This window comes from Lepisosteus platostomus, chromosome 25 (genome assembly GCF_059453375.1).
Source record: "Lepisosteus platostomus isolate fLepPlt1 chromosome 25, fLepPlt1.hap1, whole genome shotgun sequence".
In the NCBI taxonomy this organism is placed as follows: Eukaryota; Metazoa; Chordata; class Actinopteri; order Semionotiformes; family Lepisosteidae; genus Lepisosteus; species Lepisosteus platostomus.
Genome location: NC_142635.1, coordinates 1926272 through 3033687, shown reverse-complemented (window position 1 = coordinate 3033687; position 1107416 = coordinate 1926272). Strand labels below are relative to the sequence as shown.

The 1107416-nt window shown below is 50.3% G+C and overlaps 77 protein-coding genes, 45 long non-coding RNA genes and 5 pseudogenes across 307 annotated transcripts in view; 68 read left to right on the top strand and 59 right to left on the bottom strand.

Annotated features, from left to right (window-relative positions):
* Positions 1-7639, top strand: part of m6pr (mannose-6-phosphate receptor (cation dependent)) — a 9440-nt gene extending 1801 nt beyond the window's left edge. The window contains exons 2-7 of the mRNA XM_088619905.1: positions 1405-1574; positions 1872-2029; positions 3940-4049; positions 4684-4808; positions 5655-5781; positions 6118-7639. Of these exons, the coding sequence (XP_088476031.1) occupies positions 1411-1574; positions 1872-2029; positions 3940-4049; positions 4684-4808; positions 5655-5781; positions 6118-6240 (807 nt within the window). The 5' untranslated portion in view covers positions 1405-1410 and the 3' untranslated portion in view covers positions 6241-7639. The remainder of the gene's footprint in view (positions 1-1404; positions 1575-1871; positions 2030-3939; positions 4050-4683; positions 4809-5654; positions 5782-6117) is intronic.
* A 144-nt stretch (positions 7640-7783) lies between these two features.
* phc1 (polyhomeotic homolog 1) lies at positions 7784-20281 on the top strand. Its single transcript, XM_088620103.1, has 15 exons — positions 7784-9111; positions 11319-11467; positions 11604-11702; positions 12823-12900; positions 13453-13596; positions 13697-13873; positions 14202-14292; positions 14557-15863; positions 15899-16019; positions 16148-16293; positions 16602-16692; positions 16953-17040; positions 17702-17858; positions 18619-18838; positions 19075-20281. The coding sequence occupies exons 2-15, from the start codon at positions 11351-11353 to the stop codon at positions 19227-19229; spliced, it is 2991 nt and encodes a 996-aa protein (XP_088476229.1). The 5' UTR covers positions 7784-9111; positions 11319-11350; the 3' UTR covers positions 19230-20281.
* Positions 20282-23513: 3232 nt separating this feature from the next.
* Positions 23514-57498, top strand: ephb6 (eph receptor B6). 3 transcript variants are annotated; one of them, XM_088618906.1, is made up of 19 exons: positions 23514-24177; positions 32087-32151; positions 35716-35985; positions 37573-37736; positions 38200-38495; positions 45009-45164; positions 45860-46116; positions 46722-46803; positions 48340-48464; positions 48936-49092; positions 49183-49297; positions 49449-49504; positions 49850-49969; positions 52499-52746; positions 53599-53817; positions 54330-54479; positions 54631-54818; positions 55354-55509; positions 55632-57498. In XM_088618906.1, exons 1-19 carry the CDS (start codon positions 24120-24122, stop codon positions 55735-55737), a joined length of 2988 nt encoding a protein of 995 aa, XP_088475032.1. In that variant the 5' UTR covers positions 23514-24119; the 3' UTR covers positions 55738-57498. The 3 variants fall into 3 exon arrangements, with proteins under 3 accessions (XP_088475032.1, XP_088475031.1, XP_088475033.1); XM_088618905.1 differs by having other exon boundaries at positions 23515-24177; positions 48936-49098; XM_088618907.1 differs by lacking the exon at positions 23514-24177 and adding an exon at positions 25752-28139 and having other exon boundaries at positions 48936-49098.
* An 8935-nt stretch (positions 57499-66433) lies between these two features.
* On the top strand, positions 66434-82501 carry trpv6 (transient receptor potential cation channel, subfamily V, member 6). Of its 2 annotated transcripts, XM_088619287.1 has the most exons (16): positions 66434-66548; positions 71545-71705; positions 72142-72239; positions 72687-72809; positions 72914-73054; positions 73590-73688; positions 73866-74041; positions 75056-75202; positions 75318-75533; positions 76037-76123; positions 77426-77502; positions 78141-78306; positions 79056-79122; positions 79808-80079; positions 80390-80496; positions 80887-82501. In XM_088619287.1, exons 2-16 carry the CDS (start codon positions 71575-71577, stop codon positions 81152-81154), a joined length of 2175 nt encoding a protein of 724 aa, XP_088475413.1. In that variant the 5' UTR covers positions 66434-66548; positions 71545-71574; the 3' UTR covers positions 81155-82501. The 2 variants fall into 2 exon arrangements, with proteins under 2 accessions (XP_088475413.1, XP_088475414.1); XM_088619288.1 differs by lacking the exon at positions 73590-73688.
* Positions 82502-85902: 3401 nt separating this feature from the next.
* On the top strand, positions 85903-87809 carry LOC148640617 (uncharacterized). Its single transcript, XR_015930279.1, has 2 exons — positions 85903-86615; positions 86796-87809. It is a non-coding gene; the product is annotated as an uncharacterized LOC148640617 (long non-coding RNA).
* A 1357-nt stretch (positions 87810-89166) lies between these two features.
* On the bottom strand, positions 89167-108625 carry LOC148640614 (uncharacterized). 6 transcript variants are annotated; one of them, XM_088618922.1, is made up of 6 exons: positions 108478-108624; positions 107349-107423; positions 106758-107000; positions 101104-101205; positions 89943-90068; positions 89167-89470 (listed from the first exon to the last, which is right to left on the bottom strand). In XM_088618922.1, the coding sequence occupies exons 3-6, from the start codon at positions 106811-106813 to the stop codon at positions 89380-89382; spliced, it is 375 nt and encodes a 124-aa protein (XP_088475048.1). In that variant the 5' UTR covers positions 106814-107000; positions 107349-107423; positions 108478-108624; the 3' UTR covers positions 89167-89379. The 6 variants fall into 6 exon arrangements, 5 of the variants coding, with proteins under 5 accessions (XP_088475048.1, XP_088475047.1, XP_088475050.1 ...); XM_088618921.1 differs by having other exon boundaries at positions 108467-108623; XM_088618924.1 differs by lacking the exon at positions 108478-108624 and adding an exon at positions 108317-108457.
* LOC148640615 (uncharacterized) lies at positions 89741-101088 on the top strand. Its single transcript, XR_015929935.1, has 7 exons — positions 89741-89829; positions 89922-90102; positions 90174-90219; positions 96810-96904; positions 97270-97409; positions 98141-98290; positions 101002-101088. It is a non-coding gene; the product is annotated as an uncharacterized LOC148640615 (long non-coding RNA).
* On the top strand, positions 99092-99693 carry LOC148640616 (uncharacterized). The gene is made up of 3 exons (XR_015929936.1): positions 99092-99179; positions 99352-99460; positions 99556-99693. It is a non-coding gene; the product is annotated as an uncharacterized LOC148640616 (long non-coding RNA).
* Positions 108626-110207: 1582 nt separating the features above from the next.
* On the top strand, positions 110208-111139 carry LOC148640613 (histone H1 pseudogene; annotated as a pseudogene).
* A 446-nt stretch (positions 111140-111585) lies between these two features.
* Positions 111586-112301, top strand: LOC148640612 (histone H2A). The gene has a single exon (XM_088620079.1). It carries the CDS (start codon positions 111620-111622, stop codon positions 112004-112006), a length of 387 nt encoding a protein of 128 aa, XP_088476205.1. The 5' UTR covers positions 111586-111619; the 3' UTR covers positions 112007-112301.
* A 334-nt stretch (positions 112302-112635) lies between these two features.
* On the top strand, positions 112636-113284 carry LOC148640611 (histone H3). The gene has a single exon (XM_088619095.1). The coding sequence runs from the start codon at positions 112809-112811 to the stop codon at positions 113217-113219; it is 411 nt and encodes a 136-aa protein (XP_088475221.1). The 5' UTR covers positions 112636-112808; the 3' UTR covers positions 113220-113284.
* Positions 113285-114487: 1203 nt separating this feature from the next.
* LOC148640610 (uncharacterized) lies at positions 114488-117538 on the bottom strand. 3 transcript variants are annotated; one of them, XR_015930208.1, is made up of 3 exons: positions 117392-117538; positions 116263-116337; positions 114488-115912 (listed from the first exon to the last, which is right to left on the bottom strand). It is a non-coding gene; the product is annotated as an uncharacterized LOC148640610 (long non-coding RNA). The 3 variants fall into 3 exon arrangements; XR_015930209.1 differs by having other exon boundaries at positions 117381-117537; XR_015930210.1 differs by lacking the exon at positions 117392-117538 and adding an exon at positions 117231-117371.
* A 1592-nt stretch (positions 117539-119130) lies between these two features.
* Positions 119131-119532, top strand: LOC148640609 (histone H1-like). The gene has a single exon (XM_088620102.1). The coding sequence runs from the start codon at positions 119167-119169 to the stop codon at positions 119530-119532; it is 366 nt and encodes a 121-aa protein (XP_088476228.1). The 5' UTR covers positions 119131-119166.
* A 621-nt stretch (positions 119533-120153) lies between these two features.
* Positions 120154-120601, top strand: LOC148640608 (histone H3). Its single transcript, XM_088619110.1, has one exon. It carries the CDS (start codon positions 120176-120178, stop codon positions 120584-120586), a length of 411 nt encoding a protein of 136 aa, XP_088475236.1. The 5' UTR covers positions 120154-120175; the 3' UTR covers positions 120587-120601.
* Positions 120602-123143: 2542 nt separating this feature from the next.
* LOC148640607 (histone H2B 1/2-like) lies at positions 123144-123582 on the top strand. The gene has a single exon (XM_088619390.1). The coding sequence runs from the start codon at positions 123159-123161 to the stop codon at positions 123531-123533; it is 375 nt and encodes a 124-aa protein (XP_088475516.1). The 5' UTR covers positions 123144-123158; the 3' UTR covers positions 123534-123582.
* Positions 123583-125823: 2241 nt separating this feature from the next.
* On the top strand, positions 125824-126784 carry LOC148640606 (histone H1 pseudogene; annotated as a pseudogene).
* A 715-nt stretch (positions 126785-127499) lies between these two features.
* Positions 127500-128039, top strand: LOC148640605 (histone H2A). Its single transcript, XM_088620080.1, has one exon. The coding sequence runs from the start codon at positions 127596-127598 to the stop codon at positions 127980-127982; it is 387 nt and encodes a 128-aa protein (XP_088476206.1). The 5' UTR covers positions 127500-127595; the 3' UTR covers positions 127983-128039.
* A 722-nt stretch (positions 128040-128761) lies between these two features.
* On the top strand, positions 128762-129259 carry LOC148640604 (histone H3). The gene has a single exon (XM_088619104.1). The coding sequence runs from the start codon at positions 128784-128786 to the stop codon at positions 129192-129194; it is 411 nt and encodes a 136-aa protein (XP_088475230.1). The 5' UTR covers positions 128762-128783; the 3' UTR covers positions 129195-129259.
* A 2278-nt stretch (positions 129260-131537) lies between these two features.
* On the top strand, positions 131538-131973 carry LOC148640603 (histone H2B 1/2-like). The gene has a single exon (XM_088620094.1). It carries the CDS (start codon positions 131547-131549, stop codon positions 131919-131921), a length of 375 nt encoding a protein of 124 aa, XP_088476220.1. The 5' UTR covers positions 131538-131546; the 3' UTR covers positions 131922-131973.
* Positions 131974-134216: 2243 nt separating this feature from the next.
* Positions 134217-135058, top strand: LOC148640602 (histone H1 pseudogene; annotated as a pseudogene).
* Positions 135059-135895: 837 nt separating this feature from the next.
* Positions 135896-136672, top strand: LOC148640601 (histone H2A). The gene has a single exon (XM_088619306.1). It carries the CDS (start codon positions 135991-135993, stop codon positions 136375-136377), a length of 387 nt encoding a protein of 128 aa, XP_088475432.1. The 5' UTR covers positions 135896-135990; the 3' UTR covers positions 136378-136672.
* Positions 136673-137038: 366 nt separating this feature from the next.
* Positions 137039-137654, top strand: LOC148640600 (histone H3). The gene has a single exon (XM_088618984.1). It carries the CDS (start codon positions 137179-137181, stop codon positions 137587-137589), a length of 411 nt encoding a protein of 136 aa, XP_088475110.1. The 5' UTR covers positions 137039-137178; the 3' UTR covers positions 137590-137654.
* Positions 137655-140159: 2505 nt separating this feature from the next.
* On the top strand, positions 140160-140590 carry LOC148640599 (histone H2B 1/2-like). Its single transcript, XM_088619307.1, has one exon. The coding sequence runs from the start codon at positions 140164-140166 to the stop codon at positions 140536-140538; it is 375 nt and encodes a 124-aa protein (XP_088475433.1). The 5' UTR covers positions 140160-140163; the 3' UTR covers positions 140539-140590.
* Positions 140591-142830: 2240 nt separating this feature from the next.
* On the top strand, positions 142831-143698 carry LOC148640598 (histone H1 pseudogene; annotated as a pseudogene).
* Positions 143699-144542: 844 nt separating this feature from the next.
* On the top strand, positions 144543-145283 carry LOC148640597 (histone H2A). Its single transcript, XM_088619305.1, has one exon. The coding sequence runs from the start codon at positions 144602-144604 to the stop codon at positions 144986-144988; it is 387 nt and encodes a 128-aa protein (XP_088475431.1). The 5' UTR covers positions 144543-144601; the 3' UTR covers positions 144989-145283.
* A 360-nt stretch (positions 145284-145643) lies between these two features.
* LOC148640596 (histone H3) lies at positions 145644-146264 on the top strand. Its single transcript, XM_088619097.1, has one exon. It carries the CDS (start codon positions 145789-145791, stop codon positions 146197-146199), a length of 411 nt encoding a protein of 136 aa, XP_088475223.1. The 5' UTR covers positions 145644-145788; the 3' UTR covers positions 146200-146264.
* Positions 146265-148482: 2218 nt separating this feature from the next.
* LOC148640595 (histone H2B 1/2) lies at positions 148483-149011 on the top strand. The gene has a single exon (XM_088619309.1). The coding sequence runs from the start codon at positions 148487-148489 to the stop codon at positions 148859-148861; it is 375 nt and encodes a 124-aa protein (XP_088475435.1). The 5' UTR covers positions 148483-148486; the 3' UTR covers positions 148862-149011.
* A 4376-nt stretch (positions 149012-153387) lies between these two features.
* On the top strand, positions 153388-154476 carry LOC148640594 (uncharacterized). The gene is made up of 2 exons (XR_015930311.1): positions 153388-153835; positions 154200-154476. It is a non-coding gene; the product is annotated as an uncharacterized LOC148640594 (long non-coding RNA).
* A 1579-nt stretch (positions 154477-156055) lies between these two features.
* Positions 156056-158892, top strand: LOC148640593 (uncharacterized). The gene is made up of 2 exons (XR_015930127.1): positions 156056-157055; positions 157395-158892. It is a non-coding gene; the product is annotated as an uncharacterized LOC148640593 (long non-coding RNA).
* Positions 158893-160796: 1904 nt separating this feature from the next.
* Positions 160797-162703, bottom strand: LOC148640592 (uncharacterized). 3 transcript variants are annotated; one of them, XR_015930126.1, is made up of 4 exons: positions 162530-162703; positions 162236-162293; positions 161597-161736; positions 160797-161045 (listed from the first exon to the last, which is right to left on the bottom strand). It is a non-coding gene; the product is annotated as an uncharacterized LOC148640592 (long non-coding RNA). The 3 variants fall into 3 exon arrangements; XR_015930124.1 differs by lacking the exon at positions 162236-162293 and adding an exon at positions 162102-162195 and having other exon boundaries at positions 160800-161045; positions 162530-162702; XR_015930125.1 differs by lacking the exon at positions 162530-162703 and having other exon boundaries at positions 160804-161045; positions 162236-162382.
* A 1575-nt stretch (positions 162704-164278) lies between these two features.
* LOC148640591 (uncharacterized) lies at positions 164279-169627 on the top strand. Of its 4 annotated transcripts, none has more exons than XR_015930285.1 (3): positions 164279-164586; positions 168725-168850; positions 169324-169627. It is a non-coding gene; the product is annotated as an uncharacterized LOC148640591 (long non-coding RNA). The 4 variants fall into 4 exon arrangements; XR_015930286.1 differs by lacking the exon at positions 164279-164586 and adding an exon at positions 168321-168552; XR_015930288.1 differs by lacking the exon at positions 164279-164586 and adding an exon at positions 168317-168637 and having other exon boundaries at positions 168735-169627.
* A 1358-nt stretch (positions 169628-170985) lies between these two features.
* LOC148640590 (uncharacterized) lies at positions 170986-173138 on the bottom strand. Its single transcript, XR_015930261.1, has 2 exons — positions 171913-173138; positions 170986-171119 (listed from the first exon to the last, which is right to left on the bottom strand). It is a non-coding gene; the product is annotated as an uncharacterized LOC148640590 (long non-coding RNA).
* A 1650-nt stretch (positions 173139-174788) lies between these two features.
* LOC148640589 (C-type lectin domain family 10 member A-like) lies at positions 174789-184373 on the bottom strand. Its single transcript, XM_088619723.1, has 9 exons — positions 183843-184373; positions 183138-183220; positions 181866-182795; positions 180131-180437; positions 179317-179406; positions 178003-178140; positions 176623-176771; positions 175827-175933; positions 174789-175280 (listed from the first exon to the last, which is right to left on the bottom strand). Exons 4-9 carry the CDS (start codon positions 180228-180230, stop codon positions 175151-175153), a joined length of 714 nt encoding a protein of 237 aa, XP_088475849.1. The 5' UTR covers positions 180231-180437; positions 181866-182795; positions 183138-183220; positions 183843-184373; the 3' UTR covers positions 174789-175150.
* Positions 184374-184787: 414 nt separating this feature from the next.
* Positions 184788-216312, bottom strand: LOC148640587 (C-type lectin domain family 12 member A-like). 2 transcript variants are annotated; one of them, XM_088619712.1, is made up of 9 exons: positions 215771-216312; positions 213564-213706; positions 206997-212686; positions 204251-204304; positions 203192-203281; positions 201702-201875; positions 201453-201601; positions 185711-185817; positions 184788-185572 (listed from the first exon to the last, which is right to left on the bottom strand). In XM_088619712.1, the coding sequence occupies exons 3-9, from the start codon at positions 207097-207099 to the stop codon at positions 185389-185391; spliced, it is 861 nt and encodes a 286-aa protein (XP_088475838.1). In that variant the 5' UTR covers positions 207100-212686; positions 213564-213706; positions 215771-216312; the 3' UTR covers positions 184788-185388. The 2 variants fall into 2 exon arrangements, with proteins under 2 accessions (XP_088475838.1, XP_088475839.1); XM_088619713.1 differs by lacking the exons at positions 184788-185572; positions 185711-185817; positions 213564-213706; positions 215771-216312 and adding exons at positions 200594-201124; positions 201263-201369 and having other exon boundaries at positions 206997-209446.
* Positions 188523-192513, bottom strand: LOC148640588 (C-type lectin domain family 2 member B-like). 3 transcript variants are annotated; one of them, XM_088619720.1, is made up of 6 exons: positions 192267-192512; positions 191164-191253; positions 190126-190305; positions 189631-189779; positions 189441-189547; positions 188523-189302 (listed from the first exon to the last, which is right to left on the bottom strand). In XM_088619720.1, the coding sequence occupies exons 1-6, from the start codon at positions 192358-192360 to the stop codon at positions 189119-189121; spliced, it is 804 nt and encodes a 267-aa protein (XP_088475846.1). In that variant the 5' UTR covers positions 192361-192512; the 3' UTR covers positions 188523-189118. The 3 variants fall into 3 exon arrangements, with proteins under 3 accessions (XP_088475846.1, XP_088475847.1, XP_088475848.1); XM_088619721.1 differs by lacking the exon at positions 191164-191253 and having other exon boundaries at positions 192267-192513; XM_088619722.1 differs by lacking the exons at positions 191164-191253; positions 192267-192512 and adding an exon at positions 190762-191107.
* Positions 216313-216671: 359 nt separating the features above from the next.
* On the bottom strand, positions 216672-223277 carry LOC148640586 (C-type lectin domain family 1 member A-like). Of its 2 annotated transcripts, none has more exons than XM_088619714.1 (6): positions 222896-223277; positions 222270-222362; positions 220077-220235; positions 219582-219730; positions 219314-219423; positions 216672-217836 (listed from the first exon to the last, which is right to left on the bottom strand). In XM_088619714.1, the coding sequence occupies exons 1-6, from the start codon at positions 222996-222998 to the stop codon at positions 217626-217628; spliced, it is 825 nt and encodes a 274-aa protein (XP_088475840.1). In that variant the 5' UTR covers positions 222999-223277; the 3' UTR covers positions 216672-217625. The 2 variants fall into 2 exon arrangements, with proteins under 2 accessions (XP_088475840.1, XP_088475841.1); XM_088619715.1 differs by having other exon boundaries at positions 222270-222359.
* LOC148640585 (uncharacterized) lies at positions 221195-225192 on the top strand. Its single transcript, XR_015930310.1, has 4 exons — positions 221195-221570; positions 222209-222555; positions 223265-223360; positions 224828-225192. It is a non-coding gene; the product is annotated as an uncharacterized LOC148640585 (long non-coding RNA).
* Positions 225193-226615: 1423 nt separating this feature from the next.
* LOC148640584 (C-type lectin domain family 7 member A-like) lies at positions 226616-236184 on the top strand. Of its 2 annotated transcripts, none has more exons than XM_088619711.1 (7): positions 226616-226979; positions 230018-230327; positions 233101-233190; positions 233722-233901; positions 234889-235037; positions 235173-235279; positions 235888-236184. In XM_088619711.1, exons 2-7 carry the CDS (start codon positions 230060-230062, stop codon positions 236051-236053), a joined length of 960 nt encoding a protein of 319 aa, XP_088475837.1. In that variant the 5' UTR covers positions 226616-226979; positions 230018-230059; the 3' UTR covers positions 236054-236184. The 2 variants fall into 2 exon arrangements, with proteins under 2 accessions (XP_088475837.1, XP_088475836.1); XM_088619710.1 differs by lacking the exon at positions 226616-226979 and adding an exon at positions 227527-228274 and having other exon boundaries at positions 228480-230327.
* Positions 236185-237864: 1680 nt separating this feature from the next.
* On the bottom strand, positions 237865-255100 carry LOC148640583 (C-type mannose receptor 2-like). Of its 2 annotated transcripts, XM_088619708.1 has the most exons (12): positions 254971-255100; positions 254382-254471; positions 252412-252639; positions 251697-251845; positions 251198-251307; positions 250965-251116; positions 242669-242728; positions 240326-240415; positions 239929-240009; positions 238856-239010; positions 238486-238598; positions 237865-238356 (listed from the first exon to the last, which is right to left on the bottom strand). In XM_088619708.1, exons 1-12 carry the CDS (start codon positions 255071-255073, stop codon positions 238221-238223), a joined length of 1467 nt encoding a protein of 488 aa, XP_088475834.1. In that variant the 5' UTR covers positions 255074-255100; the 3' UTR covers positions 237865-238220. The 2 variants fall into 2 exon arrangements, with proteins under 2 accessions (XP_088475834.1, XP_088475835.1); XM_088619709.1 differs by lacking the exon at positions 239929-240009.
* LOC148640582 (natural killer cells antigen CD94-like) lies at positions 247259-267660 on the top strand. Of its 3 annotated transcripts, XM_088619717.1 has the most exons (7): positions 255227-257440; positions 257831-258678; positions 261195-261284; positions 262293-262535; positions 263280-263428; positions 266543-266652; positions 267249-267660. In XM_088619717.1, the coding sequence occupies exons 2-7, from the start codon at positions 258576-258578 to the stop codon at positions 267373-267375; spliced, it is 822 nt and encodes a 273-aa protein (XP_088475843.1). In that variant the 5' UTR covers positions 255227-257440; positions 257831-258575; the 3' UTR covers positions 267376-267660. The 3 variants fall into 3 exon arrangements, with proteins under 3 accessions (XP_088475844.1, XP_088475843.1, XP_088475845.1); XM_088619718.1 differs by lacking the exons at positions 255227-257440; positions 257831-258678 and adding an exon at positions 247259-248580; XM_088619719.1 differs by lacking the exons at positions 255227-257440; positions 257831-258678 and adding an exon at positions 258713-259085.
* A 6699-nt stretch (positions 267661-274359) lies between these two features.
* LOC148640580 (uncharacterized) lies at positions 274360-287014 on the bottom strand. 4 transcript variants are annotated; one of them, XR_015930458.1, is made up of 3 exons: positions 286609-287014; positions 275132-275257; positions 274360-274662 (listed from the first exon to the last, which is right to left on the bottom strand). It is a non-coding gene; the product is annotated as an uncharacterized LOC148640580 (long non-coding RNA). The 4 variants fall into 4 exon arrangements; XR_015930459.1 differs by lacking the exon at positions 286609-287014 and adding an exon at positions 279471-279591 and having other exon boundaries at positions 274767-275257; XR_015930456.1 differs by lacking the exon at positions 286609-287014 and adding an exon at positions 279471-279591.
* On the top strand, positions 275154-279695 carry LOC148640581 (uncharacterized). The gene is made up of 3 exons (XR_015930473.1): positions 275154-275292; positions 275364-275408; positions 279491-279695. It is a non-coding gene; the product is annotated as an uncharacterized LOC148640581 (long non-coding RNA).
* LOC148640579 (uncharacterized) lies at positions 281336-287043 on the top strand. 5 transcript variants are annotated; one of them, XR_015930466.1, is made up of 6 exons: positions 281336-281521; positions 281857-281951; positions 282317-282456; positions 283005-283154; positions 283751-283829; positions 286507-287043. It is a non-coding gene; the product is annotated as an uncharacterized LOC148640579 (long non-coding RNA). The 5 variants fall into 5 exon arrangements; XR_015930469.1 differs by having other exon boundaries at positions 281759-281951; positions 286548-287043; XR_015930465.1 differs by having other exon boundaries at positions 281759-281951.
* Positions 287044-289664: 2621 nt separating this feature from the next.
* Positions 289665-295398, bottom strand: LOC148640578 (histone H2B 1/2-like). 2 transcript variants are annotated; one of them, XR_015930153.1, is made up of 2 exons: positions 290307-291118; positions 289665-289941 (listed from the first exon to the last, which is right to left on the bottom strand). XR_015930153.1 is itself a non-coding variant. In XM_088619427.1 (2 exons), the coding sequence occupies exon 1, from the start codon at positions 294935-294937 to the stop codon at positions 294563-294565; it is 375 nt and encodes a 124-aa protein (XP_088475553.1). In that variant the 5' UTR covers positions 294938-295398; the 3' UTR covers positions 289665-289941; positions 293362-294562. The 2 variants fall into 2 exon arrangements, 1 of the variants encoding a protein (XP_088475553.1); XM_088619427.1 differs by lacking the exon at positions 290307-291118 and adding an exon at positions 293362-295398.
* Positions 295399-296866: 1468 nt separating this feature from the next.
* Positions 296867-297390, bottom strand: LOC148640577 (histone H3). The gene has a single exon (XM_088619102.1). It carries the CDS (start codon positions 297337-297339, stop codon positions 296929-296931), a length of 411 nt encoding a protein of 136 aa, XP_088475228.1. The 5' UTR covers positions 297340-297390; the 3' UTR covers positions 296867-296928.
* A 642-nt stretch (positions 297391-298032) lies between these two features.
* Positions 298033-298517, bottom strand: LOC148640576 (histone H2A). The gene has a single exon (XM_088620081.1). The coding sequence runs from the start codon at positions 298474-298476 to the stop codon at positions 298090-298092; it is 387 nt and encodes a 128-aa protein (XP_088476207.1). The 5' UTR covers positions 298477-298517; the 3' UTR covers positions 298033-298089.
* Positions 298518-298974: 457 nt separating this feature from the next.
* On the bottom strand, positions 298975-299909 carry LOC148640575 (histone H1 pseudogene; annotated as a pseudogene).
* Positions 299910-301358: 1449 nt separating this feature from the next.
* On the top strand, positions 301359-321912 carry LOC148640573 (uncharacterized). Of its 9 annotated transcripts, none has more exons than XR_015930455.1 (4): positions 301359-301797; positions 304086-304160; positions 309400-309501; positions 321033-321145. It is a non-coding gene; the product is annotated as an uncharacterized LOC148640573 (long non-coding RNA). The 9 variants fall into 9 exon arrangements; XR_015930452.1 differs by lacking the exon at positions 321033-321145 and adding an exon at positions 304321-304536 and having other exon boundaries at positions 301359-301786; positions 309400-311279; XR_015930450.1 differs by lacking the exon at positions 321033-321145 and adding an exon at positions 304321-304536 and having other exon boundaries at positions 309400-311279.
* LOC148640574 (uncharacterized) lies at positions 311046-314864 on the bottom strand. 3 transcript variants are annotated; one of them, XR_015930471.1, is made up of 7 exons: positions 314730-314864; positions 314318-314412; positions 313813-313952; positions 313113-313261; positions 311562-311643; positions 311280-311388; positions 311046-311183 (listed from the first exon to the last, which is right to left on the bottom strand). It is a non-coding gene; the product is annotated as an uncharacterized LOC148640574 (long non-coding RNA). The 3 variants fall into 3 exon arrangements; XR_015930472.1 differs by lacking the exons at positions 313813-313952; positions 314318-314412; positions 314730-314864 and having other exon boundaries at positions 311280-311438; positions 313113-313510; XR_015930470.1 differs by lacking the exons at positions 313813-313952; positions 314318-314412; positions 314730-314864 and having other exon boundaries at positions 313113-313510.
* On the bottom strand, positions 316556-326130 carry LOC148640572 (uncharacterized). Of its 5 annotated transcripts, XR_015930464.1 has the most exons (7): positions 325707-326130; positions 323203-323312; positions 322644-322819; positions 321270-321512; positions 320998-321179; positions 320881-320926; positions 316556-316752 (listed from the first exon to the last, which is right to left on the bottom strand). It is a non-coding gene; the product is annotated as an uncharacterized LOC148640572 (long non-coding RNA). The 5 variants fall into 5 exon arrangements; XR_015930460.1 differs by lacking the exon at positions 316556-316752 and having other exon boundaries at positions 320761-320926; positions 325707-326128; XR_015930462.1 differs by lacking the exon at positions 316556-316752 and having other exon boundaries at positions 320761-320926; positions 321486-321512; positions 325707-326105.
* A 2429-nt stretch (positions 326131-328559) lies between these two features.
* LOC148640571 (uncharacterized) lies at positions 328560-331074 on the top strand. The gene is made up of 2 exons (XM_088619563.1): positions 328560-329109; positions 330344-331074. The coding sequence occupies exons 1-2, from the start codon at positions 328663-328665 to the stop codon at positions 330854-330856; spliced, it is 960 nt and encodes a 319-aa protein (XP_088475689.1). The 5' UTR covers positions 328560-328662; the 3' UTR covers positions 330857-331074.
* A 965-nt stretch (positions 331075-332039) lies between these two features.
* LOC148640570 (uncharacterized) lies at positions 332040-338108 on the top strand. Of its 2 annotated transcripts, XR_015930010.1 has the most exons (5): positions 332040-332054; positions 333241-333349; positions 334567-337444; positions 337670-337713; positions 337804-338108. It is a non-coding gene; the product is annotated as an uncharacterized LOC148640570 (long non-coding RNA). The 2 variants fall into 2 exon arrangements; XR_015930009.1 differs by having other exon boundaries at positions 337670-337885.
* Positions 338098-360326, bottom strand: LOC148640568 (C-type lectin domain family 4 member E-like). 3 transcript variants are annotated; one of them, XM_088619171.1, is made up of 7 exons: positions 360146-360326; positions 359931-360032; positions 345436-345534; positions 345154-345279; positions 342287-342438; positions 341630-341730; positions 338098-338936 (listed from the first exon to the last, which is right to left on the bottom strand). In XM_088619171.1, exons 1-7 carry the CDS (start codon positions 360267-360269, stop codon positions 338783-338785), a joined length of 858 nt encoding a protein of 285 aa, XP_088475297.1. In that variant the 5' UTR covers positions 360270-360326; the 3' UTR covers positions 338098-338782. The 3 variants fall into 3 exon arrangements, with proteins under 3 accessions (XP_088475297.1, XP_088475298.1, XP_088475299.1); XM_088619172.1 differs by lacking the exons at positions 359931-360032; positions 360146-360326 and adding exons at positions 349038-349276; positions 353704-353852; XM_088619173.1 differs by lacking the exons at positions 359931-360032; positions 360146-360326 and adding an exon at positions 353704-353891.
* Positions 349196-353703, top strand: LOC148640569 (uncharacterized). Its single transcript, XM_088620098.1, has 7 exons — positions 349196-349312; positions 349417-349456; positions 349698-350068; positions 350835-350903; positions 351030-351500; positions 352918-353257; positions 353362-353703. The coding sequence occupies exons 1-5, from the start codon at positions 349196-349198 to the stop codon at positions 351465-351467; spliced, it is 1035 nt and encodes a 344-aa protein (XP_088476224.1). The 3' UTR covers positions 351468-351500; positions 352918-353257; positions 353362-353703.
* Positions 360327-364450: 4124 nt separating the features above from the next.
* On the bottom strand, positions 364451-388431 carry slc2a3b (solute carrier family 2 member 3b). 2 transcript variants are annotated; one of them, XM_088619170.1, is made up of 11 exons: positions 388318-388431; positions 384312-384428; positions 377065-377169; positions 376659-376819; positions 375230-375470; positions 374471-374633; positions 372747-372934; positions 371388-371492; positions 371203-371304; positions 370460-370663; positions 364451-368902 (listed from the first exon to the last, which is right to left on the bottom strand). In XM_088619170.1, the coding sequence occupies exons 2-11, from the start codon at positions 384324-384326 to the stop codon at positions 368633-368635; spliced, it is 1554 nt and encodes a 517-aa protein (XP_088475296.1). In that variant the 5' UTR covers positions 384327-384428; positions 388318-388431; the 3' UTR covers positions 364451-368632. The 2 variants fall into 2 exon arrangements, with proteins under 2 accessions (XP_088475296.1, XP_088475295.1); XM_088619169.1 differs by lacking the exon at positions 388318-388431 and adding an exon at positions 384898-385200.
* Positions 388432-396992: 8561 nt separating this feature from the next.
* Positions 396993-405185, top strand: foxj2 (forkhead box J2). 6 transcript variants are annotated; one of them, XM_088619165.1, is made up of 10 exons: positions 396993-397133; positions 398923-399200; positions 399763-399837; positions 400865-400957; positions 401402-401479; positions 401627-402119; positions 402895-403044; positions 403280-403381; positions 404184-404582; positions 404729-405185. In XM_088619165.1, the coding sequence occupies exons 2-10, from the start codon at positions 398928-398930 to the stop codon at positions 404812-404814; spliced, it is 1749 nt and encodes a 582-aa protein (XP_088475291.1). In that variant the 5' UTR covers positions 396993-397133; positions 398923-398927; the 3' UTR covers positions 404815-405185. The 6 variants fall into 6 exon arrangements, with proteins under 6 accessions (XP_088475291.1, XP_088475292.1, XP_088475290.1 ...); XM_088619166.1 differs by lacking the exon at positions 396993-397133 and adding an exon at positions 397228-397359; XM_088619164.1 differs by lacking the exon at positions 396993-397133 and adding an exon at positions 397395-397523.
* Positions 405186-418763: 13578 nt separating this feature from the next.
* Positions 418764-421326, bottom strand: LOC148640565 (uncharacterized). 2 transcript variants are annotated; one of them, XR_015930097.1, is made up of 2 exons: positions 421269-421326; positions 418764-419564 (listed from the first exon to the last, which is right to left on the bottom strand). It is a non-coding gene; the product is annotated as an uncharacterized LOC148640565 (long non-coding RNA). The 2 variants fall into 2 exon arrangements; XR_015930098.1 differs by lacking the exon at positions 421269-421326 and adding an exon at positions 421117-421211.
* A 2289-nt stretch (positions 421327-423615) lies between these two features.
* On the top strand, positions 423616-428701 carry aicda (activation induced cytidine deaminase). The gene is made up of 5 exons (XM_088619127.1): positions 423616-424141; positions 426128-426293; positions 426699-426957; positions 427325-427440; positions 428156-428701. The coding sequence occupies exons 1-5, from the start codon at positions 424122-424124 to the stop codon at positions 428207-428209; spliced, it is 615 nt and encodes a 204-aa protein (XP_088475253.1). The 5' UTR covers positions 423616-424121; the 3' UTR covers positions 428210-428701.
* Positions 428702-428705: 4 nt separating this feature from the next.
* On the bottom strand, positions 428706-430836 carry LOC148640563 (uncharacterized). The gene is made up of 2 exons (XR_015929993.1): positions 430639-430836; positions 428706-429784 (listed from the first exon to the last, which is right to left on the bottom strand). It is a non-coding gene; the product is annotated as an uncharacterized LOC148640563 (long non-coding RNA).
* Positions 430012-436525, top strand: necap1 (NECAP endocytosis associated 1). Of its 2 annotated transcripts, none has more exons than XM_088619126.1 (8): positions 430012-430351; positions 432128-432228; positions 432988-433092; positions 433192-433273; positions 433389-433497; positions 434949-435021; positions 435511-435607; positions 435715-436525. In XM_088619126.1, exons 1-8 carry the CDS (start codon positions 430257-430259, stop codon positions 435767-435769), a joined length of 717 nt encoding a protein of 238 aa, XP_088475252.1. In that variant the 5' UTR covers positions 430012-430256; the 3' UTR covers positions 435770-436525. The 2 variants fall into 2 exon arrangements, with proteins under 2 accessions (XP_088475252.1, XP_088475251.1); XM_088619125.1 differs by having other exon boundaries at positions 430032-430351; positions 434949-435114.
* Positions 436526-437268: 743 nt separating this feature from the next.
* mfap5 (microfibril associated protein 5) lies at positions 437269-441126 on the bottom strand. The gene is made up of 7 exons (XM_088619128.1): positions 440954-441126; positions 439892-439961; positions 439213-439245; positions 438614-438667; positions 438326-438413; positions 437578-437651; positions 437269-437489 (listed from the first exon to the last, which is right to left on the bottom strand). Exons 2-7 carry the CDS (start codon positions 439932-439934, stop codon positions 437392-437394), a joined length of 390 nt encoding a protein of 129 aa, XP_088475254.1. The 5' UTR covers positions 439935-439961; positions 440954-441126; the 3' UTR covers positions 437269-437391.
* Positions 441127-442799: 1673 nt separating this feature from the next.
* On the top strand, positions 442800-450216 carry LOC148640560 (uncharacterized). Of its 3 annotated transcripts, none has more exons than XR_015929919.1 (3): positions 442800-443043; positions 445989-448714; positions 448961-450216. XR_015929919.1 is itself a non-coding variant. In XM_088618893.1 (2 exons), exon 2 carries the CDS (start codon positions 446137-446139, stop codon positions 448411-448413), a length of 2277 nt encoding a protein of 758 aa, XP_088475019.1. In that variant the 5' UTR covers positions 442800-443043; positions 445989-446136; the 3' UTR covers positions 448414-450216. The 3 variants fall into 3 exon arrangements, 1 of the variants encoding a protein (XP_088475019.1); XR_015929918.1 differs by having other exon boundaries at positions 445989-448776; XM_088618893.1 differs by having other exon boundaries at positions 445989-450216.
* A 6508-nt stretch (positions 450217-456724) lies between these two features.
* On the top strand, positions 456725-469652 carry LOC148640557 (uncharacterized). 4 transcript variants are annotated; one of them, XR_015929922.1, is made up of 3 exons: positions 456725-457525; positions 467397-467522; positions 467998-469652. It is a non-coding gene; the product is annotated as an uncharacterized LOC148640557 (long non-coding RNA). The 4 variants fall into 4 exon arrangements; XR_015929920.1 differs by lacking the exon at positions 456725-457525 and adding an exon at positions 463013-463122 and having other exon boundaries at positions 467998-468300; XR_015929923.1 differs by lacking the exon at positions 456725-457525 and adding an exon at positions 466868-467306 and having other exon boundaries at positions 467407-467522; positions 467998-468300.
* LOC148640559 (uncharacterized) lies at positions 457092-461310 on the bottom strand. Of its 5 annotated transcripts, none has more exons than XR_015929924.1 (3): positions 460663-460780; positions 460158-460297; positions 457092-457627 (listed from the first exon to the last, which is right to left on the bottom strand). It is a non-coding gene; the product is annotated as an uncharacterized LOC148640559 (long non-coding RNA). The 5 variants fall into 5 exon arrangements; XR_015929926.1 differs by having other exon boundaries at positions 457092-457604; XR_015929925.1 differs by having other exon boundaries at positions 457092-457586.
* Positions 463012-467494, bottom strand: LOC148640558 (uncharacterized). Its single transcript, XR_015929929.1, has 3 exons — positions 467363-467494; positions 467244-467289; positions 463012-463102 (listed from the first exon to the last, which is right to left on the bottom strand). It is a non-coding gene; the product is annotated as an uncharacterized LOC148640558 (long non-coding RNA).
* Positions 469653-469693: 41 nt separating the features above from the next.
* Positions 469694-472469, bottom strand: LOC148640556 (uncharacterized). 2 transcript variants are annotated; one of them, XR_015929931.1, is made up of 3 exons: positions 471857-472469; positions 470617-470837; positions 469694-469825 (listed from the first exon to the last, which is right to left on the bottom strand). It is a non-coding gene; the product is annotated as an uncharacterized LOC148640556 (long non-coding RNA). The 2 variants fall into 2 exon arrangements; XR_015929930.1 differs by lacking the exon at positions 471857-472469 and having other exon boundaries at positions 470617-471603.
* Positions 472470-474256: 1787 nt separating this feature from the next.
* On the bottom strand, positions 474257-480007 carry LOC148640555 (uncharacterized). 2 transcript variants are annotated; one of them, XM_088619375.1, is made up of 3 exons: positions 476963-480007; positions 474704-475145; positions 474257-474631 (listed from the first exon to the last, which is right to left on the bottom strand). In XM_088619375.1, exon 2 carries the CDS (start codon positions 475140-475142, stop codon positions 474738-474740), a length of 405 nt encoding a protein of 134 aa, XP_088475501.1. In that variant the 5' UTR covers positions 475143-475145; positions 476963-480007; the 3' UTR covers positions 474257-474631; positions 474704-474737. The 2 variants fall into 2 exon arrangements, with proteins under 2 accessions (XP_088475501.1, XP_088475500.1); XM_088619374.1 differs by having other exon boundaries at positions 474257-475145; positions 476963-480005.
* Positions 480008-483269: 3262 nt separating this feature from the next.
* Positions 483270-489492, top strand: rcvrn2 (recoverin 2). The gene is made up of 4 exons (XM_088619783.1): positions 483270-483458; positions 484759-485333; positions 487074-487185; positions 487968-489492. The coding sequence occupies exons 2-4, from the start codon at positions 484953-484955 to the stop codon at positions 488057-488059; spliced, it is 585 nt and encodes a 194-aa protein (XP_088475909.1). The 5' UTR covers positions 483270-483458; positions 484759-484952; the 3' UTR covers positions 488060-489492.
* Positions 489493-489580: 88 nt separating this feature from the next.
* On the top strand, positions 489581-499767 carry LOC148640553 (germ cell-specific gene 1-like protein). 2 transcript variants are annotated; one of them, XM_088619776.1, is made up of 7 exons: positions 489581-490568; positions 493127-494059; positions 494417-494665; positions 494999-495046; positions 496050-496202; positions 496421-496532; positions 498534-499767. In XM_088619776.1, exons 2-7 carry the CDS (start codon positions 493849-493851, stop codon positions 499021-499023), a joined length of 1263 nt encoding a protein of 420 aa, XP_088475902.1. In that variant the 5' UTR covers positions 489581-490568; positions 493127-493848; the 3' UTR covers positions 499024-499767. The 2 variants fall into 2 exon arrangements, with proteins under 2 accessions (XP_088475902.1, XP_088475903.1); XM_088619777.1 differs by having other exon boundaries at positions 489581-494059.
* Positions 499768-501451: 1684 nt separating this feature from the next.
* atg12 (ATG12 autophagy related 12 homolog (S. cerevisiae)) lies at positions 501452-506772 on the bottom strand. The gene is made up of 6 exons (XM_088619784.1): positions 506648-506772; positions 506018-506086; positions 504905-505045; positions 503035-503171; positions 502803-502865; positions 501452-501850 (listed from the first exon to the last, which is right to left on the bottom strand). The coding sequence occupies exons 3-6, from the start codon at positions 505011-505013 to the stop codon at positions 501791-501793; spliced, it is 369 nt and encodes a 122-aa protein (XP_088475910.1). The 5' UTR covers positions 505014-505045; positions 506018-506086; positions 506648-506772; the 3' UTR covers positions 501452-501790.
* Positions 506773-506850: 78 nt separating this feature from the next.
* On the top strand, positions 506851-509574 carry isoc2 (isochorismatase domain containing 2). Of its 5 annotated transcripts, none has more exons than XM_088619780.1 (6): positions 506851-506928; positions 507589-507736; positions 508259-508465; positions 508555-508625; positions 509098-509215; positions 509427-509574. In XM_088619780.1, the coding sequence occupies exons 2-6, from the start codon at positions 507614-507616 to the stop codon at positions 509487-509489; spliced, it is 582 nt and encodes a 193-aa protein (XP_088475906.1). In that variant the 5' UTR covers positions 506851-506928; positions 507589-507613; the 3' UTR covers positions 509490-509574. The 5 variants fall into 5 exon arrangements, 4 of the variants coding, with proteins under 4 accessions (XP_088475906.1, XP_088475905.1, XP_088475908.1 ...); XM_088619779.1 differs by having other exon boundaries at positions 506910-506928; positions 507304-507736; XM_088619782.1 differs by lacking the exon at positions 506851-506928 and adding an exon at positions 506935-507406.
* A 355-nt stretch (positions 509575-509929) lies between these two features.
* Positions 509930-512285, bottom strand: cox6b2 (cytochrome c oxidase subunit 6B2). Its single transcript, XM_088619785.1, has 4 exons — positions 512124-512285; positions 511091-511230; positions 510867-510967; positions 509930-510083 (listed from the first exon to the last, which is right to left on the bottom strand). Exons 2-4 carry the CDS (start codon positions 511194-511196, stop codon positions 510030-510032), a joined length of 261 nt encoding a protein of 86 aa, XP_088475911.1. The 5' UTR covers positions 511197-511230; positions 512124-512285; the 3' UTR covers positions 509930-510029.
* Positions 512286-515249: 2964 nt separating this feature from the next.
* On the top strand, positions 515250-525154 carry rasip1 (Ras interacting protein 1). Its single transcript, XM_088619775.1, has 16 exons — positions 515250-515465; positions 515908-516041; positions 517130-517575; positions 517950-518213; positions 518636-518859; positions 518931-519083; positions 519762-519996; positions 520077-520420; positions 521051-521212; positions 521383-521423; positions 521516-521667; positions 521993-522105; positions 522302-522569; positions 522912-523087; positions 523176-523317; positions 524709-525154. The coding sequence occupies exons 1-16, from the start codon at positions 515250-515252 to the stop codon at positions 524885-524887; spliced, it is 3249 nt and encodes a 1082-aa protein (XP_088475901.1). The 3' UTR covers positions 524888-525154.
* Positions 521564-526274, bottom strand: LOC148640548 (uncharacterized). The gene is made up of 3 exons (XR_015930329.1): positions 525998-526274; positions 522283-523123; positions 521564-521700 (listed from the first exon to the last, which is right to left on the bottom strand). It is a non-coding gene; the product is annotated as an uncharacterized LOC148640548 (long non-coding RNA).
* Positions 526275-546815: 20541 nt separating this feature from the next.
* On the top strand, positions 546816-553070 carry il11a (interleukin 11a). Its single transcript, XM_088619884.1, has 5 exons — positions 546816-547234; positions 548772-548929; positions 550047-550136; positions 550649-550810; positions 551716-553070. The coding sequence occupies exons 1-5, from the start codon at positions 547228-547230 to the stop codon at positions 551881-551883; spliced, it is 585 nt and encodes a 194-aa protein (XP_088476010.1). The 5' UTR covers positions 546816-547227; the 3' UTR covers positions 551884-553070.
* A 416-nt stretch (positions 553071-553486) lies between these two features.
* nat14 (N-acetyltransferase 14 (GCN5-related, putative)) lies at positions 553487-556867 on the bottom strand. Of its 2 annotated transcripts, none has more exons than XM_088619975.1 (3): positions 556570-556867; positions 555442-555617; positions 553487-554732 (listed from the first exon to the last, which is right to left on the bottom strand). In XM_088619975.1, the coding sequence occupies exons 2-3, from the start codon at positions 555520-555522 to the stop codon at positions 553938-553940; spliced, it is 876 nt and encodes a 291-aa protein (XP_088476101.1). In that variant the 5' UTR covers positions 555523-555617; positions 556570-556867; the 3' UTR covers positions 553487-553937. The 2 variants fall into 2 exon arrangements, with proteins under 2 accessions (XP_088476101.1, XP_088476100.1); XM_088619974.1 differs by having other exon boundaries at positions 556539-556805.
* Positions 556868-557208: 341 nt separating this feature from the next.
* On the bottom strand, positions 557209-568366 carry znf628 (zinc finger protein 628). The gene is made up of 4 exons (XM_088619967.1): positions 568075-568366; positions 563164-565074; positions 562251-562656; positions 557209-562068 (listed from the first exon to the last, which is right to left on the bottom strand). Exons 2-4 carry the CDS (start codon positions 564763-564765, stop codon positions 558491-558493), a joined length of 5586 nt encoding a protein of 1861 aa, XP_088476093.1. The 5' UTR covers positions 564766-565074; positions 568075-568366; the 3' UTR covers positions 557209-558490.
* Positions 568367-571826: 3460 nt separating this feature from the next.
* Positions 571827-586058, bottom strand: epn1a (epsin 1a). 6 transcript variants are annotated; one of them, XM_088619969.1, is made up of 13 exons: positions 585771-586058; positions 582794-582933; positions 582584-582685; positions 582222-582380; positions 581501-581750; positions 580925-581094; positions 577472-577555; positions 577119-577389; positions 576549-576713; positions 575577-575798; positions 572879-574811; positions 572681-572798; positions 571827-572639 (listed from the first exon to the last, which is right to left on the bottom strand). In XM_088619969.1, the coding sequence occupies exons 3-11, from the start codon at positions 582650-582652 to the stop codon at positions 574309-574311; spliced, it is 1893 nt and encodes a 630-aa protein (XP_088476095.1). In that variant the 5' UTR covers positions 582653-582685; positions 582794-582933; positions 585771-586058; the 3' UTR covers positions 571827-572639; positions 572681-572798; positions 572879-574308. The 6 variants fall into 6 exon arrangements, with proteins under 6 accessions (XP_088476095.1, XP_088476094.1, XP_088476096.1 ...); XM_088619968.1 differs by having other exon boundaries at positions 571827-572560; XM_088619970.1 differs by having other exon boundaries at positions 572681-572719.
* A 3307-nt stretch (positions 586059-589365) lies between these two features.
* Positions 589366-593049, top strand: sbk3 (SH3 domain binding kinase family, member 3). 2 transcript variants are annotated; one of them, XM_088619397.1, is made up of 4 exons: positions 589366-590438; positions 590595-590739; positions 591461-591663; positions 591760-593049. In XM_088619397.1, exons 2-4 carry the CDS (start codon positions 590643-590645, stop codon positions 592846-592848), a joined length of 1389 nt encoding a protein of 462 aa, XP_088475523.1. In that variant the 5' UTR covers positions 589366-590438; positions 590595-590642; the 3' UTR covers positions 592849-593049. The 2 variants fall into 2 exon arrangements, with proteins under 2 accessions (XP_088475523.1, XP_088475522.1); XM_088619396.1 differs by having other exon boundaries at positions 589368-590442.
* Positions 593050-596288: 3239 nt separating this feature from the next.
* On the top strand, positions 596289-616956 carry LOC148640542 (C-Jun-amino-terminal kinase-interacting protein 4). Of its 2 annotated transcripts, none has more exons than XM_088619837.1 (28): positions 596289-596500; positions 597576-597796; positions 598006-598200; positions 599567-599687; positions 599773-599843; positions 600012-600088; positions 601397-601469; positions 602530-602729; positions 604675-604799; positions 605696-605753; positions 605874-606026; positions 606483-606525; positions 607275-607405; positions 607584-607637; positions 609202-609357; positions 611179-611308; positions 611397-611486; positions 611647-611694; positions 612709-612850; positions 613442-613496; positions 613612-613692; positions 613778-613845; positions 614005-614156; positions 614706-614877; positions 615053-615166; positions 615376-615474; positions 615591-615677; positions 615810-616956. In XM_088619837.1, exons 2-28 carry the CDS (start codon positions 597701-597703, stop codon positions 615926-615928), a joined length of 2910 nt encoding a protein of 969 aa, XP_088475963.1. In that variant the 5' UTR covers positions 596289-596500; positions 597576-597700; the 3' UTR covers positions 615929-616956. The 2 variants fall into 2 exon arrangements, with proteins under 2 accessions (XP_088475963.1, XP_088475962.1); XM_088619836.1 differs by having other exon boundaries at positions 597538-597796.
* Positions 616957-617096: 140 nt separating this feature from the next.
* LOC148640541 (transmembrane protein 238-like) lies at positions 617097-620442 on the bottom strand. Of its 4 annotated transcripts, none has more exons than XM_088619887.1 (3): positions 620311-620442; positions 618731-619068; positions 617097-617643 (listed from the first exon to the last, which is right to left on the bottom strand). In XM_088619887.1, exon 2 carries the CDS (start codon positions 619064-619066, stop codon positions 618731-618733), a length of 336 nt encoding a protein of 111 aa, XP_088476013.1. In that variant the 5' UTR covers positions 619067-619068; positions 620311-620442; the 3' UTR covers positions 617097-617643. The 4 variants fall into 4 exon arrangements, with proteins under 4 accessions (XP_088476013.1, XP_088476016.1, XP_088476015.1 ...); XM_088619890.1 differs by having other exon boundaries at positions 618731-619084; positions 620311-620381; XM_088619889.1 differs by having other exon boundaries at positions 620200-620329.
* Positions 620443-621131: 689 nt separating this feature from the next.
* ccdc106a (coiled-coil domain containing 106a) lies at positions 621132-630392 on the top strand. 2 transcript variants are annotated; one of them, XM_088619855.1, is made up of 7 exons: positions 621132-622196; positions 622999-623097; positions 623737-623940; positions 626200-626244; positions 626410-626604; positions 627935-628147; positions 628314-630392. In XM_088619855.1, exons 1-7 carry the CDS (start codon positions 622160-622162, stop codon positions 628628-628630), a joined length of 1110 nt encoding a protein of 369 aa, XP_088475981.1. In that variant the 5' UTR covers positions 621132-622159; the 3' UTR covers positions 628631-630392. The 2 variants fall into 2 exon arrangements, with proteins under 2 accessions (XP_088475981.1, XP_088475982.1); XM_088619856.1 differs by lacking the exon at positions 622999-623097.
* A 2911-nt stretch (positions 630393-633303) lies between these two features.
* Positions 633304-643064, top strand: u2af2a (U2 small nuclear RNA auxiliary factor 2a). 15 transcript variants are annotated; one of them, XM_088619850.1, is made up of 11 exons: positions 633304-633490; positions 636688-636820; positions 637710-637813; positions 637916-638067; positions 638743-638859; positions 638949-639087; positions 639170-639249; positions 639332-639454; positions 639867-639953; positions 640617-640868; positions 641120-643064. In XM_088619850.1, the coding sequence occupies exons 1-11, from the start codon at positions 633442-633444 to the stop codon at positions 641252-641254; spliced, it is 1371 nt and encodes a 456-aa protein (XP_088475976.1). In that variant the 5' UTR covers positions 633304-633441; the 3' UTR covers positions 641255-643064. The 15 variants fall into 15 exon arrangements, with proteins under 15 accessions (XP_088475976.1, XP_088475975.1, XP_088475980.1 ...); XM_088619849.1 differs by having other exon boundaries at positions 639861-639953; XM_088619854.1 differs by having other exon boundaries at positions 637707-637813.
* On the bottom strand, positions 642969-643379 carry LOC148640538 (uncharacterized). Its single transcript, XR_015930382.1, has 2 exons — positions 643320-643379; positions 642969-643272 (listed from the first exon to the last, which is right to left on the bottom strand). It is a non-coding gene; the product is annotated as an uncharacterized LOC148640538 (long non-coding RNA).
* Positions 643380-650970: 7591 nt separating this feature from the next.
* LOC148640537 (uncharacterized) lies at positions 650971-653156 on the bottom strand. The gene is made up of 3 exons (XR_015930380.1): positions 653030-653156; positions 652484-652641; positions 650971-651643 (listed from the first exon to the last, which is right to left on the bottom strand). It is a non-coding gene; the product is annotated as an uncharacterized LOC148640537 (long non-coding RNA).
* Positions 653157-653361: 205 nt separating this feature from the next.
* On the top strand, positions 653362-681814 carry LOC148640534 (uncharacterized). Its single transcript, XR_015930375.1, has 2 exons — positions 653362-654607; positions 681077-681814. It is a non-coding gene; the product is annotated as an uncharacterized LOC148640534 (long non-coding RNA).
* On the top strand, positions 656631-662622 carry LOC148640536 (uncharacterized). The gene is made up of 4 exons (XR_015930374.1): positions 656631-656645; positions 656717-656762; positions 661664-661922; positions 662067-662622. It is a non-coding gene; the product is annotated as an uncharacterized LOC148640536 (long non-coding RNA).
* Positions 665958-681814, top strand: LOC148640533 (killer cell lectin-like receptor subfamily B member 1B allele C). Of its 4 annotated transcripts, XM_088619861.1 has the most exons (8): positions 665958-665972; positions 666377-666660; positions 668850-668936; positions 672744-672944; positions 675079-675227; positions 676302-676414; positions 677656-681062; positions 681681-681814. In XM_088619861.1, the coding sequence occupies exons 2-7, from the start codon at positions 666558-666560 to the stop codon at positions 677810-677812; spliced, it is 810 nt and encodes a 269-aa protein (XP_088475987.1). In that variant the 5' UTR covers positions 665958-665972; positions 666377-666557; the 3' UTR covers positions 677813-681062; positions 681681-681814. The 4 variants fall into 4 exon arrangements, with proteins under 4 accessions (XP_088475987.1, XP_088475986.1, XP_088475990.1 ...); XM_088619860.1 differs by lacking the exons at positions 665958-665972; positions 666377-666660; positions 668850-668936 and adding exons at positions 669141-669803; positions 670540-670629; XM_088619864.1 differs by lacking the exons at positions 665958-665972; positions 666377-666660; positions 668850-668936; positions 677656-681062 and adding exons at positions 669141-669803; positions 670540-670629; positions 677523-677610.
* On the bottom strand, positions 676660-679848 carry LOC148640535 (uncharacterized). The gene is made up of 2 exons (XR_015930383.1): positions 679760-679848; positions 676660-677939 (listed from the first exon to the last, which is right to left on the bottom strand). It is a non-coding gene; the product is annotated as an uncharacterized LOC148640535 (long non-coding RNA).
* Positions 681815-687614: 5800 nt separating the features above from the next.
* Positions 687615-698569, top strand: LOC148640531 (uncharacterized). 3 transcript variants are annotated; one of them, XM_088619858.1, is made up of 8 exons: positions 687615-687886; positions 691336-691652; positions 692046-692126; positions 692825-692914; positions 693905-694084; positions 695034-695182; positions 696186-696298; positions 697534-698569. In XM_088619858.1, exons 2-8 carry the CDS (start codon positions 691550-691552, stop codon positions 697586-697588), a joined length of 771 nt encoding a protein of 256 aa, XP_088475984.1. In that variant the 5' UTR covers positions 687615-687886; positions 691336-691549; the 3' UTR covers positions 697589-698569. The 3 variants fall into 3 exon arrangements, with proteins under 3 accessions (XP_088475984.1, XP_088475983.1, XP_088475985.1); XM_088619857.1 differs by lacking the exons at positions 696186-696298; positions 697534-698569 and adding an exon at positions 695410-696172; XM_088619859.1 differs by lacking the exons at positions 696186-696298; positions 697534-698569 and adding an exon at positions 695376-696172.
* Positions 693193-693844, bottom strand: LOC148640532 (uncharacterized). The gene is made up of 2 exons (XR_015930384.1): positions 693705-693844; positions 693193-693376 (listed from the first exon to the last, which is right to left on the bottom strand). It is a non-coding gene; the product is annotated as an uncharacterized LOC148640532 (long non-coding RNA).
* A 171-nt stretch (positions 698570-698740) lies between the features above and the next one.
* On the bottom strand, positions 698741-707739 carry LOC148640529 (uncharacterized). Of its 2 annotated transcripts, none has more exons than XR_015930372.1 (3): positions 707520-707739; positions 705792-706238; positions 698741-699932 (listed from the first exon to the last, which is right to left on the bottom strand). It is a non-coding gene; the product is annotated as an uncharacterized LOC148640529 (long non-coding RNA). The 2 variants fall into 2 exon arrangements; XR_015930373.1 differs by having other exon boundaries at positions 705792-706015; positions 707520-707736.
* On the top strand, positions 701999-706671 carry LOC148640530 (uncharacterized). The gene is made up of 3 exons (XR_015930377.1): positions 701999-703253; positions 703820-703902; positions 705731-706671. It is a non-coding gene; the product is annotated as an uncharacterized LOC148640530 (long non-coding RNA).
* A 1598-nt stretch (positions 707740-709337) lies between the features above and the next one.
* On the top strand, positions 709338-722269 carry LOC148640528 (killer cell lectin-like receptor subfamily B member 1B allele B). Of its 2 annotated transcripts, XM_088619872.1 has the most exons (8): positions 709338-709477; positions 709651-709745; positions 710424-710707; positions 712650-712736; positions 716799-716978; positions 717874-718022; positions 719075-719187; positions 720414-722269. In XM_088619872.1, the coding sequence occupies exons 3-8, from the start codon at positions 710605-710607 to the stop codon at positions 720559-720561; spliced, it is 780 nt and encodes a 259-aa protein (XP_088475998.1). In that variant the 5' UTR covers positions 709338-709477; positions 709651-709745; positions 710424-710604; the 3' UTR covers positions 720562-722269. The 2 variants fall into 2 exon arrangements, with proteins under 2 accessions (XP_088475998.1, XP_088475997.1); XM_088619871.1 differs by lacking the exons at positions 709338-709477; positions 709651-709745; positions 710424-710707; positions 712650-712736 and adding exons at positions 712986-713595; positions 714379-714468.
* Positions 722270-722822: 553 nt separating this feature from the next.
* LOC148640527 (uncharacterized) lies at positions 722823-733140 on the bottom strand. Its single transcript, XM_088619885.1, has 5 exons — positions 733033-733140; positions 731315-731419; positions 730997-731098; positions 724632-725925; positions 722823-723520 (listed from the first exon to the last, which is right to left on the bottom strand). Exons 2-4 carry the CDS (start codon positions 731413-731415, stop codon positions 725775-725777), a joined length of 354 nt encoding a protein of 117 aa, XP_088476011.1. The 5' UTR covers positions 731416-731419; positions 733033-733140; the 3' UTR covers positions 722823-723520; positions 724632-725774.
* A 1633-nt stretch (positions 733141-734773) lies between these two features.
* Positions 734774-746843, top strand: LOC148640526 (killer cell lectin-like receptor subfamily B member 1B allele B). Of its 4 annotated transcripts, none has more exons than XM_088619874.1 (7): positions 734774-734856; positions 735539-735822; positions 737924-738010; positions 742946-743104; positions 743805-743968; positions 744970-745082; positions 746301-746843. In XM_088619874.1, the coding sequence occupies exons 2-7, from the start codon at positions 735720-735722 to the stop codon at positions 746449-746451; spliced, it is 777 nt and encodes a 258-aa protein (XP_088476000.1). In that variant the 5' UTR covers positions 734774-734856; positions 735539-735719; the 3' UTR covers positions 746452-746843. The 4 variants fall into 4 exon arrangements, with proteins under 4 accessions (XP_088476000.1, XP_088476001.1, XP_088476002.1 ...); XM_088619875.1 differs by lacking the exon at positions 734774-734856 and adding an exon at positions 735127-735267; XM_088619873.1 differs by lacking the exons at positions 734774-734856; positions 735539-735822; positions 737924-738010 and adding exons at positions 738147-738847; positions 739626-739715.
* Positions 746844-748087: 1244 nt separating this feature from the next.
* LOC148640525 (uncharacterized) lies at positions 748088-749493 on the top strand. The gene is made up of 2 exons (XR_015930379.1): positions 748088-748793; positions 748938-749493. It is a non-coding gene; the product is annotated as an uncharacterized LOC148640525 (long non-coding RNA).
* Positions 749494-751743: 2250 nt separating this feature from the next.
* On the top strand, positions 751744-765487 carry LOC148640524 (C-type lectin domain family 5 member A-like). Of its 6 annotated transcripts, none has more exons than XM_088619867.1 (8): positions 751744-752143; positions 752516-752610; positions 753317-753600; positions 755842-755928; positions 760024-760203; positions 761097-761245; positions 762294-762406; positions 763633-765487. In XM_088619867.1, the coding sequence occupies exons 3-8, from the start codon at positions 753498-753500 to the stop codon at positions 763778-763780; spliced, it is 780 nt and encodes a 259-aa protein (XP_088475993.1). In that variant the 5' UTR covers positions 751744-752143; positions 752516-752610; positions 753317-753497; the 3' UTR covers positions 763781-765487. The 6 variants fall into 6 exon arrangements, with proteins under 6 accessions (XP_088475993.1, XP_088475994.1, XP_088475992.1 ...); XM_088619868.1 differs by lacking the exon at positions 751744-752143 and adding an exon at positions 752206-752344 and having other exon boundaries at positions 753413-753600; XM_088619866.1 differs by lacking the exon at positions 751744-752143 and adding an exon at positions 752206-752344.
* Positions 765488-768831: 3344 nt separating this feature from the next.
* Positions 768832-774974, bottom strand: LOC148640522 (uncharacterized). The gene is made up of 3 exons (XR_015930371.1): positions 774951-774974; positions 770172-773136; positions 768832-769136 (listed from the first exon to the last, which is right to left on the bottom strand). It is a non-coding gene; the product is annotated as an uncharacterized LOC148640522 (long non-coding RNA).
* On the top strand, positions 772966-773481 carry LOC148640523 (uncharacterized). Its single transcript, XR_015930381.1, has 2 exons — positions 772966-773092; positions 773237-773481. It is a non-coding gene; the product is annotated as an uncharacterized LOC148640523 (long non-coding RNA).
* Positions 774975-776127: 1153 nt separating the features above from the next.
* Positions 776128-790640, top strand: LOC148640520 (killer cell lectin-like receptor subfamily B member 1B allele C). 6 transcript variants are annotated; one of them, XM_088619882.1, is made up of 7 exons: positions 776128-776851; positions 777655-777842; positions 780033-780119; positions 783280-783438; positions 787730-787878; positions 788889-789001; positions 790236-790640. In XM_088619882.1, the coding sequence occupies exons 2-7, from the start codon at positions 777740-777742 to the stop codon at positions 790381-790383; spliced, it is 759 nt and encodes a 252-aa protein (XP_088476008.1). In that variant the 5' UTR covers positions 776128-776851; positions 777655-777739; the 3' UTR covers positions 790384-790640. The 6 variants fall into 6 exon arrangements, with proteins under 6 accessions (XP_088476008.1, XP_088476005.1, XP_088476007.1 ...); XM_088619879.1 differs by having other exon boundaries at positions 777559-777842; XM_088619881.1 differs by lacking the exon at positions 776128-776851 and adding an exon at positions 777044-777149.
* LOC148640521 (uncharacterized) lies at positions 789238-790416 on the bottom strand. The gene is made up of 2 exons (XR_015930376.1): positions 790327-790416; positions 789238-789527 (listed from the first exon to the last, which is right to left on the bottom strand). It is a non-coding gene; the product is annotated as an uncharacterized LOC148640521 (long non-coding RNA).
* Positions 790641-790758: 118 nt separating the features above from the next.
* Positions 790759-792630, bottom strand: LOC148640519 (uncharacterized). Its single transcript, XR_015930378.1, has 2 exons — positions 792441-792630; positions 790759-791190 (listed from the first exon to the last, which is right to left on the bottom strand). It is a non-coding gene; the product is annotated as an uncharacterized LOC148640519 (long non-coding RNA).
* Positions 792631-804468: 11838 nt separating this feature from the next.
* Positions 804469-815521, bottom strand: LOC148640518 (uncharacterized). 3 transcript variants are annotated; one of them, XM_088619823.1, is made up of 7 exons: positions 815404-815521; positions 814453-814640; positions 812850-812936; positions 808034-808339; positions 807312-807460; positions 806125-806237; positions 804469-804883 (listed from the first exon to the last, which is right to left on the bottom strand). In XM_088619823.1, the coding sequence occupies exons 2-7, from the start codon at positions 814553-814555 to the stop codon at positions 804736-804738; spliced, it is 906 nt and encodes a 301-aa protein (XP_088475949.1). In that variant the 5' UTR covers positions 814556-814640; positions 815404-815521; the 3' UTR covers positions 804469-804735. The 3 variants fall into 3 exon arrangements, with proteins under 3 accessions (XP_088475949.1, XP_088475948.1, XP_088475950.1); XM_088619822.1 differs by lacking the exons at positions 812850-812936; positions 814453-814640; positions 815404-815521 and adding exons at positions 811131-811220; positions 812017-812713; XM_088619824.1 differs by lacking the exons at positions 812850-812936; positions 814453-814640; positions 815404-815521 and adding an exon at positions 812017-812716.
* A 3276-nt stretch (positions 815522-818797) lies between these two features.
* On the bottom strand, positions 818798-819307 carry LOC148640517 (uncharacterized). Its single transcript, XR_015930362.1, has 2 exons — positions 819172-819307; positions 818798-819027 (listed from the first exon to the last, which is right to left on the bottom strand). It is a non-coding gene; the product is annotated as an uncharacterized LOC148640517 (long non-coding RNA).
* Positions 819308-824382: 5075 nt separating this feature from the next.
* Positions 824383-846705, bottom strand: LOC148640514 (uncharacterized). The gene is made up of 3 exons (XR_015930367.1): positions 846374-846705; positions 824838-825004; positions 824383-824529 (listed from the first exon to the last, which is right to left on the bottom strand). It is a non-coding gene; the product is annotated as an uncharacterized LOC148640514 (long non-coding RNA).
* On the bottom strand, positions 827916-840464 carry LOC148640516 (uncharacterized). Of its 10 annotated transcripts, XM_088619816.1 has the most exons (9): positions 840238-840452; positions 838557-839014; positions 836611-836914; positions 836137-836217; positions 835353-835442; positions 833738-833980; positions 832794-832942; positions 831588-831700; positions 827916-830348 (listed from the first exon to the last, which is right to left on the bottom strand). In XM_088619816.1, the coding sequence occupies exons 3-9, from the start codon at positions 836711-836713 to the stop codon at positions 830201-830203; spliced, it is 927 nt and encodes a 308-aa protein (XP_088475942.1). In that variant the 5' UTR covers positions 836714-836914; positions 838557-839014; positions 840238-840452; the 3' UTR covers positions 827916-830200. The 10 variants fall into 10 exon arrangements, with proteins under 10 accessions (XP_088475942.1, XP_088475938.1, XP_088475937.1 ...); XM_088619812.1 differs by lacking the exon at positions 838557-839014 and having other exon boundaries at positions 836137-836199; positions 836611-836760; positions 840238-840461; XM_088619811.1 differs by lacking the exon at positions 838557-839014 and having other exon boundaries at positions 836611-836760; positions 840238-840453.
* On the top strand, positions 840633-857467 carry LOC148640513 (uncharacterized). 3 transcript variants are annotated; one of them, XR_015930365.1, is made up of 3 exons: positions 840633-840763; positions 843681-843857; positions 857243-857467. It is a non-coding gene; the product is annotated as an uncharacterized LOC148640513 (long non-coding RNA). The 3 variants fall into 3 exon arrangements; XR_015930363.1 differs by lacking the exon at positions 857243-857467 and adding an exon at positions 851734-852001; XR_015930364.1 differs by lacking the exon at positions 857243-857467 and adding an exon at positions 849950-850139.
* On the bottom strand, positions 845743-846053 carry LOC148640515 (uncharacterized). The gene is made up of 2 exons (XR_015930368.1): positions 845979-846053; positions 845743-845907 (listed from the first exon to the last, which is right to left on the bottom strand). It is a non-coding gene; the product is annotated as an uncharacterized LOC148640515 (long non-coding RNA).
* Positions 850648-897612, bottom strand: LOC148640511 (uncharacterized). Of its 10 annotated transcripts, none has more exons than XM_088619801.1 (8): positions 897072-897600; positions 892989-893138; positions 892515-892595; positions 891721-891810; positions 884471-884776; positions 883485-883633; positions 882296-882408; positions 850648-851029 (listed from the first exon to the last, which is right to left on the bottom strand). In XM_088619801.1, exons 1-8 carry the CDS (start codon positions 897106-897108, stop codon positions 850885-850887), a joined length of 1071 nt encoding a protein of 356 aa, XP_088475927.1. In that variant the 5' UTR covers positions 897109-897600; the 3' UTR covers positions 850648-850884. The 10 variants fall into 10 exon arrangements, 9 of the variants coding, with proteins under 9 accessions (XP_088475927.1, XP_088475928.1, XP_088475926.1 ...); XM_088619802.1 differs by lacking the exon at positions 850648-851029 and adding an exon at positions 880598-881065 and having other exon boundaries at positions 892515-892577; positions 897072-897586; XM_088619800.1 differs by lacking the exon at positions 850648-851029 and adding an exon at positions 880598-881065 and having other exon boundaries at positions 897072-897584.
* LOC148640512 (uncharacterized) lies at positions 866810-873179 on the bottom strand. Of its 2 annotated transcripts, XR_015930361.1 has the most exons (3): positions 872374-873032; positions 867184-867442; positions 866810-867039 (listed from the first exon to the last, which is right to left on the bottom strand). It is a non-coding gene; the product is annotated as an uncharacterized LOC148640512 (long non-coding RNA). The 2 variants fall into 2 exon arrangements; XR_015930360.1 differs by having other exon boundaries at positions 866810-867442; positions 872374-873179.
* A 5595-nt stretch (positions 897613-903207) lies between the features above and the next one.
* Positions 903208-925554, bottom strand: LOC148640508 (uncharacterized). The gene is made up of 3 exons (XR_015930366.1): positions 924576-925554; positions 904537-904753; positions 903208-903345 (listed from the first exon to the last, which is right to left on the bottom strand). It is a non-coding gene; the product is annotated as an uncharacterized LOC148640508 (long non-coding RNA).
* Positions 908320-918658, bottom strand: LOC148640510 (killer cell lectin-like receptor subfamily B member 1B allele B). 5 transcript variants are annotated; one of them, XM_088619826.1, is made up of 8 exons: positions 918403-918658; positions 917709-918229; positions 917154-917437; positions 915615-915701; positions 911789-912073; positions 911089-911237; positions 909969-910081; positions 908320-908724 (listed from the first exon to the last, which is right to left on the bottom strand). In XM_088619826.1, exons 3-8 carry the CDS (start codon positions 917254-917256, stop codon positions 908577-908579), a joined length of 885 nt encoding a protein of 294 aa, XP_088475952.1. In that variant the 5' UTR covers positions 917257-917437; positions 917709-918229; positions 918403-918658; the 3' UTR covers positions 908320-908576. The 5 variants fall into 5 exon arrangements, with proteins under 5 accessions (XP_088475952.1, XP_088475953.1, XP_088475951.1 ...); XM_088619827.1 differs by having other exon boundaries at positions 917709-918658; XM_088619825.1 differs by lacking the exons at positions 915615-915701; positions 917154-917437; positions 917709-918229; positions 918403-918658 and adding exons at positions 913893-913982; positions 914767-915409.
* On the top strand, positions 920247-923450 carry LOC148640509 (uncharacterized). Of its 2 annotated transcripts, XR_015930359.1 has the most exons (4): positions 920247-920295; positions 920704-920952; positions 921920-922211; positions 922749-923450. It is a non-coding gene; the product is annotated as an uncharacterized LOC148640509 (long non-coding RNA). The 2 variants fall into 2 exon arrangements; XR_015930358.1 differs by lacking the exon at positions 920247-920295 and having other exon boundaries at positions 920639-920952.
* Positions 925555-929087: 3533 nt separating the features above from the next.
* On the bottom strand, positions 929088-950627 carry leng8 (leukocyte receptor cluster (LRC) member 8). Of its 21 annotated transcripts, none has more exons than XR_015930336.1 (16): positions 950300-950615; positions 949575-949707; positions 949359-949490; positions 947715-947789; positions 946343-946844; positions 944939-945065; positions 944653-944823; positions 941910-942164; positions 941654-941815; positions 941066-941396; positions 940069-940170; positions 939918-939986; positions 936180-936309; positions 935338-935545; positions 929847-934596; positions 929088-929803 (listed from the first exon to the last, which is right to left on the bottom strand). XR_015930336.1 is itself a non-coding variant. In XM_088619787.1 (15 exons), exons 1-15 carry the CDS (start codon positions 950338-950340, stop codon positions 934431-934433), a joined length of 2604 nt encoding a protein of 867 aa, XP_088475913.1. In that variant the 5' UTR covers positions 950341-950615; the 3' UTR covers positions 929088-934430. The 21 variants fall into 21 exon arrangements, 2 of the variants coding, with proteins under 2 accessions (XP_088475913.1, XP_088475915.1); XR_015930338.1 differs by having other exon boundaries at positions 929088-929741; XR_015930342.1 differs by having other exon boundaries at positions 929088-929819; positions 929911-934596.
* An 804-nt stretch (positions 950628-951431) lies between these two features.
* Positions 951432-958365, top strand: cdc42ep5 (CDC42 effector protein (Rho GTPase binding) 5). Its single transcript, XM_088619810.1, has 2 exons — positions 951432-951689; positions 954229-958365. The coding sequence occupies exon 2, from the start codon at positions 954231-954233 to the stop codon at positions 955266-955268; it is 1038 nt and encodes a 345-aa protein (XP_088475936.1). The 5' UTR covers positions 951432-951689; positions 954229-954230; the 3' UTR covers positions 955269-958365.
* On the bottom strand, positions 958120-964600 carry grwd1 (glutamate-rich WD repeat containing 1). Of its 2 annotated transcripts, XR_015930356.1 has the most exons (8): positions 964349-964600; positions 963252-963369; positions 962868-963051; positions 962323-962536; positions 960876-961018; positions 959676-959873; positions 958765-959148; positions 958120-958558 (listed from the first exon to the last, which is right to left on the bottom strand). XR_015930356.1 is itself a non-coding variant. In XM_088619798.1 (7 exons), exons 1-7 carry the CDS (start codon positions 964578-964580, stop codon positions 958837-958839), a joined length of 1401 nt encoding a protein of 466 aa, XP_088475924.1. In that variant the 5' UTR covers positions 964581-964600; the 3' UTR covers positions 958120-958836. The 2 variants fall into 2 exon arrangements, 1 of the variants encoding a protein (XP_088475924.1); XM_088619798.1 differs by having other exon boundaries at positions 958120-959148.
* A 1416-nt stretch (positions 964601-966016) lies between these two features.
* On the bottom strand, positions 966017-986173 carry LOC148640504 (uncharacterized). Its single transcript, XM_088619830.1, has 6 exons — positions 986030-986173; positions 976566-976690; positions 970183-970292; positions 969250-969324; positions 968991-969122; positions 966017-967031 (listed from the first exon to the last, which is right to left on the bottom strand). The coding sequence occupies exons 1-6, from the start codon at positions 986035-986037 to the stop codon at positions 966714-966716; spliced, it is 768 nt and encodes a 255-aa protein (XP_088475956.1). The 5' UTR covers positions 986038-986173; the 3' UTR covers positions 966017-966713.
* A 446-nt stretch (positions 986174-986619) lies between these two features.
* On the bottom strand, positions 986620-1014480 carry flcn (folliculin). 4 transcript variants are annotated; one of them, XM_088619795.1, is made up of 13 exons: positions 1014236-1014476; positions 1012068-1012298; positions 1010520-1010666; positions 1007414-1007635; positions 991240-991406; positions 990255-990346; positions 990005-990168; positions 989747-989860; positions 989496-989619; positions 988838-988954; positions 988144-988246; positions 987078-987300; positions 986620-987009 (listed from the first exon to the last, which is right to left on the bottom strand). In XM_088619795.1, exons 2-12 carry the CDS (start codon positions 1012296-1012298, stop codon positions 987117-987119), a joined length of 1665 nt encoding a protein of 554 aa, XP_088475921.1. In that variant the 5' UTR covers positions 1014236-1014476; the 3' UTR covers positions 986620-987009; positions 987078-987116. The 4 variants fall into 4 exon arrangements, with proteins under 4 accessions (XP_088475921.1, XP_088475920.1, XP_088475922.1 ...); XM_088619794.1 differs by having other exon boundaries at positions 986620-987300; positions 1014236-1014475; XM_088619796.1 differs by lacking the exon at positions 989747-989860 and having other exon boundaries at positions 986620-987300; positions 1014236-1014480.
* A 1256-nt stretch (positions 1014481-1015736) lies between these two features.
* ttyh1 (tweety family member 1) lies at positions 1015737-1029232 on the bottom strand. Of its 5 annotated transcripts, XR_015930354.1 has the most exons (17): positions 1029048-1029223; positions 1027813-1028114; positions 1026923-1027110; positions 1024254-1024477; positions 1023647-1023758; positions 1022957-1023294; positions 1022215-1022310; positions 1021941-1022013; positions 1021294-1021369; positions 1021086-1021141; positions 1020530-1020622; positions 1020244-1020336; positions 1018980-1019119; positions 1018670-1018837; positions 1017136-1017214; positions 1016584-1016835; positions 1015737-1016459 (listed from the first exon to the last, which is right to left on the bottom strand). XR_015930354.1 is itself a non-coding variant. In XM_088619792.1 (16 exons), exons 3-16 carry the CDS (start codon positions 1027046-1027048, stop codon positions 1016752-1016754), a joined length of 1758 nt encoding a protein of 585 aa, XP_088475918.1. In that variant the 5' UTR covers positions 1027049-1027110; positions 1027813-1028087; positions 1029080-1029232; the 3' UTR covers positions 1015737-1016751. The 5 variants fall into 5 exon arrangements, 4 of the variants coding, with proteins under 4 accessions (XP_088475918.1, XP_088475916.1, XP_088475919.1 ...); XM_088619792.1 differs by having other exon boundaries at positions 1015737-1016835; positions 1027813-1028087; positions 1029080-1029232; XM_088619790.1 differs by having other exon boundaries at positions 1015737-1016835.
* A 5051-nt stretch (positions 1029233-1034283) lies between these two features.
* josd2 (Josephin domain containing 2) lies at positions 1034284-1038202 on the bottom strand. The gene is made up of 5 exons (XM_088619938.1): positions 1038006-1038202; positions 1036418-1036564; positions 1035937-1036062; positions 1035669-1035863; positions 1034284-1035122 (listed from the first exon to the last, which is right to left on the bottom strand). Exons 2-5 carry the CDS (start codon positions 1036537-1036539, stop codon positions 1035023-1035025), a joined length of 543 nt encoding a protein of 180 aa, XP_088476064.1. The 5' UTR covers positions 1036540-1036564; positions 1038006-1038202; the 3' UTR covers positions 1034284-1035022.
* A 1745-nt stretch (positions 1038203-1039947) lies between these two features.
* Positions 1039948-1050463, top strand: LOC148640500 (uncharacterized). Of its 2 annotated transcripts, XM_088619928.1 has the most exons (8): positions 1039950-1040142; positions 1042317-1042343; positions 1044988-1045266; positions 1046242-1046550; positions 1047486-1047785; positions 1048024-1048101; positions 1048624-1048725; positions 1049330-1050463. In XM_088619928.1, exons 1-8 carry the CDS (start codon positions 1040109-1040111, stop codon positions 1049371-1049373), a joined length of 1173 nt encoding a protein of 390 aa, XP_088476054.1. In that variant the 5' UTR covers positions 1039950-1040108; the 3' UTR covers positions 1049374-1050463. The 2 variants fall into 2 exon arrangements, with proteins under 2 accessions (XP_088476055.1, XP_088476054.1); XM_088619929.1 differs by lacking the exon at positions 1048024-1048101 and having other exon boundaries at positions 1039948-1040142.
* An 861-nt stretch (positions 1050464-1051324) lies between these two features.
* pitpnc1b (phosphatidylinositol transfer protein cytoplasmic 1b) lies at positions 1051325-1062432 on the bottom strand. The gene is made up of 10 exons (XM_088619939.1): positions 1062234-1062432; positions 1058955-1059103; positions 1058471-1058559; positions 1058361-1058368; positions 1058205-1058276; positions 1057649-1057741; positions 1057058-1057213; positions 1056833-1056896; positions 1052498-1052584; positions 1051325-1051583 (listed from the first exon to the last, which is right to left on the bottom strand). The coding sequence occupies exons 1-10, from the start codon at positions 1062279-1062281 to the stop codon at positions 1051438-1051440; spliced, it is 912 nt and encodes a 303-aa protein (XP_088476065.1). The 5' UTR covers positions 1062282-1062432; the 3' UTR covers positions 1051325-1051437.
* On the top strand, positions 1059862-1071716 carry cacng6b (calcium voltage-gated channel auxiliary subunit gamma 6b). 8 transcript variants are annotated; one of them, XM_088619935.1, is made up of 7 exons: positions 1059863-1060085; positions 1064052-1064104; positions 1066840-1066953; positions 1067098-1067611; positions 1069365-1069439; positions 1069975-1070112; positions 1071007-1071716. In XM_088619935.1, exons 4-7 carry the CDS (start codon positions 1067233-1067235, stop codon positions 1071222-1071224), a joined length of 810 nt encoding a protein of 269 aa, XP_088476061.1. In that variant the 5' UTR covers positions 1059863-1060085; positions 1064052-1064104; positions 1066840-1066953; positions 1067098-1067232; the 3' UTR covers positions 1071225-1071716. The 8 variants fall into 8 exon arrangements, with proteins under 8 accessions (XP_088476063.1, XP_088476061.1, XP_088476062.1 ...); XM_088619936.1 differs by having other exon boundaries at positions 1066840-1066990; XM_088619931.1 differs by lacking the exon at positions 1064052-1064104.
* Positions 1071717-1082893: 11177 nt separating this feature from the next.
* Positions 1082894-1095100, bottom strand: cacng8b (calcium channel, voltage-dependent, gamma subunit 8b). 4 transcript variants are annotated; one of them, XM_088619955.1, is made up of 6 exons: positions 1094476-1095100; positions 1087412-1087593; positions 1086461-1086712; positions 1084666-1084749; positions 1084434-1084574; positions 1082894-1083696 (listed from the first exon to the last, which is right to left on the bottom strand). In XM_088619955.1, exons 3-6 carry the CDS (start codon positions 1086684-1086686, stop codon positions 1083029-1083031), a joined length of 1119 nt encoding a protein of 372 aa, XP_088476081.1. In that variant the 5' UTR covers positions 1086687-1086712; positions 1087412-1087593; positions 1094476-1095100; the 3' UTR covers positions 1082894-1083028. The 4 variants fall into 4 exon arrangements, with proteins under 4 accessions (XP_088476081.1, XP_088476080.1, XP_088476083.1 ...); XM_088619954.1 differs by lacking the exon at positions 1094476-1095100 and adding an exon at positions 1092320-1093354; XM_088619957.1 differs by lacking the exon at positions 1094476-1095100 and adding an exon at positions 1092320-1093354 and having other exon boundaries at positions 1086461-1086699.
* LOC148640497 (uncharacterized) lies at positions 1085649-1087628 on the top strand. Its single transcript, XR_015930394.1, has 2 exons — positions 1085649-1086017; positions 1086377-1087628. It is a non-coding gene; the product is annotated as an uncharacterized LOC148640497 (long non-coding RNA).
* Positions 1095101-1095926: 826 nt separating the features above from the next.
* cacng7b (calcium voltage-gated channel auxiliary subunit gamma 7b) overlaps positions 1095927-1107416 on the bottom strand; it is a 25056-nt gene continuing 13566 nt past the window's right edge. Inside the window, exon 6 of the mRNA XM_088619958.1 lies at positions 1095927-1098700. Coding sequence (XP_088476084.1) covers positions 1098221-1098700 — 480 coding nt within the window. The 3' untranslated portion in view covers positions 1095927-1098220. The remainder of the gene's footprint in view (positions 1098701-1107416) is intronic.

Genomic DNA, 1107416 nt, shown 5'->3' with positions numbered 1-1107416 from the left:
CACACACACCTGGAGTCCAGACTCTTACTGGACACACTGTATACACACACACACACACCTGGAGTCCAGACTCTTACTGGACACACTGTATACACACACACACACACCTGGAGTCCAGACTCTTACTGGACACACTGTATACACACACACACACACCTGGAGTCCAGACTCTTACTGGACACACTGTATACACACACACACACACCTGGAGTCCAGACTCTTACTGGACACACTGTATACACACACACACACACCTGGAGTCCAGACTCTTACTGGACACACTGTATACACACACACACACACCTGGAGTCCAGACTCTTACTGGACACACTGTATACACACACACACACACCTGGAGTCCAGACTCTTACTGGACACACTGTATACACACACACACACACGTGGAGTCCAGACTCTTACTGGACACACTGTATACACACACACACACCTGGAGTCCAGACTCTTACTGGACACACTGTATACACACACACACACACACACACACACACACACACACACACACCTGGAGTCCAGACTCTTACTGGACACACTGTATACACACACACACACACCTGGAGTCCAGACTCTTACTGGACACACTGTATACACACACACACACACCTGGAGTCCAGACTCTTACTGGACACACTGTATACACACACACACACACCTGGAGTCCAGACTCTTACTGGACACACTGTATACACACACACACACACCTGGAGTCCAGACTCTTACTGGACACACTGTATACACACACACACACACCTGGAGTCCAGACTCTTACTGGACACACTGTATACACACACACACACACCTGGAGTCCAGACTCTTACTGGACACACTGTATACACACACACACACACGTGGAGTCCAGACTCTTACTGGACACACTGTATACACACACACACACACCTGGAGTCCAGACTCTTACTGGACACACTGTATACACACACACACACACACACACACACACACACACACACACACACACACACACCTGGAGTCCAGACTCTTACTGGACACACTGTATACACACACACACACCTGGAGTCCAGACTCTTACTGGACACACTGTATACACACACACACACACCTGGAGTCCAGACTCTTACTGGACACACTGTATACACACACACCTGGAGTCCAGACTCTTACTGGACACACTGTATACACACACACACACACCTGGAGTCCAGACTCTTACTGGACACACTGTATACACACACACACACCTGGAGTCCAGACTCTTACTGGACACACTGTATACACACACACACACACACACACACACACACACACACACACACACACACAGGTCTCATACACTCATGACTATACAGACTTGCATTACTGACACACAGTTACAGTTCGTCTTTTAATGCTTTGTGCTTCTCCTGACAGGCAGAGATGATGTGTCGAGGACTCCGACTGGCCGGCTGGGCCTCCCTGTCGCTCCTGTTGGCCCTGACTGGAAAGGGACAGGCCAGCAACATGAACTGCACTTTGGCATCGGGGATTTCGGATAGAGAGCAGAAAGTGCTGAATCTGCTGGAGCCCATCAGCAACCAGGAGTGAGTATCTCCTTCCTGACCCACTTCTCTATCTGTCTCTCTCCTTTCCCCTTCCTCCTGTCTCCCCCTTGCTCCTCCTTCCTCCTCCTGTACTCCCCTTTCCTCCTCCTGTCTCCCCCTTCCTCCTCCTGTCTCCCCCTTCCTCCTCCTGTCTCCCCCTTCCTCCTCCTGTCTCTCCCTCTTGCTCCTCCCCTCCTCTCCCTTCCCGTCCTGAGTGGACCCCTCCCGCTCGCTCTCTCACTCCGGCAGCGGAGGTGTGTCCGATCGGTTCCTGCATTCCCTCTTCTCTTTCCCCAGCTTCTCCACCAGCTCGACGGATGGCACCTACACCTACTACTTCCGTATCTGCGGCGACGCCCATGGCGCGGGGAGCGCCGGAGTGGTGCAGGAGGACAGCAAGAGCAAGAAGGCGACCGTGATCGGGAGATACAACAGCACGCAGGCCTTCAACGGGAGTGAGTGAGCGGGCCGGGCCGGGGAGGGAGGAGAGCAACTGAGTGGACCAAGTGGAACGCAAACCCTTTGCCCGCTGTGGCATTACGTAACCACACAGTTCTGATAACAATGCCCCAGGGACGTCTCCATAGGCGGGAGGTGGGAGGCCTTTTCCCAGCCATTCCCTGCGTGTCTGGGCTGGGCTGGAGAAAGGTTCCCCCTTAAAAAGCCAGCCAGGAGTCCGTCTCAAAGCCAGTTAAAAGAAGTGTGTCGGAAGTTAAAAGACGTTTTTTATTTCACGCGCAGGGGAATGAAACACGCAGAGATGCTCGGTGTATTTTTCTCAAGGTGATGACACTAGGACAGCGCTTTAATCTTTTTCTGTCGGCTATCACGCTTCCCTGTGCTGGTCAGATTGACCTTGTTCCAGGATCACCCTCATCTTCCTCGTCCCCATTTGCCAAAGATCAAGGCAGCTGGTTACTTAGTCCTGCAGCTCGTGATCCTGTATAACACAGTACAGAATCACACAGCAGCCCTTGTCTCCAGCAGTCTCCCATTCTAGTCCACACCAGCCCTGCGTGTCCACCTTATAACATACTGCAGCATCAGCAGACAAAGTGTGTACGAAGTGCACAGAGACCCTCTCAACAGCTTGCTTCTGCAGTGCTAGTTTTGGCTGCAGGAGAATGGTTCCCTCTTGGTGCTCTCTCACACGCGTGCTTTTCTGCAGAGGAAGACTCTACCTTTACTTCATCAACTGCTTGAAAAGAAGCCACATCCAAATGCACCTTAGCAGACTCCGGACTCCCAGTTCTGACACAATCACTGTGTGCAGCTAGGATGTTGTGTAATAATTGTGGTTACTTTGACTTGTTATTGACGGAAGCCTGCTGTGTGTCCTTTGTTTTCTGTCAAGTTGCGACACTGCTTGAGCTACCGGATAGCAGTTCCTTTTCAGCTCCAGTTTGTTTCTGCACTACATGACTTGATTCTGTGATACAGAAGTAGACATTGTAGTCTGTAGGTACATTGCTATGTGTACTGTAGGTTGTATTTAAATGTATTTCAAGGCCTTTGTGTTAGGAGTTAATTTGTGTTCATCAGCTGTGTCTCTAAGTTCTGCATTTATCTCTGTGTCAGGTGTGTCTCGAGAGTCTATATTAGGATCTGTTTTAATTTCTGTGTGTGAGGTGTGTCTCTATGGTCTGAATTAATCTGTGTGTGTGAGGAGTGTCTCTGGGGTCTGTATTAGGGTCTGTATTAATCTCTGTGTGTGAGGTGTGTCTCTAGGGTCTATGTTAGGGTCTGTATTAATCTCTGTGTGTGAGGAGTGTCTCTAGGGTCTATATTAGGGTCTGTATTAATCTCTGTGTGTGAGGTGTGTCTAGGGTCTATATTAGGGTCTGTATTAATCTCTGTGTGTGAGGAGTGTCTCTAGGATCTATATTAGGGTCTGTATTAATGTTTGTGTGTGAGGAGTGTCTCTAGGGTCTGTATTAGGGTCTGTATTAATCTCTGTGTGTGAGGAGTGTCTCTAGGATCTATATTAGGGTCTGTATTAATGTTTGTGTGTGAGGAGTGTCTCTAGGGTCTGTATTAGGGTCTGTATTAATCTCTGTGTGAGGAGTGTCTTTGGGGTCTGTATTAGGGTCTGTATTAATCTCTGTGTGAGGAGTGTCTCTGGGGTCTGTATTAGGGTCTGTATTAATCTCTGTGTGTGAGGTGTATCTCTAGGGTCTATATTAGGGTCTGTATTAATCTCTGTGTGTGAGGAGTGTCTCTGGGGTCTATATTAGGGTCTGTATTAATCTCTGTGAGTGAGGAGTGTCTCTAGGATCTATATTAGGGTCTGTATTAATGTTTGTGTGTGAGGAGTGTCTCTAGGGTCTGTATTAGGGTCTGCATCCCCCTCTTCCTTTCTTTGCAGGTGACTGGGTGATGCTGATCTATGGTGGGGGTGATAACTATACGTCTCACTGTGGAAAGGAACAGAGGAGAGCCATGGTGCTGATCTCCTGTAATCGACGGGTGTCTGCGGTAAGAGAAAGGGTTAGAACCGAGAAAAAGGAGGGAAGGGTGAAGTGAGAAGTGAGGAGGGAGAAGGAACACTGAAAGTGTATTTATGCAAACGTCATCTGCAATGTTTTCTGTAATATCCAGTCAGTCAGTCAGTCAGTCAGGGTCTCTGTGCTGTAGTGTCCAGTCAGTCAGTTAGTGTCTCTGTGCTGTAGTGTCCAGTCAGTCAGTTAGTGTCTCTGTGCTGTAGTGTCCAGTCAGTCAGTCAGGGTCACTGTGCTGTAGTGTCCAGTCAGTCAGGGTCTCTGTGCTGTAGTGTCCAGTCAGTCAGTCAGTGTCTCTGTGCTGTAGTGTCCAGTCAGTCAGTTAGTGTCTCTGTGCTGTAGTGTCCAGTCAGTCAGTCAGGGTCACTGTGCTGTAGTGTCCAGTCAGTCAGTCAGTGTCTCTGTGCTGTAGTGTCCAGCCAGTCAGTCAGTCAGTGTCTCTGTGCTGTAGTGTCCAGTCAGTCAGTCAGTGTCTCTGTGCTGTATTGTCCAGTCAGTCAGTTAGTGTCTCTGTGCTGTAGTGTCCAGTCAGTCAGTCAGGGTCACTGTGCTGTAGTGTCCAGTCAATTTGTCATTGTGCCTGTTTTAACTTCTCTCTTTCTTTCTCTCAGGGGAACTTCGAAGTAATGTCAGAGGAGAGAGACAAGGCTAGAGACTGTTTCTACTTGTTTGAAATGGATTCCAGCTACGTTTGTCCAGAGACTCACCTGAGCATTGGCTCCATCCTGCTCATTGTGTCAGTCTGGCCTCACTCTCTTATTGTCCTACACATCTGTAGTGTGGGTGTGGCCTCACTCTTTTTGTTAGGCTCATCTGTAGTGTGGGTGTGGCCTCACTCTTATTGTTAGACTCATCTGTAGTGTGGGTGTGGACTCACTCTTATTGTTAGACTCATCTGTAGTGTGGGTGTGGCCTCACTCTTATTGTTAGACTCATCTGTAGTGTGGGTGTGGCCTCACTCTTATTGTTAGGCTCATCTGTAGTGTGGGTGTGGCCTCACTCTTATTGTTAGGCTCATCTGTAGTGTGGGTGTGGCCTCACTCTTATTGTTAGGCTCATCTGTAGTGTGGGTGTGGCCTCACTCTTATTGTTAGACTCATCTGTAGTGTGGGTGTGGCCTCACTCTTATTGTTAGGCTCATCTGTAGTGTGGGTGTGGCCTCACTCTTATTGTTAGACTCATCTGTAGTGTGGGTGTGGCCTCACTCTTATTGTTAGACTCATCTGTAGTGTGGGTGTGGCCTCACTCTTATTGTTAGGCTCATCTGTAGTGTGGGTGTGGCCTCACTCTTATTGTTAGGCTCATCTGTAGTGTGGGTGTGGCCTCACTCTTATTGTTAGGCTCATCTGTAGTGTGGGTGTGGCCTCACTCTTATTGTTAGGCTCATCTGTACTGTGGGTGTGGCCTCAGTCTTATTGTTAGGCTCATCTGTAGTGTGGGTGTGAAGTCATTGGTTCAGTTATGTAGGTATGGGGTCGGTGTGGCAGATGTTGTTTTATTACTGCATTGCGCCCTGTCACCATTCTGATTGATGTCACTGTCTGCTGGATCTCTCTTCATCCTTGTTCCTCTCCTTCTGCAGGGTCTTCTGCTTCCTGTGCGTCTACCTGGTGGGTGGGTTCCTTTACCAGCGGTTGGTTGTGGGGGCCAAGGGAATGGAGCAGTTCCCCAACCTCTCCTTCTGGCAGGGAATTGGGAACCTGACCGCTGTGAGTCTGCACGTGTCTCCCTCTGTGTGCGCATCTGTGCTTTTTCTGTGTGTGGCCTGTTTCCATCTGTATCTGTTAGTCCTTTCTTTCTTCTTCACTGGATTGAACTAATGCAAATACGAACAGACGTCCTAAACTCAGTTCTCTTGAATGCCTTGAAAGTATCATGATCAATTCATAGTTAAATGAACTACAGTACCCACAATGCACTGCGGGGGGAAGAGAAAGCTGGTCTACTTCCTCTTTGCCATATAAGGGCTGTAGTTCATCGCTCGTTAGCCGCGGGGATTGCTGGCTGACCGTCTCTTTCTCTCTTTTGCCCTCCGCCTCCGTCAGGACGGCTGCGACTTTGTCTGCCGGTCCCGAGCTCACGAGGCTCCGCCGACGTACCGGGGTGTGCCGACCGAGCCGCTGGGGGAGGAGCCCGAGGAGAGGGACGACCACCTGCTGCCCATGTGATCCGCGGCGGCCTCGCGGTGACATCATCGTACTGACATCACACACCCCACCCCCACCCCACCTCAGCCACCAGGCCGCCATCGCCAGACAGACAGACTCACCTTGCACAAGCTCTCCAGCGCTCTGTACCCCGCATGGCTTGGCAGTAGGCAGTGTCACACTAACCAGATCACGTCTTTAGAAAGCGGGGGGGAGGTCAATTCTAGCGGCGTCCCCAAGAAGCAAGAGTTACTGGAGAGCTACTATCTATCTGCCCCTCCCACAGTGGGACTGCGGTTATCCCTTCTGAGTTAGAGCTCTGCGCGGGTCGCAGGCTGCTTTGGGTCGGTAGACGTAGTTAAAGAGCAGAGCAAGAGGGGCACAGAGACGGACAGATGCGCTCGGATAGAAACGGCGACCGACAGACTCCTCTGCAGTAGAAGAACTGCGATTCCGTTCCCGGTGTCCGACTGTTCACCCAAAGAAGAGCCTTTTAAACTGTTACAGCCTGATTGGCGTCATCGTTGTTTGTTCGTTCTGCTTAATGAGCCTGAACTCGGCGCAGCGCAGGCATGCTGAGGGAAGTGCAGCTCACAGCCAGAGGAGAAATATTCATAACCCAGCAGGAAAGAGCGCCCCCTGTCTCGCTACGAGGCATGGCGGGGATAATTACAGTGAGCGATAAGTGCCGCACATGGGGACTCCCAAAACAGAAACAACCTTGGAGAGGTCTTGCAGTCAAGGTTACAGAACATCGCTGTGATGTCTGGCAGGTAGTGCCCTGGGGTTGGCTAACACAGCTTCCCTTGCCACCCTCCATGGCTGGGGTGGTAGGTCGAAGCACTGTGGGAAATGTAGTTCTTGACTGCATCAGAACATGGATTTTTCCCCCACTACATCTCCCACAGTGCCCCACTCACTACTCCAGCACTGCGTTCCCGAAAATACTGTGCAGGTTGCACAGAGTGCAGCTCATGTTGAAAGAGAGGAGAGGTGACCAGGTGGCTTGTCTACCACCTGCGTCTCTGTTTTAAACCAGCAGGGTATCACTGTAAGCTTTCTGCTGAGGGCTTGTGGAGCAGAGGCATGTCTGGATATGACACCAATTGGGCCAGGCACTGAATAGACATGGAGGCCCAGTTGGGGAGACAGCAGTTTTTCAGCAGGGAAAAACCCCCAGACACCCCCCAATGCATCCAAAAAGTGAAGCAAAATCCGGAAGAATTAGACTTGATTGTTTTCATGGTCATGAATTGTTTTACTGCTTTGACATCTGGGTAAAGAGATGAGCTTTGTGTTGTTTTCTTTTAATTAAATGGACAGTTCTGTTTTTTTTTCTCTTCGTTTGTTACTCGGTCTTCTGTTCCAAAGTGTTCACGAAGGAGCAGGCGTGTCAATAAAGGGCAGGAGTTAAGAGCGACCCAGGTCTCCGTGCCAGCAGTGTCTGTTTCTCTTGGTACGGGTGGGACAGGCTAACGATCTGATCATCCCGGGACTGATGGGGTACACTACTTGTGCATATTTCCAGCAGACCAGATGGGAGCCAGGCCAGTACCTGGAGGGGAGACTCCCGAGAAAGCTCAGGCAGCTGCCCGAAGTGTTAGTGGGGCCAGCAGGGGGCGCTCACCCTGCAGTTTGTGTGGGTCGTAACACCCCAGTATAGTGATGGGGACACTATACTGTAAACAGGCGCCGTCCTTCGGATGAGATGGGAAACGGAGGTCCTGACTCTGGTGTTACCCCAGTGTCCTGGCCAAATTTCCCCCTGGCCTTTACCAGTCATGGCCTCCTAATAATCCCCCTCTCTGAACTGGCTTCATCACTCTGCTCTCCTCCCCACTGAGAGCTGGTGTGTGTGAGCGGACTGGAGCTTCATCCAGGTGGGGGTACACACTGGTGGTGGTGGAGGGGATCCCCATTACCTGTGAAGTGCTTTGAATGTCCAGAAGAGTGCTATATAAGCGTAAGGAATTATTATTATTAATGGACCAATGGGGACTGCTGGTTTTGGTTCCAGCCTGGCTGTGAACTGAGCTGCTTGCTGGTCCAGGCTCTGTTTTTTTTTTTTCCTTAGACGCTCTCTCCTTGTTTTCAGAAATTCCCTGGAAGTGCGGCATTATTTCCAAAGCCTGTAGAGCTGAAGCCAGCACAAGGACCGCTAATCACCGCCTCAGACGAATAGCCGAAACATTAACACTTTCAGTTCGTCGTACCCACTGGCTTTAGCCCCGTGGTTTCCTGGCAGTTACAGATATTGCATTACCTCCACGTTCCGAACCGACGTCGTGACTGTTGGTGCGCCGATTACTCGGAATAACTCCACACAGACATGTCTGCGGCTTTAGAAAGTGCTGCGTTTTTCTTTGGCTCTCGGTAAAATTAGTGCTGCACTGCACTGAGGAATCGAGCCTGGTGGATTTATTCTGCCGTATGCAGTGGCACAGAGCAGTCTCTTGCTTACATCTTCATTTCTAGTACCAATTTATAGTGCTGCGCGTGTTTAATTTCATTAAATGTAAAGCATTTTTATTAGTGCTGACGATACAATGTTGTAAAAGGTCAGTCTTTGTCAAAATTGTAGCCCATGAAATAATATGAAGGCCGCAGTTGTCTTTTTTTCTTTACTCTTTTCGCTTGGAAAAAAAAACGGTTGTAAACGGAACGTTGTAAAGAGGCCCACTCTATGGCTGACGGGAGGTCTGACGTCGTGCTGCGGCGCCGGAAGGGGAAGGGTGAGCGTTGGCGAGAGGGAGAGAGGGGGGCGGAAGTGGAACTGTTTTCGCTTCTGCAGAAACTGAGCAAAATAAAGGAAAATAAAGGAGGAGAGAAGAAATCTTCGCGGAGGAAAGCGGAGGGCGCCGGCGGAGAGACTGGAAGAGAGAGGACGTTGAGGTGAGTTTTGCTGCCTTGGTGCCCGTTTTCACTAGAAAACAGCTGAACCCAGCGCCAAATATTATTATTATTATTAATTGGATAGTAGTAGCAGTGCAAGTAGTAGTAGTTAGTATACTGGCAATTAGTAGCGCTGTACGTTTGGTTTTATGTGTATTACTACTCTGAATTAATCTTGTTAGTTGTATCAGTTGCTGCAGGATTAATTGAACCGTGAATCTCGGCACAGGAGGTAGTTGTGACCGCGGCTGAAGTTAGATTGTTATAGTATTAGCCAACATGACGGCTGGCCTGCATCTTGTGTTTGCAGCTGCAGGGTCTTGGGTATATTTTCCGTTGGTCCAGACCAGCCTCTCGTTTCAGTGTTTAATCTGAATCCAGTCCTGGTCCTGGTGGGGTGAGTGTGTCTGCAGCAGGGCTGTCCAGTCCTGGTCCTGGAGGGGTCAGTGTGTGTCTGCAGCAGGGCTGTCCAGTCCTGGTCCTGGAGGGGTCAGTGTGTGTCTGCAGCAGGGCTGTCCAGTCCTGGTCCTGGAGGGGTCAGTGTGTGTGTCTGCAGCAGGGCTGTCCGGTCCTGGTCCTGGTCCTGGTCCTGGAGGGGTCAGTGTGTGTCTGCAGCAGGGCTGTCCGGTCCTGGTCCTGGAGGGGTCAGTGTGTGTGTCTGCAGCAGGGCTGTCCGGTCCTGGTCCTGGACGGGTCAGTGTGTGTCTGTAGCAGGGCTGTCCAGTCCTGGTCCTGGAGGGGGCAGTGTGTGTCTGCAGCAGGGCTGTCCAGTCCTGGTCCTGGAGGGGTCAGTGTGTGTCTGCAGCAGGGCTGTCCAGTCCTGGTCCTGGAGGGGTCAGTGTGTGTGTCTGCAGCAGGGCTGTCCAGTTCTGGTCCTGGAGGGGTCAGTGTGTGTGTCTGCAGCAGGGCTGTCCAGTTCTGGTCCTGGAGGGGTCAGTGTGTGTCTGCAGCAGGGCTGTCCAGTCCTGGTCCTGGAGGGGTCAGTGTGTGTGTCTGCAGCAGGGCTGTCCAGTTCTGGTCCTGGAGGGGTCAGTGTGTGTGTCTGCAGCAGGGCTGTCCAGTCCTGGTCCTGGAGGGGTCAGTGTGTGTCTGCAGCAGGGCTGTCCAGTCCTGGTCCTGGAGGGGTCAGTGTGTCTGCAGCAGGGCTGTCCAGTCCTGGTCCTGGAGGGGTCAGTGTGTGTCTGCAGCAGGGCTGTCTGGTCCTGGTCCTGGAGGGGTCAGTGTGTGTGTCTGCAGCAGGGCTGTCCAGTTCTGGTCCTGGAGGGGTCAGTGTGTGTCTGCAGCAGGGCTGTCCAGTCCTGGTCCTGGAGGGGTCAGTGTGTGTGTCTGCAGCAGGGCTGTCCAGTCCTGGTCCTGGAGGGGTCAGTGTGTGTGTCTGCAGCAGGGCTGTCCAGTCCTGGTCCTGGAGGGGTCAGTGTGTGTCTGCAGCAGGGCTGTCCAGTCCTGGTCCTGGAGGGGTCAGTGTGTGTGTCTGCAGCAGGGCTGTCCAGTCCTGGTCCTGGAGGGGTCAGTGTGTGTGTCTGCAGCAGGGCTGTCCGGTCCTGGTCCTGGTCCTGGTCCTGGAGGGGTCAGTGTGTGTGTCTGCAGCAGGGCTGTCCGGTCCTGGTCCTGGACGGGTCAGTGTGTGTCTGTAGCAGGGCTGTCCAGTCCTGGTCCTGGAGGGGTCAGTGTGTGTCTGCAGCAGGGCTGTCCAGTCCTGGTCCTGGAGGGGTCAGTGTGTGTGTCTGCAGCAGGGCTGTCCAGTCCTGGTCCTGGAGGGGTCAGTGTGTGTCTGCAGCAGGGCTGTCCAGTCCTGGAGGGGTCAGTGTGTGTCTGCAGCAGGGCTGTCCAGTCCTGGTCCTGGAGGGGTCAGTGTGTCTGCAGCAGGGCTGTCCAGTTCTGGTCCTGGAGGGGTCGGTGTGTGTCTGCAGCAGGGCTGTCCAGTCCTGGTCCTGGAGGGGTCAGTGTGTGTGTCTGCAGCAGGGCTGTCCAGTCCTGGTCCTGGAGGGGTCAGTGTGTGTGTCTGCAGCAGGGCTGTCCAGTCCTGGTCCTGGAGGGGTCGGTGTGTGTCTGCAGCAGGGGTCAGACACACAGGAGCTCCGCTGTGTTCAGAAGTGTTCTGACCGGCTCTCACCCTCTAACACCATCTCCTCCCTGGTTCTGGGTGCTTGAGTGCCCCTCCAGGCCGTGAGCATGCTCTGCATTCACCCCCTTTCTTTCTCCTTCAGCAGTTTGACTGACAGCCTCACGGCCTTTAACTATGGAGACGGATGGAGACCAGAACTCCGGCTCAACCAATGGGAGTACAGCGTCAGGAGGGAACACCCGTGTTCCACAGATCTCCCAGATGTCTCCTTATGAGAGGCAGGCCGTGCAGGTCTGTGGCTCTTGTCTCTGTTTCACTCTGTACACACCTCTCTGTTTCTGGCTGGCTGTCACGTCAGCTCCATCGGAACAGCTGAACTGCTGTGCATGATGGGAATTGTAGTTTCTCTCTCTCTTTCTCTCTGCAGGCTCTCCAGGCTCTCCAGAGACAGCCCAATGCTGCTCAGTATTTCCAGCAGTTGATGCTCAGCAATGCTCAGCTTCACAACCTGGCTGCGGTTCAGCAGGTACGATAATACGCTGCCAACAGGATATTGACACCACAGTGGCACCCTGCAGCCCTACACCCCAATACCAGCACAGGGCTGGCACCTCAGAGGCTCATGGGCCAGAGCCGCAGGGCCTCGGAGACACAGGAGCACAGAGGCCAGAGCTGCAGAGTTTAGTGACAGTGCAGTAGTGGGAAGCAATCAGACTGAGAGGAAGAGCATCATGAGAGGCACACATAGTAATAGGAACGATTAAAGGGTTATTCTGTGCTGAAAAGAAACGCAACTTTCGGCTGTGGATCCTGTTTCAGGTGACCTAAAGAAGGCTCCACAGCTGAAACGTTGTTTCTTGTCTTCTCTTTTCAGCCTGGAATCAACTTGTTCCTATACAGCCTACGCATGCTGATGCAGCTCCCTACTGGAACTACACGTAGTATTAGATCAAAGCTAAGCCAGTGGTTCTTAACCTGGGGTGCACCCTAAGTCTTACTGCTTCACCAAACCTAGACGTGTTAAGGTCAGCTTAAAACGTTAGTTTTCATGTATTCTTAATTATATCGGGAGGTTATCTACGTCATTCGGTCTCCTCCGTTCTGCAGTTATATCGTAGGTGTAAAGAACTGATCTGCTTCAGCGCTTTGTTGATCAGGGGTATGAGAGGAGATTGTGAGGCAGGAGCGGACAGAAACGGGGGTGTGGAGAGGAGCCAGCCTAAAGGAGCAGGAGGGGGAAGCTGGCGGCCATGCTGGAGAAACACGGCTACCGGCCACATGTAGTGCGATGTAGTGCCACGAGCTCGGGATCCCCTTGTCCGGTAGCGCTCCGTCTCAGTTCCTGGAGGCCCAACAAGTGGACCTTGTCTTGTTCGCACTCGGCTGCCCCTGTGTTTTGGTCCACAAGCCTTCAGCCTGGGGGGGTGTTGCTCCAGCCCTGGACTGAGGCAGGGAGGCAGAATGGACACATGCATGTTCCTGTGTCCGCTTCACACGTGGCCTTTTGGGGAATTGTAGCTGTTTTAAGCTGCCCAGTGAATGAGCGAGCGGTGACCTCTCACGGCTGATGGCCTGGTGCAGGCTCCGCGCAGGCGGCGCGTCGGATTCACATCCAGGAATCCCCTTTCTCCTTCGTTCTCTCCCAGGCCACCCTGGCAGCCAGTCGCCAAGCCAGTTCCCCCAGCACCAGCGGCGCCCAGCCCACCAGTACGGGACACTCCACGGTACGTCCTGCCACCGCTGTGACCTGTTGGAGCGTTCCACAGCAGCGCCGTGTGCGTAGCTGCAGAGTGAATGTCCTCAACGTCATCAGAGTGCTGGCAATAAAGCTACTGGTGCAGCTCAGGGGTGGTCAGAGGGTCTGCAGCAGGGCTGAACACCCCTGATGTACAGTATATTATGTCCTATAACAATTCTGCTGATGGAGAAGCAGGACACTTATAAAGTGAGTTGAACAATTCGGACAACTGCGTACTAAAATCTTTGCAGCGTTTACAAAATGAAATCTGGGCCGATGGTGTCCCCTCAGTGGTGAAATAGCTTTCTTAGAAATTTCGGTTGATTTCAGGTCCCCTCTGTTCAAATTGAGTCAGAGTTCAGGTTACGAAAACCTGAAATCTCCAGCACCTGATGTTGGGTTCTGTGCAAGAGCCTGCTGCCCTTAAAAAAAAAAAACTGGACCGCTGTGCATGTCGGCCCGGAGCTAGGGATTCCTTTACCAGTAGCGAAAATGTAATGGAAATAATCTTGCCGTCTTTGCAATGCCTCTGCTGCAGGTCAACCTGAGCTCGTCATCTGGGGGTGGAGCTATGAACAACCCCCGCCCTCTTGGCCCCACCTCTTCAGCTCAGTCGTCGGCGCTCAGCCAGTCGGTGCTGCTGGGTGGGACTGCGGCAGGACAGGGACAGATGTTGTTCAGGGTGAGCCTGTGCACCTCTCCCTGCAGCACCGCTACGGTATTGTGTCTGCTGTTGTGTAATCTGCATTCATCCTGTCCCCTTCATGTTTGTCTCATCTCAGGTGAATCGCTCGCTCAGGGCTCCTCTGTCCTCTCAGCTCATCTTCATGCCCGGTGCAACCACTGCTGCTGCTGTAGCAACTGTTGCCCAGCAACCGCAGCAGCAACAACCGCAGCAGCAGCCACAACAGGAGGTTGCCCCTCCCTCCTCCTCAGCTAACCAATCAGAGACTGACCAGGTTTGTGTGTTGCCTATTTCACTCGGGCATCAGGGGTAATCGTAGGTCTTTGGTGTGTTGTCAATAATTTTAGCTCTAAGATCTTGGTTTTGGGTTCCCTTGCATCTTTTAGTGATTGGTTAACTTTTCCATCCCTAGGGTCTGCATGAGGGTTTTTGTTCAGTGTGATCCGTTAAGTGTGTCTCTAGGGTCTATATTAGGGTCTGTATTAATCTCTGTGTGTGAGGAGTGTCTCTAGGGTCTGTATTAGGGTCTGTATTAATCTCCATGTGTGAGGAGTGTCTCTAGGTTCTATATTAGTGCCTGTATTAATCCCCTTTCTCCCCAGGTTCAAAATCTTGCTCTGCGCTGTGTTACCACTCCCCGAATCGTAGGAGTGAAGACCGAGTGTCCTCCTCCACCTCCAGACAGGAAAGAAGGTAAAGAGCGAGATGCAGATGGTAGAGAGGATGTTGGATCAGTTTTTCCAGCTGTCTAACATTGTCTTGTTCTGTTGCACATAGTATCAAAGTCACTGGACTGTTTCTCTCTTTGCTGTGTTCATGGCCTTCAGTCTCGGCCAGTCACGGTTAGCCGTGAGAATCTCTCTCTCTCACTGCTCCGCCTTCATTGAAGGGTCGGAGTAGTATTGATCTAATCGAAGGCTGTACTAACCTGTCCCTGTCTGGCTCTTTCTCTCCCAGGAGCTACCTTTTCCCTGGTCCAGCAGCAGCAGTTCCACCCCAATCAGCAGCAGCAGCAGCAGCACTTACAGGCCTCCAAGCAGCCAGCCCTGGGTCAGCAGCAGACGCTCTCCCCATCCCCCAGCGCCACGCCCAGCACAGCCTCCAACTCTCTCCCTCTTAACATCAAAACCTGCCCCCCTCCGTCCCCCAGCGCCCCCTCCGGCCCCCCATCCTCGGCCGCCCCGCTGGCCACCTCCTCGCACTCCACCTCCCTACCTCCCTGCTCCTCGGCAGCCTCCCCCTCTCCCTCCTCGATCCCCCTCTCCCAGCTGCTCCTGCCCCCCGCCTCGGGCAACATCGGCTTTTGCCAGCCCCGGGCGGTCACCACGGTGACCACTGCCGCCGCCCACATCCTGGTATCGCCCGCCAACAACCCCGCCCACCAGCATCAGACCTACAGCAGCAACCCCGCTGCCCCCTCCCAGGCCCTGGGCCACGCCAAGATCGCCCCAAACTTGGGTGCCCAGACGTTAGTGGTTCAGCCTTTGCAGCAAAGTAACAGCAGCGACAAACTGGGCCAGAGTTCGGGCCCGGTTCCGATCCAGCCCAAAGGCGCCCTGCAAAGTCTGAGGCTGCCCCTCCAGCTACCTCCCCGGCAGCCCCCACCTATCCTCCCTGCGCCCCCCAATCCGCCCCAGCAAAACCCCCTTCACCCCCCGCCCCACGTCCCAGTCCAGCTCGTAGGAGCCAGGCCGGGCACTCTCGGAAACTCCCAGGCTTTGGGTCTGGCACAGGCCAGAAGCTGTTGCCATGACGGCGGAGGGTCCAGCGCTAACGCTCCTCCCACTTCTGCTTCCGTGGCAACCTCCGTACCGGCTGTAGCCCCGGCAGGGGGCGGGGCGGCTCCGAAGAGCCAGCCGTCCCAGCAGCCTGGCCTCCCGTTGGTCCAAATTCAGCAGCACCAGCAGCAGGTCCCGGTGCCGCCCAATCCGACCCGCTCCTCCCTCACTCCTCCCTCCTCCTCCTCTACCTCCTCCCCTCCCGCCTCCGCTTCTCTCCCTCATTCGCTCTCTCAGGATGGACAGACCGGTGCGGGCGCCACAGCACCCCCTAGTGGCGAAGGGGTATATGCGCAGGTGAGGTTCCGTGCCACGCCCGTTGTCCACAAGCGTGGGTCTCTCTGTGCCCATCTTGTGTTTCTATGTACGTCTGTTGGCGTTGGCATCAGGAAATTTAGTCTTAGTCTCTCAGTCTCTGCCTGTGTCTCTGAATCTCTCTCCGAATTTATAGGATACATGTTATATATGCAACATTTCTGCATCTGTCAACGTTCGCTGTAGTGTCCAGTCGGTCTGTATGAACCGTGTCTCCCCTCTCTCAGGCGAAGCCACCGATTGGCTCCCTGAAGCGGAAGTCTGAGGACATGTCCGGTGAGATGGAGCCTGAGTCCACAGCTGCCGCCACGCCCCCTCCTGAGCAAGGTAAGGCATGGGTTGTCCCGGTTGCCTGCGTCCGATTGATCTGCCGCGTGGAGGTGTCTGCGGAGGTTGGCGTGACGCCCTCGTGACGTCGGCCCGGCTGTGACTCCTCCCTCCTCTTGCCTCCGCAGAGGTCGGCCAGCCCGGCCCCGCCCTCTCGGGGGCCGGTCGTCACGGCAGCGAGAGCAAGGCCCCGCCCCAGGCCATCGTCAAGCCCCAGGTCCTGACCCACCTGATCGAGGGATTCGTCATCCAGGAGGGAGCGGAGCCATTCCCTGTGAGGAGGAGTGGGGGGGCGAGAGAGGGGAGGAAGGGGCTGGGGACAGGAGAGGGCACAGGCTGGGTAGAGAGGAAGGCAGGGAGGGTGGAATAGGAGGGAATAAGATGATCAAATGGAGTTAGATGAGGGTGATGTGGGGGGACAGAAAGCGTAAAGGGAAAGAGAACATGAGGTAGCTACTGAGGGAGAGTCAGTAGGACAGATTGGTGAGGTCATCTGTCCTTCTTGCTGTCTGTGGGTCTGTCTGTCTAACCTGTATATCAGTGTGTCTTCCTCACTCCCTCCATACGCATTTGTCTATATAGGTGGCTGGCCCAGTCAAAGACAGGTCTGAGGGGGTGCTCCCAGCGGTCGTCCCACCCCCCACCCAGTCAGACTCCGGAGGTGCACCTTCAGGTGAGGGAGAGAAATGGTCTCTACAGTGAGTTCTGTAGATTGTGGTGACACACCTCTTGCACAGTGACCCTAATATAGTCCCTAGAGGCACACCTTGCGCACAGTGACCTTTATATAGTCCCTATAGGCACACCTCACGTACAATGATTCCAATATAGTCCCCAGAGGCACACCTAAGAGACTCGTAGACTTCAGTGTTCAAACAGAGACAAACGTAACGTGGACCTCTCTTTTCTTCAATCTCTCTCTCTCTCTCGTAGTGTTGAAGTGTGAGTACTGTGAGAACTTTGCTCCAGCCAGTCAGTTCAGAGGCTCCAAGAGGTTCTGCTCTATGACCTGCGCTAAGAGGTGACAGTTTGTCTCCGCTTTCCATGGCAGTGTTTGTTTGCCCTCGCTTCCTGTTTGCTGCTCGGCTTTGTTAGACCCTTTTCTCAGTGAACCACACGACTCCGGTAAATCAAGCTGGAGAAGAAAGGAGGACAGAGAGCGTTAACAGGCTAACCTCTCACTTTCTGAAGGACAACAGCAGGCTTTGAATCTCGAAGATGAGCAAAAGATTCATGCAAAAACGTGCATTTTTGATTAGTCAGTAACAGTTTGTTACCATATAAGATGTAAACACGATCAGAAAGTTAACAGTTAGGTCAGCCTTGGTCAAGTCAAGATCCCTAATCAGCTTAGTCCCCAGTCCCCTTTCGTATTGCTAAACCGAAAGTGTCGGATATACGAGTTGCACATCCGGTCAAAAGACCTTGAAGACACCAAGGCCAGCTGGGAATGCACAAAACAGTAAAACAGTTCTCGAGGGCTTGGTTGTTAACTCCTAACAGGCAGATGTTGCTCAGGTCCTTGGGTTTGTAGTACATGAGTACCACTGTGTTTGTGGAAGGCGTGTAATACTGCCAGGTCAGTGCGCCTCGTGCTCTCTTCTGCCCTCCTCCCGATGTTTGGTTTGCTTGTTCCCCCTCTCTCTTGACGTTCTCTCTGACGCTCTGTTGGCTCCTCCTAGGTACAACGTGAGCTGCAGTCACCAGTTCCGGCCCAGGAGGGGGCGGGCGCCGCGGGGGGTCGTGCCCGACGGGGGCATCCTGAGGCGCAGGGGTCCTCGCAGAAGCAGCAGCGAGATCGCCTGCGCGAAAATCACCGGCCGGCACCTGCCCATCAAGGTGAGGGACCGGACAGGGTTTTTTTGATGGGACGACCCTGAGCAGGGCTTAGGAATTTGGGAAGGAGGCGGGGCTACCAGGTGACCAGAGGGTAATTTAGCAGCGGCAGGGACTGGGACATCCCAACAGGGAGTCTACCAGAGTAAAAGATCACAGCGGGATATAGGATATAAAGACATCCGAGTCCATGTATTAGCAATTATCCATGCTTCTCTAGACCCGATTTTTAAAGGAGAGGGGGCGGATTCTCTCCCGTTTGGACTCTTTTCTATATGTAGCACCAGAATGATCCCATTATTAGCTGAGCTATCCCGACCCCCTCCCAGCCTGCTCAGACTGTTTTCAGGCCTATAATGATGTGCTACACTGTGCCTTCTGCAGTGCAGGCACCTGCCTGTGTTGAGCTCTGGGCTCGGGGCCAGTGAGCTGTGGGGTCACATCCCAGGTGGGGCACTGCTGTCCCTCAGGTTCCTGCAGTCAGTAGCCTGCTGTGCATGTGTCTGCTCTCGGACCATCACGGTCCATGGGAACTGTTTCTCAGACTTCTTGACCTTGATAAATAAAGGTCTTTAAAAATACAGATCTGCTGTCTCATCCCCATGGGTGGATTTTCATCGTCTTGGTGAGCCTTGGTTATGGGGTTGTGCAGTAAGTGCGCGTGTTCTCACGGTCTGAAGTCATTTTGGTTTGTTCGTGTGACCTGTGCATCCAGTCTGTCACTGCATAAGTGGTGTGTTCGCTGTCTCTCTCCCTCTCTCAGTCCCGATCGGAGTCCAGCCGTTCAGAGGACCTTTCCAGCTGTGAGGACGACTCCCTCTCCCTCTCCCCCGGCTCCACCTCTTCCTGTCCGCGCCCCACCCGCTCAGACCCTGGCCCCGCCCCCGGCTGCCTGCCACTGGACGGCAGCTCCCACTTCCTGTCCAGCAACCCCGCCCACTGGAGTGTGGAGGAAGTGTGCCAGTTCATTTCCTCTCTGCAAGGTGGGTCTCCTCCTTCCCTTTCTCCCCTATTCCCACTTTCCCCATCCCTTTCTCTTGGCAGCGTGCGCTGTCGGAAGTCCTGTCATTCTTCTTGTCTGCCTCCTCTCGCTCGCTGTCTGCTGGTGCAGTTGGAATTTTAAATGGCCCATCAGGCAGTGCCCATTGACTAGGATAAGCCTCAACTCCGCCTCCTTTTTCTCTCTCCGCCCACCCCCCACCCCCCCGTCGCCCCGCAGGCTGCGAGGAGCTGGCGTGTCACTTCCTGTCCCAGGAGATCGACGGCCAGGCCCTGCTGCTGCTGAAGGAGGAGCACCTGATGTCCACCATGAACATCAAGCTGGGCCCCGCGCTGAAGATCTGCGCCAGGATCAACATGCTGAAGGAGGGCTAGGGCCCGAGGGGGCCGCGCAGGCGGTCGCCGCGCCTCGGGGTGCGGGAGCGAGTGAGGTGGCTGCGTGCGTGTGGAAGACGGTGTGTGTGTGTGTGTGTGCGAGCGAGAGAGAGAGAGAGGGGGGGCGGAGGCGATCTCCGTGCCTCGGCGGGCGAGACGGACCACCCTGTCTCGAGGGTCTGGAAGAGAGTGCGAGGCGAGGTGGAGCGATGCCGAGGGAAGCTGGTCCTCGTGTCCTCTCGCGTGCGAATGAGCCTGTGTGTGAGCCTGTTTGCCCTTCTCTTGCCACCATATATACACATGCTTGCGGATCTGGATGTCTGTCTACGTGTCTCCACTGGCAAAAAAAAAAAGTCAAGAGCTCTTTTAAAACGGTATCTTTTACTCTGCCCTTAAAAGGTCATTAGGCGAGCTGCCTTTTAATTTTTAAATGGTGCTTAAAACTACAACACTAAGACATAGTGTTAGGATCAGACAGAGCCCTGCGTTATTTTTCTATATTCGCTTGTGAGCAGAGTCTGAGTAATTGAGCTTCAACTGCGTTAATACTGACTTCTAATGCAGACTTTAGAGATGCGTCTGACCCAGGGAGATTAAAACAGGCATTAACAGAACCCTCCAGACACACATAACAGATTAACACAGACCCTAATATAGACTTGAGAGACACCCCTAACAGATCTTACCAGAGTCTAATATAGTCCTTAGGGACAAATAAAAGAGTTCAGTTGCTTGCAAATGCGTACCATCCAAACCCTTCTACAGACCCAAGAGTGTTTCTACCAATCGGAGTCATTTAGACTGTCTTGATATCTGTGTGTCTTGAGCGCTGCTCACAAGCTAGTATAAGCGAGTTCTGCATAGCTGTTTGTCTCACAAATCACAAAGGGTGAGTTTGTGTTTAGCAGTTACATTTGGTACTAGTATTACAATAATGGATATTCTGCTCAATAACCTAATGCTTAGCACAGCTACATTTCATGTTTAATCACAATTGACTTACTAATCCAACCTTGCTTTGTAACTAGAAATAAATCTCATGGAAGCCGGCAGTGGTTTTTGTGTTTATTTGGGTTCTGGAATAGACGTGTTCAGCTATTAGCTGTAGAGACAGGAGCCTTATTTCCTTTTTTTTTGTCTCAAATGGGATATTTGCTTTGCAGGCAGGTAAGAAAAAGGCCGATAACTTTTGTACCCGGTAAAACAATATGAGACATGCATGTATGATGAGAAAGAATGAATATATAGAGAAATCTGGGTAGTCTAAGTTAACACCCTTTTAGAATGAGCTCAGATTCATTGTGCAAGGGGTAGCCATGACTGTCGGTAGTTGTATCGGTCTTCTGTGCTGTTTCTTTGCCATAGATGTCTGAAAGCTATAGCTGTTGTGTATGGTTAGTATAGCTGGCTGCCTTCGCCATTCTGCTAAATCTGTTCATATTGGTGACCAAACCAGCATACAGCAGTGAATGTTAGAGTACATTCAAATGGAAGTCCTCAAGCAAAAAGCCATTGCTGTAGTACACATTAAAAGAGTGTTTTCTCAGGAGTAATTGCTGTTGGCTCGTGTTTGCTTGTAAGTCAACAGCAGTGCCTAGACGACAAGCGAACTGAAGAGGAGGGGTGTGTGTTGCTAGAGCTCTCCTTTGCTTTTCAGGTGTAATAAAGAAGCAACTTGATGCACTTACCAAATGGTGCAGATCCATTGTCCCATCTCGGATCTTAATGACTTAATCGAGCCAGTGCATGAGAAGTCCAATGGGCGGGAATCAGGCGCAGAATCAGGGTTGCCCTGCCCCGTTCCAGATGGTGGTGTATTAACATTGCAGGCTTTCACAGTTTACCGCATTATCCACTACACCAATGGAGAAGAATTGTCCTTTTCTTTCTCGAAGGGACCGATCAGCGCGCATCAGCTGCGCTTCTTCCATCCTGGCCTGTAGATGGCGCCGGCTCCCTGAGTATTAACTTTGCAGGGTGTGTGACGTCGGTCTTTATCGGATCGTGCCGCAGCTCTGGTGTGCGGCTAGGTAGAGCCGGATTCTCACAGCCACAAAGCAGCCCTGGGAGTTTTTCAGGGTTTGGGGTATTGTGTCCACTAGGCGACCCTGTGTTTGGCTTCACACAGTTCAGTTCTGTGTCCAGTGTGGGGAATCCACCTTCCCCCACCATGTTCATTCGCTGCAGCGCTCATAAGTGCGTTTCCTTTTTCCGTTTTCCCCCAAGAGAAGTCGCTACTGTTGTTTCTTTTTACACCCCGGCCTCTTTTCTTGATCTCGCCCCCCGCTGTGCTGCGGTTTGTCTCGATCGATATTAAGCAGGCGGCCCTGTCACTTTGATCAGCCAGCTTGCTGGGCGATGAGCGAGACGGAGCGACTCCAGGGGGAGAGGGGCTGGCTGAGCGTGGGGTGAGGGAGAGCAGCACAGAGGCGCGACAGCGAAGCGAAAGACAAAGCAGAAGAGCGCAGGCAGGACCCGAGCCGGAGACCTCTTAAGGGCACTGCAGCAATTAGTGGTACATCTTATTAGGCGTTCCACAAAAGCGAGGGATCCAGCCTCAGTCTCGACTTCCAGAATTATGCCCCGGAGCTATGACGCTCCAGTGTGTCCCTCTGCACCAAGCGCAGAGAGTAGAGGAGCAGTTGAAACGGTGGCGAGGAATACAGACCATGTTCCATAATGGCAGGCACCTCGTGTGACCAAGCAGGGGACGGACTTTTGTGTTCCCGCACGGAACTTCGGTCCTCAATCCCACTAGGCTGAGGGCGTGGGATCCCAAGTCCTATGTCTGCTGTAGAAAACAAACCCAATGCCGATCGTTAACATCCGTGTCATGTTCACGCCTGCAGTCTGCGTGCAAGTATGCTCTGGCCTACGACTGGCATATTCCATCAGGCCCACATCATCATCATCATCATCATCATCATCCTTACACGTATTTAGTGTTTTTCTGGACACTCCACTCAAAGCTCTTTACAGGTCATGGGGAATCCCACTGTCACCATCAGTGTGCAGCCCTACCTGGATGATGCGCCAGTCCTCTCCCCACACACCAGCTCTCAGTGGGGAGGAGAGCAGAGTGATGAAGCCAGTTCAGAGAGGGGGGTTATTAGGAGGCCATGACGGGTAAAGGCCAGGGGGAGATTTGGCCAGGACACTGGGGTAACACCCCTAACTCGAGCTCTGCATGTCGCAGCCTGAGTGCAATTTGATCTAAATGCACCACTAAGCAGTTCTGGTTGCCCCCGCCGTGACCTGGGTGAGCACCGTCTCACTCGCAGAGGTCACGGCCCCAAGCCAGAAGAGGGAGCACAGCCCCTCACTTGTGGGGGCGACGCCGGATGGGGTCTCGTCAAGCGCTGGGCAGCTTGGCCTACCCTTTACCCAGGTGCACCGGCACTGGCCTACCCTTGGCTCCCGGCACCGGCTGTGTGAGGCAGAGCCGAAGAGAGAAGGAGAAAGCCAGCATTTCAGGTACGGCGTTTCTTGGCCAGTCTAGTTCGGTTATTCCTCAACAACGCGGGACTTTTGTTCTTCCAACCCTCCTGCCCTGCAAGTCCTCGGGCTCCTGCTGTCCCAAGCAGTTCTGCGGCTGCCCTCCGCGATCCGTTGAAGCCGGTGAATGTCTCCGGTCCCACTATCCCAGGAATCGGGGCTCAGAGGTAGATCAGATTCCTCGATGGACTTCCCAACAGCTGGATCCTGAAACCAGCATTGGGGGGGGGGCGAATTTCCAACTCTCTCCCTGCGAGCTGAATGTGCCTGCTAATAACCCCCTTGCTAATTCGATCAACATCACCGTGACTGATAACAACACACTCTGCGGCATCCAGAATCGGCCACATGGTGTCTCTGCACTACTCAATCACGTAAGGCACCGTTTGGTATCAGATTCTTGATTTCCAGCTGAGGAGGCTCATATATGCATGCGCATGTGTTTATATAGGCAGGCCATGACATTTTTCTAAGATGAGCTGTGCATCTGGAATTGATCCTATGAGTTTGAACTCGTCTGTGGCTGTGGAGAACAGCGAGGGGAGAGGAAGGCGAGCCGGTGTGAATAGCGATGCCCTGGTGGGTAATTAAGGTTATTATTTAATTGCAGTTCCCCTGACAGAGCAGCCAGAGCCACTCCAGGCTGTCCGGGCCTGATTGTACTGTGATCTCGAGTAATTATTAATGGAGATTCTAATCAGACTCTCGCCGATGCTGTGATTGTCTGCGGAGAAGTGATAACGTGTCCAGACAGTTATTTTCCAACCTTGTCGAACCAGTTTTCTCTCCCTCTCCCTTGCTATTGTTCTTTCTTTGTCTCTCATCTCGCTCTCCTCCGTTTCTCCCCCTGCTCTCACCCTCTTACCCTCCTACCCCACTGTCACCTCGCTTTCCCTCCACTGTCACCCTCTCATCTCACTCAATCCTCTCACCCCACTCACTCCTCTCACCCTCATCTCACTCTCCCTCCTCTGATCTCTCGCCCTCTCATCTCATCTCACTCTCCCTCCTCTTTCACCCTCTCATCTCACTCTCCCTCCTCTGATCTCTCACTCTCCCTCCTCTCTCACCCTCTCATCTCATCTCACTCTCCCTCCTCTGATCTCTCACACTCTCATCTCACTCTCCCTCCTCTGATCTCTCACCCTCTCATCTCACTCTCCCTCCTCTGATCTCTCACCCTCTCATCTCCTCACTCCCCCTCCTCTGATCTCTCGCCCTCTCATCTCATCTCACTCTCCCTCCACTCTCACCCTCTCACCCCATCTCTCTCCCTCTCTCAGTGACCAGACTGCTGTGTGAGGCAGGGCACAGACTCCTCCTTCTCTGCCTCTCTCTCTCCCTGTCTCCCTCGCTCTCTCTCGCTGTGTCTCCCTCAGTGCCAGTAGGACAGCGATGTTGGCTGTGTTATGGTGTCTGTGTGTGTTCCTGTGGCCAGGCTCGACTGTGGACGGTAAGGCGCACATGCATTTTGCTGGCTTTCTCTCTTTCCTCCTCACTTCTGCGTGGCTGGGATTCTTTTCAGTCTTTGTTTCGATCACTTGGTCTAGTCACTTCAGTGCTGGGAGGGTCGCTGCTCGTACTAGGAGCTCTAGCAGCGGCTCAGTTTTAGTGCCTGAGTCTCAGCTCCTCCGAGATCAGATACCCGACTTAGTGCATCTGCCCGTGTGATTGTCTCAGTGGGTATCTGTCTCAGTGTGTGGGATTGTCTCAGTGTGTGTGATTGTCTCAGTGTGTGAGATTGTCTCAGTGGGTATCTGTCTCAGTGTGTGTCATTGTCTCAGTGGGTATCTGTCTCAGTGTGTGTCATTGTCTCAGTGTGTATCTGTCTCAGTGTGTGGGATTGTCCCAGTGTGTGTCATTGTCTTGGTGGGTATCTGTCTCAGTGTGTGGGATTGTCTCAGTGTGTGTCATTGTCTCAATGTGTGTGATTGTCTCAGTGCGTGTGATTGTCTCAGTGCGTGTGATTGTCTCAGTGTGTGTGATTGTCTTGGTGGGTATCTGTCTCAGTGTGTGGGATTGTCTCAGTGTGTGTCATTGTCTCAATGTGTGGGATTGTCCCAGTGTGTGTCATTGTCTTGGTGGGTATCTGTCTCAGTGTGTGGGATTGTCTCAGTGTGTGTCATTGTCTCAATGTGTGTGATTGTCTCAGTGCGTGTGATTGTCTCAGTGTGTGTGATTGTCTTGGTGGGTATCTGTCTCAGTGTGTGGGATTGTCTCAGTGTGTGTCATTGTCTCAATGTGTGTCATTGTCTTGTTGGGTATCTATCTCAGTGTGTGTGATTGTCTCAGTGTGTGTGATTGTCTTGGTGGGTATTTGTCTCAGTGTGTGTGAGTCTCAGTGTGTGTCATTGTCTTGGTGGGTATCTGTCTCAGTGTGTGTGAGTCTCTCATTGTGTGTCAGTCTCAGTTGATGTTTGTCTGAGTGTGTGTGTCAATCTCAGTCGATATCTGTCTCAATGTGTGTATTTCTTGTGTGATTTCAGTGTGTGTGTGTGTTATGCTCCGTATTTGTTTCAGTGTGTGAGTTTCTGCATGTATGTCACTATGTGTGTGTGATTCTCCCAGTGCGTGTCTGTGTCAGTGTGTGGGTGTCTCAGCACATCTCTATAGAGGACTGGTAAAGAGTGTGCAGATAGGGGGACAGCTGTTACAGTGGGTTGCTGGTAGGATGACCAGTGAGTAAGAACTGAGAAGTACAGTAGCACTGACTCACTCTGTTGGAGCAGTTGTCTCTCCAGAATGCACTTTCTGCCCGTCTGGAACACTAAATTACTAGCAAAGCTGAAGACACACAGCACATTCACAGTCTGCAGGGAGAGAAGGAGAGGTCAACACAGACACTTGGACTGACTGGACACTGCGGTATATTAACATAAGGTTACAAACAAGAGGAGGGCCTTTCGGCACGTCAAGCCCAGTCGGTAGATCATTGATCCAAGAATTTCATCCACACTCCCACCACCCTTTGTGAAAAGAAGCACCTCCTGTTCTTTGGTTTTAATGCATTTTCAAAACTTACACTTATGTCCTCTGGTTCATGTTTCACTGTTTGTTTCGAAGAAATCATTACATAATCAGAAGCACAGAGACACTGACTGACTGGACACTGCAGCACAGTGACCCTGACTGACTGACTGGACACTACAGCACAGTGACACTGACTGGCTGACTGGACACTACAGCACAGTGACACTGACTGACTGACTGGACACTACAGCACAGAGACACTGACTGACTGACTGGACACTACAGCACAGTGACACTGACTGACTGACTGGACACTACAGCACAGTGACACTGACTGACTGACTGGACACTACAGCACAGAGACACTGACTGACTGACTGGACACTACAGCACAGTGACACTGACTGACTGACTGGACACTACAGCACAGTGACACTGACTGACTGACTGGACACTACAGCACAGAGACCCCGACTGACTGACTGGACACTACAGCACAGAGACACTGACTGACTGACTGGACACTACAGCACAGTGACACTGACTGACTGACTGGACACTACAGCACAGTGACCCTGACTGACTGGACACTACAGCACAGTGACCCTGACTGACTGACTGGACACTACAGCACAGAGACACTGACTGACTGACTGGACACTACAGCACAGTGACCCTGACTGACTGACTGGACACTACAGCACAGAGACCCTGACTGACTGACTGGACACTACAGCAGATATGTACACACAAACGCAGATATAGTCCAGAGCAAAACTTGTTAATAAATCCACTTGGAATCTGGGCTTCAGTCCACCTCTGTGTATTGTCCACGTGTTGGATCGCCCGTTATATCTCCCCTGCCCAGGGACTGGGGGAATGTTGGTGGTCTCTGCTCGCCTCACGCAGTCTCAGCCTGCACTGAAGAAGGGGTCTTGGCCAGGGACTGGTCGTTGGGTGTTCGCCCACAGCCTGGCACCCGTTAGATGGCTCTGAGGAAGCTTGTGGTTTTCTTTTCACGTTTTGACGTGTTTTTCCTATGATGCCAGCCCACACTTGGATATAGAATGCAGCAGGATGCCGGGTTTCTGTGCATGCGGGGGCAAGGGGGTCATTACTGAGAAACCGCGACATCGCTCGCCGGCGGAGCAGAGATTTCAGCGGCCTGAAGTCACGCTGGCGCGGTCTTCGTGCTCACGAACGCGAGGCTGCGGCGGGCGCGAGGAAATAGCTGCTGAGTTTTGCCTTAAAGGCACACGAGCAGAGTGTGTCTCCAGGAGGCGTGTTCGGCCAGGAAGGGCCCTGTGTAGCGCATGTGTCTGCACGTGTAGCCGTCTGTGTGCACGCGTCTGTAGGTTTGTGAGTGTTTCCATGCGTGTCCGTGTGTGTGCATGTACAGTGTGTGTGTGTGAATGTACAGTGTGTGTGTGTGAATGTACAGTGTGTGTGTGTGTGTGTGAATGTACAGTGAGTGCCTGAGTGTGTGTGTTCATGTACAGTGTATGTGTGCATGTATCTGTGTGTGTGTGTGCATGTACAGTGTGTGTGTGTGAGTGAATGTGTCTGAGTTTGTGTGAATGTCTCAGTGTGTGTGCATGTACAGTGTGTGTGTGTGTGTGTGTACAGTGTGTGTGTGAATGTGTCTGAGTGTGTGTGTGTACAGTGTGTGTGTGAATGTGTCTGAGTGTGTGTGCGTGTACAGTGTGTGTGTGTGTTTGTACAGTGTGTGTGTGAATGTGTCTGAGTGTGTGTGCGTGTACAGTGTGTGTGTGCATGTACAGTGTGTGTGTGAATGTGTCTGAGTGTGTGTGCGTGTACAGTGTGTGTGTGAATGTGTCTGAGTGTGTGTGCGTGTACAGTGTGTGTGCGTGTACAGTGTGTGTGTGAATGTGTCTGAGTGTGTGTGCGTGTACAGTGTGTGTGCATGTACAGTGTGTGTGTGAATGTGTCTGAGTGTGTGTATGTGAATGTGTCTAAGTGTGTGTGCGTGTACAGTGTGTGTGTGTGTGAATGTGTCTGAGTGTGTGTACAGTGTGTGTGTGTGTGACAGAATGTGTCTGAGTTTGTGTGAATGTCTCAGTGTGTGTGCATGTACAGTGTGTGTGTGTGTGTGTGAATGTGTCTTAGTGTGTGTGTGTGTACAGTGTGTGTATGTAAATGTGTCTGAGTGTGTGTGCATGTACAGTGTGTGTGTCAATGTGTCTTAGTGTGTGTGCATGTGTGTGTGAATTGCACACAATAAAAGCGATTGAAGCACCAGAGAGCCCCTCCGAGCCCGGGTGCTCTCGGACGGTGTCTTGGGGAGAGAGTCGCTGAGGGCTCGACCCGGGCGGCGCGGGTTCGAATCTGGCTCGTGTGCACCCGGGGCTCCTGGCTCCCAGAAGGCTGCTGAGCTCGTTCCTCTGGAGGCAGGACGTGTCTTTGCCGAACACCAGCTGGAATCTTGTGGGTTTGGCTCCGTCTCCCCCACGTCCTTCCTTTCCAGCTTCGGAAACCCGCTGCCACGCCCCAGAGCTCCCTGCGCCGGTCCGGACACACGGCCTCTCCTTCCTCCCGCGCTGACGTCTGCCGGCGGAATGAAGTGCATGTTTATTTTTTCCATTTTGTCCTTCATGGGGTCTCCCGCTGGCCAGCTCTTCCCACTTTCCTCCTCTCAGCGTCTCAGCCTGGCGCTCCGCTCCTGCCTCAGGGGCTGTAATGTCTCCCAGATGTGCTGGTACAGACTGCCAGGTCACACGAGGACAGACCTCCAGTGCAATCACACTGAACCACAAGGAGAGAGGAGATCATACTGACTGGCTGACAGAGAGAACTGCCTTTTGGGATATAAGATAAAACAGCACAGAGACACTGACTGACTGGACACTACAGCACAGAGACACTGACTGACTGGACACTACAGCACAGAGACACTGACTGACTGGACACTACAGCACAGTGACACTGACTGACTGACTGGACACTACAGCACAGTGACACTGACTGACTGACTGGACACTACAGCACAGAGACACTGACTGACTGACTGGACACTACAGCACAGAGACACTGACTGACTGACTGGACACTACAGCACAGTGACACTGACTGACTGACTGACTGGACACTACAGCACAGAGACACTGACTGACTGACTGGACACTACAGCACAGAGACCCTGACTGACTGACTGGACACTACAGCACAGAGACACTGACTGACTGGACACTACAGCACAGAGACCCTGACTGACTGACTGACTGGACACTACAGCACAGAGACACTGACTGACTGACTGGACACTACAGCACAGTGACCCTGACTGACTGACTGGACACTACAGCACAGAGACCCTGACTGACTGACTGGACACTACAGCACAGAGACCCTGACTGACTGACTGGACACTACAGCACAGTGACCCTGACTGACTGGACACTACAGCACAGAGACCCTGACTGACTGACTGGACACTACAGCACAAAGACACTGACTGACTGACTGGACACTACAGCACAGTGACCCTGACTGACTGGACACTACAGCACAGTGACACTGACTGACTGGACACTACAGCACAGAGACCCTGACTGACTGACTGGACACTACAGCACAGAGACACTGACTGACTGGACACTACAGCACAGTGACACTGACTGACTGACTGGACACTACAGCACAGAGACCCTGACTGACTGACTGGACACTACAGCACAGAGACCCTGACTGACTGACTGGACACTACAGCACAGTGATACCAGTGGCTGGTGAGGTTGTAGTGAGTGTCACTACACTCACTGTACCTGATGGGTTCTTATCTATGTTTTTTTTTCCACATTCATTCTCTTTCTCTTGCTCGTCCTGTCCTTTCACCTGTCCTGTCCCTTCTTTTGTCTCAGTGTCTGGTGAGACAGACATTGTCGCTTTTATTACTGATTGAAGGCACTCATTTATTTTTAGTTTGTGAAATCATGAGAGAGAATTCATTATTGATGGCTGCTTCGCTGTGGTAGCACTAATTTCTGCATTTGTTCATTTTGAGGAAGGGGATGTTTTTTTATAGAGCCTCACTGACTGAATGGGCTGTACAAAGCCTGCACTTAAAGAGAAGCCTTTGTTAACATATATATTTAATGTGTTGCTTTAACTGTATATATTTTTAATGTGTTTGTTCTTGTGAGTGGAGAACAGTGGTACTAAAAGTGCTGGCTGCGCAAAGGTACAAGGGAAGGTGGAATGGTTCATAGATAAATCCCGCATCTTGAAAAGGGAAACATTGAACAGCTAATAGCAGATAGTAAGACTGCTAAACTTAAAACAGTGCTGGACAGGACTAAGTGGTCTGAATACAAGTGTCCTTTCAATGAAATTACCACAGCTGAGTGACAGCAGCGAATGGCATGATGGTTGGCTTTGAGTGACAGCAGACACAGCCAATAGGGTGACGGTTGGCTTAGAGTGACAGCAGGCACAGCTAACAGCAAGACGGTTGGCTTTGAGTGACAGCAGGTCACAACCAGTCACAGGCACAGCCAATGGCATGATGGGAGACTTTGAGGGCGCATCGGACGGCTTAACGGTGTCAAAAATGCAAACAAAAAAACAGTAAGGCTGTCATCATTACCAGTGTTAAGTTTGTGTGCTTTTTTTCACCTGCCCTGCCAGTGGGGGCTCATCAGTGGCTTTGGCCCTCGGACCAGTGAGGGAGGATGGGAAGGAGGACGCACTGGTGTCAGGGTCTGGGTATGTGCCTGTTTACACACTGCGAGACCCGCACACCGATGCCACAGGGGGCGCTATTGAGCAGCACAGAGAGGACATACGGACATATGAACGTCAGAGAGGAGGCCTTGCGGCGCATGTAACCCACTGGGTAGTGAGCAGCTGACTCAGCCAGTTTCTGTAACTTGTTCCCCACTCCCACGGCTCTGAGGGCACTCAGCGGTCTGGACTCTTTTATTGTCAAAAGGGTCTGTGTCTTTCAGGGCTCGTGTCGCCTGTTGTGTGGGAGTTTGTGTGCCGTCTGTGTGTTTATGTGTTATCTGCTTGTCTGTGTACTATGTTTGTATTTGTGTGTTGTCTGTGTGTTTCTATGTTGTCTGTGTACCATGTTTGTATTCGTGTCGTCTTTGTGTTGTCTGTGTGTCTGTGTAGCATGTTTGTATTTGTGTTGTCTGTGTGTCTGTGTAGCATGTTTGTATTCGTGTCGTCTTTGTGTTGTCTGTGTGTCTGTATAGCATGTTTGTATTCGTGTCACCTTTGTGTTGTCTGTGTGTCTGTGTACCTTGTTTGTGTTTGTGTGTCGTCTGTGTGCCATCTGTGTGTTTATGTGTTGTCTGTGTACCATGTTTGTACTTGTGTGTCGTCTGTGTGTTGGTGTGTCTTCCGTGTGAGCTGCAGTGAACGGGAAACTGCTGGTTAATTTTTAGGTGACTAAAAGATCAACTCCAGTAATTAATCTGCATGCATCAGAGAGAGGGAGGGAGATGAAAGAGGAAAAAGGAGGGATTAAGGATGCCGAGGAGATTGAGGGGCTCCATCTGTGATCCTAATCCCAGAGCGATGGAATTCTGTCTGCAATCTGCACAAAGACTGGGAGTGGAGGAGGACTGTAGGATTGTATATGTAGACACACTAACTGGACACTACAGCACAGTGACCCTGACTGACTGACTGGACACTACAGCACAGAGACACTGACTGACTGACTGGACACTACAGCACAGTGACCCTGACTGACTGACTGGACACTACAGCACAGAGACACTGACTGACTGGACACTACAGCACAGTGACACTGACTGACTGACTGGACACTACAGCACAGAGACACTGACTGACTGACTGGACACTACAGCACAGTGATACTGACTGTCCAGTGACTGGACACCGAATGACTGCAGTACTTCACACAACACTTTTGTTAGACTGCTGTATGGGACTGTTTGTGGGAGAAAGATTTTGGGACAATAGCCTTTCAAACGAGTGTGTGAATGTGTGCTTCTGATTGTGTATATGTGTGCATCAGTATGCTTGTTTGGATATGTGTTAGTGCGAATGAATATATGTGCGTGCGTGCACATGTGCATGTGTAGTGATTCCGTGCAGAACCCTTAAGTGCACAATCTCTCCTAGAGCAGTCTATTAAAGTGGGGTGGTGGGCTTGTTCCCAAGACTGCTCTGCAGTGGGTCGAGGTACAGAGATGACCTCGCAGACCGAGGGAGGTTTCTAGAGTTACTGAAATTAACCTGAACTGACTGACTGGACTCCACCTAATTGCTGACAGTGAGCGGGAAGCTCACTGAGACAGAATACTCCCTACTGAAAGAATCCATCCTTCTCAGAGTTACAGCTTTCAGTCAGTTGAGGAGTTTGTGTGTATAATAATATCTTTCCATCTCTCTCTCTGCAGTGATGTTATTGGATACCACTGAATCCACATCTGAATTGGGCTGGATAACCTACCCTGATACTGGGGTAAGTGAGAGAGAGGAGGCACTGACTGACTGGACACTGCAGCACAGTGACCCTGACTGACTGACTGGACACTACAGCACAGTGACCCTGACTGACTGGACACTGCAGCACAGAGACACTGACTGACTGACTGGACACTGCAGCACAGTGACCCTGACTGACTGACTGGACACTGCAGCACAAAGACACTGACTGACTGACTGGACACTGCAGCACAAAGACACTGACTGACTGGACACTGCAGCACAGTGACCCTGACTGACTGACTGGACACTGCAGCACAGTGACCCTGACTGACTGACTGGACACTACAGCACAGTGACCCTGACTGACTGGACACTGCAGCACAGAGACACTGACTGACTGACTGGACACTGCAGCACAGTGACCCTGACTGACTGACTGGACACTGCAGCACAAAGACACTGACTGACTGACTGGACACTGCAGCACAAAGACACTGACTGACTGGACACTGCAGCACAGTGACCCTGACTGACTGACTGGACACTACAGCACAGTGACCCTGACTGACTGACTGGACACTGCAGCACAGAGACACTGACTGACTGACTGGACACTGCAGCACAGTGACCCTGACTGACTGACTGGACACTGCAGCACAGTGACCCTGACTGACTGACTGGACACTACAGCACAGTGACCCTGACTGACTGACTGGACACTACAGCACAGTGACCCTGACTGAGTGACTGGACACTACAGCACAGTGACCCTGACTGACTGGACACTGCAGCACAGAGACACTGACTGACTGACTGGACACTGCAGCACAGTGACCCTGACTGACTGACTGGACACTGCAGCACAGTGACCCTGACTGACTGACTGGACACTACAGCACAGAGACACTGACTGACTGACTGGACACTACAGCACAGTGACCCTGACTGAATTGAAGAACAAAAAAGAAAGAGCTTGACAATACCAAAGCATAAAATAGAATCAGGCCTTAAAATGAAACAGCACCCCGGCAGTATACACCTGGTCACTGTCAGAAACACATCCCGTAGAACAGACGGACACTGGCCAACATCAGGCTCCGTGACTGACACAGGCTGAGTGACCACAGCCTGGCCATTGCGACACAGTGACCCAGACAACACCTGGCTGTGCTCTTACTGCTCCACATGGAAGGACACCAGTCTGTGGGATGGACGCAGAATTCCCTTGTACGGTCCAGACACAGAAACTGGAGGACGGACACTCTCTGATGGGAGGGACATGGCTTCAGTTTCTTTGCAATGGCTCCTTGCACTTTGAATTGTTTGTGGGGAGTTTTTCCCCATGCTGTCAGTGAAGTCATGATTTGTGTGTCGGAAAGTGAGTATAGCAGAATTGGGGGGAGGATTAGAGAGTCTTGGGGAGACAGACCCTCAGTGGGCTCGGGACTGTATCTCTGGGCTCAGTCACTCAGTTTCACCAGAATTGAACACACAGGCCTGCTGGGAGCACAGACTCAGGGCAGAGGGCGCTGGCGGGAGCAGGGGGGGCGAGGAAGAGGAACAGAGAAAGATGAAGGTCAGGTGAGAAAGAGTGAGGAAGAGGAGCAGAGAGGGAGACGAAGAATGGGAGTTCCAGGTACTAGTTCCTGAACTGCCACATGTTTATCTCGAGGGTCGCAACTCCAGATCTTTCTGTGATCGCAGTCCACGGGTTCACGCAGGGCTGTGATCGCTGCCCGTCCTTCTGTGGCGGCGCTGCAATTGAAACGTTGCGCCAGTGGGGCGCGTGGAGATGAGCTGAGCTGACAGGCGGGGGGGGGCAGTGAGCTCTTTAAGAGATGCAATGTGAGGGCGATGGGGGTCTGGCTTATTTGAGCTGGGGGCTAGAAGCTGTGACCTGAGAGTAAGCCACAGAGACACTGCTTTGCTTGCCTGTTCTGTACTCTGTTCTGCTCCTGAATGCCCTCTGGCTTGGAGTGCTCTACAAATCCGTTCAGATGGTGTCATCGGGCTGGAGTTTTCGTGCATGAATGCTGGTGCTGTCTGTGTGCACAAGCCAAAGCTTGCTTGGAGATCAAAGCTGAGTTAAACACACTAACTGCACACCTGGTCACAGAGCTGTCCGGTTTGACAGACACACTCACCACACACCTGGTCAGACAGCTGTCCTGTGTATCAGACACACTGACTGACCACACACCTGGTCACACAGCTGTCCTGTGTAACAGACACACTGACTGACCACACACCTGGTCAGACAGCTGTCCTGTGTAACAGACACACTGACTGACCACACACCTGGTCACACAGCTGTCCTGTGTATCAGACACACTGACTGACCACACACCTGGTCACACAGCTGTCCTGTGTAACAGACACACTGACTGACCACACACCTGGTCACACAGCTGTCCTGTGTAACAGACACACTGACTGACCACACACCTGGTCACACAGCTGTCCTGTGTATCAGACACACTGACTGACCACACACCTGGTCACACAGCTGTCCTGTGTAACAGACACACTGACTGACCACACACCTGGTCACACAGCTGTCCTGTGTAACAGACACACTGACTGACCACACACCTGGTCACACAGCTGTCCTGTGTAACAGACACACTGACTGACCACACACCTGGTCACACAGCTGTCCTGTGTATCAGACACACTGACTGACAACACACCTGGTCAGAGAGCTGTCCTGTGTATCAGACACACTGACTGACCACACACCTGGTCACACAGCTGTCCTGTGTATCAGACACACTGACTGACCACACACCTGGTCACACAGCTGTCCTGTGTATCAGACACACTGACTGACCACACACCTGGTCACACAGCTGTCCTGTGTATCAGACACACTGACTGACCACACACCTGGTCACACAGCTGTCCTGTGTAACAGACACACTGACTGACAACACACCTGGTCAGAGAGCTGTCCTGTGTATCAGACACACTGACTGACCACACACCTGGTCACACAGCTGTCCTGTGTAACAGACACACCTGGTCACACAGCTGTCCTGTGTAACAGACTGACTGACCACACCTGGCCACACACCCAACCAGCCTGGCGTTCCTTCTCCTGATGAGGGCGGTGTAGTCGCAGTCAGGAGACCCCCCCCAGGGGGGAGGTTTCTTCCACACCCTGGCAGAGCACCCCCAACTGTTCTTGTATGCGGAATTTGTCTTTTCACAGACCCCAGCTTGCTCTCCAGGAGACACACAGACAGGGAGAGAGAAGCTGGGGGTCAGAGCGCAGGGTCGGCCATTTATACGGCGCCCCTGGAGCAGTTGGGGTTCAGGGCCTTGCCCAACAGAGTAGGATTCCTCTGCCGGCCGCGGGATACGAACCGACAACCTTCCAGCCACAGGCGCAGATCCTGAGCCACAGAGCCACCACTCCGCCCATTAAGGGCTCATTTGCGTACTTGAGAGCTCGGCAGAGGCCGGGGTCCCCCCAGCTCCGCCCCCTGCCCCGAGTGGCAATGTGTGGATTCCACCCCCTCTCCCTGCTGGCCCCAGTGAGCGACTCATCGGCCGTGCCTGCGTCTCTCCCCCCCCACCCCCTCTCTCTCCCCCCCAGTGGGACGAGGTCAGCGTTCTGGACGACAGGGGGCGCCTGATCCGCACCTTCGAGGTCTGCAACGTCAACGCGGCCGCCCCGGGCCACAGCTGGCTGGCCACGCCCTTCCTGGAGCGCGGCTCGGCCCCCCGCGTGTTCGTGACGCTGCGCTTCTCGGCGCGCGACTGCGCCAGCCTGCGCCGGGCCTCCCCCACGTGCCGCGAGACCTTCACCCTCTACTACCGCCAGGCCGACTCCCAGAGGGAGGTGGAGCGGACCTGGGGCGGCACGGTGAGGACCCGGAATCCCCCTGTGAGCCGGGGGCAGCGCAGTGATCAGCGCCCCCCAGTGGCACCAGGGTTCACACCTCCTGTGTGGTGGGGGGCAATATTCCCGCCAGGTCTGCATGGGTCTCGTTTTCCCCAGCTGCTCCGGTTTCCCTCCTCGTTCCAGAGACTTTGTTTGTGTGCCGTGTGTTTGTGTAATATACACACACACCTGGAGTCCAGACTCTTACTGGACACACTGTACACACACACACACCTGGAGTCCAGACTCTTACTGGACACACTGTACACACACACACACCTGGAGTCCAGACTCTTAATGGACACACTGTACACACACACACACACACACACACACACACACACACACACACACACACCTGCAGTCCAGACTCTTACTGGACACACTGTATACACACACACACACCTGGAGTCCAGACTCTTACTGGACACACTGTATACACACACACACACCTGGAGTCCAGACTCTTACTGGACACACTGTATACACACACACACCTGGAGTCCAGACTCTTACTGGACACACTGTATACACACACACACACACCTGGAGTCCAGACTCTTACTGGACACACTGTATACACACACACCTGGAGTCCAGACTCTTACTGGACACACTGTATACACACACACACACACACCTGGAGTCCAGACTCTTACTGGACACACTGTATACACACACACACCTGGAGTCCAGACTCTTACTGGACACACTGTATACACACACACACACCTGGAGTCCAGACTCTTACTGGACACACTGTATACACACACACACACCTGGAGTCCAGACTCTTACTGGACACACTGTATACACACACACACACCTGGAGTCCAGACTCTTACTGGACACACTGTATACACACACACACACACACCTGGAGTCCAGACTCTTATTGGACACACTGCACACACACACACCTGGAGTCCAGACCAACCAGCAGCCATATCACCCTGCAGCTCACAACTGGCAGCCCCACTGAAGCTCAGCAGGTGTGAGCCTGGTCAGTACCTGGAGGGGAGACCTCCTGGGAAAAACTAAGGCTGCTGCTGGAAGAGGTGTTAGTGGGGCCAGCAGGGGGCGCTCACCCTGCGGCTCATGTGGGTCCTAATGCCCCAGTATAGTGACGGGGACACTATACTGTAAACAGGCGCTGTCCTTCGGATGAGCCATAAAACCGAGGTCCTGGCTCTCTGTGGTCATTAAAAATCCCAGGGCGTTTCTCGAAAAGAGATAGGGTGTTACCCTGGTGTCCTGCCCAAATTTCTCCCTGGCCCTTACCCTTAGCACTTGGAGTGGAGTGTCCAGAAATGAGCTACAGAAGTGTCAGTGTATTATTGTTGCTGTTGTGTGTGTGTACCCCTGTCCAGGGTGTGGTACTGCTTTGTGCCCTGATTCTAGAATGGGATCTGGACTCTGGGATGCCAGGATCCCTTCCAGAAGATAGCGGCTCTCTAATACTGGTGGTGAGGTGTGGGGGGAGGAGTCGATAGCTGGACCCAGCAGCCTAGGCAGTGTGCGTCTGCCTCTCACAGCACTCTACGACGGTATCTCTCGTTCCTCTGCCAGGAAGGTGATGGGGAGACCAGGGAGGGCTGGGTGAAGATCGACACCATCGCCCCCGACAAGAGCTTCTCCCGGGTGGAGCAGAACCTGCCCCACCAGTACCAGCCCAACCGGCTGCACAGGGTCAACGTCAAGACCCGGAGCTTCGGACCCCTGACGCGCCGGGGGTACTGGCACTCTCAGATGAGCCCATCCCCCATGTCCTTCTCTCTGTCTGTATCTCTCTCGGTCTCTCCCTGTATCTCTGTCTCCCTCTCTCAGGGCAGAGACAGATGACTGACGTTTTCAGTTGGGCATTATAAGCTCATCGCTCTGTCTTTCTCAGTTCAATCCTAGTTGGTCATCTAGTCTTTCTCTCATTGTACACATGAATCCACTTCCTTCTCTGAATTCAGCGACGATGTCATGTACAATAGAGGCATGTGGGTCAGCCACTAAGGTTCTGTCATTTGCAGCTGGTAATTCAGTCTCTGTGCATATTAACCAGTCTCAGTGCATTACAAAGACAGTAGGTCAGTCGGTTAGCCACTGCATATATTTATTCCTTCCTCTCTTAATGCAGTGTTAGTGCACTCGCAATGTGAGTTGGTCAATCAGTACTCATTGTGCACTTTCTGCCCTCTCTCTCAGCTTTGTCCTGGCGTTTGTGGACAGCGGGGCCTGCATCTCCCTGATGGGCGTGTCCATATTCTACAGGATGTGCCCGCAGACCACTCAGAACCTGGCCGTCTTCCCTGACACTCCCTCAGGGGCGGAGCCTGCTGCTCTGGTCCCGGTGGATGGGGCCTGCGTTCCCAACAGCCTCCCGCAGGCGGGGGCCCTGCCCAAGCTGCATTGCAACGCGGAGGGTGACTGGATGGTGGCGGTCGGCGGCTGCGTCTGCAATGAGGGGTCGGAACCCAACCAGAACAGCACTTCCTGTGTGGGTGAGTGATGTCACAGACCCCACCGGCCCCACCACAAAGCGCGCCCTCACTGCTGTTCTGTGGGGCGAGTTAACGTTGGCATGGCAACTAGCTTCTGCTTCACCTACCCGTCTCTCGGCACCAGTTGCTATGTACACCATCTGACAGGAGACCCAGATCACCTGGAGGGAATTACCATCTCGCCTGTCCAGGTGATTCAGGGTTTTTTAAGGGCTGCTCAGACTCTGGGCTCTCTTGTAGCGTGCTATCTCTCGGACTTTGTTCTCCCTAGTCCCTAGCTTTTCTTTGTCTCCAGTTCATTGCTTTGGATTCCTGACCTTAGTTTGTTCTTTCGTCCACAATTCCTGGATTTGTTTACATCTTCCTGTGTATGACCTGGCTCCTGGTTTCATGCCTGTCTCACCATCCCTCCCGATTTGTCCCCTGTGTCTTCTCTTGTCTCCGCGTCAGTGGCATGCGTGGCTGCCCACCTGCCTCTGCTTGATGTTACACAACCATCCCGCCTGTGGCTTTGAACATGCCTGCGTGCAGCACCGCACTGCAGACAGGTCTGTTTCTGTGTCCATTCTGCGGTCGCTGAGCCTGTCCTGTCTGGACAGCTGTGTCTGTTAGTGTCCAGTGTCTGTGTCCAGGCTGCGGTCGCTGAGCCTGTCCTGTCTGGACAGCTGTGTCTGTTAGTGTCCAGTGTCTGTGTCCAGGCTGTGGTCACTGAGGCTGTCCTGTCTGTACAGCTGTGTCTGTTAGTGTCCAGTGTCTGTGTCCAGGCTGTGGTCACTGAGCCTGTCCTGTCTGGACAGTCAGGTCTGTCAGTGTCCAGTGTCTGTGTCCAGACTGTGGTCACTGAGCCTGTCCTGTCTGGACAGCTGTGTCTGTTAGTGTCCAGTGTCTGTGTCCAGGCTGTGGTCACTGACTCTGTCCTCTCTGGACAGTCAGGTCTGTCAGTGTCCAGTTTCTATATGCAGGCTGTGGTCACTTAGTCTGTCCTGTCTGTACAGTCAGGTCTGTCAGTGTCCAGTGTCTGTGTCCAGACTGTGGTCACTGAGCCTATCCTCTCTGGACAACCAGGTCTGTCTGTGTCCAGTGTCTGTGTCCAGGCTGTGGTCACTGAGCCTGTCCTCTCTGGACAGCCAGGTGTCCAGTGTCTGTGTCCAGGCTGTGGTCACTGAGCCTGTCCTCTGTGTCCAGTGTCTGTGTCCAGGCTGTGGTCACTGAGCCTTTCCTCTCTGCAGTCAGGTCTATAAGGAACTCTTCGTTCTCCCTCTCCCTGAGTCATTACTGGCCCGTCGCTTTTCTGTCTCCCTCTATTCCCCACAGTCTCTGTCACTCGTTTCCGGACGAGTGACCAATTTCATCACGCTGCCCTGGATGTGTCATTTCTCTCTCTCCCCCTCTCCTTCTTCCTCCTCCTCTCTTCATCCTCCCTGCCGCTTTCCCTCCCCCTCTCCATCTCGCTCTGTCTCTCAGCCTGGAAACCCAGGCTGAAAAAGCAGCTTTATTTAGCAAAGCACCTCTCTTCCCATGAGGGAGCTGCAGTCATCTGGGTAAGGGCAAGGAACCTGAAAGAGCAGGGGAAGCGATGAAAGAAGAAAAGAACATTTCAGGGCCGATATTCCAGGTTGTGATTTTGACAGTTTTCCTCTTGCACGTGCCTTGGCTTGCGCTGAGCCTCAGCCCTGTGACGAGCTGGTCAGCTGGCCAGGGGTAGGGCCTGCACTTGGAGCTGGGCAGACGGGCGCTTAACTTCTTGACAGAGATCACGCCCTTGTCTAACGGATCTCCCCGTCTCCTCGCTCCTGGCTTTGTCTGTTCCTCCCCCGGCCGCCTGTCTCCATCTGTCCATGTCCCCGCGTGTGTTGTTTAAATCCATGCTGACTCACTGCTTGGATCCTGTTGCTGTACACATGAGGCATTTCTGCCCTTCAGATCTCGTGGGTTTCATAGAACATGCTGTGCATTCCACGGAGTTGACTCTGTCAGCATCTCTCCGGATTCCGAACACTTGGATCTAATTCCCAGTTGGGGACTCCAGAGATCCAGTTGCTTTTGCCCAGTCTGCACCTGGTTTACCTGGACATTTCCAGTTGCAAGCAGCACAACATTGGGAATTGATATCGTCTGTTGTGTCATCTGGGCGCCGTGATTCTCGGCCAGACCCCCGGGGGGCTTGGTTTCCAAGTCGTGCTCGGCTCGCCCCCGCTGCTGATTCGCGGGGTGAGCTGGCCTTAGCGTGGCAGCCAGCCTGTGCCCCACCCATCTGTCGTTCAGCACCGGGCTGCCATGGAGACCAGGTGACAGGAGACCTGTATCACCTGGAGGCAAATTTCCATCTTGCTCTAAGGACCACAGCCTGGACACGGAAACTGGACGCAGTCAGACCTGGCTGTCCAGAGAGGACAGGCTGTGCAAAACAGCCACACTAGGGGAGGAAACTCAATAGAGCTGCAGCCCAGACAGTGAGCCTCTCAAATAATAATAGTGTATCCTATCCTATTATCCTAATGTTTCTGAAGGTTTTTGCCATTTGTTCTTGTGTTGGCAGCACTGTCATGTCTCAGTACTCAGTTCTCACCCAGCTCCATCTCCGAGAACGGTTTCATACAACGTGTGCAGGGCGAATGAGGCGCAGGGGTAATATTCAGCTATCCCAAGGGAATGTGGTGCTGTGTTGGCAACTGAAATTATCCGTGATGGGGAGGAAAAAAAGCTCTTGATCCTCAAAATAAGCCCAGCAGCTGTGATGGAAAAAGCAGACTTGTGTTCACTTCTGCTCCTGGACAAGAAGGAGAAACACAGTTTTCCCTCACGGTAAATGATCTGCACGAACGCCAGGAAACAGTAGTTCCCCCAAAAAAAGGTGCTTTTCTCTTTGTAGATCTTATGCTCACATGTTTTCAAGACACGTGGTGTATCTGTGTCAGGATCAGTCCTCTGGCAGGATCCGGGGAATGGAGATGAGTTGTCCTGCCCCAGCAAGGGGCAGTCTGCTGTGCCTCTGCGGCTCCAGGGGTCTGAAAGCATCCTGGAGACTGGAGCTCATCCCATGATCCGAACTCCCGGGATCTCTCCAGGCAGCAGTCCCACCATCCCTGTCAGAGATCAGGGGCTGAGCAAGTCTGGGCCTGGGCTGTACTGGGGGTGGGAAACGTTGTGAGAAACGAACAGGCTGCAGCTGTGAGCGGTGTCGGCAGTCGAGAGTCACGGCAAGGCGGGTGTTTGGTTTCTGGGCGGCTGGTCCGTGCACTGCGACCCGAACCGAGGGCCAGCCCTGCTCTGGGCCCGTGGCCTGGGACTGAGCCCTTTTGTCCAGAGGGGACTGATCCCACTCCGGGACCCTCTTCACACTCCCCCTGTCCAGTGTGGGAAAGGCCCTTTCCTTTTCCTGGGATGGGGGGAAGAGTGTGTGTGTGTGTGTGTGTGTGTGTGTGTGTGTGTGTGTGTGTGTGTGTGTGTGTGTGTGTGTGTGTGTGTGTGTGTGTGTGGTGGGAAGACGACCCCAGTTGCTCCAGTCCATCCTGTTTTGTTTCTGAGGACCAGCATCGCTGGGGGAGGTAAAGAGTTCTCTTGCCTCTCTGGACAGCCAGGTCTGTCTGTGTCCAGGCTGTGGTCACTGAGCCTGTCCTCTCTGGACAGCCAGGTCTGTCTGTGTCCAGGCTGTGGTCACTGAGCCTGTCCTCTCTGGACAGTCAGGTCTGTCAGTGTCCAGTGTCTGTGTCCAGGCTGTGGTCACTGAGCCTGTCCTCTCTGGACAGTCAGGTCTGTCAGTGTCCAGTTTCTATATCCAGGCTGTGGTCACTGAGTCTGTCCTCTCTGGACAGTCAGGTCTGTCAGTGTCCAGTGTCTGTGTCCAGTTGAGCGTCACTGGGGTTTGGTGGACTTCTCTAATCGTTTATTTGTCTCTAGACACATTTTGGGTTCAGGTGTGGTTTTGGAAACGGCATGTCGTGACTGCCAAAACAGCGCTGGGGCTCTGTTCGCTTTGCCGGGAGGAGGTGGGGGGGGGGAGGCTGGATGGGAAAATCGTTGTGATCGCCCCCTCCCAACGGGCGGGGGGGTTGTCAGTGGGCCGCAGCCAGCGTCTGTTGCCCCCCCAGCTGTGCCACAGCTGTCCCGCACCTCGCTCCCCGGGCATGTGCCGAGGGAGAACCCGTCTGTGCCCGTGTGTGTGGGTGTCTGTGGTGTGTGCGTGCCGAGTGTGTGTGGAACCCAGCCAGCCACGCCGCGCTCTGAGAAGGAAACTGGGTCAGCGATCTAAATACCAAATAGCCTGTCATCACTGAATTAGACACACACCACTGGCAGCGCTCCTCTCTCTCTCTCTCTCCGCGGTCTCTCCCCTCACCTCCCCCCTCTGGTCCTCTCTCTCCCGGGGGCACTGACGACGTGCCGCAGAGCGTTCAACCCCCCTCCCGTCTTCTCTCTCGCTTCTTCTCACACTTGTTAGCTCCTTGTTTCTTCCTGCTGTACTCACGTCCTCTCCCTCCCCCTCTCTCTCAGGCACTCTCCTGTGTCGCCGTCAATAATACATGGAGAGATGGGCCCTCTCTTGGGAGGGCTCTCTGGTCCCCAGTGGTATTTTTGGAGGGGCTTGTTGTGTACTTTTCCGATCTTTCTTTTTCCCCCGCTTTAACCCGATACAACCCAATCTATAGCACCGAACTAGAAGGACCACTGCAGTAACAGCTAAAAGCAGACCTTGACCATATATTCTGGAATAGGTATGTTTTCAAAACAAGAGCAGATTAGATAGAAAGATATAAAATGACACAGAATAGTTCAGAAGACAAAGCCTGGACATAGAAAATGGACACAGGCAGACCTGGCTGTCCAGAGAGGACAGGCTCAGTGATAACAGCCTTGATATATAAAATAGTCATAGAGAGATCTGTTTGCCCAGATAAGACAGGTTCAGTCTTCTGTCCCAGACAGTGAGCCTGTCTCTTAATAATAATAATAATAATAATAATAATAATACAGTGTGCAATCTCCTCTCCCAGCCTGAGGAACAGTGACCCTGTCTCTCAATAATAATAATACAGTGTGTGATCTCCTGTCACAGTATCAGATGATAATATTTCTGAATTTTTGTAAATATTCACTAATTGTAATTGCTTTGGAAACAAAGTACTTCATCAGTCATGTCAGGGTTCTCTGAGTTTGAACGTGGATGTGAGAGAGTGGAGAGCAGATAACAGGCAGACAGGAGACGGGGAGGGTGTACGTAGCAGGGGACTGCTGAATAATGTCTTTCCCTTGTAAACCTCCGCTCTGTGTCGGAAATCGCAGTCAAACACACTCCGGTAATGTATGAGACCTCATGAATGATGGATCACACCCTCGGGAGGTGCGGCGGCACTCTCGGAATCACTTTGCGGGCTTGTCGGGAGAGCGGCGCGGGAGTGCGGGACGGCAGGACATCGAAAACCTCTTATCCCGCCCTCCCTCCCTGACAGCCGCCATCCTCGCACCTCTCTCCCTTGGCCTCGCTCGTCCCCTGGGTCTTCCCGAAGCCTTGGGGGTGTATCTTCGACATATGCCGACGCTTTAAATAGGTAAAAGCTTACGTGCATAGGGTATTGCCTCCGTTAGGACGCCAGAGCCATTATGGAACACGAGTCCGCTGGGATCCCGGTGGAAAGCTGTTTGCACCAACCGCAGGAGTTCGTGTCTGCGTCTCACGAGTGATTGAGCACTTCTGGCTCCAGTAGATGGAGCTTCTTGTTATCTCGAGAGTGGTGCCGGGTCAGCTGCTTTGTGTCTGCGGTTGGAGAGCAAGCGTTTCGTCCTCCCCTCTTCCTCCGCCCCCATCCCTCCCCTTGCGAGCTCTTTCTGTCTGGCAATCCACGGACGTCAACTTCGCCGCGACGCCTGTTGTGGTGCCCGAGAGTACTGTACCGTTCTCGCTAAAAGATAAGGTGCCTTGTGGTCTGGTACGGTTACTTGGCTTGCTGCTGCTGGGAAAAGCCAGCCACATGTGAGCGCTACCTCTGTACAGGCCTGGGCGAAGGTATCATGGGTAGCAGAATGACTCCCGATTCAGGAAGAAGCGGGAACGACGTATCGACGAATTGAGGGACACTAGACTGGGTGTCGGGGTCTGACAAACATACTCGACATTATTTAATGCCCTGGGATGTATTGCAGATTTCCCAGGGTCAGCCACCTCAGAAAGAGCGATCCTGGCCAGAAAACCGGGACATCATGAGGCTTATTTTGGTTTCAGTCAAGCTGATGCAGATATCCACAAGAGTGTGGTTCGGGTCGGGCTGGCTCAGCGGGATGGTCCGGCCCCTGGCAGCCATGAACGAATGCCAGTCCGTCCGAGGGGCTGTGGTGACCTCACAATCTGGATAGCCCAGGACGGGCGGCTCTTTTCCGATTCGCGGAGCAGGTCCCGGCTTTGGTTCTGGAACGGGATCAGTTTCCGGCTCCTGAAGTGGGGATGGGCCCTGTCAATATTCCGCAGGGCTGAAGATGTTCGGGCAGTAACCCTTGCCTCTCTCTGTCTCCCCCCAGCTTGTCCAGTGGGCCAGTATAAACCAGAACCTGGCCTGACCCGCTGTTCCGTCTGTCCGTCTCACAGCAGGACTACTGTGGAAGGGTCCAGGGTCTGCGAGTGCCAGAGCGGCTTCTACAGAGCGGACACTGACCTGAGTACCTCAGACTGTACAGGTACTGAGACACACTGACCTGAGTACCTCAGACTGTACAGGTACTGAGACACACTGACCCCAGTACCCCAGTACCTCAGAGTGTACACGTACTGAGACACACTGACCTGAACAACTGGGACTGTACAGGTACTGAGACACACTGACCCCAGTACCTCAGACTGTACAGGTACTGAGACACACTGACCCCAGTACCTCAGACTGTACAGGTACTGAGACACACTGACCCCAGTACCTCAGACTGTACAGGTACTGAGACACACTGACCCCAGTACCTCAGACTGTACAGGTACTGAGACACACTGACCCCAGTACCTCAGACTGTACAGGTACTGAGACACACTGACCCCAGTACCTTGGACCGTAGAGGTACTGAGACACACTGACCCAACATCACAGGCTGTACAGGTACTAAGACACACTGACCCCAACAACTGGGACTGTACAGGTACTGACACACACTGACCTGTACCTTGGACTGTACAGCTACTGACACACACTGACCTGTACCTTGGACTGTACAGCTACTGACACACACTGACCCAACATCACAGGCTGTACAGGTACTGAGACACACTGACCCAACATCATAGGCTGCAAAATGCCTTTGCCTTATGTGGGAGCTGTAGTTCTTGAAACTAGTGCTGCAATGTCGAGTGGCCTTGCTGACTCTTTCTCTCTCCCTCTGTCCTCTAGCTCCACCCTCGGCACCTCTCTCCCTCTCCTGGGAGTACGAGGGCTCAGGCGTCCTACTGCGCTGGCGGCCTCCCCTCAGTGCTGGTGGTAGAGATGATCTCTCCTATACCATCCAGTGTCGAGTTTGTCCCATAGCGCCCCCTGCTGTCTGTGTGCGGTGTGGAGACTCTGTCACCTACAGCCCCCGGCCCAGTGGACTGACCCAGACTAGGGTGCTACTGGGGAACCTGCTGACCAGGGTCACTTACCTCATACAGGTACTGGCAGTCAGCAAGAAGATTGGAGGGGTTTCACTGTGCGGCAAGGTCTGGACACACTGGTCACTGTTGCAACTGTCCAGCCCAGTTTTCTCTGTACTGTGGGGTGTGGTCACAGTCAGACTATAGTGTATAACCGTTGCAGGAAACGGGGAGGGGGTGGGGTCTCTGTGGGTGACAATCGGTAAGGCCTGGAACTACATTTCCCTTAAGCCCCACAGTACCTGCTCTTGTCAGTGGATACCAATATTGGAGTGTTTTGTATGTTGGATGACCTTTCTCATGTGTACCTGCTGCATCAAACCCTAAAATCCAGGAGAAATAGTTGGGAGAGATAGAGATATCAGATATATCTGCATATAATACTCTCTACTCAGAGCCATCTGTCACCATAATCTATTACGTACTGTAGACTATTCCAGCATTCTGGAAAGATTTCTATTACTATTCCCATGCTCAATTTTGCCTTAATCCCTGTATTTATGGGTGGTGATGCTGTCCCTTTGAAATATGGGATATGTAGTCTCAGGTATAGTCATTCAGGAGTAATCTGAAGCATGTGGCCGATAGGACAGATTTGACTGAAGCTTGATTTTGATTGACAGGTTCAGGCGGTCAATGGGGTGTCAGGTCTGAGTCCTTTACCTCCCCAATTTGCCACTGTCAATTTCAGCACCAGCCAATCAGGTGAGCTTGCATACCTGGGTGTGTGCGTGTGTGCTTGTATTTCTCTTCCTGTGGATCTTTATGCATCACGGTGTGTATGGATCTACGTGTATGTTTGCATATTTCTCTTTGTGTGAGTGCCTGTGTGTTTGTGTATCTGCTTCTCCCTCACCGCATTGTCCATACAGTGTGTATTAACCCTTCTCTTCCCCCTCTCAGTGTCTGTACTGCAGTGTCCACACAGTGTGTGTTAACCCTCCTCTTCCCCCTCTCAGTGTCTGTACTGCAGTGTCCACACAGTGTGTATTAACCCTGCTCACCCCCTCCTCTCCCTCCCTCTCTCTCATTAAGGACACAGGTGGCTTGCAGTCACGCGATGCTGTCAAGTCAATGTTGCTCAAGAGTGATGGAGGCAGGGAGGAGGAGGGAGAGAGACACGGGGTGGAGTGAGATGCAGTAGCTCATTTTAGACACAGGCGGCACCAGGCAGGCGGACATGAGGCTTTGCTCTCTTTCATGCCGGGACTCTGAGTTCTCCAGGCGGGATTCTGTCTGTTTCTTATTCCCTCGTTTCTTCCACCTGCCCTGCTCTCTGGGTGGCGTTGGACTCCTTTCCCCCTGACCTCGTCTTTCAACAGGCTGTGAGGTCGGCTCTTCAGATCCCCCCCTCTCCCCGTCCTGCCGAAAGCCCAGAGAGCTGGGAAACTGCAGGGCTTGACTGCCGACGCAGCGCGCTCTTGGACACAGCACAATCCGCTCACCGCTGTGAGCAAATCCGTATCATGTCGCTTATGAGTTCAATCCCCATTAAAATAATAACCGAAAGCTTTCGCGATGGCAACAGATGGACCGTTAGGAGATCAGAGGTAGAGAGAAGGCATCATAAAGACAGAGGATGTCATCTCAGCTACAGAGAAAATCTTACTTTATTTATTCTAGTAATATAATTCTAGTCATAATATATTATTATATAGTTGAATCTGAATAATTGAAGAACTATTCTTCATCTACCTGCTGCCTAAAAAGTGTGCATACTGTATGCGACTATATTAAAGGAATTCTGCCTTTGTGCTTTACTGGTTTGAATTTAATTTCTTGTAACGTGTGGACAGCATGTTATGAGACACATCTCCTGTGGGCAGCGTGGTGGCCAGCACTGCTACCTCACAGCGCCAGAAATTGATTAAACAGAAAGAGACTTTTGAACAGATGATTCTGCTGTTTCATGTTACATCCTTACGTACATTAGGAAAGCTTGGTATAATACTGCCCTCCAGTGGAGTACAGAAGTACTGCAGGAACAGAAGTCGTAATTGCTACACTGGGTCAGTAGTTAGTCACACAGTCCTCTCCCAAAAACCTCTCCCATTTGTGGTCCTGATTTAAGACTTTGAGTGTCTACTTATTAGTCTGCTTTTCACACAAACACCACCATATAGACCTCACCCCCTCCTCTGTGCAATCTTAAGACATTGCAGTGTCCAGTCATTCGGTTTGTACACTAAACTAACACACACTCTCTCTCTGTCCACCTCCCTCTCGTTCTCTTTCACGCAGTGCCCTCTCCTGTCCCCTTGGTGCACCAGGTGAGCAGGTCGGCTGACTCTATCACCCTGTCTTGGCCCCAACCAGAGCAGCCCAATGGGGAGATCCTGGAGTACCAGCTCAGATACTACGACAAGGTGGGCCAGTCAGAGTGTCTGCATTAATCTCATCTCTCCAGTTATTTACAGTGTCCAGTCAGTCAGGGTCACTGTGCTGTAGTGTCCAGTCAGTCAGTCAGGGTCACTGTGCTGTAGTGTCCAGTCAGTCAGTGTCTCTGTGCTGTAGTGTCCAGTCAGTCAGTCAGTCAGTGTCTCTGTGCTGTAGTGTCCAGTCAGTCAGTCAGGGTCACTGTGCTGTAGTGTCCAGTCAGTCAGTCAGTCAGTGTCTCTGTGCTGTAGTGTCCAGTCAGTCAGTCAGGGTCACTGTGCTGTAGTGTCCAGTCAGTCAGTCAGTGTCTCTGTGCTGTAGTGTCCAGTCAGTCAGTCAGTGTCTCTGTGCTGTAGTGTCCAGTCAGTCAGGGTCACTGTGCTGTAGTGTCCAGTCAGTCAGTCAGGGTCACTGTGCTGTAGTGTCCAGTCAGTCAGTCTATATTAACTTCTCTCTCTCAGAGTACAGATGAGGACAGCTCCTTCTCTCTGCTCAGTCAGACCAACATGGCCACAGTAGGTCAGCTGTCCCCGGGGTCCATTTACGCCTTTCAGATCCGCGCGCGCAACGAGCGAGGCTATGGGCCGTACAGCAACACTGTGTACTTCACCACACTGGGTGAGGGTGAGTGTGTGTGTCCCGCTCTGTCGAACCCAGCCCCAGCCCAGGCCTGGCCCTGACCACGCCCTCTCTCTGTCCCCCTCCCAGAGGAGCACTCGCAAGCCCTGCAGAGTCACCTGCCCCTATTGGTCGGCTCAGTGATGGGCGGGGCTGCTTTCCTCTTGGTTGCGGCAGCTCTGGTCCTTGTGTTTGTGTTCCGAAGGTCAGTGACCGCCCGTACCCCAAATGAACAAGAGCACTCAGACAGAACCACAGACTGAAGAATGCACACACCGATAGGGACCATGCAGCTTAAGGCTGTGTACCGTTGCATGGACAGGGCAATTAAGCAATTAATTGTGTTTATTCTCTAGTAAACGCAGGGAGAGCCCTTACAGTGATCGACTTCAGAGGTACATCACTAACAGAGGTAAATTTTCCCCACTGTTCACCGTTTATATTAATGCGTTTATCTATCGCTCTGTGTTAGTTGTGGTCTACATTAGGGTCAGTATTAATCTCTGTGTGTGAGGTGTGTCTCTAGGGTCTGTATTAGGGTCTGTATTAACCTCTGTATGTGAGGGGTGTCTCTTGGGTCTATATTAGGGCCCGTATTCTCTATGTATGAGGTTTGTTTCTTGGGTTTATATTAGGGTCTGTAATAATCTATTTGTGTTATGTGCTTCTTCAGGGTCTTTGTTATGGTGTATATCAATCTCAGCGTAACTGAGTCTTTATTACTATCTGTATTAATCTTTGTCTTTGTGCATGTTAGGAGGTGGTGTGAAGTACTATGTTGATCCCTCCACTTATGAGGACCCAAACGAAGCCGTCCGCGAATTTGCTCGAGAGATCGACCCGGCCCATATCAAGCTCGAGGCGGTGATTGGTGCAGGTGAGCTAGACCTGGGTTCCAATTGGACTGCTTCGGTTTCTAGACCTTTTGTTCTGTACAATTTGATTAAAAGGCAGGAGGAGTGCAGAGAAAGCTTAATCACCTTCCATCTGCATTAGACTGGAATGACTTCTTCTGGAAAGTGATGCTGGGAAATGTAGGTACCGTTCAGTTCAATTCAAGCTTTGTTATCCTCTGGGGATTTACAGCACAATCCAAAACAATAAGACAGACAAAGATTACCAAGGAAAGAAGGAAGATTATGTGATTGATTACTGTGCTCCATCAATGTCCTGAAGAGATTGGCATGTGCAATGTGGATACACTGCTGTGCACACTCTTGAGGAAACTCTACAGCTCATAGTGCATCTCCTTATGGAAAATATTGTGCTGGTGCTAAATGTACATGTAGTCATTTTACTGTACTGTAGTGCAGGTAGGTAATAATACAGTGTGCAGCATGTCCTTCAGTTGATGCAGTGTATCAATGGCTCTCCTTCTCTGTTTCCATTCATCCTCTCCATCTCTTTTCCTATCATCTCCTTCATCTTTTGCTCACTCTCTCTTCCTTTTCTTCTCCTCATCTCCTCCTCTGAGGGGTGTGGGGTGGTGGTGAGGGGGGTGGTTTCTCTTCCAGGAAGACTGGACTAGTACACTTTCTGTGGGGGAAGGGGAGGTGGGTGCATGTTCTCTGCCTGATGATCTATGCCATGAGTGCCACCATATAATAGAGGGGTTCACTCCTGGTCCTGGTCCTGTTCCTGCAGATTTTCATTCCACACTCTTAGCTCTTAATGATTGGAATCAGCTTGGTACTGGCTAACATGGAACAGTTGAACAGCTTCTCCCAGGTGCTGATAGAATAAAGAGACATAGATCATCTGCTGACACACCAACCCCTCCAGAACCAGGACTGGACAGCCCTGCTGCAGACACACACTGACCCCTCCAGGACCAGGACTGGACAGCCCTACTGCAGACACACTGACCCCTCCAGGACCAGGACTGGACAGCCCTGCTGCAGACACACACACTGACCCCTCCAGGACCAGGACCGGACAGCCCTGCTGCAGACACACACTGACCCCTCCAGGACCAGGACTGGACAGCCCTGCTGCAGACACACACTGACCCCTCCAGGACCAGGACTGGACAGCCCTGCTGCAGACACACACTGACCCCTCCAGGACCAGGACTGGACAGCCCTGCTGCAGACACACACACTGACCCCTCCAGGACCAGGACTGGACAGCCCTGCTGCAGACACGCACTGACCCCTCCAGGACCAGGACTGGACAGCCCTGCTGCAGACACACACTGACCCCTCCAGGACCAGGACTGGACAGCCCTGCTGCAGACACACACTGACCCCTCCAGGACCAGGACTGGACAGCCCTACTGCAGACACACTGACCCCTCCAGGACCGGGACTAGACAGCCCTGCTGCAGACACACACTGACCCCTCCAGGACCAGGACTGGACAGCCCTGCTGCAGACACACACTGACCCCTCCAGGACCGGGACTGGACAGCCCTGCTGCAGACACACACTGACCCCTCCAGGACCAGGACTGGACAGCCCTGCTGCAGACACACACTGACCCCTCCAGGACCAGGACTGGACAGCCCTGCTGCAGACACACACTGACCCCTCCAGGACCAGGACTGGACAGCCCTGCTGCAGACACACACACTGACCCCTCCAGGACCAGGACTGGACAGCCCTGCTGCAGACACGCACTGACCCCTCCAGGACCAGGACTGGACAGCCCTGCTGCAGACACACACTGACCCCTCCAGGACCAGGACTGGACAGCCCTGCTGCAGACACACACTGACCCCTCCAGGACCAGGACTGGACAGCCCTACTGCAGACACACTGACCCCTCCAGGACCAGGACTGGACAGCCCTGCTGCAGACACACACTGACCCCTCCAGGACCAGGACTGGACAGCCCTGCTGCAGACACACACTGACCCCTCCAGGACCGGGACTGGACAGCCCTGCTGCAGACACACTGACCCCTCCAGGACCGGGACTGGACAGCCCTGCTGCAGACACACACTGACCCCTCCAGGACCAGGACTGGACAGCCCTGCTGCAGACACACACTGACCCCTCCAGGACCAGGACTGGACAGCCCTGCTGCAGACACACACACTGACCCCTCCAGGACCGGGACTGGACAGCCCTGCTGCAGACACACACACTGACCCCTCCAGGACCAGGACTGGACAGCCCTGCTGCAGACACACTGACCCCTCCAGGACTGGACAGCCCTGCTGCAGACACACACTGACTCCTCCAGGACCAGGACTGGACAGCCCTGCCGCAGACACACACTGAACCCTCCAGGACCTGGACTGGACAGCCCTGCTGCAGACACACTGACCCCTCCAGGACCAGGACTGGACAGCCCTGCAGACACACTGACCCCTCCAGGACCAGGACTGGACAGCCCTGCTGCAGACACACTGACCTGTGCTTCTCTCTCCCCCCCTCTTGTTCCCTCTCTCTCCCTGCGTCAGGTCAGTTCGGGGAGGTGCAGCGGGGCCGGTACCGGTCGGGGGGCCGGGGGGAAGTGGCGGTGTGCGTACGGACCCTGCGGCCGGGCGTGTCGGAGGTGGCGAGGCGGGCCTTCCTGGCGGAGGCGGGCGTGATGGGCCAGTTCGATCACCCCAACGTCCTGCGGCTGGAAGGCGTGGTCACCCGCGGCGGCCCGGAGAGGATCGTCACCGAGTACATGGACAACGGACAGCTCGACAGCTTCCTCAGGGTGTGTGCTGGCTGTTGGGCACTGGTTACTCCTGGGAGCTGCAGGTCACCTGCTGGGCTTGTACAGTGTGAGGGGGTGCTCTTTCCCACTTTGTCAATCTTATAATACTGGTCACTGTGAAACTAGGCTGATATCAAGCCCCTATCCCTGTGACTGACAGAGGACCGAATTAGACCAGATTTCCTCAGTGCACACTGGAGACAGGAGTACCATCCATCCATCTCCTAACCACTTTATCCAGTTCAGAGTCCCGGGGGCAGAGCCAGTCCTGACAAGCAATGGGCACGAGGCAGGAACAGGATGCCATTTCGTCCCAGGACACACCCAGACACAAACACACACGGACACCAGGGCCAGTTTCCCCAGTCTCCCCAGTTGAAGCCAAAGAAGACCTGCCAGCCTGTCTTCGGACTGTAGGAGGAGACCCGAGTGAGCAGAGGGAGAAGATACAAACCCCCCACAGACAGCACCCCAGGTCTGGAGTTGAATCCAGGGCCTCAACACTACAGGGCAGCAAGGCTAACGAGCGCTACCATAATCACAAAAGCATCTTTGTGTGTTAATGGCCACAGCATAGCTCTTTAGACTCCTGGGGTGAACACGCCGATTAAATGGTTAAACGTCTCACATCTGACCTAATCTCAGCATGATCACACCTGATGAAGGCTCCACGGCCGAAACGTTGTGTTTTCTCTTCTTTTTTTCAGCAGGGAATAAACCTGTTACTTGTTCCTAATCTCAGTGTGCAGACTGTCAGAGGAAATCCGCTTGGTTGGCTCTGCCCTTGTCAGACCGGGTGCGGTGTGCTTGCTGTATGAATGTCTGCTCCCTCTCACTCCCTCGCTCCTGCAGGAGAACGAGGGACAGTTCAGCGTGCTCCAGCTGGTCGGGATGTTGAGAGGCATCGCCGCGGGGATGCGGTACTTGTCCGAGAAGAACTTTGTCCACCGTGACCTGGCGGCCCGCAACATCCTGGTCAACGCCAACCTCGTGTGCAAGATCTCTGACTTTGGGCTCTCCAGGCTGATGAGGAACCAGGAGAAGAACATCCCCACCTACACAGCTTCACTGGTGAGAGGGAGGAGTGTCTCTGGGGTCTATAATATGGTCTGTATTCACCTCTGTGTGTGAGGAGTTTCTCTAGGGTCTATATTAGTATCTGTATATATCTCAGTGTGTGAGGAGTGTCTCTAGGATCTGTATTAGGGTCTGTATTAATCTCTGTGTGTGAGGAGTGTCTCTAGGGTCTGTATTAATCTCTGTGTGTGAGGTGTGTCTCTAGGATCTGTATTAGGGTCTGTATTAATCTCTGTGTGTGAGGAGTGTCTCTAGGGTCTATATTAGGGTCTGTATTAATCTCTGTGTGTGAGGAGTGTCTCTAGGGTCTATATTAGTATCTGTAGTAATCTCAGTGTGTGAGGAGTGTCTCTAGGGTCTATATTAGGGTCTATATTAATCTCAGTGTGTGACGAGTGTCTCTAGGGTCTATATTAGTATCTGTATTAATCTTTGTGTGTGAGGTGTGTCTCCAACATTAGGATCAATATTAATATGTTCTTGATAACCCTCTCCATGTCTTTTAGGGTACTAAGATTCCAGTCAGGTGGACAGCCCCAGAAGCAATTCAGCACAGAAAGTTCAGCACAGCAAGCGACGTCTGGAGCTTTGGAATCGTCATGTGGGAAGTGATGTCATACGGAGAGCGCCCATATTGGGACATGAGCAATCAGGAGGTTAGGTGCCGCTGTGCTCTCTCCTTTCCAATCTCTGTCACTTTCCTACCGTGCTGTGCGTTTGTCTCAGTGCGGTGCCACTGTTGCGTAGTCCTGGTACTTCTATGTGTAAAGGCTAGAACTCTCCCTTTAACTCTCCTGCTCTCTCTAGGTGATGAATGCAGTTACAGATCAGTACCGCCTGCCTGCTCCTCCCAGCTGCCCAGCTGCTCTGCACATACTCATGCTGGACTGCTGGACCCAGGAGAGGACAGAAAGACCCGGGTTCGACAACATCGTCTCCACACTGGACCGGCTCATGAGACACCCCTCCATGCTCAAAACTGTCACAACCACCAGGTGAGACAGACTAAAAGTACAGCTTCCATCATGCACTGACAGATCCCAACGTTAGGAAAGCAAGGTGTCAGTGGAGATGTAGTTTTTAAGAGAGAGGAGCTCAATGAGTGCTTGTCTATGAGTCTATAGTATGGACTGCATCTCCCATGGTGCACCTGGACTACATGACCATTTCTTCACACAATATTAGGACATATGCCTTAATAGTATATTTACCATTTTATATGTGTCTATTTTAAGAAACAGAAATCAAGGGATGGCCAGGCTAATTCATAGAGGGCGACCTAGATGATTAAACATTGCTAGTGCAAGGTTGAGACAGATGGGGAACTTCAACTCCCATGGTGCATCTGACAATAGCCATGTGATGCTCAGGAAGCAAAGTCTTCTGGGAGCTTTTGTTTGACGAAGAGCTACAGCTTTCAGGTGCACCAGCAGAGGTCAGCAGAGTCCTGTGGGAGGTGTCGTGATCCCCTTCCAGCCCACTGTTAATTCAGCACAAATTCATCCAGCAAGCCCCTTGCTCCTCTCTCAGGCCTTCGCAGCCACTGCTGAGCCACGCGCCGCCGGATTTCTCAGCCGTGCTGACCGTGTCCGACTGGCTGGACGCGCTCAAGATGGGGCGCTACAAGGAGGAGTTCGACCAAGCCGAGCTCCATTCCCTGGAAGCTGCAGCTGGCCTGACGCTCGAGTGAGTCTGTCCGCTTGTGCGTCTGTCCGTGTCCCCGGCTCTCCAGTTCCAAGAGCTTTTTGACGACCCACGGAGCCGCCGACGAGAATCGTTTGCAAGCTCTCTCTCCTTTGTGCTCCCAGGGATATCCGGAGACTCGGGGTGTCCCTGCTGGGCCATCAGAAGAAAATCCTGAATGGAGCCCAGCAGCTGAGGGTCCATCTGAACCAGGGACAAATAGAGGTGTAGAAAGAGCAGAAGGAGGAACTCAAGGGAGGGAGAAAGGACGAAGAAATATCCCATTCCTTGTCCTTCACTCACGGTCTCTCTTACCCTCTCTTCTCACCAGCTTTCTCACTCTGATCATCCTGCCCGCTGTCCTGCTCTCCACACCCCTCTTCACCTTTCTCCCTCTTTCAAACCCCTCTCTCCTGCTCCCGGTATTTCTCTTTCACCCTCTCCACCTCCCTCACCTCACCACAATTCCTCATCTAATTAAAACTCTCTGTATTCCTGTTTCAGGAAGGCCGGACAATTCCACTGAGGTGGGGGGGTGGGGATGGGGGTTCTCTTCCAGGAAGGGCGGATTAGTCCACTTTCTGTGGGGGAAGGGGGAGGATGTTCTCTATCTGGTGAACTATACCATGGTTGCCACCTTATAATAGGGGGGTTCACGCCTGGTCCAGGAGAGGAGTCTGGTCTATAGACTCTTACTGACCTGAATCAGCTTATTGCTGATTTGATTGAACCAGTTGAACAGCTTCTACCAGGACTTCAGGTGCTGACTCTTCCAGACGTAGACTGGACACCCCTGCTGCAGACGCACTTACGCCTGCAGGACCAGGACTGGACAGCCCTGCTGCAGATACACACTGACCCCTCCAGGACCAGGACTGGACAGCCCTGCTGCAGACACACACTCACCCCACCAGGACTGGGACTGGACAGCCCTGCTGCAGACACACACTGACCCCTCCAGGACCGGAACTGGACAGCCCTGCTGCAGACACACTGACTGACCCCTCCAGGACCAGGACTGGACAGCCCTGCTGCAGATACACACTGACCCCTCCAGGACCAGGACTGGACAGCCCTGCTGCAGACACACACTCACCCCACCAGGACTGGGACTGGACAGTCCTGCTGCAGACACACACTGACCCCTCCAGGACCAGGACTGGACTGCCCTGCTGCAGACACACACTGACCCCTCCAGGACCGGAACTGGACAGCCCTGCTGCAGACACACTGACTGACCCCTCCAGGACCAGGACTGGACAGCCTTGCTGAAGACACACACTGACCCCTCCAGGACCAGGACTGGAAAGCCCTGCTGCAGACACACACTGACCCCTCCAGGACCAGGACTGGACAGCCCTGCTGCAGACACACACTGACCCCTCCAGGACCAGGACTGGACAGCCCTGCTGCAGACACACACTGACCCCTCCAGGACCAGGACTGGACAGCCCTGCTGCAGACACACACTGACCCCTCCAGGACCAGGACTGGACAGCCCTGCTGCAGACACACTGACCCCTCCAGGACCAGGACTGGACAGCCCTGCTGCAGACACAGTCCTTGACCACCCTGCATCAATAACTGAGCCTTTGCTCAGTTCCCGCAGGCATCTTGCTATCTCAGACTGCTGCAGAATCACACTCACCTCTGTCTCCAGCTTCTACAGAGAAGTGACTCAGTCTCGGTGAGGCCCTCCTGCTATGGAGAATCAGTGCTACTCCACTGGAGGCAGTTTAACCCAGGGATGGGGAGTTAAATGGATTCTCTCCTGGGCTGTCCTCTGTAATTGTAAAGACAATCAAGCTGTGCTTTTTTTTGATGACTAATGTTCTTGTTGGTGTTATGCCCTGGAAGACGTGTTGCGAGTACGTGTTGTAAGTACAGTATTCTTTAAATGACTGACATCCCTGGCCGTGCCGCGGGGGAGGCGGAACGTTCGTTTTCAGTCCGTTCAGATTTGTAAAAATAAAAGATTTTATTATAAAAGTCCGATTTTCTCTTGACTCCGTCTTTTGAATGGAACCTGAATATTCAGTTCAATTCCAGGTGCTTTATTAGCATGACCGATGGGTACAATCAGTGTTGCCAAAGCAAATGAAAGTAGTGATATTTACATTAAACAAAACAAAAAATAGAAGTAAAATAAAATCTACAGACATGTTACAGACATTTACAACAAAGACATATTATAAAATATTGACATATACTGTAGGCGGCTGGAGCATTATTGGGAGACAGACTCACTGTTCCTCAGGCTGTGACAGGAGATCACATACTGGGCTGCCAGATCATCTGAGTTCCCTCCTCCCTCTCCCAGTAGGATTGGGACCCATGGTGATTGTGGCAGGTGTGGGAACTCTGGGATTAGATTTCTGAATTTCGGGAAGAATGTTTCTCTAATCCCAGAGTATCTGTCACAGTGCAGTAGGAAGTGCACCTCTGTCTCTATTTCTCCCCGCTGGCAGTGGGAGCACAGCCTGTCCTCTCTGGGCAGCCAGGTATATCTGCCCCGCGAAGATGCGTCCGACTGGCGAAGTGCCGTTTGACTCCGTTTGACCCTCGGGTCCCTGGTTTGATCCGGGCTCTGAGGTCATTCTGTGCGGAGTTCGCACGGCCTGCTCCACTTCAGCTGCTAATCGACCACCCCTTGGACCGCCGGACTGTCCCGCCCCCCGGACTCGCCGGCCAGCCCCACGCCCGCTGGCCCTGACCCGGGATCCAGACGAGAGCCTTTCCGCTAACAGGTGGGCAGGTGTACTTCCGAAGAGGAAGTGAATGTGTGATTTTTCTTTTGCCCCTGAAGGGAAAGGAGAGATTTCCTGTCCTGCACATTTCCAGCTCCACACATGGTCGGGGGGCTGGTATCTGAGAGATCTGACAATCCACTGAAGAGCACCAAGAGGGAGGGTTCAGCCCACGCACTCTTACTGACTGACTAGAGAGGCTGTATATTAACCCTTTCATTCCCTGTGAGCAGTGTTGCCTTGAGGTGAATGAAGAGCATGAGTGGGCAGTGCAGTGTCAGTGTGGGAGCCCATCCTGTCTCAGGGTATTGTAGTGTGAAGGTGGGACCTTGATACTGGAATCAGAGCTACTTGCAGCCTCTCCAGTCCACTGCATTACAGTGTAGCTGCACCCAGTGCTGTTGAATTGATAATTAGCAGGATCACCACTAATTAAGCAGCTGGTTGAGTCAGATTACTGCAGTGGAGTGCACTGGAAGGGCTGCAAGCCGAGTAGCTCTGACTAAAAGGCTCCTTTTTATCCTCAAATGAGAATTTTTTGTTAAACTGTCCCTGTTAGGGGATTTTTGGTCTCTCGTGTCCCTGTTTGAAAACTCGCTGTTTATCTGAGAGATCTGACAATCCACTGAAGAGCACCAAGAGGGAGGGTTCAGCCCACGCACTCTTACTGACTGACTAGAGAGGCTGTATATTAACCCTTTCATTACACTGCCCTGCCAGAGACAGATAAGGAGGGGAAGGCTTCTTCTGCATCCTAGCATCAATCCCATATTGGCAGGGTCCGCTTGTCGGCACGCCCATCTCCATTTGGTGTCTTCCGGGGACAGCGTTCACTTTCCGCGCGTCCTCAGTGACCCATCCAGCGCTTATTGGGCTGTCGACCCTGCGGGCTCAGTCGCATCGCTGTCTGTGCCACCGTGTGCTCGATAAGGATAAGATAAGATAAGACAAGGAGTGAAAGGCTACTAGAGACAAAGAGAGATGGCTGATCTCCCAATAATGCTCAATATGTTTACAGTACATGTCAATATTTTAGGACGTGTCTCTGTTGTAAATGCCTGTAATAGGGCTGTAGATTTTATTTTACTTTTATTGTATGTTTTGTTCCATGTCAGTTTTATTATTTTTATCTGTTTTGGCAACACTGATTGGTCATGCCAATAAAGCACCTTGAAGTGAAATTGAGATTGATAGACCAGACAAGGACGGGTTAATGCTATGTGTAAATTAATTGACTTGTAGCTAGTTAATCATTATATCAACACAAACAAGTGCGAGGGAGCTGGGTCATTTCTCGCGCTGGAGCAGGGCTCAGCGGAGTGACCCCCACAGCCACCCCAGGCGTAGCTCTCGAAGGGAGGGGGGCTGGCGTGGCCCGTGTTCTGCTGCCGACGGACTCGGTCTCGCTGGGGGAGAGAGGGGGAGGCAGATGGACGCCCGAGGGGACGCCTCCACTGTCATCTTTAGGAGGGGAGGAGAAATGCAGCAGGTGAAATGCGTGTACTTTGTTGTAAAGCTGTCATACAATGTTGGGTGAGCAACCTCAAGGCACTGTCATACAGGGAGGCTGTAGATACAGTACAGTGTAGATCAGGCTCTGTAGATACAGTACAGTGTGGACCTGCTCTGTAGATACAGTACAGTGTGGATCAGGCTCTGTAGATACAGTACAGTGTGGATCTGCTCTGTAGATACAGTACAGTGTGGACCTGCTCTGTAGATACAGTACAGTGTGGATCAGGCTCTGTAGATACAGTACAGTGTAGATCTGCTCTGTAGATACAGTACAGTGTAGATCAGGCTCTGTAGATACAGTACAGTGTGGACCTGCTCTGTAGATACAGTACAGTGTAGATCTGCTCTGTAGATACAGTACAGTGTGGACCTGCTCTGTAGATACAGTACGGTGTGGATCAGGCTCTGTAGATACAGTACAGTGTACAGTGTACAGTGTTCTCCTGTTCAACCAACTAGTTCCTCCTGGATATGGTTTGTTTGACCTTCCGCATCTTTCAGGCAGAGGCGGGGGCATCATTGATATTTACAGTCTGAGTCCTATAGCTATACCTCCTCCCTCTTCTTTTGAGTGTCTTGTTTTAAATGTTTCTATCCCCCAATCTACTATTATTGCCACAGTTTATAGACCATCCAAACCCAGTGGAGTCTTCTTAGGTGAGTTTGCTGATTTTCTCTCATTCTTATCCCTTAAGTTTAAAAGGATCCTTATTCTGGGGGACTTTAATATACACATTGATTCAACCTCTTCCAGTCTGACTAAAGACTTCCTTTCTCTTTTGGGATGCTTTGACCTTACTCAGTTTGTTTGTACCCCTACACATAACAAAGGACACACCTTAGATCTAATTATTGCAAATGACTCCTTTGTCTCCCACTGCTCTCCCCTTGATCTAGGCCTCTCTGACCACTTAGCCATTCTCTTCAATCTGGAATTACCTGTTTCTAACACTTCCCCCTCATGCTCTGTAAATTTCCACAACTGGCGATCAATTGATCACCCAAGGTTTGCAAATTCTGTTCTGTCCTCCTTATCCTGTTTCTCTTCCTCTGACCCTCTAGAGGACAAAATACAGTTACTTGACAATGCTCTTTTATCTACCCTCGACACCTTTGCTCCTTTAAAAACTCAAACCATCTCCTTCTCTCGCCCTGCCCCCTGGTACAATGACCACCTGCAATTCATGAAGGCAGCCTCTCGCAAACTTGAGCGTAGGTGGCGTTTTTCCGGCCTAAATGTACATTATCAGGCCTGGAGAGAGTACTTATCTGATTATAAGGTTACTATAGAGTCTGCTAGATCCACCTACTTCTCTCACATCATTGAAAATCACCATAACAACCCCAGACATCTTTTCTCCACCATCAACAGACTGCTCAAGCCAAATTGCCCCACCACATTACCTGCCTCATCACAACTTTGCAACACATTCTTAGATTTCTTTAGTTCTAAGATTGACAACATCCGGCATCACATTCTCTCCACTATGGATATAATTTCCACACCTCCTCCCTCCTCATCCAACTTCTCTGGTTCCCGTCTCTCCAGCTTCTCTCTTCTTGACTCAGCATCCCTAAACAAACTAGTTACGCGCATGAAACCCACCACATCTAGTTTAGATCCCATTCCCACCTTTATTCCAGTCCTGTTTCTCTTCTCTCTGTCCCATTGTCCTCAATATAATACATGAATCCTTGAGCACCGGCATTGTACCAACGGTCCTCAAGACTGCAGCCATTACCCCCGTGCCAAAGAAGCCTAACATGGCTCTCGACAATCTTAACAACTTCAGCCCCATCTCCAACTGACCCTTTCTCTCTACAATTCTAGAACGTGCTGTCACACTTCAGTTACATAACCACCTCATGACAAACAACCTTTTCGAACCCCTCCAATCTGGCTTCCGTCAACTTCACAGCACAGAAACCGCCCTGGTCAAAGTCACCAACGATCTCCTCATAGCTTCTGATTCTGGTTCTCTTTCCAAACTCATCCTTCTTGATCTCAGTGCTGCCTTTGACACTGTTGACCACAACATCTTACTTTCTCGTCTAGAGACTGTGTTTGGAGTCTCTGACACTGCCCTTAAATGGTTTAAGTCTTACCTCACTGATCGCTGTCACTTTGTCTCTCTCAATGGGTACAGGTCTGAAATTGGTCTTGTCAAGTCTGGTGTCCCCCAGGGCTCAATACTGGGCCCTTTGCTCTTCAGCATTTACATGTTCCCACTTGGTCAGCTTTTAAGATCACATGGCCTCAGCTTTCATTTTTACGCTGACGATACTCAAATATACATCCATACCAAACCCGACACTGATGTGGCTGTCTCTATCTCTATTCTATCTAATTGCATCTCTGACATAAAAATTTGGATGACTCAAAACTTCCTTCATCTTAACTGTGACAAGACTGAAGTCATGCTTATTGGTACCCCTCATCACCTTCGTAAAGCCAGTCCTGTAACCCTATCTGTAGATGGCTCTGTACTTGAGCTTCAATCAAAATTGAAAAACCTTGGGGTTATATTCGATTCTGGCTTAACATTCGACCCACATGTACAGCATACTGTCAAAACATCTTTTTTTCACCTTAGAAATATCGCAAGACTACGCCCTATGCTATCATTAACTGTGGCTGAAAAGCTGATCAACATATTTGTATTCTCTCGAATTGACTACTGCAATGCTCTACTCCCTGGGGTATCTAAATCTACTCTGAACAAGCTGCAGTATGTCCAAAATTCAGCAGCCAGAATCCTGACCAGGTCTAGTGCAAGTGTTCACATTACTCCTATTCTGGAGTCCTTGCACTGGCTTCCGGTAAAATTCTGCGTTGACTTTAAAATCCTCATGCTCACCTACAAGGCTTTACATGGCTTGGCACCTCAATACCTGTCTGAACTTTTATCGCCCTACTCCCCACCTCGCAACCTCCACTCTTCAAATTCTGCCCTCCTTACTGTCCCCCAAGCCCGTCTACATTGTATGGGCGACAGGGCCTTCTTCTGCTATGCCCCCAAGCTCTGGAACTCTTTGCCCAAGGATATCAGAGAGTCACCTTCTCTAAACTCCTTCAAATCCAGACTCAAAACCTTCTTCTTCAGAAAAGCCTTTACTTAACTGGTTCCATTCTTCACCCCTCTGCTCTTCTTAGTACCACCTTCCAGGGTCTCCTCTATTGTTATTGTTGTATTGCTGTAATTATAATTGTGTCCTATCTTGTGAAATCTTCTTATTTATTGTTGTAGTCTTCTTATTTATTGTTATTGTCATCCTGTAAAGCGCTTTGAAAAGCCACCTTTAAAGGCGCTATATAAAATAAAGTTTTTTATTATTATTATTATTATTATTATTATTATTATTATTATTACAGTTTGGACCTGCTCTGTAGATACAGTACAGTGTAGATCAGGCTCTGTAGATACAGTACAGTGTGGACCTGCTCTGTAGATACAGTACAGTGTAGATCAGGCTCTGTAGATACAGTACAGTGTGGACCTGCTCTGTAGATACAATACAGTGTAGATCAAGGTCTATACAGTAGATACTGTAGAGTGAATATCCTACTCAAGAAATGCAGGACAAGGACTGTAAAGATTGCATAAAATAATTCATTTCAACACAGTGCAGTGACACACTCTAGACAACATTGCTGCACACAAATAGCTGTAGTGTCATAACCCTATTTTTAACCATTAATTACAGTTATTCAAGTTAACAGTTTGCATGAGTAAGTGTTTTGTCAACTGATGTGACCGAACAGATAATCTTCTCTCATCCCATAATGAACAGGTAACTACAATTCAGTCTCAACTCTTAATTCACAAGACACAAAGCATTGACACTTACAAATCGCTCACTGCAGTTCGGACAAAATAGCGCCTTTCTTTCAATCGCTTTTTTTCACCCAAGGAGAGCTATTTTAAGAGCTTTGAATGGCCTCTGAAATAATAGGCTTTATAACAGGCTAGGTAAATGACTGTCTGACTTGTCACTACAGGGCATTAACACTGTACTGAGTAAGAGACGGAGATGCATGTACACCAGCACTAAAATAGCCGAATCTTCAAAAGCACCTCTGTTATTGCAATCGTATTGTCATGCTCATTTATATTAATAACAATATTAATAGTTGATTCATCTGTGCGTCGGATGAGATGATAAAATATAATCCTGATTACTTGGTCATTGCATTAAATGCTAACCGCAGCAGTATTTCTTACGACCGGGGGTGTTATCTCTGCTGTCCTGACTGATTTCCACCCTGGGCTTGCACAATCTGACCAACCTAAAGCTCCCCCTCATTTGTAATCCGCGTTTCTCCCTCCCCCCCACTACTCTCCCGTGCACTGGGGCTGCTGTGTGTCACCCAGGTGGGGGCTGCACTGCACTGGGAGAAGAAACAGCCCTTCTCCCATCTGTGAACAGCTTGGAGCTCCTTTAGGCTGAAAATTGCCATATAGATGCATTTGATTACTTATTCTAATAAATAGTGTTGATAGTGGCTAGTGATGGTTTAGGCAATTATTATATTATTCTATTTGCTTAATTATTGCCGTTGTTGTACTTTGTTTTCTTTTGCCTAGTTGGGAAAATGCCTCTTCCTGATACCTCTGACAGATCCCATATTCCAGGCGGTCCGTGTCCCTGCTCCATGGCTCGCTTGGAGAACATTCCCGAGTGGGACGATTTCACCCACGGCCCAGAATCTAGGCATGTCCAAGACACCCTTCATCACCATCAGCAGCAGCAGCAGAAGCAGCAGCAAGTAACTGATCTGTTTAGACTGGGGGTGGCTTGGGAGAAGATTGGGCATTCGTCTTTTTTTCCCGATCCAGATCTGACACGTCAGTCATTTCAAATGATTTCGAAGCAGTGCTGTTTGAGAGGACCCCCCCAGCGTCAGCTTTGTGATTCCTAGGCCTCTGCGTGACTGAGCAGTCGCTCAGGCACACATTAACTCTTAATGGCCGCCTTATCCTCAACTACTTGTTTTCTCTGGCTTCTCCAGTGTGCACATCTCAAATTCCAGGCACTTTATTGATGGCGCTGAAGCATTACAGTGTTGTCAAAGCAGACAAATATCTAGAACCACCTGGTAGTTCAGGTGGGGAGCTGTGTCAGCATGCGTAGGCTGCAAAGGAACAGGTAATAGGTTTATTCCTTGTTCTGAAGGCGGCTCCATGGCCAAAACGTTGTGTTTTCTTTCTTCTTCTTTTTTCAGCAAGGAATAAACCTATTACTTGTTCCTTTAGAACCACTTATTTTGGACAAAGAATTAATATTATCTGAGAGGCTCCCAGTCTGTGTCTTAGGCTGGGACAGGAGATCACACAGTGGGCTGCAGCTCTGTCCAGTTTCCTCTCCCAGTAGTGTTCTGAATCTGGCAGGTGTGGGAATTCGTGGAATTTTTATTGGGTTTATCCAGGTCTGCTTGTGTTTCCCAGTTTCTGTGTCCAGGCTGTGGTCACTGAGCCTGTCCTCTCTGGATAGCCAGGTCTGCCTGTGTCCAGTTTCTGTGTCCAGGCTGTGGTCACTGAGCCTGTCCTCTCTGGACAGCCAGGTCTGCCTGTGTCCAGTTTCTCTGCCCAAGCTGTGGTCAGTGAGCCTGTCCTCTCTGGATAGCAAGGTCTGCCTGTGTCCAGTTTCTCTGGCCAAGCTGTGGTCACTGAGCCTGTCCTCTCTGGACAGCCAGGTCTGCCTGTGTCCAGGTTCAATATCCAGGCTGTGGTCACTGAGCCTGTCCTCTCTGGACAACTCTCCAGTTTTATGTTGTGTTTGTGACATTTACTCCGAATGGCTTAAAGGAGCCTGCCTGTGTCCAGTGTGTGAGGCCAGGCTGTGGTCACTGGGCCTGTCCTCTCTGAACAGCCAGGTCTGCCTGTGTCCAGTTTCAATATCCAGGCTGTGGTCACTGAGCCTGTCCTCTCTGGACAACTCTCCAGTTTTATGTTGTGTTTGTGACATTTACTCCGAATGGCTTAAAGGAGCCTTAATCACACCAAGGTCGCGGAGCTCGCTGATCCACTAGGTGGGTGGGTGTCCTTATCTCTGCTACAACTTGGACAGCTCGGGGTAATGGGATGCTGCCGCTGTACCGTGCCAGATAAAGGACCTGTTTCCCTTTAAAAAGAAATCTCACACACGTTTATCAATCGACCCCCAATGTGTGGGTGGACCGCCGTAAACAGGTGTGAGATAGTGGAGGGACACATTCCGAACCATCGCCGTCTCCCACCCACATCACTCTGCAACCCCCCAGCTCCGGACAACACAACCTCATTCCACTCGCTCCTCTCGGACACGCGGGGTTTTTGGAGACGAAGGAGCGCAGGCAACGCAAAAAGAAAATCACAGCCCCCCCTCCTTCCTCTCCACCCAGAATCATCGGGAGTCAGCGCTTTGCAAACAGGTTTTGTTTTTACCGCTCCTGTCCCACATTTATCGACTTATCACGGGAGAGGTGGGGGTGAAACACAAAGAGTTTGGGATATGAGCCGCGGAGACGGATGGTGGTTTCGTCGCGCCGCTGCAGGTATCGCTGAGGTAAGCGTTAAAATCGGCCCGTGTCATTGTATCTTCGAACTCGTTATCGGTGCATCTCCCTTTCTCTCCGGACCTCTTCCTCATTCTCCGGTCTCCCACCCCACCCCTCGTCTATATAGCCACCCGGACACCTGAACTGCGCGCCTCCTCTCTCTCCGTCACGTCTTGAGCGGTATTGCTTTGAGGTCACGATAACAGAGAGACCCAGGCAGCCAACCCCACCTCGCCCTACAGGTAAGATGTTGATCTGCTGATCTGTTGTGGCATTATTATGATTATGATTATTATGATTTTATTTGATCTATTTAAGGATTTCAGAAGCTGTATTTTCCTCCCTCCCGCAATGCGAAATGCGTGTAGTTTTTACGGTGCATGGATCTTCTCTTGTTGCTCTAGCAGACCAGTCCCCAACCAGCTGTCGTGTCGTATCGTATCGTATCGGTGGATGGGAATCTTTGCTTTCTTCCGTTCGCGTCAATTTTACAACACGTTCCTTGACGCTGCGGAAGAAAAATCAATCCAGTTTAAACGTGCGTTAATTCCGTTCCCTACCCGTATTTCCCAAATCTTTTTTTTTTTGTCGGTTTTAATTTTAACACCCACTTGTTTTACACAGACACGGGAAACCCCGGCGATATCTCAAAATATTTACTTGTAGCAAATCTGGAAGGTTTGGATCACACCTCAGGTTTTTCTCTGGCGTTTATCTCCTAACGCACCAACGCGCGGCCGAGATAACTGCGAGGAGAAGGATTACCTGCGTTCCAGTCGCGTTAATCAGCAATCTGTCATTCCCATTTCTTCGGTCAGGGCCGGGCAGTGTGTCTCCAGGTGTTCCTGGTCGCTTCAAAGCAGCAGCAGCAGCAGCAGCAGCAGCTGTGGGAGGGAGGGGGGTGTGTGGAGCTCTTAAATTGGTTCCATTAAAGCCGTCATGAACCGATTCACCTCGTTGAGCTGCGCAAGAAGGAAAGACCTGTACCGCGCGGCACTGTTTTTGGAGAACTGCCAAGGAAAAGCAGCTACAAGATGTAGGGCAGCCATCTCTTAACCTTTCCCATATAAACCCCACGAGATATACTATGTGACTCAGTGTGTCAGAGCTATACTGAGCCATGCGCTGTATAACTCGGTGTAACAGAGCTGTACTGAGCTCTGCGCTGTGTAACTCAGTGTGTCAGAGCTGTACTGAGCTCTGGGCTGTGTAACTCAGTGTGTCAGAGCTGTACTGAGCTCTGGGCTGTGTAACTCAGTGTGTCAGAGCTGTACTGAGCTCTGCGCTGTGTGACTCAGTGTGTCAGAGCTGTACTGAGCCCTGCGCTGTGTAACTCAGTGTGTCAGAGCTGTACTGAGCTCTGGGCTGTGTGACTCAGTGTGTCAGAGCTGTACTGAGCTCTGGGCTGTGTAACTCAGTGTGTCAGAGCTGTACTGAGCTCTGCGCTGTGTGACTCAGTGTGTCAGAGCTGTACTGAGCCCTGCGCTGTGTAACTCAGTGTGTCAGAGCTGTACTGAGCCCTGTGCTGTGTAACTCAGTGTGTCAGAGCTGTACTGAGCTCTGCAATGTGTAACTCAGTGTGTCAGAGCTGGACTGAGCTCTGGGCTGTGTAACTCAGTGTGTCAGAGCTGTAATGAGCCCTGCAGTGTGTAACTCAGTGTGTCAGAGCTGTACTGAGCTCTGTGCTGTGTAACTCAGTGTGTCAGAGCTGTACTGAGCCCTGCGCTGTGTGACTCAGTGTGTCAGAGCTGTACTGAGCCCTGCGCTGTGTAACTCAGTGTGTCAGAGCTGGACTGAGCTCTGCAGTGTGTAACTCAGTGTGTCAGAGCTGGACTGAGCCCTGTGCTGTGTGACTCAGTGTGTCAGAGCTGTACTGAGCTCTGCGCTGTGTAACTCAGTGTGTCAGAGCTGTACTGAGCCCTGCGCTGTGTGACTCAGTGTGTCAGAGCTGTACTGAGCTCTGCGCTGTGTAACTCAGTGTGTCAGAGCTGTACTGAGCTCTGGGCTGTGTAACTCAGTGTGTCAGAGCTGTACTGAGCTCTGGGCTGTGTAACTCAGTGTGTCAGAGCTGTACTGAGCTCTGCAGTGTGTAACTCAGTGTGTCAGAGCTGGACTGAGCTCTGGGCTGTGTAACTCAGTGTGTCAGAGCTGTACTGAGCTCTGTGCTGTGTGACTCAGTGTGTCAGAGCTGTACTGAGCTCTGCAGTGTGTAACTCAGTGTGTCAGAGCTGGACTGAGCTCTGGGCTGTGTAACTCAGTGTGTCAGAGCTGTAATGAGCCCTGCAGTGTGTAACTCAGTGTGTCAGAGCTGTACTGAGCCCTGCGCTGTGTAACTCAGTGTGTCAGAGCTGTACTGAGCCCTGCGCTGTGTAACTCAGTGTGTCAGAGCTGTACTGAGCTCTGTGCTGTGTAACTCAGTGTGTCAGAGCTGTACTGAGCCCTGCGCTGTGTGACTCAGTGTGTCAGAGCTGTACTGAGCCCTGTGCTGTGTGACTCAGTGTGTCAGAGCTGTACTGAGCTCTGCAGTGTGTAACTCAGTGTGTCAGAGCTGGACTGAGCTCTGGGCTGTGTAACTCAGTGTGTCAGAGCTGTAATGAGCCCTGCAGTGTGTAACTCAGTGTGTCAGAGCTGTACTGAGCCCTGCGCTGTGTAACTCAGTGTGTCAGAGCTGTACTGAGCTCTGCGCTGTGTAACTCAGTGTGTCAGAGCTGTACTGAGCCCTGCGCTGTGTAACTCAGTGTGTCAGAGCTGTACTGAGCCCTGCGCTGTGTGACTCAGTGTGTCAGAGCTGTACTGAGCCCTGCGCTGTGTGACTCAGTGTGTCAGAGCTGTACTGAGCCCTGTGCTGTGTAACCCAGTGTGTTTTCTAAACAACTCTTAGGCTGGCTGTGACCAGGCTGTTTTTGGCATTAGATCTGGAGTGAGTGCCAACTATGGCCAGTTTCAGAAGAAAATCCCTGGAAGTATTTTGCTGGAAGCAGTGCAGTAAAACATGAAATCAAGATCCATTATTAATAATAAGCACAGTTGTTGAGCATAAAGAATAAGAAGACGCCTTTCCTGGAACTTAGCTGTAATTTCCCTTCCCCATTCCTACAGTCATTCTCTCTAGCGGCTGTTCTAGAAACTGGAAGTACCGAAGTGACGGGCGCGCGACTCGCCCCGTCAGTCTCGTTCAGTTAGCATTAGAATAGTTTGAAGCGCATCATGCCAATCGACGTCATTCAACGGATTACTAACACCAAAATCCAGCCCGGACCGCAGTGCGCATCGTCAACAGCTAACTGCAGGGCCTAGATTCACATCTGCACTGCACACCACTTATTGCATGGTCTACCAGTTTTTTGGGGGGTCTCACTATCACATATTTATTCTTCCACAACATATTTATTGTGTTTGTTGTGACCTTGTGTGGTCTGGTCGATTGTACTGTGTATGACCCTAGAGAATAGCGAATAGCGAATGTGGCAATAAGACAACTCTACTACTAACCAGCAGCCATATCACCCTGCAGCTCACCACTGGCAGCCCCACTGAAGCTCAGCAGGTGTGAGCCTGGTCAGTACCTGGATGGGAGACCTCCTGGGAAAAACTAAGGTTGCTGTTGGAAGAGGTGTTAGTGGGGCCAGCAGGGGGCGCTCACCCTGCGGTCCATGTGGGTCCTAATGCCCCAGTATAGTGATGGGGACACTATACCGTAAACAGGCGCCGTCCTTCGGATGAGACGTAAAACCGAGGTCCTGACTCTCTGTGGTCATTAAAAATCCCAGGGTGTTTCTCGAAAAGAGTAGGGGTGTTACCCTGATGTCCTGCCCAAATTTCCCCATTGGCCTTTACCAATCATGGCCTCCTAATAATCCCCATCTATGAATGGCTACATTACTCTGCTCTCCTCCCCACTGATAGCTGGTGTGTGGTGAGCGTTCTGGCGCACTATGGCTGCCGTCACATCATCCAGGTGGGGCTGCACACTGGGGGTGCTGGAGGGGATCCCCATTACCTGTAAAGAGCTTTGAGTGGAGTGTCCAGAAAAGCGCTATATAAGTGTAAGCAATTATTATTATTATTACTCTCCGCTCTGTTGGATGAGGGATTCTTCTTTGAAGCGGCCTGTTTTGCAGAAAAGGAAATGCGCAGCAAGTGCTACGGCAGCCGAAGAAGTGACAGCTCTGACCTCTTTCAGGGCTGAGACGTTTTCAGCGCTGGCCTGACCTCTGATGCTCTCTGTCGGCATCAGGCACCTTTTCTGTTTCTGGACAGTGTTTTTCTGCGCCTTTTCTCAGCCGCGTTATCATTGATACGCCAAGATACAAGCAGTCAGGTCACAGGAGTCTGCCACCATGTTAGCTAAGCCTTGATTTGAGCTCTGGTGTTTATACTGTGTTTGATATTTTTTCTGGTTCTGTCACTGTCGCAGTTGTGGGCTATTTGATGATGTTTTCCCCGTCTTCTCCTCTTGTAGGAGTGGGATGGAGTCTGATTGCTCTGCCTTTTGATTGCTGTTTTTGGATTGTTTAAAGAACAATAAAAAGATAAGGCACTTATTGTAGGTAGTACAGAGTTTTATTGGAGGTAGTACAGAGTTTACAGTCCTACAACAAAGCAGCAAACCAGCCATGGCATTCTTACGTAAAGTTCTGGGCTATAATAATTATAATTCCTTGCACTTATGTGGTTCTTTCCTGGTCTGACTCCAGTCAAAGCACTTTACAGGTGATGGGGATCCCCTCCACCACCACCAGTGTGCAGCCCCACCTAATTGAGGCTCCAGTCCTCTCCCCACACACCAGCTCTCAGTGGGGAGGAGAGCAGAGTGATGAGGCCAGTTCAGAGATGGGTATTATTAGGAGGTCATGATGGGTAAAGGCGAGAGGGAAATTGGGCCAGAAATTAATGATCACCGAGAGTCAGGACCTCAGTTTTACGTCTCATCAGCAGGACGGTGCCTTTTTATAGATTAGTGTCTCAATCATTAAACTGGGGCATTAGGACCCACATAGACTGCAGGATGAGCACCCTTTACTGGTCCCACTAACTCCTCTTCCAGCAGCAGCCTTAGTTTTCCCCAGGAGTCTCCCATCCAGGGACTGGCCAGGCTCACACCTGCTAAGCTTAGCAACCAGCTCAGCCACCCTCCCTCCTTCTGAATCTACCTCTCTTTCTCCCTGCACGCTGGACTCGATTGGACAGCAGTCAGTTCTGCATGGGCAAGAACCCACTCTTCCTTTGTCATTGCAGCCCGTCCAATCAGACCGCCCAGCTCCGGCCATGCCCCCGCCTCTTGCCCTGACGGCTCCGGGGCAGATTGGCCATTGGTGGAGCCGGCTGAGGTTCCGCCTCCAGCACAAGAAGGACTGGACACAGGTGCTGGATGAGACCTTCCTACTGCAGAGCAAGAGGTAGGCGAACTGACATCATCGCATTGGTGCCGATAGCAGGGACACGGAGGAGCGGGATTCTAGTGCAGAGCAAGAACGAGCGTGATTCTAGTGCAGAGCAAGAACAGAAGGCTCTTCTTTTTCACCTATCTTGGCCCATTTGGTTTGGTAGTTTATTAATCCCAGGATCTCATCCAGCTGTGTCTTGAGAGAAGCCAGGGTGTCGGATTCAACAGTGTGGCTGGGCAGCTTGTTCCCCTCTCCCACCCCTCTCTGTGGTACTGTAGTTCCTCCTGTCCTGATTGGAGGATCTCATCCAGCCAGGCCATCAGCTTCGACAACACGGCTTAGTTTCTTGTTGCAGACTCCCGCTATCCTTTGCCAAAAGAAGTACCTCCTGTTCTGGACCATGACCACTGAAATGTCTCTCTCTCTGGCAACGTTTCTTTTTCCCCAGGATTAAGGACAGCCCCCTCTTTTTTGCGGCGAAAGAAAATGACGTCATGTCGATCCGCAAGCTGCTCAAGTGTCCGTCGACAGACATCTTCGAGAGAGGTCAGCCCGCCGGGCTCCATCCAGACCTGCTTTTCTTTGTCAGGCTGTCTGGCTGTCTTCCTGGGTCTGTCGCTGAATCATCCCATCAGTCTGGATCTCCAGTAGCGAATTCCACCAGCTGATCAGTGTGTCTGATGGCCTGCCCGAGTCTCTATTGGTGAATCGTGTGTCAGTCAGCCGTGAGGCTCTGTTGCTGAATCAGCTCATCTGTCAGTGGTTAGTCCATGTGTCTGCAAGTTGATAGGTCATCCGAGCTTCATCAGTGCTCCTCCAGAGGGACAGAAGTTTGTAGTTTTCAACCCTCTGAGCTCTCACGGATCTGTTAGAGCAGAGGAGCTCATGTTTCCAGCAGTTAAGCAGGGGCTGTCGCGTGAGAATCTGTGGGATCTTCTCTCCCATTCCATTGCGAGGACTCAAATCATCTTACCCCCTCTCTCTCGCTTTCAGGGGCACTGGGGGAGACTGCTCTCCACGTGGCTGTGATGTTCGACAACCTGGAGGCATCTGTTGCTCTCATAGAAGGAGTCCCAGACCTCATCAACGAGCCCATGAGCTCTGATGTCTATGAAGGTCAGCTCCCCCATTCCCTGTGCCAACTCCCATGTTTGTTGAGGATGTGTCAGTCAGGGTGTACGTTTCATTAAACTTTGTGTGTGTGTGTGGTCCATTGCCAGGGATGACAGCCATGCACATCGCTGTGCTGAACCAGAATGTGAACCTGGTGCGCGAGCTGATTGCCCGAGGGGCAGATGTGGCCACACCACGGGTGACTGGGTCGTACTTCAAGAAGAGGAGAAAAGGACTAGTCTACTTTGGTATGGTTGTGTATGTCTATATTTGTATTATTCTCTGTGCTTGTCTCTCTTTCCTTGTTTTCCCTTAGAAAGAAAAATATTGAATTTATATTTGAGTCCATGTTAGGTGTGTCTCTAAAACCTATATTAGGGTCTGTATTAATCTCTGTGTGAGGAGTGTCTCTAGGGTCTGTATTAATCTCAGTGTGTAAAGAGTGTCTCTAGGGTCTAAATTAGGGTCTGTATTAATCTGTGTGTGTGAGGACTGTCTCTAGGGTCTATACTAGGGTCTGTTTTTATCTCTGTGTGTGAGAGGAGTGTCTCTAGGGTCTGTATTAGGGTCTGTATTAATCTCTGTGTGTGAGGAGTGTCTCTAGGGTCTAAATTAGGGTCTGTATTAATCTGTGTGTGTGAGGAGTGTCTCTATGTTCTGTATTAGGGTCTGAATTAATCTCTGCGTGTGAGGGGTGTCTCTAGGGCATAAATCAGGGTTTGTATTAATCTTTCTGTGTTAGGTGTGTGTCTAGGTTTTGTATTAATCTGTTTTATTTTCCAGGTGAGCATATCCTCTGCTTTGCTTCCTGCGTGGGAAATGAAGAAATTGTCAATATGGTGATAGAAGCTGGGGCAAACCTCCGAGCCCAGGATTACCTTGGTATCTTTCTCGATTAAAAAAAAAAAACATTTTATCCACATGACAGTTTTGAGAAATAATTGACTTAAATAAACTCAATAATTGTATTCTCGTGCTCTTTCCCTCTCTGCCTTCTCTTCGTCTCCCTTGTTTGTTCTTTCCCCCTCCTGTCTTCTCTCTCCACTCTGCTGCCCTCAGGCAACACTGTTCTGCACATCCTCATCCTCCAGCCCAACAAAATGATCTCCTGTCAGATCTTCGACCTGCTGATGGCGGCCGATGGCAAGACGGACAGGGGAGTTCCCCTCGATGTTCTCCCCAACTTCCGTGGCCTCACCCCCTTCAAGCTTGCTGCTAAAGAAGGGAATGTGGTGGTGAGTGAGTGTGGAAGAGAGGAGTGTGTGTGTGGCTAGTTGGCACACCTGATACCGAAAAAATAGCATATCCCACAATGCACCAAAACGTCCCTGACTTAAGTTATGTAGTGGGCATGGCAGGAGTATTGCTTTCTAACACTATCAACTCAAATATTAAGAACTCGCTTTAACTGTGTGTAGTGCTTTTCAGCCAGAAGGATCCCTAGGAGTTTCACGTATAGAATGCAGACCCACTTCATCTATGATAGAAGTGTGGGCCCATTTGGGTCTCACACTGTAGCTTTCCCTCCCATAGTGTCCCACCACACACCAGATCAGAGGCAGAAGTGACAAGTCCCAGAAGTAGCTGAGTTACATTAGAGAGTTGAACACTTAGAGAAGGCAGACCCGACTGAGCCCAGAGATTTACACAATGGCCACAATCCCGCTGCTCTTATGAAAAGGGCCATGGGAGTTTTAATGGTCAGCAACTCAGGTCTTCAGAACAAACTCATCTGAAGGGTGGCTTCTCCTCCTGCAGCACATGGCCCTCTTGCAATGATGCAATTATGTTGGTTGGGAAATTCTGGGTAGGAAAATCCCCCCACGTCCGGCAGTAGTCTGGTCTTCCTGAGAGGTCTCCCATCCCAGTTAGATATGGAGAGACATGAAAACTGACTTGGGCATGCAGCAGAGAGCCAGTGACCTGGAAACGAGAAGGATCAAGGAGAAGGAGCTGGAGAAGGAAGGAAAGAGAGAGGAAGAGAGGAGAGAGTTACTGTGCAGAAATAGAGAGACAGTACAAAGGCGGTTTTGCTAAAGTACATCTCCTGTGTGGAATTCAAGTGAATTCCAAAGAAAAATTGTCCTGGAGGTATAATTCTTTAAATGACAAAGATGGGGATAATGCCTGTGGTCAGAGCAATGTTGTATTCCTGCACCAAGCGGCTGGACACTACTGTCCGTGAATGACACATCTGGAGGGCCTGTGAGGATGACCTCACGCTCTCCCTCCCCTTCCTTCTGTCTCAGATGTTCCAGCACATGGTCAGTAAGAGGCGTAGCCTGCAGTGGTCACTGGGCCCCCTGTCCTCCTACTTGTATGACCTGTCCGAGATCGACTCCTGGAGTGACGACTGTTCCGTCTTGGAGCTCGTTGTCTGCAGCTCCAAACGAGAGGTCGGTGCCGGTCTCCCGCCCTCTGTCTCTCCTCTCCAGGCGATGCAATGCCAGTTGGGTACAGATACCAAGGAATGTCTGGGTTACCTCCCCCCTCTGTCTTGCTCTCTGGCAGGCTCGGAGGATCCTGGACGTCTCTCCAGTCCGGCAGCTGGTCAGCCTGAAGTGGAACCTCTATGGGAAACATTACTTCCGCTTCCTGCTGCTCCTGTACCTGTTGTATATCGGCACCTTCACGCTGTGCTGCACCTTTCGCCCCTTAAAGCCAATACCGGAGAATTACAGCCTGGAGCACACCGACATCACCATCTTTGTGCAGAAGACACTGGAGGTCGGTGCCAGGGCTTGTGCTCCTGTGTGTGTGTGTGTGAGTGTGTGTGTGTGCAGGCGATGGAGTTTCCTCTGTCTCAGTCTAGCAAAGCATCAAAGCAAAGGGCTTTTCGCTGCAGAGATGTCTACCAACTTGGGGACTGTAAAGCAGCCATCTCTGACTGCTATCTAAACCCAGCCACCGATATATATATATATCACCAATCTGATGACCTACCTACCTCTTAAGAGGTTCTATTTACAGACTTGAGGCAGCTTAACAGCCCTTATTGACAGGTTAACTGATATTGCAATCTCTCCACAGCCCAGCCTGCTATGTGCTATTTGAACTTGTTTCATGGTGATTAGGGTAATTTCTCTACTGCAACACACCTTTAACAGTAAAACATATGTTGTATCCATCTTTAGATCTATGTCATTTAGATCTGTCATTTCCAGTGTCTGTTCATCTGTCTCTGTCTAGTATGGTCGATCTATCCTTCTGCCCGTATGACTGTCTTTCAGGAGAGCTACATTTCTTATGAAGATCACCTGCGTTTGGTGGGAGAGATTATCAGTGTGGTTGGGGCCCTGGTTATCCTGTTACTGGAGGTAACTGGTAATCTGTTCCTTATCTCACTCACAGATAAGACCATCACACAGCCAGACACATGATGACATCGCAGTCCTACAGGAATGTGCGCATTGTGGGCCATTTTTCAGTTTAGAAACCTCAGCTTCTTCTGTTCTTGTTCCACCAGTCTGATCACGAATCAGCAATTCTAAATCGTCTCGGTTGATCGCCAAACTCATGCGCTCTGCTGCTAATGAAAGGCTTCAAGGGTCACACATGCACCCTCCGAGATGCAATGTGCTCTCGTCCCCTCCACCTCCCTTTTGTAGGTGACGTTGCTAGCTCACAAGAGCCCTGGTCAGCCACTGGGAGGGGGTCCTGTTGTGAGACTATGACCAACTGAAGCCCAATCTGACACCACTAGCGCTTGGTCAGCCATGAGCCAGTGCTTGGGGAATCCTGGTCATTTGTCCAGAGCTGTCAGTATCTGATGAATTGATTGGGCGAGCTTTAACTTGTCGGACCAATGAGGAGGACTGAGATGCAAGACAAACATTTTAGCATTGAATTCAGCCGCAGAATGGTTACAAATGAAAAGAGGCTGTTGGTCCATTGAACCCATCTGGTCATTTGTAACTAAGTGATCAGAGGATCTCATCCAGTTGTTCAACAGCATAACTAAGCAGCTTGTTCCATACTCCCACAACCCTTTGGGTATGGCAGACGTCACTGATTCTCTTCTTTCCGTTTGTTTTAAGTGCTTGGTAGCACTCTGAAGTGCAAGCATTTTTTTCGTTAAAACCATCAAAAATACGGGGAATCCTGGCTGAGATGGAGTCACGAATTCCATTGTCTACATGACTTGAGTCCCATCTGAGTCTTCTGTGGCAACGATCTAAACCCGGGTCCAAATCCGCGACTCTTGTCCTCCTCCGATCTGGTTTTCTTTCTAGTAAAACCCGTTCATTCATTGTAAGGTATCAAGCAACAGTGTTCTTTTTTTTAATGGTATTGTTCCTCCTAAAGAATACACCCCTAAGAGTTATCTGGAATAAACTTCTCCCAAATTCTGTTTCTCAGCATGGAGGCTAGGATGCAGGGTAGGACAGTTAAAAGGAAATATGTAATTTCATTGTTTACAGATATCATTGAATTTCTATGTATGTTATGTTGCGTCATAACATAATTCCAGGAGCTCTTCTGGCGACAGAATTCTTAAGACCCTTTCCCCTACACTCTGACGTTGTTCCACTGATGGAATTATTCTCTGCAGTCGTACTCCTCCTGCTCCTGTGGTTGCTCCGCCACTGTTTCAGATGGAAAAAAATCTTTGATTTCAGATCCCGGACATTTTGCGTGTCGGTGCGAAGAGATATTTTGGACAGACCGTTCTTGGGGGTCCTTTTCATGTAATTCTGTGAGTATGAGCGAATTGTCGTGCTCATTGCCTTGTATGAGTGGCGGGCCGAGTTAGTATCTACAAAGCAGCCAGCCACACCTTCATCTCCTGTCTTTCAGCGCTGGTTACCTTGGTAATTAATTAGACAGGAGTCCTGAACTACCTGGACGCATTAATCTTTCTGTGTTAAGAGTGACTCTAGGGTCTATATTAGGGTCTGTATTAATCTCTGTGTGTGAGGTGTGTCTCTAAAGTCTATATTCGAGTCTGTATTCATCTTTCTATGTTAGGAGTGACTCTAGGGTCTATATTAGGGTCTGTATCAATCTCTATATATAAGGTGTGTCTCTAGGGTCTACAATAGGATCTTTATTATTCCCTGTGTGTTAGGAGTGTCTCTAGGGTCTATATTAAGGTCTGTATTAATCTCTGTGTGTTAGGTATGTCAGTAGAGTTTATATTCTGATGTGTGTTAGGGGACTCTAGGGTATGAATTAGAGAATGTATGAATCTCCTCATTGTCTCTAAAGTCCATATTAAGGACTGCCTCTATGAGACTACCATTCTATCAAATGCGTCTCTGTATTAGGATCTACATTTTCTCTATGGAGACACAATAGTGTCTGTCCTTTTTTTTTTTCTTCGTCTCTCCCCAGCATTACCTATGCCTGTCTTGTGCTGGTGTTACTGATTTTGAGGCTGTCCAGTTCTGAAGGGGAAGCGGTGGTTATGGCGTTATCTCTAGTTCTTGGTTGGTGTAACGTCATGTACTTTGCACGTGGGTTTGAGATGCTGGGACCGTATGTGATCATGATTCAGAAGGTGACTCCACTCGCCCACTCTTTCTTCTCCTCCTTGTCCTGTCTTTTCCAGTGCAGTGTAGTGTCCACCTGTTATTGGGAAATTAGATTATCGATTAAATTCTCTTTCAGCTGTCACCCGCTTATTATTATTTCTCTCCCTCACTTCTTCTTGTTATGTGAATATTATTCCCTCTTTTAATCATTTTCTGTTTACATTCTCTCTTCTCATTTTGTGTATTTTAGAGTACCTTTGTTATCCAGTCAGGTTATGATCTGATGCCTATTGATGCTGAGAGAGCAGTTTGAAATACTACAGGCTGGACTAGACTGGGCTCTCTTGATTGTGACCTCGATTAGTTATTAACTGGGATTGTAACCAGACTCCACTGACACTGACAGAGCAGTCTGAGACTCTCCAGGCTGGACTGGACTGACTGGACTGGGAGCTGGACTAGTTCTTCACTGGGATTATAATCAGACTCCACTGACACTGACAGAGCAGTCTGAGACTCTCCAGGCTGGACTGGGAGCTGGACGAGTTCTTCACTGGGATTATAATCAGACTCCACTGACACTGACAGAGCAGTCTGAGACTCTCCAGGCTGGACTGGACTGACTGGACTGGGAGCTGGACTAGTTCTTCACTGGGATTATAATCAGACTCGCACTGACACTGACAGAGCAGTCTGAGACACTGAGGACTTGCTGGACTGAACTGACTTTACTGTGAGCTAGCAGGTTTTAATTGCTCGATCTTTTGTCCTGCAGATTATATTTGGGGATTTGACGAAATTCATCTGGTTGAGTGTTTTGGTGTTAGTCGGATTTAGCACAGGTAAGATTCTCATGAATTATAAGCCAACAAATTCTTATTTTGATTGCTTTGCAAGTTCTGCATTTCGCATTTTCCGTTTTGCTTTTATATTTCTGGTTAATTAAAAATAAAGGAAAGTTATTTTCCTATGTTTTAAAATATAGTGGGAAGAAAGTGGGAACTTACAACTTTTGTCTCCACGTCAGTAATAAACCCTTTGCATCATGCACCCGTTTTCTGTTTCAACCTACAGGCTGCATTATCTGTAGTTGCCTTGCACAGTGTATGAATCGTGCTCATAACTGCACCATGGGACTTGTGGTGTATTATTCCTCTCCTTCACGGTTGGTGCACAGGTCCCCTCTTGCAGATGTTCCTCCTCATTGAGTTTTAGCCCTCTGTTTTTCATCATGTTAAGCACCGTCCACCATTGCAATACTTTAGCATCACTCTTCTCGTTCAGATCAGTTTAGAGCTGTCTGCTATCTTGTCTTCTGTACCCACCCAACTGGGAATCACTGATGATGTTTCCTTGCCTCTTGTGAAACGTTGGTGGGACACATGACAATTTATAATCCACTCTTGTCCTAATTTCACCCTGTCGAAACTCTTGCATGACATTGCTCAGTTTTTCCTTGCCCCAGAGCAGCGAAACTCCACTTTTAATGAGCGTGTTAACTCTCTCTCTGTCACTCTCTCCCTGCAGCTCTGTGGATGACATACATGACCTTTGACTACACTCAGGGCATCCCCTCCTACAAGTCTTTCCCAGTGTCCCTGTTCTCCCAGTTTGAGCTGTCGATGGGGATGATTGACTTGCCTGTGGACCAGACCGTCCCCACCCCCCCCATTGTCCACATCCTGCACATTATGTTCTCCGTGGTGTCCTGCCTGCTGCTGCTCAACCTGCTGATCGCCATGATGAGTGACACTCACTGGAGGGTGGCTCAGGAGAGGGACGAGCTGTGGAGAGCTCAGGTATGTCTCTGTCACGCTGACCCATCTCACAGGCTCACCACAGAGGGATCAGGTTCCTGTCTGTCTCTCTACTCTTGTCAGGATGTTCCAGATAAAAGACCAGCTCTGTGACCTAAGACACAGACAAGCTGTGATGGGCTCTCCCTGTCCTCTATCTGTCTCTCTCTTTGAGCATCTCTTCCAGCCTGTATCCCTGTCTGTGCCGGTCTCCCTCTCTCTGCTGTGTCTTTCCCCTCTCGGTCATGTCCAGCCAGTCAGCAGTGTGGACTTAGTGCTCTTACTCTCCACTGCCCTCCCCGCTCTCTCTCAGGTTGTGGCCACGACCATCATGTTGGAGCGCCGGCTGCCTCGCTGCATGTGGCCCCAGATGGGCATCTGCGGACAGGAATATGGACTGGGAGACAGACAGTACCTCAGGTACTAGTGTTACTATTATTACAGGGGTACGGGCTTGGAGATGGGAGGTATCTCAGGTACCAGTATTAATATTCTCCTAGATGTCACCACAAAGCTCTCAGGATTTCCAGCAGGGACCAGGAGGCACTATTGCACAGGAAAAGGAAGGGATCTTGTCTAATTAGAGCCCTGGACTGGGGCTGGAGAGATCCCCGGCACAGGCCAGGTTAAATCCAGGCCTGCACCTCTGGTGAGCTCACTTTTTGAGCCTCTTGGGGACCCCTGCCTTCTTCTCCTAGATGGGGGTTTCTCTCCTCAGCCATTGCCGCTCCCCATGCCTGTGTAGCGCTGAGGTGCCGTGTGGCTTCCTGTGTCGCTGTGTTGACCCCAGCCTGTTTCTCTCTCCCCAAGGGTGGAGGACCACCGCAGCCAGGCCATGAAGAAGATCTGGCACTACGCCAACGCCTTTCTGGAGAAGGGGGAGGGCCTCGGGGAAAAGGAGCAGGGGAGAGAGAACGACCTTTCTGCCGGCAGAGTCGTCTTCCGATCGAGGCAGAAGGGCAGGACCATGCTCAACAGGAAGTCTCTGGGAGCCTGGGAGATGATCCGTCGGAGTGCCCTGGGGTCTGAGCACGGGCTCACAAATTTGGATGCAGTAGAAGTGGAATTGAACGTCTGAAAGCCACCTTCTGCATTCCCTGGGACGTGGGGAACGTGGTTCCGAATCGAGGAAGATATGATTGATATTTCTTCTGTCTCGCTGTCTCTCCTGTGGTCTGTGATCTGTGATCAGTTCTCTCCCTCGTCGTCTCAGGACGTTTTATTTGAATTTTATTTGCTTCTTTGCCTATGTGTGAGATTGTGTTCTCGGTGTCTCAGACCTGTTGCTCAGTGCTCTCAGAGTGGTTCAGATCTGCGAGGTCTAGTGCGAGCAGGTCACTAGAAGGGTCCCTCTCTGAGCTCCAGGAGAAACTGACAGAAGGACAGCGGACAACGAGAGAGAGGTGGTTGCACAGGGCAGGAACGTTAACAGGTCTGCTGATGGCAGTTGATTCTTTCCATCACTTAGATTGAAGAGCTATCCTTACTGTACTTATTTCAGAATTGGGAATGTACTTGGCATCTTAACTCAGGGTTTACTAATCAAAAGAGCTATAAAGAGCTACCGTTCGGGAGCTACACCTACAAATCAGCGTGTGTGATTTAATAATGGGACTCTAATTCAGTTCTTAGTATTTAGTGCAGGGCTGGTGACTTGAATTAAACTGGGTAGAAGGCGTCTCTGTCTGAGTGAGATCCGAGAGGGAAGGCGTCATTTTCAGGACTGATCCGAGGAGAGAAAGCATCTCTTTTTTTCCGAGAGATAAGAAATGGATTTGGATTCTGCAAGGACAGGATAAGATCTGTTTTGATGTCCTTCTCGGCGTCTTGTCAGCATTGCCTTTCAGTGATGCGGAAACGCAGCTGAAACCTTTCTTATCAGTTATGCTGTGTTTTCCTTCAACTATGAGATTATTATTTTTTTTTGCCTGGAGTGCAGATTGACACTCCTGCGCTCCAGATATCACTGGATCCAATGTGGGCACTGCTAACTGTGATCTTGCATCTACAGAGTTTGTGGGGTATAGGTGACTGGAGGCCAACAGGGCTTGTGGTCACTTGGGATGTCTCGCAGGATGGCCAGTCCACTTTCTGGAGCCAGCTGGTCAGCTCACACTGTCGTCACATGACAGATGCAGTCAGGCTTTTCTTTTCTCACTGTGTAGCGTAACAAGCCTTCTTTGTAATCGCCCTAGGCTCCACATGAAATACTTTTGAGATTTCTTTTCAGAGATTGATGTGATCAGGGGAAGAATTTAGTGTGATTGCTACTGCTGTACGGTCTGTGATCAAATCAGTGCATTAACCAAGGGATTCAATAACAGTCCAATGAAATTGCTCAGGGATCTAACTATGTCAGATTTTGGTTTTGATTTGTTAAAATAAATTATAGACATTTCTAAATAAAAAAGACTTCAATGCTGAAGGGTTTCTTTGCTAGTGCATAGTCTTTCTGAAATGTGAAGTGTGTTGTGCAGTGTGGATGCAGACATTATAACAGGCTGTTCTACTGTACTGGGACTGTAGCTCCTATTGTAACAGACTGTTCTACTGCACTGGGACTGTAGCTCTTATTGTAACAGATCTGTTCTACTGCACTGGGACTGTAGCTCTTATTGTAACAGACTGTTCTACTGTACTGGGACTGTAGCTCCTATTGTAACAGACTGTTCTACTGTACTGGGACTGTAGCTCCTATTGTAACAGACTGTTCTACTGGACTGGGACTGTAGCTCTTATTGTAACAGACTGTTCTACTGCACTGGGACTGTAGCTCCTATTGTAACAGACTGTTCTACTGCACTGGGACTGTAGCTCTTATTGTAACAGACTGTTCTACTGCACTGGGACTGTAGCTCCTATTGTAACAGACTGTTCTACTGCACTGGGACTGTAGCTCTTATTGTAACAGACTGTTCTACTGCACTGGGACTGTAGCTCCTATTGTAACAGACTGTTCTACTGCACTGGGACTGTAGCTCTTATTGTAACAGACTTTTCTACTGTACTGGGACTGGAGCTCCTATTGTAACAAGATTGTTCTACTGTACTGGGACTGGAGCTCCTATTGTAACAGGACTGTTCTACTGTACTGGGACTGTAGCTCCTATTGTAACAGGACTGTTCTACTGTACTGGGACTGGAGCTCCTATTGTAACAGCACTGTTCTACTGTACTGGGACTGGAGCTCCTATTGTAACAGCACTGTTCTACTGCACTGGGACTGTAGCTCCTATTGTAACAGGACTCTTCAACTGTACTGGGACTGTAGCTCTTATTGTAACAGACTGTTCTACTGCACTGGGACTGTAGCTCCTGTTGTAACAGGTATGTTCTACTGTTAAAAAGAAAATTAAGAAGAGGCTTGATCAGTAACAAGAATCATACCAATGTTAACAGCACAGCCAGTGCAGAGACAACAGCAAGCATTTTATTTTTTTCCATTAAAAGTTACACCTACATCAACAGATCAGGCATCAATTAATGCAATAACCTCCAACATGAAGGAATGATTCTTTGGAAAACACACATCTGTAAAAGCCACACGTCCCCAGTCACCAACAAGAAAGCAAAGATGCAGAGAACAGCCAAAAAGCGCTTCAGTAGTTTGTGGAAGGGATCCATGTCATTTCAGTATAAATTTGACTCCAGTTTCGGTTGGTACATATAGCAGGTGCCCTACAGGTCAGAGCAACGAGCTGTGTTGCACTGAGAAGCTCCTGCAGTTCATGGCTGAGATGAATCATAGAAACAGCGCAAGAACTGGTAGACATTTCCGCTGGGAGAAGATACAGGTGTACTTTTACTGGGTGATAAATGGTTTCCACATCTTAAACGTAGCTTCGGTACAGACTTGTTGGGTTAAAACTGTTGTACATAGGAAGCCAGTCAAAGTCAAAATTAAAGGAAAGAGAGGAAGGTGTCTTTGAGCCTATTCTTGCGATGCACCTGGAAGAAGATTTTAGAAGCTATGGGAGGTCTCTTTTCTCTGCTGGAGGCTCGAAATGCTGTACAGGAGGATGGTTATCTCCCCTCTCCCGAAGTTCTGGACAGCTGGTCCATCACCTCCTCTGGAGACACCGTGAGGTTCTCTGACACCAACAGTTCAAGCAACACGAATCAAAAGACATCCAAATCACAAACATCACTACCTGCCCCACCGAGACACACAAACACAGCCACAAACTGTTACAGAAACCTAAAGAGACAGCTACTGTACCTGAGTATCTGACCAGGGTAGAAGAACACAGAAACAGGCCCAGGTGAAGTTCACACCACTGTCCTGATCACAAATGTGCTGACTAGCTACAAATGCTGTTAGTATTCCTTGCAAAGTTTAAATGTTTATTTATTACTGTTCCTAGGTATTTGAAACACTGAATGAACTCCAGGTTGAGTTATGTAATGTAAAGCTACCACAGGAAGCCAGTTCTTTGGTTTTAGCAACATTAACATGAAACATGCTTGACTGACACTAGTTTTCCAGTTCACTCACCATTTAAGTAATTCTCCATTATCCCCAGTAAACACTCCTACTTGGGCCACATCATCGGAACACTTTAATAGGTTAATAGAGATGTCGTGCATTTTCTTATAGATGTAAAATAATGACTTGATGAGGTTTATTTAATCACCTTCCCTGCTGCCTCCTGCTGTTTATTATTATCACAGAGGACTTCCAAATTGAGGGGAATCTGGCTGCTTTAGAGGGTAAGCTGGTTTAGCTCTGCACATCCAGATATCACACTGACACTCCTTCACTACAGCTGTGGCCCTGAATTAATTGGAGCTACTCAGGACTTCTGACACGTACAAATCTTATACTGGTTAACAGCATAGTGGCTGAAAGATCTGCAGGCAAACTGCTACGGAAAACAAGTTCATTTCCAGCCACAGAGCCAGCGTGTCAGAACCAGCAGGTGATGGAGGAAGAAATAAAACTGATCAGAAGACAAAGAGACGAACACAGAAAGTGACAGACTGACACTAGAGTAAAACATTCGTGATGAGAACATGATTTCAGTCACCACACTGCACTGAGCCTGTTAGCTTGATGAAAAGACGTGTTCAGGAAGATCATCGCTTTTCACAGTGTTACTGCAACTTGAAATGTCGACATGTTGAACCGATTTAGAGGGTATTACGTTGTTCGCTTAACCCTTTAACATTAACATATTTATCCTAGATTATATTTCGAGGCTACTCTCTATATAGGTCATGTTTAAGACTTGTTAAATTTTTAAAAAAAATATTAATGGTATTATGTCATGACTTTATGCACAAATGTGGTCTGGTTAAGACTATTATTAAAATGTTATTGATGTGTTTAGGAATCAAAACTGTCATCATCTATGAATTGACTTCATTACTCTGCTCTCCTCCCCACTGAGAGCTGGTGTTTGGGGAGCGTTCTGGTGCACTATGGCTGCCGTCGCATCATCCAGGTGGGGCTGCACACTGGGGGTGGTGGAGGGGATCCCCATTACCTGTACAGCGCTTTGAGTGGAGTGTCCAGAAAAGCTATATGTACGTGTAAGCAATTATTAATTATTACTATTATTGGGTTTTGTCCTACAAAAATACAATTTACCTGTAAATATGTAGATGTCGGAGATGTTTTTGGATTTTAACATTAAAAAAAAGAAAATGAGAAATGAAAAAATAGAATTAGAAATAATCGTCAGTAGTAAAATTAACAAGTAATAGGTTTATTCTATGCTAAAAAGAGAAGAAAGAAAACCGTTCCGGCCGTGGAGCCTTCTTCAGGTGAGAGTAATATAATTAAACCTATTGATCGGGCTACAGCAGGGGGTGTCGATTCCGATAACTGTATATCTCTACAGTGTACAGGTGTACAGTGCGGTAGTGAGGGTCTGGTGTGTATTGAACACCCTGATCATGTGACAAGGGTCTGTAATCTCTTCTTAATGAATGAGAAGATCCACAGCCAATCGGATCACTGGATTGATCCCAGAGAAGTCGCGATTGGTCAGCAGGATTTATTGCTGATTGACAGTAAATTTTCCCAATTATAGACGAGACTCGGACCATTTGCCCAATAAACTCCGAGATTCAGGAGAGGGGCGGGAATTTTAAATGTGTTGTTGTTGCTCTGCGTTTAAGAAACAGTAAGGATTTATTATTTAGCCAGAAGTAACATTTAATCGGTGTCGCTTTTCTTTGTGAAAAATCCGAGGCGGCTTTTTTGTGCTTTAGCTGTAAACTGTTGCGGTTTGTATCGTATTGTGTTCGTCTGAGCACATGAAATCACGGCGCTACGTTACACGAGTTGCTGTGGAAACTTTATTTCTGCTTCAGACACGTTGAGCCTCAGTGATCGTGAACCTTCGTGCAGATGAAGATGATGATGAAGAAGACGATGATGGCGAGACCCTCGTGTGTCAGAGCGCGTCTTCTAACTGTTACTGGAGAAACAAGACTGAAGCTCAGACCTTTCCAAAGGCTGAGTCCCTGAGCTGTGAGGATCATGAGGACCAGCTGGACAGTCCACTGTCCACTCCACAGCCCTGAGGAAGGAGGTAGGCAGGACAAGAGCTCGTCTTTAACAGAAGCTGTGAGAACTGAGGGGAGATTTTACTTTCTTTATTTTGTTCTCATTGTAGATTTTAAGAATGGGTTCATGTTGTGTTAAATGTGCTGTGTATTGTGCTGTAGCTGTAAACTGTCTGCAAAACACTTTCTCCTCTGGGACAATAAAGTAAGTAAGAGGTGTCCAGTCCTGGAGGGGTCAGTGTGTGTCTGCAGCAGGGCTGTCCAGTCCTGGTCCTGGAGGGGTCAGTGTGTGTGTCTGCAGCAGGGCTGTCCAGTCCTGGTCCTGGAGGGGTCAGTGTGTCTGCAGCAGGGCTGTCCAGTCCTGGTCCTGGAGGGGTCAGTGTGTGTGTCTGCAGCAGGGCTGTCCAGTCCTGGTCCTGGAGGGGTCAGTGTGTGTCTGCAGCAGGGCTGTCCAGTCCTGGTCCTGGAGGGGTCAGTGTATCTGCAGATGATCCAGGTGTTTTCATATCAACAGCAGGTGAAAAGCTGGGAAAAGGTGTTTGGTCCAGTTAAATCAGTAACCAGCTTGTTTAGCTCCAGTCTCTCTTCTGTAGCTCTATATTGTGTCCATGAGAGATATACAGTAGAAGACACAGATTATGTTTATATGTGTTATCTGAAAATTATGTTGTTAATTAATAAATATTTATTTTTGCAAGATCTAGAACAGATATTGAGATATTACAGATTGTGGTTTAATCCTTATTTAAAATAATTCACTGAACATCATCATCTAAATGTTTATTTTTCCATAAATGTTATTGAATATTTATAGACAGAGACAATGTTTTGAATATCTGTTAAATATGTTGCTTTATATACAGTATATACCTGTACAGATCTCACACCAGTGTCTGCTGGATCTCTTCAGTTTGCTGTGTGTTGTTTGTATTGTCTCTCTCTGTCCATTCTTATAACTGCTATCGTGATGTGGAATAGTGTTGTCAGTTGTTGTGTTGAAAGATGATCTCTGTTGTAGTAAACTGTGTTGTGCTCTTTGATCCCTCTGTCTGAGCTGCTCCTACACTGCTGTGGGTATTTTCTCAGGGACGGCCTCTGGAGAATCTGTACCAGCCTCAGGAATGGACACCGATATCAGCTGACTGTTCCTTCACTCCTTCATTCTGATAATTCACTACACTGATGTACTGTTTTAACATAATAAAACACTCCTGAGCAAAGTTTTAGTCACTTGTTTTTATCTTATTTTTGTTCCTTAATTAAACACCAGGTTGTGAACACCTCTTCCATGCTCTTGGGTTTTATTTCCAGTGTCTGTGAAAGAAACTGTGGTCTTCGTGGTGATGAGAGATCTCTCTGCTACTGACATGAGCTCTGTGCCTTGTGAGGGGTGAGATTCTCATGGAGAACAGTGGAAAGGTGAAGCCTGATTGTCCACATTTATAATTCAAGTCTAATTCCATCATACTGTCAAACTCAGAGCTGCTCAATACACACAGATGGAGTCACACTGTCTCACTGCAACACCTTTCACAGTGAAGCAGAGTCCTGTGCAACAGGCAGGACTGACAGCCCCTCTGAACACTGTGCAGGATCACAGCAGCTCCAGATCACTGCAGGATTCAGCGCAGCTCCAACTCTCCTCCATCTTCACAAACATCATCAATTCACTTCATCTGAGCTGCAGTTGTGCAGTGGCTCCTGCAGTCCAGCTGTGCTTCTGCTCTGTCTTTATTACAGAAAGGGGTCCTGCTGTCGGCCGGAGAGTGAATCGCAGTTTTAAAGGTTTTATATTTGTCGGCGCTGATGTTCCTGCGTGGCGCAATTGGCTCATCGTGTAGCGCACTGGTCTGCGGGCGGTGAGAGTCCGGGTTCAAATCCCCAGACTGGCCTAGGATCGGTGAAAGTTTGGGTTCGGGTCCATAAAGAAAAGGTTTTGTAAAACCCGAAACAGTACATGAGCTGAAATACTACTTTTGGAATTGCAAGAACAGGAGGGATACCTTTTTATTTATTTTTTTTCGTTTACCGAAATTTTGCCAGATAAGTATGACCGCGGAGTTACTCCAGATTTGGCAGGAAGTATAGCTCACTCTGCTGAACCCCGACTCTTACACATCTCCACCCGGCGCCCCGGGTTCGAGACCCGCCTGGCTCGACTGATATTTTTCTCTCGGGCTGAACTTGCGCTCTTCTGATTGGCTGCTCTTACACCCACCTCTTCCACACGCTGATTGGACACTATTAACACTGAACCCCGCCCTTAAGCCCATCCACACCCCCTGTCTCAGTCACCATGGTGACGGGACGCGTTCCCTCAGCAGCGCGGAGCGTCAACCTTCACCTACCGGGCTGCGAGTGTCCTCGGGCGGCGGGGCTCTAATCGAGGCCGGGGATGGAGGCTGCAGTCTAGGCCGCAGACCAGCAGCTCCCGTTTCCCCGACCACGACAGCCCGGTGCCCCGCGGCTGTAGCGCTGCGAGCCGCTTGGTGTGGCTGCTCACAGGGGGACCTGATTCACGACTCTCTACACCCCTGTACCCCACCCTCCCACACCCCAGAATAATCAATTAACCAATTAACACTCACAGCAGTTTATTACAGCAAATAAGGATATAAAGCATAAAACAATTACAATATACAGCAGTGCTATTAAGCAGGTATCCACACATTTCTATCTCGGTCCCCAGTGTCTCTTAATTTGCTACCTTTGTCGTCCTTTTCGCGCTCATCAGGGGGTTCATGTTATAAATAGGGGCGGGTCTGTGCTCCAGGCCCGTGCAGGCTGGGGTCAGGGGAGGTGGGGGGACTCCGGCGGCTCGCTGGCTGGGAGAGAGGCGGCTGGTACCCCGCTGCTCTCCCGGTACAGGCGCTTTGCTCGGCTTCCGGGGAAAAAAATGCATTACATTTTTCTTACAAGTTTTAACAAAAGCAGCAACTTTTTCTATGATAAATACATTTTAAATGCTTTTAACTCTCTCTCTTTAACCTTAACAGCAGGACAGCCGGCGTTTCGAGACCAAGGTAAGCGGTTTCTCTCTCTCCTCACACCGGGGGTTTCGGTTTTCACACCGGGTCTCACACGGCTGGGCTCCAGTTTCCTGCGGTCAGTTACCGGTAACTCGAGTTACCAGTTTCCCCCAGTTCAAGCTAAACGGAGCGGTCGGCGCGTCTTCATGCAAACCGGCTCCGGAGAAAGAAAACCCAGCCGGACCTGCAGCTGCACAGTGAGTCGATACCGGTAAGAGAGACGAAGCCCCTATGAAAGTGGTTTTCAGTCCTAAACGAGCCTTGAAGCTGCGCTTTCCTGACCGGGTCTCTCTCGGCCTCTAGGAAGAAGAGACTCGGACTCGCCTGTGAATCCGCCGCGGAGCTCCGGTCACTCGGTACACGGGTGGGTCTGCGCTCAGGTCTCCACGCCGAGAAGGACCCGACAGCCGCCGTTTAAAGCCCAGAGCCGCGCCAGGATCCTGCAGAAGCCTGGAATACAAACGAGAAAAAGCGTATTGTGCAGGTAAAAACACAACATACAACAAGCAGTTTAAAGAAGCTGAAGCACGATTTTAATACCATGTTTCTCCGCAGAGTCGAAGCCACAAGTCCTACAGCCCGTCCGGCAGCTCCGCCAAAAGTAAGTTTCGAAATTCATTTACTTTTCAGGCCCCATTTTGTAACATTTTCCACACGGACCGAGAAAAGCCGACAGCCGTCGCCCAGGATCCCGCTCCAGCTAAACGGCAAATTTGAGAAACTTACTTTGTTTGCAAACTCGCTATTTAAAGGCAGAGAAGCGACTCGGCTAAACAGCCGCGGATTGAAGTCTAACTGCAGACTGACCGCACCTGCCTTCTCATTCAGACTCGGCCAATAGGGGCGGCGGATCCCGGAGCTGCTCGTCTCTGCTGCTAAACAGCGAGTTTTCAAACAGGGACACGAGAGACCAAAAATCCCCTAACAGGGACAGTTTAACAAAAAATTCTCATTTGAGGATAAAAAGGAGCCTTTTAGTCAGAGCTACTTGGCTTGCAGCCCTTCCAGTGCACTCCACTGCAGTAATCTGACTCAACCAGCTGCTTAATTACTGCTGATCCTGCTAATTATCATTTCAACAGCACTGGGTGCAGCTACACTGTAATGCAGTGGACTGGAGAGGCTGCAAGTAGCTCCGATTCCAGTATCAAGGTCCCACCTTCACACTACAATACCCTGAGACAGGATGGGCTCCCACACTGACACTACACTGCCCACTCATGCTCTTCATTCACCTCAAGACAACACTGCTCACAGGGAACACAAATAAGGAACAAGCAGGTGTCGACTCCACACTGGAAAGGAAACAGGAAACTGGTTCTGGCTGTGGAGTGGTGTCTGTGTGTCGGGAGGCCATCAGGCTGCAGAGAAACAGGACACCTTGAGACAGAACAGGAGTCTGAAGAGGCTCTGAGGCTGGAAGCAATCACTTCTACACCTGTGATCAACCCATTACTTCACCGCATCCTGCCCAAACAGTTAATAAACCTCATTCTCAGCACTCATTACTAAACCAGTTTAATTTCTCTGGTTTATACACTCTCCTGTGATGAGATGTTAATGGTTCCTGCCCCTCGCCTGCTTTCTGACAGCATCCAAACCACACAGCAGCTCTCCTGCGCTTGTGTTGGGGTGAACTCGACTGTCGCAGGGGAAGGACATGTTTTCTGATGATGTGGAGTGAGTCTGAATCCTGCAGTTAGTATGTGAACATGATTCAGATATCAGGACTCTGCAGTAACAGTGTTAAGGACAATTGTAGCTGTTGTCTCACACATGAAGAAAACTCCAGAGCCAGAATAAATGTTCTTCTCAGTGTGGAATTCTCCCCTACTTGTTCCTCTGCAGCTCCACACTGACACTCCTCTCCACTCTGAGCACATTCAAACAGGCAGGTTTTTCCTACAGCTGGACCATCTCCTTTCACCAACAGCCTCAGCTGCACTCCCACCCAAAGACACTCAGATCTTTTTCATGGTCCAGTGGAAGAATTCTAACAGCCCAGAATATGAACAAAGCACATTAATTCATATCACTGGCCCTCTCAGTCAGCCCCTCCTGTAAAGGTGTATTGATACTGTGGGACACTTGAAAATGCAGGTTTTCATTGGAAAGATAGTGTCCTTCATCAGTACTGCAATGAGTCAACTTTACAGTCAAGCAATTAGTACTTGTGATAAGAAATATGAATAATCCTGGTTTTAATCTGTGGTAATTGTCTGCATACATTTGATCATATTAAAATACAAATCATTTGTGTTGATCTCTGCATTTTTTAAGTTATTGGGACACAATCACTTTATGTACATTTCGGAGTGTAGAAGAGTATGTGCTTGTATATCCCTCTGAGACAGTAACTGCATGAGGTCTGAGACCCATTGAGCTCACTGCCCTCTGTAATCATCTGAGATGCTTTGCTGTTGCCACCAAGTTCTTATTTAGTCTTCAGGTGATCATACTTCAATTGTTTTTCCTTCTGTCAATAGGGTTGAAATCCAGGCATTAGACCCAACAAGTTAAGGTGTTTCTACAGTTATTCTCCTGATGACCTCCTTGGTTGCATTATAAACTGACTCAAAGCTACAACACATCAATATTTGATGTGTCCTCCGAGCTGAGATGTAGATGACATGTATGGTCCCTAACTAACACCACCTCTAATCCTATTCCTGTACATGTGATCTCCATCTGAGCTCAGAGGACATTGAGGTGTTGCTGGAGCTCTCAGCTCTGAGTCCACAGCCTTCGGGTTTGAGCTTCAGTGACCCAGTACACTAGTGCTGATGGAGACGGACAGGTGAAGGAGTCTCCTCATGATCTCCCCAGGCCAGGCCATGACTCTCACAGGAGGTGCTGTTCTCTGGAGCATCTGCAGCTCCTTTCTTTCTCCACACCTGAACCTGTCATCTCTGTCCTCTGAGCGCATGCTGAAGCCTGGTGGAGGGAATGTCATGGCCTGGGGATGCAGGAATGTCTCAGACTGGGTCACTCATCTTCCTTGAGGATGTAGCTAATGATGGCAGCAGCAGAGGGATTTCTGAAGTTTACAGAAACACTTTCTCTTATGCAGCAGAAAATGCTTCCATACTTAATGGACAGTGCTGCACCATGCAGCATGACAATGACCCAAAGCATCCAGTCAGTGCAACCAAAGAGCTCATCAGGAGAAAATAGAAACTGGGCAAGTGTCTGCAGATTTCAGTCCAACTCGATATCATGCTAAATAAATGACTTCAGGTAAAAGCATCTCAAGAACAGGCGATACCTCATCTTAAATGATGACACTGAGTACAGTGAGCTCAGTTAATGGTTTAAACTCTGAAATGCATGTAACGTGAATGTGTCCCAATAAGTGAGACTATATGACATGATGAGGATTAATTCTCCACTATTCCTGCTGTTCACCATGCTCAGAACTGAAGTTAAGATTTCCCAATTGAGGAGAATCTGATTTACAGGGTGAGTTGGCTTAGATCCCCACACCCTGACATCACACTGAACCTCCTGGTATTTGGTATTAATGTGGAAGTCTGACATGTACACTTCATTATGCATATTCTGTAATTGTTTAGAACTCCATCTTGTATACTTGTTTCTGTATCAATACTGATATTCTCAATCATTTAAGATTTAAAACCAGAACACTGAACTTGCTGCTGGGCTTGTCAGCTACACCTCACTGTCCTCTGCAGGAACAGCTCAGTCAGGAGGTCAGCAGGAGGAAACAGTGGACAGTCTTGTACTGGCCAGGCCAGTCTCCACATTTAAATCCTCCAGAGTAGCTTTTTACAAATCAAAAACCCAAAACCTCAAGAATAGACCAGAAGATCTGTATGTCCAGACTGCAGGCAGTTACTGGCTCAAAGGCAGCTTCACCCACATGTTTCCCAGTCTTTACTGTCACTTGAAATTACGGCACTGAACTGGCTGTGCTTGGATATGATCAAATGTATGCAATTCCAGAAATAAAATGTATGTTTTATTCGGTTTATTCATCATCTCCTGTGCATGAATAAACATTGTTTGACTGTAAAGTTGTGGCTCATTGCTGGGGTACTGGGTGCAGATCTAGGACGAGTCTTGCTGTATTTAACAGTACAAGGGGTTGATATGATTTGCTGTGGAACTGAGGGACCTGTGCTCAGGGGCAAACTGAGAACTAATCTAGTTATGGGAAGCACTTGATTAGTAGTAACACCCTGTTCAGTGGCGTGCTCTGCACTCGGGTTTTAACTGTCCAACAGGCTAGAGCCCCTTCAGTGATCCAGTGCTCAGTATCCCGCACTGTCCCGGGACAGATGTGATGGCAGTACTGTACAGCACACCTCGCTCTGCATGACCCCGGTCATACAGATTCCTTAGAGCGCCAAGTTCTTTTTAAAAAGCCAAGACCAACCTAGAACGAGTTAAAACATAAAAGCAACATACGGGTGCGAGTAGAGTTTAAAAAGCACAACCCGGCTCAGAGAAATAGACCGCGTCTCTGTCGGCGCTGCAGCGCGATGTTAACAGCGTCTTGGTCAACTTCCTGACGGATGTGTAGTGATTGAACGTTGAAATTAATAAAATTTCATATGGTTCCTAAATCTGAATCGAAATTAAAGCGGGTGAGTATTTCTCGTGACGGTAAGGACACGGTCTGGAGGTCTTGAGCCCTTTTTATTCCAAATTCATTCTCCCGACAGTGGGACGAGCCCGTGTTCCGCAAAGCGAGCTGCGCTGTACTGCCGAGTGATTCCCTGAGCCCCTCCGCCAGCGCAGCTCCTCACTCCTGTCTGATGACTGTCGCTGCGCTGCTGCTCAGGGCTGAACTCCGAGCTCTTACCTGTTTGTCTTGTGTTTCAGGTCTCCCCTGGCTGCTGTCCCTGCCGCCCGCACAGGACCCATCCCGCACTGACCAGACTGCTGGCGCTGGACAGGAAATCGTCATCCCGGACGCCGTTACTTGTGATTCTGTAACTCACGCTGTGTTTTTGTTTCATTGTTGCCAACTGTCTTTGATTTGTATGCTTGCAAAACTCAATAAAGAATTTTGACTTCTGTCTTCCTTTCTTCGTAACATTATTTCTAACACAAACATAAAACCAAACAAAACGAAGAATGAGCACCGCCCGCAATGAATATTCATGAGGGGCGTGGTTAACGAAGGGGCGTGTCGTATGACTAAGTATGGGTGTTGCATTATTCATGAGAGGGCGTCACCAACTGATGTCACATCAACCAATCAAAATGTTTGGATTTGAGCCCACCTCCAAGATTTTTGCTCTCACATGATTGGTCACGTTTGAAGCACCACGCCCATGTCCCGCCCATGCCTCATTCTGATTGGATAAAACCCTATTTTCTCTATTCTGATTGGTTGAAGGATATGTCAATCAAAAAACCACACACCTCCAAAATGACGCAGTTCTTAAGGGTTGTCTTTTCATGATGGATGAGACATTTAGCCCAATCGCAAAAGCCCATCTTCAGACCCCGTCCAGGGTGTGATTTGAATAATACTAATGAACTTTAATTCACCTGATACATAAACAATTTTCTCATTATAGTAAATTAGCATAATTCCGAATATTAGTTACTAATTAAAATAATAAACAGATATTTACAGTTTTTCGTTTTTTTGGAAATTTGAAAGAAAGCAACCAGTTTTTTTTAAATACATTATAAACAATATATTTTAAATACATTACCCCCAAAACACAAATGAGCCAGAAGAAAAATAAATTTAAATTTTATTTGTGTTCAGTGCAAGCGTAAACATACATTCTACAAACCAAAAGCATTCGAGTGAAAACGCTTTCCAGTTAAAAAAAATAAAACCAAAACAAACAACAAAAACAGAAATCATTAAAACACAAGTAACGTATTAAATTACAAATAACTGGGTCAACCGATTTTAATACAAATTTAAATACATATGAGAGTGTTAACGCCGACATCTTACTAACAAAACAAGCAGTAGAAAAAAAAAATAAACAAGAGTTCACACAGTAAACGTTAGAAATAACATTATTTTCACTAGAATTGTTTTTTATTTCACATCAACACATATACAAATAGCTCATTTAAAAACAAGTGACTAGTGCGCGATTTTAATAAATGCACATTGAATGCAAATGAGGGAGTTAAACATCTTACAAAAAACAACAGAAAACGCACTTTTTCCACACTGAATCAAAGTGACAGTATTAATTCAGTACAAACATTAAAAACCTTAAAATAAAAAAAACACTTCTAGCCAAAAACGAATTTTCTAGTTCATATGAACAAGAGACATGCAAATCAGCTCATTAAAGTAAAGGGCCATATTTTAATAAATGCAAATGAGGAGTTACCGCCGCCATCTTGCTAATCAAACACAAACAACACAAAACCGCTCGATACTCACTAGCTGAAAGTCAAAAGCGTCCGCAACGATTCCGTGATGTGTTACAACGATATAATAAAAAATAGGCCCATAAAAGACTAAAAACGCAATAAAATTGTAGAAACGCCATTCACAAACCCCACCTCCCCATTTTGGCAGAACTTCCGGTAGGAAATGCGCCAGGGGGCGGGTCTTATTTAAATATGTGACTCTCAGCCAATCAGAGTCCATGGCGTCACGAATCAAACCACGCCTGTTGGCAGTAGAGGGTGGGGCTGCACCGCCCTCATGCGCTGGGAGGACGAACTACAAATTAGATTAATTGTAAAACCGCTGCCTATATATTGAATATTAATAAAGGATTGTGGTGGGCAGAGCCGCGAATTATGTCGTCTCGCCTGTTTATTGGTCACTTTGGGCTCCAGGTCCTATAAATTCTGACCCGCCTGATTATCCTTCTTTCGCGCGAGAGCCGGGCAAGACAGACAGCGGTAAGTAACTCGTCCAAACGCTTTTCAAGCTTTATTGCTCTGTGCATTTAAACCTGTATTAGGTCATTGTTTTACAATAATTTTCTACTCTATTTCTTATTCTTCTTTTCTCCGGTTTGTGCTTCTGTTGTCTGCAGAATCCTGTTAATATTCGTTCATATAACGTGCTGCTTGCTACTGCTCTTGAAATGTACTTGTCATTCGAGACTAACAAACATCACTCTTTTTTTCCCAGTTTTGTCCACTAAATCACATGTTCAGTCAGTCTGCCGGGACCATGTACGAGTCGAGAGGTAAGTTTCAGTATTTTCTCTGCATCTCGTTTCTCTCCAGCTCTCTCACTCCGGAGCTCGGCCAGGACTCGCGGCCCCAGTGACAGTGAGGGGAGAGTTTTACTGCCTGCTGCTCTGGTATCGGCAACATGTCGGGTAAGAACCGGGGAACGGTGTCAGACAGACGGGGCGCTGCTTTCACAGCCCGGGTCAGCTCTCTTGGGCAACTCACTGGTACCCTGGCTTGACCAAGAGGAGCGGGCTGTCGGGCTGTGGGAGCAGCTGTCTGCAGAGCCGCGGATACAGACCGTGTACCTGGCTCTGCCGTCTGTGGCTGCAGGCTGCCCTCTGGTGGCGGCTAAGAGCAACAGCGTGTGAGCTCGGGCTTCTGAAACAGTGATGCTCACTCCACTACTTCACTGTTCAGTCCTGTACTACCGTTCTTACTCACTGTAGTGTGAAATGTATTCTGACACAGCTCGACTTTAAGTTTTAATGACTTTACTTGTCTGTCATTCCAGCTTTCAACAAAGGCTTTGACTTCATCTCCAGCCTGGTTCCACTTTCACCTTCATCTCCCTCCCTGCTGCCTCCTGCTGCTCCTCCCTCTACTGAGGACTGAGACTGTGAAGAGTCAGAATCTGGCTCTAGGATTGACAGGGTGAGTTGGTTTAGATCTCTGTACCCTGACATCACACTGACACTCCTTCACTACAGCTGCAGCAGTGTCACAGTCTAGATCTCTTCATACTTTCCTTTACTTCTTCCTCTGCCACTAATGTTCCTGATCATTTCAAATAGAGGCTGATGATTCACAGGAACCATCTGACCATCACAGGAATCCTGAGTGTCTTCAGCTCCTCCTCTGAGTTCAGATGCTGATGGCATGTCCACCCCCTAACCCCACTACTAACCCCACTCCTCACTCTTCTACATGTTATCAACATCCCAGCTCAGAGGAGGAGCTGAAGACACTCAGGATTCCTGTGATGGACAGAGATCACTGTGAATTATCAGCCTTTATTTGAAATGATCAGGAACATTAGTGTCAGAGGAAGAAGTAAAGGAAAGTATGAAGAGATCTAGACTGCGACACTGCTGCAGCTGTAGTGAAGGAGTGTCAGTGTGATGTCATGGTACAGAGATCTAAACCAACTCACCCTGTCAATCCCAGAACCAGATTCTGACTTTTCACAGTCTCAGTCCTCAGTAGAGGGAGGGAGTTGAAGGTGAAGTCAAAGCCTTTGTTGAATGCTGGAATGACTGACAAGTGTAGTCACTTAAACTTAAAGTTTAAGTGTTAGTGTGATGTCAGGGTACAGAGATCTAAAGTGTGAGGAAGTGTTCTGGCACAGCCTGACCTATTTTAATGAGTTTACATCCTCTTTCCAGCTTTCAACAAAGTCACTGAATTCAGTCCAGCCTGGTTCCAGTCTGTCAACATATAATGAATAAACACCTTCAGCTCCCTCCCTGCTGCTCCTCTCTCTCATTGAGGACGGAGACTGTGAAGATTCAGAATCTGGCTCTGGGATTGACAGGGTGAGTTGGTTTAGATCTCTGTACCCTGACATAACACTGACACTGAGCTCTGATTCAGTAATGGACAGGTGTCATTTCCACTGTAGATGAGACACTAGAAAAGTGTGTCCTGCTCTCTGCCTGTCCAGCCACCCTCAGTACAGCCTCCCACTGACACTCGTTCACACTGTGGACTCTGCACCTGGAGCTGTTCTCTGTAGTGTCACAGTCTAGATCTCTTTATACTTTCCTTTACTTCTTCCTCTGCCACTAATGTTCCAGGTCAGTTCAAATAAAGGTTGATAATTCACAGTGATCTCTATTCATCAAAGGAATACTGAGTCTTAAGCATTACCTTGGAGTTCAGATGCTGATTGCAAGCTACTCCCTAACCCCACTACTAACCCCACTCCTCATTCTGATACTTGTGATCAATATCCCAGCTCAGAGGAAGAGTTTGGGACTCGGTATTTCTGTTATGAACAGATCACTGTGAATGATCATAAAGAGAACTAGATTAAGACACTATAGACAGCAGTTCCAGGTGCAGAGTCACACAGGCTGAAACACTTCCACAGTGTGAATGAGTGTCAGTGGGAGGCTGTGCTGAAGGTGGCTGCAGAGGCAGAGAGCAGGACAATATTCTGCAGTGTCTCTTCTTTAGTGAGGACAATATCTGTTCATCAATGAATCAGAGTCCAGCACAGCCTCCCAGTGACACTGACTGCATATTTCAATCTGTATGACTCTTCACCTGAAATGATCTACTTGGTCTCAAACTCTATACTTTCCTTCCCCTCTTCCTCTCAATATCATTCATTTTCCAGGTGACCCAGTCAACTGTGACCATTGCAGAAATCCTGCATTTCTTACGAATGTCCTCCGAGTTTGGATGTTCGGATGGATAAGGGTAAGTGATAGATACTGATGTCCAATCTCCAACCTTGAACTCTTATGTGAAGGACTGAGTCCATGATTTACAGAATGAGAAAAATTACTTCATCTTTATAATTTATATTTTGAATAACAGATGCAGATGCAGTCATCCCAGCTTTCAACAAGGACTTTGATTTTACCCTCAGCCTGGTTCCACATCCACCTCCTTCCTTGCTGCCTCCTGCTGTTCCCCACACTCTGTGTGGACCTTGATGATTCCCAGTGGAAAGAGAATCTGACTCTGAGGTTTATGGGGTAAGTAGATCTAGATCTACACGCCCTGACATCAGACTAACCCCCTTCACTGTGGCTGCAGGAAATCTAATAAGTCATCTTTCCTGTCCATCCAGGAAGCTTCCTCACCCTCCTACCATCAATCCCACTCCCTTCCTCAGTCTGACTCCCCCTGTGCGTCTCTGTGACTGTCCAGACTGGTCACCTCACCGCCCTGCCTGTGGTTCAGGGTCTGTTCCTGTTAGCCTGCGATGCCACTGACGTTTCATCACCTCCTGGTTTGATGAGACTGTCGATTGAGATGATCCAGCCTCAGCCTGGGTCTCATTTCCCTGGACTCCAGGCAAGTCCCTGTTCTCCCCAGATATTCAACTCCTTGTGTTTCCAACCTCCTCAATATCCAACCTCCACCTGGATCAAGTGGCTTTCAGTTTTTATCTGGCTGAAGACATACTGCCTGGATCCCCATCTGTCAGTTCACACATGATGTTATAGTTCTATTTTCTGTTTCACTCACAGTTAATTTCCATTACCCTCTCCACCATCGTTAGAACCCAAAACAATTCATGAACTGACAACAACAATAACACCAGGTCTGATAAAATGTATTAGAGGTCATCTTTCTAAATTTTTTTTTACTTCATTCTGTAAAGCCATCTGAATCTTATTTTCAAGGAAGTTAATTGTAATTGTAAACTGAATTTTCATTTCTCATGATTTTGTTTTGAAGTTTTAAACTGTGTTTATTGCTACAGTGGTAGCTTTCTGTGAACTGTTTTCAAGCTACAGGCGTGATTTCTTATTGGAAAACTGGTTGTTGGTTTAGAGTAACTACTGGCCTCCCTATTACTGTTCTGTTGAACTGAATTAACCTTTATTCCCCCTGAGGGAATTTGTCTTGCACCTCAAGAGCTCATACCATATGACAATATAATATGGTATAATATGACAATAAAATATAGCAACAGTACAATACTATGATACAAAACAACATCTCAGTCAGAAATAAATGCAGTATCATAAGATTCAAGACAATCAGCTGTTTAAACAATGAGATGATCTGTACCTCCAAACAATCTTTTCATTTTTCAACAATTGAATGCTTTCATGTACTAATAAAGTAAATGCTCCTATAATTGCCTAGGTCTCTACGTGTGAAATGCTGTATAAATGTGATCATTAATTGAGGTTATTCAATAACATCAGACCGTAACTAAATGCATTGAATTCCCTTTAACAATTTCCTAACTTAAAAAATGGACTTTTTTATTATCACAGTACTGCTATCGGTTTTACACAGCTTCTATCCTCTCTGTAACTTTTGTTTGTATTTAACACATTTCAGTATCTCTTGCAGTGTAGCATCTATGTTGGTAGTTTTTAATTCAGATTTAGCTAGAATTTCCATTCAATATTAGGTAACTATTGACTGCTTGATACTGTAATGTATAAATATAGAAACACAAATGCCTGAGAAACGTGTCTTTTCATAATTACTGTGAATTGTTTTAACTTTTAATTAACAGTTGTTCTCTCTGGATGTGATCTTGTCCAGCTCTCAGCCCCTCTTGCCCCTCTCTGTCAGCTCCTGTCCTCCTTTCAGGATGTTCACCTTCCCTCCTGCACTGCTGTCACCCTGAGCTCCCAGACACAGGCGCTCTTACCTCCCTCCCTGTCCAGCCAGAGTCTGCTCCTCTTCTCCGTGAGCAGGGACACAGTCTGCCTCTTCCTTTCCTTGCAGATCCCAGCACGGACATTCCTGACTCCTGCAGAAGGGAGCACAGGGGAAAGACAGTGATGTTTACAGCTGTAAGAGGTCATGTTCAACAAATGAGTGGCACCATCTGCTCTAGACATACTGCAGCCCCAATACAGTGACAGTGTCTTTCTTGACAAATTGGTGTGGATCTACACACTGGGTACAGGGGTCTCCAGCCCCAGACCTGTTGCTCTTGTAAGTCACCTTTAAATCAGCAGTTCCTTACAGATGAGGAACACTTGTTTAAGCAGTTGATCAGCACAGCAAGGAGACATCCTTGAGTCCTCAATAATTAATATTTGGATTTGTTCACAATCGTCTCTAAAGTACCTGATCTAATGAAACACATATATATGTGATCAGTTAAATTGTCCCAGGCTTTTGGAAGGTGATAATTGAGGGTTACCTTTGAAACATGCTGAAAACATGTTGGACTGGGGCTTCTCAGGACCAGAGGATAAGACCTCCTGACTTCCATATACAAACTTACTCTACTCAAATCCATAAATCATACTTCTGACCCCCTGAGATGTACTCTGTTGGGTAGTCTGGGGTATTACACGACATGCTCATGATGCTTCATCTTTCACTTGGAGCTCACTGGAGTTGACAGGCTCCCCAACACCCTCCTCTACTGAGCAAGTCAGGTTTATCCTGACCTCATATAGACATGTAAGAAAGGAGCATTTTTCTCCTGAAAATCCAGCTTTTCACTGCTGTTTTACAGCTTTAAATAGATGTACCTGGTGATTTAGAGATCAGTTATCAGAACTCTTATGCTTTTACATCCAACTATTATTAAAGTTTATTGACAGGACCCAAGCTCTTGAGAAGCACCACCTCATTTTCACTGGGGGGGCCTGTTAGAAAACATACCCAAACTACAGCTATCACAGCACAGATATCACAACACAAAGAACAAAAGAGAAAAGTAAATAAAACACAAACTATATAACTGCCATGAAAGGTAATCTGAAAATTAATAAGTATAATAATTTCAATTACTAGAACTTTGTGTTCAGGGGGTAAGTTATTCCAATCCTTCGGTGCTTTGTAGCTATAACCTTTCCTTCCAGCCTCATAATACACTTGTGGAACCTTAAAATATCTTTGCTCAGGCTGTCTGAAAGAGCACTCTGTATAACTTACACACAGAAGATCTTTTAAAACATGTGGAGCTGCTTGCAGAATACATTTAAAAAGAAACTGATAGCAGTGCAGTTGCCTGTTCAAAAGCGGTAACCAGTGCTGTTTTTCATAGGCGCTGGTGGGTTCTATAAAGACATCCAGGAGCCCATCAACACAGGAGGTTTAAGTCACATCCAGGAGGAAAACCGAGCCTTGGATACACTCCCAAACATTATTCCCATAAATTATAGAGCTAGATAAGACTTTATTTATCCTGAAGGGAAATTCAGGTGTAACAACACCCCAAGACAAGTAAAAACACACATCAGAATAGACTAAAAATTAAAATAAGGACAGCAATACAAAATGAAATAGAGTTAGTCGTGTGCACAATATGCTAAGATATCACCACAGTCCAAGAGAAGCAACAATAACTGGTATTCAAGTGTCTTTCTAATGTTCATTGTAAAACACTCTTTAGACTTATAGAACATCCCAGGCTTATAACAGTTTGTTAGAACAATGTGTTTATTTATCTTAAACCCAAATATTTTATACAACCTTTATCCGTTGTGTAAATAATAAAAAGCTTCCTGTACAGTTCTCAACCTTTGTCTTGGGTGCAACAACGCGATAGAAGATGTTTCCTGGTTTAAGATCAAATGCTTTGTAGACAACTGCTTTTGCACTAAATCAACATGAGTTTGTAATGAAGCTTGAAGATGTGACCAATTTGAGCTAGAGGTGTGAAGCACAGTATCAGCTGTGTATAAATGAACACAGACATTTACATAATAAAGGTAAATCATTTATAAATAAAGAAAAGGTAAAGGACCAATTGAGACCCCATTTTTGTAATTCAAGAAATTGAGATTCATACCCATTGATAATTACATACTGTCATCTATTACAGAGACGTGCATTAAATCAAGCCAGACCTCTCTGGGGAAAAAATATGATCAGCTAAAACAAAAGCTTTTTAAAAGTCAATAAAAATAGCTCCTATTCATTTATCTTCATCAGGAGAGAAGTACATGTCATTGGTTAGTTTCATTTGTGCCACAGTGGTAGAATAGTTTGGTCAAAAACCTGACTGAGATGGTGACAATAAATTAAACTCATTAAGATATTTCTGAAGATATGAAAATGTTTGAAAAATGAATAATTATACATATTACTGATTTAAATACAGAATTATTTATTTCAGACGAGTTACCACCTTTATAAGGTGGGGTCTCTCCAGCACATTTCCAATGAGATGGAATCTCACTGGTTGCTAATGATGGAGCCTGCTAGCAGGATCTGTATGTTACTCTGTACCCATATAGTGGTAGGAGCTGTGAACTCCTGCTGAATCCACACTCTAACCTTCACGCTTGTTTTAGCACAGATGCCTCCCCCTCCCAGTACTAAACTCCTGATGGGGAATGTTTATACTAAACTCCTGATAAGAAAGGAATGTTTGAAGTGCTTTCTGAGTCCTGGAGTTTCTTGAGAAAGCTACCCCAAAGACAGGAGGGGGAGGGTGGACAGAAAAGTATATATAAGCCATATCCCCTTCGAACTACGATAGATACTATAACTATTACGGTCCTTACTGTGGTTGCTGGTATGCATACAATAAAGCTTGGCTTGACAAACAGACACTTCAGGCTGGAATCTCTTGGTTTCTACACTAATGATAAATTAAACAAATCTGTTAAAGGATATGTCCATATATTAGCAGCCAGTTCATTAAACTTTTGACTCAAATGCATCTAAACCTAGTCCTTTGTTATTTTTGAAGTCCTTCAGTTAACCTGTACTGGTTTATTTTTTTAAGTGGAAATACAGTATCTGTCTTACAGTAGAGGTTTTCTGGTAATAATTATATTCAGTGGATGTGTACTTACAATTAGAAAGAAGAACTGTGCTTGTAGAGATAAACCATTGACTAAGGTGATTAAATACATTAGCTATATGTCACAGCTCAGTAATATCACTATCATTAACCTTTATCTGATGAACAGGCTTATTGCCAGATTAATTAATGAGATTCTTTACATATTTCCAGAAACATTCTGATTTTTAAAAATTCTTGTGCCATCTTTAAAATAAAAAGCTTTGGCATTCCTTGTGTGTGTTTAACAAAAATTTCTCAGTTGCCTATAAATCTCCCCGTCTTAAACTAAAACCTTAGTTTGGTGAAACGTAGCCCAGGCCTCGTCCCATTGACTAAAGAAGAACATTAAAACTGAGCTTCTCCACGGTAAATGTCTACTTTTGACTGTAAAGGAATAGTTTTATTCCCTGCTGAAAAAAGAAGGAAGAAAACACAGGCCGAGGAGCCTTCTTAAGGTGTGTCAGCAGAGAATAAACCAATTACTTGTTCCTTTGCAGCCTATGCATGCTGACGTGGCTCCCCACCTGAACTACTTTTGACTTTGTTTTCCAAGGTGTGTGTCTGTAACAAACCATCTTCAACCCCCTGCTGAGACAGCCCCATGCCTCTTGGACTGTTGGTTCTAACTGAAATTTCTCCCAGGTAAAACAAAAAGTAGATCTTGAATGAAAGCCTCAACATTTATATTTTTGTAATAATAATAATATTATTTTTGGATGTGCTTTAGAGATCTTAATTTTCCAGACATACTACATTGTAAAATGATCACTGAAAGAATCTGTAAGGGTTCCAGACTTTACAACCCTAACTCCTTGTGTCACTAATATCCAGTCTAGTAAAGTACGGCTTTGAGTTTGTGAATTAATTCTAGTCAGTGTTTTAATTAGATGAGTAAAATTAAAGCTCTCCAGTAAATTTCTATCTTTAGTTGACTATTTATTTTGCCAATCACTATTAAAATACCCCAAATAATCCTTTCGGCTGTTGGTTCTATTGAAACTACAGGAGAGGTTATGCAGTTAATAGATTCTGCATGGTGGTCTATAAGAATTACCAATCACGTATTATTTGTTTTCATGATTATTCTTTGGCATAATTGCAAGTTATTTGAGATGTAAACTGCGACCCACCTCCACAATTACAGTACATCTCTCTGCTCTGAATAATTTTTAATTATGGATTTCAAGTTCACTACCTGTAATTTTACTGCTCAACCGTGTCTCTGAAAGAGTTATGACTTTCCCCCCCGACCACGAAGTAAATCCATTTTTGGAAGCAGGCTTCGAATGTTGGAATGCATAATTTCCAATCCTTTAGAATTATCCAAAATATGATCATACAAAATGAAATACAAGTCAACAAAATGCATATTGCATGGAAAAAATGATTTCTTACATTTAATATAGAGTGCCAAACATGGTTTGGGAAAAGGAAACAAATATACAGACAACCAAACCCATACAGATAACATAAAAAGAAACATATAACTAAAAAGCCAATACAAAAAAAAAACCACTATAATAAAATAAAGACAAAATAACAGTTTTGGGGCATATGGAGATTTGTTGAATACTAGTCAATTAAGGAATGTATTAGAAAACTGCTGGTAATAAACAATGCATAATTAAATAAAAACAATCCATTCTTAAGTTAATTCATAATTGAAACACAGAAGTACATACGATACATATTATGTACACATCACAGGTACAATATAGCATTAAAGAAGTCACAGTTTACAAATAACCACAGTTTAGAAATAAGCAACACTGGTGTTGACACCAATTCATTACAGAACCAAGTAGTGATATTCGAATCTGGAAATAATTATCCACTTACAATTTATCAGCCACAGATTTGGGACGCACACTATTCCTCAAAGGCTTTGTGAATAGGATACAGCGTTTTGCGTCTCTGCAGTATCTCATGAGGGTATAGAGAATTCAAGCCAAACTGCTGACCCTGAAGTTATCCCCCTCTTTGCTTTTACACGTTTTGCAGCCAGAGGATGTGGTTTTTGTTTTGAGACAGATTTGTATCTATTTTTTTGTATTTGTATCTATCTTTTTCTATTTCTATTTGTATCTATTTGTAGTCTATGAACAGGAGCAAAAGGCAGGGCGGTTATCACATCTTCAGACAGCTGTAATTCCTTTAGGATAAAAGGTTTCTTAGGGTTCGAACCCTTTACCTCTAGAATACCAGTCACCACCATGTTATCTCTCCTTGATCATGTTTGAAGATCAGGCTGGGATTCACACATTAATGCACTTTCTTTAGACTTCATTTTGCAGGGTATTAACAGCAGACTTTAAGCCACTTACTTCTGTTCTTGATTCAGTAAGTAATTCATGTGTCAAATCAAGTGATACTGATGTGGACACATTCAAATCCCATCGTTATTTTTACAATATACACTCTTTGGCTCCCACCAGGCCACACTGCGATGCGCAAAGCATGCTGGGAGCAGGTCGGGGTAAACTCTCATTTTAAACGTAGATGATGGTGTCAGAATAGGGTTGGTGTGGCAGTTAGGGCCACTGTCTCACCTCTCATAGTCCTGGGTTTGGGTCTTGACTGGGTGCTGTCTGTGTGGAGTCTGCATGTTCTCCCCATGGCAGAGTGGGTTTGTCCTGGTGCTCCAGCTTCCTCCCGCACTCCAAACCCCTGCTGTCTCGGTTCACTGGTGTCGGCAAAACTGTCGCTTGTAGGCATGTGTGAGCCCTGCGCTGACCTTGTGTCCAGTCCAGGTTCTGTCCTGCCGGCTTAGACTCGGGCTCAAAGCAGCCCACCTGGACGAAGAGAAGTAAAAATGAATGGAAGGGTATTACAGTCTGAGCTAAAAAATAATCTCGTATATCGTAACCGATAGAGATGCTGCGTGCTCTTAATCAGCCAAAATCATGTTATTTCATTAAAAAAAATATAGAAAAAGGTTTCTCTGTCTGCAATAAACCTTATCAGGCCTGAGACCTAATCAGAACAAATGTAAGTAACTGCTGACTTTATCATACTCCACATGAAGAAAAATAAATGTCTTTGTAAATGTTTCTACATTGCAGTGATGTAAAAAAGGTCAGAGATAATTAAAACTTGTTTATCCAGGGACAGATACTTGATCATCCTGTGATCATACTCACCGCTGTGTGACTGAATCCTCATCAAGGCGAGGAACAGCTCTCACCGACACAGAGCTTTTTTCTAGAGTGGAGGTACTGGAGGAACAGAAACACAAAACAGAAAAATGTACTGAGTAAGAAGTGCTGAACACAGCTCCACACAGCCACAGCTGAACAGCACACACACAGGTTTCAAGAATGACATCAGCTCCTGTTATAAAATGACACAGTATCAAAACTAAACTAAACACCACACTTACTCAAAAGAGAGTGTTTGAGCTTGGTTGTTTTTTTAATTTACCAGTGTAAACACAATTATTCAGCACATTGGTACAACAGCAGGTACTGTATGTGAAATTCTGTTCCCAGCATTTATCCACATATTGAACTGCAGGTCAGCAGCGCATCTTAAGGCTGAAGACAGAAAACAACAGGAAACTGTCTGATCTCCACTGGAGTGAAGGAGCTGTCTGTACCGGAGGAGATCTGGACAGAACTAACACCAGCTACACTGTAGTTTTACTGTACCAGACACAGCCCCTCACAACCTTCAGCTTAGTATTACCAAACATGTCATATTTCTTTGAACAAAAAAAAAATCCTTCACTCGCTCCAATGCAGCACAGTTAGTGTGTTGAAATCTCTCCTATGAGACGCGTAGTTGTGATGCAATTAACAAACTGAAATGGTTTCTCACGTATCTGTTACACTGATCATAAAATGTAAACAATTATTGACATTTCAACAGAAAACACATGCATTAATGACTAACATTAAATTACCACGTGCATTCGCCTACATATATGACAACGTCATAAATATATAATACTGTTTCGAATAACAGAAATACTGTAGTATTAATATTCATCTTAATACGCAGCTCCGCACTAGCCGGAGGTTTACTGTAAACGACCCACAGGTATGAAAGAGCACAACATGTTTTATTTTACACATTCACTTTAAATTAATAAAAATCCTGTAACACAGACCAGCTCCTCTCCCACTAAACTGAGAACATCATTCCGCACCAAACCGGGCATCGAGAGGACTGTCGTCACTGGGGAAACTACAGGCAAACTTCCCTCTGCGTCACTACTTCGCTTTAAACTTTCGACATTTGTTATTGCGACGTAACTAACCTGCTACGCACCACGGGAAAGGGACGTCTTCGCAGTCTCCAGGTTTACACATTTATAAACAATTTATAACAAACTGTTTCAAAACATCAAGTTAAAAGCCACGTGTCCGACGTAAATCCTTCGTCACTGTTGAAAAGAACAACAAAAACAGGGCGTTTCGTAATCCCCGCCCCTCTACAGAAATCTCAGCTGTCATTGGTCAATCCGGGGAAGGACTCGTTAGCTATTGAGTATGCTCACTGTCAATCACAAACTGTATCCCACCATGCAATCTGACAAAGCCTGCAGGCCAGCGGCGGCCTCGTCACGTGATGCGGGTGTGCTGTGTTGCCGGAACCCTCGTGACTCGCCGTGCAGGAGCTGCAATGGCGTCTGAGCGCCTCGATCGGCTCCAGAGACCCGCGTTACCCACCTCTGTCCAGCGCTCATTTACTGGAAATCAGCAACAACTACAGAGCGATTCCACGGTGAAGAATAGGAAGGAGAAATACAAAGTTCCGGACACTGTGTCTTAGATAAATGTCAACGTTAAAAGCGATGTTTTTACTTGTTATAAAAGCTCGGTTTCTTTTGGAGAAGGATGGCGTTGCTGGAGGTGTTGTTGCGCACTTTTGTTTTTGCAAACGCTTTTGCATTCCCTAAAAAAATAAAACATAAGAACTGAGAGGATCACTTTCGGGCTGTCTGGTGCTTGAAGATGTTCATATTAAATAAACTGAAAGATCCCATAGGTGGGTAGCGTGTTCCATACCCCTGCCACCCTTTGTGTAAAGAAGGTACCCGATTTCAATTTTCCCGGTTCGATGTGTCAATGTGACGTCTTATTTAACCGTTAATTCTGTAGATCTCTGTTTAGCTGCCTTTGTCGGTGTCTGTGAAGTTTATGAAAGTTGAATTAAGTGCCTTCATAGTCTTCTTGGCTCATCAGTAAAAAGATTCAGCTCCTTCCCTTAAGCCCTGAAATGAATCTCCAGAATAAGAATCATCCTTAGATGAACATACTTCGATTAAAGCGCTCGGGCTGCCTGCTGCTTTCTGTAAATGAATGAACAGGTTCAAAGAGATCTTCGAGGTGTCTGTACGGTGAAAAGGCACTTTGGAAGATGACGTAGAAAATTCCACATTGAAACAGCGGAATCTGAAAACGAATCTGAATAAGTTTTTCGAACATGAATTAAGTGCCTGGGTTGTAATAATAACGTTTTTAATTTGCGTGCTCAGACTTTGGTCGGGATACAGCTGCCCAGTTTGACAAAACTGGTCTGTTCTCTGTGAGAAGCAGCCGGTCCGGGAGTGTGTTATTGACACTGAACATAGAGCGAAATAAATCATCCGTTTTAAATAATTCAGAATTCATTCTTATTGTGTTACATGACCGTCGGTCTCGACTGTATTATTTACACCTTGTTTTTATCTTTACTGCCGGTTTAAGTACATTTATTTTAAAAATAGACGACAAAGTGCCGGGTGAGCACCGCCTTTCGTGTGCGCTGTTGTTGGAGTTTGAGCAATTCTGTCAAAATCACCGTCCTGAAACAGCTGTAACTCAACTGCGTATTAAAGACCAGGGGGTTTTCTCCGTATTTCGTGTGGTTGATCATCGATTCTGTGTATCTGTGAGGATTACGGGGCAGTTTTGTGCGGGGAGAAAACACAAGTGCGAGCGGGCTGTGCGGAGCGGAGCTGCAGCAGCAGCAGCGGTTGAGTCTCCACGGTTCTCATGCGGCCTTGAAGTTCCGCCCTGCGCGCGGAGCCGCAGACAGTCCGACAGCAGACAGAGACGCAGCGATGGCAGAAGAAGTCGCTCCGGCCCCCGCCGCCGCGCCGGCCAAGGCGCCCAAGAAGAAGAGCGCCGCCAAGCCCAAGAAAGCGGGCCCCAGCGTGGGAGAGCTCATCCTGCAGGCCGTGTCCGCCTCCAAGGAGCGGAGCGGCGTGTCCCTGGCCGCCCTGAAGAAGTCCCTGGCGGCCGGCGGCTACGACGTGGAGAAGAACAACTCCCGCGTCAAGCTGGCCATCAAGAGCCTGGTGACCAAGGGCACCCTGGTGCAGACCAAGGGCACCGGCGCCTCGGGCTCCTTCAAGCTCAACAAGAAGCAGGCGGAGACCAAGCCCAAGCCCGTGAAGAAAGCCGCCGCCGCCGCCAAAGCCAAGAAGCCGGCGGCCAAGAAACCCGCAGCGGCTAAGAAGCCAGCGGCCGCCAAGAAGTCGCCCAAGAAGGCGGCGACCAAGAAGCCAGCGGCCGCCAAGAAGTCGCCCAAGAAAGCCGCGAAGCCCGCAGCGGCCAAGAAGGCGACCAAGAGCCCCAAGAAGGCCAAGAAGCCAGCGGCGCCTAAGAAGGCAAAGAGCCCGAAGAAAGCCAAGGCAGCGAAGCCCAAGGTGGCCAAACCCAAGACGGCCAAAGCTAAGAAAGCGGCTCCCAAGAAGAAGTGAGCGATCGACCCTCGACTTAATTTCCTACAAACCCAAAGGCTCTTCTAAGAGCCACCAGCCCTTCCGAGAGAGAGCGCAGACTTTCCTTTTCACCGCTTGAAATCCACCGCGATACTGAACTGCGATATTTAGCCGAACTGGGTAGAATACTGTACAGATGTAAATGTTGTAAATAATACTGTAAATACTGGGTGCATAGAGGATGTGTTTTATTAAGAAATAAACTTTTTCATCTTAACCGAACAGCGCTGTGACTCCTTGTATCTTTAAACTAAATGATTTTAGTTGAGATGAAATGTAACATTGTTACATCGCACGTAGGTTTACACTGAAGTGACTCACAGTTCCTGACTCGCAGCTAAAGCTAATTGGTCACTATAATAGCGACAATGGGGACTTCTTTAACGTTGTACTGGCAGGCGAGTGATCCAGATTCTTAGGGGATGTTTTTGCTTAAATACACTTTCGTGTAAAGTCACCGTTCCGGAACCTTCGCCTAAGGAATGAGAATCACAAAAGAAACAAAGAGAAACTCCTAGTTTCAGTCCTGCCTGTTGATTGGTTGAGACTGAGGGCGGGGGAAGGCAGCAGCTGGTCTCTGATTGGCTAGAAATATGGATTCGGTTGAACCAATCGAATGTATTCGCGAGTGTTCATAAGCGGGGCGGCCGCAGAGCTGTGATCATTGTCGACTGTTTTCGTTGAGCGTCTGAGAAGTACAAGATGAGCGGCAGAGGAAAGACCGGCGGTAAGGCCAGAGCCAAGGCCAAGACTCGCTCTTCCAGGGCCGGACTGCAGTTCCCTGTGGGCCGTGTCCACCGGCTGCTGCGCAAGGGAAACTATGCCGAGCGGGTCGGCGCCGGAGCCCCGGTGTATCTGGCCGCGGTGCTGGAGTACCTGACCGCCGAGATCCTGGAGCTGGCTGGCAACGCCGCCCGGGACAACAAGAAGACCCGCATCATCCCCCGGCACCTGCAGCTGGCCGTCCGCAACGACGAGGAGCTGAACAAGCTGCTGGGCGGCGTGACCATCGCGCAGGGCGGCGTGCTGCCCAACATCCAGGCGGTGCTGCTGCCCAAGAAGACCGAGAAGCCGGCCAAGAGCAAGTAAACAGCCCGGCAGAGACCTCCGACTGACCCTGAACACAAAGGCTCTTTTAAGAGCCACCCACAGCCTCTTGAAAAGAGCGATTTCTGTTTTTATTCATATAATTCCGATATTTGTGAATATGTTGTAGCCTGTGTTTTTCCCCGAGGTTTTAGCAGTGATGTCTGTGGCTCAGGATCACAGCCGCTGTGTGGACGAGCGATTTCTGTTGCGCTCGCAAGACAGTTCATAAAATCATTTTCTTCGTTCAGTTCGTTCAAGTAGATTTCCCCTTTTAATTATAAACGAGCAGAGCAAACTGGGTTCCTTATTGTACTTGTGATGGGGGGGGGTTAGAAGATTCTCTTCATTCGCATTATTTTATCATTTATATTACTGTATAACGAGCTTTTAACCCCGAGCTGTCAAGTTAAACAGGAATCAGGGTCCCTCAGCACAACACTCCTCCCCTGAGTCACAGGACGCCCTTTTACACTATAACATGATTTAACTTCGTTATAGTAAATTATACTATTTCATGATTTAATGGAAGTATACTCCTGTCCTGGATTATTATAGTTAAAAGAAATCAAGGTCCTTGACAGGTTATTGATTTCTAGGTATAAAAACGCCTTTATACTTTGATTTGATCAAACAAAGCAGATCGGAGAGGGTGTATGAACTGCGCGCTCCTTCTCAAAGTATCCAATCAGCGAGAGGCTCCCGGGGCCCTTCAGCCAATCAGGACGGGGCTGCCTGCGCATATAAACCCGAGTGCGGGCTGCTGCTCTCAGTACAGTGCTGATTGTGAAGAGCAGCGAGGAAGATGGCGAGAACCAAGCAGACCGCTCGCAAGTCCACCGGCGGCAAGGCGCCCAGGAAGCAGCTGGCCACCAAGGCTGCCCGCAAGAGCGCCCCCGCCACCGGCGGCGTGAAGAAGCCCCACCGCTACAGGCCCGGCACCGTGGCTCTGCGGGAGATCCGCCGCTACCAGAAGTCCACCGAGCTGCTGATCCGCAAGCTGCCTTTCCAGCGCCTGGTGAGAGAGATCGCCCAGGACTTCAAGACCGACCTGCGCTTCCAGAGCTCCGCCGTCATGGCTCTGCAGGAGGCCAGCGAGGCTTACCTGGTGGGGCTCTTCGAGGACACCAACCTGTGCGCCATCCACGCCAAGAGGGTGACCATCATGCCCAAAGACATCCAGCTGGCCCGCCGCATCCGCGGGGAGCGCGCTTAGACACGGACCGCCTGCTGCAGCATCTTTTCCCCTGAACACAAAGGCTCTTTTAAGAGCCACCACAACACTCGAGAGGGTTACATTATTCCATTATAGTCTGTACGAGGCACAATTCTCGTTTGGTTAGCTGATAAGTGAAAGCCCTACCGAGAAGCGGTTTTCTACCAACTCGTGTTAAAGCCCCCCTGCACGACTGCAGTACACCAGCGACACACGTCTCCCCTTTTGCTCTAAATTCGTTTTTCAGCATTCATATCCACATTTGAAAGTGTTCAAATGCATGAGACTATTTTAATGACACAAGAGCGATTGGCATTAAAAGCCCTTCCGCTACTCTTTATTTTCTTTTCCGAATTCGGGGTTTGGCGGGGAGCGCGCTTAGACACGGACCGCCTCCTGCAGGATCTTTCCCCTTGAACACAAAGGCTCTTTTAAGAACCACCACAAAAATATAAAAAAGATCAAATATTTCACTGCTGATGTCCTGTACTGTATTGCAATGTGTTACAGTTGAACACGTATAAAATGGACCCCCCTAATTTCTTAGATTCTTCGGTTTCCGGCATTCAGGCACCTCGGTTTAGTAGGTGAGTAAACATTGGATGTGCTTTAGAGATCTTAATTTTCCAGACATACTACATTGTAAAATGATCACTGAAAGAATCTGTAAGGGTTCCAGACTTTACAACCCTAACTCCTTGTGTCACTAATATCCAGTCTAGTAAAGTACGGCTTTGAGTTTGTGAATTAATTCTAGTCAGTGTTTTAATTAGATGAGTAAAATTAAAGCTCTCCAGTAAATTTCTATCTTTAGTTGACTATTTATTTTGCCAATCACTATTAAAATACCCCAAATAATCCTTTCGGCTGTTGGTTCTATTGAAACTACAGGAGAGGTTATGCAGTTAATAGATTCTGCATGGTGGTCTATAAGAATTACCAATCACGTATTATTTGTTTTCATGATTATTCTTTGGCATAATTGCAAGTTATTTGAGATGTAAACTGCGACCCACCTCCACAATTACAGTACATCTCTCTGCTCTGAATAATTTTTAATTATGGATTTCAAGTTCACTATCTGTAATTTTACTGCTCAACCGTGTCTCTGAAAGAGTTATGACTTTAGGCTTATGACTTCCCCCCGACCACGAAGTAAATCCATTTTTGGAAGCAGGCTTCGAATGTTGGAATGCATAATTTCCAATCCTTTAGAATTATCCAAAATATGATCATACAAAATGAAATACAAGTCAACAAAATGCATATTGCATGGAAAAAATGATTTCTTACATTTAATATAGAGTGCCAAACATGGTTTGGGAAAAAGAAACAAATATACAGACAACCAATCCCATACAGATAACATAAAAAGAAACATATAACTAAAAAGCCAATAAAAAAAAAACCACTATAATAAAATAAAGACAAAATAACAGTTTTGGGGCATATGGAGATTTGTTGAATACTAGTCAATTAAGGAATGTATTAGAAAACTGCTGGTAATAAACAATGCATAATTAAATAAAAACAATCCATTCTTAAGTTAATTCATAATTGAAACACAGAAGTACATACGATACATATTATGTACACATCACAGGTACAATATAGCATTAAAGAAGTCACATTTTACAAATAACCACAGTTTAGAAATAAGCAACACTGGTGTTGACACCAATTCATTACAGAACCAAGTAGTGATATTCGAATCTGGAAATAATTATCCACTTACATACAATTTATCAGCCACAGATCTGGGACGCACACTATTCCTCAAAGGCTTTGTGAATAGGATACTGCGTTTTGCGTCTCTGCAGTATCTCATGAGGGTATCGAGAATTCAAGCCAAACTGCTGACCCTGAAGTTATCGCCCTCTTTGCTTTTACACGTTTTGCAGCCAGAGGATGTGGTTTTTGTTTTGAGACAGATTTGTATCTATTTTTTTTGTATTTGTATCTATCTTTTTCTATTTCTATTTGTATCTATTTGTAGTCTATGAACAGGAGCAAAAGGCAGGGCGGTTATCACATCTTCAGACAGCTGTAATTCCTTTAGGATAAAAGGTTTCTTAGGGTTCGAACCCTTTACCTCTAGAATACCAGTCACCACCATGTTCTCTCTCCTTGATCATATTTGAAGATCAGGCCGGGATTCACGCATGAATGCACTTTCTTTAGACTTCATTTTGCAGGGTATTAACAGCAGACTTTAAGCCACTTACTTCTGTTCTTGATTCAGTAAGTAATTCATGTGTCAAATCAAGTGATACTGATGTGGACACATTCAAATCCCATCGTTATTTTTACAATATACACTCTTTGGCTCCCACCAGGCCACACTGCGATGCGCAAAGCATGCTGGGAGCAGGTCGGGGTAAACTCTCATTTTAAACGTAGATGATGGTGTCAGAATAGGGTTGGTGTGGCAGTTAGGGCCACTGTCTCACCTCTCATAGTCCTGGGTTTGGGTCTTGACTGGGTGCTGTCTGTGTGGAGTCTGCATGTTCTCCCCATGGCAGAGTGGGTTTGTCCTGGTGCTCCAGCTTCCTCCCGCACTCCAAACCCCTGCTGTCTCGGTTCACTGGTGTCGGCAAAACTGTCGCTTGTAGGCATGTGTGAGCCCTGCGCTGACCTTGTGTCCAGTCCAGGTTCTGTCCTGCCGGCTTAGACTCGGGCTCAAAGCAGCCCACCTGGACGAAGAGAAGTAAAAATGAATGGAAGGGTATTACAGTCTGAGCTAAAAAATAATCTCGTATATCGTAACCGATAGAGATGCTGCGTGCTCTTAATCAGCCAAAATCATGTTATTTCATTAAAAAAAATATAGAAAAAGGTTTCTCTGTCTGCAATAAACCTTATCAGGCTCCTGAGACCTAATCAGAACAAATGTAAGTAACTGCTGACTTTATCATACTCCACATGAAGAAAAATAAATGTCTTTGTAAATGTTTCTACATTGCAGTGATGTAAAAAAGGTCAGAGATAATTAAAACTTGTTTATCCAGGGACAGATACTTGATCATCCTGTGATCATACTCACCGCTGTGTGACTGAATCCTCATCAAGGCGAGGAACAGCTCTCACCGACACAGAGCTTTTTTCTAGAGTGGAGGTACTGGAGGAACAGAAACACAAAACAGAAAAATGTACTGAGTAAGAAGTGCTGAACACAGCTCCACACAGCCACAGCTGAACAGCACACACACAGGTTTCAAGAATGAAATCAGCTCCTGTTATAAAATGACACAGTATCAAAACTAAACTAAACACCACACTTACTCAAAAGAGAGTGTTTGAGCTTGGTTGTTTTTTTAATTTACCAGTGTAAACACAATTATTCAGCACATTGGTACAACAGCAGGTACTGTATGTGAAATTCTGTTCCCAGCATTTATCCACATATTGAACTGCAGGTCAGCAGCGCATCTTAAGGCTGAAGACAGAAAACAACAGGAAACTGTCTGATCTCCACTGGAGTGAAGGAGCTGTCTGTACCGGAGGAGATCTGGACAGAACTAACACCAGCTACACTGTAGTTTTACTGTACCAGACACAGCCCCTCACAACCTTCAGCTTAGTATTACCAAACATGTCATATTTCTTTGAACAAAAAAAAAATCCTTCACTCGCTCCAATGCAGCACAGTTAGTGTGTTGAAATCTCTCCTATGAGACGCGTAGTTGTGATGCAATTAACAAACTGAAATGGTTTCTCACGTATCTGTTACACTGATCATAAAATGTAAACAATTATTGACATTTCAACAGAAAACACATGCATTAATGACTAACATTAAATTACCACGTGCATTCGCCTACATATATGACAACGTCATAAATATATAATACTGTTTCGAATAACAGAAATACTGTAGTATTAATATTCATCTTAATACGCAGCTCCGCACTAGCCGGAGGTTTACTGTAAACGACCCACAGGTATGAAAGAGCACAACATGTTTTATTTTACACATTCACTTTAAATTAATAAAAATCCTGTAACACAGACCAGCTCCTCTCCCACTAAACTGAGAACATCATTCCGCACCAAACCGGGCATCGAGAGGACTGTCGTCACTGGGGAAACTACAGGCAAACTTCCCTCTGCGTCACTACTTCGCTTTAAACTTTCGACATTTGTTATTGCGACGTAACTAACCTGCTACGCACCACGGGAAAGGGACGTCTTCGCAGTCTCCAGGTTTACACATTTATAAACAATTTATAACAAACTGTTTCAAAACATCAAGTTAAAAGCCACGTGTCCGACGTAAATCCTTCGTCACTGTTGAAAAGAACAACAAAAACAGGGCGTTTCGTAATCCCCGCCCCTCTACAGAAATCTCAGCTGTCATTGGTCAATCCGGGGAAGGACTCGTTAGCTATTGAGTATGCTCACTGTCAATCACAAACTGTATCCCACCATGCAATCTGACAAAGCCTGCAGGCCAGCGGCGGCCTCGTCACGTGATGCGGGTGTGCTGTGTTGCCGGAACCCTCGTGACTCGCCGTGCAGGAGCTGCAATGGCGTCTGAGCGCCTCGATCGGCTCCAGAGACCCGCGTTACCCACCTCTGTCCAGCGCTCATTTACTGGAAATCAGCAACAACTACAGAGCGATTCCACGGTGAAGAATAGGAAGGAGAAATACAAAGTTCCGGACACTGTGTCTTAGATAAATGTCAACGTTAAAAGCGATGTTTTTACTTGTTATAAAAGCTCGGTTTCTTTTGGAGAAGGATGGCGTTGCTGGAGGTGTTGTTGCGCACTTTTGTTTTTGCAAACGCTTTTGCATTCCCTAAAAAAATAAAACATAAGAACTGAGAGGATCACTTTCGGGCTGTCTGGTGCTTGAAGATGTTCATATTAAATAAACTGAAAGATCCCATAGGTGGGTAGCGTGTTCCATACCCCTGCCACCCTTTGTGTAAAGAAGGTACCCGATTTCAATTTTCCCGGTTCGATGTGTCAATGTGACGTCTTATTTAACCGTTAATTCTGTAGATCTCTGTTTAGCTGCCTTTGTCGGTGTCTGTGAAGTTTATGAAAGTTGAATTAAGTGCCTTCATAGTCTTCTTGGCTCATCAGTAAAAAGATTCAGCTCCTTCCCTTAAGCCCTGAAATGAATCTCCAGAATAAGAATCATCCTTAGATGAACATACTTCGATTAAAGCGCTCGGGCTGCCTGCTGCTTTCTGTAAATGAATGAACAGGTTCAAAGAGATCTTCGAGGTGTCTGTACGGTGAAAAGGCACTTTGGAAGATGACGTAGAAAATTCCACATTGAAACAGCGGAATCTGAAAACGAATCTGAATAAGTTTTTCGAACATGAATTAAGTGCCTGGGTTGTAATAATAACGTTTTTAATTTGCGTGCTCAGACTTTGGTCGGGATACAGCTGCCCAGTTTGACAAAACTGGTCTGTTCTCTGTGAGAAGCAGCCGGTCCGGGAGTGTGTTATTGACACTGAACATAGAGCGAAATAAATCATCCGTTTTAAATAATTCAGAATTCATTCTTATTGTGTTACATGACCGTCGGTCTCGACTGTATTATTTACACCTTGTTTTTATCTTTACTGCCGGTTTAAGTACATTTATTTTAAAAATAGACGACAAAGTGCCGGGTGAGCACCGCCTTTCGTGTGCGCTGTTGTTGGAGTTTGAGCAATTCTGTCAAAATCACCGTCCTGAAACAGCTGTAACTCAACTGCGTATTAAAGACCAGGGGGTTTTCTCCGTATTTCGTGTGGTTGATCATCGATTCTGTGTATCTGTGAGGATTACGGGGCAGTTTTGTGCGGGGAGAAAACACAAGTGCGAGCGGGCTGTGCGGAGCGGAGCTGCAGCAGCAGCAGCGGTTGTCTCCACGGTTCTCATGCGGCCTTGAAGTTCCGCCCTGCGCGCGGAGCCGCAGACAGTCCGACAGCAGACAGAGACGCAGCGATGGCAGAAGAAGTCGCTCCGGCCCCCGCCGCCGCGCCGGCCAAGGCGCCCAAGAAGAAGAGCGCCGCCAAGCCCAAGAAAGCGGGCCCCAGCGTGGGAGAGCTCATCCTGCAGGCCGTGTCCGCCTCCAAGGAGCGGAGCGGCGTGTCCCTGGCCGCCCTGAAGAAGTCCCTGGCGGCCGGCGGCTACGACGTGGAGAAGAACAACTCCCGCGTCAAGCTGGCCATCAAGAGCCTGGTGACCAAGGGCACCCTGGTGCAGACCAAGGGCACCGGCGCCTCGGGCTCCTTCAAGCTCAACAAGAAGCAGGCGGAGACCAAGCCCAAGCCCGTGAAGAAAGCCGCCGCCAAAGCCAAGAAGCAGTGATGTCTGTGGCTCAGGATCACAGCCGCTGTGTGGACGAGCGATTTCTGTTGCGCTCGCAAGACAGTTCATACAATCATTTTCTTTGTTCAGTTCGTTCAAGTAGATTTCCCCTTTTAATTATAAACGAGCAGAGCAAACTGGGTTCCTTATTGTACTTGTGATGGGGGGGGTTAGAAGATTCTCTTCATTCACATTATTTTATCATTTATATTACTGTATAACGAGCTTTTAACCCCGAGCTGTCAAGTTAAACAGGAATCAGGGTCCCTCAGCACAACACTCCTCCCCTGAGTCACAGGAAGCCCTTTTACACTATAACATGATTTAACTTCGTTATAGTAAATTATACTATTTCATGATTTAATGGAAGTATACTCCTGTCCTGGATTATTATAGTTAAAAGAAATCAAGGTCCTTGACAGGTTATTGATTTCTAGGTATAAAAACGCCTTTATAGTTTGATTTGATCAAACAAAGCAGATCGGAGAGGGTGTATGAACTGCGCGCTCCTTCTCAAAGTATCCAATCAGCGAGAGGCTCCCGGGGCCTTTCAGCCAATCAGGACGGGGCTGCCTACGCATATAAACCCGAGTGCGGGGTGCTGCTCTCAGTACAGTGCTGATTGTGAAGAGCAGCGAGGAAGATGGCGAGAACCAAGCAGACCGCTCGCAAGTCCACCGGCGGCAAGGCGCCCAGGAAGCAGCTGGCCACCAAGGCTGCCCGCAAGAGCGCCCCCGCCACCGGCGGCGTGAAGAAGCCCCACCGCTACAGGCCCGGCACCGTGGCTCTGCGGGAGATCCGCCGCTACCAGAAGTCCACCGAGCTGCTGATCCGCAAGCTGCCCTTCCAGCGCCTGGTGAGAGAGATCGCCCAGGACTTCAAGACCGACCTGCGCTTCCAGAGCTCCGCCGTCATGGCTCTGCAGGAGGCCAGCGAGGCTTACCTGGTGGGGCTCTTCGAGGACACCAACCTGTGCGCCATCCACGCCAAGAGGGTGACCATCATGCCCAAAGACATCCAGCTGGCCCGCCGCATCCGCGGGGAGCGGGCTTAGACACGGACCGCCTGCTGCAGCATCTTTTCCCCTGAACACAAAGGCTCTTTTAAGAGCCACCACAACACTCGAGAGGGTCACATTATTCCATTATAGTCTGTACGAGGCACAATTCTCGTTTGGTTAGCTGATAAATGAAAGCCCTACCGAGAAGCGGTTTTCTACCAACTCGTGTTAAAGCCCCCCTGCACGACTGCAGTACACCAGCGACACACGTCTCCCCTTTTGCTCTAAATTCGTTTTTCAGCATTCATATCCACATTTGAAAGTGTTCAAATGCAAGAGACTATTTTAATGACACAAGAGCGATTGGCATTAAAAGCCCTTCCGCTACTCTTTATTTTCTTTTCCGAATTCGGGGTTTGGCGGGGAGCGCGCTTAGACACGGACCGCCTGCTGCAGGATCTTTCCCCTTGAACACAAAGGCTCTTTTAAGAACCACCACAAAAATATAAAAAAGATCAAATATTTCACTGCTGATGTCCTGTACTGTATTGCAATGTGTTACAGTTGAACACGTATAAAATGGACCCCCCTAATTTCTTAGATTCTTCGGTTTCCGGCATTCAGGCACCTCGGTTTAGTAGGTGAGTAAACATGAATGACGGATTTATTCCTACAGTGATTAAAGTCTGAGTACAGTTCATAATCCATACACCGTAGTATGTTGTATTTTCTGTTCCGTATGGGGCGTTTTGGTTCAGAAAAGAGCACCTCACATGTGCAATGGATTCTGAATTCGATATCGTTCTTCCTAGATACGTGGGTTCGGTATTGACACATTTCTTAATGCTGTCGGTGTGGTATGGGTTTAGGTTTCCTTTGCTCTAAAGTTTTACCCTGTAAGAAAAACTGCAAGTCAAAAACGTGCTGCAGCACCGACTATCCTGTATTGCTAGCGCTCGATAAGACTGGGCTTTTCTCGAGTCCAGGTTCAAGCATTCAAACCACGTGGGGAGAATTTGCACAATCCTACAATGCCGTTGGTTAGGGAAGTAATCATGACAATTTCGAAGTGTAGCCTGTTTAAAGTTGCTGTGGTGGAGAGCTCTCCGGCAGGGAAGAGGTTCCTGTGCAGTCTGGGCTGCTGCTGCGGTCGGAGAGGAGGCGGGCTCGTGTGTCAGCGCGCCTCCTGTCTCAAGCAGGTCCGCTCTCAGGCTTGAAAAGAGAAGCGCCGCGGCTGCAGCCCAGCAGTGTGTGTCGTGTTCACAGCTGGTAACTTGAAGATGTCCGGGAGAGGCAAAGGCGGAAAGGGACTCGGGAAAGGAGGCGCTAAGCGTCACCGCAAGGTTCTCCGCGACAACATCCAGGGAATCACCAAGCCCGCCATCCGCCGCCTGGCTCGCCGTGGGGGAGTGAAGCGGATCTCCGGGCTGATCTACGAGGAGACCCGCGGGGTGCTGAAGGTGTTCCTGGAGAACGTCATCCGCGACGCCGTCACCTACACCGAGCACGCCAAGAGGAAGACCGTCACCGCCATGGACGTGGTGTACGCGCTGAAGCGCCAGGGCCGCACCCTGTACGGCTTCGGCGGCTAAACAGGAGCGGAGCTTCACTGCCGGACTGGACCCCGACGTATCAACCCAAAGGCTCTTTTAAGAGCCACCCACCTTTTCAGAAAAGAGCTGAAATCTTTGTGCTTGTGTGTGGAATGAAGCTGTACTTTGAAGATCCAGCTCGAAATGTAATCGCAGAATAGGTTGACTATCCTACCTTAATGCGCGGTACAGAGCGAGCTGTTTGTGAGTCTAAACAAATAACTAATAAAATAGCGTTACGGGATGAAACACGTTTTTCTGCCCATAGTTTTCATCCCCCTCACTCGCATTCCTACATGCTTTGCGTTTCTATCATTGAAGACATTTTCATCTTAAGAGCGCTTATTAGACGTGTTCAAAATGGTAGAAAATTGCAATACGGTCCTGGGAACCGACTGGGGTTCAGCTACTAAACGGTTTGTTTTTCACGCACGTTTTATGGGTTTTAAGAAAGGCAGCGGTGCTGCTCAGCTCTGTGCGGGAGAAATTCCACTTCATTCGCCAAGAGCCCTTCTCATTACATTCATTCTGTAGAAAGGGCTCGTGTGAAGGTTTCGTGAGCTCAGACTAATTTGAAAGCAGTGTCAAAGCTCAAAAGTGTTGCGATACAAAGCTGTTGGTTGTTCAAGAGTGATTTTGGGGTTGCCTACAATATCACCCAGAGTCCTTTTGACTCCAAGTTTGCACAAATCGCACATTTTACGCCGATCACATTTTTTCTAGGGTAGGGGACATAAGCGGAATGAGAGCGGGATTTCAATAAATCTGCACGTTGTGCTAAACGGATCACACGGCCCTTTGTTCCTGAGTGCTCGGGCGGAGGGGAGAGAGAGGCGCCTGGAGTCAGAGCGAGCGGCTCAGGCGCTCAGCCGTTTGAATTTCATTGGCGCAGAGCGCAGCCAATAGGAGAGCAGCTCTCTCGCTGACCAATGAGCCGCCTTCTGAGCTGAGCGAGCTGATTTGCATGCGGCCGCTATAAATATGGCTGTAAGACGCGTGAGCTTCATTATTGTCTGCACCGTGTGTTTGTGAAGATGCCTGAACCAGCGAAATCCGCTCCCAAGAAGGGCTCCAAGAAAGCCGTGACCAAGACGGCCGCCAAGGGCGGCAAGAAGCGCAGAAAGACCAGGAAGGAGAGCTACGCCATCTACGTGTACAAGGTGCTGAAGCAGGTGCACCCGGACACCGGCATCTCGTCGAAAGCCATGGGCATCATGAACTCGTTCGTCAGCGACATCTTCGAGCGCATCGCCGGCGAGGCCTCCCGCCTGGCGCACTACAACAAGCGCTCCACCATCACCTCCCGGGAGATCCAGACCGCCGTGCGCCTGCTGCTGCCCGGAGAGCTGGCCAAGCACGCCGTGTCCGAGGGCACCAAGGCCGTCACCAAGTACACCAGCTCCAAGTAAACCCGGCCCGCCAACCCCGATCAGCGAACCCAAAGGCTCTTTTAAGAGCCACCCACAGAGTCCGTGAAAGAGCAATCATGATTTCTTCCTCAATGCTTCAATTCCCGGTTTTCGACGCTTTTATGGCCCCAAGTGTGCAATAACCTTTACACCTTTCTTGAATTTGACTTTTCTGTGTAGACGTTATGTTATCAGTCTACCTAATTCAGTTTGACTGTAGACATAAATGACTTTCTGTTTCACATTGAGGTTTCTGCCTTCGATGCTTCTAATTGGCGACTGTTAGGAATCGGTTACACAACATTTCTTACAAGGCATTTCAGTCTCAAAGCAATGAAAGGAGATTTCCATGAGCTTTATTATTTTTTCACCAATGATCAAGGATAGAACATGTTTTATGAATCGGACCCATTCCCAGAACAGAGCCTGTGGCTGTTCCCGAGTGTTTACTATATTGTTCCTGGAAAGAAGCCAGGGTAAGAGCAAGGGTGTGCAAGTTGCTCCATTCTCCCGCAACTCTTTGGGAAATGTTTCATTTGCTCGATCCAAATGCACCTCGAGTTAAGTCACACGCACCTCCTCACTCTCTTTCTAAAGGAGTCCTTAGAACAACCTTCAGCTTTAATGATCAGATATTGCTTTTCAGACATTCTAAAACATGTCATTACAATGTCCCTTGCTCTGATCAAGTGCCTGGCGGATTATTACGCTGTACCACGCCTTGGTTACAGCCTTGGTAGTTTAATTTACCGGGCCTTTTCATTGTCCGAATGACAACAAAAAGCCTGAGGACCATTTCAGGCTCCACTTCTCTGCCTGGGCTGTTTTTTTCACGTCAGGACAATTTCATTCAAACGGGTTCGCCAGTGTGTGCTGATTTTCCATTTGGCCTCATTCAAAAATCTCAACAGGCTTATAAAATCTGAAATACATGCATTCCAGCAATTCCACTATATTCTAATAGGCGATTTGAACTTTTGTCAAGGAATCAAAGTGGTAGTTTTACGAAACTGGTCTAGTCCTTTGTTAGAAGCGTCGCTTCCTGGAGTGTGTTACTGACGCTGCCCAAAGAGCAAAATAAAAATCATATTTATTTTCATATCGCAGACGTGCTTTTTATCGTGATAGCTTACCACCAGTCTTGACAGTATTTCATGCACACGATTCCTATTTGTAGCGGTGTTTAAAAATCTTATAAGTTTGAAATACAAGACAAAGTGCCGGATGAGCACCGCCTTTCGAGTGCTCTGTTGTCGGATTTGGGGCATTTCTGTCGAAACTGCCGCACAGAATCTGCTGAAGTTGAAGCACGTTTTGAACATCGGAGGGTTTTCTCTGTACCCGATGTCTTGTTGTACTTGGATTTTGGGGGTTCCTGGGGTGCAGATTTTCCCGTTTGCCTCTCGCATAACATACAGATGGAAGAGACGGCACAGCTCGTTTCTTCAGAGCAGCTGAAGACATAAACTCAGGATGTTTCTACAGTCTGGATAATTCAGTGTTGGTATAGGTCTTCTATTTAATTATTATTATCAATAAAAAATCGTTTTGAAATATAGCTATGCTAGTGTTGCTTCTAAAACTGCGGCCTCGCAGGTCTTATCTGGATGTTGGTATTGACGGTAGAGTCGCGGTCTTTACTAAAGCCCCATTGAAGAATCGCCTTTGAAATAACTGATTTGAAAATTTATGAGATAAACAAAGCGACTACGACTACGCTTGTTCGGCATGTTATAAAAGCGTATCGGTGGAAAAACTCGAAATACTCCTAATTTCACGGGGATAAAACTGTCTTATTTGACAAAACTTGTCCGTCTCCTTCTTAGAAACAGCGAGTCCGGGAGTGTGTTAATGACACCGAACATAGAGCAAAATAAATCATCAGTTTTAAATAATTCAGAATTCATTCTTATTGGGTTGCATGACCGTCAGTCTCGACTGTATTATTTACACCTTGTTTTTATCTTTACTGACGGTTTAAGTACATTTATTTTAGAAATAGACGATGAAGTGCCGGGTGAGCACCGCCTTTCGTGTGCGCTGTTCTTGGACTCTGGGCAATTCTGTCAGAATTATCGTACAGAAAAATCTGTAACTCAACTGCATATTAAAGACCAGGGGGTTTTCTCCGTATTTCGTGTATTTGATCATCGATTCGGTGTATTTGTGAGGATTACGGGGCAGTTTGGTGCGGGGAGAAAACACAAGTGCGAGCGGGCTGTGCGGAGCGGAGCTGCAGCAGCAGCAGCGGTTGAGTCTCCACGGTTCTCATGCGGCCTTGAAGTTCCGCCTGCGCGCGGAGCCGCAGACAGTCCGACAGCAGACAGAGACGCAGCGATGGCAGAAGAAGTCGCTCCGGCCCCCGCCGCCGCGCCGGCCAAGGCGCCCAAGAAGAAGAGCGCCGCCAAGCCCAAGAAAGCGGGCCCCAGCGTGGGAGAGCTCATCCTGCAGGCCGTGTCCGCCTCCAAGGAGCGGAGCGGCGTGTCCCTGGCCGCCCTGAAGAAGTCCCTGGCGGCCGGCGGCTACGACGTGGAGAAGAACAACTCCCGCGTCAAGCTGGCCATCAAGAGCCTGGTGACCAAGGGCACCCTGGTGCAGACCAAGGGCACCGGCGCCTCGGGCTCCTTCAAGCTCAACAAGAAGCAGGCGGAGACCAAGCCCAAGCCCGTGAAGAAAGCCGCCGCCGCCGCCAAAGCCAAGAAGCCGGCGGCCAAGAAACCCGCAGCGGCTAAGAAGCCAGCGGCCGCCAAGAAGTCGCCCAAGAAGGCGGCGACCAAGAAGCCAGCGGCCGCCAAGAAGTCGCCCAAGAAAGCCGCGAAGCCCGCAGCGGCCAAGAAGGCGACCAAGAGCCCCAAGAAGGCCAAGAAGCCAGCGGCGCCTAAGAAGGCAAAGAGCCCGAAGAAAGCCAAGGCAGCGAAGCCCAAGGTGGCCAAACCCAAGACGGCCAAAGCTAAGAAAGCGGCTCCCAAGAAGAAGTGAGCGATCGACCCTCGAGTTAATTTCCTACAAACCCAAAGGCTCTTCTAAGAGCCACCAGCCCTTCCGAGAGAGAGCGCAGACTTTCCCTTTTCACCGCTTGAAAGCGCCGGTTCGCTCGATAGGGGGGGAGACATAATTATTTTACACGATGGGGGGGATTGAGTTGTAGTTTTTATTAATGATACTGAAATGCGATACTGGGTAAAATGTACAAATGTAAATATTCTAAATACTATTGTAGAGAGTGGGTGCGCAGAGGAGGTGTAGAATTAAAAGGCCCTTTTTGTTAAATAAACGTCCTGATCTCCATTGAACAGCGTTGTGACTCCTTGCATCTCCTTTTCATTTAATGAATTTAGTTGAGGCGAAATGTTACACTGTTACATGGCACGGAGGTTTTCATTAGTGTGTGACTTGCAATTCGTGACTGCTAGTCTCGCAGCTATAGCGGACATGTGAAAAGACGTAACGTGACAGATGTGTCACTCTAATAGCGACAATGGTGACTTTTCAATATCGAGCCCTCGCAGGCGGGTGATCCAGATTCTTATGGGAGTGGAGCTTAATTCCACTCAATGTAGCGTGGTTACTGAGAGTCAGACGGTGGTGAAATTCACTAAAATATACGTTTTTAAGCATGAAAATGACCGTTTAAGCAAAGTGTTTTCAACATTATCTGTTGCAGTTTTGCTAATCGCCTGTTCTGCACATGGCCTGTTGTCTCTGTCTTTTCTTATGCAACTGTATTGTTGTTTTTTTACCACTTACCGTCTGAGAGCTAGCTAAATCGCATTTCGCTATTCCATATACCTGTGTATGAGAATAATGCTAATACGGTTGAAACTGAACTTCTCACTCGGCCTCGGCAGCAGAGCCGCGCTCTGTGTTCAGAGTCCGAATTTCCCTCCTGCCTGTTGATTGGTGGAGACCGAGAGCGCCGCTTGGCAGCACTGATCTCTGATTGGGTGGAGAGCTTGTTCCCGTCCATCCAATCACGTTCAGCCGCGACTCTTCAAAAGCGGGGCGGCAGACAAGTTGTGATCATTGTTAGCAGTTTTCTTCAGACGAGCTTGACAGTGCAAGATGAGCGGCAGAGGAAAGACCGGCGGTAAGGCCAGAGCCAAGGCCAAGACTCGCTCTTCCAGGGCCGGACTGCAGTTCCCTGTGGGGCGTGTCCACCGGCTGCTGCGCAAGGGAAACTATGCCGAGCGGGTCGGCGCCGGAGCCCCGGTGTATCTGGCCGCGGTGCTGGAGTACCTGACCGCCGAGATCCTGGAGCTGGCTGGCAACGCCGCCCGGGACAACAAGAAGACCCGCATCATCCCCCGGCACCTGCAGCTGGCCGTCCGCAACGACGAGGAGCTGAACAAGCTGCTGGGCGGCGTGACCATCGCGCAGGGCGGCGTGCTGCCCAACATCCAGGCGGTGCTGCTGCCCAAGAAGACCGAGAAGCCGGCCAAGAGCAAGTAAACAGCCCGGCAGAGACCTCCGACTGACCCCGAACACAAAGGCTCTTTTAAGAGCCACCCACAGCCTCTTGAAAAGAGCGATTTCTGTTTTTATTCATATAATTCCGATATTTGTGAATATGTTGTAGCCTGTGTTTTTCCCCGAGGTTTTAGCAGTGATGTCTGTGGCTCAGGATCACAGCCGCTGTGTGGACGAGCGATTTCTGTTGCGCTCGCAAGACAGTTCATACAATCATTTTCTTTGTTCAGTTCGTTCAAGTAGATTTCCCCTTTTAATTATAAACGAGCAGAGCAAACTGGGTTCCTTATTGTACTTGTGATGGGGGGGGTTAGAAGATTCTCTTCATTCACATTATTTTATCATTTATATTACTGTATAACGAGCTTTTAACCCCGAGCTGTCAAGTTAAACAGGAATCAGGGTCCCTCAGCACAACACTCCTCCCCTGAGTCACAGGAAGCCCTTTTACACTATAACATGATTTAACTTCGTTATAGTAAATTATACTATTTCATGATTTAATGGAAGTATACTCCTGTCCTGGATTATTATAGTTAAAAGAAATCAAGGTCCTTGACAGGTTATTGATTTCTAGGTATAAAAACGCCTTTATAGTTTGATTTGATCAAACAAAGCAGATCGGAGAGGGTGTATGAACTGCGCGCTCCTTCTCAAAGTATCCAATCAGCGAGAGGCTCCCGGGGCCTTTCAGCCAATCAGGACGGGGCTGCCTACGCATATAAACCCGAGTGCGGGGTGCTGCTCTCAGTACAGTGCTGATTGTGAAGAGCAGCGAGGAAGATGGCGAGAACCAAGCAGACCGCTCGCAAGTCCACCGGCGGCAAGGCGCCCAGGAAGCAGCTGGCCACCAAGGCTGCCCGCAAGAGCGCCCCCGCCACCGGCGGCGTGAAGAAGCCCCACCGCTACAGGCCCGGCACCGTGGCTCTGCGGGAGATCCGCCGCTACCAGAAGTCCACCGAGCTGCTGATCCGCAAGCTGCCCTTCCAGCGCCTGGTGAGAGAGATCGCCCAGGACTTCAAGACCGACCTGCGCTTCCAGAGCTCCGCCGTCATGGCTCTGCAGGAGGCCAGCGAGGCTTACCTGGTGGGGCTCTTCGAGGACACCAACCTGTGCGCCATCCACGCCAAGAGGGTGACCATCATGCCCAAAGACATCCAGCTGGCCCGCCGCATCCGCGGGGAGCGCGCTTAGACACGGACCGCCTGCTGCAGCATCTTTTCCCCTGAACACAAAGGCTCTTTTAAGAGCCACCACAACACTCGAGAGGGTCACATTATTCCATTATAGTCTGTACGAGGCACAATTCTCGTTTGGTTAGCTGATAAATGAAAGCCCTACCGAGAAGCGGTTTTCTACCAACTCGTGTAAAAGCCCCCCTGCACGACTGCAGTACACCAGCGACACACGTCTCCCCTTTTGCTCTAAATTCGTTTTTCAGCATTCATATCCACATTTGAAAGTGTTCAAATGCAAGAGACTATTTTAATGACACAAGAGCGATTGGCATTAAAAGCCCTTCCGCTACTCTTTATTTTCTTTTCCGAATTCGGGGTTTGGCGGGGAGCGCGCTTAGACACGGACCGCCTGCTGCAGGATCTTTCCCCTTGAACACAAAGGCTCTTTTAAGAACCACCACAAAAATATAAAAAAGATCAAATATTTCACTGCTGATGTCCTGTACTGTATTGCAATGTGTTACAGTTGAACACGTATAAAATGGACCCCCCTAATTTCTTAGATTCTTCGGTTTCCGGCATTCAGGCACCTCGGTTTAGTAGGTGAGTAAACATGACTTTGCTCTAAAGTTTTACCCTGTAAGAAAAACTGCAAGTCAAAAACGTGCTGCAGCACCGACTATCCTGTATTGCTAGCGCTCGATAAGACTGGGCTTTTCTCGAGTCCAGGTTCAAGCATTCAAACCACGTGGGGAGAATTTGCACAATCCTACAATGCCGTTGGTTAGGGAAGTAATCATGACAATTTCGAAGTGTAGCCTGTTTAAAGTTGCTGTGGTGGAGAGCTCTCCGGCAGGGAAGAGGTTCCTGTGCAGTCTGGGCTGCTGCCGCGGTCGGAGAGGAGGCGGGCTCGTGTGTCAGCGCGCCTCCTGTCTCAAGCAGGTCCGCTCTCAGGCTTGAAAAGAGAAGCGCCGCGGCTGCAGCCCAGCAGTGTGTGTCGTGTTCACAGCTGGTAACTTGAAGATGTCCGGGAGAGGCAAAGGCGGAAAGGGACTCGGGAAAGGAGGCGCTAAGCGTCACCGCAAGGTTCTCCGCGACAACATCCAGGGAATCACCAAGCCCGCCATCCGCCGCCTGGCTCGCCGTGGGGGAGTGAAGCGGATCTCCGGGCTGATCTACGAGGAGACCCGCGGGGTGCTGAAGGTGTTCCTGGAGAACGTCATCCGCGACGCCGTCACCTACACCGAGCACGCCAAGAGGAAGACCGTCACCGCCATGGACGTGGTGTACGCGCTGAAGCGCCAGGGCCGCACCCTGTACGGCTTCGGCGGCTAAACAGGAGCGGAGCTTCCCTACCGGACTGGACCCCGACGTATCAACCCAAAGGCTCTTTTAAGAGCCACCCACCTTTTCAGAAAAGAGCTGAAATCTTTGTGCTTGTGTGTGGAATGAAGCTGTACTTTGAAGATCCAGCTCGAAATGTAATCGCAGAATAGGTTGACTATCCTACCTTAATGCGCGGTACAGAGCGAGCTGTTTGTGAGTCTAAACAAATTAATAAAATAGCGTTACGGGATGAAACACGTTTTTCTGCCCATAGTTTTCATCCCCCTCACTCGCATTCCTACATGCTTTGCGTTTCTATCATTGAAGACATTTTCATCTTAAGAGCGCTTATTAGACGTGTTCAAAATGGTAGAAAATTGCAATACGGTCCTGGGAACCGACTGGGGTTCAGCTACTAAACGGTTTGTTTTTCACGCACGTTTTATGGGTTTTAAGAAAGGAAGCGGTGCGGCTCAGCTCTGTGCGGGAGAAATTCCACTTCATTCGCCAAGAGCCCTTCTCATTACATTCATTCTGTAGAAAGGGCTCGTGTGAAGGTTTCGTGAGCTCAGACTAATTTGAAAGCAGTGTCAAAGCTCAAAAGTGTTGCGATACAAAGCTGTTGGTTGTTCAAGAGTGATTTTGGGGTTGCCTACAATATCACCCAGAGTCCTTTTGACTCCAAGTTTGCACAAATCGCACATTTTACGCCGATCACATTTTTTCTAGGGTAGGGGACATAAGCGGAATGAGAGCGGGATTTCAATAAATCTGCACGTTGTGCTAAACGGATCACACGGCCCTTTGTTCCTGAGAGCGCGGGCGGAGGGGAGAGAGAGGCGCCTGGAGTCAGAGCGAGCGGCTCAGGCGCTCAGCCGTTTGAATTTCATTGGCGCAGAGCGCAGCCAATAGGAGAGCAGCTCTCTCGCTGACCAATGAGCCGCCTTCTGAGCTGAGCGAGCTGAGTTGCACGCAGCCGCTATAAATAGGGGGCTGTAGAAGCCCTCAGCTCCAATGACTGTGTGCGCAGAGTGCAGTTAAGATGCCTGAACCAGCGAAATCCGCTCCCAAGAAGGGCTCTAAGAAAGCCGTGACCAAGACGGCCGCCAAGGGCGGCAAGAAGCGCAGAAAGACCAGGAAGGAGAGCTACGCCATCTACGTGTACAAGGTGCTGAAGCAGGTGCACCCGGACACCGGCATCTCGTCGAAGGCCATGGGCATCATGAACTCGTTCGTCAGCGACATCTTCGAGCGCATCGCCGGCGAGGCCTCCCGCCTGGCGCACTACAACAAGCGCTCCACCATCACCTCCCGGGAGATCCAGACCGCCGTGCGCCTGCTGCTGCCCGGAGAGCTGGCCAAGCACGCCGTGTCCGAGGGCACCAAGGCCGTCACCAAGTACACCAGCTCCAAGTAAACCCGGCCCGCCCGTCCCGGATCAGCGAACCCAAAGGCTCTTTTAAGAGCCACCCACAGAGTCCGTGAAAGAGCAATCATGATTTCTTCCTCAATGCTTCAATTCCCGGTTTTCGACGCTTTTATGGCCCCAAGTGTGCAATAACCTTTACACCTTTCTTGAATTTGACTTTTCTGTGTAGACGTTATGTTATCAGTCTACCTAATTCAGTGTGACTGTAGACATAAATGACTTTCTGTTTCACATTGAGGTTTCTGCCTTCGATGCTTCTAATTGGCGACTGTTAGGAATCGGTTACACAACATTTCTTACAAGGCATTTCAGTCTCAAAGCAATGAAAGGAGATTTCCATGAGCTTTATTATTTTTTCACCAATGATCAAGGATAGAACATGTTTTATGAATCGGACCCATTCCCAGAACAGAGCCTGTGGCTGTTCCCGAGTGTTTACTATATTGTTCCTGGAAAGAAGCCAGGGTAAGAGCAAGGGTGTGCAAGTTGCTCCATTCTCCCGCAACTCTTTGGGAAAGGAAATGTTTCATTTGCTCGATCCAAATGCACCTCGAGTTAAGTCACACACACCTCCTCACTCTCTTTCTAAAGGAGTCCTTAGAACAACCTTCAGCTTTAATGATCAGATATTGCTTTTCAGACATTCTAAAACATGTCATTACAATGTCCCTTGCTCTGATCAAGTGCCTGGCGGATTATTACGCTGTACCACGCCTTGGTTACAGCCTTGGTAGTTTAATTTACCGGGCCTTTTCATTGTCCGAATGACAACAAAAAGCCTGAGGACCATTTCAGGCTCCACTTCTCTGCCTGGGCTGTTTTTTTCACGTCAGGACAATTTCATTCAAACGGGTTCGCCAGTGTGTGCTGATTTTCCATTTGGCCTCATTCAAAAATCTCAACAGGCTTATAAAATCTGAAATACATGCATTCCAGCAATTCCACTATATTCTAATAGGCGATTTGAACTTTTGTCAAGGAATCAAAGTGGTAGTTTTACGAAACTGGTCTAGTCCTTTGTTAGAAGCGTCGCTTCCTGGAGTGTGTTACTGACGCTGCCCAAAGAGCAAAATAAAAATCATATTTATTTTCATATCGCAGACGTGCTTTTTATCGTGATAGCTTACCACCAGTCTTGACAGTATTTCATGCACACGATTCCTATTTGTAGCGGTGTTTAAAAATCTTATAAGTTTGAAATACAAGACAAAGTGCCGGATGAGCACCGCCTTTCGAGTGCTCTGTTGTCGGATTTGGGGCATTTCTGTCGAAACTGCCGCACAGAGTCTGCTGAAGTTGAAGCACGTTTTGAACATCGGAGGGTTTTCTCTGTACCCGATGTCTTGTTGTACTTGGATTTTGGGGGTTCCTGGGGTGCAGATTTTCCCGTTTGCCTCTCGCATAACATACAGATGGAAGAGACGGCACAGCTCGTTTCTTCAGAGCAGCTGAAGACATAAACTCAGGATGTTTCTACAGTCTGGATAATTCAGTGTTGGTATAGGTCTTCTATTTAATTATTATTATCAATAAATAATCGTTTTGAAATATAGCTATGCTAGTGTTGCTTCTAAAACTGCGGCCTCGCAGGTCTTATCTGGATGTTGGTATTGACGGTAGAGTCGCGGTCTTTACTAAAGCCCCATTGAAGAATCGCCTTTGAAATAACTGATTTGAAAATTTATGAGATAAACAAAGCGACTACGACTACGCTTGTTCGGCATGTTATAAAAGCGTATCGGTGGAAAAACTCGAAATACTCCTAATTTCACGGGGATAAAACTGTCTTATTTGACAAAACTTGTCCGTCTCCTTCTTAGAAACAGCGAGTCCGGGAGTGTGTTAATGACACCGAACATAGAGCAAAATAAATCATCAGTTTTAAATAATTCAGAATTCATTCTTATTGGGTTGCATGACCGTCAGTCTCGACTGTATTATTTACACCTTGTTTTTATCTTTACTGACGGTTTAAGTACATTTATTTTAGAAATAGACGATGAAGTGCCGGGTGAGCACCGCCTTTCGTGTGCGCTGTTCTTGGACTCTGGGCAATTCTGTCAGAATTATCGTACAGAAAAATCTGTAACTCAACTGCATATTAAAGACCAGGGGGTTTTCTCCGTATTTCGTGTATTTGATCATCGATTCGGTGTATCTGTGAGGATTACGGGGCAGTTTTGTGCGGGGAGAAAACACAAGTGCGAGCGGGCTGTGCGGAGCGGAGCTGCAGCAGCAGCAGCGGTTGAGTCTCCACGGTTCTCATGCGGCCTTGAAGTTCCGCCCTGCGCGCGGAGCCGCAGACAGTCCGACAGCAGACAGAGACGCAGCGATGGCAGAAGAAGTCGCTCCGGCCCCCGCCGCCGCGCCGGCCAAGGCGCCCAAGAAGAAGAGCGCCGCCAAGCCCAAGAAAGCGGGCCCCAGCGTGGGAGAGCTCATCCTGCAGGCCGTGTCCGCCTCCAAGGAGCGGAGCGGCGTGTCCCTGGCCGCCCTGAAGAAGTCCCTGGCGGCCGGTGGCTACGACGTGGAGAAGAACAACTCCCGCGTCAAGCTGGCCATCAAGAGCCTGGTGACCAAGGGCACCCTGGTGCAGACCAAGGGCACCGGCGCCTCGGGCTCCTTCAAGCTCAACAAGAAGCAGGCGGAGACCAAGCCCAAGCCCGTGAAGAAAGCCGCCGCCGCCGCCAAAGCCAAGAAGCCGGCGGCCAAGAAACCCGCAGCGGCTAAGAAGCCAGCGGCCGCCAAGAAGTCGCCCAAGAAGGCGGCGACCAAGAAGCCAGCGGCCGCCAAGAAGTCGCCCAAGAAAGCCGCGAAGCCCGCAGCGGCCAAGAAGGCGACCAAGAGCCCCAAGAAGGCCAAGAAGCCAGCGGCGCCTAAGAAGGCAAAGAGCCCGAAGAAAGCCAAGGCAGCGAAGCCCAAGGTGGCCAAACCCAAGACGGCCAAAGCTAAGAAAGCGGCTCCCAAGAAGAAGTGAGCGATCGACCCTCGAGTTAATTTCCTACAAACCCAAAGGCTCTTCTAAGAGCCACCAGCCCTTCCGAGAGAGAGCGCAGACTTTCCCTTTTCACCGCTTGAAAGCGCCGGTTCGCTCGATAGGGGGGGAGAAATAATTATTTTACACGATGGGGGGGATTGAGTTGTAAGTTTTATTAATGATACTGAAATGCGATACTGGGTAAAATGTACAAATGTAAATATTCTAAATACTATTGTAGAGAGTGGGTGCGCAGAGGAGGTGTAGAATTAAAAGGCCCTTTTTGTTAAATAGACGTCCTGATCTCCATTGAACAGCGTTGTGACTCCTTGCATCTCCTTTTCATTTAATGAATTTAGTTGAGGCGAAATGTTACACTGTTACATGGCACGGAGGTTTTCATTAGTGTGTGACTTGCAATTCGTGACTGCTAGTCTCGCAGCTATAGCGGACATGTGAAAAGACGTAACGTGACAGATGTGTCACTCTAATAGCGACAATGGTGACTTTTCAATATCGAGCCCTCGCAGGCGGGTGATCCAGATTCTTATGGGAGTGGAGCTTAATTCCACTCAATGTAGCGTGGTTACTGAGAGTCAGACGGTGGTGAAATTCACTAAAATATACGTTTTTAAGCATGAAAATGACCGTTTAAGCAAAGTGTTTTCAACATTATCTGTTGCAGTTTTGCTAATCGCCTGTTCTGCACATGGCCTGTTGTCTCTGTCTTTTCTTATGCAACTGTATTGTTGTTTTTTTACCACTTACCGTCTGAGAGCTAGCTAAATCGCATTTCGCTATTCCATATACCTGTGTATGAGAATAATGCTAATACGGTTGAAACTGAACTTCTCACTCGGCCTCGGCAGCAGAGCCGCGCTCTGTGTTCAGAGTCCGAATTTCCCTCCTGCCTGTTGATTGGTGGAGACCGAGAGCGCCGCTTAGCAGCACTGATCTCTGATTGGGTGGAGAGCTTGTTCCCGTCCATCCAATCACGTTCAGCCGCGACTCTTCAAAAGCGGGGCGGCAGACAAGTTGTGATCATTGTTAGCAGTTTTCTTCAGACAAGCTTGACAGTACAAGATGAGCGGCAGAGGAAAGACCGGCGGTAAGGCCAGAGCCAAGGCCAAGACTCGCTCTTCCAGGGCCGGACTGCAGTTCCCTGTGGGCCGTGTCCACCGGCTGCTGCGCAAGGGAAACTATGCCGAGCGGGTCGGCGCCGGAGCCCCGGTGTATCTGGCCGCGGTGCTGGAGTACCTGACCGCCGAGATCCTGGAGCTGGCTGGCAACGCCGCCCGGGACAACAAGAAGACCCGCATCATCCCCCGGCACCTGCAGCTGGCCGTCCGCAACGACGAGGAGCTGAACAAGCTGCTGGGCGGCGTGACCATCGCGCAGGGCGGCGTGCTGCCCAACATCCAGGCGGTGCTGCTGCCCAAGAAGACCGAGAAGCCGGCCAAGAGCAAGTAAACAGCCCGGCAGAGACCTCCGACTGACCCTGAACACAAAGGCTCTTTTAAGAGCCACCCACAGCCTCTTGAAAAGAGCGATTTCTGTTTTTATTCATATAATTCCGATATTTGTGAATATGTTGTAGCCTGTGTTTTTCCCCGAGGTTTTAGCAGTGATGTCTGTGGCTCAGGATCACAGCCGCTGTGTGGACGAGCGATTTCTGTTGCGCTCGCAAGACAGTTCATACAATCATTTTCTTTGTTCAGTTCGTTCAAGTAGATTTCCCCTTTTAATTATAAACGAGCAGAGCAAACTGGGTTCCTTATTGTACTTGTGATGGGGGGGGTTAGAAGATTCTCTTCATTCGCATTATTTTATCATTTATATTACTGTATAACGAGCTTTTAACCCCGAGCTGTCAAGTTAAACAGGAATCAGGGTCCCTCAGCACAACACTCCTCCCCTGAGTCACAGGACGCCCTTTTACACTATAACATGATTTAACTTCGTTATAGTAAATTATACTATTTCATGATTTAATGGAAGTATACTCCTGTCCTGGATTATTATAGTTAAAAGAAATCAAGGTCCTTGACAGGTTATTGATTTCTAGGTATAAAAACGCCTTTATACTTTGATTTGATCAAACAAAGCAGATCGGAGAGGGTGTATGAACTGCGCGCTCCTTCTCAAAGTATCCAATCAGCGAGAGGCTCCCGGGGCCCTTCAGCCAATCAGGACGGGGCTGCCTGCGCATATAAACCCGAGTGCGGGCTGCTGCTCTCAGTACAGTGCTGATTGTGAAGAGCAGCGAGGAAGATGGCGAGAACCAAGCAGACCGCTCGCAAGTCCACCGGCGGCAAGGCGCCCAGGAAGCAGCTGGCCACCAAGGCTGCCCGCAAGAGCGCCCCCGCCACCGGCGGCGTGAAGAAGCCCCACCGCTACAGGCCCGGCACCGTGGCTCTGCGGGAGATCCGCCGCTACCAGAAGTCCACCGAGCTGCTGATCCGCAAGCTGCCCTTCCAGCGCCTGGTGAGAGAGATCGCCCAGGACTTCAAGACCGACCTGCGCTTCCAGAGCTCCGCCGTCATGGCTCTGCAGGAGGCCAGCGAGGCTTACCTGGTGGGGCTCTTCGAGGACACCAACCTGTGCGCCATCCACGCCAAGAGGGTGACCATCATGCCCAAAGACATCCAGCTGGCCCGCCGCATCCGCGGGGAGCGCGCTTAGACACGGACCGCCTGCTGCAGCATCTTTTCCCCTGAACACAAAGGCTCTTTTAAGAGCCACCACAACACTCGAGAGGGTTACATTATTCCATTATAGTCTGTACGAGGCACAATTCTCGTTTGGTTAGCTGATAAATGAAAGCCCTACCGAGAAGCGGTTTTCTACCAACTCGTGTAAAAGCCCCCCTGCACGACTGCAGTACACCAGCGACACACGTCTCCCCTTTTGCTCTAAATTCGTTTTTCAGCATTCATATCCACATTTGAAAGTGTTCAAATGCATGAGACTATTTTAATGACACAAGAGCGATTGGCATTAAAAGCCCTTCCGCTACTCTTTATTTTCTTTTCCGAATTCGGGGTTTGGCGGGGAGCGCGCTTAGACACGGACCGCCTGCTGCAGGATCTTTCCCCTTGAACACAAAGGCTCTTTTAAGAACCACCACAAAAATATAAAAAAGATCAAATATTTCACTGCTGATGTCCTGTACTGTATTGCAATGTGTTACAGTTGAACACGTATAAAATGGACCCCCCTAATTTCTTAGATTCTTCGGTTTCCGGCATTCAGGCACCTCGGTTTAGTAGGTGAGTAAACATGAATGACGGATTTATTCCTACAGTGATTAAAGTCTGAGTACAGTTCATAATCCATACACCGTAGTATGTTGTATTTTCTGTTCCGTATGGGGCGTTTTGGTTCAGAAAAGAGCACCTCACATGTGCAATGGATTCTGAATTCGATATCGTTCTTCCTAGATACGTGGGTTCGGTATTGACACATTTCTTAATGCTGTCGGTATGGTATGGGTTTAGGTTTCCTTTGCTCTAAAGTTTTACCCTGTAAGAAAAACTGCAAGTCAAAAACGTGCTGCAGCACCGACTATCCTGTATTGCTAGCGCTCGATAAGACTGGGCTTTTCTCGAGTCCAGGTTCAAGCATTCAAACCACGTGGGGAGAATTTGCACAATCCTACAATGCCGTTGGTTAGGGAAGTAATCATGACAATTTCGAAGTGTAGCCTGTTTAAAGTTGCTGTGGTGGAGAGCTCTCCGGCAGGGAAGAGGTTCCTGTGCAGTCTGGGCTGCTGCTGCAGTCGGAGAGGAGGCGGGCTCGTGTGTCAGCGCGCCTCCTGTCTCAAGCAGGTCCGCTCTCAGGCTTGAAAAGAGAAGCGCCGCGGCTGCAGCCCAGCAGTGTGTGTTGTATCACTAACTGATAACTCGAATATGTCTGGAAGAGGCAAAGGCGGAAAGGGACTCGGGAAAGGAGGCGCTAAGCGTCACCGCAAGGTTCTCCGCGACAACATCCAGGGAATCACCAAGCCCGCCATCCGCCGCCTGGCTCGCCGTGGGGGAGTGAAGCGGATCTCCGGGCTGATCTACGAGGAGACCCGCGGGGTGCTGAAGGTGTTCCTGGAGAACGTCATCCGCGACGCCGTCACCTACACCGAGCACGCCAAGAGGAAGACCGTCACCGCCATGGACGTGGTGTACGCGCTGAAGCGCCAGGGCCGCACCCTGTACGGCTTCGGCGGCTAAACAGGAGCGGAGCTTCCCTACCGGACTGGACCCCGACGTATCAACCCAAAGGCTCTTTTAAGAGCCACCCACCTTTTCAGAAAAGAGCTGAAATCTTTGTGCTTGTGTGTGGAATGAAGCTGTACTTTGAAGATCCAGCTCGAAATGTAATCGCAGAATAGGTTGACTATCCTACCTTAATGCGCGGTACAGAGCGAGCTGTTTGTGAGTCTAAACAAATAACTAATAAAATAGCGTTACGGGATGAAACACGTTTTTCTGCCCATAGTTTTCATCCCCCTCACTCGCATTCCTACATGCTTTGCGTTTCTATCATTGAAGACATTTTCATCTTAAGAGCGCTTATTAGACGTGTTCAAAATGGTAGAAAATTGCAATACGGTCCTGGGAACCGACTGGGGTTCAGCTACTAAACGGTTTGTTTTTCACGCACGTTTTATGGGTTTTAAGAAAGGAAGCGGTGCTGCTCAGCTCTGTGCGGGAGAAATTCCACTTCATTCGCCAAGAGCCCTTCTCATTACATTCATTCTGTAGAAAGGGCTCGTGTGAAGGTTTCGTGAGCTCAGACTAATTTGAAAGCAGTGTCAAAGCTCAAAAGTGTTGCGATACAAAGCTGTTGGTTGTTCAAGAGTGATTTTGGGGTTGCCTACAATATCACCCAGAGTCCTTTTGACTCCAAGTTTGCACAAATCGCACATTTTACGCCGATCACATTTTTTCTAGGGTAGGGGACATAAGCGGAATGAGAGCGGGATTTAAATAAATCTGCACGTTGTGCTAAACGGATCACACGGCCCTTTGTTCCTGAGAGCGCGGGCGGAGGGGAGAGAGAGGCGCCTGGAGTCAGAGCGAGCGGCTCAGGCGCTCAGCCGTTTGAATTTCATTGGCGCAGAGCGCAGCCAATAGGAGAGCAGCTCTCTTGCTGACCAATGAGCCGCCTTCTGAGCTGAGCGAGCTGAGTTGCACGCAGCCGCTATAAATAGGGGGCTGTAGAAGCCCTCAGCTCCCACGACTGTGTGCGCAGAGTGCAGTTAAGATGCCTGAACCAGCGAAATCCGCTCCCAAGAAGGGCTCTAAGAAAGCCGTGACCAAGACGGCCGCCAAGGGCGGCAAGAAGCGCAGAAAGACCAGGAAGGAGAGCTACGCCATCTACGTGTACAAGGTGCTGAAGCAGGTGCACCCGGACACCGGCATCTCGTCGAAGGCCATGGGCATCATGAACTCGTTCGTCAGCGACATCTTCGAGCGCATCGCCGGCGAGGCCTCCCGCCTGGCGCACTACAACAAGCGCTCCACCATCACCTCCCGGGAGATCCAGACCGCCGTGCGCCTGCTGCTGCCCGGAGAGCTGGCCAAGCACGCCGTGTCCGAGGGCACCAAGGCCGTCACCAAGTACACCAGCTCCAAGTAAACCCGGCCCGCCCGTCCCGGATCAGCGAACCCAAAGGCTCTTTTAAGAGCCACCCACAGAGTCCGTGAAAGAGCAATCATGATTTCTTCCTCAATGCTTCAATTCCCGGTTTTCGACGCTTTTATGGCCCCAAGTGTGCAATAACCTTTACACCTTTCTTGAATTTGACTTTTCTGTGTAGACGTTATGTTATCAGTCTACCTAATTCAGTGTGACTGTAGACATAAATGACTTTCTGTTTCACATTGAGGTTTCTGCCTTCGATGCTTCTAATTGGCGACTGTTAGGAATCGGTTACACAACATTTCTTACAAGGCATTTCAGTCTCAAAGCAATGAAAGGAGATTTCCATGAGCTTTATTATTTTTTCACCAATGATCAAGGATAGAACATGTTTTATGAATCGGACCCATTCCCAGAACAGAGCCTGTGGCTGTTCCCGAGTGTTTACTATATTGTTCCTGGAAAGAAGCCAGGGTAAGAGCAAGGGTGTGCAAGTTGCTCCATTCTCCCGCAACTCTTTGGGAAATGTTTCATTTGCTCGATCCAAATGCACCTCGAGTTAAGTCACACGCACCTCCTCACTCTCTTTCTAAAGGAGTCCTTAGAACAACCTTCAGCTTTAATGATCAGATATTGCTTTTCAGACATTCTAAAACATGTCATTACAATGTCCCTTGCTCTGATCAAGTGCCTGGCGGATTATTACGCTGTACCACGCCTTGGTTACAGCCTTGGTAGTTTAATTTACCGGGCCTTTTCATTGTCCGAATGACAACAAAAAGCCTGAGGACCATTTCAGGCTCCACTTCTCTGCCTGGGCTGTTTTTTTCACGTCAGGACAATTTCATTCAAACGGGTTCGCCAGTGTGTGCTGATTTTCCATTTGGCCTCATTCAAAAATCTCAACAGGCTTATAAAATCTGAAATACATGCATTCCAGCAATTCCACTATATTCTAATAGGCGATTTGAACTTTTGTCAAGGAATCAAAGTGGTAGTTTTACGAAACTGGTCTAGTCCTTTGTTAGAAGCGTCGCTTCCTGGAGTGTGTTACTGACGCTGCCCAAAGAGCAAAATAAAAATCATATTTATTTTCATATCGCAGACGTGCTTTTTATCGTGATAGCTTACCACCAGTCTTGACAGTATTTCATGCACACGATTCCTATTTGTAGCGGTGTTTAAAAATCTTATAAGTTTGAAATACAAGACAAAGTGCCGGATGAGCACCGCCTTTCGAGTGCTCTGTTGTCGGATTTGGGGCATTTCTGTCGAAACTGCCGCACAGAGTCTGCTGAAGTTGAAGCACGTTTTGAACATCGGAGGGTTTTCTCTGTACCCGATGTCTTGTTGTACTTGGATTTTGGGGGTTCCTGGGGTGCAGATTTTCCCGTTTGCCTCTCGCATAACATACAGATGGAAGAGACGGCACAGCTCGTTTCTTCAGAGCAGCTGAAGACATAAACTCAGGATGTTTCTACAGTCTGGATAATTCAGTGTTGGTATAGGTCTTCTATTTAATTATTATTATCAATAAATAATCGTTTTGAAATATAGCTATGCTAGTGTTGCTTCTAAAACTGCGGCCTCGCAGGTCTTATCTGGATGTTGGTATTGACGGTAGAGTCGCGGTCTTTACTAAAGCCCCATTGAAGAATCGCCTTTGAAATAACTGATTTGAAAATTTATGAGATAAACAAAGCGACTACGACTACGCGTGTTCGGCATGTTATAAAAGCGTATCGGTGGAAAAACTCGAAATACTCCTAATTTCACGGGGATAAAACTGTCTTATTTGACAAAACTTGTCCGTCTCCTTCTTAGAAACAGCGAGTCCGGGAGTGTGTTAATGACACCGAACATAGAGCAAAATAAATCATCAGTTTTAAATAATTCAGAATTCATTCTTATTGGGTTGCATGACCGTCAGTCTCGACTGTATTATTTACACCTTGTTTTTATCTTTACTGACGGTTTAAGTACATTTATTTTAGAAATAGACGATGAAGTGCCGGGTGAGCACCGCCTTTCGTGTGCGCTGTTCTTGGACTCTGGGCAATTCTGTCAGAATTATCGTACAGAAAAATCTGTAACTCAACTGCATATTAAAGACCAGGGGGTTTTCTCCGTATTTCGTGTATTTGATCATCGATTCGGTGTATCTGTGAGGATTACGGGGCAGTTTGGTGCGGGGAGAAAACACAAGTGCGAGCGGGCTGTGCGGAGCGGAGCTGCAGCAGCAGCAGCGGTTGAGTCTCCACGGTTCTCATGCGGCCTTGAAGTTCCGCCTGCGCGCGGAGCCGCAGACAGTCCGACAGCAGACAGAGACGCAGCGATGGCAGAAGAAGTCGCTCCGGCCCCCGCCGCCGCGCCGGCCAAGGCGCCCAAGAAGAAGAGCGCCGCCAAGCCCAAGAAAGCGGGCCCCAGCGTGGGAGAGCTCATCCTGCAGGCCGTGTCCGCCTCCAAGGAGCGGAGCGGCGTGTCCCTGGCCGCCCTGAAGAAGTCCCTGGCGGCCGGCGGCTACGACGTGGAGAAGAACAACTCCCGCGTCAAGCTGGCCATCAAGAGCCTGGTGACCAAGGGCACCCTGGTGCAGACCAAGGGCACCGGCGCCTCGGGCTCCTTCAAGCTCAACAAGAAGCAGGCGGAGACCAAGCCCAAGCCCGTGAAGAAAGCCGCCGCCGCCGCCAAAGCCAAGAAGCCGGCGGCCAAGAAACCCGCAGCGGCTAAGAAGCCAGCGGCCGCCAAGAAGTCGCCCAAGAAGGCGGCGACCAAGAAGCCAGCGGCCGCCAAGAAGTCGCCCAAGAAAGCCGCGAAGCCCGCAGCGGCCAAGAAGGCGACCAAGAGCCCCAAGAAGGCCAAGAAGCCAGCGGCGCCTAAGAAGGCGAAGAGCCCGAAGAAAGCCAAGGCAGCGAAGCCCAAGGTGGCCAAACCCAAGACGGCCAAAGCTAAGAAAGCGGCTCCCAAGAAGAAGTGAGCGATCGACCCTCGAGTTAATTTCCTACAAACCCAAAGGCTCTTCTAAGAGCCACCAGCCCTTCCGAGAGAGAGCGCAGACTTTCCCTTTTCACCGCTTGAAAGCGCCGGTTCGCTCGATAGGGGGGGAGACATAATTATTTTACACAAGGAGAGGGACTGGGTTGTAGTTTTTCAAAATGATACTGAAATGCGATACTGGGTAAAATGTACAAATGTAAATATTCTAAATACTATTGTAGAGAGTGGGTGCGCAGAGGAGGTGTAGAATTAAAAGGCCCTTTTTGTTAAATAAACGTCCTGATCTCCATTGAACAGCGTTGTGACTCCTTGCATCTCCTTTTCATTTAATGAATTTAGTTGAGGCGAAATGTTACACTGTTACATGGCACGGAGGTTTTCATTAGTGTGTGACTTGCAATTCGTGACTGCTAGTCTCGCAGCTATAGCGGACATGTGAAAAGACGTAACGTGACAGATGTGTCACTCTAATAGCGACAATGGTGACTTTTCAATATCGAGCCCTCGCAGGCGGGTGATCCAGATTCTTATGGGAGTGGAGCTTAATTCCACTCAATGTAGCGTGGTTACTGAGAGTCAGACGGTGGTGAAATTCACTAAAATATACGTTTTTAAGCATGAAAATGACCGTTTAAGCAAAGTGTTTTCAACATTATCTGTTGCAGTTTTGCTAATCGCCTGTTCTGCACATGGCCTGTTGTCTCTGTCTTTTCTTATGCAACTGTATTGTTGTTTTTTTACCACTTACCGTCTGAGAGCTAGCTAAATCGCATTTCGCTATTCCATATACCTGTGTATGAGAATAATGCTAATACGGTTGAAACTGAACTTCTCACTCGGCCTCGGCAGCAGAGCCGCGCTCTGTGTTCAGAGTCCGAATTTCCCTCCTGCCTGTTGATTGGTGGAGACCGAGAGCGCCGCTTGGCAGCACTGATCTCTGATTGGGTGCAGAGCTTGTTCCCGTCCATCCAATCACGTTCAGCCGCGACTCTTCAAAAGCGGGGCGGCAGACAAGTTGTGATCATTGTTAGCAGTTTTCTTCAGACGAGCTTGACAGTGCAAGATGAGCGGCAGAGGAAAGACCGGCGGTAAGGCCAGAGCCAAGGCCAAGACTCGCTCTTCCAGGGCCGGACTGCAGTTCCCTGTGGGCCGTGTCCACCGGCTGCTGCGCAAGGGAAACTATGCCGAGCGGGTCGGCGCCGGAGCCCCGGTGTATCTGGCCGCGGTGCTGGAGTACCTGACCGCCGAGATCCTGGAGCTGGCTGGCAACGCCGCCCGGGACAACAAGAAGACCCGCATCATCCCCCGGCACCTGCAGCTGGCCGTCCGCAACGACGAGGAGCTGAACAAGCTGCTGGGCGGCGTGACCATCGCGCAGGGCGGCGTGCTGCCCAACATCCAGGCGGTGCTGCTGCCCAAGAAGACCGAGAAGCCGGCCAAGAGCAAGTAAACAGCCCGGCAGAGACCTCCGACTGACCCGAAAAACAAAGGCTCTTTTAAGAGCCACCCACAGCCTCTTGAAAAGAGCGATTTCTGTTTTTATTCATATAATTCCGATATTTGTGAATATGTTGTAGCCTGTGTTTTTCCCCGAGGTTTTAGCAGTGATGTCTGTGGCTCAGGATCACAGCCGCTGTGTGGACGAGCGATTTCTGTTGCGCTCGCAAGACAGTTCATACAATCATTTTCTTTGTTCAGTTCGTTCAAGTAGATTTCCCCTTTTAATTATAAACGAGCAGAGCAAACTGGGTTCCTTATTGTACTTGTGATGGGGGGGTTAGAAGATTCTCTTCATTCACATTATTTTATCATTTATATTACTGTATAACGAGCTTTTAACCCCGAGCTGTCAAGTTAAACAGGAATCAGGGTCCCTCAGCACAACACTCCTCCCCTGAGTCACAGGACGCCCTTTTACACTATAACATGATTTAACTTCGTTATAGTAAATTATACTATTTCATGATTTAATGGAAGTATACTCCTGTCCTGGATTATTATAGTTAAAAGAAATCAAGGTCCTTGACAGGTTATTGATTTCTAGGAATAAAAACGCCTTTATACTTTGATTTGATCAAACAAAGAAGATCGGAGAGGGTGTATGAACTGCGCGCTCCTTCTCAAAGTATCCAATCAGCGAGAGGCTCCCGGGGCCCTTCAGCCAATCAGGACGGGGCTGCCTGCGCATATAAACCCGAGTGCGGGCTGCTGCTCTCAGTACAGTGCTGATTGTGAAGAGCAGCGAGGAAGATGGCGAGAACCAAGCAGACCGCTCGCAAGTCCACCGGCGGCAAGGCGCCCAGGAAGCAGCTGGCCACCAAGGCTGCCCGCAAGAGCGCCCCCGCCACCGGCGGCGTGAAGAAGCCCCACCGCTACAGGCCCGGCACCGTGGCTCTGCGGGAGATCCGCCGCTACCAGAAGTCCACCGAGCTGCTGATCCGCAAGCTGCCCTTCCAGCGCCTGGTGAGAGAGATCGCCCAGGACTTCAAGACCGACCTGCGCTTCCAGAGCTCCGCCGTCATGGCTCTGCAGGAGGCCAGCGAGGCTTACCTGGTGGGGCTCTTCGAGGACACCAACCTGTGCGCCATCCACGCCAAGAGGGTGACCATCATGCCCAAAGACATCCAGCTGGCCCGCCGCATCCGCGGGGAGCGCGCTTAGACACGGACCGCCTGCTGCAGCATCTTTTCCCCTGAACACAAAGGCTCTTTTAAGAGCCACCACAACACTCGAGAGGGTTACATTATTCCATTATAGTCTGTACGAGGCACAATTCTCGTTTGGTTAGCTGATAAGTGAAAGCCCTACCGAGAAGCGGTTTTCTGCCCCCTCGTGTAAAAGCCCCCCTGCACGACTGCAGTACACCAGCGACACACGTCTCCCCTTTTGCTCTAAATTCGTTTTTCAGCATTCATATCCACATTTGAAAGTGTTCAAATGCATGAGACTATTTTAATGACACAAGAGCGATTGGCATTAAAAGCCCTTCCGCTACTCTTTATTTTCTTTTCCGAATTCGGGGTTTGGCGGGGAGCGCGCTTAGACACGGACCGCCTGCTGCAGGATCTTTCCCCTTGAACACAAAGGCTCTTTTAAGAGCCACCACAAAAATATAAAAAAGATCAAATATTTCACTGCTGATGTCCTGTACTGTATTGCAATGTGTTACAGTTGAACACGTATAAAATGGACCCCCCTAATTTCTTAGATTCTTCGGTTTCCGGCATTCAGGCACCTCGGTTTAGTAGGTGAGTAAACATGAATGACGGATTTATTCCTACAGTGATTAAAGTCTGAGTACAGTTCATAATCCATACACCGTAGTATGTTGTATTTTCTGTTCCGTATGGGGCGTTTTGGTTCAGAAAAGAGCACCTCACATGTGCAATGGATTCTGAATTCGATATCGTTCTTCCTAGATACGTGGGTTCGGTATTGACACATTTCTTAATGCTGTCGGTATGGTATGGGTTTAGGTTTCCTTTGCTCTACAGTTTTATCCTGTAAGTCAAAAACGTGCTGCAGCACCGACTATCCTGTATTGCTAGCGCTCGATAAGACTGGGCTTTTCTCGAGTCCAGGTTCAAGCATTCAAACCACGTGGGGAGAATTTGCACAATCCTACAATGCCGTTGGTTAGGGAAGTAATCATGACAATTTCGAAGTGTAGCCTGTTTAAAGTTGCTGTGGTGGAGAGCTCTCCGGCAGGGAAGAGGTTCCTGTGCAGTCTGGGCTGCTGCCGCGGTCGGAGAGGAGGCGGGCTCGTGTGTCAGCGCGCCTCCTGTCTCAAGCAGGTCCGCTCTCAGGCTTGAAAAGAGAAGCGCCGCGGCTGCAGCCCAGCAGTGTGTGTCGTGTTCAGAGCTGGTAACTTGAAGATGTCCGGGAGAGGCAAAGGCGGAAAGGGACTCGGGAAAGGAGGCGCTAAGCGTCACCGCAAGGTTCTCCGCGACAACATCCAGGGAATCACCAAGCCCGCCATCCGCCGCCTGGCTCGCCGTGGGGGAGTGAAGCGGATCTCCGGGCTGATCTACGAGGAGACCCGCGGGGTGCTGAAGGTGTTCCTGGAGAACGTCATCCGCGACGCCGTCACCTACACCGAGCACGCCAAGAGGAAGACCGTCACCGCCATGGACGTGGTGTACGCGCTGAAGCGCCAGGGCCGCACCCTGTACGGCTTCGGCGGCTAAACAGGAGCGGAGCTTCCCTACCGGACTGGACCCCGACGTATCAACCCAAAGGCTCTTTTAAGAGCCACCCACCTTTTCAGAAAAGAGCTGAAATCTTTGTGCTTGTGTGTGGAATGAAGCTGTACTTTGAAGATCCAGCTCGAAATGTAATCGCAGAATAGGTTGACTATCCTACCTTAATGCGCGGTACAGAGCGAGCTGTTTGTGAGTCTAAACAAATTAATAAAATAGCGTTACGGGATGAAACACGTTTTTCTGCCCATAGTTTTCATCCCCCTCACTCGCATTCCTACATGCTTTGCGTTTCTATCATTGAAGACATTTTCATCTTAAGAGCGCTTATTAGACGTGTTCAAAATGGTAGAAAATTGCAATAGAGTCCTTGCAAGAGTCCTTTTGACTCCAAGTTTGCACAAATCGCACATTTTACGCCGATCACATTTTTTCTAGGGTAGGGGACATAAGCGGAATGAGAGCGGGATTTCAATAAATCTGCACGTTGTGCTAAACGGATCACACGGCCCTTTGTTCCTGAGTGCGCGGGCGGAGGGGAGAGAGAGGCGCCTGGAGTCAGAGCGAGCGGCTCAGGCGCTCAGCCGTTTGAATTTCATTGGCGCAGAGCGCAGCCAATAGGAGAGCAGCTCTCTCGCTGACCAATGAGCCGCCTTCTGAGCTGAGCGAGCTGATTTGCATGCGGCCGCTATAAATATGGCTGTAAGACGCGTGAGCTTCATTATTGTCTGCACCGTGTGTTTGTGAAGATGCCTGAACCAGCGAAATCCGCTCCCAAGAAGGGCTCCAAGAAAGCCGTGACCAAGACGGCCGGGAAGGGCGGCAAGAAGCGCAGAAAGACCAGGAAGGAGAGCTACGCCATCTACGTGTACAAGGTGCTGAAGCAGGTGCACCCGGACACCGGCATCTCGTCGAAGGCCATGGGCATCATGAACTCGTTCGTCAGCGACATCTTCGAGCGCATCGCCGGCGAGGCCTCCCGCCTGGCGCACTACAACAAGCGCTCCACCATCACCTCCCGGGAGATCCAGACCGCCGTGCGCCTGCTGCTGCCCGGAGAGCTGGCCAAGCACGCCGTGTCCGAGGGCACCAAGGCCGTCACCAAGTACACCAGCTCCAAGTAAACCCGGCCCGCCCGTCCCGGATCAGCGAACCCAAAGGCTCTTTTAAGAGCCGCCCACAGACTCGAGAAAAGAGCAATGATCGCTTTTTTTTTTTGTTTACGTTTCTGATTTTGGGCCCCTTATATTCTTAATAAACACTGATTTATTAGATCTTCATTGTCTAATTAGTACATATAGCCGATATACTGCAGCAGAGGAGCGCGGCTCCAACACGTAGACTTAACAAATATTCATCTTCAGTCATGAAACCCGACCTTAAGCGGTATGTTACAGCTGAAAGCTTTCATTAGATATTGATGGTATCAGATCCAATATTTTATATACACACAATCCTTTCATGGAAAATAAGTCTCTTCAGGCTCTCTGAAGATCGTTGTGTTTCTGTAATATAAGAAATACATGTAATTTTTTTGAAGAAGTATGGGTTGTAATGGTTATTTAATAGGGAGTAACTAAAATGAGTGCAGTTCGTGCCTCTCCAGCAGGGAAGAGGTTAATGTGCAGTTTCTGCTGCTGCGCGAGTTAGAGAGGAGGCGGCTCGTGTCTCACCCAGGTCCGCTCGCAAGTTTCACTTTTCTGTTCTTCGTTTGTTTAAACTGCATCGAAATGGAGATACGTGTCAGCGCTTTTAAGCAGTCCAACCTGCATGAAAATAACCTCCGTTTCTGACCTGAAACAATTATTTCGGTTCTTGTTGACTGGAGACATTATGTATCTTATTTTTTTTATTTTTTAAGTTGCTGTTTATCCTAAACTGAAGTCTAATCATACTAACCTTTAACATAGAGGACAACGATACAATAACAGATAAGCGTCAATCTGACACTGTGTTGAGAAGACTCTGCAAAACGTTTGAATAGAATTTCAGTTGAAATAATTACATACCAAGATCCTGTCTGGGTCTGACAGAGAAAAAGCAGCTCCTTTGATTTAGAAACAGTTACCGGTCCGATAGAAAAGTCTCCCCGTTTGTAAGGTTACAGCCCAGGCAGGGCAGAGCTCCTGGGTGCAGAGACCACGAGTGTCCAGCAGAGGGAGCAGGAGGGCCGGACTCGTGATCGCGGCGCTGAGAGGAAACATCGACAACAGGGCACGTTAGCCTGGAAAACAAAGCAATTGTCTGTAAAATAAGAACAGCAGTCCACAAAAAATGCACGATTTAAACTGTGCATCTCGGGTGAGTTAAATAATTATTTCTGCTGTCTGTTTAATAGCTCTTCTTAGTGTCGCGTCATTATGCGAAAAGACACATTCCTCATGCAAGAAATTGTATATGGCTAATAAAGTGATCTTATCTTAACTTCTCATTAACCAATAGTAAACAACGCGGAGGTTAAAGGACTTTTAAAATCTGTCTGAAATGGTGCCGAGGGCGCAGGGAGAGAGATGTAGTTCCGCTGTTCGAGAAAAGAGCGGTGTCATTATATGGATTGTAACCGTTTTAAACGGAAGATATTTCAAGGGTTTTCTCTCGTACTTGAATGTGTTTTGCTGTTAAGGAGTTGTGTGTCGTTTCCGGTCCTTTCGATCTGGGGACTGGGTAACGCCTGGAATGGCTGGCAGATTTTAGTCTGAAACTATTTTATTTTAATACATTTTTGTATTCCTTAAAAATAACAATTTTCTGTCGGAATGCTACCAGGGTTAGATAGAAGCGCAGGTTTGATAATATAAGCAACATAAATATTCTGAACCTTTCCCCAGCCCTAAAAAATTCAGACAATTCAATTCAAGGTGCTTTATTAGCATGACCGATGGGTACAATCAGTGTTGCCAAAGCAAATAAAAATAATAAAGTTAACATGGAACAAAACAAAAAATAGAAGTAAAATAAAATCTACAGACATGTTACAGACATTTACAACAAAGACAAAGACATAGGTGGCTGGAGCATTATTGGGAGACAGACTCACTGTTCCTCAGGCTGGGACAGGAGATCACATACTGGGCTGCCAGATCAACTGAGTTCCCTCCTCCCTCTCCCAGTAGCCTGACAGGTTAGTATGTTCCTCATGAAGATGATTTACTCTCGATCTGCAGCACAGCTCCAGTGAAAGCAGTGACCACACTGTTCCTGTGGCTATTAGATTTAAAAGGCTCTGCCTCAGCACTTTAATCACCAAATCAGTTCTCTCTTTCCCGATAAGTACAGGTATTCTGAATTACAGCACGATAGTTTTATCCAGGTGGATGCTGCACATTGGTATTGGTGGAGGGGAGTCCCCATTACCTGTAAAGCGCTTTGAGTGGAGTGTCCAGAAAAGCGCTATATAAGTGTAAGAATTATTATTATTATTATTATTATTATTATTATTATTATTATTATTATCCAGGGGCACAATTCCAGGAAAAAGGAGTCTCCCCTCTCATTCATCTGCACTGGTGTCTATTGGAGTTCGAAGGGCTTTCTCCAGTCATATACAATGTATTCTCCAGGCTGTTTTCACTGTAGGCAGGCAGGTAAATGTGTTCCTCATGGGGATGATTAGCTCTTGTCCTGCAGCACAGTTCCAGGGTATTACAGTGAGAACAGTGATTATCCTGGGTGTTCCAGCTCCCTGTTCCTTGTGGGTGTTAGAGGTCAGAGGGCTCTACCCCAGCTCTTAAATCACTGCGTCAAACCCGTTCATCTGGACTCTTCTCTGTTTGCCCCAGCGCAGTGTTGAAGATCCCTGTGTGGGGTGGTGTGCCCTGTGGACTTTGCAGTGAGACATTAGTATATTTTATCTTCATGTATTTTCCATGTGCGTCTCCTCACTTTTTAAGAGAGAGCTCAGTCTAAAATAACCCAAACGCACAGCCAACTCGGTGTTAAACACCCTCATATGCAAATCTACCTGTGAGAATGTGCAGCTCTTGTGCTCAGGTTCAACTATTTATTAAGTATTATGAGGCTTTGAGTCCTTGTATATCTGACATACATATTTTATTGCTAAGACTTGCATTTTGCCGGGGATTTTGTGAAGTCTTTAGCTGCATTGCGAATAATCACATCAGGCAATTTCTTTCTTCTCTGACATAAGTTCTGGACACAGTATCAGTCATTGCAAAGCTCCCCAGAACAGAAAAAATCCTGTTACTTGCCGGTGAGGGTCTTGAGCTCTTTTCAGCCTTATAACACAGAGCCCAGCTGCCAACAAACACCAACCAGCAGTCCTCTCTGATATCTGAGAGCTGCCCTGGGCTGGTTTGGATCCTGCAGGTTGCTGCGTGACGTGTGAAATTTTGACACAGAGAGGTTTTTGTCTTCTTCTCTTCCCACACTTTAGCGACGGGAAATCTGTTTCGCCGTCAGACTGCGGAATCGTGCTCTGATTTTGATCATGTCCTTGTCTGTGCAGTCATGCGGCAGGGTGGATGTTAAAAACGCACAGACAAGCAGGAGCTCCGCAGTCACAGCTGTGTCTTTGTAGTGAGAGGTCTGTGGGCCTCAGATTGCCCAGTGGTCCCAGGCAGAGTGACTGCCCAGGGCCCCACAGCCACCAGAATATCTTTCTAATCCGCACATTTGAGTGTGAGTCAAGAATTGCCTCTAGTGCTCTTTATGGTGCTTCTGTGCTAATCTAGGATGTTAAAGTGTGTGTAGTAATTTATTTTTTTTGTCTGGGAATGTAAGTCAGCCTGTCCTAAGTCCAAAGAATAGGCATTAAAAGTTTGGAATTTTATGTTTTACAAACTGTTAAGAGTTGGCATAACCGATTTCCCATTTCCACTGAGGAGAGTAACAATGGGGAGAGAATCTCTCTTTAAGATCTGGCCTTATCTTATAGTGTATCTGAGATTGTGACCCAGGGAAATTAGACATGATTATTTTCTGTGTGTGTGTGCGTGGGGGTTAATAAAAAGCATAGGTTTAATAATATTTTAAGCAACAGAAATAATCTAAACCAGATTATTAGGGCTGGGAGGCTATGGAAATGCTGCACTCTCCTGACACAGCGCACAGCTGGACCAGCTCCTCCTCTGGAGACACTGTGAGCCACAGTCTCCTGACACAGAGCACAGCTGGACCAGCTCCTCCTCTGGAGACACTGTGAGCCACTGTCCCCTGACACAGAGCACAGCTGGACCAGCTCCTCCTCTGGAGACACCGTGAGCCACAGTCTCCTGACACAGAGCACAGCTGGACCATCACCTCCTCTGGAGACACTGTGAGCCACAGTCTCCTGACACAGAGCACAGCTGGACCAGCTCCTCCTCTGGAGACACTGTGAGCCACTGTCCCCTGACACAGAGCACAGCTGGACCAGCTCCTCCTCTGGAGACACTGTGAGCCACTGTCTCCTGACACAGAGCACAGCCGGACCAGCTCCTCCTCTGGAGACAATGTCAGCCACTGTCCCCTGACACAGAGCACTGCTGGACCATCACCTCCTCTGGAGACACTGTGAGCCACAGTCTCCTGACACAGAGCACAGCCGGACCAGCTCCTCCTCTGGAGACACTGTGAGCCACTGTCCCCTGACACAGAGCACAGCTGGACCAGCTCCTCCTCTGGAGACACCGTGAGTCACAGTCTCCTGACACAGAGCACTGCTGGACCATCACCTCCTCTGGAGACACTGTGAGTCTCACTCTCCTGACACAGAGCACAGCTGGACCAGCTCCTCCTCTGGAGACACTGTGAGCCTCACTCTCCTGACACAGAGCACAGCTGGACCAGCTCCTCCTCTGGAGACACTGTGAGCCTCACTCTCCTGACACAGAGCACAGCTGGACCAGCTCCTCCTCTGGAGACACTGTGAGCCACAGTCTCCTGACACAGAGCACAGCTGGACCAGCTCCTCCTCTGGAGACACTGTGAGCCACAGTCTCCTGACACAGAGCACAGCTGGACCAGCTCCTCCTCTGGAGACACCATGAGCCACAGTCTCCTGACACAGAGCACTGATGGACCATCCATGTTGTTGATATACAATTTCTAATTATAGCAAGAAGCAGCACAAGCTGAAACTGTGACCCTGGTCTTTACAGGTAGGTAGAACTACAGCATTTGCTGCCCTTATTCTGTGATGTATAGAGGCAGAGTTGTATTAGTTGTGTTCATTCTGCTGGCTGAGGGATGATTCGCTGTGCCAACACTGTTCCAGCTCACGTCAGACATGAGTTACAACTTGCCTTTGACTCAAGAACCCAAGAGGTATTGGAGTCAAGCTATTCATATTTGTTTTAAATGTAACACTCTCAGTTTGATCATTGGTTTTGTATTTGAGAACTGTAAGATGTTAAAGATCGAGAGTTTGTTTTGTTATTGGCAGAAGTCTCTTGGCAGAACAAAAGACTTTTTGTCTGTTGTCTGTACTTGAAAGTAATTGTTCCTCTTGTGTATTTTTGACAGGAAGAGACACAGGACCTGCGTGACCTCCAGTCTTCTCTCAGGAAGGTGGACAAGAGGTGTCTCGCTCAGCCATCAGGTCTTCAGGCAGCGCCAGGAGCTGGGAGGTGATTTATTTCTGCTGATGTGTTGTAAGTTTGTGATTTGTTGTGTTTTGGTGGCAGTGTTGCGAGTTCTGTTTTATTTATTCACTGAATTTACTAACACTGTGGAGTTGTATGTTGTTCTTTGGTAACAATATTCTCTAAGCAAATAAATAATAATACAGTGAAATGTCAAACGTTTTCAGTTATTCGATACTTTTCATCCCTGAACAAATGATTGTGTCAGGTGAGAGGTGGAGTGTGAAGCACTCTGCAGCTCTGTGTTCTAGTTTAGTGATGAGAAAGTCTCCTCTTGCCTTCAGTCCCACTGGAGTCTCTGTCAGTGAGCAGCTCAGTGTTCTGAGCCCTGACAGTGCTGTAAGGTCTCCTGTGTTTGAGATGTAGGTGTTCAGGAAGTGTGGGGCCACAGCAGGTATGATCCCCAGCTGTGTTTATTGTCACTCAGTAGGACCTGCACACTGGTGATGTCTGTATTTTATTTTCCAGGACAAACTGTGTCCACAGGCACACTCTTGTTTTCAAACCCACTCATGATTTCAAATCCACAGTGCAAATACAATTTCCCCCTCTCAATGCATTGCTTTAATGACTCAGATGTCAAGCAACATAATTAGAAGAAAGAAACAACTTATTATAAACCTGGGTCTATGAGGGGCTTTAACAGGAACATTTCATTGCATTGATCTCAACTCTGAGCTCAAAAAGCAGCTGAGTTTGGGTTCTTAATTACAAAACAAGAACGATGGGTTTAGTGGTCTAATTATTTTTTCTGAATATGTTTAATGTTGAAATAATTTAAATTCTCTGAATAGAGTTGGCATTGTTGTATTTTAAACACTGTATCTCAGTGCTGTCAAGTAAGATTCGGCTGAGAGATGTTTCTGTTAATGGGGCTGAATGATTGACTTCTCTGGTGAGCTGCTGTGAAAACAGTCATTTCTTTTAATCCAGGATTTCTGTTTAGTCCTGATTCTGCTGCCTGTGTCCAGAGGCAGAGAACAATTAAAAACTGAACTTTAAAGCAACTGGTAGTTGTGTTTTTGTCCAAATCACTCATCCCTCCATTTCCCCAGCTATGTGGCTGTTAAAAGGCACTTTAGTAACGCTGGTACATGAGGCTGCTGGGGGTCTCAGTCTGTGCAGTAGAAGCTGCCCTCCAGTGTTTCAGCTGGTGACACTCAGTGTCTCTTACAGAGAAGCTCCTTCTGTCCTCATGTGGCCACGATCAGGAGACGTCCGAGAGAATCTGACTGATTTCATTTAAGAGCTCAGAGTCTGTTCCGTAGACAATGCCATCTGTGTGAGATGTGAGCAGCACTGCAGCAGAGAATGTATTTAAACCATCAGATATATTCTTGGTTTCTTTAATTTCTTTGAATATATTTAAAACTGCAGTTTCAGCTTGTGGCTGCAGTGTGCCGATACGTTGAGGAGTACAGGCCATGGATATACAGTACTGATGTTTCACAGTATTGAACAAAGAATTGAAATAATAGCACACCAATAGTTATAACAGGAAACTCTTCTTTTAGGAAATCCACTACAATCGGGTTCTAATCAGGACGGTCCAGATGTCAGACAGGCTGATCTGTTCACGAAGCAGAATTAGATGTCCGGCTCTGTGGCTCTGATCGCTGGTGTTGTATAAAGGTCAGAGCGAGTTCTCCACATTTCTCCCGTGTTTCATACTCGGTTTTACTGCACTGGATTAAATCATTTCCAAACACTTTCCTAGAATTTCATTCAGCTCTTTAAACATTTGCTTTATAAACGCATTTGAGATTTGTTTGAAATTGTATTTATTTCAATCCGTGTTGTATCTGAAGGTGATGAAATGACACCGGCTCAGAAACCAGTTCTCTGGGGTGCTGGTTGATCACGTCTCCGTAAGTTATGTCAACCTCTTACCTGTATAAACAGATCAGTATTCTGGGATAGTTTGGACTGTGGAGTCGCCGTACTGAGAGAGAATAGGAGTTTAATGCCACTGTTTTGAGGATGAGTTTTTCTTACTTCAGTCTTTCATGTATGATATTAAAAATATCAGCACAGAGGCTGATTTCTCAGAATATAAATCCATGATCGCCACTCCTGTCAGCTGTCTGCTACAGCGAGCAGTTCGGATGTTTAAAATAAAGAGGTTCTGGTGCACGTGCGAGACCTGTTTCTATGATAACTAATTTAGGTGAATTAACAAAGTGATGCTCTTGTCCTCTTTTCTGAAATAACACTCGTATCACACAGTTGCCTGATTGACCTCTGTCTGCAAGAGTGGTGGTTTACAATTTCAGACTCATCACTCCTGTCTCTGTAAAGTCTCCCAGACAGGCAGTGAATTTCAACTCAATATTCAACCCTGAAGCATAAGGTGATTTCAAACCACCTCAATGATGGTTGTAAGTTTCACAAAGCAAAAAAAAACTTTATTTAATCACCTCATATGTTAGAAAACCCAGTGCTTAGTGTTTGGTCAAGTCAGGATTGACGGGGAAATGGTTGGAGAAAATTACAGGCACTTCAGAACCTGCTTTTATCTGCCAAAAACCTGAAACTGGAATAAAAATCAACTTTCAGCAGGATTGAGACCCACAGCACAGGGCCAGATCTGCACTGGAGTGGCCCTGGCAGAGCCTGAGTCAGTGTGCGGAGATGAGTGACCACAAACTCCAGTGTCCTGGGGTGTACAGACTCATCCCGAGAGACTTGTGGCTGTAACTGCTGCCAAAGGGGCTTCAAACATTTATTGACTCAGGAGGTGAGTGCTTCTGTAATCAAGATTTTTATTTTGCAGTTTTTGTTGACATTTAACACCTTTTCACCATTTAAAAAGTTCAGTTTGAACTCTTCTTTAACATAAGCACATTACAATTCTATACACTTCTAATTCAACGCACATAGACATCATCAGTAGGGTGTGAATACTTTTGCGAGACACTAATTCACAGTAAGGGTATCTGAAGGAAGACAGGGACCCCTGTCACTGCACTGGGTCTTTGGTTTGGAGAGTCTGATTCAGAGGGAAGAGTCGCCTACTGATCCAACACCTCTTCCAGCAGCAGCCTTTCCAGTCTTTCCCCTGTGCCGTCTTCTCCAGGAATCAGGAATGTCCGTGCTGGGATGAGCAAGGAAAGGAAGAGGCAGACTGTGTGCCTGCTCACGGAGAAGAGGAGCAGACTCTGGCTGGACAGGGAGGGAGGTAAGAGCGCCTGTGTCTGGGAGCTCAGGGTGACAGCAGTGCAGGAGGGAAGGTGAACATCCTGAAAGGAGGACAGGAGCTGACAGAGAGGGGCAAGAGGGGCTGAGAGCAGGACAAGATCACATTCAGACACGAGAAACGTTTCATATGAGCAGAACAATAAAATAGCCTTCACAATAATACAGCATAGACAGGTCTGAAAACAAGAACATTAAATAATGTTCAGTCTGTTAACATTTAATGAGAAGCCTTGTCAAGTCAGAATAATAAATTAACAAATTAGAAGTCATATTTGAAGACAGACTGTAATCTTGAAACCTGTTGAATAACAGCCAAAAGATCAGAAACTTTATACAATAAATCTTGAATTATCTTAAAGTATGAAAGGGAACCCTGGAGTAACGAAGGGGTGTTTGTTATTTTCCAATGTCCATTAATCACAAAAGATTTTTAATCCTAAAAAGAACCATTATATGAGAAAACAAAACATACTAGATACAGTTTACAGTATGGTTCCTGAATATTTGGACTTAATTACAATCAACAGCAAATGAAAATTGTTGCTGTGCTTTATCATAAATACACAAACTATTTAATGCATTGTAATTATACTGTATACAATAAGCTACAGCACAGGAAACAAGTAACACCCATCATAAGAAATCTGCCTAGTGTTCAATCAAATATTTCTTATTTTACACAGAAAAATCCCCTTTAGCAGATTTTGTGTATGTTCAACTGAGGCTTTACTGCAGTTCCCTTTAGTCACACAGCTGCAGTGATTGTAGAACCTAAATAAGTAACTCAAAGCACCAAGGACAGTTGTAGACTGAAATCTGTTTGTACATCAAGCACAAGTATTCATTGAAAGCAACCAAAAGGTTAAGAATTTCATAAATGAAAACAAAATTAAGTGAAATCAAAGCTCTTGAATTTAACTTATTTTGGGGATTAAGGATGTACATCTCTAAATATACAGAATGAATTTGAAAATAAATAAAGATAAAGATAAGAACAGTGGCTCACACGATAGTGAGGAGAACCCCTTTATTTTACACAGAGGAGCTGAGCAGAGGTAGACAAAGCTAGAGAGAGACAGGATGAAACTCTAACAGACGATATGAGAGCTCATGTTGGTGCTGGTGTGCTCAGTACAGTGTGTTTGTGGGCTGGACTGTCGAGGGCTGATGGAGGTTATATTAACAGTGTGGAGAGGGAGACGGAGGTAAACAGGAGATACAAAGAATCCAGAAGGAAACAGAACGAGGAGCAGCTGCAGGGTTTCAGGCTGTAGGCTGACGTCAGGTGGAAGATCGTGTAGAAGCTGACAGGAGGGGATACAGGCAGATCTTCAGCCAGGTACAGGCAGTGGGGGGAGGGATTTAAGAAGGAAAAATGGAGATGAAGAAAAAGACACTGGAGCCCGGACAGTGAGACGAGCAGAAACAAGAAAACAAGGAGTTAGTGTGTAGATGTTGGAGTGGGGAGCTGTGCAGTGGTCCTTTGCAGCCAACAAACAAGGAACTATTCCTCTGGAGAGAAAGAAGCCAGAGAAGAGTCAGTGAAATTAGTGTTTGTTATGTGATTCTCTAATGCGAAGCTGCAGTAATAGAGATCTTGCATACACAGATAGCTGAAGGGGGAGATGTGTGATTAGTACAGAAAGAAAGAACTAAAACTCACATTTCTCACTTCCTGTTAACATATTAGACCTTTATTAGACATTACAAATCTGTAATGTCTTGTGACCGAATGCTCAGATAATAACATCTCATTGTGTTTTCTGCTCCCTTCGAGTTCTGACACCGATCATGTACCTAAGAGAAAGAATCAGGGTTCCAGATGGGTTTAAGGCTATTAGAGATTACACATACTATCATCTGACCATATCATATTTAATTTTCAACTTGAAACGATTGATTTCTGTCACACAGGGGATCTCTCTCAGTCTCAGTGTATGACTGTGCAGCAGTCTGAGCTCTGATACAGTAAACAACAAACGTGATCCCCACTGTAGAATATGTAGGAATCCTGAGTGTCTTCAGCTCCTCCTCTGAGCTGGGATGATGATCACATGTAGAAGAGTGAGGAGTGGGGTTAGTAGTGGGGTTAGGGAGTGGACATGCCATCAGCATCTGAACTCAGAGGAGGAGCTGAAGACACTCAGGATTCCTGTGATGGACAGAGATCACTGTGAAGTATCCAGCCTTTATTTGAAATGATTAGTGACAGTGAGAGGAGGAAGCAAATGAAAGCATAAAGAGATCTAGATTGTGACACTACAGACAACAGTTCCAGGTGCAGAGTCACACAGGCTGAAACACTTCCACAGTGTGAATGAGTATCACTGGGAGGCTGTGCTGAAGGTGTCTGGACAGGCAGAGAGCAGGACACTTTCCTCTACAGTCTCTTCTAAAGTTTAGATGAGATCTGTACATCACTGAATTAGAGCTCAGTCTACTGTAAAATAATACACTGAGATAGAAAGAGATGCCCAGTGTGGCAGTAAAATGTGTTGAGCAGAAACACACTGATGAGTTTTACCGGGGCATTCAGTCTGATTACAATAAAGATCACAAATGTAAAACTACAATACAATTCATGTTTCAACAAAGTGACAAGTGTGAGATTTAGTTCTAACTGTGGGGTTGCAGAGGTGTTATTGGGAGAAGCTGCTGTAGGAAATAGGAGAAATTGTGCAGAGCTCACCTGGAGACTTGGGGGACATGAGTCTCTCTTTTCAGTTTTCAACAAAGCTTGTGAATTCACTCCAGCCTGGTTCCAGTCTGTCAACCTGTGATAAATAAACACTCAACATAAATAGACTTGAACCCTGAAGAGCAAACCTTCTTGAATAGTGTGTGTGAAAGGCAGAGCTGGGGTGCCAGTAACACACTTCACACACAGAGCAGCAGGCAGAGAAGGAGAGAGGCAGGACAGTGCAGAGAGAGGGCAGGGGGAGACGCAGTCAGTTCTGAAGAGACACAGCAGAGCACAAGTCAGCACATCCAGGCAGAGCTCTAGATCAAAACCAACAGGAAGGACAGATACAGGAGAGGAGCAGACACTCACTGGTGGACATGAAGACTAGACAGAGAGAGATGAGGACAGGCAGAGAGTCTAATTCCCCAGTCACTGTCCACTCCTGAAGCAGAGTGCAGACTGCTCTGCAGTGGGAGAGACAGACTAATGTAGCAACAGGAGGCTAGTGGTGACAGAGATACAGGTAAAGCAGCTACAGAAGATGGAGCTCTAGACAGTTACAGACTGGGAGAGAGGAGCTGTACATGTGAGATTTCCAGGAGATCAACACCAGGGACTTCAGTGCTGCAGCTGTAGTGAAGGAGACTCAGTGTGATGTCAGGGTACAGAGATCTAAACCAACTCACCCCGTCAATCCCAGAGCCAGATTCTGACTCTTCACAGTCTCATTCCTCAGTGAGAGAGAGGAGCAGCAGGAGGCAGCAGGGAGGGAGCTGAAGGTGTTTATTCATCACATGTTGACAGACTGGAACCAGGCTGGACTGAATTCAGTGACTTTGTTGAAATCTGGAAAGAGAGATGTAAACTCATTAAAATAGGTCAGGCTGTGCCAGAACACTTCCTCACACTTTAGATCTCTGTACCCTGACATCACACTGACACTCCTTCACTACAGCTGCAGCAGTGTCACAGTCTAGATCTCTTCATACTTTCCTTTACTTCTTCCTCTGTCAATAATGTTCCTGATCTTTTCAAATAGAGGCTGATAATTCACAGTGATCTCTGACCATCACAGGAATCCTGAGTGTCTTCAGCTCCTCCTCTGAGCTGGGATGTTGATCACATGTAGAAGAGTGAGGAGTGGGGTTAGTAGTGGGGTTAGGGAGTGGACATGCCATCAGCATCTGAACTCAGAGGAGGACCTGAAGACACTCAGGATTCCTGTGATGGTCAGAGATCACTGTGAATTATCAGCCTTTATTTGAAAAGATCAGGAACATTAGTGACAGAGGAAGAAGTAAAGGAAAGTGTGACGAGATCTAGACTGTGACACTGCTGCAGCTGTAGTGAAGGGGTGTCAGTGTGATGTCAGGGTACAGAGATCTAAACCAACTCACCCTGTCAATCCCAGAGCCAGATTCTGACTCTTCACAGTCTCAGTCCTCAGTAGAGGGAGGAGCAGCAGGAGGCAGCAGGGAGGGAGCTGAAGGTGAAAGTGGAACCAGGCTGGAGGTGAAGTCAAAGCCTTTGTTGAAAGCTGGAATGACAGACAAGTACAGTCATTAAAACTCAAAATCGAGCTGTGTTGGAGTACATTTCACACTCCAGTGAGTAAGAACGGTAGTACAGGACTGAACAGTGAAGTAGTGGAGTGAGCTCCACTGTTTCAGAAGCCCGAGCTCACACGCTGTTGCTCTTAGCCGCCACCAGAGGGCAGCCTGCAGCTACAGACGGCAGAGCCAGGTACACGGTCTGTATCCGCGGCTCTGCAGACAGCTGCTCCCACAGCCCGACAGCCCGCTCCTCTTGGTCAAGCCAGGGTACCAGTGAGTTGCCCAAGAGAGCTGACCCGGGCTGTGAAAGCAGCGCCCCGTCTGTCTGACACCATTCCCCGGTTCTTACCCGACATGTTGTCGATACCAGAGCGGCAGGCAGTAAAACTCTCCCTCACTGTCACTGGGGCCGCGAGTCCTGGCCGAGCTCCGGACTGAAAGAGCTGGAGAGAAACGAGATGCAGAGAAAACACTGAAACTTACCTCTCGACTCGTACATGGTCCCGGCAGACTGACTGAACATGTGATTTAGACCACAAAACTGAAAAAAAGAGTCTGTTAGTCTGAAGTTAGACGCACATTTTAAGAGCGGTAGTGAGGAGCACATAGTAGGAGCGAACATTCACAGGATTCTGCAGACAACTGGAAGCGCAGCACAGGGAAAAAAAGAAGAAATAAATTGTAAAAGAGTAGAAAATTATCGTAAAACAATGACCTAATACAGGTTTAAATGCACAGAGCAGTAAAGGTTGAAAAGCGTTTGAACGAGTTACTTACCGCTGTCTGTCTTGCCCGGCTCTCGCGCGTAAGGAGGATAATCAGGTGGGTCAGAATTTATAGGACCTGGAGCCCAAAGTGACCAATAAACAGGCGAGACGACATTATTCGCGGCTCTGCCCACCAAAATCCTTTATTAATATTCAATATATAGGCAGTGGCTTCACAATTAAACTAATTTGTATTTCGTCCTCCAAACGCATGAGGGCGGTGCAGCCCCACCCACTGCTATCAACAGGCGTGGTTTGATTCGTGGCGTCATGGATTGTGATTGGCTGAGATTCACATATTTAAATAAGCCCCGCCCCCATAATGTCTCCTTCCGGAAGTTCTGCTGAAATGGGGAGGTGGGGTTTGTGAATGGCGTTTTCCCGATTTTATTGAGTTTTTGTTCTTTTTTTGGGTTATTTTTTAATGGTATCGTTATACCACATCACGGAATCGTTGCGGATTTAAAACTGGACGTTCCTGAGTTTCAGCTAGTGAGTATCGAGCGGTTTTGTGTTGTTTGTGTTTGATTAGCAAGATGGCGGCGTTAACTCCTCATTTGCATTTATTAAAATCAGTCGCTGTATTTTAATGAGCTGATTTGCATTTGTCTTAATATGAATTAGAAAAATACTTTTTGGCTAGAAGTATTTTTTAATTTCTTAAGGTTTTCAATGTTTGTACTGAATTAAAACGCTCACTTTGATTTAGTGTGGAAAAGGTGATTTTCTGTTGTTTTTTGTAAGATGTAAAAGTAAACTCCTCATGTGCATTAATTTGCATTTATTAAAATCGCGCTCTCGTCACTTGTATTTTAATCAGCTATTTGTATATGTGTTATGTTAATTTGAAATAAAAAACAATTCTAGTGAAAATAACGTTATTTTTTCATGTTTACTGTGTGAACTCATTTTTTTTCTACTGCTTGTTTTGTTAGTGAGATGTCGGCGTTAACACTCTCATATGTATTTAAGTTTGTATTCAAATCGGTTGACCAGTCACTTGTATTTAGTAAGTTCTGTTTTAATGATTTCTGTTTTTGTTGTTTGTTTTTTAACTAGACAGCGTTTTTACTAGAATGCTTTTTGGTTTCTAAAATGTATGTTTACACTTGTACTGAACAAAAATAAAATTTAAATTAATTTTACTTCTGGCTCATTTGTCTTTTGGGGGGAATGTATTTAAATTATATTGTTTTTAATTTATTTAAAAAATACTGGTTGCTTTCTTTCAAATTGCCAAAAAAACTAAAAACTTTAAATATCTTAGGAAGATTGAAACAGAAAAGGGGTATCTGTTTATTATTTTAATTAGTAACTAATATTCTGAATTATGCTAATTTACTATAATGAGAAAAATGTTTATGTATCAAGTGAATTAAAGTTCATTAGTATTAATCAAATCACACCTAGGACTGTTCTTGGAGATGGGCTTCTGCGATTGGACTAAACCTCATGTCAATCATATAAAGACAACCCTTAAGAATTGCGTCATTTTGGGGGGGTGTGGTTTTTTGATTGACATGTCCTTCAACCAATCAGAATAGAGAAAATTGGGTTTTATCCAATCAGAATGAGGCATGGGCGGGACATGGGCGTGGTGCTTCAAACGTGACCAATCATGTGAGAGCAAAAATCTTGGGAGGTGGGCTCAAATCCAAACATTTTGATTGGTTGATGTGACATCAGTTGGTGACACCCTCTCATGAATAATGCAACACCCCCTACTTAATCATACGACACGCCCCTTCATTAACCACGCCCCTCATGAATATTCATTGCGGGCGGTGCTCATTCTTCGTTTTGTTTGGTTTTATGTTTGTGTTAGAAATAATGTTACGAAGAAAGGAAGACAGAAGTCAAAATTCTTTATTGAGTTTTGCAAGCATACAAATCAAAGACAGTTGGCAACAATGAAACAAAAACACAGCGTGAGTTACAGAATCACAAGTAATGGCGTCCAGCATGACGATTTCCTGTCCAGCGCCAGCAGTCTGGTCAGTGCCGGATGGGTCCTGTGCGGGCGGCAGGGACAGCAGCCAGGGGAGACCTGAAACACAAGACAAGCAGGTAAGAGCTCGGAGTTCAGCACTGAGCAGCAGCGCAGCGACAGTAGTCAGACAGGAGTGAGGAGCTGCGCTGGCGGAGGGGCTCAGGGAATCACTCGGCAGTACAGCGCAGCTCGCTTTGCGCAACACGGGCTCGTCCCACTGTCGAGAAAACGAATTTCTAATTAAAAAAAAAAGGTTCAAGATGAATAAAAAGGGCTCAAGACCTCCAGACCGTGTCCTTAATGTCACGAGAAATGCTCACCCGCTTTAATTTAGATTCAGGAACCATGTTAATTTTTATTCATTTCAACGTTCAATCGCTGCAAAGGCATCAGGAAGTAAACCAAGACGCTATTTATTCTAATCGCGGTGCAGCGCCAATGGAGACGCGGTCTGTTTGTCTGAGCTGGGCGGAGGTTTTTAAACTCGACTCTCACCAGCATGTTGCTTTTGAATTTCAACTCGTTCTAGGACCGTTTTAGCTTTTTTTAAAAATAACATGGCGCTATAAGGAATCTGTATGAGCCACGCAGGGCGAGGTGTGCTGTAGAGTACTGTCATCACATCTGTCCCGGGACAGTGCGGGATACTGAGCAGTAGATCACTGAAGGGGCTCTAGCCTGTTGTACAGTTAAAACCCGAGTGCAGAGCACTCCACTGAACAGGGTGTTACTACTCATCAAGTGCTTCACATAACTAGATCTAGTTCTCAGTTTGCCCCTGAGCACAGGTCCCTCAGTTCCACAGCAAATCATGTCAACCCCCTGCATTGTTAAATACAGCAAGACTCGTCCTAGATCTGCACCCAGTACCCCAGCAATGAGTCACAACTTTACAGTCAAGCAATGTTTATTCATGAACAGATGAATAACAAACAGAATATAACATTTTATTTTTAGAATTGCATACATTTGATAATATTCAAGCACAGCCAGTTCAGTGCTCTAATATCAAGTGACAGTAAAGACTGGGAAACATGTGGGTGAAGCTGCCTTTGAGCCAGTAACTGGCTGCAGTCTGGACATACAGAGCTATTATTCTTGAGAGTTTTAGGGCTTTGATTTTCTTCAGCCTGTAAAATGCTGCTCAAGAGGATTTAAAATGTGGAGACTGGCCTGGCCAGTACAAGACTGTCCACTGTTTCCTCCTGCCTGAGCTGTTCCTGTAGGAGACTGAGGTGTAGCTGACAAGTTCAGCATCAGAATTATAGTATTGATACAGGTACACATGCATAAGATGGATATCTAGACAATTACTGAAATTGGAAATCTTAATTTCAGTTCTCTCTGAGTATGATGAACAGCAGGAGGCAGCAGGAATAGTGGTGAATTAATCCTCATCATGTCATATGGTCTGAAGTATTAGTACACATTCACGTTAGAAGCATTTTAGAGTGTAAACCAGTAAATGAGCTCACTGTACTCGGTGTCATCATTGAAGAGGAGGTATCGCCTGTTCTTGAGATGCTTTTACTTGAAGTCATTTATTTAGCATGATGCCAAGTTGGACTGAAATCTGCAGACACATTTGACTAGTTTCTATTTTCTCCTGATGAGCTCTTTGGTTGCCCTGACTGGATGTTTTAGGTCTTGTCATGCTGCATGGTGAAGTGCTTTCTGCTGCATTAGAGACCCTGTTTCTGTAAACTTCAGAAATGACTCTGCTGCTGCCATCATTAGCTACATCCTCAATAACAAGTGACCCAGTCTGAGACATTCCTGCATCCCCAGGCCATGACATTACCTCCACAAGGCTTCAGCATGCGCTCAGAGGACAGAGATGACAGGTTCAAGTGTGGAGAAAGAAAGGAGCTGCAGATGCTCCAGAGAACAGCACCTCCTGTGAGAGTCATGGCCTGGCCTGGGGAGATCAGGAGGAGACTCCTTCACCTGTCTGTCTCCATCAGCACTAGTGTACTGGGTCACTGAAGCTCAAACCTGAAGGCTGTGGACTCAGAGCTGAGAGCTCCAGCAACACCTCAATGTCCTCTGCGCTCAGATAGAGATCACATGTACAGCAGTAGGATTAGAGGTGGTGTTAGTCAGGGACCATACATGTCATCTACATCTCAGCTCGGAGGACACACATCAAATATTCAGGTGCTGTAGCTTTGAGTCAGTTTATAATGCAACCAAGGAGGTCATCAGGAGAATAACTGTAGAAACACCTTAACTTGTTGGGTCTAATGCCTAAATTTCAACCCTATTGCCAGAAGGAAAAACAATTGAAGTATGATCACCTGAAGACTAAATAAGAACTTGGTGGCAACAGCAAAGCATCTCAGATGATTGCAGAGGGCAGTGAGCTCAATGGGTCTCAGACCTCATGCAGTTACTGTCTCAGAGGGATATACAAGCACATCCTCTTCTACACTCTGAAATGTATTTAAAGTGGATGTGTCCCAGTAACGTCACAATAGAAAAGTTGAACAATAAAAAATGTAATGTAATGATCAAATGTATGCAGAGAATTACCACAGAATAAAACCAGGATAATATTTCTGTTCTGATCACAAGAACAAATTGCTTGACTGTAAAGTTGACTCCTTGCAGTACTGATGGAGGACACTGTACCTTTCCAATGAAAACCTGCATTTTCCAGTGTCCCACAGTATCAATACACCTTGACAGGAGGGGCTGACTGACAGGGCCAGTGACATGAATTAATGTGCGTTGTTCATATTCTGGGCTGTTAGAATTCTTCCACTGGACCATGAAAAAGATCTGAGTGTCTTTGGGAAGTGTCAGTGTGGAGCTGCAGAGGAACAAGTAGGGGAGAATTCCACACCGAGAAGAACATTTATTCTGGCTCTGGAGTTTTCTTCATGTGTGAGACAACAGGTACAATTCTCCTTAACACTGTTACTGCAGAGTCCTGATATCTGAATCATGTTCACATACTAACTGCAGGATTCAGACTCACTCCACATCATCAGAAAACATGTCCTTCCCCTGCGACAGTCGAGTTCACCCCAACACAAGCGCAGGAGAGCTGCTGTGTGGTTTGGATGCTGTCAGAAAGCAGGCAAGGGGTAGGAACCATTAATCTTCATGACAGGAGAGTGTATAAACCAGAGAAATTAAACTGGTTTAGTAATGAGTGCTGAGAATGAGGTTTATTAACTGTTTGGGCTTGACGTGGTGAGGTAATGGGTTGAGCACAGGTGTAGAAGTGATTGCTTTCAGTCTCAGAGCCTCTTCAGACTCCTGTTCTGTCTCAAAGTGTCCTGTTTCTGTGCAGCCTGATGGTCTCCCGACACACAGACACCACTCCACAGCCAGAACCAGTTTCTTGTTTCCAGTGTGGAGTCGACACCTGCTTGTTCCTTATTTGTGTTCCCTGTGAGCAGTGTTGTCTTGAGGTGAATAAAGAGCATGAGTGGGCAGTGTAGTGTCAGTGTGGGAGCCCATCCTGTCTCAGGGTATTGTAGTGTGAAGGTGGGACCTTGATACTGGAATCAGAGCTACTTGCAGCCTCTCCAGTCCACTGCATTACAGTGTAGCTGCACCCAGTGCTGTTGAATTGATAATTAGCAGGATCAGCAGTAATTAAGCAGCTGGTTGAGTCAGATTACTGCAGTGGAGTGCACTGGAAGGGCTGCAAGCCGAGTAGCTCTAACTAAAAGGCTCCTTTTTATCCTCAAATGAGAATTTTTTGTTAAACTGTCCCTGTTAGGGGATTTTTGGTCTCTCGTGTCCCTGTTTAAAAACTTGCTGTTTAGCAGCAGAGACGAGCAGCTCCGGGATCCCCCGCCCCTATTGGCCGAGTCTGAATGAGAAGGCAGGTGCGGTCAGTCTGCAATTAGACTTCAATCCGCGGCTGTTTAGCGGTTCCGACGCCAGAGTCGCTTCTTTGCCTTTAAATAGCGAGTTTGCAAACAAAGAAAGTTTCTCAAATTTACCGTTTAGCTGGACCGGGATCCTGGGCGACGGCTTTCGGCTTTTCTCGGTCCGAGTGGAAAATATTATAAAATGGGGCTTGAAAAGTAAATGAAGTTCGAAACTTACTTTTGCCGGAGCTGCTGGACGGGCTGTAGGACTTGTGGCTTCGACTCTGCGGAGAGAAATATAGTATTAAAATCGTGCTTCAGCTTTTTTAAACTACTACTTTTGTATTTTGTTACCTGCATAATACGCTTTTTCTCGTTTGTATTCCAGGCTTCTGCAGGATCTTGGCGCGGCTCTGGGCTTTAAACGGCGGCTGTCGGGTCCTTCTCGGCGTGGAGACCTGATCGCAGACCCACCCGTGTACCGAGTGACCGGAGCTCCGCGGCGGATTCACAGGCGAGTCCGAGTCTCTTCTTCCTAGAGGCCGAGAGAGACCCGGTCAGGAAAGCGCAGCTTCAGGACTCGTTTAGGACTGAAAACCACTTTCATAGGGGCTTCGTCTCTCTTACCGGTATCGACTCACTGTGCAGCTGCAGGTCCGGCTGGGTTTTCTTTCTCCGGAGCCGGTTTGCATGAAGACGCGCCGACCGCTCGGTTTAGCTTGAACTGGGGGAAACTGGTAACTCGAGTTACCGGTAACTGACCGCAGGAAACTGGAGCCCAGCCGTGTGAGACCCGGAGTGAAAACCGAAACCCCCGGTGTGAGGAGAGAGAGAAACCGCTCACCTTGCTCTCGAAACGCCTCTGTCCTGCTGTAAAGGTTAAAGCGAGAGAATTAAAAACATTTAAAATGCATTTATCATAGAAAAAGTTGCTGCTTTTGTTAAAACTTGTAAGAAAAATGTAATGCATTTTTTTTCCCCCGGCAGCCGAGCAAAGCGCCTGTACCGGGAGAGCAGCGGGGTACCAGCCGCCTCTCCCCCAGCCAGCGAGCCGCCGGAGTCCCCCCACCTCCCCTGACCCCAGCCTGCACGGGCCTGGAGCACAGACCCGCCCCTATTTATAACGTGAACCCCCTGATGAGCGCGAAAAGGACAACAGAGGTAGCAAATTAAGAGACACCGGGGACCGAGATGGAAATGTGTGGATACCTGTTTAATAACACTGCTGTATATTGTAATTGTTTTATGCTTTATATCGTTATTTGCTGTAATAAACTGCTGTGAGTGTTAATTAATTAGTTAATTGATTATTCTGGGGTGTGGGAGGGTGGGGTACAGGGGTGTAGAGAGTCGTGAATCGGGTCCCCCTGTGAGCAGCCACACCAAGCGGCTCGCAGCGCTACTGTCTCCGGGCACCGGGCTGTCGTGGTCGGGAGTCGGGAGCCGCTGGTCTGCGGCCTAGACTGCAGCCTCATCCCCGGCCTCGATTAGAGCCCCGCCGCCCGAGGACACTCGCAGCCCGGTAGGTGAAGGATGACGCTCCGCGCTGCTGAGGGAACGCGTCCCGTCACCATGGTGACTGAAACAGAGGGTGTGGCTGTGCGTAAGGGCGGGGTTCAGTGTTAATAGTGTCCAATCATCATGTGGAGGAGGTGGGTGTAAGAGCAGCCAATCAGAAGAGCGCAAGTTCAGCTCGATTGAAAAATATCGGCCGATCCAGACGGGTCTCGAACCCGGGGCTCCGGGAGGAGATATGTAAGAGTCGGGGTTCAGCAGAGTGAGCTATACTTCCTGCCAAATCTGGAGTAACTCCGCGGTCACACTTATCTGGCAAACTTTCGGTAAACGAAAAAAATCAAAAAAATAAAAAAGTATCCCTCCTGTTCTTGCAATTCTAAAAGTAGTATCTCTGCTTCTCTATTATGTTTCGGGTTTTATAAATGTCTCCGCAGTCAGTGGGCTTGAACCCAGCCGTGTACCTATCGTGGTCTGGGGATTTGAACCCGGACCGTCACCGCCCGCAGACCAGCGCGCTACACGACGAGCTACAGTGCTGCTAAGAAACATCAGCGCCGCCAAATATAAAACCTTTAAAACTGCGATTCACTCTCCGGCTTAGAGCAGGAGCCCCTTCTGTAATAAAGACAGAGCAGAAGCACAGCTGGACTGCAGGAGCCACTGCACAACTGCAGCTCAGATGAAGTGAATTGATGATGTTTGTGAAGATGGAGGAGAGTTGGAGCTGCGCTGAATCCTGCAGTGATCTGGAGCTGCTGTGATCCTGCACAGTGTTCAGAGGGGCTGTCAGTCCTGCCTGTTGCACAGGACTCTGCTTCACTGTGAAAGGTGTTGCAGTGAGTCAGTGTGACTCCATCTGTGTGTATTGAGCAGCTCTGAGTTTGACAGTATGATGGAATTAGACTTGAATTATAAATGTGGACAATCAGGCTTCACCTTTCCACTGTTCTCCATGAGAATCTCACCCCTCACAAGGCACAGAGCTCATGTCAGTAGCAGAGAGATCTCTCATCAACACGAAGACCACAGTTTCTTTCACAGACACTGGAAATAAAACCCAAGAGCATGGAAGAGGTGTTCACAACCTGGTGTTTAATTAACAAAAATAAGATAAAAACAAGTGACTAAAACTTTGCTCAGGAGTGTTTTATTATGTTAAAACAGTACATCAGTGTAGTGAATTATCAGAATGAAGGAGTGAAGGAACAGTCAGCTGATATCGGTGTCCATTCCTGAGGCTGGTACAGATTCTCCAGAGGCCGTCCCTGAGAAAATACCCACAGCAGTGTAGGAGCAGCTCAGACAGAGGGATCAAAGAGCACAACACAGTTTACTACAACAGAGATCATCTTTCAACACAACAACTGACAACACTATTCCACATCACGATAGCAGTTATAAGATTGAACAGAGAGAGACAATACAAACAACATACAGCAAACTGAAGAGATCCAGCAGGGACTGAGTGTAAGATCTGTACAGGTATATAAATACATTTTGTAACATATTCATGTACATAACATATTAAAACCATTATGCTTATACATTTTCACTGACATATCTGGGAAAAATGAACATTTAAATGATAATTTTCAGGGGATTATTTTTAAATACAGATTAAACCAGCATCTGTATTCTCTCTTTAACTATTCCTGGGCTTGAAAAAAATGTAATAACTCAAATCAATATTTAATCTGTGTGTATCTTCTAGATCTCTCATGTATACAGTATAGAGCTACAGACGTAGAGAGACTGGAGGTAAACAAGCTGGTCATTGATTTAATTGGACCAAACAAATACCCTTTCCCAGCTCGTCAGGTGCTACTGATTTAAAAACACCTGGATCATCTGCAGACACACACACTGACCCCTCCAGGACCAGGACTGGACAGCCCTGCTGCAGACACACACTGACCCCACCAGGACCAGGACTGGACAGCCCTGACGCAGACACACACTGACCCCTCCAGGACCAGGACTGGACAGCCCTGCTGCAGACACACACTGACCCCTCCAGGACCAGGACTGGACAGCCCTGCTGCAGACACACACACTGACCCCTCCAGGACCGGGACTGGACAGCCCTGCTGCAGACACACACTGACCCCTCCAATGGACAGCTCTTACTTCCTCTGTTGACCCAGACGGGAAATTTGCTTTGCAGGTAGGCAAAAGGCACAACATAATACTCAACACATTTAACACAACACGAACTCATTAACAAATCAAAGCATTCATGACAAGAAAAAAATCAAATAAATCTAAACTAAAAATCAAATCAATTCTCACGGGTACTGTTAAAGACGAGCTCTTGTCCTGCCTACCTCCTTCCTCAGGGCTGTGGAGTGGACAGTGGACTGTCCAGCTGGTCCTCATGATCCTCACAGCTCAGGGACTCGGCCTTTGGAAAGGTCTGAGCAGTTGAGGTTTCCCCTTAATCAACTATTACTTTTCTAACATCATCATCTTCTGCGCGAAGTTTCACGATCACTGCACGCCAAACAACAACAGGTCTGCAGCTACTGCGGGGGAAAAAACCGCCTCGGATGTTTAACCAGAGAAAAGCAACAATGAAATATTCCGTTTTGCTACAAAACAAATCCTTCTGGGTTTTCACTGATCGTAGTTTATTGGGCAACTGGACGAGTCTCGTCTATAATTGGGAAAATGTACTGTCAATCAGCAGTAACTCCCACTGACCAACCGCAACATCGCTGAGCTAAATTCAGTGATCTGATTGGGTGTAAAACATCTCATTCATAAACAAGAGAGAATAGACGCCGGTCAGATGGTCCTGGAGTTTAATATCACAAAGGACCCTCCCTACTGCACTGTAAATTTATCTGAATCGGAATTTATTGGAATCGACACCCTCTACTTTAGTTCTATGGACTTATTTTTGTCTAAAGATTTCACTAACATTGCGGGCTTTCTTACGTTCAATTTTAATGTCAAATCTCCCGCTATTGAAATGTCCAATGTTGAAACTTCTTGCAGTAAAAGAGGACAGAAGAGATCACTTTGCTAGGTCAGTTCATATAAACTCCGGTCTAGAAAAGAACCAGATCTCTCACACGCACTTTGAACCTCTGCATTTAAACAGCAAAACTGCTCACAATATCAGACAGGAGCGGCGATCGTGGGTTTATATAATGAGAAATCAGCCTCCGTGTTAAACTATTTAGAATCACAAAACGTCGGATTAATGCGTATCGTCTCTCGGTACGGGTGACTCCATCGTCAAACACATCGCGGAATACAGAACTGTTTACCGATCAAATACAGTTCAGAGCTATTCCTACCTGACGGGGTTTTCACGTGTTCACGGTGAAGCTCAGTACGCTGTCCGAAACAGGAGAATGACTTCCAAAAGGATAAACTCTGCAACATTTCTCATAAACCACCCAAATCGCCTCTTTAACTTTCAGACTTCCACCATCTTTCCCCGAAACAGGAACAGACGTAGGAGCCCCGCGCCAGCTGCGGGACACACGCTGATCCGCACGTTGACCGTCTTGTACCGCCCGGCAGCAGCCGCACCTGGCCAGGAGGTGTCGCTATACAAAAAAAGGCGCCGTATTCAATTCCAGTTTGGCCTCTTTAATAATAATAATTATAAAAATAATAATTGCTTACACTTATATAGTGCTTTTCTGGACACTCCACTCAAAGCGCTTTACAGGTATTGGGGATCCCCTCCACCACCACCAATGTGCAGCCCCACCTGGATGATGCGACGGCAGCCATAGTGCGCCAGAATGCTCCCCACACACCAGCTCTCAGTGGGGATGAGAGCAGAGTAATGAAGCCAATTCATAGAGGGGGATTGTTAGGAGGCCATGATTGGTAAGGGCCAATGGGAAATTTGGCCAGGATACCGGGGATACACCCCTACTCTTTTCGAGAAACGCCATGGGATTTTTAATGACCACAGAGAGTCAGGACCTCGGTTTGACGTCTCATCCGAGAACAGCGCCTGTTTACAGTATAGTGTCCCCGTCACTATACTGGGGCATTAGGACCCACATGGACCACAGGGTGAGCGCCCCTTGCTGGCCCCACTAACACCTCTTCCAGCAGCAACCTTAGTCTCTGCACCTTGTGGATAAACAGTCAGTTTTACCTCACAGCAACAAGTGGAAAATAAACTGTCTCATTGTCCCCTAGTCTGTCTGGGAATATTCCCATCAGATCCTGTCATGTCCAGAAGACACAGTCCAAGACTGAGCCAGGAGAATCCTCCTGCTACAATCCCACAGCAAGACAAGTATCCCCGAGCTCCATGTGGGAACAGTGAACAGACATCCTACAGCCCTCTCATGAGGACAGCATTCCAGCTGGGATCAGTATTTTAATTACCAGCCCACATAGCTTATGCATAATATATTTCAATAACATGTGTGGATTTTGCAATGAAACCAAAATGTGCCCTTTCTCCTGAAATGTTCATTTCACACAGTTACCTGAAACACTGGACAGGACTGAAGAGCTCTACTCTGTCCAAACTGCTAAACAGCGTCTTTTATCTGAAACTGACAGTACAGGCAGCTGAATACAACTCTGTCAATTTCCCTACCCGAAGACCGCCAAACGACATTTATACATTAAAACTGGTTTTCCTCACGTTTTGTCCAAATTCTCATTTCATACACTGTAAAAGATCACAAAGTGCTTTACAGTAAACATTTTAAATGTAGATTCAAACAGATGGTCAGGATATATCTTGAAAAACATAAGTCAGCAGAAAGAAGAGCAAGTGTGACAAAGTAAGGTTTTAAATAAGATTTAACATTTCCTACATAGTTGCAGGTTCTTCCCAGTAAGAGCAGACAAGCCAGTGACTCAATTGCTGAGAGAAACTGGGACACAGTCAGAGGAATGAGCAGAGTCTAGAGGAGATACCAGACATACAGTGACTCAAGAAACAGCCCAGACATCTTCCCACTGGTTTTATTGTGTAAAACAGAAAACATGATCAAATACAGAATTGGTAGAAAAAAACAAAAACTGAAACTCTGTTAATTTTGTGCTACAGGCTGCAATTTAAGGACAGGACACATAATTGTTAAAAAATCCCCAAATACCCCAAACCTTCTTAAAACGTGAAACTGTTTGCTATTTGTTTAATAACTCTGCTTCTCAGTGAGGAACAATGAAGAGTGAAGAGACTATGATCGTGTCCAGGACTCAGCAGAGGAGTCCCAGCAGACGCACGGTCTCTCTCTAACATGTCTTTCCTCTCTGTGAGATTTGTACTCCCCCTCAAGGCAGGAGAGGGGTCTGGGGGCTGCCACACTCACACAGGATCCCCCACACAGACCCAGGAGAATGTCTCTTCACATTTCCGGGAATACGCAGTGAAGACATCCCCACTCCAGTATCCACAGGCACAGTCCCCATCAGAGTATCCTGTTTTAACTGTAATCCTATGAGAGAGAAGCAGATTAGACTCCCTGATCACACAAACACCTCTCGCTCTCTTCATCTCCCTCAGCTGTCTCCATGAAGATATTTACTAGACAACTAGACATCTTTGCGAGCTTCCTCCCTAAGACAGGCAGCTACAGCTCATCAGTTCTAAAACAGTCTCAATTCCTTGACTTACAAAAAGTCCCAACATTCACTCCGTCTTCCCCATCTCTCCCTCTGGAGTCATTTGCGTATCAGAGGATCTGCTCTCCATGTTTCCAGACAGCAGATAATGACCAGCACTGGAAGCTTCAGCTTCCTGAGCTTTAAACTGGCACCTGACCCAATGTCTTACAGCAATTGGTCATGTGACTGAAGATGGCAGGTCATTCCCCACAGCTTGCTGGGAAGTGTCTCCATATCACTACAGTTCAAGGTAATTACACAAACCAGTCCAAGTCAGTGTGCTTTGTGTTCATTTTGTTTTCTTAGCTTTTCAATTTTGAAATTTCTACAATGCAGTGTTTACTGGACACAACAAACACAAAACACAATACACTTACAGATCTTTGTTGAGTTCTGTTCCATTGACCCATCTCCACTCAGAGCTGCTGTCCTTTCTCAAGCCAATCCAGTAAAAATAGCCTTCTAAAAGACTTCCCAAGAAATTCTGTAAAAACACACAAAGCAGGTCAGATCGCACAGCAATCACATTATCGGGGCTTTAGGTCACCTATCAACCGGGAGGGTGGACATCTGATTTTCCTGACCCGAGAACAAGCAGAATTCATGGTTTTGTTTTTCTAATGGTTAATTGACTTAATCTCACTTAGCAAGTTCCTGAAAAAGTCAAGATTTCAACAACATGGCTGAGTAGTTTGTTCCCCATTCCCACAACTGTTAGAAAGAGAAGTTGACAGAACAGGAGTTTCTGGTGTGAACTGGGTAGTGTTTCTTCTGAGATGTCTACTATGTGAAAGTATAAGGAAGAAGTTGACTGTTAGTAGCAAAACTACCCTGCTGAGAGTTTTATAATAGAGAGATCTAGTTGGAACACAAATACAAGATTTCACTTTGCCTAGTGTTGGGCAGCATTGTCTGTGATCTGTAAAACAATGGTATTGTCCCAGAGCTGAAATCTCATTTACTAATGATCAATGTCCATTTTAAATATTCACTTCCTTATGAAAAATGTACAGTAGATGATGTTCCTGAGTAACACTGATAGATGGAGGGATAGATGTTTTCTGGAGAAATTAAAAATTGAATGTGTAATACTGAAGTATTTGTATTTTTCAAATTGCTTTTCAGTGAAGCCTCTCTCACTCAGTGTGGCTGCAGCAGATTTCATGTTCTCACCAGCTCCCTCTTGTCCTCAGTCTCCAGCAGTTGAGCTCCCACTGATGAACAGAAATGACTGGCAAACTCCCAGGATCTCTGGTCTGTAGAGATGTAGTAACATCTTCCACTGTCTCCCCCCTTCCATCCCTCTGGACAGCACTGCTGCTCTGGACAGACAGACACACAGGAAACACCTGGATTAATACTGACTGAGCCTCAGGGATTCCTCAGGACTCTCCTCTGTACAGACAGACACACAGGAATCACCTGGATTAATACTGACTGAGCACCATGGTGTCATCAAGACACACCCTTTAAAAGACTCTCTCTCATTTTTTATGCATTTCATTCAGTTGAATTGCTGAGTTAATGTACTGTTTCCTGTGAGGGCACAGCTGGTCTAGGCAAAATGGCCGCCGTGTCTGGACCATCTTCCCCAGAAGCCTTTGATGAATGTGTTGCTGCTGCCCTCAGTCGGGGTGAGTCGGTAAGTTCAGTCAGCCAATTGAGTGAGTGACGTTCTGTGCGAGAAGGCCAATGGGTTCACCACTGACCTGGAAGTCAAGAACCCAGAAGAAATGGAGTGCTTGACTTTTGAGAGTCCATGTGGCTCCAAAGCTTTGTTTATGTTGAAGCTGTTAAGCAGCTGGTTGCCTGGCTGGCTAGTAAGACTCAAGACATTTATGCAGGAGCTCAGGAAGGAGGTAAGCTTCTATTTAGTTAATTATTTTGGTTTCAACGGTGGTTGTGTAAATTAATTGCACAGTTTGAAACTTATGGCTTGTCTGGGGTGTTTGCTGGGTGCCCACCAAAAGATCACCCACTTGTCCCAGAGCTGCATCATGTCTCTCTTGTACTTCTGCAACACTGAGACTCGAACTTACAGATGGGTCAATAGCAAGTCTTTGCAAAATTGTAACTGATCATGAACCTGAGGCTCTCATCCTCATGATTAAGAGTCCGTCTGTCTTCCTCAATTACTTCTATTGCCAACAGTTCCAGCTCCTGCAGAGACAGGGAGTCAGGAGGCTGCAGTCCATCTCGGAGAGAGTTCCGCACTAGTGACATACACAGCAGGACGTCCTCAGTACTGCGGAGGACAGGTCCCTTCCTCACAAGACAGCATTCTGAATGGCCATGTCAAACACTTCAAAGACATTTGAATTCACCACTTATTTACTCTGCGTTGATCACAGACTAAATCTAAAGCAACACTTATTCTTCTCCAAATATTCCTATTGGACCTCTCCCTGCTCCCAGGTCTACTCAAGACCCATGTGCTCAGTGTCAATACAGATCAAGACTAAAATGAAAACCAGCTTTGTCCAAGAAACAGGTTTTCTCACTCCTCTCTGCTGAGATTTCACCCTCCAAACTTCTCAATACCCACACACTTACTTCTCCTCCCAGTAGAGAGGTCCACACAAAAGATTTCCACACGTTTCCTGTATCTCTCTGCTTCTTGCCTGAGTTTCTCCAGCTCCTTCTCCTTCCTCTCCAGTCTGCTCTCACAGTCTGAGCTGTTCTGGTTCCACACTGCAGAGCCCAGAACACAGAACATTGTTTAATTAACCAAATAAATGTGTTTCTCTGTCCACTCATACATCAGCTGCCTGTCTCTGTCAACATAATCTACCAGTCACACTAATCCCCTGGTCTGTGCAAAACACGTTATCTCCTGGTTTGTGCAAGTAATCATCTTATTTGCTTAATTGTACTAATTGAACAGACGAGAACAAATACAATCAGAGTTTTAGGCCTAGTTGAGAAAGGGTGTGTGTCTGGATGAGGACAGATAAGAGCACAGCGATCCACACAGCAAGCAGGAGCTACAACAGACAGCTCTCCTGGGGGACTGGGAACTGCAGGAAGCTCCGCCTGAGAGGACCTGTGTGTTCCTGCAGAGTCTTCTGTCCTCATCCAGACAGCCTGGGCACAGCCTGCTGGGATGTGTACAGAGAGTGGGGCTGAAACCCAGGGAGGTTGTGATGAGGGTTTACAGCTCACTGGTGAACCCCCTGTAGGACACTGTGCTCAGCTCTGGTCAGCACACTGGTGAACCCCCTGTAGGACACTGTGCTCAGCTCTGGTCAGCACACTGGTGAACCCCCTGTAGGACACTGTGCTCGGCTCTGGTAAGAACACTGGTGAAACCCCCTGTAGGACACTGTGCTCAGCTCTGGTCATCGGGATATACAGCTGAAAGGATCTACAAAAATCATCCTCAGAAGGAGCTCAAAGAAGAGCAACAAGAATGATCCTCAACCAAAAGAATATACAGACAGGAGTGTAAAGAGCTCTGAGATCTGCTGTGATGGGGGTGGCATTTCAGATCACCAACATACACAGAGTCAAGAACCATGAGACACAGTTTACTTGGTGAGCAGGAACACATCTTGTGATTTGGTCTGGTACAATTATTGAGACATATATTAAAGCCGTTATGAATAAAGTCATTCCAAACCCAGTGCCCATGCATTACAATATGTATGAGGAATTCTTGCAAAACACTACAGTACCCATGAGCCTATAGGATTATTGTGTCATATTATCTGTAATCCCTTCCTGTCTCTCCTAATAAAACACTACTTTTAGCTCATAGTTTGGCCTATAGAATTGAAGAGCAAATATCAAGATATTTATTAGAGCCTAGATACTCCATGCTTCACACCTAGATACTAATGAAATGACAGGAGTGACTATCAGACTTACAGACTGTCCCCAGGGCAATTACTGTGACCAGTAAGACACACACTGTGACTCCCAGGCTGATGGACACACAGCTCCTACTCCTGGACTGTCCTGGCCAGGGAGAGAGGGAGACAGGTGAATTCTCCCCGCAGACTGGACACAGCAGGACTCTGAGTGGCCGGGGAAGTGGAGCTCAAGCAGACACCCTGACTGGAGCTGCAGGGTGTCACTGGGACTGACTGTGGAGGAGGGGTGTGAGCAGCTGAAGGTTCAGAGTGAGACACTTCAGGAGTTGAGGCCAGTAAAAGTGATCACTTAACAGTCAGAATTCTTGTCCTACTCTGTGGTCCAAGTGACAATTTGATTAATTAGAAGTTTTGTTCAAATGTTGACAAAAGAAGAAGAGAGAAGAAAACAGGCAAAGAGAGTGAAATAAAACAATATGATAGGGAAAAACATTTCAGTGTCTGTGTCAGTATATAGATGTATTTGTTAATCAGCATCAAAGCTAGTTTATGCTTCTGTTGTGTCGTTGTGGGTGTCAGTGAATCACTACAACAGTGTCTGTGTACAAGTATATCAGTGTTGGTATATCAATGTAACAGTGTGTGAGAGTGTCATTATATAAAAGTGGCAGTATGTCAGTGTATCAGGGAGTCAGTGTATTAGTGTATTAGTTTATAGGTGTATTATAGTGTCAGTATATCAGTGTATCCGCATGACAGTACAACATTGTGTCAGAGTGTGAGTCTATCAGCATACAGTATCAGTACATCAATAAATCAGTACAGTGGCAGTATACCTAGCATATTTGTTTATTAAGTGCTGTACTCACTGTCTGGCTCTCCTCTTGGCTCTGTCCTTGGTGTGCTCACATTTTCATACGCATCCTGTGTTGGACTCTGTAGCCCAATGTACTCTTTATACGTGTCCATTGATCAGACTGTGTGATCCGGGTCCTGGTGAGGCTGATAAACACTGAGTCCGACTGAGTCTCTGACAGGTCAGAGTCAAACTGAATGGCCGGACAATAAAAGGGAACTCATCAACTCCTCCTTCCTTTCCCTATTCCTCATTTCCCCCTTCTCTTTGAGATAGGCTGGCACAGCCTGAGACAGAGGAACATCTCCAGACACACTAGACTGAGAGGGAGAAGGACACAGAGACACCATCAAACTCACAGAGGCACAGAGTGAGAGAGGAAGAGAGACAGCAGGAGAAAGACAGTGTCTGGCAAATCTCTGTGTCCGTTTAGGCAGTCAGAACACCTCTTCAACTTCTCACTATCAACTGAGCACAAAAATGCCATCTATGCTATTTCTAATTGCTCAATTTAAAATCTAAACGAGAAATACTGCTTGATAACCAACACAGATGATAAAATGAAATCACAATAAACCTAATTTCATACTTATTTTCATACTTTAATAATTGCTAATTGCTCAATTTAAAATCTAAACGAGAAATACTGCTTGATAACCAACACAGATGATAAAATGAAATCACAATAAACCTAATTTCATACTTATTTTCATACTTTAAAAGAGGTGTACAGCCAACAGTGTCAGAAACCCAGTCCATGCTCGTTATGAGCAATTAGCATGATTAAATCACCACCTGATAGGTGTTACAGAAGAAGAAAATTCCTGATCTATCAGGGAGACTGAGAGACAGTGGGCAAGAAATTCAGGAGCCTGCAGGCCAGTGAGTGACATCAATGAGATGTCATCCTGGACCAAAATCCAAGATGTCAACCTAAAACATTGAAACAAGTATTTAAGATGAAGATCATTAAGGATAAGAGATTAAATTAAGAATTTACCCTATTTTCATTGTAAGACCTGCTCAATCCTTAATTTATGATCTTGCTTGTTTTTTTTTGCTTGAACTTTCTCTGTTCACTAAACCATATGTCTAATTTGTTTGCACTACAATTTTTGTATTTTCGGGAATACAGATATTAGGTAACGTGTCTATGTATCAAGAAACGTTTTAAAATGTGGGGCCTGTGAAATTGAAGTGTGGATGCGTCTAACTTGTTAATATAAAGAATACAAAACAAATTGTAATAAATTAAAATTAAAAAATGAGGACGCCATATTCCTTGGTCTCTGCAGAATAACTACAGCTCAACTGGGTTCATGCAATCCTGAAAGAAACGGAGAGAGATCATAAGGGAACAGGCTGACTTGATTAACTGGATGATGAATATTTTGCCCAAACAGTTCATTTGGTTGATAATGTTCCTGCCTAAAACCATTTGTGAGACTGAAACCAAATCACCACTGGAAATAGAGAAGTTGAGATGAGCAACACAACAAACAACATACTGTAGCAACAGAAACCAGAACTGCCATTATCTAGATATATTTCAGGGAGTCAGACTTCACCAAGAGGGTCAGACGACTATAGTAACCTTTTTGCACCTTTGGATCATGTGATATTACCAGTACAAAATATCCAACCGGAGATAAAAGAAACAGACTGATCTTTGTACATCCGGACATGCCCAGGGAGTCTCAAGCAGTGACGCTAACCAAAAGGAGACTATAAAACTGAAATTCACAAACCTCCTCCTTTTCATTTCCTCTGTCAAACAGGTTGTTCTGATATGTCACAGGGTGGCAATGTGACCACTGTTGAGCCTGATCTTTCAGAACTATAAAATCCTGCAGAGCCGAGCCTGGTCGCTGCAAGTTTCTGACAATATGGCTGGACAGAGAGAGAATGCCAGTGTCTTTATCAGTACACAGCTGTAGCTGCGTGACAGTATACCATTGTATTAGAGTGTCCCTGTATCAGCATTGTACTCACTGGCCGGCTCTCCTCCTGGCTCTTCCTCTGGTCTGCTCTTCAGAGATTAATTCTCCTCCTGAGTGTTTCTCTGTAGCCCAGTATAAATGTCCATAGATCTGACTGTATTAGCAGGGTCCAGTGAGACAGCTGGACAATGGGTCACACTGAGTCTCCGTCAGGTCAGAATGATACTAAATGACAGGACAGCAAACAGGAACTCAGAAACCCCTTCTCTTCCTTAATCTTTCTCTGAATCTAACTCTCTAAGTGATGGTGAGACAGAAGAACACTAACAGTCAAACTAGACTTACGGGGAGGAAGACAGTGAGATATCATACCATACACAAAATTAAACACACTAAAACTAATGTTTCAACAGAAATGTGAGCACAGCCAAAACCGTCTGTGGGAAGCCCATCCTGAAATCCCAGATTCCACAAGGCAGCAGATGTGGCTCAGTTAGAGATCCCACCAGTGATCTCAGGATGGTGGAGGAGACTGCAGGACCCGGAGACTCTACCAGGAAACAGTGGCAGAGAGAGCGAGTTTCCTGAACAGCTCTGTGTGGACTATCGCTCACACACAGGGGCTCCTGGGAAGAGTTTGTGCTGTGGACCAGCGAGCAGGAGTTGGGACACATGCGGGAGCGCAGGTATTCAAGCATCCAGGATCCTTGTATTTCTGCATAGGATCTGTCAGGGGAACTGAGAGACAGCAGACAAGGAATTCAGGAGCCTGCAGGCATTAAAAGGTCATAGAGACATCATGCTGGGACAAAATCAACAATGTGAACCTTAAACTTTGGACAAATAATTATTCAGGATGCAGATCATTAAAGTTAAGAGATGAAGCTAAGAATTTACACTGTTTTCATCAAGAGTCTTGATCAACCTTTAATAAATATTTTTGGACTTTTGAGTCAAATAACTTGCCTGCCTTAGATAGCAGGAAAGGTATTAAAATGTAGAAAACAATTCACCAAATCCATATTTCTTTAAGAAGGTTTCCTGCAGGAAAACTACAGCCCAATCCTGAAAGAAACTGACCGAGATGATGAGACAATTCTTTGTCTTGACCGACCTTCATCACTCCGTAGCATCAGTTAAAAAGCATCCGACCTGTGTATTAACTGAGAGTCAACAGACAAGAAGTTTAGGGTTGGAAGAACAATTCAAGAGGGAGATTTTTAAAGTTAAGAGAAGAATTTAAGAATTTCCATCATTTTCATCACTTCGGTCTTGTACTTTGTTTCCTGAACTGTCTCTATTTACTAAATTTAATAGAATCATTGTATTTGCATAAATTCAGATTTCAGATAACATGGACTAGGTATCAAGAAAAGTATTGTGCATGATAATTTACAAAATGTGGTATTTGAAATTTGTATTTTTTATTTATCCCTTCTTTCGCAAATCCAAAACTGTAACATTACATAAATATATTTTACCAATGACAGCCCTTCAAGAAGAGTCCCTACAGTAGACCTACAGTCAAACTGAACTCATTCAATTCTGAAAGAAACTCACAGAGATATTTCAGGGTGTGAGACATCGCCAAGAGTGTCAGAGAATTACAATACCCAGAACCTAACCATTCTTACCCAATAGCAAAGATGCATCAAGATGGTGTATTAGAAACAAAACAAAATAACAAAATAAAAACATATAGATTTTATCTGTATACAGTTGGACAATCACACTTAGATTCAATCAGGGCAGAGTGGCAATAACTGAACAAATGCAGAAACTCACAAATCCTTGCCTTCTCCCTTCCTCAGTCTCTTCTTCAGCAGCTATGGCAGCGTCCCACATGGTGGCAGCGTTGACACACTCAAATCGGAACTTGCCAGAACTCGGCAGCCTTGTAGGACTGGGCTTCTTCGTTACTGGGATGGAGAACCAGGCTATGGCTGGTGTCTGACCAGTCAGGGTGCATCCTTGCCTGTGTGTCCTGAGAGTACTCTTGAGCTGACAGACTTCCATCATGACCTGAAATCCTTGCCGTTTCACCTGCCTTGAAGACTTCTCAGAGTTAGATATGGCCAGCAGCCATATCACCCTGCAGCTCACCACTGGCAGCCCCACTGAAGCTCAGCAGGTGTGAGCCTGGTCAGTACCTGGATGAGAGACTCCTGGGAAAAACTAAGGTTGCTGCTGGAAGAGGTGTTAGTGGGGCCAGCAGGGGGCGCTCACCCTGTGGTCCATGTGGGTCCTAATTCCCCAGTATAGTGACGGGGACACTAGACTGTAAACAGGCGCCGTCCTTTGGATGAGACGTAAAACCGTCCTGACTCTCTGTGGTCATTAAAAATCCCAGGGTGTTTCTCGAAAAGAGTAGGGGTGTAACCCCTGGCCAAATTTCCCATTGGCCCTTATCAATCATGGCCTCTTAATAACCCCCCTCTATGAATTGGCTTCATTACTCTGCTCTCCTCCCCACTGAGAGCTGGTGTGTGGGGAGAGGACTGGAGCATCATCCAGGTAGGGCTGCACACTGGTGGTGGTGGAGGGGATCCCCATTCCCTGTAAAGCGCTTTGAGTGGAGTGTCCAGAAAAGCGCTATGTAAGTGAAAGCAATTATTATTATTATTTTTATTCTCATTGAGGAACGTCTTCATCGTCTTCAGAGATCACATGATCAGTCACCGCCTCCACCCCTTATGACCACATGTATAGAGAGCACTGCGCTTCTTGAAATGACATTTCTATACTTATTTATTTTAGTCTTTTATTCAAGGCAAACATGAAGTCTATGCTTTTGGAAGCGTTACATGCAGTTAAATGACGGGTTATTATAAACCGCAGGGTAGTTTGCAAATTTCAATTTTTGAATTTTTTTACGCATTATGACTCCAATGAATTTAGAAAGGTGAATCAGGTTCTTTGAGGAAGATTTTATATTGAAATGCGTGTCTGTGGTTTTCGCTGCACTGCTGTGTGAATTCAGGGTTTAAATGCACTGACTCAGTCACTGACACCACAAGCTTATTGTTTAAATAATTGACATCACCCTACATCACACTGTTAACCAATACTGTTGCGCATCAATGGTTTTTTATTTCTGTGTCGATTCCTTTGTATTTATCTTGAAGCACTTGTGGTTGGTAATGAACCGAAACACACCAAGCCTGGAGAGGAGAAATCTATGTCAATAGGGACTTTTACAAGTAATTGTGCTGCAATCAGCTGAGATAAAGATGGCATCCAGCCATGGTTACTGATTAGTCCAACTCCATCTACCCTGTGAGATATTTCTGGATTGATGAGTCGCCACTAACCATTCTGATCACCACTCAGTTCAAAACAGTGACTCAGTGAAAACAGACTGCGGAGGCAGCCACACTTTCCCAGACTCCCCCTCACAGATCCAGCGATAAGGTTTCGTGCACACAGCTGCAGAAAAAGAGATCCTGTTTGAAGTCCGGATTCCTATGGCACATTTCCCACGATCATACTCAACACCTTCCTGACTCACTGAGCCCCTGTGAGAGAGGAGAGCAGAGTCACTGAGACAGTCTGGACACCCCAGTGCACAAGATTATAATCACTCTCACAAGTGATTGTCCCTCTGTGTGTGAGGGAGAGCTCTTCATACAGACTCGCATCATCGCCACACTTACATTGCTCTGTCCAGAGATCCGCCATCCACCCAGCTGCACACACCATACTCCGTCCTGCTCAGGCCAATCCAGTACTCATAGCGTCGTACTAGATTCCCCACAGTCATCTGTAGAGAAACACATCACAGTCAGTTCAACATGGACACAAAATATCACACCGTGTCTGTTTTTGTGATGCTCTATTCCTCACCATTTCTCTCGCATCATTGATCTCCAGCAGCTGAGCTCCCACTGATGAACAGAACTGACTCGCAGACGCCCAGGCTCTCCGATCACTGGAAATGTAGTAACATCTTCCACTGTCTCCCCCCTTCCATCCCTCTGGACAGCACTGCTGCTCTGTACAGACAGACACACAGGAATCACCTGGATTAATACTGACTGAGCCTCAGGGATTCCTCAGGACTCTCCTCTGTACAGACAGACACACAGGAATCACCTGGATTAATACTGACTTAGCCTCTGGGACTCATCAGGACTCTCCTCTGTAAGTATCAGCTTCACACTCACACTATGGTGTGTGAACACGTCTGCCTTTGTGGTACACAGCCCCTGCATTGAGATTGCCAACAGAAAACAGATCATAGCAACAGATCTTAAAGTACCAAGAATTGCCAGTTGTCTCCACTCTGATTAATCCTGGATTGAAACCGCAACTCTGAAAATACATATTTGACAAAAAGTCTCTCAATGGACACTCAGACAGCACAGGGAGTTCCTCCCTAAGCAGAGAAGAAACAGGAAACTCCTGTCAGCTAATTTGACTGGTGCTCACAGCACAGTGCCACGCTCATTAAACCACAAAGATCAGGAGGTTCTTTAGTGCTGAGAATGAGGAGTGTTCTAAGATACACACACAGACATGAACTAGAAGGTGTGTTAATAACTATCCAGTATCATAAAGATAGAACAGATTATCTTCAGATCCAGAAAAATTGATATATATATATGGAATTGTACATGTTTGTGTAGATGTAAAGGACTATCAGACTTACAGACTGTCCCCAGGGCAATGACTGTGACCAGTAAGACACACACTGTGACTCCCAGGCTGATGGACACACAGCTCCTACTCCTGGACTGTCCTGGCCAGGGAGAGAGGGAGACAGGTGAATTCTCCCCACAGACTGGACACAGCAGGACTCTGAGTGGCCGGGGAAGTGGAGCTCAAGCAGACACCCTGACTGGAGCTGCAGGGTGTCACTGGGACTGACTGTGGAGGAGGGGTGTGAGCAGCTGAAGGCTCAGAGTGAGACACTTCAGGAGGGGGGCTGACAGAGGCGTCTCCTCACACCAGAGCTGTGAAGAGGTCATGTGACTGACCACTGAGGAGTGAAAACACACTGTGGTCAGAGCGAAGATCCGTTGTAGGAGTTTTGTAAAAAAGAGAAAGAAAACAGACAGAGAGTGAAACAGATTAAATCTAGGAACAAAGAAATAAAAATAGGAAAATAACAAGCACAAGCAGATCAGATATAAAGTCGTAATAAATGAATAGATCGGACACATGATACAGGCACAATATTGCTGCGGAAGAAATATTTCAGATATATTAGTTGTATTAGAGTGTCCATGTATCAGCTCTGTACTCACTGGTCTGCTCTCCTCCTGGCTCTCTCCCTGCTCTCCTGGTCACAGTCTCGTACACGTCCTGTGCTGGACTCTGTAGCCCAGTGTAAACGCTGTCTGTGTCCATAGTTCTGACTGTATTAGCAGGGTCCAGTGAGACAGCTGGACACTGAGTCACACTGAGTCTCTGCCAGGTCAGAGTGGCACTAAAGCACAGGACAGCAAACAGGAACTCAGAAACCCCTCCTCTTCCTTTCCTTCTTCCTCACTCTCACTCTGAATCTAACCCTCTAAGTGATGGTGAGACAGAAGAACACTAAGAGTCAAACTAGACTTACGGGGAGGAAGACAGTGAGATAGCATACCACACACAAATTAAACACACTAAAACTAATTTTTCAACAGAAATGTGAGCACAGCCAAAACCGTCTGTGGGAAACCCAGTCCCTGCATGATTTTTGCATGATGCTGAAAAATCATCCTGAAATCCCAGATTCCACAAGGCAGCAGATGTGGCTCAGTTAGAGATCCCAGCAGTGATCTCAGGATGGTGGAGGAGACTGCAGGACCCGGAGACTCTACCAGGAAACAGTGGCAGAGAGAGAGAGTTTCCTGAACAGCTCTGTGTGGACTATCGCTCACACACAGGGGCTCCTGGGAAGAGTTTGTGCTGTGGACCAGCGAGCAGGAGTTGAGACACATGCAGGAGAGCAGGTATTCAAGCAGACAGGATCCTTGGATTTCTGCATAGGATCTGTCAGGGGAACTGAGAGACAGCAGACAAGGAATTCAGGAGCCTGCAAGCCATTGAAAAGTAATAGAGACATCATGCTGGGACAAAATCCAAGATGTGAACCTTAAACTTTGGACAAATAATTCTTCTGGATGCAGATCATTAAAGTTAAGAGATGAAGCTAAGAATTTACACTGTTTCCATCACGAGTCTTGATCAACCTTTAATAAATATTTTTGGACTTGTATTTTATTGCTTGAACTTTTCTCTTTAAGCAAATTGCAGTTCAAATAACTTGCCTTACATAGCAGGGAAGGTATTAAAATGTAGAAAACAATTCACCAAATCCATATTTCTTTAAGAAGATTCCCTGCAGGAAAACTACAGCCCAATCCTGAAAGAAACTGAGATGATGATGAGACAATTCTTTATCTTGACCAATCTTTATCACTCTGTAGCATCAGTAAAAAAGCATCTGACCGGTGTATTAACTGAGAGACAACAGACAAGAAATTTCGACTTATTTATTTCAGTCTTTTATTCATAGCAAACATGAAATCTATGTTTTCGGAAGCATTACATACATTTAAATGAGGGGTTATTATAAACCGCAGGGTTATTTGCAATTTTCAATTTTTGAAAGAGTTACGCATTATGACTCCAATGAATTTAGAAAGGTGAATCAGGTTCTTTGAGGAAGATTTTATATTGAAATGCGTGTCTGTGGTTATCGCTGCACTGCTGTGTGAATTCAGAGTTTAAATGCACTGACTCAGTCACTGACACCACAAGCTTATTATTTAAATAATTTACATCACCCTACATCACACTGTCAACCAATACTGTTGCGCATCAATGGTTTTTGATTTCTGTGTCTATTCCTTTGTATTTATCTTGAAGCACTTTTGGTCGGTAATGAACCGAAACACACCAAGCCTGGAGAGGAGAAATCTATGTCAATAGGGACTTTTACAAGTAATTGTGCTGCAATCAGCTGAGATAAAGATGGCATCCAGCCACAGTTACTGATTAGTCCAACTCCATCTACCCTGTGAGATATTTCTGGATTGATGAGTCGCCACTAACCATTCTGATCACCACTCAGTTCAAAACAGTGACTCAGTGAAAACAGACTGCGGAGGCAGCCACACTTTCCCAGACTCCCCCTCACAGATCCAGGGATAATTTTTCGTGCACACAGCTGCAGAAAAAGAGATCCTGTTCGAAGTCCGGATTCCTTTGGCACATTTCCCATGATCATACTCAACACCTTCCTGACTCACTGAGCCCCTGTGAGAGAGGAGAGCAGAGTCACTGAGACAGTCTGGTCACCCCAGTGCACAAGATTATAATCACTCTCACAAGTGATTGTCCCTCTGTGTGTGAGGGAGAGCTCTTCATACAGACTCCCATCATCGCCACACTTACATTGATCTGTCCAGATATCCACCATCCACCCAGCTCCACACACCATTCTCCTTCCTGCTCAGGCCAATCCAGTACTCATAGGTTTGTATTAGATTCCTCAGACTCATCTGTAGAGAAACACATCACAGTCAGTTCAACATGGACACAAAATATCACACTGTGTCTGTTTTTGTGATGCTCTATTCCTCACCATTTCTCTCTTATCATTGATCTCCAGCAGCTGAGCTCCCACTGATGAACAGAAATGACTCGCAGACTCCCAGGCTCTCCGGTCTGTAGAGACGTAGTAACATCTTCCACTGTCTCCCCCCTTCCATCCCTCTGGACAGCACTGCTGCTCTGTACAGACAGACACACAGGAATCACCTGGATTAATACTGACTGAGCCTCAGGGATTCCTCAGGACTCTCCTCTGTACAGACAGACACACAGGAATCACCTGGATTAATACTGACTGAGCCTCAGGGATTCCTCAGGACTCTCCTCTGTACAGACAGACACACAGGAATCACCTGGATTAATACTGACTGAGCCTCAGGGATTCCTCAGGACTCTCCTCTGGACAGACAGACACACAGAAAGAGACACAGGAAATCCCCCTGACTTAATACTAACTGAGCATCAGGACATTAAGACACTGCTCTGCACAAACTCCACATCTCGTCCTTTATAATCATTCACTCACTTCTTTCCTGAGTTAAGGGATCCACACAGAAGATTGACTCCAGCTGTTTCCTGTATCTCTCTGTTTCACTCTCATGTCTCTCGGACTCGTTCCGGTATCTTCCAGTTTCATTCCTGTATCGCGCCAGTTCCCCCTCCTTCTCCTCCAGTCTGTTCTCCCAGTCAGTGCTGGTCCTCCACACTGCAGGTCACACCCACAGGCCAGTTGGTCAACTCAATTCAATTACTCACTGAGTGTGTAATTATACTGCAAAAGCCCCAAATAAACTCCAATGTAAAATGTTGCTATTTATATGAAAATGATTATTGTATATTAATTAATTTTTCATCATACATATTACCTTCACAAATTAGGCTGGTGTTTATTCTCTTAGTGCACTAGACAATGGGTTCTGTCCTTGTAGTTTGCATGACTCATGGGAATGCCTATTAAGTAGGCTGATCAGATTGTTTTCTATCAATCACTATACAGTACACAAGTACCCTGAGGCCTCTATTAACATCAATTTTCTGGTTCATTCAAATTCTACACATATTTCTAAAGATCCTTTACAGAAAGGAGAGTAGTGCCAGTGTAAGTATTAGTGTCACTCTCACTACTACATCTACGTTAGTGATACACAACCCCTGTACGTACTGTAGATGGTCAGCAGGAAACAGCCCATAGCAACAGAGGTGAAAGTACCAAGAATGGCCAAATGACGACAGCCTGGTGAGCCCTTCCAGGAAACCACAACTCTGAAAATACATCTCTGCAAAGGTCTCTCCACCGTGGTGAAGACACCACAAAATGTTCCTTTCTACAGCAACAAGGAAACAGGATACGCCTGCCGCCTAAAGTGACTTGTCCTCACAGCACAGTGCCAAGATCATTAAACTGCAAAGATCTGCGGATTCCTTATTGCTGAGCTTGTCGAGTGACGGACTTGAAGTAGAAAGCGTGCTAATGACAATCCAGAATCATAAGAGACAGAACAGACTGTCCTCAGATCTAGGATAATTGTAAATGTTTGTGTAGATATAAAGGACTATCACTCACAGACGGTCCCCAGGGCGATGACTGTGCCCAATAAGATACACACTTTTACTCCCAGGGTGATCAGGACACAGCTTCTACACCTGGACTGGGCTAGAGAAACAAGGAGAGAGGCAGCTTTAAGTGAACTGAGAAAGACAAGGATTATGGGAAACCCATCAGGACTCCAGTTTAGAATGAGCAGCCGCCCACTCAGCAGATAACAACTGAGAAGTTCACTCTTAATGAGAGAGTTCCTGTAAGCCCGACCAACCTCGCTGACGTTCATTGATTGCAACACATAGCAGGCATTAAAAAAAACACACTGAGTCGGACGTAAAATAAAACCAAACATGAGAAATACTTTTGAATAACGCATTGATAAAAATTATATGCCATAAAAAGCAGAATATGAATTGTATCATAGTATAATATTTCATACTGTTATACAACATTACAAATATGATAAGAATATAACTGTACTGTATATGAGAGATAATGATATATTGATAATACTAATAATCAATAATAATATAACTGTCTAATTGCATGCATTGACTGGCCAAGGTCAAGATGGAAGTTGTTCTACCTATGAAGATGATTTTGAATGATCTTTGCGCAGATGTACAGTAAATGACTGATTATTATTATTCTTTAGTTTGCTGCTCATGTGTGTCTTTGATGTTAGGGTTAGGTAAGAATTTCCTTCTCATAGTTATATGGCAGCTATGAGCAGTTGGTTTCAGGGTATTTGAAAGACTCAGCCTTGCTTGTACGATCAGTGATCGTTGAAATTAAATTTCTCAACTCTATCTCGCATACGTTACGCCATTGCTTGGAGGAAACTTCATTGCTAATATAGCATCCCAATTCAAGTGTACTACAGTGGCCTTGTAACTGTGTATGACTGTCCTCAGTCATTTCTTTCTGTCTATTCCAAAATGTGCCCTCAGGCAGGTGACAGACAACAGAATCAGACAGACAATATCACAACTTACAGTGCAGCGGACAGAAAGTATTACAGTTTTGAAGTGTAGCAGACAGACAGTATCACAGTGTTGCAGTGTGTACAGGCAGTATCTGCAGTATTAAACTGTAACAAAGTGCTCATTTAGAGCTAAACTCACCGTAAGGCAGTATCGGAGATAAGGTGATAGTTGGGTCCTCATTTCTGGGAACTCTGGAAAATTTGATGTCAGCATATGTCACATCATCAGCCATTGTCTATCTAATTATTTCTCTCTATTTAGAAATCAAGACCATCTCCCCATCAGGGAATCTCTTTGACTCTCAGGCTCATTCCATTTCTGTCCATCTCTTCCTTAAACTCTTTTAAACTGCAGCGCAACCAGAGTTAGAGGAAGAGACACACAATGAGGAAGAGACAGAGAGGAGGGGCTTCCTGTATTCTAATAGTTCAATTTCACTATGATCTGACAGACTCAGGGTGAGTGTCCTGCTGTCTCCCTGCCAGAGACTCAGGGTGAGTGTGCAGCTGTCTCACTGACAGAGGCTCAGTGTGAGTGTCCATCTGTCTCACTGACAGAGGCTCAGTGTGAGTGTCCAGCTTTCTCACTGCCAGAGACTCAGTGTGAGTGTCCAGCTGTCTCACACTGCTAGTGTACTAATGTGTGTAATGGGTCACCTGTCTCTAGTTCTCTCCAGTTGAACCACTTGTAGACAAATTGCCCTTGATCAGACAGTGTATTACTCACCACAGTCATAGCTATGGGAATAGTCTTTGAGTCCAACAGTCTCACCTCCTGTCACCTGTTCTTTGAACTCCAGCATCTTTAAGACAAACTTAATTCTGAAAAATGTACAGGTATATTACTGCTATTCTTATCTTTACGCTTGGAATGTTATAGATTTATCTCTCAGTAGAACGATAAGTGGTCATACCGTATGAAGGCTGATTTAAGTCTTTAAATGATTCATTTAAGCCATCTCCTACAACAACACCTGTACTCTGAGGTGAAAATGTAGCTCTGTCATTTTATAAAAACATAATACAAGGGGGGTACAGCAATGAGCGAGTCTCTTTGTGTGATATATATCAAACCACAAATCTGTTTCCTGGATATCTGAAGTTTGGTATTTTTAGCTCTCTTGACACTCTCTTGAGTGAGTTTCTTACATCACATAACGCATATGTGATGGTGATTGTGGTAGTGACCTCTACACTGCACATGTAGGAGGAGAAAGACCTACGTACCTCACCACTGGTAAAGATGGATCACTTTTCATAAAGTAAAAAAAACGTAATATAATCAGAAGGAGCACGTAAAGACCTTTCCAAAATAACCACAGTTAGTAACCGAATGAAAGACTTTGATGCTTAAAATGTTTACGAAGAAAGTGGAATACTGTTGTGTATTTTTTAATTGAACTACCACTACCAGTCGAACGTACAGAGACATTATGCTCCTCTTATTTTTTATGCTCAGCTACCAAAATTTCCCTTTAGTTGTAAAATTCCATATTGAAATTTAATATTAAGCGGATTTAAACGTGCACGGTAAAGAGATCAAACGAAGCAATCGTTGCACTAACAACCAATGCACCACGCGCGCCACCTGTCGGTCATTTTGGCCAACCAATCACGTGCTGCGGTATTCCGCGCTCATCTGCAGGTAATTTCGCGCAGTACGGCGTTTCACCTCACGCTTGGAATGGCTGCATCTGTACCTCACCGCTGGGAAAGATGGCCTGCTGGGATTCGGCGAACACTTTCACTGCTGGGATCTGTGCAAATGCCTGGAGCAGCACATCGAGTAAATTGGATCGCTGTAGCTGTTTTCACGTCTGCCTTCCAAGCAAACTCTGCTGACGGCACTTTGCTTTGCAGTGCTGCTCTTGCAAGTCTGAACTTTTCAAGAGTTTGCACGCTGGCCAGTTAAACGAACCTCTCGGTGCATTCTCTACAAGGTCTCATGTCCCGTAAAGAGAATTCCAATGATGTAGAGTATACAGTATATGAGCATATAAACCACATGAAGGACCCAGTTGTATTTACAGTGTGTATATGTGTAACTGTTACCATTAAGATTTCTGTGACAATATCTAGCACTCATTGCAAACAGGCCACAAGCAGATCTTACAACACACTGAAACTTCAGCTCCCCCAGATTGCTGTCTTTGTTGTCTACTTTACTTCACAGTGCTTAGATTTTTCTCTTATAGGTCATGAAGGACTTGTTTCCAGTTTTGATCATGCTTATCTAAGGGCAGCGTTTTCAGGCGTCCTGAGAACGAGGATGTAAAAAATGACAGGAAACGGTTTGTTTCTCTCTCTCTTCGAACCGCAGTAGGCAGGGGGTTTGCATAGTAGCAGTGTTTTAAGAACTTAGTTTGGGTTTAATATTCTGTTAATTGTTCTTGTGTCTTTTCTTTTATTTTCTCCAGATACAGGGCTCTGCGTGCCTGCCTCCAATAAGTCTGTAGGTCTCAGATAACGGTGAGTTTGTGCTGCATTCCATCTGTAACAATATCTGAACACTTGTGTCCTGTTAGATTAGCTCAGCCTTTCTGATGTGGACTCAACTTGATTGAGGTATTATTAGTGGAATTACAACATATTATTCATGCATGTTTTATATTTATCATTCTTCATACTAAAATTAATAATTAATAAATGATATTAAAGTAGAGATTAGTGATTGGTTGTTGTTAAGATGATATAAACTATAGTTTATACATTATTGATTAGTCACTGATAGAGACGGCTATAATTTAAACAGTGCTGCTAATGTGAGTGAAGTTGATACAGTATGTCCTGTTGGTGTGACCAGGGGAGATAATTGACTCACTGGACGTCCGGCTGGGCTCTGATCCCCCATCCCCACTAACAGTCTGACCCCTCGGACGCGGGACAACTGGCAAATCCTGAAGCCACACCACGAGACAGGAGAGGGGCGGGCACAGAAGACAACCGCAAATCAGGACGTCATTCGGAAATCAGTTCCTCTTGCACACTTCCTGCAGAGGCTTTCAAGAACGAAGAGATGGAGCCAGAAGAGCCGGCTACACCTCACTCCTCGTCTCCAGGGGATGGGAGGGACCCGGACCCCCACATGACGAAGGACACCCAGACAGACCCCCCTGGAGCTGCACCAAACCGCCAGAGCTTAACCATCGCCACTACATCCAAGCACAAGGTCTTTCATTTGAAGTGAAGGTCTTCAAATGCAGCAGACAGCAAACCGACATAAAAAATGAAACTAGGGCTTTGAGTGAAGGTTGTAACTTTGATTTTTCTTTCTAAATATACAGAACTGATGACAGTTACTTCAGTACATCTAGATTAATATACAGTATATTATTTATGTAGTGAATATTTTATCTGTCAAGGAAAACGGCTCATTTAATAAATCTAAATACAGCTGTTTAAAAATCAGTCATGTAGAGAAATATCAAAGAGAGCTACCGAACTTGGAATTGGAGAGACAGCTGATGATAAGAAAAGGACCTGTTCCTGGAGGGGGCAGTGTGTGTCTGCAGCAGGGCTGTCCAGTCCTGGTCCTGGAGGGGTCAGTCAGTGTGTCTGCAGCAGGGCTGTCCAGTCCCGGTCCTGGAGGGGTCAGTGTGTCTGCAGCAGGGCTGTCCAGTCCTGGTCCTGGAGGGGGCAGTGTGTGTCTGCAGCAGGGCTGTCCAGTCCTGGTCCTGGAGGGGTCAGTGTGTGTCTGCAGCAGGGCTGTCCAGTCCTGGTCCTGGAGGGGGCAGTGTGTGTCTGCAGCAGGGCTGTCCAGTCCTGGTCCTGGACGGGTCACTGTGTGTTTGCAGCAGGGCTGTCCAGTCCCTGTCCTGGAGGGGTCAGTGTGTGTCTGCAGCAGGGCTGTTCAGTCCTGGTCCTGGAGGGGTCAGTCAGTGTGTCTGCAGCAGGGCTGTCCAGTCCTGGTCCTGGACGGGTCAGTGTGTGTTTGCAGCAGGGCTGTCTAGTCCCGGTCCTGGAGGGCTCAGTGTGTGTCTGCAGGAGTGTGTAGTCCTGGTCTTAGACAGCATTTAGGATTCTTTAGGTCTCTCCAAAAGACCAGCTTGTGAAGGCCTGACTGATGCTTTTCAATTGGTCCAGTTAAGCCAGTAATGAGCTGATTTACATTATGAATAGCCGAGTAAGAAAGAAAACCATCATTAGTGCTCTACCAGTACTGCCTCAGCTCTATATACAGTATTTTTACAGTATTTATTATTTCACCTGATTGCATTGGTTACATGATTCATAACACAACTGGCTGCACTGACATGATGACCTACAGGTAACGGAAGCCCAGTTCTGTCCCTGTCACCTTAGATCTTCTTCACTTGCCTCCTGAACACTGAAGCCACACTCATCCTTGTCTTCTGACTGCCCTGTATAGCTAATATATATACTTCACTATATCCCATGGGTTCTATCCAGCAGAAGGATGGCTGTTAACCTCATATTCACAGCACAGGTCTGTGCAAAGACCAGATGAAGAATCGCCCTACTATACTTGCAAGAACTACTCGAGGAGCGTCAGCTGTGCGGTCAACCTTATCACTGGTACCTGGTATCACACATTTGTGCACCTTGTAACTGGAGTACCGATCAGACACCAACCTTCTGGACCTGCGTCCTGGCGAGGACACTGCCGCCGAAGATCTGCAGGGGCTTGCTCTGGCGCCGCACTCATTCCCCCTGCAGGTGGACCAGTGAAAGGTCACATGGGGGTTGTGGCCAACGGACCTCGCCGCGAGCCGACTCTGCTCTCTGGCGGAGGAACAGCAAGACGTCTTCCCAAGCCCTCAGGCAGGCCCACGCGGCGACCTTGTGCTCCTGATCTTATCGCCGTGCGCAAGTCATGGGGGGGGGGGAGGACATTTACTGCCCCCACCCCGCGTCACAGATTTCAATGTACCGCCAGGGCAGTCATGGAGCCAGCAGGACAGCGCATTGACAGACGTATGGGCCAAGAGATTGACAATGAAAACTGATGAATTATGGGAGAGAGGTGCTTTTTTGCTCTTGCCTCAGAGGTGGCAAGACCTCTTACTCCTGGCGAGGGTCAGGGTGGTTAACAGAGTAGACCAGACTTCCCTTTCTCCAGGAAGAATCTCCAGGGGGATTCACAGGCATCATATATTCTGTAGATATAATCCCACCAACATGTCCCGGATCTTCCCAGTGGGCCGTTCCTGGTACACCCCCATCCTTACCAGACGAATGAACCCCGCAACTCAGTGAAGACGTAGCCCAGCAGCCCTATAGAGAAAACTCATTTCCAAAGCTCATATCCACAATCCCACCCAGAGCTCGAGACCAGGGACGAGAACAGGGACATAGCTCAAAAGCTTCATCCGAAAACTCAACTTTCACTTCACCGCCGTAGGTCGGTACAGTGCCTGCATTCCTGCAGCTGTAAATGCTCATGTAAATGTAGATGTTCTATCTAACAAGGAAGCAGGATCCATCCCACAGTTGAACTGCTCTACGTTAACGGCCTGAATATTTGCACATGAGATGTTAAGAGACGTATCATGGCAGTTTGGATTGCGTTGTTGTATCAGAACATTTTACTCTCACTCCTGACACATTTTCCATGAACCTCTGTTGTTCAGTGATCTTGAATCGGCTAGCTTCTGGAAACCCACTGAACCACCACAGTAGGTGGTGTCCACGATCGTAGGACTTTCAGTCTGTCCCCATGGTAGAAACGTGTCCTGTAAGAGACGGACCATGACGCCTGGACCAGGGTGGGACGGGAGAGACGAGGTGGGGGTTGGAGGGAGGAGTCACAGCAGAAAACGAGCGCTGTCGTTGGTGCTGCTAGGGAGGTGAGCCGGCCAGCTGGAAGAGCCTCTTAACCACAGCGCTCTAAATAGGTCAGGTGATGGAACAGCCCCCCGCTCTGAGCAGGGCTGCTGGTAAGGCTGACCGCTGAGAGGTGAGAACAGGTCTGCGCTCTGCGGGCGGACTGCTGCTCTGTCACGAGGACGCTTTCAGAAGAGCAGACATCTCGGCGACGTGTGTGACTGCTTGTTTGCTAAAACACAGCTGGCTGCAGCGGAAATGCCCAGAAGCAATAGATCTTGACCCAGGAGTTATCCATTGCAATGAAACCCATTAAGAATTTCGCCCCAGGGCTGAACGCTGTCCTCTACCCTCGAGTGCGACTGGCGCTTTGTGTAAGGGCTGTGTGCATGGTCACACAGTGAGCACTGCAGAATCCTTCTGAGAGATCAAAGGAAACTGAAAGAGCTAGGTCTCGGAAATGATCTGGAATGGAAGACAGTATTAAAAGACTGTCTGCAGAAACAGCCTCTCACACTGCAGATACACACTCAGAGCTCCAGTCCTGCACTGCTCCAGCCTCTCACACTGCAGATACACACTCAGAGCTCCAGTCCTGCACTGCTCCAGCCTCTCACACTGCAGATACACACTCAGAGCTCCAGTCCTGCACTGCTCCAGCCTCACACTGCAGATATACACTCAGAGCTCCAGTCCTGCACTGCTCCAGCCTCTCACACTGCAGATACACACTCAGAGCTCGAGTCCTGCACTGCTCCAGCCTCTCACACAGATACACACTCAGAGCTCCAGTCCTGCACTGCTCCAGCCTCTCACAGAGCAGAGACACACTCAGAGCTCCAGTCCTGCACTGCTCCAGCCTCTCACACTGCAGATACACACTCAGAGCTCCAGTCCTGCACTGCTCCAGCCTCTCACCCTGCAGATACACACTCAGAGCCCCAGTCCTGCACTGCTCCAGCCTCTCACACTGCAGATACACACTCAGAGCTCCAGTCCTGCACTGCTCCAGCCTCTCACACTGCAGATACACACTCAGAGCTCCAGTCCTGCACTGCTCCAGCCTCTCACACTGCAGATACACACTCAGAGCTCCAGTCCTGCACTGCTCAAGCCTCTCACACTGCAGATACACACTCAGAGCTCCAGTCCTGCACTGCTCCAGCCTCTCACACTGCAGATACACACTCAGAGCTCCAGTCCTGCACTGCTCCAGCCTCTCACAGAGCAGATATACACTCAGAGCCCCAGTCCTACACTGCTCCAGCCTCTCACACTGCAGATACACACTCAGAGCTCCAGTCCTGCACTGCTCCAGCCTCTCACACTGCAGATACACACTCAGAGCTCCAGTCCTGCACTGCTCCAGCCTCTCACAGAGCAGATATACACTCAGAGCTCCAGTCCTGCACTGCTCCAGCCTCACACTGCAGATATACACTCAGAGCTCCACTCCTGCACTGCTCCAGCCTCTCACACTGCAGATACACACTCAGAGCTCCAGTCCTGCACTGCTCCAGCCTCTCACACTGCAGATACACACTCAGAGCTCCAGTCCTGCACTGCTCCAGCCTCTCACACTGCAGATACACACTCAGAGCTCCAGTCCTGCACTGCTCCAGCCTCTCACCCTGCAGATATACACTCAGAGCTCCAGTCCTGCACTGCTCCAGCCTCTCACACTGCAGATACACACTCAGAGCTCCAGTCCTGCACTGCTCCAGCCTCTCACCCTGCAGATATACACTCAGAGCTCCAGTCCTGCACTGCTCCAGCCTCTCACACTGCAGATACACACTCAGAGCTCCAGTCCTGCACTGCTCCAGCCTCTCACACTGCAGATACACACTCAGAGCTCCAGTCCTGCACTGCTCCAGCCTCTCACACTGCAGATACACACTCAGAGCTCCAGTCCTGCACTGCTCCAGCCTCACACTGCAGATACACACTCAGAGCTCCAGTCCTGCACTGCTCCAGCCTCTCACACTGCAGATACACACTCAGAGCTCCAGTCCTGCACTGCTCCAGCCTCTCACCCTGCAGATATACACTCAGAGCTCCAGTCCTGCACTGCTCCAGCCTCTCACACTGCAGATACACACTCAGAGCTCCAGTCCTGCACTGCTCCAGCCTCTCACCCTGCAGATATACACTCAGAGCTCCAGTCCTGCACTGCTCCAGCCTCTCACCCTGCAGATATACACTCAGAGCTCCAGTCCTGCACTGCTCCAGCCTCTCACACTGCAGATACACACTCAGAGCTCCAGTCCTGCACTGCTCCAGCCTCTCACCCTGCAGATATACACTCAGAGCTCCAGTCCTGCACTGCTCCAGCCTCTCACACTGCAGATATACACTCAGAGCCCCAGTCCTGATCTGCTCCAGCCTCTCTCACACAGAGACACACTCAGATCCCTGCATTCATTTTCAAAGGCTTTTTCTCCTGTCCCTAACTTACGTGTATATGGTGAGCGTCTCAACTCAGGTAGGTGAGTCTCTTGGATGATGATATTTTTTTGCTCAGCTAAATAGGGCAGGTATTGGTCACAGGCAGGGAAAGACCCGATGAGTCTGTTTAAGATTATGAAGACTGTTGTTTACTCATCTCCAGAAGACTGTGAAATCGATTTGTGCTTCTTTTTCTTCTCTGGGGCAAAACAGAATGCATACAGACACTTCACATAGAAATAAACTCAGGTTTATCACATGATGAACAAAGATAAGACTACCAAGGAAGAGAGAGTGAAAACAAAGGCTGTGAGAATTGTTGGCGGCATTTTGGAAGTGCCAACAAAAATGAAAAACATCAATCAAGCTCTTCCTTGGAGAGTGTAAGAGCAGGGGGAATAAAACCAATCAAAAAATACAACTGACAGGGAGTACTGGTTCAAAGCACTGAAAGTCAAGACAGATGGGCAAAATGGTACAAAACTCCAGGAGGCTCGATGATTCCTCACTCAACTCTCTGCCCAGGAGACTGTTTGTCTTTCTCCTTCACACAATTTCACGCACTCCCTCACATCCTACTCCAGTCTCCCTCAAGTCCTGATCGCAGACTGCGGAGGCAGCCACACTTTCCCAGACTCCCCCTCACAGATCCAGGGATAATGTTTCGTGCACACAGCTGCAGAAAAAGAGATCCTGTTCGAAGTCCGGATTCCTTTGGCACATTTCCCACGATCATACTCAACACCTTCCTGACTCACTGAGCCCCTGTGAGAGAGGAGAGCAGAGTCACTGAGACAGTCTGGTCACCCCAGTGCACAAGATTATAATCACTCTCACAAGTGATTGTCCCTCTGTGTGTGAGGGAGAGCTCTTCATACAGACTCCCATCATCGCCACACTTACATTGATCTGTCCAGAGATCCACTATCCACCCAGCTCCACACACCATTCTCCATCCTGCTCAGGCCAATCCAGTACTCATAGCTTTGTAATAGATTCTTCAGACTCATCTGTAGAGAAACACATCTCAGTCAGTTCAACATGGACACAAAATATCACACCGTGTCTGTTTTTGTGATGCTCTATTCCTCACCATTTCTTTCTCATCATTGATCTCCAGCAGCTGAGCTCCCACTGATGAACAGAACTGACTCGCAGACTCCCAGGCTCTCCGGTCTGTAGAGACGTAGTAACATCTTCCACTGTCTCCCCCCTTCCATCCCTCTGGACAGCACTGCTGCTCTGTACAGACAGACACACAGGAATCACCTGGATTACTACTGACTGAGCCTCTGGGACTCATCAGGACTCTCCTCTTTGCCAGTCTATAATAATCACTCACTTCTCTCATTATTAAAGGGGTCAACACAGAAGACAGACTCCAGCTTTTTTCTGAACTTCTCAGCTTCTAGTCTGTATGTCTGTGCTTCACGACTGTATCTCTCAGTCTCATTCCTGCACATCTCCAGGTGCAGCTCCTCCAGCCCGCAGTCCCTCTCTGTGCTCTTCCTCCACACTGTAAATTGCAAAACAGGGAGCTCAGATATAGCGCACAATTGTGGACCTACAGTATCTATTCTCGTGATCACAAGGGGCAGAACACAGAACACTGACTGTAATACAACCACAGGCAATATCATTCAGGTCCAGCTGCTCGTGTTCACATGACATGAGCATATGTCGCAAAGGAACAAGTAAAGGTTGAATCCCTGCTGAAAAAAGAGAAGAAAAGAAACAGCTGTGGAGCCTTCTTCGAGCTTTACGTGTTCCTTTGCTGCCTATGCATGCTGACGCAGCTCCATCCTTGAGCTACATGATTATATGTCTCTGCCTCACATACTGCCGTAGAAAGCACTCTGAAGAGTTATTTAGAGCTTAAATGCACTTCACTGGTAGCAACTCATGGAAAGCTGGCCAAATTGTAAGGGATTTTGTCATTGGTACATCACCTTTTTACACAACAGATCACATAAAAATGAAATCAAGTCTATTCGGACAGTGTGGTCTTGGAAATGCAGGGATTCTCATGGCCTGACTGGACTGCAGGAGTCCAGTGTGCTCTCGGTCAGTTCAGTGTCCCCCGTTGACTGGGAGACTTGGGAATTTCAGCGAGTCTGACAGGGCAGCAGTGTCCTGGAGGTATTCTCTCTTAAGGCTCCTTATTGCTCGAGTTGTTGTTTTTTTTTTAAAACCCATCTCTGTGTACAAAGCTTCCGGCACGCATTTCCGAAACGCAAATGTTCCAATATTCGCAACTCCACGCGGTCCGATATGGAAATGACATTGCGACACACGTCTTATCGGCACGAAATATCTCCCGCGACCTTCACTCAAAGCCTCGTGCGCCTTCTGGCGTAATGACGCGCCCCGCGCCGTCTCTTCTTGTCACTTCCTGCTCGTCGCCACGCTAGGGTGCGATCGGCAAACCACAGAGCCCCCCCGCGGAGCGGGCGCCATGGCAACGGGGCTGCGAGCGCGGAGAGTGACCAACTGCCTCCTCCGCCCCTGAGGCCCCCCCGGAAGCGCAGCCCGGCGCGGGGCGGAAAATCGCGCAGGTGCCGCAGTGGCGCGGCGCACGTTGGCAGCTTGAGCGAACTTCAAGCAGGGAGCTGCGTCAGCATGCGTGGCCTGCAAAGGGGACAGGTCACGTCAGCGCCTGGCTGATCCGATCCGTGGACAGGCACGCCTGCGGGTACGGCACATGGCAAAGGACAGGATCGCTGCCTGACGGAGCCCAGTTCATCTGAAACGCACATCAGACGGCATATTTCCCCCTGCAGTTTCCCTCAGGGGATTGCTAAAGTATCTATCTGTCACAGCAGGAGCACTTACACAGCACTGCCATCGCGCTGACCATGACCACCGAGATGCACACTGTGACTCCCAGAGCCAAGCAGGCACATCTCCTGCTGCTGGTCCGCCCTGCGGAGACAGAAAGACAGATTAACATGTCCATAGGGACTGATACTGCAGGACACAAACAACAGACAGAGAGAGGAGCAAGGATACACCAGCTTCAGTACACACCTGCAGACAGCATCACAGTGTCCCAGTGTAGCAGACAGGCAGTAACAGTGCTCCAGTGCAGCAGACAGGCAGTATCACAGTGTTCCAGTGCAGCAGACAGGCAGTATCAGTGTTACAGTGCAGCAGACAGGCAGTATCACAGTGTTAAGGTGCAGCAGACAGGCAGTATCAGTGTTACAGTGCAGCAGACAGTACCTGCAGTATTTCAGTGTAGTATGAGCATTATAACAATGTAGAGCACAGTTTCTTACAAGGTGCTACCAAAAAAAATCTTATGCTTAACACATCTACAGTATATATGTCTTCTACCATTGCTAATCAACTCAGTTAATAGAACAATGAACAGAAACCTGGATCCGGGTTCTTAAACAGCACATTGAAGTCTGTTACAGAACCCTAACGTTGCAGTACGCATCGGTTCATCAGAGTTCTGATCATTAAGAGTGAATCGGAAAGTACACATCTAAAAACTGCTCACCAAACACAGAAGTGAAGCAATGTGTGAGGAGGGAGAGAACTTAACAGCAAGTAGAATAAGAAAAGCCCACCTGGTTCACTAACTTGCACTCAACATTTCTATCTCTCAGTTTGTGCACTTTCATAAACTGGTCAGAAACTGATTAAAACATCACTCCGTTGAGACCAGTGGCCCTATGGAAGAAGAGTGGTAGGGATGGAGTGCATCTCCACATTGCAGAGATCTGGGGTTCTTTCCTGCTCGGGTTTTTTTAGGGTGTCCCCCATTACCTGTCCCCCCTTCTTAGACCTGAGAGCTCTTAATCAATTCATCTGTTCCTCCTCCTCCTCTAGTGCTGGGATTGTGTTGCACTGTTGGAAAGCAACATGGGATGCATCTGGTCCTACCTTTGCCATGTTTTCTCTTCCTCTGCCCCCTGCAGACGGCGCCAGATTCTGAATCTGTGTAGGGAATTATGGAGAGGTGAGGACTGCACGCGGACTCACTCTCTCCTTCACCCCGTCGTGACAGGAGCACCACGGACTCACTCTCTCCTTCACCCCGTCGTGACGGGAGCACCACGGACTCACTCTCTCCTTCACCCCGTCGTGACGGGAGCACCACGGACTCACTCTCTCCTTCACCCCGTCGTGACGGGAGCACCGCGGACTCACTCTCTCCTTCACCCCGTCGTGACGGGAGCACCGCGGACTCACTCTCTCCTTCACCCCGTCGTGACGGGAGCACCGCGGACTCGCTCTCTCCTTCACCCCGTCGTGACGGGAGCACCGCGGACTCGCTCTCTCCTTCACCCCGTCGTGACGGGAGCACCGCGGACTCGCTCTCTCCTTCACCCCGTCGTGACGGGAGCACCGCGGACTCGCTCTCTCCTTCACCCCGTCGTGAAGGGAGCACCGCGGACTCGCTCTCTCCTTCACCCCGTCGTGACGGGAGCACCGCGGACTCGCTCTCTCCTTCACCCCGTCGTGACGGGAGCACCGCGGACTCACACTCTCCTTCACCCCGTCGTGACAGGAGCACTGTAGTCTCCTGTAGGACCGGAGGGGTCTGTCGCTGATCCTCCATCCACCAGCAGGTGGAGCCTGGTTGGGATTCACCGCGCTGGGTCCTGGTCAGCAGTGGCTCCCTCATCAATTTGGTGACATAAGAACGTATAAAACTATGTCCCTCTATAGCAGGAAACTCCCACTCTGGACCTGGAGAGCACCAATCCAGCCGTTTTCTTTTTCCGTGTAGGTCACTATTAACATCAACAAATTCTAAGGAACCATGAAAACACTCGTTTCTAAAGATATGGAACAATCCTGTTGTGATCGATTAAACAGGCGATGTGTTACATGAAGTCATTTGGAATTCATCATCAGCCCTCGAGGACTATAGGTCTCCCATCTGGACACCTTACTGGTTTGATTCATCAATAACTCACACATGTTGCCCGTGATTAAAATCGGATGACCTACAAAACTTACTGGACCAGAGCTCTTCAGGACCAGGGTTAGAGATTTCTGTAGTAACTGGACCAGGACTCTCCAGGACCAGAGTTATAGACCGCTGAATGGAGCTCTACAGGACCAGTGTTGGAGACAAGAAATCGAAGGTCAACTCAAGCCCCTTAGCTACTGTATTTTGTTTCCCAGCATCTAACTGCTTGAAGGATCTCATCAAGCTCTTCATTAAAGAAGCCAGAGTGTCTTTGACTGGATATATTCCCACACTACCCTTTGTGTAAAGAAGTGCCTCCTCTCAGCTTTGAAAACAAATAAAACCGACCTGTCTATCTGAGCCAGCTTATGTTTGCACCCATTGATTCAACAGGGCTGGAAGTAGGAGGAAACAGGGTAGCAAACGTGATAGAGAAAGACTTGATATAAGAGAAATAAAAACAGAGGAGCAATCCTCAGAAAATTAAAAATTGTGACCCACAAACATATTTACAGTCTCAGGCTGGTCAAAAATACTACGGCAGGTAAACTAGAAAAGGACCTTTTGTCTTGCCCAGAATCTGAGAGGTGTAGAAAGAGAGATCAAAGCCTCTGAGGTTTGCTTCATCTGCTTTTCTGTTTGTTGTAGCAGCTCTGAAAAGGGGGCACTTTCGGCTATCAGCCTTGAACATCATGCAATCACAATTATTAGTGGAGAGAGGGCTCTGACAATGTCATCCAGACTTAACCGTCATACGTAGGTTGGATCTTAGACTTTCTGACCAACGGATCCCAGAGAGTGAGGGTGAGTGGTCTTCAATCAGGGTAGCTTTGCTCTTCCACTATGTCCTCTCCCTCTCTGAGTGTTGTCCGCCATCTTCTCCGTTCTGTATACAGACGGCTGTAGAAGCCCTTCTGAGGACAGACCCAGTGATTAACTTAGCCGATAACTCTGTCGCTGTCAGTCTGCGCACAACTGTCTTTTCTGAGGAAGCGGAAAAAATGTCTCCAACCGCAATGTTGTTGATCACAAGCTGACCTTTCAGAAGAACATGGCTACCACATTTAAGAAGAGCCCACAGCGATGGCTCTTCCTGACGATGACCGATGACTTTCTTCCTATACAACTATCGTTTGGTTCTGCCCTGGCTTTCACTGCAGTAGCCTGGGTTAGTGACCTTAATACATGCAGTAAAAAGGAAACTAAGCAGGATGGTGAAGGTATCTGGCAAAATCACTGGTGCACCACAGCTACAGCTTTCAGACATTTACATCAGACAAATAGTGCAGAAGGCTAACAGACAGTATACTGAATCCTTGGACTGTCCTGACCAGCCCTTGCAGAGCGAATCTGAGCTGCTCTCCCCATTTCGACTCCCTAGATTCAAAGGCAATAGAACTAAGTCATCTTTCCTTCCCACAGATGTATTCGATGTGAATTTAATTTTTTTTTTTCCTTCTCATCATACCGTGAATATGTCTCTTGCTTCATGTTGTGTTAAATGTATGGCGTGTGATGCTATGTCTTTTACCTGCCCGTAAAGCAAATTTCCCATTTAGGACAACAAAGTAGTATGTAAGTCGCAGACAGACAGCATCACAGCACTCCAGTGCAGTAGACAGTATCTCAGTGTTATAATGGAGCACACAGGCAGTATGACAGTGCTACTGTGCAGTAATCAGACAGGGGCTATAGTGATGAACTACTTACTGTGAGCAGGTCGTGGCTGCGCTGGAGGGCGGCCGGTCGTTTGGTCATTCTTTCTTGCGGCTTTGGAAGATTTTATATTAGCATACACATCAATTTCAGCCATTGTCTCTTTCTTTCTATTTCGCCTGATCGCTGTGTCTCATCACCATCTCTGATGTCTCCCTGTTTCTCTCAGCATGGTCCCGTTCAGTTGAAACCTCCTTCTGTCTGTATCAGAGGCAGTGCGACAGAGCCAGAGCACGATGAAGACGCGAAGAGGGAGGGGTTTATGGCTTCCTGTGCTCTTTTTTCTGCCATGTGCCTTAGTGGAGAGTCAGTGTGAGTGTCCAGCTGTCTCACTGACAGAGACTCACTGTGTACAAAATCTGGTTAGAAGGAAGACCTCTAAATACTCTGGACTAGACAATCTAGTGACTAGAGAGCCGAGTGCAGGAATATATCAATGTCATTGCTATCATGTTATCTAGGTAAGAGGTCAAGGTTGAAATCCATCAGAATCACACACACTGCTGACCTAAGGAAATATTTGGTCTTTTTGAGAGAAGCAGGAATTGACGTTCAGTGTCACCACCTCAGAGTGGAGCTCACAAAGCAGTAAAAACAATAACGAAAACTTCAAATAATATTTTCATTTACCAGAGGTACAGTACTGTTCCAAAGCCTGTTCACTGGCACCAATTCCCAAACAATCATTATACTGACAATTGAATCAACCATCATGCCTCAGATTTCTGTGTCAAAATATAATTGCACTCAGGAGGACAAGAGGCGTGAATACATTCCCTTTTCCCCCATTCAACTCAGTTACACACAAAGTTACACACAGTTCAGCTCATGCCTTTTGCTCATTAGTAGTTAATGGATCTGTCTCATCCAGCTGTTCCCTGACAGAAGCTGGGTTATCGGCTTCAGCAACATGGCTGGCAGCTGGTTCCACACTGCCGCCACCATCTGTATGAACAGCACCTCCTGTTGTTGGTTTCAAACTCACATCTGGATGGACATCCCATTAGAACAGACACCCCCCAATAAACCCCATTCTCCCTCAGATTACAAACACAGCGCTGCCCAATGGTCTGCAGATGCCAGGACCACCCTTGTAAAGCAAACAGCCAGCTCTGCATTTGTAACAGTCAAGACAAGAGAATGGACCCTTTCCAGAAAATCCCAGGACTCTTCACACTGGATTTTCTTTTCCCATGAGCACAGCTCCTCTTCTGCTTTACAGTCTAACAAGCCGAGGAAGAAAACAAACTGGACCAAAACAATCCAGGTGAAAAACAAGTCTTGTTCCTCCAGCTGAGAATAAACCTTACCTTTTTACACTCTTCAGTCCTCAATGTCTTAAACCCAAGTGAAATCAAAACACTCTAGTCCACACAGACAGCAAAAATCCATCCAGTAAATGCCCTTCTTTTCACTCCCATCTTTGAAAACGGAATTACAACAGGCAAACAGAAACAATGCAGATTCCTCTGATCACTAAACCAAGGATTGACTTCACCTTTGACCTGCTTCCCCAAGAACAATAGGCGAGGTGGGGTTTCCCAGTCCTCAGCACAGGGGCTCCCAGGAGCTCCTGGCACCTGCGCTCAGAGGCCACGCCTCCTGACAGGGAACGGGGCTGGTGACCTATGACCTCCAGGCAGCACCAGGGCACAGTCAGTGTGAACTCACTACTAATGTCCGATTACAGAGGAGGTGCTTTTCAAATGACAAAAGATGACATTGTGTTTTCCACACCTCAGGCGGGTGTTCTGGGTTCTCGGATGCCTGTCATTCGTGTGAGCTCAGGCACGGGGAGAGCATGAGGAAACGTGAGAGAGAGCGCAGGATTGTATCACGGCTGAAAGCGAGAGGGTGACAGGTGGGAAAGATACGCTGAAAGAATTCATGAGTGAGAACGCACCTCCTCTGGACTGCAATGATTCATAACCCTGACTCTCTGTGCTTCAGTTGTGCAATTGTGTCTCTGTGCTGAACTATAACTGTGTAGCGGTGTCTCTGTGTACTGTAACTCTGTGTAGCGGTGTCTCTGTGTACTGTAACTCTGTAGCTCTGTCTCTGTGTTGTACTGTAACTCTGTGTAGCTCTGTCTCTGTGTACTGTAACTCTGTAGCTCTGTCTCTGTGTTGTACTGTAACTCTGTGTAGCTCTGTCTCTGTGTACTGTAACTCTGTAGCTCTGTCTCTGTGTTGTACTGTAACTCTGTAGCTCTGTCACTGTGTTGTACTGTAACTCTGTGTAGCTCTGTCTCTGTGTACTGTAACTCTGTAGCTCTGTCTCTGTGTTGTACTGTAACTCTGTGTAGCTCTGTCTCTGTGTACTGTAGCTCTGTCTCTGTGTACTGTAACTCTGTAGCTCTGTCTCTGTGTTGTACTGTAACTCTGTGTAGCTCTGTCTCTGTGTTGTACTGTAACTCTGTAGCTCTGTCTCTGTGTACTGTAATTCTGTGTAGCTCTGTCTCTGTGTACTGTAACTGTGTAGCGGTGTCTCTGTGTACTGTAACTCTGTAGCTCTGTCTCTGTGTTGTACTGTAACTCTGTGTAGCTCTGTCTCTGTGTTGTACTGTAACTCTGTAGCTCTGTCTCTGTGTACTGTAACTCTGTGTAGCTCTGTCTCTGTGTACTGTAACTCTGTGTAGCTCTGTCTCTGTGTTGTACTGTAACTCTGTAGCTCTGTCTCTGTGTACTGTAACTCGGTGTAGCTGTGTGTCTGCTATACTGTCACACTATATGCTGTGTGTCTGTACTATAGTGTAACTCTGTGTCGCTGTGTCTCTGTGCTGTACTAACACTGTGTAGCTGTGCCCCTGTACTATACTGTAACACTGTAGCTGTGTTTCTGTGCTGTACCGTAACACTGTGTAGCTATGTCCTGCACTGAAAAACTGTGAAGCTGTGTCTCTGTGTATTATAACTGTGTAGCTGTGTCTCTGTGCTATACTGTAACTGTGTTTAGTTGTACTGTGTCTCTGTTCTGCATTGAAACACTGTGCAGCTATGTCTCTTTGCTGTAGCAAAACTCTCTGCAGCCCTGTCTCTGTGCTGCAGTGTAACTCTGAGTCTCTGAGTCTCTGTATCTATGTGCTGTAGTGTAACCCTGTGTAGCTGTGTCTCTGTCCAGTACTGTAACTCTGTGTAGATGTGTTTCTGTGTTGTACTGTAACTCTGTGTCTATGTGTCTCTGTGCTGTACACAAACTCTGTCAAACTGTCTCTGTGCTGTACTGTAACTGTGTAACTCTGTGTCAATGTGCTGTAGTGTAACACTGTGTAGCTGTGTCTCTCTGCTATACTGTAACACTGTGCAGCTGAGTCCCTTGCTGTAGTGTAACTCTCAGTAGCCCTGTCTCTCTGCTGTACTCTTACTGTGTGTAGCTGTGTCTCTGTGCTGCAGTGTACCTCTGATGACAGTGTGTGCTGCACATGGTCCATTACTTGCTTCCTCTTTGTCCGCAGGCTCCTTCAGTCCTGTAGCCTGATCATGTCAGGTCTCAGAAGCTACGCAAGGCTGGGCCTCGTCAGCACTGGGATGGGATTCCCAGGTTTGGGAAATCAGTGTTCCTCAATGCTGACTCAACGGTGACCGGTGGTGGAAGGTCTTGTACGTAAGATGAGATGTTAAATTGAGGTTTTGACTACTTGATCATTAGATTGTTAGGAGTGTCCTGACTGGATTCCGGTCTTGCCATGCACATTCTGGATTTCCTGATGTGCCTCCCTATGTAATGTGATGATGCACCGTCTTTCTTCCCCAGTTTCTCTTTTTTCCACCTTATCTTTGAGTAGGGCTTCTGGTGCAGAATGGCTGCGGTGTTTCTCAAAGGTGGGGCTGAATTTCACGGCTCGTTACTCCCCCTCTATGTAGAGTGTTTCAGGCCCTTTTGGATGTTAATATATCTTTCTTCTGCATGTCCTGACCGTCACAAATCCCAAACACAGTGGACTGGACTTCTCACAGACTACTTTTGAATGTCAGTAGAATCAGACATAAAGATACAACTATTAGTTTTATGTTTTCTTGTGGTGAAAATGTCTGTGATCCATTAAGTGTCCGTAGTGTTGAGATCTTCACTTCAAGAGGCAATAAAGACAAGAGAGTTTCAAATTCTGCCCCCTGGTGGCTGATGGCTGCTTAACGCTTTATCAGATGACTTGTTCTTCATTGCTCTGTTGGATAACTGGAACCAAGAGAACGAAAGTAGGCCAAGACCACATCTACCGTTTTCAATGTTTATCCTACACCCCATAGCTATAGGATTGTGCACCTGGATGTTCTCCTAATGAAAACATACTCTTGGTAAATCCTGGTAAAATCTGTTGCACACTGTTGTACAAGAAAGCACTGAGAGCTGGTCTGTGAGGTGCGTACTGGTGCATCATCCAGGTGGGGCTACACACTGGTGGTGGTGGAGGGGATCCCCATTACCTGTAAAGCGCTTTGAGTAGAGTGTCCAGAAAAGTGCTATACAAGTATAAGGAATTATTCTTATTATTAGTGGTAGTAGTATTATTATAATCATCATCATCATCATCCTGGTCATCATGACTCTCCTCTGTACAGAGGTGTGAGGTAGTAGTGGTAATCGCTGGGCAGACTGTGCTGTTCCCCAATATCTGCCTGTACCCTAAATTTGTAACATCAATCATAAGTTAATTTACCGGTGGTATACTGGCTCTGATGACCATCATTCACTAGGAATGACAACACCCAAGATGAAAGGGTCATGGAGTGAGATTGTGGCTTAACCTGCTTGGCTGAGGGCTGACCTCCCGTTCATAGGACAAGGAGACCAGGACCCCCCTGCAGGGTGAGCAAGGGGCAGCCACAGAGGTGGAGATGGAGTGGAGGTGAGATGCAAGACACATGCGAGAGAGAGAGGGATCTCGTAGGTTTTTATAGCGTTTGGGAGAGGAATGGATTGTCAGGAGCGATTGCTAATTACTGACAGCTGAGTCTGATTGAGCTCGGTTGTTGTCATCCCTTCTGAACTTTTGTTATAAACTCCATTACAATTCCTCTAGAAGAGCTCAGTAGATGAAACGCTGTAAAAAGACAACATACAGACTTTTTTCTTTAGAGAGTTTAGACCCACGAGTACAATGCCCCATTGCTTTCCTGTGAGAATAAGGAGTAGACATTGTAGAACTTACCGTGATAAACAATGCCATGGAACATGATCACTTTTGAAAGACCACCTTGTGACCTACACCAGCCCTGATATCTGTGTGCATCTGTTGTTCAACTTCCTTGTGATGAGCACATGAACACGGTCTAAAAATCATCTGCTCGTCATCAGCAATAGCTTCGTTTTGCAGAGAAGGTGGGGCTTCAGAAGAGTAGTTCTGAATATTTTTAAAGACATGCATTTCGTTTTCAATGACATAGGAGGCAAGCAAGTGTGTGACCTGTGAGTGCTCACTGCTGTGTAGAGAGCCTTGAGTCACCATCAAAATGCACTCTGAACTGTAGCCACGCAGACACACATAAACGAATAGCCATCAAGAAAACAAACTGTAACTCATTATGCTCATGAGTGCCATAAAAACTTCTCCACCTCCTAAAACCGTACAGCAGCTGCCTACAGACTCAGTCCTTCCCTAAAAGAAGAAGGAAGGTATCAGGACAAACGTTTCTCTCCATGAACTCCAGATGTCATCTGAATGGCAGGAATTTGCTGCATGCAGGCTAGAAGACGGAATAGGTAGTTAACTGCTAGAATCTGATTCTGAAATCTAAACAATTACACAAATATCGTGTGTAAGGACATCTGAAGGGGGGCTGACAAGCTGCAAGAGCAGCATCACAGTATTGCAGAATAACTATGAGATGAATAGCAGACAGTGACAAAACTGTAACAGACCTTATAATAGAGAGTATCACAGTGTTACAGTATAGTAGACAGAAAACATCAGTTTTATAGTACAGCAGACAGACAGAATCACAGTGTTCCAGTGCAGCAGACAGACAGTATCACAGTGTTCCAGTGCAACAGACAGACAGAATCACAGTGTTACAGTGCAGCAGACAGACAGTATCACAGTGCTCCAGTACAGCAGACAGGCAGTATCACAGTATTACAGTGCATCAGACAGACAGTATCACAGTATTAGAGTGCAGCAGACAGACGGTATCACAGTGTTACAGTGCAGCAGACAGACAGTATCACAGTGTTACAGTGCAGCAGACAGACAGTATCACAGTGTTCCAGTACAGCAGACAGGCAGTATAACAGTGTTCCAGTACAGCAGACAGACAGTATCACAGTGTTCCAGTGTAGCAGACAGACAGTATCACAGTGTTCCAGTGCAGCAGACAGACAGTATCACAGTGTTACAGTGCAGCAGACAGACAGTATCACAGTGCTCCAGTACAGCAGACAGGCAGTATCACAGTGTTCCAGTACAGCAGACAGACAGTATCACAGTGTTCCAGTGTAGCAGACAGACAGTATCACAGTGTTACAGTGCAGCAGACAGACAGTATCACAGTGATCCAGTGTAGCAGACAGACAGTATCACAGTGTTCCAGTGTAGCAGACAGACAGCATCACAGTGTAACTTACTGTGGAGGAAAGGAGACAGGGGTTCCGACTGTGCAGGAGGAGAGCTAACTGCAGGATCCTGTGTCCCTGGGCTCTGAAGACCTTCATTGTAGATCCTGTCTTCAGCCAAAACCTCTTTCTTTCCTTCTGTGCTTCCCTGCAAACTGAAACAGCCAGAGAGATAAATTCACAAAACCAAAAGAGGAAGAGGAGGAGTTTTCTCAGTTCCTGTGTTGTTGTACATGTTAATCTCTTTCTCTCACTCTTTCAAAGAGATAAAATCAGATAGAGAAAAAGGAAAACAGGGCAGAATGACATAGAACGCAAGGGCATTTTTCATGGGTTCTGTATCACAGTGTCCAGTCAGTCAGTGTCAGTATGCCACTGCCAGAGACTCAGTGTGTCTCAGTATCCAGCTGTCTCACTGACAGAGGCTCAGGGTGAGTGTCCATCTGTCTCACTGACACAGACCCAGTGTGAGTGTCCAGCTGTCTCACTGACAGAGGCTCAGTGTGATTGTCAGTCTGTCTCACTGACACAGACCCAGTGTGAGTGTCCAGCTGTCTCACTGATAGAGACCCAGTGTGAGTGTCCAGCTGTCTCACTGACAGAGGCTCAGTGTGAGTGTCCAGCTGTCTCACTGACAGAGACTCAGTGTGAGTGTCCAGCTGTCTCACTGACAGAGGCTCAGTGTGAGTGTCCATCTGTCTCACTGATAGAGACCCAGTGTGAGTGTCCAGCTGTCTCACTGACAGAGACTCAGGGTGAGTGTCCAGCTGTCTCACTGACACATTCAGTGTGTCTCAGTGTCCAGCTCTCTCACTGACAGAGACCCAGTGTGAGTGTCCATCTGTCTCACTGACACAGACCCAGTGTGAGTGTCCAGCTGTCATTTTAATGGGTCACTCTCTGCAGTGTCAGGATGTTGTGCATTATTGTGACATTCTTTTACATTCTCTCAGGAATCCTTTGATGCAAGAACTTTTTTAGCAAATGTGTGCTTGCTCACAGCTCTGATGTGCAACTTATTTTTAAAAAAAGCAGAACTGCACCTTCAACCACAATACAGACAGAAGTGTTTTTTTTCAATATTCAGTGGTCAGCTTTAATGACGACTCCTCTCATGTGTGAAGTCACATGACCTCTGTGGAGCTCTGTTGCTAAGAGACACTTCTGCGCGATAAAACCAGCAGCTAAACCTCAGTCAAAGCTTTCTCATGTCAAAGTTTGAATTGCATTGAATTTTGTATACCTCTCAGTGTTCTGCTAATGGACTGCTGATATTGTCTGCTGCACTGGATCACTGTGATACTGTCTGTCTGCTGCACTGTAACACTGTGATCCTGTCTGTCTGCTGCACTGTAACACTGTGATACTGTCTGTCTGCTGCACTGGATCACTGTGATACTGTCTGTCTGCTGCACTGGAACACTGTGATACTGTCTGTCTGCTGCACTGGATCACTGTGATACTGTCTGTCTGCTGCACTGGATCACTGTGATACTGTCTGTCTGCTGCACTGGATCACTGTGATACTGTCTGTCTGCTGCACTGGAACACTGTGATACTGCCTGTCTGCTGCACTGTAACACTGTGATACTGCCTGTCAGCTGCACTGGAACACTGTGATACTGTCTGTTTGCTGCACTGTAACACTGTGATACTGTCTGTCTGCTGCACTGGATCACCGTGATACTGTCTGTCTGCTGCACTGGAACACTGTGATACAGTCTGTCTGCTACACTGGATCACTGTGATACTGTCTGTCTGCTGCACTGGAACACTGTGATAATGTCTGTCTGCTGCAGTTTAACAGTTGTTCAGCTGTCACTGTGCCATGCAGTAATACTGCTGATATTAGCCATATCCAGTCTCTCTTCTTGAAAGCCACATTAACGTACTACAGTGTCCAGGCAGTTAGTGTGCATGACCGACTCTGTCACTCTTTTCCTAGTGCAGCTTGTTCTTTCACTGCCTGTGTTAATTGGCTGCTGCTCTCTCTCTAGTCCAGTCTTGCTAACAGAGACAGAAAAAATGCTCCACCAACAAACCCTCATGCCTTGTTCTTTGATCTCGCAAAGGATTGCTGCATCTAAAGCACAGCACATTTTAATTCTGGACTATTTCAGTGCAGCGAGGACTGAGCTTTAAAGGGGCAAACTTAGACGACACGCAATTCAGATTCATGTTTAAAAATCTTGACAACAAAAAAAAAACAGAGCACTTACCTGCCTTCAGCAGAACCTGGAGCAAGAGCTTCATGAAGATGAAGTCTGGCCCTTGAGTCGCATGTGAAAACTCAGTTATTATACTATACCTGAATCCTGCTTCGTTGCTGCACTGGAATTCCTCTCATGTCATTAGGGCTGTGCTGATCCATGAGCAGTACAATTCAGCCTGGCTCGCTCTCAGAAAGAGCAGAAGGAAAGAGAGGACTAGAAGATCCTGGCATATCTAACTGTAGTCGAAAGTCTTAGAGACTACCAAGAAAAGAACACGGAGGGAATGAACTGTATCCAGCACAGCCCTGATCTGCTACACATATACACAGCTCACTTTGCTTCTCACTTGGACTCTGCTACCTTCCTGCATGTTAATTCAAAACTGATCAAGCTAGTTCTTACAGCTGTGCAACATGCAGCCACCGATTATTAAAAGGTGAAACGATATTCATTACAATCTGGTTTGAAAAACAGGAATCGCCATGTTGCTATTACACTGAATTCCTTCAGTGGAATATTGTAATTCCTTCGGTACCAGGCTGCTGGCTAAGAGGCGTCAAGCTGAAGAATGATTCTCACCAGAGCTGCTGTAGGATTTTTAGGTCTCTTGAAAGATCATGTCATGTCTTTTGTGCTGCCCTACATAGGTTTCTCAAAGCTATTTGCGGCTGTGCAGCTACACAAGCACACAAACAGGAAATTAGTGTTAATTTAGCTCACAAATAAGTCAGGCTGTGCAAACAGAGAAAAGTCGCTGACAAACAGCAAGTCACACACTAACTTGTCTCTAAAAACAATTCCAAGTAACCATGACTCTTTTTAAAATAAATATTTACATTATGCATACTACTGTATATGCAATGGTATCTGTGCTATAAAACAGCAAGCAGTGTTAAGGAGTGGTATATGTCATTTATTTATTTGTTAATCATTTATTTATTATTTATGAATTAATCCCAGCACAAATGACCCTGTATTGAAAGGGATGTAATGTAATCCATCAGGTAGAGCGTGTTCCCACAGAAACACACATGACAACAGAGGCAACAAATATCTAGAAAACTCTGTTTCACTTTTTGAAGACTATTGCACCTTGCCTGACTTGTGTCAAGAGCTCTCAGTGTTAAGTGTCTGTATGGCCGGTGCAAAAGCAATAGACACACTGGGTGCAACAGACCTCCTCCTGGGTTGAGATAGTCCCCTGGTCTTGCTTACTGTTAAAGTCACCCCCCATCTTCTGCCATCATCAAGGCCCTTAATGTTGGTTGGGGCTTTCCGAACTACAGCACCAGGCTTTGCAATGCTGCTCTCACAGCAAGGATTTAACGCTGATTATGCACATTCCAGATTCTCTTGATCTCCAGAAGACATGCTCCAAGGCACTTAACATGCACACATACACATTAAGGCATAGTACTCCCCTGATCCTCATTGATGAGAAGAAATCAAATCATTGGTTTCTTCAAAAGAACGTTTGGTTGTTGAGGGGTCCACCATGCAGTCTTTCTTTCCAAGAAGCCAGCAGTTTTGGAAGCCGCCCATCGGGGAGGAGATGGCGGTCAAGGCCTCGCCTCCGCGTTCCCTTTCCTGTTTCCACAGGAAATACACGGAGGAAGATCCCTGTTTGCACTCGGAGGACCCCAGACGCTGATTTCAGCCGGCGCCACTTCAGGTCTAGTCTGTCTCTGAGCTGAGGTATCTGGCGTCCCCCAGGAAAGGAACCGGAACTGTGAGAAATCTCTACAACCCTGACAAGCATTGTTCTGTAAGCCTTCTGTTTGTCGTACTGGAATAAAGTAGAATTAAGATTAAATAAGGGCTGATGGAGTAGTCGGTAGTTTTAGTTCTCGCATGCTTGCTTTTAATACCGCCCACGGTGGGCGGGGCTGACCCCTTCGACCCCTTCGCCCAGACCGCCCCTTGCCTCTCCCATCGCCCACACTCTCTCGGGCTCCGCCTCGCAGATCCACTGGTAGGGCAGCGTGCAAGAGGCCGAGTACAGATAGACCTCGCCCGAGCCCCGGATCGCAGCGACGCAGTCGCCCCCGCGGTGGCTCTCGCTGACGGCGACTCTGCGACGGGAAGAGAGAACGGAGTCAGCGGAACAGACGGCCTCACACCGCCGCCATCCCCGACTCCCGCGCAAGAGCCCGTTTCTGAGAAGCACCTCCCAAGACACAACTTCACAGAACTGATTCCATTTTGAGCCACGGGCAACGTTTCCTACTTTCTATTTATCTTAGCACATTCCTGGCCCACTTCCTGCCCTGCTTAGCATCTCATGCGAACGCATCTTGCGAGATAAATACACTCTCGGCATCCGGTTTCCCCCCACAGCCCAAAGACATACTGGTAGGTTCATTGGCTTCTAAAAATTAGCCCTGGTGTGTGCATGTGTGTGTGTGTGTCACGATTATAGTCCCCCCTCCTTAAGGGTGCTCCAGCCCTTTCACTTTAGACTTAAGTCTGTGCACCTGATCCCCTTTCCCAGCCCACCTTAAAAGCCAGGCGCTGACGCTCATCCTGGCTCTGCATCTGGTTTCCGCACCGTGCGAGTCCGGGACCTGGAAGCGCCTGGTCCCGTTAAGGTTTTAACCTCTGTTCCTGTTCCTGTTCCTGTTCCTGTTCCTGTTCCTGTTCCTGTTCCTAGTTCGCTGGTTCCGACCCGGCTCGTGTTTTTAATTCCGTCTTTGGATGGATCACCTGGCTATGGACTTATTCTTGTGTATTTGGATTCCCTCAATGGATTACTTTTGGATTGTTTGCCTCGGCCACACCTCCCCCGTGCACCAGCGCACTTTGGACACGCCCCCCTGTTTTCAGCCCCGTATTCCTAGTGTTTCCCCACTTCTTCGGATTGTGTCGTCCGCATAGGGTCCGGAAAGAACTGTTCGTTTCAGTGTGTGTCTTTGTATGTGTCTACCCTTTGATGGACTGGCTTCCTGTCCGGGATGGAACCTCCCTTGTGCCCATTGCTTGCTGGAATAGACTTCATCTATGATTGACCTTGGCTCTGTGGGGCGTGTGTGTGTGTGTGTGTGTGTGTGTGTGTGTGTGTGTGTGATGTGCAGTGTGGAACTAGATAAACAATTTGCTAAAAACAGGGCTATGCAGTAGTGGGCAGTTCAGAGATACATATCCATATACTGCACATTTCCAGACTCTGAACAAACGAAGTTACGTGTGGGGCATTTAATTAAAGTTGAATTTGTTGTGCAACCTGGGGAGTGCCTGTGATGAGACATGAGTCTTAAGCCTTCAGCAGGAGGTCAAGCCCTAACCCCTCCCGTTTCCTCTTCTCTGCACAGAAATATCCTGCTTCTTGCAGACACGCTTGCACACTTTGTCTGCGCATCCCTCCCTCCCTCCACCCTATCTTCATCCAGGCACCATTTAGAATTGGGGGTGTCCTGGGGTTCTGGCAGATGGATGACAAGGAAAAGTCCCCAATAAAGCTCACCAATGAGCTGTCACCTCTTCACCAAGCCGCTGAACAATGATAATGGCAAAAATAAGGTTGTAATGACACTCAAGCTTGGGCTCACTTACAGTGCTGTGTTCAGGGCTCCACCTGTGACCCAGCTCCACGCTCCTCCCCTGTCCTTCCTGCTCAGGCCAGTCCAATAGTCGTAGGTTTGCACTAGACCATTGAGAACCCTCTGGAGAGACACACAGTGCAGGTCCTGCATCACTGATTCCAGACATGTGCTTGTTTTGCGCCCTTCCCTTTCCCGCCGAATCTCGTGGGACTCTCTGTGTCCTTCTGCCCCTTCCCTCTTTCTCAGGACAGCAGTGATGCTGCAGTGTAGGATCTTACCAGTTCTCTCTTGTTTTCAATTTCTACCAGATGAGCTTCCACTGACGAGCAGAACTGATGTGCAGACTCCCAGGATCTTCGCTCAGTAGAGACGTAGTAACATCTACCACAGTCTCCCTCCTTCCATCCCTGTGGACAGCACTGCTGCTCTGTACAGACAGACACACAGGAAATCACCTGGATTAATACTGACTGAGCCTCAGGGATTCCTCAGGACTCTCCTCTGTACAGACAGACACACAGGAATCACCTGGATTAATACTGACTGAGCCTCAGGGATTCCTCAGGACTCTCCTCTGTACAGACAGACACACAGGAATCACCTGGATTAATACTGACTGAGCCTCAGGGATTCCTCAGGACTCTCCTCTGTACAGACAGACACACAGGAATCACCTGGATTAATACTGATTGAGCCTCTGGGACTCATCAGGACTCTCCTCTGTACAGATGTCCTCTGTCATCCTTCCTTGCCCAGTATATTCATACACTTACTTCTCTCCCCAGTAGAAGGGTCCACACAGAAGACCGACTCCAGATCTTCAATATATCTCTGAGTTTCAGTCCTGTTTCTCTCGGTTTCATTCCTGAGTCTCTCCAGTTGTCTGTTCTTCTCCCTCAGGCGGATCTCGCAGTCTCTGCTGGTCTTCCACACTGCACATCACACACACACACACGCCCCACAGAGCCCAGGTCACTCATCCTGCACTTGTTCAGCCATTTTCTACTGGTCAAACTCATTGTGTGTCACACACAAACCAGAATTTAACGAATGTAATTCGCCATTTTAAGCATTTCTGGCTGTCCATCATATGTTGCACAGCTGTGGGAACAAGTGAACACGTGCTTGATCAGTTTTGAATGAACATGCAGTAAAGTAGTGTTTAACTACTTTTTTTAAGTCCAAGAGCCCAAGTGATAACTAGAAGAGCTGTGGAGAATTTGAGTAGCAACTTATAGCTGTGCTGGATACTGTTCATGTATTTAGCCAAATAGGTACAGTACATGCCAATATCTTCCAATTCTCTCTTTCCTTCTGCTCTTATTGGAAGTGACCCAAGCATGGATCTACTTATCTATATAATTTTCCCCCTTGGCACCTGAACTGGAACTGGAAAAATGTAACAACTAAAGAAAATCACAAATGGGATAAGAATATAAGTCAATGCAATTCAGTACATTAAAAGAATACCTGCCAATGTATTTAAGGATCGCAAAAAGTAATTACATTAATATTTGCCTGAAAGAACATAAGAGCTGCTAACTTTCTAATGTCCTGTTAATGTCCTGTCAATGTTTCTGCTTTTTGTTTTTGAGGGTGAACTTAAGAACATATTGAGAATTGTAGAGTATGATTTGACTGTGAAATTTTGACTGAAATATTAGGAGACCGGCTTGTACCTGCTGAAGAAAGATTCTTGTTTTTGACTTGCGAGTGTAAAACCACAAACTATCACTGTTACGTAGCTCAGGCCCTACAGGAAAGTCGCCACGGCAACAGGGCCTCAACCTACAGACCACAGTGGCCATCTGGCCTGATACAGCTGCACTCCTGCTTGCAACAGCGCGTCTGATTGGGTGTCGCCACGGTGGCTGGGGTGACCCTCTTCCTGCCTGAACCACAAGGGGCCAGCGCCCACGCTGCTCACAGACGACAGCTGGCCAGCGCAGTCTCCAACTGGAAAGGACTGGGGAGACTCATTCTCACTCCACTGAAAGCGCTTTACAGGTAATGGGGACTCCCCTCCACCACCACCAATGTGCAGCATCCAGGTGGATGCTGCACATTGGTGGTGGTGGAGGGGAGTCCCCATTACCTGTAAAGCGCTTTGAGTGGAGTGTCCAGAAAAGCGCTATATAAGTGTAAGCAATTATTATTATGGAACAAGTAATAGGTTTATTCCATGCTGAAAAAAAGAAGAAAGAGAACACAACGTTTCGGCCGTGGAGCCTTCTTCAGGTGTGAGGGAGACAGGGCAGTAGGCAAAGGTAAAGTAGCGGGAGAACAAAGGCTGGGAGGGAGGAGGAGTGAGAGGCGGGAGCAGGGGACAGAAAGAGAGGCCAATCAAGAGGTGTGAAGTCAGAATGGGTGCAGAGAGGTGTGGAATGAAACTTCCAATGAATGGAGAAAATTTAGAAGAAGAGTAGTCTGTCGTTAAGGGAAGGGAGAATGTGTGATCCTAGCTGCAGAATAATTTTAGTTTCGGTGGTCTTTCTGATGTATGAGTTCGGAAAACCGTCTTTGAGAACACAGACGGAGAGATTTGAGTGGCCGTGGCCGTCAGAGGTGAAATGAGAAACAATAGGCTTGGAGAGATAATAATAATAATTATTATTATTATTATTATTATTATTATTATTATTATTATTATGTGTGGAAGCTGCCACCCTGGCTTCTGTCAGGAAACACCTGGATGCGATTCCTCTGATCAGGCCAGGAGGCAACACTTTGCACTGAGGTGTGTGGGAGCGTGGAACTCAGCTACCCTGGCACGACGCTGAAGCCGATACCCTGGCTGCCTTCAAGAAACGGCTGGCTGTGATCACTGGATCAATTCGCTTCTCCTTACCAAATGGGCTAGAGGGGCTCTTCTCATTTGAGTAAAGTGTCTGATGTTCACTCACAGACCGCATAGCCGAACACAAACACGCAGAACATCGGTGGACATCGGTGGCCGTGAGACTTACAGACTGTCCCCAGGGCGATGACTGTGACCAGTAAGACACACACTGTGACGCCCAGAGCCATCGGGATACCCCTCCTGCACCAGCACTGCACTGCTAGGATAGAGGGCGGAACAGGTTATACATACAGTACTCGTCTGGAACAGAAATTCGGAGTGTCGTGTTTGGAGCAGAGCTCTGCTGTAGAGCATCATACAAGGACTTAAAGAGGGGGAAAACCCTGCACGTTAAAGACTTCTTGCCTTAAAAACAGAAACGACAGAAGGCATGATGTATCTTATTTGGATGCGTAAGTAATGTGCAATGAGGCTAATATTTAAGAACGGGAATTGTACACTGAGGGTGGCATTTTTTGCAAGGAACTAAGGCGACAACAGCTGTGTATCAATGTTAATATAACATAATATCAGTGTGTTACTATATCAGTATAACTTTATAGAAGCGTAAATGAACTAACATATCAATGTTACAGTAGAAGTATATTAGTGTTTCAGGATAACAGTGTGTTATTGTACCAGTATACAATGTATTATGGGGTTGATATAATAGTTTATCAGTATGTTGTTGTTAAAACGTATCAGAGCATCAGTCAGCATCTCTGTGTATCAGAGTATTAGCGCTATACTCACTGGTTTGCTCTCCTCCTGGCTCTCTCTCTGCTCTCCTGGTCACAGTCTCGTACACGTCCTGTGCTGGTTTCTGTAGCCCAGTGTAAACACTGTCTGGATCCATAGATCTGACTGTATGAGCTGAGTCCAGAGAGACAGCTGGACACTCACACTGAGTCTCTGCTATAGAGTCAGTTATAAAGATTACAGGAACTCAAAACTCCTCCTTCTCTGTTTCAGTACAGAAGGACACTGAACCGCACAACGTAGAGTAGAGTAAAGTCCACCTCTCTTATTCAGTCTCTCCTCTCTAGTCTCCTCTGCCAAGCAAGGTGCAGAGACAATATGACCGAAGATGAGATCTACACTGATATCTCATTTCATTTCTAGATATGGCTTTTATGCAAGCAGATGGGACTATCAACAGTGTAACATTTCAAAAAGCTGTTAATCATCACTATCCTGAATACAGTTTGACCATGACCGGTAAGCAGATATCTTTCACTCTTTAATGTGTAATTATTAATGTTTCATTTTAATATGTTAGGAACTGTAAATGAAAAAAAGCTGTTAATTTTAGACATTGACAATGCTCATCTTCACTCAATAATGTTAAACTGTATCTATTTCACCACATTCTTCTAGTTTTTAATTACAGAAGATTTCAATATCTCCTGTATTTCACTCTTGATTCAGAGGATGTTCGCTCAATTAATTTTCTTAATGCATTTGAGTCCATCATAGTCTTCTCTGTTCAAGTCTTAAAAGTTCAATTCCTTCCTGCTTTCTGTTCTGGACACTCCTTTCAGACTAAAGAGACTCAGTTCTTCCAGCCAGTCAGTGTAGGACACTCTCTTCAGACTAAAGAGACTCAGTTCCTCCAGCCTGTCAGTGTGGGACTCTCCCTTCAGACTAAAGAGACTCAGTTCCTCCAGCCAGTCAGTGTGGGACTCTGCCTTCAGACTAAACAGACTCAGTTCCTCCAGCCTGTCAGTGTGGGACACTCCCTTCAGACTAAAGAGACTCTGTTCCTCCAGCCTGTCATTATTTTACTGGACTGGCCAGAGCAGGAAGACCAGTGGAGCCCAGGACATAGCAGTGTGAATGTGCCGATGAGGAGACTCTTGAGTGGAGAATACTTACTGTACACACAGTGCTCAGTTTCTCTTCTAAAGGAATCTTCAGGGTGGTGGAAAGGGTGCCTGTGGATTCTGGACAACTCTGTCCCGCAGTCATACCTACTGTACTCAGCTTTCTGCACCTAAGAAAGAGCCCTGAATGTATGAGGGGGGGAGTCACTCTGAGTGGGCGAGAGAAGGAGAAGGAGTGACTCACGCAGGAACGCAGTGAGAGGAAGAGAGGTTAACGGGGATCAGTGTCTGCAACAGGCAGAGGAAGGCAGTGCAAGAAGCTTTAAAAACCGAAAGTAGATTTTAATTTAAGATTTTCTTCAAATTTGCTGCCGACTTTTATCTAAAAATAAACTACCAGTGTCTTCAACAGACTCAAAAAATGCATCCTGGGTTTGTAAAAAAAATAATACTTTTCCACAGTACTGATTGCTTCTTTTTTTGGTACCATGTACAATATATTACCTGAATGTTGTCAAGTATCTACGCTGTGTTAAGAGATGAGGTAGCTCAAGATTTCACAGTTAGCACTGCCCTCTGGTGGTTGACATGTTCTACTGCTTTTCCAAGACAGTTGGTCCTTTAATCATCATTAAACAGGGGCTGGGCTGAAGCGGACAGGTCAATGAGTTCATGAGGACATGTAAGCCACTGCCATTTAAAGTTAAAGACACACGTGCGGACATCCATACACTCTACGCTGCAACAACTTAGAATGAACACACTCTTTGAGCCACAAAGCTAGAATGTAGAGGACTGCACTGATCACTGCACTGATCAACCTTAGCTGAGCTGAGCTGACCTGCTCTGCGTGTCTCTGCAGGAGCTCCTGAAGACTCTGATACTTAGCTATGACTACTGGACGGGCTTGAGGAGGAAGGATGGTGGTGGTTGGAGTTGGGTGGAGGGTGGAGCTCTTGACACAACAGTGTAAGTGTGAGTCTGTATGATGGGGGGGGGGATTTCAATGAGACAGAGATCAGGTATGCTAAGGACAGCTCATCATCCTCATCAAACTAAGGTTGCTGCTGGAAGAGGTGTTAGTGGGGCCAGCAGGGGGCGCTCACCCTGCGGTCCATGTGGGTCCTGATGCCCCAGTATAGTGACGGGGACACTATACTGTAAACAGGCGCCGTCCTTCGAATGAGACGTAAAACCAAGGTCCTGACTCTCTGTGGTCATTAAAAATCCCAGGGCGCTTCTCGAAAAGAGTAGGGGTGTAACCCTGGCGTCCTGGCCAAATTTCCCATTGGCCCTTACCAATCATGGCCTCCTAATAATCCCCATCTATGAATTGGCTACATTACTCTGCTCTCCTCCCCACTGAGAGCTGGTGTGTGGGGAGCGTTCTGGTGCACTATGGCTGCCGGCGCATCATCCAGGTGGGGCTGCACACTGGGGGTGGTGGAGGGGATCCCCATTACCTGTAAAGCGCTTTGAATGGAGTGTCCAGAAAAGCGCTATATAAGTGTAAGCAATTATTATTATTATTATTATTATTATTATTATTATTATTATTATTATTATTATTATTAAGTACATCTTTGCACAACACCAAACAAAAGGCTGGAACAGAGTCCCATGTTAGATCACGTCTGAAACTCACTGTTATGATCATGCACTTTTGCTGGGCTTGAGTTGCTGGACTTGAGTTGTGTGTGTCCAGGTTCCTTCCAGAAGTCTAAATTATATATATATATTCTGGCTCGGATGGAATTTATAAACACCTGCTTGTCTCGGGAGGGAACTAAATTGGATGAGACAGTGAAACTCCAGAAAACCACAAAGTAGCACTAGATTTAACAACGTGGCCACCGAAGGTAAAGCAAAATGCAAAGTAAAACTACCTGTATCTGATTCCTTTCCACCGAAGTCAACAATTGCCTTGTATCCACTTTAACACATAGCAGTTCCCAAAATGAAACTTCCCAGCCACCACTGCAGAGGCTCCCGAAGGACCCTTCTTCTGTGCCCGCACAGATGCCCTTGATATGCCTGTTCCAAATAGTGTCATGAAACAGAAAAATTAATTTACACCGAGAAATAACACGTGTGAAGGAAATGGCTACAATATGTCATTGCAATAATATGGCATTAAAACACCATTTCTAGTACCCAATGCTTATGTTTTAAATCATTGACATCATCTGAGTCATTTCTACCTAAAGGGTGGTTGGAATGTGGAAGGAATAAGCCAACATATTGTTCAAACTGACATCCTGGCTTCCTTCAAGTTGGGATCTTTGAACATATAAATGTACAAATTACCAAAATAGCTAGATTGGAAAATGGCTTCAAGTACAGCACAGAGACACAGCTACACAGATTTACAGTGCAGCAGAGATATAGCTACACAGATTTACAGGATCTGTAAATCCTGTCAGTCCTGATCCTGTCAGTCCTGGTCTGTGAACTAAATTTCTGTCATTACAGTCACTGTAGCTGTGGAAAGTAAGCTGCATTTTTGGCAATTTTACTGCTTGGCTGTCATCCTGTAGGTGACGCTGTATTTGCAGGTGTCCTAGATCTCTGTAGAGCTGGTAGAAGCTGTTTAAACTGGTATTTAAACCAGTAACCAGTTGGTTTATCTCGCTTGTACATACAGTACTCCAGTCCTCCAGGACCAGGACTGGACACCCCACATACAGTATGTGCAGTATGTTTGCATGATGAGAGGAGGAAATATGTGATTTAGAGATTGGACATCTCTAATCAGGACATTGCTGTGACCAGCGAGAGATGTACTCTGACTCCCAGAGATGACTCAACTTGACTGGACCGCAGTCTCTCATGTCTCACGTCTGAGCTCTGAAGAGCAGACAAGACCTCACACCCTGAGCGAGGCTCCCTGCACACCCGACCATGAAACGCCTTCCAATGTCTGTGAGGCCACAGCACCTCAGTGCTACTGACACCAAAGAGGAGCATCAAAGTGGGAAAGATATCGCTGACATCGAGCGACGCCTGAGACAAAGGTAGGTAACCCGAGGTTTTGCAACAGAAATATTGCCCTGGCTTGCAGTGCGCGAACTCTGATTTCCGATGCCTGACAAATGCAAACTCCCGATTCTCTCCCGTGCCAGAGAACACAGTATTTGTTTGTAAGACGCTGTCAGTCATTTCCGGAAGCTCGTTCTGTTCCCGCCCTGTTTTTTCTTCCCCGACGTCATTCCCCACTGTGCTCACCGCTCTTAGTTTCTGTGTGGGAAGGCAGCTGCACATGGCAACAGGAGAGGAGGCGTGGCAACATGAAAGGGGGCGTGGCAATAGGAGAGGAGGCGTAGCAACAGGAGAGGAGGCGTGGTAACAGGAAAGGGGGGCGTGGCAACAGGAGAGGAGGCGTGGCCATCGTGGATAGACGCGTCAGTCGTGCCTGCCACAGCCAATCAGAGAGTGGCCCCCGCCCTTCGTGCGTGATTGGCTCTTCGATTCCAGTTGGCGGCAAAGCCAAAGGGGCGGGAAGGTGGAGGATACTGGTGTCTGGTGGCCGGAGAAAGACAGTGTTAAAGGAGAAGGAGCAGGTGTGTCGGGGCAGGGAGAGGCCGAGAGGAGTGACGTCAGGCGCACGGACTGCCTGTGAAAGCCACAGGGGGGGGGCAGGAGATGAGATGAAGCAGCTCAGGAGGTGCGATGGGCAGCCGGAAACACCTCTTCGTAGCTTCGGGGCCGTGTGACAGAGCTGAGTTCACACTCTGCCAGAAGAGCTGCGCTCCGGAGGTTAAAAATACTTTGCCGGGGGAAGGCGGGGGAGGAGGTGGTCGGCCTTCTTTTTACAGGGGCTCCTCACAATGGCTGCGCTGAATTCAGCAATGCCACATCAGAGGGCTCCTGGCGGATCTCAGCTGTGCTCTGCCTCCCTCGCCCTGCTGCACCTGTGCGGCCCCCCGGCCTCGCTGCGCCGGCTCCTGCCTCGGGCCAGAGCGCCTGCACGCACAGGAAATGCCTTGATCTGACAGGGGTTCCAGTGTGTTCCAGTGTGTCTCCGCTGCGAGATTTCTCAGAAAGAAAGGCCATTATTACAAGTGGGGAAAATGATCTGCTGTCAGCCTGTTGATCCGAACCCGATGCCAGCGTGGAATGACTGATAACCAGCTCGTACTCATACTTGACGCGCCCCTCTGAACTCCTGTGTCTCTACAGCAGAACTGGGGATTGGGATTTTTTAGTTTCCTGAGGCCCCTGAAAGGCACGGAGAGGATGATAGGTTTTTTGCCCTCTATGTAGGCTGTGTGTGGTGGAATCCAACATTGTCTCTTATCAGAGTGTCAGAGTGTCAGTTATCAGGGTGTCAGTGTGTAAATATCTCAGTGTATCAGCTCTTTACTCGCTGGCTGGCTCTCTTGCTATCTTTCTCTCTGGTCTATTGTTCACAGTGTCAGTGTAACAGTGTATCAATATATCAGTGTGTTACTGGACCAGTGTGTCAGTATATTAGGCTCTCGGTATCTCAGAGTGTCAGTATCTCTGACTGTCAGTTATCAGGGTGTCAGTGTATCAGAGTGTCAGACTGTCAGTTATCAGGGTGTCAGTGTGTAAATATCTCAGTGTAACAGCTCTTTATTCGCTGGCTGGCTCTCTTGCTAGCTTTCTCTCTGGTCTATTGTTCACAGTGTCAGTGTAACAGTGTATCAATATATCAGTGTGTTACTGGACCAGTGTGTCAGTATATTAGGCTCTCGGTATCTCAGAGTGTCAGTATCTCTGACTGTCAGTTATCAGGGTGTCAGTGTGTAAATATCTCAGTGTATCAGCTCTTTACTCGCTGGCTGGCTCTCTTGCTATCTTTCTCTCTGGTCTATTGTTCACAGTGTCAGTGTAACAGTGTATCAATATATCAGTGTGTTACTGGACCAGTGTGTCAGTATATTAGGCTCTCGGTATCTCAGAGTGTCAGTATCTCTGACTGTCAGTTATCAGGGTGTCAGTGTATCAGAGTGTCAGACTGTCAGTTATCAGGGTGTCAGTGTGTAAATATCTCAGTGTAACAGCTCTTTATTCGCTGGCTGGCTCTCTTGCTAGCTTTCTCTCTGGTCTATTGTTCACAGTGTCAGTGTAACAGTGTATCAATATATCAGTGTGTTACTGGACCAGTGTGTCAGTATATTAGGCTCTCGGTATCTCAGAGTGTCAGTATCTCTGACTGTCAGTTATCAGGGTGTCAGTGTGTAAATATCTCAGTGTATCAGCTCTTTACTCGCTGGCTGGCTCTCTTGCTATCTTTCTCTCTGGTCTATTGTTCACAGTGTCAGTGTAACAGTGTATCAAAATATCAGTGTGTTACTGGACCAGTGTGTCAGTATATTAGGCTCTCGGTATCTCAGAGTGTCAGTATCTCAGAGTGTCAGTTATCAGGGTGTCAGTGTGTAAATATCTCAGTGTATCAGCTCTTTACTCGCTGGCTGGCTCTCTTGCTATCTTTCTCTCTGGTCTATTGTTCACAGTGTCAGTGTAACAGTGTATCAATATATCAGTGTGTTACTGGACCAGTGTGTCAGTATATTAGGCTCTCGGTATCTCAGAGTGTCAGTATCTCTGACTGTCAGTTATCAGGGTGTCAGTGTGTAAATATCTCAGTGTATCAGCTCTTTACTCGCTGGCTGGCTCTCTTGCTATCTTTCTCTCTGGTCTATTGTTCACAGTGTCAGTGTAACAGTGTATCAATATATCAGTGTGTTACTGGACCAGTGTGTCAGTATATTAGGCTCTCGGTATCTCAGACTGTCAGTTATCAGGGTGGCAGTGTGTAAATGTTTCAGTGTATCAGCTCTGTACACTGCTGCTGGCTCTCTGTCCGTTCACAGTGTCGTACACGTCTTGCAGTGCGAACTCCGTCTAGATCCATAGATCTGACTGTATGACCAGGGCCAAATGAGACAGCTGGACACTGGGTCTCTGTCATGGCAAACTGATGTTGAACGTTTGGACCTACTGTACAGGAACTCATTAAACCCCTCCCACTTCTCTCTTCCTTATTCTACCTCTCTTCCTTTCTCTCTGGCTGGGTCACATCGAGCGAGGGAAAGAGAGACAGAGACACAGGCGCTGAGGGAGAGCAATGGAGAAGACGAGACCGAGGAAGAAGGAGAGACATGAGGTGCCGGAGACACACTCTCGAGGAAAAGCAGCTGAGACCTGCAGAGCCAGAGAGAAAGCGAAGAAAAACAGAAAGAGAGCGACAGACAGAGAGAGACGGCAGGAGAGAAAAGGAGGGACAGTGGTCATGGTTAATGACGAGATTTATGCTAATGCTAAATTCTCCAGAATCGCCACACCTGAGGGCCCAGCCTGCATTCTTCCTCTAACAAAGCAAGAACTTCCCAATAGTGAGTACAGCTCCCTCTCTGCTGCACTGGATCACTGTGATTCTGTCTGCTGCACTGGAACACTGTGATTCTGTCTGTCTGCTACACTGGAACACTGTGATACTGTCTGCTGCACTGTAACACTGTGATACTGTCTGTCTGCTGCACTGGAACACTGTGATACTGTCTGTCTGCTGCACTGGATCACTGTGATACTGTCTGTCTGCTGCACTGGATCACTGTGATACTGTCTGTCTGCTGCACTGGAACACTGTGATACTGTCTGTCTGCTGCACTGGAACACTGTGATTCTGTCTGTCTGCTGCACTGGATCACTGTGATACTGTCTGTCTGCTGTACTGGAACACTGTGATACTGTCTGTCTGCTACACTGGAACACTGTGATACTGTCTGTCTGCTACACTGGAACACTGTGATACTGTCTGTCTGCTACACTGGAACACAGTGATAATGTCTGCTGCACTGGGTCACTGTGATACTGTCTGTCTGCTGCACTGGAACACTGTGATACTGTCTGTCTGCTACACTGGAACACTGTGATACTGTCTGTCTGCTGCACTGGAACACTGTGATTCTGTCTGTCTGCTGCACTGGATCACTGTGATACTGTCTGTCTGCTGTACTGGAACACTGTGATACTGTCTGTCTGCTACACTGGAACACTGTGATACTGTCTGTCTGCTACACTGGAACACTGTGATACTGTCTGTCTGTTGCACTGGAACACTGTGATAATGTCTGCTGCACTGGGTCACTGTGATACTGTCTGTCTGCTGCACTGGAACACTGTGATACTGTCTGTCTGCTACACTGGAACACTGTGATACTGTCTGTCTGCTACACTGGAACACAGTGATACTGTCTGTCTGCTACACTGGAACACAGTGATACTGTCTGTCTGCTGCACTGCTGCACTGTAACACTGTGATACTGTCTGTCTGCTGCACTGGGACACTGTGATACTGTCTGCTATGCTTTAACATTGATTATATGGTCTGTTACAATTTTGACACTGGTTCTGCTGTGTACTGTAACAGTGCTTTTACTGTTGGCTATACATCTCGTAGTTATTCTGCTATACTGCAGTGGTGCTATTGCAGTACTGTAACACTGTGACACTGTTTGTGTATTACATTGTGAAACACAGGCTGTGTGTCTGTGTTCTCAATAACTGTATGTTCATTACAATCTGTGCAGAAAAATCCTCCGACAGCTCTAAAATCTCTGTTTTTCTTTCATTCACTTTCCACGTTTGTCCCACCTTTGGCAGCTTGTTTCTTTGCTAACCCTTGTCTATTTTATTTTGCTACTTTCATTGTAATGTACTGTGGGAGCATAAGAGAACTGTCCAATATCTTCAACGTATTTTAAAATTAAATCTGAAATTATATGGAGGTTATACTTTTTAATCCCTTATATTTAACTTTATTATTTCTCAGCTGTTAGTAGAACGAAAGACGTTTGTGGCACGTTTATATAAATACACGTTTTCATATTTTTATTTGAATATTGCTCTGCTTTACAATAAAATTACCACTCAAACTTTAGGAGAAGATTTTAAACCCGTGACCGATTTCTGCTTTTGATAAATGCTAGAATGTGTTGTGCAGTTTGGCCGTGATCTAGTCAAAGAAATCATCAGCCTCTAATTCTCCATCGATGTGTCTCAGGTATAGTAAAACATACCTATGTGAGACAACTGATGATGAGGGAGAGGGGTGGTCTGTAATTGATGATTGTCCATTAAACCATAAAGCATATATTATGACACTAGACATCAATATAGCAAATAATGCACATTCAACTGGAAAACACGATAGACACTTAACTGTCATAAACAGTAAAGCTACACTCAGCAATATAATGACTGAAATGTGCTGCTGCAAGGACAGCTGGTTGCACCAGGAGAGGAGCAGTGGTTCTGGGCTACGGTAGGACCCTGGGGTGGTCAGGAAGACAAACAGGCTGCAGCAGTGTGCGCAGACAGGCAGGCGCGTAGCTGGGAACCAAGAGCAGACCGATAGATGGTCAGGCAGGCAAGGTTCCGGAGCCGAGAGATCAGCAAGTGCATTAAAGATATCCGAGGCAACATCGGTCAAGCAGACGGTCAGGGGCAACCGAGAGAATTCAGGGGCAGGCAGAAACACAGGAGGTGAGCCGAGAAGCGTGCCCAAAAACGAGCTGGGAAACTAAGACAGGAGAGCGAGAGACACCTCACACAACAGAGAACACCAGCCCCTTACGAAGTAATTGCTAAGAATGAGCAGGGAGATACAGTGGGTTAAAACACCATGCTGAGAAAAGGGGTAAGTGCTGTTTGGATACATAATGGTGGGACAGACAATCTTCCTGATCATGTTGTCACAGAAAATGGGCTGATTGGAAGATTGATTCATCTCCTGATCGCTGGCCGTGGTGTTACCCTACAGTACGTATCCGAGATGGAGTAGTACAGTTGCACACCAATTATATAATGGCGTTAATAAGAAAACACAGCCATGAAAAGTACTAGGAGGAAACAATAATACAAACACTATTGTAGGGTCAAAGGTGACTGGACTTCATAGAAGTGTTCGCCTAAGCCTCTCTGACCATTCTGTTTAACATGATGTTTAACAAGACGAGACTAATTCCTCGTGTTTCTGTTCTCCACCTCGTTTGCAGTCCTAACTGAATTCTTGCAATCTTCACTACTTTCAAATCTAAACAATACAAGAGCAATGGCTGGGATTGGCTATCGATGATACATACTAACCTATCTCTCTGTCCCCAGCCCAGTCCAGGTGTAGAAGATGTGTCCTCTGTGCTCTGGGAGTCACAGTGTGTGTCCTACTGGCCACCGTCGCTGCCCTGGGGGCTATCTGTAAGTCCAGAGGTCCCTTGTGTCTGTTTATGAGTGTAATCAATCTATTTCGACCTGGAATTGCAGAAAACAAAGAAGTAATATGTTACGTATGAATATGAAAGCACAAAATATTAAAATAAAATCATTTTCTAATTCTCCTGCTTGACTGTGTGTTTGCCAGTAATAGACAGTAAGGCTAATAGGCGTTAGTACTGTTCTTACAGTAGACACTAATGCTACAGTATATGTTTTGGAGAAACTTTTAATCTGACAAGACGGAACCGCCAGACACTGCTGTCCCGGGAAACCGAAAAATTAATGATATTTCACAGTACGACAATACTTTTTAATAATGCATGTGTTCCGAAATTGTGGATATGAGCAACTCCAGGGGCAGCGCTCCGATCTACTGCCCCTTTATGCAATGCAACATAGCAACGTCAGCCTTCCTGAGGAGTGTCTGAGTGCGTGACCGATGACAGAGAGATAGGATGATCTTTTGCGGAAACGCAAGTTCTTCTGCTGAATGTATTGGTTTGCGGTCTGCAGTGTGGAGTAGCCAAGCAGACTGGGATCGCAGACTGGGGGAGAAGGAGAAGGAGCTGGAGAGATACAGGGGCCAAAGGAAGATACACTGGAATGAAACGGAGAGGCAGGGGGTGGAATGTGCCAGACACAAGAACGCCCTTGAGTCTTCGTTCTGTCTGGACGTGGTCTCCTGGAAAAGAAGTAAGTGCATAACATCTTGGACTCTATGAGATGTGGAAAAGTACCATTTCTATTATCATACATAGAGCTGGATATTTGTGGTTATAATGACTGAAACTACCAAGGCCAAGCTGGGAAATCCAAGATCTTTTTAAACAGATAAAACGTTTTGTTCTGGTAACAAAGTTCAGCTATTTCTTTGGACATCATACCAGACACCTGCCTAATCCTGCAGGCCCTTAATTGCATTACCAGATTGTTCTTTGAGAAGGCAGCAGGAGGAATGAAAACAAACACGGACCCTCCTGCAGACAGACATCTGATGTTGATGTGTTCCACAGTGATGAAAAAGAACTAGAGCACAGTAATTTACATGAGCACATCTCAAACCAAGTGGTGGGAAGCAAAGTGTATCATGCTGGTGGTGGAATAATGAGTTAGACACAAGCCTGTGACAATTGTGCAGTTGAGAAATAGAGAAGAAGCTGTACAAAGTGTCCAGATGATTAATTAGTCAGTATTAATCCAGCAGGATTTCCTGTGTCTCTGTCTGAGTCTGCCTGTACAGAGGAGAGTCCTGACGAATCCCTGAGGCTCAGTCAGAATTAATCTGGGTGATTTCCTGTGTGTCTGTCTGTACAGAGGAGAGTCCTGATGAGTCCCTGAGGCTCAGTCACTATTAATCCAGGTGATTCCTGTGTGTCTGTCTGTACAGAGGAGAGTCCTGAGGAATCCCTGAGGCTCAGTCAGTATTAATCCAGGTGATTCCTGTGTGTCTGTCTGTACAGAGGAGAGTCCTGATGAGTCCCTGAGGCTCAGTCAGTATTAATCCAGGTGATTCCTGTGTGTCTGTCTGTACAGAGGAGAGTCCTGAGGAATCCCTGAGGCTTAGTCAGTATTAATCCAGGTGATTCCTATGTGTCTGTCTGTACAGAGGAGAGTCCTGAGGAATCCCTGAGGCTCAGTCAGTATTAATCCGGGTGATTTCCTGTGTGTCTGTCTGTACAGAGCAGCAGTGCTGTCCAGAGGGATGGAAGGAGGGAGACAGTGGAAGATGTTACTACATTTCCAGTGACCGGAGAGCCTGGGAGTCTGCAAAACAGTTCTGTTCATCAGTAGGAGCTCAGCTGGTGGTGATTGAGAACAAGAAAGAGATGGTGAGCACAACACACTGATCACACAGAGAGAGAACCCAGAGAGACTAGTACAGTCCCAGATCTGTTGACTTGTTGACTTGATGAGTGTTGGTGTCCCGGCTGAGCTGAGCTGACCTGCTCTGCGTGTCTCTGCAGGAGCTCCTGAAGACTCTGATACTTAGCTATGACTACTGGACGGGCTTGAGGAGGAAGGATGGTGGTGGTTGGAGTTGGGTGGAGGGTGGAGCTCTTGACACAACAGTGTAAGTGTGAGTCTGTATGATGGGGGGGGGGATTTCAATGAGACAGAGATCAGGTATGCTAAGGACAGCTCATCATCCTCATCAAACTAAGGTTGCTGCTGGAAGAGGTGTGAGTGGGGCCAGCAGGGGGCGCTCACGTTGGCGGTCCATGTGGGTCCTAATGCCCCAGCATAGTGACGGGGACACTATACTGTAAACAGGCGCCGTCCTTCGGATGAGACGTAAAACCGAGGTCCTGACTCTCTGTGGTCATTAAAAATCCCAGGGCGTTTCTCAAAAAGAGTTGGGGTGTAACCCCGGTGTCCTGGCCAAATTTCCCATTGGCCCTTACCAATCATGGCCTCCTAATAATCCCCCTCTATGAATTGGCTTCATCACTCTGCTCTCCTCCCCACTGATATCTGATGTGTGGGGAGCGTTCTGGAGCACTGTGGCTGCTGTCGCATCATCCAGGTGGGGCTGCACACTGGGGGTGGTGGAGGGGATCCCCATTACCTGTAAAGCGCTTTGAGTGGAGTGTCCAGAAAAGAGTTATATAAGTGTAAGCAATTATTATTATTATTATCAAGTGAAGTGTGATTGCCTCAGTGACTCCTTCTCTCTCACAGGGGTACAGTTAGTGCCGGTCGCATTCCTGGGGACTGTGTCTCTGTATTCCGGTCCCGAGACGGGATTTCTTTGTCCGCGGCTGTCTGTAGTACACCGCTCCACTGGATCTGTGAGGGGGGGGCTGCCGGAGTCTGGCAGCCTCCCTTGTCTGCGCTCAAGAGCTGAGATGTGGGCATGAGACAGACGGACGGAGGCTCGCAGAGACCAGAAATCATTTCTGTTTATTTCTGTCCCTTAAATATCCTCATGCTTACGCATACTCTTCTGCTCAATAAACCCTAAAGTACTGAAAGGCATCTGACTTTGTTTATGACTTGTTTCTGTGCTTGAAAGCTTCAGAGGTATTTCAATTCCTTACTGTGCCGTTGCTGCCCCCTGGTGGTTATGAGCGTGTCGTGCTGCTCTGAGGGAGCTGGTGGCCAAGATTTTTCAAGCTGAATGGAAATCAGAAGATAAAGGTGGAGAGAGACAAACACAAGTGTAATCCGGCTAGTTTAGGAGCGATCAGCATCAGCAGGGTCACACTGAAACACCCACAGAGACACCCTGTAACATCATTCAGTCCATATTCCCTCTGGCCTCCAAACCAGTGACCCAGTGTGGTGACCAGGGGCACTGTACTGTAGGAGGTGCTGTTTTGCATTTGATTATTTGGTCATCAATTATAGCACTTGTCTCATAGAGTAGGGAGCTGTCCTGGCTAAATTGCTCCCTGGGCTTGTACTGTACATTGCTCTTTAATGTTGAATGTACAAAACCTTGCCTGGTTGCACAGGGAGTTGCAGTGTGCAAACTACATGCACCTAATACACATGGTGTACAGCTTTGTAGAGAGTATGTTATATTCGATATTATTAATGCCCAGAGAAATGCATAGTGACGATGGAGCTGCAGACCCCAGGCCATGCCTCACAGATGATGCTCTGAGCTGTGGTCTGGTGCAGCTCTCTTCTCGCCTGACACAGGAAAGGACCACACGCCCGAGCCCCTGAGGTCGCATCTGAGCTGCGGGGTTATTTCTGTACATGCGGTCACTCCCCGAGCCTGTTGCCACGGCGACGCTTCATCCGCCCCTCACAGGTTCCAGTCGTGTAGGTGTCTGTGGGTTAGCGACCGGACGTACACAAGCAGAAGACTGGAAACAACAAAGTGTGCTTGCAGAGACCATGCAGAGAACAGCCAGCAAGAACAAAAGGGGAAAGTGTTCTAACATTCAAATGAAGTATAAGGCAAGAGAGAGAGAGCAGGAGCCATGTCTGCACAGAGAGAGGTGGGTGAATGGAACAGCCTGCCAGGATGGTTGACTGTCCTCTTTCTAAATTCTCCAGCTCAGCTGCCACCTGCCTGAATAATTGAAGGGCTTATGGATACACTTTCGAAAGCCTTCTTTCTTCACAGGAGGAAGGATCTGAAGATGATGTGAATTAACTTGTAAAAATAACTTACTGTTGGGCAACCTGCCCAATTGCTTTCTGCTGATTTAATGGATGATGAGAACTGTGCTCACCTCACGGAGAAAACCTATCAGCTGGTAAACAAGGTTCAGTTGTTTAGTGAACAGAATTGCTTCAAAAGCAAATTTGTGAATCAGACCTGTTTTTCACAACAAATGATCATTTTACTCAATGAACTGCAGGTTATAGCTCTGTGCTCATTTGCACTCTTTGCTTTAAACCTCCCAACTTAAAGGATATTTTGAATATTTTAAGAATGAGAAGCAACCCATCCAGGGTATAGTTTTATCTTGTGACTGGCTTTGTGATCAATCTGTGCTCTGTCCCTCACTGAGAATAACCCGGCTAAGATGCTGTTTGCTATCAACTCAAGAAAGGATTTTGGAGTTCTAGAAAATGGCAGCGAAATGTTAATGAAACAATGGACCATTTAAGCGACAGAAGATAGGGATTTGGTGCCTGATGAAACTGTGATCTGTGATGAAAATGTTACAGCAGTAGAAGCACTTGATAGACAATATGGAAAATTCCCACACAGCAATTTATTATAGATCTGGAAGTTACAAAGATTCTCCAATTCATCGACTGTGGAGTTTTGTAAGTGGAGAGGATGTTTGATAGTGGGATGTCTTAACATGACAGGAAGACAGACGTCTGTCAGTATGAAAATGAGGCACTGTGATGAGCCCAGGCCACTGTCTTTGGCTATCACAGTACCCAGCAGAGTTGGGCACTCATGTGCAGTAAGTGTGTGTGTCCTAGTGCTGCAGTCGTGTCTTATGGTGCAGAAATGTAAAACACAATGCGCGTATAGTCCCATTCTGTTTCACACGCTCCCTAAATTCCTGCCTTCTTCCCTGGGAAGAGTCCAGAGCTCCTCACACTCGGATGGGCGGTCGCTCACAGATCCACCGCACATCTGCTGAGCAGGAAGATGAGAAGAGGGTGCCATTGTCGCGACTCCAGAATCCACCAGCACAATCCCCACCTTTTCCAGTCACACTCACTTCGCTTCTGTGGGAGAGCAAGAGAGTGGAGTCACGTGGAGGGCACGATCACTCAGTGTGCTTCGGTTTAACCATAATAACATGATTATTATCTCGAACAGCACACATGAAGATAACACTGGGCCTGCAAACTTACACTGCTGTCTCCAGAGCTCTGCCATCAACCCATCTCCATTCTGAACTGCTGTCACTTCTATTCAGGCCAATCCAGTAGAAGTAATTGTCTTTTACAAGAGCTTCCAGGCTCTTCTGCAGAGAGATAGAGCGAGTTACCCAAGAACAACCATTTCTCTCCGATCCATGTCTTGTCCCCTGTCCGCATGTGAGCGTGTGATTCCTTGCACAGGTTAGTGTCGGTCAGGTACTCAGTAGTTATTAGTATGTTAGTGTATCTGTCCCTATCAGTGTCAGTGAAAGTATGTAATTCTCAACAGCTCCTCTGTGTCTTGGGTCAGGAAGTTTGTCTCAGTCTCACTGTGTGTGCTGCGGTCTCTGTGTCACCTCACCATCTCAGCTTGGTCCTGGATGGCCAGGAGATCAGTGCCCAGCTCAGAACAGGCCTGACGAGCTGAGCTCCAGGGCTTCTGTTCAGGGGAGATAAAGTAACAGTTTCCTCTGGAGCCCTTCACCCACCCGCTGGGACAGAATTCACACAGCCGCCCTGTACACACACACACAGAGCAAAGCAGAGATATGAGTTTGACCACAGGTTCAATTCCATAAACAACTTTTCACGTTTTTAGAAACTCCAGATGGGCTGAGGGATCTCTTCAGTCTTGGGGAGAGTAGCCCACTAGGTGACTGGAACAACTGATGGCCCTACAGCTGAAGCCAAGCCAGAGGATGATTTCAAGACCGGCAGTCGAACGATGTCCTAAGCACCAATGGGCAAACTAGAGGGATGTGCATATAGGATTGAACAGAGCTCCACCATTGTTGTTGGAACTAATTCCCCAGGATCCTTCAAGAAACATGCATTAAACAAGAAGAAGAGGAGCAAGACTGCCTGAATGGTCATGTGTGGAGTTTCTTATGGTCTTGTCAATTCTCAGATGTACACGGAGAGACATGATGCTTGAAAAGCAGGTAACGGTGGGTCTCCAGTGGCTCAATCAGTAAAGGAACTTGGTCGCCAAGAGCGGCTGAGCTTTGTGATACATGTCACAGGTCTGAACCTGGGCTCGTGTCGTCAAGCGAGTGTGACCAGGGTTCCCCAAGTGGTGTGCACACTTGATGTGCCCTGAGGACTAGTCCACAGGGGCCCTCTCGGCACCACAAGTGAAACAGCGACCCATGCAGCTTGCCCAGGGCACCTGAAGCCTGGCGCTGACATCAGGGGAATGTGTGTTTCTCCTCCGAACGGCAGTGGCATCTTGTGGAGGTGAAGGGCGTGAACTGTGTACAGGGCACAGGACAGGGGCCCCCAAGCACTTCCTCTATCCCCCCAGAAGGGCAAAAACGCCGTTGCGATGGGGTGACGTGTAAGAACACACAGCTGGCGGATCCAGGTTGGGTGGAAATGTAACACAGATCAGTGCTGATTCTGCTTGGTTTGTGACCATGAGCTGCGCGGTGTTACCTGTGTGCTCAGGCTTGTCACTCCCACACAGAGACTCTCGGAGTCTCACCAGCGCCTTCTCGTCACAGTTGGTCTTCCACACTGCAGATCGCACACCAGAGTTAGTCGGGTTTACAGTCACTCCCACAAGGACTTCCATTTCAAGTAACAACTGGTCACAAGGATTTATGGGAATGAATGTTATTTAGCTGTGAAAAGCACAACCATCTAAATATAAATATATTATAAAGTCCAAGTCATCAGCTCTGGTGAACTGGTTTGCCTCAGGGCTCATCGGCGTTTCATTGCTGTACTCTGATCACCAAGAGGTCTGACCCATTTAAAACGAGTTAGATGCAGCACAGTCAATTTCCTTTTTTATACATACACTGTAAATTAGATATGTGTGTGTACTTACAGGCAATGCCCATCGGAAGGACTGTGACCACAAAGACACAAGTCACGACTCCCAGGAAGATGAGGACCCAGCTCTTGCGGCTGGAGTGAACTGCAGAAAGGAAGAGGAAGTCAGGTCAGCACATGCTATGCACAGTGCCTGCCTGGATACTGACAGTGCTCTGAGCTAGCAGAGAGTCCCACTAGCATTATTTTAACACTGTTGCTGAGGAACAGGAACAGGATTTGGAAGCAGCGAAGGTATGATTGACATCTGGCAGCCTCTCCTGACAGCAGGGCTCTGCAGACGTCCTGCGAGAGAGCAGACTTCTCACTCTAGGATGAGCTGGCAGCAAAGCTGAGCGCTGCCACGGGACAACGGTGTTTTATGCCGAGAAGAGAGTGGGGTTGTGCTGAAATAAGCTTAAACACGAGAGAACACTCACTGAGTAATGCCCAGAGGAAAAAAGATAAACTCAGGCAGGGATCACTACAGGTGACATAATACTGCATACCTGTACTTTTGCTCCTGTGATATTATTATAATTCAACAAAATCTGTATATTTTATTGAGACGTGGTTTGCACACACATTGATGTTGCATGTATGATCAATACTCAATGATTGGAATTCTGTGAAATTGGCTTACAGATCATGTGACTTCCTGATACTTTAGGATTATAATGAAATAACACTAAATACAGTAGATTTAGTATGGACCCCAGTTTTCTTAAATTAGAGGCATGTGCTCATATAAAGCAGAGCTTGCATCTCCAATAATGCTCTGACAAGAGCCGAACGTACAGCACGTGCAAAACAAAAGCACGTGCACTGCAAACTGCTGCTGGGAAGAGAAGAGCAACTACAGCAGGGCTTTGCCGTGTGAGACGCGGTCATACCCGGAGCACAGCACTGCTGCCCACAGAGCGTCATGCCTCCAGCCTCCTCCCACCTCTGTGCTCTGCTGCTTCATGTACCCTTGTTCACCCTGCGGACTTCCTCAACATTAACAGCGAGGCAGGAAGCAGGGCTACAAACAGGCTGGCTTCCAGTTAGTGTCGTATCAACAGGGAATACTGACCTACCAGTTTTCCTTAAACCTTCCCAACTGACCCAATTCTGTAGCAAAAGATTGTCAGCAGCTTTTTGCAAGAATCTATTGCCTGCTGTTGGAATAAATTAAGGCCTTGAAGCCAGACTCTTCTCTCTCTCCCCCTCCAGCTTCATCACTGTAGTAAACCCACACAGACTACTCTCCTGTTACTGAGAGATACAAGGTCTATGTACCTTACTGCCGTTTACTTCCACTCTTTATGAGAGATGAGCTAGAAAAATGTAGGAACATTTTGTTCATCTCACAAATATTTCCACCACAGAATATTGTTAATATAGAATAAAATAATATTGGTGTTGAAATCTGGAATTATACTGTACATAAATATGAACCCATGTAGATTCTGTATTAAAGTAAAGCCGAAATACATCAGTGTTACAGTGCAGCAGACAGACAGTATCACAGTGTTACAGTGCAGCAGACAGACAGTATCACAGTGCTCCAGTGTAGCAGACAGACAGTATCACAGTGCTCCAGTGTAGCAGACATACAGTATCACAGTGTTACAGTGCAGCAGACAGACAGTATCACAGTGCTCCAGTGTAGCAGACAGACAGTATCACAGTGTTCCAGTGTAGCAGACAGACAGTATCACAGTGTTCCAGTGCAGCAGACAGACAGTATCACAGTGCTCCAGTGTAGCAGACAGACAGTATCACAGTCTCACAGTGCAGCAGACAGACAATATCACAGTGTTCCAGTGCAGCAGACAGACAGTTTCACAGTGTTACAGTCTAGCAGACAGACAGTATCACAGTGTTACAGTCTAGCAGACAGACAGTATCACAGTGTTCCAGTGCAGCAGACAGACAATATCACAGTGTTCCAGTGCAGCAGACAGACAGTATCACAGTGTTACAGTGCAGCAGACAGACAGTATCACAGTGCTCCAGTGTAGCAGACAGACAGTATCACAGTCTCACAGTGCAGCAGACAGACAATATCACAGTGTTCCAGTGCAGCAGACAGACAGTTTCACAGTGTTACAGTCTAGCAGACAGACAGTATCACAGTGTTACAGTCTAGCAGACAGACAGTATCACAGTGTTCCAGTGCAGCAGACAGACAATATCACAGTGTTCCAGTGCAGCAGACAGACAGTATCACAGTGTTCCAGTGCAGCAGACAGACAGTATCACAGTGTTACAGTGCAGCAGACAGACAGTATCACAGTGCTCCAGTGCAGCAGACAGACAGTATCACAGTGCTCCAGTGCAGTAGACAAACAGCTGTAAGGTGGGCTGTACTCACTAGGGGGGGGTCCTGGCAGTGTTGGAGGAGAAGTGACATCTGCAGTCCTCTGTCCAGTGACTGTGGAAAAACCAATGACTGAGTAGGTTATATCTTCTGCCATAGTCCGTAAGTCTAAAAAGTCTCTGCTTCTTTTTCTGGTTTTCTTTCCTCAGATTTTCAACCCAGTCTTTGCATAGGTTCCTCTCTCCGTTTGGTGAACTCGTAATGTCTGTCTCGGTCTATCTGTCTGCCCGTCTCTAGCTTTTTGCCTTTTGCTTATCTACAGTGACGTATTGAAAGAGAGAAAAAGGTGGAGAAAAGCAGAGAGAGGGAGGAGTTTTCTGAGTTTCAGTACTTTGTGTCCAGTTGTTTAGTGTCTCTTCATTGCTCTTATATCTGATATAATTAAGTGTCTCTTTATTATATTAATGTGAGTGTCACGATATTAGTCCCCCCTCCTTAAGGGTGCTCCAGCCCTTTCACTTTATTCTCTGCACCTGTTTCCCATTCCCAGCCCACCTTAAAAGCCAGGCGCTGACGCTCATCCGGGCTCTGCATCTGATTTCCATATCGTGCGAGTCCGGGACCTGGAAGTGCCTGGTCCTGTTAAGGTTTTAACCTCTGTTCCCGTTCCCGTTCCCGTTCCCCGTCCGCCGGTTCCGACCCGGCCTTCGTGGTTTTTAATTCCTTCTTCTGATGGATCTTCTGGTTTTGGACTAACCCTTGTGTTTTGGATATTCCCAAAGGACTACTCTCGGATTGTAGTCGGCCACACCTCCCCCGTGCACCAGCGCACCTTGGACACGCCCCCCTGTCTTCAGCCCCGTATTCCTGCATGACGTTTCCCCAGTGTTTCCCCACTCCGTCGGACTGTGTCGTCCGCATAGGGTCCGGAAAGAACTGTTCGTTACAGTGAGTGTCCAGCTGGCCCACTGACAGAGATGCTATCCTGTTGCACTGGCTTCTGGTCCATGGCGGTGTCCTACTTTGAGCCCAGCCACCTTGTCTTTAGCAACTGGGAAGACTAACCACAAGGACAATATACACTCCTGCCTGAAATCAAACCCAGAACACAAGAGTTGTGTCGCAAAAGCTCTGCAATTTCTCTGATGCACTTTTAACTGGTATAATGATGCACTGATATACTGGTACAGTAACACACTGATACTTTGTTATGCTGGTGGAATAATACACTGATATACTGGTACAATAACACTGAAGCACTGTTATACTGGCGCAATGATGCACTGATATACTGGTACACTAACTGAACTGGTGTTCAGATGCATCGATACCCTAACGGGCTGGATCACCAAATCAGCACATATAAGATACTCTACACTGTCCCACCGACACAGTAAAATGCTGACATATGTAAGCAAAGTCCTAACCTTCTCTTCTTACTCATTAAGATCATACAGGCTTGCATCTCCTTCCCAGAGAGCCCTTTCTGGTTATGATGAGAGACCTACTGCTGCTTCCACTTCATTTCCAAATTCAGCAGTGAGAGTCCAGCAGGAAGCAAGTGAGAAGATTCACATCTTCTTGATGAAGGCAGAGAAATCTCTTGAGTGCCATGCAGTGTTTATTAGATTGACTCACACAGTAAGCCATTTGGTAGACTTATCAGTTTGGTTGGCAATTTTGGCCTTTTGTAGTGTTAGCCCACTGATGGAAATATCATCAATAAAAGTGAAAGGTACTGTAAAGTGAGGAGCAGTTAATAGACAGGCTTCAGGGCCTCTACTGGTGCAGCACCTAATGCTAGTTTTGATCTTGGTAGCTGGGTAAGATCCTACTGAATCCCCATAGAGGGATGATGTGAGTGTGATTCTCCTAGCAGAGGGAATGACAGTGGAGTAGTGCAAATAATAATAATAATTGCTTACACTTATATAGCGCTTTTCTGGACACTCCACTCAAAGCGCTTTACAGGTAATGGGAACTCCCCTCCACCACCACCAATGTGCAGCATCCATATATCCAATATACTCATCCAATATGCACCAATCCATATATCCAATATACTCATCCAATATGCACCAATCCATATATCCAATATACTCATCCAATATGCACCAATGTGCAGCATCCATATATCCAATATACGCATCCAATATACTGCACGAACCCCCTCACTATTGTAAGGACTGAGCCAGGGAGCTGCGAGAAGAGTGAAGATGGGGATGTGAGATCGACGCAAAAGAGATACAGGAGGGAAGTCCTGGGTGGAAGACTTATACATATGCAGGCCAGATTCGAATTTAACCTTCCTCTCGAACTTCTGCCACAAACTCACAGAACAAGATACAGTAGCAGTCTGTTCCTACAGCATGTTTTCCATCTGAGAAATGCAGATGCTATCCTGCAGTAGAAGGGATTGAGGCTGCTTCCATACTACTATACTAGAGAGCTGTAACATAACAGCCATATAAAATATATTTATCATTACAGATGTCAAGCTCTTTGAAGAGACTTGCTCTCCCCCAGCTCTTGAATGAAGCTCCTCTAAGGCTGGTCTGCGCCCTGAGCAAATGCAAAAGAGTTTTAAATGCTCAGTGATCAGCATTACAGGCAGCCCATCTGAGAACAGGAAGTCACATGATCTCATCAGAACTCTCAGGCTGAAGGAGAGTTTTGCCTGTCCATCACACCCCCAGAGTTGGGTCTCAGTTCAAACCTACACCAGCTCACCCAGTCAATGAGTTGAAAAGAAGCACAACGAAGACTCCACAGCCGAAACGTTGTGTTTCTTTTCTTCCCTTTTCAGCAGGGAGTACACCTTTACTTGTTCCTTTGCAGCCTATGCATGCTGACGCAGCTCCCTACTTGAATATTTGTTCTATCTATCCATGCATGTGGTTTTCTATTTCCCCAAGACATCACCGGCCAGTCATATACACTGTTGAGAGTTCTCAGATGAGAGAATCTTATATTAATTTTGTCCTTTTGCTCGGAGGCTTGTACTAAAGCCACATCAGAGATGTGTGCTTTTTAGAGAGGCACCTGTAAATTCTCACTAACTGGTAGAAAAGTCACAGGTTCATGTGTGCACAGAGCAGATGGCAGCAGAGGAGTCTTTGAACAGGTGCAGAAAACTAAATACTCAGTCTGGGGTGGGACATTTTTTTTTCGATGTGTAAAAAGAACGTGAGGTTCTCATGCAGTTACAAAGCCTCAGAGCTGAGGAGCCGGGACATGGAGTTTTCCTGTTACACTAACACCTCTGCGGCCCACGCCTGCTGTGTTTAACAGCATGGCGACTGGAGTTGTAAAAGAATACTGCCCATTTCCAATCACCATTCTCTCAGTTACACAGGTACAGAGAACAACTGGCAACAGCTCTTTCCGAAACACTGCATGCTCTCTGCTTGTATCTTTACTGATTTTTACAGAAACACATTACTTGGGTGGAAGTTTCATCAGACTATTATAACCACAACAGTATGAAGAATATAAGGGGAATCCTGTTTGCCTCCAGGCCATAAGAGGGCGCTGTGGAAATCTAAGGACATCATTCAAGTCAGAAGCATTACTGCCATGGATTGTCAGAGACAATGGAGTAGGGTAAGCATGCATTTTTATTGCAACTTTTTATTGTACACAGGTTACTGAAATTGTGTTTAAGGTGGATCCACATAGTTCCCCATGCACTGGTTTGATCTGATTGACGGGAAAGCTATAAAACACCTGCGCAATGATGCAGTCCAGTCCAGCTGGTGTTACTGCTCGGTGGTGTAAGCTTTCTAAAGATTTACTTGAGATGTGGAGAAGAATACAAACTGTGTTCTCTTCAAACGCACTCTAGTCGGCCATTAAAAGACCACACAACAATTTCGAAGCATTTTTCAACTTTACGAAGCTGTTACCAAAGCAGTCAGTTGTTTGCAGATGGTTGGCTCTTTTAATATCACTGAGTTCCACACATTTCAGCAGACAGTGGTGCCAAGTCTTCCGCAGAATGTGTTTTTAAATGACCAACACTGCTTTTTTTCTTCTCCTTCTTCTCCTTATTAGTAACTGAGACAACTATTGCAAACATATTGTAAATCAGTGTAATATTTTTAAGTGTCTATTGTGAAATTTGTGTAACACCTTGCAATGTAATCTGTAGAAGTGGCATGATTTTAAAGTGAAGCAGAGAGGCAGGGTCTCTGGTATCCTCTGTAGCAGTGCTGCAGGCTGGCAGGTGGCTGGTATCGGCAGCGCTGCAGGCTGGCTGGTATGTCTGCAATGAACTGAAGTGTGTGCGTGTGTGCGTGCATGCATGCGTGTGTGTGTAGAGGGAGATCTCTCTGGTGGGTGGAAGAACAGGCAGTCAGAAGTCACTAGGAATCCCTGTGTGTGGGGGCAGGTTTCATATCCAAATGGGACAAGACCCCATCGGACACTAACTCTGCGGACACAAAGCTAGAGGGCTCTCGTCTGAAGCCTGCAAGTGCCCCAGTATTTATAGGCCCTGTTTGGAGCCTTGTGGTAAAAGCACACAGAAAGCCGGCCAGTGGAAAGTCCCCACTCATACAGCATTGAGCTGCAGGGCTGCTGTCAGCTCCTGGCTGGCCAAGGCAGAGAGAAAACCACAAATCAGCACCCCCACCCCAGCAGTAGTGTAGCAGCCTCTCTTGTGGTGTTTGAATTATAGTTTTGAGACAGCTGTTCCAAGATCAGCCGTTCTGCCTTTCAATTCTTCTATTCAGTATTTGTTAATACTGAAACGTTTTGACTTTGCTGAGCGTGTTCAACACCCACCTTTTTGACGTGCTGTTCTACCTTTGATTGCTCTCATAGAAGGTGTAACTGTTGCTGTGTCGACTCTTGCACTGTCTGAGCAGGTGGGTGTGGTCTATAGTGATGCAAGGAAGTGTCTCTTCTAACAGAAGACACCCTGATAGGGCTCGCACCAGTATAATGTTCGGGTTTGTTCTGACTGTAGATCTGTCTTCCTTATGGAATAAAGCCTTTGGACATCAGCATGTTGAGAGCAAGCAGACCAGGGCGCTTTCTGACCTGTGATGGATGTTACAGTGGCCAGGAAGGTGGGACAAGAGGAGAGTAGAAGAAACTGGGCGAACATGCAAGAGGAGGAGATCGAGGAATTGGAGGAGAAGGACAGGGTCTGGAGGAGAAGGAGAAGGAGCTGGAGGAATAGGACAAGGAGCTGGAGAAGAACAAGGAGCTGTGGGAGAAAAAAAAGGAGCTGAACAAGATAAAAGCTGAACTGTAGGTGAAGAACAAAGAGCTGTAGAGGCTTGAGAATTTAACAGAGGGCAGAGAGAATGAACTGGAGGAGAAACGGAGCTGACTACGTGGAACCCTCCTCTGGAGAAAGACATATGTATGTAATTGTACAGGAGGGAGGCTCAAACCTGTACAGAGCTCCCTCATGGCCTTTCTGAATGCTCATGTTCAACCACTCCCATGTTCGTGTTGTGTCAAAGTACTGTACTATCGTGTCTCTGGAGCATGAACACACCATGTTGTGCTGTAGTGAGCATGTCTGAGAAATATTTGTCGTAGGATATTTCTGTATTCTGACGGTCCCCCCAGCACAGTAACGCACAGTGAAGGTCTCTGTAGCAGAACAGACGAGCTGGGACTGTGGTAACGGGGTTCAACCACCGGAGGACAGCATTGCAACGGTCCTGGGAATACAGGCCATGCATTCCCAAGAAGGAATTTGGGAATTGGCTACACCTGGGGATGCTCCCTACAAAAGCACTTAGGACAGAGAAAGAGGTGATCTGAGGAGACACTTACAAGACTACTAACAGATCTCAGGTTGAGATTCTTAAAAACGATTTGTTGACAACTTAAATTCAGTCTTCGGGGAGAGTAATGTTATCAGGAAGCATCCTCAGTTCTTTCTGTGTCGGCTCACCGGTAAGAAAGAAGACTGGGAAGATTGAGGCCGACCACACAGAAATGACCAGGTGAGGATCTTCCACTTCTACAGGGGTGAAAACAGGGAGTTATATGGGTGGGAGCAGGACAGTCAGTGAGCAGGCAAGGGAGAGACCTCAGGGTGGTGCCCTGGACCACTTAATCTCCCTCACCCTTGGGTGGAACTCAAATGCAGGAACCCCCTGCTGTGGTACCAGCTAAGGATGACCTGTCGCAATTGCCTAAAGCAATAGGCAAGCGCAGCAAACCGATCAAGTCCAAAAATACTATGGGAAGTTCAACAAAGTGGATATTGCAACATTGATTTCCTGACACTCAGTATTAATGCAGGGGGGGGATTTTCTATGTCTCAGCATCACTGCATTTCCTGGAAAATCAGATCTGACGATGTCATGTGGATTTTAAATATTTTTTGGAAGGTATTGATTTAGAGGCACTAACACACAAGAATCAGATACTTCTACAAAACCTATACAATCCTCGAAGCTAAAAGGGCCAACAAATGCATAAAGTTAATAGACTTTCAGTCAACACATTTTAAGATAAAACAATGTATTTGGACCTGAACAGGGAGTTTTGAGTCTGTGTTTCTCTACAGGAGGTCCTGAAAGGGTCCTGCTGGATCATTATTACTGATTTGACCTGAGCAGGAAGGACACAGGCTGTGGGTGGAGCTGGGTTCATGGCAGAAGACTGAGCGAGGAAAAGTGTGTTGTGTGTGTCCACAGAGAGAGGGGTGTTGAACTGCCCATACTGGTCCAGTGACTCTCCTCCTCTTGCACCAAAAGCAGGAAACTATACCTATGGGCATGAGAAGGGACCACAGACTACTGGGTATCCCCATAACTGTGAGGGTTGTTTCCCATCTGTGGATGGCGCCGTGGGCTCGCTTGATGGCCTCGCCAGGCGGAGAGAACACGAGGGAATGTGTCTCCAGGGGTCCGGATGCACATACGAGAGGGCGGGGGAGGGAGTGGAAGCGAGTGGGGTGTGTGATGGAGGAGGAGGGTGGGGAGTGAATGAGTGAGGAAGAAGAGGGAGGGGAGGAGGAAGAGGAGACGGGGAAGAATAGCGTACTACAGAGAAGGGAGAGGTGAGTGACCAAGCCCACAAGAGTGAACGTGAGCTGAAAGTGAATGAGTGAAGTAGGGAGGCAGTGAGAGGAAGGCACCCACAGAAAGCCTGTGATCCAAGCGCAGAATCCCGATGTTTTTGTAAATCTGTTCGTGCCGAGTGTATGCATTCCAGCATGCTTGAAGTTTGCCTTGAATTCAAGTATTTTTACTTCCAGCGGTACTGGGAGAGTAAAGTCAATGCTTTAGTTTTTCTTTATAGTCGATCCATCTATTTGATCATGAGATTATTCTCACTGAGATTGAGTGCCAAATATGACACCGTCAATGTAACTGGAAACAATATAATACCTTGCATTTTTTTGAACAGACTAGCACAAAAACATGTGATTTCAAGTGACTTCTATGTATTGGAGGTTTAAGGACATTTCAGGGTGTGGAGGTCAGGTTGTACAGTAGATCCCTTTGAGACACTAACTGCATGAAATCAGCACCCTGTACTCTAATCATCCAAGATAATTTGCTGGGTTCTTTCCTTGCTGTGTTTTTACTTCCAGGTTTTCAGCCTGTAAATTATTGCTGACTTGTTTTAAATTGGAGATCAGTAATTCCCCCCAAAGATGGTCTTCCGTGTGGCCAAAAGTCCGGATTTCCGATGCCCTGAAGCCAGTTTGGGTTATTTGCATGAGCCAGGATGATAGAGAGAGCCTCTGCTCCGCACTGAAGGACAGCACCACTGCCGAGGGATTGGAGGGGTCACTGAGCCCCCACAACTCCCAGCTGGTTTATAAGAGGCTTTGAGCACTTTGATCAGCTACAGTAGGTCTGCTCTAGAAAGGAGCTGCAAGAGCACCACTGTCAGCACCACTTGCTCAATGTAAACTGGGGCTCCTTGCCCAACGTAGAGCGTCTTGTGGTTTCTGACATGTCTCCAAGTACTGTGTAAAGACCGGAAGTGTGGTTCAGTACTGCTCACTTCCCAGTGCAGCCAACAGCAGAAACCTGGAAATCTCTAGCGATCTACCTGCCATCATGCACCGAGTAAGTGCCTGCTCGATGGTGGGAGAGAGATCATTTTCCTTGTTGTGGATTGTGTGACACCTCACTCACACTGTGTCCTTAGGGCTGTGTTTTAATTCCATTCCAGGGGCTCGGGACACGTTAAAGAAAATCATTAAAACAGCCCAGTTGAAGAGATTCTGGTGTTGGCAAAGGGTTTAAACAAGCTGGCCTGGAGAGCTGATGAGTTTGTGAAGCAGAGGTGTGTACAGCTGTATTCAGCCTATGTCTTCTCCTCTCACTCAGTCTCTCTGGCACAGGGTCTCATTCCCTCTTGTTACCTGAGGACAGGCACACCGGCATGCTCACACAGCGCTGCTCGCAGATCCAGTGCAAATGGCCTTCACACTTTCGGGAATAAAGAGTGATCCGGGCTTGGCTCCAGTGCCCATAGGCACAGTCCCCATCCCAGCTACCCTCCTTCAGCGTCACCCTGTGGAAGATAAGGACGTAAGATATCTAGTCAGCGTGTCACCAGCTCTATAACGCCTCTGTCTCTTGACGCACAACTTACATTTCATTGTTCAGCTCCCTCCCACCACTCCAGGTCCACACAGCACTGCTATCCCTCCTGCTCAGGCCCATCCAGTAATAATGCTCCTGTACCAGATCCCTCAGCATCTCCTGCAGAGTTTAACAGAGCAGATCACCAGCAGCGGGTATGGATTCAGCTCATTAGTTTATCAAAAAAAGGTAGAAGACTCATCTGATTCTCATGGATGACTTGAAGATCATCCAAAAAGTACATTCTTGTGCCATGGTGGGACACCTTGCGCCAGACACCCTCACTCTTTGTGTAAGGAAGTGTTTTTACCACCTTGACAGTATCAGATCTCCTGTCTTGTGGGAGTGTGGAGGGATCCTCGTACTGCCCCTGCACTTTGTGTTTCCAGCTGTGCAGGTCTGCTTTGAAGTTGCCCTTTGTATAAAAACCTGCCCAGCTATTTCCATAAAGACCAGTTAAAACAGTATACGCCTCTCCAGTAAAACTGTAGAGAAGATCTAGTTCTCACCAGTTCCCTCTTGTCTTCAGTCACCACCAGCTGAGCGCCCACTGATGAGCAGAACTGACTCGCAGACTCCCAGGGTCTCCGGTCAGTAGAGACGTAGTAACATCTTCCACTGTCTCCCCCCTTCCATCCCTCTGGACAGCACTGTTGCTCTGTACAGACAGACACACAGGAATCACCTGGATTAATACTGACTGAGCCTCAGGGATTCCTCAGGACTCTCCTCTGTACAGACAGACACACAGGAATCACCTGGATTAATACTGACTGAGCCTCAGGGATTCCTCAGGACTCTCCTCTGTACAGACAGACATACAGGAATCACCTGGATTAATACTGACTGAGCCTCAGGGATTCCTCAGGACTCTCCTCTGTACAGACAGACACACAGGAATCACCTGGATTAATACTGACTGAGCCTCAGGGATTCCTCAGGACTCTCCTCTGGACAGACAGACACACAGGAATCACCTGGATTAATACTGACTGAGCCTCAGGGATTCCTCAGGACTCTCCTCTGGACAGACAGACACACAGGAATCACCCAGATTAATACTGACTGAGCCTCAGGGGTTCATCAGAACTCTCCTCTGTACCGACACAAAGACAAAGACAGAGACACAGGAAATCCCTCTGCTTAATACTGACTGAGGATCAGGGATTCACCTTGACACTGATTTCTTCCGACTCCTTCTGTCCTGTAAAATCACACACTTACTTCTTTCCCCAGTATAGGGCTCCACACAGAAAACAGGGTCGATCTCTTTCTTCCTCTCCTCCAGGTGAGCGCTCTGCTGTCGCTTCATTTCCTGTTCGATCATGAACTCCTCCACTTGGCCCTGGTTCTTCAGCTGCTGATTCTCTTTCACTTTGCTCTTACATCTCTCCAGCTCATTTTTAATCCTCTCCAGCTCAGCGTTGCTCAGCTTCAAGCCGTTCTTCCACACTGAAAGAGTAATTATCCAGTAGGTCAGATGTAAATGACTTCAGTACAGTGTAGACATGCTCTGGGGACACGGTATAGTTATATAATGAGTGTGATGGAATCACACCACAATGACAAAACGTCAATTCACATTCAACTACAAATTTCATCAAGTTCTTTTAAGACAGTTTGTGTTTGCATACAGTTCCTTTTTGAGACAAAGTTTCAGAAGAACCACGCTGAGGTTACTGTCTAGCTTGAGTATTGGCCACCTTAAGGGTTTCTGATTTCTGATGTTTTTTGTGCAGAAGAATAGCAATGTCATTTTTCAATGTGAACATCTTGAAGCGAAGTACATGTTGCTGTCTTACTTATAAGGTCGAGGTACATCTAGTTTTTTTTTCCAGATCTGTTCAGGTCCCAGCGTGACTAGGTGACTCTGATTTGCCAGAGTCAGGTGTGAATCAGTCGAGTCCTGAAAGTCCGTCTCCTCCAGGTCAGGGCTGAGTCCTGCTCCTGCTCAAGGGCTGCTGCTCTGGTGTTCTGCTGCTGCTGCTGCTCTGATGTCCACAGGCCTGAGCCCAGCAGGTGTGTGGGTCAGCATGTGGCTAGAAAACCACTCGCCCAGCAGCGAAATGTCAGAATGCAGTCTCAGACCTGCCTTCGTGTCACAACAACCACAAGTGTGAAACTTCAAAGAAAAGCAGACACCCCCCACAGCAGGCCAGGAACAGCACTAGCTGGGGGTTCAGATTTTGCAGTCCTGTCCTGTGGTCATGAAACACAAACCTTAAAGGAGCATCAGCGCTGCAAGATGCTACGTATGTTCTATCAGTCGGTGGTAGCGAGCGCCATTTTCTACGCAGTGGTATGCTGGGGCCCTGGGATTAGAGCAGTGGATTCTAAAAGGCTGAACAAGCTCATCAGGAGAGCAAGCTCTGTCATTGGGTCTGACCTGGACCCCTTGGAGGTAGTGGCTGAGAGGAGAATGGTGTCCAAACTAGAGGCCATCATGGACAACGTCTCCCATCCCCTCTATGACAGGCTTGCAGAAATGAAGAGCACGTTCAGCAATAGACTGATTCATCCACGGTGCAACAGGGAGCGCTACAGGAGGTCATTCCTGCCTTCTGCCATAAGACTGTACAACGCATCCACCTTGCGTCTGGGCAGAGGCAACACTGACAGTGACCTGTTTCTGGACTGAACGCATCTACACATCTACTGCTACATCTGTTCTCTTTCTTTTCCCGTTTACAACCATTTTTTGTGCAATATATGCCAGGGACCCATGCAATACATTTATATTTATATCTATATCTATATTTACATCTATATTTATATTCATATGCGTGATACGATTTTTCTGTGTACTGTTCTGTTCTAGTCTGTTCTTTGTGTGTCCGGACTGTGAGTAACTCTTTTAGTGCTCCCCTCACTGTACTGATTGTATCGTTTGTATTGTACTATAATTATTGTATCATTCGTTACATTGTGGCTGTGTTGTGTGTGTTAAGCTGCTGTTGCACTGCAATTTCACTCACGGGATCAATAACGTAAGTATCTATCTATCAGCCTGAACTCCTCCATCAACAGCCTGGCAGCCAGTAGATTTATTAGTGCCAAGACTGTCAAGTACACAGGTATAAACGATAATGTGTAATTGTGCATAGTTCATTTTCTACTGTGAGACATAAAAGTCAGGTATAATTGCTCACAAACACACACGAGTATCTGTGATAAATCAGATTTGTGAAACTTACAGACTGTCCCCAGGGCAATGACTGTGGCCAGTAGGACACACACTGTGACTCCCAGAGCCATCAGGACACAGCTTCTACACCTGGACAGGGCTGGAAAGAGAGAGGCAAGTGGATCTATAGTGACAGAACCCAGTACAGCACACTAACTCTGCAGTGCACCTCAGAGGTTAATTCATGCTGTACCTACTGGACACTAGTATATTGAAAACTGCTCTGGACCTGACAGAGGATGAGGCACTGATGCCAGAAATTATACTGCAACAGACATCAACATTGCTACAGACAGACAGGCTGTATCAGAAATTTTACAGTGTGATCAAGTACCATAGCAGACAGCAGCAGTAGTACAAACCTGCAGACAGTTTTAGTTTCACAGTGTCGCTGACCATTTACACAGTATTACAGCAGAGCAGACAGACAGTATCAGTAGCGATTGCATGTAATGGACATCATCAGATCTACTACACTATCGCAGACAGTATCTGCAGTATTACATTCAACTTCATTACAGTTAACTGCCTTTTCCCTGCCGCTGGCAGTCCTGTTCCTGTTCGAATTGTGGTAAGAAGCCTGTACTGCCTGTACTCACTGTGCTGAGCCTCTTGCTGTGCTGAAGGAGACCTGAGGGCTCGACACTGCTGTGAACGGACTCTGGAGGTTTTGACGTTAACGTAGAGGTTATCATCAGCCATGTCCTCTTCTCCGTATTCCACTCGGCTTTTCTGATCCGCTTCTGTCTCTGATTCTGTCCCCTCTCTCTTTTTTCTCTATTTTGCTCTCTGCGTAGCTCTAATCTCCTTAAGATTCACACAGTGAGAGTCTGAAAGTGTTGATGAGAAAGAGACAGAGGGGAGGAGTTTTCTGAGTTCCTGTCTTCTGTGTCCAGATGTTTCAGTGTCACTCTGCCCTGACAGAGACTCGATATGAGTGTCCACCACGAGGAGGATGTAGTCTCTTCAGCCATTTATTAAACCGACATCCTGTTGCTGACGTGTAACCCTTTCATTTAGCTCATTTACATCCTAAATGCATCCATTAGCCTGCAGGTTAACGGGAATGTATCTATTGGCAACGATGCCGCCATTTTATTCAGTAGTGTCACAGACAAAGTGGCAATGCATGAAAATGTAAACATTACCCATCATTTTGCTGTGTGTGAAGGGAAGAAAAAGGCAATAAATTTAATGACAGCGATAATTTAAATACAGTGTAAAGTAATGAAAAACCAATGAAGGACAGTTTGCAAGTAACAGTAGCCTGCTGTATTTAAGCTCTGCAGCACCACTGCTTAGGGCTTAATTATCGAGCTGCTCTCAGCCACACTATCCTGACTCCTGCCTCTCATCTCGCCCAGCTGATCCTCTCCTCCTGAGCAGACTGTAAGCCTTGATCATGTAACTTGCATTGTCCATAGACACATCTACTTCTGATATAGTGTTTGAACACTTCTTATTGCCCTGTGCCGCTGAGGGATTGTTGTTCACAGGGTGCAGCTGAGAATTCTAGAGCCCTGTGTTCATAAAGTGTGCGTTCATCATTAAGAAGCTGTGTGATTAATGACCGCCGATAAGTATACAAATAGAGAACATAACTATAAATGCCTGATTTGTTTCCAGGATAATATAATCACCACTGTCACATCATTGTTTTCTTTTTTCACAGAGGACTCCCTCGCCAGTGTCAATGTCAGACTTTCATTATGTGCGTGTGTGATTTTCAATTCTGAGTCTGTTCTCTTTAGATTCTGGTCCTGTGATTAATTACAGGTTTTTTTAAACGAGCTACTTGTGTCCGTGAGTACTGCACCAGGTGGATAACAGTGCACTCATTCAACGTTTTTTTTTTGCTGGTAGTTTGTACATCCATATGTAATTTTCTTTCCTTTTCTTGTTTGCTGGTCCATACCAACAGACTAATTTTCTGATTGTATAATGAATCACTGTTGATTATAATGACGGCTGAGGTTAGAGTGCCTACAGCGACCTCTGGAGGACAAGGATTGAACTGCATGTTAGAATCCCTGAAGTGGAATACCGCTCCAATTTTCTGAGCTGCAAAAGGGGATGGGTTAATCACTCAGGTCATCGGATCAGTTTCAAGGTAGTTATCTGATTTTTGGAATCTCTTCCTGTGGTGCAAGAAAGGCTGTTCTTCAGACCACACTGTTGGGACCAGCAATACACTCTCTTTTTGCTCAGGTATGGAGCTTCTGTGTGAAGTGGGTTTCTCGAAATGATGGTGTTCTTGAACGGACGTTCAGGTGAAAGTCAGATTATCGTCTCTCACTTCCCTCTGCGCTCATGAAGGGTCCCTGGCTAAACACGACATCTCTCTTTCATACCGCCCTCCGCCCCAACAGTTCTCATGGATGCGACAGCACTGATCTCAAGCCAGTGCTGACGTTTCCTCAGCCGGGCAAGTTAGAGTATTAAGCACACTGTCCCTTTACATTCGTCAGCTTGCTTCATCATTGCTACAGTTTGAGTGAACAGCTGATTAATGTATTGTATGATAGAGTAAGACATATACCTTCAGCAATGACTATAACCTCAGACAGAAGAGTGTCAAATGGCACTATGGGTATTCACATCTGCCAGAAGATTCTGCAGGTAACACATTTCTTACCAGCTCTTCTTACTCTGAACACCTATCTGGCACCAACTTTAAAAGAGGAAATGGTAAGAAACTTCTTTAAATCAGCTAACCGGGTCACTTTACAGGCCATCACAAGTTCACAGTGCTCACTCACTGGCTAAATTTGCAAGTACAGATTAGAGCCTATTTGATTTTTTAAATCTGAAATTTGCTTCTGAAACCCTCTTTCCTGTGAAGCACGACCGATCACTCTCTGCGCCTTAAAGGTTGCTGCTGTCTTGCCTTTTCGTCTCCTCTTCAAGCACCCTTGTGATGCCTGTGGTTTTGTCTTCACACCTCGACTAACAGGAAGTCACATGACCCAACCTGCGCCGAGAGTCCACTGATTGGTAGTTGGCTCCCAGCCTCTTGTTCTTCAGTGTGCTTGCTTTGCAGACTCAGAAACCTGCCTTGGAGAGAGTCAGGTGGGTTACTTTCTGATTTTCCTCCACATCGATGAAGATGTAGACGCACACAACATCGTTTTCTGTCTACCTAGTTCAATCGCAGATAGTACAAACATAAAATACTGCAACAATAACGAAGTGAGAGTTAATATACCACCCCTCCCCTTCCTTCCATTGTGAACTAAGAAACACTCACCCTCCAAACAGAATAGAGACCTACATACTCTTCCTTCTGTCTGTCCCTGTATCCCAGTATAACCCCGGACACCCTCTGTCCAGACACGCTTCTCTTTTCTTCGAACAGCAGCTGAGTATGTGCTGCTGGTTTTGAAGTTTCTCTGTAGAATTTCTCAATGATATTTGCTCTCTCCTGCTTGAGCACACACTTGATTCTTTGTTCTGCTCCAGAGATCAGAGCACCAACAAGAACTGGTTTCAATCCTACAACTCTCAGTTTCCTGCGTCATTCATCCCAGCATCATTCCTCTTCCTAGTTTAATTCCTGCATCTCCTCTCCTGCTGCTCCAGTGTCCATGCCTGGACACTCACTCTGAGTCTCTGGCAGTGAGACAGACAGCTGGACACTCACACTGAGTCTCTGTCAGAGAGACAGCTGGACCCTCACACTGAGTCTCTGTCAGTAGGACACTGACCCTGAGTCTCTGTCAGTAGGACCCTCACCCTGAGTCTCTGTCAGTGAGACAGCTGGACACTCACACTGAGTCTCTTACAGAGAGACAGCTGGACCCTCACCCTGAGTCTCTGTCAGTGAGACAGCTGGACACTCACCCTGAGTCTCTGTCAGTGAGACAGCTGGACACTCACACTGTCAGTGAGACAGCTGGACACTCACCCTGAGTTTCTGTCAGTGAGACAGCTGGACACTCACCCTGAGTTTCTGTCAGTGAGACAGCTGGACACTCACACTGTCAGTGAGACAGCTGGACACTCACACTGAGTTTCTGTCAGTGAGACAGCTGGACACTCACCCTGAGTCTTTGCAAAGGCAAGGCAACGTTGAATCAACAAACGCAAAAAACAGGAACTTACAAAACCCCTCCTTCTGACTCTTCTTCGTTCAATATCCTTCCTTATATCACCCTGCGGAGGGTGTTAAGTGTAAAATTGAAAGACGCTGAGGCAGTAAGACACCATGGCTGAAGAGGTGACTTATGCTGAAATCCAATTCACTAATATAAGAGGACAGAAGTGCTCAACCACCCCTTCTACTCCAGCACACCCACGAACCCCCCACAGTGAGTATCGCTCCCTGTTCGTCTGTCTTTGACACTGTGATACTATCTCTCTGCTAGACAATAACAGTGCTGATATGGAGTATACGAGAGAAGCTTGATCAGTGTTTTATCGGGCAAGTGTCAATAGCATTCCCCAAATTATAAAACAAGCTCCATCAGTCATGGGGAATTTTTAGGTAACTAACTCTGAGGGTCTTTAGCAGTGACTAATTAAGCAAGTGACAAGGTTCCCATAGTATTTTACCAGAGATGCGCAGGGAAATGAGAGATGAGTTCTTGCGTTCCTAGCTAGACATTTTCTGCTCTCACTTAGAATGGCGGTGTTAAAGATTGGACGCGGGAATTTATTAAAAAAAGGACAGAACTGACCCAGGAAACTGCTGACCAGTCTTACGTCTGTCGTACAGGTAAAGTTTCTGTGATGGTACAGCTGAATTAGAAGAGTACTTAGGGAATAATGACCCCTGCGAGTCTGTATGGAGTTAGAAAGGGAGGATCCTGTTACTTTTGTCATTTCCTTAGATTCTTCGAACAACAGGTCTAAGAGATCAAAAGAAAGTGCGCAGCATCAGAAATTTATAGAACCTGAAAGCTTTTGATAAGGTCCCTTCTAAAAGGTTGATTCTCAGAAGCACAGGGAATCTAGTGTAATATACATACCTGGATTGAAAAACACATCTTCGACTTGAGCAGATACAAGCAGTGGAGCCACAAGCTCTCCTCTGTGGGCTCTTCGCTCTCCCTGGTCTATAGCAGCAGCTGAGGTTCTTACAGAGTCAGCAAACTGCTTCTGTTGGCAGATGCTGCAGAAACAAAGCAGGAGGGAGGCAAAGACTGAAACAGGTGAAATCACGGATTGGGCGAACACTTGGAAAATGGAATTTAACGTTGCTAACTGAAAAACGATTGAGAGCCTATACGCATCACATACAGAAAGCCACACACGACAGTGAGCTTGCGTTGTGTGTGATTTCTTCTCTGTCCTCACCTAAGACAGTGTAAGGTAACACAGCAGACTGTGCTGCATTTCTACCGCACACAATATGGAAATAAAATCAAGGAAGTTAAAATGGCACTGCTAAGAGCTTTCTTAAACCACTGTCTCCAGCTGTCACCATGCTATAAAAAGTACATTACAGTCTTACATTACATTACGAGTTCAAGAAGAGGAACGGGACTGATTTCATAGACTGGGATAAGAGAAATTAATCTCATCGTGAAAGAGAGCAGACTGGACAGATTGAGCAGATTGCACAGAGACGTGACGTGAGAATGAGAGAAGCCAAGGGATTCGAATATGGTCACATCAGGACACTCTGTAAGGGAAACAAGGACACAGAACTGCAGTTTGAAAGTACAAGGCAGTCCCTTTAGCATGGGGAATAGGAAGTACTTCTTTACACCACAAGTTGTAGATCTCTGGTGCAGACTTCCCAGTTGGATCGTTCAGGCTCATACTCTGCTCTCTTCTAAGAAAGGGCTGGATGAAACGTGTTTCAATCAGCTGTCCAAACCAGAAACACAAGTCAAATGGCCTCCGCGCATTCAGTCGTTTCTTAGATTTCCTTCCCATTTTTAATTTCATTGTTGTTCTTTCTTACGCACAGCCCTTCTCCACAGTTCCTCTAAAGCAGCACTGTACCCGAGCTGTAAAAGGGGAAAGTATTTTTAACACCCAGCGCCCAGCACAGAGCAGCTGTTCTGTCATGTGACCTCTGTGCAGCTGGGTGACATTTTCAGCTTTAGTCACAGATCCTGATGTCAGAAAACTGAAGTGAAATTAAACCTTGTGTATGGAGCACACAGAGACAATCATCTGCAGTTATAGGATTAAAATAGAACTGGTCCATTCCTCCTCTAATTAGAAGGTAATTAAAAATACTTTCCAGAGCATTTCAGCTGCAGTGGACACAGAGATAGTAATCTACAATTATAGGACCACAATTGAACTGGTCCATTCTTCTTTTCCAATATCGTACCTTTAAGTAATTAGAATCCCTTTTAAAAATCCTTTCCACAGCTCTTCAGCTGCTGTGGGCTCCCTGTCCTCACTAGTGTTTTTAAACACCCTTCCCCTTTGCAGACACAGTACAGACCAGCCTGTGTCCCTCAGATCTTCATTTAAGACCAGGAGAAAGGTCAGAAAGAAGAGGTGGTCAATCAGCTTCACCCATGTGGCTGGGCTGCTTGTTCCACACTCCCACCAGCCCTGAGAGGTCAGTGTAGAGTGAATTTAACAGGGTAGGGAAGAGTCCAGGAACCATCTAGTTTTCCAGCGAGTCACGCTGTTTGCCTGCTGTCTTGTCCAGTACCAGTGTCCCAGAGCCTGATCCTCATCATATCCCAGCTCTCCCTGAAAGGTGTTATTGCCTCTCCTGGGGTGAGATTAATGTGCTCTGGTGTCCAGTCAGGCTGAGTGTGTTGATGCCTCTCACTGTCTTCCTCAGGGCCAGGTTAGTGCTGGAGTGTCTGGTCAGCTGGGTGTTTAAAATTTTCATCTCTTTCTTTCTCTCCAGCCCAGGCCAGTAATAGAGGACGTCTCCATATTGCTCTGGCCGTCTCACTGTTCATCTTCCTGCTCGCCATGGCTGTCATGGGCATTGTCTGTAAGTATAAATCCCATGAATGGCATCACCTCGTCCAGTACAAGACAGGCTTCACACTAAATTCTTCTCTTGTATTCTGATGTGTTTGTAAGTGTCACAGACTATCGGGGGCACCGATATTTACACTTAAAAGCGTTGGCTCCAAGCTGTTAGTCTGGAGAAGATAAGCTGCAGGGCTGATGCTGCTCTGCTATTGGTTAAGATTGCAAGTCATGTGACACAACACCTGTGCAAGAGGATTGTGGGTACTGTGGCATAAGAGCTTCAGTCATATCTGATTCTCAGAAATGTGTTTAGGAAACTGCAGGACTGTTTCATGGGAGATTAAAAATGGGGTTAAAACTCTGTTGCCATCATGAGCTTCCTGTTGCCCTGGTGAGTTTCTCTCTTTCCAGTTCCTTGGGCTTTGTGGTGTTTGTATTCACATGCCGAAAGCAGGAACGATTAAATGCTTTGCAAAAACTGTGGTATCTCTGCCCTCCTCAGAAGTGAGCACTTTACTGGAGTCCTATCCATTTACAGCATCATGCATCTGTTGTTAAAGACTCAGAAGATACATGAATGACTTTCGTCTTGGTGATAGTTGGCGATTGAAGAACCCATCATCAGGGGAATATTTTCACTTCTCTCCCCGTCATCAGACTTTTCCCCATATTGATTTCTTCCTCACTGTTAATCCCAACATATCTGACATTTCAGATATCAGAACTTTCTCCATCACAGCCGTCTCCTTGAATTTAAATAACCTGCTATCAGCTGACATTTTAATACATCGCTGCTAAAAGATGAGTGACTTCAACGCATTTTTCAGCAAGGAGTGGGCATTCTTAATGGAAACGAATGGCCCTCCCAGACCAGTGAAAAAAAAAAGTTGTTAAATATTGAACTGGATCATATCTGTGATTGATAGAACAAGTAAATAGAGACAGGAAGTTGATATATAGATGGACAGACAGATGAATCTGGTTGATTAAATAATGTTGTATGTTCTGGAACTGTGACCTGCAGTGGGGACACAGATCAGCTCAGCCTGGGAGAGAAGACTGGAGGAGAAGGAGAAGGAGCTGGAGGAGAAGGAGAAGGAGCTGGAGAACCTCAGGCAAGAAGTCAGTGAACTCAGGAATGAATCTGCGATGTGCAGCAATGCGTCTGAGATTTACAAGAATGAAGCGATGAAGTACATGAATTTAACCAAGAGATACGTGAAGCAGATGGAGAGTGCAGGTGTGGACCCCTCTACTGGAAGGAGAAGTAAGTGGGTGTGTAATTTGTGTGGTTTTGATGTGAGGGTGAAACAGAAGCAGAGCTGGTCAGCACGTGCAACACTGCAGTGTGTGGCGAGAGCCGTGACTCCTGGGAAGGTAAGATCACATGACGAGAGTGTAGAAATCCCAGTCTCAGCTGGTGCAGGACTCTCCTGAGACAGACTGCAGCCTGACTCCATGTCTCAGCAGGGGCTGGAGCTGCTGCTGTTGGTAAGAGACGTGTTTGAGAAGACAGACAGACCCTCAGACATGAGGATAAGAGCCTCAGGGCTGTTCTCTACACAGTCAGTGACAATCAGGTGGAGACTCACTACTGACCCGTCTGTCAGTGTGAGTCTCAGTGCTGCAGGACTCCAGGAGAAACAGTACAGGAGCTCAGTGGTTGAGCGTCACTGAACTGAACTGAGAGAGGTGATTCCTGTGTGTCTGTCTGTACAGAGGAGAGTCCTGAGGAATCCCTGAGGCTCAGTCAGTATTAATCCAGGTGATTCCTGTGTGTCTGTCTGTACAGAGGAGAGTCATCAGGAATCCCTGAGGCTCAGTCAGTATTAATCCAGGTGATTCCTGTGTGTCTGTCTGTCCAGAGGAGAGTCCTGAGGAATCCCTGAGGCTCAGTCAGTATTAATCCAGGTGATTCCTGTGTGTCTGTCTGTACAGAGGAGAGTCCTGAGGAGTCCCTGAGGCTCAGTCAGAATTAATCCAGGTGATTCCTGTGTGTCTGTCTGTACAGAGCAGCAGTGCTGTCCAGAGGGATGGAAGGGGGGAGACTGTGGAAGATGTTACTACGTCTCTACAGACCAGAGATCCTGGAAGTCTGCGAATCAGTTCTGCTTGTCAGTGGGAGCTCAGCTGCTGGTGATTGATGACAAGAGAGAAATGGTGAGAACAAGAGATTCACTGCAGTCTCACTGAGTTTAGTTTGCATTTTCAAAAAAAAATGTTTCATTGAAAATGTGTAAAAAATGAAAGAAGAATTTTAATATTCCAAATAAAATTTTAATTTCTTCATTAATTATCTCAGATATTCTCCCCATCATTCGCCCAAAATGCTGTTTCTATGTACGGTATTTAAAATACAGAGAATATGTTAAATATACAGAATTTCGCTGAACAGAGCAGAGTGAGCAGCACAGAGTGAGAGATGAGAGTGTGGGGATGGATCTCTGCTCTACAGCTCACAGGCAGTGCTGCCCAACACCAGGCACAGTGAGATCATGCCCACTGTGTTCCAGCCTGATCTGTAGGCTCTAAATTAATTCAGCAGGCCATTTTTGTTCTATCAAAATAAACTTTATTTCACATTAAACATCTCACAATATGTCTCATGCAAAAGCCATGCAAAGTCATGCAGTCTCCACTATATCACAACTGTCCTAAAAAAAGGGGGGATTGTCGATTGTCAGTCAATCAGAGCAAGTGGATGTTGGGGCTGCACAACTGTCACGATATTAGTTCCCCCTCCTTAAGGGTGCTCCAGCCCTTTCACTCAAGACTTTATTCTAGGCACCTGCTCCCCATTCCCAGCCCACCTTAAAAGCCAGGAGCTGACGCTCATCCGGGCTCTGCATCTGATTTCCATATGGTGCGAGTCCGGGACCTGGAAGGGCCTGGTCCCGTTAAGGTTTTAACCTCTGTTCCCGTTCCTGTTCCCCGTTTGCCGGTTCCGACCCGGCCTTCGTGGTTTTAATTCCGTGTTCTGATGGATCTCCTGGTTTTGGACTTACTCATGTGTTTTTGGATACTCTAAGGATTACTCTCTCGGATTGTTCGCCTCGGCCACACCTCCCCCGTGCACCAGCGCACCTTGGACACGCCCCCTTGTCTTCAGCCCTGTTTTCCTGCATGACGTTTCCCCAGTGTTTCCCCACTCCGTCGGACTGTGTCGTCCGCATAGGGTCCGGAAAGAACTGTTCGTTACAACAACGTCCCTCGCAGCCCTGCCCCTTGCTGTTGTCCCTGCCTTTCCCTGTCCTGGCTCTGAAACTGCGGTTATCCGGTCCTCCGCGGAGCTCAGGGAACAGGGATGTCTTCTTTAGCCCCTGTGCAGGGCCCACAGTCCCTTCCAGAGCTCTGTTGTCCGAGACAAGACGCTTCATCCTCCCTCTGAGGCGCGCCTGGTTCCTCTCCTTTCCTCGCTCCCCCGCTCTGTGCTGGATGAGAGTGTTCCTCGCGTCCCACAGTCCTTGTTTTCCTAAAGACACCAGCAGCCAAAGCAAGAACTGCATCCCTTTGCTCAGTCCGGTGGGTGCCCGCCCCAGCAGGCTGCCCTGGGAACTGAGCACTGCTGTCCATTCTGCCCCACATCGCCTTGTGGAAGGGGCAGTTCCAGAACACGTGGTCCTGCGTCTCCTCGACGAAACACGTGTCCTGGGGGCAATGCAATTAATGTCACGATTGTTACTCCTCCTCTTAAGGGAGCTCCAGCCCTTCCTCGTTCTATCCCATTCCCCACACCTGTTTCTTATTCCAGACCCTCTTTAGTTCCACCTTAAAGCCAGATTCAGGCGTTTGCCTGAGGCTTCTCATTGATTTCCGCATCGTGAGAGCCCGGGGTCCTGCTGCGTCTGGCTCCGTTATGGTTTTAGTTTCCTGTTCTTGATTCCCTGCCCCGCCGGTCCCGACCCGGTTCTGGTTTTAACTTCGGATGGATTCCCTGGTCTTGGACTAAACCTCCCGTCTTGGATTCCCCCTTTGGATTTACCCTTGGATTGTTCGCCCTGGATTCAGTCCCCCCGGACACCAGCACTGCATGGACACGCCCCCCTGTCTCCTGACCGACTCCTGCATGATATTTTTCCCTATTGTTTCTTCACCTTTCGGATCGTGTCGTGCGCATAGGGCCCGGAAAGAACTGTTCCTGACAATTAATAATAATAACAACAATGAATTTAGATATTTAATAAGTTAGCAAGACTTTTCGGATAATTAAGATAAGGGAATCTGGTCATGAATTGCACCTGTCGTCGTTGAGTCTTATTGAGCACAGGTGTGACGATAGCAGCCTGACTCTTTTTAAGGCCAGGGCTGACACCTGGAAGGGGGAGATACACTGAGACACGCTGAAAAAGAAAGACAAGAAACCAGGAAATAATCCAGTTCTTCCCATTGGTCTGATTTTTTATAACGTTCCGGGGCTGAGAGTAAACTTTTACAACCCTGAGGGAACCTTCAGCTCTGTGGACGTCGTGATATCCTTTAAACACTTTCAGGACTGTTCAATTATAAAAACAAACAAAGGCGGGCTGTATTTTATTGCCTTCTTTGGGAAGCTTATTATAGACAATCAGCAATCATCATCGGCATGACCTGTAATACGAATCAGATTCTTTTTGTAATTTTCCTTTTTCTTTGTGCTGCATCTTCTCTATGAACTTCTGACAGACTAATTCTGTGCGAGAGTGGAGTTATGGTGCCGAGTAGTTCGAGTTGTTTGTTATTCAGTTATTCCAGCTCCTTCTTACTTTAATAAATGCTGTTTTTAGTGCTATTACTAGAACCAACTTACCCCATAACCTTAGAGCTATAAACCCCCGTGAGCAGTAGTTTAGTTTAGTGTTGACTGCAGTTGCCGGTATGAGCTGGCTGTACTCAAGCCTGTCAAGCTCCACAAATCCTGCACTGAAATATGACACTCTCAGGACAGTGATCTCCACACTTCCAGGGTCAGGACAGTGAGATCTCCACACTGCCAGAGTCAGGACAGTGAGATCTCCACACTCCCAAGGTCAGGGCAGTGAGATCCCCACACTCCCAGGGTCAGGACAGTGAGATCTCCACACTCCGAAGGTCAGGGCAGTGAGATCCCCACACTCCCAGGGTCAGGACAGTGAGATCTCCACACTCCCGGGGTCAGGACACTGAGATCTCCACACTCCCTGGGTCAGGACAGTGAGATCTCCACACTCCCAGGGTCAGGACGGTGATCTCCACACTGCCAGCTGGACTGAGTGTTGGTGTCCAGGGAGAGCTGACTTGCTCTGTGTCTCTCTACAGGAGGTCCTGAAGCGTCTAGTATCAAATTACTATTACTGGATTGGCCTGAGCTGGAACAGCAGCAGAGGTGCGTGGAGATGGGTTAATGGAAGTGACCTGAACAAAGAAGTGTAAGTGTGTTGTGTGTTTGTGATGCACATTCACAGTGCACCTAGATCGTTAAGGAGAGAACTGGGAAATGTATCTCTCACAACATCACAAGTGTCTCCACTGCAGTGGAGAAGATTGACTGACATACAGTAGCCTGTCTACAACTCTGAGTCTCTTCTCTCTCAAACACACAACCTGTCTCTCTACAGCTCTGAGTCTTCAATTAAACAATGAGTCTAATCAAAATGAGCACCTGCAGTGATCAGAGCCTCACTAACCTGTATTGTACTGGTGGAGTGTTTAATTAGTACTGCTGTGGAATCACTGCACTGACTGTGTTGTGTTTCAGTTACACTGACTGTATTTTCAGTGTATTTAACTGTGTGCTTGTTGGTTTCTACCGATGTGTGACCAGGGATATGGTACTCTGCTGTGTAAATATGAATTATTTATGATCTTAATGATATTAATGTTTTATATTTTATATGTGAGGAATAACAGGACAGTTTTCACAGGGGATCTTCTCTGAGACAGCAGAGGGAGCTGGAGAGAGAGGTGCTGGTGTGTTGAGGTGAGCAGACTGGCTCAGTGACTCTGATCTCCTTCTCTCTCACAGCGTCACAGCTGGTACAGGTTACCCTGGGTACTGTGGATACTGGAGCCGGGGTTTATCAACTGTGTATCCAGGAACCTGTGAATCATCTCTCCGCTGGATCTGTGAGGGGGATCCTGTGACAGTCTGACCGCCCCCCTCTCTGTCCTGAGGAGGAGGACAGACCTGAGAGAGGACAGTGTGTCTGCTGGGACTCCTCTGCTGATTCCTGGAGACGATCCTGGTCTCTTGTCTCTCCACTGGTCCTCACTCTGTCTCTCCTTCTGTCCTCCAGGCTAGAAACACAGTTATACAGTATGGCCAAATGAGCAAAAAAGTTTATCTTTTTGAGACAATTTATTTCATTTCAGGATTTGTAATAATTATTTGTTTTCCATGCTTCCATCTTTAGAGTAAAACTTTTCATTTGAGTATTTTTACTGGTTTTATATGTGATAGTTTCTGTTCCAGACAATACAGCCTGAGTGAAGAGGTCTGGGCTGTTTCCTGCTCTGTCCAGTGGGACTCTCTGTGTGTCTGCTGTCTCCTCTAGACTCTGCTCATTCCTCTGACTGTGTCCCAGTGTCTCTCAGAGCCTGAGTAACTAGCCTGTCTGGTTTTACTGGGAAACACCAGGAACTCTGCTGAAGATATTTTAAAAACTCACTTTATGACATTTTACTACGTCCTTTATTTATTATTCATTTTATTACATTTGTCCAAGGTGCTGAACACTGTCTTTTAACAGAAACAGAACGGTCCCATACTGGCACTGTCCAGGAAGCTGAATACAACTTTGTCGATCCCACTGCCTGAAGATCACCAAACTATGTTAACCCATTGGTACTGAATAATAATAATATTGATAGATTTAGTATTTAACTAATCATCATTTCTTATAGTGCTGAAATATATTAAATGCACCTTACAAACATTCGGGATATAATGTTGAAAAACCAAGAATACACAGAAGGAAAAGCAGAGCCGGTGTTTTTCTCTTCTGTACAGTTTCAGACATGACACCATCCAGGAGAGAAGAGCTCTTCAGTTCTGTCCAGTATTCCAGGTAACAGTATGAAATGAACACTTCATGAGAACGCAATTTCTGAACATTTTGGGTTCATTACAAAATCGACCAAAGTCATGTTGCATGAATTATATGATACACAAACTCTATGAGCTGACAAGATAATATTCCCAGCTGGGATGCTGTCATCATCCTGACAGACTGATAGACTGGAATGGTCTAAGAACATCGAGGCCCTCTATAAGAAGGGACAGAGCCGACTTTACTTCTTGAGGAGGCTCAGGTCCTTCAATGTGTGTAGTAAGATGCTTCATATGTTCTATCAGTCGGTGGTGGCGAGCGCCATTTTCTACGCAGTGGTATGCTGGGGCCCTGGGATTAGAGCAGTGGATTCTAAAAGGCTGAACAAGCTCATCAGGAGAGCAAGCTCTGTCATTGGGTCTGACCTGGAACCCTTGGAGGTAGTGGCTGAGAGGAGAATGGTGTCCAAACTAGAGGCCATCATGGACAACATCTCCCATCCCCTCTATGACAGGCTTGCAGGAATGAAGAACACGTTCAGCAATAGACTGATTCATCCACGGTGCGACAGGGAGCGCTACGGGAGGTCATTCTTGCCTTCTGCCATAAGACTGTACAACGCATCCACCTTGCGTCTGGACAGAGGCAACATTGACAGTGACCTGTTTCTGGACTGAACGCATCTACACATCTACTGCTACATCTGTTCAGGTGGGCTGCAGTTCTGCTTGTGTCCCACAGGTGGCGATGAGCTCCCCTTCCTGCACCTGTTTCTGGCAATGAGGTGGAAATTTAAATGCTAAAAGTGGCCTGTGCGGTTCATGAGAAATATTGCAGTGATGTCGTTTGTAAACCATTTTCCTGTTTCGCACACCGTGCCGAGATACACCGTGAACATGCGAAACATCCGTGAGGTACGTCGACCTTTTCTTTATTTGATCGGTAAGCACGTCTGTGTTCTGGCAGTTTGACTCTGGAGTCGCCTGTATTGAGAGAGAATGCGCGTTTAATTCGCGTGTTTTGAGACAGTGAAATCATTTCTTCGCTCGTCTCTCCGCGTATGATTTTAAACAAGATCAAATGTAAAAACACGGAGGGTGATTTCTCGGTATATCAATACATGATCGCTGCTCCTGTCAGCTTTCTAATTTAGTTCAGGCGGGTAGCTGCGTCAGCTGCAAAGAAACAGGTAATAGGTTTATTCCCTGCTAAAAAGAGAACTCTAAAAAGAGAACTCTAAAAAGGGAACTCGGACTTGGAGCCTTCTTCTGGGTTGCAGCTGACTAATACTGCGAGCAGTACTGGTGTTTCAATACAGTTAATAAAAAGTAAAACTCACTGTTTTATTTTTTTTCAATCTGTTACATTCAGCAAGTAAAAAGTAATTGTGCATGAACACGTATAGAAATATGTCATCTTTGAAAAAGTTGTTTACTTCTTTTCTCTTGGAGATTCAGTGAAACATGCAATCTGCCCACACTTTTGCATACGGCTATGGAAGGGATTGTGCTGCATGTGAGAGACCTGATTCTCTTCTAGATCTGAGTTTATGAAAACTGATTTAGACGAAGTAGCGAACTGATTCTCTTGTCATCGTTTCCCAAAGGAGACATCCACTGAAGTATAACTTGTAGTTATGTTGAAGATCACACTTAGCGCCCCGCAGTGAATATATTTTTTCTTTTCTTTCAGCACGGAATAAACCTTCACTTGTTCCTTTACAGGTGGCTACTTGATAGTGTAGAAATCTGACTGTGGTTGGGGCTCATTACTGCTGACCTGGCTGGAGGGAAGGTTGAACAGACACCTGTTGTTGTAACTCAAACGTAGGATAACAGCAACAGGAATAGGCACTGTGTCATAATTTATTTATTTACTCTTTATTTTCTATGCTTCCCTCTTAAACCCCATTCAATGTACAGTAATAACACAGGGTGTCCACAGCTGGGCTCAGACTATAAACTTCTGTGTAACACTGCATTTTCATTACTGAACATGGGGTCTGTATTTTCTCATTACCAAGTAGAAGAGCCAATTTGTCTTTTGCACATGTACTCCTAACGGAAGAAGGGGAGTTTGTATTACAGTGGTGATTTCAGAACTGATCTCAAGACAAAGTGAAGATCATAGAGGCTCTATCTCAAATGCTGCCCTTAGCCTTGAGCCCTTCTTCAATGCCACAGTACTGTGATGTAAGCTGGTGTGGACTGAAAGTGCACAAGTATTTGAGGGACACTGTTATAAAAAGGGAGATGGGACACCCTCGTATCACATCACTCTCTGGTGACACGGCTCAGGGTCCAAATTCTTTCTGTTGTTGCTGCTTTTGCACGGCGTCTTTTCCAGTGGCTTAGTGCGGGTCAGCGGAGAAGGCTTTTAGAGTCTTTGTCATGCCCTGCTTGATGAAATTGACTGTCATCTCGTCTGTCCCAATACAAAAATGCCAGTACGAGGAACAAATTCAAATGATTCAAAGAGGTCAAAGTAAGCTAAATAAAGTTAACTTGGCAGCACCTCAAAGTTTTGTACTATGAAATACCTTGTCTTTCCATAGACAAAACACACCGCAGGTAAACAAATATTCATCAGTAGAAATGGGGTTACAAAATAAAAGCTTTATATCAGCACTTGAATCTAAAGCAGCCTAATGAAATTTTGTTTTCACATAAAATATGAGTTTTAAAACTTAAAATGAGTTCAATTTCACTAAGACGTGAATATTTTATTCTCCATGGTAACTTCACTCCGCTTTGATAGGTTAAAATACAAAAATACAATTATTCTTTGAAAATGTACATTTCGGAGATTTCTGTTAGGGTGGAAAACGTAAGAAAAGCCGGCAGTGTTACTGAAATCGAATTGAATTAGAAAGTGTCAATTCTAGCAATTGACCATCAGGCGGCGGTGGTGATACACGAGTCTATGGAGAGTCGTTTTACAGCGCAGTAGCGAGGGTCTGGGGAGAAATTAAACACCCCGATCATGTGACTGGGGTCTAAAAGAAGAGAGTATTCACAGCCAATCAGAGCACTGGATTGAGTCTAGCGATGTTGCGATTGGTTAGTAGGGTTATTGCTGATTGACAGCTAGTTTTCCCCATTATGGACGAGCCCCGGTCCAGTTGCCTAATAAACTCCGAGATTTATGAGAGGGGCGGGAATTTTAAATGTTTTGTTGTTCCACCGCTCCTTGAAAAACATGAAGGATTTGTTTTTTAGCAAAAATAAATATTTAATCGTTGTCGCCTTTCTTTGCCTAAAATTCGAGGCGGCTTTTTTGTGCTGTAGCTGTAAACTGTTGCTGTCTATCTCGTATGTTGTTTGTCTGAGCACATGAAATCACGGCGCTACGTTACACGAGTTGCTGTGGAAACTTTATTTCTGCCTTAAGACACGTTGAGCCTCAGTGAACCTTCGTGCAGATGAAGATGAAGATGATGACGAAGAAGACGATGATGGCGATGCCTCGTGTGTCAGAGTGTGTCTTCTAACTGTTACTGGAGAAACAAGACTGAAGCTCAGACCTTTCCAAAGGCTAAGACCCTGAGCTGTGAGGATCATGAGGACCAGCTGGACAGTCCACTGTCCACTCCACAGCCCTGAGGAAGGAGGTAGGCAGGACAAGAGCTCGTCTTTAACAGAAGCTGTGAGAACTGAGGGGAGATTTTACTTTATTTATATACTTATTCTCATTGTACACTTTATGAATATGCTCGTTGTGTGTTAAATGTGCTGTGTATTGTGTTATGTCTTTTCCCTGTCTGCAAAAACACTTTCCCCTCTGGGACAATAAAATAAGTAAGAGGTGTCTGGTCCTGGAGGGGTCAGTGTGTGTCTGCAGCAGGGCTGTCCAGTCCTGGTCCTGGAGGGGTCAGTGTGTGTGTCTGCAGCAGGGCTGTCCAGTCCAGGTCCTGGAGGGGTCAGTGTGTGTCTGCAGCAGGGCTGTCCAGTCCCGGTCCTGGAGGGGTCAGTGTGTGTCTGCAGCAGGGCTGTCCAGTCCTGGTCCTGGAGGGGTCAGTGTGTCTGCAGATGATCCAGATGTTTTATATCAGCAGCAGCTGAAGAGCTGGGAAAAGGTGTTTGCTTGGTCCAGTTAAACCAGTAATCAGCTGGTTTCACTCCAGTCTCTGTCCTCTGTAGCTTTATACAATGTACATGAGAGATCTAAAAGGCAGACACAGTTTACATGTTGATTTTGTGTGCTGGAAAGTTAGTTGTTACATTACTAACATTTATCTTGAACAGATATTGAGATAATACAAATTCTGGTTTAATCTTTATTTAAAAAATAATTCCCTGAACATCAATTTAAATGTTAATTGTTCCAGAAACATAATTTAATATTTATATATTAAAATGTGTTAAATATCTATTAAATATGTTTTTTATATATACCTCTACAGATCTTACACTCAGTCCCTGCTGGATCTCTTCAGTTTGCTGTGTGTTGTTTGTATTGTCTCTCTCTGTTCAATCTTATAACTGCTATCGTGATGTGGAATAGTGTTGTCAGTTGTTGTGTTGAAAGATGATCTCTGTTGTAGTAAACTGTGTTGTGCTCTTTGATCCCTCTGTCTGAGCTGCTCCTACACTGCTGTGGGTATTTTCTCAGGGACGGCCTCTGGAGAATCTGTACCAGCCTCAGGAATGGACACTGATATCAGCTGACTGTTCCTTTACTCCTTCATTCTGATAATTCACTACACTGATGTACTGTTTTAACACAATAAAACACTCCTGAGCAAACTTTTAGTCACTTGTTTTTATCTTATTTTTGTTCTTTGATTAAACACCAGGTTGTGAACACCTCTTCCATGCTCTTGGGGTTTATTTCCAGTGTCTGTGAAGGACACTGTTGTCTTTGTGTTGAAGAGAGAGCTCTCTGCTACTGATCATATCGAAGAGTTTCAGGGGAACTTCTGATATGAGCTCTGTGCCTTGTGAGGGGTGAGATTCTCATGGAGAACAGTGGAAAGGTGAAGCCCGATTGTCCACATGTATAATTCAAGTCTAATTCCATCATACTGTCAAACTCAGAGCTGCTCAATACAAACAGATGGAGTCACACTGACTCACTGCAACACCTTTCACAGTGAAGCAGAGTCCTGTGCAACAGGCAGGACTGACAGCCCCTCTGAACACTGTGCAGGATCACAGCAGCTCCAGATCACTGCAGGATTCAGCGCAGCTCCAACTCTCCTCCATCTTCACAAACATCATCAATTCACTTCATTTGTGCTGCAGTCCAGCTGTGCTTCTGCTCTGTTTTTATTACAGAAGAGGGTCCTGCTCTCCGCCTGGCGGTGAATCGCAGTTTTAAAGGTTATATATTTGGCGGCGTTGAGGGTTTTGCGCGGCGATGTGGTTCGTCGTGTAGCGCACTGGTCTGCGGGCGGTGAGAGTCCGGGTTCAGATCCCGAAGGTCTGGGTTGAAAACCACGACCTGCGGCGACTTTTATAAAACCCGAAACACAGTAGATGAGCAAAGACACTACTTTTAGAATTGCAAGAACAGGAGGGATACCTTTTTATTTTTGGGATTTTTTTCGTTTACCAAAATTTTGCAAGTTAAATATGACCGCGGAGTTTCTCCAGATTTGGCAGGAAGTATAGCTCCCTCTGCTAACCCCCGACTCTTACACATCTCCACCCCGGAGCCCCGGGTTCGAGACCCGCCTGGATAAGCCGATATTTTTCTCTCGGGCTGAACTTGTTCTCTTCTGATTGGCTGCTCTCACACCCACCTCTTCCACACGCTGATTGGACACTATTAACACTGAACCCCGCCCTTACGCACAGCCACACCCTCTGTTTCAGTCACCATGGTGACAGGACGCGTTCCCTCAGCAACGCGGAGCGTCATCCTTCACCTACCGGGCTGCGGGGCTCTAATCGAGGCCGGGGATGAAGGCTGCACTCTAGGCCGCAGACCAGCGGCTCCGGACTCCCCGACCACGACAGCCCGGTGCCCGGAGGCAGTAGCGCTGCGAACCGCTTGGTGTGGCTGCTTACAGTGGGGTACGGGGTTCTCTACACCCCTGTACCCCACTCTCCGACACCCCACAACCCAGAATAATCAATTAAACAATTAACACTCACAGCAGTTTATTACAGCAAATACGGATATAAAGCATAAAACAATGACACTATACAGCAGTGTTATTAAGCAGATATCCACACATTTCCATCTCGGTCCCCGCTGTCTCTTAATTTGCTACCTCTTTCGTCCTTTTCGCGCTCATCAGGGGTTCACGTTATAAATAGGGGCGGGTCTGTGCTCCAGGCCCGTGCAGGCTGGGGTCAGGGGAGGTGGGGGGACTCCGGCGGCTCGCTGGCTGGGAGAGAGGCGGCTGGTACCCCGCTGCTCTCCCGGTACAGGCGCTTTGCTCGGCTGCAGGGGGGGAACATGCATTAAATTTCCTACAGGTTTTAACAAAAGCAAAAACGTTTCCTACAAGAAACGCATTTTAAATATTTTAACTCTCTCGCTTTAACCTTTACAGCAGGACAGCCGGCGTTTCGAGAGCAAGGTAAGCGGTTTCTCTCTCTCCTCACACCGGGGGTTTCGGTTTTCACACCGGGTCTCACACGGCTGGGCTCCAGTTTCCTGCGGTCAGTTACCGGTAACTCGAGTTACCAGTTTCCCCCAGTTCAAGCTAAACGGACCGGTCGGCGCGTCTTCATGCAAACCGGCTCCGGAGAAAGAAAACCCAGCCGGACCTGCAGCTGCACAGTGAGTCGATACCGGTAAGAGAGACGAAGCCCCTGTGAAAGTGGTTTTCAGTCCTAAACGAGCCTTGAAACTGCGCTTTCCTGACCGGGTCTCTCTCGGCCTCTAGGAAGAAGAGACTCGGACTCGCCTGTGAATCCGCCGCGGAGCTCCGGTCACTCGGTACACGGGTGGGTCTGCGCTCAGGTCTCCGCGCCGAGAAGGACCCGACAGCCGCTGTTTAAAGCCCAGAGCCGCGCCAGGATCCTGCAGAAGCCTGGAATACAAACGAGAAAAAAACGTATTGTGCAGGTAAAGATACAACATACAACAAGCAGTTTAAAGAAGCTGAAGCACGATTTTAATACCATGTTTCTCCGCAGAGTCGAAGCCACAAGTCCTACAACCGTCCGGCAGCTCCGCCAAAAGTAAGTTGCGAAATTCATTTACTTTTCAAGCCCATTTTATGAAATCATAAAAAAAGCCGACAGTCGTCGCCCAGAATCTCGCAGCTCCAGCTAAACGGTAAACTTGAGAAACTTTCTTTGTTTGCAAACTCGCTATTTAAAGGCAGATAAGCGACTCTGGCGTAGGGAACCGCTAAACAGCCGCGGATTGAAGTCTAATTGCAGACTGACCCCACCTGCCTTCTCATTCAGACTCGGCCAATAGGGGCGGCGGATCCCGGAGCTGCTCGTCTCTGCTGCTAAACAGCGCGTTTTCAAACAGGGACACGAGAGACCAAAAATCCCCTAACAGGGACAGTTAAGCATAAAATTAAATCATCCGATGATAAAAGGGAGGTTTTAGTCTGAGCTACTCAGCTTGCAGCCCTTCCAGTGCACTCCACTGCAGTAATCTGACTCAACCAGCTGCTTAATTACTGCTGATCCTGCTAATTATCAATTCAACAGCACTGGGTGCAGCTACCCTGTAATGCAGTGGACTGAAGAGGCTGCAAGTAGCTCTGATTCCAGTATCAAGGTCCCACCTTCACACTGCAATACCCTGAGACAGGATGGGCTCCCACACTGACACTACACTGCCCACTCATGCTCTTTATTCACCTCAAGGCAACACTGCTCACAGGGAACACAAACAAGGAACAAGCAGGTGTCGACTCCACATGGGAAAGGAAACCGGAAACTGGTTCTGGCTGTGGAGTGGTGTCTGTGTGTCGGGAGGCCATCAGGCTGCACAGAAACAGGACACCCTGAGGCAGAACAGGAGTCTGAAGAGGCTCTGAGACTGAAAGCAATCACTTCTACACCTGTGCTCCACCCATTACCTCACCAGGTCAAACCCAAACAGTTAATAAACCTCATTCGCAGCACTCATTACTAAACCAGTTTAGTTACTCTGGTTAATACACTCTCCTGTGATGTTAATGGTTCCTGCCCCTCGCCTGCTTTCTGACAGCATCCAAACCACACAGCAGCTCTCCTGCGCTTGTGTTGGGGTGAACTCGACTGTCGCAGGGGAAGGACATGGTTTCTGATGATGTGGAGTGAGTCTGAATCCTGCAGTTAGTATGTGAACATGATTCAGATATCAAGAGTCTGCAGTGACAGTGTTAAGGACAATTGTAGCTGTTTCACACATGAAGAAAACTCCAGAGCCAGAATAAATGTTCTTCTCGGTGTGGAATTCTCCCCTACTTGTTCCTCTGCAGCTCCCACACTGACACTCCTCTCCACTCTGAGCACATTCAAACAGGCAGGTTTTTCCTACAGCTGAACAATCTCCTTTCACTTACAGCCTCAGCTGCACTCCCACCCAAAGACACTCATCTTCATGGTCCAGTGGAAGAATTCTAACAGCACAGAATATGAACAAGGCACATTAATTCATGTCACTGGCCCTGTCAGTCAGCTCCTCCTGTCAAGGTGTATTGATACTGTGGGACACTGGAAAATGCATGTTTTCATTTGGAAGGTACAGTGTCCTCCATCAGTACTGCAAGGAGTCAACTTTACAGTCAAGCAATTAGTACTTGTGATCAGAAATATGAATAATCCTGGTTTTAATCTGTGGTAATTCTCTGCATACATTTGATCATATTAAAATAAAAATCCTTTGTGTTGATTTCTGCATTTTGAAGTTATTGGGACACAATCACTTTATGTACATTTCAGAGTGTAGAAGAGGATGTGCTTGTATATCCCTCTGAGACAGTAACTGCATGAGGTCTGAGACCCATTGAGCTCACTGCCCTCTGCAATCATCTGAGATGCTTTGCTGTTGCCACCGAGTTCTTATTTAGTCTTCAGGTGATCATACTTCAATTGTTTTTCCTTCTGTCAATAGGGTTGAAATCCAGGCATTAGACGCAACAAGTTAAGGTGTTTCTACAGTTATTCTCCTGATGACCTCCTTGGTTGCATTATAAACTGACTCAAAGCTACAGCACCTGAATATTTGATGTGTGTCCTCTGAGCTGAGATGTAGATGACATGTATGGTCCCTAACTAACACCACCTCTAGTCCTACTCCTGTACATGTGATCTCCATCTGAGCGCAGAGGACATTGAGGTGTTGCTGGAGCTCTCAGCTCTGAGTCCACAGCCTTCAGGTTTGAGCTTCAGTGACCCAGTACACTAGTGCTGATGGAGACAGACAGGTGAAGGAGTCTTCTCATGATCTCCCCAGGCCAGGCCATGACTCTCACAGGAGGTGCTGTTCTCTGGAGCATCTGCAGCTCCTTTCTTTCTCCACACTTGAACCTGTCATCTCTGTCCTCTGAGCGCATGCTGAAGCCTGGTGGAGGGAATGTCATGGCCTGGGGATGCAGGAATGTCTCAGACTGGGTCACTTGTTATTGAGGATGTAGCTAATGATGGCAGCAGCAGAGTGATGTCTGATGTTCACAGAAACATGGTATTTAATGCAGCAGAAAATACTTCCATACTTATTGGACAGTGCTTCAACATGACAATGACCTAAAACATCCAGTCAGTGCAACCAAAGAGCTCATCAGGAGAAAATAGAAACTAGTCAAATGTGTCTGCAGATTTCAGTCCAACTTGGCATCATGCTAAATAAATGACTTCAGGTAAAAGCATCTCAAGAACAGGCGATACCTCCTCTTCAATGATGACACTGAGTACAGTGAGCTCATTTACTGGTTTACACTCTGAAATGCATGTAACATGAATGTGTCCCAATACTTCAGACCATATGACATGATGAGGATTAATTCTCCACTATTCCTGCTGTTCATCACACTCGGAGAGAACTGAAATTTAAGATTTCCAATTTCAGTAATTGTCTAGAACTCCATCTTATGCATGTGTATCTGTATCAGTGCTAAAATTCTGATGCTGAACTTGTCAGCTACACCTCACTGTCTCCTACAGGAACAGCTCAGGCAGGAGGAAACAGTGGACAGTCTTGTACTGGCCAGGCCAGTCTCCACATTTTAAATCCTCTTGAGCAGCATTTTACAGGCTGAAGAAAATCAAAGCCCTAAAACTCTCAAGAATAATAGCTCTATGTCCAGACTGCAGCCAGTTACTGGCTCAAAGGCAGCTTCACCAACATGTTTCCCAGTCTTTATTGTCACTTGAAATTACAGCATTGAACTGGCTGTGCTTGAATATGATCAAATGTATGCAATTCCAGAAATAAAATGTATGTTTTATTCTGTTTGTTATTCATCGTCTCCTGTTCATGAATAAACAGTGCTTGACTGTAAAGTTGTGGCTCATTGCTGGGGTACTGGGTGCAGATCTAGGACGAGTCTTGCTGTATTTAACAGTACAAGGGGTTGACATGATTTGCTGTGGAACTGAGGGACCTGTGCTCAGGGGCAAACTGAGAACTAGATCTAGTTATAGGAAGCACTTGATTAGTAGTAACACCCTGTTCAGTGGAGTGCTCTGCACTCGGGTTTTAACTGTACAACAGGCTAGAGCCCCTTCAGTGATCCAGTGCTCAATATCCCGCACTGTCCCGGGACAGATGTGATGGCAGTACTGTACAGCACACCTCGCTCTGCGTGACCCCAGCTCACACGGATTCCTTAGAGCGCCATGTTATTTTTAAAAAGCTAAAACGGACCTAGAACGAGTTGAAATTCAAAAACATGCTATGTGAGAGTCGAGTTTAAAAACCACAACCCAGGTCAGACAAACAGACTGCGTCTCTGTCGGCGCTGCACAGCGATTAGAATAAATTGCGTCTTGGTTTACTTCCTGACGCCTTTGCAGCGATTGAACGTTGAAATTAATAAAAAATAATATGCTTCCTAAATTTGAATCTAAATTAAAGAGGGTGAGTATTTCTCGTGACAGTAAGGACACGGTCTGGAGGTCTTGAGCCCTTTTTATTCCAAATTCATTCTCCCGACAGTGGGACGAGCCCGTGTAGCGCAAAGCGAGCTGCGCTGTACTGCCGAGTGATTCCCTGAGCCCCTCCGCCAGCGCAGCTCCTCACTCCTGTCTGATGACTGTCGCTGCGCTGCTGCTCAGGGCTGAACTCCGAGCTCTTACCTGCTTGTCTGGTGTTTCAGGTCTCCCCTGGCTGCTGTCCCTGCCGCCCGCACAGGACCCATCCCGCACTGACCAGACTGCTGGCGCTGGACAGGAAATCGTCATCGCGGACGCCGTTACTTGTGATTCTGTATCTCACGCTGTGTTTTTTTTGTTTCGTTGTTGCCAACTGTCTTTGATTTGTATGCTTGCAAAACTTAATAAAGAATTTTGACTTCTGTCTTTCTTCTTCTTTTCTTCGTAACATTATTCCTAACGCAAACAAAACCAAACAAAACGAGCAGCAAGCACCGCCCATAATGAATATTCACGAGAGGCGTGGTTGATGAAGGGGCGTGTCGTATAATTAAGAAGGGGAGTGCCATATTATTCATGAGAGGGCGTCACCAACTGACGTCACATCAACCAATCAAAATGTCTAGATTTGAGCCCACCTCCAAGATTTTTGCTCTCATCTGATTGGTCATGCTTGAAATACCACGCCCATGTCCCACCAATGCTTCATTCTGATTGGATAAAACCCCATTTTCTCTATTCTGATTGGTTGAAAGACATGTCAATCAAAAAACCACACCCCTCAAAATGACGCAGTTCTTAAGGGTTGTCTTTATATGATTGACATGAGGTTTAGCCCAATCGCAGAAGTCCATGTCAAAGACCAGTCCTGGGTGTGATTCGATTAATACTAATGAACTTTAATTCACTTGATACATAAACATTTTTCTCATTAGAGTAAATTAGCATAATTCAGACTATTAATTACTAATTAAAATAATAAACAGATACATCTTTTCTGTTTCAATTTTCCTAAGATATTTAGTTTTTAGGTTTTTTTTGGTGATTTGAAAGACAGCAACCAAATACATTATAAACAATATATTTTAAATATATTCCCCAAAAAAGACAAATGAGCCAGAGGTAAAATAAATTTAAAATGTTTTTGTATTCAGTACAAGTGTAAACATACATTTTAGAAACCAAAAAGCATTCGAGTGAAAACGCTCTCCAGTTCAAAAACATCAAACCAAAACAAATCATTAAAACATAAGTTACTAAAATACAAGTGACTCGGTCAACCGATTTTAATATAAATGTAAATACATGAGAGTGTTAACGCCGACATCTTACTAACAAAACAAGCAGCAAAAAAAACAACACGAGTTCACACAGTAAACATTAAAAAACAACGTTATTTTCACTAAAATTGTTTTTTATTTCACATTAACACATTTACAAATAGATCATTAAAATACAAGTGATGAGAGCGCGATTTTAATAAATGCAAGATAATGTAAATGAGGAGTTTACTTTTACATCTTACAAAAAACAACAGAAAATCACTTTTTCCACACTAAACCAAAGTGAGCATTTTAATTCAGTACAAACATTAAAAACCTTAAGAAATTAAAAACTACTTATAGCCAAAAACAATTTTTCTAGTTCATATTAACAAGACAAATGCAAATAAGCTAATTAAAATACAGCGACTGATTTAATAAATGCAAATAAGGAGTTACCGCCATCATCTTGCTAATCAAATACAAACAACACAAAACCGCTCGATACTCACTAGCGGAAAGTCAGGAAAGCCCAGTTTTAAATCCGCAACGATTCCGTGATGTGTTATAACGATATCATTAAAAAATAGGCCAAAAAAGAAGACAAACTCAATAAAATCGAGAAAACGCCATTCACAAACCCCACCTCCCCGTTTCGGCAGAACTTCCGGAAGGAGCCATGCTGGGGGCGGGGCTTATTTAAATATGAGCACCTCAGCCAATCAGAATCCATGACGTCTCCACCCAAACCACGCCTATTGACAGTAGTGGGTGGGGCTGCACCGCCCTCATGCGTTGGGAGGACGAACTACAAATTAGTTTAATTGTAAAGCCGCTGCCTATATATTGAATATTAATAAAGGATTGTGGTGGGCAGAGCCGCGAATTATGTCGTCTCGCCTGTTTATTGGTCACTTTGGGCTCCAGGTCCTATAAATTCTGACCCACCTGATTATCCTCCTTTCGCGCGAGAGCCGGGCAAGACAGACAGCGGTAAGTAACTCGTCCAAACGCTTTTCAAGCTTTATTGCTCTGTGCATTTAAACCTGTATTAGGTCATTGTTTTACGATAATTTTCTACTCTATTACAATGTTTTTCTTCTTTTTTTTCCTGTGTTGTGCTTCCAGTTGTCTGTAGAATCCTGTGAATGTTCGCTCCTACTATGTGCTCCTCACTACCGCTCTTAAAATGTGCGTCTAACTTAAGACTAACAAACCACTTTTTTTCAGTTTTGTCCACTAAATCACATTTTCCGTCCGTCTGGCGGGACCATGTACGAGTCGAGAGGTAAGTTTCAGTATTTTCTCTGCATCTCGTTTCTCTCCAGCTCTCTCACTCCGGAGCTCGGCCAGGACTCGCGGCCCCAGTGACAGTGAGGGGAGAGTTTTACTGCCTGCTGCTCTGGTATCGACAACATGTCGGGTAAGAACCGGGGAATGGTGTCAGACAGACGGGGCGCTGCTTTCACAGCCCGGGTCAGCTCTCTTGGGCAACTCACTGGTACCCTGGCTTGACCAAGAGGAGCGGGCTGTCGGGCTGTGGGAGCAGCTGTCTGCAGAGCCGCGGATACAGACCGTGTACCTGGCTCTGCCGTCTGTAGCTGCAGGCTGCCCTCTGGTGGCGGCTAAGAGCAACAGCGTGTGAGCTCGGGCTTCTGAAACAGTGGAGCTCACTCCACTACTTCACTGTTCAGTCCTGTACTACCGTTCTTACTCACTGGAGTGTGAAATGTCCTCTGACACAGCTCGACTTTGAGTTTTAATGACTGCACTTGTCTGTCATTCCAGCTTTCAACAAAGGCTTTGACTTCACCTCCAGTCTGGTTCCACTTTCACCTTCAGCTCCCTCCCTGCTGCCTCCTGCTGCTCCTCCCTCTACTGAGGACTGAGACTATGAAGAGTCAGAATCTGGCTCTGGGATTGACAGGGTGAGTTGGTTTAGATCTCTGTACCCTGACATCACACTGACACTCATTCACTACAGCTGCAGCAGTGTCACAGTCTAGATCTCTTCACACTTTCCTTTACTTCTTCCTCTGCTACTAATGTTCCTGATCATTTCAAATAAAGGCTGATAATCACAGTGATCTCTGACCACCACAGGAATCCTGAGTGTCTTCAGGTCCTCCTCTGAGTTCAGATGCTGATGGCATGTCCACTCCCTAACCCCACTACTAACCCCACTCCTCACTCTTCTACATGTGATCAACATCCCAGCTCAGAGGAGGAGCTGAAGACACTCAGGATTCCTGTGATGGTCAGAGATCACTGTGAATTATCAGCCTTTATTTGAAAAGATCAGGAACATTATTGACAGGAAGAAGTAAAGGAAAGTATGAAGAGATCTAGACTGTGACACTGCTGCAGCTGTAGTGAAGGAGTGTCAGTGTGATGTCAGGGTACAGAGATCTAAAGTGTGAGGAAGTGTTCTGGCACAGCCTGACCTATTTTAATGAGTTTACTTCTCTCTTTCCAGCTTTCAACAAAGTCACTGAATTCAGTCCAGCCTGGTTCCTGTCTGTCAACATGTGATGAATAAACACCTTCAGCTCCCTCCCTGCTGCTCCTCTCTCTCACTGAGGACTGACACTGTGAAGAGTCAGAATCTGGCTCTGGGATTGACAGGGTGAGTTGGTTTAGATCTCTACACCCTGACATCACACTGACTCCTTCACTACAGCTGCAGCACTGAAGTCCCTGGTGTTGATCTCCTGGAAATCTCACATGTACAGCTCCTCTCTCCCAGTCTGTAATTGTCTAGAGCTCCATCTTCTGTTGCTGCTTTACCTGTATCTCTGTCACCACTAGTCTCCTGTTGCTACATTAGTCTGTCTCTCCCACTGCAGAGCAGTCTGCACTCTGCTTCAGGAGTGGACAGTGACTGGGGAATTAGACTCTCTGCCTGTCCTCATCTCTCTCTGTCTACTCTTCATCTCCACCAGTGAATGTCTGCTCCTCTCTCCTGTATCTGTCCTTCCTGTTGGGTTTTGATCTTGAGCTCTGCCTGGATGTGCTGACTTGTGCTCTGCTGTGTCTCTTCAGAACTGACTGCGTCTCCCCCTGCCCTCTCTCTGCACTGTCCTGCCTCTCTCCTTCTCTGCCTGCTGCTCTGTGTGTGAAGTGTGTTACTGGCACCCCAGCTCTGCCTTTCACACACACTATTCAAGAAGGTTTGCTCTTCAGGGTTCAAGTATATTTATGTTGAGTGTTTATTTATCACAGGTTGACAGATTGGAACCAGGCTGGAGTGAATTCACAAGCTTTGTTGAAAACTGAAGAGACTCAAATCCCCCATCTCCAGGTGAGCTCTGAACAATTTCTCCTGTTTCCTACAGCAGTTTCTCCCAATAACACCTCAGCAACCCAACAGTTAGAACTAAATCTCACATTTTTCACTTTGTTGAAACATGAATTGTATTGTAGTTTTACATTTGTGATCTTTATTGTAATCAGACTGAATGCCCCGGTAAAACTCCTCAGTGTGTTTCTGCTCAACACATTTTGTGCCACACTGGGCATCTCTTTCTATCTCAGTGTATTATTTTACAGTAGACTGAGCTCTGATTCAGTGATGTACAGATCTCATCTAAACTTTAGAAGAGACTGTAGAGGAAAGTGTCCTGCTCTCTGCCTGTCCAGACACCTTCAGCACAGCCTCCCACTCACACTCATTCACACTGTGGAAGTGTTTCAGCCTGTGTGACTCTGCACCTGGAACTGTTATCAATAGTGTTAGTCTCGATTTCTTTATGCTTTACTTTGCTTTCTCCTCTCACTGTCACTAATAATCCAGATCATTTCAAATAAAGGCTGATAATTCAGTGATCTCTGACCATCACAGGAATCCTGAGTGTCTTCAGCTCCTCCTGAGTTCAGATGCTTATGGCATGTCCACTCCCTAACCCCACTACTAACCCCACTCCTCACTCTTCTACATGTGATCAACATCCCAGCTCAGAGGAGGAGCTGAAGACACTCAGGATTCCTACATATTCTACAGTGGGGATCACGTTTGTTATTTACTGTATCAGAGCTCAGACTGCAGCACAGTCATACACTGAGACTGAGAGAGATCCCCTGTGTGACCGAAATCAATCGTTTCAAGTTGAAAATTAAATATGATATGGTCAGATGATAGTATGTGTAATCTCTAACAGCCTTAAACCCATCTGGAACCCTGGTTATGTCTCTTAGGTACATGATCGGTGTCAGAACTCAGAGGGAGCAGAAAACAGTGAGATATTATTACCTGAGCATTCAGTCACAAGACATTACAGATTTGTGTTCTCATTTGTAATGTCTAATAAAGGTCTAATATGTTAACAGGAAGTGAGAAATGTGAGTTTTAGTTCTTTCTTTCTGTACTAATCACACATCTCCCCCTTCAGCTATCTGTGTATGCAAGATCTCTATTAGAGATCTCATTAGAGAATCACATAACAAACACTAATTTCACTGACTCTTCTCTGGCTTCTTTCTCTCCGGAGGAATAGTTCCTTGTTTGTTGGCTGCAAAGGACCACTGCACAGCTCCCCACTCCAACATCTACACACTAACTCCTTGTTTTCTTGTTTCTGCTCGTCTCACTGTCCGGGCTCCAGTGTCTTTTTCTTCATCTCCATTTTTCCTTCTTAAATCCCTCCCCCCACTGCCTGTACCTGGCTGAAGATCTGCCTGTATCCCCTCCTGTCAGCTTCTACACGATCTTCCACCTGACGTCAGCCTACAGCCTGAAACCCTGCAGCTGCTCCTCGTTCTGTTTCCTTCTGGATTCTTTGTATCTCCTGTTACCTCCGTCTCCTTCTCCACACTGTTAATATAACCTCCATCAGCCCTCGACAGTCCAGCCCACAAACACACTGTACTGAGCACACCAGCACCAACATGAGCTCTCATATCGACTGTAAGAGTTTCATCCTGTCTCTCTCTAACTGTGTCTACCTCTGCTCAGCTCCTCTGTGTAAAATAAAGGGGTTCTCCTCACTATCATGTGAGCCACTGTTCTTTTCAAGTGTTAAGATATAATCTCTATTTATAATCTAGAGAGAACCGTGTCCGCCTGCTTCACTGGGTAGAATTGTCATCTTTATCTATTTTCAACTTTATTCTGTATATTTAGAGATGTACATCCTTAATCCCAAAAATAAGTTAAATTCAAGAGCTTTGATTTCACTTAATTTTGTTTTCATTTATGAAATTCTTAACCTTTTGGTTGCTTTCAATGATTACTTGTGCTTGACGTACAAACAGATTTCAGTCTACAACTGTCCTTGGTGCTTTGAGTTACTTATTTAGGTTCTACAATCACTGCAGCTGTGACTAAACAGAACTGCAGTAAAGCCTCAGTTGAACATACACGATCTGCTAAAGGGGATTTTTCTGTATAAAATAAGAAATATTTGATTGAACACTAGGCAGATTTCTTATGATGGGTGTTACTTGTTTCCTGTGCTGTAGCTTATTGTATACAGTATAATTACAATGCATTAAATAGTTTGTGTATTTATGATAAAGCACAGCAACAAATTTCATTTGCTGTCGATTGTAATTAAATCCAAATATCCAGGAACCATACTGTAAATTGTATCTAGTATGTTTTGTTTTCTCATATAATGGTTCTTTTTAGGATTAAAAATGTTTTGTGATTAATGGACATTGGAAAATAACAAACAGCCCTTCGTTACTCCAGGGTTCCCTTTCATACTTTAAGATAATTCAAGATTTATTGTATAAAGTTTCTGATATTTTGGCTGTTATTCAACAGGTTTCAAGATTAGTCTGTCTTTAAATATGACTTCTAATTTGTTAATTTATTATTCTGACTTGACAAGGCTTCTCATTAAATGTTAACAGACTGAATATTATTTAATGTTCTTGTTTTCAGACCTGTCTATGCTGTATTATTGTGAAGGCTATTTTATTGTTCTGCTCATATGAAACGTTTCTCGTGTCTGAATGTGATCTTCTCCGGCTCTCAGCCCCTCTTGCCCCTCTCTGTCAGCTCCTGTCCTCCTTTCAGGATGTTCACCTTCCCTCCTGCACTGCTGTCACCCTGAGCTCCCAGACACAGGCGCTCTTACCTCCCTCCCTGTCCAGCCAGAGTCTGCTCCTCTTCTCCGTGAGCAGGCACACAGTCTGCCTCTTCCTTTCCTTGCTCATCCCAGCACGGACATTCCTGACTCCTGGAGAAGACAGCACAGGGGAAAGACTGGAAAGGCTGCTGCTGGAAGAGGTGTTGGATCAGTAGGCGACTCTTCCCTCTGAATCAGACTCTCCAAACCAAAGACCCAGTGCAGTGACAGGGGTCCCTGGTCTTCCTTCAGATACCCTTACTGTGAATTCATGTCTTGTAAAAGTATTCACACCCTACTGATGATGTCTATGCGTGTTGAATTAGAAGTGTATAGAATTGTAATGTGCTTATGTTAAATAAATGTTAAAATGGAACTTTTTAAATGGTATAAAGATGTTAAATGTCAATAAAAACTGCAAACTAAAAATCTTGATTATAGAAGTACTCGCCTCCTGAGTCAATAAATGTTTGAAGCCCCTTCGGCAGCAGTTACAGCCACAAGTCTCGGGATGAGTCTGTACACACCAGGACACTGGAGTTTGTGCCCATTCATCTCCACACACTGACTCAGGCTCTGCCAGGGCCACTCCAGTGCAGATCTGGCCCTGTGCTGTGGGTCTCAATCCTGCTGAAAGTTGATTTTAATTCCAGTTGCAGGTCTCTGGCAGATAAACGCAGGTTTTGCTCTAAGATGTGCCTGTAATTTTCTCCAACCATTTCCCTGTCAATCCTGACCTGACCAATCAGTGAGCACTTGGTTTTCTTACACACATGAAGTGATTAAATAGTTTTTTTTGCTTTGTGAAATTTACAACCATCATTGAGGTGGTTTGAAATCACCTTATGCTTCAGGGTTGAATATGGACTTGAAATCCACTGTGTGCCTGGGGGACTTTACAGAGACAGCAGTGATGAGTCTGAAATTGTAAACCACCACTCTTGCAGACAGAGGTCAATCAGGCAACTGTGTGACACGAGTGTTATTTCAGAAAAGAGGACAAGAGCATCACTTTAATTCACCTAAATTAGTTTTCATAGAAACAGGTCTCGCACATGCGCCAAAACCTCTTTATTTTTAACATCCGAACTGCTCGCTGTAGCAGACAGCTGACAGGAGTGGCGATCGTGGATTTATATTCTGAGAAATCAGCCTCTGTGCTGATGTTTTTAATATCATACATGAAAGACTAATAAAGTAAGAAAAACTCATCCTCAAAACAGTGGCATTAAACTCGAATTCTCTCAGTACGGCGACTCCACAGTCCAAACTATCCCAGAATACGGATCTGTTTATACAAGTAAGAGGTTGACGTAACTTACGGAGACGTGATCAACCAGCACCCCAGAGAACTGGTTTCTGAGCCGGTGTCATTTCATCACCTTCAGATACAACACGGATTGAAATAAATACAATTGCAAACAAATCTCAAATGGGTTTATAAAGCAAAGCAAATGTTTAAAGAGCTGAATGAAATTCTAGGAAAGTGTTTGGAAAGGATTTCATCCAGTGCGGTAAAACAGAGTATGAAACATGGGACAAATGTGGAGAACTCGCTCTGACCTTTATACAACACCAGCGATCAGAGCCACAGAGCCAGACATCTAATTCTGCTTCGTGAACAGATCAGCCTGTCCGACATCTGGACTGTCCTGATTAGAACCCGATTGTAGTGGATTTCCTAAAAGAAGAGTTTCCTGTTATAACTATTGGTGTGCTATTATTTCAATTCTTTGTTCAATACTGCGAAACATCAGTACTGTATATCCATGGCCTGTACTCCTCAACATATCGGCACACTGTAGCCACAAGCTGAAACTGCAGTTTTAAATATATTCAAAGAAATTAAAGAAACCAAGAATATATTTGATGGGTTAAATACATTCTCTGCTGCAGTGCTGCTCACATCTCACACAGATCAGATGGCATTGTCTAAGGAACAGACTCTGAGCTCTTTAATGAAATCAGTCAGATTATCTCGAACGTCTCCTGATCGTGGCCACATGAGGACAGAAGGAGCTTCTCTGTAAGAGACACTGCAGAGCCTGCAGCTGCCCTGAGTGTCACCAGCTGAAACACTGGAGGGCAGCTTCTACTGCACAGACTGAGACCCCCAGCAGCCTCATGTACCAGCGTTACTAAAGTGCCTTTTAACAGCCTCATAGCTGGGGAAATGGAGGGATGAGTGGTTTGGACAAAAACACAACTACCAGGTGCTTTAAAGTTCAGTTTTTAATTGTCCCCTGCCTCTGGACACAGGCAGCAGAATCAGGACTAAACAGAAATCTTGGATTAAAAGAAATGACTGTTTTCACAGCAGCTCACCAGAGAAGTCAGTCATTCAGCACCATTAACAGAAACATCTCACAGCCGAATCTTACTTGACAGCACTGAGATACAGTGTTTAAAATACAACAATGCCAACTCTATTCAGAGAATTTAAATTATTTCAACATTAAACATATTCAGAAAAAAATAATTAGACCACTAAACCCATTGTTCTTGTTTTGTAATTAAGAAGCAAAGCCCAGCTGCTTTTTTGAGCTCAGAGTTGTGATCAATGCAATGAAATGTTCCTGTTAAAGCCCCTCATAGACCCAGGTTTATAATAAGTTGCTTCTTCTAATTATGTTGCTTGTTATGACATCTGAGTCATTAAAGCAATGCATTGAGAGGGGGAAATTGTATTTGCACTGTGGATTTGAAATCATGAGTGGGTTTGAAAACAAGAGTGTGCCTGTGGACACAGTTTGTCCTGGAAAATAAAATACAGACGTCACCAGTGTGCAGGTCCTACTGCGTGACAATAAACACAGCTGGGGATCATACCTGCTGTGGCCCCACACTTCCTGAACACCTACATCTCAAACACAGGAGACCTTACAGCACTGTCAGGGCTCAGAACACTGAGCTGCTCACTGACAGAGACTCCAGTGGGACTGAAGGCAAGAGGAGACTTTCTCATCACTAAACTAGAACACAGAGCTGCAGAGTGCTTCACACTCCACCTCTCACCTGACACAATCATTTGTTCAGGGATGAAAAGTATCGAATAACTGAAAACGTTTGACATTTCACTGTATTATTATTTATTTGCTTAGAGAATATTGTTACCAAAGAACAACATACAACTCCACAGTGTTAGTAAACTCAGTGAATAAATAAAACAGAACTCGCAACACTGCCACCAAAACACAACAAATCACAAACTTACAACACATCAGCAGAAATAAATCACCTCCCAGCTCCTGGCGCTGCCTGAAGACCTGATGGCTGAGCAAGACGCCTCTTGTCCACCTTCCTGAGAGAAGACTGGAGGTCACGCAGGTCCTGTGTCTCTTCCTGTCAAAAATACACAGGAGGAACAATTACTTTCCAGTACAGACAACAGACAAAAAGTCTTTTGTTCTGCCCAGAGACTTCTGCCAATAACAAAACAAACTCTCGATCTTTAACATCTTACAGTTCTCAAATACAAAACCAATGATCAAACACTGAAAGTGTTACATTTAAAACAAATATGAATAGCTTGACTCCAATACCTCTTGAGTCTTGAGTCAAAGGCAAGTTGTAACTCATGTCTGACGTGAGCTGGAACAGTGTTGGCACATCGAATCATCCCTCAGCCAGCAGAATGAACACAACTAATACAACTCTGCCTCTATACATCACAGAATAAGGGCAGCAAATGCTGTAGTTCTACCTACCTGTAAAGACCAGGGTCACAGTTTCAGCTTGTGCTGCTTCTTGCTATAATTAGAAATTGAATATCAACAACATGGATGGTCCATCAGTGCTCTGTGTCAGGAGAGTGAGGCTCACGGTGTCTCCAGAGGAGGAGCTGGTCCAGCTGTGCTCTGTGTCAGGGGACAGTGACTCACAGTGTCTCCAGAGGAGGAGCTGGTCCAGCTGTGCTCTGTGTCAGGAGAGTGAGGCTCACAGTGTCTCCAGAGGAGGAGCTGGTCCAGCTGTGCTCTGTGTCAGGAGACTGTGGCTCACAGTGTCTCCAGAGGAGGAGCTGGTCCAGCTGTGCTCTGTGTCAGGGGACAGTGACTCACAGTGTCTCCAGAGGAGGTGATGGTCCAGCTGTGCTCTGTGTCAGGAGACTGTGGCTCACAGTGTCTCCAGAGGAGGTGCTGGTCCAGCTGTGCTCTGTGTCAGGAGAGTGAGGCTCACAGTGTCTCCAGAGGAGGAGCTGGTCCAGCTGTGCTCTGTGTCAGGGGACAGTGGCTCACAGTGTCTCCAGAGGAGGAGCTGGTCCAGCTGTGCTCTGTGTCAGGAGACTGTGGCTCACAGTGTCTCCAGAGGAGGAGCTGGTCCAGCTGTGCTCTGTGTCAGGGGACAGTGACTCACAGTGTCTCCAGAGGAGGTGATGGTCCAGCTGTGCTCTGTGTCAGGAGACTGTGGCTCACAGTGTCTCCAGAGGAGGAGCTGGTCCAGCTGTGCTCTGTGTCAGGAGAGTGAGGCTCACAGTGTCTCCAGAGGAGGAGCTGGTCCAGCTGTGCTCTGTGTCAGGAGAGTGAGGCTCACGGTGTCTCCAGAGGAGGAGCTGGTCCATCAGTGCTCTGTGTCAGGAGACTGTGGCTCACAGTGTCTCCAGAGGAGGTGATGGTCCAGCTGTGCTCTGTGTCAGGAGACTGTGGCTCATGGTGTCTCCAGAGGAGGAGCTGGTCCAGCTGTGCTCTGTGTCAGGGGACAGTGGCTCACAGTGTCTCCAGAGGAGGAGCTGGTCCAGCTGTGCTCTGTGTCAGGAGACTGTGGCTCATGGTGTCTCCAGAGGAGGAGCTGGTCCAGCTGTGCTCTGTGTCAGGAGACTGTGGCTCACAGTGTCTCCAGAGGAGGTGATGGTCCGGCTGTGCTCTGTGTCAGGAGACTGTGGCTCACGGTGTCTCCAGAGGAGGAGCTGGTCCAGCTGTGCTCTGTGTCAGGAGAGTGAGACTCACGGTGTCTCCAGAGGAGGTGCTGGTCCAGCTGTGCTCTGTGTCAGGAGAGTGAGGCTCACAGTGTCTCCAGAGGAGGAGCTGGTCCAGCTGTGCTCTGTGTCAGGGGACAGTGGCTCACAGTGTCTCCAGAGGAGGAGCTGGTCCAGCTGTGCTCTGTGTCAGGAGACTGTGGCTCACAGTGTCTCCAGAGGAGGTGCTGGTCCAGCTGTGCTCTGTGTCAGGAGACAGTGGCTCACAGTGTCTCCAGAGGAGGAGCTGGTCCAGCTGTGCTCTGTGTCAGGAGACTGTGGCTCACAGTGTCTCCAGAGGAGGTGCTGGTCCAGCTGTGCTCTGTGTCAGGAGACAGTGGCTCACAGTGTCTCCAGAGGAGGAGCTGGTCCAGCTGTGCTCTGTGTCAGGAGACTGTGGCTCACAGTGTCTCCAGAGGAGGAGCTGGTCCAGCTGTGCTCTGTGTCAGGAGAGTGAGACTCACGGTGTCTCCAGAGGAGGTGCTGGTCCAGCTGTGCTCTGTGTCAGGAGACAGTGGCTCACAGTGTCTCCAGAGGAGGAGCTGGTCCAGCTGTGCTCTGTGTCAGGAGACTGTGGCTCACAGTGTCTACAGAGGAGGTGCTGGTCCAGCTGTGCTCTGTGTCAGGGGACAGTGACTCACAGTGTCTCCAGAGGAGGTGATGGTCCAGCTGTGCTCTGTGTCAGGAGAGTGAGACTCACGGTGTCTCCAGAGGAGGTGCTGGTCCAGCTGTGCTCTGTGTCAGGAGACAGTGGCTCACAGTGTCTCCAGAGGAGGAGCTGGTCCAGCTGTGCTCTGTGTCAGGAGAGTGAGGCTCACAGTGTCTCCAGAGGAGGAGCTGGTCCAGCTGTGCTCTGTGTCAGGAGACTGTGGCTCACAGTGTCTACAGAGGAGGTGCTGGTCCAGCTGTGCTCTGTGTCAGGGGACAGTGACTCACAGTGTCTCCAGAGGAGGTGATGGTCCAGCTGTGCTCTGTGTCAGGAGAGTGAGGCTCACAGTGTCTCCAGAGGAGGTGCTGGTCCAGCTGTGTTCAGTGTCAGAGGACAGTGGCTCACAGTGTCTCCAGAGGAGGTGCTGGTCCAGCTGTTTTCAGTGTCAGGGGACAGTGGCTCACGGTGTCTCCAGAGGAGGAGCTGGTCCAGCTGTGTTCAGTGTCAGGGGACAGTGGCTCACAGTGTCTCCAGAGGAGGTGCTGGTCCGGCTGTTCACGGAGCCCTAGGAGAGAGAGAATTATTTAGAGCCACCCTGTGCAGCATTTCCATAGCCTCCAGATGAGCCTGCCCTAATAATCTGGTTCAGATTATTTCTGTTGTTTAAAATATTATTAAACCTGTGCATTAATATAACCTTGGAAGCTTTCCGACAGGGAGTTATTATTTTAAGGAATACAAAAATGTATTAAAATAAAATAGTTTAAGACTAAAATCTGCCTGCCTTTCCAGGCGTTACCCAGTCCCCAGATCGAAAGGACAGGAAACGACACACAACTCCTTAACAGCAAAACACATTCAAGCACGAGAGAAAACCCTTGAAATATCTTCCGTTTAAAACGGTTACAATCCATATAATGACACCTCTCTTTTCTCGAACAGCGGAACTGCATCTCTCTCCCTGCGCCCTCGGCACCATTTCAGACAGATTTTAAAAGTCCTTTAACCTCCGCGTTGTTTACTATCGGTTAATGAGAAGTTAAGATAAGATCACTTTATTAGCCATATACAATTTCTTGCATGAGGAATGTGTCTTTTCGCATAATGACGCGACACTAAGAAGAGCTATTAAACAGACAGCAGAAATAATTATTTAACTCACCCGAGATGCACAGTTTAAATCGTGCATTTTTTGTGGACTGCTGTTCTTATTTTACAGACAATTGCTTTGTTTTCCAGGCTAACGTGCCCTGTTGTCGATGTTTCCTCTCAGCGCCGCGATCACGAGTCCGGCCCTCCTGCTCCCTCTGCTGGACACTCGTGGTCTCTGCACCCAGGAGCTCTGCCCTGCCTGGCCTGTAACCTTACAAACGGGGAGACTTTTCTATCGGACCGGTAACTGTTTCTAAATCAAAGGAGCTGCTTTTTCTCTGTCAGACCCAGACAGGATCTTGGTATGTAATAATTTCAACAGAAATTCTATTCAAACGATTTGCAGAGCCTTCTCAACACAGTGTCAGATTGACGCTTATCTGTTATTGTATCGTTGTCCTCTATGTTAAAGGTTAGTATGATCCAGAAAGTTCAATATCCTGCATTTTCAAAATAGACTTCAGTGTAGGATAAACAGCAACTTAAAAATAATACATAATGTCTCCAGTCAACAAGAACCGAAATAATTGTTTCAGGTCAGAAACGGAGGTTATTTTCATGCAGGTTGGACTGCTTAAAAACGCTGACACGTTTAAACGATGCCGTTTAAACGTCTAATAAAAACGAACGAAGAACAGAAAAGTGAAACTTGCGAGCGGACCTGGGTGAGACACGAGGGACACCGGCAGCACGAGCCGCCTCCTCTCTGACTCGCGCAGCAGCAGAAACTGCACATTAACCTCTTCCCTGCCGGAGAGGCACGAACTGCACTGATGTTTGTTACTGCCTAATTAAATAACCATTACAAACCATACTTTTTCAAAATGCTTATCTTATTACAGAAACACAACGACCTTCAGAGAGCCTGAAGGGACATATTTCACATGAACGAATCGAGTGTAAGTAAAATATGAAGTACTAAACCAGATACCATCAAGGTCTAATGAAAGCATTCAGCTGTCGGGTCTCATGACAGAGGATGATTATCTGTTAAGTCCGCAGCAGAGCGCAGCTCCAACACGCTCCGGTATTCCGGCTACATGTACTAACTAGACAATGAAGATCTAATAAATCAGTGTTTATTAAGAATATAAGGGAACCAAAATCAAAAACGTACACAAAAAAATAAGCGATCATTGCTCTTTTCTCGAGTCTGTGGGCGGCTCTTAAAAGAGCCTTTGGGTTCGCTGATCGGGGTTGGCGGGCCGGGTTTACTTGGAGCTGGTGTACTTGGTGACGGCCTTGGTGCCCTCGGACACGGCGTGCTTGGCCAGCTCTCCGGGCAGCAGCAGGCGCACGGCGGTCTGGATCTCCCGGGAGGTGATGGTGGAGCGCTTGTTGTAGTGCGCCAGGCGGGAGGCCTCGCCGGCGATGCGCTCGAAGATGTCGTTGACGAACGAGTTCATGATACCCATGGCCTTCGACGAGATGCCGGTGTCCGGGTGCACCTGCTTCAGCACCTTGTACACGTAGATGGCGTAGCTCTCCTTCCTGGTCTTTCTGCGCTTCTTGGTGCCCTTGGCGGCCGTCTTGGTCACGGCTTTCTTGGAGCCCTTCTTAGCTGCTGATTTCGCTGGTTCCGGCATCTTCACTCACTGCGTCTACAGTTATGAAAGCTCACGCCTCCTGCAGCCCCCTATTTATAGCGGCCGCATGCAAATCAGCTCGCTCAGCTGAGAAGCCGGTTCATTGGTCAGCGAGAGAACTGCTCTCCTATTGGCTGCGCTCTGCGCCAATGAAATTCAAGCGGCTGAGCGCCTGAGCCGCTCGCTCTGACTCCAGGCGCCTCTCTCTCCCCTCCGCCGTTTAGCACTACGTGCAGATTTATTGAAGCCCGACTCTCATTCCGTTTATGTCCCCTACCCTAGAAAACAATGTGCTTGAAGTGAACTGTGCGATTTGTGCAACTTTGGCGTCCAAAGCAGTTTTGGAGATATTCTAGAAAACTTTTAGCTGCCTGTCGGGGTGGGGAGGGTTAGAAACGGCCAATTTCACAACAGCTTTCTTAGAATAAAAAAAAAAATCTATTTAGAAACTGAACGGCATTTTGTTCTCGTGACCTAGTTGTAATTTTCTACAATTTTGAAAGCATTTCCCTTATTGATCCTAGCTGTGTTTATGCGCGCAGTGCAGAGCGCCCCCTCTGTAAACCAGTCTGTTATATTTCTTAGTTATAATAGTTATCAATAAACGCATTTTTACTTTGATCTTTCCGGTATAGACTTTCGATCTACAAACCCATTCTCCCATCAGTTTAAGCTCTCTTCTGATAGTGTGGGTGGCTCTTAAAAGAGCCTTTGGGTTGATACGTCGGGGTCCGGCAGTGAAGCTCCGCTCCTGTTTAGCCGCCGAAGCCGTACAGGGTGCGGCCCTGGCGCTTCAGCGCGTACACCACGTCCATGGCGGTGACGGTCTTCCTCTTGGCGTGCTCGGTGTAGGTGACGGCGTCGCGGATGACGTTCTCCAGGAACACCTTCAGCACCCCGCGGGTCTCCTCGTAGATCAGCCCGGAGATCCGCTTCACTCCCCCACGGCGAGCCAGGCGGCGGATGGCGGGCTTGGTGATTCCCTGGATGTTGTCGCGGAGAACCTTGCGGTGACGCTTAGCGCCTCCTTTCCCGAGTCCCTTTCCGCCTTTGCCTCTTCCAGACATCTTCGAGTTATCAGTTAGTGACACGACACACACTGCTGGGCTGCAGCCGCGGCGCTTCTCTTTTCAAGCCTGAGAGCGGACCTGCTTGAGACAGGAGGCGCGCTGACACACGAGCCCGCCTCCTCTCCGACCGCAGCAGCAGCCCAGACTGCACAGGAACCTCTTCCCTGCCGGAGAGCTCTCCACCACAGCAACTTTAAACAGGGCGGCATCTTCATGATCGCTTCCCTGCCTACAGCACTGTAGGACTGTGCAAAGTATGAACTTGCTTCTCCCCACATAGTCTGAATGCGTGAACCTGGACTTGAGAAAAGCCCAGTTTGATGCAGGATAGTTTCTGCAGCAGCACTTTTTAAACTTCCAATGCATTTCTCGCAGAGCACTTGACTCAGGACATATAGGGCAGAAAACAGGAAACCCGAATACCGCAGATAATAGTGTACTACGGTTTATGGATTATGAGCTCTAGTCGGGCTTTAATCTTGGTATGAATAAAACCCATCTCGTTTGATCTGTTTAAACAAAGATGCAGAGTGCTGGAAACCTCGTCATCTAGGGATTTTGGGGTCGTATTTTTTACCGATTCAACTGCAACACCGTATTTCTGTCCTGTATATAAACAGAAATATGTTCTTTTTCACTGTTGTGGTGGCATTTAAACTCTTTCAAATTAAAATATGAATACTGAAAAAAAAATGTAGAGCAAAAGAGGAGACGTGTGGCGCTGGTTAACTGCAGCAGTGTAGTCGTGCAGGGGGGCTAGAAAACCGCTTCTCAGAACGGATTTCACTTACCAGCTAACCAATCGAGAATTGTGTCTCGTACAGACTATAATGGAATAATGTGACCCTCTCGAGTGGTGTGGTGGCTCTTAAAAGAGCCTTTGTGTTCAAGGGAAAAGATGCTGCAGCAGGCGGTCCGTGTCTAAGCGCGCTCCCCGCGGATGCGGCGGGCCAGCTGGATGTCTTTGGGCATGATGGTCACCCTCTTGGCGTGGATGGCGCACAGGTTGGTGTCCTCGAAGAGCCCCACCAGGTAAGCCTCGCTGGCCTCCTGCAGAGCCATGACGGCGGAGCTCTGGAAGCGCAGGTCGGTCTTGAAGTCCTGGGCGATCTCTCTCACCAGGCGCTGGAAAGGCAGCTTGCGGATCAGCAGCTCGGTGGACTTCTGGTAGCGGCGGATCTCCCGCAGAGCCACGGTGCCGGGCCTGTAGCGGTGGGGCTTCTTCACGCCGCCGGTGGCGGGGGCGCTCTTGCGGGCAGCCTTGGTGGCCAGCTGCTTCCTGGGCGCCTTGCCGCCGGTGGACTTGCGAGCGGTCTGCTTGGTTCTCGCCATCTTCCTCGCTGCTCTTCACAATCAGCACTGTACTGAGAGCAGCAGCCCGCACTCGGGTTTATATACACAGGCAGCCCCGTCCTGATTGGCTGAAGGGCCCCGGGAGCCTCTCGCTGATTGGATACTTTGAGAAGGAGCGCGCAGTTCATACACCCTCTCCGATCTGCTTTGTTTGATCAAATCGAAGTATAAAGGCGTTTTTATACCTAGAAATCAATAACCTGTCAAGGACCTTGATTTCTTTTAACTACAGGAATATACTTCCATTAAATCATGAAATAGTATAATTTACTATAACGAAGTTAAATCATGTTATAGTGTAAAAGGGCTTCCTGTGACTCAGGGGAGGAGTGTTGTGCTGAGGGACCCTGATTTCTGTTTAACTTGACAGCTCGGGGTTAAAAGCTCGTTATACAGTAATATAATTGATAGAATAATGTGAATGAAGAGAATCTTCTAACCCCCATCACAAGTACAATAAGGAACCCAGTTTGCTCTGCTCGTTTAAAATGGGAAATCTACTTGAACGAACTGAACGAAGAAAATGTTTTTATGAGCTCGTCCACACAGCGGCTTTGATTCTGAGCCACAGACATCACTGCTAAAACCTCGGGAAAACACAGGCTACGACATATTCACAAATATCGGAATTACATGTGAAAAACAGAACTCGCTCTTTTCAAGAGGCTGTGGGTGGCTCTTAAAAGAGCCTTTGTGTTCGGGGTCAGTCGGAGGTCTCTGCCGCGCTGTTTACTTGCTCTTGGCCGGCTTCTCGGTCTTCTTGGGCAGCAGCACCGCCTGGATGTTGGGCAGCACGCCGCCCTGCGCGATGGTCACGCCGCCCAGCAGCTTGTTCAGCTCCTCATCGTTGCGGACGGCCAGCTGCAGGTGCCGGGGGATGATGCGGGTCTTCTTGTTGTCCCGGGCGGCGTTGCCAGCCAGCTCCAGGATCTCGGCGGTCAGGTACTCCAGCACCGCGGCCAGATACACCGGGGCTCCGGCGCCGACCCGCTCAGCATAGTTTCCCTTGCGCAGCAGCCGGTGGACACGGCCCACAGGGAACTGCAGTCCGGCCCTGGAAGAGCGAGTCTTGGCCTTGGCTCTGGCCTTACCGCCGGTCTTTCCTCTGCCGCTCATCTTGTACGTCTCAGATCCTCAACGAAAACAGTCGACAGTGAGCACAGCTCTGCGGCCGCCCCGCTTATGAACACTCGCGAATACATTCGATTGGTTCAACCGAATCCATATTTCTAGCCAATCAGAGACCAGCTGCTGCCTTCCCCCGCCCTCAGTCTCAACCAATCAACAGGCAGGACTGAAACCAGGAGTTTCTCTTTGTTTCTTTTGCGATTCTCATTCCTTAGGCGAAGGTTCCGGAACGGTGACTTTACACGAAACCTTAAGTGTATTTAAGCATAAAATCAAATCCATAAAAGCAAAGAATCTGGATCACTCGCCTGCCAGCACAACGTTAAAGAAGTCCCCATTGTCGCTATTATAGTGACCAATTAGCTTTAACTGCGAGTCAGGAACTGTGAGTCTCACTTCAGTGTAAACCTACGTGCGATGTAACAATGTTACATTTCATCTCAACTAAAATCATTTAGTTTAGAGAAACAAGGAGTCACAGCGCTGTTCGGTTAAGATGAAAAAGTTTATTTCATAATAAAACACCTCCTCTATGCACCCAGTATTTACAGTATTATTTACAACATTTACATCTGTACAGTATTCTACCCAGTTCGGCTAAATATCGCAGTTCAGTATCGCGGTGGATTTCAAGCGGTGAAAAGGGAAAGTCTGCGCTCTCTCTCGGAAGGGCTGGTGGCTCTTAGAAGAGCCTTTGGGTTTGTTGGAAATTAAGTCGAGGGTCGATCGCTCACTTCTTCTTGGGAGCCGCTTTCTTAGCTTTGGCCGTCTTGGGTTTGGCCACCTTGGGCTTCGCTGCCTTGGCTTTCTTCGGGCTCTTTGCCTTCTTAGGCGCCGCTGGCTTCTTGGCCTTCTTGGGGCTCTTGGTCGCCTTCTTGGCCGCTGCGGGCTTCGCGGCTTTCTTGGGCGACTTCTTGGCGGCCGCCGGCTTCTTGGTCGCCGCCTTCTTGGGCGACTTCTTGGCGGCCGCTGGCTTCTTAGCCGCTGCGGGTTTCTTGGCCGCCGGCTTCTTGGCTTTGGCGGCGGCTTTCTTCACGGGCTTGGGCTTGGTCTCCGCCTGCTTCTTGTTGAGCTTGAAGGAGCCCGAGGCGCCGGTGCCCTTGGTCTGCACCAGGGTGCCCTTGGTCACCAGGCTCTTGATGGCCAGCTTGACGCGGGAGTTGTTCTTCTCCACGTCGTAGCCGCCGGCCGCCAGGGACTTCTTCAGGGCGGCCAGGGACACGCCGCTCCGCTCCTTGGAGGCGGACACGGCCTGCAGGATGAGCTCTCCCACGCTGGGGCCCGCTTTCTTGGGCTTGGCGGCGCTCTTCTTCTTGGGCGCCTTGGCCGGCGCGGCGGCGGGGGCCGGAGCGACTTCTTCTGCCATCGCTGCGTCTCTGTCTGCTGTCGGACTGTCTGCGGCTCCGCGCGCAGGCGGAACTTCAAGGCCGCATGAGAACCGTGGAGACTCAACCGCTGCTGCTGCTGCAGCTCCGCTCCGCACAGCCCGCTCGCACTTGTGTTTTCTCCCCGCACAAAACTGCCCCGTAATCCTCACAGATACACCGAATCGATTATCAACCACACGAAATACGGAGAAAACCCCCTGGTCTTTAATACGCAGTTGAGTTACAGCTGTTTCAGGACGGTAATTTTGACAGAATTGCTTAAACTCCAACAACAGCGCACACGAAAGGCGGTGCTCACCCGGCACTTTGTCGTCTATTTCTAAAATAAATGTACTTAAACCGTCAGTAAAGTTAAAAACAAGGTGTAAATAATACAGTCGAGACCGACGGTCATGTAACACAATAAGAATGAATTCGGAATTATTTAAAACTGATGATTTATTTCGCTCTATGTTCAGTGTCAATAACACACTCCCGGACCGGCTGCTTCTCACAGAGAACAGACCAGTTTCGTCAAACTGGGCAGCTGTATCCCGACCAAAGTCTGAGCACGCAAATTAAAAACGTTATTATTACAACCCAGGCACTTCATTCATGTTCGAAAGGCTTATTTCTGGAGAAACTTTTTCAGATTCCGCTGTTTCAATGGGGAATTTTCTTCTTCCAAAGTGCCTTTTCACCGTCAAATACAAATACCCCGAAGATCTCTTTGAACCTGTTCATTCATATTCAAGTTCATTTACAGAAAGCAGCAGGCAGCCCGAGCGCTTTAATCGAAGTATGTTCATCTAAAAAGCCAGAAGCCAGGCCAACAGCTTTACGGGACTGTCACTGTGATTGTTTTAAAAATCTTCCGTCTTTCACAGCTACAATCACATCAAACCGGTGCTGAAGGACCTCCTGCAAGAATCTCGGCAGAATTTAGATAACAGATACTGCAGCTCTGGAATCAGGCAAGAAAAGCGCAACCAGATACATTTCAGGGCTTAAGGGAAGGAGCTGAATCGTTTTACTGATGAGCCAAGAAGACTATGAAGGCACTTAATTCAACTTTCAGAAACTTCACAGACATCGACAAAGGCACCTAAACAGAGATCTACAAGATTAACGGTGAAATATGACGTCACATTGACACAAATCGAACTGGGACCTTACACAAAGGGTGGCAGGGGTATGGAACACGCTACCCACCTATGGGATCTTTCAGTTTATTTAATATGAACATCTTCAAGCACCAGACAGCCCGAAAGTGATCCTCTCAGCTCTTATGTTTTATTTTTTTAGGGAATGCAAAAGCGCTTCCAAAAACAAAAGTGCGCAACAACACCTCCAGCAACGCCATCCTTCTCCAAAAGAAACCGAGCTTTTATAACAAGTAAAACATCGCTATTAACGTTGACGTTAATCTAAGACACAATGTCCGGAACTTTGTATTTCTCCTTCCTATTCTTCACCGTGGAATCGCTCTGTAGTTGTTGCTGATTTCCAGTAAATGAGCGCTGGACAGCGGTGGGTAACGCGGGTCTCTGGAGCCGATCGAGGCGCTCAGACGCCATTGCAGCTCCTGCACGGCGAGTCACGAGGGTTCCGGCAACACAGCACACCCGCATCACGTGACGAGGCCGCCGCTGGCCTGCAGGCTTTGTCAGATTGCATGGTGGGATACAGTTTGTGATTGACAGTGAGCATACCCAATAGCTAACGAGTCCTTCCCCGGATTGAACAATGACAGCTGTGATTGCTGTAGAGGGGCGGGGATTACGAAACGTCCTGTTTTTGTTGTTCTTTTCAACAGTGACGAAGGATTTACGTCGGACACGTGGCTTTTAACTTGATGTTTTGTAACAGTTTGTTACAAGTTGTTTATCAATTTGTAAACCTGGAGACTGCGAAGACGTCCCTTCCCCGTGGTGCGTAGCAGGTTAGTTACGTCGCAACAACAAATGTCGAAAGTTTAAAGCGAAGTAGTGACGCAGAGGGAAGTTTGCCTGTAGTTTCTCCAGTGACGACAGTCCTCTCGATGCCCGGTTTGGTGCGGAATGATGTTCTCAGTTTAGTGGGAGAGGAGCTGTTCTGTGTTACAGGATTTTTATTACTTTAAAGTGAATGTGTAAAGTAAAACATGTTGTGCTCTTTCATACCGGTGGGTCGTTTACAGTGAACCTCCGGCTAATGCGGAGCTGCGTATTAAGATGAATATTAATACTACAGTATTTCTGTTATTCGGAACAGTAAGCGAATATGTGGGCCAATATTATTATATATTTATTATGTTGTCGTATATGTAGCCGAATGCACGTGGTAATTTAATGTTAGTCATAAATGAATGTGTGTAAAAATACTCCCGATGAGACACGAGATTAGCTCTGCGATATTGTCAGAGAGCCCAACGAGAGCAGCGCCTGCGGGTTTGAATTGGATCTACAAATTCAGCATCACGGTGGTTTTGATTATTATTGATAAATGATGCAGAGACATACCGAGACGCTTTAGATGCGTAAGTCGACACGTTCGCATTTTGTTTATGACAGGCTGCATTTATGTGTACCAGTTCAAATAAAAAGTAAAGGGAAACTTCATGCACTGTCGTGTGCCCCGTTATTACAGTAATCCGAAAGTGTTTTATCATTTCTCTTTGTGGATCCTGACTGTTCAGTGTAGTTGGGTCAACAATAACCCGGATTTATGGAAGATAAGACTCCTGAAACCTTTGTGCTGACCTGTGTTTTTTAAAACTGACTCTTTCTTCATCATGGTGATCATGAATGTACTGGTGGCTGCTCAGTACGTCACTGCATCCCCACACACATCAGCCAGAGCTGTGAGCCCTAAAACAGCAGGACCCCACAGTGAGAGGCCCTTCAGATTCTAAACCAGAGCTTCGTTGTCTCTGGTGTGGTGTGAGCAGTCCGGTCCGGTCCGAGCCAGCAGCATCACTGGGTCACACACAGTCCTCCCCAGCCTGGCTACAGACTGGGAGGAACCACCTGCTCATCTCCAGGACCTTCAGCTTGTTACTACTGGACCGGCACCACAGGGGAGAGAAGGAGGTAGAGTTCCCAAGCGCTTGTGTTCTGAGAAGACCCCAATGACAGCGTTTTCTTTAATATACCCTTGCAGTTAACTGCATGAACAACCACAGTTTACCCACTGTAGCCCTGTTCCCCTCTGAGAGGCACCAGGATCACAATAAATAACAGAGCAGACTCAAGTCACACTCAGCTGTAGCTGACCACACTGCAGAGATATGTCCTGTTGTCTTATATGTCTCTGTCTGAAGTGTAACCGGACTCCTAGGAGAAAACCACTCTGAGACCGTGCCCTTCCCACCTCTAACTTCATCAGGTAGTCAGTTCCAGCAGAGCTGGTTATTCAGAAATGAGCTGCAGGTTGAGGAGATGCTCTGTGTGCTGTTGGAAACTGTGCCCTTGTATCCGTGAAGCCCTCGTCCTGGAGATGTAGAGCTCTGCTGTTCCTCCAGGACCAGGGCTGGGGACCACTGTGAGATCACACAGAGCAGCACAGACCTGCATGTGTTTTCTGTTGAAATGTCAATAATTGTTTACATTTTGTGATCAGTGTAACAGATACATGAGAAACCATTTCAGTTTGTTAATTGCATCACAACTACGCGTCTCATAGGAGAGATTTCAACACACTAACTGTGCTGCATTGGAGCGAGTGAAGGATTTTTTTTTTGTTCAAATAAATATGACATGTTTGGTAATATTGAAGGTGCAGGTTGTGAGGGGCTGTGTCTGGTACAGTAAAACTACAGTGTAGCTGGTGTTAGTTCTGTCCAGATCTCCTCCGGTACAGACAGCTCCTTCACTCCAGTGGAGATCAGACAGTTTCCTGTTGTTTTCTGTCTTCAGCCTGAAGATGCGCTGCTGACCTGCAGTTCAATATGTGGATAAATGCTGGGAACAGAATTTCACATACAGTACCTGCTGTTGTACCAATGTGCTGAATAATTGTGTTTACACTGGTAAATTTAAAAACAACCAAGCTCATCCACTCTCTTTTGAGTAAGTGTGGTGTTTAGTTTAGTTTCCACACTGGAGATTTGATACGGTCATTTTAGGAGTCAACAGGAGCTGATGTCCATCTTGAAACCTGTGTGTGTGCTGTTCAGCTGTGGCTGTGTGGAGCTGTGTTCAGCACTTCTTACTCAGTACATTTTTCTGTTTTGTGTTTCTGTTCCTCCAGTACCTCCACTCTAGAAAAAAGCTCTGTGTCGGTGAGAGCTGTTCCTCGCCTTGATGAGGATTCAGTCACACAGCGGTGAGTATGATCACAGGATGATCAAGTATCTGTCCCTGGATAAACAAGTTTTAATTGTCTCTGACCTTTTTTACATCACATCAGTGTAGAGCCATTTATAAAGACATGTTTTTATTCTTTGTGTGCAGTAAGGTACTGACATTTGTACTGTTCTGATTAGGTCTCAGCAGCCTGAAAAGGCTTATTGCAGACACTTATTGCAGACAAAAACCGCATCCTCTGGCTGCAAAAGCAAAGAGGGCGATAACTTCAGGGTCAACAGTTTGGCTTGAATTCTCGATACCCTCATGAGATACTGCAGAGACGCAAAACGCAGTATCCTATTCACAAAGCCTTTGAGGAATAGTGTGCATCCCAGATCTGTGGCTGATAAATTGTAAGTGGATAATTATTTCCAGATTCGAATATCACTTCTTGGTTCTGTAATGAATTGGTTTCAACACCAGTGTTGCTTATTTCTAAACTGTGGTTATTTGTAAACTGTGACTTCTTTAATGCTATTGTACCTGTGATGCGTACATAATATGTACTTCTGTATTTCAATTATGAATTACCTTAAGAATAGATTGCTTTTATTTCGTTATGTATTGTTTATTACCAGCAGTTTTCTAATACATTCCTTAATTGACTAGTATTCAACAAATCTCCATATGCCCCAAAACTGTTATTTTGTCTTTATTTTATTATAGTGGGGTTTTGTTTTATATTAGCATTTTAGTTATATGTTTCTATTTATGTTATCTGTATGGCTTTGGTTGTCTGTTTATATATTTCTTTTTCCCAAACCATGTTTGGCACTCTATATTAAATGTAAGAAATCATTTTATTCTATGCAGTATGTATTGTGTTGACTTGTATTTCATCTTGTATGATCATATTTTGGATAATACTAAAGGATTGAAAATGATGCATTCCAACATTCGAAACCTACTTCAAAAAATTATTAGTGAACTTGAAATCCATAATTAAAAATTATTCAGAGCAGAGAGATGTACTGTAATTGTGGAGGTGGGTCACAGTTTACATCTCAAATAACCTGCAGATTATGCCAAAGACAGCTGCACTGTATTTGGAAGGTTTATTAATTAAAATAACCCATCATGAAAACAAATAATACATGATTGGTAATTCTTATAGACCACCAAGTGCCCCTGCAGAATCTATTAACTGCATTACCTCTCCTATAGTTTCAATAGAACCATCAGCCGAAGGGATTTTGGGGGGTATTTTAATAGAGATTGACAAAATAAATCATCCACTAAAGATAGAAATTTACTGGAGAGCTTTCATTTTACTCATCTAAAACACTGACTAGAATTAATTCACAAACTCAAAGCCGTACTTTACTAGACTGGATATTAGTGACACAAGGAGTTAGGGTTGTAAAGTCTGGAACCCTTACAGATTCTTTCAGTGATCATTTTACAATGTAGTATGTCTGGAAAATTAAGATCTCTAAAGCACATCCAAAAATAATAATAATAATAATATTATTATTATTACAAAAATATAAATGTTGAGGCTTTCATTCAAGATCTACTTTTTGTTTTACCTGGGAGAGATTTCAGTTAGAACCAACAGTCCAAGAGGCATGGGGCTGTCTCAGCAAGGGGTTGAAGATGGTTTGTTACAGACACACACCTTGGAAAACAAAGTCAAAAGTAGTTCAGGTGGGGAGCCACGTCAGCATGCGTAGGCTGCAAAGGAACAAGTATTTGGTTTATTCTCTGCTGACACACCTGAAGAAGGCTCCTCGGCCTGTGTTTTCTTTCTTCTTTTTTCAGCAGGGAATAAAACTATTACTTGTTCCTTTAAAGTCAAAAGTAGACATTTACCGTAGATAAGCTCAGTTTTAATGTTCTTCTTTAGTCAATGGGACGAGGCCTGGGCTACGTTTCACCAAACTAAAGTTTAAGTTTAAGACGGGGAGATTTATAGGCAACCGAGAATCTTTTGTTAAACACACACAAGGAATGCCAAAGCTTTTTATTTTAAAGATGTCACAAGAATTTTAAAAACTCAGAATGTTTCTGGAAATATGTAAAGAATCTCATTAATTAATCTGGCAATAAGCCTGTTCAGCAGATAAAGGTTAATGATAGTGTTATCACTGAGCTGTGGCATATAGCTAATGTATTTAATCACCTCAGTCAATGTTTTATATCTACAAGCTCAGTTCTTCTTTCTAATTGTAAGTATACATGCACTGAATATAATTATTACCAGAAAAAGTCTAATGTAAGATAGATATTTCCACTAAAGAAAATAAACCAGTACATGTTTTGGTTTTCCTTAATGGCTTCAGAAATAATAAAGGAGTAGGTTTAGATGGATTACAGCCAAAGTTTAATGAACTGGCTGCTAATATACAGACATATCCTTTAACAGATTTGTTTAATTTATCATTAGTGTAGAAACCAAGAGATTCCAGCCTGAAGTGTCCGTTTGTCAAGCCAAGCTTTATTGTATGCATACCAGCAACCACAGTAAGGACCGTAATAGTTATAGTATCTATCGTAGTTCGAAGGGGATATGGCTTATATATACTTTTCTGTCCACCCTCCCCCTCCTGTGGGGTAGCTTTCTCAAGAAACTCCAGGACTCAGAAAGCACTTCAAACATTCCTTTCTTATCAGGAGTTTAGTATAAACATTCCCCATCAGGAGTTTAGTACTGGGAGGGGGAGGCATCTGTGCTAAAGCAAGCGTGAAGGTTAGAGTTTAGCGTGTGGATTCCGCAGGAGTTCACAGCTCCTACCACTATATGGGTACAGAGTAACATACAGATCCTGCTAGCAGGCTCCATCATTAGCAACCAGTGAGATTCCATCTCATTGGAAATGTGCTGGAGAGACCCCACTTTATAAGGGTGGAAACTCTTCTGAAATAAATAATTCTGTATTTAAATCAGTAATATGTATAATTATTCATTTTTCAAACATTTTCATATCTTCAGAAATATCTTAATGAGTTTAATTTATTGTCACCATCTCAGTCAGGTTTTTGACCAAACTATTCTACCACTGTGGCACAAATGAAACTAACCAATGACATGTACTTCTCTCCTGATGAAGATAAATGAATAGGAGCTATTTTTATTGACTTTTAAAAAGCTTTTGTTTTAGCTGATCATATTTTTTTTTTCCCCAGAGAGGTCTGGCTTGATTTAATGCACGTCTCTGTAACAGATGACAGTATGTAATTATCAATGGGTATGAATCTCAATTTCTTGAATTACAAAAATGGGGTCCCAAATGATCCTTTACCTTTTCTTTATTTATAAATGATTTACCTTTATTATGTAAATGTCTGTGTTCATTTATACACAGCTGATACTGTGCTTCACACCTGTAGCTCAAATTGATCACATCTTCAAGCTTCATTACAAACTCATGTTGATTTAGTGCAAAAGCAGTTGTCTACAAAGCATTTGATCTTAAACCAGGAAACATCTTCTATCGCGTTGTTGCACCCAAGACAAAGGTTGAGAACTGTACAGGAAGCTTTTTATTACTTACACAACAGATTAAGGTTGTATCAACTTGCAGAGTTGATTGTATAAAATATTTGGGTTTAAGATAAATAAACACATTGTCCTAACAAACTGTTATAAGCCTGGGATGTTCTATAAGTCTAAAGAGTGTTTTACAATCAACATTAGAAAGACACTTGTATCCCAGTTATTGTTGCTTCTCTTGGACTGTGGGGATATCTTAGCATATTGTGCACACACCTACTGTATCTCTATTTCATTTTGTATTGCTGTCCTTATTTTAATTTTTAGTCTATTCTGATGTGTGTTTTAACTTGTCTTGGGCTGTTGTTACACCTGAATTTCCCTTCGGGATAAATAAAGTCCTATCTAGCTCTATAATTTATGGGAATAATGTTTGGGAGTGTATCCAAGGCTCGGTTTTCCTCCTGGATGTGTGACTTAAACCTCCTGTGTTGATGGGCTCCTGGATGTCTTTATAGAACCCACCAGCGCCTATGAAAAACAGCACTGGTTACCGCTTTTCAATAGGCAACTGCACTGATATCAGTTTCTTTTTAAATGTATTTTGCAAGCAGCTCCACATGTTTTAAAAGATCTTCTGTGTGTAAGTTATACAGAGTGCTCTTTCAGACAGCCTGAGCAAAGATATTTTAAGGTTCCACAAGTGTATTATGAGGCTGGAAGGAAAGGTTTTTGCTACAAAGCACCGAAGGATTGGAATAACTTACCCCCTGAACACAAAGTTCTAGTAAATTATTATACTTATTAATTTTCAGATTACCTTTCATGGCAGTTATATAGTTTGTGTTTTATTTACTTTTCTCTTCTTTTGTTCTTTGTGTTGTGATATCTGTGCTGTGATAGCTGTAGTTTGGGTATGTTTTCTAACAGGCCCCCCCAGTGAAAATGAGGTGGTGCTTCTCAAGAGCTTGGGTCCTGTCAATAAACTTTAATAATAGTTGGATGTAAAAGCATAAGAGTTCTGATAACTGATCTCTAAATCACCAGGTACATCTATTTAAAGCTGTAAAACAGCAGTGAAAAGCTGGATTTTCAGGAGAAAAATGCTCCTTTCTTACATGTCTATATGAGGTCAGGATAAACCTGACTTGCTCAGTAGAGGAGGGTGTTGGGGAGCCTGTCAACTCCAGTGAGCTCCAAGTGAAAGATGAAGCATCATGAGCATGTCGTGTAATACCCCAGACTACCCAACAGAGTACATCTCAGGGGGTCAGAAGTATGATTTATGGATTTGAGTAGAGTAAGTTTGTATATGGAAGTCAGGAGGTCTTATCCTCTGGTACTGAGAAGCCCCAGTCCAACATGTTTTCAGCATGTTTCAAAGGTAACCCTCAATTATCACCTTCCAAAAGCCTGGGACAATTTAACTGATCACATATATATGTGTTTCATTAGATCAGGTACTTTAGAGACGATTGTGAACAAATCCAAATATTAATTATTGAGGACTCAAGGATGTCTCCTTGCTGTGCTGATCAACTGCTTAAACAAGTGTTCCTCATCTGTAAGGAACTGCTGATTTAAAGGTGACTTACAAGAGCAACAGGTCTGGGGCTGGAGACCCCTGTACCCAGTGTGTAGATCCACACCAATTTGTCAAGAAAGACACTGTCACTGTATTGGGGCTGCAGTATGTCTAGAGCAGATGGTGCCACTCATTTGTTGAACATGACCTCTTACAGCTGTAAAAGTCACTGTCTTTCCCCTGTGCTCCCTTCTGCAGGAGTCAGGAATGTTTGAGCTAAGATCAGCAAGGAAAGGAAGAGGCAGACTGTGTGCCTGCTCACGGAGAAGAGGAGCAGACTCTGGCTGGACAGGGAGGGAGGTAAGAGCGCCTGTGTCTGGGAGCTCAGGGTGACAGCAGTGCAGGAGGGAAGGTGAACATCCTGAAAGGAGGACAGGAGCTGACAGAGAGGGGCAAGAGGGGCTGAGAGCCGGAGAAGATCACATCAAGAGAGAACAACTGTTTATTAAAAGTTTAAAAAAATTCACAGTAATTATGAAAAGACACGTGTCTCAGGCAGTTGTGTTTCTGTATTTATAAACTACAGTATCAAGCAGTCGATAGTCACCTAACATTGAATGGAAATTCTAGCTAAATCTGAATTAAAAACTACCAACATAGATGCTACACTGCAAGAGATACTGAAATATGAATGTTAAATACAAACAAAAGTTACAGAGAGGATAGAAGCTGTGTAAAACCGATAGCAGTACCGTGATAATAAAAAAGTTTTTTAAGTTAGGAAATTGTTAAAGGGAATTAGATACATTTAGTTACGGTCTGATGTTATTGAATAACCTCAGTTAATGATCACATTTATACAGCATTTCACACGTAGAGACCTAGGCAATTATAGGAGCATTTACTTTATTAGTACATGAAAGCATTCAGTTGTTGAAAAATGAAGATTGTTTGGAGGTACAAATCATCTTATTGTTTAAACAGCTGATTGTCTTGAATCTTATGATACTGTATTGATTTCTGACTGAGATGTTGTTTTGTATCATAGCAACAGTACAACACTATTTTATTATTGTCATATGGTATGAGCTCTTGAGGTGCAAGACAAATTCCCTCAGGGGCAATAAAAGTTAATTCAGTTCAACAGAACAGTAATAGGGAGGCCAGTAGTTACTCTAAACCAACAACCGGTTTTCCAATAAAAAAATCACGCCTGTAGCTTGAAAACAGTTCACAGAAAGCTACCACTGTAGCAATAAACAGTTTAAAACTTCAAAACAAAATCATGAGAAATGAAAATTCAGTTTACAATTACAATTAACTTCCTTGAACATAAGATTCAGATGTCTTTACAGAATGAAGTTAAAAAAATGAGAAAGATGAAAATACACAGAAGGCGTACAAGGTTACATTGAGATGGATAAAAAGTATGTAAACACTGCCAGAGAAGGACAGTGACTCCTGTGACAACAGGAAAACAGCGGTACATAAGGATAGAACCCCTTTATTTTACACAGTGCAAACAATGTCAAAACTACAGGGATACAGGATAACACTGAAGCCAGGTGACCTCTAATACATTTTATCAGTCAGTTCATGAATTGTTTTGGGTTCTAACGATGGTGGAGGGGGTAATGGAAATTAACTGTGAGTGAAACAGAAAATAGAACTATAACATCATGTGTGAACTGACAGATGGGGATCCAGGCAGTATGTCTTCAGCCAGATTGAAACAAAGCCACTTGATCCAGGTGGAGGTTGGATAATGAGGAGGTTGGAAACACAAGGAGTTGAATATTTGGGGAGAACAGGGACTTGCCTGGAGTCCAGGGAAATGAGACCCAGGCTGAGGCTGGATCATCTCAATCGACAGCCTCATCAAACCAGGAGGTGATGAAACGTCAGTGGCATCGCAGACTAACAGGAACAGACCCTGGGCCACAGGCAGGGCGGTGAGGTGACCAGTCTGGACAGTCAGACGCACAGGGGGAGTCAGACTGAGGAAGGGAGTGGGATTGATGGTAGGAGGGTGAGGAAGCTTCCTGGATGGACAGGAAAGATGACTTATTAGATTTCCTGCAGCCACAGTGAAGGGGGGTTAGTCTGATGTCAGGGCGTGTAGATCTATATCAACTTACCCCATAAACCTCAGAGTCAGATTCTCTTTCCACTGGGAATCATCACGGTCCTCACAGAGTGTGGGGAACAGCAGGAGGCAGCAAGGAATGAGGTGAATGTGGAACCAGGCTGAGGGTGAAATCAAAGCCCTTGTTTTAAGCTGGGATGACTGCACCTGTCTGTTATTCAAAATATAAATTATAAAGATTAAGAAGTAATTGTTCTCATTCTGTAAGTCATGGAGTCAGTCCTTCACATAAGAGTTCAAGGTTGGAGATTGGACATCAGTATCTATCACTTACCCTTATCCATCCGAACATCCAAACTCGGAGGACATTCGTAAGAAATGCGGATTTCTGCAATGGTCACAGTTGACTGGGTCACCTGGAAAATGAATAACATTGAGAGGAAGAGGGGAAGGAAAGCATAGAGTTTGAGACCAAGTAGATCATTTCAGATGAAGAGTCATACAGATTGAAATATGCAGTCAGTGTCACTAGGAGGCTGTGCTGAACTCTGATTCATTGATGGACAGATATCGTCCTCACTAAAGAGACTGCAGAAAAGAGACTGCCCTCTCTCTGCACTGTCCTGCCTCTCTCCCTCTCTGCCTGTCCAGACCCCTTCAGCACAATCTCCCACTGACACTCATTCACACTGTGGAAGTGTTTCAAGCCTGTGTGACTCCACACCTGGAACTGTTGTCTTTAGTGTCTTAATCTAGTTCTCTTTATGATCATTCACAGTGATCTGTTCATAACAGGAATACCAAGTCCCAAACTCTTCCTCTGAGCTGGGATGTTGATCACAAGTATCAGAATGAGGAGTGGGGTTAGTAGTGGGGTTAGGGAGTGGACATGCCATCAGCATCTGAACTCCAAGGTAATGCTTAAGACTCAGTATTCCTTTGATGAATAGAGATCACTGTGAATTATCAACCTTTATTTGAAATGACCTGGAACATTAGTGGCAGAGAAAGAAGTAAAGGAAAGTATGAAGAGATCTAGACTGTGACACTACAGAGAACAGCTCCAGGTGCAGAGTCACACAGGCTGAAACACTTCCACAGTGTGAACGAGTGTCAGTGGGAGGCTGTGCTGAAGGTGGCTGGACAGGCAGAGAGCAAGACACACTTCTCTAGTGTCTCATCTACAGTGGAAATGACACCTGTCCATTACCGAATCAGAGCTCTAGCTGCTGCAAAATAGTAAATTAACAGTGATTGAGCACCCTGAGTGACAGAAAAAGTTGAAATTGAATTACACACAAGTAAGATGTGGGGTTGCAGAGGTTTCATGGCAAAAGGCTGCTGTAGGAAATAGGAGAAACTGTGCTGAGCTCACCTGGAGATCTGGGGTGCCAGTAACACACTTCACACACAGAGCAGCAGGCAGAGAAGGAGAGAGGCAGGACAGTGCAGAGAGAGGGCAGGGGGAGACGCAGTCAGTTCTGAAGAGACACAGCAGAGCACAAGTCAGCACATCCAGGCAGAGCTCTAGATCAACACCAACAGGAAGGACAGATACAGGAGAGAGGAGCAGACACTCACTGGTGGACATGAAAACTAGACAGAGAGAGATGAGGACAGGCAGAGAGTCACTGTCCACTCCTGAAGCAGAGTGCAGACTGCTTTGCAGTGGGAGAGAAACTAATGTAGCAACAAGAGACTAGCGTTGACAGAGAGATACAGGTAAAGCAGCAACAGAAGATGGAGCTCTAGACAATTACAGACTGGGAGAGAGGAGCTGTACATGTGAAATTTCCAGGACATCAACACCAGGGACTTCAGTGCTGCAGCTGTAGTGAAGGAGTGTCAGTGTGAGGTCAGGGTGTGGGGATCTAAACCAACTCACCCTGTCAATCCCAGAGCCAGATTCTGACTCTTCACAGTGTCAGTCCTCAGTGAGAGAGAGGAGCAGCAGGAGGAAGCTGAAGGTGTTTATTCATCACATGTTGACAGACAGGAACCAGGCTGGACTGAATTCAGTGACTTTGTTGAAAGCTGGAAAGAGAGAAGTAAACCCATTAAAATAGGTCAGGCTGTGCCAGAACACTTCCTCACACTTTAGATCTCTGTACCCTGACATCACACTGACACTCCTTCACTACAGCTGCAGCAGTGTCACAGTCTAGATCTCTTCACACTTTCCTTTACTTCTTCCTCTGTCACTAATGTTCCTGATCTTTTCAAATAAAGGCTGATAATTCACAGTGATCTCTGATCATCACAGGAATCCTGAGTGTCTTCAGCTCCTCCTCTGAGCTGGGATGTTGATCACATGTAGAAGAGTGAGGAGTGGGGTTAGTAGTGGGGTTAGGGAGTGGACATGCCATCAGCATCTGAACTCAGAGGAGGAGCTGAAGACACTCAGGATTCCTGTGATGGTCAGAGATCACCGTGAATTATCAGCCTTTATTTGAAAAGATCAGGAACATTACTGACAGAGGAAGAAGTAAAGGAAAGTGTGACGAGATCTAGACTGTGACACTGCTGCAGCTGTAGTGAAGGGGTGTCAGTGTGATGTCAGGGAACAGAGATCTAAACCAACTCACCCTGTCAATCCCAGAGCCAGATTCTGTCTCTTCATAGTCTCAGTCCTCAGTAGAGGGAGGAGCAGCAGGAGGCAGCAGGGAGGGAGCTGAAGGTGAAAGTGGAACCAGGCTGGAGGTGAAGTCAAAGCCTTTGTTGAAAGCTGGAATGACAGACAAGTACAGTCATTAAAACTTCAAATCGAGCTGTGTCAGAGGACATTTCACACTACAGTGAGTAAGAACGGTAGTACAGGACTGAACAGTGAAGTAGTGGAGTGAGCTCCACTGTTTCAGAAGCCCGAGCTCACACGCTGTTGCTCTTAGCCGCCACCAGAGGGCAGCCTGCAGCTACAGACGGCAGAGCCAGGTACACGGTCTGTATCCGCGGCTCTGCAGACAGCTGCTCCCACAGCCCGACAGCCCGCTCCTCTTGGTCAAGCCAGGGTACCAGTGAGTTGCCCAAGAGAGCTGACCCGGGCTGTGAAAGCAGCGCCCCGTCTGTCTGACGCCGTTCCCCGGTTCTTACCCGACATGTTGTCGATACCAGAGCGGCAGGCAGTAAAACTCTCCCCTCACTGTCACTGGGGCCGCGAGTCCTGGCCGAGCTCCGGAGTGAGAGAGCTGGAGAGAAACGAGATGCAGAGAAAATACTGAAACTTACCACTCGACTCGTACATGGTCCCGCCAGACTGACTGAGAAAGTGATTTAGACCACAAAACTGAAAAAAAGTGGTTTGTTAGTCTGAAGTTAGACGCATATTTTAAGAGCAGTAGTGAAGAGCACATAGTAGGGGCGGGATTTTGCAGACAACAGAAGCACAGCCCAGAGAAAATAAGAATAAGAAACAGAGTAGAAAACTATTGTAGAACAATGACCTAATACAGGTTTAAATGCACAGAGCAGTAAAGCTTGAAAAGCGTTTGGACGAGTTACTTACCACCGTCTGTCTTGCCCAGCTCTCGCGCGAAAGAAGGATAACCAGGCGGGTCAGAATTTATAGGACCTGGAGCCCAAAGTGACCAATAAACAGGCGAGACGACATAATTCGCGGCTCTGCCCTCCAAAATCCTTTATTAATATTCAATATATAGGCAGCGGTTTTACAATTAAACGAATTTGTAGTTCGTCCTCCCAACGCATGAGGGCGGTGCAGCCCCACCCACTGCTGCCAACAGGCGTGGTTTGGGTGGAGACGTAGTGGGTTCTGATTGGCTGAGATGATCATATTTAAATAAGCCCCGCCCCCAGCATGGCTTCTTCCGGAAGTTCTGCCGAAATGGGGAGGTGGGGTTTGTGAATGGCGTTTTCTCGATTTTATTACGTTTTTAGGCCTATTTTTTAATGATTTCGTTATGACACATCACGGAATCGTTAAGTCGGATTTAAAATTGGACGTTTCTGACTTTCAGCTAGTGAGTATCAAACGATTTTGTGTTGTTTGTGTTTGATTAGCAAGATGGCGGCGGTAGCTCCTCATTTGCATTTATTAAAATCAGTTGCTGTATGTTAATGAGCTGATTTGCATTTGTCTTGTTAATGTGAACTAAAAATTAGTTTTTGGCTAGAATTGTTTTTGTCTTTTCTAAGGTTTTTATTGTTTGTACTGAATTAAAATCCTCACGTTGCTTTAGTGTGGAAAAAGTGGTTTTCTGTTGTTTTTGTAAGATGTAAAAGTAAACTCCTCATTTGCATTAATTTACATTTATTAAAATCGCGATCTCATCACTTGTATTTGAATGAGCTATTTGTATATGTGTTAATGTGAAATAAAAACAATTCTAGTGAAAATAACGTTGTTTTTTAATGTTTACTGTGTGAACTTTTTCTACTGCTTGTTTTGTTAGTAAGATGTCGACGTTAACACTCTCATATGTATTTAAATTTGTATTAAAATCGGTTGACCGAGTCACTTGTAGTAACTTATGTTTTAATGATTTCTGTTTTTGTTGTTTGTTTTGGTTTTATGTTTTTGAACTGGAGAGCGTTTTCACTCGAATACTTTTTGGTTTCTGAAATGTATGTTTACACTTGTACTGAACACAAATAAATTTTAAATTTATTTTACTTCTGGCTCATTTGTCTTTTTTGGGGAATGTATTTAAAATATATTGTTTATAATGTATTTGGTTGCGGTCTTTCAAATCGCCCAAAAAAACTAAAAACTAAATATCTTAGGAAAATTGAAACAGAAAAGACGTATCTGTTTGTTATTTTAATTAGTAATTAATATTCTGAATTATGCTGATTTACTCTAATGAGAAAAATGTTTATGTATCAAGAGAATTAAAGTTCATTAGTATTAATCAAGTCACACCCAGGACTGGTCTTTGAGATGGGCTTCTGCGATTGGGCTAAACCTCATGTCAATCATATAAAGACAACCCTTAAGAACTGCGTCATTTTGGGGGGTGTGGTTTTTTTTATTGACATGTCTTTCAACCAATCAGAATAGAGGAAATGGGTATTTATCCAATCAGAATGAGGCATGGGTGGGACATGGGCGTGGTGCTTCAAACATGACCAATCAGATGAGTGCAAAAATCTTGGAGGTGGGCTCAAATCTAAACATTTTGATTGGTTGAGGTGGCGTAATCAGTTGGTGATGCCCTCATGAATAATGCGACACTCCCCTACTTAATCATACGACACACCCCTTCATTGACCACACCCCTTATGAATATTCATTGTCGGCAGTGCTTGTTCCTCGTTTTGTTTGGTTTTGTTTGTGTTAGAAATAATGTTAGGAAAAAAAGAAGAAAGGAAGACAGAAATCAAAAATCTTTATTAAGTTTTGCAAGCATACAAATCAAAGACAGTTGGCAACAATGAAACAAAAACACAGTGAGTTACAGAATCACAAGGAACGGCGCCCGGGATGACGATTTCCTGTCCAGCGCCAGCAGTCTGGTCAGTGCGGGATGGGTCCTGTGCGGGCGGCAGGGACAGCAGCCAGGGGAGACCTGAAACACAAGACAAGCAGGTAAGAGCTCGGAGTTCAGCCCTGAGCAGCAGCGCAGCGACAGTCATCAGACAGGAGTGAGGAGCTGCGCTGGCGGAGGGGCTCAGGGAACCACTCGGCAGTACAGCGCAGCTCGCTTTGCGGAACACGGGCTCGTCCCACTGTCGGGAAAACGAATTTCTAATTTAAAAAAAAGGTTCAAGATGAATAAAAAGGGCTCAAGACCTCCAGACTGTGTCCTTACTGTCACGAGAAATACTCGCCCGCTTTAATTTCGATTCAGATTTAGGAACCATATGAAGTTTTAATTTCAACGTTCAATCACTACACAGGCGTCAGGAAGTTGACCAAGACGCTGTTTGATCACATCGCGCTGCAGCGCCGACAGAGACGCGGTCTGTTTGTCTGAGCTGGGTTGTGCTTTTTAAACTCTCTCACCCGTATGTTGCTTTTATATTTTAACTCGTTATAGGTTCATCTTGGCTTTTTAAAAAGACCTTGGCGCTCTAAGGAATCTGTATGACCGGGGTCACGCAGAGCGAGGTGTGCTGTACGGTACTGCCATCACATCTGTCCCGGGACAGTGCGGGATATTGAGCACTAGATCACTGAAGGGGCTCTAGCCTGTTGTACAGTTAAAACCCGAGTGCAGAGCACTCCACTGAACAGGGTGTTACTACTAATCAAGTGCTTCCCATAACTAGATCTAGTTCTCAGTTTGCCCCCGAGCACTGGTCCCTCAGTTCCACAGCAAATCATGTCAACCCCCTGCACTGTTAAATACAGCAAGACTCGTCCTAGATCTGCACCCAGTACCCCAGCAATGAGCCACAACTTTACAGTCAAGCAATGTTTATTCATGAACAGATGAATAACAAACAGAATATAACATTATATTTTTAGAATTGCATACATTTGATAATATTCAAGCACAGCCAGTTCAATGCTGTAATATCAAGTGACAGTAAAGACTGGGAAACATGTAGGTGAAGCTGCCTTTGAGCCAGTAACTGGCTGCAGTCTGGACATACAGAGCTATTATTCTTGAGAGTTTTAGGGCTTTGATTTTCTTCAGCCTGTAAAATGCTGCTCAAGAGGATTTAAAATGTGGAGACTGGCCTGGCCAGTACAAGACTGTCCACTGTTTCCTCCTGCCTGAGCTGTTCCTGTAGAAGACAGTGAGGTGTAGCTGACAAGTTCAGCATCAGAATTATAGTATTGATACAGGTACACATGCATAAGATGGAGTTCTAGACAATTACTGAAATTGGAAATCTAATTTCAGTTCTCTCCGAGTATGATGAACAGCAGGAGGCAGCAGGAATAGTGGTGAATTAATCCTCATCATGTCATATAGTCTGAAGTATTGGGACACATTCACGTTAGATACATTTCAGAGTGTAAACCAGTAAATGAGCTCACTGTACTCGGTGTCACCATTGAAGAGGAGGTATTGCCTGTTCTTGAGATGCTTTTACCTGAAGTCATTTATTTAGCATGATGCCAAGTTGGACTGAAATTTGTAGACGCACTTGACTAATTTCTATTTTCTCCTGATGAGCTCTTTGGTTGCCCTGACTGGATGCTTTGGGTCATTGTCATGCTGCATGGTGCAGCACTGTCCATTAAGTATGGAAGCATTTTCTGCTGCATTAAATACCATGTTTCTGTGAACTTCAGAAATCACTCTGCTGCTGCCATCATTAGCTACATCCTCAATGAAGATGAGTGACCCAGTCTGAGACATTCCTGCATCCCCAGGCCATGACATTCCCTCCACCAGGCTTCAGCATGCGCTCAGAGGACAGAGATGACAGGTTCAAGTGTGGAGAAAGAAGCTGCAGATGCTCCAGAGAACAGCACCTCCTGTGAGAGTCATGGCCTGGCCTGGGGAGATCATGAGGAGACTCCTTCACCTGTCTGTCTCCAGCAGCACTAGTGTACTGGGTCACTGAAGCTCAAACCCGAAGGCTGTGGACTCAGAGCTGAGAGCTCCAGCAACACCTCAATGTCCTCTGCGCTCAGATGCTGATCACATGTACAGCAGTAGGATTAGAGGTGGTGTTAGTTGGGGACCATACATGTCATCTACATCTCAGATCAGAGGACACACATCAAATATTCAGGTGCTGTAGCTTTGAGTCAGTTTATAATGCAACCAAGGAGGTCATCAGGAGAATAACTGTAGAAACACCTTAACTTGTTGGGTCTAATGCCTGGATTTCAACCCTATTGACAGAAGGAAAAACAATTGAAGTATGACCACCTGAAGACTAAATAAGAACTCAGTGGCAACAGCAAAGCATCTCAGATGATTACAGAGGGCAGTGAGCTCAATGGGTCTCAGACCTCATGCAGTTACTGTCTCAGAGGGATATACAAGCACATCCTCTTCTACACTCTGAAATGTATTTAAAGTGAATGTGTCCCAGTAACTTCAAAATGCAGAAATCAACACACAGGATTTGTATTGTAATATGATCAAATGTATGCAGAGAATTACCACAGAATAAAACCAGGATAATATTTCTGTTCTGATCACAAGAACAAATTGCTTGACTGTAAAGTTGACTCCTTGCAGTACTGATGGAGGACACTGTACCTTTCCAACGAAAACCTGCATTTTCAAGTGTCCCACAGTATCAATACACCTTGACAGGAGGGGCTGACTGACAGGGCCAGTGACATGAATTAATGTGCGTTGTTCATATTCTGGGCTGTTAGAATTCTTCCACTGGACCATGAAAAATATCTGAGTGTCTTTGGGTGGGAGTGCAGCTGAGGCTGTTGGTGAAAGGAGATGGTTCAGCTGTAGGAAAAACCTGCCTGTTTGAATGTGCTCAGAGTGGAGAGGAGTGTCAGTGTGGGAGCTGCAGAGGAACAAGTAGGGGAGAATTCCACACTGAGAAGAATATTTATTCTGGCTCTGGAGTTTTCTTCATGTGTGAGACAACAGCTACAATTGTCCTTAACACTGTCACTGCAGAGTCCTGATATCTGAATCATGTTCACATACTAACTGCAGGATTCAGACTCACTCCACATCATCAGAAAACATGTCCTTCCCCTGCGACAGTCGAGTTCATCCCAACACAAGTGCAGGAGAGCTGCTGTGTGGTTTGGATACTGACAGAAAGCAGGCGAGGGGCAGGAACCATTAACATCTCATCACAGGAGAGTGTATAAACCAGAGAAACTAAACTGGTTTAGTAATGAGTGCTGAGAATGAGGTTTATTAACTGTTTGGGCAGGATGTGGTGAGGTAATGGGTGGAGCACAAGTGTAGAAGTGATTGCTTTCAGTCTCAGAGCCTCTTCAGACTCCTGTTCTGTCTCAAGGTGTCCTGTTTCTCTGCAGCCTGATGGCCTCCCGCCACACAGACACCACTCCACAGCCAGAACCAGTTTCTTGTTTCCTTTCCAGTGTGGAGTCGACACCTGCTTGTTCCTTATTTGTGTTCCCTGTGAGCAGTGTTGTCTTGAGGTGAATAAAGAGCATGAGTGGGCAGTGCAGTGTCAGTGTGGGAGCCCATCCTGTCTCAGGGTATTGTAGTGTGAAGGTGGGACCTTGATACTGGAATCAGAGCTACTTGCAGCCTCTCCAGTCCACTGCATTACAGTGTAGCTGCACCCAGTGCTGTTGAATTGATAATTAGCAGGATCAGCAGTAATTAAGCAGCTGGTTGAATCAGATTACTGCAGTGGAGTGCACTGGAAGGGCTGCAAGCTGAGTAGCTCAGACTAAAACCTGTTTGTAACCTCAGATGAGATTTATTTTTTTGTTTAACTGTCCCTGTTAGGGGATTTTTGGTCTCTCGTGTCCGTTTGAAAACTCGCTGTTTAGCAGCAGAGACGAGCAGCTCCGGGATCCGCCGCCCCTATTGGCCGAGTCTGAATGAGAAGGCAGGTGCGGTCAGTCTGCAATTAGACTTCAATCCGCGGCTGTTCAGCGGTTCCGACGCCCGAGTCGCTTCTCTGCCTTTAAATAGCGAGTTTGCAAACAAAGAAAGTTTCTCAAATTTACCGTTTACCTGGACCGGGATCCTGGGCGACGGCTGTCGGCATTTCTCGGTCCGAGTGGAAAATGTTATAAAATGGGGCTTGAAAAGTAAATGAATTTCGAAACTTACTTTTGTCGGAGCTGCCGGACGGGCTGTAGGACTTGTGGCTTCGACTCTGCGGAGAAACATGGTATTAAAATCGTGCTTCAGCTTCTTTAAACTGCTTGTTGTATGTTGTGTTTTTACCTGCACAATTACGCTTTTTCATGTTTGTATTCCAGGCTTCTGCAGGATCCTGGCGCGGCTCTGGGCTTTAAACGGCGGCTGTCGGGTCCTTCTCGGCGTGGAGACCTGAGCGCAGACCCACCCGTGTACCGAGTGACCGGAGCTCCGCGGCGGATTCACAGGCGAGTCCGAGTCTCTTCTTCCTAGAGGCCGAGAGAGACCCGGTCAGGAAAGCGCAGCTTCAAGACTCGTTTAGGACTGAAAACCACTTTCACAGGGGCTCCGTCTCTTACCGGTATCGACTCACTGTGCAGCTGCAGGTCCGGCTGGGTTTTCTTTCTCCGGAGCCGGTTTGCATGAAGACGCGCCGACCGCTCCGTTTAGCTTGAACTGGGGAAACTGGTAACTCGAGTTACCGGTAACTGACCGCAGGAAACTGGAGCCCAGCCGTGTGAGACCCGGAGTGAAAACCGAAACCCCCGGTGTGAGGAGAGAGAGAAACCGCTTACCTTGGTCTCGAAACGCCGGCTGTCCTGCTGTAAAGGTTAAAGCGAGAGAATTAAAAACATTTTAAATGCATGTCTCGTAGAGAACGTTGCTGGATTCAACAAAACCTGTAAGAAACTTTAATGCATTTTGTTTTTTTCCGGCAGCCGAGCAAAGCGCCTGTACCGGGAGAGCAGCGGGGTACCAGCCGCCTCTCTCCCAGCCAGCGAGCCGCCGGAGTCCCCCCACCTCCCCTGACCCCAGCCTGCACGGGCCTGGAGCACAGACCCGCCCCTATTTATAACGTGAACCCCTGATGAGCGCGAAAAGGACAATAAAGGTAGCAAATTAAGAGACACCGGGGATACCTGTATAATAACAGTGCTGTTTTTTGTAATTGTTTTATGCTTTATATCCTTATTTGCTGTAATAAACTGCTGTGAGTGTTAATTGGTTAATTGATTATTCTGGGGTCGGGGGGAGGGTGGGGTACAGGGGTGTAGAGAACCGTGAATCGGGTCCCCCTGTGAGCAGCCACACCAAGCGGCGCGCAGCGCCACAGCCGCGGGGCACCGGGCTGTCGTGGTCGGGGAGTCGGGAGCCGCTGGTCTGTGGCCTAGACTGCAGCCTCATCCCCGGCCTCGATTAGAGCCCCGCCGCCCGAGGACACTCGCAGCCCGGTAGGTGAAGGATGACGCTCCGCGCTGCTGAGGGAACGCGTCCCGTCACCATGGTGATGAAACAGAGGGTGTGGCTGTGCGTAAGGGCGGGGTTTAGTGTTAATATTGTCCAATCAGCGTGTGGAAGAGGTGGGTGTAAGAACAGCCAATCAGAAGAGCGCAAGTTCAGCCCAAGAGAAAAATATCAGCGGAGCCAGGCGGGTCTCGAACCCGGGGCTCCGGGGGGGAGATGTGTAAGAGTCGGGGTTCAGATGAGTGAGCTATACGTCCTGCCAAATCTGGAGTAACTCCGCGGTCATACTTATCTGGCAAAAGTGCGGTAAACGAAAAAAAATCAAATAACTAAAAAGGTATCCCTCCTGTTCTTGCAATTCTAAAAGCAGTATCTCTGCTCTTCTACTTCGGGTTTTATAAAAAGCCACTCCGTGGTCTTGACCCCAGCCTCCCAAGCCTCCCCGGACGCGAACCCGGTTCATCACGGCTCCTAGCCCCACGCCATACCTGACGAGCCACCGCGCCGCTTCAGAAACACACTTCAGACTGGGATTCATTTCGCCGGCGGCCGGCAGGCGGGCCGGGAGCTCCGAGCGACCCCCTGCAGGCTCAGGGTTCACTGTGCTCCTGCCACTGACTCGTGTAAAACATCGTGTGACTCACTTTCATAAAACAACCACTTTCTGAAATAAAGGTGGAGATTTCAGGCTAGGAGATCCAATTCTGCTTCGGTGTGGAAAAATGTAGAAAACGTAAAATATATCTATATATTTACAGGGCTATCACATACGTTTTGTGCACTTATTTTTATATATACGTTCAATGAAATTCTATTTATGGTAACCGTGGTCCTCAGAAGGTATCAGTGAATTTGAGCAGTAGCCCAGAGCTCTCTCAGCAAATCTGCTGCAGCTTCGCCATGAGGATTCCAGCCCAGGTCCCAGGGGGACAGTGCAGTCAACAAACACACGGGACTCAGAAGATCAGAAACTGAGTTTTATTGCGTGAAACCGGTACACACACCCTAGTTTAACACCTCGATAGAGCGAAAGAGTGACTGAACAACCTGCGGGAAAACAGCAGTCGGCCGAGATCACTGTCCACCCCTGAGGCGGAGCGCAGGGTCTTCCACTGTCCACCCCTGAGGCGGAGCGCAGGGTCCTCCGCTGGCCACCCCTGAGAAGAAAACAAAACCCAACATCAGCCAGAGCAGACGAGAGACGAATCCAAGAGCACAGCACCACGGTTGCCTTTCAGCCTGTGTCATCTCACCACAGATAACATCTCCGATTGCATTTCAGAGTAGGACCTTATAAGAACAGACAACCTGAGACAAATCAAATATAAAAACCTCAAATACTGAAGCAGTTTAGCCGAGACAGGGTGTACTAGACTCAGAGACAGTGTTTACCCCCACACTATCAAAGTATTCAACTCCCAGCCTCTCTCACCTACGATCTGAACCTCACAGTGCCTTCTCTCTTTATCAAACCTCAAACACACATTGAAATCTACCTCCACCTCACATGTCAAGAAGTTCACTCCCCATCATTTTCTATCCTTTACTTCATTCTGTCGATGTAGGATTTTGCACATCTGTTGTTGTTTTGCACACTGCCTGTTGTCTCTGTCTTTCTTTTCCTATGCAATTGTATTATTATTTTGTTTTGTTTTTGCACTGCTCACCGTCTAAGAGCTAGCTAAATAGCATTTCATTATACCATCCCAGTGGGCAAAAGACGTATAATATACGTCTATTAAACGCATACCTTAGACGTCTAAATGTGGTCTGCAATTCGTCTAGAATGAAATTCTAATATACGTCTAAAGTTATACGTCAATTATACGTCTATGTTTAGACGTTCATTATACATAAATGGTTGGAGGTCTATTATACGGATAACATTAGAGGTCTATTATACGTATATGGGTAGAGGTCTATTATACATCAAAGATAGATTTTATAGGTGTAGAAACAAGTAAACCAAGCCAATGATTAGGTTTAGAAATTTATTCTGAAAATACACCTTCACACCTGAAACATATGTATTTCAAATTATACATTGTATACAATCAATCAACAATCAAGATATGGGCAATAATCATAAAAAACACAACTAGTCTTTAACTTCAGCTACAAATTCTGGTAACATGGCAATATACAGTATAGTAATGACAAACACAAACTAATTACATTAACACACTAACTCAAAACCACATTTTGATTCAAATATACATTTTAAAATGTACAACTTCTATATTTCCAAGAAAAAAAATATTACAATGGAAGTTAAGACGATTTTTGTCCACTATTTGCAAACCCTGTCTAATTGTCCTAACAGTTAGAACCAAAAACCTATTATTTTCAGTGTCCAGATCTCCTGGCCCCCTGCCTTGCATATGCATTTTTCAAGTAACACATTGCGTGCTCCTTTATTTCTTTTTCTGTTGATGTAGGGTGGGACTTCAGCACCGCAGCTAGGAGCAAATTATATAATATTACTTCCCAAATAAATGATGATTAATATCTTCTTTAGTATAATCTAAAAAATGAACGGTTTACTAAGCTCAAAGCTGAAATAAATGTATAAAATGTGGCTTGCATCATAGCAGTTGAGCAATAAAGTCTGTCCTAATTAAAGAGTACCCAAAGTTTGAAAGTACAACATAGAATAAGAATAGAGAGACGGCAAAACGATTTTGTGTCATCTTCCCCATTCACACTATTTTATGTGCCATTTTTTGCTTATTCACGTACTATTTTAATCAAAATAATATTAAGAAAGATCTGTATGTATTCAGATAGTATTATACCTGTGTATGAGTATAATGACAATAAACTTGAACTTGACTGGAGACAGTTATCCTACTGCTCTTCACTGGAACAGGAGCCAGTGGACAAGACCACCAGTCTGAGCTGAAGGTCTAATCCTCAATCCTGATACCCCACCTCCACTACAGGGGGTCTCTAACCCTGGTCCCGCACAGCCCCTGAGCAGTGAAGCTAATCTAAATGTAAAGATCAAAAACCCTTGTTTACGCAATTGATCAATTGAGTAAATCACGTCTCAATAAAGGGGACATTGTTCGAGCAGCGTGAATCCTGACGAAGACAAGTTATTTCCGCTGGGTGCCAAAAAAAAAATCTAAAATCTGCAGAACCAGGAAATACAGACGCGTTTTAATCACGAGTTCAGCGAATTCCTCTCATTTAGTAACGGAGCGCAAAAGAATCAGTATAGTAATACGTTAACAACGTTTCACGACCTCAGCACGACAGAAGAACGCGCCTGTTTCTCACAAGCAGCACAGACGTCTTTATTTTAAACAGTATTTTAAAATGCTCACTGTATCATGTGCTGAGACCGAGAAACCAGCCTCCGCGCTGAGACGCATGATCCTTTTAAAAAAAAACCTCACTCACAGAGAATAAACCAAAAAGAAACTCTTGTGTTTTAATACGTACAGATCAATAACGGATTATATTCCAACACTGGAGACTATATCGTCTATACTTCGATTTCACAACTCTCTGTTTATCGATCAAATACAGTTAAGAGGTTTACGTACCGGACAGATTTTCAAACTCTCGCTACGCAGGCAGTGAGGAACACATCAACGATTTCCAAAACACCACGCAGGCCCCTTTCTGGTTCTAAAACATCCACCATTTTATCTGAAATCTGCTGGACAGGCGAGCGATGACTCTGCGCCATCTAGGGGACACAGTCGGGCGTGCACCGCACCCCACATTCTACCGCGGGCGAGTCGGGGTTCCAGGGAAGAGATGGTGCTGGATTGTATGGCTGGAGAAATCATTCAAACTGTGATTATGGGCAGGACAGTCTGTTCAGGAGCACACTGGTCTGCGCCGGAGCACACAGAGCACTCTGGAGCAGACGGGAACACGCTAGAGCACATGGGAACATGCTGGAGCACACGGGAGCTCACGGGAGCACAAAATAGCTCACTGGAGCACAATGGTCTGCACTGGAGCTCACTGAGTTACATTGCATCACAATGGATCACACAGAGCATTCTGGAGCACACAGGAACACGCCAGAGCACACGGGAACACGCTAGAGCACACAGGAACACGCTAGAGCACACGGGAGCACGCTGGAGCACACGGGAACACGCTAGAGCACACGGGAACATGCTGGAGCACACGGGAACACGCTAGAGCACACGGGAATATGCTGGAGCACACGGGAATATGCTGGAGCACACGGGAGCACACTGGAGCACACGGGAACACGCTAGAGCACACGGGAACATGCTGGAGCACACAGGAACACGCTGGAGCACACGGGAATATGCTGGAGCACACGGGAGCACACTGGAGCACATGGGAACACGCTAGAGCACACGGGAAGATGCTGGAGAACATGGGAACACGCTGGAGCACACAGCAATATGCTGGAGCACACGGGAGCACACTGGAGAACATGGGAGCACACGGGAGCACATTGGAGCACACTAGAGCACACTGAAGCACACAGGAGCACATTGGAGCACATTGGAGCACACTGGGGCACATTGGAGCACACGGGAGCACATTGGAGCACATTGGAGCACACTAGAGCACACTGAAGCACACGGGAGCTCACGGGAGCACATTGGAGCACATTGGAGCACATTGGAGCACACTGGGGCACATTGGAGCACATTGGGGCACATTGGAGCACATTGGAGCACATTGGGGCACATTGGAGCACATTGGAGCACATTGGAGCGCACTGGGGCACATTGGAGCACATTGGAGCACATTGGAGCACACTGGGGCACATTGGAGCACACTGGGGCACATTGGAGCACACTGGGGCACATTGGAGCACACTGGGGCACATTGGAGCACATTGGAGCACATTGGAGCACACTGGGGCACATTGGAGCACACTGGGGCACATTGGAGCACACTGGAGTACATTGGAGCGCACTGGGGCACATTGGAGCACATTGGAGCACACTGAAGCCCACTGGAGCGCACAGAACATCCCCATAGCACAGCCAGGCCAGAATGCACAGTAACAGTGACAGTGACCAGAAAACAGAGTCCTGCGAGCTTTCTGCACTCACTGGAGACCTGTGATTTTCCTGTGTAAATTATTATACACAGTATAAAAACAGTACAGGAATCCACCCACTTCGAAAGCCCTGAAGAGACTCTGGCCCATTGGATTTCAAAGGGGGCAGATTCAGAGATAAAGCAGACCTGAGCTTAAGCAAACACCAGAGCCCTGAAAGTGCAGGTTCAGCAGCTGGAACGTTATGCAATGAGCAGGTGGTTTATCTCCAGTGTGTCAGTCACCTCTGGAAGGAGGATGGGATCGATATTTGCAAATTTGTATTTTCTGTGTCAGTGTCCCTGTGTCACAGATCACTGTGGAGGTTTTGATAGCAAGCTGTTGGAGATTTTAAGAAGAGATGAGAGAAATCGCTGTGACCCTCCAGCCTGAGAGACACACAGTGAGGGCTCTGCACACAGGTACCCCTGGGGTTCACTCTGTCACAGCCTGAGACACAGTCGGGCTGCAGACAGATAAAGCTTTGTTTTCAGTTCCAGTCTAAATGTGTGAAATGTAACCAAAAGACCTGCCTTTCCCATTTCTACCAGTTTCTGAAAAGCAGGGCCTTGCGCATCACCCACTGGAAGTGCTGGGCAGTCTCTGCTGAAACACAAGAGAAAGAAGCATTGCAAGATAACAAAAAAACAGAATCTGCAATCAGAGACACGGGAAAACAGCAGCTGAGCTTGATTCTAACACTGCTGACAAAAAAACATGCATCACTGTCTAATTAAAACAAATCACCAAGAAATACAGTTACAGAAACGTAGTCCTGTAGTATAGTGCACATTCTGTCATATACCTCTGTAGTGTAGTTCAGATTCTGTTGTATATTTCTCTAGAATAGTACCGACGTCTAGTTTCTGTGATATACTGTACTGTAGTCACGGGTGTGTATTGGTTGTGAAGGCTCAGGACTCATAGCTCAAAAGAGGATGAAGAGGCATCTTTCTTCCTCCTGGGAGGACAATCAGGATCAGGGCCTTGGAAAGTCACTTCGCTGGGAGGGCAGACTGCTGGTCATATTCCCATCACTGTCTGGCCCCATGAAACCACACGGTTACACTGCGTGCCAGTGAGGACAAGTGTGTCTGTATGTGTGTGTCTCTGTGTGTGTGTGTCTCTGTGTGTGTGTGTGTCTGTCTCTGTGTGTGTGTGTGTGTGTGTGTGTGTGTGTGTGTGTGTGTGTTTGCGCACAGAGGAGTGTTTGCCTGACAGCGAGCAAGGAGGAGGAGAGACATCAATATGGACACGTTGACTGTTCGACAGCCGGTCATGCACCCTAAAAAGTCAGAGGAGGAGGAGGGGCAGGGAGAGGGGGAGTGGAGACAGACTGGCTGATGGGCCATCTTGCTATTTATGCTCTGCAGTGAGAGAGAGAGGAGCACAGCAGTCCAGAGCCGCAGCACGTTTTCCCTCAGCCTGTCCCGCTTGGCCAGGTCTTTGTTTCTCCAGACATGGGAGGCAACCAGTGCACAGAGAAGTACGTGGACACCTCAGCGGAAAACCTCTTCAACTGGGTATCGGGTTACTCCGCCCTGCCCGATGTGGGTCTGAGCCAGAACATGCAGGTCTACCTGGGGGTGGGCTCCCACGCTGCCCTGGTGAACCACCACGAGAACATCAAGGCGGCGCTGGAGGGAAACGCGGGGAAGTACGTCTCGACGGCCATCACCACCCTCGGGGGGTTGACCGCCATCCCCCAAGCTGCCGGCTTGGTGGCCCTGTTCCTCTCGATCATCCTGGACGCGGTGACCAGCGCCGGGAAGCAGAGTGTCAACGTCCAGCAGCAGCTGCGGGAGGTCTTCGCCGAGGAGAAGGTGTCCAGGCTGAGCAACCTGGCGGAGAGTTTCTACCGGCAGTTTCTGATGTTCGTTGGCAACCCAGACCACCTACGCCGGCAGGTGAGGAAGAGGTCTTTCTAGAGCCGAGTCCGGCGGTTCTATCCCATCGGCGCAGGTGACGTCTCTGGACCAAATAAATGTCTGTTTTTGGAAGGAGGTGATCAGTGATTACTGTGCAGGTGTCTGTGACAGAGGTGATCAGTGATTACTGTGCAGGTGTCTGTGACAGAGGTGATCAGTGATTACTGTGCAGGTGTCTGTGACAGAGGTGATCGGTGATTACTGTGCAGGTGTCTGTGACAGAGGTGATCAGTGATTACTGTGCAGGTGTCTGTGACAGAAGCTAGCATTGTTTACTGTGCAGGTGTCTGTGACAGAGGTGATCAGTGATTACTGTGTACGTACTGATTACTGTGACGGAGGTGATCGGTGATTACTGTGCAGGTGTCTGTGACAGAAGTTAGCATTGATTACTGTGCAGGTGTCTGTGACAGAGGTGATCAGTGATTACTGTGTACGTATTGATTACTGTGACGGAGGTGATCAGTGATTACTGTGCAGGTATCTGTGACAGAAGTTAGCATTGATTACTGTGCAGGTGTCTGTGACAGAGGTGATCAGTGATTACTGTGTAGGTATTGATTACTGTGACGGAGGTGATCAGTGATTCCTGTGCAGGTATCTGTAAGCTTATTGAACCCTTACACAAATCTGAATTGTAACTGCAGCAGTCACGCCTAAGTCTCACAAAGCAACCTTTCTGTGCATCATTTCTAATATCATGAGCAGAGCTGTGTTTCAGCTTGGTTCAGATTTAAAGTCCCACTATTTATCAGTGAACGATGTGCAGACGCAGGTGAGAATGCTGCTGTTACTGTTACTAAGAAACAATGATGCTCTTGTTTCTTTTCTCCTGTAACCCTACTGTGTTCTCTTCCCTTGTGATGATGTCTATTTGTCATTGTGTTGTGTCTGACTGTGCCGTAAAACAAATTTCCCCTAGGGGTCAATAAAGCTTGAGTTGACTTACTCTAAATAAGAGTTCTCAGTGCTGCACGAGCCCGTCTATTCCATGCTACCAAGTCCTAAATAACGCTACACCTACTGTACGTGTGTGGGAGGAGACCTGAAGCCTAATCCTGTGCAAGAATGAATGGTCATTTCTCTCCACCTTCTACTATGTAACACCTGAAATGAGTAGAGACAGTTTTTCACTGTCTGCCCTCTATCTGTGACTGTACCCTGCATCACTGTGTCTCTTTCTCTGCCCTCCCTCCCCTCTCTGTGTGAACAGGTGCAGAGCTACGAGTCCCAGATCTTCGATCAGCTGGTGACGGTGAAGAACTCCATGGTGCACGACGGCCACGTCAACTCCAGGGCCGTGAAGACCTGGGCCAACGGGGCCGCCCTGCACTCCGGCATGCTCATCCACCTGGCGCGCTTTGATGATGCGTACCGCAGCGCCGCCCTCACCACCTTGCAGAGCTACCAGAGGGACCTGGACGCCATCCTGCACGCGTACTCCAGGAAGAAGCGCGAAACCATCGTGCTGGACTGTGACCTCGTACTCGGAGCCATGGAGGGGGCAGGGTCCTATTGCTTATATAGGTTTCGGGACAAGGAGTCTGGAAAGACTGCCCCCATGGCCCCCGTCGGCGGACAATGCCAGGAGGAGGTCCTGAACCGCCACATTAATATCATGATGGAGAGACACAATGATATCAAGAGGATGAAAGAGTTCTTCATCAACACCGAACGAAATGTGGACGCTCTGATCAGAGAAGGAGAGATCTTCTATCTGCAGTGATGTCCCCTCCCCAGTTCGGTCTGTATCTCCCTGGGATTGTCCAGCGGTTCCCAGTTACTGGAATGCGTTTCCTTCCCAGCTGACAGTAATCATTACAGTTCAGAAATCTGTGATAATCATATATATATTACGTCGCATATAAGTATACATATGAATTTCCATGTTACAGGAAATGTAAAGCTTCATAATCTGCCACCAATAAATTCATGCCTGCTGAAGTGTGTGCGTCAGTGTCTCTGTTCTCCGTATGTTTGATCTTATCAGAGAGTGAACCTGCCCCAAGCAGATCGCGTCATTCCAAAGTCCTTCTGGCCTCAGGGCAAAGGGACGCCTGTTGATCTCTTCCCACTGGGGCAGTACAGAGCAGTAGACAGGGCGTGGGGTGGCATAGCTATGATAGATTCACAGCTGGCGTTTCCCTGACCACTTTAGACCATCACACGAGTCTCAGTGGTTACTCCAGGGAAATGGTTCTTGGACTCAGAGTTAGGTTGAGGGCCAGAGTCAGAGTCTTGGTTAGCGTTGGGGCTACAGCACCCTTGTCCAAGAACTCAGGGCAGCTTGGAACCAACCTCAATGGCGGAGACAGAGGAGACACTGAAGTACTGCTCTCTCTTCGGAGCCCTTTGACATAATATCGTCGAGGCAGATCAGCCGACTGTGAGTCCTGCTGCCCTCTGCAAAGTACCTTTCAACACTTCATCCATAACCTTCATCAGCCTGAATCTGGGAGGTGAAGAACTCGACTCCATAAAAGGTTTGCCATCCACCCATCACTAGTGATCGTCGGACTCTGACTTCCCGGCACTTCCCAAAACCGAGGGGCCGATCACTCGGGCGGATCATGATCTCTTTGTCTTCTGGTGATGATTTTGCACTCTCTAAAATGTTAGTCAATTCGCAGAAACAGAGACAGGGTACAGCTGCAGCCTAAACCCTTCCTTCCTTGTCGGTACTAGTCCGTGGCCTTCCTGTGCTCCTGGAAAGTCTCCCTGCTCTGTTGATTTCAGATTACAGGCGGATGAGTCACTCTTTCTCTCTCTGCAGAGGAGCAGAGATGAACGGGGAGCAGAAGAGAAAGGAAGGGACTGAGAGACGGGGAACATGGCTGAAGATGTCATCTACACTAGCAAAGGACTTTCCACAGTCCCAGGATGGAAAGAGAGCCCACGTCCAGCAAAGCCAGGACAACCTCACAGTGCGTAAAGCCAATGTACTGTCTATCTGCTGCACTGTAACACTGTGATGCTGTCTGTCTGCTACACTGTAACACTGTGATACTGTCTGTCTGCTGCACTGGAACACTGTGATACTGTCTGTCTGCTGCACTGGAACACTGTGATACTGTCTGCTGCACTGGAACACTGTGATACTGTCTGTCTGCTACACTGTAACACTTCGATACTGTATGTCTGCTGCACTGTAACACTGTGATACTGTCTGTCTGCTGCACTGTAACACTGTGATACTGTCTGTCTGCTGCACTGTACACTGTGATACTGTCTGTCTCTCCCAGGGTCAGGACAGTGAGATCTCCACACTCCCAGGGTCAGGACAGTGATGTCCACACTCCCAGGGTCAGGACAGTGAGATCTCCACACTCCCAGGGTCAGGACAGTGATGTCCACACTCCCAGGGTCAGGACAGTGAGATCCCCACACTCCCAGGGTCAGGACAGTGAGATCTCCACACTCCCAGGGTCAGGACAGTGAGATCCCCACACTCCCAGGATCAGGACAGTGATCTCCACACTCCCAGGGTCAGGACAGTGAGATCTCCACACTCCCAGGGTCAGGACAGTGAGATCCCCACACTCCCAGGGTCAGGACAGTGATGTCCACACTCCCAGGGTCAGGACAGTGAGATCTCCACACTCCCAGGGTCAGGACAGTGATCTCCACACTCCCAGGGTCAGGACAGTGAGATCTCCACACTCCCAGGGTCAGGACAGTGATCTCCACACTCCCAGGGTCAGGACAGTGAGATCTCCACACTCCCAGGGTCAGGACAGTGATGTCCACACTCCCAGGGTCAGGACAGTGAGATCTCCACACTCCCAGGGTCAGGACAGTGAGATCTCCACACTCCCAGGGTCAGGACAGTGAGATCTCCACACTCCCAGGGTCAGGACAGTGAGATCGCCACACTCCCAGAGTCAGGACAGTGAGATCTCCACACTCCCAGGGTCAGGACAGTGATGTCCACACTCCCAGGGTCAGGACAGTGAGATCTCCACACTCCCAGGGTCAGGACAGTGAGATCCCCACACTCTCAGGGTCAGGACAGTGAGATCTCCACACTCCCAGATGAAGGGTGACCTAGGGTCCAGCTGGACTGACTAGTGGGTTCCAGGGTGAGCTGACCTGCTCTGTCTCTCTCTGCAGGAGGTCCTGGGGGGTCTTGTTAATCCTGTTAGTTACTGGATCGGCCTGAGTCGGGAGAAGACTCATCCAGTTGGAAATGGGTTGATGGAGGAACTCTGAGCAGGGAAGTGTAAGTGTGCTGCAAGGTCAGATAGTCCTGCCAGCTGTCCAGTCTTTGCCATTGAAGATGGAAATCAACTCCAGATGTCTTGGATGTGGACTTTCTGGCCCAGTGTCTGTTGATTCTCAGGGCATCCAATGGGTTGATCTTGTCAGGGCTGTTGTAGGCCTGCAAATACTCAAACCAAGTCCCCTACGTGTCTATTTTGTTCAAGACAAAATAGTTCCTCCAGCCTGTCAGTGTGGGACACTCCCTTCAGACTAAAGAGACTCAGTTCCTCCAGCCTGTCAGTGTGGGACAGTCCCTTCAGACTGAAGAGACTCAGTTCCTCCAGCCTGTCAGTGTGGGATACTCCCTTCAGACTAAAGAGACTCTTCCTCCAGCCTGTCAGTGTGGGACACTGCCTTCAGACTGAAGAGACTCAGTTCCTCCAGCCTGTCTGTGTGGGACACTCCCTTCAGCCTGTCAGTGTGGGACACTCCCTTCAGACTAAAGAGACTTAGTACCTTAGACTTAGTGTGGCAAGATACCATCACAAGACCTATTTATTGCAAGAAAAATAAAACACATACTTACCTCTATTTCCCAGCAGATCATTGGCAGTGGTTATACAAGGGCTTGGAAACAGCTGTAGACACTCTTTTGTTGGTGTTTCAAACCATGTTTGAGAGTTATCTTCACACACCCCAGCTTCACACACCAAAACCACATTCAAGTTCTAATTGTAACAAGAGTTTATTGGGACTCTGGTTCAATCTTGAATGGAAGCTGGTGGTCTGTCCGCACAGTGCCCTCTTGTGTCTGGGAGACTTACTTCATCCCTTTATCACAACAGACTGAAGACACTTATCTTCCATTACTTAGTTCTCCTACAATATTATATATTTTAAGAAACTGAAAATATAAGAAGCTAGCACTTCATTTTTGGAAAAACCAGATGTTCTTAATGTTTTTTGTCTTGGTTTTGAGGTATGATATTCTAGTCACTTCATTTTGGCTTTACTCCAGCTTATTACACCATTATTTGGAGTTCAGTCCTGGCCATTTCTGTGAATGGTTGATCTATTAGAATCTCATCGAATCACTGCATAAACAGGTGTCTAATAACATGATGGTTCTTAGTATTTTGTCAGTGAGCTGCAGAGGGAGTGGCGGCCTCAAGGTGGCGCTGTAGGCACTGTGTGATCGGAATGACTCGGTAACTCTGCTCATCTCCTCTCTCGTAGGGGCACAATTATCAACAACTTTCTGAGAGGGAATTGTCCCGAGGGATACTGGGATGAGTCTGACCTCCTTTTCCATCCTGCGGACTGCAACGAGGAACACGTGGATCTGTGAGAGGGGGAGGCTCACTGTAGTGATCATATAACGACCCCCCCCCAGTAGTGTGAGATCCAGAGAAAAAAAGAGTGACTGTGAGTGTCCAAGAGTGACTACTAGTGTGAGACTGTGTCCTCTGCTCCTGAGGTTTCACCCTGCTGGACGCAGAAGAGTGAGCAAACACTGACCCCAGGACAGCTCCCCAAGAGCTCTGGGACTCCAACAGCCCCCGCTGAGAAACGGATCCAACGACTTCAGGAACTATCCTCCCCTCTCAGCTCAGACCACTCCAGCAACAAACCCATGCAAACTCCTGGGCTCTCGTACAATCAGACGTCGTGCGTGGGCCTGCCCAGGCCATAAGAACTATGCAGCATAACTTTCCTCATGTGCTGAATGGCTTCTGTGAGAGTTCACATTCATGCGGAATAGGCAGGCAACGACCTCAGATTTGAGTTTTCAAATGTTCATTTTATAGTCATTTCCTGTTTCAACAAACCTCGGGCTCCTTCGTTGCGTGCTTGCAAAAACTCATAACGCCTTTTGGTGTTGCTTTAACAAAACGGCTGAAGCGGCGTTTCTGCGGTCATTGAAGTGCTGAAGCCCCATTCGTTTCAACCCTCCTTCGCTGTGCTTTCGAACCAGTGAAAAGAACGCGGCCCTTCTGGCTGGGTGAGTACTGCCCTCTAGTGGGCGGGTTCTGGTAGTGCGTCACATTTCCGCTTGTATTTAAAGCATCAAGCAAGAAGGCTGGTCTCGTCCACATCAGTCGATGACTCTTAAACCCAGGCAGCACAGTGGCGCAGGGGCGAGCATGGCTGTGTTGTGTGCAGTGGGGCCCCCTGAGCTCAATTCTGGCTCAGGGGGGGGGGTGCTGTCTGTGTGGAGCTTGCATGTTCTCCCCCATCTTGTTCTGTGTGTGCGCCCTGTGATGGGCAGCTGTCCTGCCCAGGGTGGACCCTGCCTTGTGCCCCTTGCTTGCTGGGACAGACTCCAGCTCCCCTGTGACCCTGAAGTTAGAGGACAGATGGACTCAGACCCCCCCCAACTTGCTTAAATGTCTGAGTACTTTTCCAATAGCAAGGAGTATGACGGGTGAACCACAATTAAGCAATTGACTCATTACACCCGGCTCTGTAATGCACAGCTCAGATCTGAACAAAAACCGAAAGATTCGGGGCCCGCCAGGACCTGGGTCTGACAGCGCCATACTGGGTCCAAGTCCTTTTCGGACCTCTGTCTGTGAACAGCACCTCTCATAATTCCCAGACTGACAGACACCTCTAGCGCCCCCTGCAGGAGACCCAGGGAGAGAAGGACATGGACTCAGCTGGGGAGTAAAGAAGAATGCAATGCACACGGCTGCCTTTTACTGATGAATTTATTGATCTGTAAATGTCAATACATAATAAAGAGTAAATCACCCCGATAAGATACTCATTTGAAAGAAAACGCTCTAAACTGATTATGCCACTGTGAATCTGCAAAGTGTGTTTTTATTAGTTCGGTTAATATGCTGCGATAACATCCTTAGAATATGAACGGTTTCCCTTTTTGCTCATGGCTTGCCTCTGCAATCGTCACAGGTTTAAAACTACAACTCCCATGGTGTGTCTGGAAGTGGACCTTTAAGGACTACAAAGCAAGGCCTCATGGGATATGCAACAGCGCAAATCTCATTTCCCTTTTTAGATCAGGTCTGGGAGATAAGTGCAGAGACGTGCAGACTATATTTCCCACAGTGCACGTGACGCAAATGTCAATTTAATGAAGACGGTCATTTATTATGACAAACATAGCAAAGATGCTAATTTGAAAAAAAACAGTCACTCTGACATAGTGGTTAAATTTTCGCAGAAACACTATAAAAAATTCAATGCCTCTTGTTTCATATTCAATGATCATTCTCTTTCAATAAAAAACAACAATACCCATAGTGCACTTCATCCTTCAAGGCAAACCTGTGAAAGGCCCCATGGGAAATTAAGTCCTTCAATTTTCTTACACTGAAGTTTAGTAAAAGTGTAAACACCTATTATCAAATCACAAAATGTTAAGATCATAACCCAGTACATTAAGCATTTTCTTAAAAAATCAGTTTTGTAATGGCAGTGAGCAGACAAAGATCTATTGTTTGTATTACTGTGTAAGTGCTGAGATTTGATCATTGTTGATAAGTGCTGAGATTTGAGCAGTATAGAGTGAAACTGTATTCATTAGGATTTCATTACTGTAGGCGGTAAGTTCTCTTCTTGCTTTCAAGGCACTTTAATGCAAAACAAAAACTACAACTTCCAAAATGCATTAGTATTCCTCACTCATCGGCTTCTATGGAGCTGGGAGTGCAAGGCCCCATGGGAAATGAAGTCTGTGTTCCTCCATCGAGATACCACAGCTCCTAAGGTGCTTGGGGACAAGGTGAATCCCAACTGGCCATAGGATGGCGAGGACACAGGCTCATGGGAGATGTAGTCTCTGCTTGCACCTTCTAACACCACGCCACCAGAACAGAGATGCAAAGCCAGACTGACAAATGTAGAAAGAGAGAGAAAAGCAGATGAAGAGACCAAAGCACAGAACAGAAGCAGACACAGGGGAGACAAGGAGATTGACAAGGAACACACAAGGAGAAAGACTGACCACAGTTCACCCAGCTGAGGACTCTCATCTTTCTCCCCTTCCCCAGTTCAGATAGGCTTCCACTCATTATCCAGACTCTTCTGTTCTACAATCCTTCCAGGTAACTACTAGGAGCACCTCAATCTGCTGTCCTTCAGGAGTAACGTCACTCACAAGGAGGGGCACGATCTGCTGTCCTTCAGGAGTAACATCACTCACAAGGAGGGGCACGATCTGCTGTCCTTCAGGAGTAACGTCACTCACAAGGAGGGGCACGATCTGCTGTCCTTCAGGAGTAAGATCACTCACAAGGAGGGGCACGATCTGCTGTCCTTCAGGAGTAAGATCACTCACAAGGAGGGGCACGATCTGCTGTCCTTCAGGAGTAAGATCACTCACAAGGAGGGGCACGATCTGCTGTCCTTCAGAGTAACGTCACTCACAAGGAGGGGCACGATCTCCTGTCCTTCAGGAGTAAGATCACTCACAAGGAGGGGCACGATCTCCTGTCCTTCAGGAGTAAGATCACTCACAAGGAGGGGCACGATCTGCTGTCCTTCAGAGTAACGTCACTCACAAGGAGGGGCACGATCTGCTGTCCTTCAGGAGTAAGATCACTCACAAGGAGGGGCACGATCTGCTGTCCTTCAGAGTAACGTCACTCACAAGGAGGGGCACGATCTGCTGTCCTTCAGGAGTAACGTCACTCACAAGGAGGGGCACGATCTGCTGTCCTTCAGAGTAACGTCACTCACAAGGAGGGGCACGATCTGCTGTCCTTCAGGAGTAACGTCACTCACAAGGAGGGGCACGATCTGCTGTCCTTCAGGAGTAACGTCACTCACAAGGAGGGGCAAGATCTGCTGTCCTTCAGCTGTGGGAATTTGTACTGGCAAAATCATTTTCAGAAATAGAAACTCACATTCTTTATATACCCCCGAGTTCTGGATTGGGGATTCTTCAACAAGCTGGATCCCCTCTACACCCTCAAAATGAGCCCAGGGGAGACAGTGACCACGCCCACACCTGCTCTGTCCTCATTCGCCTCTTGTTCATCTGTACCTCCACCTATGAGTACAGGATGGTTGAGGAAACGTTCCCCAGCTCTGCTCGGTCAAATGTGTACAGACAGGTCAGTTGTCTAGTTGGCCGAGGACAGTCTGAAACAGAGGCAGCCAGTCAGAACTGCTAACACAGAACAGCAGATGCCACATGACCAGACAGACATTGACTACACAGCCATTTAGACACGTAGAGACGGGGCAGGACACTGTCCACCACAGGATCACGGGGAAAACAAAGCAGTCAGACAGCAGGACAAGCAGAGGAGCTCCACCAGGGACACAACACTGGACAGGCGGACAGAGGGCGAGAAAGGGGCACATCGGGCAGAGGGCAGGTGCTTCCCACCTGAGGGACAGACGCTTGGACACACACAGACAGGAGCTGGAGAGAGTCAGAGGAGCAGTTTGCCAGCCTGCCCTCGCGCCAGCGCGCCCTCCCCTAGTTGCTGGGCAGGCGGGGGGTGTGCCGACACACCCGGAAGGCGTTGAACTCGCAGTTGGCGGTGTTCCAGTTGTGCCTGTTGTCATCCCGGCCCTTCAGGGCCACGCAGCTCTCTCTGGAAGCACCGGGGGTCTCTGGGGTGACCCAGTACCTGCAGGCGCCCAGAGAGAGAGAGAGAGAGAGAGAGAGAGAGAGAGAGAGAGAGAGAGAGAGAGAGAGAGAGAGAGAGAGAGAGAGAGAGAGAGAGAGAGAGAGAGAGAGAGAGAGAGGGCACACCATGAGAGAGGGCACACCATGAGAGAGGGCACACCATGAGAGAGGGCACACCAGCCTTAAACAGGCCAACCCATTCATACCAACATGACTGAGCAGAGGCGCTCTTCGGACTGACTGCAGTCCTCGCCTTGTTGTGGGAAACTCTTCAACAGAGGAAGAGGAGGCAGAGGAATCATGTGCAGATTCATTCTATACAGTACAGACACCTGGGATATAGAAGACAGTCCTGTGCAGATTCAGTCTGGATTGAGCTCAATCCACACAGTAACAGCACTGGGACTGTCCTGCAGGACCAACACACTGCTGGGGTTTCCCAGCTCTTATATACAGTAGAGATGCATGTGATGGAGGAGACAGTCCTGTTCTTGATGTCTTGATGCACACAGCAACACAGAGCTGGGCTGAGCTTGAGGCAGACTGATGAATGACAGAGAGCTGCATAGCTGAGTTTAAATATTCCAGGGATTATTTCTCAACACTGAAAACCTCTGCTCTCCTGCATGTGTTGATCTAAGTGTTGATCGCTTCAGTCTTTTACAGGGGAGCCCACGGAAACTGGACCCATAGCTCATTTGGATGCGTCAACACCAGTGAAACCCTGGAGTTCTGCTTTGTTGAGAGCTTACACATACAAAGAGTTTCCCTGCTGGAAAACCATTCGCTCCACAGTTGAGAAAATGTGTGAAATGGGAGATGTGTTTTGTCAGAGCGCCGAACGTGTCCCACAGTGAGAACTGAATAATAACAATCCTTACACTTACAGTATATAGCGCTTTTCTGGACACCCCACTCAGAGCTCTTTACAGGTCATGGGCATCCCCTCCACCCCCACCAGTGTGCAGCCCCACCTGGATGAGGCACCAGTCCGCTCCCCACACACCAGCTCTCAGTGGGGAGGAGAGCAGATGTTTTGCACTTCAGTGTAAGTGAATGCATTTGTGGTTGTCTTTAACAACCTTTGGTTTATTACACAAATCAGTCTGTGGGGTGCGATTAGGATATCCAGCACATATCCTGATCTATAGCTTCGCTGTTTGTTTACCTTTCTTTATGGCTTCCCCACTTTGTCAAGACATCTAGAGGCTGTTAACCACCATATAAACACTTCAGTCCTGCTCTTAAGCGGCTTCTTCAAAACCATTTCCCCAATTCGGATTTATTATTTTATTATTTTACTACCTGAATGCAACACCCTGCCCTTGTCTGCTTTTGTCCTCATCTGCGTGGTGTTTGCGCAGCTCTAAACCCTTTCCAGTGTCATTTGCTGCCTCTGCAGTGTTTGCAGATCCTCCCAATTTGCCTTCACCAGCAGCTAGATCCCCCTGCAGCTCACTGCTGGCAGCCCACTGCAGCTCTGAAGCTCAGCAGGTGGGAGCCTGGCCAGTCCCTGGAGGGGAGACTCCTGGGAAAGCCGAGGTTGCTGCTGGAAGAGGTGTGAGTAGGACCAGTAGGGGGCGCTATCACCCTGCAGTCTGTGTGGATCCTAATGCCCCAGTATATTGACGGGACACAAAACTGTAAAAAGGGCACTGCCCTTCGGATGAGATGTAAAACCGAGGTCCAGACACTATGTGTTTATAGCTGCTGGACAACATGGTGACGATCTCCAGCCAACGCCTCTGTCCATGGTGCTGAAAAGTAACTATTACTGCATATTTATCCCTGTCAAAGACGTCCACGCACTGCCTCTGTCCATGGTGCTGAACAGTTACTATTACTGTATCATTATCATTGTCCATTATGTCCATCCACAGACTCCGTGGTGCTGAACAGTCCACTACACTGAGGGCCAGTAAAAAGTAGGCACTCCTTTATCATTAAGTTACTAGTGATCCCAAGAATCCATCCATCTTGAAAGCCACAGGAAAGCCAGAGCCTATCCAAGCCAGCAGTGGATGCAAAACACAGGGACACCCTGGACAGGGCAGACACACAGACACACACCCAGGGCTTGATCTTCCCAGCAATACATTTCCCTACTTGGACAGACTGTGGGAAGAAACTGGAGCCTCTGAAGGACACGCAAACAGGGGGAGACAATACAAACTCCACACAGACAGCACCGCAGGTCTGGCATTGAACCCAGGGCCCCAGCTCTGCCAGTATGCCACGCACACCAAGAAACACTGATCAAGTCCAGCTTGCTGGGAGAGGTTGTGGCTCGCCCCTGCAGCCCTGAAGTGGATGATGAAGCTTAGAAAGTGGATGGAAGGAAAATCTGTTGCCCTTCACCCAGGTCCGGTGGACACAAATCCTTCCGCTTCTGTCCAAGGAACTGAACAATAACCCTTTCATCTGGTGGACTGACCGCACAGAAGATGTCCACAATGGCTCAGCCCAGGAGCTGAAGAGCAATCCCTCTCTAACTCACCAGCTGTACAGAACCTCACATCCACTGTCCACTGTCTACTGTCCACTGTCCAACTATATGTTGTCTGAAACACACCGACTGAAGACCACTACACTGCCATTGTCCATCTTCTGTCCATTCATGATGGAGTTTAATGATAGAGATGGAATCTGGCTGCACTGTCACGTTGACCCTGGTGTGAGGCGGGAGTGTCCTACCCCACTGTCAGTTTGTCTCCGTTGATCCAGGCCCAGGTCCCTGAGCTGTCGCGTTGCAGTCCGATCCAATAGAACAGAGTCCCCTTCTTTGTCACAAAGTCCTGCACTCACGGAGAGGAGGAGACAGAGGAGAGACCCGGTGAAAAGCAAGAGATAACAGGAGCTCCTGTGTTTCTGGGCGTGTCCTATGTGTGTGTGTCCTGCGTGTGTCCTGTTGAGTGTGTCCTGTCCTGCATGCGTGTCCTGTTGTGCTCTCATGCGTGTCCTGCATCCCATGTGTGTGTCCTGTCCATGTGTCCTGAGTGCGTCTTGTCCATGTGCCCTGTGTCCTGAGTGCGTGTCTTGTCCACATGTCCTGTTGTGTGTGTCCCGTGTGCATGTCCTGTGCACGTGTCCTCTTATGCTTGTCGTGTGTCCTGTGTCCCCTGTGTGTGTCCTGTTATGCGTGTCCCGCGCACTCGCAGCAAGCTGACCCCCATGTCCTGTGTGCATGTCCTGTTTCCCCGTGTGCGTGTCCTGTTATGCGTGTCCTGTGTCCCATGTGTGTGTCCTGTGCCCGTGTCCTGTTGTGCGTGTCCCATGCCCTGTGTCCCGTGTGCATGTAACGTGTCCTGTGTCCCACGCACGCGCAGCGAGCTGACCCCCGTGTCCACTCACCTGCACCTTCTCGCTGGCGATGACGAGCAGCTCGGCCTTCTGGCGGCTGCAGTCCTCCACGCTCTCCTGCCAGGTCAGCCGGTCCCTGGAGAAGAAGTAGCAGGAGCCGTCGAAGAACAGCCAGCCCTTCCTGCACAGATGGCACAGGCCCCCTGCAGCGACAGGTCAGCGCGCCGTTGGAGCCCGGACAGCCTGGACAGCCCACCTACCAGACCGGCTGGGAGGGCCGAGAGATGGCCAGTGTCCAGAGGCTGTGAGTGTATCAGCTGGCCAGTGTATCAGCTGGCCAGTGTCCAGAGGCTGTGAGTGTATCAGCTGGCCAGTGTATCAGCTGGCCAGTGTCCAGAGGGTGTGAGTATCAGCTGGCCAGTGTCCAGAGGCTGTGAGTATCAGCTGGCCAGTGTATCAGCTGGCCAGTGTCCAGAGGGTGTCAGTGTATCAGCTGGCCAGTGTATCAGCTGGCCAGTGTCCAGAGGGTGTCAGTGTATCAGCTGGCCAGTGTATCAGCTGGCCAGTGTCCAGAGGGTGTCAGGGTATCAGCTGGCCAGTGTCCAGAGGGTGTCAGGGTATCAGCTGGCCAGTGTCCAGAGGGTGTGAGTGTATCAGTGAGCCAGTGTCCAGAGGGTGTCAGTGTATCAGTGAGCCAGTGTCCAGAGGGTGTCGGTGTATCAGTGAGCCAGTGTATCAGCTGGCCAGTGTCCAGAGGGTGTCAGTGTATCAGCTGGCCAGTGTCCAGAGGGTGTCAGTGTATCAGCTGGCCAGTGTCCAGAGGGTGTCGGTGTATCAGTGAGCCAGTGTCCAGAGGGTGTCAGTGTATCAGCTGGCCAGTGTCCAGAGGGTGTCAGTGTATCAGCTGGCCAGTGTCCAGAGGGTGTCAGTGTATCAGCTGGCCAGTGTATCAGTGGGCCAGTGTCCAGAGGGTGTCAGTGTATCAGTGGGCCAGTGTCCAGAGGGTGTCAGTGTATCAGTGGGCCAGTGTCCAGAGGGTGTCAGGGTATCAGCTGGCCAGTGTCCAGAGGGTGTCAGTGTATCAGTGGGCCAGTGTCCAGAGGGTGTCAGTGTATCAGCTGGCCAGTGTCCAGAGGGTGTCAGTGTATCAGTGGGCCAGTGTCCAGAGGGTGTCAGTGTATCAGTGAGCCAGTGTCCAGAGGGTGTCAGTGTATCAGTGGGCCAGTGTCCAGAGGGTGTCGGTGTATCAGCTGGCCAGTGTATCAGCTGGCCAGTGTCCAGAGGGTGTCAGGGTATCAGCTGGCCAGTGTATCAGCTGGCCAGTGTCCAGAGGCTGTGAGTATCAGCTGGCCAGTGTCCAGAGGTTGTGAGTATCAGCTGGCCAGTGTCCAGAGGGTGTCAGGGTATCAGCTGGCCAGTGTCCAGAGGGTGTCAGGGTATCAGTGGGCCAGTGTCCAGAGGCTGTGAGTATCAGCTGGCCAGTGTATCAGCTGGCCAGTGTCCAGAGGGTGTGAGTATCAGCTGGCCAGTGTCCAGAGGGTGTCAGTGTATCAGCTGGCCAGTGTATCAGCTGGCCAGTGTCCAGAGGGTGTCAGTGTATCAGTGGGCCAGTGTCCAGAGGCTGTGAGTATCAGCTGGCCAGTGTATCAGCTGGCCAGTGTCCAGAGGTTGTGAGTATCAGCTGGCCAGTGTCCAGAGGGTGTGAGTATCAGCTGGCCAGTGTATCAGCTGGCCAGTGTCCAGAGGGTGTCAGTGTATCAGCTGGCCAGTGTCCAGAGTGTATCAGCTGGCCAGTGTCCAGAGGGTGTCGGTGTATCAGCTGGCCAGTGTATCAGCTGGCCAGTGTCCAGAGGGTGTCAGAGTATCAGTGGGCCAGTGTCCAGAGGCTGTGAGTATCAGCTGGCCAGTGTATCAGCTGGCCAGTGTCCAGAGGGTGTCAGTGTATCAGCTGGCCAGTGTCCAGAGGGTGTGAGTATCAGCTGACCAGTGTATCAGTGAGCCAGTGTCCAGAGGGTGTCAGTGTATCAGCTGGCCAGTGTCCAGAGGCTGTCAGTGTATCAGCTGGCCAGTGTCCAGAGGCTGTGAGTATCAGCTGACCAGTGTATCAGTGAGCCAGTGTCCAGAGGGTGTCAGTGTATCAGCTGGCCAGTGTCCAGAGTGTATCAGCTGGCCAGTGTCCAGAGGGTGTCGGTGTATCAGCTGGCCAGTGTATCAGCTGGCCAGTGTCCAGAGGGTGTCAGTGTATCAGTTGGCCAGTGTCCAGAGGGTGTCAGTGTATCAGTGAGCCAGTGTCCAGAGGGTGTCAGTGTATCAGCTGGCCAGTGTATCAGTGAGCCAGTGTCCAGAGGGTGTCAGTGTATCAGTGAGCCAGTGTCCAGAGGCTGTCAGTGTATCAGCTGGCCAGTGTCCAGAGGCTGTGAGTATCAGCTGACCAGTGTATCAGTGAGCCAGTGTCCAGAGGGTGTCAGTGTATCAGCTGGCCAGTGTCCAGAGTGTATCAGCTGGCCAGTGTCCAGAGGGTGTCGGTGTATCAGCTGGCCAGTGTATCAGCTGGCCAGTGTCCAGAGGGTGTCAGTGTATCAGTGAGCCAGTGTCCAGAGGGTGTCAGTGTATCAGCTGGCCAGTGTATCAGTGAGCCAGTGTCCAGAGGGTGTCAGTGTATCAGTGAGCCAGTGTCCAGAGGCTGTCAGTGTATCAGCTGGCCAGTGTCCAGAGGCTGTGAGTATCAGCTGACCAGTGTATCAGTGAGCCAGTGTCCAGAGGGTGTCAGTGTATCAGCTGGCCAGTGTCCAGAGTGTATCAGCTGGCCAGTGTCCAGAGGGTGTCGGTGTATCAGCTGGCCAGTGTATCAGCTGGCCAGTGTCCAGAGGGTGTCAGTGTATCAGCTGGCCAGTGTCCAGAGGGTGTCAGTGTATTACCTTGGCAATCCATAACTGATCCATCGCCTGGCTGGTCGATTTCAGATTTCTTGTTGCTCGAGCGCTGAGTCATCAAGGTGATGTCAGTCTGAGCCTCGGGGGAGGCACAGGGCTCTGGGTGCAGAGCTAATAGAGAAGAAGAGGAATGAGGACAACCCTGCAACTATCAATACAGACGATCAGTTCTGTACTGTACCCAGCCCTGTGTGTATCAATACAGACGATCAGTTCTGTATACCCAGTGCTGAGCGTATCAATGCAGGCGATCAGGTCCGCACTCACCCTTCACACACAGCCCGGCCACGGCGATGAGCAGCAGCAGGCAGAGCACGCCCAGCCCCAGGGAGACTCTCCGGAACAGCGTCACCTTCTTCTCCAGCTCTGGGGGGGCAGAGAGAGGGTGAGCACGGGCACGGGGGGGGGCTTGTTCCACAGACAAACAAGTGCGATACAAGTCTGCCCCCCCTCGCCCGCCAGGGGGACACAGGGGGCAGGGACACCCGCGGTATTATTTGTGCTGCTGTTCTCCTCCGCTGCAGGGACACGTCTGACACCGTGGGCGAGCGGTTCCCACGCCGCACGCGACCCCGGAAGACGCTGCAGTCTTCGCGCTTTCCGGCCCGTGTCGAGAACTGCTTCAATAAGAGTTCCTGCTCATCCGTTCGTGTTGCTGAAATGTTTGCTTGACACAAACCACCGCCGCAGAGATCGAAGGGGACAGGTGCTGCACTTTGGCTTGTCCGGACACCGCCGTTCCGATGAGCTCTTGCACAACCAGGCGTGAAACACGCGTGTAAAGGCCTCTCGGTTTCTCTCCCGCGACCCCCCCTGCCCCGAGCCGAAATCTCGCGCAACGGTCACTGAGCGACCTGCCGCGACAGCGACCTTCTCCACGCAGACCGCGCCTTAGAAAGGAGTCCCCATTACCTGTAAAGCGCTTTGAGTGGAGTGTCCAGAAAAGCGCTATATAAGTGTAAGCAATTAATATTATTATTATTAATAATAATAATAATAATAATAATAATATTATAAAGAACACCGACACGCGCGTCTGGCGGTAGATGTGGGACAACATGGGACCCCAGGCCGTTGGGGTGGCAAGGCCATAACTTGGGGTGGTAACAAAAAAAACAAACCGTCTGAATAGTAATAATGACAACAACGGCAAAAAATCCGGTTACCCGAGCGGCGTGTTCCTGTTCCTCGGGGATCACGCGCGCGGGGGCCGCGGCGAGTTTCCTCGTTCCGCTCGTTCCATTTGAACAAAGGCCGGCTTTCACGAGTGGGCGTGTCGCGGCATCAGGTTGCCGGGGCCTTATTCCCCGCGCCGGGCAACGCCGAGATCTTAAACAATCGCCTATTCAGTGGCGAGGCGATACAGAAACCGACAACTGCACTAGCTTTCCCAGTGAACCCGATCCCCGCGCTTACGGGACAGGATCGGATACACCCGGAACTCGCACCGAAAATAGGCGACTTCCCGGTATCGCTTGGACTGCAGGTGCACCTAAGGTCGGTTAGAGACACACACACACACACTCACACCAGGGCGAGTCTTCCCAGCGGACACTTAACCTAGCAAGCACGACTTTGAACAGTGTGTAACCGGAGCGCTCCTAGACGACAGCCACACGCGAACACGAGGGGAACATGCAGACTCCACGCAGACAGCGCCCCAGCGCTGCGAGGCGCTCCCGGCAAGCACTGCCCGGCCGTGCTGCCCTAAGCCCTGGTCTGCTCCTCAGTGGCAGACAGTGTCAGGCCCTGTACGCCCATGCAGAAATACAAAAGCGCGTCTATTCCTTTTCTAGATGTGTCTGGGGCAGCTGTTTCACGTAACAGTATAGAGAGCGACGACTGTCGTCTGTTGTCTTTTGCAAGTTAATGAAAACCGAAAGCAGGTGCCAGTGGCACGCCTTTACACAAAGGGTGGTAGGAGGATGGAACAAGCTGCCCAGACAGGCTGCTTTCTCTCAAGACCCAGTTAAGATCCTGGGGTCAATTCATAACGGATCACCAATCCAGTCCGTGGCGCCGGACTCCCGGTTTCCATCCCAGCCCGCCTTGGGGAGACTCCCGAAGCCCCGATCGAGCGGGCGAAGGGGCGGCTCCCGCCGGATGGCTGCGCCTGGGGTTTCATTTCACTCACAAGAACAAAACACCAAGGCTGGTTCTACCGGGCTGGAGAGCTGGGAGCGAGCAGCCCGAACTGGGTTCGATTGTGCCGAGACGCGCGGCAGTGCGGGTCATCAGGACAGGACTGTGAGTCACGTCAAGACGTGCGAAGATGTCACCGCGTCGCACCCAGGTTGTAACGGTAACCCCCCCAGGAGACTGGCGCTCACCCCTGAATACTCAGTGAACCCCCCAGGAGAAGGGGCCACCAGGCATAACGAGAAAACGAGGGGGGGAGAAATTGGGAAGAACCGTCATATCTGGGAAAAGCGGCGTGATCGCTTTTCCTTTCTCAAACACGAATCGAAAACTCCAACCTCTGGAACGACGTGGACTTCAGCACCCTGGCCATAAAGGTTTCATGGCGCTCGCGTCCCGTCTTGGGGTGACTCCAAAACGGGGCGCAGCTGGGGAATGATTAACGCGGGAGGCTGGAGGAGAAAGGACCGAGGCCGAGGTGAGGCAAGAGCCAACAGCGCAAACGGTGACCGAGGTCGTCTTTTGTCGACTGCCCACAGTAAATGTTAATCATTCACTGCTGTCTCAGATCCCTTTCCAAATGTTGACCGAGGTTTCGGGCAAACAGTACCTTTCAAATTCACTGGAAGGAAACTCACTTCCTTAAAGCTCACTTTTACAGGCAGAGGAGATTTTCATACTGCGCCGATAAGAAACGGTTTTCAATGAATTATTATTTATTGCACTGGCCCTCGCCAGAGGAGGTTAAAGGCTGCTGCGTAGGAGTGCGTTCAAATCGTAGAACAGGTGGCAGGCGACTCTTTACACAGAGAGTGGCGGGAGTGTGGAACAGGCTAACCCGCTGTGCTGTTGAAGCCGATACCCTGGCTTCTCTCAAGAAGAGTCTGGGATCAATTAGCTAATTATCAAGCTTCATCTGGCCAAAGACCGTTTGGAACATTTCTTCCGTGCAGTGTTGCTTTTTTCCCTACACGCACAGACGAGCAAATTACTATAATAAAATATATATCATATAATAATAATAATAATAATAATAATATAATAGACTACTGCGAACTCGAGGACAAACGGTACTGTACGTCTCCGCTTGTAAAGCACTAAACACACCCGGAGGAAAGACTCTCTAAGCCCCAGTCTCTCTTCCGCGGTCCGATCCAAGAGCAGCAGGGGGCTTCTTGAGTTGGTTCGGGCGGACGAGCACGATCACGCCTCATTCGAAGCGCGGATGACACGGCCGTGCGTCTAATGATAACTTAACCAATGACCAATTATTCGAATGTGATGAATAAATCCCTTCACTCCATGAGACTGCGGTGCGCTCTTATATAAGTGGAGCCCCCACCACCCCGCATAGAAGATCGGAGGACGAGAGAGAAGCTGGGGCTACAGCGGGGCAGACGGGACGGGGGCACGGCGGGGCAGCGGGGCAGACGGGACATGGGCACGGCGGGGCAGCGGGGCAGACGGGACGGGGGCACGGCGGGACAGCGGAGGAGAGAGGAATCGGTGGGGCGGCCGAAGAGAAAGCGCAGCCAGGTCAGGTCGGAGAGGAAATTCAGCGGGACGCGGAGGCGGTGCCCTGCCCTGCGCTCTCTTTAAGGAGCCGGGGGGTCAGAAACGCTGGGGACCCTTCCAGACCCCCGAGGACTTGATTGCGCGGGACGGCCAGGAGGGTGCCTTTTCTCTCCCTCTCTCTCCAGAGAGACGGACCTCTGGCGAGCTCCGCTTACCTTCGCGGTACTTGACAAAGATGCCCTCGCTGGAGGCGCACGACGCGGCGCACTGCAGCTCGATGTACTGATGCGTCTTGTCCTCCTTCTGCACCTCCATCTGCGCGGCCATGGTGCCCGGCGGGTTGGGGTACAGTCACAGCTCGGCGGGGCTTTGGATGCGCGATCTCGCTCTCTGTCTCTCTCTCTCTCCGCTCGCTGCTGGCGCTTGCCTGCTCTTTGGGGAATCCGGCGGTCCGCTGTGGTTTAAAGTCCGGGGAAAGTTCCTGGGCTCGGCCCCCCGCGGGTGCCTTTGATATCCGCGAGCTCGGCTGCCTATTGGCCGAGCGCAACAGGTGAGGCCGGAGCGCGGCGTTTCCCCACCCGGAGCATCCGATAGACTTCAGGAGCGCCCGCCTTTCTGAGGAAACGTCCCGAAGGTGTTTTCATGTTGTTTTGTTTTTTTTTTTAAATCAATTAATCTGCTCCACTTGTCTTTCATCGGCTCTGTGAGTGTGAGTGTGAGTGTCTGTGCGCCCTGCGATGGACTGACGTTCCGCCCCCGGTGTACCCCGCCTTGCGCCCGTCGCATGGTCCGATTCTATGCCCTCATTGTGAGATTGGTGTATACTGTGGCATAACGCTTGAAATTATTATTTTTTTCATTCTTATTCCGCGCAGCTCCCGGGAGCGGTGCCAGTTCTCAGGGCAGCCTGCCGGGGCGGGCACCCACCGGACTGAGCAAAGAGACGCGCTGTTTGCTTTGGCTGCTGGTGTCTTTAGGAAAACAAGGACTGTGGGACGCGAGGAACAGTCTCATCCAGCACGGAGCGGGGGAGCTGGAGGCGAGGACGGGAGAGGAACCGGGCGCGCCTCAGAGGCAGGACGAGGCGCGGCGTCGCCAAGTGGGGCTTTTCCACGGCGAAGGAGCGCTGGAGGAGAGAGAGAGAGACCGTGGGCCGTGTGCGGGGAGGGAAACGGCTCCTGCGGGGCGACCGCGGTCTCAGAGCCGGGACAGGGAACAGAGACGCGGGCTCCGCCGCACAGGGGGGGTAGGGCGTGTCGCGCGAATCCACCGGCACAGCGACAAGGCTTGAAAACCGACACTCATCCTTTTAGGAATGTTTCCCGCTTGGCAGTGATGTGTTGAAGAGCGCGTACTCACTGCATGACTGGCGTACGGAGCCCAGCTCCTTCCGCTGATCAACACAAACACCTTGCGACTCTCCCACCCCCCGAGAACCCGGATCGCCCGCTCCGCGAGCCTCAGACCCTCAACGGCACAGGCAGCTCTCGTGCAGGGGCGCAGGGGACAGTTGGCACCCCGAAATGTGTTTCAGCACCCCCGTTTCAGGCGTCTACCAAGAAAGGAGAGAGCTGCGACGCGTGGGTTTTTCCCGGCGCGTGTTTCCGACAGGCAGCCCGAGCTGCAGACGGGCAGGTTACACGGGCTCTCGGTGATCAGAACCGCAGACGCATGAGGCGGAACAAGTCCCAGCGCAGTGTCCCCTTTTTCTTCTCTTTCCGCAATAATGCCGGGGTGTTCTCATTTAAAAGTAAACAGGTCTATACGACCTTAAAAGTTAAAAAAAAACGAGGCCTCGTGTTATTTTTTTGCGTGGGGACGTTGTTTGAGAAGCCCTTGAAGAAGCTCGCAGAGAAAGGGAACGGGGGTTTGAGTCTGGTTTCGCCTCAGAGTCGTGTCCGGAGTGGCAACACCCGCCTCGCCCGCCGTGTACACCCCCACCCGTGACAAAAACAGGTGCGCACGAAATAGAAAATTGTGAACCTGAAATTCTTTTTTTTTGTTAATAATAGAGTCCTAATAGAGAAGCAGAGAGATCCAAAAGACCGGGGGACAGCGATTCAGCGAGGCTGAGCAGGGAGGTACGAGACCACGACAGCACCGATATCGATGACCGAGCGGCAGTAATAACGCACACAGCCAGGCTGGGCCTCTCGCATGAGCTCAATTTAGCACTTTTCAACTGACGACCGTGTGTGTTTTATTAGGATCACACAGATTTCAGAACCTGCGCGCGCGCATGGCTGGGGACCCCAAAAGAGAGCGCACGGCGGCTCCGTGCGCCCCTGCTGCCCGAGTCACCTCACAAGCACAGATCGGGCATTTCGGAGGGGGGAGACGGATCTCCAGGGGATGGCGAGAGGGACTCCGGCCGTGCCCGCCCGCCTACTTGGGTACAATCACCACTTCGACACGTGTCAGCGCGGCGGCTGTGGAGAAGGTCGTGCTGCTGCGGACAGCTCGGCAGCGCCGGTCCGCCGGTCCGAGGCGCTCGGGGATACCGAGCAGGAAGCGGCGGGCGGCCTCTAGCGGTCGTGAGGACGCACTGCTCCCAGGACCGCGCCCGGCCGGACCGTGGGCGCGGCGAGAGACGGGCCTCGGTATCAACCCGTGACACTGCGCTCTGCAGCAGCGGCGAGAGCTGACGTCTGCTTCCCGACTGCAGCCTTGCCGGCGGGGTGAGTACCGGGAGGGGAGAACTGCCAAGAAAGCAGGCTTGCCGACGGAAGGAGGGGGTGAGGGCCAGTAGGGGGCGCTCTCCTGGCGGGCTCTGTCTATCAGTGCCACTTGTGGTGACCAGGGATACAGCAGGCGCTTGTATCAGACATTGAGCAGGGCCTGACAGACCCGACTGCTCTTCTTTTCCTCTTCACTGCCCCAGTTAAGTCACGAACGGGGGCGGCGCTGGGGTCCGCGTGCTGGAGCCCCGGGCTCAGTTCCTGGGGCCCTGTCTGTGTGGAGTTTGTATGTTCTCCTCGTGTTGCTGCAGGAGTGCTCAGCCAGAGTCCATCCCAGCAAGCAACAGGTGCAAGGCAGGGTACACCCCGGACAGGACATCAGTCCATCACAGGGCGCGCACACACACACTCACAGGACACACAAACACACACTCACTCACAGGACACACACACACAGACACAAACACACACTCACAGGACACACACACACACTCACTCACAGGGCACACAAAGACACAAACAGACACACTCACAGGGCACACATACACTCACACAGACACAGAGACAGACTCACACACTCACACACCAGGGCCCACACTCTACCTCAAGACTCGGGAAACACCCTCAGACACATCGAACGCTTCAGAGCTCTTCTCTGTGAAGGGTGTGTCAGCCAAGGTTACCTGGCAGAACACCCCTCTGAACTCCTACAGTGGGGCCTCCCCAGACTCCCCCTTCATTGCACTGGTCACACAACTCAAGCCATCTCGTCCCTGTGGGGGGAAATGCGATTTCCAGCACACTCCCAACATCACAACACCGCGACAGACAACATCCGACCAGCCAAGAGGTCAGAGCAACAGTGGTTCAGCAAGATCAGGGAGAGCAGTTACCCCAGTGGGAAAGAGACACCCCAGAGGGGGTGAGAGATGTCCTGTCTCTTATCACTACCACACCTGGGGACACAGAGCCCTCTCCCAGACTGTTTGCTCGTAGAGGGTATTTGGGGAGATCTGATTTGCCCCCAATGAATCTGTGAATTATTTAGACTAGTTTTGGGACTGATGTTACCAAACCAGCACGCGAGGCCGTGTGTTAAGACACTTGGCGATAAACGACTCGTGGAAAAGTGTCTATCGCCCTTGAAGCAGCTTAGTCTCCTTAAGAACAAAAGAGTCTCTGTTCTGGAGCAGGCCCAAGTACCTGTAGTCACTGACAAGATCTACAGTCTGACCATCAATAACAGTAGGTAGGAGGGGGCGTTCCGTTTGTCCTACAAACAACGACCAGCTCCTTTGTTTTTAAAACCCTTGACCGCAAAGTGAACTCATCAAGAAATGGGTCTACGGTGCTTTCCTGAAGCGCTTTAATAAGCTGGACAGAGCAAACGTAATGAGCTGATAGAGTCTCTCAACAGCCTCTCTGCTGCCCTGGTCTGCGGTGGAGGGGGTCTGCCGGGGGTCCCTTCCTCCACCTCCTTTCAGATGACAAACGCCACAGAAGCGCAGCGGATCCAGACGAGTCGCAGCACGGAGATCAACACCGAGGTTTCGGAGCCCAGGACGCAGCGGTGCCTTCGGAGAGCTCCGAGCCAGCAAGACGAAACCCCAAACAGACACAGTCTGATCATTCATACAAGGGCCGAACCAGAAACAACACCGGGCGGTCGGCGTTTCCTAAAACGCTTCTACACCCGCTCTCAACTCGGCGGACTCGTGTTTAAACACCCATTGAAAACAAAAGCGCTTCCTTCAGCGGTAAAATATCCAATCACCCAGGACCTGAGATCGCCCAGTTAACAGCGTTTCGTGTTGATTAAATTACTCGACAATAAAGCATGTTTATTCTACCCCGCCTACAGGTTCCCAGGTGTCGGAAACTTGGCCCACGGCGCCCCCTGCTGGCCGCTCGCCGACCTGTCTCCCCGGGATCAACAGCACGAAGCCGGCGGCCCGGCCTCGGCGGCGCTCGGACACCCCCGGAGAAACAACCCGCAGAGCCGGGCTCGGTTTCGCTTCGTGACGGGTTCAGGTGGGAACCTCGGGGGAAGACGAGGACAATCGCAGTCGCCCACAGCGGGGGACCTTGCCGCACTGTTATAACGCGAGCCCCACGAAGTGTATTTATAGATATCATTTTTTTTTCTGATGTTAAAACACGCGACCGGGCATGATCGCTGCTTTAATAAAACCAGCCGACTCACCTTGCGGCTCGCTGGGCGCTTTTTCGGGCAGCTTCCCGGCGTCTTCCCCTTTCAGATAGTTCCGACAGATTTTGATATACATCGTGGGGGAGGCGGATAGTCGTGAGAGGGTTTGCTCGGGGCTGGCGCTGGTCTGGACGCGGCTGGTTTTGCTCGCTGTTTACCGACTGGTTTAAATGGCCGGGGGGAGAGAGAGAGACCTGCATTCCTTCCGCGGTTGCCGGAGCAACAGCTGTCGCAGTTTTACATAACGGGCCGCAACAATCGGAGGCCTGTCTGACTCCAGAGGGCATTTCCTGCCGCGGCCAATTAGCGGTCCTGCCGGCATTTAACTAACTCGGCCTGCTGGGGAATTACTGCGGTGTCTCGTCCATTAGAACTCATGAGCCGGGATTCTCAGTCAGTCAGTGTCCCTGTGCTGTAGTGTCCAGTCAGTCAGTCAGGGTCACTGTGCTGTAGTGTCCAGTCAGTCAGTCAGTCAGTGTCTCTGTGCTGTAGTGTCCAGTCAGTCAGTCAGGGTCACTGTGCTGTAGTGTCCAGTCAGTCAGTCAGTGTCTCTGTGCTGGAGTGTCCAGTCAGTCAGTCAGTGTCTCTGTGCTGTAGTGTCCAGTCAGTCAGTCAGTCAGTGTCTCTGTGCTGTAGTGTCCAGTCAGTCAGTCAGGGTCACTGTGCTGTAGTGTCCAGTCAGTCAGTCAGTGTCTCTGTGCTGGAGTGTCCAGTCAGTCAGTCAGTGTCTCTGTGCTGTAGTGTCCAGTCAGTCAGTCAGTCAGTCAGTGTCTCTGTGCTGTAGTGTCCAGTCAGTCAGTCAGGGTCACTGTGCTGTAGTGTCCAGTCAGTCAGTCAGGGTCACTGTGCTGGAGTGTCCAGTCAGTCAGTCAGTGTCCCTGTGCTGTAGTGTCCAGTCAGTCAGTCAGGGTCACTGTGCTGTAGTGTCCAGTCAGTCAGTCAGTCAGTGTCTCTGTGCTGTAGTGTCCAGTCAGTCAGTCAGGGTCACTGTGCTGTAGTGTCCAGTCAGTCAGTCAGTGTCTCTGTGCTGGAGTGTCCAGTCAGTCAGTCAGTGTCTCTGTGCTGTAGTGTCCAGTCAGTCAGTCAGTCAGTGTCTCTGTGCTGTAGTGTCCAGTCAGTCAGTCAGGGTCACTGTGCTGTAGTGTCCAGTCAGTCAGTCAGTGTCTCTGTGCTGGAGTGTCCAGTCAGTCAGTCAGTGTCTCTGTGCTGTAGTGTCCAGTCAGTCAGTCAGTCAGTGTCTCTGTGCTGTAGTGTCCAGTCAGTCAGTCAGGGTCACTGTGCTGTAGTGTCCAGTCAGTCAGTCAGTGTCTCTGTGCTGGAGTGTCCAGTCAGTCAGTCAGTGTCTCTGTGCTGTAGTGTCCATTCAGTCAGTCAGTCAGTCAGTGTCTCTGTGCTGTAGTGTCCAGTCAGTCAGTCAGGGTCACTGTGCTGTAGTGTCCAGTCAGTCAGTCAGTGTCTCTGTGCTGGAGTGTCCAGTCAGTCAGTCAGTGTCCCTGTGCTGTAGTGTCCAGTCAGTCAGTCAGGGTCACTGTGCTGTAGTGTCCAGTCAGTCAGTCAGTCAGTGTCTCTGTGCTGTAGTGTCCAGTCAGTCAGTCAGGGTCACTGTGCTGTAGTGTCCAGTCAGTCAGTCAGTGTCTCTGTGCTGGAGTGTCCAGTCAGTCAGTCAGTGTCTCTGTGCTGTAGTGTCCAGTCAGTCAGTCAGTCAGTGTCTCTGTGCTGTAGTGTCCAGTCAGTCAGTCAGGGTCACTGTGCTGTAGTGTCCAGTCAGTCAGTCAGTGTCTCTGTGCTGGAGTGTCCAGTCAGTCAGTCAGTGTCTCTGTGCTGTAGTGTCCAGTCAGTCAGTCAGTGTCACTGTGCTGTAGTGTCCAGTCAGTCAGTCAGTGTCACTGTGCTGTAGTGTCCAGTCAGTCAGGGTCTCTGTGCTGTAGTGTCCAGTCAGTCAGTCAGGGTCACTGTGCTGTAGTGTCCAGTCAGTCAGTCAGTGTCTCTGTGCTGGAGTGTCCAGTCAGTCAGTCAGTGTCTCTGTGCTGTAGTGTCCAGTCAGTCAGTCAGTCAGTGTCTCTGTGCTGTAGTGTCCAGTCAGTCAGTCAGGGTCACTGTGCTGTAGTGTCCAGTCAGTCAGTCAGTGTCTCTGTGCTGGAGTGTCCAGTCAGTCAGTCAGTGTCTCTGTGCTGTAGTGTCCAGTCAGTCAGTCAGTGTCACTGTGCTGTAGTGTCCAGTCAGTCAGTCAGTGTCACTGTGCTGTAGTGTCCAGTCAGTCAGGGTCTCTGTGCTGTAGTGTCCAGTCAGTCAGTCAGTGTCTCTGTGCTGTAGTGTCCAGTCAGTCAGTCAGTGTCTCTGTACTGTAGTGTCCAGTCAGTCAGGGTCTCTGTGCTGTAGTGTCCAGTCAGTCAGTCAGGGTCACTGCGCTGTAGTGTCCAGTCAGTCAGTCAGGGTCACTGTGCTGTAGTGTCCAGTCAGTCAGGGTCACTGTGCTGTAGTGTCCAGTCAGTCAGTCAGGGTCACTGTGCTGTAGTGTCCAGTCAGTCAGTGTCACTGTGCTGTAGTGTCCAGTCAGTCAGTTAGGGTCAATGTGCTGTAGTGTCCAGTCAGTCAGTCAGTGTCCAGTGTAACCCAGTTCCCTTTCCCCCTCTCTCTCCTGTTACACACGGGTCCACTGTAGTGTTTCTGTGTTTATTATGAGTACATCAGCAGGTACTGTAAATGACCCTTGAGCACAGCCTGCTCACACTCTGCTTTAACAGTGCGCTGGCTGTACTGGACCGTGCGGCTGACCGGCAGGAGGCTGTGGAGATATCTGCCTAGTCTGGTACCCCTCTCCCCCCTCGTCTGGGGCCCCTATCGCCAGCTGGTGATACACCTGGGCATCTTGGGCTGCTCTTTCCAGGCCCTCATCCATTAATACCCATTTGTCCAGCAGGGGCAATAGGACCTGAAGCAAGGGGACACCTCCTGGGATTCGAACCCGTGACCCGCCAGTTATGAGTACAGAGCCACACCCCTTTCCTTCGGCTTTCCTCTTCATCTCCTGCCGTTCTTAATTGTTCCTGACTGACCATCTACAGTGCCTGGTCTGGATTGGGCTACACGCAGAACCATCGGGGACTCTGTTTCTCCTTAAAGGACTCTTTCCCTCTCCGCCCTGAGGAAAAAAAGCTTCTCTGTGTGGTGAATTTTCCACTTCCACAGAAAAGCCTCACGCTTAACGCTCTCTGGTTCGGTCTGAGCTTTTCTCACAATAAGTGCTGTTGTCCCGCGTTCAGAGATCTCGGCCCCCGAAGACAGAACAGCGCTGTTCCTGTGGCTGTACTCCCCAAGTCCACCAGTATCGCTGCCCCCCTGCAGGCACACACTGCCTGTCCAGTCATCCGTCAGCAGATTAACAACGAGCCACCAAACCATCTAGATCGTCCCCTCGTTAGTGGCTAATTGATCAACTAGCCGTTTCTGGAAAGAAGCCAGGGTGTCGGCAACCACATGGCGGGGTAACTCGTTCCATGCCCCCGCCGCCCTTTGTGTAAAGGTGTGTCTCCTATTCCCGGTGTTACAGGCACGTTGGCACATTCTGAACGCCCCCAGCAGTACTGCTTTCCTAGCGAGACACGCTGGGCTGCTGTCGCCCAGTCACGTCAGTGACCTGGGGCTGTATTACGACGAGGAGAGAGGTTTCTGTGCTGATTCTGAGGGCGGGGGGGGAAGGGTGAACCGCCCTGTCCTCGGCCCCCGAGCGCTCTGCACCTCTTGGATGGATGCCATCGATCTTAGCCTTGTGGGAAACATGCCTCCCGCGTCACAGCTCCTCGGCCAAGGCCAGGCAGATAAACGCTGTCCCTCCCCGCTGTCCGCTCTGGTTCCGCTGCGCCACGAGACGCCGTGGGGCTCGCCGCCCGGCCCCATCTCCCCAAAACACGGCCTTGGCCGGCAGACGCGGCGATGATCCACACCTCCAGATCACAGAAACATTTCTGTGTGTGTGTGTGTGTGTGAATCCTCATCGCTGTCTAATGTCAGTGGCCGCAGCGTCCAGACATGGGCTCAGCAGCAGCTGCACACGCTGGTCAGGAGGGCAGCAGGTGGCGTTCGCCACCGCCCAGCGGTGTGATCCTGACCACAGGTCACACTCGGCTCAAGACCTGCTCTCCGCTTCAAGAGCATCTCCTGAGAGAGCTTCTCGAGAGCTGAAAGACTACTGGGTTTCAAGAGATCTTCTTAATCCACTCAACACTAACACACACACACACACACTCACGGTCACTTACAATCCCTCACACCCACTCACACAAACACGTACAGCACTGATACCTCACACACACACACTTCCACGGAGACGCACACGAACACGTTTCAGTCTGAAAATAGCTCCGTTTCCATTACAAGGCGTTTTCTGAGAAGTCGTCAGAGCTGCATCCTTGAAAAAGGGCCGATCAGCAGACCACACTCTGGCTGCGGACGACTGTCACGGAGGAATGGCGCAACACAACTTCTCATCTTCTATTTTTAAGAACATGATGGAACAGAAGTGTTTCAACTTATCTTCTAGGAAACATAACTTAGACAGTGGCCATCTGTCTGTCTCTGTCCTTCCTCTCTCGGTCTTAGTCTTTCTGTTTCTCCTGTGACTCACTGTTCCCTCTCTCCAGATACACTCTGGGGGTTTTTACACTGTCCCACACTGACAGGCTGGAGGAGCTGAGTCTCTTCAGTCTGAAGGGAGTGTCCCACACTGACAGGCTGGAGGAACTGAGTCTCTTCAGTCTGAAGGGAGTGTCCCACACTGACAGGCTGGAGGAGCTGAGTCTCTTCAGTCTGAAGGGACTGTCCCACACCGACAGGCTGGAGGAACTGAGTCTCTTCAGTCTGAAGGGAGTGTCCCAGACTGACAGGCTGAACAGAAAAAACTACAAGAGGAACTGAAACCAGCATTCACACTCCTCAAAGGCACGGACAAATGGAACCCAGCAGATCTCTTCAGGATCAACAGTGAAACACAACCGAAAGGCCACAACGTGGAAGTGCATTAACAACCAAGAACAGCAGGCACTTCTTCACACAAAGGGCAGTGGGAGCGTGGAACAGGTTACTCAGGCATGTTGGCGAAGCCACAGATTGATTAGCTGCTAATTACCCAGCAGGGTGAAAGGGCCAGCTGGCCTCTCATCTCTTGTGTTGTCTCTAGCACTCCCCGTCTCCCCTCTCTCACAGATACAGCCGCAGATCTTGCGATCAGATCAAGTGTCTCGCTCTGAGCACAGAGGAGTCAGGCTTCCGGGACCCAGCCTGCCTGTGTCCAGAGATAATTCATGACAAGACCCCTCCCACACGGCAGATACAAATCACTGTGAACGAACTGTGCACAAAGTCCATCAACAGCGGGGGAATACCTTCACATTTTCTGCAAAAAGCCTGAAACACATTTTTGTTCTGTTGCCACACAAGACGCATTTCCTTCCTTCCAGAGCGTCTCGGACCCCCTGAGCCGCAGTGATTCCCCTCAGCACTACAGTACTGTCACCCAGGCAACAGAGAGGACGGCCACAGAGCAGGAGTGAGAGGCAGCAGTGCAGTCAGGCACTGGAGAATATAACAGACTTACTGAGGTCAGAGAGACACACAACACACGCAGACAGACCGCAGCTATGTGGACACAGTGCAGACGACACACAGCAGACACACTGACACAAACACACTGACAAACACACAGACACAGACACACTGGCACAAACACACTTGCACACTGACAAACTGACACACTGAAACAAACCACTGACACACTGGCACAAACACACAGAAACAGACACACTGACACAAACACACTGGCACACTGGCACAAACACTGGCACACTGGCACAAACCCACAGACACACTGACACAAACACACAGACACACTGGCACAAACACACTGACAAACTGACACACTGAAACAAACACACTGACACACTGGCACAAACACACAGACACAGACACACTGAAACAAACACACTGGCACAAACACACAGACACACTGACAAACTGACACACTGAAACAAACACACTGACACACTGGCACACAGACACACAGCAGACACATTGACACACACAGACAGTACACAGACACGCAGACTGATGGTACACACACGCATACAGCAGACTCACAGACTGAGAGCACACACGCACGCACACACGCACACACACACACACACACACACACACACACACACACACACACACACACACAGCTGTACCTCCTTTGATAGCAGTGGGTTTGAGCTGGTGGGTGTCCACAGTGCTGTAGACGTTCTCGCTGGATTTCTCTAGCCCAGTGTACACTGGGACCTGTGGGGGTCCTGGAAAACACACACACTGTCACACTCTGCTCCCCTGTGCCTGAAGTAGGAGCTACGCTGGGCACACAGCAGAGTCGCACGCCCAGGCCAACCCGCCACTCGGCTGAGCTCACCTGCGCGCTCGGTCTGGTCTGGGGTCTCGGCCTTCACCACCGCGTGAGGAACGCTGTACTCGTTCTCCACTGTCTTCCCCACTGTCTGCAGCTCGACGGTGTCGTTGTCTTTCTCTTTGTCCATCTCTGCGTGTCTCTGTCTCTCTCCGTCTGAGCGTGTCCTGCTCTTCCTCTGCTCTCTGTGTCTCAATCCCCTCCACTGGTCTAAAGTAGTGACCACTGCACCACTTCCTCAATAACAAACGAGCAAACCACTCCTCCTCTCTCTCTCTCTGTCAGTGCAGAGAATCAGACCAGTCAGTCCAGGCTGTCAGTCGGGTAGTTTGACTATTTAAACCAGACAGGGGTAAATCAGCACCTCTGGACCTGTGCAAACCTTAATGCCCAGACTGTGTCAGCACTGCCCTCTAGTGGTACAGGATCGTTAGTGCCGCCTCAGGTAACAGCCCGGTTTCATCATGAACATTTCTCCAGCATTTCTCTACAGTTGACAGCAGAAGAGCAACACTCGGTTTGAGGAACATGAACTGCTCGTCTTTTTTCTTGATCTGGAGTCAAGGTGAAGGAAGATTGGCTAAAATTAACACTGAGAGAGAGGGGTTCATACAGACACACTGACTGACTGGACACTCCAGCACATTAACACTGCACTGAGAGAGAGAGGGGTTCATACAGACACACTGACTGGACACTCCAGTACATGAACACTGCACTGAGAGAGAGAGGGGTTCATACAGACACACTGACTGGACACTCCAGCATCCATTCATCTGTTATGAATCCAGGTGTTGATGGGCAGGAGTCATGTCAAATCAGACCTTGTTCCAGAAGCTCAGGGTCCAGAGGAGGACTACAACTTGGACACCAGTCCATAGCGCGACACACACTCACTCACACAGGGGCGAATACCCTGGAGCACCTGAGTAATCCCAGGCAGAACATGCAGGCTCCACGCAGAAGGATCCCTACCCAGGAAGTGGACCCGGGACCGAACGCCGGGACCACCCTGCTCCCCAAGTCTACTCCCCATCTACCCCTCAGCCTGCACCGAGCGGGAGAGAGGACGAGTCGGGGGGTTCGTGTCCACAAGCAATGGAGAAGGAACGGCTCATTCTGGACGCAAGCGCTGAAGCCACACGGCAGGGCTTTCTGTCGGACGGCGAACAGGCTGACGCAAAGGCGCCGAAAATAGCCAGGACAGCTGACCACCGTGAAGTCAGCCAGGGCCTGTTGAAACCCTGTGAGGAAGTGAAAGAGTGAGGGAGCGAGAGAGGGCCAAGCCAGCGCACGGGATCTTTCCCCTGGCTCACAGAGCTTCACAGGAGCCACCGGGCACGTGTGTGTGCGTGCGGGACTGCGCGTGTCTCCGTGTGCGTCCCCTGGCCCCGCAGCGTGTCCAGCGTCTATCGGGGTCTCGGTGTGTGTCGGACTGTGCGTCTCTGTATGTCTCAAGGTGCCCCAGTGTCTCGCAGTCTGTCTGTCCATTACGAAGTACTGAGACACAGACCTGTACAGAATCTGGCTGGAAGACAAACAGAACCACAGACCATTCAAAGCCTGACTTCAGGATAATAAAACATTTTATTCCTCTAATAATATGTATATAGTCATTCCTCTATAGAAGACACAATCCAAGGTACTGATGTGTGTGTATATGTGTGTGTTTTTCTAAAAAAATCCATCTTTCATGAAACACTGAGGACACCTCTAACCCTGGACACTATAGGGCTGCGTCAGCTAGGCATCGTGGGACTTGTAGTTCAGTCTTCAACATTTTTGGCGAATTCAGGACTAGACCATGTCAGGCACTCTGCTTTGGAGAAACTCTCCAACGGTTACCGAGGGATCTGGCATCCCAGTGTCTCATGGGAGATGTAGTCCAAAGCTAGCAGAGTGCATTAACACACAGACATACAGACACACAAGTAGACACACACGGCTGACAATGAGAGACTCAATCTTTATAAAATGTGTAAGACACAAAAAGGACACACATACACACACATAGGCATTATGAGGCAAACCAACAACTCCCAGGTAATTCAGTTACAGAATTAGAAAAGCAATTCCTCTTTGTGAGGTCAGTAGCTCCACAGCAGGTCAACAGACTGCAGAGAATGAAGATCAGAGGGACAGAAGGAGCAAATGGAAAAGATTAAGGACAGGAAATGAGGGAAAGAGACGCTCCACCAGACACGTTTACTTTACACCTACTGGACAGCGAGGGCATTGGGAGACACAGCTGGCATCGAGTGGGCAGGCAGACAAAGACAAGGGCAAGAGACAGATCCAGGTGGGGTGGCGCAGAAGAGGAGGGAGAGAGAGAGAGAGGAAGGGGAAGAGTCTAGAGATATTTGGTCACTAAGTGAAAGCCACTAACTTCAGCTTGATCACACACAAGACACAAAACAATACAGTAGGTTCATATATATATATAAGTCTCTTTCTATCACTTAAATAAAGGTTTTTTTCACTACTATAAAAAGAATGAAACAGTTAAAATACTCCGAACTGGAATGGCACAGCTGAGCGGACATCAACACTGACACCAATACTAGCAGCCGGTGAGTGCTGGATCACCAGTCACAGACACAACCCCAGGGAGCAACAGCGCCCCCTGTGTCTGTCCGGACACAGCAGGGGAACCCCACCCCACTGCTATTCCCTTGTCAAAATCCCCTGGGATAAACCGGAAGGAAATGTCTCCTCGATCCACTCACTTAAGAATGCAAAGCAGTCATTTAGAAATAATTACAATTTGCATATATTTACAGCACAACTAATAGTGTTGAGCACAACAATCACAATGCTGATGGCACAATAATCAACAGAAATCCAGTCAGGAAGAGCGCCCCCACGCTCTGCAGGTGTAGTGGGGGACTGCAGCCTGCAAATGCTGCACTACATACAGTCTCAGAATATAACATCGAGGACATCATCTTTATCTTTAGGGTTTTCGTCTGGAACTTTGGTGAGACAAAGATCCTCTATGAAGAGACACTTGTTCAACGTTAGTGGATTGTGGCAGACCATCTCCAGATACCACTGCACTGTCTGTGACTCTGCCTCCTTCAACACACCAGGTCTTGTTACCATGTGTGATGAGAAGACACTGGCTCTGACTGCACTCTCCTATATACACACATCAGCTCCGACTGCAGTCTCCAGTATCAACATCAGCTCTGATCACACTGTCTCCTATATCAACATCAGCTCTGATCACACTGTCTCCTATATCAACATCAGCTCTGATCACACTGTCTCCTATATCAACATCAGCTCTGATCACACTGTCTCCTACAGTATATCAACATCAACTCTGATCACACTGTCTCCTATATCAACATCAGCTCTGGTCACACCGTCTCTTATATAAACATCAGCTCTGTTCACAGTGTCCTGTATACACATCAGCTCTGATCACACAGTCTCCTGTATACACATCAACTCTGTTCACACTGTCTCCTATATCAACATCAGTTCTGTTCAGTTTCCTATACACACATCAGCTCTGTTCACACTGTCTCCTATATACACATAAGCTCTGATCACAGTCTCCTATATACACACATCAGCTCTGATCACACCATCTCCTATATACACATAAGCTCAGATCACAGTCTCCTATATACACACATCAGCTCTGATCAGTCTCCTGTATACACATCAACTCTGTTCACACTGTCTCCTATATCAACATCAGTTCTGTTCAGTTTCCTATACACACATCAGATCTGTTCACACCATCTCCTATATACACATAAGCTCTGATCACAGTCTCCTATATACACACATCAGCTCTGATCACACCATCTCCTATATACACATAAGCTCTGATCACAGTCTCCTATATACACACATCAGCTGATCACACCATCTCCTATATACACATAAGCTCTGATCACAGTCTCCTATATACACACATCAGCTCTGATCACAGTCTCCTGAAAACACATCAGCTCTGTCCACACTGTCTCCTATATACAGTACACATCAGCTGTATTCACACTGTCTCCTATTTACACACATCAGCTCTGATCACACTCCTATATACACATCAGCTCGAACCGTTGCCACTATGAAAGATCATCTTTGATAACACTGTCTGCTATAACACAATATCTATGATCACACTGTTAAAATTAAACAAAAATATAAACAGAGACAGAAAAAACAGACAGATTTATCATTTGATAGATTATGGTGAAGAGCAAACTTCAAAAGAGAAATGAACTCAGGAATGATCAAATAAATTGATGGCATGCAAAAACAAATAAAGAACAGAATATACATCAGAGAAACACATTACAAATAACAGAGATTTATTTTTGGGGGTATCTCTCCTGTAATGTAGAACCATATGTAAAACATAATGTAAAACCATAATTGTACAGATGAGAAAATGCCAAAGCGCACAACAGCACAGTGAAAAAATGAAGAGCAGGGAACAGATGTCTGTAGTGCCTGGACAGACACACAGGGGAGGGCAAAGCACTACAGCTGGCCCTGCTCCCATGGAATGTGGAATTCCCAATTGGACCCAAGCACAGATCCTGTCGCAGGATCCGGAATTTGACAACTGACCATGTAGTTTCTGGTCAAAAACACAGACACAGAAAATACAGGTCCAGAGCTTCCCTAACATGTAAAACACATCATCACCACAGGACAGGAGACACAGGGAGAGAGGAGATCACAGAGAACCCCTCAGTCATAAACACACACAACAGGACAGGAGACACAGGGAGAGAGGAGATCACAGAGAACCCCTCAGTCATAAACACACAACAGGACAGGAGACACAGAGAGAGAGGAGATCACAGAGAACCCCTCGGTAATAAACACACAACAGGACAGGAGACACAGGGAGAGAGAGGAGATCACAGAGAACCCCTCAGTCATAAACACACAACAGGACAGGAGACACAGGGAGAGAGAGGAGATCACAGAGAACCCCTCAGTCATAAACACACAACAACAGGACAGGAGACACAGGGAGAGAGGAGATCACAGAGAACCCCTCAGTAATAAACACACAACAGGACAGGAGACACAGTGAGAGAGAGGAGATCACAGAGAACCCCTCAGTAATAAACACACAACAACAGGACAGGAGACACAGGGAGAGAGGAGATCACAGAGAACCCCTCAGTCATAAACACACAACAGGACAGGAGACACAGAGAGAGAGGAGATCACAGAGAACCCCTCGGTAATAAACACACAACAGGACAGGAGACACAGAGAGAGAGGAGATCACAGAGAACCCCTCAGTAATAAACACACAACAGGACAGGAGACACAGTGAGAGAGAGGAGATCACAGAGAACCCCTCAGTAATAAACACACAACAGGACAGGAGACACAGTGAGAGAGAGGAGATCACAGAGAACCCCTCAGTAATAAACACACAACAGGACAGGAGACACAGAGAGAGAGGAGATCACAGAGAACCCCTCAGTAATAAACACACAACAGGACAGGAGACACAGAGAGAGAGGGGATCACAGAGAACCCCTCAGTAATAAACACACAACAGGACAGGAGACACAGTGAGAGAGAGGAGATCACAGAGAACCCCTCAGTAATAAACACACAACAACAGGACAGGAGACGCAGTGAGAGAGAGGAGATCACAGAGAACCCCTCAGTAATAAACACACAACAACAGGACAGGAGACACAGGGAGAGAGGAGATCACAGAGAACCCCTCAGTAATAAACACACAACAGGACAGGAGACACAGCGAGAGAGAGGAGATCACAGAGAACCCCTCAGTCAAAAACACACAACAACAGGACAGTAGACACAGCGAGAGAGAGGAGATCACAGAGAACCCCTCAGTCATAAACACACAACAACAGGACAGGAGACACAGTGAGAGAGAGGAGATCACAGGGGGACTGGCATACAAACATACATACAAACATAGGGATTATACAACAGTAACAACATTAATTTAATCATGTGCATTATAAATATTTCAAGTCTTACAACAAGCGTACCCTGCAATTATATATATTTCCTCAATAAATATATATAAACACAATAGACCAAATATATAAAATATATTACACTAAAATCTCTAGCCTAAAGCTAGCCGTTCAGAAGCTGGTGGCAGTGTATCTCTACAGCGACTATCAATTGTAGAACAGCAGGAAGTGGGAGACGGTACAAGTACAGTGCTGCACCCTGGGCTCCATCGCATCAGCAGCATATCAGCCCGTCTGTGTACAGCTGAGCATGACCGCGGCCAACATCATCCGTGGCCCTGAGAGATCCGGACCGGCTCATCGACAGCAGCAGAGCAACGGGGGTTCAGAGACCTGCCTGGGACAACCAGGATCTGGGAGGAGGTTTCTGGCCTCCAAACGCTGAGTCGGTGCTCAGTGGAAGGAGCGGTGTCGAGTCGGTGCTCAGCGTGAAATGCCGAATCTCCTGTTCTCAGTGTAAAACAGGGTCTGATATGCTGCCAAAAGAAACGGCAGCAGAAAACACAGAAAGTGCAGAAGATAAACTCTTTAAAGTCAATGTAGAAGAATATATACAGTACCTCAAACAAAAACAAAAGGTACAGTGATTAAAATATATAATACTCACCAATATGTACCCATAGAACAGTTGCACAGCAGGTATATACAGTATAAATTCATACACATCCATTATACACATACCATATATATGTATGTGTGCACAACCCTGCCTGCTTAACAGACGTAAGCACTGCTCCCCAGACACACCCAAGAGAGCTGTCTCCCCGGAATATGAGCGTCTGCGTCAGGCCCTGCAGTGACACTGCAGTGTTGGTGGGGGCTCCAGTGCTGTGCTGGGTGCTGTACACAACTGCACGGCAATCCTGAGCTCAGGTAGGGATACACACACACACATCCTATACAACGTATCTATATATACGACGGGCGTTACAACACAACGTTTCAACACAGAAGGCTCCCCTGTTAGTCACAGTAACGGTTCCTGTCAACAGCAGAAGGCAGCCTCTGGGGGCCCCCGAGAAACACCCCCCACTCTCCCACCCCGCCTGGGGGCCGGCCTTCGACCCCGGACACGGCAGGAGCCCCGAGTCTGGTCTCTGTCTGTTCCCGCGGAATGTTGATTTTTTTCCCCACCCCGCCCCACGAAGACATCTCTCTCTGTCCCCACCCCCGGATGGGAACACCTCCCCATTTCCCTCCCAGATCCTTGTTTAAAATGCTCAGGGAGCCTGGACTCGGTCTGGGAAAGGAAGGCCAGATTCCCTGTCTTCCCTCACGCCTGGAACAGAGGATCAGGCCTCAGTGCCAGACCAGCGCTCTGGAAACGAAAACTGGGGGTGTTTCTCTACCAGCCACCCCAGTACTACAGCAGTTCAGTGTAAACAAAAACATCACACACTCTCCAATAAATACTATACTCTTTAAAATATTGTGAACTTCTCTCTCTCTAAATATATATATATACTCCTTAAAATATAACAAAATACAGTGTGTTCTTATTATAGACTCTAGAAATCTACATTAAATACTGTTTTATTTGGGTCACCTTTTCTCTAACTCACATTGCACAGAAATGGGTATAATTTGGAAAAATAATTCTGTTTCTTTGCACTGTTCTCAGATCCGATGGGGAAGGATGGGAAGTTACAGAGGAGCTGGACTGAGTGTCTCTCCAGTATCTCCTGCTCTGATGGGGAGGGGTGTTCATGTGAAGTTACAGAGGAGCTGGACTGAGTGTCTCTCCAGTATCTCCTGCTCTGATGGGGAGGGGTGTTCATGTGAAGTTACAGAGGAGCTGGACTGAGTGTCTCTCCAGTATCTCCTGCTCTGATGGGGAGGGGTCTTCATGTGAAGTTACAGAGGAGCTGGACTGAGTGTCTCTCCAGTTTCTCCTGCTCTGATGGGGAGGGGTGTTCATGTGAAGTTACAGAGCAGGGGAGACCACAGACCACAGGCCACAGGGGAAGATTCTTATAGATAGCAGTGCTGTAGCTCCTGCTAGTTTAAGATAATAGGGAAAACTGAAAAATTAGGTTTTTTGACACAACATATATCACCAGCATGTGGGTGTGTCTATCAACACTTCACTGACCTGCTCCAGCAGCGCACTTAACTTCGCACAACTCGTTAACTTGGCCCTCATTGATGAACTAACGCTCAAGAGAGAGCTGGGCATGGCTTCGTGATTTCTTTTTAAAATGGAAACGAGGGCTGGATTGTGACAGTGAGAAGAAACAGAAAGAGTTTTTAACTGCAGAGTAGCTCGACCACCTCACCCTCCGCCTCCTGGGAACCTGCAGGCTGGACACTTGAAAGTCTACTCCGCCACATAAAACCAGACCTGGTCTGACATCATGGGTGGAGACTGAAGGCCCACAGGAAGCGCCAATCAAAACCTGCGCCCCTCAACCTCACAACAGCAAGAACCCCGAAGCCCCTCCCCCTCCCCACGAAAGCCCCTCCCCCTCCCCCGAAGCCCCGCCCCCGACACCTCCTATAGGTTGGAGCTGGGGCCGTTGGCCGTGTCCTTAGAGGAGAGGTCCACCATGGGCACCTTCTCGGTGGGGCTGGTGGGCGGGATGATGACGCCCTCGGGGGCCTGCTCCAGCGGAGAGCCCGCCCCCGCTGGGGGGCCGGCGGCGAAGCCCTTGGAGATGTCCTCGAAGGTCCGCCCCTTGGTCTCGGGAACGCGGAAGAAGGTGAAGATGAAGAAGATGATGAGGAAGACCATGAAGATGATGTAGACGTACGCGTTGCACAGCCTCTGTGGGAGGAAGAAAAAAAAGATGCAGAGACGGGGGTTGGGAGCATGAGCACAGAGATACGGGATGACATCACGATGACGTCATGGCGCTGTGATGTCATGCCGAGACTGCGCATTACTGCTGCATGTGGAGAGAGATTACTGTTTGATTCTCCTCTTCTGGCTAAGCAGCAGATAGAGCTGATTTTTTCTCAATATCCTGATGATTCTTCTATTTTCTATGCATATCTATTTTCTTCTAAAGTGCAGTTGTTAAATTCGTGTTGTAGTTAATTGTCGTTAATAGATCAGACAGGCCGGTAAAGCCCAGCAAACTGAGCTGAAAGGAAGAAGCTGACATGAATAGCAGGCTTAGACACAGGCGGGGGAGCACAGACAGACACAGCCAGAGAAACACAGAGCAAACATTACAGAGTGGAATGAGTCTACAGAGGGAGACAGGCACACAGAGAGAGTGAGACAGGTCAGCACAGAGGCAGACAGACACAGATCTCAAGGGCGAGAGAGGCAGACAGGCACACAGAGAGAGTGAGACAGGTCAGCACAGAGGCAGACAGACACAAATCTCAAGGGCAAGAGAGGCAGACAGGCACACAGAGAGAGTGAGACAGGTAAGCACAGAGGCAGACAGACACAGATCTCGAGTGGGAGAGAGGCAGACAGGCACACAAAGAGAGTGAGACAGGTCAACACAGAGGCAGACAGACACAGATCTCAAGGGCGAGAGAGGCAGACAGGCACACAGAGAGAGAGAGACAGGTCAGCAGAGAGGCAGACAGACACAGATCTCAAGGACAAGAGGCAGACAGGCACACAGAGAGAGTGAGACAGGTCAGCAGAGAGGCAGACAGACACAGATCTCGGGGGCGAGAGAGGCAGACAGGCACACAGAGAGAGAGAGAGACAGGTCAGCAGAGAGGCAGACAGACACAGATCTCGGGGGCGAGAGAGGCAGACAGGCACACAGAGAGAGAGAGACAGGTCAGCAGAGAGGCAGACAGACACAGATCTCGAGGGCGAGAGAGGCAGACAGGCACACAGAGAGAGAGAGAGACAGGTCAGCAGAGAGGCAGACAGACACAGATCTCGAGGGCCAGAGAGGGAGACAGACACAGATCTCGAGGGCCAGAGAGGGAGACAGACACAGATCTCGAGGGCGAGAGAGGCAGACAGGCACAGATCTCGAGGGCGAGAGAGGCAGACAGACACAGATCTCGGGGGCGAGAGAGGCAGACAGACACAGATCTCGGGGGCGAGAGAGGCAGACAGACACAGGTCTCGAGGGCGAGAGAGGCAGACAGACACAGGTCTCAAGGGCGAGAGAGGGAGACAGACACAGGTCTCGAGGGCGAGAGAGGCAGACAGACACAGATCTCGAGGGCGAGAGAGGCAGACAGACACAGGTCTCGAGGGCGAGAGAGGGAGACAGACACAGGTCTCGAGGGCGAGAGAGGCAGACAGACACAGATCTCGGGGGCGAGAGAGGCAGACAGACACAGATCTCGAGGGCGAGAGAGGCAGACAGACACAGATCTCGAGGGCGAGAGAGGCAGGTACCGCGAGGTACTGGAAGGTGATCCCGACGATGAAGTTGGCGGTCCAGTTGGAGCAGCCAGCCACAGCCATGGCTGCCGGGCGCGGGCCCTGGGAGAAGAGCTCGGCCACGATGAACCAGGGGATGGGACCCGGGCCGATCTCGAAGAAGGCCACGAAGCAGAACACCGCCACGATGTACAGGTACCGCAGGTCCGAGACGCTCTCCTGTGGCCGCACACAGAGAGAACAGGGGCGATCACCGACCGCCCCGATGACCACCAGCCCTCCTCAGCCTGCACGGGCCCGGCGGGGGAACTCCAGGGTCGTTGAGGTCAAGCCGAGCGACTGAGAGCCGCCATCTTGGCTCAAGCCTCGGCGACGGTGTTGCCCGAATCAAGATGGCATGCCGAGAAGCTGGGCAATCGGATGCCGCCATTTTGGCTCCAGCGCTGACTGCATGGCAAACCACTGGCCAAACGTCTGCTCTACCTTCTGGGCCCGCAGCTGAACTCCCTCAGGGTGGCATCTCACCCCCGAAGGAACACGGCACCTCTTGAGGTCAGCCGGTCCGGTGCCAGCGTATGGCTTCTCTCGAGAGGAATCCGTCTGGAATCCCTCCTTATCTGCCCGACGCTTCCCTTGGCTTGCCAATGGCGGGATCTCTGGGCCACCCCTCTCCCTGGGACCCAGCCCATGTGGCCCCCTGTCAGGACCGCCCCCCTCGCTCCGTCCCCCCCCCGCGGGCACACAGGAGCGCCACCCACCGCCAGGACGAGGCCCAGGGTCATCAGCAGGGCGCTGGCGGCCATGCCGGCCAATCCCACGAGGTGCAGAGTCCGGCGTCCCGCCCTCTCCACCAGGAAGAGCTGGGGGAGACACGGAGAGGTCAGACCCGCCGGACACGCCGGACACACCAGGACACGCCGGGGGGCGAGGCGGGGAGACTCACCGAGACCACGGTGAAGATGGTGTTCACCACGCCCGCCCCGATGGTGGCGTAGATGGGCTCCGTGATGCCGGCTTTGGCGAACTCCCCGGTGGAATAATAGAAGACCTGGGAAAAGCAGGGGGATCAGCACACTGACGTCAGGGAGAGCACCCCCCCCTCGGGGGGCAGATCCACGAGCCCTGGGCGCTGTCCCGGCCTCCGGGCTTAACGGCGGAGCCAGTACCGACCCGGTGCTCAGAAAAGGGCAACAGCGCCTTGTCTTCTGAGGGAAGCTGAAGTCCGGTTCCTTCCCTGAACCTGCTCCAGCTCGTACCCCGATCGGCTGGTCTGGAGGCCTGGAGAAACTGCGTCTCCCAGCCCTCTCCCCCCGCCTGTCAGGTACCCCAGCTCCGAAAGCGACAGGTTCAAGTCCTCATTCATACCTGTGGCCACATCCTTGCCAGCAGCCATATCACCCTGCAGCTCACAACTGGCAGCCCCACTGGAGCTCAGCAGGTGTGAGCCTGGCCAGTACCTGGATGGGAGACTCCTGGGAAACACTAAGGCTGCTGCTGGAAGAGGTGTTAGTGGGGCCAGCAGGGGGCGCTCACCCTGCGGTCCATGTGGGTCCTAATGCCCCAGTATAGTGACAGGGACACTAGACTGTAAACAGGCGCCGTCCTTCGGATGAGACGTAAAACCGTCCTGACTCTCTGTGGTCATTAAAAATCCCAGGGCGTCTCTCGAAAAGAGTAGGGGTGTAACCCCGGCGTCCTGGCCAAATTTCCCATTGGCCCTTACCAATCATGGCCTCCTAATAATCCCCATCTATGAATTGGCTTCATTACTCTGCTCTCCTCCCCACTGAGAGCTGGTGTGTGGGGAGCGTTCTGGCGCACTATGGCTGCCGTCGCATCATCCAGGTGGGGCTGCACACTGGTGGTGGTGGAGGGGATCCCCATTACCTGTAAAGCGCTTTGAGTGGAGTGTCCAGAAAAGCGCTATATAAGTGTAAGAATTATTATTATTATTATTATTATTATTATTATTATTATATTATCCTTCCTTAACTCTAGACCTCCTGTGGAAGTCCAGAAGTGTCCTGTTGTTCCTGTCCGTCTGTACACCAACACTGCTGCTGGGAAACAACTCCCCCCCTGCCGAGGGTAATAATCAAGACTCTCTCTCTCTCTCTCAGCACACGGTTCAGTGAGATTCTGCTGTTTTCCACAACCGGAGGGCGATCGTAAACCTTCCGACCCGCGAGCAGGAGACTCTCAGTTCGCAGGCTGTCGACCTCCTCTTCCTCTCACCTGGAAGAGCCCGAGACGCGTCCCCACAGGAGCGTGGTCCCCCCCCAGCGCCGTGTCCCGGACTCACCCCGTTGATGCCGGACAGCTGCTGGGACAGCTGCAGGACGATGGCGATGATGATGGGCTGTCTGTAGGCCGGGGAGCGGAAGAGCTCAGGGATGGTGACTTTCTTCTCCTGAGCCATCTTAATGCTCTCCTCCTTCATCTCCTGCAGGTCATCCCCCACGTCTTCAGTGCCTCTTAGCTTCTCCAGTACTGAGGGACAGAGAGACATGCTGACTGGACACTGCAGCACAGAGACACTGACTGACTGGACACTACAGCACAGAGACACTGACTGACTGACTGGACACTACAGCACAGAGACCCTGACTGACTGACTGGACACTACAGCACAGAGACCCTGACTGACTGACTGGACACTACAGCACAGAGATACTGACTGACTGACTGGACACTACAGCACAGTGACCCTGAGTGACTGACTGGACACTACAGCACAGTGACACTGACTGACTGACTGGACACTACAGCACAGTGCCCCTGACTGACTGACTGGACACTACAGCACAGTGACCCTGACTGACTGACTGGACACTACAGCACAGTGACCCTGACTGACTGACTGGACACTGCAGCACAGAGACACTGACTGACTGACTGGACACTACAGCACAGTGACCCTGACTGACTGACTGGACACTACAGCACAGTGACCCTGACTGACTGACTGGACACTACATCACAGTGACCCTGGCTGACTGACTGGACACTACAGCACAGAGACACTGACTGACTGACTGGACACTACAGCACAGTGACCCTGACTGACTGACTGGACACTGCAGCACAGAGACACTGACTGACTGGACACTACAGCACAGAGACACTGACTGACTGACTGACTGGACACTACAGCACAGAGACACTGACTGACTGACTGGACACTACAGCACAGTGACCCTGACTGACTGACTGGACACTACAGCACAAAGACACTGACTGACTGGACACTACAGCACAGTGACCCTGACTGACTGACTGGACACTACAGCACAGTGACACTGACTGACTGACTGGACACTACAGCACAGAGACACTGACTGACTGACTGGACACTACAGCACAGTGACACTGACTGACTGACTGGACACTACAGCACAGTGACACTGACTGACTGACTGGACACTACAGCACAGAGACACTGACTGACTGACTGGACACTACAGCACAGTGACACTGACTGACTGGACACTACAGCACAGTGACACTGACTGACTGACTGGACACTACACCACAGAGACACTGACTGACTGACTGGACACTACAGCACAGTGACACTGACTGACTGGACACTACAGCACAGTGACACTGACTGACTGACTGGACACTACAGCACAGTGACACTGACTGACTGGACACTACAGCACAGTGACACTGACTGACTGACTGGACACTACAGCACAGAGACACTGACTGACTGACTGGACACTACAGCACAGTGACACTGACTGACTGGACACTACAGCACAGTGACACTGACTGACTGACTGGACACTACAGCACAGAGACACTGACTGACTGACTGGACACTACAGCACAGAGACCCTGACTGACTGACTGGACACTACAGCACAGAGACACTGACTGACTGACTGGACACTACAGCACAGAGACCCTGACTGACTGACTGGACACTACAGCACAGTGACACTGACTGACTGGACACTACAGCACAGTGACACTGACCGACGGGACACTGACTGGACTCTGAGCACTGTGATGTCCTACCTTTCCTGGCCTGCTCCTCTTCGTGCTTGTTGATGAGCAGGAAGCGGGGGCTCTCGGGGCAGAAGGGCAGAATGGCACTCTGGATGAGTGCTGGGAATACGGTCAGAGACAGCAGCAGTGGCCACAGCGTGCGAGAGCCGAGCAGGAACTCCAGCCCCAGGACCTGCAGCCCACAGAGGAGGGGCAGCTGAAAGACTTGTCCTCCTCAATCACACCCGAACTGAGACAGGATCTTTAACAGCAACCGTCTCCGCAGTCTATAACTTTCACATCCCAGTATCCCCAGTCCCTGTACCTGAGCTCCCAGTATCCCCAGTCCCTGTACCTGAGCTCCCAGTATTCCCAGTCTCTGAGCCCCCAGTATCCCCAGTCTCTGTACCTGAGCTCCCAGTGTCCCAGTCTCTGTACCTGAGCTCCCAGTATCCCCAGTCCCTGTACCTGAGCTCCTGGTATCCCCAGTCCCTGTGCCTGAGTTCCCAGTATCCCCAGTCTCTGTACCTGAGCTCCCAGTATCCCCAGTCCCTGTACCTGAGCTCCCAGTATCCCCAGTCTCTGAGCCCCCAGTATCCCCAGTCTCTGTACCTGAGCTCCCAGTATCCCCAGTCTCTGATCCTCATCATTACCTGAGCTCCCAGTATCCCCAGTCTCAGTACCTGAGCCCCCAGTATCCCCAGTCTCTGATCCTCATCATTACCTGAGCTCCCAGTATCCCCAGTCTCTGAGCCCCCAGTATCCCCAGTCCCGGATCCTCATCATTACCTGGGCTACCAGTATGCCCAGCACCACGCCCAGCTGGTGCAGGGTGCCGAAGGCCCCCCGGAGGCCCGTGGGCGAGATCTCGCCGATGTACATGGGCACCAGGCCGGTGCACAGGCCACAGAACACCCCGATGAGCAGGCGCCCCGCGATCAGCATCTCGAAGGAGGCGGCCGCCGTGCTGAGGCCCATCAGCAGCCCGCCCGCCAGGCACACCACGTTGACCAGCAGCATGGAGTTCCTCCTGAGAGAGGGGGCAGACAGGCCGGCTGAGTGCGGGTGTGCTCGGGGCCTCACTGGGCTGAGGACTACATGTCCCACCGTCCCCCTGCAACAGCCAGGCCTGCAGGGGGACGGTGGGACATGTAGTCCTCCCCCCTGCGCTGCACCCAGATGCGCTGTGGGTGATGTTGTGCAATGACGGCTGTCCCGTATGAGCGCAGAAACCGTTGCCGACTGGACACGGCGCTGGGGCCCTGGGTTCAATTCCAGACCTGGGGGGCTGTCTGTATGTTCTCCCTGTGTTTGCGGGCTTTGCTCTGGGTGCTCCGGGCGGATCCAGCCCGAAGACACACTGGCAGGCTCTGGCGTGAATGCGTGCCTGTCTGTGTCTGTGTCTGTCGCTGCCCTGCGATGGACGGGCGTCCTGTCTCCTGCCTCGTGCCCACTGCTTGCTGGGAGAGGCCCTGGCTCCCCTGCAGCCCTGCACTGAATGAATAGTTCGGGATGCATTATAAGAGAAGAGAAGGTCACTTTATTGGCCAGATACAATTTCTTGTATGAGGAATTTGTCTTTTCTCAGACCCCAGCTTGCTCTCCAGGAGACACACAGACAGGGAGAGAAGCTGGGGGTCAGAGCGCAGGGTCTGCCATTGTACAGTGTAACCCCGGCGTCCTGGCCAAATTTCCCATTGGCCCTCACCAATCATGGCCTCCTAACAATCCCCCTCTGTGAATTGGCTTCATCACTCTGCTCTCCTCCCCACTGAGAGCTGGTGTGTGGGGAGTGTACTGGTGCATCATCCAGGTGGGGCTGCACACTGGTGGTGGTGGAGGGGATCCCCATTACCTGTAAAGCGCTTTGAGTGGAGTGTCCAGAAAAGCGCTATATAAGTGTAAGCAATTATTATTATTATTATTATTATTATTATTACGGCGCCCCTGGAGCAGCTGGGGTTCAGGGTCTTGCTCGGGGGCCCAACACAGTAAGATTCCTCTGCCGGCCGCGGGATTTGAACCGGGAACCTTCCCCGGATTGTGTACAGCGCCGTGAAGCTGGGAAACAGGCGTGACTCCAGCAATCTCACACCGGAGAACTGCGGCTTCCTGCCGCGCCCCCGCCAGGCCGACACAGCGCCAGCGCCGTGCCTCCCGGGGAACGGGAGAGCCGGGCCGCGCGGAGGAGAAGGGAAAGGAGCGCCCGCACTCTCACCTCCCGAAGCGGTTGACCAGCAGGCCCACGGAGAAGGAGCCCGTCATGCCCCCGACCGGGAAGATGGACACGGACACGGAGAAGAGGGTGGTGCTGACCCCTTCCTCGATGGGCTTGCCGTAGCGGGAGAACCAGGTCTCGTTGAAGAAGGCGTTGATTTTCTGGGGGAGAAGGGGGAGATGGGGGTGGGGGGGCGGAGGAGAGAGCGTGTCATCGCAAACGTCAAAACGAGGCCCGAAACCGGCCTCAGAGTCCGCAACACGCGCAGGCTGGGGGGACGGGGGGCGCAGTGTGGGGACCTGGCCACCAGGGGGAAGTATACACCCAGCAGGCTGCAGACTGCACAGCTCCTGACGCGATCAGACTGCGGTGAGCGTTTCAGAGGAGACGGGCGGACACGACTCACATTCTCGGGCGCGTTGATCACCCCTGTGTTGTAGCCGAACTGCAGAGAGCCGATGACCGCTGTGCCCACGGCAACGAGGAGGGGCACGGTCAGCTCCTTGTTTTTCTGAAAGACAGAGGGGGGGGTTCTGTCTGGGGGTTCATGCGGACGTCACAGTGTCCCCTGTGCTGCACCCCACCTCGGCCATTCACAGGCTTCGCAGGGTCTGACTTCGCCCCACCTCCCCCACCCCCCTGGGGGCGACGCCGAAGACCACCCCTCGCCCCGCGCCCCCTCTCGGCTCTTCCTACCCGCTGACCTTGAGCAGCAGCCGGAAAGTCACAAACAGGAGGAGCTCCTGGTGCGCACACAGCCACCACAGCGCTCGGTCGCGGTGCTTCAGCGTTGGTGGGGAGGGTGGGATCGGTCAAGGGGCATGAAGTGAAATGGTGGAAAGTCAGGTCTCCCTAGTGAGCAGGCGACGGGCGAGAGGTCATTTTTCTCCCAGACGCCCGTTATGAACACACGGCGCTGTCACGCCCTCTGCAGCCAGAGGGCGCTCCTTCTCTGTCCTGTCCCTAGTTTCCGGTCTGCTGTCCTTCCTGTCCCTCTCTTTCCCTTGGGCTATATATTTCCGGGTCTGTCCTCTGTCCTGGCTAAGCATTGTCGTTCGGATGTCCTGAGACCCGCCTAGCACCAGGGCGCCCCACGTCCGCTCCCTGAGGGCATAGGTTTCTATACGGCATTCCTGAACTCTTTGCACTAATGAGCCCGGGCCTTTTTCCCGTCTCGCCACTACGCATATGGGTCTTTTTCTGCTCTCCTGCTCCCCACGGTTAGTCCCTTTGGACGTCCGTGACAGAATGCTGAGCCAGGACAGAGGACAGACCCGGAAATATATAGCCCAAGGGAAAGAGAGACAGGAAGGACAGTAGACCGGAAACTAGGGACAGGACAGAGAAGGAGCGCCCTCTGGCTGCAGAGGGCGTGACAGCGCCGTGCGTTCATAACGGGCGTCTGGGAGAAAAATGACCTCTCGCCCGTCGCCTGCTCACTAGGGAGACCTGACTTTCCACCATTTCATTTCATGCCCCTTGACCGATCCCACCCTCCCCACCAACGCGGCCATCCCATGAGCCAGCGGTCAGCCCTGCGGCCACATCACAGCACGATGAAACAGACGGGTTGTGTCTCTCCTGCTGACAGAACTTATAACAGTTCATTATCTGTACAGGCAGGACGGGGATCAGGCTAGGTAATGGCGCAGAGGATGACAAACGCTAGATATGAATCTAACTGGCGTCACATATTGATTGGCTGTTTCCAGTCAGGAGGCTGGACAAGGGAGAGGCCCGAGGGTGCTCTTTGTAAACTGGATTCGCTTCTCTGTGTGTCTCTGTGAGGCTGTCAGAGCTCTCTCTCTCTCTCTCTCTCTCTCTCAGTGGAGATCATTTTCTCTCCATCTGTCTCTCTGCTCTCTGTCCACATGAAACTGTCAAGTCATGGTGGCTTTCTTAAAAAACAACATCCGATTTCCTAAACCCCCGAACCAGTTAACTACTGCTTTGCCACGCATGACTCACAGTTCTCGCAGTTTCAAAAAGTCATACAGTATCTCGGCTCCATTTTGATCTGCGATCTTGTTGTGTGTTTATTACCGAGGGATTCTCTGTGATCTCCTCTCTCTCACTGTCTCCTGTCCTGTTGTGTGTGTTTAAATCATCTCATCACCTGTGTGAGCCCCCCACAAGGTGATTCAGCGCTTGTGCCACAAAATCACTCATACTGACGAGTGGTTGATCAATCGAAACGATGTCACGACCATTTAACCCGTATCCAGCGGGTGTGTGTGCACGCTGCCCTGCAGACGTAGTGATCTGTTTCTTTCACTGGTCGACATACTAGCTGCACATATCCAACAATGCAAATTGTACTCAAAATAAGGTGACAGACCTGAATGATCTGGCTTCAGGAGCCTCGGGGGGTAAAACCTGGACTGGATTAGATTACTGCGCAATGGGATTGACAGTCTTGCATCTCTGAGACTGGCTCTAGATGCTGTGCAATGGGAGTAAGATGGCAAAACATGAATTATAAACAGAAAAAAACGCTGCTGTAGCCTGACTGCAACTGGAGCGACATATGACCTTTCCCACAATGCACTGCGTAATGCCCTTCCTGCTTTGTTTGTCCCATCATACACCGCAGGGCACTTGTGGTAAATGTCCATTAGCGTTGACCCGTCCCCGGAGACGATCACTAAGGCAACGAGAGAGGTGACGAGAAGAAAGCCAACTGACTTGACATTTCACCGCACTCACGCTAGACTGGGACTACGAAATGTAGAAAACAGTTCTTGTGATTGCTACAAAATAACAGATACCGGTTTCAGAAGGGTTGCATTGTGGTTAATGTAGTTTTAGTAAATATCAACATACTGATTTGTGGGCTTTACAATTCTCCTGCGCTGAAATAGACTAAAGAGCTGTCACACAGTGCATTCAGTGCTGGCCAAGTACAAGAAAAACCTGAAGACCAGAGAACCCCTCGGTAATAAACACACACAGCAGGACAGGAGACACAGGGAGAGAGAGGAGATCACAGAGAACCCCTCGGTAATAAACACACAACAACAGGACAGGAGACACAGGGAGAGAGGAGATCACAGAGAACCCCTCGGTAATAAACACACAACAACAGGACAGGAGACACAGGGAGAGAGGAGATCACAGAGAACCCCTCGGTAATAAACACACACAACAGGACAGGAGACACAGTGAGAGAGAGGAGATCACAGAGAATCCCTCAGTCATAAACACACACAGCAGGACAGGAGTCACAGGGAGAGAGAGGAGATCACAGAGAACCCCTCGGTAATAAACACACACAACAGGACAGGAGACACAGTGAGAGAGAGGAGATCACAGAGAATCCCTCAGTCATAAACACACACAGCAGGACAGGAGACACAGGGAGAGAGAGGAGATCACAGAGAACCCCTCGGTAATAAACACACACAACAGGACAGGAGACACAGTGAGAGAGAGGAGATCACAGAGAATCCCTCAGTCATAAACACACACAGCAGGACAGGAGACACAGGGAGAGAGAGGAGATCACAGAGAACCCCTCGGTAATAAACACACACAACAGGACAGGAGACACAGTGAGAGAGAGGAGATCACAGAGAATCCCTCAGTCATAAACACACACAGCAGGACAGGAGACACAGGGAGAGAGAGGAGATCACAGAGAACCCCTCGGTAATAAACACACACAACAGGACAGGAGACACAGTGAGAGAGAGGAGATCACAGAGAATCCCTCAGTCATAAACACACACAGCAGGACAGGAGACACAGGGAGAGAGAGGAGATCACAGAGAACCCCTCGGTAATAAACACACACAACAGGACAGGGGACACAGGGCGAGAGAGGAGATCACAGAGAACCCCTCAGTCATAAACACACACAACAGGACAGGAGACACAGGGAGAGGAGATCACAGAGAACCCCTCGGTAATTAACAAAGTTCAAGCTTCTCTGCGTTGTACTTTTCCACTCAGTGCGCTGTCGATTACTACGCTTAATTATGCCGCCAACACACACACACACTTTCTCTCTCTCCAAAGATCTGAGGAGTGCCATTTCACAAGCAGATCCAGTCCTCAGATCTCTCTCTCTCTCATCTTCCTGTGTTGCGCTGCAGTTGCGGTATGATTGCACAGTCAGAGAGTCAGAGTGCCAGTAATAACGGCGTCAACGGTGTTAACCCAACGCCTGTCCCCTGCTCTCCTGGTGCCGGGGGACTCGGTCGGCCAGCTCTTCACCGCTGTTAATCCGTCTCTGGACAGTGTCCAGCGCGGTATCGAGCTCTCGGGGAGCAGTACTGATGTGCGCTCGGTCTGTCAATGGGTGGGTCGTTAATACTCTTCCCTCTCCCAGTGATCCAGTCATGCGGTCTGTGCTGACCGCCTCACCCCCTGCCTGTCCCTCTCAGTCCGGCGTTACTCTACAGCCCAGAGTTACTGTTCGACGGCGTCCACCCCTCTCTCAGCCCGTCTGTCTGGCTGGGAATGTGCTTGCAGGGCCTGTGCCGACAGGCCCGGCCTGTGTCAGTTCCTCAGCTATGTCAGATCGGTCCAGACTTGCACACAGAGGTCTATCCCCCTCTCCATCGTCTCTGACTGACTAAGTGCAGGCCGAAACGTGCGTGAGGGTCGGGCTCTGAATGAACACGATTCAGATCAACTCTAGCATAATTCAGCAGGGCTGAGGACAGGAGATCTGGACTTGATCCAGCAAGAAAGCCCACAGCTGTTGCTGTTGCTGCTGCTTATACTCAACGCGAGAGAACTGACACAGCCCAGTCCCAGGGCTCTAGACTCTTCTAGTCCCTGTGGACACTGACACAGCCCAGTCACAGGGCTCTAGACTCTTCTAGTCCCTGTGGACACTGACACAGCCCAGTCACAGGGCTCTAGACTCTTCTAGTCCCTGTGGACACTGACACAGCCCAGTCCCAGGGCTCTAGACTCTTCTAGTCCCTGTGGACACACTGACACAGCCCAGTCACAGGGCTCTAGACTCTTCTAGTCCCTGTGGACACTGACACAGCCCAGTCACAGGGCTCTAGACTCTTCTAGTCCCTGTGGACACTGACACAGCCCAGTCACAGGGCTCTAGACTCTTCTAGTCCCTGTGGACACTGACACAGCCCAGTCACAGGGCTCTAGACTCTTCTAGTCCCTGTGGACACTGACACAGCCCAGTCCCAGGGCTCTAGACTCTTCTAGTCCCTGTGGACACACTGACACAGCCCAGTCACAGGGCTCTAGACTCTTCTAGTCCCTGTGGACACACTGACACAGCCCAGTCACAGGGCTCTAGACTCTTCTAGTCCCTGTGGACACTGACACAGCCCAGTCACAGGGCTGTAGACTCTTCCAGTCCCTGTGGACACTGACACAGCCCAGTCACAGGGCTCTAGACTCTTCCAGTCCCTGTGGACACTGACACAGCCCAGTCACAGGGCTCTAGACTCTTCTAGTCCCTGTGGACACACTGACACAGCCCAGTCACAGGGCTCTAGACTCTTCTAGTCCCTGTGGACACTGACACAGCCCAGTCACAGGGCTCTAGACTCTTCTAGTCCCTGTGGACACACTGACACAGCCCAGTCACAGGGCTCTAGACTCTTCTAGTCCCTGTGGACACTGACACAGCCCAGTCACAGGGCTCTAGACTCTTCTAGTCCCTGTGGACACTGACACAGCCCAGTCACAGGGCTCTAGACTCTTCTAGTCCCTGTGGACACTGACACAGCCCAGTCACAGGGCTCTAGACTCTTCTAGTCCCTGTGGACACACTGACACAGCCCAGTCACAGGGCTCTAGACTCTTCTAGTCCCTGTGGACACTGACACAGCCCAGTCACAGGACTCTAGACTCTTCCAGTCCCTGTGGACACTGACACAGCCCAGTCACAGGGCTCTAGACCAAATTGTTACAGATCATTTGGAGTGAAGTGTATTCAAATATAGTATTCGATATTTCACTAATCATAGCAGTTGGTATGAGAGCCAGGCAGTGCTCTAATAAAGGTTTTAGTTGTGAAATCAGAGGTTAGCGTTGTGTAATGTAGGCCCGAGATGAGTAAATCAGTTTGAAAGAGGCAAGATGGACCGAACTGATTCTAAAAGGAGGTACTTGGTTGCTATGGGCAACTGGTGATTCTTAAAAAAAGCTCTGGGCTTTGTTGCTATGGAAAGTGGAATGCAATCTGGAATGAGTACGACATGGACGATGTGCTGCTTTAGGGAAAATGAAGTAACGTAAGTGATTAATAATTGTCAATCAGCATGAGATCAATATCGTGCTATAAATCTGTAATTCCTCAATGACTCAGGTTCTGGGTGAACGCCCTCTCAGGCAACATCCTAGAAGACTAATGGAAGGCAAAGCCTCTGTCTGGGTCTGCTCTAGACTAGGTGTCTGTGACTGAGCCCTGGGTCTGGAGGTTTGATCAACTCCGACTCTCTTTTGCTCCTCCAGGGAGATGTGGGATTAACCTCACAGCACACCTGCAGTGTGAAAGTGTCAATCGCTTCATTCACGCTCAGAGACTGCCACTCTCGCTGCGACTGAACCACTCGCCATGGGATGCTCAGGTCAACACGGGACTGGATGGAACAACTACAGGGAATCAAGCAGAATCCCCACTGTACAGCAACCTGATCCGCTGCAGGCTTTGCATGAAGCAAGCAAGCTGGAGATGCTGGAGAGACACTCAGTCCAGCTCCTCTGTAACTTCACATGAACACCCCTCCCCATCAGAGCAGGAGATACTGGAGAGACACTCAGTCCAGCTCCTCTGTAACTTCACATGAACACCCCTCCCCATCAGAGCTGGAGATACTGGAGAGACACTCAGTCCAGCTCCTCTGTAACTTCACATGAACACCCCTCCCCATCAGAGCTGGAGATACTGGAGAGACACTCAGTCCAGCTCCTCTGTAACTTCACATGAACACCCCTCCCCATCAGAGCTGGAGATACTGGAGAGACACTCAGTCAAGCTCCTCTGTAACTTCACATGAACACCCCTCCCCATCAGAGCAGGAGATACTGGAGAGACACTCAGTCCAGCTCCTCTGTAACTTCACATGAACACCCCACCCCATCAGAGCAGGAGATACTGGAGAGACACTCAGTCAAGCTCCTCTGTAACTTCACATTGGACGAAATATATCCAACCAACATCTAAACACTGTTCACTCCTGTTTAGGATCCTAACCACCCAAAGCTGAAAGGAATATAGAGCTAGGGACAGAAATACATCCCAGACAGTCCATCACAGAGGGACCGATTTAGGGTAGGGATCTTTGAGAGACAGCAAGAAGCTAAAGCCCCCAGAGAAAACCCAGACTGACAACATGCAGACTCCACACAGAATGACCAAGGCTTGGGGTGACCCTGCAGACAACCTCCCAGGACCACGCAGTTTTGAAATCACGAGGCGAAGAGAGACACATGGGAGACTCGAAGCACCAAGGCTAGCTGAGCCCAGGATGGATACGGGGGTCCGGTCTACATAATCCCAGACAAACGGGGTCCCCTGTGTGTGTGTGTGCAGCCCCTGCACAGCACAAGGCTCTGAAGCTCTTTCGATGCCCAGAACAGATCAGAGCCACAGACGGGCAGTTGTGATGCCTGACCGTCTGTCCCGGCCTGTCCACCCCGTCCCGTCGAGAAACCCTGTCTGCTTACCGCTCCGCCCTCCATGTCGGGGGAACCCGTCCGGTACCGGCCCGTGGAGCTCGATTCGTCGGGCGAGACTGCAGGACACGGCACAGCTCCTCCACGGACACGGCGGACTTCTCGACTCTGGGAGAGAAAAGGGGGATTTTACACCACTGAGGCCACCGGGGCGCTTTCCGACACAACGGGCGAGGTTTCTGAAGGAATAAAGCCGAACCGGGGGGGGGCGGACAGCGCCGGTCCGGTCACGCGCACCGCCGATCGATCGACCTCTCGCGCTGGCTGAATGACCAAGCCGGATCGATCGATCGAACAGGACCGACGGGGTGCCACAGTCTCCCTTCTCGACAAATACATCTACGTGCGTGTGCGTGTGTATATATATCCAGTATTTACATTTACGAGCCAAGCTAAAAAATGAAAATGATGCATTTTGAAACGCAATCAAGGCACAACTCCAACACTGCCTCTAGTACACGATTCGTCCATGATGAGGTCGGATGTCCTTGTTAAAAAAATGGCACTAGCAATTAACAGCTCCACCTTCCATGCAAAAAAAACACAAGATGCCTTTTTGAACACGCATTTTGAATACCGGTTTTCACTGCGGCGCGTTAGTGTCCGAAACAGCTGCCGCCTCAAGCTCGCTCGTCCTGTCTCCCCCCTCGCGTCCTTCCCGGCCGATGCGCGACTCGGAGAGTAATGAATGTCCAATTGATCGCGTCCCTGGCTCGGGCTCGGGCTCTGGCACTGAGGTCCGGGCGCCGGCAGGCTGGACTCCGCTATTCCGCGTGTAGCAGCTGGTGATATAAACCCCCCCGCCCCCCGCAGCGCCTTATATACACGGTGGTACAAGAGAAGCGGCACGTTGCTCGCAGGAAGAGGACTGATGCGCAACCCCGCCCCTCCTCTCCCCTCCTCTCTCGCCTTCTCTGGGTGATGACACGCATCGACGCGGTTTTTCAAAGTAGAGATATATATATAGGTACTGTGTTGTCGGGTTGGGGAGGGTGACCAGGCAGCGCGGGTGGAGCGGACGCGATGAAAGGGACGGGCGCGGGATGATCATAATGTTGATAATGTTTCTTTATTGGCCCTATACAATTTCTTGCATTAGGAATTCGTCTTTTCGCATACCCCAGCTTTTCTCCATGGACAGGGAGAGAAGCTGGGGCTCAGAGCACAGGGTCTGCCATTTATACGGCGCCCCTGGAGCAGTTAGGGTTAAGGGCCTTGCTCAGGGGCCCAACGGAGTAGGATTCCTCTGCCGGCTGTGGGATTTGAACCGGCAACCTTCCAGCCACAGGCGCAGATCCTGAGCCACAGAGCCACCACTCCGCCCGAAGCAAGAGGAAGGGAAACGCAGACCTGGAGACGAGGTAGCGATGTTCCACCCGTCGTGTCGGCGTATTGAGCTGACACGCGTGTCTGAGCTGCCCAAGCGTCCTACAGACCCCCCCGGCTGAGAGAGAGCCCTGTTGAACCCCTGTGCCACCCCACACCCAGGACACCAGTGGGACCGTACCCCCCCCTCCAGAGCAGCATGTTCTCGTACAGACCACAGAAGACACATCCTGCCTCAGCGGAGGCTGGCAGCCCCCCTGGCCTGGCTTGTGGCAGACACGCAGGACACCAGCTGTCCGCTCTGTGGGGGGACTGGGATACCGGCGCCTCTCCAGGCCACTGCTGGCCCTGGACCAGCCTCCTCCCGGCCTGGCTGCTGGGTTTGGAGAGAAGGTCTCGCCCGCAGCGTCAGGGTGGTCTGAGCCCTTCAGCACCGCGGCGCTCGGACAGCTCCTCGATCTCCCCGCTTGGATCTGGACTCGAAGCTCCCTGCCTCCCCGGAGGACCGTTCGGAGACGGGAGAGGGCAGTCTGAGACTACGGCACACTCACAGCCCCCGCCCGCTCGTGTGGCTCGAGAGGTGTGTGCAGTGGGTCAGCCACAGCGAAGGCCTCAGACCTTCCTGCCCTCTCCTTGGCTGTTTCAAGTTATCCGTCCACTTCCTGAGGGGGGTTTCCCCAGAATGTGTGGAGTGGGCTGTGTGTCGGACACGAAGTGCAACTCAGGGAGACAGGCCTGCAGGGTGTGGGGTCTGGGAGTTACACGCCATCTTCACGGGCGCCGCCTGCAGGCGACTGGAAATGCAGTGTGTCTCCTCTGGAGGAGGGGTCACAGGGGGACCTCAGTGTGTCTCCTCTGAGGGAGGGGTCACAGGGGACCTCAGTGTGTCTCCTCTGGAGGAGGGGTCACAGGGGACCTCAGTGTGTCTCCTCTGAGGGAGGGGTCACAGGGGACCTCAGTGTGTCTCCTCTGAGGGAGGGGTCACAGGGGACCTCAGTGTGTCTCCTCTGAGGGAGGGGTCACAGGGGACCTCAGTGTGTCTCCTCTGGAGGAGGAGTCACAGGGGGACCTCAGTGTGTCTCCTCTGGAGGAGGGGTCACAGGGGACCTCAGTGTGTCTCCTCTGAGGGAGGGGTCACAGGGGACCTCAGTGTGTCTCCTCTGAGGGAGGGGTCACAGGGGACCTCAGTGTGTCTCCTCTGAGGGAGGGGTCACAGGGGACCTCAGTGTGTCTCCTCTGGAGGAGGAGTCACAGGGGGACCTCAGTGTGTCTCCTCTGGAGGAGGGGTCACAGGGGACCTCAGTGTGTCTCCTCTGGAGGAGGGGTCACAGGGGACCTCAGTGTGTCTCCTCTGAGGGAGGGGTCACAGGGGACCTCAGTGTGTCTCCTCTGAGGGAGGGGTCACAGGGGGACCTCAGTGTGTCTCCTCTGGAGGAGGGGTCACAGGGGACCTCAGTGTGTCTCCTCTGGAGGAGGGGTCACGGGGGACCTCAGTGTGTCTCCTCTGAGGGAGGGGTCACGGGGGTCACCAGTGTGTCTCCTCTGAGGGAGGGGTCACAGGGGGACCTCAGTGTGTCTCCTCTGGAGGAGGGGTCACAGGGGGACCTCAGTGTGTCTCCTATGGAGGAGGAGTCACAGGGGGACCTCAGTGTGTCTCCTCTGGAGGAGGGGTCACAGGGGACCTCAGTGTGTCTCTTCTGGAGGAGGGGTCACAGGGACCTCAGTGTGTCTCCTCTGGAGGAGGGGTCACAGGGGACCTCAGTGTGTCTCCTCTGGAGGAGGGGTCACGGGGGACCTCAGTGTGTGTCTCCTCTGTGGGAGGGGTCACGGGGACCTCAGTCCCTAGGCTATGCTATGGGATGGAAACAGGATTAACATTATTGTCAGCAGTGGCGGAATTCAATTCCTGCAGGAGACACACAGACAGATGCTCTGTCTCCAGTCAACATCTCCATTCTCTTAGTAACAGTAAGGTCACGAGGGGCAGGAGACGTTTCTCCCACGCTCTGACATCACTCTGTTTACATCAGGCTGCTGTCCATCGCTACACTCCACACATCTCACTTCCCCACTTCAGTCTCACTCCTCCATCCCCTCTCCTTGCTCCGCCTCGTCTCACTCCTCCATCTCCCTCTCCTCACTCCGCCTCGTCTCACTCCTCCATCCCCTCCGCCTCACTCCGTCTCGTCTCACTCCTCCATCCCCTCCGCCTCGTCTCACTCCTCCATCCCCTCCGCCTCACCTCACTCCTCCATCCCCTCCGCCTCACTCCGCCTCGTCTCACTCCTCCATCCCCTCCGCCTCACTCCGCCTCGTCTCACTCCTCCATCCCCTCCGCCTCACTGTCTCGTCTCACTCCTCCATCCCCTCCGCCTCGTCTCACTCCTCCATCCCCTCCGCCTCACCTCACTCCTCCATCCCCTCCGCCTCACTCCGTCTTGTCTCACTCCCCCATCTCCCTCTCCTCGCTCCGTCTCGTCTCACTCCTCCATCCCCTCCGCCTCACTCTGCCTCGTCTCACTCCTCCATCCCCTCCGCCTCACTCCGTCTCGTCTCACTCCTCCATCTCCCTCTCCTCACTCCGTCTCATCTCACTCCTCACTCCCCAGCCATCAGCAGCTGTGTGCCTTCCATGAGATCATGGCCAGGTACTAATCAATCAGGGTCTGACCTTTGGGCCCTGATACACATCTGTCCAGGGGCCTCTGGGAGTCAATATCTTTCCATCCTCCTTTTCGCTGGCTCTCGCACGACCGCAAATGATTAGTGAATACAGCTGGAACCGGAGCTAGAAGACAGAACCACGCACGAGACAGTGACCCACTGACCCCTGCCTGCCCTGAGAGGCTGACTCACCGAGGGGTCCCCCGATCTCCTTAAAACCCCGACCAAGGCGTGTGAGTTAGCAGACGGGACTCCTCACCCCTGACTTCCAGGACTGCCCCTCCCTCTGCCCTCCTCCCCCCCGCTGCCCTTCCTGTGGGGCGGCTGAGTCACCGCGGGAAAGAAGCGGGTGTTAGTGAGGGCAATGTTGAGTGACGGGCTTCTGCAGCATGTTCAGCTAGACCACAGAATGACAACAAGGAAGACAAAACAGAATGAGCAGGATGACTGTTTCCTTTTTATCATAACATCACTTCACACCAGGCTCAGCCCAGTCGGCCCCAGTGCCAGAGGACTGGACTCCATCAAACCAGGCTCGGCCCAGTCAGCCCCAGCGCCAGAGGACTGGACTACATCACACCAGGCTCAGCCCAGTCAGCCCCAGCGCCAGAGCACTGGACTCTATCACACCAGGCTCGGCCCAGTCGGCCCCAGCGCCAGAGGACTGGACTCCATCACACCAGGCTCGGCCCAGTCAGCCCCAGCGCCAGAGGACTGGACTCTATCACACCAGGCTCGGCCCAGTCGGCCCCAGCGCCAGAGGACTGGACTCCATCACACCAGGCTCGGCCCAGTCGGCCCCAGCGCCAGAGGACTGGACTCTATCACACCAGGCTCGGCCCAGTCGGCCCCAGCGCCAGAGGACTGGACTCTATCACACCAGGCTCGGCCCAGTCGGCCCCAGCGCCAGAGGACTGGACTCTATCACACCAGGCTCGGCCCAGTCGGCCCCTGCGCCAGAGGACTGGACTACATCACACCAGGCTCGGCCCAGTCGGCCCCAGCGCCAGAGGACTGGACTCTATCACACCAGGCTCGGCCCAGTCGGCCCCAGCGCCAGAGGACTGGACTCTATCACACCAGGCTCGGCCCAGTCGGCCTCAGCGCCAGAGGACTGGACTCTATCACACCAGGCTCGGCCCAGTCGGCCCCAGCGCCAGAGGACTGGACTGTATCACACCAGGCTCGGCCCAGTCGGCCTCAGCGCCAGAGGACTGGACTCCATCACACCAGGCCCAGGGCAGTGAGCCCCAGCGCCAGAGGACTGGACTGTATCACACCAGGCCCGGCCCAGTCAGCCCCAGTGCCAGAGGACTGGATGGTATCATGGCTCTTAGGACAGCGTTAAGAAGATTATTTCACCTCTGCAAGATTGTCCTTGTCACGCTCTCTCCGACGTGAACAAGATCGAGATCACCATGATAAAAACGAATCTACTGTAGAGTCCGCTCAGCCAATCAACCCTATGCATGCTAACAATATGCACCCCTCCCCCTCCTCTCGGATCGATCAGCCATTAGCAAATAACTGTTGAAAATGTGAGATGAGCTGGATCCTATTTTTAACCTTTGATAATGCAATTCTTTTCCCCACAGTCTCCTGGGGCTGGGATGTGCTCTTTATCTACCCAGTCAGATGTGAGGGTGCGTGCGTGCTTGAGAGTGTGTGCTTTGGTGATTCCTTCAGGGAGAGCGCATGAAACTGACACTGTGTGTGTGTGCACACACGTGTATGACATCAACAATCTTCTGGGCAGCACCACGCCTGCAGGCTACACGATCAAGAGCTCAGAGTTGTTGCTATAGAATCCTCCTGCAAGAAACAATGGAGGACCTGTGGTCCGGGACAGTGTCTAAACTTGCACTACTGCAGTTACACAGTTCTCTTTTCCCAGTGCCATTCAGTACTGCTCAACTGATAATTGTGCATGGTGCTGCATACCCAAACATTACTTTGTTATAGTGTTAAATCAGTGCTGGTTGTGTTAGAATAGGGGTCTACAGTACAGTAGGCCTGTTATAATACTGTAGGTGTTCTTCTATAAACAGCATTGTATACTACAGTGTGAGTGTGCCAGCTCTACACTCAGTATGTCAGAACTGTGTGACTCAGTGTGTCAGAGCTGTACTGAGCTCTGCGCTGTGTGACTCAGTGTGTCAGAGCTGTACTGAGCCCTGCGCTGTGTGACTCAGTGTGTCAGAGCTGTACTGAGCTCTGCGCTGTGTGACTCAGTGTGTCAGAGCTGTACTGAGCTCTGCGCTGTGTAACTCAGTGTGTCAGAGCTGTACTGAGCTCTGCGCTGTGTAACTCAGTGTGTCAGAGCTGTACTGAGCCCTGCGCTGTGTAACTCAGTGTGTCAGAGCTGTACTGAGCTCTGCGCTGTGTGACTCAGTGTGTCAGAGCTGTACTGAGCTCTGCGCTGTGTAACTCAGTGTGTCAGAGCTGTACTGAGCCCTGCGCTGTGTAATTCAGTGTGTCAGAGCTGTACTGAGCCCTGCGCTGTGTAACTCAGTGTGTCAGAGCTGTACTGAGCCCTGCGCTGTGTAACTCAGTGTGTCAGAGCTGTACTGAGCCCTGCGCTGTGTAATTCAGTGTGTCAGAGCTGTACTGAGCCCTGCGCTGTGTAACTCAGTGTGTCAGAGCTGTACTGAGCCCTGCGCTGTGTAACTCAGTGTGTCAGAGCTGTACTGAGCCCTGCGCTGTGTAACTCAGTGTGTCAGAGCTGTACTGAGCCCTGCGCTGTGTAACTCAGTGTGTCAGAGCTGTACTGAGCCCTGCGCTGTGTGACTCAGTGTGTCAGAGCTGTACTGAGCTCTGCGCTGTGTAACTCAGTGTGTCAGAGCTGTACTGAGCTGTGTAACTCAGTGTGTCAGAGCTGTACTGAGCTCTGGGCTGTGTAACTCAGTGTGTCAGAGCTGTACTGAGCTCTGCGCTGTGTAACTCAGTGTGTCAGAGCTGTACTGAGCCCTGCGCTGTGTGACTCAGTGTGTCAGAGCTGTACTGAGCACTGCGCTGTGTAACTCAGTGTGTCAGAGCTGTACTGAGCCCTGCGCTGTGTGACTCAGTGTGTCAGAGTTCTGTGTAACTCTTTCACTGGTGCCTGTGAGCTGCGTCTGATGCAACTTCCGGCCTGCTTCCCCCCGCGCTGGCGCAACAGGAAGCTGTTTGGCGATAAAGGGGAAGTGGGCATGTTCTTCTCCGAGCGGCTGCAGAAGTGAAAAGCCTGGCGAAACTCAGGCGGGCCAGTTCTGAGAAAAACAGAAAAGCAGTGCCATCTGTGCGCCGTCACCAGGCCATCACAGGGTCAGAAGAGCAGCACCCGAGTGTAGGTGCCCCTGTTTGAGTCAGAGAGGCAGTATGTGTACATGCAGCAGCTGTGAAAGCAGCAAGCAGCCACAGCAGCAGCAGTTTGTGTAGATGCAGTAGGTGTGACAGCAGCAGTGGTGTAGCAGCAGTTTGTGTAGATGCAGTTTGTGTAGATGCAGTAGGTGTGACAGCAGCAGTGGTGTAGCAGCAGCAGTGTGTGTAGATGCAGTAGGTGTGACAGCAGCAGTGGTGTAGCAGCAGCAGTTTGTGTAGATGCAGTAGGTGTGACAGCAGCAGCAGTTTGTGTAGATGCAGTAGGTGTGACAGCAGCAGTGGTGTAGCAGCAGCAGTGTGTGTAGATCCAGTAGGTCTGACAGCAGCAGTGGTGTAGCAGCAGTTTGTGTAGATGCAGTTTGTGTAGATGCAGTAGGTGTGACAGCAGCAGCAGTTTGTTTAGATGCAGTAGGTGTGACAGCAGCAGCAGTTTGTGTAGATGCAGTAGGTGTGACAGCAGCAGCAGTTTGTGTAGATGCAGTAGGTGTGACAGCAGCAGCAGTGTGTGTAGATGCAGTAGGTGTGACAGCAGCAGTGTGTGTCGATGCAGTAGGTGTGACAGCAGCAGTGGTGTAGCAGCAGCAGTGTGTGTAGATGCAGTTGGTGTGACAGCAGCAGTGTGTGTCGATGCAGTAGGTGTGACAGCAGCAGTGGTGTAGCAGCAGCAGTGTGTGTAGATGCAGTAGGTGTGACAGCAGCAGTGGTGTAGCAGCAGCAGTGTGTGTAGATGCAGTAGGTGTGACAGCAGCAGTGGTGTAGCAGCAGCAGTTTGTGTCGATGCAGTAGGTGTGACAGCAGCAGTTTGTGTCGATGCAGTAGGTGTGTCAGCAGCAGTTTGTGTAGCAGCAGCAGTTTGTGTAGAGCAGTAGGTGTGACAGCAGCAGTGGTGTAGCAGCAGCAGTGTGTGTAGATGCAGTAGGTGTGACAGCAGCAGTGTGTGTAGATGCAGTAGGTGTGTCAGCAGCAGTTTGTGTAGCAGCAGCAGTTTGTGTAGAGCAGTAGGTGTGACAGCAGCAGTGGTGTAGCAGCAGCAGTGTGTGTCGATGCAGTAGGTGTGACAGCAGCAGTTTGTGTAGATGCAGTAGGTGTGACAGCAGCAGTGGTGTAGCAGCAGCAGTGTGTGTCGATGCAGTAGGTGTGACAGCAGCAGTAACACTGATAGTAGTGACTCTAATGGTTTTAGCAGCTGCAGTGTTAGACAGGCTGCAGTAGTATCAGCAGTAGCTGCAACAAGGGGTGGCGTGCAGTTTTAAACTAGCGCAGCCGTGTCATCTAATTCACAGCCAGCTGTCACATCTTTTGAGCTCAGGAAACAGAGAAATCAGCCATTTTTTTTTTCTACTGAAATATCTTTCTCAGCATCATCTCTCCGGGAACCCCACCTCACCGATTACCCTGGCAACCAGTCAATCCGGCCCGTGAATTGGCTGCTCTCCCAGGCCTCCCAATCACATGACACACAGAGGGCAGGAGGGGGGGGGGGAGGGGCAGGTTTACGTGCCGGGAGTCAGACACGCACACGCCGCACAGCATCAAGTACCACCATCCCCACCCCGGCCCGAGAGCAGGGCGGCGCTGCGCCTGGCCTGGCCCTTTACCCTCGACTTCAGGAACTCACAGCCTAACATCACCACATCCTCCACCTTCCCCAGCTGGGGTCAGAGGCACAGCTGCCCAGGAAGCTGCAGAAACTGTGGGCCTTCTGTGTCAGTCGCCCTGCCTGAAGATCGCATTATCATTGAGACGACCCCTACCCCTAGTACTGCAGAAGAGCAGTGGTGGGGCCGCAGAGCCTCTGCACTCCTGACCGGTTACGGGTTGTGGGTTCGAGCCCCTGCTCCAGTCCAGCCTGCCGTGTCGGTGGGGACCAGCACTGCCTCGGACCCGTGCCCGCCCTCTCGAGCCCGCTGGACTCTACAGCACCGCGGCGGGCTCTGGCCCGATCAGCCGATGCGGCTCGGATACAGAGACGGGCAACAGTCCGGGCACGAGGCTCAGACGGCGGCTACTCCGGCGCACAGTCCTACTGTGGCTCAGCGGGTCCCAGAGGAACCAAAACCGCCACGAGAAAGGAGCAGGGAGAGGTCTGCGCCCTCGAGCGCCAGACACGCGCAGGGGAACTTGCGGCGCTATTTTTATATGCCGGGGGGTGAGACAGGACCAGCGCCGGGAAGTGCGCTTCAAAATGAAAGTCAAAACGTACACAACAGCTTGTAAAACCTCCACTGACTTCCCACAACAGCTGGAACTGTCTGGTCTTCTGGGGGTGTGTGCAGCCCTGCGACACCGTGAACAGGCAGGCCTGCGCATTCGTCTCCGTGAACCCGCCGGAAACACTGCTCTCCACTCGCAGACGGCATCGCTGCGTGTTGACTCTGCGTGCAGCTCGTGTGGGAGACTTTCTTCGGGGAAACGTCTGCTGCACAACCTGGACGGATTCGCTCGCAACGCAGGGCTGCTTCATGTCACAACGCTCTCGAACTCTCGCTCCCGGGCAGGGGTGCGACCGGCGTGCCGACTTTCACAAAGGTCACGATTTTGTGCTCACTTCAGAACGTGTCAAGGCCTTCTGTGCCCTTACCAAGATTGAGAAACCAGCCGAAGAAGGGGGCGCGCAGTTCTGTTTGAAACCAACAACTCCCGCCGCCACCTGGTGGACTCCCTTGGGTACTGCAGGAGAGCGGGGAACTGCGCCCATTCTTGCTCGGGCTGTCAAGAGACAAGAGAGGAATCGAGGCTCAACACGCAGGCGGCGTTCCTACCTGTGAAATTTACCTGCTGCCTCGAGGGGTGAAGCCTTTGCTCAGACGGGTCCCCAGGTACGGGAAGTCCTGTGCGGAGTCTGGGCGCGTGCGACGCAGACGCCCCAGGGGGCCTCAGGGCGCGGGGGGCCGAGGCGCTGCGGCGGGGGTCTGCGCTGTCCAGCGGGGCAGCGATGAAAATGCTCCGCGATGACCCGTCGGCTGGCGCCACACCCCAGGAAAGCCAGGAAAGATGTTAATGAGAAGAAGCTGCTCCGCCTGCTTTCCGTACTCCTCATTTGCTTGTGGTGAAGTCACCCCTGGGTCACGTCCAGGTGTTTCTCTGACACCAGGGCTGGCCAGCATGTGTTTGGCCAGGAGCTCCTACGTCAAGCCCACCGGCTCCGGTGTCACTGATGCCCCCGAAGCACAGCCCCCTGGGGTGGTTGTGTCCATAACCTTTCGCCTTTAACCTGTGTCCCCTGTTCAAAACTAAAGAGGTTCAGTTCCTTTAACCACTCCACACAGGTGCCTTAAGGCCAGGCCTGTGTCAAATTCGACACAATACACCCATCATTTTGTGGGGTTGATTTATCGCGAGCAATTGAACCACTGAACTGATGCAGACGATGGAGAGTCTCAAGCCAGCTGTGCACTGACCGGAACAAGAGCAGCTCCAAAAACTGAGGTTTCGGGGGGACTTCACCCCTATAAACTGAGGTTTGGGGGGGGGGGTGTAGTTCACTCCTATAAACTGAGGTTTCGGGGTGTGTGTGTAATTCACCCCAATAAACTGAGGTTTCGGGGTGTGTGTGTAATTCACCCCTATAAAGTGAGGTTTCGGGGTGTGTGTGTAGTTCGCGCCAATAAACTGAGGTTTCGGGGTGTGTGCCACCCTTATAAACAGATGTTTGTGGGTGTGTGTATTTCTCACACACACACACTTACTACGTACTTACGAACCCTCGTGTAAAGAACAGATCTGAAATCGGACCCGCGCTGGAGCCCGGCCTGCAGCCCGGGAACCCTTTCCCCATCCGCTCCAGCCAGAACCTGGATCCGGCCGGCTGCTCCAACTGCTCCGCCGGCGGGCCGCGGGAGCAGATCAGCCGCGGAGGCCCTCGCCGGAAGCCCGTTCTCAAAGCGGGCGACACCAACGTGCTCCTTCGCCAAGCTGCCGACAAGAGCCAAAAACCCACCTATAGGTCCCCCTGGCCCGAACTGGTGCTATTAATTGATCTCCTTGATTGTCAGGTTTCCCTCACTCAGAAAAGCCCAGCCTCCAGCAGATTTTCCAGAACGTCCAGTACGCCCGGCGGTCACCCCTGCGCTTGCTTACCTGTACTGCACGGTATCTCCGACACGCGTGACCTGGTGTTGGGACTGCGATGGACACACGCCACTCCCACCCCAGGGGCTCTTTTCCCCCTGCGGAGGTCCAGCTGGTGGCACTTCTGGACGAGGGCAGCCCCTTCACCTCAAGGCTGCGACCAGCAGCCCTTCGCCGCTGGCCTTTCAAGAGCGGGGCGTGTGCAGTACAGTCTGTGAAAGAAAAACTCCCACCCACCCCCCCCAGAAAACTGAGATTCCAAACTGGGAGAATCCAGGAGAAAGACACAGCGCTCATCCAGGACCAGGACGCGCTGCTGTGAACCAGCAGCCTCTCTCTCCCTCTCTCTCAATTCAATTCAATTCCAGGTGCTTTATTAGCATGACCGATGGGTACAATCAGTGTTGCCAAAGCAAATAAAAATAATAAAATTCACATGAAACAGAACAAAAAATAACATTCAAATAAAATCTACAGACATGTTACAGACATTTACAACAAAGACATATTATAAAATATTGACATATTCTGTAGGCGGCTGGAGCATTACTGGGAGACGGGCTCACTGTTCCTCAGGCTGTGACAGGAGATCACATACTGGGCTGCCAGATCAACTGAGTTCCCTCCTCCCTCTCCCAGTAGGATTGGGACCCGTTGTGATTCTGGCAAGTGTGGGAATTCTGGGACTCGATTTCCGAATTTAAGGAAGAATGTTTCTCTAGTCACAGAGTATCAGAGTATCACTCTCTCTCTCTCCAGAGGGACTGCGCGCGTGAGAGAGAGAGAGAGAGAGAGAGAGGGGCGTGTGTGTTACGGGAAGAGGGAGGGAGGGAGTGACGTCAGCCGTCAGGAAGGAGCAGTGTGTGACGTGAGCCAGGCAGGGGCCGAGAAGTGAAAGTCTCTACTCACTTCGGTTCTTGCGGCTCTGTTTACTTTCCCCGGCAGGAAGAGGAGTGAGAACGGAGAGGCAGGGGGACAGCGAGAGGGAGGGAGAAGGAGAAAGGAGCAGGGACGCCGGTGAGCGGCAGGAGAAGAAAAAAGAGCTGCAGGGACCTGCAGGGAGAAAGGAGGGAGGAGTGGGAGAAAAGAGGGAAGTGTCCGAGAGTGACACACACCGACAGGAGCCCGGGACAGATTCCTCGGCTCAGAACTCCTTCCCAAGCCTCCGCCGGCCCCCGGCCTGGGGATCCCGCACGACCTGCCTGCCTGGCCCCGCGGAGCCGGCGAGCGGGGGGTCTGCAGAGCACCGCTGGGTGGGTGGGATGGATTTCCCAAGGGATATCTTCTGAGGAATCCCCCCGATGGGCCGCGTCCCGGGAGAGAAGCAGACAGCCCCTGGGTCCCAGATCGACCTCGGACGCCACTGAACCCAACCGGGCCGGAATACCAGAGGTGAGACGGGCCGAACCGGGTCGGAATACCAGAGGGGGCCGATCCGGGCAGGAATACCAGAAGTGAGACGGGCCGAACCGGGCAGGAATACCAGAGGTGAGACGGGCCGAACTGAGCAGGAATACCAGAGGCGAGACGGGCCGATCCAGGCAGGAATACCAGAGGGGGCCGATCCGGGCAGGAATACCAGAGGCAAGACGGGCCGATCCAGGCAGGAATACCAGAGGTGAGACGGGCCGAACTGGGCAGGAATACCAGAGGGGGCCGATCCGGGCAGGAATACCAGAAGTGAGACGGGCCGAACCGGGCAGGAATACCAGAGGTGAGACGGGCCGAACTGAGCAGGAATACCAGAGGCGAGACGGGCCGATCCAGGCAGGAATACCAGAGGTGAGACGGGCCGATCCAGGCAGGAATACCAGAGGTGAGACGGGCCGAACCGGGCGCCCTCTCCGGCCTCACGCGGGGCATGTAGTGTGCCAGAGGAGCTTTCCAGGGGCTACTGCAGCCAGCATTGTGGCAACTGCAGTAACAGCAGCTCAGGGATTTGCACAGCAGAATCGAATTCCGTGGGGCGCAGTCCAGGCCAGGCAGACAACGGGGGCGCGGAAGTGCCCACAACACTGCTGCCCTGTCACAGACTTCACCTCCCGCCCCTGCCACTCGTCCGCCCGCCGAGACCCACTGGGGTGGGCTACTGTGGGCCTCAGGCCCCAGCCCGCTGTCGGGCAGCGAGGTGATCTGACCACTGGGGGCACTTCAACACTGCCCAGAGGTACTCGAAGAACATGTCAAACATCAGCATCCAAGTCAGGCTTTCTTCCTTCAGACAGGCGCAGTTACCAAAGATGCCCACCGGAGGGCAGTAACGCTATTAGTTCTGCCTGCCTTGAGCGCCTTCAGCACACTAACGACACACTGCATGGCCCAGTCATCAGCGCCGTACTCGGCTTTCACCACACTCAGCACCCCTGAGCAGAACAGCTCAAAGAAAAGTTACTCCTTACTTTGACAGAGATGAACAATCAATACTTGCAAAACTGAAAGAACAGCTACTGGGTGCTATATGTAATGTCACAGAGAGAAAAAATCAAATGTGTTTAATGCTGCTCAGTGCTATCCTTAATTTGGCTTGTGTCAGCGTGTGTCAGTGTGTTCTGGTCACAGTGTGTCCTGGTGTCAGCGTGTCTCAGTGTGTCTCCGTGTGTCACAGCGTATCTCAGCGTGTCTCATTGTTTCACAGTGTGTCTCAGTGTGTCATAGTGTGTCACAGTGTATCTCAGTGTGTCTCAGTGTATCTCAGTGTGTCACAGTGTGTCTCAGTGTATCTCAGTGTGTCACAGTGTGTCACAGCGTGTCTCAGTGTATCTCAGTGTGTCTCAGCGTATCTCAGTGTGTCACAGTGTGTCTCAGTGTGTCACAGTGTGTCCTGGTGTCAGTGTGTCTCAGCGTGTCTCAGTGTGTCACAGTGTGTCCTGGTGTCAGTGTGTCATAGCGTGTCTCAGTGTGTCACAGTGTGTCCTGGCATCAGTGTGTCTCCATGTGTCACAGCGTATCTCAGCGTGTCTCAGCGTGTCTCAGTGTATCTCAGTGTGTCTCAGTGTCTCTCAGCGTGTCTCAGTGTATCTCAGTGTGTCTCAGCGTATCTCAGTGTGTCACAGTGTGTCCTGGTGTCAGTGTGTCTCAGCGTGTCTCAGTGTGTCTCAGCGTGTCTCAGCGTGTCTCTGTGTGTCACAGCGTATCTCAGCGTGTCTCAGTGTGTCTCAATGTGCCCTGATCTCTCTCTCAGGACCCATGTCGACAAACCTGGACTCCAGTCTCACCAGTATCGACTGGCTGCCCCAGCTGGGAGTGGCTGGCTTGCGATCGGGGCAGGAGCGCAAGGCTGGGACAGGGAGTTCTGGGGAGCTGCTTCGCCCCAAGAAGGGGAAACCTCCCCACAGCTATGCCACGTTGATCGCCATGGCGATCAGGTCGTCGCCAGGGAAGCGGATGACACTTAGCGAAATCTACACTTGGATCAGTGAAACGTTTCCCTATTACCACCGTGCTGGGCGAGGCTGGAAGGTGGGAGAGGGACAGAGATTGTCCCACTGTGTCTTTCTCAGTGTGTGTCTGTCTCAGAGTCTCTGTCTCAGAGTGTGTGTCTGTCTCCAAGTGTGTGTCTCACTCCGAGTGTGTGTCTGTCTCAGAGTGTGTGTGTCTCTCTCTGAGTGTGTGTCTGTCTCAGAGTGTGTGTCTCACTCTGAGTGTGTGTCTGTCTCAGAGTGTGTGTGTCTCTCTGAGTGTGTGACTTTCTCACTCTGAGTGTGTGTCTGTCTCAGAGTGTGTGTCTCTCTCTTAGTGTGTCTGTCTCAGAGTGTGTGTGTCTCTCTCTTAGTGTGTCTGTCTCAGAGTGTGTGTCTCTCTCTGAGTGTGTGTCTGTCTCAGAGTGTGTGTCTCACTCTGAGTGTGTGTGTGTGTCTCTCATTGCCTCACTCTGTCTCAGTGTGTCTGTTTGTCACTCTGCGTCTCAGAGTATGCTGAGAATATGTATTACTGAGTCAGTATAACTCAATCTGTATTTTTATGTCTTTCACATTCTGTGTGCAACAATCATCCATATTATCTCCTGAACTGTTTTCCACAGAATTCTATACGGCACAACCTCTCCCTCAACAAGTGTTTCAGAAAAATTCCACGCCCTCCAGATGATCCTGGAAAGGTGATAATTACTTTTTTTACTCACAATAATTTAAAACACATAATAATGAACAAGAGAATAGTGTTCTGCTTGATTTATAAAAAACAGGCTTTGTTAATAACCAATCAAACCTGTAGACCAGTCAGTCCAGTCCCAGTGAAGAACTACTCCAGCTCCCAGTCCAGTCAGTCCAGTCCAGCCTGGAGAGTCTCAGACTGCTCTGTCAGTGTCAGTGGAGTCTGATTATAATCCCAGTGAAGAACTACTCCAGCTCCCAGTCCAGTCAGTCCAGTCCAGCCTGGAGAGTCTCAGACTGCTCTGTCAGTGTCAGTGGAGTCTGATTATAATCCCAGTGAAGAACTAGTCCAGCTCCCAGTCCAGACTATCAGTGTGAATCTAATAATAATAATACCAGAGATGGGGATTATTAGGAGGCCATGATTGGTAAGGGCCAATGGGAAATTTGGCCAGGACATCGGGGTTACACCCCTACTCTTTTCGAGAAACGCCCTGGGATTTTTAATGACCACAGAGAGTCAGGACCTCGGTTTTACGTCTCATCCGAAGGACGGCACCTGTTTACAGTACAGTGTCCCTGTCACTATACTGGGGCATTAGGACCCACATGAGCCGCAGGGTGAGCACCCCATGCTGACCCCACTAACACCTCTTCCAGCAGCAGCCTTAGTTTTTCCCAGGAGTCTCCCATCCAGGTACTGACCAGGCTCAAACCTGCTGAGATTCAGTGGGGCTGCCAGTTGTGAGCTGCAGGGTGATATGGCTGCTGGCTCAATTATAATCTCAATTAATAACTAATACGCCTCACAATCACGCTCAAATAATCCAATCTAGCAAATGCCTGGAGAGGTTCAGAGTGAGTCACGGGCAGGAAACTTTGGTTTGATGTTAATTATGACAGTGACGTCAACCTGACGTCATTAGGGAAAAGAATAGTGGACTATGTAGTCTTTTTTTCATTGTCCAACAGTGATGTGATCCAATCAGCTTTCTCTCTCTGACCTGCCCCATCCCTGTCGACTGATTCCAGGGCTCCTATTGGACAATGGACGGACCAACAGGAGACGATCCTCCTCCCACTTCCCGAGGCACAAAACGCTCCCATCCCCAAGAGGAGGAACAGGTGTCTGTCCCACTCTCTATACTCCTGCGGTCTTCTGTTTCAAGTTACTGTCAGCGTACTCAAGCATTACACTGCGTCTGTGACTCTTACTGTACTTTATATAAACCAGGGTCACTGTCAGCCTTACTGTGCTGTAGTGTCCAGTCAGTCAGTCAGTCAGGGTCTCTGTGCTGTAGTGTCCAGTCAGTCAGTCAGTGTCACTGTGCTGTAGTGTCCAGTCAGTCAGTCAGTGTCTCTGTGCTGTAGTGTCCAGTCAGTCAGTCAGGGTCACTGTGCTGTAGTGTCCAGTCAGTCAGTGTCACTGTGCTGTAGTGTCCAGTCAGTCAGGGTCACTGTGCTCACAATCGAGTCGAGTCCAGTCAGTATTACTGTACTGCAGTGTCCAGTGTATTCATACTGTATTAACCGGACCACCCCTGTTGTCTGTCTTACGCTGACCAACAGGAACAAGAAGCCACTCCAGCCAGTGCTGGCTTGCCTCAGGTTACACAAACAGACTCCGCTGCGCCACCTCCCTGCAAGGTACTGACATTACACTTCCTGTCGCCTGTGTCTGTGGGCCTGCCAGCGCTGCAGAACTGCCCCCCCAGTCAATCCAGTTTATTCAGCTGTGACGCACAGACTCCAGTTTACAAACTCTTATCAATTGGATTCTTCTTTCTTTTGCAGCAACAGACCCCTCAGCAGCTGAACATCATCCTTCCAGCTCTCCCAGTCCTCCCCAGCCCAGTAGTCACCCCAGCTCTCCCAGTCCTCCCCAGCCCAGTGGTCACCCCAGCTCTCCCAGTCCTCCCCTGCCCAGTGGTCACCCCAGCTCTCCCAGTCCTCCCCAGCCCAGTGGCCACCCCAGCTCTCCCAGTCCTCCCCAGCCCAGTGGTCACCCCAGCTCTCCCAGTCCTCCCCAGCCCAGTGGCCACCCCAGCTCTCCCAGTCCTCCCCAGCCCAGTGGTCACCCCAGCTCTCCCAGTCCACACAGGCCCCACGGTCACTCTGGCTCCCTCAGTATATCCTGCCACCACAGCTGCCCCAGGGCTGCTGCTGCCCCCCAGCTCCGCCCCAGAGCCCCCCCTCCGATTCTCCTTCGCCGACCTGCACCTGCCGGACCTGTACTCCTCTTTCCAGAGCCTGTACCGCACCGTGAAGGAGAGAGCGACCTCGCTGAGTGAGTCCAGTGGGACCTGAACCACACCACCAGTCAGGGTCACTGTGCTGTAGTGTCCAGTCAGTCAGTCAGGGTCTCTGTGCTGTAGTGTCCAGTCAGTCAGTCAGTGTCTCTGTGCTGTAGTGTCCAGTCAGTCAGTCAGTGTCTCTGTGCTGTAGTGTCCAGTCAGTCAGTCAGGGTCTCTGTGCTGTAGTGTCCAGTCAGTCAGTCAGTGTCTCTGTGCTGTAGTGTCCAGTCAGTCAGTCAGTGTCTCTGTGCTGTAGTGTCCAGTCAGTCAGTCAGTGTCTCTGTGCTGTAGTGTCCAGTCAGTCAGGGTCACTGTGCTGTAGTGTCCAGTCAGTCAGTCAGTGTCTCTGTGCTGTAGTGTCCAGTCAGTCAGTCAGTGTCTCTGTGCTGTAGTGTCCAGTCAGTCAGTCAGGGTCACTGTGCTGTAGTGTCCAGTCAGTCAGTCAGTGTCTCTGTGCTGTAGTGTCCAGTCAGTCAGTCAGGGTCTCTGTGCTGTAGTGTCCAGTCAGTCAGTCAGTGTCACTGTGCTGTAGTGTCCAGTCAGTCAGTCAGGGTCTCTGTGCTGTAGTGTCCAGTCAGTCAGTCAGGGTCACTGTGCTGTAGTGTCCAGTCAGTCAGGGTCACTGTGCTGTAGTGTCCAGTCAGTCAGTCAGTGTCTCTGTGCTGTAGTGTCCAGTCAGTCAGTCAGGGTCACTGTGCTGTAGTGTCCAGTCAGTCATTATATCTAATATTAACGGCAGTCTATTCCTTGTTTTCTCTGTCTGGTCAGCGGATGCTGCTTCTCTCCCAGTGTCTTTCGCAGTGCCCGGCGAGGGTGCACCCCTCCACACCCCCACCCTGCCCCCTCTCACACCAACCCCTGGAGCTGCTGCAGGCCCCGGCGCTGACAGGATGCTGCATCCACCACAAGGGGGCAGCTGTGAGTCTCATTACTGCTCTCTGCCCACTACAGCGTAAAGGCTTCATGATAGGAAATACACATCAGCTAGAGGCAGAACCCATTAATACAACTGTTAGGAAGCTTATTCAAGCTCTGACTGAAAGAAAGGATTGAATAATAAAAAAAGAGACGTAAACACAAGTAATTGAGCATACATGAAATCAGGAAAAAAACGTGCAGTTTCCAGCACGCCAGTGCATCTGTGTTCCCGCAGACATCGCTCCAGACTGGTTCTCCACTCCTGACAGCCTAAAGGAGAGCTTCCAGATCGCCAACAGCCTGGACTGGGCCAATATCGACCTCTCCCAGCACCCAGGTACTGGCCAGAACAGAGCATTGCAGACACGACAGTTTACCTCTGTGAACAACAGACCACCACAGTATAGACCACTGTACAGCAGAGCAGACCAGTGCACCACACTACAGACCAATACACAGCAGAGCAGACCAGTGCACCACACTACAGACCAGTACACAGCAGAGCAGACCAGTGCACCACAGTACAGACCAGTACACAGCAGAGCAAACGAGTGCACCACACTACAGACCAGTACACAGCAGAGCAGACCAGTGCACCACACTACAGACCAGTGTGCAGCAGAACAGATCTGTGCACCACAGTCTAGACCAGTGAAAAGCACAGCAGACCAGTGCACCACACTTCAGACCAGCATACAGCAGAGCAGACCAGTACAGCACGGTGCAGATAATCGGGACAAAGTAGTTCAGGTGGGGAGCCGCGTCAGCATGCGTAGGCTGCAAGGGAACAGGTAACAGGTTTATTCCCTGCTGAAAAAAAGAAGAAAGAAAACACAAGGTTTCGGCCGTGGAGCCTTCTTCAGGGGTGAGGTGAGGTGAGGTGTGATGCTCACCCCTGAAGAAGGCTCCACGGCCGAAACCTTGTGTTTTCTTTCTTCTTTTTTTCAGCAGGGAATAAACCTGTTACCTGTTCCATTATTAGGACAGACGGGTAAGCAACAGCGCAGCTCTTTTAAAGCAATCACAGGCGTATGATAGCGCTCGGCAGACCCACACAGCGCAGCACGGAGCGGCGCATGTCTGTGAGGAAGCACCGGAGCGGTGTGCCCCGGTGAGACCCCTCTGTCTCCCCTCCGCAGACCTGCTGGAGAGCATGCGGCAGGCCGAGCTGTCCGACTGGTCCCTGGAGCCGGCCCTGTTCGCCTCGCTCTGCGACTCGCTGAACCGCTTCTTCACGCAGACCGGGCTCATCCTGCCCCCCCACGACGCCCTGCCGCCGCCATCCCAGCATCCCCTTCAGCTGCCGCCCAGCTCCCTCCCTCCCCGCGCCTCCGCCCCCCCTGCTCCCCCTGCCCCCGCGGCCCACCTTCCTCGCGGCGCTCCAACCCCCCTCCCCGGGCCTACCTGCAACCACGCCTTCCTCCCCCTGCCCGCCGATGCCAGCGCCCCCGGGCCGGTCCCGCCCGCGGCCGCCCAGACCCAGCATGCCGTGCAGCCGGCCCCCAGCGCATCGCCGCGGACGACGCCCGCCATCCAGGGTGAGCATCCCCCGAGGGGCGCGTGGTCCTTTCACCACGCCGCGCTTGGCTGCCCCGCAGGAAGGGGGCGCTGTTCGGCAGTGGGGGTGGGGGGGGTGGACGTGCTGTCTCTCTCACCCACACTTCCCCTCCCTCGTCCTTTTCAGCCCACGGCCGGGCCCCCCAGCTGCGCGCCCACAGCAACAGCGAGGAGATCCAGGACGACTTCGACTGGGATTCGCTGATCGTGTAGAGCCCTCATTGCCGCGGCAACAAATGACACTAACGAGACAGGCGCCGCCATTGCTGTGGGCCGCTGGGTACTGCGGCCAAGAAGACCGATCGAGTGCCTCAGGCTGGGGCCAGTGATGTGCCAGTTGATCCGCGCTTCGACTCCGCCGTTTCATATCCACCAACGCCACCGAACTCGAATCATGTATCGTGTCTGAGAACCGCGATTAATTAACCACACAAAGGTGCGCGCTGAAGCTCCAAGGACGCCCAGCGGCTTAGCTGCGGGGTGTTTTTTGTAGATGTGCAGTTCTTCGTTTCTTGCGTGCGGCTGTCCTGTTCGATTGGTCCGTGTTTCGGTATTGTAATAAAGAGCACGCATCTCGTACCGGACTGGGGAAGGTGTCTGTGTGGAAAATGCAAGTAAAGCTTTATTCCCTGCTGAAAAGAAAAGGAAAAGGACCACAACATTTTGGCTGTGGAGTCTCCTTTGGGTGGGAAGAGTATATATGTGTATAAAACGCTCCTCTTTCACTCCACTTTTCTCTCTGTCCCTCCAGTTCTTCAGTTCTCCCGGCTTCTGTGGTGATCCCCCTGCCCATCCCCCTGTCACAGGCAATGGCCAGGCTGTGGCCCGAGTGTGTCCTCTGTGTGCTGAGCTTTAGTCCTGTCGACTCACGCTGTCTGTGTTACAGCCACACCAGCGAGCCTCAGGACCAGCAGGCTGGGGCCTGTTCTCCAGGCTCAGCTCGTGTGTGTGTGTGTGTGTGTGTGTGTGTGTGTGTGTGTGTGCGCGCCACTGGGTGAGGCAGTGTTGTTCAGTGTGTGTGTGTGCACCACTGGGTGAGGCAGTGTTGTCCAGTGTGTGTGTGTGTGTGTGTGTGTGTGTGTGTGTGTGTGTGTGTGTGTGTGTGCGCGCACCACTGGGTGAGGCAGTGTTGTTCAGTGTGTGTGCGTGCACCACTGGGTGAGGCAGTGTTGTCCAGTGTGTGTGTGTGCGCCACTGGGTGAAGCAGTGTTGTCCAGTGTGTGTGTGTGTGTGTGTGTGTGTGTGTGTGTGCACACCACTGGGTGAGGCAGTGTTGTCCAGTGTGTGTGTGTGCACCACTGGGTGAGGCAGTGTTATTCAGTGTGTGTGTGCACCACTGGGTGAGGCAGTGTTGTCCAGTGTGTGTGTGTCTTGGCCTGTGATCTGGTGGATTTTGATGGGTGCTGCCCTGAGGCTGGCTGCTGTCAGTGAGCTTCAGGACCAGCAGGCTGGGTGAGGCAGTGTTGTCCAGTGTGTGTGTGTGTGTGCGCCACTGGGTGAGGCAGTGTTGTCCAGTGCGTGTGATCGGGTGGATCTTGATGGGTGCTGTCCTGAGGCTGGCTGCTGTCAGTGAGCTTCAGGACCAGCAGGCTGGGTGAGGCAGTGTTGTCCAGTGCGTGTGTGTGTGCGCACCACTGGGTGAGGCAGTGTTGTCCAGTGCGTGTGATCGGGTGGATCTTGATGGGTGCTGTCCTGAGGCTGGCTGCTGTCAGTGAGCTTCAGGCCCAGCTGGCTGAGGAGCCTCTTCCTGGGCTCAGCAGGGCCTTGTGGGGGGTTGAGCGTGGGTCCCTGTTTCTGAGGCAAAGCAATACTTTTGTGTTTGTTAAATGAAGGGTCTGCAGCCACCTAGTCTGGTGCTGCTTTGCGCGCGAAGCATGTTTTTACAACCATCTGTGCGCCGATCCGATCTGTTCTTGATAAAGCCCACGGAGGGGGGTGGACTGGGTCCAACTTCAGAGATTTCTCTCCAGATCTCTGGGTGGGTTTAGATTAAAGAGCTTCCTGTCATCTTTGATGCTCAGAAACCCTCTATTTGTCATTCTTTCTTTCATTGTTACCTCATTTCTGTCTTCTGTAATACTTTCCTCCCTTTCGTTAATTTGTTTCTTTTTCATGCGTGAGGTGGTGCGCGTGTCTGTGTGTGTGCGTGCGTGCGCGCCTGTTTATGTGTGCCAGCCCGTGTGCACCTGTGCGTGTGCCTGTTTATAGAGGTTCCTGTCTCTATTTGCATGCCTGTGTGTCTTCTGTGTGTGTGTGTGTGTGTGCGTGCCTGGGGATCAGAGATGTGTGTGAGAGTGAAACACCTGCGTCTGTGCGGAAGGCCATGGAGGTTGTGAAAGTACTGAAATGATTCTGCAGATACTCAGTGACTCGGGGGCAGGACCTGCGGGCTCTCTCGATGATCACGGCGCCACGCGGGCAGAGCAGGTGGGCGTCCACCTGCTCCTTATGATTTCTGGACACGTCGCGGAATGGGAAGGTAGACGGTGGGACTGTGTGTGAAGGTGCTGGCCTCAGCCCCTGCGCTCTGATCTCCGTCCCTAGCGCTCGCTCCTGAGGGGGAGGGTCGCACAGACTTCCCTTTCCCCAGCGACAGCCTCCCGGACCCTTGTCTGTCCTGCTTCTTCTCCCACCCCATCCCCCTCTCTCCCACCCCTATCCTCCTCTCTCCCACCCATATCCTCCTCTCTCCCACCCCTATCCTCCTCTCTCCCACCCCTATCCTCCTCTCTCCCACCCCGATCCCGCTGTCTCCCACCTCCATCCTCCTCTCTCCCACCTCTATCCCCCTCTCTCCCACCCCTATCCTCCTCTCTCCCACCCCATCCCGCTGTCTCCCACCCCATCCCCCTCTCTCCCACCCCTATCCCCCTCTCTCCCACCCCGATCCCGCTGCCTCCCACCCCAATCCTGCTGTCTCCACCCCTATCCCCCTCTCTCCCACCCCTATCCCCCTCTCTCCCACCCCTATCCTCCTCTCTCCCACCCCAATCCTGCTGTCTCCACCCCTATCCCCCTCTCTCCCACCCCGATCCCGCTGTCTCCCACCTCTATCCTCCTCTCTCCCACCTCTATCCCGCTGTCTCCCACCTCCATCCTCCTCTCTCCCACCTCTATCCCGCTGTCTCCCACCTCCATCCTCCTCTCTCCCACCTCTATCCCCCTCTCTCCCACCCCTATCCCCCTCTCTCCCACCCCTATCCTCCTCTCTCCCACCCCAATCCCGCTGTCTCCCACCTCTATCCCCCTCTCTCCCACCCCTATCCTCCTCTCTCCCACCCCAATCCCGCTGTCTCCCACCTCTATCCCCCTCTCTCCCACCCCTATCCTCCTCTCTCCCACCCCAATCCTGCTGTCTCCACCCCTATCCCCCTCTCTCCCACCCCTATCCTCCTCTCTCCCACCCCCATCCCCCTCTCCCACCCCCATCCCGCTGTCTCCCACCCCATCCCCCTCTCTCCCACCCCTATCCTCCTCTCTCCCACCCCAATCCCGCTGCCTCCCACCCCATCCCCCTCTCTCCCACCCCCATACCCCTCTCTCCCACCCCGATCCCGCTGTCTCCCACCTCCATCCCCCTCTCTCCCACCCCGATCCCGCTGTCTCCCACCTCCATCCTCCTCTCTCCCACCCCATCCCGCTGTCTTGCCTCTCTCTTGCCCCCATGTGCCCCTGTCCCTCTCTCGCCCCCGTGTCCCCCTGTCCCTCTCTCGCCCCCGTGTCCCCCTGTCCCTCTCTCGCCCCTGTGTGCCCCTGTGCCTCTCTCGCCCCCGTGTCCCCCTGTCCCTCTCTCGCCCCTGTGTCCCCCTGTCCCTCTCTCGCCCCCGTGTCCCCCTGTCCCTCTCTCTCCCCTGTGTGCCCCTGTGCCTCTCTCGCCCCCGTGTCCCCCTGTCCCTCTCTCGCCCCCCTCCTCCTCAGCAGCACACCTGCGCTGACACCTGAGGAAGCCTGCGGTCACTGCTGAGGCATGACTCTGCAGTTCTCCCACCTCTGCGCTCGTGTCTGTATCTCCATCTGTATCTGCGCTCTCTCTCTCCCCGCGCCGGTATATATAGAGTGAGACTGCATCCGTTAGTGTGTGGGAGAGCCTGCAGTGAGGGTGATGTGTTTTCTGCCACAGTGCAGACCTGTCGCCCGCAAAACAGGATGTTTGTACAGTAGAGAGAGACAGAGAGAGAGGAGGTTTCTGGTGTGCACATCTGCGGAGAGAGGTGAAACAACTGCACCGAGAAAGAGGTAGTACAGGCACACTGTGACTGACTGAACACTATATTAACACTCCAGTACATTAACACCACACTGAGAGAGGGGGGTTCATACAGACACACTGACTGGACACTCCAGTACATGAACACTGCACTGAGAGAGAGAGGGGTTCATACAGACACACTGACTGGACACTCCAGTACAGTACATGAACACTGCACTGAGAGAGAGAGGGGTTAATACAGACACACTGACTGGACACTCCAGTACATGAACACTGCACTGAGAGAGAGAGGGGTTCATACAGACACACTGACTGGACACTCCAGTACATGAACACTGCACTGAGAGAGAGAGGGGTTCATACAGACACACTGACTGGACACTCCAGTACAGTACATGAACACTGCACTGAGAGAGAGAGGGGTTCATACAGACACACTGACTGGACACTCCAGTACATGAACACTGCACTGAGAGAGAGAGGGGTTCATACAGACACACTGACTGGACACTCCAGTACATGAACACTGCACTGAGAGAGAGAGGGGTTCATACACACACACTGACTGGACACTCCAGTACATGAACACTGCACTGAGAGAGAGGGGTTCATACAGACACACTGACTGGACACTCCAGTACATGAACACTGCACTGAGAGAGAGGGGTTCATACAGACACACTGACTGGACACTCCAGTACATGAACACTGCACTGAGAGAGAGGGGTTCATACAGACACACTGACTGGACACTGCGCTGAGAGAGAAAGATGAGTTACTACAGACACACTCTGACACAGCCTGCACTGAGGGGGGGGGGCGCTCACGCTGTGTTGACAGAGAGGGTGGAGTGAAAGAGACTCGCAGGTCAGAGCTCGGGATGAACAGAGACAGAGGCACCGCGGCTCGTCCTTGACCCGGGTCCCAACACTGCTGACTGGCACTGAGCACTGTGTCCACTCTGGGACTCCTGCTGCGGTGCTCTTGCCTGCGATCTCGATTCTGAACGACTGAATTCATTCTGAATGACTGAATTACTGACATTCATTTCTGAACTGTCTGAATTCTCGGACACCACAGCTCCTCGCTCAGCTCTGAGAGAGGGCAGTGTTCCTCAACGAACAGCCACACTTTTGTTTTGGTCAAGATGGAACTCGACGTGGGCTTGTTCTAAAGAAGAGAGGATGAAATGATGAGAAATTATTAACGGCAATAAAACAGTTCTGAGTGAAACGAAAAATAATCCTAGCCAAATAAGATCTCTACAAATGACAAAGCCCTTTCCAGTGTCAGGATGGTTGCGAGTTTAACCGATAAGCAGGAACTTTTCAAATGTAATTATGATTAAGAACTTCTAACTGCACGATTCATTTTGTTTTGAGATTTAAGTACGTCTTCTTTGATAGTTTTGTCAATAGATGGACAGAATCTTGGAAATTCGCCTTCTTTTTTTTTACAGTGCCTCCAAAGTTAGGGGGATTCACACTGAATTAAGGCCATTTATCAAGTAATTGTTCAGTTGATTAATCTGATTCGAGCACTTCATTACACTATTATCTGAAAAATGATTTAAATACACGGTATATTTAAGCACTTTTTAAACAAACAAAGAAAAGGCATGAACTGAGACTGTGGTACAAGACACACTGCCTGCATACTCCTTCCATTCCAAGTCAGGGTCACGGGGGAGCTGGAGTCTATCCCAGCAAGCAACGGGCACAAGGCAGGGTCCACCTTGGGCAGGACAGCTGCCCATCACAGGGCAGACACACACTCTCACACCAGAGCCAACTTCCCAGAAGTCAATGGACCAGCCAGTGTGTCTCTGGACTGCGGGAGGAAACCGGAGCACCTGGAGGTAAACCCACATGAACATGTGGGGAACATGCAGACTCCACACAGACAGCACCCCTGCATCTGTGCTGCATGAACCCCTCTCCCCAGCCAAAGAGAGCAGAAGTGACTGGGGGGCGACTGGGCTGTCACTAAATGTGTTGACAGGAAACAGGTGTGCAAGTGCTGAAGTCAGAGAGCACAGCGCTAAATTCAAAAATACAGCCAGCGTGTGAGAGAGAGGAGGAGGTGGGGTGGAAAATATGACAAAGCATTTCCTGTTTTGTCAAAAAAACAACATCAAAGACCCTGCATTCCTCCCTCTCTCCATCTCACTCTCTCGGTCTCTCTCAGCGCTATATTGGTGTCTAGGTAGTCAGATCTGTAACCGAGATCTAGCTCATTCAGAACACAGTCACCACCACAGCTTAGAGACACTCAGTCAAGCTCCTCTGTAACTTCACATGAACACCCCTCCCCATCAGAGCTGGAGATACTGGAGAGACACTCAGTCCAGCTCCTCTGTAACTTCACATGAACACCCCTCCCCATCAGAGCTGGAGATACTGGAGAGACACTCAGTCCAGCTCCTCTGTAACTTCACATGAACACCCCTCCCCATCAGAGCTGGAGATACTGGAGAGACACTCAGTCCAGCTCCTCTGTAACTTCACATGAACACCCCTCCCCATCAGAGCAGGAGATACTGGAGAGACACTCAGTCCAGCTCCTCTGTAACTTCACATGAACACCCCTCCCCATCAGAGCTGGAGATACTGGAGAGACACTCAGTCCAGCTCCTCTGTAACTTCACATGAACACCCCTCCCCATCAGAGCAGGAGATACTGGAGAGACACTCAGTCCAGCCCCTCTGTAACTTCACATGAACACCCCTCCCCATCAGAGCTGGAGATACTGGAGAGACACTCAGTCCAGCTCCTCTGTAACTTCACATGAACACCCCTCCCCATCAGAGCTGGAGATACTGGAGAGACACTCAGTCCAGCTCCTCTGTAACTTCACATGAACACCCCTCCCCATCAGAGCTGGAGATACTGGAGAGACACTCAGTCCAGCTCCTCTGTAACTTCACATGAACACCCCTCCCCATCAGAGCTGGAGATACTGGAGAGACACTCAGTCCAGCTCCTCTGTAACTTCACATGAACACCCCTCCCCATCAGAGCTGGAGATACTGGAGAGACACTCAGTCCAGCTCCTCTGTAACTTCACATGAACACCCCTCCCCATCAGAGCTGGAGATACTGGAGAGACACTCAGTCCAGCTCCTCTGTAACTTCACATGAACACCCCTCCCCATCAGAGCAGGAGATACTGGAGAGACACTCAGTCCAGCTCCTCTGTAACTTCACATGAACACCCCTCCCCATCAGAGCAGGAGATACTGGAGAGACACTCAGTCCAGCTCCTCTGTAACTTCACATGAACACCCCTCCCCATCAGAGCAGGAGATACTGGAGAGACACAGTCCAGCTCCTCTGTAACTTCACACGAACACCCCTCCCCATCAGAGCAGGAGATACTGGAGAGACACTCAGTCCAGCTCCTCTGTAACTTCACATGAACACCCCTCCCCATCAGAGCTGGAGATACTGGAGAGACACTCAGTCCAGCTCCTCTGTAACTTCACATGAACACCCCTCCCCATCAGAGCTGGAGATACTGGAGAGACACTCAGTCCAGCTCCTCTGTAACTTCACATGAACACCCCTCCCCATCAGAGCAGGAGATCCTGAGACAATATTCAGTGCAGTTGATCTAATTTAACAAGTGCACCATGACTGTCCTGCTGTAGTCTGACTCTTGACCCTCACTGCGTCATGATTCTCCTGCAGTCTGACTCTTGATCCTCACTGCGTCATGATTCTCCTGTAGTCTGACTCTTGATCCTCACTGCGTCATGATTCTCCTGCTGTAGTCTGACTCTTGATCCTCACTGCGTCATGATTCTCCTGCTGTAGTCTGACTCTTGATCCTCACTGCGTCATGATTCTCCTGTAGTCTGACTCTTGATCCTCACTGCGTCATGATTCTCCTGCTGTAGTCTGACTCTTGATCCTCACTGCGTCATGATTCTCCTGCTGTAGTCTGACTCTTGATCCTCACTGCGTCATGATTCTCCTGGTGTAGTCTGACTCTTGATCCTCACTGCGTCATGATTCTCCTGTAGTCTGACTCTTGATCCTCACTGCGTCATGATTCTGCTGTAGTCTGACTCTTGATCCTCACTGCGTCATGATTCTCCTGCTGTAGTCTGACTCTTGATCCTCACTGCGTCATGATTCTCCTGTAGTCTGACTCTTGATCCTCACTGCGTCATGATTCTGCTGTAGTCTGACTCTTGATCCTCACTGCGTCATGATTCTCCTGCTGTAGTCTGACTCTTGATCCTCACTGCGTCATGATTCTCCTGTAGTCTGACTCTTGATCCTCACTGCGTCATGATTCTCCTGGTGTAGTCTGACTCTTGATCCTCACTGCGTCATGATTCTCCTGCTGTAGTCTGACTCTTGATCCTCACTGTGCCATGATTCTCCTGCTGTAGTCTGACTCTTGATCCTCACTGCGTCATGATTCTCCTGTAGTCTGACTCTTGATCCTCACTGCGTCATGATTCTCCTGTAGTCTGACTCTTGATCCTCACTGCGTCATGATTCTGCTGTAGTCTGACTCTTGATCCTCACTGCGTCATGATTCTCCTGCTGTAGTCTGACTCTTGATCCTCACTGCGTCATGATTCTCCTGTAGTCTGACTCTTGATCCTCACTGCGTCATGATTCTCCTGCTGTAGTCTGACTCTTGATCCTCACTGCGTCATGATTCTCCTGTAGTCTGACTCTTGATCCTCACTGCGTCATGATTCTCCTGTAGTCTGACTCTTGATCCTCACTGCGTCATGATTCTCCTGCTGTAGTCTGACTCTTGATCCTCACTGCGTCATGATTCTTCTGCTGTAGTCTGACTCTTGATCCTCACTGCGTCATGATTCTCCTGTAGTCTGACTCTTGATCCTCACTGCGTCATGATTCTCCTGCTGTAGTCTGACTCTTGATCCTCACTGCGTCATGATTCTCCTGTAGTTTGACTCTTGACCCTCACTGTGTCATGATTCTCCTGTAGTCTGACTCTTGATCCTCACTGCATCATGATTCTCCTGCTGTAGTCTGACTCTTGATCCTCACTGCGTCATAATTCTCCTGTAGTCTGACTCTTGATCCTCACTGCGTCATGATTCTCCTGCTGTAGTCTGACTCTTGATCCTCACTGCGTCATGATTCTCCTGTAGTCTGACTCTTGATCCTCATTGCATCATGATTCTCCTGCTGTAGTCTGACTCTTGATCCTCACTGCGTCATGATTCTCCTGCTGTAGTCTGATTCTTGATCCTCACTGCGTCATGATTCTCCTGCTGTAGTCTGACTCTTGATCCTCACTGCGTCATGATTCTCCTGCTGTAGTCTGACTCTTGATCCTCACTGCGTCATGATTCTCCTGTAGTCTGACTCTTGATCCTCACTGCGTCATGATTCTCCTGTAGTCTGACTCTTGATCCTCACTGCGTCATGATTCTCCTGTAGTCTGACTCTTGATCCTCACTGTGTCATGATTCTCCTGGTGTAGTCTGACTCTTGATCCTCACTGCGTCATGATTCTCCTGGTGTAGTCTGACTCTTGATCCTCACTGCGTCATGATTCTCCTGTAGTCTGACTCTTGATCCTCACTGCGTCATGATTCTCCTGCTGTAGTCTGACTCTTGATCCTCACTGCGTCATGATTCTCCTGTAGTCTGACTCTTGATCCTCACTGCGTCATGATTCTCCTGCTGTAGTCTGACTTTTGATCCTCACTGCGTCATGATTCTCCTGCTGTAGTCTGACTCTTGATCCTCACTGCGTCATGATTCTCCTGCTGTAGTCTGACTCTTGATCCTCACTGCGTCATGATTCTCCTGTAGTCTGACTCTTGATCCTCACTGTGTCATGATTCTCCTGCTGTAGTCTGACTCTTGATCCTCACTGCGTCATGATTCTCCTGTAGTCTGACTCTTGATCCTCACTGCGTCATGATTCTCCTGCTGTAGTCTGACTCTTGATCCTCACTGCGTCATGATTCTCCTGCTGTAGTCTGACTCTTGATCCTCACTGCGTCATGATTCTCCTGCTGTAGTCTGACTCTTGATCCTCACTGCGTCATGATTCTCCTGCTGTAGTCTGACTCTTGATCCTCACTGCGTCATGATTCTCCTGTAGTCTGACTCTTGATCCTCACTGCGTCATGATTCTCCTGCTGTAGTCTGACTCTTGATCCTCACTGCGTCATGATTCTCCTGCTGTAGTCTGACTCTTGATCCTCACTGCGTCATGATTCTCCTGTAGTCTGACTCTTGATCCTCACTGCGTCATGATTCTCCTGCTGTAGTCTGACTCTTGATCCTCACTGCGTCATGATTCTCCTGCTGTAGTCTGACTCTTGATCCTCACTGCGTCATGATTCTCCTGGTGTAGTCTGACTCTTGATCCTCACTGCGTCATGATTCTCCTGTAGTCTGACTCTTGATCCTCACTGCGTCATGATTCTGCTGTAGTCTGACTCTTGATCCTCACTGCGTCATGATTCTCCTGCTGTAGTCTGACTCTTGATCCTCACTGCGTCATGATTCTCCTGTAGTCTGACTCTTGATCCTCACTGCGTCATGATTCTCCTGTAGTCTGACTCTTGATCCTCACTGCGTCATGATTCTCCTGCTGTAGTCTGACTCTTGATCCTCACTGCGTCATGATTCTCCTGTAGTCTGACTCTTGATCCTCACTGCGTCATGATTCTCCTGTAGTCTGACTCTTGATCCTCACTGCGTCATGATTCTCCTGCTGTAGTCTGACTCTTGATCCTCACTGCGTCATGATTCTTCTGCTGTAGTCTGACTCTTGATCTTCACTGCGTCATGATTCTCCTGTAGTCTGACTCTTGATCCTCACTGCGTCATGATTCTCCTGCTGTAGTCTGACTCTTGATCCTCACTGCGTCATGATTCTCCTGCTGTAGTCTGACTCTTGATCCTCACTGCGTCATGATTCTCCTGCTGTAGTCTGACTCTTGATCCTCACTGCGTCATGATTCTCCTGTAGTCTGACTCTTGATCCTCACTGCGTCATGATTCTCCTGCTGTAGTCTGACTCTTGATCCTCACTGCGTCATGATTCTCCTGCTGTAGTCTGACTCTTGATCCTCACTGCGTCATGATTCTCCTGTAGTCTGACTCTTGATCCTCACTGCGTCATGATTCTCCTGCTGTAGTCTGACTCTTGATCCTCACTGCGTCATGATTCTCCTGCTGTAGTCTGACTCTTGATCCTCACTGCGTCATGATTCTCCTGGTGTAGTCTGACTCTTGATCCTCACTGCGTCATGATTCTCCTGTAGTCTGACTCTTGATCCTCACTGCGTCATGATTCTGCTGTAGTCTGACTCTTGATCCTCACTGCGTCATGATTCTCCTGCTGTAGTCTGACTCTTGATCCTCACTGCGTCATGATTCTCCTGTAGTCTGACTCTTGATCCTCACTGCGTCATGATTCTCCTGTAGTCTGACTCTTGATCCTCACTGCGTCATGATTCTCCTGCTGTAGTCTGACTCTTGATCCTCACTGTGTCATGATTCTCCTGCTGTAGTCTGACTCTTGATCCTCACTGCGTCATGATTCTCCTGTAGTCTGACTCTTGATCCTCACTGCGTCATGATTCTCCTGTAGTCTGACTCTTGATCCTCACTGCGTCATGATTCTCCTGCTGTAGTCTGACTCTTGATCCTCACTGCGTCATGATTCTTCTGCTGTAGTCTGACTCTTGATCTTCACTGCGTCATGATTCTCCTGTAGTCTGACTCTTGATCCTCACTGCGTCATGATTCTCCTGCTGTAGTCTGACTCTTGATCCTCACTGCGTCATGATTCTCCTGCTGTAGTCTGACTCTTGATCCTCACTGCGTCATGATTCTCCTGCTGTAGTCTGACTCTTGATCCTCACTGCGTCATGATTCTCCTGTAGTCTGACTCTTGATCCTCACTGCGTCATGATTCTCCTGCTGTAGTCTGACTCTTGATCCTCACTGCGTCATGATTCTCCTGCTGTAGTCTGACTCTTGATCCTCACTACGTCATGATTCTCCTGTAGTTTGACTCTTGATCCTCACTGCGTCATGATTCTCCTGTAGTCTGACTCTTGATCCTCACTGCGTCATGATTCTCCTGCTGTAGTCTGACTCTTGATCCTCACTGCGTCATGATTCTCCTGCTGTAGTCTGACTCTTGATCCTCACTGCGTCATGATTCTCCTGCTGTAGTCTGACTCTTGATCCTCACTGCGTCATGATTCTCCTGTAGTCTGACTCTTGATCCTCACTGCGTCATGATTCTCCTGCTGTAGTCTGACTCTTGATCCTCACTGCGTCATGATTCTCCTGTAGTCTGACTCTTGATCCTCACTGCGTCATGATTCTCCTGCTGCAGTCTGACTCTTGATCCTCACTGCGTCATGATTCTCCTGCTGTAGTCTGACTCTTGATCCTCACTGCGTCATGATTCTCCTGCTGTAGTCTGACTCTTGATCCTCACTGCGTCATGATTCTCCTGCTGTAGTCTGACTCTTGATCCTCACTGCGTCATGATTCTCCTGCTGTAGTCTGACTCTTGATCCTCACTGCGTCATGATTCTCCTGCTGTAGTCTGACTCTTGATCCTCACTGCGTCATGATTCTCCTGCTGTAGTCTGACTCTTGATCCTCACTGCGTCATGATTCTCCTGCTGTAGTCTGACTCTTGATCCTCACTGCGTCATGATTCTCCTGCTGTAGTCTGACTCTTGATCCTCACTGCGTCATGATTCTCCTGTAGTCTGACTCTTGATCCTCACTGCGTCATGATTCTCCTGCAGTCTGACTCTTGATCCTCACTGCGTCATGATTCTCCTGTAGTCTGACTCTTGATCCTCACTGCGTCATGATTCTCCTGCTGTAGTCTGACTCTTGATCCTCACTGCGTCATGATTCTCCTGCTGTAGTTTGACTCTTGACCCTCACTGCGTCATGATTCTCCTGCTGTAGTCTGACTCTTGATCCTCACTGCGTCATGATTCTCCTGCTGCAGTCTGACTCTTGATCAAGACGCACTGCGCTGTGATTATGACTCCTACTCAACGGCAGTTTTACTGTTGATCTGCACTGCACTGTGATTTTTTACAGCAGTAACAATCACAACAACAGCAAGAGCATCCCACTGAATAAGTTCTTAACCTACAACCTTTGCAAAGAGCAGTGACATTCAACAACTCCCTTTCACTCATTTCAGCCCCGATACAGCTGGAGAACCCACCTTGAAAAGTTACTCAATATCCATCATTTCAAAAGGAACCTGAGCAAATCATTAGACCACTTTATTCTTCTATAAAGATTAGCCAGAATCACATTTCCCCCCCGTTTGTGGTACATGATCATTCACTGGTCTATTAATGATGAATACTGTTTGGAAAGACTTACGGATATTGTGCTCATCACAGTTCATTTCTAGCTCTGCTACGCTGTTTAAGACACAGTGCCCCCAAACCCTGCGGACTCATTTCTAGAAGCCTGAGTTGAAAACTGCTCCCTTTACGAATGAGTTCACTGGGTCTGCACTCCTACTGAAAGAGCTTTCAGTTCTCCACAAGAAGAGCCCCAGGCAGGTCAGCACAGCTGAACACCACCTCTTGTAATCACACAAATAAACTGCTCAACGCCACTGTCCCAAATACAAGGGACCAAACCCCTTTCTGCAAACAGTTCATCTCATTTAGACACATGAATTCACACATGAGGATCAGAGTGAATTCACACATGAGGATCAGAATGAATTCACACATGAGGATCAGAGTGAATTTACACATGAGGATCAGATGTATTAAATTCAAGTGCACCTGTTTGGTATTGGTGACTGAACAAATTTAAATAGTGTGCACAGTTTAAAAAGCCATATGTCTGGTATATTTCATTTTTTATAGGCAATCCAGTTCTTTAAATACCAGTCCACACATCTGGCATTCAAGATCGAACACATCAGAAAGTGTACAGTCTAAAAAGCTTTATTTGTGGTATATGTAACATTTCTTATAAGCAATATTCAAGTTTCTGTATGCCCTGCATCAGATGTATTTTAAACTTTATATTTAGTCTTGGGGATATCTATTACTGTAAATGCACATAATTGGGAATGAATATATCTATGCAGTGCTGGGTCTGCGAAGCCTATTAAAGTATTTCTAAGCAGCCTTGGGAATATATGACATCTATACTCTACAAATACACACCTGACGCTCTATAACACATTGATACAGCAGTAGGGAACACAGAACAGAATATCCACTCCAGGCTCAACAGGGCTGAGCCTGACACCACAGTGAAAGGCAGTGGCTGATCTCACGGAGAGCTGCGAATACTAAGTCATGGTGATGTTCACGAGATGCACAGCAATACGGACATCCAGATGACCACCCTTTGAAGCTGAAACATGTAGATTGTTTCCCATATCTTTCAGATTTCTGTCTTTGTAAAAAGAAAAACATCCCCGCACATTCAGAACAATAAGTATTGAGCGCAGGTGGGTTTTTCATTACAACTGTTTAAGATGTCTGAAAATGAGAAGGTCCTTCCAGCACAGTCTTCCTGGGGCCGGATGAAGAGAGGGGATTTTGTTTAGCGTCTGGAAAGCATCAGTGCGCAACTACCTGTTGAGTTTCAGGAGGGAGATGTCAATCTGACCTGGAGCTCTGACCTGGACTGGCATAACTTACCTCCTCTCCTCTGTGGCTCGATCACACTCTCCCTCGCGGCGCTCTCTGCGCTGTCCACGCCACAGTCTACCGCACAGCTGTCACAACAAACAACACACATGTCATGTCTTCGGTGTAATATTGGTGTATTACTAACACTCACAACAGTAACACACTGGCACTCCTCCATGCTGCAAACATGCACGTGACTTAAGATACAATTCTACTTGACATAAAACCCAACATAAATTCTTTAAAAAAGAATTCCAACATAATAATATGCTGTTGTTAATAACAATAACAATAATAATAATAATAATAATAATAATAATAATAATAATAATAATAATAATAATAAGCTCAGCACACACAGCAGCTCTCAGTGGGGAGGAGAGCAGAGTGATGAGGCCAGTTCAGAGAGGGGGGTTATTAGGAGGCCATGATGGGTAAAGACCAGGGGGAAATCTGACTAGGTCAATACCCCCTGCTGTTTTCGAGAAAAGCCCTCGGATTTGTAATGACCAGAGTCATGACCACGTTTTCTCATCTAAACCGAAGGACAACACCTTTTTTTTACAGTGCTGGGTGTCAACGGGTTGCCTTCAGTAGTGAGCTGCAGGGTGATACAGCTGCTGGCTAAATATTGTGGGAATACCGCAAATATTTATACTTTAAATATAAACATATGCGGAACTATTTACTCCCGCTATTCAATTCATGATCTACAGAGTTCAAGTCACTTATTATCTGTCTCATTTTATTGCATAGTCTATTAATTACATTTCAAATTGCGCTGATCTGAGCAGCAGTAAGTAGTTAAGGACAGGTTTAGGAACAAACCACCGTGAGGAAATTCAATATTCAAGTTTGTTAAGTATAATGGTTGAAGAAACACAATTACTGCGCAGCTGGGGCGCGGACTGTAACCATGACAGCGAGCAGCCCGCGTGAGCCCTCTGACGTCGTTCCCGCCCGGCGTCCGCGATTGGCTCCGGGAGGCGCTCCTGATTGGCCCGGCTGTTCGCCGTCGCTGCCCCGGTGAGCCCGTGTCCGCCGGTGTTGCCAATAAAGCTCTGTGAATTTGAATCTGCCCTGTTGCCATGGCAAACCTGCCTCCCGCGCGGGAAGCGGCGGAACACTGTCGCTAACGCCACACCGTTAATTTATTAAATAACTCCGAAAAATATTCAAATAGAAACGTATTTTGTCTACCTTAAGGAGATAAAGTACTTTTTTTTTCCTCCAGACTTTAAGTTTATGACAAGATGGGGTACGTTTTAACCACTTCAAGCCCAGGAAGTTTACCGGCTGTTAAGGAAGTGTAAGAATACCAATATATATATATATTTTAAAACAACGGAATTAATCGCTTTATTCTTCATAACCTTAGTCATCTGCCGGCGAGGTAACAGTAACCGCCAGTTGAATTTCAAACGTGTAACTTTATTTTGTATAAATGCCCGCCAAATCCACAGCGGGCGCCAGGTCCCCGTGAACGAACCCCACGGTAAAAAAACAACCAACTCCACACCGAAACACGAACACGGCATTAAAACGCAGTTCTTATTCTCGTTTCAATATCTATCGACGATTCCCCCTTCCACATCACACACGGCTTACTTAAATTTCAGATTTATTAAAAACATTTACCTCAAGGCACGATTAACACAACTACCGACCTAACGAGCTTAAAGTTTGAATAGCTGAGGTCACATTTCAAACAAAAGTAGAATTACGAATGGATGGTACATAAAGTATCTAACAAATTTAATATTACTAATATTTTATGAAAAACTACTGACCGGATGACCCCGACTGCGTCACCGGAACGCGATACGGTGACGATGTTCAGGTGTCGCGCGGGAAACCCGCTTATAAGGGGGGGCGGGGCGACTGCAAAATTACCTGCCGGCGGGCCAATCAACATCCTCTCCCTCGGGTGACCCGCCCACGGCAGCTGCTGCGGCATGCCATTGGCTCTGCTGAAGAGGAAGCTGAACGGATTGGATCTGCACTGAGGGTCTTAGCAGATCTGTGCAGCCTTTTGGGGATACGTGTGCAGTCCTGGAAAATATATCATATGGACATAGACCAGGGATGTCAGATATGTACTTGGGGATGTATGACATCCGTCCATCCATTTTCTAACCATTTTATTCAATTCAGGTTCATGGAGGAGCCGGAACGCCTGCCTTTGGACTGTGGGAGGAAACCAGAGCACCTAAACGAAAGTCTTGGAAGTGAGACAAAAAGAAAAAGAAACAACAATTGTGGCCTACGGGCCCCACTGACGCCCCCCCCTGCAGCAGGCTGAGCTGTCCCAGGAGTCTCCCTGCTGGGCTGCAGGGCGATTTGGCTGCTGGCTCTAAGCCCCGGCACGGCAGATGTGAGATATTAATCTCAGAGGGGGGAAGTTAAAGCAGACCTCCCTGTGAAGAAATATCAGGTCGATCTGCGCTCTGGTGCAAGCTGATCAGAATATAAGCCTTGATTTCATCTGTCCTGACGGTTCTTCCTCATCAGCGCGGCTCTGGTGTGGAGCACCATCCTGGAACACGGATATAGTATATCTAATATGTTATATACAGTATATATGTCATTATGAATGATATATATTTTATATGTCATACATGAAGATACATATCTGATATATTGTAAACAGAGATGATAGTTTCTAGAATGCAGTATAGTGGGAAGTTTCACTGACACACACGCAGGTCCATCGAGAAGCTCAGAAAGAGCCCGTACAGAGAGAACGAGATTCGCAGGTGTTTTTTCAGGCCACTGCGAAACCCGTCTGCTCGCCTGAAGGGTGCTTTCGAGACTGATGTGTCAGGGTGAAAGCAGGGGGTCATCATTTCACTGGGAAAGTGGTACCGCTGGGGTAGATTGTGTGTGTGTGTGAGTGTGTGAGTGTCTGTATACGTGTGTGAGTGTGTGTGCGCATGTGAGTGTGCATGCGTGTGTGTGAACGTGTGAGTGTGTGAGTGTCTGTATACGTGTGTGAGTGTGTGTGCTCACTTGTGTGTGTGCGCATGTGAGTGTGCATGCGTGTGTGTGTGAACGTGTGAGTGTGTGAGTGTCTGTATACGTGTGTGAGTGTGTGTGTGTGTGCTCACTTGTGTGCGCGCATGTGAGTGTGCGTGCATGCGCCTGCATGCGTGTGTGTGAACGTGTGAGTGTGCACGCGTGCGTGTAAGCGTGTGCACGTGTGTGAGTGTGTACATGCACACGCGCATGTGCGCTTATGTGTGCAGTGACCTGATGAGAGAGCGCCTGTTTAAACAGATGTTCAAGCTGCGCTGTACAACCTTGAAAACAAGCAAAAAAAATGACCTGTGCTCAGAGGAGCCAGGATCTTTAACATGCATGTAAGCCCGAGGTAGGCTGGTTTAACAGAAAATACACACAACCTCCACACGCATATAGAGTAGGCACGTGTGAATGCGTATGTGTGCAGGAAATTCGAAATAATCTCAAATTAAACTATGATCTTGCACGGTAAATCAGCCCAGTGAATGTGAGAAACACCATAGTCAGACCTCAACAGTGGGACTATATATAGCCCTAAGGTACAGCCCACACACAACACACTCTCCCCCGTTTGTGGTAGAAGGTTATTCACTGGTTAATTCATGACGATGAATACTGTTTGTAAAGACTGATATTGTGCTCATCACAGTTCATTGCTAGCTCTGCTACGCTGTTTAAGACACAGTGCCCCCAAGCCCTGCGGACTCATTTCTAGAAGCCTGAGTTGAAAACTGCTCCCTTCACGAATGAGTTCACTGGGTCTGCACTCCTACTGAAAGAGCTTTCAGTTCTCCACGAGAAGAGCCCCAGGCAGGTCAGCACAGCTGAACACCACCTCTTGTAATCACACAAATAAACTGCTCAACGCCACTGTCCCAAATACAAGGGACCAAACCCCTTTCTGCAAACAGTTCATCTCATTTAGACACATGAATTCACACATGAGGATCAGAATGAATTCACACATGAGGATCAGAATGAATTCACACATGAGGATCAGAGTGAATTTACACATGAGGATCAGAGTGAATTTACACATGAGGATCAGATCCATCGGATGTATTTTAAACTTTATATTTAGTCCTGGGGATATCTATTACTGTAAATGCACACAATTGGGAATGAATATATCTATGCAGTGCTGGGTCTGCGAAGCCTATTAGAGTATTTCTAAGCAGCCTTGGGAATATATGACATCTATACTCTACAAATACACACCTGACGCTCTATAACACATTGATACAGCAGTAGGGAACACAGAACAGAATATCCACTCCAGGCTCAACAGGGCTGAGCCTGACACCACAGTGAAAGGCAGTGGCTGATCTCACGGTGATGCAGTTTTCCTCCTCCTCCTCGTGTGGGCAGGGCAGCCCGGTCTGACCAGGGCTGAGCAGAACGGTGCTTCGTCCTTGCAGGTTAACCCTTCGTGGCCCTAACGGACGCAGCCTGTGTCTCTCTCCCCTCCCCGCGATTCAAACGCTTGGGCACCAACCAGAAACCGGCTCACTGGTTTTCACCCCCTCCTCCCTCCCTCCCTCTCTCTCTCTCTCTCTCTCTCTCTCTCACTTCTTCACCCATTCACTCGCTCGGGGAGCACCTCTGACTGCCAGACCTGGAAGATGACTAACAAGCTGGACAGGTGAGCGCTCGTTCTGAAAGCCTCTCTCGGGCCAGGCTGCTTCCCCACCACTGACTCCCGGTCTGAGTAAGAACTGCTCTCGGTTTCATTCGCGGCTTTTTCACTACTTTCTCTGTTTTCGATCTGCGCCGACAGACAGTTCAACACCTGTCATCTGTACAGAGTGATAATACAGACACACTGACCGGACACTCCAGTACATTAACACTGCACTGAGAGAGAGAGGGGGGTTCATACAGACACACTGAATGAAAACTATGCTCAGGAAAAGTGGATGATACAATTACATACCAGGGTAAGGGTCATACTTATGAATTTGTTGAAGTTACAGAGGAGCTGGACTGAGTGTCTCTCCAGTATCTCCTGCTCTGATGGGGAGGGGTGTTCATGTGAAGTTACAGGGGAGCTGGACTGAGTGTCTCTCCAGTATCTCCTGCTCTGATGGGGAGGGGTGTTCATGTGAAGTTACAGAGGAGCTGGACTGAGTGTCTCTCCAGTATCTCCAGCTCTGATGGGGAGGGGTGTTCATGTGAAGTTACAGAGGAGCTGGACTGAGTGTCTCTCCAGTATCTCCTGCTCTGATGGGGAGGGGTGTTCATGTGAAGTTACAGAGGAGCTGGACTGAGTGTCTCTCCAGTATCTCCAGCTCTGATGGGGAGGGGTGAATCTGAACCACAAGAGCATCACATGTTTAGTCAGCTGCAGGTGCTTATTTCATGCCAGTGAGCTCACAGAGAGTCAGCCTGTGCAGGCAGATGTTAAAATAGCATCCATAATAATAATACAGTGTGTGATCTCCTGTCCCAGCCTGAGGAACAGACAGTGAGCCTGTCTCTCAATAATAATAATACAGTGTGTGATCTCCTGTCCCAGCCTGAGGAACAGTGAGCCTGTCTCTCAATAATAATAATACAGTGTGTGAGCTCCTGTCCCAGCCTGAGGAACAGAGAGTGAGCCTGTCTCTCAATAATAATAATACAGTGTGTGATCTCCTGTCCCAGCCTGAGGAACAGTGAGCCTGTCTCTCAATAATAATAATACAGTGTGTAATCTCCTGTCCCAACCTGAGGAACAGACAGTGAGCCTGTCTCTCAATAATAATAATACAGTGTGTGATCTCCTGTCCCAGCCTGAGGAACAGACAGTGAGCCTGTCTCTCAATAATAATAATACAGTGTGTGATCTCCTGTCCCAGCCTGAGGAACAGACAGTGAGCCTGTCTCTCAATAATAATAATACAGTGTGTGACCTCCTGTCCCAGCCTGAGGAACAGTGAGCCTGTCTCTCAATAATAATAATACAGTGTGGGATCTCCTGTCCCAGCCTGAGGAACAGTGAGCCTGTCTCTCAATAATAATAATACAGTGTGTGATCTCCTGTCCCAGCCTGAGGAACAGTGAGCCTGTCTCTCAATAATAATAATACAGTGTGTAATCTCCTGTCCCAACCTGAGGAACAGACAGTGAGCCTGTCTCTCAATAATAATAATACAGTGTGTGATCTCCTGTCCCAGCCTGAGGAACAGACAGTGAGCCTGTCTCTCAATAATAATAATACAGTGTGTGACCTCCTGTCCCAGCCTGAGGAACAGTGAGCCTGTCTCTCAATAATAATAATACAGTGTGGGATCTCCTGTCCCAGCCTGAGGAACAGTGAGCCTGTCTCTCAATAATAATAATACAGTGTGTGATCTCCTGTCCCAGCCTGAGGAACAGTGAGCCTGTCTCTCAATAATGCTCCATACTGTATGCCTGTATGTAAATGTATATATGATGCGTCTGTATTGTAAATGTCCGTAGGCGTTGTGTTATTGTAACACGGAATTATTCTTTGATCACGCCAGCAAAGCTTCTTGAATGGAATGACTCCTCTTGCTTGTCATCTTGTATGATTTTAATAGAAGGGCTCGCTATGGTGCCAGGCTGTGGTGCAGGGCTTTAAAGAGATCGGATCGGCGCTGGGAAACTCTCTGTCTGTCCCTCTCAGCGTGCTGCTGGCCCAGAAGAAGTTCCTGTACCACTACAAGAACGTGCGCTGGGCCCGGGGGCGGCACGAGACCTACCTCTGCTTCGTGGTCAAGAGGAGGGCGGGGCCCAACTCGCACGCCCTGGACTTCGGCCACCTGCGCAACCGCTCCGGCCTGCACGTGGAGGTGACATGCGCTAGACCATGTCTCCCAGCGCTGAGGGTCATGGGACTTGTAGTTCCTTCATCCCCGGCATACTCATTGTGTGTAATATGGTTACTGTGTCTCTGTGCTGTAGTGCCCAGTCAGTCAGTGTCTCTGTGCTGTAGTGTCCAGTCAGTCAGTCAGTGTCACTGTGCTGTAGTGTCCAGTCAGTCAGTCAGTGTCTCTGTGCTGTAGTGTCCAGTCAGTCAGTCAGTGTCACTGTGCTGTAGTGTCCAGTCAGTCAGTCAGTGTCTCTGTGCTGTAGTGTCCAGTCAGTCAGTGTCTCTGTGCTGTAGTGTCCAGTCAGTCAGTCAGTGTCTCTGTGCTGTAGTGTCCAGTCAGTCAGCTGTAGCTCTTCCTCTTACGGACTCCCTCCCTCCTCTCCAGCTCCTCTTCCTGCGCTACCTGTCCCGCCTGTGGCCGGCCTACGGCGCCGGCGTCAGCTACTCCGTGACCTGGTTCTGCTCCTGGTCGCCCTGCTTCCACTGCGCGCTGCGCCTTTCGCAGTTCCTGGGTCGCCACCCCAACCTGCGCCTGCGCATCTTCGTCGCGCGCCTCTACTTCTGCGAGGAGAACAACGTGGAGCCCGAGGGTCTGAGGACGCTGAAGAGGGCCGGCGTGCACATCTCTGTCATGACCTTCAAAGGTGGGGGGGTGGGCAACAAGTCCCATGGGTTTCCCTGGCTGGTGGGCAGGCATAGGACTACAAGTCCCATGGGTCTCACTGGCCAGAGGGCAGACATAGGACTACAAGTCCCATGGGTCTCACTGGCCAGAGAGCAGGCATAGGACTACAAGTCCCACGGGTCTCACTGGCCGGAGGGCAGGGATAGGACTACAAGTCCCATGATGCACTGTGACCGCATAGCCACCCACAGTGTCGGGGCTAATGACAGATGGAGTTTTTGTTTTGTAATAGAGTGCACTGGGCAAACTGTTGTGCTGTAAGCGTGCTCACAGCCTGCATGGTACTCAGCAGACAGTTAGGTGGTCCCCTCTTTCTCCCCTCTCAGACTATTTCTACTGCTGGCACAATTTCGTCGCCAGTCGGGAGCGAGTCTTCAAGCCCTGGGAGGGGCTGCACCAGAACTCCGTCCGGCTGTCCAGAAGACTGAACCGCATCCTGCAGGTACAGCAGACACAACACAAACACAACACGCTGACACACACGCAAAACAATCACAGTAGAGACACACAACTGACACCATACACACGGAGCAGGGAATACACCCACAATGGACACAACACACACACAGCAAACACAATACTCACAGCAGACACAGCACACGCAGAAAAGACGCAATCCACGCCACACACAGTGACAACCAGCACTACACAAAAGACAGAGACACACAGGCAGGGACACAAAAAGAAAAGTATTTTTCCAGCGAGCACAGCAATCAGCGGTCGATGCTGATAAAGTCACCATCGCCTTTCCTCCTGATGAACTTCCTAGAGCAGACGCTATGGGCGTGACTATCTCTCACTCGGTGGTTCGGTGCGATACTAGCGGCAACAACGGAAGCCTACAGCACCAGGGCACCCGGCGGATGAAACGTCCGGAGCTCAGTACAGCGCAGTCACGGCCACTCTCGTGTACGGGAATGAGCCAGGGAGCCAGCTGCAAGGGTGAAGTTGGGGAGGAGGGAGGCGCGCAGGGTTGTGGGCAGTGGATATTTCTATGTAGGCAGTGGAGGTGTGAGATTAGATGTGTCCTCCTCCCCTGACTTATCCGTTAGATCGCTCCGTTATTCCTCGTGATATTTCAGGCACAAGAATCGGAAAAAGCCCCCACCTGCGCGGGTGACTGATCCCACCCCTCTCTCTCTCTCTCCGTCCCGCAGCCCTGCGATGACATTGATGATTTCAGCGACGCCTTCGCCCTGCTGGGCCTATGACCAGCCCCTCCCTCTCCACGCCCCGGTGGTCCCGTGCGCTACCTCTCCCTCCGTCGACGGACACTCTCTCTCCGTCGCTCTTCCGACATTCCGTTACTCCGAAGGCGAGAGGGTGTCGCAGCGTCACTCCGACTCGGCCTCCCTCAGTGTTCAGACGTCGACTGGCCCCACGCGTAGATGTCAACACACAACTACAGTACGGGTTCATCTTCCACATCTCGGCTCTGTCCCCCCTCTCCTCTCTCTCTGCCCTGCTGGGCGTTTATTCCAGCACGTAGCCTCTTCTCCCGGTCCAGCGAGGCGGGAGACGCAGTTGAGAGAGAGGGGAATAGGAGTGAATGTGGGAGGGTGAGCAGAAACATTCAAACAGGTGCTTTTTCAATCCCTGTGGATTTGACTCCTGGGATTTCCAGTGCTTCACGAAGCAAAATACAATGGCATTAATAAGATTTCATTCCGATCTGTGCATCTACTGCTAAATGAATAATTAAAATAATTTTATTCAAAAGTGTTGTTTCTTTTATTCTCTCTAACGGGTGTATATCATCTCTTCACATCCTGCTCACAGGCTGGGATAGGGGACTCTGGAGTGTGTGTGTCTTTAAACTCTGTTCACAGGCTGGGATAGGGGACTCTGGGGTGTGTGTGTCTTTAAACTCTACTCACAGGCTGGGATAGGGGACTCTGGAGTGTCTGTGTCTCTAAACTCTGCTCACAGGCTGGTATAGGGGACTCTGGAGTGTGTGTGTCTTTAAACTCTGCTCACAGGCTGGTATAGGGGACTCTGGAGTGTCTGTGTCTTTAAACTCTGCTCACAGGCTGGGATAGGGGACTCTGGAGTGTTTGTGTCTTTAAACTCTGTCTGTGATTTTAAAGTCTGTTCAAATGCTGCTAAAAAGGACTGTGGTGCCGCTGTCTCCTTGTGTTCCAATAGGTCATAAAAAGCTAAACAACGACCAAAAGTTTTTAAAAAAGAAAAAGTGCACTCTTATCTCTCTGAGCACACATCTCAGACCTCTGTACCAGGGTTTGGCGCCTGTATAAGCACTTGACAGTATTTTGCAAGAAATAGACTGGGACATAACAACGCTGCTCTCTAGTGGACAGTATCCTGTACTGCAATTTCCTCCCTTGCTGCACTTTTCCAGGCATCGGATGCCCAGCATACAAAAGCTTTGTCTTTCTCATATACATATAGAACACAACATAATAAAAAAACACAGTTCTCGAAAGCCACGGCCCTGCGGGTATTCCATTTGCTTTCAAATGTATCTCATCTGAAAGATGACTTCCACTCAGCAGTTCAGCCAATGCTAGAGAAGGCTCTGACAGACGGCAGTGATCAGTCCCCTGGCTTAAAAGCGCAGTCTCCCACCTGCCGTAATCGTCTCTGTCATGGCGGCGCACGGTGAGCATGCCGTAATGCCTCCTCTAAGATGGCGGGGCCCAGTGCGACAGGAAGTCCCCTTCCGCCAGTGCGGGTGGTCCTGCGGGGCGAACTCCTGCCGTAATCCTGCGAATATCTCCGCCGCCCTTCCTCCAGCTGGTATTTGCCGTAGAGCCCCGCTTTTCTCTCTGAAATGCATTAATCCGATACTCAAATCAGGAAGAGGTGGCGACAGGCTCTAGTAAAGAAGACCAGTCCGTGATACATTGGAAATACGTGTGCAATCACTGTGATGTGTCACATTTATCAAACACGTGCAGGGGAATGTCTCAGAGCGCCCACGCAGCCCCTCCCTTCTCCCCCCTGATCGGACCTCACGCCGGACACGTTTGCAGGACACAAGGGGTTTCTCCGCATCTACTGGCTTCGGGGCGGGTCTTAACATCGCCGCCGCCGCCGCAGCCCGCACAGAGAGCGGGGAGAGCCGCGAGAAGGCGTGCCCCTGCGCCACCAGCCCACAGAGGCGCCGGCCCGCCCGTCCCCCGCCTGCAGGGGCCGGGACGCGGTCAAACCGCGCTGCTCCTCTACACGGCGCGGTACGGTACCGGAGCCGCTTTATCCCACACACGGGCAGGCTCCCGGCAGCGGCCAGTTTCCAAGATGGCGTCGGAGCCGGATTACGAGTCCATCCTGCTCGTCAAGCCCGATATCAACGTTTACCGCATCCCGCCCCGCGCCTCCAACCGGGGCTACAGGTAAGCACGGGCCCGGGGCGCGCCGCTGCCCATTGAGGGCTTGGCCCGGTTCGGCCGGCCGGGCTGTCTCGGTCCGGTGTGTCGGATTGCCGAGAGCCGCTATAGACTGGAGCGGTGCGCTGGGGGAGGAAACCGGGCGTGCGGTGGTAGTAGGGGAATTACGGTACTCGCAGGTGTCGGGCTGTGCCGTGGGCTGTCACAGTGGCCGTGTCGCGGGTGGGGTTCGCTGGGTGTTTTGTGTGGCGGGGCTCACACCCCCCACCCCCCCCGCGGGGACGCGTCCTGACCTCCTTAGCTCATCCGCCTGCCGCTGCCGCACCGGCGCATCCTGCAGGTGTTGTTGCATCCTCCGCCTCCGCAAGCGTGCGATCGGCTCCGGGTTTTACTCTGCTGACAGTCCGGATCTGTTGGAAGGCTGATCCAGTCCCGGGTTTACTTTTAGTAGTCTGGATCCGTTGAAAGTTTTGATCCGCTCCGGGTTTTACTTTAAGAATCCGGATCCATCGGGAGTTTGGATCCGCTCCGGGTTTTCCTTTTAGGAGTCCGGATCCATTGGAAGGCTGATCCAGTCCGGGTTTTCCTTTTAGGAGTCCGGATCCATTGGGAGTTTTGATCTGCTCCGGGTTTTACTTTTAAGATCTATTGGAAGGCTGATCCAGTCCGGATTGTCTTATCGGACAGTTTCACAAAAGCGTGCCTGGAGGGCAGAGGGGCACATTCAAATAGAGACTGCACCCGTAACTTTGTTCTTACCCCTCTGCTGCTTCTGCCGTCGATCCCTCTTCTTCTTAACAATTTAACAGCAGCCATATCACCCTGCAGCTCACAACTGGCAGCCCCACTGAAGCTCAGCAGGCGTGAGCCTGGTCAGTACCTGGATGGGAGACTCCTGGGAAAAACTAAGGTTGCTGCTGGAAGAGGTGTTAGTGGGGCCAGCAGGGGGCGCTCACCCTGCGGTCCATGTGGGTCCTAATGCCCCAGTATAGTGACGGGGACACTGTACTGTAAACAGGCGCCGTCCTTCAGATGAGACGTTAAACTGAGGTCCTGACTCTCTGTGGTCATTAAAAATCCCAGGGTGTTTCTCGAAAAGAGTAGGGGTGTAACCCCGGCGTCCTGGCCAAATTTCCAATTGCCCCTTACCAATCATGGCCTCCTAATAATAATAATAATAATAATAATAATAATTGCTTACACTTATATAGCGCTTTTCTGGACACTCCACTCAAAGCGCTTTACAGGTAACGGGGATCCCCTCCACCACCACCACCAATAATAATCCCCCTCTGTGAACTGGCTTCATTACTCTGCTCTCCTCCCCACTGAGAGCTGCTGTGTGGGGAGCGTTCTGGCGCACTATGGCTGCCGTCACATCATCCAGGTGGGGCTGCACACTGGGGGTGGTGGAGGGGATCCCCATTACCTGTAAAGCGCTTTGAGTGGAGTGTCCAGAAAAGCGCTACTGTATATAAGTGTAAACTATTATTACTATTACATCTTTTTTCATCCGAAACTTGGCCGTGTCCGAAGGGTCCAGCGATGTGACTTGAGGCCTGTCCTGACGGCAACAGACTTGCGCACGCGGCGCAGGCGCGGACGTGGAGTCGCTTCCGAGTGGAGAAACGTCTCCGTTTCTGCACTCGTGTGTGAAGTCTGGAGGACGGAACCTGGGTATAACTCTAGGTGTTTCTGGTGGTCTGCTTTGTCCCTCGCGTGAATAAGGTCACTGTGGGTTGAGAAACGTTGTGAAAGTGGGGCGGTGCTGCTGTGTTCCAGGGCAGCCGACTGGAAACTGGAGCAGCCCGACTGGGTGGGGCGTCTGCGGATCACGGCCCGCGGGAAGGTGGCCTACATCAAGCTGGAGGACAAGGTGTCCGGTGAGAGAGGCACTGGATCGGTCCGCTGACCCGCTGACCCAGCAACCTGCGCTGACACACTGACACACAGACCCGCTGACGCAGCAACCTGCGCTGACACATTGAACCGCTGACCCAGCAACCTGCGCTGACACACTGACACACAGACCCGCTGACCCGCTGACACAGCAACCTGAGCTGACCCACTGACACACAGACCCGCTGACCCGCTGACACAGAAACCTGCACTGACACACTGACCCGCTGACCCAGCAACCTGCGCTGACCCGCTGACCCAGCAACCTGCGCTGACCCGCTGACCCGCTGACCCGCTGACCCGCTGACCCGCTGACCCAGCAACCTGTGCTGATACACTGACCCGCTGACCCAGCAACCTGCGCTGACCCGCTGACCCGCTGACACGCTGACCCGCTGACCCAGCAACCTGCGCTGACCCGCTGACCCGCTGACCCGCTGACCCAACAACCTGCGCTGACACACTGACCCGCTGACCCGCTGACCCAACAACCTGCGCTGACACACTGACACACTGACCCGCTGACCCAGCAACCTGCGCTGACACACTGACACACTGACCCGCTGACCCAGCAACCTGTGCTGACACACTGACCCGCTGACCCGCTGACCCAGCAACCTGCGCGGATACACTGACTGACTGACTGACCGCTGGTCCACGTTCCAGTGTAACGTGACCGCCGTGACGCACACCATGAGGCAGCCTGGCGCTATCTGACGTGCGATGCCCTGTTCCACCTGCAGGGGAGCTGTTTGCCCAGGCGCCAGTGGAGCAGTACCCTGGGATCACTGTGGAGACGGTCAGCGACTCCAGCCGCTACTTCGTGATCCGGATACAGGACGACAACGGTCTGTGACGCCTGTCCCCGCCTGTCTGTCCACGCCCGTCTCTCTTGCTGCACCTGCCTCTTGTCGGGTGTGGACAATCTGTCTTTCTCTCGGTTCCAGGCCGCAGCGCGTTCATCGGAATAGGGTTCGGCGATCGAGGAGACGCCTTCGACTTCAACGTCTCCCTGCAGGATCACTTCAAGTAAGGCTGTGACCCTCCCTGCGTCTCGGCGCGGGGTTGAGTGTCCAGGCTGACGGTCAGTTGGCGAGCGTTATTCCACCAGACCTCACCTTTCCCCCTTCTCACTCTCTCCCAGGTGGGTGAAACAGGAGAGCGAGATCAGTAAACAGTCTCTGTGTCCAGACTTGACACCCAAACTGGACTTGGGCTTCAAGGAGGGACAGACGATCACACTCAACATTGGGGTAAAAAGCATGCGCAGCTGTCCTCTCTTTTTGTCTTTGTGGTTCTGTGTGAGGAGTGTCTCTAGGGTCTGTATTAATCTCTGTGTGTGAGGAGTGTCTCTGGGGTCTATATTAGGGTCTGTATTAATCTCTGTGTGTGAGGAGTGTCTCTGGGGTCTGTATTAATCTCTGTGTGTGAGGAGTGTCTCTAGGGTCTATATTAATCTCTGTGTGTGAGGAGTGTCTCTAGGGTCTGTATTAGGGTCTATATTAATCTCTGTGTGTGAGGAGTGTCTCTAGGGTCTGTATTAGGGTCTGTATTAATCTCTGTGTGTGAGGAGTGTCTCTGGGGTCTGTATTAGGGTCTGTATTAATCTCTGTGTGTGAGGTGTGTCTCTGGGGTCTATATTAGGGTCTGTATTAATCTCTGTGTGTGAGGAGTGTCTCTGGGGTCTGTATTAGGGTCTGTATTAATCTCTGTGTGTGAGGAGTGTCTCTGGGGTCTATATTAGGGTCTGTATTAATCTTTGTGTGTGAGGAGTGTCTCTGGGGTCTATATTAGGGTCTGTATTAATCTCTGTGTGTGAGGAGTGTCTCTGGGGTCTGTATTAGGGTCTGTATTAATCTCTGTGTGTGAGGAGTGTCTCTGGGGTCTGTATTAATCTCTGTGTGTGAGGAGTGTCTCTAGGGTCTATATTATTCTCTGTGTGTGAGGAGTGTCTCTAGGGTCTGTATTAGGGTCTGTATTAATCTCTGTGTGTGAGGTGTGTCTCTGGGGTCTATATTAGGGTCTGTATTAATCTCTGTGTGTGAGGAGTGTCTCTGGGGTCTGTATTAGGGTCTGTATTAATCTCTGTGTGTGAGGAGTGTCTCTGGGGTCTGTATTAGGGTCTGTATTAATCTCTGTGTGTGAGGAGTGTCTCTGGGGTCTGTATTAATCTCTGTGTGTGAGGAGTGTCTCTAGGGTCTATATTATTCTCTGTGTGTGAGGAGTGTCTCTAGGGTCTGTATTAGGGTCTGTATTAATCTCTGTGTGTGAGGTGTGTCTCTGGGGTCTATATTAGGGTCTGTATTAATCTCTGTGTGTGAGGAGTGTCTCTGGGGTCTGTATTAGGGTCTGTATTAATCTCTGTGTGTGAGGAGTGTCTCTGGGGTCTGTATTAGGGTCTGTATTAATCTCTGTGTGTGAGGTGTGTCTCTAGGGTCTGTATTAGGGTCTGTATTAATCTTTGTGTGTGAGGAGTGTCTCTGGAGTCTATATTAGGGTCTGTATTAATCTCTGTGTGTGAGGAGTGTCTCTGGGGTCTGTGTAAGGGTCTGTATTAATCTCTGTGTGTGAGGAGTGTCTCTGGAGTCTATATTAGGGTCTGTATTAATCTCTGTGTGTGAGGAGTGTCTCTGGGGTCTGTATTATTTTCACTGTCTATATTGATTGCTCTGTTTTTCTGCCTCTTCATTCTTTCTCTCTGTAGCAAACAAAGAAAAAAGACAAGCCGCGACCCCAGGGAACAGGAGGCCTTGGGCTCCTCCCTCCTCCCCCAGGAGGCAAGATTGCCCCACCCCCATCAACTGTCCTGTCCAATCACGTCACAGAAACCACGGGTTCTGGTCACACCCACACAGGGGGAGGGGACACAGGTACTTTGTGGGAGGGGCTTGATGCCGCTATTAATATTTAGTTTTTATCATTTCCTGCTTTTACTTTCTAAAATATTTTTTTCGATTGAACTGAGAAATGGAAATTATTCCAAAATAACATCATTTTAGTGAAGTTCATAATGAACTGAAGCACTATTTTATTTACTATATTATTGAGTAATATTATGAGGTTGCAGTTTTGTTTTGTTTTTTGGATCTGCTAGATATTTGTAACGTTTCTGACCTGCCTGCCCCAGAGTGACTCGCAGGAGAGTCGACCCTGATTGGAGGGACAGCAGCTCTCTTGATGATGTCACAGCTGCCCTGCCATGACGCTGAGTGTATCTCATTGTTCTCCGGTATTGACTGGTCTCTCCCCCCCCGCCGTTGTCTCAGGGCGTCTGCTGGACCTGGACGGCTCTTCCTCCATCCCCACGCAGTCCCTCTCGAACCCGGGCGCCGACCTGTGGGGGGAGTTCTCCTCTCCAGCCAGGTACGTACGTACGGGCTGCAGCACAATACAACCAGAATCCCCGAGGAGCAGCGTCGCGTGTCCAGCCAGTGTCTGCATTAACGTCTTCTCTCTCTCTGTCTCTGCAGCTCGGTCTCCACCACAAACCCGGAGTCTTCATCTGGAAACTGGGTGCAGTTTTGAGCTCGGCCCTGCTCCTTTCTCTCGGTCTCCTTTTCTCTCCTGTCCAGTCATGCCTGCCCATGTCTCTCCCCTGTTGCCCTTTCATTCCTATAGACTGCTAAAACACTGACTTGATCACTAATGATCTCTCTGCTCTGCTTCCCTCCTCTGTCTCCTCTCTCTCTCTGTGTCTCCTGTCCTGTTGTTGTGTCTTTATTGCTGAGGGATTCTCTGTGATCTCCTCTCTCTCCCTGTGTCTCCTGTCCTGTTGTGTGTGTTTATTGCTGAGGGATTCTCTGTGATATCTCCTCTCTCTCCGTGTCTCCTGTCCTGTTGGGTGTGCTAATTACTGAGGGATTCTCTGTGATCTCCTCTCTCAAATTCTTCATATTCAAGGAGACACAACGAGAGAGAGAAGAGATAACAGGGTTTTGAGCAGAGAGAAAACTTAACTAGATCTTTCAAAAGGTACTGTACCCTCTCCTATATTGATAGTCCACCCTGAAGAACACTGCATTAGTTTACAATAATTATGCTGAATATTACAATACAAATAAGATAAATATTGTGTGTATATAATTGTGAATGTATATATCCATAGAGCCAGTGAAAATATGATCTGTTTTTAGATGATTTGTCAAGTTTAAGATTTGAAGTTAATAATTCATTCTGTACATAACATGGTTCTGTCTGTACGTTTCTCTGTGTTGATAAACTCGTGGGAAATTCATTTGCGTGTATTGAACATCATCTAAAAATAAAGAATATACTAAATGATTTTTTATCATTTGTCTAGGTGTATATATAGTGTCCTCCAGGAGCGTTTGTGTATACAGTGTGTCCAGTAAAGTCTGGACTCCAGGGGTGTGTGTTTGTGTGTATACAGAGTGTCCAGTAAAGTCTGGACTCCAGGGGTGTGTGTTTGTGTGTATACAGAGTGTCCAGTAAGAGTCTGGACTCCAGGTGTGTGTTTGTGTGTGTGTGTGTGTGTGTGTGTGTGTGTGTGTATACAGAGTGTCCAGTAAGAGTCTGGACTCCAGGTGTGTGTGTGTGTATACACACAGAGTGTCCAATAAGAGTCTGGACTCCAGGTGTGTGTGTGTGTATACAGTGTGTCCAGTAAGAGTCTGGACTCCAGGCGTGTGTGTATACAGTGTGTCCAGTAAGAGTCTGGACTCCAGGTGTGTGTGTGTGTGTGTGTGTGTGTGTGTGTGTGTGTGTGTGTGTGTGTGTGTGTGTGTGTGTGTGTGTGTGCAGTGTGTCCAGTAAGAGTCTGGACTCCAGGTGTGTGTGTGTGTATACAGTGTGTCCAGTAAGGGTCTGGACTCCAGGTGTGTGTGTGTGTATACAGTGTGTCCAGTAAGGGTCTGGACTCCAGGGGTGTGTGTGTATACAGTGTGTCCAGTAAGAGTCTGGACTCCAGGGGTGTGTGTGTGTGTGTGTGTGTGTGTGTGTGTGTGTGTGTGTGTATACAGTGTCTAAAAAAAGTAAATTAATAAGTTTCAACTATGCAGCAAAACTGTGATACAATATAAAATGTATTGATACTTTGTGTGAGAACAGTGTGCTCATAGACATGTGCTTATAGAGTGAGGGGAGAAGCAGGAGGGCGGCGGTGCGCGGGGACGCTGGTGCTCTCTCTCTCAGGCTTCGCCGTGGGCCCTGGTCTTCCTGCGGCCGCAGAGCCCGAGCGACCTCTGAAGCCTCCTGGGATAGCCGGCTTTCACACGGCACAGGTCGGCTGCGGAGAGTGACAGGGAGGGAGCGTCACCAGCGCCCGCGTGTCTGGCGGACCGACGACGCGGAGACAGAGAGGGACAAGGTCTCACCCTTCAGGGCTTCCTCCTCCTGACAGACGATTCTGACACAGATCTCCTTATTGATGATATAGACACGAGGGGTACTGGGAGAGAGAGAGGGGTTAATATAGACACACTGACTGACTGGACACTACAGCACAGAGACCCTGACTGACTGGACACTACAGCACAGAGACACTGACTGACTGACTGGACACTACAGCACAGAGACCCTGACTGACTGGACACTACAGCACAGAGACCCTGACTGACTGACTGGACACTACAGCACAGAGACACTGACTGACTGACTGGACACTACAGCACAGTGACCCTGACTGACTGACTGACTGGACACTACAGCACAGAGACACTGACTGACTGACTGACTGACTGACTGACTGACTGACTGACTGACTGACTGACTGACTGACTGGACACTACAGCACAGAGACCCTGACTGACTGACTGACTGGACACTACAGCACAGAGACACTGACTGACTGACTGACTGACTGACTGGACACTACAGCACAGAGACCCTGACTGACTGACTGACTGGACACTACAGCACAGAGACCCTGACTGACTGACTGGACACTACAGCACAGAGACCCTGACTGACTGGACACTACAGCACAGTGACACTGACTGACTGACTGGACACTACAGCACAGAGACCCTGACTCACTGGACACTACAGCACAGTGACCCTGACTGACTGACTGGACACTACAGTATATTAAGAGTGCACTGAAAGATCCAGAGTATCAGTTACCTGTAGATACAGATGGAGTGGAAACACTTCTTGGTGGGACGATGAACCGAATACATTCTAGTGCAGGGATAGGTCTCCTCTCTACAGTCTGAGATATAGAGTGGGGCAGATTAACAGTGATTTCACCATGATCACCGCCACCATGATCACCAAAAATACCATTTTCACCACCATGATCACCACAGTTACCATCTTCACCATTATCATCATCCTCATCACCATCAGCAGCAGTGTGAGATAGAGAGCCTTCCCATTTGCAATGTAAGGATACTCTGGGATGGAAAGTACCTGGTGTTAATGTTGCCTGAGAAGGATCTCCGGGCACAGGACCGTACGTCAGCTCTGCACAGAGAGAAAGTGAGTCGCAAGTGACTGGAAAACCACCTGGAAAATGACAGCAGACCTGAAAGGAACAGGGCAGCAGCCGAAGACCGCAGTGTGAACACAGAGCTCTGGTTCACTAACTGTCTACAACGGACGTGGATATTGATGAGCTCTCTGGGGCATCCACGGTACCAAAGGCAGGAAGGACTGTCTTAGAACCGGACTAGGGGCTAATGAACATGCATTCCCAGAACGACACAGCTGCCCTTATCTCCAAGCCTCTCCCTGGGTCACATCTGACCTCTGTTTCCGCTGGAGCTGTGGACTCAACCAGTTAAGGAACTGGGGTGTGGAAGCACGGGCGACGGACACACTTTCCTATTGGTTGCTGACCCGGGGGAGGCGTGGCCGTGTGGGCGGGGGGGCGTGGCAGTACCCACGTGCCCCGCCTGCCCTTCGGCAGGGAAAGAAGCCGCTGCCAGAGCGCTGCTGGCAAGGCGCGCGCGTGGCGCGAACTCATCGGGGCTCTCTTCGTTCACAACGGGGAGTTCCGTTCGTCTTACCTCTGTCCTGGGCTTCACCAAGGCCGAGAAGAACTGCGGGGGAAGAGGAGAAGACGCATGATCGGTTGAGAAAGAAGGCGGCGGGGTTGCGCAGTGGTGACCACCGCTGCCTCTGCGCACTGGGCCGGGGTGCTGTCTGTGTGGAGTCTGCATGTTCTCCCCCGCGTCTGTGAGGGTTTCTTCCCACAGTGAAATGAGGTTGCTTGTCTTCTGGGACAATCAGTGCTGACGTGAGTGTGTGTGTGTGTGTGTTTGTGATGGACTGGCTTTCCCCTCCAGAGTGTACCCCGCCGTGCGCCCCAAATGTCCCGCGAACCGAAATCGGACGAAGTTTTTAGAAAATGTATGGAAGTGAAAAACAGCGCCCCCCACTCTCTGCCCAGGCACAACAGGGGGACTGCAGGTCCATGTAGTTGTCCTGATCGCTCTCTCCATTACGATCATGTTATCGATCCTGTGCCATCATGCCAGCAAGGTGCACGACGTGGGACCTGATCACAGGACTGTCGATGGACTGCGAGGTGGAACCCAGAGCACCTGAACTGACCCCTGTCCTCACTGGGAGATCACGCAGACACTTCACAGACCGCACCCTGATCCAGAATGAACTGTCGGATAAGAGCATGACCATCTCTAAATCTGATTTTCAGACATGCTTCCTGTTTCCTTGGCTCGTTACCTTGGATACTGCAGAGAAGCACTGTGACTGGCAGGCGGCCCATCTTTCAGGAAAGGTCTCTACAAAAACACTGAGGAGATGGACAGAGTATTATTCTACAAACGTGGTGATGATGTAGTGTTCATGTGAAGTAACAGAGGGGCTGGACTGAGTGTCTCTCCAGTATCTCCAGCTCTGATGGGGAGGGGTGTTCATGTGAAGTTACAGAGGAGCTGGACTGAGTGTCTCTCCAGTATCTCCTGCTCTGATGGGGAGGGGTGTTCATGTGAAGTTACAGAGGAGCTGGACTGAGTGTCTCTCCAGTATCTCCTGCTCTGATGGGGAGGGGTGTTCATGTGAAGTTACAGAGGAGCTGGACTGAGTGTCTCTCCAGTATCTCCTGCTCTGATGGGGAGGGGTGTTCATGTGAAGTTACAGAGGAGCTGGACTGATTTTCATTCTCTTTTTTCCTCATTTTCCTCCCTGTTTGTCCCTCTCTGGCACACTTTTGCTCTCTGCTGTTTGTGATCGGCGGTCGAGTCCAAGCCATGAGCTCATCCAAAAGAATGTGTTTTGTACACTAATCCTTGTGTGTGTGGCGATCCCCTCTCCCTCACGACCCTCTCAGTGCCAGGCTTGCGTTTAACCCATCGGGAACCATGAACGCTGTCCCCCTCCTCACCACCGAAAACCCCACAGGATCCCCCCCTCTGTCTCCACAACACCCACCCACCCCTCTCTCCCCCTCCCTCCCTCTCTCTACGGCTAATTCTATTATTTCCGCCCCAGAACCTGGGCTCTGTTTCTGCCAAAACAACGCGGAGCTTGAAAACGCGAATAAGCATCTTTCATGAGCCAAAAAGTTAAGTTATCTAGATCAGAGATGTAGTACTGTTTGTGTAAAGGAATAGCAGTCTCTCTCTCTGAATGTCTCTCTCCCTATCTCTCTTCGAAAGCTACAGCTGTCTGTCTCTGAATCTCTCCATCTCTCTTCTGAAGCTACAGCTGTCTCTCTGTCTGTTTCTGTCTCTCTCTCTCTCTGTCTAACAGTCTACCTGTCTGTGAACGATGAATCACACTCACCTCTGTTAGTCCTGGCTCTTGGTTTTCAGCTCTTTCCCTGGCTCTTGCCCTGCGTCTCTCCCACTCTCGCCTTCCTAATTGAATCCAGCCACGGGCTCTGTGTCGTCCAGTGGATTCACCCTCTTAGAGAGAGAGCGAGGGAGAGAGGGAGTGTGTGAGAGAGGAGAGCAGTAGGAGTGTATGGGCGGGAGAGAGGGAGTAAGAGACGTAGGGAGAGAGAGTGAGGGTCTTTCTGCTTTAAGCTGCTCATATATCACAATGTGCAAGAATTTCCCCTTTAGCAAGCTCATTAACTTAAGAAGGTTATGATGTGATCTTCTGGAATGAAATCATGAGCACTCAGGCTGAAAGAGCAGAACTCTACTGAGTGAAACTGAGCACCCTGTCTGTACAAATTCTCACAAGTCCAGTCTGTATACACTGATCCCAGACTCACACATGTCCCAGTCTGTACACACTGATCCCAGACTCACACATGTCCCAGTCTGTACATACTGATCCCAGACTCACAAGACCAGTCTGTACACACTGATCCCAGACTCACACATGTCCCAGTCTGTACACACTGATCACAGACTCACAAGTCCAGTCTGTATACACCGATCCCAAACTCACAAGTGTCCCAGTCTGTACACACTGATCCCAGACTCACAAGTGTCCCAGTCTGTACACACTGATCCCAGACTCACAAGTGTCCCAGTCTGTACACACTGATCCCAGACTCACAAGTGTCCCAGTCTGTACACACTGATCTCAGACTCACAAGTGTCCCAGTCTGTACACACTGATCCCAGACTCACAGATGTCCCAGTCTGTACACACTGATCCCAGACTCACAAGTCCAGTCTGTATACACTGATCCCAGACTCACAAGTGTCCCAGTCTGTACACACTGATCTCGGACTCACACGTGTCCCAGTCTGTACACACTGATCTCAGACTCACAAGTCCAGTCTGTATACACTGATCCCAGACTCACAAGTGTCCCAGTCTGTACACACTGATCCCAGACTCACAGATGTCCCAGTCTGTACACACTGATCCCAGACTCACAAGTCCAGTCTGTACACACTGATCTCGCACTCACAGGTGTCCCAGTCTGTACACACTGATCCCAGACTCACAAGTGTCCCAGTCTGTATATACTGATCCCAGACTCACAAGTCCAGTCTGTACACACTGATCCCAGACTCACAGGTGTCCCAGTCTGTACACACTGATCCCAGACTCACAAGTCCAGTCTGTACACACTGATCTCGCACTCACAGGTGTCCCAGTCTGTACACACTGATCCCAGACTCACACGTGTCCCAGTCTGTACACACTGATCCCAGACTCACAGATGTCCCAGTCTGTACACACTGATCTCAGACTCACAAGTGTCCCAGTCTGTACACACTGATCTCAGACTCACGTGTCCCAGTCTGTACACACTGATCTCAGACTCACGTGTCCCAGTCTGTACACACTGATCCCAGACTCACAAGACCAGTCTGTACACACTGATCCCAGACTCACAAGTCCAGTCTGTACACACTGATCTCTCACTCACAGGTGTCCCAGTCTGTACACACTGATCTCAGACTCACACATGTCCCAGTCTGTACACACTGATCTCGGACTGGTGAATTCCCAGTCTGTCCACACTTATTTCAGACTGGTGCTAAAATATGAACTGGCAGTCCTCTCTATAAAACTGCTGACATTGGGCTGCCCTGCTGTATAATATATTGGTGTATTAAACTGAACTCCACTACTCCTCCACTCTCCACAGCATCAGCGCAACTTGGCGCTGTCAGCTGCCGCGGGACCGGTAACCCGGGGACACCGACCCGGATCGCCAGCGCGGTGACACCAGGGCCGGAAGCGGAAGTCTCATTGTCTGCGCCGAGTGTGTCTGCAGCGGGGAGAGACAGGTTGAGACGGGCAGCAGGGAAAGAAAACGGACTGAGGCGGAAAGACAGAGCGAAGAAGAAAATTAGCAGAGGCAGCGGAGGACAGAGGCAGCTGGAGGAGTGCTGCATTGGCAGAAATCGCCCCCAGAAAAGCAGAGAGCGAAAACGGAGGAGGGCTGTATCATAGATCTAACGGTAAATCTACTACCTCCGTTATTATTATTATTATTATTATTATTATTATTATTATTATTATTATTATTATTATTATTATTATCGAGATATGCATGCATTAGTAACACTGACTGCTCAAGTGACCGGGAGTTAGCGGTGATGCTATTAAGTACCTCTTGGCTGTCAGTTAACACCGTTATAATGGTAGTAAAGTTTTAAGTCACACTTAACGCATGTATTCTCCCCCGCGAGATTGTCTCCCGAATAACCGGTAAAGAAAAAAGCAACTCGTCAACAACTTTCTCTCTCGGACACGACAGCTGACTCCGGTGATGTTGCTTCAACATGACAGATCGCGGTCCTGTCGGAGTCGCGGTGTCACCGCCCCTGATGACGATATCGAACTGCCCCTGTTATGGACAGTTAGTCTCTTGTTCTGGATCATTGATTATATGATTGCTTGGACCTCAAACGGTTTATATTTTATTCAACACGTATTTAACTCAATCGGGTTTACAGACAGGTAATCTATTTTGTCTTTAAATCTTGCATCTTATTTGCTGGGTCTGTCTGTAATAATATTGGGCAAAGCACTTTGTAACTCAGTGTGTCAGAGCTGTACTGAGCTCTGGGCTGTGTAACTCAGTGTGTCAGAGCTGTACTGAGCACTGCGCTGTGTAACTCAGTGTGTCAGAGCTGTACTGAGCTCTGTGCTGTGTGACTCAGTGTGTCAGAGCTGTACTGAGCCCTGCACTGTGTAACTCAGTGTGTCAGAGCTGTACTGAGCTCTGTGCTGTGTGACTCAGTGTGTCAGAGCTGTACTGAGCCCTGCGCTGTGTAACTCAGTGTGTCAGAGCTGTACTGAGCCCTGCGCTGTGTAACTCAGTGTGTCAGAGCTGTACTGAGCTCTGCGCTGTGTGACTCAGTGTGTCAGAGCTGTACTGAGCCCTGCGCTGTGTAACTCAGTGTGTCAGAGCTGCACTGAGCTCTGCACTGTGTAACTCAGTGTGTCAGAGCTGCACTGAGCTCTGTGCTGTGTGACTCAGTGTGTCAGAGCTGTACTGAGCTCTGCGCTGTGTAACTCAGTGTGTCAGAGCTGTACTGAGCACTGCGCTGTGTAACTCAGTGTGTCAGAGCTGTACTGAGCTCTGTGCTGTGTAACTCAGTGTGTCAGAGCTGCACTGAGCTCTGTGCTGTGTGACTCAGTGTGTCAGAGCTGTACTGAGCTCTGCGCTGTGTAACTCAGTGTGTCAGAGCTGTACTGAGCCCTGCGCTGTGTGACTCAGTGTGTCAGAGCTGTACTGAGCCCTGCGCTGTGTGACTCAGTGTGTCAGAGCTGTACTGAGCTCTGCGCTGTGTAACTCAGTGTGTCAGAGTTTTATTGAGTGCTACACTATGTAGAATGATTTAAGAAATAATGATTATTAGGCATAAATGTTGGGACACTAACATTTTCCACCTTGCAAGTAAAACTCTTGATTTGACACCAGCATCCCTTTAAGACCCACAGAGTGCTGGCCCACAGTCTCTTCTGGCTGAAACAGCTGGTTCAAGCAGGTGCTCATTGAGCCTTTATTCCCCGGCGCAGTCCCCGAGTCCGACCACCAGGTGGCACTGATGCGCATTCACGCGGCACGCCCTCCTTTCAACGGCCTTCGGATTTCGGTTCACTTTATTCAGTCCAGTCTGTTTCTCACGGGCACAAGCGCGGGGAAGTTGCTTATTAGCGCACGTGTGCTCCGATACAGAGACACTAAGGAATCACCACAACATAAACACAGAACAAGTTAGCGTACAAGTCACACAAGCAGTCTGAGAAGCGGAAAAAAAGACCCACATCCGTGTGAGTGGTAACGTAGGCGTAGTTATATAGAGGATTTGAGTAAGTGCTCTGTAGGGGAAGGTCATTTGCTTAAGATGGGTGTTTGTGTTTTGTATGCTTTTTACCAAGTAGTTTACAGCAGATAAACCACCCACGAAGGAAAGATCTTGTTTGCACATGATCAGATAGTCACAGGAACAGATTTCATTGTGTAGAATAAAAAAAGAAGATCAAGAAAGCATATCTACAGTATATACTGTAGATGTATCTCATATAATTGTGTGAGATACATCTATATACTATCTATACCCTCCCGTTAGTTCATTAGTTAATTAGTTCATTCATTATGGTCAGCAGCCATATCACCCTGAAACTCACCACTGGCAGCCCCACTGGAGCTCAGCAGGTGTGAGCCTGGTCAGTACCTGGAGGGGAGACTCCTGGGAAAAACTAAGGCTGCTGCTGGAAGAGGTGTTAGTGGGGCCAGCAGGGGGCGCTCACCCTGCGGTCCATGTGGGTCCTAATGCCCCAGTATAGTGACAGGGACACTATACTGTAAACAGGCGCCGTCCTTCGGATGAGACGTAAAACCGAGGTCCTGACTCTCTGTGGTCATTAAAAATCCCAGGGTGTTTCTCAAAAAGAGTAGGGGTGTAACCCCGGTATCCTGGCTAAATTTCCCATTGGCCCTTACAAATCATGGCCTCCTAATAATCCCCCTCTGTGAACTGGCTACATTACTCTGCTCTCCTCCCCACTGAGAGCTGGTGTGTGGGGAGCGTTCTGGTGCACTATGGCTGCCGTCGCATCATCCAGGTGGGGCTGCACACTGGTGGTGGTGGAGGGGATCCCCATTACCTGTAAAGCGCTTTGAGTGGAGTGTCCAGAAAAGCGCTTTATAAGTGTAAACTATTATTATTATAATTAAACTGAGGGTTTACTCTCTGTTTATTCCCCAATGTGCCAATGTGGCGCTGTTGCTCTCTGTGCTCTTGAGCCAGGTGTGGGCTGCCGGCGCAGTAGGACCGGTGTGCCCCCCGAAGCCTGCGAGGGGGGAGACGGGGGGCAGGGCAGGGGCGGGGCGGCGGCAGAGCGGCTCTGGGTAAACGGTTCTTCTTCTCCTTTTTTTGCGGGTTCTCTGCAGCGGCGCCGCACCGCGGCCGAGGAGGAGGAGGAGGAGGAGGAGCGGGCGGGACGAGAGGAGCCGGATCGAGGCGGGCTGGGGCGGGAGGGGGAGGGCAGCGCGCGGCCGGCCCTCGCTCCCTCGCTCTGCTGCGCCCCCGGAGGGGCCGATGGAAGAGGCGCCTGGAGGCGAGGGCGAGGGAGGGCTCCCAGGATGCCCTCTCCGCCATTCCGGCTCGAGGGGCGCTCGGGTGTCCCCGCAAGGGGAGGGAGGGAAGGAGTCAAGCTGCCCCCCCTCAAAATCCGCCCCCTGGAAGCTGGGGGCTTCAGAGAGGAGCCCCGGGATCGTCCGGAAGAGCCGGGAGATGGGGAAAGCCACGGTTTCCGCCGCCCGAGGGCACCCTAAAATTAGCGGGCGCCCCGCGTCTCTCTGCGTGCCCCCCCCTGCGGAGCAGGAAGGCGAAGAGATGGCCGCCCTCTCCGTGCCGGTTGTCGGCCAGGCCTGGGTCCGGCGGGAGCGAGGGCCAGCACCCCGAGGGAGCAAGGGAGACGAGGGGGAGAGCCGGGGGGCGGGCCCGGGGGCGAAGGGGAGGGGGTTTGAGCTGGAGAGCAAGTGCGAGAGGGAGGAGCGGAGGGGGTCGCCGGGGGAGGGGGGAGAAGGGAGACCGGCGGCCGGGGCCACATTCCCGTCCCTGATCCGGGGCGCCTCCCGTCACGGCAAGCAAGGACTCCCACATCCCGCCCCGGTCGTCAGGGGAGACTCCGAGTCCAGGGCTGTGGATCTCCGCGCCCCAGTGCCGCTCCCGATGAGGGAAGGAGAGGAAGACCGCTCGGCGCCGAGAGAAACGGCGCCCCCCCCCGGCGGCCCCCCGAGCACGCCGCCGCAACCGCCGGGGCAGCAGGGTGACCCAGAGAGGCGGCCGCGCGGGCTTCAGGCGGCGGAGCGCCGACCGGGCTCGCCAGAGCCGAGCCCCCGGTCGCGGCGCCAGCCGGCCGAGCCAGCCCTGCGGCGGCGGCGGCGGCTCCACCCCGGACCCCCGCTCCGCCAGCCTGCCCCCCCGGACCCGCCACAGCCGCCCTCCTCGCGGAGGAAGAGGAGCGACCCCGCTGGTCCGGAGCGAGCGGGGGAGGGGTCCGGCTTCCCCGCCCCTGGCCGGGTCTCCGCGGCGACGGCGCCTTCCTCCAGGAGGGAGGACGAGGGAGGGGCGCAGGGGGACTGGAGGGGGGAGACGGGGGCAGGGGGAGTGAAGTTCGTGCAGCTGATCGATGAGTCCGGGGGCTACGCCACCGCCAAGCTCGTGCCCTGCCTGGGCGACGACGACGACGACGACGACGACGAGGGGGGCGGAGGCGGGCTCGGCGGACGAGGCCAGGGAAGGGAGGGGGGAGAGGAGGAGGAGGAGGACACGGAGGACGAGCTGGGGGCGGTGGAGATCCGGGAGGTGATCGTGGACGGGGACGACGACGAGGACGACGACGAGAGCGACTCGCCCCCCCCCGGCCCCCCCGGCCCCCCCGCGCCCAAGCTGTTCCAGTGCGGGGCCTGCGGGAAGGCCTTCAAGCGCGCGTGGGAGCTCTTCAGCCACGAGGTGGTGCACACCGCCGAGCGGCCCTACCAGTGCGACGCCTGCGGCGCCACCTTCAAGCGCCACTCCGACTACAAGAGCCACCGCATGGTGCACACGGAGTCGCGGCCCTTCCGCTGCGAGACCTGCCACAAGGCCTTCAAGCGCTCCTCCAACCTGCAGGAGCACCGGCGCATCCACAGCGGCGCGCGGCCCCACCTCTGCCCGCCCTGCGGCAAGCGCTTCAAGACCCCCTACGAGCTGCAGCGCCACGCCCTGGTGCACGTCACCGAGCGGCCCCACAAGTGCCAGGACTGCGGCAAGGACTTCCCCACCACCGGCACGCTGCTGGCCCACCGGCGCCAGCACTGCGACGACAAGCCCCACGTCTGCCCGGCCTGCGGGAAGAGGTTCACCTACGGCCACAGCCTCAAGGTGCACGAGCGCGTGCACACCAACCATCGCCCCTTCGTGTGCCCGCTGTGCGGCAAGGCCTTCAAGCAGTCCAACGCCCTGGCCAGCCACGAGCGCGTGCACACCGGCGCCCGGCCCTTCGCCTGCCCCACCTGCGGCAAGGCCTTCAAGCAGAGCTCCTACCTGGTGATCCACCAGCGCGCCCACACCGGCGAGCGGCCCTACCGCTGCCAGACGTGCGGCAAGGCCTTCGCCCGGCCCTCGCTGCTGCTGCAGCACGCCCGCGTGCACAGCCAGGAGCGGCCCTACCAGTGCGGCTTCTGCCACAAGCGCTTCAAGGACGAGGCCTACCTCGCCGTGCACGAGAAGGTGCACACCGGCCAGAGCCCCTACCAGTGCGGCGTGTGTCACAAGGGCTTCGCACACCCCTCCAACCTGCTGCAGCACCAGAGAGTGCACCGAGACTGAAGGACACACTGGACACTCCAGGACATGGACACTGCACTGAGAGAGAGAGAGGGGTTCATACAGACACACTGACTGGACACTCCAGTACATGAACACTGCACTGAGAGAGAGAGGGGTTCATACAGACACCCTGACTGGACACTCCAGTACATGAACACTGCACTGAGAGAGAGAGGGGTTCATACAGACACCCTGACTGGACACTCCAGTACATGAACACTGCACTGAGAGAGAGAGGGGTTCATACAGACACACTGACTGGACACTCCAGTACATGAACACTGCACTGAGAGAGAGAGGGGTTAATACAGACACACTGACTGGACACTCCAGTACATGAACACTGCACTGAGAGAGAGAGGGGTTCATACAGACACACTGACTGGACACTGCAGTACATTAACACTGCACTGAGAGAGAGAGGGGTTCATACACACACACTGACTGGACACTCCAGTACATTAACACTGCACTGAGAGAGAGAGGGGTTCATACAGACACACTGACTGGACACTCCAGAACATGAACACTGCACTGAGAGAGAGAGGTTCATACAGACATACTGACTGGACACTCCAGTACATGGACACTGCACTGAGAGAGAGGTAAAGGTTAATATTGATAGACACAACAGTACATATATACTATAGTACATTAATTCTGCACTGAGAGAGATAGGGTTTATTTAGACTGACAGGACAATATAGTCTGAACACTACAGTATTAACACTGACTGGACACAGTGAGAGTGAGAAAGGTCAATGCTGAAAGCCTGGACAGAGCAGTAAGGGACTAAATCACTGATTCATTGGTCACTCCAGAGCACGTCAGAGGTTATGTTTACCGGGATGAGATATAGCAACAACTCTGTATGTAAGAACAGATGCAGAGACGTGAAGAACACCATTACCCATGCTGCATTGTACCCTGAGGTACCCCTGAGGAAAACAATGCAAGCTGACCTCTGAACTCTGGGAGTTGTAGTTTTTGTCCAGAAGAACTCGCTGTGCAACATTAATCTTCTCTCTTACTCGTTACATAAGAATCAATAACCACAATAGTGTTACGGTTATAATTAAGGCTTCTGGTTTGAATTAGGAGATTATGTCATTCTCCCAATTAGAAGAAAATCTGCAACATTGCTTGCATTTCAGGTTTATTTTAGAACCTTGTAGGTTTATTATGCATTTTATTTGTAGTTTTTTACAACCTTGAGAACAAGTTTGCATTTCGACGTGGAAACCACAAGCAGTGAAAGAGTTTTTGTCGGCAGGCGGCTCGCACACCACAGTGAAGAGCAGAGACGCACCAGAGTCTCAGGTGAGTCGCAGACCGAAGCGAGAGGCAGATCCCAGACGGGGTGGTCACGTCAAGACCCGAGCTTAGGACAAGCCAGCTGTGGTTCGTAGTTCTTGAGTCGTCTCTGTTTTTTACGATCAAACCTAATCAACTGGCATTTAAAGAACGTAGGGGCGAGACCGTATTGATGGACATCACACTCCAGCTCTTAAAATCTGTCCTGACAGAGCGAGGAGGGTGAATATTGATCTAATCCACCACACACTACAGTGTCTTCCACACTAAGTACTATAGGTGGTATACTCCTAAACATGCACAACGCCTAAAAAAACCAGAAGCCCTAGTTATAATAAGAATGACAAATAATGGTGTTGTTTTTATTGGATTTTGGATTTTGGATTTAGGTTTGTAAGCTGTAGTGTGGGAACACTAACGTGTATAATATTACTCCTAACCTAATAATCTGTTGATAGTGATATTGGAATTAAAATTCGGAGAATTGCCTGTTTGGTTTGATTGCTGATGGCCTCATGAACCAGAAGAGTTTGCAAATGGCTGGAAACGTGATATATTAACCATCTGTCCGTTTTTTTTAACTGCTTTATCCAGCACAGGACCGCTGGGGAGCCGGAGAAAATCCCAGCAAGCTCCGGGCACGAGGCAGGGTACACCCTGGACTGGACGCCAGTCTGTTACACAGCACACAGACACACAGACACACACTCGCACTGGGGCCACGTTTCCCAGAAGGCATTTAACTGGCCAACATGTCTTTGGACAGTGGGAGGAAAGTGTAGCGCCCAGAGGAAGCCCAGGAGAACATGCAGACTCCATGCAGACAGCACCCCAGGTCTTGAATTGAACCCAGGGCCCTGCGTCGCTGTGCCATCCTTCGTTGACATTCCCCAAATTGTAATTAATGAAGAATAGGGCTGGTGCATTATACTTGTGTGTCTGGGATACAAGCTCTAAATGTCTTTATCCTTTGCTCAGGAGGTTGAGTTGTTAACTATTTAGACAAAGAGCTTTTGATGAGCTTTCCCGGACAGCCATTGCAGAGCGCCCGAGGCGCAGGAGAACATCTTTCCTCTGTGTCTGTCTCCAGGTGTGTGTGTGTATACAGTGTGTCCAGTAAGAGTCTGGACTCCAGGGGTGTGTGTGTGTATACAGTGTGTCCAGTAAGAGTCTGGACTCCAGGTGTGTGTGTATACTGCCTCATACCTCAGCCAAAAAACATTTGTCCTGTATCGTGCTGAAAAATATAAACGGCCATCAATAATGAGCTAGGTAAGCTGTCCGTTCACCAGGTGTCCGTATTATCCTGCATCATGCGGACGCCACTCGGCGCGAGGTCCGCTAGAGGGCGCTGCTGTGCCACGTCGGCCGTCACTGCCGAGAAAGTCTTCTCTTTCAGAAAATCGAAACCTCAAGTTGAGGCGAATCGGTCAGTATGTTGGCAGCTCGCTTGTGCGCCACAGACCAAAACAAAAGCGAGACGGACTTGTCTGCGGCTGGAGAGACTCTTTCTGCGCTTAAAGATTGTTTTTACACGAGTTAGGTGAGGTGCATGGTGGGACAGAAACATGACGTCAGTAGTGTTGACTCCGTTTGGCTGTAGGCCATTTCTGACTTGCGTGAATCCAGCTTTGGGTACATCATTTCCAAAAAGCGATCGCAAAACTCTTTCCTCATCTGATAATTAAGCCACGGCTGCACCAGCGTTTCCCGAGAGCAGGTATGTGAAGCGCTGTGACACCAGTTTTGTCCTGCTCTCTGCTGCAGTTGGAGCTGTATTAGCGAGGTGCTGTACAGCGCACTGCAGTATTGTAATAGTGTCGTTTGTATTTTTACAGTGCTGTTGTAGTGGTGATATCGCAATAGTGTAACTGTGTATCATTACAGTTCTTTAATGATGGAGATGATCATAATGAACTTATGCATTTATTGCTTGGAAACCTATTGTAATATTGAGCTCAAGTTGCTTCCCAATCACTCCGCCTTTATTAATAATGAAGTGTATCAGGACGCTTTTCTCAGTAACCCACACGACCCTGGTCAGTCAAGCTGGAGGTGTCGTCATTGCAATGCAGAAAAGAGGACAGGCAAAGTCAACAGAGAGTGCTCGTCTCCCCCTTGCTTTCCCAAGAGCAGCAGTGGGCTTTAATCCCTGAAGATGAGCAAGTTTTGTCCTGCAGAAACGTACAGTTGTGGTCAGGAGCAGTTTCTTACCGTATCAGGTGTAGACGAGGTCAGGACGTTAGCCAGTGAGGTCACCCTGGGGCAGATAACCAAGACCCTAATCAGATCAGACCCTGTTCCCTTTCATGGTGCTAAACCACCTGTAGGACACATGAGTTACACCTCCACTCCAGAGAAAGAAATCAGGCCAGCCAGGAGTGTGCAACACAGCAGAGGCTCCTTCAAAGTATGGGTGCTTATTACTCAAAGAGTCATTGGTTAATATTGACATTGAATGTCTGTCTTTATCAGTGGCTGTGTTACTGCAAACACCTGTAGAGTCGTCAGTATGGGCTAATATCCAGATACCCTGGGTGGTGAAGGAAGGAAATACTTTTTTAAATGAAGTCAGTCGGAAATGGGTTCTGTCGCATCTGGCTGTCAGCTGAACAGGCTCTTCAGGACACAGTCCTCCTTCCTCTGCCCTGCGGCTGTGGGCCAGGGATAATTGAAAAGACAGCCGCGTGCCGAACGTCCTGGGAGACAGGACAGGGGGCTCGTCCGGTGGAAAGGAAGCCTGTGGGGGACAGTTCGTGCCACGGTGAGGGTGCGGGCTGCTACTGGATTGCTGCGCAGTCATGAAAGGTAAGCGACAACCCCAAAAAAAGTTTTAAAATTCCAAAGGCTCACAAGGTCAGAGGAGAACCTGCTCAGCTGAACTGACCTGAAAAGATCTGTCACAGAAGTCCTTTTTGGAGCTGCATATATATATAGGTGATGTATCAGCACCTTATATGAATGCTACTTCTATAGGGAAAACAAAATAAAAACTGCAATGCGATTGGATACGAGCTGGTGCTTTTTGAAGCAGTTCGCCGACTCCTCTGTAACTCCGCAGTACATGCCTGAGTCGGCTAGTATTCAACATACCCGTAACTCACGACCTCAAACGGAGGTGATCCACAAATACGAAAAACACTGAGGTGATGTCTAATAAAGCAGCCGCTGAAAGTGCACAGGACTTGTCCAGATACGAAGGCTGCCTATACGGAAATAGGCTACAGTTGAGCAATGTGTTCGCTTATTCAACTGAAGAATCCCCGTTTGAATCTGTATCATTGATCGCTGGACAGAAAAGCCGCTATAAAACAATGCATGTTCAAACTCAAACTCGCAGCGGCTGTACTTGTTTGTTCCATGACTGATTGCAAAGGAGTATCTCGTTAGTAGTTACGTAACCTCATCTGGTACATTTGATCATAAATGCAGTTCTTAAATGAAAAACTTACATCGAATTGTCAGGCGCACTGAGATATATACACACTTGAGACGGGCAGTGATGTTAATTTCATTCTGAGGATTTGTCTCTGTACCAGCATGATTTGCTCCATAAATATCCATTCTCAGACGGAGGTGATAAGTGGTGTGCAGGTGTAGCTCATTGGTGAGAGCAGGTACTGTACGGTATCTGTGATGGAGGTGATCAGTGATGACTGTGCGGATGTAGCTCATTGGTGAGTTCAGGTACAGTATCTGTGATGGAGGTGATCAGTGACGACTGTGCAGGTGTAACTCATTGATGAGTTCAGGTACAGTATCTGTGATGGAGGTGATCAGTGACGACTGTGCAGGTGTAACTCATTGATGAGTTCAGGTACAGTATCTGTGACGGAGGTGATTAGTTTTTACTGTGCAGGTGTAGTTCCTCGATGAGAGCAGGTGTCGGTGATGAAGGTGATCAGGGCCTATAGAAAGCCTGTACACACACTGTAAAACATTCCAAGAAAAACACAGTCAAATATAACGTCCATAAATTAAGACAAAAATCGGAATTCATATCAGCTTTATTTACACATTGTATCACAGCCTCCGGATGAAAAACAAGTGTTCAAACATTCTGAAAAGTAATCATGAAATCCTAGAAATAACGGTCGCTCTCCCCTGCAGGAGCTGCGTCATGTGACCTCCAGTCTCCGCTCAGGAAGGTGGACAAGAGGCGTCTCGCTCAGCCATCAGGTCTTCAGGCAGCGCCAGGAGCTGGGAGGTGATTTATTTCTGCTGATGTGTTGTAAGTTTGTGATTTGTTGTGTTTTGGTGGCAGTGTTGCGAGTTCTGTTTTATTTAGTCACTGAATTTACTAACACTGTGGAGTTGTATGTTGTTCTTTGGTAACAACATTCTCTAAGAAATAAATAATAATACAGTGAAATGTCAAACGTTTTCAGTTATTCGATACTTTTCATCCCTGAACAAATGATTGTGTCAGGTGAGAGGTGGAGTGTGAAGCACTCTGCAGCTCTGTGTTCTAGTTTAGTGATGAGAAAGTCTCCTCTTGCCTTCAGTCCCACTGGAGTCTCTGTCAGTGAGCAGCTCAGTGTTCTGGGCCCTGACAGTGCTGTAAGGTCTCCTGTGTTTGAGATGTAGGTGTTCAGGAAGTGTAGGGCCACAGCAGGTATGATCCCCAGCTGTGTTTATTGTCACGCAGTAGGACCTGCACACTGGTGATGTCTGTATTTTATTTTCCAGGACAAACTGTGTCCACAGGCACACTCTTGTTTTCAAACCCACTCGTGATTTCAAATCCACAGAGCAAATACAATTTCCCCCTCTCAGTGCATTGCTTTAATGACTCAGATGTCATAACAAGCAACATAATTACAAGAAAGAAGCAACTTATTATAAACCTGGGTCTATGAGGGGCTTTAACAGGAACATTTCATTGCATTGATCACAACTCTGAGCTCAAAAAAGCAGCTGGGCTTTGCTTCTTAATTACAAAACAAGAACGATGGGTTTAGTGGTCTAATTATTTTTTCTGAATATGTTTAATGTTGAAATAATTTAAATTCTCTGAATAGAGTTGGTATTGTTGTATTTTAAACACTGTATCTCAGTGCTGTCAAGTAAGATTCGGCTGCGAGATGTTTCTGTTAATGGGGCTGAATGATTGACTTCTCTGGTGAGCTGCTGTGAACAGTAATTTCTTTTAATCCAAGATTTCTGTTTAGTCCTGATTCTGCTGCCTGTGTCCAGAGGCAGAGGACAATTAAAAACTGAACTTGTCCAAACCACTCATCTCTCTATTTCCCCAGCTATGAGGCTGTTAAAAGGCACTTTAGTAACGCTGGTACATGAGGCTGCTGGGGGTCTCAGTCTGTGCAGTAGAAGCTGCCCTCCAGTGTTTCAGCTGGTGACACTCAGTGTCTCTTACAGAGAAGCTCCTTCTGTCCTCATGTGGCCACGATCAGGAGACGTCCGAGAGAATCTGACTGATTTCATTAAAGAGCTCAGAGTCTGTTCCTTAGACAATGCCATCTGTGTGAGATGTGAGCAGCACTGCAGCAGAGAATGTATTTAAACCATCAAATATATTCTTGGTTTCTTTAATTTCTTTGAATATATTTAAAACTGCAGTTTCAGCTTGTGGCTACAGTGTGCCGATATGCTGAGGAGTACAGGCCATGGATATACAGTACTGATGTTTCACAGTATTGAACAAAGAATTGAAATAATAGCACACCAATAGTTAGAACAGGAAACTCTTCTTTTAGGAAATCCACTACAATCGGGTTCTAATCAGGACAGTCCAGATGTCGGACAGGCTGATCTGTTCACGAAGCAGAATTAGATGTCTGGCTCTGTGGCTCTGATCGCTGGTGTTGTATAAAGGTCAGAGCGAGTTCTCCACATTTGTCCCGTGTTTGATACTCGGTTTTACCGCACTGGATGAAATCCTTTCCAAACACTTTCCTAGAATTTCTTTCAGCTCTTTGAACATTTGCTTTGCTTTATAAACCCATTTGAGATTTGTTTGCAATCGTGTTTATTTCAGTGTTGTATCTGAAGGTGATTCAATGATACCGGGATTGTTCGCCATTTCTGAACTCGTCAACATCAACGCCGGAGTGGAACCAAAATCCATAAGGTCCATCGACCTCTTACCTGTATAAACAGGTCAGTATTCTGGGATAGTTTGGACACTGGCGTCGCCCGTACTGAGAGAGAATACGAGTTTAACGGATGAGTTTTTCTTACTTCATTAGTCTTTCGTGTACGATATGAAAAATATCAACACAGAGGCTGATTTCTCAGTATATAAATCCATGATCGCCACTCCTGTCTGATATCGTGGGCAGTTATAAAGAGGTTTGTGCTGCATGAGAGAGACGTGTTCCTAGCTCTGCCTATATGAAAACTAATTTTGTGAAGTGAATCAGTACAGTGATTCTGTTCTCCTGTTTTCTGAAAGGACACATGCGCTGCAGTTGAACTTTCTGCCTGCAGTGATTAAAACACTTTCACACAGTGCACTGGGTGACCTCTGTCTGTGTCCAAGAGTAGTGCTTCACAATTTCAGCCTCAACGTTTCGGGGTCTTTATAAAGTCCCCGAGACAGGCAGTGAATTTCAAGCAACGATTCAGCCCCGCAGACCAGAGGTTGTGAAACACCTCAGTGAAAAAGCTGTAGATCTCAAACCGCACGGGAGCCTTTATTTAATCACTGCATGCATGTTAGAAAACCCTCAGGTGAGGAGGAAGATACAATTCAAAAGCACCGAGTATCCCTGGGAGCCCAGCGAAGAGGATCATTAGGAAGATGAAGGTGCATCGAACCACAGACGCTGTCTCTCCAAACCCAGCAGCCAGGCGAGAAGGAGGCTGGTCCGGGGCGCCGCTGTGAGGCCAGCAGTGACCTGGAGAGGATCCGGCGGTATCCCAGTCCCTCCACAGAGCGGAGCTGGGTGGCAGAGAGGAGAACCCATCTCTGACCCCACAAGGAGTTTGAACAAAGCATTGAAGAGATTCTGCAACCATGCGTGCTACAGGTGGGTGGAGTTAGAGGAGACCGAACTGGAACTTCCTGATGTCAATGCAGCGTGTTACAGCAGGTGCAGACTCAACACTCTGTCACACTGTCAACACCATCCCTACTGTCAAGCCTGAAGGAGGCAGCAGTGTGATCCAGTTCTGCTGCAGCTCAGCAGGGACTGGGAAACAGGTCAGGATTCAGGGAAAAAATGACAGGCACATCCTAGAAGAGAAGTTGCTTCAGTCTGCTAAAAGACCCAAAACTGATAATCAACGAACCCAAAGCACAAAGCCAGATCTACACTGGCAGAGTGTGAGTGGCCACAAACTCCAGTGTCCTGGTGTGTACAGACTCATCCCAAGAGCCTTCAACCATTTATTGACTCAGGTACTTCTATAATCAAGATTTTTTTTTATTTTGCAGTTTTTGTTGACATTTAACACCCTTTCACCATTTAAAAAGTTCCATTTGAACATTTCTTTAACATAAGCACATTACAATTCTATACACTTCTAATTCAACGCACAGACATCATCAGTAGGGTGTGAATACTTTTGCAAGACTAATTCACAGTAAGGGTATCTGAAGGAAGACAGGGACCCCTGTCACTGCACTGGGTCTTTGGTTTGGAGAGTCTTGATTCAGAGAGAAGAGTCGCCTACTGATCCAACACCTCTTCCAGCAGCAGCCTTTCCAGTCTTTCCCCTGTGCTGTCTTCTCCAGGAGTCGGGAATGTCCGTGCTGGGATGAGCAAGGAAAGGAAGAGGCAGACTGTGTGCCTGCTCACGGAGAAGAGGAGCAGACTCTGGCTGGACAGGGAGGGAGGTAAGAGCGCCTGTGTCTGGGAGCTCAGGGTGACAGCAGTGCAGGAGGGAAGGTGAACATCCTGACAGGAGGACAGGAGCTGACAGAGAGGGGCAAGAGGGGCTGAGAGCCGGAGAAGATCACATTCAGACACGAGAAACGTTTCATATGAGCAGATCAATAAAATAGCCTTCACAATAATACAGCATAGACAGGTCTGAAAACAAGAACATTAATAATATTCAGTCTGTTAACATTTAATGAGAAGCCTTGTCAAGTCAGAACTGTGAACTAACAAATTAGAAGTCATATTTAGAGAAACTAAACCTAGACATCTGTTGAATAACAGGCAAAGGATCAGAAACTTTATACAATAAATCTGTATCTTAATGTGTTTAAAGGGAATTACAGGAAACCCTGGATTTACTGCACTAGTAGGGAGAAGGGGTGTTATTTTCCAAATGATTTTTCATCCTAGCAACACCATGATTTAAGAAAACAAAATATACTGGATATACAGCGTGCTTTCTGGAAATTGTGAATGAACACATGCAGTCAACAGGCAATGAAAATTGCTCCTGAACTTTTTTTTTAAATGTAAATACAGAAACTATTTAATAGGTTGTAAACTTACTGTATAAAATGAGCTATAGTATGGGAAACAAGTAACACCCAAAATAAGACATTTGCCTAATGTTATTGCAGGGAAAGTCCAGTATTTCTTATTTTACATAGAAAATTCTCCTTTAGCAGATTGACTGTTAAACTGAGGGTTTACTGTAGTTCCAGTCAGTCACACAGCTGCAGCGATTGTAGACCAACACTTCAACAGCACTGAGGCCACCTGTGGGCTGAAATCTGCTTGTACGTCAGGCAAGAGCAACCGAGAGGTTAAAAACTTCACTCAATATTAGTTATGAAATCAAAGATCTTCAATTGAACTTTTTAGATAAAGGTTTTACAGCTCTTGTGTACAGAATGAAGTTGAAAATGGATCACGATGACAATTCTCCCCAGTGAAGCAGGTGGACACAGTTGTATCTTGATAATAAATACAGGTCATATCTCAACACTGTTTGAGAAGGACACTGGCTCACATGATAGCGAGGGAAATCAGGAGCAGAGTGAACTCTAACAGACGATATGAGAGCTCATGTTGGTGCTGGTGTGCTCAGTACAGTGTGTTTGTGGGCTGGACTGTCGGGGGCTGATGGAGGTTATATTAACAGTGTGGAGAAGGAGACGGAGGTAAACAGGAGATACAAAGAATCCAGAAGGAAACAGAACGAGGAGCAGCTGCAGGGTTTCAGGCTGTAGGCTGACGTCAGGTGGAAGATCGTGTAGAAGCTGACAGGAGGGGATACAGGCAGATCTTCAGCCAGGTACAGGCAGTGGGGGGAGGGATTTAAGAAGGAAAAATGGAGATGAAGAAAAAGACACTGGAGCCCGGACAGTGAGACGAGCAGAAACAAGAAAACAAGGAGTTAGTGTGTAGATGTTGGAGTGGGGAGCTGTGCAGTGGTCCTTTGCAGCCAACAAACAAGGAACTATTCCTCTGGAGAGAAAGAAGCCAGAGAAGAGTCAGTGAAATTAGTGTTTGTTATGTGATTCTCTAATGCGAAGCTGCAGTAATAGAGATCTTACATACACAGATAGCTGAAGGGGGAGATGTGAGTTTTAGTTCTTTCTTTCTGTACTAATCACACATTTCTCACTTCCTGTTAACATATTAGACCTTTATTAGACATTACAAATGAGAACGCAAATGTGTAATGTCTTATTACCTGAGCATTCAGTCACAGCACCTCAGTGTGTTTTCTGCTCCCTCTGAGTTCTGACCCTGATCACATGTATGAGGCAGGATCAGGGACACAGGTGGGTTTGAGGTTGGTAGAGATTATACATATAATCAACACATGACCTCTTTGTGTTAGATAGTCATGTCTTGTGTGTGAGTTATATTAGATTTTTAGCTTGAAGTGTTATTTGACATGTTATATCTCTTTCTATCTCAGTCTATTATGTTGCAGTAGTCTGAGCTCTGATTCAGTGATGGAAAGATGTCATCTAAACTTTAGAAGAGACACTAGAGAAGTGTGTCCTGCTCTCCCACCCCTTCAGCACTTCAGACCCCTTCAGCACAGCCTCCCACTGACACTCGTTCACTCTGTGGAAGTGTTTCAGCCTGTGTGACTCTGCACCTGGAACTGTTGTCTATAGTGTCACAGTCTAGATCTCTTTATACTTTCCTTTACTTCTTCCTCTGCCACTAATGTTCCTGATCTTTTCAAATAAAGGCTGATAATTCACAGTGATCTCTGTCCATCACAGGAATCCTGAGTGTCTTCAGCTCCTCCTCTGAGCTGGGATGTTGATAACATGTAGAAGAGTGAGGAGTGGGGTTAGTAGTGGGGTTAGGGAGTGGACATGCCATCAGCATCTGAACTCAGAGGAGGAGCTGAAGACACTCAGGATTCCTGTGATGGTCAGAGATCACTGTGAATTATCAGCCTTTATTTGAAAAGATCAGGAACATTAGTGGCAGAGGAAGAAGTAAAGGAAAGTATGAAGAGATCTAGACTGTGACACTGCTGCAGCTGTAGTGAAGGAGTGTCAGTGTGATGTCAGGGTACAGAGATCTAAACCAACTCACCCTGTCAATCCCAGAGCCAGATTCTGACTCTTCACAGTCTCAGTCCTCAGTAGAGGGAGGAGCAGCAGGAGGCAGCAGGGAGGGAGATGAAGGTGAAAGTGGAACCAGGCTGGAGGTGAAGTCAAAGCCTTTGTTGAAAGCTGGAATGACAGACAAGTACAGTCATTAAAACTCAAAGTCGAGCTGTGTCAGAATACATTTCACACTGCAGTGAGTAAGAACGGTAGTACAGGACTGAACAGTGAAGTAGTGGAGTGAGCTCCACTGTTTCAGAAGCCCGAGCTCACACGCTGTTGCTCTTAGCCGCCACCAGAGGGCAGCCTGCAGCCACAGACGGCAGAGCCAGGTACACGGTCTGTATCCGCGGCTCTGCAGACAGCTGCTCCCACAGCCCGACAGCCCGCTCCTCTTGGTCAAGCCAGGGTACCAGTGAGTTGCCCAAGAGAGCTGACCCGGACTGTGAAAGCAGCGCCCCGTCTGTCTGACCCCATTCCCCGGTTCTTACCCGACATGTTGTCGATACCAGAGCAGCAGGCAGTAAAACTCTCCCCTCACTGTCACTGGGGCCGCGAGTCCTGGCCGAGCTCCGGAGTGAGAGAGCTGGAGAGAAACGAGATGCAGAGAAAACACTGAAACTTACCTCTCGACTCGTACATGGTCCCGCCAGACTGAATGAACATGTGATTTAGACCACAAAACTGAAAAAAAGAGTGATGTTTGTTAGTCTGAAGTTAGACGCACATTTTAAGAGCGGTAGTGAGGAGCACATAGTAGGAGCGAATATTCACAGGATTCTGCAGACAACTGGAAGCACAACACAGAAAAAAAAGAAGAAAAACATTGTAATAGAGTAGAAAATTATTGAAAAACAATGACCTAATACAGGTTTAAATGCACAGAGCATTAAAGCTTGAAAAGCGTTTGGACGAGTTACTTACCACCGTCTGTCTTGCCCAGCTCTCGCGCGAAAGGAGGATAATCAGGTGGGTCAGAATTTATAGGACCTGGAGCCCAAAGTGACCAATAAACAGGCGAGACGACATAATTCGCGGCTCTGCCCACCAAAATCCTTTATTAATATTCAATATATAGGCAGCGGTTTTACAATTAATCTAATTTGTAGTTCGTCCTCCCAGCGCATGAGGGCGGTGCAGCCCCACCCACTACTGCCAAAAGGCGTGGCTTTGGGTCGGGACGTCATGGATTCTGATTGGTTGAGATTCTCATATTTAAGTAAGCCCCGCCCCCGTCATGGCTCCTTCCGGAAGTTCTGCCGAAATGGGGAGGTGGGGTTTGTGAATGGCGTTTCTCGATTTTATTGCGTTTTTAGTCTTGGCCTATTTTTTAATGATTTCGTTATGACACATCACCGAATCGTTGCGGACTTAAAATTGGACGTTTCTGACCTTCAGCTAGTGAGTATCGAGCGATTTTGTGTTGTGTTTGATTAGCAAGATGGCGGCGGTAACTCCTCATTTGCATTTATTAAAATCAGTCGCTGTTTTTTAATAAGCTGATTTGCATTTCTCTTGTTAATGTGATCTATAAAACAGTTTTTGGCTAGAATTGTTTTGTCTTTTTTAAGGTTTTTATTGTTTGTACAGAATTAGAACGCTCACTTTGCTTTAGTGTGGAAAAAGTGATTTTCTATTGTTTATTGTAAGATGTTTAACTCCCTCATTTGCATTAAATTTGCATTTATTAAAATCGCGAACTAGTCACTAGTATTTTAATTAGCTATTTGTATAGATGTTAATATGAAATAAAAAACAATTCTAGTGAAAATAACGTTATTGTTAATGTTTACTGTGTTTATTTTTTCTAGTGCTTGTTTTGTCAGTAAGATGTTGGCGTTAACACCCTAATGTATTTAAATTTCTATTTAAATCGGTTGACCAGTCACTTGTATTTCAATTCTGTTTTAATGATTTCTGTTTTTGTTGTTTGTTTTGGTTTTATGTTTTCTCTCGAATGCTTTTTGGTTTCTAAAATGTATGTTTACGCTTACACTGAACACAAATAAAATTTAAATTCATTTTACTTCTGGCTTATTTGTCTTTTTTGGGTAATGTATTTAAAATGTATTGTATTTATAATGTATTTAAAAAAACTTGGTTGCTGTCTTTCAAATTGAATAAAAAACTAAAAACTTTAAATATCAAATTCAAACAGAAAAGGGGTATCTGTTTATTATTTTAATTAGTCATTAATATTCTAAGTTATGCTAGTTAACTATAATGAGAGAAATGTTTATGTATCAAGTTCATTAAAGTTCATTTGTATTAATCAAATCACACCCTGGCCAGGGATTGAAGATGGGCTTTTGTGATTGGGCTAAATGTCTTGTCAGTCATGAAAAGACTACCCTTAAGAACTGCGTCATTTTTGGGGGGGTGTGGTTATTTGATTGACATTTCTTTCAACCAATCAGAATAGAGCAAATGAGGTTTTATCCAATCAGAATTAGGCATGGGTGGGACATGGGTGTGGTGGGTCAAACATGACCAATCATGTAAGAGCAAAAATCTTGGAGGTGGGCTCAAATCCAAGCATTATGATTGGTTGATGTGATGTCATTTGGTAACGCCCTCTCATGAATAATGTGACACTCCCCTACTTAATTATACGACACGCCCCTTCATAAACCACACCCCTCATGAATATTCATTGTGGGCGGTGCTTGCTGCTCGTTTTGTTTGGTTTTATGTTTGTTAGAAATAATGTTACGAGGAAAAGAAGAAAGTATGACAGAATTCAAAATTCTTTATTACGTTTTGCAAGCATACAAATCAAAGACAGCTGGCAACAATGAAACAAAAACACAGAGTGAGTTACAGAATCACAAGTAACGGCGTCCGCGATGACGATTTCCTGTCCAGCGCCAGCAGTCTGGTCAGTGCGCGATGGGTCCTGTGCGGGGGGCAGGGACAGCAGCCAGGGGAGACCTGAAACACAAGACAAGCAGGTAAGAGCTCGGAGTTCAGCCCTGAGCAGCAGCGCAGCGACAGTCATCAGACAGGAGTGAGGAGCTGCGCTGGCCGAGGGGCTCAGGGAATCACTCGGCAGTACAGCGCAGCTCGCTTTGCGCAACACGGGCTCGTCCCGCTGTCGGGAGGATGAATTTGGAATAAAAAGGGCTCAAGACCTCCAGACCGTGTCCTTACCGTCACGAAAAATACTCACCCGCTTTAATTTCGATTCAGATTTAGGAACCATATGAAGTCTTATTAATTTCAACGTTCAATCACTACACAGGCGTCAGGAAGTTGACCAAGACGCTGTTTGTTCACATCGCGCTGCAGCGCCGACAGAGACGCGGTCTGTTTGTCTGAGCTGGGTTGTGCTTTTTAAACTCTACTCTCACCCGTATGTTGCTTTTAAGTTTTAATTCGTTCTGGGTTCGTCTTGGCTTTTTTAAAATAACATGGCGCTCTAAGGAATGTGTATGAGCCGGGGTCATGCAGAGCAAGGTGTGCTGTACAGTACTGCCATCACATCTGTCCCGGGACAGTGCGGGATACTGAGCACTAGATCACTGAAGGGGCTCTAGCCTGTTGTACAGTTAAAACCCGAGTGCAGAGCACTCCACTGAACAGGGTGTTACTACTAATCAAGTGCTTCCCATAACGAGATCTAGTTCTCAGTTTGCCCCTGAGCGCAGGTCCCTCAGTTCCAAAGCAAATCATGTCAAACTCTTGTACTGTTAAATACAGCAAGACTCGTCCTAGATCTGCACCCAGTACCCCAGCAATGAGCCACAACTTTACAGTCAAGCAATGTTTATTCATGAACAGGAGACTATGAATAACAAACCGAATAAAACATACATTTTATTTTTGGAATTGCATACATTTGATCATATTCAAGCACAGCCAGTTCAGTGCTGTAATATCAAGTGACAGTAAAGACTGGGAAACATGTGGGTGAAGCTGCCTTTGAGACAATATCTGTCTGCAGTCTGGACACGGTCAGCTCAATATTCTTAGCAGCTCAAGTTGTCTATTCTTGTGGTTTTGATTTTCTTCAGCCTGTAAAATGCTGCTCAGGAGGATTTAAATGTGGAGACTGGCCTGGCCAGTACAAGACTGTCCACTGTTTCCTCCTGCTGACCTCCTGACTGAGCTGTTCCTGCAGAAGACAGTGAGGTGTAGCTGACAAGTCCAGCAACAAGTTCAGTGTTCTGGTTTTACATCTTAAATGATTGAGAATATCAGTATTGATACAGAAACAAGTATATAAGATGGAGTTCTAGACAATTACAGAATATGCTTGATGAATTGTACATGTCAGACTTCCACATTAGTGCAGATCACTTCAGTGCTGCAGCTGTAGTGAAGGAGTGTCAGTGTGATGTCAGGGTGTGGAGGTCTAAGCCAACTCACCCTGTCAATCAGATTCTCCTCAATTTGGAAATCATAATCTCAGACCTCTGTGAGTGTGGATGAACACCAGGAGGCAGCAGGAATAGTGGTGAATTAATCCTCACCATGTCATATGGGCTGACGTATTGGGACACATTCAGGTTAGATTCATTTCAGAGCATAAACCAGTAAATGAGCTCACTGTACTCAGTGTCATCAATGAAGATGAGGTTATCGCCTGTTCTTGAGATGCTTTTACCTGAAGTCATTTATTTAGCATGATACAGAGTTGGATTGAGATCTGCAGACACACTTGACCAGTTTCTGTTTTCTCCTGATGAGCTCTTTGGTTGCCCTGACTGGATGCTTTGGGTCATTGTCATGCTGCATGGTGCAGCACTGTCCAATAAGTATGGAAGCCTTTTCTGCTGCATTAGAGCCCCTGTTTCTGTAAACTTCAGAAATCACTCTGCTGCTGCCATCATTAGCTACATCCTCAATGAAGATGAGTGAGCCAGTCCGAGACATTCCTGCATCCCCAGGCCATGACATTACCTCCACAAGGCTTCAGCATGCGCTCAGAGGACAGAGATGACAGGTTCAGGTGTGGAGAAAGAAAGGAGCTGCAGATGCTCCAGAGAACAGCACCTCCTGTGAGAGTCATGGCCTGGCCTGGGGAGATCATGAGGAGACTCCTTCACCTGTCTGTCTCCATCAGCACTAGTGTACTGAAGGCTGTGGACTCAGAGCTGAGAGCTCCAGCAACACCTCAATGTCCTCTGCGCTCAGATGCTGATCACATGTACAGCAGTAGGATTAGAGGTGGTGTTAGTTAGGGACCATACATGTCATCTACATCTCAGATCGGAGGACACATCAAATATTCAGGTGCTGTAGCTTTGAGTCAGTTTATAATGCAACCAAGGAGGTCATCAGGAGAATAACTGTAGAAACACCTTAACTTGTTGCGTCTAATGCCTAGATTTCAACCCTATTGACAGAAGGAAAAACAATTGAAGTATGATCACCTGAAGACTAAATAAGAACTTGGTGGCAACAGCAAAGCATCTCAGATGATTACAGAGGGCAGTGAGCTCAATGGGTCTCAGACCTCATGCAGTTACTGTCTCAGAGGGATATACAAGCACATCCTCTTCCACACTCTGAAATGTATTTAAAGTGAATGTGTCCCAGTAACGTCAAAATAGAAAGTTGAACATATTTTATTGTAATACGATCAAATGTATGCAGAGAACTACCACAGAATAAAACCAGGGAATATTTCTGTTCTGATCACAAGACCAAATTGCTTGACTGTAAAATTGACTCATTGCAGTACTGATGGAGGACACTGTACCTTTCCAATGAAAACATGCATTTTCAAGTGTCCCACAGTATCAATACACCTTGACAGGAGGGGCTGACTGACAGGGCCAGTGACATGAATTAATGTGCTTTGTTCATGTTCTGGGCTGTTAGAATTCTTCCACTGGACCATGAAAAAGATCTGAGTGTCTTTGGGTGGGAGTGCAGCTGAGGCTGTTGGTGAAAGGAGATTGTTCAGCTGTAGGAAAAACCTGCCTGTTTGAATGTGCTCCGAGTGGAGAGGAGTGTCACTGTGGAGCTGCAGAGGAACAAGTAGGGGAGAATTCCACACGGAGAAGAACATTTATTCTGGCTCTGGAGTTTTCTTCATGTGTGAGACAACAGCTACAATTGTCCTTAACACTGTCACTGCAGACTCCTGATATCTGAATCATGTTCACATACTAACTGCAGGATTCAGACTCACTCCACATCATCAGAAAACATGTCCTTTCCCTGCGACAGTCGAGTTCACCCCAACACAAGCACAGGAGAGCTGCTGTGTGGTTGCACAGGTGTAGAAGTGATTGCTTCCAGCCTCAGAGCCTCTTCAGACTCCTGTTCTGTCTCAAGGTGTCCTGTTTCTCTGCAGCCTGATGGCCTCCCGACACACAGACAACTCCACAGCCAGAACCAGTTTCTTGTTTCTTTTCCAGTGTGGAATCGACACCTGCTTGTTCTTTATTTGTGTTCCCTGTGAGCAGTGTTGCCTTGAGGTGAATAAAGAGCATGAGTGGGCAGTGTAGTGTCAGTGTGGGAGCCCATCCTGTCTCAGGGTATTGCAGTGTGAAGGTGGGACCTTGATACTGGAATCAGAGCTACTTGCAGCCTCTCCAGTCCACTGCATTACAGGGTAGCTGCACCCAGTGCTGTTGAATTGATAATTAGCAGGATCAGCAGTAATTAAGTAGCTGGTTTAGTCAGATTACTGCAGTGGAGTGCACTGGAAGGGCTGCAAGCTGAGTAGCTCAGAGTAAAACCTCCCTTTTATCATCGGACGATTTAATTTTATGCTTAACTGTCCCTGTTAGGGGATTTTTGGTCTCTCGTGTCCCTGTTTGAAAACTCGCTGTTTAGCAGCAGAGACGAGCAGCTCCGGGATCCGCCGCCCCTATTGGCCGAGTCTGAATGAGAAGGCAGGTGCGGTCAGTCTGCAATTAGACTTCAATCCGCGGCTGTTTAGCGGTTCCGACGCCCGAGTCGCTTCTCTGCCTTTAAATAGCGAGTTTGCAAACAAAGAAAGTTTCTCAAATTTACCGTTTAGCTGGAGCGGGATTCTGAGCGACGGCTGTCGGCTTTTCTCGGTCCGAGTGGAAAATTACTAAATGGGCTTGAAAAGTAAATGAACTGCGAAACTTACTTTTGTTGGAGCTGCCGGACGGGCTGTAGGACTTGTGGCTTCGACTCTGCGGAGAGAAACATGGTATTAAAATCGTGCTTCATCTTCTTTAAACTGCTTGTTGTATGTTGTGTTTTTACCTGCACAAAACGCTTTTTCTCGTTTGTATTCCAGACTTCTGCAGGATCCTGGCGCGGTTCTGGGCTTTAAACGGCGGCTGTCGGGTCCTTCTCGGCGTGGAGACCTGAGCGCAGACCCACCCGTGTACCGAGTGACCGGAGCTCCGCGGCGGATTCACAGGCGAGTCCGAGTCTCTTCTTCCTAGAGGCCGAGAGAGACCCGGTCAGGAAAGCGCAGCTTCAGGACTCGTTTAGGACTGAAAACCACTTTCACAGGGGCTTCGTCTCTCTTACCGGTATCGACTCACTGTGCAGCTGCAGGTCCGGCTGGGTTTTCTTTCTCCGGAGCCGGCTTGCATGAAGACGCGCCGACCGCTCCGTTTACCTTGAACTGGGGAAACTGGTAACTCGAGTTACCGGTAACTGACCGCAGGAAACTGGCGCCCAGCCGTGTGAGACCCGGTGTGAAAACCGAAACCCCCGGTGTGAGGAGAGAGAGAAACCGCTTACCTTACTCTTGAAACGCCTCTGTCCTGCTGTAAAGGTTAAAGCGAGAGAGTTAAAACACTTAAAATGCAGTTCTCGTAGAAAACGTTGCTGGTTTTGTCAAAACCTGTAAGAAATTTAATGTTTTTTGTTTTTCTTTTTTCCGGCAGCCGAGCAAAGCGCCTGTACCGGGAGAGCAGCGGGGTACCAGCCGCCTCTCTCCCAGCCAGCGAGCCGCCGGAGTCCCCCCACCTCCCCTGACCCCAGCCTGCACGGGCCTGGAGCACAGACCCGCCCCTATTTATAACGTGAACCCCTGATGAGCGCGAAAAGGACGACAAAGGTAGCAAAATATTAGACACCGGGGACCGAGATGGAAATGTGTGGATACCTGCTTAATAACACTGCTGTATAGTGTCATTGTTTTATGCTTTATATCCTTATTTGCTGTAATAAACTGCTGTGAGTATTAATTGGTTAATTGATTATTCTGGGGTCTGGGGTGTGGGAGGGTGGGGTACAGGGGTGTAGAGAACCGTGAATCGGGTCCCCCTGTGAGCAGCCACACCAAGCGGCTCGCAGCGCTACAGCCTCCGGGCACCGGGCTGTCGTGGGCGGGGAGTCGGGAGCCGCTGGTCTGGGCCTAGACTGCAGCCTCATCCCCGGCCTCGATTAGAGCCCCGCCGCCCGAGGACAGTCGCAGCCCGGTAGGTGAAGGATGACGCTCCGCGCTGCAGAGGGAACGCGTCCCGTCACCATGGTGACTGAGACAGGGGGTGTGGCTGGGCTTAAGGGCGGGGTTCAGTGTGAATAGTGTCCAATCAGCGTGTGGAAGAGGTGGGTGTAAGAGCAGCCAATCAGAAGAGTGCAAGTGCAGCCCGAGAGAAAAATATCGGTCGAGCGAGGCGGGTGTCGAACCCGGGGCTCCGGGGTGGAGATGTGTAAGAGTCGGGGTTTAGCAGAGTGAGCTATACTTCCTGCCAAATCTGGAGTAACTCCGCGGTCATACTTATCTGGCAAAATTCCGCTACACGAAAAAATCCTAAAAAATAAAGTATCCCTCCTGTTCTTGCAATTCTAAAAGTAGTATCTCTGCTCATCTACTGTGTTTCGGGTTTTACAAAAGCTTTTCCTTGCGGGCTTGAACCCAGATCTGCATTAACAGCACATTAGTCTGGGGATTTGAACCCGGACTTTCACTGCCCGCAGTCCAGTGTGCTACATGACGAGCCACAGCACCACACAGAAATTTCAGCGCCGCCAAATATAAAAGCTTTAAAACTGGGATTCGCCCCCCGGCCGAGAGCAGGAGCCCCTTCTGTAATAAAGACAGAGCAGAAGCACAGCTGGACTACAGGAGCCACTGCACAACTGCAGCTCAGATGAAGTGAATTGATGATGTTTGTGAAGATGGAGGAGAGTTGGAGCTGCGCTGAATCCTGCAGTGATCTGGAGCTGCTGTGATCCTGCACAGTGTTCAGAGGGGCTGTCAGTCCTGCCTGTTGCACAGGACTCTGCTTCTCTGTGAAAGGTGTTGCAGTGAGACAGTGTGACTCCATCTGTGTGTATTGAGCAGCTCTGAGTTTGACAGTATGATGGAATTAGACTTGAATTATAAATGTGGACAATCAGGCTTCACCTTTCCACTGTTCTCCATGAGAATCTCACCCCTCACAAGGCACAGAGCTCATGTCAGAAGTTCCCCCGAAACTCTTTGATATAATGACTAGCAGAGAGCTCTCTCATCACCACGAAGACCACAGTTTACTTCACAGACACTGGAAATAAAACCCAAGAGCATGGAAGAGGTTCACAACCTGGTGTTTAATCAAAGACCAAATATAAGATAAAAACAATTGACTAAAGTTTGCTCAGGAGTGTTTTATTATGTTAAAACAGTACAGCAGTGTAGTGAATTATCAGAATGAAGGAGTGAAGGAACAGTCAGCTGATATCAGTCCATTCCTGAGGCTGGTACAGATTCTCCAGAGGCCGTCCCTGAGAAAATACCCACAGCAGTGTAGGAGCAGCTCAGACAGAGGGATCAAAGAGCACAACACAGTTTACTACAACAGAGATCATCTCCTTTCAACACAACAACTGACAACACTATTCCACATCATGATAGCAGTTATAAGATTGAACAGAGACACAATACAAACATAACACACAGCAAACTGAAGAGATCCAGCAGAGACTGGTGTAAGATCTGTACAGTTATATGTGTATATATATAGAGCAACATATATTCAACAGATATTCAAAACAATGTCTATGTCTATAAATGTTCAATAACATTGCTGGAAAAATTAACATTTAAATGTTTTGGGAATTATTTTTAACTAAAGATTAAATCAGAATCTGTATTCTCTCTTTATCTAACAAACACAAATCAACACGTAATCTGTCTGCCTTCTAGATCTCTCATGGACACAGTATAGAGCTACAGAAGAGAGAGACTGGAGTTAAACCAGCTGGTTACTGGTTTAACTAGACCAAAGAAACACCTTTTCCCAGCTCTTCAGCTGCTGCTGATATAAAAACACCTGGATCATCTGCAGACACACACTGACCCCTCCAGGACCAGGACTGGACAGCCCTGCTGCAGACACACACTGACCCCTCCAGGACCAGGACTGGCCAGCCCTGCTGCAGACACACACTGACCCCTCCAGGACCAGGACTGGACAGCCCTGCTGCAGACACACTGACACTGAATATATATATAAAGTAAAATCTCCCCTAAATTCTCACAGCTTCTGTTAAAGAAGAGCTCTTGTCCTGCCTACCTCCTTCCTCAGGGCTGTGGAGTGGACAGTGGACTGTCAGGCTGGTCCTCATGATCCTCACAGCTCAGGGACTCAGCCTTTGGAAAGGTCTGAGCTTCAGTCTTGTTTCTCCAGTAACAGTTAGAAGACACACTCTGACACACGAGGGTCTCGCCATCATCGTCTTCTTCATCATCATCTTCATCTGCTCGAAACTTCACGATCACTGAGGCTCACCGTGTCTGAAGCAGAAATAAAGTTTCCACAGCAACTCGTGTAACGTAGCGCCGTGATTTGTGTTCAGACGAACAAAATACGAGACAAGCAGCAACAGTTTACAGCTACAGCACAAAAATCCGCCTCGGATTTTTCACAAAGAAAGGCGCCACCGATTAAATGTTACTTCTTGCTCAATAATAAATCCTTCCTCTTTCTAAGACGCAGAGGAACAACAACACTTTTAAAATTTCCGCCCGTCTCCTGAATCTCGGAGTTTATTGGGCAACTGGACCGAGTCTCGTCTATAATTGGGAAATTTTACTGCCAATCAGCAATAACTCCCACTGACCAATCGCAACATCGCTGGGCTCAATCCAGGGATCTGATTGGCTGTGGATCTTCTTATTCATAAACAGAGAGTTAAGACCCCAGTCACATGACCCGGGTGTTTAATACACACCAGACCCTCACTACTGCACTGTAAACCAGCCCTCCATAGACTCGTGTATCACCACCGCCGCCGGCGGACAGTTATCGGAATCGACACCCCCTGCTGTAGCTCGATCAATAGGCTTCATTTTATTGTTATTTTACTTCGAATTCACTGACACTGCGGGCTTTCTTACGTTTTCACTTTAATATCCAAAGACATCTCCGAAGTCCACATATTCAAACGTAAATTGTATTTTTGAAGGACGAGTCACAATAATGACAGTTTTGACTCCTAAACACGTTAATAACATGCTTTACAATAGAATTTACATTATAATTTAGTATCATTCTCGTCAAACTTACATTTTTTACAGGACTCCGAAACATAAGCTATATCTATTAGCCTTGAAAAATAATCTAGGATACAAATTTTATTGTTAAAGGATTAAGTGAACAATCAGTTCAATTTGCAAGAAAGAAAGAAAACAAAACGTTCAGCTCACACCTGAAGAATGCTCGACAGCCGAAACGTAACACTGTGATACTGTCTGTCTGCTGCCCTGTAACACTATGACACTGTCTGTCTGCTACACTGGAGCACACTTCACACCTGAAGAAGACTCCACGGCTGAAACGTTGTGTTTTCTTTCTTCTCTTTTCAGCAGGGAATAATCCTATTACTTGTTCCTTTACAGATTACGAATGCTGATACGGCTCCTCACCTGGACTACTCCAATCAGTTCAAATGGCGACATTTAAAGTTGCAGTAACACTGTGAAAAGCGATGTCAGAAGGTGACATTTCACAGTGTGGCCGCCAGGCGGAGACACTGCTACACGTGTCTATGGAGGCTGTTCTAATGAAGCCCTTTTCAGTTTCCAGCTGTGCTCCACTGACCGCGATGTCATCTGTGTCCAGTCCAGCTCCTGGCCCTGAGCCTCAGTGACACAGCAGACACCAGCTCCAGGCCAAGAGCCTCAGACTGACACTCTCACCAGCTCTGAATGAGCCTCAGTGGGATGTTGTGCTGAAGGTGTTTCCTGCAGATCTTTCAGCCACTATTCTGTTAACTGTGCTTGTCTGCCATAGTCCAGAACAGTTTGTCTGACTCATTTCACTCAGTCCTGGAGAAATCTGTCCCTGCCTGTCACACGTGTGTCTATTGATCTGTCTGGATCAGAGATCTGTCACTTTCCAGCTATGATTTTAAATCCCTGATCAGTTTTACAGATCAGGGGTAAAAGCTGGAGGTCTGCGGTCTCTCTTACACTCACTCTCTTTCTACAATTTTCTGAATTCTGTATTGATCCTTTTGTAATTGATCCTGTTTTGATTATTGTGTCTAAACCCCTCTGTACATCTGTCAAACTCTCTACGTCTCATCCCAGCTGTAACAGATACAGCTCCTGTCTGAAACAGTCAGTAAGCTCATGGTGTATCGACATCCTTGTCTGTCTTTGCTGTTATCATGTTGTGACCCATCTGGCTGTCCTCAGCTGCTGTGGCGTTCCTCGGGTCTTCCTGTCTCAGTATTGTGTGAAGCCACTCTCCTGCAGCACAAGCGTCTCTCCGATCGTATCGGCCTCTGGTCTGCTCCAGCGCCGGTATCCACTGCCCCCCTGTAATGTCTCGTGGCTGCACAGAGCCGCACGAGCCTGCTGGACCGACTCTCCCAGTATGGCCAGTGAAGAGCAAGCAGAGTCACTATCCAGACCAGTTGTTGTTCTTCTTCTCTGCTCTGATTCATTTATATGAATATGGAAGAGGTGTTAGTGGGGCCAGCAGGGGGCGCTCACCCTGCGGCTCATGTGGGTCCTAATGCCCCAGTATAGTGACGGGGACACTGTACTGTAAACAGGCGCCGTCCTTCAGATGAGACATAAAAAACCCAGAGGTCCTGACTCTCTGTGGTCATTAAAAATCCCAGGGCGTTTCTCGAAAAGAGTAGGGGTGTTACCCCGGTGTCCTGGCCAAATTTCCCATTGGCCCTTACCAATCATGGCCTCCTAATAACCCCCTCTGTGAATTGGCTACATTACTCTGCTCTCCTCCCCACTGAGAGCTGGTGTGTGGGGAGCGTTCTGGCGCACTATGGCTGCCGTCGCATCATCCAGGTGGGGCTGCACACTGGTGGTGGTGGAGGGGATCCCCATTACCTGTAAAGCGCTTTGAGTGGAGTGTCCAGAAAAGCGCTATATAAGTGTAAGCAATTATTATTATTATTATTATTATTATTATTATTATTACTATTATATATTGTCTTCTCGGCCAGCTGTTCACAGCTCCTGCCACTGGCCATGTGGATATGAGGTCATTGATCCCTATCCAGTGATCACAAAGGGCAAGAATTCCATTTCAATATCAATCTGAGGATGTGACCCTGCTCAGAAAATAGATGGACGTATAATTACTGTGTGTTATACTGCAGACAAGTGCTAGTCCTGACAATATATAGGACACACTGTTCTATACTGATATCATAACATACAAGAGAGACTAGTCTGCTGGGACTTCATCACAGGATCAGACAGGGCACAACAGCTGGGCGACCCACAATCCCGCAGCGAGCCCTGAGACGGGCCAGAGACAGGCCGCGGCACAGGAAGCGTCTCAGCTGGTCCGTCAGTCAATGCCGTCCCCCCCTCCCCCAGATTCACAGGCCCGTCTCCGGCCAGGAAACACTTAGCAGACTTCCTGTGGCTTCATTCCACACTAATTGTGCGATAGAGAGCAGATAGGGGGCCCGCGAGGGGGTGGAGGAGGCAGGAGAAGAGCCGAGGACTGACTGCTCACTGACCACAGGCTGGACACAGAGGAGAGGCTCACTGACCACAGCCTGGACAAGGACACTGGACACAGAGGACAGGATCACTGACCACAGCCTGGACACGGACAATGGACACAGAGGACAGGATCACTGACCACAGCCTGGACATAGACACTGGACACAGAGGACAGGCTCACTGACCACAGCCTGGACACAGACACTGGATGCAGAGTAAAGGAAGAGTTTGATGAAGAAAAATCTGCACTTTATTTAGCATTTTGTATTTTACATACAATGAAACTTTTATGTGAATTCAGGCAGAAAAGCTTTCACAACATTTCCTTCCACAAAACAGGCAAATGTATCCAATTTACAATTACATCAGTCCAGTCCAGCTCCCAGTCCAGTCAGTCCAGTCCAGCCTGGAGAGTCTCACACTGCTCTGTCAGTGTCAGTGGAGTCTGATTATAATCCCAGTGAAGAACCAGTCCAGCTCCCAGTCCAGTCAGTCCAGTCCAGCCTGGAGAGTCTCAGACTGCTCTGTCAGTGTCAGTGGAGTCTGATTATAATCCCAGTGAAGAACTAGTCCAGCTCCCAGTCCAGTCAGTCCAGTCCAGCCTGGAGAGTCTCAGACTGCTCTGGCAGTGTCAGTGGAGTCTGATTATAATCCCAGTGAAGAACTCGTCCAGCTCCCAGTCCAGTCAGTCCAGTCCAGTCCAGCCTCTCAGACGGTGACTTTCTTGGCGCTGTGCCCGTCCACCAGCACCGTCCTCCCCTCTTCCCCTGCTCTTCCTCCGGCCGCGGCTCTCCTCGTCCTCCTCGCGCGGACGCGGCGCCACAGCAGCACGGCGGCCACCAGCCCCCCCCCCGCGGCCAGCAGGCCCAGGCCCATGAGCAGCAGGACGGAGGGGCGCCCGGGGTCCCGGCGCGCGCCGGCGCCCAGCTGCTCCCAGAGCCCCACGCCCACGGCGGACAGCGCGATCAGGCCCCACACGCAGCCGAAGCCCAGCAGGCAGCCCCCCCAGGACAGCTCCATGCCCCCCGTCACCTTGGAGATGCCCGTGATGGAGACCACTGTCACGGCCTGGGCACCACTGTCGTAGGACACACTGGGCTCGGAGCCTGGCATCGTCTGGGGAGAGACAGCGGTCAGCGCAGTGTCCACTGGACACAGAGGGCAGCGCAGTGTCCACTGGACACAGAGGGCAGCGCAGTGTCCACTGGACACAGACACTGGACACAGAGGGCAGCGCAGTGTCCACTGGACACAGAGGGCAGCGCAGTGTCCACTGGACACAGACACTGGACACAGAGGGCAGCGCAGTGTCCACTGGACACAGAGGGCAGCGCAGTGTCCACTGGACACAGACACTGGACACAGAGGGCAGCGCAGTGTCCACTGGACACAGACACTGGACACAGAGGGCAGCGCAGTGTCCACTGGACACAGACACTGGACACAGAGGGCAGCGCAGTGTCCACTGGACACAGAGGGCAGCGCAGTGTCCAATGGACACAGAGGGCAGCGCAGTGTCCACTGGACACAGACACTGGACACAGAGGCAGCACAGTGACCACAGGCTGGACATAGACACTGGACACAGAGGGCAGCACAGTGACCACAGGCTGGACACAGACACTGGACACAGAGGGCAGCGCAGTGTCCACTGGACACAGAGGGCAGCGCAGTGTCCACTGGACACAGACACTGGACACAGAGAGCAGCGCAGTGTCCACTGGACACAGAGGACAGGCTCAGTGACCACAGGCTGGACACAGACACTGGACACAGAAGACAGCACAGTGTCCACTAGACACAGACAGTGGACACAGAGGACAGTGCAGTGACCACTGGACACAGAGGACATGCGCAGTGGACACAGCCTGGACACAGACAGTGGACATAGAGGACAGGCGCAGTGACCACAGGCTGGACACAGAGGACAGGTGCAGTGACCACAGGCTGGACACAGACAGTGGACACAGAGGACAGGCGCAGTGGCCACAGGCTGGACACAGACAGTGGACACAGAGGACAGGCGCAGTGAGCAATGGACACAGACAGACCTGGCCATCCAGAGAGGACAGACTCAGCAACAAATTTTGTTTTTCCAACAATTAGAAAATAAATCTGGGAAAATGACAATCAGGAAGAATTGGAGGGCATGAAATATTTCCTGATTGTTACTGCACCCCAGGGGCCTTGCCACGCCCCAGGGGCCACGCCAGTGAAGCTCTTTGATCTTGAATTAGAGCCGCAGTCCAGCCTGACAGATTGTATCTCTGCAGGCGAGACTGGACCAGGAGAGCTGAGGCTGAGCTGAGCAATCAATCACTCCATCACTCCATCACTCAATCCATCCATCACTCCATCACTCCATCACTCCATCACTCCATCAATCGCTCCATCAATCGCTCCATCACTCCATCACTCCATCACTCAATCAATCACTCCATCACTCCATCACTCCATCAATCACTCAATCACTCAATCACTCAATCCATCCATCCGATGTTGAGCAATGTGTTCATCGACTAAGTTTAGATCTGTCACTCATAAAGTCAGGATATTAAGTCAGTCAGTGTGTCAGTGTGTCTCTCAGTCAGTGTGTCGCTCAGTCAGTGTGTCAGTGTGTCACTCAGTCAGTGTGTCGCTCAGTCAGTGTGTCAGTGTGTCACTCAGTCAGTGTGTCTCTCAGTCAGTGTGTCAGTGTGTCTCTCAGTCAGTGTGTCGCTCAGTCAGTGTGTCGCTCAGTCAGTGTGTCAGTGTGTCTCAGTCAGTGTGTCGCTCAGTCAGTGTGTCGCTCAGTCAGTGTGTCAGTGTGTCACTCAGTCAGTGTGTCTCTCAGTCTGTGTGTCAGTGCGTCAGTCGGTGTGTAAGTTATTTGGTGTGTCTATGAGCGTGTCAGTCAGTAGGTTTCATTGTTCTTAAGAAAGAAATGTGCTCACCTCTTTCTCCCTGTCCCTCTCTCCTCTCTCCTCTGTCTCTCGTCTCTCACTCACAGATCTCCAGACCCTGGACAGTCTCCTGTCTCTCACTCACAGATCTCCAGACCCTGGACAGTCTCCTGTCTCTCACCCACAGATCTCCAGACCCTGGACAGTCTCCTGTCTCTCACTCACAGATCTCCAGACCCTGGACAGTCTCCTGTCTCTCACCCACAGATCTCCAGACCCTGGACAGTCTCCTGTCTCTCAGTGGTTGATCTCCAGACCCTGGACAGTCTCCCGTCTCTCAGTGGCTGATCTCCAGACCCTGGACAGTCTCCCGTCTCTCAGTGGCTGATCTCCAGACCCTGGACAGTCTCCCGTCTCTCAGTGGCTGATCTCCAGACCCTGGACAGTCTCCTGTCTCTCAGTGGTTGATCTCCAGACCCCGGACAGTCTCCCGTCTCTCAGTGGCTGATCTCCAGACCCTGGACAGTCTCCCGTCTCTCAGTGGCTGATCTCCAGACCCTGGACAGTCTCCCGTCTCTCAGTGGCTGATCCCCAGACCCCGGACAGTCTCCCGTCTCTCAGTGGCTGATCTCCAGACCCCGGACAGTCTCCCGTCTCTCAGTGGCTGATCTCCAGACCCTGGACAGTCTCCCGTCTCTCAGTGGCTGATCTCCAGACCCTGGACAGTCTCCCGTCTCTCAGTGGCTGATCTCCAGACCCTGGACAGTCTCCCGTCTCTCAGTGGCTGATCTCCAGACCCTGGACAGTCTCCCGTCTCTCAGTGGCTGATCTCCAGACCCTGGACAGTCTCCCGTCTCTCAGTGGCTGATCTCCAGACCCTGGACAGTCTCCCGTCTCTCAGTGGCTGATCTCCAGACCCTGGACAGTCTCCCGTCTCTCAGTGGCTGATCTCCAGACCCTGGACAGTCTCCCGTCTCTCAGTGGCTGATCTCCAGACCCTGGACAGTCTCCCGTCTCTCAGTGGCTGATCTCCAGACCCTGGACAGTCTCCCGTCTCTCAGTGGTTGATCTCCAGACCCTGGACAGTCTCCCGTCTCTCAGTGGCTGATCTCCAGACCCTGGACAGTCTCCTGTCTCTCAGTGGCTGATCTCCAGACCCTGGACAGTCTCCCGTCTCTCAGTGGCTGATCTCCAGACCCTGGACAGTCTCCCGTCTCTCAGTGGTTGATCTCCAGACCCTGGACAGTCTCCCGTCTCTCAGTGGCTGATCTCCAGACCCTGGACAGTCTCCCGTCTCTCAGTGGCTGATCCCCAGACCCCGGACAGTCTCCTGTCTCTCAATGGCTGATCTCCAGACCCCGGACAGCTGCCTCTACAGCAGCAGGTGGACAGGAGCTCTGCTGCTGACTGTGAGAGTGGACATCTCAGCACTGGAGCAGCGATCCTGCAGGCTCTGTGTCTCCGCCTGCCGAGTCCCACGGGCTGCCCACTCCGGCGGGGGGGATCTGTCATTAACATCCATTAAGTGGCACTTATCTCTGCCCCCCGGGACTCCCCACTCCCTTCCTCGACACCCCTTCCGCCTCCCTTTATCTCCAGGACAAACAAACACTATCGGCTCTGCGCAAACAAACCCCCCCCACCCCAGCTCTATGTCTTTCTCCGCCCGCTAGCCAAGATCCCACGCCGGTGCAAGGGGAGTTATTTCACTGCTGTACACAGAGGGTGGCGGGGGTGTGGGACAAGCTGTCGAACCCTACACCCTGGCTTCTCTCCAGGCACAGCCGGATGAGACCCTCCGGTCAGGACAGGAGGCTGTACGCAGAGAGTGGTGGGGGCGTGGAACAAGTTAACCCAGCTGTGCAGTTGGAACTGACACCCTGGTTCCTCTCAAGACACAGCTGGCTGAGATCCTCCAGTCAGGAGGTGTTACTTTGCACAAAGGGTAGCGGGAGTGGGGAACAAATGTTGAAACCACTTCCCTGGGGGGGGGGGGGGGGGGTGATTGTCATTTATTACTCATTTCATTCACAAAAGTTTCCAAGAAGCAGAAAGCAAGGCATTTGAACTGACACCAGCAGGCACTTCTGTACACAAAGGGTGGTGGGAGGGGGGAACAGGCTGCCCGGGCCATGTTGCTGAAGCCGACACCCTGGCTTCTCTCCAGACACAGCTGGCTGAGCTCCTGGGGTCAGTGAACTCCAAAGGTGAGACGGACTGGACGGGCCGGACGGCCCCTCTCACTGGTCACTGTCCCCACAACGACACAGACCAGCATCAGACAGAGATCACTGCGCTTAGAAGTCGATCCCAGCTGATGCCAAAATTCAGACAGAAGAGCACTTCAACCGGCTGCTGACCTCCAGGAATCCCAGAGGTCCTCTCTTCCTGATGCCCATCTTGAACCCTTCATTGGCCAGAGGTAAGTCACGCCCCCCCACACCAGGGAGCCGACTGGACGCTGCCCAGGTCCTGCTGCTCGGACTGCTGTCCCAGAGGCCACGCTGTGACACACTGCAGGGCCACAGGGGTGTGACCAGGGGATGTTCTCCAGGACGGGGCCACAAGGGGGCAGACGTGCCTGCTGTGGCAACGGTCTGGGACACCAAAGGCGGTGATGTGGTCTTTCCGGCTACAAGGATCTCATCCAGCTGAAGGATCCCAGGGAACTCTCCTCAACGATGTGGCCGGGAAGCCTGTTCCAGACACCCGCCACTCTTTGCATACAGACCTGCTCCTGAATTCAGTCTGAAAGGGCACGTGGGGGCCCCCTCATACAAAAGTGCCTCCTGTATCCCACCCTGAATTTCTATGTGATGGCCACAGCCTGGACATAGAAAGCGGACACAGACAGGTCTGAATGTCCAGCATTACTGTGCTGTAGTGTCCAGTCAGTCAGTCAGTGTCTCTGTGCTGTAGTGTCCAGTCAGTCAGGGTCACTGTGCTGTAGTGTCCAGTCAGTCAGTCAGGGTCTCTGTGCTGTAGTGTCCAGTCAGTCAGTCAGGGTCTCTGTGCTGTAGTGTCCAGTCAGTCAGTCAGTGTCACTGTGCTGTAGTGTCCAGTCAGTCAGTCAGGGTCACTGTGCTGTAGTGTCCAGCTGGTCAGTCTGTCTATATTAAGCTCTAATCCTCCTCCATGTGTTTTTCCAGGAGAATGACAGGTCTTATTCTTACAGCTCCTCCTCACCGAAGGAGGATCCTTAAATCCTCCTAAAATCCGATTTCAGGGATAATCCCTAAGCAGCTACTTTCAGGATCAAACTGGGAGGGGAGGGGAGAGAGCGAGAGAGGTGGGGAATCTGTCGATCTCACCTTCCCTGTGACGGACAGACAGGTTTCCTCAAGGGGAGCAGAGTCACGATCCGCACACACAGTCCCGACCTGCTGCTTCTGGGGCAGGTCGCCAGCAGTGCTCATCAAACACACAGGGACGAGGTGTAGCTGGGGCTAGCTGTCATGGGAATGGATTGTCAAGGAAGAGGGATAAAGTGCTGTGGGGACTAGTTGTCAGGGTGATGGGTTGCTGTGGGGACCAGTTGTCGGGGTAATGAGTTGCTGTGAGGACTTGTTGTTAGGGTGATGGGTTGCTGTGGGGACCAGTTGTCAGGGTGATGCGTTGCTGTGGTGACTAGTTGTCAGGGTGATGGGTTGCTGTGAGGACCAGTTGTCAAGATGATGGGTTGCTGTGAGGACCAGTTGTCAGGGTGATGGGTTTCTGTGGGTACCAGTTGTCAGGGCGATGAGTTGCTGTGGAGACTAGTTGTCAAGTGATGAGTTGCTGTGGGGACTAGTTGTCAGGGTGATGGGTTGCTGTGGGGACCAGTTGTCAAGGTGATGGGTTGCTGTGGGGACTTGTTGTTAGGGTGATGGGTTGCAGTGGAGACTAGTTGTCAGGGCGATGAGTTGCTGTGGGGACCAGTTGTCAGGGTGATGGGTTGCTGTGGGGACCAGTTGTCAGGGTGATGGGTTGCTGTGGGGACCAGTTGTCAGGGTGATGGGTTACTGTGGGGACCAGTTGTCAGGGTGATGGGGTGTTGGGTATATGCACCTCGTGCCTCTCTCAGGGTGACACACGGGGACAGACAGGCCCTCTCTCGCTCACAGCTGAGCTGGCAGGGACTGTGTGGGCCAGGCTTATCTGCTCCAGCCTCAGAAACAGCCCCTGACAGAGGAAAGGGCAGAGGTCAGCTATTCCGGAGGCTGGGAGCTGGCTCAGGCTGTAATCCCTCTGGAGGGAAACACTGGGGCGTATTTATAGGCGAGGGAGGAAGGCGGCTCTCACCTGGCAACAGGAGCGTCTCTCGGCTGGGCTGGCTGTGCACAGGGAGGGGTGGGCGTCTGCAGAACGCTGGGCTGGGAGCACAGGGGCGCCCCCCTGCTCCCCCTGTTGGCCCGAACGCCCCTCACAGCAGGCATGTCAGCTTCTTCCCTTGGCTCAGCACACTGAGGAAAGGGCCTGGTGTGCTGCTAATTTACAGTCCCCAGGAATCCTGGGACATACCCTGGAAGACGTCACTCTCTCTGAACTGTTTTGGAAGGGCAGAGAGTTTGTGTGTCTCTGTACTGTAGTTACTGTCCATCCTGATACATTCTGTACGAGCAGACAGGGAGAAAGACACTGCTGGGGTTCAAACTAAGGATCTCCTGTTAGTAGACAGTCAGTCAGTCAGTCAGTCAGTCAGTCAGGGTCTCTGTGCTGTAGTGTCCAGTCAGTCAGTCAGTGTCACTGTGCTGTAGTGTCCAGTCAGTCAGTCAGGGTCACTGTGCTGTAGTGTCCAGTCAGTCAGTCAGGGTCTCTGTGCTGTAGTGTCCAGTCAGTCAGTCAGGGTCTCTGTGCTGTAGTGTCCAGTCAGTCAGTCAGGGTCTCTGTGCTGTAGTGTCCAGTCAGTCAGTGTCTCTGTGCTGTAGTGTCCAGTCAGTCAGTCAGGGTCACTGTGCTGTAGTGTCCAGTCAGTCAGGGTCACTGTGCTGTAGTGTCCAGTCAGTCAGTGTCTCTGTGCTGTAGTGTCCAGTCAGTCAGTGTCTCTGTGCTGTAGTGTCCAGTCAGTCAGTCAGTGTCTCTGTGCTGTAGTGTCCAGTCAGTCAGTCAGTGTCTCTGTGCTGTAGTGTCCAGTCAGTCAGGGTCACTGTGCTGTAGTGTCCAGTCAGTCAGGGTCACTGTGCTGTAGTGTCTGGTCAGTCAGTCAGTGTCTCTGTGCTGTAGCGTCCAGTCAGTCAGGGTCACTGTGCTGTAGTGTCCAGTCAGTGTCACTGTGCTGTTTGGTCTTGTAGTTATAATCAAGATTGTCTAATCTCATCCATCGTCAGTCCAATCTGTCTGTCTCCTGCTTTGTGACAGGCCAGATGGCGAGGCTGCCTATGGAACTGGACAGCCACTCATTACCTTAATTAAAACCTTAACCAGTGGACAGTGGGGGTGGGGAGTCAATTACCTTAACTGAAATCTTAATGCCAGACCATAATTACTATCTTTGCTAACATGATTCCTGCCAGTCCTTTAAAGAGCAAGCAGAGGTCTGAAAGTGCAGAATAAATGAAGCAGGGGTTTAAGGGGGAAAGTGGGTGAGTGGGTCACTGACACACTGTCACAGACCTTAGGGAAAAACAGACCGCAGTATGACAGACACACATTCCCCAGTCTGAGACTGAGCACACACATCGGGAGGTCTGCACAGGGCCCTGAACTGTCACACACACAGACACACACTGGGCAGTCTGCACAGAGCCCTGAACTGTCACACACACAGACACACACTGGACAGTCTGCACAGAGCTCTGAACTGTCACACACACAGAGACACACTGGGCAGTCTGCACAGAGCCCTGAACTGTCACACACACAGACACACACTGGGCAGTCTGCACAGAGCCCTGAACTGTCACACACACAGAGACACACACTGGGCAGTCTGCACAGAGCTCTGAACTGTCACACACACAGAGACATACACTGGGCAGTCTGCACAGAGCCCTGAACTTTCACACACACAGACACACACTGAGCAGTCTGCACAGAGCTCTGAACTGTCACACACACACAGACACACACAGTGTAGTCTGCACAGAGCCCCGAACTGTCACACACACACACAGACACACACTGAGCAGTCTGCACAGAGCCCTGAACCTTACACACAGAGACATACACTGGGCAGTCTGCACAGAGCCCTGAACTGTCACACACACACAGACACACACTGGGCAGTCTGCACAGAGCCCTGAACTGTCACACACAAGACACACACTGAGCAGTCGGCACAGAGCCCTGGACTGTCACACAGAGCGATCGGTCTGCAGACCCCAGGGTTGTGTCTATATTAAGAGAGCAGTGCCTTACGGGGCGTCAGTGTGGTTTATCGCTGGGGCTAAATCCTCTAATTGTATTATCCTGTGTGTAAAGCTGCTCAGCAGAGACACACCGAGCGCACACTCCTCCAGCGCGCCCCACTCAGCCTCTACTCTGCGGCTCCCAGCACCTCACTGCGAACACCAGCCAGCCGAGAGACTGCTGGAGAACTCTCAACTGCACCAGCTTACTGCAGTATTGGGTAAAGTAGGACTTCACTACGGGATTCTGGACTGTAGTAATCTGGAGTAGTATTTTTACTAGAGTAAATTGCTGTTGTATTTGGGACAGTCTCAATTTAACATGGTATTTGGGATAGTGTTGCTTTACTACGAGTATACTGTGGTATTTTATACAGTAATACTTTACTGTGGTATTTGTGAAACAAGTACTTTACTGTAGTATTTGGGACAGTAATACTTTATTGTGGCATTTGTGAAAGTAATACTTTACTGTGGCATTTGTGAAAGTAATACTTTACTGTGGTATCTGAGACAGTAATACTTTACTGTGGAATTTCAGATAGTAGGACTTTACTGTAGTATTTGAGACAGTAAGACTTTACTGCAGTATCTGTGACAGTAGTACTTGACCATGTTTTTTTGGGACAGTAGTAATTTACAGCTGTATTTGTGAGTGTACAACTTTACCATGCTATTTGGGACAGTAGTACTTTACTGTGGTATCTTAGTAATAGTCTACTGTGGTATTTGTGACAGTGTTACCTTATTGTGACTTAACGTTGACTTTACTGTGGCATTTGAGACAGTAATACTTTACTGTGGAATTTCAGATAGTAGGACTTTACAGTGGTATTTGTGACAGTAGTACTTTACTGTAGTATTTGGGACAGTAATACTTTACTGCAGTATCTGTGACAGTAATACTTTATTGTGGCATTTGTGACAGTAATACTTTACTGTGGTATCTGAGACAGTAATACTTTACTGTGGAATTTCGGATAGTAGGACTTTACTGTAGTATTTGAGACAGTGAGACTTTACTGCAGTATCTGTGACAGTAGTACTTGACCATGTTTTTTGACCATGTTTTTTGGGACAGTAGTAATTTACAGCTGTATTTGTGAGTGTACAACTTTACCATGCTATTTGGGATAGTGGTACTTTACTGTGGTATCTTAGTAATAGTCTACTGTGGTATTTGTGACAGTGTTACTTTATTGGGACTTAACGTTGACTTTACTGTGGCATTTGAGACAGTAATACTTTACTGTGGCATTTGAGACAGTAATACTTAATACTACAGTAATACTCAAATACTGTGGCATTTGAGATTAGTAGGACTTTACTGTGGTATTTGTGACAGTAATACTTTACTGTGGCATTTGAGACAGTAAGACTTCACTGTGGAATTTCGGATAGTAGGACTTTACTGGTATTTGAGACAGTAAGACGGTATTACTGTGGCATTTGGGAAAGGAGGACTTTACTGCAGTATTTGCAGCAGTCGGACTTTACCATGGTACTCTTCCTCACCCACAGCGCTGGCTCCACAGGAGAGATCCCGTCCCAGAAAACCGTCCATCAGCTGACGGGACAGTGAGCGGCCGTACGGAGAAGGAGCAGCCCGACAGAGACCGAGCGTCCGAGCGTCCGAGCGACCGAGCGTCCGAGCGTCCGAGCGTCCGAGCGTCCGAGCGTCCGAGCGTCCGAGCGTCCGAGCGTCCAGAGCGGAGATGGGCAACGCTAAGAGTGGCGCCATCTCGAAGGAGATCCTGGAGGACCTCAAGCTCAGCACCAAGTTCTCGGAGCAGGAGATCACGCAGTGGTACGACGCCTTCAAGAAGCAGTGCCCCGACGGGCGCATCACGCGGCCCGAGTTCGAGCGCATCTACGAGCGCTTCTTCCCCAACAGCGACGCCAAGACCTACGCGCAGCACGTCTTCCGCTCCTTCGACGCCAACGGCGACGGCACGCTGGACTTCAAGGAGTACATCATCGCGCTACACCTGACCTCCTCGGGCAAGATGGCGCTGAAGCTGGAGTGGGCCTTCTCACTCTTCGACGTGGACAAGAACGGCTACATCACCAAGAGCGAAGTGCGGGAGATCTGCATCGTGAGTCCCCCGCCGCCACACTGACCGACTGGCCGACTGGCCACCACACTGACTGACCGACTGGCCACCACACTGACTGACTGGCCGCCACACTGACAGACTGACCGACTGGCCACCACACTGACCGACTAGCCACCACACTGAATGACTGACCGACTGGCCACCACACTGACCTACTGACCGACTGGCCACCACACTGACTGACCGACTGGCACAACACTGACTGACTGACCGACTGGCCACCACACTGACTGACCGATTGGCCACCATGCTGACTGACCGACTGATCAACACACTGACTGACTGGCCACCACACTGACTGACCGATTAGCCACCACACTGACTGACTGATCGACTGGCCACCACACTGACTGACAGACTGGCCACCACACTGACTGACTGACAGACTGGCCACCACACTGACTGACTGACTGGTCACCACACTGACCGACCGACTGGCCACCACACTGACCGACCGACTGGCCACCACACTGACCGACTGGCCATCGCACTGACTGACCAACAGACTGGTCACCACACTGAGTGACCGGCAGTCTGATACACTAACTGACAGAATGGGCATCACACTAAGTGACCAACTGTCTCCCTGACACGCTGACCGACACACTGGTCATCAGGCTGAGTGACCTAATGGCCATTTCTGCCTCCTGATTCACAGACCCACAGGACAGGCATGAGAAATGAGAACAGGAGGTGGGTCATTACACAAAGGGGGGTGGGAGTGTGGAACGAACAACGAACCACCAGCCTTCTTATGTCACAACGTAGTTCTCTGCATCTCTGCCAACATGTGCCGTTAACTTAGTCCAGGCTGGGAAGATCAGCCAAGTCAAACCATTCCAGCCCTGCTCTGTCAGGTCGGAGAGGGACAGCAGTGATGTAGTGAGGAGAGGGGGGAGACAGGGAAGGAGCAGGAGGGAGGGAGATGGAGAGCTAACTCGCACAGGCTATTGCACTGCGTGTGCCTCCCTCTAGTGGACACAGAGGGAACTACAACCACAAGCCACCCTGACAGAGGGAAAGGAGCAGGTCGCAATCACAGAGTCTGTACAGAGAGCCAACACTGGAGCACGGCAGCTGCCACTACAGGCAACTGGTCCTGCTGGTACACAGCTGCTTTAACTGCTGTATATCACACACCCATCACTGCTAATACTACTGCTGTTGCTACAGCACCACTGCTCGGTCTACATGTTACACAGAGGAGCTGGACTGAGTGTCTCTCCAGTATCCCCAGCTCTGATGGGGAGGGGTGTTCATGTGAAGTTACAGAGGAGCTGGACTGAGTGTCTCTCCAGTATCTCCAGCTCTGATGGGGAGGGGTGTTCATGTGAAGTTACAGAGGAGCTGGACTGAGTGTCTCTCCAGTATCTCCAGCTCTGATGGGGAGGGGTGTCCATGTGAAGTTACAGAGGAGCTGGACTGAGTGTCTCTCCAGTATCTCCAGCTCTGATGGGGAGGGGTGTTCATGTGAAGTTACAGAGGAGCTGGACTGAGTGTCTCTCCAGTATCTCCAGCTCTGATGGGGAGGAGTGTTCATGTGAAGTTACAGAGGAGCTGGACTGAGTGTCTCTCCAGTATCTCCAGCTCTGATGGGGAGGAGTGTTCATGTGAAGTTACAGAGGAGCTGGACTGAGTGTCTCTCCAGTATCCAGCTCTGATGGGGAGGGGTGTTCATATGAAGTTACAGGTGACTCTGTCACCCTTTCTGTACCTCAGGCCATCTTCAAGCTGATTCCGAAAGATGAGGTGGAGTTGCTGGCAGAGGATGAGAACACACCAGAGAAAAGAGCCGATAAACTGTGGACCTACTTCAACAAGGGAGAGAATGGTGAGAGATTCAGACACAGTGACTGACTGGACACTACAGCACAGAGACACTGACTGACTGGACACTACAGCACAGAGACACTGACTGACTGACTGGACACTACAGCACAGTGACCCTGACTGATTGACTGGACACTACAGCATAGAGACACTGACTGACTGACTGGACACTACAGCACAGAGACACTGACTGACTGGACACTACAGCACAGAGACACTGACTGACTGACTGGACACTACAGCACAGTGACACTGACTGACTGACTGGACACTACAGCACTGGGACACTGACTGACTGACTGGACACTACAGCACAGTGACACTGACTGACTGACTGGACACTACAGCACAGTGACCCTGACTGACTGACTGGACACTACAGCACAGAGACACTGACTGACTGGACACTACAGCACAGAGACACTGACTGACTGACTGGACACTAGAGCACAGTGACCCTGACTGACTGACTGGACACTACAGCACAGTGACCCTGACTGACTGACTGGACACTACAGCACAGAGACACTGACTGACTGACTGACTGGACACTACAGCACAGAGACACTGACTGACTGACGGGACACTACAGCACGGAGACACTGACTGACTGACTGGACACTACAGCACAGTGACCCTGACTGACTGGACACTACAGCACAGAGACATCTTAACGTTTTTCCCATGATCTGTCCCTCTATTTACCCTCTGTCTCCCCCTCTTTCTCTTTCCGTCCCCCCCTCGGTCTGTCCTTTGCTCTCTCGCTCTCTCCCCCACCCCCAGAGAAACTGGCCGAGGGCGAGTTCATCAAGGGCGTGACAGAGAACGAGAACGCGCTCCGGCTCATTCAGTACGAGCCCGTGAAGAAGAAATAAAGAAACAGAGACCCCGGCCTCCATCTCGGACCGTCGCTCTTTTGGGGGGGTAAAGATATATTGTGTAATTGTGTCTCCCTCTACGTAATGTTCCCAAAACACGGCCACCTGCTGTACCAGGGTCAGCCCCTGACCACACTGGACACAACACCCGGCTCGATGCGCAGCACGCTCCAACACCAACGCCATCCCGCCGCCACCGCGCGCCTCACACAGGGCCTGACTCAGACGCTCAGGCCGCACTCAGCTGGAGGGGCGGAGGGGGAGGGGGTGACACTGGAATGCTGGGAATGAGTCGCTCCCGGGAATGGTGGGAGAGGACTGGACCACTTCCTGTCACGAGCGCGTGTGTGCGTGTGTGTGCTCAACCTGCTGTCACGGCTCCTGGCACCCATCGCACCCGGGCACGGGCACAATCGCACATTGGATGGGTGTAAAATGCGATCCCGAATCTCCCAGGAGGGAGCTGAGCCCAGGACGCGGCCGGGCGGCGGGTCCCACAGACGTCGCAGGTGGGGGAAGTAGATCTAACCGGGACCCCAGCTGTGTCGGTCCTGAGGCTGATCCTGGTACACAGACACCCCCTCTCTCCCCTCTCCCTCTCCGCTAGTCTACTGCTCACCCAGCACCAGGGCGGACAGGGTTAAACTCAGGGCTCAGACCGCAAAGCCCTTGGAGTCCTCTACTCTGGTAAATCACAGTATTAACACAGTAGAGAGCAGTCAAGCCCAGCGACAGCAGGGTAAATCACAGTATTAACACAGTATAGAGCAGTCAAGCCCAGCGACAGCAGGGTAAATCTCAGTATTAACACAGTAGAGAGCAGTCAAGCCCAGCAGGGTAAATCACAGTATTAACACAGTATAGAGCAGTCAAGCCCAGCGACAGCGGGGTAAAGCTCAGTATTAACACAGTATAGAGCAGTCAAGCCCAGCGACAGCAGGGTAAATCTCAGTATTAACACAGTAGAGAGCAGTCAAGCCCAGCAGGGTAAATCACAGTATTAACACAGTAGAGAGCAGTCAAGCCCAGCGACAGCAGGGTAAATCACAGTATTAACACAGTAGAGAGCAGTCAAGCCCAGCGACAGCAGGGTAAATCACAGTATTAACACAGTATAGAGCAGTCAAGCCCAGCGACAGCAGGGTAAATCTCAGTATTAACACAGTACAGAGCAGTAAAGATGTATCCGTACCCTGGGGTAAAGAGGGCAGGAGTGGGATGTTACTCCAGTCAGGGTCAGGTGTCTCCAGGTGGAGGGAGTCAGCAGGCTGGCCAGTCGAGTCCAGTGCTCCGGGTTCGAGGCCCTGCTGTGAGGACTTTTCTGTACAAGGGGGCTGATGTGTTGGTATCGGCGGTGCATCTGTGTACAATAGAAACCCAGAGAGGACATATTGAACCCAAGTGTGAAATAAAATCCTCCTTGAAAAACAGCCTTCTGTGTGTGAATTCAATACAGACTGACTGGACACTACAGCACAGAGACACTGACTGACTGACTGGACACTACAGCACAGAGACACTGACTGACTGGACACTACAGCACAGAGACACTGACTGACTGACTGGACACTACAGCACAGTGACCCTGACTGACTGACTGGACACTACAGCACAGTGACCCTGACTGACTGACTGGACACTACAGCACAGTGACACTGACTGACTGGACACTACAGCACAGAGACACTGACTGACTGGACACTACAGCACAGTGACCCTGACTGACTGACTGGACACTACAGCACAGAGACACTGACTGACTGACTGGACACTACGGCACAGTGACACTGACTGACTGACTGGACACTACAGCACAGAGACCCTGACTGACTGACTGGACACTACAGCACAGTGACACTGACTGGCTGACTGGACACTACAGCACAGAGACACTGACTGACTGACTGACTGGACACTACAGCACAGAGACACTGACTGACTGACTGGACACTACAGCACAGAGACACTGACTGACTGGACACTACAGCACAGAGACACTGACTGACTGACTGGACACTACAGCACAGAGACACTGACTGACTGGACACTACAGCACAGTGACACTGACTGACTGGACACTACAGCACAGTGACACTGACTGACTGGACACTACAGCACAGAGACACTGACTGACTGGACACTACAGCACAGAGACACTGACTGACTGACTGGACACTACAGCACAGAGACACTGACTGACTGGACACTACAGCACAGTGACACTGACTGACTGGACACTACAGCACAGTGACACTGACTGACTGGACACTACAGCACAGAGACACTGACTGACTGGACACTACAGCACAGAGACACTGACTGACTGACTGGACACTACAGCAAAGGAACAGCACAGGCAGTGAGGAGGGGCTAAGGGAGAGAGAGGAACAGCTGGACTTGGAGGGATTAAGTGGAGTCTGGGTGGGTCACACCGACCAAAGAAGGAGAGAAAGAAAAAGAGAGATGCGAACGAGGAGAGACGGAACAAACCAGCGACCGGCACACTGTAAGTCTGACAAAATCTCATCCTGTCCTCTTTCACAGACAGCCTCCTCGTCAGCCCTCTAGGGGTGAAATATTGTGTGTGTACAGGTGTAATACTGAGAGTCTCAGGAACTACCAGGGCCCTGGGCTTCACCTGGGTACAGTATCTCCAGCTCTGATGGGGAGGAGTGTTCATGTGAAGTTACAGAGGAGCTGGACTGAGTGTCTCTCCAGTATCTCCTGCTCTAATGGGGAGGGGTGTTCATGTGAAGTTACAGAGGAGCTGGACTGAGTGTCTCTCCAGTATCTCCTGCTCTGATGGGGAGGGGTGTTCATGTGAAGTTACAGAGGAGCTGGACTGAGTGTCTCTCCAGTATCTCCAGCTCTGATGGGGAGGGGTGTTCATGTGAAGTTACAGAGGAGCTGGACTGAGTGTCTCTCCAGTATCTCCAGCTCTGATGGGGAGGGGTGTTCATGTGAAGTTACAGAGGAGCTGGACTGAGTGTCTCTCCAGTATCTCCAGCTCTGATGGGGAGGGGTGTTCATGTGAAGTTACAGAGGAGCTGGACTGAGTGTCTCTCCAGTATCTCCAGCTCTGATGGGGAGGGGTGTTCATGTGAAGTTACAGAGGAGCTGGACTGAGTGTCTCTCCAGTATCTCCTGCTCTGATGGGGAGGGGTGTTCATGTGAAGTTACAGAGGAGCTGGACTGAGTGTCTCTCCAGTATCTCCAGCTCTGATGGGGAGGGGTGTTCATGTGAAGTTACAGAGGAGCTGGACTGAGTGTCTCTCCAGTATCTCCAGCTCTGATGGGGAGGGGTGTTCATGTGAAGTTACAGAGGAGCTGGACTGAGTGTCTCTCCAGTATCTCCAGCTCTGATGGGGAGGGGTGTTCATGTGAAGTTACAGAGGAGCTGGACTGAGTGTCTCTCCAGTATCTCCAGCTCTGATGGGGAGGGGTGTTCATGTGAAGTTACAGAGGAGCTGGACTGAGTGTCTCTCCAGTATCTCCTGCTCTGATGGGGAGGAGTGTTCATGTGAAGTTACAGAGGAGCTGGACTGAGTGTCTCTCCAGTATCTCCTGCTCTGATGGGGAGGGGTGTTCATGTGAAGTTACAGAGGGGCTGGACTGAGTGTCTCTCCAGTATCTCCTGCTCTGATGGGGAGGTGTGTTCATGTGAAGTTACAGAGGAGCTGGACTGAGTGTCTCTCCAGTATCTCCTGCTCTGATGGGGAGGGGTGTTCATGTGAAGTTACAGAGGAGCTGGACTGAGTGTCTCTCCAGTATCTCCTGCTCTGATGGGGAGGGGTGTTCATGTGAAGTTACAGAGGAGCTGGACTGAGTGTCTCTCCAGTATCTCCTGCTCTGATGGGGAGGGGTGTTCATGTGAAGTTACAGAGGAGCTGGACTGAGTGTCTCTCCAGTATCTCCAGCTCTGATGGGGAGGGGTGTTCATGTGAAGTTACAGAGGAGCTGGACTGAGTGTCTCTCCAGTATCTCCAGCTCTGATGGGGAGGGGTGTTCATGTGAAGTTACAGAGGAGCTGGACTGAGTGTCTCTCCAGTATCTCCAGCTCTGATGGGGAGGGGTGTTTTTAACAGTTATCTTGTGCCACTCCGCCAGTAAGAATGTCCTTCAGGTCAGTGAGTTTGCGTGGTTCACAGTTGTATTCACTGAATCAGCCTCGTGTGTCAGCGCCACGCAGGAGTAGCAGCACAATTCTGGTTGTGTGTGATTTCTCACGGCGTGTGTGGTGTGGAGGCACTGGGCTGCTCTGTGACTTTTACCACTGGCGGCTGTTTGAGAAAAATGGGAAAAATTCCTGAGCAGCCAGCTGCTTCAGGAGTGTGTCCGAGCAGGAGAGACAAAGAAAGAGACAAAGAAACAGAAGGAGGAAGGGATGAGCAGACAGATTGTGAGGAGGAGGAGTAAGAAGATTAATCCCAAGATCTGAGCTTCAGCTGCAAGACTTTCTGAAAAACACACACATCTGCCGAAACTCCCACATAACGCATTTCCAGTGCATATGCATGTGTAGAAATACACATTAGACAGGAATTGAACTGTATATATTTACATCTTGTAAGCAATATGTCTTTATTATAACATATCTTTACACAAGGCAGTATATGTTATTGGCTAGGTTTGATTATTCTAAAATGGTGCTAGTCCAATGATATTCATTAACTTTTTTTTTAAGATTTAAATCTATCTGTATGAACACACCAGGCAAACACATCTGTTAGCAATAAACCAAGTCACAAAGCTGTGTTTATCATCTCAGTTGGTGCCAAGAGTTCAGCTGAAAACGCAGCTACATTAATAAAGCATTACTTCAGCATGCCATGTCTCCTGCACTGGAAAGTCTGGTTTATGCAGCAGACAGGCGCTGGCGAGCTAATAACACACAGGCTGACTCAACAGCTGCAGTCCAGTCCTACTCGGCAAAGTGATTGGGTTGGTAATGTAGTAGTGATGAAGCTGACCTGTGAGCTTGAGTTTTGACCTATGAATGAGTTTTTCAATGTCTTTCTCTTAAACGTATTTAGCTGCTGTTTGTTTACCTGTATTTTTTTTCAGGTGTCAACACAGGAAACTGCCAGAGGGGACAAAAACTGACAGAAGAGAAAGAGAAACAAAGATAAAATATTGCCAACATAGACTGCAGCGACACTTCTCACACACTGAGATTAATACAGACCCTTATATAGACCCTAGAGACACTCCTCACACAGAGATTAATACAGACCCTAATACAAACCCCAGAGACACACCTCACACACAGAGATTAATACAGACCCTAATACAGACCCTAGAGACACTCCTCACACAGAGATTAATACAGACCCTAATATAGACCCTACTTACCACAGACAGGAAGAAGGACAGGTTTACTACTGATTCGTCTGACAGTGACACTCACCTCACTCCTTCCATTCCCTTTTCTCCTTCCTCTGCTGTGTTTCACTCCCCGGCTCCTTCCCCAGGGGGTGAGGAACGACAGGACAGAAAGAACCATGTCTTGAGAGAGGGAGGGTATTCAGGTGAGGTGAGGTGCCCGTCTCAGGGGTCTAGATCATCGGCTCACAGAGAGGGGGGCAGCACCACAGGTCCCGGACTGCTAGACTGACAGGTGGACCCCGAAACGGGAAATCGGAAGACAGACAGCAAGTTCATCTCTCTCTCAGCCCCTCCCCTACCTCCTTCCTCACCTCAGCTCGGCCCCTTTTCCTCTTCCTCTCCCTCTGTCCAGCCCCCCTCCTCTTCCTCTCGCTAGCCCCGGTCCAGCCACGGAGAGGAAGATGCTGGACCACATGTCCCGGCGCGCTCGCTCCCTCCTGTCTCTGACGCTCACCTCCCTGGCCCTGGCCACCTCCATCCTGGCCTTCTCCACCAGCTACTGGTGCGAGGGCACCCACAAGGTGGTCAAGCCCCTGTGCCTGTCGCCCGTCAAGACGAAGAACTGCGGCCACAGCCTGGTGGACTTCGCGCCCGGCGCCGGCGCGAGCCCAGGTTCGAAAAGGGCGGGCAGGGAGGGGGAGGGGTGGGGAGACGCAGAGGAAGGAGGGAGACGTAGGGGGGCGAGTGTTGGGAAAGGAAGGGTGATCGCTGACGTAGCTTCTCTCCCTCCTCGTGGGGCGCTCCTGTACCTCGCGTTCGGGGCTCCCCACGCTCCTGATGATCCAGGCCTCCAGGGCAGGCTCCCTTGCGGCAGGTGACCCGAATGGACTCCCGCTGGTCCTGGTCCATTATCCGCACAGAAAGCCTGACGGGCGAATTCCAACTCCGTCGGCCTGGCAACAATCCCGTCTTTCCCATCGGGATGAACAGGAGATCATTAAGGCTGACCTCACCCTCCTCTGTCTCCAGGCAACCTGAGCACCCTGAGTGCCCCGGTCATCAAGGACACGCCCAGCAATGCCACAGCTGCAGGCTCCACCCCCCCACCCCTGTCGGCCAACGGGACGTCACCTGGACAGACGAAGGAGGAGCTAGCGCGAATCCGACAGAGACAATTGGCCAACGCTGTCCATTACATCTGGGAAACGGGAGAGGATAAATACATGTTCCGATACTTTCACACGGGATTCTGGCACTCCTGTGAAAAACACTACGATGGTAAGGAAGATTAATGCAGACCCTAACACAGACCCTAGAGACACTCCTCACACACAGAGATTTATACAGACCATAGAGACACTCCTCACACAGAGAGATTAATACAGACCCTAGAGACACTCCTCACACAGAGAGATTAATACAGACCCTAATACAGACCCCAGAGACACTCCTCACACACAGAGATGAATACAGACCCTATTAAAGGGCCTAGAGAGACACATCTCAAACACAGAGATTAATACAAAAAATCTATTATAGATCCTAGAGGCACACCAAATGCAGTATAATAATTGAAGACCCTGTTATTGGAGTCTTTTTCTATGTATTCAGGTGAGAAATGTCGAAGTTTCATCGAGTTAACTCCTGCCTCAGAACAAGGTAAACTCACTTCGTCAGCAATCTGCCTACTTGTCTCCCTGCCTGTTTGTTTAGTCACAGCTAGTGTAGTGTCCCGTCAGTGAATGTTATATATAAGCACATGAGTAATGTTACACACGAAAGAAAGGACCATTTGGACTGGAATGCTTGTTTGTTTGGTGAGTCTGTGGATTCAATCTTCCCCTTTCTTCAAGCTGTGTGACATGTGACTCCCACAGTCCTCTGTGTAAGGACCTGTTAGTCAGGGTCTCTGTGCTGTAGTGTCCAGTCAGTCAGTCAGGGTCACTGTGCTGTAGTGTCCAGTCAGTCAGTCAGGGTCACTGTGCTGTAGTGTCCAGTCAGTCAGTCAGTGTGTCTTTGCTGTAGTGTCCAGTCAGTCAGTCAGTGTCGCTGTGCTGTAGTGTCCAGTCAGTCAGTCAGGGTCACTGTGCTGTAGTGTCCAGTCAGTCAGTCAGTGTCACTGTGCTGTAGTGTCCAGTCAGTCAGTCAGGGTCACTGTGCTGTAGTGTCCAGTCAGTCAGTCAGTGTGTCTATGCTGTAGTGTCCAGTCAGTCAGTCAGTGTCGCTGTGCTGTAGTGTCCAGTCAGTCAGTCAGGGTCACTGTGCTGTAGTGTCCAGTCAATCAGTCAGTCAGGGTCACTGTGCTGTAGTGTCCAGTCAGTCAGTCAGTGTCACTGTGCTGTAGTGTCCAGTCAGTCAGTCAGGGTCGCTGTGCTGTAGTGTCCAGTCAGTCAGTCAGGGTCTCAGTGCTGTAGTGTCCAGTCAGTCAGTCAGGGTCTCTGTGCTGTAGTGTCCAGTCAGTCAGTGTCTCTGTGCTGTAGTGTCCAGTCAGTCAGTCAGTGTCACTGTGCTGTAGTGTCCAGTCAGTCAGGGTCACTGTGCTGTAGTGTCCAGTCAGTCAGTCAGTGTCGCTGTGCTGTAGTGTCCAGTCAGTCAGTCAGTGTCGCTGTGCTGTAGTGTCCAGTCAGGTTTGCTGTATTAACCCCTCTCTCACTCTACTCAGGGGTGCTGTGGCTGTCTGTGGTCTCCGAGTTCCTGTACATCTCCCTGCTGGCTGTGGGGTTCCTGCTGATGTGGCTGGAAGTTCTCTGTGCTCACAACCAGATGTATAGCCTCAAGATCAACGCCTTCGCTGCAGTGTTCACTGTGCTGTCTGGTGAGCCTGCCAGTCAGGGTCACTGTGCTGTAGTGTCCAGTCAGTCAGTCAGGGTCACTGTGCTGGAGTGTCCAGTCAGTCAGTCAGTGTCTCTGTGCTGTAGTGTCCAGTCAGTCAGGGTCACTGTGCTGGAGTGTCCAGTCAGTCAGTCAGTGTTACTGTCCTGGAGTGCCCACTGTCTTTATTAACCCTTTTGTCTGCCTGTCTCTGTGTCTCAGGGCTGCTGGGGATGGTGGCCCACATGATGTACACCACAGTCTTCCAGGTCACAGTCAGTCTGGGACCGAAGGACTGGAGACCACAGACCTGGGACTACGGCTGGTCCTTCATGTAATTACAATATTAATAACAACAGTAACAATGGTAGTGAGTGAGAAAGAGCGCCCCCCTCTCTCTGTGCAGGCTTAGCGGGGGAACTGCAGCTGACACAGCAGTGGACAAGCAGAACACCAGAGTCCTGAACACATGGGAAATAGGGGCTGTTTCTCCCCCCCAAAGCCAAACCAGGAGGTAGTTACTTTCCAGATCCCACAATGAGACACCAGTCTCTATGTTCAGGTGGAATCTGGACTCTACCTCACAGCTCCAGCCCCTCGTCAGGTCCGTTTCCAAACCCCTCGTTCCTGGTGCAGCCATCCAGTCCAGCGAAGGAGCACTGTGCCGTGTCCAGAGATCACCTGTGACAACTGACCAAGGCAGCCCATTGGCATCAAGAGAAATCAAGGGAAAAAAACAGGTTTTGAAGGGAAAGAGAGTGACCTAAACAAGCCACTCACTGGTTTAACTGGACCAACTTACCAGCGTCTCCCAGCTCCTCAGGGACAGGAACTTGAATCGAGGACCCCAACTGACAAGGCCACATCAGAGCGCCCCACCACTCACTGTATGATCCTGGTCTTCACTGGAGTGAGAGGAGTCCACCTCCCACTGTGTGATCCTGGTCTTCAGTGGAGTGAGAGGAGTCCACCTCCCACTGTGTGATCCTGGTCTTCAGTGGAGTGAGAGGAGTCCACCTCCCACTGTGTGATCCTGGTCTTCACTGGAGTGAGAGGAGTCCACCTCCCACTGTGTGATCCTGGTCTTCAGTGGAGTGAGAGGAGTCCACCTCCCACTGTGTGATCCTGGTCTTCACTGGAGTGAGAGGAGTCCACCTCCCACTGTGTGATCCTGGTCTTCACTGGAGTGAGAGGAGTCCACCTCCCACTGTGTGATCCTGGTCTTCAGTGGAGTGAGAGGAGTCCACCTCCCACTGTGTGATCCTGGTCTTCACTGGAGTGAGAGGAGTCCACCTCCCACTGTGTGATCCTGGTCTTCACTGGAGTGAGAGGAGTCCACCTCCCACTGTGTGATCCTGGTCTTCAGTGGAGTGAGAGGAGTCCACCTCCCACTGTGTGATCCTGGTCTTCACTGGAGTGAGAGGAGTCCACCTCCCACTGTGTGATCCTGGTCTTCACTGGAGTGAGAGGAGTCCACCTCCCACTGTGTGATCCTGGTCTTCAGTGGAGTGAGAGGAGTCCACCTCCCACTGTGTGATCCTGGTCTTCAGTGGAGTGAGAGGAGTCCACCTCCCACTGTGTGATCCTGGTCTTCACTGGAGTGAGAGGAGTCCATCTCCCACTGTGTGATCCTGGTCTTCACTGGAGTGAGAGGAGTCCACCTCCCACTGTGTGATCCTGGTCTTCACTGGAGTGAGAGGAGTCCACCTCCCACTGTGTGATCCTGGTCTTCACACAGAGTGAGAGGAGTCCACCTCCCACTGTGTGATCCTGGTCTTCACTGGAGTGAGAGGAGTCCACCTCCCACTGTGTGATCCTGGTCTTCACTGGAGTGAGAGGAGTCCACCTCCCACTGTGTGATCCTGGTCTTCACTGGAGTGAGAGGAGTCCACCTCCCACTGTGTGATCCTGGTCTTCACTGGAGTGAGAGGAGTCCACCTCCCACTGTGTGATCCTGGTCTTCACTGGAGTGAGAGAAGTCCACCTCCCACTGTGTGATCCTGGTCTTCGGAGAAGTAAACAGGGCAGAAACGGCGGATCTCAGCTAACGAACCGGACTGCACTCAATCACTCACCAGTCCCTCGCACAGAAGTGGGAGCTGCTGCAGTCTAAACACCCTCTAGGTCTTCCTCTGTGAAACGCTCTGACTTGGCCCTCGCGGATCTTCCTCCTTCGGCTCATCACTGCTGTGCGACGGCGCCTGCCTGGGTCCGTGGGGGGGCAGTTCTTCTGTCGATGAGCCTGTGAGCTGACCTCTGATTTCTGCGCGGAGATGGACGGTTTCTGTGCTGTAACTCTGGCTCTTTTCTCTGTCCCTCTCTCTCTCTGTCTCAGACTGGCGTGGCTCTCCTTCAGCTGCTGCATGGCGGCCGCGGTCCTGACGCTGAACTCCTACACCAAAACGGCCATCGAGCTCCGGCACCGGCAGAGGCTGCGCCTGGAGGAGGCTCGCAGCAGCCACGCCCCCTCTTACGACGAGGTCGTGCTGGGGGGCGTGGCCGAGGGCGGGGCCGGCGCGGGGGCGGGGCCCAGGGCCCTCTATTCAGTCAGCGCCCTGCTGGAGTGCGAGGCTCCGCCCCCCCTCCGCGTGATGGACAGACGGCCCGGGATCCCTCACCAGGTGTGGGCGGGCCGTCCAGGGGAGGAGCCGCCCACTTTCATGTTCGTAGGGGGCGGGGCCTGCAGGGAGGCGGGGTGTGAGGACTGCGAGAGAGAACTGGAGGAAGAGGAGGAGGAAGGCGGGGAAGAGGCCGTGAGGGAGGAGGAGATGGGAGAGAGGATGGAGAGGGACAGACCGACAGAAGGAGAAGACTCGGTGTGCTGAAAGGGTTTACTGTGCAGGTCAGCCGTGAGCTTCGCTGGTCATGTCCAAGATCATAGGTACCAGAACATTAGCTTCACTCTCTCGGCAGATGGAAAAAGGTGGTTTCAAAACCTTTACTACTTAAGAAGAACAGAATATAATTGTATATATTACTCCTCGATTGTCTCGTATAACACCGACAGACTAAGACACACAAAATCAGACAGACTAGCACACTGACACACTGACAGATTGATACAGACACTGACAGACTGACACACTGACACATTGATACAGACACTGACAGACTGACACACTGACAGATTGATACAGACACTGACAGACTGACACACTGACACATTGATACAGACACTGACAGACTGACACACTGACACATTGATACAGACACTGACAGACTGACACACTGACAGATTGATACAGACACTGACAGACTGACACACTGACAGATTGATACACACTGTCACTGACAGATTAATACAGACACTGACAGACTGACACACTGACAGATTGATACAGACACTGACAGACTGACACACTGACACACTGACAGATTGATACACACTGTCACTGACAGATTGATACACACTGTCACTGACAGATTAATACAGACACTGACAGAATGACAAACTGACAGATTGATACAGACACTGACAGACTGACACACTGACAGATTGATACACACTGTCACTGATAGATAAATACAGACACTGACAGACCAACACGCTGCTTACATCTTGTTGCCAGACTCTGGCATGTCTGTACTGAGTTTAATTAACTTAACGACTGACTGCTCCTCTGCACTTCAGCAGTGGGCATGTCAAGGAATCTGCAAATTCCTAAAACATGGATAATTATTAATAAATGCATCACAATAACTCCTCTGTTGCCTATTCTTATTTGTCCAGTAGTTTAACTTTTGCTTATGCTACAACGGATCGGTCCGGGTGAAGTATTGGACAAAAAAAACTACTTACTACTTACAAAAACTACAATACGCAACTGGTACTGTTTCTACTGTGTAATAAATAACACAGTTACTGCCACAACATCTACTCAATCTGTGACTACTGCCAATACTCTGGCTAATACTACTCATACTAGAGACAGGAAAGGATCACAGCAGAGAGGAGAGAGGAGTGTGTCAGAGCACAGGGACAGGAGAGAGAGGAGAGAGGAGTGTGTCAGAGCACAGGGACAGGAGAGAGAGGAGAGAGGAGTGTGTCAGAGCACAGGGACAGGAGAGAGAGGAGAGAGCAGTGTGTCAGAGCACAGGGACAGGAGAGAGAGGAGAGAGGAGTGTGTCAGAGCACAGGGACAGGAGAGAGAGGATGAGCAGCGTGTCAGAGCACAGGGACAGGAGAGAGAGGAGAGAGGAGCGTGTCAGAGCACAGGGACAGGAGAGAGAGGAGAGAGCAGCGTGTCAGAGCACAGGGACAGGAGAGAGAGGAGAGAGGAGTGTGTCATAGCACAGGGACAGGAGAGAGAGGAGAGAGGAGCGTGTCAGAGCACAGGGACAGGAGAGAGAGGAGAGAGCAGTGTGTCAGAGCACAGGGACAGGAGAGAGAGGAGAGAGGAGTGTGTCAGAGCACAGGGACAGGAGAGAGAGGATGAGCAGCGTGTCAGAGCACAGGGACAGGAGAGAGAGGATGAGCAGCGTGTCAGAGCACAGGGACAGGAGAGAGAGGAGAGAGGAGCGTGTCAGAGCACAGGGACAGGAGAGAGAGGAGAGAGCAGCGTGTCAGAGCACAGGGACAGGAGAGAGAGGAGAGAGGAGTGTGTCAGAGCACAGGGACAGGAGAGAGAGGATGAGCAGCGTGTCAGAGCACAGGGACAGGAGAGAGAGGAGAGAGCAGCGTGTCAGAGCACAGGGACAGGAGAGAGAGGAGAGAGGAGTGTGTCATAGCACAGGGACAGGAGAGAGAGGAGAGAGGAGTGTGTCAGAGCACAGGGACAGGAGAGAGAGGAGAGAGGAGTGTGTCAGAGCACAGGGACAGGAGAGAGAGGAGAGTGTCAGAGCACAGGGACAGGAGAGAGAGGAGAGAGGAGAGTGTCAGGGCACAGGGACAGGAGAGAGAGGAGAGAGAGATGGGAGGGAGAGAGAGGGATGGTGTAAGGTCAGAAGACACATCTGTTCAGTGATGTAGAACAGAAGATTACTCCAGTAATCCAGAGGGAGGGATTAGGCAGAGCTAGCTGCTGCACACCGGCCCTGCACGGAGAGATTATCCCAGATTAGGCAAAAATCTGACGGAAAGACCATTTGCTCCCTGTATTGTTATTCCATGAAGCACACACGGAATTGTCTGGCCTTAAACACCCCACCTGTCCCGGAACGTTATCAGTCAGGTCTGTCGCCTCAACCAGCTCCTTTCTCTGCTCTCTGCCGCAGCGCAAACACACCAAGGAAAACCGACGACAAAGACGGCGATTTTATTTTCATTCCAGTTTATTTACAGGGAGCAACATCCATAAATACAAAAAGTCCTGACAGTATTATTAGTTGTTAAAGTTACAGATACAGTTCGACTCCACTGGAGCGGGTGACCCTGGTGGCTCTGTCAGCGTCCAGGGCTGGTCAGCTGTCTGTGATCCTTCAACTCTCTCTCAGTCTGGGTCTGTCTCAGTCAGGGTCTGCGTCTGGCTCTGCCAGTAAGGTCAGTCTGCGCGCGCGGTCTCGGTGTCGGTCAGAGGAAGCGTCTGCCTCCCAGTCTGGGCAGGAACAGGAAGTGCTGTGCCACCAGGCAGGAAATCGGTCCGTCGCTCAAAGTCATCCCCACGCCTGCGATTTACAGTAGTGGAGAACAAGCTTCCCGTCGCTGCCAAAGCACTGAAAGAGACCGAGAGAGCTGGGGTGAGGACACAGGCAAGCTAACAGCCAGCGGCTTAGATCACCCTGCAGCGCCCAGCTGGCAGCCCATCGCAGCCCAGCAGGAGTGAGCCCGCCCAGTACCTGGAGGGGAGACTGCGGGGAAAAACTAAGGCTGCTGCTGGAAGAAGTGTTAGTGGGGCCAGCAGGGGGCGCTCACCCTGTGGTCCATGTGGGTCCTAATGCCCCAGTATAGTGACGGGGACACTATACTGCAAACAGGTGCCGTCCTTCGGATGAGACGTAAAACCGAGGTCCTGACTCTCTGTGGTCATTAACAATCTCAGGGTGTTTCTCGAGAGGAGTAGGGGTGTTACCCCAGTGTCCTGGCCAAATTTCCCCCTGGCCTTTACCCATCATGGCCTCCTAATAACCCCCCTCTCTGAACTGGCTTCATCCCTCTGCTCTCCTCCCCACTGAGAGCTGGTGTGTGGGGAGCGGACTGGCGCATCATCCAGGTGGGGGTACACACTGGTGGTGGAGAGGAGAGCAGTCCTTCAGGGCGACAACAGCTAGGTGCAGGAATTTCGTTTGGTGAGCTCATTCAATACAAATACTTGGCTTAGAGCAACGGACAATATCAACCCAACCCATTTTCACATTCCATCCCAGACACACAACTGAACACAGAACTAACGAAACACAAACCAGCAATAAAGCAAAACACAAAACTATATTGCACAAAAACTCAAACAAAACCTCCTCATTTCCACCTGCAGCACTGTCACGCGGGTCCTGTCTTGAAGATTCTGCCCCAGAGGTTTATTCTGATGGGGAGGGGAGTGTGGTCAACAGGGGGAACAGGCTCAGACTGAGCCATGAGCGATCCATTCAACGAAAAGACCCCAGAATCACGTCATCGATATGCAAAAGCAGACACTCCAGATTCAATTAGAAAACTGGAAGCACTTACTTCAAAAAGGACACCGACTTCCTGGTCAGGAGAAGGGGCGAAAGACTGGTTAACGTAGATGAACTGGACAGAGAGACAGAGAGAGAAATGAGCTCAAATTCACAGCGAAGCGCAGACTACCTGCTCCTCTGTCTCACAGTCAGGATGTATTTTATACGTATTGTAATTACTGAGGGGACTATAACACCCTGTGTCCTGTGGTCAGTCTGTCTGTCTGTCGGTCAGCTCTCACCAGCTGCTCGTCCGGCTGCAGTTTGAGGAATTTCTTGATGAACTGCCCGAGAGCCTGCACCGTGCGGCCTCGCTCCACTGACCACTTCTTCGTCTTCATGATGGGCGTGTCTCCTACCGCCTTCAGCAGCACGTCAACTGTAGAGAGACACACTGACCATCAGCACAGGACACTACAGCACAGAGACACTGACTGACTGACTGGACACTACAGCACAGTGACCCTGACTGACTGACTGGACACTACAGCACAGAGACACTGACTGACTGGACACTACAGCACAGTGACCCTGACTGACTGGACACTACAGCACAGAGACACTGACTGACTGGACACTACAGCACAGTGACCCTGACTGACTGACTGGACACTACAGCACAGAGACACTGACTGACTGAACACTACAGCACAGAGACACTGACTGACTGGACACTACAGCACAGAGACACTGACTGACTGGACACTACAGCACAGTGACCCTGACTGACTGACTGGACACTACAGCACAGAGACACTGACTGACTGACTGGACACTACAGCACAGAGACACTGACTGACTGACTGGACACTACAGCACAGAGACACTGACTGACTGACTGGACACTACAGCACAGAGACACTGACTGACTGACTGGACACTACAGCACAGAGACACTGACTGACTGGACACTACAGCACAGAGACCCTGACTGACTGACTGACTGGACACTACAGCACAGTGACCCTGACTGACTGACTGACTGGACACTACAGCACAGAGACACTGACTGACTGACTGGACACTACAGCACAGAGACACTGACTGACTGGACACTACAGCACAGTGACACTGACTGACTGACTGGACACTACAGCACAGAGACACTGACTGACTGACTGGACACTACAGCACAGTGACCCTGACTGACTGACTGGACACTACAGCACAGAGACACTGACTGACTGGACACTACAGCACAGAGACCCTGACTGACTGACTGACTGGACACTACAGCACAGTGACCCTGACTGACTGACTGACTGGACACTACAGCACAGAGACCCTGACTGACTGACTGGACACTACAGCACAGAGACACTGACTGACTGGACACTACAGCACAGTGACAATGACTGACTGACTGGACACTACAGCACAGTGACCCTGACTGACTGACTGGACACTACAGCACAGAGACACTGACTGACTGGACACTACAGCACAGAGACCCTGACTGACTGACTGACTGGACACTACAGCACAGTGACCCTGACTGACTGACTGACTGGACACTACAGCACAGAGACCCTGACTGACTGACTGGACACTACAGCACAGAGACACTGACTGACTGGACACTACAGCACAGTGACACTGACTGACTGACTGGACACTACAGCACAGTGACCCTGACTGACTGACTGGACACTACAGCACAGAGACACTGACTGACTGGACACTACAGCACAGTAACACACTGTGAGACAGAGGTAATACAAATATAGTGACCGGATACTGTACTTGACTTATAAAATAAAATTACTACTTTAATAAATAAATGGATGGTAATTCAAGCCAAATTCCAATCATTGTCACTAAAAGAAACACGCTTGGTATAAATTACCCCTTAATAGAATGAATAAAGAATACGTAACAATTGTAAATATTGAATATTTGCTTCCACGAGATCCCGCCCCACTCATCCGGCCGAGGCCTCTGATTGGTTCATTGATGCACCCTCTGCTTTCCCGTTGGCTAATGCTGCTGTCAGTCAATCTCATGAACGCGATATTTCCGGAAACGCACTTAGAGACTTCAGGAGCCTAAACACCAAACGTCCTTAACCATAAAAAACAACAAGAAACAGTCTGAAAATAAAGGAGCATTTACTTTTTTTCTTTTCGTCGCTGATCATCGTCTCTTCCGTCTGAAGCGGTGCGGAGGAAGAGTCCTCTTCAGGTTTCGGACTTTCCACAGCAGGCTCGGCGCTGTCCGCCATCTTGACTGTGGGCGGAACTGGAGGGCCGTCCCCTGGTGCAGAGCGAGAGTGACGCTGTTGGCCGGGAACTTCCGGTGCCTCTAAAGTCACATCCAGTACAACTCCTCATAGATTTTGTATTATAAATAAAGTTAAAGAGATATCGTTTAAAATTATTCATAAGTTTTATCCAGTTAAATTAGTACTCTCTAAATTTAAGCACGAGCAGGGTGATCTGTGTGTTTCTTGTCGGGATGAAAAGGAATTTTTGGTGCACTTATTTATTTGTGAGGTGTCGGTTTGTGAAGTTGTTTTGGACGGACTTGCAGTTTTGTTTGCAGGCAGTTAAAGGTGTTTTTTAGATTGAAGGATTTTGATATTTTATTGTATTGTTTAATAGAAAATTTGGATAAAGATCATTTACTTATAGTAAATTTATTAATCATTCTTGGTCAATTTCACATCCATAAATCCAAAGAGACTTTTGAGGTGGAGCTGAAACACTATTTAAATTCTATTAAAAATAAGAAATAATAAAGCAAGGAAAACACACGGTATATGTAAAAAATACAATTTAATCACATAACTTACTTATTACCTCTGGCGGTTAATTGTTTATTTTTCTGTTTGTGTTTGTTCTCTTGTACTTATTTTGATCCTCTGGTTGTATTTGTATTTGTTAATTCTTTATACATTTAATAAAAAAATCTTTTAAAAAAATAAAATAAAGCCACATCCAGTATTTTCAGAAATTTATTTTTTATATTTATTGTTAAAAAATTACATAAACGAAAAACATGTTGGAAAACATCTTACACACTTTCTTTTTTTAACTTGTGTTGTCTATATAATGTGTGCTGTTTTACAGCGCTTTGATTAAAGTTGTCCAGACAACTTTAGCAGTTTACATAGAGTCCTCATGTGGTGATTATTGCATTTGTATTTTTATTTTCACACCATGCAAGAACGGTAAAATCCAGAAAGTCAGTACTGACAGAGATAAGACTGCCTTTGATCAAACTCACCACTTTCTCGGGAACAGCGTCAGAGAATGTGGCGTATTCCCGAGGGGCAACTGGACTCTGGAATCAACCCTGAAATTCAGAGAAAGTCAATAATAAACCCACAACTTTCCACCTAACTACATCTAAATCTCACACCCCGTCTGAAAGAATATACCTTTATCTTTGTATAATGGCTTTGTTATTTCATATGTAGTATGTATGTGGTAAGAAATTATGCTTATATAAATGTGAACGCTGGATAACTTTACTTAGATTAAAATTACACCTTAACAGAAAGTCCAGATCACCTATATTTTAAAGACCTGTTTGGGAATCATATATTGTAAGATATTGTAGCGCTACAATATGTTTGTTCGTATTATAATTTCGAATCCAGGTAATTCAGACGGTTATATCCGAGATACAAAAAGTTCAGCGAAGTTTCTTTTTTAAAAAGTTTTTATTCAAACATCATAAACACAAAAAGGATACAAAAGATTAAACCAGATACAGAAATAGACACACTTCACAGCCAGAGGACTTCACACTAATAAAAGCTGAAAATTAAGCTTTTTACATATTTCCGTTATATGTCTTGCCTTTTAATTCTTTACATTTCGAACAGAATTTAAATTAAAAAAGGAACTATACCTTAAAAGCATTAGAGCATGTTTAGTAAAGTTTCTGATGGCAATAAAGGCTCGGGTTTTAAGCACTACAGTTGTCCCAGTTTTGCCCAAAACAGCTACGGGGCTTCACTTGCCACAAAGACGCCCGTTTTGATGACGTAGAGGGGAGGCTCCGCACGTGGAGCCGCAGTAGCCAATCAGACTCCAGGAAATGACAGGAAGTAGGGAGCGCGCTTCGTGAGTGGCCCTGTCGGCGCCACAGCTCCTCCCACCGCTGACAACGGCACAGTCCTTCCGTCGCAGGTGAGAGTGTGGTGCCCAACCGGGTTTTGCTTTTTCATTTTTATTTAAAATATTAATCGTTTTATGAAATTACCAAATGCATGGTATAGAACAGAGTGTAGTAAACCATCTAACAAAATCAGCTGGTCGTGTGCAGGTGGAAACTAGCCCGTGTCTTTGGTGACCTAGAGATCGGGTGACAGCGAGAGAGTTCATTTACATTAGCGATGGTTTGATTTATCAGCAGGAATGCACCTGTTGCAGTTATCATCCGTTAGCAGATAATTCACTGGAGGATCTCAAGCAGATCGTCTGAAACGAAGCCACGTTTACGACCTGTTCCACGCTCCCACCGCGCTTTGTGTACAGTAGCACTCGGTTTTCAGTGCGTTTCAGCTCGAGTCCTCTGGGTTGTGCTTCCCTGCTGGTTCTGCGCGTCCCCTGGCAGACTCTGCCCGTGTCTTTGTCCCCTCGTCGTCCTCTCTGATCAAGACTTCAGGTCGGTCCGTTCAGCCCATCAGTGCAGAACTTCATCTGGGTCCAGAGCAGCAACAGCTGTCAATGAACTGCTGGAACAAATATCCAGTCAGGATTAATGCCCAAAACTGTGCTACTTGGACAAAACCAAGTCCAGTCATTTCGTGTATTAACCCCTCTGTCTCTCGGGGTGCCTGTGTGCAGGACCCCCTCGGTCTCTCGCTCAGCGATGTCAGTGGGCCGGCTCGCCGTGAGGGGCTCTGTGCTCCTGCTGTGTGACATGCAGGAGAAGTTCAGACCCAACATTGTTCACTTCAGCAACATCGTGAGCAACGCCGCCCGTCTGCTGCAGGTACTGTTCACATCTATATCCACCTGTCTCACTCAGAGCGTCCAGGCAGTCAGTGTCTCTGTGCTGTAGTGTCCAGTCAGTCAGTCAGGGTCTCTGTGCTGTAGTGTCCAGTCAGTCAGTCAGGGTCTCTGTGCTGTAGTGTCCAGTCAGTCAGTCAGGGTCACTGTGCTGTAGTGTCCAGTCAGTCAGTCAGCCTTACTGTGCTGTAGTGTCCAGTCAGTCAGTCAGTGTCTCTGTGCTGTAGTGTCCAGTCAGTCAGTCAGTGTCACTGTGCTGTAGTGTCCAGTCAGTCAGTGTCTCTGTGCTGTAGTGTCCAGTCAGTCAGTCAGGATCTCTGTGCTGTAGTGTCCAGTCAGTCAGGGTCACTGTGCTGTAGTGTCCAGTCAGTCAGTCAGTCAGGGTCACTGTGCTGTAGTGTCCAGTCAGTCAGGGTCACTGTGCTGTAGTGTCCAGTCAGTCAGTCAGTCAGTGTCCCTGTGCTGTAGTGTCCAGTCAGTCAGTGTCTGTATTGATCTCTCTCAGGCCTGCCGTATTCTGGGGGTCACCCCTGTGGCGACAGAACAGTACCCGAAGGGGCTGGGCCCCACGGTGCCGGAGCTCGGCTTGGGCGACCTCCGCACCTTCTCCAAGACCACCTTCTCCATGCTGGGGGCCCCGGGGGTGGAGCAGGAGCTGGCAGGGGTGCAGAGAGCCCTGCTGTGCGGGATAGAGACGCAAGCCTGCATCGCGGTGAGCCTCCGCGCATGACCGCCACTGTAGCTGCGAAGGAGGTGCTGCTGCCACCTGCCCACAGCACCTCTCCGTCTCCTTCTCCTCAGTGCACGACCTTCGACCTGCTGGAGAGGGGGATCGAGGTGCACGTTGTAGCCGATGCCGTCTCTTCCAGGAGGTATGACTGAGCTGATCGCTCCCGGATCACAGAGCCACCTGGTTTCCTGTCTGCGGGCTGCAGTGCCCGCGGAGAAACCGATTCTCCGAGTCCACCGATTCATCTGTCCATCTGGGAGCATCATGTGTCCCCTTCCTATACTTGTCTGTCCCTGGGCAGTGAGTAAAACCTGCAGTGGATCAGACTGCTGTGCACTGGGAGTCTGACTGACTGCACTGTCACACCTGGAGCGGATCAGACTGCTGCGCACTGGGAGTCTGACTGCACTGTCACACCTGGAGCAGATCAGACTGCTGCGCACTGGGAGTCTGACTGCACTGTCACACCTGGAGCGGATCAGACTGCTGCGCACTGGGACTGTAACAACACTGCAACACCTGGAGCGGATCAGACTGCTGCGGTCTGCAGTCTGATCCGCTGCAGGTCTTACAGCCTGTCTGTCTTCCTGCTGACCTTCTGTCTGCTCTCCCAGTCAGGTCGACCGCCTCTTCGCCCTGGCGCGGCTCCGGCAGAGTGGGGCGTACCTCACCACCGTAGAGGGCGCCGTTCTCCAGCTGGTCCAGGACGCTGCGCACCCCCGATTCAAAGAGGTAACCCCAACAGTACCAGCCCTCGCCCCTCTGACACCAAGACTTCACACCGGAGCACAAGCCCTTCCTGCGGTGGTTAGGGCTGTACCGACCCACGACTGCATGAACACGACAACACACACAGCCCAGCTCCCAGTCCAGCCAGTCCAGCCAGTCCAGCTCCCAGTCCAGTCTGTCCAGTCAGTCCAGTCTGTGTCTCTCTCCCTCTCAGGTCCAGAAGCTCCTGGCTCACCCCTCCCCCGACACCGGCCTGCTGTCCTTCTTCGAGCGATGAAAGATGACCATCACCATCATCACTCCGTCCCCCCCAGAGAGCCGCCGTCCTGTACCTCTCCCTCAATAAACAGAGCGATCTCCCACCTGTCTCGCGGCCTCTCTGTCACAGCTGCCGAGTCATTGAGAGGATTCACGCGGCCGTCGGTGCAGTAGAGTGAGCTTCTCCAGTCCGTCCTCAGATGACGAGGGACAAACTGATTGCGATTATGCACAGCGGCCAAAATATTAGCCCCCCCCCCCGTGTCACTTCCTGTTCAACATGGCCGACAGGCAGCTCTCCCCTGGGCGGCGAGACTCTGCAGGCTCGCGATCTCTCCCCCCCTGCCCGGAGTCGGCGGTCAGACTGCTGGACACGCGGCGCCCGGGATCGGCTGGAAACAAACACAGCTGACAGGACGCCCCGCCCCCCCCACACACAGAGACAGGCAGACGCAGGCATAGGGAGTCCCAGGGCGCTTTTATTACAGGTGAGGCTGGACAGCGAGAGCCGCTGGACAGCGAGAGCCGCTGGACAGGGGCCGGCGAGAGCAGAGGTCACTCAGATCTTTCCAGGGAAGCTTCCATCTGCCAGCTGCTCATCCCACTTGGAGACCTGCGGCCACAGACAGAGGATTACTGAACACGCTCGGCTCCCAGCACTGAGCGCGTCTGCGCTGTGTCACTGAACACGCTCGGCTCCCAGCACTGACGGCGTCTGCGCTGTGTCACTGAACACGCTCAGCTCCCAGCACTGACGGCGTCTGCGCTGTGTCACTGAACACACCCGACTCCCAGCACTGACGGCGTCTGCGCTGTGTCACTGAACACGCCCGGCTCCCAGCACTGAGCGCGTCTGCACTGTGTCACTGAACACGCCCGGCTCCCAGCACTGAGCGCGTCTGCGCTGTGTCACTGAACACGCTCGGCTCCCAGCACTGAGCGCGTCTGCGCTGTGTCACTGAACACGCTCGGCTCCCAGCACTGAGCGCGTCTGCGCTGTGTCACTGAACACGCTCGGCTCCCAGCACTGAGCGCGTCTGCGCTGTGTCACTGAACACGCTCGGCTTCCAGCACTGAGCGCGTCTGCGCTGTGTCACTGAACACGCCCGGCTCCTAGCACTGAGCGCGTCTGCGCTGTGTCACTGAACACGCCCGGCTCCCAGCACTGAGCGCGTATTAATAATAATAATAATAATAATAATAATAATAATTCTTACACTTCTATAGCGCTTTTCTGGACACTCCACTCAAAGCGCTTTACAGGTAATGGGGATCCCCTCCACCACCACCAGTGTGCAGCCCCACCTGGATGATGCGACGGCAGCCATAGTGCGCCAGAACGCTCCCTACACAGCAGACAGTATTAGACACATCAGTGTTGGACAGCTGTACTTACCCAGCTCATGGGACACATGCTCTTGAAGACGCGCTGGTACCACTGACAGGGACTAACGTCCTGGCCCTTGGCTGTCAGAGCCTTGTTGCACCTGTGGAAGTCTGAGAGGAGGGGGAGATCTGTTAGACTCCAGAGGGTCTCGGGCAGAGACGGCCACAGGCCAGGGGGGCGACAGAGAGCCAGATGAGGCACAGGGGGGGTGGGGTGTGCCGGTCAGCACTTACCCAAGTAGTTCTGGAAGCAGTTGCGTGTCTGGTTGGTGTTGGGGAAGCGGGCGTCGAAGGGAGCTGTCCTGTAGTTCTTTATCTTCTCCTGAACTGCTTCTGCCATCCTGACTGCAGTCTGTGACTCTTCCAAATCAGTCCTGTAACACACACAATATCACCACACACTCCACTACACTACCATTACACCACATACCACTACTGTTCAACAGTACAGGATCAACACACACTGATACAGCACTAACACACACAGGGACAATATCAACACACTGATACAGTACTAACACACACAGGGACAATATCAACACACTGATACAGTACTAACACACACAGGGGACAGTACTAACACTGATACAGTACTAACACACACAGGGACAATATCAACACACTGATACAGTACTAACACACATAGGGGACAGTACTAACACACACAGGGACAATATCAACACACTGATACAGTACTAACACACACAGGGACAATACTAACACACACAGGGGACAGTACTAACACACACAGGGGACAGTACTAACACACACAGGGACAGTACTAACACTGATATAGTACTAACACACACAGGGACAGTACTAACACACACAGGGGACAGTACTAACACACACAGGGGACAGTACTAACACACACAGGGACAGTACTAACACACACAGGGGACAGTACTAACACACACAGGGGACAGTACTAACACACTGATACAGTACTAACACACACTGATTCAGTACTAACACACACTGATTCAGTACTAACACACACTCCCCCGTCTCCTGTATTCCTAACAACACTGATTCCCCATGAGCCGCTGCAGGCCGGAGCGAGCCGGACAGGGAGCCCTGATCCCAGTTTCTCACACCGCTCACTGTCCCGAACACACAACCGTCTTCACGAAACTCGCTCCCTTCCGGAATTACGCCGTACAGAAACACACCAGCGAGAACACGGTGTCAAAAGCCAATGATATGTCGGCCCTCTTATAACTTCTATTTTTTTTTATAACATATTTTAGTCTGAAACCCGGCCTACCTTAGTGTTCACAGCTCGCTCAGCTCAGCGGTGTCCTTTCCTGAAGGATGACCGCGCGCTCGGCATGCCGGGATACTGGCGGAGGAGGAGGGGGGGGAGGTGCATGCTGGGATACTGCGGGGCAGAACTGACTAAGCGGCCGGGCTGTGAGGGGCGGAAGCTGGTTGTGCTAGAATGTGCCGGCTGTTTTGTTCCAAACACGCATCACCGTTCTTGCCAAGACGTCCTGCCTGCCGCTCATTCTTTCTCTAATGTCATTAAAGCTGCCAGGAACGCTTGAAGCTGGTTAAGAGCGAGGTTGCACTGCTTTACGCAAAGGGCTGTGGGAGTGTGGAGCAGGCTGGCTGGCCACAGACCAGAGCTAATACACTGTCCTCTTTGAAGAAATGGCTGGATGAGATCTGCAGCGCAGCTGGCTGAGCAGTTTCTTACCCCCTCCTATCCCAGCAAGCAACGGGCACAAGGTGTGGCACAGCCTGGACAGGACACCAGTCCCTCGCAGGGCAGGCCCACACACACACACACACACACACACACACACCAGGGCCAGTTTTCCCAGAAGCCACAGCACTGGACCCACGCGAACACTGAGAGAACATGCAGACTCCACACACACAGCACCCCGGGAATCGAACCCGGGGCTCCAGTGCTGTCGCAGTGCTGCCCTCCCTGTTCCTCATTCCCACCGGCTGCGTGTGTCCCTGCCCCTCTCTCCAGCACAGCGTCCCGCTCTCCGACACCCACACTCGGCTCACAGCACTGGAAACAAAGAGCAGAAATATTTTTCCCTTTTCTTCATTTCCTGTCAGCCGCGTCCTGCTCAGAGCAGGTCAGAGGTCACACACGTCCACAGCTCCATCTTTCTTTCCTTTCTGTTGCACACAGCACTTCCTGTTTCCTCTTTTCAGCAAAATAATGAAATTCAGGCACATCTAAAGGACTAAAATAGCTACGTAGTGTCACAGTCCAGTCAGTCCAGTCCAGCCTGGAGAGTCTCAGACTGCTCTGTCAGTGTCAGTGGAGTCTGATTATAATCCCAGTGAAGAACTAGTCCAGCTCCCAGTCCAGTCAGTCCAGTCCAGCCTGGAGAGTCTCAGACTGCTCTGTCAGTGTCAGTGGAGTCTGATTATAATCCCAGTGAAGAACTAGTCCAGCTCCCAGTCCAGTCAGCCCAGTCCAGCCTGGAGAGTCTCAGACTGCTCTGGCAGTGTCAGTGGAGTCTGATTATAATCCCAGTGAAGAACTAGTCCAGCTCCCAGTCCAGTCAGTCCAGTCCAGCCTGGAGAGTCTCAGACTGCTCTGGTAGTGTCAGTGGAGTCTGATTATAATCCCAGTGAAGAACCAGTCCAGCTCCCAGTCCAGTCAGTCCAGTCCAGCCTGGAGAGTCTCAGACTGCTCTGGCAGTGTCAGTGGAGTCTGATTATAATCCCAGTGAAGAACTAGTCCAGCTCCCAGTCCAGTCAGTCCAGTCCAGCCTGGAGAGTCTCAGACTGCTCTGTCAGTGTCAGTGGAGTCTGATTATAATCCCAGTGAAGAACTAATCCAGCTCCCAGTCCAGTCAGCCCAGTCCAGCCTGGAGAGTCTCAGACTGCTCTGGCAGTGTCAGTGGAGTCTGATTATAATCCCAGTGAAGAACTCGTCCAGCTCCCAGTCCAGTCAGTCCAGTCCAGCCTGGAGAATCTCAGACTGCTCTGGCAGTGTCAATGGAGTCTGATTATAATCCCAGTGAAGAACTAGTCCAGCTCCCAGTCCAGTCAGTCCAGTCCAGCCTGGAGAGTCTCAGACTGCTCTGTCAGTGTCAGTGGAGTCTGATTATAATCCCAGTGAAGAACCAGTCCAGCTCCCAGTCCAGTCAGTCCAGTCCAGCCTGGAGAGTCTCAGACTGCTCTGTCAGTGTCAGTGGAGTCTGATTATAATCCCAGTGAAGAACCAGTCCAGCTCCCAGTCCAGTCAGTCCAGTCCAGTCTGGAGAGTGTCAGACTGCTCTGTCAGTGTCAGTGGAGTCTGATTATAATCCCAGTGAAGAACTAGTCCAGCTCCCAGTCCAGTCAGCCCAGTCCAGCCTGGAGAGTCTCAGACTGCTCTGGCAGTGTCAGTGGAGTCTGATTATAATCCCAGTGAAGAACTCGTCCAGCTCCCAGTCCAGTCAGTCCAGTCCAGCCTGGAGAGTCTCAGACTGCTCTGGCAGTGTCAGTGGAGTCTGATTATAATCCCAGTGAAGAACTAGTCCAGCTCCCAGTCCAGTCAGTCCAGTCCAGCCTGGAGAGTCTCAGACTGCTCTGTCAGTGTCAGTGGAGTCTGATTATAATCCCAGTGAAGAACTAGTCCAGCTTCCAGTCCAGTCAGTCCAGTCCAGCCTGGAGAGTCTGACTGCTCTGTCAGTGTCAGTGGAGTCTGATTATAATCCCAGTGAAGAACTAGTCCAGTTTCCAGTCCAGTCAGTCCAGTCCAGCCTGGAGAGTCTGACTGCTCTGTCAGTGTCAGTGGAGTCTGATTATAATCCCAGTGAAGAACTAGTCCAGCTCCCAGTCCAGTCAGTCCAGTCCAGCCTGGAGAGTCTCAGACTGCTCTGTCAGTGTCAGTGGAGTCTGATTATAATCCCAGTGAATCACTAGTCCAGCTCCCAGTCCAGTCAGCCCAGTCCAGCCTGGAGAGTCTCAGACTGCTCTGGCAGTGTCAGTGGAGTCTGATTATAATCCCAGTGAAGAACTAGTCCAGCTTCCAGTCCAGTCAGTCCAGTCCAGCCTGGAGAGTCTGACTGCTCTGTCAGTGGCAGTGGAGTCTGATTATAATCCCAGTGAATCACTAGTCCAGCTCCCAGTCCAGTCAGCCCAGTCCAGCCTGGAGAGTCTCAGACTGCTCTGGCAGTGTCAGTGGAGTCTGATTATAATCCCAGTGAAGAACTCATCCAGCTCCCAGTCCAGTCAGTCCAGCCTGGAGAGTCTCAGACTGCTCTGTCAGTGTCAGTGGAGTCTGATTATAATCCCAGTGAAGAACTAATCCAGCTCCCAGTCCAGTCGGTCTCAGCGTCACAGCTCCGGGCTATCGGCCCCCCTGTCCCCCCCCAGCCCCCTGCTGCTCAGGATATAGGTGTTGTCCCAGCTGGTGGAGGAAGGAAGCTCTCTGATGGAGAACAATGGAGCTGAGGCTCTATCTACAGCCCCTGCAGGAACTGCAGCTCAGAGGCGCAGAGAGACACAGGCTCTTCCTCGCTCAGCATGTAACCCAGGAGCTGCTGCTGGAAACACTCGGATCTCGTCCCCGGATCGGCAGCGCAGCCTCTTCATCTTGCTTTCCCTGCCACAAGAGAGGATCGGACCCAAGCGCCGGGAGTCCGCCAGGGTGAGTCCGATCGCGAACATCTTCCTCCTCCTCCTCCTCCTCCTCTCCGTCGCCCTCGTCGTCCTCGGCGTCCGGAAGGGGGAAACCGGGGGCTGGTCGGGACTGGGCAGTCGGGCAGGGCCTGCCAGCGGGGAGGCCGTGCCGCTGGAGAGGAGGGCCGATCGGGCCGGGGCCGGACCCAGGGTGCGTGTCTCAGGGCCTCCCTCAGGGCCCAAGCGGTCGGCCGCTGTGCCACGCCCACCAGATTCGAACCCGCCGCCCCCCGGGACTGGCAATAACCTGGACCCAGAGTCACCAGCGGCACAGGGCCTCTGGAACAGCCGGTAACATCTGACGATACTGGTGTTACTGGGGCTGCTTACAAGGAAGACAAATCTAAAGCCCGGAGTGGATCAGCCCTCTCACCCTTGCCCTGGCGCTGTGTCCTGGCCTGTCGTCCCAGATGCTCTCCGAGGAGAAGAAGGAGGGCAGCCCGCGGTTCCGGAAGCTGCACTTCCCCGTCGGGCTGTGGATCAACTCCCCCCGGAAGCAGATCGCTAAACTGGGCCGGCGGTGGCCAAGTGCTGGGTCTGTCAGGTACTGCATCCCTCTGGATCGGTGTCTGTCCCTCTGTGTGTCCCTCTGGATCGGTGTCTGTCCCTCTGTGTCTCTCTGGATCGGTGTCTGTCTCTCTGTGTGTCCCTCTGGATCGGTGTCTGTCCCTCTAAGTGTCCCTCTGGATCGGTGTCTGTCCCTCTGAGTGTCTCTCTGGATCGGTGTCTGTCTCTCTGTGCGTCCCTCTGGATCGGTGTCTGTCCCTCTGTGTGTCCCTCTGGATCGGTGTCTGTCCCTCTGAGTGTCTCTCTGGATCGGTGTCTGTCTCTCTGTGCGTCCCTCTGGATCGGTGTCTGTCCCTCTGAGTGTCTCTCTGGATCGGTGTCTGTCCCTCTGTGTGTCTCTCTGGATCGGTGTCTGTCCCTCTGAGTGTCTCTCTGGATCGGTGTCTGTCCCTCTGCGTCTCTCTGAATCGGTGTCTGTCCCTCTGAGTGTCTCTCTGAGCGTCTCTCTGGATCGGTGTCTGTCCCTCTGAGTGTCTCTCTGGATCGGTGTCTGTCCCTCTGCGTCTCTCTGAATCGGTGTCTGTCCCTCTGAGTGTCTCTCTGAGCGTCTCTCTGGATCGGTGTCTGTCCCTCTGCGTCTCTCTGGATCGGTGTCTGTCCCTCTGTGTCTCTCTGGATCGGTGTCTGTCCCTCTGCGTCTCTCTGGATCGGTGTCTGTCCCTCTGTGTCTCTCTGGATCGGTGTCTGTCCCTCTGTGTCTCTCTGGATCGGTCTCTGTTCCCCTGAGTCTCTCTGGATCAGTGTCTGTCCCTCTGAGTGTCTCTCTCTCTCTGTATCTGTCTCTGTGTGTGCCTCAGTCTGGATATCGGGGTGCTGTGTCTTCACTCACTGTGTCAGTTTTGATATCGGGGTGCTGTGTCTTCACTCACTGTGTCAGTCTTGATATCGGGGTGCTGTGTCTTCACTCACTGCCTCAGTCTGGATATCGGGGTGCTGTGTCTTCACTCACTGCCTCAGTCTTGATATCGGGGTGCTGGGTCTTCACTCACTGTGTCAGTCTGGATATCGGGGTGCTGTGTCTTCACTCACTGCCTCAGTCTGGATATCGGGGTGCTGTACCCCCAGGTCCACCACGAGCTCCGACGCCGTCTCCCTGGGCGACGCTGCGGCCGCCGCCCCCCCCGCCTCCTCCGCGCCCCCCCTCGCCCTCTCCCTCTCCCTCTCCACGCCCTCCCTCTCCCCGGCCCCCTCCAACCCCCCCTCCTTCCTGCGGCCCCGGCCGGCAGCCGCGCACCCCCAGTCCCGGGCCAAGCGCCTGTCCCACCTCTTCCTGCGGGGGCGCTCCAACAGCGACCGCGAGCGGGGCCCGGGGGGCGACCGCGAGCGGGGGGCCGAGAAAGACAGGGAGCCCCCGGGGCTCATCAAGGTCTACGGCGACGCGCTGTCCACCGGCGCCAACTACAGGAGCGTGCTGGCGACCGCGGACTCCTCCGCGCGGCAGCTGATCTGCCACGTCATCACGCGCTACACCGAGAGAGAGCGGGACGCCGACACGGAGGGGGAGGACGGAGGTGAGTCCAGCACACGTGAGAGCGGGCGGGAGGGGGGAACTACATTTACCACAATGCACCGGGAACCGCAACCGTTGGCAAAGGATCATGGGCAATGTAGTCTTGATCTCGGGCAGTAGGCTTGTAGGAAACTACAAAATGATAAAGAATGATAAAGACATGTAAGCCAGTCTTTCCCCACGTCACAACGGTTTCGCTGCGATCCTCTTGATGCGTCAGAGAGCAAAGGGAAGTCAGGGGCGGGACTGAAAATGAGAGTCGTCCAGCAGTGCCGCCCCCTGCAGGACAGGGTGGGGAAGTGCAGGCCCGGGTGAACCCCGAGACAGGCCGCGGGAGCCTGCGCTAACCCCGCCTCTTCCGCGCCCCTGTACCAGCGGCCCGCAGGAAGCCCAGCCCGGAGGACTTCGTGCTGTGCGACGTGGTGGGCAGGCCCCTGCCCGGGCCCGCGGGGGGCATCGACTGGCAGGCCAAGTGCCGCAGGGGCGTGGCCTCCTGGGAGCGCCCCCTGCTGCTGCTGGACATGTGGAGGCCGAAGGAGGGCTACGAGCGGCGCTTCGAGATCCGGCGCCGGGAGGAGTACGAGCAGGAGGAGAGAGAGAGGGAGGCGCAGAGGGACAGGGAAGGCGCCGGCTACACAGGTGGGGAAACTGGGAAACCCGCGGCGGCTCGTGCCGGCAGGCAGCCGGGCTCGGCTCAGGGCTCCCAGCACACTGCTGTCGCGCACAGATCCGGGCGCAGAGGCGCGCGAGGAGAGCACAGTGCTCCTGGGAAGTGTAGTTTACTGTAAAAGTGGTTGTGGGAAGTGTAGTGCATCGCAGAGTGGTCATGGGATGTGTAGTCCTGTGCAAAGTGCTCATGGGATGTGTAGTCCTGTGCAAAGTGGTCATGGGATGTGCTGGGTGCTGGGAGAGAAAGACGCAAACAAGTAAGATGTCAAGATGAATTAAAAGCAATCTGAGAATGGAGTGAGGCGCAGGCATAGCTGGGCACCTGTGAAAAGATTTTAAAAACTCTTTACCATGGGGCTGCTGATGATGATGATGATTACTGTTAATCCCAGGGGTGAGGTGGCGTCGCCATCGCATCGCCTCGGGGGGCGGGGCCGACAGCGGGCGGGGCCCGATCGAGCGGGGGGCGGACCTGAGGCGCAGCATCAGCGACATGAACCTGAGCCTGCGGCGCCGCCAGGGCCACCAGCTCGCCAACGACAGCCTGCAGGACAGCGGGCCGGGCAGCCCGGGCCGGAAGGACATCATGAGCATGATCGAGACGGACCAGGGCGAGGTGAGGGCTGGGGGGCCGCGGGGGGCGGGGCAGCATCGCTGATGTGGGCTCACGGCTGACCTCTCCCACAGCCCCGGGGGCCGCAGGTCAGCCCCGAGGAGCAGGCGGGAGCTCGGGAGGAAGAGGCTGCGAACTCTGACCTGGAAAGGATGTCCCAGAGTCTCATTCTGCCCCCTGCTCACTGCCCATACTTCCTGCTGCTGCAGGGGTACGACCAGAGCAAGGTAACCTGACACCCTGACACACTGACCGACTGACACTCTGACACCCTGACACACTGACTGACACACTGACACTCTGACACATTGTCCTACTAACACCCTGACGCACTGATGCACTGACACACTGACACACTGACTGACTGACACTCTGACACACTGACACACTGACTGACACACTGACTGACACTCTGACACACCGACACACTGACTGACACACTGACTGACTCACACTCTGACACTCTGACACAGTGACAAAGTGACACTCTGACTGCCTCACACTCTGACACAGTGACACTCTGACTGACTCACACTCTGACACTCTGACACAGTGACACAGTGACACTCTGACAGACTCACACTGACACAGTGACACACTGACACTCTTACTGACTCACACAGTGACACAGTGACACTCTGACAGACTCACACAGTGACAGAGTCACACTCTGACACTCTGACACTCTTACTGACTCACACTCTGACACAATGACACAGTCACACTCTGACACTCTTACTGACTCACACTCTGACACTCTGACACATTGACACAGTGACACAGTGACACTCTGACACTCTGACACAGTGACACAGTGACACTCTGACAGACTCACACAGTGACTGACTCACACTCTGACACAGTGACACTCTGACACTGACTCCCTTACCTGTGTCCCGCCGCAGGACTTTGTGCTGTACATCATGTCAGGGCACGCGCACGTGTTCGGCCGGCTGCTGGGCACGCGGGAGAGGGCCGGGCCGGAGCGCGACCGGGCGCGTGACCGCGAGAGGGAGAGGGCGGGGAAACGCAGGAAGCCCCTGAAGGTCGACACCTTCCTCTCCGCCCCCGACCTGCTTCCTCGACACCTGTTGGTCCGCAGAGACTCCGCCCTCTCTGGCCACGCCCACCCGGCCTCAGGTGATTGACAGCTCCGGTGTCCGCCTGCCTGGCTGCGGGGAGCAGGCCCTCTGCTAACAGCCCCTCTCTCTCTCGCCCAGACTCCCACCCCTCGGCCCCCAGCCCCGCCCTCGTCCGGCCCTTCCGGGGGGCGGCCGTGACCCACAACGGCGCCGAGCTCTACCGGGAGGCCGAGCTGAGGCCCGGCGACCTGCTGGGCCTGGGCCAGCACTTTGTCTTCCTGTACCGCGACCCCCGGGTCGTGCCGGCCCCGCCCCTCTCGCTGGCGCTGCCGTGGCAACGGGCCCTGTCCCTGGCTCCGCCCTCAGGGCCGCCCTGCTGCCCCGGAGCTTTAACAGACAGACAGGAGGCTCTGAGGGAGTACCTGGGCTCTCCGGACCCAGTGCTGAGGTTCCTGCCCAAGCACATCGATGCATTACTGCAGGTACCTACTACATCCACGTCTGTATTAATCTCTGTGTGTGAGGAGTGTCTCTGGGGTCTGTATTAGGGTCTGTATTAATCTCTGTGTGTGAGGAGTGTCTCTAGGGTCTGTATTAGGGTCTGTATTAATCTCTGTGTGTGAGGAGTGTCTCTGGGGTCTGTATTAGGGTCTGTATTAATCTCTGTGTGTGAGGAGTGTCTCTAGGGTCTGTATTAGGGTCTGTATTAATCTCTGTGTGTGAGGTGTGTCTCTAGGGTCTGTAGTAGGGTCTGTATTAATCTCTGTGTGAGGAGTATCTCTAGGGTCTATATTAGGGTCTGTATTAATCTCTGTGTGTGAGGAGTGTCTCTAGGGTCTATATTAGGGTCTGTATTAATCACTGTGTGTGAGGAGTGTCTCTAGGGTCTGTATTAGTGTCTGTATTAATCTCTGTGTGTGAGGAGTGTCTCTAGGGTCTGTATTAGGGTCTGTATTAATCTCTGTGTGTGAGGAGTGTCTCTAGGGTCTATATTAGGGTCTGTATTAATCTCTGTGGGTGAGGAGTGTCTCTAGGGTCTGTATAAGGGTCTGTATTAATCCCTGGGTGTGAGGAGTGTCTTTAGTTTCTATATTATACTCTCTCTCCCACAGGAGATTATTTCTAAGAATTCTTCTCCTGACTCTGGAGGCGGTGCCTTGGCACCTGCATACCTCCTGTCAATCATGATAGACCACACCTCCAAGCAGCTTGATCCCGTCCTCCTGCCCCAGGTTCTCCTGAAGACAGCCAATCACATCAAAGCGATCGCCTGGGTGAGTCTCTCACCTCGGCTGTCCAGCGGTGCTCGTGGACCTGTCTGCCGCTCCCTCTCCAGTACCTGCACTTCTCCTTCCTTCGCTGTCACTCGTGCTCTCTGGGTGCGGCTAGTGCTGTCTGTCAGTCAGGCACCGCATTAACCCTCTCCTCTCCGCCTCTCTCTCAGGACAAGATCAAGGAGTTTGGAGACAAGCACCCCGCCGAGAAGTAAGATCTCCTCCTCCGTCCTCTCTCCAGTGTTGTGCGTGTGGCCGCGCTGTTGTGAAAGTACCGAAATCGCTCTTTCCTGTGTCCTGCAGTCCAGCGGAGGGGGCAGAACTGAGTGCGCCCAGCATTAAGGAAGTGGCCTCTGACCTCCGGCCCCTGATGTTCTGGATGTCCAACGCCACTGAGCTGCTGAACTTCTTCCAGGTCAAAGTGGAGGAGATGGAGCATGAGTGGGAGTTTGAAGGTGAGGCAGGACAGTGTCGTCCAGCAGCAGTACCTGTGGTAGGAGTATGAGGGCAGACGTCTGTTGCTTTAGTAACCAGTGGCAAGAGGTACATTTGCAGTGGTAGATTGTTCACATGCAACATGCGAACTCCACACAGACAGTACCCCGGGAATCGAACCCGGGGCCTCGGTATTGGCAGTATTCGCATGTGACACCCTTGCTCTTGGGTGGGGAAACATATCTACCACCCGCCCGATCAGCCAGAGGAGCCGAACAGACTCCTGGCGTTTGGCTTGCCATTGGACCCTGTAACCTGTCAATCCCCCTGTGCTCCCGCCCCCAGCACCCGGAGACCCCGCCCTCTCCGCCGACCTGGACACCTGCGCCGAGGCCCTGGCGCTGCTTGATGACGTCATCATGTACACCTTCCAGCAGTGCGTCTACCACCTCACCAAGGTGAGCCACTGAAGCCTGGAGCCCGTCCTCTGTGAGGAGGCTTTCAGTAAATGCTGCTGCCACCATGTGGACGGCCATCGTCACTGCAGCCTCTGGTAAAGGGTGCTGCCACCTAGAGTCTGGAGCCTGTCACTGCAGCCTCCTATAAATAGTGCTGCCATTCCGCGCAGAACTGACCTCTCCTTCCCGCCCACAGACACTGTACTCCCTGCTGCCGGCTCTCCTGGACACCAATCCCTTCTCCACAGCGCCCGGCGGAGACGGGCGGGACGAGCAGGAGGGGGAGGGCGCCGAGGGCGACGTGTCGGCGCTGCCGCGGCCCGTGGCCGGCCTGCTGGACGTGTACCGGCGCTCCCTCGCCCTCACGCGCAACGCCCTCCTGCCCCCGGCCCTCACCTCCCAGACATTCGGCTACCTGTTCTTCTTCACCAACACGTCCCTGCTGAACACCCTGCTGGAGAGAGGTGAGAGAGAGGAGAGAGGAGAGAGAGGGGAGATAGGGGGGAGAGAGAGAGGGGAGAGAGAGAGGGGAGAGAGAGGAGAGAGAGAGGAGAGAGAGGGGAGATAGAGGGGAGAGAGAGGGGAGATAGAGGGGAGAGAGAGAGGAGAGAGAGTGGAGAGAGAGGTGAGAGAGAGGTGAGAGAGAGGGGAGAGAGAGGGGAGAGAGGGGAGAGAGAGGGGAGATAGGGGGGAGAGAGAGGGGAGAGAGAGGAGAGAGAGAGGAGAAAGAGGAGAGAAGGAGACACTGCAGAGCTCATCCAGTCAGAACACCAATCCCTCTCTCTGGTCCACTCCTCCTGTCTCAGGCTCCAGCTCCGAGGGCCTGTTCTCCTGGTCTCGAGCAGTGCAGATCCGGACCAATCTGGACCTGGTTCTGGACTGGCTGCAGGGGGCGGGGCTCGGCGACATCGCCACCGAGTTCCTGCGCAAGCTGTCCGTCACCGTCAACTTCCTGTGCGTCCCTAAGACCCGCCTCATCCAGGTGCGTGGAGCCGTCGCCCGACCGCGGACACTCTGCCTGGCGGGGAGCCAGTGATCTGTGAATAACCCCCCCTCACACCCTCTTCCAGTCCTCCTGGTCCAGCCTCCAGCAAGACAACCCCTTGCTGAGTCCCGCCCAGCTGAACCACCTGCTCCAACACTACAGGCTGGGACCCGCCAGAGTGACACCCACAGCCTGGACTCCGCCCCCCGACACTGACCTCAGCGCAGGTGAGGACAGGCAGGGCGCCAGTAACTAGACATCACCCCTCTAGGACCAGGACTGAGGACTCAGGGTTCAACACTCAGACTGACTGACTGATGGGTTTGAGATACAGCACAGAGACACTGACTGACTGGACACTACAGCACAGAGACACTGACTGACTGGACACTACAGCACAGAGACACTGACTGACTGGACACTACAGCACAGTGACCCTGACTGACTGGACACTACAGCACAGAGACACTGACTGACTGGACACTACAGCACAGTGACCCTGACTGACTGACTGGACACTACAGCACAGAGACACTGACTGACTGGACACTACAGCACAGTGACCCTGACTGACTGACTGGACACTACAGCACAGTGACCCTGACTGACTGACTGGACACTACAGCACAGAGACACTGACTGACTGGACACTACAGCACAGTGACCCTGACTGACTGACTGGACACTACAGCACAGAGACACTGACTGACTGGACACTACAGCACAGTGACCCTGACTGACTGACTGGACACTACAGCACAGAGACACTGACTGACTGACTGGACACTACACACAGTGACACTGACTGACTGGACACTACAGCACAGTGACCCTGACTGACTGACTGGACACTACAGTACAGTGACACTGACTGACTGGACACTACAGCACAGAGACACTGACTGACTGACTGGACACTACAGCACAGAGACCCTGACTGACTGGACACTACAGCACAGAGACACTGACTGACTGACTGGACACTACAGCACAGTGACCCTGACTGACTGACTGGACACTACAGCACAGTGACACTGACTGACTGACTGGACACTACAGCACAGAGACACTGACTGACTGGACACTACAGCACAGAGACACTGACTGACAGACTGGACACTACAGCACAGTGACCCTGACCGACTGACTGGACACTACAGCACAGAGACACTGACTGACTGGACACTACAGCACAGAGACACTGACTGACTGACTGGACACTACAGCACAGTGACACTGACTGACTGACTGACTGGACACTACAGCACAGTGACCCTGACTGACTGACTGGACACTACAGCACAGAGACACTGACTGACTGGACACTACAGCACGGAGACACTGACTGACTGACTGGACACTACAGCACAGAGACACTGACTGACTGAATGGACACTACAGCACAGTGACACTGACTGACTGGACACTACAGCACAGAGACACTGGCTGACTGACTGGACACTACAGCACAGAGACACTGACTGACTGACTGGACACTACAGCACAGTGACCCTGACTGACTGACTGGACACTACAGCACAGAGACACTGACTGAACAAACCTTTTAACTAATTTTTAACTGGAGCTCCTCGTGCTTCTGACACTTTCACCCAATCAGATATCTTTGAGAGCTTCATGGACCACCCGCCTCTCATCCTGCCCAATGAGCCGCCCCAGCTCGACCTCTCCCAGCCCATCCCCAGCCCCGAGCTGCAGCAGGAAGTGACACGCCTGCGGAGCTTCCTCTGGGGGCTGGACCAGGATGAGCTCCCAGCCAATCAGAGAACGCGCCTCTAAGGATTGGCCAAGAAAGATCTTGTCAACCAATCAGGTGTGTTGGAGGTCAGCCAATGCGAATACAAGGGGAATACCCAGGACGAAACCAAGCCCAGGAGCTTAAATTAATACTTTCATGGCTCCTGTTATACCATAGTATGACATTATATTGTAATGTACAAAATAGTATTTCAAAAGTAGTACTCGTGTGGAAAATACAATATCTAAACTTGGAAATCTATATGTGTTCTTCTTTCTTTTATTCAATAAATCACCCTTATTACTAAAGCCGTGTTGCTTGTCTTTAAAGTTTTTCAAGCGAGTTGTACCAGGCCGTACCGAGCCGTTTTCACACGAGAATTCAGGAGCAATACTGAATAATACGTTCAAGTCAGGAGCAGCGTCGAGAGAAGGAATGGTTTATGAAAAGAAAAAGGAAACACAACGTTTCGGCCGTGGGGCCTTCTTCGGTGTTTCCTTTCTGCTCTTTTCAGCGTGGAATAAACCTGTACTTGTTCTGCCATAATAAATAATAATAATAATAATAATAATAATAATAATAATAATAATAACGTTCCGCGGAGGCGGCTGCAGTGACGCCCTCTGGCCGCACGGGGGCAGCAGCGCGCAGAGGCCGGCTCCGCTGTCCGCCGGCTGAGCGCGGGGGTGGCCGAGTCTGCACATTCTCAAATGAGTCTTCTGTGGGGGGGATTTCCCGGGAATCCCACGCCTTGTTTATAACCCTCGCGGCGTGCAATATCGACCGCTCCACGAGACCCGGACTGCTGTGAATGAGAGCCGCGGGTGTTCGCGCAGGAAGGCGGCTGTCCGGCTGGTCAGTTCGAGCGGGATGAACACGGTTTATCTCCCGCGGCGCTGTTTTCGGCTCTGCCCGTCCGGCTAATAAAAACACCGGGGCTTGATTCGAGTGGAAAACACGGCTTCTCTGTCTGGAGACACTGTTTTCAAACACGTGTTGTTGGCTTCTCTTCCTGCCAGTGCGACACGGTGACTTTCCGGCCTCAGGAAAATCACTCTCCCAGGATAAAGGAGTGACCGCGCACCTGACACCTTCTGTAAAGCCCCTTTCGTGAGAAACCGAGGGATAGGAAGAGGAAACAAAACACAAACCTGTAGACAGTCCGAACAATGCAGTTGCACAAGCACACAGCCCGTCACTGGCCCCTGTGACTGCGTCAGGACAGAAATACACAGCGAGCGGCCGTTCCCAAGGTGCACCAGAGCCAACACACACACACATAGCTGAGGGACACACACACACACATAGCTGAGACTGAGGGACACACACACACAGCTGAGACTGAGGGACACACACACAAACACACATAGCTGAGACTGAGGGACACACACACACAAACACACATAGCTGAGACTGAGGGACACACACACACACGGCTGAGACTGAGGGACACACACACATACACACACACATACAGCTGAGACTGAGGGACACACACACACACAGCTGAGACTGAGGGACACACACACAAACACACATAGCTGAGACTGAGGGACACACACACGGACGCACACACAGCTGAGACTGAGGGAAAAACACACACACACAGCTGAGACAGACAGACACACAGCTGAGACAGACAGACACACACACACAGCTGAGAAAGAGACACACACACACAGCTGAGACAGAGGGACAGACACACACAGCTGAGACAGAGAGGCACACAGCTGAGACTGAGGGACACACAGCTGAGACAAAGGGACAGACACACACAGCTGAGACCGAGGGACACGCAGCTGAGACAAAGGGACAGACACACACAGCTGAGACCGAGGGACACGCAGCTGAGACAAAGGGACAGACACACACAGCTGAGACCGAGGGACACGAAGCTGAGACAAAGGGACAGACACACACAGCTGAGACCGAGGGACACGCAGCTGAGACAAAGGGACAGACACACACAGCTGAGACCGAGGGACACGCAGCTGAGACAAAGGGACAGACACACACAGCTGAGACCGAGGTACACGCAGCTGAGACAAAGGGACAGACACACACAGCTGAGACCGAGGGACACGCAGCTGAGACAAAGGGACAGACACACACAGCTGAGACCGAGGGACACGCAGCTGAGACAAAGGGACAGACACACACAGCTGAGACCAAGGGACACGCAGCTGAGACAAAGGGACAGACACACAGCTGAGACCGAGGGACACGCAGCTGAGACAAAGGGACAGACACACACAGCTGAGACCGAGGGACACGCAGCTGAGACAAAGGGACAGACACACACAGCTGAGACCGAGGGACACGCAGCTGAGACAAAGGGACAGACACACACAGCTGAGACCGAGGGACACGCAGCTGAGACAAAGGGACAGACACACAGCTGAGACAGGACTGACAGGGCTGGCTGGGAATTCAGTAACAGAAGTATTCAGGAGCCCAGTTATTTCCTGGAGATGTTGGGGTGTAAAGGCTACTGTAAAGCACAAAAAGCTGTTTCCCCAGCATGTGCATCTCGCTGTGTGTTCAGTTCACTGCGAGTGTGTTCAGCTGGCTGTGTGTTCAGCCAGACACACAGACACTGAGAGAGTGACCCACCATCACGAGCGCACGTGGGGCGGCTCGGATGACGCGGGTGGGCGAGGGTCCAGGCCACTGCCGGTCATCGCGAGCGCCTTCCTGTAAACCGTGTCGGTCTCGTGAACCCCTGACCTCATCGCGGCTCATCCGCGATTACAGTCGCGAGGAGGAGGTCATCGCGCGCCCCGGGGCGACGTGCGGGCAGGACGCGCGCGCTGGTGTGGCGAAATCCCGGCAATAAAGCACGACGGGTAATTGCGATATCCTCCCAGCGCCGCGTGTGTGCGTGGACTGCTTCATCAGCGGCTTTTATTGGAGTATTAGCGCGGGGGTTAGTATTGTGTGCAGTAAAGTGATGTAACCCTTCCAGTTGGCAATTCAATCAAGCGAGTGGTGAGGCGCGTTTAATAGAGGGAGCACGCTTCGTCAGTGTGTCTGCAGCAGGGCTGTCCAGTCCTGGTCCTGGAGGGGTCAGTGTGTGTCTGCAGCAGGGCTGTCCAGTCCTGGTCCTGGAGGGGTCAGTGTGTGTCTGCAGCAGGGCTGTCCAGTCCAGGTCCTGGAGGGGTCAGTGTGTGTGTCTGCAGCAGGGCTGTCCAGTCCTGGTCCTGGAGGGGTCAGTGTGCGTCTGCAGCAGGGCTGTCCAGTCCTGGTCCTGGAGGGGTCAGTGTGTGTCTGCAGCAGGGCTGTCCAGTCCTGGTCCTGGAGGGGTCAGTGTGTGTCTGCAGCAGGGCTGTCCAGTCCGGGTCCTGGAGGGGTCAGTGTGTGTCTGCAGCAGAGCTGTCCAGTCCTGGTCCTGGAGGGGTCAGTGTGTGTGTCTGCAGCAGGGCTGTCCAGTCCTGGTCCTGGAGGGGTCAGTGTGTGTCTGCAGCAGGGCTGTCCAGTCCTGGTCCTGGAGGGGTCAGTGTGTGTGTCTGCAGCAGGGCTGTCCAGTCCTGGTCCTGGAGGGGTCAGTGTGTGTCTGCAGCAGGGCTGTCCAGTCCTGGTCCTGGAGGGGTCAGTGTGTGTCTGCAGCAGGGCTGTCCAGTCCTGGTCCTGGAGGGGTCAGTGTATCTGCAGCAGGGCTGTCCAGTCCTGGTCCTGGAGGGGTCAGTGTGTGTCTGCAGCAGGGCTGTCCAGTCCTGGTCCTGGAGGGGTCAGTGTGCGTCTGCAGCAGGGCTGTCCAGTCCTGGTCCTGGAGGGGTCAGTGTGTGTCTGCAGCAGGGCTGTCCAGTCCTGGTCCTGGAGGGGTCAGTGTGTCTGCAGCAGGGCTGTCCAGTCCTGGTCCTGGAGGGGGCAGTGTGTGTCTGCAGCAGGGCCGTCCAGTCCTGGTCCTGGAGGGGTCAGTCAGTTTGACTGTGCTGTGGGCACTGTGGGCTCTCAGTGAGAGACACAGCTCCTCCAATCCAGTCCCAATAAGGTCCTCCCGCCTGGTTCTCATTTCAGCCCGGCTCAATTCCTTACAGGGAGCCTCCACTAACCAGTAGCCTGATTGGAATAGTTGAAAGTTCTTTTATTCCCAATCCAAAAGATGGGATTCCAGGTTACTTCTCAAATGCCGCAGATAAAAGCCAACTTCCAACACGCCCGAGAGTCAGGAGGCTCCTGATCAAGGGCTGGCCTGTGTCGCCGAGACCTGGGCTGGAACAGGACCCAGGAGGTGGCGATCCGGAGCCTGTGGGATCAGGACTCTCCCAGCCAGAAACAGCGTCGCCACCGGCCCCCAGTACAGCTGTTCCTGCTTCCCCTGCCCTCTCTCACTCTTCCTCCCTCTCGCCGGCGTTTCCTCGACTCAGCTGTTTTCCAAAACCTGTTTCTCTTTGAAGACAGGAAGGTGCTTTAATTACTGCGGGACCACGGGCACCAGCCACTGAGCTCCATTGTCCATTATCAAGGAGCACTCCTCCCTCCCCCCGCACGGCGAACAATAATGGTCTGTTCCTAATTACAGAGTGGCACGAGAACAGGTGTGGAGCACCGCACCTGGAGAGAGACGGGGGGGTGGAGGTGGGGGGGAGACCGAGAGAGAGAGAGAGGAGAGAGTGAGAAAAAGCAGCACCAAAACCCGAATTCGACCCCTGTCCCCTGGCGGAGACAAGGTGCTCCACACTCTCTGCTTTCACATGCTCAGTCTGATCCGCCTTGAACCCCCTGGCAGAGCCAAGATGGCTCCGCTCCAGTCCTGATGCCCTAGAGCCCTGTGACTGGGCTGTGTCAGTGTCCACAGGGACTAGAAGAGTCTAGAGCCCTGTGACTGGGCTGTGTCAGTGTCCACAGGGACTAGAAGAGTCTAGAGCCCTGTGACTGGGCTGTGTCAGTGTCCACAGGGACTAGAAGAGTCTAGAGCCCTGTGACTGGGCTGTCAGTGTGTCCTCAGGGACTAGAAGAGTCTAGAGCCCTGTGACTGGGCTGTCAGTGTGTCCACAGGGACTAGAAGAGTCTAGAGCCATGTGACTGGGCTGTGTGAGTGTCCACAGGGACTAGAAGAGTCTAGAGCCCTGTGACTGGGCTGTGTCAGTGTGTCCACAGGGACTAGAAGAGTCCAGAGCCCTGTGACTGGGCTGTGTCAGTGTCCACAGGGACTAGAAGAGTCTAGAGCCCTGGGACTGGGCTGTGTCAGTGTGTCCACAGGGACTAGAAGAGTCCAGAGCCCTGTGACTGGGCTGTGTCAGTGTGTCCACAGGGACTAAAAGAGTCTAGAGCCCTGTGACTGGGCTGTCAGTGTGTCCACAGGGACTGGAAGAGTCTAGAGCTCTGTGACTGGGCTGTGTCAGTGTGTCCACAGGGACTGGAAGAGTCTAGAGCTCTGTGACTGGGCTGTGTCAGTGTGTCCACAGGGACTAGAAGAGTCTAGAGCCCCGTGACTGGGCTGTGTCAGTGTCCACAGGGACTAGAAGAGTCTAGAGCCCTGTGACTGGGCTGTGTCAGTTTGTCCACAGGGACTAGAAGAGTCTAGAGCCCTGTGACTGGGCTGTGTCAGTGTCCACAGGGACTAGAAGAGTCTAGAGCCCTGTGACTGGGCTGTATCAGTGTGTCCACAGGGACTGGAAGAGTCTAGAGCTCTGTGACTGGGCTGTGTCAGTGTGTCCACAGGGACTAGAAGAGTCTAGAGCCCCGTGACTGGGCTGTGTCAGTGTCCACAGGGACTAGAAGAGTCTAGAGCCCTGTGACTGGGCTGTGTCAGTTTGTCCACAGGGACTAGAAGAGTCTAGAACCCTGTGACTGGGCTGTGTCTGTGTCCACAGGGACTAGAAGAGTCTAGAGCCCTGTGACTGGGCTGTATCAGTGTGTCCACAGGGACTGGAAGAATCTAGAGCCCCGTGACTGGGCTGTGTCAGTGTCCACAGGGACTAGAAGAGTCTAGAGCCCTGTGACTGGGCTGTGTCAGTGTGTCCACAGGGACTAGAAGAGTCCAGAGCCCTGGGACTGGGCTGTGTCAGTGTCCACAGGGACTAGAAGAGTCTAGAGCCCTAGGACTGGGCTGTGTCAGTGTGTCCACAGGGACTGGAAGAGTCTAGAGCCCTGTGACTGGGCTGTGTCAGTGTGTCCACAGGGACTAGAAGAGTCCAGAGCCCTGGGACTGGGCTGTGTCAGTGTCCACAGGGACTAGAAGAGTCTAGAGCCCTAGGACTGGGCTGTGTCAGTGTGTCCACAGGGACTGGAAGAGTCTAGAGCCCTGTGACTGGGCTGTGTCAGTGTGTCCACTGTCCACACTGTAGTGTCCAGTCAGTCAGTGTCTCTGTGCTGTAGTGTCCAGTCAGTCAGTCAGTGTGTGGGTGTCTCTGTGCTGTAGTGTCCAGTGGGTGTCTCTGTGCTGTAGTGTCCAGGGGGTGTTAGTGTGCTGTAGTGTCCAGTGGGTGTCAGTGTGCTGTAGTGTCCAGTGGGTGTCTCTGTGCTGTAGTGTCCAGTGGGTGTCAGTATGCTGTAGTGTCCAGTGGGTGTCAGTGTGCTGTAGTGTCCAGTGGGTGTCAGTGTGCTGTAGTGTCCAGTGGGTGTCTCTGTGCTGTAGTGTCCAGTGGGTGTCTCTGTGCTGTGAGGTTCATTGTCATCTCAACACTCCTCTCTCTTTATCTCCCAGGAAGGACCTGTTGTTTTCCGTCTTGCTGTTGTTTTCCTTTGTTATAATCAGATTCCGGGGAAATTCCCCCAGCCATGACTCGCACATTTCTGGCATTCCTCACATTCCAAACACCCGGATCCGGTATAGACAAAGAAGGAGAGAACAGGGCAGGAGCAGAAAGAGAGGGCGACCGGAAGAGGAGAGAGGAAACAGATCTCGATGATATCAGAGGGACTGAGACCTGTTCACTAGCAATCTGAGCTACTGTCCAGTCAGTCAGTCAGTGTCTCTGTGCTGTAGTGTCCAGTCAGTCAGTGTCTCTGTGCTGTAGTGTCCAGTCAGTCAGTCAGGGTCACTGTGCTGCAGTGTCCAGTCAGTCAGTCAGGGTCACTGTGCTGTAGTGTCCAGTCAGTCAGTCAGGGTCACTGTGCTGTAGTGTCCAGTCAGTCAGTCAGTCAGTGTCTCTGTGCTGTAGTGTCCAGTCAGTCAGTCAGTGTCACTGTGCTTTAGTGTCCAGTCAGTCAGTCAGTGTCTCTGTGCTGTAGTGTCCAGTCAGTCAGTCAGTCAGTGTCTCTGTGCTGTAGTGTCCAGTCAGTCAGTGTCCCAGTGCTGTAGTGTCCAGTCAGTCAGTGTCCCAGTGCTGTAGTGTCCAGTCAGTCAGTCAGTGTCCCAGTGCTGTAGTGTCCAGTCAGTCAGTCAGTGTCTCTGTGCTGTAGTGTCCAGTCAGTCAGTGTCTCTGTGCTGTAGTGTCCAGTCAGTCAGTCAGGGTCACTGTGCTGTAGTGTCCAGTCAGTCAGTCAGTGTTTCTGTGCTGTAGTGTCCAGTCAGTCAGTCAGTGTCACTGTGCTGTAGTGTCCAGTCAGTCAGTCAGTGTCTCTGTGCTGTAGTGTCCAGTCAGTCAGTCAGGGTCACTGTGCTGTAGTGTCCAGTCAGTCAGTCAGTGTCTCTGTGCTGTAGTGTCTAGTCAGTCAGTCAGGGTCACTGTGCTGTAGTGTCCAGTCAGTCAGTCAGTGTCTCTGTGCTGTAGTGTCCAGTCAGTCAGTCAGGGTCACTGTGCTGTAGTGTCCAGTCAGTCAGTCAGTCAGTGTCTCTGTGCTGTAGTGTCCAGTCAGTCAGTCAGTGTCTCTGTGCTGTAGTGTCCAGTCAGTCAGTCAGGGTCACTGTGCTGTAGTGTCCAGTCAGTCAGTCAGTGTCTCTGTGCTGTAGTGTCCAGTCAGTCAGTCAGGGTCACTGTGCTGTAGTGTCCAGTCAGTCAGTCAGTCAGTGTCTCTGTGCTGTAGTGTCCAGTCAGTCAGTGTCACTGTGCTGTAGTGTCCCGTCAGTCAGTCAGGGTCACTGTGCTGTAGTGTCCAGTCAGTCAGTCAGTGTCTCTGTGCTGTAGTGTCCAGTCAGTCAGTGTCCCAGTGCTGTAGTGTCCAGTCAGTCAGTGTCTCTGTGCTGTAGTGTCCAGTCAGTCAGAGTCCCAGTGCTGTAGTGTCCAGTCAGTCAGTCAGTGTCTCTGTGCTGTAGTGTCCAGTCAGTCAGTGTCCCAGTGCTGTAGTGTCCAGTCAGTCAGTGTCCCAGTGCTGTAGTGTCCAGTCAGTCAGTCAGTGTCCCAGTGCTGTAGTGTCCAGTCAGTCAGTCAGTGTCTCTGTGCTGTAGTGTCCAGTCAGTCAGTGTCTCTGTGCTGTAGTGTCCAGTCAGTCAGTCAGTGTCTCTGTGCTGTAGTGTCCAGTCAGTCAGTGTCCCAGTGCTGTAGTGTCCAGTGCCTGTATTGACTCCCAGGTGTCTGTTCTCTGTGTTCTTACGCAGCCGGTCAGCGGAGAGACCACGTCAGGACATTCCTGCGGCCTTTGTCTCCTCTCGCTCCCTGCGTGCCCGTGACGTCCCTGCGGCTCGTGGGGCTGTCTCCCAGGGCTGCAGTGTCCTGAGTAAGAGGGGGGCAGGCCGTCTCCCCGAGCGCCTCCGAAGGAATGCGCTAAAAATAGCCACAGTTTCCCTCTCCCACGATGAGCCACGAGCTCGCTCACTCTCGCCCAGCGTCTGTCCTGGAGCCACTGTCCCACTGTCTCTGCCTGTCTGTGTGTCCCACTGTCTCTGCCTGTCTGTGTGTCCCACTGTCCCACTGTCTCTACCTGACTGTGTGTCCCACTGTCCCACTGTCTCTGCCTGTCTGTGTGTCCCACTGTCCCACTGTCTCTGCCTGTCTGTGTGTCCCACTGTCCCACTGTTTCTGCCTGTCTGTGTGTCCCACTGTCTCTGCCTGTCTGTGTGTCCCACTGTCCCTACCTGACTGTGTGTCCCACTGTCTCTGCCTGTCTGTGTGTCCAACTGTCTCTACCTGTCTGTGTGTCCCACTGGCTCTACCTGTCTGCGTGTCCCACTGTCCCATTGTCTCTACCTGTCTGTGTGTCCCACTGGCTCACTGTCTCTCTTCTGTCTTACCTGTGTCAGCCTGTGTCCCCAGCTGTCCACACACACACTCCATGTCTCTCTGCGAGACTGTAGCATCAGATGCGCCTTGTCCCAGCGAGACTGCAGCGCACCAGAGTGCTGTCTCGGGTCCCCCCAGACCCCCGTGAGTACATGCAGACCCCACACAGACACCCTCCCGCCCCAGACAGACACACGGAGCTCGATGAGGGAGACAGCCCGAGTCTTTTCAGGGTCACACCTGACAGTGACACCTCGGGAGCAGAGAACACAGCTCTCATACAGTGTGTCAGTCGGTCAGTGTGTCAGTGTGTCGGTCAGTGTGTCAGTCAGTCAGTGTGTCAGTCGGTCAGTGTGTCAGTAGGACAGTGTGTCAGAGTGTCAGTCAGTCAGTCAGTCGGTGTGTCAGTCAGTGTGTTAGTAGGACAGTGTGTCAGAGTGTCAGTCAGTGTGTCAGTCAGTCGGTCGGTGTGTCAGTCAGTGTGTCAGAGTGTCAGTGTGTCAGTCAGTCAGTGTGTCAGTAGGACAGTGTGTCAGTCAGTGTGTCAGTAGGACAGTGTGTCGGTCGGTCGGTGTGACGTTGTGTCAGTCAGTCAGTGTGTCAGTAGGACAGTGTGTCAGTCAGTGTGTCAGTAGGACAGTGTGTCGGTCGGTCGGTGTGCCGGTGTGTCAGTCAGTCAGTGTGTCAGTAGGACAGTGTCGCTGTGTCAGTCAGAGTGTCAGTCAGTCAGTCAGTCAGTCGGTCAGTGTGTCAGTAGGACAGTGTCGCTGTGTCAGTCAGTGTGTCAGTAGAACAGTGTGTCAGAGTGTCAGTCAGTCGGTCAGTGTGTCAGTAGGACAGTGTGTCGGTCGGTCAGTCAGTCGGTGTGTCAGTCAGTCAGTGTGTCAGTAGGACAGTGTGTCGGTCGGTCAGTCGGTCGGTGTGTCAGTCAGTCAGTGTGTCAGTAGGACAGTGTGTCGCTGTGTCAGTCGGTCGGTGTGTCAGTCAGTCAGTGTGTCAGTAGGACAGTGTGTCGCTGTGTCAGTCGGTCAGTGTGTCAGTAGGACAGTGTGTCGGTCGCTGTGTCAGTCAGTGAACCCCCCTCTCTCTCTCTCTCTCTCCCCCCGCTACCCCGGCCAGGCTCAGTCTGTGGTTCAGTCTTCGCGGGGGATGTCTGAGGCGGCGAGGGGAGATGCAGACAGGAAATCTACAGTGACAACAGGGGAAAGAATTTCTTCGACTGACTGAGAAAGAGCCGGAGAGAGAGACAGCGCCGCGGCCGGCGGACACAACCGGGAGAGAGCGGCTGAAGGCGCCGAGCGGAGCGGGGCAGGAAGACGGAGCCTGCCCTCTCCTGCGTGGGCAGCCCCTCTCTCTCCGGCCTGACCTGTTGCCTCACCGCTCCCCGTTCATTCACAGATTTCTTCATTCCGTAAAGCACGCACACGCAGGACTGCGGAAAAACAAACAATCACTTCTTACAAATCGCCGGTTCCGTGTGACCTGCTGCCGTCCCCGAATTTGCGTGTTTTTGCGTGTACGTGTAGCGCGCGTTTCCGGCACTGCATAGACACGGAGCGCGCAGTCAGAGGTCCAATTTCTTTTCTCCACCCACGGTTTTGGGAAAAAAAACCCAACAACAACTCTTTGCAAATAAGAAATGAATGCTTTTCATGACAACTCGACTTAAAGAAACTCGAATCAGCCTTTCTGTTCAACAGTATTATACCCGCAAAAAAATAATAATAAAGTAAATGAAAGGGACTAAACTGTTTGTTTTAGCTGTCTGTCCACATTCTGACTGCCACGCGAGTCGCCGTTCCCAGCATGATATTTCCCACGGGTGTCGCGGCTGAGTTCAGCCGGAAAGCGCCGCGGCGCTCGCGAGCTCGCACGTGCCCAGCCAGCGGGCAGGGGGCGCGGTCCTGCGGGGGCCGCGCGCGCAGGGCGTGGCGAGGTCTGGCAGGCCGGGAGCTCGGGCGCTCGGGAGCTCGGGAGCGGAGAGAGGGAAGCCTGCAGCGCCTCTGTCTGTGACCCGGGCGTCTTCACGGCTACTGGTGGGGCATCTCACTGTACACTGGGCACGCTGCACTGTCACACCGCACTGCACACTGGGCACGCTGCACTGTCACATCTCACTGTACACTGGGCACACTGCACTGTCACACCGCACTGCACACTACACACACTGCACTGTCACATCTCACTGTACACTGGGCACACTGCACTGTCACACCGCACTGCACACTGGGCACACTGCACTGTCACATCTCACTGTACACTGGGCACACTGCACTGTCACATCTCACTGTACACTGGGCACACTGCACTGTCACATCTCACTGTACACTGGGCACGCTGCACTGTCACATCTCACTGTACACTGGGCACACTGCACTGTCACATCTCACTGTACACTGGGCACACTGCACTGTCACACCGCACTGCACACTGGGCACGCTGCACTGTCACATCTCACTGTACACTGGGCACGCTGCACTGTCACATCTCACTGTACACTGGGCACACTGCACTGTCACACCTCACTGTACACATCACTGTCACACCGCACTGTCACACCGCACTGCACACTACACACACTGCACTGTCACATCTCACTGCACACTGGGCACGCTGCACTGTCACACCGCACTGCACACTGGGCACGCTGCACTGTCACATCTCACTGTACACTGGGCACACTGCACTGTCACACCGCACTGCACACTGGGCACGCTGCACTGTCACATCTCACTGTACACTGGGCACGCTGCACTGTCACACCGCACTGCACACTGGGCACACTGCACTGTCACACCGCACTGCACACTGGGCACACTGCACTGTCACACCTCACTGTACACATCACTGTCACACCGCACTGTCACACCGCACTGCACACTACACACAGTGCACTGTCACATCTCACTGCACACTGGGCACGCTGCACTGTCACACCGCACTGCACACTACACACACTGCACTGTCACACCTCACTGTACACATCACTGTCACACCGCACTGTCACACCGCACTGCACACTACACACACTGCACTGTCACATCTCACTGCACACTGGGCACGCTGCACTGTCACACCGCACTGCACACTACACACACTGCACTGTCACATCTCACTGCACACTGGGCACACTGCACTGTCACACCGCACTGCACACTGGGCACGCTGCACTGTCACACCGCACTGTACACTGGGCACGCTGCACTGTCACATCTCACTGTACACTGGGCACGCTGCACTGTCACATCTCACTGTACACTGGGCACGCTGCACTGTCACACCGCACTGTACACTGGGCACGCTGCACTGTCACACCGCACTGCACACTGGGCACGCTGCACTGTCACACCGCACTGCACACTGGGCACGCTGCACTGTCACACCGCACTGCACACTGGGCACACTGCACTGTCACACCTCACTGTACACATCACTGTCACACCGCACTGTACACTGTGCACATTGCACACACATCGCTGCGCACACTGCACTGTCACACCTCACTGTACACTGGGCACACTGTACTGTCACACCGCACTGCACTATCACACCGCACTGTACACTACACACACTGCACTGTCACACCGCACTGTACACTACACACACTGCACTGTCACACCGCACTGCACTATCACACCACACTGTACACTACACACACTGCACTGTCACACCGCACTGCACTGTCACACCGCACTGTACACTACACACACTGCACTGTCACACCGCACTGTACACTACACACACTGCACTGTCACACCGCACTGCACTATCACACCACACTGTACACTACACACACTGCACTGTCACACCGCACTGCACTGTCACACCGCACTGTACACTACACACACTGCACTGTCACACCGCACTGTACACTACACACACTGCACTGTCACACCGCACTGCACTATCACACCACACTGTACACTACACACACTGCACTGTCACACCGCACTGCACTGTCACACCTCACTGTACACTACACACACTGCACTGTCACACCGCACTGCACTATCACACCACACTGTACACTACACACACTGCACTGTCACACCGCACTGCACTATCACACCACACTGTACACTACACACACTGCACTGTCACACCGCACTGTACACTACACACACTGCACTGTCACATCTCACTGTACACTACACACACTGCACTGTCACACCTCACTGCACTGTCACACCTCACTGTACACTACACACACTGCACTGTCACACCGCACTGCACACATATCACTGTCACAGCGCACTGCACACACATCACTATCACACCTCACTGCACATACTGCACACTGCACTCACACCACACTGCACACTGTACTGTCACACCTCAGTGTACACTCTGCACTACAACACCTCACTGCGCACTTCACCTTTCACACCTCACTGCACACGGCACCGTGAACCCTTGTGAACCCCTCTGAGCTCCTGTAAACCCCTGTGACCCCCAGTGTGTCCCTGTGAACTCCTGTGAGCTTCTGTGAGCTTCTGTGACTCTTGTGAGCTCTGGTTCCCATAATGAAAGCAAGATGGAGCTGCAGCTCAGCTGTCTGTGTTGTTGTTCCACCACCAGCCCAGTCCGCCTCCCACTCAGTTCAACAGTCTGGTCCAGCCCAGCTCTGTTCCAGACTCACACAGGCACACAGGCCCACCTCTCTTCCAGACACACACACGTGCGCACACACAGAGTTACACACAGTACATACACAGAGGTACACACACGTGCACACGCAGAGGCAAAGACAGCACAAACACACATGCACACACACTAATAGAGCACACACAGAGGCACACACACACTGTCACACCTCGCTGCACACACACACACACACACACACACACACACACAGAGGCACACACACACTGTCACACCTCGCTGTACACACACACACACCGAGACAGACGTGCGGTGTGAGCCAGTGATCACCCCTGTGGGTAGTCCGCGTATGGGAAAGAGTGAATCTGGAAGCCAGAGAGAGGGAGGCAGGGAAGAGTGACTGATGTGTTTATTTAGACTGGGCCCAGACGTCACCAGCAGAGGGGAAACACTGCTCTGGACAGCAGCCTCAAAGAGATAGTGTTACTGCTCTCCCCGGACTGAGAGAGGAGCCCAGTGTCTTACACAATCCTATTACTGCGCGCTGTGTCAGTGTCTCCTTGCACAAAACAGAGTTTCCCAGCGGATAAAAACAGAGTCACTCTCACTGACTGACGTCAGCAGAGGAGAGAGGGAGGAAGGGAGGGAGGGAGACAGGGAGCGCACAGACAGGCAGAGAGGCAAGCAGAGAGGCAGACAGGCAGGCTGTCAGACAGGCAGAGAGACAGACAGTCAGACAGGCCAAGAAGCAGTCAGACGGGCAGAGAGACAGGCTGTCAGACGGGCAGAGAGACAGACAGGCAGACAGACGGTCAGTCAGACAGGCAGAGAGACAGACAGACGGTCAGTCAGACAGACAGAGAGCTGTGTGCAGTGAGTCAGTGTGGCAGGTCAGTCACTGGGCCTGTATTTCCTTACAGCTGGGACTTCAAAGGCAGCTTTGATGTGGGCAGGAGAGTGTGGAGTCCAGCCCCCCTCCTCCACGCACTCAGCCCTGCCTGCTCTCTCCCTGTCCCCCCTCGCCCTCTGCAGCTCGCGCCTCTGTCCGCCTGTCCAGCGGCCCGGCCAGGTCCCGCTCCGCGCCTGCAGGGCCTGTGTCTGCGCTCTGAAAGGGAACCACTGTCTCGCCTCCCCGCCAGCTCTGCCTTCGCAGCACTTTGCCACGCTTTACTGCACCTCACCGCCACTGACTGGCTGTTTCCACGGAAACACTTCCACCATTCCCTCCCTGTCTCAGTGCAGCATTTACTGCAGAGCCCAGTCAGTCAGTGAGTCCGAATGAACTCCCCTCTCTCTGGCAGTGTCCCTGTGCTGTAGTGTCCAGTCAGTCAGTGTCTCTGTGCTGTAGTGTCCAGTCAGTCAGTCAGGGTCTCTGTGCTGTAGTGTCCAGTCAGTCAGTGTCTCTGTGCTGTAGTGTCCAGTCAGTCAGTCAGTCAGGGTCACTGTGCTGTAGTGTCCAGTCAGTCAGTCAGGGTCACTGTGCTGTAGTGTCCAGTCAGTCAGTCAGTGTCTCTGTGCTGTAGAGTCCGGTCAGTCAGTCAGTGTCTCTGTGCTGTAGTGTCCAGTCAGTTAGGGTCACTGTGCTGTAGTGCCCAGTCAGTCAGTCAGTGTCTCTGTGCTGTAGTGTCCAGTCAGTCGGTCAGTGTCTCTGTGCTGTAGTGTCCAGTCAGTCAGTCAGTGTCCCTGTGCTGTAGTGTCCAGTCAGTCAGTGTCTCTGTGCTGTAGTGTCCAGTCAGTTAGGGTCACTGTGCTGTAGTGTCCAGTCAGTCAGTCAGGGTCACTGTGCTGTAGTGTCCAGTCAGTCACTCAGTGTCTCTGTGCTGTAGTGTCCAGTCAGTCAGTCAGGGTCACTGTGCTGTAGTGTCCAGTCAGTCAGTCAGTGTCTCTGTGCTGTAGTGTCCAGTCAGTCAGTTATGGTCACTGTGCTGTAGTGTCCAGTCAGTCAGTGTCTCTGTGCTGTAGTGTCCAGTCAGTCAGTCAGTGTCTCTGTGCTGTAGTGTCCAGTCAGTCAGTTATGGTCACTGTGCTGTAGTGTCCAGTCAGTCAGTGTCTCTGTGCTGTAGTGTCCAGTCAGTCAGTCAGTGTCTCTGTGCTGTAGTGTCCAGTCAGTCACTGTGGCCCCACTGACGCCTCTCCCTGCAGCAGGCTGAGCTGTCCCAGGAGTCTCCCTGCAGGTCCTGGCCAGGCTCGCCCCGCTGGGCTCCAGGGGGCTGCCAGCAGGGGGCTGTTACCCCTCTGTATCTCCCCTCCCCCTCTTATCAGCTCCTGGGTGGTTTCTCCTCTGACTCCATCCTGTCTTTGGAAATGACACAGCGATGTGTCAGCGACTGAGCCAGGAGATGAAAGAGAGGCGCAGGGAGAGAGTGAGAGAGAGGGAGAGTGAGGGAGAGGAGGAGATACAGTCAAACCTGGGTCCAAGCGTCCAGTCACCCTCAGCCCAGGGCCCAGGAGATCCAGAGCTCTTCCAGGAATCCAGCACTGTCCCAATGTCTTGTCAAGATTGCACAAGGCTCTGCCTCAGCTCTGCTGCCCTGAGCGTGTGTGTGTGTGTGTGTGTCTGTCTGTCTGCTCGAGACCTGTCCAGCAATTCATGCACTTCAACCCCATCTCTGGTCACCCTCACTCTCTCACAGTGACCCTGAGTCTATGGTCACCCTCACTCTCTCACACTGACCCTGAGTCTGTGGTCACTCTCACTCCCTCACACTGACCCTGAGTCTGCGGTCACTCTCTCACACTGACCCTGAGTCTGCGGTCACTCTCACTCTCTCACACTGACCCTGAGTCTGCGGTCACTCTCACTCTCTCACACTGACCCTGAGTCTGCGGTCACTCTCTCACACTGACCCTGAGTCTGCGGTCACTCTCACTCTCTCACACACTGACCCTGAGTCTGCGGTCACCCTCACTCTCTCACACACTGACCCTGAGTCTGCGGTCACTCTCTCACACTGACCCTGAGTCTGCGGTCACCCTCACTCTCTCACACACTGACCCTGAGTCTGCGGTCACTCTCTCACACTGACCCTGAGTCTGCGGTCACCCTCACTCTCTCACACTGACCCTGAGTCTGTGGTCACTCTCTCACACACTGACCCTGAGTCTGCGGTCACCCTCACTCTCACACACTGACCCTGAGTCTGCGGTCACCCTCACTCTCTCACACTGACCCTGAGTCTGCGGTCACTCTCACTCTCTCACACTGACCCTGAGTCTGCGGTCACCCTCACTCTCTCACACTGACCCTGAGTCTGCGGTCACTCTCACTCTCTCACACTGACCCTGAGTCTGCGGTCACCCTCACTCTCTCACACTGACCCTGAGTCTGCGGTCACCCTCACTCTCTCACACACTGACCCTGAGTCTGTGGTCACCCTCACTCTCTCACACTGACCCTGAGTCTGCGGTCACTCTCACTCTCTCACACTGACCCTGAGTCTCCGGTCACTCTCTCACACACTGACCCTGAGTCTGCGGTCACCCTCACTCTCTCACACTGACCCTGAGTCTGCGGTCACTCTCACTCTCTCACACTGACCCTGAGTCTGCGGTCACCCTCACTCTCTCACACTGACCCTGAGTCTGCGGTCACTCTCACTCTCTCACACTGACCCTGAGTCTGCGGTCACCCTCACTCTCTCACACTGACCCTGAGTCTGCGGTCACCCTCACTCTCTCACACACTGACCCTGAGTCTGTGGTCACCCTCACTCTCTCACACTGACCCTGAGTCTGTGGTCACCCTCACTCTCTCACACTGACCCTGAGTCTGCGGTCACTCTCACTCTCTCACACTGACCCTGAGTCTCCGGTCACTCTCTCACACTGACCCCGAGTCTGCGGTCACCCTCACTCTTTCACACTGACCCTGAGTCTGCGGTCACCCTCACTCTCTCACACACTGACCCTGAGTCTCCGGTCACTCTCTCACACTGACCCTGAGTCTGCGGTCACTCTCACTCTCTCACACTGACCCTGAGTCTGTGGTCACTCTCTCACACACTGACCCTGAGTCTGCGGTCACCCTCACTCTCTCACACTGAACCTGAGTCTGTGGTCACTCTCTCACACACTGACCCTGAGTCTGCGGTCACCCTCACTCTCTCACACTGACCCTGAGTCTGCGGTCACTCTCTCACACTGACCCTGAGTCTGCGGTCACTCTCACTCTTTCACACACTGACCCTGAGTCTGCGGTCACTCTCTCACACTGACCCCGAGTCTGCGGTCACCCTCACTCTTTCACACACTGACCCTGAGTCTCCGGTCACTCTCTCACACTGACCCTGAGTCTGCGGTCACTCTCACTCTCTCACACTGACCCTGAGTCTGTGGTCACTCTCTCACACTGACCCTGAGTCTGCGGTCACCCTCACTCTCTCACACTGACCCTGAGTCTGCGGTCACTCTCTCACACACTGACCCCGAGTCTGCGGTCACCCTCACTCTTTCACACACTGACCCTGAGTCTCCGGTCACTCTCTCACACTGACCCTGAGTCTGCGGTCACTCTCACTCTCTCACACTGACCCTGAGTCTGCGGTCACTCTCACTCTCTCACACTGACCCTGAGTCTGCGGTCACTCTCTCACACTGACCCTGAGTCTGCGGTCACTCTCACTCTCTCACACACTGACCCTGAGTCTGCGGTCACCCTCACTCTCTCACGCACTGACCCTGAGTCTGCGGTCACCCTCACTCTCTCACACTGACCCTGAGTCTGCGGTCACTCTCACTCTTTCACACACTGACCCTGAGTCTGTGGTCACTCTCTCACACTGACCCTGAGTCTGCGGTCACTCTCTCACACTGACCCTGAGTCTGCGGTCACCCTCACTCTCTCTCACACTGACCCTGAGTCTGCGGTCACTCTCACTCTCTCACACTGACCCTGAGTCTGCGGTCACCCTCACTCTCTCACACACTGACCCTGAGTCTGCGGTCACCCTCACTCTCTCTCACACTGACCCTGAGTCTGCGGTCACTCTCACTCTCTCACACTGACCCTGAGTCTGCGGTCACCCTCACTCTCTCACACACTGACCCTGAGTCTGTGGTCACTCTCTCACACTGACCCTGAGTCTGCGGTCACTCTCACTCTCTCACACTGACCCCGAGTCTGCGGTCACCCTCACTCTTTCACACACTGACCCTGAGTCTGCGGTCACTCTCTCACACTGACCCTGAGTCTGCGGTCACCCTCACTCTCTCACACTGACCCTGAGTCTGCGGTCACTCTCACTCTTTCACACACTGACCCTGAGTCTGCGGTCACTCTCTCACACTGACCCTGAGTCTGCGGTCACTCTCACTCTCTCACACACTGACCCCGAGTCTGCGGTCACCCTCACTCTCTCACACTGACCCTGAGTCTCCGGTCACTCTCTCACACTGACCCTGAGTCTGCGGTCACCCTCACTCTTTCACACACTGACCCTGAGTCTCCGGTCACTCTCTCACACTGACCCCGAGTCTGCGGTCACCCTCACTCTCTCACACTGACCCTGAGTCTGTGGTCACTCTCTCACACTGACCCTGAGTCTGCGGTCACCCTCACTCTCTCACACTGACCCTGAGTCTGCGGTCACTCTCACTCTTTCACACACTGACCCTGAGTCTGCGGTCACTCTCTCACACTGACCCTGAGTCTGCGGTCACTCTCACTCTCTCACACACTGACCCCGAGTCTGCGGTCACCCTCACTCTCTCACACTGACCCTGAGTCTCCGGTCACTCTCTCACACTGACCCTGAGTCTGCGGTCACCCTCACTCTTTCACACACTGACCCTGAGTCTCCGGTCACTCTCACTCTTTCACACTGACCCCGAGTCTGCGGTCACCCTCACTCTCTCACACTGACCCTGAGTCTGCGGTCACTCTCACTCTCTCACACTGACCCTGAGTCTGCGGTCACTCTCTCACACTGACCCTGAGTCTGCGGTCACCCTCACTCTCTCACACACTGACCCTGAGTCTGCGGTCACCCTCACTCTCTCACACACTGACCCTGAGTCTGCGGTCACTCTCTCAAACTGACCCTGAGTCTGTGGTCACCCTCACTCTCTCACACACTGACCCTGAGTCTGCGGTCACCCTCACTCTCTCACACACTGACCCTGAGTCTGCGGTCACTCTCTCACACTGACCCTGAGTCTGCGGTCACCCTCACTCTCTCACACACTGACCCTGAGTCTGCGGTCACTCTCTCACACTGACCCTGAGTCTGCGGTCACTCTCACTCACTCACACTGACCCTGAGTCTGCGGTCACTCTCACTCTCTCACACTGACCCCGAGTCTGCGGTCACCCTCACTCTTTCACACACTGACCCTGAGTCTCCGGTCACTCTCTCACACTGACCCTGAGTCTGCGGTCACCCTCACTCTCTCACACTGACCCTGAGTCTGCGGTCACCCTATCTCTCTCACACTGACCCTGAGTCTGCGGTCACTCTCTCACACTGACCCTGAGTCTGCGGTCACCCTATCTCTCTCACACTGACCCTGAGTCTGCGGTCACTCTCTCACACTGACCCTGAGTCTGCGGTCACTCTCACTCTCTCACACTGACCCTGAGTCTGTGGTCACTCTCTCACACTGACCCTGAGTCTGCGGTCACTCTCACTCTCTCACACTGACCCTGATTGGAGGAGCTGCCTGTGACACGCCTCCGCCCCAGAACGGCTGATGATGATTGGAGGAGCTGCCCCATCCAGCGATGATGTCACTGCGAGCCCACAGCAGTCACAAGGGGTCACTGTTTCTCCAGGAGTCATGGGATCCCCAGAGCCTCATGCAAACCCACCCCCCCGACAGGACCAGCTGGCTACTGCCTGGTGCCTCACACAGAGCTCACCGGTGCTCTGACTCCTGATATCGGGGTGACAGAGCTCACCGGCGCTCTGAATCCTGATATCAGGGTGACAAGCTCACCTGTGCTTGAACTCTTGATATCGGGGTGACAGAGCTCACCTGTGCTTGAACTCTTGATATCGGGGTGACAGAGCTCAGCTGGGGTCTGACTCCTGAGATCGAGGTGACAGAGCTCACCGGTGCTCTGACTCCTGATATCGGGGTGACAGAGCTCACCTGTGCTTGAACTCCTGATATCGGGGTGACAGAGCTCACCGGCGCTCTGACTCCTGATATCGTGGTGACAGAGCTCAACTCTGCTCTGAATCCTGATATCAGGGTGACAAGCTCACCTGTGCTTGAACTCTTGATATCGGGGTGACAGAGCTCACCTGTGCTTGAACTCTTGATATCGGGGTGACAGAGCTCAGCTGGGGTCTGACTCCTGAGATCGAGGTGACAGAGCTCACCGGTGCTCTGACTCCTGATATCGGGGTGACAGAGCTCACCGGTGCTCTGACTCCTGATATCGGGGTGACAGAGCTCACCTGTGCTTGAACTCCTGATATCGGGGTGACAGAGCTCACCGGTGCTCTGACTCCTGATATCGGGGTGACAGAGCTCACCTGTGCTTGAACTCCTGATATCGGGGTGACAGAGCTCACCGGTGCTCTGACTCCTGATATCGGGGTGACAGAGCTCACCTGTGCTTGAACTCCTGATATCGGGGTGACAGAGCTCACCGGAGCTCTGACTCCTGATATCGGGGTGACAGCGCTCACCTGTCCTTGAACTCTTGATATCGGGGTGACAGAGCTCAACTCTGCTCTGACTCCTGATATCGGGGTGACAGAGCTCACCGGTGCTTTGACTCCTGATATCGGGGTGACAGAGCTCACCTGTGCTTGAACTCTTGATATCGGGGTGACAGCGCTCACCTGTGCTTGAACTCTTGATATCGGGGTGACAGAGCTCAACTCTGCTCTGACTCCTGATATCCGGGTGACAGAGCTCAACTCTGCTCTGACTCCTGATATTGGGGTGACGGAGCTCAACTCTGCTCTGACTCCTGATATTGGGGTGACGGAGCTCACCGGCGCTTGAACTCTTGATATCGGGGTGACAGTGCTCACCTGTGCTTGAACTCCTGATATCGGGGTGACAGCGCTTACCAGCGCTCTGACTCCTGATTTCGGGGTGACAGAGCTCACCTGTCCTTGAACTCTTGATATCGGGGTGACAGAGCTCACCGGCGCTTGAACTCTTGATATCGGGGTGACAGAGCTCACCGGCGCTTGACCGGGGTTCTCTCTCCCCACGCGGGAGCGCCCTGTCCCGGGCCGGGAGAGCGAGCCAGCCCTCCGGGAAAGTGAAAGAGAGCGAGAGAAGAGAGGGAGAGCGAGAGGGAGAGAGTGAGAGAAGAGAAGGAGAGGGAGACCGATCCTCCTCCGACTCCGAAAAGTTTGGAGAAGCGAGGTGGGGCGGTGGGAGAAAATGCGCGCGAGAGGGAGGTCGCTTTTTATGAATGGAAATGTATAAACCCAGTGACTCAGTGAGTGTGTCATCTAGCCTCTTTATAAGGGCCAGCGCACGAACATGCCTAAACAGTTCAAACCGCGCTGCTCGCTCCGACAGGCGCTCGGATCTCCTCCCCTCCTGAAGCTCGCCCGTCTGCCCGGCGCTCCCGGCTCTCACCTGCCCGGCCTCTGACCGGTCCCGGTCACCTCCACCTCCCGTCCCGTCCCGTCCACTCCAGTCCCAGAGCCCCGGACGCAGCGCCAGGCGCCTGGAGAAGCGGGGCGCCCCACGTGACGGCTCCCCACCGCCGGCGCTAAATTTCCTTCAGTTTTTTTTTTTTTGGTTTTAATTCGCGGAACCCAACCATGAGACGTGAGTGTTTCCTTTTCCTTCTTTTCATTCATTGATCCGAACCAGCCGCGCGGTCCCGCAGTAGCACGGCCGCGGCCGGCGCCGGGAGGTCCTGCCGGCAACACCGACACCGAGCGGGCGCCGCGGGCACAGCAGTTCTCGGCACAGCAGGACGGGCAGCGTTAGGACCCGCAGCGGTGGTGGTAGCGACAGAGTAGCCACTAATTGTGGTGAGAATTTCAACTACTGGCAGCATTCGAGTTCAAAGCAGCACCAGCAGCAGTATTAGTACAGTAGGTGCCATTAGCAGCCGTATCTGCCTAAGCAGTGGCAGAGTCTTGGTACCACCTGCAGAACTAGTAGTAGCAGCAGAAGGGTCACTGTAAACTGTACACTCTCTGATACTGTAGACTTACAAGCAGCAGTAATAATAATAATGACTCCTCACGGACACCCCACTCAGAGAGCTTTACAGGTGATGGGGATCCCCACCAGTGTGTACCCCCACCTGGATGATGCGCCAGTCTGCTCCCCACACACCAGCTCTCAGTGAGGAGGAGAGCAGAGGGATGGAGCCAGTTCAGAGAGGGGGGTTATTAGGAGGCCATGATGGGTAAAGGCCAGGGGGAAATTTGGCCAGGACACTGGGGTAACACCCCTACTCCTCTCGAGAGACGCCCCGAGATTGTTAATGACCACAGAGAGTCAGGACCTCGGTTTTACGTCTCATCCGAAGGACGGCGCCTGTTTACAGTACAGTGTCCCCGTCACTATACTGGGGCATTAGGACCCACATGGACCGCAGGGTGAGCGCCCCCTGCTGGCCCCACTAACACCTCTTCCAGCAGCAACCTCAGCTTTCCCAGGAGTCTCCCCTCCAGGTACTGGCCAGGCTCACCCTGCTGGGCTTCAGGGGGCTGCAGAGCGATCCAGCAGCTGCCTGGTCCACTGGGAATACTTGTAGAGATACTGGCAGGGGCAGTAATAATACTGGTGAAGAGTGCAGCTCCTCTCTGGTGCAGCAGTCGATCACAGACATACAGCGCCTCACCCTGGTCGGTAGTGAGCTCCGCCACCCCCGGAAGACCAGGGGTTCGACCCGGGCCGTGTTTCGATTGGGACTCCTCTGACACGATCCCCGCACCAAGCCCTGTGATGTTGGCACAGGTGCGAGGAGCACCCAGTCAGTCGGGTCGTGTTCTCAAAGAGAGCGTTTCACTTTTCTCCCCCAAGTTCAAAGCTCTGTGGCCGATGCACCTGCTGGATCAGCAGCAGCTGTGAGGCCAGAGCTGCTCCTCTTACAGGTAGGAGGTGTAGCAGGAGCACCCTTGTGGACAGAATCCGTAAGGGTGATTAGGCAGGAGCAGCGTGGCCGGTCTGATGACGCGGACCTCCATTCGGACAGACAGGTGAGCCGAGGGAAGGGGTCACCACACCCTTCTGCAGATCCAACGGCGCCTGTGGCGAGCGATGATGTCATAGGCTGCCAGGGGTGATGTCATATCCCGCAGCTGCCGTGCCGTGCCGAGTGATGATGTCGCACCTGTCCTCCCCGCAGTGCTCGGAGACTCCTCCCCCCCGCTGCTGCTCTCGCTGCTACTGGCCCAGCTGTCCGCCTTCGCCAGCAGTTCCCCCGCCTCCCGCCGTCACCACGGCGACTTCGACAAGCTGGCCAACCAGACGCTGCACCTGCTCAAGCTGACCAAGGCCCTGCTGGTGAGACCAGAGCACAGGCTGTTCATTAGTGATGGGGAGGAGGAGGACTGGGATGGCACAGGACACGGAGGCAGAGAGGCCCCTGAGCGCGCACTCGTCCTGGGGGGCCCCAGAGCGCGGGGGCGCGCCGGGACCGCGGGGGCGCGCCGCGCCAGCCCGCCCGGTGACGCGCTCTGCGCCTGATACCATCGGCGCGCGGGATCGGATTGCAGTATTTGCAAAAGGAAAAGAGGAAACTGCTTTAGGGAGGGGGGGGGGGGTGGATATACCGTAAACGCACAATTCAAGACGATAATCTGACCCGCTTCCTTGTTAAAGTCGGTGGAACGTGGCCAGAGACATCCGTCTCGACGAGAGAGAGCGAGCGCTTTCACTATCTATCACATTTACCTTTAAAACTCATAAAGGATCTGAGCGGCTTGGGACTTGTCTGCCTCCAGCGCCTCGGACCCTTGGCCCAGAGGGCCAGGGAGTTTATCACTGTGATCAATCCGGCAGGATTCGGATCGTGATCTGTCAGGTCACTGGGAGACTTCCGGCTCAGGACCCCGTTTTCTTCCCCGTATTGGCTCAATGGGTCGGGCGCGCCCCCGGCGTCGCCGGACTGCAGGCACAGGTGGCCCTGTAAGGCTAGTCGGGCCGGGGGTCTCCGGAACCGGCCGCCCGAACGCAGCTCGGCCGGGCGAGAGCGGGCCGGTTAAACGCTGCTCTGCCGCCCTCTGGCGGCCAAACTGAACGATGCGGCTTGAGAGCTCGGGTTACTAGATGCTTCCTGTTGATGATCACCTTCTCCCTCATCGGCCTCTTCTTTCTATTCTTTTCCTTCAGACTAACGATACTGCTGTTGCTTTGAGGTACTGTAATAAACTACTGTACTGTCCAGTCAGTCAGTGTCTCTGTGCTGTAGTGTCCAGTCAATCAGTGTCTCTGTGCTGTAGTGTCCAGTCAGTCAGTCAGTGTCTCTGTGCTGTAGTGTCCAGTCAGTCAGTCAGTGTCACTGTGCTGTAGTGTCCAGTCAGTCAGTGTCTCTGTGCTGTAGTGTCCAGTCAGTCAGTCAGTGTCACTGTGCTGTAGTGTCCAGTATTTATATTGATATTCATTCTTCTGTCTCGTTTAGAAAGATCATGTGGTCGAAGGGGAGATTGAACACCGATTCCACTCTCTCCCAGTCCTGAACAGCAGCGCCAACGACCTCCAAGCATTGCAGGTAGTGTGTCAGTGTGTCAGCTTGTTCCAGACTCTAAAGAAGTTAAAGAAGCTATAGAAGTAATTCCTGATCTTGGATATCAATGCATTTCTCTATAGTTTCCGTTTGTGTCCTCAGTTCAATCTGTGAAAAGAAGAAATCTGGATTAATCTGCTGAACACGCCCTTCAGACTAAAGAGACTCAGTTCCTCCAGCCTGTCTGTGTGGGACAGTCCCTTCAGACTGAAGAGACTCAGTTCCTCCAGCCTGTCTGTGTGGGACACTCCCTTCAGACTGAAGAGACTAATTTCCTCCAGCCTGTGTGTTTGGGACACTCCCTTCAGACTGAAGAGACTCAGTTCCTCCAGCCTGTCAGTGTGGGACAGTCCCTTCAGACTGAAAAGACTCAGTTCCTCCAGCCTGTCAGTGTGGGACACTCCCTTCAGACTGAAGAGACTCAGTTCCTCCAGCCTGTCAGTGTGGGAGAGTCCCTTCAGACTGAAGAGACTCAGTTCCTTTCTCTTCTGTCCCAGGTGAAGGTCACTCTGCCTCAGATGCTGTCTGACTTCTACTCCTACGAGCTGCACTTCGAGTGGCTGAAGAGAGCATCGCGGCCACACGGCCACAGCCACCTGCCCAGAGTGACCGAGGTGCTGACCGTCCTGAAGAGTGTGAACTCCACCCTGCAGAGACAGGTGACTAGTGCTCCTTTTGTCTTCATGAATTATGGTACCCAGACTGTGCTGTAGTGTCCAGTCAGTCAGGGTCACTGTGCTGTAGTGTCCAGTCAGTCAGTCAGTCAGGGTCTCTGTGCTGTAGTGTCCAGTCAGTCAGTGTCTCTGTGCTGTAGTGTCCAGTCAGTCAGTCAGGGTCTCTGTGCTGTAGTGTCCAGTCAGTCAGTCAGGGTCACTGTGCTGTAGTGTCCAGTCAGTCAGGGTCACTGTGCTGTAGTGTCCAGTCAGTCAGTCAGTGTCTCTGTGCTGTAGTGTCCAGTCAGTCAGTGTCTCTGTGCTGTAGTGTCCAGTCAGTCAGTGTCACTGTGCTGTAGTGTCCAGTCAGTCAGTGTCTCTGTGCTGTAGTGTCCAGTCAGTCAGTGTCACTGTGCTGTAGTGTCCAGTCAGTCAGTCAGGGTCACTGTGCTGTAGTGTCCAGTCAGTCAGTCAGGGTCTCTGTGCTGTAGTGTCCAGTCAGTCAGTCAGGGTCACTGTGCTGCAGTGTCCAGTCAGTCAGTCAGGGTCACTGTACTGCAGTGTCCAGTCAGTGTCACTGTGCTGCAGTGTTCAGTCAGTCAGTGTCACTGTGCTGCAGTGTCCAGTCAGTCAGTCAGTCAGTCAGTGTCTCTGTGCTGTAGTGTCCAGTCAGTCAGGGTCTCTGTGCTGTAGTGTCCAGTCAGTCAGTCAGTGTCTCTGTGCTGTAGTGTCCAGTCAGTCAGTCAGTCAGTCAGTGTCTCTGTGCTGTAGTGTCCAGTCAGTCAGTCAGGGTCACTGTGCTGTAGTGTCCAGTCAGTCAGTGTCTCTGTGCTGTAGTGTCCAGTCAGTCAGTCAGGGTCTCTGTGCTGTAGTGTCCAGTCATTGTGAATTTACCCCTGTCTCTCTCTCAGCTGGTGAAGATGGGTCTCTCCCGATTGCCTCCCCCGTCTCCCTCCCTGCCCGCTCACACCCTCCCTCTGTGGGAGGTGGCCCACGCGTCCCGTGAGCTCCTTCAGCAGCTGCGGCTCTTCTCCGACTGGGCGTCCCGCGCCCTCATCGCGCTCAAGAGCAAAGCCTGACCGCACCGCCGGCGGAGGCGGACTTCCTGTCAGGGCAAGGGCCTGTGTTCCACTCACTGAGAAACCACTCCACACGGTCCATCCCCATCACTCTTCCCCAGGGAAACACAATGCAAAGACTTTTGATTCCAGGCAGATTGGTTCCTCATGATCCTCTTGGCCTGTTTTAATTGTGGTCCATTATTGTTGGAATTTTCCATTGGCTCTTATTTATGTATTTATTTATTTATGTATTTATTTATTGTTTTGTTAATTTATTCAACTGTTTTCTCAGTCGTGTTTCCTGTTCTTTAAGAGTGCAGGCTTTGCCTTTGACTGAGAGACCAGTAAACTATAAATGAACCTCTCTCAAGGTCTTCATACTGTACCTTCATTCCGATGTACCGTGAGCAAACTCCTTCATTTTGCAAATATGAATATTCCACTAACTGCCATAAAATGTAGCCACAGCACCGTTGAGGTTATCAACGTGCTGTATCTGTAAACAGGGCAAGGAATGTTTTACACTGACAGAGCAGTCTGAGACTCTCCAGGCTGGACTGGACTGACTGGACTGAGAGCTGGACTAGTTCTTCACTGGGATTATAATCAGACTCCACTGACACTGCCAGAGCAGTCTGAGACTCTCCAGGCTGGACTGGACTGACTGGACTGGGAGCTGGACTAGTTCTTCACTGGGATTATAATCAGACTCCACTGACACTGACAGAGCAGTCTGAGACTCTCCAGGCTGGACTGGGCTGACTGGACTGGGAGCTGGACTAGTTCTTCACTGGGATTATAATCAGACTCCACTGAGACTGCCAGAGCAGTCTGAGACTCTCCAGGCTGGACTGGACTGACTGGACTGGGAGCTGGACTAGTTCTTCACTGGGATTATAATCAGACTCACTGACACTGACAGAGCAGATGTCTTAAAAAAGGATTAAATCCTTTATCCTTGGAAACGTCACTACAAAAATATTTATTGTTTGTTAAACTGATTTAATATTTAGGTATTTACTATTTATATGTATTTTTATTTATTTAAATTAAACAGAAGCTAGTCTTCTGCATTTCCTAATATTTTGTACTTTTGTATTATTAAACTTATTGTCATTTCTCTGTTCTGTATCTGAATGTTGACACACTTATCGCAAGTGTGGTTTTGATACGAAAACGCTAATAAAGCATTATTAATATTTTGATTTGTGTTGTTTCTTTTTTCCATGATCTCTCACTGCTGTCGGGGCGCATCTCTCCGTATTCCTGCGGGATGCAGGATGTGTCTCTGTGTCATCCTCTCATTTTACTCTGCTCTCCTCCCCACTGAGAGCTGGTGTGTGGGGAGCGTTCTGGCGCACTATGGCTGCTGTCGCATCATCCAGGTGGGGCTGCACACTGGTGGGGGTGGTGGAGGGGATCCCCATTACCTGTAAAGCGCTTTGAGTGGAGTGTCCAGAAAAGCGCTATATAAGTGTAAACTATTATTATTATAATTGTGCAGGGGATGCGTACTCACTCAAGACCACAAGACCACTCAGCGTTGGCGTCATCTCTGCCTGTTGCCCTGTGTTGTGCCCGGCCCTGCTGTTTGCAAAATAACCGAGGTTAAGAAACAGGCTTGGATACAGATTTTATTTTTTTCTTTAACACCTTCACAGTTCAGCGAGAAACAGCGCCCCCCCAGGATCGCAGGCGGTACTGCAGCTCACCGGAGTGCGACTATTAACTACGACAAAAGAGAAATAAATCCCATGGGGCAGGAAATTTAAGCAGGTGCTTAGCCCCTCGCCGGTACCTCCTGCTCTGCACCTGTCCTTCCTCCTTCGCTCAGCCCATCATGGGGCCCCCCGGGGACCTGCGGGCGGACCAGAGCGCGTCCTTCTGTTTCGCGGTCTCTCTTCGGGCTCCGTGCTCAAAAGGGCACAGCGAGGTCACACCAAAACGGGGAGGGGAACTCAGCCAACCCCCTTGGGCAGCGGACGTGCTGGGGAGGCGCTGACCCCCGAAAGTGCTGATCAAGCCAGCTGATGTCCTGGGCCCCGGGCGCCCCCTCGCCCCCCGCCTCTCTCTCACAGCTCTTTCACAAACACGTCAGTCACCCTGTACCCCAGCCAGCGCCCCTCCCTCCCCCTCTCGCCCACCCCCCCCTTCTTCCTCAGCCCCTCCCCTTTGCTTGACCCCGCCCCTTCCCCACCCAGCCCCGCCCCCTCGCCGTCCTCCCCCTCACTCAGCTCCTCCCCCTCGCTTGGCTCCGCCCCCTCCCCCTCTCTCCGGTAGCCCAGACTCCGGAAGAAGGCCCCCCCGGCCTTGCTGCCCGCGGGCACGGGGGCGCACACCCTGTCCAGCCCGAGCCGCCGCGCCCGCCTCTCCACCGCGCCCGCCAGGAGGCGCCCTATCCCCTCGCGGCGGTACCAGGATGACACGGCCAGCCGGCACAGCCGCGCCTCCCCGTCGGCCGGGCCCCGGTCCCGGGCCACGCAGCCCACGATCTCCCCCTCCCAGTCCGCCAGCCACACCTCCGGGCTGTCCCTCTCCTCCGCGCGGTCCCGCGCGCCCCTGCGGCGCCTCAGCGCCCCCTGTCCGTCCGCCCGAGCATGGGGGTTCTCCAGGGTGCACTCCTGCCCGGGCTGGGGGCAGCTTCCCAGATAGTCCCAGTAGGGCTGCCGGGAGCCCAGGATCCCCACCGAGCGCGTGAGGGTGACCTTCAGGTAGAGGACGACCAGGAAGACGGGGAGCACGAGGGCGGCGACGAAGGAGTGCAGCAGGAAGCGCAGGGCGGAGCTGAGGACGGCCAGGAGGAGGAGAGCGAGCGGGCGGGTCAGGAGGTAGAGAATTAGTCTGTTCTCTGAGCCCTTGGAGCCCTCCTGAGAGACAGAGAGAGATTAATACAGACCCTAGAGTCACTCCTCCCACACAGAGATTAATACAGACCCTAGAGACACACCTCCCACACAGAGATTAATACAGACCCTAGAGACACTCCTCACACACAGAGATTAATACAGACCCTAATACAGACCCTAGAGACACACCTCACACACAGAGATTAATACAGACCCTAATACAGACCCTAGAGACACTCCTCATACAGAGATTAATACAGACCCTAATACAGACCCCAGAGACACTCCTCACACACAGAGATTAATACAGACCCTAATACAGACCCCAGAGACACTCCTCACACACAGAGATTAATACAGACCCCAGAGACACTCCTCACACAGAGATTAATACAGACCCTAGAGACACTCCTCACACACAGAGATTAATACAGACCCTAGAGACACTCCTCATACAGAGATTAATACAGACCCTAATACAGACCCCAGAGACACTCCTCACACACAGAGATTAATACAGACCCTAATACAGACCCCAGAGACACTCCTCACACACAGAGATTAATACAGACCCTAGAGACACTCCTCATACAGAGATTAATACAGACCCTAATACAGACCCCAGAGACACTCCTCACACACAGAGATTAATACAGACCCTAATACAGACCCCAGAGACACTCCTCACACACAGAGATTAATACTCTAATACAAAGACACACATGCTGACCTTGATCAGTTCTTTGACAAAGTCAATGTCTTCTTCTTTCATCCTCCTTATCACAACTTTGCTGAGATCTATTCGAGTCATCTCTGCTGATAGGGTGATCTCAGATGGTCTCACGATCTCATTTGATGCTAACCTGCACACTTGAGCTCTCCATCAGGGAGAAGGCCAGGACAGTTCTGTAGGAATGCAAGAAAGAGTGTTTAATACAGACACACTGGACAATCCAGTACATGAACACTGCACTGAGAGAGAGAGGGGTTCATACAGACACACTGACTGGACACTCCAGTACATGAACACTGCACTGAGAGAGAGAGGGGTTCATACAGACACACTGACTGGACACTCCAGTACATGAACACTGCACTGAGAGAGAGGGGTTCATACAGACACCCTGACTGGACACTCCAGTACATGAACACTGCACTGAGAGAGAGAGGGGTTAATACAGACACACTGACTGGACACTCCAGTACATGAACACTGCACTGAGAGAGAGGGGTTCATACAGACACACTGACTGGACACTCCAGTACATGAACACTGCACTGAGAGAGAGAGGGGTTCATACAGACACACTGACTGGACACTCCAGTACATGAACACTGCACTGAGAGAGAGAGGGGTTCATACAGACACACTGACTGGACACTCCAGTACATTAACACTGCACTGAGAGAGAGAGGGGTTCATACAGACACACTGACTGGACAGTAGCTTTCAGCCAGCTTGCGTCAAACCTTAACCCTAAAATAAGAGCCCTGAATCTCACGGGTTCGCCCACAAACTAAATTGATCAGAGAAAACACAGCGCTCTGCTGCTCCTTCTGAACCGGGGTTTCTCACAAAAAGACACGAGTACAGGCGAGGGTCTAAACGAGCTGTGACCGACATTTTGCCGGTTGTAAACACTCCAGCTTTCCGCTTCTACCTCGACCAGCAGAGAAACGTGCTCACGATATTAAAACACCGTCTCCCTGCGCTGGTGCTGTGCGCTTGCGCGCTCAGGAGTCCCTGCAAGGCGATATTATCACTTTGTAACAATACCGACCTTAGGGGTCGGTCCGAAACCCCGCAAAACAGCAGAAAACACTTACCTCCACGCCCAGACCCGTAGAACAAACGTACCGGAAGGCAGCCCAGACTCCAGTTGTTACCAGGACAGAAAATACCGTTTACACAAATCGTCCGGCGTCCCCTAAGACACAAGCGCAGAGCCTACAGAAAGACACGGAGAAAGAGGGCTTCACGCCGCGGATACGCTACGCTAACAGCGTAATAGCGCTCCCTGAATAGCACCCTCGGGAACAGAGTCGAGGCGACGCTGTTAGCGTTAGAGTGTCCGTGTATTCGGAATGACGTCATCCGCACGAAGCAACAGCCCCGCCGTAAGTGGCATCGTGAATACTGCGTTTACGCCACGCAAGTGTTAGCATTCCAATGGAAAAATTCGAGCGTTTACGCAAAGAACGTAGGTCTCCTGAAGCCTTTCATTTAAATTATTTCGACAGCTATAGAAACTTTACTGTCAGAAATTCTCTGAGCGTCCACGAACACTGAGGCAGTCCCTGTACGGTCGCTGTCCTGCGTATTGTGACAGAGATCTGAACTCGCTGTTGTCGGATCGGAGAAAGGCTGAAAGAGTTGGGTTTTTTTTTACAAATATTTCATTAAAACGTCAAAAAAAGGTAACAGCGAAAAAGGTTCAAGAAAGAATCTAAATTACATTGTAAACCATGATCCAAGAAACTCCAAAAGACCCTCGCGTTTGTGAAAAAATGACCGTTTATTATAATCAAGCAAAATACTGATATAACATATTCACATAACTCTTTAGGTTTATATACATCGTCTACAACAGATTTCTTACAACACTGCTGTTCGCCCTTCTCTGCGCTCCCTTCATTGAACTTGGTGTCGTTATTGACCAAGACAGAGCAGTCTGAGACTCTCCAGGCTGGACTGGACTGACTGGACTGGGAGCTGGACTAGTTCTTCACTGGGATTATAATCAGACTCCACTGACACTGACAGAGCAGTCTGACACTCTCCAGTTTCGACTGGCTTCACTGTGGTCTTCTAACCTGTCTAATTTAGTAAAGCCTGTCCACAGGGAGAGACTGTAGATCACAAACATCCTGAAGAACTGATTGATTTCTAGACCTGGTTCTATGATAAAGCAGTGACTGTGGCTGTAATATTGGGGCTCTAGATCAGCGCAGTGACTGTGGTTGTGTCTGTAATATTGGGGCTCTAGATCAGCGCAGTGACTGTGGTTGTGTCTGTAATATTGGGCTCTAGATCAGCGCAGTGACTGTGGTTGTGTCTGTAATATTGGTGCTCTAGATCAGCGCAGTGACTGTGTCTGTAATATTGGGGCTCTAGATCAGCGCAGTGACTGTGGTTGTGTCTGTAATATTGGGGCTCTAGATCAGTGCAGTGACTGTGGTTGTGTCTGTAATATTGGGGCTCTAGATCAGTACAGTGACTGTCTGTAATATTGGGGCTCTAGATCAGCGCAGTGACTGTGGCTGTAATGTTGGTGCACAAGATCAGTCTAGTGACTAACAGAGGGGCTCTTTGGCAGTGCAGTGAATGCATATGTAATAGTGGGGTTCTAGATCCATGCAGTGAATGGGGCTTTAATATGGGGGTTCTAGAGCAGAGCGCCGTGTCTGAAACACTGGGGTTTGAGAGCAAGGTAGTTAGTGTAACCGTTTTTCTAGTATCACAGTTCTGGAGGGTGTAGTTCCAGGGCTCTCAAGTACAGTAGGATGGGGTCGGCTGCAGGAGGAAATCAGGGGCCTGACTCGGTACTCAGTAACCACTGACCTTGTGTACACCAAGACACTTCCTTAACCCTCTCTTTAGTCGGAACTGCTGGACAGGTTTGTCCAGACTCTTCGCACCAAGCCCCGATCGAAGCAAAACATCCATCTTATTGCATGTCAACTGGATCCGCGTCTGCGGAAGTACAGTTCGACTCCAGGTTCCTCGCCGTGCCGTGGCCAGGTTCTGGAGATCGGAGTCCGGAGGCTTCGCCGCACAGCTACATGTCTGCGTTAGAATCTGAAATACTATCCGCCATCTTATCCGGCTCTACGGGGACAATGTCCGGAAGCTCATCCGCGCCGCAGTCAAAGCCATGCTGCCGCAAATCTGGGAGATCCACCGGATTGGCGGCCGAAAAGTTGGGGTCGGGCTCGGACCTTGCACCCGTGGAAGAACTGGAGAGATCTGGGCTCGACCCCGAAACAGCGGCCGGAGTCTCGCCGCGCCCATCCCGGTCCGACTCCGTCATCCCGCTGGTGCTGCTCGGGAGATCCGTCGACCTGTCAGGGTCCCGGGAGCCACCCGCCATCCGGTCGCTCCCTGCCGGCTCTGGCACGTCCCGACTTCTCCCGGGAAGCCGCTCAGCTGCTCCCGCCTGCTGCCCGGCTGTGGGGGAGACGCCGTCGGCAGCTGGCAGGAAGTGGGGGACGCTCGCGGTCGGCGCTGCCCGGACCAACGCGGCGGTCCCAAAACTCGTCTCTTCGTAGGCCCCCGTCCACCCGCGCTGATCCTCGGCTCCCGCCGGGCTGTCCCCTGGGGAACTCTCGGGGCGTTCGCTCGGCCCCCGGTGTGGGTCCACCTCCTGAGCGCCATCCCCAATCCCCTGCGTTCCCCTCTCCGGCTGACCGCTCTCCCCAGAGGCGGACAGGTCCCCTTCGGGGTTGAGGATCCCAGGGGTCAGAAAGGAGCAGCTGGTCTCGGGGGACCCCGGGCGTAGAATCGGAGGAGGGGGTTTAGGGTCGGACGCCGCGGGGGCCTCGCGCCGTGCCCCCCCCTCCTGCCTCTGTCCTTCCTGCCCTCCCTCCTCGCCGCTCCCCTCCTCGTGGCCCCCGGCCCGCAGGGAGATGATCCGAACGACGGCGGCGTCGCGCACCTCGCCGGCGCCCCCGCTGCCCCCCCAGTCTCCCGCCCCGGGCCCCCCGACCCCCGTCCCCCGCGAGACGGGCTCAGCGGTCCCGCCTGCCACCCGCGCCAACGCCAGGTCCGTCTCCGCTCGCAGCGCAGGGGGGCCCTTTGGGTCCCCTCCCTCTTGGGGCGCCTCGGTGTAGCGGGGCGGGTGGCCCGCGCAGGGATCGGGGCTGCAGGGCTGGTGGGGATTCTCCTGAAGGGCGCTGGTGCTCACTTCGATGATGACGATCTCCTCTCCCCCCTCGAGGTGGAAAATACTCCCCATGGCCTCCCCGCCAGCCCCCCCAGCTCCTGGCTCTTCCACCTCACCCAGGGGACCCCCTGGGCTCCCGCCGCCGCCGCCGCCCCCTCCCTCGTCCCCCTCCGGGGGCTGCCCCCCGATCAGCGCGATCATTTGGACCCCCTCCGTGCTGCCGGGGCCCACCATCTTGGCCTCATCCCCCAGCTCGATTACGACCTCCTGCCCATCGAGAGGGACCAGGCTCTCCGGGGCTCCCAGGCCCAGGCTGCGCAGCTCCCCGGCGCCCCCCCTCTCCCCCCCGTCTCCCTCGCCGCCCTTCCCCCCTTCCGCGCCCCCCTCCGTCTGAAAACGCAGGACGAACGACCCCCCGCCGCCCTCCACTTCCGTCAGGCTGCGGAGGACGGGGCCTCCCCCCTTCCCACCCGCCTGCCCCGGCGGCCCCCCGTCTCCGGCGGCCCCCCACTCCGGCACCACATTCAGGGAGACGGCGCCCCCCCCAGCGGCCGCCTCGCCCTCCCCGTCTCCGGCCGCCTGGAAGTGCAGGATGAAGGCCTCGCCCTGCCCCTCGCCCTGCGGGAGCCCCCCCGCCGGCCCCGGCCCCCCGCCCCCGCCCCCCGCCTCTCCCGCCGGCTCCCCCTCCTCCCGCCTCGCCCCGGCGGCCTGGAAGTGCAGCACGAACGTCCCCCCCTCCCCCTCCACCTTCTCCAGGTCGGCCACCACTCCGCCGCCGCCGCCGCCCTCCCCGGCCGCCGCCGCCCCCGGCCCCTTCGCCCCCTCCCCCTCCCCGGCCCCGTCCGCGCGGAAGTGCAGGAAGAAGGTCTCGGCGGCCGGCTCCGCGCCGGCCAGGCCCCCCGCCGCCTCCCCCCCCTTCCCCTCGGGCCGCGGCGCCTCCCCTTCCTCGGCGGCGCGGAAGTGCAGCACGAAGGACTCCTCCTCGCCCCCCTTGCCCGCCGGCCCGGCCAGCCCCTCCCCCTGCGCCTGGAAGCGCAGCACGAACGACTCGCCCCCGGGCTCCCCCGCTGCCAGCTGGGCCGGGGGGCCGGGCGCCGGCGGCCCGGCGGGGGGAGGAGGAGGAGGCGGGGGGTCCGGAGGGCAGCCCGGCTGGGTCTTGGCTCTCTTCGCCCCCGGGGGGGAGAGGGAGGGCGGGGCGGGGGCGACCGGGACGGGGTCCCCCGCCGCCCCCCTCCCGCCCCGACCCCGCCTGGCCCGGGGCTGCCGGCCCCCCCTCCTGGTGCGGCCCGGCAGGAGCGGGCCGGCGGCGGGGGGCGCGAGGACGAGGGGCCCGGGCGGCGCCGGCAGGGCCCGCAGGGTCTGGACGGGCTGCAGGGTCTGGATCTGGGGCAGGGGCCGAGACAGGGTCTGGTTCAGAACCGACTGCAGGAACGGGACGGGCTGGACCAGGGAGAGCTGGGCCGGGCCCCCAGGATGGCCGGCGGCGGTGTACGGGCTCGGGGGCACACTCCCGCTCCCGGGGGCTGCGGTGGGCACCAGGAGGAGGCTGGGAGCGCTGCCGCCGGCGGACTGGCACTGGAGCAGGAGGTAGTTCTGGGAGGGGGGCGGGGGCGGGGGCGGGGGCGGGGGCGCCGGGCTGGACAGGGGGATGAGCTGCAGCCCGGAGGTGGTCTGGATCATGAAGTAGTTCTGGGAGGTGTTGGGTGGGATGTCCAGGGCCTGTAGCGCCTGGGGGGCGAGGATGAGGGTGGAGCCGCCGCCGCCGCCGCCGCCGCCGTCGGGCTGAAGCGGCCCGGAGGCGGACGAGGCCGCGGCCGGGTCGCGCCCCCGCGGGCCGGCCGCCCCCCCCGCCTGGTTCCCGGCGGCGTGGGTCCGGAGGTGGCGCTGGAGGTAGGAGGCCATGACGAAGGCCTTGCCGCACAGCGGGCACTTGTGGTCGCGGCGGGCGGAGTGCGTGCGCAGGTGCAGCTGCAGGTTGGAGGAGTGCGTGAAGGTCTTCTGGCACTCCTGGCACTGGTAGGGCCGCTCGCCGGAGTGCGTGCGCTCGTGCTGCCGCAGGTTCGAGGTCTGCGTGAAGGTCTTGCCGCAGTGCGCGCAGGCGTGGGGCCGCAGGCCGGAGTGCAGCTGCCCGTGGCGCCGCAGGCAGGACGTGTTCTTGAAGGACTTGCCGCACTCCTGGCACACGTAGGGCCGCTCGCCCGTGTGCTGGCGCAGGTGGTACTGGTAGTGGGAGCTCCACTTGAAGGTGAGCGGGCAGTAGGGGCACTGGAAGGCGCGCACGCCCGTGTGCACGCGCTGGTGGATGGACAGCAGGGACGAGCGCTTGAAGGACTTGCCGCACTCCGTGCAGCGGTAGGGCCGCTCGCCGGTGTGGTCGCGCACGTGGTAGCGCAGGCCCGAGGAGCCCTTGAAGGACTTGCCGCACTCCAGGCAGCGGTAGGGGCGATCGGAGGAGGAGGAGGAGGAGGCGGCACCTGAGAGAGGGAGAGACGGTTTCACAACACAACGGACCACAACGCGGAGCAGGATCTTTCGGCGGGGGGGGCTGGGGGAGGCTCGAATTCCAGCCCACGCCGAGATGGCGTCTCTTGGCCCTGGCGGTACTGGGGAGGCGGGCCTGCCCCGCGACACAGCCAGGAGAGAAGCGCTCGCTTACCGGTGCCGGCGGGGCCACTCCGGGTCGGCCTCCTCTGGCCCCGCGTGGAGGCCCCTCCTCTGCCGCCTTTCTCCCCGCCCCGGCCTCCTCCTCCTCCTCCCTCCTCCTCCTCCTCCTCCTCGCCGGCCCCCATGGCAGCTTCCTCCTCCGTGGCGACGGCGATGAGGCTGACGTGGATCTCCGTGGGCCCCTCCCCGCCGGCCCCGGCCCCGCCCTCCTCCCGCTCGCCCAGCGAGGCCAGCAGCGAGGGGGGGCAGACGATCTCCGCCTCGGCCTCGGCCAGCAGCCGCTGCTCGGGGGTGTGGGAGCGCTGGTGGGACAGGAGCGAGGACAGGAGCGGGAAGGAGCGGTCGCAGGCCGAGCAGCTGAAGCGCTGGGCGGACTGGGAGAGAGAGAGGGAGTGGGTCTGGGAGAGAGAGAGGGTGAGGTCAGGGGTCGATACAGAAGCTGGCTGGACATTGTAGCACATTAACACTGACTGACATTTGTCCTCTCGGTCCCTCACTCAGTCCTGCCCTCGTCAGGTGTCCTCTCGGTCCCTCACTCGTCAGGTGTCCTCTCGGTCCTCTCACTCGTCAGGTGTCCTCTCGGTCCTCTCACTCAGTCCTGCCCGTGCCAGGTGTCCTATCGGTCCCTCACTCGTCAGGTGTCCTATCGGTCCCTCACTCAGTCCTGCCCTCGTCAGGTGTCCTCTCGGTCCCTCACTCGTCAGGTGTCCTCTCGGTCCCTCACTCGTCAGGTGTCCTCTCGGTCCCTCACTCTGTCCTACCCTCGTCAGGTGTCCTCTCGGTCCCTCACTCTGTCCTACCCTCGTCAGGTGTCCTCTCGGTCCCTCACTCAGTCCTGCGCGCGCCAGGTGTCCTCTCGGTCCCTCACTCTGTCCTACCCTCGTCAGGTGTCCTCTCGGTCTTACCTGCGTCAGGTGTCTGCTCAGACCCACGCTGGTTTTGAAGCTCTTCCCGCAGTACGGACACTCACTGCCAGGGCCCGAAGACTGAGGGAGGGCGCCCTGAGCCTGCTGGGGGCACTGGAACGACTGCAGCAGGTCAAACTGGGGCGCCGGAGAAATCCCAGCGCCCCCCACCCCCACGGTGGCCCCAATCTCCAGGACCTCGCACACCTGGAGCTCTCCGGCGCTGCCGGGGGGGGGGCCCTCGGCGGCCGTCGTCTCCACAACCTCCTCGAAATCGGCCAGCAGGGGCCCGTGGGGGCCCCCCACCAGCCCCACCACCTCCTCCGGGCCCCCGGCCGCCCCACGCTCGTCCCCCTCGCCCTCCGCCCTGCCAGGGACAGAGCCCAGGCCCTGCAGGTGGCCCATCTGGTGCTCCTGCAGCGTCTCCTCCGTGGGGAAGGCCTGGGCGCAGTTCCCACAGCTGTACAGCAGGGCGGCGACGGCGGGGTGGGGGGCCGGCGGCGGAGCCGCCGCGGGGGCGGAGGAGGAGGAGGAGGAGGGGGGAGGCCCCCCGGGCGGGAGCGAGAGGGCGAGGGTCTGTCCGTGCGGGGTCTGGGGCGCCCCGTCGGGGGAGAGGAAGATCTCCCCCGCGCCCCCCTCCGGCCGCAGCCCGTTGGCCGCCCCCGCCGCCCCCGCCGCCGCCGCGCCGTGGCTCCGCACGTGCTCCCGCAGCGCGGCCTCGTCGGCGAAGGCCCGCGGGCAGAGGGCGCAGGCGGGGCGGGCGGCGGCGCGGCCGTGCGCGGCGCGGTGCAGGGCCAGGTTGGACGAGTGGGTGAAGGCCTTGCCGCAGTCGGCGCAGGCGTAGGGCCGCTCGCCACTGTGCACCCGCCGGTGCTGCCGCAGGTTGGTGGACTGCGTGAAGGCCTTGCCGCACACGGGGCAGGCGTAGGGCTTCAGGCCCAGGTGCACGTTCTTGTGGCGCCGCAGGCTGGACGAGTTCTTGAAGGCCTTGGGGCACTGGTCGCAGGCGTAGGGCGACTCGCCGGTGTGCTGGCGCAGGTGGTACTGGTAGTGGGAGCTCCACTTGAAGGTGAGCGGGCAGTAGGGGCACTGGAAGGCGCGGGCCCCCGTGTGCACGCTGCGGTGCACCTGCAGCAGCGAGGAGCGCTTGAAGGCCTTGCCGCAGTCCTCGCACTTGTAGGGCTTCTCGCCGGAGTGCGAGCGCTGGTGGTAAAGCAGCGCCGAGGAGCCCTTGAAGGCCTTGGGGCACAGCGAGCAGCGGTAGGGCCGCTCGTTGTTGTGGCTGCGCTGGTGGTGCGCCAGCCGCGACGACCACTTGAACGACTTGCCGCACTCCAGGCACTGGTAGGGCTGCTCGGCTGGCGGCGGCGGCGCTGGGGTGGGGGGGGCCCTGCCCCCCGGGACCCCCGCCGCCTCTCCGGGGCCCGGGGCCACCGCGGCGGCGGCCGCCCCCTCGCCCTGCCCGCCCCCCGCCCCCAGGCCGGCCAGGGCGGCGAAGGGAGACAGGTCGGCGGAGGCCGGGGGCGCCCCCGCGGGAACGAGGGGCTCCTCGGGGGCCAGCAGCTCCGGCTTGGCGACCAGGGCGGCGACGGAGTTGGCCATGCGCCCTCCTCGGCGCCGGCGCTCTGGACCGGCTGGGCACGGGTGGGTCAGAACCGCTCGGGGGGCCCGGCCTGCTTCATCGCACGGCACCCTGGGAGCTCGGCGGACGTCGCCGGGCCGCGGCGGCGGCGACGCGGGCGGTTCTCTCCTTCCTGGGTCTCGGGCGCCCCTACTCTTCTGTCGGGGGCTTCTGGGGGCGCATGGGGCCCGGCTGCCAACCTCCTCCTACGGAACGGTGCCCGGCGCGCGGGAGTCTGCCAAAGCTCAGAGGACTGTGGGATCTCAGGAAGGACAACTGCAGTCCCGTTGCTGTGGGAAAGCAGAGAGACAGATGTAACAACACCGTCACACCTGGAGCGGATCAGACTGCTACACACTGGGACTGTAACAACACCGTCACACCTGGAGCGGATCAGACTGCTGCACACTGGGACTGTAACAACACCGTCACACCTGGAGCGGATCAGACTGCTACACACTGGGACTGTAACAACACCGTCACACCTGGAGCGGATCAGACTGCTGCACACTGGGCCTGTAACAACACCGTCACACCTGGAGCGGATCAGACTGCTGCACACTGGGCCTGTAACAACACCGTCACACCTGGAGCGGATCAGACTGCTGCACACTGGGACTGTAACAACACCGTCACACCTGGAGCGGATCAGACTGCTGCACACTGGGACTGTAACAACACCGTCACACCTGGAGCGGATCAGACTGCTACACACTGGGACTGTAACAACACCGTCACACCTGGAGCGGATCAGACTGCTGCACACTGGGACTGTAACAACACCGTCACACCTGGAGCGGATCAGACTGCTGCACACTGGGCCTGTAACAACACCGTCACACCTGGAGCGGATCAGACTGCTACACACTGGGCCTGTAACAACACCGTCACACCTGGAGCGGATCAGACTGCTGCACACTGGGCCTGTAACAACACCGTCACACCTGGAGCGGATCAGACTGCTGCACACTGGGCCTGTAACAACACCGTCACACCTGGAGCGGATCAGACTGCTGCACACTGGGACTGTAACAACACTGTCACACCTGGAGCGGATCAGACTGCTACACACTGGGACTGTAACAACACTGTCACACCTGGAGCGGATCAGACTGCTACACACTGGGACTGTAACAACACCGTCACACCTGGAGCGGATCAGACTGCTGCACACTGGGACTGTAACAACACCGTCACACCTGGAGCGGATCAGACTGCTGCACACTGGGACTGTAACAACACCGTCACACCTGGAGCGGATCAGACTGCTGCACACTGGGACTGTAACAACACCGTCACACCTGGAGCGGATCAGACTGCTACACACTGGGACTGTAACAACACCAGGACACCTGGAGCGGATCAGACTGCTGCGCACTGGGACTGTAACAACACCGTCACACCTGGAGCGGATCAGACTGCTACACACTGGGACTGTAACAACACCGTCACACCTGGAGCGGATCAGACTGCTACACACTGGGACTGTAACAACACCGTCACACCTGGAGCGGATCAGACTGCTGCGCACTGGGACTGTAACAACACTGCAACACCTGGAGCGGATCAGACTGCTACACACTGGGACTGTAACAACACCGTCACACCTGGAGCAGATCAGACTGCTGCACACTGGGACTGTAACAACACTGTCACACCTGGAGCGGATCAGACTGCTACACACTGGGACTGTAACAACACCGTCACACCTGGAGCGGATCAGACTGCTACACACTGGGACTGTAACAACACCGTCACACCTGGAGCGGATCAGACTGCTGCGCACTGGGACTGTAACAACACTGTCACACCTGGAGCGGATCAGACTGCTACGCACTGGGACTGTAACAACACCGTCACACCTGGAGCGGATCAGACTGCTACACACTGGGACTGTAACAACACCGTCACACCTGGAGCGGATCAGACTGCTGCGCACTGGGACTGTAACAACACTGTCACACCTGGAGCGGATCAGACTGCTACACACTGGGACTGTAACAACACCGTCACACCTGGAGCGGATCAGACTGCTACACACTGGGACTGTAACAACACCGTCACACCTGGAGCGGATCAGACTGCTGCACACTGGGACTGTAACAACACCGGGACACCTGGAGCGGATCAGACTGCTGCCCACTGGGACTGTAACAACACCGTCACACCTGGAGCGGATCAGACTGCTGCACACTGGGACTGTAACAACACTGCAACACCTGGAGCGGATCAGACTGCTGCACACTGGGACTGTAACAACACCGTCACACCTGGAGCGGATCAGACTGCTGCACACTGGGACTGTAACAACACTGTCACACCTGGAGCGGATCAGACTGCTACACACTGGGACTGAAACAACACCGTCACACCTGGAGCGGATCAGACTGCTGCACACTGGGACTGTAACAACACCGTCACACCTGGAGCGGATCAGACTGCTGCACACTGGGACTGTAACAACACCGTCACACCTGGAGCGGATCAGACTGCTGCACACTGGGACTGTAACAACACCGTCACACCTGGAGCGGATCAGACTGCTACACACTGGGACTGTAACAACACCGTCACACCTGGAGCGGATCAGACTGCTACACACTGGGACTGTGACAACACTGTCACACCTGGAGCGGATCAGACTGCTGCCCACTGGGACTGTAACAACACCGTCACACCTGGAGCGGATCAGACTGCTGCACACTGGGACTGTAACAACACCGTCACACCTGGAGCGGATCAGACTGCTACACACTGGGACTGTGACAACACCGTCACACCTGGAGCGGATCAGACTGCTACACACTGGGACTGTAACAACACCGTCACACCTGGAGCGGATCAGACTGCTGCCCACTGGGACTGTAACAACACCGTCACACCTGGAGCGGATCAGACTGCTACACACTGGGACTGTGACAACACCGTCACACCTGGAGCGGATCAGACTGCTACACACTGGGACTGGAACAACACTAACACCTGGAGCGGATCAGACTGCTGGCTGCGCGGAAACCGGCGGCGGCAGCACTGCGCAAGACCGGGTTTAATCTCTTCTTTCTTTTTCTTTTCCCTGTTTAAATCTCCCAGCTCAGCCGAGAGACGGGAGGAAATACAATCACAGCGACAAGCGCGTCCCACGCGGCCCCGCGAACTGCGCCCCTTTAAGTCGGCCAACCCACAGCGACCCGTCGCCTTTAAGTCCGAGGACCCCCCCTCCTCCTCCTCCTCCCTCTGCACGGCTCAGCGGACCGACTCTCCTTTAACAGGAAAATCTCTCAGAAACTCACCCGTCGGCGGCCCGGCTTCCCTGCCTGTCTTCCGCGCCCCTTCCTAGCCCTTGCCCTGCGCCGGCGGGGTGCGGCAGCGCCAGTCGCGCCGGATTATTGCTGCTGTTATTATTACTCTTTATCTTCCGCTGCGTGCGAGACAAGCAACCTTTAGCGTCTGCGGCACAGACTAACCGCCCCGCCGCCCGCCAGCAACGCCGCTCCGGATTGGCCGTCCTGCCGCCCGTCAGCAACGCCGCTCTGGATTGGCCGCCCCGCCGCCCCTCGCCCGCCTCTCCCATTGGCCGCGGGGCGGAAGGTGCCCGCAGCTGCCGGGCCCCGGCACCCCGACATCGCCCCCCCCCCCCACACACACACACACACACACACACACACACACACACACACACACACACACACACACACACACACACACTGCCTGCCGGGGTCGCCCCCAGCCCGTCTTCGCCAGGCACGGCACCGGGCTTGAAAAAGCAGAGACCTCGGCTTCGGGGTTAGGGGGAGCAACCCAGAACCGGAAGACGGGCCCTAGCCTTCCGCACGGGGTTGTGGGAAATGGAGTTTTTATGTTAAATCGGTTGATGCAGGAACCAAGCGCGCTTCCAAGAGCGGAAAGTTTCAATTATTGTGCATGAAAAGGACCAATTAAGTCTCTAGGCGATAGCTGAGTCTTTAGGGGATCCAAAGATCCGATTGCATGAATGGACTCCACTCATTTGTTTACTCGGTAAAACAACCAGTAGGTACCAGTTCATTATGGCTTCATTTTAATGAGACACACTGCGTTCTACATCCTGACAGGCTGGAGGAACTGAGTCTGAGTTTAGCTCCGTGAAGTTCCCCCTACAGAGAGCACAAACGACGAAACCCACCTCATTCGTTAGTGCTGCGTTTGTGCCGGTTTGTGTCGTTGAAAGTCGCGTTTGTGCTGCTTTCATTGCCGAGATATAGCGCCTTGTTTTTCGGGTGGTCACGTGACCATGCACGGTGACTTTGACCGGTCTGCCGGGTTCAAGCGCTCTGTTACAGTTTAGCTCGTACCCTTAACATTTTAAATCCATATACATACAGTATCATAAACATATGAGCCTCTGTAGATGTGAATAATACTAAGACATGACGCATGCCAACAAGTTAACCAGCTGTGACACAAACCTGTGGTTGTAATGTACGTAAAAGCACCGTGATTGTAAGATCTGTGGGTTTTATTTTCTAAGGCACGTTTTCCTCTTCTGTCCCTACCGTGACGCCAAACGCGTAACTGCGGGATACAATCGCGACAAGACCTCCGCAGCATGTCATGATAGGGACCCCATGCATATCGCCTGTATATCGCGGCAGCGTATATCACGACTGGCGCCTTGCTTCCATGCCACCCTGGCAACGCTCTCCCAACACAGGTCTCATATCAGGACATGAGATACCCAGATAGGACGATATATGGACTTTGTGTCGTGACATGGGGTCAGGGTATGTCCTATCGCGATATACGGGCTAAATGTCACGACGTGGGTGTGGCTGGTTTTGCCATATCGCGATATGGAGTTAAGGAGGAACGCGAGGCGGACGTTGTTGCAACAGTGAAGGGTGTCTGTAGAAGGACCCTGCCGGACCAGGGGGACGTGATATCGGCCATTGACTCCGTTCACGGGCTCGGGAGAGCGAACATGCCCCAGAATGATTATAATACAGTTCACCAGGAGGACGGCGAGGGACACGCTGTGGCGAGGGGCGAGAGGGAATGAGTATTTGAATGAGAACAAACTGAGGTTTGCAGAGGACCTGTCCGCCGTGGACAGGAGCACCAGGAGCCAGCTGTGGCCCCAGGCTGAAGATGCCAGAAAGGGGAGGAGAGCCTGCTTTGTGGGAGCGAGGGCCTCTGTGGAGGGGAAGGAGACCCGCTCCCAGTGACTGCTCAGTTAATGATTATGTTTGGTTTTATTTGTTATAGCAGTATATACTCGTGTTTATTTAGTGTTAGTTTGGAATGGTGTAGTTAAGTATTAAGGACTGTTATAGTTCAGGTTCTTTGAAAAACTCAATAACTCCATAATAAACTCGATAAGCAATACATTTTCGAGAACATGATTAAAAATGAAAAGAAAACACGTCACCCAATGAACTAACATAGTAACTCCTCCCTAGCTGTAAGACTGTTTATTCACGCAAAGGCTGCAAAGTCTGGGGTCAACTGATCAAAAGATCACAACTGAAAGATCTGGTGGTCGTGACTGTGCTGTTTTGTACGTCACAGAGTGACGTCACAGCCAGGAAAAGAAGGCGCTATATTGAAATATATTGAAACATCCACCCCAACCGAGCAGACAGAGTCGGGAAACAAATCGCCCCCATTGTTTTCAACACAATCAGGAGTCCAAGTACCGAGTTTTTCGGTACCTGTAAACTTCCTTGTAGGTAGTCACGTGATTACCCGCAAAACCAAGGCGCTATATCTCGGAAATGAAAGCAGCACAAACGCTACTTACAGCGACACAAGCCGGCACAAACGCAGCACTAACGATTGCGGTGAGTTTCGTCGTTTGCGCTGTTCGACGGGCGGGTGGGCAACTTCATGGAGCAGGACAAGCAGACGTGTCCGGGTCAGTACATCGCAGACTACAGAAGACTCGACTCCACCTGAGGATCTAACACAGGCGCCCACACCTGTGTCTCCAGCGGGCAGGTGTGCCCTCACGCTGTATTCCGCACCAAGACCGGCCGGAAACACGAAGAAACAAGGACCGTGAGCTCATCGCTTCGTGTTTGCGCATAAGACCCCTGTAAATACAAACACAAGCACGTCCCTCGGTGCGCGTGTTTATTGAAGGAGACGGTGAGAAACCGATCACTTCTTCAGATATTTTAAAAAGCACACCGCGACGAAGTATTAAGACGTGCTCGTTCAAGCCTCTTGGTAAGAACATGCAATTGTTCGCTTTTTGAGACTACACCCCCCACTCCTCTGATGAGGGTATGTGATATTGGTGACAAATCTAATTCTCCTGCTCACACAAACGCACAGAAGACACCGATATTAAATGCAAAATCCACCGCCGCCGCCCACCCGGGCAAACAGGATCACACCTGAAGAGCTGTTCCTCTCGCACCGGTAACAGACGCTTGAACTCGGCAGACGGGTCACTGGGGGGTCAAAGTCGCCGTGGACGGTGACGTGATCACCGGGAAAACAAGGCGCTATATCTCGGCAACAAAAGCAGCACAAACGTAGGACTAACGAATGAGGGGGGTTTCAGTGTTTGTGCTGTCTGTAGTGGGGGGCAGCTTCACGGAGCTGAAAGAGCATTTACAACAGAACAATAAAATTAAAAAAAGTCAGCTGACACCAGCAGGCACTTCTGTACACAAAGGGTGGTGGGAGGGGGGAACAGGCTGCCCGGGCCATGTTGCTGAAGCCGACACCCTGGCTTCTCTCCAGACACAGCTGGCCGAGCTCCTGGGGTCAGTGAACGCCAAAGATGAGACGGACTGGACGGGCCGGACGGCCCCTCTCACTGGTCACTGTCCCCACAACGACACAGACCAGCATCAGACAGAGATCACTGCGCTTAGAAGTCGATCCCAGCTGATGCCGAAATTCACAGACCAAATCAGAAAAATCACTCGAACCGGCTGCCGAATCTCACGAGAGCTTCTGAGAGGACAAGAGGCTGTTCACCGATCGGACTGAGGCGCAAGAATCGGCACACTGACCTTTGTTCATTTTAGATGCAAAACGATATACATTCATCCACTTAACAGATTAATTTAATTTATTTTAAAATGTGCATGTTCACATTTACAACACAGAAATTGAGCATTTCCATAAAAGCAATATTTTAATAATACAAAAAAAATCAAAACAAATTAAAAATAAAAATCACAGATCGTTTTCTTCTCTTGCAGCCCACGAGTCATTCGGCTCCCGACAGACGAAGCACAAGTTACACATCTCTGCTCTGGGTATGTCTCACTGTGCCTCCTGTCCTCTCGTGCGAGAGAGAAAGCGCTCTCACGGAGGGGACAGGAGTAGTAATAATCACAAGACAGGAGACACAGTGAAAGAGAGGAGATCACGGAGGATCCCTCAGTAAGAAACGCACATATCAGGATAGGAGACACAGTGAAAGGAGATCAGAGAACCCCTCGGTAACAAACAGACAGCAGGACAGGAGACACAGAAAAGAGAGAGAGGACAGAACAGGACAGAGCAGAGAACTATAAACCAGCACTTGAGTTACAAAGCATTTCATTTCCCCCAGTTCATTTTTAACATTACTATAAGACTATATTTTCTTAAAAGGATCATCTGAAATGTATTTGGGTATATCTCGGTCACCCGGCGCCAGATCCCTCGGATTACACAAACGACCCACAATCCCTCCCGCCTCCGTCAGCCTGGGACCAGGACTGGGGGGGCACTGGTACCTCCGCACCCACCCAGGGCAGGGCAGAACAGGGGAGAACCCCCTCCCGAGGACACGCCCCCCTGAGATCACACCAGAAGCCCCGCCCACGGACACGCCCCCTGAGATCACAACAGAAGCCCCGCCCAAGGACACGCCCCCCTTCGATCACACCAGAAGCCCCGCCCACGGACACGCCCCACTTCTATCACAACAGAAGCCCCGCCCAAGGACACGCCCCCCTGAGATCACACCAGAAGCCCCGCCCACGGACACGCCCCCTGAGATCACAACAGAAGCCCCGCCCAAGGACACGCCCCCCTTCGATCACAACAGAAGCCACAACCAAGGACACACCCCCTCCGATCACACCAGAAGCCCCGCCCACGGACACGCCCCACTTCTATCACAACAGAAGCCCCGCCCAAGGACACGCCCCCACTCAGAGCAGAACGGGAACCCCGCCCAAGGACTGCTGGGAGACGGGAGTCGGATGGGTGACCCCCCCCTCGACACAGCGGTCCGTCACCCCGAGCTAGGGAATACTGAGGCCCTCCTGAACACCTGGGGAGGAATCATACCATCATCCCAGCACTGAGGAACCCAACAGAGCATAGAGGGACCACGACAAGGGTGCCTACTGGCAGCGACAGCATGCCGGCGAGGAAGAGCCCCTGCTGTCTGCTCGGGCCCGAAACGCACCAGGTTCTGAAAACGAAACGGACCCCCTCCCCCAGCCGGGCCCAGCTGTTGCTGCGTTATCGCCGAGAAGGAGGGCTCACACCGCCCCGCGCCCTGGCTGCCCTCTCGCCCAGCTGCACCCGAAACACAGGGGATACACCTCATCCCCCCACCGCCACCCTTAGAACGGGAATCGGCGAATGAGCCAATGCACTACGGAAACTCCAAGGCTGGGAAACTAAACGCATCCCGCCACACGCAGAACACGCAACTGCGATTTCCAGACGCGCCCACGACCCCTGTCCGACCCCTGACCTCCGACCCCACCCCCCCATCCCTTACAGCTCGGCACGGGGCGAGACAAACACACGAAATTAAAAAAAAACACTTTGATTTTCACAATTAACAGATATATATTTTTTCTCTCTTTTCAAATCTCTGTTAAACAGATAATTCTGTAACTTAAATATTTAAATTTTGATCCCACGCCACAATAAAAATAAAAAAAAAAAACAGGAAATCAGGCTGCAATTACACCTTTTGAACACCAGGCGTGAGTGTGTGTGTGTGTCTCGGTCTCTTTTTAGTCATCACTCGCTCAGACATTTTCCTTGAAAGTGCCAATTTCTACATCCCCAGAGTCCACTGGCTCTGCGCTCACTTGTTTACAACAGGCCGTTATTACTGTGTCCACTGTGCTACTGTCCATGAACTCGAGAGGAGATCACAGAGGATCACTCAGTGATACACACAACAGGACAGGAGACACAGTGAGAGAGAGGAGATCAGAGAGAACAGAGACACAGTGACACAGGAGAGAACAGACAGTCCCTGTGTGATAGACCTGCTGCACTGAATAATTAGTGAGTTAGTGGTTCAGTACGGCGTCTCTCCCTCAGTGCAGTGTTAATGCTGGCAGTCAGTCCCTGTCTGCTACTGAAACACACACACACTTAAAAAAAAAACAGTGAATAAATAACTGCTCACAAAATCCTCCTTTCCCTCCCTCCCAATTCTCCCAGAAACCCCCCAAAAAAACGTTTCCTCTCTGGAAAACAAAACAAAGAGACAAATCCATTTTGCTCGGACTTTTTGAACACAGACGCGGACGTGTGGCCCTGGAGGCAGCTCCGATTGGCCAGGGGGAGCTTCAGAGAAGAAAGGGATTGGTGCTTCCTCCTGTGGTCCCGCCCCCTGTCCCGCCCACCCCTCCACCGACCCCCGACCCCAGACCCCCCCCTCCTCCCACGCCTCCGCCTCCCAAGATCAGCTGTGGCTGGGCAGCCACCCCTGCGCCCATCAATATGGTAGCTCCCGGAGGAGCCATAGGGGACACCCCGCCATAGGGCATCCCCATGGGACTGGACTGAACCATCCCTAATCCCATTTGCGGGGGGGGCAGCTGCACTGCCATCGCCGGTAACGGGGGCTGCACCATTCCCAATCCGGGGTGGCCAGGGGTCCCCAGGATCACGGCTCCGGGGGGAACAGGGCTGGTGCGCAGCTGACTCAGCCCCAGGCTGGAAGGCTGGGGGGAGACAGAGGCGAGCGGGGCTGAACCAAAGGGGTTGGAAGTCGGAGGGGGAGTGGGGGACACCCCTCGGCTGGGAATGGTACTGCCCGGGCCGGAGGTGGACCCTCCTGTAGCAGGGCCTGAGAGAGAAGACAGGGAGGAAAACAGAAGGGAGATGGAGAAGAAAGAGGAAGCAAAGTTTAATCATTTTACGTGAAAGCAAAAATCACATTTAAAATCTGTTAACAGTCTGGAACAGAGATATTAGGGTCTCCGGTAATCTCTGTGCACGAGGTATGTCTCTGGGGTCTGTATTAATCTCTGTGTGTGAGGAGTGTCTCTGGGGTCTGTATTAGGGTCTGTATTAATCTCTGTGTGTGAGGAGTGTCTCTGGGGTCTGTATTAATCTCTGTGTGTGAGGAGTGTCTCTGGGGTCTGTATTAGGGTCTGTATTAATCTCTGTGTGTGAGGAGTGTCTCTGGGGTCTATATTAGGGTCTGTATTAATCTCTGTGTGTGAGGAGTGTCTCTGGGGTCTATATTAGGGTCTGTATTAATATCAGTGTGTGAGGAGTGTCTCTAGGGTCTGTATTAGGGTCTGTATTAATCTCTGTGTGTGAGGAGTGTCTCTGGGGTCTATATTAGGGTCTGTATTAATATCAGTGTGTGAGGAGTGTCTCTGGGGTCTATATTAGGGTCTGTATTAATCTCTTTGTGTGAGGAGTGTCTCTAGGGTCTGTATTAACACCCCCTTTTACTCTGACCAAGGGTCCTTTTTCAGTTTGTTCTCCCATCCCCTCTCCCTGGAGATCAGCGAGTTGGCATTCTGAATACTCCCATGCAGGTCCCAGTGGGAGGACCAGCCCAACAGGGTTCAGATGAACAGCGAGCTGACCAGCCCATTACCTTGTGTCTGGAGGAAGGGATTGTGGGTTCCAGCTGGTTTGGGTTTGGACGACACCAGCGAGTCCAGGTCCACCAGCGCGGCATTCGGTCCAAGAAAGGACTCCGGTGTCTTCCTGACAGGTAGTGATGATCCCAGAGACGAGAGGTCAAAGGGCACGGGGGACCCCGACTCTCCTGCACCGCCTCCTCTTTGCTCAGAGTTCTCGCTAAGCTCCAGCTCAGCTGGGAGAGAGAGGGAGGGAGGAGGGTTAACACTGACTGACTGGATACTACAGCACAGTGACCCTGACTGACTGACTGGACACTACAGCACAGTGACCCTGACTGACTGACTGGACACTACAGCACAGTGACCCTGACTGACTGACTGGACACTACAGCACAGAGACCCTGACCGACTGACTGACTGGACACTACAGCACAGAGACCCTGACCGACTGACTGACTGGACACTACAGCACAGAGACCCTGACCGACTGACTGACTGGACACTACAGCACAGAGACCCTGACCGACTGACTGACTGGACACTACAGCACAGAGACCCTGACCGACTGACTGACTGGACACTACAGCACAGAGACCCTGACCGACTGACTGACTGGACACTACAGCACAGAGACCCTGACCGACTGACTGACTGGACACTACAGCACAGAGACCCTGACCGACTGACTGACTGGACACTACAGCACAGAGACCCTGACCGACTGACTGACTGGACACTACAGCACAGAGACCCTGACTGACTGACTGGACACTACAGCACAGAGACACTGACTGACTGACTGGACACTACAGCACAGAGACACTGACTGACTGACTGGACACTACAGCACAGAGACACTGACTGACTGACTGGACACTACAGCACAGAGACCCTGACTGACTGACTGGACACTACAGCACAGAGACCCTGACTGACTGACTGGACACTACAGCACAGGCACACACATCGCACACAGATCATACCAGTGCCGTTGGTCGTGAGTTTCTGAGCGCCCCACGGGTCGGTGGCTGTGATGTCAGAGGGCTGGGTGGAAGTGGTGACCCCATTCCCCCCCCAGGGGTCAGTTGACCCCGAGGCCGTTGTGGGGGCCACAGCAGCCCAGGGGTCACTGCTGGGAGGCGTCACAGCTGAGAGGGGGGGGAAGAGAGAGAAGAGGGTTAATACAGGTAAAACCAACATGTTTCAAGGCACTGTGGGTAATGTCCTTTAGGCAGAAACCTGCAGAAGACGACATTACCCACAACACCGAGCTAACTGCCACACCTCTACATCCTCCCATATAGAAGAGCCCAGCCTTTCCCTTCTCACTGTACCCCCTGCAGCAGAGCTCTGGAACTACATCTCCCAAGAAGCCAGCAAAGATGTGCACCATGGGAGATGTAGTTTTCAGAAACACCCCCCCCCCACACACACACTGGGGTCTCCCAGACAGCAAAAATCACAGCGAGAGATTCCGCTTCCCTCCCATGACCCCCCCCTCGGAGGACAGGCAGCCAAGAGGCACTATGGGTGCTGAACCCCGCCCGACTCACCGGCAGAGCCCCAGGGGTCAGCGCTGGCTCGCGTCGAGTCGCCCCAGGGGTCCGCGGGGGCCGGCAGAGGAGCAGCCGGAGCCCCCCAGGGGTCGGCGGCAGCAGGGGGCGCAGCAGTCGGGCCACCCCAGGGGTCGGAGGGGCCCCAGGGCCCCGGGGCGGAGGAGGAGGCGGTGGTGGCGGCGGCGGCGGCCGCGGGCGGCGAGGGGCCGGACGTGGGGGCCGAGGGGGCGCCCCAGGGGTCCACGGCGGCCAGCTCCATCAGAGAGGCCTGGGAGAGAGCACGAGGAGAGAGTGAGCGCGGGGCACGGGCGCGGGGAGGCGGCGGCGGGCGGGACGGCAGCGCCGCTCACCTCCTCCTTCTTGGGGTTCTCCCTCTTGCTCTCCTCGATGGCCATCTGCAGCCGGAGGTCGTCACCCCTGCGCAGCCTCTCCTCCTGCCAAACACGAGGCAGCCGTGACATCATCACGCCGAGACCCCCCCCCCGGGCACAGCCCAGCCGTGACATCATCACGACGAGACCAGCCCCCCCCCCCGGCAGAGCCAAGCCGTGACATCATCACGCCGAGACCAGCCCCCCCCGGCAGAGCCCAGCCGTGACATCATCACGCCGAGACCCGCCCCCCCCCCGGCACAGCCCAGCCGTGACATCATCACGCCGAGACCAGCCCCCCCCGGCAGAGCCCAGCCGTGACATCATCACGCCGAGACCCGCCCCCCCCCCGGCACAGCCCAGCCGTGACATCATCACGCCGAGACCCGCCCCCCCCCCCACCGGCACAGCCCAGCCGTGACATCATCACGCCGAGACCAGCCCCCCCCCCGGCACAGCCCAGCCGTGACATCATCACGACGAGACCAGCCCCCCCCCCCCGGCACAGCCCAGCCGTGACATCATCACGACGAGACCAGCCCCCCCCGGCACAGCCCAGCCGTGACATCATCACGCCGAGACACCCCCCCCCCCCCGGCACAGCCGAGCCGTGACATCATCACGCCGAGACCCCCCCCGGCACAGCCGAGCCGTGACATCATCACGCCGAGACCCCCCCCCCCCCCCCGGCACAGCCGAGCCGTGACATCATCACGCCGAGACCCCCCCCCCCCCCCCGGCACAGTCGAGCCGTGACATCATCATTCAGCGCCCAACCCCCTCCCTGACAGGCTCATTCTCTATACTAGAAGACGGGAGGCTCCTCTTTACACAGAGGCTGGCGGGAGAGGGGAACGAGCTGCCCAGCCACGACACAGCTGGATGAGACCCTGGGGTCAATCAACTACTAAAGACCAGGCGGGTCAGACGGCTCCTCTCTGTGACCTGCTTGGGTTCGAGACGCCACCAAGGCAGGCCTTCCACCCCCTGGGCATGATGGGAAGCCGGGGTACACCTGGAAACACTCGGGAGCAGGAACATCCCGGGATCGCAGGGGGCGGAGCGACTCCCAGCTGACCCACCACACGGCCGGCGGGGAGCACACACAAGCGGGATTTGAACCCGCAAAGACCCCGAGGCACGACGGCGCCGACGCGCGCGCTGGCGGCACGACAGAGACCCGGCTCGGGATTTCAGAAACCGGACTTGCAGGTGGAAACGGACCCGGAGGGAACGGAGAACTCAGTCAGGCCCATTAATGGCGGCAGGGGGAAGAGCAGGTCCAGCGCCACGAGCCGGACCCCGGCCCGACAGGAGACCGGCCCCGGAGAGATCGGACAGGAGGCTCAGTCAGAGGAGAGATTACAGGGCAGGAGATTAGCTCTGGAGCAGAACGTTGCGAATCCTCGGACTCCCGGTGCGCAGCAGACCGATCCGCTCCGGGATCCGCAGCCCCTCAGTCAGTCGGACTCCCGGTGCGCAGCAGACCGATCCGCTCCGGGATCCGCAGCCCGTCAGTCAGTCGGACTCCCGGTGCGCAGCAGACCGATCCGCTCCGGGATCCGCAGCCCGTCAGTCAGTCGGACTCCCGGTGCGCAGCAGACCGATCCGCTCCGGGATCCGCAGCCCGTCAGTCAGTCGGACTCCCGGTGCGCAGCAGACCGATCCGCTCCGGGATCCGCAGCCCGTCAGTCAGTCGGACTCCCGGTGCGCAGCAGACCGATCCGCTCCGGGATCCGCAGCCCGTCAGTCAGTCGGACTCCCGGTGCGCAGCAGACCGATCCGCTCCGGGATCTGCAGCCTGTCAGTCAGTCGGACTCCCGGTGCGCAGCAGACCGATCCGCTCCGGGATCTGCAGCCTGTCAGTCAGTCGGACTCCCGGTGCGCAGCAGACCGATCCGCTCCGGGATCCGCAGCCCGTCAGTCAGTCGGACTCCCGGTGCGCAGCAGACCGATCCGCTCCGGGATCCGCAGCCCGTCAGTCAGTCGGACTCCCGGTGCGCAGCAGACCGATCCGCTCCGGGATCCGCAGCCCCTCAGTCAGTCGGACTCCCGGTGCGCAGCAGACCGATCCGCTCCGGGATCCGCAGCCCGTCAGTCAGTCGGACTCCCGGTGAGCAGCAGACCGATCCGCTCCGGGATCCGCAGCCCGTCAGTCAGTCGGACTCCCGGTGCGCAGCAGACCGATCCGCTCCGGGATCCGCAGCCCGTCAGTCAGTCGGACTCCCGGTGCGCAGCAGACCGATCCGCTCCGGGATCCGCAGCCCGTCAGTCAGTCGGACTCCCGGTGCGCAGCAGACCGATCCGCTCCGGGATCCGCAGCCCGTCAGTCAGTCGGACTCCCGGTGCGCAGCAGACCGATCCGCTCCGGGATCCGCAGCCCGTCAGTCAGTCGGACTCCCGGTGCGCAGCAGACCGATCCGCTCCGGGATCCGCAGCCCGTCAGTCAGTCGGACTCCCGGTGCGCAGCAGACCGATCCGCTCCGGGATCTGCAGCCTGTCAGTCAGTCGGACTCCCGGTGCGCAGCAGACCGATCCGCTCCGGGATCTGCAGCCTGTCAGTCAGTCGGACTCCCGGTGCGCAGCAGACCGATCCGCTCCGGGATCCGCAGCCGGTCCGGATAAGACCCCGGGGACAGACGGCTACCGGACAGTCCTGCTCGAGACCAGCGGGACAGCGCCGGCTTCACTGCACGTTCCTGACTGAGGATTCGCAAGACCCTGTCCAGGGCGACCCAGCGGAAGCGACTGCGCGTCATCAGGACTCTCCCCGCGACCCCTGACCTGACCCCTGACCTTCAGGTGCTCCTCCCTGCCGAGGGAGATAGCCACCTCCAATCCAGCTGCATGTCCTCGGGGCCACACGCGGGGCCCGACTGCACAGACAGAGGCCAGGGGGGGCATCTTCACTACAGCTCCCAGCGCCCTTAGCAACACCGCTGCTGCCCCACCCTTCCCAGGCCCCCCTGCCCAAGAAAGGCATCATGGGAAGGGCATTTCATTTGGATTGACCTGATCTGCAAGGAAAAAGCCTGTGCTGACAGGCAAAACCATGAAGCACGGGCAGCAGTGTGCCAACAGATCGGTGAAAACTGCCAACAATATAGTCCCCAACACATTCTGCTTGGTAGACCTCAGCTCTCACTGACGCCCCACAAACACCCTGTCGTCTCAAATCTCACTACACCTCCTAGTGTGCCCAGCAGGGACCCTTAGCCTGAAGTGGCACTTAGGCTCAGTGCATAATGGGATTTGTAGGCAACTCAGTCAACCATAGCCCTGCTTCTGCCGAACACGCCATCACGAAAACTACAGCTCCCAGCATGCTTTATTCAGCACTCCCTTGTTAGGTCTCGGTGTCCTGGAAGCCTGAAGACCCAAGGGACAGTGACCCCGCCGACACAGAAAAGCACCATGGGAAGTGTAGTCTACCTGCTCGGCCTCCTCCTTGCTCATGGCCAGGGCCAGCTGGAGCTGCAGATCCTCCTCCCCCGAGCTCTGAGGCCACGCCTGCTCGGGATCGGCCCCGCCTCCGGGGCCTGGGGGGGCGGGGCCCAGGGAGGGCCCGCCCCCAAGGCCTGGCGCAGAGGGAGCAGAGGACGCTGGGGGAGAAAAGGAGGCGTTAACATAGGCGCTGAGAGAGAGGGGAGAGGGAAATGGGGTTCACTCCCCAGTACAGTCCTTAAACCACACTCCCATTCGGTCTGTCGAACTACAGCTCCCAGCATGCCCCACAACAGACCCCCTAACTGCTCCCCAAGAAACTACTGCCACCACACTTTTTGCTTTGCGACATAATTCGCCCAGCGAACTACTCCTCCCAGTATGCCTCCCGCAAAGAAAGAACCAGAACCCATCTGGGAGTTGCATCTCTCAACCCTCATGCGGAATATAGTTAAGTGAAAAAGAGTGCACAAACTACAGTTCCCAGCATGCCTCAGGCCAGATGCTGCAGGGCTCTGCCTGAGCCTGCTGCCGAGAGCATGCTGGGACGTGTAGTCCCCTCACCGCTGGAGGTCTGGGCCATCTTCTCCTTGGTCTTGAGGGCGTGGACCCGCTCCTCGCGCAGGCGCTCCTCGTCCTTGAGCAGCGCCACCAGCTGCTTGGCCTTCTCGCGCACGTTCACGCCCTGGTCCTTGCCGTCGCGGTCCACGTACTGGAAGTCCTTCAGCGTCTGCACGGCGTAGATGTTCTCCCGGCACTGCTGGGCCACGCGCTCCGAGCCCGTCTTGATCAGGTACTCCATCAGGGTCATGGCCTGGCGGAGGGAGAGCGCGGCCCGTCACTGACCCCGCCCCCGTGACCTCTGACCCTTCGCTCATGTCTACCCAGACCGCCCCCCCCGGAGCCCAGCGGGGCGAGCCTGCCCAGGACCTGCAGGGAGACTCCTGGGACAGCTCAGCCTGCTGCAGGGAGAGGTGTCAGTGGGGACAGCAGGGGGCGCTCACCCAGTACAGTGACAGGGACACTAGACTGGAAACAGGCACCGTCCTTCGGATGAGACGTCAAACCGAGGTCCTGACTCTCTGTGGTCATGAACAATCTCGGGGCGTCTCTCGAGAGGAGTAGGGGTGTTACCCCAGTGTCCTGGCCAAATGTCCCCCTGGCCTTTACCCATCATGGCCTCCTAACAACCCCCCTCTCTGAACTGGCCCCATCCCTCTGCGCGTGGCGGCCGTGCTGGCGGGGGTACCCCGCTGGCGGCGGAGGGGACCCCAGCCCTGCTCACCTTGTAGACGTGGCGCCAGTTCTTGCCGTGGTCGTTGAGCCTCTTCCAGACCATGCTCATGATCTCCGAGAAGGCCACCACGTTGTAGGTCAGGTCGGCGATCTCCGACATCAGGGAGCTGGAGGGGCCCCAGGGGTCGTTGGAGGTCGCCTCGCGCACCTGCGAGAGGAGGGGGCGGTGCCACGTCAGCTCCTGTCCGCTGCCCCCCTGACTGGCCCCCCTGCTGAGACCCCGACTGACCACCCACTGACCTGAACCCCCGCTGAGACCCTGACCGCCAGGGCACACCACTGCCCAGCCACTAACACACCCCTTTGCCCACCCCTGACCCACCCACACCGTCGCCACGGAGACAGACTCACCTTGATCTCGGCCTCAGAGTAGTTGTGCACAATGTTTTTCACTTGTCGCCGTAGCGATGAGGTCGACATGGCAACCACCTGTCCGTCTGTCCTTGCCTCTGTCTAAAGAGAGACGCAGGCTGAGACAGAGACCTGGGGACACACACACACACAGGGACACGCAGGGGGTGAATTCCCTCTCTCCTCTGCTCCCGTCAGGGGGATCCTCACCTGTGAAAGTCGAAGCTCGCAGTCTGTCTCGCTCGCTCTCTCTCTCTCTCCACGCGTTTACGGATCGCTGTGTCCCTGTCTGCCGGCCTCTCGCCTCGACGACATTGGTCCCGGAACCAAGCAATTGAAGTCACCAAACCCTGCAGGGGAAGGGAACCGCATTCAGCGCCGCACCATCGTTTGGGACTACAAAATTCTGGGAAATGTAGTTCCCACCCCCCGGCACTGCCAGCCTAGGCCCCAGTGACAGTTAGAGCCCTGAGCCTCACACTGTGGGTAGAGGAGCTCAAGAGTGCGAGGTGCACAGCGTCCAGACCCACACCGACCCACCCACTGCACCGCAGTCTGATCCTCTCCAGCTTCACAGCCCTACAGTCCCAGTGCGCAGCAGTCTGATCCGCTCCAGGTGTCGCAGTGTTGTTACAGTCCCAGTGTGCAGCAGTCTGATCCGCTCCAGGTGTCCCGGTGTTGTTTCAGTCCCAGTGTGCAGCAGTCTGATCCGCTCCAGGTGTTAGTGTTGTTACAGTCCCAGTGCGCAGCAGTCTGATCCGCTCCAGGTGTGACGGTGTTGTTACAGTCCCAGTGCGTAGCAGTCTGATCCGCTCCAGGTGTGACGGTGTTGTTACAGTCCCAGTGCGTAGCAGTCTGATCCGCTCCAGGTGTGACGGTGTTGTTACAGTCCCAGTGCGTAGCAGTCTGATCCGCTCCAGGTGTGACGGTGTTGTTACAGTCCCAGTGCGTAGCAGTCTGATCCGCTCCAGGTGTGACGGTGTTGTTACAGTCCCAGTGCGTAGCAGTCTGATCCGCTCCAGGTGTGACGGTGTTGTTACAGTCCCAGTGGGCAGCAGTCTGATCCGCTCCAGGTGTGACGGTGTTGTTACAGTCCCAGTGTGTAGCAGTCTGATCCGCTCCAGGTGTGACGGTGTTGTTACAGTCCCAGTGTGTAGCAGTCTGATCCGCTCCAGGTGTCCCGGTGTTGTTTCAGTCCCAGTGCGTAGCAGTCTGAGCCGCTCCAGGTGTGACGGTGTTGTTACAGTCCCAGTGCGTAGCAGTCTGATCCGCTCCAGGTGTGACGGTGTTGTTACAGTCCCAGTGCGTAGCAGTCTGATCCGCTCCAGGTGTCCCGGTGTTGTTACAGTCCCAGTGTGCACCAGTCTGATCCGCTCCAGGTGTGACGGTGTTGTTACAGTCCCAGTGTGCACCAGTCTGATCCGCTCCAGGTGTGACGGTGTTGTCACAGTCCCAGTGTGTAGCAGTCTGATCCGCTCCAGGTGTGACGGTGTTGTTACAGTCCCAGTGGGCAGCAGTCTGATCCGCTCCAGGTGTGACGGTGTTGTTACAGTCCCAGTGGGCAGCAGTCTGATCCGCTCCAGGTGTGACGGTGTTGTTACAGTCCCAGTGGGCAGCAGTCTGATCCGCTCCAGGTGTGACGGTGTTGTCACAGTCCCAGTGGGCAGCAGTCTGATCCGCTCCAGGTGTGACGGTGTTGTCACAGTCCCAGTGTGCAGCAGTCTGATCCGCTCCAGGTGTGACGGTGTTGTCACAGTCCCAGTGTGCAGCAGTCTGATCCGCTCCAGGTGTGACGGTGTTGTCACAGTCCCAGTGTGTAGCAGTCTGATCCGCTCCAGGTGTGACGGTGTTGTCACAGTCCCAGTGTGCAGCAGTCTGATCCGCTCCAGGTGTGACGGTGTTGTTACAGTCCCAGTGGGCAGCAGTCTGATCCGCTCCAGGTGTGACGGTGTTGTTACAGTCCCAGTGGGCAGCAGTCTGATCCGCTCCAGGTGTGACGGTGTTGTTACAGTCCCAGTGTGCAGCAGTCTGATCCGCTCCAGGTGTGACGGTGTTGTTACAGTCCCAGTGTGTAGCAGTCTGATCCGCTCCAGGTGTGACGGTGTTGTTACAGTCCCAGTGGGCAGCAGTCTGATCCGCTCCAGGTGTGACGGTGTTGTTACAGTCCCAGTGGGCAGCAGTCTGATCCGCTCCAGGTGTGACGGTGTTGTTACAGTCCCAGTGTGCAGCAGTCTGATCCGCTCCAGGTGTGACGGTGTTGTTACAGTCCCAGTGGGCAGCAGTCTGATCCGCTCCAGGTGTGACGGTGTTGTTACAGTCCCAGTGGGCAGCAGTCTGATCCGCTCCAGGTGTGACGGTGTTGTTACAGTCCCAGTGGGCAGCAGTCTGATCCGCTCCAGGTGTGACGGTGTTGTTACAGTCCCAGTGGGCAGCAGTCTGATCCGCTCCAGGTGTGACGGTGTTGTTACAGTCCCAGTGTGCAGCAGTCTGATCCGCTCCAGGTGTGACGGTGTTGTTACAGTCCCAGTGTGTAGCAGTCTGATCCGCTCCAGGTGTGACGGTGTTGTTACAGTCCCAGTGGGCAGCAGTCTGATCCGCTCCAGGTGTGACGGTGTTGTTACAGTCCCAGTGGGCAGCAGTCTGATCCGCTCCAGGTGTGACGGTGTTGTTACAGTCCCAGTGTGCAGCAGTCTGATCCGCTCCAGGTGTGACGGTGTTGTTACAGTCCCAGTGGGCAGCAGTCTGATCCGCTCCAGGTGTGACGGTGTTGTTACAGTCCCAGTGTGCAGCAGTCTGATCCGCTCCAGGTGTGACGGTGTTGTTACAGTCCCAGTGTGTAGCAGTCTGATCCGCTCCAGGTGTGACGGTGTTGTTACAATCCCGGATCTGTGTGCCGATCCTGCACGATCAGACAGGACGCCCCTGTGACCCTGCAGGCGTCTCTGCTGGGGAGCCCCGGCACCCCAAAACACTGCTTCCCGAATCGGGGCGGGGATGGACCGATTTCCCAAAAGCCCCATGACCGGAGAGTCTCTCGCCCTGACACGTGCACGCGCCCAGCGGCTCCCTCGCGCCGAGGCACGCACACGCACGCGCGCCCATTGCCGCCCCCACCTCCCCGAGTCTCTGCCCCCCTCTCCCGCACGGTGACGGAGCAGGGCGCCCCGACACCCCCGCGCCCGCTTACCTGTCCCCGCCGGGCGCCTCAGCCGCGCTGCGCCATGGAGCCGCGCGTCAGGAGCGAGAAGATCCACAGGGGGGCGGCGGGACGGGCGGGACGCGACATCCACTCCTCTCCCCTCGGGCGTGACGGAGCCCAGCGGTCCCCGCTGCCGTGCGGCCTGATCGCTGACACCCCGGGCAAGCGCCGCCGCTCTGCTTTTATCGCGGCTCGGATCGGAACTGACCCTTCCAAGCCCCACTTCGCTGGGAACGGCAAGATGGCGCCACTTCCGCTTCCGCTTCCGCCCCCTGCCTCACGTGCCCCCCGGGTGGGCGGGGCCGGCTGCCCAGGGAGGGGTGGACGCGTAGATCACCGTGTAGGGCAGACATGCGACTGCTCCTCTGCTGTAGATCGTACACACCAGCTTGCTCTTAGACTGCACAGGACGCATATGAGCTAGCTCTTACATTGAATAATATAGACAACTTGTAGCTCTTGTGCTGTATAATGCAGAGATCCTGTAGCCCTTATACTGCATCATCCTGACATCGGCTGGCTCTTAAACTGAATCGTTAAGATATCAGGGATCTCGTATACTGTTTAGTATAAACATTAGCTGGCTCTTATACTGTAAGTTAGCTCTTATACTGTGTAGTGTAGAGATCAGTGAGCTCTTATACTGTAGTGTAGAGATCAGCTAGCTCTTATGCTGCGTATTATTGACATTGCACTCGTGTGCTGTAAACTGAAGTATGCTGAAGTATTTAACTGATAACGAGAGGGTCGATGTACAGCAGGCTACACCCTGCACTTATTGGACACACTGTATACACCCTGCCTGATACAGGTGGAGCATAAACTGGGTAGTGTTTATAATAATGCAATGTTTATCAGGTACAATTCAAGGATGTTCAAGTAACATACAACCATATACTTCACAATTCCTATCTATGGCACAGTCTGCAGGGCTCATGTATTACTTACAATACACTACTAGATTATACTATTAGATTATAGACTGTTGCAATACCGAACACAATCATGAATCAGAAAACATTGACATGGAGAGAGTTTACTTGTTTTAAAACAGCTAACTGTTTGAGGGAAACCATGAGTTTAACAATAAAGACAATATGCCTTCTTTTGGAGAATTTTTCATTTACAAAACTGATACACAGAAGAGTTACAAAGTAAAAGATGGTCTGTTTTAAGTGCAACTGTTATTCACAAAAGCCACCACTAGAGGCACTGTATAAACACACCTGGAGCCCAGAGTCTTACTGAACACACTGTATACACACACACACACCTGGAGTCCAGACTCTTACTGGACACACTGTATAAACACACACCTGGAGTCCAGACTCTTACTGGACACACTGTATACACACACACACACACCTGGAGTCCAGACTCTTACTGGACACACTGTATACACACACACACGCCTGGAGTCCAGACTCTTACTGGACACACTGTATACACACACACACACACCTGGAGTCCAGACTCTTACTGGACACACTGTATATATACACACACACACACCTGGAGTCCAGACTCTTACTGGACACACTGTATACACACACACACCTGGAGTCCAGACTCTTACTGGACACACTGTATACACACACACACCTGGAGTCCAGACTCTTACTGGACACACTGTATACACACACACACACCAGGAGTCCAGACTCTTACTGGACACACTGTATACACACACACACACCTGGAGTCCAGACTCTTACTGGACACACTGTATACACACACACACACCTGGAGTCCAGACTCTCACTGAACACACTGTATACACACACACCTGGAGTCCAGTCTCTTACTGGACACACTGTATACACACACACCAGGAGTCCAGACTCTTACTGGACACACTGTATACACACACACACCTGGAGTCCAGACTCTTACTGGACACACTGTATACACACACACACCTGGAGTCCAGACTCTTACTGGACACACTGTATACACACACACACACCTGGAGTCCAGACTCTTACTGGACACACTGTATACACACACACCTGGAGTCCAGACTCTTACTGGACACACTGTATACACACACACACCTGGAGTCCAGACTCTTATTGGACACACTGTATACACACACACACCTGTAGTCCAGACTCTTACTGGACACACTGTATACACACACACACCTGGAGTCCAGACTCTTACTGGACACACTGTATATACACACACACCTGGAGTCCAGACTCTTACTGGACACACTGTATACACACACACACCTGGAGTCCAGACTCTTACTGGACACACTGTATACACACAAACACACCTGGAGTCCAGACTCTTACTGGACACACTGTATACACACCCACACACACCTGGAGTCCAGACTCTTACTGGACACACTGTATACACACACACACACCTGGAGTCCAGACTCTTACTGGACACACTGTATACTCACACACACACACCTGGAGTCCAGACTCTTACTGGACACACTGTATACACACACACACACACCTGGAGTCCAGACTCTTACTGGACACACTGTATACACACACACACACCTGGAGTCCAGACTCTTACTGGACACACTGTATACACACACACACACCTGGAGTCCAGACTCTTACTGGACACACTGTACACACATACACCTGGAGTCCAGACTCTTACTGGACACACTGTATACACACACACACACACCTGGAGTCCAGACTCTTACTGGACACACTGTATACACACACACACCTGGAGTCCAGACTCTTACTGGACACACTGTACACACACACACACACCTGGAGTCCAGACTCTTACTGGACACACTGTACACACACACACACCTGGAGTCCAGACTCTTACTGGACACACTGTATACACACACACACCTGGAGTCCAGACTCTTACTGGACACACTGTATACACACACACACACCTGGAGTCCAGACTCTTACTGGACACACTGTATACACACACACACCTGGAGTCTGAAACCTTCTCATCACTGCGGCGATCCTGCTGACTGATGGGATGTGTCTCCAGGCTGCAGGCTGGCTGCCGAGAGCGAGAAGCAGAGCGTCCAGCTGGAGCCTTTCTGTCCATGAAGAGGTTCCCGGTCCCAGCCGGAGCCTCGCTGTGGAAGCGGAGCGTCTGTCCCAGCAGTCATTCCCGCCAAGCGCCTGCTGCCTCGCCTGCTCCTCCGGGGAGCGCTAGCGGGGCCGCGGAGGCGCTGAGAGGACCTCGTGTGTTGTGTTGGCATGGCGATGTCGGGGGCAGATGACCTCATGTGTTGTGTTGGCATGGCGATGTCGGAGAGAGATGACCTCATGTGTTGTGTTGGCATGGCGATGGCTGGCAGTGATGGAGAGCCTGACAGAGGCCCCCAGCTGTTACGGCTGTCAACGAGTAACGCTGTGCTGAAAGATCGGGCGGGCAGGGAGAGAGATCGGGGGGCCAGGGAGAGAGATCGGGGGGACAGGGAGAGAGATCGGGGGGCTGAGAGATCAGGGGGGCAGGGAAAGAGATCGGGGGGGCCAGGGTCTGAGGGATCGGGGGGACAGGGAGAGAGATCGGGGGGCCAGGGGGCAGAGAGAGAGATTGGGGGGCAGAGAGAGAAGGATCAGGGGGACAGGGAGAGATCGGGGGGGCAGGGAGAGATCGGGGGGGCAGGGAGAGAGAGGCACTTTGAGTCAGAGTGGGCATTATCACACACAAACAGCACTCCGAGAGCCAGCGGAGAGAGAGGGGGGCGTGTGGTGGAGAGGGTGAAATATGACACACACTCGTGTCACCCAAGCATGTTAATTAGCACATGTTGTTATCTAATTAAGATTCCCTGCTCCTGCTGATTGAAACACAGCTCAATCCCTCAGGCTGGCTGACAGGGGCTCCGGCAGGAGGGACAGAGCCGGACAATATCTCCGGCGAGCCGAGGAGAGAGAGGCTGGGGCACGCGACAGCTCACAGCCAGCGGCTGCTGACAGAGAGACTGCAGAGCCAGAGGGAGAGAGCACAGCCTCACAGCTGCAGAGAGAGAGAGACAGAGTCCAGGAGACAGGGCAGGGACAGAGAGTCTCAGACAGAGCAGGGACAGAGAGTCTCAGACAGAGCAGGGACAGAGAATCTCAGAGACAGAGCAGGGATAGAGAGTCTCAGACTGAGCAGGGACAGAGAGTCTCAGAGACAGAGCAGGGACAGAGAGTCTCAGAGACAGAGCAGGGACAGAGAGTCTCATACTGAGCAGGGACAGAGAGTCTCAGAGACAGAGCAGGGACAGAGAGTCTCAGACTGAGCAGGGACAGAGAGTCTCAGACAGAGCAGGGACAGAGAGTCTCAGAGACAGAGCAGGGACAGAGAGTCTCAGACTGAGCAGGGACAGTGAGTCTCAGAGAAAGAAGAGGGACATAGATTCTCAGAAAAAGGACAAGGACAGACAGTCTCAGACAGAGCAGGGACAGAGAGAGGGACAGTCTGAGAGAGAGATCGGGGAGAGAGTTAGGCGTGTAGACGGGGGAATTGGGAAAAAACAGAAATAAATACAGACACAGATCTGTGTCTTCAAATTCAGTAAACAACTAGTTTCATAGAGACAAGAGAAACAGACAGGCAGACACAGAGAGAGTCAGGCACATACACAGACAGGAGAGAGAGACAGACAGGCTCTGTTCCGGTGTCCATGGTTGTCTGAAGACTCTTCACAATGTCAGTAAGTCTTTTTCCTTTCGTTCATTTTCAGTACATTTTTGCGGGTTCCAGTAACTATTGGCTGAGCTGCAATTCCCCCGCTAAGCCTTCAGAAAACGAGGGGGCGCTCTTTCTCACCAGCCTCTCGCTCTTCGTCCTCCTCCTCTTCCTCAGTCAGCTGCAGACAAACTGGAGGAGCTGTGCCAGCTCACTGCCCAGTCCATGGCATCGCTGGAGATAGCGGATCACTTCCAGGTCGTGAAGCAGCTGGGTCAGGGGTCATACGGGAAGGTCATGCTGGCCATTCACAGGCAGAGAGGTGAGCTGTGTCCAGTCAGGGTCACTGTGCTGTAGTGTCCAGTCAGTCAGTCAGTGTCTCTGTGCTGTAGTGTCCAGTCAGTCAGTCAGTGTCACTGTGCTGTAGTGTCCAGTCAGTCAGTCAATGTCTCTGTGCTGTAGTGTCCAGTCAGTCAGTCAGTGTCTCTGTGCTGTAGTGTCCAGTCAGTCAGTCAGTGTCACTGTGCTGTAGTGTCCAGTCAGTCAGTCAATGTCTCTGTGCTGTAGTGTCCAGTCAGTCAGTGTCTCTGTGCTGTAGTGTCCAGTCAGTCAGTCAGGGTCTCTGTGCTGTAGTGTCCAGTCAGTCAGTGTCTCTGTGCTGTAGTGTCCAGTCAGTCAGTCAGGGTCACTGTGCTGTAGTGTCCAGTCAGTCAGTCAGTGTCTCTGTGCTGTAGTGTCCAGTCAGTCAGTCAGTGTCACTGTGCTGTAGTGTCCAGTCAGTCAGTCAATGTCTCTGTGCTGTAGTGTCCAGTCAGTCAGTCAGTGTCTCTGTGCTGTAGTGTCCAGTCAGTCAGTCAATGTCTCTGTGCTGTAGTGTCCAGTCAGTCAGTCAGTGTCTCTGTGCTGTAGTGTCCAGTCAGTCAGTCAGTGTCTCTGTGCTGTAGTGTCCAGTCAGTCAGTGTCTCTGTGCTGTAGTGTCCAGTCGGTCAGTAAGTGTCCAGCTGGTCAGCTTGTTGCTGTATTGACCCTGTGTGGTGTCTCAGGGACCCCCATGGCTCTGAAGCTGTTCCCGCGGAGCTCCACGCCCCTGCCGGTGTTCCTGCGGGAGTACTGCCTGTCCCTGCGGCTCTGCTCCCACCCCTGCCTGGCGGGCGCGCTGGGCATCGTGTTCACCACGCCGCGCCTCTACGTCTTCGCCCAGCAGGCGGCGCTGTTCGGGGACCTGTACGACATCATCGTCCCCGAGGTGCGTCCCCCGCGCTCGCCTCCCCGCGGCCCCGCGGCGAGCCGTCCCCGGGGCGCCCCCCTTCACTGAACCCCCCGTCTCCCGTCCCTCCCGCAGGTCGGGGTGCAGGAGGAGTGCGCCCAGCGCGTCCTGTCCCAGCTGGCCCAGGCCCTGGCCTACCTCCACGCCCTGGGCTTCGTCCACCGGGACGTCAAGCCCGAGAACGTCTTCCTGTGCGACGGGCCCGAGTGCCGCCTGGTCAAGCTCGGCGACTTTGGCCTGGCCCGCCCCCGGGGGTCGAAGTTCATGAGGACGGCCCACCCTTCCCCTTACTGTGCCCCCGAACTGAGCGGCGAGGCCGGGCCAGAGGAGGGGGCAGCGGGCGGGAGGGGGCGTGGCCGCCCAATGAGATGCAGGAGGAGAGGGGAGGGGGCGGAGCCGGAGGAGGGGCGGGGCGGAGACCGGCCAATGGCGAGAGGGAGAGGCGGGGACAGGGGCAGAGGGGGCGCGAGAGGGAACGAGGATCCCAGATCCTCCCTGCCGGAAAAGGACACGGAAGAGGCCGAGGCCGAGATGGGGCCGGGCGCCGCGCCGCCGGCAGAGGGCGCGAGAGAGGAAGAGGAAGGGAGGAGGAAGACGAGGGCGAAGAAGGAGTGGGCGACGGCGGAGCCCACCGTCGACAGCTGGGCTCTGGGGGTGCTGGTGTACTGTCTGCTGACCGGCTGCTTTCCCTGGGAGCAGACCTGCGCCTCGGACCCCCTGTACCGGCGCTACCGCCGCTGGTTCGAGGCCGAGGAGGGGGGGGGCAGGGAGAGGGCGTCCCCGGGGGGCCGATTTTACAACCCGTCAGCGGCGGAGAAACGGGCCGACAGCTCCACCCCAGTCGGGGGCCTCCCTGCGACGGAGGTGGGGGGGGAGCGGGGCCGGCGGCGGGGGGACCCCGAAATCGAAATCGTCCCCCCGCAGTTCGTCGGCTTCACGCCTCTGGCTCTGGCCCTCTTCCGCGAGCTGCTGAACCCCGACCCCAGACGCAGGGGGCTGCCCGGCGAGGCCGAGAGGTTTCTGGGGGAGCCCTGGCTGAGAGGCAGGGGTGCGCCGGAGCAGGGGACCAGGGGGGGCGGGGAGAAGGAAGCTGGGGGGCAGGAGGGAGAGGTAATGGGGTTCAGCACAGGGCTCCGGACTGGGAGCAAGTGGAGCCAGCAGTGAGGGTGGAGGGGGAGGGGCGTCACTCTCGATGTTTCAGTGCCGGAGCACAGAGATGCAGTTCCCCCGCCGAGCCTGTGGAGACGGTGGGGGCGCTGTTTCAAGCGGGAGTCTGCTGCGGGGCTATCCGTGGGGTGTGGGTGTGTGCCGTGGGCTTGTGTCCATGTAGCTGGTCCCGTGTGAATAAATCCCGCCTGCAACAAAGACCAGTGTTCTCCAGTTTTTCATTTCAATCTGAGCGAGCTCCTGAACTGGCTAACAGCCCATGACTCTCCTGTTGTCCAGTCAGTCAGTCAGGGTCACTGTGCTGTAGTGTCCAGTCAGTCAGGGTCACTGTGCTGTAGTGTCCAGTCAGTCAGTCAGGGTCACTGTGCTGTAGTGTCCAGTCAGTCAGTGTCTCTGTGCTGTAGTGTCCAGTCAGTCAGTCAGGGTCACTGTGCTGTAGTGTCCAGTCAGTCAGGGTCTCTGTGCTGTAGTGTCCAGTCAGTCAGTGTCTCTGTGCTGTAGTGTCCAGTCACTCAGTCAGTGTCTCTGTGCTGTAGTGTCCAGTCAGTCAGTTAGTGTCTCTGTGCTGTAGTGTCCAGTCACTCAGTCAGTGTCACTGTGCTGTAGTGTCCAGTCAGTCAGGGTCTCTGTGCTGTAGTGTCCAGTCAGTCAGGGTCTCTGTGCTGTAGTGTCCAGTCAGTCAGTGTCTCTGTGCTGTAGTGTCCAGTCAGTCAGTCAGTGTCTCTGTGCTGTAGTGTCCAGTCAGTCAGTCAGGGTCACTGTGCTGTAGTGTCCAGTCAGTCAGTGTCTCTGTACTAGAGTGTTAGTACCTCCCTCTCTGTGTGTTGTCCTCTGTTGTGTTATGTTTTTGTAACACACATTAATCTCTGGGCTTTAGAGAGCCGCTGTCGAGAGACTAAATATAGAGGCTTCTATTTAAAACACTGTCCCAATCAACACTCCAGGTCCGTCTGTCAGAGCTCAGCCAGCGCCTGCACAGGGCTGGGGGGAGAGGGGTTCGAGCCAGGGACCGCTGGGAAAGAGCAGTTTTCCATCAGCTCACAGTCAGTCTGTCAGGGCAGCTTTATCAGCATCTTCCCACAACATCCTGACAGTGCGCAGAGAGTCTGGAGTCTACACACAGAGACACACACTGACACTGACACACACTGACACACAGAGACACTGACACACACTGACACACAGAGACACTGACACACAGAGACACTGACACACACTGACACTGACACACACTGACACACAGAGACACTGACACTGACACACACTGACACACAGAGACACTGACACACTGACACACAGAGACACTGACACTGACACACAGAGACACTGACACAGACACACAGAGACACTGACACACACTGACACTGACACACACTGACACACAGAGACACTGACACACACTGACACACAGAGACACTGACACACACAGACACACTGACAGAATGACACACACTGACACTCACACACTGACACTCACACACTGACAGTCACACACTGACACAGTGACACACTGACAAACATGAACCGAATGACACAGATGGTCAGGCGGACGAGATGTGTCTGTGTTGAAACTCTGGGGTTCAGGACAGGATGTCAATGCGTTAATTGAGAAATGTCACGACCCCACTACGAGGTAATGAATCTGTCTTCTCTTAACGACGGCGGTAATGGATGATTGAGCCAGGTTGCTGCTAGCTGGCCACAGCGCTGGGAAGACGTTTTTTGGGGGGGTCTTTCACACGTTAGGGGTGCCCTGTCTGCCTGCCCGTGTGTCAGGGACCGAGAGGGCTTGAAGTGGTGGCACTGGGCGGAGTGGTGGCTCTGTGGCTCAGGATCTGTGGCTCTGTGGCTGGAAGGTTGCCGGTTCAAATCCTGCAGCCGGCAGAAGAATCCTACTCCGTTGGGCTCCTGAGTGAGGCCCTTCACCCCAACTGCTCCAGGGGTGCTGTACAATGGCAGACCCTGCGCTCTGACCCCCAGCTTCTCTCCCTGTCTGTGTGTCTCATGGAGAGCAAGCTGGGGTCTGCGAAAAGACAAATTCCTCATACAATAAATTGTATAGGGCCAATAAAGTGATCTGATCTTATCTTATAAAAAAACGTGCAGCTCATAAACACCTCCGGAGTCCATCTGGTGTTTATAGGTATACATTTCTGTCTAATCTCTTGAACAGCCTCTCTCTCTGTTCCCTTGGCGCGGGCCTGGAGTGTGAGAGAGAGTGTGTGTGTGTGTGTCCTGTCGCCATGGCGACAATCACACCACCCTGACCCCCACTGCCTCCACCAGTCCACTTCTGCCACTGGGCCCGACCCCCTGTCTCACTCTCCCTCGCCCCGGCTCCTACTCTCCGCGCTCTCCCTCTGCCTCTCTCCCCCTCCGCCGCTCTGATCCCGAGTGTCCGTGTGTTGCCCGGGGCGGGGGGTGTCTGTGGGGTGGGCATCTGCCCTCAGTGACGGCCCCCCGGCTCCTCGGCGGCCTCTTCAGCTCAGCAAAGCGCCGCTCTGCTGCCACCCAGTGGCCAGAAGGAAGTATCGCACGCCAGAGGGCACGTCCTTTCTCCGCGCTGCGAGAAATCCTCTGAGATTAATCAGCATTCATTAGGAATTGCTGGACACTCCACTCATACAGTAATACAGTAATAATAACAAATCTAATCGCCAAATTCCCATACCTGTCAGAATCAAACTAGCTCCAGGGGGAAATGTGGCCTGGACACCGGGGTGACACCCCTACTCTTCACGAGAGACGCCCCTGGATTGTTAATGACCACAGAGTTCATGGTGTCCTGGCCAAATTTCCCCCTGGTCTTTACCCATCATGGCCTCCTAATAACCCCCCTCTCTGAACTGGCCTCATCACTCTGCTCTCCTCCCCACTGAGAGCTGGTGTGTGGGAGCGGACTGGAGATTGTACAGGTGGGGTACACCCTGCCGGTGGTGGAGGGGATCCCCAATACCTGTCCAGCGCCCTGAGAGGAGTGTCCAGAGAAGCGCTGTATCTGCGTGAGGAATTCTTATAGAATATTATTGTTGTTGTTTGTAATGTAGTGGCGATTGCACTGTTAAGAGTGTGTGCTCTTTGTAACATGTCTGTTGTGCTAGAAAGTTTTTTTGGTGAGAAAAAAATATATTGTTGCCGTCGCAATGTAAACAAAAAGTAATGAAGAGACAAAACAAATCTAATTCCTGTACTCGAAGTGTCTCCCGGAGTGGAGAGGCGCCCACGCGTGGACAGGTATTCCCCCCACACACACACACGCCACCGTGGACGAGTCACATGACCCCCCGCCCCTGCCCACGATCACGTGTCGTGTAGAGTTTCAGGAAACTTTACTCTTTAAAAAAATCACCGAGGAGATCCCGGAAGCGCCCCGGGCCCGCCTCCAGACCTCTTCCATTGGCTAGCGGGCGGCGCTGTGGCCGGTCATTGGCTGCCTGGCGCGTCAGTCAGTGGCCGTGGGTCCCGGGATGTGGAATTGATACTTCTGGTCTCTTGGAAAGACCCAGAAGACGACAAGACGGGAAAGGAGAGAACCGGAGTGAGGGCGAGGGAGAGAAGGGGAGCAGGACATAAAGAGAGGCAGAAAGAAGGAGAAATACAGCCTGGCGTCAGTCTGTGGCCCCGAGAGAGAGGATCTCGAGTGAATCAAGTATGTCGGAATATTGTCCGTGTTTCTCTTTCCGTCCGTCAGTCTGAACCTGAACCTTTCAGTCTGTACCTGTACCTGTCTGTCTGTACCTGAACCTTTCACTGTGCTGTAGTGTCCAGTCAGTCAGTCAGGGTCTCTGTGCTGTAGTGTCCAGTCAGTCAGGGTCTCTGTGCTGTAGTGTCCAGTCAGTCAGTCAGGGTCACTGTGCTGTAGTGTCCAGTCAGTCAGTCAGGGTCACTGTGCTGTAGTGTCCAGTCAGTCAGTCAGGGTCTCTGTGCTGTAGTGTCCAGTCAGTCAGGGTCACTGTGCTGTAGTGTCCAGTCAGTCAGTCAGGGTCACTGTGCTGTAGTGTCCAGTGAGTCAGGGTCACTGTGCTGTAGTGTCCAGTCAGTCAGTGTCTCTGTGCTGTAGTGTCCAGTCAGTCAGTCAGTGTCTCTGTGCTGTAGTGTCCAGTCAGTCAGTCAGGGTCACTGTGCTGTAGTGTCCAGTCAGTCAGTGTCTCTGTGCTGTAGTGTCCAGTCAGTCAGTCAGTGTCTCTGTGCTGTAGTGTCCAGTCAGTCGGTCAGGGTCACTGTGCTGTAGTGTCCAGTCAGTCAGTGTCTCTGTGCTGTAGTGTCCAGTCAGTCAGTCAGTGTCTCTGTGCTGTAGTGTCCAGTCAGTCGGTCAGGGTCACTGTGCTGTAGTGTCCAGTCAGTCAGTCAGTGTCTCTGTGCTGTAGTGTCCAGTCAGTCAGTCAGTGTCTCTGTGCTGTAGTGTCCAGTCAGTCAGTCAGTGTCTCTGTGCTGTAGTGTCCAGTCAGTCAGGGTCTCTGTGCTGTAGTGTCCAGTCAGTCAGTCAGTGTCTCTGTGCTGTAGTGTCCAGTCAGTCAGTCAGTGTCTCTGTGCTGTAGTGTCCAGTCAGTCAGTCAGGGTCTCTGTGCTGTAGTGTCCAGTCAGTCAGTCAGTGTCTGTCTGCCTGTCTGTATCAGTTCCTGTACCTGTCTCTGGGTCTGTCTGAGTGTGCGCTTGCAGCTCAGCTCCCTCTCCGTGTCCTTTCAGAATGGCCCCTGAACGAGCTGTGTGACCTGTGTCTCCAGATCCTGCTGAGGCAGACAGATGGCCCAGCGTGCTGGTCGGTGCCGAGAGACACGGACTGGACGCCTCGCCCCCACTGCCCCCCGCGCGCAGGCGACGCCACAGCCAGCCGGAGAGCCGGACGGGCATGGACTCCGACGGCATACTGGGAGGAGGAACGGAGTTTGAGCTGGACCCCGACATCGTCAGTGAGGAGGCAGGCCGACTCTACACAGAGCTGCAGGTCTGCATGGCCGTCACCCGGCCTGACTCTGTCTGACTGTACACTGACCGTCTCACTCTGCTAGTCCCCTCTCAGTGCAGTGTTCGTGGACTGGAGTGCCCAGTCAGGTTGGCAGTGTGAATATCGAGTCAGCCCGTGTTGATGTGAAGGACTTTCTTCTCTTGTCTGTAACCCTGCGCTTAATTGCCTCGCCCTCGCCTTTATTTCAGTGTGTGATAGAAGCCCATGGCTCTAGCTCAGTGGAGTGTCTCCTGCCTGCCCTGGTCTCTGTGCTGGAGAGCCTTGCTCGAACCCGTGCCCAGTTACGAGAGCGAGAGAATGAGGCAGAGAGAGAAAAGGAGGAGAGAGAAGCCCTGGTTCTACGCTTTGAGGCAGAGAGAGGGAGAAGGAGAGAGAGCGAGGAGGTGAGTCTGGAGACATCAAAAACAAAGAGATTAATATAGACCCTGGCGACATACTTCACACACAGGGATTAATACAGACACTAATACAGACTCTAGAGACACTCCTCACACAGAGAGATTAATACAGACCCTAATATAGACCCCAGAGAAACTCCTCACACACAGAGATTAATACAGACCCTAGAGACACTCCTCACACACAGAGATTAATACAGACCCTAGAGACACTCCTCACACAGAGATTAATACAGACCCTTATACAGACCCTAGAGACACTCCTCACACACAGAGATTAATACAGACCCCAGAGACACACCTCACACACAGAGATTAATACAGACCCTAGAGACACACCTCACACACAGAGATTAATACAGACCCTAATATAGACCCTAGAGACACTCCTCACACACAGAGATTAATACAGACCCTAGAGACACTCCTCACACACAGAGATTAATACAGACCCTAATATAGACCCTAGAGACACTCCTCACACACAGAGATTAATACAGACCCTAATAAAGACCCCAGAGACACTCCTCACACACAGAGATTAATACAGACCCTAGAGACACTCCTCACACACAGAGATTAATACAGACCCTAATATAGACCCTAGAGACACTCCTCACACACAGAGATTAATACAGACCCTAATACAGACCCCAGAGACACTCCTCACACAGAGATTAATACAGACCCTAATATAGACCCCAGAGACACTCCTCACACACAGAGATTAATACAGACCCTAATACAGACCCTAGAGACACACCTCACACACAGAGATTAATACAGACCCCAGAGATACACCTCACACACAGAGATTAATACAGACCCTAATATAGACCCTAGAGACACTCCTCACACACAGAGATTAATACAGACCCTAATAAAGACCCCAGAGACACTCCTCACACACAGAGATTAATACAGACCCTAGAGACACTCCTCACACACAGAGATTAATACAGACCCTAATATAGACCCTAGAGACACTCCTCACACACAGAGATTAATACAGACCCTAATACAGACCCCAGAGACACTCCTCACACAGAGATTAATACAGACCCTAATATAGACCCCAGAGACACTCCTCACACACAGAGATTAATACAGACCCTAATACAGACCCTAGAGACACACCTCACACACAGAGATTAATACAGACCCCAGAGATACACCTCACACACAGAGATTAATACAGACCCTAGAGACACTCCTCACACACAGAGATTAATACAGACCCTAATACAGACCCCAGAGACACTCCTCACACACAGATTAATACAGACCCTCTTTTAAAGTTTGGCACTGTCCATGGGGTGTAGTACGGCGTGCTGACCCTCTGTCTCTGTAGAAGTACCTGGAGCTGGACGACGTCTTCGAGCAGGAGCGGCGGGCGATGCGAGGGAGAGAGCGGGAGAGGGAGCGGCGAGAGAGGGCGCTGGAGCAGAAGGCCAGGGAGCAGGCCGACCAGCGTCAGTGTCCCGCCCCCCCGGCTGTGCGTCCCGGCGCGGGGCTGGGCGCGTCCCTGCTGCAGCTGTCTGTGTTCTTGTGTTGCAGTGGTGGCCATGGAGGAGCAGAAGTCGGCTCTGACCCGAGAGCTCAGCGCCCTGAGACACACCCACAGCAAGGTCAGCCAGGGGTCACGGGGGCGGGGGTCAGGGGTCAGGGGTCATCATCCGTCAGAGTGACGGCAGTGCCGTCTTGTCTTCTCTTGCCTTTGTTGCCGTTGTCGGTGGTGTTGTTGTTGGGGGTGATGACTCGGGCCTGTGATCTGAGGAATCGTGCGCTCTGAGCAGGTGCTGCGAAGCTATCGGGACCTGCTGGAGAAACCGACGCCGCCGGGGCCCAGCGATCGGCCCCCCTCTCCAGCCAGGTGACCCCAGACACTCGCCCGTGTGTGTGTGAACTGTGCTGTACCAGTCTATACTGGGTGTCTGGACTGTGCTGTGTGAGTCTGTACTGGGTGTCTGTGCGGTGCTGTGTGAGTCTATACTGGGTGTCTGTGCTGTGCTGTGTGTGTCTGTACTGTGCTGTGTGAGTCTATACTGGGTGTCTGTGCTGTGCTGTGTGTGTCTGTACTGTGCTGTGTGTGTCTGTACTGTGCTGTGTGAGTCTATACTGGGTGTCTGTGCTGTGCTGTGTGTGTCTGTGCTGTGCTGTGTGTGTCTGTACTGTGGCATGTGAGTCTATACTGGGTGTCTGTACTGTGCTGTGTGTGTCTGTACTGTGCTGTGTGTGTCTGTGCTGTGCTGTGTGAGTCTATACTGGGTGTGTCTGTACTGTGCTGTGTGTGTCTGTACTGTGCTGTGTGAGTCTAAACTGGGTGTCTGGACTGTGCTGTGTGAGTCTGTACTGTGTGTCTGTACTGTGCTGTGTGAGTCTATACTGTGTGTCTGTGCTGTGCTGTGTGTGTCTGTACTGTGCTGTGGGTGTCTGTACTGGGTGTCTGTACTGTGCTGTGTGAGTCTATATTGGGTGTCTGTGCTGTGCTGTGTGTGTCTGTACTGTGCCATGTGAGTCTATATTGGGTGTCTGTGCTGTGCTGTGTGAGTCTGTACTGGGTGTCTGTGCTGTGCTGTGTGTGTCTGTACTGTGCCGTGTGTGTCTGTACTGGGTGTCTGTACTGTGCTGTGTGAGTCTATATTGGGTGTCTGTGCTGTGCTGTGTGTGTCTGTACTGTGCTGTGTGAGTCTATACTGGGTGTCTGTCCTGTGCTGTGTGTGTCTGTACTGTGCTGTGTGAGTCTATACTGGGTGTCTGGACTGTGCTGTGTGAGGCTGTACTGTGCTGTGTGTGTCTGTACTGGGTGTCTGTACTGTGGCATGTGAGTCTATACTGGGTGTCTGTACTGTGCTGTGTGAGTCTGTACTGTGCTGTGTGTGTCTGTACTGGGTGTCTGTACTGTGCTGTGTGTGTCTGTACTGGGTGTCTGTACTGTGCTATGGGTGTCTGTACTGTGCTGTGTGTGTCTGTGCTGTGCTGTGTGTGTCTGTACTGTGCTGTGTGTGTATGTACTGTGCTGTGTGAGTCTGTACTGGGTGTCTGTGCTGTGCTGTGTGTGTCTGTGCTGTGCTGTGTGTGTCTGTACTGTGCTGTGTGTGTCTGTACTGTGCTGTGTGTGTCTGTACTGGGTGTCTGTACTGCACTGTATCTGTAAATCATTGTTTTTGTTCGTCTTTAGAGGTTGTTCATGTTCCATGGGGTCGGAGGTCACACCAGACCAGGGTTATGAAGAGGCCCCATCCCTTCCTCAGGTAAAAGTGATGCAAACTCTGTCCTTGTTCTGCCCGCTGGGTCTGTCTGCTCTCTCTCTCTGTCTCTTTCTCTGCTCTGTACTCGTTCTGCCTGCTGGGCCTGTCTGCTCTCTCTCTCCCAGCTGGGTCTGTCTGCTCTCTCTCTCTCTGCTCTGTACTCGTTCTCCCAGCTGGGTCTGTCTGCTCTCTCTCTCTGCTCTGTACTCGTTCTGCCTGCTGGGTCTGTCTGCTCTCTCTCTCTCTGCTCTGTACTCGTTCTGCCTGCTGGGTCTGTCTGCTCTCTCTCTCTCTGCTCTGTACTCGTTCTCCCAGCTGGGTCTGTCTGCTCTCTCTCTCTGCTCTGTACTCGTTCTCCCAGCTGGGTCTGTCTGCTCTCTCTCTCTCTGCTCTGTACTCGTTCTCCCAGCTGGGTCTGTCTGCTCTCTCTCTCTCTGCTCTGTACTCGTTCTGCCTGCTGGGTCTGTCTGCTCTCTCTCTCTCTGCTCTGTACTCGTTCTCCCAGCTGGGTCTGTCTGCTCTCTCTCTCTCTGCTCTGTACTCGTTCTGCCTGCTGGGTCTGTCTGCTCTCTCTCTCTCTGCTCTGTACTCGTTCTCCCAGCTGGGTCTGTCTGCTCTCTCTCTCTCTCTGCTCTGTACTCGTTCTCCCAGCTGGGTCTGTCTGCTCTCTCTCTCTCTCTGCTCTGTACTCGTTCTCCCAGCTGGGTCTGTCTGCTCTCTCTCTCTCTCTGCTCTGTACTCGTTCTGCCAGCTGGGTCTGTCTGCGCTCTCTGATTGTATGTTAATGAGTTAATGGCTGCAGGACAGTGTCAGGATCCTGTGGGATGTTTAGCATTGTGTTTAAAACTAAGACCAGGAGGCACAACTTCACACAAAGGGTAGCGGGGGTCTGGAACATGCTGCTGTGGTCAAAGTCCTGACATCCAGGCCCCGGAGCAGATCTCCTGGGATCTGGGAGCTGAACACAAGCTAGAGGGGTGGCTGGCTGATGATGATGATGATGATGATGATGATGAGGTCTCGGCCTCCAGCTCTCGCTGACCAGCGGTCCGCCCGTCCCCAGGTGCAGCCCAGCGAGGATGCCGGCTCCGTCTCCGCCCCCGCCCCTGCCGAGCCCGCTGTCGCCGGGGGCAACGGGGCGCTGGACAGGCAGGAGGAGCCCGAGAGGGAAGGGCAGGAGCTGACGGCTCTGTCCCCCCTGCATGACATCATCAGCTCCACCCCCGAACTGGCCCTGTTTGGCAACATGGTGATCGAAGCCAGGTACTGGGACTGGGAGCTGGACGAGTTCTTCACTGGGATTATAATCAGACTCCACTGACACTGCCAGAGCAGTCTGAGACTCTCCAGGCTGGACTGGACTGACTGGACTGGGAGCTGGACTAGTTCTTCACTGGGATTATAATCAGACTCCACTGACACTGACAGAGCAGTCTGAGACTCTCCAGGCTGGACTGGACTGACTGGACTGGGAGCTGGGCTAGTTCTTCACTGGGATTATAATCAGACTCCACTGACACTGACAGAGCAGTCTGAGACTCTCCAGGCTGGACTGGGCTGACTGGACTGGGAGCTGGACTAGTTCTTCACTGGGATTATTATCAGACTCCACTGACACTGACAGAGCAGTCTGAGACTCTCCAGGCTGGACTGGACTGACTGGACTGGGAGCTGGACTAGTTCTTCACTGGGATTATAATCAGACTCCACTGACACTGCCAGAGCAGTCTGAGACTCTCCAGGCTGGACTGGACTGACTGGACTGGGAGCTGGACTAGTTCTTCACTGGGATTATAATCAGACTCCACTGACACTGACAGAGCAGTCTGAGACTCTCTTCACTGTCTCACTGTTCGACTGGCTTCACTGTGGTCTTCTAACCTGTCTAATTTAGTAAAGCCTGTCCACAGGAAGAGACTGTAGATCACAAACATCCTGAAGAACTGATTGATTTCTAGACCTGGTTCTATGATAAAGCAGTGACTGTGTCTGTAATATTGGGGCTCTAGATCAGCACAGTGACTGTGGCTGTGTCTGTAATATTGGGGCTCTAGATCAGTACAGTGACTGTGGCTGTGTCTGTAATATTGGGGCTCTAGATCACTGCAGTGACTGTGGTTGTGTCTGTAATATTGGGGCTCTAGATCAGTACAGTGACTGTGGTTGTGTCTGTAATATTGGGGCTCTAGATCACTGCAGTGACTGTGGTTGTGTCTGTAATATTGGGGCTCTAGATCACTGCAGTGACTGTGGTTGTGTCTGTAATATTGGGGCTCTAGATCACTGCAGTGACTGTGGTTGTGTCTGTAATATTGGGGCTCTAGATCACTGCAGTGACTGTGGTTGTGTCTGTAATATTGGGGCTCTAGATCAGTGCAGTGACTGTGGTTGTGTCTGTAATATTGGGGCTAGATCAGTACAGTGACTGTGGCTGTGTCTGTAATATTGGGGCTCTAGATCAGTACAGTGACTGTGTCTGTAATATTGGGGCTCTAGATCAGTGCAGTGACTGTGGCTGTGTCTGTAATATTGGGGCTCTAGATCAGTGCAGTGACTGTGGCTGTGTCTGTAATATTGGGGCTCTAGATCAGTGCAGTGACTGTGGCTGTAATATTGGGGCTCTAGATCAGTGCAGTGACTGTGGTTGTGTCTGTAATATTGGGGCTCTAGATCAGTGCAGTGACTGTGTCTGTAATATTGGGGCTCTAGATCAGTGCAGTGACTGTGTCTGTAATATTGGGGCTCTAGATCAGTGCAGTGACTGTGGCTGTGTCTGTAATATTGGGGCTCTAGATCAGTGCAGTGACTGTGGTTGTGTCTGTAATATTGGGGCTCTAGATCAGTGCAGTGACTGTGTCTGTAATATTGGGGCTCTAGATCAGTGCAGTGACTGTGTCTGTAATATTGGGGCTCTAGATCAGTGCAGTGACTGTGTCTGTAATATTGGGGCTCTAGATCAGTACAGTGACTGTGGCTGTGTCTGTAATATTGGGGCTCTAGATCAGTGCAGTGACTGTGGTTGTGTCTGTAATATTGGGGCTCTAGATCAGTGCAGTGACTGTGGTTGTGTCTGTAATACTGGGGCTCAAGGTGGTGTAAATGGATTAAGTTTTGGGAAAATGTCTAGAACTTGTCTTTGTGTTAATTAATGACTCTCTAAAGAAATAATTACCTCAATTAATGGCAGAAATCCAAATTTCCCTCCCAGCACTCCCAAGCAGGACATTCCTGATTCCCGGTCGGAATGCCGGAACACGGAGTCGCTGTTCGCGGAGCTGTCCGGAGTCAGCAGGGAATATCTGGAGAGTGTCGACATGGGAGTCAGTCTGCACGGTGAGAGAGCATAGAGAGAGACAGTGGCAGTCATGTCAGCCTGTGTCTCTGTCAGTGTCACGCTGAGTGTCTCTCCAGTATCTCCAGCTCTGATGGGGAGGGGTGTTCATGTGAAGTTACAGAGCAGCTGGACTGAGTGTCTCTCCAGTATCTCCTGCTCTGATGGGGAGGGGTGTTCATGTGAAGTTACAGAGGAGCTGGACTGAGTGTCTCTCCAGTATCTCCTGCTCTGATGGGGAGGGGTGTTCATGTGAAGTTACAGAGGAGCTGGACTGAGTGTCTCTCCAGTATCTCCAGCTCTGATGGGGAGGGGTGTTCATGTGAAGTTACAGAGGAGCTGGACTGAGTGTCTCTCCAGTATCTCCTGCTCTGATGGGGAGGGGTATTCATGTGAAGTTACAGAGCAGCTGGACTGAGTGTCTCTCCAGTATCTCCTGCTCTGATGGGGAGGGGTGTTCATGTGAAGTTACAGAGGAGCTGGACTGAGTGTCTCTCCAGTATCTCCTGCTCTGATGGGGAGGGGTGTTCATGTGAAGTTACAGAGGAGCTGGACTGAGTGTCTCTCCAGTATCTCCAGCTCTGATGGGGAGGGGTGTTCATGTGAAGTTACAGAGGAGCTGGACTGAGTGTCTCTCCAGTATCTCCTGCTCTGATGGGGAGGGGTGTTCATGTGAAGTTACAGAGGAGCTGGACTGAGTGTCTCTCCAGTATCTCCTGCTCTGATGGGGAGGGGTGTTCATGTGAAGTTACAGAGGAGCTGGACTGAGTGTCTCTCCAGTATCTCCAGCTCTGATGGGGAGGAGTGTTCATGTGAAACACTGATAGATCATTCTGGATGGATTCCTTATCAGCGTGTCTGTATTAACCCAACTTCTCTTGTCTGTTTCCCTCTGAAGGTTCTGTTGACCAGTTAGAGGAAATTCTGTCCCAGTATGAGGAGCTGAAATCCACCCAGTAAGCCGTTGTTCTCAAAGTTATTACTGGTGTTGCCACTGAGCTGCTGTAGAGTTCGGGGCTCATAGTTACCGGCTTCTGTGTTCTGTCTCCTCCTCTGTGCCTCGCCTTTCGCCTCAGTGAGCTGGTAGACGCTGCGCGCAGAGCTTTAATTTCCAGGGTGGAGGAACTGACCAATGAGAGAGCAGCCCTGAGCCTGGAGGTGGGATCTGCCCAGGAGACTGTTGCCCGATTGGAGGGAAAACTGAAGGAGATGGAGGAGGAAGTGAGGCGGTGAGCGATCAGGAAGTACCTCCCACAAACCTTTCCCGATCCTGTCACTGCAGCTTATGATCACTTACTTACCCATGATCACTCACTGGCCCTTCATAAAGTTTATTTTTGTAGGCTGTAGCGACACACTGAGACACTGGTTGGCAGGACAGCACTTGTTTAGCATGTGGTGCAGTGACACAGCGTGCCCAGCAGGGGGCAGCAGGATCTCAGGCTGTTGTAATACCTCCGGAACACTAGATGGCAGCAGAATTCATGACCAGTCTCCCCATCTCCCGTACGAGAAGGCTTGTGAGGCGGAAGACTGAGGTGTTTCAAACTGTCGGGTCTGTTGCACCACAGCCAGACAGTTCAAGGCCTTTGGGAAGTGGGCGTTGAGAGGCTGCCTTTCGCAGCTGTACTGATGTGTGTGAATGATACTAATCGAGCTTCTCTCTCCGTCAACTTGTTTCCTAGGCTTCGTAAAGAGCTGGACGAGTGTCAGAGCGAGGACCCAGAGGTGAGAGAGGAGCTCAAGATCTAGGAAACTCTAGGAAACAGACGTGTTTGTGTGTCTTGTGTGCAGCGGTCTCGGGGGTCCCTGCGGACACTGTAGTGACTGGTGTCTTTGTAGTCTCTGCGGTCACTCTGGTCACTGCAGTCGTGTTGGTCACTCTGGTCACTGCAGTCACTCTGGTCACTGCAGTCGTGTTGGTCACTGCGGTTACTCTGGTCTCTGCGGTCACTCTGGTCACTGCAGTCACGTTGGTCACTCTGGTCACTGCAGTCGTGTTAGTCACTCTGGTCACTGCAGTCACTCTGGTCACTGCAGTCGTGTTGGTCACTCTGGTCACTGCAGTCACTCTGGTCACTGCAGTCGTGTTGGTCACTCTGGTCACTGCAGTCACTCTGGTCACTGTGGTCACGTTGGTCACTCTGGTCACTGCAGTCGTGTTAGTCACTCTGGTCACTGCAGTCCTGTTAGTCCCTATGGTCACTCTGGTCCCTGTGGTCACGTTGGTCACTCTGGTCACTGCGGTCGTGTTAGTCACTCTGGTCACTGCGGTCACTCTGGTCACTGCGGTCACTGCAGTCACTTTGGTCACTCTGGTCACTGCAGTCCTGTTAGTCACTGCGGTCACTCTGGTCCCTGCGGTCACTCTGGTCACTGTGGTCGTGTTAGTCACTCTGGTCACTGCGGTCACTCTGGTCACTGCGGTCACTCTGGTCACTCTGGTCACTGCGGTCACAGTCCCCTCTCTCCCGCAGGCCTCCCTCCCGCTCTCCCTGCGCCAGCGCTTCTCCCGCTCGGAGATGGCCAGGGTGGTGATGGAGAGGAACCAGTACAAGGAGAAACTGATCGACCTGCAGGACGCCCTGAGGCGCACACAGCAGCTCCGGTGCGGTCTCTGTCTCCGGTCCTGCTCCGTCCCTGTCCCTCCTCTCTCCCTCCTCTCTCTCCTGAGTCTCTGCCCGATGTCACTGTGCTTCACTGCTCTTGTGTGTCCGGAAGTCTGTCCCCCTGTCCACCTGACGGATTGCTCTTGTCCTGCGTCTGTCCTTCTGTTCCTCCTGCAGAGCCACGAGAGAGGAAAAGACAGGAGTGGAGGAGAAGAAGAGTGTCTGGAGGAGGTGAGAGGGACCATGGAATACCTGGTGCTGTGCAGACAGACAGCGTGGCCCCACCTGTAGATACAGAGGCCCTCCCCGGACACAGATACCTGTAGATACAGAGGCCCACCCCAGACACAGATACCTGTAGATACAGAGGCCCTCCCCAGACACAGATACCTGTAGATACAGAGACCCCACCCCAGACACAGATACCTGTAGATAAAGAGGCCCCACCCCAGACACAGATACCTGTAGATACAGAGACCCACCCCAGACACAGATACCTGTAGATACAGAGGCCCCACCCCAGACACAGATACCTGTAGATAAAGAGGCCCACCCCAGACACAGATACCTGTAGATACAGAGGCCCCACCCCAGACACAGATACCTGTAGATAAAGAGGCCCTCCCCAGACACAGATACCTGTAGATACAGAGGCCCTCCCCAGACACAGATACCTGTAGATACAGAGACCCACCCCAGACACAGATACCTGTAGATACAGAGGCCCACCCCAGACACAGATACCTGTAGATACAGAAGCCCACCCCAGACACAGATACCTGTAGATACAGAGGCCCACCGCAGACACAGATACCTGTAGATACAGAGGCCCACCGCAGACACAGATACCTGTAGATACAGAGGCCCCACCCCAGACACAGATACCTGTAGATACAGAGACCCACCCCAGACACAGATACCTGTAGATACAGAGACCCCTCCCCAGACACACATACCTGTAGATACAGAGACCCCTCCCCAGACACACATACCTGTAGATACAGAGACCCCTCCCCAGACACAGATACCTGTAGATACAGAGACCCACCCCAGACACGGATACCTGTAGATACAGAGACTCACCCCAGACACAGATACCTGTAGATACAGAGACCCACCCCAGACACAGATACCTGTAGATACAGAGACCCACCCCAGACACAGATACCTGTAGATACAGAGACCCACCCCAGACACGGATACCTGTAGATACAGAGACCCCACCCCAGACACAGATACCTGTAGATACAGAGACCCCTCCCCAGACACACATACCTGTAGATACAGAGACCCACCCCAGACACAGATACCTGTAGATACAGAGACCCACCCCAGACACAGATACCTGTAGATACAGAGACCCACCCCAGACACAGATACCTGTAGATACAGAGACCCACCCCAGACACAGATACCTGTAGATACAGAGGCCCCACCCCAGACACAGATGCCTGTAGATACAGAGACCCACCCCAGACACAGATACCTGTAGATACAGAGACCCACCCCAGACACAGATACCTGTAGATACAGAGGCCCACCCCAGACACAGATACCACAGCCCTCCCCTCTGGCACAGACACACAGACACACAGAGGCTGTAGTGGGGTTTAGCTCAGACAGCACACTTCACAGCCCCATGGATCCTCTCTAGGAAAGGTACACCTGCAGCACAGAGGAGAAACGAAAGCTGATGGTTGAGATGAAACATGAAACAGTCTTGTTTACGTCTATTTATTCTAGCAAATACAAGAGTTCTGGTAAGTAATTCTCTTTGCCTCTCGATCCCTCTCAGCTTTCATCGCTTATTTGGACTGAAGAAAGACCCACTGGCTCCGCCCACCAATGCGTTAAAGACTGTTGCCCCTCCCCTCTCGACTGCCCCGCCTCTTCCAGCCACCTCAACGATTGGCTCCTCCAGACAACCAGCTGTCAATCAAACGCACACCAGGTAAATTACTGGGTCTCTAGTGTCTGTATTAGTGTCTGAGACTGTATTAATCTCTGTGTGTGAGAGGAGTGTCTCTAGGGTCTGTATTAATCTCTGTGTGTGAGAGGAGTGTCTCTAGGGTCTGTATTAATCTCTGTGTGAGGAGTGTCTCTAGGGTCTGTATTAGGGTCTGTATTAATCTCTGTGTGTGAGGAGTGTCTCTGGGGTCTGTATTAATCTCTGTGTGTGAGGTGTGTCTCTAGGGTCTGTATTAATCTCTGTGTGTGAGAGGAGTGTCTCTAGGGCCTGTATTAATCTCTGTGTGTGGGGTGTGTCTCTGGGGTCTGTATTAGGGTCTGTATTAATCTCTGTGTGTGAGGAGTGTCTCTGGGGTCTGTATTAATCTCTGTGTGTGAGGAGTGTCTCTGGGGTCTGTATTAATCTCTGTGTGTGGGGTGTGTCTCTAGGGTCTGTATTAGAGGTCTGTATTAATCTCTGTGTGTGAGGAGTGTCTCTAGGGTCTGTATTAATCTCTGTGTGTGAGGAGTGTCTCTAGGGTCTATATTAGGGTCTGTATTAATCTCTGTGTGTGAGGTGTGTCTCTAGGGTCTGTATTAATCTCAGTGTGTGAGGAGTGTCTCTGGGGTCTGTATTAATCTCTGTGTGTGAGGAGTGTCTCTGGGGTCTGTATTAATCTCTGTGTGTGAGGTGTGTCTCTAGGGTCTGTATTAGAGGTCTGTATTAATCTCTGTGTGTGAGGAGTGTCTCTAGGGTCTATATTAGGGTCTGTATTAATCTCTGCGTGTGAGGAGTGTCTCTAGGATCTGTATTAGAGTCTGTATTAATCTCTGTGTGTGAGGTGTGTCTCTAGGATCTGTATTAGAGTCTGTATTAATCTCTGTGTGTGAGGTGTGTCTCTAGGATCTGTATTAGAGTCTGTATTAATCTCTGTGTGTGAGGAGTGTCTCTAGGATCTGTATTAGAGTCTGTATTAATCTCTGTGAGGAGTGTCTCTAGGGTCTATATTAGGGTCTGTATTAATCTCTGTGTGTGAGGAGTGTCTCTAGGATCTGTATTAGAGTCTGTATTAATCTCTGTGTGTGAGGTGTGTCTCTAGGATCTGTATTAGAGTCTGTATTAATCTCTGTGTGTGAGGTGTGTCTCTAGGATCTGTATTAGAGTCTGTATTAATCTCTGTGTGTGAGGAGTGTCTCTAGGATCTGTATTAGAGTCTGTATTAATCTCTGTGTGTGAGGAGTGTCTCTAGGGTCTATATTAGGGTCTGTATTAATCTCTGTGTGTGAGGAGTGTCTCTAGGATCTGTATTAGAGTCTGTATTAATCTCTGTGTGTGAGGTGTGTCTCTAGGATCTGTATTAGAGTCTGTATTAATCTCTGTGTGTGAGGAGTGTCTCTAGGATCTGTATTAGAGTCTGTATTAATCTCTGTGTGTGAGGAGTGTCTCTAGGGTCTATATTAGGGTCTGTATTAATCTCTGTGTGTGAGGTGTGTCTCTAGGGCCTGTATTAATCTCTGTGTGTGAGGAGTGTCTCTAGGGTCTATATTAGGGTCTGTATTAATCTCTGTGTGTGAGGAGTGTCTCTAGGGTCTATATTAATCTCTGTGTGTGAGGAGTGTCTCTGGGGTCTGTATTAGGGTCTGTATTAATCTCTGTGTGTGAGGAGTGTCTCTAGGGTCTGTATTAATCTCTGTGTGTGAGGAGTGTCTCTAGGGTCTATATTAGGGTCTGTATTAATCTCTGTGTGTGAGGTGTGTCTCTAGGGTCTATATAAGGGTCTGTATTAATCTCCATTTAATTCCTCTCTGTCCTGGTCTCTCTCAGCGACTCGTCTCCAGAGTCCTTCTCTCCGCGTCTCAGGAGGAGAGAGCTGTACCGCGACATCCGCTCGCATGTGTGGAGCATGCTGGGAAAGCGTCAGATCCACGGCTGGAGCGTGCCCCCCGGCGAGCAGGTACCTGCCCCTCCCCTCCCAGCCCTCCTGCCCCGCCCTCCCCTCGTTTCGGCGGCTTCTCTGGGCTCTAACCCTGTGCTGATTGCAGGGCTCGCCGGCGCCTCCGTCCTCCGGCGTGAGCGAGGTCCCGGCCCTGGTGCAGCTCCGGCTCCTGGATCAGAAGGACTCCACCTCCAAGGTCCGGCAGTAGCCCTGGTGCTAATTAATTAATTAATAACGATGCCCGTCCAGTGAGCCAGGCTGTCCCAGTGTGTGCAGGCAGCAGTGATATTACAGCGATTACTGGGATCATAGCAGTCATACTAATCGTCACACTGTGCCTCTGTCCATCTTTACAGCTGACTTGTGCTGCTGCTGTTACTCCAGACATCTCCGGTGACCAAACGGTAAGAAATCAGGGCTGACCAGCACTCCACGTCTCTCAGTGATGAGCAGGACTGCAGTGTCCAGTCAGTCAGGGTCACTGTGCTGTAGTGTCCAGTCAGTCAGTCAGGGTCACTGTGCTGTAGTGTCCAGTCAGTCAGTCAGGGTCACTGTGCTGTAGTGTCCAGTCAGTCAGGGTCACTGTGCTGTAGTGTCCAGTCAGTCAGTGTCTCTGTGCTGTAGTGTCCAGTCAGTCAGTCAGTGTCTCTGTGCTGTAGTGTCCAGTCAGTCAGTCAGGGTCACTGTGCTGTAGTGTCCAGTCAGTCAGTCAGTGTCTCTGTGCTGTAGTGTCCAGTCAGTCAGTCAGGGTCACTGTGCTGTAGTGTCCAGTCAGTCAGTCAGGGTCACTGTGCTGTAGTGTCCAGTCAGTCAGGGTCTCTGTGCTGTAGTGTCCAGTCAGTCAGTCAGTGTCTCTGTGCTGTAGTGTCCAGTCAGTCAGTGTCTCTGTGCTGTAGTGTCCAGTCAGTCAGTCAGTCAGTGTCTCTGTGCTGTAGTGTCCAGTCAGTCAGTCAGTCAGTGTCTCTGTGCTGTAGTGTCCAGTCAGTCAGTCAGGGTCACTGTGCTGTAGTGTCCAGTCAGTCAGTCAGGGTCACTGTGCTGTAGTGTCCAGTCAGTCAGTCAGGGTCACTGTGCTGTAGTGTCCAGTCAGTCAGGGTCTCTGTGCTGTAGTGTCCAGTCAGTCAGTCAGTGTCTCTGTGCTGTAGTGTCCAGTCAGTCAGTGTCTCTGTGCTGTAGTGTCCAGTCAGTCAGTCAGTCAGTGTCTCTGTGCTGTAGTGTCCAGTCAGTCAGTCAGTCAGTGTCTCTGTGCTGTAGTGTCCAGTCAGTCAGTCAGTCAGTGTCTCTGTGCTGTAGTGTCCAGTGAGTCAGTCAGTGTCTCTGTGCTGCAGTGTCCAGTCAGTCAGTGTCTCTGTGCTGCAGTGTCCAGTCAGTCAGTCAGGGTCACTGTATTAACTTTTAGTATAAACTCCGTCTCTCAGTGCTCAGTGTGGGTGGTCTCAGGCCCGCCCTCCTGGAGTGACGTAACAGTGATTGACCCAGCACAGTCCAATCATGTGGTGGATCACTTCACTCTCCCGCCCACCTCCCCAGCCCTCTGTATTGCTGCAGTGCCACCTGCTGGTAAGAATCAGAATGTGTGTCTGGGCCTGTTGACAATAATAGTCTCTCAGAGTGTTTCTCTTCCTCTCTAATTAGCTGTGTTGTTCAGCTATAACCCTGTCTTTCTCAGTAAATATACCATCTGTCAGTGTGTGTGTATTAACCCCTCTCTCTCTCAGTGCAGTGTTCATGTACTGGAGTGTCCAGTCAGTGTGTCTGTATGAACCCCTCTCTCTCTCAGTGCAGTGTTCATGTACTGGAGTGTCCAGTCAGTGTGTCTGTATTAACCCCTCTCTCTCTCAGTGCAGTGTTCATGTACTGGAGTGTCCAGTCAGTGTGTCTGTATTAACCCCTCTCTCTCTCAGTGCAGTGTTCATGTACTGGAGTGTCCAGTCAGTGTGTCTGTATGAACCCCTCTCTCTCTCAGTGCAGTGTTCATGTACTGGAGTGTCCAGTCAGTGTGTCTGTATGAACCCCTCTCTCTCTCAGTGCAGTGTTCATGTACTGGAGTGTCCAGTCAGTGTGTCTGTATTAACCCCTCTCTCTCTCAGTGCAGTGTTCATGTACTGGAGTGTCCAGTCAGTCTCAATCTGTATTGCTCTTTGCCTGTAGAGAGCTCACCTTCGCCCTCTACTGGAACAGTGTGGATTGGCACCCAAGATGGCAGGTGAGTTTCTGGGCTCTTCTGTGTCCACCCCTGTTGGAGCTGTGTCTCTCCTGCGGGTGCCTGTGTGCTGGCGTGAGGGGTGGCCACAGCCTCAGACTGTCTCCCTCTCCTGCAGTGTCCTCGTCCATCCAGCAGCGGGGGACATCCGACGCTGCCTGCAGTCCGTCAGCCTGAGAGAGGGGGTCCACTCCATCACGTGAGTCCCCGGTGTCTGTGCCGCCGTCTCCGCGTCCCGGCCCGATGTGTCCGGCCCGGCGGTGAGCTCTGTCTCCCTGTCTCAGCCACGCCCGGGGCCTGGTGATCGCTGGACTGGCCGACGGTACGCTGGCCTTCTTCTCCCGCGGCCCAGGTGAGTGGCCGCTGCCCGCTCTCTGGAGTCTCGTGGGCCGAGGCTGGGAAGATCTGGCTTCTGGTGTGGTCAGTGACCTAGCTGCGCGCAGGTGAGCTCTCTGGACACGCCCCCCGTGTGGCGCGGTAATCCAGCTCTCGCCCTCCCTCCCTCTCCCAGACGGCAGCTGGGATCTCAAGTCGCACGGCAAGCTGTCCCTGGGACCACCCCCCGTGCAGCCCATTCGCTGTTGCCTGGCGACGGGGGCGGGGCTGTGGTGCGGCTACTGGAACCAGGTGTTTGTGATTGACAGCCAGAGCAGGAGAGTGGAGGTGTGTGTGACTGTGCTGTAGTGTCCAGTCAGTCAGTCAGTGTCTCTGTGCTGTAGTGTCCAGTCAGTCAGTCAGGGTCTCTGTGCTGTAGTGTCCAGTTAGTCAGTCAGGGTCTCTGTGCTGTAGTGTCCAGTTAGTCAGTCAGGGTCTCTGTGCTGTAGTGTCCAGTTAGTCAGTCAGGGTCACTGTGCTGTAGTGTCCAGTCAGTCAGTCAGGGTCACTGTGCTGTAGTGTCCAGTCAGTCAGTCAGGGTCACTGTGCTGTAGTGTCCAGTCAGTCAGTCAGGGTCTCTGTGCTGTAGTGTCCAGTTAGTCAGTCAGGGTCTCTGTGCTGTAGTGTCCAGTTAGTCAGTCAGGGTCTCTGTGCTGTAGTGTCCAGTTAGTCAGTCAGGGTCACTGTGCTGTAGTGTCCAGTCAGTCAGTCAGGGTCACTGTGCTGTAGTGTCCAGTCAGTCAGTCAGGGTCACTGTGCTGTAGTGTCCAGTCAGTCAGTGTCGCTGTGCTGTAGTGTCCAGTCAGTGTATCTGACCTCTCTCTCTCTGTCTCTCAGCGCTCTTTCTCCGTCTCTGCTCGCTTGGAGCAGCAGGTGCGCTTCCTGTGCATGGCAGGAAGTGGGGTTTGGGTGTCCTGTCGTCTTGACCCCATCCTCCGGCTTTTTGATTGTGTGACGGGACGTCCGCTACAGGAACTGGATCTGACGCCGCTGGTTACCAGCACACTGGGTCTGTATTAATCTGTGTGTGTGAGGAGTGTCTCTGGGGTCTATATTAGGGTCTGTATTAATCTCTGTGTGTGAGGAGTGTCTCTGGGGTCTATATTAGGGTCTGTATTAATCTCTGTGTGTGAGGAGTGTCTCTGGGGTCAGAGTCAGTGTTAATCTCTCTCTCTGTCTTTTAGGTCCTGCTTTCCTCTCTCTCTCTCCACTCCAGATCTCTTCCCTTTCCCTCACCTGTGGACGCCTGTGGGTGGGGACAGGAAGTGGCGCCATCTTTGCCATGCCTGTCAGTCGCAGTGAGTATCTTCCCCTCATCACGGAAGACGCCAGCGGTGATTTTCCACTGCCTATGATTTGAGACGTATTCAGACGTCTTGCCGTATTCAGACGTATTTTCAGTTTCACTCTGTGAAAGGCTGTGGCCGGTTCTTTTTTTCACCACAGGCACTTAATCATAACTTTGAATCATGACTCAGCGGTTAACAAGTTTTCTCGTCTTCCCCAGGCGCTCAGTCCTCCGATATCCCATACTGCTCCCTGGCGGGGGCCCAGCTGTGTTACCACGGTCACCGCCAGGACGTGCGGTTCATCATCACCGCCCCCGGTGAGCCGGCGCTCCTCTCCTCCTCTCCTCCTCTCCTGATCTGTGTGTCCTGGTTCCTCAGCCTCGCTCTGCCGATCGTGCTGGTCCTGACCTGCCCCCCTCTCTCTCTCTCTCAGGGTGCATCAACCCCTCTCTGGCTGCAGGGGGTGCTCCGACTCAGCTGGTCCTCAGTGGAGGGGAGGGCTACGTCAACTTCCGCATCGGTGAGTCTCCCGTCATCGGCCCGCAGTTCCACCGCCGAGCCTGACCGGGGGAGGGGGGCGCTGTCCGTCGTTGCCCGTCTCTCGCGCGGTCCTGCCTGACCCGGCCGCTTGTCTGCCCTCCCTGTCTTTCAGGGGACGATGGGGGCGACGGCGCGGACGGCTCTGCGGACCCCCTGCTCCGGCGCGCCGAGCGCAGTCACATGATCATCTGGCAGTGCCCCGCCCCCCCCCAGGCCAACCCGGCCCCCTGATTGGCCGGGCCGGACCACGCCCAGCCACCTACTCCTCCCCCTCCCCAGAGTACTAACAATGCCGCACTAACACTACCACTGGGGCCGCACCCCACTTCCTCGCGCGCGGACCCCAGCAGCCCCGGCCTCTCCATCGCTCCTCCTTGTTCCCTCTCCCGCACCCTCGTTTCGGGGTCCCCAGGTGGAGGCTGAACCCCTCGAACGGCGTCTCTTTCTCGGCCCTGTCAAACCCGGAGCGGACCGGACAGCTGCGGATCCGGACTCTCGTGTCCCTGTGCTCCTCAGCCTCCCCCCTGCTTCCCCGAACTGAATTAGTCTCTTTCCTCCTGACAAACTGTCCCCGTCCGAGCCGTGACAGGATGGACAGTCACTCCTGCTGGTTTGATCAGCTCACAGCAGCCCAGCGGAGCAGGCAGGGGGCGCCAGTGTGCCTTTCTACCTCCAGCTCTCCTCTTGCTCTGCGTTTGGTGTTGTTTTGCGTTAATTGTGATCATGTGTTTTTGGTTTTATTCCCCTGAGGTGTTTTACAGAATCTCTGTCCTCTCCTCTCGCCCCTGTGGGGGTTTTTGTGTGAGACCGTGTCCGGGACAGTTTTCACTGCTGTCTCTGCTTCATTTATTTCACACGCTGTGTCGTCTGACCGTCTGTCCGTCTGCAGCAGGAGAAACCACGCCAGAGACTCACTCAGGAACAAGCACAGGACAGGAGACACAGTGAGAGAGAGGAGAGCACAGGCAAGAGAGCACAAAGACAGAAACAGTATTTGATGGTGCTTGAAGGACTTGTTTCATGCAGTCACCCCACCAGGGGATTTTAAATGTCTGCTTGTTGTGCTTTTATTGTGGTTGTCTGACGGGTTGACTTTTCGCAAGAGCAGAGAACAACATACTGAACTCTAAGCTGGAACCTTTGTTGTGTGGGTTAGGGTTTACCCTTTTCTCAGGGACGTATTTCGATGTGACACTTGTTCTGCATAGAAACAAGAAGCACTTTTGTACATATATTTTCATTAAAAAAGGAGAAAATGACTGTGGGGAGGTGTGTGTGTGTGTGCACAGTGCTCATTACAGTGGGCCTCTAGTGCAGAATCAGATAAGACAAGAACAGGACGCACTTTACACAAAAGGTGGTGGGAGTGTGGAACAAATGCAGAAACCATTTCACTGGGGAGGTGGTAACTGTTATTTATTACACAATTGATTAGCAAAAGTTTACATGAAGCACAAAATACACATTCAAAGGCAGGGAAACCTCATTCACAGCGCATTAAAAGCTGACAGTGCGCTATATTGGCAGTCTGGCAGCTTGAAACTTGAAGCTGAATAAAATAAAAGCAAAAGCATTTAAAGGGTACACAAAGGGTGGTGGAGTAGGGACGAAGCTGCCCAGTTGTGTTGTAGAAGCCGATACTCTGGCTGCTCGACAGACAGCTGGATGAGATCCTACAGTCAGGGCAGGAGACACTACCTTACACAGAGGGCGGTAGGGGTGGGGAACAAGCTGTCCTGCTGTGTTGTTGAAGCCAAAAACCCTGACTAATTTCAAGAACCAGCTGTACCAGGAACTCTGATTACTGAGCTTCTCGTTACGCAACAGGCTGGACGGGCAGGATGACCTCTCGGTTGTAACTTTTCAGTGTGTAACAGCGTCCCGCGTACGTCCCAAAACACACTCACGGGACATACAGCATGCGACAGTCTCGGTCTCTCGTGAATCTGTAGCAAAGAGAGAGAGGGGTTCATACAGACACACTGACTGGACACTCCAGTACATGAACACTGCACTGAGAGAGAGAGGGGTTCATACAGACACACTGACTGGACACTCCAGTACATGAACACTGCACTGAGAGAGAGAGGGGTTCATACAGACACACTGACTGGACACTCCAGTACATGAACACTGCAGTGAGAGAGAGAGGGGTTCATACAGACACACTGACTGGACACTCCAGTACATGAACACTGCACTGAGAGAGAGAGGGGTTCATACAGACACACCGACTGGACACCAGTACATGAACACTGCACTGAGAGAGAGGGGGGTTCATACAGACACACTGACTGGACACTCCAGTACATGAACACTGCACTGAGAGAGAGAGGGGTTCATACACACACACTGACTGGACACTCCAGTACATGAACACTGCACTGAGAGAGAGAGGGGTTCATACAGACACACTGACTGGACACTCCAGTACATGAACACTGCACTGAGAGAGAGGGGTTAATACAGACACACTGACTGGACACTCCAGTACATGAACACTGCACTGAGAGAGAGAGGGGTTCATACAGACACACTGACTGGACACTACAGTACATGAACACTGCACTGAGAGAGAGAGGGGTTCATACAGACACACTGACTGGACACTCCAGTACATGAACACTGCACTGAGAGAGAGAGGGGTTCATACAGACACACTGACTGGACACTCCAGTACATTAACACTGCACTGAGAGAGAGAGGGGTTCATACAGACACACTGACTGGACACTCCAGTACATGAACACTGCACTGAGAGAGAGAGAGGGGTTCATACAGACACACTGACTGGACACTCCAGTACATGAACACTGCACTGAGAGAGAGGGGTTCATACAGACACACTGACTGGACACTCCAGTACATGAACACTGCACTGAGAGAGAGGGGTTCATACAGACACACTGACTGGACACTCCAGTACATGAACACTGCACTGAGAGAGAGAGGGGTTCATACAGACACACTGACTGGACACTACAGTACATGAACACTGCACTGAGAGAGAGAGGGGTTCATACAGACACTCACTCAGTACCCCTTTGCCCCGTGGGTGTGGCCCACACTGCCCCTGATGCGCCGGCTCAGTCTGCGTGCCAGCCGGTCCACGGCGCCCCCTATGTGTCCGGGGGTCTTGATCTCGTCGCCCTCCAGCCCCTCCAGGTTGCCGCTGTACCAGAGCACCCAGCCGGCCATGGAGATGACCACCAGCAGGGCGCCCGAGTACACCAGCAGGTCCCCGAAGTCGCGCCCCCTGACCTCCACGGGCGCGAAGACCCCCACCAGCAGCGCCGAGACCCCCAGCACGTCCATCAGGATGGCGAAGAACAGGGCCAGCTTGCAGCGAGAGAGACCCTCACAGCGCATGTCTGAGAGAGAGAGACACTGACCAAGTGGACAGTACAGCACAAAGACAATGACCAAGTGGACAGTACAGCACAGAGACACTGACTGACTGGACACTACAGCACAGTGACCCTGACTGACTGACTGGACACTACAGCACAGAGACACTGACTGACTGGACACTACAGCACAGTGACCCTGACTGACTGGACACTACAGCACAGAGACCCTGACTGACTGACTGGACACTACAGCACAGTGACACTGACTGACTGACTGGACACTACAGCACAGTGACCCTGACTGACTGGACACTACAGCACAGAGACCCTGACTGACTGACTGGACACTACAGCACAGAGACCCTGACTGACTGACTGGACACTACAGCACAGTGACACTGACTGACTGGACACTACAGCACAGAGACCCTGACTGACTGACTGGACACTACAGCACAGTGACACTGACTGACTGACTGGACACTACAGCACAGTGACCCTGACTGACTGGACACTACAGCACAGAGACCCTGACTGACTGACTGGACACTACAGCACAGTGACACTGACTGACTGGACACTACAGCACAGTGACCCTGACTGACCGACTGGACACTACAGCACAGAGACACTGACTGACCGACTGGACACTTTGAGCAGTGTCCGCGGGAGATCAGACTGGAGTGGGTGCCCAGTCTCCTCTGACCAGTGTGTCCACAGGAGAGCCAGATGATGATGTTCCCTCCCCGTGTCCCTCGCTCTGTGCCCGTGTTGGCAGTGCCGCCTGATTTCTCTCTCTCAGTGTGTAAACACCGGGGCAGCCGGACTCCGCCCCCGCTCACCTGATCACGCACTGAGCCTGAACACAGTGTTAATGTGCCCACCGCACGTATTTATCGAGAAAACCGATGTCCGCAGGCACACTGTACTTGAAAAAGGCATACTATGGTCACACAATGCCTCGTACAACTTTTTAACAAGAGTTTACTCCCGTAGTAAAACACTGGTGAAGAAATACCACACTTTGCTGGCGCTAAGCAGTATTTACCGCGGTAATACCCAGCTTTGCCTAACGAGAACAGTCTTGAGGACGGAAACGCCGGGCTGTGCTGTCCTGAAAACGGCGTGTCCAGCGGTAATAACGCACGCAACCTCTCGGGCTCCCGGAGATCAGACACGTCAGGCTCTGGCGCTCGGACCGGACACAGCTGGACACAGCTGGACACAGCTGCCGGCCGGCCGCCCGTCCCTCCGTCCACTCACCGACAACGGCGTGTCTTCCCCCCACGCAGCAGCTCCCGGGCTCTTCCGGGCTCTGCCCCCCCGCGGGGCCGGGACGCCACTCCCAGGTGAGTTACCTGACACCCCGCCCCTGCCCGGCGCCCCCCTCCGGCGCACACTGGAATGGCGGCGGACGGGTCTGCTGGACGGGTGCGTCTGGACAGCGCGGGGGACCGGCGCCCTGCCCGCAGGGCTGATCGGCCGTCAGCCGGGGAGATTCGCGGCGGAGCCCGGTCCCCGGTCCGGGATCCCCGGCTGCTCCGGCGGCACAGGCCAGCTCGGCGGCGCGTCTCCCAGCCCGGGGTTCTCTGCAGCGGGCTGCTGTGTCTGGTCGTTACCGCTGTCCTCGGAGATCAGAACGGGGCACACGGCGGTTAAAGGGGTTATTCCCTGCTGGAAACTGAAGAAGGAAAGAGACACGACGTTTCGGCTGTGGAGCGTCGCGTTCATCTGCTCTAAGAGCCGTGTCCGTCAGTGAAATACACGGACACGAGCGCGAACATCTGAAACCGAGGACAAGGGGGCCACTACTGTACATGGAGGGTGGTGGGGGTGGGGAACAGGCCGCCCCGGCCATGTTTTTGAAGCTGATATCCTGGCTTCTCTCAAGAATGGAAACTGGACAAGATTAAACGCGAGAGAGTGGTCTCTTCTCTTTTGTAACCTTTGTTTTTTTACTTCCTTTTGAAAAAAAAACAGGAGACGGTCAAGGCCGTAGGGAGGCTCCGAGATCCTGGCGGCTGTCCCCGATATATTTAGGTTAATTTAAATAACTTGAGGCGTTTGCTGTCGTTCGCTGGCAAATCTGCGCTGGGAAACTGCGCTCTGGGAGCGGTGCGATAGTTTTTACACGGTCCCTTAGCGGCGGAGGCCGATTCTGCGTGTGGCGGGCGGTGCGGGGAGTTGGCCGACGCTCCCTGACGTTGAAACGTCCCCCCCTCCGTCCTCCTCCGCGTGACCGGAAGTGGGTCGCTGGGGCGGCGCAGGCGCAGAGCGCAGCTCCGGCCATTAATTGTTATTGTTGAGGCGCAGGGGAGACGGGAGAGACGGAGGGAGAGCGAGAGGAGGAGAGAAACTGGGAGAGGAATCGCGCAGAGAGGAAGGGTAGAGCGCGACAGAGGGGAGGGGGCCCTCAGGCGCCCGGGTCCGAGCGAGCCGAGCCGAGCCGAACCGAACCGAGCCCCGGTCTGATCTCGGCGTTATCCGTCGGTAGTGTCTGTAACCAGACCCGGGACACGGGCGCCGTTCCTGTTTTTCTGCAACAGAGCACAATCCGAGCAGCGACAGCATGATTCACTCTCCTCTCCTGCGCTAGGGTCGCTGGGCCCGGCGTTTCTGGCCCGGCTCGGTCCGGCCCAGTCCTGTGCGGTCCGGCCCGGCGGATCCGGGCGTGCGGAGAGGAGGAGGACGGGGGTTGGACAGCGGAGTTCAGGAGTTCGGGGATCTGTTCCGCTCGGGCTGGGCTATACTGGACCGGACCGGGCCGGACTCGGGACCGAGCCTGGCGTGGGAGCGGTTTCCGGGCAGCCGGGTCAGCGGCACCATGTGGCCCTTGGGCCGGCGGCTGTAGGAGCAGGGTCGGGTCGGAGCCGAGCCCCGTGTGCGGCTTGTATTGCGTGTCCCCGAACTGAGCCCGGTTTCTGGGCCGCCCAGTTCGCGCCTCAGCCAGGCGGTAGTTAAGACTGCGAGGCAGAGCGGTGATTAAGCTTGATTACCGCCCTCGGCGCCCGGCGTCTGGGAGAGAGAGAGAGACAGGAAGGGGGAGAGAGAGAGAGAGTTTTTTTTCTTTCCAGTTTTTTTTTTGCGTTTGACTCCGGAGGACGGCGGAAATATGAACGATGAGACGAGCAACGCGAGGAAACGAACAGGTGGGTCGGCCGGGACATCACGGCCAGCTGCTGTCGTGCCGTCCAGTCGGGAGTCCAAGCGCTGCACACGTGCGTACAGAGCGGTGCGCCGCGGGGCCTGTCCACTGCTGTCCAGCCGTGTCAAGTGGGTCAGTTTGTGTTGGGGTGGGACCGTAGGGGGTGGGGCTGTGTGGTATGGGGGTGGAGCTGGTTGCCATGGTGACGTACAGGGGGTGGAGCCGGTTGCCATGGTGAAGTACAGGGGGTGGGGCTGTGTTGTGTGGGGGTGGAGCCGGTTGCCATGGTGAAGTATGGGGGGTGGGGCTGTGTGGTATGGGGGTGGAGCCGGTTGCCATGGTGAAGTATGGGGGGTGGGGCTGTGTGGTATGGGGGTGGAGCCGGTTGCCATGGTGAAGTACAGGGGGTGGGGCTGTGTGGTATGGGGGTGGAGCCGGTTGCCATGGTGAAGTATGGGGGTGGGGCTGTGTGGTATGGGGGAGGAGCCGGTTGCCATGGTGACATACAGGGGGTGGAGCCGGGTGCCATGGTGACGTACAGGGGGTGGGGCTGTGTGGTATGGGGGTGGAGCTGGTTGCCATGGTGACGTACAGGGGGTGGAGCCGGGTGCCATGGTGAAGTACAGGGGGTGGGGCTGTGTGGTATGGGGGTGGAGCTGGTTGCCATGGTGACATACAGGGGGTGGAGCCGGGTGCCATGGTGAAGTACAGGGGGTGGGGCTGTTGTAAGGGGGCGGGGTCAGTAAAGGGGGGGGGTGCTGTTTACTTAATTGTGTAATTAATCTCTCTCTCCCCCCCCCCATCAGTGAAGAGGGATGAGGATGAGTACGAGATCTCCATTCCCTTTGAGGAAAATAACTTTGAGCAGCCTGTGTACTTCAACCAGAATGAGCAGAACTTCGAAGGTAAGAGACTGGCGAGTCTCTGGGTGGTGGTGGGAGATTCTTCATCAGGGCAGCTGGACACGGTCTCGTCCGGATTCAGTTTTATCGCGCTCCATAAAGGACAGGACAGCCATGCGCTGGATCGTCCCCGCAGGACAGACGCCCTGTCCTGTGTTGTGGACAGTGTAGGCTAGGAAACCAGTTTGGGCTCACAGTGTTATGGTTTGTTCTGGATATTTGTCCCGTCAAGTTGATCTGCTTTGTGCTGCCCCAAGTCCTGTCCTGTGAAGTCGCAGATGTACCCGATCTGCTTTGTCCTGTTTAGTTGTTAAGTAGTGTGTTTGTGGGTCCTGTCTGTTGTTATGTAGCTGCAGCTGCTGAATCAAGTCCACTTTATTGCATCCTAGCATAACCCCTTGGTGCAGGCTAATTGGACAGATCTGAGCAATACCGTCCACAGTGTGGATAAGTATTAATATTGCAGTGCTGGATGTGACCAGTATGTACACGTCCTGCTCCGCTCTTCCTCCAGGGGCTGTTGTGTCTCCTCCCGCGTGGCTCGCTGCCCGGTCTGCCTTCTCTCCTGTCTCGTCTCGGTGTCTCCAACCCAGCGTCTGTCTCAAACGCCCGCCTGTCTCTCTCTCTCTCTCTGTCTCTCAGAGCCCGCGGGGCCTCCCACCAGCTCCTACCTGCTGATCACCAACCTGCGCACACAGCTGCAGATCTCGCTGGAGAAGAACTCCTGGCTGCAGAAGCGCATCGAGGACCTGGAGGAGGAGAGGGACTTCCTGCGCTGCCAGCTGGACCGGTTCATCTCCTCCACCAAGAGCCAGGAGAACAGCAGCACGGAGCGACGCCGGGAGGGTGAGGCGCACGTCTGTCACAGGACTAATACAGACCCCAGAGACACTCCTCACACACAGAGATTAATACAGACCCTAATACAGACCCCAGAGACACTCCTCACACACAGAGATTAATACAGACCCTAATACAGACCCTAGAAACACTCATCACACAGAGATTAATACAGACCCCAGAGACACACCCCACACACAGAGATTAATACAGACCCTAATATAGACCCTAGAGACACTCCCCACACACAGAGATTAATACAGACCCTAATACAGACCCCAGAGACACTCCTCACACACAGAGATTAATATAGACCCTAATATAGACCCCAGAGACACTCCCCACACACAGAGATTAATACAGACCCCAGAGACACTCCTCACACACAGAGATCAATACAGACCCTAATACAGACCCCAGAGACACTCCTCACACACAGAGATTAATACAGACCCTAATACAGACCCTAGAGACACTCCTCACACACAGAGATTAATACAGATCCTAAAACAGACCCCAGAGACACTCCTCACACAGAGATTAATACAGACCCTAATACAGACCCTAGAGACACTCCCCACACACAGAGATTAATACAGACCCTAATACAGACCCTAGAGACACTCCTCACACACAGAGATTAATACAGACCCTAATACAGACCCCAGAGACACTCCTCACACACAGAGATTAATACAGACACTAATACAGACCCCAGAGACACTCCTCACACACAGAGATTAATACAGACACTAATACAGACCCTAGAGACACTCCTCACACACAGAGATTAATACAGACCCCAGAGACACTCCTCACACACAGAGATTAATACAGACACTAATACAGACCCTAGAGACACTCCTCACACACAGAGATTAATACAGACCCTAATACAGACCCTAGAGACACTCCTCACACACACAGATTAATACAGACCCTAATACAGACCCCAGAGACACTCCTCACACACAGAGATTAATACAGACCCTAATACAGACCCTAGAGACACTCCTCACACACACAGATTAGTACAGACCCTAAAACAGACCCCAGAGACACTCCTCACACAGAGATTAATACAGACCCTAATACAGACCCTAGAGACACTCCCCACACACAGAGATTAATACAGACCCTAATACAGACCCCAGAGACACTCCTCACACACAGAGATTAATACAGACCCTAGAGACACTCCTCACACACAGAGATTAGTACAGACCCTAGAGACACTCCTGACACACAGAGATTAATACAGACCCTAATACAGACCCCAGAGACACTCCTCACACACAGAGATTAATACAGACCCTAGAGACACACCTCACACACAGAGATTAATACAGACCCTAATACAGACCCCAGAGACACTCCTCACACACAGAGATTAATACAGACCCTAGAGACACTCCTCACACACAGAGATTAATACAGACCCCAGAGACACACCTCACACACAGAGATTAATACAGACCCTAATACAGACCCCAGAGACACTCCTCACACACAGAGATTAATACAGACCCCAGAGACACACCTCACACACAGAGATTAATACAGACCCTAGAGACACTCCTCACACACAGAGATTAATACAGACCCTAATACAGACCCTAGAGACACTCCTCACCCACAGATTAATACAGACCCTAGAGACACTCCTCACACACAGAGATTAATACAGACCCTCATACAGACCACAGAGACACTCCTCACACACAGAGATTAATATAGACCCTAATACAGACCCTAGAGACACTCCTCACACACAGATTAATACAGACCCCAGAGACACTCCTCACACACAGATTAATACAGACCCCAGAGACACTCCTCACACACAGATTAATACAGACCCCAGAGACACTCCTCACACACAGATTAATATAGACCCTAGAGACACACCTCACACACAGAGATTAATACAGACCCTAATACAGACCCTAGAGACACTCCTCACACACAGAGATTAATACAGACCCCAGAGACACTCCTCACACACAGAGATTAATACAGACCCTAGAGACACACCTCACACACAGAGATTAATACAGACCCTAGAGACACTCCTCACACACAGAGATTAATACAGACCCTAGAGACACTCCTCACACACAGACCCTAATACAGACCCTAGAGACACTCCTCACACACAGACCCTAATACAGACCCTAGAGACACTCCTCACACACGGGTTAAAGCACAGTTTTATTCAGGCAACTGATGGATGTATTTGAATAAACTGTCTATTCCTGCCTTCAGATGGTGACTCCAGAACGTACTCTTGGGAGAGACGAAGAGATAACGGTAGGTCTGTCTCTGTGCTGTCTGTCTGTGTCTCTCTCGTCTCCGTACGAACCCGTCCCTCGGCCTGTGTCTGCTTGAGTCTGGACCGCAGGCGGGTGTGCTGTTGGAACTCTGGGCTCTCGTCCCGTCCGGCTGGTTAACCCCACTGTCCCCCTGTACCCCCAGACCAGCACTGCCGCCCGCCCCGCCAGGCTTTCTCGCGGAGAGCCGCCCCCCTGCCCCCCCCGGGCGCCAAGGCCCCGCCCGCCGGGCTGGGCGGCCAGCCGCTCGGCAGCGCCCTGGCCACCGCGTACACGCACCCACAGCCACACGCGCAGACACACAGCGGCAACAGCCACAGCCAGCTGGCCGACATCCCCGGTGAGTGGGGGGGGGGGTGAGTGGGTAGATGTGTATGGGGGGGGGGTGTATGGGTGTGGGTGGGTGGGTGTGTATGGGGGAGGTGGGTGTGGGTGTATGGGGGAGGTGTGTGTGTGTATGGGGGATGTGTATGGGGGAGGTGGGTGTGGGTGTGTGTGTGGGGGAGGTGTGGGTGTGTGTATGGGGGAGGTGTGGGTGTGTGTATGGGGGATGATGTGTGTGTGTGTGTGTGGGGGGTGTATGTGTGGGGGTGTATGGGGGATGATGTGTGTGGGTGTGTGTATGGGGGATGATGTGTGGGGGGTGTATGTGTGGGGGGTGTATGTGTGGGGGTGTATGGGGGATGATGTGTGGGGGAGGTGTGTGTATGGGGGATGATGTGTGTGTGGGTGTGTGTATGGGGGAGGTGAGTGTGGGTGTGTGGGTGTGTGTATGGGGGAGGTGAGTGTGGGTGTGTGGGTGTGTGTATGGGGGAGGTGAGTGTGGGTGTGTGGGTGTGTGGGGGAGGTGTGTGTGGGTGTGTGGGGGAGGTGAGTGTGGGTGTGTGTGGGGGATGTGTGTGGGGGAGGTGTGTGTGTGTGGGTGTATGGGGGAGGTGTGTGTGTGTGGGGTGTGGGTGTGTGTATGGGGTGTGTGGGTGTATGGGGGAGGTGTGTGTGTGTGGGGTGTGGGTGTATGGGGGAGGTGTGTGTGTGTGGGGTGTGGGTGTGTGTATGGGGTGTGTGGGTGTATGGGGGAGGTGTGTGTGTGGGGTGTGGGTGTGTGTATGGGGGAGGTGTGTGTGTGTGGGGTGTGGGTGTGTGTATGGGGGAGGTGTGTGTGTGTGGGGTGTGGGTGTGTGGGGGAGGTGTGGGTGTGTGTATGGGGTGTGTGGGTGTATGGGGGAGGTGTGTGTGTGTGGGGTGTGGGTGTGTGTATGGGGGAGGTGTGTGTGTGTGGGGTGTGGGTGTGTGTATGGGGGAGGTGTGTGTGTGTGGGGTGTGGGTGTGTGGGGGAGGTGTGGGTGTGTGTATGGGGGAGGTGTGTGTATGGGGGATGGTGTGTGTGTGGGTGTGTGGGGGAGGTGTGTGTGGGTGTGTGTATGGGGGAGGTGTGTGTGGGTGTGTGTATGGGGGAGGTGTGTGTGGGTGTGTGTATGGAGGGAGGGATGTGTGTGTGTGTGTGGGGGAGGTGTGTGTGGGTGTGTGTGTGGGGGAGGTGTGTGTGGGTGTGTGTATGGGGGATGATGTGTGTGTGTGTGGGGCCGGGTGAAGCACCAGAGCAGTAGCCGGTGAGACGCCAGCTCCTGTCCTCGAACCCGCGTGACGCCGCCTGTCCCGTCTCTGCGCAGAGTCGCTCTCCCTGGGCATGCTGGGAGAGGAGGAGGAGCTGCTGGAGGATGAGGAGGGCATCCTGGAGGAGGAGGAAGTGATGTCGGGGGAGGACCTGTCCGAGTGCGGGGGCGCGCGGCGGGGGGCCCGGGGGACCGCGGGGGCCCGGGGTCACCTGGGGGTCAAGCGGCGGCGTGTCATCCGGATCTCTCGCGGCCGAGAGCGGCAGAGAGGTGAGTGTCCCGCTGTCCAGTGGGTCAGCGCTGGAGAGCGGACTGGACAGTGCCTGTACTGACCAGTGATGGGGAGAGGGAGTGTCCCGCTGTCCAGTGGGTCAGCGCTGGAGAGCGGACTGCAGTGTCCAGTGCCTGTACTGACCCCTCCCGCTCTGTCCCGCAGTGAAGGATGCGGCTGGCGTGCTCTTCCGCTACAAGAAGATCCTGGTCACCTACCAGAGGCTGAAGAACATGACCAAGGCCTTCCAGATCCACGGCGTGGACCGCAACACGGTGGCGTCCACCACGCCCATCGCCGAGCTGCTGCTGGTGGCGCCCGAGAAGGTGGCTGAGGTGGGCGAGTTCGACCCCTCCAAGGAGAAGCTGCTGGACTACGCTCGGCGCTGCTACACCGCGCTGGACGAGCAGACGCTCAGCAAGGTGCAGGCGCTGAAGAAGAACAACCTGCTGCTGCCCATCTCCTACAGGTTCAAGCACTAGCAGGGGGAGAGAGGAGGAGGAGCGAGGGCAGGGGGAGAGAGGAGGAGCGAGGAGGAGGAGCGAGGGCAGAGGGAGCGAGGGCAGGGGGAGAGAGGAGGAGGAGGAGGAGGAGGAGGAGCGAGGGCAGGGGGAGAGAGGAGGAGGAGGAGGAGGAGCGAGGGCAGGGGGAGAGAGGAGGAGGAGCGAGGAGGAGGAGCGAGGGCAGAGGGAGCGAGGGCAGGGGGAGAGAGGAGGAGGAGGAGGAGGAGGAGCGAGGGCAGGGGGAGAGAGGAGGAGGAGCGAGGAGGAGGAGCGAGGGCAGGGGGAGAGAGGAGGAGGAGGAGGAGGAGGAGGAGCGAGGGCAGGGGGAGAGAGGAGGAGGAGGAGGAGGAGCGAGGGCAGGGGGAGAGAGGAGGAGGAGCGAGGAGGAGGAGCGAGGGCAGAGGGAGCGAGGGCAGGGGGAGAGAGGAGGAGGAGGAGGAGGAGGAGCGAGGGCAGGGGGAGAGAGGAGGAGCGAGGGCAGAGGGAGCGAGGGCAGAGGGAGCGAGGGCAGGGGGAGAGAGGAGGAGGAGGAGGAGGAGGAGCGAGGGCAGAGGGAGAGAGGAGGAGCGAGGGCAGAGGGAGCGAGGGCAGGGGGAGAGAGGAGGAGGAGGAGGAGGAGGAGCGAGGGCAGGGGGAGAGAGGAGGAGCGAGGAGGAGGAGCGAGGGCAGAGGGAGCGAGGGCAGGGGGAGAGAGGAGGAGGAGGAGGAGGAGGAGGAGCGAGGGCAGGGGGAGAGAGGAGGAGGACAGAGAGCAGGGGGAGAGAGGAGGAGGACAGAGAGCAGGGGGAGAGAGGAGGAGGAGCGAGGGCAGGGGGAGAGAGGAGGAGGAGGAGGAGGAGCGAGGGCAGGGGGAGAGAGGAGGAGGACAGAGAGCAGGGGGAGAGAGGAGGAGGAGGAGGAGGGGGGGTAGAGACACTCTGACACAGGCAGACGCTCCAGGTGAGAGAGGAGCCAGAGATACTGAGAGAGACCAGAGAGCCATGTGGCCCCGGGCCCCGCCCCTCTCCCGGGCCCCGCCCCTCTCCCGGGCCCCGCCCCACTCCCGGGCCCCGCCCCTCTCTCGGGCTCCGTCGTTACTGGGGCTGGGGGGTATGGAGCTGTTGGGAGGGGCCACAGCCTCCCGCGGCTCCTGGGCTCCACCCCCCTCCAGGGTCGCTGTCGGGGCGCCTGGGGCCCCTTCGTAGGGAGAGAGCGGGCGGAGAGGAAGGAAGAGGAGGTGTTGTGCTGCTCTTGACCTCCAGGGGGCGCGGCTGGCGTCTGGACAAGTGGGTGGGCCCCTGGGCGGCCGTTGATCCCTGTAGACGAGCTCCCAGACCTCCCGCGGGACCTGGGTGAGGAACTTGGCAGGTGGCAATGGGATCTTCGTCCCAGCCGGAGTCCCGGTTCTCCGAGCCGGCGCCGCTGTCCTGGTCCGGTGTCGGCGGCGGCGCGTCTCCAGAGTGGGGGGGGCGCCCCTCTCGTCTCTGCGACTCCCTGTGTTTCCGCGCCTGGCGGCAGCTGGCGGGAGGGGAGAGTCTTGTTTTCCCAGACAAGGAAACGGAGCTTCCAGTCGGGTTTCCCAGCATTCCTGCGCTGCGCTCGGGCACGCACACGCGCGCCAGCCTGTGTGTCCCTCCCCGCGGAAGCTGACCGCGTGCTTTAAAAGTGATTAAAACCAGAAATCTTGACCATGATGATGATGATGACGACGACGACAATGACACTAAAATTAGTACCAGTAATAAATATTTGATTTCTTAAATCTGCCGTGTCAGTGCATGTGTTAACCTGCCAGGGGTTAAAGGTCATGTCTGTGTATGTTGGTGTCAACTGTAGCAGGGCTGTCCAGTCCTTGTCCTGGAGGGGTCAGTGTGTCTGCAGCAGGGTTGTCCAGTCCAGGTCCTGGAGGGGGTCAGTGTGTGTCTGCAGTAGGGCTGTCCAGTCCTGGTCCTGGAGGGGTCAGTGTTTGTCTGCAGCAGGGCTGTCCAGTCCTGGTCCTGGAGGGGTCAGTGTGTGTCTGCAGCAGGGCTGTCCAGTCCTGGTCCTGGAGGGGTCAGTGTGTGTCTGCAGCAGGGCTGTCCAGTCCAGGTCCTGGAGGGGTCAGTGTGTCTGCAGCAGGGCTGTCCAGTCCTGGCCCTGTGTGTGTGTCTGCAGCAGGGCTGTCCAGTCCTGGCCCTGTGTGTGTGTCTGCAGCAGGGCCGTCCAGTCCTGGTCCTGTGTGTGTCTGCAGCAGGGCTGTCCAATCCCGGTCCTGGAGGGGTCAGTGTGTGTCTGCAGCAGGGCTGTCCAGTCCTGGCCCTGTGTGTGTGTCTGCAGCAGGGCTGTCCAGTCCTGGTCCTGTGTGTGTCTGCAGCAGGGCTGTCCAGTCCTGGTCCTGTGTGTGTCTGCAGCAGGGCTGTCCAATCCCGGTCCTGGAGGGGTCAGTGTGTGTCTGCAGCAGGGCTGTCCAGTCCTGGCCCTGTGTGTGTGTCTGCAGCAGGGCTGTCCAGTCCTGGCCCTGTGTGTGTGTCTGCAGCAGGGCTGTCCAGTCCTGGTCCTGTGTGTGTCTGCAGCAGGGCTGTCCAGTCCTGGTCCTGTGTGTGTCTGCAGCAGGGCTGTCCAATCCTGGAGGGGTCAGTGTGTCTGCAGCAGGGCTGTCCAGTCCAGGTCCTGGAGGCCTGTAGGTTTCTGATTATTCTGATAAACATGTAGATGTCTGTTATGCAAGATAAACTTTTACTGTCCTCCAGGGGAATCTATTTGATCTGCGTTTGGGAACACGTTGTCAGAGGGAAGAAGCTGATACTCCGAATTAAAAAGGATCTCATACATTTTTTCCCCTCTCGTTTAATCAGGGATTGCTCTCAAACTGTCTGCAAGGAGGAGAGCTGCCTCACTCTCGTCCTGCTCACTGCTGCTCTTAATCGATCCGATACATGGCCAAACCACACTGCCGGACCGTATCGAATAACGCCATCGATTCCAGCAGGGCGAAAAATGAATAATACAAAAATAAACAAAAAAAGTGCACACGACACAACAATAGCTGGGTTGTAAGTGACCAATTATAGTTTTGATTTTTTTTTTTCCATTGGCGCTAAAAAGTCACAACATCTACTGCCAGCCAGCAGCCATATCACCCTGCAACTCACAACTGGCAGCCCACTGGAGCTCAGCAGGTGTGAGCCTGGTCAGTAGTTGGATGGGAGACTCCTGGGAAAAACTAAGGTTGCTGCTGGAAGAGGTGTGAGTGGGGCCAGCAGGGGGCGCTCACCCTGTGGTCCATGTGGGTCCTAATGCCCCAGTATAGTGACAGGGACACTATACTGTAAACAGGCGCCGTCCTTCGGGTGGGACGTAAAACCGAGGTCCTGACTCTCTGTGGTCATTAAAAATCCCAGGGTGTTTCTCGAAAAGAGTAGGGGTGTATTTCCCAAATTTCCCATTGGCCCTTACCAATCATGGCCTCCTAATAATCCCCATCTATGAATTGGCTACATTACTCTGCTCTCCTCCCCACTGAGAGCTGATGTGTGGGGAGCGTTCTGGCGCACTATGGCTGCCGTCGCATCATCCAGGTGGGGCTGCACACTGGGGGTGGTGGAGGGGATCCCCATTACCTGTAAAGCGCTTTGAGTGGAGTGTCCAGAAAAGCTCTATATAAGTGTAAGCCATTATTATTATTATTATTACTGCCTTTCTCCGGAAGAAATGCCAGTCTTAGAAACCGCTGTCAGGACGTCAGTGAACCGCCCCGGGTCGTCAGTTCCTCGTGTATCGCTCTGGGCTCCAGCAGCTCAGGGAAAGAGCCCCGTTTGTCCTCACAGACCTCTTCATGTCCGACACACGCCAGAACCCAACCGCTTGCTCTGCAGGCCGTGAAATGTCCCACTGCAGTTGTTATTAAACGCATGGTGCCTTTGAACTGTTTGTCTGCTTGTTGTCGTTGTTGTTGTTTTTTGCAGCACTTTTCCGTGTGTGTAAAACGAAGCGGAACAACGTTCTGAGAAATCAGACTATCGAGCATTAAAAACACCCCTAGGGGCCGTTTGCTGCTCGTACTCGTCGGGTCTACACGGGACATTTTTTGGTTGTTTCTGTATTGTGTGTCGTGTGTCGCCCCGCCTGCCGCCTCCAGAGCCCGCTCCGTGTGGGACTGAGCCGGGATGCTCAGCGGCAACCCCTCGGTCCTCCCGGCCGACAGGGGGCGCCGGCGGGCGGCGCGGTGCCCTCTTGCCCGGGGCGCGGACTCGTTGGCGTTTCTGTGTTCTGGCCGGAGGGGGGAGGGGGAGAGAGAGGGAGGGGGCGGGGCGGGTAGCTTCCGGTAGTGCGCATGCGCATGCGAGCGCGAGAGGCCTGGCTGGCCCTTTTTTTTTTCCCTCCCGTCCTCGAGACAAGAGAGAGAGAACTGTCGAGAAAGAGCGGCGCGCGGGCCTTCAGGGACGCGGCTTCGCATCACGACACGACACGAGCCGACCCGCCACGGACACGCAGGACAGCAGAGCTCCGCCAGCCCGCCCGGGACCTCCCCCCGCCACACGCTCACTCACTCGCCCCGCCGCCCTCGCCTTTGTGCCCGGCCCGGCCCGGCCCGAGTGAGCGACAGCGCCGAGACGCCTCGACCCGCAGCAGCGCCGCGGCTGAGCTCCCCGCCCGCCGCCCCCCGGCCTGCAGCCGAGCCCGGACCCGACCCGGACCCGGACCCGACCCGCACTCGCCCCGCGGCGAGCCTGCGAGCGCACGGCCGACTCTTTCCGCCCGCCCCGACCCCCCGCCCGCCCGCAGCCCTGAGAGCGGCAGCAGGCCGCGCCGCCGGCCCCCGCGGATCCAAGATGTCGGACTTCGACGAGTTCGAGCGGCAGCTGAGCGAGAACAAGCAGGGTGAGCGCGCCGCGCCGCGCCGGGGCTGGGCTCCTCTCTCGGGGACCGGGGCGGGGGGCTGGGGGGTCTGTGCGGGCCGATCGGGGGCCCGGGGTGTCTGTGCGCGGCAGGCGGACACAAACACACACACACACGCGCAGGGACACGCACACGCATGGCCGTGGGCTCCTTGAGCCGGCGCTGTGGGGGCGGCTGCACGGAGGCCGCGGTGGGTCGCGCCGGTCCCCGGAGAGGGGGGGCCGCTGCGGGGCGGCCGTGCGGGGCTGAGCACCCCGGTCTGCAGGCGCGGTAGGCCGCGCATTGTCTCCGGCCGGCTGCCGGGGCATCGTGGGGGTGGGGTGAGGGTTTAGCGGTAGCGCGCACGCACGCACTCGCTCACGGGCCGTGAATTAATCTCGGGGTGTTTTGCACCCGCTGTTTGTGCCCGGTCACCCGTGGCGTGCCCGGCGTACGGGATCCGGAGGGACGGAGTGGTGCCGTATAATAATAATAATGGCTTACACTTATATAGCGCTTTTCTGGACACTCCACTCAAAGCGCTTTACAGGTAATGGGGATCCCCTCCACCACCACCAAGTTACGGCTTGCGTGGGCCGTGCCCCGCGGGCGCAGCTCCGTGTGAGAGGTGTGGGCTCTCGGAGCCGGCTTGTTCTGCAAACTGTGGCGCCGGATGCCCGAATCTCGCCTCCGCAGAAACTGCTGCTCTGTGTGTGGGGACCGGTCCGGGCCTGGCGTGTTGGAAGCGTTTTTACATGTGAAGGAGTCCCTGCAGCGCTCTGATCCGCTCCAGGTGTGACGGTGTTGTTACAGTCCCAGTGTGTAGCAGTCTGATCCGCTCCAGGTGTGACAGTGTTGTTACAGTCCCAGTGTGCAGCAGTCTGATCCGCTCCAGGTGTGGCAGTGTTGTTACAGTCCCAGTGTGCAGCAGTCTGATCCGCTCCAGGTGTGACGGTGTTGTTACAGTCCCAGTGTGCAGCAGTCTGATCCGCTCCAGGTGTCCCAGTGTTGTTACAGTCCCAGTGTGTAGAAGTCTGATCCGCTCCAGGTGTCCCGGTGTTGTTTCAGTCCCAGTGTGTAGCAGTCTGATCCGCTCCAGGTGTGACGGTGTTGTTACAGTCCCAGTGTGTAGCAGTCTGATCCGCTCCAGGTGTGACAGTGTTGTTACAGTCCCAGTGTGCAGCAGTCTGATCCGCTCCAGGTGTGGCGGTGTTGTTACAGTCCCAGTGTGCAGCAGTCTGATCCGCTCCAGGTGTGACGGTGTTGTTACAGTCCCAGTGTGCAGCAGTCTGATCCGCTCCAGGTGTCCCAGTGTTGTTACAGTCCCAGTGTGTAGAAGTCTGATCCGCTCCAGGTGTCCCGGTGTTGTTTCAGTCCCAGTGTGTAGCAGTCTGATCCGCTCCAGGTGTGACGGTGTTGTTACAGTCCCAGTGTGCAGCAGTCTGATCCGCTCCAGGTGTGACGGTGTTGTTACAGTCCCAGTGTGCAGCAGTCTGATCCGCTCCAGGTGTGGCGGTGTTGTTACAGTCCCAGTGTGCAGCAGTCTGATCCGCTCCAGGTGTGACGGTGTTGTTACAGTCCCAGTGTGCAGCAGTCTGATCCGCTCCAGGTGTGACGGTGTTGTTACAGTCCCAGTGTGCAGCAGTCTGATCCGCTCCAGGTGTCCCAGTGTTGTTACAGTCCCAGTGTGTAGCAGTCTGATCCGCTCCAGGTGTCCCGGTGTTGTTTCAGTCCCAGTGCGTAGCAGTCTGATCCGCTCCAGGTGTCCCAGTGTTGTTACAGTCCCAGTGCGCAGCAGTCTGATCCGCTCCAGGTGTGACGGTGTTGTTACAGTCCCAGTGTGCAGCAGTCTGATCCGCTCCAGGTGTGACAGTGTTGTTACAGTCCCAGTGTGCAGCAGTCTGATCCGCTCCAGGTGTGACGGTGTTGTTACAGTCCCAGTGTGCAGCAGTCTGATCCGCTCCAGGTGTGACGGTGTTGTTACAGTCCCAGTGTGTAGCAGTCTGATCCGCTCCAGGTGTTGCAGTGTTGTTACAGTCCCAGTGCGCAGCAGTCTGATCCGCTCCAGGTGTGACGGTGTTGTTACAGTCCCAGTGTGTAGCAGTCTGATCCGCTCCAGGTGTGACGGTGTTGTTACAGTCCCAGTGTGCAGCAGTCTGATCCGCTCCAGGTGTCCTGGTGTTGTTACAGTCCCAGTGTGTAGCAGTCTGATCCGCTCCAGGTGTGGCGGTGTTGTTACAGTCCCAGTGGGCAGCAGTCTGATCCGCTCCAGGTGTTGCAGTGTTGTTACAGTCCCAGTGTGCAGCAGTCTGATCCGCTCCAGGTGTGACGGTGTTGTTACAGTCCCAGTGTGTAGCAGTCTGATCCGCTCCAGGTGTGACAGTGTTGTTACAGTCCCAGTGTGCAGCAGTCTGATCCGCTCCAGGTGTGACGGTGTTGTTACAGTCCCAGTGTGTAGCAGTCTGATCCGCTCCAGGTGTGACGGTGTTGTTACAGTCCCAGTGTGTAGCAGTCTGATCCGCTCCAGGTGTGACAGTGTTGTTACAGTCCCAGTGGGCAGCAGTCTGATCCGCTCCAGGTGTGGCGGTGTTGTTACAGTCCCAGTGTGTAGTAGTCTGATCCGCTCCAGGTGTGACGGTGTTGTTACAGTCCCAGTGTGTAGCAGTCTGATCCGCTCCAGGTGTCCCGGTGTTGTTACAGTCCCAGTGTGCAGCAGTCTGATCCACTCCAGGTGTCCCGGTGTTGTTACAGTCCCAGTGCGCAGCAGTCTGATCCGCTCCAGGTGTGACGGTGTTGTTACAGTCCCAGTGTGCAGCAGTCTGATCCGCTCCAGGTGTGACGGTGTTGTTACAGTCCCAGTGTGTAGCAGTCTGATCCGCTCCAGGTGTGACGGTGTTGTTACGGTCCCAGTGTGTAGCAGTCTGATCCGCTCCAGGTGTGACAGTGTTGTTACAGTCCCAGTGTGTAGCAGTCTGATCCGCTCCAGGTGTTAGTGTTGTTAGAGTCCACACTTTCACATTCACACATTTCCGCCGGTTGGGGTTGTGGGATTGGGGTTTTTGTCTTGGGGGTTGTGGCCCACAGGGCTGTGTTTGACCTTTGACCTTGTACCCAGCGTTTTTGCATGCCTACTCTTTCAGAATCGCTCCGGTTTCCCAGCATGCCCGCGCAAGTCACCGAGCCTTTCCTGTCCCCTCCAGAGCGCGACAAGGAGAACCGGCACCGGCGCCGCAGTCCGACTCGGAGCCGCAGTCGCGAGAGGAAAAGGAGGAGCAGAGAGAGGAGGAGCCGGGACAGGCGGAGCGATTCGAAGGACCGCCGACAGAGGCGGAGGTAACTGCACCGACACCCGCTGGTCCACACTGATACTGGGATAGTCCTGGACTAGAGATTCACTGGGATTATAATCAGACTCCACTGACACTGACAGAGCAATCTGACACTCTCCAGGCTGGACTGGGCTGACTGGACTGGGAGCTGGACTAGTTCTTCACTGGGATTATTATCAGACTCCACTGACACTGCCAGAGCAGTCTGAGACTCTCCAGGCTGGACTGGACTGACTGGACTGGGAGCTGGACTAGTTCTTCACTGGGATTATAATCAGACTCCACTGACACTGACAGAGCAGTCTGAGACTCTCCAGGCTGGACTGGACTGACTGGACTGGGAGCTGGACTAGTTCTTCACTGGGATTATAATCAGACTCCACTGACACTGCCAGAGCAGTCTGAGACTCTCCAGGCTGGACTGGACTGACTGGACTGGGAGCTGGACTAGTTCTTCACTGGGATTATAATCAGACTCCACTGACACTGCCAGAGCAGTCTGAGACTCTCCAGGCTGGACTGGACTGACTGGACTGGGAGCTGGACTAGTTCTTCACTGGGATTATAATCAGACTCCACTGACACTGCCAGAGCAGTCTGAGACTCTCCAGGCTGGACTGGACTGACTGGACTGGGAGCTGGACTAGTTCTTCACTGGGATTATAATCAGACTCCACTGACACTGCCAGAGCAGTCTGAGACTCTCCAGGCTGGGCTGGACTGACTGGACTGGGAGCTGGACTAGTTCTTCACTGGGATTATAATCAGACTCCACTGACACTGACAGAGCAGTCTGACACTCTCCAGGCTGGACTGGACTGACTGGACTGGGAGCTGGGTTAGTGATTCTCCGGGCTTGAGAACTGAGTAGTGGTGGTTGTGTCTCTCAGCAGTCGCTCCCCGCACCGGGAGAAGAAGAAGAAAGTGAGGAAGTACTGGGATGTGCCGCCGCCCGGGTTCGAGCACATCACCCCCATGCAGTACAAGGCCATGCAAGGTGAGAGTGCGCCCCCCGGTGTGTCCTGCGTGTGGCGCCCGCGGCCTGCGACCTGCGACCTGCCCGTCTCACACGCGCCCCCCCCCTCTCTCCCCCCTGCAGCGGCGGGCCAGATCCCCGCCACCGCCCTGCTGCCCACCATGACCCCCGACGGGCTGGCCGTGACCCCCACCCCCGTGCCCGTGGTGGGCAGCCAGATGACCCGGCAGGCCAGGAGGCTCTACGTCGGCAACATCCCCTTTGGCATCACTGAGGTGAGGGGGCCTAGGCTGGAGGTAACGACCCCGCGACTGGGGGGGCTGGGCTAGGGGTCACGACCCCGAGACTGGGCCGGACTGGGCTAGAGGTCACGACCCCGAGACTGGGGGGGCTGGGCTAGAGGTCACGACCCCGAGACTGGGGCGGACTGGGCTGGAGATCACGACCCCGAGACTGGGGGGGCTGGGCTAGGGGTCACGACCCCGAGACTGGGCTGGACTGGGCTAGAGGTCACGACCCCGAGACTGGGGCGGACTGGGCTAGGGGTCACGACCCCGAGACTGGGGCAGACTGGGCTAGGGGTCACGACCCCGAGACTGTGGCGGACTGGGCTGGAGATCAAGACCCCGAGACTGGGCCGGACTGGGCTGGAGATCACGACCCCGAGACTGGACTGGGCTAGAGGTCACGACCCCGAGACTGGGGCGGACTGGGCTAGAGGTCACGACCCCGAGACTGGGGCGGACTGGGCTAGAGGTCGCGACCCCGAGACTGTGGCGGACTGGGCTGGAGATCAAGACCCCGAGACTGGGCCGGACTGGGGTAGAGGTCGTGACCCCGAGACTGGGGGGCTGGTCAGGGTGGGCGGACTGGGGTTACTGGACTAGTGGGACTGGGCCCGCGGCCGTGCTCAGTGAGGTGTGACGAGCTGCCTGTGTCTCTGTCCGCAGGAGGCCATGATGGATTTCTTCAACGCCCAGATGCGCCTGGGGGGCCTGACCCAGGCTCCGGGGAACCCCGTGCTCGCCGTGCAGATCAACCAGGACAAGAACTTCGCCTTCCTGGAGGTGAGGGCCCCGCCCGTCCGTCCACCTGCCTCGTGGGGGCGCTCTGCCAGCGGTCGGCATGTGACCCCCTCTCCCTCCCCCCCCGGCAGTTCCGCTCCGTGGACGAGACGACGCAGGCCATGGCGTTCGACGGCATCATCTTCCAGGGCCAGAGCCTGAAGATCCGGCGGCCCCATGACTACCAGCCGCTGCCTGGTATGAGCGAGAACCCCAGCGTCTACGTGCCAGGTCGGTCCGCGCCCCCCTGCGCCTGCCCCCCGGGGCCCGAGTCTGCCCCGCTGACCGCCCGCTCTCCCCCTCTGTCCCCCAGGCGTGGTGTCCACGGTGGTGCCAGACTCCGCCCACAAGCTCTTCATCGGGGGACTGCCCAATTACCTCAACGACGACCAGGTCAGTGTCCGCCGGCCGGGTCGGCGGGGGGCGCCCGGCGGGGTCCGTCAGCTGGCGTTGACCCTCCCTCTCCCCCCCGCAGGTGAAGGAGCTGCTGACATCCTTCGGCCCCCTCAAGGCCTTCAACCTGGTGAAGGACAGCGCCACCGGGCTCTCCAAGGGGTACGCCTTCTGCGAGTACGTGGACGTCAACGTCAGTGACCAGGTAACTGTTAACCGTCGACCCCGAGGGGCGTGGCCGGTGTGGGTCGACCCCCCCCCCCCTGAGGGGCGTGGCTGGTGTGGGTCGACCCCCCCCTGAGGGGCGTGGCTGGTGTGGGTCGACCCCCCCCTGAGGGGCGTGGCTGGTGTGGGTCGACCCCCCCCCCTGGGGGGCGTGGCCGGTGTGGGTCGACCCCTCCCTGGGGGGCGTGGCCGGTGTGGGTCGACCCCCCCCCCTGAGGGGCGTGGCCGGTGTGGGTCGACCCCCCCCTGAGGGGCGTGGCCGGTGTGGGTCGACCCGGGGGGGCGGGGGGTGTAGACCAGAGGCTCCTGGTCCTGGGGGACAGCGGTGTGGCGGGCCCCTTGTCTGAACCCCTGCATTAACCTCACTCCCTGCTCTCTGCTCACTGTTGAAGGCCATTGCGGGTCTGAATGGAATGCAACTGGGCGATAAGAAGCTGCTGGTGCAGCGTGCCAGCGTGGGAGCCAAGAACGCCACTCTGGTGAGCAGCCTGTGTGAGCGCCGCGGTGCCGCGCGGGCTCGCGCCCTCGCCGGTTCCTCCCGCAGCGCCAGGGCGCCGGCCGAGCGAGCTCCAGGACACCGGGGACGGCGATGACGTCACCAGGCTTCGCCTGCGGCCGGACCGCTCTCCTGTTGAGCTACTGTGGAATTACTCTCTCTCTACAGACCAGTATAAACCAGGGCCTGGTGTCTGTGTGTTGGTAACCCATCTGTCTCTCTCTCTCTCTACAGACCAGTATAAACCAGAGCCTGGTGTCTGTGTGTTGGTAACAAATCTGTCTCTCTCTGTACAGACCAGTATAAACCAGAGCCTGGTGTCTGTGTTTCTCTACAGACCAGTATAAACCAGAGCCGGGTGTCTGTGCGTTAGTAACCCCGTCTCTCTCTCTGTACAGACCAGTATAAACCAGAGCCAGGTGTCTGTGTGTTGGTAACCCATCTGTCTCTCTCTCTGCACAGACCAGTATAAACCAGAGCCAGGTGTCTGTGTTTCTGTACAGACCAGTATAACCCAGAGCCGGGTGTCTGTGTTTCTGTACAGACCAGTATAACCCAGAGCCGGGTTTCTGTGTTTCTGTACAGACCAGTATAACCCAGAGCCGGGTGTCTGTGCGTCAGTAACCCCGTCTCTCTCTCTGCACAGACCAGTATAAACCAGACCCCAGTGACCCTGCAGGTGCCGGGGCTCATGAACAGCTCCGTGGTGCAGATGGGGGGGCTCCCCACCGAGGTGCTGTGCCTGATGAACATGGTGGCGCCGGAGGAGCTGCTGGACGACGACGAGTACGAGGAGATCGTGGAGGACGTGAGGGACGAATGCAGCAAGTACGGGCAGGTCAAGAGCATCGAGATCCCGCGGCCCGTGGACGGGCTGGAGGTGCCGGGCTGTGGCAAGGTGAGCGTCGCGCCTCGTTAGCTAATTGAGTCATTGTCAGAGGTCAAGAGCGCAGTTCGTTAGTGTTGCCAAGGGAGCGGTTCTGGGCTGTGTGGGTGGTGGGGGGGAGGTGTTGGGCATGAACTGGCCACCGGGCGGCGCTGGTGATCACGCCAGGCCGCGAGATCCTGGGGCAGTCGTGTTTTTGTTCAGTGGGCGGCAGGAAACGTTGACCTTTGCCCCCCCCCCTCCTGTCCCGTCTCGGCCCCCAGATCTTCGTGGAGTTCGTCTCGGTGTTCGACTGCCAGAAGGCCATGCAGGGCCTGACGGGGAGGAAGTTCGCCAACCGCGTCGTGGTGACGAAGTACTGCGACCCGGACGCCTACCACCGCCGGGACTTCTGGTAGAGGGGGGCCCGGGCTGCGGAGAGGGGGCGTTTTTGTACCGGGGGCGGGAGAGAGGGAGAGGGGGTGGGGTGGGGTTACTACGCGTTAGAGTGCAGTTTTTGTATTTAGAGCTGGGGGGGCGGGGGGGAGAGCGGGTTGGGGGGGGGTGTGTGGGCGGCGCTGCTGGGCTCCGGGCCGGGCGGGGTTCTCCCGGAGCTGTCCTCGCCTCCCGATCCCGAGAGAACCGGGGGGACCCGTCCGGATCGGAGCCCCGGAGCCGCGGGCCGACCCCTGCAGGAGCCGCGGTGATCCGTGTGGGAGAGGGAGAGGAGGGGTGACCCCTGTGGGAGAGGGAGAGGAGGGGTGACCCCTGTGGGAGAGGGAGAGGAGGGGTGACCCCTGTGGGAGAGAGAGAGAGGGAGGAGGGAGCGGCGATCCATTTTAATGTGCTGATCCCTGCGGCAGAGAGGGACCCCAGCAGCTCCCCTTTTATTCGGCTGGAGTTTTAGTGCCCCCCTCCTTCCAGGCCCGATGAATGGTGGAAGAGGGGGCGGGGAGATTTTTAAAAGATGCGGAGAGCCAGCCCGCCCGCCTGCCTGCGTTCGGGGGAGCGGCTGGCGCCCCCTCTTCTCCGGGCCCTCGTCCCCGCGAGACCGGGCCGGTCGGCAGGCTGCCCCCTGGCGGCTGGGGGGTGGAACTGCAGCCGCGGCCGGCGGCGCTGGGAAACGGTTGGGCGTCACTGCAGAGCTGGGTTTTATCGGGGGTGTGTGTACGGCCCCCCCCCCCCACGTCGGTGGTTTCGCCACCCACACGCGTGTCTGGTTTCTGCCCTGCGGAGCGCTGGGTCGCCCCCTGCTGACAGCCTGTCAGACAGCGCCTCTGTCTGCACCCAGCTGATTGGGGGTGACCTGTAGTATCTGGCTCGGGGCTCCCCACTACTGGGGCACAGCTGATTGGGGGTGACCTGTAGTATCTGGCTCGGGGCTCCCCACTACTGGGGCTCAGCTGATTAAGGGTGACCTGTAGTATCTGGCTCGGGGCTCCCCACTACTGGGGCACAGCTGATTGGGGGTGACCTGTAGTATCTGGCTCGGGGCTCCCCACTACTGGGGCACAGCTGATTGGGGGTGACCTGTAGTATCTGGCTCGGGGCTCCCCACTACTGGGGCTCAGCTGATTAAGGGTGACCTGTAGTATCTGGCTCGGGGCTCCCCACTACTGGGGCACAGCTGATTGGGGGTGACCTGTAGTATCTGGCTCGGGGCTCCCCACTACTGGGGCTCAGCTGATTGGGGGTGACCTGTAGTATCTGGCTCGGGGCTCCCCACTACTGGGGCACAGCTGATTGGGGGTGACCTGTAGTATCTGGCTCGGGGCTCCCCACTACTGGGGCTCAGCTGATTGGGGGTGACCTGTAGTATCTGGCTCGGGGCTCCCCACTACTGGGGCACAGCTGATTGGGGGTGACCTGTAGTATCTGGCTCGGGGCTCCCCGTTACTGGGGCACAGCTGATTGGGGGTGACCTGTAGTATCTGGGTTGGGGTGGGCGCCCCTGCTGGGGCTCTGGGGGGTGTCAGTGGGGCGCAGGAGCCCCTCTGTCTCTCTCTCCCTCTCGCTCAGCTCGCACCTGTTCTGAGGACCACAAGCTCGTCTTTTTGTTTTCCGTGTCGATGGAGCCACACGATTGCCGGACAGACTTTGAATCTTGCTTTAATTTTTTTCAGACCCGTTTCCTTGTTGTCTTTCCTACCCTTTTTTTGTTACTCCTTTCATTTGGAAACCATGGATAAGTTAATGAGAAATGTGTACTAATAAAGCGATTGAAAGGTTCTGTGGGGTGCTGAGCGTTGAGTGAGCGGGGAGCTGCAGGAGTCCCCATTTATCTCTCCGGTGGAGGAGGTGCTACTGTCTGAGCCTCTGGAGGGGGCGCTACTGAGTCACAGGGCTCGTGAGGCGCGCACAGACACTGCACACACGCACGGGCGCTACACAGGCACACCGACACCATACAGGCACACACAGGCACACCGACGCCACACTGCACACACACACCGACGCACACTGCACACACACACCGACACGCACTGACGCCACACTGCACACACACAGACACACCGATGCCGTACAGACACACACCGACGCACACTGCACACACACCGACGCACACTGCACACACACAGACACGCACTGACGCCACACAGACACGCACTGACGCCACACAGACACGCACTGACGCCACACAGACACGCACTGACGCCACACAGACACGCACTGACGCACACTGCACACACACAGACACACCGATGCCGTACAGACACACACAGACGCGCACTGACGCCGTACAGACGCGCACTGACGCCGTACAGACGCGCACTGCACACGTACAGACGCACACTGACGCCGTACAGACACACACAGACAGACACACACACACGCGGTGCCTGTGCCCGGGTGCGGACCGCGGGCTCCAGGGCCAGGAGAGAGGGCCTGACGGCCTGCAGCAGCTCAGCCGGGGGGAGAGGGCGGTCGTCTGCTGTTCACACTTGGCGTAATCGTCTGTACTCTTTTTGTTCTTGTGGCAGTTAAATGTTTGTTTTTTCCAAATTGAAAGCAGGAAAAAAAATCTCATTGTAAGTTTTTATTTTTTTTTTCTTTTGGAAATCGACTTTACTCATTAAATTTTTGGTGTATTTTATGTCTGGTTTCTCAGTGTGGGGCAGGGTGGGGTGAGAATCGACCAGGTCTGGGGCAGGGGCAGGGGCAGGGCCGAAGGGGCCATATCTGCCCCCTCACCAGGGGCATGGGGTTGGTGTCTGGCCCAGGTCTGTCCTCCAGAGGACTCTGGGCGCTCCGCTCCATTTCTGCTGAAATAATCCTAATAAAACTCTGTGTATATAGTGCCTTCAAAGGTGGCTTCTCCAGGGGCTTTACAGAATGACAACAGCAATAAATAACAAGACTGCACAAGATAAAACAATTACAATACAGGGAGGAGAGCGTGGATGGTGGTACTAAGAACAGTAGAAGCAGAGGGGAACCAGTTCAGTAAAGGCTTTTCTAAAATCGCCTCCCCATGTCCCCTGTCACAGTGGTGTGAGTGTGGGGCAAACAACTAGGTATACGGTGGGGCTGTTAAACCTAAAATAGCTGCACCGAGCAGTGCAAGTACGCGGATGTCTCAGTGTAACACTTCACACGTCCTACTCCTAGATCGGTTCTCTGAAATACTCGGATATCAGACGGAACCTTCATGCGCCTCGAATGGACAATGAACCGGAAGTCTCAAAGACCCAGAACTCTCCGGAACTGGGTGGGGCTTCAGGGCCGGCAGGCGAGTCCTCGATCGCCATTGGCTCCTGTCAATCGAGCGACCAACCGCCCGCTCCGAACCCGGCTGTCCGATTGGCTGCCGCTCTTGTCTTGCACAGTGAGCCGCTCGCCGGCCCCAATCACGTGATAGGGGACGGGCGGGTGACCAGGAAGCCTGTCGCTGTTTTTTTTCTTTTTGAAACTTTTGTTTATTGCAACAACAAAAATACATGCAATACAAAAATGAGCACGTAAAGCATATCAATGACAGCGTCAGGGGTACGTACTGTAATACAATTACACTTTGCGGAAAAGGATTAAGCAAGGTAAACGAAGACGGGCTCCGCGTAGCTTTCGTGTCCGTTAGATAATACTTTATTAATCCCGTAGGGAAATTGATGATATCGTCTGTAAATACGTCTTGACATCTAAAACTGTTCAGACAAAGGACCGTTTCACTTTCTGTCTGTAACAACCTGTAAGTATAATGATTAAGTCAATTGCAAAGCATATTTTCACATTATTTTCAATGGGATTAAAATTTAACGTAACATCTATTTCTTTAAAAGTACTCTCGATATTAGACTTTCTTTATATAATCTTTGCACATCAATCCAGAGTCTTTATACAACAGGACATGACACAAGTACATGTAGTAAAGTTTCGGGGTTACTGCTGACCCTGAGACCCGTGTGTATCCATAATGCAGAATGACACCTCCTGTCGTGCAACAGGCGCACCGGCTCATTAAATTAGTGATCTCACGGATACAGAGGGCTTTCGCACTGATTAGATCATTAGAAACCACGCGTATGTGAATGCGCTGCATTAATACTTTGTTATAATCTTTTCAATTCTGAAGTATGAGATTAAAAGTATATGGTTACGCAGTAGATATTATTTTTACTACTTCCTTTCCGGATAATGATCAGCTGTTAAACCTAAACAGCTGTTGCTTCATCGTTAAACCGGTCCCGTGTTGTGAGTGACGCAGCTCCAACGCGTTGTCTTTGAAAAGGTCGTTTTGAGGTGAGTCAAAATGGGTGAGTCAAAGGGAAGTTTGGTGTCCTGGCCAAATTTCCCATCGGCCCTTACCAATCATGGCCTCCTAATAATCCCCCTCTATGAACTGGCTTCATCACTCTGCTCCCCTCCCCACTGAGAGCTGGTGTGTGGGGAGCGTTCTGGCGCATCATCCAGGTGGGGGTACACAGTGGTGGGGATGGAGGGGATCCCCATCACCTGTAAAGCGCTCTGAGTGGAGTGTCCAGAAAAGCGCTGTATCAGTGTAAGCAATTATTAATTATAACACGAGGAGCTGCCGTGCCTGTCGAAAGCCGTGCGTTTCACAGCGCTCCGCCAGGGGGCGCTGGTGCCACACGAGCTGGTTCGACTTCTTTTTTTATTTGAAACATCAGGAATAACAACAACAACAAAAACGAGACACAATATTAAAGCAGATAGAAAACTCGACGCACTTGGCGGCCAGAGGAATTCCCAATGATAAACGCTGAAGATTAAACTTTTTACATAATTCCATTTCTATGTGTCTTTTTTATTCTTGAAATCGCTAACAGAATTTAAATTAAAAAAGGAATTCTAGCTGGTTCGACTTGGTGTCCCCTGATGGTTTCAACACTGACGAGAGCAGGTGTCCCAGCACGGGCTCCATATCCCACTCCTCTCCCCCGTTCGGTTCCTCACCTCATCTTGCCCTTCAGCGACGGGGGTGCAGGGAGCTATCCCAGCAGGCAACGCACAGAAGGCGGGGTGCACCCTGGATGGGACCCCAGTCCTTCCCCGTGTGTGCGCACACACACACAATCACAGCGCGGGCAGTTTTCCCCAAGGGGTAATCAACGCGTCTTTGGACTGTGGAGGGACATGCAAGCTCCTCACAGACAGCACCCAGGACCCAGACCCGGGTCTCCCAGCGCCGAGAGGGAGAAGTCACCTCGCCGTTCCACCCCGAACTTGGTACGTCTCCAGCTGTGTTTTTTTTTTTCACAGGACTCCTAAACAGCTGGCATGCTTTCACATTTGGTGAGGTGGCTGGTGTCCTACCCAATACCCCTCCCTGTGTTCAAAGACGGAGCACGGAGGGGTGGGTAATACAGCAACTGTACAACACGGAGCACGAACGGGAGCAAGCACAAACACCGCCAGGCCCCCGCGGAGCCCTGACAGGGCGACCTCTCGGGCTGGATCAGTGTTGAACTCCGCCGGAGCCCCGCGATCCGGCCCCGGTGCGGTCGGGTCGGGTCCAGTCCAGTCCAGAGGGGCTGCAGTCCCTGTTCGGTCCCACGGGCGGCGCTCTGCTCCTCGCCCGCACCTGCTCCCTCGCAGGTCGGCGTCAAATGGAGCCGTTCAGGCCGCGCGGACGCGGTTTGTCGCCCACTGAGGGATTCCGGATCAGCCCGGCAGCGCGGAAAACACGCGACATCTTACAGTTCAAAACCGAGCTCCTGCGGAGTCTCCAGTCCCCGGGAGAGAGAGTACGGGTTTATTTCCACAATCCGCGCGTTGTGCGTTTCTCGACTCCAGCTCCGGGTCACCGCGATCCCGAACCACCAGCTGCAGGAGCGGCGGCTGGGTCTGAGTCGGGTCCACGGGTGATCAGGGATCCGGGGTTTTCTGACGGGTCGCTCGCGGTGGGTCGTGACGAGCAGCGCGTTTCCGAATGCAGTTGTGTTCAATCCTGGGGGTCCCCCGGGGCTGTGCGCTCTGTCCTCTGCACTGTTGGAGCGCAATGAAAGCGCGGGGGTCTGTGGGTCTGTTGAAGGGCGGTGTCAGTCGGCCAGCTTCGCCGGACTGTCGGTGACGTGTTGGGACTGGCCCCTCGCGCCCGGGGCGCGCCCGGGTTCCAGCCGGCTCACTGTCTCACATAGCTGGGAACGGCGACAGAGGGCAACGGCTGCGCTGTCCAGAAGGCCAGTGCGGCTCGGATCAGGAAGCCGAGGATCTGGGGGAGAGTCTGCACGGTTTCCAGAGAGCTCCTAGCGTGTGGGCAGATGACGCCCGTGCTGGAATCGTGGTGTTCGTAGTCTGAGCGTGAAGAATTAAGGCACTGGAGCTCAGCGGGTGTGAGCCTGGTCAGTACCTGGAGGAGAGACTCCTGGGAAAAACTAAGGCTGCTGCTGGAAGAGGTGTTAGTGGGGCCAGCAGGGGGTGCTCACCCTGCGGTCCATGTGGGTCCTAATGCCCCAGTATGGTGACGGGGACACTATACTGTAAACAGGCGCCGTCCTTCGGATGAGACGTAAACCTGAGGTCCTGACTCTCTGTGGTCATTAAAAATCCCAGGGTGTTTCTTGAAAAGAGTAGGGGTGTAACCCCGATGTCCTGGCCAAATTTCCCAGCGGCCCTTACCAATCATGGCCTCCTAATAATCCCCCTCTGTGAACTGGCTACATTACTCTGCTCTCCTCCCCACTGAGAGCTGCTGTGTGGGGAGCGTTCTGGCGCACTATGGCTGCCGTCGCATCATCCAGGTGGGGCTGCACACTGGTGGTGGTGGAGGGGATCCCCATTACCTGTAAAGAGCTTTGAGTGGAGTGTCCAGAAAGGTGCTATATAAGTGTAAGAATTATTATTATTATTATTATTATTATTATTTTTAAGGAAAAACAGCCAGAATTGTTACTCTCACTAGTGAAATAGCTGGGCGACCACAGAGCCAGCTGGAAGAGCTGAGTTACAGCGCAGGTTGGGGGACAGCTCAGCTCTTCATTCCCATTCCCCGCCGCTGTCTTCAGGGAGGGGGTACCTGCTGCTGTAGGTTACCACAAGGTCGAAGGTCGAAGGTCGCCGGGCCTGTTGCCTACCCGTCTCTCCCTGCCAGTGGAGTGAGGGGGAGCAGGGACTCTTCCCAGAGGGGTCGGAGGACTAGTGTGTGTGTGTGTGTGTCCTGTTGCCGCCCCAGGTCTATTGATAGTTTCTAACGTGGATTTATTGTGTGTTGAGTGTGAGTTGATGTTTTTTTTTGTAGTTTTGTATGGTGATACTAACTCCAGATTTGTGAGGGGGCGATAGAGGTCTATATTCCACAGTCCATCATGTGCCAGAAAGGAAAACGGCTCAGAGGCTATAATCGCTGACTCAAATCATAAAACCAGAAAGGGCGCTTCTGCTGACACAGGGAGACGGGGAATGAGGTGTTTCCTATGGAAGGAGTTGTAACACAGGGAGCGAAACCGAGTCTGTGGAACAATTAAAAGCTTTTATCTCGACCTTTCTTCCCCAGACCGGCGTTTCTAGTGAAGGGTCTCACGCGCCAGATCGAGGTGGGAGGAAAGCCTTTTTCTGCGGAACGAGCGAGCAGGAGTCCGGAAACGGAATCGTGGGATACCAGGGAAGCAGGTCTCGGGACCGGCTTGCGGGGTCACGTGCCCTGCTGCGCCGCCAGCCCCCAGGGCGCTTTCACGGGCAGCAGGGGAGTGTGGGAAGAGCTCTGGACAGGAACGCCTCTGGGCGCCTCTTGTCCCCACTCTCCTGCAGCTGCAGGGCTTGTGTCTGTCACGGACGTCCAAAGGGACTAACCGTGGGGAGCAGGAGAGCGGAAAAAGACCAATATGCGTAGCGGCGAGACGGGAAAAAGGCCCGGGCTCATTAGTGCAAAGAGTTCGGGAATGCCGTATAGAAACCTATGCCCTCAGGGAGCGGACGTGGGGCGCCCTGGTGCTAGGCGGGTCTCAGGACATCCGAACGTCAATGCTGAGCCAGGACAGAGTGCAAGACCCGGAAATATATAGCCCAAGGGAAAGAGAGGGACCGGAAGGACAGCAGACCGGAAACTAGGGACAGGACAGAGAAGGAGCGCCCTCTGGCTGCAGAGGGCGTGACAGTGTCCTGCTGTCCACCTGGACGCACTCATCGGCTGAAGATCTGCCTGGTCCCCCCCCTGCGGACTGTAACTGCGCTCAAGATAGTGGACAGGCCACAGCGTCCACATACAGGGACACCTTCCTCTGATGTCTGCTGAAGGTGGCAGTAAAACCCCTAAATCAAAACCTTTATTAGCTCAGGTCTGGAAAGGCTTCCTACAGCCAAACACAAGAGCCATCTGGCTCCAAGCCCATCATGTAGAATCGAGGGATATCGGTGTGGAGTGCTGTGTTACTTTCAAGAAAAGGATCAGAACTATATTTTCTGAGCTGCCCGTCAGAAAACACACCACCCGAAAATGGTTTTACTCAAGAGCCCCCAACAGCGGGTCCGTGGTGGGAGGGAGATTTCTGAACAGGCAAAGAGCAGCTTGCGGGCAGGTTACAGGGGGAGAGGGCGAGCAGGTGGGTGCCAGCCCGGCTTGAATTTTAGGACCCCCTTGAGACCCGATCTCATCCCGTGAAAGGAGATGGATCCGTTTTCTCTTCGCTGCATTTTTTACGGGAATGCTGTTTCCCCGCCTATGTGACCTCCCCTCTGTGCTGGGATAAACAGGACATCGGACAAAAATAAATAGGATTGTGCTCAAGTGGGGAGCTGTGTCAGCATGCAAAGGAACGGGTAATGGGTTTGTTCCGGGCTGAAAAGAGAATAAATGAAACATTATGTTTTCTCTCTTCTCCACTTGGAATAAGCGTACTTGTTCCTTTGCAGACTACGGCTGCTGACGCAGCTACACACCTGAACTGTTTCTGTTTCCTGCCATTGCTGCTGAAGTAGCTAAAACCCCAGACAGAAAAGGGAAAGAAGACTCTGTTGCTGCGATTCTCTGCTCGTTTGTCTCTGAGCCACGAGCCTCCTAATTCCTTTGCCGCCAGGTGCTGAGCGTTGGTAGGAAAAAACAATTCAAAACTAGTCAGCGGCTGTGTTTATTTCAGAGCAGTCGCTCGGCCTGCATTATTATTTCAGTGCAAGATGATGCTGTAGGTGGAGTATCAAGTGTTTCTGCAAGAACAGTGATTTCTAGAGGCAGTAGCACACCGGACCCCTGTGTGAGGGAGTGGACCCTCCTCCAGCTTCAGCCCTGCTGTCCCTCCTCTCCCAGGGGCTCAGGGAGGACAGGAGCTGGACTCTTCTGCTCAGGTCCTGCAGGAGGTTCAGCTCTCCAGGGGCTCCAGCTGGGAGAAGGGAGGACCAGCTCCTCTCCCCACTGGCAGAGGGATGGAGGCCACAGCTCTCTCAGCGCTGCTCCCCTTCTGATCCAGAGCTCAGACACTCCTACTGCCAGACCTGAGGGCTTCAAGAAAAGGGATCTGAGGGCTGTAGGCAGCCGCGGCCATACAGTGCAGTGAACTACATTCATTTACCTTATTGATTCACAGAACATTTCAATTGACAGTTCTGTACTTAACCTGCCAACTGTAGGAGTTCTGTCTAGACTGAAGTAGCAGGTGTTGTCATAAAACAGCTCCAGCCAGGACAGCTGCCCTGGGGACGAGTGGAGAAGCAGCAGGGAGGTCAACACCTCCTCCTCCCTCTAGAGACCCAGCCAGCGGCTCTTCCCTGGGGAGGCTGAGCCCCCTCTGCTTGGCCAGGAGAAGCCTCTGGGACGCCCTCTGCTGGGCTGGCAGCTCTGGCCTCTGCAGACAGTCCTTCCTCTCCTTCTCCAGGGGCGCTGGGCAGGACCCCACTGGGCCTCTGGGGCACCACTGTCCACCCTCCTCTCTGGGACAGAGATACTCCCACACCACTTCTAGACACTGGGCTCTGAGCTCCCCACTGCACTGGAGACCCTGGGCTCCCAGCAGACTCCTTCCTCTCCCCCTGCTGACCCTGACCTGGGACAGGCCAGCCCCTCCACAGCCCTGAGCTCAGGGTCCTGCAGGCTGGAGCCAGTCCTGTCCAGAGCACCAGCAGCTGCCACACCAGCTGGGCTCCTGGTCCAGAGAGACCCCCACACCAGTCCCACCAGCAGCAGGGTGACTGGGCCACAGCCCCACACTCACCTGCAGGGCTCCTGTCTCCTCCCTCTCAGACAGGCTGGGCTCCAGCACACTGCTGGCTCTCTGCTTCAGGCCCGACTCCCTCTCCTGAGCCCCTGTGGGTCAGCTGTCCAGTCACAGGGCTCCAGGCTGCAGTATTGTACATGACCACTAGAGGCACTGTCCCACTGCACCACCACACAGGGAAGATCCTGGCTCTGGAAAAAGACAAACCTGTGAAACCAAAAGGACAATAAAAGAGACATTTACAAGCTTAAACAAGAGAAACACAAATAACAATAACACCAAAAGGCTTTCACTAAAGAGCATAAGACCAACAACTGCTCCTTCTAACCATGACCTGTCTATCCCAAATCTCAATGCTATTCATTCCTGAGCCTCTGACAGATTTTATACAGCTCAATCCCATGTGAAAATCCTCCCAGTCCAATCAGCTCATCAGACAAACAGTATCTGTTACAGCTGGAATGAGACGTGGGGAGTTTGACAGATGTACAGAGGGGTTTAGTCACAATAATCAATACAGGATCAATTACAAAAGGATCAATACAGAATTCAGAAAATTGTAGAATGAGAGTGAGTGTAAGAGAGACTGCAGACCTCCAGCTTTTACCCTGAGCTGTAAAACTGATCAGGGATTTAAAATCATAGCTGGGAAGTGACAGATCTCTGATCCAGACAGATCAATAGACACACGTGTGACAGGCAGGGACAGATTTCTCCAGGACTGTGTGAAATGAGTCAGACAAACTGTTCTGGACTGTGGCAGACAAGCACAGTTAACAGAATAGTGGCTGAAAGATCTGCAGGCAAACTGCTGTGGAAAACAAGTTCATTTCCTGCCACAGAGCCAGCGTGTCAGAACCAGCAGGTGATGGAGGAAGAAATAAAACTGATCAGAAGACAAAGAGACGAACACAGAAATTGACAGGCTGACCCTCGAGTAAAACATTTGGATAGACATGATTTCAGTCAGCACACTGCACTGAGCTAGTTAGCTTGATGAAAAGCCCTGTTCAGGAAAATCAGAGAGAGAGACAAGTGTTCAGGCACCTTCAGCACAACATCCCACTGAGGCTCATTCAGAGCTGGTGAGAGTGTCAGTCTGAGGCTCTTGGCCTGGAGCTGGTGTCTGCTGTGTCACTGAGGCTCAGGGCCAGGAGCTGGACTGGACACAGATGACATCGCGGTCAGTGGAGCACAGCTGGAAACTGAAAAGGGCTTCATTAGAACAGCCTCCATAGACCCGTGTAGCAGTGTCTCCGCCTGGCGGCCACACTGTGAAATGTCGCCTTCTGACATCGCTTTTCACAGTGTTACTGCGACTTTAAAAGTCGACATATTGAACTGATTTAGAGGGTATTATATTGTTCGCTTAATCCTTTAACATTAAAATATTTATCCTAGATTATTTTTCGAGGCTACCCTCTATATTGGTCATGTTTAACACTTATTAAAATGTTTAATTTTTGATGAATGTAATTATGTCATGACTTTATGCACAAATGTGGTCTGGTTCAGGCTATTATTAAAATGTTGTTGATGTGTTTAGGAATCAAAACTGTCATCATTTTGGATCGTCCTACAAACACAATTTACCTGTAAATATGTAGACGTCGGAGATGTCTTTGGATATTAACATAAAAAATAAAATGAGAAATGAAAAAAATTGGATAAGAAATAATCGTCAGTAATAAAATTAACAAGTAATCGGTTTATTCTATGCTAAAAAGAGAAGAAAGAAAACATCTTTCCGGACGTGGAGCCTTCTTCCGGTGTGAGTAATAAAACGAAGCCTATTGATCGGGCTACAGCAGGGGGTGTCGATTCCGATAACTGTCCGCCGGCGGCGGTGGTGATACACGAGTCTATGGAGGGCTGGTTTCCAGTGCAGTAGTGAGGGTCTGGTGTGTATTAAACACCCGGGTCATGTGACTGGGGTCTGAACTCTCTGTTTATGAATAAGAAGATCCACAGCCAATCATATCCCTGGATTGAGCACAGCGATGTCGCGATTGGTCAGTGGGAGTTATTGCTGATTGACAGTACGTTTTCCCAATTATAGACGAGACTCGGTCCAGTTGCCCAATAAACACCGAGATTCATGAGAGGGGCGGGAATTTTAAATGTGTTGTTGTTCCTCCGCTGCTTTAATAGGAAGTAGTTATTATTTAGCAAGAAGTTACATTTAATCGTTGTCGCCTTTCTTTGTTAAAAGTCATAGGCATCTTTTTCTACTGTAACTTTAAACTGTTGCTGTTTGTCTCGTATTTTGTTCGTCTGAACACATGAAATCACGGCGCTACGTTACACGAGTTGCTGTGGAAACTTTATTTCTGCTTCAGACACGTTGAGCCTCAGTGATCGTGAACCTTCGTGCAGATGAAGATGATGATGAAGAAGACGATGATGGTGAGACCCTCGTGTGTCAGAGCGCGTCTTCTAACTGTTCCTGGAGAAACAAGACTGAAGCTCAGACCTTTCCAAAGGCTGAGTCCCTGAGCTGTGAGGATCATGAGGACCAGCTGGACAGTCCACTGTCCACTCCACAGCCCTGAGGAAGGAGGTAGGCAGGACAAGAGCTCGTCTTTAACAGAAGCTGTGAGAACTGAGGGAAGATTTTACTTTGTATATTTATTCAGTGTCAGTGTATCTGCAGCAGGGCTGTCCAGTCCTGGTCCTGGAGGGGTCAGTGTGTCTGCAGCAGGGCTGTCCAGTCCTGGTCCTGGAGGGGTCAGTGTGTGTCTGCAGGGCTGTCCAGTCCTGGTCCTGGAGGGGTCAGTGTGTGCCTGCAGCAGGGCTGTCCAGTCCTGGTCCTAGAGGGGTCAGTGTGTCTGCAGCAGGGCTGTCCAGTCCTGGTCCTGGAGGGGTCAGTGTGTGTCTGCAGGGCTGTCCAGTCCTGGTCCTGGAGGGGTCAGTGTGTGCCTGCAGCAGGGCTGTCCAATCCTGGTCCTGGAGGGGTCAGTGTGTGTGTCTGCAGCAGGGCTGTCCAGTCCTGGTCCTGGAGGGGTCAGTGTGTGTGTCTGCAGCAGGGCTGTCCAGTCCCGGTTCTGAAGGGGTCAGTGTGTGTCTGCAGCAGGGCTGTCCAGTCCTGGTCCTGGAGGGGTCAGTGTGTGTCTGCAGCAGGGCTGTCCAGTCCTGGTCCTGGAGGGGTCAGTGTGTCTGCAGATGATCCAGGTGTTTTCATATCAGCAGCAGGTGAAGAGCTGGGAGAATCTGTACCAGCCTCAGGAATATCAGCTGACTGTTCCTTCACTCATTCATTCTGATAATTCACTACACTGATGTACTGTTTTAACATAATAAAACACTGCTGAACAAACTTTAAGTCACTTGTTTTATCTTATTTTTGTTCTTTAAATAAACACCAGGTTGTGAACACCTCTTCCATGCTCTTGGGTTTTATTTCCTGTGTCTGTGAAGGAAACTGTGGTCTTCGTGGTGATGAGAGAGCTCTCTGCTAGTCATTGTATCGAAGAGTTTCGGGGGAACTTCTGACATGAGCTCTGTGCCTTGTGAGGGGTGAGATTCTCATGGAGAACAGTGGAAGGGTGAAGCCTGATTGTCCACATTTATAATTCAAGTCTAATTCCATCATACTGTCCAACTCTGAGCTGCTCAATACACACAGATGGAGTCACACTGTCTCACTGCAACACCTTTCACAGTGAAGCAGAGTCCTGTGCAACAGGCAGGACTGACAGCCCCTCTGAACACTGTGCAGGATCACAGGTCTGGGTTAAAGACCGTGAACTACGCAGACTTTTAAAAAAACCGAAATATAGTAGATGAGCGGAGATACTACTTCTAGAATCTCAAGAATAGGAGGGATACTTATATTTTTTGGATTTCTTTCATTTACCAAAAGTTTGCCAGATAAGTATGACCGCGGAGTTACTCCAGATTTGGCAGGAAGTATAGCTCACTCGAGACCCGCCTGGCTCGGCTGATATGACCCCTTACGTACAGCCACACCCCGTCTCAGTTACCATGGTGACGGGACGCGTTCCCTCAGCAGCGCGGAGCGTCATTCTTCACCTACCGGGCTGCGAGTGTCCTCGGGCGGCGGGGCTCTAATCGAGGCCGGGGATGAGGCTGCAGTCTAGGCCGCAGACCAGCGGCTCCCGACTCCCCGACCACGACAGCCCGGTGCCCGGAGACTGTAGCGCTGCAAACCGCTTGGTGTGGCTGCTCACAGGGGGACCCGATTCACGGCTCTCTACACCCCTGTACCCCACCCTCCCACACCCCAGAATAATCAATTAACCAATTAACACTCACAGCAGTTTATTACAGCAAATAAGGATATAAAGCAGAAAACAATGACACTATACAGCAGTGTTATTAAGCAGATATCCACACATTTCCATCTCGGTCCCCGCTGTCTCTTATTTTGCTACCTCTGTTGTCCTTTTCGCGCTCATCAGGGGGTTCACGTTATAAATAGGGGCGGGTCTGTGCTCCAGGCCCGTGCAGGCTGGGGTCAGGGGAGGTGGGGGGACTCCGGAGGCTCGCTGGCTGGGAGAGAGGCGGCTGGTACCCCGCTGCTCTCCCGGGAGGAAAAAACATGCTTTGCTCGGCTGCCGGAAAAAAGAAAAAGAATGCATTAAATTTCTTACAGGTTTTGACAAAAGCAGTAACGTTTTCTACAAGAAATGCAATTTAAATGTTTTAACTCTCTCGCTTTAACCTTCACAGCAGGACAGCCGGCGTTTCCAGAGCAAGGTAAGCGGTTTCTCTCTCTCCTCACACCGGGGGTTTCGGTTTTCACACCGGGTCTCACACGGCTGGGCGCCAGTTTCCTGCGGTCAGTTACCGGTAACTCGAGTTACCAGTTTCCCCCAGTTCAAGCTAAACGGAGCGGTCGGCGCGTCTTCATGCAAACCGGCTCCGGAGAAAGAAAACCCAGCCGGACCTGCAGCTGCACAGTGAGTCGATACCGGTAAGAGACGAAGCCCCTGTGAAAGTGGTTTTCAGTCCTAAACGAGCCTTGAAGCTGCGCTTTCCTGACCGGGTCTCTCTCGGCCTCTAGGAAGAAGAGACTCGGACTCGCCTGTGAATCCGCCGCGGAGCTCCGGTCACTCGGTACACGGGTGGGTCTGCGCTCAGGTCTCCACGACGAGAAGGACCCGACTGCCGCCGTTTAAAGCCCGGAGCCGCGCCAGGATCCTGCAGAAGCGTGGAAATGCAAACAAGAAAAAGCGTAATTGTGCAGGTAAAAACACAACATACAACAAGCAGTTTAAAGAAGCTGAAGCACGATTTTAATACCATGTTTCGCCGCAGAGTCGAAGCCACAAGTCCTACAGCCCGTCCGGCAGCTCCGCCAAAAGTAAGTTTCGAAATTCATTACTTTTCAAGCCCCATACGATATTTTCCACTCGGACCGAGAAAAGCCGACAGCCGTCGTCCAGGATCCCGCTCTAGCTAAACAGTAAATTTGAGAAACTTTCTTTGTTTGCAAACTCGCTATTTAAAGGAATAGAAGCGACTCGGGCGTCGGAACCGCTAAACAGCCGCGGATTGAAGTCTAATTGCAGACTGACCGCACCTGCCTTCTCATTCAGACTCGGCCAATAGGGGCGGCGGATCCCGGAGCTGCTCGTCTCTGCTGCTAAACAGCGCGTTTTCAAACAGGGACACGAGAGACCAAAAATCCCCTAACAGGGACAGTGAAACAAACAAACAAAAAAAAAACCTCATCTGAGGTTAAAAATAGGTTTTAGTCTGAGCTACTCAGCTTGCAGCCCTTCCAGTGCACTCCACTGCAGTAATCTGACTCAACCAGCTGCTTAATTACTGCTGATCCTGCTAATTATCAATTCAACAGCACTGGGAGCAGCTACACTGTAATGCAGTGGACTGGAGAGGCTGCAAGTAGCTCTGATTCCAGTATCAAGGTCCCACCTTCACACTGCAATACCCTGAGACAGGATGGGCTCCCACACTGACACTACACTGCCCACTCATGCTCTTTATTCACCTCAAGGCAACACTGCTCACAGGGAACACAAATAAGGAACAAGCAGGTGTCGACTCCACTCTGGAAAGGAAACAAGAAACTGGTTCTGGCTGTGGAGTCGTGTCTGTGTGTCGGGAGGCCATCAGGCTGCAGAGAAACAGGACACCTTGAGACAGAACAGGAGTCTGAAGAGGCTCTGAGACTGAAAGCAATCACTTCTACACCTGTGTAACCCATTACCTCACTACGTCAAGCCCAAACAGTTAATAAACGTCATTTGCAGCACTCATTACTAAACCAGTTTAATTTCTCTGGTTTATACACTCTCCTGTGATGAATGTTAATGGTTCCTGCCCCTTGCCTGCTTTCTGACAGCATCCAAACCACACAGCAGCTCTCCTGCGCTTGTGTTGGGATGAACTCAACTATCGCAGGGTAAGGACATGTTTTCTGATGTGGAGTGAGTCTGAATCCTGCAGTTAGTATGTGAACATGATTCAGATATCAGGACTCTGCAGTGACAGTGTTAAGGACAATTGTAGCTGTTGTCTCACACATGAAGAAAACTCCAGAGCCAGAATAAATGTTCTTCTCAGTGTGGAATTCTCTCCTACTTGTTCCTCTGCAGCTCCACACTGACACTCCTCTCCACTCTGAGCACATTCAAACAGGCAGGTTTTTCCTACAGCTGAACCATCTCCTTTCACCAACAGTCTCAGCTGCACTCCCACCCAAAGACACTCAGATCTTTTTCATGGTCCAGTGGAAGAATTCTAACAGCCCAGAATATGAACAAAGCACATTAATTCATGTCACTGGCCCTGTCAGTCAGCCCCTCCTGTCACGGTGTATCGATACTGTGGGACACTTGAAAATGCAGGTTTTCATTGGAAAGGTACAGTGTTCTCCATCAGTACTGCAATGAGTCAACTTTAATGTCAAGCAATTAGTACGTGTGATCAGAAATATGAATAATCCTGGTATTAATCTGCAGTAATTGTCTGCATACATTTGATCATATTAAAATACAAATATCCTTTGTGTTGATCTCTGCATTTTGACATTACAATCAAGCAATTTGTTCTTGTGATCAGAACAGAAATATTATCCTGGTTTTATTCTGTGGTAATTCTTCGCATACATTTGATCATATTGGAACAAAAAATGTTCAGCTTTCTAAGGTGTCGTTACTGGGACACATTCACTTTAAATACATTTCAGAGTGTGGAAGAGGATGTGCTTGTATATCCCTCCGAGACAGTAACTGCATGAGGTCTGAGACCCATTGAGCTCACTGTCCTCTGTAATCATCTGAGATGCTTTGCTGTTGCCACCAAGTTCTCATTTAGTCTTCAGATGATCATACTTCAATTTTATCCAACCGCTCATTAGCATTGAAATTTATGCATTAGACCCAACAAGTTAAGGTGTTTCTACAGTTATTCTCCTGATGACCTCCTTGGTTGCATTATAAACTGACTCAAAGCTACAGCACCTGAATATTTGATGTGTGTCCTCCGATCTGAGATGTAAATTACATGTATGGTCCCTAACTAACACCACCTCTAATCCTACTCCTGTACATGTGATCTCCATCTGAGCGCAGAGGACATTGAGGTGTTGCTGGAGCTCTCCGCTCTGAGTCCACAGCCTTCAGGTTTGAGCTTCAGTGACCCAGTACACTAGTGCTGATGGAGACGGACAGGTGAAGGAGTCTCCTCATGATCTCCCCAGGCCAGGCCATGACTCTCACAGGAGGTGCTGTTCTCTGGAGCATCTGCAGCTCCTTTCTTTCTCCACACCTGAACCTGTCATCTCTGTCCTCTGAGCGCATGCTGAAGCCTGGTGGAGGGAATGTCATGGCCTGGAGATGCAGGAATGTTTCAGACTGGGTCACTTGTTATTGAGGATGTAGCTAATGATGGCGGCAGCAGAGTTATTTCTGAAGTTTACAGAAACGGGGGCTCTGATGCAGCAGAAAAGGCTCCATACTTATTGGACAGTGCTTCACCATGCAGCATGACAATGACCCAAAGCATCCAGTCAGTGCAACCAAAGAGCTCATCAGGAGAAAACAGAAACTGGGCAAGTGTGTCTGCAGATCTCAATCCAACTCAAAGCCACTGCTTTAGCATGATGCAAAGTAAAAGCATCTCAAGAACAGGTGATACCTCATCTTCATTGATGACATGGAGTACAGTGAGCTCATTTACTGGTTTACACTCTGAAATGCCCGTAATGTGAATGTGTCCCAATAAGTCAGACCATATGACATGGTGAGGATTAATTCACCACTATTCCTGCTGCTTCCTGGTGTTCATCCACACTCACAGAGGTCTAAGATTATGATTTCCAAATTGAGGAGAATCTGATTGATAGGGTTGGCTTAGACCTCCACACCCTGACATCACACTGACACTCCTTCACTACAGCTGCAGCACTGAAGTGATCTGCATTAATGTGGAAGTCTGACCTGTACAATTCATCAAGCATATTCTGTAGGTTTCTAGAACTCCATCTTATATACTTGTTTCTGTATCAATACTGATATTCTCAATCATTTAAGATTTAAAACCAGAACACTGAACTTTGAGCTGTTCCTGCAGAAGACAGTGAGGTGTAGCTGACAAGTCCAGCACCGTCAGGAGGTCAGCAGGAGGAAACAGTGGACAGTCTTGTACTGGCCAGGCCAGTCTCCACATTTAAATCCTCCTGAGCAGCATTTTACAGGCTGAAGAAAATCAAGACCACAAGAATAGACAACTTGAGCTGCTAAGAATATTGAGCTGACTGTGTCCAGATTGCAGGCAGTTACTGGCTCAAAGGCAGCTTCACCCACATGTTTCCAAGTCTTTACTGTCACTTGATATTACAGCATTGAACTAGTCTGCTTGAATATGATCAAATGTACGCAATTCCGAAAATCAACTGTATGTTTTATTCTGTTTGTTACTCGTCTCCTGTTCATGAATAAACATTGCTTGACTGTAAAGTTGTGGCTCATTGCTGGGGTACTGGGTGCAGATCTAGGACGAGTCTTGCTGTATTTAACAGTGCAGGGGGTTGACATGATTTGCTGTGGAGCTGAGGGACCTGTGCTCAGGGGCAAACTGAGAACTAGATCTCGTTATGTGAAGCACTTGATGAGTAGTAACACCCTGTTCAGTGGAGTGTTCTGCACGCGGGTTTTAACTGTACAACAGGCTAGAGCCCCTTCAGTGATCCAGTGCTCAGTATCTCGCACTGTCCCGGGACAGATGTGATGGCAGTACTGTACAGCACACCTCGCTCTGCATGACCCCGGCTCATACACATTCCTTAGAGCGGTAAGTTCTTTTTAAAAAGCCAAGACGAACCCAGAACGAGTTAAAATATAAAAGCAACATACGAGTGAGAGTAGAGTTTAAAAAGCACAACCCAGCTCAGACAAACAGACCACGTCTTGTTCTACTTCCTGACGGATGTGTAGTGATTGAACGTTGAAATTAATAAAACTTCATATGGTTCCTAAATCTGAATCTGAATTTCAAATAAAGGCTGATAATTCACAGTGATCTCTGACCATCACAGGAATCCTGAGTGTCTTCAGCTCCTCCTCTGAGTTCAGATGCTGATGGCATGTCCACTCCCTAACCCCACTACTAACCCCACTCCTCACTCTTCTACATGTGATCAACATCCCAGCTCAGGAGGAGCTGAAGACACTCAGTACTCCTGTGATGATCAGAGATATACAGTATATTTTCAACATATGACATAACGATCTTGTCTGTTACAATAAAAAATACAAAGGAATACGTTTCTTTGACTACTGATCTAAATTGTTTAAAAGAAGTGAAAAGATCCAGAGAGCATCTATATCATTGTATAGTTTTTCATATAATAGTGTTTTGGGGACAAAACAGATGATGCTTTAATTAACGGATGTTCAGCAGTAAGAAACCTCTTTTCCTCCTGTTATTCAATTTCCTGTAATTCTCTTTAATGTTTTCTTACTTCATTAAAGATTTGTTTCTGTTATTCATGCTTCTGCTGTCAGTTCTTTTACAGTTTCTGATCCTCTGACTGTCTGTAACTCGTCTGTCTTGAACAGATTTCTAGATTTCAGTTTGTCTCTAATTCTGCTGTGGCCAGTGTTCTCACTCAGTGTGAGCTGACTGAATCAATACTCTAGTGGAGAGAGGGGTAGATTCTGTATTATTGTCAATGTGTTGTTATTGCCCTGCTGGGATCTTCTCCTGCTCTCAGCCCCTCTTGCCCCTCTCTGTCAGCTCCTGTCCTCCTGTCAGGATGTTCACCTTCCCTCCTGCACTGCTGTCACCCTGAGCTCCCAGACACAGGCGCTCTTACCTCCCTCCCTGTCCAGCCAGAGTCTGCTCCTCTTCTCCGTGAGCAGGCACACAGTCTGCCTCTTCCTTTCCTTGTGGATCCCAGCACGGACATTCCCGACTCCTGGAGAAGACGGCACAGGGGAAAGACTGGAAAGGCTGCTGCTGGGAGAGGTGATTCTTACAACATCGAGGTGACCAGGTGATGTTTTAATCCTGCAGTTTTACTGTGTGGCTCCACTGTGCCTGTAGATGAATACCTGGGTCAGGATGAGGCTCAGAATTCCTTCATGCTGGAGTCAGCTGAACACTACACTGACATTTCCTGCTCTTTGTTTACCTCAAGGCAACACAAATACGGAACAAGCAGGTGTCGACTCCACTCTGGGAAGGAAACAAGAAACTGGTTCTGGCTGTGGAGTGGTGTCTGTGTGTCGGGAGGCCATCAGGTTCCAGAGAAACGGGACACCTTGAGACAGAACAGGAGTCTGAAGAGGCTCTGAGGCTGGAAGCACTAACTTCTACACCTGTGTTCAACTGTTTAATTACTGTTACTTGTGTTTAAGGGTCAGGAGAGCAGGAGTATGAAGAAAGGGGTACAGAGAGAATTCGGGGAGGTGAATTCCGGGGGGAGTGTGGGAGGCAGGAATCTGTAAAGGATCAGACAGATTTCTTTCTCCTAGTCGATGGAGAGCTGGAGGAAGGGGTGATGCTGGTTTAACACTTGCTCTGGGACACTTGAAGATCAGATCCCCACAAGAGTCACTTCTCCACAAAACATCGTGGATTTTCTTTTTAAATGATCAGTTTTATTCTAAGCTAAATCAAACTGAAACTGAACCCCAATGTATTTTATATATATGTAGGAGATGAATATCAGTAAAATATATTCTCTGCGCTCAGATCTGTATTCTGATTTCTAGCTGAATTACTCGTGTGTAACGGGTCGTGATCACAAGCTCAGACACCGACAACATGTGTGAACGAGAAAACCATTACAGGTCCCTGGAAGTCATTCGTAAGATAATAATAATAATAATAATAATAATAATTGCTTTAACTTATATAGTGCTTTTCTGGACACTCCACTCAAAGCGCTTTACAGGTAATGGGGATCCCCTCCACCACCCCCAGTGTGCAGCCCCACCTGGATGATGCGACGGCAGCCATAGTGCGCCAGAACGCTCACCACACATCAGCTATCAGTGGGGAGGAGAGCAGAGTAATGAAGCCAATTCACAGAGGGGGGTTATTAGGAGGCCATGATTGGTAAGGGCCAATGGGAAATTTGGCCAGGATGTGGGGGTTACACCCCTACTCTTTTCGAGAAACGCCCTGGGATTTTTAATGCCCACAGAGAGTCAGGACCTCGGTTTGACGTCTCATCCGAGGGACGGCGCCTGTTTACAGTATAGTGTCCCCGTCACTATACTGGGGCATTAGGACCCACATGGACCACAGGGTGAGCACCCCCTGCTGGTCCCACTAACACCTCTTCCAGTAGCAGCCTAGTTTTTCCCAGTGGTCTCTCATCCAGGTACTGGCAAGGCTCACACCCGCTTAGCTTCAGTGGGTTACCAGTTTCAGAGTGATTAGGCTGTTGGCAAGATGTTGCTTATTGTTCAAATTTATAATAAATAACCTATTCTGTACTTAATGTGTTACTTAAAGCAATATGAAAACTTAAAATGAGAACGTTGTGAATTATGCATTAGTTCACGGATAACTAATAAAGTAAACAGTTGCAGCGATAATGAACTCACCTGCGGCCAGTGAGCGTCTCCTCTGCGCATGTGTGGGACTCGGCTCGCCTGGCGCAGGTGAGTCTAATGTCTATGACGTCACGCAAACGCGACCATGCAGTTAGAATGTGGGAGTTTGATTCAGTAAAATACCTTTTGTAATTGTTTTTGGTAATTGTAATCCGGAGACGATACCTCTGCAGCTCCGACCTCGAACCGCAATAAAATGACTAGTGTGTTTTCACTTGGGCGATACGTTTTACGTTGGAATTTGTACAATAGAAAAAAAACACGTATTTATAATGAATCTGATGTTCATACTGCATAGTTATCATGTCCACAAAATGTTCCAGTGCGACTCCCTCCTTTAATGTTTATAAGAGGCTTGAGGTCTTCAGGTTTGTAATGATCTCTGGTAAGAGATTGTTCAGTATTTTCACTGTTTGCCCTTTACTTGTATTATTTGATTTTCAGTAAACCTTGGAAAATAAATAACTTCTTTGTTTCTACAAAGTTTAAGTGGAAAGCTTTCATGAAAGATAAAGAGCCTAAATTACACCCCCAGGTCAAAAATCCCCATTATTCTAGTGGAAGAATTCATAGAAGGACTACAAACACATTTACTTTAAACAAATCAAAATTTCCTGAAAAAAATTCAGTTTTTTCAAATTAATTTGACCCTCTCAATCAAACCCATCCTGTCAAACAGTATTGAAGGCCCAGCTGAGAAAGGGAACATTACACTGTTTGTTTTTGAGAAACACACATCATGAATTTGTTACCACTGTTGTGTCTCCACTACATAATTGCTTTTCTGCCACAAAGGGTTTTGTGTAATTTGACAGAGCAGAGGACTGGTGTTGTTTGCTGTGGAGTGGACAGGTCTGTGCTGAGGGGCAAACAGAAGACTCAATAAAATACACTTAAGCAGCATTTAATTCTTTATTACAATATTATACAGACAATACCCCATTATCCGATGTCTCAGAAATGTGTTTGATCCAAGCAGCTATATTTTACACACAAACACAGTTTCAAAAAATACAAGAACAGTACAAATACAGTATACACAACATCACACAGAGCATGTGAGAGATCAGAGAAGACACAGACAGACGTCTCCGCACACTAATCCTGTAAGCAGTGTGAAAGCTCTGCTCAGTGGTGCTCAACTCTCTTAGAACACATCCCAGGACTCTGGACACTGAACTGTGAGCAGTATTGACCCCTCCTCCAGACTCTGGACACTGGACTGTGAGCAGTACTGACCCCTCCTCCAGACTCTGGACACTGGACTGTGAGCAGTACTGACCCCTCCTCCAGAGTCTGGACACTGGACTGTGAGCAGTACTGACCCCTCCTCCAGACTCTGGACACTGGACTGTGAGCAGTACTGACCCCTCCTCCAGACTCTGGACACTGGACTGTGGGCAGTACTGACCCCTCCTCCAGACTCTGGACACTGGACTGTTATTAGTAGTAACAGTGTCACTCCACTGTGCTGAAGCTCAATTTAAATTGCAAAACACATCTACAGAGGCCTAGAGAGCACTCTGTGACACAGAGCTCAGTAGCTCCAGTGTCCAGGGACAGATGTCATTCAATGTTTTTCAATTTGCATCTAATTTGCACATTTGTCCCTTTAGTTGAGAATGTTCTGCTCACAATGTGTTTATGACTTGTCTCTTACTCTTTCTCTGAAATACTGAGACTGCACTGCTCATCAGTAACCCCAGAGTGAAGGTGCTCAGTGCTGTCTGCCCTGCTTCACACAGATGGGTCATTCTGCTGCTCTCTCATAGACTGACAGGCAGCTTAACTCAACTGTCCACTTTTCTGCTTCTTTGTATCACTAATATATTTATATCCTGTTTGTTGGCTTGTGAGTCTTCACAGAGCAATGGGGGGGTAGGCCAGTCCCTGAGACGTCAGCCTGTCTTGTGCAGAAGATCACAGAGGGTCTTCACAGGAAACAGGTCTGGGGTTTTAAGGTTATAAGGTGCTTTTCTGCTGGCTGTGTCCTTTAAACATGTTTTATTTCAAGAAAAGTAAGATCTTGTTGTCTGTGCTCTGTGTCAGAGTCACTGGCGATGGGACAGGACTCCTCTGTCTGTCTGGACCTGACTGGATTGTTATACCTTTATTTTAGTCTGATCACTTACACGCAGTGTTTTATCAGAGATGTGCTGCCCTAGAAGAATAACTCTACATCACCCCTGAGGCTGCAGTTAGTTCACCAACAGGTGAGATCACTGACTGACTGTACTTGTCTGTAAAGCAGAGAACAGCCTGTCTAGTGATGAGAGGAGGAGGCTGGTTGTCAGATGACATTTTCTCAAAATGAACAGCTGATGGTGAAGATCGAGATCTAAAAACTTTAACAGGATCTTCTGGGAAGTAGAGGCTCACCTGTGTGGAAGTCAGATACTGGGGACCAGTCAGCAGAGATTCAGAAGAGGCAGGACTTGTCTGAGCAACTTCCTAGAGATCTTCACACAAGATCTGGTCTGGTTAGATTTTCAGAAGGCTTTTGATAAAGTTCAGCATAAAAGATACATTCTCATTTCACAAGTGTTAGAAATTCCAGGAAAGGATTGTGTTTGGATTGAGAATTGGTTATTAAACAGAGAGCACAGATGAGAGGTCAGTTCTCTTATTAGGATGATGTAACTGGTGGAGTTTTTGCTGGTCTTCCTGATTTATGTCAGTGATCTACTTTCTGGTCCAGTTAGTAAACTAGTCAGGTTGCCCATGATACCAAACTAATAGGATTAGTAAACACTGTAGAAGCAGCAAAATATTTTCAAAAAGTCTTGGATCTGTCTAAATAGAACTAATCTATTATGTTAACATGTAGAATCAAATGTGTGGAACTTAAATGGAGGATATTTTATGTTCCAACTGTTTGTTACAGGATTAGAACTGCAGAAAGGTTTGAAATGAGAAGGGGGCATTGAGTCACAACAACAGGAACTGAGAAAACTCCTCCTTCTGACTCTTCCTCGTTCAGTACCCTTCCTTCTGTCTCTGTGCGGAGAGGCAGTCCAGCGTGACGAGAAAGAGACATTTTAAAGACGCTGAGACAGTGAGACACCATGGCTGAAGATGTGACCTACGCTGACATCAAATTCACTAACATACAGGGACAGAGGAGCCCAACCATCACCACTATTCCAGCACAGCCAGGATCCCCCCACAGTGAGTACAGACCCCCCACAGCTGCCTTCTACACTGGAACACTGTGATACTGTCTGTCTGCTGCACTGGAGCACTGTGATACTGTCTGTCTGCTGTACTGTAACACTGCGATACTGTCTGTCTACTAGACTGTAACACTGTGATACTGTCTGTCTGCTGCACTGGAACACTGTGATACTGTCTGTCTGCTAGACTGTAAAACTGTGATACTGTCTGTCTGCTAGACTGTAACACTGTGATACTGTCTGCTGCACTGTAACACTGTGATACTGTCTGTCTGCTACACTAGAACACTGTGATACTGTCTACTGCACTGTAACACTGTGATACTGTCTCTCTGCTGCACTGGAACACTGTGATACTGTCTGTCTGCTACACTAGAACACTGTGATACTGTCTACTGCACTGTAACACTGTGATACTGTCTGTCTGCTGCACTGTAAAACTGTGATACTGTCTGTCTGCTAGACTGTAACACTGTAATACTGTCTGCTGTACTGTAACACAGCGATAATGTCTGTCTGCTGCACTGGAACACTGTGATACTGTCTGTCTGCTGCACTGGAACACTGTGATACTGTCTACTGCACTGTAACACTGTGATACTGTCTATCTGCTGCACTGGAACACTGTGAAACTGTCTGTCTGCTAGGCTGTAAAACTGTGATACTGTCTGCTAGACTGTAATACTGTGATGCTGTCTGCTGCACTGGAACACTGTGATACTGTCTGTCTGCTGTACTGTAACACTGTGATACTGTCTGTCTGCTGCACTGTAACACTGTGATACTGTCTGTCTGCTGTACTGTAACACTGTGATACTGTCTGTCTGCTGCACTGTAACACTGTGATACTGTCTGGTGCACTGTAACACTGTGATACTGTCTGTCTGCTAGGCTGTAACACTGTGATACTGTCTGTCTGCTGCACTGTAAAACTGTGATACTGTCTGTCTGCTAGACTGTAACACTGTAATACTGTCTGCTAGACTGTAACACTGTAATACTGTCTGCTGCACTGGAACACTGTGATACTGTCTGTCTGCTGCACTGTAACATTGTGATACTGTCTGTCTGCTGCACTGTAACACTGAGATATTGTAAAGGGTCTCGGTTGTTTAGCATTAGTTATGAACTCTGATGTCATGACAGTATGTGTTACAAGTAGTCCAGAACTTGAATTTTCATGAAAGTTTAGGAGGCTGGACAACAGTCCAGATCTCCCTCACCTCTGCTAATCTGTGCTCTAATTCTCCATGATGTCATTTCCTGAAAAAGCAGGAATGATAGCCTGTCATTGTAGTGAGCGATCAGGTCAGATTGTAGAGATGTCTGACTTCTTCACAGGAAGATTCCACTGAATTTAAACAGTTAGTCCTGACAGATCTGTGTTTCCCAGTCCAGAAAGTGGTCTCTGGTGAGGAACACCTGACACAGAGTCCATGAGATCTTATTTGTGGGTTTGATGGTTGAGCTACTCACACTTAACACTGGCAGCTCGTGTACAGGTGGCCTTGAGATGTGATCAGGTGTTTGACTGCACATTCCAAGCTGGGTTTCTTCCCTCCCAAACTCAGCTGTATTATTAAGAGTCAAAGCTCTTCTGACTCCAGAGCAGCTGTGGGAGTCTGGGATGAGCTGTCCTGCTGTGTTGTTGAAGCCGATACCCTGGCTTCTCTCAGGACACAGCTGGGTGAGCTCCTGGATCAGTGAGCTCCTAACTACTGAACTGCTCTCGTTTCTCACTGTTCTTCTGTGTGGATGTGTTTTATACAGTCAGAAACCTGTGGAGTCTCTGAGTGAAGATGCTCAGAACAGACATATCCTTTAACTCCTCAGTGTGTCTAAGATGCCTTAAACTTGTGCACAACCACTAGTTTCTAAATTACATTGCACATATTGTTATAGAGACAAATAAATGTGACTGCACATAAATGTATTTATATTATTTATCTGTTTGTAACCCTTCTTCTATATAAAGCTGACACGACTGTAGTTTCCTGTTTGTTCTCTTGTGGTTTGGTTTTCTCCAGAATTTTCTCTCTCACTGCCCAGAGCTCTCGTTCATGTGAAGTCTGACCCCACTCGGACCACAGCGCAGGATGGGAGCTGTGTCTCCTCCTCACCCTCCCCAGCTGTGTGCCAGGCGGTCAGAGTTTCTTTATTAACCCGTCTCTCTCTCTGTCTCAGCCCAGCCCAGGTGCAGGAGGGGTCTGCTCATTGCTCTGGGAGTCACAGTGTGCGTCTTGCTGGCTGCAGTCGCTGTCGTGGGGATCTGTAAGTCTAACAGTCCATCATGTCCTTCTTACAGGGAAAAGAGTGTGTTTGAGAGTCACCTTCTTCATTCTCATCTCTTCAAGAACAAGAGACTCTTACCACTGGTGCTCACTCTGTCTTAGTGTGACTGTCAGTGTGCAGGCAGCCTGGCCTGAGACTTACAGCTGATCACAGTGTTTGCAGGCTGCAGAGGAACAGGTAAAGGTTTATTCCTGCTGAAAGAGAAGAGAAGAAACACAACGTTTTGGCTGTGGAGTCTCAGGTGTCTCTTGTTCCTGCGCATGCTGACACAGCTCCCTGCTGGAGTCGGGACTGGATCTGACTGTCAGCCTCACAGACACTATCCAGGAACACACTGGGAACACACCTCCTGCTACTGGGCTGGACAGAGTCCAGAGAGACAGGTTGTGCTGCTGGGCAGTACAGGACACTGACGCTGCACTGGGAGAGTGACCAGACACTGTCTTTCTCCTGCTGTCTCTCTGCCTCTCTCACTCTGTGCCTCTGTGAGTGTGATGGTGTCTCTCTGTCCTTCTCCCTCTCCCTCTCAGTCTAGTGTGTCTGCAGATGTTCCTCTGTCTCTGGCTGTGCCAGCGTCTACAGAGGGTTAGAGAGAGAGAGAATGAGCAAGAAGGAGAGGAGGAGGAGGGGTTTCTGAGTTCCTGTTTGCTGTCCAGTGCTTTACTGTCACTCTTACCTGGCAGAGACTCAGTGTGACTCAGTGTCCAATTGTCTCACTGGACCCTGCTAATACAGTCAGAACTATGGACACAGACAGCGTTTACACTGGGCTACAGAAACCAGCACAGGACGTGTACGAGACTGTGACCAGGAGAGCAGAGAGAGAGCCAGGAGGAGAGCAGACCAGTGAGTACAGAGCTGATGCACTGAGAGACTGAGAAACTGAGAGACTGAGAGACTGAGACACTGAGAGACCAAGACACTGAGACACTGAGAGACTGAGACACTGAGACAGTAGCACAGTAGCACTCTGATACACTGATACACTCACACAGTTATACTCTGATACACTGGTTCTGTAACACACTGATAAACTCTGACTTACTGTCGTCTGTCTGTGACTCTGACGGCGACTCACTGATACACAACAAGACAGAATGAAAGACCTGATCAGCTAACTGACGCAGTGAAAGGTCAACACACCTGCATACTGACACAGTGTGTGTCTGCTCTGCTGCACTATTTCACCTTTATATCTGATCTGTTCATGCCTGACATTTTATTCTTTGTGTTTCCTGGTCTCCTTGGCTGTTTCTATCTGACTCTCTTTGTGATCTCTCTCAGTCAGTCAGTCTGCACCAGTGGGTCTTCACTCTGACCACGGTGTATTTTCACTCCTCAGTGGTCAGTCACATGACCTCTTCACAGCTCTGGTGTGAGGAGACGCCTCTGTCAGTCCCCCTCCTGAAGTGTCTCACTCTGAGCCTTCAGCTGCTCACACCCCTCCTCCACAGTCAGTCCCAGTGACACCCTGCAGCTCCAGTCAGGGTGTCTGCTTGAGCTCCACTTCCCCGGCCACTCAGAGTCCTGCTGTGTCCAGTCTGTGGGGAGAATTCACCTGTCTCCCTCTCTCCCTGGCCAGGACAGTCCAGGAGTAGGAGCTGTGTGTCCATCAGCCTGGGAGTCACAGTGTGTGTCTTACTGGTCACAGTCATTGCCCTGGGGACAGTCTGTAAGTCTGATAGTCGCTCCTGTCATTTAATATGGACCTGTGTGAATCTGTGTCTAATCTTACAGTGATCAAATGGCTTTGTTGTCTGAGCAGCAAGAGTGGCTACACACAGTCACCCTTCTCTTTTATATGTGTGTGTGAAGCAATACCAGATATTCTGGGCTCTGATCAGCCTCTGGATATCTGCTGTTCAGGACTGTGGCTCCAGGCTGTGAGCTGCTGGGCTCAAGCTGCTCTCTTACTGCCTGAGACAGGAAGAGACTAAAAGTCACATGACCTGAAAGTCCTAATTGCACAAAGCCAGTGAAGTGTTTAATTTCTCAAAGTATTTTTAACACCACAGTTGTGTTTCCTGAAGGGCTGTAGCAGTGTGAAGTGTTGAGGTTTCTGTATTTGAGCCCTGTTGCCATGGTGAAGTTCCTCTGGTCATTCAGAGCTTCTCTGTGGGGAAGGTTGTGGTTTTGTCTTCAAAAGCTAAAACAGAAAATAGCAGTGAACAAGACTCATGATTATAGAGGTACAAACACACTATAAACACACAGAAAAGGTTGAGAAACATATAGTATTATTAACGAGAGTGAGAATATATGTACGAACAGGATTATAACTGATCTACCTACAATATATGTGTAAGTACAGAGCCTAGTGTGTTGGGAATGTCCTCATTCAGAAATGATGTCATATAATTCAGTATAATTAAAATAATGTTTACAGAGAGTTACAATTCAATATTCAATATAATGATTTAATTTAAATTGTTCACGTGTTGAATCTGTGTTCATGATCTTGAATTACCAGCAGGTCTCAGGGCTCTGGAGAGTCCTGTCTGCACAGAGCAACACCTGAGAGCAGGAATCAGTCTCTCTCCTCTTCCTTGAGCTCCTGCTGAGGCTGTTGTGTCCTTCCAGCAGTGTGCTGACCAGAGCTGAGCACAGTGTCCTACAGGGGGTTCACCAGTGTGCTGACCAGAGCTGAGCACAGTGTCCTACAGGGGGTTCACCAGTGTGCTGACCAGAGCTGAGCACAGTGTCCTACAGGGGGTTCACCAGTGTGCTGACCACAGCTGATCACAGTGTCTTACAGGGGGTTCACCAGTGTGCTGACCAGAGCTGAGCACAGTGTCCTACAGGGGGTTCACCAGTGTGCTGACCAGAGCTGAGCACAGTGTCCTACAGGGGGTTCACCAGTGTGCTGACCAGAGCTGAGCACAGTGTCCTACAGGGGGTTCACCAGTGTGCTGACCAGAGCTGAGCACAGTGTCCTACAGGGGGTTCACCAGTGTGCTGACCAGAGCTGAGCACAGTGTCCTACAGGGGGTTCACCAGTGTGCTGACCAGAGCTGAGCACAGTGTCCTACAGGGGGTTCACCAGTGTGCTGACCAGAGCTGAGCACAGTGTCCTACAGGGGGTTCACCAGTGTGTTGACCAGAGCTGAGCACAGTGTCCTACAGGGGGTTCACCAGTGTGCTGACCAGAGCTGAGCACAGTGTCCTACAGGGGGTTCACCAGTGTGCTGACCACAGCTGAGCACAGTGTCCTACAGGGGGTTTCACCAGTGTGCTGACCAGAGCTGGGCACAGTGTCCTACAGGGCGTTCACCAGTGTGCTGACCAGAGCTGAGCACAGTGTCCTACAGGGGGTTCACCAGTGAGCTGTAAACCTTCATCACAACCTCCCTGGGTTTCACCCCACTCTCTGTACACATCCCAGCAGGCTGTGCCCAGGCTGTCTGGATGAGGACAGAAGACTCTGCAGGAACACACAGGTCCTCTCAGGCGGAGCTTCCTGCAGCTCCCAGTCCCCCAGGAGAGCTGTCTGCTGTAGCTCCTGCTTCCTGTGTGGATCGCTGTGCTCTTATCTGTCCTCATCCAGACACACACCCTTTCTCAACTAGCACTGAAATACTCATGATATTAATTGTAAATCATTAGTTTAATTAAATAATTAAGATCAGAGATGCACAGACCAGGAGATGATAATACTACTGAAGTGGATCATTCCTGTGATTGATGGATCAGGCAGACAGAGACGGACAGCTGATATACAGATGACAGGCAGACAGATGAATCTGGTTGATTAAATGATGTTGTGTGTTCTGGGGCTGTGACCTGCAGTGTGGAAACAGAACAGCTCAGACTGGGAGAGAAGACTGCAGAAGAAGGAGGAGGAGCTGGAGAAGATGAAGTCGGAGCTGGAGGGAAACCAGAATAAATCTGAGACACACTGGAGTGAAGCTGAGAGATACAGGAGTGAAGCTGACAGATACAGGAAACAGCTGGAGAAGTTCTGTGTGGACCCTTCTACTGGGAAGACAAGTAAGTGTGTGTGTGGGAGTGAGAGTGAAGTGTGTGTGTGGGAGTGAGAGTGAAGTGTGTGTGTGGGGGGGGGAGTGAGAGAGTGTGTGTGTGTTGAGTGTGTGTGGGGGAGTGATAGTTGAGTGTGTGTGGGAGTGAGAGTGAAGTGTGTGTGTGGGAGTGAGAGTTGAGTGTGTGTGGGAGTGAGAGTGAAGTGTGTGTGTAGGAGTGAGAGTTGAGTGTGTGTGTGTAGGAGTGAGAGTGAAGTGTGTGTGTAGGAGTGAGAGTTGAGTGTGTGTAGGAGTGAGAGTTGAGTGTGTGTGTGGGAGTGAGAGTTGAGTGTGTGTGGGAGTGAGAGTGAAGTGTGTGTGTAGGAGTGAGAGTTGAGTGTGTGTGGGAGTGAGAGAGAAGTGTGTGTAGGAGTGAGAGTTGAGTGTGTGTGTAGGAGTGACAGGTCTGCAGGGTGAAACAGCAGCAGAGAGGAGAGAGAAGACCTGTTTCTTGGACAGAGCTGGTCTTCAGGTTGGTCTGGAGCTGCACTGACAGAGCAGACGGGTCTTCAGCAGGACTGTGAGCAGGGAGGGGTCTGGTCTGTCAGAGGAGTGAGAGGGTGACAGCAAGAGCTCTCTCCCTTTCTGTTTCTACATGAACATGTCGAGAATTTATAACCATCAGGACAGCTGGACTAGTGACTCCTCTGACCCAGAACTGTGTTGAGATCTTTCAGAAAGCAGCAGCAGTGATATCTGAGCTCAGTTCTTGATGCTGCTTTTGGAAACAGGTGTTTTTTTATAATAATGGTCTTGATTTCTGGACACAATGAGCTGTAGCTGGTGAACTGGCAGCTGTTCTGTCTGTGAGGAGCCCAGCTGTGCTCTGTAGGACTATAGGAGAGGAGACTGAGTGTGGAGACTGATGGTTTAGTGTGTGATCAGCCCTGAGGGTCCTGTGGTGTAGTGAGTGTGAGGGGTTGTGTCTGCTGGCTGTAGAAAACGTCTGTCCTTTTAACTCTACATGTGAGCTTCAGTGACAGTGAGTGACAGTGCTCTGCTCCAGCCTACAGAGCCCTCTGTACACACCTGTACACACCTGTAACATCTGTACACACCTGTGCACATCTGCACACATCAGGGCACCTCTTCCACCAGCACACAGGGGGCGCTGTCTCATACACTGGTAGTGATGGAGACAGAATTCTCACCTCATGTGTGTAACTGAGACACAGAACAGTCCTGTCATGTTGATGTTCTACACTGTGATTGTGAAGGTACAGGAAGTGACTCTACTGCAGTGTGTGGCGAGAGCTATGACTCCTGGGAAAGTAAGATCACAAGACGAGGGTGTAGAAACCCCAGTCTCAGCTGGTGCAGGACTCTCCTGAGACAGATTGCAGCCTGACTCCAGGTCTCAGCAGGAGCTGGAGCTGCTGCTGTTGGTAAGAGACGTGTTTGAGAAGACAGACAGACTCTCAGACATGAGGATAAGAGCCTCAGGGCTGTTCTCTACACAGTCAGAGACAATCAGGTAGAGACTCACTACTGACCCGTCTGTCAGTGTGAGTCTCAGTGCTGCAGGACTCCAGGAGAAACAGTACAGGAGCTCAGTGGTTGAGTGTCACTGAACTGAACTGAGAGTCTGTACAGAGGAGAGTCCTGAGGAATCCCTGAGGCTCAGTCAGTATTAATCCAGGTGATTCCCGTGTGTCTGTCTGTACAGAGGAGAGTCCTGAGGAATCCCTGAGGCTCAGTCAGTATTAATCCAGGTGATTTCCAGTGTGTCTGTCTGTACAGAGGAGAGTCCTGAGGAATCCCTGAGGCTCAGTCAGTATTAATCCAGGTGATTCCTGTGTGTCTGTCTGTACAGAGGAGAGTCCTGAGGAATCCCTGAGGCTCAGTCAGTATTAATCCAGGTGATTCCTGTGTGTCTGTCTGTCCAGAGGAGAGTCCTGAGGAATCCCTGAGGCTCAGTCAGTATTAATCCAGGTGATTCCTGTGTGTCTGTCTGTACAGAGGAGAGTCCTGAGGAATCCCTGAGGCTCAGTCAGTATTAATCCAGGTGATTCCTGTGTGTCTGTCTGTACAGAGGAGAGTCCTGAGGAATCCCTGAGGCTCAGTCAGTATTAATCCAGGTTATTCCTGTGTGTCTGTCTGTACAGAGCAGCAGTGCTGTCCAGAGGGATGGAAGGAGGGAGACTGTGGAAGATGTTACTACGTCTCTACAGACCCGAGATCCTGGGTGTCTGCGAATCAGTCCTGCTCGTCAGCGGGAGCTCAGCTGCTGGTGATTAATGACAAAAAGGAACTGGTGAGAACAAGAGATTCACCACAGTCTCACTGAGGGAGAGAGTTTAGTTTACATTCTGAAAACACTCCACTGAAAAGCCATTCAAAAATACAAGGAGAGTTTTAATGTTCTAAATAGGTTTTTAATCCTCCAAAAATATACTGAACTGAACCCAGGGCCACACTGCTGACCACTGCAGCACCTACGACTGTACCAATCCCCCAAAACATTTTCCCCATCACCCCCTCAAAAAAGAGGTTAATCTGTGTTTCCACTTCCAGAGTTTGAAAAGCAGTGACTATTTCCCCTGTACAGCCTGTGTGTGAACAGAGCAGAGTGAGCAGCAGTGTGAGAGATGAGAGTGTGGGGATGGATCTCTGCTCTACAGCTCACAGGCAGTGCTGCCCAACACCAGGCACAGTGAGATCATGCCCACTGTGTGCTCAGATACAGTTTCTGATCTCAGACCAGCCCTGTCCCAGGAGACACACTGCCCAGCTGACACCAGACCCACAACCTCCTTTCCTGCTGCTCTCACTGGCATGAAGGGCTGTGACAGTGTGGAACCAGCTACCCAGACAAGCCCCATCAGCGGGACGTTTAACTGTGGAAAAGCAGCTGTTTCCTGCTCACAGCTGCACGTTTCCAAGGAAACTCAGACACAGAGATAGAAAATATCTGGTTAGAAGAGGAACTGATGGATTTGAATTATTAATCAAGAAATGGCTGAGGTACTGTAATGAAGAGATGTTTATACATCCCAAACTGCCCTTGATGGTTACTGTCTGGAACAGTAGAAATGAAAGGTCTCTAGTAAAGACCTCTAACCTGGTCTTGACTCTCAGTGATGATGGGAAACACACGTTCTGATTGTCTCTGAATCCAGCTAATGAGGCTGGATATGTGAGCTGAGGTCACTCTGTATGTGTTCACTGTGAGTCTGTTCTCTTTTGTGAGGAGTAGGAAGATGTGTTCAGGTTCAGGTGTTCAGGCAGCTGGACTGAGTGTGTGTGTCCAGGGTGAGCTGACCTGGAGTCCAGCTGGACTGAGTGTGGGTGTCCAGGGTGAGCTGACCTGCTCTGTGTGTCTCTGCAGGAGCTCCTGGGAAGTCTAGTAAAGGACAACACTATCTACTGGATTGGTCTGAGCTGGAAGGCCTGGGAATCTCAGTGGAGATGGGTTGATGGAACAGTCCTGGACAAGGAAGTGTAAGTGTGTATAAGTGTGTGTGTTGTCTTGTGTTGTGTCTTGTGTTGTGTGTTTGTCAAGCCCACTTTATACTAGATGGTACATAAGCAGTTTCAAGGGTGTCACTGGGTCACTATTACAGATGAAACATGGTTTAGATACTGGAAAAATAGAATGTGGATTCTTACAGAACGTTAATCCACAGCACTGAGTCGGAATACACAGCCAGAGATGATGAAGTTCCAATTAATGCCATTAAAACAGATTACAGACCCCAGTGTATTTCACAATAAGAGTAAAAAAATGCAATTTTTAGAAAAAACCAGAACATCGCATGTCAGAAATTCTCTCTCAGTGTTGTCTTGCAGGAGGACTGGACTTCAGCCACACGCTTCAGTCCAGGTCTCTGCAGACAAGAGTCTCCTGAACATCACAGCTGTAGCTCCTCCCAGCTGTGTCACTTCAACCCCATCGAGAGACTCTCCAGCACTTTGTCTTCTGGAAATAATCTCAGAGACATAACAGCCTGGACTCACCTGTGATTCACATACACTCCTGCAGGAGACATGAGAGAGAAACCTCAGGCACACGTCTCACAACATCACAAGTTTAAGATCATGTCTCCACTGAAGTCAGATACTGTCTGACTGCTCTCTTCTCACACACAGCCTGTCTGTCTGCAGCTCTGAGTCTCTTCTCTGAGTAGTGAAATTCACTCTGTTTTCCCTACAGACAGATGGTCTGAAACAGGTTGACAATCCTAATTCACAAAGCAAGGGGACTTTTTATTCAGGAGCAGAATCCCCCACAGTCAGTGAGTAATTCAGGGGGCCTGAAGGAAGAAGCAGCTCTAAAGTGCTCAGAATGAGAACAAACTGAGCCCCTGCAGTGATCAGTCCCACTGACCTGTACTGCACTGCTGGTGTTTTATTGGTACTGTGGAGGAATCACTGCTCTGGCTGTGTTGTGTCTCAGGTCCACTGACTGTGTTTTCAGAGTCTCTAACTGTGGCAGGAAGTAATTCAAACAGACAAGTAAATATGATCTAACTTGTAAGAAACTGTAACTTGCTGAGTAAATCTTATTGATCAAAGAGAAAAGTTAACATGAGCTCCTATGTGTCAACAGCAATGTGAGGAATAACAGGACAGTTTTCACAGGAGGTCTTCTCTGAGACAGCAGAGGGAGCTGGAGAGAGAGGTGCTGGTGTGTTGAGGTGAGCAGACTGGCTCAGTGACTCTGATCTCCTTATCTCTCACAGGGTCACAGTTAACAAGGGATACTATGATGGAAACTGTGCCTTTGGATACTGGAGCCAGGGTTCATCAACTGTGTATTCAATAACCTGTGAATCAACTCACCCCAGGATCTGTGAGGGGGATGCTGTGACAGTCTGGCAGCCCCCCTCTCTGTCCTGAGGAGGAGGAGAGACCTGAGAGAGAGAGACAGTGTGTCTGCTGGGACTCATCTGCTGATTCCTGGAGACGATCCTGGTCTGTTGTCTCTCCACTGGTCCTCACTCTGTCTTTCCTTCTGTCCTCCAGGCTGGGAACAGATAGACAGCAACATGGGGATTTTATTCCAACTTTTTTAAATTTGTTGCATTTTTGTATTTTGAAATTATTTTTGTCAATGTTTATTTCTCAAAGGTAAAATTTCTGTTGTGTATTTTACAGATTACATTGTTAATATTTTGTATTTGAGACAATCCAGCCTGTGTGAAGATGTCTGGGCTGTGTCTTGCTGTGTCCAGTGGGACTCTGTGTGTCTGTTGTCTCCTCTGGACTGTCAGTATTAATGGAGTGAGGATCAGTTCAGTCAGTGTTAATGGAGTGAGGATCACTTCAGTCAGTATTAATGGAGTGAGGATCAGTTCAGTCAGTATGAATGGAGAAAGGGAGTTTGGTCATCTTCAGCCAGGGAGTTTCACAGAGCTGTGTCCAGCACCAGTGTGGGACGCGTCTGTCCAACCAGGTTCAGATGAAAGACAGGGCTCAGCCCCTTGCACAGAGCCGGAGTGGAGCTCTACAGCCTGGGCAGTGTTTCAGGTCACAGGGGGACGTGGACACTCTCCTCACACACAGGGGACCAGCAGGGTCCAGCCTCCTCCCACACAGGATTCAGTTTACCAGACTGAAAGGAGAGTTGAGATATTACTAATGTTCATAACCAGCCTTGTGGAACACAGAACCTTAACTGCATCTTTCAGTTGAATTGTTGCCTTTTCTTCTGTGCTGAATAGTGATCTGTAATCCCAGCGTGCACTGAGGCTCCAGCTGACATACTGACTGACCTGCTGTCTGGTCAGTGCAGGACCTGTGAACAGCTGGTCAGAGAAAAACTATAGAAACAAATGAGAAGTGAATAATGACACACAAGTCTGGATAGTGGCACTGATCATTCTGGAGTGTATTTTCATCACTCAGTTCACACAGCAGTAGAGGTTGTTGCTCTCAGACTCTGTTCTGTCTCAGGGGCTCCTGTGTCTCTGGGGCTGATGGGCTCTTTCCCTGCTGATGAGAATCGGCCCCCCAGCCCCCAGGCCTGACAGTCTTGAGCCTGAGATCACAGGGTGTAAAGGGATAGAAGACACAGGTCCAGGCCAGACTGGCCCAGGAGAAACCCAGTCAGTGAAGCAGTGGGAAGTCAGAATGAACACAGTGACACTGAGAGGTAGCCCTGCTGATGGGAATGGGGAGTATGAGCTGAAGCAGGCAGGGACACAGGGCAGTTTAGTTTAAAGCTCCACAGGCATCATTGTTAGCAAACAGCCACACAGGGAGTGTTCAGGAACAGCCAGAGAGGCAGAATGAGGGTCTCAGGAGCAGCACTGGTGCTGCTGGATACTAACAGGACAGCTGCCCTGGGGACCAGTGGAGAAGCAGCAGGAAGGTCAACAGCTCCTCCTCCCTCTAGAGACCCAGCCAGCTGCTCTTCCCTGGGGAGGCTGAGCCCCCTCTGCTTGGGCAGGAGAAGACTCTGGGATGCCCTCTGCTGGGCTGACAGCTCTGGCCTCTGCAGACAGTCCATCCTCTCCTTCTCCAGGGGTGCTGGGCAGGACCCCACTGGGCCTCTGGGGCACCACTGTCCACCCTCCTCTCCCACACCGCTTCTAGACACTGGGCTCTGAGATCCCCACTGCACTGGAGACCCTGGGCTCCCAGCAGACTCCTTCCTCTCCCCCTGCTGACCCTGACCTGGGACAGTCCAGCCCCTCCACAGCCCTGAGCTCAGGGTCCTGCAGGCTGGAGCCAGTCCTGTCCAGAGCACCAGCAGCTGCCACACCAGCTGGGCTCCTGGTGCAGAGAGACCCCCACACCAGTCCCACCAGCAGCAGGGTGACTGGGCCACAGCCCCACACTCACCTGCAGGGCTCCTGTCTCCTCCCTCTCAGACAGGCTGGGCTCCAGCACACTGCTGGCTCTCTGCTTCAGGCCCGACTCCCTCTCCTGAGCCCCTGTGGGTCAGCTGTCCAGTCACAGGGCTCCAGGCTGCAGTATTGCACATGACCACTAGAGGCACTGTCCCACTGCACCACCACACAGGGTGGATCCTGGCTCTGGAAAAGGACACATGACGAGTATAATTCTAAATCATAACTTATTGCAACTCGCTATACGATCGTTTTAAAATGGGATATTTCGATATCGGCGGTTACTCTGGATATTAAATTAACTACATTTACTACATCTTTAAATATGGACATTTCTTTCAAACGGTCTTAAATTGTTTGGTTAATTCTATTATAAATTCTATTATAATTTTATTATAAAGCATGTTATTAACTGTCATTATTGTGACTTGTCCTTCAAAAATACAATTTACGTTTGAATATGTGGACTTCGAATGTTTTTGGATATTAAAGTGAAAACGTAAGAAAGCCCGCAGTGTCAGTGAATTCGAAATAAAATAACAATAAAATGAAGCCTATTGATCAGGCTACAGCAGGGGGTGTCGATTCCGATAACTGTCCGCCGGCGGCGGTGGTGATACACGAGTCTATGGAGGGCTGGTTCACAGTGCAGTAGTGAGGGTCTGATGTGTATTAAACACCCGGATCATGTGACTGGGGTCTGAACTCTTTGTTTATGAAGAAGAAGATCCACAGCCAATCAGATCCCTGGATTGAGCCCAGCGATGTTGCGATTGGTCAGTGGGAGTTATTGCTGATTGGCAGTAACATTTCCCAATTATAGACGAGACTCGGTCCAGTTGCCCAATAAACTCCGGGTTTCATGAGAGGGGCGGGAATTTTAAATGTGTTGTTGTTCCTGTACGTCTAAGAAACAGAAAAGATTTATTTTTTAGCCAGAAGAGATTTAATCGGTGGCTTTTAGTGCTGTAGCTGTAAACTGTTGCTGTTTGTCTCGTATTTTGTTCGTCTGAACACATGAAATCACAGCGCTACGTTACACGAGTTGCTGTGGAAACTTTATTTCTGCTTCAGACACGGTGAGCCTCAGTGATCGTGAACCTTCGTGCAGATGAAGATGATGATGAAGAAGACGATGATGGTGAGACCCTCGTGTGTCAGAGCGCATCTTCTAACTGTTACTGGAGAAACAAGACTGAAGCTCAGACCTTTCCAAAGGCTGAGTCCCTGAGCTGTGAGGATCATGAGGACCAGCTGGACAGTCCACTGTCCACTCCACAGCCCTGAGGAAGGAGGTAGGCAGGATAAGATGTTTTATATCAGCAGCAGCTGAAGAGCTGGGAAAAGGTGTTTGTTTGGTCCAGTTAAACCCATAACCAGCTTGTTTAGCACCAGCCTCTCTCCTCTGTAGCTCTAAACTGTGTCCATGAGAGATATAGAATACAGACACAGATTCCATGTTGATTTGTCTGAGATGAAAATTTAGTTGTTACATTATTAAAATTTTATTTTGGAAGCCATAGAAAAGATATTGAGAGAATACAGATTGTAATTTAATCTTTATTTTAAAAGAATTGCCTGAACATCATAATTTACATGTTAATGTTTCCTGAAACATTATTGAGTATTCATTTTCAGAGACATATAATGTTTTAAATATATGTTGAATATATGTTGCTCTATATATATACACATATACCTGTACAGATCTTACACCAGTCTCTCTTTTCAGTTTGCTGTGTGTTATGTTTGTATTGTCTCTCTCTGTTCAATCTTATAACTGCTATCGTGATGTGGAATAGTGTTGTCAGCTGCTGTGTTGAAAGGAGCTGATCTCTGTTGTAGTAAACTGTGTTGTGCTCTTTGATCCCTCTGTCTGAGCTGCTCCTACACTGCTGTGGGTATTTTCTCAGGGACGGCCTCTGGAGAATCTGTACCAGCCTCAGGAATGGACACCGATATCAGCTGACTGTTCCTTCACTCCTTCATTCTGATAATTCACTACACTGATGTCCTGTTTTAACATAATAAAACACTCCTGAGCAAACTTTTAGTCACTTGTTTGTATCTTATTTATGTTTTTTAATTAAACACCAGGTTGTGAACACCTCTTCCATGTCTTGGGTTTTATTTCCAGTGTCTGTGAAGGAAACTGTGGTCTTCGTGGTGATGAGAGAGCTCTCTGCTAGTCATTATATCGAAGAGTTTCAGGGGAACGTCTGACATGAGCTCTGTGCCTTGTGAGGGGTGAGATTCTCATGGAGAACAGTGGAAAGGTGAAGCCTGATTGTCCACATGTATAATTCAAGTCTAATTCCATCCTACTGTCAAACTCAGAGCTGCTCAATACACACAGATGGAGTCACACTGACTCACTGCAACACCTTTCACAGTGAAGCAGAGTCCTGTGCAACAGGCAGGACTGACAGCCCCTCTGAACACTGTGCAGGATCACAGCAGCTACAGATCACTGCAGGATTCACGGAGCTCCAACTCTCCTCCATCTTCACAAACATCATCAACTCACTTCACCTGAGCTGCAGTTGTGCAGTGGCTCCTGCAGTCCAGCTGTGCTTCTGCTCTGTCTTTATTACAGAAGGGGCTCCTGCTCTCGGCCGGGGGGTGAATCGCAGTTTAAAAGCTTTTATATTTGGCGGCGCTGACATTTGTACGCGGCCCTTTGGCTCGTCGTGTAGCGCGCTGGTCTGCGGGCGGTGAGACCCGCCTGGCTCGGCTGATATTTATCTCTCGGGCTGAACTTGTGCTTCTCTGATTGGCTGTTCTTACACCCACCTCTTCCAAACTCTGATTGGACACTTAACACTTAACCCCGCCCTTCAGCACAGCCACACCCCCTGCTTCAGTCACCACGGTGACGGGACGCGTTCCCTCAGCAGCGCGGAGCGTCATCCTTCACCTGCCGGGCTGCGAGTGTCCTCGGGCGGCGGGGCTCTAATCGAGGCCGGGGATGAGGCTGCAGTCTAGGCCCAGACCAGCGGCTCCCAACTCCCCGACCACGACAGCCCGGAGCCCGGAGGCTGTAGCGCTGCGAGCCGCTTGGTGTGGCTGCTCACAGGGGGACCCGATTCACGGCTCTCTACACCCCTGTACCCCACCCTCCCACACCCCAGACCCCAGAATAATCAATTAACCAATTAACACTCACAGCAGTTTATTACAGCAAATAAACTTTATTCTATATAGCGCCTTTAAAGGTGGCTTCTCAAAGCACTTTACAGGATGACAATAATAAATAAGAAGACTACAACAATAAATAATAATTCACAAAGTAAGACACAATTACAACAATAACAATAGAGGAGACCGTGGAAGGTGGTATTAAGAAGAGCAGAGGGGTGAAGAATGGAACCAGTTCAGTAAAGGCTTTTCTGAAGAAGGTTTTGAATCTGGATTTGAAGGAGTTTAGAGAAGGTGACTCTCCGATATCCTTGGGCAAAGAGTTCCAGAGCTTGGGGGCATAGCAGGAGAAGGCCCTGTCGCCCATACAATGTAGACGGGCTTGGGGGTAAGGAGGGCAGAATTTGAAGAGCAGAGGTTACAAGGTGGGGAATAGGGCGATAAAAGTTCAGACAGGTATTGAGGTGCCAAGCCATGTAACGCCATATAGGTGAGCATGAGGATTTTAAAGTCTACGTGGAATTTGACCGGAAGCCAGTGCAAGGACTCCAGGATAGGAGGAATGTGAACACTTGCACTAGACCTGGTCAGGATTCTGGCTGCTGAATTTTGGACATACTGCAGTTTGTTCAGAGTAGATTTAGATACCCCAGCGAGTAGAGCATTGCAGTAGTCAATTCGAGAGAATACAAATATGTTGATCATCTTTTCAGCCACAGTTAATTATAGCATAGGGCGTAGTCTTGCGATATTTTTAAGGTGAAAAAAAGATGTTTTGACAGTATGCTGTACATGTGGGTCTTAGCACAGTTAAGATGAAGGAAGTTGAGTCATCCAAATGTGTGTCAGAGATGCAATTAGATAGAACAGAGACAGCCACATCAGGGTCAGGTTTGGTATGGATGTATATTTGAGTATCGTCAGCGTAAAAATTAAAGCTGAGGCCATGTGATCTTAAAAGCTGACCAAGTGGGAACATGTAAATGCTGAAGAGCAAGGGGCCCAGTATTGAGCCCTGGGGGACACCAGACTTGACAAGACCAATTTCAGACCTGTACCCATTGAGAGACAAAATGACAGCGATCAGCGAGGTAAGATTTAAACCATTTGAGAGCAGTATCAGAGACTCCAAACAGTCTCGAGACGAGAAAGTAAGAAGTTATGGTCAACAGTGTCAAAGGCAGCACTGAGATCAAGAAGGATGAGTATGGAAAGAGAACCAGAATCAGAAGCTATTAGGAGATCGTTGGTGATTTTGACTAGGGAGGTTTCTGTGCTGTGAAGTTGACGGAAACCAGATCGGAGGGGTTCGAAAAGGTTGTTTGTCATGAGGTGGTTATGTAACTGAAGTGTGACAGCACGCTCTAGAATTTTAGAGAGAAAGGGTCAGTTGGAGATGGGGCGGAAGTTGTTAAGATTGTCGAGAGCCATGTTAGGCTTCTTTGGCACGGGGGTAATGGCTGCAGTTTTGAGGACCGTTGGTACGATGCCGGTGCTCAAGGATTCATGTATTATATTGAGGACAATGGGACAGAGAGAAGAGAAACAGGACTGGAATAAAGTGGTGGGAATGGGATCTAAAATAGATGTGGTGGGTTTCATGCGCGTAACTAGTTTGTTTAGGGATGCTGAGTCAAGAAGAGAGAAGCTGGATGAGGAGGGAGGAGGTATGGAAATGATATCCGTAGTGGAGAGAATGTGATGCCGGATGTTGTCAATCTTAGAACTAAAGAAATCTAAGAATGTGTTGCAAAGTTGTGATCTGTGGCAATAATAGTAGATTGGGGGATAGAAACACTTACAACAAGACACTCAAAAGAAGAGGAAGGAGGTATAGTTATAGGACCTAGATTGTAAAAAAGGTTGTAAATAGTGATGCCCCCGCCTCTGCCTGAAAGACCAGAAGGTCAAACAAACCATATCCAGGAGGAACTAGTTGGTTGAACAGGAGTCCATCGTTTTGTTTGTGCCTTGTTTCGGTTCAACACAGAAGGTCCAGTTTTTCTTTGATAATGTCACATAAAAGAAGAGCCTCGCTGTTAACGGAGCAGGTGTTGAGTAGCGCTGATCTGGCCAGTCTCGGGGATGCAGGGGGATATAAAGGATATGAGGCTTAAACAATGACACTATACAGCAGAGTTATTAAGCAGGTATCCATACATTTCCATCTCGGTCCCCGGTGTCTCTTATTTTGCTACCTTTGTCGTCCTTCTCGCGCTCATCAGGGGTTCACGTTATAAATAGGGGCGGGTCTGTGCTCCAGGCCCGTGCAGGCTGGGGTCAGGGGAGGTGGGGGGACTCCGGCGGCTCGCTGGCTGGGAGAGAGGCGGCTGGTACCCCGCTGCTCTGCCGGGAGGAAAAAACATGCATTACGTTTCGTGCAGGTTTTGATAAAAGCAGTAACTTTTTCTACGATAAATGCATTTTAAATGTTTTAACTCTCTCGCTTTAACCTTTTAACAAACGAGAAAAAGCGCATTGCGCAGGTAAAGATACAAAATACAAAAGTAGCAGTTTCAAGAAGCTGAAGCACGATTTTAATACCACGTTTCTGTCCGCAGAGTCGAAGCCACAAGTCCAGGTGGGGAGCTGCGTCAGCATGCGTAGGCTGCAAAGGAACAAGTAATAAGTTTATTCCCTGCTGAAAAAAAAGAAAGAAAACACGTTTCGGCCGTGGAGCCTTCTTCAGGTGTGAGCTACAGCCCGTCCGGCAGCTCGGACAAAAGTAAGTTTCGAAATGCATTATCTTTCAAGCCCCATCTTATAACATTTCCCACTCGGACCGAGAAAAGCCGACAGCCGTCGCCCAGGATCCCGCTCCAGCTAAATGGTAAATTTGAGAAACTTTCTTTGTTTGCAAACTCGCTATTTAAAGGCAGAGAAGCGACTCGGGCGTCGGAACAGCTAAACAGCCGCGGATTGAAGTCTAATTGCAGACTGACCGCACCTGCCTTCTCATTCAGACTCGGCCAATAGGGGCGGCGGATCCCGGAGCTGCTCGTCTCTGCTGCTAAACAGCGAGTTTTCAAACAGGGACACGAGAGACCAAAAATCCCCTAACAGGGACAGTTTAACAAAAAAATAAATCTCATCTGAGGTTAAAAACAGGTTTTTGTCTGAGCTAATCAGCTTGCAGCCCTTCCAGTGCACTCCACTGCAATAATCTGACTCAATCAGCTGCTTAATTACTGATGATGGATCATGCTCCACAGCTGAAACATAGTGTCTCTTTCCTTGTCCTTTGAGCAGGAAATAAACCTTCACCTGTTCCTCTGCAGCCTGCGCATGCTGACGCAGCTCCCTGCTCATACGTACTGCACATCTCCAGCTCTACAGCATTCCTGCTTCACCGCGCTGTGGAGGGTATTCGAGTAATTGCTGGGATCTGTCCATCAGCCTTCACCGGTATGTTAAGACAGAATAAAGCTGACTCACTTTCACAGCTGCAGCAGCTTTCTACAAGGCGTTAACAGTAGAAGCAATCACAACTTTTGTACTTTTGTCTCAAACATCACAGAACAGGAGGCAAAGTGTGAAACAATCTTCTTTCTGAGCCAGCAGAGGGGGCACTTCACAAGTCCTGTTGACCCCAGTGGAAACTGACCAACATTTTCCAATAGGTCTATACGACCACGCATGATGTAAAGCAATTCGCTTAAAAGGGAAAGACAGTCCAGCCCCTGTGGAGTTTAAAACACGTCTCCTGGGAGAATAAAGAATCCAGATTTGTGTTATTAATCCCGATTTTGAAACTATGCAGAAAGGTGCCAGACTTATGTGCAAGTAGTTGTCATTTGTGGCTTTTCTAATCCAGAACTCGAGGCTGTGCTGATTTTAAAGAGATGGAAGTGCTACACGTGTGATCTCGTGTTTATGAGAAAATTGGGTTTATTCTTTAATATGACGTTATAAAGTAATCAGTCAGACTCATCACTAACGTGTTTAGGAAACTCCAGTGTGATTGAGCCACACAGAATGAGAAACTCCCTCTGCTCTTGACAGCAAGACACGACCTGCCAGCGACGAATCTCTGATTAACCTGGACTGACAGCTGAACAGACAGTATTTCAGCTGGAGGCTCAGTGGAAATCAGGGCTCTAGATCACAGTTGAGCGGAGAAGAAGAGGCCAAACTTCCATTTTAAAGACGAGGTTTACTTTCTCTGCTATTTGGAACAAACAACACTATCCAACAATCCTGGAGTTTCAGCTGCGTCTGAGCAGATCTTTGGAATCGGCTACAATGTGTAAAATAAAAGGCCGCAAAACCACGATAGGAGCAACTGATTGACCTGCTCCAGAAATAAAAAGACGGAGACTGAAAGCAATACAGCCGAATTCATCAACAATGTGCCCTCCTTCAGCCCTGAATAAGTTGTGCAATGACGACTGAAATATAAAACTACCTTCTCTTTGTATTTCAATACACCCGTCCAGGTTCGCGAAGTGCTTGACACGTACAGACCAACCCACTGCATCCAATTCTGCAGCGACAGTTTTTATTTGTATTTTTTAGTGCCGCAGCAACACACCCACCTCAAGACCGCACAACAGGCACTAGGGCACCAGCAGCATCGTCACGGTAATATGACGTCACAACATAGGCGTACAAGGCGAAGCTGTTAACCAATCAGTGCAGGGGCTTCAGCAGTCTCGCCCAATCAGCGCGGGCATCGCGGAACCCGACGACTTTCCGTGGCTCTCGCCCAATCAGCGCGGACTTCGCGGACATCGCGGAACCCGAAGACTTTCTGTGGCTCTCGCCCAGTGATCGCGGAACCAATCAGTGCGGATAACGCGGAACCTGAAGCCTGTCCGCGACACTCGCCCAATCAGCACCGGCTCTCTTGCATTGGGCGGGAGCTTCGACGCTGTTGTCCAATCAGCGCCGGGGTTGTATTAAATGACGTGAGTGACGCGACTCTGGTCCAATCACACAGCTGAAATGCCGGGACAGTGGGTGTGTACAGGACTCTATGGAGGTGAGAGTTGAAGTATGCAGGCGTAGTTTAATAACCTCGTCTTGTAAATGTTTAGTATTAATTCAGTTTTTACGTTAATAAATTTGCACTAAATTGCCCTGGACATTCAGTTCTATACAAATACGAGACAGACACAATTTATCGTCCTGTATTAACGGTGCCTATATATCAACTTACTGATGAGATTAATTGAAATGTTCTGACTCCGAGCAGCAGTTCGTGATAATTAGACCAGCGGAAGTGCTGAGCACAGGGTCAGCTGCTGCAGTAGCCTGTGAGAGCTATGGAAAAAAACAGTTTAGCGTTTAAACGAGAAACTTATTGAGGTTATAGGAGAAGGTATTAAAATTAAACGAGAAACTGCGTTTCTATAAGACACCTGCGTTAAAACAAGATAATTAATTTGTGAACAATATTGCCAACTATATTAATATCTTGCATTATATATTCAGTAATATCATCCAGACAAACTAGCATTGACTCTACCGTCTCCTCTTTGTGCAAAGAGAGCTGTAAGTCTTGCTGTCAAGTCATCATAGATATTTTCCGTTTAAAGATTAGTCAAAAACCTCTGTACAGTACCCGTTTCTGCACTTTGTGTAAAGGCGAGTCAAACAGGACACGGCTTGAACCCAGGAGTGCTCAATCACAGCGTGTCCTACTTCCGGTCTGCAGTACTGAAAACAGTACAAGTGATCCTGAAGAGTCGTTCTCCTGCACAGCGAGGAGTGTGACGGTAGTCTTCTGCTGTTAGAATCAGTGCTACTTTGCATGGGACGATATTATTGCATATAAAATGCAAAATAATAATATAGTAGGCAACATTGTTCACAAATCAACTATTGCGTTTTAATGCAATAGTATCTCGAATAAAAGCAAAAATGTGTGTTCTCAGAGGCGCTAATAGGCTCCCGTTCTCTCCAGCTTCGTTCCGAATGGGTTTTCTTTGCGACTGAGCTCAGAGCCGGAGCCCAACTCCACGGGAGAACATTGCTTAAAAGGTTTTTTTAATACTTTTTTTGAGTTACCAAGTGTGGACATGTGGGAAACACAAAGCACTTAATATCCGTAGTTCAGTCCACCCTGCTGTGCTGTACTCGTGTGTCTCACATTCCAGAGACTTTTACAGTAACTTCAGGATTATTACTCGTCACACATTGAAGTATTACACAGGTATGATAGAGATATTTCTTCCCAGGCCACAGGAGTCTGGATCTGCACACCCTGGGAATATCAGTGTGATGGATCCTGTCTGCTTGTGCCCTCAGCAGCTCTGCAGCGCTTGTGCCAGCTGTCCTGAGGGCACTGGGCAGCACTGTGGGCCCAGACACACGCAGGCGACACACAGCTCATGCCCACCAGCGGCACAGGCCTGGACACATGAGCTCCAGGCAGACAACATCCAGCTCCGAGCATGATGGGAAAGCTCAGGGTCACATGCTCCAGGCCTGAGTGACCCAGGGGCCGGGGGGGTGCTGAGCAAACAGAGGAACAGCAGCAGCAGCGACAGACACTGACTCCTGGGTCTCCTGCACTGAGTGAGAAGCACTAAATACACTGGCAGGGGCATTTCCACACTCCCTGGGGCAGGAGAGGGAGGTAGCTGTCTCCTTGGGTGGACCAGTGTGGGGTGAAGATTCCTCCTGTGGTGTAGTGTAGGTTTCCATCTTGAATAAACAGATACAGAAGGACTCCTGCTTCATGCCAGCCACTGGGCTGTCTGCCCTGCTCCACACAGGGGGGTCATGCTGCTGCTCTCTCATACACTGGCAGGCAGCTTCACTCAACTGTCCATTTTTGTGTGCTAAAATTAACGCTCTGATTTGATCACTTAAGTATTATATCCTGTTTGTAAGCACCTGCCTGCCATTCACAGGAAACAGATCTGGGGTTTTGACACTTCATAGAAACCAGTTGATCAGTAAGTGAGCAGGACCAGCAGTACTACTGTACTCTGGAGTCCCTGCAGGTCTATATGGTGCATTTCTGCTTGTTGTCTCCTTTAAGCCCATGTTATCTCAATTAAAAAAGATGGGAGTCTATTAAATGGCTGTTGCAGTGTGAAAGAGCATTTACCTCCAGTCTGTGCTCTGTGTCAGAGTCACTGGTGATGGGACAGGACTCCTCTGACTGTCTGAACCTGTCTGGATTGATATACCTTTATTTCAGTGTGATCACTTACATACAGTGTTTTATCAGAGATGTGCTGCCCTAGAAGATTAACTCTACATCACCCCTGAGACATGCAGTTAGTTCACCAACAGGTGAGATCACTGACTGTACTTGTCTGTAAAGCAGAGAACAGCCTGTCTAGTGATGAGAGGAGGAGGCTGGTTGTCAGATGACATTTTCTCAAAATGAACAGCTGATGGTGAAGATCGAGATCTAAAAACTTTAACAGGCTCTTCTGTGAAGTAGAGGCTCACCTGTGTGGAAATCAGATAGTGGGGAGCAGTCAGAGACGAGAGGAGGAGGCTGATCATGATGATCGAGATCTAACATCTTGAACAGGCTCCCCATTTATAAGGACTAAAGAAGAAGCTCACCTGCATGGAAATCAGATTCTAGGTTTGAGTCAACACAGCTTTCGAAAAGATAAAGTCTAAACATTTACAGAGAAGTTCTGGCAATGTAATGCAGACATGAGCTGGGCTGCAGGAAAAAGCATCACTTTGTCTGTGAGCAGGGAGACACACTCATTGCCAGCCCACTCACAGCCCACTGGAGCTCAGCTGTGTGAGCCTGGTCAGTGCCTGGATGGGAGACTCCTGGGAAAGCTAAGGCTGCTGCTGGAAGAGGTGTTAGTGGGGCCAGTAGGGGGCGCTCACTCTGCTGTCTATATGGGTCCTGATGCCCCAGTATAGTGACGGGGACACTAGACTGTAAAAAGGTGCCGTCCTTCAGATGAGACATAAAACCGAGGTCCTGACTCTCTGTGGTCATTAAAAATCCCAGGGTGTTTCTTGAGAGGAGTAGGGGTGTTACCCCAGTGTCCTGACCAAATTTCCCCCTGGCCCTTACCCATCGTGGCCTCCTAATAACCCCCCTCTCTGAACTGGCTCCATCCCTCTGCTCTCCTCCCCACTGAGAGCTTGTGTTGGGAGAGTACTGGTGCATCATCCAGGTGGGGCTGCACACTTGTGGTGGTTGAGAGGATGCCCATTACCTGTAAAGCGCTCTGAGTGGAGTGTCAAGAAAGTGCTGTATAAGTGTAAGGAATTATTATTAATTAATATTCCCAGGGCTGGACAGAGTGGGCTCTGGACCTCACCCCCTTCTACTGGGCTGGACAGAGTCCAGAGAGACAGGTTGTGCTGCTGGGCAGTACAGGACACTGACGCTGCGCTGGGAGAGTGACCAGACACTGTCTTTCTCCTGCTGTCTCTCTGGCTCTCTCACTCTGTGCCTCTGTGAGTGTGATGGTGTCTCTCTGTCCCTCTCCCTCTCAGTCTAGTGTGTCTGGAGATGTTCCTCTGTCTCAGGTTGTGCCAGCGTCTCTCAGAGCGTTAGAGAGAGAGAGAATGAGCAAGAAGGAGAGGAGGAGGAGGGGTTTCTGAGTTCCTGTTTGCTGTCCAGTGCTTTAGTGTCACTCTGACCTGGCAGAGACTCAGTGTGACTCAGTGTCCAGCTGTCTCACTGGACCCTGCTAATACAGTCAGAACTATGGACACAGACAGCGTTTACACTGGGCTACAGAAACCAGCACAGAACGTGTACGAGACAGTGATCAGGAGAGCAGAGAGAGAGCCAGGAGGAGAGCAGACCAGTGAGTACAGAGCTGATGCACTGAGATACTGATACTCTGATACACCTATACAGTAACACAGTAAAGTAACACACTGAAATATCGACACACTGATACACTCCTACAACAACACACTGATATAATAATATACTGATACACTGACACTCTGATACAGCTAAACATTAACACGGTAAAGTAAAACACCGATATACTGATACACTGGTACAGTAACACACTGATATTCTGTTACTGTGACAGTGGTTCACTGATCGACTAAGTGACAACAAGAGAAGCTGATAGTGACAGTGTGTAACTGGTTTACTGGTTTATTTTGTATCATTTGTTCATCCATGTTTTTTATTTTTAATGGCTTCCTTGACTTTTTCACTGCCTGTTTCTTCCTCTCGTTTGAAGAAAACTTCTGTCCAACAGATTGTGACTCTGAACACACTGTGAACACACCAGAGAGAGAACACACCAGGGGGGAGCAGACCAGTAAGTACAGAGCTGATACACTGAGATACTGAGACACTGAGAGACACTGACATACTGACATACTGAGACACTAACACAGTAGCACTCTGATACACTGTTACACTCACACAGTTATACTCTGATACACTGGTTCTGTAACACACTGATAAACTCTGACTTACTGTCGTCTGTCTGTGACTCTGACAGCGACTCACTGATACACAACAAGACAGAATGAAAGACCTGATCAGCTAACTGACGCAGTGAAAGGTCAACACACCTGCATACTGACACAGTGTGTGTCTGCTCTGCTGCACTATTTCACCTTTATATCTGATCTGTTCATGCCTGACATTTTATTCTTTGTGTTTCCTGGTCTCCTTGGCTGTTTCTATCTGACTCTCTTTGTGATCTCTCTCAGTCAGTCAGTCTGCACCAGTGGGTCTTCGCTCTGACCACGGTGTATTTTCACTCCTCAGTGGTCAGTCACATGACCTCTTCACAGCTCTGGTGTGAGGAGACGCCTCTGTCAGCCCCCCTCCTGAAGTGTCTCACTCTGAGCCTTCAGCTGCTCACACCCCTCCTCCACAGTCAGTCCCAGTGACACCCTGCAGCTCCAGTCAGGGTGTCTGCTTGAGCTCCACTTCCCCGGCCACTCAGAGTCCTGCTGTGTCCAGTCTGTGGGGAGAATTCACCTGTCTCCCTCTCTCCCTAGCCAGGACAGTCCAGGAGTAGGAGCTGTGTGTCCATCAGCCTGGGAGTCACAGTGTGTGTCTTACTGGTCACAGTCATTGCCCTGGGGACAGTCTGTAAGTCTGATAGTCGCTCCTGTCATTTCATATGGACCTGTGTGAATCTGTGTCTAATCTTACAGAGATCAAATGGCTTTGATGTCTGAATTACACGCAGTCACACATCTCTTATATATGAGTGTGTGAAGCAATACCAGATATTCTGGGCTCTGATCAGCCTCTGGATATCTGCTGTTCAGGACTGTGGCTCCAGGCTGTGAGCTGCTGGGCTCAAGCTGCTCTCTTACTGCCTGAGACAGGAAGAGACTACAAGTCACATGACCTGAAAGTCCTAATTGCACAAAGCCAGTGAAGTGTTTAATTTCTCAAAGTATTTTTAACACCACAGTTGTGTTTCCTGAAGGGCTGTAGCAGTGTGAAGTGTTGAGGTTTCTGTATTTGAGCTCTGTTGCCATGGTGACGTTCCTCTGGTCATTCAGAGCTTCTCTGTGGGGAAGGTTGTGGTTTTGTCTTCACAAGCTAAAACAGAAAATAGCAGTGAACAAGACTCATGATTATAGAGAATAGAGGTACAAACACACTATAAACACACAGAAAAGGTTGAGAAACATATAGTATTATTAATGAGAGTGAGAATATGTGTACGAGCAGAATTATAACTGATCTATCTACAGTATGTATGTAATTACAGAGCCTAGTGTGTTGGGAATGTCCTCATTCAGAAATGATGTCATATAATACAGTATAATTAAAATAATGTTTACAGAGAGTTACAATTCAATATTCAATATAATGATTTAATTTAAATTGTTCACGTGTTCAATCTGTGTTCATGATCTTGAATTACCAGCAGGTCTCAGGGCTCTGGAGAGTCCTGTCTGCACAGAGCAACACCTGAGAGCAGGAATCAGTCTCTCTCCTCTTCCTTGAGCTCCTGCTGAGGCTGTTGTGTCCTCCCAGCAGTGTGCTGACCAGAGCTGAGCACAGTGTCCTGTAGGGGGTTCACCTGTGTGCTGATGTTGTGTGTTCTGGGGTTGTGACCTGCAGTGTGGAAACAGAACAGCTCAGACTGGGAGAGAAAACTTGAGAAGAAGGAGGAGGAGCTGGAGAAGATGAAGTCAGAGCTGGAGGGAAACCAGAATAAATCTGCGAAACACAGGAGTGAAGCTGAGAGATACAGGAAACAACTGGAGAAGTTCTGTGTGGACCCTTCTACTGGGAAGACAAGTAAGTGTGTGTGTGTGGGAGTGAGAGAGTGTGTGTGTGTGGGAGTGAGAGTTGAGTGTGTGTGGGAGTGAGAGTGAAGTGTGAGTGTGTAGGAATGAGAGTTGAGTGTGTGTGTGTGTAGGAGTGAGAGTTGAGTGTGTGTGGGAGTGAGAGTGAAGTGTGTGTGTAGGAGTGAGAGTTGAGTGTGTGTGTAGGAGTGACAGGTCTGCAGGGTGAAACAGCAGCAGAGAGGAGAGAGAAGACCTGTTTCTTGGACAGAGCTGGTCTTCAGGTTGGTCTGGAGCTGGAGCTGCTGCTGTTGGTAAGAGACGTGTTTGAGAAGACAGACAGACTCTCAGACATGAGGATAAGAGCCTCAGGGCTGTTCTCTACACAGTCAGTGACAATCAGGTGGAGACTCACTACTGACCCGTCTGTCAGTGTGAGTCTCAGTGCTGCAGGACTCCAGGAGTAACAGTACAGGAGCTCAGTGGTTGAGCGTCACTGAACTGAACTGAGTGAGTCTGTACAGAGGAGAGTCCTGAGGAATCCCTGAGGCTCAGTCAGTATTAATCCAGGTGATTCCTGTGTGTCTGTCTGTGTAGAGGAGAGTCCTGAGGAATCCCTGAGGCTCAGTCAGTATTAATCCAGGTGATTCCTGTGTGTCTGTCTGTACAGAGGAGAGTCCTGAGGAATCCCTGAGGCTCAGTCAGTATTAATCCAGGTGATTCCTGTGTGTCTGTCTGTACAGAGGAGAGTCCTGAGGAATCCCTGAGGCTCAGTCAGTATTAATCCAGGTGATTCCTGTGTGTCTGTCTGTACAGAGGAGAGTCCTGAGGAATCCCTGAGGCTCAGTCAGTATTAATCCAGGTGATTCCTGTGTGTCTGTCTGTACAGAAGAGAGTCCTGAGGAATCCCTGAGGCTCAGTCAGTATTAATCCAGGTGATTCCTGTGTGTCTGTCTGTACAGAGCAGCAGTGCTGTCCAGAGGGATGGAAGGAGGGAGACTGTGGAAGATGTTACTACGTCTCTACAGACCAGAGATCCTGGAAGTCTGCGAATCAGTCCTGCTCGTCAGTGGGAGCTCAGCTGCTGGTGATTGATGACAAGAGTGAACTGGTGAGAACAAGAGATTCACTGCTGTCACTCTGAGTGAGAAAGACTTTTTAAAACACTCCACTGAAAAGCCATTCAAGAATACAAGGAGCGATTTAATATTTCAAATAAAATTATAATCTCTTCATTATTCCTCTCCAATAAATGTTCCTCACCAGTCCCCTTATGAGCCCTTCATCAGTGTCCTCACCTTCAGAGTTTGAAAAGCAGTGACTATTTCCCCTGTACAGCCTGTGTGTGAACAGAGCAGAGTGAGCAGCAGTGTGAGAGATGAGAGTGTGGGGATGGATCTCTGCTCTACAGCTCACAGGCAGTGCTGCCCAACACCAGGCACAGTGAGATCATGCCCACTGTGTGCTCAGATACAGTTTCTGATCTCAGACCAGCCCTGTCCCAGGAGACACACTGCCCAGCTGACACCAGACCCACAATCTCCTTTCCTGCTGCTCTCACTGGCATGAAGGGCTGTGACAGTGTGGAACCAGCTACCCAGACAAGCCCCATCAGCGGGACGTTTAACTCTGGAAAAACAGCTGTTTCCTGCTCACAGCTGCACGTTTCCAAGGAAACCCAGTCAGACACAGAGATAGAAAATATCTGGTTAGAAGAGGAACTGATGGAGTTGAATTATTAATCAAGAAATGGCTGAGGTACTGTAATGAAGAGATGTTTATACATCCAAAACTGCCACTGATGTCTGGAACAGTAGAAATGAAAGGTCTCTAGTAAAGACCTCTAACCTGGTCTTGACTCTCAGTGATGATGGGAAACACACGTTCTGATTGTCTCTGAATCCAGCTAATGAGGCTGGATATGTGAGCTGAGGTCACTCTGTATGTGTTCACTGTGAGTCTGTTCTCTTTTGTGAGGAGAAGGAAGATGTGTTCAGGTTCAGATGGTCAGGCAGCTGGACTGAGTGTGGGTGTCCAGGGTGAGCTGACCCAGAGTCCAGCTGGACTGGTGCTGGTGTCCAGGGTGAGTTGACCTGCTCTGTGTGTCTCTGCAGGAGATCCTGGGACGTCTAGTAAAGAACAACACTATCTACTGGATTGGTCTGAGCAGGAAGGAATGGGGATCTGAGTGGAGATGGGTTGATGGAACAGTCCTGGACAAGGAAGTGTAAGTGTGTGTGTTGTGTGTCTGTTGTGTTTTGTGTTGTGTGTTTGTCAAGCCCACTTGATACTAGATGGTACATAAGCAGTTTCAAGGGTGTCACTGGGTCACTATTAACGATGAAACATAGTTTAGATACTGGAAAAATAGAATGTGGATTCTTACAGAACCTTAATCCACAGAACTGAGTCGGAATACACAGCCAGAGATGATGAAGTTCCAATTAACGCCATTAAAACAGATTAAAGGCTCCAGTGTATTTCACAATAAGAGTAAAAAAATGCAATTTTTAGGAAAAGCCAGAACATCGCATGTCAGAAATTCTCTCTCAGTGTTGTCATGCAGGAGGACTGGACTTCAGCCACACGTTTCAGTCCAGGTCTCTGCAGACAAGAGTCTCCTGAACATCACAGCTGTAGCTCCTCCCAGCTGTGTCACTTCAACCCCATCGAGAGACTCTCCAGCACTTTGTCTTCTGGAAATAATCTCAGAGACATAACAGCCTGGACTCACCTGTGATTCACCCTACACTCCTGCAGGAGACATGAGAGAGAAACCTCAGGCACACGTCTCACAACATCACAAGTTTAAGATCATGTCTCCACTGAAGTCAGATACTGTCTGACTGCTCTCATCTCACACACAGCCAGTCTGTCTGCAGCTCTGAGTCTCTTCTCTGAGTAGTGAAATTCACTCTGTTTTCCCTACAGACAGATGGTCTGAATCAGGTTGACAATCCTAATTCACAAAGCAAAAGGACTTTTTATTCAGGAGCAGAATCTCCCACAGTCAGTGAGTAATTCAGGGGACCTGAAGGAAGAAGCAGCTCTAAAGTGCTCAGAATGAGAACAAACTGAGCCCCTGCAGTGATCAGTCCCACTGACCTGTACTGCACTGCTGGTGTTTTATTGGTACTGTGGTGGAATCACTGCTCTGACTGTGTTGTGTCTCAGGTCCACTGACTGTGTTTTCAGAGTCTCTAACTGTGTGGCAGGAAGTAAGTCAAACAGACAAGTAAATATGATCTAACTTGTAAGAATCTGTAACTTGCTGAGTAAATCTTATTGATTAAAAAGAAAAGTTAACATGAGCTCCTATGTGTCAACAGCAATGTGAGGAATAACAGGACAGTTTTCACAGGAGGTCTTCTCTGACACAGCAGAGGGAGCTGGAGAGAGAGGTGCTGGTGTGTTGAGGTGAGCAGACTGGCTCAGTGACTCTGATCTCCTTCTCTCTCACAGGGTCACAGCTGGTTCAGGTTACTCTGGGAACTGTGGATATTGGAGTCTGGATTAGAAAACTGTATATCCACGAAACTGTGAAAAGACTCACCCCTGGATCTGTGAGGGGGATGTTGTGAGAGTCTGGCAGCCCCCCTCTCTGTCCTGAGGAGGAGGAGAGACCTGAGAGAGAGAGACAGTGTGTCTGCTGGGGCTCCTCTGCTGATTCCTGGAGATGATCCTGGTCTCTTGTCTCTCCACTGGTCCTCACTCTGTCTCTCCTTCTGTCCTCCAGGCTGGGGACACAGACAGACAGCAACCTGGGGATTTTATTCCAAACTTTTGAAATTTGTTGCATTTTTGTATTTTGAAATTATTTTTGTCAATGCTTATTTCTCAAAGGTAAAATTTCTGGTGTGTATTTTACAGATTATATTGTTAATATTTTGTATTTGAGACAATCCAGCCTGTGTGAAGATGTCTGGGCTGTGTCTTGCTGTGTCCAGTGGGCCTCTGTGTGTCTATTGTCTCCTCTGGGCTGTCAGTATTAATGGAGTGAGAATCAGTTCAGTCAGTGTTAATGGAGTGAGGATCAGTTCAGTCAGTATTAATGGAGTGAGGATCAGTTCAGTCAGTGTTAATGGAGTGAGGATCAGTTCAGTCAGTATTAATGGAGCGAGGATCAGTTCAGTCAGTGTTAATGGAGTGAGGATCAGTTCAGTCAGTATTAATGGAGAAAGGGAGCTTGGTCGTCTTCACCCAGGGAGTTTCACAGAGCTGTGTCCAGCACCAGTGTGGGACGTGTCTGTCCAGCCAGGTTCAGATGAAAGACAGGGCTCAGCCCCTTGCACAGAGCCGGAGTGGAGCTCTACAGCCTGGGCAGTGTTTCAGGTCACAGGGGGACATGGACACCCTCCTCACACACAGGGGACCAGCAGGGTCCAGCCTCCTCACACACAGGATTCAGGTTACCAGACTGAAAGGAGAGTTGAGATATTACTAATGTTCATAACCAGCCTTGTGGAACACAGAACCTAAACTGCATCTTTCAGTTGAATTGTTGCCTTTTCTTCTGTACTGAATAGTGACCTGGAGTCCCAGCGTGCACTGAGGCTCCAGCTGACATACTGACTGACCTGCTGTCTGGTCAGTGCAGGAGCTGTGGACAGCTGGTCAGAGAAAAACTATAGAAACAAATGAGAAGTGAATAATGACACACAAGTCTGGATAGTGGCACTGATCATTCTGGAGTTTATTTTCATCACTCAGTTCACACAGCAGTAGAGGTTGTTGCTCTCAGACTCTGTTCTGTCTCAGGGGCTCCTGTGTCTCTGGGGCTGATGGGCTCTTTCCCTGCTGATGAGAATCGGCCCCCCAGCCCCCAGGCCTGACAGTCTTGAGCCAGAGATCACAGGGTGTAAAGGGATAGAAGACACAGGTCCAGGCCAGACTGGCCCAGGAGAAACCCAGTCAGTGAAGCAGTGGGAAGTCAGAATGAACACAGTGACACTGAGAGGCAGCCCTGCTGATGGGAATGGGGAGTATGAGCTGAAGCAGGCAGGGACACAGGGCAGTTTAGTTTAAAGCTCCACAGGCATCATTGTCAGCAAACAGCCACACAGGGAGTGTTCAGGAACAGCCAGAGAGGCAGAATGAGGGTCTCAGGAGCAGCACTGGTGCTGCTGGATACTAACAGGACAGCTGCCCTGGGGACGAGTGGAGAAGCAGCAGGAAGGTCAACAGCTCCTCCTCCCTCTAGAGACCCAGCCAGCGGCTCTTCCCTGGGGAGGCTGAGCCCCCTCTGCTTGGCCAGGAGAAGCCTCTGGGATGCCCTCTGCTGGGCTGGCAGCTCTGGCCTCTGCAGACAGTCCTTCCTCTCCTTCTCCAGGGGCGCTGGGCAGGACCCCACTGGGCCTCTGGGCCACCACTGTCCACCCTCCTCTCTGGGACACAGAGATACTCCCACACCACTTCTAGACACTGGGCTCTGAGCTCCCCACTGCACTGGAGACCCTGGGCTCCCAGCAGACTCCTTCCTCTCCCCCTGCTGACCCTGACCTGGGACAGGCCAGCCCCTCCACAGCCCTGAGCTCAGGGTCCTGCAGGCTGGAGCCAGTCCTGTCCAGAGCACCAGCAGCTGCCACACCAGCTGGGCTCCTGGTGCAGAGAGACCCCCACACCAGTCCCACCAGCAGCAGGGTGACTGGGCCACAGCCCCACACTCACCTGCAGGGCTCCTGTCTCCTCCCTCTCAGACAGGCTGGGCTCCAGCACACTGCTGGCTCTCTGCTTCAGGCCCGACTCCCTCTCCTGAGCCCCTGTGGGTCAGCTGTCCAGTCACAGGCCTCCAGGCTGCAGTATTGCACATGACCACTAGAGGCACTGTCCCACTGCACCACCACACAGGGTGGATCCTGGCTCTGGAAAAGGACACATGATGAGTATAATTCTAAATCATAACTTATTGCAACTCGCCATACGATCGTTTTAAAATGGGATATTTCGATATCGGCGGTTACTCTGGATATTAAATTAACTACATTTACTACATCTTTAAATATGGACATTTCTTTTAAACGGTCTTAAATTGTTTGTTTAATTCTATTATAAATTCTATTACAATTCTATTATAAAGCATGTTATTAACTGTCATTATTGTGACTCGTCCTTCAAAAATACAATTTACGTTTGAATATGTGGACTTCGAATGTTTTTGGATATTAAAGTGAAAACGTAAGAAAGCCCGCAGTGTCAGTGAATTCGAAATAAAATAACAATAAAATGAAGCCTATTGATCGGGCTACAGCAGGGGGTGTCGATTCCGATAACTGTCTGCCGGCGGCGGTGGTGATACACGAGTCTATGGAGGGCTGGTTCACAGTGCAGTAGTGAGGGTCTGGTGTGTATTAAACACCCGGGTCATGTGACTGGGGTCTGTACTCTCTGTTTATGAATAAGAAGATCCACAACTACTGTAATCAGATCCCTGGATTGAGCCTAGCGATGTCGCGATTGGTCAGTGGGAGTTTTTGCTGATTGGCAGTAACATTTCCCAATTATAGACGAGACTCGGTCCAGTTGCCCAATAAACTCAGAGTTTCTTGAGAGGGGCGGGAATTGTAAATGTTTTTTTTGTTGTTTTTTTTAAATTTTTTATTTAAAAAATTAACAAAAATTACAATACAAACAAGAGTAAATATAACAATCAAAACAAAAATATCGTCAGGGGTACATACTACTACATAAAATTCAAGTCATGAAAAAAGATTAAACAAATTAAATAAAAATGTCCGCACCGTTTTCATATTTTTGCATTTTGAAATAGTCTGCAAATACCCCTTTACTTCCATTTTAAACTACTCAAACACAGGGTACCTCCCAGACCACTTCATTTTATGTATGTGATAACGTGCCAGTATAATAATTAAATTTATTACAAACGAAATTTTTATATTGTTTTCACTAGGGCTGAAACTTAACATAATATCTTTTTCAACAAAACAAATATCAATATTGGTCTCTTTTTTAATATAATTCTGCAATTTAGTCCAGAACATTTTTACCCTGGGACATAACCAAAACAAATGCTGAATAGTTTCAGGGCTATTGTCACAAAAGACACATTTGTCATCTATATTAATTTTAAATCGTTGGGTAACAAGAGTTTTAACTGGGTAAATTCAATGAATTATTTTGTATGAAACCTCCTTAATTTTATTGGTTATACAATATTTATTGGGCATCATCCAAATTTTTCTCCAATCAATGTGCTTTCCAAATGCAGAATTCCAATATATTGTAGTTGCAAGTAAATTATCATTTTTTTAACAGGGATCTCAAAAATTGGTTATTACATCCACAACTCACAATATCCTTTCCTTTTAGTCTAATATGAGCTGTAAATTCTTCCAATGTTTCTAAAGGACTACTATTACAACTCCTTAAAAGAGTTAATATTTCCCCAGAAATCGCATTAATTACAGTAAAATACTGATCCAAAGTAATAGAAATATTGTATCTATTAACAAACTCAGTGTAACTATATATTTTACCATCAGCCTTGATTAATTGTTTAATCCAAATTATATCATTCTTGACCCAGTTTTAAAAAAATAAGGTTTTATTTCAGATTTTTAGCTATTTGTTGTTCCAGATAGTAAATCTATGTGGGGAAAAGTTATGTTTATACATAAGTGGCCACGTCAGAAGTACTTGTTTATGAAAACTGGCAAGTTTCAAGGGGATTTTTCCAATGTCAAAGTTACACTTTAGTAAAAACTCTAGACCCCTACTTCTTGAAATATCAGATTGGGGATTATATGCCATATACTTTGCTTATTTTTTAAATAGTTTTGTATCCATTTAATGTTAAAAATAGCATTAGATGTCCTAAAGTCTAAAGCATTTAAGCCCCCTTCTGCCTGTGGACGACAAATAATTTCTCTTTTAAGATAATGGGGTTTATTCCTCCAGATAAATTTGAAAAGTTCGGAGTCAATTTTCCTAATAGTTGCAGGTGGTACAACCAGAACCAGTGAAGCATAAACTAATCTAGATAAACCCTCAGATTTAGACAAAAGTATTCGACCATTTCAAGAAAGGTCTTTTTTTTTTCAAATGAATGCATAATTGGAGAAAAGTTTAGATCATTTCTAATTTTTTGATTTTTGGAAATCTTAATACCTAGATATTTAACTACATCTTTTACAGGAATATTACATATAGATGAAACATCACAGTTCCCAAGAGCCATCAGTTCACATTTTTTTAAATTAAGAGAAAGACCAGAAACCGAGGAAAAAACATTTATACACTTAATTGCCTTCTCAATCTCTGCATGGTTTCTTAAAAATAGCTAATTGGGAACATTTAATCTCTCTATCCTGTATTTGAACACCCTGAAACACATCTTTTTTTATATGAATAGCCATAACATGTTTCAAGTTTCAAGTTTATTGTCATTACACTCATATACCTGGTATATGGTATAACGAAATGCTATTTAGCTAGCTCTCGGACATAAGTAGTACAAAGAGAGAAACAAATAACAACAACAATACAATTGTGTAGCAAAAGAAAGGCAGAGACAACAGGCAATGTGCAAAACAGCAAAAAGGTAACAGGTTATGTGCAAAAATATGCATCAACAGAATAAAATAAAGGGATAGAAATTACGGGGAGTGAGCCTTTGACATGTGTGGTAGAGGTAGATTTTCAATGTGTGTTTGGGTTTTTGGTAAGAAAGAAAGGAAGAGGGCACTGTGAGGTTCAGATCATAGGTGAGAGTGAGAGAGGCTGGGAGTTTAACAGTTTGATAGTGCGGGGGTAAAATCTGTCTCTGAGTCTGGTAGTCCGGGCCCGAATGCTCCGGTACCGTTTTCCAGATGGTAGCAGATCATAAAGTCTGTAGCTGGGGTGTGTGGGGTCTTTGATGATGCTTAGAGCTTTCCTCAAGCACCGTCTGTCATCAATGTCCTGGATAGATGGGAGGGTAACCCCAGTGATGGACTGGGCAGTTTTCACCACCCGCTGTAGGGCTTTGCGGTCAGCAGCACTGCAGTTGCCACACCACACTGTGATGCAGCCTGTCAGTGTGCTTTCTGTAGTGCATCTGTAAAAGTTAGTGAGGATCTGGGGACATATCTTAGCCTTCTTCAACCGTCTTAGGAAGTACAGGCGCTGTTGAAGAGCACACTCTTACAGACTGTGAAGAGTCAGAATCTGGCTCTGGGATTGACAGGGTGAGTTGGTTTAGATCTCTACACCCTGACATCACACTGACACTCCTTCACTACAGCTGCAGCACTGAAGTCCCTGGTGTTGATCTGGAAATCTCACATGTACAGCTCCTCTCTCCCAGTCTGTAACTGTCTAGAGCTCCATCTTCTGTCGCTGCTTTACCACTCGTCTCCTGTTGCTACAATAGTCTGTCTCTCCCACTGCAGAGCAGTCTGCACTCTGCTTCAGGAGTGGACAGTGACTCTCTGCCTGTCCTCATTTCTCTCTGTCTAGTCTTCATGTCCACCAGTGAGTGTCTGCTCCTCTCTCCTGTATCTGTCCTTCCTGTTGGTGTTGATCTAGAGCTCTGCCTGGATGTGCTGACTTGTGCTCTGCTGTGTCTCTTCAGAACTGACTGCGTCTCCCCCTGCCCTCTCTCTGCACTGTCCTGCCTCTCTCCTTCTCTGCCTGCTGCTCGGTGTGAGAAGTGTGTTACTGGCACCCCAGCTCTGCCTTTCGCACACACTATTCAAGAAGGTTTGCTCTTTAGGGTTCAAGTCTATTTATGTTGAGTGTTTATTTATCACAGGTTGACAGACTGGAACCAGGCTGGAGTGAATTCACAAGCTTTGTTGAAAACTGAAAAGAGACTCATATCCCCCAGATCTCCAGGTGAGCTCTGCACAATTTCTCCTGTTTCCTACAGCAGCTTCTCCTAATAACACCTCTGCAGCCCCACAGTTAGAACTAAATCTCACACTTGTCACTGTCAAGAACAGTTCTTTCCGGGCCCTATGCGGGCGACACGATCCAAAAGGTGAAGAAACAATAGGGAAAAATATCATGCAGGAGTCGGTCAGGAGACAGGGGGGCGTGTCCATGCAGTGCTGGTGTCCGGGGGGAGTGAATCCAGGGCGAACAATCCAAGGGTAAATCCAGAGGGGGAATCCAAGACGGGAGGTTTAGTCCAGGACTAGGGGATCCATCCGAAGTTAAAACCAGAACCGGGTCGGGACCGGCGGGGCAGGGAATCAAGAACAGGAAACTAAAACCATAACGGAGCCAGACGCAGCAGGACCCCGGGCTCTCACGACACGGAAATCAATGAGAAGCCCCGAGCAATCGCCTGCGTCTGGCTTTAAAGGTGGAACTTAAGAGGGGCTGGAATAAGGAACAGGTGTGGGGAGTGGGACAGAACGAGGAAGGGCTGGAGCACCCTAAAGAGGAGGAGTAACGATCGTGACAGTCACTTTGCTGAACTATGAGCTATATTGCACTTTTCAAGTATGTGATCTTTATTGTACACTGTCTGAATGCTCAGGTAATGACTCCTCAGTGTGTTTCTGCTTCAAGGCTGATAATTCCCAGTGATCTCAGATCATCACAGGAATCCTGAGTGTCTTCAGCTCCTCCTCCCCAACCCCACTACTAACCCCACTCCTCACTCTTCTACATGTGATCAACATCCCAGCTCAGAGGAACAGCTGAAGACAGTACAGCCCCTGTCCTACTCCAGCAGTGTTGAGATATGATTTGTATTGATTACCAAGATACAGCTGTGGCCACCTTCTTCACTGGGGAGAACTGTCATCTTGATCAATTTTGAACTTAATTCTGTTAAAAAAAGTTCAAGAGCTTTGATTTCAATTAATTTAGTCCAGAACTATAAAAATACTTTTTTGTTGCTCTCCTTGAACACTTCTGCTTGATGTAAAAATAGATTTCAGTCTCCAGGTGTCCTCAGTGCTGTATGAGGTTCTATAATACCTGCAGGCTGTGTGACTGAAGGGAACTACAGTAAACGCTCAGTTTAACAGACACAATCTGCTGAAGGAAACTCTGTCTGTAAAACTGTCAACACTGGACTTTCCCTGTGATAACAATGGGCAAATTGCTAACAATAGGCGTTATTGTTTTGTATGCTGTAGTACATTTTCAACACATGACATCAACAGCTTGTCCGTTATAATAAAAATACAAAGGAATGAGTTTCTTTGACTACTGATCTCAATTGTTGAAAAGAAGTCAAAAGATCCAGAGAGCATCTATAGAATTTATATACTTGTATAGTTTTTCAGATAATAGTGTTTTGGTGATGAAACAGATGATGCTTTAATTAACGGACATTCAGCAAAAACAAACATCTTTTCCTCCTGTTACTCTATTAAACTGAGGGTTTCCTGTATTTCTCTTTAATGTTTTCTTACTTCATTAAAGATTTGTTTCTGTTAATCATGCTTCTGCTGTCAGTTCTTTTACAGTTTCTGATCCTCTGACTGTCTGTAACTCGTCTGTCTTGAACAGATTTCTAGATTTCAGTTTGTCTTTAATTCTGCTGCGGCCAGTGTTCTCACTCAGTGTGAGCTGACTGAATCAATACTCTAGTGGAGAGAAGGGTAGATTCTGTATTATTGTCAATGTGTTGTTATTGCCCTGCTGGGATCTTCTCTGGCTCTCAGCCCCTCTTGCCCCTCTCTGTCAGCTCCTGTCCTCCTGTCAGGATGTTCACCTTCCCTCCTGCACTGCTGTCACCCTGAGCTCCCAGACACAGGCGCTCTTACCTCCCTCCCTGTCCAGCCAGAGTCTGCTCCTCTTCTCCGTGAGCAGGCACACAGTCTGCCTCTTCCTTTCCTTGCTCATCCCAGCACGGACATTCCCGAGTCCTGGAGAAGACGGCACAGGGGAAAGACTGGAAAGGCTGCTGCTGGGAGAGGTGATTCTTACAACATCGAGGTGACCAGGTGATGTTTTAATCCTGCAGTTTTACTGTGTGGCTCCACTGTGCCTGTAGATGAATACCTGGGTCAGGATGAGGCTCAGAATTCCTTCATGCTGGAGTCAGCTGAACACTACACTGACATTTCCTGCTCTTTGTTTACCTCAAGGCAACACAAATACGGAACAAGCAGGTGTCGACTCCACACTGGAAAGAAAACAGGAAACTGGTTCTGGCTGTGGAGTGGTGTCTGTGTGTCGGGAGGCCATCAGGTTGCAGAGAAACAGGACACCTTGAGACAGAACAGGAGTCTGAAGAGGCTCTGAGACTGGAAACACTAACTTCTACACCTGTGTTCAACTGTTTAATTACTGTTACTTGTGTTTAAGGGTCAGGAGAGCAGGAGTATGAAGAAAGGGGTACAGAGAGAATTCGGGGAGGTGAATTCCGGGGGGAGTGTGGGAGGCAGGAATCTGTAAAGGATCAGACAGATTTCTTTCTCCTAGTCGATGGAGAGCTGGAGGAAGGGGTGATGCTGGTTTAACACTTGCTCTGGGACACTTGAAGATCAGATCCCCACAAGACTCACTTCTCCACAAAACATCGTGGATTTTCTTTTTAACTGATCAGTTTTATTCTAAGCTAAATCAAACTGAAACTGAACCCCAATGTATTTTATATATATGTAGGAGATGAATATCAGTAAAATATATTCTCTGCGCTCAGATCTGTATTCTGATTTCTAGCTGAATTACTCGTGTGTAACAGGTCGTGATCACAAGCTCAGACACCGAAAACATGTGTGAACGAGAAAACCATTACAGGTCCCTGGAAGTCATTCGTAAGATAATAATAATAATAATAGCTTTAACTTATATAGTGCTTTTCTGGACACTCCACTCAAAGCTCTTTACAGGTAATGGGGATCCCCTCCACCACCACCAGTGTGCAGCCCCACCTGGATGATGCGACGGCAGCCATAGTGCGCCAGAACGCTCCCCACACACCAGCTATCAGTGGGGAGGAGAGCAGAGTAATGTAGCCAATTCACAGAGGGGGTTATTAGGAGGCCATGATTGGTAAGGGCCAATGGGAAATTTGGCCAGGATGTGGGGGTTACACCCCTACTCTTTTCGAGAAACGCCCTGGGATTTTTAATGACCACAGAGAGTCAGGACCTCGGTTTGACGTCTCATCCGAGGGACGGCGCCTGTTTACAGTATAGTGTCCCCGTCACTATACTGGGGCATTAGGACCCACGTGGACCGCAGGGTGAGCACCCCCTGCTGGTCCCACTAACACCTCTTCCAGTAGCAGCCTAGTTTTTCCCAGTGGTCTCTCATCCAGGTACTGGCCAGGCTCACACCCGCTGAGCTTCAGTGGGTTACCAGTTTCAGAGTGATTAGGCTGTTGGCAAGATGTTGCCTATTGTTCAAATTTATAATAAATAACCTATTCTGTACTTAATGTGTTACTTAAAGCAATATGAAAACTTAAAATGAGAACGTTGTGAATTATGCATTAGTTCACGGATAACTAATAAAGTAAACAGTTGCAGCGATAATGAACTCACCTGCGGCCGGTGAGCGTCTCCTCTGCGCATGTGTGGGACTTGGCTCGCCTGGCGCAGGTGAGGCTACTGTCTATGACGTCACGCAAACGCGACCATGCAGTTAGAGTGTGGGAGTTTGATTCAGTAAAATACCTTTTGTAATTGGCTTTGGTGATTGGAATCCGGAGACGAAACCTCTGCAGCTCCGACCTCGAACCGCAATAAAATGACTAGTGTGTTTTCACTTGGGCGATACGTTTTACGTTGGAATTTGTACAATAGAAAAAAAACACGTATTTATAATGAATCTGATGTTCATACTGCATAGTTATCATGTCCACAAAATGTTCCAGTGCGACTCCCTCCTTTAATGTTTATAAGAGGCTTGAGGTCTTCAGGTTTGTAATGATCTCTGGTAAGAGATTGTTCAGTATTTTCACTGTTTGCCCTTTACTTGTATTATTTAATTTTCAGTAAACCTTGGAAAATAAATAACTTCTTTGTTTCTACAAAGTTTAAGTGGGAAACTTTCATGAAAGATAAAGAGCCTAAATTACACCCCCAGGTCAAAAATCCCCATTATTCTAGTGGAAAAATTCATGGAAGGACTACAAACACATTTACTTTAAACAAATCAAAATTTCCTGAAAAAAATTCTGTTTTTGTCAAATTAATTTGACCCTCTCAATCAAACCCATCCTGTCAAACAGAATTGAAGGCCCAGCTGAGAAAGGGAACATTACACTGTTTGTTTTTGAGAAACACACATCATGAATTTGTTACCACTGTTGTGTCTCCACTACATAATTGCTTTTCTGCCACAAAGGGTTTTGTGTAATTTGACAGAGCAGAGGACTGGTGTTGTTTGCTGTGGAGTGGACAGGTCTGTGCTGAGGGGCAAACAGAAGACTCAATAAAATACACTTAAGCAGCATTTAATTCTTTATTACAATATTATACAGACAATACCCCGTTGTCCGACGTCTCAGAAATGTGTTTTGCATCCAAGCAGCTATATTTTACACACAAACACAGTTTCAGAAAATACAAGAACAGTACAAATACAGTATACACAACATCACACAGAGCATGTGAGAGATCAGAGAAGACATAGACAGTCGTCTCCGCACACTAATCCTGTAAGCAGTGTGAAAGCTCTGCTCAGTGGTGCTCAACTCTCTTAGAACACATCCCAGGACTCTGGACACTGGACTGTGAGCAGTACTGACCCCTCCTCCAGACTCTGGACACTGGACTGTGAGCAGTACTGACCCCTCCTCCAGACTCTGGACACTGGACTGTGAGCAGTACTGACCCCTCCTCCAGACTCTGGACACTGGACTGTGGGCAGTACTGACCCCTCCTCCAGACTCTGGACACTGGACTGTGAGCAGTACTGACCCCTCCTCCAGACTCTGGACACTGGACTGTGAGCAGTACTGACCCCTCCTCCAGACTCTGGACACTGGACTGTTATTAGTAGTAACAGTGTCACTCCACTGTGCTGAAGCTCAGTTTGAATTGCAAAACACATCTACAGAGGCCTAGAGAGCACTCTGTGACACAGAGCTCAGTAGCTCCAGTGTCCAGGGACAGATGTCATTCAATGTTTTTCAATTTGCATCTAATTTGCACATTTTCCCCTTTAGTTGAGAATGTTCTGCTCACAATGTCTTTATGACTTGTCTCTTACTCTTTCTCTGAAATACTGAGACTGCACTGCTCATCAGTAACCCCAGAGTGAAGGTGCTCAGTGCTGTCTGCCCTGCTTCACACAGGTGGGTCATTCTGCTGTTCTCTCATAGACTGACATGCAGCTTTACTCAACTGTCCACTTGTCTGCGTCTTTGTATCACTAATATATTTCTATCCTGTTTGTTGGCTTGTGAGTCTTCACAGAGCAGTGGGGGGGTAGGCCAGTCCCTGAGACGTCAGCCTGTCTTGTGCAGAAGATCACAGAGGGTCTTCACAGGAAACAGGTCTGGGGTTTTAAGGTTACAAGGTGCTTTTCTGCTGGCTGTGTCCTTTAAACATGTCTTATTTCAAGAGAAGTAAGATCCTGTTGTCTGTGCTCTGTGTCAGAGTCACTGGTGATGGGACAGGACTCCTCTGACTGTCTGAAACTGACTGGATTGTTATACCTTTATTTCAGTGTGATCACTTACACGCAGTGTTTTATCAGAGATGTGCTGCCCTAGAAGATTAACTCTACATCACCCCTGAGACATGCAGTTAGTTCACCAACAGGTGAGATCACTGACTGTACTTGTCTGTAAAGCAGAGAACAGCCTGTCTAGTGATGAGAGGAGGAGGCTGGTTGTCATTTTCTCAAAATGAACAGCTGATGCTGAAACAATGAAGATCGATATCTAACATGTTTAACAGGCTCTTCTGTCATAAGGACTAAAGTAGAGGATCAGCTGTGTGGAAAACAGATACTGGGGACCAGTCAGCACAGATTCAGAAGAGGGAGGACTTGTCTGAGCAACTTCCTAGAGATCTTCACACAAGATCCGGTCTGGATTGATTTTCAGAAGGCTTTTGATAAAGTTCAGCATAAAAGATTCATTCTCATTTCCCAGGTGTTAGAAATTCCAGGAAAGGATTGTGTTTGGATTGAGAATTGGTTATTAAACAGAGAGCACAGATGAGAGGTCAGTTCTCTTATTAGGATGATGTAACTGGTGGAGTTTCTGGTGGTCTTCCTGATTTATGTCAGTGATCTACTTTCTGGTCCAGTTAGTAAACTAGTCAGGTTACCCATGATACCAAACTTATAGGATTAGTAAACACTGTAGAAGCAGCAAATGATTTTCAAAAAGTCTTGGATCTGTCTAAATAGAAGTAATCTGTTATGTTAACATGTAGAATCAAACGTGTGGAACTTAAATGGAGGATATTTTATGTTCCAACTGTATGTTACAGGATTAGAACTGCAGAAAGGTTTGAAATGAGAAGGGGGCATTGAGTCACAACAACAGGAACTGAGAAAACTCCTCCTTCTGACTCTTCCTCGTTCAGTACCCTTCCTTCTGTCTCTGTGCGGAGAGGCAGTCCAGCGTGACGAGAAAGAGACATTTTAAAGACGCTGAGACAGTGAGACACCATGGCTGAAGATGTGACCTACGCTGACATCAAATTCACTAACATACAGGGACAGGAGAGCCCAACCATCACCACTATTCCAGCACAGCCAGGATCCCCCCACAGTGAGTACAGACCCCCACAGCTGCCTCTGACACTGGAACAATGTGATACCGTCTGTCTGCTGCACTTTAACACTGTGATACTGTCTGTCTGCTGCACTGGAGCACTGTGATACTGTCTGTCTGCTGCACTGGAACACTGAGATATTGTCTGTCTGCTAGGCTGTAAAACTGTGATACTGTCTGTCTGCTAGACTGTAACACTGTGATACTGTCTGCTGCACTGGAACACTGTGATACTGTCTGTCTGCTGCACTGGAACACTGTGATGCTGTCTGTCTGCTGCACTGTAACACTTTGATACTGTCTGCTGCATTGTAACAATGTGATACTGTCTGTCTGCTGCACTGGAGCACTGTGATACTGTCTGTCTTCTAGACTGTAAAACTGTGAAAGTCTGTCTGCTAGACTGTTACACTGTAATACTGTCTGCTGTACTGTAACACAGCGATACTGTCTGTCAGCTGCACAGGAACACTGTGATACTGTCTCTCTGCTAGACTGTAACACTGTGATACTGTCTGTCTGCTAGACTGGAACACTGTGATACTGTCTGTCTGCTGCACTGTAACACTGTGATACTGTCTGTCTGCTACACTAGAACACTGTGATACTGCCTGTCTGCTGCACTGGAACACTGTGATACTGTCTGTCTGCTACACTAGAACACTGTGATACTGTCTGTCTGCTAGACTGTAACACTGTGATTCTGTCTGCTGCACTGGAACACTATGATACTGTCTGTCTGCTAGACTGTAAAGCTGTGATACTGTCTGTCTGCTAGACTGTAACACTACTGTCTGCTGCACTGTAACACTGTGATAATGTCTGCTGCACTACAACACTGTGATACTGTCTGTCTGCTGCACTGTAACACTGAGATATTGTAAAGGGTCTCGGTTGTTTAGCATTAGTTATGAACTGTGATGTCATGACAGTATTTGTTACAAGTAGTCCAGAACTTGAATTTTCATGAAAGTTTAGGAGGCTGGACAACAGTCCAGATCTCCCTCACCTCTGCTAATCTGTGCTCTAATTCTCCATGATGTCATTTCCTGAAAAAGCAGGAATGAGAGCCTGTCATTGTAGTGAGCGATCAGGTCATATTGTAGAGATGTCTGACTTCTTCACAGGAAGATTCCACTGAATTTAAACAGTTAGTCCTGGCAGATCTGTGTTTCCCAGTCCAGAAAGTGGTCTCTGGTGAGGAACACCTGACACAGAGTCCATGAGATCTTATTTGTGGGTTTGATGGTTGAGCTACTCACACTTAACACTGGCAGCTCGTTTGCAGGTGGCCTTGAGATGTGATCAGGTGTTTGACTGCACATTCCAAGCTGGGTTTCTTCCCTCCCAAACTCAGCTGTATTATTAAGAGTCGAAGCTCTTCTGACTCCAGAGCAGCTGTGGGAGTCTGGGATGGCTGTCCTGCTGTGGTGTTGAAGCCGATACCCTGGATCAGTGAGCTCCTAACTACTGAACTGCTCTCGTTTCTCACTGTTCTTCTGTGTGGATGTGTTTTATACAGTAAGAAACCTGTGGAGTCTCTGAGTGAAGATGCTCAGAACAGACATATCCTGTAACACCTCAGTGTGTCTAAGATGCCTTAAACTTGCACAACAACTAGTTTCTAAATTACATTGCACATATTGTTATAGAGACAAATAAATGTGACTGCACATAAATACTTTTAAATCATATATCTGTTTGTAACCCTTCTTCTATAGAAAGCTGACACGACTGTAGTTTCCTGTTTGTTGTCTTGTGGTTTGGTTTTTCTGCAGTATTTTCTCTCTCACTGCCCAGAGCTCTCGTTCATGTGAAGTCTGACCCCACTCGGACCACAGCGCAGGACGGGAGCTGTGTCTCCTCCTCACCCTCCCCAGCTGTGTGCCAGGCGGTCAGAGTTTCTTTATTAACCCGTCTCTCTCTCTCTCTGTCTCAGCCCAGCCCAGGAGCAGGAGGGGTCTGCTCATTGCTCTGGGAGTCACAGTGTGCCTCTTGCTGGCTGCAGTCGCTGTCGTGGGGATCTGTAAGTCTAACAGTCCATCATGTCCTTCTTACAGGGAAAAGAGTGTGTTTGAGAGTCACCTTCTTCATTCTCATCTCTTCAAGAACAAGAGACTCTTGCCACTGGTGCTCACTCTCTCTTAGTGTGACTGTCAGTGTGCAGGCAGCCTGGCCTGAGACTTACAGCTGATCACAGTGTTTGCAGGCTGCAGAGGAACAGGTAAAGGTTTATTCCTGCTGAAAGAGAAGAGAAGAAACACAATGTTTTGGCTGTGGATTCTCAGGTGTCTCTTGTTCCTGCGCATGCTGACACAGCTCCCTGCTGGAGTCGGGACTGGATCTGACTGTCAGCCTCACAGACACTATCCAGGAACACACTGGGAACACACCTCCTGCTACTGGGCTGGACAGAGTCCAGAGAGACAGGTTGTGCTGCTGGGCAGTACAGGACACTGACGCTGCGCTGGGAGAGTGACCAGACACTGTCTTTCTCCTGCTGTCTCTCTGCCTCTCTCACTCTGTGCCTCTGTGAGTGTGATGGTGTCTCTGTGTCCTTCTCCCTCTCAGTCTAGTGTGTCTGGAGATGTTCCTCTGTCTCAGGCTGTGCCAGCGTCTCTCAGAGGGTTAGAGAGAGAGAGAATGAGCAAGAAGGAGAGGAGGAGGGGTTTCTGAGTTCCTGTTTGCTGTCCAGTGCTTTAGTGTCACTCTGACCTGGCAGAGACTCAGTGTGACTCAGTGTCCAAACGTCTCACTGGACCCTGCTAAAACAGTCAGAACTATGGACACAGAGAGTGTTTACACTGGGCTACAGAAACCAGCACAGGACGTGTACGAGACTGTGACCAGGAGAGCAGAGAGAGAGCCAGGAGGAGAGCAGACCAGTGAGTACAGAGCTGATGTACTGAGAGACTGAGAGACACTGAGACATTAAAATATTGAGATACTGAGAGACTGAGAGACCAAGACACTGAGACACTGATATACTGAGATACTGAGACAGTAGCACAATAACACTCTGATACACTGTTACACTCACACAGTTATACTCTGATACACTGGTTCTGTAACACACTGATAAACTCTGACTTACTGTCGTCTGTCTGTGACTCTGACAGCGACTCACTGATACACAACAAGACAGAATGAAAGACCTGATCAGCTAACTGACGCAGTGAAAGGTCAACACACCTGCATACTGACACAGTGTGTGTCTGCTCTGCTGCACTATTTCACCTTTATATCTGATCTGTTCATGCCTGACATTTTATTCTTTGTGTTTCCTGGTCTCCTTGGCTGTTTCTATCTGACTCTCTTTGTGATCTCTCTCAGTCAGTCAGTCTGCACCAGTGGGTCTTCGCTCTGACCACGGTGTATTTTCACTCCTCAGTGGTCAGTCTCACTGGCCGCCCCTGTCAGAGTGTGAGAGTTCAGTCACATGACCTCTTCACAGCTCTGGTGTGAGGAGACGCCTCTGTCAGCCCCCCTCCTGAAGTGTCTCACTCTGAGCCTTCAGCTGCTCACACCCCTCCTCCACAGTCAGTCCCAGTGACACCCTGCAGCTCCAGTCAGGGTGTCTGCTTGAGCTCCACTTCCCCGGCCACTCAGAGTCCTGCTGTGTCCAGTCTGAGGGGAGAATTCACCTGTCTCCCTCTCTCCCTGGCCAGGACAGTCCAGGAGTAGGAGCTGTGTGTCCATCAGCCTGGGAGTCACAGTGTGTGTCTTACTGGTCACAGTCATTGCCCTGGGGACAGTCTGTAAGTCTGATAGTCGCTCCTGTCATTTCATATGGACCTGTGTGAATCTGTGTCTAATCTTACAGTGATCAAATGGCTTTGATGTTTGAATTACACACAGTCACCCTTCTCTTTTATATGTGTGTGTGAAGCAATACCAGATATTCTGGGCTCTGATCAGCCTCTGGATATCTGCTGTTCAGGACTGTGGCTCCAGGCTGTGAGCTGCTGGGCTCAAGCTGCTCTCTTACTGCCTGAGACAGGAAGAGACTACAAGTCACATGACCTGAAAGTCCTAATTGCACAAAGCCAGTGAAGTGTTTTAATTTTTTCTGAAAGTATTTTTAACACCACAGTTGTGTTTCCTGAAGGGCTGTAGCAGTGTGAAGTGTTGAGGTCATTCTGTATTTTAGCCCTGTTGCCATGGTGACGTTCCTCTGGTCATTCAGAGCTTCTCTGTGGGGAAGGTTGTGGTTTTGTCTTCACAAGCTAAAACAGAAAATAGCAGTGAACAAGACTCATGATTATAGAGAATAGAGGTACAAACACACTATAAACACACAGAAAAGGTTGAGAAACATATAGTATTATTAACGAGAGTGAGAATATATGTACGAACAGGATTATAACTGATCTACCTACAATATATGTGTAAGTACAGACCCTAGTGTGTTGGGGATTTCTTCATTCAGAAATGATCTAATATAATTAAATATAATTAAATTAATTTTACAAAGTGTAATGATTTTGTATTGATGATTTAGTGTTTAAGTGTTGAAGTGTGAGACCAGCTTCACAAAATCTTACTTTCCTTTCAGAGCTGTGAGCTAAATATGGAGTGCCAGACAGTTTTTCACTAATAATAATAACAATAATCTCTTTGCTATTCTGTATTGTAAAATACTGTTACTGGGGAGCTGAACACAGTATTGTATGTAGGTGTTACGGATTCGGCTAGTGAAACCGAAACCAAGTAGTGAACCCACTTCCGGGGGCCGATAAATATAAGTCGTGATCCAAATACCGAAGCCGAAGGAGAGAGCCGAGAGTCCAGGGGAAGCCAGAGAACCAAACAGCTGTCCAAAGTTCCGACCTGTTCACGAGGCCTGCTGCTGGTGCTCACCTCGGGTGGGTCCTCTGGTTACTCTCTGGCAACCTCCGCTCTAGACTCTTAGAACAGAGGAAAGTTCTGGCACTCGGACACACTGGCTGTTCCGTGGTTGTCCGGGCTGAGTCTTAGGATGGTCAGGAGGCGCGCTGCGAGAATGTCCTGCCCTTGGGAGCCTTCTGCTCCTGGGCCGTCCTGCCCTGGAATTCTCCTTTGAATTCCCTTTAGAATTGTCCACAGAATTCCACACTGAATCCCTTCTGAATCTCACTGAATCTCTGTGTTGCCTGTTTTTACCTGGAGGAACTTCAGCTCGTTGATTGGCTGAAAGTTCCATGGGCATCAGAGTCCCACGTGGGTTACTCGGCCTACCAGTCCCTGATTGGTTGATCAAGGTGAGATATGAGTCACTTACTCCTGACACTTAGGAATGCAGTCCAGATGTCCATCTGGCACTCCCTAGACAGATAGGCGCCAATGGATGACCATTGATCATGATAGCCAGGCTTAGCTAAGTGCATCCCCCTTTGGGAGCTGTCCTAGGAAGCCTTATCAAAGGAAACCTTAAATCAGCCTGCATGAATAGATTCTCTGTGGCTGCACCACAGAGTTGAACAGAGAGATGGGGCCTCATTTGGGAAGGCTCAGAACACTTAACTCTTTCTTATTAATAAGCCTCGCCGCTACACTGTTCTGTACTGTAAAATACTGTTACTGGGGAGCTGAACACAGTATTGTACAGTACATGGGGTTTAACCATGACGTAAACTTTCATCACAGCCTCCCTGGGTTTAAAGTCCACTCTCTCTGTACCCAACCCAGCAGGCTGTGTGCTCTCGTGCTGCATCCCCAGGCTGTCAGGATGAAGACAGAAGACTCTGCAGGAACACACAGGTCCTCTCAGGCGGAGCTTCCTGCAGCTCCCAGTCCCCCAGGAGAGCTGTCTGCTGTAGCTCCTGCTTCCTGTGTGGATCGCTGTGCTCTTATCTGTCCTCATCCAGACACACACCCTTTCTCAACTAGCACTGAAATACTCATGATATTAATTGTAAATCATTAGTTTAATTAAATAATTAAGATCAGAGATGCACAGACCAGGAGATGATAATACTACTGAAGTGGATCATTCCTGTGATTGATAGATCAGGCAGACAGAGACGGACAGCTGATATACAGATGACAGGCAGACAGATGAATCTGGTTGATTAAATGATGTTGTGTGTTCTGGGGCTGTGACCTGCAGTGTGGAAACAGAACAGCTCAGACTGGGAGAGAAGACTGGAGAAGAAGGAGGAAAAGCTGGAGGGAAACCAGAATAAATCTGAGACACACTGGAGTGATGCTGAGAGATACAGGAGTGAAGCTGAGAGATACAGGAAACAGCTGGAGAAGTTCTGTGTGGACCCTTCTACTGGGAAGAGAAGTAAGTGTGTGTGTGGGAGTGAGAGTTGAGTGTGTGTGGGAGTGAGAGTTGAGTGTGTGTGTGGGAGTGAGAGTTGAGTGTGTGTGTAGGAGTGAGAGTGAAGTGTGTGTGTGGGAGTGAGAGTTGAGTGTGTGTAGGAGTGACAGGTCTGCAAGGTGAAACAGCAGCAGAGAGGAGAGAGAAGACCTGTTTCTTGGACAGAGCTGGTCTTCAGGTTGGTCTGGAGCTGGAGCTGCTGCTGTTGGTAAGAGACGTGTTTGAGAAGACAGACAGACTCTCAGACATGAGGATAAGAGCCTCAGGGCTGTTCTCCACACAGTCAGTGACAATCAGGTAGAGACTCACTACTGACCCGTCTGTCAGTGTGAGTCTCAGTGCTGCAGGACTCCAGGAGGAACAGTACAGGAGCTCAGTGGTTGAGTGTCACTGAACTGAACTGAGAGAGTCTGTACGGAGGAGAGTCCTGAGGAATCCCTGAGGCTTAGTCAGTATTAATCCAGGTAATTCTGTGTGTCTGTCTGTACAGAGGTGAGTCCTGAGGAATCCCTGAGGCTCAGTCAGTATTAATCCAGGTGATCCCTGTGTGTCTGTCTGTACAGAGGAGAGTCCTGAGGAATCCCTGAGGCTCAGTCAGTATTAATCCAGGTGATTCCTGTGTGTCTGTCTGTACAGAGGAGAGTCCTGAGGAATCCCTGAGGCTCAGTCAGTATTAATGCAGGTGATTCCTGTGTGTCTGTCTGTCTGTACAGAGGAGAGTCCTGAGGAATCCCTGAGGCTCAGTCAGTATTAATCCAGGTGATTCCTGTGTGTCTGTCTGTACAGAGGAGAGTCCTGAGGAATCCCTGAGGCTCAGTCAGTATTAATCCAGGTGATTCCTGTGTGTCTGTCTGTACAGAGCAGCAGTGCTGTCCAGAGGGATGGAAGGGGGGAGACAGTGGAAGATGTTACTACGTCTCTACAGACCAGAGATCCTGGGTGTCTGCGAATCAGTTCTGCTTGTCAGTGGGAGCTCAGCTGCTGGTGATTAATGACAAAAAGGAACTGGTGAGAACAAGAGATTCACTGAGGGAGAAAGATTAGCATAATTTTTAAAAACACTCCACTGAAAAGCCATTCAAAAATACAAAGACCGACTTAATATTTCGAATAAAATTATAATCTCTTCATTAATCCTCTCAAATAAATGTTCCTCATCAGTCCCCTTATGAGCCCTTCATCAGTGTCCTCACCTTCAGAGTTTGAAAAGCAGTGACTATTTCCCCTGTACAGCCTGTGTGTGAACAGAGCAGAGTGAGCAGCAGTGTGAGAGATGAGAGTGTGGGGATGGATCTCTGCTCTACAGCTCACAGGCAGTGCTGCCCAACACCAGGCACAGTGAGATCATGCCCACTGTGTGCTCAGATACAGTTTCTGATCTCAGACCAGCCCTGTCCCAGGAGACACACTGCCCAGCTGACACCAGACCCACAACCTCCTTTCCTGCTGCTCTCACTGGCATGAAGGGCTGTGACAGTGTGGAACCAGCTACCCAGACAAGCCCCATCAGCGGGACGTTTAACTCTGGAAAAGCAGCTGTTTCCTGCTCACAGCTGCACGTTTCCAAGGAAACCCAGTCAGACACAGAGAGAGAAAATATCTGGTTAGAAGAGGAACTGATGGATTTGAATTATTAATCAAGAAATGGCTGAGGTACTGTAATGAAGAGATGTTTATACATCCAAAACTGCCCTTGATGGTTACTGTCTGGAACAGTAGAAATGAAAGGTCTCTAGTAAAGACCTCTAACCTGGTCTTGACTCTCAGTGATGATGGGAAACACACGTTCTGATTGTCTCTGAATTCAGCTAATGAGGCTGGATATGTGAGCTGAGGTCACTCTGTATGTGTTCACTGTGAGTCTGTTCTCTTTCGTGAGGAGTAGGAAGATGTGTTCAGGTTCAGGTGTTCAGGCAGCTGGACTGAGTGTGTGTGTCCAGGGTGAGCTGACCCAGAGTCTAGCTGGACTGGCGCTGGTGTCCAGGGTGAGATGACCCCGAGTTCAGCTGGACTGGTGCTGGTGTCCAGGGTGAGTTGACCTGCTCTGTGTGTCTCTGCAGGAGCTCCTGGGACATCTAGTAAAGGACAACACTAACTACTGGATTGGTCTGAACAGGAAGGACAGCAGATCTGAGTGGAGATGGGTTGATGGAACAGTCCTGGACAGTAGAGTGTAAGTGTGTGTGTTGTGTGTTGTGTCTTGTGTTGTGTGTTTGTCAAGCCCACTTGATACTAGATGGTACATAAGCAGTTTCAAGGGTGTCACTGGGTCACTATTACAGATGAAACATGGTTTAGATACTGGAAAAATAGAATCGAGATTCTTACAGAATATTAATCCACAGCACTTAGTCAGAATACACAGCCAGAGATGATGAAGTTCCAATTAATGCCATTAAAACAGATTACAGACCCCAGTGTATTTCACAATAAGAGTAAAAAAATACAATTTTTAGGAAAAGCCAGAACATCGCATGTCAGAAATCCTCAGTGTTGTCATGCAGGAGGACTGGACTTCAGCCACACGTTTCAGTCCAGGTCTCTGCAGACAAGAGTCTCCTGAACATCACAGCTGTAGCTCCTCCCAGCTGTGTCACTTCAACCCCATCGAGAGACTCTCCAGCACTTTGTCTTCTGGACATAATCTCAGAGACATAACAGCCTGGACTCACTTGTGATTCACATACACTCCTGCAGGAGACATGAGAGAGAAACCTCAGGCACACGTCTCACAACATCACAAGTTTAAGATCATGTCTCCACTGAAGTCAGATACTGTCTGACTGCTCTCTTCTCACACACAGCCTGTCTGTCTGCAGCTCTGAGTCTCTTCTCTGAGTAGTGAAATTCACTCTGTTTTCCCTACAGACAGATGGTCTGAATCAGGTTGACAATCCTAATTCACAAAGCAAAGGGACTTTTTATTCAGGAGCAGAATCTTCCACAGTCAGTGAGTAATTCAGGGGGCCTGAAGGAAGAAGCAGCTCTAAAGTGCTCAGAATGAGAACAAACTGAGCCCCTGCAGTGATCAGTCCCACTGACCTGTACTGCACTGCTGGTGTTTTATTGGTACTGTGGTGGAATCACTGCTCTGACTGTGTTGTGTCTCAGGTCCACTGACTGTGTTTTCAGAGTCTCTAACTGTGTGGCAGGAAGTAAGTCAAACAGACATGTAAATATGGTCTAACTTGTAAGAAACTGTAACTTGCTGAGTAAATCTTATTGATCAAAGAGAAAAGTTAACATGAGCTCCTATGTGTCAACAGCAATGTGAGGAATAACAGGACAGTTTTCACAGGAGGTCTTCTCTGAGACAGCAGAGGGAGCTGGAGAGAGAGGTGCTGGTGTGTTGAGGTGAGCAGACTGGCTCAGTGACTCTGATCTCCTTCTCTCTCACAGGGTCACAGCTGGTTCAGGTTACTCTGGGAACTGTGGATATTGGACTCTGGATTGGAAAACTGTATATCCACAAAACTGTGAAATACCTCTCCGCTGGATCTGTGAGGGGGATGCTGTGAGAGTCTGGCAGCCCCCCTCTCTGTCCTGAGGAGGAGGAGAAACCTGAGAGAGAGAGACAGTGTGTCTGCTGGGACTCCTCTGCTGAATCCTGGAGACGATCCTGGTCTCTTGTCTCTCCACTGGTCCTCACTGTCTCTCCTTCTGTCCTCCAGGCTGGGGACACAGACAGACAGCAACATGGGGATTTTATTCCAACTTTTTGAAATATGTTGCATTTTTGTATTTTTAAATTATTTTTGTCAATGCTTGTTTCTCAAAGGTAAAATTTCTGTTGTGTATTTTACAAATTATATTGTTAATATTTTGTATTTGAGACAATCCAGCCTGTGTGAAGATGTCTGGGCTGTGTCTTGCTGTGTCCAGTGGGACTCTGTGTGTCTGCGGTCTCCTCTGGACTATCAGTGTTAATGGAGTGAGGATCAGTTCAGTCAGTATTAATGGAGTGAGGATCAGTTCAGTCAGTATTAATGGAGTGAGGATCAGTTCAGTCAGTATTAATGGAGAAAGGGAGTTTGGTCGTCTTCAGCCAGGGAGTTTCACACAGCTGTGTCCAGCACCAGTGTGGGACTCGTCTGTCCAGCCAGGTTCAGATGAAAGACAGGGCTCAGCCCCTTGCACAGAGCCGGAGTGGAGCTCTACAGCCTGGGCAGTGTTTCAGGTCACAGGGGGACATGGACACTCTCCTCACACACAGGGGACCAGCAGGGTCCAGCCTCCTCCCACACAGGATTCAGGTTACCAGACTGAAAGGATTGTTGAGATATTACTAATGTTCATAACCAGCCTCGTGGAACACAGAACCTAAACTGCATCTTTCAGTTGAATTGTTGCCTTTTCTTCTGTGCTGAATAGTGACCTGTAGTCCCAGCGTGCACTGAGGCTCCAGCTGACATACTGACTGACCTGCTGTCTGGTCAGTGCAGGACCTGTGAACAGCTAGTCAGAGAAAAACTATAGAAACAAATGAGAAGTGAATAATGACACACAAGTCTGGATAGTGGCACTGATCATTCTGGGGTTTATTTTCATCACTCAGTTCACACAGCAGTAGAGGTTGTTGCTCTCAGACTCTGTTCTGTCTCAGGGGCTCCTGTGTCTCTGGGGCTGATGGGCTCTTTCCCTGCTGATGAGAATCTGCCCCCCAGCCCCCAGGCCTGACAGTCTTGAGCCAGAGATCACAGGGTGTAAAGGGATAGAAGACACAGGTCCAGGCCAGACTGGCCCAGGAGAAACACAGTCAGTGAAGCAGTGGGAAGTCAGAATGAACACAGTGACACTGAGAGGCAGCCCTGCTGATGGGAATGGGGAGTATGAGCTGAAGCAGGCAGGGACACAGGGCAGTTTAGTTTAAAGCTCCACAGGCATCATTGTCAGCAAACAGCCACACAGGGAGTGTTCAGGAACAGCCAGAGAGGCAGAATGAGGGGCTCAGGAGCAGCACTGGTGCTGCTGGATACTAACAGGACAGCTGCCCTGGGGACGAGTGGAGAAGCAGCAGGAAGGTCAACAGCTCCTCCTCCCTCTAGAGACCCAGCCAGCGGCTCTTCCCTGGGGAGGCTGTGCCCCCTCTGCTTGGCCAGGAGAAGCCTCTGGGATGCCCTCTGCTGGGCTGACAGCTCTGGCCTCTGCAGACAGTCCTTCCTCTCCTTCTCCAGGGGCACTGGACAGGACAGGATGTATTTTAAACGGTCTTAAATTGTTTGGTTAATTCTATAATAAAGCATGTTATTAACGTGTTTAGGAGTCAAAACTGTCATTATTGTGACTCATCCTTCAAAAATACAATTTACGTTTGAATATGTGGACTTCGGGGATGTTTTTGGATATTAAAGTGAAAACGTAAGAAAGCCCGCAGTGTCAGTGAATTCGAAATAAAATAACAATAAAATGAAGCCTATTGATCGGGCTACAGCAGGGGGTGTCGATTCCGATAACTGTCCGCCGGCGGCGGTGGTGATACACGAGTCTATGGAGGGCTGGTTTACAGTGCAGTAGTGAGGGTCTGGTGTGTATTAAACACCCGGGTCATGTGACTGGGGTCTGTACTCTCTGTTAATGAATGAGAAGATAGCCAATCAGATCGGGCGGGAATTTTAAATGTGTTGCTGTTTATCTGCGTTTAAGAAACACGAAGGAGTTATTATTGAGCAAAAAGAGATATTTAATCGTTGTTTCCTTTCTTTGTGAAAAATCCGAGGCGGCTTTTAGTGCTGTAGCTGTAAACTGTTGCTGTTTGTCTCGTATTTTGTTCGTCTGAACACATGAAATCACGGCGCTACGTTACACGAGTTGCTGTGGAAACTTTATTTCTGCTTCAGACACATTGAGCCTCAGTGATCGTGAACCTTTGTACAGATGATGATGATGATGATGATGAAGAAGTCGATGATGTCGAGACCCTCGTGTGTCAGAGCGCGTCTTTTAACTGTTACTGGAGAAACAAGACTGAAGCTCAGACCTTTCCAAAGGCTGAGTCCCTGAGCTGTGAGGATCATGAGGACCAGCTGGACAGTCCACTGTCCACTCCACAGCCCTGAGGAAGGAGGTAGGCAGGACAAGAGCTCCTCTTTAACAGAAGCTGTGAGAACTGAGGGTAGATTTTACTTTAGATATTTATTCTCATCGTACATTTTATCAATAGGCTCTTGTTGTGTTAAATGTGTTGTGTATTGTGTCTTTTACCTGCCTACATTTTCCCCTCTGGGACAATAAAATAAGTAAGAGGTGTCCAGTCCTGGAGGGGTCAGTGTGTGTCTGCAGCAGGGCTGTCCAGTCCTGGTCCTGGAGGGGTCAGTGTGTGTCTGCAGCAGGGCTGTCCACTCCTGGTCCTGGAGGGGTCAGTGTGGCTGCAGATGATCCAGATGTTTTATATCAGCAGCAGATGAAGAGCTGGGAAAAGGTGTTTGTTTGGTCCAGTAAAACCAGTAACCAGCTGGTTTAGCTCCAGTCTCTCTCCTCTGTAGCTCTACACTGTGTCCATGAGAGATCTAGAATACAGACAGATTACATGTTAGTTGTTACATTATTAAAATGTATTTTTGGAAGCCATAGAAAAGATATTGAGAGAATACAGATTGTAGTTTAATCTTAATTTAAAAAGAATTGCCTGAACATCATAATTTACATGTTAATGTTCCCAGAAACGTCATTGAATATTCATAATTCCCAAAACATTTAAATGTTAATTTTTCCAGCAGTGTTATTGAATATTTATAGACAGAGACAATGTTTTGAATATCTGTTAAATATATGTTGCTTTATATATATACCTGTACAGATCTTACACCAGTCTCTGCTGGATCTCTTCAGTTTGCTGTGTGTTGTTTGTATTTTCTCTCTCTGTTCAATCTTATAACTGCTATCGTGATAAGGAATAGTGTTGTCAGTTGTTGTGTTGAAAGGAGATGATCTCTGTTGTAGTAAACTGTGTTGTGCTCTTTGATCCCTCTGTCTGAGTTGCTCCTACACTGCTGTGGGTATTTTCTCAGGGACGGCCTCTGGAGAATCTGTACCAGCCTCAGGAATGGACACCGATATCAGCTGACTGTTCCTTCACTCCTTCGTTCTGATAATTCACTACACTTTTGTCCTGTTTTAACATAAAACACTCCTGAGCAAACTTTTAGTCACTTGTTTTTATCTTATTTATGTTTTTAATTAAACACCAGGTTGTGAACACCTCTTCCATGCTCTTGGGTTTTATTTCCATTGTCTGTGAAGGAAACTGTGGTCTTCGTGGTGATGAGAGAGCTCTCTGCTAGTCATTATATCAGAGTTTCGGGAGAACTTCTGACATGAGCTCTGTGGCTTGTGAGGAGTGAGATTCTCATGGAGAACAGTGGAAAGGTGAAGCCTGATTGTCCACATGTATAATTCAAGTCTAATTCCATCATACTGTCAAACTCCCAGCTGCTCAATACAAACAGATGGAGTCACACTGTCTCACTGCAACACCTTTCACAGTGAAGCAGAGTCCTGTGCAACAGGCAGGACTGACAGCCCCTCTGAACACTGTGCAGGATCACAGCAGCTACAGATCACTGCAGGATTCAGCGCAGCTCCAACTCTCCTCCATCTTCACAAACATCATCAATTCACTTCATCTGAGCTGCAGGTGTGCAGTGGCTCCTGCAGTCCAGCTGTGCTTCTGCTCTGTCTTTATTACAGCTTTAAAGCTTTTATATTTGGCGGCGCTGTGGTTCGTCGTGTAGCGCGTTGGTCTGAGAGTCCGGGTTCAAATCCCTGAGCCTACGATCGGTGAAGGTCTGGGTTGAACGCATACTTAAAAAAAACCCAAAATATAGTAGATCAGCGGAGACACTACTTCTAGAATTGCAAGAATATGAGGGATACGTTTTTATTTTGGGGATTTCTTTCGTCTACCAGAAGTTTGCCAGATAAGTATGACAGCGGAGTTATTCCAGATTTTGCAGGAAGTATAGCTCACTCAGCTAAACCCCGGAGCCCCGGGTTCGAGACCCGCCTGGCTCAGCTGATATCCACACCCCCGTCTCAGTCACCATGGTGACGGGACACGTTCCCTCAGCAGCGCGGAGCGTCATCCTTCACCTGCCGGGCTGCGAGTGTCCTCGGGCGGCGGGGCTCTAATCGAGGCCGGGGATGAGGCTGCAGTCTAGGCCGCAGACCAGCGGCTCCCGACTCCCCGACCACGACAGCCCGGTGCCCGGAGACTGTAGCGCTGCGAGCCGCTTGGTGTGGCTGCTCACAGGGGGACCCGACTCACGACTCTACACCCCTGTACCCCACCCTCCCACACCCCAGAATAATCAATTAACCAATTTACACTCACAGCAGTTTATTACAGCAAATAAGCATAAAACAATTACACTATACAGTGTTACTAAGCACGTATCCACTCATTTTTAACTCTCTCACTTTAACCTTTACAGCAGGACATTCGGCGTTTCGAGAGCAAGGTAAGCCGTTTCTCTCTCTCCTCACACCGGGGGTTTCGGTTTTCACACCGGGTCTCACACGGCTGGGCTCCAGTTTCCTGCGGTCAGTTACCGGTAACTCGAGTTACCAGTTTCCCCAGTTCAAGCTAAACGGAGCGGTCGGCGCGTCTTCATGCAAACCGGCTCCGGAGAAAGAAAACCCAGCCGGACCTGCAGCTGCACAGTGAGTCGATACCGGTAAGAGAGACGAAGCCCCTGTGAAAGTGGTTTTCAGTCCTAAACGAGCCTTGAAGCTGCGCTTTCCTGACCGGGTCTCTCTCGGCCTCTAGGAAGAAGAGACTCGGACTCGCCCGTGAATCCGCCGCGGAGCTCCGGTCACTCGGTACACGGGTGGGTCTGCGCTCAGGTCTCCACGCCGAGAAGGACCCGACAGCCGCCGTTTAAAGCCCAGAGCCGCGCCAGGATCCTGCAGAAGCCTGGGATACAAACGAGAAAAAGCGTATTGTGCAGGTAAAAACACAACATACAACAAGCAGTTTAAAGAAGCTGAAGCACGATTTTAATACCATGTTTCTCCGCAGAGTCGAAGCCACAAGTCCTACAGCCCGTCCGGCAGCTCCGCCAAAAATAAGTTTCCAATTTCATTTACTTTTCAAGCCCCATACGATATTTTCCACTCGGACCGAGAAAAGCCGACAGCCGTCGTCCAGCTTTAGCTAAACAGTAAACTTGCGAAACTTTCTTTGTTTGCAAACTCGCTATTTAAAGGCAGAGAAGCGACTCGGGCGTCGGAACCGCTAAACAGCCGCGGATTGAAGTCTAATTGCAGACTGACCGCACCTGCCTTCTCATTCAGACTCGGCCAATAGGGGCGGCGGATCCCGGAGCTGCTCGTCTCTGCTGCTAAACAGCGCGTTTTCAAACAGGGACACGAGAGACCAAAAATCCCCTAACAGGGACAGTTAAACAAAAAAAAAAAACCTAATCTGAGGTTAAAAATAGGTTTTAGTCTGAGCTACTCGGCTTGCAGCCCTTCCAGTGCACTCCACTGCAGTAATCTGACTCAACCAGCTGCTTAATTACTGCTGATCCTGCTAATTATCAATTCAACAGCACTGGGTGCAGCTACACTGTAATGCATTGGACTGGAGAGGCTGCAAGTAGCTCTGATTCCAGTATCAAGGTCCCACCTTCACACTGCAATACCCTGAGACAGGATGGGCTCCCACACTGACACTACACTGCCCACTCATGCTCTTTATTCACCTCAAGACAACACTGCTCACAGGGAACACAAATAAGGAACAAGCAGGTGTCGACTCCACACTGGAAAGGAAACAGGAAACTGGTTCTGGCTGTGGAGTGGTGTCTGTGTGTCGGGAGGCCATCAGGCTGCAGAGAAACAGGACACCTTGAGACAGAACAGGAGTCTGAAGAGGCTCTGAGACTGAAAGCAATCACTTCTACACCTGTGCTCAACCCATTACCTCACCACATCAAGCCCAAACAGTTAATAAACCTCATTCTCAGCACTCATTACTAAACCAGTTTAATTTCTCTGGTTTATACACTCTCCTGTGATGAATGTTAATGGTTCCTGCCCCTCGCCTGCTTTCTGACAGCATCCAAACCACACAGCAGCTCTCCTGCGCTTGTGTTGGGGTGAACTCGACTGCCGCAGGGGAAGGACATGTTTTCTGATGATGTGAAGTGAGTCTGAATTTTGCAGTTAGTATGTGAACATGATTCAGATCAGGACTCTACAGTGACAGTGTTAAGGACAATTGTAGCTGTTGTCTCACACATGAAGAAAACTCCAGAGCCAGAATAAATGTTCTTCTCAGTGTGGAATTCTCCCCTACTTGTTGCTCTGCAGCTCCACACTGACACTCCTCTCCACTCTGAGCACATTCAAACAGGCAGGTTTTTCCTACAGCTGAACCATCTCCTTTCACCAACAGCCTCAGCTGCACTCCCACCCAAAGACATTCAGAATTATTCCACTAGACCATGAAAAAGATCTAACGGCAAAGAAAATAAACAAAGCACATTAATTCATGTCACTGGCCCTGTCAGTCAGCCCCTCATGTCAAGGTGTATTGATACTGTGGGACACTTGAAAATGCAGGTTTTCATTGGAAAGGTACAGTGTTCTCCATCAGTACTGCAATGAGTCAACTTTAACGTCAAGCAATTAGTATGTGTGATCAGAAATATGAATAATCCTGGTTTTAATCTGCAGTAATTGTCTGCATACATTTGATCATATTAAAATACAAATACCCTTTGTGTTGATCTCTGCATTTTGACATTACAGTCAAGCAATTTGTTCTTGTGATCAGAACAGAAATATTATCCTGGTTTTATTCTCTGGTAATTCTCTGTGTACATTTGATCATATTGAAATAAAAAATGTTCAGCTTTCTATTGTGACATTACTGGGACACATTCACTTTAAGTACATTTCAGAGTGTGGAAGAGGATGTGCTTGTATATCCCTCTGAGACAGTAACTGCATGAGGTCTGAGACCCATTGAGCTCACTGCCCTCTGTAATCATCTGAGATGCTTTGCTGTTGCCACAAAGTTCTCATTTAGTCTTCAGGTGATCATACTTCAATTTTATCCAACCCCTCATTAGCATTGAAATTTATGCATTAGACCCAACAAGGTAAGGTGTTTCTACAGTTATTCTCCTGATGACCTCCTTGGTTGCATTATAAACTGACTCAAAGCTACAGCACCTGAATATCTGATGTGTGTCCTCTGAGCTGAGATGTAGATGACATGTATGGTCCCTAACTAACACCACCTCTAATCCTACTCCTGTACATGTGATCTCCATCTGAGCGCAGAGGACATTGAGGTGTTGCTGGAGCTCTCAGCTCTGAGTCCACAGCCTTCAGGTTTGAGCTTCAGTGACCCAGTACACTAGTGCTGATGGAGACAGACAGGTGACGGAGTCTCCTCATGATCTCCCCAGGCCAGGCCATGACTCTCACAGGAGGTGCTGTTCTCTGGAGCATTTGCAGCTCCTTTCTTTCTCCACACCTGAACCTGTCATCTCTGTCCTCTGAGCGCATGCTGAAGCCTGGTGGAGGGAATGTCATTGCCTGGGGATGCAGGAATGTCTCAGACTGGGTCACTCATCTACATACTTATTGGACAGTCCTGTACCATGCAGCATGACAATGAGCCAAAGCATCCAGTCAGGGCAACCAAAGAGCTCATCAGGAGAAAACAGAAACTGGTCAAGTGTGTCTGTAGCTCTCAATCCAACTCGAAGTCACTGGTTTAGCATGATACAAAGTAAAAGCATCTCAAGAACAGGTGATAACTCATCTTCAATGATGACATGGAGTACAGTGAGCTCATTTACTGGTTCACACTCTGAAATGCACGTAATGTGAATGTGTCCCAATAAGTCAGACCATATGACATGATGAGGATTAATTCACCACTATTCCTGCTGCCTCCTGGTGTTCATCCACACTCAGAGGTCTGAGATTATGATTTCCAAATTGAGGAGAATCTGATTGATAGGGTTGGCTTAGACCCCCACACCCTGACATCACACTGACACTCCTTCACTACAACTGCAGCACTGAAGTCATCTGCACTAATGTGGAAGTCTGACATGTACAATTCATCAAGCATATTCTGTACTTGTCTAGAACTCCATCTTATATACTTCTTTCTGTATCAATACTGATATTCTCAATCATTTAAGATTTAAAACCAGAGCACTGAACTGTGAGCTGTTCCTGCAGAAGACAGTGAGGTGTAGCTGACAAGTCCAGCACCGTCAGGAGGTCAGCAGGAGGAAACAGTGGACAGTCTTGTACTGGCCAGGCCAGTCTCCACATTTAAATCCTCCTGAGCAGCATTTTACAAGAGCAAACACAAGAAGAGACAACTTGAGCTGCTAAGAATACTGAGCTGACTGTGTCCAGACTGCAGGCAGTTACTGGCTCAAAGGCAGCTTCACCCAAATGTTTCCAAGTCTTTACTGTCACTTGAAATTACAGCATCGAACTGGCTGTGCTTGAATATGATCAAATGTATGCAATTCCAAAAATAAACAGTATGTTTTATTCTGTTTGTTATTCATCGTCTCCTGTTCATGAATAAACAGTGCTTGACTGTAAAGTTGTGGCTCATTGCTGGGGTACTGGGTGCAGATCTAGGACGAGTCTTGCTGTATTTAACAGTGCAGGGGGTTGACATGATTTGCTGTGGAACTGAGGGACCTGTGCTCAGGGGCAAACTGAGAACTAGATCTCGTTATGGGAAGCACTTGATTAGTAGTAACACCCTGTTCAGTGGAGTGCTCTGCACTCGGGTTTTAACTGTACAACAGGCTAGAGCCCATTCGGTGATCTAGTGCTCAGTATCCCGCACTGTCCCGGGACAGATGTGATGGCAGTACTGTACAGCACACCTCGCTCTGCATGACCCCGGCTCATACACATTCCTTAGAGCGGTAAGTTCTTTTTAAAAAGCCAAGATGAACCCAGAACGAGTTAAAATATAAAAGCAACATACGGGTGCGAGTAGAGTTTAAAAAGCACAACCCAGCTCAGACAAACAGACCGCGTCTCTGTCGGCGCTGCAGCGCGATGTGAACAAACAGCGTCTTGGTCAACTTCCTGACGCCTGTGTAGTGATTGAACGTTGAAATTAATAAAACTTCATATGGTTCCTAAATCTGAATCTGAATTTCAAATAAAGGCTGATAATTCACAGTGATCTCTGACCATCACAGGAATCCTGAGTGTCTTCAGCTCCTCCTCTGAGTTCAGATGCTGATGGCATGTCCACTCCCTAACCCCACTACTAACCCCACTCCTCACTCTTCTACATGTGATCATCATCCCAGCTCAGAGGAGGAGCTGAAGACACTCAGTACTCCTGTGATGAGCAGAGATATACACTATATTTTCAACGCATGACACAATGATCTTGTCTGTTACAATCAAAAATACAAAAGAATAAGTTTCTTTGACTACTGATCTAAATTGTTTAAAAGAAGTGAAAAGATCCAGAGAGCATCTATATAATTGTATAGTTTTTCATATAATAGTGTTTTGGGGACAAAACAGATGATGCTTTAATTAACGGATGTTCAGCAGTAAGAAACCTCTTTTCCTCCTGTTATTCAATTTCCTGTAATTCTCTTTAATGCTTTTCTTACTTTATCAAAAACTCATTTCTGTTAATCATGCTTCTGCTGTCAGTTCTTTTACAGTTTCTGATCCTCTGCCTGTCTGTAACTCGTCTGTCTTGAACAGATTTCTAGATTTCAGTTGGTCTTTAATTCTGCTGTGGCCAGTGTTCTCACTCAGTGTGAGCTGACTGAATCAATACTCTAGTGGAGAGAAGGGTCGATTCTGTATTATTGTCAATGTGTTGTTATTGCCCTGCTGGGATCTTCTCCTGCTCTCAGCCCCTCTTGCCCCTCTCTGTCAGCTCCTGTCCTCCTGTCAGGATGTTCACCTTCCCTCCTGCACTGCTGTCACCCTGAGCTCCCAGACACAGGTGCTCTTACCTCCCTCCCTGTCCAGCCAGAGTCTGCTCCTCTTCTCCGTGAGCAGGCACACAGTCTGCCTCTTCCTTTCCTTGCTGATCCCAGCACGGACATTCCCGACTCCTGGAGAAGACGGCACAGGGGAAAGACTGGAAAGGCTGCTGCTGGGAGAGGTGATTCTGACAACATCGAGGGGACCAGGTGATGTTTTAATCCTGCAGTTTTACTGTGTGGCTCCACTGTGCCTGTAGATGAATACCTGGGTCAGGATGAGGCTCAGAATTCCTTCATGCTGGAGTCAGCTGAACACAACACTGACATTTCCTGCTCTTTGTTTACCTCAAGGCAACACAAATATGGAACAAGCAGGTGTCGACTCCACTCTGGGAAGAAGAAACTGGTTCTGGCTGTGGAGTGGTGTCTGTGTGTCGGGAGGCCATCAGGCTGCAGAGAAGCAGGACACCTTGAGACAGAACAGGAGTCTGAAGAGGCTCTGAGGCTGGAAGCAACAACTTCTACACCTGTGTTCAACTGTTTGATTACTGTGGCATTGTGGAAAAACTGAAAATAAAACCATTAAGATCACTAACACTCTCATTCTCTCTTTTTATATTTCTATTTATCATTCTTGTGTTTGTTTAGACAGTCTTCTCTGACCAGCTGGTCACAGGTCAGGCAGTGACCAGACCCAGGACAGCGGGTCAGTCAGTATTTCAGCTGGAAATTAGGGCTCTAGATCACAGTTCAGCAGAGAAGGCAAAATGTTTTCAATTCAATTGCCAAGGAAAATGTAAAGATGCAGTTTAACACTGAACAGCCTGCAATAATCTAGCACCCGTTTCCCATTGCCTGTTCTCAGTAACTTGTGTTTAAGGGTCAGGAGAGCAGGAGTATGAAGAAAGGGGTACAGAGAGAATTCGGGGAGGTGAATTCCGGGGGGAGTGTGGGAGGCAGGAATCTGTAAAGGATCAGACAGATTTCTTTCTCCTAGTCGATGGAGAGCTGGAGGAAGGGGTGATGCTGGTTTAACACTTGCTCTGGGACACTTGAAGATCAGATCCCCACAAGAGTCACTTCTGCACAAAACATCGTGGATTTTCTTTTTAAATGATCAGTTTTATTCTAAGCTAAATCAAACTGATCCCCAATGTATTTTAGATATATGTAGGAGGTGAATATCAGTAAAAGATTTTCTCTGCACACAGATCTGTATTCTGATTTCTAGCTGAATTACTCGTGTGTAACGGGTCGTGATCACAAGCTCAGACACCAACATGTGTGAACGAGAAAACCATTACAGGTCCCTGGAAGTCACTCGTAAGATATTAACAATAATAATTAATAATTGCTTACACTTATATAGCGTACTTATATAGGGCACTCAAAGCACTTTACAGGTAATGGGGATCCCCTCCACCACCACCAGTGTGCAGCCCCACCTGGATGATGCAACAGCAGCCATAGTGCGCCAGAACGCTCCCCACACATCGGTGGGGAGGAGAGCAGAGTAATGAAGCCAGTTCACAGAGGGGGATTATTAGGAGGCCATGATTGGTAAGGGCCAATGGGAAATTTGGCCAGGACGCCGGGGTTACACCCCTACTCTTTTCGAGAAACACCCTGGGATTTTTAATGACCACAGAGAGTCAGGACCTCGGTTTGACGTCTCATCCGAAGGACGGCGCCTGTTTTACAGTATAGTGTCCCCATCACTATACTGGGGCATTAGGACCCACATGGACCACAGGGTGACCGCCCCCTGCTGGTCCCACTAACACCTCTTCCAGTAGCAGCCTTAGTTTTTCCCAGTGGTCTCTCATCCAGGTACTGACCAGGCTCACACCCGCTTAGCTTCAGTGGGTTACCAGTTGTGAGTTTCAGAGTGATTAGGCTGCTGGCAAGATGTTGCCTAATGTTCAAATTTATAATAAATAACCTATTCTGGACTTAATGTGTTACTTAAAGCAATACGAAAACTTAAAATGTGAACATTGTGAATTATGCATTAGTTCCCGGATAACTAATAAAGTAATCAATTGCAGCGATAATGAACTCACCTGCAGCCGGAGAGCGTCTCCTCTGCGCATGTGTGGGACTCGGCTCGCCTGGCGCAGGTGAGGCTACTGTCTATGACGTCACGCAAACGCGACCATGCAGTTAGAGTGTGGGAGTTTGATTCAGTAAAATACCTTTTGTAATTGGCTTTGGTAATTGTAATCCGGAGACGAAACCTCTGCAGCTCCGACCTCGAACCGCAATAAAATGACTAGTGTGTTTTCACTTGGGCGATACGTTTAACGTTGGAATTTGTACAATAGAAAAAAAACACGTATTTATAATGAATCTGATGTTCATACTGCATAGTTATCATGTCCACAAAATGTTCCAGTGCGACTCCCTCCTTTAATGTTTATAAGAGGTTTGAGGTCTTCAGGTTTGTAATGATCTCTGGTAAGAGATTGTTCAGTATTTTCACTGTTTGCCCTTTACTTGTATTATTTAATTTTCAGTAAACCTTGGAAAATAAATAACTACTTTGTTTCTACAAAGTTTAAATGGAAAACTTTCATGAAAGATAAAGAGCCTAAATTACACCCCCAGGTCAAAAATCCCCATTATTCTTGTGGAAGAATTCATGGAAGGACTACAAACACATTTACTTTAAACAAATCAAAATTTCCTGAAACAAATTCTGTTTTTGTCAAATTAATTTGACCCTCTCAATCAAACCCATCCTGTCAAACAGTATTGAAGGCCCAGCTGAGAAAGGGAACATTACATTGTTTGTTTTTGAGAAATACACATCATGAATTTGTTACCACTGTTGTGTCTCCACTACATAATTGCTTTTCTGCCACAAAGGGTTTTGTGTAATTTGACAGAGCAGAGGACTGGTGTTGTTTGCTGTGGAGTGGACAGGTCTGTGCTGAGGGGCAAACAGAAGACTCAATAAAATACACTTAAGCAGCATTTAATTCTTTATTACAATATTATACAGACAATACAACGTTGTCTGATGTCTCAGAAATGTGTTTTGCATCCAAGCAGCTATATTTCACACACAAACACAGTTTCGAAAAATACAAGAACAGTACAAATACAGTATACACAACATCACACAGAGCATGTGAGAGATCAGAGGAGAGACAGACAGTCGTCTCCGCACACTAATCCTGTAAGCAGTGTGAAAGCTCTGCTCAGTGGTGCTCAACTCTCTTAGAACACGTCCCAGGACTCTGGACACTGGACTGTGAGCAGTACTGACCCCTCCTCCAGACTCTGGACACTGGACTGTGAGCAGTACTGACCCCTCCTCCAGACTCTGGACACTGGACTGTGAGCAGTACTGACCCCTCCTCCAGACTCTGGACACTGGACTGTGGGCAGTACTGACCCCTCCTCCAGACACTGGACACTGGACTGTGAGCAGTACTGACCCCTCCTCAAGACTCTGGACACTGGACTGTGAGCAGTACTGACCCCTCCTCCAGACTCTGGACACTGGACTGTGAGCAGTACAGACCCCTCCTCCAGACACTGGACACTGGACTGTGAGTCACTGAGACGTCATCCTGTCTTGTGCAGAAGATCACAGGGTCTTCACAGGAAATAGGTCTGGGGTTTTAAGGTTATAAGGTGCTTTTCTGCTGGCTGTGTCCTTTAAACATGTCTTATTTCAAGAGAAGTAAGATCCTGTTGTCTGTGCTCAGTGTCAGAGTCACTGGCGATGGGACAGGACTCCTCTGACTGTTTGAACCTGTCTGGATTGTTATACCTTTATTTCAGTGTGATCACTTACACACAGTGTTTTATCAGAGATGTGCTGCCCTAGAAGATTAACTCTACATCACCCCTGAGACATGCAGTTAGTTCACCAACAGGTGAGATCACTGACTGACTGTACTTGTCTGTAAAGCAGAGAACAGCCTGTCTAGTGATGAGAGGAGGAGGCTGGTTGTCATTTTCTCAAAATGAACAGCTGATGCTGAAACAATGAAGATCGAGATCTAACATGTTTAACAGGCTCTTCTGTCATAAGGAGTAAAGTAGAGGTTCAGCTGTGTGGAAATCAGATACTGGGGACCAGTCAGCACAGATTCAGAAGAGGCAGGACTTGTCTGAGCAACTTCCTAGAGATCTTCACACAAGATCCGGTCTGGATTGATTTTCAGAAGGCTTTTGATAAAGTTCAGCATAAAAGATTCATTCTCATTTCCCAGGTGTTAGAAATTCCAGGAAAGGATTGTGTTTGGATTGAGAATTGGTTATTAAACAGAGAGCACAGATGAGAGGTCAGTTCTCTTATTAGGATGATGTAACTGGTGGAGTTTCTGGTGGTCTTCCTGATTTATGTCAGTGATCTACTTTCTGGTCCAGTTAGTAAACTAGTCAGGTTGCCCATGATACCAAACTAATAGGATTAGTGAACAATGTAGAAGCAGCAAATTATTTTTAAAAAGTCTTGGATCTGTCTAAATAGAACTAATCTATTATGTTAACATGTAGAATCAAACGTGTGGAACTTAAATGGAGGATATTTTATGTTCCAACTGTATGTTACAGGATTAGAACTGCAGAAAGGTTTGAAATGAGAAGGGGGCATTGAGTCACAACAACAGGAACTGAGAAAACTCCTCCTTCTGACTCTTCCTCGTTCAGTACCCTTCCTTCTGTCTCTGTGCGGAGAGGCAGTCCAGCGTGACGAGAAAGAGACATTTTAAAGACGCTGAGACAGTGAGACACCATGGCTGAAGATGTGACCTACGCTGACATCAAATTCACTAACATACAGGGACAGAGGAGCCCAACCATCACCACTATTCCAGCACAGCCAGGATCCCCCCACAGTGAGTACAGACCCCCCACAGCTGCCTCTGACACTGGAACACTGTAATACTGTCTGTCTGCTGCACTGGAGCACTGTGATACTGTCTGTCTGCTACACTGGAACACTGTGATACTGTCTGTCTGCGACACTGGAACACTGTGATACTGTCTGTCTGCTAGACTGTAAAACTGTGACACTGTCTGCTAGACTGTAACATTGTGGTACTGTCTGCTGCACTGGAACACTGTGATACTGTCTGTTTGCTAGGCTGTAACACTGTGATACTGTCTGTCTGCTAGACTGTAACATTCTGGTACTGTCTGCTGCACTGGAACACTGTGATACTGTCTGTCTGCTAGGCTGTAACACTGTGATACTGTCTGTCTGCTAGACTGTAACATTCTGGTACTGTCTGCTGCACTGGAACACTGTGATACTGTCTGTCTGCTAGGCTGTAACACTGTGATACTGTCTGTCTGCTAGACTGTAACATTGTGGTACTGTCTGGTGCACTGGAACACTGTGATACTGTCTGTTTGCTAGGCTGTAACACTGTGATACTGTCTGTCTGCTAGACTGTAACATTCTGGTACTGTCTGCTGCACTGGAACACTGTGATACTGTCTGTCTGCTAGGCTGTAACACTGTGATACTGTCTGTCTGCTAGACTGTAACATTCTGGTACTGTCTGCTGCACTGGAACACTGTGATACTGTCTGTCTGCTAGGCTGTAACACTGTGATACTGTCTGTCTGCTAGACTGTAACATTCTGGTACTGTCTGCTGCACTGGAACACTGTGATACTGTCTGTCTGCTAGACTGTAAAACTGTGATACTGTCTGTCTGCTAGACTGTAACATTGTGGTACTGTCTGCTACACTGGAACACTGTGATACTGTCTGTCTGCTAGACTGTAAAACTGTGATACTGTCTGTCTGCTGCACTGTAACACTGTGATACTGTCTGTCTGCTGCACTGTAACACTGTGATACTGTCTGTCTGCTGCACTGGAACACTGAGATATTGTAAAGGGTCTCGGTTGTTTAGCATTAGTTATGAACTGTGATGTCATGACAGTATGTGTTACAAGTAGTTCACAACTTGAATTTTCATGAAAGTTTAGGAGGCCGGACAACAGTCCAGATCTCCCTCACCTCTGCTAATCTGTGCTCTAATTCTCCATGATGTCATTTCCTGAAAAAGCAGGAATGATAGCCTGTCATTGTAGTGAGCGATCAGGTCATATTGTAGAGATGTCTGACATCTTCACAGGAAGATTCCACTGAATTTAAACAGTTAGTCCTGGCAGATCTGTGTTTCCCAGTCCAGAAAGTGGTCTCTGGTGAGGAACACCTGACACAGAGTCCATGAGATCTTATTTGTGGGTTTGATGGTTGAGCTACTCACACTTAACACTGGCAGCTCGTGTGCAGGTGACCTTGAGATGAGATCAGGTGTTTGACTGCACATTCCAAGCTGGGTTTCTTCCCTCCCAAACTCAGCTGTATTATTAACAGTCGAAGCACTTCTGACTCCAGAGCAGCTGTGGGAGTCTGGGATGAGCTGTCCTGCTGTGGTGTTGAAGCCGATACCCTGGCTTCTCTCAGGACACAGCTGGGTGAGCTCCTGGATCAGTGAGCTCCTAACTACTGAACTGCTCTCCTTTCTCACTGTTCTTATGTGTGGATGTGTTTTACACAGTAAGAAACCTGTGGAGTCTCTGAGTGAAGATGCTCAGAACAGACATATCCTGTAACACCTCAGTGTGTCTAAGATGCCTTAAACTTGTGCACAACAGTTAGTTTCTAAATTACATTGCACATATTGTTATAGAGACAAATAAATGTGACTGCACATAAATACTTTTAAATCATATATCTGTTTGTAACCATTCTTCTATATAAAGCTGACACGACTGTAGTTTCCTGTTTGTTGTCTTGTGGTTTGGTTTTCTGCAGTATTTTCTCTCTCACTGCCCAGAGCTCTCGTTCATGTGAAGTCTGACCCCACTCTGACCACAGCGCAGGACGGGAGCTGTGTCTCCTCCTCACCCTCCCCAGCTGTGTGCCAGGCGGTCAGAGTTTCTTTATTAACCCATCTCTCTTTCTCTCTGTCTCAGCCCAGCCCAGGTGCAGGAGGGGTCTGCTCATTGCTCTGGGAGTCACAGTGTGCCTCTTGCTGGCTGCAGTCACTGTCGTGGGGATCTGTAAGTCTAACAGTCCATCATGTCCTTCTTACAGGGAAAAGAGTGTGTTTGAGAGTCACCTTCTTCATTCTCATCTCTTCAAGAACAAGAGACTCTTTACACTGGTGCTCACTCTTTCTTAGTGTGACTGTCAGTGTGCAGGCAGTCTGTCCTGAGACTTACAGCTGATCACAGTGTTTGCAGGCTGCAGAGGAACAGGTAAAGGTTTATTCCTGCTGAAAGAGAAGAGAAGAAACACAGTTTTGGCTGTGGACTCTCAGGTGTCTCTTGTTCCTGCGCATGCTGACACAGCTCCCTGCTGGAGTCGGGACTGGATGTGACTGTCAGCCTCACAGACACTATCCAGGAACACACTGGGAACACACCTCCTGCTACTGGGCTGGACAGAGTCCAGAGAGACAGGTTGTGCTGCTGGGCAGTACAGGACACTGACGCTGCACTGGGAGAGTGACCAGACACTGTCTTTCTCCTGCTGTCTCTCTGCCTCTCTCACTCTGTGCCTCTGTGAGTGTGATGGTGTCTCTCTGTCCTTCTCCCTCTCAGTCTAGTGTGTCTGGAGATGTTCCTCTGTCTCAGAGGGTTAGAAAGAGAGAGAATGAGGAAAAAGGAGAGGAGGAGGGGTTTCTGAGTTCCTGTTTGCTGTCCAGTGCTTTACTGTCACTCTGACCTGACAGAGACTCAGTGTGACTCAGTGTCCAATTGTCTCACTGGACCCTGCTAATACAGTCAGAACTATGGACACAGACAGCGTTTACACTGGGCTACAGAAACCAGCACAGGACGTGTACGAGACTGTGACCAGGAGAGCAGAGAGAGAGCCAGGAGGAGAGCAGACCAGTGAGTACAGAGCTGATGCACTGAGACACTGAGAGACTGAGAGACTGAGATACTGAGACACTGAGACACTGAGATACTGAGACACTGAGACACTGAGATACTGAGACACTGAGAGACTGAGACACTGAGACACTGAGATACTGAGATACTGAGACACTAGCACAATAACACTCTGATACACTGATACACTCACACAGTTATACTCAGATACACTGGTTCTGTAACACACTGATAAACTCTGACTTACTGTCGTCTGTCTGTGACTCTGACAGCGACTCACTGATACACAACAAGACAGAATGAAAGACCTGATCAGCTAACTGACGCAGTGAAAGGTCAACACACCTGCATACTGACAGTGTGTGTCTGCTCTGCTGCACTATTTCACCTTTATATCTGATCTGTTCATGCCTGACATTTTATTCTTTGTGTTTCCTGGTCTCCTTGGCTGTTTCTATCTGACTCTGTTTGTGATCTCAGTCAGTCTGTCTGCACCAGTAGGTCTTCACTCTGACCACAGTATATTTTCACTCCTCAGTGGTCAGTCACATGACCTCTTCACAGCTCTGGTGTGAGGAGACGCCTCTGTCAGCCCCCCTCCTGAAGTGTCTCACTCTGAGCCTTCAGCTGCTCACACCCCTCCTCCACAGTCAGTCCCAGTGACACCCTGCAGCTCCAGTCAGGGTGTCTGCTTGAGCTCCACTTCCCCGGCCACTCAGAGTCCTGCTGTGTCCAGTCTGTGGGGAGAATTCACCTGTCTCCCTCTCTCCCTGGCCAGGACAGTCCAGGAGTAGGAGCTGTGTGTCCATCAGCCTGGGAGTCACAGTGTGTGTCTTACTGGTCACAGTCATTGCCCTGGGGACAGTCTGTAAGTCTGATAGTCGCTCCTGTCATTTCTTATGGACCTGTGTGAATCTGTGTTTAATCTTACAGTTGTAGTGTGCTCTCTGAAGGCACCAGTTCTGTAGGGTTTGGGCATTTACTGGGACAATTATTAATTGTAGCAGTAAATCACAAAATGATTCTTTTGATGGCCTTAGAATCCAACCATGCAATGTAACTCAAACAACGCACATACACACGGGTACTAATACACGAGGATACATTTATTAATACATAAAATATGCATGTAAACCTAACAGATCTTATCGAGAGGGTTATCAGAATACAAAAGGTATATATTCAGTCAGTTACAAAGAGTTAGATATATCAAGAGGACATACGTTCAGTATATCATTCATTTAGACCGTTTCGTAATTGAACTTGGTCACAACTTCTACATTAGATACTCAAAACAAGTACATAACTCTTAGGAATTAAATTGATATCAACTGGTTGGGATAACAATTGAATTCTCGAGCTGTAATGCAGTGAAGTTGAATACTCATCCAATCTCTGGGGATTCAGATCTCCTGCGGGCACAAAGAAACAGTTGCAGGCTTGTTGCTGTCCAATCCGCGCTCTCTGGCTCCGTGCCAGGCTGTGCTGTGCGGCTTGCGACGGTGCGCTGCAGATGCTCACTGACCGGCTAGTTAGTGTTGGCTTTAACTAGCAAAGTTTGCGCACAGGAGAAAAGATGACTGTGGGTCCCCGCAAGTCAGGAAGAGGACCGGTTCGTTCCTGATGAAGAGCTAGTTCTGAATAGTGATTCAGCTGTCCACAGTTCTGACCTGTTCACGAGGCCTGCTGCCGGTGCTCACCTCGGGTGGATCCTCTGGTTACTCTCTGGCAACCTCCGCTCTAGACTCTTAGAACAAAGGAAAGTTCTGGCACTCGGACACACTGGCCGTTCCTTGGTTGTCCGGGCTGAGTCTCAGGATGGTCAGGAGGCGCGCTGCGAGAATCTCCTGCCCTTGGGAGCCTTCTGCTCCTGGGCCGTCCTGGCCTGGAATTCTCCTTTGAATTCCCTTTAGTATTGTCCACAGAATTCTCTCCTGAATCTTACTGAATCTCTCAGGCTCTCTGTGTTGCCTGTTTTTACCTGGAGGAACTTCAGCTCGTTGATTGGCTGAAAGTTCCATGGGCATCAGAGTCCCACGTGGGTTACTCGGCCCTACCAGTATCTGATTGGTTGATCAAGGTGAGATATGAGTCACTTACTCCTGACACCTAGGAATGCAGTCCAGATGTCCATCTGGCACTCCTTAGACAGATAGGCGCCAATGGATGACCATTGATCATGATAGCCAGGCTTAGCTAAGTGCATCCCCATTTGGGAGCTGTCCCTTATCAAAAGAAAACATCTTTAAATCAGCCTGCATGAATAGTTTCTCTGTGGCTGCACCACAGAGATGAACAGAGAGATGAGGCCTCATTTGGGAAAGCAAAGAAACACTTAATTCTGCCTTATTAATAAGCCTCGCCGCTACACAGTGATCAAATGGCTTTGATGTCTGAATTACACACAGTCACCCTTCTCTTTTATATGTGTCTGTGAAGCAATACCAGATATTCTGGGCTCTGATCAGCCTCTGGATATCTGCTGTTCAGGACTGTGGCTCCAGGCTGTGAGCTGCTGGGCTCAAGCTGCTCTCTTACTGCCTGAGACAGGAAGAGACTACAAGTCACATGACCTGAAAGTCCTAATTGCACAAAGCCAGTGAAGTGTTTAATTTTTTCTGAAAGTATTTTTAACACCACAGTTGTGTTTCCTGTAGCAGTGTGAAGTGTTGATGTTTCTGTATTTGAGCCCTGTTGCCATGGTGACGTTCCTCTGGTCATTCAGAGCTTCTCTGTGGGGAAGGTTGTGGTTTTGTCTTCACAAGCTAAAACAGAAATTAACAGTGAACAAGACTCATGATTATAGAGAATAGAGGTACAAACACACTATAAACACACGAAAAAGTTTGAGAAACATATAGTATTATTAATGAGAGTGAGAATATATGTACGAACAGGATTATAACTGATCTACCTACAATATATGTGTAAGTACAGAGCCTAGTGTGTTGGGGATTTCTTCATTCAGAAATGATCTAATATAATTAAATACATTTTACAAAGTGTAATGATTTTGTATTGATGATTTAGTGTTTAAGTGTTGAAGTGTGAGACCAGCTTCACAAAATCATACTTTCCTTTCAGAGCTGTGAGCTAAATATGGAATGCCAGACAGTTTTTCACTAATAATAATAACAATAATCTCTTTGCTGTTCTGTACTGTAAAATACTGTTACTGGGGAGCTGAACACAGTATTGTATGTAGGTGTTACGATTCGGCCAGTGAAACCGAAACCAAGTAGTGAACCCACTTGCGGGGGCCGATAAAGACAAGTCGTGATCCAAATACCGTAGACGAAGGAGAGAGCCGAGAGTCCAGGGGAAGCCAGAGAACGAAACAGGGAGAAAGCAACCGAAGCCGAGCCGTAATCCAAAAGACGTAGTAAAAGGGGAGAAACCAGAGTCGGAACCAGAACAGCACAAGGAGGTAGAAGGCGTAGCGCAACTAAGTAGCTCGAAAGGGAAACCAATACTGAGCGAGGGGGTAGGGAAAGACTAGTGCTTGAATACCAGATGAGACGGAGGTGGGGTGGTGAAAGTGTACCCTGACAGGTGGACTGATGAACTAAGGCTACGCCTTCTTCTGCCTCTTTCGTTGCTGAGAGGCAGGGATCGTAACAGTAGGGTTTTACCATGACGTAAACCTTCATCACAACCTCCCTGGGTTTCAGCCCCACTCTCTGTACACATCCCAGCAGGCTGTGCCCAGGCTGTCTGGATGAGGACAGAAGACTCTGCAGGAACACACAGGTCCTCTCAGGCGGAGCTTCCTGCAGCTCCCAGTCCCCCAGGAGAGCTGTCTGCTGTAGCTCCTGCTTCCTGTGTGGATCGCTGTGCTCTTATCTGTCCTCATCCAGACACACACCCTTTCTCAACTAGCACTGAAATACTCATGATATTAATTGTAAATCATTAGTTTAATTAAATAATTAAGATCAGAGATGCACAGACCAGGAGATGATAATACTACTGAAGTGGATCATCCTGTGATTGATAGATCAGGCAGACAGAGACGGACAGCTGATATACAGATGACAGGCAGACAGATGAATCTGGTTGATTAAATGATATTGTGTGTTCTGGGGCTGTGACCTGCAGTGTGGAAACAGAACAGCTCAGACTGGGAGAGAAGACTGGAGGAGATGAAGTCAGAGCTGGAGAGAAACCAGAAGAAGTCTGAGAAACACTGGAGTGAAGCTGAGAGATACAGGAAACAGCTGGAGAAGTTCTGTGTGGACCCTTCTACTGGGAAGAGAAGTAAGTGTGTGTGTGGGAGTGAGAGTTGAGTGTGTGTGGGAGTGAGAGTTGAGTGTGTGTGTGGGAGTGAGAGTTGAGTGTGTGTAGGAGTGACAGGTCTGCAGGGTGAAACAGCAGCAGAGAGGAGAGAGAAGACCTGTTTCTTGGACAGAGCTGGTCTTCAGGTTGGTCTGGAGCTGGAGCTGCTGCTGTTGGTAAGAGACGTGTTTGAGAAGACAGACAGACTCTCAGACATGAGGATAAGAGCCTCAGGGCTGTTCTCTACACAGTCAGTGACAATCAGGTGGAGACTCACTACTGACCCGTCTATCAGTGTGAGTCTCAGTGCTGCAGGACTCCAGGAGTAACAGTACAGGAGCTCAGTGGTTGAGCGTCACTGAACTGGACTGAATGAGTCTGTACAGAGGAGAGTCCTGAGGAATCCCTGAGGCTCAGTCAGTATTAATCCAGGTGATTCCTGTGTGTCTGTCTGTCTGTACAGAGGAGAGTCCTGAGGAATCCCTGAGGCTCAGTCAGTATTAATCCAGGTGATTCCTGTGTGTCTGTCTGTACAGAGGAGAGTCCTGAGGAATCCCTGAGGCTCAGTCAGTATTAATCCTTTTGGTTCCTGTGTGTCTGTCTGTACAGAGGAGAGTCCTGAGGAATCCCTGAGGCTCAGTCAGTATTAATCCAGGTGGTTCCTGTGTGTCTGTCTGTACAGAGCAGCAGTGCTGTCCAGAGGGATGGAAGGGGGGAGACAGTGGAAGATGTTACTACGTCTCTCCTTACCAGAATCACTGGGAGTTGAGATCCTGGAAGTCTGCGAATCAGTCCTGCTCATCAGTGGGAGCTCAGCTGCTGGTGATTGATGACAATAGTGAACTGGTGAGATCAAGAGATTCACTGCTGTCACTCTGAGTGAGAAAGACTTTTTAAAACATTCCACTGAAAAGCCATTCAAGAATACAAGGAGCGACTTAATATTTCAAATAAATTATAATCTCTTCATTAATCCTCTCAAATAAATGTTCCTCATCAGTCCTCTGAGCCCTTCATCAGTGTCCTCACCTTCAGAGTTTGAAAAGCAGTGACTATTTCCCCTGTACAGCCTGTGTGTGAACAGAGCAGAGTGAGCAGCAGTGTGAGAGATGAGAGTGTGGGGATGGATCTCTGCTCTACAGCTCACAGGCAGTGCTGCCCAACACCAGGCACAGTGAGATCATGCCCACTGTGTGCTCAGATACAGTTTCTGATCTCAGACCAGCCCTGTCCCAGGAGACACACTGCCCAGCTGACACCAGACCCACAACCTCCTTTCCTGCTGCTCTCACTGGCATGAAGGGCTGTGACAGTGTGGAACCAGCTACCCAGACAAGCCCCATCAGCGGGACGTTTAACTCTGGAAAAACAGCTGTTTCCTGCTCACAGCTGCACGTTTCCAAGCAAACTCAGACACAGAGAGAGAAAATATCTTGTTAGAAGAGGAACTGATGGAGTTGAATTTAAATCAAGAAATGGCTGAGGTACTGTAATGAAGAGATGTTTATACATCCAAACCTGCCCTTGATGGTTACTGTCTGGAACAGTAGAAATGAAAGGTCTCTAGTAAAGACCTCTAACCTGGTCTTGACTCTCAGTGATGATGGGAAACACACTTTCTGATTGTCTCTGAATCCAGCTGATGAGGCTGGATATGTGAGCTGAGGTCACTCTGTATGTGTTCACTGTGAGTCTGTTCTCTTTCATGAGGAGAAGGAAGATGTGTTCAGGTTCAGGTGTTCAGGCAGCTGGACTGGTGCTGGTGTCCAGTGTGACCTGACCAGGAGTCCAGCTGGACTGAGTGTGGGTGTCCAGGGTGAGCTGACCTGCTCTGTGTGTCTCTGCAGGAGCTCCTGGGAAGTCTAGTAAAGGACAACAGTTACTACTGGATTGGTCTGAAGAGGAATTACTTGAAATCTCAGTGGAGATGGGTTAATGGAACAGTCCTGGACAGTAAAGTGTAAGTGTGTATAAGTGTGTGTGTTGTCTTGTGTTGTGTGTTTGTCAAGCCCACTTGATACTAGATGGTACATAAACAGTTTCAAGGGTGACACTGGGTCACTATTAACGATGAAACATGGTTTAGATACTGGAAAAATAGAATCGAGATTCTCACAGAACATTAATCCACAGCACTGAGTCGGAATACACAGCCAGAGATGATGAAGTTCCAATTAATGCCATTAAAACAGATTACAGACCCCAGTGTATTTCACAATAAGACTAAAAAAATGCAATTTTTAGGAAAAGCCAGAATATTGCATGTCAGAAATCCTCTCTCAGTGTTGTCATGCAGGAGGACTGGACTTCAGCCACACGATTCAGTCCAGGTCTCTGCAGACAAGAGTCTCCTGAACATCACAGCTGTAGCTCCTCCCAGCTGTGTCACTTCAACCCCATCGAGAGACTCTCCAGCACTTTGTCTTCTGGACATAATCTCAGAGACATAACAGCCTGGACTCACCTGTGATTCACATACACTCCTGCAGGAGACATGAGAGAGAAACCACAGGCACACGTCTCACAACATCACAAGTTTAAGATCATGTCTCCACTGAAGTCAGATACTGTCTGACTGCTCTCTTCTCACTCACAGCCTGTCTGTCTGCAGCTCTGAGTCTCTTCTCTGAGTAGTGAAATTCACTCTGTTTTCCCTACAGACAGATGGTCTGAATCAGGTTGACAATCCTAATTCACAAAGCAAGGGGACTTTTTATTCAGGAGCAGAATCTCCCACAGTCAGTGAGTAATTCAGGGGGCCTGAAGGAAGAAGCAGCTCTAAAGTGCTCAGAATGAGAACAAACTGAGCCCCTGCAGTGATCAGTCCCACTGACCTGTACTGCACTGCTGGTGTTTTATTGGTACTGTGGTGGAATCACTGCTCTGACTGTGTTGTGTCTCAGGTCCACTGACTGTGTTTTCAGAGTCTCTAACTGTGTGGCAGGAAGTAAGTAAATATGATCTAACTTGTAAGAAACTGTAACTTGCTGAGTAAATCTTATTGATCAAAGAGAAAAGTTAACATGAGCTCCTATGTGTCAACAGCAATGTGAGGAATAACAGGACAGTTTTCACAGGAGGTCTTCTCTGAGACAGCAGAGGGAGCTGGAGAGAGAGGTGCTGGTGTGTTGAGGTGAGCAGACTGGCTCAGTGACTCTGATCTCCTTCTCTCTCACAGGGTCACAGTTAACAAGGGACACTATGATGGGAACTGTGGATATTGGGGTGCGAGTTGGAAAGCTGCATATTCAGGAAACTGTGAATCACCTCTCCGCTGGATCTGTGAGGGGGATGATGTGAGAGTCTGGCAGCCCCCCTCTCTGTCCTGAAGAGGAGGAGAGACCTGAGAGAGAGTCACGGACGTCCAAAGGGACTAACCGTGGGGAGCAGGAGAGCGGAAAAAGACCCATATGCGTAGCGGCGAGACGGGAAAAAGGCCCGGGCTCATAGTGCAAAGAGTTCAGGAATGCCGTATAGAAACCTGTGCCCTCAGGGAGCGGACGTGGGGCGCCCTGGTGCTAGGCGGGTCTCAGGACATCCGAACGTCAATGCTGAGCGAGGACAGAGTGCAAGACCCGGAAATATATAGCCCAAGGGAAAGAGAGGGACAGGAAGGACAGCAGACCGGAAACTAGAGACAGGACAGAGAAGGAGCGCCCTCTGGCTGCAGAGGGCGTGACAGTACCCCCCCCTTCATGGGCGGCTCCCGACGCCCATACAAATAAATGAGCTGCACAGCACTGGGGGGGAGGAAAAACCTCATTTAACTGAAAGGAAACCTCCGGGAATCCACGGCTGAGAGCTACCCCTTCCTCCGGGGTATAAACCTTTATTGGGTGGAGGAAGGGGGGGTAGAGAAGAGCTCCGGAGACAAAAAACAAAAAAGTACACAAGCACAAACACAACAGACAAAAACCTGGGAAAGACCAGGGAGACAAACCACAAAAAACAAATAGGAACCAAAAACAGGTAGGAACCAAAGTTCCGAGACACAGAGAGCAGGGGGGACCAAAAAGGAGGGGAAACCAGGAAGAAAAAAAAATCAAAACAAAAGGCAAAAAACAAGAAAAAAACCACAAAAACCCCGGGGAAAAATACCGCAGACTGGGCAAATGGCACGTTCACATTCTAACGCTGATATCGGAGTGGACAACCTGAGGAAAGCCAGACCGAAGTCCGCTCACAGACACAGATGCCCGGAGTGATATCCAGCGAAAGGCATGGAGGAACGGCAGAAAGCTTACCATTCTATCACTGATATAGGAGAGAGCAAGACCAGGAAGAGCCAGGCAAGAGAACCCGCTCCAGACACAGAAGCTCGGAGTGATATCCAGTAATGAGAATAGGCAAGCCAGCTCAACATTCAATCACTGATATCGGAGTGATCTACCCGAGGAAAGCCAGGTACAGGACCCGCTCACAGGCACGGAAGATCGGAGTGATATCCAGTGATTAGAATAGAGGAACTGAAAAAAAAAAACAGCCCAGAGAACAAGAAAAAAAACTGCGGCAAGACAAAAAAAAGCGCCGCTCGCGGGGTCAGTAGGTGGCTCAGCATTCTGTCACGGACGTCCAAAGGGACTAACCGTGGGGAGCAGGAGAGCGGAAAAAGACCCATATGCGTAGCGGCGAGACGGGAAAAAGGCCCGGGCTCATTAGTGCAAAGAGTTCGGGAATGCCGTATAGAAACCTGTGCCCTCAGGGAGCGGACGTGGGGCGCCCTGGTGCTAGGCGGGTCTCAGGACATCCGAACGTCAATGCTGAGCGAGGACAGAGTGCAAGACCCGGAAATATATAGCCCAAGGGAAAGAGAGGGACAGGAAGGACAGCAGACCGGAAACTAGAGACAGGACAGAGAAGGAGCGCCCTCTGGCTGCAGAGGGCGTGACAGTATGACACAATGATCTTGTCTGTTACAATCAAAAATACAAAGGAATAAGTTTCTTTTACTACGGATCTAAATTGTTTAAAAGAAGTGAAAAGATCCAGAGAGCATCTATAGAATTGTATAGTTTTTCATATAATAGTGTTTTGGGGACAAAACAGATGATGCTTTAATTAACGGATGTTCAGCAGTAAGAAACCTCTTTTCCTCCTGTTATTTTATTTCCTGTAATTCTCTTTAATGCTTTTCTTACTTAATCAAAAACTCATTCTGTTAATCATGCTTCTGCTGTCAGTTCTTTTACAGTTTCTGATCCTCTGACTGTCTGTAACTCGTCTGTCTTGAACAGATTTCTAGATTTCAGTTTGTCTCTAATTCTGCTGTGGCCAGTGTTCTCACTCAGTGTGAGCTGACTGAATCAATACTCTAGTGGAGAGAGGGGTAGATTCTGTATTATTGTCAATGTGTTGTTATTGCCCTGCTGGGATCTTCTCCTGCTCTCAGCCCCTCTTGCCCCTCTCTGTCAGCTCCTGTCCTCCTTTCAGGATGTTCACCTTCCCTCCTGCACTGCTGTCACCCTGAGCTCCCAGACACAGGTGCTCTTACCTCCCTCCCTGTCCAGCCAGAGTCTGCTCCTCTTCTCCGTGAGCAGGCACACAGTCTGCCTCTTCCTTTCCTTGTGGATCCCAGCACGGACATTCCCGACTCCTGGAGAAGACGGCACAGGGGAAAGACTGGAAAGGCTGCTGCTGGGAGAGGTGATTCTTACAACATCGAGGTGACCAGGTGATGTTTTAATCCTGCAGTTTTACTGTGTGGCTCCACTGTGCCTGTAGATGAATACCTAGGTCAGGATGAGGCTCAGAATTCCTTCATGCTGGAGTCAGCTGAACACTACACTGACATTTCCTGCTCGTTGTTTACCTCAAGGCAACACAAATACGGAACAAGCAGGTGTCGACTCCACTCTGGGAAGGAAACAAGAAACTGGTTCTGGCTGTGGAGTGGTGTCTGTGTGTCGGGAGGCCATCAGGTTGCAGAGAAACAGGACACCTTGAGACAGAACAGGAGTCTGAAGAGGCTCTGAGGCTGGAAACACTAACTTCTACACCTGTGTTCAACTGTTTAATTACTGTTACTTGTGTTTAAGGGTCAGGAGAGCAGGAGTATGAAGAAAGGGGTACAGAGAGAATTCGGGGAGGTGAATTCCGGGGGGAGTGTGGGAGGCAGGAATCTGTAAAGGATCAGACCGATTTCTTTCTCCTAGTCGATGGAGAGCTGGAGGAAGGGGTGATGCTGGTTTAACACTTGCTCTGGGACACTTGAAGATCAGATCCCCACAAGACTCACTTCTCCACAAAACATCGTGGATTTTCTTTTTAACTGATCAGTTTTATTCTAAGCTAAATCAAACTGAAACTGAACCCCAATGTATTTTATATATATGTAGGAGATGAATATCAGTAAAATATATTCTCTGCGCTCAGATCTGTATTCTGATTTCTAGCTGAATTACTCGTGTGTAACGGGCCGTGATCACAAGCTCAGACACCGACAACATGTGTGAACGAGAAAACCATTACAGGTCCCTGGAAGTCATTCGTAAGATAATAATAATAATAATAATAATAATAATAATAATAATAATAATAATAATAATAATAATAATTGCTTTAACTTATATAGTGCTTTTCTGGACACTCCACTCAAAGCGCTTTACAGGTAATGGGGATCCCCTCCACCACCCCCAGTGTGCAGCCCCACCTGGATGATGCGACGGCAGCCACAGTGCGCCAGAACGCTCCCCACACACCAGCTCTCAGTGGGGAGGAGAGCAGAGTAATGTAGCCAATTCACAGAGGGGGATTATTAGGAGGCCATGATTGGTCAGGGCCAATGGGAAATTTGGCCAGGATGTGGGGGTTACACCCCTACTCTTTTCGAGAAACGCCCTGGGATTTTTAATGACCACAGAGAGTCAGGACCTCGGTTTGACGTCTCATCCGAGGGACGGCGCCTGTTTACAGTATAGTGTCCCCGTCACTATACTGGGGCATTAGGACCCACGTGGACCGCAGGGTGAGCACCCCCTGCTGGTCCCACTAACACCTCTTCCAGTAGCAGCCTAGTTTTTCCCAGTGGTCTCTCATCCAGGTACTGGCCAGGCTCACACCCGCTGAGCTTCAGTGGGTTACCAGTTTCAGAGTGATTAGGCTGTTGGCAAGATGTTGCCTATTGTTCAAATTTATAATAAATAACCTATTCTGTACTTAATGTGTTACTTAAAGCAATATGAAAACTTAAAATGAGAACGTTGTGAATTATGCATTAGTTCACGGATAACTAATAAAGTAAACAGTTGCAGCGATAATGAACTCACCTGCGGCCGGTGAGCGTCTCCTCTGCGCATGTGTGGGACTCGGCTCGCCTGGCGCAGGTGAGGCTACTGTCTATGACGTCACGCAAACACGACCATGCAGTTAGAGTGTGGGAGTTTGATTCAGTAAAATACCTTTTGTAATTGGCTTTGGTAATTGTAATCCGGAGACGAAACCTCTGCAGCTCTGACCTCGAACCGCAATAAAATGACGAGTGTGTTTTCACTTGGGCGATACGTTTTACGTTGGAATTTGTACAATAGAAAAAAAACACGTATTTATAATGAATCTGATGTTCATACTGCGTAGTTATCATGTCCACAAAATGTTCCAGTGCGACTCCCTCCTTTAATGTTTATAAGAGGCTTGAGGTCTTCAGGTTTGTAATGATCTCTGGTAAGAGATTGTTCAGTATTTTCACTGTTTGCCCTTTACTTGTATTATTTAATTTTCAGTAAACCTTGGAAAATAAATAACTTCTTTGTTTCTACAAAGTTTAAGTGGAAAACTTTCATGAAAGATAAAGAGCCTAAATTACACCCCCAGGTCAAAAATCCCCATTATTCTAGTGGAAGAATTCATAGAAGGACTACAAACACATTTACTTTAAACAAATCAAAATTTCCTGAAAAAAATTCTGTTTTTTCAAATTAATTTGACCCTCTCAATCAAACCCATCCTGTCAAACAGAATTGAAGGCCCAGCTGAGAAAGGGAACATTACACTGTTTGTTTTTGAGAAACACACATCATGAATTTATTACCACTGTTGTGTCTCCACTACATAATTGCTTTTCTGCCACAAAGGGTTTTGTGTAATTTGACAGAGCAGAGGACTGGTGTTGTTTGCTGTGGAGTGGACAGGTCTGTGCTGAGGGGCAAACAGAAGACTCAATAAAATACACTTAAGCAGCATTTAATTCTTTATTACAATATTATACAGACAATACCCCGTTGTCCGACGTCTCAGAAATGTGTTTTGCATCCAAGCAGCTATATTTTACACACAAACACAGTTTCAAAAAATACAAGAACAGTACAAATACAGTATACACAACATCACACAGAGCATGTGAGAGATCAGAGAAGACATAGACAGTCGTCTCCGCACACTAATCCTGTAAGCAGTGTGAAAGCTCTGCTCAGTGGTGCTCAACTCTCTTAGAACACATCCCAGGACTCTGGACACTGGACTGTGAGCAGTACTGACCCCTCCTCCAGACTCTGGACACTGGACTGTGAGCAGTACTGACCCCTCCTCCAGACTCTGGACACTGGACTGTGAGCAGTACTGACCCCTCCTCCAGACTCTGGACACTGGACTGTGGGCAGTACTGACCCCTCCTCCAGACTCTGGACACTGGACTGTGAGCAGTACTGACCCCTCCTCCAGACTCTGGACACTGGACTGTGAGCAGTACTGACCCCTCCTCCAGACTCTGGACACTGGACTGTTATTAGTAGTAACAGTGTCACTCCACTGTGCTGAAGCTCAGTTTAAATTGCAAAACACATCTACAGAGGCCTAGAGAGCACTCTGTGACACAGAGCTCAGTAGCTCCAGTGTCCAGGGACAGATGTCATTCAATGTTTTTCAATTTGCATCTAATTTGCACATTTTCCCCTTTAGTTGAGAATGTTCTGCTCACAATGTCTTTATGACTTGTCTCTTACTCTTTCTCTGAAATACTGAGACTGCACTGCTCATCAGTAACCCCAGAGTGAAGGTGCTCAGTGCTGTCTGCCCTGCTTCACACAGGTGGGTCATTCTGCTGTTCTCTCATAGACTGACATGCAGCTTTACTCAACTGTCCACTTGTCTGCGTCTTTGTATCACTAATATATTTCTATCCTGTTTGTTGGCTTGTGAGTCTTCACAGAGCAGTGGGGGGGTAGGCCAGTCCCTGAGACGTCAGCCTGTCTTGTGCAGAAGATCACAGAGGGTCTTCACAGGAAACAGGTCTGGGGTTTTAAGGTTACAAGGTGCTTTTCTGCTGGCTGTGTCCTTTAAACATGTCTTATTTCAAGAGAAGTAAGATCCTGTTGTCTGTGCTCTGTCAGAGTCACTGGTGATGGGACAGGACTCCTCTGACTGTCTGAAACTGACTGGATTGTTATACCTTTATTTCAGTGTGATCACTTACACGCAGTGTTTTATCAGAGATGTGCTGCCCTAGAAGATTAACTCTACATCACCCCTGAGACATGCAGTTAGTTCACCAACAGGTGAGATCACTGACTGTACTTGTCTGTAAAGCAGAGAACAGCCTGTCTAGTGATGAGAGGAGGAGGCTGGTTGTCATTTTCTCAAAATGAACAGCTGATGCTGAAACAATGAAGATCGATATCTAACATGTTTAACAGGCTCTTCTGTCATAAGGACTAAAGTAGAGGATCAGCTGTGTGGAAAACAGATACTGGGGACCAGTCAGCACAGATTCAGAAGAGGCAGGACTTGTCTGAGCAACTTCCTAGAGATCTTCACACAGCCAGCATCGGGAATGGACACACAGAGAGGATGATCTGGTCTGGTTAGATTTTCAGAAGGCTTTTGATAAAGTTCAGCATAAAAGATTCATTCTCATTTCACAGGTGTTAGAAATTCCAGGAATTTGTGTTTGGATTGAGAATTGGTTATTAAGCAGAGAACACAGATGAGAGGTCAGTTCTCTTATTAGGATGATGTAACTGGTGGAGTTTCTGGTGGTCTTCCTGATTTATGTCAGTGATCTACTTTCTGGTCCAGTTAGTAAACTTGTCAGGTTGCCCATGATACCAAACTAATAGGATTAGTAAACACTGTAGAAGCAGCAAATGATTTTTAAAAAGTCTTGGATCTGTCTAAATAGAAGTAATCTATTATGTTAACATGTAGAATCAAACGTGTGGAACTTAAATGGAGGATATTTTATGTTCCAACTGTTTGTTACAGGATTAGAACTGCAGAAAGGTTTGAAATGAGAAGGGGGCATTGAGTCACAACAACAGGAACTGAGAAAACTCCTCCTTCTGACTCTTCCTCGTTCAGTACCCTTCCTTCTGTCTCTGTGCGGAGAGGCAGTCCAGCGTGACGAGAAAGAGACATTTTAAAGACGCTGAGACAGTGAGACACCATGGCTGAAGATGTGACCTACGCTGACATCAAATTCACTAACATACAGGGACAGGAGAGCCCAACCATCACCACTATTCCAGCACAGCCAGGATCCCCCCACAGTGAGTACAGACCCCCACAGCTGCCTCTGACACTGGAGCACTGTGATACTGTCTGTCTGCTGCACTGGAGCACTGTGATACTGTCTGTCTGCTGCACTGTAACACTGTGATACTGTCTGTCTGCTGCACTGGAACACTGTGATACTGTCTGTCTGCTAGGCTGTAACACTGTGATACTGTCTGTCTGCTAGGCTGTAACACTGTGATACTGTCTGTCTGCTAGACTGTAACACTGTGATACTGTCTGCTGCACTGGAACACTGTGATACTGTCTGTCTGCTGCACTGGAACACTGTGATGCTGTCTGTCTGCTGCACTGTAACACTTTGATACTGTCTGCTGCATTGTAACAATGTGATACTGTCTGTCTGCTGCACTGGAGCACTGTGATACTGTCTGTCTTCTAGACTGTAAAACTGTGAAAGTCTGTCTGCTAGACTGTTACACTGTAATACTGTCTGCTGTACTGTAACACAGCGATACTGTCTGTCAGCTGCACAGGAACACTGTGATACTGTCTCTCTGCTAGACTGTAACACTGTGATACTGTCTGTCTGCTAGACTGGAACACTGTGATACTGTCTGTCTGCTGCACTGTAACACTGTGATACTGTCTGTCTGCTACACTAGAACACTGTGATACTGCCTGTCTGCTGCACTGGAACACTGTGATACTGTCTGTCTGCTACACTAGAACACTGTGATACTGTCTGTCTGCTAGACTGTAACACTGTGATTCTGTCTGCTGCACTGGAACACTATGATACTGTCTGTCTGCTAGACTGTAAAGCTGTGATACTGTCTGTCTGCTAGACTGTAACACTACTGTCTGCTGCACTGTAACACTGTGATACTGTCTGCTGCACTACAACACTGTGATACTGTCTGTCTGCTACACTAGAACACTGTGATACTGCCTGTCTGCTGCACTGGAACACTGTGATACTGTCTGTCTGCTACACTAGAACACTGTGATACTGTCTGTCTGCTAGACTGTAACACTGTGATTCTGTCTGCTGCACTGGAACACTATGATACTGTCTGTCTGCTAGACTGTAAAGCTGTGATACTGTCTGTCTGCTAGACTGTAACACTACTGTCTGCTGCACTGTAACACTGTGATACTGTCTGCTGCACTACAACACTGTGATACTGTCTGTCTGCTGCACTGTAACACTGAGATATTGTAAAGGGTCTCGGTTGTTTAGCATTAGTTATGAACTGTGATGTCATGACAGTATTTGTTACAAGTAGTCCAGAACTTGAATTTTCATGAAAGTTTAGGAGGCTGGACAACAGTCCAGATCTCCCTCACCTCTGCTAATCTGTGCTCTAATTCTCCATGATGTCATTTCCTGAAAAAGCAGGAATGAGAGCCTGTCATTGTAGTGAGCGATCAGGTCATATTGTAGAGATGTCTGACTTCTTCACAGGAAGATTCCACTGAATTTAAACAGTTAGTCCTGGCAGATCTGTGTTTCCCAGTCCAGAAAGTGGTCTCTGGTGAGGAACACCTGACACAGAGTCCATGAGATCTTATTTGTGGGTTTGATGGTTGAGCTACTCACACTTAACACTGGCAGCTCGTTTGCAGGTGGCCTTGAGATGTGATCAGGTGTTTGACTGCACATTCCAAGCTGGGTTTCTTCCCTCCCAAACTCAGCTGTATTATTAAGAGTCGAAGCTCTTCTGACTCCAGAGCAGCTGTGGGAGTCTGGGATGGCTGTCCTGCTGTGGTGTTGAAGCCGATACCCTGGATCAGTGAGCTCCTAACTACTGAACTGCTCTCGTTTCTCACTGTTCTTCTGTGTGGATGTGTTTTATACAGTAAGAAACCTGTGGAGTCTCTGAGTGAAGATGCTCAGAACAGACATATTCTGTAACACCTCAGTGTGTCTAAGATGCCTTAAACTTGCACAACAACTAGTTTCTAAATTACATTGCACATATTGTTATAGAGACAAATAAATGTGACTGCACATAAATACTTTTAAATCATATATCTGTTTGTAACCCTTCTTCTATAGAAAGCTGACACGACTGTAGTTTCCTGTTTGTTGTCTTGTGGTTTGGTTTTTCTGCAGTATTTTCTCTCTCACTGCCCAGAGCTCTCGTTCATGTGAAGTCTGACCCCACTCGGACCACAGCGCAGGACGGGAGCTGTGTCTCCTCCTCACCCTCCCCAGCTGTGTGCCAGGCGGTCAGAGTTTCTTTATTAACCTCTCTCTCTCTCTGTCTCAGCCCAGCCCAGGAGCAGGAGGGGTCTGCTCATTGCTCTGGGAGTCACAGTGTGCCTCTTGCTGGCTGCAGTCGCTGTCGTGGGGATCTGTAAGTCTAACAGTCCATCATGTCCTTCTTACAGGGAAAAGAGTGTGTTTGAGAGTCACCTTCTTCATTCTCATCTCTTCAAGAACAAGAGACTCTTGCCACTGGTGCTCACTCTCTCTTAGTGTGACTGTCAGTGTGCAGGCAGCCTGGCCTGAGACTTACAGCTGATCACAGTGTTTGCAGGCTGCAGAGGAACAGGTAAAGGTTTATTCCTGCTGAAAGAGAAGAGAAGAAACACAATGTTTTGGCTGTGGAGTCTCAGGTGTCTCTTGTTCCTGCGCATGCTGACACAGCTCCCTGCTGGAGTCGGGACTGGATCTGACTGTCAGCCTCACAGACACTATCCAGGAACACACTGGGAACACACCTCCTGCTACTGGGCTGGACAGAGTCCAGAGAGACAGGTTGTGCTGCTGGGCAGTACAGGACACTGACGCTGCGCTGGGAGAGTGACCAGACACTGTCTTTCTCCTGCTGTCTCTCTGCCTCTCTCACTCTGTGCCTCTGTGAGTGTGATGGTGTCTCTGTGTCCTTCTCCCTCTCAGTCTAGTGTGTCTGGAGATGTTCCTCTGTCTCAGGCTGTGCCAGCGTCTCTCAGAGGGTTAGAGAGAGAGAGAATGAGCAAGAAGGAGAGGAGGAGGGGTTTCTGAGTTCCTGTTTGCTGTCCAGTGCTTTAGTGTCACTCTGACCTGGCAGAGACTCAGTGTGACTCAGTGTCCAAACGTCTCACTGGACCCTGCTAAAACAGTCAGAACTATGGACACAGAGAGTGTTTACACTGGGCTACAGAAACCAGCACAGGACGTGTATGAGACTGTGACCAGGAGAGCAGAGAGAGAGCCAGGAGGAGAGCAGACCAGTGAGTACAGAGCTGATGTACTGAGAGACTGAGAGACACTGAGACATTAAAATATTGAGATACTGAGAGACTGAGAGACTGAGAGACTGTGAGACTGAGACACTGAGAGACCAAGACACTGAGACACTGATATACTGAGATACTGAGACAGTAGCACAATAACACTCTGATACACTGTTACACTCACACAGTTATACTCTGATACACTGGTTCTGTAACACACTGATAAACTCTGACTTACTGTCGTCTGTCTGTGACTCTGACAGCGACTCACTGATACACAACAAGACAGAATGAAAGACCTGATCAGCTAACTGACACAGTGAAAGGTCAACACACCTGCATACTGACACAGTGTGTGTCTGCTCTGCTGCACTATTTCACCTTTATATCTGATCTGTTCATGCCTGACATTTTATTCTTTGTGTTTCCTGGTCTCCTTGGCTGTTTCTATCTGACTCTCTTTGTGATCTCTCTCAGTCAGTCAGTCTGCACCAGTGGGTCTTCGCTCTGACCACGGTGTATTTTCACTCCTCAGTGGTCAGTCTCACTGGCCGCCCCTGTCAGAGTGTGAGAGTTCAGTCACATGACCTCTTCACAGCTCTGGTGTGAGGAGACGCCTCTGTCAGCCCCCCTCCTGAAGTGTCTCACTCTGAGCCTTCAGCTGCTCACACCCCTCCTCCACAGTCAGTCCCAGTGACACCCTGCAGCTCCAGTCAGGGTGTCTGCTTGAGCTCCACTTCCCCGGCCACTCAGAGTCCTGCTGTGTCCAGTCTGAGGGGAGAATTCACCTGTCTCCCTCTCTCCCTGGCCAGGACAGTCCAGGAGTAGGAGCTGTGTGTCCATCAGCCTGGGAGTCACAGTGTGTGTCTTACTGGTCACAGTCATTGCCCTGGGGACAGTCTGTAAGTCTGATAGTCGCTCCTGTCATTTCATATGGACCTGTGTGAATCTGTGTCTAATCTTACAGTGATCAAATGGCTTTGATGTTTGAATTACACACAGTCACCCTTCTCTTTTATATGTGTGTGTGAAGCAATACCAGATATTCTGGGCTCTGATCAGCCTCTGGATATCTGCTGTTCAGGACTGAGGCTCCAGGCTGTGAGCTGCTGGGCTCAAGCTGCTCTCTTACTGCCTGAGACAGGAAGAGACTACAAGTCACATGACCTGAAAGTCCTAATTGCACAAAGCCAGTGAAGTGTTTTAATTTTTTCTGAAAGTATTTTTAACACCACAGTTGTGTTTCCTGAAGGGCTGTAGCAGTGTGAAGTGTTGAGGTCATTCTGTATTTGAGCCCTGTTGCCATGGTGACGTTCCTCTGGTCATTCAGAGCTTCTCTGTGGGGAAGGTTGTGGTTTTGTCTTCACAAGCTAAAACAGAAAATAGCAGTGAACAAGACTCATGATTATAGAGAATACAGGTACAAGCACACTATAAACACACAGAAAAGGTTGAGAAACATATAGTATTATTAACGAGAGTGAGAATATATGTACGAACAGGATTATAACTGATCTACCTACAATATATGTGTAAGTACAGACCCTAGTGTGTTGGGGATTTCTTCATTCAGAAATGATCTAATATAATTAAATATAATTAAATTAATTTTACAAAGTGTAATGATTTTGTATTGATGATTTAGTGTTTAAGTGTTGAAGTGTGAGACCAGCTTCACAAAATCTTACTTTCCTTTCAGAGCTGTGAGCTAAATATGGAGTGCCAGACAGTTTTTCACTAATAATAATAACAATTATCTCTTTGCTATTCTGTATTGTAAAATACTGTTACTGGGGAGCTGAACACAGTATTGTATGTAGGTGTTACGGATTCGGCTAGTGAAACCGAAACCAAGTAGTGAACCCACTTCCGGGGGCCGATAAATATAAGTCGTGATCCAAATACCGAAGCCGAAGGAGAGAGCCGAGAGTCCAGGGGAAGCCAGAGAACCAAACAGCTGTCCAAAGTTCCGACCTGTTCACGAGGCCTGCTGCTGGTGCTCACCTCGGGTGGGTCCTCTGGTTACTCTCTGGCAACCTCCGCTCTAGACTCTTAGAACAGAGGAAAGTTCTGGCACTCGGACACACTGGCTGTTCCGTGGTTGTCCGGGCTGAGTCTTAGGATGGTCAGGAGGCGCGCTGCGAGAATGTCCTGCCCTTGGGAGCCTTCTGCTCCTGGGCCGTCCTGCCCTGGAATTCTCCTTTGAATTCCCTTTAGAATTGTCCACAGAATTCCACACTGAATCCCTTCTGAATCTCACTGAATCTCTGTGTTGCCTGTTTTTACCTGGAGGAACTTCAGCTCGTTGATTGGCTGAAAGTTCCATGGGCATCAGAGTCCCACGTGGGTTACTCGGCCCTACCAGTCCCTGATTGGTTGATCAAGGTGAGATATGAGTCACTTACTCCTGACACTTAGGAATGCAGTCCAGATGTCCATCTGGCACTCCCTAGACAGATAGGCGCCAATGGATGACCATTGATCATGATAGCCAGGCTTAGCTAAGTGCATCCCCCTTTGGGAGCTGTCCTAGGAAACCTTATCAAAGGAAACCTTAAATCAGCCTGCATGAATAGATTCTCTGTGGCTGCACCACAGAGTTGAACAGAGAGATGGGGCCTCATTTGGGAAGGCTCAGAACACTTAACTCTTTCTTATTAATAAGCCTCGCCGCTACACTGTTCTGTACTGTAAAATACTGTTACTGGGGAGCTGAACACAGTATTGTACAGTACATGGGGTTTAACCATGACGTAAACTTTCATCACAGCCTCCCTGGGTTTAAAGTCCACTCTCTCTGTACCCAACCCAGCAGGCTGTGTGCTCTCGTGCTGCATCCCCAGGCTGTCAGGATGAAGACAGAAGACTCTGCAGGAACACACAGGTCCTCTCAGGCGGAGCTTCCTGCAGCTCCCAGTTCCCCAGGAGAGCTGTCTGCTGTAGCTCCTGCTTCCTGTGTGGATCGCTGTGCTCTTATCTGTCCTCATCCAGACACACACCCTTTCTCAACTAGCACTGAAATACTCATGATATTAATTGTAAATCATTAGTTTAATTAAATAATTAAGATCAGAGATGCACAGACCAGGAGATGATAATACTACTGAAGTGGATCATTCCTGTGATTGATAGATCAGGCAGACAGAGACGGACAGCTGATATACAGATGACAGGCAGACAGATGAATCTGGTTGATTAAATGATGTTGTGTGTTCTGGGGCTGTGACCTGCAGTGTGGAAACAGAACAGCTCAGACTGGGAGAGAAGACTGGAGAAGAAGGAGGAAAAGCTGGAGGGAAACCAGAATAAATCTGAGACACACTGGAGTGATGCTGAGAGATACAGGAGTGAAGCTGAGAGATACAGGAAACAGCTGGAGAAGTTCTGTGTGGACCCTTCTACTGGGAAGAGAAGTAAGTGTGTGTGTGGGAGTGAGAGTTGAGTGTGTGTGTGGGAGTGAGAGTTGAGTGTGTGTGGGAGTGAGAGTTGAGTGTGTGTGTGGGAGTGAGAGTTGAGTGTGTGTGTAGGAGTGAGAGTTGAGTGTGTGTGTAGGAGTGACAGGTCTGCAAGGTGAAACAGCAGCAGAGAGGAGAGAGAAGACCTGTTTCTTGGACAGAGCTGGTCTTCAGGTTGGTCTGGAGCTGGAGCTGCTGCTGTTGGTAAGAGACGTGTTTGAGAAGACAGACAGACTCTCAGACATGAGGATAAGAGCCTCAGGGCTGTTCTCCACACAGTCAGTGACAATCAGGTAGAGACTCACTACTGACCCGTCTGTCAGTGTGAGTCTCAGTGCTGCAGGACTCCAGGAGGAACAGTACAGGAGCTCAGTGGTTGAGTGTCACTGAACTGAACTGAGAGAGTCTGTACGGAGGAGAGTCCTGAGGAATCCCTGAGGCTCAGTCAGTATTAATCCAGGTAATTCTGTGTGTCTGTCTGTACAGAGGTGAGTCCTGAGGAATCCCTGAGGCTCAGTCAGTATTAATCCAGGTGATCCCTGTGTGTCTGTCTGTACAGAGGAGAGTCCTGAGGAATCCCTGAGGCTCAGTCAGTATTAATCCAGGTGATCCCTGTGTGTCTGTCTGTACAGAGGAGAGTCCTGAGGAATCCCTGAGGCTCAGTCAGTATTAATGCAGGTGATTCCTGTGTGTCTGTCTGTACAGAGGAGAGTCCTGAGGAATCCCTGAGGCTCAGTCAGTATTAATCCAGGTGATTCCTGTGTGTCTGTCTGTCCAGAGGAGAGTCCTGAGGAATCCCTGAGGCTCAGTCAGTATTAATCCAGGTGGTTCCTGTGTGTCTGTCTGTACAGAGCAGCAGTGCTGTCCAGAGGGATGGAAGGGGGGAGACAGTGGAAGATGTTACTACGTCTCTACAGACCAGAGATCCTGGGTGTCTGCGAATCAGTTCTGCTTGTCAGTGGGAGCTCAGCTGCTGGTGATTAATGACAAAAAGGAACTGGTGAGAACAAGAGATTCACTGAGGGAGAAAGATTAGCATAATTTTTAAAAACACTCCACTGAAAAGCCATTCAAAAATACAAAGACCGACTTAATATTTCGAATAAAATTATAATCTCTTCATTAATCCTCTCAAATAAATGTTCCTCATCAGTCCCCTTATGAGCCCTTCATCAGTGTCCTCACCTTCAGAGTTTGAAAAGCAGTGACTATTTCCCCTGTACAGCCTGTGTGTGAACAGAGCAGAGTGAGCAGCAGAGTCAGAGATGAGAGTGTGGGGATGGATCTCTGCTCTACAGCTCACAGGCAGTGCTGCCCAACACCAGGCACAGTGAGATCATGCCCACTGTGTGCTCAGATACAGTTTCTGATCTCAGACCAGCCCTGTCCCAGGAGACACACTGCCCAGCTGACACCAGACCCACAACCTCCTTTCCTGCTGCTCTCACTGGCATGAAGGGCTGTGACAGTGTGGAACCAGCTACCCAGACAAGCCCCATCAGCGGGACGTTTAACTCTGGAAAAACAGCTGTTTCCTGCTCACAGCTGCACGTTTCCAAGGAAACTCAGACACAGAGAGAGAAAATATCTGGTTAGAAGAGGAACTGATGGAGTTGAATTATTAATCAAGAAATGGCTGAGGTACTGTAATGAAGAGATGTTTATACATCCAAAACTGTCCTTGATGGCTACTGTCTGGAACAGTAGAAATGAAAGGTCTCTAGTAAAGACCTCTAACCTGGTCTTGATTCTCAGTGATGATGGGAAACACACGTTCTGATTGTCTCTGAATCCAGCTAATGAGGCTGGATATGTGAGCTGAGGTCACTCTGTATGTGTTCACTGTGAGTCTGTTCTCTTTTGTGAGGAGTAGGAAGATGTGTTTAGGTTCAGGTGTTCAGGCAGCTGGACTGAGTGTGTGTGTCCAGGGTGAGCTGACCCAGAGTCTAGCTGGACTGGCGCTGGTGTCCAGGGTGAGCTGACCCAGAGTCCAGCTGGACTGGTGCTGGTGTCCAGGGTGAGCTGACCTGCTCTGTGTGTCTCTGCAGGAGCTCCTGGGACATCTAGTAAAGGACAACACTAACTACTGGATTGGTCTGAACAGGAAGGACAGCAGATCTGAGTGGAGATGGGTTGATGGAACAGTCCTGGACAGTAGAGTGTAAGTATGTGTGTTGTGTGTTGTGTCTTGTGTTGTGTGTTTGTCAAGCCCACTTGATACTAGATGGTACATAAACAGTTTCAAGGGTGTCACTGGGTCACTATTACAGATGAAACATGGTTTAGATACTGGAAAAATAGAATCGAGATTCTTACAGAATATTAATCCACAGCACTTAGTCAGAATACACAGCCAGAGATGATGAAGTTCCAATTAATGCCATTAAAACAGATTACAGACCCCAGTGTATTTCACAATAAGAGTAAAAAAATACAATTTTTAGGAAAAGCCAGAACATCGCATGTCAGAAATCCTCAGTGTTGTCATGCAGGAGGACTGGACTTCAGCCACACGTTTCAGTCCAGGTCTCTGCAGACAAGAGTCTCCTGAACATCACAGCTGTAGCTCCTCCCAGCTGTGTCACTTCAACCCCATCGAGAGACTCTCCAGCACTTTGTCTTCTGGAAATAATCTCAGAGACATAACAGCCTGGACTCACCTGTGATTCACATACACTCCTGCAGGAGACATGAGAGAGAAACCTCAGGCACACGTCTCACAACATCACAAGTTTAAGATCATGTCTCCACTGAAGTCAGATACTGTCTGACTGCTCTCTTCTCACACACAGCCTGTCTGTCTGCAGCTCTGAGTCTCTTCTCTGAGTAGTGAAATTCACTCTGTTTTCCCTACAGACAGATGGTCTGAAACAGGTTGACAATCCTAATTCACAAAGCAAGGGGACTTTTTATTCAGGAGCAGAATCTCCCACAGTCAGTGAGTAATTCAGGGGGCCTGAAGGAAGAAGCAGCTCTAAAGTGCTCAGAATGAGAACAAACTGAGCCCCTGCAGTGATCAGTCCCACTGACCTGTACTGCACTGCTGGTGTTTTATTGGTACTGTGGTGGAATCACTGCTCTGACTGTGTTGTGTCTCAGGTCCACTGACTGTGTTTTCAGAGTCTCTAACTGTGTGGCAGGAAGTAAGTCAAACAGACAAGTAAATATGATCTAACTTGTAAGAAACTGTAACTTGCTGAGTAAATCTTATTGATCAAAGAGAAAAGTTAACATGAGCTCCTATGTGTCAACAGCAATGTGAGGAATAACAGGACAGTTTTCACAGGAGGTCTTCTCTGAGACAGCAGAGGGAGCTGGAGAGAGAGGTGCTGGTGTGTTGAGGTGAGCAGACTGGCTCAGTGACTCTGATCTCCTTCTCTCTCACAGGGTCACAGCTGGTTCAGGTTACTCTGGGAACTGTGGATATTGGACTCTGGATTGGAAAACTGTATATCCACAAAACTGTGAAATACCTCTCCCCTGGATCTGTGAGGGGGATGCTGTGAGAGTCTGGCAGCCCCCCTCTCTGTCCTGAGGAGGAGGAGAAACCTGAGAGAGAGAGACAGTGTGTCTGCTGGGACTCCTCTGCTGAATCCTGGAGACGATCCTGGTCTTTTGTCTCTCCACTGGTCCTCACTGTCTCTCCTTCTGTCCTCCAGGCTGGGGACACAGACAGACAGCAACATGGGGATTTTATTCCAATTTTTTGAAATATGTTGCATTTTTGTATTTTTAAATTATTTTTGTCAATGCTTGTTTCTCAAAGGTAAAATTTCTGTTGTGTATTTTACAAATTATATTGTTAATATTTTGTATTTGAGACAATCCAGCCTGTGTGAAGATGTCTGGGCTGTGTCTTGCTGTGTCCAGTGGGACTCTGTGTGTCTGCGGTCTCCTCTGGACTATCAGTGTTAATGGAGTGAGGATCAGTTCAGTCAGTATTAATGGAGTGAGGATCAGTTCAGTCAGTATTAATGGAGTGAGGATCAGTTCAGTCAGTATTAATGGAGAAAGGGAGTTTGGACGTCTTCAGCCAGGGAGTTTCACAGAGCTGTGTCCAGCACCAGTGTGGGACTCGTCTGTCCAGCCAGGTTCAGATGAAAGACAGGGCTCAGCCCCTTGCACAGAGCCGGAGTGGAGCTCTACAGCCTGGGCAGTGTTTCAGGTCACAGGGGGACATGGACACTCTCCTCACACACAGGGGACCAGCAGGGTCCAGCCTCCTCCCACACAGGATTCAGGTTACCAGACTGAAAGGAGAGTTGAGATATTACTAATGTTCATAACCAGCCTTGTGGAACACAGAACCTAAACTGCATCTTTCAGTTGAATTGTTGCCTTTTCTTCTGTGCTGAATAGTGACCTGTAGTCCCAGTGTGCACTGAGGCTCCAGCTGACATACTGACTGACCTGCTGTCTGGTCAGTGCAGGACCTGTGGACAGCTGGTCAGAGAAAAACTATAGAAACAAATGAGAAGTGAATAATGACACACAAGTCTGGATAGTGGCACTGATCATTCTGGAGTTTATTTTCATCACTCAGTTCACACAGCAGTAGAGGTTGTTGCTCTCAGACTCTGTTCTGTCTCAGGGGCTCCTGTGTCTCTGGGGCTGATGGGCTCTTTCCCTGCTGATGAGAATCGGCCCCCCAGCCCCCAGGCCTGACAGTCTTGAGCCTGAGATCACAGGGTGTAAAGGGATAGAAGACACAGGTCCAGGCCAGACTGGCCCAGGAGAAACCCAGTCAGTGAAGCAGTGGGAAGTCAGAATGAACACAGTGACACTGAGAGGCAGCCCTGCTGATGGGAATGGGGAGTATGAGCTGAAGCAGGCAGGGACACAGGGCAGTTTAGTTTAAAGCTCCACAGGCATCATTGTCAGCAAACAGCCACACAGGGAGTGTTCAGGAACAGCCAGAGAGGCAGAATGAGGGGCTCAGGAGCAGCACTGGTGCTGCTGGATACTAACAGGACAGCTGCCCTGGGGACGAGTGGAGAAGCAGCAGGAAGGTCAACAGCTCCTCCTCCCTCTAGAGACCCAGCCAGCGGCTCTTCCCTGGGGAGGCTGTGCCCCCTCTGCTTGGCCAGGAGAAGCCTCTGGGATGCCCTCTGCTGGGCTGACAGCTCTGGCCTCTGCAGACAGTCCTTCCTCTCCTTCTCCAGGGGCACTGGACAGGACAGGATTTATTTTAAACGGTCTTAAATTGTTTGGTTAATTCTATAATAAAGCTGTTATTAACCTGTTTAGGAGTCAAAATTGTCATTATTGTGACTCGTCCTTCAAAAATACAATTTACGTTTAAATATGTGGACTTCGGGATGTCTTTGGATATTAAATTGAAAACGTAAGAAAGCCCGCAGTGTCAGTGAATTCGAAATAAAATAACAATAAAATGAAGCCTATTGATCGGGCTACAGCAGGGGGTGTCGATTCCGATAACTGTCCGCCGGCGGCGGTGGTGATACACGAGTCTATGGAGGGCTGGTTTACAGTGCAGTAGTGAGGGTCTGGTGTGTATTAAACACCCGGGTCATGTGACTGGGGTCTGAACTCTCTGTTTATGAATAAGAAGATCCACAGCCAATCAGATCGGGCGGGAATTTTAAATGTGTTGCTGTTTATCTGAGTTTAAGAAACACGAAGGAGTTATTATTGAGCAAAAAGAGATATTTAATCATTGTTTCCATTCTTTGTGAAAAATCCGAGGCGGCTTTTAGTGCTGTAGCTGTAAACTGTTGCTGTTTGTCTCGTATTTTGTTCGTCTGAACACATGAAATCACGGCGCTACATTACACGAGTTGCTGTGGAAACTTTATTTCTGCTTCAGACACATTGAGCCTCAGTGATCGTGAACCTTTGTACAGATGATGATGATGAAGAAGTCGATGATGTCGAGACCCTCGTGTGTCAGAGTGTGTCTTCTAACTGTTACTGGAGAAACAAGACTGAAGCTCAGACCTTTCCAAAGGCTGAGTCCCTGAGCTGTGAGGATCATGAGGACCAGCTGGACAGTCCACTGTCCACTCCACAGCCCTGAGGAAGGAGGTAGGCAGGACAAGAGCTCCTCTTTAACAGAAGCTGTGAGAACTGAGGGTAGATTTTACTTTAGATATTTATTCTCATCGTACATTTTATCAATAGGCTCTTGTTGTGTTAAATGTGTTGTGTATTGTGTATTGTGTCTTTTACCTGCCTACATAAACATTTTCCCCTCTGGGACAATAAAATAAGTAAGAGGTGTCCAGTCCTGGAGGGGTCAGTGTGTGTCTGCAGCAGGGCTGTCCAGTCCTGGTCCTGGAGGGGTCAGTGTGTGTCTGCAGCAGGGCTGTCCAGTCCTGGACCTGGAGGGGTCAGTGTGTGTCTGCAGCAGGGCTGTCCAGTCCTGGTCCTGGAGGGGTCAGTGTGTGTCTGCAGAAGGGCTGTCCAGTCCTCGAGGGGTCAGTGTGTCTGCAGCAGGGCTGTCCAGTCCTGGTCCTGGAGGGGTCAGTGTGTGTCTGCAGCAGGGCTGTCCAGTCCTGGTCCTGGAGGGGTCAGTGTGTGTCTGCAGCAGGGCTGTCCAGTCCTGGTCCTGGAGGGGTCAGTGTGTGTCTGCAGCAGTGCTGTCCAGTCCTGGTCCTGGACGGGTCAGTGTGTGTCTGCAGCAGGGCTGTCCAGTCCTGGTCCTGGAGGGGTCAGTGTGTCTGCAGCAGGGCTGTCCAGTCCTGGTCCTGGAGGGGTCAGTGTGTGTCTGCAGCAGGGCTGTCCAGTCTGGGTCCTGGAGGGGTCAGTGTGTGTCTGTAGATGATCCAGATGTTTTATATCAGCAGCAGCTGAAGAGCTGGGAAAAGGTGTTTGTTTGGTCCAGTTAAACCAGTAACCAGCTGGTTTAGCTCCAGTCTCTCTCCTCTGTAGCTCTATACTGTGTCCATGAGAGAGATAGAATAAAGACACAGACTACATGTTGATTTGTCTGAGCTGAAAATTTAGTTGTTACATTATTACAATTTATTTTTGGAAGCCATAGAAAAGAAATTGAGAGAATACAGATTGTAGTTTAATCTTTATTTTAAAAGAATTGCCTGAACATCATAATTTACATGTTAATGTTTCCGGAAAATTCATTTAGTATTCATGTTCAGAGACATAATGTTTTAAATATCTGTTGAATATATGTTGCTCTATATATACACATATAACTGTACAGATCTTACACCAGTCTCTGCTGGATCTCTTCAGTTTGCTGTGTGTTGTTTGTATTGCCTCTCTCTGTTCATTCTTATAACTGCTATCGTGATGTGGAATAGTGTTGTCAGTTGTTGTGTTGAAAGATGATCTCTGTTGTAGTAAACTGTGTTGTGCTCTTTGATCCCTCTGTCTGAGCTGCTCCTACACTGCTGTGGGTATTTTCTCAGGGACGGCCTCTGGAGAATCTGTACCAGCCTCAGGAATGGACACCGATATCAGCTGACTGTTCCTTCACTCCTTCGTTCTGATAATTCACTACACTTTTGTCCTGTTTTAACATAAAACACTCCTGAGCAAACTTTTAGTCACTTGTTTTTATCTTATTTATGTTTTTAATTAAACACCAGGTTGTGAACACCTCTTCCATGCTCTTGGGTTTTATTTCCATTGTCTGTGAAGGAAACTGTGGTCTTCGTGGTGATGAGAGAGCTCTCTGCTAGTCATTATATCAAAGAGTTTCGGGAGAACTTCTGATATGAGCTCTGTGCCTTGTGAGGGGTGAGATTCTCATGGAGAACAGTGGAAAGGTGAAGCCTGATTGTCCACATGTATAATTCAAGTCTCATTCCATCATACTGTCAAACTCGGAGCTGCTCAATACACACAGATGGAGTCACACTGTCTCACTGCAACACCTTTCACAGTGAAGCAGAGTCCTGTGCAACAGGCAGGACTGACAGCCCCTCTGAACACTGTGCAGGATCACAGCAGCTCCAGATCACTGCAGGATTCAGCGCAGCTCCAACTCTCCTCCATCTTCACAAACTTCATCAATTCACTTCATCTGAGCTGCAGGTGTGCAGTGGCTCCTGCAGTCCAGCTGTGCTTCTGCTCTGTCTTTATTACAGAAGGGGCTCCTGCTCTCGGCCGGGGGGCGAATCGCAGTTTTAAAGCTTTTATATTTGGCGGCGCTGAAATTTCTGCCTGGTGCTGTTGCTCACCATATAGCGTACTGGTCTGTGGACGGTGAGAGTCCGGGTTCAAATTCCCAGACAAAATTGCAGATAATGCAGATCTGGGTTCAAGCCTGCAAAGAAAAAAAAAAAGCTTTTGTAAAACCCGAAACACAGTAGATGAACAGGGATACTACTTTTAGACTCTTGCACATCTCCACATCCTTCACCTGCCGGGCTGCGAGTGTCCTCGGGCGGCGGGGCTCTAATCGAGGCCGGGGATGAGGCTGCAGTCTAGGCCGCAGACCAGCGGCTCCCGACTCCCAGACCACGACAGCCCGGTGCCCGGAGGCTGTAGCGCTGTGAGCCGCTTGGTGTGGCTGCTCACAGGGGGACCCGATTCACGAGTCTCTACACCCCTATACCCCACCCTCCCACACCCCAGACCCCAGAGTAATCAATTAACCAATTAACACTCTCAGCAGTTTATTACAGCAAATAAGGATATAAAGCAGAAAACAATGACACTATACAGCAGTGTTATTAAGCAGGTATCCACACATTTCCATCTCGGTCCCCGCTGTCTCTTATTTTGCTACCTCTGTCGTCCTTTTCGCGCTCATCAGGGGTTCACGTTATAAATAGGGGCGGGTCTGTGCTCCAGGCCCGTGCAGGCTGGGGTCAGGGGAGGTGGGGGGACTCCGGCGGCTCGCTGGCTGGGGGGGAGAGGCGGCTGGTACCCCGCTGCTCTCCCGGTACAGGCACTTTGCTCGCCTGCCGGAAAAAAAAAATGCATTAATTTTTTTACAGGTTTTAACAAAAGCAAAAAACGTTTTCTACGAGAAATGCATTTCAAATGTTTTAACTCTCTCGCTTTAACCTTCACAGCAGGACAGGGAAAGTTACCAGTTTCCCCCAGTTCAAGCTAAACGGAGCGGTGCAATTCCAAAAATAAACTGTTTTATTCTGTTTGTTACTCGTCTCCTGTTCATGAATAAACAGTGCTTGACTGTAAAGTCGTGGCTCATTGCTGGGGTAGTGGGTGCAGATCTAGGACGAGTCTTGCTGTATTTAACAGTGCAGGGGGTTGACATGATTTGCTGTGGAGCTGAGGGACCTGTGCTCAGGGGCAAACTGAGAACTAGATCTCGTTATGGGAAGCACTTGATTAGTAGTAACACCCTGTTCAGTGGAGTGCTCTGCACTCGGGTTTTAACTGTACAACAGGCTAGAGCCCCTTCAGTGATCCAGTGCTCAGTATCCCGCACTGTCCCGGGACAGATGTGATGACAGTACTGTACAGCACACCTCGCTCTGCGTGACCCCGGCTCATACACATTCCTTAGAGCGGTAAGTTCTTTTTAAAAAGCCAAGACGAACCCAGAACGAGTTAAAATATAAAAGCAACATACGGGTGAGAGAGTTTAAAAAGCACAACCCAGCTCAGACAAACAGACCGCGTCTCTGTCGGCGCTGCAGCGCGATGTGAACAAACAGTGTCTTGGTCAACTTCCTGACGCCTGTGTAGTGATTGAACGTTGAAATTAATAAAACTCAGATGGGTCATAAATCTGAATCGAAATTAAAGAGGGTGAGTATTTTTTGTGACCGTAAGGACACGGTCTGGAGGTCTTGAGCCCTTTTTATTCCAAATTCATCCTCCCGACAGTGGGACGAGCCCGTGTAGCGCAAAGCGAGCTGCGCTGTACTGCCGAGTGATTCCCTGAGCCCCTCCGCCAGCGCAGCTCCTCACTCCTGTCTGATGACTGTCGCTGCGCTGCTGCTCAGGGCTGAACTCCGAGCTCTTACCTGCTTGTCTTGTGTTTCAGGTCTCCCCTGGCTGCTGTCCCTGCCGCCCGCACAGGACCCATCCCGCACTGACCAGACTGCTGGCGCTGGACAGGAACTCGTCATCCCGGACGCCGTTACTTGTGATTCTGTAACTCACTGTGTTTTGTTTCATTGTTGCCAACTGTCTTTGATTTGTATGCTTGCAAAACTTAATAAAGAATTTTGACTTCTGTCTTACTTTCTTCTTCTTTTCTTCATAACATTATTTCTAAGACAAACATAAAACCAACCAAAACGGTGAATGAGCACCGTCGACAATGAATATTCACGAGGGGCGTGGCAATTGAGTAGGGAAGTGTCGCATTATTCATGAGAGGGTGTTGCCAAATGATGACATCACACCAGCCAATCAAAATGTCTGGATGAGAGCCCACCTCCAAGATTTTTGCTCTCATGTGATTGGTCAGTTTTGAAGCACCACTTCAGTTATGGGAGGAGGAGGAGGAGGAGGAGGAGGAGGAGGAGGAGGAGGAGGAACATTTTCTCTATTCTGATTGGTTGAAGGACCTGTCAATCAAATTACCACACTCCCAAATGACACACTTCTAAATAATTGACATGAGGTTTAACCCAATCGCAAAAGCCCATCTACAATACCGGCCCCGGGTGAGATTTGTTTAATACTAATAAACTTTAATTATTCATTATAATGAATTTGAATAATTTGACTTGTTAATTAGTAATTAAAAATTTAGACAGCAACTCTTTTTGTTTCAATTTCCCTAAGATACTTACATTTTTTAGGTAACACAATCTGAAAGACAGCAACAAAGTTTTTAAAAATACATTCTCCGAAAAAAAGCCAGAAGTAAAATGAATTTAAATTGTATTTGTGTTCAGTACAAGTGTAAACATACATTTTAGAAATCAAAAAGCATTCGAATGAAAACCCTTTCTTTCCAGTTGAAAAAAGAAAAAGAAAAACAGAAATGATTAAAACAGAACTTACTAAATAATAATACTTAATAAACGCAAATGTGATGCAAATATAAATAATAAATATCTTACAAAAAATATCAGAAAGTCACTTTTTCCACACTAAAGCAAATTGAGCGTTTTAATTCAATACAAACAATAAAAACCTTAAAAATTAAAAAAAAACAATTCTAGCCCAAAACTAATTTTCTAGTTCATATTAAGAAGACAAATGCAAATCAGCTCAAATGCAAATGAGGAGTTACCGCCGCTAATCAAACACAAACAACACAAAATCGCTCGATACAAAAATACTCGATACAATAATTTTCTACTGTTTCTACTGTTTCTTATTGGGCTGTGCTTCTGTTGTCTGCAGAATCCTGTGAATTTTCGTTCATATAACGTGCTGCTTGCCACTGCTCTTGAAATGTACTTGTAATTCGAGACTAACAAACATCACTCTTTTTTCAGTTTTGTGCTCTAAATCACATGTTCAGTCAGTCTGGCGGGACCATGTACGAGTCGAGAGGTAAGTTTCAGTGTTTTCTCTGCATCTCGTTTCTCTCCAGCTCTCTCACTCCGGAGCTCGGCCAGGACTCGCGGCCCCAGTGACAGTGAGGGGAGAGTTTTACTGCCTGCTGCTCTGGTATCGACAACATGTCGGGTAAGAACCGGGGAACGGCGTCAGACAGACGGGGCGCTGCTTTCACAGCCCGGGTCAGCTCTCTTGGGCAGCTCACTGGTACCCTGGCTTGACCAAGAGGAGCGGGCTGTCGGGCTGTGGGAGCAGCTGTCTGCAGAGCCGCGGATACAGACCGTGTACCTGGCTCTGCCGTCTGTAGCTGCAGGCTGCCCCCTGGTGGCGGCTAAGAGCAACAGCGTGTGAGCTCGGGCTTCTGAAACAGTGGAGCTCACTCCACTACTTCACTGTTCAGTCCTGTACTACCGTTCTTACTCACTGCAGTGTGAAATGTACTCTGACACAGCTCGACTTTGAGTTTTAATGACTGAGTTCAGATGCTGATGGCATGTCCACTCCCTAACCCCACTACTAACCCCACTCCTCACTCTTCTACATGTGATCAACATCCCAGCTCAGAGGAGGAGCTGAAGACACTCAGGATTCCTGTGATGATCAGAGATATACACTAGATTTTCAACACATGACACAATGATCTTGTCTGTTACAATCAAAAATACAAAGGAATAAGTTTCTTTTACTACTGATCTCAATTGTAAAAGAAGTGAAAAGATCCAGAGAGCATCTATATAATTTATATACTTGTATAGTTTTTCAGATAATAGTGTTTTGGGGATGAAACAGATGATGCTTTAATTAACGAACATTCAGCAAAAACAAACATCTTTTCCTCCTGTTACTCTATTAAACTGAGGGCTTCCTGTATTTCTCTTTAATGTTTTCTTACTTCATTAAATATTTGTTTCTGTTAATCACGCTTCTGCTGTCTGTTCTTTTACAGTTTCTGATCCTCTGACTGTCTGTAACTCGTCTGTCTTGAACAGATTTCTAGATTTCAGTTTGTCTCTAATTCTGCTGTGGCCAGTGTTCTCACTCAGTGTGAGCTGACTGAATCAATACTCTAGTGGAGAGAGGGGTAGATTCTGTATTATTGTCAATGTGTTGTTATTGCCCTGCTGGGATCTTCTCCGGCTCTCAGCCCCTCTTGCCCCTCTCTGTCAGCTCCTGTCCTCCTGTCAGGATGTTCACCTTCCCTCCTGCACTGCTGTCACCCTGAGCTCCCAGACACAGGCGCTCTTACCTCCCTCCCTGTCCAGCCAGAGTCTGCTCCTCTTCTCCGTGAGCAGGCACACAGTCTGCCTCTTCCTTTCCTTGCTCATCCCAGCACGGACATTCCTGACTCCTGGAGAAGACGGCACAGGGGAAAGACTGGAAAGGCTGCTGCTGGGAGAGGTGATTCTGACAACATCGAGGGGACCAGGTGATGTTTTAATCCTGCAGTTTTACTGTGTGGTTCCACTGTGCCTGTAGATGAATACCTGGGTCAGGATGAGGCTCAGAATTCCTTCATGCTGGAGTCAGCTGAACACTACACTGACATTTCCTGCTCTTTGTTTACCTCAAGGCAACACAAATACGGAACAAGCAGGTGTCGACTCCACTCTGGGAAGGAAACAAGAAACTGGTTCTGGCTGTGGAGTGGTGTCTGTGTGTCGGGAGGCCATCAGGTTCCAGAGAAACGGGACACCTTGAGGCAGAACAGGAGTCTGAAGAGGCTCTGAGGCTGGAAGCAACAACTTCTACACCTGTGTTCAACTGTTTGATTACTGTGGCATTGTGATAAAACTGAAAATAAAACCATTAACATCACTAACACTCTTATTCTCTTTTTATATTTCTATTTATCATTCTTGTTTGTTTAGACAGTCTTCTCTGACCAGCTGGTCACAGGTCAGGCAGTGACCAGACCCAGGACAGCGGGTCAGTCAGTATTTCAGCTGGAAATTAGGGCTCTAGATCACAGTTCAGCAGAGAAGGCAAAATGTTTTCAATTCAATTGCCAAGGAAAATGTAAAGATGCAGTTTAACACTGAACAGCCTGCAATAATCTAGCACCCGTTTCCCATTGTTTTCAGTAACTTGTGTTTCAGGGTTAGGAGAGCAGGAGTATGAAGAAAGGGGTACAGAGAGAATTCGGGGAGGTGAATTCCGGGGGGAGTGTGGGAGGCAGGAATCTGTAAAGGATCAGACAGATTTCTTTCTCCTAGTCGATGGAGAGCTGGAGGAAGGGGTGATGCTGGTTTAACACTTGCTCTGGGACACTTGAAAATCAGATCCCCCACAAGAGTCACTTCTCCACAAAACATCGTGGATTTTATTTTTAAATGATCAGTTTTATTCTAAGCTAAATCAAACTGAAACTGAACCCCAATGTATTTTATATATATGTAGGAGATGAATATCAGTAAAAGGTTTTCTCTGCACACAGATCTGTATTCTGATTTCTAGCTGAATTACTCGTGTGTAACGGGTCGTGATCACAAGCTCAGACACCAACAACATGTGTGAACGAGAAAACCATTACAGGTCCCTGGAAGTCATTGGTAAGATAATAATAATTAATAATTGCTTTCACTTATATAGTGCTTTTCTGGACACTCCACTCAAAGCTCTTTACAGGTAATGGGGATCCCCTCCACCACCACCAGTGTGCAGCCCCACCTGGATGATGCGACGGCAGCCATAGTGCGCCAGAACGCTCCCCACACACCAGCTATCAGTGGGGAGGAGAGCAGAGTAATGTAGCCAGTTCACAGAGGGGGATTATTAGGAGGCCATGATTGGTAAGGGCCAATGGGAAATTTGGCCAGGACACCGGGGTTACACCCCTACTCTTTTCGAGAAACACCCTGGGATTTTTAATGACCACAGAGAGTCAGGACCTCGGTTTGACGTCTCATCCGAAGGACGGCGCCTGTTTACAGTATAGTGTCCCCGTCACTATACTGGGGCATTAGGACCCACATGGACCACAGGGTGAGCACCCCCTGCTGGCCCCACTAACACCTCTTCCAGCAGCAACCTTAGTTTTTCCCAGTGGTCTCTCATCCAGGTACTGACCAGGCTCACACCTGCTGAGCTTCAGTGGGTTACCAGTTTCAGAGTGATATGGCTGCTGGAAAGATGTTGCCTATTGTTCAAATTTATAATAAATAACCTATTCTGTACTTAATGTGTTACTTAAAGCAATACGAAAACTTAAAATGAGAACGTTGTGAATTATGCATTAGTTCACGGATAACTAATAAAGTAATCAATTGCAGCGATAATGAACTCACCTGCGGCCGGTGAGCGTCTCCTCTGCGCATGTGTGGGTCTCGGCTCGCCTGGCGCAGGTGAGGCTACTGTCTATGACGTCACGCAAACGCGACCATGCAGTTAGAGTGTGGGAGTTTGATTCAGTAAAATACCTTTTGTAATTGGCTTTGGTGATTGTAATCCGGAGACGAAACCTCTGCAGCTCCGACCTCGAACCGTAATAAAATGACTAGTGTGTTTTCACTTGGGCGATACGTTTTACGTTGGAATTTGTAAAATAGAAAAAAAACACGTTTTTATAATGAATCTGATGTTCATACTGCGTAGTTATCATGTCCACAGAATGTTCCAGTGCGACTCCCTCCTTTAATGTTTATAAGAGGCTTGAGGTCTTCAGGTTTGTAATGATCTCTGGTAAGAGATTGTTCGGTATTTTCACTGTTTGCCCTTTACCTGTATTATTTGATTTTCAGTAAACCTTGGAAAAGAAATAACTACTTTGTTTCTACTAAGTTTAAATGGAAAACTTTCATGAAAGAAAAAGAGCCTAAATTACACCCCCAGGTCAAAAATACCCATTATTCTAGTGGAAGAATTCATGGAAGGACTACAAACACATTTACTTTAAACAAATCAAAATTTCCTGAAACAAACCTCAGGAAGTTTTTGTCAAATTAATTTGACACAGACAGTCGTCTCCGCACACTAATCCTGTAAGCAGTGTGAAAGCTCTGCTCAGTGGTGCTCAACTCTCTTAGAACACATCCCAGGACTCTGGACACTGGACTGTGAGCAGTACTGACCCCTCCTCCAGACTCTGGACACTGGACTGTGAGCAGAACTGACCCCTCCTCCAGACTCTGGACACTGGACTGTGAGCAGAACTGACCCCTCCTCCAGACTCTGGACACTGGACTGTGAGCAGTACTGACCCCTCCTCCAGACTCTGGACACTGGACTGTGAGCAGTACTGACTCATCCTCCAGACTCTGGACACTGGACTGTGAGCAGTACTGACCCCTCCTCCAGACTCTGGACACTGGACTGTGAGCAGTACTGACCCCTCCTCCAGACTCTGGACGCTGGACTGTTATTAGTAGTAACAGTGTCACTCCACTGTGCTGAAGCTCAGTTTAAATTGCAAAACACATCTACAGAGGCCTAGAGAGCACTCTGTGACACAGAGCTCAGTAGCTCCAGTGTCCAGGGACAGATGTCATTCAATGTTTTTCAATTTGCATCTAATTTGCACATTGTTCCCTTTAGTTGAGAATGTTCTGCTCACAATGTGTTTATGACTTGTCTCTTACTCTTTCTCTGAAATACTGAGACTGCACTGCTCATCAGTAACCCCAGAGTGAAGGTGCTCAGTGCTGTCTGCCCTGCTTCACACAGGTGGGTCATTCTGCTGCTCTCTCATAGACTGACAGGCAGCTTTACTCAACTGTCCACTTGTCTGCTTCTTTGTATCACTAATATATTTATATCCTGTTTGTTGGCTTGTGAGTCTTCACAGAGCAGTGGGGGGTTGGCCAGTCCCTGAGACGTCAGCCTGTCTTGTGCAGAAGATCACAGAGGGTCTTCACAGGAAACAGGCCTGGGGTTGTAACACTGTTTAGAAACTGGGAAGTGAGCAGGACCAGCAGTACTTACTCTCGAGTCACTGAGGGCTATGAGGTGCTTTTCTGCTGGCTGTGTCCTTTAAACATGTTTTATTTCAAGAGAAGTAAGATCCTGTTGTCTGTGCTCTGTGTCAGAGTCACTGGCGATGGGACAGGACTCCTCTGACTGTCTGAACCTGTCTGGATTGTTATACCTTTATTTCAGTGTGATCACTTACACGCAGTGTTTTATCAGAGATGTGCTGCCCTAGAAGATTAACTCTACATCACCCCTGAGACTGCAGTTAGTTCACCAACAGGTGAGATCACTGACTGTACTTGACTGTAAAGCAGAGAACAGCCTGTCTAGTGATGAGAGGAGGAGGTTGGTTGTCATTTTCTCAAAATGAACAGCTGATGCTGAAACAATGAAGACCGAGATCTAACATGTTTAACGTTCTTCTGTCATAAGGACTAAAGTAGAGGATCAGCTGTGTGGAAATCAGATACTGGGGACCAGTCAGCACAGATTCAGAAGAGGGAGGACTTGTCTGAGCAACTTCCTAGAGATCTTCACACAGCCAGCATCGGGAATGGACACACAGAGAGGATGATCTGGTCTGGTTAGATTTTCAGAAGGCTTTTGATAAAGTTCAGCATAAAAGATTCATTCTCATTTCCCAGGTGTTAGAAATTCCAGGAAAGGATTGTGTTTTGATTGAGAATTGGTTATTAAACAGAGAGCACAGATGAGAGGTCAGTTCTCTTATTAGGATGATGTAATTGATGGACTTTCTGCTGGTCTTCCTGATTTATGTCAGTGATCTACTTTCTGGTCCAGTTAGTAAACTAGTCAGGTTGCCCATGATACCAAACTAATAGGATTAGTAAACACTGTAGAAGCAGCAAAATATTTTCAAAAAGTCTTGGATCTGTCTAAATAGACCTAATCTATTATGTTAACATGTAGAATCAAATGTATGGAACTTAAATGGAGGATATTTTATGTTCCAACTGTATGTTACAGGATTAGAACTGCAGAAAGGTTTGAAATGAGAAGGGGGCATTGAGTCACAACAACAGGAACTGAGAAAACTCCTCCTTCTGACTCTTCCTCGTTCAGTACCCTTCCTTCTGTCTCTGTGCGGAGAGGCAGTCCAGCGTGACGAGAAAGAGACATTTTAAAGACGCTGAGACAGTGAGACACCATGGCTGAAGATGTGACCTACGCTGACATCAAATTCACTAACATACAGGGACAGAGGAGTCCAACCATCACCACTATTCCAGCACAGCCAGGATCCCCCCACAGTGAGTACAGACCCCCACAGCTGCCTCCGACACTGGAACACTGTGATACTGTCTGTCTGCTGCACTTTAACACTGTGATACTGTCTGTCTGCTAGACTGTAAAACTGTGATACTGTCTGCTGCACTGTAACACTGTGATACTGTCTGTCTGCTAGACTGTAACACTGTGATACCGTCTGTCTGCTAGACTGTAACACTGTGATACTGTCTGTCTGCTGCACTGGAACACTGTGATACTGTCTGTCCGCTAGAATTTTACACTATGATACTGTCTGCTGCACTGGAACACTGTGATGCTGTCTGCTGCACTGGAACACTGTGATACTGTCTGTCTGCTGCACTGGAACACTGTGATACTGTCTGCTGCACTGGAACACTGTGATACTGTCTGTCTGCTACACTGTAACACTTTGATACTGTCTGCTGCATTGTAACACTGTGATACTGTCTGTCTGCTGCACTGGAACACTATGATACTGTCTGTCTGCTGTACTGTAACAATGTGATACTGTCTGTCTGCTAGACTTTTACACTATGATACTGTCTGCTGCACTGGAACACTGTGATGCTGTCTGTCTGCTGCACTGGAACACTGTTATGCTGTCTGCTGCACTGTAACACTATGATACTGTATATGTTATGCTGTCTGCTGCACTGTAACACTATGATACTGTATATCTGCTACACTGTAACACTGTGATACTGTCTGTCTGCTGCACTGGAACACTGTGATACTGTCTGTCTGCTGCACTGTAACACTATGATACTGTCTGCTGCACTGTAACACTATGATACTGTATATCTGCTATGCTGTAACACTGTGAGTCGGTCTGTCTGCTGCACTGTAACATTATGATACTGTCTGTCTGCTGCACTGTAACACTATGATACTGTCTGCTGCACTGGAAACTGCGATACTGTCTGCTGCACTGTAACTCTGTGATACTGTCTGTCTGCTGCACTGTAAAACTATGATACTGTCTGCTGCACTGGAAACTATGATTCTGTATATCTGCTATGCTATAACACTGTGATACTGTCTGCTGCACTGGAACATTGTGATACTGTCTGTTTGCTGCACTGGAACACTGAGATATTGTAAAGGGTTTCGGTTCTTTAGCATTAGTTATGAACTGTGATGTCATGACAGTATGTGTTACAAGTAGTTCGCAATTTGAGTTTTCATGAAAGTTTAGGAGGCCGGACAACAGTCCAGATCTCCCTCACCTCTGCTAATCTGTGCTCTAATTCTCCATGATGTCATTTCCTGAAAAAGCAGGAATGATAGCCTGTTATTGTAGTGAGCGATCAGGTCATATTGTAGAGATGTCTGACATCTTCACAAGAAGATTCCACTGAATTTAAACAGTTAGTCCTGGCAGATCTGTATTTCCCAGTCCAGAAAGTGGTTTCTGGTGAGGAACACCTGACACAGAGTCCATGAGATCTTATTTGTGGGTTTGATGGTTGAGCTACTCACACTTAACACTGGCAGCTCGTGTGCAGGTGACCTTGAGATGTGATCAGGTGTTTGACTGCACATTCCAAGCTGGGTTTCTTCCCTCCCAAACTCAGCTGTATTATTAAGAGTCAAAGCTCTTCTGACTCCAGAGCAGCTGTGGGAGTCTGGGATGAGCTGTCCTGCTGTGTTGTTGAAGCCGATACCCTGGCTTCTCTCAGGACACAGCTGGGTGAGCTCCTGGATCAGTGAGCTCCTAACTACTGAACTGCTCTCGTTTCTCACTGTTCTTCTGTGTGGATGTGTTTTATACAGTAAGAAACCTGTGGAGTCTCTGAGTGAAGATGCTCAGAACAGACATATCCTGTAACTCCTCAGTGTGTCTAAGATGCCTTAAACTTGTGCACAACCAGTAGTTTCTTAATTACATTGCACAAATTTTTATAGAGACAAATAAATGTGACTGCACATAAATACATTTAAATCATATATCTGTTTGTAACCCTTCTTCTATAGAAATCTGACAAGACTGTAGTTTCCTGTTTATTGTCTTGTGGTTTGGTTTTCTGCAGTATTTTCTCTCTCACTGCCCAGAGCTCTCGTTCATGTGAAGTCTGACCCCACTCGGACCACAGCGCAGGACGGGAGCTGTGTCTCCTCCTCACCCTCCCCAGCTGTGTGCCAGGCGGACAGAATTTCTTTATTAACCCATCTCTCTCTCTGTGTCTCAGCCCAGCCCAGGTGCAGGAGGGGTCTGCTCATTGCTCTGGGAGTCACAGTGTGCCTCTTGCTGGCTGCAGTCGCTGTCGTGGGGATCTGTAAGTCTAACAGTCCATCATGTCCTTCTTACAGGGAAAAGAGTGTGTTTGAGAGTCACCTTCTTCATTCTCATCTCTTCAAGAACAAGAGACTCTTACCACTGGTGCTCACTCTCTCTTAGTGTGACTGTCAGTGTGCAGGCAGCCTGGCCTGAGACTTACAGCTGATCACAGTGTTTGCAGGATGCAAAGGAACAGGTAAAGGTTTATTCCTGCTGATAGAGAAGAGAAGAAACACAGTTTTGGCTGTGGAGTCTCAGGTGTCTCTTGTTCCTGCGCATGCTGACACAGCTCCCTGCTGGAGTCGGGACTGGATCTGACTGTCAGCCTCACAGACACTATCCAGGAACACACTGGGAACACACCTCCTGCTACTGGGCTGGACAGAGTCCAGAGAGACAGGTTGTGCTGCTCGGCAGTACAGGACACTGACGCTGCACTGGGAGAGTGGCCAGACACTGTCTTTCTCCTGCTGTCTCTCTGCCTCTCTCACTCTGTGCCTCTGTGAGTGTGATGGTGTCTCTCTGTCCTTCTCCCTCTCCCTCTCAGTCTAGTGTGTCTGCAGATGTTCCTCTGTCTCTGGCTGTGCCAGCGTCTACAGAGGGTTAGAGAGAGAGAGAACGAGCAAGAAGGAGAGGAGGAGGAGGGGTTTCTGAGTTCCTGTTTGCTGTCCAGTGCTTTAGTGTCACTCTGACCTGGCAGAGACTCAGTGTGACTCAGTGTCCAAACGTCTCACTGGACCCTGCTAATACAGTCAGAACTATGGACACAGACAGCGTTTACACTGGGCTACAGAAACCAGCACAGGACGTGTACGAGACTGTGACCAGGAGAGCAGAGAGAGAGCCAGGAGGAGAGCAGACCAGTGAGTACAGAGCTGATGCACTGAGACACTGAGAGACTGAGAGACACTGAGACACTGAGAGACTGAGACACTGAGACACTGAGACACTGAGAGACCAAGACACTGAGACACTCATATACTGAGATACTGAGACAGTAGCACAGTAGCACTCTGATACACTGATACACTCACACAGTTATCCTCTGATACACTGGTTCTGTAACACACTGACAAACTCTGACTTACTGTCATCTGTCTGTGACTCTGACAGTGACTCACTGATACACAACAAGACAGAATGAAAGACCTGATCAGCTAACTGACACAGTGAAAAGTCAACACACCTGCATACTGACAGTGTGTGTCTGCTCTGCTGCACTATTTCACCTTTATATCTGATCTGTTCATGTCTGACATTTTATTCTTTGTGTTTCCTGGTCTCCTTGGCTGTTTCTATCTGACTCTCTTTGTGATCTCTCTCAGTCAGTCAGTCTGCACCAGTAGGTCTTCACTCTGACTACGGTGTATTTTCACTCCTCAGTGGTCAGTCTTACTGGCCGCCCCTGTCAGAGTGTGAGAGTTCAGTCACATGACCTCTTCACAGCTCTGGTGTGAGGAGACGCCTCTGTCAGTCCCCCTCCTGAAGTGTCTCACTCTGAGTCTTCAGCTGCTCACACCCCTCCTCCACAGGCAGTCCCAGTGACACCCTGCAGCTCCAGTCAGGGTGTCTGCTTGAGCTCCACTTCCCCGGCCACTCAGAGTCCTGCTGTGTCCAGTCCGTGGGGAGAATTCACCTGTCTCCCTCTCTCCCTGGCCAGGACAGTCCAGGAGTAGGAGCTGTGTGTCCATCAGCCTGGGAGTCACAGTGTGTGTCTTACTGGTCACAGTCATTGCCCTGGGGACAGTCTGTAAGTCTGATAGTCGCTCCTGTCATTTCATATGGACCTGTGTGAATCTGTGTCTAATCTTACAGTGATCAAATGGCTTTGATGTCTGAACAGCAAGAGTGGCTGCACACAGTCACCCTTCTCTTTTATATGTGTCTGTGAAGCAATACCAGATATTCTGGGCTCTGATCAGCCTCTGGATATCTGCTGTTCAGGACTGTGGCTTCAGGCTGTGAGCTGCAGGCTCAAGCTGTTCTCTTACTGCCTGAGACAGGAAGAGACTACAAGTCACATGACCTGAAAGTCCTAATTGCACAAAGCCAGTGAAGTGTTTAATTTCTCAAAGTATTTTTAACACCACAGTTGTGTTTCCTGAAGGGCTGTAGCAGTGTGAAGTGTTGAGGTTTCTGTATTTGAGCTCTGTTGCCATGGTGATGTTCCTCTGGTCATTCAGAGCTTCTCTGTGGGGAAGGTTGTGGTTTTGTCTTCACAAGCTAAAACAGAAAATAGCAGTGAACAAGACTGATGATTATAGAGAATAGAGGTACAAACACACTATAAACACACAGAAAAGGTTGAGAAACATATAGTATTATTAATGAGAGTGAGAATATATGTACGAGCAGGATTATAACTGATCTATCTACAGTATGTATGTAATTACAGAGCCTAGTGTGTTGGGAATGTCCTCATTCAGAAATGATGTCATATTATACAGTATACTCTGGAGAGTCCTGTCTGCACAGAGCAACACCTGAGAGCAGGAATCAGTCTCTCTCCTCTTCCTTGAGCTCCTGCTGAGGCTGTTGTGTCCTTCCAGCAGTGTGCTGACCATAGCTGAGCACAGTGTCTTATAGGGGGTTTCCCCAGTGTGCTGACCAGAGCTGAGCACAGTGTCCTACAGGGGGTTCACCAGTGTGCTGACCAGAGCTGAGCACAGTGTCCTACAGGGGGTTCACCAGTGAGCTGTAAACCCTCATTACAACCTCCCTGGGTTTCAGCCCCACTCTCTGTACACATCCCAGCAGGCTGTGCCCAGGCTGTCTGGATGAGGACAGAAGACTCTGCAGGAACACACAGGTCCTCTCAGGCGGAGCTTCCTGCAGCTCCCAGTCCCCCAGGAGAGCTGTCTGCTGTAGCTCCTGCTTCCTGTGTGGATCGCTGTGCTCTTATCTGTCCTCATCCAGACACACACCCTTTCTCAACTAGCACTGAAATACTCATGATATTAATTGTAAATCATTAGTTTAATTAAATAATTAAGATCAGAGATGCACAGACCAGGAGATGATAATACTACTGAAGTGGATCATTCCTGTGATTGATAGATCAGGCAGACAGAGACGGACAGCTGATATACAGATGACAGGCAGACAGATGAATCTTGTTAATTAAATGATGTTGTGTGTTCTGGGGCTGTGACCTGCAGTGTGGAAACAGAACAGCTCAGACTGGGAGAGAAGACTGGAGAAGATGAAGTCGGAGCTGGAGGGAAACCAGAATAAATCTGAGAAACACAGGAGTGAAGCTGAGAGATACAGGAAACAGCTGGAGAAGGTCTGTGTGGACCCTTCTACTGGAAAGACAAGTAAGTGTGTGTGTGGGAGTGAGAGTTGAGTGTGTGTGTGGGAGTGAGAGTGTGTGTGTGTGTTGAGTGTGTGTGTGGGAGTGAGAATTGAGTGTGTGTGTGTGGAAGTGAGAGTTGAGTGTGTGTAGGAGTGAGAGTTGAGTGTGTGTGTGGGAGTGAGAGTGAAGTGTGTGTGTGTGTAGGAGTGAGAGTTGAGTGTGTGTGGGAGTGAGAGTTGAGTGTGTGTGTGTGTAGGAGTGAGAGTTGAGTGTGTGTGGGAGTGAGAGTTGAGTGTGTGTGTGTGTAGGAGTGAGAGTTGAGTGTGTGTGGGAGTGAGAGTTGAGTGTGTGTGTGGGAGTGAGAGTTGAGTGTGTGTGTAGGAGTGAGAGTTGAGTGTGAATGTAGGAGTGAGAGTTGAGTGTGTGTGGGAGTGAGAGTGAAGTGTGTGTGTGTGTAGGAGTGAGAGTTGAGTGTGTGTGGGAGTGAGAGTTGAGTGTGTGTAGGAGTGAGAGTTGAGTGTGTGTGTGGGAGTGAGAGTTGAGTGTGTGTGTAGGAGTGAGAGTTGAGTGTGAATGTAGGAGTGAGAGTTGAGTGTGTGTAGGAGTGAGAGTTGAGTGTGTGTGGGAGTGAGAGTGAAGTGTGTGTGTAGGAGTGAGAGTTGAGTGTGTGTGGGAGTGAGAGTTGAGTGTGTGTGTGTGGGAGTGAGAGTTGAGTGTGTGTGTAGGAGTGAGAGTTGAGTGTGTGTGGGAGTGAGAGTTGAGTGTGTGTAGCAGTGAGAGTTGAGTGTGTGTAGGAGTGAGAGTGAAGTGTGTGTGGGAGTGAGAGTTGAGTGTGTGTAGGAGTGAGAGTGAAGTGTGTGTGTAGGAGTGAGAGTTGAGTGTGTGTAGGAGTGAGAGTGAAGTGTGTGTGGGAGTGAGAGTTGAGTGTGTGTGGGAGTGAGAGTTGAGTGTGTGTGTAGGAGTGAGAGTTGAGTGTGAATGTAGGAGTGAGAGTTGAGTGTGTGTAGGAGTGAGAGTTGAGTGTGTGTAGGAGTGAGAGTGAAGTGTGTGTGTGGGAGTGAGAGTTGAGTGTGTGTGTAGGAGTGAGAGTTGAGTGTGTGTGGGAGTGAGAGTTGAGTGTGTGTAGGAGTGAGAGTTGAGTGTGTGTGGGAGTGAGAGTTGAGTGTGAATGTAGGAGTGAGAGTTGAGTGTGTGTAGGAGTGAGAGTTGAGTGTGTGTGGGAGTGAGAGTGAAGTGTGTGTGTAGGAGTGAGAGTTGAGTGTGTGTGGGAGTGAGAGTTGAGTGTGTGTGTGTGGGAGTGAGAGTTGAGTGTGTGTGTAGGAGTGAGAGTTGAGTGTGTGTGGGAGTGAGAGTTGAGTGTGTGTAGCAGTGAGAGTTGAGTGTGTGTAGGAGTGAGAGTGAAGTGTGTGTGTGGGAGTGAGAGTTGAGTGTGTGTAGGAGTGAGAGTGAAGTGTGTGTGTAGGAGTGAGAGTTGAGTGTGTGTGTGGGAGTGAGAGTTGAGTGTGTGTAGGAGTGAGAGTTGAGTGTGTGTGGGAGTGAGAGTTGAGTGTGTGTGGGAGTGAGAGTTGAGTGTGTGTAGGAGTGAGAGTTGAGTGTGTGTGGGAGTGAGAGTGAAGTGTGTGTGTAGGAGTGAGAGTTGAGTGTGTGTGTGGGAGTGAGAGTGAAGTGTGTGTGTAGGAGTGAGAGTTGAGTGTGTGTGTGGGAGTGAGAGTTGAGTGTGTGTAGGAGTGAGAGTGAAGTGTGTGTGTAGGAGTGAGAGTTGAGTGTGTGTGTGGGAGTGAGAGTTGAGTGTGTGTAGGAGTGAGAGTTGAGTGTGTGTGGGAGTGAGAGTTGAGTGTGTGTGGGAGTGAGAGTTGAGTGTGTGTAGGAGTGAGAGTTGAGTGTGTGTGGGAGTGAGAGTGAAGTGTGTGTGTAGGAGTGAGAGTTGAGTGTGTGTGTGGGAGTGAGAGTTGAGTGTGTGTAGGAGTGAGAGTGAAGTGTGTGTGTAGGAGTGAGAGTTGAGTGTGTGTGTGGGAGTGAGAGTTGAGTGTGTGTAGGAGTGAGAGTTGAGTGTGTGTGGGAGTGAGAGTTGAGTGTGTGTGGGAGTGAGAGTTGAGTGTGTGTAGGAGTGAGAGTTGAGTGTGTGTGGGAGTGAGAGTGAAGTGTGTGTGTAGGAGTGAGAGTTGAGTGTGTGTGTGGGAGTGAGAGTGAAGTGTGTGTGTAGGAGTGAGAGTTGAGTGTGTGTGTGGGAGTGAGAGTTGAGTGTGTGTGTGGGAGTGAGAGTGAACTGTGTGTGTAGGAGTGAGAGTTGAGTGTGTGTGTAGGAGTGAGAGTGAAGTGTGTGTGGGAGTGAGAGTTGAGTGTGTGTAGGAGTGAGAGTGAAGTGTGTGTGTAGGAGTGAGAGTTGAGTGTGTGTGTGGGAGTGAGAGTTGAGTGTGTGTAGGAGTGAGAGTTGAGTGTGTGTGGGAGTGAGAGTTGAGTGTGTGTGGGAGTGAGAGTTGAGTGTGTGTAGGAGTGAGAGTTGAGTGTGTGTGGGAGTGAGAGTGAAGTGTGTGTGTAGGAGTGAGAGTTGAGTGTGTGTGTGGGAGTGAGAGTGAAGTGTGTGTGTAGGAGTGAGAGTTGAGTGTGTGTGTGGGAGTGAGAGTTGAGTGTGTGTGGGAGTGAGAGTGAAGTGTGTGTGTAGGAGTGAGAGTTGAGTGTGTGTAGGAGTGACAGGTCTGCAGGGTGAAACAGCAGCAGAGAGGAGAGAGAAGACCTGTTTCTTGGACAGAGCTGGTCTTCAGGTTGGTCTGGAGCTGCACTGACAGAGCAGACGGGTCTTCAGCAGGACTGTGAGCAGGGAGGGGTCTGGTCTGTCAGAGGAGTGAGAGGGTGACAGCAAGAGCTCTCTCCCTTTTCTGTTTCTACATGAACATGTCGAGAATTTATAACCATCAGGACAGCTGGACTAGTGACTCCTCTGACCCAGAACTGTGTTGAGATCTTTCAGAAAGCAGCAGCAGTGATATCTGAGCTCATTTCTCGATGCTGCTTTTGGAAACAGGTGTTTTTTTATAATAATGGTCTTGATTTCTGGACACAATGAGCTGTAGCTGGTGAACTGGCAGCTGTTCTGTCTGTGAGGAGCCCAGCTGTGCTCTGTAGGACTATAGGAGAGGAGACTGAGTGTGGAGACTGATGGTTTAGTGTGTGATCAGCCCTGAGAGTCCTGTGGTGTAGTGAGTGTGAGGGGTTGTGTCTGCTGGCTGTAGAAAACGTCTGTCCTTTTAACTCTACATGTGAGCTTCAGTGACAGTGAGTGACAGTGCTCTGCTCCAGCCTACAGAGCCCTCTGTACACACCTGTGCACATCTGTACACACCTGTGCACATCTGCACACATCAGGGCACCTCTTCCACCAGCACACAGGGGGCGCTGTCTCATACACTGGTAGTGATGGAGACAGAATTCTCACCTTATGTGTGTAACTGAATCACAGAACAGTCCTGTCATGTTGATGTTCTACACTGATTGTGAAGGTACAGGAAGTGACTCTACTGCAGTGTGTGGCGAGAGCTGTGACTCCTGGGAAGGTAAGATCACATGACGAGGGTGTAGAAACCCCAGTCTCAGCTGGTGCAGGACTCTCCTGAGACAGACTGCAGCCTGACTCCAGGTCTCAGCAGGAGCTGGAGCTGCTGCTGTTGGTAAGAGACGTGTTTGAGAAGACAGACAGACTCTCAGACATGAGGATAAGAGCCTCAGGGCTGTTCTCTACACAGTCAGTGACAATCAGGTAGAGACTAACTACTGACCCGTCTGTCAGTGTGAGTCTCAGTGCTGCAGGACTCCAGGAGAAACAGTACAGGAGCTCAGTGGTTCAGTGTCACTAAACTGAACTGAGAGAGTCTGTACAGAGGAGAGTCCTGAGGAATCCCTGAGGCTCAGTCAGTATTAATCCAGGTGATTCCTGTGTGTCTGTCTGTACAGAGGAGAGTCCTGAGGAATCCCTGAGGCTCAGTCAGTATTAATCCAGGTGATTCCTGTGTGTCTGTCTGAACAGAGGAGAGTCCTGAGGAATCCCTGAGGCTCAGTCAGTATTAATCCAGGTGATTCCTGTGTGTCTGTCTGAACAGAGGAGAGTCCTGAGGAATCCCCGAGGCTCAGTCAGTATTAATCCAGGTGATTCCTGTGTGTCTGTCTGTACAGAGGAGAGTCCTGAGGAATCCCTGAGGCTCAGTCAGTATTAATCCAGGTGATTCCTGTGTGTCTGTCTGTACAGAGGAGAGTCCTGAGGAAACCCTGAGGCTCAGTCAGTATTAATCCAGGTGATTCCTGTGTGTCTGTCTGTACAGAGCAGCAGTGCTGTCCAGAGGGATGGAAGGGGGGAGACAGTGGAAGATGTTACTACGTCTCTACAGACCAGAGATCCTGGGAGTCTGCGAATCAGTCCTGCTCGTCAGTGGGAGCTCAGCTGGTGGTGATTGATGACAAGAGTGAACTGGTGAGAAAAAGAGATTCACTGCTGTCACTCTGAGTGAGAAAGACTTTTTAAAACACTCCACTGAAAAGCCATTCAAGAATACAAGGAGCGATTTAATATTTCAAATAAAATTATAATCTTTTCATTATTCCTCTCAAATAAATGTTCCTCATCAGTCCCCTTATGAGCCCTTCATCAGTGTCCTCACCTTCAGAGTTTGAAAAGCAGTGACTATTTCCCCTGTACAGCCTGTGTGTGAACAGAGCAGAGTGAGCAGCAGTGTGAGAGATGAGAGTGTGGGGATGGATCTCTGCTCTACAGCTCACAGGCAGTGCTGCCCAACACCAGGCACAGTGAGATCATGCCCACTGTGTGCTCAGATACAGTTTCTGATCTCAGACCAGCCCTGTCCCAGGAGACACACTGCCCAGCTGACACCAGACCCACAACCTCCTTTCCTGCTGCTCTCACTGGCATGAAGGGCTGTGACAGTGTGGAACCAGCTACCCAGACAAGCCCCATCAGCGGGACGTTTAACTCTGGAAAAGCAGCTGTTTCCTGCTCACAGCTGCACGTTTTCAAGGAAACCCAGTCAGACACAGAGATAGAAAATATCTGGTTAGAAGAGGAACTGATGGATTTGAATTATTAATCAAGAAATGGCTGAGGTACTGTAATGAAGAGATGTTTATACATCCCAAACTGCCCTTGATGGTTACTGTCTGGAACAGTAGAAATGAAAGGTCTCTAGTAAAGACCTCTAACCTGGTCTTGACTCTCAGTGATGATGGGAAAGACACGTTCTGATTGTCTCTGAATCCAGCTAATGAGGCTGGATATGTGAGCTGAGGTCACTCTGTATGTGTTCACTGTGAGTCTGTTCTCTTTCGTGAGCAGTAGGAAGATGTGTTCAGGTTCAGATGTTCAGGCAGCTGGACTGAGTGTGGGTGTCCAGGGTGAGCTGACCCAGAGTCCAGCTGGACTGGTGCTGGTGTCCAGGGTGAGTTGACCTGCTCTGTGTGTCTCTGCAGGAGCTCCTGGGACGTCTAGTAAAAGACAAGTCGTACTACTGGATTGGTCTGAGCAGGAAGGAATGGGGATCTGAGTGGAGATGGGTTGATGGAACAGTCCTGGACAGTGAAGTGTAAGTGTGTGTGTTGTGTGTCTGTTGTGTTTTGTGTTGTGTGTTTGTCAAGCCCACTTGATACTAGATGGTACATAAGCAGTTTCAAGGGTGTCACTGGGTCACTATTAACGATGAAACATGGTTTAGATACTGGAAAAATAGAATGTGGATTCTTACAGAACGTTAATCCACAGCACTGAGTCGGAATACACAGCCAGAGATGATGAAGTTCCAATTAATGCCATTAAAACAGATTACAGACCCCAGTGTATTTCACAATAAGAGTAAAAAAATGCACTTATTAGGAAAAGCCAGAACATCGCATGTCAGAAATCCTCTCTCAGTGTTGTCATGCAGGAGGACTGGACTTCAGCCACACGTTTCAGTCCAGGTCTCTGCAGACAAGAGTCTCCTGAACATCACAGCTGTAGCTCCTCCCAGCTGTGTCACTTCAACCCCATCGAGAGACTCTCCAGCACTTTGTCTTCTGGAAATAATCTCAGAGACATAACAGCCTGGACTCACCTGTGATTCACATACACTCCTGCAGGAGACATGAGAGAGAAACCTCAGGCACACGTCTCACAACATCACAAGTTTAAGATCATGTCTCCACTGAAGTCAGATCCTGTCTGACTGCTCTCTTCTCACACACAGCCTGTCTGTCTGCAGCTCTGAGTCTCTTCTCTGAGTAGTGAAATTCACTCTGTTTTCCCTACAGACAGATGGTCTGAAACAGGTTGACAATCCTTATTCACAAAGCAAAGGGACTTTTTATTCAGGAGCAGAATCTCCCACAGTCAGTGAGTAATTCAGGGGGCCTGAAGGAAGAAGCAGCTCTAAAGTGCTCAGAATGAGAACAAACTGAGCCCCTGCAGTGATCAGTCCCACTGACCTGTACTGCACTGCTGGTGTTTTATTGGTACTGTGGTGGAATCACTGCTCTGACTGTGTTGTGTCTCAGGTCCACTGACTGTGTTTTCAGAGTCTCTAACTGTGTGGCAGGAAGTAAGTCAAACAGACAAGTAAATATGATCTAACTTGTAAGAAACTGTAACTTGCTGAGTAAATCTTATTGATCAAAGAGAAAAGTTAACATGAGCTCCTATGTGTCAACAGCAATGTGAGGAATAACAGGACAGTTTTCACAGGAGGTCTTCTCTGAGACAGCAGAGGGAGCTGGAGAGAGAGGTGCTGGTGTGTTGAGGTGAGCAGACTGGCTCAGTGACTCTGATCTCTTTCTCTCTCACAGGGTCACAGCTGGTTCAGGTTACTCTGGGAACTGTGGATATTGGAGTCTGGATTGGAAAACTGTATATCCACGAAACTGTGAAAAGACTCACCCCTGGATCTGTGAGGGGGATGTTGTGAGAGTCTGGCAGCCCCCCTCTCTGTCCTGAGGAGGAGGAGAGACCTGAGAGAGAGAGACAGTGTGTCTGCTGGGGCTCCTCTGCTGATTCCTGGAGACGATCCTGGTCTCTTGTCTCTCCACTGGTCCTCACTCTGTCTCTCCTTCTGTCCTCCAGGCTGGGGACACAGACAGACAGCAACCTGGGGATTTTATTCCAACCTTTTGAAATTTGTTGCATTTTTGTATTTTGAACTTATTTTTGTCAATGCTTATTTCTCAAAGGTAAAATTTCTGGTGTGTATTTTACAGATTATATTGTTAATATTTTGTATTTGAGACAATCCAGCCTGTGTGAAGATGTCTGGGCTGTGTCTTGCTGTGTCCAGTGGGCCTCTGTGTGTCTATTGTCTCCTCTGGACTGTCAGTATTAATGGAGTGAGAATCAGTTCAGTCAGTGTTAATGGAGTGAGGATCAGTTCAGTCAGTATTAATGGAGTGAGGATCAGTTCAGTCAGTGTTAATGGAGTGAGGATCAGTTCAGTCACTATTAATGGAGCGAGGATCAGTTCAGTCAGTGTTAATGGAGTGAGGATCAGTTCAGTCAGTATTAATGGAGAAAGGGAGCTTGGTCGTCTTCACCCAGGGAGTTTCACAGAGCTGTGTCCAGCACCAGTGTGGGACGCGTCTGTCCAGCCAGGTTCAGATGAAAGACAGGACTCAGCCCCTTGCACAGAGCCGGAGTGGAGCTCTACAGCCTGGGCAGTGTTTCAGGTCACAGGGGGACATGGACACTCTCCTCACACACAGGGGACCAGCAGGGTCCAGCCTCCTCACACACAGGATTCAGGTTACCAGACTGAAAGGAGAGTTGAGATATTACTAATGTTCATAACCAGCCTTGTGGAACACAGAACCTAAACTGCATCTTTCAGTTGAATTGTTGCCTTTTCTTCTGTACTGAATAGTGACCTGGAGTCCCAGCGTGCACTGAGGCTCCAGCTGACATACTGACTGACCTGCTGTCTGGTCAGTGCAGGAGCTGTGGACAGCTGGTCAGAGAAAAACTATAGAAACAAATGAGAAGTGAATAATGACACACAAGTCTGGATAGTGGCACTGATCATTCTGGAGTTTATTTTCATCACTCAGTTCACACAGCAGTAGAGGTTGTTGCTCTCAGACTCTGTTCTGTCTCAGGGGCTCCTGTGTCTCTGGGGCTGATGGGCTCTTTCCCTGCTGATGAGAATCGGCCCCCCAGCCCCCAGGCCTGACAGTCTTGAGCCAGAGATCACAGGGTGTAAAGGGATAGAAGACACAGGTCCAGGCCAGACTGGCCCAGGAGAAACCCAGTCAGTGAAGCAGTGGGAAGTCAGAATGAACACAGTGACACTGAGAGGCAGCCCTGCTGATGGGAATGGGGAGTATGAGCTGAAGCAGGCAGGGACACAGGGCAGTTTAGTTTAAAGCTCCACAGGCATCATTGTCAGCAAACAGCCACACAGGGAGTGTTCAGGAACAGCCAGAGAGGCAGAATGAGGGGCTCAGGAGCAGCACTGGTGCTGCTGGATACTAACAGGACAGCTGTCCTGGGGACGAGTGGAGAAGCAGCAGGGAGGTCAACAGCTCCTCCTCCCTCTAGAGACCAAGCCAGCGGCTCTTCCCTGGGGAGGCTGAGCCCCCTCTGCTTAGCCAGGAGAAGCCTCTGGGATGCCCTCTGCTGGGCTGACAGCTCTGGCCTCTGCAGACAGTCCTTCCTCTCCTTCTCCAGGGGCGCTGGGCAGGACCCCACTGGGCCTCTGGGGCACCACTGTCCACCCTCCTCTCTGGGACACAGAGATACTCCCACACCACTTCTAGACACTGGGCTCTGAGCTCCCCACTGCACTGGAGACCCTGGGCTCCCAGCAGACTCCTTCCTCTCCCCCTGCTGACCCTGACCTGGGACAGGCCAGCCCCTCCACAGCCCTGAGCTCAGGGTCCTGCAGGCTGGAGCCAGTCCTGTCCAGAGCACCAGCAGCTGCCACACCAGCTGGGCTCCTGGTGCAGAAAGACCCCCACACCAGTCCCACCAGCAGCAGGGTGACTGGGCCACAGCCCCACACTCACCTGCAGGGCTCCTGTCTCCTCCCTCTCAGACAGGCTGGGCTCCAGCACACTGCTGGCTCTCTGCTTCAGGCCCGACTCCCTCTCCTGAGCCCCTGTGGGTCAGCTGTCCAGTCACAGGGCTCCAGGCTGCAGTATTGCACATGACCACTAGAGGCACTGTCCCACTGCACCACCACACAGGGTAGATCTTGGCTCTGGAAAAGGACACATGACCAGTATAATTCTAAATCATAACTTATTGCAACTCGCTATACGATCGTTTTAAAATGGGATATTTCGATATCGGCGGTTACTCTGGATATTAAATTAACCACATTTACTACATCTTTAAATATGGACATTTCTTTTAAACGGTCTTAAATTGTTTGTTTAATTCTATTATAAATTCTATTACAATTCTATTATAAAGCATGTTATTAACTGTCATTATTGTGACTCGTCCTTCAAAAATACAATTTACGTTTGAATATGTGGACTTCGAATGTTTTTGGATATTAAAGTGAAAACGTAAGAAAGCCCGCAGTGTCAGTGAATTCGAAATAAAATAACAATAAAATGAAGCCTATTGATCGGGCTACAGCAGGGGGTGTCGATTCCGATAACTGTCTGCCGGCGGCGGTGGTGATACACGAGTCTATGGAGGGCTGGTTTACAGTGAGTAGTGAGGGTCTGGTGTGTATTAAACACCCGGGTCATGTGACTGGGGTCTGTACTCTCTGTTTATGAATAAGAAGATCCACAACTACTGTAATCAGATCCCTGGATTGAGCCTAGCGATGTCGCGATTGGTCAGTGGGAGTTTTTGCTGATTGGCAGTAACATTTCCCAATTATAGACGAGACTCGGTCCAGTTGCCCAATAAACTCAGAGTTTCTTGAGAGGGGCGGGAATTGTAAATGTTTTTTTTTGTTGTTTTTTTAAATTTTTTATTTAAAAAATTAACAAAAATTACAATACAAACAAGAGTAAATATAACAATCAAAACAAAAATATCGTCAGGGGTACATACTACTACATAAAATTCAAGTCATGAAAAAAGATTAAACAAATTAAATAATAATGTCTGCACCGTTTTCATATTTTTGCATTTCGAAATAGTCTGCAAATACCCCTTTACTTCCATTCTAAAATACTCAAAAACAGGGTACCTCCCAGACCACTTCATTTTATGTATGTGATAACGTGCCAGTATAATAATTAAATTTATTACAAACGAAATTTTTATATTGTTTTCACTAGGGCTGAAACTTAACATAATATCTTTTTCAACAAAACAAATATCAATATTGGTCTCTTTTTTAATATAATTCTGCAATTTAGTCCAGAACATTTTTACCCTGGGACATAACCAAAACAAATGCTGAATAGTTTCAGGGCTATTGTCACAAAAGACACATTTGTCATCTATATTAATTTTAAATCGTTGGGTAACAAGAGTTTTAACTGGGTAAATTCCATGAATTATTTTGTATGAAACCTCCTTAATTTTATTGGTTATACAATATTTATTGGGCATCATCCAAATTTTTCTCCAATCAATGCGCTTTCCAAATGCGGAATTCCAATATATTGTAATCGCAAGTAAATTATCATTTTTTTAACAGGGATCTCAAAAATTGGTTATTACATCCACAACTCACAATATCCTTTCGTTTTAGTCCAATATGAGCTGTAAATTCTTCCAATGTTTCTAAAGGACTACTATTACAACTCCTTAAAAGAGTTAATATTTCCCCAGAAATCGCATTAATTACAGTAAAATACTGATCCAAAGTAATAGAAATATTGTATCTATTAACAAACTCGGTGTAACTATATATTTTACCATCAGCCTTGATTAATTGTTTAATCCAAATTATATCATTCTTGACCCAGTTTTAGAAAAATAAGGTTTTATTTCTAATTTTTATCTATTTGTTGTTCCAGATAGTAAATCTATGTGGGGAAAAGTTATGTTTATACATAAGTGACCACATCAGAAGTACTTGTTTATGAAAACTGGCAAGTTTCAAGGGGATTTTTCCAATGTCAAAGTTACACTTTAGTAAAAACTCTAGACCCCTACTTCTTGAAATATCAGATTGGGGATTATATGCCATATACTTTGCTTATTTTTTAAATAGTTTTGTATCCATTTAATCTTAAAAATAGCATTAGATGTCCTAAAGTCTAAAGCATTTAAGCACCCTTCTGCCTGTGGACGACAAATAATTTCTCTTTTAAGATAATGGGGTTTATTCCTCCAGATAAATTTGAAAAGTTTGGAGTCAATTTTCCTAATAGTTGCAGGTGGTACAACCAGAACCAGTGAAGCATAAACTAATCTAGATAAACCCTCAGATTTAGACAAAAGTATTCGACCATTTCAAGAAAGGTCTCTTAACAACCATAAGTCAAGTTTTTTTTTCAAATGAATGCATAATTGGAGAAAAGTTTCGATCATTTCTAATTTTGGGATTTTTGGAAATCTTAATACCTAGATATTTAACTACATCTTTTACAGGAATATTACATATAGATGAAACATCACAGTTCCCAAGAGCCATCAGTTCACATTTTTTTAAATTAAGAGAAAGACCAGAAACAGAGGAAAAACATTTATACACTTAATTGCCTTCTCAATCTCTGCATGGTTTCTTAAAAATAGCGTTGTGTCATCAGCTAATTGGGAACACTTAATCTCTCTATCCTGTATTTGAATACCCTGAAACACATCTTTTTTATATGAATAGCCATAACTTGTTTCAAGTTTCAAGTTTATTGTCATTACACTCATATACAGGGTATATGGTATAATGAAATGCTATTTAGCTAGCTCTCGGACATAAGTAGTACAAAGAGAGAAACAAATAACAACAACAATACAATTGTGTAGCAAAAGAAAGACAGAGACAACAGGCAGTGTGCAAAAAACAACAATAGACGATGTGCAAAACAACAAAAAGGTAACAGGTTATGTGCAAAAATATGCATCAACAGAATGAAATAAAGGGATAGAAATGACGGGGAGTGAGCCTTTGACATGTGTGGTAGAGGTAGATTTTCAATGTGTGCTTGGGTTTTTGGTAAGAAAGAAAGGAAGAAGGCACTGTGAGGTTCAGATCATAGGTGAGAGTGAGAGAGCCTGGGAGTTTAACAGTTTGATAGTGCGGGGGTAAAAACTGTCTCTGAGTCTGGTAGTCCGGGCCCGAATGCTCCGGTACCGTTTTCCAGATGGTAGCAGATCATAAAGTCTGTAGCTGGGGTGTGTGGGGTCTTTGATGATGCTTAGAGCTTTCCTCAAGCACCGTCTGTCATCAATGTCCTGGATAGATGGGAGGGTAACCCCAGTGATGGACTGGGCAGTTTTCACCACCCGCTGTAGGGCTTTGCGGTCAGCAGCATTGCAGTTGCCACACCACACTGTGATGCAGCCTGTCAGTGTGCTTTCTGTAGTGCATCTGTAAAAGTTAGTGAGGATCTGGGGACATATCTTAGCCTTCTTCAACCGTCTTAGGAAGTACAGGCGCTGTTGAGCTTTCTTGATCAGACAGGTGGTGTTAAGAGACCATGTGAGGTCCTCGGTGATATGGACACCAAGGAATTTAGTTACTGACCCTTTCCACCTCAGTGCTGTTGATGTGGATAGGGGCATGTCCAGTTTGCAGTTTCCTGAAATCAGTGATCAGCTCCTTGGTTTTGCTGACGTTGAGGGTGAGGTTGTTGTCATCACACCATGTTGTAAGGAGATTGACCTCCTCCCTGTAGGCCCTCTCATCATTGTCTGTGATCAGACCTACAACTGTGGTGTCATCGGCAAACTTGATGATGGAGTTGGTGTTGTGTTTGGCCTTACAGTCGTGGGTGTAGAGGGAGTCGAGCAATGGACTTAGCACACACCCCTGGGGGACCCCAGTGTTCAGAGTTAGTGTGCCAGAGGTGTGGTTTCCAAGCCTGACAGCCTGAGGTCTGCCTGTCAGAAAGTCCCGAGTCCAGTTGCAGAAGGTGGTGTTGAGACCCAGTGCACTGAGTTTCTTGACTAGTTTCTCTGGGATGATAGTGTTAAAAGCTGAGCTGAAGTCGATGAATAGTAGTCTTGCGTATGTGTTCTTTTTGTCCAGATGGGATAGGGCCGTGTGTGTGGCAATGGAGATTGCGTCATCTGTGGATCTGTTGGACCGGTAGGCAAACTGGTACGGGTCCACTGTGTTTGAGATGGTGTCCTTAATGTGCTTCATGACCAGCCTCTTGAAGCACTTCATGATGACAGGTGTTAGTGCCACCGGGCGGTAGTCATTAAGACATGTCACTGGGGTTTTCTTCGGTACTGGGATGATGGTGGTTGTGTTGAAGCAGGTGGGGACTACGGCTTGGGCCAGAGACTTGTTGAAAATGTCTGTGAATACACCCGCCAGTTGATTGGTGCAGGCTCTGAGGACGCGACTGGGTATGCCGTCGGGTCCTGCAGCCTTGTGTGTGTTCACTTTTAGCAGAGATCTCCTCACCTCGTCTGCAGACAGTGAGAGCAGCTGGTCAGCTGCGGAGGGGGCAGTCCTGATGACTGGTTCTGTGTTGTTGGCTTCAAACGGAGCATAGAAGGTGTTGAGCTCGTTAGGCAGGGAGGCATCATGGGCAGGTGCACAGATGTTCTTCCTCTTGTAGTCTGTGAGGGCCTGTATACCTGGCCACATGCGCCTTGGGTCATTAGTGGTGAAGTGTTCCTCTCATTCCTGTTTGAGCGTGTTTTTTGCATGTTTAATACCATTGTTAAGATTGATCCTGGCTGACCTTAATTCTGATTTATTGCCCGATTTGAATGCTGCATCCCTTGCTTTGATTAGGGTGCGAACCTCACTGTTCATCCATGGTTTCTGGTTAGGAAAGGTTCTTATTTCTTTTGTGAGTGTGACATCGTCAGCACATTTCCTGATGTAGCTAGTGACTGACGATGCATATTCCTGTATGTCGGTGTATGATCCCTGTGTGGCTGCCTCTTTAAACACATTCCAGTCAGTGCATTCAAAACAGTCCTGCAGGACCGATTCAGCTCCTTGTGTGACCAGCAGGAATAAGAATGGGCTTATGGGACATCCTTGTCCAATTCCCCTACCAATTCTAAATCTATGAGAGGTTCCATGAGCCAATTTAACAGAGCTGTTACCTTGATTGTACAAAGTTCTAATTACCTTTTGAAAATACTCACCAAAGCCAAAAAAATTGAGAGTTTCAAAAATAAAAGAATGTTCAATTGTGTCAAAAGCCTTATAAAAGTCTACAAATAGAATAAAGCTATCCTGACTAATAAGTTCACCATAGTCTACAAGGCCCAACACCAAACGAATATTATTACATATATGTCTGCCTTTCATGAAACCTGATTGTGACTCATCAATTATTGAGTCAAGGCCTGTTTTCAGTCTCTCTGCAAAAACAGAAGCAAGAATCTTTCCATCATTATTAATCAAAGTGATAGGCCGCCAATTATCTATCAACAAATGATCTTTATCTGGTTTTGGAATTATGGTTATTAAGCCCTGAGTCATCAAGGTTGGTAAAACTCCCTTGTGAATCGATTCCTTAAATGCCAGAAGAAGAAATTCAGCCAAATCATCTCGAAAGGTTTTATAAAATTCAGTGGTAAGGCCATCATTACCAGGAGATTTGTTAACCTTGAGCTTATTAATAACTTTTTTAATTTCAAAGATGGATATCTCTTTATCACAGATGGCTTTAAACCCTTCATCTATAGTTTTAAAGTCTTCTTTTAATGAGTTCAGAAAATCACACATTTTATCTGTGGAACATGCCTTACTAGTATATAACTTACCATAGAAATCTGATACATATCTTGAAAGTTCTACAGGATTTTGAGTTTCACAGCCATCTATGTTAAGTTTACTAAGAGATGTATAATTCTTTTTTTCCAAATTATAGAAGTATTTTGAATTTTTTTCGCCTTCCTCCAACCATCGTCTCCTGGATCTAACAAAAGCTCCTTTTGCTTTTTCCATGTATAGTTCGTCCAGTTCAGCTTGCAGTCCAATTAATTTACAAGCATCTGTTTGATCAGTATTGGTGTCATCAGTAAGATCACAAATTGCCTTAATAACTTCCTCTTCCTTTATTTTATTAGAGTGTGCAGCTTCTTTACTTCTTTTTATAGCAATTAATCTGATCTTATACTTCATAAATTCCCAGTTTTGGCTATATGAATTTGTTAATTGAGCTCGCCTCCAATATGTTTGTATAATTTCCTTAATTTCCATTTTAAAGCTGTCATTTTCCAAAATCCTATTATTGAGTTTCCAATAAGTCTTAGGGACTTTAGAATCGTCATTGTTACTCAAGTTAACAGAAAGATAAATTGCTTTATGGTCAGATAGTACAGATGGTTCAACAGAACCCTTGTTAATCTGTCCCTCTAATGCAGTGGTTCTCAAACTTTTTGGGCCAAGTACCACCCCTAATCGAACCAAAGCATCCAAGTACCACCTACAAGTCATCATCTCATAGGAACCCAAGAAATTCTCAATGACCAACATGAGCGCCTGTGCACACACACTCACACATACATACTGTATAATAAATATTATAATAATAAACTTTATTTGATATAGCGCCTTTAAAGGTGGTTTCTCAAAGTGTTTTACAGAAAAAAAAACATTAACAACAACTGATAAAAAAGCACAATTTCAGTGAGAGGGGTGAGCCTGTTTAATTGAGCAAAGCAGATGTGAATTAATTTATCGAGCCTTGATACAATTCACAACGGAGTCTAACAGATATTAAATCGTCAGGCATTTTCTTGACGGCAAAGGTCTCGCGGTGGATGTTGTAATGCGTACATTAATTTCTGGAGCAACCTCTCTAATTCGTGCAACTACACCGTTATGTCGGCTTGTCATTGCTCTAGCACCGTCTGTACAAACTCTGACGCATTTTATCCAGTCGAGGCCATTCTCTTCGATAAATTCATTTAGAAGCTGAAATATGTGCTCTCCTGTAGTTCCTGTTGGTAGCGGTTTACAGAACAGAAAGTCTTCATGGGACATGCCCTCAAACTCGTATCTAACGTAAACGAGCAAATTGGCCAAATCGACTACAGACTCATCTAATTGCAGTGAAAAAGATCTGCTCATCTTAACGCACTCTGTCAGCGTACTTTTGATATAATCCTTCATTTCAATAATTCTATGAATGACTGTGTCTTTCAGGGGGGCAGCAGGTCGAGCTGTTTAGCAGCTTTTTCTCTACACATAATACGTGTCAGCGCTTTTGCCAACGGTAAATAAGGTTCTTCAAAAATAGTGTAGCTTACCTGCTTTAGCAATCCGCAAGCTTGCATTTTTCCGCGTTTCCGTTTTTATTTCCATATTTATTTAAAGTTTTTATTTCATGCGCATGGGAGCGAAACACAGAGACGTTCGCTGTATTTTTCTCAAATTAGAACAGTTCTTAAATATTTTTCTGTTATCACGCTTTCGTGTGCTCACAAGATTACCTGCGTTCGTAGCACGTACTTCTATGCATTCCTGTGTTTACAACGTTAGCATTGTTCCAAAATCACGCACATTCTCCTTTCCTGGAGATACAGTAGCTTTTTTTAAATGCAATTGGTCACTTGCATGTAGCACGCATTCCTATAGAGTGGTATAGAATTACAGAGTATCTCTTGTGTCCACTGAAGTATTAGCGCGCACTGTATCGTAGTACGTAGGCTGCGTATTCGACACGTATTAAAATACAAAATATGAAAACCCGTCCCGATTTTTTCAGCGCACACGACACAGTTCCAGGGTCACTTGGCGGCACTCCACATACCACTGCCGGTACGCGTACCACAGTTTGAGAACCACTGATCTAGAGGACAAAATACAGGTACTTGACAATGCTCTTTTATCTATCCTCGACACCTTTGCTCCTTTAAAAACTCGAACCATCTCCTTCTCTCGCCCTGCCCCCTGGTACAATGACCATCTGCGTTTCATGAAGGCAGCCTCTCGCAAACTTGAGCGTAGGTGGCGTCTTTCCGGCCCAAATGTACATTATAAGGCCTGGAGAGATTACTTATCTGATTATAAGGTTACTATAGAGTCTGCTAGATCCACCTACTTCTCTCACATCATTGAAAATCACCAAAACAACCCCAGACATCTTTTCTCCACCATCAACAGACTGCTCAAGCCAAACTGCCCCACCACATGACCTGCCTCATCGCAACTTTGCAACACATTCTTAGATTTCTTTAGTTCTAAGATTGACAACATCCGGCATCACATTCTCTCCACTGCGGATATCATTTCCACACCTCCTCCCTCCTCATCCAGCTTCTCTCTTCTTGACTCAGCATCCCTAAGCAAACTAGTTACGCGCATGAAACCCACCACATCTATTTTAGATCCCATTCCCACCTTTATTCCAGTCCTGTTTCTCTTCTCTCTGTCCCATTGTCCTCAATATAATACATGAATCCTTGAGCACCGGCATCGTACCAACGGTCTTCAAGACTGCAGCCATTACCCCCGTGCCAAAGAAGCCCAACATGGCTCTCGACAATCTTAACAACTTCCGCCCCATCTCCAACTTACCCTTTCTGTCTAAAATTCTAGAACGTGCTGTCACACTTCAGTTACATAACCACCTCATGACAAACAACCTTTTCGAACCCCTCCAATCTGGCTTCCGTCAACTTCACAACACAGAAACCGCCCTGGTCAAAGTCACCAACGATCTCCTAATAGCTTCTGATTCTGGTTCTCTTTCCATACTCATCCTTCTTGATCTCAGTGCTGCCTTTGACACTGTTGACCACAACATCTTACTTTCTCGTTTCGAGACTGTGTTTGGAGTCTCTGACACTGCCCTCAAATGGTTTAAGTCTTACCTCACTGATCGCTGTCACTTTGTCTCTCTCAATGGGTACAGGTCTGAAATTGGTCTTGTCAAGTCTGGTGTCCCCCAGGGCTCAATACTGGGCCCCTTGCTCTTCAGCATTTACATGTTCCCACTTGGTCAGCTTTTAAGATCACATGGCCTCAGCTTTCATTTTTATGCTGACGATACTCAAATATACATCCATACCAAACCTGACCCTGATGTGGCTGTCTCTGTTCTATCTAATTGCATCTCTGACAAACATTTGGATGACTCAACTTCCTTCATCTTAACTGTGCTAAGACTGAAGTCATGCTTATTGGCACCCCCCATCAACTTCGTGAAGCCAGTCCTGTAACCCTGTCTGTAGATGGCTCTGTACTAGCTTCAATCAAAATTGAGAAACCTTGGGGTTATATTCGATTCTGGCTTAACATTCGACCCACATGTACAGCATACTGTCAAAACATCTTTTTTTCACCTTTAAAATATCGCAAGACTACGCCCTATGCTATCATTAACTGTGGCTGAAAAGCTGATCAACATATTTGTATTCTCTCGAATTGACTACTGCAATGCTCTACTCGCTGGGGTATCTAAATAGACTCTGAACAAACTGCAGTATGTCCAAAATTCAGCAGCCAGAATCCTGACCAGGTCTAGTGCAAGTGTTCACATTACTCCTATCCTGGAGTCCTTGCAGTGGCTTCCGGTCAAATTCCGCGTAGACTTTAAAATCCTCATGCTCACCTACAAGGCTTTACAAGGCTTGGCACCTCAATACCTGTCTGAACTATTATCGCCCTACTCCCCACCTCGCAACCTCCGCTCTTCAAATTCTGCCCTCCTTACTGTCCCCCAAGCCCGTCTACATTGTATGGGCGACAGGGCCTTCTCCTGCTATGCCCCCAAGCTCTGGAACTCTTTGCCCAAGGATATCAGAGAGTCACCTTCTCTAAACTCCTTCAAATCCAGACTCAAAACCCTCTTCAGAAAAGCCTTTACTGAACTGGTTCCATTCTTCACCCCTCTGCTCTTCTTAATACCACCTTCCACAGTCTCCTCTATTGTTATTGTTGTAATTGTGTCTTACTTTGTGAATTATTAGTTATTGTTGTAGTCTTCTTATTTATTATTGTCATCCTGTAAAGTGCTTTGAGAAGCCACCTTTAAAGGCGCTATATAGAATAAAGTTTATTGTTATTATATTTAAAGATGTAGTAAATGTAGTTAATTTAATATCCAGAGTAACTGCCGATATCGAAATATCCCATTTTAAAACGATCGTATAGCGAGTTGTAATAAGTTATGATTTAGAATTATACTCGTGTCCTTTTCCAGAGCCAGGATCCACCCTGTGTGGTGGTGCAGTGGGACAGTGCCTCTAGTGGTCATGTGTGGTGCTGCAGCCTGGAGCCCTGTGACTGGACAGCTGACCCACAGGGGCTCAGGAGAGGGAGTCGGGCCTGAAGCAGAGAGCCAGCAGTGTGCTGGAGCCCAGCCTGTCTGAGAGGGAGGAGACAGGAGCCCTGCAGGTGAGTGTGGGGCTGTGGCCCAGTCACCCTGCTGCTGGTGGGACTGGTGTGGGGGTCTCTCTGCACCAGTAGCCAAGCTGGTGTGGCAGCTGCTGGTGCTCTGGACAGGACTGGCTCCAGCCTGCAGGACCCTGAGCTCAGGGCTGTGGAGGGGCTGGCCTGTCCCAGGTCAGGGTCAGCAGGGGGAGAGGAAGGAGTCTGCTGGGAGCCCAGGGTCTCCAGTGCAGTGGGGAGCTCAGAGCCCAGTGTCTAGAAGCGGTGTGGGAGAGGAGGGTGGACAGTGGTGCCCCAGAGGCCCAGTGGGGTCCTGCCCAGCGCCCCTGGAGAAGGAGAGGAAGGAATGTCTGCAGAGGCCAGAGCTGTCAGCCCAGCAGAGGGCGTCCCAGAGGCTTCTCCTGGCCAAGCAGAGGGGGCTCAGCCTCCCCAGGGAAGAGCCGCTGGCTGGGTCTCTAGAGGGAGGAGGAGCTGTTGACCTCCCTGCTGCTTCTCCACTCGTCCCCAGGGCAGCTGTCCTGTTAGTATCCAGCAGCACCAGTGCTGCTCCTGAGACCCTCATTCTGCCTCTCTGGCTGTTCCTGAACACTCCCTGTGTGGCTGTTTGCTGACAATGATGCCTGTGGAGCTTTAAACTAAACTGCCCTGTGTCCCTGCCTGCTTCAGCTCATACTCCCCATTCCCATCAGCAGGGCTGCCTCTCAGTGTCACTGTGTTCATTCTGACTTCCCACTGCTTCACTGACTGGGTTTCTCCTGGGCCAGTCTGGCCTGGACCTGTGTCTTCTACCCCTTTACACCCTGTGATCTCTGGCTCAAGACTGTCGGGCCTGGGGGCTGGGGGGCCGATTCTCATCAGCAGGGAAAGAGCCCATCAGCCACAGAGACACAGGAGCCCCTGAGACAGAACAGAGTCTGAGAGCAACAACCTCTACTGCTGTGTGAGCTGATTGATGAAAATAAACTCCAGAATGATCAGTGCCACTATCCAGACTTGTGTGTCATTATTCACTTCTCATTTGTTTCTATAGTTTTTCTCTGACCAGCTGTTCACAGGTCCTGCACTGACCAGACAGCAGGTCAGTCAGTATGTCAGCTGGAGCCTCAGTGCACGCTGGGACTACAGGTCACTATTCAGCACAGAAGAAAAGGCAACAATTCAACTGAAAGATGCAGTTTAGGTTCTGTGTTCCACAAGGCTGGTTATGAACATTAGTAATATCTCAACAGTCCTTTCAGTCTGGTAACCTGAATCCTGTGTGGGAGGAGGCTGGACCCTGCTGGTCCCCTGTGTGTGAGGAGAGTGTCCATGTCCCCCTGTGACCTGAAACACTGCCCAGGCTGTAGAGCTCCACTCCAGCTCTGTGCAGGGGGCTGAGCCCTGTCTTTCATCTGAACCTGGCTGGACAGACGAGTCCCACACTGGTGCTGGACACAGCTCTGTGAAACTCCCTGGGTGAAGATGACCAAACGCCCTTTCTCCATTAATACTGACTGATCTCCTCCTCACTCCATTAATACTGACTGAACTGATCATCACTCCATTAATACTGATTGAACTGATCTTCACTCCATTAATACTGACAGCCCAGAGGAGACAATAGACACACAGAGTCCCACTGGACACAGCAAGACACAGCCCAGACATCTTCACACAGGCTGGATTGTCTCAAATACAAAATATTAACAATATAATCTGTAAAATACACAACAGAAATTTTACCTTTGAGAAATAAGTTCAAAATACAAAAATGCAACAAATTTAAAAGAGTTGGAATAAAATCCCCATGTTGCTGTCTGTCTGTGTCCCCAGCCTGGAGGACAGAAGGAGAGACAGAATACCAGGATTGTCTCCAGGAATCAGCAGAGGAGCCCCAGCAGACACACTGTCCTCTCTCAGGTCTCTCCTCCTCCTCAGGACAGAGAGGGGGGCTGCCAGACTCTCACAGGATCCCCCTCACAGATCCAGGGGAGAGTTTCTCTACAGTCTCTTGAATACACAGTTGATGAACCCCGGCTCCAGTATCTACAGTACCCAGAGTAACTCGTATCAACCGTGATCCTGTGAGAGAGAAGGAGATCAGAGTCACTGAGCCAGTCTGCTCACCTCAACACACCAGCACCTCTCTCTCCAGCTCCCTCTGCTGTCTCAGAGAAGACCTCCTGTGAAAACTGTCCTGTTATTCCTCACATTGCTGTTGACACATAGGAGCTCATGTTAACTTTTCTCTTTGATCAATAAGATTTACTCAGCAAGTTACAGTTTCTTACAAGTTAGATCATATTTACTTGTCTGTTTGACTTACTTCCAGCCACAGTTAGAGACTCTGAAAACACAGTCAGTGGACCTGAGACACAACACAGTCAGAGCAGTGACTCCACCACAGTACCAATAAAACACCAGCAGTGCAGTACAGGTCAGTGGGACTGATCACTGCAGGGGCTCAGTTTGTTCTCATTCTGAGCACTTTAGAGCTGCTTCTTCCTTCAGGCCCCCTGAATTACTCACTGACTGTGGGAGATTCTGCTCCTGAATAAAAAGTCCCTTTGCTTTGTGAATTAGGATTGTCAACCTGTTTCAGACCATCTGTCTGTAGGGAAAACAGAGTGAATTTCACTACTCAGAGAAGAGACTCAAAGCTGCAGACAGACAGGCTGTGTGTGAGAAGAGAGCAGTCAGACAGTATCTGACTTCAGTGGAGACATGATCTTAAACTTGTGATGTTGTGAGACGTGTGCCTGAGGTTTCTCTCTCATGTCTCCTGCAGGAGTGTATGTGAATCACAGGTGAGTCCAGGCTGTTATGTCTCTGAGATTATTTCCAGAAGACAAAGTGCTGGAGAGTCTCTCGATGGGGTTGAAGTGACACAGCTGGGAGGAGCTACAGCTGTGATGTTCAGGAGACTCTTGTCTGCAGAGACCTGGACTGAAACGTGTGGCTGAAGTCCAGTCCTCCTGCATGACAACACTGAGAGAGGATTTCTGACATGCGATGTTCTGGCTTTTCCTAAAAATGGCATTTTTTTACTCTTATTGTGAAATACACTGGGGTCTGCAATCTGTTTTAATGGCATTAATTGGAACTTCATCATCTCTGGCTGTGTATTCCGACTCAGTGCTGTGGATTAACGTTCTGTAAGAATCCACATTCTATTTTTCCAGTATCTAAACCATGTTTCATCTGTAATAGTGACCCAGTGACACCCTTGAAACTGTTTATGTACCATCTAGTATAAAGTGGGCTTGACAAACACACAACACAAGACACAACACAAGACAACACACACACTTATACACACTTACACTTCCTTGTCCAGGACTGTTCCATCAACCCATCTCCACTGAGATTCCCAGGCCTTCCAGCTCAGACCAATCCAGTAGATAGTGTTGTCCTTTACTAGACTTCCCAGGAGCTCCTGCAGAGACACACAGAGCAGGTCAACTCACCCTGGACACCAGCACCAGTCCAGCTGGACTCTGGGTCAGCTCACCCTGGACACCCACACTCAGTCCAGCTGCCTGAACATCTGAACCTGAACACATCTTCCTACTCCTCACAAAAGAGAACAGACTCACAGTGAACACATACAGAGTGACCTCAGCTCACATATCCAGCCTCATTAGCTGGATTCAGAGACAATCAGAACGTGTGTTTCCCATCATCACTGAGAGTCAAGACCAGGTTAGAGGTCTTTACTAGAGACCTTTCATTTCTACTGTTCCAGACAGTAACCATCAAGGGCAGTTTGGGATGTATAAACATCTCTTCATTACAGTACCTCAGCCATTTCTTGATTAATAATTCAAATCCATCAGTTCCTCTTCTAACCAGATATTTTCTATCTCTGTGTCTGAGTTTCCTTGGAAACGTGCAGCTGTGAGCAGGAAACAGCTGCTTTTCCACAGTTAAACGTCCCGCTGATGGGGCTTGTCTGGGTAGCTGGTTCCACACTGTCACAGCCCTTCATGCCAGTGAGAGCAGCAGGAAAGGAGGTTGTGGGTCTGGTGTCAGCTGGGCAGTGTGTCTCCTGGGACAGGGCTGGTCTGAGATCAGAAACTGTATCTGAGCACACAGTGGGCATGATCTCACTGTGCCTGGTGTTGGGCAGCACTGCCTGTGAGCTGTAGAGCAGAGATCCATCCCCACACTCTCATCTCTCACACTGCTGCTCACTCTGCTCTGTTCACACACAGGCTGTACAGGGGAAATAGTCACTGCTTTTCAAACTCTGGAAGTGGAAACACAGATTAACCTCTTTTTTGAGGGGGTGATGGGGAAAATGTTTTGGGGGATTGGTACAGTCGTAGGTGCTGCAGTGGTCAGCAGTGTGGCCCTGGGTTCAGTTCAGTATATTTTTGGAGGATTAAAAACCTATTTAGAACATTAAAACTCTCCTTGTATTTTTGGAATGGCTTTTCAGTGGAGTGTTTTCAGAATGTAAACTAAACTCTCTCCCTCAGTGAGACTGTGGTGAATCTCTTGTTCTCACCAGTTCCTTTTTGTCATTAATCACCAGCAGCTGAGCTCCCACTGACGAGCAGGACTGATTCGCAGACACCCAGGATCTCGGGTCTGTAGAGACGTAGTAACATCTTCCACAGTCTCCCTCCTTCCATCCCTCTGGACAGCACTGCTGCTCTGTACAGACAGACACACAGGAATAACCTGGATTAATACTGACTGATCCTCAGGGATTCCTCAGGACTCTCCTCTGTACAGACAGACACACAGGAATCACCTCGATTAATACTGACTGAGCCTCAGGGATTCCTCAGGACTCTCCTCTGTACAGACTCTCTCAGTTCAGTTCAGTGACACTCAACCACTGAGCTGCTGTACTGTTTCTCCTGGAGTCCTGCAGCACTGAGACTCACACTGACAGACGGGTCAGTAGTGAGTCTCCACCTGATCGTCACTGACTGTGTAGAGAACAGCCCTGAGGCTCTTATCCTCATGTCTGAGAGTCTGTCTGTCTTCTCAAACACGTCTCTTACCAACAGCAGCAGCTCCAGCTCCAGACCAACCTGAAGACCAGCTCTGTCCAAGAAACAGGTCTTCTCTCTCCTCTCTGCTGCTGTTTTACCCTGCAGACCTGTCACTCCTACACACATTCAACTCTCACTCCTACACACACACTTCACTCTCACTCCCACACACACTCAACTCTCACTCCTACACACACTCAACTCTCACTCCCACACACACACTTACTTCTCTTCCCAGTAGAGGGCTCTAAACAGAACGTCTCCAGCTGTTTCCTGTATCTGTCAGCTTCATTCCTGTGATTCTCAGCTTCAGTCCTGTGTTTCTCAGATTCATTCTTGTATCTCTCAGCTTCACTCCTGTATCTCTCAGCTTCACTCCTGTATCTCTCAGCTTCACTCCTGTATCTCTCAGCATCATTCCAGTGTGTCGCAGATTTATTCTGGTTTCCCTCCAGCTCCGACTTCATCTTCTCCAGCTCCTCCTCCTTCTTCTCCAGTCTTCTCTCCCAGTCTGAGCTGTTCTGTTTCCACACTGCAGGTCACAGCCCCAGAACACACAACATCATTTAATCAACCAGATTCATCTGTCTGCCTGTCATCTGTATATCAGCTGTCTGTCTCTGTCTGCCTGATCTATCAATCACAGGAATGATCCACTTCAGTAGTATTATCATCTCCTGGTCTGTGCATCTCTGATCTTAATTATTTAATTAAACTAATGATTTACAATTAATATCATGAGTATTTCAGTGCTAGTTGAGAAAGGGTGTGTGTCTGGATGAGGACAGATAAGAGCACAGCGATCCACACAGGAAGCAGGAGCTACAGCAGACAGCTCTCCTGGGGAACTGGGAGCTGCAGGAAGCTCCGCCTGAGAGGACCTGTGTGTTCCTGCAGAGTCTTCTGTCCTCATCCAGACAGCCTGGGCACAGCCTGCTGGGATGTGTACAGAGAGTGGGGCTGAAACCCAGGGAGGTTGTGATGAAGGTTTACGTCATGGTTAAACCCCATGTACAATACTGTGTTCAGCTCCCCAGTAACAGTATTTTACAGTACAGAACAGCAAAGAGATTATTGTTATTAGTATTAGTGAAAAACTGTCTGGCATTCCATATTTAGCTCACAGCTCTGAAAGGAAAGTATGATGTTGTGAAGCTGGTCTCACACTACAACACTTAAACACTAAATCATCAATACAAAATCATTACACTTTGTAAAATTTATTTAATTATATTAGATCATTTCTGAATGAAGAAATCCCCAACACACTAGGCTCTGTACTTACACATATGTTGTAGGTAGATCAGTTATAATCCTGTTCGTACATATATTCTCACTCTCATTAATAATACTATATGTTTCTCAAACTTTTCCGTGTGTTTATAGTGTGTTTGTACCTCTATTCTCTATAATCATGAGTCTTGTTCACTGTTAATTTCTGTTTTAGCTTGTGAAGACAAAACCACAACCTTCCCCACAGAGAAGCTCTGAATGACCAGAGGAACGTCACCATGGCAACAGGGCTCAAATACAGAAACATCAACACTTCACACTGCTACAGGAAACACAACTGTGGTGTTAAAAATACTTTCAGAAAAAATTAAACACTTCACTGGCTTTGTGCAATTAGGACTTTCAGGTCATGTGTCTCAGGCAGTAAGAGAGCAGCTTGAGCCCAGAAGCTCACAGCCTGGAGCCACAGTCCTGAACAGCAGATATCCAGAGGCTGATCAGAGCCCAGAATATCTGGTATTGCTTCACAGACACATATAAAAGAGAAGGGTGACTGTGTGTAATTCAGACATCAAAGCCATTTGATCACTGTGTAGCGGCGAAGCTTATTAATAAGGCAGAATTAAGTGTTTCTTTGCTTTCCCAAATGAGGCCTCATCTCTCTGTTCATCTCTGTGGTGCAGCCACAGAGAAACTATTCATGCAGGCTGATTTAAAGATGTTTTCTTTTGATAAGGGACAGCTCCCAAATGGGGATGCACTTAGCTAAGCCTGGCTATCATGATCAATGGTCATCCATTGGCGCCTATCTGTCTAAGGAGTGCCAGATGGACATCTGGACTGCATTCCTAGGTGTCAGGAGTAAGTGACTCATATCTCACCTTGATCAACCAATCAGGGACTGGTAGGGCCGAGTAACCCACGTGGGACTCTGATGCCCATGGAACTTCCAGCCAATCAACGAGCTGAAGTTCCTCCAGGTAAAAACAGGCAACACAGAGAGCCTGAAAGATTCAGTAAGATTCAGGAGAGAATTCTGTGGACAATACTAAAGGGAATTCAAAGGAGAATTCCAGGCCAGGACGGCCCAGGAGCAGAAGGCTCCCAAGGGCAGGAGATTCTCGCAGCGCGCCTCCTGACCATCCTGAGACTCAGCCCAGACAACCACGGAACGGCCAGTGTGTCCGAGTGCCAGAACTTTCCTTTGTTCTAAGAGTCTAGAGCGGAGGTTGCCAGAGAGTAACCAGAGGATCCACCCGAGGTGAGCACCAGCAGCAGGCCTCGTGAACAGGTCGGAACTGTGGACAGCTGAATCACTATTCAGAACTAGCTCTTCATCAGGAACGAACCGGTCCTCTTCCTGACTTGCTGGGACCCACAGTCATCTTTTCTCCTGTGCATAAACTTTGCTAGTTAAAGCCAACACTAACTAGCCGGTCAGTGAGCATCTGCAGCGCACCGTCGCAAACCGCACAGCACAGCCTGGCACCGAGCCAGAGAGCGCGGATTGGACAGCAACAGGCTGCAGCTGTTTCTTTGTGCCCGCAGGAGATCTGAATCCCCAGAGATTGGATGAGTATTCAACTTCACTGCATTACAGCTCGAGAATTCAATTGTTATCCCAACCAGTTGATATCAATTTAATTCCTAAGAGTTATGTACTTGTTTTGAGTATCTAATGTAGAAGTTGTGACCAAGTTCAATTACGAAACGGTCTAAATGAATGATATACTGAACGTATGTCCTCTTGATATATCTAACTCTTTGTAACTGACTGAATATATACCTTTTGTATTCTGATAACCCTCTCGATAAGATCTGTTAGGTTTACATGCATATTTTATGTATTAATAAATGTATCCTCGTGTATTAGTACCTGTGTGTGTGCGTTGTTTGAGTTACATTGCATGGTTGGATTCTAAGGCCATCAAAAGAATCATTTTGTGATTTACTGCTACAATTAATAATTGTCCCAGTAAATGCCCAAACCCTACAGAACTGGTGCCTTCAGAGAGCACACTACAACTGTAAGATTAAACACAGATTCACACAGGTCCATAAGAAATGACAGGAGTGACTATCAGACTTACAGACTGTCCCCAGGGCAATGACTGTGACCAGTAAGACACACACTGTGACTCCCAGGCTGATGGACACACAGCTCCTACTCCTGGACTGTCCTGGCCAGGGAGAGAGGGAGACAGGTGAATTCTCCCCACAGACTGGACACAGCAGGACTCTGAGTGGCCGGGGAAGTGGAGCTCAAGCAGACACCCTGACTGGAGCTGCAGGGTGTCACTGGGACTGACTGTGGAGGAGGGGTGTGAGCAGCTGAAGGCTCAGAGTGAGACACTTCAGGAGGGGGGCTGACAGAGGCGTCTCCTCACACCAGAGCTGTGAAGAGGTCATGTGACTGACCACTGAGGAGTGAAAATATAATGTGGTCAGAGTGAAGACCTACTGGTGCAGACAGACTGACTGAGATCACAAACAGAGTCAGATAGAAACAGCCAAGGAGACCAGGAAACACAAAGAATAAAATGTCAGGCATGAACAGATCAGATATAAAGGTGAAATAGTGCAGCAGAGCAGACACACACTGTGTCAGTATGCAGGTGTGTTGTCCTTTCACTGCGTCAGTTAGCTGATCAGGTCTTTCATTCTGTCTTGTTGTGTATCAGTGAGTCGCTGTCAGAGTCACAGACAGACGACAGTAAGTCAGAGTTTATCAGTGTGTTACAGAACCAGTGTATCTGAGTATAACTGTGTGAGTGTATCAGTGTATCAGAGTGTTATTGTGCTAGTGTCTCAGTGTCTCAGTATCTCAGTATCTCAGTGTCTCAGTGTCTCAGTCTCTCAGTGTCTCAGTATCTCAGTGTCTCAGTGTCTCAGTGTCTCAGTGTCTCAGTATCTCAGTGTCTCAGTGTCTCAGTATCTCAGTCTCTCAGTGTCTCAGTGCATCAGCTCTGTACTCACTGGTCTGCTCTCCTCCTGGCTCTCTCTCTGCTCTCCTGGTCACAGTCTCGTACACGTCCTGTGCTGGTTTCTGTAGCCCAGTGTAAACGCTGTCTGTGTCCATCTGACTGTATTAGCAGGGTCCAGTGAGACAATTGGACACTGAGTCACACTGAGTCTCTGTCAGGTCAGAGTGACAGTAAAGCACTGGACAGCAAACAGGAACTCAGAAACCCCTCCTCCTCTCCTTTTTCCTCATTCTCTCTCTTTCTAACCCTCTGAGACAGAGGAACATCTCCAGACACACTAGACTGAGAGGGAGAAGGACAGAGAGACACCATCACACTCACAGAGGCACAGAGTGAGAGAGGCAGAGAGACAGCAGGAGAAAGACAGTGTCTGGTCACTCTCCCAGTGCAGCGTCAGTGTCCTGTACTGCCCAGCAGCACAACCTGTCTCTCTGGACTCTGTCCAGCCCAGTAGCAGGAGGTGTGTTCCCAGTGTGTTCCTGGATAGTGTCTGTGAGGCTGACAGTCACATCCAGTCCCGACTCCAGCAGGGAGCTGTGTCAGCATGCGCAGGAACAAGAGACACCTGAGAGTCCACAGCCAAAACTGTGTTTCTTCTCTTCTCTTTCAGCAGGAATAAACCTTTACCTGTTCCTCTGCAGCCTGCAAACACTGTGATCAGCTGTAAGTCTCAGGACAGACTGCCTGCACACTGACAGTCACACTAAGAAAGAGTGAGCACCAGTGTAAAGAGTCTCTTGTTCTTGAAGAGATGAGAATGAAGAAGGTGACTCTCAAACACACTCTTTTCCCTGTAAGAAGGACATGATGGACTGTTAGACTTACAGATCCCCACGACAGTGACTGCAGCCAGCAAGAGGCACACTGTGACTCCCAGAGCAATGAGCAGACCCCTCCTGCACCTGGGCTGGGCTGAGACAGAGAGAAAGAGAGATGGGTTAATAAAGAAACTCTGACGGCCTGGCACACAGCTGGGGAGGGTGAGGAGGAGACACAGCTCCCGTCCTGCGCTGTGGTCAGAGTGGGGTCAGACTTCACATGAACGAGAGCTCTGGGCAGTGAGAGAGAAAATACTGCAGAAAACCAAACCACAAGACAACAAACAGGAAACTACAGTCGTGTCAGCTTTATATAGAAGAATGGTTACAAACAGATATATGATTTAAAAGTATTTATGTGCAGTCACATTTATTTGTCTCTATAACAATATGTGCAATGTAATTTAGAAACTAACTGTTGTGCACAAGTTTAAGGCATCTTAGACACACTGAGGTGTTACAGGATATGTCTGTTCTGAGCATCTTCACTCAGAGACTCCACAGGTTTCTTACTGTGTAAAACACATCCACACAGAAGAACAGTGAGAAACGAGAGCAGTTCAGTAGTTAGGAGCTCACTGATCCAGGAGCTCACCCAGCTGTGTCCTGAGAGAAGCCAGGGTATCGGCTTCAACAACACAGCAGGACAGCTCATCCCAGACTCCCACAGCTGCTCTGGAGTCAGAAGAGCTTCGACTGTTAATAATACAGCTGAGTTTGGGAGGGAAGAAACCCAGCTTGGAATGTGCAGTCAAACACCTGATCACATCTCAAGGCCACCTGCACACGAGCTGCCAGTGTTAAGTGTGAGTAGCTCAACCATCAAACCCACAAATAAGATCTCATGGACTCTGTGTCAGGTGTTCCTCACCAGAGACCACTTTCTGGACTGGGAAACACAGATCTGCCAGGACTAACTGTTTAAATTCAGTGGGATCTTCCTGTGAAGAAGTCAGTCATCTCTACAATATGACCTGATCGCTCACTACAATGACAGGCTCTCATTCCTGCTTTTTCAGAAAATGACATCATGGAGAATTAGAGCACAGATTAGCAGAGGTGAGGGAGACCTGGACTGTTGTCCGGCCTCCTAAACTTTCATGAAAACTCAAATTTCGAACTTCTTGTAACACATACTGTCATGACATCACAGTTCATAACTAATGCTAAACAACCGAGACCCTTTACAATATCTCAGTGTTCCAGTGCAGCAGACAGACAGTATCACAGTGTTCCAGTGCAGCAGACAGACAGTATCACAGTGTTACAGTGTAACAGATATACAGTATCATAGTTTCCAGTGCAGCAGACAGTATCATAGTGTTACAGTGCAGCAGACAGACAGTATCATAGTGTTCCAGTGCAGCAGACAGTATCACAGTGTAAAAGTCTAGCAGACAGACAGTATCACGTTGTTAAAGTACAGCAGACAGACAGTATCATAGTGTTATAGTGCAGCAGACAGACAGTATCACAGTGTTACAATGCAGCAGACAGTATAACAGTGTTCCAGTGCAGCGGACAGACAGTATCACAGTGTTACAGTGCAGCAGACAGACAGTATTACTGTGTTCCAGTGTAAGAGGCAGCTGTGGGGGGTCTGTACTCACTGTGGGGGGATCCTGGCTGTGCTGGAATAGTGGTGATGGTTCGGCTCCTCTGTCCCTGTATGTTAGTGAATTTGATGTCAGCGTAGGTCACATCTTCAGCCATGGTGTCTCACTGTCTCAGCGTCTTTAAAATGTCTCTTTCTCGTCACGCTGGACTGCCTCTCCGCACAGAGACAGAAGGAAGGGTACTGAACAAGGAAGAGTCAGAAGGAGGAGTTTTCTCAGTTCCTGTTGTTGTGTCTAAATGCCCCCTTCTCATTTCAAACCTTTCTGCAGTTCTAATCCTGTAACATACAGTTGGAACATAAAATATCCTCCATTTAAGTTCCACACATTTGATTCTACATGTTAACATAATAGATTAGTTCTATTTAGACAGATCCAAGACTTTTTGAAAACATTTTGCTGCTTCTACAGTGTTTACTAATCCTATTAGTTTGGTATCATGGGCAACCTGACTAGTTTACTAACTGGACCAGAAAGTAGATCACTGACATAAATCAGGAAGACCAGCAGATTCTCCACCAGTTACATCATCCTAATAAGAGAACTGACCTCTCATCTGTGCTCTCTCTTTAATAACCAATTCTCAATCCAAACACAATCCTTGCCTTGAATTTCTAACACCTGCGAAATGAGAATGAATCTTTTATGCTGAACTTTATCAAAAGCCTTCTGAAAATCTAACCAGACCAGATCTTGTGTGAAGATCTCTAGGAAGTTGCTCAGACAAGTCCTGCCTCTTCTGAATCTGTGCTGACTGGTCCCCATTATCTGATTTCCACACAGCTGAGCCTCTACTTCCCAGAAGAGCCTGTTAAAGTTTTTAGATCAAGATCTTCACCATCAGCTGTTAATTTTGAGAAAATGTCATCTGACAAACAGCCTCCTCCTCTCATCACTAGACAGGCTGTTCTCTGCTTTACAGACAAGTACAGTCAGTGATCTCACCTGTTGGTGAACTAACTGCAGTCTCAGGGGTGATGTAGAGTTAATCTTCTAGGGCAGCACATCTCTGATAAAACACTGCGTGTAAGTGATCACACTGAAATAAAGGTATAACAATCCAGACAGGTTCAGACAGTCAGAAGAGTCCTGTCCCATCGCCAGTGACTCTGACACAGAGCACAGACAACAGGATCTTACTTCTCTTGAAATAAAACATGTTTAAAGGACACAGCCAGCAGAAAAGCACTTCATAGCCCTCAGTGACTCGAGAGTAAGTACTGCTGGTCCTGCTCACTTCCCATTTTCTAAACAGTGTTACAACCCCAGACCGGTTTCCTGTGAAGAGCCTCTGTGATCTTCTGCACAAGACAGGCTGACGTCTCAGGGACTGGCCTACCCCCCCACTGCTCTGTGAAGACTCACAAGCCAACAAACAGGATAGAAATATATTAGTGATACAAAGAAGCAGACAAGTGCACAGTTGAGTAAAGCAGCCTGTCAGTCTATGAGAGAGCAGCAGAATGACCCACCTGTGTGAAGCAGGGCAGACAGCACTGAGCACCTTCACTCTGGGGTTACTGATGAGCAGTGCAGTCTCAGTATTTCAGAGAAAGAGTAAGAGACAAGTCATAAACACATTGTGAGTAGAACATTCTCTCTAGGCCTCTGTAGACGTGTTTTGCAATTCAAACTGAGCTTCAGCACAGTGGAGTGACACTGTTTCTACTAATAACAGTCCAGCGTCCAGAGTCTGGAGGAGGGGTCAGTACTGCTCACAGTCCAGTGTCCAGAGTCTGGAGGAGGGGTCAGTACTGCTCACAGTCCAGTGTCCAGAGTCTGGAGGAGGGGTCAGTACTGCTCACAGTCCAGTGTCCAGAGTCCTGGGATGTGTTCTAAGAGAGTTGAGCACCACTGAGCAGAGCTTTCACACCGCTTACAGGATTAGTGTGCGGAGACGACTGTCTGTCTCTCCTCTGATCTCTCACATGCTCTGTGTGATGTTGTGTATACTGTATTTGTACTGTTCTTGTATTTTTTGAAACTGTGTTTGTGTGTAAAATATAGCTGCTTGGATGTAAAACACATTTCTGAGACGTCGGACAACGGGGTATTGTCTGTATAATATTGTAATAAAGAATTAACTGCTGCTTAAGTGTATTTTATTTAATCTTCTGTTTGCCCCTCAGCACAGACCTGTCCACTCCACAGCAAATAACACCAGTCTTCTGCTCTGTCAAAATACACAAAACCCTTTGTGGCAGAAAAGCAATTATGTAGTGGAGACACAACAGTGGTAACAAATTCATGATGTGTGTTTCTCAAAACCAGTGTGATGTTCCCTTTCTCAGCTGTGCCTTCAATACTGTTTGACAGGATGGGTTTGATTGAGAGGGTCAAATAAATTTGACAAAAACAGAATTTGTTTCAGGAAATTTTGATTTGTTTAAAGTAAATGTGTTTGTAGTCCTTCCATGAATTCTTCCACTAGAATAATGGGGATTTTTGACCTGGGGGTGTAATTTAGGCTCTTTTTCTTTCATGAAAGTTTTCCATTTAAACTTTGTAGAAACAAGCTAGTTATTTCTTTACCAAGGTTCACTGAAAATCAAATAATACAGGTAAAGGGCAAACAGTGAAAATACTGAACAATCTCTTACCAGAGATCATTACAAACCTGAAGACCTCAAGCCTCTTATAAACATTAAAGGAGGGAGTCGCACTGGAACATTTTGTGGACATGATAACTACGCAGTATGAACATCAGATTCATTATAAATAGGTGTTTTTTTTTCTATTGTACAAATTCCAACGTTAAACGTATCGCCCAAGTGAAAACACACTAGTCATTTTATTGCGGTTCGAGGTCGGAGCTGCAGAGGTTTCGTCTCCGGATTCCAATTACCAAAGCCAATTACAAAAGGTATTTTACTGAATCAAACTCCCACACTCTAACTGCATGGTCGCGTTTGCGTGACGTCATAGACAGTAGCCTCACCTGCGCCAGGCGAGCCGAGTCCCACACATGCGCAGAGGAGACGCTCACCGGCCGCAGGTGAGTTCATTATCGCTGCAGTTGATTACTTTATTAGATAGATAGATACTTTATTGATCCCGTGAGGGAAATTGCAGTGCAACAGCAGCTTAACACAGACAACACAGCCACAGTGTAACGAATTATATAATAATAGTACAATACATACAATACAATACAAGAGTTACTCACAGTCCGGACACACAAAGAACAAACTAGAACAGAACAGTACACAGAAAATCGTATCACACATATGAATATAAATATAGATGTAAATATAGATATAGATATAGATATAAATATAGATGTAAATGTATTGCACAGGTCCCTGGCATATATTGCACAAAAAACGGTTGTAAACGGGAAAAGAAAGAGAACAGATGTAGCAGTAGATGTGTAGATGTGTTCAGTCCAGAAACAGGTCACTGTCGATGTTGCCTCTGCCCAGACGCAAGGTGGATGCGTTGTACAGTCTTATGGCAGAAGGCAAGAATGACCTCCTGTAGCGCTCCCTGTCGCACTGTGGATGAATCAGTCTATTGCTGAACGTGCTCTTCATTTCTGCAAGTAACACATTAAGTACAGAATAGGTTATTTATTATAAATTTGAACAATAGGCAACATCTTACGAGTGACTTCCAGGGACCTGTAATGGTTTTCTCGTTCACACATGTTGGTGTCTGAGCTTGTGATCACGACCCGTTACACACGAGTAATTCAGCTAGAAATCAGAATACAGATCTGTGTGCAGAGAAAACCTTTTACTGATATTCATCTCCTACATATATATAAAATACATTGGCGTTCAGTTTCAGTTTGATTTAGCTTAGAATAAAACTGATCATTTAAAAAGAAAATCCACGATGTTTTGTGGAGAAGTGACTCTTGTGGGGATCTGATCTTCAAGTGTCCCAGAGCAAGTGTTAAACCAGCATCACCCCTTCCTCCAGCTCTCCATCGACTAGGAGAAAGAAATCTGTCTGATCCTTTACAGATTCCTGCCTACCACACTCCCCCCGGAATTCACCTCCCCGAATTCTCTCTGTACCCCTTTCTTCATACTCCTGCTCTCCTGACCCTTAAACACAAGTTACTGAGAACAGTCAATGGGAAACGGGTGCTAGATTATTGCAGGCTGTTCAGTGTTAAACTGCATCTTTACATTTTCCTTGGCAATTGAATTGAAAACATTTTGCCTTCTCTGCTGAACTGTGATCTAGAGCCCTAATTTCCAGCTGAAATACTGACTGACCCGCTGTCCTGGGTCTGGTCACTGCCTGACCTGTGACCAGCTGGTCAGAGAAGACTGTCTAAACAAACACAAGAAAGATAAATAGAAATATAAAAAGAGAATGAGAGTGTTAGTGATCTTAATGGTTTTATTTTCAGTTTTTCCACAATGTCACAATAATCAAGCAGTTGAACACAGGTGTAGAAGTTATTGCTTCCAGCCTCAGAGCCTCTTCAGACTCCTGTTCTGTCTCAAGGTGTCCCGTTTCTCTGGAACCTGATGGCCACCACTCCACAGCCAGAACCAGTTTCTTGTTTCCTTCCCAGAGTGGAGTTGACACCTGCTTGTTCCGTATTTGTGTTGCCTTGAGGTAAACAAAGAGCAGGAAATGTCAGTGTAGTGTTCACCTGACTCCAGCATGAAGGAATTCTGAGCCTTATCCTGACCCAGGTATTCATCTACAGGCACAGTGGAGCCACACAGTAAAACTGCAGGATTAAAACATCACCTGGTCACCTCGATGTTGTCAGAATCACCTCTCCCAGCAGCAGCCTTTCCAGTCTTTCCACTGTGCTGTCTTCTGCAGGAGTCAGGAATGTCCGTGCTGGGATGAGCAAGGAAAGGAAGAGGCAGACTGTGTGCCTGCTCACGGAGAAGAGGAGCAGACTCTGGCTGGACAGGGAGGGAGGTAAGAGCGCCTGTGTCTGGGAGCTCAGGGTGACAGCAGTGCAGGAGGGAAGGTGAACATCCTGACAGGAGGACAGGAGCTGACAGAGAGGGGCAAGAGGGGCTGAGAGCAGGAGAAGATCCCAGCAGGGCAATAACAACACATTGACAATAATACAGAATCTACCCCTCTCTCCACTAGAGTATTGATTCAGTCAGCTCACACTGAGTGAGAACACTGGCCACAGCAGAATTAAAGACAAACTGAAATCTAGAAATCTGTTCAAGACAGACGAGTTACAGACAGTCAGAGGATCAGAAACTGTAAAAGAACAGACAGCAGAAGCATGATTAACAGAAACAAACCTTTTATGAAGTAAGAAAACATTAAAGAGAAATACAGGAAACCCTCAGTTTAATAGAGTAACAGGAGGAAAAGATGTTTGTTTTTGCTGAATGTCCGTTAATTAAAGCATCATCTGTTTCATCCCCAAAACACTATTATATGAAAAACTATACAATTATATAGATGCTCTCTGGATCTTTTCACGTCTTTTAAACAATTTAGTTCAGTAGTAAAAGAAACTTATTCCTTTGTATTTTTGATTGTAACAGACAAGATCATTGTGTCATGTGTTGAAAATATAGTGTATATCTCTGCTCATCACAGGAGTACTGAGTGTCTTCAGCTCCTCCTCTGAGCTGGGATGTTGATCACATGTAGAAGAGTGAGGAGTGGGGTTAGTAGTGGGGTTAGGGAGTGGACATGCCATCAGCATCTGAACTCAGAGGAGGAGCTGAAGACACTCAGGATTCCTGTGATGGTCAGAGATCACTGTGAATTATCAGCCTTTATTTGAAATTCAGATTCAGATTTAGGAACCATATGAAGATTTATTAATTTCAACGTTCAATCACTACACAGGCGTCAGGCAGTTGACCAAGACGCGGTTTGTTCACATCGAGCTGCAGCGCCAACAGAGACGCGATCTGTTGGTCTGAGCTGGGTTGTGCTTTTTAAACTCTCTCACCCGTATGTTGCTTTTATATTTTAACTCGTTCTGGGTTCGTCTTGGCTTTTTAAAAAGAACTTACCGCTCTAAGGAATGTGTATGATCTGGGGTCACGCAGAGCGAGGTTTGCTGTACAGTACTGCCATCACATCTGTCCCGGGACAGTGCGGGATACTGAGCACTAGATCACTGAAGGGGCTCTAGCCTGTTGTACAGTTAAAACCCGAGTGCAGAGCACTCCACTGAATAGGGTGTTACTACTAATCAAGTGCTTCCCATAACTAGATCTAGTTCTCAGTTTGCCCCTGAGCACAGGTCCCTCAGCTCCACAGCAAATCATGTCAACCCCCTGCACTGTTAAATACAGCAAGACTCGTCCTAGATCTGCACCCAGTACCCCAGCAATGAGCCACAACTTTACAGTCAAGCAATGTTTATTCATGAACAGGAGACGAGTAACAAACAGAATAAAACATACAGTTGATTTTCGGAATTGCATACATTTGATCATATTCAAGCAGACTAGTTCAATGCTGTAATATCAAGTGACAGTAAAGACTGGGAAACATGTGGGTGAAGCTGCCTTTGAGCCAGTAACTGCCTGCAATCTGGACACAGTCAGCTCAGTATTCTTAGCAGCTCAAGTTGTCTATTCTTGTGGTTTTGATTTTCTTCAGCCTGTAAAATGCTGCTCAGGAGGATTTAAATGTGGAGACTGGCCTGGCCAGTACAAGACTGTCCACTGTTTCCTCCTGCTGACCTCCTGACGGTGCTGGACTTGTCAGCTACACCTCACTGTCTTCTGCAGGAACAGCTCAAAGTTCAGTGTTCTGGTTTTACATCTTAAATGATTGAGAATATCAGTATTGATACAGGTACAAGTATATAAGATGGAGTTCTAGACAAATACAGAATATGCTTGATGAATTGTACAGGTCAGACTTCCACATTAATGCAGATCACTTCAGTGCTGCAGCTGTAGTGAAGGAGTGTCAGTGTGATGTCAGGGTGTGGGGGTCTAAGCCAACCCTGTCAATCAGATTCTCCTCAATTTGGAAATCTGAATCGCAGACCTCTGAGTGTGGATGAACACCAGGAGGCAGCAGGAATAGTGGTGAATTAATCCTCACCATGTCATATGGTCCGACTTATTGGGACACATTCACATTACATGCATTTCATAGCATAAACCAGTAAATGAGCTCACTGTACTCAGTATCATCATTGAAGATGAGGTATCGCCTGTTCTTGAGATGCAATTACTTTGTATCATGCTAAAGCAGTGGCTTTGAGTTGGATTGAGATCTGCAGACACACTTGACCAGTTTCTGTTTTCTCCTGATGAGCTCTTTGGTTGCACTGACTGGATGCTTTGGGTCATTGTCATGCTGAATGGTGCAGCACTGTCCAATAAGTATGGAAGCATTTTCTGCTGCATCAGAGCCCCCGTTTCTGTAAACTTCAGAAATCACTCTGCTGCTGCCATCATTAGCTACATCCTCAATGAAGATGAGTGACCCCGTCTGAGACATTCCTGCATCTCCAGGCCATGACATTCCCTCCACCAGGCTTCAGCATGCGCTCAGAGGACAGAGATGACAGGTTCAGGTGTGGAGAAAGAAAGGAGCTGCAGATGCTCCAGAGAACAGCACCTCCTGTGAGAGTCATGGCCTGGCCTGGGGAGATCATGAGGAGACTCCTTCACCTGTCTGTCTCCATCAGCACTAGTGTACTGGGTCACTGAAGCTCAAACCTGAAGGCTGTGGACTCAGAGCTGAGAGCTCCAGCAACACCTCAATGTCCTCTGCGCTCAGATGGAGATCACATGTACAGGAGTAGGATTAGAGGTGGTGTTAGTTAGGGACCATACATGTCATCTACATCTCAGCTCAGAGGACACACATCAAATATTCAGGTGCTGTAGCTTTGAGTCAGTTTATAATGCAACCAAGGAGGTCATCAGGAGAATAACTGTAGAAACACCTTAACTTGTTGGGTCTAATGCCTAGATTTCAACCCTATTGACAGAAGGAAAAACAATTGAAGTATGATCACCTGAAGACTAAATAAGAACTTGGTGGCAACAGCAAAGCATCTCAGATGATTACAGAGGGCAGTGAGCTCAATGGGTCTCAGACCTCATGCAGTTACTGGATATACAAGCACATCCTCTTCCACACTCTGAAATGTATTTAAAGTGAATGTGTCCCAGTAATGTCAAAATAGAAAGTAGAAAATTTTTTTTGTAATATGATCAAATGAATGCAGAGAATTACCGCAGAATAAAACCAGGATAATATTTCCGTTCTGATCACATGAACAAATTGCTTGACTGTAAAGTTGACTCACTGCAGTACTGATGGAGGACACTGTACCTTTCCAATGAAAACCTGCATTTTCAATGTTCCACAGTATCAATACACCTTGACAGGAGGGGCTGACTGACAGGGCCAGTGACATGAATTAATGTGCATTGTTCATGTTCTGGGCTGTTAGAATTCTTCCACTGGACCATGAAAAAGATCTGAGTGTCTTTGGGTGGGAGTGCAGCTGAGGCTGTTGGTGAAAGGAGATTGTTCCGCTGTAGGAAAAACCTGCCTGTTTTAATGTGCTCAGAGTGGAGAGGAGTGTCAGTGTGGAGCTGCAGAGGAACAAGTAGGAGAGAATTCCACACTGAGAAGAACATTAATTCTGGCTCTGGAGTTTTCATGTGTGAGACAACAGCTACAATTGTCCTTAACACTGTCACCGCAGAGTCCTGATATCTGAATCACATTCACATACTAACTGCAGGATTCAGACTCACTCCACATCATCAGAAAACATGTCCTTCCCCTGCGACAGTCGAGTTCACCCCAACACAAGCGCAGGAGAGCTGCTGTGTGGTTTGGATGCTGTCAGAAAGCAGGCAAGGGGTAGGAACCATTAACATTCATCACAGGAGAGTGTATAAACCAGAGAAACTAAACTGGTTTAGTAATGAGTGTTGAGAATGAGGTTTATTAACTGTTTGGGCTTGACGTGGTGAGGTAATGGGTTGAGCACAGGTGTAGAAGTGATTGCTTCCAGCCTCAGAGCCTCTTCAGACTCCTGTTGTGTCTCAAGGTGTCCTGTTTCTCTGCAGCCTGATGGCCTCCCAACACACAGACACCACTCCACAGCCAGAACCATTTTCCTGTTTCCTTTCCAGTGTGGAGTCGACACCTGCTTGTTCCTTATTTGTGTTCCCTGTGAGCAGTGTTGTCTTGAGGTGAATAAAGAGCATGAGTGGGCAGTGTAGTGTCAGTGTGGGAGCCCGTCCTGTCTCAGGGTATTGCAGTGTGAAGGTGGGACCTTGATACTGGAATCAGAGCTATTTGCTATTGCCTCTCCAGTCCACTGCATTACATTGTAGCTGCACCCAGTGCTGTTGAATTGATAATTAGCAGGATCAGCAGTAATTAAGCAGCTGGTTGAGTCAGATTACTGCAGTGGAGTGCACTGAAAGGGCTGCAAGCTGAGTAGCTCCGAATAAAACCTATTTTTAACCTCAGATGAGATTTATTTTTTTTGTTAAACTGTCCCTGTTAGGGGATTTTTGGTCTCTCGTGTCCCTGTTTGAAAACTCGCTGTTTAGCAGCAGAGACGAGCAGCTCCGGGATCCGCCGCCCCTATTGGCCGAGTCTGAATGAGAAGGCAGGTGCGGTCAGTCTGCAATTAGACTTCAATCCGCGGCTGTTTAGCGGTTCCGACGCCCGAGTTGCTTCTCTTGGAATATCGAGTTTGCAAACAAAAAGTTTCTGAAATTTACCGTTTAGCTGGAGCGGGATCCTGGGCGACGGCTTTCGGCTTTTCTCGGTCTGAGTGGAAAATGTTATAAAATGGGTCTTGAAAAGTAATGAATTTCGCAACTTACTTTTGTCGGAGCTGCCGGACGGGCTGTAGGACTTGTGACTCTGCGGAGAAACATGGTATTAAAATCGTGCTTCAGCTTCTTTAAACTGCTTGTTGTATGTTGTGTTTTTACCTGCACAAAACGCTTTTTCTCGTTTGTATTCCAGGCTTCTGCAGGATCCTGGCGCGGCTCCGGGCTTTAAACAGCGGCTGTCGGGTCCTTCTCGGCGTGGAGACCTGAGCGCAGACCCACCCGTGTACCGAGTGACCGGAGCTCCGCGGCGGATTCACAGGCGAGTCCGAGTCTCTTCTTCCTAGAGGCCGAGAGAGACCCGGTCAGGAAAGCGCAGCTTCAGGACTCGTTTAGGACTGAAAACCACTTTCACAGGGGCTTCGTCTCTCTTACCGGTATCGACTCACTGTGCAGCTGCAGGTCCGGCTGGGTTTTCTTTCTCCGGAGCCGGTTTGCATGAAGACGCGCCGACCGGTCCGTTTAGCTTGAACTGGGGAAACTGGTAACTCGAGTTACCGGTAACTGACAGCAGGAAACTGGAGCCCAGCCGTGTGAGACCCGGAGTGAAAACCGAAACCCCCGGTGTGAGGAGAGAGAGAAGCCGCTTACCTTGCTCTCGAAACGCCGGCTGTCCTGCTGTAAAGGTTAAAGCGAGAGAGTTAAAACATTTAAAATGCATTTCTTGTAGAAAACGTTACTGCTTTTGTCAAAACCTGTAAGAAATTTTGGTACCAGCCGCCTCTCTCCCAGCCAGCGAGCCGCCGGAGTCCCCCCACCTCCCCTGACCCCAGCCTGCACGCTGTCCTGTTATCCCTCCTGTTCTTGCAATTCTAAAAGTAGTCTCTCTGCTCATCTAGTGTGTTTCGGGTTTTACAAAAGCTTTTTCTTGCGGGCTTGAACCCAGATCTGCATTGACAGCACATTAGTCTGGGGATTTGAACCCGGACTCTCACCACCCACAGACCAGCGCGCTACATGATGAGCCACAGGAACACGCAGAAATTTCAACGCCGCCAAATATAAAAGCTTTTAAACTGCGATTCGCCCCCCCGGCCGAGAGCAGGAGCCCCTTCTGTAATAAAGACAGAGCAGAAGCACAGCTGGACTGCAGGAGCCACTGCACAACTGCAGCTCAGATGAAGTGAGTTGATGATGTTTGTGAAGATGGAGGAGAGTTGGAGCTGCGCTGAATCCTGCAGTGATCTGGAGCTGCTGTGATCCTGCACAGTGTTCAGAGGGGCTGTCAGTCCTGCCTGTTGCACAGGACTCTGCTTCACTGTGAAAGGTGTTGCAGTGAGTCAGTGTGACTCCATCTGTTTGTATTGAGCAGCTCAGAGTTGGACAGTATGATGGAATTAGACTTGAATTATACATGTGGACAATCAGGCTTCACCTTTCCACTGTTCTCCATGAGAATCTCACCCCTCACAAGGCACAGAGCTCATATCAGAAGTTCCCCCGAAACTCTTTGATATAATGACTACAGAGAGCTCTCACATCAACACGAAGACCACAGTTTACTTCACAGACACTGGAAATAAAACCCAAGAGCATGGAAGAGTTGTTCACAACCTGGTGTTTAATTAAAGCACAAAAATAAGATTAAAACAAGCGACAAAGTTTGCTCAGGAGTGTTTTATTGTGTTAAAACAGTACATTATCAGACTGAAGGAGTGAAGGAACAGTCAGCTGATATCGGTGTCCATTCCTGAGGCTGGTACAGATTCTCCAGAGGCCGTCCCTGAGAAAATACCCACAGCAGTGTAGGAGCAGCTCAGACAGAGGGATCAAAGAGCACAACACACAGTTTACTACAACAGAGATCATCTCCTTTCAACACAACTGACAACATTATTCCACATCACGATAGCAGTTATAAGATTGAACAGAGAGAGACAATACAAACATAACACACAGCAAACTGAAGAGATCCAGTAGAGACTGGTGTAAGATCTGTACAGTTATATGTGTGTGTATATATAGAGCAACATATACTCAACAGATATTCAAAACAATGTCTCTGAACATGAAAACTCAATGATGTTTCCAGAAACATTAACATGTAAATTCAGAAGGTTCAGGCAATTCAATTTTTAAATAAAGATTAAACTACAATCTGTATTCTCTCAATATCTTTTCTATGGCTTCCAAAAATAAATGTTAATAACGTAACAAATACATTTTCAGCTCAGACAAATCAACATGTAATCTGTGTCTGTATTCTAGATCTCTCATGGACACAGTATAGAGCTACAGAGGAGAGAGACTGGAGCTAAACCAGCTGGTTACTGGTTTAACTGGACCAAACAAACACCTTTTCCCAGCTCTTCAGCTCCTACTGATATAAAACATCTGGATCATCTGCATACACACACTGACCCCTCCAGGACCAGGACTGGACAGCCCTGCTGCAGACACACTGACCCCTCCAGGACCAGGACTGGACAGCCCTGCTGCAGACACACACTGACCCTTCGAGGACCAGGACTGGACAGCCCTGCTGCAGACACACACTGACCCCACCAGGACCAGGACTGGACAGCCCTGCTGCAGACACACTGACCCCTCCAGGACCAGACACCTCTTACTTATTTTATTGTCCCAGAGGGGAAAATGTTTATGTAGGCAGGTAAAAGACACAACACAATACACAACACATTTAACACAACAAGATCCTATTGATAAAATGTACGATGAGAATAAATATATAAAGTAAAATCCCCCCTCAGTTCTCACAGCTTCTGTTAAAGACGAGCTCTTGTCCTGCCTACCTCCTTCCTCAGGGCTGTGGAGCGGACAGTGGACTGTCCAGCTGGTCCTCATGATCCTCATAGCTCAGGGACTCAGACTTTGGAAAGGTCTGAGCTTCAGTCTTGTTTCTCCAGTAACAGTTAGAAGACGCGCTCTGAGACACGAGGGTCTCACCATCATCGTCTTCATCATCATCTTTATCTGCACGAAGGTTCACGATCACTGAGGCTCAACGTGTCTGAAGCAGAAATAAAGTTTCCACAGCAACTCGTGTAACGTAGCGCCGTGATTTCATGTGTTCAGACGAACAAAATACGAGACATAAAGCAACAGTTTACAGCTACAGCACTAAAAGCCGCCTCGGATTTTTCACAAAGAAAGGCGCCACCGATTAAATGTTACTTCTGGCTAAAAAATAAATCTTTTCTGTTTCTTAGACGGACAGGAACAACAAAACATTTAAAATTCCTGCCCCTCTCATGAAACTCTGAGTTTATTGGGCAACTGGACCGAGTCTTGTCTATAATTGGGAAATTTTACTGCCATTCAGCAATAACTCCGACTGACCAATCGCAATATCGCTGGGCTCAATCCAGGGATCTGATTGGCTGTGAATCTTCTTCTTCATAAACAGAGAGTACAGACCCCAGTCACATGATCCGGGTGTTCAATACACAACAGACCCTCACTACTGCACTGTAAACCAGCCCTCCATAGAATCGTGTATCACCACCGCCGCCGGCGGACAGTTATCGGAATCGACACCTCCTGCTGTAGCCCGATCAATAGGCTTCATTTTATTTCGAAATCACTGACACTGCGGGCTTTCTTACGTTTTCACTTTAATATCCAAAGACATCTCCGAAGTCCACATATTCAAACGTAAATTGTATTTTTGAAGGACGAGTCACAATAATGACAGTTTTGACTCCTAAACACGTTAATAACATGCTTTATTATAGAATAAACCAAACAATTTAGGACCGTTTAAAAGAAATGTCCATATTTAAAGATGTAGTAAATGTAGTTAATTTAATATCCAGAGTAACCGCCGATATCGAAATATCCCATTTTAAAATGATCGTATAGCGAGTTGCAATAAGTTATGATTTAGAATTATACTCGTCATGTGTCCTTTTCCAGAGCCAGGATCCACCCTGTGTGGTGGTGCAGTGGGACAGTGCCTCTAGTGGTCATGTGTAATACTGCAGCCTGGAGCCCTGTGACTGGACAGCTGACCCACAGGGGCTCAGGAGAGGGAGTCGGGCCTGAAGCAGAGAGCCAGCAGTGTGCTGGAGCCCAGCCTGTCTGAGAGGGAGGAGACAGGAGCCCTGCAGGTGAGTGTGGGGCTGTGGCCCAGTCACCCTGCTGCTGGTGGGACTGGTGTGGGGGTCTCTCTGCACCAGGAGCCCAGCTGGTGTGGCAGCTGCTGGTGCTCTGGACAGGACTGGCTCCAGCCTGCAGGACCCTGAGCTCAGGGCTGTGGAGGGGCTGGCCTGTCCCAGGTCAGGGTCAGCAGGGGGAGAGGAAGGAGTCTGCTGGGAGCCCAGGGTCTCCAGTGCAGTGGGGAGCTCAGAGCCCAGTGTCTAGAAGTGGTGTGGGAGTATCTCTGTGTCCCAGAGAGGAGGGTGGACAGTGGTGCCCCAGAGGCCCAGTGGGGTCCTGCCCAGCACCCCTGGAGAAGGAGAGGATGGACTGTCTGCAGAGGCCAGAGCTGCCAGTCCAGCAGAGGGCATCCCAGAGGCTTCTCCTGGCCAAGCAGAGGGGGCTCAGCCTCCCCAGGGAAGAGCCGCTGGCTGGGTCTCTAGAGGGAGGAGGAGCTGTTGACCTCCCTGCTGCTTCTCCACTCGTCCCCAGGGCAGCTGTCCTGTTAGTATCCAGCAGCACCAGTGCTGCTCCTGAGCCCCTCATTCTGCCTCTCTGGCTGTTCCTGAACACTCCCTGTGTGGCTGTTTGCTGACAATGATGCCTGTGGAGCTTTAAACTAAACTGCCCTGTGTCCCTGCCTGCTTCAGCTCATACTCCCCATTCCCATCAGCAGGGCTGCCTCTCAGTGTCACTGTGTTCATTCTGACTTCCCACTGCTTCACTGACTGGGTTTCTCCTGGGCCAGTCTGGCCTGGACCTGTGTCTTCTATCCCTTTACACCCTGTGATCTCTGGCTCAAGACTGTCAGTCCTGGGGTCTGGGGGGCAGATTCTCATCAGCAGGGAAACAGCCCATCAGCCCCAGAGACACAGGAGCCCCTGATACAGAACAGAGTCTGAGAGCAACAACCTGTACTGCTGTGTGAACTGAGTGATGAACTCCAGAATGATCAGTGCCACTATCCAGACTTGTGTGTCATTATTCACTTCTCATTTGTTTCTATAGTTTTTCTCTGACCAGCTGTTCACAGGTCCTGCACTGACCAGACAGCAGGTCAGTCAGTATGTCAGCTGGAGCCTCAGTGCACGCTGGGACTACAGATCACTATTCAACACAGGCAGCAATTCAACTGAAAGATGCAGTTTAGGTTCTGTATTCCACAAGGCTGGTTATGAACATTAGTAATATCTCAACAATCCTTTCAGTCTGGTAACCTGAATCCTGTGTGTGAGGAGGCTGGACCCTGCTGGTCCCCTGTGTGTGAGGAGAGTGTCCATGTCCCCCTGTTACCTGAAACAGTGCCCAGGCTGTAGAGCTCCACTCCGGCTCTGTGCAAGGGGCTGAGCCCTGTCTTTCATCTGAACCTGGCTGGACGGACACGTCCCACACTGGTGCTGGACACAGCTCTGTAAAACTCCTTGGCTGAAGATGACCAAACTCCCTCTCTCCATTAATACTGACTGAACTGATTCTCACTCCATTAACACTGACAGTCCAGAGGAGACCGCAGACACACAGAGTCCCACTGGACACAGCAAGACACAGCCCAGACATCTTCACACAGGCTGGATTGTCTCAAATACAAAATATTAACAATATAATCTGTAAAATACACAACAGAAATTTTACCTTTGAGAAACAAGCATTGACAAAAATAATTTAGAAATACAAAAATGCAACATATTTCAAAAAGTTGGAATAAAATCCTCATGTTGCTGTCTGTCTGTGTCCCCAGCCTGGAGGACAGAAGGAGAGACAGTGAGGACCAGTGGAGAGACCAGGATTGTCTCCAGGAATCAGCAGAGGAGCCCCAGCAGACACACTGTCTCTCTCTCTCATGTCTTTCCTCCTCCTCAGGACAGAGAGGGGGGCTGCCAGACTCTCACAGCATCCCCCTCACAGATCCAGGGGAGAGGTATTTCACAGTTTCCTGGATACACAATTTTCCAATCCGGACTCCAGTATCCACAGTTCCCAGAGTAACCCGTAGCAGCTGTGACCCTGTGAGAGAGAAGGAGATCAGAGTCACTGAGCCAGTCTGCTCACCTCAACACACCAGCACCTCTCTCTCCAGCTCCCTCTGCTGTCTCAGAGAAGACCTCCTGTGAAAACTGTCCTGTTATTCCTCACATTGCTGTTGACACATAGGAGCTCATGTTAACTTTTCTCTTTGATCAATAAGATTTACTCAGCAAGTTACAGTTTCTTACAAGTTAGATCATATTTACTTGTCTGTTTGACTTCCTTCCTGCCACACAGTTAGAGACTCTGAAAACACAGTCAGTGGACCTGAGACACAACACAGTCAGAGCAGTGATTCCACCACAGTACCAATAAAACACCAGCAGTGCAGTACAGGTCAGTGGGACTGATCACTGCAGGGGCTCAGTTTGTTCTCATTCTGAGCACTTTAGAGCTGCTTCTTCCTTCAGGCCCCCTGAATTACTCACTGACTGTGGGAGATTCTGCTCCTGAATAAAAAGTCCCTTTGCTTTGTGAATTAGGATTGTCAACCTGTTTCAGACCATCTGTCTGTAGGGAAAACAGAGTGAATTTCACTACTCAGAGAAGAGACTCAGAGCTGCAGACAGACAGGCTGTGTGTGAGAAGAGAGCAGTCAGACAGTATCTGACTTCAGTGGAGACATGATCTTAAACTTGTGATGTTGTGAGACGTGTGCCTGTGGTTTCTCTCTCATGTCTCCTGCAGGAGTGCAGGGTGAATCACAGGTGAGTCCAGGCTGTTATGTCTCTGAGATTATTTCCAGAAGACAAAGTGCTGGAGAGTCTCTCGATGGGGTTGAAGTGACACAGCTGGGAGGAGCTACAGCTGTGATGATCAGGAGACTCTTGTCTGCAGAGACCTGGACTGAAACGTGTGGCTGAAGTCCAGTCCTCCTGCATGACAACACTGAGAGAGGATTTCTGACATGCGATGCTCTGGCTATTCCTAAAAATTGCATTTTTTTACTCTTATTGTGAAATACACTGGGGTCTGTAATCTGTTTTAATGGCATTAATTGGAACTTCATCATCTGGCTGTGTATTCCGACTCAGTTCTGTGGATTAACGTTCTGTAAGAATCCACATTCTATTTTTCCAGTATCTAAACTGGAATGTTTCATCGTTCATAGTGACCCAGTGACACCCTTGAAACTGTTTATGTACCATCTAGTATCAAGTGGGCTTGACAAACACTCAACACAAGACACAACACACAAACAACACACAACCAACTTACACTTCCTTGTCCAGGACTGTTCCATCAACCCATCTCCACTGAGATTCCCTGTCCTTCCAGCTCAGACCAATCCAGTAGTACGTCTTGTCCTTTAGTAGACTTCCCAGGAGCTCCTGCAGAGACACACTGAGCAGGTCAGCTCACCCTGGACACCAGCACCAGTCCAGCTGGACACTTGGTCAGCTCACACTGGACACCAGCACCAGTCCAGCTGCCTGAACACCTGAACCTGAACATATCTTCCTTCTCCTCATGAAAGAGAACAGACTCACAGTGAACACATACAGAGTGACCTCAGCTCATATATCCAGCCTCATTAGCTGGATTCAGAGACAATCAGAACGTGTGTTTCCCATCATCACGGAGAGTCAAGACCAGGTTAGAGGTCTTTACTAGAGACCTTTCATTTCTACTGTTCCAGACAGTTACCATCAAGGGCAGTTTGGGATGTATAAACATCTCTTCATTACAGTACCTCAGCCATTTCTTGATTAATAATTCAAATCCATCAGCTCCTCTTCTAACCAGATATTTTCTCTCTCTGTGTCTGACTGGGTTTCCTTGAAAACGTGCAGCTGTGAGCAGGAAACAGCTGCTTTTCCAGAGTTAAACGTCCCGCTGATGGGGCTTGTCTGGGTAGCTGGTTCCACACTGTCACAGCCCTTCATGCCAGTGAGAGCAGCAGGAAAGGAGGTTGTGGGTCTGGTGTCAGCTGGGCAGTGTGTCTCCTGGGACAGGGCTGGTCTGAGATAAGAAACTGTATCTGAGCCCACAGTGGGCATGATCTCACTGTGCCTGGTGTTGGGCAGCACTGCCTGTGAGCTGTAGAGCAGAGATCCATCCCCACACTCTCATCTCTCACACTGCTGCTCACTCTGCTCTGTTCACACACAGGCTGTACAGGGGAAATAGTCACTGCTTTTCAAACTCTGGAAGTGGAAACACAGATTAACCTCTTTTTTGAGGGGGTGATGGGGAAAATGTTTTGGGGGATTGGTACAGTCGTAGGTGCTGCAGTGGTCAGCAGTGTGGCCCTGGGTTCAGTTCAGTATATTTTTGGAGGATTAAAAACCTATTTAGAACATTAAAACTCTCCTTGTATTTTTGGAATAGCTTTTCAGTGGAGTGTTTTCAGAATGTAAACTAAACTAAACTCTCTCCCTCACTGAGACTGTGGTGAGACTGTGGTGAATCTCTTGTTCTCACCAGTTCCTTTTTGTCATTAATCACCAGCAGCTGAGCTCCCACTGACAAGCAGAACTGATTTGCAGACACCCAGGATCTCGGGTCTGTAGAGACGTAGTAACATCTTCCACAGTCTCCCTCCTTCCATCCCTCTGGACAGCACTGCTGCTCTGTACAGACAGACACACAGGAATCACCTGGATTAATACTGACTGAGCCTCAGGGATTCCTCAGGACTCTACTCTGTACAGACTCTCTCAGTTCAGTTCAGTGACACTGAACCACTGAGCTCCTGTACTGTTTCTCCTGGAGTCCTGCAGCACTGAGACTCACACTGACAGACGGGTCAGTAGTGAGTCTCTACCTGATTGTCACTGACTGTGTAGAGAACAGCCCTGAGGCTCTTATCCTCATGTCTGAGAGTCTGTCTGTCTTCTCAAACACGTCTCTTACCAACAGCAGCAGCTCCAGCTCCAGACCAACCTGAAGACCAGCTCTGTCCAAGAAACAGGTCTTCTCTCTCCTCTCTGCTGCTGTTTCACCCTGCAGACCTGTCACTCCTACACACACTCAACTCTCACTCCCACACACACACTCAACTCTCACTCCCACACACACTCAACTCTCACTCCTACACACACACACTTCACTCTCACTCCTACACACACACTCAACTCTCACTCCTACATTCACACTCAACTCTCACTCCTACACACACTCAACTCTCACTCCCACACACACACTCAACTCTCACTCCCACACACACACAAACTCTCACTCCCACACACACTCAACTCTCACTCCCACACACACTCAACTCTCACTCCCACACACACACTCAACTCTCACTCCTACACACACACACTCAACTCTCACTCCCACACACACTCAACTCTCACTCCTACACACACTCAACTCTCACTCCCACATTCACACTCAACTCTCACTCCCACACACACACTTACTTCTCTTCCCAGTAGAGGGCTCCAAACAGAACGTCTCCAGCTGTTTCCTGTATCTGTCAGCTTCATTCCTGTGATTCTCAGCTTCAATCCTGTGTTTCTCAGATTCACTCCTGTATCTCTCAGCTTCACTCCTGTATCTCTCAGCTTCACTCCAGTTTGTCTCAGATTTATTCTGTTTTCCCTCCAGCTCCTCCTCCTTCTTCTCCAGTTTTCTCTCCCAGTCTGAGCTGTTCTGTTTCCACACTGCAGGACACAGCCCCAGAACACACAACATCATTTAATCAACCAGATTCATCTGTCTGTCTGTCATCTGTATATCAGCTGTCTGTCTCTGTCTGCCTGATCCATCAATCACAGGAATGATCCACTTCAGTAGTATTATCATCTCCTGGTCTGTGCATCTCTGATCTTAATTATTTAATTAAACTAATGATTTACAATTAATATCATGAGTATTTCAGTGCTAGTTGAGAAAGGGTGTGTGTCTGGATGAGGACAGATAAGAGCACAGCGATCCACACAGGAAGCAGGAGCTACAGCAGACAGCTCTCCTGGGGGACTGGGAGCTGCAGGAAGCTCCGCCTGAGAGGACCTGTGTGTTCCTGCAGAGTCTTCTGTCCTCATCCAGACAGCCTGGGCACAGCCTGCTGGGATGTGTACAGAGAGTGGGACTGAAACCCAGGGAGGTTGTGATGAAGGTTTACGTCATGGTTAAACCCCATGTACAATACTGTGTTCAGCTCCCCAGTAACAGTATTTTACAGTACAGAACAGCAAAGAGATTATTGTTATTAGTATTAGTGAAAAACTGTCTGGCACTCCATATTTAGCTCACAGCTCTGAAAGGAAAGTATGATGTTGTGAAGCTGGTCTCACACTACAACACTTAAACACTAAATCATCAATTCAAAATCATTACACTTTGTAAAATTTATTTAATTATATTAGATCATTTCTGAATGAAGAAATCCCCAACACACTAGGCTCTGTACTTACACATATGTTGTAGGTAGATCAGTTATAATCCTGTTCGTACATATATTCTCACTCTCATTAATAATACTATATGTTTCTCAAACTTTTCCGTGTGTTTATAGTGTGTTTGTACCTCTATTCTCTACAATCATGAGTCTTGTTCACTGTTAATTTCTGTTTTAGCTTGTGAAGACAAAACCACAACCTTCCCCACAGAGAAGCTCTGAATGACCAGAGGAACGTCACCATGGCAACAGGGCTCAAATACAGAAACATCAACACCTCACACTGCTACAGGAAACACAACTGTGGTGTTAAAAATACTTTCAGAAAAAATTAAACACTTCACTGGCTTTGTGCAATTAGGACTTTCAGGTCATGTGACTTGTAGTCTCTCCCTGTCTCAGGCAGTAAGAGAGCAGCTTGAGCCCAGCAGCTCACAGCCTGGAGCCACAGTCCTGAACAGCAGATATCCAGAGGCTGATCAGAGCCCAGAATATCTGGTATTGCTTCACAGACACATATAAAAGAGAAGGGTGACTGCGTGTAATTCAGACATCAAAGCCATTTGATCACTGTAAGATTAGACACCAATACACACAGGTCCATAAGAAATGACAGGAGGGACTATCAGACTTACAGACTGTCCCCAGGGCAATGACTGTGACCAGTAAGACACACACTGTGACTCCCAGGCTGATGGACACACAGCTCCTACTCCTGGACTGTCCTGGCCAGGGAGAGAGGGAGACAGGTGAATTCTCCCCACAGACTGGACACAGCAGGACTCTGAGTGGCCGGGGAAGTGGAGCTCAAGCAGACACCCTGACTGGAGCTGCAGGGTGTCACTGGGACTGACTGTGGAGGAGGGGTGTGAGCAGCTGAAGGCTCAGAGTGAGACACTTCAGGAGGGGGGCTGACAGAGGCGTCTCCTCACACCAGAGCTGTGAAGAGGTCATGTGACTGACCACTGAGGAGTGAAAATACACTGTGGTCAGAGCGAAGACCCACTGGTGCAGACTGACTGACTGAGAGAGATCACAAAGAGAGTCAGATAGAAACAGCCAAGGAGACCAGGAAACACAAAGAATAAAATGTCAGGCATGAACAGATCAGATATAAAGGTGAAATAGTGCAGCAGAGCAGACACAGTATGCAGGTGTGTTGACCTTTCACTGCGTCAGTTAGCTGATCAGGTCTTTCATTCTGTCTTGTTGTGTATCAGTGAGTCGCTGTCAGAGTCACAGACAGACGACAGTAAGTCAGAGTTTATCAGTGTGTTACAGAACCAGTGTATCAGAGTATAACTGTGTGAGTGTTTCAGAGTATCAGAGTGCTACTGTGTTTGTGTTAGTGTCTCAGTATGTCAATATGTCAGTGTCTCTCAGTGTCTCAGTATCTCAGTGTATCAGCTCTGTACTCACTGGTCTGCTCCCCCCTGGTGTGTTCTCTCTCTGGTGTGTTCACAGTGTGTTCAGAGTCACAATCTGTTGGACAGAAGTTTTCTTCAAACGAGAGAAAGAAACAGGCAGTGAAATAGTCAAGGAAGCCATTAAAAATAAAAAACATGGATGAACAAATGATACAAAATAAACCAGTAAACCAGTTACACACTGTCACTATCAGCTTCTCTTGTTGTCACTTAGTCGATCAGTGAACCACTGTCACAGTAACAGAATATCAGTGTGTTACTGTACCAGTGTATCAGTATATCGGTGTTTTACTTTACCGTGTTAATGTTTAGCTGTATCAGAGTGTCAATGTATCAGTATATTATTATATCAGTGTGTTGTTGTAGGAGTGTATCAGTGTGTCGATATTCCAGTGTGTTAGTTTACTGTGTTACTGTACAGGTGTATCAGAGTATCAGTATCTCAGTGCATCAGCTCTGTACTCACTGGTCTGCTCTCCTCCTGGCTCTCTCTCTGCTCTCCTGATCACAGTCTCATACACGTCCTGTGATGGTTTCTGTAGCCCAGTGTAAACGCTGTCTGTGTCCATTGAACTGTCTCTATTAGTCCAACCAGACAGATGTTCTCCTTGAGTCTCTGTCAGGTCAGAGTGACAGTAAAGCACTGGACAGCAAACAGGAACTCAGAAACCCCTCCTCCTCCTCTCCTTCTTGCTCATTCTCTCTCTCTCTAACCCTCTGAGAGACGCTGGCACAGCCTGAGACAGAGGAACATCTCCAGACACACTAGACTGAGAGGGAGAGGGACAGAGAGACACCATCACACTCACAGAGGCACAGAGTGAGAGAGCCAGAGAGACAGCAGGAGAAAGACAGTGTCTGGCCACTCTCCCAGGCAGCGTCAGTGTCCTGTACTGCCCAGCAGCACAACCTGTCTCTCTGGACTCTGTCCAGCCCAGTAGAAGGGGGTGAGGTCCAGAGCCCACTCTGTCCAGCCCTGGGAATATTAATTAATAGTAATTCCTTACACTTATACAGCACTTTCTTGACACTCCACTCAGAGCGCTTTACAGGTAATGGGCATCCTCTCAACCCCCACCAGTGTGCAGCCCCACCTGGATGATGCACCAGTCCTCTCTCCACACACCAGCTCTCAGTGAGGAGGAGAGCAGAGGGATGGAGCCAGTTCAGAGAGGGGGGTTATTAGGAGGCCACGATGGGTAAGGGCCAGGGGGAAATTTGGTCAGAACACTGGGGTAACACCCCTACTCCTCTCGAGAAACACCCTGGGATTTTTAATGACCACAGAGAGTCAGGACCTCGGTTTTATGTCTCATCTGAAGGACGGCACCTTTTTACAGTACAGTGTCCCCGTCACTATACTGGGGCATTAGGACCCACATAGACAGCAGAGTGAGCGCCCCCTACTGGCCCCACTAACACCTCTTCCAGCAGCAGCCTTAGCTTTCCCAGGAGTCTCCCATCCAGGAACTGACCAGGCTCACACAGCTGAGCTCCAGTGGGCTGTGAGTGGGCTGGCAATGAGTGTGTCTCCCTGCTCACAGACAAAGTGATGCTTTTTCCTGTAGCCCAGCTCATGTCTGCATTACACTGCCAGAACTTCTCTGTAAATGTTTAGACTTTATCTTTTCGAAAGCTGTGTTGACTCAAACCTAGAATCTGATTTCCATGCAGGTGAGCCTCTTCTTTAGTCCTTATAAATGAGGAGCCTGTTCAAGATGTTAGATCTCGATCATCATGATCAGCCTCTTCCTCTCGTCACTAGACAGGCTGTTCTCTGCTTTACAGACAAGTAGAGTCAGTGAGTGATCTCACCTGCTGATGAGTTAACTGAACGTCTCAGGGGATGATGGAGAATTATTAATCTAGGGTTAAAACACTGCATGTAAATGATCACAGTGAAATAAAGGTATAAAAATACTGTCAGGTCCAGACTGTCAGAGGAGTCCTGTCCCATCGCCAGTGACTCTGACACAGAGCACAGACTGGAGGTAAATGCTCTTTCACACTGCAACAGCCATTTAATAGACTCCCATCTTTTTTAATGGAGATAACATGGGCTTAAAGGAGACAACAAGCAGAAATGCACCATATAGACCTGCAGAGACTCCAGAGTACGGTAGTACTGCTGGTCCTGCTCACTTACTGATCAACTGGTTTCTATGAAGTGTCAAAACCCCAGATCTGTTTCCTGTGAATGGCAGGCAGGTGCTTACAAACAGGATATAATTCTTAAGTGATCAAATCAGAGCGTTAATTTTAGCACACAAAAATGGACAGTTGAGTGAAGCTGCCTGCCAGTGTATGAGAGAGCAGCAGCATGACCCCCCTGTGTGGAGCAGGGCAGACAGCCCAGTGGCTGGCATGAAGCAGGAGTCCTTCTGTATCTGTTTATTCAAGATGGAAACCCACACTACACCGCAGGAGGAATCTTCACCCCACACTGGTCCACCCAAGGAGACAGCTACCTCCCTCTCCTGCCCCAGGGAGTGTGGAAATGCCCCTGCCAGTGTATTTAGTGCTTCTCACTCAGTGCAGGAGACCCAGGAGTCAGTGTCTGTCACTGCTGCTGCTGTTCCTCTGTTTGCTCAGCACCCCCCCCGGCCCCTGGGTCACTCAGGCCTGGAGCATGTGACCCTGAGCTTTCCCATCATGCTCGGAGCTGGATGTTGTCTGCCTGGAGCTCATGTGTCCAGGCCTGTGCCGCTGGTGGGCATGAGCTGTGTGTCGCCTGCGTGTGTCTGGGCCCACAGTGCTGCCCAGTGCCCTCAGGACAGCTGGCACAAGCGCTGCAGAGCTGCTGAGGGCACAAGCAGACAGGATCCATCACACTGATATTCCCAGGGTGTGCAGATCCAGACTCCTGTGGCCTGGGAAGAAATATCTCTATCATACCTGTGTAATACTTCAATGTGTGACGAGTAATAATCCTGAAGTCACTGTAAAAGTCTCTGGAATGTGAGACACACGAGTACAGCACAGCAGGGTGGACTGAACTACGGATATTAAGTGCTTTGTGTTTCCCACATTTCCACACTTGGTAACTCAAAAAAAGTATTAAAAAAACCTTTTAAGCAATGTTCTCCCGTGGAGTTGGGCTCCGGCTCTGAGCTCAGTCGCAAAGAAAACCCGTTCGGAACGAAGCTGGAGAGAACGGGAGCCTATTAGCGCCTCAGAGAACACACATTTTTGCTTTTATTCGAGATAGTATTGCATTAAAACGCAATAGTTGATTTGTGAACAATATTGCCGACTATATTATTATTTTGCATTCTTATATGCAATAATATTGTCCCATGCAAAGTAGCACTGATTCTAACAGCAGAAGACTACCGTCACACTCCTCTCTGTGCAGGAGAACGACTCTTCAGGATCACTTGTACTGTTTTCAGTACTGTAGACCGGAAGTAGAACACGCTGTGATTGAGCACTCCTGGGTTCAAGCCGTGTCGCGTTTGACACGCCTTTACACAAAGTGCAGAAACGGGTACTGTACAGAGGTTTTTGACTAATCTTTAAACGGAAAATATCTATGATGACTTGACAGCAAGACTTGCAGCTCTCTTTGCACAAAGAGGAGACGGTAGAGTCAATGCTAGTTTGTCTGGATCATATTACTGAATATATCATGCAAGATATTAATATAGTTGGCAATATTGTTCACATATTAATTATCGCGTTTTAACGCAGGTGTCTTATAGAAACGCAGTTTCTCGTTTAAATGCAAAAACACTTTCTCGTTTAATTTCAATACTATCTCCTATAACCTCAATAAGTTTTTAGTTTAAACGCTAAACTGTTTTTTTCCATGGCTCTCACAGGCTACTACAGCAGCTGACCCTGTGCTCAGCACTTCCGCTGGTCTAATTATCACGAACTGCTGCTCGGAGTCAGAACATTTCAATTAATCTCATCAGTAAGTTGATATACAGGCACCGTTAATACAGGATGATAAATTGTGTCTGTCTCGTATTTGTATAGAACTGAATGTCCAGGGCAATTTAGTGCAAATTTATTAACGTAAAAACTGAATTAATACTAAACATTTACAAGACGAGGTTATTAAACTACGTATGCATACTACAACTCTCACCTCCATAGAGTCCTGTACACACCCACTGTCCCGGCATTTCAGCTGTGTGATTGGACCAGAGTCACGTCACTCACATCATTTAATACAACCCCGGCGGTAATTGGACAACAGCATCGCCGCTCCCGCCCAGCGCAAGAGAGCCAGTGCTGATTGGGCGAGTGTCGCGGACAGGCTTCAGGTTTCGCGTTATCCGCGCTGATTGGTTCCGCGATCACTGGGCGAGAGCCACGGAAAATCGTCCTGTTCCGCGATGTCCGAGAGTCCGCCCTGATTGGGCGAGACTGCTGAAGCCCCTGCACTGATTGGTTAACAGCTTCGCCGTGTACGCCTATGTTGTGACGTCATATTACCGTGACGATGCTGCTAGTGCCCCGGTGCCTGTTGTGCGGTCTTGAGGTGGGTGTGTTGCTGCGGGACTAAAAAATACAAATAAAAACTGTCGCTGCAGAATTGGATGCAGTGGGCTGGTCTGTACGTGTCAAGCACTTCGCGAACCTGGACGGGTGTATTGAAATACAAAGAGAAGGTAGTTTTATATTTCAGTCGTCATTGCACAACTTATTCAGGGCTGAAGGAGGGCACATTGTTGATGAATTCGGCTGTATTGCTTTCAGTCTCCGTCTTTTTATTTCTGGAGCAGTTCAATCAGTTGCTCCTATCGTGGTTTTGAGGCATTTTATTTTACACATTGTAGCCGATTCCAAAGATCTGCTCAGACGCAGCTGAAACTCCAGGACTGTTGGATTGTGTTGTTTGTTCCAAATAGCTGGGAAAGTAAACCTCGTCTTTAAAATGGAAGTTTGGCCTCTTCTTCTCCGCTCATCTGTGATCTAGAGCCCTGATTTCCACTGAGCCTCCAGTTGAAATACTGTCTGTCCAGCTGTCAGTCCAGGTTAATCAGAGATTCGTCGCTGGCAGGTCGTGTCTTGCTGTCAAGAGCAGAGGGAGTTTCTCATTCTGTGTGGCTCAATCACACTGGAGTTTCCTAAACACGTTAGTGATGAGTCTGACTGATTACTTTATAACGTCATATTAAAGAATAAACCCAATTTTCTCATAAACACGAGATCACACGTGTAGCACTTCCATCTCTTTAAAATCAGCACAGCCTCGAGTTCTGGATTAGAAAAGACACAAATGACAACTACTTGCACATAAGTCTGGCACCTTTCTGCATAGTTTCAAAATCGGGATTAATAACACAAATCTGGATTCTTTATTCTCCCAGGAGACGTGTTTTAAACTCCACAGAGGCTGGACTGTCTTTCCCTTTTAAGCGAATTGCTTTACGTCATGCGTGGTCGTACAGACCTATTGGAAAGTGTTGGACAGTTTCCACTGGGATCAGCAGGACTTGTGAAGTGCCCCCTCTGCTGGCTCAGAAAGAAAATTGTTTCACACTTTATCTCCTTTTCTGTGATGTTTGTGACAAAAGTACAAAAGTTGTGATTGCTTCTACTGTTAACGCCTTGTAGAAAGCTGCTGCAGCTGTGAAAGTGAGTCAGCTTTATTCTGTCTTAACATACCGGTGAAGGCTGATGGACAGATCCCAGCGATTACTCGAATACCCTCCACAGCGCGGTGAAGCAGGAATGCTGTAGAGCTGGAGATGTGCAGTACGTATGAGCAGGGAGCTGCGTCAGCATGCGCAGGCTGCAGAGGAACAGGTGAAGGTTTATTTCCTGCTCAAAGGACAAGGAAAGAGACTCAACATGAAACATAGTGTCTCTTTTCTTCTCTTCTCAGCAGGAATAAACCTTGTTCCTCTGCAGCCTGCGCATGCTGACACAGCTCCCTACTTGAGCTGCTGTTCTTTCCTTGTTTCACTTTTGATATGTGCAGACCTTTTGTTTATTATATATCATAATGCACCTTTATCTTTGAGATGTACTGTATATATATACACACCTTCATGCATTTTGTTGATATTTTAATTCTCCAACATGATTTATCCATAAGTTTGCTATTTAAGTCTTGTACTGTATATATATTTAATAGTTCTCTTGCATTTAATATTCAGTTACCTCTTTCTACGTCTATTAACCCCTTATTGTTTACGACTTCGTGTATCAGTTTAGCCACAAGCTTAAACTTACTCAGACTTCTTAATTTGGTGAATCGGAACGGTTGTGTCGCCAGTTAAATTGACACACAGACAGACAAGACGCCCGAGCTCTGAATTCACACACACACTTTCTTTGTGTACCTAAACTGTGTTTTACAAGGTTTGAATCTGATTGCTTGAAATTAATAATGATCTCTAGTCTGGTTTCTAAATTTGGAAATCAGTAAATAAATCTGTATTGATCTTAATACAGTAACTTTTAGTTATTGATTCCTTTTGATTATTCTCTCTTTCCTCAAATCGTACGGTTCTTTCCCTGCTTGGTATTTAAAGGTTTTCTGTCTTTTCTCTTATACAGTTACAATTTAGATACTTGTTACTCCCTGATTCTCCTGACTTACATTATTTTGTTTAATATCTAGTTACTACACAAGCATAATCATCTGATTAATTTTATCCATGTTATTTTTCCTTTGTAGTTTTTTCATTTCCTTTAACATTATGTGCCCACTCACTGACCTGAGCACATTGTCTACATACCATCGATATCAACACTTTTCTTTTTCCTTCAATTTCAAAACATTTTCTTCTCCACAGTCATGCTAGATTTAAACACTTCTGATTAATGTCAGCACCTGGCTCAGCACCGAGGACCCTCTTGAGGCTACTGGAGTTTTGAGGCTGTCTGTGCTGTCTCTGAACTTCCTGCACCAGTCGACACCCATCTCTGGGAGTCAGGCTGCGTCATGCTTTTAATTCCATGGCTATTACCCAGGACTGCCTGGGTCTTATACTGCCCCCTGTTTCCCTCCTAAACCTGGTGAAGTTCTATAACTTGACGTCTCTTGGCGGCTGTGCCTCAGTTATAATGGGACACCAGCAGTCTTAACCCCTCACAGATTTGATCTTTCTCCATTTCTCCATGTCTTCATAGTCCTACATACCCACTTCCACTTACTAATGCATTTTCCTACTACTGATCATCTACTGTACCTGCTCTTCATATTCAGTGTGTACTCTTTATCTTTTAATCATATTCTCATGTACTAGACACAATCTTCCACACTGGATACTCTGTTTTAGAAATCCTCAACACTTTCCCTTATTTCTTCAGCTAGAAACACTGACTCTGCCTGTATGTGTTTCATGTCCTCTCCTCTTCTGACTGGTTCTGCACTGCTGGGCTCTGTCCCTTATTGCTGCTATAAATTCAGACTGACCGGTGCTCTGCAGTCGTCCTCGGTTCTGCAGGAGAATTCAGCTCATTCTCTGATCTTTTTCCACACCTGGCTTTGTATCTTTATAAATATGTTGTTAGTTATACTGGTATTCCTGATGTTAGAGCTCTGTTGCACTAATTCTGTTTTCTCTCCCACAGGGTCTCTCTCTGTCTCTGGGTGTTCTTGTGCAGCAGTCTGAGCTCTGACTCAGTGATGGACAGGTGTCGTCCCCACTATAGGAGAGACACTAGAGAAGAGTGTCTCGCTCTCTGCCTGTCCAGACCCCTTCAGCACAGCCTCCCACTGACACTCATTCACACTGTGGAAGTGTTTCTGTAAGTCTAATTTTATTTTTTCTATTTTATTGATTTATTATGTTGGAAATGAAGCTGTGCTCTCTAAGCCTCTGTAGATGTGTTTTGCAATTTAAACTGAGCTTCACAACACAGTGAAGTGACACTGTTACTACTAATAACAGTCCAGTGTCCAGAGTCTGGAGGAGGGGTCAGTACTGCCCACAGTCCAGTGTCCAGTGTCTGGAGGAGGGGTCAATACTGCTCACAGTCCAGTGTCCAGAGTCCTGGGATGTGTTCTAAGAGAGTTGAGCACCACTGAGCAGAGCTTTCACACTGCTTACAGGATTAGTGTGCGGAGACGACTGTCTGTGTCTCCTCTGATCTCTCACATGCTCTGTGTGATGTTGTGTATACTGTATTTGTACTGTTCTTGTATTTTTTGAAACTGTGTTTGTGTGTAAAACAGCTGCTTGTATGCAAAACACATTTCTGAGACGTCGGACAACGGGGTATTGTCTGTATAATATTGTAATAAAGAATTAAATGCTGCTTAAGTGTATTTTATTGAGTCTTCTGTTTGCCCCTCAGCACAGACCTGTCCACTCCACAGCAAACAACACCAGTCCTCTGCTCTGTCAAATTACACAAAACCCTTTGTGTCAGAAAAGCAGTTATGGAGTGGAGACACAACAGTGGTAACAAATTCATGATGTGTATTTCTCAAAAACAAACGGTGTAATGTTCCCTTTCTCAGCTGGGCCTTCAATACTGTTTGGCAGGATGGGTTTGATTGAGAGGGTCAAATTAATTTGACAAAAACAGAATTTGTTTCAGGAAATTTTGATTTGTTTAAAGTAAATGTGTTTGTAGTCCTTCCATGAATTCTTCCACTAGAATAATGGGGATTTTTGACCTGGGGGTGTAATTTAGGCTCTTTTTCTTTCATGAAAGTTTTGTAGAAACAAACTAGTTATTTCTTTTCCAAGGTTTACTGAAAATTAAATAATACAAGTAAAGGGCAAACAGTGAAAATACTGAACAATCTCTTACCAGAGATCATTACAAACCTGAAGACCTCAAGCCTCTTATGAATATTAAAGGAGGGAGTCGCACTGGAACATTTTGTGGACATGATAACTACGCAGTACGAACATCTGATTCATTATAAATACGTGTTTTTTTTTCAGTTGAACACAGGTGTAGAAGTTAGTGCTTCCAGCCTCAGAGCCTCTTCAGACTCCTGTTCTGTCTCAAGGTGTCCTGTTTCTCTGCAGCCTGATGGCCTCCCGACACACAGACACCACTCCACAGCCAGAACCAGTTTCCTGTTTCCTTTCCAGTGTGGAGTCGACACCTGCTTGTTCCTTGTGTTCCCTGTGAGCAGTGTTGCCTTGAGGTGAATAAAGAGCATGAGTGGGCAGTGTAGTGTCAGTGTGGGAGCCCATCCTGTCTCAGGGTATTGCAGTGTGAAGGTGGGACCTTGATACTGGAATCAGAGCTACTTGCAGCCTCTCCAGTCCACTGCATTACAGTGTAACTGCACCCAGTGCTGTTGAATTGATAATTAGCAGGATCAGCAGTAATTAAGCAGCTGATTGAGTCAGATTACTGCAGTGGAGTGCACTGGAAGGGCTGCAAGCTGAGTAGCTCAGACTAAAACCTGTTTGTAACCTCAGATGAGATTTATTTTCTTGTTTAACTGTCCCTGTTAGGGGATTTTTGGTCTCTCGTGTCCCTGTTTGAAAACGCGCTGTTTAGCAGCAGAGACGAGCAGCTCCGGGATCCGCCGCCCCTATTGGCCGAGTCTGAATGAGAAGGCAGGTGCGGTCAGTCTGCAATTAGACTTCAATCCGCGGCTGTTTAGCGGATCCGACGCCCGAGTCGCTTCTCTGCCTTTAAATAGCGAGTTTGGAAACAGGGAAAGTTTCTCAAATTTACTGTTTAGCTAGAGTGGGATTCTGGGCGACGGCTGTCGGCTTTTCTCGGTCCGAGTGGAAAATGTTATAAGATGGGGCTTGAAAGGTAATTTATTTCGAGACTTACTTTTGTCCGAGCTGCCGGACGGGCTGTAGGACTTGTGGCTTCGACTCTGCGGAGAAACATGGTATTAAAATCGTGCTTCAGCTTCTTTAAACTGCTTAGGTTGAATTTTGTTTTTACCTGCACAAAATGCTTTTTCTCGTTTGTATTCCAGGCTTCTGCAGGATCCTGGCGCGGCTCTGGGCTTTAAACGGCAGCTGTCGGGTCCTTCTCGGCGTGGAGACCTGAGCGCAGACCCACCCGTGTACCGAGTGACCGGAGCTCCGCGGCGGATTCACAGGCGAGTCCGAGTTTCTTCTTCCTAGAGGCCGAGAGAGACCCGGTCAGGAAAGCGCACCTTCAGGACTCGTTTAGGACTGAAACCCACTTTCACAGGGGCTTCGTCTCTCTTACCGGTATCGACTCACTGTGCAGCTGCAGGTCCGGCTGGGTTTTCTTTCTCCGGAGCCGGTTTGCATTTAGACGCGCCGACCGGTCTGTTTAGCTTGAACTGGGGGAAACCGGAGTCCCCCCACCTCCCCTGACCCCAGCCTGCACGGGCCTGGAGCACAGACCCGCCCCTATTTATAACGTGAACCCCTGATGAGCGCGAAAAGGACGACAGAGGTAGCAAAATAAGAGACACCGGGGACCGAATGTGTGGATACCTGCTTAATAACACTGCTGTATAGTGTCATTGTTTAAGCCTTATATCCTTTATATCCCCCTGCATCCCCGAGACTGGCCAGATCAGCGCTACTCAACACCTGCTCCGTTAACAGCAAGGCTCTTCTTTTATGTGCCATTTATGTGATTTACTACAATCTAGGTCCTATAACTGTACCTCCTTCCTCTTCTTTTGAGTGTCTTGTTGTAAGTGTTTCTATCCCCCAATCTACTATTATTGCCACAGATCACAACTTTGCAACACATTCTTAGATTTCTTTAGTTCTAAGATTGACAACATCCGGCATCACATTCTCTCCACTGCGGATATCATTTCCACACCTCCTCCCTCCTCATCCAGCTTCTCTCTTCTTGACTCAGCATCCCTAAGCAAACTAGTTACGCGCATGAAACCCACCACATCTATTTTAGATCCCATTCCCACCTTTATTCCAGTCCTGTTTCTCTTCTCTCTGTCCCATTGTCCTCAATATAAGACATGAATCCTTGAGCACCGGCATTGTACCAACGGTCCTCAAGACTGCAGCCATTACCCCCGTGCCAAAAAAGCCCAACATGGCTCTCGACAATCTTACCAACTCTCGCCCCATCTCCAACTGACCCTTTCTCTCTAAAATTCTAGAACGTGCTGTCACACTTCAGTTACATAACCACCTCATGACAAACAACCTTTTCGAACCCCTCCAATCTGGCTTCCGTCAACTTCACAGCACAGAAACCGCCCTGGTCAAAGTCACCAACGATCTCCTCATAGCTTCTGATTCTGGTTCTCTTTCCATACTCATCCTTCTTGATCTCAGTGCTGCCTTTGACACTGTTGACCATAACATCTTGCTTTCTCGTCTCGAGACTGTGTTTGGAGTCTCTGACACTGCCCTCAAATGGTTTAAGTCTTACCTCACTGATCGCTGTCACTTTGTCTCTCTCAATGGGTACAGGTCTGAAATTGGTCTTGTCAAGTCTGGTGTCCCTCAGGGCTCAATACTGGGCCCCTTGCTCTTCAGCATTTACATGTTCCCACTTGGTCAGCTTTTAAGATCACATGGCCTCAGCTTTCATTTTTACGCTGACGATACTCAAATATACATCCATACCAAACCCGACACTGATGTGGCTGTCTCTGTTCTATCTAATTGCATCTCTGACATAAAAATTTGTATGACTCAACTTCCTTCATCTTAACTGTGCTAAGACTGAAGTCATGCTTATTGGCACCCCCCATCAACTTCGTAAAGCCAGTCCTGTAACCCTGTCTGTAGATGGCTCTGTACTTGAGCTTCAATCAAAATTGAAAAACCTTGGGGATATATTCGATTCTGGCTTAACATTCGACTCACATGTACAGCATACTGTCAAAACATCTTTTTTTCACCTTAGAAATATCGCAAGACTACACCCTATGCTATCATTAACTGTGGCTGAAAAGCTGATCAACATATTTGTATTCTCTCGAATTGACTACTGCAATGCTCTACTCCCTGGGGTATCTAAATCTACCCTGAACAAGCTGCAGTATGTCCAAAATTCAGCAGCCAGAATCCTGACCAGGTCTAGTGCAAGTGTTCACATTACTCCTATCCTGGAGTCCTTGCACTGGCTTCCGGTCAAATTCCGCGTGGACTTTAAAATCCTCATGCTCACCTACAAGGCTTTACATGGCTTGGCACCTCAATACCTGTCTGAACTTTTATTGCCCTACTCCCCACCTCGCAACCTCCGCTCTTCAAATTCTGCCCTCCTTACTGTCCCCCAAGCCCGTCTACATTGTATGGGCGACAGGGCCTTCTCCTGCTATGCCCCCAAGCTCTGGAACTCTTTGCCCAAGGATATTAGAGAGTCACCTTCTCTAAACTCCTTCAAATCCAGACTCAAAACCTTCTTCTTCAGAAAAGCCTTTACTTAACTGGTTCCATTCTTCACCCCTCTGCTCTTCTTAATACCACCTTCCACGGTCTCCTCTATTGTTATTGTTGTATTGTTGTAATTATAATTGTGTCCTGTCTTGTGAAATTTTCTTAATTATTGTTGTAGTCTTCTTATTTATTATTGTCATCCTGTAAAGTGCTTTTAGAAGCCACCTTTAAAGGTGCTATATAAAATAAAGTTTATTATTGTTATTATATTTAAAGATGTAGTAAATGTAGTTAATTTAATATCCAGAGTAACCGCCGATATCGAAATATCCCATTTTAAAACGATCGTATAGCGAGTTGCAATAAGTTATGATTTAGAATTATACTGGTCATGTGTCCTTTTCCAGAGCCAGGATCCAGCCTGTGTGGTGGTGCAGTTGGACAGTGCCTCTAGTGGTCATGTGCAATACTACAGCCTGGAGCCCTGTGACTGGACAGCTGACCCACAGGGGCTCAGGAGAGGGAGCCGGGCCTGAAGCAGAGAGCCAGCAGTGTGCTGGAGCCCAGCCTGTCTGAGAGGGAGGAGACGGGAGCCCTGCAGGTGAGTGTGGGGCTGTGGCCCAGAGAGGATGGTGGACAGTGGGGTCCTGCCCAGCACCCCTGGAGAAGGAGAGGAAGGACTGTCTGCAGAGGCCAGAGCTGTCAGCCCAGCATAGGGCATCCCAGAGGCTTCTCCTGGCCAAGCAGAGGGGGCTCAGCCTCCCCAGGGAAGAGCCGCTGGCTGGGTATCTAGAGGGAGGAGGAGCTGTTGACCTTCCTGCTGCTTCTCCACTCGTCCCCAGGGCAGCTGTCCTGTTAGTATCCAGCAGCACCAGTGCTGCTCCTGAGACCCTCATTCTGCCTCTCTGGCTGTTCCTGAACACTCCCTGTGTGGCTGTTTGCTGACAATGATGCCTGTGGAGCTTTAAACTAAACTGCCCTGTGTCCCTGCCTGCTTCAGCTCATACTCCCCATTCCCATCAGCAGGGCTGCCTCTCAGTGTCACTGTGTTCATTCTGACTTCCCACTGCTTCACTGACTGGGTTTCTCCTGGGCCAGTCTGGCCTGGACCTGTGTCTTCTATCCCTTTACACCCTGTGATCTCTGGCTCAAGACTGTCAGGCCTGGGGGCTGGGGGGCCGATTCTCATCAGCAGGGAAAGAGCCCATCAGCCCCAGAGACACAGGAGCCCCTGAGACAGAACAGAGTCTGAGAGCAACAACCTCTACTGCTGTGTGAACTGAGTGATGAAAATAAACTCCAGAATGATCAGTGCCACTATCCAGACTTGTGTGTCATTATTCACTTCTCATTTGTTTCTATAGCTTTTCTCTGACCAGCTGTCCACAGGTCCTGCACTGACCAGACAGCAGGTCAGTCAGTATGTCAGCTGGAGCCTCAGTGCAGGCTGGGACTACAGGTCACTATTCAGCACAGAAGAAAAGGCAACAATTCAACTGAAAGATGCAGTTTAGGTTCTGTGTTCCACAAGGCTGGTTATGAACATTAGTAATATCTCAACTCTCCTTTCAGTCTGGTAACCTGAATCCTGTGTGGGAGGAGGCTGGACCCTGCTGGTCCCCTGTGTGTGAGGAGAGTGTCCATGTCCCCCTGTGACCTGAAACACTGCCCAGGCTGTAGAGCTCCACTCCGGCTCTCTGCAAGGGGCTGAGCCCTGTCTTTCATCTGAACCTGGCTGGACAGACGCGTCCCACACTGGTGCTGGACACAGCTCTGTGAAACTCCCTGGCTGAAGACGACCAAGCTCCCTTTATCCATTAATACTGACTGAACTGATCCTCACTCCATTAATACTGACTGAACTGATCCTTGCTCCATTAATACTGACTGAACTGATCCTCACTCCATTAACACTGACTGAACTGATCCTCACTCCATTAATACTGACTGAACTGATCCTCACTCCATTAACACTGACTGAACTGATCCTCACTCCATTAATACTGACTGAACTGATCTTCACTTCATTAACATGGACTGAACTGATCCTCACTCCATTAATACTGACTGAACTGATCCTCACTCCATTAATACTGACTGAACTGATCCTCACTCCATTAACACAGACTGAACTGATCCTCACTCCATTAACACTGACAGTCCAGAGGAGACAACAAACACACAGAGTCCCATTGGACACAGCAAGACAGCCCAGACATCTTCACACAGGCTGGATTGTCTCAAATACAAAATATTAACAATATAATCTGTAAAATACACAACAGAAATTTTACCTTTGAGAAATAAGCATTGACAAAAATAATTTCAAAATTCAAAAATGCAAAAAAATTAAAAACGTTGGAATAAAATCCCCAAGTTGGTGTCTGTCAGTGACCCCAGCCTGGAGGACAGAAGGAGAGACAGAGTGAGGACCAGTGGAGAGACAGGAGACCAGGATCGTCTCCAGGAATCAGCAGAGGAGTCCCAGCAGACACACTGTCTCTCTCTCAAGGGGGCGGCCAGACTGTCACAGCATCCCCCTCACAGATCCAGCGGAGAGGTATTTCACAGGTTCCTGAATACACAGTAAATGAACCCTTGCTTCTGTATCCAGTGGCACAGTACCCTGAGTAACTCATATCAGCTGTGACCCTGTGAGAGAGAAGGAGATCAGAGTCACTGAGCCAGTCTGCTCACCTCAACACACCAGCACCTCTCTCTCCAGCTCCCTCTGCTGTCTCAGAGAAGACCTCCTGTGAAAACTGTCCTGTTATTCCTCACATTGCTGTTGACACATAGGAGCTCATGTTAACTTTTCTCTTTGATCAATAAGATTTACTCAGCAAGTTACAGTTTCTTACAAGTTAGATCATATTTACTTGTCTGTTTGACTTACTTCCTGCCACACAGTTAGAGACTCTGAAAACACAGTCAGTGGACCTGAGACACAACACAGTCAGAGCAGTGATTCCTCCACAGTACCAATAAAACACCAGCAGTGCAGTACAGGTCAGTGGGACTGATCACTGCAGGGGCTCAGTTTGTTCTCATTCTGAGCACTTTAGAGCTGCTTCTTCCTTCAGGCCCCCTGAATTATTCACTGACTGTGGGAAATTCTGCTCCTGAATAAAAAGTCCCTTTGCTTTGTGAATTAGGATTGTCAACCTGTTTCAGACCATCCGTAGGGAAAATCGAGTGAATTTCACTACTCAGAGAAGAGACTCAGAGCTGCAGACAGACAGGCTGTGTGTGAGAAGAGAGCAGGCAGACAGTATCTGACTTCAGTGGAGACATGATCTTAAACTTGTGATGTTGTGAGACGTGTGCCTGAGGTTTCTCTCTCATGTCTCCTGCAGGAGTGTATGTGAATCACAGGTGAGTCCAGGCTGTTATGTCTCTGAGATTATGTCCAGAAGACAAAGTGCTGGAGAGTCTCTCGATGGGGTTGAAGTGACACAGCTGGGAGGAGCTACAGCTGTGATGTTCAGGAGACTCTTGTCTGCAGAGACCTGGACTGAAACGTGTGGCTGAAGTCCAGTCCTCCTGCATGACAACACTGAGAGAGGATTTCTGACATGCGATGTTCTGGCTTTTCCTAAAAATTGCATTTTTTTTACTCTTATTGTGAAATACACTGGAGCCTTTAATCTGTTTTAATGGCATTAATTGGAACTTCATCATCTCTGGCTGTGTATTCCGACTCAGTGCTGTGGATTAATGTTCTGTAAGAATCCACATTCTATTTTTCCAGTATCTAAACTGGAATGTTTCATCTGTAATAGTGACCCAGTGACACCCTTGAAACTGTTTATGTACCATCCAGTATCAAGTGGGCTTGACAAACACACAACACAAAACACAACAGACACACAACACACACACTTACACTTTACTGTCCAGGACTGTTCCATCAACCCATCTCCACTGAGATTCCCATTCCTTCCTGCTCAGACCAATCCAGTAGTAACTGTTGTTCTTTACTAGACGTCCCAGGAGCTCCTGCAGAGACACACGGAGCAGGTCAGCTCACCCTGGACACCAGCACCAGTCCAGCTGGACTCCAGGTCAGCTCACCCTGGACACCAGCACCAGTCCAGCTACCTGAACACCTGAACCTGAACACATCTTCCTTCTCCTCACGAAAGAGAACAGACTCACAGTGAACACATACAGAGTGAACTCAGCTCACATATCCAGCCTCATTAACTGGATTCAGAGACAATCAGAACGTGTGTTTCCCATCATCACTGAGAGTCAAGACCAGGTTAGAGGTCTTTACTAGAGACCTGTCATTTCTACTGTTCCAGACAGTAACCATCAAGGGCAGTTTGGGATGTATAAACATCTCTTCATTACAGTACCTCAGCCATTTCTTGATTAATAATTCAAATCCATCAGTTCCTCTTCTAACCAGATATTTTCTATCTCTGTGTCTGACTGGGTTTCCTTGAAAACGTGCAGCTGTGAGCAGGAAACAGCTGCTTTTCCAGAGTTAAACGTCCCGCTGATGGGGCTTGTCTGGGTAGCTGGTTCCACACTGTCACAGCCCTTCATGCCAGTGAGAGCAGCAGGAAAGGAGGTTGTGGGTCTGGTGTCAGCTGGGCAGTGTGTCTCCTGGGACAGGGCTGGTCTGAGATCAGAAACTGTATCTGAGCCCACAGTGGGCATGATCTCACTGTGCCTGGTGTTGGGCAGCACTGCCTGTGAGCTGTAGAGCAGAGATCCATCCCCACACTCTCATCTCTCACACTGCTGCTCACTCTGCTCTGTTCACACACAGGCTGTACAGGGGAAATAGTCACTGCTTTTCAAACTCTGGAAGTGGAAACACAGATTAACCTCTTTTTTGAGGGGGTGATGGGGAAAATGTTTTGGGGGATTGGTACAGTCGTAGGTGCTGCAGTGGTCAGCAGGGTGGCCCTGGGTTCAGTTCAGTATATTTTTGGAGGATTAAAAACCTATTTAGAACATTAAAACTCTCCTTGTATTTTTGGAATGGCTTTTCAGTGGAGTGTTTTCAGAATGTAAACTAAACTCTCTCCCTCAGTGAGACTGTGGTGAATCTCTTGTTCTCACCAGTTCCTTTTTGTCATTAATCACCAGCAGCTGAGCTCCCACTGACCAACAGAACTGATTCCCAGACTCCCAGGATCTCGGGTCTGTAGAGACGTAGTAACATCTTCCACTGTCTCCCCACTTCCATCCCTCTGGACAGCACTACTGCTCTGTACAGACAGACACACAGGAATCACCTGGATTAATACTGACTGAGCCTCAGGGATTCCTCAGGACTCTCCTCTGTACAGACAGACACACAGGAATCACCTGGATTAATACTGACTGAGCCTCAGGGATTCCTCAGGACTCTCCTCTGTACAGACAGACACACAGGAATCACCTGGATTAATACTGACTGAGCCTCAGGGATTCCTCAGGACTCTCCTCTGTACAGACAGACACACAGGAATCACCTGGATTAATACTGACTGAGCCTCAGGGATTCCTCAGGACTCTCCTCTGTACAGACAGACACACAGGAATCACCTGGATTAATACTGACTGAGCCTCAGGGATTCCTCAGGACTCTCTTCTGTACAGACAGACACACAGGAATCACCTGGATTAATACTGACTGAGCCTCAGGGATTCCTCAGGACTCTCCTCTGTACAGACAGACACACAGGAATCACCTGGATTAATACTGACTGAGCCTCAGGGATTCCTCAGGACTCTCTTCTGTACAGACTCTCTCAGTTCAGTGACACTCAACCACTGAGCTCCTGTACTGTTTCTCCTGGAGTCCTGCAGCACTGAGACTCACACTGACAGATGGGTCAGTAGTGAGTCTCTACCTGATTGTCACTGACTATGTAGAGAACAGCCCTGAGACTCTTATCCTCATGTCTGAGAGTCTGTCTGTCTTCTCAAACACGTCTCTTACCAATAGCAGCAGCTCCAGCTCCTGCTGAGACATGGAGTCAGGCTGCAGTCTGTCTCAGGAGAGTCCTGCACCAGAGGAGACTGGGGTTTCTACACCCTTGTCATGTGATCTTACCTTCCCAGGAGTCACAGCTCTCGCCACACACTGCAGTAGAGTCACTTCCTGTACCTTCACAATCACAGTGTAGAACATCAACATGACAGGACTGTTCTGTGTCTCAGTTACACACATGAGGTGAGAATTCTATCTCCATCACTACCAGTGTATGAGACAGCGCCCCCTGTGTGTTGGTGGAAGAGGTGCCCTGATGTGTGCAGATGTGCACAGGTGTGTACAGATGTTACAGGTGTGTACAGGTGTGTACAGAGGGCTCTGTAGGCTGGAGCAGAGCACTGTCACTCACTGTCACTGAAGCTCACATGTAGAGTTAAAAGGACAGACATTTTCTACAGCCAGCAGACACAACCCCTCACACTCACTACACCACAGGACTCTCAGGGCTGATCACACACTAAACCATCAGTCTCCACACTCAGTCTCCTCTCCTATAGTCCTACAGAGCACAGCTGGGCTCCTCACAGACAGAACAGCTGCCAGTTCACCAGCTACAGCTCATTGTGCCCAGAAATCAAGACCATTATTATAAAAAAACACCTGTTTCCAAAAGCATCATCAAGAACTGAGCTCAGATATCACTGCTGCTGCTTTCTGAAAGATCTCAACACAGTTCTGGGTCAGAGGAGTCACTAGTCCAGCTGTCCTGATGGTTATAAATTCTCGACATGTTCATGTAGAAACAGAAAAGGGAGAGAGCTCTTGCTGTCACCCTCTCACTCCTCTGACAGACCAGACCCCTCCCTGCTCACAGTCCTGCTGAAGACCCGTCTGCTCTGTCAGTGCAGCTCCAGACCAACCTGAAGACCAGCTCTGTCCAAGAAACAGGTCTTCTCTCTCCTCTCTGCTGCTGTTTCACCCTGCAGACCTGTCACTCCTACACACACTCAACTCTCACTCCTACACACACACTTCACTCTCACTCCTACACACACTCAACTCTCACTCCTACACACACACTCAACTCTCACTCCCACACACACTCAACTCTCACTCCCACACACACACACTCAACTCTCACTCCTACACACACACAATCAACTCTCACTCCTACACACACACACTCAACTCTCACTCCTACACACACACTCAACTCTCACTCCTACACACACACACTCAACTCTCACTCCTACACACACTCAACTCTCACTCCCACACACACACACTCAACTCTCACTCCCACACACACACTTACTTCTCTTCCCAGTAGAAGGGTCCACACAGAACTTCTCCAGCTGTTTCCTGTATCTCTCAGCTTCATTCCTGTGATTCTCAGCTTCAATCCTGTGTTTCTCAGATTCATTCTTGTATCTCTTAGCTTCACTCCTGTGTTTTTCAGATTCATTCTTGTATCTCTCAGCTTCACTCCTGTATCTTTCAGCATCATTCCTGTGTGTCTCAGATTTATTCTGGTTTCCCTCCAGCTCCTCCTCCTTCTTCTCCAGTCTTCTCTCCCAGTCTGAGCTGTTCTGTTTCCACACTGCAGGTCACAGCCCCAGAACACACAACATCATTTAATCAACCAGATTCATCTGTCTGTCATCTGTATATCAGCTGTCTGTCTCTGTCTGCCTGATCCATCAATCACAGGAATGATCCACTTCAGTAGTATTATCATCTCCTGGTCTGTGCATCTCTGATCTTAATTATGTAATTAAACTAATGATTTACAATTAATATCATGAGTATTTCAGTGCTAGTTGAGAAAGGGTGTGTGTCTGGATGAGGACAGATAAGAGCACAGCGATCCACACAGGAAGCAGGAGCTACAGCAGACAGCTCTCCTGGGGGACTGGGAGCTGCAGGAAGCTCCGCCTGAGAGGACCTGTGTGTTCCTGCAGAGTCTTCTGTCCTCATCCAGACAGCCTGGGCACAGCCTGCTGGGATGTGTACAGAGAGAGAGGACTTTAAACCCAGGGAGGTTGTGATGAAGTTTTACGTCATGGTAAAACCCTACTGTTACGATCCCTGCCTCTCAGCAACGAAAGAGGCAGAAGAAGGCGTAGCCTTAGTTCATCAGTCCACCTGTCAGGGTGCACTTTCACCACCCCAGCTCCGTCTCATCTGGTATTCAAGCACTTGTCTTTCCCTACCCCCTCGCTCAGTATTGGTTTCCCTTTCGAGCTACTTAGTTGCGCTACGCCCTCTACCTCCTTGTGCTGTTCTGGTTCCGACTCTGGTTTCTCCTCTTTTACTAAGTCTTTGGATTACGGCTCGGCTTCGGTTGCTTTCTCCCCGTTTCGTTCTCTGGCTTCCCCTGGACTCTCGGCTCTCTCCTTCGGCTTCGGTATTTGGATCACGACTTGTCTCTATCGGCTCCCGCAAGTGGGTTCACTACTTGGTTTCGGTTTCACTAGCCGAATCCGTAACACCTACATACAATACTGTGTTCAGCTCCCCAGTAACAGTATTTTACAATACAGAACAGCAAAGAGATTATTGTTATTATTATTAGTGAAAACCTGTCTGGCACTCCATATTTAGCTCACAGCTCTGAAAGGAAAGTAAGATTTTGTGAAGCTGGTCTCACACTTCAACACTTAAACACTAAATCATCAATACAAAATCATTACACTTTGTAAAATTTATTTAATTATATTAGATCATTTCTGAATGAAGAAATCCCCAACACACTAGCCTCTGTACTTACACATATATTGTAGGTAGATCAGTTATAGTCCTGTTCGTACATATATTCTCACTCTCATTAATAATACTATGTTTCTCAACCTTTTCTGTGTGTTTATAGTGTGTTTGTACCTCTATTCTCTATAATCATGAGTCTTGTTCACTGCTATTTTCTGTTTTAGCTTGTGAAGACAAAACCACAACCTTCCCCACAGAGAAGCTCTGTATGACCAGAGGAACGTCACCATGGCAACAGGGCTCAAATACAGAAACATCAACACTTCACACTGCTACAGGAAACACAACTGTGGTGTTAAAAATACTTTCAGAAAAAATTAAACACTTCACTGGCTTTGTGCAATTAGGACTTTCAGGTCATGTGACTTGTAGTCTCTCCCTGTCTCAGGCAGTAAGAGAGCAGCTTGAGCCCAGCAGCTCACAGCCTGGAGACACAGTCCTGAACAGCAGATATCCAGAGGCTGATCAGAGCCCAGAATATCTGGTATTGCTTCACAATACACATATAAAAGAGAAGGGTGACTGTGTGTAATTCAGACATCAAAGCCATTTGATCACTGTATAGCGGCGAGGCTTATTAATAAGGCAGAATTAAGTGTTTCTGTGCTTTCCCAAATGAGGCCTCATCTCTCTGTTCATCTCTGTGGTGCAGCCACAGAGAAGCTATTCATGCAGGCTGATTTAAAGATGTTTTCTTTTGATAAGGGACAGCTCCCAAATGGGAATGCACTTAGCTAAGCCTGGCTATCATGATCAATGGTCATCCATTGGCGCCTATCTGTCTAGGGAGTGCCAGATGGACATCTGGACTGCATTCCTAGGTGTCAGGAGTAAGTGACTCATATCTCACCTTGATCAACCAATCAGGGACTGGTAGGGCCGAGTAACCCACGTGGGACTCTGATGCCCATGGAACTTTCACCCAATCAAAGAGCTGAAGTTCCTCCAGGTAAAAACAGGCAACACAGAGAGCCTGTAAGATTCAGAAGAGATTCAGGAGAATTCTGTGGACAATTCTAAAGGGAATTCAAAGGAGAATTCCAGGGCAGGACGGCCCAGGAGCAGAAGGCTCCCAAGGGTAGGACATTCTCGCAGAGCACCTCCTGACCATCCTGAGACTCAGCCTGGACAACCACGGAACGGCCAGTGTGTCCGAGTGCCAGAACTTTCCTTTGTTCTAAGAGTCTAGAGCGGAGGTTGCCAGAGAGTAACCAGAGGATCCACCCGAGGTGAGCACCAGCAGCAGGCCTCGTGAACAGGTCAGAACTGTGGACAGCTGAATCACTATTCAGAACTAGCTCTTCATCAGGAACGAACCGGTCCTCTTCCTGACTTGCTGGGACCCACAGTCATCTTTTCTCCTGTGCACAAACTTTGCTAGTTAAAGCCAACACTAACTAGCCGGTCAGTGAGCATCTGCAGCGCACCGTCGCAAGCCGCACAGCACAGCCTGGCACCGAGCCAGAGAGCGCGGATTGGACAGCAACAGGCTGCAGCTGTTTCTTTGTGCCCGCAGGAGATCTGAATCCCCAGAGATTGGATGAGTATTCATCTTCACTGCATTACAGCTTGAGAATTCAATTGTTATCCCAACCAGTTGATATCAATTTAATTCCTAAGAGTTATGTACTTGTTTTGAGTATCTAATGTAGAAGTTGTGACCAAGTTCAATTACGAAACGGTCTAAATGAATGATATACTGAACGTATGTCCTCTTGATATATCTAACTCTTTGTAACTGACTGAATATATACCTTTTGTATTCTGATAACCCTCTCGATAAGATCTGTTAGGTTTACATGCATATTTTATGTATTAATAAATGTATCCTCGTGTATTAGTACCCGTGTGTATGTGCGTTGTTTGAGTTACATTGCATGGTTGGATTCTAAGGCCATCAAAAGAATCATTTTGTGATTTACTGCTACAATTAATAATTGTCCCAGTAAATGCCCAAACCCTACAGAACTGGTGCCTTCAGAGAGCACACTACAACTGTAAGATTAAACACAGATTCACACAGGTCCATAAGAAATGACAGGAGTGACTATCAGACTTACAGACTGTCCCCAGGGCAATGACTGTGACCAGTAAGACACACACTGTGACTCCAAGGCTGATGGACACACAGCTCCTACTCCTGGACTGTCCTGGCCAGGGAGAGAGGGAGACAGGTGAATTCTCCCCACAGACTGGACACAGCAGGACTCTGAGTGGCCGGGGAAGTGGAGCTCAAGCAGACACCCTGACTGGAGCTGCAGGGTGTCACTGGGACTGACTGTGGAGGAGGGGTGTGAGCAGCTGAAGGCTCAGAGTGAGACACTTCAGGAGGGGGGCTGACAGAGGCGTCTCCTCACACCAGAGCTGTGAAGAGGTCATGTGACTGACCACTGAGGAGTGAAAATATACTGTGGTCAGAGTGAAGACCTACTGGTGCAGACAGACTGACTGAGATCACAAACAGAGTCAGATAGAAACAGCCAAGGAGACCAGGAAACACAAAGAATAAAATGTCAGGCATGAACAGATCAGATATAAAGGTGAAATAGTGCAGCAGAGCAGACACACACTGTGTCAGTATGCAGGTGTGTTGACCTTTCACTGCGTCAGTTAGCTGATCAGGTCTTTCATTCTGTCTTGTTGTGTATCAGTGAGTCGCTGTCAGAGTCACAGACAGACGACAGTAAGTCAGAGTTTATCAGTGTGTTACAGAACCAGTGTATCTGAGTATAACTGTGTGAGTGTATCAGTGTATCAGAGTGTTATTGTGCTAGTGTCTCAGTGTCTCAGTATCTCAGTATCTCAGTGTCTCAGTGTCTCAGTCTCTCAGTGTCTCAGTATCTCAGTGTCTCAGTGTCTCAGTGTCTCAGTGTCTCAGTATCTCAGTGTCTCAGTGTCTCAGTATCTCAGTCTCTCAGTGTCTCAGTGCATCAGCTCTGTACTCACTGGTCTGCTCTCCTCCTGGCTCTCTCTCTGCTCTCCTGGTCACAGTCTCGTACACGTCCTGTGCTGGTTTCTGTAGCCCAGTGTAAATGCTGTCTGTGTCCATAGTTCTGACTGTATTAGCAGGGTCCAGTGAGACAATTGGACACTGAGTCACACTGAGTCTCTGTCAGGTCAGAGTGACAGTAAAGCACTGGACAGCAAACAGGAACTCAGAAACCCCTCCTCCTCTCCTTTTTCCTCATTCTCTCTCTTTCTAACCCTCTGAGACAGAGGAACATCTCCAGACACACTAGACTGAGAGGGAGAAGGACAGAGAGACACCATCACACTCACAGAGGCACAGAGTGAGAGAGGCAGAGAGACAGCAGGAGAAAGACAGTGTCTGGTCACTCTCCCAGTGCAGCGTCAGTGTCCTGTACTGCCCAGCAGCACAACCTGTCTCTCTGGACTCTGTCCAGCCCAGTAGCAGGAGGTGTGTTCCCAGTGTGTTCCTGGATAGTGTCTGTGAGGCTGACAGTCACATCCAGTCCCGACTCCAGCAGGGAGCTGTGTCAGCATGCGCAGGAACAAGAGACACCTGAGAGTCCACAGCCAAAACTGTGTTTCTTCTCTTCTCTTTCAGCAGGAATAAACCTTTACCTGTTCCTCTGCAGCCTGCAAACACTGTGATCAGCTGTAAGTCTCAGGACAGACTGCCTGCACACTGACAGTCACACTAAGAAAGAGTGAGCACCAGTGTAAAGAGTCTCTTGTTCTTGAAGAGATGAGAATGAAGAAGGTGACTCTCAAACACACTCTTTTCCCTGTAAGAAGGACATGATGGACTGTTAGACTTACAGATCCCCACGACAGTGACTGCAGCCAGCAAGAGGCACACTGTGACTCCCAGAGCAATGAGCAGACCCCTCCTGCACCTGGGCTGGGCTGAGACAGAGAGAAAGAGAGATGGGTTAATAAAGAAACTCTGACGGCCTGGCACACAGCTGGGGAGGGTGAGGAGGAGACACAGCTCCCGTCCTGCGCTGTGGTCAGAGTGGGGTCAGACTTCACATGAACGAGAGCTCTGGGCAGTGAGAGAGAAAATACTGCAGAAAACCAAACCACAAGACAACAAACAGGAAACTACAGTCGTGTCAGCTTTATATAGAAGAATGGTTACAAACAGATATATGATTTAAAAGTATTTATGTGCAGTCACATTTATTTGTCTCTATAACAATATGTGCAATGTAATTTAGAAACTAACTGTTGTGCACAAGTTTAAGGCATCTTAGACACACTGAGGTGTTACAGGATATGTCTGTTCTGAGCATCTTCACTCAGAGACTCCACAGGTTTCTTACTGTGTAAAACACATCCACACAGAAGAACAGTGAGAAACGAGAGCAGTTCAGTAGTTAGGAGCTCACTGATCCAGGAGCTCACCCAGCTGTGTCCTGAGAGAAGCCAGGGTATCGGCTTCAACAACACAGCAGGACAGCTCATCCCAGACTCCCACAGCTGCTCTGGAGTCAGAAGAGCTTCGACTGTTAATAATACAGCTGAGTTTGGGAGGGAAGAAACCCAGCTTGGAATGTGCAGTCAAACACCTGATCACATCTCAAGGCCACCTGCACACGAGCTGCCAGTGTTAAGTGTGAGTAGCTCAACCATCAAACCCACAAATAAGATCTCATGGACTCTGTGTCAGGTGTTCCTCACCAGAGACCACTTTCTGGACTGGGAAACACAGATCTGCCAGGACTAACTGTTTAAATTCAGTGGGATCTTCCTGTGAAGAAGTCAGTCATCTCTACAATATGACCTGATCGCTCACTACAATGACAGGCTCTCATTCCTGCTTTTTCAGAAAATGACATCATGGAGAATTAGAGCACAGATTAGCAGAGGTGAGGGAGACCTGGACTGTTGTCCGGCCTCCTAAACTTTCATGAAAACTCAAATTTCGAACTTCTTGTAACACATACTGTCATGACATCACAGTTCATAACTAATGCTAAACAACCGAGACCCTTTACAATATCTCAGTGTTCCAGTGCAGCAGACAGACAGTATCACAGTGTTCCAGTGCAGCAGACAGACAGTATCACAGTGTTACAGTGTAACAGATATACAGTATCATAGTTTCCAGTGCAGCAGACAGTATCATAGTGTTACAGTGCAGCAGACAGACAGTATCATAGTGTTCCAGTGCAGCAGACAGTATCACAGTGTAAAAGTCTAGCAGACAGACAGTATCACGTTGTTAAAGTACAGCAGACAGACAGTATCATAGTGTTATAGTGCAGCAGACAGACAGTATCACAGTGTTACAATGCAGCAGACAGTATAACAGTGTTCCAGTGCAGCGGACAGACAGTATCACAGTGTTACAGTGCAGCAGACAGACAGTATTACTGTGTTCCAGTGTAAGAGGCAGCTGTGGGGGGTCTGTACTCACTGTGGGGGGATCCTGGCTGTGCTGGAATAGTGGTGATGGTTCGGCTCCTCTGTCCCTGTATGTTAGTGAATTTGATGTCAGCGTAGGTCACATCTTCAGCCATGGTGTCTCACTGTCTCAGCGTCTTTAAAATGTCTCTTTCTCGTCACGCTGGACTGCCTCTCCGCACAGAGACAGAAGGAAGGGTACTGAACAAGGAAGAGTCAGAAGGAGGAGTTTTCTCAGTTCCTGTTGTTGTGTCTAAATGCCCCCTTCTCATTTCAAACCTTTCTGCAGTTCTAATCCTGTAACATACAGTTGGAACATAAAATATCCTCCATTTAAGTTCCACACATTTGATTCTACATGTTAACATAATAGATTAGTTCTATTTAGACAGATCCAAGACTTTTTGAAAACATTTTGCTGCTTCTACAGTGTTTACTAATCCTATTAGTTTGGTATCATGGGCAACCTGACTAGTTTACTAACTGGACCAGAAAGTAGATCACTGACATAAATCAGGAAGACCAGCAGATTCTCCACCAGTTACATCATCCTAATAAGAGAACTGACCTCTCATCTGTGCTCTCTCTTTAATAACCAATTCTCAATCCAAACACAATCCTTGCCTTGAATTTCTAACACCTGCGAAATGAGAATGAATCTTTTATGCTGAACTTTATCAAAAGCCTTCTGAAAATCTAACCAGACCAGATCTTGTGTGAAGATCTCTAGGAAGTTGCTCAGACAAGTCCTGCCTCTTCTGAATCTGTGCTGACTGGTCCCCATTATCTGATTTCCACACAGCTGAGCCTCTACTTCCCAGAAGAGCCTGTTAAAGTTTTTAGATCAAGATCTTCACCATCAGCTGTTAATTTTGAGAAAATGTCATCTGACAAACAGCCTCCTCCTCTCATCACTAGACAGGCTGTTCTCTGCTTTACAGACAAGTACAGTCAGTGATCTCACCTGTTGGTGAACTAACTGCAGTCTCAGGGGTGATGTAGAGTTAATCTTCTAGGGCAGCACATCTCTGATAAAACACTGCGTGTAAGTGATCACACTGAAATAAAGGTATAACAATCCAGACAGGTTCAGACAGTCAGAAGAGTCCTGTCCCATCGCCAGTGACTCTGACACAGAGCACAGACAACAGGATCTTACTTCTCTTGAAATAAAACATGTTTAAAGGACACAGCCAGCAGAAAAGCACTTCATAGCCCTCAGTGACTCGAGAGTAAGTACTGCTGGTCCTGCTCACTTCCCATTTTCTAAACAGTGTTACAACCCCAGACCGGTTTCCTGTGAAGAGCCTCTGTGATCTTCTGCACAAGACAGGCTGACGTCTCAGGGACTGGCCTACCCCCCCACTGCTCTGTGAAGACTCACAAGCCAACAAACAGGATAGAAATATATTAGTGATACAAAGAAGCAGACAAGTGCACAGTTGAGTAAAGCAGCCTGTCAGTCTATGAGAGAGCAGCAGAATGACCCACCTGTGTGAAGCAGGGCAGACAGCACTGAGCACCTTCACTCTGGGGTTACTGATGAGCAGTGCAGTCTCAGTATTTCAGAGAAAGAGTAAGAGACAAGTCATAAACACATTGTGAGTAGAACATTCTCTCTAGGCCTCTGTAGACGTGTTTTGCAATTCAAACTGAGCTTCAGCACAGTGGAGTGACACTGTTTCTACTAATAACAGTCCAGCGTCCAGAGTCTGGAGGAGGGGTCAGTACTGCTCACAGTCCAGTGTCCAGAGTCTGGAGGAGGGGTCAGTACTGCTCACAGTCCAGTGTCCAGAGTCTGGAGGAGGGGTCAGTACTGCTCACAGTCCAGTGTCCAGAGTCCTGGGATGTGTTCTAAGAGAGTTGAGCACCACTGAGCAGAGCTTTCACACCGCTTACAGGATTAGTGTGCGGAGACGACTGTCTGTCTCTCCTCTGATCTCTCACATGCTCTGTGTGATGTTGTGTATACTGTATTTGTACTGTTCTTGTATTTTTTGAAACTGTGTTTGTGTGTAAAATATAGCTGCTTGGATGTAAAACACATTTCTGAGACGTCGGACAACGGGGTATTGTCTGTATAATATTGTAATAAAGAATTAACTGCTGCTTAAGTGTATTTTATTTAATCTTCTGTTTGCCCCTCAGCACAGACCTGTCCACTCCACAGCAAATAACACCAGTCTTCTGCTCTGTCAAAATACACAAAACCCTTTGTGGCAGAAAAGCAATTATGTAGTGGAGACACAACAGTGGTAACAAATTCATGATGTGTGTTTCTCAAAACCAGTGTGATGTTCCCTTTCTCAGCTGTGCCTTCAATACTGTTTGACAGGATGGGTTTGATTGAGAGGGTCAAATAAATTTGACAAAAACAGAATTTGTTTCAGGAAATTTTGATTTGTTTAAAGTAAATGTGTTTGTAGTCCTTCCATGAATTCTTCCACTAGAATAATGGGGATTTTTGACCTGGGGGTGTAATTTAGGCTCTTTTTCTTTCATGAAAGTTTTCCATTTAAACTTTGTAGAAACAAGCTAGTTATTTCTTTACCAAGGTTCACTGAAAATTAAATAATACAGGTAAAGGGCAAACAGTGAAAATACTGAAAAATCTCTTACCAGAGATCATTACAAACCTGAAGACCTCAAGCCTCTTATAAACATTAAAGGAGGGAGTCGCACTGGAACATTTTGTGGACATGATAACTACGCAGTATGAACATCAGATTCATTATAAATAGGTGTTTTTTTTTCTATTGTACAAATTCCAACGTTAAACGTATCGCCCAAGTGAAAACACACTAGTCATTTTATTGCGGTTCGAGGTCGGAGCTGCAGAGGTTTCGTCTCCGGATTCCAATTACCAAAGCCAATTACAAAAGGTATTTTACTGAATCAAACTCCCACACTCTAACTGCATGGTCGCGTTTGCGTGACGTCATAGACAGTAGCCTCACCTGCGCCAGGCGAGCCGAGTCCCACACATGCGCAGAGGAGACGCTCACCGGCCGCAGGTGAGTTCATTATCGCTGCAGTTGATTACTTTATTAGATAGATAGATACTTTATTGATCCCGTGAGGGAAATTGCAGTGCAACAGCAGCTTAACACAGACAACACAGCCACAGTGTAACGAATTATATAATAATAGTACAATACATACAATACAATACAAGAGTTACTCACAGTCCGGACACACAAAGAACAAACTAGAACAGAACAGTACACAGAAAATCGTATCACACATATGAATATAAATATAGATGTAAATATAGATATAGATATAGATATAAATATAGATGTAAATGTATTGCACAGGTCCCTGGCATATATTGCACAAAAAACGGTTGTAAACGGGAAAAGAAAGAGAACAGATGTAGCAGTAGATGTGTAGATGTGTTCAGTCCAGAAACAGGTCACTGTCGATGTTGCCTCTGCCCAGACGCAAGGTGGATGCGTTGTACAGTCTTATGGCAGAAGGCAAGAATGACCTCCTGTAGCGCTCCCTGTCGCACTGTGGATGAATCAGTCTATTGCTGAACGTGCTCTTCATTTCTGCAAGTAACACATTAAGTACAGAATAGGTTATTTATTATAAATTTGAACAATAGGCAACATCTTACGAGTGACTTCCAGGGACCTGTAATGGTTTTCTCGTTCACACATGTTGGTGTCTGAGCTTGTGATCACGACCCGTTACACACGAGTAATTCAGCTAGAAATCAGAATACAGATCTGTGTGCAGAGAAAACCTTTTACTGATATTCATCTCCTACATATATATAAAATACATTGGGGTTCAGTTTCAGTTTGATTTAGCTTAGAATAAAACTGATCATTTAAAAAGAAAATCCACGATGTTTTGTGGAGAAGTGACTCTTGTGGGGATCTGATCTTCAAGTGTCCCAGAGCAAGTGTTAAACCAGCATCACCCCTTCCTCCAGCTCTCCATCGACTAGGAGAAAGAAATCTGTCTGATCCTTTACAGATTCCTGCCTACCACACTCCCCCCGGAATTCACCTCCCCGAATTCTCTCTGTACCCCTTTCTTCATACTCCTGCTCTCCTGACCCTTAAACACAAGTTACTGAGAACAGTCAATGGGAAACGGGTGCTAGATTATTGCAGGCTGTTCAGTGTTAAACTGCATCTTTACATTTTCCTTGGCAATTGAATTGAAAACATTTTGCCTTCTCTGCTGAACTGTGATCTAGAGCCCTAATTTCCAGCTGAAATACTGACTGACCCGCTGTCCTGGGTCTGGTCACTGCCTGACCTGTGACCAGCTGGTCAGAGAAGACTGTCTAAACAAACACAAGAAAGATAAATAGAAATATAAAAAGAGAATGAGAGTGTTAGTGATCTTAATGGTTTTATTTTCAGTTTTTCCACAATGTCACAATAATCAAGCAGTTGAACACAGGTGTAGAAGTTATTGCTTCCAGCCTCAGAGCCTCTTCAGACTCCTGTTCTGTCTCAAGGTGTCCCGTTTCTCTGGAACCTGATGGCCACCACTCCACAGCCAGAACCAGTTTCTTGTTTCCTTCCCAGAGTGGAGTTGACACCTGCTTGTTCCGTATTTGTGTTGCCTTGAGGTAAACAAAGAGCAGGAAATGTCAGTGTAGTGTTCACCTGACTCCAGCATGAAGGAATTCTGAGCCTTATCCTGACCCAGGTATTCATCTACAGGCACAGTGGAGCCACACAGTAAAACTGCAGGATTAAAACATCACCTGGTCACCTCGATGTTGTCAGAATCACCTCTCCCAGCAGCAGCCTTTCCAGTCTTTCCACTGTGCTGTCTTCTGCAGGAGTCAGGAATGTCCGTGCTGGGATGAGCAAGGAAAGGAAGAGGCAGACTGTGTGCCTGCTCACGGAGAAGAGGAGCAGACTCTGGCTGGACAGGGAGGGAGGTAAGAGCGCCTGTGTCTGGGAGCTCAGGGTGACAGCAGTGCAGGAGGGAAGGTGAACATCCTGACAGGAGGACAGGAGCTGACAGAGAGGGGCAAGAGGGGCTGAGAGCAGGAGAAGATCCCAGCAGGGCAATAACAACACATTGACAATAATACAGAATCTACCCCTCTCTCCACTAGAGTATTGATTCAGTCAGCTCACACTGAGTGAGAACACTGGCCACAGCAGAATTAAAGACAAACTGAAATCTAGAAATCTGTTCAAGACAGACGAGTTACAGACAGTCAGAGGATCAGAAACTGTAAAAGAACAGACAGCAGAAGCATGATTAACAGAAACAAACCTTTTATGAAGTAAGAAAACATTAAAGAGAAATACAGGAAACCCTCAGTTTAATAGAGTAACAGGAGGAAAAGATGTTTGTTTTTGCTGAATGTCCGTTAATTAAAGCATCATCTGTTTTGTCCCCAAAACACTATTATATGAAAAACTATACAATTATATAGATGCTCTCTGGATCTTTTCACGTCTTTTAAACAATTTAGATCAGTAGTAAAAGAAACTTATTCCTTTGTATTTTTGATTGTAACAGACAAGATCATTGTGTCATGTGTTGAAAATATACTGTATATCTCTGCTCATCACAGGAATCCTGAGTGTCTTCAGCTCCTCCTCTGAGCTGGGATGATGATCACATGTAGAAGAGTGAGGAGTGGGGTTAGTAGTGGGGTTAGGGAGTGGACATGCCATCAGCATCTGAACTCAGAGGAGGAGCTGAAGACACTCAGGATTCCTGTGATGGTCAGAGATCACTGTGAATTATCAGCCTTTATTTGAAATTCAGATTCAGATTTAGGAACCATATGAAGTTTTATTAATTTCAACGTTCAATCACTAAACAGGCGTCAGGAAGTTGACCAAGACGCGGTTTGTTCACATCGAGCTGCAGCGCCAACAGAGACGCGGTCTGTTTGTCTGAGCTGGGTTGTGCTTTTTAAACTCTCTCACCCGTATGTTGCTTTTATATTTTAACTCGTTCTGGGTTCATCTTGGCTTTTTAAAAAGAACTTACCGCTCTAAGGAATGTGTATGAGCCGGGGTCACGCAGAGCGAGGTGTGCTGTACAGTACTGCCATCACATCTGTCCCGGGACAGTGCGGGATACTGAGCACTAGATCACTGAAGGGGCTCTAGCCTGTTGTACAGTTAAAACCCGAGTGCAGAGCACTCCACTGAACAGGGTGTTACTACTCATCAAGTGCTTCACATAACGAGATCTAGTTCTCAGTTTGCCCCTGAGCACAGGTCCCTCAGTTCCACAGCAAATCATGTCAACCCCCTGCACTGTTAAATACAGCAAGACTCGTCCTAGATCTGCACCCAGTACCCCAGCAATGAGCCACAACTTTACAGTCAAGCACTGTTTATTCATGAACAGGAGACGAGTAACAAACAGAATAAAACATACAGTTGATTTTTGGAATTGCGTACATTTGATCATATTCAAGCACAGCCAGTTCAGTGCTGTAATATCAAGTGACAGTAAAGACTGGGAAACATGTGGGTGAAGCTGCCTTTGAGCCAGTAACTGCCTGCAATCTGGACACAGTCAGCTCAGTATTCTTAGCAGCTCAAGTTGTCTATTCTTGTGGTTTTGATTTTCTTCAGCCTGTAAAATGCTGCTCAGGAGGATTTAAATGTGGAGACTGGCCTGGCCAGTACAAGACTGTCCACTGTTTCCTCCTGCTGACCTCCTGACGGTGCTGGACTTGTCAGCTACACCTCACTGTCTTCTGCAGGAACAGCTCAAAGTTCAGTGTTCTGGTTTTAAATCTTAAATGATTGAGAATATCAGTATTGATACAGAAACAAGTATATAAGATGGAGTTCTAGACACCTACAGAATATGCTTGATGAATTGTACAGGTCAGACTTCCACATTAGTGCAGATCACTTCAGTGCTGCAGCTGTAGTGAAGGAGTGTCAGTGTGATGTCAGGGTGTGGGGGTCTAAGCCAACCCTGTCAATCAGATTCTCCTCAATTTGGAAATCTGAATCGCAGACCTCTGAGTGTGGATGAACACCAGGAGGCAGCAGGAATAGTGGTGAATTAATCCTCACCATGTCATATGGTCCGACTTATTGGGACACATTCACATTACATGCATTTCATAGCATAAACCAGTAAATGAGCTCACTGTACTCAGTATCATCATTGAAGATGAGGTATCGCCTGTTCTTGAGATGCAATTACTTTGTATCATGCTAAAGCAGTGGCTTTGAGTTGGATTGAGATCTGCAGACACACTTGACCAGTTTCTGTTTTCTCCTGATGAGCTCTTTGGTTGCACTGACTGGATGCTTTGGTCATTGTCATGCTGAATGGTGCAGCACTGTCCAATAAGTATGGAAGCATTTTCTGCTGCATCAGAGCCCCCGTTTCTGTAAACTTCAGAAATCACTCTGCTGCTGCCATCATTAGCTACATCCTCAATGAAGATGAGTGACCCCGTCTGAGACATTCCTGCATCTCCAGGCCATGACATTCCCTCCACCAGGCTTCAGCATGCGCTCAGAGGACAGAGATGACAGGTTCAGGTGTGGAGAAAGAAAGGAGCTGCAGATGCTCCAGAGAACAGCACCTCCTGTGAGGGTCATGGCCTGGCCTGGGGAGATCATGAGGAGACTCCTTCACCTGTCTGTCTCCATCAGCACTAGTGTACTGGGTCACTGAAGCTCAAACCTGAAGGCTGTGGACTCAGAGCTGAGAGCTCCAGCAACACCTCAATGTCCTCTGAGCTCAGATGGAGATCACATGTACAGGAGTAGGATTAGAGGTGGTGTTAGTTAGGGACCATACATGTCATCTACATCTCAGCTCAGAGGACACACATCAAATATTCAGGTGCTGTAGCTTTGAGTCAGTTTATAATGCAAACAAGGAGGTCATCAGGAGAATAACTGTAGAAACACCTTAACTTGTTGGGTCTAATGCCTGGATTTCAACTCTATTGACAGAAGGAAAAACAATTGAAGTATGACCACCTGAAGACTAAATAAGAACTTGGTGGCAACAGCAAAGCATCTCAGATGATTACAGAGGGCAGTGAGCTCAATGGGTCTCAGACCTCATGCAGTTACTGTCTCAGAGGGATATACAAGCACATCCTCTTCCACACTCTGAAATGTATTTAAATTGAATGTGTCCCAGTAACGTCACAATAGAAAGCTGAACATTTTTTATTCCAATATGATCAAATGTATGCAGAGAATTACCACAGAATAAAACCAGGATAATATTTCTGTTCTGATCACAAGAACAAATTGCTTGACTAATGTCAAAATGCAGAGATCAACACATAGGATATTTGTATTTTAATATGATCAAATGTATGCAGACAATTACTGCAGATTAATACCAGGATTATTCATATTTCTGATCACACATACTAATTTGCTTGACTGTAAAGTTGACTCATTGCAGTACTGATGGAGAACACTGTACCTTTCCAATGAAAACCTGCATTTTCAAGTGTCCCACAGTATCAATACACCTTGACAGGAGGGGCTGACTGACAAGGCCAGTGATATTAATTAATGTGCTTTGTTTATTTTCTTTGCTGTTAGATCTTTTTCATGGTCTAGTGGAATAATTCTGTGTCTTTGGGTGGGAGTGCAGCTGAGGCTGTTGGTGAAAGGAGATGGTTCAGCTGTAGGAAAAACCTGCCTGTTTGAATGTGCTCAGAGTGGAGAGGAGTGTCAGTGTGAAGCTGCAGAGGAACAAGTAGGAGAGAATTCCACACTGAGAAGAACATTTATTCTGGCTCTGGAATTTTCTTCATGTGTGAGACAACAGCTACAATTTTCCTTAACACCGTCACAGTAGAGTCCTGATATCTGAATCACATTCACATACTAACTGCAGGATTCAGACTCACTCCACATCATCAGAAAACATGTCCTTCCCCTGCGACAGTCGAGTTCACCCCAACACAAGCGCAGGAGAGCTGCTGTGTGGTTTGGATGCTGTCAGAAAGCAGGCAAGGGGCAGGAACCATTAATGTTCATGACAGGAGAGTGTATAAACCAGAGTAACTAAACTGGTTTAGTAATGATTGCTGAGAATGAGGTTTATTAACTGTTCGGGCTTGACGTGGTGAGGTAATGGCTTGAGCACAGGTGTAGAAGTGATTGCTTTCAGTCTCAGAGCCTCTTCAGACTCCTGTTCTGCCTCAAGGTGTCCTGTTTCTCTGCAGCCTGATGGCCTCCCGACACACAGACACCACTCCACAGCCAGAACCAGTTTCCTGTTTCCTTTCCAGTGTGGAGTCGACACCTGCTTGTTCCTTATTTGTGTTCCCTGTGAGCAGTGTTGTCTTGAGGTGAATAAAGAGCATGAGTGGGCAGTGTAGTGTCAGTGTGGGAGCCCATCTTGTCTCAGGGTACTGTAGTGTGAAGGTGGGACCTTGATACTGGAATCAGAGCTACTTGCAGCCTCTCCAGTCCACTGCATTACAGTGTAGCTGCACCCAGTGCTGTTGAATTGATAATTAGCAGGATCAGCAGTAATTAAACAGCTGGTTGAGTCAGATTACTGCAGTGGAGTGCACTGGAAGGGCTGCAAGCTGAGTAGCTCAGACTAAAACCTCCCTTTTATCATCGGATAATTTAATTTTATGCTTAACTGTCCCTGTTAGGGGATTTTTGGTCTCTCGTGTCCCTGTTTGAAAACGCGCTGTTTAGCAGCAGAGACGAGCAGCTCCGGGATCCGCCGCCCCTATTGGCCGAGTCTGAATGAGAAGGCAGGTGCGGTCAGTCTGCAATTAGACTTCAATCCGCGGCTGTTTAGTCGCTTCTCTGCCTTTAAATAGCGAGTTTGCAAACGAAGAAAGTTCCTGAAATTTACTGTTTAGCTAGAGCCGGATCCTGGGCGACGGCTGTCGGCTTTTCTCAGTCCGAGTGGAAAATATCGTATGGGGCTTGAAAAGTAAATGAATTTTGAAACTTACTTTTGGCGGAGCTGCCGGACGGGCTGTAGGACTTGTGACTCTGCGGAGAAACATGGTATTAAAATCGTGCTTCAGCTTCTTTAAACTGCTTGTTGTATGTTGTGTTTTTACCTGCACAAAACGCTTTTTCTCGTTTGTATTCCAGGCTTCTGCAGGATCCTGGCGCGGCTCTGGGCTTTAAACGGCGGCTGTCGGGTCCTTCTCGGCGTGGAGACCTGAGCGCAGACCCACCCGTGTACCGAGTGACCGGAGCTCCGCGGCGGATTCACAGGCGAGTCCGAGTCTCTTCTTCCTAGAGGCCGAGAGAGACCCGGTCAGGAAAGCGCAGCTTCAAGGCTCGTTTAGGACTGAAAACCACTTTCACAGGGGCTTCGTCTCTCTTACCGGTATCGACTCACTGTGCAGCTGCAGGTCCGGCTGGGTTTTCTTTCTCCGGAGCCGGTTTGCATGAAGACGCGCCGACCGCTCCGTTTAGCTTGAACTGGGGAAACTGGTAACTCGAGTTACCGGTAACTGACCGCAGGAAACTGGAGCCCAGCCGTGTGAGACCCGGAGTGAAAACCGAAACCCCCGGTGTGAGGAGAGAGAGAAACCGCTTACCTTGCTCTCGAAACGCCTCTGTCCTGCTGTAAAGGTTAAAACATTTAAAATGCATTTCTCGTAGAAAAAGTTGCTGCTAAAGAAACGTAATGCATGTTTTTTCCCCCCGGCAGAGCAGCGGGGTACCAGCCGCCTCTCTCCCAGCCAGCGAGCCGCCGGAGTCCCCCCACCTCCCCTGACCCCAGCCTGCACGGGCCTGGAGCACAGACCCGCCCCTATTTATAACGTGAACCCCTGATGAGCGCGAAAAGGACAACAGAGGTAGCAAAATAAGACACCGGGGACCGAGATGGAAATGTGTGGATACCTGCTTAATAACACTGCTGTATAGTGTCATTGTTTAAGCCTTATATCCTTTATATCCCCCTGCATCCCCGAGACTGGCCAGATCAGCGCTACTCAACACCTGCTCCGTTAACAGCAAGGCTCTTCTTTTATGTGACATTTCCAAAGAAAAACTGGACCTTCTGTGTTGAACCGAAACAAGGCACAAACAAAACGATGGACTCCTGTTCAACCAACTAGTTCCTCCTGGATATGGTTTGTTTGACCTTCTGGTCTTTCAGGCAGAGGCGGGGGCATCACTATTTACAACCGTTTTTACAATCTAGGTCCTATAACTATACCTCCTTCCTCTTCTTTTGAGTGTCTTGTTGTAAGTGTTTCTATCCCCCGATCTACTATTATTGCCACAGATCACAACTTTGCAACACATTCTTAGATTTCTTTAGTTCTAAGATTGACAACATCCGGCATCACATTCTCTCCACTACGGATATCATTTCCACACCTCCTCCCTCCTCATCCAGCTTCTCTCTTCTTGACTCAGCATCCCTAAGCAAACTAGTTACGCACATGAAACCCACCACATCTATTTTAGATCCCATTCCCACCACTTTATTCCAGTCCTGTTTCTCTTCTCTCTGTCCCATTGTCCTCAATATTATACATGAATCCTTGAGCACCGGCATCGTACCAACGGTCCTCAAGACTGCAGCCATTACCCCCGTGCCAAAGAAGCCTAACATGGCTCTCGACAATCTTAACAACTTCCGCCCCATCTCCAACTTACCCTTTCTCTCTAAAATTCTAGAATGTGCTGTCACACCTCAGTTACATAACCACCTCATGACAAACAACCTTTTCGAACCCCTCCAATCTGGCTTCCGTCAACTTCACAGCACAGAAACCTCCCTGGTCAAAGTCACCAACGATCTCCTCGTAGCTTCTGATTCTGGTTCTCTTTCCATACTCATCCTTCTTGATCTCAGTGCTGCCTTTGACACTGTTGACCATAACTTCTTACTTTCTCGTCTCGAGACTGTTTGGAGTCTCTGATACTGCTCTCAAATGGTTTAAATCTTACCTCACTGATCGCTGTCATTTTGTCTCTCTCAATGGGTACAGGTCTGAAATTGGTCTTGTCAAGTCTGGTGTCCCCCAGGGCTCAATACTGGGCCCCTTGCTCTTCATCATTTACATGTTCCCACTTGGTCAGCTTTTAAGATCACATGGCCTCAGCTTTCATTTTTACGCTGACGATACTCAAATATACATCCATACCAAACCCGACACTGATGTGGCTGTCTCTATTCTATCTAATTGCATCTCTGACACACATTTGGATGACTCAACTTCCTTCATCTTACTTGTGCCAAGACTGAAGTCATGCTTATTGGTACCCCCCATCAACTTCGTAAAGCCAGTCCTGTAACCCTGTCTGTAGATGGCTCTGTACTTGAGCTTCAATCAAAATTGAAAAACCTTGGGGTTATATTCGATTCTGGCTTAACATTCGACCAGCATACTGTCAAAACATCTTTTTTTCACCTTAGAAATATCGCAAGACTATGCCCTATGCTATCATTAACTGTGGCTGAAAAGCTGATCAACATATTTGTATTCTCTCGAATTGACTACTGCAATGCTCTACTCGCTGGGGTATCTAAATCTACTCTGAACAAACTGCAGTATGTCCAAAATTCAGCAGCCAGAATCCTGACCAGGTCTAGTGCAAGTGTTAACATTACTCCTATCCTGGAGTCCTTGCACTGGCTTCCGGTCAAATTCCGCGTAGACTTTAAAATCCTCATGCTCACCTATATGGCGTTACATGGCTTGGCACCTCAATACCTGTCTGAACTTTTATCGCCCTATTCCCCACCTTGCAACCTCTGCTCTTCAAATTCTGCCCTCCTTACCCCCAAGCCCGTCTACATTGTATGAGCGACAGGGCCTTCTCCTGCTGCGCCCCCAAGCTCTGGAACTCTTTGCCCAAGGATATTAGAGAGTCACCTTCTCTAAACTCCTTCAAATCCAGACTCAAAACCCTCTTCAGAAAAGCCTTTACTGAACTGGTTCCATTCTTCACCCCTCTGCTCTTCTTAATACCACCTTCCACAGTCTCCTCTATTGTTATTGTTGTAATTGTCTTACTTTGTGAATTATTATTTATTGTTGTAGTCTTCTTATTCATTGTCATCCTGTAAAGTGCTTTGAGAAGCCACCTTTAAAGGCGCTTTATAGAATAAAGTTTATTTGCTGTAATAAACTGCTGTGAGTGTTAATTGGTTAATTGATTATTCTGGGGTCGGGGGGAGGGTGGGGTACAGGGGTGTAGAGAACCGTGAATCGGGTCCCCCTGTGAGCAGCCACACCAAGCGGCTCGCAGCGCTACAGCCTCCGGGCACCGGGCTGCCGTGGTCGGGGAGTCGGGAGCCGCTGGTCTGGGCCTAGACTGCAGCCTCATCCCCGGCCTCGATTAGAGCCCCGCCGCCCGAGGACACTCGCAGCCCGGTAGGTGAAGGATGACGCTCCGCGCTGCTGAGGGAACGTGTCCCGTCACCATGGTGACTGAGCCAGGGGGTGTGGCTGTGCTGAAGGGCGGGGTTAAGTGTTAAGTGTCCAATCAGAGTGTGGAAGAGGTGGGTGTAAGAACAGCCAATCAGAGAAGCACAAGTTCAGCCTGAGAGATAAATATCAACCGAGCCAGGCGGGTCTCACCGCCCGCAGACCAGCGCGCTACACGACGAGCCAAAGGGCCGCGTACAAATGTCAGCGCCGCCAAACATAAAAGCTTTAAAACTGCGATTTGCCCCCCCGGCTGAGAGCAGGACCCCCTTCTGTAATAAAGACAGAGCAGAAGCACAGCTGGAGTGCAGGAGCCACTGCACACCTGCAGCTCAGATGAAGTGAATTGATGATGTTTGTGAAGATGGAGGAGAGTTGGAGCTGCGCTGAATCCTGCAGTGATCTGGAGCTGCTGTGATCCTGCACAGTGTTCAGAGGGGCTGTCAGTCCTGCCTGTTGCACAGGACTCTGCTTCACTGTGAAAGGTGTTGCAGTGAGTCAGTGTGACTCCATCTGTTTGTATTGAGCAGCTCAGAGTTGGACAGTATGATGGAATTAGACTTGAATTATACATGTGGACAATCAGGCTTCACCTTTCCACTGTTCTCCATGAGAATCTCACCCCTCACAAGGCACAGAGCTCATATCAGAAGTTCCCCTGAAACTCTTCGATATAATGACTAGCAGAGAGCTCTCTCATCACCACGAAGACCACAGTTTCCTTCACAGACACTGGAAATAAAACCCAAGAGCATGGAAGAGGTGTTCACAACCTGGTGTTTAATTAAAGAACATAAATAAGATAAAAACAAGTGACTAAAACTTTGCTCAGGAGTGTTTTATTATGTTAAAACAGGAGATCAGTGTAGTGAATTATCAGAATGAAGGAGTGAAGGAACAGTCAGCTGATATCGGTGTCCATTCCTGAGGCTGGTACAGATTCTCCAGAGGCCGTCCCTGAGAAAATACCCACAGCAGTGTAGGAGCAGCTCAGACAGAGGGATCAAAGAGCACAACACAGTTTACTACAACAGAGATCAGCTCCTTTCAACAGAACAGCTGACAACACTATTCCACATCACGATAGCAGTTATAAGATTGAACAGAGAGAGACAATACAAACATAACACACAGCAAACTGAAGAGATCCAGCAGAGACTGGTGTAAGATCTGTACAGGTATATGTGTATATATATAGAGCAACATATATTTAACAGATATTTAAAACATTATGTCTCTGAACATGAAAACTCAATGATGTTTCCGGAAACATTAACATGTAAATTATGATGTTCAGGCAATTCTTTTAAAATAAAGATTAAACTACAATCTGTATTCTCTCAATTTCTTTTCTTTGGCTTCCAAAAATAAATTGTAATAATGTAACAACTAAATTTTCAGCTCAGACAAATCAACATGTAGTCTGTGTCTGTATTCTATCTCTCTCATGGACACAGTATAGAGCTACAGAGGAGAGAGACTGGAGTTAAACCAGCTGGTTACTGGTTTAACTGGACCAAACAAACACCTTTTCCCAGCTCTTCAGCTGCTGCTGATATAAAATCTCTGGATCATCTGCAGACACACACTGACCCCTCCAGGACCTGGACTGGACAGCCCTGCTGCAGACACACACTGACCCCTCCAGGACCAGGACTGGACAGCCCTGCTGCAGACACACTGACCCCTCCAGGACCAGGACTGGACAGCCCTGCTGCAGACACACACTGACCCGTCCAGGACCAGGACTGGACAGCACTGCTGCAGACACACACTGACCCCTCCAGGACCAGGACTGGACAGCCCTGCTGCAGACACACACTGACCCCTCCAGGACCAGGACTGGACAGCCCTGCTGCAGACACACACTGACCCCTTCAGGACCAGGACTGGACAGCCCTGCTGCAGACACACACTGACCCCTTCAGGACCAGGACTGGACAGCCCTGCTGCAGACACACACTGACCCCTTCAGGACCAGGACTGGACAGCCCTGCTGCAGACACACACTGACCCCTCCAGGACCAGGACTGGACAGCCCTGCTGCAGACACACACTGACCCCTTCAGGACCAGGACTGGACAGCCCTGCTGCAGACACACTGACCCCTCCAGGACTGGACACCTCTTACTTATTTTATTGTCCCAGAGGGACAATTTTATTGTCCCAGAGTCTCCAGCTCCCTTTAGCAGGCAGTTAAAAGACACAACACAATACACAGCACATTACACACTACAAGAGCCCATTCATAAAATGTACAATCCCAATAAACCTATAAATAAAGTAAAATCTCCCCTCAGTTCTCACAGCTTCTGTTAAAGACGAGCTCTTGTCCTGCCTACCTCCTTCCTCAGGGCTGTGGAGTGGACAATGGACTGTCCAGCTGGTCCTCATGATCCTCACAGCTCAGGGACTCAGCCTTTGGAAAGGTCTGAGCTTCAGTCTTGTTTCTCCAGGAACAGAAGACGAGCTCTGACACACGAGGGTCTCACCATCATCGTCTTCATCATCATCATCATGATCTTCATCTGCACGAAGGTTCACGATCACTGAGGCTCAACGTGTCTGAAGCAGAAATAAAGTTTCCACAGCAACTCGTGTAACGTAGCGCCGTGATTTCATGTGTTCAGACGAACAAAATACGAGACAAACAGCAACAGTTTACAGCTACAGCACTAAAAGCCGCCTCGGATTTTTCACAAAGAAAGGAAACAACGATTAAATGTTACTTCTGGCTAAAAAATAAATCTTTTCTGTTTCTTAGACGTACAGGAACAACAACACATTTAAAATTCCCGCCCCTCTCATGAAACCCGGAGATTATTGGGCAACTGGACCGAGTCTCGTCTATAATTGGGGAATTGTACTGCCAATCAGCAATAACTCCCACTGACCAATCGCGACATCGCTGGGCTCAATCCAGGGATCTCATTGGCTGTGGATCTTCTTATACATAAACAGAGAGTACAGACCCCAGTCACATGACCCGGGTGTCTAATACACACCAGACCCTCACTACTGCACTGTAAACCAGCCCTCCATAGACTCGTGTATCACCACCGCCGCCGGCGGACAGTTATCGGAATCGACACCCCCTGCTGTAGCCCGATCAATAGGCTTCGTTTTATTGTTATTTTCTTTCGAATTCACTGACACTGCGGGCTTTCTTACGTTTTCACTTTAATATCCAAAAACATCCCCGAAGTCCACATATTCAAACGTAAATTGTATTTTTGAAGGATGAGTCACAATAATGACAGTTTTGACTCCTAAACACGTTAATAACATACTTTATTATAGAATTAACCAAACAATTTAAGACCGTTTAAAATAAATGTCCATATTTAAAGATGTAGTAAATGTAGAATAATATCGAGAGGAACCGCCGATATCGAAATATCCCATTTTAAAACGATCGTATAGCGAGTTGCAATAAGTTATGATTTAGAATTATACTCGTCATGTGTCCTTTTCCAGAGCCAGGATCCACCCTGTGTGGTGGTGCAGTGGGACAGTGCCTCTAGTGGTCATGTGCAATACTGCAGCCTGGAGCCCTGTGACTGGACAGCTGACCCACAGGGGCTCAGGAGAGGGAGTCGGGCCTGAAGCAGAGAGCCAGCAGTGTGCTGGAGCCCAGCCTGTCTGAGAGGGAGGAGACAGGAGCCCTGCAGGTGAGTGTGGGGCTGTGGCCCAGTCACCCTGCTGCTGGTGGGACTGGTGTGGGGGTCTCTCTGCACCAGGAGCCCAGCTGGTGTGGCAGCTGCTGGTGCTCTGGACAGGACTGGCTCCAGCCTGCAGGACCCTGAGCTCAGGGCTGTGGAGGGGCTGGCCTGTCCCAGGTCAGGGTCAGCAGGGGGAGAGGAAGGAGTCTGCTGGGAGCCCAGGGTCTCCAGTGCAGTGGGGAGCTCAGAGCCCAGTGTCTAGAAGTGGTGTGGGAGTATCTCTGTGTCCCAGAGAGGAGGGTGGACAGTGGTGCCCCAGAGGCCCAGTGGGGTCCTGCCCAGCACCCCTGGAGAAGGAGAGGATGGACTGTCTGCAGAGGCCAGAGCTGCCAGCCCAGCAGAGGGCGTCCCAGAGGCTTCTCCTGGCCAAGCAGAGGGGGCTCAGCCTCCCCAGGGAAGAGCAGCTGGCTGGGTCTCTAGAGGGAGGAGGAGCTGTTGACCTTCCTGCTGCTTCTCCACTCGTCCCCAGGGCAGCTGTCCTGTTAGTATCCAGCAGCACCAGTGCTGCTCCTGAGACCCTCATTCTGCCTCTCTGGCTGTTCCTGAACACTCCCTGTGTGGCTGTTTGCTAACAATGATGCCTGAGGAGCTTTAAACTAAACTGCCCTGTGTCCCTGCCTGCTTCAGCTCATACTCCCCATTCCCATCAGCAGGGCTTGTGAGGAGGCTGGACCCTGCTGGTCCCCTGTGTGTGAGGAGAGTGTCCATGTCCCCCTGTGACTGGAAACAATGCCCAGGCTGTAGAGCTCCACTCCGGCTCTGTGCAAGGGGCTGAGCCCTGTCTGTCATCTGAACCTGGCTGGACAGACGCGTCCCACACTGGTGCTGGACACAGCTCTGTGAAACTCCCTTGCTGAAGACGACCAAACTCCCTTTCTCCATTAATACTGACTGAACTGATCCTCGCTCCATTAATACTGACTGAACTGATCCTCGCTCCATTAATACTGACTGAACTGATCCTCACTCCATTAATACTGACTGAACTGATCCTCACTCCATTAATACTGACAGTCCAGAGAAGACAGCAGTCACACTGGACACAGCAAAATACATTCCAGACATCTTCACACAGGCTGTATTGTCTCAAATACAAAATATTAACAATATAATCTGTAAAATACACAACAGAAATTTTACCTTTGAAAAATAAGCATTGACAAAAATAATTTAAAAATACAAAAATGCAACAAATTTTTAAAAAGTTGGAATAAAATCCCCATGTTGCTGACTGTCTGTGTCCCCTGCCTGGAGGACAGAAGGAGAGACAGTGAGGACCAGTGGAGAGACAAGAGACCAGGATCGTCTCCAGGAATCAGCAGAGGAGTCCCAGCAGACACACTGTCTCTCTCTCTCAGGTCTCTCCTCCTCCTCAGGACAGAGAGGGGGGCTCCCAGACTCTCAGAGCATCCCCCTCACAGATCCAGCGGAGAGGTGATTCACAGTTTCGTGGATATACAGTTTTCAAATCCGGACTCCAATATCCACAGTTCCCAGAGTATCTCATATCAGCTGTGACCCTGTGAGAGAGAAGGAGATCAGAGTCACTGAGCCAGTCTGCTCACCTCAACACACCAGCACCTCTCTCTCCAGCTCCCTCTGCTGTCTCAGAGAAGACCTCCTGTGAAAACTGTCCTGTTATTCCTCACATTGCTGTTGACACATAGGAGCTCATGTTAACTTTTCTTTTTAATCAATAAGATTTACTCAGCAAGTTACAGATTCTTACAAGTTAGATCATATTTACTTGTCTGTTTGACTTACTTCCTGCCACACAGTTAGAGACTCTGAAAACACAGTCAGTGGACCTGAGACACAACACAGTCAGAGCAGTGATTCCTCCACAGTACCAATAAAACTCCAGCAGTGCAGTACAGGTCAGTGGGACTGATCACTGCAGGGGCTCAGTTTGTTCTCATTCTGAGCACTTTAGAGCTGCTTCTTCCTTCAGGCCCCCTGAATTACTCACTGACTGTGGGAGATTCTGCTCCTGAATAAAAAGTCCCTTTGCTTTGTGAATTAGGATTGTCAACCTGTTTCAGACCATCCGTAGAGAAAATTGAGTGAATTTCACTACTCAGAGAAGAGACTCAGAGCTGCAGACAGACAGGCTGTGTGTGAGATGAGAGCAGTCAGACAGTATCTGACTTCAGTGGAGACATGATCTTAAACTTGTGATGTTGTGAGACGTGTGCCTGAGGTTTCTCTCTCATGTCTCCTGCAGGAGTGTATGTGAATCACAGGTGAGTCCAGGCTGTTATGTCTCTGAGATTATTTCCAGAAGACAAAGTGCTGGAGAGTCTCTCGATGGGGTTGAAGTGACACAGCTGGGAGGAGCTACAGCTGTGATGTTCAGGAGACTCTTGTCTGCAGAGACCTGGACTGAAACGTGTGGCTGAAGTCCAGTCCTCCTGCATGACAACACTGAGAGAGAATTTCTGACATGTGATGTTCTGGCTCTTCCTAAAAATTGCATTTTTTTACTCTTATTGTGAAATACACTGGGGTCTGTAATCTGTTTAATGGCGTTAATTGGAACTTCATCTCTGGCTGTGTATTCTGACTCAGTGCTGTGGATTAACGTTCTGTAAGAATCCACATTCTATTTTTCCAGTATCTAAACCATGTTTCATCATTAATAGTGACCCAGTGACACCCTTGAAACTGCTTATGTACCATCTAGTATCAAGTGGGCTTGACAAACACACAACACAAGACACAACACAACACACAACACACAACCAACTTACACTTCCTTGTCCAGGACTGTTCCATCAACCCATCTCCACTGAGATTCCCTGTAATTCCTGCTCAGGCCAATCCAGTAGTAACTGTTGTCCTTTACTAGACGTCCCAGGAGCTCCTGCAGAGACACAGAGAGCAGGTCAGCTCACCCTGGACACCAGCACCAGTCCAGCTGGACTCCAGGTCAGCTCACCCTGGACACCCACACTCAGTCCAGCTGCCTGAACGCCTGAACCTGAACACATCTTCCTACTCCTCACAAAAGAGAACAGACTGACAGTGAACACATACAGAGTGACCTCAGCTCACAAATCCAACCTCATTAGCTGAATTCAGAAACAATCAGAACGTGTGTTTCCCATCATCACTGAGAGTCAAGACCAGGTTAGAGGTCTTTACTAGAGACCTTTCATTTCTACTGTTCCAGACAGTAACCATCAAGGGCAGTTTTGGATGTATAAACATCTCTTCATTACAGTACCTCAGCCATTTCTTGATTAATAATTCAAATCCATCAGTTCCTCTTCTAACCAGATATTTTCTATCTCTGTGTCTGACTGGGTTTCCTTGAAAACGTGCAGCTGTGAGCAGGAAACAGCTGCTTTTCCAGAGTTAAACGTCCCGCTGATGGGGCTTGTCTGGGTAGCTGGTTCCACACTGTCACAGCCCTTCATGCCAGTGAGAGCAGCAGGAAAGGAGGTTGTGGGTCTGGTGTCAGCTGGGCAGTGTGTCTCCTGGGACAGGGCTGGTCTGAGATCAGAAACTGTATCTGAGCACACAGTGGGCATGATCTCACTGTGCCTGGTGTTGGGCAGCACTGCCTGTGAGCTGTAGAGCAGAGATCCATCCCCACACTCTCATCTCTCACACTGCTGCTCACTCTGCTCTGTTCACACAGGCTGTACAGGGGAAATAGTCACTGCTTTTCAAACTCTGAAGGTGAGGACACTGATGAACCTATTTTTTGAGGGGGTGATGGGGAAAATGTTTTGGGGGATTGGTACAGTCGTAGGTGCTGCAGTGGTCAGCAGTGTGGCCCTGGGTTCAATTCAGTATATTTTTGGAGGATTAAAAACCTATTTAGAACATTAAAACTCTCCTTGTATTTTTGGAATGGCTTTTCAGTGGAGTGTTTTCAGAATGTAAACTAAACTCTCTCCCTCAGTGAGACTGTGGTGAATCTCTTGTTCTCACCAGTTCCTTTTTGTCATTAATCACCAGCAGCTCAGCTCCCACTGACCAACAGAACTGATTTACAGACACCCAGGATCTCTGGTCTGTAGAGACGTAGTAACATCTTCCACTGTCTCCCTCCTTCCATCCCTCTGGACAGCACTGCTGCTCTGTACAGACAGACACACAGGAATCACCTGGATTAATACTGACTGAGCCTCAGGGATTCCTCAGGACTCTCCTCTGTACAGACAGACACACAGGAATCACCTGGATTAATACTGACTGAGCCTCAGGGATTCCTCAGGACTCTCCTCTATACAGACAGACACACAGGAATCACCTGGATTAATACTGACTGAGCCTCAGGGATTCCTCAGGACTCTCCTCTGTACAGACAGACACACAGGAATCACCTGGATTAATACTGACTGAGCCTCAGGGGTTCCTCAGGACTCTCCTCTGTTCAGACTCTCTCAGTCCAGTTCAGTGACTCTGAACCACTGAGCTGCTGTACTGTTTCTCCTGGAGTCCTGCAGCACTGAGACTCACACTGACAGACGGGTCAGTAGTGAGTCTCCACCTGATTGTCACTGACTGTGTAGAGAACAGCCCTGAGGCTCTTATCCTCATGTCTGAGAGTCTGTCTGTCTTCTCAAACACGTCTCTTACCAACAGCAGCAGCTCCAGCTCCAGACCAACCTGAAGACCAGCTCTGTCCAAGAAACAGGTCTTCTCTCTCCTCTCTGCTGCTGTTTCACCCTGCAGACCTGTCACTCCTACACACACTCAACTCTCACTCCTACACACACACTTCACTCTCACTCCCACACACACTCAACTCTCACTCCCACACACACTCAACTCTCACTCCTACACACACTCAACTCTCACTCCTACACACACACTCTCACTCCCACACACACACTCAACTCTCACTCCTACACACACACTCAACTCTCACTCCCACATTCACACTCAACTCTCACTCCCACACACACACTTACTTCTCTTCCCAGTAGAGGGCTCCAAACAGAACGTCTCCAGCTGTTTCCTGTATCTGTCAGCTTCATTCCTGTGATTCTCAGCTTCAATCCTGTGCCTCTCAGATTCACTCCTGTATCTCTCAGCTTCACTCCTGTATCTCTCAGCTTCACTCCTGTATCTCTCAGCTTCACTCCTGTATCTCTCTGTATCATTACATTGTGTCGCAGATTTATTCTGGTTTCTCTCCAGCTCCGACTTCATCTTCTCCAGCTCCTCCTCCTTCTTCTCCAGTTTTCTCTCCCAGTCTGAGCTGTTCTGTTTCCACACTGCAGGTCACAGCCCCAGAACACACAAAATCATTTAATCAACCAGATTCATCTGTCTGCCTGTCATCTGTATATCAGCTGTCCGTCTCTGTCTGCCTGATCCATCAATCACAGGAATGATCCACTTCAGTAGTATTATCATCTGGTCTGTGCATCTCTGATCTTAATTATTTAATTAAACTAATGATTTACAATTAACAATTAATATCATGAGTATTTCAGTGCTAGTTGAGAAAGGGTGTGTGTCTGGATGAGGACAGATAAGAGCACAGCGATCCACACAGGAAGCAGGAGCTACAGCAGACAGCTCTCCTGGGGGACTGGGAGCTGCAGGAAGCTCCGCCTGAGAGGACCTGTGTGTTCCTGCAGAGTCTTCTGTCCTCATCCAGACAGCCTGGGCACAGCCTGCTGGGATGTGTATAGAGAGTGGGGCTGTCACGACCACCAGCCAGCGGAGATCAACACGTAAGCGAGCCAATCAGCACCAGCAGCGGATTACTACTAACAAGCGCCACCGCACGAGTTAACACACCTGCAATTGCTCTACCGTGCGGCACGCCGGGTTATTTATACCATTCGCACCTGATTCCCGTTGCTCGGTATTGGGTTCTCTTCTTGTTGCTCAGCCTAGCGTTCTCACCCCTCTTTTGCCTTCCTGGAATTCTGCCTGCACTTTTTGCCTTCGGACTTCGGATCTCGTCTCGCCCTTTGGATTGTTTGCTATTATTGCCTGTTTTGGATTTGACCCTGAAGCTCTCCTTTCGACTACGATTCTGTCTCACGTTTTGGATTGTTCGCCACCAGTGCCTTTACCGGATTTCGACTTACCTTCGCCTTCGGACTACGGCTCAGCTCCTGGATTTGCTCGGTACGTTTACTTACCTCCCTGCGACTCCTGCATCTGCATCGGATCCTTTTCACCTCTACAGAGCATCGTTACAGAATACCGAGCCAGATTATGGATCCCGCAGACGCACAGACCCTTCGTTCCCTTCTCCCGCAGCAATCCCAGACCATCGCCCAGCTTCAATCTTCTCTCCAACTGCTCACTAACCAAGTCGCCTGGCTTTTTTCTTCCCCTGTTTCGCCGGCTCCCGCACCGATTCCTACAACGCCTTTTTTACAAACACCTGCTCCAACCACCGCGGCCCCGCCCACCACTCCCTCAACTTTACCATTTGTTCTCCCGGAGAAGTATGACGGCAATCCTGCAGGCTGCAGGGGCTTTATTGCCCAGTGCTCCCTGGCTTTTCAGCTGCAGCCTGAGCGTTTTTCTACTTCTCGACAGAGGATCGGATTCGCACTTTCCTTGCTCACAGGCAAAGCATTGGATTGGGCTGCAGTATTGCTTGCTAGAGGAGAGCAGCTGTTCTCTGACTTTCAGCTTTTTGCTGACCGTCTCCAGGCGCGTTTTTCTCAAAGCAACCCGGATTTGACTTGCCTTCGGCTTTCCTCTCTTCGCCAGGGCGACAGACCACTGCAAGATTATGTGGCTGAATTCCAAGCCCTCGCCACGGAGTCTGCCTGGAACCCGGAAGCTTTGGTTTGCCTCTTCGCTAAGGGTCTCTCGGAGGATCTAAAGGACCACCTGGTGCTCATGTCCTTACCAACCTGGTCTCTAGAGGCGGCTATCGCTGCGGTAGTTGAATTGTACACTCGCATTCGGCTGCGGAGAGCGGAGAGACACCCAGGAAGCAGACCTGTGCGGCCCATGGGTCCTCCCCTCGTGGCGCCCACCCTGCCACATGCACCCCTGTCCTTGGAGGAAAAGGAAAGGCGCCGTCAGGAGGGGCTGTGTCTGTACTGCTCTGCGTCGGGTCACCTGCTCGCTACTTGTCCTTTGAGACCCCCACATCCACCTCGAGCTCCCCCACTGCCTACTGTTAGTGTCAGTAGTGCTGTTTTTTCACAATCCTCTTCAGGGCCTTTATTCCCAGCTGAGATTTCCTGGATGGACACGCACCTTCCCCTTTCGGTTTTGGTGGATTCAGGGGCAGCTGGGAATTTTATGGATGCCTCTTTTGCTAAGAAGTGGGATATTCCTCTTGCTCCGCTGTCACCCCCTATCTGCATTCAAACGTTGGATGGGTCACCGATCGCTCCTGGATGCATTTCCTGGCAGACCATTCCCCTATCCCTTACTGTTGGTGCCACTCATGTGGAGGACATTTCACTCCTTCTCTTGGACTCCCCTGCTTACCCTGTGATCCTGGGCCTTCCCTGGCTCAAAAAGCATGATCCCCACATCTCCTGGGCCAAGAATGAGATCATTGCCTGGAGCCAGGCCTGTCGTGACAACTGTTGTCGTCCTCCACTCAAGGTTGCTGCTTCAGTAAACCTCTTGGAAGAACACTCTATTATTCCCCCCCAATATGCACATTTGAAGCAAGCCTTTGACAAACAGAAAGCTCTATCGCTCCCCCCTCACCGCACCTATGACTGTGCAATAGATTTGCTTCCAGGAGCACTCCCACCCAAAGGACGGATCTACCCTCTCACTCAGACAGAGAATGAAGCCCTGCAGGACTATATCAAGGAGGCCCTGAATTCTGGTTTTATTCGTCCCTCCTCGTCCCCAGCCTGTGCTGGGTTCTTCTTCATAGGGAAGAAGGACGGCTCCTTGAGGCCGTGTATTGATTACAGAGGCCTGAACTCCATTACAGTCAAACATCCCTACCCCTTGCCTTTAATCCCAGCCGCTCTGGAGTCCCTACGTGGAGCCTCCATTTTCTCAAAACTAGATCTACGAGGGGCTTATAATTTAATCAGGATCCGTGAAGGGGATGAGTGGAAGACAGCCTTTATGACCACGCACGGCCACTATGAATATCAGGTGATGCCTTTTGGACCCGCTAATGCCCCGGCAGTCTTCCAATCCTTCATAAATGACATCTTCAGGGACATTATTGGAAAATTTGTCTTGGTATACTTGGATGACATCCTCATTTTTTCCACCGACCCTCAGGAACATGTCCATCACGTCCAGGAGGTCTTGTCCAGACTCATCGACAACCAGCTCTACGCCAAGCTTGAGAAATGCATTTTTCATGCTTCTAAGATTCACTTTCTGGGCTACATTATTTCTCCTCTTGGAGTCGAGATGGACTCAGCCAAGGTGGCAGCTATCAATGATTGGCCTGTGCCACGTAATTTGAAGCAAATCCAACGCTTTCTAGGTTTTGCCAACTTCTACAGGCGATTCATCCGGAACTTTAGCTCCGTGGTGGCGCCCATTACGGCTCTGACCCGCAACCGTCCTAGTCGGGGTAAATGGAATCCGGAGGCTAACCAGGCATTCCTGCGCTTGAAACGTCTCTTCAGCTCCGCTCCTCTCCTACGGCATCCGGATCCCTCCCGGCCTTTCATTGTTGAAGTTGACGCCTCTGCCCATGGGGTTGGTGCAGTCCTCTCCCAGCGCCTCGAAGAGGATCGCCTCCCTCATCCATGTGCTTTCTTTTCCAAGAAGCTCTCTCCTGCTGAGGTTAACTATGATGTGGGCAATCGGGAACTCCTAGCTATCAAGCTGGCCCTCGAGGAATGGAGACACTGGCTGGAGGGGGCTCAGCACCCCTTTGTCATTATTACGGACCATAAGAACCTGTCCTATATTCAATCTGCCAAGCGCCTCAACTCGCGTCAGGCCCGTTGGTCACTTTTCTTTTCTCGTTTCAATTTTGTCATCACTTACACTCCTGGCTCCAAGAATGGGAGGGCTGATGCACTCTCTCGGCTCCATGACCCCCCAGACCTGGACGACACACCTGAACCAATCATCTCTCCTAACAGAATCGTGGCAGCGATTCATTGCTCCATTGAAGATCAGGTCAGGCGTGCCCTCAACGGAACTACAGTTCCTCTGTGCTGCCCCCCGGATAAGCTTTTCGTCCCGAACAACTTACGTTCTGCGGTTTTGCAGTGGGGACATGATTCCCGGTTTGCCGGCCACCCGGGATGCAGACGCACTCTGGACCTCCTCACCAGGGACTTTTGGTGGCCTTCCATGCGATCTGATGCAGCAGAGTACGTCCGGGCTTGCCCGGTCTGTGCCAGGAGCAAGACTCCGCGCTCTAGGAAGGCTGGCCTCCTTCACCCCCTTCCAATCCCACACCGCCCTTGGTCCCACATAGCTGTTGACTTCATTACGGACCTTCCTAACAGTCAGGGTCATACGGTAATCATGGTGGTCTCCGATCGTTTTTCCAAAGCAGCCCATTTTGTCCCCCTCCCAGCATTGCCCACAGCCCAGGAAATGGCATCTTTGTTTGTACAACAGGTCTTTAGGATACATGGTTTGCCTGATGACGTTGTCTCGGACAGGGGACCTCAATTTATCTCGGCCTTTTGGAAGGCTTTCTGTCAAACTCTAGGGACTCATGTATCTTTGACTTCTGGTTATCATCCTGAGGCCAATGGTCAGGTGGAAAGGACCAATCAAAGCCTCCTGACCTTTTTGAGAGCCTTCACCTCCAGCTCACAGGATGATTGGTCATCACTACTTCCCTGGGCAGAATATGCCCACAATTCTCTTACCTCCTCCTCCACAGGTCTCTCTCCCTTCCTTTGTTCTTTAGGTTATCAGCCTACTCTCATCCCTGTCACACCTCCACTCACGGCAGTGCCGTCCGTGCAACAATATATTGCCAAACTGCGAAGGACCTGGAAAATGGCGAGGACAGCTCTTATTAAGTCAACCCAGCGCCACGCCAAATTCGCCAACCGACACCGCAGACCAGCCCCTCGTTTTCGGAAAGGACAGTTTGTTTGGTTATCTACACGGAACCTACCTATACATCAGCCTTCCAAAAAGCTTGGGCCTAGATATATTGGTCCCTTCCGGATTCGTTCCCGGATCACCCCGGTTACCTTCCGTCTTGCTCTCCCCCCTACCCTCAGAATCCACCCCTCATTTCATGTCTCCCTCCTGAAACCTGTTTACCGCTCGCCCCTTGCGGCTCCCCAACATCGCCCGCCACCTCCTCGTTGCATTCAGGGGCGCCCGGCTTATACGGTCCACAAGATCATTGACTCCAGATGGAACCGCGGTACCCTGCAGTATTTTGTCGACTGGGAAGGTTTTGGTGCCGAGGAGAGATCTTGGGTTCCAGAGAAGGATATTTTGGACCCTACACTAATCAGTGACTTTCACAGGGACTATCCTAATCGGCCGTCTCGGGCGTCGGGAGCCGCCCGTGAAGGGGGGGGTACTGTCACGACCACCAGCCAGCGGAGATCAACACGTAAGCGAGCCAATCAGCACCAGCAGCGGATTACTACTAACAAGCGCCACCGCACGAGTTAACACACCTGCAATTGCTCTACCGTGCGGCACGCCGGGTTATTTATACCATTCGCACCTGATTCCCGTTGCTCGGTATTGGGTTTTCTTCTTGTTGCTCAGCCTAGCGTTCTCACCCCTCTTTTGCCTTCCTGGAATTCTGCCTGCACTTTTTGCCTTCGGACTTCGGATCTCGTCTCGCCCTTTGGATTGTTTGCTATTATTGCCTGTTTTGGATTTGACCCTGAAGCTCTCCTTTCGACTACGATTCTGTCTCACGTTTTGGATTGTTCGCCACCAGTGCCTTTACCGGATTTCGACTTACCTTCGCCTTCGGACTACGGCTCAGCTCCTGGATTTGCTCGGTACGTTTACTTACCTCCCTGCGACTCCTGCATCTGCATCGGATCCTTTTCACCTCTACAGAGCATCGTTACAGGGGCTGAAACCCAGGGAGGTTGTGATGAGGGTTTACAGCTCACTGGTGAACCCCCTGTAGGACACTGTGCTCAGCTCTGGTCAGCACACTGGTGAACCCCCTGTAGGACACTGTGCTCAGCTCTGGTCAGCACACTGGTGAAACCCCTGTAGGACACTGTGCTCAGCTCTGGTCAGCACACTGGTGAACCCCCTGTAGGACACTGTGCTCAGCTCTGGTCAGCTCACTGGTGAACCCCCTGTAGGACACTGTGCTCAGCTCTGGTCAGCACACTGGTGAACCCCCTGTAGGACACTGTGCTCAGCTCTGGTCAGCACACTGCTGGAAGGACACAACAGCCTCAGCAGGAGCTCAAGGAAGAGGAGAGAGATGATTCCTGCTCTCAGGTGTTGCTCTGTGCAGACAGGACTCTCCAGAGCCCTGAGACCTGCTGGTAATTCAAGATCATGAACACAGATTGAACACGTGAACAATTTAAATTAAAGCATTATATTGAATATAGAATTGTAACTCTCTGTAAACATTATTTTAATTATACTGAATTATATGACATTATTTCTAAATGAGGACATTCCCAACACACTAGGCTCTGTAATTACATACATACTGTAGAAAGATCAGTTATAATCCTGTTCGTACATATATTCTCACTCTCATTAATAATACTATATGTTTCTCAACCTTTTCTGTGTGTTTATAGTGTGTTTGTACCTCTATAATCATGAGTCTTGTTCACTGCTATTTTCTGTTTTAGCTTGTGAAGACAAAACCACAACCTTCCCCACAGAGAAGCTCTGAATGACCAGAGGAATGTCACCATTGCAACAGGGCTCAAATACAGAATGACCTCAACACTTCACACTGCTACAGCCCTTCAGGAAACACAACTGTGGTGTTAAAAATACTTTGAGAAATTAAACACTTCACTGGCTTTGTGCAATTAGGACTTTCAGGTCATGTGACTTGTAGTCTCTCCCTGTCTCAGGCAGTAAGAGAGCAGCTTGAGCCCAGCAGCTCACAGCCTGGAGCCACAGTCCTAAACAGCAGATATCCAGAGGCTGATCAGAGCCCAGAATATCTGGTATTGCTTCACACACACATATAAAAGAGAAGGGTGACTGTGTGTAGCCACTCTTGCTGCTCAGACATCAAAGCCATTTGATCACTGTAAGATTAGACACAGATTCACACAGGTCCATATGAAATGACAGGAGCGACTATCAGACTTACAGACTGTCCCCAGGGCAATGACTGTGACCAGTAAGACACACACTGTGACTCCCAGGCTGATGGACACACAGCTCCTACTCCTGGACTGTCCTGGCCAGGGAGAGAGGGAGACAGGTGAATTCTCCCCACAGACTGGACACAGCAGGACTCTGAGTGGCCGGGGAAGTGGAGCTCAAGCAGACACCCTGACTGGAGCTGCAGGGTGTCACTGGGACTGACTGTGGAGGAGGGGTGTGAGCAGCTGAAGGCTCAGAGTGAGACACTTCAGGAGGGGGGCTGACAGAGGCGTCTCCTCACACCAGAGCTGTGAAGAGGTCATGTGACTGACCACTGAGGAGTGAAAATACACCGTGGTCAGAGCGAAGACCTACTGGTGCAGACTGACTGACTGAGAGAGATCACAAAGAGAGTCAGATAGAAACAGCCAAGGAGACCAGGAAACACAAAGAATAAAATGTCAGGCATGAACAGATCAGATATAAAGGTGAAATAGTGCAGCAGAGCAGACACACACTGTGTCAGTATGCAGGTGTGTTGACCTTTCACTGCGTCAGTTAGCTGATCAGGTCTTTCATTCTGTCTTGTTGTGTATCAGTGAGTCGCTGTCAGAGTCACAGACAGACGACAGTAAGTCAGAGTTTATCAGTGTGTTACAGAACCAGTGTATCAGAGTATAACTGTGTGAGTGTATCAGTGTATCAGAGTGCTACTGTGTTTGTGTTAGTGTCTCAGTATGTCAGTATGTCAGTGTCTCTCAGTGTCTCAGTATTCCAGTGTATCAGCTCTGTACTCACTGGTCTGCTCCCCCCTGGAGTGTTCTCTCTCTGGTGTGTTCACAGTGTGTTCAGAGTCACAATCTGATGGACAGAAGTTTTCTTCAAACGAGAGAAAGAAACAGGCAGTGAAATAGTCAAGGAAGCCATTAAAAATAAAAAACATGGATGAACAAATGATACAAAATAAACCAGTAAACCAGTTACACACTGTCACTATCAGCTTCTCTTGTTGTCACTTAGTCGATCAGTGAACCACTGTCACAGTAACAGAATATCAGTGTGTTACTGTACCAGTGTATCAGTATATCAGTGTTTTACTTTACCGTGTTAATGTTTAGCTGTATCAGAATGTCAGTGTATCAGTATATTATTATATCAGTGTGTTGTTGTAGGAGTGTATCAGTGTGTCGATATTTCAGTGTGTTAGTTTACTGTGTTACTGTATAGGTGTATCAGAGTATCAGTATCTCAGTGCATCAGCTCTGTACTCACTGGTCTGCTCTCCTCCTGGCTCTCTCTCTGCTCTCCTGATCACAGTCTCGTACACGTCCTGTGATGGTTTCTGTAGCCCAGTGTAAACGCTGTCTGTGTCCATTGAACTGTCTCTATTAGTCCAACCAGACAGATGTTCTCCTTGAGTCTCTGTCAGGTCAGAGTGACAGTAAAGCACTGGACAGCAAACAGGAACTCAGAAACCCCTCCTCCTCCTCTCCTTCTTGCTCATTCTCTCTCTCTCTAACCCTCTGAGAGACGCTGGCACAGCCTGAGACAGAGGAACATCTCCAGACACACTAGACTGAGAGGGAGAGGGACAGAGAGACACCATCACACTCACAGAGGCACAGAGTGAGAGAGGCAGAGAGACAGCAGGAGAAAGACAGTGTCTGGTCACTCTCCCAGCGCAGCATCAGTGTACTGTACTGCCCAGCAGCACAACCTGTCTCTCTGGACTCTGTCCAGCCCAGTAGAAGGGGGTGAGGTCCAGAGCCCACTCTGTCCAGCCCTGGGAATATTAATTAATAGTAATTCCTTACACTTATACAGCACTTTCTTGACACTCCACTCAGAGCGCTTTACAGGTAATGGGCATCCTCTCAACCACCTCCAGTGTGCAGCCCCACCTGGATGATGCACCAGTCCTCTCTCCACACACCAGCTCTCAGTGAGGAGGAGAGCAGAGGGATGGAGCCAGTTCAGAGAGGGGGGTTATTAGGAGGCCACGATGGGTAAGGGCCAGGGGGAAATTTGGTCAGGACACTGGGGTAGCACCCCTACTCCTCTCGAGAAACACCCTGGGATTTTTAATGACCACTGAGAGTCAGGACCTCGGTTTTGTCACGATATTAGTCCCCCCTCCTTAAGGGTGCTCCAGCCCTTTCACTTAAGACTTCATTCTCTGCACCTGTTTCCCATTCCCAGCCCACCTTAAAAGCCAGGCGCTGATGCTCATCCGGGCTCTGCATCTGATTTCCATATCGTGCGAGTCCGGGACCTGGAAGCGCCTGGTCCCGTTAAGGTTTTAATCTCTGTTCCCGTTCCTGTTCCCTCTCCGCCGGTTCTGACCCGGCCTTCGTGTTTTTAATTCCTTCTTCTGATGGATCTCCTGGTTTTGGACTTTCTCGTGTATTTTGGATTTTCCCTAAGGACTACTCTCGGATTGTTCGCCTCGGCCACGCCTCCCCCGTGCACCAGCGCACCGTGGACACGCCCCCCTGTCTTCTGCCCCGTATTCCTGCATGACGTTTCCCCAGTGTTTCCCCACTCCGTCCGCATAGGGTCCGGAAAGAACTGTTCGTTCCAGATTTTATGTCTCATCTGAAGGACGGCACCTTTTTACAGTCTAGTGTCCCCGTCACTATACTGGGGCATCAGGACCCACATAGACAGCAGAGTGAGCGCCCCCTACTGGCCCCACTCACACCTCTTCCAGCAGCAGCCTTAGCTTTCCCAGGAGTCTCCCATCCAGGCACTGACCAGGCTCACACAGCTGAGCTCCAGTGGGCTGTGAGTGGGCTGGCAATGAGTGTGTCTCCCTGCTCACAGACAAAGTGATGCTTTTTCCTGCAGCCCAGCTCATGTCTGCATTACATTGCCAGAACTTCTCTGTAAATGTTTAGACTTTATCTTTCGAAAGCTGTGTTGACTCAAACCTAGAATCTGATTTCCATGCAGGTGAGCCTCTTCTTTAGTCCTTATAAATGGGGAGCCTGTTCAAGATGTTAGATCTCGATCATCATGATCAGCCTCTTGCTCTCGTCACTAGACAGGCTGTTCTCTGCTTTACACACAAGTACAGTCAGTGATCTCACCTGCTGATGAGTTAACTGAACGTCTCAGGGGATGATGGAGAATTATTAATCTAGGGTTAAAACACTGCATGTAAATGATCACAGTGAAATAAAGGTATAACAATCCTGTCAGGTCCAGACTGTCAGAGGAGTCCTGTCCCATCACCAGTGACTCTGACACAGAGCACAGACTGGAGGTAAATGCTCTTTCACACTGCAACAGCCATTTAATAGACTCCCATCTTTTTTAATGGAGATAACATGGGCTTAAAGGAGACAACAAGCAGAAATGCACCATATAGACCTGCAGGGACTCCAGAGTACAGTAGTACTGCTGGTCCTGCTCACTTACTGATCAAGTGGTTTCTATGAAGTGTCAAAACCCCAGATCTGTTTCCTGTGAATGGCAGGCAGGTGCTTACAAACAGGATATAATACTTAAGTGATCAAATCAGAGCGTTAATTTTAGCACACAAAAATGGACAGTTGAGTGAAGCTGCCTGCCAGTGTATGAGAGAGCAGCAGCATGACCCCCCTGTGTGGAGCAGGGCAGACAGCCCAGTGGCTGGCATGAAGCAGGAGTCCTTCTGTATCTGTTTATTCAAGATGGAAACCCACACTACACCGCAGGAGGAATCTTCACCCCACACTGGTCCACCCAAGGAGACAGCTACCTCCCTCTCCTGCCCCAGGGAGTGTGGAAATGCCCCTGCCAGTATATTTAGTGCTTCTCACTCAGTGCAGGAGACCCAGGAGTCAGTGTCTGTCGCTGCTGCTGCTGTTCCTCTGTTTGCTCAGCACTCCCCCCGGCCCCTGGGTCACTCAGGCCTGGAGCATGTGACCCTGAGCTTTCCCATCATGCTCGGAGCTGGATGTTGCCTGCCTGGAGCTCATGTGTCCAGGCCTGTGCCGCTGGTGGGCATGAGCTGTGTGTCGCCTGCGTGTGTCTGGGCCCACAGTGCTGCCCAGTGCCCTCAGGACAGCTGGCACTGTGGGCCCAGACACACGCAGGCGACACACAGCTCATGCAGAGCTGCTGAGGGCACAAGCAGACAGGATCCATCACACTGATATTCCCAGCGTGTGCAGATCCAGACTCCTGTGGCCTGGGAAGAAATATCTCTATCATACCTGTGTAATACTTTAATGTGTGACGAGTAATAATCCTGAAGTTACTGTAAAAGTCTCTGGAATGTGAGACACACGAGTACAGCACAGCAGGGTGGACTGAACTACGGATATTAAGTGCTTTGTGTATCCCACATTTCCACACTTGGTAACTCAAAAGAAGTATTAAAAAAACCTTTTAAGCAATGTTCTCCCGTGGAGTTGGGCTCCGGCTCTGAGCTCAGTCGCAAAGAAAACCCGTTCGGAACGAAGCTGGAGAGAACGGGAGCCTATTAGCGCCTCAGAGAACACACATTTTTGCTTTTATTAAAACGCAATAGTTGATTTGTGAACAATGTTGCCTACTATATTATTATTTTGCATTTTATATGCAATAATATTGTCCCATGCAAAGTAGCACTGATTCTAACAGCAGAAGACTACCGTCACACTCCTCTCTGTGCAGGAGAACGACTCTTCAGGATCACTTGTACTGTTTTCAGTACTGTAGGCCGGAAGTAGAACACGCTGTGATTGAGCACTCCTGGGTTCAAGCCGTGTCGCGTTTGACACGCCTTTACACAAAGTGCAGAAACGGGTACTGTACAGAGGTTTTTGACTAATCTTTAAACGGAAAATATCTATGATGACTTGACAGCAAGACTTACAGCTCTCTTTGCACAAAGAGGAGACGGTAGAGTCAATGCTAGTTTGTCTGGATCATATTACTGAATATATAATGCAAGATATTAATATAGTTGGCAATATTGTTCACAAATTAATTATCGCGTTTTAACGCAGGTGTCTTATGGAAACGCAGTTTCTCGTTTAATTTCAATACCATCTCCTATAACCTCAATAAGTTTTTAGTTTAAACGCTAAACTGTTTTTTTCCTTGGCTCTCACAGGCTACTACAGCAGCTGACCCTGTGCTCAGCACTTCCGCTGGTCTAATTATCACGAACTGCTGCTCGGAGTCAGAACATTTCAATTAATCTCATCAGCAAGTTGATATATAGGCACCGTTAATACAGGACGATAAATTGTGTCTGTCTCATATTTGTATAGAACTGAATGTCCAGGGCAATGTAGTGCAAATTAATTAACGTAAAAACTGAATTAATACTAAACATTTACAAGACGAGGTTATTAAACTACGTATGCATACTTCAACTCTCACCTCCATAGAGTCCTGTACACACCCACTGTCCCGGCATTTCAGCTGTGTGATTGGACCAGAGTCGCGTCACTCACGTCATTTAATACAACCCCGGCGCTGATTGGACAACAGCGTCGCCGCTCCCGGCCAGCGCAAGAGAGCCGGTGCTGATTGGGCGAGTGTCGCGGACAGGCTTCAGGTTCCGCGTTATCCGCGCTGATTGGTTCCGCGATCACTGGGCGAGAGCCACGGAAAGTCGTCGGGTTCCGCGATGTCCGCGAAGTCCGCGCTGATTGGGCGAGACTGCTGAAGCCCCTGCACTGATTGGTTAACAGCTTCGCCGTGTACGCCTATGTTGTGACGTCATATTACCGTGACGATGCTGCTAGTGCCCTGGTGCCTGTTGTGCGGTCTTGAGGATGGTGTGTTGCTGCGGCACTAAAAAATACAAATAAAAACTGTCGCTGCAGAATTGGATGCAGTGGGTTGGTCTGTACGTGTCAAGCACTTCGCGAACCTGGACGGGTGTATTGAAATACAAAGAGAAGGTAGTTTTATATGTCAGTCGTCATTGCACGACTTATTCAGGGCTGAAGGAGGGCACATTGTTGATGAATTCGGCTGTATTGCTTTCAATCTCCGTCTTTTTATTTCTGGAGCAGTTCAGTCAGTTGCTCCTATCGAGGTTTTTCGGCCTTTTATTTTACACATTGTAGCCGATTCCAAAGATCTGCTCAGACGCAGCTGAAACTCCAGGACTGTTGGATTGTGTTGTTTGTTCCAAATAGCTGGGAAAGTAAACCTCGTCTTTAAAATGGAAGTTTGGCCTCTTCTTCTCTGCTCAACTGTGATCTAGAGCCCTGATTTCCACTGAGCCTCCAGTTGAAATACTGTCTGTCCAGCTGTCAGTCCAGGTTAATCAGAGATTCGTCGCTGGCAGGTCGTGTCTTGCTGTCAAGAGCAGAGGGAGTTTCTCATTCTGTGTGGCTCAATCACACTGGAGTTTCCTAAACACGTTAGTGATGAGTCTGACTGATTACTTTATAACGTCATATTAAAGAATAAACCCAATTTTCTCATAAACACGAGATCACACGTGTAGCACTTCCATCTCTTTAAAATCAGCACAGCCTCAAGTTCTGGATTAGAAAAGCCACAAATGACAACTACTTGCACATAAGTCTGGCACCTTTCTGCATAGGTTCAAAATCGGGATTAATAACACAAATCTGGATTCTTTATTCTCCCAGGAGACGTGTTTTCAACTCCACAGGGGCTGGACTGTCTTTCCCTTTTAAGCGAATTGCTTTACGTCATGCGTGGTCCTACAGACATGTTGGACAGTTTCCACTGGGGTCAGCAGGACTTGTGAAGTGCCCCCTCTGCTGGCTCAGAAAGAAGATTGTTTCACACTTTGCCTCCTGTTCTGTGATGTTTGAGACAAAAGTACAAAAGTTGTGATTGCTTCTACTGTTAACGCCTTGTAGAAAGCTGCTGCAGCTGTGAAAGTGAGTCAGCTTTATTCTGTCTTAACATACCGGTGAAGGCTGATGGACAGATCCCAGCAATTACTCGAATACCCTCCACAGCGCGGTGAAGCAGGAATGCTGTAGAGCTGGAGATGTGCAGTACGTATGAGCAGGGAGCTGCGTCAGCATGCGCAGGCTGCAGAGGAACAGGTGAAGGTTTATTTCCTGCTCAAAGGACAAGGAAAGAGACACTATGTTTCAGCTGTGGAGCATGATCCATCATCAGTAATTAAGCAGCTGGTTGAGTCAGATTATTGCAGTGGAGTGCACTAGAAGGGCTGCAAGCTGATTAGCTCAGATAAAAACCTGTTTTTAACCTCAGATGAGATTTATTTTTTTGTTTAACTGTCCCTGTTAGGGGATTTTTGGTCTCTCGTGTCCGTGTTTGAAAACGCGCTGTTTAGCAGGAGAGACGAGCAGCTCCGGGATCCGCCGCCCCTATTGGCCGAGTCTGAATGAGAAGGCAGGTGCGGTCAGTCTGCAATTAGACTTCAATCCGCGGCTGTTCAGCGGTTCCGACGCCCGAGTCGCTTCTCTGCCTTTAAATAACGAGTTTGCAAACAAAGAAAGTTTCTCAAATTTACCGTTTAGCTGGAGCAGGATCCTGGGCAATGGCTGTGGGTTTTTCTCGGTCTGAGTGGAAAATGTTATAAAATGGGGCTTGAAAGGTAATGCATTTCGAAACTTACTTTTGTCCGAGCTGCCGGACGGGCTGTAGCTCACACCTGAAGAAGGCTCCACGGCCGAAACGTGTTTTCTTTCTTTTTTTTCAGCAGGGAATAAACTTATTACTTGTTCCTTTGCAGCCTACGCATGCTGACGCAGCTCCCCACCTGGACCTGTGGCTTCGACTCTGCGGACAGAATCGTGGTATTAAAATCATGCTTCAGCTTCTTGAAACTGCTACTTTTGTATTTTGTATCTTTACCTGCGCAATGCGCTTTTTCTCGTTTGTTAAAAGGTTAAAGCGAGAGAGTTAAAACATTTAAAATGTATTTATCGTAGAAGTTGCTGCTTTTGTCAAAACCTGCAAGAAACGTAATGCATGTTTTTTCCTCCCGGCAGAGCAGCGGGGTACCAGCCGCCTCTCTCCCAGCCAGCGAGCCGCCGGAGTCCCCCCACCTCCCCTGACCCCAGCCTGCACGGGCCTGGAGCACAGACCCGCCCCTATTTATAACGTGAACCCCTGATGAGCGCGAAAAGGACAACAGAGGTAGCAAAATAAGAGACACCGGGGACCGAGATGGAAATGTGTGGATACCTGCTTAATAACACTGCTGTATAGTGTCATTGTTTAAGCCTCATATCCTTTATATCCCCCTGCATCCCCGAGACTGGCCAGATCAGCGCTACTCAACACCTGCACCGTTAACAGCAAGGCTCTTCTTTTATGTGACATTATCAAAGAAAAACTGGACCTTCTGTGTTGAACCGAAACAAGGCACAAACAAAACGATGGACTCCTGTTCAACCAACTAGTTCCTCCTGGATATGGTTTGTTTGACCTTCTGGTCTTTCAGGCAGAGGCGGGGGCATCACTATTTACAACCTTTTTTACAATCTAGGTCCTATAACTGTACCTCCTTCCTCTTCTTTTGAGTGTCTTGTTGTAAGTGTTTCTATCCCCCAATCTACTATTATTGCCACAGATCACAACTTTGCAACACATTCTTAGATTTCTTTAGTTCTAAGATTGACAACATCCGGCATCACATTCTCTCCACTGCGGATATCATTTCCATACCTCCTCCCTCCTCATCCAGCTTCTCTCTTCTTGACTCAGCATCCCTAAACAAACTAGTTACGCGCATGAAACCCACCACATCTATTTTAGATCCCATTCCCACCTTTATTCCAGTCCTGTTTCTCTTCTCTCTGTCCCATTGTCCTCAATATTATACATGAATCCTTGAGCACCGGCATCGTACCAACGGTCCTTAAAACTGCAGCCATTACCCCCGTGCCAAAGAAGCCCAACATGGCTCTCGACAATCTTAACAACTTCCGCCCCATCTCCAACTGACCCTTTCTCTCTAAAATTATAGAACGTGCTGTCACACTTCAGTTACATAACCACCTCATGACAAACAACCTTTTCGAACCCCTCCAATCTGGCTTCCGTCAACTTCACAGCACAGAAACCGCCCTGGTCAAAGTCACCAACGATCTCTTAATAGCTTCTGATTCTGGTTCTCTTTCCATACTCATCCTTCTTGATCTCAGTGCTGCCTTTGACACTGTTGATCATAACTTCTTACTTTCTCGTCTCGAGACTGTTTGGAGTCTCTGATACTGCTCTCAAATGGTTTAAGTCTTACCTCACTGATCGCTGTCATTTTGTCTCTCAATGGGTACAGGTCTGAAATTGGTCTTGTCAAGTCTGGTGTCCCCCAGGGCTCAATACTGGGCCCCTTGCTCTTCAGCATTTACATGTTCCCACTTGGTCAGCTTTTAAGATCACATGGCCTCAGCTTTAATTTTTACGCTGACGATACTCAAATATACATCCATACCAAACCTGACCCTGATGTGGCTGTCTCTGTTCTATCTAATTGCATCTCTGACAAACATTTGGATGACTCAACTTCCTTCATCTTAACTGTGCTAAGACTGAAGTCATGCTTATTGGCACCCCCCATCAACTTCGTAAAGCCAGTCCTGTAACCCTGTCTGTAGATGGCTCTGTACTTGAGCTTCAATCAAAATTGAAAAACCTTGGGGTTATATTCAATTCTGGCTTAACATTCGACCCACATGTACAGCATACTGTCAAAACATCTTTTTTTCACCTTTAAAATATCGCAAGACTACGCCCTATGCTATAATTAACTGTGGCTGAGAAGCTGATCAACATATTTGTATTCTCTCGAATTGACTACTGCAATGCTCTACTCGCTGGGGTATCTAAATCTACTCTGAACAAACTGCAGTATGTCCAAAATTCAGCAGCCAGAATCCTGACCAGGTCTAGTGCAAGTGTTCACATTACTCCTATCCTGGAGTCCTTGCACTGGCTTCCGGTCAAATTCCGCGTAGACTTTAAAATCCTCATGCTCACCTATATGGCGTTACATGGCTTGGCACCTCAATACCTGTCTGAACTTTTATCGCCCTACTCACCACCTTGCAACCGCTGCTCTTCAAATTCTGCCCTCCTTACCCCCAAGCCCGTCTACATTGTATGGGCGACAGGGCCTTCTCCTGCTATGCCCCCAAGCTCTGGAACTCTTTGCCCAAGGATATTAGAGAGTCACCTTCTCTAAACTCCTTCAAATCCAGACTCAAAACCTTCAGAAAAGCCTTTACTGAACTGGTTCCATTCTTCACCCCTCTGCTCTTCTTAATACCATCTTCCACAGTCTCCTCTATTGTTATTGTTGTAATTGTCTTACTTTGTGAATTATTATTTATTGTTGTAGTCTTCTTATTTATTATTGTCATCCTGTAAAGTGCTTTGAGAAGCCACCTTTAAAGGCGCTATATAGAATAAAGTTTATTTGCTGTAATAAACTGCTGTGAGTGTTAATTGGTTAATTGATTATTCTGGGGTCTGGGGTGTGGGAGGGTGGGGTACAGGGGTGTAGAGAGCCGTGAATCGGGTCCCCCTGTGAGCAGCCACACCAAGCGGCTCGCAGCGCTACAGCCTCCGGGCACCGGGCTGTCGTGGTCGGGGAGTCGGGAGCCGCTGGTCTGGGCCTAGACTGCAGCCTCATCCCCGGCCTCGATTAGAGCCCCGCCGCCCGAGGACACTCGCAGCCCGGTAGGTGAAGGATGACGCTCCGCGCTGCTGAGGGAACGCGTCCCGTCACCGTGGTGACTGAGCCAGGGGGTGTGGCTGTGCTGAAGGGCGGGGTTAAGTGTTAAGTGTCCAATCAGAGTGTGGAAGAGGTGGGTGTAAGAACAGCCAATCAGAGAAGCACAAGTTCAGCCCGAGAGATAAATATCAGCCGAGCCAGGCGGGTCTCACCGCCCGCAGACCAGCGCGCTACACGACGAGCCAAAGGGCCGCGTACAAATGTCAGCGCCGCCAAATATAAAAGCTTTTAAACTGCGATTCACCCCCCGGCCGAGAGCAGGACCCCCTTCTGTAATAAAGACAGAGCAGAAGCACAGCTGGACTGCAGGAGCCACTGCACAACTGCAGCTCAGATGAAGTGAATTGATGATGTTTGTGAAGATGGAGGATAGTTGGAGCTGCGCTGAATCCTGCAGTGATCTGGAGCTGCTGTGATCCTGCACAGTGTTCAGAGGGGCTGTCAGTCCTGCCTGGTGCACAGGACTCTGCTTCACTGTGAAAGGTGTTGCAGTGAGACAGTGTGACTCCATCTGTGTGTATTGAGCAGCTCAGAGTTTGACAGTATGATGGAATTAGACTTGAATTATAAATGTGGACAATCAGGCTTCACCTTTCCACTGTTCTCTATGAGAATCTCACCCCTCACAAGGCACAGAGCTCATATCAGAAGTTCTCCCGAAACTCTGATATAATGACTAGCAGAGAGCTCTCTCATCACCACGAAGACCACAGTTTCCTTCACAGACACTGGAAATAAAACCCAAGAGCATGGAAGAGGTGTTCACAAGCTGGTGTTTAATTAAAGAACATAAACAAGATAAAAACAAGTGACTAAAAGTTTGCTCAGGAGTGTTTTATTATGTTAAAACAGGACAAAAGTGTAGTGAATTATCAGAATAAAGGAGTGAAGGAACAGTCAGCTGATATCGGTCCATTCCTGAGGCTGGTACAGATTCTCCAGAGGCCGTCCCTGAGAAAATACCCACAGCAGTGTAGGAGCAGCTCAGACAGAGGGATCAAAGAGCACAACACAGTTTACTACAACAGAGATCAGCTCCTTTCAACACAACAACTGACAACACTATTCCACATCACGATAGCAGTTATAAGAATGAACAGAGAGAGACACGATACAAACATAACACACAGCAAACTGAAGAGATCCAGCAGAGACTGGTGTAAGATCTGTACAGGTATATGTGTATATATATAGAGCAACATATATTTAACAGATATTTAAAACATTATGTCTCTGAACATGAATATTCAATGATGTTTCCGGAACATTAACATGTAAATTATGATGTTCAGGCAATTCTTTTAAAATAAAGATTAAACTACAATCTGTATTCTCTCAATTTCTTTTCTTTGGCTTCCAAAAATAAATTGTAATAATGTAACAACTAAATTTTCAGCTCAGACAAATCAACATGTAGTCTGTGTCTTTATTCTATCTCTCTCATGGACACAGTATAGAGCTACAGAGGAGAGAGACTGGAGCTAAACCAGCTGGTTACTGGTTTAACTGGACCAAACAAACACCTTTTCCCAGCTCTTCAGCTGCTGATATAAAACATCTGGATCATCTGCAGATACACTGACCCCTCCAGGACTGGACAGCCCTGCTGCAGACACACACTGACCCCTCCAGGACCTGGACTGGACAGCCCTGCTGCAGACACACACTGACCCCTCCAGGACCAGGACTGGACAGCCCTGCTGCAGACACACACTGACCCCTCCAGGACCCGGACTGGACAGCCCTGCTGCAGACACACACTGACCCCTCCAGGACCAGGACTGGACAGCCCTGCTGCAGACACACACTGACCCCTCCAGGACCTGGACTGGACAGCCCTGCTGCAGACACACACTGACCCCTTCAGGACCAGGACTGGACAGCCCTGCTGCAGACACACACTGACCACTCCAGGACTGGACACCTCTTACTTATTTTATTGTCCCAGAGGGACAATTTTATTGTCCCAGAGTCTCCAGCTCCCTTTTGCAGGCAGTTAAAAGACACAACACAATACACAGCACATTACACACAACAAGAGCCCATTCATAAAATGTACAATCCCAATAAACCTATAAATAAAGTAAAATCTCCCCTCAGTTCTCACAGCTTCTGTTAAAGAGGAGCTCTTGTCCTGCCTACCTCCTTCCTCAGGGCTGTGGAGTGGACAGTGGACTGTCCAGCTGGTCCTCATGATCCTCGCAGCTCAGGGACTCTGAGCTTCAGGTCTGAGCTTCAGTCTTGTTTCTCCAGTAACAGAAGATGAGCTCTGACACACGAGGGTCTCACCATCATCGTCTTCATCATCATCATGATCTTCATCTGCACGAAGGTTCACGATCACTGAGGCTCAACGTGTCTGAAATAAAGTTTCCACAGTAACTCGTGTAACGTAGCGCCGTGATTTCATGTGTTCAGACGAACAAAATACGAGACAAACAGCAACAGTTTACAGCTACAACACTAAAAGCCGCCTCGGATTTTTCACAAAGAAAGGAAACAACGATTAAATGTTACTTCTGGCTAAAAAAAAAATCTTTTCTGTTTCTTAGACATACAGGAACAACAACACATTTAAAATTCCCGCCCCTCTCATGAAACCCGGAGTTTATTGGGCAACTGGACCGAGTCTCGTCTATAATTGGGAAATTTTACTGCCAATCAGCAATAACTCTCACTGACCAATCGCGACATCGCTGGGCTCAATCCAGGGATCTGATTGGCTGTAGATCTTCTTATTCATAAACAGAGAGTATAGACCCCAGTCACATGACCCGGGTGTTTAATACACACCAGACCCTCACTACTGCACTGTAAACCAGCCCTCCATAGACTCGTGTATCACCACCGCCGCCGGCGGACAGTTATCGGAATCGACACCCCCTGCTGTAGCCCGATCAATAGGCTTCGTTTTATTGTTATTTTATTTCGAATTCACTGACACTGCGGGCTTTCTTACGTTTTCACTTTAATATCCAAAAACATCCCCGAAGTCCACATATTCAAACGTAAATTGTATTTTTGAAGGATGAGTCACAATAATGACAGTTTTGACTCCTAAACACATTAATAACATGCTTTATTATAATAATAATAATAATAATAGCTTACACTTATATAGCGCTTTTCTGGACACTCCACTCAAAGCGCTTTACAGGTAATGGGGACTCCCCTCCACCACCACCAATGTGCAGCATCCACCTGGATGATGCGACGGCAGCCATAGTGCGCCAGAACGCTCACCACACATCAGAATTAACCAAACAATTTAAGACCGTTTAAAATAAATGTCCATATTTAAAGATGTAGTAAATGTAGAATAATATCGAGAGGAACCGCCGATATCGAAATATCCCATTTTAAAACGATCGTATAGCGTGTTGCAATAAGTTATGATTTAGAATTATACTGGTCATGTGTCCTTTTCCAGAGCCAGGATCCACCCTGTGTGGTGGTGCAGTGGGACAGTGCCTCTAGTGGTCATGTGCAATACTGCAGCCTGGAGCCCTGTGACTGGACAGCTGACCCACAGGGGCTCAGGAGAGGGAGTCGGGCCTGAAGCAGAGAGCCAGCAGTGTGCTGGAGCCCAGCCTGTCTGAGAGGGAGGAGACAGGAGCCGTGCAGGTGAGTGTGGGGCTGTGGCCCAGTCACCCTGCTGCTGGTGGGACTGGTGTGGGGATCTCTCTGCCCCAGGAGCCCAGCTGGTGTGGCAGCTGCTGGTGCTCTGGACAGGACTGGCTCCAGCCTGCAGGACCCTGAGCTCAGGGCTGTGGAGGGGCTGGACTGTCCCAGGTCAGGGTCAGCAGGGGGAGAGGAAGGAGTCTGCTGGGAGCCCAGGGTCTCCAGTGCAGTGGGGAGCTCAGAGCCCAGTGTCTAGAAGTGGTGTGGGAGTATCTCTGTGTCCCAGAGAGGAGGGTGGACAGTGGTGCCCCAGAGGCCCAGTGGGGTCCTGCCCAGCACCCCTGGAGAAGGAGAGGAAGGACTGTCTGCAGAGGCCAGAGCTGTCAGCTCAGCAGAGGGCATCCCAGAGGCTTCTCTTGGCCAAGCAGAGGGGGCTCAGCCTCCCCAGGGAAGAGCCGCTGGCTGGGTCTCTAGAGGGAGGAGGAGCTGTTGACCTTCCTGCTGCTTCTCCACTCGTCCCCAGGGCAGCTGTCCTGTTAGTATCCAGCAGCATCAGTGCTGCTCCTGAGACCCTCATTCTGCCTCTCTGGCTGTTCCTGAACACTCCCTGTGTGGCTGTTTGCTGACAATGATGCCTGTGGAGCTTTAAACTAAACTGCCCTGTGTCCCTGCCTGCTTCAGCTCATACTCCCCATTCCCATCAGCAGGGCTGCCTCTCAGTGTCACTGTGTTCATTCTGACTTCCCACTGCTTCACTGACTGGGTTTCTCCTGGGCCAGTCTGGCCTGGACCTGTGTCTTCTATCCCTTTACACCCTGTGATCTCTGGCTCAAGACTGTCAGGCCTGGGGGCTGGGGGGCCGATTCTCATCAGCAGGGAAAGAGCCCATCAGCCCCAGAGACACAGGAGCCCCTGAGACAGAACAGAGTCTGAGAGCAACAACCTCTACTGCTGTGTGAACTGAGTGATGAAAATAAACCCCAGAATGATCAGTGCCACTATCCAGACTTGTGTGTCATTATTCACTTCTCATTTGTTTCTATAGTTTTTCTCTGACCGGCTGTCCACAGGTCCTGCACTGACCAGACAGCAGGTCAGTCAGTATGTCAGCTGGAGCCTCAGTGCACGCTGGGACTACAGGTCACTATTCAGCACAGAAGAAAAGGCAACAATTCAACTGAAAGATGCAGTTTAGGTTCTGTGTTCCACGAGGCTGGTTATGAACATTAGTAATATCTCAACTCTCCTTTCAGTCTGGTAACCTGAATCCTGTGTGTGAGGAGGCTGGACCCTGCTGGTCCCCTGTGTGTGAGGAGAGTGTCCATGTCCCCCTGTGACCTGAAACACTGCCCAGGCTGTAGAGCTCCACTCCGGCTCTGTGCAAGGGGCTGAGCCCTGTCTTTCATCTGAATCTGGCTGGACAGACAAGTCCCACACTGGTGCTGGACACAGCTCTGTGAAACTCCCTGGCTGAAGATGACCAAACTCCCTTTCTCCATTAATACTGACTGAACTGATCCTCACTCCATTAACACTGACTGAACTGATCCTCACTCCATTAATACTGACTGAACTGATCCTCACTCCATTAATACTGACAGTCCAGAGGAGACAGCAGACACACAGAGTCCCACTGGACACAGCAAGACACAGCCCAGACATCTTCACACAGGCTGGACTGTCTCAAATACAAAGCCAGCAGCCATATCACCCTGCAACTCACAACTGGCAGCCCCACTGGAGCTCAGCAGGTGTGAGCCTGGCCAGTACCTGGATGGGAGACCTCCTGGGAAAAACTAAGGTTGCTGCTGGAAGAAGCGTTAGTGGGGCCAGCAGGGGGCGCTCACCCTGTGGCTCATGTGGCTCCTAATGCCCCAGTATAGTGACGGGGACACTATACTGTAAACAGGCGCCGTCCTTCGGATGAGACGTAAAACCGAGGTCCTGACTCTCTGTGGTCATTAAAAATCCCAGGGCGTTTTTCGAAAAGAGTAGGGGTGTAACCCCGGTGTCCTGGCCAAATTTCCCCATTGGCCTTTATCAATCATGTCCTCCTAATAATCCCCCTCTGTGAATTGGCTTCATTACTCTGCTCTCCTCCCCACTGAGAGCTGGTGTGTGGGGAGCGTTCTGGCGCACTATGGCTGCCGTCGCATCATCCAGGTGGGGCTGCACACTGGTGGTGGTGGAGGGGATCCCCATTACCTGTAAAGCGCTTTGAGTGGAGTGTCCAGAAAAGGCGCTATATAAGTGTAAGCAATTATTATTATTATTATTATTACAACATTTTAACAATATAATCTGTTAAATACACAACAGAAATTTTACCTCTGAAAAATAAGCATTGACAAAAGTAATTTCAAAATACAAAAATGTAACAAATTTCAAAAAGTTGGAATAAAATCCCCATGTTGCTGTCTGTCTGTGTCCCCTGCCTGGAGGACAGAAGGAGAGAGACAGTGAGGACCAGTGGAGAGACAAGAGACCAGGATTGTCTCCAGGAATCACCAGATGAGTCCCAGTAGACACATTGTCTCTCTCTCTCAGGTCTCTCCTCCTCCTCAGGACAGAGAGGGGGGCGGCCAGACTCTCACAGCATCCCCCTCACAGATCCAGGGGTGAGGTGATTCACAGTTTCGTGGATATACAGTTAATGAACCCCGGCTCCAGTATCCACAGTACCCATAGTAACTCGTATCAACTGTGACCCTGTGAGAGAGAAGGAGATCAGAGTCACTGAGCCAGTCTGCTCACCTCAACACACCAGCACCTCTCTCTCCAGCTCCCTCTGCTGTCTCAGAGAAGACCTCCTGTGAAAACTGTCCTGTTATTCCTCACATTGCTGTTGACACATAGGAGCTCATGTTAACTTTTCTCTTTGATCAATAAGATTTACTCAGCAAGTTACAGATTCTTACAAGTTAGATCATATTTACTTGTCTGTTTGACTTACTTCCTGCCACACAGTTAGAGACTCTGAAAACACAGTCAGTGGACCTGAGACACAACACAGTCAGAGCAGTGATTCCACCACAGTACCAATAAAACACCAGCAGTGCAGTACAGGTCAGTGGGACTGATCACTGCAGGGGCTCAGTTTGTTCTCATTCTGAGCACTTTAGAGCTGCTTCTTCCTTCAGGCCCCCTGAATTACTCACTGACTGTGGGAGATTCTGCTCCTGAATAAAAAGTCCCTTTGCTTTGTGAATTAGGATTGTCAACCTGTTTCAGACCATCTGTCTGTAGGGAAAACAGAGTGAATTTCACTACTCAGAGAAGAGACTCAGAGCTGCAGACAGACAGGCTGTGTGTGAGAAGAGAGCAGTCAGACAGTATCTGACTTCAGTGGAGACATGATCTTAAACTTGTGATGTTGTGAGACGTGTGCCTGAGGTTTCTCTCTCATGTCTCCTGCAGGAGTGTAGGGTGAATCACAGGTGAGTCCAGGCTGTTATGTCTCTGAGATTATTTCCAGAAGACAAAGTGCTGGAGAGTCTCTCGATGGGGTTGAAGTGACACAGCTGGGAGGAGCTACAGCTGTGATGTTCAGGAGACTCTTGTCTGCAGAGACCTGGACTGAAACGTGTGGCTGAAGTCCAGTCCTCCTGCATGACAACACTGAGAGAGGATTTCTGACATGCGATGCTCTGGCTTTTCCTAAAAATGGCATTTTTTTACTCTTATTGTGAAATACACTGGGGTCTGTAATCTGTTTTAATGGCATTAATTGGAACTTCATCATCTCTGGCTGTGTATTCCGACTCAGTGCTGTGGATTAAGGTTCTGTAAGAATCCGCATTCTATTTTTCCAGTATCTAAACCATGTTTCATCGTTAATAGTGACCCAGTGACACCCTTGAAACTGCTTATGTACCATCTAGTATCAGGTGGGCTTGACAAACACACAACATAAGACACAACACAAGACAACACACACACTTATACACACTTACACTTTTCTGTCCAGGACTGTTCCATCAACCCATCTCCACTGAGATTCCCTGTCCTTCCTGCTCAGACCAATCCAGTAGTTAGTGTTGTCCTTTAGTAGACGTCCCAGGAGCTCCTGCAGAGACACACAGAGCAGGTCAGCTCACCCTGGACACCAGCACCAGTCCAGCTGGACTCCAGGTCAGCTCACCCTGGACACCAGCACCAGTCCAGCTGCCTGAACACCTGAACCTGAACACATCTTCCTTCTCCTCATGAAAGAAAACAGACTCACAGTGAACACATACAGAGTGAACTCAGCTCACATATCCAGCCTCATTAGCTGGATTCAGAGACAATCAGAACGTGTGTTTCCCATCATCACTGAGAGTCAAGACCAGGTTAGAGGTCTTTACTAGAGACCTTTCATTTCTACTGTTCCAGACAGTAACCATCAAGGGCAGTTTGGGATGTATAAACATCTCTTCATTACAGTACCTCAGCCATTTCTTGATTAATAATTCAACTCCATCAGTTCCTCTTCTAACCAGATATTTTCTATCTCTGTGTCTGACTGGGTTTCCTTGGAAACGTGCAGCTGTGAGCAGGAAACAGCTGTTTTTCCAGAGTTAAACGTCCCGCTGATGGGGCTTGTCTGGGTAGCTGGTTCCACACTGTCACAGCCCTTCATGCCAGTGAGAGCAGCAGGAAAGGAGGTTGTGGGTCTGGTGTCAGCTGGGCAGTGTGTCTCCTGGGACAGGGCTGGTCTGAGATCAGAAACTGTATCTGAGCACACAGTGGGCATGATCTCACTGTGCCTGGTGTTGGGCAGCACTGCCTGTGAGCCGTAGAGCAGAGATCCATCCCCACACTCTCATCTCTCACACTGCTGCTCACTCTGCTCTGTTCACACACAGGCTGTACAGGGGAAATAGTCACTGCTTTTCAAACTCTGAAGGTGAGGACACTGATGAAGGGCTCATAAGGGGACTGGTGAGGAACATTTATTGGAGAGGATTAATGAAGAGATTATAATTTTATTTGAAATATTAAGTCGTTCCTTGTATTTTTGAATGGCTTTTCAGTGGAGTGTTTTTAAAAATTATGCTAATCTTTCTCCCTCAGAGAATCTCTTGTTCTCACCAGTTCCTTTTTGTCATTAATCACCAGCAGCTGAGCTCCCACTGACGAGCAGGACTGATTCGCAGACTCCCAGGATCTCCAGTCAGTAGAGACGTAGTAACATCTTCCACTGTCTCCCCCCTTCCATCCCTCTGGACAGCACTGCTGCTCTGTACAGACAGACACACAGGAATCACCTGGATTAATACTGACTGAGCCTCAGGGATTCCTCAGGACTCTCCTCTGTACAGACAGACACACAGGAATCACCTGGATTAATACTGACTGAGCCTCAGGGATTCCTCAGGACTCTCCTCTGTACAGACTCTCTCAGTCCAGTTCAGTGACACTCATCCACTGAGCTCCTGTACTGTTTCTCCTGGAGTCCTGCAGCACTGAGACTCACACTGACAGACGGGTCAGTAGTGAGTCTCCACCTGATTGTCACTGACTGTGTAGAGAACAGCCCTGAGGCTCTTATCCTCATGTCTGAGAGTCTGTCTGTCTTCTCAAACACGTCTCTTACCAACAGCAGCAGCTCCAGCTCCAGACCAACCTGAAGACCAGCTCTGTCCAAGAAACAGGTCTTCTCTCTCCTCTCTGCTGCTGTTTCACCCTGCAGACCTGTCACTCCTACACACATTCAACTCTCACTCCTACACACACACACTCTCTCACTCCCACATTCACACTCAACTCTCACTCCCACACACACACTTACTTCTCTTCCCAGTAGAAGGGTCCACACAGAACTTCTCCAGCTGTTTCCTGTATCTGTCAGCTTCATTCCTGTGATTCTCAGCTTCACTCCTGTGTTTCTCAGATTCATTTTTGTATCTCTCAGCTTCACTCCTGTATCTCTCAGCTTCACTCCTGTATCTCTCAGCATCATTCCAGTGTGTCGCAGATTTATTCTGGTTTCCCTCCAGCTCTGACTTCATCTTCTCCAGCTCCTCCTCCTTCTTCTCCAGTTTTCTCTCCCAGTCTGAGCTGTTCTGTTTCCACACTGCAGGTCACAGCCCCAGAACACACAACATCATTTAATCAACCAGATTCATCTGTCTGCCTGTCATCTGTATATCAGCTGTCCGTCTCTGTCTGCCTGATCTATCAATCACAGGATGATCCACTTCAGTAGTATTATCATCTCCTGGTCTGTGCATCTCTGATCTTAATTATTTAATTAAACTAATGATTTACAATTAATATCATGAGTATTTCAGTGCTAGTTGAGAAAGGGTGTGTGTCTGGATGAGGACAGATAAGAGCACAGCGATCCACACAGGAAGCAGGAGCTACAGCAGACAGCTCTCCTGGGGGACTGGGAGCTGCAGGAAGCTCCGCCTGAGAGGACCTGTGTGTTCCTGCAGAGTCTTCTGTCCTCATCCAGACAGCCTGGGCACAGCCTGCTGGGATGTGTACAGAGAGTGGGGCTGAAACCCAGGGAGGTTGTGATGAAGGTTTACGTCATGGTAAAACCCTACTGTTACGATCCCTGCCTCTCGGCAACGAAAGAGGCAGAAGAAGGCGTAGCCTTAGTTCATCAGTCCACCTGTCAGTGTGCACTTTCACCACCCCAGCTCCGTCTCATCTGGTATTCAAGCACTAGTCTTTCCCTACCCCCTCGCTCAGTATTGGTTTCCCTTTCGAGCTACTTAGTTGCGCTACGCCTTCTACCTCCTTGTGCTGTTCTGGTTCCGACTCTGGTTTCTCCCCTTTTACTACGTCTTTGGATTACGGCTCGGCTTCGGTTGCTTTCTCCCTGTTTGGTTCTCTGGCGTCCCCTGGGCTCTCGGCTCTCTCCTTCGGCTTCGGTATTTGGATCACGACTTGTCTTTATCGGCTCCCGCAAGTGGGTTCACTACTTGGTTTCGGTTTCACTGGCCGAATCCGTAACACCCACATACAATACTGTGTTCAGCTCCCCAGTAACAGTATTTTACAGTACAGAACAGCAAAGAGATTATTGTTATTATTATTAGTGAAAAACTGTCTGGCACTCCATATTTAGCTCACAGCTCTGAAAGGAAAGTATGATTTTGTGAAGCTGGTCTCACACTTCAACACTTAAACACTAAATCATCAATACAAAATCATTACACTTTGTAAAATTAATTTAATTATATTTAATTATATTAGATCATTTCTGAATTAGGACATTCCCAACACACTAGCCTCTGTACTTACACATATATTGTAGGTAGATCAGTTATAATCCTGTTCGTACATATATTCTCACTCTCATTAATAATACTATATGTTTCCTCAACCTTTTCTGTGTGTTTATAGTGTTTGTTCCTCTATTCTCTGTAATCATGAGTCTTGTTCACTGCTATTTTCTGTTTTAGCTTGTGAAGACAAAACCACAACCTTCCCCACAGAGAAGCTCTGAATGACCAGAGGAACATCACCATGGCAACAGGGCTCAAATACAGAAACATCAACACTTCACACTGCTACAGCCCTTCAGGAAACACAACTGTGGTGTTAAAAATACTTTCAGAAAAAAGTAAACACTTCACTGGCTTTGTGCAATTATGACTTTCAGGTCATGTGACTTGTAGCCTCTTCCTGTCTCAGGCAGTAAGAGAGCAGCTTGAGCCCAGCAGCTCACAGCCTGGAGCCACAGTCCTGAACAGCAGATATCCAGAGGCTGATCAGAGCCCAGAATATCTGGTATTGCTTCACACACACATATAAAAGAGAAGGGTGACTGTGTGTAGCCACTCTTGCTGCTCAGACATCAAAGCCTTATGATCTCTGTAAGATTAGACACAGATTCACACAGGTCCATATGAAATGACAGGAGTGACTATCAGACTTACAGACTGTCCCCAGGGCAATGACTGTGACCAGTAAGACACACACTGTGACTCCCAGGCTGATGGACACACAGCTCCTACTCCTGGACTGTCCTGGCCAGGGAGAGAGGGAGACAGGTGAATTCTCCCCACAGACTGGACACAGCAGGACTCTGAGTGGCCGGGGAAGAGGAGCTCAAGCAGACACCCTGACTGGAGCTGCAGGGTGTCACTGGGACTGACTGTGGAGGAGGGGTGTGAGCAGCTGAAGGCTCAGAGTGAGACACTTCAGGAGGGGGGCTGACAGAGGCGTCTCCTCACACCAGAGCTGTGAAGAGGTCATGTGACTGACCACTGAGGAGTGAAAATACACCGTGGTCAGAGCGAAGACCCGCTGGTGCAGACTGACTGACTGAGAGAGATCACAAAGAGAGTCAGATAGAAACAGCCAAGGAGACCAGGAAACACAAAGAATAAAATGTCAGGCATGAACAGATCAGATATAAAGGTGAAATAGTGCAGCAGAGCAGACACACACTGTGTCAGTACGCAGGTGTGTTGACCTTTCACTGCGTCAGTTAACTGATCGGGTCTTTCATTCTGTCTTGTTGTGTATCAGTGAGTCGCTGTCAGAGTCACAGACAGACGACAGTAAGTCAGAGTTTATCAGTGTGTTACAGAACCAGTGTATCAGAGTATAACTGTGTGAGTGTATCAGTGTATCAGAGTGCTACTGTGCTACTGTCTCAGTATCTCAGTCTCTCAGTGTCTCAGTGTCTCAGTGTCTTGGTCTCTCGGTCTCTCAGTGTCTCAGTATCTCAGTGTCCCAGTATCTCAGTGTCTCAGTGTCTCAGTGAATCAGTCTCTCAGTCTCTCAGTGCATCAGCTCTGAACTCACTGGTCTGCTCTCCTCCTGGCTCTCTCTCTGCTCTCCTGGTCACAGTCTCGTACACATCCTGTGCTGGTTTCTGTAGCCCAGTGTAAACGCTGTCTGTGTCCATAGTTCTGACTGTATTAGCAGGGTCCAGTGAGATGTTTGGACACTGAGTCACACTGAGTCTCTGCCAGGTCAGAGTGACACTAAAGCACTGGACAGCAAACAGGAACTCAGAAACCCCTCCTCCTCCTCTCCTTCTTGCTCATTCTCTCTCTCTCTAACCCTCTGAGACACAGGAACATCTCCAGACACACTAGACTGAGAGGGAGAGGGAGAAGGACAGAGAGACACCATCATACTCACAGAGGCACAGAGTGAGAGAGCCAGAGAGACAGGAGAAGAAAGACAGTGTCTGGTCACTCTCCCAGTGCAGCGTCAGTGTCCTGTACTGCCCAGCAGCACAACCTGTCTCTCTGGACCCTGTCCAGCCCAGTAGCAGGAGGTGTGTTCCCAGTGTGTTCCTGGATAGTGTCTGTGAGGCTGACAGTCAGATCCAGTCCCGACTCCAGCAGGGAGCTGTGTCAGCATGCGCAGGAACAAGAGACACCTGAGACTCCACAGCCAAAACATTGTGTTTCTTCTCTTCTCTTTCAGCAGGAATAAACCTTTACCTGTTCCTCTGCAGCCTGCAAACACTGTGATCAGCTGTAAGTCTCAGGCCAGGCTGCCTGCACACTGACAGTCACACTAAGAGAGAGTGAGCACCAGTGGCAAGAGTCTCTTGTTCTTGAAGAGATGAGAATGAAGAAGGTGACTCTCAAACACACTCTTTTCCCTGTAAGAAGGACATGATGGACTGTTAGACTTACAGATCCCCACGACAGCGACTGCAGCCAGCAAGAGGCACACTGTGACTCCCAGAGCAATGAGCAGACCCCTCCTGCACGTGGGCTGGGCTGAGACAGAGAGAGAGAGACGGGTTAATAAAGAAACTCTGACCGCCTGGCACACAGCTGGGGAGGGTGAGGAGGAGACACAGCTCCCGTCCTGCGCTGTGGTCCGAGTGGGGTCAGACTTCACATGAACGAGAGCTCTGGGCAGTGAGAGAGAAAATACTGGAGAAAACCAAACCACAAGACAACAAACAGGAAACTACAGTCTTGTCAGCTTTATATAGAAGAAGGGTTACAAACAGATAAATAATATAAATACATTTATGTGCAGTCACATTTATTTGTCTCTATAACAATATGTGCAATGTAATTTAGAAACTAGTGGTTGTGCACAAGTTTAAGCCATCTTAGACACACTGAGGAGTTACAGGATATGTCTGTTCTGAGCATCTTCACTCAGACACTCCACAGGTTTCTTACTGTATAAAACACATCCGCACAGAAGAACAGTGAGAAACGAGAGCAGTTCAGTAGTTAGGAGCTCACTGATCCAGGAGCTCACCCAGCTGTGTCCTGAGAGAAGCCAGGGTATCGGCTTCAACAACACAGCAGGACAGCTCATCCCAGACTCCCACAGCTGCTCTGGAGTCAGAAGAGCTTCGACTCTTAATAATACAGCTGAGTTTGGGAGGGAAGAAAGCCAGCTTGGAATGTGCAGTCAAACACCTGATCACATCTCAAGGTCACCTGCACACGAGCTGCCAGTGTTAAGTGTGAGTAGCTCAACCATCAAACCCACAAATAAGATCTCATGGACTCTGTGTCAGGTGTTCCTCACCAGAGACCACTTTCTGGACTGGGAAACACAGATCTGTCAGGACTAACTGTTTAAATTCAGTGGAATCTTCCTGTGAAGAAGTCAGACATCTCTACAATATGACCTGATCGCTCACTACAATAACAGGCTATCATTCCTGCTTTTTCAGGAAATGACATAATGGAGAATTAGAGCACAGATTAGCAGAGGTGAGGGAGATCTGGACTGTTGTCCGGCCTCCTAAACTTTCATGAAAATTCAAGTTGTGAACTAGATAGATACTTTATTGATCCCGTGAGGGAAATTGCAGAAATTGCAGAAATTGCAGAAAACTACTTGTAACACATACTGTCATGACATCACAGTTCATAACTAATGCTAAACAACCAAGACCCTTTACAATATCTCAGTGTTACAGTGTAGCAGACAGACAGTATCACAGTGTTCCAGTGCAGCAGACAGACAGTATCACAGTGTTCCAGTGCAGCAGACAGACAGCATCACAGTGTTCCAGTGCAGCAGACAGTATCACAGTGTTACAGCGCAGAAGAGAGACAGCATCACAGTGTTACAGTGCAGCAGACAGTATTACAGTGTTACAGTCTAGCAGACAGACAGTATCACAGTGTTCCAGTGTAGCAGACAGACAGTATCACAGTGTTCCAGTGTCAGAGGCAGCTGTGGGGGTCTGTACTCACTGTGGGGGGATCCTGGCTGTGCTGGAATAGTGGTGATGGTTGGCCTCTCCTGTCCCTGTATGTTAGTGAATTTGATGTCAGCGTAGGTCACATCTTCAGCCATGGTGTCTCACTGTCTCAGCGTCTTTAAAATGTCTCTTTCTCGTCACACTGTACTTCCTCTCCGCACAGAGACAGAAGGAAGGGTACTGAACGAGGAAGAGTCAGAAGGAGGAGTTTTCTCAGTTCCTGTTGTTGTGACTCAATGCCCCCTTCTCATTTCAAACCTTTCTGCAGTTCTAATCCTGTAACATACAGTTGGAACATTAAATATCCTCCATTTAAGTTCCACACGTTTGATTATACATGTTAACATAATAGATTAGTTCTATTTAGACAGATCCAAGACTTTTTGAAAATCATTTGCTGCTTCTACAGTGTTTACTAATCCTATTAGTTTGGTATCATGGGCAACCTGACTAGTTTACTAACTGGACCAGAAAGTAGATCACTGACATAAATCAGGAAGACCATCAGAAACTCCACTAATTACATCATCCTAATAAGAGAACTGACCTCTCATCTGTGCTCTCTGTTTAATAACCAATTCTCAATCCAAACACAATCCTTTCCTGGAATTTCTAACACCTGCGAAATGAGAATGAATCTTTTATGCTGAACTTTATCAAAAGCCTTCTGAAAATCTAACCAGACCAGATCATCCTCTCTGTGTGTCCATTCCCGATGCTGGCTGTGTGAAGATCTCTAGGAAGTTGCTCAGACAAGTCCTGCCTCTTCTGAATCTGTGCTGACTGGTCCCCAGTATCTGATTTCCACACAGGTGAGCCTCTACTTTACAGAAGAGCCTGTTAAAGTTTTTAGATCTCGATCTTCACCATCAGCTGTTCATTTTGAGAAAATGTCATCTGACAACCAGCCTCCTCCTCTCATCACTAGACAGGCTGTTCTCTGCTTTACAGACAAGTACAGTCAGTGATCTCACCTGTTGGTGAACTAACTGCAGTCTCAGGGGTGATGTAGAGTTAATCTTCTAGGGCAGCACATCTCTGATAAAACACTGCGTGTAAGTGATCACACTGAAATAAAGGTATAACAATCCAGTCAGGTTCAGACAGTCAGAGGAGTCCTGTCTCATCGCCAGTGACTCTGACACAGAGCACAGACAAAAGGATCTTACTTCTCTTTAAATAAAACATGTTTAAAGGACACAGCCAGCAGAAAAGCACTTTATAACCTTAAAACCCCAGACCTGTTTCCTGTGAAGACCCTCTGTGATCTTCTGCACAAGACAGGCTGACGTCTCAGGGACTGGCCTACCCCCCCACTGCTCTGTGAAGACTCACAAGCCAACAAACAGGATAGAAATATATTAGTGATACAAAGAAGCAGACAAGTGGACAGTTGAGTAAAGCTGCCTGTCAGTCTATGAGAGAGCAGCAGAATGACCCACCTGTGTGAAGCAGGGCAGACAGCACTGAGCACCTTCACTCTGGGGTTACTGATGAGCAGTGCAGTCTCAGTATTTCAGAGTAAGAGACAAGTCATAAACACATTGTGAGCAGAACATTCTCAACTAAAGGGAAAAATGTGCAAATTAGATGCAAATTGAAAAACATTGAATGACATCTGTCCCTGGACACTGGAGCTACTGAGCTCTGTGTCACAGAGTGCTCTCTAGGCCTCTGTAGATGTGTTTTGCAATTTAAACAGAGCTTCAGCACAGTGGAGTGACACTGTTACTACTAATAACAGTCCAGTGTCCAGAGTCTGGAGGAGGGGTCAGTACTGCTCACAGTCCAGTGTCCAGAGTCTGGAGGAGGGGTCAGTACTGCTCACAGTCCAGTGTCCAGAGTCTGGAGGAAGGGTCAGTACTGCTCACAGTCCAGTGTCCAGAGTCTGGAGGAGGGTCAGTACTGCTCACAGTCCAGTGTCCAGAGTCTGGAGGAGGGGTCAGTACTGCTCACAGTCCAGTGTCCAGAGTCCTGGGATGTGTTCTAAGAGAGTTGAGCACCACTGAGCAGAGCTTTCACACTGCTTACAGGATTAGTGTGCGGAGACGACTGTCTATGTCTTCTCTGATCTCTCACATGCTCTGTGTGATGTTGTGTATACTTTTTTTGTACTGTTTTGTATTTTATGAAACTGTGTTTGTGTGTAAAATAAAGCTGCTTGGATGCAAAACACATTTCTGAGACATCGGACAACGGGGTATTGTCTGTATAATATTGTAATAAAGAATTAACTGCTGCTTTAGTGTATTTTATTGAGTCTTCTGTTTGCCCCTCAGCACAGACCTGTCCACTCCACAGCAAACAACACCAGTCCTCTGCTCTGTCAAATTACACAAAACCCTTTGTGGCAGAAAAGCAATTATGTAGTGGAGACACAACAGTGGTAACAAATTCATGATGTGTGTTTCTCAAAAACAGTGTAATGTTCCCTTTCTCAGCTGGGCCTTCAATACTGTTTGACAGGATGGGTTTGATTGAGAGGGTCAAATTAATTTGACAAAAACGTTATTTGTTTCAGGGAATTTTTATTTGTTTAAAGTAAATGTGTTTGTAGTCCTTCCATGAATTCTTCCACAAGAATAATGGGTATTTTTGACCTGGGGGTGTAATTTAGGCTCTTTATCTTTCATGAAAGTTTTCCATTTAAACTTTGTAGAAACAAGGTAGTTATTTTCCAAGGTTTACTGAAAATTAAATAATACAAGGGCAAACAGTGAAAATACCGAACAATCTTTTACCAGAGATCATTACAAACCTGAAGACCTCAAGCCTCTTATAAACATTAAAGGAGGGAGTCGCACTGGAACATTTTGTGGACATGATAACTACGCAGTATGAACATCAGATTCATTATAAATACGTGTTTTTTTCTATTTTACAAATTCCAACGTAAAACGTATCGCCCAAGTGAAAACACACTAGTCATTTTATTGCGGTTCGAGGTCGGAGCTGCAGAGGTTTCGTCTCCGGATTACAATCACCAAAGCCAATTACAAAAGGTATTTTACTGAATCAAACTCCCACACTCTAACTGCATGGTCGCGTTTGCGTGACGTCATAGACAGTAGCCTCACCTGCGCCAGGCGAGCCGAGTCCCACACATGCGCAGAGGAGACGCTCACCGGCCGCAGGTGAGTTCATTATCGCTGCAACTGTTTACTTTATTAGTTATCCGTGAACTAATGCATAATTCACAACGTTCTCATTTTAAGTTTTCATATTGCTTTAAGTAACACATTAAGTACAGAATAGGTTATTTATTAGAAATTTGATCAGATTGGATTTGGATTTTCTCCCATATCTGAAGTGGTGCTTAAAACTGACCAATCACCTCAGAGCAAAAATCTTGGGGGTGGGCTCTCATCCAGACATTTTGATTGGCTGGTGTGACGTCATCATTTGGTGCCACCCTCTCATGAATAATGCGACTCTCCCCTACTCAGTTATGCGACACGCCCCTTCATTGACCACGCCCCTCATGAATATGCATTGTGGGCGATGCTCGTTCACCGTTTTGTTTGGTTTTATTTTTGTGTTAGAAATAATGTTACGAAGAAAAGAAGAAAGTAAGACAGAAGTCAAAATTCTTTATTAAGTTTTGCAAGCATACAAATCAAAGACAGTTGGCAACAATGAAACAAAACACAGAGTGAGATACAGAATCACAAGTAACGGCGTCCGGGATGACGATTTCCTGTCCAGCGCCAGCAGTCTGGTCAGTGCGGGATGGGTCCTGTGCGGGCGGCAGGGACAGCAGCCAGGGGAGACCTGAAACACAAGACAAGCAGGTAAGAGCTCGGAGTTCAGCCCTGAGCAGCAGCGCAGCGACAGTCATCAGACAGGAGTGAGGAGCTGCGCTGGCGGAGGGGCTCAGGGAATCACTCGGCAGTACAGCGCAGCTCGCTTTGCGCAACACGGGCTCGTCCCGCTGTCGGGAGGATGAATTTGGAATAAAAAGGGCTCAAGACCTCCAGACCGTGTCCTTATTATCACGAGAAATACTCACCCGCTTTAATTTCGATTCGGATTTAGGAACCATATGAAGTTTGATTAATTTCAACGTTTTATTAACTGCAGCGCCGACAGAGACGCGGTCTGTTTGTCTGAGCCGGGTTGTGCTTTTTAAACTCTACTCTCACCCGTATGTTGCTTTTAAATTTTAATTCGTTCTAGGTTCGTCTTGGCTTTTTAAAAAGAACTTACCGCTCTAAGGAATCTGTATGACCGGGGTCACGCAGAGCGAGGTTTGCTGTACAGTACTGCCATCACATCTGTCCCGGGACAGTGCGGGATACTGAGCACTGGATCACTGAAGGGGCTCTAGCCTGTTGTACAGTTAAAACCCGAGTGCAGAGCACTCCACTGAACAGGGTGTTACTACTAATCAAGTGCTTCCCATAACGAGATCTAGTTCTCAGTTTGCCCCTGAGCACAGGTCCCTCAGCTCCACAGCAAATCATGTCAACCCCCTGCACTGTTAAATACAGCAAGACTCGTCCTAGATCTGCACCCAGTACCCCAGCAATGAGCCACAACTTTACAGTCAAGCACTGTTTATTCATGAACAGGAGATGAGTAACAAACAGAATAAAACAGTTTATTTTTGGAATTGCACCGCTCCATTTAGCTTGAACTGGGGGAAACTGGTAACTTTCCCTGTCCTGCTGTAAAGGTTAAAGCGAAAGAGTTAAAACATTTAAAATGCATTTCTCGTAGAAAACGTTACTGCTTTTGTCATGTTTCGCCCCCCTGCAGCCGAGCAAAGCGCCTGTACCGGGAGAGCAGCGGGGTACCAGCCGCCTCTCCCCCAGCCAGCGAGCCGCCGGAGTCCCCCCACCTCCCCTGACCCCAGCCTGCACGGGCCTGGAGCACAGACCCGCCCCTATTTATAACGTGAACCCCTGATGAGCGCGAAAAGGACAACAGAGGTAGCAAAATAAGAGACACCGGGGACCGAGATGGAAATGTGTGGATATCTGCTTAATAACACTGCTGTATAGTGTCATTGTTTTATGCTTTATATCCTTATTTGCTGTAATAAACTGCTGTGAGTGTTAATTGGTTAATTGATTATTCTGGGTTGTGGTAGGGTGGGGTACAGGGGTGTAGAGAGCCGTGAATCGGGTCCCCCTGTGAGCAGCCACACCAAGCGGCTCGCAGCGCTACAGCCTCCGGGCACCGGGCTATCGTGGTCGGGAGTCGGGAGCCGCTGGTCTGGGCCTAGACTGCAGCCTCATCCCCGGCCTCGATTAGAGCCCCGCCGCCCGAGGACACTCGCAGCCCGGTAGGTGAAGGATGACGCTCCGCGCTGCTGAGGGAACGTGTCCCGTCACCATGGTGACTGAGACAGGGGGTGTGGCTGTGCTGAAGGTTCAGTGTTAATAATGTCCAATCAGCGTGTGGAAGAGGTGGGTGTAAGAACAGCCAATCAGAGAAGCACAAGTTCAGCCCGAGAGAAAAATATCAGCCGAGAGGCGGGTCTCGAATGCGGGGCTCCGAGGTGGAGATGTGTAAGAGTCTAAAAGTAGTATCCCTGCTCATCTACTGTGTTTCGGGTTTTACAAAAGCTTTTTTTTCTTTGTAGGCTTGAACCCAGATCTGCATTATCTGCACATTAGTCTGGGGATTTTAACCCAGACCCTCACCGCCCGCAGACCAGTGCGCTACATGATGAGCCTCAGCGCCGCCAAATATAAAAGCTTTTAAACTGCGATTCACCCCCCGGCTGAGAGCAGGACCCCCTTCTGTAATAAAGACAGAGCAGAAGCACAGCTGGACTGCAGGAGCCACTGCACAACTGCAGCTCAGATGAAGTGAGTTGATGATGTTTGTGAAGATGGAGGAGAGTTGGAGCTGCGCTGAATCCTGCAGTGATCTGGAGCTGCTGTTATCCTGCACAGTGTTCAGAGGGGCTGTCAGTCCTGCCTGTTGCACAGGACTCTGCTTCACTGTGAAAGGTGTTGCAGTGAGACAGTGTGACTCCATCTGTTTGTATTGAGCAGCTCTAGTTTGACAGTATGATGGAATTAGACTTGAATTATAAATGTGGACAATCAGGCTTCACCTTTCCACTGTTCTCCATGAGAATCTCACCCCTCACAAAGCACAGAGCTCATATCAGAAGTTCCCCCAAAACTCTTCGGTATAATGACTAGCAGAGAGCTCTCTCATCACCACGAAGACCACAGTTTCCTTCACAGACACTGGAAATAAAACCCAAGAGCATGGAAGAGGTGTTCACAACCTGATTTTAATTAACAAAAATAAGATAAAAACAAGTGACTAACAGTTTGCTCAGGAGTGTTTTATTATGTTAAAACAGGACATCAGTGTAGTGAATTATCAGAATGAAGGAGTGAAGGAACAGTCAGCTGATATCAGTGTCCATTCCTGAGGCTGGTACAGATTCTCCAGAGGCCGTCCCTGAGAAAATACCCACAGCAGTGTAGGAGCAGCTCAGACAGAGGGATCAAAGAGCACAACACAGTTTACTACAACAGAGATCATCTCCTTTCAACACAACAGCTGACAACACTATTCCACACCATGATAGCAGTTATAAGATTGAACAGAGAGAGACAATACAAACATAACACACAGCAAACCGAAGAGATCCAGCAGAGGCAAGTTTAAGTGTAAGCTCGGTACAGGTATATAAAGCAATATATATATATTTTTAACAGATATTCAAAACATTGTCGATGTCTATAAATATTCAATAACACTGCTGGAAAATTTAACATTTAAATGTTTAGGGAATTAATTTGTATTCTCTCTTTATCTATTCTAGTGCTGAGAAAAATCAATATTCTAATGCAATAACTAACAAACACAAATCAACGTAATCTCAGGTGGGTAGCTGCGTCAGCATGCGTAGGCTGCAAAGGAACAAGTAATAGGTTTATTCCATGCTGAAAAAAAGAAGAAAGAGAACACAACGTTTCGGCCGTGGAGCCTTCTTCAGGTGTCAACAGAGACATTCATCAACAGAGAGTACAGACCCCAGTCACATGACCCGGGTGTTTAATACACACCAGATCGACACCCCCTGCTGTAGCCCGATCAATAGGCTTCATTTTATTTCGAATTCACTGACACTGCGGGCTTTCTTACGTTTTCACTTTAATATCCAAAAACATCTCCGAAGTCCACATATTCATACGTAAATTGTATTTTTGAAGGACGAGTCACAATAATGACAGTTTTGACTTTAAACACGTTAATAACATGCTTTACAATATAATTTACATTATAATTTAGTATTATACTCGTCAAAATTAACAGGACTCCGAAACACAACCTATATCTAGTAGCCTTGAAAAATAATCTAGGATACACATTTTAATGTTAAAGGATTAAATGAACAATCAGTTCAATATACAAGAAGGAAAACACAACGTTCAGCTCACACCTGAAGAAGGCTTGACAGCCGAAACGTTTTGTTTTCTTCTTCTCTTTTCAGCAGAGAATAATCCTATTACTTGTTCCTTTGCTGTCTACGCATGCTGATACGGCTACCCACCTGGACTACTCCAATCAGTTCAATATGTCGACATTTAAAGTCGCAGTAACACTGTGGAAAGCGATGTCAGAAGGTGACATTTCACAGTGTGGCCGCCAAGCGGAGACACTGCTACACGTGTCTATGGAGGCTGTTCTAATGAAGCCCTTTTCAGTTTCCAGCTGTGCTCCACTGACCGCGATGTCATCTGTGTCCAGTCCAGCTCCTGGCCCTGAGCCTCAGTGACACAGCAGACACCAGCTCCAGGCCAAGAGCCTCAGACTGACACTCTCACCAGCTCTGAATGAGCCTCAGTGGGATGTTGTGCTGAAGGTGTTTCCTGCAGATCTTTCAGCCACTATTCTGTTAACTGTGCTTGTCTGCCACAGTCCAGAACAGTTTGTCTGACTCATTTCACTCAGTCCTGGAGAAATCTGTCCCTGCCTGTCACACGTGTGTCTATTGATCTGTCTGGATCAGAGATCTGTCACTTTCCAGCTATGATTTTAAATCCCTGATCAGTTTTACAGCTCAGGGTAAAAGCTGGAGGTCTGTGGTCTCTCTTACACTCACTCTCATTCTACAATTTTCTGAATTCTGTATTGATCCTTTTGTAATTGATCCTGTATTGATTATTGTGTCTAAACCCCTCTGTACATCTGTCAAACTCTCTACGTCTCATTCCAGCTGTAACAGATACAGCTCCTGTCTGAAACAGTCAGTAAGATCATTGTGTATCGACACCCTTGTCTGTCTTTGCCTCCTTGAGTCCCTGCAGCTCTCCCTCTGAGAGAAGGTGACAATATTCCTCCCGCTGTCCCTCTCTGTCAGGCTGCCCTGAGACAGGACTGGCCACAGTGTGGCGCCACTGCAGGCTTCCAGAACAGGACTCTGACTCTCCAGTGTCAAGAGCTGCACCTGCGGACACTGATTGTCTGATGGGCTGACTGGACTGGGAGGATTCTCACATGGGATTGAGCTGAATAAAAGCTGTGTCAGGCGCAGGAAGGAGTAGTAGTGGGATTCAGGATAGACAGGTGATGGTAAGGAAGAGTAATTGTTGGTTTTGTGCTGTTTGGTGAAAGCTTGTTGCTTGTGAATGTTTTTATTTATTGTTCTTTTGGTTTCACGGGTTCATGCTTTTCCAGAGCCAGGATCCACCCTGTGTGGTGGTGCAGTGGGACAGTGCCTCTAGTGGTCATGTGCAATACTGCAGCCTGGAGCCCTGTGACTGGACAGCTGACCCACAGGGGCTCAGGAGAGGGAGTCAGGCCTGAAGCAGAGAGCCAGCAGTGTGCTCCAGCCCAGCCTGTCTGAGAGGGAGGAGACAGGAGCCCTGCAGGTGAGTGTGGGGCTGTGGCCCAGTCACCCTGCTGCTGGTGGGACTGGTGTGGGGGTCTTTCTGCACCAGTAGCCCAGCTGGTGTGGCAGCTGCTGGTGCTCTGGACAGGACTGGCTCCAGCCTGCAGGACCCTGAGCTCAGGGCTGTGGAGGGGCTGGACTGTCCCAGGTCAGGGTCAGCAGGGGGAGAGGAAGGAGTCTGCTGGGAGCCCAGGGTCTCAGTGCAGTGGGGAGCTCAGAGCCCAGTGTCTAGAAGTGGTGTGGGAGTATCTCTGTGTCCCAGAGAGGAGGGTGGACAGTGCTCTTCCTGGGGGAGAGAGTAGTGACCTGTCCAGCACAGAACCTGCTGGGTCAGGAGTGACTCTCTGCCTGTGCTGCCCCTTAATGTCATGTCTGCTTTTTGGGGAGGTTTTAAACCCTACTTCTGGAATCCTGTGCCCATCAGCCTGCTTATTTTTTTATTTTTAAGTGTTTAGTCTTGACACTTCCTTCTAATTCCCCAGTGCAGTCCTGATGCTGTTGAATAACCTCCTCTCTGGCTGAAGCTCCAGCCCTGTAGAGTCTTTGGCCTGAGTCAGACTGTTCTCTCAGTCGTCAGCTGTCCCTGCTGTGATCTGAATGTGATTTAAGAAACTTCTACAGCTCTTGCCTCACTGGCTCCAGGTCTTCTTTCCTCAAGCGGGGTCCTCTGATCACAGCCCCTCTGCCAGCAGCCAGGGGGCTGGTGCTGGTTCTGGACAGAGCCCTGTGCTGGGAGCTCTCCAGCAGGGGCCCTGGAGCAGCTCGGCTTCCTCCAGCAGCACTGACTGCCCAGGCCCTGCTCACCCAGCCTGGCTCTAACTGCCCAGGGAGCAGGAGCTGAGGTCACTGGGCCTGGTGGGCAGCTGTGCCCCAGATCAGTAAACCCCCTACACACACACACACGTGCACACAGACGCCCCCTCCTGTTCACACTGACCACCCGCACCCTGTGTGCTCCAGGCCCCAATCCCAGCAGCCTGTGCTCTGCTCTCGGCCTGCCTGCCCTGGCCCAGGTGTGCCCAGAGTCTCCCTCCCCTTCCTGGGAACTGAGTCTGCTCCTGCTCTGGTATGATCCATTGCCCAGTCCTGCTGCTGAGCTCCATTGGGCTCTTGCCTGAGGGGGGAGTGTCACCTCTGAGCCCCTCTTTGGTGGAGGAGGACCAGCCTGCTGGCCCCAGCACTGAGGACAAGGGTGAAGGTTGGGGGTCAAAAGTCACAGTCAGTACTGTAATACTGAAGTGGAGTCAAAACCCCGGTGTGAATAACAAGTAGGGTGAGACAGGTATGACTGCACTGGAGTCTGAGTTTATAATCAGAGTCACAGACACTGACAGAGCAGTCTGAGACTCTCCAGGCTGGACTGGACTGGGAGCTGGACTAGTTCTTCACTGGGATTATAATCAGACTCCACTGACACTGACAGAGCAGTCTGACACTCTCCAGGCTGGACTGGACTGACTGGACTGGGAGCTGGACTAGTTCTTCACTGGGATTATAATCAGACTCCACTGACACTGACAGAGCAGTCTGAGACTCTCCAGGCTGGACTGGGTTGACTGGACTGGGAGCTGGACTAGTTCTTCACTGGGATTATAATCAGACTCCACTGACACTGACAGAGCAGTCTGAGACTCTCCAGGCTGGACTGGACTGACTGGACTGGGAGCTGGATGAGTTCTTCACTGGGATTATAATCAGACTCCACTGACACTGACAGAGCAGTCTGAGACTCTCCAGGCTGGACTGGACTGACTGGACTGGGAGCTTGACTAGTTCTTCACTGGGATTATAATCAGACTCCACGGACACTGACAGAGCAGTCTGAGACTCTCCAGGCTGGACTGGACTGACTGGACTGGGAGCTGGACTAGTTCTTCACTGGGATTATAATCAGACTCCACTGACACTGCCAGAGCAGTCTGAGACTCTCCAGACTGGACTGGACTGGACTGACTGGACTGGGAGCTGGACTAGTTCTTCACTGGGATTATAATCAGACTCCACTGACACTGATAGAGCAGTTTGAGACTCTCCAGGCTGGACTGGACTGACTGGACTGGGAGCTGGACTAGTTCTTCACTGGGATAATAATCAGAGTCACTGCCACTGACAGAGCAGTCTGAGACTCTCCAGGCTGGACTGGACTGACTGGACTGGGAGCTGGACGAGTTCTTCACTGGGATTATAATCAGACTCCACTGACACTGACAGAGCAGTCTGAGACTCTCCAGGCTGGACTGGACTGACTGGACTGGGAGCTGGACTAGTTCTTCACTGGGATTATAATCAGACTCCACTGACACTGCCAGAGCAGTCTGAGACTCTCCAGGCTGGACTGGACTGACTGGACTGGGAGCTGGACTAGTTCTTCACTGGGATTATAATCAGACTCCACTGACACTGCCAGAGCAGTCTGAGACTCTCCAGGCTGGACTGGACTGACTGGACTGGGAGCTGGACGAGTTCTTCACTGGGATTATAATCAGACTCCACGGACACTGACAGAGCAGTCTGAGACTCTCCAGGCTGGACTGGGCTGACTGGACTGGGAGCTGGACGAGTTCTTCACTGGGATTATAATCAGACTCCACTGACACTGACAGAGCAGTCTGAGACTCTCCAGGCTGGACTGGACTGACTGGACTGGGAGCTGGACTAGTTCTTCACTGGGATTATAATCAGACTCCACGGACACTGACAGAGCAGTCTGAGACTCTCCAGGCTGGACTGGGCTGACTGGACTGGGAGCTGGACGAGTTCTTCACTGGGATTATAATCAGACTCCACTGACACTGCCAGAGCAGTCTGAGACTCTCCAGGCTGGACTGGACTGACTGGACTGGGAGCTGGACTAGTTCTTCACTGGGATTATAATCAGACTCCACTGACACTGCCAGAGCAGTCTGAGACTCTCCAGGCTGGACTGGACTGACTGGACTGGGAGCTGGACTAGGTCTTCACTGGGATTATAATCAGACTCCACTGACACTGCCAGAGCAGTCTGAGACTCTCCAGGCTGGACTGGACTGGAGTTCTTCCTGAAAGTACACATACAAACCCTGCTCTTCAAAACTTTTATTGTATTTATGAAAAATAATACTTACATATACAGATGTAGAGTATTTACAGAGAAGTGAGCGGTACATTTTACAAAAACAATTCATATGAGAGAGACGGGTGCGAGTCACAATACGATCGACATGTCATTTACGAGCTGCAAGAGAAACGGAGAAATTAAAAACACAGGACACAGTCTCGATACAGCCGAGAGAGGGGCAGACGCTCTCGACCCCGGAGCCGGGAGGAGGAGAGGGGAGGGGAGGGGAGAGGGGGCAGCGAGGCGCAGACAGGTGTGACCCCGCAGGGGGGAGAGTGGGACACTGCCCAGGGGCGGCGCCGCGGGTCGGTCACTCACACACACTCACACACACACACCCCCCGCCGGACACGGTCAGCGCCCGCACCGGGCCGAACCCCAGCGAGGCACACGGCCCGGCCTGGGTGGGGCTTGAGGAAGCGGGCGCCGAGCGTGCGCGGGGGGTCCCGAGGGGCCCGTCTCCGCGCTGCTGCAGCGTGAGCGAGCCCTGGACCAGCGGGCCAGCAGGGGGCTGTGAGAGAGCCCTCACCCACTGTCCCTGGCGAGGTCAGCCCTCTGTCTGACTGACCGGCTCTACACTGACTGACCAGCTCTACTCACAGACTGACCGCTGTGTCCTGTCTGACTGACCAGCTCTACACTGACTGACCAGCTCTACTCACAGACTGACCGCTGTGTCCTGTCTGACTGACCAGCTCTACTCACAGACTGACCAGCTCTACTCACAGACTGACCGCTGTGTCCTGTCTGACTGACCAGCTCTACTCACAGACTGACCAGCTCTACTCACAGACTGACCGCTGCCTCCTGTCTGACTGACCAGATCTACTCACAGACTGACCGCTGTGTCCTGTCTGACTGACCAGCTCTACTCACAGACTGACCGCTGTGTCCTGTCTGACTGACCAGCTCTACTCACAGACTGACCGCTGCCTCCTGTCTGACTGACCAGCTCTACTCACAGACTGACCAGATCTACTCACAGACTGACCGCTGCCTCCAGTCTGACTGACCAGCTCTACACAGACTGACCAGATCTACTCACAGACTGACCGCTGCCTCCTGTCTGACTGACCAGCTCTACTCACAGACTGACCGCTGTGTCCTGTCTGCAGTGCCGAGTGGCTCTACGCCTGGCCCTGCTGTCGCTGGACGCCCACACCGCTGACCGCGGCCCTGCGGCGGCTCGCAGCGCGGAGAGGGGACCCCGGGGACCCCGGGGCCGGGCAGCTCACGACTCGAACTCGAACCCCCCGCCGGCCTCCCCTTGCTCCCCCGACACCCCCCCCCCCCGAGGGCGCAGACCCGGGCGGACAGACAGAAGGACCCCTCCAGCGCCACGCCTCGTCCTCTCGCTCTGACACACACACGCACACGCACACACACACACACCGCACCGACGCACTCGGGCCCCGACGCTGGCGCCGCCCGGCCCACGGCCCCGCGCCGACACCAGAGCCCCGTCTTCCCGTCACGGCCCGGGAGGGGGAGGGGGAGGGGAAACAGGAGGCAGAGAGAGAGGGGAGACGGGGCAGGAAGGGGGGAATACAGGCAGCACTCCCCCTCACACCTCCAGCGCTCGGGCCTCACTGGGAGAAAAGGCTCTGGCTGGCAGAGCAGGGCAGAGGGGCGGTTTACACTGCCCCCTGCAGAGCCACTCCTGTCCCACCCCCCCGAACCTACCCCCACCTCCCCCAGGACAGGAGAAGCTTCCTGTGTGAATCCCACTGCTCAATCACTGCATGAGAACCTGTCCCCACAAGGGTGAACCCGTCCCCACAAGGGTGAACCCGCCCCAACGATAGTAAACCCGCCCCAACAAGGGTGAACCAGGCCCTACGAGAGTAAACCCGCCCCTACGATAGTAAACCCGCCCCAACAAGGGTGAACCAGGCCCTACGAGAGTAAACCCGCCCCTACGAGGATAAACCCGCCCCTACGAGGATAAACCCGCCCCTACGAGGATAAACCTGCCCCCATGAGGGTGAAACTGCCACTACGAGAGTAAACCCACCCCCACGAGGATAAACCCGCCCCCGCAAGGGTGAACCCGCCCCGCAAGGGTACGGAGCTGAAACACCCATCCTGGTCAGGAACGAACAGGACAAACTCAAGCGACGGGCGTCTCTACTGGCGGAAAAGGGCAAAGCAGATGTTGCCGCTCCAGCGCTGCCGGGGCCCACATGCCCGATCCTCGCCCCGCGGAGAGCATGCACTGGGGGAAACAAAACAAAAAAACCAAGCCGAGAAAGAGCAACGGGCGAACGGCGAGAGCGCTTGAGCCAGGGTGCTGGGGATCATGCACAAGCCGGGGACGCTGGAGAACTGGGGCGCAGGAGCGCAGGGGAGGAGGGAGGAGGAGGAGGAGGAGGAGGAGGAGGAGGGCAAGCGACCAGGGTAGAAAACTTACACAGGGAGAAAAAAATAAAAAAAATTTAAAAAACCTAACAATCTGCAATAAAAAGAGAAGAACCGCATACTGACAGGAATTCGCTCTCACTGCTAACTTGCCGGCTTGCTTCCTCTCAGCCGGAGCACCAGTCCCTTCCTTACCAGCCATTTTGGGTGTGGCTCAAGACACCGACGGGCGAGGACCACGGCCATTTTGGGTGTGGCACAAGACACCGACGGGCGAGGACCACGGCCATTTTGGATGTGGCACAAGACACCGACGGGCGAGGACCACGGCCATTTGGGGTGTGGCACCCAAGAGCCGCACCCCCACCCTCTCCCGCCAGAGGACCGGTGGTGGAGCTCTTCATCCTTCTGGCACGGCGGGCTCGGCCAGCCCCCGACCCCCCCGAGGTGGCGGAGCTGGGCGGCCATTTTGGGCGTGGCGCCCGCCGCGCCCCGCGGGGCCAGGCAGGCAGGCTTCTCGCCCCTCACAGTCACGTTAGCCGCGGCAAAGCTACAAGAGAACTTTTTCCCAAACCTGTCGACGGCGCGCAGTCGACGCAGACCAGCTGCGGCTCCCATTTCCTGGCGGCCGCTGGCGTGCTCTCCTCTCTCGTGGGGGGGTGGTGGTGGGGGAAATGACCTCGTGGCTGCGCCGCCAACGAGCGCCCCTCCCACCCTTCAGTCAAAAGCTTGGCGTGGCCACAGCCGGGGTGGCCAAGCTGCAAGAGACAAGACCTCTCCTCTCGCTCGCTCCCTCTCCCCCACCTGGTGCCGCGCGGCGGCGGCCATCTTGGGCGTGGCGGGGCTCCATCACATACAAACCGGGCAGGCAGCAGGCCTTCGGCGGCACGGCGAAGACAAAGTCTTTTGAGAAGGATTGGGGACGCCGGAGCGAGAGTTAGCCCTCCGTGGGGGGGGTGGGGGGTGGTGAGGATGAGGAGCTGGACAGCGGCCGTTTGCAGAGTGGCTGATTCTCAACGGATCTTTTTCCTCTTTTTTTTTTCCTACTACTTTTACACAGATGTCTTCGTGGGGCAGCTGCAAGCTTAGGGAAAGACAAAAATAGAATAATCTGTTAGCTCAGACCTCCTGCAGGGCGAAGAGGACGCTGCTGTACCCAAACTGTGTGCAAAGGTATAAACTCTCTCTATATACATGACTATACACCTATGTACAAGGTCATATAAAACACTGTGGCACAGCCTGAGTGTGCGCAAGAGTCCTTCCTGCGTCCAGCTGTCTGTCTGCAGAAGGCAGCAGGCGCCAGGGGACAGGAAGTGATGCGGCCGCCGCCGAGAGCTGGGCGGGCGGGCCTGTCTGCAGCGCCTGCGGTGGACAGGCACCGGTCCTCCGGTCCCTGCTGGCCGCTGTCTCGAGGGGGGGCGGCCCGCACTGCGTGTCTGGTGAGCACAGGCACCGTGCGGGGCCGCGGGGCCGCGGGGCCAGGCCCGCAGGGCTTCCTGGAGCGCCTGTGTGGGGCCCCACACCTGCACTGGCCTGGTCCACATGCCCTCCCTGCATCGGCGTGCTCCCGTGTCTCTGTCTCCATCTGTCAGCATACCCATCTCTCCGAGGGCCCGTCTGTCTCCGTCTCTCTGTCAGCGAGTCTGTGGTTACAGCCTGTCTGTCTCTCTCTCCGTCAGCGAGTCTGTGGTTACAGCCTGTCTGTCTCTCCGTCAGCGAGTCTGTGGTTACAGCCTGTCTCTCTCTCCGTCAGCGAGTCTGTGGTTACAGCCTGTCTGTCTCTCCGTCAGCGAGTCTGTGGTTACAGCCTGTCTCTCTCTCTGTCAGCGAGTCTGTGGTTACAGCCTGTCTCTCTCTCTGTCAGCGAGTCTGTGGTTACAGCCTGTCTGTCTCTCCGTCAGCGAGTCTGTGGTTACAGCCTGTCTCTCTCTCTGTCAGCGAGTCTGTGGTTACAGCCTGTCTGTCTCTCTCTCTGTCAGCGAGTCTGTGGTTACAGCCTGTCTGTCTCTCTCTCTGTCAGCGAGTCTGTGGTTACAGCCTGTCTCTCTCTCTGTCAGCGAGTCTGTGGTTACAGCCTGTCTCTTTGTCAGCGAGTCTGTGGTTACAGCCTGTCTGTCTCTCCGTCAGCGAGCCTGTGGTTACAGCCTGTCTGTCTGTCCGTCAGCGAGTCTGTGGTTACAGCCTGTCTGTCTCTCCGTCAGCGAGCCTGTGGTTACAGCCTGTCTGTCTCTCTGTCAGCGAGTCTGTGGTTACAGCCTGTCTGTCTCTCTGTCAGCGAGTCTGTGGTTACAGCCTGTCTGTCTCTCCGTCAGCGAGCCTGTGGTTACAGCCTGTCTGTCTGTCCGTCAGCGAGTCTGTGGTTACAGCCTGTCTGTCTCTCCGTCAGCGAGCCTGTGGTTACAGCCTGTCTGTCTCTCTGTCAGCGAGTCTGTGGTTACAGCCTGTCTGTCTCTCTGTCAGCGAGTCTGTGGTTACAGCCTGTCTGTCTCTCCGTCAGCGAGTCTGTGGTTACAGCCTGTCTGTCTCTCCGTCAGCGAGTCTGTGGTTACAGCCTGTCTGTCTCTCCGTCAGCGAGTCTGTGGTTACAGCCTGTCTGTCTCTCTGTCAGCGAGTCTGTGGTTACAGCCTGTCTCTCTGTCAGCGAGTCTGTGGTTACAGCCTGTCTGTCTCTCCGTCAGCGAGTCTGTGGTTACAGCCTGTCTGTCTCTCTGTCAGCGAGCCTGTGGTTACAGCCTGTCTGTCTCTCCGTCAGCGAGTCTGTGGTTACAGCCTGTCTGTCTCTCTGCCAGTATCTGGTTATTGCCTGTCTGTCCCTCTGCCAGTGTCTGTCAGTGTGCCCTTGACAACAGCCTGTCTCTCTCTGCCAGTGTCTGTCAGTGTGCCCTTGGAAACAGCCCGTCTCGTCTCTCTCTGCCGGCGCCGGGCAGCGATCCTGTCTCGCTGTGTCAGGATGCGGCAGCCATGGTCGAGGCGCTGGCCTTGCAGTCGATCTTGCTCGGGTCTCCCGGCAGGAAGGAGATGTTGAGAGCCGTCAGGAAGGAGCGACAGTCCTCAACCGAGGAGAAGGACAACACTGACTGGACGTAGTCTACTGGAACTGAGGGCCGGTACCTGAGAGACAGGAGAGAGATAGAGTTAATAACCCACTGGGACTGAGGGCAGGTACCTGAGAGACAGAGGACAGAGAGTTAATAACCCACTGGGACTGAGGGCAGGTACCTGAGAGACAGAGGACAGAGAGTTAATAACCCACTGGGACTGAGGGCCGGTACCTGAGAGACAGAGGAGAGAGATAGAGTTAATAACCCACTGGGACTGAGGGCCGGTACCTGAGAGACAGAGGACAGAGAGTTAATAACCCACTGGGACTGAGGGCCGGTACCTGAGAGACAGAGGAGAGAGATAGAGTTAATAACCCACTGGGACTGAGGGCCGGTACCTGAGAGACAGAGGACAGAGAGTTAATAACCCACTGGGACTGAGGGCCGGTACCTGAGAGACAGAGGACAGAGAGTTAATAACCCACTGGGACTGAGGGCCGGTACCTGAGAGACAGAGGACAGAGAGTTAATAACCCACTGGGACTGAGGGCCGGTACCTGAGAGACAGAGGACAGAGAGTTAATAACCCTCTGGGACTGAGGGCCGGTACCTGAGAGACAGAGGACAGAGAGTTAATAACCCTCTGGGACTGAGGGCCGGTACCTCAGACCCAGAGGGGAGAGAGAGTGAATTAACCCACTGGGGAGTGAACGATGGTTTCTGGGTTGGGGGAGAGATCAATATCTATACAGCGCACAGCCTTGCTGTACTCGCACACTTCTGTCACAAACAGACGCCGATCGGCACATACGTTTTCATCATGGCCCGGAGCGCGCCCCTCCTCTCCCGGTCCAGGAACTTGTCGATGAGGTAGGAGCCCATGCGCGGAGCGTCGCGGTACAGCAGGAAGAAGCGGCGGTAGTTGCCCAGCGCCCAGGCAGTGCGCAGGGAGAGGGCGTGGCTCACACACGTGTCCACGCGGAGGTCAGGGGTCAGGAAGGCCAGCTCTGTGGTCAGGTCTGAGCACATGAGAGAACAGGGGTGACCCCACGCTGCGCGATACCTGACCCACCTTCGACGGCAAGAACCGTCTCCGATTACATTGCGACTATCGACCTCCGACATCCGAGCTCTGGACCGATGCCGTGGATGAGGTTTAATTTATGAAGAGGCTAATATCCATCCTTCTTGTAACTGCCTGATCCAGTTCGGGATCGTGGGGGAGCCGGAGTCTATCCCAGCAAGCAATGGACGTAAGGCAGGGTACACCCTGGACAGGACGCCAGTCCCTCACAGGGTGGACACACACACTCACACCAGGGCCTGTTTTTTTCAGAAGCCACTTGACGTCCCAGCATGCCTCTGGACTGGAGCACATGGAGGAAACCAGACCCTACAGATACACCCCAAGAACTGGGCACCCCAGTGCTGCGAGACAGCAATCCTAACCACTGTCCCACCCGAAAAAAGAAAGCACTTTCTCTCAAAGTAGACAGAAAGGTTGAGCAAATACTGGTTAACCTGGATAAAACTGGTGCCGCTGTCTGAAGTGCTATGAAGTGCTACTCCTCAGGAGACTGCTTTCTGTTATTCTATCACGACTGAACGTGTACAAATATCATTCTGGATTCTGGGTAACTGGCGGAGCCGCACCTCCGGAGTTCTTGGTGAAGATGTAGTAGAGCAGGCGGTAGGCCGTGAATTCGCCCACGTTGCCGGAGGGGCAGTCCTTGTACAGGGCCTTCAGCTGGGTCTGGCACTGGTTGAACTCCTCGTGGTCACCCTGCAGGGAGGAGGGCGCCGTGAGTACGCACTCGCGGACACGAACACTGGCCCACCCTGACCACTGACACGCTGACCACACACTCACCAATACACCCTGACCACTGGCACGCTGACCACACAGACACTCACCGACACACCCTGACCTCACAGACACACCCTGACCACTGACAGGCTGACCACACACTCACCAATACACCCTGACCACTGACACGCCAACCACCCAGACACTCACCGACACACCCTGACCTCACAGACACTCACCGACACACCCTGACCACTGACACGCTGACCACACACTCACCAACACACCCTGACCACTGACACGCTGACCACACACTCACCAATACACCCTGACCACTGACACGCCGACCTCACAGACACTCACCAACACACCCTGACCACTGACACGCCAACCACCCAGACACTCACCGACACACCCTGACCTCACAGACACTCACCGACACACCCTGACCACTGACACGCTGACCACACACTCACCAACACACCCTGACCACTGACACGCTGACCACCCAGACACTCACCGACACACCCTGACCTCACACTCACCGACACACCCTGACCACTGACACGCTGACCACACACTCACCAACACACCCTGACCACTGACACGCTGACCACACAGACACTCACCAACACACCCTGACCACTGACACGCTGACCACACAGACACTCACCAACACACCCTGACCTCACAGACACTCACCGACACACCCTGACCACTGACACGCTGACCACACACTCACCAACACACCCTGACCACTGACACGCTGACCACACAGACACTCACCAACACACCCTGACCACTGACACGCTGACCACACAGACACTCACCAACACACCCTGACCACTGACACGCTGACCACACAGACACTCACCAACACACCCTGACCACTGACACGCTGACCACACACTCACCAACACACCCTGACCACTGACACGCTGACCACACACTCACCAACACACCCTGACCACTGACACGCTGACCACACAGACACTCACCAACACACCCTGACCACTGACACACTGACCACACAGACACTCACCAACACACCCTGACCACTGACACGCCGACCACACACTCACCAACACACCCTGACCACTGACACGCTGAACACACACTCACCAATACACCCTGACCACTGACACCCTGACCACACAGACACTCACCAACACACCCTGACCTCACAGACACTCACCAACACACCCTGACCACTGACACGCTGACCACACACTCACCAACACACCCTGACCACACAGACACTCACCAACACACCCTGACCACTGACACGCCGACCTCACAGACACTCACCAATACACCCTGACCACTGACACGCCGACCACACAGACACTCACCAACACACCCTGACCACTGACACGCCGACCTCACAGACACTCACCGACACACCCTGACCACTGACACGCTGACCACACACTCACCAACACACCCTGACCACTGACACGCTGACCACACACTCACCAATACACCCTGACCACTGACACCCTGACCACACAGACACTCACCAACACACCCTGACCACTGACACGCTGACCACACACTCACCAACACACCCTGACCACTGACACGCTGACCACAGACACTCACCAACACACCCTGACCACTGACACGCTGACCACACAGACACTCACCAACACACCCTGACCACTGACACGCTGACCACACACTCACCAACACACCCTGACCACTGACACGCTGACCACACACTCACCAATACACCCTGACCACTGACACGCCGACCTCACAGACACTCACCAACACACCCTGACCACTGACACGCCGACCTCACAGACACTCACCAATACACCCTGACCACTGACACCCTGACCACACAGACACTCACCAACACACCCTGACCACTGACACGCTGACCACACACTCACCAACACACCCTGACCACTGACACGCTGACCACAGACACTCACCAACACACCCTGACCACTGACACGCTGACCACACAGACACTCACCAACACACCCTGACCACTGACACGCTGACCACACACTCACCAACACACCCTGACCACTGACACGCTGACCACACACTCACCAACACACCCTGACCACTGACACGCTGACCACACACTCACCAATACACCCTGACCACTGACACGCCGACCACACAGACACTCACCAACACACCCTGACCACTGACACGCTGACCACACAGACACTCACCAACACACCCTGACCACTGACACGCTGACCACACACTCACCAACACACCCTGACCACTGACACGCTGACCACACAGACACTCACCAACACACCCTGACCACTGACACGCTGACCACACAGACACTCACCAACACACCCTGACCACTGACACGCTGACCACACACTCACCAACACACCCTGACCACTGACACGCCGACCACACACTCACCAACACACCCTGACCACTGACACGCCGACCACACAGACACTCACCAACACACCCTGACCACTGACACGCTGACCACACACTCACCAACACACCCTGACCACTGACACGCTGACCACACACTCACCAACACACCCTGACCACTGACACGCTGACCACACACTCACCAATACACCCTGACCACTGACACGCTGACCACACAGACACTCACCAACACACCCTGACCACTGACACGCTGACCACACAGACACTCACCAACACACCCTGACCACTGACACGCTGACCACACACTCACCAACACACCCTGACCACTGACACGCCGACCTCACAGACACTCACCAACACACCCTGACCACTGACACGCTGACCACACAGACACTCACCAACACACCCTGACCACTGACACGCCGACCACACACTCACCAACACACCCTGACCACTGACACGCTGACCACAGACACTCACCAACACACCCTGACCACTGACACGCTGACCACAGACACTCACCAACACACCCTGACCACTGACACGCCGACCACACAGACACTCGCTGACACGCTGACCACACAAGACACTCGCTGACACACCCTGACCACTGATGCACACTGACCACACAGACACACATCGACACACACTCAGACACACGCTCACGCACGCTGACGCGCCCACACATCGACACACACTCAGACACACTCTCACACACGCTGACACACGCTGACGCGCCCACACACCGACACACACTCAGACACACGCTCACGCACGCTGACGCGCCCACACACCGACACACACTCAGACACACGCTCACGCACGCTGACGCGCCCACACATCGACACACACTCAGACACACGCTGACGCGCCCACACATCGACACACACAGCGACACACACTCAGACGCACGCTCACGCACGCTGACGTGCCCACACATTGACACACACAGCGACGCACACTCAGACACACGCTCACACACGCTGACGCGCCCACACATTGACACACACAGTGACGCACACTCAGACACACACTCAGACGCACGCTGACGCGCCCACACATCGACACACGCAGTGACACACACTCAGACGCACGCTGACGCGCCCACACATCGACACACGCAGTGACGCACACTCAGACACACGCTCACGGACGCTGACGTGCCCACACATCGACACACACTCAGAGGAAGGGACACTGACCTTCTCCAGAGCGATGCGTGCATGGGTCTCGTACACCTCCACCGTGAAGTCCGTGCGCACTCCCTGAACCTGCAGAGAGAGAGTGAGAGAGCACATTGTGAGCTCCTGCCGTACAGAGAGTGAGGGAGTGACAGAGGAGTGCGGCACTCACTGTGAGGTCCTGTCGTATCGACTTCATCTGCTCACAGGCGTATGGGTAGTCCTGGTTGGTCTTCCAGTGAGCTTTCACAGCCAGGAGAGATTTCTTCAGCACCTGAGAGAGAGCGAGTCAGCGAGAGGGTGAGTCAGTGAGAGAGAGTGAGAATCAGTGAGAGGGTGAGAATCAGTGAGAGTGAGAGGGTGAGAATCGGTGAGAGAGAGCGAGAGGGTGAGTCAGTGAGAGGGTGAGAAGCGGTGAGAGTGAATGAGTCAGTGAGAGGGTGAGAAGCAGTGAGAGGGTGAATGAGTCAGTGAGAGTGAGAGGGTGAGAAGCAGTGAGAGGGTGAATGAGTCAGTGAGAGGGTGAGAAGCAGTGAGAGGGTGAATGAGTCAGTGAGAGGGTGAGAAGCAGTGAGAGTGAATGAGTCTGAGAGGGTGAAGCAGTGAGAGTGAATGAGTCAGAGGGTGAAGCAGTGAGAGAGTGAATGAGTCAGTGAGAGGGTGAGTCAGTGAGAGGGTGAGTCAGTGAGAGGGTGAATGAGTCAGTGAGAGGGTGAATGAGTCAGTGAGGGTGAGAAGCAGTGAGAGGGTGAACGAGTCAGTGAGAGGGTGAACGAGTCAGTGAGAGAGTGAACGAGTCAGTGAGAGAGTGAACGAGTCAGTGAGGGTGAGAAGCAGTGAGAGGGTGAATGAGTCAGTGAGAGTGAACGAGTCAGTGAGGGTGAGAAGCAGTGAGAGGGTGAACGAGTCAGTGAGAGGGTGAATGAGTCAGTGAGGGTGAGAAGCAGTGAGAGGGTGAACGAGTCAGTGAGGGTGAGAAGCAGTGAGAGGGTGAACGAGTCAGTGAGAGGGTGAACGAGTCAGTGAGAGGGTGAACGAGTCAGTGAGGGTGAGAAGCAGTGAGAGGGTGAACGAGTCAGTGAGAGGGTGAACGAGTCAGTGAGGGTGAGAAGCAGTGAGAGGGTGAACGAGTCAGCCCCAGAGGGAGCGTGAGTTAGTCAGGGACTCACAGCCACGGGCCGGACGGTGGCGGGGTCTGGGGCGCAGGTGAGCCTCAGGTAGGTCTTGGTGATGTCCTGGCAGGTGCCCACGATGGTGCAGTCCTCCCAGCTCAGCCCGTCGGCAGAGGGCGCCGCCAGGGCGCTGGAGGCGCCGATGTTGAGGACCAGCGGCTCGGTGCGCAGCTTCTTGACCGCGCCGCCCGCCGCCGCCCCCGTGTTGAAGCGCGCCGCCCGGCTCTGCTTCTTCGCCTCGCGCTGCGGGTCCTCGAAGTCCAGCCCCGCGCCGCCCGCCGCCTTGCGCCGCTTCTGGGGGCCGGCCGCGCCCGGCTCGTCCGCGTTCCTGCCCGGACAGCCAGCGAGAGCACAGCGTCGGCAAGACCGGCAGGGCCAGGGCCAGCGCCGGCGCCGGCTCGGGAACGGGGCAGGACGCCAGTCCATCGCAGGGCAGGCAGACTCGCACACTCGCACACAGACACGCAGGCTCACTCGCAATCACACCAGGGCCGCTTTTCTCTGGTGTGAGCGACGCTTGACCAGAACACGCCCCCTCCGCGCGGACAGCCCCCCCGGGACCCGGCACGATCTCCCCGCCCTCACCTGCGCCCCCGGTTGGCTCGCCCGCCCCGGCCTCGCCCCCTCTCTCCTCCCCTGCCCCTCTCTCGGTCTGCGCCTCTGCCCCGGCCCCCCTTCTGGTTCCGGCGGGAGATCTGGGGCCGGAGGTCGCTGGAGATGCTGCTGTCCGACTGGGAGCCCGAGTCACTGCGGGGGGGTGGCGGAGAGAGAAGGTGAAAAACTCCAGACAGATCTGGGGCGACCCCCCCCCCCCCCCCCCGAGCCCCGCTGCTCCTCTTACCTCCTGTGGTGCCTCTGGCCTCGGTCCCGGTGCCTCTGGTTGCCGTGGCGATGGGGGGAGGGGGACCGGGAGCGGGAGGTCGAGGAGGAGGAGCTGGAGGAAGGGCTCCTCTGGCTGGAGAACACGTTCCGGTAGTTGCCCAGCCTAGCCCCGCCCCCGCGGCCCCGCCCGGCCCCGCCCCCCGCCCCTCCGCGGCCAATCGGCTCCGAGCCCCTCTGGGGGACCGCCTCCCAGCGCGACGGCTTGGGTTTCAGCCTGGCGGGGAGAGAGGGGAGAGAGGGGCTCACCCAGGTCCTCCGACCGCGAGCTGCAGCATCAGCATCTCCACAGCAGCGCATCTCACAGGGCACGTACAGAGCTCAGGGACTCTCACTCTGGAAGGGTGAGGGGTGAGGGAGAGACTCACTCTGGCGGGGTGGGGGGTGGGTGTGAGGGGACTCACTCTGGCGGGGTGTGGGGTGAGGGGAGAGACTCACTCTGGCGGGGTGAGGGGTGGGTGTGAGGGGAGAGACTCACTCTGGTGGGGTGGGGTGAGGGAGAGACTCACTCTGGTGGGGTGGGGGGTGTGGGGTGAGGGAGAGACTCACTCTGGTGGGGTGGGGGGTGTGGGGTGAGGGGAGAGACTCACTCTGGCGGGGTGAGGGGTGGGTGTGAGGGAGAGACTCACTCTGGCGGGGTGTGGGGTGGGTGTGAGGGGAGAGAATCACTCTGGCAGGGTGTGGGGTGGGTGTGAGGGGAGAGACTCACTCTGGCGGGGTGTAGGGTGAGGGAGAGACTCACTCTGGCGGGGTGGGGGGTGGGTGTGAGGGGAGAGACTCACTCTGGCGGGGTGAGGGGTGGGTGTGAGGGGAGAGAATCACTCTGGCAGGGTGTGGGGTGGGTGTGAGGGGAGAGACTCACTCTGGCGGGGTGTAGGGTGAGGGAGAGACTCACTCTGGCGGGGTGGGGGGTGGGTGTGAGGGGAGAGACTCACTCTGGCGGGGTGTGGGGTGAGGGTGAGACTCACTCTGGCGGGGTGTGGGGTGAGGGGAGAGACTCACTCTGGCGGGGTGGGGGGTGGGTGTGAGGGGAGAGACTCACTCTGGCGGGGTGTGGGGTGGGTGTGAGGGGAGAGACTCACTCTGGCGGGGTGTGGGGTGGGTGTGAGGGGAGAGACTCACTCTGGCGGGGTGGGGGGTGAGGGTGAGGGGAGAGACTCACTCTGGCGGGGTGGGGGGTGTGGGGAGAGACTCACTCTGGCGGGGTGTGGGGTGGGTGTGAGGGGAGAGACTCACTCTGGCGGGGTGGGGGGTGAGGGTGAGGGGAGAGACTCACTCTGGCGGGGTGGGGGGTGTGGGGAGAGACTCACTCTGGCGGGGTGTGGGGTGAGGGTGAGGGGAGAGACTCACTCTGGCGGGGTGGGGGGTGGGTGTGAGGGGAGAGACTCACTCTGGCGGGGTGTGGGGTGAGGGTGAGACTCACTCTGGCGGGGTGTGGGGTGAGGGGAGAGACTCACTCTAGCGGGGTGGGGGGTGGGTGTGAGGGGAGAGACTCACTCTGGCGGGGTGTGGGGTGGGTGTGAGGGGAGAGACTCACTCTGGCGGGGTGTGGGGTGGGTGTGAGGGGAGAGACTCACTCTGGCGGGGTGTGGGGTGGGTGTGAGGGGAGAGACTCACTCTGGCGGGGTGTGGGGTGAGGGTGAGGGGAGAGACTCACTCTGGCGGGGTGTGGGGTGGGTGTGAGGGGAGAGACTCACTCTGGCGGGGTGTGGGGTGGGTGTGAGGGGAGAGACTCACTCTGGCGGGGTGGGGGGTGAGGGTGAGGGGAGAGACTCACTCTGGCGGGGTGGGGGGTGTGGGGAGAGACTCACTCTGGCGGGGTGTGGGGTGAGGGTGAGGGGAGAGACTCACTCTGGCGGGGTGTGGGGTGGGTGTGAGGGGTGAGGGGAGAGACTCACTCTGGCGGGGTGTGGGGTGGGTGTGAGGGGTGAGGGGAGAGACTCACTCTGGCGGGGTGTGGGTGTGAGGGGTGAGGGGAGAGACTCACTCTGGCGGGGTGTGGGGTGAGGGGAGAGACTCACTCTGGCGGGGTGTGGGGTGAGGGGAGAGACTCACTCTGGCGGGGTGGGGGGTGTGGGTGAGGGGAGAGACTCACTCTGGCGGGGTGTGGGGTGAGGGGAGAGACTCACTCTGGCGGGGTGGGGGGTGTGGGGTGAGGGGAGAGACTCACTCTGGCGGGGTGAGGGGTGGGTGTGAGGGTGAGACTCACTCTGGCGGGGTGGGGGGTGAGGGTGAGGGGAGAGACTCACTCTGGCGGGGTGTGGGGTGAGGGGAGAGACTCACTCTAGCGGGGTGTGGGGTGGGTGTGAGGGGAGAGACTCACTCTGGCGGGGTGTGGGGTGGGTGTGAGGGGAGAGACTCACTCTGGCGGGGTGAGGGGAGAGGGGAGAGACTCACTCTAGCGGGGTGTGGGGTGGGTGTGAGGGAGAGACTCACTCTGGCGGGGTGTGGGGTGGGTGTGAGGGGAGAGACTCACTCTGGCGGGGTGAGGGTGAGGGGAGAGACTCACTCTGGCGGGGTGGGGGGTGGGTGTGAGGGGAGAGACTCACTCTGGCGGGGTGTGGAGTGAGGGTGAGGGGAGAGACTCACTCTGGCAGGGTGTGGAGTGAGGGTGAGGGGAGAGACTCACTCTGGCAGGGTGTGGGGTGAGGGTGAGGGGTGAGACTCACTCTGGCGGGGTGTGAGGGGTGAGGGGAGAGACTCACTCTGGCAGCGGCTCGTGGCTCCAGTCGATGGTGTAGGCCGTGCCGTCCTGCAGGCGGCCCTGCAGCACCTCCTTCAGCACCTTCTCCGTGCGGTCCTTGTCCTCCTCCGACTCGCAGGCCGTGAAGCAGCGCTGCACGTACTCCTTCATGGCCTGGGGCCAGTCCTGCGGCCTGGGGGGACAGACCGCCTGGGGCTGAGAGCGAGGACAGGCCAGCTTCCTACAACAGGCCCCTCCCGGGGCGCGGACAGAGAGAAATGACCAGAACTCGTGCCCCCTGTCCTTACCGGCTCTGCGACGTCACAGACTGGTTAGCCAGCACGCTGTTCTGCTCTCCTGACAGGAAGCTCTGGTTGGCCATGACATAGGGGCGCTTGGGAAGATTGAACTTCACCGCCCCAGTGCCTGGAGCCTCTGTGAAACAGTGTGAAGGAAATGCAAGAGTCAATACAGCACAGAGACACTGACTGACTGACTGGACACTACAGCACAGAGACACTGACTGACTGACTGGACACTACAGCACAGAGACACTGACTGACTGACTGGACACTACAGCACAGAGACACTGACTGACTGACTGGACACTACAGCACAGAGACACTGACTGACTGACTGGACACTACAGCACAGAGACACTGACTGACTGACTGGACACTACAGCACAGAGACACTGACTGACTGGACACTACAGCACAGAGACACTGACTGACTGGACACTACAGCACAGAGACACTGACTGACTGACTGGACACTACAGCACAGAGACACTGACTGACTGACTGGACACTACAGCACAGAGACACTGACTGACTGACTGGACACTACAGCACAGAGACACTGACTGACTGACTGGACACTACAGCACAGAGACACTGACTGACTGACTGGACACTACAGCACAGAGACACTGACTGACTGACTGGACACTACAGCACAGAGACACTGACTGACTGACTGGACACTACAGCACAGAGACACTGACTGACTGACTGGACACTACAGCACAGAGACACTGACTGACTGACTGGACACTACAGCACAGAGACACTGACTGACTGACTGGACACTACAGCACAGAGACACTGACTGACTCACTGGACACTACAGCACAGAGACACTGACTGACTCACTGGACACTACAACACAGTGACCCTGACTGACTGACTGGACACTACAGCACAGTGACCCTGACTGACTGGACACTACAGCACAGAGACACTGACTGACTGACTGGACACTACAGCACAGAGACACTGACTGACTGGACACTACAGCACAGAGACACTGACTGACTGACTGGACACTACAGCACAGAGACACTGACTGACTGACTGGACACTACAGCACAGTGACCCTGACTGACTGACTGGACACTACAGCACAGTGACCCTGACTGACTGGACACTACAGCACAGAGACACTGACTGACTGACTGGACACTACAGCACAGTGACCCTGACTGACTGACTGGACACTACAGCACAGTGACCCTGACTGACTGGACACTACAGCACAGAGACACTGACTGACTCACTGGACACTACAGCACAGTGACCCTGACTGACTGACTGGACACTACAGCACAGTGACCCTGACTGACTGACTGGACACTACAGCACAGAGACCCTGACTGGACACACTGGACACACAGCACAGAGACACTGACTGGACACACTGGACAGACTCACGTTTCATACGGTGCCACAGCTGCTGCCCGGGCTTGTTGCCCTTCTTGTTTCCTGCCTCTCCTGCCCCTCCTGCGTACTGGGGTGCCTGCAAGGGGGGGTTGTTCTGCCCGTAACTGCCCTGGTACCCCCCCATGTTGCCCTGCCCATAGGCCGGGCGGCACTGCCCCTGACCGTGGCTGTTCTGATACCCCCGCATCTGGCCGCCGTTACTGCCCTCGTTCCCTTGGTAACCCATATTCTGCCCCGCAGAATAGGGGCCCCCCTGATACCCGCCCACCGCGCCCCCACTCCCGCTGGCGCCCCCAGGCCCCTGGGAGGGAGGAGGGGGGTACTGGGCATTCGGAGGCGGGGGCAGAGGCGGAGGGGGAGGGGGGGGAGGCTGCTCGGATGCCCCGGGGCTCTGCGGGGGGGGCTGGGGGGCAGTAGGGGTAGATGGCTGGGATTGATTGGGGTAGGAGGAGGAAGACGAGGAGGAGTCTTCCATCCCAGACATGGACGAGGCCTGGAGACAGAGGAAAAAGAGTTAATACACACTGACCAACTGGACACTCAACACAGTGACACTGACTGACTGGACACTACAGCACAGTGACCCTGACTGACTGACTGGACACTACAGCACAGAGACACTGACTGACTGACTGGACACTACAGCACAGTGACACTGACTGACTGACTGGACACTACAGCACAGAGACACTGACTGACTGACTGGACACTACAGCACAGAGACACTGACTGACTGACTGGACACTACAGCACAGAGACACTGACTGACTGGACACTACAGCACAGTGACCCTGACTGACTGACTGGACACTACAGCACAGAGACACTGACTGACTGACTGGACACTACAGCACAGAGACACTGACTGACTGACTGGACACTACAGCACAGAGACCCTGACTGACTGACTGGACACTACAGCACAGTGACCCTGACTGACTGACTGGACACTACAGCACAGAGACACTGACTGACTGGACACTACAGCACAGAGACACTGACTGACTGGACACTACAGCACAGAGACCCTGACTGACTGACTGGACACTACAGCACAGAGACCCTGACTGACTGACTGGACACTACAGCACAGAGACCCTGACTGACTGACTGGACACTACAGCACAGTGACCCTGACTGACTGACTGGACACTACAGCACAGAGACACTGACTGACTGACTGGACACTACAGCACAGAGACCCTGACTGACTGACTGGACACTACAGCACAGTGACCCTGACTGACTGACTGGACACTACAGCACAGTGACCCTGACTGACTGACTGGACACTACAGCACAGAGACACTGACTGACTGGACACTACAGCACAGTGACCCTGACTGACTGGACACTGGGTTACCTGTGCCGTGGGAGTGCTGGGTGTCTGGTAGGATCCTGGAACAGCGTACTGACCCTGGGGATAGCCGCCTCCATACTGAGGAGAGACACAGAGAGGAGTCACTGTCACAGCACACTCACCGGGGGGCTGCGGGGGCAGGTGTGTACTCACCGGGGGGCAGGTGTGTACTCACCGGGGGGCTGCGGGGGCAGGTGTGTACTCACCGGGGGGCTGCGGGGGCAGGTGTGCACTCACCGGGGGGCTGCGGGGGCAGGTGTGTACTCACCGGGGGGCAGCGGGGGCAGGTGTGTACTCACCGGGGGGCAGCGGGGGCAGGTGTGTACTCACCGGGGGGCAGGTGTGTACTCACCGGGGGGCAGCGGGGGCAGGTGTGTACTCACCGGGGGGCAGGTGTGTACTCACCGGGGGGCAGGTGTGTACTCACCGGGGGGCTGCAGGGGCAGGTGTGTACTCACCGGGGGACAGCTGGGGCAGGTGAGTGCTCAAGGGGGGCAGCAGGGGCAGGTGTGCACTCACCGGGGGCTGCAGGGGCAGGTGAGTGCTCAAGGGGGGCAGCAGGGACAGGTGTGCACTCAAGGGGGGCTGCAGGGGCAGGTGTGTACTCACCGGGGGGCAGCGGGGGCAGGTGTGCGCTCACCGGGGGGCAGCGGGGGCAGGTGTGTACTCACCGGGGGACAGCTGGGGCAGGTGAGTGCTCAGGGGGGCAGCGGGGGCAGGTGTGTACTCACCGGGGGGCTGCAGGGGCAGGTGTGTACTCACCGGGGGGCAGCGGGGGCAGGTGTGCACTCAGGGGGGCAGCGGGGGCAGGTGTGTACTCACCGGGGGGCAGCGGGGGCAGGTGTGCACTCACCGGGGGGCAGCGGGGGCAGGTGTGTACTCACCGGGGGGCTGCAGGGGCAGGTGTGTACTCACCGGGGGGCAGCGGGGGCAGGTGTGCACTCACCGGGGGGCAGCGGGGGCAGGTGTGTACTCACCGGGGGGCTGCAGGGGCAGGTGTGTACTCACCGGGGGGCAGCGGGGGCAGGTGTGCGCTCAGGGGGGCAGCGGGGGCAGGTGTGTACTCACCGGGGGGCTGCAGGGGCAGGTGTGTACTCACCGGGGGGCAGCGGGGGCAGGTGTGCACTCAGGGGGGCAGCGGGGGCAGGTGTGTACTCACCGGGGGGCAGCGGGGGCAGGTGTGCACTCAGGGGGGCAGCGGGGGCAGGTGTGCACTCACCGGGGGGCAGCGGGGGCAGGTGTGTACTCACCGGGGGGCAGCGGGGGCAGGTGTGCACTCAGGGGGGCAGCGGGGGCAGGTGTGCACTCACCGGGGGGCAGCGGGGGCAGGTGTGTACTCACCGGGGGGCAGCGGGGGCAGGTGTGCACTCACCGGGGGGCAGCGGGGGCAGGTGTGTACTCACCGGGGGGCAGCGGGGGCAGGTGTGTACTCACCGGGGGGCAGCGGGGGCAGGTGTGCACTCACCGGGGGGCTGCGGGGGCAGGTGTGCACTCACCGGGGGGCTGCAGGGGCAGGTGAGTGCTCAAGGGGGGCAGCAGGGGCAGGTGTGCACTCAAGGGGGGCTGCAGGGGCAGGTGTGTACTCACCGGGGGGCAGCGGGGGCAGGTGTGCACTCAGGGGGGCAGCGGGGGCAGGTGTGCACTCACCGGGGCCATGGGGTAGTAGTAGCCATAGGGGTAGGCGTAGCCACTGTACTGCTGCTGGCTCTGCTGGTACCACTGGTAGTACTGCTGCTGCAGGGCTGCGGAGTCCGTCACCGGCGTCTGGTACTGCCCAGCCTGCGGACACAGAGCGGACCGCCCTCAGCTCAGGCGCTGATCCCCACCCCCCAGGCCCGGTCGGACTCGAGAGTGGCCGCTCACCTGCGCCGTGCTGTGACCGGACTGCGTGGTCTTGGTGCTGCCCAGGCTCTTGCTGATGGAGGCCAGAGCCTGACGGGCCTTCTCCCACTCCGGGTTCTCATGGACCGGGCCTTCAGAACCAGGACTGAAGGACCTGAGGGACAGAGAGGTTAACACAGACCGCCTGAGGCAGGCTGTGGTCTCTGAGCCTGTCCTCTCTGGACACCCAGACCTGTCTGTGTCCAGTGTCTCTGGCCAGGCTCTGGTCTCTGAGCCTGTCCTCTCTGGACACTCAGATCTGTCTGTGTCCAGTGTCTCTGGCCAGGCTGTGGTCTCTGAGCATGTCCTCTCTGGACACTCAGATCTGTCTGTGTCCAGTGTCTCTGGCCAGGCTGTGGTCTCTGAGCCTGTCCTCTCTGGACACCCAGATCTGTCTGTGTCCAGTGTCTCTGGCCAGGCTGTGGTCTCTGAGCCTGTCCTCTCTGGACAGTCAGGTCTGTCTGTGTCCAGCTACTATAGCCAGATCGTGGCTCTCTGGACAGCCAGGTCTGTGTATCGGTCCGTCCAGAACAACGGCGGCTGACGAGCACTAACGGGGTGGCCCGACACACGCCTTGAGCGCAGCAAAGGCATCGAAAACCAGACCTTACACCCCGCAATCCCCCCCCAGAATAAACACCGGCACCCCCTCTCAGCTCGGCCCAGCCACAGGCCTGCCCCTAACCCGCTGAAGCCGGCAGTCTCACCAGCTGGCAGCTTGATTCGTCTGGGTAGAGTTGGCAGCCATTTCCTCCGCGGGCCCGACCCGCCTCCGACCCGCAACACCCGGACCCGAGGCCTCTCTGCCGCGGCTCTGGGCGGCTTCCCTGTCGCTCCGCCGGAGACCGGCTCCAAGACACAGGCTGAAAGGAAAGGGAACGGCGACCCCTCGAACATAAAACGAGGAAAATAATTCTAAAAAAATAACCGACGCTTCCAGAAACAACACCGGGGAGTCGGATTCGCAAACAAAATGGCGGCCGGTCACGGCCTAGCAGGAGGCTCGTCATTGGAGGAAAGCCGGCCTGACCAGCCCGGAAAGGCCCGCCTACCGAGGGCGAAAGCAGACGCGTCATTTGCCTCCTGAGGTGGCAATCAGTCAACTAGCCCCACCCCCGCCTGGGAAGCGAGAGGGTTCATTGCACCCGACGGCCGTCAATCAGGTCGCGGTTGGGCCAATGACCTGAGCGGCAAACCCCTCCACGTCACAAAGGGTCTGCGGTGATTGGACGAAATCCGAGCCGTGGCGTCAGCGGCTGGCGAAGCTCCAGACCGCGAGGAGCGCCGATTGCGAAAGAGATCTGAGCGCTGTAAACAGCTCACTTGTGCAACAGGTAATTAATACTAATCCAGCTCCCAGTCCAGCCTGGAGAGTCTCAAACTGCTCTGTCAGTGTCAGTGGAGTCTGATTATAATCCCAGTGAAGAACTAGTCCAGCTCCCAGTCCAGCCTGGAGAGTCTCAGACTGCTCTGTCAGTGTCAGTGACTCTGATTATAATCCCAGTGACGAACTAGTCCAGCTCCCAGTCCAGTCAGTCCAGTCCAGCCTGGAGAGTCTCAGACTGCTCTGTCAGTGTCAGTGGAGTCTGATTATCATCCCAGTGAAGAACTAGTCCAGCTCCCAGTCCAGTCTGGAGAGTGTCAGACTGCTCTGTCAGTGTCAGTGGAGTCTGATTATAAACTCAGACTCCAGTGCAGTCATACCTGTCTCACCCTACTTGTTACCCACCCTGGGGGCTTGACTGGGCTGGAGTGGTACAGTACTGACTGTGTGTGTGTGTCCCAGTCCAGTCCAGTCCAGTCCAGGTTGGCCCGAGGGATCACAGAGCCTCTTAACTCTCGTCTGCACTCACGAGGAGCACGTTCCAGCCTCACCTCTCTGCCCTCCCCTCTCTCTCTCCCTCCCTCTGTCTCACTCTCTCTCTCACTCTCCCTCGCTCTCCGGCGCCTTCCAACACACCCGATGCCGCGTCACTTCCTCGCCCATCCCGGAGGAAAAGGCAGAGGCAGAGAGGAAAAGTGCGGACGCGAGGCGTGAGACGGCTCGGCTCGGGGCAGCAGAGCGCGGAGCAGCAGCGAGGCCGGCCGGAACAGAGAGTGAGTTTCCAGCGCCGCGCTGGCGGGACGTCCCGGGGCCGGCGGTAACTCCGGGGCGTGGGCGGCGCGCCGCGGGCGAGCGGGCGAGCGGGGTGGGCGGCGGACCTGTGGGAGTCGCGCGCGCGGGTGCGAGTTTCTGTCCCCGTGTCCAGCCCCCACGGTGACGGTGATGGTGGTGAAGCCGGCGTGGAAGCGGGCGGGGTGCTGAAGGCGTCCCGCGCGGGACGGGGCGGCTCCGGGCCGTGGGTGCGCCGGACACGCGCGTGTGAGCTCCAGGGGGTCTGCCGTGGGGCACCCTCCGGTGATCGAAAGCGGGGAGACCAGGGACCCTCCTGCACCACTGAGTGTGTGAGCACACTCGCTCTCACAGACTCACACTCGCACGCTAGTGTATCTACACTATGTCTTCCACTCCTCAAACTGGTTTTATTCTGTCTGTTAGAGGCACAGAGTGGGTTTGTAGCCGGACTGGAGTCAGTCAGGGTCTCTGTGCTGTAGTGTCCAGTCAGTCAGTCAGGGTCACTGTACTGTAGTGTCCAGTCAGTCAGTGTCTCTGTGCTGTAGTGTCCAGTCAGTCAGTGTCACTGTGCTGTAGTGTCCAGTGTCTGTCCAGTCAGGGTCACTGTGCTGTAGTGTCCAGTCAGTCAGTCAGTGTCTCTGTGCTGTAGTGTCCAGTCAGTCAGTCAGGGTCACTGTGCTGCAGTGTCCAGTCAGTCAGTCAGTCAGTCAGTGTCTCTGTGCTGTATTGTCCAGTCAGTCAGTCAGGGTCACTGTGCTGTAGTGTCCAGTCAGTCAGTCAGGGTCACTGTGCTGTAGTGTCCAGTGTCTGCCCAGTCAGGGTCACTGTGCTGTAGTGTCCAGTCAGTCAGTCAGTCAGTGTCACTGTGCTGTAGTGTCCAGTCAGTCAGTCAGTGTCTCTGTGCTGTAGTGTCCAGTCAGTCAGTGTCACTGTGCTGTAGTGTCCAGTGTCTGTCCAGTCAGGGTCACTGTGCTGTAGTGTCCAGTGTCTGTCCAGTCAGGGTCACTGTGCTGTAGTGTCCAGTCAGTCAGTCAGTCAGTGTCACTGTGCTGTAGTGTCCAGTCAGTCAGTCAGTGTCTCTGTGCTGTAGTGTCCAGTCAGTCAGTGTCTCTGTGCTGTAGTGTCCAGTCAGTCAGTCAGTGTCTCTGTGCTGTAGTGTCCAGTCAGTCAGGGTCACTGTGCTGTAGTGTCCAGTCAGTCAGTCAGGGTCACTGTGCTGTAGTGTCCAGTCAGTCAGTGTCTCTGTGCTGTATTGTCCAGTCAGTCAGTCAGTGTATCTGTGCTGTAGTGTCCAGTCGGTCAGTGTCTCTGTGCTGTAGTGTCCAGTCAGTCAGGATCACTGTGCTGTAGTGTCCAGTCAGTCAGTCAGTGTCTCTGTGCTGTATTGTCCAGTCAGTCAGTCAGTGTATCTGTGCTGTAGTGTCCAGTCGGTCAGTGTCTCTGTGCTGTAGTGTCCAGTCAGTCAGTCAGGATCACTGTGCTGTAGTGTCCAGTCAGTCAGGGTCACTGTGATGTAGTGTCCAATCAGTCAGTCAGGATCACTGTGCTGTAGTGTCCAGTCAGTCAGGGTCACTGTGATGTAGTGTCCAATCAGTCAGTCAGGGTCACTGTGCTGTAGTGTCCAGTCAGTCAGTGTCTCTGTGCTGTATTGTCCAGTCAATCAGTCAGTGTCTCTGTGCTGTAGTGTCCAGTCGGTCAGTGTCTCTGTGCTGTAGTGTCCAGTCAGTCAGTGAGTGTCTCTGTGCTGTAGTGTCCAGTCGGTCAGGGTCTCTGTGCTGTAGTGTCCAGTCAGTCAGGGTCACTGTGCTGTAGTGTCCAGTCAGTCAGTCAGGGTCTCTGTGCTGTAGTGTCCAGTCAGTCAGTCAGTGTCTCTGTGCTGTAGTGTCCAGTCAGTCAGTCAGGGTCACTGTGCTGTAGTGTCCAGTCAGTCAGTCACTGTCACTGTGCTGTAGTGTCCAGTCAGTCAGGGTCTCTGTGCTGTAGTGTCCAGTCAGTCAGTCAGGGTCACTGTGCTGTAGTGTCCAGTCAGTCAGGGTCTCTGTGCTGTAGTGTCCAGTCAGTCAGTCAGGGTCACTGTGCTGTAGTGTCCAGTCAGTCAGTCAGTCACTGTCACTGTGCTGTAGTGTCCAGTCAGTCAGGGTCACTGTGCTGTAGTGTCCAGTCAGTCAGTCAGGGTCACTGTGCTGTAGTGTCCAGTCAGTCAGTCAGGGTCTCTGTGCTGTAGTTTCCAGTCGGTCAGTCAGTGTCTCTGTGCTGTAGTGTCCAGTCAGTCAGTCAGTGTCTCTGTGCTGTAGTGTCCAGTCAGTCAGTGTCTCTGTGCTGTAGTGTCCAGTCAGTCAGTCAGTCAGTCAGTGTCTCTGTGCTGTAGTGTCCAGTCAGTCAGTCAGTGTCTCTGTGCTGTAGTGTCCAGTCGGTCAGTCAGTGTCTCTGTGCTGTAGTGTCCAGTCAGTCAGGGTCTCTGTGCTGTAGTGTCCAGTCGGTCAGTGTCCTGTATTAACCCCTCTCTCACTCTCTGGACAGCAATGCCCCTTCACAAGTCCCGGGGCTCCAGGCTGGACCCCACCATGATCTCCGCCCCGCTGGGGGACTTCCGCCACACCATGCACATCGGCCGCGGGGGCGACGCCTTCGGGGACACCTCCTTCCTGTCCAGCCACGGCCCGCCGCCGCCCTCGCCGCCGCCGCCCCCTCCCGTCCGGCGCTCGGAGTCCGGCTCCTCGCTGTCCCTGGAGCTGGAGCTGGACCTGGACCTGGACCTGGGGCCGTCCATCCTGGGGGACGTGCTGGGCGTGATGGACGGGCCGGGCCGCGGGGAGCAGGGGGCGGGGGGGCCCCGCGGGCCCGCCCCTGAGGCCCCAGAGGAGGAGGAGCTACAGACTGGAGCGCAGGGCCTCGGCCTGGAGGGGGAGGGGCTTGGCACTAGATGGGAGGGGCTTGCCACAGAGGGGGAGGGGCCTGGTACCAGATGGGAGGGGCTTGCCCCAGAGGGGGAGGAGTCTGGCAGCAGGAAGTCGGGGGAGAGCCAGGGGAGGGGGGCAGGGCCGGGCATCCCGGAGGAGGTGGGTAGGCCCAAGGGGGCGGGGCCAAGACCCAAGGTCAGGTTCAGTGACAAGAGAGAAGAGATCATTGGGCCGGAGGAGGCCGGGGAGGAGCTTGAGCCAGAAGTGGAGGGGCTGCAGGCCGCAGAGGTGGGGCTTGGCTCCCAAGGGGGCGGGGCGTCCCCGGGCCCCATGGGCAGGGAGGGAGCTGGGGCTACAGGGGACCGACCCGCAGCTGAGAAAACCGAGGGAGAGGAGGAGGAGGAGGAAGAGGGAGAGACCGTGGGCGGGATTAGGGAGAGAGTCCCGGACCCAGACAGACACCCACCTCCTGGCCCCACCCATCCAGCCCACAGGTCCCCCAGCCCGGCCTCGTCCACCAGCTCAGAGTACGAGGGCGTGACGCCACTGGACAGGAGGAGGGAGGCGCTGGACCAATCAGAGACAGAGTCAGAGGAGGGGGAGGGCACTGGGCAGGGCTACACCTTTGAAGAGGAGTTTGATGATGAAATCGGCCTATAGGAGCGCGGCTCAGGGGACAAGGGACCAATCACTGCACAGCACAGAGTCCAACTCTTACAAACTCTTACAGAGCGGTTTTAAATACTGGATTCTCCGAGCTGGTCTGGTTCCCATAGTAACTCATCCCATGATGTCATTACACTCACTGCTGCCTGGCAGCATCAGTGTACAGATTTCTAAGCTGTTCAATAAATCTCAGTACTGGAGACACTGTGACATCAACACTGTCACCATCCTCTCTGAATACTGGACACAGTGTGACATCACCACTGTCACGATCCTGTCTGAATACTGGAGACTGTGACATCACCACTGTCACCATCCTGCCTGAATACTGGACACAGTGTGACATCACCACTGTCACGATCCTGCCTGAATACTGGAGACTGTGACATCACCACTGTCACCATCCTGCCTGAATACTGGAGACTGTGACATCACCACTGTCACCATCCTGTCTGAATACTGGACACAGTGTGACATCACCACTGTCACGATCCTGTCTGAATACTGGACACAGTGTGACATCACCACTGTCACGATCCTGTCTGAATACTGGAGACTGTGACATCACCACTGTCACCATCCTGTCTGAATACTGGACACAGTGTGACATCACCACTGTCACCATCCTGTCTGAATACTGGACACAGTGTGACATCACCACTGTCACCATCCTGTCTGAATACTGGAGACTGTGACATCACCACTGTCACCATCCTGTCTGAATACTGGAGACTGTGACATCACCACTGTCACCATCCTGTCTGAATACTGGACACAGTGTGACATCACCACTGTCACCATCCTGTCTGAATACTGGACACTGTGACATCACCACTGTCACCATCCTGTCTGAATACTGGACACAGTGTGACATCACCACTGTCACCATCCTGTCTGAATACTGGACACAGTGTGACATCACCACTGTCACCATCCTGTCTGAATACTGGAGACTGTGACATCACCACTGTCACCATCCTGTCTGAATACTGGAGACTGTGACATCACCACTGTCACGATCCTGTCTGAATACTGGACACAGTGTGACATCACCACTGTCACGATCCTGTCTGAATACTGGACACAGTGTGACATCACCACTGTCACGATCCTGTCTGAATACTGGAGACTGTGACATCACCACTGTCACCATCCTGTCTGAATACTGGACACAGTGTGACATCACCACTGTCACCATCCTGTCTGAATACTGGACACAGTGTGACATCACCACTGTCACCATCCTGTCTGAATACTGGAGACTGTGACATCACCACTGTCACCATCCTGTCTGAATACTGGAGACTGTGACATCACCACTGTCACCATCCTGTCTGAATACTGGACACAGTGTGACATCACCACTGTCACCATCCTGTCTGAATACTGGACACTGTGACATCACCACTGTCACCATCCTGTCTGAATACTGGACACAGTGTGACATCACCACTGTCACCATCCTGTCTGAATACTGGACACAGTGTGACATCACCACTGTCACCATCCTGTCTGAATACTGGAGACTGTGACATCACCACTGTCACCATCCTGTCTGAATACTGGAGACTGTGACATCACCACTGTCACGATCCTGTCTGAATACTGGACACAGTGTGACATCACCACTGTCACCATCCTGCCTGAATACTGGAGACTGCGACGTCATCAGAGCAGGATGAGGTTCGAGACTCCCTATTTGGGACCTGGCTGGCCCGCAGTCCGTCTGTCTGAACAAGCCGTTTCAGTGAGCGCTGGGCGGGGCGGGAGAGCCGAGGACTCTGGGATACCGCGGGGGGGCAGGTGGAGCAGGCTGTGAATGCCCCCTGCTGGCCGTGCTCTCTCTCTCTCTCGCTCGGCGGAGCCGATTGTGCACGCGCTGTTGTGTGAGCTCTGCCTGAGCGCACACCACATCCTTCCTGACAGCTTCCTGCTGACACTGTCCTGCTCACTCACAGCATCCTGCGGCGGCGACACACACACACACAATCACACAGACTCAGACTCACACCCTCTCACCCACACACTCGCACACAGACTCACACACACACAATCACACAGACTCAGACTCACACCCTCTCACCCACACACTCGCACACAGACTCACTCTCACAGACTCACTCACACACTCGCACACAGACTCACACACAATCACACAGACTCACTCTCACAGACTCAGACTCACACCCTCTCACGCACACAGACTCACACACACACAATCACACAGACTCACTCTCACAGACTCAGACTCACACCCTCTCACCCACACACTCGCACACAGACTCACTCTCACAGACTCACTCACACACTCGCACACAGACTCACACACACAATCACACAGACTCACTCTCACAGACTCAGACTCACACCCTCTCACGCACACAGACTCACACACACACAATCACACAGACTCACTCTCACAGACTCAGACTCACACCCTCTCACCCACACACTCGCACACAGACTCACACACGCAGCCTCACACAGACTCACACTTACACACAGACTCACACCCTCTACCACACAGTCTCACACAGACTCACACACACAGCCAGACTCACTCTCAGACTCACAATCACACACACAGACTCACACCCTCTAACACACAGACTCACTCTCAGAGACTCACACCCTCTAACACACACACTGACTCCCTCTCACACACACACATTTCTCCCTCACAGACTCACACTCTCTCACACGGACACAGACACACACAAAATCACAGACTCACACTCATAGGCTCACATACAGACACACAATCACTTAGACACACACGCATGCTAACTGGGCTGTCCTGTGTCCACTCTCCTGTCTGTGCTGTGATTTGAAAGAACACACAGTATTTTTCAGCTTTTGTGTTTTAATGAGACACAGGTCAGTTTGCACAGGACTGCTGTCCACACAAGGGACTGTATGAGACTGTCCATCTCCTGTGTCCAGTCACAGGACCGCGGTCCACACTTGGGATTGTCCATCTCCTGAGTCCGGTCTCCATTCCCTCTGCACAGCAGATACACAGTGACTGACAGCTCTCCTCGTCTGTGTTTTAAAGACGTTTTTTTGTACAAATAAAGATCTGAAGAACTGACCGATGCTTTCTGTGTGTGGCTGACCACTCCGAAGGCAGGAGTGACTGGTCAGGGGGTCTGGGGGTCAGGGGGTCTGGGGACAGGAGTGACCAGTCTGGGGGTCAGAGGGTCAGGGGGTCAGGGGACAGGAGTGACCGGTCAGGGGGTCTGGTTACAGGAGTGACCGGTCTGGGGGTCAGAGGGTCAGGGGGTCTGGGGACAGGAGTGACCGGTCAGGGGGTCTGGGGACAGGAGTGACCGGTCTGGGGGTCAGAGGGTCAGGGGGTCAGGGGACAGGAGTGACCGGTCAGGGGGTCTGGGGACAGGAGTGACCGGTCAGGGGGTCAGGGGACAGGAGTGACCGGTCAGGGGGTCAGGGGGTCTGGGGACAGGAGTGACCGGTCAGGGGGTCAGGGGACAGGAGTGACCGGTCAGGGGGTCAGGAGCGTTCCTCTGTCCAGAGCGGTCAGCCGGTCAGCTCAGCCGCTCTCTCACACCGAGATCGTCCTGAAGACGTTGAAGCCGGACAGCGCAGTGCTGACCAGCACCCCGGTATTCTGGGGGTGCCAGTGCAGCTCCTTCACCTCCGTCTGGCCCTGGTGCAGGAAGAGCACCTGGGGGGGCAGTGTGGCCGCGGCGCCCGCGCCCTCGGCCCCGGGGCCACAGGCCTCCACCGACAGGTCCCACTGGCTGACCACGTCGTCGGCGCCGGCCGCCGCGAACACGCTGGGGTCGCTGGGGTGCCACTGCACCGAGGTGATGGGGGCGCAGTGCTGCTTGAAGCTGGCCACAGGGAGCCCCGACTGCGGGCAGAGAGAGGGGTCAGCACCGCAGCGCAGGGAGCCCCCACTTCCCCTGCACCCCACACACAGCACAGGGAGCCCCCACTTCTCCTGCACCCCACACACAGCACAGGGAGCCCCCACTTCTCCTGCACCCCCCACATACAGCACAGGGAGCCCCCACTTCCCCTGTACCCCACATACAGCACAGGGAGCCCCCACTTCCCCTGCACCCCACATACAGCACAGGGAGCCCCCACTTCCCCTGCACCCCCCACATACAGCACAGGGAGCCCCCACTTCTCCTGCACCCCACATACAGCACAGGGAGCCCCCACTTCTCCTGCACCCCACATACAGCACAGGGAGCCCCCACTTCTCCTATAACCTCCCACACACAGCACAGGGGACCCCGATTTCTCGTGTACCCCCCACATACAGCACAGGGAGCCCCCACTTCTCCTATAACCTCCCACACACAGCACAGGGGACCCCGATTTGTCGTGTACCCCTCAGATACAGCACAGGGCACCCCTCGCCCGGCCTACCCTGAACTGGCGCAGGTCCCAGACGCGCAGCAGGCCGTCGTCGCCGCCGGACAGCAGGAAGGGCTCGCGCCGGTTCCAGCTCAGCACGTTGACGTCCGAGCCGTGCGCCTGGCCGGCGGTCAGCATGCAGGCCTTGGCGGGAGCCGCCCGCACGTCCCACACCCTGATGCTGGCGTCCACCGAACAGGAAGCGAAGACCTGCGGCAGGAAGTGACGTCACCGAGGCGCCCGGCGGGCTCACGGGACCGGGGTCCCTGGGCTGCTGTCTGTGTGGAGCCTGCATGTGTGTCTGAGTGTGTCTGAGTGCGCGACTGTGAGTGAGTGTGTGCGATTGTGTCTGAGTGCGCGATTGTGAGTGTGTGCGATTGTGAGTGTGTCTGTGTGATTGTGAGTGCGTGGTGAACATTGGGTGTGTGATTGTGAGTGTGTCTGAGTGTGTGCGATTGTGAGTGTCTGTGTGATTGTGAGTGTGTAGTGAACATTGGGTGTGTGATTTGAGTGTGTCAGAGTGTGTGATTGTGAGTGTGTGCGATTGTGAGTGTGTGGTGAACATTGGGTGTGTGATTTGAGTGTGTCTGAGTGTGCGATTGTGAGTGAGTGTGTGCGATTGTGTCTGAGTGTGCGATTGTGAGTGTGTCTGTGATTGTGAGTGTGTGGTGAACATTGGGTGTGTGATTGTGAGTGTGTCTGAGTGTGTGATTGTGAGTGTGTGCGATTGTGAGTGTGTCTGTGTGATTGTGAGTGTGTGGTGAACATTGGGTGTGTGATTTGAGTGTGTGCGATTGTGAGTGTGTGGTGAACTTTGGGTGTGTGATTTGAGTGTGTCAGAGTGTGTGCGATTGTGAGTGTGTGGTGAACATTGGGTGTGTGATTTGAGTGTGTCTGAGTGTGTGCGATTGTGAGTGTGTGGTGAACATTGGGTGTGTGATTTGAGTGTGTCTGAGTGTGCAATTGTGAGTGTGTGCGATTGTGAGTGTGTGGTGAACATTGGGTGTGTGATTGTGAGTGTGTCTGAGTGTGTGACTGTGAGTGTGTCTGTGTGATTGTGAGTGTGTGGTGAACATTGGGTGTGTGATTTGAGTGTGTCTGAGTGTGCGATTGTGAGTGTGTCTGAGTGTGCGATTGTGAGTGTGTCTAGGTGTCTGGATGTGATTGTGTGTGAGTGTGTGGTGGACAGTGGGCGGGGGGACTGGTCCTCACCGTGTCCTCAGTGGGTGACCACTGCAGGTCCTCGACGGAGTGTGTGTGGCCAGTGAAGGGGCGCTGGTCGATGTGCCAGGTCCCCCCCTCTCGGGGCTCCCACACGTGGATATTCTTCTTGCAGTCCCCACTGACCAGCCGACCTGCAGAGAGAGAGCGGTCAGCACCGGACACCGAGACTGACCGCTGACCACCTGGCAGCACTGTCACACCTGGAGCGGATCAGACTGCTGCGCACTGGGAGTCTGACTGACAGCACTGTCACACCTGGAGTGGATCAGACTGCTGCACACTGGGAGTCTGACTGCATTGTCACACCTGGAGTGGATCAGACTGCTGCACACTGGGAGTCTGACTGCATTGTCACACCTGGAGCAGATCAGACTGCTGGACACTGGGAGTCTGACTGACAGCACTGTCACACCTGGAGTGGATCAGACTGCTGCACACTGGGAGTCTGACAGCACTCTCACACCTGGAGCGGATCAGACTGCTGGACACTGGGAGTCTGACTGCATTGTCACACCTGGAGCGGATCAGACTGCTGGACACTGGGAGTCTGACTGCACTGTCACACCTGGAGTGGATCAGACTGCTGGACACTGGGAGTCTGACTGCATTGTCACACCTGGAGCGGATCAGACTGCTGGACACTGGGAGTCTGACTGCACTGTCACACCTGGAGTGGATCAGACTGCTGCGCACTGAGAGTCTGACTGCACTGTCACACCTGGAGCGGATCAGACTGCTGCACACTGGGAGTCTGACTGACAGCACTGTCACACCTGGAGCAGATCAGACTGCTGGACACTGGGAGTCTGACAGCACTGTCACACCTGGAGCGGATCAGACTGCTGCACACTGGGAGTCTGACTGACAGCACTGTCACACCTGGAGCAGATCAGACTGCTGGACACTGGGAGTCTGACAGCACTGTCACACCTGGAGCGGATCAGACTGCTGCACACTGGGAGTCTGACTGACAGCACTGTCACACCTGGAGCGGATCAGACTGCTGGACACTGGGAGTCTGACTGACTGCACTGTCACACCTGGAGCGGATCAGACTGCTGCACACTGGGAGTCTGACTGACTGCACTGTCACACCTGAAGTGGATCAGTCTGCTGTGCACTGGGAGTCTGACTGACTGCACTGTCACACCTGGAGCCGATCAGACTGCTGTGCACTGGGAGTCTGACTGACTGCACTGTCACACCTGGAGCGGATCAGACTGCTGGACACTGGGAGTCTGACTGACTGCACTGTCACACCTGGAGCAGATCAGACTGCTGGACACTGGGAGTCTGACAGCACTGTCACACCTGGAGCGGATCACACTGCTGCGCACTGGGAGTCTGACTGACAGCACTGTCACACCTGGAGCGGATCAGACTGCTGTGCACTGGGAGTCTGACTGACAGCACTGTCACACCTGGAGTAACTCACCAGGCACTCGGGGGGACCAGTCGATCGCGAAGCCCTCCGTCATGTGACCCCCAAAGCTGAAGATGGGCGCGGCCTTCTGCTGCTGCTGCTGTATGAATGTTGCCATGGCGGCAGAGCTGTGGACCGCCTTCAGCTGGGGTCGGAGGTCAAAGATCTCCACCTGACCCTTCTCTGACCACACAGCGGCCAATGGGAGCTCTCCGATCTGGGTTACCTGACCAACAGAGACGGGGATGTTTAGAGGTATACCCTGGACAGTGTCTGTGACCCCGATTCTACAGTACCCCAGTGTCCGGGGCTGGGGCACCCCGATCCTACAGTACCCCAGTGTCCGGGGCTGGGGGACCCCGATCCTACAGTACCCCAGTGTCCGGGGCTGGGGGACCCCGATCCTACAGTACCCCAGTGCCCGGGGCTGGGGGACCCCGATCCTACAGTACCCCAGTGTTCGGGGCTGGGGGACCCCAATCCTACAGTACCCCAGTGCCCGGGGCTGGGGGACCCCGATCCTACAGTACCCCAGTGTTCGGGGCTGGGACACTCACCCTCACTCTGTTGATGCCTCCGTAGTGCGGCACCATGGCCAGCTCCAACTGCGGCTTCCTGCTCTCCCCCTCCTCTTCCTCCTCCTCTTCCTCCTCCTCGCTGCTCTCCTCCTCCTCCTCCTCCTCCTCCTCCTTCCTCTCCGGCTGCGTTCCGTACAGGTTGTGCATCCGCATCACCAGCAGCCTGGGCAGAGGGCCGTGAAACAGGACTGGGTCAGGGGGCAGAGGTCAGAGGTCGCCACACAGGTGGTAGCGGTGGGATCAGTCAGTCGGGGTCTCTGTCCGAGGCCCTGCGGGCTCCCGGAGAAGGAGAGGGGGCGCAGAGACCCGCAGCCGGGTCAGAGGTCAGAGGAGCTGGTCCACACTGCAGGTGAAGGCTCGTACCTGTTGGCCTGGGCGGTTTCCGCCTGCGTCCCGGCGCACAGCAGCATGGAGAGAGGAGGCTGCTCCCTGTTCTCACCCAGGTCATCTCTCAGCACATCGAAACTGAGGCACGGGGCTCCTGCAGGCACACAGAGGGAGAGAGAGAGGTTAATACAGACACACAGAGAGAGAGAGGGGTTAATACAGACACACAGAGGGAGAGGGGTTAATACAGACACACAGAGAGGGAGAGAGGGGTTAATACAGACACACAGAGGGAGAGAGGGGTTAATACAGACACACAGAGAGAGGGGTTAATACAGACACACAGAGGGAGAGAGAGGGGTTAATACAGACACACAGAGGGAGAGAGGGGTTAATACAGACACACAGAGGGAGAGAGAGGGGTTAATACAGACACACAGAGAGAGAGGGGTTAATACAGACAACACAGAGGGAGAGAGAGAGGTTAATACAGACACACACACAAAGGGAGAGGGGTTAATACAGACACACACACAAAGGGAGAGGGGTTAATACAGACACACAGAGAGAGAGGGGTTAATACAGACACACACAGAGAGGGAGAGGGGTTAATACAGACATACAGAGGGAGAGAGAGGGGTTAATACAGACACACACAAAGAGAGAGAGAGAGGGGTTAATACAGACACACACAGAGAGAGAGAGAGGGGTTAATACAGACACACAGAGGGAGAGAGAGAGCGGTTCAGATCACTTTGACCAGCAAGGATTAGCTGGAGCAGAAAATTCCAGAGGCCGGGAGCCCAGGAAATTCAGTTCCCAGCGACCTCAACACGGCACCAGCGAGCCCTCTTGGGTCAGGGGTCAGGGGTCAGAGGTCAGAGCACGGCGAGATCCCCTCTTGACTCTAGAATTTGGGTGACCTCGATTCTGGAATCAGCACCGCGCTGTTTCCAGCAGTGTGATGCGGCTGGCTGGCGCAGTCGTCACGACCCCTGAGGGTGCGTCGCGAGGGTCGGCGGGTTTAAACGACACGTAACCCCGGGATCAGGCCGGACGGAGGTCCAGCTGTCCGCGGGGGCCGGTCTGACCCCCCCACTCCCCCGCGGAACCGCGATCTGCCGCGGACAGACCTGTCTGACACTCGTGATACAGCCGGTACGCCGACTGGTCCATCTCCAGATGCTCCCCGGGCTGCAGCGCCTCCACGCCGGGGATGAAGACGCGGGCCTCCCCGTCCTGTCCCCCCTCTTCCTCCTCTTCCCCCATGCTTTCCTCGTCGCTCCCGCTCCCCTCCATCTCCTCAAACTCGTCCCCCGCTTCTCTCTCTGCCTCCGACGGCGTGCCACCACCGGGCGCGGACATGGCTGAAAAGGGCACAACAACGCGGCGCCTCCCGCTTCGCTCGCTAGGGGAGTGAAGCCGTGGCGGCGGCCATCGCTAGTGAGGGCAGGGAGCGAGTGACGTCACTCCCACGGAGCCATCTGCGATAAGGGCAACTTCCGGGTCCCCTGCCGCTGTTAATATAGGCGCTGATGCCAAACATTAAGATTCCATTTTAAGTGAGGGCACGGCCAGGAAACAGGATGTCTTAGACATTCACCAATAAAACATATCTATACATTCTACATCAGACGAAGGTAACTTAAGTCTACCTAAAATTAGGAAGGAAACCCATCACGATTCTCTCTTCCTGATGAAAGTTTGTTTTAAAATCCCACCAGTGTGTTGTTGTGAAAATCACTCATCATGAGAAAAATAAAGGCTCTGCCATCCCTGCGCACAGGAAAGGAGGAAGGTCAGCACCGAGTCCAGGGACTGATGATGATGATGATGATGATGATGATGAACTGGCAGGTCGCTCCCCTGTGTCCTCGATTACTGGTGCAATATTATTCTGAAGATGACTTTATCCAAAGCTATTAATACAAATACATCCCAAACCAGAACATTAATAAAGTGACTATAGTGTCCAGTCAGTCAGGGTCACTGTGCTGTAGTGTCCAGTCAGTCAGTGTCGCTGTGCTGTAGTGTCCAGTCAGTCAGTCAGTGTCTCTGTGCTGTAGTGTCCAGTCAGTCAGTCAGTCAGTCAGTGTCTCTGTGCTGTAGTGTCCAGTCAGTCAGGGTCTCTGTGCTGTAGTGTCCAGTCAGTCAGTCAGTGTCTCTGTGCTGTAGTGTCCAGTCAGTCAGTCAGGGTCACTGTGCTGTAGTGTCCAGTCAGTCAGTCAGTGTCTCTGTGCTGTAGTGTCCAGTCAGTCAGTCAGTGTCTCTGTGCTGTAGTGTCCAGTCAGTCAGTCAGGGTCACTGTGCTGTTGTGTCCAGTCAGTCAGTGTCACTGTGCTGTAGTGTCCAGTCAGTCAGTCAGTGTCACTGTGCTGTAGTGTCCAGTCAGTCAGTGTCCCTGTGCTGTAGTGTCCAGTCAGTCAGTCAGGGTCACTGTGCTGTAGTGTCCAGTCAGTCAGTGTCTCTGTGCTGTAGTGTCCAGTCAGTCAGTCAGGGTCACTGTGCTCTAGTGTCCAGTCACTCAGTGTCTCTGTGCTGTAGTGTCCAGTCAGTCAGTCAGTGTCCCTGTGCTGTAGTGTCCAGTCAGTCAGTCAGTGTCCCTGTGCTGTAGTGTCCAGTCAGTCAGTGAGGGTCACTGTGCTGTAGTGTCCAGTCAGTCAGTCAGTGTCTCTGTGCTGTAGTGTCCAGTCATTCAGGGTCACTGTGCTGTAGTGTCCAGTCAGTCAGTCAGGGTCACTGTGCTGTAGTGTCCAGTCAGTCAGTGTCTCTGTGCTGTAGTGTCAATTTTAAGATCTGTATCAGATTTCAGATAAATGTTTAATTTCCAGTTTGTCTGAACCCACAGAGAGAAACACCCCTCTGTCTGACACCCACAGTTGATAAAGCTTCTTAAGCATCAGCAGTAACACACAGACACAATACAAGTAGATACCCAAGGAGCTCCAGCAGCGCCTTTAACACAGAGAGCAGGCGGCACTTCTGTACACCGAGGGTGGCGGGAGTCTGCAGCAGGCGGCCCAGTTACACCCCGCCTCTCTGAAGGGGTGCTGGTGCCAAGCAGCAGGAACTGGGGTACATTTACAGTTTCAGGAGGCTTCGGATAAATGTTCGAATCTCGGGAGACCAGCGTCCCGGGAGACAGCAGGCGATCGGGCGGAGGACAGAGTTCAAGGGGTGAACATGCAAAGCGGGGTGCAAACCCAGTCCGTATGGAAACGGGGGTGATCCAGGGCCGACCAGGGCCGTTTAGGGGTGTCCAGGGCTGAGCAGTGCTGACCGGGGCAGTTGAGGGCAGGGTTTAGGGACGGACAAGTGAGAAACAGAGACTCCTGTCGCTGGCGCAGTGTCGTGTCTCTGCCACCGGGGGGCACCACCAGCTCGTTCCTTTAAGCACGCGTGTCCGGGCCTGGTTCCGAAGCGGTCCGGTCCGTCTGGAGCGCGAGGCTGCGGAAGGAGCCCAGGGCGGGCCGGCGCTGGCAGAACTCCGGGGGGGGACTACAGCGAAGAGACGCTCCCGGCGCACAGCAGCAGGCAGAGGCAGAGGCAGAGGCGCACGGGCAGGGCCGATCCCACAGGGGGCGCCCCACCCCTCCACCCGGCCCTCCCGCCCTCCGTCCCCGTCTCCCGGGCCGCGACCGCCGAGCTCTCCTCCTGCTCGGCACCGGGGGGCGCTGTGGGGAAGGGGCAGGCCGGCGGCGCGGTGCAGTTGAGGCGCAGCCAGTCCGACAGGTGGGAGGTGGTGAGGGACAGGAGCTCCGCTGGGGAGGAGGACACGCGCGGGAGGTGGGAGAGATCGGGGGTCTCCGGGAACACCTGAGAGAGACAGGCAGACAGGCGTCCAGTCACTGAGAGAGACAGGCAGGCAGGCGTCCAGTCACTGAGAGAGACAGGCAGACAGGCGTCCAGTCACTGAGAGAGACAGGCAGGCAGGCGTCCAGTCACTGAGACAGGCAGGCAGGCGTCCAGTCACTGAGAGAGACAGACAGGCAGGCGTCCAGTCACTGAGAGAGACAGGCAGGCAGGCGTCCAGTCACTGAGACAGGCAGGCAGGCGTCCAGTCACTGAGAGAGACAGACAGGCAGGCGTCCTGTCACTGAGAGAGGCAGGCAGGCGTCCAGTCACTGAGAGAGGCAGACAGGCAGGTGCCAGTCACTGAGACAGACAGGCAGGCGTCCAGTCACTGAGACAGGCAGGCAGGCGTCCAGTCACTGAGACAGGCAGGCAGGCGTCCAGTCACTGAGAGAGGCAGACAGGCAGGCGTCCAGTCACTGAGAGAGACAGGCAGACAGGCGTCCAGTCACTGAGAGAGGCAGACAGGCAGGCGTCCAGTCACTGAGACAGACAGGCAGGCGTCCAGTCACTGAGACAGGCAGGCAGGCGTCCAGTCACTGAGACAGGCAGGCAGGCGTCCAGTCAGTGAGAGAGGCAGACAGGTAGGCGTCCAGTCACTGAGAGAGACAGGCAGGCAGGCGTCCAGTCACTGAGACAGGCAGACAGACAGGCGTCCAGTCACTGAGAGAGACAGGCAGACAGGCGTCCAGTCACTGAGAGAGACAGGCAGACAGGCGTCCAGTCACTGAGACAGGCAGACAGGCGTCCAGTCACTGAGAGAGGCAGACAGGCAGGCGTCCAGTCACTGAGAGAGGCAGACAGGTGTCCAGTCACTGAGAGAGACAGGCAGGCAGGCGTCCAGTCACTGAGAGAGACAGACAGGCAGGCGTCCAGTCACTGAGACAGGCAGACAGGCAGGCGTCCAGTCACTGAGACAGGCAGACAGGCAGGCGTCCAGTCACTGAGAGAGACAGGCAGACAGGCGTCCAGTCACTGAGAGAGACAGGCAGGCGTCCAGTCACTGAGAGAGGCAGACAGGCAGGCGTCCAGTCACTGAGAGAGACAGGCAGGCGTCCAGTCACTGAGAGAGACAGGCAGGCAGGCGTCCAGTCACTGAGAGAGACGGGCAGGCAGGCGTCCAGTCACTGAGACAGACAGGCAGGCGTCCAGTCACTGAGAGAGGCAGACAGGCAGGCGTCCAGTCACTGAGAGAGACAGGCAGACAGGCGTCCAGTCACTGAGAGAGGCAGACAGGCAGGCGTCCAGTCACTGAGAGAGACAGGCAGACAGGCGTCCAGTCACTGAGAGAGGCAGACAGGCAGGCGTCCAGTCACTGAGACAGGCAGGCAGGCGTCCAGTCACTGAGACAGGCAGGCAGACAGGCGTCCAGTCACTGAGACAGGCAGACAGGCAGGCGTCCAGTCACTGAGACAGACAGGCAGGCGTCCAGTCACTGAGAGAGACAGGCAGACAGGCGTCCAGTCACTGAGACAGGCAGACAGGCAGGCGTCCAGTCACTGAGACAGACAGGCAGGCGTCCAGTCACTGAGAGAGACAGGCAGACAGGCGTCCAGTCACTGAGAGAGACAGGCAGACAGGCGTCCAGTCACTGAGACAGGCAGACAGGCAGGCGTCCAGTCACTGAGACAGACAGGCAGGCGTCCAGTCACTGAGAGAGACAGACAGGCAGGCGTCCAGTCACTGAGAGAGACAGGCAGACAGGCAGGCGTCCAGTCACTGAGACAGGCAGACAGGCAGGCGTCCAGTCACTGAGTGAGGCAGACAGGCAGGCGTCCAATCAGTGAGAGAGACAGACAGGCAGGCGTCCAGTCAGTGAGAGAGACAGGCAGACAGTCACTCAGAGACACAGGCAGGCTGCCATTCATTCTGGGACACAGTTGGCCATGCAGAGGGACAGGGAGGGGGGCAGATGGACTGTACCTGTTCGGAGACATCTCTCAGGGTGTCAATCACCTGGGCGATAAAGGAGACCTTGAGATTTTCACTCCAGAGGTGGGACAGGAGGACAGACCAGGACTGAGAGAGGAGAACCCCTTCACTGTACACACAGCACTGAGAGAGAGAGACAGAGGGGTCTCACACTGCAGCACAGTGAGAATGAATGATTATCCGCCGAGACAAGACCGCAGGGCTCTTTAGAAAACTATACTGTGTTTTAGTCAAACAAGAGGATTCTCACCACAGCCTCGGTGTGGCACAGCAGAGTCTCAGAGGAGTGGTGAGGCACACGGTAATCTCTGGGAAAAACCTGCTTCTGCGGTTCAGACAACACAGGGAGAGTGTTCAATTAGCACCTGAGCACCTGACTTCATTAACACTGCAATCTACAGCCAACAAGTCTGACTTACTGAAAAGATTCGAAAACATCGAAATCACTCCATGCAGAGGGCTGGTTAATACAGAGGTAATCAATGTTTATTTTATAATAAAATCATAAACCAATGCAAATTGAGATACAGTCACTAAATGGCACTTAAAACTAGGGATTAATAAAAGGACCTTCGGCCTATTAAAGACAAATTACAGTTGATTAACAGAGGCAAACGTAGCTAATTACAAGAACTCAATTAAGAAGGCTTTGAGAGGTATTCAGAGAGGTATATTGCCATGGCAACAGCAGATGTTACAAACAACTGTGGTCATTCAGTGGCCACGCCCACCTAACTGCCCCAGTGCCTGCTGGGAGTTCTGTTCTAACCAATGGCACAGCAGTGTCTGAACTATCCAAATGATGGGGGAGGAGTCACACCATTTAACACTCATAGAATTAAGACACCAATAAAAGAAACTTGTTTAAATTCAATAACAACCTAAAAAGTTGTCAACGGAAATGATTTAACAAGGAGTCAGTGAGGCAATTCGTGCCAATGAACAGCAACAGCTAATGAGCGCTCAGAGTAGAGCAGGAGACCACCAAAAGTAATTATACCCTGTCAGATACAGTTAATTACAAAATGCCCCCAGGACTCATTAATCTATTCAATTTAAGAGTGAAGCGGGGTGACTGCTGTAATCAACGTCAATTAACAAGGACAGCTCCTGACGAGCAAAGTCCCCAGGAGCTGTTAACAGGTGAGACAGGGTTGCAGCTCAGCAGGGAGCAGAGACTCACGAATCCAGCCTGCTCCCGCTCCAGGGCTGGGATGAGCCTGCTGACCACCCCCTTCAGGAAGGGATCGCAGCCGCCGACCTGGACCGACAGCACCGAGAGCAACAGGAACACTGGGAGAGAGCAGACAGGACAGGTGACGTCCACAGGCCTGGAAGAGTCCAGAGCCCTGGGACTGGGCTGTGTCAGTGTGTCCTCAGGGACTAGAAGAGTCTAGAGCCCTGTGACTGGGCTGTCAGTGTCCACAGGGACTAGAAGAGTCTAGAGCCCTGTGACTGGGCTGTCAGTGTGTCCACAGGGACTAGAAGAGTCTAGAGCCCTGTGACTGGGCTGTGTCAGTGTCCCCAGGGACACGAAGAGTCTAGAGTCCTGTGACTGGGCTGTGTCAGTGTCCACAGGGACTAGAAGAGTCCAGAGCCCTGTGACTGGGCTGTGTCAGTGTGTCAGAAGGGACTAGAAGAGTCTAGAGCCCTGTGACTGGGCTGTGTCAGTGTGTCCACAGGGACTAGAAGAGTCCAGAGCCCTGTGACTGGGCTGTGTCAGTGTGTCCACAGGGACTAGAAGAGTCTAGAGCCCTGTGACTGGGCTGTGTCAGTGTGTCCACAGGGACTAGAAGAGTCCAGAGCCCTGTGACTGGGCTGTGTCAGTGTGTCCACAGGGACTAGAAGAGTCCAGAGCCCTGTGACTGGGCTGTGTCAGTGTGTCCACAGGGACTAGAAGAGTCTAGAGCCCTGTGTCTGAGCTGTCAGTGTCCACAGGGACTGGAAGAGTCTAGAGCCCTGTGACTGGGCTGTGTCAGTGTGTCCTCAGGGACTAGAAGAGTCTAGAGCCCTGTGACTGGGCTGTGTCAGTGTGTCCACAGGGACTAGAAGAGTCCAGAGCCCTGGGACTGGGCTGTGTCAGTGGGCAGTGTGTCCACAGGGACTAGAAGAGTCTAGAGCCCTGTGACTGGGCTGTGTCAGTGTGTCCTCAGGGACTAGAAGAGTCTAGAGCCCTGAGACTGGGCTGTGTCAGTGTGTCCACAGGGACTAGAAGAGTCCAGAGCCCTGTGACTGGGCTGTGTCAGTGTGTCCACAGGGACTAGAAGAGTCCAGAGCCCTGTGACTGGGCTGTGTCAGTGTGTCCACAGGGACTAGAAGAGTCCAGAGCCCTGTGACTGAGCTGTGTCAGCGTGTCCACAGGGACTAGAAGAGTCTAGAGCCCTGTGACTGGGCTGTGTCAGTGTGTCCACAGGGACTAGAAGAGTCTAGAGCCCTGTGACTGGGCTGTGTCAGTGTGTCCACAGGGACTAGAAGAGTCTAGAGCCCTGGGACTGGGCTGTGTCAGTGTGTCCACAGGGACTAGAAGAGTCTAGAGCCCTGTGACTGGGCTGTGTCAGTGTGTCCACAGGGACTAGAAGAGTCCAGAGCCCTGTGTCTGGGCTGTGTCAGTGTGTCCAAAGGGACTAGAAGAGTCTAGAGCCCTGTGACTGGGCTGTGTCAGTGTCCACAGGGACTAGAAGAGTCCAGAGCCCTGTGACTGGGCTGTGTCAGCGTGTCCACAGGGACTAGAAGAGTCTAGAGCCCTGTGACTGGGCTGTGTCAGTGTGTCCTCAGGGACTAGAAGAGTCCAGAGCCCTGTGACTGCGCTGTGTCAGTGTGTCCACAGGGACTAGAAGAGTCTAGAGCCCTGTGACTGGGCTGTGTCAGTGTGTCCTCAGGGACTAGAAGAGTCTAGAGCCCTGTGACTGGGCTGTGTCAGCGTGTCCACAGGGACTAGAAGAGTCTAGAGCCCTGTGACTGGGCTGTGTCAGTGTGTCCACAGGGACTAGAAGAGTCTAGAGCCCTGTGACTGGGCTGTGTCAGTGTCCACAGGGACTAGAAGAGTCTAGAGCCCTGTGACTGGGCTGTGTCAGTGTCCACAGGGACTAGAAGAGTCTAGAGCCCTGTGACTGGGCTGTGTCAGTGTGTCCACAGGGACTAGAAGAGTCTAGAGCCCTGTGACTGGGCTGTGTCAGTGTGTCCACAGGGACTAGAAGAGTCTAGAGCCCTGTGACTGGGCTGTGTCAGTGTCCACAGGGACTAGAAGAGTCTAGAGCCCTGTGACTGGGCTGTGTCAGTGTGTCCACAGGGACTAGAAGAGTCTAGAGCCCTGTGACTGGGCTGTGTCAGTGTCCACAGGGACTAGAAGAGTCTAGAGTCCTCTGACTGGGCTGTATCAGTGTGTCCTCAGGGACTAGAAGAGTCTAGAGCCCTGTGACTGGGCTGTGTCAGTGTGTCCTCAGGGACTAGAAGAGTCTAGAGCCCTGTGACTGGGCTGTGTCAGTGTGTCCTCAGGGACTAGAAGAGTCCAGAGCCCTGTGACTGGGCTGTGTCAGTGTGTCCTCAGGGACTAGAAGAGTCTAGAGCCCTGTGACTGGGCTGTGTCAGCGTGTCCACAGGGACTAGAAGAGTCTAGAGCCCTGTGACTGGGCTGTGTCAGTGTGTCCACAGGGACTAGAAGAGTCTAGAGCCCTGTGACTGGGCTGTGTCAGTGTCCACAGGGACTAGAAGAGTCTAGAGCCCTGTGACTGGGCTGTGTCAGTGTCCACAGGGACTAGAAGAGTCTAGAGCCCTGTGACTGGGCTGTGTCAGTGTGTCCACAGGGACTAGAAGAGTCTAGAGCCCTGTGACTGGGCTGTGTCAGTGTCCACAGGGACTAGAAGAGTCTAGAGCCCTGTGACTGGGCTGTGTCAGTGTGTCCACAGGGACTAGAAGAGTCTAGAGCCCTGTGACTGGGCTGTGTCAGTGTCCACAGGGACTAGAAGAGTCTAGAGTCCTCTGACTGGGCTGTATCAGTGTGTCCTCAGGGACTAGAAGAGTCTAGAGCCCTGTGACTGGGCTGTGTCAGTGTGTCCTCAGGGACTAGAAGAGTCTAGAGCCCTGTGACTGGGCTGTGTCAGTGTGTCCTCAGGGACTAGAAGAGTCCAGAGCCCTGTGACTGGGCTGTGTCAGTGTGTCCACAGGGACTAGAAGAGTCCAGAGCCCTGTGACTGCGCTGTGTCAGTGTGTCCTCAGGGACTAGAAGAGTCCAGAGCCCTGTGACTGGGCTGTGTCAGTGTGTCCACAGGGACTAGAAGAGTCTAGAGCCCTGGGACTGGGCTGTGTCAGTGTGTCCTCAGGGACTAGAAGAGTCCAGAGCCCTGTGACTGGGCTGTGTCAGTGTGTCCTCAGGGACTAGAAGAGTCCAGAGCCCTGTGACTGGGCTGTGTCAGTGTGTCCTCAGGGACTAGAAGAGTCCAGAGCCCTGTGACTGGGCTGTGTCAGTGTGTCCACAGGGACTAGAAGAGTCCAGAGCCCTGTGACTGCGCTGTGTCAGTGTGTCCTCAGGGACTAGAAGAGTCCAGAGCCCTGTGACTGGGCTGTGTCAGTGTGTCCACAGGGACTAGAAGAGTCTAGAGCCCTGGGACTGGGCTGTGTCAGTGTGTCCTCAGGGACTAGAAGAGTCCAGAGCCCTGTGACTGGGCTGTGTCAGTGTGTCCTCAGGGACTAGAAGAGTCTAGAGCCCTGTGACTGGGCTGTGTCAGTGTGTCCACAGGGACTAGAAGAGTCCAGAGCCCTGTGACTGGGCTGTCAGTGTGTCCACAGGGACTAGAAGAGTCTAGAGTCCTGTAACTGGGCTGTGTCAGTGTGTCCTCAGGGACTAGAAGAGTCCAGAGCCCTGTGACTGGGCTGTGTCAGTGTGTCCTCAGGGACTAGAAGAGTCCAGAGCCCTGTGACTGGGCTGTGTCAGTGTGTCCTCAGGGACTAGAAGAGTCTAGAGTCCTGTGACTGGGCTGTATCAGTGTGTCCTCAGGGACTAGAAGAGTCTAGAGCCCTGTGACTGGGCTGTGTCAGTGTGTCCACAGGGACTAGAAGAGTCTAGAGCCCTGTGACTGGGCTGTGTCAGTGTGTCCACAGGGACTAGAAGAGTCTAGAGCCCTGTGACTGGGCTGTGTCAGTGTCCACAGGGACTAGAAGAGTCTAGAGCCCTGTGACTGGGCTGTGTCAGTGTCCACAGGGACTAGAAGAGTCTAGAGCCCTGTGACTGGGCTGTGTCAGTGTGTCCACAGGGACTAGAAGAGTCTAGAGCCCTGTGACTGGGCTGTGTCAGTGTGTCCACAGGGACTAGAAGAGTCTAGAGCCCTGTGACTGGGCTGTGTCAGTGTCCACAGGGACTAGAAGAGTCTAGAGCCCTGTGACTGGGCTGTGTCAGTGTGTCCACAGGGACTAGAAGAGTCTAGAGCCCTGTGACTGGGCTGTGTCAGTGTCCACAGGGACTAGAAGAGTCTAGAGTCCTCTGACTGGGCTGTATCAGTGTGTCCTCAGGGACTAGAAGAGTCTAGAGCCCTGTGACTGGGCTGTGTCAGTGTGTCCTCAGGGACTAGAAGAGTCTAGAGCCCTGTGACTGGGCTGTGTCAGTGTGTCCTCAGGGACTAGAAGAGTCCAGAGCCCTGTGACTGGGCTGTGTCAGTGTGTCCTCAGGGACTAGAAGAGTCTAGAGCCCTGTGACTGGGCTGTGTCAGCGTGTCCACAGGGACTAGAAGAGTCTAGAGCCCTGTGACTGGGCTGTGTCAGTGTGTCCACAGGGACTAGAAGAGTCTAGAGCCCTGTGACTGGGCTGTGTCAGTGTCCACAGGGACTAGAAGAGTCTAGAGCCCTGTGACTGGGCTGTGTCAGTGTCCACAGGGACTAGAAGAGTCTAGAGCCCTGTGACTGGGCTGTGTCAGTGTGTCCACAGGGACTAGAAGAGTCTAGAGCCCTGTGACTGGGCTGTGTCAGTGTCCACAGGGACTAGAAGAGTCTAGAGCCCTGTGACTGGGCTGTGTCAGTGTGTCCACAGGGACTAGAAGAGTCTAGAGCCCTGTGACTGGGCTGTGTCAGTGTCCACAGGGACTAGAAGAGTCTAGAGTCCTCTGACTGGGCTGTATCAGTGTGTCCTCAGGGACTAGAAGAGTCTAGAGCCCTGTGACTGGGCTGTGTCAGTGTGTCCTCAGGGACTAGAAGAGTCTAGAGCCCTGTGACTGGGCTGTGTCAGTGTGTCCTCAGGGACTAGAAGAGTCCAGAGCCCTGTGACTGGGCTGTGTCAGTGTGTCCACAGGGACTAGAAGAGTCCAGAGCCCTGTGACTGCGCTGTGTCAGTGTGTCCTCAGGGACTAGAAGAGTCCAGAGCCCTGTGACTGGGCTGTGTCAGTGTGTCCACAGGGACTAGAAGAGTCTAGAGCCCTGGGACTGGGCTGTGTCAGTGTGTCCTCAGGGACTAGAAGAGTCCAGAGCCCTGTGACTGCGCTGTGTCAGTGTGTCCTCAGGGACTAGAAGAGTCCAGAGCCCTGTGACTGGGCTGTGTCAGTGTGTCCTCAGGGACTAGAAGAGTCTAGAGCCCTGTGACTGGGCTGTGTCAGTGTGTCCTCAGGGACTAGAAGAGTCCAGAGCCCTGTGACTGGGCTGTGTCAGTGTGTCCACAGGGACTAGAAGAGTCCAGAGCCCTGTGACTGCGCTGTGTCAGTGTGTCCTCAGGGACTAGAAGAGTCCAGAGCCCTGTGACTGGGCTGTGTCAGTGTGTCCACAGGGACTAGAAGAGTCTAGAGCCCTGGGACTGGGCTGTGTCAGTGTGTCCTCAGGGACTAGAAGAGTCCAGAGCCCTGTGACTGGGCTGTGTCAGTGTGTCCTCAGGGACTAGAAGAGTCTAGAGCCCTGTGACTGGGCTGTGTCAGTGTGTCCACAGGGACTAGAAGAGTCCAGAGCCCTGTGACTGGGCTGTCAGTGTGTCCACAGGGACTAGAAGAGTCTAGAGTCCTGTAACTGGGCTGTGTCAGTGTGTCCTCAGGGACTAGAAGAGTCCAGAGCCCTGTGACTGGGCTGTGTCAGTGTGTCCTCAGGGACTAGAAGAGTCTAGAGTCCTGTGACTGGGCTGTATCAGTGTGTCCTCAGGGACTAGAAGAGTCTAGAGCCCTGTGACTGGGCTGTGTCAGTGTGTCCACAGGGACTAGAAGAGTCCAGAGCCCTGTGACTGGGCTGTGTCAGTGTGTCCTCAGGGACTAGAAGAGTCTAGAGCCCTGTGACTGGGCTGTGTCAGTGTGTCCTCAGGGACTAGAAGAGTCCAGAGCCCTGTGACTGGGCTGTGTCAGTGTCCACAGGGACTAGAAGAGTCCAGAGCCCTGTGACTGGGCTGTGTCAGTGTGTCCACAGGGACTAGAAGAGTCCAGAGCCCTGTGACTGGGCTGTGTCAGTGTCCACAGTGACTAGAAGAGTCCAGAGCCCTGTGACTGGAATGTCTAACGTGCTGTGAAACAGAGTCATGTGCAGTGAAGCCCAGAGGGATTGTGGTGAGACTCGGAGAAGCAGCAGATGTCTCGGACGTGCGCGGGCGGGTCTGGTCTCCTGGCTTACCTGGGAGCAACATGATGCCATGCCCCTGGCCATCCGTTTGTCCCTGCTGCTCACGAGACGCCCGAGTCCAGAATCCACTTCTCCTGTCCCGTCCTCGCTTCTCCTGCTGCTCCGAGATCCTGTTACTTAAAAGTGAAAGTCAACTGTAATTGCAGAGCCCTCCCACTGCCCACTGCTCTCACACAAACACACACACCCCACTTCCCCTCCTCTCCCTGCCCCCACACCCCTCTCTCTCTCTCGTTTCCTCAGACTCTCCACTCCTGTATTCAAACGTAAGAGCGTTCTTGGCAAACAGGCCGCTGGGACACACAGGAACACACACAGAGCACTGGAATGCAACAGCACAGAGAAACAGACCCTGAGGAAGTACAGGCTCAGTGACCACAGCCTGGCCAGAGAAACTGGACACAGACAGAGCTGGCTGTCCAGAGAGGACAGGCTCAGTGACCACAGCCTGGCCAGAGAAACTGGACACAGGCAGACCTGACTGTCCAGAGAGGACAGGCTCAGTGACCACAGCCTGGCCAGAGAAACTGGACACAGGCAGACCTGACTGTCCAGAGAGGACAGGCTCAGTGACCACAGCCTGGCCAGAGAAACTGGACACAGACAGACCTGGCTGTCCAGAGAGGACAGGCTCAGTGAGCACAGCCTGGCCAGAGAAACTGGACACACGCAGACCCGGCTGTCTGGAACACAACAGAGCAGAAGGCGTGTGAGCAGTCCCAGCCTGAGGAATGGAGAGAGGAGAGAGAGTGTTGCGTCTTTCTTATTCATACCCGAGAGATCAGCTGGGAGAGGGACAAGTGTGGCCACCAGAGGGCGCTGTGCGCCAGCGGGCGCGGCCAGCAGGAGCAGCGGAGCCGGGGTGAAGGGGGGGCTTCTGTCTGCTGTTGTGTAATCTGGGGAAAGAGGAGGGGCTCTCTCACAGCCGCACGGCGCAGCCCCCCTCCGTCTGGTTTCAATCACCCCCCCCGGCCCCCCGCCCCCGCCTCCGGCTCTCCCCGTCAGGAAACACAGGAGCAGCGAGTCTGGACAACTTCGGAGGAGAGTGAGGGGAGAGAGAGAGGCAGCACAGAAGATGAGCTCCTAATTTCTTTGAGATTTTATTGTTTTCTGGAACTGAACAAATAGTCTAGGAATAAGGCAACATCAAACAAAACTAAAGAAAACTACAGAAGTAAAGTAAATTTGCCATTGGAAAAAAAAAAAATCAACAAAGCAAACATCTAAAAAACTGAAGATCAACTATAAGACACAGCTACACCTGAGGATAAAGGACCTGAGGAAAAACTCCAAAAAGAAAAATCCCCAAGAGATGAAGAGGAACAAACAGAAAAGGAATCATTAAAACAAGGATATAAGAATAAGAAGACAAGAAAGAAAGAAAGAAAGAAAGAAAGAGAAAAAGTACACCAAAGGAAACAAGAAGGAAAGGGAAAATACAAGCAGCATCAAGAGAAGCCAAGAACTCAGCCATCAACACGAAAAACACCTGGTAAGCCCTGTTCTTTCTTCTCCTTTCTTGAAGAAGCCTCTAAAAAAAATTGAACTGCTTTGCTAGATAAAAGTTTAAAAAGTCTTTAGAAAAAGGTACCTTAAAGTTTAAATTAAACAAAATACCACTTGGGCCCACTACACTCAAAAGGCCAAAGTTGAAGAACCTGTTCCCAAGCAACAGGGGGCTGATTGTATTCAAAACGCCCGAGCCAGGCCGTCTGTTTGCTCTTCTCACCTGGGCCCATTGTATTTAAAAGAGCAAGATGAGTACAGAGCAGAACACAGCCCCACTGGACCAGCCCTGCCCCCTCAGCACAGTACTCCAGTACCCTGAGGACGTGAAAACCGTTAAGACCAGGAAACAGTACAAAGACTCCTGGATGAAAGAAAACCCAGAGACCCTCATTGCTGACTACTGCCAGGCAGGAGAAAAGCACATAAAAACCAACCTGCTCTTTTTTACTGAGCATCCAAATGCCTGGCACACAGCTGTGTGTAAGAATTATACAAACACCACCAGAAGGGGCATCAGCAAAGGCAGGCAAATCTCCATAGGGGGCGACAGCGAGGTAGAAGACACTGTCCTGACTGTCAACACCTACCACAATGGTACAGTGATGATACAGGGCAGTGAGGCCGCTCTGGAGCTTTTCGAGGAAAAGTTCACAGACCTTAAAACACAGGCCGACCTGGAGAAACCTCCCCCAGAAACAGGAGAGAGACCCAGCAGCCTGATGCCCGCCACACCGGAGAGTTCAGCTCCACCTGACTCGGAGCCCACAAACACAGCCTCAGCCACAGAACAGCCCAGCAAAAGTGTAGCCCTCGGCAACACGGAAACACACCACCTGGACACACACAGCCCACACCAACCCCCCTGTGACCACAGCACAGTGCGCCTCCTGAGAGAGAAACTCTCTGCTCTGGAGCTGGACTTCACTGAGTTCAAGGAGCTGATGCTGGGGAGACTCACAGAGGGGCAGACAGCACAACAGCTAAGAGACGAGGTTAACAAACACAGGAATGAATGTAAAACCTCCAACAAACAGCTCAGGGCACAGATGGAGGAGCTGCTGCGGGACAACAGTAAGCTGCAGTCGGAAGTAGCAGAGCTGAGAGAGGAGCTGCAGCTCGCGGAGAGGACAAGCAAGACTCTCAAAGACCAGCTGAGGAAACTCACTACTTCCCACTGCAGCCCTGACTGCAACAGAACAGCCCTGAGACCCAGAACACACAACTCACAACACCCACCACCAACCCGCAAAGACACACCCACCTCCACACAACCTGACACCCCTACAACCCCCACCACCAACTCCCACTTACCCAGTACCCCCACCGTAGCAAACACCACACCCACTGCACCCCCCGGCACCCCAAATCCCCTCACAACTCTACTGCCCAAAAGCACATCCACCTTGCCGAACACTCAGGGTGACCCACACACACACCCGGCCCCACCCAACTCCTCCACCTCACACACTGCACCCCCCCAAGCAGCCCCCCGCCCGGCAGCACAGCGCCCCTCCAGCAGACTGGACACCAGAGGCAGACGCATGGAAGTAGCCCTTCTCATCGACTCCAACGGGAGGTACATCGATGAGCACAGGCTCTTCCCGGGATTACAAACAGCAAAGCTCTGGTGTCCGACGACAGAGAAGGCCCTGCAGCTGCTGTCCAGGTCGGTACTGGGAGCCCCTCAGCACATCATCATCCACACCGGCACCAACGACTTGAGGACCCAGAGGGAGCAGGTGGCCCAGTCCATCAGGAGAGTGGCAGAGAGGGCCATACAGGAGTTCCCTCGCGCCCGAATTGTCATCTCCACCCTGCTGCCGAGACAGGACGAGCAGCACCACACCATCCAGAGAATCAATGCCGAGATCTCACGGTGCTGCGCCCTGCTCCCAAACGTCTATCTGGCCCATCACTCCACCCTTGGACCACAGCATCTACACGACCATAAACACCTCAAAAAACAGACCATTGGACTCTTCACAAAAACTCTGAAAGACACCACACTGGGCAGACACCCAAACACCATCCCAGAGAGAAACAGGAGGACTACCAGAGGAACGCCCCAGCACCCACACCCCCAACCCAGACCAACTCAACCCACAAAGAACAGAACCAGCACCACCCTACAGCCCTCCAACCCAGACCAACGACCGAACAGGACCAGAACCAGCGCCCCATCCCATGCCCCTCACCCAGACCAGCAGCTGAACCGGACCAGAACCACAACCCCTCCCCACCCAGCACAACAACAGAGCCGGACCGAGCCCCTCCTGCACAGCTACGCCGCAGCCCTGGCCAGACCAGCAGTCCCGAGTGGTTTGGAGCTGGGAGAAATCCGGCAGCTCCTGAACCTCATCTGCACCCGGCTTATGAGCTGAACTTCCATCACCCACAGCGACAGACAAAAACCCAGCACAATACTTGTTTCTGTTGATGATGCAAATGTCCGACACAAATTTGATACAGTTCCAGAAAACAATAACAAATTGCAAAGATAATTCAAATGATGACAATGAGATCTCTAAAGATAAGTATGTGGAACATTCAGGGTCTGGGCTCGTCAGCATTTGGGCTGAAGAGCACTGATCCTGAATTTATCAAGGATGTAAAGGAGACAGACATCATGATCCTACAGGAGACATGGTGTCGGGGAGACTTGGCTACCCACTGTCCCCCAGGCTACAAGGAGATCATGGTGCCCTCTGTCAAAAAACCCCAAATCACCCGGGGCAGAGACTCTGGGGGGATCATTGTGTGGTACAGAGCGGAGCTCAGTCACTCCATACAATTAGTAAAGAAAGAAGAGTCACGAGTTTGGCTTAAAATCAAAAGAAATACCATCTGTACAGAAAACGAGGTTTTCCTGTGTGCTGTCTACATCCCGCCCTCAGAATCCCCCTACTACAGTGAGGGAATTCTCCCCAGTCTCCACACGGAGATCGGTCACTTCCAGGGCCAGGGAAACGTGCTGCTCTGTGGTGACCTCAACGCACGAACAGGCACACTGGCAGACTTCACCAGCACACAGGGAAATACTCACATATTCGGACAATCCCCTCTGTACCACACACCGGTCACCTCACACAGGTGCAGCCATGACACCACGGTCAACAGCACCGGGCACGAGCTGCTGCAGCTCTGTCAAGGGCTGGGCCTGTACATCGTCAACGGCAGGACTAGAGGGGACTCTCTAGGCAGGTTCACCTACAGCTCAGCTCTGGGCAGCAGTGTGGTGGACTACGCCATCACCGACCTGGACCCCTCCTGTATCAGTGCCTTCACTGTCAGGCCACAAACTCCCCTCTCCGACCACAGCCAGATCACACTCTACATGAAGAGAACACACCAGCACAGAGACACACTGACACAGCCCAGCCAGCTGTATGACCTCAACCAGGCATACAGATGGGACACAGACAGCCTAGACAGATACCAAACTGCACTGGGCCATGAGGAAATTCAGACACTGATGGACACATTCCTAAACACTCCGTATCAAACCAACAAATTAGGCATAAACTTGGCCACACAAAAACTAAATCACCTATTCCACAAACTAGCATCAAAATCTAAGCTAAAAACAACTACATCAAAAAACTACCAAAAAACAAAAGCAAAAGAAAAGTGGTTTGATACGGAGTGCAAAAACATCAGAAATGCACTACGAAAAGTCTCAAATGAAAAACACAGACAACCACACAACACAGATCTGCGACTCAGGTACTGTGACATGGTAAAACTTTACAAACACACGCTGAAAAAGAAAAGAAACACATACATAGACAAACAACTTGCAGAAATTGAGGAGTCACTAAATCAGAATTGTTTCTGGGAGAAGTGGAACAACTTAAACAAATCAAAACCAGAAGAATTGGCCATCCAAAATGGAACAATCTGGCAAACATACTTTGAAAATCTCTATGAAAAGCTCCCAAATACAAATCAATCAGACCAAAACACCATTTATGAAAAACTCAAAATTTTGGAATTGGCTATCAAAGACAACCAAAACCCCTTAGACTCCCCAATCACTGAGCAGGAGCTACTGGACAAACTCCAGGCCCTCAGACCACGCAAAGCCTGTGGCCATGATGGAGTCATAAATGAGATGCTGAGACACAGCAGCCCAAAGTTGCAACAAGCCCTGCTCAAACTCCTCAATCTCATCATGACAGCCGGATGTTTCCCCGAGGCCTGGAACCAAGGACTGATCACGCCCATCTATAAGAGTGGAGATAAACTCGATCCCAACAACTACCGGGGCATCTGTGTGAACAGTAACCTGGGGAAGGTATTCTGCAGTATCCTAAATACACGAATACTGGCCTTCCTTACCGAACACAATGTCCTGAGTAAAAGTCAGATTGGCTTCTTGCCAGATCACCGCACATCTGATCACATTTACACCCTACACACACTGATAGACAAACACGTCCACCAAAAACACAAAGGAAAAATTTTTGCCTGCTTTGTCGATTTCAAAAAAGCATTTGACTCGATTTGGCATGAGAGATTGTTTTATAAACTACTCCAAAGTGGCATAGGGGGCAAAGTGTACGACATCATTAAATCAATGTATTCAGAGAGCAAATGTGCAGTGAAAATTGGAAACAAAAGGACTAAATTCTTCACCCAAGGCCGCGGGGTGAGACAGGGCTGCAGCCTGAGCCCAACACTGTTCAATATCTATATCAATGAATTAGCAGGAATGTTGGAGCAGTCTGCAGCTCCTGGTCTTACACTACACGACACAGAAATCAAGTTCCTGCTCTACGCAGATGACCTGGTCCTGCTGTCGCCCACAGAACAGGGGCTGCAGCAGAACCTGGCACTGCTGGAGCAGTACTGTCAGACCTGGGCACTGACAGTCAATCTGGACAAGACCAGAGTTATGGTTTTCCAGAAGAAAGCCAGACCTCAGGGAAACAGGTACAAATTCACACTGAACAAGAACACATTGGAGCACACATCCAGCTACACATATCTCGGTCTCACCATCAGCTCTTCCGGGAGTTTTGACCTGGCAGTGAAGGCACTGAGGGAGAAGGCACTCAGGGCTTTCTACGCAATAAGAAGGAGGCTCTTCAACATCAACCCACCAACAAGAATCTGGCTCCAAATATTTGAAAGTGTAATCCAACCCATTGCCCTATACGGCAGTGAAGTTTGGGGTCCCCTCACAGACCAGGATTACACCCAATGGGACAAACACCCCACAGAAACTCTGCACATGGAGATCTGTAGAATCATCCTCCGTGTGCAGAGAAAAACTCCTAACAACGGGTGCAGGGCCGAATTAGGCCAGTACCCACTATTGATAAACATACAGAAAAGAATATTAAAGTATTGGCTACACCTAAAAAACAGCGACCAAAATTCCTACCACCACAAAGCCCTGCTGAGCCAAGAGCTGAGCCCAAAACAGAGCCCCCTGAGCCAGCTGGTCCTGAGGCTCACCGACCTGAGCCACACCAACACTAACCAGCCTCAGGACAGCACTGCTAGAGCACCACAACCCAGACTCAACCACATCACAGCACAGATCAAACAGCAATATCTCACACACTGGGACACACACACACAAACACAACATAAACTGGAATGCTACAGAACCTTAAACAGACAATACACACTAGCTGAATATTTGACCAAAATAAAAAATAACAAACAGAAACAGACCCTGACGAAGTACAGGCTCAGTGACCACAACCTGGCCATAGAAACTGGGCGACACAGGCAGACCTGGCTGCCCAGAGAGGACAGGCTGTGCTCCCACTGCCAGCAGGGAGAAATAGAGACAGAGGTGCACTTCCTACTGCACTGTGACAGATACTCTGGGATTAGAGAAACATTCTTCCCGAAATTCAGAAATCTAATCCCAGAGTTCCCACACCTGCCAAAACCACAACAGGTCCCAATCCTACTGGGAGAGGGAGGAGGGAACTCAGTTGATCTGGCAGCCCAGTATGTGATCTCCTGTCACAGCCTGAGGAACAGTGAGTCCGTCTCCCAATAATGCTCCAGCCGCCTACAGTATATGTCGATATTATATAATATGTCTTTGTTGTAAATGTCTGTAACATGTCTGTAGATTTTATTTTACTTCTATTTTTTTTGTTTTGTTCTATGTTAATTTTATTATTTTTATTTGCTTTGGCAACACTGATTGTACCCATCGGTCATGCTAATAAAGCACCTTGAATTGAATTGAATTGAATTGACACCGTGACTGAGCAAGAGAATCAACACCAGCTGAACCACAGGGGGAGAGGAGAGAGAGGAGAGAGAGAGGGGAGAGGAGAGAGGGGGGAGAGAGAGGAGAGAGAGGGGAGAGAGGGGAGAGAGGGGAGAGAGGGGAGAGAGAGGGGGGAGAGAGAGGGGAGAGAGAGGGGGAGAGAGGAGAGAGGAGAGAGAGGGGGGAGAGGGGAGAGAGAGGGGAGAGAGGAAAGAGGAGGGAGGAGGGAGAGAGGGGAGAGAGAGGGGAGAGAGGAAAGAGGAGGGAGGAGGGAGAGAGAGGAGAGAGAGGGGAGAGAGGGGAGAGAGGGGAGAGAGAGGGGAGAGAGAGGAGAGAGAGAGGAGAGAGGGGGAGAGAGGGGGAGAGAGGGGGAGAGAGAGAGGAGAGAGAGAGGAGAGAGAGAGGGGAGAGAGAGGGGAGAGATAGAGGAGTTTTGTTCTGTGTTAATTTTATTATTTTTATTTGCTTTGGCAACACTGATTGTACCCATCGGTCATGCTAATAAAGCACCTTGAATTGAATTGAATTGAGAGGAGAGAGAGGGGAGAGAGAGGAGAGAGAGGGGAGAGAGGGGAGAGAGAGGAGAGAGAGGAGAGAGAGGGGAGAGAGAGGAGAGAGAGGGGAGAGAGAGGAGAGAGGGGAGAGAGAGGGGAGAGAGAGGAGAGAGAGGGGAGAGAGGGGAGAGAGAGGAGAGAGAGGGGAGAGAGAGGAGAGAGAGAGGAGAGAGAGAGGAGAGAGGGGGAGAGAGGGGGAGAGAGGGGGAGAGAGGGGGAGAGAGAGGAGAGAGAGAGGAGAGAGAGAGGAGAGAGAGAGGAGAGAGATAGAGGAGTTTTGTTCTGTGTTAATTTTATTATTTTTATTTGCTTTGGCAACACTGATTGTACCCATCGGTCATGCTAATAAAGCACCTTGAATTGAATTGAATTGAGAGGGGAGAGAGAGGGGAGAGAGAGGGGAGAGAGAGGGGAGAGAGAGGGGAGAGAGAGGGGAGAGAGAGGGGAGAGAGAGGGGAGAGAGGGGAGAGAGAGGGGAGAGAGAGGGGAGAGAGAGGGGAGAGAGGGGAGAGAGAGGGGAGAGAGAGGGGAGAGAGAGGGGAGAGAGGGGAGAGAGAGGGGAGAGAGGGGAGAGAGGGGAGAGAGAGGAAAGGGAGAGAGGAGAGAGATGAGAGAGAGGAAAGGGAGAGAGGAGAGAGATGAGAGAGAGGAGAGAGGGGGGAGAGGAGGGAGAGAGAGGAGAGAGTGGGGGGAGAGAGAGGAGAGAGTGGGGGGAGAGAGAGGAGATGGACAAGAAGAGAGAGGGGAGAGAGGGGAGAGAGAGGGATGGGAGTGAGAGGAGAGTGAGAGGAGAGAGAGGGGACAGAGCACGTGTGATAAGTGTGTGATCTCCTGTCACAGCCTGCAGAGCAGTGAGCCTGTCTCTCAATAATGCTCCATGTCTGTGTGTAAATGTCTTATGATTGTGTCTGTATTGTTAATGTCTGCAGATTGCTGTTCTATGTGAACTGTATTTGTTTTGCTTTGGCAACACTGATTGTACTCATCAGTCATGCCAGTAAAGCACCCTGAAGTGAACTGGACAGAAGAGAGCAGAGAGAATGTGTTCCTGCTCCGACGCGTGGCTGCAGGGCTGTACTCCAGCCAGGACGACCCCTGACCTGCGCTCCCGGCCGGACAGCGCTGAATGACCTCTGACCTCTGACCCCACTCACCTCACCATCTGTTGCCCCTTCTTTCTGCGTCTTCTAGGATCTGGTGACGGGCGGAGTGTGTTTCCACTGCTGCCTCTTCTGGACTGGGGCTGGACTGAGGGGCTGGACTGAGGGTCAGGACTGAGGGACTGTGGGACTGAGGGACTGTGGGACTGAGGGGCTGGACTGTGGGGCTGTGGGACTGTGGGGCTGGACTGTGGGGCTGTGGGACTGTGGGGCTGTGGGGCTGGACTGAGGGTCCGGACTGTGGGACTGTGGGGCTGGACTGAGGGTCTGGACTGTGGGGCTGGACTGAGGGTCCGGACTGTGGGACTGTGGGGCTGGACTGAGGGTCTGGACTGTGGGGCTGGACTGAGGGTCTGGACTGTGGGGCTGGACTGTGGGGCTGGACTGTGGGGCTGGACTGAGGGGCTGGACTGTGGGTCTGGGCTGAGGGTCTGGGCTGAGGGTCCGGACTGAGGGTCCGGACTGAGGGACTGTGGGACTGTGGGGCTGGTGACACACACAGTGACACTGTGACACACTCACTATCCACTGAGACAGAAACACACAGCTCCACAGCTGCAGTCACAGTGTCCAGACACCAGCAGTACAGAAAGAAGCACAGTCTGTATTGAAAACCTGCTCATCCTGCAGGAGTATTTACACAGCATGAGAATCACATCTACAGGAGTGACGTTACTCATCGGCTCACTGTCCACTCGGCCTGGGCTTCTGTCTGGAGCACAGTGGTGGAGATGAGACTGGACACCTCTGTTCCTGTGCTAGTCGTGCGGTTAGCGTGTGGTCAGTACGCAGTGGGGTCAGCATGTGGTCAGTACGCAGTGGGGTCAGCATGTGGTGCGGTCAGCGAGCGGTCAGTACCCTGGGCGGTCAGCGTGTGGTCAGTACACGGGGCGGTCAGCGCGCAGTCATTACGTGGGGTGGTCAGTACGCAGGGCGGTCAGCATGCGGTTAACGTGTGGTCAGCATGCGGGGCGGTCAGCATGTGGTCAGCACACGGGGTGGTCAGCACGCAGGGCGGTCAGTGTGTGGTCAGCGCGGGGAGGTCAGCGTGTGGTCAGCGCGCGGGGTGGTCAGCGTGTGGTCAGTGAGGCTGCCGCACGGCGCTCATCAGGTGGCTCTTGTAGGTCTTGCTCAGGCCGGTCATCCAGAACTTGAGCAGCCGGACGTTGTCGTCCTCGGCCGCCCCCAGCAGAGCCAGGATCTTCTGCGTCTCCTCCTTCGCCCGACCGTCCACCTTGGAGAACTTGAACAGCACCTTGACCTTACTGAGAGCGAGAGAGACAGACAGGCCGCGGGTCAGAGAGAGAGAGACAGGCCAGGGGTCAGAGAGAGAGACAGTTTTTATTTACCAAAATAAAAAACAACAAACAGAAACAGACCCTGACGAAGTACAGGCTCAGTGACCACAGCCTGGCCATAGAAACTGGACACAGGCAGACCTGGCTGCCCAGAGAGGACAGGCTGTGCTCCCACTGCCAGCGGGGAGAAATAGAGACAGAGGTGCACTTCCTACTGCACTGTGACAGATACTCTGGGATTAGAGAAACATTCTTCCCGAAATTCAGAAATCTAATCCCAGAGTTCCCACACCTGCCAAAACCACAACAGGTCCCAATCCTACTGGGAGAGGGAGGAGGGAACTCAGTTGATCTGGCAGCCCAGTATGTGATCTCCTGTCACAGCCTGAGGAACAGTGAGTCTGTCTCCCAATAATGCTCCAGCCGCCTACAGTATATGTCAATATTTTATAATATGTCTTTGTTGTAAATGTCTGTAATATGTCTGTAGATTTTATTTTACTTCTATTTTTTGTTTTGTTCTATGTTAATTTTATTGTTTTTATTTGCTTTGGCAACACTGATTGTACCCATCGGTCATGCTAATAAAGCACCTTGAATTGAATTGAATTGACAGACAGGCCGCGGGTCAGAGAGAGAGACAGGCTGTGGGTCAGAGAGAGAGACAGGCTGTGGGTCAGAGAGAGAGACAGGCTGTGGGTCAGAGAGAGAGACAGACAGGACGCGGGTCAGAGAGAGAGAGACAGGCCGTGGGTCAGAGAGAGAGAGACAGGCCGTGGGTCAGAGAGAGAGACGGGGATAATAACTCACTTCATCCACTCTTCTTTGAGGCACAAGAGGCAGTGACTGACCACATCCACAGACAGGTTCCCATTACAGAGGGCCAGTTCGAGCTTGTTCAGGAGAGTGGGGCCTGTGAGAGACACACACTGTCACACAGGTACACAACACACAGTCACACAGCATCACACACTGCCACACAGGTACACAACAACACAGTATCACACAGCTACACCATCACACACTGTCACACACTGTCACACAGCTACACCATCACACACTGTCACACAGCATCACACACTGCCACACAGGTACACAACAACACAGTCACACAGCTACACCATCACACACTGCCACACAGGTACACAACAACACAGTCACACAGCTACACCATCACACACTGTCACACAGCTACACCATCACACACTGTCACACAGCTACACAACACACAGTCACACAGCATCACACACTGCCACACAGGTACACAACAACACAGTCACACAGCTACACCATCACACACTGTCACACAGGTACACAACACACAGTATCACACAGGTACACAACACACAGTATCACACAGCATCACACACTGTCACACAGCTACACCATCACACACCATCACACAGCTGCAGCACACACCCCATCACACAGCTACACAACATACAGACACACAGCACACACAAGCACACAGACACACTGCCACAGCTCAGCCGGAGAGCCCCACCCCTGTCAGTGGGCTGTGTGCTGGCGCTGGTGATGCTGAAGTGGCAGGCGGACAGGATGTCATCATCACTGGGGGCGGAGCGTTCTGTCCTGAGCACGTCCACCAGCACCGAGAACTCTGGGAACGAGAGAGAGGCTGAGCACTGCTGAGCACACTGAGCACAGGGCACTGCACACTGAACACACAGAGCACACTACACACACAGTGCACAAAGCACACACAGAGCTCTCTGAGCACACTGCACACACAGAGCACACTGCACACACAGAGCACACACTGAGCACACACTGAGCACACACTGAGCACACCGCACACACTGAGCACACACTGAGCACACACTGAGCACACACTGAGCACACCGCACACACAGAGCACACACAGAGCACACACAGAGCACACCGCACACACAGAGCACACCGCACACACAGAGCACACCGCACACACAGTGCACAAAGCACACACAGAGCTCTCTGAGCACACTGCACACACAGAGCACACCGAGCACACCACACACACACACACTACACACTGAGCACACACAGAGCACACTGCACACACAGAGCACACACAGAGCACACACACAGAGCACACACACAGAGCACACACAGAGCACACACAGAGCACAGAGCACACACACAGAGCACACAGCGCTGCGCACCCGAGTTGCTGACGTGTGGCGGCACGCTGACGTCAGGGCTGAGGCCCAGGAAGTTGCAGCGGTACGCCTCCTCGTACTGCCGGCTGCAGGGGATGGCCCGCACGCAGCCCACCGGCAGCAAGGCCTGGTGGGAAACAGGAGGACCGCGCACATTAGCCCAGGCGCCGCTCCGCCGCCACCCTCACCAAGACCCCCGCGAGCAGAGCCCGCAGCCCCGCCCTCCCCGCCCCGGGGGCTCGCGATTGGCTGACCTTCAGCACGGTGAAAGCCGATTGGATGAGCTGGGGGTCGGGGCCTCTCCAGATGACCTGATTCCCCATGAGCACGTGCCAGGCCAGCATGCGGAACTCACTGGCGCCCAGGACCTGGGACACACAGCACAGCGTCTCGTCGGCCTCCACACAAACCAGCCAGCGCACACCCACACCCAGGCCAGGCTCGCGGGGAGATCTGGGCGTGAGCCCCGGTTTCTCTCCCGAGGGAGGATCAGACACTCCGAGGGCCCCTACCTGTCTCAGGTGTCTCAGAGACTGGAAGACCAGCCCCTGTGGCTCCTCCCCCTTCACCCCGTCGCTCAGGAAGTCCCTCCCTCCCTCGCTCTCCGATTCGCCCCGCAGCGCTGGGGAGACTCCGCCTTCTGCTCCCTCCCAGCCAATCAGCTCCTCCTCTTGCTCTGGGGGAGGGGTGAAAACATCCAATCAGAGGAAGGCATCCTCCCCGCTCCAGGAGTGGATGGCAAGGCAAGACGGACTCACTGACCCGTCTGCCTCTCTATCAGAACCAGGGTGTCCTCCGTCGGCGCCCCCTCCAGGAGCTTCTCGGTAAGACGACTGCCACACGCCTTCAGCAGCCTGGGGAGAGGGAGGGACCCGCGTTACCGCCAGCCAGCGCGCGGGCTTCACGGCTCGCCGGCCGCGGGTTCGCCTACAATCCGCCCCGACTCCCTTCTTCATGGGGGGAGAGGGCGGATTTTTAAAAGGCTTAGCATCACGCCTAGGAGAGCAGAGAGAGGAGAGAGAGAGGGAGAGGAGATAGAGAGATAGGAGAAAGGAGGGAGAGGAGATAGAGAGAGGGGAGAGATGGGAGAAAGGAGGGAGATGAGATAGAGAGAGGGGAGAGAGGGGAGAGAGGGGAGAGGGGAGGGAGAGGAGATAGAGAGATGGGAGAAGGGAGGGAGAGATGGGAGAAAGGAGGGAGAGGAGATAGAGAGATGGGAGAAAGGGGAGAGAGAGAGGGGAGAAAGGAGGGAGAGGAGATAGATGGGAGAGAGGGGAGAGAGAGATGGGAGAAAGGAGGGAGAGGAGATAGAGAGATGGGAGAGAGGGGAGAGAGAGATGGGAGAAAGGAGGGAGAGGAGATAGAGAGATGGGAGAGAGAGGAGAGAGAGATAGGAGAAAGGAGGGAGAGGAGATAGAGAGATGGGAGAGAGAGGAGAGAGAGATAGGAGAAAGGAGGGAGAGGAGATAGAGAGAGGGGAGAGATGGGAGAAAGGAGGGAGAGGAGATAGAGAGAGGGGAGAGAGGGGAGAGAGAGATGGGAGAAAGGGGAGAGAGAGAGGAGAGAGGGGAGAGGGGAGGGAGAGGAGATAGAGAGATGGGAGAGAGGGGAGAGAGAGATGGGAGAAAGGAGGGAGAGTTGATAGAGAGATGGGAGAGATGGGAGAAAGGAGAGAGAGAGAGAGGGGAGAGGGGAGATAGAGAGGGGAGAGAGGGGAGAGGAGAGGCGTCAGGGTGTCGGCAGGTACCAGCTGAAGGAGGAGTGCAGGCTGGCCCACAGCGCAGGGTGCTGGGTGAGAGAGGTGAGGGACCGCGCCGCGCTGCCACCCCTCTGGTGAGGGAACACGCCCGGGGAGAACGCACTGTTCATCCGCATCGCTCTCTGAGGACACACGCACTGCTCGCTGTCGAACACCTGGGAGAGACAGACAGGTGAGCACACACTGCTCGCTGTCGAACACCTGGGAGAGACACACAGGTGAGCACACACTGCTCGCTGTCGAACACCTGGGAGAGACAGACAGGTGAGGACACGCACTGCTCGCTGTCGAACACCTGGGAGAGACAGACAGGTGAGGACACACTGCTCGCTGTCGAACACCTGGGAGAGACACACAGGTGAGCACACACTGCTCGCTGTCGAACACCTGGGAGAGACAGACAGGTGAGGACACGCACTGCTCGCTGTCGAACACCTGGGAGAGACACACAGGTGAGCACGCACTGCTCGCTGTCGAACACCTGGGAGAGACAGACAGGTGAGCACACACTGCTCGCTGTCGAACACCTGGGAGAGACACACAGGTGAGCACGCACTGCTCGCTGTCGAACACCTGGGAGAGACAGACAGGTGAGCACGCACTGCTCGCTGTCGAACACCTGGGAGAGACACACAGGTGAGCACACGCGCTGCTCGCTGTCGAACACCTGGGAGAGACAGACAGGTGAGCACACGCACTGCTCGCTGTCGAACACCTGAGAGAGACAGACAGGTGAGCACACACTGCTCGCTGTCGAACACCTGGGAGAGACACACAGGTGAGCACACACTGCTCGCTGTCGAACACCTGGGAGAGACACACAGGTGAGCACACACTGCTCGCTGTCGAACACCTGGGAGAGACACACAGGTGAGCACACACGCACTGCTCGCTGTCGAACACCTGGGAGAGACAGACAGGTGAGCACACGCACTGCTCGCTGTCGAACACCTGGGAGAGACAGACAGGTGAGCACACACTGCTCGCTGTCGAACACCTGGGAGAGACAGACAGGTGAGCACACGCACTGCTCGCTGTCGAACACCTGGGAGAGACAGACAGGTGAGCACACACTGCTCGCTGTCGAACACCTGAGAGAGACAGACAGGTGAGCACACGCACTGCTCGCTGTCGAACACCTGGGAGAGACAGACAGGTGAGCACACGCACTGCTCGCTGTCGAACACCTGGGAGAGACAGACAGGTGAGCACACGCACTGCTCGCTGTCGAACACCTGGGAGAGACAGACAGGTGAGCACGCGCACTGCTCGCTGTCGAACACCTGGGAGAGACAGACAGGTGAGCACGCGCACTGCTCGCTGTCGAACACCTGGGAGAGACAGACAGGTGAACACACGCACTGCTCGCTGTCGAACACCTGGGAGAGACAGACAGGTGAGCACACACTGCTCGCTGTCGAACACCTGGGAGAGACACACAGGTGAGCACACACTGCTCGCTGTCGAACACCTGGGAGAGACAGACAGGTGAGCACACGCACTGCTCGCTGTCGAACACCTGGGAGAGACACACAGGTGAGCACACGCACTGCTCGCTGTCGAACACCTGGGAGAGACACACAGGTGAGCACACACTGCTCGCTGTCGAACACCTGGGAGAGACAGACAGGTGAACACGCACTGCTCGCTGTCGAACACCTGGGAGAGACACACAGGTGAGCACACACTGCTCGCTGTCGAACACCTGGGAGAGACAGACAGGTGAGCACACACGCACTGCTCGCTGTCGAACACCTGGGAGAGACACACAGGTGAGCACACGCACTGCTCGCTGTCGAACACCTGGGAGAGACACACAGGTGAGCACACACTGCTCGCTGTCGAACACCTGGGAGAGACACACAGGTGAGCACACACTGCTCGCTGTCGAACACCTGGGAGAGACAGACAGGTGAGCACACGCACTGCTCGCTGTCGAACACCTGAGAGAGACAGACAGGTGAACACGCACTGCTCGCTGTCGAACACCTGGGAGAGACAGACAGGTGAGCACACGCACTGCTCGCTGTCGAACACCTGGGAGAGACAGACAGGTGAGCACACATTGCTCGCTGTCGAACACCTGGGAGAGACAGACAGGTGAGCACACATTGCTCGCTGTCGAACACCTGGGAGAGACAGACAGGTGAGCACACACTGCTCGCTGTCGAACACCTGGGAGAGACAGACAGGTGAGCACATGCACTGCTCGCTGTCGAACACCTGAGAGAGACAGACAGAGAGAGAGAGAGACACTGAGAGAGAGAGAGAGAGAGAGAGTGAGGCAGACAGGTGAGCACACATTGCTCGCTGTCGAACACCTGGGAGAGACAGACAGGTGAGCACACATTGCTCGCTGTCGAACACCTGGGAGAGACAGACAGGTGAGCACACACGCACTGCTCGCTGTCGAACACCTGGGAGAGACAGACAGGTGAGCACACGCACTGCTCGCTGTCGAACACCTGGGAGAGACAGACAGGTGAGCACACACTGCTCGCTGTCGAACACCTGGGAGAGACAGACAGGTGAGCACACGCACTGCTCGCTGTCGAACACCTGGGAGAGACAGACAGGTGAACACGCACTGCTCGCTGTCGAACACCTGGGAGAGACAGACAGGTGAGCACACACTGCTCGCTGTCGAACACCTGGGAGAGACAGACAGGTGAGCACACGCACTGCTCGCTGTCGAACACCTGAGAGAGACAGACAGGTGAACACGCACTGCTCGCTGTCGAACACCTGGGAGAGACAGACAGGTGAGCACACGCACTGCTCGCTGTCGAACACCTGGGAGAGACAGACAGGTGAGCACACATTGCTCGCTGTCGAACACCTGGGAGAGACAGACAGGTGAGCACACATTGCTCGCTGTCGAACACCTGGGAGAGACAGACAGGTGAGCACACACTGCTCGCTGTCGAACACCTGGGAGAGACAGACAGGTGAGCACATGCACTGCTCGCTGTCGAACACCTGAGAGAGACAGACAGAGAGAGAGAGAGACACTGAGAGAGAGAGAGAGAGAGTGAGGCAGACAGGTGAGCACACATTGCTCGCTGTCGAACACCTGGGAGAGACAGACAGGTGAGCACACATTGCTCGCTGTCGAACACCTGGGAGAGACAGACAGGTGAGCACACGCACTGCTCGCTGTCGAACACCTGGGAGAGACAGACAGGTGAGCACACGCACTGCTCGCTGTCGAACACCTGGGAGAGACAGACAGGTGAACACGCACTGCTCGCTGTCGAACACCTGGGAGAGACAGACAGGTGAGCACACGCACTGCTCGCTGTCGAACACCTGGGAGAGACAGACAGGTGAGCACACGCACTGCTCGCTGTCGAACACCTGGGAGAGACACACAGGTGAGCACATGCACTGCTCGCTGTCGAACACCTGGGAGAGACAGACAGGTGAGCACACGCACTGCTCGCTGTCGAACACCTGGGAGAGACAGACAGGTGAGCACGCACTGCTAGCTGTCGAACACCTGGGAGAGACAGACAGGTGAGCACACGCACTGCTCGCTGTCGAACACCTGGGAGAGACAGACAGGTGAGCACACGCACTGCTCGCTGTCGAACACCTGGGAGAGACAGACAGGTGAGCACACGCACTGCTCGCTGTCGAACACCTGGGAGAGACAGACAGGTGAGCACACGCACTGCTCGCTGTCGAACACCTGGGAGAGACACACAGGTGAGCACACGCACTGCTCGCTGTCGAACACCTGGGAGAGACACACAGGTGAGCACACACTGCTCGCTGTCGAACACCTGGGAGAGACACACAGGTGAGCACACACACTGCTCGCTGTCGAACACCTGGGAGAGACAGACAGGTGAGCACACACTGCTCGCTGTCGAACACCTGGGAGAGACAGACAGGTGAGCACACGCACTGCTCGCTGTCGAACACCTGAGAGAGACAGACAGGTGAACACGCACTGCTCGCTGTACCTTCAGGGCAGTCAGAGAGAGACAGGCTGTACCTTCAGGGCAGTGAGAGAGAGAGACAGGCTGTACCTTCAGGGCAGTCAGAGAGAGAGACAGGCTGTACCTTCAGGGCAGTCAGAGAGAGAGACAGGCTGTACCTTCAGGGCAGTCAGAGAGAGAGACAGGCTGTACCTTCAGGGCAGTCAGAGAGAGACAGGCTGTACCTTCAGGGCAGTCAGAGAGAGAGACAGGCTGTACCTTCAGGGCAGTCAGAGAGAGAGACAGGCTGTACCTTCAGGGCAGTCAGAGAGAGAGACAGGCTGTACCTTCAGGGCAGTCAGAGAGAGAGACAGGCTGTACCTTCAGGGCAGTCAGAGAGAGAGACAGACTGTACCTTCAGGGCAGTCAGAGAGAGAGACAGGCTGTACCTTCAGGGCAGTCAGAGAGAGAGACAGGCTGTACCTTCAGGGCAGTCAGAGAGAGAGACAGGCTGTACCTTCAGGGCAGTGAGAGAGAGAGACAGGCTGTACCTTCAGGGCAGTGAGAGAGAGAGACAGGCTGTACCTTCAGGGCAGTCAGAGAGAGAGACAGGCTGTACCTTCAGGGCAGTGAGAGAGAGACAGGCTGTACCTTCAGGGCAGTCAGAGAGAGAGACAGGCTGTACCTTCAGGGCAGTCAGAGAGAGACAGGCTGTACCTTCAGGGCAGTCAGAGAGAGAGACAGGCTGTACCTTCAGGGCAGTGAGAGAGAGAGACAGGCTGTACCTTCAGGGCAGTGAGAGAGAGAGACAGGCTGTACCTTCAGGGCAGTGAGAGAGAGAGGAGACAGGCTGTACCTTCAGGGCAGTGAGAGAGAGAGGAGACAGGCTGTACCTTCAGGGCAGTCAGAGAGAGAGACAGGCTGTGCCTTCAGGGCAGTCAGAGAGAGAGACAGGCTGTACCTTCAGGGCAGTCAGAGAGAGAGACAGGCTGTACCTTCAGGGCAGTCAGAGAGAGAGACAGGCTGTACCTTCAGGGCAGTCAGAGAGAGACAGGCTGTACCTTCAGGGCAGTCAGAGAGAGAGACAGGCTGTACCTTCAGGGCAGTCAGAGAGAGAGACAGGCTGTACCTTCAGGGCAGTCAGAGAGAGAGACAGGCTGTACCTTCAGGGCAGTCAGAGAGACACAGGCTGTACCTTCAGGGCAGTCAGAGAGAGAGACAGGCTGTACCTTCAGGGCAGTCAGAGAGAGAGACAGGCTGTACCTTCAGGGCAGTCAGAGAGAGAGACAGGCTGTACCTTCAGGGCAGTCAGAGAGAGAGACAGGCTGTACCTTCAGGGCAGTCAGAGAGAGACAGGCTGTACCTTCAGGGCAGTCAGAGAGAGAGACAGGCTGTACCTTCAGGGCAGTCAGAGAGAGAGACAGGCTGTACCTTCAGGGCAGTCAGAGAGAGAGACAGGCTGTACCTTCAGGGCAGTCAGAGAGAGACAGGCTGTACCTTCAGGGCAGTCAGAGAGAGAGACAGGCTGTACCTTCAGGGCAGTCAGAGAGAGAGACAGGCTGTACCTTCAGGGCAGTCAGAGAGAGAGACAGGCTGTACCTTCAGGGCAGTGAGAGAGAGAGACAGGCTGTACCTTCAGGGCAGTCAGAGAGAGAGACAGGCTGTACCTTCAGGGCAGTCAGAGAGAGAGACAGGCTGTACCTTCAGGGCAGTCAGAGAGAGAGACAGGCTGTACCTTCAGGGCAGTCAGAGAGAGACAGGCTGTACCTTCAGGGCAGTCAGAGAGAGAGACAGGCTGTACCTTCAGGGCAGTCAGAGAGAGAGACAGGCTGTACCTTCAGGGCAGTCAGAGAGAGAGACAGGCTGTACCTTCAGGGCAGTCAGAGAGAGAGACAGGCTGTACCTTCAGGGCAGTCAGAGAGAGAGACAGGCTGTACCTTCAGGGCAGTCAGAGAGAGAGACAGGCTGTACCTTCAGGGCAGTCAGAGAGAGAGACAGGCTGTACCTTCAGGGCAGTCAGAGAGAGAGACAGGCTGTACCTTCAGGGCAGTCAGAGAGAGAGACAGGCTGTACCTTCAGGGCAGTCAGAGAGAGAGACAGGCTGTACCTTCAGGGCAGTCAGAGAGAGACAGGCTGTACCTTCAGGGCAGTCAGAGAGAGAGACAGGCTGTACCTTCAGGGCAGTCAGAGAGAGACAGGCTGTACCTTCAGGGCAGTCAGAGAGAGAGACAGGCTGTACCTTCAGGGCAGTCAGAGAGAGAGACAGGCTGTACCTTCAGGGCAGTCAGAGAGAGAGACAGGCTGTACCTTCAGGGCAGTCAGAGAGAGAGACAGGCTGTACCTTCAGGGCAGTCAGAGAGAGAGACAGGCTGTACCTTCAGGGCAGTCAGAGAGAGAGACAGGCTGTACCTTCAGGGCAGTCAGAGAGAGAGACAGGCTGTACCTTCAGGGCAGTGAGAGAGAGACAGGCTGTACCTTCAGGGCAGTCAGAGAGAGAGACAGGCTGTACCTTCAGGGCAGTCAGAGAGAGAGACAGGCTGTACCTTCAGGGCAGTCAGAGAGAGACAGGCTGTACCTTCAGGGCAGTCAGAGAGAGAGACAGGCTGTACCTTCAGGGCAGTCAGAGAGAGAGACAGGCTGTACCTTCAGGGCAGTCAGAGAGAGAGACAGGCTGTACCTTCAGGGCAGTCAGAGAGAGAGACAGGCTGTACCTTCAGGGCAGTGAGAGAGAGAGACAGGCTGTACCTTCAGGGCAGTCAGAGAGAGAGACAGGCTGTACCTTCAGGGCAGTGAGAGAGAGAGACAGGCTGTACCTTCAGGGCAGTGAGAGAGAGAGACAGGCTGTACCTTCAGGGCAGTCAGAGAGAGAGACAGGCTGTACCTTCAGGGCAGTCAGAGAGAGAGACAGGCTGTACCTTCAGGGCAGTCAGAGAGAGAGACAGGCTGTACCTTCAGGGCAGTCAGAGAGAGAGACAGGCTGTACCTTCAGGGCAGTCAGAGAGAGAGACAGGCTGTACCTTCAGGGCAGTCAGAGAGAGAGACAGGCTGTACCTTCAGGGCAGTCAGAGAGAGAGACAGGCTGTACCTTCAGGGCAGTCAGAGAGAGAGACAGGCTGTACCTTCAGGGCAGTCAGAGAGAGAGACAGGCTGTACCTTCAGGGCAGTCAGAGAGAGAGACAGGCTGTACCTTCAGGGCAGTCAGAGAGAGAGACAGGCTGTACCTTCAGGGCAGTCAGAGAGAGAGACAGGCTGTACCTTCAGGGCAGTCAGAGAGAGAGACAGGCTGTACCTTCAGGGCAGTCAGAGAGAGAGACAGGCTGTACCTTCAGGGCAGTCAGAGAGAGAGACAGGCTGTACCTTCAGGGCAGTCAGAGAGAGAGACAGGCTGTACCTTCAGGGCAGTCAGAGAGAGAGACAGACTGTACCTTCAGGGCAGTCAGAGAGAGAGACAGGCTGTACCTTCAGGGCAGTCAGAGAGAGAGACAGGCTGTACCTTCAGGGCAGTCAGAGAGAGAGACAGGCTGTACCTTCAGGGCAGTGAGAGAGAGAGACAGGCTGTACCTTCAGGGCAGTGAGAGAGAGAGACAGGCTGTACCTTCAGGGCAGTCAGAGAGAGAGACAGGCTGTACCTTCAGGGCAGTGAGAGAGAGACAGGCTGTACCTTCAGGGCAGTCAGAGAGAGAGACAGGCTGTACCTTCAGGGCAGTCAGAGAGAGACAGGCTGTACCTTCAGGGCAGTCAGAGAGAGAGACAGGCTGTACCTTCAGGGCAGTCAGAGAGAGAGACAGGCTGTACCTTCAGGGCAGTGAGAGAGAGAGACAGGCTGTACCTTCAGGGCAGTGAGAGAGAGAGGAGACAGGCTGTACCTTCAGGGCAGTGAGAGAGAGAGGAGACAGGCTGTACCTTCAGGGCAGTCAGAGAGAGAGACAGGCTGTGCCTTCAGGGCAGTCAGAGAGAGAGACAGGCTGTACCTTCAGGGCAGTCAGAGAGAGAGACAGGCTGTACCTTCAGGGCAGTCAGAGAGAGAGACAGGCTGTACCTTCAGGGCAGTCAGAGAGAGACAGGCTGTACCTTCAGGGCAGTCAGAGAGAGAGACAGGCTGTACCTTCAGGGCAGTCAGAGAGAGAGACAGGCTGTACCTTCAGGGCAGTCAGAGAGAGAGACAGGCTGTACCTTCAGGGCAGTCAGAGAGACACAGGCTGTACCTTCAGGGCAGTCAGAGAGAGAGACAGGCTGTACCTTCAGGGCAGTCAGAGAGAGAGACAGGCTGTACCTTCAGGGCAGTCAGAGAGAGAGACAGGCTGTACCTTCAGGGCAGTCAGAGAGAGAGACAGGCTGTACCTTCAGGGCAGTCAGAGAGAGACAGGCTGTACCTTCAGGGCAGTCAGAGAGAGAGACAGGCTGTACCTTCAGGGCAGTCAGAGAGAGAGACAGGCTGTACCTTCAGGGCAGTCAGAGAGAGAGACAGGCTGTACCTTCAGGGCAGTCAGAGAGAGACAGGCTGTACCTTCAGGGCAGTCAGAGAGAGAGACAGGCTGTACCTTCAGGGCAGTCAGAGAGAGAGACAGGCTGTACCTTCAGGGCAGTCAGAGAGAGAGACAGGCTGTACCTTCAGGGCAGTGAGAGAGAGAGACAGGCTGTACCTTCAGGGCAGTCAGAGAGAGAGACAGGCTGTACCTTCAGGGCAGTCAGAGAGAGAGACAGGCTGTACCTTCAGGGCAGTCAGAGAGAGAGACAGGCTGTACCTTCAGGGCAGTCAGAGAGAGACAGGCTGTACCTTCAGGGCAGTCAGAGAGAGAGACAGGCTGTACCTTCAGGGCAGTCAGAGAGAGAGACAGGCTGTACCTTCAGGGCAGTCAGAGAGAGAGACAGGCTGTACCTTCAGGGCAGTCAGAGAGAGAGACAGGCTGTACCTTCAGGGCAGTCAGAGAGAGAGACAGGCTGTACCTTCAGGGCAGTCAGAGAGAGAGACAGGCTGTACCTTCAGGGCAGTCAGAGAGAGAGACAGGCTGTACCTTCAGGGCAGTCAGAGAGAGAGACAGGCTGTACCTTCAGGGCAGTCAGAGAGAGAGACAGGCTGTACCTTCAGGGCAGTCAGAGAGAGACAGGCTGTACCTTCAGGGCAGTCAGAGAGAGAGACAGGCTGTACCTTCAGGGCAGTCAGAGAGAGACAGGCTGTACCTTCAGGGCAGTCAGAGAGAGAGACAGGCTGTACCTTCAGGGCAGTCAGAGAGAGAGACAGGCTGTACCTTCAGGGCAGTCAGAGAGAGAGACAGGCTGTACCTTCAGGGCAGTCAGAGAGAGAGACAGGCTGTACCTTCAGGGCAGTCAGAGAGAGAGACAGGCTGTACCTTCAGGGCAGTCAGAGAGAGAGACAGGCTGTACCTTCAGGGCAGTCAGAGAGAGAGACAGGCTGTACCTTCAGGGCAGTGAGAGAGAGACAGGCTGTACCTTCAGGGCAGTCAGAGAGAGAGACAGGCTGTACCTTCAGGGCAGTCAGAGAGAGAGACAGGCTGTACCTTCAGGGCAGTCAGAGAGAGACAGGCTGTACCTTCAGGGCAGTCAGAGAGAGAGACAGGCTGTACCTTCAGGGCAGTCAGAGAGAGAGACAGGCTGTACCTTCAGGGCAGTCAGAGAGAGAGACAGGCTGTACCTTCAGGGCAGTCAGAGAGAGAGACAGGCTGTACCTTCAGGGCAGTGAGAGAGAGAGACAGGCTGTACCTTCAGGGCAGTCAGAGAGAGAGACAGGCTGTACCTTCAGGGCAGTGAGAGAGAGAGACAGGCTGTACCTTCAGGGCAGTGAGAGAGAGAGACAGGCTGTACCTTCAGGGCAGTCAGAGAGAGAGACAGGCTGTACCTTCAGGGCAGTCAGAGAGAGAGACAGGCTGTACCTTCAGGGCAGTCAGAGAGAGAGACAGGCTGTACCTTCAGGGCAGTCAGAGAGAGAGACAGGCTGTACCTTCAGGGCAGTCAGAGAGAGAGACAGGCTGTACCTTCAGGGCAGTCAGAGAGAGAGACAGGCTGTACCTTCAGGGCAGTCAGAGAGAGAGACAGGCTGTACCTTCAGGGCAGTCAGAGAGAGAGACAGGCTGTACCTTCAGGGCAGTCAGAGAGAGAGACAGGCTGTACCTTCAGGGCAGTCAGAGAGAGAGACAGGCTGTACCTTCAGGGCAGTCAGAGAGAGAGACAGGCTGTACCTTCAGGGCAGTCAGAGAGAGAGACAGGCTGTACCTTCAGGGCAGTCAGAGAGAGAGACAGGCTGTACCTTCAGGGCAGTCAGAGAGAGAGACAGGCTGTACCTTCAGGGCAGTCAGAGAGAGACAGGCTGTACCTTCAGGGCAGTCAGAGAGAGAGACAGGCTGTACCTTCAGGGCAGTCAGAGAGAGAGACAGGCTGTACCTTCAGGGCAGTGAGAGAGAGACAGGCTGTACCTTCAGGGCAGTCAGAGAGAGAGACAGGCTGTACCTTCAGGGCAGTCAGAGAGAGAGACAGGCTGTACCTTCAGGGCAGTCAGAGAGAGACAGACTGTACCTTCAGGGCAGTGAGAGAGAGAGACAGGCTGTACCTTCAGGGCAGTCAGAGAGAGAGACAGGCTGTACCTTCAGGGCAGTGAGAGAGAGAGACAGACTGTACCTTCAGGGCAGTCAGAGAGAGAGACAGGCTGTACCTTCAGGGCAGTCAGAGAGAGAGACAGGCTGTACCTTCAGGGCAGTCAGAGAGAGAGACAGGCTGTACCTTCAGGGCAGTCAGAGAGAGAGACAGGCTGTACCTTCAGGGCAGTGAGAGAGAGACAGGCTGTACCTTCAGGGCAGTCAGAGAGAGACAGGCTGTACCTTCAGGGCAGTCAGAGAGAGACAGGCTGTACCTTCAGGGCAGTCAGAGAGAGAGACAGGCTGTACCTTCAGGGCAGTCAGAGAGAGAGACAGGCTGTACCTTCAGGGCAGTGAGAGAGAGACAGGCTGTACCTTCAGGGCAGTCAGAGAGAGAGACAGGCTGTACCTTCAGGGCAGTCAGAGAGAGAGACAGGCTGTACCTTCAGGGCAGTCAGAGAGAGAGACAGGCTGTACCTTCAGGGCAGTCAGAGAGAGACAGGCTGTACCTTCAGGGCAGTCAGAGAGAGAGACAGGCTGTACCTTCAGGGCAGTCAGAGAGAGAGACAGGCTGTACCTTCAGGGCAGTGAGAGAGAGACAGGCTGTACCTTCAGGGCAGTCAGAGAGAGAGACAGGCTGTACCTTCAGGGCAGTCAGAGAGAGAGACAGGCTGTACCTTCAGGGCAGTCAGAGAGAGACAGACTGTACCTTCAGGGCAGTGAGAGAGAGAGACAGGCTGTACCTTCAGGGCAGTCAGAGAGAGAGACAGGCTGTACCTTCAGGGCAGTGAGAGAGAGAGACAGACTGTACCTTCAGGGCAGTCAGAGAGAGAGACAGGCTGTACCTTCAGGGCAGTCAGAGAGAGAGACAGGCTGTACCTTCAGGGCAGTCAGAGAGAGAGACAGGCTGTACCTTCAGGGCAGTCAGAGAGAGAGACAGGCTGTACCTTCAGGGCAGTCAGAGAGAGAGACAGGCTGTACCTTCAGGGCAGTCAGAGAGAGACAGGCTGTACCTTCAGGGCAGTCAGAGAGAGACAGGCTGTACCTTCAGGGCAGTCAGAGAGAGAGACAGGCTGTACCTTCAGGGCAGTCAGAGAGAGAGACAGGCTGTACCTTCAGGGCAGTCAGAGAGAGAGACAGGCTGTACCTTCAGGGCAGTCAGAGAGAGAGACAGGCTGTACCTTCAGGGCAGTCAGAGAGAGAGACAGGCTGTACCTTCAGGGCAGTCAGAGAGAGAGACAGGCTGTACCTTCAGGGCAGTCAGAGAGAGAGACAGGCTGTACCTTCAGGGCAGTGAGAGAGAGACAGGCTGTACCTTCAGGGCAGTCAGAGAGAGACAGGCTGTACCTTCAGGGCAGTCAGAGAGAGACAGGCTGTACCTTCAGGGCAGTCAGAGAGAGAGACAGGCTGTACCTTCAGGGCAGTCAGAGAGAGAGACAGGCTGTACCTTCAGGGCAGTCAGAGAGAGACAGGCTGTACCTTCAGGGCAGTCAGAGAGAGAGACAGGCTGTACCTTCAGGGCAGTGAGAGAGAGAGACAGGCTGTACCTTCAGGGCAGTCAGAGAGAGACAGGCTGTACCTTCAGGGCAGTCAGAGAGAGACAGGCTGTACCTTCAGGGCAGTCAGAGAGAGAGACAGGCTGTACCTTCAGGGCAGTCAGAGAGAGAGACAGGCTGTACCTTCAGGGCAGTCAGAGAGAGAGACAGGCTGTACCTTCAGGGCAGTCAGAGAGAGAGACAGGCTGTACCTTCAGGGCAGTCAGAGAGAGAGACAGGCTGTACCTTCAGGGCAGTCAGAGAGAGAGACAGGCTGTACCTTCAGGGCAGTCAGAGAGAGAGACAGGCTGTACCTTCAGGGCAGTCAGAGAGAGAGACAGGCTGTACCTTCAGGGCAGTCAGAGAGAGAGACAGGCTGTACCTTCAGGGCAGTCAGAGAGAGAGACAGGCTGTACCTTCAGGGCAGTGAGAGAGAGACAGGCTGTACCTTCAGGGCAGTCAGAGAGAGACAGGCTGTACCTTCAGGGCAGTCAGAGAGAGACAGGCTGTACCTTCAGGGCAGTCAGAGAGAGAGACAGGCTGTACCTTCAGGGCAGTCAGAGAGAGAGACAGGCTGTACCTTCAGGGCAGTCAGAGAGAGAGACAGGCTGTACCTTCAGGGCAGTGAGAGAGAGACAGGCTGTACCTTCAGGGCAGTCAGAGAGAGAGACAGGCTGTACCTTCAGGGCAGTCAGAGAGAGAGACAGGCTGTACCTTCAGGGCAGTCAGAGAGAGAGACAGGCTGTACCTTCAGGGCAGTCAGAGAGAGACAGGCTGTACCTTCAGGGCAGTCAGAGAGAGAGACAGGCTGTACCTTCAGGGCAGTCAGAGAGAGAGACAGGCTGTACCTTCAGGGCAGTGAGAGAGAGACAGGCTGTACCTTCAGGGCAGTCAGAGAGAGAGACAGGCTGTACCTTCAGGGCAGTCAGAGAGAGAGACAGGCTGTACCTTCAGGGCAGTCAGAGAGAGACAGACTGTACCTTCAGGGCAGTGAGAGAGAGAGACAGGCTGTACCTTCAGGGCAGTCAGAGAGAGAGACAGGCTGTACCTTCAGGGCAGTGAGAGAGAGAGACAGACTGTACCTTCAGGGCAGTCAGAGAGAGAGACAGGCTGTACCTTCAGGGCAGTCAGAGAGAGAGACAGGCTGTACCTTCAGGGCAGTCAGAGAGAGAGACAGGCTGTACCTTCAGGGCAGTCAGAGAGAGAGACAGGCTGTACCTTCAGGGCAGTCAGAGAGAGACAGGCTGTACCTTCAGGGCAGTCAGAGAGAGACAGGCTGTACCTTCAGGGCAGTCAGAGAGAGAGACAGGCTGTACCTTCAGGGCAGTCAGAGAGAGAGACAGGCTGTACCTTCAGGGCAGTCAGAGAGAGAGACAGGCTGTACCTTCAGGGCAGTCAGAGAGAGAGACAGGCTGTACCTTCAGGGCAGTCAGAGAGAGAGACAGGCTGTACCTTCAGGGCAGTCAGAGAGAGAGACAGGCTGTACCTTCAGGGCAGTGAGAGAGAGACAGGCTGTACCTTCAGGGCAGTCAGAGAGAGACAGGCTGTACCTTCAGGGCAGTCAGAGAGAGACAGGCTGTACCTTCAGGGCAGTCAGAGAGAGAGACAGGCTGTACCTTCAGGGCAGTCAGAGAGAGAGACAGGCTGTACCTTCAGGGCAGTCAGAGAGAGACAGGCTGTACCTTCAGGGCAGTCAGAGAGAGAGACAGGCTGTACCTTCAGGGCAGTGAGAGAGAGAGACAGGCTGTACCTTCAGGGCAGTCAGAGAGAGACAGGCTGTACCTTCAGGGCAGTCAGAGAGAGACAGGCTGTACCTTCAGGGCAGTCAGAGAGAGAGACAGGCTGTACCTTCAGGGCAGTCAGAGAGAGAGACAGGCTGTACCTTCAGGGCAGTCAGAGAGAGAGACAGGCTGTACCTTCAGGGCAGTCAGAGAGAGAGACAGGCTGTACCTTCAGGGCAGTCAGAGAGAGAGACAGGCTGTACCTTCAGGGCAGTCAGAGAGAGAGACAGGCTGTACCTTCAGGGCAGTCAGAGAGAGAGACAGGCTGTACCTTCAGGGCAGTCAGAGAGAGAGACAGGCTGTACCTTCAGGGCAGTGAGAGAGAGACAGGCTGTACCTTCAGGGCAGTCAGAGAGAGACAGGCTGTACCTTCAGGGCAGTCAGAGAGAGACAGGCTGTACCTTCAGGGCAGTCAGAGAGAGACAGGCTGTACCTTCAGGGCAGTCAGAGAGAGAGACAGGCTGTACCTTCAGGGCAGTCAGAGAGAGAGACAGGCTGTACCTTCAGGGCAGTCAGAGAGAGAGACAGGCTGTACCTTCAGGGCAGTCAGAGAGAGAGACAGGCTGTACCTTCAGGGCAGTCAGAGAGAGACAGGCTGTACCTTCAGGGCAGTCAGAGAGAGAGACAGGCTGTACCTTCAGGGCAGTCAGAGAGAGACAGGCTGTACCTTCAGGGCAGTCAGAGAGAGTGACAGGCTGTACCTTCAGGGCAGTCAGAGAGAGACAGGCTGTACCTTCAGGGCAGTCAGAGAGAGAGACAGGCTGTACCTTCAGGGCAGTCAGAGAGAGAGACAGGCTGTACCTTCAGGGCAGTCAGAGAGAGAGACAGGCTGTACCTTCAGGGCAGTCAGAGAGAGAGACAGGCTGTACCTTCAGGGCAGTGAGAGAGAGACAGGCTGTACCTTCAGGGCAGTCAGAGAGAGAGACAGGCTGTACCTTCAGGGCAGTCAGAGAGAGACAGGCTGTACCTTCAGGGCAGTCAGAGAGAGACAGGCTGTACCTTCAGGGCAGTCAGAGAGAGAGACAGGCTGTACCTTCAGGGCAGTCAGAGAGAGAGACAGGCTGTACCTTCAGGGCAGTCAGAGAGAGACAGGCTGTACCTTCAGGGCAGTCAGAGAGAGACAGGCTGTACCTTCAGGGCAGTCAGAGAGAGAGACAGGCTGTACCTTCAGGGCAGTGAGAGAGAGACAGGCTGTACCTTCAGGGCAGTCAGAGAGAGAGACAGGCTGTACCTTCAGGGCAGTCAGAGAGAGAGACAGGCTGTACCTTCAGGGCAGTGAGAGAGAGACAGGCTGTACCTTCAGGGCAGTGAGAGAGAGACAGGCTGTACCTTCAGGGCAGTGAGAGAGAGACAGGCTGTACCTTCAGGGCAGTCAGAGAGAGAGACAGGCTGTACCTTCAGGGCAGTCAGAGAGAGACAGGCTGTACCTTCAGGGCAGTCAGAGAGAGAGACAGGCTGTACCTTCAGGGCAGTCAGAGAGAGACAGGCTGTACCTTCAGGGCAGTCAGAGAGAGAGACAGGCTGTACCTTCAGGGCAGTCAGAGAGAGACAGGCTGTACCTTCAGGGCAGTGAGAGAGAGACAGGCTGTACCTTCAGGGCAGTGAGAGAGAGAGACAGGCTGTACCTTCAGGGCAGTCAGAGAGAGACAGGCTGTACCTTCAGGGCAGTCAGAGAGAGAGACAGGCTGTACCTTCAGGGCAGTCAGAGAGAGAGACAGGCTGTACCTTCAGGGCAGTGAGAGAGAGAGACAGGCTGTACCTTCAGGGCAGTCAGAGAGAGAGACAGGCTGTACCTTCAGGGCAGTCAGAGAGAGAGACAGGCTGTACCTTCAGGGCAGTCAGAGAGAGAGACAGGCTGTACCTTCAGGGCAGTCAGAGAGAGAGACAGGCTGTACCTTCAGGGCAGTGAGAGAGAGAGACAGGCTGTACCTTCAGGGCAGTCAGAGAGAGAGACAGGCTGTACCTTCAGGGCAGTCAGAGAGAGAGACAGGCTGTACCTTCAGGGCAGTCAGAGAGAGAGACAGGCTGTACCTTCAGGGCAGTCAGAGAGAGAGACAGGCTGTACCTTCAGGGCAGTCAGAGAGAGAGACAGGCTGTACCTTCAGGGCAGTCAGAGAGAGAGACAGGCTGTACCTTCAGGGCAGTCAGAGAGAGAGACAGGCTGTACCTTCAGGGCAGTCAGAGAGAGACAGGCTGTACCTTCAGGGCAGTGAGAGAGAGACAGGCTGTACCTTCAGGGCAGTCAGAGAGAGAGACAGGCTGTACCTTCAGGGCAGTCAGAGAGAGAGACAGGCTGTACCTTCAGGGCAGTCAGAGAGAGAGACAGGCTGTACCTTCAGGGCAGTCTGCTGCAGGGAGCCGATGGTGCCGCGCAGGTGGGTGAGCAGGAAGGGCCAGGAGTTGATGAGGTAGATGCGGTCCATGGTCACCATGACGATGCTGTACCAGCGCTGGAACCCGCGGGCCAGGCTGTCCTTGATGAAGAACGTGTGGCTGAAGACGAAGCCGTGCTGCTCGTCCCCAAAGAAGATCGGACCCTCCCGGCCAGGACAGACCTGCAGAGACAGAGACTGACTGACTGGACACTACAGCACAGTGACCCTGACTGACTGACTGGACACTACAGCACAGAGACACTGACTGACTGACTGGACACTACAGCACAGTGACCCTGACTGACTGACTGGACACTACAGCACAGTGACCCTTACTGACTGGACACTACAGCACAGAGACACTGACTGACTGACTGGACACTACAGCACAGAGACACTGACTGACTGACTGGACACTACAGCACAGAGACACTGACTGACTGGACACTACAGCACAGAGACACTGACTGACTGACTGGACACTACAGCACAGAGACACTGACTGACTGACTGGACACTACAGCACAGAGACACTGACTGACCGACTGGACACTACAGCAGAGTGACCCTGACTGACTGGACACTACAGCACAGAGACCCTGACTGACTGACTGGACACTACAGCACAGTGACCCTGACTGACTGGACACTACAGCACAGAGACACTGACTGACTGACTGGACACTACAGCAGAGTGACACTGACTGACTGACTGGACACTACAGCACAGAGACACTGACTGACCGACTGGACACTACAGCAGAGTGACCCTGACTGACTGGACACTACAGCACAGAGACCCTGACTGACTGACTGGACACTACAGCACAGTGACCCTGACTGACTGACTGGACACTACAGCACAGTGACCCTGACTGACTGACTGGACACTACAGCACAGTGACCCTGACTGACTGGACACTACAGCACAGTGACCCTGACTGACTGACTGGACACTACAGCACAGTGACCCTGACTGACTGACTGGACACTACAGCACAGAGACACTGACTGACTGACTGGACACTACAGCACAGAGACCCTGACTGACTGACTGGACACTACAGCACAGAGACACTGACTGACTGACTGGACACTACAGCACAGAGACACTGACTGACTGACTGACTGGACACTACAGCACAGAGACACTGACTGACTGACTGGACACTACAGCACAGAGACCCTGACTGACTGACTGGACACTACAGCACAGAGACACTGACTGACTGACTGGACACTACAGCACAGAGACCCTGACTGACTGACTGGACACTACAGCACAGTGACCCTGACTGACTGACTGGACACTACAGCACAGTGACCCTGACTGACTGGACACTACAGCACAGTGACCCTGACTGACTGACTGGACACTACAGCACAGTAACCCTGACTGACTGGACACTACAGCACAGAGACACTGACTGACTGACTGGACACTACAGCACAGAGACCCTGACTGACTGACTGGACACTACAGCACAGAGACCCTGACTGACTGGACACTACAGCACAGAGACACTGACTGACTGACTGGACACTACAGCACAGAGACACTGACTGACTGACTGGACACTACAGCACAGAGACCCTGACTGACTGACTGGACACTACAGCACAGAGACCCTGACTGACTGACTGGACACTACAGCACAGTGACCCTGACTGACTGGACACTACTGCACAGAGACACTGACTGACTGACTGGACACTACAGCACAGAGACCCTGACTGACGACACTACAGCACAGAGACCCTGACTGACTGACTGGACACTACAGCACAGTGACTCTGACTGACTGACTGGACACTACAGCACAGTGACCCTGACTGACTGGACACTACAGCACAGTGACCCTGACTGACTGACTGGACACTACAGCACAGTGACCCTGACTGACTGGACACTACAGCACAGAGACACTGACTGACTGACTGGACACTACAGCACAGAGACCCTGACTGACTGACTGGACACTACAGCACAGTGACCCTGACTGACTGGACACTACAGCACAGAGACCCTGACTGACTGACTGGACACTACAGCACAGTGACCCTGACTGACTGACTGGACACTACAGCACAGTGACCCTGACTGACTGGACACTACAGCACAGAGACCCTGACTGACTGACTGGACACTACAGCACAGTGACCCTGACTGACTGACTGGACACTACAGCACAGAGACACTGACTGACTGACTGGACACTACAGCACAGTGACCCTGACTGACTGGACACTACAGCACAGAGACACTGACTGACTGACTGGACACTACAGCACAGAGACCCTGACTGACTGACTGGACACTACAGCACAGAGACCCTGACTGACTGGACACTACAGCACAGAGACACTGACTGACTGACTGGACACTACAGCACAGAGACCCTGACTGACTGACTGGACACTACAGCACAGTGACCCTGACTGACTGGACACTACTGCACAGAGACACTGACTGACTGACTGGACACTACAGCACAGAGACACTGACTGACTGACTGGACACTACAGCACAGAGACACTGACTGACCGACTGGACACTACAGCACAGAGACACTGACTGACTGGACACTACAGCACAGAGACACTGACTGACTGACTGGACACTACAGCACAGAGACCCTGACTGACTGACTGGACACTACAGCACAGTGACCCTGACTGACTGGACACTACAGCACAGAGACACTGACTGACTGACTGGACACTACAGCACAGAGACCCTGACTGACTGACTGGACACTACAGCACAGAGACCCTGACTGACTGACTGGACACTACAGCACAGTGACCCTGACTGACTGACTGGACACTACAGCACAGTGACCCTGACTGACTGACTGGACACTACAGCACAGTGACCCTGACTGACTGGACACTACAGCACAGAGACACTGACTGACTGGACACTACAGCACAGTGACCCTGACTGACTGACTGGACACTACAGCACAGAGACACTGACTGACTGACTGGACACTACAGCACAGTGACCCTGACTGACTGGACACTACAGCACAGTGACACTGACTGACTGACTGGACTCTACCTCACAGCTCAGGCTCCTGACACAGGCCTGCCTGACGATGCTGAAGAGTTGAGGCTGCCGGGGCTGCTGGTGACTGACGAAGCGAATTCCTGTCTCACTGTCCACACTGACGAACCCTGGGTGCCCCACCGGGAGAGAACGACAGCCCTGAGAGAGACAGAGGGGTTAATACTGACACACTGCCCTGAGAGAGACAGAGGGGTCGATACTGACACACTGCCCACAGAGAGACAGAGGGGTCGATACTGACACACTGCCCTGAGAGAGACAGAGGGGTTAATACCGACACACTGCCCTGAGAGAGACAGAGGGGTCGATACAGACACACTGCCCTGAGAGACAGAGGGGTCGATACTGACACACTGCCCTCAGAGAGACAGAGGGGTCGATACTGACACACTGCCCTCAGAGAGACAGAGGGGTCGATACTGACACACTGCCCTCAGAGAGACAGAGGGGTCGATAGTGACACACTGGCCCCAGAGAGACAGAGGGGTCGATACTGACACACTGCCCAGAGAGAGACAGAGGGGTTGATACTGACACAATGCCCTCAGAGAGACAGAGGGGTCGATACAGACACACTGCCCAGAGAGAGACAGAGGGGTCGATACAGACACACTGCCCAGAGAGAGAGAGAGGGGTCGATACAGACACACTGCCCAGAGAGACAGAGGGGTCGATACAGACACACTGCCCAGAGAGACAGAGGGGTCGATACTGACACACTGCCCTCAGAGAGAGACAGAGGGGTCGATACTGACACACTGCCCAAAGAGAGACAGATGGGTCGATACAGACACACTGCCCAGAGAGAGACAGAGGGGTCGATACAGACACACTGCCCAGAGAGAGACAGAGGGGTCGATACAGACACACTGCCCAGAGAGACAGAGGGGTCGATACTGACACACTGCCCAGAGAGACAGAGGGGTCGATACTGACACACTGCCCAGAGAGACAGAGGGGTCGATACTGACACACTGCCCAGAGAGACAGAGGGGTCGATACTGACACACTGCCCGCAGAGAGACAGAGGGGTCGATACTGACACACTGCCCAGAGAGACAGAGGGGTCGATACTGACACACTGCCCTGAGAGACAGAGGGGTCGATACTGACACACTGCCCAGAGAGACAGAGGGGTCGATAGTGACACACTCCCCTCAGAGAGACAGAGGGGTTAATACTGACACACTGCCCTGAGAGAGACAGAGGGGTCGATACTGACACACTGCCCTCAGAGAGACAGAGGGGTTGATACTGACACACTGCCCTCAGAGAGACAGAGGGGTTGATACTGACACACTGCCCTGAGAGAGACAGAGGGGTCGATAGTGACACACTGGCCCCAGAGAGACAGAGGGGTCGATACTGACACACTGCCCAGAGAGAGACAGAGGGGTTGATACTGACACACTGGCCCCAGAGAGACAGAGGGGTCGATACTGACACACTGCCCAGAGAGACAGAGGGGTCGATACTGACACACTGCCCTCAGAGAGACAGAGGGGTCGATACTGACACACTGCCCTCAGAGAGACTCACGTCACACATGTCCGCTCTCTGACTGGCCGAACCGCTGGCTCGCATGGTGAGCCCCACTCCCTCTCCCTCCCGCTCCCTGTCCTGCTCTGGGGGGGGGCAGGGGCCGGCCGGGGGTGCCAGCGGTGGGTCGGGGGGCACGGAGGGAGAGGGGGGGTGCAGAGCCTCTGTGCAGAAGAGGGTCCGGGGCCCGTGGAGCTCACAGAAGTGACACAGCGCCACCAGAGCATTCATCTGGGGAGAGAGAGACAGGTACTGAGAGAGAGAGTCCAGACTCTTACTGGACACACTGTATACACACACACACCTGGAGTCCAGACTCTTACTGGACACACTGTATACACACACACACACCTGGAGTCCAGACTCTTACTGGACACACTGTATACACACACACACACACCTGGAGTCCAGACTCTTACTGGACACACTGTATACACACACACACACCTGGAGTCCAGACTCTTACTGGACACACTGTATACACACACACACACCTGGAGTCCAGACTCTTACTGGACACACTGTATACACACACACACACCTGGAGTCCAGACTCTTACTGGACACACTGTATACACACACACACCTGGAGTCCAGACTCTTACTGGACACACTGTACACACACACACACACACACACCTGGAGTCCAGACTCTTACTGGACACACTGTATACACACACACACCTGGAGTCCAGACTCTTACTGGACACACTGTATACACACACACACACCTGGAGTCCAGACTCTTACTGGACACACTGTATACACACACACACACCTGGAGTCCAGACTCTTACTGGACACACTGTATACACACACACACACACCTGGAGTCCAGACTCTTACTGGACACACTGTATACACACACACCTGGAGTCCAGACTCTTACTGGACACACTGTATACACACACACACCTGGAGTCCAGACTCTTACTGGACACAGTGTATACACACACACACACCTGGAGTCCAGACTCTTACTGGACACACTGTATACACACACACACCTGGAGTCCAGACTCTTACTGGACACACTGTATACACACACACACCTGGAGTCCAGACTCTTACTGGACACACTGTACACACATACACACACCTGGAGTCCAGACTCTTACTGGACACACTGTATACACACACACACACCTGGAGTCCAGACTCTTACTGGACACACTGTACACACACACACACCTGGAGTCCAGACTCTTACTGGACACACTGTATACACACACACACACCTGGAGTCCAGACTCTTACTGGACACACTGTATACACACACACACCTGGAGTCCAGACTCTTACTGGACACACTGTATACACACACACACACCTGGAGTCCAGACTCTTACTGGACACACTGTATACACACACACACACCTGGAGTCCAGACTCTTACTGGACACACTGTATACACACACACACACCTGGAGTCCAGACTCTTACTGGACACACTGTATACACACACACACCTGGAGTCCAGACTCTTACTGGACACACTGTACACACATACACACACCTGGAGTCCAGACTCTTACTGGACACACTGTATACACACACACACACCTGGAGTCCAGACTCTTACTGGACACACTGTACACACACACACACACCTGGAGTCCAGACTCTTACTGGACACACTGTATACACACACACACACCTGGAGTCCAGACTCTTACTGGACACACTGTATACACACACACACACACACACACACACACACCTGGAGTCCAGACTCTTACTGGACACACTGTATACACACACACACACCTGGAGTCCAGACTCTTACTGGACACACTGTATACACACACACACACACCTGGAGTCCAGACTCTTACTGGACACACTGTACACACACACACACACACCTGGAGTCCAGACTCTTACTGGACACAGTGTATACACACACACACCTGGAGCCCAGACTCTTACTGGACACACTGTATACACACACACACCTGGAGTCCAGACTCTTACTGGACACACTGTATACACACACACCTGGAGTCCAGACTCTTACTGGACACACTGTACACACACACACACACCTGGAGTCTAGGACAGCTCTTAGAATACACTGAAATCATATGACAGGCGATTTAATTCGACTACACACTACTTGCTTGTCAGGATCAATCGTATAACTGAGGACATTATTGACGAAGTCTTACCTTCTCTGCGCTGAGCCTGGCGGTGTTTACTTAAGTAAACTACAAAGAGTTTGATGTCTGTCTCGTAGCAAGACCTAGAACTACCTCGACTGCTGCTACCGCCGATACTGCGAGAGCTGACAGCAACGCTAAAAATATTTCGAGCGACAGTTAAGATAACGACAGGTCTCCGTCCACTGTCAGCACAACAGACCCTTCGCCTCTGCTGTCATGTGATTCGAGGCGCATGATTCTGACGTCATGCTCTCAAATTACCGTAGTTCTTCAAAGATTTTCACCTCTGAAAAACAGCAAAACAACAGCTACCCTGACCGATTCCAAGATACATAAATCCACCTTTTCTGCACGAAGGAAACGCATCAGTTGCACGAAATGATATTTAGTTCACTTCTGTAATTACAGGTAAAAGGAACCGCGTTTCATTTTAAGGTCACCATGACCGAGAGCGCGTTTTATTGGAGATTATCTTTCATGCGGTGATTGTACAGGCGGCAATGTGTTCAGTGTGTAGTGTGTACATTGTGTACAGTTTTGTACTGTACATTATGCAATACGTGTATCAGTCACACACATTTTCATTTCCCCACAGAGACAGGGCACGTGTTTGTGTATCAGTGTGTGTAACCATACGTTTCATAGAGCATCTCCTGATGTGTGTCAGTGAGTGTAGCGATGTGTTTGTATCTGTATGTAGTGATGTCTGTCTGTCAGTGTAGCGATGTGTTTGTATCTGTGTGTACTGACGTGTGTCTGTGAGGGTAGCGATGTGTTTGTACCTGTGTGTACTGACGTGTGTCTGTGAGGGTAGCGATGTGTTTGTACCTGTGTGTACTGACGTGTGTCTGTGAGGGTAGCGTTGTGTTTGTACCTGTGTGTACTGACGTGTGTCTGTGAGTGTAGCGATGTGTTTGTATCTTTATGTAGTGATGTCTGTCTGTCAGTGTAGCGATGTGTTTGTATCTGTATGTAGTGATGTCTGTCTGTCAGTGTAGCGATGTGTTTGTATCTGTGTGTACTGACGTGTGTCTGTGAGTGTAGCGATGTGTTTGTACCTGTGTGTACTGACGTGTGTCTGTCAGTGTAGCGATGTGTTTGTATCTGTGTGTACTGACGTGTGTCTGTCAGTGTAGCGATGTGTTTGTACCTGTGTGTACTGACGTGTGTCTGTCAGTGTAGCGATGTGTTTGTACCTGTGTGTACTGACGTGTGTCTGTGAGTGTAGCGATGTGTTTGTATCTTTATGTAGTGATGTCTGTCAGTGTAGCGATGTGTTTGTATCTGTGTGTACTGACGTGTGTCTGTCAGTGTAGCGATGTGTTTGTATCTGTGTGTACTGACGTGTGTCTGTCAGTGTAGCGATGTGTTTGTATCTGTGTGTACTGACGTGTGTCTGTGAGTGTAGCGATGTGTTTGTACCTGTGTGTACTGACGTGTGTCTGTGCTGACGGCCCCTGTGTAATGACCCCCACAGCCTCACACACACGGGACACAGACCCCAGTCTGGCAGAGATCGACTTTATTAGAGGCAGGAGAGGGGACAATACAGGGTCGTCATCTGGAAACACAGTCCACCAGCTCCCCCACACCTCAGAGCTGCAGTGACACTGGCCCGCCTGCGCAGCGCGGGGCGCTGTCCCCCGCCCGGACGCCTGCAGGGCTCCGGGGAGAGTACAGCAGAAGAAGAAGAAGAATTAATAACACAATTAATTAAGCAGAAGTAGCACCTGTAGTGTCAGGAGCGCAGCTAGAGTTTTATTGCTATGAATACACAGTGATAAACAAGGGTACAGATCCCTTATCAGGTCTGACAGTGCTCGGTCCCTCTTTATAAAAGCTCATTAGAAGGCCAACAGGAGAAAGGGTTGTGTGTGTGTTGTGCAGTCAGGAGGACACCCTGGTGACACAAACATCAAACAGGAGCAGCGCCACTCTCGTCTCACTTACAGCTGACCACTGTCCACTCCTGTCCACTGTCCACCCCTGCCCCGGTCAGGCTGACCACTGTCCACCCCTGCCCCAGTCAGGCTGCCTGCTGTCCACTCCTGTCCCAGTCAGACTGATCAGTGCCCACTCCTGCCACGGTCAAACTGACCAGTGTCCACTCCTGTCCCAGTCAGACTGCCCGCTGTTGACTCCTGACCCAGTCAGACTGACCAGTGTCCACTCCTGTCCCAGTCAGACTGCCCGCTGTTGACTCCCCTCCAGTCAGACTGACCAGTGTCCTCTCTGTCCCAGTCAAACTGACCAGTGTCCACTCCTGTCCCAGTCATACTGACCAGTGTGCACTCCTGTTCCAGTCAGACTGCCCGCTGTTGACTCCTGACCCAGTCAGACTGACCAGTGTCCACTCCTGTCCCAGTCAGGCTGACCAGTATGCACTCTGGTCACAGTCTGTCTGATGAAATGGAGGGACTCTGCTCCCTCCACCAGCCCAACAGTGTTATAATTAAACCCGTCATGTACAAACACGGTCACAGCCTCTGGCCAGACGAGAGGACAGGACAAGGACAGGACCTTCAGTGTAAAGAGAGGATCTGGGAGTAGGTGGGGTTCGAGTTCGATTGGCTGCCTCCATAGCCAGTCATCATGCTCGGTGAATACTGTCCAATCAGAGAGAGGGAGGGGCGGGGCCACCCGCAGACAGAGGAGAGGGCGGAGTCGGAGCGATCCATTGCGGAAATCCAAGAGGGGTGCCCCAGGAATGAAAGGAAAGAAACAAAATAAAAGGAGTTACTCAAGTAAAAGCAAGATGAAGATTCATGTTATGAATGATCCCCGAGACAAAACGCGACTGGGCTTTATAGATGAAAAGGACTTCAGGTGACTACTCTCCAATTAGAGAAGGATTCTGTCAATCCGTTCAGGAGAGTAACCACCTGCCACCAGAATGGGAGCCTCACCGAGGGGGGCGGGGACTGCCTGTCAATCAAGGGGAGGCTCTCATATCCAGGATTGCCATTGGAGGAAGTGCTTGGAGTCCTGAGAGAGAGAGAGGGGTTAATACAGACACACAGGACACTCCAGTACATGAACACTGCACTGAGAGAGAGAGGGGTTCATACAGACACACTGACTGGACACTCCAGTACATTAACACTGCACTGAGAGAGAGAGGGGTTCATACAGACACACTGACTGGACACTCCAGTACATGAACACTGCACTGAGAGAGAGGGGTTAATACAGACACACTGGCTGGACACTCCAGTACATGAACACTGCACTGAGAGAGAGAGAGGGGTTAATACAGACACACTGACTGGACACTCCAGTACATGAACACTGCACTGAGAGAGAGAGGGGTTCATACAGACACACTGACTGGACACTCCAGTACATGAACACTGCACTGAGAGAGAGAGGGGTTCATACAGACACACTGACTGGACACTCCAGTACATGAACACTGCACTGAGAGAGAGAGGGGTTAATAATAATAATAATAATAATTGCTTACACTTATATAGCGCTTTTTCTGGACACTCCACTCAAAGCGCTTTACAGGTAATGGGGACTCCCCTCCACCACCACCAATGTGCAGCATCCACCTGGATGATGCGACGGCAGCCATAGTGCGCCAGAACGCTCACCACACATCAGCTATCAGTGGGGAGGAGAGCAGAGTAATTTAGCCAATTCATAGAGGGGGATTATTAGGAGGCCATGATTGGTTAGGGCCAATTGGAAATTTGGCCAGGACACCGGGGTTACACCCCTACTCTTTTCGAGAAGCGCCCTGGGATTTTTAATGACCACAGAGAGTCAGGACCTCGGTTATACGTCTCATCCGAAGGACGGCGCCTGTTTACAGTATAGTGTCCCCATCACTATACTGGGGCATTAGGACCCACATGGACCACAGGGTGAGCACCCCCTGCTGGCCCCACTAACACCTCTTCCAGCAGCAACCTTAGTTTTTCCCAGGAGGTCTCCCATCCAGGTACTGACCAGGCTCACACCTGCTTAGCTTCAGTGGGTTGCCAGTTGTGAGTTGCAGGGTGATATGGCTGCTGGCAATACAGACACACTGACTGGACACTCCAGTACATGAACACTGCACTGAGAGAGGAGACTGGGTTGAGATCATTCCTAATCCTATTGAAATGAAGCATCATTTCTGTCTGTCTGTCATTAAATCAGAGGAAAGCACAGACAGACAGACAGACAGACTGACTGACCCAGTGCCTCAGTAGTATTTTCACACCCTCTGACCAGGCAAACAGTGTCTGTATCTGTGTGTGTGTGTGTAGCTGTCTGTGTCTCTGTGTGTGTGTTTGAGTCTCTGTATCTGTGAATTTGTGTATCTGTGTGTCAGTCTGTGTGTGCGTGTCAGATAGTGTGTGTGTGCATGTATCAGTGCGTGTGTCGTTGTGTGCGTCTAACGTTTGTGTGTAGTGGTGTGTGTGCGTGTCGGTCTGCCTGTCTGTTACTCACGGGAGGGGGGGTGCGCTGGAAAAGGGCGGAGCCCAGCTGGCCCCCTGGTAACTATAGAAACCAGGTAGGACACCGCGCTGGGAGCCCGCGGGCGTCTGTCTACGTGCCTGGTGAGAAGGAAAGGGGTCCTCGCTCTCACTGTCGGAGTCTTCATAGTCGTCCGAGTCGCTGCCAGGTGGGAAAAGACAGAGAAAGAAGTTTATGAAGAACACCCCTGAAGCAGGAGTTTTAATAACAATTGAATGCCTGACGAGATCGAGGAGCTCTAGTCTAGCACAGCGATGACAGGCAGAGCCGCGGACGCCCTGACCTGGAGAAGCCCCTCCAGGCGCCGGGCAGGGAGCAGAGCAGAGTGGTGAAGGACACAGCAGACAGCAAGGAATAGAGACACAGATACAGCAGCCCCTCCATCCCATCATAGCACAGGCCCTTGAGAGAGTCCACATAGTCCTGAGACACAGAGAGACACTGGTCAGCACAGTGACCCTGACTGACTGGACACTACAGCACAGTGACCCTGACTGACTGGACACTACAGCACAGTGACCCTGACTGACTGACTGGACACTACAGCACAGTGACCCTGACTGACTGACTGGACACTACAGCACAGAGACACTGATTGACTGACTGGACACTACAGCACAGAGACACTGACTGACTGACTGGACACTACAGCACAGAGACACTGACTGACTGACTGGACACTACAGCACAGAGACACTGACTGACTGACTGGACACTACAGCACAGAGACCCTGACTGACTGACTGGACACTACAGCACAGTGACCCTGACTGACTGACTGGACACTACAGCACAGTGACCCTGACTGACTGACTGGACACTACAGCACAGTGACCCTGACTGACTGACTGGACACTACAGCACAGTGACACTGACTGACTGGACACTACAGCACAGTGACCCTGACTGACTGGACACTACAGCACAGAGACACTGACTGACTGGACACTACAGCACAGTGACCCTGACTGACTGACTGGACACTACAGCACAGAGACACTGACTGACTGACTGGACACTACAGCACAGTGACACTGACAGACTGGACACTACAGCACAGAGACACTGACTGACTGGACACTACAGCACAGTGACCCTGACTGACTGGACACTACAGCACAGAGACACTGACTGACTGGACACTACTGCACAGTGACCCTGACTGACTGACTGGACACTACAGCACAGAGACACTGACTGACTGACTGGACACTACAGCACAGTGACCCTGACTGACTGGACACTACAGCACAGAGACAATGACTGACTGACTGGACACTACAGCACAGAGACAATGACTGACTGACTGGACACTACAGCACAGTGACCCTGACTGACTGGACACTACAGCACAGAGACACTGACTGACTGGACACTACAGCACAGTGACCCTGACTGACTGACTGGACACTACAGCACAGAGACACTGACTGACTGGACACTACTGTACATTAACACTGCAGCTGTAGTGTTTTGTACTGTGAGGTTGTACAACTCAATCCAGCGTAGTGCCCTAGTCTACAATGCAGTGTTGTGTAGTTGTTGACCTTGTTAAGTCCGCGGCAGTTCAAGAGCGCCACCAACTGGTGAAAGTTCCCCTCTGTTGAGTTGAGGATCTGCTGAATGTCACCGAGACTCTTCTGCAGACAGAGAGAAACTAATTAATAATTTCATGTTTTAGTTCCTTGATAAAAATGATAAAACACTGTAAAGTGAGAAAAATTAAAATCTACAGCAATACATGCAGAAAAAAACACTGTTTATAAAAACAGGAGCCATATTTGAGCACAAAGGCACGACAAGCTTGTTTCTTCAATACGGCTGCAGACACACCTCAGCCCTGGGGAACTGTGGGACAGCCTCTCTCTCCAGGACAGAGAGGTGGGTGTGGATGCTGGAGAGAGCTCGCTGACACCTCGTTAGGACCTGCAAACAATTAAGAGTTTCACGAACAATTTACACTAATAAAACAGCCCTACAGGAGAGTGAACCCTGATTGGAGGAGAGTCTCTCTGACATCACTGAGCTCCATAGAGCCTTACAGCAGAGTGAGCCCTGATTGGAGGAGAGGCTCTCTGACATCACTGGGCTCCATAGAGCCTTACAGGAGAGTGAGCCCTGATTGGAGGAGAGTCTCTCTGACAGCACTGAGCTCCACACAGAACTACAGGAGAGTGAAATATAACCAACTACTTGTCCTTAAAATGAACCAAAGACACACCTCTAATCATGAGCCCAACCTGTACAACAGACATTCCTGCTCTGGCTAAGCAAACATACGGAACGTTTAAAGGCCAATTAACAGAGTTGTTAACGAGACCTGCAGGCAAGGGAGAGATTGAGATCTCTAATGGGCACAACAACAGCTCCCACACTAATCGTGCCCTACCTGTTGAAAAGGACTGTCTGTTCTCAGCCCGCACGTCAGGTAATACTCCAGAATCTCTGCATGTGAAAAGCATCAACAGTATAGTTACAGGGGGCTCCAGTCCAGTCAGTCCACTCCAGTCCGCTCCAGGCCAGTCCAGTCTGCAATAAACTCGCTCCAGTTCAGTCTATCCAGTCCAGTGTAATACAGATCAGGTCAATAACAGTACCTGAGCTTGTTCCCATGGTAAACTGTGTGGAGTTGATGATGAAAGTGTTGGGGTCAACACAGAAATCACTGAGAGCCTGAGGGAGAGAGAGGGGTTAATACAGACACACTGGACACTCCAGTACATGAACACTGCACTGAGAGAGAGGGGTTAATACAGACACACTGGACACTCCAGTACATGAACACTGCACTGAGAGAGATGGGTTAATACAGACACCCTGACTGGACACTCCAGTACATGAACACTGCACTGAGAGAGAGGGGTTCATACAGACACACTGACTGGACACTCCAGTACATTAACACTGCACTGAGAGAGAGGGGTTAATACAGACACCCTGACTGGACACTCCAGTACATGAACACTGCACTGAGAGAGAGAGAGAGAGGGGTTAATACAGACACACTGACTGGACACTCCAGTACATGAACACTGCACTGAGAGAGAGAGGGGTTAATACAGACACAGTGAAGTCTGTCTGACTGCTGCCTCAATGCTCGGATTAAAGGCAGAGGGGTGACAGGCGAATCATTGTCTGTTCACAGAGGGCCAGTGTGACTCTGAGGACAGTCTGCGACGTCTCCAGCTGGCCTCCATCTGTGACCTGATCCCTCTCTCTGCCGCCCTGGCCCCCACCTCCTCACCAGCACAGTCGGGGTCTCCAGACCCAGGGACCCCCAGCTGAGGAAGAGAGCGAGCCAGGCCAGCGCCATCATCCTGGAACGACATCGGCCCGCCGTGACCTCACCGCGCAATGACGTCATCGGATCACAGTGACAGAGCGCAATGACGTCATCGGATCGCAGTGACAGAGCGCAATGATGTCATCGGATCACAGCGCCACGGCTGCCACCTCCTCACCAAACACCGCGTCGCGCAACATCAGGACATGGGCCCTTCAGACCGCGGCACACTTACAGCGCGAGCAGCCAGCGGGACTGCTTGGCCAGAGCCAGCAGGACGAAGAGACAGACCACCAGGTCCAACAGCAGCAGCAGCACATAGGAGAGCCACCTGAGAGGGAGACAGGGAGAGGCGTCAGTAGGACCAGCAGGGGGCGCTCACCCTGCGGGCTGTGTGGGTCCTGACGCCCCAGTACAGTGACGGGGACACTAGACTGGAAACAGGCGCCGTCCTTTGGTTGAGACGTCAAACCGATGTCCTGACTCTCTGTGGTCATGAACAATCCCGGGGCGTCTCTCGAGAGGAGTAGGGGTGTTACCCCAGTGTCCTGGTCAAATTTCCCCCTGGTCTTTACCAGTCATGGGCTCCTAATAACCCCCCTCTCTGAACTGGCCTCATCACTCTGCTCTCCTCCCCACTGAGAGCTGGAGTGTGGGAGCGGACTGGAGATCGTGCATGTGGGGGTACACTCTGCTGGTGGTGGAGGGGATCCCCAATACCTCTCCAGCGCTTTGAGTGGAGTGTCCAGAACAGTATAAGGATTATTATTAGATTTGGAGAAGCGCTCTGTAACAGTGTACAGTAACACTCTCTGTTGTAAGTGTAAGAATTATTATTATTCTATTTCCTCCAGAGAAGCACAGTATTGTGGGAAATGAAGTTCTCCCCCCTGGCCCTGTAGTCATCACTGCAGGAAGTGAAAAATGAGACAAGGAAGGCTGATGCACTCTGGGAAATGTAGTCCGCCTCTGCGCACCTGTAGTCCTCATAGATGGCCAGGGTGTCCGCAGCCCAGCCTGGAGAGAAGGGCAGAGGAGGCGAGGAGGAGGAGGAGGGAGATGGTGCGAGGGAGGAGGAAGATGGGGCTGCAGTCGAGCTGGCACTGGTGCTGTTGCTGGTGCCCCGCGGGTCTGGGGCTCGCTCGGCGCCCCCCGCAGGCAGGAGGGAGGAGGACAGGAGGGCGATGACGGCCTCGGACAGGCGCCGAGCGGAGCGCGTGGACACGAGGAAGTCAGTGCGGTCAGACAGGACCTCCTCCAGCGAGGTGAGAGGACCGGACACTCCTGAGGACAGCAGGGACACCGTCTCCGACACCTGAGGGTCACAGCAGGGCGAGAGTGGACAGTGACTGACTGGACACTCCAGCACAGTGACCCTGACTGACTGGACACTACAGCACAGAGACACTGACTGACTGTACACTACAGCACAGTGACCCTGACTGACTGACTGGACACTACAGCACAGAGACACTGACTGACTGAACACTACAGCACAGTGACCCTGACTGACTGACTGGACACTACAGCACAGAGACACTGACTGACTGACTGGACACTACAGCACAGAGACACTGACTGACTGGACACTACAGCACAGAGACACTGACTGACTGGACACTCTACTTGTAGTTTTTTTGTGTTTTGCATTCCGATTGGCTGCTCACCAGGAATTTGATGGAAGCGAGCGTATGATTGGCTGTTGCTAGGGAATAGGTCACCTGATAAATTCCGTCATTCGCTTCGCTGTTTCCATAGAAACCGATGCCGATGGCCATGCTGGAGAGTTACAGGCAACAAGGGAGAGAAGAAAGTCATTCAGTACTGTAATAATACTGTAGTGCACAGTAATAACACTGTACTGTATGGTACTCTAATAATACTGTAGTCATACAATAACACCGTTAATGTCACTGTCTTACACTGACTGCACAATACTAGAACTGTAACACTGTACTGTACTTTAATACTACTGTATGAGTATGGTACTGTAAATCTATACTGTAATAATTATACTGTAAGGTACTAAAACAATACTGCAATAACACTATAGTAAACTGCAAGTAAGTACAATCAGTATAATGATAATACTGTAATGTGCGGTAATAACACTGTACTACACTGTACAATAATAAAACTGTGATAACACTTTTGTAATAACACTGCACTGCACTGTACAGTACACTAACACTTTTCTACTCTGTATGGTACTATAGCGCCCTACTGCAATAAACACACAGTATAGAATCACACCCGCACACACGGTGACCTCACCAGCACACAATGACTGCTGCCACGGAGACCCAGGTGACACAGCACAGGCCCCGCCCCTTGGCGGAGCCCAGCCCACTGCCCTCTGACTCCGCCTCCTGGCTGCCCTCGGACTCCGCCTCCTCGCCGTCACGGCGACAGCAGCAGTAGCGGATGAGGAAGGCGAGGATGAAGAGGAGAGACAGGAGCAGGGCGATGGCCGACAGGCTGGAGACGACCAGCAGAGTCTGGGGCAGGGAGACATCGGACAGGGGCTGACCATCAGTGTCACTGCCACTGGAATTCGTCTTCACTGAGACAGCGAACGCTGTGAATCTCACCGAGTGACGGTCAATCACATCCTTCAGTCTCCTGCGCAACTGCCACCACCCTCTGTAGTGTCCAGTCAGTCAGTCAGGGTCACTGTGCTGTAGTGTCCAGTCAGTCAGTGTCTCTGTGCTGTAGTGTCCAGTCAGTCAGTCAGGGTCACTGTGCTGTAGTGTCCAGTCAGTCAGTGTCTCTGTGCTGTAGTGTCCAGTCAGTCAGTCAGGGTCACTGTGCTGTAGTGTCCAGTCAGTCAGTCAGGGTCACTGTGCTGTAGTGTCCAGTCAGTCAGTGTCTCTGTGCTGTAGTGTCCAGTCAGTCAGTCAGGGTCACTGTGCTGTAGTGTCCAGTCAGTCAGTCAGGGTCTCTGTGCTGTAGTGTCCAGTCAGTCAGTCAGGGTCACTGTGCTGTAGTGTCCAGTCAGTCAGTGTCTCTGTGCTGTAGTGTCCAGTCAGTCAGTCAGGGTCACTGTGCTGTAGTGTCCAGAGGGGGTCAGTCCAGGGTGGGTCCTGGCTCAGTGAGGTCTCAGGATGGAGATGCTGGACCCCTGAGCCAGTGTGTCTGTACGAGACCCTCCCCCCTCTCCTCCGCACACAGGCACTATTAATAATCTGTGACCTAGTTTACTACAGGGCTGGCACTGCCTCTGTCTCTCTCCCCTCGCTCTCTCTCTCTATCCCCATCTCTCTCTCCTCTCTCTCTCTATCCCTCTGTCTCTCTCTCTATTCAATTCAAGGTGCTTTATTAGCATGACCGATGGGTACAATCAGTGTTGCCAAAGCAAATAAAAATAATAAAATTAACATGGAACAAAACAAAAAATAGAAGTAAAATAAAAATCTCTATCGCTCTCTCTCCCGCTGTGCACAGCGTCGTAGCAGAGGCACTGTACACAAGTGTTACAGCAGAGGATTACTGTAGAGTGTGTTACTGGAGAGTGTGTTACTGTATAGCCTGTTACTGTAGTGTGCGTTACTGTAGTGTGTGTTGCTTTAGTGTGCGTTACTGTAGTGTGCGTTACTGTAGAGAGCGTTACTGTAGAGAGCGATACTGTAGTGTGTGTTACTGTAGTGGGCATTACTATGGAGCGTGTTACTGTAGTGTGCGTTACTGTAGAGAGCGTTACTGTAGTGTGTGTTACTGTAGTGAGCGTTACTGTAGTGTGTGTTACTGTAGAGAGTGTTACTGTAGTGTGTTACTGTAGTGTGTGTTACTGTAGTGAGCGTTACTGTAGTGTGTGTTACTGTAGAGAGCATTACTGTAGCGTGCATTACTCTAGAGAGTGTTACTGTAGTGTGCGTTACTGTAGTGTGTGTTACTGTAGTGTGCGTTACTGTAGAGAGCGTTACTGTAGTGGGCGTTACTATGGAGCGTGTTACTGTTGAGAGCGTTACTGTAGCATGCGTTACTGTAGTATGTTTCTGTAGAAAGTGTTACTGTAGTGTGTGTTACTGTAGAGAACGTTACTGTAGTGTGTGCTACTGTAGTGTGCGTTACTATGGAGTGTGTTACTGTAGTGTGTTACTGTAGTGAGCGTTACTGTAGTGTGTGTTACTGTAGTGAGCGTTACTGTAGACTGTGTTACTGTAGTGAGCGTTACTGAAGAGAGTGTTACTATGGAGCGTGTTACTGTAGTGTGTTACTGTAGTGAGCGTTACTGTAGTGTGCGTTACTGTAGTGAGCGTTACTGTAGAGTGTGTTACTGTAGTGAGCGTTACTGAAGAGAGTGTTACTATGGAGCGTGTTACTGTAGTGTGCTGCTGTAGAGAGTGTTACTGTAGTGTGCGTTACTGTAGTGAGCGTTACTGTAGAGTGTGTTACTGTAGTGAGCGTTACTGAAGAGAGTGTTACTATGGAGCGTGTTACTGTAGTGTGCTGCTGTAGAGAGTGTTACTGTAGTGTGTTGCTGTAGTGTGTTACTGTAGAGAGTGTTACTGTAGTGTGCGTTACTATGGAGCGTGTTACTGTAGAGAGTGTTACTGTAGTGTGTTACTGTAGTGTGTGCTACTGTAGTGGGCGTTACTATGGAGCATGTTACTGTAGAGAGTGTTACTGTAGAGAGTGTTACTGTAGTGTGTGTTACTGTAGTGGGCATTACTATGGAGTGTGTTACTGTGGAGCGTGTTACTGTAGTGTGTTACTGTAGTGTGCTGCTGTAGAGAGTGTTACTGTAGTGTGCTGCTGTAGAGAGTGTTACAGCAGAGTGCTCCAGCCCTGGCCCAGGTCAGAGGGTGCACCCCAGACTGCTGGGGTGTCCCCTGAGCCCCTCTGTGTTGACAGGGTACCTATTTGCTCCCTGCTGGTGTCATGGGTCTTGTACACCAGATACAGTGCTGCATACTGAACCCGCACCCAGGGCGGCGCTGTACCTGCTGGTACTCCCAGCTGTCGGGTCGGAACCAGCTGCCGCAGGGCCGCAGGGCCAGGTCCAGCCGGGGCAGAGAGTGGCACAGGGTCACCCAGAGTGAGGGGCTGTACCCGGGCGCGGTGGCCATGGCGACAGCCCGCGGCGACCAGGAGCTGTCCCACAATTCCCTGTCAGCCGAGAGACAGTGAGCTGGTGAAATACCATCCCAGCATGCAACAGGCACAAGGCAGGGTTCACCCTGGACGAGACACCTGTCCATCACAGAGCACACACACTCACACACACTCAATCAATCACACACACACAGACACACACACTCACACACTCAATCACACACACACACACAGACACACTCAATCACACACTCACACACTCAATCACACACATTCTCACAGACACTCACACCAGGGTCAGTTTTCCCAGAAGCCAGTTGACCTCCCAGCATGCCTGTGCTGTCTCTGGACTGTGGGAAGAAACTGGCGTAACTGAAGGAAACCCAAGCAAACTCCATGAGAACATGCAGACTCCACACAGACAGCACCCCAGGTAATGCCAACCACTGTGCCACCCTAATAATAATAATAATCCTAATAATATATCAATATGATATTATTTCAACAATATACTGATGGACTCACTGAAGCGATGAGTGATGAGACACTGACTCTGACTCACTACATGATGACTGACTCATCACTGACTCACCGGGAGACACACCGGGAGACTCACTGGGAGACTCACTGGGAGACTCACTGGGAGACACATCCAGAGACTCACCGGGAGACACACCGGGAGACAGTCTAACAGAGTGACAGTCTGAGAGTGACACAGTGACACAGTGACACAGTGACAGTCTGACAGCCGTGAACTCGAGACTCGCGACTAGTTTACCTTCTGCTGTGGAACAGCGCCCCTGTCTGATGGTGCCGCGGCGCTGCAGGGCTCAGCGGGAGGGGCTGTAGGGATCGGCACGGAGTCAGACCCCCGGCGGGTTACTGCCGCGGCCGGACGGATCCCCCCGAGGACGCTGCAAGTTTCCGGAGCGGTAAGTTGCCATGGGGACGACCGAAGGAGGGAGGGCTGTCCATTTCCCCAGGAGAGACTCGTCTCGGGGCCACGGAGCCCAGACCCCAGCTTCTCCGGCCCCCAGAGGAAACACCAGACCGCTGGGAAGTGGTCAGGAAGAGGGCCAGCTGGACAGACAGAGAGCTCAGTCAGAGAGACAGAGAGACAGGTCAGCTGGACAGACAGAGAGCTCAGTCAGAGAGACAGAGAGACAGGTCAGCTGGACAGACAGAGAGCTCAGTCAGAGAGACAGAGAGACAGGTCAGCTGGACAGACAGAGAGCTCAGTCAGAGAGACAGGACAGGTGGACAGACAGAGAGCTCAGTCAGAGAGACAGAGAGACAGGTCAGCTGGACAGACAAAGAGCTCAGTCAGAGAGACAGAGAGACAGGTCAGCTGGACAGACAGAGAGCTCAGTCAGAGAGACAGAGAGACAGGTCAGCTGGACAGACAGAGAGCTCAGTCAGAGAGACAGGACAGGTGGACAGACAGAGAGCTCAGTCAGAGAGACAGAGAGACAGGTCAGCTGGACAGACAGAGAGCTCAGTCAGAGAGACAGACAGACAGGTCAGCTGGACAGACAGAGAGCTCAGTCAGAGAGACAGAGAGACAGGTCAGCTGGACAGACAGAGAGCTTAGTCAGAGAGACAGAGAGACAGGTCAGCTGGACAGACAGAGAGCTTAGTCAGAGAGACAGAGAGACAGGTCAGCTGGACAGACAGAGAGCTCAGTCAGAGAGACAGAGAGACAGGTCAGCTGGACAGACAGAGAGCTCAGTCAGAGAGACAGGACAGGTGGACAGTCAGAGAGACAGGACAGGTGCACAGAGAGACAGGTCAGCTGGACAAACGGAGAGGTCAGACACACAGACAGGACGGCTGGACAGAGAGACAGGTCAGACAGAGAGACAGGTCAGCTGGACAGACAGAGAGCTCAGTTAGAGAGACAGACAGACAGGTCAGCCGGACAGACGGAGAGGTCAGTCAGAGAGACAGGACAGGTGGACAGAGAGACAGGTCAGAAGGACAGATGTGAATATCGACAGAGAGACAGGCAGTCACCGTCACAGAGGCAGTAGGAGAATAAAGGATACAGTCCACAGCGCAGGGATGGAGAGATGAGGGGTATGATCTCTTCTTCCTCCCGGACAGTCTGAGCGACAGAGAGGACCAGCAGGGCAGCAAGACAAGGATTAAAAAAACAAACAACAGAGAGAGAGAGAGAGAGAAAGTGGTGTTTGTGTGTCACCGAGTGGGGGGGCGAGAGAGAGGGAGAGTTTCTGTGTCACATGGAGGGAGGGGGGAGGGGGGTAGAGACGGGAGAGGAGAGAGACAGGAGTGGGGGAGGGGAGAGAGAGGAGAGAGAGACAGGAGAGAGAGGAGAGAGACAGGAGAGGGGGAGGGGAGAGAGAGGAAAGAGAGACAGGAGAGGAGAGAGATTGTGTCTGTATTGTTAATGTCTGCAGATTGCTGTTCTATGTGAACTGTATTTGTTTTGCTTTGGCAACACTGATTGTACTCATCAGTCATGCCAGTAAAGCACCTTGAAGTGAATTATTGCTCTAATACCCACTGATAATCAATACACAAGTTCATACCACCACAAGAGCTGAGCCCAGTGAAGAGCACAAGACACACAACACTGCCTCACCCACTGACACACACAAACACAGCACACACTGGAATGCTACAGAATCCTAAACAGACAATACACACTAGGGGAATCTAACCAGGGTAAGAAACAGCAAAGAGAAACAGACCCTGAGAAAGTACAGGCTCAGTGACCACAGCCTGGCCAGAGAAACTGGACACAGGCAGAGCTGGCTGTCCAGAGAGCCCATCTCTCAATAATAATAATACAGTGTGTGACCTCCTGTCCCAGCCTGAGGAACAGACTGGGACATCTCTCAATAATAATAATACAGTGTGTGACCTCCTGTCCCAGCCTGAGGAACAGACAGTGAGCCTGTCTCTCAATAATAATAATACAGTGTGTGATCTCCTGTCCCAGCCTGAGGAACAGACAGTGAGCCTGTCTCTCAATAATAATAATACAGTGTGTGATCTCCTGTCCCAGCCTGAGGAATAGACAGTGAGCCTGTCTCTCAATAATAATAATACAGTGTGTGACCTCCTGTCCCAGCCTGAGGAACAGACAGTGAGCCTGTCTCTCAATAATAATAATACAGTGTGTGATCTCCTGTCCCAGCCTGAGGAACAGACAGTGAGCCTGTCTCTCAATAATAATAATACAGTGTGTGATCTCCTGTCCCAGCCTGATGAACAGACAGTGAGCCTGTCTCTCAATAATAATAATAATACAGTGTGTGATCTCCTGTCCCAGCCTGAGGAACAGACAGTGAGCCTGTCTCTCAATAATAATAATACAGTTTATGATCTCCTGTCCCAGCCTGAGGAACAGTCAGCCTGTCTCTCAATAATAATAATAATAATAATAATAATAATAATAATAATAATAATAATAATACAGTGTGTGACCTCCTGTCCCAGCCTGAGGAACAGTGAGCCTGTCTCTCAATAATAATAATACAGTGTGTGACCTCCTGTCCCAGCCTGAGGAACAGACAGTGAGCCTGTCTCTCAATAGTAATAATACAGTGTGTGACCTCCTGTCCCAGCCTGAGGACCAGTGAGCCTGTCTCTCAATAGTAATAATACAGTGTGTGATCTCCTGTCTCAGCCTGAGGAACAGACAGCGAGCCTGTCTCTCAATAATAATAATACAGTGTGTGATCTCCTGTCCCAGCCTGAGGAACAGACAGCGAGCCTGTCTCTCAATAATAATAATACAGTGTGTGATCTCCTGTCCCAGCCTGAGGAACAGACAGTGAGCCTGTCTCTCAATAATAATAATAATACAGTGTGTGATCTCCTGTCCCAGCCTCAGGAACAGACAATGAGCCTGTCTCTCAATAATAATAATACAGTGTGTGATCTCCTGTCCCAGCCTGAGGAACAGACAGCAAGCCTGTCTCTCAATAATAGTAATACAGTATGTGATCTCCTGTCCCAGCCTGAGGAACAGACAGCGAGCCTGTCTCTCAATAAAAATAATACAGTGTGATTTCCTGTCCCAGCCTGAGGAACAGACAGTGAGTCTGTCTCTCAATAAAAATAATACAGTGTGTGATCTCCTGTCCCAGCCTGAGGAACAGACAGTGAGCCTGTCTCTCAGTAATAATTATAATACAGTGTGTGATCTCCTGTCCCAGCCTGAGGAACAGACAGCGAGCCTGTCTCTCAATAATAATAATACAGTGTGTGATCTCCTGTCCCAGCCCGAGGAACAGCGAGCCTGTCTCTCAATAGTAATAATACAGTGTGTGATCTCCTGTCCCAGCCTGAGGAACAGTGAGCCTGTCTCTCAATAATAGTAATACAGTATGTGATCTCCTGTCCCAGCCTGAGGAACAGACAATGAGCCTGTCGCTCAATAATAATAATACAGTGTGTGATCTCCTGTCCCAGCCTGAGGAACAGACAGTGAGCCTGTCTCTCAATAATAATAATACAGTATGTGATCTCCTGTCCCAGCCTGAGGAACAGACAGTGAGCCTGTCGCTCAATAATAATAATACAGTATGTGATCTCCTGTCCCAGCCTGAGGAACAGACAGTGAGCCTGTCTCTCAGTAATAATAATACAGTCTGTGATCTCCTGTCCCAGCCCGAGGAACAGCGAGCCTGTCTCTCAATAATAATAATAATACAGTGTGTGATCTCCTGTCCCAGCCTGAGGAACAGACAGTGAGCCTGTCTCTCAATAATAATAATACAGTGTGTGATCTCCTGTCCCAGCCTGAGGAACAGACAGTGAGCCTGTCTCTCAATAGTAATAATACAGTGTGTGATCTCCTGTCCCAGCCTGAGGAACAGTGAGCCTGTCTCTCAATAATAATAATACAGTGTGTGATCTCCTGTCCCAGCCTGAGGAACAGACAGTGAGCCTGTCTCTCAATAGTAATAACACAGTGTGTGATCTCCTGTCCCAGCCTGAGGAACAGACAGTGATCCTGTCTCTCAATAGTAATAATACAGTGTGTGATCTCCTGTCCCAGCCTGAGGAACAGACAGCGAGCCTGTCTCCCAATAAAAATAATACAGTGTGTGATCTCCTGTCCCAGCCTGAGGAACAGATAGTGAGCCTGTCTCTCAATAATAATAATACAGTGTGTGATCTCCTGTCCCAGCCTGAGGAACAGATAGTGAGCCTGTCTCTCAATAATAATAATACAGTGTGTGATCTCCTGTCCCAGCCTGAGGAACAGACAGCAAGCCTGTCTCTCAATAATAGTAATACAGTATGTGATCTCCTATCCCAGCCTGAGGAACAGTGAGCCTGTCTCTCGATAATAATAATACAGTGTGTGATCTCCTGTCCCAGCCTGAGGAATAGACAGCGAGCCTGTCTCTCAATAATAATAATACAGTGTGTGATCTCCTGTCCCAGCCTGAGGAACAGACAGCAAGCCTGTCTCTCAATAATAGTAATACAGTATGTGATCTCCTGTCCCAGCCTGAGGAACAGACAGCGAGCCTGTCTCTCAATAAAAATAATACAGTGTGTGATCTCCTGTCCCAGCCTGAGGAACAGACAGTGAGTCTGTCTCTCAATAAAAATAATACAGTGTGTGATCTCCTGTCCCAGCCTGAGGAACAGACAGTGAGCCTGTCTCTCAATAATAATAATACAGTGTGTGATCTCCTGTCCCAGCCTGAGGAACAGACAGTGAGCCTGTCTCTCAATAATAATAATACAGTGTGTGATCTCCTGTCCCAGCCTGAGGAACAGTGAGCCTGTCTCTCAATAATAATAATACAGTGTGTGATCTCCTGTCCCAGCCTGAGGAACAGACAGTGAGCCTGTCTCTCAATAGTAATAACACAGTGTGTGATCTCCTGTCCCAGCCTGAGGAACAGACAGTGATCCTGTCTCTCAATAATAATACAGTGTGTGATCTCCTGTCCCAGCCTGAGGAACAGACAGCGAGCCTGTCTCTCAATAATAATAATACAGTGTGTGATCTCCTGTCCCAGCCTGAGGAACAGACAGTGAGCCTGTCCCTCAATAATAATACAGTGTGTGATCTCCTGTCCCAGCCTGAGGAACAGTGAGCCTGTCCCTCAATAATAATAATACAGTGTGTGATCTCCTGTCCCAGCCTGAGGAACAGACAGTGAGCCTGTCTCTCAATAATAATAATACAGTGTGTGATCTCCTGTCCCAGCCTGAGGAACAGACAGTGAGCCTGTCTCTCAATAATAATAATACAGTGTGTGATCTCCTGTCCCAGCCTGAGGAACAGACAGTGAGCCTGTCTCTCAATAATAATAATACAGTGTGTGATCTCCTTTCCCAGCCTGAGGAACAGACAGTGAGCCTGTCTCTCAATAATAATAATACAGTGTGTGATCTCCTGTCCCAGCCTGAGGAACAGACAGTGAGCCTGTCTCTCAATAATAATAATACAGTGTGTGATCTCCTGTCCCAGCCTGAGGAACAGACAGTGAGCCTGTCTCTCAATAATAAAATACAGTGTGTGATCTCCTGTCCCAGCCTGAGGAACAGACAGTGAGCCTGTCTCTCAATAATAATAATACAGTGTGTGATCTCCTGTCCCAGCCTGAGGAACAGACAGTGAGCCTGTCTCTCAATAATAATAATACAGTGTGTGATCTCCTGTCCCAGCCTGAGGAACAGACAGTGAGTCTGTCTCTCAATAATAATAATACAGTGTGTGATCTCCTGTCCCAGCCTGAGGAACAGACAGTGAGCCTGTCTCTCAATAATAATAATACAGTGTGTGATCTCCTGTCCCAGCCTGAGGAACAGACAGTGAGCCTGTCTCTCAATAATAATAATATAGTGTGTGATCTCCTGTCCCAGCCTGAGGAACAGTGAGCCTGTCTCTCAATAATAATAATACAGTGTGTGATCTCCTGTCCCAGTCCTCCTGCAGGAGCGTTTCCTGAGTGGCGCGCTGGTCAGCGTCCGGCCCCGGGTTCGACTCTGGCCCCGGAGCGTGTCAGGACCGGGCAGTGGGGCGACACCCCGTCTCCGACACTCTTCCTCGCTCTCTGCAGTAACGCCCTGGTCGCCAGCGAAGGAACAGCGCCCCCCCAGTGGTGCAAGACCGCACGGGCCTGCCTCGTCTGCATCCTCATCTTCCTCCTCCTCCTCCTCCTCATCACCTCATCTTCCTCCTCCCCCTCGCCTTCATCAGGCTCGTTACCAGACAGTGGCTGTGGTTCCGGCGGTTGTCAGAGAACAGACCAGCTGATATAAATACGTTTATTTTCCTTCCACACAGTGACAGATTCCTGCAGCTACATGGTCCTGCTCAGTGCATAGAGAGAGAGAGACAGGTAGAGAGCGAGACAGTGACCCAACACACACAGAGATTCCTGCAGCTACATGCAGAGTGCACAGAGTGAGACAGACAGGTACAGAGAGAGAGAGAGAGAGACAGGTAACAGTGAACTTGTCTCTCAGTAATGCTCCATGGGTTGTACGCTGTATGTAAACGTTTAATGACATGTCTGTATTATATATGTATGCAGACGTTATATTGATTGAAGCTGCTTTGGCAGCACTGTAGTTTACCGGTCATGCCAATAACGCTGTCTGAGTTGAAACTGTACTGAAACTGACAAGGAGAGACAAGGGGACAGACAGAGAGAGAGAGTGGAACTCAGAGAGAGACAGGGAGAGACAGTGAGTTCCCGGTTGCTACATCATACCTGCTCAGTGCATAGAGAGAGACAGCGAGAGAGAGAGAGACAGGCTACAGAGAGAAGGGACAGAGGAAGACACCCCTCTGCGCTGGCCTGTGAGCAGGAGGGTCCGTCACACACTTTCCTCCCCCCCGCGGGCTTCCTGTGCGCCCCTTCAGAAAGAGTCCCCGCACTTCCTGTCCTCAGCCGCGGACAGCAACAACGTGTAACTCGAAACACAGCCCCCCACCCCTCCCCCTCCTCCTCTTCCAACTTCCTGCTGCTCAGATATCACTTCCTGGGTCACTCCGGGGTCAACCAGCTTCCGTCCTCCTCCACCTCCCGACTGACGACGAGGAGCATCTCACAGGGCTCCTGAGATATCTGCTCACACAGGAAATTCCTACAGAGAGAGAGGAGAGAGGAGAGGGTCAAGCAAACCAAACTGCAGACTCTCCTGCAGGGCTGTGTGGAGCTCAGTGCTGTCAGAGAGACTCTCCCCCAATCAGGGCTCACTCTCCTGTAGGGCTCTATGGAGCTCAGTGATGTCAGAGAGACTCTCCTCCAATCAGGGCTCACTCTCCCGTAGGGCTCTGTGGAGCTCAGTGCTGTCAGAGAGACTCTCCTCCAATCAGGGCTCACTCTCCTATAGGGCTCTATGGAGCTCAGTGATGTCAGAGAGCCTCTCCTCCAATCAGGGCTCACTCTCCTGTAGGGCTCTATGGAGCTCAGTGATGTCAGAGAGCCTCTCCTCTAATCAGGGTTCTCTCTCCTGTAGGGCTCTGTGGAGCTCAGTGCTGTCAGAATTAATGATCAGTGTTGTCAGGATTGGTGTTAATTGGTTGCTTCCAGCGTAGACCAGGCCTGACAAGAGGGCAAGTGAACCTGAATGGTGAAATATAATCACCGTATCTGAAGTGTTTCTATGTCCAGCGTCCGTCAATCTCACCTGAGCTCCACCTCTCCACCGATGCAGACGGGACCCTTCAGTTTGGAGTCCAGGTTGTAGTAGGGGCCGCTGACCTGTCGCACAGCCAGCCAGTGTCTGCGCCGCAGAGGGAGGGACACCATTCCCAGCGACACCCGAGAGGGAACGTTCAGGATGAAACCCAACACTCTGTCGACACGCAAGGAGTCCACTGACCTGAGACAGAGAGAGACGGGTTACCGATACACCCTGACCGGGCAGAGAGGGTCCGGTCCGGTCCGGTCATTACCTGCGTCTGTCCCACCAGACTGCTGCCAGACCCCGGCTCTGCAGCGCGGCCATGATGACGTTGACATCGTAGTTCCCCGTTCCGAAGAGAGAGCGGTGAGGGTTCACCACACACTGAGGGGCCAGCCTGAGAGTAACACACACACAGCAGGACAGGAGACACAGTGAGAGAGAGGAGTAACACACACACAGCAGGACAGGAGACAGTGAGAGAGAGGAGTAACACACACACAGCAGGACAGGAGACAGTGAGAGAGAGGAGTAACACACACACACACACACACACACACACGCACACACACACACAGCAGGACAGGAGACAGTGAGAGAGAGGAGTAACACACACAAACAGCAGGACACGAGACGCCGTGAAAGAGAGGAGAAACACACACACACAGCAGGACACGAGACGCAGTGAGAGAGAGGAGTAACACACACACACAGCGGGACAGGAGACGCAGAGAGATGAGCGGTGACCTCACCTCTTGCAGATCTCGTCGGCTGTCTCCTTGGTGAAGACCTGCTCCTGCAGCACGTTGTTGAGGGCGTGGATGGCGCACAGCTCCAGGCGCTGCCTCTCGTGGAAGATCTCCGCCTCTCCCATCCCCTCTCCCAGCACCACAACAGTCCTACAGCAACAACAGCCCTGTCAGTACAGCGCCAGCACCCGTCGCCATGGCTACAGCACCAGGACTCTGGGAATGGGCTGGAGGACAGGAGCTCCATGGATCTCAGGGACAATGGGATCTGGGATCTGTGCTGGAGGACAGGAGCTCCACAGATCTCTGGGACTCTGGGACCTGGGATCTGGGATCTGGGATCTGTGCTGGAGGACAGGAGCTCCACAGATCTCTGGGACTCTGGGATCTGGGATCTGTGCTGGAGGACAGGAGCTCTGCAGATCTCTGGGACTCTGGGATCTGGGATCTGTGCTGGAGGACAGGAGCTCCACAGATCTCTGGGACTCTGGGACCTGGGATCTGTGCTGGAGGACAGGAGCTCCACAGATCTCTGGGACTCTGGGACCTGGGATCTGGGATCTGTGCTGGAGGACAGGAGCTCCACAGATCTCTGGGACTCTGGGATCTGGGATCTGGGATCTGTGCTGGAGGACAGGAGCTCCACAGATCTCTGGGACTCTGGGATCTGGGATCTGTGCTGGAGGACAGGAGCTCCACAGATCTCTGGGACTCTGGGACCTGGGATCTGTGCTGGAGGACAGGAGCTCCACAGATCTCTGGGACTCTGGGACCTGGGATCTGTGCTGGAGGACAGGAGCTCCACAGATCTCTGGGACTCTGGGACCTGGGATCTGGGATCTGTGCTGGAGGACAGGAGCTCCACAGATCTCTGGGACTCTGGGACTCTGGGATCTGTGCTAGAGGACAGGAGCTCCAGACTGAAACAATGATCTCACACGCGTGTCAGTGAGAGAGAGGCTGTGCTCCCACTGCCAGCGGGGAGAAATAGAGACAGAGGTGCACTTCCTACTGCACTGTGACAGATACTCTGGGATTAGAGAAACATTCTTCCCGAAATTCAGAAATCTAATCCCAGAGTTCCCACACCTGCCAGAATCACAACGGGTCCCAATCCTACTGGGAGAGGGAGGAGGGAACTCAGTTGAACTGGCAGCCCAGTATGTGATCTCCTGTCCCAGCCTGAGGAACAGTGAGTCTGTCTCCCAATAATGCTCCAGCCGCCTACAGTAGATGTCAATATTTTATAATATGTCTTTGTTGTAAATGTCTGTAACATGTCTGTAGATTTTATTTTACTTCTATTTTTTGTTTAATGTAAATATCATTACTTTCATTTGCTTTGGCAACACTGATTGTACCCATCGGTCAAGCTAATAAAGCACCTTGAACTGAACTGAACTGAATTGAGAGGCTGGGTCTCTCACCTCTCCGTGAGCACTTTTTTCCCCGTGTCACTCGCAAATCCTGAGCCCCACGGGGGTCCACGCTCCACACCCACGCGGTCCCGTGCAGCACAGCTACAGGCAGGAACCCCTAATACACAACCACACGCCCGGGGCACTCGGAGACGCGAGAAAGAGACACTCACGGGTCCGAGTCCGGGCGGGACACCCTCACTGCCCGGCGCGCACGGACATGCCGGCGTTCAAGTCTCTCCCAAGCCGGCCTGACGTCCGCGATGCTGCTGCTGCTCTTGTCGTAGAAGTCGTAGAGGTTGTTATTGTTGTTGTCGTCTGTTACTGGACAGGGGAGACGCCCCACCTCCGCCCGCCAATAAAGTTTTGTTGGAAGTCGGACGCCGACTTCCGGAAGCGGAGCGACTTCCGGCGGCCCCGGGCAGCCATCTTGAGTGAGGCGGAAGGAGAGCTCACGGCTCAGTGTCCTGAGAGCGCGTCGCTGGCATCAGGGAGAAACAACAGATGTGTCTCCTGAATTACAAGACAGTACAGTCTCACGTACAGTATCACCACGCGTACAAAAAGGCACAGTCACGACCACCAGATCTTTCAGTTGTGATCTTTTGATCAGTTGACCCCAGACTTTGCAGCCTTTACGCGAAATAACAGTCTTACATTTAGGGAGGAGTTACTGTTAGTTCGTTGAGTGACGTGTTTTCTTTTAATTTTTAATCATGTTCTCGAAATCGTATTGCTTGTGTACTCCTTTCATTGGTGAAGAGACACCAGTTTCCAAATTACCGCTGGTACCACACGAGAGCCCATATTCACATTTTTAGGTATTAGTTTCAAGATCGATATAATTTAACAATAAAAAACAAAATTGAAAGCACGAGTATAATAATATAATGATCATAGACTTTACATTTCTATTCCTTTTTTAAGTACAAAGCAGAAGGTGTTTCCCCTACCTTAAATATACGATGAAAAGTGTTCAAATACCATGTATTCATTACAGAAAGCACCGGAGACAGTTATATTGCAAAAAAAAAATGTATTTATTTCGAAGAGTACGGGACATTGTGAATCAATAAAGACGTTAAAAAAATAAGCCGATGTAGTTATTTTGCAAATAAGTGAAGCATTTTAAAACTAGATTCTCATTGACAGTGAACAAGCCGATCCACCTGGCGCTGCTGGCTTGAACAGCTCTCTGACCCGTGATTGGCTAAACGCCCGAACAGCTCGGGCCGCGATTGGGTGAAGAGAATCGATACTCTGATTGGGTAAAGCGCCACAGCGGAAGTTCCGAGAGCATGTAGGCACACAGGTGACGGATGTTCTTCTGGGTCCAAACACTGTAGCCCCGGTTAACCGTGTATGCTGTATGAGCACGCTTGATACACAGTAACACATCCATTGGTTTCCAGCTACTGATCAATCTAAGAGAAGTCGCACTGAGGTCAAAACTGAAGAGCAGACAAAGAATGTCATGGCATCCACAGCGCGTTCACGACTCCGATAGCATGTCACGATAGGAGTGCGCGCATCACGATCACGATCACATCGCTATACCTATTGCGACTGGCGCCACTGTCGCGACATTAAGTCCATATATCGCGATATGGCATACCCCGACAAAAATGCCCCGCCCCCATGTCGCAGCATGAAGCCTGTATATCTCGATATGACATACCCCGGCAAAAGTACTGGTCACTGGAGGTCAAAGTCACCGTGCATGGTGACGTGATCACTGGGAAAACAAGGCGCTTTATCTCGGGAAAGAAAGCAGCTGGGAAGTTACTATCAACGGCACAAACCGGCAGAGACGCAGCACTAAAAAATGAGACCGGTTCGGTTTCCCTACGACGTTGTAGGGGGGCTGAGTGACTTCACGACCCCGAAAAAAACAAGGCGCTATATCTCGGGAACGAAAGCAGCACAAACGCAGCACTAACGAATGAGGGGGGTTTCATCGTTTGTGCTGTCTGTAGGGGGCCAGCTTCACGGAGCTGACTCCTGACCCCTGACTCCTGACCCCTGACCCTGCTCCTGACCCCTGACCCCTGACCCCAGTCCCTGCTCCTGACCCCTGACCATGCTCCTGACCCCTGACCCCCGAATCCACAGTCCCTGCTCCTGACCCCTGACCACACAGTCCCTGCTCCTGACCCCTGACCCCAGCTCCGGGCTGTGTGCAGCAGTGTGGTTTTTCTGTCCACTTCCTGAATAACAGCTCCGCTCTGAAATCTTACTTCCTCATCCGTGTCACATTCTCCTCCATCCCTCTCAGAATGTCTCCTCTCTCCACTCTCCTGCTCTTCCACTGTAAGTCTGTCCTGGGTCTCCGTGTGTCTGTGTGTGTGTGGGGGCAGTGTGTCAGTGTCTGTGTGTGTGTGGGGGCAGTGTGTCAGTGTCTGTGTGTGTAGGGGCAGTGTGTCAGTGTCTGTGTGTGTGGGGGCAGTGTGTCAGTGTCTGTGTGTGTGGGGGCAGTGTGTCAGTGTCTGTGTGTGTGTGGGGGCAGTGTGTCAGTGTCTGTGTGTGTGGGGGCAGTGTGTCAGTGTCTGTGTGTGTGGGGGCAGTGTGTCAGTGTCTGTGTGTGTGTGGGGGCAGTGTGTCAGTGTCTGTGTGTGTGTGTGTGTGTAGGGGCAGTGTGTCAGTGTCAGTGTGTGTGGGGGCAGTGTGTCAGTGTCTGTGTGTGTGTGTAGGGGCAGTGTGTCAGTGTCTGTGTGTGTGGGGGCAGTGTGTCAGTGTCTGTGTGTGTGTGGGGGCAGTGTGTCAGTGTCTGTGTGTGTGGGGGCAGTGTGTCAGTGTCTGTGTGTGTAGGGGCAGTGTGTCAGTGTCTGTGTGTGTGTGGGGGCAGTGTGTCAGTGTCTGTGTGTGTGTAGGGGCAGTGTGTCAGTGTCTGTGTGTGTGGGGGCAGTGTGTCAGTGTCTGTGTGTGTGTGGGGGCAGTGTGTCAGTGTCTGTGTGTGTGTAGGGGCAGTGTGTCAGTGTCTGTGTGTGTGGGGGCAGTGTGTCAGTGTCTGTGTGTGTGTGGGGGCAGTGTGTCAGTGTCTGTGTGTGGGGGCAGTGTGTCAGTGTCTGTGTGTGTAGGGGCAGTGTGTCAGTGTCTGTGTGTGTGGGGGCAGTGTGTCAGTGTCTGTGTGTGTGGGGGCAGTGTGTCAGTGTCTGTGTGTGTGTGTGTGTAGGGGCAGTGTGTCAGTGTCTGTGTGTGTGGGGGCAGTGTGTCAGTGTCTGTGTGTGTGTGGGGGCAGTGTGTCAGTGTCTGTGTGTGTGTGGGGGCAGTGTGTCAGTGTCTGTGTGTGTGTGTGTGTAGGGGCAGTGTGTCAGTGTCTGTGTGTGTAGGGGCAGTGTGTCAGTGTCTGTGTGTGTGGGGGCAGTGTGTCAGTGTCTGCGTGTGTGTGGGGGCAGTGTGTCAGTGTCTGTGTGTGTGTGGGGGCAGTGTGTCAGTGTCTGTGTGTGTGGGGGCAGTGTGTCAGTGTCTGTGTGTGTGTGGGGGCAGTGTGTCAGTGTCTGTGTGTGTGTGGGGGCAGTGTGTCAGTGTCTGCGTGTGTGTGGGGGCAGTGTGTCAGTGTCTGCGTGTGTGTGGGGGCAGTGTGTCAGTGTCTGTGTGTGTAGGGGCAGTGTGTCAGTGTCTGTGTGTGTGGGGGCAGTGTGTCAGTGTCTGTGTGTGTGTGGGGGCAGTGTGTCAGTGTCTGCGTGTGTGTGGGGGCAGTGTGTCAGTGTCTGTGTGTGTGTGGGGGCAGTGTGTCAGTGTCTGTGTGTGTGGGGGCAGTGTGTCAGTGTCTGTGTGTGTGTGGGGGCAGTGTGTCAGTGTCTGTGTGTGTGTGGGGGCAGTGTGTCAGTGTCTGTGTGTGTGGGGGCAGTGTGTCAGTGTCTGTGTGTGTGTGGGGGCAGTGTGTCAGTGTCTGCGTGTGTGTGGGGGCAGTGTGTCAGTGTCTGTGTGTGTGGGGGCAGTGTGTCAGTGTCTGCGTGTGTGTGGGGGCAGTGTGTCAGTGTCTGTGTGTGTGTGTGGGGGCAGTGTGTCAGTGTCTGTGTGTGTGTGGGGGCAGTGTGTCAGTGTCTGTGTGTGTGGGGGCAGTGTGTCAGTGTCTGTGTGTGTGTGGGGGCAGTGTGTCAGTGTCTGTGTGTGTGTGGGGGCAGTGTGTCAGTGTCTGTGTGTGTGGGGGCAGTGTGTCAGTGTCTGTGTGTGTGTGGGGGCAGTGTGTCAGTGTCTGCGTGTGTGTGGGGGCAGTGTGTCAGTGTCTGTGTGTGTGGGGGCAGTGTGTCAGTGTCTGCGTGTGTGTGGGGGCAGTGTGTCAGTGTCTGTGTGTGTGTGTGGGGGCAGTGTGTCAGTGTCTGTGTGTGTGTGGGGGCAGTGTGTCAGTGTCTGTGTGTGTGGGGGCAGTGTGTCAGTGTCTGTGTGTGTGTGGGGGCAGTGTGTCAGTGTGACACAGTGGAGATGACAGTCTCTCTCTCTCTCTCTCTCTCTTTTTTTTCTCTCTGCTTCTTTGCTTCCAGATTTCACTGGACTCATTGGGGCTCAAGGTAAGTGTCTCAGAATTTTACAGTCTGTCTCTGTGTCTCTCTGTCTCTCAGTGTCTCTCAGTGTCTCAGTGTCTCTCAGTGTCTCTCAGTGTCTTTCAGTATCTCTCAGTGTCTCTCAGTGTCTTTCAGTATCTCAGTGTCTCTCAGTGTCTCAGTATCTCTCAGTGTCTCTCAGTATCTCTCAGTGTCTCTCAGTATCTCAGTTTCTCAGTATCTCTCAGTATCTCTCAGTGTCTCTCAGTGTCTCTCAGTGTCTCAGTATCTTTCAGTGTCTCTCAGTGGCTCAGTATCTCTCAGTCTCTCTCAGTGTCTCAGTCTCTCAGTATCTCTCAGTCTCTCTCAGTGTCTCAGTCTCTCAGTATCTCTCAGTGTCTCTCAGTGTCTCTCAGTGTCTCAGTATCTCTCAGTGTCTCAGTCTCTCAGTATCTCTCAGTGTCTCAGTATCTCTGTGTCTCAGTATCTCTCAGTGTCTCTCAGTATCTCTCAGTGTCTCTCAGTGTCTCTCAGTGTCTCAGTATCTCAGTATCTCTCAGTGTCTCAGTATCTCAGTGTCTCTCAGTATCTCTGTGTCTCAGTGTCTCTCAGTATCTCTCAGTGTCTCATTGTCTCTCAGTGTCTTTCAGTATCTCAGTGTCTCTGTATCTCTCAGTGTCTCTCAGTATCTCTCAGTGTCTCTCAGTATCTCAGTTTCTCAGTATCTCTCAGTGTCTCTCAGTGTCTCAGTATCTCTCAGTGTCTCTCAGTATCTCTCAGTCTCTCAGTATCTTTCAGTGTCTCAGTATCTCTCAGTGTCTCAGTATCTCTCAGTGTCTCTCAGTGTCTCTCAGTATCTCTGTGTCTCAGTGTCTCTCAGTATCTCTCAGTGTCTCAGTATCTCTCAGTGTCTCTCAGTATCTCAGTTTCTCAGTATCTCTCAGTGTCTCTCAGTGTCTCAGTATCTCTCAGTGTCTCTCAGTATCTCAGTGTCTCAGTGTCTCTCAGTCTCTCAGTATCTCTCAGTGTCTCAGTATCTCTCAGTGTCTCTCAGTATCTCTGTGTCTCAGTATCTCAGTATCTCTCAGTGTCTCTCAGTGTCTCAGTATCTCTTAGTTTTTCTCAGTGTCTCAGTGTCTCTCAGTGTCTCTCAGTGTCTCTCAGTGTCTTTCAGTGTCTTTCAGTGTCTTTCAGTGTCTCTGTGTCTCTCAGTATCTCTCAGTGTCTCTCAGTATCTCTCAGTCTCTCAGTATCTCTCAGTGTCTCAGTATCTCTCAGTGTCTCAGTGTCTCAGTATCTCTTAGTGTCTCAGTGTCTCTCAGTGTCTCAGTATCTCTCAGTATCTCTCAGTATCTCAGTGTCTCTCAGTATCTCAGTGTCTCAGTATCTCTCAGTGTCTCTCAGTATCTCAGTGTCTCAGTATCTATCAGTATCTCAGTGTCTCAGTATCTCTCAGTGTCTCTCAGTGTCTCAGTATCTCTCAGTGTCTCTCAGTATCTCAGTGTCTCTCAGTATCTCTCAGTGTCTCTCAGTGTCTCTCAGTGTCTCAGTATCTCTCAGTGTCTCTCAGTGTCTCTCAGTATCTCTCAGTCTCTCAGTGTCTCAGTATCTTTCAGTGTCTCAGTGTCTCTCAGTATCTCTCAGTGTCTCAGTATCTCTCAGTGTCTCTCAGTATCTCTCAGTGTCTCTCAGTGTCTCTCAGTGTCTCAGTATCTCTCAGTATCTCTCAGTATCTGTCAGTGTCTCAGTATCTCTCAGTATCTCTCAGTGTCTCTGTGTCTCTCAGTGTCTCTGTGTCTCTCAGTATCTCTCAGTGTCTCACTGGCCACGGGTTCAAGACCTCGAGTGGACTCGTGTGGTACTGTGAGACTGGGAGCAGAGCTGGTTCATGGTGAAACAGGCCGAGTGGTGTGCTCGGGCGTGCTCCTCGTCTGTGCCGAACGATGGGGCTTTAATACAGGGCTCAGGGGGCGAGAGAAACGGGGTTCAGGGGTGCCTGGCTAGTGTGAGTTTCCCTCCACTATGTCACACTGTTGTATGGTGGTTGGGATGCAATTTTGGTTGAACGTTACAGGACGCTTCACCCACTTCCTGACCGATCCCTCCCACCCAGGGGTGCAGGGGAGCCGGAGTCTGTCCCAGGGTTCATCACAGGTCGTTTCGCAGTAACAGCGCGATTTCAGTGAGAACCTGCTGCCACTACATCAGAACATCTGGATTTCTGCACTACATCCACATCCAGAGCTGCCCTTGGTCCAGTCAGCCAGTGTCCTGCAGGGGCAGCAGCTGGGACTGTGGGCCTGTTGCAACTGAGAACAGTTTTGCCGTGGAGCTGAGGACTGATGTCCGTTGCCTAGTTTGTCGCAAGAGGTATTGACCCAGCGTTTAGTACAGAGCTGTGTGAACTGGTGTCATTACAACACCCATCACTGGGTGTGCAAAAAGCTGCAGAAACCACAGACCACAGCAGAGATCTCCAAGTTCTGTTTTTCTCTGTCACTGTGGTAAACTTCCAGTCTTGTCTTTGCCTGTAGCCAGCAGTGCAGCAGTGCAGTGTGTTATACTGATGACAGGAGCAGTGAAGAGTCCTGGGCAGCACCAGAGAGATGAGATACAGAGCTCTAACACTCCTGTCAGTGCTGCTCAGGACCTGTGTTTGCTCTGTTGACAGGGGAGCTGCAGAAACCAGAGATCAATATGGAGAGTTCAAAGATCTCCAGTGAAGGACGTGTCCTTATTTCCTGTGAGATTCGCAGCTCTGTCAGTGTTACCAGCTGTAACCTGTACTCTGGGGACACACAGCAGCCACACAGATCAGTGAAGACTAGAGGAAAGAGCTGTGTGTTTAATGAGAGTGTGAGCAATCTGAGCAGTGAGGTGAGCTGTGACTACAGTGTGGGTACAGACCCCAGCACTCTCTCTCCACGCAGTGACAGATTCATCATACCAGGTGAGTCTCTGATCCCTTTCCTACACTGAGACACTGATCCACTCTCACATCCTGAGAGCTGTACTCTGGTACTGAGTCACTGCCTGTGTTCATGAACAAAAATAACCCTAATGCAGCACACATCCTGTAATAACTACACTCTGACACTCTCTGTTCCCAGAACACATGATAACAACCCCCTGACTGTCTCTTTCCTGTGACAGATATTAACAACACCCTGACTGTCTGTCCCTGTGACAGATATTAACAACCCCCTGACTGTCTCTTTCCTGTGACAGATATTAACAACCCCCTGACTGTCTCTGTTCCTGTGACAGATATTAACAACCCCCTGACTGTCTCTGTTCCTGTGACAGATATTAACAACACCCTGACTGTCTCTGTTCCTGTCACAGATATTAACAACCCCCTGACTGTCTCTGTTCCTGTGACAGATATTAACAACCCCCTGACTGTCTCTGTTCTTGTGACAGATATTAACAACACCCTGACTGTCTCTGTTCCTGTCACAGATATTAACAACCCCCTGACTGTCTCTGTTCCTGTCACAGATATTAACAACCCCCTGACTGTCTCTGTTCTTGTGACAGATATTAACAACACCCTGACTGTCTCTGTTCCTGTCACAGATATTAACAACCCCCTGACTGTCTCTGTTCCTGTCACAGATATTAACAACCCCCTGACTGTCTCTGTTCCTGTCACAGATATTAACAACACCCTGACTGTCTCTGTTCCTGTCACAGATATTAACAACCCCCTGACTGTCTCTGTTCCTGTCACAGATATTAACAACCCCCTGACTGTCTCTGTTCTTGTGACAGATATTAACAACACCCTGACTGTCTCTGTTCCTGTCACAGATATTAACAACCCCCTGACTGTCTCTGTTCCTGTCACAGATATTAACAACCTCCTGACTGTCTCTGTTCCTGTCACAGATATTAACAACACCCTGACTGTCTGTATTTTCAGGTCGCTCACAGAGACCAGGCATCAGTGTGAGTCACTCAGAGATCCCTAAAGAAAGTTCTGTCACTGTTACCTGTGTGGCTCCTGAGTCTGTGAAAGGAATCAGCTGTGAGCTGTACAGACACACAGATCCCAGTGTCTTCAGGACTCTGAAAGTCTCAGGGAATGAGTGTCTCTTCACTGTGTCTGGGACAGAGCTTCTTCAGGGACTGAGACAGATTGGGCTGTACACTGCTGTTGATCTGAGCTGTGAGTATAGAGACCCAGTCTCTCGCTCACGGCGCAGTGACAAGACCACAGTACAGGTGCTGGGTGAGTTAACAAGTCATTTCTCTAGTCTCTATGTATCTTAAAACACAGCAGTGTTTTCCAGCTAACAAGTTTAAAATAACCAATAATAGGAAAGGAAAGGAAAATAAGATCATTTTAAAACAGAACTCCAAACTTGTTTCTCTGGCTCACTGGCTCACTGACTCCAGGTAATTCCAGTGCTGAAATGTCACATTTTTTATGCTTTCTGTTGCTTTAAGAATTGGTTTGCAAAATCATTATGAAAGTGTGTCTGAGTAAACACACACTGTGTCAGACACAGACACAGACACAGAGGGTTACTGTGTCCTGACTGTGAGACACTCTTAAACACACACTGTGTCAGACACAGACACTGAGAGGTTGTGTCCTGACTGTGAGACACTCTTAAACACACACTGTGTCAGACACAGACACTGAGGGGTTACTGTGTCCTGACTGTGAGACACTCTTAAACACACACTGTGTCAGACACAGACACAGAGGGTTACTGTGTCCTGACTGTGAGACACTCTTAAACACACACTGTGTCAGACACAGACACTGAGAGGTTGTGTCCTGACTGTGAGACACTCTTAAACACACACTGTGTCAGACACAGACACTGAGGGGTTACTGTGTCCTGACTGTGAGACACTCTTAAACACACACTGTGTCAGACACAGACACTGAGGGTTACTGTGTCCTGACTGTGAGACACTCTTAAACACACAGTGTGTCAGACACAGACACTGAGGGGTTACTGTGTCCTGACTGTGAGACACTCTTAAACACACACTGTGTCAGACACAGACACTGAAGGGTTACTGTGTCCTGACTGTGAGACACTCTTAAACACACACTGTGTCAGACACAGACACTGAGGGGTTACTGTGTCCTGACTGTGAGACACTCTGTGTCAGAGACACAGACACTGAGGAGGGTATTGTGTCCTGCAGGTGTCCCGAAGCCTGAGCTGAGAGTGAGCCCTGCAGTGGTCAGAGAGACAGACTCCGTGGAGCTGAGCTGTGAGGGGCCTCAGTCTGTCTCTGTGTCTCACTGCTCCTTCTACACCGAGGGAGCGCGACTCACTGAGAGTCACCCAGCCTGCAGGAGGTCCCTCACTGGGGCTCAGCTGGCCACCGGGGGGCGCCGCAGTGCGGTCAGGAGGGTCAATGTGACGTGTCAGTACACTGTGAAGACAGACTATTCAGAGTCTCCATCACCTCACAGCGACCCTGCTACAGTGACAGTGATGGGTAAGGACAGACTCTGACCTGCTCCAGTGCTTCCAGCAGTGACAGGGATCCAGGGTTCTGGGGCTGATCTGTGCAGAACCAGTTTGTCAGTGTACCTGAGCACATGTGACACATACTGTATATTACTGAACAGAACTTCTCATTTCTCACCTCTGCCTGTCTCAGGTCGATACTGTATCATGTCACTGTGCAGATATGACACTGTGTCCTCTCAGGTGAACTCTCTCTTCTGTCTCAGGTGAGCTGTCCAAGCCCACAGTGTCAGTGACTCCTGAGACGGTCAGTATCAGAGACACAGTTCAGAGAGGAGAGAGAGGTGAGAACAGCCTGAGCTCTTCTCTCTCTGTCTGTGTGCTAGAGTCTCTGTGTCCCTGTCAATACCAGCAGCTCTGAGCTGAGCAGAGAGGTGAGAACAGCCTGAGCTCTTCTCTCTCTGTCTGTGTGCTAGAGTCTCTGTGTCCCTGTCAATACCAGCAGCTCTGAGCTGAGCAGAGAGGTGAGAACAGCCTGAGCTCTTCTCTCTCTGTCTGTGTGCTAGAGTCTCTGTGTCCCTGTCAATACCAGCAGCTCTGAGCTGAGCAGAGAGGTGAGAACAGCCTGAGCTCTTCTCTCTCTGTCTGTGTGCTAGAGTCTCTGTGTCCCTGTCAATACCAGCAGCTCTGAGCTGAGCAGAGAGGTGAGAACAGCCTGAGCTCTTCTCTCTCTGTATCTGTTTCAATTCAATTCAATTCAATTCAAGGTGCTTTATTAGCATGACCGATGGGTACAATCAGTACAATCAGTATCTGTTTCTCTCGTCTTTCTTACTTGACTTTATTTTGTCTCTCCTGTCCCACAGGGTCCGTCAGCCTGCTGTGGCGTCATGTCCTCAGCGCTCTGGTGCTTGTGGCCCTTGTAGGATTTGTCATTGACTTCCTGCTCACCAGCAGAGCACAGAGAGGTCAGTACTCAGTACTGCCGTCAGTCACCCTTCACAGCCAATCAGGTAACAGCATCACAGCCAATCATTACCTGTCAGTACTGCTGTCAGTCACCCTTCACAGCCAATCAGGTAACAGAATCACAGCCAATCATTACCTGTCAGTACTGCTGTCAGTCATCCTTCACAGCCAATCAGGTAACAGCATCACAGCCAATCATTACATTTCAGTACTGCTGTCAGTCACCCTTCACAGCCAATCAGGTAACACCCTGACTGGCCAGTCCTGCTGTCAATCACCCTTGTGCTGTTTTCTGTGTGCCAGCATAAGGGCCCTGTGCTGTATGTGTCTGTAGAAAGGCTCTGTGTTGTGTGTCTGTATGAAGGCTCTGTGCTGTGTGTCTGGATGAAGGCTCTGTGCTGTGTGTGTGTCTGTAGAAAGTCCCTGTTCTGTGTGTCAGTATAAGGGGCCTGTGCTGTATGTGTCTGTAGAAAGGCTCTGTGTTGTGTGTCAGTATAAGGGCTCTGTGCTGTGTGTCTGTACACAGCATGCTGTACTGTATGTGTGTGTAGAAAAACCCTGTGCTGTGTGTCAATATAAGGGCTCTGTGCTCTCTCTGCTCAGGGGGTCCAGAAAGCAGTACGGCGCTGGAGGAGACAGAGTTCTGAAACTGCGAGGGATGGACCTGGAGCCTCTAGTACAGAGACACAACAGGAGCAGAAGACCTGCTGCCCTTATGACAGTCTACTGTGGCCAGTCAGGGTATCAACACACTCTAGAGCAGCCAAGCCCAGCGACAGCAGGGTAAATCACAGTATTAACACACTACAGTGCAGTCAAGCCCAGTTCTAGTAGTGTCAATCAGAGTATGAACACAGTACAGAGTAGTCAAGCCCAGTTCTAGTAGTGTCAATCAGAGTATGAACACAGTACAGAGTAGTCAAGCCCAGTTCTAGTAGTGTCAATCAGAGTATGAACACAGTACAGTGCAGTCAAGCCCAGTTCTAGTAGTGTCAATCAGAGTATGAACACAGTACAGAATAGTCAAGCCCAGTTCTAGTAGTGTCAATCAGAGTATGAACACAGTACAGTGCAGTCAAGCCCAGTTCTAGTAGTGTCAATCAGAGTATGAACACAGTACAGTGCAGTCAAGCCCAGTTCTAGTAGTGTCAATCAGAGTATGAACACAGTACAGAGTAGTCAAGCCCAGTTCTAGTAGTGTCAATCAGAGTATGAACACAGTACAGAGTAGTCAAGCCCAGTTCTAGTAGTGTCAATCAGAGTATGAACACAGTACAGAACAGTCAAGCCCAGTTCTAGTAGTGTCAATCAGAGTATGAACACAGTACAGAGTAGTCAAGCCCAGTTCTAGTAGTGTCAATCAGAGTATGAACACAGTACAGAGTAGTCAAGCCCAGTTCTAGTAGTGTCAATCAGAGTATGAACACAGTACAGAACAGTCAAGCCCAGTTCTAGTAGTGTCAATCAGAGTATGAACACAGTACAGAGTAGTCAAGCCCAGTTCTAGTAGTGTCAATCAGAGTATGAACACAGGGTAAATCATGGTAAGTGTGAGATTAGTTAGAAGAGTGACCAGGGTGAACTGTCGTGAGGGTAGGAGCAGCTGTGTCTTTCTGCGTGTTGCTTTCCAGGTCGATGTAGCACCTTGCGCAGTGTCTGGTTACCAGTGACTCGCAGGAATGTACTGAGACACCTGTATTCCTGATTGTGGTGAATAAAGACTCGATCTGAACAAGAGGCACGACTGGGAGGGGCTGTATCTACGAGGGGTAGGGGTATCTAGGGGTATCTAGGGGTATCTACGAGCGAAACTGACCTGATCACCTGCTGACCGGAGTGTCCGCTGACCTGATCACCTGCTGACCGGAGAGACTGCTGACCGGAGTGTCTGCTGACTGGAGAGACTGCTGACCGGAGTGTCCGCTGACTGGAGAGACTGCTGACCGGAGTGTCCGCTGGCCTCAGTGTCCATTGGCCCCAGTGTCCACATGAAGACTCCTCAGCGGTCACTCCCCCTGCAGTGTGCTCTTGGACACTGACCCCTCCTCCACACTCAGGACTAACCAGTGTGGACACTGACCTCTCCTCCACACTCAGGACTGTCCAGTGTGGACACTGACCCCTCCTCCACCCTCAGGACTGTCCAGTGTGGACACTGACCTCTACTCCACACTCAGGACTGTCCAGTGTGGTCTGAGCCTTTAAAGATGGACATTTCAAAACCACCTTGTCGTTGAAGCCGATACCCTGACTTCTCTCCACACACAGCTGGATGAGCTCCTCCAGTCCGGACAGGAGGCTCTACTGTACACAGAGGGGGGTGGGGGTGGGGAACAAGCTGCCCAGCCATGGTGTTGAAGCCGATACCCTGGCTTCTCTCCACACACAGCTGGATGAGCTCCTCCAGTCTGGACAGGAGGCTCTACTGTACACAGAGGGGGGTGGGAGGGGGGAACAGGCTGCCCATCTGCGGACGCCGGTGCCCTGGCTTCTCTCAGGCCACTGCGGGATGAGCTGCTGGGGTGAGTTATCTGCCCCAGGGCTGGGGGAGAGAGGGGACCGACCACACAGACACACACAGAGACTCGGAGACACACAGGGCGTTTCCTGCTCGTGTTTCTCACTGCACACGCGACACGGCCAAGACCCCACCCCCCAGCCCCCCCTGGGCGACAGTGCCGCGGCGCCCCCTGCTGGCGCGCAGGCCGGCGTCACTCGGTGGAGGAGTGCACTCTCAGGAGCTGCTGGGGGGCCGCGGGGGCTGGGGGGTCCGGGGTCGCGACGCCCATCCTCCGCAGAGAGGCCTCGTCAGTGACGGAGAGCGAGCGAGAGAAGGCGGGGGCGCGGGGGGGGGGCGCTGGGGAGAGAGGGGCGGGGTCAGCTGCACATCTACCCCCGTAACTACCCCCACCACCTGCATCTGCCCCCTCTCTATCCTCACCCCTCTGTAACTACCCCTCTGGACCCCCACCACCTGTATCTGCCCCCTCCCTATCCTCACCCCTCTGTAACTACCCCTCTGGACCCCCACCACCTGTATCTGCCCCTCTCTATCCTCACCCCTCTGTAACTACCCCTCTGAACCCCCACCCACCTGTATCTGCCCCTCCCTATCCTCAACCCTCTGTAACTACCCCTCTGGACCCCCACCACCTGTATCTGCCCCCTCCCTATCCTCACCCCTCTGTAACTACCCCTCTGGACCCCCACCACCTGTATCTGCCCCTCTCTATCCTCACCCCTCTGTAACTACCCCTCTGGACCCCCACCACCTGTATCTGCCCCCTCCCTATCCTCACCCCTCTGTAACTACCCCTCTGGACCCCCACCACCTGTATCTGCCCCCTCCCTATCCTCACCCCTCTGTAACTACCCCTCTGGACCCCCACCACCTGCATCTGCCCCTCCCTATCCTCACCCCTCTGTAACTACCCCTCTGTACCCCCACCACCTGTATCTGCCCCTCCCTATCCTCACCCCTCTGTAACTACCCCTCTGGACCCCCACCACCTGTATCTGCCCCTCCCTATCCTCACCCCTCTGTAACTACCCCTCTGGACCCCCACCACCTGTATCTGCCCCCTCTCTATCCTCACCCCTCTGTAACTACCCCTCTGGACCCCCACCACCTGTATCTGCCCCCTCTCTATCCTCACCCCTCTGTAACTACCCCTCTGTACCCCCACCCACCTGCATCTGCCCCTCTCTCTTCACCCACCCACCTGTATCTACCCCCCCTCACTGTATCTGCCCCCCTCCCTGTCTCAGTACCTTTGTTGTTCAGGGTCGATTTCAGCTTGTTGTTGGTCTGTTGCTGCATCTCCTTCTCAAACTTCCTCACCTCCTCCATACTCATCCCTGAGCACAGAGAGACAACAAAACCTGCTCTGTAGAGACAGTACAGTGTGGACCTGCTCTGTAGATACAGTACAGTGTGGATCAGACTCTGTAGATACAGTACAGTGTGGACCTGCTCTGTAGATACAGTACAGTCTGGACCTGCTCTGTAGATACAGTACAGTGTGGATCAGACTCTGTAGATACAGTACAGTGTAGATCAGGCTCTGTAGATACAGTACAGTGTGGACCTGCTCTGTAGATACAGTACAGTGTGGATCAGACTCTGTAGATACAGTACAGTGTAGATCAGGCTCTGTAGATACAGTACAGTGTAGACCTGCTCTGTAGATACAGTACAGTGTGGATCAGACTCTGTAGATACAGTACAGTGTAGATCAGGCTCTGTAGATACAGTACAGTGTGGATCAGACTCTGTAGATACAGTACAGTGTGGACCTGCTCTGTAGATACAGTACAGTGTAGACCTGCTCTGTAGATACAGTACAGTATAGATCAGGCTCTGTAGATACAGTACAGTGTAGACCTGCTCTGTAGATACAGTACAGTGTGGATCAGGCTCTGTAGATACAGTACAGTGTAGACCTGCTCTGTAGATACAGTACAGTGTGGATCAGGCTCTGTAGATACAGTACAGTGTGGACCTGCTCTGTAGATACAGAACAGTGTGGATCAGGCTCTGTAGATACAGTACAGTGTGGACCTGCTCTGTAGATACAGAACAGTGTAGATCAGGCTCTGTAGATACAGTACAGTGTGGACCTGCTCTGTAGATACAGTACAGTGTAGATCAGGCTCTGTAGATACAGTACAGTGTGGACCTGCTCTGTAGATACAGTACAGTGTGGATCAGGCTCTGTAGATACAGTACAGTGTGGGCCTGCTCTGTAGATACAGTACAGTGTGGATCAGGCTCTGTAGATACAGTACAGTGTGGACCTGCTCTGTAGACACAGTACAGTGTGGATCAGGCTCTGTAGATACAGTACAGTGTGGACCTGCTCTGTAGATACAGTACAGTGTAGATCAGGCTCTGTAGATACAGTACAGTCTGGACCTGCTCTGTAGATACAGTACAGTGTAGATCAGGCTCTGTAGATACAGTACAGTGTGGACCTGCTCTGTAGATACAGTACAGTGTAGACCTGCTCTGTAGATACAGTACAGTGTAGATCAGGCTCTGTAGATACAGTACAGTCTGGACCTGCTCTGTAGATACAGTACAGTGTAGATCAGGCTCTGTAGATACAGTACAGTGTGGACCTGCTCTGTAGATACAGTACAGTGTAGACCTGCTCTGTAGATACAGTACAGTGTGGATCAGGCTCTGTAGATACAGTACAGTGTGGACCTGCTCTGTAGATACAATACAGTGTGGATCAGGCTCTGTAGATACAGTACAGTATAGATCAGGCTCTGTAGATACAGTACAGTGTAGATCAGACTCTGTAGATACAGTGCAGTGTGGATCAGGCTCTGTAGATACAGTACAGTGTAGATCAGGCTCTGTAGATACAGTACAGTGTAGACCTGCTCTGTAGATACAGTACAGTGTAGATCAGGCTCTGTAGATACAGTGCAGTGTAGACCTGCTCTGTAGATACAGTACAGTGTAGATCAGGCTCTGTAGATACAGTACAGTGTGGACCTGCTCTGTAGATACAGAACAGTGTGGATCAGGCTCTGTAGATACAGTACAGTGTAGACCTGCTCTGTAGATACAGTACAGTGTAGATCAGGCTCTGTAGATACAGTACAGTGTGGACCTGCTCTGTAGATACAGTACAGTGTAGATCAGGCTCTGTAGATACAGTACAGTGTGGACCTGCTCTGTAGATACAGAACAGTGTAGATCAGGCTCTGTAGATACAGTACAGTGTGGACCTGCTCTGTAGATACAGTACAGTGTAGATCAGGCTCTGTAGATACAGTACAGTGTGGACCTGCTCTGTAGATACAGTACAGTGTGGATCAGGCTCTGTAGATACAGTACAGTGTGGGCCTGCTCTGTAGATACAGTACAGTGTGGATCAGGCTCTGTAGATACAGTACAGTGTGGACCTGCTCTGTAGACACAGTACAGTGTGGATCAGGCTCTGTAGATACAGTACAGTGTGGACCTGCTCTGTAGATACAGTACAGTGTAGATCAGGCTCTGTAGATACAGTACAGTCTGGACCTGCTCTGTAGATACAGTACAGTGTAGATCAGGCTCTGTAGATACAGTACAGTGTGGACCTGCTCTGTAGATACAGTACAGTGTAGACCTGCTCTGTAGATACAGTACAGTGTAGATCAGGCTCTGTAGATACAGTACAGTCTGGACCTGCTCTGTAGATACAGTACAGTGTAGATCAGGCTCTGTAGATACAGTACAGTGTGGACCTGCTCTGTAGATACAGTACAGTGTAGACCTGCTCTGTAGATACAGTACAGTGTGGATCAGGCTCTGTAGATACAGTACAGTGTGGACCTGCTCTGTAGATACAATACAGTGTGGATCAGGCTCTGTAGATACAGTACAGTATAGATCAGGCTCTGTAGATACAGTACAGTGTAGATCAGACTCTGTAGATACAGTGCAGTGTGGATCAGGCTCTGTAGATACAGTACAGTGTAGATCAGGCTCTGTAGATACAGTACAGTGTAGACCTGCTCTGTAGATACAGTACAGTGTAGATCAGGCTCTGTAGATACAGTGCAGTGTAGACCTGCTCTGTAGATACAGTACAGTGTAGATCAGGCTCTGTAGATACAGTACAGTGTGGACCTGCTCTGTAGATACAGAACAGTGTGGATCAGGCTCTGTAGATACAGTACAGTGTAGACCTGCTCTGTAGATACAGTACAGTGTAGATCAGGCTCTGTAGATACAGTACAGTGTGGACCTGCTCTGTAGATACAGTACAGTGTAGATCAGGCTCTGTAGATACAGTACAGTGTGGACCTGCTCTGTAGATACAGAACAGTGTGGATCAGGCTCTGTAGATACAGTACAGTGTAGATCAGGCTCTGTAGATACAGAACAGTGTAGATCAGGCTCTGTAGATACAGTACAGTGTGGACCTGCTCTGTAGATACAGAACAGTGTAGATCAGGCTCTGTAGATACAGTACAGTGTGGATCTGCTCTGTAGATACAGTACAGTATAGATCAGGCTCTGTAGATACAGTACAGTGTGGACCTGCTCTGTAGATACAGTACAGTGTAGATCAGGCTCTGTAGATACAGTACAGTGTGGACCTGCTCTGTAGATACAGTACAGTATAGATCAGGCTCTGTAGATACAGTACAGTGTGGACCTGCTCTGTAGATACAGTACAGTGTGGATCTGCTCTGTAGATACAGTACAGTGTGGATCAGGCTCTGTAGATACAGTACAGTGTGGATCAGGCTATGTAGATACAGTACAGTCTGGACCTGCTCTGTAGATACAGTACAGTGTGGATCAGACTCTGTAGATACAGTACAGTGTAGATCAGGCTCTGTAGATACAGTACAGTGTGGATCAGGCTCTGTAGATACAGTACAGTCTGGACCTGCTCTGTAGATACAGTACAGTGTGGATCAGACTCTGTAGATACAGTACAGTGTAGATCAGGCTCTGTAGATACAGTACAGTGTGGATCAGGCTCTGTAGATACAGTACAGTCTGGACCTGCTCTGTAGATACAGTACAGTCTGGACCTGCTCTGTAGATACAGTACAGTGTGGATCAGACTCTGTAGATACAGTACAGTGTAGATCAGGCTCTGTAGATACAGTACAGTGTGGATCAGGCTCTGTAGATACAGTACAGTGTGGACCTGCTCTGTAGATACAGTACAGTGTGGATCAGACTCTGTAGATACAGTACAGTGTGGACCTGCTCTGTAGATACAGTACAGTGTAGATCAGGCTCTGTAGATACAGTACAGTGTGGACCTGCTCTGTAGATACAGTACAGTGTGGACCTGCTCTGTAGATACAGTACAGTGTGGATCAGACTCTGTAGGTACAGTGTGGACCTGCTCTGTAGATACAGTACAGTGTGGATCAGACTCTGTAGATACAGTACAGTGTGGACCTGCTCTGTAGATACAGTACAGTGTAGACCTGCTCTGTAGATACAGTACAGTGTGGATCAGACTCTGTAGAGACAGTACAGTGTGGATCTGCTCTGTAGATACAGTACAGTGTGGATCTGCTCTGTATTTTATAATAAGATGACATCAGTCCCAGTAATATCAGGGCAGTTATGACCCTCACCATGCCATTCATCAATCCACGCCACAGCCTGGCGATGACCAGTCAGCAGGATGTCTCTGATGTTCTGGAGAGAAAGTAACATTAACACAGCCTGATGAAATACTGAGGCAGCCAGGGAGGTAACAGCCCCAAAACACTCACAGCCTCTATGCTTCACCCCAGTCTCTCTCTTCCACACTCTCTGGACCCCACACCCCCCAGTCCCTGTCCCCCCAAACCACGTACCTTGTGGACGAAGCTCTCCGTGCGGCCCTGCAGGCCGTACACCTCGAACCTGGCCTCCACTCTCTTGTAGGAGCACATGATGGGGCTGGTGTCGCTCTGCCAGCCGGCCACCAGGGGGCCTCGTCCTGTCTTCACCGACACAAACTTCTGCAGGTCCTGAGACAGGAAAGACAGTTCACACCCTTCAGTACAGAGACACTGACTGACTGACTGGACACTACAGCACAGTGACCCTGACTGACTGGACACTACAGCACAGAGACACTGACTGTCTGGACACTACAGCACAGTGACCCGACTGACTGACTGGACACTACAGCACAGTGACCCTCACTGACTGAACACTACAGCACAGTGACCCTGACTGACTGACTGGACACTACAGCACAGTGACCCTGACTGACTGGACACTACAGCACAGAGACACTGACTGACTGTCTGGACACTACAGCACAGTGACCCTGAATGACTGAACACCACTGCACAGTGATACTGACTGACTGGACACTACAGAGCATTAAGAATGAGATGGGGTGACACAGTGACAGAGAGAGCTGGAGAGAAAGAGGGGTTGATACAGACATGTTATACCTCACTCTCTTTGTAATACTTCTCTGGAATGTCTTCAGTTACAATGTCCAGGAAACAAACATCCTCACAGGGAGTGGGTTTATCACCAAAGACCTGGAACACAAAGTCTGTTAAAGACCAGCAGTCATACAGCACAGAGACCCTGACTGACTGGACACTACAGCACAGAGACCCTGACTGACTGGACACTACAGCACAGTGACCCTGACTGACTGACTGGACACTACAGCACAGTGATCCTGACTGACTGACTGGACACTACAGCACAGAGACACTGACTGACTGACTGGACACTACAGCACAGTGACCCTGACTGACGACACTACAGCACAGAGACACTGACTGACTGGACACTACAGCACAGAGACCCTGACTGACTGACTGGACACTACAGCACAGAGACACTGACTGACTGGACACTACAGCACAGAGACACTGACTGACTGACTGGACACTACAGCACAGTGACCCTGACCGACTGACTGGACACTACAGCACAGTGACTCTGACCGACTGACTGGACACTGACCAGCTACACAGACTCAGCGTTACTCACATTGTTGCTGTTTCCATTGTTGTCCTCGAACCTGGTCTCGATGCGGATGTGGAACTTGGGCAGGAAGGAGCACTGTGGGCAAACAGAGGGCCTGTCAGGCGCAGTCGGACCCTGGTGCCGGACAGGGTGGGGGCGGCCGGCGGCCTGTGTACTCACGGTGTACTCTGGGCGCCAGTGTCCAGGGAGAGGAAGAGAGAGAGGTCAGTTCGGCCTGCTCCTGCGCGTGACAGCGGGCGCGAGGACGGGCTCTCGGAGAGGGGACAGACCTGTCAGCGTGTAGGGATAGTAGTTCCAGGCTTTCTCAGTGACGTAGAAGATTCTGGGCACAAACGTCTTCATCCAGCTGGGAAGCTTGCTGTCCTCACAGAGAGACAGAGGAAAGGAGAGACTGAGAGAGGCAGGAACCCAGAGACAGACACTCAGGGACACGGTCACTCAGGGACAAGGAGACACTCAGGGACACAGAGATACTCAGGGACACAGACACTCGGGGACATGGACACTTAGGGACACGGAGATACAGGCAGACGGAGACACTCGGAGACACTCAGGGACACGGAGATACAGGGACACAGACACTCGGGGATACAGAGATACAGGGACATGGAGACACTCAGGGACATGGACACTCAGGGACACAGACACTCAGGGACACGGAGATACAGGCACACAGAGATACAGGGACACAGACACTCAGGGACACAGGGACTCAGGGCCTCAGGGACTGGCCCCTGCGGTGGTGCTGCTGACCTGCTCAGGTAGATGCGTTTCTCTGTGTACTGCCCCAGCCCGTGGGCAGCATCAGAGTGGGGCTCGTTCTGGACGACCTCCACTCCCTCCCCTCCTCCGCTCTGCTCACTGCTGTGTTTACTGATCATATACAGCTGCCCCACCCTGTACTGGACAGAGCAGAAACCACACTGACCGACTGGACACTACAGCACAGAGACACTGACTGACTGACTGGACACTACAGCACAGTGACCCTGACTGACTGACTGGACACTACAGCACAGAGACACTGACTGACTGACTGGACATTACAGCACAGTGACCCTGACTGACTGACTGGACACTACAGCACAGTGACACTGACTGACTGGACACTACAGCACAGAGACCCTGACTGACTGACTGGACACTACAGCACAGAGACACTGACTGACTGACTGACTGGACACTACAGCACAGTGACGCTGACTGACTGGACACTACAGCACAGAGACACTGACTGACTGACTGACTGGACACTACAGCACAGTGACGCTGACTGACTGACTGGACACTACAGGACAGAGACATTGACTGACTGACTGGACAGTATGCTATGCTCCACTGACATCTGTAAAATTGTCTATGATTGACTAGTCTATGATTTTCCTGCGATTATCTGCCTATGTGTAATAGTGTAAAAGTATTCACTTTCATGTCTCAATCTACTGTTTCTCTGGTCTGTCAGTGTAAATGAATACTGGAGACTGGTGTGACCATGTCTCGGCAGGAATTTGAATCAATTTGAATCTGCAGAAAACAGATTTCCTCCTCCAATATGGCCGCCGGCTAACTTCACATCCACTTCCGCGCATGTGCACTGCAGCCGTCCCATTTCCAATAAAGCGACGCTAGGGTAGGGGCAGGCGATGCCGGACATGTTTGTTAAGGGCGCCAGTTCGCTAACGCATTCCAATGGGAGCGAAGCCAGCTAGCTGCCATCTTAATCGATGGAAAGTCGGAGTCCGTCTGAGCTGTTCATTTGATAAAAAAAAATATTTTTCCATCATCGTCTCGAGACCGCTGTCGAGAAAATGCGCACATTCAATTCGTGCACCGCTGACGGATGGTCTTTTCAGTTGTTATCCGTTTAGAAGCCACGAAAACCTGGTACAGTATTCTTATTCTAATGATTATTATTCTATTCTCTTCTGTGTTGCCGGAGTGGTGGGTGGAAGAGTATCGATGACGCCGGGAGTTGAACGAAGGAGCTGCCGTGTGTTCAGTTCTGGTGATGCGGGAGAGTCGCAGTTCTGTTCCGTCTGTCTCTCCCCGTCTGTCTGTCTCTGTGTCCCACATCTGTCTCTGTCCCGTCTGTCTCTGTGTCCCACATCTGTCTCTCCCCCTGTCTGTCTGTCTCTGTCCCACATCTGTCTCTCCCCCCGTCTGTCTGTCTCTGTCTCTCCCTGTCTGTCTGTCTCTGTGTCCCACATCTGTCTCTCCCCATGTCTGTCTGTCTCTGTGTCCCACATCTGTCTCTGTCCCACATCTGTCTCTCCCCGTCTGTCTGTGTCCCACATCTTTCTCTCCCCGTCTGTCTGTCTCTGTGTCCCACATCTGTCTCTCCCCGTCTGTCTGTCTGTGTCCCTCATCTGTCTGTCTCTGTGTCCCACATCTGTCTCTCCCCCGTCTGTCTGTCTCTGTGTCCCACATCTGTCTCTCCCCTTCTGTCTGTCCTGTGTCCCACATCTGTCTCTCCCTGTCTGTCTGTCTGTGTCCCTCATCTGTCACTCTCTGTGTCCCACATCTGTCTCTCCCCCTGTCTGTCTGTGACTCAGATCTGTCTCTCCCCCTATCTCCCTGTCTCCCTGTCTCCCTGTCCGTCTGGCTGCGTGTGGCTGAGAGAGGGGTGCGCGGGGTGTGTGTGTGCGCGGGGTGTGTGTCTCTCTCGCGGGTGCGTGGCCGCAGGCCCGGCAGAACCAGCTCGACTCGTTCGGGGGTAAACAGCGCCACAGCGCCGGAGCAGATCGGAGCAGATAGGAGCTGGCGACGGGGGGACAGCTCGGTGACGCTGACTGACTGCAGCCCCCCGGAGCCCAGCGGGGCGAGCCTGGCCAGGACCTGCGGGAGACTCCTGGGACAGCTCAGCCTGCTGCAGGGAGAGGTGTCAGTGGGGCCAGCAGGGGGCGCTCACCCAGTACAGTGACGGGGACACTAGACTGGAAACAGGCGCCGTCCTTCGGATGAGACGTCAAACCGAGGTCCTGACTCTCTGTGGTCATGAACAATCCCGGGGCGTCTCTCGAGAGGAGTAGGGGTGTTACCCCAGTGTCCTGGCCTTTACCAGTCATGGGCTCCTAATAACCCCCCTCTCTGAACTGGCCTCATCACTCTGCTCTCCAAAGGACAGTCTCTCTCACTGTCCTACCTCCACAGTCCTGTCCTGGACAGTCTCTCTCTCACTGTCCTAGCTCTACAGTCCTGTCCTGGACAGTCTCTATCTCTCACTGTCCTAGCTCCACAGTCCTGTCCTGGACAGTCTCTCTCTCTCTCTCACTGTCCTAGCTCCACAGTCCTGTCCTGGACAGTCTCTCTCTCTCACTGTCCTACCTCCACAGTCCTGTCCTGGACAGTCTCTCTCTCACTGTCCTAGCTCCACAGTCCTGTCCTGGACAGTCTCTCTCTCTCACTGTCCTAGCTCCACAGTCCTGTCCTGGACAGTCTCTCTCTCTCACTGTCCTACCTCCACAGTCCTGTCCTGGACAGTCTCTCTCTCACTGTCCTAGCTCCACAGTCCTGTCCTGGACAGTCTCTCTCTCACTGTCCTAGCTCCACAGTCCTGTCCTGGACAGTCTCTCTCTCACTGTCCTAGCTCCACAGTCCTGTCCTGGACAGTCTCTCTCTCTCTCACTGTCCTAGCTCCACAGTCCTGTCCTGGACAGTCTCTCTCTCACTGTCCTAGCTCCACAGTCCTGTCCTGGACAGTCTCTCTCTCTCACTGTCCTAGCTCCACAGTCCTGTCCTGGACAGTCTCTCTCTCACTGTCCTAGCTCCACAGTCCTGTCCTGGACAGTCTCTCTCTCACTGTCCTAGCTCCACAGTCCTGTCCTGGACAGTCTCTCTCTCTCTCACTGTCCTAGCTCCACAGTCCTGTCCTGGACAGTCTCTCTCTCTCACTGTCCTAGCTCCACAGTCCTGTCCTGGACAGTCTCTCTCTCTCACTGTCCTAGCTCCACAGTCCTGTCCTGGACAGTCTCTCTCTCACTGACCTAGCTCCACAGTCCTGTCCTGGACAGTCTCTCTCTCTCACTGTCCTACCTCCTCCACAGTTAAAGGCATGCAGATCCTGTATTCCTTCATCAGCATGGTGGCTCCTGCAGTTTCCACAGGGAATGGAAGGCGCTGTCTGTGTCTCTTTATCGGTGTGGCGTCTGTCCTGACTGTGTTACCCCTCTCTCTGACACTCTGGAGCCTCTTCACTGTCTTGTTTCACTCTCTGCTGCTTCTTCTCCTGTCTCTGTTTATCAGAAATCAGGTTTGTTACAGACACATTCCTGTACACAAGCCCTGCCCACACTACCTGAGCTCCTCTCTCTCTCCTCAGAGCCCTGCCCACACTACCTGAGCTCCTCTTTCTCTCCCCAGAGCCCTGCCCACACTACCTCTCTCTCCCCAGAGCCCTGCCCACACTCTCTCTCTCTCAATTCAATTCAATTCAATTCAATTCAAGGTGCTTTATTAGCATGACCGATGGGTACAATCAGTGTTGCCAAAGCAAATAAAAATAATAAAATTAACATAGAACAAAACAAAAAATAGAAGTAAAATAAAACCTACAGACATGTTACAGACATTTACAACAAAGACATATTATAAAATATTGACATATACTGTAGGCGGCTGGAGCATTATTGGGAGACGGACTCACTGGTCCTCAGGCTGTGACAGGAGATCACATACTGGGCTGCCAGATCATCTGAGTTCCCTCCTCCCTCTCCCAGTAGGATTGGGACCCGTTGTGATTCTGGCAGGTGTGGGAACTCTGGGATTAGATTTCTGAATTTCGGGAAGAATGTTTCTCTAATCCCAGAGTATCTGTCACAGTGCAGTAGGAAGTGCACCTCTGTCTCTATTTCTCCCTGCTGGCAGTGGGAGCACAGCCTGTCCTCTCTGGGCAGCCAGGTCTGCCTGTGTCGCCCAGTTTCTATGGCCAGGTTGTGGTCACTGAGCCTGTACTTCGTCAGGGTCTGTTTCTGTTTGTTATTTTTTATTTTGGTCAAATATTCAGCTAGTGTGTATTGTCTGTTTAAGGTTCTGTAGCATTCCAGTTTATGTTGTGTTTGTGTGTGTGTCCCAGTGTGTGAGATATTGCTGTTTGATCTGTGCTGTGATGTGGTTGAGTCTGAGTTGTGGTGCTCTAGCAGTGCTGTCCTGAGGCTGGTTAGTGTCGGTGTGGCTCAGGTCGGTGAGCCTCAGGACCAGCTGGCTTAGGGGGCTCTGTTTTGGGCTCAGCTCTTGGCTCAGCAGGGCTTTGTGGTGGTAGGAATTTTGGTCACTGTTTTTTAGGTGTAGCCAATACTTTAATATTCTTTTCTGTATGTTTATCAATAGTGGGTACTGGCCTAATTCGGCCCTGCACCCGTTGTTAGGAGTTTTTCTCTGCACACGGAGGATGATTCTACAGATCTCCATGTGCAGAGTTTCTGTGGGGTGTTTGTCCCATTGGGTGTAATCCTGGTCTGTGAGGGGACCCCAAACTTCACTGCCGTATAGGGCAATGGGTTGGATTACACTTTCAAATATTTGGAGCCAGATTCTTGTTGGTGGGTTGATGTTGAAGAGCCTCCTTCTTATTGCGTAGAAAGCCCTGAGTGCCTTCTCCCTCAGTGCCTTCACTGCCAGGTCAAAACTCCCGGAAGAGCTGATGGTGAGACCGAGATATGTGTAGCTGGATGTGTGCTCCTGAGCTCCTCTCTCTCTCCTCAGAGCCCTGCCCACACTACCTCTCTCTCTCCTCAGAGCCCTGCCCACACTACCTCTCTCTCTCTCTCTCTCTCCTCAGAGCCCTGCACACACTACCTGAGCTCCTCTCTCTCTCCTCAGAGCCCTGCCCACACTACCTCTCTCTCTCCCCAGAGCCCTGCCCACACTACCTGAGCTCCTCTTTCTCTTCCTCTATGGGCAAACTGGTCTGTTTCCAGTTTCTGTGTCTAGACTATGGAAGCTGAGCCTGTCCTCTCTGGAGAGCCAGGTCTATCCAGTTCCTACCTCCACTGTCACTACAGAGCCCCGGTGTCTCTATGTAACTAGATTCCCATTGTCTCTGTGTCACTAGATCCCCAGTGCCACTAGATCCCCAGTGTCTCAGTGTCACTACAGATCCCCAGTGTCTCAGTGTCACTAGATCCTCAGTGTCTCAGTGTCACTACAGATCCCCAGTGTCTCAGTGTCACTAGATCCACAGTGTCTCAGTGTCACTACAGATCCCCAGTGTCTCAGTGTCACTAGATCCTCAGTGTCTCAGTGTCACTAGATCCCCAGTGTCACTACAGATCCCCAGTGTCTCAGTGTCACTAGATCCCCAGTGTCTCAGTGTCACTACAGATCCCGTGTCTCAGTGTCACTAGATCCCCAGTGTCTCAGTGTCACTACAGATCCCCAGAGTCTATTCGGTATCTGGGGTTACACCGGCATCCTCTCCTCACGTGTGTCAGAGACAGAGGGAAAGAGAGAGGGGGGACAAGAGGAAGTGTCTTGAGCTGTTGGGTATTTGACTATGAAAACGACATGCAAATACAATTCAAACAGAGCTCAGCCGTGCTGTCGGAAATGATCATCTTTGGAAAGTAACATCAGTGATGAGTGAGCCGGAGTCACTCAGAGCCTGAGTGAAAATGATCAGTGGAAATACAGATAGTTCCTAACTTCCTGTTTGCTCTTTTTGTTTCCTGTCTTGTGTGTTGGATTGAACTCATATTCACCACTAGATGTCAGTATTGTCACATTTCAAACTACTGCAACCATCATCATCATCACCGTCAACATAACAAAGAGCATCTGGACTGGACTGGGAGCTGGACTAGTTCTTCACTGGGATTATAATCAGACTCCACTGACACTGACAGAGCAGTCTGAGACTCTCCAGGCTGGACTGGGCTGACTGGACTGGGAGCTGGACTAGTTCTTCACTGGGATTATAATCAGACTCCACTGACACTGCCAGAACAGTCTGAGACTCTCCAGGCTGGACTGGACTGACTGGACTGGGAGCTGGACTAGTTCTTCACTGGGATTATAATCAGACTCCACTGACACTGCCAGAGCAGTCTGAGACTCTCCAGCTGGCGAAGCTAGGGACAGCTCTCAAACACGCTGGGGGGACAGTCTGCCAAAAAGCCCGAAGCTTGATTTGCACACAGTCCTGGGGTGACTGTAAGAACCCCTTCTATCTTGGGGTGCCCCTGGGCATGAGGGCCAGGGGTACTGGAGAAGCTGTTGAAGGGGATGGTGTTGTTTTTCGTGTGGTGAAAGTGGAGAGTGAGGGATCTGTGGGATCTCTCCCCCCGTCAGTGTCATTAACAGGTGCTCGCTGTAAATAGCACAGGGTGAGGCCATGTCTCACACACCCACACACACTGAGAGACTCCCAGCCACACACACTGAGCGACTCCCAGCCACACACTCTGAGAGACATACACACACTGTGAGAGACACACAAACACACTGTGAGACCAGAGACACACACACTGTGAGACCAGAGACACACACACACGCTGTGAGAGACACACACACACACACTGTGAGACCAAAGACACACACGCTGTGAGACCAGGGACACACACGCTGTGAGAGACACACGCACACACGCTGTGAGAGACACACGCACACACACTGTGAGACCAGAGACACACGCACACACACTGTGAGACCAGAGACACACACACACACACACTGTGAGACCAGAGACACACACACACTGTGAGACCAGAGACACACACGCTGTGAGAGACACACGCACACACACTGTGAGACCAGAGACACACACGCTCTGAGACACACGCACACACACTGTGAGACCAGAGACACACACGCTGTGAGAGACACACGCACACACGCTGTGAGACCAGAGACACACACGCTGTGAGAGACACACGCACACACCCTGTGAGTCCAGAGACACACACGCTCTGAGACACACGCACACACCCTGTGAGTCCAGAGACACACACGCTGTGAGACACACGCACACACACCCGGCAGGCGCAGGCAGTAGCAGCAGGGGGGTCCGCAGCCGTCTCTCAGTCCGAGAGCCCGAGACTCTGCACAGGTCAGCCAGGACCGCCAGCATGGCGCCGCGGCGCGCGGGGTGTCGACGCCGTGGTTGCGTGTGCCGCCGTGGCCAGTCGGGACTGGGAAAGCTCCTCGCTGGGGTTGGCGGTGGCGGGGGATGTTGTGATTGTCGGCGCGGTCGTCTTGGAGCTGGGGCTGCGGTGAAACGTGGAAGGGGGACGAGACGTGGAGGTGCTGGTGTGGAGGTCTCCCTGGGCCGTCTCAGCTTGAAGTACCCCAGCAGTGGAGCCTTCACGCAGGCGGAGCTCAGTCCCAGTCCGTCCTGGGGCCCCGTCTGTCTGTCTGTCTCTCTGTCGGCTTGCTGCTCTGCGGACCTCGCTGTCTGTCTGCGTTATGCTCTGTATTGGATTACCACAGACTGCAAGCAGCTGGAAGTCTCGCTTCAGAGACTCCTAGATTCTTCTTCACCCAAGTCTGGGCTTTGGCAGCAGGGAGGCGCGGCTTGTTCAAGACCCCCGCTACTCTCGGTGTAAAGCAGTGGTGATGTCGCGCTGTGTCAAGTCTGCATGATCCCTCTCTCTCTCAGTGCAGTGTTGGTGTACTGATATGCTCCCGCTGTCCTTGTCTTGGGCAGATCTAAGGATGCCGTGGATCAGAGGACTGAGGAGCTCCGCGTGAGACAGAGGGACAGACCGTGGGGGACAGACAGACCCGGGCTGCCGGACGCACGAACCGGACTGGACGCAAGGTCTGCATCTGTCTGCTTCATCCCAGGTCTCTCCAGGGTGGGTGGACGGGGCAGACAGACAGAGCTGTCCAGGGGGGACCAGGACAGGACAGGAGGGACGGAGAGACAGTGACCGACTCCCTCTCTCTCTCCGCTGTCTTTCAGGCGTGAAAGGCTGCTCCTTCTGCCGTCCTCCTCCTGCCCTGCTCCTGCCCCCCTCCCTACAGGCGCGCCGAGCGAAGTCCCGCCACCTCCTCGCCCCGCCGTGCTCTCGGTTTGGCGAACCTCGCCGAAGTCGCCATGTGGTCCAACTTCTTCATGCAGGAGGAGGAGGGGCGGGGCGCCGGGCCCGGGGGCGGGGCCGGGGGCGGGCTCATGGGATCCATGGGCGGGGCCCGGGGCGGGGCAAAGCGCAGGGCGGGCGCGGCCTCGGCCTTGAGCGACAGCCAGGAGGGCAAGATCAAGCTGGCCTTCTTCGTGGCCATCGTGGGCGTGACCCTGACGGTCCTGGGCGTCGGCACCGAGTTCTGGGTGGAGCTCAGCCCCCCCAAGAGCTTCTACGGGAACCAGACGTGCCTGGCCGCGCACTACGGGCTGTGGAAGAAGTGCCTGCGCACGCTCTGGGTGTCGGACGTGGACCCCGAGAGGGAGAGCTGTGGGCCGGCCGAGCTGCCCGGAGGTGAGGGGAGTGGGGGACCCACACTGTGACCACAGTCCACTGACCAGAGACCAGCCAGTGCAGTCCAGTCAGCCAGTGTCTCTGTGCTGTAGTGTCCAGTCAGTCAGTCAGGATCACTGTGCTGTAGTGTCCAGTCAGTCAGTCAGGGTCTCTGTGCTGTAGTGTCCAGTCAGTCAGTCAGGGTCTCTGTGCTGTAGTGTCCAGTCAGTCAGTCAGTGTCACTGTGCTGTAGTGTCCAGTCAGTCAGTCAGGGTCTCTGTGCTGTAGTGTCCAGTCAGTCAGTCAGGGTCTCTGTGCTGTAGTGTCCAGTCAGTCAGTGTCTCTGTGCTGTAGTGTCCAGTCAGTCAGTCAGGGTCTCTGTGCTGTAGTGTCCAGTCAGTCAGTCAGGGTCTCTGTGCTGTAGTGTCCAGTCAGTCAGGGTCTCTGTGCTGTAGTGTCCAGTCAGTCAGTCAGTCAGTGTCTCTGTGCTGTAGTGTCCAGTCAGTCAGTCAGGGTCACTGTGCTGTAGTGTCCAGTCAGTCAGTGTCTCTGTGCTGTAGTGTCCAGTCAGTCAGGGTCACTGTGCTGTAGTGTCCAGTCAGTCAGTCAGTCAGTCAGTGTCTCTGTGCTGTAGTGTCCAGTCAGTCAGTCAGGGTCACTGTGCTGTAGTGTCCAGTCAGTCAATCAGGGTCCCTGTCCTGTAGTGTCCAGTCAGTCAGTCAGGGTCACTGTGCTGTAGTTACCAGTCAGTCAGTGTCTCTGTGCTGTAGTGTCCAGTCAGTCAGTCAGTGTCTCTGTGCTGTAGTGTCCAGTCAGTCAGGGTCACTGTGCTGTAGTGTCCAGTCAGTCAGTCAGTCAGTGTCTCTGTGCTGTAGTGTCCAGTCAGTCAGGGTCACTGTGCTGTCCAGTCAGTCAGGGTCACTGTGCTGTAGTGTCCAGTCAGTCAGTCATTGTCTCTGTGCTGTAGTGTCCAGTCAGTCAGTCATTGTCTCTGTGCTGTAGTGTCCAGTCAGTCAGTCATCGTCTCTGTGCTGTAGTGTCCAGTCAGTCAGTCAGTGTCTCTGTGCTGTAGTGTCCAGTCAGTCAGTCAGTGTCTCTGTGCTGTAGTGTCCAGTCAGTCAGGGTCACTGTGCTGTCCAGTCAGTCAGGGTCGCTGTGCTGTAGTGTCCAGTCTGTGTGGTCAGTGTGTCTTTGTATTAAAGGCCAACTGCAAGGCTGTTTTTATATTTCAGGGTTAGAAAGAATAGGCACTGATGAGCACATTTCCAATCACTATAGAAGTAAAATGTGCACAGTGAGGTGTAAAACCTCTTGCTGCCATCACAGACAGCCCCAGTTCCCAGTGCAGCCCAGCGCCAGAGACTCAGCACGAGCTGAAGCAGCTCTGTTCCACTGTGAACAAGCAGGCGTGTGAATCAGCTCTTTCAGCCCAGCAGGAAGACGGCTCTCCTCTTCCAGACGCTCCTACCCACAAACACGACTGACTTGTCAGCGCTGCCGCAGATCACACTGTGGGACAGACCTGCTGCACAAGCTGGACGATTCACTCTGCATCACAGCACATCAGGCAGCACGAGGACCAGTGAGCAGGAAGGGCCGCATCGCGTCACAGTTCTCACAAGCTCTGGGCCACAGGGCCTCTTACAGCCCTCTCGCAACGCTCGCGGCTTTGTGCTCAGTTCCAGATTTGACACATTTTGCGACACCGTCACAATTCATTTTGTTGCTGGGATTTAACAACCTTTAACCCACCTCCTCTCTGCCCCTCTTCCAGAGTCAAACTGCACTTACTTCAAATTCTTCACCTCAGGGGAGAACGCCGTCATCTTCAAGAAGACAACGACGAAGAGTAAGGGTCCCGTCCTCGTGTGCACGTGTCCCGCCGCAGACACGCCAAACACACACCTGGCAGCAGTTCTACCAAGGCCTGGCCTGTGTCCGGGAATCGGCACGGTTCCTCACAAACAGCACACTAGGCAGCACGCTTGGGGTGCTACATCGACACGCGTGCTACAGGATGGGGACCCATAGTGACCCAGACAGAGTGCACAGGCGTTTGAATAGGCCAGCTGTACAAACCCTGGTGCAGTCCCACAGTCCAGCAGTCCAGAACCTCAGACTCACAGTCCCTCAGTCCAGACCCACAGTCCCTCAGTCCAGACCCACAGTCCAGACTGAAACCAGTTCCGTGCCTGTGTTGAGAAAGAATACCTGTCTGACTACAATATTTGGTTATATTTACACATTCAGTCTCGCTGTTTTTGAAGTTCTCCTTCTCTCAAAATTCCTTCCATCTCCTCTCCTTTCTTTTCTGCACCAGTTCAAGGGCCCTTCAGTCCTGTCCTGTCTTATTAACCCACCTCTCTCTCTCCTCCCTCTCTCAGGTCTCAATATCTCCGCCTCAATTCTGTCTCTGCTGAGCATCACCATGATGGTCATGGGCTCTATCTGTATCACAATGGCGCTCAGTAAAGGGGTGGAGTTTCTGCTCAAACCAGCGTCCTTCTGCTTCATTTTGTCAGGTGTGTGCGCATGCTTGTGCAAGTGAATGGGCGTTCTCGTGTGTGAGTGTGCAAGCCTGTGAGCGTGTCAGGTGTGTGTGTGTGCAAGCGTGTAAGTGTGTCAGGTGTGTGTGTGCAAGCGTGTCTGTGCTGTAGTGTCCAGTCAGTCAGTGTCTCTGTGCTGTAGTGTCCAGTCAGTCAGTCAGTCAGTGTCTCTGTGCTGTAGTGTCCAGTCAGTCAGTCAGTGTCTGTGCTGTAGTGTCCAGCCAGTCAGTCAGGGTCACTGTGCTGTAGTGTCCAGTCAGTCAGTCAGTGTCTCTGTGCTGTAGTGTCCAGTCAGTCAGTCAGGGTCACTGTGCTGTAGTGTCCAGTCAGTCAGTCAGTGTCTGTGCTGTAGTGTCCAGCCAGTCAGTCAGTGTCACTGTGCTGTAGTGTCCAGTCAGTCAGTGTCTCTGTGCTGTAGTGTCCAGTCAGTCAGTGTCTCTGTGCTGTAGTGTCCAGCCAGTCAGTCAGGGTCACTGTGCTGTAGTGTCCAGTCAGTCAGTCAGTGTCTGTGCTGTAGTGTCCAGCCAGTCAGTCAGTGTCACTGTGCTGTAGTGTCCAGTCAGTCAGTGTCTCTGTGCTGTAGTGTCCAGTCAGTCAGTGTCTCTGTGCTGTAGTGTCCAGTCAGTCAGTCAGTGTCACTGTGCTGTAGTGTCCAGTCAGTCAGTCAGTGTCTCTGTGCTGTAGTGTCCAGTCAGTCAGTCAGTGTCTCTGTGCTGTAGTGTCCAGTCAGTCAGTCAGGGTCACTGTGCTGTAGTGTCCAGTCAGTCAGTGTCTCTGTGCTGTAGTGTCCAGTCAGTCAGTCAGTGTCTCTGTGCTGTAGTGTCCAGCGCTCCTCTCCTGCTCTCACCCTTGGTTCTCTCTGTCCCCCAGGGCTGCTGGTACTGGTGTCGGTCATCGTGTTCCACCAGTCCGTCCTCTCCCTGCTGACCAGCGACCACTCCGTCCCTCTTCATCACGAGCTGTCCTGGTCCGTGGCCTGTGTGGGTGCTGCGGGGGCCATTCTGATCTTGGGCGGAGTGTGTTTCCTGCTGCTGTCGCTGCCCACCAGCCCCTGGGAGCGCTGCCTGAGCAAGCGGAGCACCACCTAGTGGCCCGGAGGTCCTCCTGCAGCCAGCCACACGAACAAGCACATGAAGAAAGACAAGCGCGCGCGATATATATGTATATAAACACACACACGCATCTGGGCTTTGCTGAACACAGACGCTCACAGACACGGCGAGAGACCTGATACGACGTAACTGGCGCGTTCATCCGCGATCAGGAAGCTACTGACTCTTGGCGAAACCTCCAAAACTACCCCCAGCGGTAAAGGATCAGGGTGGAGACTGTGGCAGGGGGCGCTCGCACACGCACACACACGCACACATGCACACACGCACACACGGTTTACAGCTGTGTTTGAGGTGGGGGTCATACAAACTCCCTGCAGAAGGCGTCTCAGCCGAAAGCCAGTCAAACTGTGTCCATCGCTCACCTCTATGCTGGGAGAGTGGAGCAGAGGCGCTGGCTCTGGTCCTCTGGGCCTCTGGGCTTCTGGGGCTCTGGGGCTCTGGGCCTCTGGGCCTCTGGGGCTCTGGGGCTCTGGGGCTCTGGTCCTCTGGGGCTCTGGGCCTCTGGGCCTCTGGGCCTCTGGGCCTCTGGTCCTCTGGGGCTCTGGTCCTCTGGAGTCCCAGAAACAGCCGCAGGGATACTGCTCTGTCCTGCGGCTGTTCCACATTCTCTAACCCCTGGCCTCGCCCTGCTCCCCCTGGACCGCCGCGCTGACCGCCCACTCCTGCTGACCCGCTGACCTGCTTACCGGTCCGGCTCGGACCCCAGCTCCAGGCCCACTCCTGCTGACCCGCTGACCCACTGACCACTGACCGGTCCGGCTCGGACCCCAGCTCCAGGCCCACTCCCGCTGACCCACTGACCGGTCCAGCTCAGACTCCAGCTCTGGACTCTGTACACTGCCTGCCTGACCACCAGTCACTTCGTAAAGACTGGACTCCGTACACTGCCTGCCTGACCACTGGTCACTTCGTAAAGACTGGACTCCGTACACTGCCTGCCTGACCACTGGTCACTTCGTAATGACCAGTCACTATACACTGCCTGACTGACCGTAAAGACCGGTCATTTTTAAAGTGTGGACTGGACACTGCAGTGGACTGTGCAGTGTGCTTAATTAAGTGTGGACTGGACACTGCAGTGCACGGTACAATGTGATTAATTAAGTGTGGACTGGACACTGCAGTGGACGGTACAATGTGATTAGTTAAGTGTGAACTGGACACTGCAGTGGACAGTACAATGTGATTAATTAAGTGTGGACTGGACACTGCAGTGGACGGTACAATGTGATTAATTAAGACTGGACTCTGTACACTGCCTGCCTGACCACTGGTCACTTCGTAATGACCAGTCACTATACACTGCCTGACTGACCGTAAAGACCGGTCATTTTTAAAGTGTGGACTGGACACTGCAGTGGACTGTGCAGTGTGATTAATTAAGTGTGGACTGGACACTGCAGTGGACTGTGCAGTGTGATTAATTTAGTGTGGACTGGACACTGCAGTGGACTGTGCAGTGTGATTAATTAAGACTGGACTGGACACTGCAGTGGACTGTGCAGTGTGAACCTTACTGTAAAGGACCTCCTGCCTCTGTACCTCAATGAATTTCAAGATACTCTGGCCAATGTATTAGGACAGGACACAAAAGTGTTTATATATAGACTGACACTGAACTGTACTGTACTGCACACTGACCCTCAGACTGAACACAGCACTGTACTGCACACTGACCCTAAAACTGGATACTGTACTGTACTGCACACTAACTCTCAAACTGGACACTGTACTGTACTGCACACTGAATCTCAAACTGGACACTGTACTGCACTGCACACGTACCCTCAGACTGGACACTACTGTACTGCACACTGACTGGACACTGGACACTGGACTGCAGGCTGACTCTCAGACTGGATACTGTACTGCAGACTGACTCTCAGACTGGACACCATACTGTACTGCACATTGACTGGACACTGGACATCGTACTGCACACTGACCCTCAGACTAGTGCGTACTGTACTGCACATTGACTGGACACTGGACACTGTACTGGAGGCTGACCCTCAGACTTGACACTGTACCACACTGCACACTGACCCTCAGACTGGACACAGACTGGACACTGTACTGCAGACTGACTCTCAGCCTGGATAGACTGTTGCTCCCTCACAGGGACTAAGACTGTTGTGCTATGGTCTCATTAAAGACAAGCGTTGTTTTCATTGTCATGTTATGTTGGTATTTTAGCTTGTTGATGTACATTACCCAGGGTTTATTAAAGACAAGTTTCTATAATCTGCTCGTCCCTTCCCTGTGATCTCCTCTCTCTCACTGTGTCTCCTGTCCTGCTGTGTGTGTTTATTACTGAGGGGTTCTCTGTGATCTCCTCTCTCTCCCTGTGTCTCCTGTTCTGCTGTGTGTGTTTATGACTGAGGGGTTCTCTGTGATCTCCTCTCTCTCCCTCTGTCTCCTGTCCTGCTGTGTGTGTTTATGACTGAGGGGTTCTCTGTGATCTCCTCTCTCTCCCTGTGTCTCCTGTCCTGTTGTTGTGTGTTTATGACTGAGGGGTACTCTGTGATCTCCTCTCTCTCCCTGTGTCTCCTGTCCTGTTGTGTGTGTTTATCACTGAGGGGTTCTCTGTGATCTCCTCTCTCCCTGTGTCTCCTGTCCTGTTGTTGTGTGTTTATGACTGCGGGGTTCTCTGTGATCTCCTCTCCCCCCCGTGTCTCCTGTCCTGCTGTGTGTGTTTATGACTGAGGGGTTCTCTGTGATCTCCTCTCTTGCTGTGTGTGTTTATGACTGAGGGGTTCTCTGTGATCTCCTCTCTCCCTGTGTCTCCTGTCTTGCTGTGTGTTTATGACTGAGGGGTTCTCTGTGATCTCCTCTCTCCCTGTGTCTCCTGTCTTGCTGTGTGTTTATGACTGAGGGGTACTCTGTGATCTCCTCTCTCTCCCTGTGTCTCCTGTCCTGCTGTGTGTGTTTATGACTGAGGGGTTCTCTGTGATCTCCTCTCTCCCTGTGTCTCCTGTCCTGTTGTTGTGTGTTTATGACTGCGGGGTTCTCTGTGATCTCCTCTCCCCCCCGTGTCTCCTGTCCTGCTGTGTGTGTTTATGACTGAGGGGTTCTCTGTGATCTCCTCTCTTGCTGTGTGTGTTTATGACTGAGGGGTTCTCTGTGATCTCCTCTCTCCCTGTGTCTCCTGTCTTGCTGTGTGTTTATGACTGAGGGGTTCTCTGTGATCTCCTCTCTCCCTGTGTCTCCTGTCTTGCTGTGTGTTTATGACTGAGGGGTACTCTGTGATCTCCTCTCTCTCCCTGTGTCTCCTGTCCTGCTGTGTGTGTTTATGACTGAGGGGTTCTCTGTGATCTCCTCTCTCCCTGTGTCTCCTGTCTTGCTGTGTGTTTATGACTGAGGGGTTCTCTGTGATCTCCTCTCTCTCCCTGTGTCTCCTGCCTTGCTGTGTGTTTATGACTGAGGGGTTCTCTGTGATCTCCTCTCTCCCTGTGTCTCCAGTCCTGCTGTCGAGTGTGTTCACTCTCTCTCCTGCGCTGTGGAGGGGAAGATCGGTGTTGCACACACACGGGGACGAGCAGCGCGCGTGTCCTTCGTGTATGAGAAATAAAAACCCTTTTTCTTTTCCGGGCTCTGTGTTCTTCAGCCTCGCCAGCGCACGAGCGCGAATCCCTTCTGTCCGCTGGGCCTCGCAGCCCGGCCCCTGTCGCTCGTGGGCGGGGGTCACTGATCCACATCGCAGCAGGGCGGAGTGTCGGCGCTGCGGGGACAGGCTGGGCCCGTGTGGCCCCGAGAGGCCCCATGAGGGCTGGACCGGGTTTGGGGCGCTGTCGCCCTGCCTCTGGTCCTCCTGCGCTCACCACATGTGTCGGGGTGTCTCTGCCCCGGTGCAGGACTGGAGAGCACAGGCAGCGCTCCTGCCAATGGTGTGTGTGTGTGTGTGTGTGTGTGTGTGTGTGTGTGTGTGTGTGTGTGTGTGAAGATGCAGGCAGGCTGCAGTGCTGTGCCCTCGGTCTCCCCTCTCTCTATAATTAGCACATAGCTCTCATAGCTGGGACTGCAGAACCTGATCAGTCACTTAATCCCCAAACTCCCACCCCACCCCCTGCCCCTGTCTCACTCTCCCTCTGTCATACCAGCCTCCTCCCTCCCTCAGATTCAAACTCCGACAACTTTATTGGCCTCAGCAGTCCCTCCCAGTGCAGGCGGTGCAGCTGATCCACAGAGGGCCCTGAACCCCCTCTCTCCCAGCAGGGACCCGAGCCAGGGCCCAGGGACACGGCCGCCGGCGGCACAAATACAGATTTCATGGCCGCGCGTCGGCGCGTCTGCTCGTACCTGTCACTCAGCCTCAGCGCAGCCAGGGCGTCCCTCAGACCCCTCACTGCTCAGCGACACACTTCCTGAAAGACCCCAGGACACTCCGCCACACAAGTGCTGGTATCGGCCACACAGCCAGGTCCGCGAGGAGGAAGGAGCATGCTGGGACACAGACAAGAGACTCAGTCCCTCCAGCCTGTCAGTGTGGGACGCTCCCTTCAGACTGAAGAGACTCAGTCCCTCCAGTCTGTCAGTGCGGGACGCTCCCTTCAGACTGAAGAGACTCAGTCCCTCCAGCCTGTCAGTGCGGGACGCTCCCTTCAGACTGAAGAGACTCAGTCCCTCCAGCCTGTCAGTGCGGGACGCTCCCTTCAGACTGAAGAGACTCAGTCCCTCCAGCCTGTCAGTGCGGGACGCTCCCTTCAGACTGAAGAGACTGAGTCCCTCCAGCCTGTCAGTGCGGGACGCTCCCTTCAGACTGAAGAGACTCAGTCCCTCCAGCCTGTCAGTGCGGGACGCTCCCTTCAGACTGAAGAGACTCAGTCCCTCCAGCCTGTCAGTGCGGGACGCTCCCTTCAGACTGAAGAGACTCAGTCCCTCCAGCCTGTCAGTGCGGGACGCTCCCTTCAGACTGAAGAGACTCAGTCCCTCCAGCCTGTCAGTGCGGGACGCTCCCTTCAGACTGAAGAGACTCAGTCCCTCCAGCCTGTCAGTGCGGGACGCTCCCTTCAGACTGAAGAGACTCAGTCCCTCCAGCCTGTCAGTGCGGGACGCTCCCTTCAGACTGAAGAGACTCAGTCCCTCCAGCCTGTCAGTGCGGGACGCTCCCTTCAGACTGAAGAGACTCAGTCCCTCCAGCCTGTCAGTGCGGGACGCTCCCTTCAGACTGAAGAGACTCAGTCCCTCCAGCCTGTCAGTGCGGGACGCTCCCTTCAGACTGAAGAGACTCAGTCCCTCCAGCCTGTCAGTGCGGGACGCTCCCTTCAGACTGAAGAGACTCAGTCCCTCCAGCCTGTCAGTGCGGGACGCTCCCTTCAGACTGAAGAGACTCAGTCCCTCCAGCCTGTCAGTGCGGGACGCTCCCTTCAGACTGAAGAGACTCAGTCCCTCCAGCCTGTCAGTGCGGGACGCTCCCTTCAGACTGAAGAGACTCAGTCCCTCCAGCCTGTCAGTGCGGGACGCTCCCTGCAGACTGAAGAGACTCAGTCCCTCCAGCCTGTCAGTGCGGGACGCTCCCTTCAGACTGAAGAGACTCAGTTCCTCCAGCCTGTCAGTGCGGGACGCTCCCTTCAGACTGAAGAGACTCAGTCCCTCCAGCCTGTCAGTGCGGGACGCTCCCTGCAGACTGAAGAGACTCAGTTCCTCCAGCCTGTCAGTGCGGGACGCTCCCTTCAGACTGAAGAGACTCAGTCCCTCCAGCCTGCCTGATTCCAGAGCAGCAACATATCAAGAAATGAGATATTTACCTCAGGGAGGGCGTCCAGCACCAAGCAGGTCCGTCTGGGGTGTCTGGACGGAACCGGCCAAGCTCAAGCACCGGACCCCTCACCTGGGCAGGCTTGAACCCGACACCGAAAACTTCAAAATTGCTCCACAGAAGCGCCTCGCGGGGGTGGTTGGGCGCCAGCGCGTTGCCATGGGTACCGCCATTGCCCGCGGGTGCCCGGCTCGGCCCGGTTTGCACCGCGCTGGACCGAACGCACACGGGTCACAGCCGTCGGGAGCTGACTGGATTGTGGGAAATACGGTTTGAGCACCCAGTTTCAATGAGCTTGGATATTTGGTTAGCTATTGGGGTGACACACAGTTATCTCCCTCCAACCCCCCCCCAGCTGGGGAATGGAATAGTCCTCGTCACGCTTCAGACCTGTGCAGGACCCTACCAGCTGTCCTCAGGAACGGGGGGGGGAGGGTGTTATCAGGGCGACTGCAGCCGAATCCACTCGCTGTGCTTGTGGAAGTGGCGAATTCGGGCCAGCAGGTGGCGCCTTCTTCCTCTTCTTCTCAGTCCCTCGCAGTTTTGTCATCCAAGGAACAGCAACCCCATCTGCTTGATCATTTATGTGTTATCTCTCTTAGCCTCAGTCTGTATGTATCTATGTACCAACCTGTGAGCAGAGTTTAGAGACACACACACTCCAGAGTCCCCTATACCAGCCTGTGAGCAGAGTTTAAAGACACACACACCCCAGAGTCCCCTATACCAGCCTGTGAGCAGAGTTTAAAGACACAGACACTCCAGAGTCCCCTATACCAGCCTGTGAGCAGAGTTTAGAGACACACACACTCCAGAGTCTCTTATACCAGCCTGTGAGCAGAGTTTAGAGACACAGACACTCCAGAGTCCCCTATACCAGCCTGTGAGCAGAGTTTAAAGACACAGACACTACAGAGTCCCCTATACCAGCCTGTGAGCAGAGTTTAGAGACACAGACACTCCAGAGTCCCCTATACCAGCCTGTGAGCAGAGTTTAAAGACACACACACTCCAGAGTCCCCTATACCAGCCTGTGAGCAGAGTTTAGAGACACACACACTCCAGAGTCCCCTATACCAGCCTGTGAGCAGAGTTTAAAGACACAGACACTCCAGAGTCCCCTATACCAGCCTGTGAGCAGAGTTTAGAGACACAGACACTCCAGAGTCCCCTATACCAGCCTGTGTGCAGAGTTTAGAGACACAGACACTCCAGAGTCCCCTATACCAGCCTGTGAGCAGAGTTTAGAGACACAGACACTCCAGAGTCCCCTATACCAGCCTGTGAGCAGAGTTTAGAGACACAGACACTCCAGAATCCCTTATACCAGCCTGTAAGTAGGATGTAAAGACAGACACACAAGAACTCTCCCTCCTCCGTTCTCTCGTTCACACCATCATTCACACCTCCCACTCTCTCTCTCTCCTCACAGAAGCACTTACAGTTTTGGACAGTTTGTTTTTTCACCTTCAGATTTTCATTTCATTTCAAAAGAACAGAACAGAGAAACTAGTTCAGAATATCATCGGAGGAAGTACAAATTCATGCAATACAGCCTTTCAATAGATCACACATGTATATAAATATACATATATATACACACAGTATACACAGCAGTGCGCCTGTCCAACAGTAGACACTGAGACTCGTTCCTTCACCTTGTTATGTGGAAATGGCCCTGAACTGAGAGCTACATTTCGGCCAACCAGATCGCAGCCTCCTCAGAATACGATCATGACTTCCTGGCCAATCAGATCGCAGCCTCCTCAGAATACGATCATGACTTCCTGGCCAATCAGATCGCAGCCTAGTCAGAATACGATCATGACTTCCTGACCAATCAGATCACAGCCTAGTCAGAATACGATCATGACTTCCTGACCAATCAGATCGCAGCCTCCTCAGAATCCGATCATGACTTCCTGGCCAATCAGATCGCAGCCTCGTCAGAATCCGATCATGACTTCCTGGCCAATCAGATCGCAGCCTCGTCAGAATCCGATCATGACTTCCTGGCCAATCAGATCGCAGCCTCGTCAGAATCCGATCATGACTTCCTGGCCAATCAGATCGCAGCCTCGTCAGAATCCGATCATGACTTCCTGGCCAATCAGATCGCAGCCTCGTCAGAATCCGATCATGACTTCCTGGCCAAGCACCGCCTACTCAGGTAAACCAACACACTGACCTGTGACGCTAAGAGTTGTGTGAGGGCGAGTGGCGCCCCCTGTGTTTCGGAGGAGAGTTTCCTCAGACACGGGGGAGGGCAGCTGGACCATTGCGCACGACTGAATATATACATATATATAATTTCATAATTATAAAGCAAATAATATCTCCAGATCCCTTAAATGTCCTTTTTCACACGTCCTGCGATTCAAGTTTTTAGTTCCAGAATGAAATCCATAACTACGTTTCACTGAAATAGAAATTTTCCATTTGTAACACAGTTTGGCTCACAGTCATTTCTATAAATATATGTATACATATTTTTCTCAATCAAAATGCAAAAACAAAAATATATAAACAGCAAATAAACAGTGTGTATATACATACAAAATTATATATATACACACTAATTATTTAAATGATTAATTAAAAATCTGCATTGTTCATCGGGAGAGACTAGTCCTTCTGTTCTTTACATAATGATTCAATTAAAAGTTCAGACAGATTTCACTTGACTAACTGAAAACTGGGTTAGTTCGCCAGTCAGTCATTATTGCAGTAACACTATAAACAATAATAAAAGTTACAGAGAATCCATCAAATCAATAAGCAGTTCAGTATTTTACCTCTTGGCACAGTGCACAGCAGTCTGATCCGCTCCAGGTGTGACAGTGCAGTCAGTCAGACTCCTAGTGCGCAGCAGTCTGATCCGCTCCAGGTGTGACAGTGCAGTCAGTCAGACTCTCAGTGCACAGCAGTCTGATCCGCTCCAGGTGTGACAGTGCAGTCAGTCAGACTCCCAGTGTGCAGCAGTCTGATCCGCTCCAGGTGTGACAGTGCTGTCAGACTCCCAGTGTGCAGCAGTCTGATCCGCTCCAGGTGTGACAGTGTTGTTACAGTCCCAGTGGGCAGCAGTCTGATCCGCTCCAGGTGTGACGGTGTTGTTACAGTCCCAGTGGGCAGCAGTCTGATCCGCTCCAGGTGTGACGGTGTTGTTACAGTCCCAGTGGGCAGCAGTCTGATCCGCTCCAGGTGTGACAGTGTTGTTACAGTCCCAGTGGGCAGCAGTCTGATCCGCTCCAGGTGTGACAGTGTTGTTACAGTCCCAGTGGGCAACAGTCTGATCCGCTCCAGGTGTGACGGTGTTGTTACAGTCCCAGTGGGCAGCAGTCTGATCCGCTCCAGGTGTGACAGTGTTGTTACAGTCCCAGTGGGCAGCAGTCTGATCCGCTCCAGGTGTTGCAGTGCTGTCAGACTGCAGTGCGCTGGGAGTCTGTCTAATGACCCTTTAAAACCTGGGGAAGATCAGACTGCTGTGTATCAGGAATTGATCTGTGTGTCCAGGAAGAAAGTTGTTTAAAAGCCAGGACTAGGCTGTGGCAAAGAGCAACAGCCCAAAAACACAGAAAAGAGGAGAAAATCTGATAACTGAACTAAGCTTCAAAACGACACACTCACCCAGTGTCACAGCATGACATCACAGCCTCCTGACCAGAATCCCCAGAAAACAAACCACTGAAAATAAAACAACTCAACACGACAAACACAGAGAAAAAACAGCAACAAGAATAGTAAAGAATCCTGATGATAATATACATTACAGCTCTATGAAACAGTGGGTTAATATAAGACTCACACGTGCCTCAACATCGGTGCTGTGACTCACTGACTGGTACTGCAGTATTAGAACACAGGATTGGAACATAACCTTGGAATAAACAAATACAATACTCTGTCCATCATCACTGCAGACACAATACTGGAACAGAAATGATTTCCAACTGTAAGTGAGAGTGTTATTCCACATAGGCTCGTGTAACTGTAATAACCTTATTGTGCTGCAGCAGTGATGTCACAACACTGACAGGCTGCGGCAGTGATGTCACGATGTTCATGGGCTGCGGCAGTGATTTCACAAGGGTGTTGGGCTGCGGCAGTGATGTCACAAGGGTGTTGGGCTGCGGCAGTGATGTCACATGGCTGTTGTGCTGCTGCAGTGATGTCACAAGGGTGCTGGGCTGGGGCAGTGATGTCACATGGCTGTTGGGCTGCAGCAGTGATGTCACAAGGGTGCTGGGCTGCAGCAGTGATGTCACGAGAGTGTGGAGGGGCTGCGGCAGTGATGTCACATGGCTGTTGGGCTGCGGCAGTGATGTCACATGGCTGTTGGGCTGCGGCAGTGATGTCACATGGCTGTTGGGCTGCGGCAGTGATGTCACGACGGTGTTGGGCTGCAGCAGTGCTGTCACGAGGGTGTGGAGGGGCTGCTGAAGTGATGTCATGAGGGTGCTGGGCAGCAGCAGTGATATCATGAGTGTGCTGGGCTGCTGCAGTGATCTCACGAGAGTGCTGGGTTGGGGCAGTGATGTCACATGGCTGTTGGGCTGCAGCAGTGATCTCACGAGGGTGCTGGGCTGCAGCAGTGATGTCACGAGGGTGTGGAGGGGCTGCTGCAGTGATGTCACATGGCTGTTGGGCTGCGGCAGTGATGTCAGGAGGGTGTGGAGAGGCTGCGGCAGTGATGTCAGGAGGGTGTTGAGCTGCAGCAGTGATGTCACATGGCTGTTGGGCTGCAGCAGTGATGTCAGGAGGGTGTTGAGCTGCAGCAGTGATGTCACATGGCTGTTGGGCTGCAGCAGTGATGTCAGGAGGGTGTTGAGCTGCAGCAGTGATGTCACGAGGGTGCTGGGCTGCAGCAGTGATGTCACATGGCTGTTGGGCTGCAGCAGTGATGTCAGGAGGGTGCTGGGCTGCAGCAGTGATGTCAGGAGGGTGTTGGGCTGCAGCAGTGATGTCACATGGCTGTTGGGCTGCAGCAGTGATGTCAGGAGGGTGCTGGGCTGCAGCAGTGATGTCAGGAGGGTGTTGAGCTGCAGCAGTGATGTCAGGAGGGTGTTGGGCTGCAGCAGTGATGTCACGAGGGTGCTGGGCTGCAGCAGTGATGTCAGGAGGGTGCTGGGCTGCAGCAGTGATGTCACGAGGGTGTGGAGGGGCTGCAGCAGTGATGTCACATGGCTGTTGGGCTGCGGCAGTGATGTCAGGAGGGTGTGGAGAGGCTGCGGCAGTGATGTCACGAGGGTGCTGGGCTGCGGCAGTGATGTCAGGAGGGTGCTGGGCTGCGGCAGTGATGTCACGAAGGTGTGGAGGGGCTGCAGCAGTGATGTCACATGGCTGTTGGGCTGCGGCAGTGATGTCAGGAGGGTGTGGAGAGGCTGCGGCAGTGATGTCACGAGGGTGCTGGGCTGCGGCAGTGATGTCAGGAGGGTGTTGGGCTGCGGCAGTGATGTCAGGAGGGTGTTGAGCTGCAGCAGTGATGTCAGGAGGGTGTTGGGCTGCAGCAGTGATGTCATGAGGGTGCTGGGCTGCAGCAGTGATGTCAGGAGGGTGTTGAGCTGCAGCAGTGATGTCACATGGCTGTTGGGCTGCAGCAGTGATGTCAGGAGGGTGTTGAGCTGCAGCAGTGATGTCAGGAGGGTGTTGGGCTGCAGCAGTGATGTCAGGAGGGTGCTGGGCTGCAGCAGTGATGTCAGGAGGGTGTTGAGCTGCAGCAGTGATGTCAGGAGGGTGTTGAGCTGCAGCAGTGATGTCAGGAGGGTGTTGAGCTGCAGCAGTGATGTCAGGAGGGTGTTGGGCTGCAGCAGTGATGTCACATGGCTGTTGGGCTGCAGCAGTGATGTCACATGGCTGTTGGGCTGCAGCAGTGATGTCAGGAGGGTGCTGGGCTGCAGCAGTGATGTCAGGAGGGTGCTGGGCTGCAGCAGTGATGTCAGGAGGGTGCTGGGCTGCAGCAGTGATGTCAGGAGGGTGTGGAGGCCGGTCCGCTGGAGGCCTGGTGTGGACGCGCGCTCTGCTACACCGGCGTGGTCTTCCTGTTGAGCGTGTTGGAGTTGGAGACCTCCCGCTCGCGGTCCTTGCCCAGGCGGTCCAGCGTGCCGGCGGCGGGGGGGCGCGGCAGCGTGCCGGCGCCGCTGGGGGGGGCGGGGTTGCCCGGGGGGGGCTGGGCCGGCGCGCTGGAGGCGGAGGAGGACAGCGCGGGCAGCGTGCCGCCCAGCGCCAGCCCCGCGGCCTCCTTGGGGAAGCAGTCGTGCAGCTGGTAGAGGGCGGCGCGGTCCACCGTGCCGTACAGCTTGGCGTCGCGGGACAGCGTGTAGAGGGAGATGTCGTGGGCGTGCGCGGCGGCGGGCGAGGGGTCGCGGGAGCGCGGCGGCTCGGAGGAGCGCGAGCTGGACCGCGAGCGCCGGCGCGGCCGGTAGCCGGGCAGCCGCAGCACGGCGGGCGCAGTGGGCGCGGCGCCGGGGAACAGCGCCGTGCGCGACCGGCAGCGCAGCTCCTTGTTCCGCTCGATGTAGATGTTGACCGCCAGCACGCCCACCATCTCCGCCAGGATGAAGGACAGCCCGCCGAAGTAGAAGCTCCAGCCGTACGAGTAGTGCCACTTCTTGTCCTCGTCCTTCTTCGGGGAGATGTCCCCCGCGCTGGCCGAGATGTAGACGATCACCCCGATGATGTTACTGAGGCCTGGGGGCACAAGAGGAGGGTCAGATCACACCCTGACTGGCCGACTGGACACTACAGCACAGTGACCCTGACTGACCGACTGGACACTACAGCACAGAGACACTGACTGACTGGACACTACAGCACAGTGACCCTGACTGACTGACTGGACACTACAGCACAGTGACCCTGACTGACGACACTACAGCACAGTGACCCTGACTGACTGACTGGACACTACAGCACAGTGACCCTGACTGACTGACTGGACACTACAGCACAGTGACCCTGACTGACTGACTGGACACTACAGCACAGAGACACTGACTGACTGGACACTACAGCACAGAGACACTGACTGACTGACTGGACACTACAGCACAGAGACACTGACTGACTGACTGGACACTACAGCACAGAGACACTGACTGACTGGACACTACAGCACAGAGACACTGACTGACTGACTGGACACTACAGCACAGTGACCCTGACTGACTGGACACTACAGCACAGAGACCCTGACTGACTGGACACTACAGCACAGAGACACTGACTGACTGACTGGACACTACAGCACAGTGACCCTGACTGACTGGACACTACAGCACAGTGACCCTGACTGACTGAACACTACAGCATAGAGACACTGACTGACTGACTGACTGGACACTACAGCACAGAGACACTGACTGACTGACTGGACACTACAGCAGAGTGACCCTGACTGACTGGTCCCGCCCACTTCCTGCAGTTACCGGCGGCGACGAAGAGAATGCCCGCCCCCAGGATGATGTTCCTCTTGCTCTTGTAGAAGCGACTGGCTGCAATACACACTCCGCCCAGCAGGAGCAGTATCGCGCTCAGGATGGGGAAGATGCTGGAGGCCCGCACCACGCCTGCGGACACACAGACACCATCGGGTCGGATCAGAACCGGGGGAACACGCGGCTCCAGACACACAGACACGGATCATCTGGGCGGACTTACGGAGAAGATATTCGGCACCATCATGGTCGTAGTCAGCGTCTTCGGGGAAGTGATTAATCTGAACACAAACGCCCCTCTTCAGCCCTGGTGGAGAGACAGACAATTAATAAAAGTTCATACAGACACACCGGCTGGGCGCTGCACTGAGAGAGGCTCTAATAGGACTTTCACACAGCCTGCTCACCCTGTACACACTCCGACCCCAAACGGTCACTCTGACACTCTCCGACCCTGATCGGTCACTCTGACACTCCCCGACCCTGATCGGTCACTCCGACACACTGCGACACACTCCAACCCTGATCGGTCACTCTGACCATGATCAGTCACTCTCAGTCACTCTGACCCTGATCTTCACTCAAACACTCTCCGACCCTGATCGGTCACTCTCGGTCACTCTGACCCTGATCGGTCACTCAGACACACTGCGACACACTCCGACCCTGATCGGTCACTCCCCGTCACTCTGACCCTGATCGGTCATTCAGACACTCTCCGACCCTGATCGATCACTCTCGGTCACTCCGACCCTGATCGGTCACTCTGACCATGATCAGTCACTCTCGGTCACTCTGACCCTGATCTTCACTCAGACACTCTCCGACCCTGATCGGTCACTCTCGGTCACTCTGACCCTGATCGGTCACTCAGACACACTCTGACCCTGATAGGTCACTCTCGGTCACTCTGACCCTGATCGGTCACTCAGACACACTCTGACCCTGATCGGTCACTCTCGGTAACTCTGGACCTGATAGGTCACTCAGACACACTCTGACCCTGATCGGTCACTCTCGGTCACTCTGAACCTGATCGGTCACTCAGACACGCTCTGACCCTGATCGGTCACTCTCGGTCACTCTGACCCTGATCGGTCACTCAGACACGCTCTGACCCTGATCGGTCACTCTGACCCTGATCGGTCACTCAGACACGCTCTGACCCTGATCGGTCACTCTCGGTCACTCTGACCCTGATCGGTCACTCTGACCCTGATCGGTCACTCTCGGTTGTTGTGAACCTAATCGGTCACTCTCGGTCACTCTGACCCTGATCGGTCACTCTCGGTCGTTGTGAACCTAATCGGTCACTCTCGGTCACTCTGACCCTGATCGGTCACTCTCGGTCACTCTCTGCAACACACTGCTCCCCCCAGGAGTGTCTGCAGTGATGTCTACCCTGCGGGCCGGTCTCCGGGCGTGCGGACACAGAGATGGGCTGTGATGGAGGATGAGGTTGGAAATGATGGACTGATGAGACTCATGACACACAGACGACATCATGCACGGGGGGGTCCTGACGCTGCCAGGCGGGGCTGTCAAACGAGCTGCCTGCAAGAGAGACGGAGGGAGGTGAGGAAACTGGGGCCCCTGCGCCCGCCATTTTGGATCACCGCGTTTCTTGGGTCAGTGGCTGTGGGGGTAGGGGGGGTCGGCTCTGTGATCCAACATGGCTCCTATGTCTCCCATCCCAGTGCGGGGGTCCCGACTGCCACACTCACTGAGCTTCGAAACTTACAGAGCAGAGAAACTGGGCCCTGGGGCGGCCATGTTGGCTCAGAAAATCTGTACGTTCCCATGAGACCCTGGATGAGCCAAAATGGACTCCACTGCACCCAAAAGCAAGGGCCCCCAGCTCAAACTATGACCTAGAGACACTGGCGTCTCTTGGGAGCCATTTTGGCTCAAACCTGCCTACTGTTTCCCCCGAGGCCCCAAGCCACAGACAGGAGCCGGAGCAGCGTGCGCCGCCTCGGCGGCCATGTTGGCTCAGACTCCCGGGGGTGACCACTGACCTTCCAGGCAGCAGATCCTCCAGAGGCCGGAGTGCGTGAGGGCGCCGGGGTCCTTGCGGTCCTTGTTGTGGGGGTCGTCCTGGCTGGAGTTGGCCGTGCTGTTGCAGATGAAGGCGCGGGCGTACAGCCAGTAGTCGGTGCCGATGGCCACGGTCATGAGGCCGAAGGCCGCGAAGGCGCCCACTGTGGTCAGCAGGATCTGAATTCCCTTCTCACACCACACCATGGCTGGACACCACCTGGGTCAGCACACTGAGAGAGGGGTCAGCACTGACTGACTGGACACTACAGCACAGAGACACTGACTGACTGACTGGACACTACAGCACAGAGACACTGACTGACTGACTGGACACTACAGCACAGTGACCCTGACTGACTGACTGGACACTACAGCACAGCGACACTGACTGACTGGACACTACAGCACAGTGACCCTGACTGACTGGACACTACAGCACAGAGACACTGACTGACTGGACACTACAGCACAGAGACACTGACTGACTGACTGGACACTACAGCACAGAGACACTGACTGACTGGACACTACAGCACAGAGACACTGACTGACTGACTGACTGACTGACTGACTGACTGACTGACTGACTGACTGACTGACTGACTGACTGACTGACTGACTGACTGACTGACTGGACACTACAGCACAGTGACCCTGACTGACTGACTGGACACTACAGCACAGTGACACTGACTGACTGACTGGACACTACAGCACAGAGAAACTGACTGACTGGCTGGACACTACAGCACAGACACTGACTGACTGACTGGACACTACAGCACAGAGACACTGACTGACTGACTGGACACTACAGCACAGAGACACTGACTGACTGACTGGACACTACAGCACAGTGACACTTGGAACAGTGCTGGAGCTCCAGTTCTCTTGCAGATTGATTTCAGTTCAGCTTCAGCAGCACCGACCTGCAGTAGAGTCTCTCTCCTCCTCTCCCTCGTTATCTCGATCCCTCGTGTCCTTGCTAGCGAAGATTGCACAGTCACCTCGGTCCAAACAGCATCCATCGACTGGCCCCCTCTCCTCTCTCCCTCAGTCTCAGACGCTCTGTTTCTCTGGCGATATGATTGCTGGAGACATTGTTGTGTTCCTGGAAAGAAATTCAAATAAATCTAAATGACAGCAGCACCAGAGTCCCCTATACCAGCCTGTGAGCAGAGTTTAAAGACACACACACTCCAGAGTCCCTAATACCAGCCTGTGAGCAGAATTTAAAGACACACACACTCCAGAGTCCCCTATACCAGCCTGTGAGCAGAGTTTAAAGACACACACACTCCAGAGTCCCCTATACCAGCCTGTGAGCAGAGTTTAAAGACACAGAAACTCCAGAGTCTCCTATACCAGCCTGTGAGCAGAGTTTAAAGACACAGACACTCCAGAGTCCCCTATACCAGCCTGTGTGCAGAGTTTAGAGACACAGACACTCCAGACGAAGACACAGACAGCACCCTTGGACTTGAACCTTATAAAACCTTAAACCTAAATAACCCACTTCACCAAAAAACCACTGAGTATGTTAGCTTGTCTCAGCAAAACAGTCAGAATGTTAGTGCGTCACTAAGCCAGTGAGTATTTCTCACAACGCCACACAGTATCTCTCTCTCTAGATATCACACAGTGCCACACAGTATCTCTCTCTCTAGATATCACACAGCGCCACACAGTATCTCTCTCTCTAGATATCACACAGCGCCACACAGTGTCTCTCTCTAGATATCACACAGCGCCACACAGTGTCTCTCTCTAGATATCACACAGCGCCACACAGTGCCTCTCTCTCTAGATATCACACAGCGCCACACAGTGTCTCTCTCTAGATATCACACAGCGCCACACAGTGTCTCTCTCTCTAGATATCACACAGCGCCACACAGTGTCTCTTTCTCTAGATATCACACAGCGCCACACAGTGTCTCTCTCTCAAGATATCACAGTGCCACACAGTATCTCTCTCTCTAGATATCACACAGCGCCACACAGTATCTCTCTCTCTAGATATCACACAGCGCCACACAGTGTCTCTCTCTAGATATCACACAGCGCCACACAGTGTCTCTCTCTAGATATCACACAGCGCCACACAGTGTCTCTCTCTCTAGATATCACACAGCGCCACACAGTGTCTCTCTCTCTAGATATCACACAGCGCCACACAGTGTCTCTCTCTCTAGATATCACACAGCGCCACACAGTGTCTCTCTCTAGATATCACACAGCACCACACAGTGTCTCTCTCTAGATATCACACAGCGCCACACAGTGTCTCTCTCAAGATATCACACAGCGCCACACAGTGTCTCTCTCAAGATATCACACAGCGCAACACAGTGTCTCTCTCAAGATATCACACAGCGCAACACAGTGTCTCTCTCTAGATATCACACAGCGCCACACAGTGTCTCCCTCTAGATATCACACAGCGCCACACAGTGTCTCTCTCTCTAGATATCACACAGCGCCACACAGTGTCTCCCTCTAGATATCACACAGCGCCTCTCTCTCTAGATATCACACAGCGCCACACAGTGCCTCTCTCTCTAGATATCACACAGGGCCACACAGTGCCCCTCTCTCTAGATATCACACAGCGCCACACAGTGCCTCTCTCTCTAGATATCACACAGCGCCACACAGTGTCTCCCTCTAGATATCACACAGGGCCACACAGTGTCTCTCTCTAGATATCACACAGGGCCACACAGTGCCCATCTCTCTAGATATCACACAGCGCCACACAGTGCCTCTCTCTCTAGATATCACACAGCGCCACACAGTGCCTCTCTCTCTAGATATCACACAGCGCCACACAGTGTCTCCCTCTAGATATCACACAGGGCCACACAGTGTCTCTCTCTAGATATCACACAGGGCCACACAGTGCCCATCTCTCTAGATATCACACAGCGCCACACAGTGTCTCTCTCTCTAGATATCACACAGCGCCACACAGTGCCTCTCTCTCTAGATATCACACAGGGCCACACAGTGCCCCTCTCTCTAGATATCACACAGCGCCACACAGTGCCTCTCTCTCTAGATATCACACAGCGCCACACAGTGTCTCCCTCTAGATATCACACAGGGCCACACAGTGCCTCTCTCTAGATATCACACAGCGCCACACAGTGTCTCTCTCTAGATATCACACAGTGCCACAGTGTCTCTCTCTCTAGATATCACACAGCGCCACACAGTGCCCCTCTCTCTAGATATCACACAGGGCCACACAGTGTCTCTCTCTAGATATCACACAGCGCCACACAGTGCCTCTCTCTCTAGATATCACACAGGGCCACACAGTGTCTCCCTCTAGATATCACACAGGGCCACACAGTGTCTCTCTCTCTAGATATCACACAGCGCCACACAGTGCCCCTCTCTCTAGATATCACACAGCGCCACACAGTGTCTCTCTCTCTAGATATCACACAGGGCCACACAGTGCCCATCTCTCTAGATATCACACAGCGCCACACAGTGTCTCTCTCTCTAGATATCACACAGCGCCACACAGTGTCTCCCTCTAGATATCACACAGCGCCTCTCTCTCTAGATATCACACAGCGCCACACAGTGCCTCTCTCTCTAGATATCACACAGGGCCACACAGTGCCCCTCTCTCTAGATATCACACAGCGCCACACAGTGCCTCTCTCTCTAGATATCACACAGCGCCACACAGTGTCTCCCTCTAGATATCACACAGGGCCACACAGTGCCTCTCTCTAGATATCACACAGCGCCACACAGTGTCTCTCTCTAGATATCACACAGTGCCACAGTGTCTCTCTCTCTAGATATCACACAGCGCCACACAGTGCCCCTCTCTCTAGATATCACACAGGGCCACACAGTGTCTCTCTCTAGATATCACACAGCGCCACACAGTGCCTCTCTCTCTAGATATCACACAGGGCCACACAGTGTCTCCCTCTAGATATCACACAGGGCCACACAGTGTCTCTCTCTCTAGATATCACACAGCGCCACACAGTGCCCCTCTCTCTAGATATCACACAGCGCCACACAGTGTCTCTCTCTAGATATCACACAGCGCCACACAGTGCCTCTCTCTAGATATCACACAGCGCCACACAGTGTCTCTCTCTCTAGATATCACACAGCGCCACACAGTGTCTCTCTCTCTAGATATCACACAGCGCCACACAGTGTCTCTCTCTAGATATCACACAGCGCCACACAGTCTCTCCCTCTAGATATCACACAGCGCCACACAGTGTCTCTCTCTAGATATCACACAGCGCCACACAGTGCCTCTCTCTCTAGATATCACACAGCGCCACACAGTGCCTCTCTCTAGATATCACACAGCGCCACACAGTGCCTCTCTCTAGATATCACACAGCGCCACACAGTGCCTCTCTCTCTAGATATCACACAGCGCCACACAGTGCCCCTCTCTCTAGATATCACACAGCGGCACAGTGTCTCTCTCTCTAGATATCACACAGCGCCACACAGTGTCTCTCTCTCTAGATATCACACAGCGCCACACAGTGTCTCTCTCTAGATATCACACAGGGCCACACAGTGCCCATCTCTCTAGATATCACACAGCGCCACACAGTGTCTCTCTCTCTAGATATCACACAGCGCCACACAGTGTCTCCCTCTAGATATCACACAGGGCCACACAGTGCCTCTCTCTAGATATCACACAGCGCCACACAGTGTCTCTCTCTAGATATCACACAGCGCCACACAGTGTCTCTCTCTAGATATCACACAGTACCACACAGTGCCTCTCTCTCTAGATATCACACAGCGCCACACAGTGTCTCTCTCTCTAGATATCACACAGCGCCACACAGTGTCTCTCTCTCTAGATATCACACAGTGTCTCTCTCTAGATATCACACAGCGCCACACAGTGCCACACAGTGTCTCTCAGGTCTGTCTGTGTCCAGTTTCTCTGGCCAGGCTGTGGTCACTGAGCCTGTCCTCTCTGGACAGTCAGGTTTGTCTGTGTCCAGTTTCTCTGGCCAGGCTGTGCTCACTGAGCCTGTCCTCTCTGGACAGTCAGGTCTGTCTGTGTCCAGTTTCTCTGGCCAGGCTGTGGTCACTGAGCCTGTCCTCTCTGGACAGTCAGGTCTGTCTGTGTCCAGTTTCTCTGGCCAGGCTGTGGTCACTGAGCCTGTCCTCTCTGGACAGTCAGGTCTGTCTGTGTCCAGTTTCTCTGGCCAGGCTGTGGTCACTGAGCCTGTCCTCTCTGGACAGTCAGGTCTGTCTGTGTCCAGTTTCTCTGGCCAGGCTGTGGTCACTAAGCCTGTCCTCTCTGGACAGTCAGGTCTGTCTGTGTCCAGTTTCTCTGGCCAGGCTGTGGTCACTGAGCCTGTACTTCGTCAGGATCTGTTTCTTATCTTGGTCAAATATTCGGCTAGTGTGTATTGTCTGTTCAGGGTTCTGTAGTGTCTCTCTTTCTAGATATCACACAGCGCTACACAGTCTCTATATGTTCACGCGTGTCTCCAGTGGGCTCTTTTCCACAGTGCAGTACAGAGAACCGCAGGCGGCACGCTGTGCTCATCACGCAGGTCTCGCCGCGCCACGCCACAGCCGAGAGCAGCCAGCGCGCGAGCCGGGGTCCGCCGGGGTCCGGCCGCGAGACGTGCGTCCACGCTGCGACTGTTCCTCCCGTGAGCAGCTGCGCGCGGGGGAGACCCCAGCCCACGCAGCACAGAGACAGGGAACCGCACTCCCCGCCACGGCCACGGCAGTCACACCGCCCCCCCCCGCGACAGTCACCATCACCACCATCATCATCATCATCACCAGCGCGGCTCCGCTCTTACCGTCCCGAGAGGAGGCGGAGGGATGAGTGCACACGCACGGGCTGTCAGGGCACAAGGCTCGCTCCCTCCGTCCGCTCCGGTATCCACGCGTGTCCTGGCTGCGTGGCTGCAGGCGCGACCCTCCGCGTCCCTCGCTCCGCTCGCGTGAAATGCGGCGATCGTGCACCCGCCGGACTCCTCGCGTGCGTGCTGGCGTGCGTGCGCGGGGCAGCGGAGTGTGCGAGCGAACGAGAGAGCGAGCGAGAGACCGGGCGCCTTCGGCTCTTTCCGTCCGTTTCCGTCAAATGCGGCTGGTTTCCCTCTCGCGATCGAAGCCCCCCCCTCCCCGGCTCTCCTGTGTGACGTCAGTGAATCAGAACGGAGTGACCTCCCGTGTCGAAACGGAAACAGACGCGACCAACAGCACACTGTGGCATCAATTTAATACTGATACATCGTTTCTGTTCTCACACCGAGACTCTCCAGGCTGGACTGGACTGACTGGACTGTGAGCTGGATTATTTATTAACTGGGATTATAATCAGACTCCACTGACACTGACAGAGCAGTCTGAGACTCTCCAGGCTGGACTGGACTGACTGGACTGGGAGCTGGACTAGTTCTTCACTGGGATTATAATCAGACTCCACTGACACTGACAGAGCAGTCTGAGACTCTCCAGGCTGGACTGGACTGACTGGACTGGGAGCTGGACTAGTTCTTCACTGGGATTATTATCAGACTCCACTGACACTGACAGAGCAGTCTGAGACTCTCCAGGCTGGACTGGGCTGACTGGACTGGGAGCTGGACTAGTTCTTCACTGGGATTATAATCAGACTCCACTGACACTGACAGAGCAGTCTGACACTCTCCAGGCTGGACTGGACTGACTGGACTGGGAGCTGGACTAGTTCTTCACTGGGATTATAATCAGACTCCACTGACACTGACAGAGCAGTCTGAGACTCTCCAGGCTGGACTGGACTGACTGGACTGGGAGCTGGACTAGTTCTTCACTGGGATTATAATCAGACTCCACTGACACTGACAGAGCAGTCTGACACTCTCCAGGCTGGACTGGACTGACTGGACTGGGAGCTGGACTAGTTCTTCACTGGGATTATAATCAGACTCCACTGACACTGACAGAGCAGTCTGACACTCTCCAGGCTGGACTGGACTGACTGGACTGGGAGCTGGACTAGTTCTTCACTGGGAGTTATAATATGACAGACCTATAATCAGTATAGAGTTGAGCAGCCAGATACACTCTGAAGGTAACAGAAGTGAACTATACTGACAGGCTGGAGGAACTGAATAATAATAATAATTGCTTACACTTATATATCGCTTTTCTGGACACTCCACTCAAAGCGCTTTACAGGTAATGGGGAATCCCACTAACACCACCAATGTGCAGCATCCACCCTTTACACCTTTAATCTGAAGGGAGTGTCCCACACTGACAGGCTGGAGGAACTGAGTCTCTTCAGTCTGAAGGGAGTGTCCCACACTGACAGGCTGGAGGAACTGAGTCTCTTCAGTCTGAAGGGAGCGTCCCACACTGACAGGCTGGAGGAACTGAAGGGGCTGATATGATCTTACATCACAAAAGCCTAAACAGTTTCCCAGTCAGTGGGCCTGCAGTCTGAGCTCGCACCCGGGTCCGAGACACGAGTTCAGAGGGCAGCCGACAGTTGCCTTTCTCGAGAGATTAATAAAGCTGATCCACAGCTCGGGTTCCGGTCAAGAGAGAGAAGCTGCAGAGGGTACCCCCTGTTACAAATACACACTGACTACTGAATATTACATGTCATTAAACACTACACTCCAATACTCCCCACACACAGCACCCGCGGTTCCCAGAACCACAAGGAAACAAAGCCCGAAGTGAAAGCCCGACTTGTCCAGTTTTATTTCTTTCCATCTCTGCCCGGATCTGTACCGTACAGAACAGAAACCGAGAAATCGAACAAAACCGAAAATAGAGGAATATTTGATCATTTTATCCCAAACGTACGAGGCGTTGAATTCTCCTGAGGTCCTGTGACAGGGCTGCACAAACCGGCTTTTACAGTGTAAAAGATGTAGGCATTCAAATTATATGATGATGATATTATTATGATTATTATTGTTATACCATTACAGTAATTCCAATGAAATTCGCTTCCTACCTGCGCCAATCCGTGGATTTCAGACACTCCTAAAAGGAAACGGTAAATAAACCGATTTATTTTCCTTCACGGCAACAGAAACTCATTCCAAGAACCAAGACCTTTAATTTTTTTAATTCATCGAGAAATAAAAGCGACTACTGCCGAGAACCGCTACCGATGACAGCTGCTTCCGATCTGTGTTGCACCAAACTGAGTCCCCCTGGTAACGAGGGCTGCAGTTAAAAGGGCCGGCCTGTGTATCTGCAGGAGGGCTGTCCAGTCCTGGTCCTGGAGGGGTCAGTGTGTGTCTGGAGCAGGGCTGCAGCCCTGGTCTTGGAGGGGTCAGTCAGTGTGTCTGCAGCAGGGCTGTCCAGTCCTGGTCCTGGAGGGGTCAGTGTGTGTCTGCAGGGCTGTCCAGTCCTGGTCCTGGAGGGGTCAGTGTGTGTCTGCAGCAGGGCTCTCCAGTCCGGGTCCTGGAGGGGTCAGTGTGTCTGCAGCAGGGCTGTCCAGTCCTGGAGGGGTCAGTGTGTGTCTGCAGCAGGGCTGTCCAGCCCTGGTCTTGGAGGGGTCAGTGTGTGTCTGCAGGGCTGTCCAGTCCTGGTCCTGGAGGGGTCAGTGTGTGTCTGCAGCAGGGCTCTCCAGTCCGGGTCCTGGAGGGGTCAGTGTGTCTGCAGCAGCGCTGTCCAGTCCGGGTCCTGGAGGGGTCTTGTGACCTCACTATTGCAGCGTGGCAATCTTGTGAATTTACAGACAATAACCCTGTAACATCATGAGAGCAGCTCTTCAGCATTATGACATCACAACTGCAGCAGCATGTTGTCATTCGTGCAGTGTCACAATGTTGTGACCTCATGTTTGCAATGCAAGACTTTTATTCCACTGACAGAAGATGGTCAGTTAAAACACACACTCCTGGAGTCCACTCTTACGGGACACACTGTATATACACACACACACACACACCTGGAGTCCAGACTCTTACTGGACACACCACACACACACACACACACACACACACACACACACACACACACACCTGGAGTCCAGACTCTTACTGGACACACTGTATATACACACACACACCTAGAGTCCAGACTCTTACTGGACACACTGTATACACACACACACCTGGAGTCCAGACTCTTACTGGACACACTGTATACACACACACACCTGGAGTCCAGACTCTTACTGGACACACTGTACACATACACACACCTGGAGTCCAGACTCTTACTGGACACTCTGTATATACACACACACCTGGAGTCCAGACTCATACTGGACACACTGTACACACACACACACACACCTGGAGTCCAGACTCTTACTGGACACACTGTATACACACACACACCTGGAGTCCAGACTCATACTGGACACACTACATACACACACACATTCCTGGAGTCCAGACTCCTTTTGGACACACTGTGTACATACACACTATCAGTCTATCACAAAGTATATTGGTCAGCAAGTGCCATTTATATTAATAAGTATTTACAGAAGAGATCAGTTCATATTTACATTTTTAATAAGTAGATTTGATCATATCAGTTTTAAATTAAATGTATTAATTCTATTGTTGTTAAAATATCTTTTCTTTGCCCTAGAGCTAAATGAACAGTATATATTTCTATCCTTTATGTCGATGCATGTCTCTGGGTGGTCATGTACTCCTAGCAGGACTGGGAGCTGCTGGTTTGATATTAGTATTAATATCTACACAGTGTGATTGAACCCATAGAACTTCTCCCTGCCTCTTCCCTGTGCTGTACTCAGCCAGAACCCCTGGCACACCCCTCTGTGTGTGTCTGTTTGTGTGGGTGAGCATGTGTGGAACAGTGAGGTAGTGGGAGTGTATGCGAGTGTCTGTGAGTGTGTATGAGAGTGTGGGAGAGTGTGGGAGTGTGCGAGAGTGTGTTAGTCTGTATGTGTCGTACAAATAAACGTGTGTGAGGGCCTGTGTGCTGTATTGAGTAAATTTGAGAGCCTGTGTGCTGTAGTGATTGTGAGTGTGAGAGCCTGTGTTCTCTAGTGAATGAGTGTGCGAGCCTGTGTGCTGTAGTGAGTGAGTGTGCGAGCCTGTGTGCTGTAGTGTGAGAGCCTGTGTGCTGTAGTGAGTGAGTGTGAGAGCCTGTGTGCTGTAGTGAGTGAGTGTGAGAGCCTGTGTGCTGTAGTGCGCGAGCGTGAGAGCCTGTGTGCTGTAGTGAGTGTGCGAGCCTGTGTGCTGTAGTGAGTGAGTGTGAAAGCCTGTGTGCTGTAGTGAGTGTGCGAGCCTGTGTGCTGTAGTGAGTGAGTGTGCGAGCCCGTGTGCTGTAGTGAGCGTGAGGGCGTGTGTGCTGAAGTGAGTGAGCGTGAGGGCGTGTGTGCTGAAGTGAGTGAGCGTGCGAGCCTGTGTGCTGTAGTGAGTGAGCGTGAGGGCGTGTGTGCTGTAGTGAGTGAGTGTGCGAGCCTGTGTGCTGTAGTGAGTGACCGTGAGGGTGTGTGTGCTGTAGTGAGTGAGTGTGCGAGCCTGTGTGCTGTAGTGAGTGAGCGTGAGGGCGTGTGTGCGGTAGTGAGTGAGTGTACGAGCCTGTGTGCTGTAGTGAGTGTGCGAGCCTGTGTGCTGTAGTGAGTGAGTGTGAGGGCGTGTGTGCTGTAGTGAGTGTGCGTGAGAGCCTGTGTGCTGTAGTGAGTGTGCGTGAGAGCCTGTGTGCTGTAGTGAGTGTGCGTGAGAGCCTGTGTGCTGCAGTGAGTGAGCGTGAGAGCCTGTGTGCTGTAGTGAGTGTGAGAGCCTGTGTGCTGTAGTGAGTGAGTGTGCGAGCCTGTGTGCTGTAGTGCGCGAGCGTGAGAGCCTTTGTGCTGTAGCGAGTGTGCGAGCCTGTGTGCTGTAGTGAGTGAGTGTGCGAGCCTGTGTGCTGTAGTGAGTGAGTGTGCGAGCGAGCCTGTGTGCTGTAGTGAGTGTGCGAGCCTGTGTGCTGTAGTGAGTGAGTGTGAGGGCGTGTGCTGTAGTGAGTGAGTGTGAGAGCCTGTGTTCTGTAGTGAGTGTGCGTGAGAGCCTGTGTGCTGTAGTGAGTGTGCGAGCCTGTGTTCTGTAGTGTGTGTGCGAGCCTGTGTTCTGTAGTGTGTGTGCGAGCCTGTGTTCTGTAGTGTGTGTGCGAGCCTGTGTGTTGTAGTGAGTGAGCGTGAGAGCCTGTGTGCTGTAGTGAGTGGGTGTGCGAGCCTGTGTTCTGTAGTGTGTGTGCGAGCATGTGTGCTGTAGTGAGTGAGAGTGCGAGCCTGTGTGCTGTAGTGAGTGAGCGTGAAAGCCTGTGTGCTGTAGTGAGTGAGCGTGAGAGCCTGTGTGCTGTAGTGAGTGACTGTGCGAGCCTGTGTGCTGTAGTGAGTGACTGTGCGAGCCTGTGTGCTGTAGTGAGTGTGAGAGCCTGTGTGCTGTAGTGAGTGAGTGTGCGAGCCTGTGTGCTGTAGTGAGTGAGTGTGCGAGCCTGTGTGCTGTAGTGAGTGAGTGTGCGAGCCTGTGTGCTGTAGTGAGTGACTGTGCGAGCCCGTGTGCTGTAGTGAGTGAGTGTGAGAGCCCGTGTGCTGTAGTGAGTGAGTGTGCGAGCCTGTGTTCTGTAGTGAGTGAGTGTGCGAGCCTGTGTGCTGTAGTGAGTGAGTGTGCGAGCATGTGTGCTGTAGTGAGTGAGTGTGCGAGCATGTGTGCTGTAGTGAGTGAGTGTGCGAGCCTGTGTGCTGTAGTGTGGATCTCAGTCTCTCCTGCACCTGCCTGCTCCTGTCTCTAGCAAGGGGAAGCGCTCATGCGCAGGTGGGCGTGGTAGCGAGGGGGGGGGCCGGCAGCAGGTGGGGGCATGGACAGGGGCAGGGCCTGGGAGGGGTGGGAGTGGGGGTGTGAGCTGTGGGGGTGGGGATGGGGGTGCGAGTGGGCGTGGGACGAGGAGGAGGCGGAGGAGGGCGGGGGCAGCGGGTAGCTGGCCGAGGCGCCCCCCAGGATGCCCCCCGAAGCCTTGGGGTGCGCGGGGGGGAGGGCCTGCAGCGGGGGCGGGGGGGTCTGGTTGAGCTGGATGGAGATGTCGCTGGACACCTCAGAGCTGCTGCGCCCGCGCCCCGGCCGCGTCCAGCTCTCCGTGGGGTGCAGGAATTGGCCGCTGTAGTCGCTGCACTCGGACAGCCGGGGGCGGTAGAGAGCCGGGTGGGGACGGTACATTTCCTCCTCCGCGTAGCGCTTCATGAAGAGGTACACCGACATCACCCCCGCACCCTGGGAGAGAGGGGCAGAAGGGATCAATATCAGCAGTGGAAGCAGTATCAATACTATCAGTATCTGTGTCAGTGTCAGTATTGTTGTCGGTGTCGGTGTGTATCTGTATCGGTATCGTTGCTGGTGTCGGTGTCAGTGTCAGTGTCAGTATCGGTGTCAGTGTGTATCTATATCTGTATCGGTGTCGGTGTTGGTATCGGTGTTGGTGTCAGTGTTGGTGTCAGTGTGTACCTGTAACGGTATCGGTGTCGGTGTCAGTATCGGTGTCGGTGTGTATCTGTATCGGTATCGGTGTGTATCTGTATTGGTATCGTTGTTGGTGTCAGTGTGTATCTATATCTGTATCGGCGTCGCTGTCGGTGTGTATCTATATCGGTGTCGCTGTCGGTGTGTATCTATATCGTGTCGGTGTCGGTGTCAGTGTGTATCTATATCGGTGTCGGTGTCAGTGTCGGTGTGTATCTATATCGTGTCGGTGTCGGTGTCGGTGTCGGTGTGTATCTATATCGTGTCGGTGTCGGTGTGTATCTATATCGGAGTCGGTGTCGGTGTCGGTGTGTATCTATATCATGTCGGTGTCGGTGTGTATCTATATCGTGTCGGTGTCGGTGTCAGTGTGTATCTATATCGGTGTCGCTGTCGGTGTGTATCTATATCGTGTCGGTGTCGGTGTCAGTGTGTATCTATATCGGTGTCGGTGTCGCTGTCGGTGTGTATCTATATCGGAGTCGGTGTCGCTGTCGGTGTGTATCTATATCGTGTCGGTGTCGGTGTGTATCTATATCGGAGTCAGTGTCGCTGTCGGTGTGTATCTACATCGTGTCGGTGTCGCTGTCGGTGTGTATCTATATCGTGTCGGTGTCGCTGTCGGTGTGTATCTATATCGGTGTCGCTGTCGGTGTCAGTGTGTATCTATATCGTGTCGGTGTCGGTGTGTATCTATATCGTGTCGGTGTCGGTGTGTATCTATATCGGTGTCGGTGTCGGTGTCGGTGTGTATCTATATCGTGTCGGTGTCGGTGTGTATCTATATCGTGTCGGTGTCGGTGTCGGTGTGTATCTATATCGTGTCGGTGTCGGTGTCAGTGTGTATCTATATCGTGTCGGTGTCGGTGTGTATCTATATCGTGTCGGTGTCGGTGTCGGTGTGTATCTATATCGTGTCGGTGTCGGTGTGTATCTATATCGGAGTCGGTGTCGGTGTCGGTGTGTATCTATATCGTTTCGGTGTCGGTGTCGGTGTGTATCTATATCGTGTCGGTGTCGGTGTCGGTGTGTATCTATATCGTGTCGCTGTCGGTGTGTATCTATATCGGAGTCGGTGTCGGTGTCGGTGTCGGTGTGTATCTATATCGTGTCGGTGTCGGTGTGTATCTATATCGGAGTCGGTGTCGCTGTCGGTGTGTATCTATATCGTGTCGGTGTCGGTGTGTATCTATATCGGAGTCGGTGTCGGTGTGTATCTATATCGTGTCGGTGTCGGTGTCGGTGTGTATCTATATCGTGTCGGTGTCGGTGTCAGTGTGTATCTATATCGGTGTCGCTGTCGGTGTGTATCTATATCGTGTCGCTGTCGGTGTGTATCTATATCGGAGTCGGTGTCGGTGTCGGTGTGTATCTATATCGTGTCGGTGTCGGTGTCGGTGTGTATCTATATCGTGTCGGTGTCGGTGTCAGTGTGTATCTATGTCGGTGTCGCTGTCGGTGTGTATCTATATCGGAGTCGGTGTCGGTGTCGGTGTGTATCTATATCGTGTCGGTGTCGCTGTCGGTGTGTATCTATATCGTGTCGGTGTCGGTGTGTATCTATATCGGAGTCGGTGTCGGTGTGTATCTATATCGGAGTCGGTGTCGGTGTCGGTGTGTATCTATATCGGAGTCGGTGTCGCTGTCGGTGTGTATCTATATCGTGTCGGTGTCGGTGTGTATCTATATCGGAGTCGGTGTCGGTGTCGGTGTGTATCTATATCGGTGTCGCTGTCGGTGTGTATCTATATCGTGTCGGTGTCGGTGTGTATCTATATCGGTGTTGCTGTCGGTGTGTATCTATATCGTGTCGGTGTCGGTGTCAGTGTGTATCTATATCGGTGTCGGTGTCGGTGTCGGTGTGTATCTATATCGTGTCGGTGTCGGTGTGTATCTATATCGGAGTCGGTGTCGGTGTCGGTGTGTATCTATATCATGTCGGTGTCGGTGTGTATCTATATCGTGTCGGTGTCGGTGTCAGTGTGTATCTATATCGTGTCGGTGTCGGTGTGTATCTATATCGTGTCGCTGTCGGTGTGTATCTATATCGGAGTCGGTGTCGGTGTCGGTGTGTATCTATATCGTGTCGGTGTCGCTGTCGGTGTGTATCTATATCGGTGTCGCTGTCGGTGTGTATCTATATCGTGTCGGTGTCGGTGTCGGTGTGTATCTATATCGTGTCGGTGTCGGTGTGTATCTATATCGGAGTCGGTGTCGGTGTCGGTGTGTATCTATATCGTGTCGGTGTCGGTGTCAGTGTGTATCTATATCGTGTCGGTGTCGGTGTGTATCTATATCGGTGTCGGTGTCGCTGTCGGTGTGTATCTATATCGTGTCGGTGTCGGTGTGTATCTATATCGGAGTCAGTGTCGCTGTCGGTGTGTATCTATATCGTGTCGGTGTCGGTGTCGGTGTGTATCTATATCGTGTCGGTGTCGGTGTCAGTGTGTATCTATATCGGTGTCGCTGTCGGTGTGTATCTATATCGGTGTCGCTGTCGGTGTGTATCTATATCGTGTCGGTGTCGGTGTGTATCTATATCGTGTCGGTGTCGGTGTGTATCTATATCGGAGTCGGTGTCGCTGTCGGTGTGTATCTATATCGTGTCGCTGTCGGTGTGTATCTATATCGTGTCGGTGTCGGTGTGTATCTATATCGGAGTCGGTGTCGCTGTCGGTGTGTATCTATATCGTGTCGGTGTCGGTGTGTATCTATATCGGAGTCGGTGTCGCTGTCGGTGTGTATCTATATCGTGTCGGTGTCGGTGTGTATCTATATCGTGTCGGTGTCGGTGTCGGTGTGTATCTGTATCGGTGTCGGTGTCGGTGTCGGTGTCGGTGTGTATCTATATCGGTGTCGGTGTCGGTGTCGGTGTGTATCTATATCGGTGTCGGTGTCGGTGTCGGTGTGTATCTATATCGTGTCGGTGTCGGTGTGTATCTATATCGTGTCCGTGTCGGTGTGTATCTATATAGTGTCGGTGTCGGTGTCAGTGTGTATCTATATCGTGTCGGTGTCGGTGTGTATCTATATCGTGTCGGTGTCGGTGTCAGTGTGTATCTATATCGTGTCGCTGTCGGTGTGTATCTATATCGTGTCGGTGTCGGTGTCGGTGTGTATCTATATCGTGTCGGTGTCGGTGTGTATCTATATCGTGTCGCTGTCGGTGTGTATCTATATCGTGTCGGTGTCGGTGTCGGTGTGTATCTATATCGTGTCGGTGTCGGTGTGTATCTATATCGGAGTCGGTGTCGGTGTCGGTGTGTATCTATATCGTTTCGGTGTCGGTGTCGGTGTGTATCTATATCGTGTCGGTGTCGGTGTCGGTGTGTATCTATATCGTGTCGCTGTCGGTGTGTATCTATATCGGAGTCGGTGTCGGTGTCGGTGTGTATCTATATCGTGTCGGTGTCGGTGTGTATCTATATCGGAGTCGGTGTCGCTGTCGGTGTGTATCTATATCGTGTCGGTGTCGGTGTGTATCTGTATCGGTGTCGGTATTGGTGTCGGTGTCGGTGTGTATCTATATCGGTGTCGGTGTCGGTGTCGGTGTGTATCTATATCGGTGTCGGTGTCGGTGTCGGTGTGTATCTATATCGTGTCCGTGTCGGTGTGTATCTATATCGTGTCCGTGTCGGTGTGTATCTATATCGTGTCCGTGTCGGTGTGTATCTATATCGTGTCGGTGTCGGTGTCAGTGTGTATCTATATCGTGTCGGTGTCGGTGTGTATCTATATCGTGTCGGTGTCGGTGTCAGTGTGTATCTATATCGTGTCGGTGTCGGTGTCAGTGTGTATCTATATCGTGTCGCTGTCGGTGTGTATCTATATCGTGTCGGTGTCGGTGTCGGTGTGTATCTATATCGTGTCGGTGTCGGTGTCAGTGTGTATCTATATCGTGTCGCTGTCGGTGTGTATCTATATCGTGTCGGTGTCGGTGTGTATCTATATCGTGTCGGTGTCGGTGTGTATCTATATCGGAGTCGGTGTCGGTGTCGGTGTGTATCTATATCGTTTCGGTGTCGGTGTCGGTGTGTATCTATATCGTGTCGGTGTCGGTGTCGGTGTGTATCTATATCGTGTCGCTGTCGGTGTGTATCTATATCGGAGTCGGTGTCGGTGTCGGTGTGTATGTATATCGTGTCGGTGTCGGTGTGTATCTATATCGGAGTCGGTGTCGCTGTCGGTGTGTATCTATATCGTGTCGGTGTCGGTGTGTATCTATATCGGAGTCGGTGTCGCTGTCGGTGTGTATCTATATCGTGTCGGTGTCGGTGTGTATCTATATCGTGTCGGTGTCGGTGTGTATCTATATCGTGTCGCTGTCGGTGTGTATCTATATCGGAGTCGGTGTCGGTGTCGGTGTGTATCTATATCGTGTCGGTGTCGGTGTCGGTGTGTATCTATATCGTGTCGGTGTCGGTGTCAGTGTGTATCTATATCGGTGTCGCTGTCGGTGTGTATCTATATCGGTGTCGCTGTCGGTGTGTATCTATATCGTGTCGGTGTCGGTGTGTATCTATATCGGAGTCGGTGTCGGTGTCGGTGTGTATCTATATCGGAGTCGGTGTCGCTGTCGGTGTGTATCTATATCGTGTCGGTGTCGGTGTGTATCTATATCGGAGTCGGTGTCGGTGTCGGTGTGTATCTATATCGTGTTGGTGTCGGTGTCAGTGTGTATCTATATCGTGTCGCTGTCGGTGTGTATCTATATCGTGTCGGTGTCGGTGTCGGTGTGTATCTATATCGTGTTGGTGTCGGTGTCGGTGTGTATCTATATCGTGTCGCTGTCGGTGTGTATCTATATCGGAGTCGGTGTCGGTGTCGGTGTGTATCTATATCGGAGTCGGTGTCGCTGTCGGTGTGTATCTATATCGTGTCGGTGTCGGTGTGTATCTATATCGGAGTCGGTGTCGGTGTCGGTGTGTATCTATATCGTGTCGGTGTCGGTGTCGGTGTGTATCTATATCGTGTCGGTGTCGGTGTGTATCTATATCGGAGTCGGTGTCGGTGTCGGTGTGTATCTATATTGTGTCGGTGTCGGTGTCGGTGTGTATCTATATCGTGTCGGTGTCGGTGTCAGTGTGTATCTATGTCGGTGTCGCTGTCGGTGTGTATCTATATCGGAGTCGGTGTCGGTGTCGGTGTGTATCTATATCGTGTCGGTGTCGCTGTCGGTGTGTATCTATATCGTGTCGGTGTCGGTGTGTATCTATATCGGAGTCGGTGTCGGTGTCAGTGTGTATCTATATCGTGTCGCTGTCGGTGTGTATCTATATCGTGTCGGTGTCGGTGTCGGTGTGTATCTATATCGTGTTGGTGTCGGTGTCGGTGTGTATCTATATCGTGTCGCTGTCGGTGTGTATCTATATCGGAGTCGGTGTCGGTGTCGGTGTGTATCTATATCGGAGTCGGTGTCGCTGTCGGTGTGTATCTATATCGTGTCGGTGTCGGTGTGTATCTATATCGGAGTCGGTGTCGGTGTCGGTGTGTATCTATATCGTGTCGGTGTCGGTGTCGGTGTGTATCTATATCGTGTCGGTGTCGGTGTGTATCTATATCGGAGTCGGTGTCGGTGTCGGTGTGTATCTATATTGTGTCGGTGTCGGTGTCGGTGTGTATCTATATCGTGTCGGTGTCGGTGTCAGTGTGTATCTATGTCGGTGTCGCTGTCGGTGTGTATCTATATCGGAGTCGGTGTCGGTGTCGGTGTGTATCTATATCGTGTCGGTGTCGCTGTCGGTGTGTATCTATATCGTGTCGGTGTCGGTGTGTATCTATATCGGAGTCGGTGTCGGTGTCGGTGTGTATCTATATCGGAGTCGGTGTCGCTGTCGGTGTGTATCTATATCGTGTCGGTGTCGGTGTGTATCTATATCGGAGTCGGTGTCGGTGTCGGTGTGTATCTATATCGTGTTGGTGTCGGTGTCAGTGTGTATCTATATCGTGTCGCTGTCGGTGTGTATCTATATCGTGTCGGTGTCGGTGTCGGTGTGTATCTATATCGTGTTGGTGTCGGTGTCGGTGTGTATCTATATCGTGTCGCTGTCGGTGTGTATCTATATCGGAGTCGGTGTCGGTGTCGGTGTGTATCTATATCGTGTCGGTGTCGCTGTCGGTGTGTATCTATATCGGTGTCGCTGTCGGTGTGTATCTATATCGTGTCGGTGTCGGTGTCGGTGTCGGTGTGTATCTATATAGTGTCGGTGTCGGTGTGTATCTACATCGGAGTCGGTGTCGGTGTCGGTGTGTATCTATATCGTGTCGGTGTCGGTGTCGGTGTGTATCTATATCGTGTCGGTGTCGGTGTGTATCTATATCGGTGTCGGTGTCGCTGTCGGTGTGTATCTATATCGGAGTCGGTGTCGCTGTCGGTGTGTATCTATATCGTGTCGGTGTCGGTGTGTATCTATATCGGAGTCAGTGTCGCTGTCGGTGTGTATCTATATCGTGTCGGTGTCGCTGTCGGTGTGTATCTATATCGTGTCGGTGTCGGTGTCGGTGTGTATCTATATCGGTGTCAGTGTGTATCTATATCGTGTCGGTGTCGGTGTCGGTGTGTATCTATATCGTGTCGGTGTCGGTGTGTATCTATATCGTGTCGGTGTCGGTGTGTATCTATATCGGAGTCGGTGTCGCTGTCGGTGTGTATCTATATCGTGTCGGTGTCGGTGTGTATCTATATCGTGTCGGTGTCGGTGTCGGTGTGTATCTGTATCGGTGTCGGTATTGGTGTCGGTGTCGGTGTGTATCTATATCGGTGTCGGTGTCGGTGTCGGTGTGTATCTATATCGGTGTCGGTGTCGGTGTGTATCTATATCGGTGTCGGTGTCGGTGTCGGTGTGTATCTATATCGTGTCGGTGTCGGTGTGTATCTATATCGTGTCCGTGTCGGTGTCAGTGTGTATCTATATCGTGTCGGTGTCGGTGTCAGTGTGTATCTATATCGTGTCGGTGTCGGTGTGTATCTATATCGTGTCGGTGTCGGTGTCAGTGTGTATCTATATCGTGTCGCTGTCGGTGTGTATCTATATCGTGTCGGTGTCGGTGTCGGTGTGTATCTATATCGTGTCGGTGTCGGTGTCAGTGTGTATCTATATCGTGTCGCTGTCGGTGTGTATCTATATCGTGTCGGTGTCGGTGTCGGTGTGTATCTATATCGTGTCGGTGTCGGTGTGTATCTATATCGGAGTCGGTGTCGGTGTCGGTGTGTATCTATATCGTTTCGGTGTCGGTGTCGGTGTGTATCTATATCGTGTCGGTGTCGGTGTCGGTGTGTATCTATATCGTGTCGCTGTCGGTGTGTATCTATATCGGAGTCGGTGTCGGTGTGTATCTATATCGTGTCGGTGTCGGCGTGTATCTATATCGGAGTCGGTGTCGCTGTCGGTGTGTATCTATATCGTGTCGGTGTCGGTGTGTATCTATATCGGAGTCGGTGTCGCTGTCGGTGTGTATCTATATCGTGTCGGTGTCGGTGTGTATCTATATCGTGTCGGTGTCGGTGTGTATCTATATCGTGTCGGTGTCGGTGTCGGTGTGTATCTATATCGTGTCGGTGTCGGTGTCAGTGTGTATCTATGTCGGTGTCGCTGTCGGTGTGTATCTATATCGGAGTCGGTGTCGGTGTCGGTGTGTATCTATATCGTGTCGGTGTCGCTGTCGGTGTGTATCTATATCGTGTCGGTGTCGGTGTGTATCTATATCGGAGTCGGTGTCGGTGTCGGTGTGTATCTATATCGGAGTCGGTGTCGCTGTCGGTGTGTATCTATATCGTGTCGGTGTCGGTGTGTATCTATATCGGAGTCGGTGTCGGTGTCGGTGTGTATCTATATCGTGTTGGTGTCGGTGTCAGTGTGTATCTATATCGTGTCGCTGTCGGTGTGTATCTATATCGTGTCGGTGTCGGTGTCGGTGTGTATCTATATCGTGTTGGTGTCGGTGTCGGTGTGTATCTATATCGTGTCGCTGTCGGTGTGTATCTATATCGGAGTCGGTGTCGGTGTCGGTGTGTATCTATATCGTGTCGGTGTCGCTGTCGGTGTGCATCTATATCGGTGTCGCTGTCGGTGTGTATCTATATCGTGTCGGTGTCGGTGTCGGTGTGTATCTATATCGTGTCGGTGTCGGTGTGTATCTATATCGGAGTCGGTGTCGGTGTCGGTGTGTATCTATATCGTGTCGGTGTCGGTGTCAGTGTGTATCTATATCGTGTCGGTGTCGGTGTGTATCTATATCGGTGTCGGTGTCGCTGTCGGTGTGTATCTATATCGGAGTCGGTGTCGCTGTCGGTGTGTATCTATATCGTGTCGGTGTCGGTGTGTATCTATATCGGAGTCAGTGTCGCTGTCGGTGTGTATCTATATCGTGTCGGTGTCGCTGTCGGTGTGTATCTATATCGTGTCGGTGTCGGTGTCGGTGTGTATCTATATCGGTGTCAGTGTGTATCTATATCGTGTCGGTGTCGGTG

Coding starts and splice junctions, on each gene's coding strand:
- phc1 (XM_088620103.1), top strand. CDS start 11,351: ATGGAGACGGATGGAGACCAGAACTCCGGCTCAACCAATGGGAGTACA. Junction 16,020..16,147: donor CACGCCCCCTCCTGAGCAAG/GTAAGGCATGGG, acceptor TTGCCTCCGCAG/AGGTCGGCCAGCCCGGCCCC. Junction 17,859..18,618: donor GCCGGCACCTGCCCATCAAG/GTGAGGGACCGG, acceptor TCCCTCTCTCAG/TCCCGATCGGAGTCCAGCCG.
- ephb6 (XM_088618905.1), top strand. CDS start 24,120: ATGTTGGCTGTGTTATGGTGTCTGTGTGTGTTCCTGTGGCCAGGCTCG. Junction 37,737..38,199: donor GGACCCCTGACGCGCCGGGG/GTACTGGCACTC, acceptor CCTCTCTCTCAG/CTTTGTCCTGGCGTTTGTGG. Junction 49,970..52,498: donor CGAGGCGGTGATTGGTGCAG/GTGAGCTAGACC, acceptor TCCCTGCGTCAG/GTCAGTTCGGGGAGGTGCAG.
- trpv6 (XM_088619287.1), top strand. CDS start 71,575: ATGCCCCCGCCTCTTGCCCTGACGGCTCCGGGGCAGATTGGCCATTGG. Junction 73,055..73,589: donor AAAAGGACTAGTCTACTTTG/GTATGGTTGTGT, acceptor TTTATTTTCCAG/GTGAGCATATCCTCTGCTTT. Junction 80,080..80,389: donor ACGAGCTGTGGAGAGCTCAG/GTATGTCTCTGT, acceptor GCTCTCTCTCAG/GTTGTGGCCACGACCATCAT.
- LOC148640614 (XM_088618920.1), bottom strand. CDS start 108,518: ATGTGTAAACCTGGAGACTGCGAAGACGTCCCTTTCCCGTG. Junction 90,069..101,103: donor CTGGCTGGACAGGGAGGGAG/GTAAGAGCGCCT, acceptor TTTGTATTCCAG/GCTTCTGCAGGATCCTGGCG. Junction 89,471..89,942: donor GCTCCGCGGCGGATTCACAG/GCGAGTCCGAGT, acceptor TTTCCCCGGAAG/CCGAGCAAAGCGCCTGTACC.
- LOC148640612 (XM_088620079.1), top strand. CDS start 111,620: ATGAGCGGCAGAGGAAAGACCGGCGGTAAGGCCAGAGCCAAGGCCAAG.
- LOC148640611 (XM_088619095.1), top strand. CDS start 112,809: ATGGCGAGAACCAAGCAGACCGCTCGCAAGTCCACCGGCGGCAAGGCG.
- LOC148640609 (XM_088620102.1), top strand. CDS start 119,167: ATGGCAGAAGAAGTCGCTCCGGCCCCCGCCGCCGCGCCGGCCAAGGCG.
- LOC148640608 (XM_088619110.1), top strand. CDS start 120,176: ATGGCGAGAACCAAGCAGACCGCTCGCAAGTCCACCGGCGGCAAGGCG.
- LOC148640607 (XM_088619390.1), top strand. CDS start 123,159: ATGCCTGAACCAGCGAAATCCGCTCCCAAGAAGGGCTCCAAGAAAGCC.
- LOC148640605 (XM_088620080.1), top strand. CDS start 127,596: ATGAGCGGCAGAGGAAAGACCGGCGGTAAGGCCAGAGCCAAGGCCAAG.
- LOC148640604 (XM_088619104.1), top strand. CDS start 128,784: ATGGCGAGAACCAAGCAGACCGCTCGCAAGTCCACCGGCGGCAAGGCG.
- LOC148640603 (XM_088620094.1), top strand. CDS start 131,547: ATGCCTGAACCAGCGAAATCCGCTCCCAAGAAGGGCTCTAAGAAAGCC.
- LOC148640601 (XM_088619306.1), top strand. CDS start 135,991: ATGAGCGGCAGAGGAAAGACCGGCGGTAAGGCCAGAGCCAAGGCCAAG.
- LOC148640600 (XM_088618984.1), top strand. CDS start 137,179: ATGGCGAGAACCAAGCAGACCGCTCGCAAGTCCACCGGCGGCAAGGCG.
- LOC148640599 (XM_088619307.1), top strand. CDS start 140,164: ATGCCTGAACCAGCGAAATCCGCTCCCAAGAAGGGCTCTAAGAAAGCC.
- LOC148640597 (XM_088619305.1), top strand. CDS start 144,602: ATGAGCGGCAGAGGAAAGACCGGCGGTAAGGCCAGAGCCAAGGCCAAG.
- LOC148640596 (XM_088619097.1), top strand. CDS start 145,789: ATGGCGAGAACCAAGCAGACCGCTCGCAAGTCCACCGGCGGCAAGGCG.
- LOC148640595 (XM_088619309.1), top strand. CDS start 148,487: ATGCCTGAACCAGCGAAATCCGCTCCCAAGAAGGGCTCCAAGAAAGCC.
- LOC148640589 (XM_088619723.1), bottom strand. CDS start 180,230: ATGGACACGTATAAAGAGTACATTGGGCTACAGAGTCCAACACAGGAT. Junction 178,141..179,316: donor AATTGCCCTGGGGACAGTCT/GTAAGTCTGATA, acceptor TGGGCTCTGCAG/TGTGGAACCAGAACAGCTCA. Junction 176,772..178,002: donor CCTCTCTACTGGGAGGAGAA/GTAAGTGTGTGG, acceptor CTGTCTGTCCAG/AGCAGCAGTGCTGTCCAGAG.
- LOC148640588 (XM_088619720.1), bottom strand. CDS start 192,360: ATGGCTGATGATGTGACATATGCTGACATCAAATTTTCCAGAGTTCCC. Junction 191,254..192,266: donor ATCTCCGATACTGCCTTACG/GTGAGTTTAGCT, acceptor TTGTTTCTCTAG/CCCAGTCCAGGTGTAGAAGC. Junction 189,548..189,630: donor TCAATGATAAGAGAGAAATG/GTGAGGAATAGA, acceptor GTTTCTCTACAG/ATGAGTCTGAGGAATCTAAT.
- LOC148640587 (XM_088619712.1), bottom strand. CDS start 207,099: ATGGCTGAAATTGATGTGTATGCTAATATAAAATCTTCCAAAGCCGCA. Junction 185,818..201,452: donor TCAATGATGAGAAAGAAATG/GTGAGGAATAGA, acceptor GTTTCTCTACAG/ATGACTGTGGGGAATCTAGT. Junction 185,573..185,710: donor GGATCTCTGGACAGAGCAAT/GTAAGTGTGGCG, acceptor CCTCTCTCACAG/GGGCTCAGTGAGTCAGGAAG.
- LOC148640586 (XM_088619714.1), bottom strand. CDS start 222,998: ATGGATCCAGACAGTGTTTACACTGGGCTACAGAAACCAGCACAGGAC. Junction 219,731..220,076: donor CCCTTCTACTGGGGAGAGAA/GTAAGTGTATGA, acceptor CTGTCTGTACAG/AGCAGCAGTGCTGTCCACAG. Junction 217,837..219,313: donor GGAGCCCTGAACACAGCACT/GTAAGTGAGCCC, acceptor TTCCCGTCGCAG/AGTCGCCGTCAGCGAGAGCC.
- LOC148640584 (XM_088619711.1), top strand. CDS start 230,060: ATGGAGAAGACGAGACCGAGGAAGAAGGAGAGACATGAGGTGCCGGAG. Junction 230,328..233,100: donor AAAGCAAGAACTTCCCAATA/GTGAGTACAGCT, acceptor CTCTGTCCCCAG/CCCAGTCCAGGTGTAGAAGA. Junction 233,902..234,888: donor CGTGGTCTCCTGGAAAAGAA/GTAAGTGCATAA, acceptor CTGTCTGTACAG/AGCAGCAGTGCTGTCCAGAG.
- LOC148640583 (XM_088619708.1), bottom strand. CDS start 255,073: ATGGCTGATGATAACCTCTACGTTAACGTCAAAACCTCCAGAGTCCGT. Junction 254,472..254,970: donor ACAGCAAGAGGCTCAGCACA/GTGAGTACAGGC, acceptor CTCTCTTTCCAG/CCCTGTCCAGGTGTAGAAGC. Junction 242,729..250,964: donor GCCGGTGTGCCTGTCCTCAG/GTAACAAGAGGG, acceptor GTTTTTCCACAG/TCACTGGACAGAGGACTGCA.
- LOC148640582 (XM_088619717.1), top strand. CDS start 258,576: ATGGCTGAAGAGGTGACTTATGCTGAAATCCAATTCACTAATATAAGA. Junction 261,285..262,292: donor GGCTGTCATGGGCATTGTCT/GTAAGTATAAAT, acceptor TGTGACCTGCAG/TGGGGACACAGATCAGCTCA. Junction 266,653..267,248: donor AGTGACCTGAACAAAGAAGT/GTAAGTGTGTTG, acceptor TCTCTCTCACAG/CGTCACAGCTGGTACAGGTT.
- LOC148640578 (XM_088619427.1), bottom strand. CDS start 294,937: ATGCCGGAACCAGCGAAATCAGCAGCTAAGAAGGGCTCCAAGAAAGCC.
- LOC148640577 (XM_088619102.1), bottom strand. CDS start 297,339: ATGGCGAGAACCAAGCAGACCGCTCGCAAGTCCACCGGCGGCAAGGCG.
- LOC148640576 (XM_088620081.1), bottom strand. CDS start 298,476: ATGAGCGGCAGAGGAAAGACCGGCGGTAAGGCCAGAGCCAAGGCCAAG.
- LOC148640571 (XM_088619563.1), top strand. CDS start 328,663: ATGGGAGGCAACCAGTGCACAGAGAAGTACGTGGACACCTCAGCGGAA. Junction 329,110..330,343: donor CAGACCACCTACGCCGGCAG/GTGAGGAAGAGG, acceptor CTGTGTGAACAG/GTGCAGAGCTACGAGTCCCA.
- LOC148640569 (XM_088620098.1), top strand. CDS start 349,196: ATGCGCGATCTCGCTCTCTGTCTCTCTCTCTCTCCGCTCGCTGCTGGC. Junction 349,313..349,416: donor GGGGAAAGTTCCTGGGCTCG/GCCCCCCGCGGG, acceptor AGCATCCGATAG/ACTTCAGGAGCGCCCGCCTT. Junction 350,904..351,029: donor CAGCGAGGCTGAGCAGGGAG/GTACGAGACCAC, acceptor GTGTTTTATTAG/GATCACACAGATTTCAGAAC.
- LOC148640568 (XM_088619171.1), bottom strand. CDS start 360,269: ATGGACAAAGAGAAAGACAACGACACCGTCGAGCTGCAGACAGTGGGG. Junction 342,439..345,153: donor ATCAGTTATGGATTGCCAAG/GTAATACACTGA, acceptor CTGTCGCTGCAG/GGGGCCTGTGCCATCTGTGC. Junction 341,731..342,286: donor TCGCCAGCGAGAAGGTGCAG/GTGAGTGGACAC, acceptor CCGTGAGTGCAG/GACTTTGTGACAAAGAAGGG.
- slc2a3b (XM_088619170.1), bottom strand. Junction 374,634..375,229: donor TGGGCATACTGGTAGCCCAG/GTAATGATGAGG, acceptor TGTGGGCTGCAG/GTCCTGGGGCTGGAGTTCCT. Junction 371,305..371,387: donor CCATCTTCACCGTGGTCTCG/GTGAGTCTCCCC, acceptor TGTCTCCCCCAG/CTCTTCCTGGTGGAGAGGGC.
- foxj2 (XM_088619165.1), top strand. CDS start 398,928: ATGTCGACAAACCTGGACTCCAGTCTCACCAGTATCGACTGGCTGCCC. Junction 399,201..399,762: donor GTGCTGGGCGAGGCTGGAAG/GTGGGAGAGGGA, acceptor TGTTTTCCACAG/AATTCTATACGGCACAACCT. Junction 401,480..401,626: donor CTGCGCCACCTCCCTGCAAG/GTACTGACATTA, acceptor TTTCTTTTGCAG/CAACAGACCCCTCAGCAGCT.
- aicda (XM_088619127.1), top strand. CDS start 424,122: ATGACTAACAAGCTGGACAG. Junction 426,294..426,698: donor GCTCCGGCCTGCACGTGGAG/GTGACATGCGCT, acceptor CCTCCTCTCCAG/CTCCTCTTCCTGCGCTACCT. Junction 426,958..427,324: donor CTCTGTCATGACCTTCAAAG/GTGGGGGGGTGG, acceptor CTCCCCTCTCAG/ACTATTTCTACTGCTGGCAC.
- necap1 (XM_088619125.1), top strand. CDS start 430,257: ATGGCGTCGGAGCCGGATTACGAGTCCATCCTGCTCGTCAAGCCCGAT. Junction 432,229..432,987: donor GCTGGAGGACAAGGTGTCCG/GTGAGAGAGGCA, acceptor TTCCACCTGCAG/GGGAGCTGTTTGCCCAGGCG. Junction 433,274..433,388: donor TCCCTGCAGGATCACTTCAA/GTAAGGCTGTGA, acceptor ACTCTCTCCCAG/GTGGGTGAAACAGGAGAGCG.
- mfap5 (XM_088619128.1), bottom strand. CDS start 439,934: ATGGGCCGCCTGCCAGTCACAGTGCTTCTCTGCAGTATCCAAG. Junction 438,414..438,613: donor TCAGGCAACATTAACACCAG/GTACTTTCCATC, acceptor TCTATATCTCAG/ACTGTAGAGAGGAGACCTAT. Junction 437,652..438,325: donor CACTCCATCTGTATCTACAG/GTAACTGATACT, acceptor TCTCTCTCCCAG/TACCCCTCGTGTCTATATCA.
- LOC148640560 (XM_088618893.1), top strand. CDS start 446,137: ATGGAAGAGGCGCCTGGAGGCGAGGGCGAGGGAGGGCTCCCAGGATGC.
- LOC148640555 (XM_088619375.1), bottom strand. CDS start 475,142: ATGCCAGGCTCCGAGCCCAGTGTGTCCTACGACAGTGGTGCCCAGGCC.
- rcvrn2 (XM_088619783.1), top strand. CDS start 484,953: ATGGGCAACGCTAAGAGTGGCGCCATCTCGAAGGAGATCCTGGAGGAC. Junction 485,334..487,073: donor AAGTGCGGGAGATCTGCATC/GTGAGTCCCCCG, acceptor TCTGTACCTCAG/GCCATCTTCAAGCTGATTCC. Junction 487,186..487,967: donor CTTCAACAAGGGAGAGAATG/GTGAGAGATTCA, acceptor CCCCACCCCCAG/AGAAACTGGCCGAGGGCGAG.
- LOC148640553 (XM_088619776.1), top strand. CDS start 493,849: ATGCTGGACCACATGTCCCGGCGCGCTCGCTCCCTCCTGTCTCTGACG. Junction 494,666..494,998: donor CTGTGAAAAACACTACGATG/GTAAGGAAGATT, acceptor CTATGTATTCAG/GTGAGAAATGTCGAAGTTTC. Junction 496,533..498,533: donor GACTACGGCTGGTCCTTCAT/GTAATTACAATA, acceptor TCTCTGTCTCAG/ACTGGCGTGGCTCTCCTTCA.
- atg12 (XM_088619784.1), bottom strand. CDS start 505,013: ATGGCGGACAGCGCCGAGCCTGCTGTGGAAAGTCCGAAACCTGAAGAG. Junction 503,172..504,904: donor CAGCGACGAAAAGAAAAAAA/GTAAATGCTCCT, acceptor GTCTCTCTACAG/TTGACGTGCTGCTGAAGGCG. Junction 501,851..502,802: donor AAGTCGGTGTCCTTTTTGAA/GTAAGTGCTTCC, acceptor GGTCTCTTTCAG/TGCTTTGGCAGCGACGGGAA.
- isoc2 (XM_088619779.1), top strand. CDS start 507,503: ATGCCCAAAACTGTGCTACTTGGACAAAACCAAGTCCAGTCATTTCGT. Junction 508,626..509,097: donor GATGCCGTCTCTTCCAGGAG/GTATGACTGAGC, acceptor CTGCTCTCCCAG/TCAGGTCGACCGCCTCTTCG. Junction 509,216..509,426: donor CGCACCCCCGATTCAAAGAG/GTAACCCCAACA, acceptor TCTCCCTCTCAG/GTCCAGAAGCTCCTGGCTCA.
- cox6b2 (XM_088619785.1), bottom strand. CDS start 511,196: ATGGCAGAAGCAGTTCAGGAGAAGATAAAGAACTACAGGACAGCTCCC. Junction 510,968..511,090: donor CTGCTTCCAGAACTACTTGG/GTAAGTGCTGAC, acceptor CCCTCCTCTCAG/ACTTCCACAGGTGCAACAAG. Junction 510,084..510,866: donor GCATGTGTCCCATGAGCTGG/GTAAGTACAGCT, acceptor CTGTGGCCGCAG/GTCTCCAAGTGGGATGAGCA.
- rasip1 (XM_088619775.1), top strand. CDS start 515,250: ATGGAGAACAATGGAGCTGAGGCTCTATCTACAGCCCCTGCAGGAACT. Junction 517,576..517,949: donor CACGGAGGGGGAGGACGGAG/GTGAGTCCAGCA, acceptor CCCCTGTACCAG/CGGCCCGCAGGAAGCCCAGC. Junction 519,997..520,076: donor CCACGCCCACCCGGCCTCAG/GTGATTGACAGC, acceptor TCTCTCGCCCAG/ACTCCCACCCCTCGGCCCCC.
- il11a (XM_088619884.1), top strand. Junction 550,137..550,648: donor ACGACCTCCAAGCATTGCAG/GTAGTGTGTCAG, acceptor CTTCTGTCCCAG/GTGAAGGTCACTCTGCCTCA. Junction 550,811..551,715: donor ACTCCACCCTGCAGAGACAG/GTGACTAGTGCT, acceptor TCTCTCTCTCAG/CTGGTGAAGATGGGTCTCTC.
- nat14 (XM_088619975.1), bottom strand. CDS start 555,522: ATGACTCGAATAGATCTCAGCAAAGTTGTGATAAGGAGGATGAAAGAA. Junction 554,733..555,441: donor TTGTCAAAGAACTGATCAAG/GTCAGCATGTGT, acceptor TCTGTCTCTCAG/GAGGGCTCCAAGGGCTCAGA.
- znf628 (XM_088619967.1), bottom strand. CDS start 564,765: ATGGCCAACTCCGTCGCCGCCCTGGTCGCCAAGCCGGAGCTGCTGGCC. Junction 562,657..563,163: donor TGAGCAGACACCTGACGCAG/GTAAGACCGAGA, acceptor TCTCTCTCCCAG/ACCCACTCCCTCTCTCTCTC. Junction 562,069..562,250: donor GAGTGGCCCCGCCGGCACCG/GTAAGCGAGCGC, acceptor TCCCTCTCTCAG/GTGCCGCCTCCTCCTCCTCC.
- epn1a (XM_088619969.1), bottom strand. CDS start 582,652: ATGTCGACCTCATCGCTACGGCGACAAGTGAAAAACATTGTGCACAAC. Junction 581,751..582,221: donor ACTGGCGCCACGTCTACAAG/GTGAGCAGGGCT, acceptor TCCCTCCGCCAG/GCCATGACCCTGATGGAGTA. Junction 576,714..577,118: donor TGACCCCTGGGGCTCTGCCG/GTGAGTCGGGCG, acceptor CCCCCCTCTCAG/CTGTGACGCCTCCCAGCAGT.
- sbk3 (XM_088619396.1), top strand. Junction 590,740..591,460: donor GGCCATTCACAGGCAGAGAG/GTGAGCTGTGTC, acceptor GTGGTGTCTCAG/GGACCCCCATGGCTCTGAAG. Junction 591,664..591,759: donor ACGACATCATCGTCCCCGAG/GTGCGTCCCCCG, acceptor TCCCTCCCGCAG/GTCGGGGTGCAGGAGGAGTG.
- LOC148640542 (XM_088619837.1), top strand. CDS start 597,701: ATGGACTCCGACGGCATACTGGGAGGAGGAACGGAGTTTGAGCTGGAC. Junction 612,851..613,441: donor TGCTGCAGTGCCACCTGCTG/GTAAGAATCAGA, acceptor CTTTGCCTGTAG/AGAGCTCACCTTCGCCCTCT. Junction 613,693..613,777: donor GAGGGGGTCCACTCCATCAC/GTGAGTCCCCGG, acceptor TCCCTGTCTCAG/CCACGCCCGGGGCCTGGTGA.
- LOC148640541 (XM_088619887.1), bottom strand. CDS start 619,066: ATGCGCTGTGAGGGTCTCTCTCGCTGCAAGCTGGCCCTGTTCTTCGCC.
- ccdc106a (XM_088619855.1), top strand. CDS start 622,160: ATGAACGATGAGACGAGCAACGCGAGGAAACGAACAG. Junction 622,197..622,998: donor CAACGCGAGGAAACGAACAG/GTGGGTCGGCCG, acceptor CCCCCCCATCAG/TGAAGAGGGATGAGGATGAG. Junction 623,098..623,736: donor GAATGAGCAGAACTTCGAAG/GTAAGAGACTGG, acceptor TCTGTCTCTCAG/AGCCCGCGGGGCCTCCCACC.
- u2af2a (XM_088619839.1), top strand. CDS start 633,442: ATGTCGGACTTCGACGAGTTCGAGCGGCAGCTGAGCGAGAACAAGCAG. Junction 637,814..637,915: donor GCAGTACAAGGCCATGCAAG/GTGAGAGTGCGC, acceptor TCCCCCCTGCAG/CGGCGGGCCAGATCCCCGCC. Junction 639,088..639,169: donor CCCCAGCGTCTACGTGCCAG/GTCGGTCCGCGC, acceptor TCTGTCCCCCAG/GCGTGGTGTCCACGGTGGTG.
- LOC148640533 (XM_088619860.1), top strand. CDS start 669,701: ATGGACACAGACAGCGTTTACACTGGGCTACAGAAACCAGCACAGGAC. Junction 669,804..670,539: donor GCCAGGAGGAGAGCAGACCA/GTGAGTACAGAG, acceptor CTCCCTGGCCAG/GACAGTCCAGGAGTAGGAGC. Junction 675,228..676,301: donor TTAATGACAAAAAGGAACTG/GTGAGAACAAGA, acceptor GTGTCTCTGCAG/GAGCTCCTGGGAAGTCTAGT.
- LOC148640531 (XM_088619857.1), top strand. CDS start 691,550: ATGGACACAGACAGCGTTTACACTGGGCTACAGAAACCAGCACAGAAC. Junction 692,127..692,824: donor CACCAGGGGGGAGCAGACCA/GTAAGTACAGAG, acceptor CTCCCTAGCCAG/GACAGTCCAGGAGTAGGAGC. Junction 692,915..693,904: donor CATTGCCCTGGGGACAGTCT/GTAAGTCTGATA, acceptor TGTGACCTGCAG/TGTGGAAACAGAACAGCTCA.
- LOC148640528 (XM_088619871.1), top strand. CDS start 713,493: ATGGACACAGAGAGTGTTTACACTGGGCTACAGAAACCAGCACAGGAC. Junction 716,979..717,873: donor CCCTTCTACTGGGAAGAGAA/GTAAGTGTGTGT, acceptor CTGTCTGTACAG/AGCAGCAGTGCTGTCCAGAG. Junction 718,023..719,074: donor TTAATGACAAAAAGGAACTG/GTGAGAACAAGA, acceptor GTGTCTCTGCAG/GAGCTCCTGGGACATCTAGT.
- LOC148640527 (XM_088619885.1), bottom strand. CDS start 731,415: ATGGCCTCCCGACACACAGACACCACTCCACAGCCAGAACCAGTTTCT. Junction 731,099..731,314: donor CATATTTGTGTTGCCTTGAG/GTAAACAAAGAG, acceptor CGTCTTCTCCAG/GAGTCGGGAATGTCCGTGCT. Junction 725,926..730,996: donor CTGGCTGGACAGGGAGGGAG/GTAAGAGCACCT, acceptor TTTGTATCCCAG/GCTTCTGCAGGATCCTGGCG.
- LOC148640526 (XM_088619873.1), top strand. CDS start 738,745: ATGGACACAGACAGCGTTTACACTGGGCTACAGAAACCAGCACAGGAC. Junction 739,716..742,945: donor CATTGCCCTGGGGACAGTCT/GTAAGTCTGATA, acceptor TGTGACCTGCAG/TGTGGAAACAGAACAGCTCA. Junction 743,105..743,804: donor CCCTTCTACTGGGAAGAGAA/GTAAGTGTGTGT, acceptor CTGTCTGTACAG/AGCAGCAGTGCTGTCCAGAG.
- LOC148640524 (XM_088619865.1), top strand. CDS start 756,685: ATGGACACAGAGAGTGTTTACACTGGGCTACAGAAACCAGCACAGGAC. Junction 760,204..761,096: donor CCCTTCTACTGGGAAGAGAA/GTAAGTGTGTGT, acceptor CTGTCTGTACAG/AGCAGCAGTGCTGTCCAGAG. Junction 762,407..763,632: donor ACAGTCCTGGACAGTAGAGT/GTAAGTATGTGT, acceptor TCTCTCTCACAG/GGTCACAGCTGGTTCAGGTT.
- LOC148640520 (XM_088619878.1), top strand. CDS start 780,882: ATGGACACAGACAGCGTTTACACTGGGCTACAGAAACCAGCACAGGAC. Junction 780,985..781,781: donor GCCAGGAGGAGAGCAGACCA/GTGAGTACAGAG, acceptor CTCCCTGGCCAG/GACAGTCCAGGAGTAGGAGC. Junction 789,002..790,235: donor ACAGTCCTGGACAGTGAAGT/GTAAGTGTGTGT, acceptor TCTCTCTCACAG/GGTCACAGCTGGTTCAGGTT.
- LOC148640518 (XM_088619822.1), bottom strand. CDS start 812,119: ATGGACACAGACAGCGTTTACACTGGGCTACAGAAACCAGCACAGGAC. Junction 807,461..808,033: donor GCCCTCTACTGGGAAGAGAA/GTAAGTGTGTGT, acceptor CTGTCTGTACAG/AGCAGCAGTGCTGTCCAGAG. Junction 806,238..807,311: donor TTAATGACAAAAAGGAACTG/GTGAGAACAAGA, acceptor GTGTCTCTGCAG/GAGCTCCTGGGAAGTCTAGT.
- LOC148640516 (XM_088619811.1), bottom strand. CDS start 840,274: ATGCCGGGACAGTGGGTGTGTACAGGACTCTATGGAG. Junction 836,218..836,610: donor GCCAGGAGGAGAGCAGACCA/GTGAGTACAGAG, acceptor TCTCGTTTGAAG/AAAACTTCTGTCCAACAGAT. Junction 835,443..836,136: donor CACCAGGGGGGAGCAGACCA/GTGAGTACAGAG, acceptor CTCCCTGGCCAG/GACAGTCCAGGAGTAGGAGC.
- LOC148640511 (XM_088619800.1), bottom strand. CDS start 897,108: ATGCCGGGACAGTGGGTGTGTACAGGACTCTATGGAG. Junction 884,777..891,720: donor CATTGCCCTGGGGACAGTCT/GTAAGTCTGATA, acceptor TGTGACCTGCAG/TGTGGAAACAGAACAGCTCA. Junction 883,634..884,470: donor GCCCTCTACTGGGAAGAGAA/GTAAGTGTGTGT, acceptor CTGTCTGTACAG/AGCAGCAGTGCTGTCCAGAG.
- LOC148640510 (XM_088619825.1), bottom strand. CDS start 914,869: ATGGACACAGACAGCGTTTACACTGGGCTACAGAAACCAGCACAGGAT. Junction 913,983..914,766: donor GCCAGGAGGAGAGCAGACCA/GTGAGTTCAGAG, acceptor CTCCCTGGCCAG/GACAGTCCAGGAGTAGGAGC. Junction 910,082..911,088: donor TTAATGACAAAAAGGAACTG/GTGAGAACAAGA, acceptor GTGTCTCTGCAG/GAGCTCCTGGGACGTCTACT.
- leng8 (XM_088619787.1), bottom strand. CDS start 950,340: ATGGCTGCCAACTCTACCCAGACGAATCAAGCTGCCAGCTG. Junction 949,708..950,299: donor ACGAATCAAGCTGCCAGCTG/GTGAGACTGCCG, acceptor TCTGTCCCTCAG/GTCCTTCAGTCCTGGTTCTG. Junction 946,845..947,714: donor CCAGCACTCCCACGGCACAG/GTAACCCAGTGT, acceptor CTCTGTCTCCAG/GCCTCGTCCATGTCTGGGAT.
- cdc42ep5 (XM_088619810.1), top strand. CDS start 954,231: ATGCCCCTTCACAAGTCCCGGGGCTCCAGGCTGGACCCCACCATGATC.
- grwd1 (XM_088619798.1), bottom strand. CDS start 964,580: ATGTCCGCGCCCGGTGGTGGCACGCCGTCGGAGGCAGAGAGAGAAGCG. Junction 963,370..964,348: donor GTATCACGAGTGTCAGACAG/GTCTGTCCGCGG, acceptor GTGTGCCTGCAG/GAGCCCCGTGCCTCAGTTTC. Junction 961,019..962,322: donor CTGGTCCCCCCGAGTGCCTG/GTGAGTTACTCC, acceptor CTCTCTCTGCAG/GTCGGCTGGTCAGTGGGGAC.
- LOC148640504 (XM_088619830.1), bottom strand. Junction 970,293..976,565: donor TGGCATCATGTTGCTCCCAG/GTAAGCCAGGAG, acceptor GCTCTCTCCCAG/TGTTCCTGTTGCTCTCGGTG. Junction 969,325..970,182: donor AGCGGGAGCAGGCTGGATTC/GTGAGTCTCTGC, acceptor TCTGAACCGCAG/AAGCAGGTTTTTCCCAGAGA.
- flcn (XM_088619795.1), bottom strand. CDS start 1,012,298: ATGAATGCTCTGGTGGCGCTGTGTCACTTCTGTGAGCTCCACGGGCCC. Junction 991,407..1,007,413: donor TGCAGCAGACTGCCCTGAAG/GTACAGCCTGTC, acceptor TGTCTCTCCCAG/GTGTTCGACAGCGAGCAGTG. Junction 989,861..990,004: donor CTCTGAGACACCTGAGACAG/GTAGGGGCCCTC, acceptor TGTGTGTCCCAG/GTCCTGGGCGCCAGTGAGTT.
- ttyh1 (XM_088619792.1), bottom strand. CDS start 1,027,048: ATGGCCACCGCGCCCGGGTACAGCCCCTCACTCTGGGTGACCCTGTGC. Junction 1,021,370..1,021,940: donor TGGAGACCCCGACTGTGCTG/GTGAGGAGGTGG, acceptor TCTCTCCCTCAG/GCTCTCAGTGATTTCTGTGT. Junction 1,016,836..1,017,135: donor GGCAGTCCCCGCCCCCCTCG/GTGAGGCTCCCA, acceptor CTGATTGGACAG/TATTCACCGAGCATGATGAC.
- josd2 (XM_088619938.1), bottom strand. CDS start 1,036,539: ATGGGAGAGGCGGAGATCTTCCACGAGAGGCAGCGCCTGGAGCTGTGC. Junction 1,035,864..1,035,936: donor GTCTGGTGGGACAGACGCAG/GTAATGACCGGA, acceptor TCTCTGTCTCAG/GTCAGTGGACTCCTTGCGTG. Junction 1,035,123..1,035,668: donor GGTGGAGAGGTGGAGCTCAG/GTGAGATTGACG, acceptor CTCTCTCTGTAG/GAATTTCCTGTGTGAGCAGA.
- LOC148640500 (XM_088619928.1), top strand. CDS start 1,040,109: ATGTCTCCTCTCTCCACTCTCCTGCTCTTCCACT. Junction 1,042,344..1,044,987: donor TGGACTCATTGGGGCTCAAG/GTAAGTGTCTCA, acceptor CTCTGTTGACAG/GGGAGCTGCAGAAACCAGAG. Junction 1,048,726..1,049,329: donor CACCAGCAGAGCACAGAGAG/GTCAGTACTCAG, acceptor CTCTCTGCTCAG/GGGGTCCAGAAAGCAGTACG.
- pitpnc1b (XM_088619939.1), bottom strand. CDS start 1,062,281: ATGCTGATGAAGGAATACAGGATCTGCATGCCTTTAACTGTGGAGGAG. Junction 1,052,585..1,056,832: donor GTGGATTGATGAATGGCATG/GTGAGGGTCATA, acceptor CTCTGTGCTCAG/GGATGAGTATGGAGGAGGTG. Junction 1,051,584..1,052,497: donor ATCGACCCTGAACAACAAAG/GTACTGAGACAG, acceptor CTCTCTCCCCAG/CGCCCCCCCCCCGCGCCCCC.
- cacng6b (XM_088619937.1), top strand. CDS start 1,067,233: ATGTGGTCCAACTTCTTCATGCAGGAGGAGGAGGGGCGGGGCGCCGGG. Junction 1,067,612..1,069,364: donor GCCGGCCGAGCTGCCCGGAG/GTGAGGGGAGTG, acceptor CCCCTCTTCCAG/AGTCAAACTGCACTTACTTC. Junction 1,069,440..1,069,974: donor CAAGAAGACAACGACGAAGA/GTAAGGGTCCCG, acceptor TCCCTCTCTCAG/GTCTCAATATCTCCGCCTCA.
- cacng8b (XM_088619955.1), bottom strand. CDS start 1,086,686: ATGGTGTGGTGTGAGAAGGGAATTCAGATCCTGCTGACCACAGTGGGC. Junction 1,084,750..1,086,460: donor GAGGATCTGCTGCCTGGAAG/GTCAGTGGTCAC, acceptor TCTCTCCACCAG/GGCTGAAGAGGGGCGTTTGT. Junction 1,083,697..1,084,433: donor CATTCTCTTCGTCGCCGCCG/GTAACTGCAGGA, acceptor TTGTGCCCCCAG/GCCTCAGTAACATCATCGGG.